The 1,123,750-nt window shown below is 46.0% G+C and overlaps 2 protein-coding genes across 5 annotated transcripts; one reads left to right on the forward strand and one right to left on the reverse strand.

Annotated features, from left to right (window-relative positions):
- The first annotated feature begins 450,198 nt into the window (after positions 1-450,198).
- LOC115089198 (LARGE xylosyl- and glucuronyltransferase 1) lies at positions 450,199-969,294 on the forward strand. Its single transcript, XM_029597248.1, has 15 exons — positions 450,199-451,107; positions 607,296-607,484; positions 707,800-708,101; positions 719,100-719,182; positions 738,853-738,976; positions 755,299-755,470; positions 842,772-842,876; positions 897,373-897,485; positions 899,297-899,422; positions 917,726-917,881; positions 931,608-931,771; positions 949,651-949,929; positions 963,123-963,269; positions 965,967-966,162; positions 967,965-969,294. Exons 2-15 carry the CDS (start codon positions 607,379-607,381, stop codon positions 968,160-968,162), a joined length of 2,271 nt encoding a protein of 756 aa, XP_029453108.1. The 5' UTR covers positions 450,199-451,107; positions 607,296-607,378; the 3' UTR covers positions 968,163-969,294.
- A 26,032-nt stretch (positions 969,295-995,326) lies between these two features.
- On the reverse strand, positions 995,327-1,059,569 carry LOC115089199 (non-muscle caldesmon-like). Of its 4 annotated transcripts, none has more exons than XM_029597249.1 (14): positions 1,059,398-1,059,569; positions 1,044,574-1,044,720; positions 1,035,916-1,037,083; positions 1,034,822-1,034,905; positions 1,028,388-1,028,545; positions 1,023,084-1,023,327; positions 1,020,667-1,020,807; positions 1,015,239-1,015,282; positions 1,015,067-1,015,145; positions 1,014,570-1,014,707; positions 1,012,586-1,012,684; positions 1,004,294-1,004,374; positions 1,000,609-1,000,645; positions 995,327-996,313 (listed from the first exon to the last, which is right to left on the reverse strand). In XM_029597249.1, the coding sequence occupies exons 1-14, from the start codon at positions 1,059,442-1,059,444 to the stop codon at positions 996,285-996,287; spliced, it is 2,496 nt and encodes an 831-aa protein (XP_029453109.1). In that variant the 5' UTR covers positions 1,059,445-1,059,569; the 3' UTR covers positions 995,327-996,284. The 4 variants fall into 4 exon arrangements, 2 of the variants coding, with proteins under 2 accessions (XP_029453109.1, XP_029453110.1); XR_003856026.1 differs by lacking the exon at positions 995,327-996,313 and adding an exon at positions 1,005,857-1,005,971; XR_003856025.1 differs by lacking the exon at positions 995,327-996,313 and adding an exon at positions 1,005,857-1,005,974.
- Between the last annotated feature and the right edge of the window lie 64,181 nt (positions 1,059,570-1,123,750).

Below are 1,123,750 nucleotides of genomic sequence, written 5' to 3' on the forward strand. Positions count from 1 at the left end.
TGTATGTGTGTGGTGTATATGTGAGTCAGGAAGGGTGCTTCTGTGCGTCAATGTGTATGTGCGAGAGAGATGGAGCATGTTTTTGGCTGGCTTGTGGCTGTGAGAGAGGCCATGTGTGTGATTGAGCCTGTTTGTAAGTAAGATACACACAAGCTCTCAATCACACACATATTCTAAGTGAAATAGAGCATGTGTGTGATTGAAAGCCTGTGTGTAAGTAAGAGAGAGCGAGAGCATGTGTGATTGAGAGAGACTGACCAGAGAGGTGACGTGTGTATGTGTGAGAAAGGCTGATCAGGGAGATGACTGGTGTATGTGTGTGTGTGAGAGAGACTGGTTGGGGAGATGATTGGTGTGTGAGAGATAGAAACTGGTCCTGAGGGTGGGACTGGTGTGTGTGTGTGAGAGAGAGAAGAGACTGGTTGTGGTCCCTAAGGAAGAGGTCTGTGAGGACAGCTTCAGCAGCTACTGCTGCTTCTAGTATGTCCGCAAGGGAAAGGAGTAGGAGAACTGCTATAGAGGGTAAGTAAAGGTGGCTTTTTAAGTTCATTTTTCTTGATTGACTATCATTTTAATTATTGGGTAGTATGTGATGTGTCTGCTGTTTGAAATATTTTATTAGTGTTGGTAAATCTTTCAAAATTTGCATGACTCTTTAATTATTGGATATTCTATTCATCAGCTGTTTTGAAATTATTTTATTTGTATGATTTTATAATTATGATTAATGATTTATATATCTTTATTTTATTGATTTGTTTCACGAGGAATGGTGAAATTTTTGTTTTTCCATTGTTACACTGTATAGAGTCTGGCGTGATGCGTTTTACAGTTTAGATTTTGTCTGCACATTTCTATTTACACTTTATGTGGCTTTATTCTGTATTTGGTGAGGGTTTGTGTTCTGCATGCAAAGACTGAGATGAAGCATTCTTTTAGCATGTGGTTTCTCTGTAGGGATCTGTAGTAGCTTGGCCTGTTCTGTTTTCCTGATAGGAGGTGTATTGATATTTTAGATTCGGGTGTAATATTTGTGGTATTCTTTTTCATAGGTAGGGTTGAACTGTGTTGATACGGGAGGACTATGCCAAAATATATCATAATAGGTATGATGCCATATGAATTCCAAGATGCAAAGTTTTCATGTTGGCATCACAACAGGGCATGAAATTATCACAACAACTTGTATATTAATTTTACCCCAGAATGTCATTTTTCATGTAAAATATGTTATAAATGCATAATTTTAAATTGTGTATGGGGAGGGGGGCGCCAGACTGTAAGGTTTGCCTAGGGCGCCAAATACCCTTGCACCGGCCCTGGAAGGGGGAGAGAGAGAGAGCGCAGAAGCAGGAAAGATAAAGGAAGGAGGACACCAGAGACACAGAAAACAAAGAAAGGATCAGAGATAAGGACAGAGAGCAAGCAAAAGGGAGGCTGAGCCAGAAAGTCAACCCAGGGCCGCCAAATCCCCACCATCGAGGAACTGCGTACCACAGAACAGGAGGAACTGCGCTGCAGCGCGGCTGAGCTTATATACCCAGTCGCGCGACGTCGTCAGTGAGCGCCAGCTGCAAGGCTTCCCGCCGTGGGGCCTTCGTGGTCTGGTGCACGCTGTGCCCGCGTGCCAAGGAGGAGGGCGTGGCGGGTGATGGCGGCATCCCGGGAGAGGCAACAACTGAAATCCGATCACTAAAGCCAGAGCGGTTTCTTCATTCCTTGTATCTCGCATTTCGTTGCTCGCCTCCCTTACATGCTTTCCCCTTGCGAGCGCCTGCCCTCAGCAACAAACTTCCCTCCTGTCCAAGACGCCATTGTCACCTCTCTCTCTCTCTCTCTCTCTTTAGACTTGCTTTTCCTCTTACTTAATTGTATTCTTGTTTACTGGCGCGCTTCCAGGCTATTATGTCCTGATGCTTTTATTGTGAGATGCGGTGGTCATGGTGCCCAAATAAGAATCATAAATCAAGAAATAAACCAGCCAGGGGACAATGGGCTGAGAAACATCCAAAACTGCTCTCACCTTTTTAATATTTTCTCCAAAAGCCGCCCTGAGGGTGGGTAGAATTAAGGGTGAACAGACAGGTTGCAGGCGAGACCTTTTTATTGGACTAACTTAATACCTCTTTGACGAGCTTTGGAGAGTTATCCTCCCTTCATCAGGGCAGAGTATAAAGCAGAGCCGTTACGCTGGGCTTAAATAATAGCACGGGGTCATCTGGGTCTTAGGGAAGGTGGAGGGGGCAGGGCCAGAGGCGGTGAGACAGTAAAACTTTGCACTGCAAGAGTCCTGTATAGCTAATTATGGCTGAGACAGCAGAGGTCCTCATTAAGTCCTTTTGTGTTTAATCATTTTAATTTCAGATGTTTCCAGTTCTTCTGCACGCCTAAAGTCCCCTTTTAAGTACTCTGATTGTAAGGTTGTTAAAGGAACGCTCTTCCTTTGAGAAGTGTTCACCTACTGAGCTGTCAAGTCTGTTTTTCTCTCTAATTATGTTCTGTCTACAAAGATTGATTCTTGCCTTTAAATTTTTTGGCTCATTTCACTGATAGAGCAGCATCCTTCTTTACATTTTTGGCATTGGATCACGTACACAACGTTCACAGAGAAGCTTCTGGTGTTCAGAGCAAAAGAGAAATTTGGGAAGGACCGGGATAACTATACAATTACCTGGATAAACCTCTGCCCTCTCCATGGCAGCTCAAAGTGTCCATGTGCTTTCACAGGAGCAAGGGAAAGCATGGATAGAGATTTTGTTTACAAATCCCACGGTGAAGCAGGCGTAAGGTCCACGGCAGTGATAGCTGCCTGTCCGCCATCGTTGCTAAACCACTGGGAATTTCTCTTTGAAAATTACTTCGTAGCTGCATTACCTGCAAGCTGCCTGGGCAATTTCAGAATTCTACCCCTCACCTCTAAAACCCCTTTGAATGAGGTTTGATCTTCTGAACTTTGTGATCAGAAAGTGTCAAGTGTTTCTGCCTGTTCTGTAATTGTAGTGAGATCGATCTTCCCTTGGCTGGAAGGAGCATCTCGTAGGCATGCCGTTCATTGGAAAGGTAATTATACTGGTCCTGCCTCTCAGGAAGACATATAAACAGGGCTGCTGGCTGCCATGTGGGAGACCTAACACCTTGATTCGTGTTCCTTGGTCTGGATGGCAGCAGATTCAGGGTGCTCATGTGACCTTAGACAAAGGGAGCCAGGCTCTGCATGCACAGCAACTGAAACGAATGGGCTGGATTGGGGGGGGGGGGGGGTAGGAAAGGGTTAAAAATGAGGATTCACGCCCTATTCCCCCTGACCGTTGCGTTTGAAGGCTTGTGCTGGCTCTTTGTTGCCACAGTCCAACAGAGGCAGGGTCTGAGTGAACAGGAAGCCCAGAAAGCAGGAGGAAGCTGTCAGGCCAAGGAAGCTGGTTTTGTCGCTAGGACTTTCTTCAGCTGCTGATTCCAACGTGGCAGCTTTTGCTACTTTTCTAGCCAGGGTTATTTAAATCCAGTCATATGTAGGTTCCCTTTTTATAAAGCCCCCGCTCCACAAATTTATTTTCACATGACTTTACATTTTGGATTTGTAAGCCACTCCCCTTTGCAAAGGACCCAGTGCGGCTTACAACACAGCAGTGCCAGGCAATCGAGCAATACATCAAAAATACAACAACGTCTTCAGATAACATCAAAATACAAAAGGCAATAAGTATCCTTCACAGCATTTTGTGCTGTTTACTTCTCCATGTTCAGCAAGAACATACGGGCCGATGCAGTAAAGTGCGCGGGAGAGCTGGTGCTCCGAGGCGAGCGCCCGCTCTCCCGATGCGCGATTCACTATGCAAATGAGGGCCCGCGCTAATAAGGAGGCGCCAGGGACCCTAGCGCATCCCTAGCGCCTCCTTATTGGCAGAAGCAGTGGCTGTCAGCGGGTTTGACACCTGACGCTTAATTTTACCGGCGTCGGTTGTCGAACCCGCTGACAGCCACGGGTTCGGAAAATGGACGCCGGCAAAATTGAGCGTCCGTTTTCCAACCCGCGGGCCACGGTCAGATTTTTTAAAAGATTTTTAATTTTTTTTTTTAATTTTTGGGGCCTCCGACTTAATATCGCTATGAAATTAAGTCGGAGGTTGTACAGAAAAGCAGTTTTTTCTGCTTTTCTGTACACTTTCCCGGTACCGGCCAAAATTAACTCCTGCCTTTGGGCAGGCGTTAATTTCAGAGAGTAAATTGTGCCGCTTGGCTGCACATTTTACTTTCTGTATCGCGCGGGAATAACTAATAGGCTTATCAACGTGCATTTGCATGTTGCGGGCGCTATTAGTTTCGGGGGGTTGGCCGCGCGTTTTCCACGCGCTATTACCCCTTACTCTATAAGGGGTAAAAATAGCGCGTGGAAAACACGCGGCCAAACGGGGGCTAATGGTGCGTTTGGGCGAGCGCACCATACTGTGTTGACCTGACAGGGAGGTTTCTTAACTTGGCAGTTTGACTTCTAGTTGCACCTGCTGATTACACAAAGCAAAGGGGGTTAATGAAGGGGGCTGCTTCTTTCAGCATGCTGTCCTAATACTTAACAAGAACGAGAGAGGATTTCTTAATTTATCTTCTGCAGAAAAAGGGTAGTGCTGTGCAGAGGTTCAGAGGAGTTTGGTTTTGGGCCTTTGTCCCTTGTCTTTGTTTTTGTAGAGGCCTGTGATTATTTTACTCCACAGACTTATGTAGTGACTTCAAGGCACGATTGGTTTTATGCAGGTGTTGTGTTTCGGGATGGGGGGGGGGAGGTGCCCTTACCTTATGCTCTTTTCCACTACCTTTCTGCTAGAATGAGGCCTATATACTGTTGGCCTATTTTCTAGCAGACACTGCTCCTTGTGGTTTTGCAATCTGACTGCACAGCCTGCTTGTCAGTTCCCTTTTTATGCAGCTGCCTAAGGTCAGAACCGTAAAATGATTTCTAAAAGCAAAGTTTAATTTCTCCCTCAGATTCTTGAGAGAGTAACACTTTAAAACAATTCTTTAATTCTTTCTACCTGCACTTAGCAAACAAGGGTGGTTTTCAGCTGTCAGTATTTCCTACTCTATTTTAGCAGCCTTTTTATTTAACAGTTAGCAGCATAAAGTAGTCTAAATATTAAACATGTAAAGCAGCTTATATTTCTTTATAGACATGTAATAGCAACATTTAAGCTTCATTTCTCACAGCGTTAATCTTCTTTCTTTTGTAAATGCACTCTACGGGTCTTACACCTCATATCTGAAAGAGCCATCAATCAGCCGCATCACATGTTGTTGATAGATGGTGGTAATACTTGTTTAACACTTTCTGCTCTGTTTCCTCTTCACCAAGCAGCACGGCCTTGCCTTCATTTCTGGGATTAGACTCCACCCCCATGGGCAAACTGACAGTGCACTAAGGGTCATTGGCCCCTACCACCCATCCGAGGCTAGGTAAAAGTGCTGTGGTCCCTTGGGCACTGCTGTATTGCACGAATGGTCAATTCGCCATCGTTTAAGCTATTTCATGCTCTTTTTCAATTTGCCCTTTTTCCATTTTTCTTTTAGTGAAAAAAAGTGTTTCATATTCATCAGTCAATCAGGAGGCTGATATTCAGAAGCCATTTAGATGAATAACTGAAAAGTTATCTGTCTAAATGGCAAAGCAGCGATATTTGAAGCCTTATGTGGCTAAATTCTAACCACATAACCAGTTATTCTTTTTCACTCCACACACAGTTAAGCTCTGGAATTCGTTGCTGGAGGATGTAGTTAGGGCAGTTAGTTTAGCTAGGTTTGCATGATTCAGGGGCAATCTAGGAATGGGTGGGAGATGTTTCGGAGTGGGCCAGAGTTAGCTGCATAGGTTATGCAGCTAACTCTCATTGGGCTGTAGGTATAACTGGCTAACTTAGGCCAGGATTCATCAAACTATTGCATGCGATAGGAAGAGGGGTGTCTTTTATGGTAATAGCCTAAACTGAGAGAGAGAGAGAGAACCTAGCTATAAGGCCCTTATAGTAGTTATGTATACTATTTATACCTCTATATGAGGCCCACCTAGTTACTCGAGGTGAGGTTTAGGTAGTAATGTAGTGGTTAGGGGCTATTTTGACATTCAGAGTGAGACATATGAACAGAACAGTGCTGTCTTGTGAAGAGTTGATGTCCTTCAGACAAAGATGAGATTTATACAATGTTCTCTCAATCTAGCTTGATGTTACCCAGGTAGAGAGTCCATCAAGCTAGGTTGAGAGAACATTGTACAGCTCTCCGAAGGACATTTTTATTTTATTTTATTTATTTAGAGTTTTTATATACCGGCAATCATGAAAACATATCTTGCTGGTTTACATCGAACAGGAGTGCATTATAAACAAAAAACTAGAACTGTGGTGTCCGAAAGTACAGTTACATTTAACAAGGGTAGCCGAACTTGGAGAAGGAAGAAGAGAGGAGAGAAAAGAGATGGTTAAACAATATACAATTTAAATATAGTATACAGAATAAATGTTATATACAAGAGGAGTGGAGTTTTAGGAGTCATTGTAATGTGTCATTGGGTTGTGTCCGGAAATGCTTGTTTGAATAACCAAGTCTTAAGTTTTTTCCTAAAAGTTGGGAGGCAGGGCTCCTGTCTGAGGTCTGTAGGAATGGAATTCCACAAAAGAGGGCCAACTGTGGAGGTGGCGCGATCTCTTATGGTGATGTGTCTGGTCGTTTTCGCTGGGGGAACTTGGAGTGAGCCTCTATAAGCATCTCTAGTAGGTCTGGTAGAATTATGTGTTTGGAGAGGGAATTGAAGATCGAGAGTGGTAAGTTGATGTATAGTTTTGTAGGTGATGGTTATGGCTTTGTACATGATGCGGAAGTAGACTGGTAACCAGTGAAGCTCTTTCAGGACGGGGGATATGTGGTCTCTTTTCCTTGCGCCTGTCAAGATTCGGGCTGCTGAATTTTGAACCATCTGTAGGGGTTTGGAGTATGATGATGGTAGACCTAGCAATAGGGAATTGCAATAGTCTAGTTTCGAAAAAATGACTGCTTGGATGATCGTTCTGAAGTCTTGAGCGTGGAAAAGGGGTCTTATCCTTTTCAGGACCTGAAGTTTATAGAAGCAGTCTTTGGTTGTTTTGTTGATGTGTGCCTTGAAGTTTAGCCGGTTGTCTATTATTACTCCTAGGTCTCTAGCTTGTGTGGTAGGCAGATTGGTAGGAAGAGAACTGTTGGAGGTGTTGTTCTCAGGAGAGATGAGTAGGATTTCAGTCTTAGAGGAATTTAAGATGAGGTGTAGGCTGTTGAGTAGTTGTTTGATTTTTTTGTGGCATGATTCCCAGTAGTCAAGAGTATTAGAGTATGTGTCTTTGATAGGGATGATGATTTGAATATCATCTGCGTATAGGAAAAACTTTAGATTGAGGTCGGTGAGAAGTTGGCAGAGAGGAAGAAGGTAAATATTGAATAGAGTCGGAGATAAAGACGAACCTTGTGGGACTCCTATGGCAGAGTTGAATCTTGAGGATTCCTTGTTTTGGAGTTTAACTTTGTAACCTCTATTGTTGAGAAAGGTTTTAAACCAGGAAAGGACGGTGCCGCTGATTCCTATGAATGACAACTGGTTAAGGAGGACAGCATGGTTGACCGTGTCGAACGCTGCGGACAGGTCCAGCAAGATCAATAGGTATGAATTTCCTTTGTCAAGGCCCAGTAGGATATGGTCTGTCAAAGAGATAAGGAGGGATTCTGTGCCTCGATTTTTTCGGAATCCGTGTTGTGGGGCGAAGAGAAGATTGTTGTCTTCGATGTAGTTTGAAAGTTGAGAGTTGACTAGTCTTTCCATGATCTTGGCGATGAATGGAAGGTTAGCTATGGGGCGGAAGTTGTTAGGGTCCTTCGGATCAAGGTTGGGTTTCTTTAGGAGTGGTGAGATTGAAGCCATTTTGAGATCATCTGGGAAGGATCCTTGGGCTAGAGAGCAGTTAATGATGTTTGTCAATGATGTGGCTATTGTGTCTGGAATAGATAGAAGTAGTTTGGTAGGGATGTGGTCTGCGGGGTGAGACGAAGGTTTCATTCTTCTCAAGATGGCATGTATCTCAGTGGAAGAGACGGGCTCAAAAGTGTTTAGGCTGGAGTTTTTGAAGGTTGGGTGTTGATATAATGGAAAGGCGTCAGCGGTATTGGAAGGCAGTTGAGTTAAAAGATTGTTGATTTTATTTTGGAAAAACTGAGCGAGTTCATCAGCTTTAGACTGTGCCATGTCGCAGGGGATTTCTCGCGGTATGGTTTGAGTGAGGCTGGAGACATAAGCGAAGAGAGCTTTAGCATCAAAGACCAGGTTGTGAATCTTAGATGCAAAATAATCTTTTTTAGATTTTGAGGTGAGGGCTTTGTACTGATATAGTGAGGATTTGTATGAAGAAATGGTGCTGTCACAAGGGGTTTTACGCCAAGTCGCTTCTTTCTTTCTTAAGCTTTGTTTTAGTTTTCTAAGTTCATTGGTGAACCAAGGCTGTCTGTTGGAGGCGTTGGTATGGGATTTTTTTATAGTTGAAGGGCAGAGCTTGTTAGCTATGTTTTCTGTTATGTTGTATGACATCAACTCTTCACAAGAGTGCACTTATTTCTAGCGTTAAAACTGTGCGATATGGCTTCGCAATCTGCGAAGCCAACCCACTTGGACAGAAATCCCACCCCAAACTCCTCCTCCTTTTCCAAATTAGCATCGCACTATGCGTTATGGTGCTTTTCGCATGCATTAAGGTGTTTTTCGCATGCGAAAATGCCTTAAGGCATGCAAAAAGCCCATAACGTGGCTTGGAAAATAACCCCCTTAATTAGCCATTCTGGCTGAATAAGGACCCCCATATATTTAAGTTTCAGATCTCACGACACAAACAGAGGATTAGCCTGCAAGCTAGATTTATGCTGTATCGGTGATTAGGATCATCAGTTTCAGGGAAGAGTTCTTTAACACTGCACATCTTCCTGCTCCTTCCTATGCATAACTTCAATCTATTCAATCTCTAAACCCTCGGGATGCTTTTAGCCGGGTGGTAGCAGCGTGTGGAATAGTACAAACCAATCTTGTAGCACTGCTTCATTCATTATTAGAAATCATGCGCCCAACATGAGAAAACAAAAGATTAATTCGCTAGCAAGTTATCAATATATTCATTAGAAAAACTAATCAATTTGTCCCACTTTATAATTCAAACTCCTGGTGCCCAGTTTGAAAAAGCAACATCCTTCCTGAAACCAGACTGGTAAAAAAAAGTCCAAAACAAAACCAGAAGGATTGGATCGGGAGCGCAGGGGAACGATCTATTAAGAAAAAACACCCGAGGGCAGAGAGATTGACAAAGAAAGCACAATCTGGGGGAAAATAATTAATTCATACACAACTTTAGACAGCTTTTCTCGTTCTTAATTCAATCCACTGCAGAAAAGCTGGAGAATTCAAACCTGAAACATTTTTTTCAATACAGTCTCAATATTAGTAAAAACCCAGTGTAATGATGTTTAAAAGCTGCGGTGGCTGCAAGAAGGAATTACGCCAACATTAAAGACATTAATGCACCATGACAGGCTCTAACACACCTGGGCTGGGCCATAAGAGTCAGGAAACAACCCAAATCATGCCTTTAAGACTTGCCTTTGCTATGGGCTGTCGGTGTGACTCTGGTCATGTCACTTGTACCTCCAGGATCTACCTAGAAACCAGACAGTTGTCTTAATCTGGCTTCTTGGTTAACAAGTTAAATTTATTTCTACACATGCCCAGGTCCTAATAGCAATAAAGAAGACTCCATCTCTAATACCCCAAATCCTGCCAATGGCAGATGGAATAAAATTGCTACTCACAGCCTCTAATGCACACAAGAACTTGTCAATCTATTTACCGGTAAATGGTCTTTGAATTTTGAGAAATGGCTTAATCTGTGCAAAAATCCAGGAATTAATGGATTTCAGTGGGTTCAGGGAGAATAAGGACTGTGACGAAGGACACCCACTCTCCCCAATGATACCCCATATTGCCTTTTCTACACTGGAAAATGTTGCTGCTTCTGCAACAAAATGTGAAGTGGTGTCTGAAAAAGAAAAAGACACCTCTTGCATGCTCAAACCTTTTAACATAATCAAATCTCATAAAAGAAAGCTCCTTCTGCTGGGAGATTCAGTCATTTGAGAAACGTACCTGGGATCTCACTTTGAAGGAGACACACAAGTTTAAAGCCTTCCTGGAGCTTCAGCTGGTAGAAACACAAACCAGGTAGTCAAAGCCATTATAGAAGAAAGTAAGGACTCTAATATCCGTTATCATCCATCTAGGGACCAACGACCTTGCTAGAAACAGTATCCAAGCAGTACAGAATGATTTCCGGAACCTGGGGGAAGGAGATTAGACATATGGCAAAGAATATTGCCTTTTCTGAAATATCATCTGTTCATGGAAAGGAAAGGCTAAGCCAGATAGTAAATTCCAATACATGACTCAAAACATGGTGTAAAGAAGTGGATTTGGATACAGTGGTGGCTGGGACCATATATATGGAATAAATAGTGTAATATTATACTGTAAGGATGGCAGGAAAGATCCTAAATGAGAAATTCAGGTCATACAGCTCCAGACATTTAAACTAGAGGATGGGGATGGCAGAAGGTGGCCAGTGAAATTGGAATACAAGAGGAGGAAATAAGAGAATCAATCAACTCAATGTTAAATGCTTAAGCAAAGGAGCAGAAAAGGTGACCAGGAAGAGCAGCAAACTAGAGGAGAAAAATTGGAAAGCTCTGACCACAAATGCTCGTAATCTAAACAATAAATTTCCAGATCTGCAGGTCCTAATGGTGGAGGCGGACTTGCACATCCTTGCTGTTACAGAGACCTGGTTCACTGAGTCTCATGACTGGGATACAGCCATCCCTTGCTATAACTTGTTAAGAAAGGACAGAAAAGGGGGAGGAGTAGCTTTTTATGTCAACAACAACATTCAAGCAACTGAACTGCAAAAGACATGGGTAGGAAAGAAGCTTTATGGGTCATCTTAAATAAAGAAGATGGTGCTTCCATTTACCCTGGTATGGTCTACAGGCCTCTGAGAATTGGACAGAGACATCCAAAAGATGGGAATGAAAGGAAAGTTGTTGCTCGTTGGAGATTTTAATCTGCTGGATGTAGATTGGAGTATCCTACTGCAGAATATGCAAGAAGTAGAGAGATAGTGGATGCCCTTCAAGGTGCTCTACTCAAACAAATGGTAATGGAATGCCAGAGGGGGTTAGAGACACACGACTTAGTGTTCACAAATGGAGATAATGTCATTAATGACTGAGTAGGGGCTCACCTGAGCACCAGTGATCATCTGACAGCATGGTTCGATATTACAACCAGGCTAGAGAGAAGTCACCAGAAGCTACAAGTTTTGAATTTTAAAAATACAGACTTTGTCAAAATAGGGTTGTTCCTGAAGGAAGAACTAGAAGACTGGGAAAAAATGGGTGAGGTGGAACAACAGTGGGCCAAATTAAAAGGAGCGATTACCAAGACAACAAAGCTATATGTTAGAAAAGTAAACAAATGTAAGGGAAAAAATAAACTGATCTGGATCTCTAAAGAAGTGGCTGAAAAAAATAAAGGCAAAGAGAACAGATTACAAGAAGTATAAAGGATCCCAAACAGAATATCTGGTGAAGCTGAGAGAGACAAAGAGAGAAATCAGGAAAGCAAAAGGTAAAGTGGAGGAAAGGGTATCCAAAGAGATAAAACAAGGTGACAAAATATTTTTCAGATTTATCAGAGAAAGGAGGAAGGCCTGAAGTGGCATAGTATTTCCCCGTCCCTGTTTTATGTATTTTGTAACTTAGTTTGGTGTAAACCGATATGATGTAACCACTAATATTGGTATAAAAAAGCCTGCAAAATAAATAAATAAATAGTATAATTGAAAGTTGACATGAAGCAGTGTGTAGAAAAAGATGAAGAAATAGCAGAAATATTAAACAAATATTTCATTTCGGTGTTCACTAAAGAAGACCCTGAAGAAGGACTGTCACTGGTTGAAAAGACCGTAGATGGGGATGGGGTAGACGAAACCCTGTTTACAGAAGAAAATGTATGGGAAGCACTAGGAAAACTGAAAGTGGATAAGACAATGGGACTGGATGAGGTTCATCCCAGGATACTGAGGGAGCTCAGAGATGTGCTGGTGGGTCTGCTGAAAGACCTGTTCAATAGATCCCTGGAAACGGGTATAGTGCCGCACAACTGGAGAAGAGTGGTTGTGGGCCTGCTTCACAAGAGTGGTAGCAAAGAGGAGGCTGGAAACCACCGAGGTGAGGTTAGCCTCACCTCGGTGGTGGGAAAATTAATGGAGACTCTGCTGAAAGAAAGGATTGAGAACTCTGTACAATCCAGTAGGTTGCTGAATTGGATCCAGCATGGATTCACCAGGGGAAGTTCCTGCCAGACAAATCAGATTGATTTTTTTGATTGGGTGACTAGATAACTGGATCACGCAGAGCACTCTATGTGATCTACTTGGATTTCGGCAAAGCTTTTGATACGGTCCTGCATAGGAGGCTTGTAAATAAAACGAGAAGCTTGGAAGTTGGCGCCAAGGTGATGGAGTGTATTAAAAACTGGTTGCCAGACAGGAGAAAGTGTATAATGGTAAATAGAATCTACTCTGAAGAGAGAATAGTGTTAAGTAGAGTGCCTCAAGGATCAGTTTGGGGATCAGTCAATATCTTCATGAGCAATATTGCAGAGGGTATAGAAGGTAAAGTTTATCTATTTGCAGATGATACTAAGATCTGCAACAGAGTGGACACGCCTGAAGGAGTAGAGAGAATGAAAACTGATTTAAGAGAGCTTGAAGAATGGTCAAAGGTTTGGCAACTGGGATTCAGTGCTAAGAAGTGCAGAGTCATGCATATAGGGTGCAATAATCCAAAAAAGCTGAATGCAATGGAGGGTGAAAGACAATGTGCACCAATCAGCAGAGGCGTCTTGGGGTGATAGTTTCTGATGATCTGAAGACAACGGAATGTGACAAGCGATAGCTATAACCAGAAGGATGTTGGGCTGCATTGAGAGAGGGATAACCAGTAAGAAAAAGAGGTGATAATGCCCTTCTACAGATCCTTGGTGAGGCCTCACCTGGAGTACTGTGTTCAGTTTTGGAGCCCATATCTCAAAAAGTATAGAGACAGAATGGAGGCCTCCAGATAAGTGTGACCAAAATGGCGTGAGGTCTATATTGGAAGACTTATGAGGAGAGGTTGAAGGATCACATAACCCCTCCCCCCTTCTCTATCCTCCCTTTTCCCTGTCCCCCACCCTTCTCGTAACCTCCCTTTTCCCTGTCCCCCACCCTACTCATAACCAAGTCATATTGTACATATTGTATATAGGCTATATGCCATTTCTATATACCCACATCTAATATTTAATTTTAATTTTATTCATATGTTACAATGTTCCTTATATTTATTGTTTAATCAACTGTTCTCTTGTTACAATGTAAAATAGGGCAGTTCCGGCTCTATTCAACCTGTTTTCTGGAAACCGATGTGATATCTCGATCGAATGTCGGTATACAAAAGAAATAAATAAAATAAATAATAAATATATACCCTGGAAGAGAGGAGGGACAGGGGAGATATGATACAGATCTTCAGATATCTGAAACGTATTAATGTTGCATGAACTTGAAAGCTTTTCTTTTGGAAAGGAAACTGTAGGCTTAGGGGTCATGAAATGAAACTCCAGGGGGGAAAACTCAGAACCATCATCAGGAAATATTTCTTCACAGAGAGGGCGATGGTTGCCTGGAATGTCCTCCCGGAAGAGAAAGTGAGGACGAAAACAGTAAAAGAATGGGATAAACGCTGCAGACCCCTAGAAGCTAGATGATAGAAATGAAGGAAGGGGTGCATGGGGATATAACCTGCACAGAGTGGCAGTGACTACCCTTAACAGAAGGAATGGGGGTATCCTGCACAGACCAGCGGTGACTACTGTCGGGGAAATTCACATAGGCCCCTGAAACTCAGCTCTGTCAGATAATAATAAAAGCTTCAGAAATAAAATAGAGACAGGTTGCAAACTAGCTTCCCTTTTAATATTAGACAGCATGCATATCTGAGAGGCCAGACTACTGACCAGAATAAAGAGAGGAACCAGTCAGCCTGCCTCGCAGCACAAATTACATTTTATAAGTATAAGAATACATTATGTATGTAATTTGCTTGCCCAATTGAAAATGATAGAAAGCATCTTTAACAAATCATCTTGTCTCTATGCTTAAGAAAACTGATTATACATACGTCCAACATTTACATATAAGGCACACTGTGCACACGTGACATACCACACAGTACTAAGTCAATCTAAAAGCAGTAAACAACTTGTCCTATTCATTTTTAGACTATCTTGCTTTTACATAGCATCTGTTCTCGGCTTTAGCGTGTTGCAGCAATCTAGGTAAAGCTGTTCTGTGCAGTCTTCATTCTGTATCTGCTGTTAACCTCACTAATAAAATAATTTGACTAGAAACTCTTAAAAATTTCCACCATATGCTTAACGGAAGGAATGGCAGTATCCTGCACAGAGTGGCAGTGACTACAATGGGCTACGAGCTGGGCAGACTGGACAGAGCATTTGATCTTTATCTACCATCATTACTATGTTACAGTGCAATGCACAGAAATGTATTGCAAACATATGAATCCACTCTGAATAAATGTCGATATAGGAGTGTTAGACGTATGCTTATGTAATAAATATTTATGAAAAGGTGCATCCTATCATAATGCACATTGCATGAACCAATCAGACCTCATTCCACGCAGGGCCACACCTGATTTGATTCCAAACATGGCTGCTTCTAGGGGCTCATGGGAATTGCAGAGCAACTGCATAAGGAATTTAAAAAATAATTGACACTGACACAGACTGTGTATAGTTATATAATATTGTTCCTTATGCAGTGAATGGGTTTTTCAACTATGACAGATTTGTTGAGCAGATTCTCTATGTGCATATAACCAGATCAGGAGCACTTGTACAGATGTTGAATGTGTGCACGCGTTGCTTCCACGCGCTTTCAATCTCTCAGTTCTTTCCTACATCACCCAATGCATTTTTGCCCTGCTGAGACTGTATGGTCAGATGTTTTGAATGCATCAAGCTACCACCATTTCATTTACTGTGGGAAAGCTGTTTGCTATTATCCAGTGCCAAGAGGAATTAACCTTCAATCTCACCTCCAGCTCTGCTCTTTTTCATAGACGGCAAGCTAATATCAAAATAAATGATTATGAAGCTCTAAATTTTATCCCTTAATTACTAGAAACATGTTAACAAAGCACTCTTTCTGCATGCAGCTTCAGGAAGCAAAGATTCTCACCCAAGATCTGTGCACTTAAAATGAATCCGGAGTAGCACCAGGCCTTCATGTCTCTCTGCAGCCACAGGTAACATAGGGACTTGATACTAGCTGTTCGTGCATACATACACATACTTGCCCCTCTCTCCCTGAACAAAATGCGCATAACAACAATGTGGCATTAAATAATGGCCGCAGTTTATTAAAACATAACCCGAGCCAGCAAATTATACAAAATTCCAAAGTTAATTCCCCCAAACCTCCACCGCCCCCATGCCCCTCTTTCGCTTACCACCGCATCTCAATGGTAAGCCGACTTTAGGTACCCCCCCCCCATCACTCACCCCGCCATGGCACCAGCGAGGGTAAGCCTGCGGCCTGAGCATCGGCCCCCTCTTGCTCTTTAGGCCTTCCCGTGTAGCAGCCCCAAACTACACGAGCATTTCCCCCCCCGCCGACTTTAGGCACCCCCCCATCACTCACCCCGCCATGGCACCAGCGAGGGTAAGCATGCGGCCTGAGCATCGGCCCCCTCTTGCTCTTTAGGCCTTCCCGTGTAGCAGCCCCAAACTACACGAGCATTTCCCCCCCCCCTCCAATGTCCTTTACAATTCCAAATAATACATTAAACATATGGCTCGGGTTTTTCCGCCACAAACAAAGGCAAAATATTTGCCTTTGTTCCCCCACTGCGGCCACTTAACCTAAAAGCTGCTGCTTGAAAACTTTCTCCAAAGCATTATTAAATAAATCAATGCCCACGTCAGAAAGATGCACCCCATCTCCGAAGAAAAAAACCACCTAAGGTTACCCATGACCCTGTGTGGCGAACCCAAAAAACCACCGTGTTGAACTACCCATTTACCAACTTGCCTATTCAATTCATTTTCAAAAACCCTTTCGCCATAAAGGCTCCGTGTAGTGTGTGATACGAACTATAATATTAGACCCGCCAATTTTAGTATTATGCAGGTAATTCAGTATGGTAGCCAAATCTTTGCGTATGATCGCTGCTAATTCGCGACGTGTGAAGTTACCAAAATCATTACCCCCCAGATAATCGATAACAATCTCCGGGATTCCCCATCTTAGCATTCTATTCTGGAGAAAGATAAGCAGATTCCCCCGACGCATTCCCCCATTGCCAAACCAGCGAACAATCCATTCTGTATGATTCAGATCCGGGTGTTCACCATAAGGCCTCTCCTCGGCTCTTCGCAGAGCCCGATGCAAAAGAATGGCCCACGACCAAGCTCATTCACGGATCCACTCCCCCTTTTTATGTCTGCAAAACAAATTTTTTCAATTATTTTCATGCAGAACATCGTCTTCTCATCTTCCCAGAAAAGCTATTTTCTTACATAACTACGATAAACCTCCGACTTCCATTGTCCCAGCGCTTGAATTCTCCGGGCCGACCACCCCAATTCCGCGGCTGTAGTTGCTGTGCCCCTCCTAAATGAAGGTGCCGAATAGTGCCCCACTTCCAACCCCAAACCAATAACTGGTAGAGGCAAGATTTGCTTCCCTTTTACCCCCCCCCTCCCCAAACACATTCCCCTTTTTCCTTGCTTCACTGAAAAACGACAAACACCTTTATTTGGTCAAATAAAGGCCACAGTTTATTTACACCAGACCCGAGCCCCACAACTTTATAACAGGCTAAAACATGACCCCCCCCCCCCTTGTAACATCCTTCTTAACCGGCCCCCCACCGCATCCCAGTGGTAGAGCTCCACCTGTATCCTCTAGACCTATAACCCCACCTCGTCCGAGCGTGGGTCAGGGATATCGCCTCTGAGCATCGGCCCCCTTTTTGCTCATTGGCCATCCCGTGCAGCAGCCCCCCCGCACTGCGCAAGACTCACCCCCCCCTCCTTTTGCATACCTTTTAACAATACAATAAATCAACAATATTTGGGCTCGGGCTTACCGCCACCAATGCAACAAATACATATAACCATACGCTTTAACAACACCACCGCTCTTTCATCTTCTCCCCCATTGCTAAGTATGAGCTCCATATAGCAGGAGCCAGGGATTGTCTGATCAAATTCCGCGTTACTACGTGCAAAGATGCCAAAGGTGTTCCGGCATGCTCTCTCCCAACCCACTGGCGTGAGGAGCTTCGGCCCAAAGACATCCCATTTAAAACGCGAAAGAGCATCAGCAATCATATTCAAATTCCCCGGGACATGTCCTGCCTTAAGTTACATGCAATTTTAAACATAATATAATCATTACTCTCAACAAAGCAAAACTCTCAGACACTTTGCTGCTTGCTTATGAACCACTTGGACCACGCACATATTGTCACACCACCAAACTACTTTCTTGTTAGACCACTCCTCGCCCCATATAGTTAAGGCAACGATGATAGGAAAAAGCTCCAAGAAAGTTATATTCAATACTAAAACATCTGAAACCCATGGCCCTGGCCACTGCGCTGCACACCGCTTGCCCCTAAAATACACACCAATTAATAATAACCGAAAAGCTGATTCAATATCAGCTTTGGCTAACCAAGACCCCCAGGACCCGCCTTACGGACCAAGTCTATGGCTTAATCGAATGATGCATACTTGACTGCGACTCACTTGTTTAGGGATGAAATCATTAACTGAAGATCTCTCAGGGTGTGACAAATTAAAAATTAACTTAAATTTTCCCGGCGTTTTTTTTTTTTTTTAATCACTGCTAATGGTGATAAGTGCATACGCTGAAAATGTTTACAAGGAAATGGCCCGGCTACTCTTCCACACTGAAGTTCCACCTGTATTTTATCTCGTGCGCCCTCAACCATCCGATAAACAGATTTAGAATTCTCAGCCCTCCCCCTACCCCGGGACCTTCTTAACGGATTATGGAAGTCGCATCTAAATCCCCAGACAACATAGCAACAGCATCTCTGTTGGGATACGATTTCGAACCTTCCACTAAAGCTGCAATAAACTATGGGAGAGTCAGCCTTGCTCTACCATGGAGATTCACTTAGCGCTTTTGATAACATTAGCACCTTGACCTTGCTAACCTTTGACAGCCGAATGCGCCCCACCCCCCCGCAAGTGGCACATGCGTACCTGGAGTTACCTTCGGGGAACAGGCAAGTGCGCTTATTAAACCTCCAACAGATGTCAGATTCGCGTCCCTTACTGTTCGTACCAGACTCGATTTTGCGAACAGTTCCAGGACCACAAAAGGAAGTATTCTTACCAATACTGGAGGATAAAATACCGGAACTAGCACTAAAGCCAGCACTCCCTGTCCCACTTTACTAAATTGGTTCCATTGTTGGTCATCTGAGTTAACCATAAATGAATGTCCTGAGAACCCCATGACATAAATTTGTTCCCAGCCATTTTATCCCAGAACTTTTCAGCATAATTGGGCCATGCCCAACCCTCATAATCCTTAAAGGCTCCTAGAATACTATCAGCGGAGGACAGACGTGCTCCGTACTGAGTAGGATCAAAATGACTACCAACACTTACTAAACGCAAAAAACCCCTTTACCCAATTGACTATATTCTTAGACATTTTTGGGCCCGCGCTACCTTTCTTATTCTGCCTGTTAGACTTCTAGATGTTTTCCTCCCCCTTTTCTTCCCTCTACAATCAAAATATTAACAGAATATTTTTTTTTAAGCCTTGTAACTAACCGGATAGGACCTCCTCCCAAAGCTCCATTAAAGAAGCTAAAGCCGGAGGACCCATATCATACTATGGCCCTACAGATAAAGCCGTATGCTGACCTGGCCCCGTGTCGCTAGTACTCGAGGAAAACGAAGAAGAGCTGAAACTACTACTAGAATGAGCCCTCCTTCTCCTCTTATTATCTTTCTTACTCTCCCGAGCACTATCTTTGGAAGTCTTACCTTGCTCAGCTCCCAAACACTGCTGCCTTGTATTCCCGATGCCAAACCACTCCTGTCGTCCGCAACGTTCCTCTTCATTCCTTCCTGATCGCCCTGAGCAGTAAAGGCTTGCGCTCCCATATCCAACTCCCTCCAGGCCTCACGACTGGAAGGTCCAGGCACCTCATCATCGGCTTCATCTGCAAAACCACCGGTATCCGCAACAATCCTCCCCCTCCCCCGCCACCAAATCCCCCTTTAGCTCCCCTGAATGTAAAGGGATCTTTTGCAAAGGGGCCCCGTTTTGCTTGCCCACAAGGGGCCGCCCTTTTATTCCAACATCCTGAGGATAAATCTGATTGCCTAAAGATGCTCCTAAATCTGAGGGCCAACCTCCTATACCTTCCGCACCTTTCCCCTCACCCACCTCACCTGCAGAAAATTAACAAATCCTGCTTTAGCCATGAGACCTAAAGTATTGACAATAAATGCAGCTGTAGCCTTGGCCTAGCACCGACGGGCACCGAAGGGGCAACTGGCCGACTGGGAAGTCTGCCACCACGTTCACCCTCCCCTGCTGGGAACTTGCTCTGGGAAGAATCCACTAACTCGCCCCTTACTCCACTGCTTGCCCGTTCCAGCAGCTCCCGTAAAACACTGCCCTTAAAAGAATATCCCATCATAACAGGAGACATAGCAGGCAGGCGCCGGCTAGAGAAAGGGGGCTCCACTGCCACTGGAGCAGGCACGCTCCTTCTGTTTCTTAGCCTTTATCGGATTCACATTTAAATGTAAATCACTCTGGAACCCGAAACCAATAATTCTTTCCCAGTGACCTCGGCGCTGACTGCCTCCCTCACAAAATGCTGCACGAGCCTGGCTGAGGAGAAAAAAACAAGTACAAGGTTGTGGAAACCGTAAGCAGCAGGAGCTCTGACACGAGGCTGTCCCCTAAGGGCTGGGCTTCGCCGGGGGGGGGGACAGCAGGTTCTGGGCCGCTTACACCTGAATCAGTGGGGGAGGCGGGGCAGCAGGGCAAGGGGAATTGGGGGGGAACGTCAGTTAGTGAAGACGAAGCCACTCATCAAATGAGGCCTGCAGATCTGTAGAGACCGTCACCTGCCAACCCCTGACGACCTCGCTGAGGAACGGGATGAAATTCCACCCGCTGCAGCCACCTCCGGTTTGTTTTTGGCTCCCTTCAGTTTGCTAAATAACTAACTAAAAGGCCGTGAAACCGCGCAAATGACAGTTGGAAATGACAGTTGGAAAATCCCCAGCGCAGCAAAGCAAAAACCTGCCCTCTGCTTGCTGTGGGATCCCCAACTGCCGTTCTGAGCTCTGCTCCAGCCCATTGTTTAACTGCTGACCAATAGCAGAACAGCATTCAAATTGCTGATGCTGCTATTGGTTACCGAACTCCCCTTTTTCCCCCACCCCCACCTGCCTTTGCTAATCCTATCCCTTACTCACAGCTGCTCAAGCCCATGTTATCTGCGTCGGGCCGGGACAAGCCCGGACCGCCTTCCTTTAGCTGACCAGTCTTCAGCCTGGCGGAAGCGTGTACAACTAGACGCTATTTACTCTTAGTAGATGCAATGTAAAAGCAATAGAAATAAAAATCTAACCACCAAGGTTAGTAGTACAGCGACCATGCTTTTATAGCTGGAAGATGAGATGACCTGTCCAAGGCCGCTACACAAGTCAGTTGCAGAGCTGTGAGCTGAATGGAAGTTCAGAGAGATACAAGGGGCGATGTTGATACAAATCGTGTGCACATTTTGCCCTTGGGGTCTACATCAGCTCTCAAGGTCAAGGTACATGTGCACTTTCACACTCAAACTTGCAATGGGCACTGAATATGTGGGGGGTCCCTTGCTACCTTCTCTCTCTGGGGGTAGAATTTTGCTGGCAAAGTACAAACGAAAATGTCCCTCTATGAGCATAGCCTTCCTCCCCCAATCTAAACGCTCTCCTGGGGGACACCTCCTCAGGTTGTAAAACACACCTGCGGACTTTTAGCCACACAGAGGGAGGGTGATTTCCAGATGGACAAGTAACAGGAGTAAAGCACTTTATACCTACAGAAATTACTTTGTAAATGGTCAGTGGAGGTCACACAGTCTGGGATTAGGACTCAGGCACAGCTGGCGGAAGCAGCATTCACAGCCCCGGAGGAGAAGGAGTTATAGTCGTTGTGCAATGGCAACACCTAGTGGTGGGATTTAGGGCCCATGGTTTTAGGGTTTTGGGAGGAGCCCTGAGATATGCTTTCCAGCCAGGAGTGTCACCAGGCCCGGTATGACCAGGTGTGCAAACCGTGCATTTGCACAGAGCAGCACACCCGGGGAGGTGACAGGTCGATGGCAGCAGGAGAGGCTGTGGGCCGCTGGTGGAGCCTAACCAGCTGGCGGCCAAAAAAAGAAAGAGTGCCGGTGCGTGCTCATACCCTCTTCCGGTGGCTGTACAGAAGAGAAATATAGCCTTATCAGGTATAAAAAAGTAAATAGATAAAACCCCCATGAAGCCATTCTCGCAAGGTCTTTGTGTTTGATGTTGAGCTTGAGATTTTGGTGAGATTTATAGTTTTGATAGTATGGTTGATAATAACAGTATGGCCTTTTATAGTAATAACCCTCTTTGTACTGGCTGTAATATCATTTGGACGTGCTTTGAGGGTCCAAAGGAGATGTTAAAGATTGGACTGCTAAATTTTGTTCTTTTATTTAGGATACTGTCTCTCTGAGCTTTTCACCAAAAGGATTTCTGCTCTACATGGTAAATTAGTTAGTTTGTCTTGGACATCTTCTCTTATGCTGCTTGCCTGTAGCCATGCTAGCATTTTAGCTGATATGGAGATTGCTGATGAATCGAAAGCTTCATACGCCGTTCTTAAAAGATGCTGTAAACCTTCTTGTAAGTCTGAAAGGGTTGTGGGAAAGGTGCATCTCCCTGTGATGTTGCGAAGATTGATTTCAGTTGTTGTGCACATTCCTACAAATATTGGGCTATATATTTTTATTTTATTTATTTAACATTTTTCTATACCGACATTCGCACGAGACATCACATCGGTTTCCAGACAACAGCAAATTCAGCCAACAGGGCTTTACATTGTAACTGATATTATAACTAGAGGGGAGGGAAGGGGCAGGGTAGTGACTTGGAACTATTTGAGTATGCTGGGAGCAGAGGGGGGAATAAGGGGTTTATTTACAAAAAGCAGGGGTTAAATACATTCTATAAACATTCTATTGAGTACATTAGATATACAAGGTGTGGGAGTGGAGGGGAGGCTAGGTTAGGGGGGATGGGATGAGAGGTTGGGGGGGGTGGTGGAGGGGGGAGGAAGGCTATGCTCATAGAGGGACATTTTCGTTTGTACTTTGCCAGCAACTGATGTTGATGGATACGGGAACTGAGCATGGAATTTTAGTAGATTTTGCGTCCAAATTTATCCAAGAGTTTATTATCTTTACCTGGTGGAGTGTTTGAATATAATCTGGTCTTTTTTGCTTTTTTCAATCACCAACTCCATGACTATCGAGTTATGCAGAATCTGAACATTGGCATAGTATGCTGCTTTTTGCATTTTGTATTTTAAATCTAACTTCCTGGAAGCTGGAGTTACTAGATATGGGGCATCCCAGGCTTTATCCAGAATAGCTTCCAATATTTGGAGAGAAAGAAGAGCAGTTGGCTTAGCCGGAACATCTAATATCTTTATGATTCCCCAAATCTCAGTTCTGGGATCAGAGAGTTTCCGGGTTTCTATTTTTAAGGCAGAACCTAACTTTTCCAAGAATTTTGAATAAGTAAGATCCTCTGGTGGTGAGGATGGTTGTGGTTGATCTTCTGGTGGGTCAGACGGGATTCCCATAGAACTGCCTGGAGATGATATCGAGGAATTCACTGGTGGACATTCATGCTGGAGGTGAAACAGGCTGGAGGTGAAACAGAGACATTCGGAGTTGGGTGCCTCACTGGTGATGAAGGGGAACTGTGTATTGGTGGTATATTGTGCTTCCCAGAAGGTGATGGGGAAGAATGTGTGGAATGCTGTGATGGTAAATTGTTGAAAAAATGTTTTAAGAATAGATGTAATCTGAGACATCGTTTCCTGGGCCGATATTTTTGAGATGGAACTTGCGCGGTTTCTTCTTTCGAGTGTTAATTATGTTCTGCTCCATGTCCTACTGGGAAGTTGGTCTTTTTCTAGAATGGATAGGGAGATTGTTGGAAGGGCATGTAATGTCTGGTAATGAATCCCAGCTCCCTGGAACGTCTTCTAGATCTATATCAGAGAACTGAAGTATGGATATCGGAGACTGAAAACATTTTTGGGGGGAGGCAGAATGTGATTCCTTTAAATCTATCAATGAGACTTCCTGAGAAGATGGTAATAGGTGCTTGATTTTCCTAGATGACTTCTGAGGTGTCATTAGTTGTTTATGCATCAATTTTTGTGATGTTGCGTCGTGATCTGAAGACTTTTGTTTTCTGTGCTTCGAGTGCGTCGAGCGGTGCGTTGAATCCTTAGATACGTCGGAGTGCACTGTAGCCTTCGAGGCTTTTATCGATGCCAACGCCTGCATCGGTTGCGTACTGAGTAGGCTTTCCGGCTCTGGTGCCGGCATGCTTTTGAATGACACAGAGGCCGTTTTGGACTGTGTCGTTGATCGTGACACAGAGTCGAGATTCGAAGCACAAATCATGCCCGTTACTGACGTTGCCAATGGTTTATTTGAATGACCATCCGTATCACCGAATGGGCCCTTTGTATAGACTCAGACCGGGGTATTTTTATGACCTGGAGAAGACTGTGTCGATCTTTTGTCACTAAGAGAGGGAGCATAAGAAGATGTGGAATGTCTCAACCTCTCCATTTTTCAACCTTGTGGTGTCTAGCCCGAGGGGACATCTTATCTCAGTCTTTGCTGGCAGCTTGGTTGTAGTCAGTATCGAGACATAAATAACAGTAATTATGTCCATCAGTCACCGACATTATTTTGCCGCACTGGCAATATTTGAAACCGGGACTCTTCAGCATGTTGATGTATTCATCTCTGTATTTTTTCTTGCTTTTTTTGTTTTTAAGGAGACTGAAGAGAGTGCTTTTACGCATCTTTGATGAATCATGGAAAAAATGGAACTGGGGAGACGGCTCGAGGAGCGCGGGAACACCAGCGCAGTTGCAGTGCAAAAGCTCTTCGAGCTATGGAGTAAAGCTCAGCCTCGTGATGAAACGGATGATGTCACCCACGTTACATGGCTAAATGAACCTGCTTATCGACGGAAAAAGTTTGTGTGGCCACAACAATCTCAAGGTGACTGGAAATCAAAAGATCCTAGATAAGGAGATCAGGAGATTTTTTAAATCCTTATTAGCTTTAATTATTGGGTGCAATTTGATGTTTCTACTGTTTCAACATATTTAGTTTTGTTGGGAAAAATTTTAATTATTGAATTTTGTATTCATCAGATGTTTTGAAATATTTTTTTGGTGTTTGGGAAATTTTGGGTATTCTATTTGTTAACTGGTTTGAAATATTTATTCTTTTTATGACTATAATTTTACCATTATGATTGATGTTTTTTATTTCTTGATTTTATTGTTTAATATTTTGTGAAGAATGGTAATGTTTCTGTTTTTCCATTGTTGCTTTGCTTATAGAGGCTGGCTTGTTGTGGGTTCCAGTTCATCTCTTCTCAGCACGTTTCTGTTTATACTTTCTGATCTCTTTATTCTGTGTTTAGTAAGGGTCTATCTGGGTTCTCCATTAGTGACCGAGGTGAGGTATTCTGCTACCATATAAATTATCTGTAATGATCTATAGCAGTCTGCTTTTCCTAATAGGAAGTGTATTGGTGTTCTAGGGCCTGATGTAATATGTGCAATGTTAACTTTTCATAGTTAAGGTTGTTACTGTTTGAGTGCTGGCAGTTAGGGTTGTTTTGGTATGGGTAGTTACCATTACTATATTGTAATGGTAATTCCGTTTATTCATGGCTTTCTGAGGGCCAAGCCCACACCCAGCACACATTACAAAAAAATGTAATTCCATAGGAGCTCCAAGTGTCTTTTTTGCAGGATTTTCTGGTTGGCACCACAGCAGTGCATGTAAATATAATACGCATGTTGCAAGTTATATATTGACTCAGAAAACTTTACTTTTGAATGTTCTTTTTTCATGTAAAATACTTTATAAATGCGTAATTGAACTGTGTGTGTATGTGCAAGGCTGTAAGGTTGCTTAGGGTACATAATACCCTTCCCAAAACCATGTGACATGCTCCAGACACAGGAACCAACTTTTCAAAACGGGTGCTAAACTCAACACAAATTAGCCCCCCCTCGACACAGTGAAGGAGTTTGCCAATACTGCGGGTGCTCAAGCACCTAGTGCACCCAGACATTGCTGTCACCCATGGGCTTCGTATGTAATGGTAAGCCACACAGCAAAAGGGAGACAAGCTCCGCCAGCCACCCAGAAAAGCCTAACACTGACATTCAAGCTTATTTTTCTTTCTTAAGTGCCCGACTTCATTTGTATTTATTTTAAAAGAGCTGGGATATTACTCAAAGAGACAGATTTCATTTCCAGGATGGTCCTGGGGCCAGATATGGCAAAGTTTCAATAAACAAAAGCTGTAAAGGCTTCTCTGCAATAAGGAGGACCTTCCTACACTCCAGCACTGATCCCGGTGCACGGCCATTCATCACAATTCATGCAGATAGGAACCCCGGGCTGAGGAGCTAAACGACACCTATTATCTCCAGTTAGACAGTCTGAGGCTTGTAATTGGTCCAATAAAAGCAGCACCAGCATCTCAAATCCCCTGAGGGGAAGTGGAAATGCTGCAAAACATGCTGGGTTGGTTTATTGCTCTTGAATGGTTTCTGGCTCTCTGGGTCCTAAATATTTTCAAACCTCCCAATCCAGGATGCGCCCCCTTTCTCTATATGACCATATACTGTTTCGGTAAGCCAGCACTGAATTATATCTGCCCTTCTCTTCTGAGCATGTGGGTCATAAGTATGGGCATAGCGTCCATAGTGCACAGACCCCACCAGCTTTGAAACGGAGTCTGCCTTGCATCACCAACTGCATGCACACCCAGGAGAGCGGCGGCTGTGAAGAAGAAGAGGCCCAGGAGGCCACTGGCGGACCCCATTTCACCAGCGTCTGACGAAAGAAGAAGCCCATGAGGCCTCTGGCAGCCGAGAAGATTAGCAGGTTTGGGAAGCCGCCAGCGGCTGAGAAGAGGAAGAAGCCCGTTTTTCCGCTTCTCTGTGTGCCGGCCTTCAAACCACGTTTGCCCAGTGTGTACTCCAGGCTGATCTCGTACATAGAGAAAGTGCTGGTCCCACGGGTTTTGAATAGTGCGGGGGCAGGGCATGTGAGGAGCAGTGGGAGGTCAGGTTTCTTCCACTTCTTGGCCGCCAGCAGCCTCCCAGGCCTGCTCTTCTTCTTGGCTGCTGGCGGCCTTCTGGACCCAATGGGGAGCCTGCCTGTGTTTGAGTGTGTGTGTATGAGAGAGAGAGAATGGCAACCTGCCTGGGTGTAATGGGTGTGTATGTGATTGGGAGCCTGCCTAGGAGTGACTATTTGTGAATGGGAGCCTGCTTGGGGGGGGGGGGGGGGGATATGAATGGGAATCTGCCTGAGCATGTGTGTGTGTGTGTATGAGAGAGAGAGAGCATGTGGGTTTGTATGTGTATGTGGGAGTGAGCGCCTATGTGTGAGTGTGAGAAGTATATGGGTGTGTGGGAGTTTGCATATGAGAATGAGCGTCTGTGTGTGTGTACGTATGTGTGGGAGTGGGAGCCAGTTGTGTGTGTATGTGGCAGTATGAAGCTGTGGAGAGAGAATGTGTGTGTATATAGGGGGGAATGGGAGCCTGCATGTGATAGCATGTGAGAGTGAGAGCCTGTGTCTGTGTGAGAAAGTAGCAGCCTGCATGTGAAAGTGAGAGCCTGTGTGTTATATATGAATGGGAGTGGGAACCTGCATATGACAGCCTCTGTGTCTGTGTGAGAGAGCATGTAAGATTGAGTCTGTGTGTGTTTGAGGGAGAATGGGAGCCTGTGTGTGAGGTAGTATGTGAAAGTGAGAGCCTGTGTTTTTGTGAGAATGGGAACATGCATGTAAAAGCCTGTGAATGTGAGAGCCTGTGTGTCGTCTCAGAGTTTCCAAGTGGTTTTGTTCCTACAGAGGGACAACCTTTCAGAGAACTTGGCCTTTTGGAAGGTCTCAGTCCTTTTGTTTCAGACAACTCAAGTGAGGCACGGGCTTGGGTAGTGGAACCTCATGAGCCTTCCAATGAAGGTTTGCCAACCCACCCCTGGGAATAGGAGATGGGGGGGGGGGGGGGCACCTCTCTCTCTCTTTTATCAGAGATGGGTAGAAATCACATCGGATCAGTGGGTCCTGGAGGTGATACTAGAGGGATAAGTGTTCCTCGGGGCCTGTTTATGGTGTCTCCCTGCCACTCCCTGCAGAAGCAGGTAGTGGAGTGTACAGTGTCAAGGCTCCTCAGTCTGAGGGCTGTGGTTCCAGTGCCCACGTCTCAAGAAAATATGGGTTGTTATTCCATTTATTTTGTTGATCCCAAGAAGGAGGGCTCCTTTTGACCCATCCTGGATCTCAAAGGGGTCAACCATCATTTGCAGGTGACTCATTTTCACATGAAAACATTGCGCTCAGTGATAATGGCCATGCAGTGATTGAAATTTCTGACCTCCTTGGATCTGTCTGAGGCATACCTCCATATTTCCATCCGATTGGAGCACCAACTTTTTCTGCGTTTCACTGTGTTGGGGTGCCATTATCAGTTTCGGGCACTGTCTTTTGATCTGGCCACTGCACCCAGAACTTTTTCCAAGATTATGGTGGTGATGGTGGCAGAGTTGAGAAAGGATGGGATTCTTGTGCACCTATGTTTGGACGACTAGTTGATTCGGGCCAAGACTCTGGAAGAGAGCCGATTGGTGACCTGCAAGGTGATCTCCCTGTTGCAGGAGCTCTGTTGGGTGGTGAACCTAGCCAAGAGCAGTCTTCAGCCATCTCGGTTGATGGAGTATCTGGGAGTGCGGTTTGACATGAAGCAGAGCAAAGTTTTTCTGCCAGAAGCTCGTATTCAGAAGTTGATGTCACAGGTACGTCTATTGGTGAACACTACACGCCTGACAGTGTGGTCCTATCTACAGGTACTCTGTTTGATGGCAGCAACCTGGACATGGTGCTGTGGGCATCTTCTTCAGCGCTCCCTGCTGTCTCGTTGGAACCTACAGTCTCAGGACTATTCGATTCGACTCCACCTACTAAAGGTTGCAAGCAGAGCATCTGAGAAAGGGAGTTTCCTTGACAATGTCAGACTGGTTTGTCTTCACAACAGATGTGAGCCTCCAGTGTTGGGGAGCTCACTACATTCCAGTGCAAGGACACTGAAATACAGAGGAGTCTCTCTGGAACATCAATTGTCTGGAAGTCTGGGTGGTCCAGTTGACATGTTTGCAGTTCAGCGACAGGCTGCAGAGTCGAGCAGTCCAAGTAATGTCAGACAATGCAACAACGGAGGCTTACATCAATAGGCAGGGAGGAACAAAGAGCCAACAAGTGTCGCAGGAGATAGACCAACTTATGGAATGGGCGAAAATACATCTTCAGGAGATTTCGGCCTCACACATAGCAGGGAAAGACAATGTAAGAGCAGATTTTCGCAGCAGAGAGAGTCTGCACCAAGGAGAATGGGTATTGTCAGACAAAGCGTTTCAGCTGATACTGGATTGCTGCTGCCTTCTGTTTCCGGACTTGATGGTGACTTCTCATAATGCAAAAATTCCTCAGTTCTTCAGTCGCAGGAGAGATCCAAAGTCCTTGGGTTTCTATGCTCTCGTGCAGGTCTGGCCGGAGGACAAGCTGCTGTATTCCTTTCCCCTGTGGCCCATGTTGGGAAGAATAGCTCAGAGGGTCGAAAGCCACAGGGGCATGGTACTCTTGGTAGCACCGGATTGGCCCAGGAGAACATGGTATGCAGATCTGGAAAGACTTCTGGTAGATTCCCCTCCTCCATCTTCCTGTGCACAGGAATCTGTTGCAGCAGGAATATGTTCTTCACAAAAATTAGACTTGGTTTTGTCTTATGGAATGGCCCTTGAAAGGGTTCGCTTGTTGAAGCGTGGATATTCTGCTGCGGTGATTGCACCTTGCTACAAGCACGAAAGTCCTCCACTTCCTTAGCCTATGTGTGGGTTTGGCAAGTGTTTGAGGCTTGGTGTGAAGATCGAGGAGTGCTTTCTTGTTCAGTTAGGATCCTGCTCATTTTGGAATTTTTGCAGGATGGGTTGAATAAAGGGTTGGTCCTTAATTCTTTGAAGGTACAGGTAGCGGATCTTGCCTTTTTCAGGGGCTAGGAGAATGGTGAATCTTTATCGTCTCATCTTGATGTAGTCTGTTTCTTGAGGGGAGTGAACCATCTTCGTCCTCCCCTGTGATATGGAGTCTTAATCTGATGTTGGATTGCCTATGTTTCAACTGATTCATAGCCTTTCATTGTGGTTACTGACCTTGAAAATGGTGTTTCTGGTGGCGATATGTTCTGTGCGTCAAATTTCCGAGCTGCAGGCCTTGTCTTGCTGGTAGCCGTTCCTTCGGGTGACTCCAGGAGCGATACAGCTGCAAACTGTTCCTTCATTCTTGCCTAAAGTGGTCTAGGGTTTTCACTTGAATCAGTCCATTTCCTTGCCATCTCTGGATAAGGAAAGAGATGCGGAGGAATATCTCCTGTTTCATCCCTTGGATGTCAAGAGACATGTCATGAGATATCTGGAGGCTTTGAAACCTTTCCGAAAGATGGATCGCCTGTTTGTCCTGCATAGTGGAGGCAAACAGGGCGAGCCGCCTTCGCAGGCTACGATATCTCGCTGGATTAAGGAGATAGTCATGACCGCGTATATGGATGCTGAAAAGCCATTACCTAGTCAGGTTAGGGCTCATTCCACTAAGGCTGAGGCAGTGTCATAGGTGTAAGTTATATTGTTGTCTCCTGTTGAGATTTGCTGAGCTGCGATGTGGTCCTCATTACACACTTTTTCCAGGTATTATTGTCTGGATGTGCAGGCCAGGAGGAGGCAGTTTTTGCATGCAAGGTTTTGACTAGGCCAAGGACAGCCTCCCACCCTATTCAGGAGTAGCTTGGGTACATCCCACTGGTCCTGAATCCATCTATCCACATGCTAGGAAATGAGAAATTACTACTTACCTGATAATTTCCTTTTCCTTAGGGTGGATAGATTCAGCTTCCCGCCCTTGGCTGCCAAACGATTGTGTTATGGTCCTCCTGGGTGGTTACGTTTTCCAAGGGATAACTGGTAAGTGTTCATCCAGTCCCTACATTAGTATTCATACATTCTTGCCTGAGTTCAGTGTTTCTTGTTGGTTGAGTACAGAAATGGTTATCTGTTATTAATCACGTTTTTGCTGGTCTATCCACAGTTGCTTTTGAAGAGAATACTGGCAGGCTGGGGTCACTGCAGGGGTATATATACTGTGACATCAGTTTGCTTCGTCTCCATCTGCTGGTAGAGGTGCATAATCCACTGGTCCTGAATACATCTATCCACCTTAAGGAGAAGGAAATTATCAGGTAAGTAGTAATTTCTCAATAAAAGAGACCCTGATAAAGCAATAAGAAAAACACAGACATGGGGAAAAAAGAGATGGGGACCAACTGTTTAGAAAAATAAGATTAGACAACAAAGGTAAAATAAAACTTATTTTGCCTTTCAGCAATTGAAATATGCCAGCTTTGGGAATGTGCAATTCTTATATTTGTATTTTGCTTTTTCTTCAGTATTTCAGAGTTCAAAGAGTTTGATTTTGCCTGCAAATTTCTGTTTCTAATTTGTAGTTCCTTGTTCTGTATTAGGTAAGGGTCTGTCTGTGATGTGCAAGTCTGACAGAGGAGAAGTATTTTGACTAGTATGTAGTTTCTCTATAGAGCTAAGAACAAAAGAAATTGCTATGCTGGGTCAGACCAAGGGTCCATCAAGCCCAGCATCTTGTTTCCAACAGAGGCCAAACCAGGCCACAAGAACCTGGCAATTACCCAAACACTAAGAAGATCCCATGCTACTGATGCAATTAATAGCAGTGGCTATTCCCTAAGTAAACTTGATTAATAGCAGTTAATGGACTTCTCCTCCAACAACTTATCCAAATCTTTTTTAAACCCAGCTACACTAACTGCACTACCCATATCCTCTGGCAACAAATTCCAGAGCTTAATTGTGCATTGAGTGAAAAAGAATTTTCTCCGATTAGTCTTAAATGTGCTACTTGCTAACTTCATGGAATGCCCCCTTCTGTTATCCGAACGTGTAAATAACCGATTCACAACCTCTCGTTCAAGACCCCTCATGATCTTAAAGACCTCTATCATATTCCCCCTCAGCCATCTCTTCTCCAAGCTGAACAGCCCTAACCTTTTCAACCTTTCCTCAAAGGGGAGCTGTTCCAACCCCTTTATCATTTTGGTTGCCCTTCTCTGTATCTTCTCCATCGCAACTATATCTTTTTTGAGATGCAGTGACCAGAATTGTACACAGAATTCAAGGTGCGGTCTCACCTTGGAGCGATATAGAGGCATTATGACATTTTCCGTTCTATTAACCATTCCCTTTCTAATAATTCCTAACATTCTGTTTGCTTTTTTGACTGCCGCAGCACACTGAGCCGACGATTTTAAAGTATTATCCACTATGATGCCTAGATCTTTTTCCAGGGTGGTAGCTCTAATATGGAACCCAACATCGTGTAAATACAGCAATGGTTATTTTTCCCTATATGCAACACCTTGCACTTGTCCACATTAAATTTCATCTGCCATTTGGATGCCCAATCTTCCAGTCTTGCAAAGTCTTCCTGCAATTTATCACAATCCACTTGTGATTTAACTAGTCTGAATAATTTTGTATCATCCGCAAATTTGATAACCTCACTCGTCGTATTCCTTTCCAGATCATTTATATATATATTGAAAAGCACCAGTCCAAGTACAGATCCCTGAGGCACTCCACTGTTTACCCTTTTCCACTGAGAAAATTGACCATTTAATCCTACTCTCTGTTTTCTGTCTTTTAACCAATTTGTAATCTACAAAAGGACATCTCCTCCTATCCCATGACTTTTTAGTTTCTTAGAAACCTCTCCTGAGGGACTTTGTGAAATGCCTTCTGAAAATCCAAGTACACTACATCTACCGGTTCACGTTTATCCACATGTTTATTAACCCCTTCCAAAAATGAAGCAGATTTGTTAGGCAAGATTTCCCTTGGGTAAATCCATGTTGACTGTGAAACCATTAAACCTTGTCTTTCTATATGCTCTACGATTTTGATCTTGAGAATAGTTTCCACTATTTTTCCCAGCACTGAAGTCAGGCTAACCAGTCTATAGTTACCCAGATCGCCCCTGGAGCCCTTTTTAAATATTGGGGTTACATTGGCCACCCTCCAGTCTTCAGGTACAATGGATGATTTTAATGATAGGTTACAAGCAGTCTGGCTTGTTCTATTTGCCTAGTAGGTGGTATATTAGTATTCTAGGGCTTGGTGTGTCACACACAGTCTCTCACAGGCAGGCACTTGTGAGAGAGAACCTGTGTGTGTTAGAGGGAGTGTGTGTGAGCATTGGCATGTATATGAAAGAGGGAATGTGTGAAAGAATGAATGTATTAGTATGTGTGTGTGAATGAGAGAGAGAATAGATTGTTTGTGTGACCCTACCTCCCTAATCTGTGATAATCTCAGGGTGAGTGGAAATCAAAAGTTCCCAGGTAAGGAGAGCAGGACATTTTTTAATCCTTATTATTTTTAATTATTGTGTGTAATTTGAAGTTTGTATTGTTTTAAATATTTTATTGTTTTTTTAAGAAATATTAAAACCTTTTAAAATTATTGGATGTTTTATTCATCAGATGTTTTGAAATATTTCATTGATGTTTTGGAAATATTAGGACAAATTTATGCAAGTTTTTAAAAATGATGGGATGTTCGTCAGCTGTGTTGACATTTATTCTTTTTATTATCATGGTTTTAATATTATGAATGATGTTTTATATCTCTTGATTTTAGTGCTTGATGTTTTGCGAGGAATAATAATACTGTCGGGCTTCTGCTTTCCAGTACAGGTTTTGGTGACACATTTCTATTTTGTATTTGGTGAGGGTTTGTCTATATTTTAAAGGTTCATGTGTAACTTGAATTTTTGTTATGAAAATTATGGTATTTATCATCACTGGCTTTTATGGCATTATGGTCCTCTCTTACTCATTTCTATTTTAAACAGAGGTTTGCTCTTTATTAATTTCATTTGCATGCAGAAAAACGGTTTTGAATGTTGTTGCAGAAAATATTTTTTTCATTCACATATTTTATTGTAACTGATGTTACCGGTAGTAGATTAGGCGATTATTTTAAGGGATGGATTTAGCTAATTTTCCCTCTAAGGACTGGGTTTCTGTGAGCATACAATTGATAGGCTTTTTGCCTCAAAGAAAGTAGTGCTCACAGGGTAATGTAGAAGGGTGAACTGGGTTCTAGGGCACATGGCAGCAGCAAATTTTCTGGTGCGCCACCAACTTCAGCAGTTCCCCTACGCCCTTGGGCATAAGTGACTTTCAAATCGGAAAACAAGCTCAGCCCTGGCCCTAGAACCAAGACGCATTCTAGTGTTTCAAATACAGTAAGGTATTGAACAGGGAAATGTTTCTCCTTGATTTGCATCTGAAATATTGGAAGAATATAATCCATGCATATGGCATAAAATGAAGAGCACTCCCAGGTGTTTCTATCCTTTCTGGCTCACTGTGAAGGGAATAAAGACCATCCCCGAGTGTTTTTGACCTTTCCATATCACTGTGTAATACACTGGAAGGAACAAAGACCATTCCCAGGTGCTTCTAGGTCTGTCTTTTCTAGCACACAGTATCATACGGTATAAGGGGAATCTATCCTAACTCATTCTGTAACTCTTGTCACTGTGCATGGATTAGGGGTTGTACCGTGATAGTTCTATTTTTATCTCATTGAATACATAGACATTTACAATATCTTTCTATCAATTTATAATGCCATTGTACATTCTGTTCACTTTGAATTTTTAATTCTGGAGAACAGATGGTGAAGGTTGCAGACATACTTATTGTTGGCCATTTGCATTCAAAGAGATTTTTTTGTGTGTGTGTGTGTGCGTCGTGAAGCATTTCATGTTCTCAAAAGATATCTCAATTTTATTTTCTATGGATTTGTGATATTTGTTTTCCAGCTCGTTAGAAGTTGGACGCTTGGATAATTACAACAATATAATACATCTTTTTGATTGTAATTATGACCAATTAAATTTATGAATGAGTAGAAGGCACAGCGACTTGAATAATAGTCCTCTGCATGAGCTAATGGATTGGTGAAATTCACGGTGACATTATTGGCTTCTAATTTATATCTCTGTACTTCAGCATTTACAAGCTCTTCGTGCTTTTGGAGGAATTTTCTGACAGGTGAAATATAAATTAGCAGTCATTGTTTTCTTCTAGGAACTAGACATTTTCATCAAACACCTTTTGATTAATCATGAAGTCATATCATTAAATATAAGAACAGACCAATGGGAACAAAGTTAGTGTTAGATTTAGCTGCTAGATATTCGCACCTTGTAGTTTTGGAAGACTTTAATTTACATAAAGATCTCTCTTCTGGTTTTAAGATCACAGACTTTCTAGATGTTTTGATTGCAGGGCGTTGGCATCAGATTGTTACGGGAGTTCCTCATGTTAAGGGATATTTATTAGATTTGATTTTTGGTTCTTCTGATGTTTTGTCTAACGGTGATTTGAGATTTAACAGTAATAGAGAATTGCTGAGGACAGCTCGTTTTTTGGTTAAATTTTAGCTTTACAGTTTTATGGAATTCAGAAAAAACAAGACAGGAAAAGACCCAAGTTCTTTGCAAATGGGGAAAAATTGATTCTACTAAATTTCATGCTTCAGTGGATGAACATGCGGCAGCTGCTTGGGGAAAAGATGGCAAGGAGGATGTTGATATTTTATAGTAGGGATGGGTTGAGTTGTTATAACAGGCAATGGCAAAGGAAGGAGTTAAAATTAAGATGGGAAAAATTTGGCAGAGTGCAAATTCTGTGTATTTTAAGAAGATTGTTTTAGCGGAAAAAAGCTATTTTGGGCCGGATTTTAAAACCCCTACGCGCACCGGAGCAATTTTCAAAGGCTCGGCCACATACGTAAACCCCCAGGATGCGTGCAAGTCCCGGGGTTGCTGAAAGGGGCGGTCTGGGGGGTGGGGCAGGGAGGTCCGGGGGATCGCGTGCCGGCAGGGTGCCGGTGCATGCAACCTGGGCCTGCTCAAAGCAGGCGCAAAAGGTAGGTTAAGGATTTTGGGGGGGGGGGTTAGGATAGGGATAGGGGGAGGGGGAGGGCAGGCTAGGGGGTTGGGAAGTTGTTTATTTATTTCGAGTTTTTCTAGACCGACATTCATTGGGAACATCACATTGTTTTACATAAGAACTTGCCATGCTGGGTCAGACCAAGGGTCCATCAAGCCCAGCATCCTCTTTCCAACAGAGGCCAAACCAGGCCACAAGAACCTGGCAATTACCCAAACACTAAGAAGATCCCATGCTACTGATGCAATTAATAGCAGTGGCTATTCCCTAAGTAAACTTGATTAATAGCAGTTAATGGACTTCTCCTCCAAGAACTTATCCAAACCTTTTTTGAACCCAGCTACACTAACTGCACTAACCACATCCTCTGGCAACAAATTTCAGAGCTTTATTGTGCGTTGAGTGAAAAAGAATTTTCTCCGATTAGTCTTAAATGTGCTACTTGCTAACTTCATGGAGTGCCCCCCTAGTCCTTCTATTATTAGAAAGTGAAAATAACCGATTCACATCTACATGGAACAGGAAAAGCAGCGTATATGCTTTACAATGAACTGTTAACATCAATACATAAAATAGGGCAGGTTGCTTACATAGGGCTGGATTTACTAATACCGCCGGGCTCTTTGAATCCCGCGGTAACGGGGGACGGTCCTGCGATAGCCGGCAGCGATTGCTGAGTCCTAAGAAAACAGAAATTTTGTTTTTGGGAAAAAACAAATTAGATACCCTTTTGAAGTGGATGGGGAAGGAGATTATTTCTAAGGAGGAGGTTAGATCTCTTGGGGTTCAATTGTATTCAGTTTTATGTCTAGAAAAAGATCTCTCTCTTTTGGTGAGAAATTGTTAGCTGAGAATCAAGTTGCTTAAACAAATTAGACCATTTTTGGATGTTATAGTTTTGAGATCTGTAGTTTTTGCTTTAGTATTGTCTTACATTGATTATTGTAATCCTTTACTTTTTGGATTACTTGTGAAAACTACTCAAAAACTGCAAATTATTCAGAATACAGTGATTCATATTGTGACCGGAAGCTCTAGAAGAACTCCATCTGAGCCATTACTATTGGATCTGCATTGGCTTCCGGTGAGTTCTAGATTCAAGTTTAAGAATTTGGTTTTTAAAACATTGAAAGGAGCTGGTTCATAGCAACTAAAGGACTGCCTTAAACAGTGCAGACCTAGTAGAAGTTTGAGGTCCTCAAGAGAATATTTTTTGAAAGACCTAGGAGGTTAAAATGTTTCGACATTCTCGTCTGAAGGTTAGATCATTCTCTGGAATGATTCCTCAACTTTGGAATAATTTGCCTCCTGGCTTGAGAGAAGAGGTAGCTTTGTTAAAATTTGGGAAAGCTTTAAAAACTTGCTTGATGACAGAACTTGCCAGGTTCTTGTGGCCTGGTTCGGCCTCTGTTGGAAACAGGATGCTAGGCTTGATGGACCCTTGGTCTGACCCAGCATGGCAATTTCTTATGTTCTTACGTTCTTGTGAAGGAAATTATTTATAGGTCTGACTGTGTTTTTATGTATCTTAATTTTATTTTTGTATTTTATTGTTACTCATGCCTTGAATTTATGTTGTAAATTGCTTAGGAAGATATATTCTGTTAGGTGATAAACAAATGCTTTTAAAATAAATAAATATGACAAATTTCTCATTAGCCAATTGGAATGAGCTTTCTGTTTTACAAAAGCAAATGAGTGAAACATTTGTGAACAGAGTGGTGCCGTTTTGACACGCCCATCTGAAGATTTTCCGTGTTCCTTCTCTGTTTGCATTTGGAGGAGTCTGTAGCCTCCGTGAGATTGGCTAGTCCAAATGTTTTGTTATTTAAAAGTCCACTTTTCACAGATCTATAAGTTAAGAGAATGAGATTCGCCCTGGGGGGGGTGGGGGTATGTGTTTCTATTTCATTCATTTATTTATTGTATTTGTATTCAGCCTTTCTGCACTTCAAAGCGGATTGCATTCAGGAACTGTGGTTATCTCTCTGTCCCCAGAGGGTCACAATCTTAAGTTTGTACCTGAGGCAACGGAGGGAGAAGTGACCTGCCCACAGAGCTGGTGCCCGTGGTTCCATGAGGCAGCAAATACACCAGATTTCAAAGCGGACTTAACCCACATAAATCCACTTTGAAAATTGTCCTTTAATAATCTATCCCATCGAATCTACCCGCACACAAGCGCTCCTGCTGTTATGCGTGCGGAAGGTTTTCTAGAATATTTCTGTGCATGCTTTTGCTATAGCAGACACGGAAGTCCCCTGCCCCAGTCTCTGCCACCAGGAGCGTGCGTGCGTACAGACCATGCGTGCGTGTGCCTACCTGCGTATCAGGCCTGCATTTTATACCAGGCCACGTCTGTGGGTAGGGCACCGTTTCACCCAGGGGAATGCATCTCCCCCTGCTTCGAAGGCGCTCGCCTATGTTTGAATGAATTTCTCGATAACACGTATGGACAGGTGAAGCATAATTTAATGAACCGTGAAGCATCCTGCTGGCCTCGACATGTCTTTGATTGGATCCGTGTGAACGATTAAGGTAGGATCTTCACAGACTGCTAAGCATTTCTGAATTTTTACACAATTTGTATGGATTAGTTAAACTACGCACCACCTGGAATATGAGTTTCGGCACAGTCTGGATGAGCTGCTGAGGTGCACTCTCTACGGATCACTTAGCACGCTGCTGGACCTGCTGCCGTGGCTATGGTCTGAGGAACATCGTTTGCGGTTTTGCATGAATCTGGTCACGTGTATGGGCTGTTTGTGTCTTGTTCAGGTCAGGCCTGGTTCGTACAAAACTTTTAGGATTTTTTTCATTTGGGGTTTTTTTTTTTGGGGGGGGGGGGGGGTTGCAGCAGCTAATTCAACTCTGCCACATCCCGAAAAAAACAAACCCCCCCCCCCCCTGTTTGTGAAACGGAGACATGTTTAGAGAATAAGAGGTTTCTCTCCTTCTTCAGGAGCCGCATCACTCTTACTCAGCACAAACAGAGTTTTCATCACGGATTAAATGAACAAAAGGGGTAACGGGGAGCTGCAGGGTTTTGTTTTTGATTTTTTATATCATTTTCTTTACTGTCCTGCCTGCCGTGCTGTGTCCTTATCTTTCGTAGACAGCCTCAGTCTTTTGCTAGACCAGAGCTAATCAATGCAAGATCCCCTCTCAACCCCTTTGCTTTTCATCTCCTTTTCGGCCCTCTACCCCCATCCCCAACATTACATCATGTATCAAAGGAACTGGTTAACGATCCCCTTTATTTGCCTGCCTGTAGGGCCAAATAAAACCAGGACAATGCATTATTATAACACATTCAGTTCCGTTATTGAAGAAAGTCATGTTATTACACTGAGAAACATAGGTAATCCCTGGGCTGATAGTTCCAGATAAAGGCCCCAGGAACCACACCTCAAAACACCGTCTCTTGAAAGATTTTCTTCCTAAGCTGTTCATTTGTCAGGGCATCCAAGACCCCCTGAGGTGGGGGAAGACTAATCTCCTAGGCCCCCGTGCATTGCTTTTAGTAAATTCAAATTTAAAGTTCATTGTGAACAGCACTGTTGATCACTAACGTGCATATGGCTGAAATAATCACACTGGAAGCAGTTGATGGTTTCCAGTATAACTCTTACTGATAGCCTTGATAATCAATGAGAAAATGTTCTTTACGGCTTTTGTGTTTCAATAATTGATGTTATAAATTTAATATCTGGAATAAATTTATGACCTTGTCTCTTCCAATAAATTCAATAGTGATAGATTGCTTCAATTGCCAATTAACAAGTTCAAGGTCTCTTCCTTTCCAATAAATCTGGACAGTTGTTCATCTCCTTTAATAAGGGACAGTCCTTTAGTCCAATTGATGCTTTCATAGACAAAGTCCTAAGAACTCCTACCTCTCCTGAAGTCTCTCCCTCTGCTGTTGATAACTGACAGGGTAGCGAATTCACTCCTCTTCTCCTGTAATCCCCATGATCCTAGGGATAGGTCCAATAGTCTCCTCTCTCACTTCTACTCCTTCTTCCTAGAATGGATGAAGACCCATTCCTCCACCAGAATTCCCATCAGTCCACTCATGTTCTCCGGCTGAGAAACACTGCTCGTTTAGAGGACATACAATACTCTGAGCCCCTGCTTGAGTACTCAGGTATGAAAAAAACCCAAAGACTTAGTCAAACATGAAAGAAGGAGGGTGGAAAAATACTCCCCTCTTATGCCTTACATTCATCAAAAGGGAGAGAGAGAGAGAGAGACCCTTTATAAGACATTCATAGTAGTCAACTATTTATAGTTTTCGGGCCAGTTTGACATGCAGAGTGAGACGTACGAACAGCACAGTACAACTTGGTGAAGATTTGTACAATGTTCTCTCATCCTAGCTTGATTGACTCTACCATCAAGGTATACTGTGCTATTCGTACATCTCACTCTGCATGTCAATCTGGCCCGTACACCCTAAACCACCACCCAAAACTCACCTCGAGTTATTAGCTGGCCCTCCTATAGTGATATAAATAGTTGAATATTGTGAAGGCTTCCCCAGAGGCTCGCTCTCTCTCCCTCCCTCCCTTTTCCCTCTCTCATTCTCCCTCCCCAATCCCCAGAGGCTCTCTCTCCCTCCCTCCCTCCCTTTTCCCTCTCTCCACTCTCATTCTCCCTCCCCAATCCCCAGAGGCTCTCTCTCTCTCCCTCCCTTTTCCCTCTCTCCACACTCATTCTCCCTCCCCAATTCCCATATCGCATAGCTCAACGCCAGGAAAAAAGGTGTAGTTATTTCCGGCATTAAAAACGTATGATAGTCTATCGCATGTTATTGCACAGTGCGATAATGCTCCTCACTTTCATTAATCCCGCCCAAACCCCTCCCTGATCCCACCCCTTTCAAAAGTTTGCATTTGCGCCATGCAGTACTGTGATTATTGTGTGCAATATGGCATTAACGCTTGCATTATGATGTTATCGCGGGCATTAACGCCATAATGCATTTTGATGAATGACCTTGTTAATGATTAGAAAAACGGTTTCTAAAAAAGCATGGTCTTTAACTTGAGCAAAGGCTCTCTGTCTCCTCTCTGAACCCAGGTCTCACTTCTAGAAACCCTGGAGACCTTTCTCCTTAAACTTAACAAAAACCCAGAGACAGCATTGTCTATGGGAACAGTCACAGACAATGCTGTCTGGAAGAATCAACTTAAGATTCCACACCCTAAGATGGTTGCAAGGGTTTATGTACTCTGAGAGCTTACCATCTCAGGCTCTCACAAGGAGCCACCAACCCACCAAGACTATTTTTCTATTCACTGGTAAAGACCCTTGTCACATGGAACGGGCAATGGATGGTCCGCGCCATTTTCTAAGATGGCACCGGCCGTCCATTGCTCCTTCCATGTCACAGGGGCCGACCAATGGCACTGGTAGCCCCTGTCACATGGTAAGGGCAAAGGGTCACTGGCACCATTTTGTTTACTGGCAACTGACGGCCCGAGAGCGGGAGATCGCTCCCGAGACCCCCGCTGGACCCCCAGGGACTTTAGGCAAGTTTTGGGGGGTTGGGGGGGAGGTTGTAATTAACTAAATTTGAAGGGTTGGAGTGGGTTTGGTTTTTGTTTTTTAAATAAATGTGCCCCTCCCCCCCATGCTAACCCGAACAACGAATTTTCCCTGAAGTTCGGGGAAAATCTGTCTCGGGATTCGGGTCCTCCTACCCATGCCGAATTGGACTATTTCTTTGAAATTTTCCAATCTGGCAAAAACAATTGCACATCCCTATCTGATGAACTTAAAGTGGCCATCAGGTGGATAAAGTGATAGTAAAAGCCAGAAAGCTGCTTGGCTACATAGGGAGAAGAATTGCCAGCAGAAAAAGAGAGGTGATCTTGCTCCTGTATAAGTCCTTGGAGAGACCTCACTTGGAATACTGGGGTATATTTTAAAAGGATGCCCGCGCTACCTGGCGTGCACATGTACGTCTGATTTTATAACTTTCGTGCGCAGGCGTGTGCAAGTTATAAAATTGGGGGTTGGCGTGCACAAGGGGGTGTACAATTGTGCACCTTGCGTGCACCCAGCCGCGCTGCCTTCTCCCCTTCCCTTCCCCCTACCTGACCTTCCCACCCCTTCCCCTAACCTTCCCCCCACCAGCCCTACTCTAATCCCCCCGACTTTTGTCTTACCTTTTGCGAAGTTGCGCGCGCCGGCAGCCTGCCGGCACGCGATCCTCCGACACAGTGGCAATGGCCGCTATGTTGGAGGCCTCTGGCCCCACCCCAGGACCGGCCCCTTTAGTAAAGCCCCGGGGCTTACGCGCGTCACCGGGCCGTTTTAAAATAGGCCCGGCGCGCTTAACCCGATTTACGCTCGTAGAGCTTTGAAAATCCGCCCCACTGTGTACGATTCTGGGGACTGCGCCTTCAAAAGGATATAAACAGGATGGAGTCGCCCCAGAGGGGGCTACTAAAATGGGCAGTGGTCTTTGTTCTAAAGCATATGAGGATAGTCTTAAAGATCTAAACCTGTATTCCTTAGAGGAAAGGCGAGATAGGGGAGATGTGATAGAGACATTCAAATATCTCCAAGGTTTCCATGCACAGGAGCTGAGCCTTTTTCAATGGAGAGAAGGCTCTAGAATGAGGAGTCATGAGATGAGGTTGAAAGGGGGTAGATTCTAGAGAAATCTTAGGAAATATTTCTTTATGTAACACCCCCTTGACCCTGGGCAGGAGCCCCCGCTAAGGCAGACTCCGTCGGTCCTTGCGTTCTTGGTGCCTCCACCTGGAGAAGAAGGTGTTAATGGTTGGATTTCTCTTCCTTCACCCCAGGAAAACAAATGGGACTTTGAAGAAGGCTGGCAGTAGGTACAAATATATACAGGTTTATTAGCTTATACGCACTTCTACAAGGCTAGGTAAATCTCTAATAGGATATCAAACAGCACACTTATCTACTCGTGCTTAGCAGTCTCAGGCCATGCAACTATATATATTTGTACAAGAGAGCAAGGACATTTAATATTTGGCTATGTGGGGTTGTTGGTCCCCACAGTTTACCACCATATAGAACAGGAAGGACCTCTTGCGCTCCCGCTTAATCAAGTATTATTATTTTCCTCCTCCTTTTATCCCAAATCTCACCCATGTGTTGAGATGCAACAGGGCCGGTGGGCAGTGCTGGTTGGAGGATAGGTCTGTTGTGTCTAAACCGCTGCCACCCCCAATGTGCCACTTCCACTCTGCTGATAGGTCCGTGCCCTCTTTAGTGGACTTGACTCCACCTCCTGGTTCACTGCTGGGATCTCCGCCCTCCTGGGGGGGGGACCCAACTCCTACTCCTGGTCCACACTCTCCTGGGGGACATGACTCCACCTCCCAGCCCAGCACTGGGGGTCTATACTTTCCTGGGGAACTTGAGGTCAGCTCCTGATCCATCACTGGGGGGGCCCCTTGCTTCTGGGGCAATTCCTCTTGCGGATCCACCAGTGTCCTTAGTTTCTTCCTTGGTAGAAGGAATTTCCCTTGCATGAGTTTACAGCTCCACCAGACTCATGGCTTGCTTATCCCTTACTGATTCAGGTTCTCAGCGTTCAGTGATGCCATTTCAACTAAGTTTATGGCCAGTCATTTCCTGTTCCATAGCCTGGAGAAATCATCTCCTCTCAACTAAAAGGCCAAGACCTAGGCAGGACTATGGAAAGAGCCCAATGTACAAGTCCTTCCATCCTGCCTCTCCATGTTTTCCTGTTGTCTAAGAATTAAGTACGCAAGGCTTCTGACTCCCCTTGTTAGTCAGGATGAGAATCTGTTTGCTACCTAGGACTGTTTTCCTCTCACAAATTCGTCTGTCAGAATTCTGCAATGTTGGACTTTTTCAGTCAAAGTTCTGTATCTTAGGATTTTGCCATCCTTTGCTTTAAAGTGATGCTTCACTGTAAGTTATCAGCGGTAGTCAAAGGAGCTGTGACATGCAAATCCCTACTTGAGTCTCTGACATCTGTTCAATGGTCATTTACGCACCTTCACAGTAAGGGGTCTGGCAAACTTTTCAATCTCAGTCGGGTTCTCCGGGGGCTGGCGGCTCACGTTACAGAGCTGCATTGCCCTCTTTTGTTCTGCGGCCCTTCACTTAAATGGTAGCTTGCTCTTTAGCCCCCACTCCCTTTGAGGGGGGAGGGGGGGTCATTTACTGAGAGGGTGGTGAATGTGTGGCCACAGCCTCCCAATGGAGGTGGTGGAGACAAAACCAGTATCTGAAATCAAGAAAGCACGGGATAAACACAGGGGATCTCTGAGGGACTGATGGGGATTATAAAGCTAAATTAATTGGATGGATGGGCCACCCGGTCTTTTTCTGCCATCCTGTTTCTATGTTTCTAGGACTTTGCCTTAATGTTTCTGGGTTATGCAGTGGAAAAGACAGAGAAAGGGACAGGAGAGCAAGCGAGCTGGCTCTTTCTCTCGGGGACCTCAGCGCATCCCCTACTGGACAAGAAAGACTACTAATCCTTCCAGCATAGGGATGGCAGGATCATACTATTCCCCTGAACTCGGGGGAGGCCTGACAGCACTGGCACGCACTTGTCCTTCTCGTTTGTCTCCTCTCAGTCTCTCCTCCCACTGTTCCTCCCTTCCCACAGGCTTTCGTTTAAGCCCTCTGCTTGCTGATTGATGAAACTTTCTTTCTGCTGCCTCTTAACAGAAGCTTTTAGCTGCAAGGCAAAAGGAAAGGCCATATTTCTTCTTTTAAAGACATTTAAGGCAAGGTTGAAGCAGAGCACAGAAAATGAGGGGAGAGAGAGGGCATGAAAGGCCTCCAGGCCTCACACCTTCTCAGCGGGGGGGGGGGGGGGGGGGCTTGGTCTGGGGCCTGAGACGCAGGAGCAGCCCTGGAAAGGTGCAAGACAAATTAGGTCTCCTCTTCCCGTCTTTTATTGTTTTCAGACTCCACTCCCCTTAGCTCCTTATTACCTGAGCTGAGGTGGGGAGGCCTCTAATTGCAGGAGGCTCAGAGGGCAGGAGGAAAGGGAATCAGTTGGTTTTCCCCATTAGCTGGGAGGGTTTTGTGTTCTCGATTTGTTTCTAGCAGAATGACAGAGGATTTTGAAGGCCCTGCCTTTCCCCTTATGTTTGTTTTGTGACCGAGTTTCCCTTCTGGTTCTACCCTCTGTGAAAGTGCCCTCCTTCTCCTGCCTAATCCTCCGAGATCTCCCTGCGCCTCAGAGAGCCCGAGAGCGCTTCCCTTTTTTTTTGGGGGGGGGGGGGGGGGCGGGCTGTGAAAGCCGCCGACCCCGGTACAACGTCTTGGCCGGAAACTGCCCTCCTCTGCCTTGCTGAAAGCGGAGTCAATGCCTGCGCGTGCGCGATTTCCAAGCGCACGTGCCCCATTCTGGCCCCGCCCCCTCGGGGCTGCCAGCACGACCCGAGCTGCCATGTTCAGGGGCCCTTTCATCTTGCAGACACGGGAAACATCACATCGGGTTCTACAGGGAAGGAAGTTAAAAGTGATAGGGAGATGGATGTCCGCGGAAGCTCCCAATCACTGCTGCGAAGAGCGGAGCCTCCTTGCTGTGCTCCCGGATATTCCCAGTACAGATTCCAGCCTTGCTCTGATTGCTTGTGCAACGAGCTCTCTGCAGTCGGGGAAGGCTGGTGGTCACTTCCTGCCAGAACAGATGTTTGTTACACACACACACACACACACACATTGGTGAAAAGGGACTCCCACTGGGCGCTCACCATTTTCCCAATCAGCCCTGGTGGACCCCCGCTGACCACCGTATGGAGGCCGTTCCAAGTTTTTTAAGCTCTCCTCCTGATATCTTTTGTTACCTGCCACCTCCATTTTCAAAAGACAGCTGTTTCGGGGGAGTTAGCCGGATATAGCTGGGATATTCCGTGGCGCGGCCGCGGTTTAAGTGGTGGCCACTGAACGTGGTCAGATACTCAGACACTGCCCCCTTAGCTGGAAACGTTGGAACTTACCTGGCTAAGTGGCGCTCAATATCGGGCCTTGTAAATACTAATTTCAAATGGAAGAAGCGGAGACTTAACATAGTGTAACCCCCGGGTGCAGGTGGCTACCCGCTGAGGCCATGAAAGTATCCGTTGTACTCGTGGGGACAGGAACCTTCTTCCTTGCAGGCCTGGGTCCTTGATTGCGTGGAGGGGGTGGAGAGGACTCCCATGGGCCTGAGTGCTAAGGTGGCTCCTTGTGTCTGTCCTGCTGTCCTTGGGGGTACCGAGGGTATTTCTGTCCCAACGTGTGCTGGCTGCGCCAAAGAAACAACTGGAGACACCGCGCTAGAGGCCAAGTAAATCTTTACTGATGGAAAGGAGGCGAATGGCACAATTGTCCATCCACAGCACCACAAGGCCTGTTTGCTGGTCACTGTTTCCTCCTCAATCTGTGAGGGAAGGTCAAATGCCAGCCAGGGGCATTCCTACCCTCGGGGGCTTGGAAAAACAAAATAGAGGCCCCCAGGGGGGCAGGGTGTCCTTCGGATGGGCAGAACCGGCCCTTCCCGCTGGCAAGGCTACAATGCAGCAGTCGCTGCCCAGAGAGAGAGAAACCCTGGCTCTCCCCAGGAATTTGGAAGCACTGGATGGGTTCTCACAGAGTTTTGTTGATTCAGTCCTTGTTCTTTCCTTCAGATCCCTAGTGTGGGGGGATCCCTTTGAGCAGGGGTCGAGATGCTCCCCACAGGAAGGAAGGGCAGCCAGAACTTACTCCTGGATCTTGAGCTTAGGCTTACAAAACTCAGAACAACACCGGGGAGGCTCACAGCAGGTCACTGACACCCCCTTCCTCACTGAGGCTCACAGAAGGCAGGTCTACCCTAACCAGGAGCTGAACAAGCTTCAGCAAGGCCCCTAGACTTAAAGGGTAAAAGTTCTAAAACTCCATCCTACACTGAGCAGCTCACACCGTCACTTACTGGTAACCCGAGAAGTGCCCAGCTTACAGCAGTAACAGAGTCATGATGGCAGATAAAGACCAAATGGTCCATCCGCTCTGCCCAGCAATTTGCTTATGGTAGTAACTGCCACTCCTTGCAGGTTACCCCCATGTTTGAGTTATGGGCAGTAACTGCCACTCCTTGCAGGTTACCCCCATGTTTCTGTTAAGGGTAGTAACTGCCGCTCCTTGCAGGTTACCCCCATGTTTCTGTTAAGGGCAGTAACTGCCACTCCTTGCAGGTTACCCCCATGTTTCTGTTAAGGGCAGTAACTGCCACTCCTTGCAGGTTACCCCCATGTTTCTGTTAAGGGTAGTAACTGCCACTCCTTGCAGGTTACCCCCATGTTTCTGTTAAGGGTAGTAACTGCCACTCCTTGCAGGTTACCCCCATGTTTCTGTTAAGGGTAGTAACTGCCACTCTGTGCAGGTTACCCCCATGTTTCTGTTATGGGCAGTAACTGCCACTCCGTGCAGGTTACCCCATGTTTCTGTTATGGGCAGTAACTGCCACTCCATGCAGGTTACCCCATGTTTCTGTTATGGGCAGTAACTGCCACTCCATGCAGGTTACCCCCATGTTCCTGTTAAGGGTAGTAACTGCCACTCCATGCAGGTTACCCCCATGTTTCTGTTATGGGCAGTAACTGCCACTCCATGCAGGTTACCCCCATGTTTCTGTTATGGGCAGTAACTGCCACTCCATGCAGGTTACCCCCATGTTCCTGTTAAGGGTAGTAACTGCCACTCCATGCAGGTTACCCCCATGTTTCTGTTATGGGCAGTAACTGCCACTCCATGCAGGTTACCCCCATGTTTCTGTTAAGGGTAGTAACTGCCACTCCATGCAGGTTACCCCCATGTTTCTGTTAAGGGTAGTAACTGCCACTCCATGCAGGTTACCCCCATGTTTCTGTTAAAGGTAGTAACTGCCGCTCCGTGCAGGTTACCCCCATGTTTCTGTTAAAGGTAGTAACTGCCACTCCATGCAGGTTACCCCCATGTTTCTGTTAAGGGTAGTAACTGCCGCTCTGTGCAGGTTACCTCCATGTTTCTGTTAAGGGTAGTAACTGCCGCTCCGTGCAGGTTACCCCCATGTTTCTGTTAAAGGTAGTAACTGCCACTCCATGCAGGTTACCCCATGTTTCTGTTAAGGGTAGTAACTGCCGCTCTGTGCAGGTTACCCCCATGTTTCTGTTAAGGGTAGTAACTGCCGCTCTGTGCAGGTTACCTCCATGTTTCTGTTAAGGGTAGTAACTGCCGCTCCGTGCAGGTTACCCCCATGTTTCTGTTAAAGGTAGTAACTGCCACTCCATGCAGGTTACCCCCATGTTTCTGTTAAGGGTAGTAACTGCCGCTCTGTGCAGGTTACCCCCATGTTTCTGTTAAGGGTAGTAACTGCCGCTCCGTGCAGGTTACCCCCATGTTTCTGTTAAAGGTAGTAACTGCCACTCCATGCAGGTTATCCCCATGTTTCTGTTAAGGGTAGTAATTGCCGCTCCATGCAGATTATTCCCATGCAGAAATGTTACACCATCCCTTTCTTCAAGCCTTTAGGGATCCACAGTGTTTGTCCCATACCCTTTTCAATTCATTAACTCTTCTCGTCTTCACCAGTACTTCTGGGAGGGCATTCCTGGCATCCACCACACTCTCCTTGAAGAAGTATTTCCTGATATTGGTTCTGAGTTGACCCCCTGGAGTTTCATTTCGTGACCTCTAGTTCTACTATTTCCTTTCCAAAGGAAAAGGTTTGAAGTTTGTGCATCATTAATACCTTTCAGGTATCTGAAGGTCTGTATCATATCTCCCCTGCACCTCCTCTCCTCCAAGATACATTTTTTATAGATCCTTCAGCCTCTCCTCGTAGATCTTCTGAAACAGACCTTCTTCTGGACCGTTTCCATCCTGTCTCCATCCTTTTTGAGATACGGTCTCCAGAACTGAACACACTACTCCAGGTGAGGCCTCACCAAGGACTTCTAGAAGGGCATCACCACCTCTATTTTCTTTCTTTGCAGCCCAGTATTCTTCTGGCTTTAGCCTTTGTCTTGTCACATTGCTTCACTGTCTTCAGATTGCTAGACACTATCACCCCAAAGTCCCTCTTCTGGTCCGTGCATGATAGTCTTTTGCTGCCCCCCCCCCCCCCATCACATCCAGCTCTTTTGGATTACTGCACCCCAGATGCAGGACTCTGCAGTTCTTGGCATTGAATCCCAGCTGCCAAATCTTCAACCACTCTTCAAGTTTTCTTAAATCACTTTTCATTCTCTCTGCTCCTTCAAGCATTTCCACTGAGTTGCAGATCTTAGTATCATCTGCAAAAAGGTAATTTTTTTCCTTCTACCCCTCTGCAATGTTGCTTACAAAGATATTGAACAGAACTGGTTCCAATACTGATCCCTGTGGCACTTCAATTAACATAGTTCTCTCATCAGAGTAAGTTTCATTTACCATTACACACTGTCTCCTATCAGTTAACCACTTTGTAATCCAGGCCACTACCTTGGCACCCACTCCCAAGCTTCTCATTTTATTCACAAGCCTCCTATGCGGGACCGGATCAAAAGCTTTCCTGAAATCCAAATAGATCACATCAAGCTCTCTTCCTCGATCCAGTTCTCTAGTCACCCAATCAAAAAAGTCAATCAGATTTGTCTGACAGGACCTTTCCCTGGTGAATCCGTGCTGCCTCGGATCTAGTAATCCTCCTGACTGTAGATAGTTCACTATCCTTTCCTTCCGCAGTCTCCATTAATTTTCCCTGTAGTTTCCAGCCTCCTCTCTGCTCCCACTCTTGTGAAGCGGGACCACCACCACTATTCTCCAGTCACTCGGCACTAATCCCGTTTCCAGGGATCTATTGCACAGGTCACGCAGTGGACCCGCCAGCACATCTGAGCTCCCTCAGTATCCGGGGATGGACCTCATCTGGCCTCATGGCTTTGTCCACTTATAGGATTCCTGGCTCTTCCCATACAATTTCAGTAAACGGGGTTGCATCTATGTCACTCCCATCCATGGTCCTTCTCCAGGGTCTTCTTTAATGAACACTGAGCTGAAGCATTTGTTTAATATTTCTGCCATTTCTCAGACTTTCTCCACACATTTCTCCTTCTCACCTTTCAGTGTCACTATACCACTTCTGGCCTCCCTTCTTTCTCTGATATATCTGGAAAATGTTTTGTCTCCTCGCTTTACCTCTTTGGCAATCCTTTCTTCCGTTTGACCTTTTGCTTTCCTGACTTCTTTCTTAGTCTCCCTCACTTTCACCAGGTATTCTTCTGATACTTTGTCTTCTTGATTGTTGGGGTTTTTTTGCAGCCACCTCCTTTGAGAACAGATCAGTTTCTTTTTCTTCTCACTTTTGTTTACTTTTCAAACATCTAGATTTGTTGCCTTTGTAATAGTTTCTTTCAGTTTGGCCCACTGTTGTTCCACCTCATCCATTATCTCTCAGTCTTCTATTTCTTCCTCCAGGTACTTCCCCATTTTGATAAAGTCCATATTTTTTAAATTCAACACTTGGATCCTCATGTGACCTCTCTGTATCCTATTCACGTCTAATGATCACTGGTGCTCAGGGGAGCCCCTACCCGGTCATTAGAGATATTATCACCATTAGTGAGCAGTAGATCGAGTATCACACCTTCCCTTTGGGTTCCATTACCATTTGTTTGAGCAGAGCCCCTTGTGGGCATCCACTATCTCTCTACTTCTTGCAGATTCAGAAGTAGGAATTCTCCAATCCACTTCCGGCAGATTAAAATCTCCAATGAGCGGCATGTCTCCCTTCTTTCCCTCATTACAGATGTCTTCGACCAGATCTCTGTTCATACTATGAGCACTGTAATGCATGGGTGCTAGTAAAAAAAGTCAGCATTAAAGTCTCCATTCAGAAACTGGGTCACCTTGTTGCTCAGAAAAGGGCAATTTCACAGGCTAGTGCAGAACTATCAAAGAGAGAGCACAAAGTCCACCATTTCTCCCATGAGAAATTATTAAAGGAAGTTATAGGGTGCTCTTTTGATTTTAGGTATTAATAAATTATAAAATTAGGAGTTTATTTTCCAGCAAATTAGGGGTTCTTTGAGAGTGCAAAACGTTGGTGCTTATTGGGGTTTTTGTGATGTTTATCGGTGTTGAGAGATTCTTCCAGTTGAATTCAATACATTTGTGCCATTGACGAGTCAGTGCGGAAAAGTCACAAAAGCAGAGTGGAGGATTCAGAGACAGTAAGAGGAAGGGTGAGGGAGTACCAAGGAAAGGTGGTTTTCTGGTGTTTATCCAATAAAACCCTATTTTATTTTATTTATTTTTTTGCATTGGAATATTATCAGAAACCCTAGTTATAACAAACACCAGTAAGAGGGTAAAGAGCCGTGAGTGATAGATTCTCTAGAATTATATAGTTGTCGATCAGTGTACAATTGCTGTAGAGGGAGAAACATAAGGAGAAAAAGAGACCAAAAATAGAGAAATATTTAATGTAGTAAATATGATTTCCTACAGCAGAGCTGCCGACTTGAGGGATACTCTGTAATCTCACATGGAAATGTACGTTGGAGGGAAGGAAAAAGGGAGGTGGCCAGCTCTGATAATAGAAACTTTGGCCATTCATGTGCACACTTTATGCTAGAAACTGTTCTGAATTTACTTGACTTGTGGGTGAGAGAGAGAATATGGCAGTGAAAGGATGGAAGAATAGAGATGCGGAAACACTTTTAGTGTGAAATTCCAGACGTGAGTCAGGTTTACCAAGGGTTGTCCTGATGTTGACACAAACTGAGAGAATCCCTTAATGAATGTCCCCCCTGTGTATTTATACATTTCAGAAGAAAAATGATGGTGCCCAAATCCATGCTTAGGTCATAAAACCTGCCTGGAGTCCAGGGGCTACTCCTAAAGTTGGCAAGATCCAGCCAAGTAAGACCACAGAGGTTCACAGACGTCAGGCACAGCAGAACTCATAAGAAAATGTACTTATTAAAATAACTGTGGCTTCAAACAAGACCCTCATTAAGAATATAAGTGTGATTAAATGTTTTTAGCCACTCATAATAGGCGCTACCAGCATTCCAAATGCCTTCCTTGCCTTCTCATTAATCATAGGCTATCACATAAGGTATTTTTTGTCTTTTTCTTATTGCAAATAAAATTTCAACATCTTGAGATGATTAGTAAGAGTCCATCCAGTTAATGAAGAGTGCCCGACACTGGTCATGTTTCGTGATCTGCGTCAGGGGGCTGAAAATGGAACAAGATAAATATCAACTGATTAATTCTTCAAGCCCTCAACCATTTATTGCGCAACATTGAATCTGCAAGACAAATGTTCAGTAAGCCTACATCAGAAAATATTGTTAGGTGGTGCAGAGAGAAAATAATATAATGCTGTGTTACTCACACCGGATCGGCGTCTCGAAACTCTTTGGTGCCAGAGAGGAAAACCGGAAGTAAAAGGATTAGTATGATACATATTGCTTCCAGAATAACGAAGCCTTGTGCATGATATTTCAAATAATCAAATACAACTCTAAGTCCAAGTTTAATCTTGATAGTGAAACTGTATTAAGAGTAAAAATCCAAAATTGTTCGTGAATGTGTAAATAAGAACTCCAAATCACCTCCACATGGATGAGGGGACAGGTGTTCAATGATCCCCCATCTGAGTACTGCAAACGCATGTTTAAACTGCAAACAATGGGACACAATCATTCCCTGGATCCTTTTATTTTTTTGTTTGTAATTATTTTTTATTGAGTTTTAGTTGCATACGGTACAACTTATTTTTAATACAACTTTTGTACTCAAGATGTGTCTTGATTTTTCTGTGCCTGGAGGAAGCCAACCATAGGACTATGATCTGGGCACAAAAACTGCAATGTCCACAAGAGAAGTGTCCTACTTCTGATAAATTGTCCCAGAAGTGGGACACTAGTTGGCTTCCTCTGGGCACAGAGAAGCTAATAACATTTTTTGACAGAACGGACTGCTTATCTACATTTGTTGTATATTTTTTGTTGTGGCCTTGCAGGAAGCTTTACATTGGTAAAACAAAAACAAAAATCAAGGCTTGACATGGATGGATGAAGACAGCAGGAGGCCTGATCCTAGGCCTTTGGGCCAGGCTCTAGAGTAAGGCCTAAGCCTCAGCAATGGGATCAAGCCTCCAGGCTGGGTTCTGGTCTGGGCCTAGGTCCTGGCATTGAGACCAGGCCTCTGGGCCAGGCCCTGGCATTGGGACTAGACCCTCGATGATAGGACCAGGCTGTGCTGGGCGCCATCACTGTACCTAGGCCTTGGCGATGGGACCGGGCAGAGCCCCAGCATCAGGCCTAGGCCTTGGCAACAGGATCCGGCCTCAGAGCTGGGCCCTGGCACCAAGACTTGGTCCCACGGGTGACCCCTTTTTTTTTTTTAATGTGGTGAATACAAAGTACCCCAATATTTTCAGGTATTTTTGGAGGATCAGAAAATGGCCTCATTCATTGCATTTTACACATTTAATATAAACAAATGCACATCCCTACAGAAAAGGAAGGAGGCAGTTACCTTCTTAGTCCACACCCTGGCGGGTTGGGTTCCCTCAGGCCTGTTGTAGTTTGTTGAGAACTTTTGGATTTTACTTTTTGGTATTTTTCCCTGGCTCTCCTCATCTTTTCTCATGCAGGAGGAGTGAAGCTTTTTGTGGTTCCGTTTCACGCCGGGTGACTCTATTCTGAGTGACTACGTGTGTGCAGAATTTGCCTTTTGCTAGCTGCCCCCCTCGCTGCCCAAGCAAGGGGAAAGGAGAAAACCGGGGTTTTTTCCCTGCTGCCCTGGACCTTTCACCCAAAAGATCCCAGATAACCGTCTGGAGAGGAGAAGCGAAAATGAGAAGTTTTATTCATCTGGAGACTCCTGATTGGAGAGAGAAGAGATTTGGAAGAACCAGAAATAGCTTGGGACCTCAGGTATTGTCTGGGATGCCTGTCACTCCATGCATTGAGCCCAAATTCAGGGGTCCAATACTGAGAAGACAGCGTTACAGCCAGAAAGGGATTTGAGGAACACGTTTGGGACCTGGATGGAACCAGAAATAAACTGCTGTGGTGCCGAATGATTCCCTCGGAAGAGCTGCAGTAATGTTTGAGCGGGAACATCCGTCCCGCCTGTCCTGTCTCTTTATTTGGTTACCTGCACCCAGAAGAGAATTTCCCTCCCCCTACACCTTGGCCTCCGGAGGTCCATCCTGTTCCCCACCCGAGAACCCACGCCCCAGGCTGCTAGGACTGTGCGTGGATTGTGACCCCTCTGCCTTCCTGCATCATCCCAGAAGAGGGGGCTACGCCAAAGCGCATTTAATGAGGAAAATAACGGAAAATTATATATACACCATACGAAAAGGACAGAGAAAGGCTTTCGGCTGCAGAATCGGCTTATCCTCCTGTACCTCCAAAGAATAGGCGGTGGGACAGTTTCCTGCCCAGGGGCTCACCTGCTGTTTGAAGGAGATGTCAGCACACGACTTGGTTTCTGTTGTTAAACTGACTACGAAAGCCCTCGTTCGGCATCGCTCCTACTCAACGACCATTAATCTCACAGGAAAAAAAAAACAGGCAGGCAACTTGCTCCCAGTGCTCTGCCAGGTCTGCGGCAGCACTCATAAAAGTCAAGTGCTAATTTCTAAAACTAATGAACTACCAAGCAAAAAAAAGAAAAATGAAAAGTTGCATCCTTTGGTTTTGAATGGAGCCTGGACAGGGCTGGTTCTTCCATTAAGTGATCTAGGTGCCAAATTTTAGGAGGCGGCAAACCTCCCAGAAACCCTTAGGTGCCACCTATCCAAGGCACCATAAGAGAGAAGTGAATGGATGCTGGGTAGAAGTGGAGGGGGAGGAGGGGAGGGGTAATTACAGAGAGCTGGTGCTGGGAAGGTGAGGGAGGAGTGGAGGAAGAGAGAGGATTCTGGGCAGTCAGTGGATGGAGAGAGAGAGGATGCTGGACAAGAGAAGGAATACTGGGCACTGTGGACAGGGGGGAAAGGGACTTGGCAGAGGGTGAGAGGTGTCACCCTTCTCTGTACCTTCTCCATTGCAAAGGACAGATAAGCCTTCTGGACCCTCAGCATCTTACAGGTCGATACAGTACAGTGCGCTCCGGTGGAGCGCACTGTACTGTATCGAGGTATCAGTGCGCTCCGGTGGAGTGCACTGTTACCCCGCGATTGGACGCGCGTTTTGGACGCACTAGCTTTACCCCTTATTCAGTAAGGGGTAATAGCTCGTCCAAAACGCGCTAAGGGGCCATCAGAACCCAATCTTCTAGATGGCGAGTAGGAGTTGAAGATACTTGGTCCCATGTTATTCATGTGTAGTGGGACCCCTGGTTGGGTTGGGCTGCACTCAGTGCGCTATGTTGCCAGGGTTCATCCAGCCCGGTGGGGGGTGGTATTTAAGCTTGACTTCCTGGGCCCTTGGTGTAATCATGGTCTGTGGTCACTAACGGTCCTCCTGGTCTCACCGCTCTTCTGAATCGGTGCCAAGGGTGACACAGAATAACAAAGACGCACTTTATTCCAGAAGAGAAAAATGAAATCCAGTAAAGCAGTGTGGGTTTTTTTTTTCCTCTTGGCTACCAGAATATTTTTTTTCCCCCAGCTTTGAGACTTTCGCTAATAATAAGGAACGTCTGCTCTCTCAGTATATCCCATGCCTTTAGCTGTCTGACACTTGGACAGCCTCAGCCACTGTGCTGGAGCGAACCGCTCTGAAACCTGGTTATATGAAAGCTAAACTTAAAAAAAAAAATCTATGTATTTATATATACATATATCTACAAGCTTGCTGTGCCCCAGAATACAAGGATCCTATCAGTTTGGTAAGCAATAAATCAAACTGGAAATCATCTGAGACACTGTAATGCTGGCTCCGAGGAGAGGGTCGCTGCAGAACAAATCTCATTTTGGGGAATGAAGGGGAAAGCATGCGGAAGCTTTCTGGAGACCTTATTAATACTGAAGGATATTTTGAAGCAGTCCCTTGATACAACTCCTTGGCCCGGGGCATACGTGTGCTAATTAAGTTCATCTCTTGCCCTTAGGAGAACGAGCCTGCTGCGAGGAAGCTGCTCCTCCATGAGCAGGACGTAGCAGGAACTGTTGTGTGCTGCACCTGGGGGTCTCTCACCTGCTACGCTGCTCCTCGCAGTGGAGTTCAAACTGCTTCTTGGGCCTCAGCAAGTCACCCCTGGAAGGGTTACCCTCTCCCTGCTGGAAAGGACCCCGGCACCCAGGTGACCTGTGCAGAGAAGCAGAGGTCCGGGGAGAGAAGTGCCCCGGGGGACCAGTGTGTGTCCTTGCTCTCCACAGAAACAGAGAACATAAAAGCTCCTTTCCACCCCTGACCTTTCATACAGACCTTTCATTCATGCCGGTGACATTCAAATCTTTTCCCCCTTAAAATCCTCACTGCTCAGGCCATTATCCTCTGTTTTTCCTACATCAAAAGCTGGCTTTTTCATAACAACCTATCACTGAATATGAAAACTGACATTATCATTCCCATTAGTTCTTCTCCCCCCCCCCCCCCCCCCTCCTGGACTCCATCCCTACAGAGATAACTGTTGAAAATAATGTCCTCCATATTTCCATGAAGGAGGACATTTTACCCTTCCCTATCCATGCACCCCCCATGCTCGGTGCTCAAGGCTTCATTTGCAGAACTCGGGGGTGCGAGGTCACCTGAAGCCCGTCTTACATCCCTCAGACTTCAGGAGCTGTACCGCACTGGATTACACGGGCTCGCCTCGTTACATATAGCAAGAGCACTGCAGCTAAAACAGGATGCAGCTGCCCGGACCCTCCCCGGGCCCAAGTACCCTGAGCGCACCTCTTCCCTCCTTAAACAACTCCACTGGTGGTTCCCTGTCCATCGACGAATTCAATGTAAGTTGGCCATGATCATACATAGCCTCATCGATAATCTCAACGCCCCGTGGATGGCCTCGACCCCCACCAGGACTCTACAGGCCTCGTCCCGGTCCCTGCTGGACATTCCTTCCGGACGGCCGGTCAGCACGACCAGCTATTGCGCACGAAAGGTCCTCTTCCATCGCTGGCCCAATTCCCTCTCTCTCTCTCTCCATGCCATCTGAAAGATGATAAAGGATTTCAAAAGGCACTGAAAACCCCAGCTCTTTGGAACAGCTTTTCCTCCAGACGGCCAAATTCTGCCTCTCTCCTGCCTCAGCACCCCCCTCCCCCTCCCCCCCGACGCTCTGCGCTTCAAGTTCCCCGCCCCACACTGAAGCTCTGACGTACCTGATTCTGTTTCATTTCCGTGAGTTATGTTAACGTCTTTTATTAATTGTCTGCGTACTACTGGAACCCACCCCAAACTGTGGAGGATGAGGGGTATAAATATTTTACAATAAATAAAGGCCCCACTGGTCTGCCTGATTTACTTCCTGCTACAGCGTCCTACTCCTGTCTTCGTCTCTCGCTTTCCCTTCTTCACAATTAATGATCCCCTGTCCTTCTCCCCTTTCTTGAACTGTTCTTGTTTTTGCTTCTCTCACCCCCATTGAGAGGTTGTTCCTTGTATCCATCGCCCTTTCTGTGAAGAAATATTTTCTGATGTTACTCCTTTCTGCATCGGAACCTCGTAAGAACATAGCATATGCCCTACTGGGTCAGACCAAGGGGCCATCAAGCCCAGCATCCTGGTTCCAACAGCGACCAAGCCAGGTCACAAGTACCTGGCAGGAGCCCACGGGGTAGAGAGATCCCTTCCTGCTTATCCCAGGGATAAGCACTGGATTTCTGCAACTGCACCTTCATAATGGTTTATGGACTTTTCCTGCAGGAACTTGTCCAAACCTTTTTTAAATGCAGCTATACAAATAGCTTTCTCCACATCCTCTGCAATGAATTCCAGAGCTTAATTATGCATTGAGTAAAAAAAATATATTCTCTTATTAGTTTTAAATCTATTACCCAGTAACTTCATTGTGGGTCCCCATCTCTTTGTACTTTTTGAAAGAGTAAACAACTGATTACTCATTCCACCCCACTCATTTTATGGACCTCTAAGATATTCCCTCTCAGTCATCTCTTCTCCAAGCTGAAGAGTCCTAACCTCTTTAGCTTTTCCTCTTAGGAGAATTGTTCCATCCTCTTTATCATTTTATCATCCTTCTCTGTACCTTTTCTAATTCTGCTATATCTTTTTTGAGATGTGGTGACCAGAACTGCACACAGTACTCAAGATGAGGTCGCACCTTGGAGTGATACAGAGGCAGTGTGATATTCTCTGTTTTATTCTCCATTCCCTTCCTAATAATCCCCAGCATCCTATTTGCTTTCTTGGCTGCTGCTCCACACTGAGCAGAAAATTTAAAGTATTTGCAACGATGACTCCTAGATCCTTTTCCTGAGTGGTGTCTCCTATTGTAGAACCTTGCATTGTGTGGCTATAATTTGGGTTACTCTTCCCTAACGGCCTGATTTTAATCCCCCACGTAAGTAAAAAACGGGGTTTACGCACGTGGCCGGGCCTTGCACGCGCATCTTCAAAGGGGCCCGGCCATGCGCGTAACCCCTGTTACGTGCCAAAGTGCCAGGCCCAGATAAAGCGGTGATGCGGGGGCAGGGAGGTGCAGGGCTGGAGGCAGCCGGTACAGCAGTCATTTGCCGTCGTCCCGGGGAAAGGACCACCGGCGCACGCAACGAAATAAAATAAATAAAAGGTAGCGGTAAAGGGTTTAAGGGATGGGAAGGACAGGGGAAGAGGGAGGGAGTATGGGCAAGGGGGTAGGGAACTGGGAGTGACCCGTTCTTGTCGGCGTGCAAAATTTGTTAAAATCTACCCCCCCTTGCATGTGCTGCCCGCACATACGTGCGTGGATTACAAAATCTGGCACGCATGTGTGTGTGGCCCGCCGATTTTATAACATGCGCGCCCTGGCACACTTATTTTGTTAAATCGGCGTGTCCATGAAAATCTACCCCTAAGTGTTTCACTTTGCATTTGTCCATATTAAATTTCATTTGCATGCCAAGTCTCCCAATTTTGCAAGATCATCTTGCAATTTCTCAAAAACCTCTTGTAATTTAACAACTTTGAATAATTTTGTGTCATTGGCAAATTTGATGTCCTTACTACTTGTTCCCATTTCCAGGTCATTTGTAAATATATTGAAAAGCAGTGGTTGCAGAACAGATCCCTGGGGCACTCCATTGGGAAAATTTACCATTTAGCCCTACTCTCTGTTTTCTGTCTTTTAACCATCTCCCAATCTACAATAAGACACTGCCCGCCCCCTAGTCCATGACATTTTAATTTCTTAAGAAGTCTCTCATGAGGGACTTTGTCAAATGCTTTCTGGAAATCCAGATCCACTGTATCACCTGGCTCACCTTTATCCACATGTTTATCTATGCCCTCAAAAAAATGTAGCAATTGGTGAGTAAAGACTTCCTTTGGCTAAGTGCCATTAAACTATGTCTGTCTATATGTCCAGCAATTTTGTTCTTTATGATAGTTTCTACCATTTTGTCTCGCATGGACATCAGACTCACTGGTCTGTAGGTTTCCTGGATCACCCTTGATTCTTTTATAAAAATTGGTGTTACATTATGAATCCTCCAGTCTTCAGGTACCGTAGATGATGTTATTGATAGTTTACACATCTCTAATAGCAGGACTGCAATTTCATTTCTCAGTTCTTTCAGCCCTCTGGCCCAGGTGATTTGCTACTCTTTAGTTTGTCAATTTGCCCTATTAATTTTCCAAGTTCACTGAGATTTGTTTCATTTCCTCTAAATCATCACCTTTGAATATTATTTTTGGCATGGGTATCTTTCTTACATCTTCCCTGGTGAATACTGAAGCAATCATTTATTTCTCTGATATGGCTTTGTCATCCCCAAATGCCCCTTTTACCCCTTGATTATCTAACGGTCCAACTGATTTTCTTGCAAGCTTTTTACCTTGAGTGTACCTGAAAATGTTTTTATTATAAGTTTTTGCTTCCACGGCAAGGTTCTTTTCAAATTCTCTCTTTGCTTTCCTTATTAATGTTTTGAATTTAACTTGCCAGTGCTTATGCTGTTCTTTTCTTCATTCAGATCCATTTTCCATTTCTTGAAAGATGTTCTTTTAGCTATTATAGCCTCTCTCACCTCACCATTTAACCATGCCTGTAGTCGTTTAGCCTTCCACCTTTTCTATAGCGTGGAATACATCCTGTCTGGGCTTCCAAGATGGCATTTTTAAACCATGTCAACAATAGAAAAGGAAATATCAATCTACATGCCGTTTCCCAGTTAAGCTGGTTGTCAATTCTTGATTTTCAATTTTTCTGTTTTTTATTTTTTATTTTTTATCTTTTATCTTTAGCCGCATCAGCAAGCCTGTCGGCGTGCTTTCTTATGGTATTTCAAACGAAAGCCGCCCGGACTTCTAATCATTTGCGGCAGTCTTTGATAGTCTTGTTGTAGTATTCTTATATTGTTATAACTGTTCATTAAATCTTCACTAGTTTTACAAGAGTAAAATGTGCTAATGCAGCAGAGCTCGATCCTCGTCGGGCGTATTTTGACAAAGTCAGATGTTACTTCAATGTTAGCTCAACAACCGGCCGAAGTTTCGCAGCTTATGCTGCTTCATCAGGAGCTTGGAATATAACGTGCTTTGTCAAAAGGCAAATGTCTCTATTGAAAAATGATACATACATAGTGATTTGAATGTTTAAAAATAAGATAAATCAACCACTTATCTGGTATCGGCAACAGCTCAGACCTTCAAACAGGACGACTTCGTCTCATGACATCTTTGAATGAACAGAGACCATTTTGGCCTCAGACGCAGATATTTAAGTCAACACTAACCAATCAGGACTACATACGTCAGCACCATGAGTGACATCACTATCAAGTTTGTTCTAAACGAGAACTGAGGTAATGTGACGTCAGTATCAAGGTAGCGTTCACAAAAAAACATTGAGTTCTGTTTCAGAATTCAGACCATTCGGATGTAGGGTGTCCAAATAATGGATCCATCGTTGTTCGGCTCGCAAAAGCTGTTTGTTGAGATCACCGCCGCGCCAGTGAGGGAATATCTGCTCTAAGACACAGACCTGTAAATCTTCAAAGCTATGTTTTTTGTTAAGACAATGTGATACAATTGGTGCCGTTTCACGTTGTGTAACCAAACTTGAGCGATGCTCAATAATGCGGGTCCGGAGTTGTCTAATCGTTTTGCCAATGTATGTCATCTTGCAGGGGCATTGTATTGTATAAATAACACCTGCAGATCTACATGTGGTATTGTATTTTAATGGAACTGACAATGGTGGATTCTGAAATTCAATGGCAGTAGTCACCAGCATGTTTACACAGACAGAGCAAGTTCCACAAGTGGTATGTGAACCAGTAGTAAATCGTTGTAAAGGGATAGTCGAATCTGAGTGTACAAGTTGATCCTTAAGATTGGAACCACGTGTGTATGTAAATCTTGGTCGAGACTGGAGTTCACCATGATGTTGCAAAATTTGCCAGTTTTGATGAATCAGGTTCTTGAAAATCGGTGCCATTGGTGAAAAAGGTACCACACATGTGAGTACATCATCTTCAATTTGTCTGTCTTTGGGAAGAAACAACCAGTCTCTGTTGGTATATTTAGCTCTGAGAAAGGCCCGCCGCACACACCTCTTAGGGTAACCCCTCTGTATAAACCGATCACTCAAGATTTTGGCTTGTTTAATAAAATCTTCTTGAGAAGAGCATAGACGACGAATTCTGAAAAATTGTCCAACTGGTAAATTTTCTTTAAGCCGTCTCGGATGGGCACTACTAAAGTGTAGGAACGTGTTGCTACTAACTGGTTTCCTATATACTGAAGTGTTAAAACCACTCGATGTCTTCACAATAGTGATATCCAAAAATGTAATGCTCTCTTCTTGAAAACAAGCTGTAAAATGTAAACAGTGATTACATGAATTTAACCAAATCAAAAAATCTGCAAATAATTCTCTTGTCCCCCGCCATAGAATAAAGATGTCGTCTATATATCGACGCCATGTGAAAATATTTTGAAAGAATGGTTGATTTTCAGAGATCCATTTATGTTCAAAGGCACCCATGTATAGGTTAGCTAAATCCGGGGCCATAGTGGCACCCATCGCGGTTCCACACACCTGATGAAAAAAATTTTTTTCATAGGCAAAGTAGTTTTTAGTTAAAGCAATTGTTAGCAGAGATTTCAAAAAATGAGACGGTATACGCTGAGGGCGACTTCTAGATTCAAAATGCAACATTGCAATCTCAATCATCTCATCCTGTGGTATAGATGTGTAAAGGGACTCGACGTCTAAAGTGACCAAATAAAGGTCACTAGTGTCACACTGAAGATTTTCCAAGAAAGTAATCATATGTTGGGAGTCTCGAACGAAGGAAGGTAGATTTGGTACATGGGGGGCTAGAAATGCATCTATAAACTGGGATAGAGGTTCCAGGAGCGAATTCCTACTGGACACAATTGGTCTCCCTGGAGGGTTGTCCACATTTTTGTGGATCTTGGGTAAAAGATAGAACAATGGAACCATCGAGTGTTTTTTTATCAGAAAGTTTTTTTCTTTCGCAGTAAGGAAACCAGCATTTTCACCTTCTAATACTAGCTCCTCAATTTCTTGTAAAAGAGCCTGAGTCGGATCCTCTTGCAAGGGATGATAAAATGTTCTGTTAGAAAGCTGGCGACTCACTTCTGATGAGTATTGTGTCCTGTCCATCACAACGATCTTTCCACCTTTGTCCGCTGGTTTGATGATTAATTCTGAATTGTCCTTCAGTTCTCGTATTGCCCTGAATTCTTCTGTTGTTAAATTACAAAAGTGATTCTTCCGAGTAAATTGATGACGTAATTGTCTCAATACCAACTGGTGGAACGAGTAAATGATAGGGTCCGGTGGACCTGGTGGAATCCATACAGAGGGATTTTTCTTAACAGCTGATGAAGCAGCTTAACAGATTTTTCTTAACAGCTGATGAAGCAGCATAAGCTGCGAAACTTCGGCCGGTTGTTGAGCTAACATTGAAGTAACATCTGACTTTGTCAAAATACGCCCGACGAGGATCGAGCTCTGCTGCATTAGCACATTTTACTCTTGTAAAACTAGTGAAGATTTAATGAACAGTTATAACAATATAAGAATACTACAACAAGACTATCAAAGACTGCCGCAAATGATTAGAAGTCCGGGCGGCTTTCGTTTGAAATACCATAAGAAAGCACGCCGACAGGCTTGCTGATGCGGCTAAAGATAAAAGATAAAAAATAAAAAATAAAAAACAGAAAAATTGAAAATCAAGAATTGACAACCAGCTTAACTGGGAAACGGCATGTAGATTGATATTTCCTTTTCTATTGTTGATTTGGTTGTGGTGGAAATTATTTTTGTTCTTTTTTTGAGTCATTTTTAAACCATGTCCATGCATGATCTAAACTCTTAACCTTTGTAGTTGCCCCTTATGTTTTCTTTCCAACCATTTCCCTCATTTTATCATAGTCACCTTTTTGAAAGTTAAATGCTTTCACAGTAGATTTCTTTAGTGCCCTTCCTCCAGTTATTAAGTCAGATCTGAACTTGTGATCACTGTTGCCAAGTGTCTTCAACACTGTTACCTCTCACACCAAATCCTGTTTTCCTCTAAGGACTAGGTCTAAAATAGTTTAGGGTCTGGTACCAGCTGCTCCATGAAGCAGTCATTTATTTCATCTAGGAACTTTACCTCTCTAGAATGTCCTGATGTGAGATTCACCAAGTCCAATACTGAGGTAACTGAAATCTCCCATTATTACAATGCTTCTGATTTTGTTAACTTCCTTAATTTCTTTTAGCATTTCATTGTCTGTTAGTTCATTCTGGCCAGGTGGACGGTAATACATCCCCACTGCTATATTCCCCTTTTCAGCTGGAATTTCTATCCATAAAGATTCAACATTGTATTTTCTTTCCTGCAGAATTTGTATGCTATTTGACTCAATGCCCTATTTAACATACAGTGTCACTCTTCCACCAATTTGATCCATCCTATCATTTTGATATAATTTGTAGCCTGTATCACAGTGTCCCATTGGTTATCCTACTTCCACCAAGTCTCTGAGACGCCAGTTATATTTACCTCATCATCCAGTGCCATACACTCTAACTCTCCCATCTTACCTTTTAGACTTCTAGCATTTGTATACAGACATGTATACATGTCCACTTTGAAATTTATTGCAACCTCTCTACTGAGATGCCCTAATTTCCTTGTTCTCTTATAATCCTTCAAAGATACATCATTCAAAACCAAGTAACTGTCGGCTTTCCCCCATCATCTAGTTTAAAAGTTGAGCTTTCTCCTTTTTAAAGATTAGTGCCAGCAGCCTGCTTCCACTCTGGTTAAGGCAGAGCCCATCCTTTCAGAAAGGGTCTCCCCTTCTCCAAAATGATTCCCATTTCCTAACAAACCTAAAATCCCCATCCCTGCACCATCATCTCACCCATGCATTGAGGCTCTGGAGCTCTGCCTGCCTCTGGGGTCCTACATGTGGAAAGGGGAGCACATCTGAGAATGCTACCCTGGAGGTTCTGGATTTCAGCTTTCTACCTAAAATCCTAAATTTGGCTTTCAGAACCTCCCTCCTATATTTCCTATGCCATTGGTACCCACATGTACCAAGATAGCTGGCTCCTCCCCAGCACTGTCTAAAATCCTTTCTATGTGATGCATGAGGTCCATCACTTTCATACCAGGCAGTCAAGTTACCAAGCGATCCACCAGCCACCAAGCTATCAACTTTTCTAATAATCAAATCACCAACTATACCAGCCATCCTAACTCTTCCCTCCTGGGCACATGCCCCTGGAGACCTATCCTCAATGCGAGAAGATACTATATCATCTTGAGGGCAGGTCCTAGCTACAGGATTGCTTCCTGCCCTTATCAAGGTGACCTTTCTTCTCCAAGGCAGCACAGGGGCTGCCAGATTGAAGGTGGGTCTTCTCTTTTATGTTCCTGAAGGTCTCCTCTGTATATCTCTGTGTCTTCCTTAGCTCTTCCAGGTCTGCCACTCTAGCCTCCAGAGATCGGGCTCGTGCACACATACAACCTCTCGCCAGCTGGGAGATAATCCTACATGTGGCACTCAGTGCAAAAGACTGGAAAACCTCCTCACTGCTGGTCTACTTTCTGCATCTTAATTTAGTTGATATTTTATCGAGTTAAAATTTCTAAGGGAGTAGGGATGTAAAATTAATCTAAAGTACTTTTAGTCTATTCATTTATTTAATATTTGTCTGACAGTGACACTCAAACACTACAATTAAAATATTAATGGCCCACCTTATTAACTCTCATTTTGAATTCAATTCCTTCTGTACAGAATCTGTTGCAAATTTATAGTAAGGAATCTTAAGATGCACAGGTCATTAGGCATGCACTTCTGGTCCTCTTCTGCTGCAAGGCCTCTGGAAGCTGGGGCTGTGGAGCCTGAAGCCTGCATTCACTCACGGTGACTTTTGGAGTCTTCTCCCAGGGCCTGCTGGGTAGGATATGCAGATGAGCCTTCTGGTCCTCTTCTGCTGCCAGGGGTGCAGGGCCTCTGGAAGCGTGGGCTGTGAAGCCTGAAAGCCTGGATTTGCTCGTGGTGACCTCTGGAATCCTCTCCCGGGGCCTGCTGGGTAGGATATGCAGATGAGCCTTCGGGTCCTCTTCTGCTGCCAGGGGTGCAGGGCCTCTGGAAGCGTGGGCTGTGAAGCCTGAAAGCCTGGATTTGCTCGTGGTGACCGCTGGAGTCCTCTCCCGGGGGCTGCTGGGAAGGATATGCAGATGAGCCTTCCAGTCCTCTTCTGCCTCATACCATGACTGCTAGTTCTAGAACGTATTTACTCCAAAACTTTTAGCAGCTCAGGGGCCAAACTACTGTTTTGTTAAATTTTTTAGGCTTCTTATGTAATTGTGGACTCAAGTCTATGTAAGTGACACAAAATAAATGTATTCAACACGTACCGAAGACAGAGTAGCTACAAATGCGCACACTGTATTGTATTTATTATTTATTTATTTAACACTTTTTTATACCGACCTTCATAGTAATAACCATATCGGATCGGTTTTCATTTAACAAGGGTATAACTGAAAGCGTAACTAGAGTAAATTAAACAATAGAGGTGAATAAGGCAAAAGTTACATTCAACAAGGAGTAAGAACTTGGAAGCTTACGTAGCTGGAAGAAAGTAAAGACAAGTAATAATCAAGAAATACAAAAGAGAATACGGGTTAAAGCTTAAGGTGCTTTAACCTAGAAGTGCCATAGTGGCACTTCTAGGTTAAAGCACCTGATGGCAGGGGAGGACTGGATGCTAAGCTGCAGCTGCAAAGCTAAAATTAGGACATTTCCAAATATTGTAGCCCTCCCTTTTTTTTTCTGCACTGTACAGCCAAAATCTAGAGAGTCCAGAAAAAAATCAGGACAGTTGCCCAGCCTAATTCCCCTGCCACTTAAATCTGACTGATTCCTGGGGTCCGAAAGACATTTTCACCCATGAATCAGAAGCTGAAGACCCATGGATTTTTGCTTTCTTCTGGATCACCAGAAAAATACCTACAGCACCTGAATGTAATCTGAATAAGGTGCCTGAGAAAGCGGAATATAAATCAAATCCACCCTGTGTGTGGGGGGAGACACTCCCTGAGTCTGGCACTTTTACTGGAAGAGACCTAGCCACAGCTCCAGCTCGGCTCAGATTTTGGGCCTGTTGTTGTTGGGTTTGTTTTGTTTTTTCTATCTGTTCATTTTTTTGTTTTGTATTTTTTTCCTACATTTAAGGTTTTATTTTGGTTTGCCAAATGAACCGAACCAAAAGAAAACCTTAAACAAATTTAAAAAATGACACTACCCCCCCCCCCCTCCCTCCCGAAACAGAAAAAAGAAACCAAAATGAAAATGTGGGGGTTGCGCCCCCCTACAACTTTCGAAATCCATCTTGCTGTCTGCAATGTACCCCGCCTGTAGCCAAACAAAAGAGGACAAGAGGATCGACACCATGCCTGGGATCCAAGGAGGCAACAAGGCGCACGTGGTTTTCCGGGGGAAAGGCTCCACGGTGGGTCCTTTACCCCTGGGGCAAGTTTCCCTCTGAGAAGGGCACCCGCAGAGTTTGCTCCTTCTCGCCTGGCTTTGAACGTTGCCCCCCACGATGCCTCTGGTGCAAGGAAGAAATCCGGAAAGCTGCAGTCCGAGGGCAGGCAAGGCCCATGTGAGCCTGCACGCGGGGCTCGTCTCCGGCGCCCCCTCCTCTTCTTCACAACAAGGGCTCCGGTGGGCTTCACCCAGGCCTTTCCCGAATGGGGTGACCGACGCCATCCCCAGTGCCTCGGCCGCTGTAGGCTGCACCTGTGGCGCCCTGTGCTCAATTTACAGAAGCCCGGGCGCTCACCCGGGGCCTGCAGGCGGAAACATGGAAACCCTTAGGGGGTGTGGGGGGAACTCATGTTCAGGTTCAGACTCCATCCCTTTTCTTTACTCTGGATGGGCTCGTGTTTAAATTCCACTTCCAAACCAAATGCACCAACATGGCTTCCTCTTCTAAGAACACTCTTGTTGCAAGCTATGACTTTTCTTTGACTAAGACAACTTTATTGTACTAGAAATACTTCACACTGCAGACATTAGGAAGGAATTCCTAAGGGTGAGCTTCCGGTAAGAGGAATTAATCCTTTTTATTTTCTTTTTTAGAACGTGACATGGCGCTTTGAACAGATCTGGCTTGGCTCTGAAGGACGGCCTGGATGAACAGAGCAGGTGCCCAGCTCACGGAATTAGTTGCTTGATTAATAGGAGCCTCCCGGAGCCAGGGAGGTTAATTATAATCTGCAGTTAGCCAGAGGAGAAGGAGGAGGCGCTGAGGATGTTTCAGCCCTTAGTACATTAGTTCTCCATTCATGGTTAGGGGACTAACTGTGTTGTGATCGTCTGCCTCCCTCTCTCTCTCCTTGCTGAAAGAAATGTGCATAAATCAGTTTGCCGGGTGAATGCCTTAGAACCAGGGCTTTGCCCTCGTGAAGAAGGTGACTTGGGAATTTTGGACAAGCATAGCCAGTATTCTGCCTGACGGAGCATTAGGGGCGTGCTACCAAAACGAGGGAGATTTCAGCTCCCAACCAGTTCCAAGCAGGGACTTCAGTCCTGTTCTCCTGAGATCAGGACAACCAATCCCAAAATGCAAAGGAATGAGACGGATTTTTGAACACAAACTAGCAGGCTGATGCAGAAAGGTTTTGCCTGCAGTTCAAAGCGCATTTTCTGTGCTCAAAACTTACTCCGGATGCAGCAAGGAGTTTTGCATGCAGAAAATGCGTGCTCCTATTGGGGAGTACTACTTAGCACCCTTGCATGGAAATCCCATGCAAATGAGGCCACTAAGCAGTATCCCCCAAAGCAGAGAGATTGCATCGGGCCAGCACACATTGTTCAGTGTTGGAAATTTAACTCCAGGTCAGAGTTGGAAGTTTGCAGAGCACTGGCACTTAAAACCCCTAAAAAAGGAGGGAAAAGTTTTTTAAAAAGTTAAAGCCTGTGGATAAATACAGACTTATTTTGCTAAGTAGCGGCTGCCGCCACTTATCTGGATAAGTACTGACTTATCCTTCTATCTGGCAGAGGGTAACAGCTACCATATAGGCAGATAAGACAGTACTTATCATCTATCTAGTGCAGATCACTGCTACTTAGCCAGACTAAGTAGCGGTGATCTATGCCAGATAGACAGATAAGTACCGAATTATCTGGCAGCTGCTTCCCACTGCCAGATAGACAAATAAATTGATATTTATCCAGCTAAGTGGCAGCTGTGGCTGTCATGGATGGCTCCTCCCCTCTCTTTCTGAGTTAAAATGTGCATTTGGTCTGTGCCGAATTCACATTTTAAAGTTTTTGTGCATTTTTTAACTCCTGATGCATTTGCATAATATTAGCTTACTGCAACAGGACCTTTACAAAAAAATTAACCTGAGTGTTAAAAAGGTTTTTAATGCTCAGCTTATTAAGTCAACCTGTAGGACTGGTTTAAATATACATCTATCTGTTAACCATAAAAGGTGAACATAGGCATCACGGTATCTGCTCTGTCCCCACTCAGTTCAGTGTAGGGATGTGCAGCCAAAAAAATGTTCATTCTAGCCTTTCGTATTCTTTTAAAATTTTTCCTGTTTTTTTTGTTTTTGGTTAATTTTTCATGTGCATTAATTGAAATGAAAAAACAGCTGCACATCCCTAAGTCAGTGTATTTTCAAGACACTAAAAATAAAAAAAAAAAACAAACAAACAGAAATAATGGGATTGGCTAGCAGGGCCTCTGTGAATTCCTTTTAGCTCTGTGTCACTGCTCAAACTAAACCATAAGTTTACTTACCAGGATACAGTGTTCTCTAGATTGGGTCCAGTGGAAATGAGTAAAAAAACTTGAGTGGTCCATCAGGATAGATTAAGAGGGCAAGGCAAATCCATGTCTCCATTTAAAGGCTCCAGGGGATCATCTGCATCACATACAGCCATTGAGGAAGAATCAGCATTTGATCTAGTGCCACCCTCCCAGCCAATGAAAGCGGCAGATCCATCCAGCTTTTTAGCTGATTACTTGTCTTCAAGTAACTCCATAGTTTATCGATTGTATCCTAGCAGGGAGGTGAGGAATCTTCAACTCTCGGGACCGGGAATCAGACACCTATCTTCCGGTTTAGTAAATATAACTTTTAGATTTCCCCAAGTTCAGCTTTCAGCCTGCCACCTTTCCACCTAAGAAATTCCCTCATCAATGCTGCCCAAGATCTCTCCAGGTCACCAATATGAACCAAAATATCATCCTCAAAGGCCACTAATTTAAATGGAGCCAACCTCGCCTGGTCTACGGATATTCCCTTGATATCAATATTGCTTCTGATTCTATTTAATAGGGGCTCTAATCCCCATTTGGTTTCCCAGTGAAGCTCAAAGGTGGCAGAAGGTATCCCATTAATTAACACTGAGGCTAATGGTTGGTGATACAAAGCCCCCAGCACTTGTCGGAAATATCCACTAAGTGCCAGCTTATCTAAAGTGGCATACAAGAAAGATCAACTAACCAGTCCAATGCTTTCTGTGCTCCTGCCAGTGGCAAGATTCCAAGGACGCCAAGATCTTCCCTCCATTCAGTGAGGAGCTCCTGGTCCCACTTGGTCCTCATTTATGAGATGTGGCAAAACAGACGCGACTTAGGAATCTTCTTCATCATACACGTGTGCTTGATAAATATATTGTGAAAATGGAATGGTTCAAGAAAAAGAGGGATTTTGTGAAACGATGAGAGAGGTCTATTTAAACTCCTTGTCTGCCTTTCCATGTGGGTTGCTTCTCAATGATTTGCCCACAGGACGCTCTTCGATGGTTCTCTGTTCTAATGTGAACGAACGTGACATTACCCTTTTAGTAGTTTCTGTGAAAGATCAGGATCTTCTAGGAATTGGGGGGGGGGGGGGGTGGGGTGGAGGGATGAGAGGGTTTGGGGATAACTTGACTGTGTATTTCTTTCTGAAGCCTGATGGTTGGCAGAATGCCCTTCCATCGGGCACTTGCTGTATATTTTATTAATGTTGGATAGGGAATGCACTGGGTTTAATAGTTGAAATAAGATTGTTCAGGTGAACAGAGAAGAAATAAAAAGCGAAATGTTGTTAATTTTCCGTTTTATTGTATATCCACATGTTTTTCTCAGTATATGCAAATTTAGCTCATGCATATTCATTGTGGATTTGCATGAGATATCCTGAAAACCCAACTGGCTGTGGAATCCCCAGGACAGGTTTGGCAATCCCTGGAGTATACCTTGCCTTGTTTATTGAGGATCTTTGCTTAATAATAAGGGCAAGGATTTAAAATAGTAAAAGACCCTGAGGAACAGATTCAAACTATGGAGTGGGGTAAGGGACTGGCTCTGAAGGCTTCTCCTTCACATGTAAATGTCTGTCTTAGGGCCATGACATATCTATATCTATCTGTCTGTATATAGTATGTATATACTATATATACATAAATACACACTAGGTCCCCCATACACATATACACACAGTATCTCTTTCATACACTTGATGTCATTGATCTATAATGTTTATAATGGTATAAAGGATGACATGCATGCATGGCTTGTGATGTCACCATGGCATGTGATGTCATATGTAACAGTGTTCCAAAAATGGCCGTGCCTAGGAGCTCAGGGGGCTGGCTTAAAAAATTTCAAACTTTTTGGTGATACGTGGCGGGAGACAGGGCTTGGTGAGAAGAAAGTTGCCAGCAGTCTCCTATACTCCTTAAAGAGAAAATTAGTATTTGGTTGACATAAGAGAGAGAATGAAAACAAGAATATGCAGGACTGCAGCCAGGTAAGACAAAAACAACCAAAAAACAACTTCCCTTTTCTTCCTGACTCCAAAAAGACGGATGGCGAAAGTGCCTGGATCCGCGCATAGAAACTGACATGCCATGGAATCGCAAATCTCAGTAATACCATTATCTTCTGGGAACTCATCCAACTTAATTTAAAAAATGTTTACTCAAGTGGCTACAGTCTCAATTGGCAACACTTTTTGTAACCTAACCACTCTTGACACTGAATGAGCTCCAGCCTTTCTCCGTGTAATTTTAATGGCTGCCGTCTTGTTCTTGTAAGTCAAAAAAAAGAGGTAGCATTAATATGTTAAACAAATAAATGAAACCATGCAAAATAAAAGCTCAGAGGACCATCACACAAACCAGTGCTAATTTCAACACTTAAAAAAATTTATATATATATATTTGATATTAAAGGGACTTCATGTCATAAGTGAGAAATTAATTCATGTGAGCACAAATTCAAACGGCTCCCACAAGTATAAACATTTGTCCTGATGTTTATAACTTTAACAAAATTGCAAGCATGTGAGTAAACTGTAAAAACAGTACAATAAGCAAAGATAAAGGAAATAAAAAGATACCTCCTTCATTATGTGACACCAGTTTTTCAAAAAGAGCTCCAGGGGTGATCCGGGAAACTATGGACCAGTGAGCCTGACGTCAATGCTGGGCAAAATGGTAGAAGCCATCCAAACAAAATTACTGATCATGAAGCTAGACCGAGTTTAATTGGGGGAGGGGGGAGCCACCTTTGTTTGTGCAGAGGGAAGTCTTGCTTTACCAGTTTACTACATATTTTGATATTTATCAATTTACTAGATATTTGTAAATAAACGTGGGTAAAGGTGAACCGGTTGATTATAGGGGTAGAGTTTCAGATGTACGCCCGATTCTATAACTTGCGCGCAAGTTATAGAATCGGGGGTCGGCGCGTGCAAGGGGGTGCAAACTAGTGCACCTTGTGCGTGCGCCGACGCCCGCGGGTTTTCCACGTTCCCTTCCCCCACCTTCCCCTAAACTTCCCCCCCCAAAAGTCTTAACAAACCTTTTGCGCCCGCCTGGAGGCAGGCGCAGGTTGCGCACACCAGCAGCCTGCTGGCACGCGATCCTCCAACACAGCAGCAATGAATAAGGGGTAAAAATAGTGCGTCGAAAACGCGCAGCCAATCGCAGGCTAACAGTGCGCTTCACCGGAGCACACTGTACTGTATCAGCCTGTGTGTCTGGTGCTGCAGATTAATCACTGATGAACTAGGTGAATGTATGTTACTTGAAACCAATGCTGAGACAGGGAGAACAGGTATTCTATCATAAATTAATTTAGGAACATCACAGTTAAGACAAATCTCTATAGACATAGCTTTCGGAGCTTTGCAGCCCTTGCACTCCCATATGATTGGGTTGGGAGATCCTGGATTCTCTAGCAGCTATAGCTAGAGAACAGTTAAAGGTAGAAACATCTTCATAAGGCTCACCAGGCTAATTAGGGGTCCTGCCCCCACTAGGGTAGGTGATGGTTGGCTTCTGCATCCTGTTGTGGCTCTGGTTCAGGTGAAGCATAGTGAACACCACTTCGGAGTTGCTCAGGATGACATGAAGCATGGCTGGATAGTCTGATAAGGCTGAAGCAAAGCTTGGACAGGCTGTAGCAGGGTGCAGGTAATACAGGAACTAAGGTTTGGACTGGAACTCTGGAACAGTGTGTAGGCGAGACTGGAACCCAGGAACAGCGTGCAGGTAAGACTAGAACTCAGGAACAGAGGGCAGACAAGACTGGAACTCAGGAACAACATGCAGGCAAGACTGGAACTTAGGAACAGCGTGCAGGTAAGACTGGAACTCAAGAACATAGTGCAGGCAAGATTGGAACTCAGGAACAGCATGCAGGCAAAACGAACTCAGGAACAGCGTGCAGGTAAGACTGGAACTCAAGAACATAGTGCAGGTAAGACTAGAACTCAGGAACAGAGGGCAGACAAGACTGGAACTCAGGAACAACATGCAGGCTAGATTGGAACTCAGGAACAGCGTGCAGGTAAGACTGGAACTCAAGAACATAGTGCAGGCAAGATTGGAACTCAGGAACAGCGTGCAGGTAAGACTGGAACTCAAGAACATAGTGCAGGCTAGATTGGAACTCAGGAACAGCATGCAGGTAAGACTGGAACTCAAGAACATAGTGCAGGTAAGACTGGAACTCAAGAACATAGTGCAGGCTAGATTGGAACTCAGGAACAGAGTGCAGGCTAGATTGGAACTCAGGAACAGCGTGCAGGTAAGACTGGAACTCAAGAACATAGTGCAGGTAAGACTGGAACTCAGGAACAGAGTGCAGGCTAGATTGGAACTCAGGAACAGCGTGCAGGTAAGACTGGATCTCAAGAACATAGTGCAGGTAAGACTGGAACTCAAGAACATAGTGCAGGCTAGATTGGAACTCAGGAACAGCGTGCAGGTAAGACTGGAACTCAGGAACAGAGTGCAGGCTAGATTGGAACTCAGGAACAGCGTGCAGGTAAGACTGGAACTCAAGAACATAGTGCAGGTAAGACTAGAACTCAGGAACAGAGGGCAGACAAGACTGGAACTCAGGAACAACATGCAGGCTAGATTGGAACTCAGGAACAGCGTGCAGGTAAGACTGGAACTCAAGAACATAGTGCAGGCAAGATTGGAACTCAGGAACAGCGTGCAGGTAAGACTGGAACTCAAGAACATAGTGCAGGCTAGATTGGAACTCAGGAACAGCATGCAGGTAAGACTGGAACTCAAGAACATAGTGCAGGTAAGACTGGAACTCAAGAACATAGTGCAGGCTAGATTGGAACTCAGGAACAGAGTGCAGGCTAGATTGGAACTCAGGAACAGCGTGCAGGTAAGACTGGAACTCAAGAACATAGTGCAGGTAAGACTGGAACTCAGGAACAGAGTGCAGGCTAGATTGGAACTCAGGAACAGCGTGCAGGTAAGACTGGAACTCAAGAACATAGTGCAGGTAAGACTGGAACTCAAGAACATAGTGCAGGCTAGATTGGAACTCAGGAACAGCGTGCAGGTAAGACTGGAACTCAGGAACAGAGTGCAGGCTAGATTGGAACTCAGGAACAGCGTGCAGGCAAGACGAACTCAGGAACAGCGTGCAGGTAAGACTGGAACTCAAGAACATAGTGCAGGTAAGACTAGAACTCAGGAACAGAGGGCAGACAAGACTGGAACTCAGGAACAACATGCAGGCTAGATTGGAACTCAGGAACAGCGTGCAGGTAAGACTGGAACTCAAGAACATAGTGCAGGCAAGATTGGAACTCAGGAACAGCGTGCAGGTAAGACTGGAACTCAAGAACATAGTGCAGGCTAGATTGGAACTCAGGAACAGCGTGCAGGTAAGACTGGAACTCAAGAACATAGTGCAGGCTAGATTGGAACTCAGGAACAGCGTGCAGGTAAGACTGGAACTCAAGAACATAGTGCAGGCTAGATTTGAACTCAGGAACAGCGTGCAGGTAAGACTGGAACTCAAGAACATAGTGCAGGCTAGATTGGAACTCAGGAACAGCGTGCAGGTAAGACTGGAACTCAAGAACATAGTGCAGGCTAGATTGGAACTCAGGAACAGAGTGAAGGCGAGACTGGAACTGGCTGAGACAGGAGCAGACTAAGACAGGACAAGACAACGATAACACAAAACATGAAATATAAAGGCCCGAAGGCAGCACAGGCAAGGAAGGCCCCAAGGGGCAAGGCAGAAGAAAGCCTAGGTAGGCCACAGAACAAGGCAAAGCAGAGAAAGGCCCTTCGGCCACAAGGCTGAGGTCAGAAGGCCCAGAAACCACAAGACAAGGCAAAGGTGGTTAAGGCAGGGAGCCAAAATTGTCTTGATGCTAAAGCATCAAAGCAAAGGACAGACAAAGTTAAGTAGGGCTGGAGTCTGGTGCAGGCAGGAAGAGGGGTCTGGCCAGCCTGAAGGGTATGCTTGCTGGTGTCCCCTGGTGGAGGGGAGGCTGCACAGCAGCCTGAACTATAACGCCTACATTCTAACATTCTGTTATTTGCAATGCGGCTTCTTCTTTTGAGAAATGTAAAACTAGAAATACCAGAATTGTTAAGCAGAAATTAAGATTTTCTGGGTTGATGGGGGGCCCTTGTTGGTGCGGGTGTTGTACCGGTATAAAACCAGCCGCAATGCGAGCCTTATAGGTTTGTCATCTATCCTCTTGTATACTCATGTTCAAAAACATCTAATAACATCTGGAACTTATTCTCTGGCACATGGCTTTCTGTTGGGAAATAACACCCCCTCAACCAAATAAACGTTTTCAAGAGAAATAAAATGAAAGCCAGTTACTTGCCTGCCGCTTATTTTGTGTAATATCAGATAGGTGATTGAGATTATCTCTCAGAGCTTGGGACATCATCTGTAGTAAGGATGCTCACATTAATAGGACTGGCAGGCCCTGCTTCCTTGCCTCCCAACTCATTCCTTGCTGTGGGACGTAACAGGTAGTTAAAATAAACGCCTACAGTTCTTCAAGGAGAAGAGATGAACGGGGTAACCCACTGCGTTGCTGAACCGCTGCAAGGAACGCTAATGGCATGAGGCTTGGGGCCTGCAGAGCTCTGCCACTCCCTACCCTCTCCCAGAATGGTCTGACAATTATTTCAGTGCTGGGTGATAAAGATAGATAAATAAATAAAAGCAATTTTGTTAGAATGGGTTTTACTGAGGGTAGGCATCTGCCCTAGGATTTGTGTTCCACTGATATCCATTGATTCTGGTGGACGAGAGGGGGAAAGTGGATCGCAGCTGGGGACTGAGCCAGCCCTGCCTCTCTGCACTACGGGACAAAATGAAATTAAAAATTTGTAATTTTCATGTGCCGTTTCTGGTAGCCTTGATCGTTTTCTTTAAATCACTGAGGGTTGAGTGCCATATAAACACCTGCCCTCGGGGAGAAAAGACTGTAACATATAACCCCCCCAGCCCATCAGTTGCACAAAATAAAAAATATTAATCAAACCGGGGACTTTGCTTACAGGGGGGGAATGCGTAAATCTCTTGAAGGGCCCTCCGGTGAACGAGAGCTTTCACAACACTTCCTTTCGCTGCTTTATCGCCGCTTAATAAATAGGCCCATGCGTTCAGTAAGTTCTGCATCCCTCCAGGTCTGATCGAAGGGTTGCGGCCATGCCAAGAAAGTTCTCCTAATTTCTGCTCGCAAGTCATTAGTGTTTCCTGACACCTAGGAACAACTTTATGGCTTTCTAACCCCTCCCCCAAGAGTCTTTTAAAATGGTGGGTTTTACAAAACATTTGGCATTGGGGGAGCTTTGCAGATAAGCACACAGCACTGGAAACCTTAAAGATCCCACAGTGGGAGAGGCCGACGCGATAAAGTGCGCTCAGCTGAGCGCGCAGGTTTACGCACGGTTGGACCCGTGTCTTGGACGCACTGGACTAACACCTGATATGCAAAAAGGAGATCAGTGCGTCCAAACAAACGCGTAGCTAATACCGCTCATCAAATGTAAATGAGGCTATTGGGTATTACCCTCCTCCCGGTGCAGGAAAACGCCCAACGCATCCTTTCTAACCTGGCAAATTTAAAGTCGGCCCCTGAGCTGATGTTGTCATAGCACGAGCCAAGGGTGCATGAAGAAAACAAAAACACTGCTCCCTTTGATTCCTCGTACTTAGTATCATTGCGAGACTAAAGATCTATGGCTTGCAGCGATGAATATTAAAGGGAAATGTAATGGGCTGATAATAATAAAAAAAAAAAAGTTTCTGGGCGCACAGTGTATACGCACAATATATATATACACGCTCCAGGGCGATGCTATTGCACGCGTATATATTGTGCGTGGAAAGCAACTGCGGGGCGAGAAGACGGACGCTCATATCGAGCACCCATTTTCCTGATGCGCACTCACATTCGCAGATGCTGGGCGCTTGATGCTTCTGGGGGGGGGGGGGCTCAGGGACGCACGATTTCTACCTGGCGCGTCCTTTTTAAGGCGGCTGCTCGTTTAAATATAGCGTTGGGCGCCCAGGAGAGGTGGATGGGCGCGTGCTATTGCACCGGCCTGCGAGTGCGAGATCGTGCAATGATTGGAGGACAGGGGAAGAGGATGGGGCTTGGAGACAGGCGGGCAGATGCACAGACGTGGGTAAGCTTTTCTGTTTTGAGGGGGTGGAGGAGACAACAGGGGGCAGCTGGGGGGTCACATTCTCATGCAGTGCAGGTCCCACCCTGACGGACTTCGGTAGCTCCATCTTGGGAACTGGGGCCTCGACTCCCTGAAGATAAGGCTTGTGGACACCTGAACTCTCCTCCCTGTGGGGAAGGAGGCTGGAAGTGCCACACGTTTTCTAACCCAGACTCCCCTTTCTCTTTTGCGTTTCTGTTTCTCGTGTGTCCTGGTGCTGTCCATGTCACATCCATTGTCCTTCAGAGATTACTTCCACGTACTGTCCAACCAAAAGCCAAAGGTTAACTCACACGAAAACTGAAGCTGTAGCCCTAATGTTTTTTTTCCCTAAATATTTTTACATGAAATTTTGAAATTGTCTGCCCTTAGGCTGATGTAGGATTGTATCTAATGCAAAAAAAAAAAAAATGATAGGAATATAAGAAGTGCCAGGCTGGGTCAGATCAGGGTCCATTGAGCCCGGCATCCTGCTTCCGACAGCGGCCACTCTGGGATCACAGGTACCCGGCAGATCCCCCAGTCGTTGATCTATTTCTTCTAACTCACTCCCAGGGATAAGCGCCGGCTTTCCCACGTCTACCCGGCTAATAACTGTTTATGGGTTATTATTTTAGTTATTTATTTTCTTATCCACAACATCCAAAACAATTTTGATCAGTACAGAGAACAAGTAACACAAATATTCAAAGAAACATTTCCTTCAGGAGCTTCTCCAATCCTCTTATGAACCCCCCCACTATGCCAGTGGCCTTGTCCCGTGTCCTCCAGCAGCAGATTCCGTAGCTTGACTGTGCACAGAGTGAAAAAATACTTCCTATGATTTGTTTTAAATCTGCTGGTTTCTAGTTTCATGGAGTGTTGTCTGCTCCTAATGTTCCCTATTCATACATAGAATATAGAAGAGTGGTGCCAGTTTCCTGATGATAAACAGCATAGCGACAGCTCAATTTGGTTTAGATCCATCATCCTGGCAGTGGTCACACAAGAAATGCATAAGAGATTTTTACAAACGTTTTTATTTTGATCTGAGAACGAAGCAGAGGGCAGGCCGATACAGAAAGAGGGTTAGGTTGAGTTTTATTTCACGGTTGACAGAACTGTATTGGGAAAAAAAAGATTCTGAACTCAATCTTTTTTTTTTTTTTTCCATTCGCTGCACTTCCGAGACACTTCTTAAGAGCAGACGTCCGCGCTATTGCTACAGTCTGGTTTTCTCCAGAATGACTTATTTCACCAGACCACCCCTTAATGGACTCACTGCTGTCCCAGTAATAGAGAGGTCCCTTGTAATGGGTTCTGTGATCAGTCGACCATGGGGCAGCTTGATGTCAGAAAAGGCAGACTCCCAGTGCCACAATGATAAGCAACATCTACCAGAGAACTAGAGTTCTGCTCAGACACAGGTTTTCATTTTCTTTTGTTTTTCATTTCAGTTTTCTTTTTTTTTTTGTGTGTGTTTTGTTTATTTATTTTTTTAAACAAACCCCCCCCCCCCACACACACACACACACACGCAAAAAGCAACAGAGAAAAAGAAAAAAAGAAAACAAAATTATTGTTGAACCCTTGCAAAACACCTCTTGGATCCTTCCCAATGCAGCCAGCGTGCCCCAGACCCTCTGTTTGAGTCTTCAGAGGGGCAGAAGAAATCCTGAGCTGCTCCTGCTTCACTGTGGCCGTTATTTCAAATGGTATCGGTATTGCTTTCTTCTCTACAAAAGGGTGTCGGACAGACTGACTGGTACCGTTTTATATGGAGCAAAGTGAAACTGCAAATTGGTCCATCGTTGTTTTGTAGGCGAACACCCGCTCTCCCGGCGTGCGCACAGGCCACTCTCCTGTGCGCGCGATTCACTGTTCAAATTAGGCCCGGCGGTAAAAACAGTTTAAAGGAGGCGCTAGGGACACTAGCGCGTCCCTAGCGCCTCCTTTTGGACTGGAGCGGCGGCTGTCAGCCGGTTTGACAGCCGATGCTCAATTTTTCCGGCATTGGTTCTCGAGCCCGCTGACAGCCACGAGTTCGGAAAACGGACGCCGGCAAAATTGAGTGTCCGGTTTTCAACCCACGAGCCCCCGGCCGACTTCAATTTTTTTTTTTTTTTTTTAGTTTTGGTAACTTTCGGGCACTTTCCCGGTGCTCAAAGAAATTAGCGCCTACCTTTGGGTAGGCGCTAATTTCTGAAAGCAAAATGCGCGGCTTGGCTGTACATTTTGTTTTCTGAATTGCGCAGGAATACCTAATAGGGCCATCAACATGCATTTGCATGTTGCGGGCGCTATTAGGTTCGGGGGGGGGGGGGGGGGGTTGGACTTGGTCGTAGAAGCAGTCCTGTGCTTTTTCCCTAATGTCTGTGTATCAGTACCCCAGACCATAAAAGTCAGGGCCCAGTGTTGGGGTCTCTGAATCTAATTTTCCTTTTTGTTCCCCCTGCCGTCACAGCATGGATAATATGTTGAAATGCTCAGTTCAGAGTGTGATGGTGGCCAAGAAAGCAAATAGAAGACTAGGAAAGAAATGATGAATAAAACAGAATATCCTAATGCCTCTGTATCGCTCCATGGTGCGACCTCATATTGAGTATTGTGTGCAGTTCTGGTTACCACCTGTCAAGAAAGATACAGCAGAATTATAAAAGGTATAGAGAAAGGCGACCAAAATACTAAAGGGGATGGAACAATTCCCCTATAAGGAAAGACTAAAGAGGTTAGGACTCTTCAGCTTGGAGAAGAGATGGCTGAGGGGGGATATGATAGAGGTTGATAAAATAATGAGTGGACTGGAATGGGTAAATATGAATCAGTTGTTTACTCTTTTGAAAAGTACAAAGACCAGGGGACATGCAGTGAAGTTACTAGGTGATTCATTTAAGACAAATAGGAGAAAATATTTTTTTACTCAATGTATAATTAAACTCTGGAATTTGTTGCCGGAGGATGTGGTGAAAGCTGTTAGTGTAACTGAGTTTTAAAAAGTTTTGGACAATATCCTGGAAGAAAAGTCCATAAACCACTATTAAGATGGGAGTTGCAGAAATCCACTTCTGATCCCTGGGATAACCAGCGTGGAATCTATCCACCTTTTTGGTCACCTGAATTGGCCATTGTTGGAACCAGGATATTGGGTTGTTTTGTCCTGTGGTGTTTGGCTGTGAGAGAAAACCGCCATAGAGCCGTGATTTTCGGGTGGAGGGGCCCAACTATTGCGGTGGGACCCTTCCCACGAAAAAACATTGTGGCTTAGTGGCTCTAGGTGTTAAGTTGGATAGCACAGCTGGCTAGAAATGAAAATTCAGTACCAGGTAACTACGTTGTTCCCTCGACCAAACTTCCCTCCCCCGTAACATCCATTTCTTGAGTGCCTAGAATTAAATTTAGATGCTCTGCAAGGGGACAAATTGTCAAGCTAGGATATCTAGCCAGCCAACTCCTTAATTAGCTGGCTAAGTGCTTGGAAAAATGTCCCCAGAGCCACTAACTACAACAACTCCAAGCCATCAGAGAACATGCACATGAGTTCTTTTGGTCTGCTCTGCATTAATTTTTCTGACGTTAAGATGCTGTTGCCTTTCTTTCCGCGCTAGTCCTTGCCCACCTGGAGAGAGGTGACGGTGCTGGGTACAGCAAACGGTTTCATGGTAGCTGGAGCAGTCCTCAGATTGTAGCATCACATGACAGGGGGGTGGGGGCGCTTTTGTTGGCAATGCCTCTCTGATCACTGGACCTTCAGCTTGGAACTAATTATCTGCTTTTCAGAGAAGGAAATGTGGGGCTTCCATTTTGAGAACATTTCTGTTTTTAGGTGTCTTCTGACATGCAGGCCACCTCAGCATGCGAGGCGGTTTCTGGAAGAGTAATCTCTCATTTTCTGGAGGCTCAGGTGTAACGTCTCTTAGATTTACCCTGTTAAATGAAACGGTCCCCAGTCACCTTCGTTTAAACTCCACTACCTTACAGACATGAAAGCTTATCCCTACATCTCCCCAAGCCCTTCATTGTCTGCTCTGTTTGTCCTCACTAGCTCGGTGTTTCCATCCCCTCTCCTGGAGACACATCTGCCCATCTGAGTTTTCAGGCTATCTCTAATGAATACACATGAGATGGATTTGCATACCTATTGCATGCAGATCTCTCTCATGCATATTCATTGTGGCAATCCTAAAATCCTGACTGGTTAGCTGTGCCTCCAGGAGAGGAACCACAGCACTAGATTGCACATTGGAGCAGGGACTATCTCATATGAATCTCCTCAGTGCTGCCTACGTCTTATTGCACTACATAAATGTTTAGTAGTAGTAGTAGTAGTAGTAGATTTTTAAATCTCCCATCTCATACCTTTCTGGCATTTCTCCCAGATTTGTTAAAGTAACTCTCCCTTTAATATGGCCAAAAATATTCACATGTTCTACTCTCTCCCATGTAGTAAACTAGATGGGTGCTTTATCATTTCCCTTTGAAAACCAGCAGTCACTATTTAAGCATGCTAAGAAGAAGGACCATCAATTTGCCCCTGCTGTTTGGCCAGCAAAATTGTCAGCATGCATTTGAAAATGCCATGTGTGCGTGCTATTTCCTGCCCCAAACACATTCACAGGAACGCCTCCTGCCGCATGCGCACTTTTATCCACGCTGGGCCTCAGTCGGGCCATTCTGCCCGTTTCAGAAATTGCCCCCTTTAACCTCTTGCCCCAGCTCTTCGGCTGGCGAGCTTTTGCCTGATTCGTTGAAGAACGGCCGGTCCAGCTTTGGCGATTCCTGGTAACGTGCCAGGGATTTCGCAGCGAACGGGAAAACCACTCTCAGACGCTTGCGCATATTTTCACTTTTCGAGTTCCCTCCGCCCTTCCCTTGCCTCTTACTTTTCGCCGAGACTGGGAAGTCATTGCCTGTACTTTGTGTCTGAGACACCTGACGGTGGCAAGTTGAATGATTGCCCCCCCAAACACAATGGAGGCGGTTCATTAAGAGTCGGCTCCTATTCTCCGCCTTTGGAAAGCGAATCTTAATAAATTGTTCCCCGCGCAGAGGAACCCAGGCCATTGTTTCTGGTGGTTCAATAAGTCAGGTGGAAGGTGATCATTTTTTTTAATTTCCAGGGGATTCCCACCACTCTTTACAGAGTTTATAGATCAGCTTGAACTAATGAAAGTTTCTAATATCGGTTCAGTGAAGCCAAGATGAGTGCGCCTTGCCGGTGACTAATAATAAATAATAACCTTCTGCACATGGAGGGAATGGAGGGAGCACAGCTGTGGTACTGATGGATTGTGCTGAAAGAATTTATACAATGGGACACTGTCGCTTTAAATCCTCAGGGGCTGCCCCGCAGTTTGCCACCGTGGCTTCTCATTGGCTTTCTCACAAGTCTCTGCCTGTTGCTAAGCACCCCAGTAACCCCTGGTGGCCAAGCCAGCAGGTTGCAGCTCCCTTCCGAGCTTACCCCGTGCCTGTTCTGGCTCGGTCGCTAGGTGTCAGCGGTAGGACTGCAGCAGGGTCCGTACAAGAAATCTGCAGGGTAAAAAATGTTGTATCAGTTCTGTTTTTTTATTTTATTGTTTTAGGGGGGAGGGTAAGAGGAGTTCCAAGTTTTGGTTCGTTTAATGTTTATTATGATTTGGTTCTTTTGCTGAAGCAATATAAACATTCGATTTAAAAACAAAACAGAAAAGAAACAAGCCCCTCCTCGCTTCAGTGCAAACCCTTCCCCGGGGTGTTGGATGAGGAAAGGGGCAGGCGTGAGCCTTGCCGCTTCGGATTGAAAAATGGTGCCCGCTGGCTCTGAAACCCAAGTTGTTTTACAGCCACAGAGCAATAGGACAAGAAAGACCATTGAGGGGGGAAGAGTTTAAAAAAAATGTATATGAAAGAAGTGTTCATTATTTGCTAAAATGAAAAGTGATGTTTCGATTCGCTTACAACAAATTGAACCAAAAATCAACGTATTCGTTATATTTTATGCAGCTGGCGCTGCCACCTGTTACAACTCTGCGGTGCCCCCAGCGCTGGGTCCATCCCAGGAAAGGAGACCAGCGTTAGGAACGGACCCGTGGTGCCTAGGGGCGTGCATTGCAAGAAAATTACATTTTTATTTAGCTGTCCTTTTACATTTGTTTTGTTTCATTTTTATTTCATTTTTTTTGTTTTCGGTGCGCACTATTTGCAAACAGTGTGTGTGCTACAAGGACAACAACATTTCATTTCCGGTGCCATTTCAAATGACTGCACAGCCCTAATGTTGCTCACTCGGTAGTGCAAAATTGCCAGAAGTACCCCCTCCCCCTATACTACATTTGTTCTTTGAAAAAATGAAAGTAAATGTTTCACAAGTGCAGTTAGAGCCATTGGTGGTTTGCGATGCTATGAACATGCGGAGATTACAGCTGCAGGGCCCATCCTCAGGGAAAAGGAGGAGGCAGCGCACTTCATGCCTGCAGCTCGCACTCCCCCAGGCGTGGGCAGTTTCACGACAACGCGGACTTCCGTCGGGTCGGTGCGAGGCGACAGCGGAAACGTGGCAGGCCGTGCCGTGAATCCTCTCGAGACATGAGCTGGCTGGCGGGGCCACCTGCCCCCGGCGACCGAGGAACAGTGAGGAATATTCCCAAGGAAGCGGTCGGTCAAACCCGGGTCATCACTTCCATGAGCCCCATTTACTGCTCCCTGGAAATGCGAAGGCTTTTCCTGCAGGAGGCTGTTTCGTAGGCCCCGCTATTTCCATGAGCCCTGCTACCCCCGTGCCCTTCAGGGGGGGGGGGGGGGGGCACCTGGGAGGTGCTGCTTTGTAGGAAGAGGGGATTCGGTCAGGGAGTCAGCAGCTTTTGTACCAGGCTTCGGTCCCCCCTTTCTTTCTGCCTAACTGGGGGGGGGGGGGGGGGGGGGGGTCATCGGGGACCCCGTCCTACATTGCCTCTTTCCAGATGTCTTCCGGTTTTAACCTTTTTCTGGTCAGCTCTTCCCAGGGCCTCTCTTTCTAGTCCGGTCATTCTGGGATTGTTCTCCTTCCTTCTCCCTCGCCTCACTTGTGTCCAGCAGTCGCGGCTTCAGGAAACCATCTCTCCTTACAGCTTTCATTTACCGCAAGCGTCTTGGCTTTACCTGGCTACCCCTTAGGCTTTCACGGGCGGTCATCATGATCGGGCGTCCTCAGGCTTCCCCCCCCCCCCCTCTCTCGCCAGGGCCGATCCAGAGCGGGTGCAGAGCCAAGATCAGTTCTGCCGGAGCCATCCATCTGCCCCGAAACTGAAGAGCGGGGCAGGGGAGGGGGAAGGGGGCTAGGAGAGTACTGTAACTCCTGGCCCAGGAGGCGCTGAGGTCTCTGCTGCACCTCCTGGCCCAGGAGGCGCTGAGGTCTCTGCTGTAACTCTTGGCCCAGGAGGCGCTGAGGTCTCTGCTGCACCTCCTGGCCCGCTGGCGCTCCCAGAGGCGCACTGGGGCCCAGGGGCAGCCTCTCCAATCTGCCGTCTCGCCCGCCGCAAAGCCCAGCCCCTGCCTCCTGTAATGGAAGAAGCAACACAAAACAGCGCCTTAAAGAACCTCCTAGCCCTGCTCCCCGGCCGACGGGATGGGCACTGTCTGGAGCGAGGCCCAGGTCAGCAGCAGGTCCAGCTGGGTATGACCTAAGCCGGGAACCGTAGCTCGGGCCGCCACTTAGCTGCTCGGCATCGCTAACTGTGCTGGGGGCAGTACTCAAAGCCACTCTCCATGAGTAAATGGGTCTTTGCCTCTCCCCCGGTGCAGGGATCAGTGGGTGGCACTGGGGCCATCCCGGCAGCGTACGCGCGGAGAGTTTATTATTTCCCGGCAGGGAGTTTGCACCCGGTATCTGTGCACCCGGGCTCCCTACTGGTCAAGAACATTTCAGAGGGGAAACTCAGCAGGAGTTAGGAAGGGCCCTGCGGTTTGCGGTCTCCGTGGGCGGGGCTGAAAGTTGCCTTCTGCGTGGCCGTCGGGTGGCCGCTAGCCCCCCCCCCCCCCCACGCCACTGGATGAGAAATTCCCAGGCCCCTGTTTCCTCCTCAGGTGCACGAGAGCCACTGAACGGGTGCCTAGTCAGGCCCACTTCACTTCCACGAGGGCCACCAGACTCCACAGCTGAACCTCTGGCGTCTGTGGACTGAATGTCTCAGGATGCAACGTGGAGGATGGACGGGGCAGGGGGCCGTCTGAGGGAGCTAAGCCTGGCTCGGGTCAGTCACAGACCGAGAGCTAACGTGTGCCCAGAGCTCGCAGCCGAAAAGATTTTCCTAACTATTCTTGCAGCAGAAGGTTTAATGAGCCGCGAATGGCACTTTTAGAGAGACGCAGAAGAGTCTCGGGTGGAAAAGCAGTTTTCGCCTTTCTGGTTTCCATTCTTTTATCTTCTGCAAGTCCCCAACATGACCCCTCAAGCTTTTAATGAACTCAGACTGTACCGCGCTGGGCAGCTGCACACGGCTTGGCGGCGCTGCATATTTAATCCGCATTATTATAGGGAGGCAGCTGGGTACGGGGCACAGAAGTAGCACTTGTACTGAATACAACTTTAGCATGTGACTTGAAGTTGCTAGGCTGTTTTTAATTCTTACAGAGGATCCAGGGTCATAGCTAGGGGAGGACCGCAGGAGCACAAGGCACATCTTTTGGATAAGGCATAGACTGTGGGGGCAGAGGAGCTGTTATTTGCCATCTACTTGGCGCTTCCTGTTTCAGTGCAGAGCGCAAGCTGCTGGTGACTAACACAGACCACCTCTCACCCTTACTTTACCCACAAGCTGTGTTTACATCAGCCACATATACTGCATAGGCTAAATGCACCCGCAATGCCAGTTCAACAGCGGTAGTTTTAACAGAGCTGGAGAGTGCAAGACCGGGATTAAGCGATGCGACCTCGTGCCACCGTAATGATAAAGAATCCGAGCGTCTTCACGTTCTGCTTTAGAGAACAAGATGAGAATCTGCGGCATTCCTGAGATCCACATGTGCAAAAGAGCGACAGTCAGAGGGAGGACCCAAACTCACCAGGACCTTCCTGCTCTTTGACGTGAACTTCAGGGAGATTTCTTTTCCAGGGATTCTGGGAATATTGCATGCACACTGGCGAAGGTAACACTAACCTACACCTGAACGCTCACCCTGGCTACTGAAATGAGAGAAACTTGTGGCAGTGACAGAACAAGGGCTGATTTAAGGATTTTATTTTGTGATGCATAGTAGTAGGGAAGGAAAACACAGCTCAGTTCTACAAGCAAGAAGTTATCACTGCAGTGGACAGGGACAGCGCCTTAGGCGTCCCTTCAGCCATGCACCTCACCCGTAACGTACCTAGTGAGGGCAGCTCCAGCCCAGGCCTCCCTCCCTCCCAGCAGCAGCAGCAGTGGCTCCAGCCCAGGCCTCCCTCCCTCCCAGCAGCAGCAGTGGCTCCAGCACAGGCCTCCCTTCTTGGGCAGTATTAGATCTGGCACAGCGCCCCTCTATGCCTCACACGAGCAGGATTTTGCTGCCCCCAAAATGCTGGCACTCTAGGCAACCGCCTACTTTGCCTAATGGAAGCACCGGCCCTGGGGGTAGAGAACTAGTTCCTGTTACACATCTTTTCAAAAAAGGCATCAGAGACGGCAACTGTGGGCCCAGTAACAGTAAACGGGGAAAAAGCCAATTGTTGTGCTACTTCTACAATAAAGCGGACTAGGTCACTGTAAGTGGGACTGGGGGAGGGGGGGTGTTTGGGGGGAGGAAGGATTTATAAAGAGCACAGCAAACGGACGTTCTCATCTCTATTGAGGAAAGGGCAAGAAGTCATGAGCAACACTGGCGGGAGGAGGTGGATTCTGCCTTTACTGACAGTCGCTAAGAGCAGATTCGTTAAACATTCATCTGAGGTAATGTGGGGAGAGCAGATCTTGTCTTGAAACAGGGATCAGACAAAATGATTTCTCAAAGTCCCTCTCAACCTAATCTTTCTATGACTGTATGAAGCAACAAGTCGCTATAATATTGGAGTAAATTCAGTGCAAATGCCACATTCTTACAGAAAACTATGCATGCAAGATCAGAAAAAGTACAGTTCAAAGAGTAAGCTAGGCAGGAAGCAAATAAGGTAGAAAAAACCCTCTGTCAACAAATTCCAGAGTTTAAATGTGCGTTGAGTGAAAAAGAACTTTCTCCGATTAGTTTTAAATGTGCCCCATGCTAATTTCATGGAGTGCCCCCCTAGTCTTTCTATTATCCGAAAGAGTAAATAACCGATTCACATCTACCCATTCTAGACCTCTCATGATTTTAAACACCTCTATCATATCCCCCCTCAGTCGTCTCTTCTCCAAGCTGAAAAGTCCTAACCTCTTTAGTCTTTCCTCATAGGGGAGTTGTTCCATTCCCCTTATCATTTTGGTTGCCCTTCTCTGTACCTTCTCCATCACAACTATATCTTTTTTGAGATGCGGCGACCAGAATTGTACATAGTATTCAAGGTGTGGTCTCACCAAGGAGCGATACAGAGGCATTATGACATTTTCCGTTTTATTCACCATTCCCTTCCTAATAATTCCTAACATTCTGTTTGCTTTTTTGACTGCCGCAGTACACTGAGCCGATGATTTCAATGTGTTATCCACTATGACACCTAGATCTCTTTCTTGGGTGGTAGCACCTAACATGGAAACTAACTTTGTGTAACTATAGCATGGGTTATTTTTCCCTATATGCATCACCTTGCACTTATCCACATTAAATTTCATCTGCCATTTGGATGCCCAATCATTCAGTCTCACAAGGTCCTCCTGTAATGTATCACAATCCCCTTGTGATTTAACTACTCTGAATAATTTTGTATCATCTGCAAATTTGATAACCTCACTCGTCGATGTTGGTGGCTGTTTGAATTATGCTGGGTTTGAACCAGAAAGGGCATTTTGCATGCTCAGCTATCCAGGAGGGTGGAGTACAAAGGAGGAAGTTGACCAACATTGATTTAGATAAGGAGTGATATCTATAGGCGGTGACATTCTGTGGCTGGCAGCTGGGATATATCCAAGGCAGTGTGGTCAGGAATAATTTAATCAGGCTGGATGGAGCATTTGGTATTTCTCTGCCATCATCAGCTTTGCTACTATGTTAACATTAATTGGTGCTACATAGCCTAAGTTTTTGTAAATTACTGAGAAATGAATTATTGAGAAAATAAAATTGTTGAGCAATAAAAGAGTAGGATACATATATCTAAAGCGGCAATAGAAAACACCAAGACATCAAAAAAAGTTCACTAATACTTTAGGAACTCAACAAGAAATAAAAGGGAGGCGGCGTACTATCTGAACTGGAAAAGGGATAGCAGAAGCCCAAAGGCCTCAACTCTGCAGGATTAGTTTTGCTTCTGCCAATACTGACAGCTTTGGTAAGACAGAATTTCTATTAGCCCTGGAAGTCGAATCCCTGTGATCGATGGAAACCTCTTATCTCTGCTTTTTCGCACACAGCCTGTGCTATCTGTGCTATCGCTCCAAAGCTCAGCCAGGTTTCTCGCGCTCTCGCCACTTCCCCAGTGCGACTGAGATTAAAAAAAAAAGAGAGAAATTTAGAAGCTTTCAGATCAACGTGCTCCTGGTTTTATTCCTCTGTAGATTGCTGCCTCATTGGATTCTACTTATTAAAAAAAATAAAATAAACCCGGTAGCGTGTTGCTGGCCCAGCACATACAGAACATTGCTCCTCAGTGTGGGGGGCCTTGCTGAAGCTGGCAGACAGTGTTTTAGCACAGAAGAGACATTGGTTGCATCTTCAAGGTGGCTGCTTGCATGTTTTACTGATCATTGTCAGATTCCCATGCATTTGTCACTTTGCTACAGCCAAAGCAGGAAGCAGCATGGATGGGAAGCGTGACTTTAGTGGGTGAGATTTTTTGTGCCTCTCTGGGGGGGGGGGGGGGGGGAAGGGGAGGGTGATGATGATCAGCTAGCCAAAGAGGAAGTGGTAGGGCAAGACAGACCCTGGCTAAGATGGTCAGCTGGTGAATATGATTTGGGGTCAGGTAACATGGCAAACCCTCCCAGGTAGGTCAGGACCAAGAAGTGAAGCTGCTGTGCATTTTTGCGACCCTCAAAAAGGTTAACTATTGTTTCCTTGCACCATGTGGCAGCTGTGAGGGAAACCTGGTAACATATAACCCACAAAATAAGTCCAATCATTGTAAAGCAAATTCCAGCAATAGAATTTCAAACTGCATTTTTTACGAATGAATTAACTTTCTATCTGAGGATTCTCATGTTGTACCTAGTCACAGTATTATAATCACAGGACCCTGTGAAGGAGGGCCCCTGAAAACCCTCTTTAACCAGTGCTGGGCTGCTCATCTAGCCTGGGTCACCTTAAAAGCTGGAGACTCAGGTAGCTTGGTGGGCGGATCCCGGAGAGCAGGAATAAGAGTCTAGGCCCAGATGGGAACAGACAGCCCCCAGGTCTCCAGGCAGTGCCTGTAAGAAGGTGAACACTGAAGGTAAAGAATGAATGTGAATACCGAAAGTAAGTGTTGAGAGGAGAATAGTGAAAACTGAAGGCACCTGCTGAGGTGTAAATACTAAAGATAAATGTGGAGATGTTAATACTAAAGTGCTGAGTGTGAATATGGCTGCAGGTAAGTCACTTTTGTAAATAAAGTTTTGTAAATAAGAAAAGTCAGAGTCCAGCATGTGTCTGTCCTCTTAGGGAGTTATAGACCCCTCGTGCCAGCTTACATGTGGTATCACTTCAGGGATTTCTGCACTAAGCAAGGCACAGCCAGAGATCCATGCCTCAGAACAGAGAGAGAAGTATTATTGAAAGTTGTTTGCAAAAGTAGAAACTCATGTTGGAAGAAAAAAGAGAGAGAATTTTTTTTTTTTTCAGCAGTGCTGCTTGGGCACAGAAAAGTGGCTCAGAGAGAGCCCAGGGAGAACAAGAAGAAAGTAAACGTCTTATTGAGTGATTCCTGCAGGGAGGAGCAGCCTGGTGCAGAGCCACTGCTGGAACGAATAAAAGAGTGGCTTAGAGAAAAGAAAAAGGAAAGAATTTCCCCAGGGCCTGGGCACAGTAGAAAGTTGAAGGGGTTACATTTATATTTGGGTTAAAGGGGCTCGCTCTACCCAAGGCAGTCAAACAGGCAGGATTTTATTTTGCTTTGTGGAGAAGAAGAGGGTATTTTTCCTTGACCAACTGAACAAGCAGGGGCGTCTTCCCCTGGTTTAAAAGGCAGGGAAGGCTGAGCAGGGCGAGGCCCTCTAGAAACAATGGAGTAAATATTCAGCCGCTAAGCCACTAGTTAAGTTAGCCAGACACCCATATTCGGCTAACTTAACTGGGATATTCAGCAGTTCAGAGTTAGCCAGTCAACTTAATATCGGAGATAGATGGTTATCTTAACCAGCTAACTCAGCTCCTCCCCGAAACACCTGCCTCCCATCCCGAATTATCCGGCTAGAATTTAGCCGGGTAAGCATTTAAAAAATGCGGCTAGGACATTTAGAAGGATAACTTTCCTTAATTGCTTACCTCGTGGGGCACTGCTGGGTCCAGGACTGACTTGGCAGGAGCCCTCCCCCACCCCCCCCCCCCCCCCCCCAGGGTAGACACCATCGGTCCTCACATTCTTGGCACCTGGTGCCTCCACCTGGGGAAGAAGGAGTTGGTGGGTGGGATTTCCCTCCCTTTTCCCCAGGAAAGCAAATGGCACTGTGTACAAATATATACAGGTTTATTAGACCATATAAGTATATACATTTCTACATCACTAATAGTATGTCTAACAGCACACTTATCTACTCATGGTTAATAGTCTCAGGTCACGCAACTATACATATTTCTACAGGGTAGCAAGCACATTTAATATTTGGCAATTCAGGGTTGTTGGCCCCCACAATGTACCACCATAGAGAATAGAAGGGACCTCTTGAGTTCCAGCTTAATCAAGTATTATTATTATCCTCCCCCTTTTTTCACAAGTCTCACCCATGTGAAAAGATGTAACTGGGCTGGTGGGCAGTACTGGCCTGGGGGGTCCATTGTATCTAAACTGCTGCCATCTGTTCCACTTAAAGGTTTGTGCCAATGCTGGGGTCCACCCCCTCCTGGGGACCTGACTCCGCCAACCAGTCTGTTGCTGGGAGGGTCACACCTTCCTGGGGAATGCAACTGTACCTCTGGACCTGCTGCTGGGGTTCCCTTCATCCTGGGGGATCGCTCAATCTGCTGCTGGGGTTCAAACCCTCCTGAGACACTGCTCAATCTGCAGCTGGGGTCCTCTTGCTCAAGGGGAACCAAGGATCATCTCCTGATCTGCCACTGGGGTCCTTTCCCTCCTGGGGGACCGCTCGATTTGCTGCTGGCGGATGGATCTGCTGCTGGATCTTTTTCCATGGTAGGAGGGTCTTTCCTGGCTTCCACTGGGCTCATGGCTAGATTAGCATTCAGTGATTCAGGCCCTCTGCAGCCTCAGCTTTCCGTGATTTTAGCTCTGCTAAGCTCATGGCCAGTCAGTCACTTTTGCCCAGCCTGGATGGGTCATCTTCTCTCAGCCAAGAGGCCAAGACCCAGGCAAGACTATGGAAAGAGAATGTGTGCCCACCCTTGCACCCCTCCTGGCTTTTTCTTCTGTCGTCTGAGAATGGGGTTACCACGGGTCTGATTCCCCTTGTTAGTTAGGACTGTTTTTTAGTACATTTTTCTCACAAATTCTTTTCTCATTCAGAATTCTCCAATGTAAGACTTTTCCAGTCCTAGTTATGTTTTGCATTATGTTCTATATAAACCAATATGATGTATCTACGAATACCGGTATATAAAAGCTGTTAAATAAATAAAAAAATAAAATAAATTAATTTAGGACTTTACTATCCTTTGATTTAAAGTGATATTTCACTGCATGTTACCAATAGTAGTCCAGGGGGCTGTGACATGCAAATCCCCTAACTGAGTTTCTGACTCATCTATTCAATGGTCATTTAACCACCTTCACAGTAAGGAGCCTGACAATCTTGTTCTGGGTTTCCTGTGCTGGCAGCTCATGTTACATAGCTGCATTGTCCTCTTTTTTTTTTTCTCTGCTGCAGTTCACTTAAATGGTAGCATGCTCTTTAACCTACATCTCCCTTGGGAGGTGGGTTTCAAATATATACCCCAATGAGTCTAGTGAGCACTTTTATAATGTTTGTTGACAAAGTAGTTTTGCTGGTGCGTCAATGCATGTTGTGTCCGAACAGCTTCCATGACATTTGCTTGCTGTTTCTGGAGTAGCATATCAGGACTTATTCCAAGGGGATTTTTTCCCCTATTCTGTGCCTATGTAAAAACCATCATTGAATGAGACCTGCAGAATCTTAAGAGGTGGATTCCATTTTGGGTGTTGGAAGTAACCCACGGCTGTAAAAATGTGGAACGATGCAAGGCAGCTGGTTTGCCACATTTAAACCCAGAGTCTTTTGGATATGTCTTTTGTGATTGCAAATATTTCTGCTATTTCCTAGGTCTGTGATTCATGCAGTGAACAGGAAGCTTTCTGCAGCTGCTTTGACATAGGATGAAGGCAAATTGATATTGCGCTGCTATCAGTGGTAGGATGAAAGCACCCAAGGTGATATGGACCTCATGAGAGCGTGCAGGAGATGTGCAAACAAAATTGATGGAAAGCAACAAATTGAGAGCTTTCAGTTTTTCTTTACAGGAAGAGAGCACTAAAATGTAGCACTGTGGTTACCATTTGTGACCAACGGGAAGAGAGATTTACAGTGTCAAAAAACAAACAAACCAAAAAAACACCCACACTGCAAAATGGGAACTGTGAGGAGTGACTGGGGTCCTGCCAGTCTTAAATCTAGCCTGGGGCAAAAGCAAATAGATTTGTATCCCAGGAGCCCTGCGGCTGAATAAAAAGCACATCTGTACTTGAGGCAGTCAGTGCTCCTCCTGCATACTAGGAAAAATACTTTTTTTGTCAAATATCTCCCATGTATCTGATTTTACAACCACTGTAACTTAGGACATTTGTTTCCCCCTGAGAGGTCCAGAAGTGAGGGTGGGTTGAGCCGTTAACTGGCATGAGTTGCGTACAATATTATAAAAATAACTTTCTTTTTTTCTTATTTCATCATCATTTAGTTTTCTCCCTCTGCCTTTTCTTCTCTCTCTCTCCAAAATTAGATGAACTGAAACCCTAAGGAAGAACTTCAAGTACCAGAATTCATTGTGGGGTAGGAATTCAAATAAACAGGGCTCTCGTCTGACCTTATGTCCGGCTGAGGATATTAGAAAATCCATTAGTGGATGCAAACAGTGAAAGGAGGGACAGATCTGGGCAATAAACCTTCTCTACTGAAAGATATTATCCAGAGCTGCTTCATATGTTTACAAACGGATCAACAGGCCCAAATCCCAGATTACATATTTCATCTTTCCTTTTTCCCTTTTGCAGAATTTTAATATACCTAAATGCTATGAGACGGCAGACCATGTGTTTAGCATTTTCACATAACTCCTGGCACCAGTGTTTAAGGGGGAAAAGTGAGAGGGGTTCAAAGGAACTTGGGTTCCAATCCCACCTCCCTTAATTACTGTGTCACTTAAACCTCCAGTGCTCAGCCTTCTCACACAGATTACAAATTCTTAACAGCAGGTGTCTTGTAAACCATGCGATGATAAATATTATTATGGTTTTGGATTTAAAAAAACTGATGGGACATTGTTAATAAGGTGAGAGAAGTCCAGAATAAAACTATTATTCACCTTCCACCATATACAATTTCAAAAGGATGTGTCATAAAATTACAGCTGGGTAGAGGGTGACTCAGGCCTGGGTTTCCTATCAGGCAGCTGCCTAGGGGTGCCATGGTGAAAGGGGCCCTTCCCCCTCCCGGGTCACGCCTGACCCCCCCCCCCCCCCTTTTAAGGGCCCAAGGGAGGGCCAGTGTCATTAGGACTGTCCAACAGAACTGCAATGGGCCCACTCCTGAGCCTTTAAGGGGGGGGGGGGGGTACAGCAGGACACAGATGTTCATGTAAGTGCTGCTGGGATGCAGGAGGAGGTGTCCTTATCATCACAGAGCATCTTCAGAAAGGGACCCCCCCCCCCCCGCATCTCCCTACTCCCATAACCTCAGAGTGGTTCCCTCACCTGCTCTGGCACCTAGGGGTACCTAACAAGTAAATCTGTCCCTGGCTGGGCTAGATAATTATTGGTGTCTGTGGATTTGGGGGGGGGGCTTTGATTTATCTGACACCCCCCTGAGCCAAACCACCCGGGTTTGAGGCTGACACTTTCAGGAGCTGACTCTAATGTAGATGTCCAGTGCGAACGTCCTCCACAATCTCTGCCAGAATCGTCACTCTCACTGCACTGCTGCCCCCGGCCAGTGAAAGGAAGAGGTGAAAGGAGGAGATTACTGCGAGGGCGGCAAAAGAGGAAGTTAAACGGTTTTCAGTGGAACCAACATTTGCAAGGCTACCTGCTTCTTACAGACACATCTTATTGTAAGCCAGAAGCTTAAGATATTGTTCTTCCTCTGACGAGCAAAGGTGAATTAAATTGCAAAGGGGAGAGCCCCTATTCACTCTCTGTTAGAAGTAAAAGAAAATGCCAGGAAGAACAGTAAAGTCTAATGGTGACCAGTGAATTACTTGGCAGTTACCTTTGTTGGTCAAGACAGAGAGGGGCTAATGCAAATTCTTTTTTTTTGAAGCCTACAGAAGTCCTTCTCACCTATACAAATGTTAAATTATCCTCTGGCTCCACTACAAATGGGGGAGGGGGGTGCCATGGCTAGAATCCAGTGATATTATCCTTCTGAACTGCAGTGACACCAAGTGGACCTGGCTACAGTTGCTAGGATTAAATGGATATTTCCGCAGAAGGAAAATTTGGAGTTGAATGGATCTGTGGCAGTTCTTAGAATCAGAACTTGGGGTATAATCCTGGACCAGTGCCAATAAGGAGCAGGGCATCAAATGCTAATGAACTTTTTAAATTAGGTATAAAGGAAAGGTTGTCTTTTGTATAACAGAGCGAGGAAAAGACAGACGGACATAGCAATGAGGTGAGGTTTCTACTCCAGCCACAGGTAAAGAGCAGTTGCAGATATATGGGAGCGTTCCTCAAAGCCATAGTCTGTAGAATAGTAATTATATACCAGTGCTGAGAAAGCAGTGGTTTATTATTTTGGAGGGAAAGAGAGTGAGTTTCAAGTATTTCCTGACCTTTTCTTTCATTTATAGCTAGAAGGACAGTATTTAGAATAGTATCTGCATGCATTCAGTATCAGGCTGACTTAGTTGCAGGGAAATTTGGAAGATTTGTCACAATTTTATATAAAGAGGGAATTTTTGTGAGAACTGGGACCTCCAATCTCCTGAAGCAAATGGACCTTGCAGCCACAGGATCTCAAGCATCTTCATCGGCTTCATCAAGCACACAGTGGAGCAGCTTGTCTGAAAAAAAAAAAAAGGAAAACAGAACTCATGTGAGACTTAAATGAGAGCTTATGTTATGATTCTGGCCAGAATTTAAGTGGGAGTTTGAAGCATTTTGCAAGTGAACTGAACTGAGATATAAAGTGATTTTTCTTTTATATCTTGCAACTTGATTTTCCTCACTTTTCTCTGTTAATAAAATCCTCTTTCTTTTGTTGCTATAATGCCATTTGTCTGTGTATAAGAATCCTAATGTGCTGTGTAACCGTGCATGCACTGATTTTATATGCAATACTTGCTGTAGCTACATAAAGTGGGTTTTATGTCATCACTTATTGTGCTATTCTCTGCTCCAGCCTCTCCTCCCTATCCCTCGGAGATCCTTTAGTTGTGTGGGTGCATTGCATGTCTCTGTCCCTAAACTCACAGCTGAGAGGTGGAGTTATTTTTGTGGCCCCTCCCACAATAGGGAGAGGTTTACAACTGGCATCACAAGAACAGGATCAATCCTTATCCACCCAGATCCATTCCTGTACTCAAAACCTGTCACAGAGTAGTCCGTGAGAATTTCTGACCCTGCTGCAAAATATTTTTTTAGTGTGCAATTTTACTTTGCGGGGTGTCGTCTGAGAGTTCAGTCTTACCTCCCAGTGCCAGGCATGGAAGAATTGAAGGCTCAACTTGAATCGCTGAAAAAGAAATTGGATGACCAGGAGACCAGGTTCGGGGAACAAGCTGAAGATCTACGACTGGCAAGGGAGTAGCAGAAAGCACTGTCCTTAGCCAAGAATGTGATGGAAAAACTGACAAGAGTCTCCCGAGACAAGAAGTGTTATGTTTTGGTATGAATGTGAACCCTGGGTCGAGGTGAGAGATGTCTCCGCCCACAGGGAGGAGCCCTGTGGGCCTCACCGTTGGTAGGCGCGGGCTCAGTAGTTAGGACCCAGCTGTAAGATAGACTTTATTAGGAAGGAGAGAGAGAGCATATAATAACCCGTGGAGCAGGAAATGCAGTAAAAGTACAGTTTTTGAGCTGAGGGTATTCCCAGGGTGATACCTCAGATATGATGATCCGGTAGTGGCCCGCAGCGCAGGGTACGCTGAAGATGACTGTACAGTGATGATGGTGTTGAGGTAGTCTGAGGTCCTGGAGCTCAGAAGGTGCTTGAGGCTGAAGAAACAATATCCTGCAGCGCAGGGTAAGGTGTAGCGAATCCTGCTGGTGAGGACGCGGTAGTGGCCCGAGGCACGGGGTATTCCAGCAAGGCTTGGCAGAGATGAAGCGAAGTGGTACTCACGAAGAATGGTTCCCAGAGGTCAAGGCAGGAAGGCCCTCCGAGGAGCGGATAGCCTAGGAATGCGGAAGAGCCCCCGAGGAGCGGGTACTCAGAGCGTTCACACACCAAGGCAGGAACAGGAACCGGAAGTCCAAGGAGAAGCGGATTCAGCAACGAGAAGAACTCCTTGTTAACTCGTAGGAGCCTTGGGCCAGTCTGTTTAAGTACAGGTAGCGATATGATGTCATGCGAAGGGGACACCCCCAAGGTTCCCGCCATGACGTGTACATAGATGGTCCATGAGCGCGTGCCTAAGTGACTCCAGAAGCAAGATGGTGGTCGGCAGCGCACACGCCGTCCCGGGAACGCCAGGGAGGTCGGCGGTGACTGGCGGAGGCCGCCATTCTTCTGAGAATTGATGGTGCAGCAAAAAAAGAGGTGAGCATGAGAGGTCGCAGCCGTCTGCGACCGGGCACAATAAGAAGATACCAGGTGTCAGTGGAACACCTGTGGGGCCTGAGGACCTGACTGTAGAAGAATGGATCACTCAGACCAGAGTCCCTGAAGATTCTGTGCATTCCAGAAGGAGATAAATTGGTGATGGTCAAGGACCATTTGAAGGGCCAAACTAAGAACACTGAAGTATACACCTGCCTCAGAAGAGAAATCTGTAGAAGATATTTTCTCACTATTGCTTCAAGTATATGGAGACAAGCACCAATTAGTGAGAGGCTGAAGGATTTCTATGCCCAGAAACAATTGCCTGGGGAAAGTATCAGAGGTTATGCCTACAGCCTACAGGAAAAGGCTACAAAGGTGATCACCAGAGTTGCTACCTGTATAGGAGACCATGAGGCCATAGACTCCAGGTTAAGGGAAGATAACCTGTGAAGAGGGATGAAACAGAGGTGCCTAGAGAATCCTAATATGACATTCCCTAAGCTATTACAGAGCCCATCCACCGTGGGATGGGCTGAAGAGGATGAAGTGATCCAGCAGTTTGAAAACAGAAGCACTACTCAGATCCTGACAAGGCCCAGAACTGAAGTAGCAGTGAGGGCAACTTCAGTGGCAACTGATCCCACAGCAATTGCTAATTTTGCTATAGCTTCCTTGCACCAGAAAACCCAAAAAGAAGACAGTGCTTCTGGTTGCTCTGAGCCAATTTCAGAGTCAAACGTCAGAAAGTCAGAGAGGTCCAACAAAGGGAAAATGTCCAATTATCTGAAGGAACACTATTGGGTTTATCAGTGATGCTCTCTAAAGGTGAATATTATATGTTGATGAGCGATATAAAGCTGCTTTTCTGTGAAGTTATTCTGATGAAAGTACAATCAGAGTGACTATGTGTTATGTTTATGTGAGAATGTGAAGCCTGGACTGAGATGAGAGGTGTCTCCGCCCACAGGGAGGAGCCCTGTGAGCCTCACCGTCAGCAGGCGCAGTCTCAGTGGCATGGGACACAGCTAGAAGTAGAGACTTTATTATGAAGGAAGGAAAAAGTAATGTCCACAGAATTGGAGATGTAATAGTACAGTCCTGAGCAATGGGAATTACCCAGATAGAGACCACAGCTGAGAAGATCCGGTAGTGACCTGCAGAGTGGGGTAGGCCGGGGATCCCCTCTGACGAGTGTAGGCAACTCAGGAATTCAGATCTGGTAGTGGCCCGCGGAGCGGGGTATGTCGAGGATGTCTGTACAGTAGATGTTGAAGAACTGGTAGAGATGCCGGAATCTGGAAGTGGCACCTGTAGCTGCACTGTAGGAAAGCTAAATGGCTTCTACTGAAAAAAGGCAGCAGTGGCCCGAGGGTCGGGGTACACTGCGTGGAATCCGCAGTACAGTTCGTATAGTAGAAGTCAGTATAGGTACTCACAGTAGATGGTTCTGGAGAGAGAGAGAGACCTGAGAAGCAGGTCTAGTAGCAGTCAGGCAGGTAGGTCCTCCGAGGAGCCGATAGCCAGGAACACAGGAGAGCCCCCGAGGAGCGGGTACTCAGAGCGTCCAGATGCCAAGACCAAGTCAGGAACAGGAAGTCCTTGAATGTGGAGGATTCAGCAAGACGGAACTCCATGCTAATCAAAGAAAGCAAGGGCTGGTTGGATTAAATACACTTAGCGTGTTGACATCATCGGGAGGGGACGCCCCCAAGGTTCCCACCATGACATGTTCAAAGGAGGCCCTTGTGCGCGCCTAGGTAATTCCGGGTCCAAGATGGTGGTCAGCAGCACCCACACATGTCCTGGGAATGCTGGAGAGGTCAGTGGGGATTGGCAGAGACCGCCATTCTTCCCAGACTTGATGGAGCGGGGAAAAAATGAGGTGAGCATGAGAGGTCGCAGCCGTCTGCGACCGACAGGCATAACATTATGTTTGTTCTTTGTATACCAAAGAGTTGTGAATTTGTTTAGGTTGTTATCATGTTGAGTTTTGGATTAATGTTGAGGGCAACATTAATTCTTAGTGGGGAGGAATTTAAGCCAGAAGCTTAAGATATTGTTCTTGCTCTGACTAGCAAAGGTGAATTAAATTGCAAAGGGGGGGACCCCTGTTCACTCTCTGTTTGAAGTAAAGGCAAATAGTGACATGTGAATTACTTGGCAGCTACCTTTTGGAAATGCTTTCCTTTAAAGCTGTTGCGTTCGCCCTCGCTCCACCCTCTCTACCTTTGTGCCGACTCCCTTGGGTTCTGACGGACAGTTGCTGCCGCGGCTTCTCCCTGCCTCTAAGTCCCAGAGTCCCCAGGCTGGCTTGACGCTACGGATCCGCCATGTTCCTGATGACATAAGGGCGCGTGCGCAAGCTCCAGACATGTACCGGCAAGGGCGCGAACCTCGGGGGTGTCCCCCCGTAGTTACGTCATCTGCTTTCAACATAAAAGGTCTTTCCTTACAACTACGAATCGAGTTAGCAAGGAGGAATCTTTCTCCGCTGCTCTGCCTCTACAAACTTACTTAGGGGTACCCGCTCCTTAGGGGCCCCGCTCTCTCTCTTCTTGATTTCAGATACAGGACGGGATCCGGTACTCGCTCCACGAGGGCCTATGTTCCTGAAAACTCAGAAGACTCCTATTGCCTGGAAGCGATCGCAGATGTGAACATTGTGAGTTCTATTCAGATAGGAACCGGTACTCACTCCACGAGGGCCTACGCTCCTAATCCCAAAGACTCCTTTCTGTCTAAGACGTTATCGCAGGTACGTAGATCGTGAGTTATTGCAGATAGGCCCTCGTGGACCGAGTACCGGCTCCTATGTTCCTAAAACCCTTCACAAACTCTCTTCTTTCTCAGAAGATATCGCATACCTATATCTTATGGATTGCTATTACAGATTGCAGATAGGAACCGGTAGAGATGTGAATCGGAACCGGAATTGGTTCGGATTCCGGTTCCGATTCACATGTGGGTTTTTTTCAATCGGGCCCGATCGCGGTTTTGTTTATCGGCTGCGCCCCAGCCGATAAACAAAAAACCCACCCTGACCCTTTAAAAGTAACCCCTTAGCTTCCCCCACCCTCCCGACCCCCCCCAAAAACTTTTTACAGGTACCCGGTGGTCCAGTGGGAGTCCCGGGAGCGATCTCCTGCGATCTCCCGCTCCGGGCCGTCCTCCCGCTCCCGGGCCATCGGCTGCCACTAATCAAAATGGCGCCGATGGCCCTTTGCCCTTATCATGTGACAGGCATCCATGCCATTGGCCGGCGCCATCTTGTGCTCCTACCATGTGACAGGGGCTGACCAATGGCACCGATAGCCCCTGTGACATAGTAAGGGCAAAGGCTATTGGCGCCATTTTGAATACTGACAGATGACGGTCCTAGTGCAGGAGGTCGCTCCCGGACCCCTGCTGGACTTTTGGCAAGTCTTGTGGGGGTCAGGAGGGTCCCCCAAGACTTGCCAAAAGCCCTGGTGGTCCAGCAGGGGTCCGGGAGCGATCTCCTGCACTAGGACCCGTTGGAATAATGATGGGGATTTTACTGTTACACGCTATATTTTACGGGTGGGTTTTCGGCGCATAGCCAGGATCTCTACCAACATGTATTACCGGGAGCTGCAATTTAAATTTTTATGCCGGGCATATGTGTCGCCTCTAGTGGCACGACAGTTGACTATAGCGTCTTCGGCAACTTGCATGCGTTGTAATAATGCAGTGGGTACCCTCTCTCATGTTTTTTGGTCCTGCCCTTTTGTGAGCCGCTTTTGGTGCAAAGTAGCGGACTATCTGGAAGACGTACTGGATGTGACTCTTCCATTTTCCCCCATGTGGTTCCTATTTGTGTGTGTTTCCCCTATTCGATTTAGGGATCCTGGCTCACGCCTACTTTTGCAAAAAGCATGCCTCGTGGGGGAAAAAGTAATTTTGTTAGTATGGCGCTCCTCTGACTCACCGTCCTTCTGGGTCTGGAGGAACCACCTTCATGCCATGATGACCATGGAAAGTTTGGTGTCCTAAGAATCACCACGTCGCCGATGAATATTTCTTACAACTTGAGACCCATATCTGCAACGCCTACCTCATCGCACACGCAGTTTAGTAATGAATGACTAGTTCTTCGCTGCACTGGATAATGAAAGACACTCCTACTTGTCTACTCACCATCTTCAAACCATCTCACCTGCATAGCTCTAATGGGGGTGGGGAGGACAGGGGTAGGGGGGGAAGCAGTTGGGGAAGGGATTGGGGAGCATAAGATTGTAATTCACAGTTGTAGGACTTAAGAATCTGAGGTTGGTTCAGGAACACACCTTCCTCAATGTTGTACCTGTTTTATTGTGTAAAATTCAATAAAAATTGTTTGAACGTAAAATCTAAATGTATGCGTCTAAGCCTCAGCCCCGCCCAAACTCCACCCCTCTGGAACGCCTCTCCCCAGGGGCGCACAATGAGGTGCCTACAGCGTGCATGAACCTAATTTGGCACATGTATCAGTCTTGCGGTTTTCCAAAATAATTTCTATTTCCAGGAGGACGATATACTCACCTGGGAGCCAGGTTAACAGTACAAACAGTAAACAGTGTACAATACAAACTTGAACAAGAATTAACAATACAGCAAGTGGTCCCTCTGTATTCGTGCTCCCTTGTTTTGCTTTTATTCCCTACGCTCACCCCTGTACCCCAGAACCAGCTCATAAGTGACTCCAGTCACACCACAGGCACACCACATGCACACCACACACCTCCTCACCTGGCATACCCCCACCTCTGAACATCAGTTAAGGCCAATTTGGCGTATAGCCGTTATTGCTGAGCTCGGTCTGAATAACAGCGGGAAACAGCGCATAGCACGCATTCCAACAAGCACAGTATATCCTGTCTGGTTTCCTCTTGCCAATGCAAAAGTCCATGTATTCCATCTGTAATAAAGACGCCATCCTGCCTATCCAGGCATCAACTGAGGGCCGCGCCAGCGGGTCGGTCCAGACAGCCAATATGGTACGGCACGCCCCCAGAACAGCTAGGCGCTCACATTTTGCTCTGGAGTGTGTGACCCAGGAACCTGGCCTCCTTGCTGGTGGGCCATTAAAAGACGTCCCACGTCAGTGATAGCGTGGCCAGCGCTTTTATTAATCACATCTTGCAGTTTTCTAAAGGGACCATTTCTGCAGGTAAAGCAGTCCAGCAAGCCTGGGAGTCTTTCCAGGCAATCGCTGGAAAGACTCCCATCATGGAGAGGCAAGCCAGGCTGAGTGTGGGCAAATCCGCATGCTCTCCTCTCATGGAACATTGCCTACATCAGGTACCACCTGAAGAAGCAACTTCAGTTGGTCTCAAGAGCTCAAGCACCTGGGCTTTGAATGATTCTTACGCTGGTCCAATGAAAGCTACCAGATCTCTGATTAGGAAGATGTCCCCACACCCCTGGAAGGATACCAAAGCTCCTCTATTTAGGATCTCATGGGTATGCCCCTAACTTTGCATGCAACAGGCTCGGATAAAGGTCCTTTGCATCTCCTTATTCAGTAGGTTGCCAAGAAGATTTTTCATTCCCTGCAAGATCTGTCCCACTCTGGCTCTCTCTCCTGCCAGACTTTTTCGATATGCTCTTGCCTTCTGCTTAGAGTGTAATTTAGACACTAATTTATCAAATGCACAGAATGGAAACAACCTTTTATAAATCAGGCTGCTAGTTGTGTCCTGAGTATTATTGTTGGCAAAAAAAATCTAATTTGTATTTTCCCTATATCACTCTGTCTTTAATGATTCATACAAGAGTTGTTTGTTTCCATTTCATCCAAAACAAAATGTCTATCCCGCAGCAATTTAACACAGAATTGCTAATAAAAGCTGAGCTAGGGAAGTTGGAGGAGGGGGAGAGGAAACGTCAGTGGAGATGCAATAGTGGTCACAAGAATTGCTTTTAATAATTCCTCAGATGCGAAAGCGAAGCAGTCTCGTCCTTGCAAGCTGGCAGTGGGATAAGGAAGGGACTCTACTTACATTCACCAAATTAACAGCATTTGAGGAGATTAGGGCACTGTCGGGTTTATAACTGGGGTAAAGCCTGAGCAAAGGGTAAACATGTTTGCCTTCTAAATTAGGGGCGGAGTTCGTGCAATTGCATTGGTCCAGGAGAAAACTGGAACCCTTGTCGATTGCTGAAGCAGCCCCCCCCCCCCCAAAAATAAAGATGTTGGAGTGCATGAGCTTTTGGGACTGCCTGGGTCCACTTCTTTCGATTTCACATCTGTACAAGGGACTTGTGTGACCCCTGGCTTGCAGGCTCATGTTTAGCCTCAGGGGTTTTTTGAAAGCTGACCCTGAATTTAAATCCCACCCACGCTCAATCTTAGCGGATAAACCAGGGAATCTCCGTACAGGCACCGGCATCGGGGCTTTGAAACACTTCCAGCTTTTCGGCGTGATTTTCTATATCTTCATGCGTCTCCTGCAACCCTCTTGTGTTTAGATATTCAGGCACCTGTGTCTGTTTATTACTATCAGAGCCGCCTAATGTAAAGCAGCCATGAGGGCACAAATTGAAACCGACGACAACAGGAACGATGCTGTTTTAAAAAAATGACATTCATAATTTATTGATATTTAACTCTCTTCTAATTGCTTTCTGACCTTGCCGACACGTTTCCTTAAATGACCATGCTCCCAAACTCCTCGAGGGATGAATTCTCCCTAATAAAATGAATCAAACCTAGAAACCCTTTTACGTCCTGATAGCAAGCCTCAACACTCTTTCTTTCTTTCGGCGAGGATTATTAGAGGACTCCAGGTCATTAGGAACAAGTTGAGCCAGTCCTGGCGTCCTTCCCAGTGCACGCAGGGACTTTTAGATCCAGGTGGCTGCAAGTGCACAGGTGCAATGGAGCAAAGCCAGAAGGGGTTAAGCTTGTCTCATGACTTGGAGCCATTTGTTCACCGTAGAGAAAACCCCAGTCTGTAAATGTTGGCATGCATGCCCGCTTTCCCTTTTCCTCCACCCCATCGAGCTGGAGCAGCAGATGGGACATCAGACACTTGAGGTATCGGAAAGTTCCTATCCGTTTTTTGTCTCGGGCATTTCAGATTTATTTTCTGCATCAGTTTGACCGCAAGGAGATGGAAGAGTGCTGTGCTGAGGCAGGGCTGACCCCAGGCCCCTGCCGGACTGCAGCCTATTGACCTCTTGGGGAAGGGGGAGCGGATCAGGAATGAAACATTCCACAAAGAGTTTCAATTGCGTTACAATTTTTCAGCAGTTGGCCAAAGTGGAGAGTTCAGCTGACCGGCCAGACCAAAAGTAGGCCTTTAAATTGAGCTGGGAGGAGCTAGCTTGGCTACCAGCCAGCTTGCCTTGCGATTGCAGGTAAATGCTTCTGGAATAATCCTGAGCTATGCTGCCTCCCTCCAGATTCACTCCTCCCCTGAAACATGAACTGGCTCATCTAAACCTTGGGTGGAGCCCAACCCAATTCCAGAAGCTGTCCGGCGGAACAATCCAGGCTCCCCCAGCTGGACTCGGCAGAACTTAGCGCTCAAGAAGGGCAAAGTGCACCGAGAAAACAAGAGGGAACCGAAAACTGCCTTCCATCAGCTTGGTAGAAACAGTTAAATTGGATCTCAGTAAGAAAAACAAAGCTTGCAAATATCTCATTTACACATGAACTGACAAAGAAATGTTTCAGATCTTTTCAGGGCCCGCGTCCACAGCCTTAAGAAGATGCCTTGGAGATAGCGTGCTGGGTAGGTAAGGAACATGGACTCATGCACAGCAGGGGGAGTCTAGATGTAATGTTTCTCTATTAAGATTTATTATTATTCAGCTGCTAGATTGCACTTGGCATCCTTCCACAGGAAATAACAGAAAATGCTTTTCAGATGATAACTTCATAATTCTCTAGCTGCAAAGTACAGAATTTCTGCAAAAATGGAGATCATTAAAATGTTAGTCTTTTCACCATCAATGGGCCATAAAAATGCAATTTTTCCCCCCGAATGCTGGTTTTCTGTGGGTAAGGAGTGCTTCCCTGCCTTACTACAGCTTTTCCCAAGGTCAACACTAAACGGACCTCCTGAGCTTTTGGGATCTTCTCCTGCCTTGGGTGTGGATATTGGTCAAGCTCCCTCCATGTAGCTGAGGATGAGCGTCAGCAATTTATGGCGGTGGTTTTAGTTCTTGAAGAGGTGGGAGGGGAGTTTTTTCAAAAGAGGCCCTACAGCCTGCACAAAGGGGTTTAGGGTTTTGCGTTCTTCTTTTGAGCCCTCACGGACCAGGAGGGAATATTCCCTGTGGGGAGAAAGAAGAAAAGAGCGAGTTGGGTTTTTTTTTAAGATCTTCATGTTCTTTTGGGATCTGCTCCAGCTCTAGGAGGGAGTTCACCCTGCTTTGGCTTCTGTTTGGCCTGTAACCCAGTCTAAGTCCGCAGTTGCCCTGAACAAAGAAGCTGAAGAGAATATTTTGGAGGGAATTGTTATAACCACCATTCCTACCGACTGGGAGAGATGATAGGAGGTCTTTTGTTTCCTTCCCTCTTCCTGTTACCGGGAAAGGACACATTCTCAGAGGGAGCGATTCTGAGAAGGGACTAAGGCACTCGGAGCTAGTTAAATTCACCATTTTATATTTTTTCATTTTGAAGTTTTATGGTTTGGACTTTGAGGTTTTTGAGCTACAGTAAATATCCAGATATTCGGAGGGATAGCCATGTTGGTCTGGTGCAGCAAAAATGACACAAGGGCACCTTTTATAGATTCACCGATTTATTGAGGCAGGAGCTTTCAAGGACAGAGTCCACTTCATCAGAAGAAAGAGGCAAAAACTATCCAGGCTCCTACGTACCACACCAGGTCAAACAACGGATACCCCAAACTGCTCCAACATTACCAATCTGTCCAACTATATGCTAAGTCAGGCAGAGGAAGCTGTCCTTACTCGAGGATTCTCCTTATACTCCACCAAATCTAAAAGGATAATATAATTCTGCGGTGACCTGGAATCCTACTTCTGCCATCTCCGCCTCAAGGGATACCTCTGTACCAATCAGCAGCACACCGACACACAGCCATACACGGAAGAAGATGCTGACACACCATCTCCACCCACTCAGAACCACAAAAACAGAAACTCCCAATAAACACCCCCAGATGGGCATAACGCTGAACCAGAGTTTTACATAGAATGCTTTCAACGATGTGCCCAGTCTCAGATAATTAATAAACGGCATTGCTTGCCCCACAACCTCAGCTGCATAGAACGGGAAACCATCCATAACCTCTGAAATAACCCAGACCTCATTATCAAGGAAGCTGACAAAGGAGGAGCCGTAGTTGTTATGGATAGATTGGACTGTGCATGAGAAACAAGGAGACAATTCTCCAACACAACATTTTACAAGCCCCTGTCCTCAGACCCCACTGGAGAATAGGAGAAGGGACTACATAAACTCCTGAAGGAATTCCGCTCTGGAATACGCCGACAGATTTACATGGACACACCCCAGGAGCCCCAACCAGGTACTTTCTACCTATTTCCCAAAATACACAAACCAGGGAACCCTGGATGCCCCATTGTTTCCAACATAAACACCATCCATCTGACGAAGTATACTCTAGCCTCGGAAACTCATGAATTGGTAAATATTTATTATTTGAACACCATACCAAGTGTCCAGCCTCGGTTTTTTCCAAACCTATTGAAGAGACCAGTCAAGACCACAAGGAATGAGAATGTTGAGTGATTCCAAAAGTTTTGAGAAACTGTGTAAGGATCCCTAGATTCCCAATGGCTTGGTCTTCACCCTGCCGGTGGGACCCTGACACTTAGTAATAAAACAGTCTGATAACTGAAAAGTAAGATAAGAGGTCCATGAAGATAGTTTGGCCCTGGGACTTGTATAGCCCCTATATTTCAATTCACTGAAGAAGAGGGGGTTACCTGTATTACAAGGGTCACCTGATTACTCCTCAGCCAGTTATTTGCCTAATATAGTGGCCAATTGACTAAGTGATAACTTGCACTTTTTTTGCCCTACTTATATTTATAACGGAATAAAAAATCTAGGCCTAAATGATGAAGTTTGCTGTGCATATCCCTACTAATAATAGATCTGCAATTTCATTTTTTAGTTCCTTCAAAACTCTGGGGTGTAACCCATCCGATCCAGATGTTTTGCTATTCTTTATATGTATTTATTTTTGTATTTATTAATCACCAAATGCATATGCCTTTGGCAACATACAAAGTAAAAGTAAAACAATAATAAAATTATCATAAAATAACAAGTCAAAAACATAAAATAACAATGCCAAAACATAAATAAAAGAACAATTAAATTAAGGCTAAGCTGCTGCCATTATAAAATCAAGAGTAAAACACAATCCGCAATCAAAACAGCTTAGTAAAAGGCTTGCTGGAATAAAAATGTCTTTAATAGTGATTTGAAACAATCCAGAAAGCAAAACAGGAGCGTTCTGCACGTATTAAATCACAGTAAACCACAGGAAAATGTGCAGAAAAATTTGAATGTCCACACTTCTTAATGCAAAAATGAATTTTTAAGGTTTATTTCGGCAACTCCACAGTGTAATGCAAAGGTTTGTATAACAGGTCCCTGTTATACAGGGACCTGTTATACAAGGGACCTGTTATACAAACCTTTGCATTACACTGTGGAGTTGCCGAAATAAACCTTAAAAATTCATTTTTGCATTAAGAAGTGTGGACATTCAAATTTTTCTGCACATTTTCCTGTGGTTTACTGTGATTTAATAGTGATTTAACATCTTAGGTCAAGTAGTAAGATGCAATTTTTTCTGGTAAAGCATTCCAAATCTTTGGTTCACTCACTGAAAAAGTTGCCTCTCTTGTCTCTGTGAAACATGCCACTCGCACAGAGGAGACATCCAACAAACCCCGCTGCGATGAGCAAAGAGCATATGTAGGATTGTACAGGTGCAGCATTGCATTTGACCAAGGTAATGAAGTTAAGCTTAGAAGTTTATGAACTAAAAGAGCAATTTTATAAGTGATGCAATATTGGACAGGTCAGCAGTGAAGTGCAAACAAAATAGGTGAAATACGATCTCGCATACATTTTTCCTGAAATAAGCCAAGCAGCCAAAGTGCCTTCCGGTCAAAAATAGGTAATCCCAGATAAACAATTTGTGGATGGAAGCACAAACTGTTGTCAATTATACGTCTAAACTTCTGACTCTAGACGCTATGAGGCTGATATTCAAAGCACATTTAGTGCTACTGAGCCAGATAAGTATAACTTATCCGGCTAATTTAATAGCTGGATAGTCAGTGGGCGGATTGGGGTGTTAATGTTGTAACCAGATAAGTAGCGATATTATCTCTTATCCAGTTAAGTTAATTGATAAGTTAGGCCTCCAAAGAGCTGGACTAATTTAGCCAGATATAACTTATCTGTCTAAGTAGCAACTTTTACATAGATATTTAGCAGCATAGCCATGCCACTGAATTTCCCATGTAACTTAACTACATTACATACCCAGGATATCTTTCAGTATTGGGCAGTAATAGACTTTGTCAGAAGTGGATGCAGTTCATTTTGGAAAGCTTTAAAGAAAGCTTATTGTAGTTAAGCCGCTGATGAACTGCAGATAAACAAATAGAAACTATTTCATTAGTTTTGCTCCAAGATGGATAAACTGTAATAAAGAACTGGATATCTTCTATGTATAAATGATATCCCTCAGAGAAACCTATCAGCAGTCTGTCAGTCTGACCTATTACATCATACAGGTTCACTGTGATTTGTTTCAGTTCTTCTGAATCATCACCCATAAATACTGTTGGCTGCACAGATATCACTCCAACATCCTCTTCAGTAAACACCAAAGCAAAAAATTAATTTAGTCCTACGGCTATGACCTTATTTTCCCCGAGTATCCCTTTAACCCCTTGATCATCCAATGGTCCAACCGACTCCCTCACAGGTTTCTTGCTTTGGATATATTTTAAAAAGTTTTTATTATGAGTTTTTGCCTCTATGGTCAAATTCTTTTCAAATTCTCTTAGCCTTTCGTATCGATATTTTACATATTAACTTGCCAATGCTTATGCTTTTTCCTGTTTTCTTCCGTTGGATCTTTTTCCGATTTTTGAAAGAAGTTCTTTTGGCTAAAATAGCCTCTTTCACTTTACCTTTTAATCACGCTGGCAGTTGTTTGGCCTTCCTTCCGCCTTTTCTAATGAATGGAATAAATCAGTCTGGGCTTCCAAGACGGTACTTGTAAATAATGTCCACGCCTGATATAAACTCTTTACCTTTGTAACTACAACCTTTAATTATTTTTTTCTATTTTCCTCATTTGATCAAAATCTCTCTTTTGAAAGATAAATGCCAGAGCAGTAGATTTACTTAATGTCCTCCCTCCAGTCATTAACTCAAATTTGATCACAATTTGATCACTGTTGCAGAGTGGTTCCACTACCATTTACTTCTCACACCAAATCCTGCATTCCATTAAGAATTAAGTCTAAAATGCTCCCCCTCTTTTTGATTCTGGGACCAGTTGCTCCATGAAGCAATCATTTACTGTATTTCAGCTAAATATTTTACCTCCTTAGCATGTCCTGATGTGACATTTCATGGTCAATATTGGGGTAACTTCCTTCGAGATGCCGAGTCCTGTGCAAAACGGCAACAGTCTTTTTATAATAAGAAGTTTAATGTGCCCCTGAAGAAGCAAAGTGATTGTGAGGGCTGGTTTTTCATGTTTCACTACGGGCTGTTGTTACAATACATATTTTTTTGGACTGTGGAATTATAAAATTAAAATAAGGGCATTATGAAAAAAGGAAAGATTTTTGGACATTAGAAAATAATAAAAGGTTTTGGTTTCTTAAAAAAATTAGATCAATGAAGGTGAATGATAGAAAAGACTGGTTAGTTTCTTTGAAGACACAACGTCTGGCTTGCTGACACCTTCAGTTAGGCTTTACCACTTTTGAATGTAGTGAATCTTTGGTTTCCCCCTTTGTTTGGGATTATTACTCTTTTGGGAAACCTTCTTGGGTCTATTTAGATTAGGTTGTTGTAACTAAATCTCCCATTATTACTGTGTTGCCAAATTTGCATTAACATTTTATCATCTGTTCATTTTTTCCAGGTGGATGGTAGTTTACCCCCACCACTATACTCTTCCATATCCTGCATGGAATTTCCACCCTTAAAGATTCTACTGTGAATTTAGTCTCCTGCAGGAATTTTATCCTGTTGGACTCTATGTCATCCCTATTATTTATTTATTTATTTATTGTATTTACTTGAATTTATTTAGCACCCAACTGCCAATGCTCTAAGCAATTTACAATTTCAACATACATAATCAATTCAAACAAGAACAATACATTAAAACTGAATTAAAAGAATCCTGATAAAAAAGAACAATAAATTACAACAAAAGAAACAATAATATTAAAACTAGTCATAAAGGTTCTTTAAAACATTTTAAAAATACTAAATCAGAAAGGCATTTTAAAACATTTAAAATACTTAGTCACAAAATGTCCTAACAATTCCTTGTTATTTTAGTATCTTTTGAAGATGCCGCCTTCTGAATCATATGCTACTCAGTGACTGATACTCCCCCATGTTCTAATTTAAAAGCTGCTCTATCTCCTTTTAAAAAGTTAGTGCCAGCATTCTTTTGGAATAGGCTCATCACTGGTTAGTTTGAACATTCACTTGATAATCCTCGATTTTTAGGGATATGACAAATTAGTAGCAGTCAGGGTGGTGATATTAATAGAGTTTTAGTGCAGACTGAGCAATGGTGAACTTTTAGGGCTTCATTTTTCTAAAGTATCGCAGGCCTGCGATACTTTAGGGAATGAGGGGCGGGGGGGCCGAAACGGGGGCGGGCCTGTGCTAGCCGGCAGCGATCGCACCGTCGCAGTGCGATCGCTGCCGGTTTCGCACCCAATAGCGCCACCATAGAAGGTGTAGCTATTGGGCGTGAACTCGGATGCGAAAAAGGCCATACCTTTTCGTCGTCCGCGGCATCTTCGCGGAGTCGGCCCCGGTGACGCCCCGACTCCTCCTCTTCCGGGGCTGACTCCGCCCCCATTTTGGTATCGCACGCAATAAGGGACTTTTCACGTGCGAAACGTCCCTTATCGCATGCGATCCCTATGGAAAATGAGGCCCTAGGTTTGAAAACGATAGTTCCCAGGGGATTAAATGTTGATTGGGTGCATTGTCTTTAAATTTTTGGGGTAGGATTTCCTCTTTGTTGGATGGTTTCTGATTGGTGGTTCTTTGGGTTAGTGGATATAATTACCCCTTCTCTAGTTCAATTTTCAGGCTCCCCCTAGAGCTTCCTGCCTTCGAGTTTCTACTGTTGTCCCTCTCCCACCCCTGTTCATTGTATTTTCCACCTACTGTTGAGTTGTAAACCGATATGATGTGCATTCTAATGTCAGTATAGAAAAGTTATTAAATAAATAAATAAATAAATTCTTGCATATGGGATAGACGTGACTATTTTTTTGAAAAATGATGGTGTTTTAGAATATAGAGTGTGCGTGTGGTTTGAACTTACATCGTCATTTGATTAATTTTTTTCTCTCTATTTTTGTTTGGGGGGCAGGTTTGTGTTAAAATATATTTAGATTTTTGTTATATTTATATTTTGCATTTTGTAGAATATAGTAAGGTGATTTTAACCATCCATTTTGAGTATATTCTTTATGATGAGCAATGAGATGAGGAGACATATTCATTCTGTGAGAGAGCGATCTTGGGTCTGGAATTAAATTAACATCATATCATTGTGGTATAGTGGAATTTTGGATCCTCGCTGTATGTTTCTGGGGACGGTCCTATAATACTGATATTTCTTGAATCAACCAATGGAATTTGAGAAAAATGTGGAACATCTAATATATGGATTGTGATACCAGTTTCGGACCCTCCATCTTGTTTTGCATAATTCTGGGTGTGACTCTGTGGGACAAAACATATGATTAAATTTTATGGGTGGGTATTTGTACATTGAGGGGTAGATTTTAAAAGAAGCACGTGCGGCCTACATGTGTGCGTGCTACCCGGCGCGCGCACATGTACGCCCGATTTGATAACATGCGCGCACAGGCGCGCGCATGTTATAAAATTCGGGGTCAGCGCGTGCAAGGGGTTGCACAATTGTGCACCTTGCATGCGCTGAGTTGCGCTTCCTTCCCCCATTCCCTTCCTCCTAGCCTGACCTCCCCACCCCCGTTCTTTGTCTTACCTTTGCGCCTGCCGGCACATGATCCTCTGACACAGCAGCAATGGCCGCTCTGTTGGAGGCCTCTGGCCCTGCCCCCAGACCAACCCTTTTGTAAAGCCCCGGGACTTACACACATCCTGGGGCTTTATGCGCGCCGCTGGGCCTTTTTAAAATAGGCCCTGTGAGTGTAACCCTTTTAAAATCCGGACCTTAATGTGGACAAGTGCAAAGTGTTGCATGTAGGGAACAATAACCCAAATTATAGCTGCACAATTCAAGGTTCCATATTGGGAGTCACCATTCAGGAAAAGGATCTAGGGGTCATCATTGATAATACATTGAAATCTTCTGCTTATTGTGCAGCAGCAGCCAAGAATGCTAGGGATTATTAGGAAGGAATGGAAAATAAAACAGAGAATATCATAATGCCTCTGTATCACTCCATGGTGCAACCTCATCTTGAGTATTATCTGCTGTTCTAGTCACCACATCTCAAGAAAGATATAGCAGAATTAGAAAAGGTACAGAGAAGGGCGACCAAAATGATAAAGGGGATGGAACAATTCCCCTGTAAGGAAAGGCTAAAGAGGTTAGGACTCTTCAGCTTAGAGAAGAGATGGTTGATGGGAGATATGATGGAGGTCTATAAAATAGAGTAGAATAGTTAAATGCAAATCAGTTGTTTACTTTTTCAAAAAGTACAAAGACCAGAGTATATGCAATGAAATTACTAGGTGATACAAATTTAAGACAAATAAGAGTAAATATTTTTTTACTCCATGCATAATTAAACTCTGGAATTCGTTTACTGAGGATGTGGTCGAAGCTGTTAGTGTAGCTGGGTTTCAAAAAGGTTTAAGCAGTTTGAAATCTGTTTATCTCTTGAGATCTTGCCAGGTACTTGTGACCTGGAATGGCCACTATTGGAAACAGGGAACTGGGCTTGATGGACATTTGGTCTGACACAATATGGCAAGTCTTATGTTCTTTTGTGGTGTGTAGTGGTTGGGGGCCAGGTTTTTTTTGTTTGTTTTTTAATTTTGCCCAAATCTACCATTTTTTAAATAAAGTGAAACCGAACAAAATTGTTACATTTGGCTGAGTGCGGCAGGCCCACTTCGGCCAGCTTCTCTCACCAGTATGCCGCTGATGCTGTGACTTCCTGCCAGCATAGATTCTATAGGTGCACACGGCGGGAACCTATTCAGCAGGGTCAGGTTATGATGTCACCTGCTGTGAGGTTTAAACACCGGCCTCGCAGGAAGTCTTCGCCTTCGCGACAGGTCTCCTGCTCCTCTGCGTGTTCCTCTTCCTTCCTGTTCCTGTTCGTCTCTGGTTCTGTTCCTCTGTGTCTTCCTGTGTCCTGGTTGGTTCCCGTCTGCGCTTCCTGGCTCCTGGTCTTGTTCCGTGTCTCTTGCTCTGCTTTGCTCCAAGTCCCCCTTGCCCTTGCCTGTTTCATTGGGTTCCTCCTGTATTTCTGCTCTCAGCCTGCCTCTACCTCATAGTGGACCTCGACTCAGTAGTGGCAGGCAAAGTCAATGGCCAGTCTGAGGTCAAGATATGTGAAGCGGAGGACAAAGTCAAAATCCAAATCGAGATCAAGGAGGCTGAGAGCAAGGTGTAGTCAAGGTCCAATCTGAGGTCAAGGCAGAAGACCCAGTTCTGTGGCAAGTCAGCTGCCGCCTGTTAAGGCCTATCATGTGCGCAAACTTAACAGTGCTCTAAGGGATCCCTACCCCATGAGGTGCCAAAAATTTTGTTTGTTTTTCTTTTGTTTCATTTTTAAAAACAAGTTGAAACAAATTGGTGAAATTTTGTTAAAGTGTTCTTTTTCTTTTCAAACAAATGCACGTCCTTAATGTAGTTTTAGGCAGCTGAAAAGCTGACTTGTGCGAGCTGACTCTGTTTATGGCTATGTATCACGTGACCAAGTTTTTGAAAATGTATTGCCTGCCAGTGGACCAATCAGGATGAAATTTGAAGGGAGCTGGGATAAAGGTCTTCCATGGGCCTGGCCTTGATCCTATTGAAAATGACCTGGTCCAGACGGTAAGACGATTTGTAATAGTGCAGATGCTGAAAAGCTCTCTAGATTCTGGCAAAGGAATGGTTTGTTTTTCCTTATTTTTTTTCTTTCAGAACTGGCAGGAAAAATGAATGCCATGGCCGAAATATTTGCTAATACAGTCCTGTTAGAGAAAACTGACTTTAAAGCTTTTTGCTTTGTTCTTGTCCAAACCAGAGATCTCTAGAAGCATTCTGGGGTGGGGCTAAGAGGAACACGCATAACTCGCTATTTACACAAATGCATTAGGCAACGTTTTAAAACTATTTATATTTTCAAAACAGATATGTACAGCAACACCTTGCATTAGAAAGGCAATCAAAATAGGAATATATGAAAAAGAAAAGAGAATCAACACAGTACAGTCATCGCCATACGTAGTCCACAATAAGGGGAGACCCAAGAAAGAAATAAGGGAAAACTACGTAGGCAATGAAGAACCAACTCAGAGAAGCATACACTCAGTATTTAAACATATCGGGACAAGACCCCACCTAATGCCCTCCTATACATTACAAAATTAAGCAGTAGAAGAATGAGCTCCTGGACTTCTGGAATCAATGAGCTCCTGGACTTCTGGAATCAATAAGGCTAGGAAGCTGAGAGTGCTTTAAAAAAACCCAAAAAACAAAACTTCTCAGTAGAAAAAAAAATTATTAAACATTTGCAAGGAAATTGGAGTAAAATTCTAGCCCCCCCCCCCGCCTCCGCCCCCAATAAAATAACTTCCTGCTTCATGGCCAAAACTTTCTTTGTACGTTCTGGCGTAGCTCTGCAATGAGCTGGAAATATTCAAACTTTACAACCCTCAAAGAAAACATTAACAGAACGAAAGAAAAGATGAAACGCCAGATCCTGGTCCTGTGAAGATAAAAACGCCACTAACAAGGTGATCCAATGAGCTTTATCTACAATAGTGAATTCCAACAGGGCCGAAACATCCAGATCTTCTACAAAATGTTGAGATAAACCGTGAACTACATCACTTTCTACAGTATTTATCTTTGCAGGAAGATAATGAGCCTTACAGATGTTAGGCATGGCTCCTTGTGAGATTCTAAGCACATCCTGCATATATGAGTTAAGTAATTCAGCAAGGGAAATCATGGCCACCACAGGAAAATTCAAAACACAAAGATTCAAGCTTTTAGCAGAATCTTCCAAATTCTCTAATCTGCGATGTATCAGTCTTATCCTGAATCAAGGAAGATTGAGCTGAAGGTATCTTGTTTCTGTTTATCTATTCGATCGGTATGAGCCACCAACAATTTTTGTCGAGATTGGGTCTGGCCAAAAATAATATTAATGGTTCCAGTTAAAGAAATAAGAGTAGACTCGGAGGTGGAGGAGAGAGGAGAGAAACGCCAATTACACCCGCAGCTGTTTCCGGGGGAAAGGAGTGACTTTCTGGCCCCGACGGGGTTCTGCCGCGCCTCCTGTGATGTCATCAATCAGGGCCTGGTAAGGGCTTTAAAACCGGCCTGCCTGCTCACCTGTTTGAGGTGGAGGAGAGAGGAGAGAAACGCCAATTACACCCGCAGCTGTTTCCGGGGGAAAGGAGTGACTTTCTGGCCCCGACGGGGTTCTGCCGCGCCTCCTGTGATGTCATCAATCAGGGCCTGGTAAGGGCTTTAAAACCGGCCTGCCTGCTCACCTGTTTGAGGTGGAGGAGAGAGGAGAGAAACGCCAATTACACCCGCAGCTGTTTCCGGGGGAAAGGAGTGACTTTCTGGCCCCGACGGGGTTCTGCCGCGCCTCCTGTGATGTCATCAATCAGGGCCTGGTAAGGGCTTTAAAACCGGCCTGCCTGCTCACCTGTTTGAGGTGGAGGAGAGAGGAGAGAAACGCCAATTACACCCGCAGCTGTTTCCGGGGGAAAGGAGTGACTTTCTGGCCCCGACGGGGTTCTGCCGCGCCTCCTGTGATGTCATCAATCAGGGCCTGGTAAGGGCTTTAAAACCAGGCCCTTCTGTGGCGCGAAGCAGACGCCGGCGCGACGCCCCAAGCCGCGCGCGCCCTAAGGGGCGCGCGGCTTTGTTGGACTTTTTGCATTTCTTCTTTACAAAGTTTAATCTTCCCCTCTGCCTCCACGAAAAGATCCAGGAATTAAGTATAAGGAGAGACCGACGAAGGGTAAGCCTTTCTGACTTTAAGTTCCTTCTAAGTAATGCCGCATACGAAGAGGAAGGGTAGAGTACGGGTAGATTCCTCTGCATCCTCTACTCCTATACCCTCCCAACCTTTGATAGAAGGGTTCTTTTCGCCGGTGACAGCATCATCCCCGGGAATAAGGTCCGCTGAGGGAATAGGACGGGAACATAGCCTACCCCTCATGGACGAATTGACATCTCTGAGCCCGGGTGGCCCAGAAACACCCTCCCCTCCATCCCAAAGTAATCCCCAGGACCATGCTAGAGATCTAAGGCAAATTGCTGGTGAATCGACGGCAGCAGAGGTGGGAAAGGAGACTACTATGGAGGATTCGGTAACATCATCTACTCGAGTAATGGAGAGTAAAAGGGGAGAAGTGAATGTAACGCTTAGAGAACTTATTGTACCAGTTCCAAATTTGAAATCCACTACTCAGGAGAGGGGAGTGGACTTGGCAGGTGGAACAAATTTGGTTTCGGAAGCCTGTCAAGAACATAGGGAAATTACTGGTATCACAATGCAGAAAATATCCAAGCCTAATGAAATTACGTTAGAATCAATCTGGAGTGCCCTGGTTACAATAGAAAATTCTATTTCCTCTTTAACTCTAGCAATAAATGCTTCTCAAAAAACAATCCACATAATGGAACCAATGGTAAAATTACATGAAGTACAAATTAAAGAAATGAATACACAAATTACAAAGATACAGGAAACACAAGTAAAATTGATTCAATCAGATGTTATTACCACTAGGAAAATTGAAAATGTTGAGAATAGTATGAGATATGTAAATCTCAGAATATTAAATTTTCCATCTATTAAATTAATTTCGCCGATAGAGCAATTTAAAAAATATGCAAGGGATATACTTATGTTGCCATCTGAAGCTATTCCCCCAATAGCCAGGATTTATTTTTCCCCTATATCAAGAAATCCAATGAATATAGCATCATCATCATCAGGGCAGGCTCAGAATATTGGTCTTGATTTAACCACTTTTTTAGAAACCTCAGTAGAGGAACAGGTGGACCAACGGGGAACATTATTAGTTTCCTTCGTTTTCTCTTCTGATAGAGATTTGATTCTAAGATCCTTTTTTCGTAACAGAAATAAGATATATTATGGTCAAAAAGTGTGGGTATACCCTGACATAACGAAGGCTACTCAATCCCGACGGAAATTGTTTCTCGGGATGTGTGAGGAGGCAAGATCTTTAGGAGCTCAGATAAAGATAAGGTATCCCTGTAAGTGTATGTTGAAAATTAAAGACAATAGTTACATTTTCTTTGAACCTACGCAATTAAGAAGCTTTTTGGATAACTGTAAAGTTGAAACCAGTATAACCCAAGTTGTTCAGAGCCAATAGGAAAAAGGTGCTGATATTCTCTCGTTAATTCTTATTCCTTTTCCACTTTTTGTATTGTATGTTCCAGAGTTTTACTGGATCTTTTCTTTACTTTATGAAGTTAAAAACAGAAAAGATGTACTTGTTTATTGGTATTAGGAAGTTAATTTCTTGTCTGTTGTTAATACTTATTGTAATTAATTTTCTGTATGTGAAAAATAATGAAAATTGAGAAATAAAAAATTAAAAAAAAAAAAAAAAAAAAAGAGTAGACTCAACGGAGGACAACACTGTCCAGATGCTATCAAGTGTAGTGGGAAAGAGCTTTGGAGTTCAGTCTTCTGATTCCAAATTGAGGATTGCGAAGTCCCACACAAGGCATTTACCACAGGGGAGACCAAACCATCATCTCAGTTTCCTCTCCCAAATGCTGTCCACTCCAGCTCCAGCAAGGCCGCCCGCTGTTCTCTTCGGCATCATCCAACCCTCTGTCCCTCCATGCTGGCCACATCCAAAGCGCCCAAAGATGATGTCATGGCAAGAACCGCTGGAGACTGAGGCATCCTGAAGTTGGGGGCTCAACGAAACTTCCACGTTGGTCTCAGGCCACTGGTCTGCTCCCTCAGAACCAACGGCAGCAAGGGCAGCCCCCAGCAACAACTGAGAGGCCTGGAAGAACGCAGACTGTCGTGCCAGAGTTTACTGCAAGTGTGTAGAGGGATACACCCGCAGCTTTCCCTACTGCTTCACCATGGCAAAGAAAAGGTAAAAGGAAACCTAAGCACCCAAGATGAAGGAGCTCTTCACAGCACATCTTCTCTTGAGCGCCATCTTGGGTCTCCCCCATTAGGCAACTTATTTGTGCAATTTTACTCCTGCTAATTATCCAGCGCAGTTGATACCAGACTCATCTGTTGTCTGCTGTTGTTGGGTGGGAGGTCTGGGTGAACTGAGGAGAGTTCAGGGTGAAGAGCTAGGAGGGTCTTGATGACCAGGAGGTTGGGGTGAACTGGTGAAGGTAGCAGCAAACTGGTATTTTCAATTTAGTGCACAGGTTTTAAAATAAATACCTACTTCTGCTTATAAAACAGGGTTTTATGCCAGCAAGTTATATTTTTTTCACACGTAAAATATATGCAGATTTGTTTATATAATAAATGGGGAAAAATGTGCTTTCAATGCACTACTAATATTCGTATATAAGGAAATGTACACATGTATGTTGGGGCGGTAGGCTAGGCATATGCATATTTTATAATCTGCATGGATCAGATGCACGCCGGTTATAAAATACTGTCGTAGATCTCCGCATGGCCGTAGATGCGCATATATGGGGCCGTACGGAGTTGTTTGTGTAAGATATCCTCAGAATGCCAAAATATTGGATGTTAGCATGAATTAATTAGAGGAACTTTGGAGCCTAAAACTTGCAGTGGTAAAATTATTTCCATTCTCTGCACACACTTCAGGAAGGATGCCATGGACTTGAAAAGGTCTGATAAATGTTTAATTTTGTTTATTCTGCTTGGCTGGAGATGTGCATGGCAATTTTCATAAGGCTGCTATTATGCAGAATGTAGAGTCCGTGACAGCGCTGCGTACGTCTATAGCACTGTAGCATGATAAGCGGGAATAGGACCAGGAGGCTGGTACGGTTTCAGCATTGGCTTGTGCTTCACGGTTAGAAAATAAACTTCCTTTACAACAGAGCCAGCTTACAGGCTCCGGCTACCATAACATAACAGAGTAACAAACACTTAAAAAAAAAAAATGTGTTAGGAGCAAAATTAAATTACAGCTGAAAAATATTAGATCACAGCTTATCACAGATCACCAACTTTACCCTCATTTGTCACTGCTAAGGACTTTCTTGGATTCCTTTCCAAAACCTTCGCTGAGAGGCTGTTGTCCATCCAGCATGAAGGAAGATATCTTTCTGTTGTTATTTCTCGTGCTCACAACCTCTGGGCTGGAGTTTCGTTTGCAATGAATGATGCTTGCATGGAGGATTTATGAATGCATTTTCAGATGGGCTAATTATGTGAAGCAGGTGTCACCTTGACAAGGTCACGTAGCAGATGTCTTAAGTTTGGAGTCAACACACTAAGGGCCGGATTTTAAAAGCCCCACGCGCATAAATCGGATTACACGCACCGGGCCTATTTTAAAAAGGCCCGGCAATGCGCGTAAAGCCCCGGGACGCGTGTAAGTCCCGGGGCTTGCAAAAAGGGGAAGGACCAGAGGCCTCCGACACAGCGGCCATTACTGCTGTGTCGGATGATCGCGTGCCGGCAAGCTGCCGGTGCGCGCAACTTGCGCCTGCCCAGAGGTAGGCGCAAAAGGTAAGATAAAAGTCAGGAGGGGTTAGAGTAGGGCTAGAGGGGGGAGGAAAGGTTAGGGGAAGTGTGGGAAGGTCAGGCTAGGGGGAAGGGAATGGGGGAAGGCTGCGTGGCTCGGCGCGCGCAAGGTGCCCAATTGCGCACCCCCTTGTGCGCGCCGACCCCCGATTTTATAACACGTGTGCACCTGCGCGTACATGTTATTAAATCGCGTGTCCATTTGCATGTGCCAGGTAGTGCACACATGGACGCGCTCACGCAGCTTTTAAAATCTACCCCTAAACTGACAGGGGTAAATAACTGGATAAGTAAGTAGCAGCGACCTGCCCAGAGGGACCATTAATTTAAGGACTGGGCTGAGTTGCCAGCTTGTTCCATTCACTGGACTTTTATTTTATTTATTTTTTGTCCAGTCGTGTCTCAGCTCTCATCCCAGTGCAAGCCGGAGTTTGTCCGGGAATGGTGAGACTACGCCGGCAGTGCTGTGTGATGCCCTGCGTAGGGACCATTCCTGGCTCAGTCTCCCACTCCCTGGGTCAGCTGGAACTGGGGATGCTGCAGAACCGGAGTTGTAGTGCAATGACGATACCTAGTGGCTGGCTTTAGGACCTGGAATTGCAGGGTTCTGGCGGGACCTCCTGGTCCTAGGAATATTTGCATGGTTTTCAGATGCAAAACATTTCTAGATGAACTGAATCCTTGACTAACTCTATTTTTCTCTAGAACTTTTCCTTTAGTCATAAAATAATGCTTCCTAAAAGCTTCGATCAGCTCTTCCCTAGTCCCTGCCCCTGAGCAGACTGTTCAGCTGAGACTGGAGGTCCTCCTGGCACATCTCAAGCTGCCAAGCATTCAACTCTGGGAGGAATTTCATGGTCAAAGATGGCAGAGAGGTTTAGACTTCTTGTACATTTCTCTCGTAGCCGGGGAGAAGAAGGGTAGATCCTCCCCCCTTTCAGCGTCTGCAACATCTGGTGCAGCTTGCAGAACCCAAAGTGACTCTGAGAGTTAGGGTCTTCAATACCAAGCATCGGGCGCACCCACCCATTTACCGTGGCGCTGATTCGCTTCTCTCTCACCTAAGTCTGAATTCACAGTTCCTGAAAAAGAAATGGTCTGCTACCTTTTACATGCTAAAGGGGAGGGAGGAGTTTTACATATTGGATGTTGGATCCCTGTTCTTCTAGAGTTTGCCTCATTTTGCCGCTCTGCTTTAATGCATTTTGTTTCTCTTCTAAATAGCAATGGGCTTGACTTCTCATCCACATATGTATTGATTCTCTTGGCATTCTTGGTAACCGAGATACTCTGGAGTCACTGTGGTCAAAGACTTTGCAGTGATGCCAAACTGCACTTCATGCCATTGTGAGAGAGCAATCTTTATTTATTTACTCCGGTACTTAATCCATCTCCCCAAGAAGCTCAAGACAGATTGCACTCTCAGTTCATCAAGACCAACATAAAATACCCAATGCAATAGAATGAAAATTCAATATAAAAGCTAGTAGTAAGATAAAAGATTGGCAACACAGTCCTCTATGACTAATCTGAACCATCTACTTAGCTATATCCTGAAGATGGTGAAACAACAGCATTCCTTACTCCTTTAAATGATCTTGGCTTTAAGTGGTGTCTAAGAGGGGAATTTTATAGCTAGGGCTACACTCTGCATGTGACTTGTTCATGCACAGGTCAGCCAACATTTTTCAAAGCAAATGTAGGCGCATCCCTTGGCTTAGAAAAGGCTCGCACTAATTGACCTGATACGTGCACAGATGAGCTTGCCGGAAGTTACGCAGCTCCTCTTGAGGGCGTAGCTTGTGAGCATGCATTTTAAAATAAAAAAGTGTGAATTTACGTTCCAATTCCACCCCAACTCCAGCCCTAGAATGCCCCTCTGCAGTTTGCTTAAAAGTACATATACGCCTAGGTTACACATTTACTTGTATGGGCACTGAGGCCCGGCCGATTTTAGAAAAGTTTTACGTGTGTAAATGCCTTTGAAAAGTCAGCCCTAAATGTCATACGTTTCAGCCTAGTGAATCTCTTTAGGAAGTTTGAGCCATAGCACAGCAGAAGGATTGGAGAGAAAACCATGTTAAGCGGAGTGCCACAGTGTTTGGTTTTGGGACCAGTTCTCTTCAATATCTTTGTGAGCGGCATTGCAGAATGGATAGAAGGTAACATTTGTCTAAGTTCTGCTACAGGGTGGACATGCCTGAAGAAGCAGAGAGAATGAGATGTGATTTAAGAAAGCTTGAAGAGTGGTTGAAGATTTGGCAGCTGGGATTCAATGCCAAGAAGTGCAGAGTCCTGCATCTGAGGTGATGAGGGGTGGGGGTGAAAAATTATGTGCAGGGACCAAAAGAGGGATCTTGGGGTAATAGTGCCTGGAGATCTGAATATGGTAAAGCAATGTGACAAGGTGATAACTACATCCAGAAGAATGCTGGGCTGCATAGGGAGAGGAATAACCAGAGAGAAAAAGGGAGGTGATAATCCCCTTGTACAGGTCCTTGATGAGGCCTCAGCTGGAGTATTGTGTTCAGTTCTGGAGCCCGTATCTCAAAAGGGACAGAGACAGGATGGAGGCGGTCCAGAGAAGGGTGACAAAAATGGTGTGGGGTCGGTATCGGAAGACCTATGAGGAGAGGCTGAAGGATCAGAATATGTACACCCTGGAGGAGAGGAGGTGGAGGGGAGATAGGATACAGACCTTCAGATACCTGAAAGGTTTCCATAATGCATGGACTTTGAACCTTTTCTGTTGGAAAGAAATCAGTAGAACTAGGGGTCATGAAATGAAAATCCAGGGAGGACGACTCAGAACCAACGTCGGGAAATATTTCTTCACGGAGAGGTTAATGGATGCTGGAATGCCCTTCCAGAGGAGGTGGTGAAGAGAAAACAGTGAAAGATTTCAAAGGGGCATGGGATAAACACTGTGGATCCCTAAAGGCCAGAAGATGGAAATGAAGAAAAGAGTGCATGGGGGTAACTTGCTGGTGTGGTGGATATTACCCTTATCCAATAAGCCTTCATACTGTTGATGCAACTCCATCATTGCTCTCTGCTTCAATGGCAGGGGAAAAGGGGAATTGGATTCAAACAGCAACCAACAAGGGCCCCAGGTTTTATGGTCTGGGAAACTGATAAGCATTGGGAGGTAACCTGCATGATGCAGCAGATACTGCCATAAGCTTGCTGGGCAGACCGGATGGACCATTTGGTCCTTTTCTTTCATCATTCTATGTTTCTATGTTTATGATGACAAATCTTATCTCTTTTTGAGATGGAATACAGAGAGAAAACATTAATTAGCAGAGTAGAGAGTATGCCCTGGAGTATATTTGGTCAACTTGATATTCAAATAGTCTTAGGCTAAGCCATGCAAATGTTTAGAAATCATAGTTAAGGCTTTCAATTGAGCTCTGGATTACACTGGCAGCCAAAGAGGAGAGATTAGGGATGTGCAGACCAAAAGTTTATGTTCATAAGTCCATAAGTCGAAAGGGGGGGTCATTTGCGGTCAATATGGACATATGGAGAATTCCATAAGTTGAGTCTATGTCCATATGTGCAAATAAAAATTTAAACCCCTCACCCTCCTTAATCCCTCCCCCCCCCCAAGACTTACCAAAACTCCCTGGTGGTCCAGCGGGGTCAGGACGCCATTTCTGAACTCCTTTGCGAGGAGCACGTGATGTCAGCGTCACGTTGGAGTGACGCGGCGTCACGTGATTCCCCGCGGGTTCGCTCCGGGACCCTCGTTCGACCCAAAAGGAACTTTTGGCCAGCTTGGGGGGGCCTCCTGACACCCCCAAGCTGGCCAAAAGTTCCTTTTGGGTCGAACGAGGGTCCCGGAGCGAACCCGCGGGGAATCACGCGACGCCGCGTCACTCCGACGTGGCGCCGACGTCACGTGCTCCTCGCAAAGGAGTTCAGAAATGGCGTCCTGACTCCTCGCTGGACCACCAGGGAGTTGTGGTAAGTCTTTGGGGGGGATTAAGGAAGGTGAGGGGTTTAAATTTTTATTTTGGATCAACAATCGCGATTTCCAACGTATTCAACATAGCTATGTTGAATAAGTTGGAAATCCGATCGTTTTCGCCTCATCACTTTTTTAAGTTAAAAAAAAAAAAAGTAGCGTTTTACATTTAAGTTCAAAACGAATGCACACCCCTAGGAGAGATGTTGTCTCACTCTAAGACTGGACAACAGCTGAGCAGTCAAGTTCTGCATCAGCAGGATCTTTCCCATCCTATTAGCTGTCAAATATAAATAAAGTGCATGACAATAATACAAATGTGACATCAACATGACATGAACAACGATTTAAACATTTCCTTGATAAATAAAAGAGCCTACCAGTAACCTAATAAATGACGGCAGATTAAAACCCAAAATGGTCCATCCAGTCTTCCCAGCAAGGAGTTTAGGGTTGTAGCTGCTGCTCCGTGCAGGTTACCCCCTGCCTTCTGATAAGAGCAGTAACTGCCACTCCGTGTAGGTTACCCCCAAGTCTTCTGCTTAGGGTAGTAACTGCCACTTCGTGTAGGTTACCCCCATGTCTTCTTCTTAGGGTAGTAACTGCCACTCCATGTAGGTTACCCCCAAGTCTTCTGCTTAGGATAGTAACTGCCACTCCGTGTAGGTTACCCCCATGTCTTCTTCTTAGGGTAGTAACTGCCACTCCTTGTAGGTTACCGCCATGTCTTCTGCTTAGGGTAGTAACTGCCGCTCCATGCAGATTACCCCCATGTCTTCTGCTTAGGGTAGTAACTGCCGCTCCATGCAGATTACCCCCATGTCTTCTGCTTAGGGTAGTAACTGCCACTCCATGTATGTTACCCCCATGTCTTCTGCTTAGGGTAGTAACTGCCGCTCCATGCAGATTACCCCCATGTCTTCTGCTTAGGGTAGTAACTGCCGCTCCATGCAGATTACCCCCATGTCTTCTGCTTAGAGCAGTAACTGCCACTCCATGTATGTTACCCCCATGTCTTCTGTTTAGGTTAGTAACTGTCGCTCTGTGCAAGTTACCCCGATGTTTTCTGTTTAAGGTAATAGCTGTTACTCCATGCAGATTACCCCCATGTCTTCTGCTTAGGGTAGTAACTGCCACTCCATGCAGGTTACCCCCATGTCTTCTGATAAGAGCAGTAACTGCCACTCCATGCAGCTTACCCCCATGTCTTCTGCTTAGAGCAGTAACTGCCACTCCGTGTAGGTTACCCCCATGTCTTCTGCTTAGAGCAGTAACTGCCACTCCGTGTAGGTTACCCCCATGTCTTCTGCTTAGAGCAGTAACTGCCACTCCGTGTAGGTTACCCCCATGTCTTCTGATAAGAGCAGTAACTGCCACTCTGTGCAGGCTACCCCCATGTCTTCTGCTTAGAGCAGTAACTGCCACTCCATGCAGCTTACCCCCATGTCTTCTGCTTAGAGCATTAACTGCCACTCTGTGCAGGTTACCCCCATGTCTTCTGTTAAGAGCAGTAACTGCCACTCCATGCAGCTTACCCCCATGTCTTCTGCTTAGGGCAGTAACTGCCACTCCATGCAGGTTACCCCCATGTCTTCTGCTTAGAGCAGTAACTGCCACTCCATGCAGCTTACCCCCATGTCTTCTGCTTAGGGCAGTAACTGCCACTCCATGCAGCTTACCCCCATGTCTTCTGCTTAGAGCAGTAACTGCCACTCTGTGCAGGTTACCCCCATGTCTTCTGATAAGAGCAGTAACTGCCACTCCATGCAGCTTACCCCCATGTCTTCTGCTTAGAGCAGTAACTGCCACTCTGTGCAGGTTACCCCCATGTCTTCTGATAAGAGCAGTAACTGCCTCTTGTGTAGGTTACCCCCATGTCTTCTGTTTAGTGTAGTAACTGCCTCTCCGTGCAGGTTACCCCCATGTCTTATGTTTAGGGTAGTAATTGCCTCTCCGTGCAGCTTACGCTATGCAGTTGTCAAAAAAAAAAAAATAAATAAAGGAACAGTTCCTTGTTAGCAATGACAGATAAGATTGTAAAGTCAGGTCAGAATCGATGGTCACTCTCGAACCTATAACCTGATCCATCACCAGAAGGACAGAATCCTTGTTAGAAACGTTTGGGGTAAGGTTTCTCATGGGCGAATTTCAAACCCAAAGTACCTCACTTTGTTGTAGATTTAGTCTGCCTTACATGTTGGGATTTCTATTCCATTTGCAGATAAGCATATATTTAAATGTAATGCTGCTTCTTCACATCTAGAATCCACGGTGAAATACAACTGAATAATATCATCAGCAAAAATATGTTAATAAACCCCGATCATGTTTAAGGGCTGAAGGATGAACATTAAATAACTGCCCACCCCTGGGGAACCCCTCCCTAGCCTTGCCCGTGGCCGATAGAGGCCGCCTCTCGCAGTGGCACTTTGAGTCGTCCCCCCCGTCGGAAATGGATGCAGCCACTGCCAGGCTGCATCCCTGAATCCCCAGGTTTTGCAGGATGGTAACGCTGCACTGAGACTCAGCAGTCATGGCCTCTATCCAGGCACGCCTGCAAATAATAATAAAAAAAAACCCTGCTGCCGGCACATTCTCGGTACCGTAGGACTTCCTAAACCCCCCAAGGGCTGACCATTTAATGCACCCACCTCCTGAACGAAATCCTTCAGCTGAGTAATAACTACCTCTTCGAAGAGTGTGAAATTGGGGTACTCTAGTTACCTCGGATAGCGTCATCCAAGATGGATTGGTTTGTAATAGAGGTTTAACAAGTGCTCCTATCAGACACTGAGGCGGATGAGCCTCCCTCAGGGAGGAATTAATGATTTGTTGTACGGGCCTGCACATCCTTCCTTAACCATCTTGAGAATATAAGGAAGGGCGAGGATCAAAATATGTAGAGGAATAAAGAGATCTCGTTTTCCGCCTCCTCTAAGGTAATCTCCCTAACAGATTCTAAACGCTGCAATTATGAAGAAGCTGGAACTGAAAGCTCGGTGGCGCTGCCTAATTCCTTTAAGGCCTGCCTAAGCTCCTTGATTCCGTTCAGAAAATAATCAGCAAACGGTTTCGCCGCCTAACCTCTCCTCGCTCGCCGGAGTAAGAATCTGCTGGACTAATTGGGATGATCCTTAGATAAAACGGCGTGGATGCTCTTCTCGTGATGATGCGGCCCTTTGATTGCCAGCAGCAATGGAGGCAGCTTGAAAAATACGGCAGTGCGGTTCAACTCCACCAAAGGCATTCGTCTCTCTACTATCTTGCCCTGTGATTCCAGGCGTGTAGGTATGATTTATGCGTAATGAACCCTACTCTCGAGCAAGGAAGTGTCATCCCCTGACCCACTGCTCCGCTTCTCTGCGTCTGCCTCAGCCCAGTTAGGAGCATTATGGCTGATAACGTGCCAATCCAATATTTCTCTCTTTTGTACACTTCTTGGTCTGTGACCGTGATTGCAAACTCCGACAAGCGGCTGTACTGTAAATTATAATTAGACAGCGTGTGCTGGCCTGGCCATGCAAGTGGGAGTAGATTGGGCAAGGGCAGATAATTCCTTGACTGCATTCTCTTGCTCCGTACCCCGGCTGCCACATCTTCCGCTTATCGCTTTCCTTTGATAGAACGAGATTTATTAGCTGGCTTTTTTTTGTGTGTGCAGGCAGAGCTGAAGAAACTCTGCAGTTCGGGGCAGTGATCAGGCTGCAGCTACTAAGCAAGGCATATTATCACGCAATAAACATTTTATAGTCCTTGTGTCACTGGCTAGCTTATTGCCTGCTGCTCAGTTGCCTTTTATGAAGACAATCTCTTGCTTAGCTATTAAACTTTGCTTTTCTAGGTAGCTTATGCATCAGTATGACATAGACTTTACTTCGGCACCATACAGGCTGGTTAAATTGTAGTATTAGTTTTTCCTGTTGGAGAAATATAAGAACCTTATAGACACTGAGTTATAAATCCCATCGGCAGTGCCAACTATTCATTCAACAGCTGCAATTTTGTCAAGGCTCTGAGTTTCAGACCTAGAATATAGAGGCAGATAAGGACCACAAGGCCTAAGTAGCCTTTCAAATTTCATTCCTGGTGTAATGGCATAGACCCCAGCTGATCTCTGGCTTCCCCTCCACTGCTCTGTAGCTGGGCATCCTTTGGGCTTATTCAGGCTCTCTCAAGACCCTTTCACCACCTCCACCGCGTGACCATTTCGTGCATCTGCCTCCTTTCCAGGAAGAAATGGTTTCTGCTGTTACTCCTGAGTATTCCTCCTTGGAGCCTAATACCACGACCTCTTATTCCAGAGCAAGTTGTCTTTTTCAACATAAGGTTTGCTTCTTGTGCCTTATTTCTACTTTTGAGGTGTTTGATTGCTTCCGTCATGTCCCCCTCTCTCCTCGCTCAGGTCTTGTACGAGACCCATACCGGGTTTGGCCACCAGATGTCACTCTCCCTGTGGCAAACCCTCTATTAAGGAGCCATCCATACCCCTCAGCCCCTCCCACCTGGAGGGTCTGCGTTGGATGCCTCGGTACTACTTAGCCCGGCCATTTTATTACACTGCGGGGATTCAGTTAGAGAGAAGTAAGAGAGCAAGATGTATTTTTTCCACATTCTGGTGGGGCCTCCCAGTCTCACCCAAAGGAGGTTCTTTTAGACGTGACATTTCCCAGTGCCTTCACTGCCTGAGGGTCCTTCTCCTGTTTTACAGAGAGAGAGATTTTTGAGCCTGATACCCTTTTGGGGGTAAAAGGGGCTCTCTACAGGGGATCAAAGATCTGTGAGCCTGCTCCAAAACCAGCGAGCACCAGTGATGGATCCTGCTGCAAGAGACAGTGAGGGCAGAGGGAAATATCCAGTTTTGAACCTACACAGTGGGGCCGATGCAACATAGCGTGCTCAGTGTAGCGCACAGCTTGCCGTGCGGTTGGATGTGCATTTTGGATGCGCCACAATAAATCCTGATGCAATAATGGGATTAGCGCGCCCAAAGTGTCCAACCCAGTGTGTGGCTAATAGTGCTCATCAAATGCAAATGCCATGTAGATGAGGCTATTAACTATTACCCCCCCCCCCCCCCCCCATGCAAAAAATGACTGTGCGCCCAACGCGCACGTTTCAACTCGCAAAAACGAGCGCCAACCCCGGAGCTAGCGATAAGTCTTGATGCACCCCAAGCCGCCACAAAAAAAAAGCAGAAAATAATACTGCTTTTCTGTGGTTCCTCCAACTTAATGTCATCGCGGTGGTAAGCAGGAGGAACCATGGAAAGCAGCATCAGGGAAAAAAAATGTCTTGACGGTGGTCAGGTTAGGTAAACGGGGATTTCAGTGCAGGGGTAATAGCTTGATCCTACTGATGTTTCCTTCAGTGAAGTCCCGCACGACAGAACAACTAAACTAAAGGAAGTAAGAACAAGACCAGGAGATCCCATTCGGATTTCCAGCCAAAGGACCAGGACGGGCTGAGTGTCCGAGAAGAAGACGTCCAACGGTAGGGTTTTTGCCGTAAAGCTCGGGGCACCTCCAATAGGATCCCCGCACAGGCCCTGGGAGAGCTATGCGCATTTAAAATCACCGTGGGCTCTACCCAGAGATCTGGATTAAGGACAGCCACCTACAGAGGAGAAACAGTAGTGGACCATCAGTCAGATGTAAGCTAACCCTTCTGGACAGTGGACTTCATTTAACACCCAGACCTGGTGCTGTCCGAGTTCTTACACCAAATGACCACACGCATGCTGGCGACCTTTTCTCGGCGTCTGGGCCACGAGCGAGAGCCCCAGGGACTGAGAGCCAGCGGGGGGGATGTAACACGCTTGCCTGGAGGAGGAACAAGCCTCCAGAAAGGGGTTACACTCGCACGGCAGTGACTGCGCTGATGAATAAAGGCCGCAGGGTTTCACATCGTTACGCAGCGTCCAATCTGTAGTGGCCAAATGAAAAAAACCGCTCCGCTATCGCAAAAAAAACCCCAAATGTTTTCATGCTTGGCAACTGTAGCATCCTCAGTTTGATTTTCTGAATGTTTTCTCTCTGTGAGATGCCTGGAGCAGTGGATTAAGACGGCATGGACATTTTGTAAATAAAACACTGGTACGGCGCATCCTACGATACATTATTGATTTCGTGGTCAATATTTAATAAGTTACTGAGCGGCAAAGAGAGTTGAGGATTTTTACCTCTTATCTTTAGCCAAACGTTCAGCCCCCACCTGACTGGGCAAGGTTTACAGCTGAAAAAAAATCTCCTCAATCTAGTCAGAGCGAGTTTGTGCGTTAGGCCGACTGTTTGTGCAAGCAGTTAAATTAGCACTGAAAATCCACGCTGGGTGGCCACATCCGAGCCTGCCCGGGGATTGTGCGCCTTGCGAATATGGAGAGACAAATAGATCTGGTCAGTGGGGAGGAGGTATTGAAAGTGAGGGGGTTTAGCCAGCCAAACGTCCAAGCCCAGAAGAGTAAGTCTTCGGCCTATTGATCCATCAGTGCCTTCCACGTTCAGAAACGGTTGCAATGCTCTTATGCACAGTTACCAGCTCCGGGCAAATCTCGGAAATCAAATTACTGATTTCCTGTTTCCTTAGCACACGTCCTCGCGGCCTCTGTAACTGAGCTGTATTCAAGAGGTTGCGCTCTTTCCTCCTGGCTCACGCTGGGAGCACTGTGGACTTTTCTCCAGTCCTTAAAGGCATCCACCCAGGGCAGAGGCCTGACAGTGGGGCCCATGCAATATTATTCGCGGAAAGCGGGCGCTGACTTTTCAGCGCCCGCTTTCGTAACGCACGCATGGCGCCCGCAAGGGGGGGGCACCATGCAATACGCAAATTAGGGGGTCGCGCTAGCAAGGAGACGCTAGGTTACCGGCGGTCTGCCGGTTATGAACACCGATGCCGAGCACATCGGCGTCGTTCTTCAAAGCGGCCGGCAGAGATTTTTTTAATTCATTTTTTTTTTAACTTTTAAAAAAGTACAGAAAGCAGCTTTTTCTGCTTTTCTGTGCTTTTTTCCAGTGCGCTCAGCTATTAACGCCTGCTCCAGGCTGAGCGATAAATGTGCGTCTGAGACGCACATTTATTTGTTTGCATATTTGCAAATGCATGTGAATGAGGCTATTACTCATTCACTCCACGTCGGACGTGCGTTAAATAGGCGCTGATCCCCCTAGTCTAGTGCATTAGGGGGTGGATTAGCGCCCTTTTAACCCGCGTCCGAAGGCGGGTTAAACAGTGCGCTTGGCTGAGCGCACTGCATTGCTTCGGCCCCAGTGCTTGTAGAATGAGCCTTTGCTTAATCAGGATTGTGGAATATTTTTCCCCTGCATACCTTGAGAAAATTAAAACCGTGTCAAAAAGCTGCACCATTTGCAAATGGTGCAGGCAAAGCATTTTGTAGGCTATTTGCACTTATTATTTTGTTCTCATCGTACCCGATCTTTCATTCTGCCCCTATAGCCTGCATGCATTTTCACCAAGAGCAGTGCAGTATGCATGAATACCCTGGCCCCTGTGAGATCAACTGAGGTTTCAGCAGCCTCACTGGCATGGCAAGTCTTTTATTTGACTCGGGGAAGGGCAAAATTAGTTTAATCAGAACTGGAAATGTCTGCATTAAGGTTCAGTGTTCTGTTTTATTTGACATTTATATAGTGCCCTGCTTCAAAGTGATGTACACCCGGCAAATCGAGTTACAGGCCACTTCTGAGTGTAACACCAGCTGCTCAGTGGATGCAGGATCGTCCTGAAAATGCAACGATCTGGGATTTGTAGGTGTCCAGAGGAGTGGACAGGGAGAGAGAAGCAGCAGGACTGGGAGTGAGCACAGGGAGGAAATGGAAAGATGAGAGAGAGAGAACATCGAAGCAAGCAGGACCATGGAGAAGCAGAAAGAGTAAGGAAAAGATGTTTTTTTTAAATTTTTGTAATAAAAATGTAGTGAAGAGAGGTGGGTAAAGTCTGAAGCCGGCCAAGATCCTAGCCCAGAGCTCCACAAGAGAATGAAAGTGTTCACACCCCAGAGCGAAGGCAAAACCCGGCGCCGAGCTGTTAGATCCGGCAATGGGGCCAGCTAGACTCTTGCACTAGCTAAGCTCCCTGGGCATCCTAGGTCTTTCAGTGGATTTCGGTAAAGAGTTGAGCGTAATCCGCCACGTAACAGATTAGAATTGCGGAATGTGACTCGTTTAAATCAATCAATCAATCCGAACCAAACTTCGAGGTCCGGTAAGGCACACGCTGGCTAAATCTCACTAGGAAATTCAGGGTCACCTGTAGTCACTTGTCCAGGGTAGTCCTAGTGCCGTAGCCTGGAAGACCCAAAGGGAAAATAAATTTAGTGGAAAGACTCAACCCTTATATACAGGAAGCCCTGCTAATATAGGGGCAAACTTTGGAATATAAATCCTCACCAATACTGTGCATCTTATTTGGAAATGCCTGAAGAATAAAAGGGAATAAGATGAATCAGGGGATATAGGGAAGGGAGATATTGCAATTTGAAGGTTTGGGAAACGCGAAGGGAAAATGCGTGAGGAGCAGCGTGTGGGTCACTTTTCTCAGAGGCGAAGTGATAGCCTGTGAAGGAAAGCAGCGTTACCATTAATGTTGATAACGAGTGAATGGAGAAACCGGAAGGGATACAAATCTCATCGGCTGGTTGGGATTTCTTCATTTTCTGTCTGCTTTAATCTGCAGACAAGACGAAGTCAAATTCCGTTCCGCCTGTCGTAGATTTAAAAAAGCTGCGTGCGCAATAAAAAGCCCACGCGCGCGGGTAAAAGAGCGAACGGGCACGTAAGTCGTGTTTTAAAACCCTAACACAGGCGCCGCGCGTAGAAAAAAAAGGGACGGGGCACGGGCATCGCAGGGAGGGACCAACCTGTCCGTGCGCGAGTTCCGCTGTAAAACCTGTTCAAGTGACGGGCGTCAGTGTTTCACCCGCGTGTGTTTGCTTCTGCTCAGTGTCAGGTGCAAATGGGTCAGAAGCACAGGAAAAGTGCAGGCTGAGGAAGCAGAGGGGACTGGGTGACCGCGAGACGGACTGGGCAAACTGGTGGACGCATTGCTTAAAAGGGTAATGTCCTTCACGCACCAGTGTTTGAGAATTGGGCTCACTTGCATTTGTTAAGGAAAATCCGTGAATCACGTTTCCTCGGGTAACTGCTTAAAATTAGGAGCAGACGTGCTCGCTCGCGCGCGCGCACCTGCGCAGACGACAGAAAATGCAGGTGTACATGTGCTCGCACCCATATACATGCATCTAACTTGTAAAGTAACCGTCCCTGCGCCTGGCTCCTATGAGAGGTAACTCTCCCCTCCCCCCTTACATTCTGTCTTACCTAAATTAATATTTCCCTTCCTGACAGGATCTGCTGCACAAAGCGCTTCCCACACTCACACCCTGAGTCAGCACACTTGCAGGTTCCAGGATAAGCAACGGTTTATTACCCATGCCGGGTCAGGTTCCAGAAAGCACTGCAACACAGCTAATACACAGACATAGCAAAGACAATCCTTGCAATAATGTAGAACAAATACTTTTCTTACAATTATTGGGTTTGAGATTCTCTCTCTTTCTCTGCCTGTCCCTCTCCCCTTCCCCTTCTCTGCCTGCACATCAGAAAGCATGTTTTGAGAAGACTGCATGTGATTTCCCAAAAAATGGTCCAGGGAGAGAAAACAATTGGCTTTCTCGTGTCGCTCCGATTCCCTCGTCACAGAGCCCGTGCATATACCTTGTTGTGGCAGCCATGTGATGCAGGGGCCAGGGCTGGGAGCACTGAGGCCTACCATTTGAACACATCCTCAGTCAAGCTTGCCAGACTTAGCCTAAGCAATCCCATTACAGGGAGCCCCCATTCGTTTAAGTAACACCGAAGAGAGGGTGGGATTGCGAGAAAAAGAGTTAGAGCTTTCCCCTTTTAAATTGTTTAATCTCTCTGCTTCCTGGGGGACAACGAGCCACACCTAACCGGCAGCCCACTCACAGCAGGGGAGTATCCTGTGAGCTTTGCCCTGGCTCAGAATCTGCATTAAAAGCCAGGAGCCGGGGTCTCTGAGGAGCAAACGGAATACTTGGCACGGAGCGGCTCACCTGCATGGATCAGGAGTAGACGGTCGGGAGCCAGTCAGGTTACCAAGTCAGGTGCCAGTGCTTTACTGCCCTCAGCCAGGCATATTATGCTACTCAGTGGGAGGTGGTAGAGGCGAGGACAGGCGGTGGCCAGAAGAAGAGTAAGGTGCAGGCCTCAGCGCTTCCTTGGGGAAGACTTAGGTGATGCCTAGAGCCCAGCAATTTTGGGTGCAACGGCACCGCGCATGATCACGCATGGCTCTGCCCTAATGGCTCTATTGGACTGACAAAACAGGAGGGTAGGCTGTCTAAGAAAGCCTTTAGGGTACATACAAAGATCACGTCTCCATTCCAATAAAGCTCAGAGATTGGACTATTTCGTGGCGTCTAATCTATTTTGTTACCCTAATGGACAGCGTCCTGAATGTCAGGCAGCAGAGCAAGGCCTCTTCCCTCCCAGGCAGTGGGCAGGGAACAGGAGGGGAGGGTGGAGCCCGAAGCAGACAGATTCTGATTATTTTATTGGCATAATTTGCCAAAGAAAAATTTAAGGTGATTAATATAGAAAGGGGATAAAATTATGAAATAGTAATAACAATAAAATAAAAGTAAAGGGTACAGAAAGCAGACAAACAAGGACAATTCCTGGGTTTTGGTGCTGCTCCGTATTCTCCCTGCTCAGGTTTCATTTCTGGCCTGGCATATTTTGCTGCTATTTCTCCTGTTTCCCCCAGGATCATGCAATGTTTTGTTTTTTTTTTTGCTCATTCCTTTGTGGAAAGTCTTGGATTTCTGTCTGTCAGCTCTGGGAAATGTGCGTCTTTGATCTCTTTGTATTTTGTATGGTGCAGGAGGAAATGCATTTCTCTTTTCTTGTTGTCCAGAGTTGCACTGCATACAGAGTCTGGAATATTGGTGCTTCCAGTTCAGGTTTTCACTGCATCTTTCTGTTTCTAGTTTGTGATCCCTTATTCTGTAATTAGCTGGGGCCTGTCTACATTTTGCATGTGTGACCGAGGTGACGTATTCTGCTAGCTAGGAGCAGTTGAATGATTTTTTTGGTTGGGGAGCAATACAAATCAGCCAACTCTGCCCCCAGCCTCAATTCCCCCACTCCACAGCCAGCCTTGACACCCCCTCCCACACACCATCCCAGCCAGCATCAACGCCCCCTGATCTCTCCCCCAGCCAGTCTCCAGCCTCAGACCGTCCAGCCTCGGAGGGTGCAGGATATAAGTAAATGTAAATAAAGAAATAAACCTCCAGCCTCAGTCAATCAGCCTGTCTGCTTTCCTCCCTCCTTCCTGTACCCCAGCAAGCCACTCACTGTGCTCCTCCAGGCACTGCATGGCTCATTGCGAATCTGAGCTGTGCAGATGCTATATTATTATTGCACTGTTCTCGTGGGAACTCAGCACAAGAATACTGGCACCAGCGGAGCTCAAACCTACAGAGAGCCACGCGGTGCCTGCGGGAGAACTTCTGGGAGAGCGCGGTTTGAAGGCCCAGCCCATTTTGCCACCTATGCTGCTAGCCTGTACTTTCTGTGTAGGGGTTGGTAGCTTTCCAGCCTGTTCTGTTTTCCTAGCTGCATCTTGTAATGGGAGGTGTATTGGTCTTCAAGGGCACATTGCAATAGCTGGCTTGAAGCTCTTTGAGCTCTGGGTGTTACAGCTGGTTTGCTACCTATGTCTTGAGTGTGTTTTCCTCAAGGATTCAGAGTTACTTCACAGAGTGCGTGGTGTGGAGGACGTCCTATCGCTGTTCATCTTTTTTTTTTTACAGTGAGTGGTCTGAGGAAGCCTCCTAATTCTGCTCTGCACCTGTTACTAGGGGTGTTTCTGTGAACACAGAGGGTCTGTTTGCAGGATTGAAGGTGTAAGATTTTTGTTAAGGTTCTGTCCCAAGCTGTGTAAATTATTTTGGTTTCTGTGTTGGTCTACTTGAATACACGAAAATAAAGATTAACAAATAAAAACATCAAAAATGTATAAGGTGATACCATTTTAAATTTTATTTTTAAGCTTGGTTTTTGTCCATTCTGTGTAGTCTGGGGTTAATGATAGACCCCCAGATCTCATTCCTATGGAAGAGGATTGCTTGAATGATGCTATCAAATAATTTTGATGAGTAGTTTTACTGGAGACTAGAATTTATTTAGAGGTGTTTTCCTTGCATATAGGGCTCTTAGTTTTTGCTTGTAGTGTCTTTTATAACTAATTTAAAACTCCCAGATGCACTTAATCTCAAACCAAGGTATGAATTTTTATTAATTTAAAAAAGTTTAGATTCTGCATAATCTATGGAATGTTCAAACTGCATCACGAATGATACACACATAATTATAAAATAAATAATAACATAAAACAAACCTGTGGAAAAAAATTCCCATACAAAAATAACCCAGGCCTCTCAAGATGAGAAGATCATCCATTATCAGCTAGAACCATGCTCTTGGGAAAACAAGCTCTTCACCTGTTTCCTAAGTTAGCTTCCTCCTGGAGTTCACCTGTTTCCTAAGTTAGCTTCCTTCTGGAGTTTACATGAGAGGGGGTTACACAACACTCAATCAGCGACTGAGAAAGCCCTATTGTGGGTTTCTCGTATTGTCGCTTTCCATTGGTAGGGTTGTTGCTGTTTGAGTTCTGGGTATTGGTGCTGTTTTGGTATGGCAGGTTCTGGGTACTTCTTTTGCAGGGTTTTCTGTTACTTCATGATGTTCCTGGTAATGGAAGAAGCTTTATCACTGTTACTGAGGTGTCAAACAAATTTGTATGAAGAGCAGTAAGCATCCTCGTTCTGACCAGCCAGTCATTTCAGAGATTACCTTAGACCAATGTGGAATGTCATTATTTTAATTTATAAATGTAATTTATTTAATTGTTTGCTGTCTACCCCGAAAATCACAGACAATATTTATTTATTTATTTAACTCTTTTATATACCGACATTCATGAAAATATCATATCGGTTTACAAGGAACCGGGGTAATTATAACATTAACGGTAGCGAGAAGAAAAAATGACAAAAAACAAGCTGTTATGGTAACTTGGGAAACTGAGAGAGAAGACAGCAGATGTTAAAACAATTATAAGCTTAACAAGTAAAGTACTGCATGTGCCAAGGATCACATATAGCGCTCTCTATAAAATAATACAAAAATAAACACATAAATAAATAAAATAGTCCTTCTATACAAGAAGGTAAGGGTGACCACGGAGTAGTGCCGAGGCAGTACTGGAGGAGGATTAACAAAATGGATGGGGCTGTGACTTTCCAGTCCCAGGGGTTTAGGAGGGGAGGAAGGGTGGGGAATATGAGAGAGCGTTTCAGGCTTGATGGAACCAATGCATTCATTAGACACTGTGACATGATTTCTGAAACATATTTGTATAATGAGTATATATTCAGTATACAAGCAAAGTTTAATATTTAAGTATATGGGGGTTGGAATTTTCAAATCTGTACATTTTGGTGCTGAGTCTGTGGGGACTTTCACCCGCAGGCTTTGCACCAAGTCACAGAGAGAAAAGCTGAGCAGACTTTCCCTAGGAACTGTGCATAGTTTTAGGGGCTTTTAGCGTGGGCATTTTTAAAAAGTCTTTTTAACCCAATAAATTGGTATTCACCCACATAAATAGCTTTTAGAAAATGGTCCTCCTTAAATCCAGATATGTGTTTTTTACAGGATTATTCTGGGAGGGGTGATGATGGGGGTCGTCATGATTGAGGATTATGGCAAGAACCCGTTTTTGCATTACGTACAGAGTCTACATCCCCTGAGGAAGGACGGTCGGTTGAAACGTGTACGTGTTGGGATTTGTTACAGCTATCCAGATTTAATAGCAGGGTTTATACTGCTTATACTCGATAGACCTTAATAAAAGTTAGAAGGTTGATTAAGAAGTTCACTTAGAGTGATTTATTTGAAAACCGATGACATTTAAAACATTTTTTGGGACTTTAATATACATAATACTAAGAAAATTTCTAAAAAAATCACGGTGGTGTTTGAAAGTTAATGATTATATCTACAGTATGGTGCAGGGCCACCACTTTAACACATGAAACTTTCAACTCACCTCCAAAAAAATGTATTTCTTGGAGATTGGTTAAAAAATGTTTTAAATTTAAAGATATATAATATGTTAAAACACAGTAGGTGTTGTTTAAATAAAGATCAAAAGAAGAAGTTTCTATGAAACAGCGAGCAGTATTTGACATAACATTACAGTGACAGGACAGACATTGCCCCCTTTTTTTTGATGTATTATAACTTCTGAGGTAGCCAGCTCAAGGCTTTTGAATATGGATCTTGTGGTATATTAATGTTAAACCTTTGCATTGTCCCACAATAAACTGACGATATAAGAAAAGAAAAGTAACAAGGCACAGAATAAACCTAGGATGTGGTTCCCAGAGAGTCCGAGTCTAAGCCTTATCCTGAATTGGAGAAGCATGCGATCGCTGGTCTGGCGTGCTGAGCCAGCATAGGCAGCCTCTCTCCCTTTTAATAACTTTTTTTTCTCGCCCCATTTTGTGCTGCTTTGAATGAGGGCTGCGATTTATTTCCAAGCGGCAGCCAGCCCCTCAGACTCCGTATATCACTGAGCCGCCGCCATTCTCGTGTTTTTGAAAGCTGTTTGCCCTGGATGTACGGCTGAGTATTTCGTCTCCAGAGCACTTCAGCTCCTTTGTGAGGATTTATTTGGGCTCTGTACATCTTGCATCTTTTTCTTAACACCATTCTTTTCTTCCTCTTGCTTCTGTTTGTACGTGAGGTGGAGACAGTGCGTGAGCTGGCAGGCCGCAGCCCCACAGACTAGTTAGTGCGAAATATTACTCCCCTTAGGTACGTTTTCATGGCTGCATGTCCAGTAGATAACGAAGTGCCTAATTCAGCACTAAATCTCTTGAATCTTGCATGAAGAGAAAGTGATCAGGCAGCTGCACGTGGTAAGGGCCAGGTCGAGTCAGTCCTGGTTGCTCGCCACTGCATGCATACAGATGTTTAAGGTCTGAAGGGTTCACCTATGGGGTTACCAACTGACTGCATGTCTAAGCCAGTCCTCCTGGCTTTACCCCGTGGCATGCACTCATCTGTAGCGTTAGTTTTAAAGTTTCACACGCGATGCATAGTGGCTGTTGCAAAGTACTTAGAAGCCATATACTGCACCCTTCAGTGGCTATTATTTATCAATCAGAATACAACTTGCAGGTCTCAGACCTGCATCCTTACAGCCCACCAAAAAAAATCAGTTCTGGTTAGGCCACAGGTGAGCACTGGTCTGTCTTGTGCTAAATTAACTGTTTTTCCCTGTTACTGTGTCCAGTATACCTGTGTATGCTTTTCTTGTTTTTTTCAAGCTTTCTTCAGCAGTTTTTTCGCCCAGTAAACGTATTTATTTAATTGGGTCCCAGTTGAAGATAGCTTGACCACTGAGGAGTCTTGGGCAGGGCAGACCGGGAGGCATCAGGTGTATGACAGAGGAAGAATTTGGCAGCAGTGAGACAGGACCCGAGACCCCGTGCCCTCCCTCTGCAGTGGCAGGGACCGTAATATGCAATTTCTATGGCACTGATGGTGCATGCGGCATCGTACAACGCCATTCAGTCTAATTTCCTGCTAAGCCTTATGGCTGAGTGCAAACATGGCTGCGTCCCCTCCCCCCACCCGAACCTCGAAGAGTTTCTTGTGGGGAGGGCAAACTGTCCATGTGCAGCCGAGGAGATGGACGGTGCTGACGGGAGGAGGAGAGGGCAGGCAGCAAAAGGGGCATGCATGCAGCGAAAACCCCCCCCCCCCCCCCCCCCCCAAAAAAAAAGTCCTGGAGCGTGAAAGAGACGCAATGTGGAAAGCAAGCAGAATGACGAATGGGTTAATGGTGGGCATTAAGCAGCTGGGGAAGAAGAGAAGACTGCAATGTGCTCGCTTCGCTCTGTACCCGTGCCCACGATGCCAAACGCATTAACAGCAAATGAATCTGCAGCGAGCAGCTGCGATGCCAGGCAGCATCCCAAATGCATTCCTAATGGAAGGCACTTAAAGTGGTAGTCCCCAGCCTCCCAGCTCTGTCTGTCTGTCTGTCAGTGAAAGCGTTTGGAGCCGGCAGGGAGGGGCTCCGGTTCCCCCCCACCCCCCGGCCGTAGTGGCAGCACAGATCCGCCACACTGTCCAAGCGCTCCCACGAAGGAGGCAAGAAAACCCCTCCGCCCCCCGCCCCTTTTGAGGCCGCCATGCACACATCACAGTCCCTGCCTGGGCCGTGACGTCACACTCCGTCGTCTTCTCCCCCCACCCGCGTCGCTAGAGCACCCTCACCTCTGCGACCGACGCATCCCAAGGCGCGTGTCCTGCCACCCAACTCCTCCGCGTGAAAAAGAATCCCGCCTCACGTCCAGTGATGGTGCCCTGACCCCTTCCGCCTAATGCCTCGCGCCGGCCCTAGGCGCTCTGACCTCGGCGATTCCCAACAACCACGGTCAGGAGGTGCTACGCACAAAATTGTGATGCGGTTGTAGTGCTGCACCCAGCACCCCTGGAGTACACTCATTAGAATTACTAAAACTAAGATGCACTATTTACTGAGCCTGATTTGCGCTAACGTCAGTAATGTACGGTGCCACATGGCGCTGGATGAAGTGATTCCATTGTGTCTACCTTTAGCTAACGTGGAGAACGCTTAAGCCCTCTTATGGTGCGCATTGCTGCCATCATGGAGTTTCTGATCATTATGTCATGGATGATCGCACCACGAAACCATGCTACGGTGTACGGCACTGATAAGTCATAGCGAGAGGAGGAGGTTAAGCAACGGCCTGAGAACTGAGAAGGCAGCCTTCAAATCCCACGGCTTCTGTGGCCACTTCTTGTGATCTTGGGCAAGTCGCTTTATCTCCCACTGTCTCAGGAACTCCAAGGGATTGTAAGCTCTCCGGAGCAGGGACTCGTTGTACCTGAATACTTATCACTGTTGTACATGCTGCCTACGTCCAGTAGCGCTATGAAAATGCAAAGTGTCTTCGATAGCTAGGGCTCTGAGTACTAAGTACTGTTCCCATAGATGCACAGGGGGCGAGGTGGAATTGCCTCTGATAGGTAGAAGCTTTAGCCCAGGTAGGTTCCCTTTGGGTGTTGTCTATAAGGTGCGCGTGTACAAAGGATGATCTAAATTTGCTATTGCTGCAGGAGGCCGATTCCATGATAAAACAGCATGCATGCATTAAAAAAAAATAAATCAAATGTATGTTTGTTGTTACCTCCCCTGACCTACCCCCCTCCCCCCAGAATCTGCCCTTGTGAATCGCTTTGAAACTTATCTTCGGAATGAGGGAAAACCTTTCCTGCCGCGAGGCCGGATACCGGAGCACATGCAGTGGAGAATGGGGGAGCAGCCTTCTTGTGTAAAACCCATGCTCCAGGCTCTCAGGGAGACCCAATCTAACGTTTGTGACTCCTGATTTGGGGTTCTGTTTTCAGTTTGCTGCTTTGGTCATGATTTATGTGGAAAATGACAGACAGGGATTCATTGTAGGGGTGTGCATGAACTTTTTCTTTTTTTAATTTGTTTCATTCGATGTTTATTAGAATAGCGCCAGCCGGCGCCGAGGCAATAACATTTTATTTCACAACCGTAGAACCCCATGGATGGGAGAAGCAGCTTCTCGGAAGCGAGGGGGCGTCTCCCTTTCTGAATGTTGACGGGACGGAGGTTTTTCTCATTTCCAAAATAAAAAAGGAATTAAATCCTCTGAATTTGACAGGAATTTTTTTTATTTTTTTTTTGTTGCACTTTTTAAAATAATTGTTAGAAAATGAGTGCACATCCATAATTCATTGAGGGAAACCTATTTTTATCACATAATATTACAAAATTTGTTGACCCATGCGGCGCCCCCTTGCTCTGGACTATGAATTACCCCTCTGCTTGGGGAGAGGAGTACCACATGAGAAATTATACTTACTAATATGATTTATCTTTGGGTTCGTAGCCTGAGTGAGGAATGAGACTGGTCCCAGTCACCCTGATTCCACAATGCTGTGCCCTTCTCAAGCAGCCTCTCACTTGTGGCACCACAGACCAGATAAAATCATCACACCAGAATAAAACAGTAATTAACCCTTTTACTAGTAATGTGTAAGTAGACAGTAAATCCAACCAGAACATTAAATGGGAAAAGTACAGTAGTGAAGTATAATATAAACATGCAGTTTTCTTATTTTAAATCAAGCAATGCACAAATAACACTGGGTATGGCCTGTAAGCCAGGGCAACCAACAGACTCATATGGAGAGTAAAAAAATAAGGAACACTAAAAGAGACAGGGTGGGGGGAAGCAGTGAAGTACACAACTTTCAAAACTTGTCTTTACCCCTGAGCACTCGAAAAAGGGAGAGGGGGGAACAGATCCACCCCAGTGTCTTCAATTTGTAAAGGGTACACCCTGTCCCAAACACAAACTGGTGTGAAAAAAAACCAATCAAGAAAATGAAGAAGTCCCTCTTGATGGTGGAGCTGGCTGGATGACAAACCAAATAGATGAGCACTTTAGTGTGTGGAAGATCTCTCTCTCCTGGGGAGTGTCCCCAAAATGGTTTACTTGGTACTAAACAGAAAGTTGGCCTGGTTTCAGTCTCTTACAGAAAGCCCAAGGTCCACCAGTTTCTCTTTCCCTGCTCTATCTTGTGTGGCTGTGGCCAGGGTTTATGCTTGACTTCAGCTGAAAGGCTGAAGCAGTTAAGATGAGATATTGAATTTGTGACAAAAGGCAAAAGAAATAAACCTCTCTCTTCTGCTAAGATGCTGTCTGTGCAAAGTTTAGATTACTTAACTCAGTCTCTTAAGAGAGTGATCCAGCCTTGTGTTCCTGGGCCTGGATATCTCTGGAAAGGAAGTCTTTCAGTCTCTCAGCTCCAGACTCCTCTGGTCCTTGTTGGGATTGTACATGTAGCTTGGCTATGAAGCAGGAACAGCTATTTGTTTCTCTATTTTCACAGAGTGTAGGCTTCTGTCTCTCCTTCTTGATAATTAGTTCTTCAGGAGAAGAACTGATTGCAGAGCTGCCAGATATACTCCTCTCTTCCTGGCTCCAACTCCTGGCAGTCCCAACCATCACACACAGACGGAGCCAGCCAAATTGTACCTTTTCTTCCTTAAATGGTCATAAGAACATAAGAGTCTCCTTGCGAATTAAATGTACGCACAGAGTCGAAAAGTTGATGAACTCCGTATCAAATTGCCTGTCCCTCCCGACGCAGCCGGGTTTGGCGCAACACGGGTCCGTGTCAGAGGACCCTGTTTAAAATCTGTGCCTTTCCAAGCAAAGGAGTTGCAGATAAAAAAAATAAAAAGAAAATTCTTCACGAAATATTTTTGAAGTTGTGGGGACTTATTGAACTATCTGCATCTCCTTTGATGTTGGTATCGAATATTTGGAGTGCAGGTCTTTGCTCCTGCATTGTGTTTTGCATAAGAACATAAGAAATTGCCATGCTGGGTCAGACCATGGGTCCATCAAGCCCAGCATCCTGTTTCCAACAGAGGCCAAACCAGGCCACAAGAACCTGGCAATTACCCAAACACCAAGAAGATCCCATGCTACTGATGCAATTAATAGCAGTGGCTATTCCCTAACTAAACTTGATTAATAGCAGTTAATGGACTTCTCCTCCAAGAACTTATCCAAACCTTTTTTGAACCCAGCTACACTAACTGCACTACACCTTCCTCTCCCCGTCTTTTGGAGAATCCCTGCCAGGGCTTGGTGGGCCCGTGCATGGACCAAGCCCTGATGCTGAGAGTGCCCCGGGCCTGCCTGCATAACCACCACGCCGCATCAACTTACCCTGAAGTGGGAGCCCATCTTTTATTTGTCCAGCACAAAGTGGCTTCCATTTATCCAGTGTTCCGTTTTGGCCAGAGCTTTGAGAAATGAGGCCCCAATGGACGGGCGGAAAAGCACAAGTTTGCAGCTGAAAGCATTGTGCAGAGTTAGACAGAAGTGGATGAGGTGTGGGGGTCACTAAACTGACTCCTAAACTCTGCTCTCCTGTAACTGCAGTGCGTATCCCTCTCCTTTCCTTCCACTGTTCTCCGAGCTGGCACAGGGCTCTTTCAGCCCTGTGGGATCCAAAATTACAGCAAACCGGGAAAACTCCCTCGTCTTCCCCATTCCTCTCACTTGGGGGCAGGAAACTTCCTCCCAACAAAAATCCCACTGAGGCTGAAGGCACACAAAAGTCACAGAGACCGCCAGCAGCACAGACCCCCTCCGATTTCTCTGCACGGATATAGTGCTACACTATAGTGCACAGAAGCTAAACCCGCTGTACTCCCAGCAATGGTAACAAAAAAACCCAACCAAACAAAAAACTGCTGCAGTAGAAAATTTAGCAGCCTGGGATAAGGACATTTTTCAAGCATTTCTCTAATCAATGCATAATATGTTTTGTAAGCAACAAGAGATTATGTATTTACTGCCAGGGGGGTGAGATGAAAAAGCCTTTTAGGGCTGCTAATCCTGTACTGGCTGTGGGGAATCTATTAGTGGAATTATAGCAGGTTGAATGCCAGAAGGTCGTTGTGCACAGTGCAATGTCTTACTCTGAATGTGTTAATCCCTAATCAAGTGACGGCATTGTGTATTTATTATTGCTTTTTATTTTAACAGTAGATTTCACCTGGAAAGACTTTTCATCTCTGTGACAATGTCTTTGTAAATCCCACGGCAGTCACTGACTTGCCCGGTGCTTAAAAGCAGTCACTGCTAATACTCCAGCCTGGGTCAGATTTTCTTTAAGCTGCCTGGATGTTGATGTAACCCCTAGGTGGGAGAACCTGGAAAACAGACCCAAAGGCACACAGTAAGAGCTCAGACCCTGTTTGTCAACTCCATATGTGAGTGGCCAGGGCTCCCTATTGGGGGGAAGCTTAGTTTCAGGGCACATTTGCTTTCTGAATGCCCAAGTGCCCTTGAAGTCCCTTTGTAAACAGCACTGATAATCTTCCAAGCCCCAACGCCTTAAAGACGAGTGGGTCCCAACTTAAATTTACTGAAAGCCGATAAGATGGACGAAAAGCTCTTTGCAGCTCTTTGATGTTAAATCCACTCGATATACGATGAAAATAAAATGAATACATTTGTGACTTTACTCTTCCAGTAAAGACCTTCAGATTTTGTACTCCTTTCCTAATTAATCAGATCTGAGAAAGTGAGACCCTTCTCCCACAGGTCCCCAAGTTTTGAATAGCTTCTTCCCATTTGAAAATGCTTGGAAATAGTCCCCAGTACTTGGATGAATGAACAGTCCCGGTTGTCTCCTGCCTCTCCAGTAGTCTTCGGTGTTCTCCTCCCTTCCAGTCAGTGCCTTCTTTGCAGCTCTGCGTCTCCTGGGACCAGATTGAAAAGCCCCAGAGAAGTTGGTCTTCACGCCTTCTCGCTGGCAGAGGATGGGAACCCAGCCCTCCTGGCTGACGCAGCTACCTCTCGGGTTCTTTCCAGGCGAAATGAGCACAAAGAAATATACAAAGGGGGCCGAGTCCCCGGACCCGAGGGTTCTCGGCTGCCAGAGACACAGACAAATTCTCAGCCAGCGGGGGAAAACCAAATGAGAAAGGAACCTTCGCCGACAACCCTGGATCAGAACGTCTGGTCAAGGCGCGCAGAGGCCAGCCTGTAGTAGGGCCGTTTGGCGGACAAGCCATCTCATGGCTTACCTAGCAGCACGGAGGCAGAAGCGCTGGGCCCCGATCGCAGAGGGATGCTGCTGTGATACGAGTTTAAGGTGCTGGGAGGAATAGGGTTGGGGGCCCTGGAGAGAAACGTATTTAAAAAAACAAAAACAAAACGGGAACTGGGGAGTGGGGGAGGGGATGAGGCACCAAGCTCTGGGTCCCTATTATTATTTTTTAATGGAGATGCATTGGAAGGCTCGATCCGGCTGAGCCTTTGGAGTTCACATGGAAGGGAGGAGGGGGTCTGGTTAAGGCCTGTAGGCCCTTGATCTGATTTTATTTTATTTTTTTTTAATTTTGGATCGCTATTTAACTGGTTGTGTGTAAGGTTATCTGGCCACACATTTATTTATTTGATTCTTTTTTTATACCCACATTCATGACAGGTCATATCACATCGATTTACATCGAACATTAGAAGAAAAGAAAATTACATTTAACAGGGAGTAATAACTTGGCTGGAGTACGGGAGAACGCCTATTTGAGAGCAGCCTAGAGCTGAACTACACATGGCCAGAGAATAAAGTTATCCAGCTAACCTAGCTGGATATATACCCGCTATTCGGCAAAGTTAGCCGGATATCTCAGCCCCTCTTCAGAATGCCCCTTTTTTATCCTGCTAAATTATAGGCGGATAACTAGTTATCCAGCTATAAATGTGTAGGATAAGTGGCTGAATCTGCCATGTTTGCCATTAAGACAGATAAGATTTTAGTTTCTATGGGGGTAATTTTCAAAAGGATTTACATGCGTAAATGTAGCTACTATTGTAGCAATTTTCAAAAGCCATTTACTCAAGTAAAGTGCACTTATGTGAGTAAATCCTATAGACAAGTCAATGGCATATATTGTAGCAATTTTCAAAAACCCACTTACTCAAGTAAAGTGAATTTACTCCAGTAAACCTGGTTTTTACTCGAGTAAATGCTTTTTAAAATCAGGCCCTTAGTGTCCAGACAGATGAATCCAGAACCAGTGGGTTATGCACCTCTACCAGCAGATGGAGTCGGAGCAAACTGGCAACACTGTATATATACCCCCTGCAGTGACCCAGCCTGCCAGTATTCTCCGTCTCCAGCAGATGGTTATTTACTCTCTCAGATAATAGAAGGTCCAGGGGCACTCCATGAAGTTAGCAAGTAGCTCATTTAAAACAAATTGAAGAAAATTCTTTTTCACTCAGCGCATAGTTAAGTACTGGAATTCATTCCAGAGGATGTGGTTACAGCAGTTAGCATTACTGGGTTTAAAAAAGGTTTGGATAAGTTCCTAGAGGAAAAATCCATAAACTGCTATTACAGTAATTAATAAGCAATAGTTGCTTGTGATTTGTCTAATGTTTGGGTGCTTGTGACTTGGATTGGCCACTGTTGGAAACAGGATGCTGGGCTTGATGGACCCTTGGTCTGACCCAGTATGGCAATTTCTTATGTTCTTATTTCAAAACAGCCAATGAAAAGAACATCCAGTGATTAAAAACATATAACATTGTTTTTTAAATTTCTCAAACATCAATAAAATATTTCAAAATAGCAGACACAGTAAACATCCCCCAATTAAGATTAAAGCTAAAATAAATCCCCTGCTCTCCGTACCTGGGAATTTAGCTTCCAGTCACCCTAAGATTGTCATGGATTAGTAAGGGGTGGGAGATTTCTTTTCTCTCTAACACACACGTTCATTCGCACACAAACTCCCTTATATTCTCTCACACACACATGCTCACTAGATCACACGCTGTCTCTCGTACATGCTCACTGGCTCACATGCTCTCTCTCACAGACATGCTCACTGTGTCACACACTCATGCTCACTGGCTCAGTCGCTCTCTTTTATACTCACACACACATGCTCACTAGATCACACGCTGTCTCTCGTACATGCTCACTGGCTCACATGCTCTCTCTCACAGACATGCTCACTGTGTCACACACTCATGCTCACTGGCTCAGTCGCTCTCTTTTATACTCACACACACATGCTCACTAGATCACACGCTGTCTCTCGTACATGCTCACTGGCTCACATGCTCTCTCTCACAGACATGCTCACTGTGTCACACACTCATGCTCACTGGCTCAGTCGCTCTCTTTTATACTCACACACAGGCCCACTGGCTTAAATAGTCCTCTTGCTCAAACATATGGGGCAGATTTTAAAAGCCCTATGTGCGCGGAGCCTATTTTGCATAGGCCCGGCGATGCGCGCAAGCCCTGGGACGTGCATATGTCCCGGGGCTTGAAATAAGGGGTGGGGCAGGGGTGGTCCGGGGCAGGGGCGTGACCAGAGGCCTCCGTAGGGCATCTAGGCCGGGGGATCATGCGCCGGCACTTGGCTGGTGTGCGCAATCTACGCCTGCCTAGAGGCAGGCGCAATTTGCAAAACAAAGGTATGGGGGGAGTTTAGGTAGGGCTGGGGGGCGGGTTAGGTAGGGGGAGGGAGGGGGAGGTGGGGGGCCTCGGAGGGAACAGGGAAAGCCATCAAGGCTGCCTTAGGGCTCTGCGCGCGCACATGCAGGCTCACTCTCATGCACATATTCAGGTTCTCTCTCTTTTAAACATACATGCAGGCTCACTCTCATGCACATATACAGGTTCTCTCTCTTTTAAACATACATGCAGGCTCACTCTCATGCACATATACAGGTTCTCTCTCTTTTAAACATACATGCAGGATCACTCTCATGCACATATTCAGGCTCTCTCTCTTTTAAACATACATGCAGGCTCACTCTCATGCACATATTCAGGTTCTCTCTCTTTTATACATACATGCAGGCTCACTCTCATGCACATATTCAGGTTCTCTCTCTTTTATACATACATGCAGGATCACTCTCATGCACATATTCAGGCTCTCTCTCTTTTAAACATACATGCAGGCTCACTCTCATGCACATATTCAGGTTCTCTCTCTTTTAAACATACATGCAGGCTCACTCTCATGCACATATTCAGGCTCTCTCTCTTTTAAACATACATGCAGTCTCACTCTCATGCACATATTCAGGTTCTCTCTCTTTTAAACATACATGCAGGCTCACTCTCATGCACATATTCAGGCTCTCTCTCTTTTATACATACATGCAGGCTCACTCTCATGCACATATTCAGGTTCTCTCTTTTAAACATACATGCAGGCTCACTCTCATGCACATATTCAGGTTCTCTCTCTTTTATACATACATGCAGACGCTCTCTCTCATGCACATATTCAGGTTCTCTCTCTTTTAAACATACATGCAGGCTCACTCTCATGCACATATTCAGGTTCTCTCTCTTTTATACATACATGCAGGATCACTCTCATGCACATATTCAGGCTCTCTCTCTTTTAAACATACATGCAGGCTCACTCTCATGCACATATTCAGGCTCTCTCTCTTTTAAACATACATGCAGTCTCACTCTCAAGCACATATTCAGGTTCTCTCTCTTTTAAACATACATGCAGGCTCACTCATGCACATATTCAGGCTCTCTCTCTTTTATACATACATGCAGGCTCACTCTCATGCACATATTCAGGCTCTCTCTCTTTTATACATACATGCAGGCTCACTCTCATGCACATATTCAGGCTCTCTCTCTTTTATACATACATGCAGGCTCACTCTCATGCACATATTCAGGTTCTCTCTCTTTTATACACACATGCAGGCTCACTCTCATGCACATATTCAGGCTCTCTCTCATGCACATATTCAGGCTCTCTCTCTTTCATACACACATGCAGGCTCACTCTCATGCACATATTCAGGCTCTCTCTCTTTCATACACACATGCAGGCTCACTCTCATGCATATATTCAGGCTCTCTCTCTTTCATACACACATGCAGACGCTCTCTCTCATGCACATATTCAGGTTCTCTCTCTTTTAAACATACATGCAGGCTCACTCATGCACATATTCAGGTTCTCTCTCTTTTAAACATACATGCAGGCTCACTCATGCACATATTCAGGTTCTCTCTCTTTTATACATACATGCAGGCTCACTCTCATGCACATATTCAGGCTCTCTCTCTTTTAAACATACATGCAGGCTCACTCTCATGCACATATTCAGGTTCTCTCTCTTTTATACATACATGCAGGCTCACTCTCATGCAGATATTCAGGCTCTCTCTCTTTTAAACATACATGCAGGCTCACTCTCATGCACATATTCAGGCTCTCTCTCTTTTATACATACATGCAGGCTCACTCTCATGCACATATTCAGGCTCTCTCTCTTTTAAACATAGATGCAGGCTCACTCATGCACATATTCAGGTTCTCTCTCTTTCATACACACATGCAGGCTCACTCTCATGCACATATTCAGGTTCTCTCTCTTTTAAACATACATGCAGGCTCACTCTCATGCACATATTCAGGCTCTCTCTCTTTTATACATACATGCAGGCTCACTCATGCACATATTCAGGTTCTCTCTCTTTTAAACATAGATGCAGGCTCACTCATGCACATATTCAGGTTCTCTCTCTTTCATACACACATGCAGGCTCACTCTCATGCACATATTCAGGTTCTCTCTCTTTCATACACACATGCAGGCTCACTCTCATGCACATATTCAGGCTCTCTCTCTTTCATACACACATGCAGGCTCACTCTCATGCACATATTCAGGCTCTCTCTCTTTCATACACACATGCAGGCTCACTCATGCACATATTCAGGCTCTCTCTCTTTCATACACACATGCAGGCTCACTCTCATGCACATATTCAGGCTCTCTCTCTTTCATACACACATGCAGGCTCACTCTCATGCACATATTCAGGTTCTCTCTCTTTCATACACACATGCAGGCTCACTCTCATGCACATATTCAGGCTCTCTCTCTTTCATACACACATGCAGGCTCACTCTCATGCACATATTCAGGCTCTCTCTCTTTTAAACATACATGCAGGCTCACTCTCATGCACATATTCAGGTTCTCTCTCTTTTATACATACATGCAGGCTCACTCTCATGCACATATTCAGGCTCTCTCTCTTTCATACACACATGCAGACGCTCTCTCTCATGCACATATTCAGGTTCTCTCTCTTTCATACACACATGCAGGCTCACTCTCATGCACATATTCAGGCTCTCTCTCTTTCATACACACATGCAGGCTCACTCTCATGCACATATTCAGGCTCTCTCTCTTTCATACACACATGCAGACGCTCTCTCTCATGCACATATTCAGGTTCTCTCTCTTTTAAACATAGATGCAGGCTCACTCATGCACATATTCAGGTTCTCTCTCTTTCATACACACATGCAGGCTCACTCTCATGCACATATTCAGGCTCTCTCTCTTTCATACACACATGCAGGCTCACTCTCATGCACATATTCAGGCTCTCTCTCTTTCATACACACATGCAGGCTCACTCTCATGCACATATTCAGGTTCTCTCTCTTTCACACACACACATGCAGGCTCACTCTCATGCACATATTCAGGCTCTCTCTCTTTCATACACACATGCAGACGCTCACTCTCATGCACATATTCAGGTTCTCTCTCTTTCATACACACATGCAGGCTCACTCTCATGCACATATTCAGGTTCTCTCTCTTTCATACACACATGCAGGCTCACTCTCATGCACATATTCAGGCTCTCTCTCATGCACATATTCAGGTTCTCTCTCTTTTATACACACATGCAGGCTCACTCTCATGCACATATTCAGGTTCTCTCTCTTTCATACACACATGCAGGCTCACTCTCATGCACATATTCAGGCTCTCTCTCTTTCATACACACATGCAGGCTCACTCTCATGCACATATTCAGGCTCTCTCTCTCTTTCATACACACATGCAGGCTCACTCTCATGCACATATTCAGGTTCTCTCTCTTTCATACACACATGCAGGCTCACTCTCATGCACATATTCAGGCTCTCTCTCTTTCATACACACATGCAGACGCTCACTCTCATGCACATATTCAGGTTCTCTCTCTTTCATACACACATGCAGGCTCACTCTCATGCACATATTCAGGTTCTCTCTCTTTCATACACACATGCAGGCTCACTCTCATGCACATATTCAGGCTCTCTCTCATGCACATATTCAGGTTCTCTCTCTTTTATACATACATGCAGGCTCACTCTCATGCACATATTCAGGCTCTCTCTCTTTTATACATACATGCAGGCTCACTCTCATGCACATATTCAGGTTCTCTCTCTTTCATACACACATGCAGGCTCACTCTCATGCACATATTCAGGTTCTCTCTCTTTCATACACACATGCAGGCTCACTCTCATGCACATATTCAGGCTCTCTCTCTTTTAAACATACATGCAGGCTCACTCATGCACATATTCAGGTTCTCTCTCTTTCATACACACATGCAGGCTCACTCTCATGCACATATTCAGGCTCTCTCTCTTTCATACACACATGCAGGCTCACTCTCATGCACATATTCAGGCTCTCTCTCTTTCATACACACATGCAGGCTCACTCTCATGCACATATTCAGGTTCTCTCTCTTTCATACACACATGCAGGCTCACTCTCATGCACATATTCAGGCTCTCTCTCATGCACATATTCAGGTTCTCTCTCTTTTATACACACATGCAGGCTCACTCTCATGCACATATTCAGGTTCTCTCTCTTTCATACACACATGCAGGCTCACTCTCATGCACATATTCAGGCTCTCTCTCTTTCATACACACATGCAGGCTCACTCTCATGCACATATTCAGGCTCTCTCTCTTTCATACACACATGCAGGCTCACTCTCATGCACATATTCAGGTTCTCTCTCTTTCATACACACATGCAGGCTCACTCTCATGCACATATTCAGGCTCTCTCTCTTTCATACACACATGCAGACGCTCACTCTCATGCACATATTCAGGTTCTCTCTCTTTCATACACACATGCAGGCTCACTCTCATGCACATATTCAGGTTCTCTCTCTTTCATACACACATGCAGGCTCACTCTCATGCACATATTCAGGCTCTCTCTCATGCACATATTCAGGTTCTCTCTCTTTTATACATACATGCAGGCTCACTCTCATGCACATATTCAGGCTCTCTCTCTTTTATACATACATGCAGGCTCACTCTCATGCACATATTCAGGTTCTCTCTCTTTCATACACACATGCAGGCTCACTCTCATGCACATATTCAGGTTCTCTCTCTTTCATACACACATGCAGGCTCACTCTCATGCACATATTCAGGCTCTCTCTCTTTTAAACATACATGCAGGCTCACTCATGCACATATTCAGGTTCTCTCTCTTTCATACACACATGCAGGCTCACTCTCATGCACATATTCAGGCTCTCTCTCTTTCATACACACATGCAGGCTCACTCTCATGCACATATTCAGGCTCTCTCTCTTTCATACACACATGCAGGCTCACTCTCATGCACATATTCAGGTTCTCTCTCTTTCATACACACATGCAGGCTCACTCTCATGCACATATTCAGGCTCTCTCTCTTTCATACACACATGCAGACGCTCACTCTCATGCACATATTCAGGTTCTCTCTCTTTCATACACACATGCAGGCTCACTCTCATGCACATATTCAGGTTCTCTCTCTTTCATACACACATGCAGGCTCACTCTCATGCACATATTCAGGCTCTCTCTCATGCACATATTCAGGTTCTCTCTCTTTTATACATACATGCAGGCTCACTCTCATGCACATATTCAGGCTCTCTCTCTTTTATACATACATGCAGGCTCACTCTCATGCACATATTCAGGTTCTCTCTCTTTCATACACACATGCAGGCTCACTCTCATGCACATATTCAGGTTCTCTCTCTTTCATACACACATGCAGGCTCACTCTCATGCACATATTCAGGCTCTCTCTCTTTTAAACATACATGCAGGCTCACTCATGCACATATTCAGGTTCTCTCTCTTTCATACACACATGCAGGCTCACTCTCATGCACATATTCAGGCTCTCTCTCTTTCATACACACATGCAGGCTCACTCTCATGCACATATTCAGGCTCTCTCTCTTTCATACACACATGCAGGCTCTCTCTCTCTTTCATACACCCCCCCCCCCCCCCCCCCCAGTCGTCCTCCTTTCTTCTAGACCTTGGCCGCGCCTGCACCTCTCATTTACTGTCAGATGGGGGAAGTGGGAAGAAGTGGCCCTGCAACCACCAGATGAGTCCTTCTGCCGAACCTGTAGGCCTTTTTTCTAGAAGCGTCAGGTTGTGCTCCGTTGTGGCCCCGCCGAGATTTCCCTCGGGCAAGACCTCCCTTGGGCTGTGCGGCCCCACTGTCACTTCCCTTGGACCTCAACTGGTCGGGCTCCATCACGGCCCTGCTGACACCTCCCTTGGGCCACGTCGGGTGTTGCAACCCCGCAAAATACCTTGTTCTGCTGCAGTCCCTCAGCAGAAGCTGAGATAACCACATGACCAGTGCGACCGTCCCACCAGGGGATGCCCGATCCCCCAATAGGCCAATCTGCCCCTGCTGCAGACCCAGAGAAGGACGTTGTGATTAAATGGTGCAGGAAATAGGACTGAGGGAGTAAGGTCAGGGTGCAGGGCCGATGCAAACTTTGGTCATGCATCCCCTTCCCCCAGTTTGCCTATTGTTGGCAGCTCCCTTTTTGTGTCGTATTGGCTCTGGCACAGCACCCTTCTGGACCTTGCGCTGGCAGCATTTTGCTGCCCCAAAAATTGTTGTGCTCTAGGCAACCGCCTACTTTGCCTGGTGGGAGCACCGGCCCCATTAGGGTGCGATCATTCCTCAGTCAAAGTCACTAAAACATATTCAGAGCTCTCTACTGCATTTTCATTCTGCAGAAAGTGTGAAAGAAAAAAAAAAAGGCGGAAGATTTTAATAAGGGACTGCCCGGCAGGATAGAGCCACCTCGCATCGATGACCCACAGATTAGGTTTTCGTAGTGTGCCGGGATCCCTTTCAGGTGTCGTCAGGGCAGGTGCTCACTAGCACTGCGACGAATCCATTAGAGGAAGAATTAGACAGTGAATAATGGCTGGGTCGGGCGCCACTGCTCACAGTTTTAAGATGCATGTCCCCTATTTTTCTTTGCATTGCGGCATCAGCATGCAAGTCAGAATCAAATTAAGATTATACTGATTCTCGGCCACTCTGCAATTTATCTCCCCCGGCCTGCCTGGGAGTCTGATCAAAGCAACCATCTAGCTCCACGCCTCCATGTGCTGTTCTAAGATCTCAGCGGATCGGCTGCCCCGCCGGCTCGGTGCCAAGTGCTGGGCGCGACCCTGCGAAAGGACCCGGCCTCAGCTCCCAGGTCACATCTTCCGTTTGCCCCATAGCGGCTGGATTTGGAGTGCACAGCCCCCCGGCCGAGGGCCACGAGAGGTGGAACAGGGACTTAGAATAGGAGAGATTAAGAGAGCGCGCGAGCCGGGTGGCCGCGCACGAGGCCTCGTGCTGCCGACGTCACGGTCCCCAGGAAGCCGGAAGCCCCATGGGTCGCTGGAGGAAACTCCTGGGCCCGAAGGACCGATTGGAGTGGACCCCGGAAGAGCTCTCTGCAGTGATTCTGATCTTACAGAGACGCCGGTTTTGCAGCTAAGGGTCCTTGCTGCTGTCACATTGCACAGCACCCGAAGAGCTTCTTCTCCGTGCAAGATTGGGGGGGACCCTCGTCTCCACGTGGCCCCATTCTCGCAGGTTTTAGGGGTTTCTCATCCTCCTTTTCTCCTTCCTTCCTCTCACTTTTTCCTTCTCTTTCTCCCTTTGTCAGTGGTTTGTAACCCAGTCTGCTTTTCAGGATCTCCCTAATGAATAAGGGCTGCCTCCGCTGCGTGCACATCCGGGGGGGGGGGGGGTGTTGTTATAATCCATTGCCCTGCGATGTCTTTCTCCCTGCCCCCTTCTTTACCATCTTCCCAAAGTGAAAACACCCCAATAATGTTCTTAGTGGTCTTACAAGCACGAAACAAGACGAGTGAACCGAAAATGTTTCATAGAACATCTGGAACTTTTCTGAAAGTTCGGGGGGGGGGGGGGGGGTTCACTAAAGTCTGAAAACATTGCAGTTCTCAAACACCCCCCCCCCCTCACGTGCTCTCTGACATGAGCCCAAGGAGCAGCAAGTCATGAATTCTGCATCGCACTCTCAGTTAGGGAGACCTCTCTCCCTCTTTTTACCCTTCTGCCTTCCCTCCAGTGTTCACTCTGCAGTTTCTGTGTCATTTCTCGCACCTTCTTCCTAAGAACATAAGAAATTGCCATGCTGGGTCAGACCAAGGGTCCATCAAGCCCAGCATCCTGTTTCCAACAGAGGCCAAACCAGGCCACAAGTACCTGGCAGGACCCCAAACATTAAGCAAATCTCAAGCTACTGTTGGTTATTGATTAATAGCAGTTTGTGGACTTCTCTTCTAGGAACTTCTCCAAACCTTTTTTAAACGCAGCTACACTAATAGCTTTCACCACATCCTCCAGCAATGAAGTCCAGAGCTTAATTATGCGTTGAGTAAAAAAAGGTTTCTCTTATTAGTTTTAAATATATCAGCTAGTAACTTCATTGTGTGTCCCCTGGTCTATGCACTTTTCAAAAGAGTAAACAACCGGTTAAAGTTTACTCATTCCACCCGACTCATTATTTTATAGACCTCTATTGTATCTCTTCTCCAAACTGAAGAGTCCTAACCTCTTTAGCCTTTCTTCGTAGGGTAATTGTTCCATCCCCTTTATCATTTTTGTCACCCTTCTCTGTACCTTTTCTAATTCTGCTATATCTTTCGTGAAATGTGGTGACCAGAACTGCACACAGTACTCAAGACAAGGTCACACCATAGAGTGACTTCCTCTCATCTCTTATCTCTCTCTCTCTCTGCTCTGTTCCTCCTATTCTCTCTGGCCTCTCTGCTCTCAGATTCACCTCCTTATTAAATATAATCTTTATATTAATTAAATGTTCCTGCTATAGGACTTGCTGGTAATAGTTTGTAGCCCACAAAAGGTGCAACTCATGTTTCATGCACTTGGGCCCTGCATGGGGATAACAGAGGATGATGCTCAGGATGCGTTCTTCCTGTGATAAAAGTTTCCTTGTACAAGTCTTCCACTGCTTTCTAACTGTTATTTGATTTCCACCTGGTGTACTGGTGGAAAGCACATGAACACCTTCATGGTTTCTGTGGGATCAGTTGACATCACTTGATGGAATGATGACAGCTTGGTAAAAAAAAAACCAGCCTGGGCTTCTGAGTGCATTTCCTCTCAGCAGTAACTTGGATGGGCAAGAGAGAGAGTGCAACCAGCAGGACTCATTTCTACCAACATTAAATAAGCTTGAAAACCTGATCCCAAATAGAAATGACTGGAAATAGCTCTGCACAGCAGTAATAAGAAACTTTGAAGCATCCCATCTGCTGTCTTATTTTTTAATTAAGTGGACACTCTTCATTACGCCTCGTGCCACTTCAGCGTCTTTGCATGCGTTGCCACAAGCCGTTTGATGGGGGTTTTTTTTTCTTTCTGAGAAGACAATGGCCTGCTGCTTGCAGCCCGGAGAAGTCAGGGTGACAGGCCAGGACAGATGTGCTGCTTTGTGCCTCTCATAATTGTTCCCTAAGTGTTTGCCCAGTGCATCCATCATCTACAAAGGATTACTGCTTTTTATTGCTCTGTTTGCTCCTGGCCCTGGACCCTGCTACTGCAGTATAATAATAACCACTTTAATTCTTGATCTAATGTGCTGTCTCTAATGGGAAACGCTTCTGAGCTGTATAACTGGAGGGTTGCCCTTTTATTTCCTCCGTAGATGGGCATGGCTGTTTTGGCTGCTTCTGCTTTCTGGAAGGAGATAGTATTCTCTCTTCTCTTTATCTCTCTCTCTCGCTGTTTCTCTCTCAGATTTGGATTCAGGAAACCTTCTTGGCCTGACAATTTGTGGATATGTTGTTCGTTTAAAAAAATGAGAAAAAAATATAACAACAGTAAAAAAATAAAAATAAAAAATTGCAAAGTGCAGAAAACCCAATTCGCTGGTGCTGGTCCATATTGTTCCTGGTCAGATTACGTTTCTAGCCTGATGGCAGGAGACAACACATTTTGATGTTCTTATCTTCTGTTCCCTCCAGGATTGTACAGATGTTCCTGCTCATTCTTTAGTGGAAAGTCTTTGATTTTTCTCTGTTGGCTTTGGGAAATGTGAATTTTTGGGGTTTTTTTTTTTCATGGTGCAGGAGGAATGCAATTTTTTTCAACTGTTTAATTTGCGAGGGTGAGCCCAGTGACATTGCGCGAATACATTTAGCACACGTATGGACAACCAGCGCAGGCCTTAGCAGAATGAAAAAGAATGGAGAGAGACTCAGGGACAGAAGCAGAAGAAATAATAAGGGGCCTTCGTTTTCAGTTTTTATGTTACTTTGCCTGGGAATTTCAATGCTATAGCAAACAAAATCAGTGGGAAAAATGACAATTCCCAGGGAAATAAAAACGGAAAAGAAAGGGCCCTAGAAATAAGAAAACATATATAAAATAAGTATTACATATTATTATAAAAAGTCAGAAACAGAGCCCATGTATGATCAAGCTTTGAACCCTCCTCTTTTCAGGTAAAAAGATAGCTTTTTAAAGAGGGCTACCTCCCTACTGTGCTTCCCCTAGTGTATAATACTGGGGGTACACTTCCAATGTAAAGCAGTAGCAAAAGCTGGCAAACTAAAACTTTCAGGCCGATGCAATATATGTGCGGGAAAACCGGGCGCTCAGTCATGAGCCCACGCCCATCCACCTCTCCCGGGCACGCGTTGGGAAAGTGGCTGCTCAAACATGAATGCCTGTTTTTCCCATGCGGAAAATTGGGCGACTTAATATCACCATGACATTAAGTCGAAGGAACCACAGAAAAGCAGTATTGCATAAGGGGCTATGGACGCACATCCAAAACGCGCATCCAGCCGCTGGTTAACCTGTGCGCTAGCCTGAGTGCACGGCATTGCATCGGCCTGTTTGTGTTTATCTGAAATAGCTATCATCCCATTTTACTATCTATGTTATTTCCTTTTCAACCTCTCCCCCCCCCCCCAAAAAAAAACCCCAGAACCAAATCTTTATGACCACCACCTAGGAAACCATGATATAGTCCTTCCACAACTTCGCCAACATAAACAGGAAGAACCAGTATCATACTTCGCTATAATGTCAGGGTTTTATTCGTCTCATGCAAAAGCCTAACTAAGGCTCATTCCAGCCTCTGAGAACCAGGACATTTTTATGAGCAGATTTGCAAGAAATGCACTGCATGTAGACTCGGGTTTCTTGAGGCTTCCATCTCAATTCTGTTTTTAATTTGCGGTCTCTTCATGCTGTATTTGGTGAGGGTCTGTCTGCCTGTGTTCTGCATGTGTGACTAAGCTGAGGTGTTCTGCTAGCGTGCAATTTCTGGGTAGGGATCGATATGAATCCAGCTTATTCTGCTTTCCAATCTGCACCTCAGTAGGAGGTGCACTGGTGGGCTAGTGCCTGCTGAAATATTTGCAGTGCTGCTGGGTGTGTGTGTGTCCTGGGAGCTGGTGCAGTTTGGCTTGCTACAAAGGTCCTGAATGAGATTTTTTTTTATGTCACAGTGTACCTGCTAGTGGAGAGAGCTTGCATTGCTGTCACAGAATTTGAATTTATTTTTTGAAATGGTGAATAATAATTTCTGCCTGGCGCAGTTTTTGCGGAGGCAGAGTGTGTATTACAGAACCGGCGGTACAGGCTTTCTACTTGCGTTCTGTCCCATTCTGCATAGTTTTAGGTTAATGATAGACTCTCTAGTTGTGACCTGGAAAAGGTTTTCTGTTTTAATTTTTTAAATTTTATTTATTGTTTTGTCTTTATTCTAAAGAAAAGAATCTGTGGATCCTACTCCCCCCACCCCCCAAGTTTAAAAATAAAAGCCCCCCCCCTGCTCTGGATTTGGTGCTCGCCTCCCGAACCCCCTCCCAGACCTGCCTCGCTTTTTCTAACTCCATCTGGGTGTCTTCAGTGGGCACTCGCTCCTGCCCTGCCACCGCTGCTTTTCAAAATGGCTGCCGGTTGACTGAGGCTGTCACCGTTGTGTTGTGGGACGAGTGGCTGTGGGTGGCCGTCGCTGGTAGCAATTCCCTTCAGGGATGATAGCAGCTCTCTCTCTCTCTTTTGTTTCCTGTGCACAAGTTTTCTGCTTCACGGCTGTGTCTCTATAATCAGCTGATTTTAGGCTACAGTTATCATTCCCAACAATCGTTTCCTTATGAATTATTTTCATTTCACTCCAGGCCACTCTCCTTTGAAGTTCTGCATTCATATTTTAGTTTAGCTCCGTTTTCATCAGTTTGTATTTAGAAAATGTACAGAAATTCATGTATCTGTCTCCACCTGCTTCTCTGCTGGCCTTCAGCTCTGGTCCATCATCTCTCAGGGGATGCAAATCCTCAACTGATTTTCTATCTTGACAATCACATTCCAAAAAAATCTGCTCCTCAGCGTTGCGTTTCCCTGCTTTTTGCTGATTTCTATTCCCTTTCTGTTTCTCCAGCCTCTCCCCTCTCTCTCCCTTCCGTTATCTTAATGCCCCCTTGCTATATTTCCTCTGCTGTCTCTGGCCCATTCCCTCTCCCACATTTTGTTCCTCTCCTCTCACCTGAGTAACATTCTCTCTCTCTCTCTCTCTCTCATTTGATGAAAGTGAAGGACCTGATCCTTATCTTCCTCTGAGCTATCTTCCTTTGCAGAATCACTGTTGGCAGGCGGCCCAGGTCAAAGGCACTGAAATAATCCAATCAAGGGAAGAAAGGCAGGAGAGTGAAGAAATGCAAAATGATAAAAGAGAGGGAAGGGGAGAATGCAGGGAGGAAGAGGAGCAGCTGCAGGCGGGTGCAGGCCGGGAAGCTCAGGGTGACATCAGCAAGCAAACCCAAATTCCTAACGGTCCCCAAAGTCTCAGCTTGCCTGGTTCATGTGTAACCCTCCCCGGAAGGACACCTGTGCCAGCTGAGGTCCAGTCTCTCTGTAAGGGTTCCAGAAAATTAGGATCAATCAGATGGCCCCGTGCAGCGTTTCCCAACCTTCTTAAGGCCAAGGCCCCACTTACATTATCAGAACGACAGTTGTGGTGCAACGCCAGCCCGCACAGCACAGGCACAGGCCGTGCAGACACAGAGGAGATCCATGTGGCCAAACGCAGGGCTCGGGAAGCACTCAAAGCCCCGCCACGAAGGGAGAGAAGGAGCAGAGGTGCACGTGAACTCTTCATAATGGGCCAGCTCTGTATACAAAACGCCAGGGAAGGGAGAGATCTGCGCGACGCGGGCTGCTGGATCAGTTAAGTTACCGTGGCTGCCAGAGCTCCTCCGCTGCTGCTCCTGTTCTCACTCAGCCTGGGGACAAGACAGAGGCTGGAAGGACCTGAAGGAGGGAGCAGAGGAAGGGAAAAACGAGATGGCTGTCGTGTACGGCGTGCATGCAGAACAAAGAGGCGCCCGGTTATCAATTCCCTGCATGCTGTCCGTTGATGGCCACACTCCAGGGCTCCTGCATGCATGATTGCACCTTCTCAGACAGGAGCTGTTATAGGTTTGAAAGCCACCGCTGGTGACTCTGGTTGTGAGATGCTGAGCGCAGAGCCCACAGGTGCTGGTCTGGCCTGAAGCATCAGGCAGTGGTGATTTTACCCAGGCTCACCTGATCAGATCTGAAGGCATAACCAGTATATGCCATGGCACCCTGGCTGGGAAACACTGGTGTGGCAGACCCAGGCCCAGAGGCAAGGATGAGTTTTTTTCCTCCTGAGATGGACCGGCAAACCATTCATTTGGTTCTCCCCTCTACGAACTGCTTTGACTGCTGCTTGACGTGGGCTGCGGAAACTAACCCCACCAGCAGATAAAATACTCAGGCTGAAGTACGGTATATCCAAGCACCTTCATTTTCCAGGGTTACCAGCAGTCAAATTTACAAACATTTTACAACACACTGATAAAATCAGGAGTTCATAGACTTCTACGCTCAGGCTAAAGCAGCAGCCACCTTAATAACAACTTAGGGGTTCGTATTCAAAGGCATTTAGCTGGATAATTCACCAGTTATCCACTAAATGCCAACTTTTCAATATTTTGGGCATTTATCTGGCTAAACTTTAGTTGGATATCTCATTATCTGGCTAAAATTTAGCAGGATAACCTAAGAGAGGTTTGGGGACATTTCTGGAAGGAGTTAGGTTAGCCAGGCTAACTCTGATATTCAGAGATATTCGGATAACATAGCCAACTAACTCTTTTCATTCCATAGAGCTGTCCTAAAGTTATCTGGATACTTATCCCATCTGTATTCAGTAGTGGAGCTGCACCATTGAATATCCCTCCAAAGTTAGCCAGATAAGTTTATCTGGCTCACTTTGTAATCCAGCCAGTACCTGAACCTGGACCTCTTGGTATCAGACATTATTATATCTATTTTGTCCCCTGTTTACCCATCCTCTTTCTCCATCATTTCTTCATGGTCTAGCCCCACAAAGTATCTCTCTCAGTGGCTTCACACATTACTCAAAATACCATTCTGAGATGGCATCTACATTTGAGTCATCACCTTGTCTTCTCAGACCAGCACTAGGACATGCCTTTAGACCTGGGCAGGGGTTCCCCAACTCAAGCTTCTCACTTCTTCTTCACCTCCAAGTCTTCCATGAATAGTGAGACCCAGTATCACTCGTCCTACCTTCAAGGCTCAGAACGAGCCCCTTGGTTATTCTTCCATTGGGAGAAACGCATCTCCAGCCTTGGGCCTTTCCCCTTGAGGGAAGAAAGCGGCTGTAGAGTCCCCTCCTTAGGGAAAGGTGCTCCGGGCCGCCTACCTGCAGGTGGGTCCCTGATGACCTTCTCAACTCCTCCTTTTCCGCTCCTCCTGCCAAACTCTGCCACTACCCCCTAAAGGGTTCCCTTCCCCAGCATCTTAAAGAAGCCTCGTCACCTAGATTCAGTCTTCACCCCTCATAAGCCTTCAGTCACATGCATCATGCAATTTTATCAGATACAATGCCATCTGGCTCAATGAAATCACCCCCTTTTTAAGATTTGTTACAAAGCCCTGAAACATTATAAAACCATGACTGAACGCCCCTACCCGAACTCTCTACTGAACAAGATTCCAGTGCCACAGGCCAAAATCAGGGGGCTCGTCACCCAGGACTGCATTCTAATTTCTGCAGCTCCTATGTATGTATCTCTTTCTTTTGTTATTATTCTGGCAAGAGGATTTATTTCTCATCATTTTATAAGATGCATGTGGTGTGGTCAGAGCAAAATTAAGGACCAGTAATATGGCACTTCTTTTTTTGATTTTGGCTTTTCAGTCTCACTCCTTTCCCTTTATTTATCCCGCCCCGGTCGCTGCCACTTCTTCTCTGGGTGGCACAGCCCCCACGGCAGAAGGAGCCACCTCTTTCAAGGTGCACCCTCGGCACCAGGGTCGCTCACAATAGCAGCAGCCCTTCTTCACTCTCTCTCTCTCCCCTGGGGCCCCTCCATCGCCTGCCCGGTGCCAGCTGGTCCCCGATGGACGGGAGAGTGGAAGCCGCGGTTCTCCAGCCCAGGTCAGGGGGGCAGGTCTGATGGATGCTTAAAGCTCCAAGCCTTCCTGGCTACGAATGGTCCGGAGGGTGCGTCCTGCAGTGCCGCACCGTTAGCTTTCCAGAGGTTGCAGCATACCCGGCTGTTTTGCTAGTTTTCTTTTTACTCAGCTAATCTACCGTCTTCTTTGGAGGGTCCTCTGTTGCCCAATAAAATATAAAAATACGGATAAGCACAGCAGGAAAATATTGATTTGGCGTGTGCTCGTTTTGAAGAAGGCCGGCTGTCTATTCAGACGGTAATCACATGGATCAGGGAAATCGGGAGCGGTTTAACTGCAATTAAGCTGGAAATATTTTCTATTCTCAAGATTTTAACCTGCCATGCAGCTCAGAGGGAGAAAGCCACTTTTCTCTGCAAATGAGGCCGCTGGTTACGTAAATTCAGTCTTGATTTTTTTTTTTCATTTTATTTAAAACCCTCCCCAGGCAAAGAAGTCCAGGGAGGATTACAATTTAAAAAAACACAAAAATCAAAATTTCTGGCATGGATAACAAGCAAGAGCATAAGTCTTAACACAGCAGCAGTTTGCTGGGTAACTGGACAGCTGAATGGCTGATGAAATTTAATGTGGATAAATGCTGCACAGAGAGGGAAAAAAAATTCCCAACTATAAGTGCACAACGCTGAGCTCTATATTAGGAGTCGCCGCCCAGGAAGAGGACCCAGGCGTCACCGCGGACAAGACGCTGAAATTCTCAGCTCGGTGCGCAGCAACGAACAAAAGAGCACGTAGAATGCTAGGAATTATTAGGAAAGGAACGCAGAACAGGCCAGAGGATATTACCATGCCTCAGTATAAATCCATGCTGGGACAGCACCTAGACTGCCAACCCAACTCCAAAAAAAAAACCATAGAAAAGGTACGGAGAAGGACAAGAAAATGATAAAAGGGGATGGAACGGACGAAGTCTGTTCAGCCTGGAGAAAAGATGGCGGACGGGCGATATGACAGAGCTTGATAAAATCATGAATGGGTTGGATCATCAGGTAAATAAAAGGAATGGCTGTTTACCCTTTCAAATAGCACTAGGTCCAGGGGATACTCCACTAAACTAGCAGCAATCGGATTTAAAGCACATCGGAGAAAGTGGTTTGTTTGTTTTTTTGTACAACAAACAATTAATCAAGGACATGGGTTTCAAAGGTGTTCCTGGAGGTGGACTTGAGGGAACGCCCCACTTATTCCTGGGGGGTGAGCAGTAATGAATTGGATCTATAGTACTCTTGGGGAGCTGCTGGGTGTTTTCTAACTACATAGGTGGGCCACTGACGGAGGCAGGATGCTGGGCCTTTGGTCTGAGGGAGCATGGCACTTTCTATGTTCCTGCTAAAAAGTCCAGTTCTGTAGTTTGAATGGGTGTATATGGAAGTAAGACTGACGGTGTCAGGGATGAGATCCCTGAAAAACAAAATAGCTTACAAAAGAACATAAGAAATTGCCATACTGGGTCAGACCAAGGGTCCATCAAGCCCAGTATCCTGTTTCCAACAGTGGCCAATCCAGGCCATAAGAACCTGGCAAGTACCCAAAAACTAAGTCTATTGCATGTTACTGTTGCTAGTAATAGCAGTGGCTATTTTCTAAGTCAACTTAATTAATAGCAGGCAATGGACTTCTCCTCCAAGAACTTATCCAATCTTTTTTTAAACCCAGCTACATTAACTGCACTAACCACATCCTCTGGCAACAAATTCCAGAGTTTAATTGTGCGTTGAGTGAAAAAGAACTTTCTCCAATTAATTTAAAATGTGCCACATGCTACCTTCATGGTGTGCACCCTAGTCCTTCTATTATCCTAAAGAGTAAATATCTGATTCACATTTACCCATTCTAGACCTCTCATGATTTTAAACACCTCTATCATGTCCCCCCTCAGCCGTCTCTTCTCCAAACTGAAAAGTCCTAACCTCTTTAGTCATTCCTCATAGGGGAGCTCTTCCATTCCCCTTATCATTTTGGTTGCCCTTCTCTTTATCTTCTCCATCGCAACTATATCTTTTTTGAGATGCGGTGACCAGAATTGTATACAGTATTCTCACCATGGAGCGATACAGAGGCATTATGACATTTTCCGTTTTATTCATCAGTCCTTTCCTAATAATTCCCAACATTCTGTTTGCTTTTTTGACTGCCGCAGCACACTGAACCGATGATTTCAATGTGTTATCCACTATGACGCCTAGATCTCTTTCTTGGGTGGTAGCACCTAACATGGAAACTAACATTGTGTAACTATAGCATGAGTTATTTTTCCCTATATGCATCACCTTGCACTTATCCACATTAAATTTCATCTGCCATTTGGATGCCCAATCTTCCAGTCTTGCAAGGTCCTCCTGTGATGTATCACAATCCGCTTGTGATTTAACTACTCTGAATAATTTTGTGTCCGCTGCAAATTTGATTACCTCACTCATCATATTCCTTTCCAGATCATTTATAAATATATTGAAAAGCACGGGTTCGAGTACAGATCCCTGAGGCACTCCACTGCCCACTCCCCTCCACTGAAAAAATTGTCCATTTAATCCTACTCTCTCTTTCCTGTCTTTAGTCAATTTGTAATCCATGAAAGGACATTGCCACTTATCCCATGACTTTTTACTTTTCCTAGAAGCCTGTTATGAGGAACTTTGTCAAATACCTTCTGAAAATCCAAATACACTACATCTACCAGTTCACCTTTATCTACATGTTTATTAACTCCTTCAAAAAACACTCTAATTTCTGTTTATTCGCTGCCTGACTATTAAAAGCACAAACAAACTAAATAATATACCCCAATAGTTTACTTCTCCCCAATACTTTAAAAAAAAAAATAAAATTCCCAAGCAAAACTTACTGATTCCTTTCAGCCACCAGCAAAGTGATCCTCTCCTCTCAGTGCTCCCACTGGATTGTGGGTTACTGAGCACTTCCCTTGCAATATATATTGTGCTTCCTCCATGTCAGCTTGTTCATATATTAAAGTCTAGAATAAAATGTGTAGCACAAGATTGTTCATTTGATTGCATACATATGTTGCTGGAGCTTGCAGTTATACCTATGCAGTTCTCCTTAGCAGCAGAAAAATACAAGCTTCCGCCTGCAATCGACTATTTGCTAGCATCCTAAGTCAAAGCCATTGAGTGTCACCTTCTACCTGTCTGTTCTTCAGCTTCTAACCCTGATGCAGTCCTTCTTGAGTGGGTGACCAGCTTTCCATCCTCTGGCCCTTCTCTGAGTGATTCGGCCATGAGGCAGAGAGAGGCTTTTCTGCTTGAATTCTCAAGGACATTTTTCAGAGCAATGCCAGATGGAAAAACAGTAAAGAGAGTGGGGGATATGGGGAAGGAGATGGGGTTTTTATAACGCAATAAGCCGAACTTCAGATTAAGATCCCCTGGACAGATACAGCAGCACGGCCCGACCATTGCACAGGTTCTAGAGTGTCACAGCCAGGGAGAGGGGGAGCTGCCTGAGGTGACCTTGGCAGGCGTAGCTGGGAAATGAGAGTGGGAGGGAGACAGGAAAGGGGCGAGAACGATCTGAAGATGTACTCCTTGGCACTTTCTACCTTTCAGCTTTCTATTAATATTCATTGCTCTCACTGTGTGGGAAAATGACAATTTAAATGTTTTGTCACTTCATTCAATCCTGTGTAGCATTTTTTTTTTCAGCTCCATTTCCAAACTCAGGCAGAAGTAGGAAGGGAGAAAACAATTTAATCCCCACAGTGTTTTTATGAGAGGAGAAGGTTGGGAAAAAAAAAAAAAAGCTTTCTCTGCCACCTGGAGAAAACCTGATTCTTTTTATAGCTTGCGCGCGTTCATTAATTCGACGAAATGAAGAGGAATGGATGAGTGCTTTCTGATCTTGGTTAAATTCTGTTTGCAGCGTCGTCAAGCGCACAAGCAGGGGGTATGAAGGGGCAAGGGGGCCGATCAGTGTTGTGGGACCCACAGCTGCGGGTCACCACCTGAGCCAGGTCAACCTTCCCAGGCCAAGTTTTATTCCACTGCATGATGGGACTTGTAGTTTTGTTCTAATAGAGAAGAAATACCAGAATCTGGAGGGATGGAGTTGTTTTTTTTTTTTAAGGAAATCGGTACAGGACCAGCCTAGGCGGGCTGACTTGGGCAGTGGGTACACAACCTCAAGCTCAGGCACGGAGGTACCAAAGCTCATCGAGATTCTGGCCACTCCTGGCATGGAAGAGCTGCAAGGAACGCCGTATGCAACAAGAAGTGATGCAGGGGTTTAGCACAGGGAAATATAATGCCTGCATCTTCAGCATAGTATCAGAGCAGATTCTTACACCTGTGTACAATTCTGGTCGCCGCAGCTCAAAAATGATATAATTGCGATGGCGAAGGTACAGAGAAGGGCGACCAAAATGCTATTCATTGCATCAGTAGCATGGGATCTTCTTATTGTTTGGGTAGTTGCCAGGTTCTTGTGGCCTGGTTTGGCCTCTGTTGGAAACAGGATGCTGGGCTTTGTGGACCCTTGGTCTGACCCAGCATGGCAATTTCTTATGTTCTTATGATAAAGGGGATGGAACAGCTCCCCTATAAGGAAAGACTAAAGAGGTTAGGACTTTTCAGCTTGGAGAAGAGACTGCTGAGGGGCGATATGATAGAGGTGTTTAAAATTATGAGAGGTCTAGAACGGGTAGATGTGAATCGGTTATTTACTCTTTCGGATAATAGAAAGACTAAGGGGCACTCCATAAAGTTAGCATGGGGCACATTTAAAACTAATCTGAGAAAATTCTTTTTCACTCAACGCACAATTAAACTCTGGAATTTGTTGCCAGAAGTGTGGTTAGTGTGCATAAGTTGTTGGAGGAGAAGTCCATTACCTGCTATTAATTAAGTTGACTTAGATAATAACCACCGCTATTACTAGCAACGGTAACATGGAATAGACTTAGTTTTTGGGTACTTGCCAGGTTCTTATGACCTGGTTTGGCCACTGTTGGAAACAGGATGCTGGGCTTGATGGACCCTTGCTCTGACCCAGTATGGCATGTTCTTATGTTGTTATACAAGTGTGATGGCCTGGTGTGGTGTGGGCAGGCAGACAAGACAGGCCACATGGTATTTCTTTCTGCCGTTGCGTTTCTCTGGTTCTGGTTTTCACTTTGAAACTTGCCATGAGTAAAAACGGCCTTGGATATCTGTGCCTGCGTTTTGTGCATTCTTTCATGAAAAAAAACAACGCGTGTAGGGGCCGAGGCAATAAAGTGCACTCAACCTAGCGCACAGGTTTACGTGCGGTTAGACATTTGTTTTGGATGTGCCAACGTAACTCTCGATGCAGTAAGGGGATTAGTGCATCCAACATGCGCGCCCAAACAGACGTGTAGCTGATAGCGCCCATCACATGTAAATTCCATGTAGATGAGCCTATTAGCCATTACACCCCGAATCAGGAAAGCGCTGGGCACCCAACGCACACTTTTTAGAGCGGAAAATTTAACGACAGCCCCAGAGGTAGCATAAAGTCAATCTGCAAGTCAAGGGCACATGAGAAATTAAAAGCACCATCCCCTGAGGTTCCTCCTACTTACTATCATTGTGACACTTAACATTTACTGTTTGCAGTGTTGAAAAATAAATGTACAGTGGCTTCATTTAAAAAAATTTCTTCTGGACTCACAATTTAGCATCCACAGCAAGGGGCGCTTAACTATGGGCACATTCAACATTCTCTGCAAAAACGCCTCGAAGAGGCGGGATAAAGATGGACGCTCGTATTGAGCGCCCATTGCAATGGTGGGTGCTCGATGCATTTTAGCACTAGGGTCGCACAATTCTCCCCTAGCGCATCCTTTTTTTTATGCAGCCCCTCATTTAAACACTGCATCGGGCGGGATGCGGCCGCGTGCGCGTTAGGAAAACGCGGTCCCCAAAACGAGCGCCCGTTTTGATCACACGTCTTATTGCATCGGCCCCCAGCGTGGAAATGCGATTTTTACTTGCGTTATTTTCCTCCTCCGACCCAACACCCCCCCCTTCCCAGAATGCTTCCTTTAAGTGCGGGTGAATGCACCGCGCAGCCAGCAAATGATCTACCTGGGTACGTGGTTTCGGGAATTGCCCTGCAGAGGTCCCTCTGGGCGAAAGGCTTCAGCTATTCCCGCTCTTAAAATAACAAGCAGATGCTTCCAGCCCTCTTCCTGCCCTGGCTTACTTGAAAGGCCCCCCCGACTCTTCCTCCCTCCACCCCTCGAGAAAAAAAAACGAAGAAAGATAAACCGGAGCCTTCGTTCCTCCTCGCTTCCCTCCGCCCCCCCCCCCCCCCCCCCCCCCAGCATTTCTGCAGTGCCCCCGGGCCATTCGGGGGGGGATGGGACCCTAATGGGAGGCGATGGCTGGAAGAGACGGGAGCCGACTGCTGCCTCCCGGTCGCAGGAGCCCCTTCCACTCGCTCCTGAGGGTAGGGAAAGAGATTATTATTGTGTTTATTTTCTGTATCGAGGGGATCAGAATCCCCTCTGGCTATCAATAACAAAAAGAGAAATATGAGCTGAATTCTCAGCAAAAGGTTTTCTCCAAGAAGGAAAAAGCATTTGTGCTGATTTTGCTTACAAGCCGGGCTGCGGTGTTCGGTTTGGTTTATTTAGGGCAAAATATGAGCCATGTCAAAGTTTTGTGGGTTTTCCCTACTTCTCTGCAGCTTAAAAATCTGGGCCCAAGACTCTGTTGGAAAGCACAAAAGGCGCCTTGCGCTGCATCAGGAAAGCCGCTCTTAGCTGGGCCCTTCTCCTCCACGGCTGATGCCCAGCTCCGCACTGTCTGCCTTGCTGTAACAACTCCCAAGTGGTCAGCGCCACTGGCACTCACCCAGAGTGCCTAAGTCATGGGCAGTCCAAGGCCAGGAGACTCATCCGGCTAACTCTGACATTAGGTCAGAAGGTCAGAGACGAGAAACTCCAATCCACACCTGGCAGGGCTAAAATCTGCCACCGTTAATTCCAGCTCTGTCTGAGTTAGAAGTCTCCTGTCCGAGAAGGTCCACGCCATTTGCTCGTGGCCCCCCCTATCTGCTGCTTCATTTTTTTCTATGGCCTGTAAGGTCCCGTTACCTAAGCCAGGTCCTCCCTCCACAGTGCACGACGCCACATCTTTCACCACCGCTGCAGCCTCTTTCTCTGGTCCCACACATAGCCCAGAATCGCTCCTAGGCTCTGCCCAGGCTCACTCCGAGCCCCCCTGCAGTCAGAGTCTCTCCAATTGGCCTGCCTGCTGCTACTCTTCCACGCCCATGGCCCCTCCCAAAACCGGGCCGGCTCCTAAAGGGAACCACCCTTCCACCACAAAGAAAGGGGGTCAGTTATCAAAGTGCTATATGGCGTTTTCGCATGCAAAAAACGCCTTTAACGCATGCAAAAGCACCATAACGCATGGTGCAATGCAAATGAGAAAAAGGGGAGGATGTTGGGGTGGGATTTTTGGCCACATGGGCTGGGCTCACAGTTTTTGGTGAGCAGGAAGGGGGGGGGGGGGGGGGAGGAAGGGAGAAAGAGAGAGAGCGCCTAGCTGTAATGCTTTCACATTAGATAGTTATTTATATCTCTATGGTAGGCCCACCTAGTAACTCGAGCTGAGGTTTAGGTATTAGTGTAGGGGTTAGGGGCCACTTTGACATTCAAAGTGAGACGTACGAACAGAACAGTGCTCTCTTGTGAAGATTTGATGACCTTCGGAGTGAGGAAACTCACCCAGAGATGAGATTTGTGCAATGTTCTCTCAACCTAGCTTGATGTAATCCATCACTCCGAAGGTCATCAAATCTTCACAAGAGACCACTGTTCTGTTCGTACGTCTCACTTTGAATGTCAAAGTGGCCCCTAATCCCTACACCAATACCTAAACCTCACCTCGAGTTACTAAGTGGGCCTCCCATCTACTAGATAAATGAGGCTTGACCGACGTGCTGCAAATGCGCAGTAGAGAGCAGCTCTACTGCGCATGTGCGGGCGAGTACATCAGTCAGAGCAGAGTGTCAACTCTTTGAAAACATGGCGGCGGCGGCGACGAGGAGCAGTAGTGGCGGCAGCATCGGCGAGGAGCAGTAGTGGCGGCGGCGGTGGCGAGCAGTAGCGGCGTCGACGAGGAGCAGTGAACCCGGTGGTGAGGGAGGGGGGAGAGGGGGGGAGAATGAGAGGCAGAGAGATGTGAGTGAGTAAGTGGGAAGGGTAAGAAGTTGTGGAGCAGAGAAAAAGAGGGAGTGGGGGAGGGCTGAGGGAGAGGGAAGGGGTTGTGGATGAGCTTGGAGGGGATGAGAGTGAGGGATGGGATTGAGAGAGGGTGGGGAGTGAGTGAGGGGAGGGAGGTGAGAGTAAGGGGAGGGAGGCAGTCGGAGACAGAGGGTGAGTAAGAATGAGGGGAGGGAAGGGGGAGTGAGGGAGAAAAAATGTAGAAGGGTGCTGTGTTCGAAAATGGACTGAAAAAAAAAATTAATGCAGCCCGTTGTTACGGGCTTAACGGCTTGTAGAGATATAAATAACTGTCTAGTGTGAACACATTATGGCTAGGCACTAAGATAGGTATTAGCAATAAACTTCACATAGGTATTAGCAATAAACATGTGATATTTAGTGAATTTTGATAAATCCAGGCCTAAGTAAGAAGAAAAAACGTAACTAAAGCTAGTCACCTGGCTATAGTGCCCACCAAAAACTGATTGGAAGGTCAAAATCATTGCTCATGACCTGTCAACCTAAGAAAGACATTGCAGAACTGCTTTGGCAGTTCAGGGAGCTGGATTTATTGATTTATTTAAAACTTCCTAGCCCACTCCTGGGGTAATATTTACCCAGTAAAATGTGTGTAGTGGGGATTAGAACCCGCACCAATATTTTTCCCAGTGGTCATCTAGGAATTTTTGTAGGTGGCCTTTCCGCGTATCCTGCTTCTCCCCAGCTTTTGGGTCATCCTCTTTTCGGGATGGGTCTCAGGGGTATAAATTGCCACTGAGCACGTGCAGGAGTCAGAGGGGAGGCGAGGCTCAGATTGCAGAGAGCGGAGGGCTGGAGACCGAGGAGGATCATCCCGGGATCTCACAGTGCGCAGGAGTTTATCGAGGAGGAGAACTATTCGAGTCGGTCCTCATGGCCTAGTCGTCTGGTGAAGAGATTTTGGGATTCAGAGTTTTCAGGACTTTGAAGTGATTTTCCTTTCTGTTTTGGATCAGCACCTGGCTGACAGGTAGGAAGGCCTGGATCCCTGTTTTTGCATCTTGCGACCAGTTAAGCGGAAGACAGACTGAGGTTTTTCAGGGTTTTGAGAGGTACTTCGGAGATTCCATCTATTCTGAACCTAGAGGAAAGTTTTTCTCTCACCCCTGGTGAATATTGGAACCGGAGGGGGTAACTTTAATACCAGCGCGCTGGTTTCATTCCTAAATCCAGGAACGCCCAGACCACGCCCCTTCCCTGTGCGTGTACCGGGAGATACACGCGTGCTCGGGCAGCTCGGCGCGCTGGCGCATCTCCCGGTTTTGGCCTTGCGTCGGGCTTTTAAAATTCACCTATTAATGGGGGAAGCAGGCACCACGGACAGGGAAACCCTACCTCTTTTTTAATTTTGTTTTTGTTTTTTTTGGGGGGGGGGGGGCTCATTGGCTGGATGCTATTTTTCAAGCTTAAGAAACCCTTTTTCTTATTTGGATTGGGAGCCTTTCGGATTAGCAGAGCCCCTTCAGTGTGAACACTGAGCAGGGAGCGAGAGTGGCTGTGCAGCCCCCCGGGGCTGCTGTTTGAGAGTGGTAGAGGGGCGGCAGAATAAAGGAAGCCCTGGGCCTTTGCTGTAGCCCCTACCTCAGGGACCCTGTGTTTGAGACCTGAGGAAAGCTCCTGCCGTTTGCACCAGCAGCCAAGCCTTTCCACCATTTGCATAAAGACGTAGAAGTGCAGCAGTCCCTCTGTGTAACACGCAGGCTGGGAGCCGGTGCAGGAGACGTTTTGCAGGCAGGGTATTGTCGTGGCACACGGTGCACTGGCTGGGAAGGCTTGACACTGGTTGCAGCACTCTGCATCCGGGCGTGGGAGCCGGCATCCTCCCACTCCCGCAGCAGGGGCCCTAGCAGCCAGCTAAAGGACCCTATCTGCGCTGCCGGGCGGCTCCTACCCCTGTCTGGATGTCTGGGGCACAGCTACACCGTTTGTCTTTAAAACTGGGCTCTTGTGCTGCCATCGCATTGGGGAAGGTTGCAAAATGCCAGCTGAGATTGCGAGCCCTCCAGGGACAGGGAAATACCTACAGTACTTGAACGTAATCCACTCTGAAGTGCCTGAAAGGTGGAATATAAATCGAATGAATGAATAAAAGAATCCATCCTCGGTGAGTGAGAAGGAAACATACACAGAGCGTCCCTGCCTAATCACCTCCCAGTGTCCCGGGAGCTGCCAACCCTGCACGGTTCAAGCAGCGCATGTCTGGCAGTTACACAAGTGTTGGTGGATACACATACGGATACACACTCACACACATACACGCACGCACTCACACACACACATACTCACACGCACACACACTCACACACACACACATACATGCACACACTCACACACATACACGCACGCACTCACACACGCACACTCACACATACACACACACACATACTCACACACACTCACACACATACTCACACGCACTCACACACACACTCACACGTATTCACACACACATACTCACACACACTCACACACGCACACTCACACATACACACACACACATACTCACACACACTCACACACGCACACTCACACGTATTCACACACACATACTCACACACACTCACACACACACACTCACACATACACACACATACTCACACGCACTCACACACACACTCACACGTATTCACACATACTCACACACACTCACACATACACAGACACACACATACTCACACATACACAGACACACACGCACACACACACATACTCACACATATACTCACACACACTCACACATACACACACACATACACACACACACACACATACTCACACATATACTCACACATACACACACACACACACACATATACTCACACATATACTCACACACACTCACACACACTCTCTCTGCAAAGTTTTGTTTGCATGGCTACTTTTCCCCCTTCTTGAAGTTGAAAGGAAATTAAATCCTTGTGCATAAAAGACGCTCTATTTCAAAACTGTGCGAGAAGCAGTGCGTTCGCCGTGTCCTCCGGCCTACTTGCTTGCTTGTGCGCTCGGACATCCGTCCTGCGCGCTCATTCTGCGCTGACCTGATGAAGGGCGCTGAGCTCCGGTGAAGTAACCCCAGTGAAAAGGGGGGGGGGGGGTGCCCGTTGCCTGCTTCTTGACCTTTTCACAATGTTTCAGAAATCTTAGCAAGGCCACGGACCAGCAGGCGCTGTGCAGCGGTTTGGCCTGCGAACGCCTCCTCTCTAGCTGCTGCTTCTGCGTCGCCTCATTGCTCTCCTTTAGCTTCTCAGGGAGCCTTCTTGCCTTGAGAGGTTCAACGGAACCAGACTGCCCTCTTTCCTAGCGAGAGCCCAATTAGTGGCCTGTTTCCTTGCTCGGCGCCCTTCTTCACTGCAGCGCACAGTACTTCAGGTACAGCACTAATGGCAAACTCAGTTCCATAATTACGTGCTAGATTTTTCTTTTTCCCCTAATTATCTCAAGCGGCATCTGCATGAAGTGACAGAAAAAAACAATATTTCAAGGTCTTGTGCAAGAGCTAGAGAGAGAGAGGAGCCGGGCTGCCGCCCATGTGCGAGTGGCATCCTCCTGCGAGATGAGCTCTCCTCCTCACTCTCTGAGCCTGTGCCTGTTTCATGCCTCTTCGATAATTAATCAGTTTTACTGAGCTACGTTCCTAATCTATCCACTGCCTCGTAAATGTCCGATGTTTATGGGTCTGCTCACGCAGCGTTTACCGAGGCACGCTGGGCCTGACTTGCCAAGATGTTTTCCCCATTTTTAGCTTTAGGGAACAGGCTAAGGAATTCCAATTCTCCGAAGTACATGCAACAATGTCCAGTGAGCACAGGCCCACAGGCCGCCACCTGAATGCTCTTGAAAGGGAGAGGATCAAGGAGACCTCCCTGTTGGAGGAAGGGAACTCGTAGGGTGGAGGCAGCGAGAAATGGCATTCGTTCTTTCGTGGTCGGTCAAGAGGCAGGTGTGTGGCCGCCGGAGGCAGATCTGAAGAGAGGGAAGAGAAGGAGGCTGTGAGGCAGGCTCTCAGCGTATCCATGGGTACAATAAACTCCACAATGCTCCCAGGACATGCACTGCAGGTTGGCGCAAACTCATATCTGCCAGTGCTCCCAGCGCTTGCTCGTTCTTCAGAAAATTCCCTGATGAATTGGGCCACGGTTTGCCAATAATTAAAGCTTATCTGGAGCCAGCTCCTTTACCGAGTGTCCAGGAAGACAACTCGGGGGACAGGTTTTATTTGTTTATTTGTTTTTCTATACCGACATTCGATGTGGAATATCACATGGGTTTACAGGGTAACTCATTGGATAATATGACAAAGGTGTCTTATTATTTTTACATCGAAACATGATAAATTATTTAACAATTTGGAACTTTCGTATGATAAATCAGAGAAGCAAAGTAACTTAATTAAACCATTTGGAACTTTAGTTTCAGGCCTACAGAAAGCATGAAAAGGTGAAATAGCGGTGCCGTTTTCTTCTTGATAATATGTAATTGGCAGTTTAGACACTTGAGTAAGGACTCGGTGGTTGTGGTAGAAAAGGGGAACGGGGAGAGGGGTGGGGGAGGGGGTGGTAACTGTGTGGGGGTTTAGCGAGGGGGTGCTATGGGGGGGGTGATGAAAGGAGTGTGTTTGTTTTATTTATCGCATGTTCAAATAACGAGGTGCATTCCCACCCCCCCCAGAATGCCTGAGATCAGGGGCTAAACCTGAGCTGCTCATCTTAGGCTCATTTTTAGCTGCACTAAGTTGTGGTTGAGAATTATCTAATTCTAAACAGCCAAAATTAGGCTGCACGGATCTAAGCCTGCCATAGGGCCGCCAGAGATCAATGGCCAAGTGCCCCTCCAGGAACCCAGGGAACACATCCAGCATTCCTCAGTGTGGGGAGATATTCAAATGTCAGGGCTGGCTAACTTTGGGAGTTAGCATTTCATTTCGTTTATTAAAAATTTATAGACCGCCAATGCCGTAGCCCTAAGCGGTGAACAAGAATTAAACACACATAATAAAATAAATTATTCAACATGCAAATCAAAGACATTTCTACAAACAATATATTGCTGCCATATAAAAATAGATCTTCAAATAATCACTTTGCTGTGAGATTTTGTCTTACAAAGAGTAAGCCAACCCAGCTTCCACAGGGGAGGACCAGAAAGCTCCCAGAAGCCCCGGCAGAGGACCCCAGAAGACACTGCAAGCAGTCCAGGCTTCAGCTTCCACAGGCCCTGCACACTTCCAGTACAAGAGGTCTGGAAAGTGTGCACCAATCACCCATTACTGTAAATTTACAACAACTGGGCTGATGTACTCACATAATTATTTCAAAAAACGTTAAGAAGTGTATAACGAGGTCTTTCTCATTTCTTTCAACAGGTACCAGAAGCTAAAAACAACTGAAGAATGATTGGGAAACTTTGTGCCACCAAAGCTGTCATCGCTTTTAGCACTTCTACTGCTCTCCAGACAGATGTCGTGATCCACAATGAGGATCTGGCTTAGTGTCAAAGGTGTTTGGAAATCAACTCCCTTAGGTAACAGGTGGAAACACTGAGAAGCATCCAGGAGAATGAGCACTACTTAAAAAAAAATGCTTAACGAAACACCAAAGATGGAGAACTCAAGCATAGGGGAATATGTAACTGGACCAAGAGATGACAGGTGGACCAAGATTACTAAGCTTCTAGATCCTACACCCCAATTAAGATTTCCTTTGAGCTGAAAACCCAGTATGCAGCCCTGAATGTGAAGGAGGAGAGAGAAGGAACCAAAACATACAGACCCCAAAGCTGCAGGCTCAACAACCACTGCACCTAGGAGGTAAAGGGTAGCGGTGGTTGGTGACTTGCTTCTGAGGGACACGGAGGCAGCCATCTGCTGACCAGACATGTTGTCCTGGGTGCCAAAATCCAAGACATTACAGAGAGCTTGTGGAACATCCTCAAGTCTATTGACTACTATTCAATGCTGCTTATCCATGTTGGCATGAATGATACCCACCAGGTACCACACAGATCATATCAAAAGTGACTTCATGGTTCTGGGAGAGGGTAAAGTAGATAGGAGAATACCACCTGTGCACCTCAGTCCTACCCATCAAGGATGAAGGCCCAGGGAGAGAAGCTTGCATTCTGGAGATAAACGAATGGCTGCATAGATGGTGTTGACGAGCATTTTGCCTTCCTGGACTATAGAATGATGTTTCAAGGACTGCTGAGTACAGAAGGTGTCCATCTGTTGAAGAAGGAGCACAGCATCTTTCAACACAGACTGGCAAACCTGTCAAGGAGGGCTTTAAACTAGAACCATTGGGAATGGGTGAACAAAGCCCTAAGGTATGTAAAAGATGGAATACTTGTATAGAAATGGGGAAAAAGGGCAATATCTGGAAAGCTATGTATACTAATGCACATAGTATGGGAAATAAAGTCTCGGATCTAGAGGCAGTCGTTGAAGAAGCTAATTTAAATGTAGTGGTTGTCACGGAGACCTGGTACATGGAAAATCATGACTGGGATATAGTTATACCTGGCTACAATCTATTTAGGATGGACAGGGTAGGAAAGAAGGGAAGAGGCATGGCATTATCTATAACAAATATTAAAGCAGCAGCACTACTGGGCAATAGAGGTAAGGAGGAAACACTATGGGTTACTCTGGAAATGGAGCATCTACTTATACTGGTGTAATATACAGACCTCCATCACAGACAGAGGAGATGGATAGAGATTTAATGGAGGATATTCACATAGTGGCTATGGAAGGGGAGGTACTATTGTTAAGGGATATCATTCTGCCAGATATTGCTTGGGACATCCCAGCTGCAGTGTCTTCTAGAAGCAGGGAGATCCTGGATTATCTGCAAGGAGAACTGTTCTGTCTGCTGGTAACAGAACCCACGTGGGAGGGGGTGATACTGGACCTGGTGCTTACCAATGGGGACAATATCTCTGATGTTGTAGTGGATGAACAGCTGGCATCCAGTGATCACAGAATGGTGTGGTTCAGTATTCGTGCACAAGGGATGAAGATTCATTCATAGGCGAAGGTCCTAAACTTTTGTTAAAAAGCGGAGTTGTTATTGTTATCTGGTTGGGACAATCTAGGGGAACTAGAACAGTGTTGCAGTGCACTTTGTATGTGTGTGTGTGTGTCACTAGTGTAGTGAGTTACTTCTGTTATCTTGTGAAACTAGCTCTGTACCAGGGACAATCTAGGTGTGTGTTCAGCAGAACTCAGCTTGTGATGCATAAAAGATAGAAAGATAGGAGAATAGATGAATAAGAAATGTAAATGTTCACATTGGCTAAGTGAGGGTTTCTTTGATCCTGCTGAAAATATGCTATTATGATGAGTGTATTATGATGTGTATTATGAGTGTATTATGATGAGTGTATTACAACTTTTCCCAGATCATACTGATTGATATCAATATGGCATGCAAAACAGTTTAAGCAGGAGAATTTTAAGTTTGCTCTCTCTGACATTTTACCTCTCTCTCTTATTTCCTTCTGCACAGGAAGTTTCCGTTCCTTCTTTATATTTAGAACCACCAAGATCCCCAGCTCACAGATTTGTAGATCACACTTTTACTGCACTGCACAAGGAAAAGGTGACATCACCAAGGCTGGATGTTCAGGAGAGAGCGTCACGATCTGTAAAACACTGCCAAGATTAACTGATCAAGGGGGTAAGGCCTTAGCGGATTCACTTCGTGAACAGTTACAGATGGAGAACTACACATTTACATATGTTGTGCAGATTTTAAGTTCACGCTAAACTGTTGAACAGTTTAATTCCTGGGCCATTGAAACCTGCCTTAAAAGAAAATTGAGGCAGGGGCACAAATTATACACGAATAGCTCACATGTTAACCTACCAGAAGTTGAAAAGGCTTTTGTCTCACAAGCCTCAGATGATTTAGTAATTACTTTTCCAAGCAGGCCCAACCGGCACACAGTCAGGTTCAGCACACAGCATAAAGGTGAAGCAGCCGGTGCATTTTGTATATGTTTCTTAAAAATGTGGAAAACTAATGCTGAGCCAAATGTAGTCCTAATGGTTCCTGCTGTTTTACAGCGCATGCAAGGCTGTAACCAAGCAGGTACGAATAAACCTCTAAGTACAGAAAGCATCATGTGGGTCAGGTTTGTAAAGAATGCTATTAGAGCTGAAAAAAACAGTCTATAAACTTTCATCTCAATCCTTAAATTGTAACAGAAAAGAACAAAAAAAAAAAAAAATCAAAGTATAAATAAGAAATTTCCTCATCGAATTGGGCCTTGCTTTTATTGCAATAGAGACGGACATTTTAAGATTGATTGCAGAAGACGGGGCTGTTGACAAAAGTGTGAGATGTAACTGATTAAGAAATGAAGCCTTTACTAATAGAACAGAGTAATTAACATCCTTACCCTGCCATTATAAGGGCAACCATCCTTTTTGTTAGGAAAGTAAATAAAGGGCAGAGGAAAAAGAGGCCATGGTGGTTCTCTAAAGAAATAGCTGCAAAGATAAGGGAGAAAAGGTGAGCATTCATCAACTAAAAGAGAAGAAGACCTGTTTTATAGATCTGTCAGTGATAGAAGGAAGTTCAAAAGTGTTATTGTGAGACTCAGAGCTGAAGGGGAGGAATATGGAGAGGATGATTTATTTATTTATTTATTTAAATGATTTATATACCGGAGGTTCCTGTATAATATACATATCACCCCGGTTCACAAGGAACAGTAACTGTCACTACATTTAGCGGTTTACATAGAACAGAATAAGAATAAAACAGGAGTTTTTACATTGAACAAATTAAGTAAACAAGTTTTAACATTGCAAAAATTAATCTAAGTAGGTTACTTTTCTTCGTGTTCTTGGCTCTAGGGGAAAGCTTGTTTGAACAGCCAAGTCTTAAGGTTCTTTTTAAATGTAGAGTGGCATGGTTCCAGACGAAGGTCTGGAGGGAGCGAGTTCCAAAGTGAAGGGCCCGCTGTGGATAATGCACGTTTCCTCAGAACGGATTTCGCCGGTTGTGTGATTAGTCTGTTCTGATAGGCGCTTCTGGTTGGTTTCACGGATGTGTGTAGTTGAATTGGAAATGTTAGGTTGAGAGGTGCGATGTTGTGTAAGGCCTTATGTATCATCATTAAAGACTTAAACTGGATCCTGAATTTAATCGGAAGCCAGTGGAGATGGTGGAGGATTGGGGTGATATGATCTCTTTTTTTGGCATTTGATAGAATTCTTGCAGAGGCGTTCAGGACCATCTGGAGTGGTTTGATGGTGCATGCTGGTAGGCCTAGGAGGAGAGAGTTACAGTAATCCAGCTTAGTGAGAATGATGGCTTGTAGAACCATGCGGAAGTCTCTGTAAAGGAGGAGTGGTTTGAGTTTCTTTAAAGTTTGAAGTTTAAAGAAACATTCTTTTGTTGTGTTGTTGACGAATTTGTTGAGATTGAGTCTGCTGATGATGATGAGGAGAAAGCAAAATTGCTTAACAAATATTTCTGTGGAAGATCCTGGAGCAGGACCACATAAAGCAAACACATAAGATAGGAAGTGAGGTGAACGTCAATCGATTTTCAGAACAGTGTGTTCATGAGGAGCTAACAAAACTTAAAGTAGATAAGGTTATGGATCAGGATGAGATACATCCGAGGATACTAAGATATGTCCTGGCAGGTCCGCTGGTGACCTTTCCAATGCTTCTTTAGAGTCTGGAGTAGTCCTGGAGGACTGGAAAAGAGCGGATGTGGTTCCTATTCATAAAAGTGGAAGTAAGGAGGAGGCTGGGAACCACACGTCAGTTAGCCTGACCTCTGTGGTGAGCAAACTAATGGAATCGCTGCTAAAACAGAGGAGAGAGCAATGTTTGGAAGCCAATGGATTGCAAGATCCGAGGCAGCAGGGTTTCACCAGAGGTAAATCTTGTCAGACGAATCTTTGATTGGGTGACCAGGGAGTTGGATCAAGGGAAAGCACTAGGTGTTTTGTGTACTTGGATTTCAGTAAGTCCTTTGACACATAGGAGACTTATAAATAAATTGTGCATGGATCCTGGAGTGACAGACTGGGTTAGAAACTAATTGAGTGGGAGGCGATAAAGGGTGGTGGTAAATGGAGTTTTCTCTGAGAAGGGGGACGTTACTAGTGATATGCTTCAGGGATTAGTCTTGGGACCAGTTCTAGTCAACATTTTCGTGAGTGACATAACGGAAGGATTATCAGAAAACGTTTGTCTTTTTGCCTGATACCAGAATCTGCATCACAACATGAGCAAAAACATGCCAAACTTTATAAAGTGTGCACATGGCATTTAAATTACTGCTGCTGCACGTACGTCTACAGTCTTTACAGGGAGGGAGGGACTCTGTATAGAGTCAGTCTGACGTGCTATATAGAGGCACCACTCTCCAGGAGCACTTTGAATCAGGGCGGGTTTTCAGGAGGTGGGTTGGGGTTAGGGGAGGGGGTGTTCAGACACACTCAGAGGTATTCATAGTAAAATTGACATCAGTAAAGAATTATAAGTGATAAAATGGAGTAGATTTGTACAATGCCGCTAGCACTGTACTGTACAAATCAACTCCTGTTGTTAGAATTTTCATTGCTTGTAAGGACTATAATTCTTTACTGATGTCAGTTTTACTATGAATACCTCTGAATGTGTCTGTAACAACACGCCCCACCTAACCCCTAATCAAGTTGACTTTGAAAATAGCCACTGCTATTACTAGCAACAGCAGCATGGGATAGACTTAGTTTTTGAGTACTTGCCAGGTTCTTGTGGCCTGGATTGGCCACTGTTGGAAACAGGATGCTGGGCTTGATGGACAGTATAGCAATTTCTTATGTTCTTAACCCCAACCCACCTCCCGAAAACCCACCCTAATTCAAAGTGCCCCTCTAGAATGGTACCTATATAGAGAATATCAGATTAACCCTATACAGAGTCTCTCTCTCTCTCTCTCTCTCTCTCTCTCTCTCTCTCTCTCTCTCTCTCTCTCTCTCTCTCTCTCTCTCTCTCTCTCTCTCTCACCAGCAGCAAGGTATGCATATGACATATGTGTGTTAACTATGGTAGAGACATTCAAATATCTCAAAGCAGGGGATCTCTGAGGGAGTTAGTGATGGATAGGCCACATGGTCATGTTTGTATGAAAAAGATAAGATTTTTAGCATGACTTTGTGCAGTTTGATGATTGTAAGGGAGCGAGTTCCAAACAACTGGAAAGCCGTGCTCTTTCATCTCGGCCAGCCGAGCCTGTTGCACAGCCGGAATTTCTAGGAGCCTTCGCTGAAGAGCGCGGTGCTCTTGCAGGATCATAGATGCTCAGCAAATGATTTTGCCATGGACATGAGTCTAATGCTAACAGGCAGTGTTGTCTCGTGCAGTATCCTTGACTAAACTGGAAGACATTGTAACTGGCAAAGCATTGGAGAGCTATGTTCCCTCATAGACTGCCCAGAAATCAGTTGCATCGCTGAATTCATCAGCGACTGCAATGCTCACAGCATATTAGCAAGAAGGCCAATGTATAGAGCGTTGTGGACAAAATCAGAGGCTGCATAGAAATGGCTACATCACCTTTTGTGGGAATATTATTAAAGAAAACCTACTGTCCTGTTTCACAAGAGTTTAACTTTCAGCAGACCCAAAGTTTATTTATTAAAAAAAATGATCTCCCGCTGTTTCCCCTGTACTAGATGGGCTACATGAATAATATATGCAATCACAGAAATATTAGATAAAATCTGAGGGAAACGCTGATAAACACAGGTCTGCTAGAGGAAAAGTTAGAAGGGAGCAATTGTATATACTCATTCCTCTCCTACCATAATTAGCGTCCCTCCCCTCCCCCCACCCTTGGTCATGTGGGCTGCACCCTAACGAACCTGAAACGCAAAGACTGTAAATGACAGCACCAGGCCTTCCACCTCAAATTACTCCTGGGGGAATTCTGCACTACTGTGGAGCGCAGAGTTTGCGCAGAATTCCCCTCCTGCGCAGAATTTTCATTTTCTGCAAAGAATTTGGAGCAGGCCTAGCATGCCACGAGTGGAGGCCATCCCACTCACGGTGAAGAAGGAAGCAGCAGGCCCCCGGCATGCCACGTCGCGGCGAAGAAGGAAGCAACAGGCCCCCTGCATGCCACGTAGCGGTGAAGAGTATGCAGGTCCCGGTGGCCGTGAGTGTAACCCGTCACACTCGAGGTGAAGAAGGAAGCCGCAAGCCCCGGCGTGCCGCGTCGCGGCGAAGAAGGAAGAAACAGGCCTCCGGCATGCCACGTCGCGGCGAAGAAGGAAGCAGCAGGCCCACGGCTTGCTGCGTCACCACAAAGAAGGAAGTAGCAGGCTCCTGACATGCCGTGTCATGGCAAAGAATGTGCAGGTCCCAGCGACCGTAAGCAGAGCCCATCCGGCTAATGGTGAGGATGGAGCTAGCCCCAGTGAGAGTGAGTCTATGTGTAGAAGTTGTTTGTGTGAAGGACTGAGAGGCTGTGTAGGTGTGTGTGTGTGTGTGTGTATACATGACTGCATGCCTGTCTGTACGTGGGGTGTGTGTGTGCACCAGAGAGATGGAGTCTGTGTGAGGAGATTTTGAAGGAGTCTGTATATGTGTGAGAGATTGGGAGCTGGTGTGCATGAAAATGTGTATGAGTATGTATGTGAGGAAGTGAAGGTGCTTGTTTGTGAGAGAGGGAGCTGTACAAAGGGATGTGTTATGTGTGTGAGAGAGAGCCTGTGTGAAGGGATGTGTGTGTGTGTGAGGGAGCCAATGTGCAGAGATGTGTGAGAGAGAGAGAGATAGGCAGCCTTTGTGAGGGTGTATGCATGAGACCGAAAGGAAACCTCTATGAGTATGTGTGCAAGAGAAAAAGGGAGCCTGAGTGAGTGAAAGAGAGGGAGCCTGTGTGAAGGGATGGGTGTGAGTGTGTGTGAGGAAGCCAATGTGCAGAGATGTGTGTGAGAGAGAGATAGGTAGCCTGTGTGAGGGTGTATGCATGAGAGAGAAAGGGAGCCTCTATGGGTGTGTGTGCAAGAGAGAGAGAGGGGGGGAACCTGTGGTAGTGAGAGAGAGAGGGAGCCTGAATGGGGGATGTGTGTGTGTGTGTGTGTGTGTGTGTGAGAAAGAGGGAGGAAGCCGTATTTGGGGGGGGGGGGTGTATGTGCATGAGAGAGAAGAAGCCTGTCTGTGTGAGAGACAGCAGAAGCCTCTGTGAGGGGCAGTACTGAGAGAGTGATCAACCTCTGGGAGTGGAGATAAAGTGAAAGGGGTTGAGCCTAGCGGGGAAGGGGAGAGATACTGGCAGGTGGAGGAGTTGGGGCCTGAGAGGGCAAAGTGAAAGGAGAATGGCCAGGGGAGTAGGGAGAGAGGGTGGAAGGGACTCTTACAGTGAACTTCTAGGGAAATTCTGCTCAAAATATTGAAAACTCTGCATCTTTAAGTGATATCTTTTTTTCTGCATTACATTTTAAATGAATTACTTAAAGACTGTCGTGTATACTGTGTTATTTTGACCAATATAAAGAATGCGGAATTTTGCAGAATTTTCAATTTTTTTTGCACAGAATTCCCCCAGGAGTATCAAATGCTTTTAATGCATTGCTGAACACAAACTTTACAGCTACACTCGTTATTTTCCAGTAAATTATCTGCTGCAGTTTAAATTAGAGTTTCCTAGATTAAACGTAGTCCTAAGGTGCACTTCTAACTGGATTGCCGCTATTTAAACTGATTCACACGGTGTTTGTTCCAGTGCTGCTGTTCTAACATACTGGAAACCGCTTTGGGTGAATCGTGCATTCAGAAAGCAAGCAACAAATCCAAATCAATAAAAATAAAAACAACAGCTCTGGTTTTCAGGATAAGCCACAATGAATATTCGTGAGGCATATTTGCCAGCACGGGGTAAGAGAACCGGCCCACTTTCCACAGTTTGCTTACTGTGAAACTGAACTAAAGGCATTTGTTTAGAGCAGAAGAAAGTATATTTTTGCCCTCGGTATTCCTGTTGATTGTTGGGGGTTGGTTTATCATTGTTGGGGTGTTTGGTGTATGTCGTTTGTTGTTTTATTAATGATTTTTTCTGTGTTGTGAGCTGCCCTGGGACAGATGATAAAATCATCTGTCCCAGGGCAAAATCATCAGGACAGATGATAAAATGAATGAATGAATGACTGAAATAAATGTGCTTAAGAGCTGTTTTCTTGTCTCAAGACCTCTTGCTTTGGTAAGTGCAGGGTCCTGGAGAGAAATGACTTCTTTGTAGATTCTGAGACCTTTTAAAGGACCGATGGGGTTTACAATTGCCAACAAGACTGGAGGTCACTGTTTCCTGTGCACACATAGACTTCTGATCACCCATGAATCCCCAAGATGTGCCGTCGAATGCTCTGCGGTGCACCCTGGTCATCTGAAAGTTGGCTTTCTTCTCTGGATGTGTCTTTTGCAGCACTTTTGTTTGGATTGCAAAGCCTGTCCAGCTTCCTGGTTTACCTCTTTTGCTTTGTTTTCAAGGATCACATTTGTGTGCCTGAAATGCTATAATTTTGGAGGCTATCCTGCAGACTTGACAGGTAAAGATAGCCTTGACATCAGCTTCCAGCCCCGAAAACAAGTCAAAAGCCAACCAAAGACTGGGATTCCTGCTGCTGATGGATTCAAAGAACATCCCAGGGAGGGGCCGGCCTGCCAAAGTCTAATACAGTCACGCCATTGCACAAAATCTTTAAGTATAGGATTCACTGTGCTAATTTGGGAAATGTAAACTTGTTCCGCAGATTTGATCATTACCTTTTACTACCAGATAGCTTCTTATTGTGTTATTACCATACTACTAATTAAAGGTTTCATTAAAACCTAATTTCTCTCTGCCTTTCTCCTTCACTCTCTCTTTCTTCCCTTGTAAATTATTTTCACGGTTATATTTAATGACCTTTTAATTTCCATTGGGAGTTCAAGGCTTTATTTGGTCTGCTTTTGATTATTTTCCTTGCAATGGGTTTCTGCTTCCATTACTGGAGGCCATGGGCATGGTAGAGAGATCTCGCAGCGAAATTCAATTTGACAGAGAAAAGCAATGCATTACAGCCTTGGTTTGCAAAATCTGGTCCGTCAGAGGCCCCACCAGCAGCTCAGGATAGCCACGATGAATATTCATGAGGTGCCTTTGCAGGCATATCGTAAGAGAACCAACCTTTGGCTACCCCAAAAACCAGAGTGGTTGGGGGCCTTCGAGGGCCGAATTTGGAAAACCCTATGCTGTGGCATGTATTAAGAGTAACAATGCGTCAATTCTGAAAATTTTGACCTTACTGGGCAATAAGATTCCTTGAATTTTCAAAGTGCTCTCTAATGTGGTTCCCTACAGACTTGAACATGGAATGGTTTAGTTGGCTATTCTAATTGCATTGGTATTTTCTACCATGTACGTAACTGTAATTTGTGTTAAAAATGTAGTTCTCACACCCTTTAAGATACCTTCAATGAGCAATAAAATAAAAGACTTGGTGTCTTGGGGAGAAATGCTAACTACAGTATATTTCATCCTCCAACTTATTTATTGAGTAGAAAGCACTCGTTAGATAGATGCATTTTGTTGTTTCTTCCCTGAGGTTGAATAGAACTCAGCTTATTAAGAGCTTTTTTTTTCAGCTTAAGAGAGAATAAACAACACTTACTTTAATTTGATTAGAGAATCCTGGCAAGGAAGCAAATCACTCTGTGCCTTTCAGACCCGTGTATTATGGAAATCTGTTTGGCACCACTATTTCCCTCCAGAAAGCCCCATGCACCAAGCTCTGCATTTCTCTCCGGCTGCATATTTCCCACCACTGAGATGTATCAAGTATCCAAAGGGCTTTCACAGGTAGCTCCATTGCTTATTGCTGGATCAGTGGGAGGCTGAGTCTAAATGTGATATGCCTGCATGTACCAGCCATGTTTTGATGGATGGCACTGTCTGCCCACGTGCGGTGCTGGTAGATGCTGCCAACGGCGAGATTCCTTTCATTGGCGTACCATTTATACGACAGCACGAAGCATCCCTGATATTCATGTCTGTTGCAAGGCTTCTCTCTTCCTCCTTCTGTCTCACATTATAGGGGAACACTGAAAGCGCAGAACATTGATATTCCTAATTCTTTCTACAATAGTTTCTCCCCTTCTTCCAAGTTATATAGAAGTACTGAGCGGCACACGCATTCAAGGAGCCTCGTCCTTTGCATGGTGATTCCTTCGCTTTTACGTTATACGAAGCCCTGATGGTTTCCCACTCAGTCATCCCTCCTTCCTCTCTCTGACATTTTGCAGCAGCACTGGTGATAAATGTGCAACGTAGAGAGTAACGGGCACCATTTGAGCAGTCAGACTTTCTCATTCTATTTTTAGCCTCGTCGACATGAATCTGGTGTGCAAATATCACCAGCTTTTGCCCACAATATGTGAGACTCAAATTATGTCCTGTTTCTGAGTGAGTGCCAAGGTTTCACTTAACCTGAATTTAGAAGATTCTATTTTTCTGAACTCTCTAAAAAACAAGAGGTGGAATTTGTGATGATTCTTTTAAAAAAGATTTGTTTTCTAAAAACATAAGGGAGGGTATATCCAACATAAGGGAGGGTATATCCAACTCCCAACACAAATAAACTGTTGACTTGGAAAAATGAATATTTAACAGCACTCCTGGTGTCAGCAGAATCATCCAGGATTTAACAGAAAGTACTTTTTTTCTGCTCATCTAGACATCAATGGGAACAGCTTGTAGCATTTTCAAGGGCCTGTAACTATTTTCCTAACACGGAGGTGTAATGGAGCCTCCATCAACCCACAAGAAGTATCACAAGCTCAGGAGATTCCCATGAAAACACCGGGCTTCCACTTCTCTAATGTCATCCTTCCTTTAATTAGGATACGATGTGATGGCAGCTTTGCTCTGTACCTTGGTAAATGGGATTAATTATCATCTCTGATTCCTTAATAACCCCAAATAACTAGTTAATTATTGCCCAAGGATAAACCACTTGAAACTGAAGCATCTCACTTTAGTGTGGCTTTGATCTGGGTATACATCTAAATATCAAGGAAGAAAGATTATAAATGAATGTCAATACATAGGGGCTGACCTGATGACTCAATAGCATGAGAGACCTGGCTTTGATTTCTGGACTTACTTTCTGCTTCTGCTCAGAAGGGTGTGATGGTGGGATTCACAGCCCCCAGGTGAGAAAATTGTAGCCATTACACAACAGCGACACCAATGGGTGGAACTTGGTACACACGTATCAGGTTCTGAACCAATATGCGGTTTCTTGCCCCTGCCAAAGATCTCTGCTGCAGTGCTTGGTTTAAAGAGGAAGGGTGGTGCCTGTTCAAACAAAAATCAAACATCCTTGGTGGCTACAGTAAAAGGCTCCTGATGCCTCAGCTTCGGGCACCAGTCATGGATGGCAGGGCCAGGGGGTTAGGGCAGCTTCCAACTAGACTTGGAATTGTGAGCTAGGTCAAGAACCAAAAATACCTAAATAGCATAAACCAGAATGTAGTAAATTGATTTATTCATACACTGCTTTTAGATGTGGTAGACCTGATTGACAAACTGAAGAGTAGTAAATCACCTGGACCGGATGGTATACACCCCAGAGTTTTGAAGGAACTAAAAAATGAAATTTCAGACCTATTAGTAAAAATTTGTAACCTATCATTAAAATCATCCATTGTACCTGAAGACTGGAGGATAGCAAATGTAACCCCAATATTTAAAAAGGGCTCCAGGGGCGATCCGGGAAACTACAGACCAGTTAGCCTGACTTCAGTGCCAGGAAAAATAGTGGAAAGTGTTCTAAGCATCTAAATCACAGAACATATAGAAAGACATGGTTTAATGGAACAAAGTCAGCATGGCTTTACCCAGGACAAGTCTTGCCTCACAAATCTGCTTCACTTTTTTGAAGGATTTAATAAACATGTGGATAAAGGTGAACCGGTAGATGTAGTATACTTGGATTTTCAGAAGGCGTTTGACAAAGTTCCTCATGAGAGGCTTCTAGAAAAAGTAAAAAGTCATGGGATAGTTGGCGATGTCCTTTCGTGGATTGCAAACTGGCTAAAAGACAGGAAACAGAGAGTAGGATTGAATGGACAGTTTTCTCAGTGGAAGGGAGTGGACAGTGGAGTGCCTCAGGGATCTGTATTGGGACCCTTACTTTTCAATATATTTATAAATGATCTGGAAAGAAATACGACGAGTGAGATAATCAAATTTGCAGATGACACAAAATTGTTCAGAGTAGTTAAATCACAAGCAGATTGTGATAAATTGCAGGAAGACCTTGTGAGACTGGAAAATTTGGCATCAAAATGGCAGATGAAATTTAATGTGGATAAGTGCAAGGTGATGCATATAGGGAAAAATAACCCATGCTATAGTTACACAATGTTAGGTTCCATATTAGGTGCTACAACCCAAGAAAGAGATCTAGGCGTCATAGTGGATAACACATTGAAATCGTCGGTTCAGTGTGCTGCGGCAGTCAAAAAAGCAAACAGAATGTTGGGAATTATTAGAAAGGGAATGGTGAGTAAAATGGAAAATGTCATAATGCCTCTGTATCGCTCCTTGGTGAGACCGCACCTTGAATACTGTGTACAATTCTGGTCGCCACATCTCAAAAAAGATATAGTTGCAATGGAGAAGGTACAGAGAAGGGCTACCAAAATGATAAGGGGAATGGAACAGCTCCCCTATGAGGAAAGACTAAAGAGGTTAGGACTTTTCAGCTTGGAGAAGAGACGGCTGAGGGGGGATATGATAGAGGTGTTTAAAATCATGAGAGGTCTAGAATGGGTAGATGTGAATCGGTTATTTACTCTTTCGGATAGTAGAAAGACTAGGGGGCACTCCATGAAGTTAGCATGGGGCACATTTAAAACTAATTGGAGAAAGTTCTTTTTTACTCAACGCACAATTAAACTCTGGAATTTGTTGCCAGAGGATGTGGTTAGTGCAGTTAGTATAGCTGTGTTTAAGAAAGGATTGGATAAGTTCTTGGAGGAGAAGTCCATTACCTGCTATTAATTAAGTTGACTTAGAAAATAGCCACTGCTATTACTAGCATCGGTAACATGGAATAGACTTAGTTTTTGGGTACTTGCCAGGTTCTTATGGCCTGGATTGGCCACTGTTGGAAACAGGATGCTTGGTTTGATGGACCCTTGGTCTGACCCAGTATGGCATGTTCTTATGTTCTTATTAAAAAAAAAAAAACAAAAACAGAAGTAGAGTCTTGAACATAAGAATATGCCACACTGGGTCAGACCAAGGGTCCATCAAGCCCAGCATCCTGTTTCCAACCTGCTTATTTCCTGGTTCCAAATCCCAGAACAGTTACGCCATGAGACTTAGGAAGGTCTTATTTTTCCATAACTTGCCACACAAGAACCACAGTATGGAAAACGTGAGAAATGGGTTTGGATCTTAGAGGGAGGGAGCAGGATCTGAATTCCATTCCATCCCTGAATGCTCTCCAAGTAAGTGATCTCCTCTGGCCATTGGCTGGAGTTTTTGTAGATGCCAATTTCTTATGTGGTGCCCAAAGAGGCCAAGCCGCGTGCTGGATGGTCTTGAGGAGTTTCAGAGAGTTGGAACCTTGGCGGTTTAGCAATACAACAAGCAAGAAAGCTGCGTGCCAGGCATAGCAGGGCAGGTCCTGCAGTCCCAGCAGAAGTCATGGCTCCGGGCAAAGAAAGGAGGCATTCGCAGGACGATGTTCACTGTGAAACTCCCTTCCAAAAAGTAATTAGTGACAGTCGCTAGTTCTTGGCATTTGGGTTTGGTTCTCCTCGGAAACATCTGTAGCATTGATATTTCCTGACTTTGCTCATCATGCTGCCTTCTCTCTGAAGTCTGGTTCTGCTTCCAGGGCCCTGCAATACATTTCTGCTTCTTTGCTGTAGGGCCCAAGATAGGAGCTGAGCCCATGGCATGCAGAGCCTTCACCCTTTGGGTAATCGCATTGTAATTTGTCCGCTGACAACCCCATAACTTGTTCTGTATTTCCTCACTATATTTCAGTAAATGCACTTTCATTTGTGCTGCAACTTAGACTGTGAGGTTAGCTAAAGCTAATAAAAATAACATTTGTGCATTTCAAAGATTTACGAGCCCAGATTGATAAATGTTTAACTGCAAAATATCTCAAAAGAGTGTGAAATATTTAGAGGCAGATTAAAAAAACCCCCAGTGGTTTCTAGTTACAAAGGGAAATAATTGCAGAGATAATTAATTTTTATTATTTGGTTATTATGGTACTATTGGGGTGTGAGTGGTTTATTCATTGTCTAGAGTTGTGATCATGACTATGTCTCAGCCAGTGGTTGGTATAAAAAAAAAACCAGCCCAGGACATAGTTTCAGGACAAAATACTTTAGTAAAAGATTGTTTACTCCTATAGTGACCTCAGGGAGAGCTCTCTGAGTGATTGAAGTCTCTCTATTGGCCACCTTTGAGTTGGCTACAAAACTCAACAGTATTCCTGAGGAAAAAGGTCTGATGACATATTCGACCCTCCCAGATATATCAGTTTCTCATCCCACCACAGGACTTACTATGCCAAAATAATAAGCAGCAGCTATTTCTGGATCTTGCTGTGTAATTTAATTTCTGGAAATAGGTCGATCCAACCCTTGGTATTAGAGCTGTGGGATCTATGCACCTGGCGTCTAGGGATTTGGCATTTGCTTTTAATTTTCTCGACCTAGAGCTACCACTGTGATACAGACTGAGGATGGCAGATAATAATCCACATTGGAAGATTACAAAATGATATCTAGTTTGAAGAGATTGATCGTGGTATTTTTCTAGTTCTGGGCTCCCACCTCTACCACTGAATGTACTTCTCTCACATAGACGGTAACTTTAAAACTAGCACGCGGCGCGCAAGCACAAATGCACTGGAATTTTAAATTGTGTGTGCAGTTGCCCGTGTATGATTTAATATCCTCCTACTGCGTGTAAGTGCGGTTGCTTGAGCAAACATATTTCACATGTGTAGCTTAAGGCACTGTCGGCTTTAACGCACACAGGTGAGCACATTTTAAAGCAGGCTCACGTGAAGGCCATTCCCAGTTTTACCAATTAACCCACCAGTTTGCCCAGTCCGTCTCGAGGTCATCGACAACCTGCTGGGTCTTCAGCCTGCACTCTCCCCAACCCCTCATCCTGTCATCTTAGGCCTATACAGAGACTTATGCGGACTTACAGCTCATCGGGAGCAGAAGTAAATATGCGCGGCTAACAGCCCGCTGTGCAGTGCAGCCACCAAATTTAGAATATAGATTTATATTCCTAACTTTTGGCCGTACCCTGGAAGCCCCAACTCTGTCCCCCTTAATTTTACTCGCGCATGCACGTATATGCACGAAATTAGCAGCTTGTTCATGCACGAGCCATATTCTCGTGTATATGGTCCTCCTAATGCAAGCAATGCTTTTACAATTCACTCCATAACGAGTTCAGTAAATGGAGGGGTTTCTTCCATTTTGTATCCATGGTAAAAAAAACAAACCCCAAAACTTGATAGCTTGATAAATCCGGTTGTGCCATAACAGTAGTCATGAGAAAATATCTAGTTCACAATGTAGCTGACAATGGTTAGTGCCAACGGGTGAGAATATTTAATCATAGCTTGGCTTATCACTGGTTCTGGGTCTACTGGGACAGTCCTGGTTTAGACTTGTATAGTTGCATCCCTGCCAGAAATGATGGATGGAACAGCAAGCTGATTTTTGGCCTGCCGACCGATGTGCAGTGAGTTAATAACTTACTAAGACAAGATGGATTCTCGCTATAAAGAGTCTTGGGAATAATCTTGGGAGCCACTTTAACCCCTGAAGCGTAGGAGTATTACTGTATGTGGCGCTACAAATAGTCGGCATGGTGCATCGAGCTGGCTAATGCAGCGTTAGCGTATGACAATAGCATTTTGTCTTATTGGATCTCCCTACGGTCCTGAGGACCAGTTGTGCCCTGGCTCTGTGCTGTATGATAGACAAGATGAAAGTTAAAAATCTTTGTTTGGATGCCTGTTGAAAATGTGTGGTGCACAAGTGCGAGGCGTAACAGAATGAATGTGAGCCAGAGAAGGCTAAAGTGAATAAATAAAGGTAAAAGAGATTGGGATGAGAGAGATGGTATAAGTATCGTACACGAGCACTGGGCCCTTAAAAGCAGCTTTTACATGCAAATATGTAAGCACCCTTAAACAGAGGGATACGTTGCTAAAATTGTGTGTGCGTGTTTGTGTTGGGTAACAGAGTAAAGCAAAAGGCTTGGTAAACCTGTTTTTTTCTAAACATTTTTCGAAAGTGTCACCATTGCCCCCATAGGCATTAGTGGCACCCACGGAACGAGGAGATATACTTGGGTCTGAGGACTTCTGGAGCTGAATAAAAGAAGATGCCAGAGTTTGGTAGGCGTTTCGGAGCGAGGTGCGTGCTAGGCAACTGCTCCCGCACACTCAGAATGGCTTTTTTTGCTTTTTAGAGCTGTAATAAATACTTTCTCTTGTTTTTCATAACTAACTGTTTTTACAACAACTGCTATCCTCCCTCCAGGGGTCAAAATGGATGAGAGTGACTTGATTCCCTGTAAATGCTGGCCCAGGTCTGATGCTCATCTGCTGCACCCCTTGCTCTGCACAGACCTCACTGTTCATGTCTCCTGTGAGCGGGACGAGTCTTGCAAGGAGGGAAGGCCCGCTGCACGCTGCAGAGGACGGGATGTCACAGTGCGGATTTATAAATAGAAAAGCAGGAGAAGAGGGAAAACAGCCAGTCTATTGTTACCATGTCTTGTCGTCCTTCCCTCTCCCACTTTCTGCACAGAGCACAAAGGGCCCTGTCCTTTTCTGCCTGCACTAGAACCAGTAATTTTCGTTTTTGTTTTGTTGTTCCTGAGGTTAATTCATTTGCAAGGCTAACTGCTGACTATACCCCCTGCGGTTAGTGCCAGGGGATTAGCTGGAATGTTCTAAGCAGAGCAGAGGTGGTCAGGCCATAAAAACGTAAGAACATAAAATGTTGCCATGCTGGGTCAGACCGAGGGTCCATCAAGCCCAGCGTCCTGTTTCCAACAGTGGCCAATCCAGGACTTGATTAATAGCAGTTTATGGACTTCTCCTCCAGGACCTTGTCCAAACCTTTTTAAAACCCCGATAAGCTAACTGCTTTAACCGCATCTTCTAGCAACAAATTCCAGAGCTTAATTATGCGTTCAGGATCATTTAATAGCTAAAGGACTATAAGCTTAGGAGTAAGTACTGAAGTGGTGGCCTGGATTGCAGATTGGTTGACGGACAGAAGACAATGTGTGATGGTAAATGGAACTCTCTCTGAAGAGAGAGCGGTTTTAAGTGGTGTACCGCAAGGATCCGTGTTGGGACCGGTCCTGTTCAATATCTTTGTGAGCGACATTGCGGACGGGATAGAAGGTAAGATTTGTCTTTTTGCGGACGACACTAAGATCTGCAACAGAGTGGACATGCCGGAAGGAGTGGAGAGAATGAGACAGGATTTAAGGAAGCTGGAAGAGTGGTCGAAGATATGGCAGCTGAGATTCAATGCCAAGAAGTGCAGAGTCATGCATATGGGGAGTCGAAATCCGAATGAACTGTATTCGATTGGGGGGGGGGGGGGGGGAAGGCTGATGTACACGGAGCAGGAGAGAGACCTTGGGGTGATAGTGTCTAATGATCTGAAGTCGGCGAAACAATGTGACAAGGCGATAGCAAAAGCCAGAAGAATGCTAGGCTGCATAGAGAGAGGAATATCGAGTAAGAAAAGGGAAGTGATTATCCCCTTGTACAGGTCCTTGGTGAGGCTTCACCTGGAGTACTGTGTTCAGTTCTGGAGACCGTATCTCCGAAGAGACAGAGACAAGATGGAGGCGGTACAGAGAAGGGCGACCAAAAAGGTGGAGGGTCTTCATCGAATGACTTATGAGAAGAGATTGAAGAATCAAAATATGTACACCCTGGAGGAAAGGAGGAGCAGGGGTGATATGATTCAGACTTTCAGATACTTGAAAGGTTTTAACGATCCAAACACAATGACAAACCTTTTCCATCAGAAAAATATCAGCAGAACCAGGGGTCACGATTTGAAGCTCCAGGGAGGAAGATTCAGAACCAATGTCAGGAAGTATTTCTTCACGGAGAGGGTGGTGGATGCCTGGAATGCCCTTCCGGAGGAAGTGGTGAAGACCAGAACTGTGAAGGACTTCAAAGGGGCGTGGGATAAACCCTGTGGATCCATCAAGTCTAGAGGACGTGAATGAAGAGGGGGTGGCTCGCATACACTATGCCGAACAAGCAGCAGCCCCCAAGATAGAAGGGCTCAGAATAGAAGAACAACAGGAAGCCGCTGCTGCCACAGCCGCCGCCGAAGTGCGCAGAAAGGCTGAGCTAGAGATCGCCTTAGACCTGTTGCAGCAAAAGGGAGAAGCAGCAGCCCTTGAAGCCCAAATTATAGGACTTGTGTGTGTGTGTGTGGGGGGGGGGGGGGGGGAGTTGTCACAGCCATGAAAAGTAGCGGACGCAGGGTCCTCACCGGTGCATAAGGAGATTTGTCGCTGCATAGGAGGGAAGTTTTGGTGTCGGGGGAAGGGGAGGAGCAGAGCACCAAGGACTTTGCATGGGGGGAAAGTGTGGGGATGGATATACGCTAAGCATGGGGGGGTGGCCCAATGAAGGCCTGGCATAAGCAATAACCTGGCCCGCAAGGCCAGGGATGGGAGGAGGCGGCAGAACACTGCACGGAGCGGCAGTAGCCACAGAGGCATTCACGGAGCGGGATGCCAGTGGTTGGTGTTCCACCTTCACGGAGCGGAAGGCTGGAGTGGCATTCACGGAGCGGGATGCTAATGGTATACCACCTTCACGGAGCGGAAGGATGGAGGGCTGCCGTCTCCAAAAAAAAACAGAGGGGTGGGTAAGAGTATGTAAAATTACCAGTGAGGACATAGGCTATAGGTATTGCCAATTATTAGGCTTGTTCATTATTTGTTGATTGTTAATGTGGCTTGCGAGAATGAGGGCTACTACCTGGAGATAATGCCCTTGTTCGATGTACATGCACACGGTTGGTGAGACTCCGGCGTTGCTCTGGGCTTCAACAGCAAGAGGAAATGTGGAAGAAAAAAAAAGAAAAAAAGGTTTTGCATTTTCAAAAAAGCGAGATGTAGCTTGCTTGTTACGGCGGTTACTTCCCCAAAACCAAATAAGCCGATACTTGGATTTCAATACATATCCAGCATAGCACTCTGCTTCAACAGCAGGGGGGAAAGTCTAACACTTCTCTTTCAACGCATAGCTCTCTGATACAACGGCAGGGGGAATGTAGAAAAGAGGATCTGTATATGGACAACAACCAATAAGGTCCGAATTGTATAGTCTGGGTGGACAGAGGCATGGGTGTAGCTTGCTTATTGCGGCGGTTACTACCCCTAATTAAGCTAGATATTCACTTGGATGCAGTTCCAGCAATGCTCTCTGCATTAATGGTGGGGTGGAAGGGAAATAGAACTAAATGGTACTAAAAGCCAAGAGTAACAAGTATGTGAAAAAAAAAAGTACGTAGCTTGCTGGGCAGACTGGATGGGCCGTTTGGTCTTCTTCTGCCGTCATTTCTATGTTTCTATGAATTTTCTTTTATTTCTTTCAAATGTGCTACTTGCTAACTTCATAGAGTGCCTCCTAGTTCTTGTATTATCTGAAAGAGTAAATAACCGATTCACATTGACCTGTTCAGGTCCTTTCATGAATTGTACACAGTATTCAAAGTGCGGTCTCACCATGGAGCGATACAGAGGCATTTTTCCCTGTATGGATCACCTTGCACTTACCCACATTAAATTTCATCTGCCATTTGGATGCCCAGTCTTCCAGTCCCCTGCATTTTATCACAATCCCCATGTGTTTTAACTATTCTAAATAATTTGCTGTCATTTGTAAATTTGATTACCTCACTTGTCGTATTCCTTTCGCCCGTATGACATAGTGAGGGCAAAGGTAGCACCGGCGCCATTTTGAAGATTGGCAATATGGCCCGTGTGCAGGAAGAGGCCCCCCCAAGCTGGCCAAAAGTCCCTGGGGGTCCAGCGGGGGTCCGGGGGCGATCTCCTGTACGCGTGACGTCGGGAGCCAGGAACCAAAATGGCGCCGGCACTACCTTTGCCCTGTCACATGATAAGGGCAAAGGGCCACCGGCGCCATTTCTCAACGCAGCAGTGGCCAGAGAGCTGGAGATCGCGTCGGGACCCCCCAACTGGACCCCAGGTAATTTAAAACATTTTGGGGGGGTTCGGGAGGATGAGGGATTTGTTTTAAAGGTTCGGGGTGGGTTTTAGGGTTTTTTTGGTGTGCCGGTTTTCCCGCGCCCTATTTAACGATACAATACAAATGCCCCTGACGATAAATCGGGGGCATTTGTATTGTATCGTGCACTCTAACGATTTTGGACGATTTTAAAATTATCTGACGATAATTTTAATCATTCAAAAACGATTCACAACCCTATAATATAATACAGATGATTCAGTACTCATAGTGAGAACATAATAGTAATTTAACCCTGCAAGTAATATATAGAGTATTTACAATCAATCTACAAAGGAAATTCCAGGACATGACAATTTATATTACTGAGCGAAATATCAAGAAATATTTATACATATTCAAGAGGATACCATGGTATCATATATATATATATATTGCCCCTAACCTAGTCCTGTACTGGGGGGATGTGAATCTTAAAAAAAACCTGTAATTCAGAAGTTTCAAAGAAGACATATTTATGCTCCAAGTAATTAACTTCGCACCGACAAGAAAAGTCTAGAATAAATCCAGCTCTAAGAAGTACCTCTGATTTTCATTTAAGAAATTCTTTTCGTCTGATCTGCGTAGATCTAGATAGGTCTGGGTACACCCAGACTTGATACCCATGAAATTTCTCTAATCTATTTCTCAGAAACAGACGCAACACGGTATCTCTTTCTTTGGGAAAAAACAAATGATACCACTAGTGTAGCTCTAGTTATTATGTCTGTATCTATTGATGATTCAATTATTTCTGATAAATTTAAAATACCTGGCTGCATTTTATCTGACTGTATTCCTCTGTCTGATTTCAAGGAAATATAATAAATTTATTCTAAAGCAGGTAATGCTTGGTCGGGTATTTTTAATACATTTACCATATCCCCCTTAAACATCTCAGCAGCGGGTATCAAATCTTGTTTTGGAAAATTCAAAACTCTTAAGTTAGTCTATTTAAGTTGATTTTCTATGTATTCCAATGTCTTTTGATTGGCTAATTCAGATTTAATAAGATTTTGCTGAACATTTTCCACTTTTTCTAGTCTTCCTTCATATTGAACCAAATTATTTTGAGATGTTAGAGCCATACTTTCCACATTCATTATATTTTGTTGAGAGCTAACTGTAATCTGAGATCATTTATTTATAGCCAATTCTAATGATTTAATAGCTGTCCATAGTGTCCATAGTTATTTCCAAAGGTTTCTGTGGTAGAAGTATATTCAGAACAGGTTGTGATTCAACATCTCCCCCTCCAGCTAGGTCTCCATTCTTTTCTCCAATCCTAGATAACATAAGAATTTCATCCAAGGATGCATCCTCTATAGGCTGACCAGATATTTTCTCTTTTACTAATGGTGGGGAGGGAGTTTTAGGGGCTCTGGGGGTCAAAGAGATGTCACTGACCAGTACAGGAGCTTCTCGCTCCAAAGCTTCATGTACAGCGGTCTGCCCTCCCAGCATTTTACCATTTGCAGCATTAAAAAAGGAGGCGATTTGAGGCTGCGTTGATGTTAATAAGGGAGACGAAGTCTGTGTCTCCCTTAAACGAGCCTTTCTCTTAGTGTGAGGCATGAGAGTAGGAAAACATTTACTGGTATTATTCAATCCACTCTTCTTTTATGCTCCTCTAATAATAATTCTATTGTCGCCCTGGGTTGGGGTAGGGACCGAGGAGAGAGAGGAGCAAGAAATTGAAAAGGTCTCACAGTTGACGAAGAAAAAAAACGTCTTATTCTTCTTATTGTGAGTTTACCAAGATGAAAAAGTTCAGGCAAAGCCACGCGCCCGAGGCGTGCGCCTGCGCCACTTGCGCGCCGCAGGAGTGGCCGGTTTTTGAAAAGCTTCCGGTGCCTCCCTGATGACGTCGGCGGAGGCTCCTCCCCTCTCAAAGTCCGTTCAGGTTCGGGGCTTGGCGGCTGGATACCTCATTTGGGGCCCACAGCATCAGTCCCAGGAAGCAAACGGTAAAGAAACCTCCTCAGGCTCCTCTTTTCTCCTCTCCTCCCCCGACATTAGCTGTCTCATACATCTTTGGGTATTTCCCTACAGCTCAGGTTTTTTTTAAGCAGGATTTTAACCTTACTAGTACTAAGAGCATTGTTCCTCCTTGCTCTGACAGCTGCTCCATACTGTATATGACTCATAGGACTGTACAATGTGTGACTTTAATCCAGTTCTAGGTCCTGAGGGTCAGCCTTACACAATCTGCAGTTCTGCCTGTTATAGTTAGTGAGGTTTGGGTGGACCCTTGGACACTGTGGCAGGTGACCACGCCCATGGGGGGTAGTCCCGTGAGGGGCCACAGGTCAGGCTGAGCTCTGGACACACAAACACAGATAGTTCTTTATTTAGACAGTTTGAGAAACCACCAGAGGTGGCAGTAGTGAGTAGAAGATGTAGCCCGGCTGGACTAGTATTCCCCAGGGCGCTGGAACAGCGGTTTCTTCGGTAGCAGTGCTGTAGTGGAGAGAACTGAGAAAGTGAGCACAATAGAACATTCAGAGTCCCCAGATATGGAGAAGCCCCGAGATAGGGAGAGCTGGCCCTCGAGGAGCGAGTACCAGATCCCTGGAGGTAGAGAGACTTGTTGGCAAAGTACTCACACAGCAGTTCCACGTAGGAGATGGCACTGGAACGGGGGCAGGCCCTCGAGGAGCGAGTACCTGGTTCCAGGGAAACAGCTCTGAGGAGTAGATGGTAATAGTACTCACTGATGGTGTCTGTAGCGAAGGAGATAGATGCAGGCAGCGAGTCAGGGAACATGGGCCCTCGAGGAGCGAGTACCGGTTACCTGATAGCGACCTGAAAGAAACAATGAGGCCCCTGAGGAGCGGGTACCCCATTAGCAGAAAGAGTCCAAAGGGAGTTGGAAGGCAGAGTAGCTGAGTACGGAGAGCGAATCCCATCCGTAAGGTCACCCTTGCTAACTCAACGGCTAGCAATAAACAGTAGGCTTAAATATCCGGGCAGCGTGACGTCATCACAGGGGGACGGCCCTGAGGAACACGCCAATGAAGAAATAAGAATGAGGGTCGCACGGCGCGTGTGCCCTAAGGTACCTGAAGAGCATGGCGGGAGTCAACACCCAAGCCGGTCCGGGGATGCCGGAGAGGACGGCAGGCAGATGCCGCGGCAGCCAGGCGTCCGTCAACAGCAGGAGGAGCCGCAAGAAAGGAAAGGTAGGTGGAGTGAAGCCGTCGGGAAGCGACGGTGGCAACACTGCCTTCTTAACATGGAAAGCAGAGGCAGAGGTTTGTAAACCCCTTGATATGGATGTGAAAAAGTCAGGAGTGGCCTAGATTCACGCGCATGGCCTAGGTTCAGTGCCGTAGGGTGTCAGCGTGCTGCCACTCTCAGATGCTCCTTATGTCATGATAGCATTTAGTGCCAGAGTCAGAGAGAAGGGCCATTGCTTCGTCAGAGGTGATTATAGCTTCAGTGTTACAGGCCAATGGTTTGTAATAGGTGCACTATGACCTTCACCTAGCTAGACAACTGATTGGTCCCCAACAGAATGAAGACATAGCTACTGCACCACTAGCCAAACATTTCTACACCTATTCCACCAGACTGCTTAGGGAGGTAAACACTAGCTAGCTAGTGGCCATCTCAAATACATGCCCATGTACCCAAATGTTAGCTAAGAGTATGCTCTCTAGAGAAGGCAAATAGAGCCAATACTGTTTAGCTCTTACTGTCTTCCTTGGGAGCATACAATCAGCTTTTGGTTGTATGCCGTAGGCCATATGGTCTTGCCTGCCAAAAAATGTGCCTACTTGGAATGGCCAGTGGCACTCTAGCATGCAAGGTCACCTAGTGAACTCTTAAGAGAAAAAGCACACAATAAAAACAGACAAGCAGAAAGTGTTCTTTCAAACCTGTGATCACTTTATTTCACAACAAATGTCAACAGATTGAAAGTCAACTTCTTTGGAAATCACATTCTGCAAGTACAAGATATGTAATTGCATATGACATTGTAACAGAAATGAATAGCACATTTTATTTATTTATTTTATTTATACATTTTATATACCGCCGTTCCATGTATAGATCACAATGGTTTACAAAATGACATTCATTGTTATAAATTCAACAGACAAACATAAGCAAAAACAAAGTGAATGGTTATGATGTTGAGTATAGACCTACATTGTTCCAAATAGCAACTCTACATATACAGTATTAATATCCTTAGCCTTTTTCACAATCATGATTACAGCAAAGAACATTGAAAGTGGAAGTGGCACCCCAATAACTACAGTACGGCTCTAATTTTAGAGCTGATAGCAGCACAACTATGTGATGTTAACCAAAAGGCCCCAGTCCATGTTGAAAGAGCGCTTTCAAAGGGGGGACAGCCTAAGGGTCAAGGCAGCAAAGGTTAATTAGTAGGCAGCAGGACCAGGACTGGAGAGCACATCATGGAGGCCAAGGACCAGGCAAAGACACTGCAGCATGGAGGCAGGAGCACCAGGAGAAGACAGAACAGCCTGAAGGTAGCAGCCACAGGAGAAGACACAGCAGCATGGAGGTGGCAGAATGAGATGAGATGAGAAACCAGCATGGAGGCAGCAGCAGGAGGAGATGAGATGAGACAGACACTAGCATCAGGAGCAGGATGTGAGACATGATGAGAAGAGGCAGCAGCTGGACCATGTCTGGAGACCACATTAAGGAGGCTGGAGATTGGGCAGAGTATCGAGGAGGGCTTTAGAACTTGGCAGCAGGACAACAGTGGCAGACAGTAGACTATCCCCTTCAGCAAGCTGGCACAGGAAGTCTGTAGTGAGCACTGGCTCAGCAGTCTTCTTCCATCTAGCCGGCACAGGAATTCTCTCCAGAGGCCTGGCCATGCTTTCAACAAGTCTTGTTTGTAGGCATTACAGGGCATCAGTTGTGAACGTTCATGGCTCTTTGCCATGCCATGGCTTGCCACTTGGGGGGTGGCATGTCTTTGGGGGGCCTAACCCTGGGTCATCTGTTGGGCCAAGGACAGCTACATGTGTAGAGTCTTGGGATACTGGGGAAGGCACTAGTGGAGGGTCTGGCGTACTTTGGAGAATCTGGGTGAGGATGCTGGTGAGGATATTTATAGACATTGCACTGAGGTGAGCACTTGTGTATGGGCTGCTGTCTGGTCACGCAGGGCCTGGGTATTCCCGTTGACAGCCCACCTGAGGTGCATTAGCTCTGCCCATATGTGGTGAAGGTGGACACCATGGCTCCTTTTCAACCAGTACATCTGCTTGTGCACTGAGGCCTTGCTCAGTGCCAGAGCTGGTGCCGATGCTATGCTGGTCGTGGGTGGAGTGGAGGTTTGAGCCTCCAGAAGTGAAATGAGGGGGCTGGTGGACTGCTCCATCTCCGTGTGTGCTGGAGACATGTTGCATTGGCTCTATTGTGTGCCACTGCAGGCTGGGTTCCTCCATGAAGCTGGAAAGATTTAGGCTCACATTCAGTGGGCTTGCTGAGTCAAGGGCTTACAGGATCTGGCTGTGCTCAGGAGGCTGCTGCTGCTGCTGCTCCTCCTCCTCCTCGCTGAACTGTGTCTGAACATCCATCAGCAAGGAGGCACGGAAAAGTGCTACTGCTCGGCTGGTCCCTAACTCATCACTGCTGGTCCCTGGGGCTACATGGCTGGGATCGGCAGAGTCCTGGGCGAGAGCTGTGGAAACAAAGAAGACCTAAGTACCAAAGACAAGAGGTGGACACACATGGGCCATTTGGCATGAGATGCGCCCTTTTCATGTCACTCAATGCGAGTATCTTACTCCAAATGATGTGCACAACTGCAGCAGCCTTGCCATTTACAGGTGAGGTGAAGTTACCAGCTCCGGCTCACGTGGTGTCCAGCTGCTCAGCCATGCCCTCCAACACATCCAGTCCCAGCTGTTGGACGAGATGCTCCTCCCTGTGCTTCAGCACAATCGGACACGGGGCTTCTCTGCCCGTCTGCCACATGTACCTTTTGTAGTTCCCCAGCTTGGTCTTTAGCTGGGCCTTTATGTCCCAGTACCTGTGGGTCACCTGCTCCCCACTGCGTCTCACGCCGCTGCGCCTTGAGATTGCCTGGGCGATGGGGCACCAGATCTGGCCCTTGGCTGCCCTCAAGGTCTCGGCCGCATGGTTGCTGAACAGCATGGCATAGTTTTCCAGGACGCCTGCAATGATCACTCGTTGTCCTCCGGGCTGAACTTCAATGCCCTGAGACGAACGTGCCCTGCTGCCTGACTGACGGGGGTGCCACCTCCACTTCCGGAGAGGTGACCTCCTTTTCCTCACTCTCGCTCCCACTCCTCTCTCCCCTCCTGCACCTGTCCTACCGGCTCCCTTCCCCTCTGCCCTCTGTCTATCCCTAGCCTGTCCTCTTCCTCCCACCAGAATCTCCTGCCTATCCCTTTCCCCCTCCTGCCTCCTCCGATCCTTGCCTCCTCCCTATCTGTACTCTTATTCCTACTCCTCCTTCCTCTAGCACTCCTGCCCTCATCCTCCCTCCTCCTCTCCTTCTTCTTCACCCTCATGCCCCTCCTCTCTCCCCCATCTCTCATGCTCCATTCTCCACTCTTCAACACCACTCCTCCTCTGCCTCACCACCATGCCTCACCACTCCTCCTCTGCCTCACCACCATGCCTCGCCCAAACACAAAGACAGACAGACAAACAGGACAAACTAACACAAATTTTCAACCACACAGATCAAGACAATAGACAAAGGGAAAGGGAAACAGATGAGAAAGAAGCCATAAGGACACCTCACTCAGAACTCGCTAAATACCTCCAACCAGCTACCAACTACCACCAACTCACCTCCTCTCCTCTCCTCTCTCCAAATGCCTAACACACCCTCAAAGAGGCAGCTGCAGGAAGCCGGTATATAAAAACTAGAAAAACAACGCGCCACGCACAAATGAATGCGCACCGTGTAAAATGATGCGTGTCACGCTTATGCAACGCGCCACGCACAAATGAATGCGCACCGTGTAAAATGATGCGTGTCACGCTTATGCAACGCGCCACGCACAAATGAATGCGCACCGTGTAAAATGATGCGTGTCACGCTTATGCAACGTGCCACGGGTAAATTGTCTATGCTATGTGGTAGATAGGAAATTAGCCTAACCACGCCCCTTTTATTTTTTTTATTGTGGGCGCTTTTTCTGCTGTATTTATAGCAATTTTATGTATCTAGACCTAAGTTTGTACCTGGGGCAACAGAGGGTGAGGTGACTTGCCCAAGGTGACAAGGAACAGCACTGGGATTTGAACCCTGGCTTCCCTGGTTCAACCACCAGGGCTACACCTCCACTTCCAGTTAGCTGGGGCGGCAGTGGGATGAGAGTGGGCGAGGACCCACAGATGGGGTAAGAGAGGAGGGCGTGGGGCCCAGAGGGCAGAGGACAGAGAGGAGCTGGGGGAGACCCCGGGGCTGGCCGCATCTACATATGACTCTTTTTTTTTTTTGTAAATGAAACAGGAACAAAATTGCATTCTTGTTTTTTGTTGTTTCATTTGCATAATAAAATGAAACTGCAAATTTTGTTGAAATTTCCTGTTTTGTTTCAAAGAAAAACATTTCCCTGCTCAAAATTGTCCCCTGCGTGTTTACTAGTGATACTGTTTTCATTTTCTTCCTTATCTCTGTTTGTCATATTTATTGATATTTGATTTATTGTGTTATTAGGTAGAAGATTCATAGACGCATAATTTATATCTACAATATTTCATAACGATTTCAAATTAGGTTCCTTTTTACATCCTAATAATTCATTTTAATTTCTGTTTGAGTTTCAAGGTAGCTTTATATTTTGCATGACATTTCTGCTCCCTTCCTTTGAAATTAAGACACGAGCAGATGATGCAGGAGAGCTAATGTAAGTAAGGGGAAATGCACAACAAGATCCTACTGTTTAGGAATGGCAAACTTGCTACACAGCTTTTGTGAGTTCATCCTGGCTCAGATTCTGGTCCCATGCAATCTGCCTCGTTCGCCAGGCTCGCTTTAAAACCCGTTTCTGAAGTCGGCTTATGTCTGCACAGCTGGCCAGGTAAGGGTTGGGCAGAAATCTTCCTTATTCCCCAAATGACTCTCCTACGTAGTCCTGCAATTTGTGTAAGCAGCATTCAGCAGCACGAAGTCATCTCCACCTCACACGCGCGCCCTAATGTTGACTCAGTCAGGGGCCAGGTCTAAACCTCCGAGACACACTAGGTCAGTTTTCAGAGATCTGCCGACTGGATAAGAGACCCGGTTAATTTTAATTGTATTATCTTTGTGAAAATCTTTAGCCAAATCTACCTGGCTAGATTTTTGGCTAAAAATTCTCATAAATCTAGTTGGTCAAACCTAGTTGATCAGCCTGATTTAGGACAGCTATTTGTGTGGCTGGTGTTGGATGCATAAACTTAGCCCCTCCACTGACTTGCTATATTTAACTCCCCAAAATCAATAGATGGGAAAATCTAGCCAGGCAACAGAAAGAGCTGGCTGCCAGAGTCTTCCTGGAGCAGTTGGCACTCAAATTTAGCTGATTAGCAAGCCTGCCTAGGAAGACTCATCTTATGATTTTAGGGACTTAAATGTAATTTGTCAGCCAGGTGGTTATTTTTTAAAAGCTATCTCCTGAAGTTAACCAATTAAATCACTTGAAAATAGAATCCCAGTTAAGATCATCTCTACTCCTGACAGATTGTGTTACGTGGCTGCAGATTCAGTGCAAGCTGCACTGCACTGAATTCAAGACGCGGTTGAACAATTCAAGCTAAATTAAAACCACCTCCCTCAGCTTGGGCGTCAGATCCCAATGGAAACAAGCTCATTCATGCTCAGGTTCCCCCGGGCTTTCCACAAGCTTTCCTCTATAATTCAACATTTCAAACTGGATTTTAATTGTAGGATTTGGGATTAACTTTTTACTTTTCAGGCACTGGTTGGTGGTGCTCCATTTAGGGTTACACACTTTGTATTTCTAATAACATACTTTCAAGGTCACAAATCTGAATTCACTATCTCTGCCCCCTTCCTCCCCATCATGGTAGAAATGAAGGGAAGGATTTCATATGAGAGAGAGAAGCTGAGCTGCATTAGCTGTAACACAAATCTTTCATATATTTTAATTAATTGCTTGCTGACCTGTAGAGCCTTCTTAGAAAGGAAAAGAGCCCTTGGACAGGAAAGGAAAGTAAACAAGCAATTGAGCTGAGCAGCACTTGCGTTCACTGCTTCTGTGCATGGAAAAGGAACGATTTGGAGCCAGACTGCAGAGAGACTTGGAGAGGACCAGAAGCCTGCCTGGTAAGAGAACACAAGATAATGTTTGGCAAAGGAAAGTCCTTTACCCTGGCAGATTTTATCCCAATGGTACAGCTCTCTAGAAAATGAGAACCTTTGAAGAGAGGGTAAGGAAAAGGAGAAATTTGTGTGAAAGGAAATTTAGTTTAAAGTTAAAGATTATTAGAAGAGAGGCGCAGAAATACTAATCTGCTGTAGTTAAATGTTTGACTGAAAAAAAAAGCTCAAATGGAACTTGTTTATTTGTGAATCTGGATATTAAATACAAGGACTTGTTCAGTCAGAGGTTGTTATTATACCCAGAAGTGGTAACCACTGACTGAAGCACAAGTTCTCTGTCAGAGGGATCTGATGTTGTAAAAGGGCAGTTTCTCTTTGATTCCTGCACAGTGTTTGATTCAAACTAAATCTCCTAGTTAATAACTGGGAAGAAAATCTAAAGACATTTTTTCTGCTGGAGTGGAGTAGTCTAGAGGTTAGAGCAGTGAGCAAAAATCCAGGGAACCCAGGGTTCAAATCCCACTACTGCTCCTTGTAACCTTGAGCAATTCATTTCACCCCCCACTGCCTCAGGTAGAAATCTAGATTGTGAGTTCTCTGGAGATAGGAAAGTACCTGAATGTAATCCACTTTGAAATGTCTGAAGAAGAAGAAATAAAATCCTTCTCTAGTAGAGCTGTATCATAGTAAGATTTCAGACACTTAGGGGGTCATTTTCCTACCGTATCGCACGCGAAAAGGGGCGGCATCGGGGCGGACGCTGCGAAGGCTTTGCTGGCTGCAATAAGGTAAGCCACGTTATTGCCGCCAGTAGCGCGCCCAATAGCACCACCTTTCACAGAGGCGCTATTGGGTGCGAAAGACGGCAGCGATAACACGGCGGTGGTGCGATCGCTGCCGGCTTCCACAGGCCCGTTCCCCATTTCGCTCCCCGTTACCGCCAAATACAGGGAGCTCCGCGAAGTTAGAAAATCCAGCCCTTAATTAGAGAAAGAAAAATGTTTTAAAGTGCCTTTGTGACTGTTTGACTATTACTGTTCCTTTTACTATAATCTATTTTTATTTTACTTTCATCAGGATTTTTTTAAATGTAATTTTAATTTAGTGAAATTTTAGTCATTGTATTATTCTTGTTTTACTTGATTATGTATGTTGGAATTGTAAATAGCTTAGAGCTTTGGCAGTTAAGCGATAAATAAATTCAAATAAATAAATTGGAGTAACAGACAGAAATTAGATAAGGGCACACAAGGTTTATTTTATTTTTATTAGCTAGCTCATAACCCAGTGGTTCCAGTGAAGGAGGCATAAGCTTACCGAGATTCTGCCAGAAGATAAGGTGCATAAAGAGTTCTCCCTTTTTTATTTGATAAAGCTCAGGATGGTAGGTGATGTGGCCAGATGTGGACAAGAGGAACAAATGATCAAATATTTCAAGAAAAAGAACGCGCACCTACGCACTCCAGCAGCAGCAAGGCCTGCAGAACTGTGCGCTATTTCTTACAAAGACGGCGCATTGCTACCCGGAAACACAGAGAGAACCAGTTAACACTGCTGTTCCCAAGGAGATCTGGAAGTAGAAGGCGAGGGAAAAAAAAGAAGTTTGTTTCCAGATCCCAGAGTGACTCCTATGCCCTGTAAGGCAAAGACAAAAGGGAGAGGGTAGGTAATGGTAATAAAGCTGAACAGGAACATGGTGGAATAGAACCTGTATTAGGTCATTTCTAGGGATGTGAACCGTTTTTTGACGATTTAAAAAAAATCATCAGATATTTTTTAAATCGTCAAAAATCGTTAGAGTCGCGATACAATAGAAATTCCCCCGATTTATCGTGAAAAATCGGGGGAGGGGGAGGAGGGAGGGAGGAGGGCGGGAAAACCAGCACACCAAAACAACCCCTAAACCCACCCCGACCCTTTAAAACAAATCCCCCACCCTCCCGAACCCCCCAAAATGTTTTAAATTACCTGGTGGTCCAGTGGGGGGGTCCTGGCGCGATCTCCCGCTCTCTGCGCCATTTTGAATACTGGCAATACGGCCCGAGTGCAGGAGGTTGCTCCCGGACCCCCGCTGGACTTTTGGCAAGTCTTGAGGGGGTCAGGAGGCCCCCCAAGCTGGCCAAAAGTCCCTGGGGGTCCAGCGGGGGTCCGGGAGCGATCTCCTGCACTCAGGCCGTATTGCCAATATTCAAAATGTCGCCGGCGCTACCTTTGCCCTGTCACATGGTAAGGGCAAAGGGCCACCGGTGCCATTTTTATTAACGCAGCCGATGGCCTGAGAGCGGGAGATCGCTCCCCGCGCTCCCGCTGGACCACCAGGTAATTTTAAAACCTTTTTTGGGGGTTCGGGAGGGTGGGGGAGAGGTTTTTTTATTATCGGATCGGGCGCAGCCGATAATCAGAACTCAAATCGGGCTGGGCGATAAAAACTTTAAGATTTGGATCGGAACCGGAACCGATCAGATTCTGGTTCCGATTCACATCTCTAGTCATTTCCCCCTGCTTCAGTGGCAGGGGGGAATGAAGATAAGAGGATTTACATTCAGAAAACTACCAACTAGGATTGAATTGCATAGTCTGGGAAAACAAATAAGCATGGGAATAGCTTGCTTGTTGCGGCGGTTACTTCCCCGAGCCAATACTTCACTTTGAATACATATAGGGGCGGATTTTCAGACTCCGCGAATAGGCCTACTTTTGTTTGCGCTCCAGGCGCAAACAAAAGTACGCTGGATTTTAGTAGATACGCGCGGAGCCGCGCGTATCTGCTAAAAACCTGGATCGGCGCGCGCAAGGCTATCGATTTTGTATAGCCGGCGCGCGCCGAGCCGCACAGCCTACCCCCGTTCCCTCCAAGGCCGCTCCGAAATCGGAGCGGCCTTGGAGGGAATCCTCTAACGCCCTCCCCTCACCTTCCCCTCCCTTCCTCTACCTAACCCACCCGCCCGGCCCTGTCTACACCCCCCCCCCCTTACCTTTCTCCGGGGATTTACGCCTCCTGGAGGGAGGCGTAAATCCCCGTGCGTCAGCGGGCCTCCTGCGCGCCGGGACGCGACCTGGGGGCGGGTATGGAGGGCGCGGCCACGCCCCCGGACCACCCCGGGCTGTAGCCACGCCCCCGTACCCGCCCCCACAACGCTGCTGACACGCCCCGAAAATGCCGCGACGACCGGGACCGCCCCCGACACGCCCCCGACACGCCCCCCTCGGAGAACCCCGGGACTTACGCGAGTCCCGGGGCTCTGCGCGCGCCGGTAGGCCTATGTAAAATAGGCGCACCGGCTCGCAGGGCCCTGCTCGCGTAAATCCGGGTGGATTTACGTGAGCAGGGCTCTTAAAATCCGCCCCATACAGCATAGCTCACTGCTTCAACGGCGGGGGGGGGTTGAAGAAAAATGATTTATATTAAGACAACCAACAAGGACTAAATTGCACAGGCTGGGAAACAAATAAGCATGGGAGTAGCTTGCTTATTGTGGCGGTTACTACCCCTAACCAATTAGGCTTGATAGTTCACTTTGATGCAGCTCCAGCACTGCTCTCTACATCAATGGCAGGGGTGGAAGGAAAATAGAACCAAAAAGTTACCAATAAGAGCCCTGACCTCAGCAGTCAGAATAACAGATAAGTATGAGAAAAATAACTTTGAAAGCTTGCTGGGCAGACTGGATGGGCCGTATGGTCTTCTTCTGCCGTCACTTCTATGTTTCTATGTTTATGTTTAGAGGGGAGTATGAAGATGTAAGAATTGAGAAAGTGAATGATGTTCTCCTGAAATTAAAGGCAGGGAATTTTTTTTTTATTATTATCAATTGTTTTCCATAGCTAGATTTACCCAGTTCCACCAAACTGCCGGACACCCGCACCTGAAAGATCTTAGGTTGGCGGAAGATATTCAGTACCAGGGAGGCAATCTTTATGATTGATTCCTTATAGGTAGGTAGTAGGTACCCACGCTGGAGGCAGACACCAACAGAGGAAGGCCCGATGGCCTTCCTCTGTTGGTGTCTGCCTCCAGGGTGGGTAACATGCACAAGCTGCCACGCGCATGTTATAATATCCGGGGTCGGCGCGTGCAAGGGTGTGCACAATTGTGCAACTTGCGCGCGCCGAGCCGCGCAGCCTGCCTCCGTTCCCTCCGCGGCCGCTCCGAAATCGGAGAGGCCGCGGAGGGAAATTTCCTACAGCCTCCCCCCACCTTCCCCTCCCTTCCCCTATCTAACCCACCCCCCAGCCCTACCTAAATCCCCCACCACCTTTATTTGAGAATTTACGCCTGCCTTTGGCCAGCCGTAACTTGTGCGCGCCGGCCGGCTGCCGGTGCGCAGTCCCTCGGTACAGCGGCTGTTCCGGAAGCCTCGGCCCCGCCCCGGAACGCCCCTGGGCTGGCGCCCCACCCCCGGCACCGCCCCGGAACACCCCTTTTTCGAAGTCCTGGGACATAAGCGCGTCCCAGGGCTTGTGCGCGCCGCCGAGCTTATGCAAGATAGGCTCGGCGCGCGCAGGGGCAGCTTTTCAGGGGTTACGCGCGTAGCCCGTTGAAAGTCTGCCCCAATATACGTGCATATTATAAAATAGTCTGACCGTGTGCACATGTGCGCCCCATTTTAAGTGGTAAATGCTGCTCTTACTGCATAAATCATGGCATTTTAAAAGGGGGGGGGTGCACCAACGCTATTCCCAGTTTTATCAATTTGTTCCCAGTTCACTCAGTTAAGAGAGAGGTGCTCCAAACCTTCCTACGGGCTGATACAGTACAGTGCGCTCCGGCGGAGCGCACTGTTACCCCGCGATTGGATGCTCGTTTTGGACGCACTATTACCCCTAAACGCGCGTCCAATCGCGGGGTAACACGGCGGAGCGCACTGTACTGTATCGGCCCGTAGTAGGGTTTGGAGCACCTCTCTCTTAACTGAGTGAACTGTTGATGTTGATGGCCCCATTAGTTATTCCCGCGCGATTCAGTAAGTAAAATGTGCAGCCAAGCCGCACATTTTACTTTCAGAAATTAGCGCCTACCCAAAGGTAGGCGCTAATTTCTCCGGGCACCGGCGATATTAAGTCAGAGGTCCCGAAAGTTAAAAAAAGTAAAAAAAAAATAGAAAAAAAAAATTTGAAATAGGCCCACGGCTCGAAAACCGGACTCTCAATTTTGCCGGCATCCGGTTTCCGAACCCGTGGCTGTCAGCGTACTCGAGAACCGACGCTGGCAAAATTGAGCATCAGCTGTCAAACCCGCTGACAGCCGCCGCTCCTGTCAAAAAGAGGCGCTAGGGACGCGCTAGTGTCCCTAGCGCCTCTTTTTACCGCCGGCCCTAATTAAAATAAAATACTGAATCCCGTGCACAGGAGAGTGGCCTGTGCGCGTGCTGGGAGAGCAGGCGTTCGCCCGCTCTCCCGCGTTTTTACTGTATTGGCCCGCTAGTCTGATAGCCTTCACTTCCTCCAGTTATCCCTGAGCCTGAAAAACCCTTATCTGCCTATTTTTCTTTACTTTTTAACGTACACGTCATCCATAGCAGAAGTAGAGTTACGTGGCAGGCAGCCTCGGCGCACGCCGGATCGCGGAATTATTTACACACACGTCTGCCGTTCACGCCCCGAAATGCCCACACCCCCTGCCCTGACACCCCCCCACGCCTCTAAGATGTGCGCACCCCGGTAGATACGCGCGTTATCTCGGCAGCTTTTAAAATCCACTCGGCGCGCGCGCGAGCGCGCCTGAGATATTCGCACATCCAATCAATCGCGTGTCGGGCTTTTAAAATTCACCTTTTATTGTGCTGCAGGATTTCATTATTGTTTTTTGTTTCTTTTTCCTACAAGTAAATCTTACGGCGCTCCCTTCTCTCCCTTACCTCCGGGGAAGCCATTTGTACCGTGTAGCGTCACGACGCAGCAATGGAAAGTGGGTCTTTTCAGTATGTGACTGCTGCTGGAGGAAAAGTGAGGGAGAGAAGTTATTCCCCCTGGCCCCCGTGACAGTTCTGAAGCTCTCATGGGGGGGGGGGGGGGTTACAGGATAAAAGCGCTGTATCATTGATCCAGGATACTGCTTTCCATGGCTAACAGCCGGACACTGACCCATATGAAGAGGCATGACCTCAGCTTTCAGGAAGCTCAGGCCGGGTCCAGAGAAGTCGGTTTTCTGTTAGGTTCCCGTTTACACGGCGTGGCACATCTTACTCCATGCAGGCCGCGGCTCCGGCATCCTTTGTCAGACGCGTTTAATCCATTCCCCGTCTTGAGAAAACAAACAGCTCATTTCACTCATTTAATGGAAGGCCAGTGGGAAGTGAAGAAAAGCGCGCGAGAACCCAGGACGGCAGGGGAAAATTGCTGGTGTGACACTTAAATGAGTTTTCCTTCTCTCCCGCACCCCAACCAATTTCAATCTTTTGCAAGATCTCTTTTATTTTTTTTTTAAGTGCCACCATCAGACATTTCAGAAAATAAATCAGCCCCGATGACCCTTTGACCTGGAGGCGAATCGTTGTGCATTAATAGCCGCAGTCCTCCAAGCACGATCCCGTGATGAAGCATTGCCCCGCTTTCTCTCTCCCTAAATCAGTGACAAAGATCAAGAACATTCTCTCAAGAAGATGGACCCCCTTTGATATCGTCATCAATAACTGTAGGCCCAGTTACCAGAAAGAGACAGTGGAGGGAGAGCGAGGCGATGTGTTCTGATTTTTTGTTTCTGGTCCTCACTGCAAATTGCAAAAATGCTGAGCACTGTTTGAAGGTTCTCGTGCTGAGAGCCAGCTCTGTGTCCCCACCCAGGCTAAATGAACTGAGGATAGGATAGCAAAGTAGTCCCGGTGCTATTATCGGTGCAGCCTGCTCACCTTTACTGCGGTTTGATGCGGGTGTTTCAGTGCGCATCAAGGGGCAGATTTTAAGAGCCCCCACGCGTGTAAATCCAGGAGGATTTACGCGCGTAGCGGGGGTTACGCGCGCCGCCGGGCCTATTTTCAAAAGGCCGGCGGCGCGCGTAAAGCCCTGGGACGCGTTTTAAGTCCCGGGGCTTGAAAAAATGGGCAGTCTGGGGGGGGCGGGGTGGGGGCATGGCCAGAGGCCTCCGTACGGCCGCTGGGCTGGGGGATCGCGCGCTGGCCAAGAGCTCTGCCTCTGGCAGGCATAACTTCCACATCAAAGGTAAGGGGGAGTTTCGGACTGGGGGGCGGGACAGGTAGGGGAAGGTTGGGGGGGGGGGGACGGGGAAAGCCAGCTGGTCTCCCCGAGGGCTCGGCGCACGCAGGTTGCACTAGTGTGCACCCCCTGCGCACACGTGTTATAAAATCGGGCCTACATTTGTGGTCACCGGGTAGCGCGCGCGTAACTTTTAAAATCTGTCCCCAAGCGTGTTAGCTGGGAGTGGCAAAGTTATTCGCCCTGCCTAAACACTTCCACCGTACCGCACATGGCCAACTCTATCCCTGGAAAGCCACAAACAGGTTTTCAAGGTAACCAAAATAAGAAGATCCATCTGGTTCTTAGACCAAACTTATGCAGATATATATTATGAATGCTCCTTCTGCAGAACCCGATAATTAGACCCGCCTATGGCATAGGGGACTTCAGTTCCTAGAGCAGGCGTAGCCAACTCCGCTCCTCAAGAGCCACAAACAGCTCTGGATTTTAGGATCTCCACAATGTACATGCATGAAATGCATTTGGATGCCCTGCCTCCATCATATGCAAATCTCTCTCGTGTATATGCATTGTGGATATCCTGAAAATCAGACCTGGCTGTGGCTCTTGAGGACCGGAGTTGGCCATCCCTTGTCTAGAGTAACCTCTGATTGATTTCTTTGTATTTTGCTAACATGTGTAACAAGTTATATTATGTCCTAAAATCCTGTGCTTTGCTCCTTTTAGTCAGGTGAATTGAAGACACCAGGTTGTTAGGGTGTCTTTCATTTCTTTTTCACTGCATTTTCAGATTTGTGCTCTTATAATTCCCCTTGTACAAATGCACATTGCTCAATGCAAGGGGGGTAAATGTAATAAATCACTTATCCCAGTGACGGCAAACTCCAGTCCTCGAGTGCCATAAACAGGTCAGGTTGTCAGGATATCCCTAATGAATATGCACGAGAGAGATTTGTATACAGTGGAGGTGGGCGCATGCAAATTTCTCTCATGCATATTCATTAGGGACATCCTGACAGCCTGACCTGTTGGCAGTCCTGGAGGGCTGGGAGTGAATGCCACTGGCTGGCACTTACCATAAATACACACATGAACAGGTGGTGCATGAAACTAGCGCAAAGCTTCCATAAGAAGCAGAGCAGATAGACAGGCCGATTCAGTAAAAATGCGGGAGAGCGGACAAACGCCCACTTTCCCGGCGCGCGATGCAGTATGCAAATGAGGTGGTGCGGTAGAAACAGGCAAAAGGAGGCGCTAGGGACACTAGCGCGTCCCTAGCGCCTCCTTTTGACCCGGAGCGGCGGCTGTCAGCGGGTTTGACAGCCGACGCTCAATTTTGCCGGCATCGGTTCTTGAGCCCACTGACAGCCACGGGCTCGGAAACCGGACGCCGGCAAAATTGAGCGTCTGGTTTTCGGCCCAACAGCTGCCGGCCCAATTAAAAATTGTTTTTCTTTTTACTTTTTACACCCTTCGGGACCCCCGACTTAGTATCGCCATGATATTAAGTCGGAGGGTGCACAGAAAACCAGTAATAACTGCTTTTCTGTGCACTTTCCTGGCGCCGGCAGAAACTAGCGCCTACCTTTGGGTTGGTGCTAATTTCTTAGAGTAAAATGTGCGGCTTGGCTGCACATTTTACTTTCTGTATCCCGCGCAGGTTGGACGCGCGTTTTCCTCCCCTTACTGAATAAGGGGTAAGGGAAAACACGCGTCCCAGAGCAGGCACGGAGCGCACTGTACTGTATCGGCCTGATAGAGAGGTCTATGCCATCGTCCCCTCCTACAGCTGGCAAACTTTTTGATTACCTCCCTCTGTGGAAAGGCTCAAATAGCATCTGAGGCTTTCTACAGAGCCACAAGTTCAGAGATGGGCTCTCCTTTTGGTTTGTTAGAAAGTTGAATTTTAAAGGAAGTGCCATTTTAATTTCACCACAGAGTCTGCTAAGGAAAGATCTCACTAGCTTTCCCCAAGCATTTTAACCCAGACCACCTTAAAAAAAATTAACCAGGCTAAACGGCTTCCCATAGGTGCGTAGGGGGCAATTTGTAAAAGCATTTTTCAAAATTACCCGGGGAGGGCTTGCGTGCGTAAAAGTCCAAAGGAAAGGGATTTTCCGTGCACTCGAAGGACACACGTTGGGCGGGGCACGATTTGCACGCATAAGTGTAAGTTCTTGAACGCGTGTGCGTAGATCCACGTGCAGGAACGTGCGCCTGCTCCTGGGCTTGCCGAGCGTCCAAGCAGATTCCTGCGCAGAAATCCCCTTCTTAAAAACTTGGCCTACGTTTTGCAGGCAAATGAGTGTCCAGAGACGTTTACCTATGCAGGCTGTTTGACAATAAGCACTCAAAAGGGACTAAGTAGTCTGAAAAGGCGAAACTAAGTTTGTTCGGAATGATTTTTCTGCAGTGAGTGCAGAGCGGCAAGCTGGCGGGAAGCCTGCAGCTGGCGGACTGGCACCCCGGGGGACTGGAGCTCCTTCCACCAGGGGAGAGGATTCGTTTGGCTTGCGCCCAGCTCTGAATCGCAGAGAGAGAGAGAGAGAGAGAGCTTGCAGTTTAAAGGAGCCTTTCTCTTTTGCAGAATATTTAGCAGCATATTTTAGTGCTATGTATCTCCAGGGAGCATTATAACCTACCCTCAATTTTTTGATAATTCTGCTGCAACTGTCAGAGGAACAACAACAACCACCAGCACCGATAAAAGGAGACCATAAACACGCACGATGAATAAGCGCCAGGAAGAAAAGGAGCTGGTGGAGGCTATTTGACAAAATGTGAAGAGCGAACCTGCTGGAAAAGCAGGGATTCTGTAAAGCTGGCAGAGGAAAGCTTGGGCTGACTTGGAAAGGAGGACTCTGTGGCCGGGCCCGCAAGATTACTGCAAAGCCTACAATGCCCTCTCTTTAAGGCCCTGGGGTTAGAAACGGAGAAGAATATTTTGGTGTTTCAGAGCAAGCCTAGCTGAGGAAATAGGGAACTGAAAACGGGAGGGGGCACGGAGTCTGGCGTTCAGTTTGACCCGAAGAGCTCTCCCAGGCCCCGATACATCCCCCATCGTCTCCGGTCACGGAGAGCGCTCTTTACTTAGGGTGACCAGACGCCTGCAGGGCCAGTGGATAAGCCGAGCCCATTGCATGCAGGGAGACGTAGTTCAGCTGTTCTCGGAGAACGCCCTGCGCCACCGGCTCAGCTCGTTTCCTTGCGCACGGAGCCGCTTGGCCATTCAGTTTATATTGGGCACAAAGCACCTCTACGGAGTTACCTACACCCTCTCTGATATTCTTTTTTTATTTAAATAGCAAAAGGATTCTCTACCAGGAAGACTTGACCAGTGTTTTAGAGGGGAGCAGAGTGTGGGGTTTGGGCTCCCCACATGTGGTGGATTTAGGATTTCGCCACCCCTGGGCAGTGTTTGTACTGTCAACCCCCCCACCCACCCCCCACCCCTGTCCGCCCCCTCAGGTCGGAAAGCAGGGAGCAGGAGGTCTAAGACGCAGCAGCTCGGGGCAGGTCCCGTCTATTGGAAAAATGCCAGAACTCTGAAGGACGCTGACAGAACACTTTCATCTTTCATATTTTGTTACTTAACTTTCTTATTATGAAATGAAGACGATGCCCAACAGTAGAATCACAGATAAAATAGTGCAAAACTGCAGATTAAAAGATAATTAATTCCATAATAGCAAAAGAAATATAACCTTGCTTGGGCCTGTATAATTTATTTTTCTTTTATTGGGTGAGAAAAAGGATCTCAAGGTATCAGGTACAGGGAGGAGGATGTGAGGACCAGGAATGGGATGAGGAGAAGGGGAGAGGACTAGGGATGAGGAGAGAAGAGAAGAGAGAGGAGCACAGAAAGGGAAGAAGGGGGGATGGGAGAAATAGAGGGAGAGAGGGGGAATTCTGAGACTGACGGAGGAGAGGAGGGAGGAGAAGAGGTTGGGAGTGGGTTCCTGGATCTGGGGAGAAGGCAGAGGGAGGAAGGATGGGATGTGCCTGGATCGGAGGGATCGAGTCCAAGATCAAAGGAGAGAAGTTGTGAATTGCAGTGGCCGATGCCCCCTCTCTAATCTCTCTTACCACATCTGCATAGACACAAACACACACGCACACAAAACCCTAGTGCCAATCCTCTCTCTCACAGACAAAAACACTGCCTCCCTTCTCCATTCCCCTCTCTGATCTACAGATACTGGCCCCCAACAACCGAACCCCTCTCACCCCCCTCCCCCCCATGATCCCCACACAGCCCCTCCTAACCTCTCCAAAATGGACCCCTAACAACTGATCCCCTCTCATCCCCCCTCCCCCCATGATCCCCACACAGCCCCTCCTAACCTCTCCAAAATGGACCCCTTTGCTCTTTCTGGCCCAGGCTCGTCCCCTCCTCTCCTGAGAGGGAGGGGCTGGGTAGGAAGCAGGGAGCCCTTCTCTGCTGAGGGAGATTCAGCACAGTGGGGAGGCAGTAAATCTTCAGCCCAGGCCTAGTGCGCCCACTGACAATCCAGGCCTGCGCTCTAACCGTTTTTAAACCCCTGCCACCAGCTCAGGGCATGGTTTCTTATTTATTTATGACTTTTTATATACCGTCTTTAGCAAATTAGATTTGAACAAAAACGATTTACAATAATGAGCAAAATAATAAATACTATTCTTTCATAAAGTGAAAGTAAAAATAAAATAAAAATAATAAAAAGTATGAATTTCTTGGCTGACCATTTTAGGGATCGCGTGTCTCTTGTCCCCATTTTTTATTATTTTTTTCTGGGAAAAGGACTCTGGGGGACTCGGACTGAGATCCAGGTAAAGAGAGGGAGACAGAGTGCCTTGTCTAGGGTTTTGGAAATCTTTCTGTTAAGTGAGAGGGACGTTTTCTCCACTCTCTTCCTCCATCGTGCTTGGTGGTTTCCCCTGTTGAGTAAGATTTTCCCTTTTTGTTTTATGTCACTGACCCAGTGCCCTAGGGGCCAGGGACTCAGATTCTGTAACATCTGGAGGAAGCAGCACCTTTCACCTAGAAAGAGCCGGGAGAGTGTTTCCGTCATCAGGGAGCAATGGCTTCAGATCCAGTACCGGGCAGAAGGAGTTTGTGGCAATCATGCAAGAGCTTATCCACTACTGAGGCAGGTGAGAGACACTGGGGAGGAGAGGAGTAACCGTGCCCACCCGCTACTGCCGGGAGAAGAAGGGAAGACTACAGGAGAGGCGGGAGAGCTGGGACTTGAGATTCATTTAAGTATCTGGGGTTAACTTTCTACTCACTTCACAACGAGAAGAACTGCGCAATTAACTTTACAGATCGGCAAGCAGAAGGAGCTAAATTATTAAAAGGATTGGCTTTCACATCTGAAGGCATTTGCTGGAAGTTTAAGGTCACGGATTACATTGGTTGCTTATTTTGTACTGAATACAATTAAAAATTGGTTATTTGACATTCAAGGGCCATGGAGGACGGAATTCCCCCATATCTAGCAAATTCATGAATTCCATACTAACCCCGCCAGGCATTAAGGTGAATTATTGAGAGTCCCTTCCAACACGGACAGCAGATTGGAGGGTACTTGAGAGTTAGGCTTCTCCGACCTAGCTCCGAATTCATCAAACTCCTTTCCTTAAGTTCAAGAAGAAGCTGAAATCACGGTTGATTTCACTTGCCTTTCATCTTTAAGAGCCTTTGATTGACTATCTTTTTTTTTTTTTTTTATCTGTACTGCTTTCTCTGTGATTTTACTGCTTTTCATCACCTTGATTTCATAATAAGAAAAGCAATCCATCAAATAAAGTTAGCAAACAAATTAATTTAGAACTCAGATTGTAAATCAATGGGACGGCAACACCAAGAGCTGTAATTCAAATCTAGCAAGTTATCAGTAAAATTAAGTTGCAAGCCAGACCAGCTTCCAGTGTGATTGTTGCAGCTGTTTACCGCCTTGAGATCGTCACTGCTGTTTACAGTGGGATTCACAAGGAGATTTGGTGGATAACAACACATTAGGGCCTAGAAGTTAAATCTTCCCCTCTGCAGGGAATTCTGGACACTTGAGTGAATTGACACCTTTCTGAGAATTGCAACCTGCAGTATCTTTTACAAACAATGAGCTCCATTTTCAAATGGTTCGTCCAGCTAAGGGCAGGATTCGTCATTCCTCGCAGAATGATGAATCCCGCGAAAAAGGGGGCGGGCCTGCGAAAGGCCGCAGCCGTTTGCACTGCAGCGATGCAGTTTTGCCGGCCGCAGCCTTTCGCAGTGAATAGTGACACCGGAAAAAGTGTAGCTATCCGCCGCGCTACTGCCGGTGATGATGTTCCTCACATTATCACAGGCAGTGGTGCCGCGGCCGACTCCTCCCCTCCCCCTAATTTGCATTATATTGCTTGCGAAAAGGCCTTATCGTGTGCTTTGAAAAATAACCCCCTAAGTCTGGGACTTTTCCAGACAAATTGCAGTCCCTTTTTTGTTCATATTTATTTATTAAATTACAGCATAGAACAACAACAGAAGATAAACAACAGAGCTGTCATACAATGCCACATAAAATTATAAGGAAAAAAAAAAAAGAGTACAAGGATACATGTGGGAATGAGATCAAGGACAAGTGACTCAGTGGACTCCAAACCTTCTGGGATTCAAACAAGCATCCATATTGTTCAGTTCATATTTGGAGAAAACACAAACGGTATTCCACCACATATTCCTTTCCAACACCAAATTATTCTTCCAATGATTGAGTGAAATTTCAAAGCCCCAGCCAGTAGAAAATCCAGGAGCTTAGGCTTGTGATGGGATAATACTGCCTCAACTAATAAGGATTGGAAAATGACTATAGTCAAGGAGAGCTCTCCCCGAATTGGCAGAATAGTACAGATCCTGTTCCACTCCTGGGACCAACCGGAAATTATATAGCTATAATTATAGCGGAATGATGAATCTCGGGGTTATACAGCTATAATTATAGCGGAATGATGAATCTCGGGGTTATACAGCTATAATTATAGGGGAATGATGAATCCCAGGGTTCTACAGCTATATTTATAGGGGAATGATGAATCTTGGGGTTATACAGCTATAATTATAGGGGAATGATGAATCTCGGGGTTATATTTATTTATATATTAGCTTTTATATATTGACATTCGTAACTATAATTATAGCAGAATGATGAATCCTGGGGATATACAGCTATAATTATAGGGGAATGATGAATCCCGGGGTTCTACAGCTATATTTATAGGGGAATGATGAATCTCGGGGTTATATTTATTTATATATTAGCTTTTATATATTGACATTCGTAACTATAATTATAGCAGAATGATGAATCCTGGGGATATACAGCTATAATTATAGGGGAATGATGAATCCCGGGGTTCTACAGCTATATTTATAGGGGAATGATGAATATATATTAGCTTTTATATATTGACATTCGTAACTATAATTATAGCAGAATGATGAATCCTGGGGATATACAGCTATAATTATAAGGGATGTTAGAAACACCGGCCGCGGTACCCCACGGCCGGGTGTCATGGCTGCGGTACCCCGCGGCCGGGTGTCATGGCCGCCAGTTGTGACGGGTCGCAACTCGGGTCGGGCCGACGGCCGCGGCAGTAACTGCTCACCTGAAGCATCGGGCTTATAGAAGGCTCCTGCGGTGGCAGGCAGCCTTCTTTCTGCTTCCTTGGGGCTGCGGCCGCTGCCAAGCCCGACTGCAATTAGACCTTGCCTTGGTATTGAGGGTCTGAGCTTGGTTCCTGTGGCTGTGTTCCGGATTCGCTCTCCGTCCCGCTTCTGCTCTTCTCCTCGTTGGACTGACTCTTTGGCTCCTGACCCTCGGACCGGTGGTGGTGTTCTTCTGGTTGCTGACTTGGACTGGCTCTGGACCCTTCTCCTTCTTTGCTCCTGGATTGGCTTCGGACCATTCTCGACCTCTCGCTGGACTTCAACCCTTGCACTGGATTGGGACTATCCTTCAACGTAGACTCCCGGACTAACTCAACCTGCTGGAGGCGCCAGCCGTCTGGAATCCACGACCTGCAGGAGGCACCTGCATCCAGACCATCGTCACCCTTCAGGGAGTCTCCTAAGTCCCAGCGGCCGTGTCCCTACGGGCTCCTCCTGGGGGGGATCACGCACTTCCAGGGTGAAGCCTTCATCAGTACATCTTCAACAGGCCTTGCCATCCGACGGTAGAGACCAAAGAGGGTTGACTTTCTTTTTGGTAGCACTGACTCTACCTCGGAACAGGGGTCCACGTTCAGATTCATAACAGTGGAATGATGAATCCTAGGGTTATACAGCTATAATTATAGGGGAATGATGAATCCCGGGGTTATATAACTATAATTAAAGGGGAATGATGAATCCTGGGGTTATACAGCTATAATTATAGGGGAATGATGAATCCCGGGGTTATATAACTATCAAAATCAGCTCCCAAAACGAAATCTTTTTCCCAGGTTTTTTCAATGCCAACACAGCAAGGTCTGGGATGTGATTTCAGTGGCTGATACAGTTATCATCTGATAGGCAGTCAGTAAGAGACTCTCAAGCGGAAGATCTGCAGAGAGCTCGTTAATACGGTGCCTGAGCTGAAACCAAGAAAAGAGCTGAGACAGGGGTAGGCCAAGCTCGCCATGGTAGGTCAAGGAAAGATTTTAAACTACCCGCCTTCAAAAGGAAGACCCAAGGACCATATTCCCACTCCATACCATAACCGCCAATTAGCAATGTCATTATTATTATTATAGATCTAATGTTCCTGATTGTGGAACGGACCAAAGAATCTATTCAAGAAACCACGGAACAAATCACGGCACTTCAGAATCAAGTGACAAGAGAAACCTCGCCAGACCATCTGCAGGAAATCATTGATAAGCACAAGAATAAACTAGAGGAATTTAAACAATCTATTAAACAGTCTAAGATTAAAAAGCTAAACAGAGATGAAGGTGATTACACCACGAATAACGTCTATCGATGGTTGAATCCTGATACTAAAAAAACTGGCCGTCACGTTACATTTGATGACTCAAAAGGTAGTGGCTCGAGCGGCTCTGATGATGGTGAATCTAATAGGAATACTAAACGAGGAGGATACAATCAGCCTTTTTTAGGCAGAGGACGCCGCAGCAGATGGCAATCTCGCAGATCCAACCGCAACGATTCAGTGACACAGGCATTTACACAGGGGGAAGGACCACAAATGAGGTCCAGAGCACGACACAATCAGCAGTTGTAAATATTTCTCAATATTCAATAACTCAAGCAGCAGAAGAAGTTTTGAATTTGGGACTTTCATATGTTCCATTTAAACAACATGATCCTTTTCAAAGTAGAATATCAATTACCAAATTTATACGAAAATTACAGATTAAATTATATTGCGAGTCTAATCAAATACCGTCTGACAATATATCTGTAGTTAGAGCTAAATCCAAGTGGATCCCACCAGGACCTTTAGATGCTATGATCAGCACATTTTGAGCTCTAGTTCTTCAAGATATTGAAAACTTTGAAAAGATCCCAGTCAATCCTTATGTGAATGTACCTTCGAGATTAAAAGACACTTTAAGTTCATTGGCATCTAATGAAGACATAATCATTAAACCGGCTGATAAGGGGGGAAGTGTGGTCATATTGGATCGTATCCAATATATACAGTCACTTACTAAACAAGTTTCAGACGAAAAATATTATCGAGAATTACCTTCTGACCCTACATCCTCATTGCAGCATACTATAAAAGACCTTCTGGAAGATAAAATAACTCCTTTCCCGACACCAAAAGAGAGATCCTTTTTGAGAGTTGAGCACCCGCGGATCCCTTTATTATACGGGGTACCAAAGGTGCATAAAACATTAGTGGATCCTCCTCTACGTCCTTGGCGATCTTTTTAGATAAATTTTTACAACCTTTTGTGAAGGAAACTTGTTCTTATGTCAAGGATACCACTGAAGTGTTAACTAAATTGGAGCATCTAAATCTGCCATCATCATCGACTCTTCTTGTGACCTTTGATGTCAATTCCCTTTATACGAACGTATCTCAAGAAGTTGCATTATCTACAATACAAGATTGCTTACAATCCAGTCAAGATGGACAAAGGATCCCATATAGTTTTTTAATAAAAATAGCCCAATTGGTCCTTCAACAAAATTATTTTCAATTCAACAATAAATTTTACTTGCAAATTTTTGGGATAGCGATGGGGTCCTCTGCTGCCCCATCCGTGGCAAATCTAGTCATGGACTGTTTTGAAAGACAATTTATTTATACATCTCCAAGATTTTCACAAATTTTTCTTTGGGTACGTTATATTGACGACCTATTGTGCCTATGGAATTCTGATCAACCATCCTTAATGGAGTTCTTTCGATGGATGAACACATTGATACCAATTTACAATTCAATACAGTGATGCACAAGTTGCATTTCTGGATATTCAGATTCATAAACAGGCGACCAAGTTGTATACAACGGTTCATCGTAAACCCATTGAAATGAACAATTTATTGAGATACAATAGTTTCCACCCTTGAGCCTTTAAAAATGGCCTCCCTGTTAGCCAATTCTTTAGGATCCGCAGACTCTGTTCCACAACTTCTGAATTTAAATTACAAGCTTTTATATTAGCTAAACGCTTTAAGGAGCGAGGATACCCTTATTCAGCCGTTTCTAAAGCATACAGACGGGCTTTATCACTCACCACGTGAGTCCCTTTTACAGTATCAATCAAAAACTCCTGTAACAGCTAATATTTGTGTGCTTCAACACACTGACAAATCGTACCTGATAGCACAAAGCATTAAAAGACACTAGCACGTACTGCAACTGCATTCAACATTTTCAGAAATGCCTATGATAGCATACCAAAGGAGTAAAAATATTTGAGATCACGTAGTGAGGGCTTCCCTCACCCCTAATGAATCAGCAAGATCAATTGGCATACACAGCAAATGCGGCAAATGTGATATGTGTGCGACCACTCTGGAGGGTAACGAGTGGCGCCATCCGACATCTGGCCGGACATATAGAAAGAATACCAACACTACGTGTGAATCATCACAGGTTGTATATTTAATAATTTGTCCGTGTCCTCTCTTATATGTGGGACGCACCAGTAGAGCTATTAGGATTCACCTCCGTGAACATAGAAGTAGAATTCATACTGGCAATATTGAAGCTCCTATAGTAAGTCATTGTCAACAACTTCATCATGACTTCAGCGATCTCCAATGGACAGTGTTGGAGCAGGTACTTAGCTCTGATCGCGGTGGCGATCAGCCCTATCGGTTGAACTATCGAGAACAATGGTGGATATATACTCTTGCCACAGAAGTACCAACTGGATTAAATGACAATGTTGAATGGACATCCTTATTATAATATCCATTTTTTTCACCCAGTCACTGATTGACAGTTCAAAGCCACACCCCTTAAATTCCTTTCAAAAAAAATTTCAACTTCCTGTTTCCCGCTTTAAAAGCTCCGTTTGAACTAATAGCGGGTTGCTGTCAGAATTCGAGCTGAAGCCATTACCAGCATTTTTCAAGCAGAAAGACAGTGATCTAAAGTAACTTGATAGATGAACCATGTGAGACGGTTGATGTCATTCTTTAAAAGATAAGTTTAACTAAATTAAACTATTTGTTTATAATTTCAGACACCGCATTGCCTTCCCACCCCTTAAGAAGCCATCGAAACATGTACTGTGTCGGGTTGGGCTGGTGTTCTTTCAAACTGTCAAGATAAGTTTAAATTACTTCTGCTTTCTGCATAACTATGATTGCTTTAAAATAAGTGGTTACCAATGATTATAAAAGATGGTGTAGCATAGTCGTAAAAAGTTTTCCAATGATATGCAAAGCAGTATATAAATAAACTGCACACCTTTACCTCGAGGCATTTTAAGTAAAGCCCGAGTGAAATATATGAGGTATCCACAACTAAGCAATAATTATAGCTCTTTTTATGTGGGTGTTTCTTTCATTGCAATTATCAATTTTAAAACAAACATTATACCACAAGGGCAGTTTTTGGGAAGATGACCAAGAAGAGTTAATAGCCCCTTCCAATTTGCGATAACTCCATAAAGTAGCCTTGAGCACCAAACTGCTTACTTCCTCACCAATAAGTTACTCAATTGTTCATTGTACACCCCTTGTTTTATGTAAACCGGCATGATGTGATTGTATCACAAATGCTGGTATATAAAAATCTTAAATAAATTAAAAAAAAAAAAAATGTTTCTCCAAAACTGGAGGTGAGCACGTTCCTGAAAAATAGGTTAAGGGGAAAAGATCCATCAACGCTTCCTCAAACAACAGCCAAACAGGTATAGTGTCAGAAAGCCCAGGAGCAGCCCTAAGCTACCTCTTTGACATAAATGCAAGGTGACATAATGCAAAATCTGGGGAGCTACCCCCACCAACATGTTTTTAGGCAACTTCAGCTTCCTCAAAGCAGTCCTAGGGGGTCTTAGGGTTCCTAGGAGCTTAACAAGCAGCTTTTCAAATTGTTTGTACGCCCCATCCTTAAACCTGCAGGCTTTTATAATTCCTGCACTCTGACTGCCTCCGGGTTATCCAGCTCAGAGACGTTCCCGGTGTGCTCCAGGGCGGAGTTAAGTTATCTGGCTAACCCCCCGGCACAGACTTTGATTCTCCGCTCCTCTCTCCAGACTTTATTTCTCGTCTTCCCGCCTACCTCCCCAGCACAGCACGGGTCAGATAGCGGGTCAGCGACTGACAGGATGGGCTCCTCCAGCTGCCAAGGGTCAGTGGTCAGCAGCCTCAGTTCCTCAGTGACCGGAGGGATGGGCTCCTCCAGCTGCCACAGGTCGGGTCAGGTTCATAGGTCAGTGGGCAGCAGCCTCAGTTCCTCAGTGGCCGGAGGGATGGGCTCCTCCAGCTGCCACAGGTCGTGTCAGGTTCGGTAGGTCACAGCAGCCTCAGTTCCTCAGTGGCCGGAGGGATGGGCTCCTCCAGCTGCCACAGGTCGGGTCAGGTTCATAGGTCAGTGGGCAGCAGCCTCAGTTCCTCAGTGGCCGGAGGGATGGGCTCCTCCAGCTGCCACAGGTCGGGTCAGGTTCGTAGGTCAGTGGGCAGCAGCCTCAGTTCCTCAGTGGCCGGAGGGATGGGCTCCTCCAGCTGCCACAGGTCGTGTCAGGTTCGGTAGGTCACAGCAGCCTCAGTTCCTCAGTGGCCGGAGGGATGGGCTCCTCCAGCTGCCACAGGTCGGGTCAGGTTCATAGGTCAGTGGGCAGCAGCCTCAGTTCCTCAGTGGCCGGAGGGATGGGCTCCTCCAGCTGCCACAGGTCGGGTCAGGTTCATAGGTCAGTGGGCAGCAGCCTCAGTTCCTCAGTGGCCGGAGGGATGGGCTCCTCCAGCTGCCACAGGTCGGGTCAGGTTCATAGGTCAGTGGGCAGCAGCCTCAGTTCCTCAGTGGCCGGAGGGATGGGCTCCTCCAGCTGCCACAGGTCGGGTCAGGTTCATAGGTCAGTGGGCAGCAGCCTCAGTTCCTCAGTGGCCGGAGGGATGGGCTCCTCCAGCTGCCACAGGTTGGGTCAGGTTTGGTAGGTCAGTGGGCAGCAGCCTCAGTTCCTCAGTGGCCGGAGGGATGGGCTCCTCCAGCTGCCACAGGTCGGGTCAGGTTCGTAGGTCAGTGGGCAGCAGCCTTAGTTCCTCAGTGGCTGGAGGGATGGGCTCCTCCAGCTGCCACAGGTCGGGTCAGGTTCATAGGTCAGTGGGCAGCAGCCTTAGTTCCTCAGTGGCCAGAGGGATGGGCTCCTCCAGCTGCCACAGGTCGGGTCAGGTTCGTAGGTCAGTGGGCAGCAGCCTTAGTTCCTCAGTGGCCAGAGGGATGGGCTCCTCCAGCTGCCACAGGTCGGGTCAGGTTCATAGGTCAGTGGGCAGCAGCCTCAGTTCCTCAGTGGCCGGAGGGATGGGCTCCTCCAGCTGCCATAGGTCGGGTCAGGTTCGTAGGTCAGTAGGCAGCATCTTCAGTGCCTCAGTGGCCGGAGGGATGGGCTCCTCCAGCTGCCACAGGTCGGATCAGGTTCAGTAGGTCACAGCAGCCTCAGTTCCTCAGTGGCCGGAGGGATGGGCTCCTCCAGCTGCCCCACCCCTGCACTGAAAGCAATTTTTTAATTTGTGGCCGTGAGCTGGCTCTTCCTGGCTCCCGAGCTCGTGAGATCAGCAGCCAGGAAGTGCTGGCCCGCGAGCTTGCAAGCTCTCACGGCGCCTTGCGTGTGGCTCTGGAACCTCGAACCGCGGCAAATTCACGGATAATGGATCCTGCTGCAGCTCAAAACCAGCCCTGCAGAAACGTTTGGGGGTTTTTTCAGTTCCCTACTGCTCATGCTGACTTTATGTCCCTCTGACTGATCTATTCTCATTTACTAGACGCGGTCAGGTTTCCCGCGCCGTGGATAAATGGAGAATTTCAGTTTTGCTTTCCGATAGGTTTTCTTTTCCTGGGCCTTTTACGCGCTGCCGAGTGCCAGCGCATTCGGTGCAGCAGGAAATCCTCTCTGCCGGGGAGCCTTAGCACCCCCATTTCTGACTGAAACATTTGGAAAACATGACAGAGGCAAGCTGCATCTAACAAAGCCGACAGATAGGCAATTAAAGCGCAAATCTGTTACTGGGATGATAAAAAGCAGGATTGTGCTGTTTTGGAATTTTTAATTAGACTGCAGAGCAGATGGTGAAAGGCTAACTTACTTTAAAGTGATGCTTCTTGCTGGAAATCACTTTCCATGCTCTTCCCAGTCAGGGCAGTGCCCGCCTCTGGGGTGCGGAAAAGCAGGGAAACGGCTCCCACGGCACGAGGCCTCCTATAGACGCACTAACTTTCTCGCAGCGCAATCTCAACCACTAATGAATCCCATGCGCGCTAAGAACCACGAGGAAGCCACAGGTAAGAAAGTTCCCTGAAAACTCCTCTGGAACGCTGAGCTGTTTGCCTGACACAGAAGTGTAAACTCTGGGATCAGAACGGGTCGCACTATAATTGTCACCAATCTGCCAATCACCCGCCAAAGCAGCAGCAGGACACGACACGGCCCCTCTCCCCTCCTCCACCTCTCTCCCTCCCAGTTCATCCGATCTCCCTGCAGCCTCATGGGACAGAGAGACAGGGCCGGTGCAAGGCTGTCAGGCACCCTGGGCGAACCTTCAGCCTGGTGCCCCCCCCCCCCCCCCTTCCATTCATTTTCAGGTCGTAGGCTACCTCCCCCTCCCCCCCCCCCCAACCAAGATTTTCTTAATGAAACTCAAGAATCAGGAAGATTCCCCACCACCCCAGAACAATCCTGCAAAAACACATACCTGGCGAGGACCATTTTCAAAAATCTTTACCTGGGCTTTCCAAAAATTGCCCATCCTAAAACTACACAGGGTTAAGAGGAAGTATTCCTCACTTTCCCGCAGGTAGAAGCAGGCACGGACTTTGCACCAAAACATACAGATTTGAAAATGCCCCCATACCTTTAAAATGTTAAACTTTCTTTCATGTAGATATTTATAATAGAAATACTTTCACGGTGCCTAATGAATGTGGCATCTATGATTTTTAGTGTAGGCAGCAAAAAGAAAAAACAGAAAAAAAGAAAAAAAAATCACAAAATACATAAAATGTGTAAATTATAAAAGTGTTAAATAAATAAATAAATTACATGGCATTACCCTGACTGCAGGCACTCTCTGAAAAGACCGACTGTCCCTTGTAACTGGGAAGAATTGGGAGAGGTCCTCTTATTGCTCACCATACAAAAAAAAAAATGTAAAAATGAATGTGTCACCTCAGTAACAGTGCCAGAAACGTGGAGAGCCTAAAGGCTCCCTGCTGTGGAAGATGGTTGCGCTGTTCACAGGGGAAGAGGAGCAGTGATATTCTGGGGTTTAGCCTGATTTGGTGAGCTCTCATATGCAGCCCTGCCACCATCTTAGAGTGCGGACTTTTAGTTATCCCTAGGGACAGCGCATCTCCTGTTTAGTTCTGCCAGGAAAGGATCCTCGGGCCTCCAGGGAGGAGGTCTGCATACGGAGAAGAGGGAAAGGTTGCTTTTGCCTAACCTTTCTAGGTTCCAGCCTTCCTTTCTCTATTTTTTTATTTTCCCTTTCTTAAGACTTTTTGTTTTGTCCAACATGCCCGAGTACCCTAGGGCCCAGGGGCTCAGGGTGAGCCATCTAAAAGGAGCGAGGTCTCTCAACCAGAGAGCACGGGTGCACGGTCATGAATTCTGGTGTAGGAACGGATCTGGTTTCATTTCAGGGGAGAAGAAGATCCGTGGCACCCATCCGGCGTAAACCACAACTACGTCAAGATGTAGAAGAGAGGAGCATGGAGGTAGCCTCCAGGTACCAACAGGGCAGTAAGGAGAATAACCAAACAACTGGACTAAGGTATGAAAAATAGGACTTTAGTACTGTTGCGACTAGGGATGGGAATCGTTTTTTGATGATTTAAAAAATCGTCCGATATTTTTTAAATCGTCAAAATCGTTAGAGTGCGCGATACAATACAAATTCCCCCGATTTATCGTGAAAAATTGTTAATCAGGTACGGGAGTTATTTGGGGGGAGAGCGAGAAAACCGGCACACCAAAACAACCCCTAAACCCACCCCGACCCTTTAAAATTAATCCCTTACCCTCCTGAACCCCCCCAAAATGTTTTAAATTACCTGGTGGTCCAGCGGGGGGGGTCCCGGCACGATCTCCTGCTCTCGGGCCATCGGCGCCATTTTGGCTGTCACTAATAAAAATGGCGCCGATGGCCCGATAAAAAAAAAAAAACCCACCCGACCCTTTAAAACTTACCTCTTAGCCTCCCCCACCCTCCCAACCCCCCAAGAACCTTTTAAAATTACCTGGTGGTCCAGTGGGGGCGTGGGGAGCGATCTCCCGCTCTCGGGCCATCGGCTGCCACTAATAAAAATGGCGCCGATGGCCCTTTGCCCTTACCATGTGACAGGGTATCCGTGCCATTGGCCGGCTCCTGTCACATGATAGGAGCACATGGTAGGAGCACTGGATGGCCGGCGCCGGCCATCCAGTGCTCCTACCATGTGACAAGGGCCAGCCAATGGCACGGATTCCCTGTCACATGGTAAGGGCAAAGGGCCATCTGTGCCATTTTTATTAACGCAGCTGATGGCCCGAGAGCGGGAGATCGCTCCCTGTGCCCCCACTGGACCACCAGGTAATTTAAAAATGTTTTTTGGGGGTTCGGGAGGGTGGGGGAGGGTTTTTTTGTTATCGGATCGGACGCAGCCGTTAACAAAAAAAAAATCAAGCCGGATGATAACAATTTTAAGATTTGAATCGGAACCGGAACCGACCCGATTCCGGTTCTGATTCACATCTCTAGTTGCGACCATCGCTGCCCGTCTTCACTCCGCCCTCTTTACCTCTGTGGTGACTCCCTCCAGGTCTGAAGGATGACTGGCTGCCAAGGCGTCTCTCTCCGGCGTCACCAGGCCGGCTTGACGCTGCAAATCCGCCATGTTGCCTAAAGCCTAGGGCACGCGTGTGCTCCGAGTGAAGAACAAGCAAGGGCGCGAACCTCAGGGGCGTCCCCCTGAGATGACGTCACCCGCTTCCGATATTTAAAGGTCTCTGATATCGCTACTAGTTGAGTTAGCAAGGGCTAAGGTTCAGATTGGGTTCCCTGCCTAAACTACTCTGCCTCCTCGGACTTACCAGAGGTACCCGCTCCTCGGGGGCCTCGCTCTCTTTCTTTGCCTTTCAGGTTACAGAGAGGAACCGGTACTCGCTCCTCAAGGGCCCTCTTTCCTGACTATCTGGGGATTCTCTTCCGCCTGGAAGTCATCATTATCTACTTTATTGTGAGTTACCATCGCTCTCTCAGAGCTTTCCCTGGAACCAGGTATTCGCTCCTCGAGGGCTTATTCTTTCCAGCTCCTGAGTTCCCTGAGACCAATTTGTGAGTGTTGTCATCTAGTTCTGTTCCTGAACTCTGCATACCCTGCCTACTCACTATATTTCAGTTTCTCAACAGCTCAGCCATCCAGGGATCGCTGTTACAGTATCTGAGGGACTTCAGCCCTACCGGGCACTTCAGCTCACTACTGCCACCTCCGGTGGTTTCAAGACCTGTTTAATAAAAGAATTAGTGTGTGTCTGTCTCCATACTCTAAGTCTAGCCGGTGGCCCCTCTTGGGATCTTCCCCCGGGGGCGTGGTCATCTGCCACCGGCCCAAGGATCCACTTAATACTATCTCCGGCAGTCTATAACAACAAGTCCGCCTACGGACAGCAAGGGTACTAGACCTCTTTTCAACATAGGAAACCAAGATGGTAGCCACAAAAGTGCCTTGCCTTGCTGTCCCAGGAAGCTCAGCCCCTTTCCTCTGAGATTACCAAGACCAACATAAGACGAAGATTGTCACTCCTATCTGATTGCTCCTCCCATCAGCATAGCGGATCATGACAAGTACACAGTGAAACAGGGAAAAGATGGAGGACCTCCAAAACTACCCCTTTAATTGGACTGGATCAAGAATAAGATAAAATGATAACTGGAAGCTGAAAGTCACTAATTAAAAGACCTGATGCTATAAAATGGATGGTAAATGGGCTGTAAATAACAAGAACTTGTAACTGAACCTTTTTATCCATTTTCCATCTTTTATCCATTTTCCATCTTTAATCAGTAAAAGTTAAGATGGACACCATCTACTGCTTCCAGAGTGATTATTAGTGCTGTATACAAGAGACTTTGATGTTAAGTTGACTATTGAATAAAACTCAGGGCCCAGGAAGTAATCTTTCTCTCCCCTCTCCCAACAATGAATCTTGGACATCAGATTGGATTAATATTAGAAGAGGACTTTAACAGCTTAAACCCTTTCCTTGAGGTGTTGTCTTTGGGGTCCTGTGAGGGCATTACGCAAGCTTCTTCCATTACCAGGCACATTGCAAATTAACACAAAACCCTGCAAAACGTCACTCGGAAGCTGTATAATGCAAACTTGTCATAGCAAAATAGCACTGACTCCCAGAACTTAAACAGCAACAACCCGACCCATAAAAAGGCAACCATACAAATACTATACCGGGCTCTAGAACAACATTACTATTCTTCCCAGCATGGAAAAGGAATGGCCTTTAGAGCACAGTCCTAGGGAATCACTGTTTTTTTTACCTGTTCAAGGTAACTGATTTTACTCCACCCACTCAGTATAGAACTTATCATCAATGAGTTTCCAAGGGGGATACAGTATACTGCACAGGTGACTGCTGTTCCCTCTAAGCTGCGTGCACGTGCATGCCCGAGCACAAGTCGTGAGCCCCACGCACAGAGCTAAACACAGCGCGCCCAAGGAATCCCAATATTATTTGCCTTGTACTGGCCTGTGGCACCCAAATTTGACCTCAGCTTTTAAAAAACTGCACAAAAGAAAAAACGTTTGCACACCTACGCCTTTCAGAAATTAGAGGCAAATTGCAGGTGACTAATGAGATAAGAGAGGCAATAGAGATCTTTACCTAGGTGCAAATGAGACATTATGTTGTATCGCTTTCTAAAGGAAATTTGGCAGATGGCTTCAGACTAAAACTTGAGGAACAGGAAAGGATAGGGAAGTCTGGGCTCTATAAATCTCTACTAAACTCAAGTGCACCAAATGATCCTTGAGATTTTATAAGGCAGGAAAAGTGAATTTCCACTTAATCTGATTCTCCCTTGTCCAAATATTCCAGATCTGGTGAGCGACGTCACTTTGAGAGAAATTTAATAGAAGGTTCTCGGAGCCTCCCTGGCATCTAAAGCAGGTATGACAGCATCTGACGCCCGCCACATCGGGACACTTCTCTGGGGCTTGTCCCAAGCTGCAGGAGTTTGGGGATAAGGTAAGAAAATATGTGGAGCACTAAGTGGGACACAGGAGAACATTATTTTCTGGAAGGGATTCGGTTTGATGGTTCTGTCTCCCTGGGGGGTTAGGGATAAAAGCCTTTCTCTCCTTTTTAGAAAAACCTGTTTGCTGAGCCAAAAAAGGTGTGCAGAAAGCATGTTTTGTGCTGACATGCTCTGTGCACATAAAACGAGTAGTTAAAATATAAAAAGAGTTCCCCCGGGTCAAAAGAGGAAACGAGCTGCCCTGCAGAAGCAGTGAGACTTTTGTGGGGGTGGTAATTTGACGGCTGTCCCCCCCCCCCCCCCCCCCCGGATCATCTAGAGCAGAGCAGGCGGGACCAGCTGCAGTCCGGAGGGGCAAGGAGTGCTGTGGGGTGAGCAGGAGGGAATCCACATTCCCCAAATAAGCTAAAACATGCACTCATCCGATGCAGAAGGCTGAGCGCGCACTGTAACACGGGTTCGTGCATGACAGTAACTTACAGAAGCGCTATACAAATTGTTTAGACTGCCTGTGTTAAACTGTGGGCTGAATTTCAGCACAGTTTGACCGCTCGGCTTACTAAATCAGGCCCTTAGATTGTCAGTGCTCTGGGGCAAGTATTTTTCGTATCAGAATTTAAAAAAAAAATGCAGGAAGCCACTCTGAGCATTATTTGGAAAGTTAGCAATGCCCCTCATATTGGAAAAACAGAACAAGCTGGAGTACAAAGCAGCTGCAGGTTAGCAGAATATATCAGGTCGGTCACACATACCCCAAATCTCTCACCAAATACAAAACAGAAACATACAGACAAAATCTGAACTCTTGTCCACTCCATCTTCACCTCTCCGCTCCCCTCCTGTTTCTTGCAGGAGAAAAGGGGGAAGGGAAAATCATCCTGGGGGTGAGTTGCTGAATGAGGGAGCAGTGCGGCACTTGCTTGCTGTTCTGTGCGCTCACCCCTCACCTTCTGCTCCCTGGCCTGGGGTCTGGAGATGAGGGACACTGTCCATTGTCCAATACATCAGGCAGAGTCCCGTGTGCTGCCTCCAAAACTGCTGTGCTCCAGGAGATTGCCTAAGCGGCTCTGGGGTGCGATGGTCCCAGGCCTGGACGCCGCTGTAGTCCGTCAGCGAGTGGGGAGACTGTGAGCCAGCGTGCGCTCACAGGTCCCCCTCCCCCCCCGATGATTACTCCTATCTCGAGTGGGGAGACTGTGAGCCAGCGTGTGCTCACAGGCCCCCCTCCCCCCCGATGATTACTCCTATCTCGAGTGGGGAGACTGTGAGCCAGCGTGTGCTCACAGGTCCCCCTCCCCCCCGATGATTACTCCTATCTCGAGTGGGGAGACTGTGAGCCAGCGTGTGCTCACAGGTCCCCCTCCCCCCCGATGATTACTCCTATCTCGAGTGGGGAGACTGTGAGCCAGCGTGTGCTCACAGGTCCCCCTCCCCCCCGATGATTACTCCTATCTCGAGTGGGGAGACTGTGAGCCAGCGTGTGCTCACAGGCCCCCCTCCCCCCCGATGATTACTCCTATCTCGAGTGGGGAGACTGTGAGCCAGCGTGTGCTCACAGGCCCCCCTCCCCCCCGATGATTACTCCTATCTCGAGTGGGGAGACTGTGAGCCAGCGTGTGCTCACAGGTCCCCCTCCCCCCCGATGATTACTCCTATCTCGAGTGGGGAGACTGTGAGCCAGCGTGTGCTCACAGGTCCCCCTCCCCCCCGATGATTACTCCTATCTCGAGTGGGGAGACTGTGAGCCAGCGTGTGCTCACAGGTCCCCCTCCCCCCCGATGATTACTCCTATCTCGAGTGGGGAGACTGTGAGCCAGCGTGTGCTGACAGGCCCCCCTCCCCCCCGATGATTACTCCTATCTCGAGTGGGGAGACTGTGAGCCAGCGTGTGCTCACAGGCCCCCCTCCCCGATGATTACTCCTATCTCGAGTGGGGAGACTGTGAGCCAGCGTGTGCTGACAGGTCCCCCTCCCCCCGATGATTACTCCTATCTCGAGTGGGGAGACTGTGAGCCAGCGTGTGCTCACAGGTCCCCCTCCCCCCCGATGATTACTCCTATCTCGAGTGGGGAGACTGTGAGCCAGCGTGTGCTCACAGGTCCCCCTCCCCCCCCGATGATTACTCCTATCTCGAGTGGGGAGACTGTGAGCCAGCGTGTGCTCACAGGCCCCCCTCCCCGATGATTACTCCTATCTCGAGTAGGGAGACTGTGAGCCAGCGTGTGCTCACAGGTCCCCCTCCCCCCCCGATGATTACTCCTATCTCGAGTGGGGAGACTGTGAGCCAGCGTGTGCTCACAGGCCCCCCTCCCCGATGATTACTCCTATCTCGAGTGGGGAGACTGTGAGCCAGCGTGCGCTCACAGGTCCCCCCCTCCCCCGATGATTACTCCTATCTTGAGTGGGGAGACTGTGAGCCAGCGTGTGCTCACAGGCCCCCCTCCCCGATGATTACTCCTATCTCGAGTAGGGAGACTGTGAGCCAGCGTGTGCTCACAGGTCCCCCTCCCCCCCCGATGATTACTCCTGATCTCCAGGCTCACAGTTTAGAAAGGAAAACCCCACCAGAGAAGAGGGGGCTTCTCCAGTAACTGGGAGCACCACGTGGTGCTTTATAAGCCCCTATGCCTCGGGATAGGGCTGCAGTTGCTGCCTTTTCACTATGGCAAGTGGGCCCGGGACCACCAGCCTGGACAAGAGAAAAAAAATGACTACTAATAAAAAAGCTTTTTACCTGTAACTGGTGAGGCGCCCGTGCCTGCTGGCAAGGGCGCAGATTAGTTGCTGGCCATGGTGGTTTAAGGCTGGCTGGAGGAGGAGGGGGCTGTCCACGTCCCAGGGCAGCTCAGTCAGGAGCAGGGTGGAGAGATCCACGCACCCTATCCTACAGCCCACCCACCCGCCCGCCGGAGCACTCTCCTACCAATCGCAGTAGCCCGATGGGCTTATGGGAGTGAAATGTCCAGCACAGGAGTCCCGGGAGAGTAAAGTGACCAGACCCTGGACATTTTAGAGGCACCACAGCTACCTTGAAAAAAATGTTAGAAATTAAATAGAAGTGGTTGGCGCCTGTGCCAAGGAATGGGGAGGGCTGATGAGCGCAGGAATAAAGTTTGTGACGAGTTGTTTTTCTTTAAAAGGGCCGTACTTTTGTGATGTCATCAGAGCAGGGAACAGCTCTTTGGGGACAAACCTTTGGGAAAAAAAAAGGGCTAGAGAGAGAAGACAGGTGAGGCTGGACTAAGGCAAAAGTACAGTTACAGACCCTGCTGTGCTCCAGAAGAAAAAAAAAAAGAACTTGGAATATTCAGTCACCAATTTAAAGGGGAACGGCCAAGGAGATTAATGCAAAAGCAGTGCTAGTGTGAGCCTTAGGACAGGAGTGGCAAACTCTGGCTTTCAGGATATCCTCAATGAATATGCATGAGAGAGATTTGCATGCAGTGGAGGCAGTGCATGCATATCCATTGTGGATATCCTGAGAACCTCTGGAGGGCTGGAGCTGGTCACCCCAGCCTTAGGGAATTGAGAGAGGCATACAAGGTTTTTCTTTGACTGTACCAAGGCAAGGGGACAGCATAGCTAATGGTAAAGTTTTGGGCAGGACTGCAGTGATAAGTGTCTTTATTATAGGGAAGGGTGGACATCTGTGAAAGTGGATGTGCGTTGTACGCCTTTAAATATTCAAGACAAGGGATTTGTGCTCATTCTTTTATTTTGCTTAGCTAGCAAATAAGCTTAATTAGCTTGCAGAAGATTTTCAGAGCCAGGGAGCCAGCCTCTCAGGGAGTAGGAGATCCTGAAGGAGAGGCTGACACCTGCCCAGAGTCTCTACCTGACCTGAATAAAAGAACAGGAATATGTTTGCATACCCCCAGGACACACACGTTAGCAGGCTGGTGAAGAAAGGTGCATTAAGCCGAGTGCACCTTTCTGTGTGCTGAAGTGCATGCATTTTCTGCAGGCACAAATGGGAATACTACCAGTCGTGAAAGCCGGTATAGAAAATAATAAATAAATAAAAAAAATACTGCTTAGTGCCCTCGCATGGAAATCCCATGCAAATGAGGGCATGAAGCATTACCCGATGCAGAGAGACTGCTCTGGCCAGCACACCTTCTTTAGCGCTGGACACTTAACCCCCGGTTAGAGTTGGAGTTAAGTGTCCAGCGCTCTAAAAAAATATTTTAAAACTGTGTAAATGCTGACAGCTGCTGCCACTTCTCCAGATAATAACCGACTTACCCGCATAAGTACTAATTTATCTGGGTAAGTGGCTGCAGCTGCTGATGCCACTTACCCGGATACATACCCTTCTGGCAGCGAGAAGCAGCCACCACATAGCCACCTAAGTCAGTACTTATATGGCTATCTGGCATGGTTCGCTGCTACTTAGCTGGATAAAGAACTTATCTGGCTAGGTAGTGGCGACCCGCTGCAGATAGCTGATGACAGCAAATTATTCAAACTTGATAAATCAGAAGAGGATTGTGAGAAATTGCAAGAGGACTTTGCAAAACTGAGAGACTAAACATGCAAATGGAAAATTTAATTTAATGTGGAGAAGTGCAAGGTAATGCATTTAGGGAAGAGTAAACCAAATTATAGCTACACAATGCAAGGTTCCACATTAGAAGTCACCACTCAGGAAGAGGATCTAGGTGTCATCATTGATAATACTTTGAAATCTTCTGCTCAGTGTACAGCAGCAGCCAAGAAGCAAATAGAATACTAGGAATTATTAGGAAGGGAATGGAGAATAAAAGAGAGAAAATAGAAACATAGAAATGACTGCAGAAGAAGACCAAACGGTCCATCCAGTCTGCCCAGCAAGTTTCGCACTTTTTTTTTTCTTCTCATACTTATGTTACTCTTGGCTCTTAGTAACCTTTTGGTTCTACTTCCCTTCCACCCCCACCATTAATGAGAGAGCAGTGTTGGAACTGCATCTAAGTGAAATATCTAGCCCAATTAGTTAGGGGTAGCAACCGCTGCAATAAGCAAGCCACACCCACGCCCACTGCCCACCCAGACTAAATAATTCAGTCCTTATTGGTTGTTGTGTATATGGATCCACCTTTCTTCATTCCCCCTGCTGTTGAAGCAGAGAGCTATGCTGGATATCATAATGCCTCTGTATCGCTCCATGGTGCAACCTTATCTTGAGTATTGTGCAGTTCTGGTCACCACATCTCAAAAAAGATACAGCAGAATTAGAAAAGGTACAGAGAAGGGCAACCAAAATGATAAAGGGGATGGAACAATTCTCCTAAGAGGAAAGGCTAAAGAGGTTAGGACTCTTCAGTTTGGAGAAGAGATGACTGAGGGGAGATATCATAGAGGTCTATAAAATTAAGAGTGGAATGGAACAATTAAACATTAATCAGTTGTTTATTCTTTCAAAGAGTACAAAGACCAGGGGGACACAATGAAATTACTAGATAAAAATTTAAAACTAATAAGAGAAAATTGTTTTTTATTCAATGCATAATTAAGTTCTGGAATTCGTTACCAGAGGATGTGGTGAAAGTTATAGTGTAGCTACGTTTAAAAAAGGTTTGGATAAGTTTCTGGAGGAAAAGTCCATTAACAATTATTAAGGTGGAGTTGCAAAAATCCAGTGCTTATCCCTGGAATAAGCAGCTTGGAAACTAACTACCCCTTGGGATCCTGCCAGGTACCTGTGACTTGGATTGGCCATTGTTGTAAATAGGATACTGAGCTTGATGGACCTTTGGTCTGACCCAGTATGCAAGTCTTATGCTCTTATGCTTGTTTCTGGTGGCTGCTTCCTGCTGCCAGTTAGATGGATAAATCAGAATTTATCTGGGTAAGAGGTGGAAGCTGCCTGTCAGGGATGCCTCCACTCCTTCCCTAGTTAAAAAGTGCATTTGACTTGTGCCAAATTCACATTTTACAGTTTTTATGCATTTTTAAATGCCCAATGCATTAGCATTTAGAGGTGTGCAGCTGTTTTTAACGAACTGAAAATCAACAAAATTCTCTATTTCATCCTGTTTCCACAAGCCTGGAAAACCAAAAATTGACGAAATTTCGTGAAAATTGGTATTTCGCATTACTGCGCACTAACGGGATGTACTGCGCAGTAATTGGTTGTGTTAGTGCATAGTAACTGAAAATGTTACAAAATTGATACTTTTTGCCAATTAGGGGAGCAGTTTGTTGGCTAGAGGTATGTTTCTGTATTCCCATTGGCTGTCTCCTTCTTAGTTACTTGTTTGTGCTAAGGTTGTTGAATTGTCCAATTATGAGTTTATTTCCCCTCCTAATTTTACTCAGTAGCTATATAATAAGGGTTTCCCTGCTTGTGTGCTGCTTTGTGTTGTGAGGTTTGAGGAGACAACAACTCTTCATTCATTAGATTTTCTAGAGCAGACAATCATCAGTCAGTGTTAGCTGCAGCTGGTGATTGATTTAATAGCAGTCTTGGGGGGGTAGCTAGCTACTAGGCTAGCTAGTGCTACTAGTACTACTAGCAGGCCACTAAGAAGCAATAGCCTAACCACACCAGTGCTTGTAAGGTGGGCGTTTCTGTGCAGTGCAGTGGCATACTGATCTCTGAGAGGGAGTGCTGCAGAGTTAATATCTCAGGCAGTAGTGCGCTGGACTGGAGGTGGTTTTCCAGTGCTAGTAGTAGCCTAGTAGCCGCTAGTCACACACTAGAACCTTAGTTCTGTAAATTCAAGTGATAAGCAGAACTCCCTCTGCATTTTGTCTGCATAACTGTGGGGCACATTTGTGGCATGCTAGCAGCAGCAGCCACTTATGATCTGTGTGTGTGTGTGTGTGAGCTGCCTGTATTGCCCAAGTGTTTCTCTATGTCCATTGTGCTCACAGCCACACTGCCCAGTTCACACAGTGCAAGTAAATTAATTCTGACTTGCTTGCTATCATTTCTTGATCAGCTGGTGGGAGTATCACACACACAAACCTTTTTTGGTAGCTAACTAAGGAGGTAATTTATCAAATTGCATTAGGGCATTATCGCAGGCGTTAGAGCCCTAACACCTGCGATAACGCTGTAATGCATGCAGTAAATACTGCATTGCGACAGGAAAATGCAAATTTGAAAATTTTATTCAAGTGGGAGAAGTAAATGGAAATGAGGGCTGGCTAACATAATGCAAATCCTGTTTCAGGAGGGGAGGGGAGGGAGTGAGTGAGAGAGAGAGAGCGCGCCTGTGGAGGCTCACTTATATCTGAACTTTGTATACCACTATAAGAGAGGGCATTCTGAACATGGGGTGAGGTTAGAGGGGTGAGTTGGTTTTTGGGGGGCAGTTTTACATGCACAGTCATACGTACGAACAGCACAGTTACCATCAGTGAAGATTTAATGTGATTTGGAGGGATGAAATGTGAAAGAAGAGTAGATTTGTACCATGTTCTCTCTACCTAGCTTGAGGCACTCTTTACCTAACTGCAATCAAGCTAGGTAGAGAGAACTTGTAAAATGGTAGCAGCAGGAGTACTGGCGCTGGTAAAGACCAGGAGTAAACAATCAGCAACTACTAGCACTTTATTCTTAGATGAAGGATCAGTACTAGATAAGGTCTTGCATGATGATTATTCAGATATTGAATATGGTGATGAATCTGATGTGGATTTCCTAATGTCAGATGAATTTTCTGCTAGCAAGGTGAATGAAAAAACTGGAGAAGGATGAGAGGGTTTCTTGGCTAGTCAGATATATGAGGAGGAGAACACCACCCATGGCAATGTAGTTACAGATGGTAGTCAGAGTGCAAAAACCAAGTGCATCACCCCTATACCATTTAAACGTCAGCAAATGATGTCACCGACCACTCCTATTACTTCTAGTGTGACATTGACAACAAGTGCCCCCACAATAAGGAATACTAGAAAAGAATCTAAGGCTTGGAATCATTTTCATGCTCTGGCTGATTAGAGATTTGTTGAATGTATCCATTGTGAACCGGGGAAGGATTATTGGACATCTTTCTAATAGCAACATGAAATATCACCTGGAAAAACAACATAGAGCACTGTTGCTTGCAGAAGAAGCTGTTCCCACCATTCCGGTTGCCCAGGCTTCAACTAAAGCAATAGGGAAGCCACAAGAGGAAAGTAGAGATTGTTGTCATTCTTCTAGTGTTACCTTACAGGCCCTCTGCCTCAGGTACTAGTGTGCAGCAGTCTCTACCCCGGCAGGAGCAGCAAGCTACCACCTAGCAGATGGGGTGGTGTCCTACCACACTGTCCCAGTGCAGGAAACAGGCAATATCCAAAGTGGCTACATAACATATTTGTGAAATGATTGCTCTGGATGATTAGCCACTGCAGATCATACAGAATGTTGGGTTTAAGCAGCTGATCCATTTTTTGACCCTTATTGCAAAGTTCCTTCAAGAACTATATTTAGCCATTGTGTGATTCCTTCCCTGTACACACAGTGCTGGGCTCAAATGCAGATTGTACTGGCAAAGGGGAGGAGCATCCATCTCATCACTGACAGACTAGTATGAATGCAATGCATGCATATTTGTCCCTAACAGTACATTGGTGGCAGCTGGATGAAGCATTAGCTGTAAGCACTGACAGCAGTAGCACTAGCAGCAGCTCAAAAAAGGGTTCACCAGCATCAGGATACTGGTGGGCTTTACTGCACACTCAAGTGCTAGACAAGAGCCACACTTCAGAAAATACCTTACAGGTAATCCAGGGGATAATGGAAGGATGGCATGGGCTACTTAGAAGCAGTGAACTGGAATATTTAAATGGATATTTTATTACTGATAATGGTGCCACTATTATTAAGGGTCTGATTGATGGTGGATTCAAGGGCATCCGATGCTTTGCCCATATGCTGCACCTGGTTGTGAAGGATGCTTTGGGGCTTAGTGGCGCGGAAGGTGGTAGCCAAGTGCTGAAGCGGTTGGTTGATAAGCAAGCGTTGCAAAATAGCTGGACATTTCAATCGCAGTGTGAAAACTGGGAAGCTATTAAGACAGAGGCAAGTAGCAGTTGGGGCACCTTTGAACAATCTTGTCCAGGATGTGCCTACGAGATGGAATTCTACTTATTTTATGTTGGAGAGGTTCTTTGAACAGCAGACACCTCTTCATGATTTAGCAATGGCATCTGAAACTGGATTGCATTGTCCTCTTGGATGTCAGGGCTGGACAAACATTGCATATATGGTGCATGTCCTCAAAGCCTTTCAAAGAATAAGGTGATATACTGAGTTAGTTATGGATATGGTGGGTGGTGTCATCCCTGTAATAAACTATCTGGAACCAGTATTAGAGGAATTTCTGCATCAGCAAGATTTCTCGAAGGAAGTGTTGCTGCTTGTTAAATGCTTAAAAGAGCAAGTACAGAAAAGGTTGAAACCTCTCATGCCATGGGATTTCTATGTGTTAACCACTATGTGAGACCCACGTGGGAAAGGCAGTATTGCTATCAAGTGCAATGCTCTTACACACTGGAAAAATAAGTTGATTACAATGGTTGAAAAGATAATGTCAAAGAGGGTCAGTGGTAATGATGATGAAGAATTAGGATCATCTTCTCAATCTCCATCCAGCTCAACTAGTATCAGATGCTCCCCATTACTTGCATTCTCATCCCCTCTGCTGAGACACCATTCTTTTCCTGTTTTTGATGAACTGGCTCCCTGTCAAAGGCAATAGCATCAGCCATTGGCAGAAGTATGAGTGAGCACTACCAGCAAGGGAAACTTTCAGAAATTCATGTTAAGAGTTTTCTGTCTGAGCCAGTTCAGAGCATGGTCACAGAGCCCTTGATATATTGGGCACAGAAAGCTTCAGTGTGGCCTGATCATGCCATAGTAGCACAGCACTTTCTTTCCTGCCCACCAACCAGTGTGCAACGTGAAAGGGTATTTTCTATAAGATTAAACGATTTCTTTGCTTCAGTGTTTACTGAAGAGGATGTTGGGGATATACCCGTTCTGGAGAAGGTTTTCATGGGTAATGATTCAGATGGACTGAACCAAATCACGGAAAACCTAGAAGATGTGGTAGGCCTGATTGACAAACTGAAGAATAGTAAATTACCTGACCCAGATGGTATACACCCCAGGGTTCTGAAGGAACTCAAAAATGAAATTTCAGACCTATTAGTAAAAATTTATAACCTATCATTAAAATCAATCATTGTACCTGAAGACTGGAGGGTGGCTAATGTAATCAAAATATTTAGAAAGGGCTCCAGGGGCAATCCAGGAAACTACAAACCAGGTAGCCTGACTTCAGTTCCAGGAAAAATAGTGGAAAGTGTTCTAAAGATCAAAATTACAGAACATATAGAAAGACATGGTTTAATGGAACAAAGTCAGCATGGCTTTACCCAAGGCAAGTCTTGCCTCACAAATCTGCTTCACTTTTTTGAAGGAGTTAATAAACATGTGGATAAAGGTGAACTGGTAGATGTAGTGTATTTGGATTTTCAGAAGGCGTTTGACAAAGTCCCACAAGAGAGGCTTCTAGGAAAAGTAAAAAGTAATGGGATAGGAGGCGATGTCCTTCCGTGGATTACAAACTGGCTAAAAGACAGGAAACAGAGAGTAGGATTAAATGGTCAATTTTCTCAGTGGAGAAGAGTGGGCAGTGAAGTGCCTCAGGGATCTGTACTGGTTCCCCTGCTTTTCAATATATTTATAAATGATCTGAAAAGGAATACGAAGAGTGAGGTAATCAAATTTGCAGATGATACAAAATTATTCAAAATAATTAAATCACAAGTGGATTGTGATAAATTGCAGGAGGACCTTGTGAGACTGGAAAATTGGGCATCAAAATGGCAGATGAAATTTAATGTGGACAAGTGCAAGTTGTTGCATATAGGGAAAAATAATATATGCTATAGCTACATGATGTTGGGTTCCATATTAGGAGTTACCACCCAGGAAAGAGATCTAAGCATCATAGTGGATAACACATTAAATTGTCAGCTCAGTGTGCTGTGGCAGTCCAAAAAGGAAACAGAATGTTAGGAATTATTAGGAAGGGAATGGTGAATAAAACGGAAAATGTCATAATGCCTCTGTATCGCTCCATGGTGAGACCGCACCTTGAATACTGTGTACAATTCTGGTCACCGCATCTCAAAAAAGATATAGTTGCGATGGAGAAGGTACAGAGAAGGGCGACCAAAATGATAAAGGGGATGGAACTGCTCCCCTATGAGGAAAGGCTGAAGAGGTTAGGGCTGTTCAGCTCAGAGAAGATACGGCTGAGGGGGGATATGATAGAGGTGTTTAAAATCATGAGAGGCCTCTTTCAGATAATAGAACTAGTGGGGACTCCTTGAAGTTAGCATGTGGCACATTTAAAACTAATCGGAGAAAGTTCTTTTTCCTCAATGCACAATTAAACTCTGGAATTTGTTGCCAGAGGATGTGGTTAGTGCAGTTAGTGTAGCTGGGTTTAAAAAAGGATTGGATAAGTTCTTGGAGGAGAAGTCCATTACCTGCTATTAAGTTCACTTAGAGAATAGCCACTGCCATTAGCAATGGTTACATGGAATAGACTTAGTTTTTGGGTACTTGCCAGGTTCTTATGGCCTGGTTTGGCCACTGTTGGAGGCAGGATGCTGGGCTTGATGGACCCTTGGTCTGACCCAGTATGTTCTTATGGGAATGTCGTGAGTTCACCCCGCGCACATTTGTCTCTAGAGTTAGTAGATCAATTGGTTTCATCAAAATCAAACTTCCTCTGCTTGGTTTCCCAGGCATTCGCTGTGATTGGCAGGAGGATTGAGAATGGGAGTAAGTTTACCAATAGGGCCTCTAAGTATTCCTGGTGTTGAAAGCCAGGCCTCAGTCGGTCACTAGCACCAGTCCAGTAGTCTCTCACTCTCTCCATCCTAACTTGCTTCCTTTCCTTTCATTCTTCTTTAACTCCACATTTCAGCTGTAGTCAGGCAGTCAGTACTAGCCTAGGCTAGAAAATAAAAATAAACCCCCGCCATGGGTTGAAGTCAGACTCAGACTCGGTTCCAAAGCAAACAATGATTGTGTGAATGAAGGCGGAATGAGTTTGAAAGATGCGTGAAGGGACAGGAGCCACGGTGGAAGCCTCGACATTGATGCTACTGCTGACAAGAATGCAACTTGTGCTAATTCAGCCTCACTGACAGAATCTTTTTTCAGTGTTGTGAAAGTGCACGAGTGCCATGGTGCGAAAGCACTCAAATAATATGAGAACATAAGAACATGCCATACTGGGTCAGACCAAGGGTCCATCAAGCCCAGCATCCTGTTTCCAACAGTGGCCAATCCAGGCCATAAGAACCTGGCAAGTACCCAAACACTAAGTCTATTCCATGTAACCATTGCTAATGGCAGTGGCTATTCTCTAAGTGAACTAATAGCAGGTAATGGACTTCTCCTCCAATAACTTATCCAATCCTTTTTTAAACCCAGCTACACTAACTGCACTAACCACATCCTCTGGCAACAAATTCCAGAGTTTAATTGTGCGTTGAGTGAAAAAGAACTTTCTCTGATATCATTTTAAATGTGCCCCATGCTAACTTCATGGAGTGTCCCCTAGTCCTTCTATTATCCGAAAGAGTAAATAACCGATTCACATCTACCCGTTCTAGACCTCTCATGATTTTAAACACCTCTATCATATCCCCCCTCAGCCGTCTCTTCTCCAAGCTGAACACGATATCCATGCAAGTGTATAATTAAGAATAGAGAAAATAATATATTCTTTAGTCCAGAACAATTGAGGGATTTCTTGAATGCCAGTGTGATAATTCCTCCTAACAATTAGTATTATACTTGGGTCATTGTAACTATTTCGGAGTATCTCATGTGTAATAATTTCCACATTTAAGCATTTCCAATTTCTCTCCTCAGTTTATCCGCCCCCTTTATATGTTTCTTTATGATGGATGAGAGTTTTGTTTATCCTGAGGGTGATTTTCACTGATTGTAAAAATCTTTTTCTTTATGTTCTCTCAATTACCATTACAAAGTTTATATTTTGTTATATTCTGAAAAAGTTAATAAAGATAAAATTATTTTTAAAAAAACCCCAAATATCAGTCATATCCTAAAAAACATTAAGAACAACAATTTACATCCTACCCGGTAAGGAACGATGTAGGATTCTGCTGACCCCCTCGTGACACTTACCCTCATGAAGTCTCAAATACGACCTCAGAATTAAAATAAAAGAATAAAAAAAATATAAAACCAGCCAAGAATATAAGATTAGAATTGGGATTGGGGGTCAAAGCAAAGGCCCATTAAGCCTAGCCCAGTTTTCCCATTCAAATGCCACAAATAAAAATAAATCAATAACATAAATAAAATAACAAATGATACCACAAGACAAACTAGCCATTTCTTTTTTAGGTATTTAAATAAAGTTTCCTTTTAAAGAAATAGCTTTCTTTAAAATTTTGATGAGCATGAGCGCAATACATCATCAAAGCAAGTAATAATAATTTAATATAATAAATTAATAATACATTTTAAAACTATCAGCTAGCTAATCCTTCATCCTCATTCCTATTTATTTTTTAATGTTACTTTATGCAAAGTTACATTTCCACATCCAAAATATGAATGCACATACAATAATACATAAATTAAATATACATTCCCCAAATATTCTTCTCACCTTTTTTTGAGATCTCTTTTGGGGGATTGGGTCTGCAGCTTGGAGGGACGTACAAATTCTGCTCCTCTAGGAGGATGAGCCTTGCGAGGAGGTCCACATCTGTTTCAGTGAAGTGAGGCTTCTTGGACTGGGAGGGTCTCCTCAGAATCCTTCATCTGATCCTCACTCTGAGAAGATTCCATTTCTTATCTAAAAATTAATTTATTTAAAAAGGATGGTGAGCGGGAGTCTGGGTCAGATGGAGACTGGAGTGTAGTGGGGGGGGGGGGAGGTGATTGGTGAAAGGGGAGAGCATCTGGGGTGACTCCTTCGAGTGTCAGATGGAAGACTGGTTTGGGTGCTGACTGACCGGTGAGGAAGAGATAGCCTGGTGTGTAGAGGGGTGAATGGTGAGAGGGAGAGTGTCCAGCGTCCTGCATCGAGTGTCCGATGGAAGAGAGACTGGTTTGGGTGGTGATTGACCGGTGAGGGACAGACAGCCTGGTGTGTAGAGGGCTGAATGGTGAGAGGGAGAGTGTCCGGGGTGACTCCATCAAGTGTCCAATGGAAGAGAGACTGTTTTGGGGGTGACTGACCTGTGAGAGAGAGACAGTCTGGTGTGTTGGGGGTGACTGACCTGTTGAGAGGGTGAATGAATGACTGGGGGTAATATAACACTCAAAACACTGTATTACTCTGTGACTGGGGGGGGGGGGGGAGGGCTGGTGAGGCATGATATACATTTTTAATATCACCACAACATAACATTCATTTAATAATCTGGGAGTTATGTGTGTATTTGTAATATGCCAGCCCCCTGTGTGGGGAACTGAATTGACTAGAGACACAGGGAGCTGGCATGTAAGTACACACATACACACAGAATACCACACATATACATACGCCCCACACAGTCACAGTGTCACCCCCCCTCCCCCCATACCTCCACACACACACACACACCAGGCAGTTAGCCACTGCCAGTCAGGCCCCCACACACCAAGGCGGTCACTGACTGGTGGGTGACTGGTGAGAGGGGAATAACACTGCACTACTGGCACTTACTTATTTAAAGGTATTTATATATCGTTGTTCAGATAAAAATCACAGCGGTTTACAATAATTTAATAAAACATAACCAAAAAGTATGAAATGATAAAAAAACATTAGCATAATAAATATAAGATAGTACATCAAAACACACAAATGAAATAAAGTTACAGATTTAAAAATAAATCTTACACTTCACTAGTACTTACTAAGCTTCAACAGAGACGAGATGCAGTCACTGTCGGTCAGTGCATGTGCTTCTGCTTTTGCTAGCTGCGGCTGCTCTCCTGCGCTCAGCCCTGAGATGTTAAACATCGTTAAAATGGCATTTAGAGCGTTTCTGCGTATGGTCAGAGTTAGTGTGCACTAATGGGATTTACCACGCAGGAACCTCCCTTTACTGCGCATTAACGTCCGACAGTGCGTACTAACTCCAAAATTCAAAAAACGCCCCCCCCCCCGACCCATATTTTATCCAAAATCAGCCTGCAAATGAAACGACACGAAAACAAACGAACAAAAAAAAAAGCTTGCATATCCCTATTAGCATTAGCATTACTGCATCAGGAGTTGAAACACGAATAATGTTCTTGGCGTTAAAAACGCGCGCTGAATACCAGCGCACATTTAATCGGCACCAAGATTTTTTGCACGGGCCTGTAGATCTGGCCAGTCTAGCGAGATAGCAGCAAAAGCTAACGCAGATACTTACCTGCGGAGACGATGTCTGAGGAGAGCCTGTACAAAGAATCATAGCAGCCTGAGAGTGTACACACGCCTAGAGTAAAGGAAGAAAGATACAAAGACCACTCGTACCTGAATCTGTCGACAAGCTATAAGGTTCTATAACAGAAAGAACGGAATAGCTGTTCAAGGTATTTTGCATTGAAGAAAAAAGGTTGCAATTGCTTGAAATTCCTCATGCTTGTTTAAGAAGATGTAGGCCTGCATAAAAGGCTTTTCTTTTTCTGGAAGCACAGTTTAAAGGGATCATATTTGTTGAGATGTATTGTTTGTTTGCAAAAAATATGTTTTTGTTTTCCTTACATAATAAACTGCTGAGATTTTTACCCCCAGGTTCATTTGTTGCAAATGTTTCTTTTTGGACCCCTCACAGGATATTTTCCTAATATTTTATCCCTGCTTCCCCTCCCTTCCCCCAGGAGAATGAGTGGGAGGGGAGGGTCACATTGGGCCACACAGAGCCCGCCTTCCACCCATCATCCAGACGTTAGTGATGTCCCTGGCCGACAACCTGCAAGATTTCCTCCGACATTTCCTCCACCTGCTCATTCCCAAGTTCTGAAACAAATTCATTTCTCATTCCAGGAATAAATATGAGAGAATTTGGTTTCAGGTGCACCAGATGGCTCCAGGGTCAGCAGGGCCAGACTGATCCAGTCCTGGGTTTTTCTTTTCCCCACAGTGCATGCAGGGATATGCAGTTCAGATTTTCCTAGGAAAGAAATGAGGGCATGAGATCTGCAGGTGCCTGCATGCCATGGGACAAAACCAGGACTGGCTTAGCCTGCAGTCGTCTCGTAACCCTGCATTAAATTCCATGGTGAGACATTTCTCCAAAATAGATATTTTTGGGGAGAAATTTTTTTTTGTTTTTGTTTTGAGAGACGGTGTAAGCCGGGGTGGCGAGGTGGAGGGGGCAGAGGAGAGTGGGGGGATCTCTACAGTTCAGGAAGTTGTCGTCTCGGGGATCCGACAGACACTGCTTCCGGAGCAGCGAGGTGCCCACCCCGTGTTACTTCCTCATTCCTCGTCTTTCCTCAGTCCAGATGTTCATCTTTGGGCAAAGAGAACCTTTCCTGCCCACAGAGATTCTGGAGCCTTCAAAGGGTTTGTTGTGGCTTTGTGTGCTTTTTTAGTTAAGTGTATTTTCCCACACTAAGTCCTACTGTGGGAAGCCGGAAGGGGATGATTAATACTTTGGGCCTTGTGAGCTGCCTCCTTGTTTAAATCTCTCTCTCTCTCTCTGATCTAATCTTCTATCGACCCAATAGCTGCATGCTGTACTGTAACAAATCCACTGAAAACTCTCCGTGCCTTCTCTATACCGTTCTCCCCTGACACTCTAGAAAAGCTACAGAGAAGGGGAGGATCATGAGTGCATCGATTACTGGATGCAAACTGTATGTATTTATTTACTTATTGACCTAGCATCTTCCTCTTGCTCCCTTTCGGGTTTCCGGGCTCTGGTGCCTTTATTCTCCCCTCTCCAGAGACTCCCCCCCCCCCCCCACCGTTCTTTAGTGCCATCATTTCTGTATGTTGGATGCCTGAAACGCTGTCCTGTGGCTGAGGGGCACAGACGATTCTTCTCTTTGGAAACGGGTGCAAATGACAGTCCGTATAGGTTTACGGCCTTTTCTTAGGGAAATCCTAACCCGCAGATCCACACATGGATAATACCAGGACTTGCTCCACCTGTCCTGAAACAATGGAGCCAGCTAATCCCCTAGTTAACGTCAGCCAGCCAGGGCCATATTTAGCAGGCATGGACAGAAAAGGCCACTGAATCTTGACAGGAATGCAGTAATTAAACAAGTTCTCCCCAGAATTAATCCAGCATACTTTCTGAGATGCATGTTCGCAGTCTGTGCATAGGCATGGATCCGAAACACGCCTCATGACTGCTCCTGACTTATTCTCAAAATTTCATGTCAATAGGACACCAAGCATAAAAGTTATCGGGGGAAAGCTCTATGCAGCTCAGCCAACAGTACTTTTCTCATACAAACAAACACCAGGCCCGTCAGCAGGGTTTTTATTAGCTGGTCACCTGGTCAGAAGCCAGAAGGAACTTAATATTTAACTTCAACATTATTTTACAGGAAAATACAGCAAGTAATTGAACACTGGATTTTTCTAAACATATAAGAAAGCACACAGAAAGGAAACAAGCTGTGATACCTTTCCTCTACTAATCTAAGCCACGCAGCCTGTTCAAATACTGCAGCATCCTGAGCTCCCCGAGTTACTGCCCGATCCAGCCAGAACTAAATGTGAGCCAGACGCTGGAAGATTGGAGAATAAACAAATTCTGGTATTCTTTATGCTCACGAAAACACATCTTACCTGCTCAAAAAGTTAAAGGAAACTTAATGAGCTCTGACTCAGGCGTCTTGAGGAGGGAGGGAGAGAAAAAGAGGAAGGAAGTATGTGGAGGAGGGGGAGGGATGGGGGAAGAAAGAGGAAATTCCCCCAACCTGTTCCTACTTCCACCTCCGAGCCTACCCTCAGTCCATGATACCTGCTCTATTCAAACTGAGCTTGGCTCACTAGGATCTTGATCAATGGCAACCTTGTTATTAAAGCTCACCGACATGAACGTTAAGATCTCCAAGTATGGCTGCAATTTCGAGTAAGTGACTGTTACTATACTTTGCTGCCACAATTCTTACCTGGATTGCTCTAATATGAACGCAGTATTTAAATCGCAATCTCATTCTTTCCTTTCAGTCACACACACTCTACTTTGAGTATATTAGCGATTCCCTCTGGATTCCAACCTTTCAGACAAATAAAGGGGCCCTGTGAAAGGAGCCAGAAACAATTTGCCCTTTTTTCTCTCTCTCGTCTCTCCACGTGCAAAACCTCTCCTGTTCTTGGGGACTAATCATTAGCACATCTCTCAGCATGGAGTTCCCATAAGCCTTAGCTTTGGCAGGACTGACCTACGGGCCGATTCAGTAAAATGCGCGGGAGAGAATTTCCTCTTTCTTCCCCCATCCCTCCCCCTCCTCCACATACTTCCTTCCTCTTTTTCTCTCCCTCCCTCCTCAAGACGCCTGAGTCAGAGCTCATTAAGTTTCCTTTAACTTTTGAGCAGGTAAGATGTGTTTCGTGAGCATAAAGAATACCAGAATTTGTTTATTCTCCAATCTTCCAGCGTCTGGCTCACATTTAGTTCTGGCTGGATCGGGCAGTAACTCGGGGAGCTCAGGATGCTGCAGTATTTGAACAGGCTGCGTGGCTTAGATTAGTAGAGGAAAGGTATCACAGCTTGTTTCCTTTCTGTGTGCTTTCTTATATGTTTAGAAAAATCCAGTGTTCAATTACTTGCTGTATTTTCCTGTAAAATAATGTTGAAGTTAAATATTAAGTTCCTTCTGGCTTCTGACCAGGTGACCAGCTAATAAAAACCCTGCTGACGGGCCTGGTGTTTGTTTGTATGAGAAAAGTACTGTTGGCTGAGCTGCATAGAGCTTTCCCCCGATAACTTTTATGCTTGGTGTCCTATTGACATGAAATTTTGAGAATAAGTCAGGAGCAGTCATGAGGCGTGTTTCGGATCCATGCCTATGCACAGACTGCGAACATGCATCTCAGAAAGTATGCTGGATTAATTCTGGGGAGAACTTGTTTAATTACTGCATTCCTGTCAAGATTCAGTGGCCTTTTCTGTCCATGCCTGCTAAATATGGCCCTGGCTGGCTGACGTTAACTAGGGGATTAGCTGGCTCCATTGTTTCAGGACAGGTGGAGCAAGTCCTGGTATTATCCATGTGTGGATCTGCGGTTAGGATTTCCCTAAGAAAAGGCCGTAAAACCTATACGGACTGTCATTTGCACCCGTTTCCAAAGAGTAGCAGTCCTCTATTGACCCAATCAGCAGAGCACTGATCTCTTACTGGTGCACAATAACCCACGTCCTCTCTACTCTGTAGCCTTACCAATAATTAGCCTGAGCCTGGGTTATGCTCCATTTCCTCCAATACCAATCCAACTGATTCACGGCAAAGCCCTGTCACCATTCCCTTGATTTCTGATAGAACCCATGTTTTGGTGGAGGTAATTTGATAGGCTAATTAAACCTCCCTCACCTGTCCACATTTCCATAATATACAATATTTGAAATTGGTAATGTAACCAGGGGTTAAAAAAATACCAAAAGAGGGTAAATATATTTGGGGGTTTTTTTCCTGACCTGAGTTCTGAGGCTGTAGAAAGCATTGCTGGGACGAGACTCGCTTTCTTTCCCTTCTGGGTTTTTGTCTGCCTGGGGGGAGGAGATGTTGTGACTCGAAGTAAAGAACCTGAAGTTGTGTGACAAGAGTCTTACGTGACAGGCTTCAAGGAATAAAAAACCCAAATAAACAGTATTTATCAGTGCTGGCAGGAAGATAACACCTCCGGTGGACTTAGGAGTTTGGCGGGAGGAATCAGTTGTGAAGTTTTTTTCCTGTCTTCACATCCAGTTACAAGAGGTGGGTGGGACTGGAGTAGAATGAATTCGGCAGGAAGAGGAGGACTGAAGACTCTGATTGTCAGCTTGCTATCAGGCCGATTCAGTACGGTGCTCTCAGGCCGAGCGCACCGTTAGCCCCCGTTTGGACGCATGTTTTCGATGTGCTATTATTACCCCTTATACAGGGGTAATAATAGCGCATCCAACCCCCCCCCAAGCCACACATTTTACTCTCAGAAATTAATGCCTGCCCAAAGGCAGGAGTTAATTTCGGCCGGTATCGGCCGACTTAATATCGGAGGCCCCAAAAATTAAAAAAAAAATAAAAAATCTGCCCGCGGGTTGGAAAACGGACACTCAGTTTTGCCGGCGTCCGTTTTCCGAACCCGTGCCTGTCAGCGGGTTCGACAATTGACGCCGGTAAAATTAAGCATCAGCTGTCAAACCCGCTGACAGCCACCGCTTCTGCCAATAAGGAGGCGCTACGGACGCGCTAGTGTCCCTAGCGCCTCCTTATTAGCGCAGGCCCTCATTTGCATACTGAATCGCGCGCCCAGGAGAGTGGCCTGGGCGCGCGTTGGGAGAGCGGGCGCTCGCCTCGGAGCTCCAGCTCTCCCGCGCATTTTACTGAATCGGCCCGTAGGTCAATCCTGCCAAAGCTAAGGCTTATGGGAACTCCATGCTGAGAGATGTGCTAATGATTAGTCCCCAAGAACAGGAGAGGTTTTGCACGTGGAGAGACGAGAGAGAGAAAAAAGGGCAAATTGTTTCTGGCTCCTTTCACAGGGCCCCTTTATTTGTCTGAAAGGTTGGAATCCAGAGGGAATCGCTAATATACTCAAAGTAGAGTGTGTGTGACTGAAAGGAAAGAATGAGATTGCGATTTAAATACTGCGTTCATATTAGAGCAATCCAGGTAAGAATTGTGGCAGCAAAGTATAGTAACAGTCACTTACTCGAAATTGCAGCCAAGACGTGGAGATTTTCATTGACTTGGTTCAGTTGGATTCTTGCAGTGAGAAAATTTACTGTGAGAAATTGAAGGGGTATAAAAACGCCGTGTTAATATTCTTTTTACTTGTTAACTGAAACGTGTAAATAAACTTTTCAGAATGACCACACTGTGAACGTTTGCGGCATAAATTGATAGAACCAGAGCGTTAATGGGCTGTTGAACTTCTACAGCTCAAGTACTTAACTCAGATTCTGGTCTGAGAGTGACTGTGCAATTTAAGTGATTATTCAGTGTTTCGTATGAAACAGAACTAGATATTTCTGGGTCAGCTTTAAATTCAAAGCCTCTGAGAACAGCAATATATCAGAAGAAAGGAAGTGTAATTAAGTTTAAGCTGTTTTTCATTTAAGAGCTCTGGGTGTGACAGCGTGTGTGTGTGAAAAGACTTTTGAACCAACCTGAACCGAATCATTTTCTCTCTTTTTAGTGAGTTTAGGGTGAAACTGATTATCCTTTTTTTTTTTTTTATTTATTGTTTATTAATTTTTCAATAATTAACACAGGAGTTTCAAAAACTTTACAACATATATGTTATCGCAGCATTACTTTCATATATAATAGTTTAAGACAAATATCATATTAAAGATCATAGCCAATAGAAAACTCCAATGATTATATAGGTTACATATTCCAGGAAAATGGGAAGATCCAAGATGAAATATAGGAGCAATTTGAAAACAGAAATAGAAATATCATATCAGGAAAAATTAAAGGAGAAGTTTCACATCATAACACCCATGACTTGCTAAGGTACAGCTCCCACAGATCCATCATTATCCAAAAAATAACGTAATTGTGATGGCTCATAATAAACATATCGATTATTGTTAATATACATCATGCATTTACAGGGATATCTTATTGTTATCTTAGCTCCCAATTGCCTTGCTTCTTGGCACATCTCCAACATCTTTTTTCTGCAAATTTGTGTAATTTTGAAACGTCAGGGTATATTCTAATTTTTTCACCAAAGAAAAGTTTTTCCCTACTACGGAGAAAAAATTTTAAGACAGAACCTCTGTCTGCAGGAAAAACAAAGGTGCACAATACTGTTCCCCGATATTCTACTTGCTCTTCTGTTGAGGCTTCAAGAAATCCAGTAAGATCCGTAGCCATATTCATAGGCACATTAGGTTCCCCGGACACCATATCACTTGTTTTAGACACAAAGTAAATATTAGAAATAGGAGGCATAGTTTCAGTTGAAAATTGAAGAATGTCCATCATATATTTTTTAAACTGGTCTCGCAGGGAAACAAGTTTTGTAGAGGGAAAATGTAAGATCCTGAGATTTAAATATCTCTGGGAGTTTTCCAAACTTTCAATCTTTTTAGATATAATCGACTCACTTTGTACCAGTTTCTTGTATTTTAGTAATCTTTACCTCCATTTCTTTAATTTTGTTATCATGTGTATCCAAAACAGGTTTTATTTCTTGATCTTTTTGCTGTAGATTGATTACTACTGAAGTCAGTGCTGTAATTGCCTTCTCCAAAGTAATTAAGGCTTTCCACACTGGCTCTAATGTTATTTCTTGTGGTCTTATTAATTTAGGACTGAGGTTTTAAGCTTACCTCACTGCTCCGGCAAACCTCTGAAATTCTTTGAATTTCATTTACCGGTTCCTCTCCCTTAGCAGGTTCTCATGCTTGTTTTCAGTTTTCAGTTTCAATGTAAACCGAGACGATATGCAATATCTTGTATGAATCCCAGTATATAAAAATGTTAAATAAATAACTGCAGCAGCGTTTTTACTCGTTGGGCTCTGCCTCTCCATGGCGTTCTTCTCCTCCTCACACTGCTCCTCCCGAGTTCCAACGCCCGCAGCCAAACGAACGGCCTTTGACCCGGAAGCAGCCACCGCTGCCTGTTCCCCCACCGGCCCCCATCTGCCGCGGGATCCAAGCCTGCTCCGCGCTCGAGCTGTAGTTAGGGGGAGAGGGAGTCTCGGGCGCCCCAGGACTTAATGATGTTAGTATGTCCGAGGGCGGCGTGGTGTGCTCCCCACCCGTCGCCTCCGCGGACCTCCTCTCTGGGGTTGATGCTGTTGCCGCAGCAAAGAAGCCCCTCTATCGTTGGTTGGGAAGGGGTCGGTAAGGCTGTCACAGCAGTCTTTTTCCCTTCCTCTTAGTATGAGGCATACTAGTATCGAAGAAGAGGAAAAAAAATGATGATCACGAGGAGCTACTCCTGCTGCGTCCTCTCCTTAAGACGCCATCTTGGATCTGTGTGACCCATTATTTTTTTCGATTATCCTTTGTTTTATACACCAAGTTAGACCAGTTCAATAAGACGAAGATACCACATTTAGAAACATTTAAACACATCTTCAGAAGAGGGGGTCGCGGATAGCGTATTCAGGGAACACATGCTTTGATTTATTTAAAGATAGGTAGGACTTCAAACACCTGCACCAGGAGACGGAGAGAAGAGGAGAAGAGACAGACTGCCTTCCGCCATCTGCATCCAGCACCTGCAAAAGACAAAGGGAGAGATGTAGCGAGGAAAATAGGAACTGGACTGGAAGGATTACAGGACAGCTAAGTGAAAGCATCATGCACCACAAAATTGTTGGCCAGCACAATATAGTAATAATTTGAGAAAGCTACATACATATACACTGCATAGGAGTGAAAAGTTGGTTTTTCATTTTTCTCTTTAATTTCTGTTTTCTTCACCAAGAAAAAAAAATACCAGTGGTAGCACAGTTTCCTTATTTTCACTCCTATGCAGTGTATAGATGTAGCTTTCTCAAATTATTACTGTATTACAGAGAGTAGGATTAAATGGTCAATTTTCTCAGTGGAAAAGGGTAAACAGTGGAGTGCCTCAGGGATCTGTACTTGGACCGGTGCTTTTCAATATATATATAAATGATCTGGAAAGGAATACGACGAGTGAGGTTATCAAATTTGCGGACGATACAAAATTATGAGTAGTTAAATCACAAGCGGATTGTGATACATTACAGGAGGACCTTGCAAGACTGGAAGATTGGGCATCCAAATGGCAGATGAAATTTAATGTGGATAAGTGCAAGGTGTTGCATATAGGGAAAAATAACCCTTTCTGTAGTTACACGATGTTAGGTTCCATATTAGGAACTACCACCCAGGAAAAAGATCTAGGCATCATAGTGGATAATACTTTAAAATCGTCAGCTCACTGTGCTGCGGTAGTCAAAAAAGCAAACAGAATGTTAGGAATTATTAGGAAGGGAATGGTTAATAGAACGGAAAATGTCATAATGCCTCTATATCGCTCCATGGTGAGACCGCACCTTGAATACTGTGTGCAATTCTGGTCACCGCATCTCAAAAAAGATATAGTTGTGATGGAGAAGGTACAGAGAAGGGCAACCAAAATGAAAAAGGGGATGGAACAGCTCCCCTATGAAGAAAGGCTGAAGAGGTTAGGGCTATTCAGCTTGGAGAAGAGACGGCTGAGGGGGGATATGATAGAGATCTTTAAGATCATGAGAGGTCTTCAACGAGTAGATGTGAAACAATTATTTACACGTTCGGATAATAGAAGGACTAGGGGGCATTCCATGAAGTTAGCAAGTAGCACATTTAAGACTAATCGGAGAAAATTCTTTTTCACTCAACGCACAATTAAGCTCTGGAATTTGTTGCCAGAGGATGTGGTTAGTGCAGTTAGTGTAGCTGGGTTCAAAAAAGGTTTGGATAAGTTCTTGGAGGAGAAGTCCATTAACTGCCATTAATTAAGTTTACTTAGGGAATAGCCACTGCTATTAATTGCATCAGTAGCATGGGATCTTCTTGGTGTTTGGGTAATTGCCAGGTTCTTGTGGCCTGGTTTGGCCTCTGTTGGAAACAGGATGCTGGCTTGATGGACCCTTGGTCTGACCCAGCATGGCAATTTCTTATGTTCTTATCTTCTTGTGTTGGCCAACAATTTTGTGGTGCACGATGCTTTCACTTAGCTGTCTTGTAATATGATACAGAATAAGGTATTGAGTTTTTATTATTGAGATATTATGAGTTATCTGATAAGAGTTCCCTGTTAGTAGGTCCTGGTACCAGACAGGGAATAAGAAATCCTATTGTTAAATAGTACTTTCTGCCTTAAATGTTTCTTTATTAAACTCACAAGAATTGGAACTACTAACTTACATTATTTTCTTGGTAAACAAACTGTTAAATAAACTGTTTTCTTAAAGTTTACCTTTAATTTTTCTAGAAATTATACCTTCCTCTCTACCCCGGGAGACTGGTTGGGTGGGTTTCAGATTTTCCTCTCGTAGCCCCTCTTTTGTGGACTTAGTGCCTCCTGGAGTAACACCCGAAACCCCCATATCCTAACAGGGGCACCCCTTCAGCTACGCACCGCTTCCAGCATGGGGCATAGCCAACGACAATCTCATCAACCTTCTTCCCCATCGGAAGTTGAACATTTAATTCATTCTTGAATCTAGCCATAGACCAGTCTTAATGGCTCATTGACCCTTCCATGCCATTGTGCAATGGCAGCTCCCAGTGACTGGGTGTAGGGCCCAGGATAGTGGGATTCTGGAAAGGGATCCTGGTGATGGCCCCTAACCCGGGTCGGTCGCTGCGATGAAGAAACTAAAGTAGAGCTGGGAGGAGGTTCAAAATAGGAAGAACCCCCCCCCCCCCCCCCCCCAGCTCGTTGCCAATGAAGGCTCATGGCTCCAGGACCCAGTCCTGGTTCTGAACGAGCTGAAAGCCAAAAGAAGTGAAAGGTAACTGTTGAGTCAAACCAAAAAAAAAGCTCAAACTGGTTTTCTTGTGTTTATTCGTTCATTCTATTTGCTAATAACGAAAATGTCCATGTACTCCCTCAGTTCAGCACAGGATATTGCCGGTCAGTTATCTCAGGATGGCCAGGTCACTCACCTGCCTTCAGGGGACGCTTTCCTCTGCTTGACAGAGTGCACGTACGTTCAGATATATTTCAAGTTTTGGATGCCACAAAATTCCACATTTCTAGATTTTGAAAGCATTTATCTTTTTCTTACTTGTCATAAAATCCAAGTCCAATTTTATTGAAAAAAAAGAAAAGAATTTATCTTTAAAGTTGATGCTTTATGTCAGGAAATGGCCACATATTACAGGTAAAATATTTCCAAAGGTATCTTGCCTTGGTATGAAAGCTCAGGAAGGTCAGAAGATGTGACCTCCACGGGATTTATGGTTTTATAACACTGAGTGTCCTGTGCCAAAGGGCCTTAATTATTGTGGGGTTTTTTTTTTTACTTGCAGTTCTGTTGGTTTTCAGTTTTATTCCAAAAAAAAAAAAAAGGGGAAAGCATCTGCTGTAGTCGATTTTTCTTTTCTGTCCGCATTGCTTGTCTTCATAAAAGCAGCCCGTGACAGCGGCCCTTCTGCTGAGGAGAGGCAGCGATGGCAGGGCCGTTGGCGGCGTTGTGACTAGTATTTTTTCTGGAACTTAACTGGATGTGTACAGCTAGGTCCTTGGGGTTTTGTTGTTGCTGTGTGTGGCAGCCTGGAGCGGCAGAGAGAGACGGGAGATCACTGGATTCCGTCGCGCCCCATCTGCTCCTGCATTTAGAAATGCTCAAGCAGCTTCTTTAGCAGACAAAGAGAGAGGGCCTGGGTTTAACGCAAACCCGGCGGCCATGACTAGGCCAAGAAGCCATGTCGCGGGTCTGTAACGTCCGATTTCTCGGTCAGCTCTGCGATGCCGCCGTGCCGGGCTGGGAAGTCAGCTGTTTCTGGACAGGGCCTCTGGATTGATGGCTCCGCGCCCCTCTACGTCCGGCACCGCTGCTCCCAGAACACCAGGTGCTACTACAAGAGCCAAAGTGAACCCGGATCCCTCCGCACGGCGGCGCACAGGACCGCCACCGGGGTGCCAAGCTGGCTGTGTTTAAGATTTACGTTTCCCAGGGCTGGTTGCTGGCAGAAAGCTGGAAGGGCCAGCTAATGCCGTTGACTTCGTGCCCACATTCTGTTCAGGAGTCTGTTCTCTGTGCACATGCTCCAGTTTCCTTCTATCCCTCTTTTATAATGCAAGTGTTATTATCAGGGGCGATAGGGGAGATAAGATAAAAACGTCTAGCAGGCTTCAATAAACTAAAGGCAGGTAGCAGGTTACTCACAAGGAGTCATGGCATTTATTTATTTTAAAGGACTTATATTCCACTACCTTAAAAAAAAAAGTGTTTGCAGCAGATTACATATTAATACGTACATAATCGTCATTAAAACTATAACGTAAAAAATCAATAAGGCAAGGCAGGATGGCACACAAACCACAAAGGATACAGGCTGCAGTGATGGCGTTCAAGAATCAAGAGACCGTAGTCTCAAAGGCTTCACCGAAAATAAAAAAGAAAAAAGGTCTTAAATGAGCAGATGATCGTATGAAGGGCTTCTGCCTGCAAGCTGAAAGGAGGAAGACTGAGGAACTGTCAGGAAATAATACTTTACCAAGAGGATTAACTTACTAGCAGGGGCAGTAGCAGCGGAAAGAGCGACAGACGTCAATCATAAGGGCGAGGGAATGAGAAGACCAGGGATGGAGTAGGGCACGAGGTAGTAAGGCAGGAGCACACTGGACAGGCTGGACAGGTCAAGAGGTCCTTATCTGCCCATGGCGCTGTTACTCTGACTAAGGATTGTAATGGCTTTATAGATGCGACCCCTGGGCAGGACGGATCCCTTTTCTGGCACCCAGGGGCACGTAGAAAGAAAATGGTGATGCACGCCCTCCTTTTAACTCTCTCTGTCTCTCCCTCACTCCGCAAATCGCATCACAATACAGGAGAGAACCCCAGCAGCCCTGTCTGCATCCTCTGTACACAGCACTGATAATTATCACTGTCCCTGCATCCAATAAACAGAAGCAGGGTGGCTTCCAGTTCCTTTACTGATAATTGATCAGATGACTGAAGGTTATTTACAGCTTCAATCTGCTTCCTCCAGCAAAGCCCATAAATAGTAAGACAGCAGAAAGATTAATAAACTTGGGACTCCACGTCTCCAGCAAAAGTCTCTCAATTACTTTGGAAGCATTTTATTTACACTGAATTCCTTCTTCTTATCAATTACTCCAAATTCTCAGGTTTTATCAGATTGCAGTTAGTTCAATCCGCCTTCGAGCCCTGATTGCATTTTCAGCTCTTCCCACTGAAGGCGGTTAGGATACTACAGTCCCAATGTTCTGTCAGAACTTAATCCCAGGTTTAATACATTCCTTAAATCCTCCTGAATCCTTTAACTCCTTAGGCAGCACCTGCTGGGCACTTTACTCTCACTTCTGGTTTACTTCTAACAGCAGCAAAAAGTTCTTGTTACCGTAACTTTGTATCCTCTAATTCCCTTGCCTTTGGATGACTCACCTCTGATCTGAAGTGACCCGGACATAGCCTCCAGCCGCATACTGTTCCAGGGACTCTGGACTGCCTTTACAGGTCCCCTAGCCAGGACTTCCTGTGGCGCTGGTTGGAGATGTCACGTCATCCAGACGTCTATAAGGAGGTCTCTTGCAACCAGCCACTGCCTCAGCAACAGTTCCTCTGGTGCCCTTGTGGTCAAGCGTGTGGTGCTAGCCTTGGTATGTTCCCGCCTTGTACTTTGTCCTTGCTCCTCTGTGCTGTTTTCAGTCCAGCTCCCTGCCTATCTGCTCTTGTTCCAGTTCCTTGCTTTCTCTGTTGGTCCTGTCTGTTTGTCTTGGACTGACTTCCTGATCCTGACCCTGGCCTGGCCTCTGTCCTTCTGCTGCCTGCTCCAACCTCTGGCTTGTTACCTGTTCTGCAGTCTTCTGCCTGCCTTGACCCATGCTTGCCTGGACTCTTCTCCTGGATTGCCCCGGGGACGCACCTAAGTCCCGCTGGCCCGGCTGAAACTGTGGGGAATGGGGCCAATATAGGTGAAGCTCCAGTTGGTCCTGCCCAGGGGCGGATTGGCCTATTGGGGGATCGGGCATCCCCCGGTGGGCCGGTCGCTCCAGTCACATGGTCTGCCGTGCACAGCCGTGACAGAGCCACACACGGCAGTCCACGTGATGCGTCCTGGGCGGCGAATCCCCGGGTCGGTCTTCCTCCGCTGGTCCTGCCACAGGATTTCTCTGCCAGCTGATGGGGTGGGCCTAGTGGGCTTTCTCACTAGGCTGTGTCAACCACCCCTTGGCACTTGGGGTCCACTTCTCCAACAGGTATTACAATGATTTATCCATACTTTTTTTTTTCTTTGAGATTGAAAGACATCACTCTCTTGGGTACCGTCCGTTCCCAATGGAACAAAAATAGTCTCTGAACCCAAACAGGATAAAAATCAAGCAAGAGATAGGAAGCATGGAAAAAACTTCCTTCACTCAAAACAGAGAAGGTAGTGCAAAAACAGTTAATTCAACGTTGAGACTCCTCTGCATAAGGCTACTGTAGGCCTGACCTCTGAAGGAGAGGTAGCACACAAGTCCCAATCCACGGCAACAGGAGGGATGGCTCTCACAGGGACTTCTACAAACGTTGGCTTAAAAGAGTAAAAGCAAGCAGAATCTGGTCAACGGGAGGCTGACCACCAAAAGGGAAAATAGGAACACAGGAGGCAGAGAGCTCCTGCTCCAACCAAACCCAAACTTAAATCCGTGAGGGTAGATGGGACTTTGCGATGATAAATAGCTAGGACACACCATCTGCCATTCCCAAATGGGGGAGCAAAACCTGGTCCTTCCTTTACAAACATCTAACATTTAATTGGTGCACTCCTTTAAGTGAGGGGAAACCAAAGGTTCCCTGCATCTATGAGAGCCATGGGGATAGGAATGCAAATCACACACTCTCCTGCTATACAAAAATGGCCACAAACTTTCACCAAACCTGCTTTTTTAACCTCAGAATATTATTTATCTGCATCCACTGCAGCCACTGTCTTTATTTTTAACTTGTAATTGTTTTATAAGATAATACTCAACAAATCATCAAGTGCGTGTTGAATACAGAGTATGGACCAGCTCTCTCTTCTTCCAAAGGCTGCCTTCCTGTATTTATTTATTTATTTATTTATTTAAATTAATTTATATACCGGAGGTTCCTGTATAATATACATATCACCCCGGTTCACAAAGAACAGTAACTATCGCTACAAATAGCGGTTTACATAGAACAGAATAAAAGAAGTTTTACATTGAACAAAAACAAAGTAATAAGTTTTACATTGAAGTCAGCATGTGTAAATTTCTGATTAACAAAGGAAGAAAAAAATAGATCTGAATAACTCGTTGTGGGCTTGAAAAGACTTTTCTTCGTGTTCTTGGCTCTAGGGGAAAGCTTGTTTGAAAAGCCAAGTCTTAAGTTTCCCTTTAAATGTAGAGTGGCATGGTTCTAAACGAAGGTCTGGAGGGAGCGAGTTCCAAAGTGAAGGGCCTGCTGTGGATAATGCACGTTTCCTCAGAACGGATTTCATAGGTTGTGTGATTAGTCTGTTCTGATAGGCGCTTCTGGTTGGTTTCACAGATGTGTGTAATTGAATTTGGAATGTTAGGTTGAGAGGTGCGATGTTGTGTAAGGCCTTATGTATCATCATTAAAGACTTGAACTGGATCCTGTATTTAATTGGAAGCCAGTGGAGATGGTGGAGAATTGGGGTGATATGATCTCTCTTTTTGGCATTTGATAGAATTCTTGCAGAGGCGTTCAGGACCATCTGAAGTGGTTTGATGGTACATGCTGGAAGGCCTAGGAGGAGAGAGTTACAATAATCCAGCTTTGGGAGTATGATGGCTTGTAAAACCATGCGGAAGTCTCTGTATAGGAGGAGAGGTTTGAGTTTCTTTAATGTTTGAAGTTTAAAGAAACATTCTTTTGTTGTGTTGTTGACGAATTTGTTGAGACTGAGTCTGTTGTCTATGATGACTCCCAGATCTCTAACTTGTTGTGTGGTGGAGAGCCCTGTGGTGACCGGATGTTGATTAGTGTTAGAATGTGAGGAAGGGGTATAGTTTTCCGGAGTTATAATGAGGATTTCAGTTTTGTTTTTATTTAGAACCAAGTTGAGGCTGGTGAGTAGATTGTTGATAGCTGACAGACATTTATTCCAGAATGATATGGCTTTGTATATGGAATCTTCTATAGGGATGAGGATTTGAATATCATCCGCGTATAGGTAATGTCTTAGCTTAAGGTTAGTGAGAAGTTGACAAAGTGGGAGTAGATAAATATTGAAAAGAGTCGGGGAGAGGGATGATCCTTGTGGTACCCCCCTTTTGGATTCGATGGTGTGGGACTCTTTGTTATTTATCTTGACCTTGTATGTTCTGTTTTCCAAAAATGATTTGAACCAGTTAAAAACTAATCCTGTAATGCCAATGTCTATTAGGCGTTGCAGGAGGCATGAGTGGTTAACGGTATCAAACGCTGATGAAAGATCAAGGAGAGCGAGGAGGCAAGGTTGGCCCTTTTCTAGGTTGAAAATGATAGTGTCTGATAATGATGTTAATAATGATTCGGTATTCATAGACTTGCGAAAGCCAAATTGGTTTGAGGTGAGGATGTTGTTTTCGTCAAGATATTCTGTAAGTTGTTTGTTTACAACTTTCTCCATAACTCTGGCAATCAACGGGAGGTTTGCTATGGGTCTAAAGTTTGCTGGGTCTGAGGTGGGTAAGTTAGGTTTTTTGAGGAGCGGCTTGAGCATGGCTAACTTGAGTTGGTTCGGGACATGTCCTTGAGAGAAGGAGCAGTTAATAATGTCTGCTAAAGGTTTGGCTATGGTGTTGGAGATCAGACACAGTTTGTTGTATGGAATGTGGTCTGATGGATGAGAGGATGGTTTTATCTTCTTGAGAATATTCTCTATTTCTAGAGTGGATGTGAGCTCAAAAGTGTTGAGTAGTGTTAGTGAAGTGTTAGGTTGTTTAACATTTGGGTGCGATGGTTGTTGATCTGTTGGGAGTGGTGGTTGAGCGGTTGAATGAGGTGTTTGTTGAGCGGGTGATTGCGAAGATTGGGGGGTGAGGTTGATTACGTGTTTTGGATGTGTAGATGGTCCCTTGAGGGGAGCTAGAAGTGAAGTGATTTTGTTGTCGAAAAAGTCTGCTAGTTCGTTCACTTTAGTGAGTGCTTGATCATCTGGAATGGTCGGTGCCGGGGGTTTTGTGAGGGTTGATACATAGGAGAAAAGAGCTCTTGAATCAAAGATGAGGTGGTGGATTTTTTTGGAGAAGAATATTCTTTTTGTTGTGTTGATGTTGTTTCTGTATGAGTTAAGGCATGATTTGTAGATGAGGAGGGTGGTTGTAGATGGGTTTTTTCGCCAATTTTGTTCCTTGCATCTCAACTCGTGTTTATGATTTTTTAGCTCTGGTGTGAACCAGGGTCTCCTGTTGTCTTTGTTTGGAATGATAGATTTAGTTGTCATGGGGCAAATTTGATCTGCAACCTTTTTAGTGATGTTGGTCCATGATGAAGTTGCTGAGTTTACGTCGGATAGGTCTAGGTGCTCAAGTTCCTTGGCTAGGTGTTCACCGAGTTGGTCTCCTGAGCACTGTTTCCTAAGCGATATAGTTATAGGTTGTGTGGATTGTGGTGGAAGTTCTTTTATTTTTAAAACCGATGATATAATTCGATGGTCTGACCAAGGTATTGGAGTGCAAGTTGGAGTGGTGTGGGTTGTGATACCTTCATTTATAAAGATAAGGTCCAGCGTATGTCCTGCTTTGTGGGTTGGTTCAGTCACTATTTGTCTGAAACCCATATTGTTGAGAGAGGAGAGAAAAGTTTTACAGTTGGTAGAATGAGGTTGGATATCTACATGTAGATTAAAATCTCCCATGAGGATGGTAGGTTTCGTGGAATTTAGGTGTTTTGCTGTAAGTTCTATGATGGAAGATGGGTCAGCTTCCAGTATTCCGGGGGGAGCATAGATTAGGCCGATAGTCAGATGTTTTGAGTTGAATAGGGCAAATTCAATCTTTGATATGTTATTGGAAGTCTGCAAAGTCAGACCCAGCGTTTTTTTGGCTGCGAGGAGAAGTCCACCTCCTCTTTTTTTAGGTCTGGGAATAGAGAGAACATCATAATCCTGTATGGGTAACTGATTTATTAGTGCAGTGTCGGTGGGTTTTAGCCAGGTTTCTGTGATAGCACAGATGTCAGGTTTTGTATCGGATAGGTAGTCGTTGAATATATGACTTTTCTTAGCGATCGATTGCGCATTAATCAATGTGAGTGAGAAGAGAGTTAGTCCAAGGAATTGAGTGAGTGGTGTCAGTAAGATGGGCCTGAGCCTCTGTTGACGATTGTGATGGGGGAGGGAAGGGGGCTTTGGTGTTCTCCATTTGGGATTGTGGATGATGGGAATTGTGAGGGGGTGCATGTTGGGATGTAAGTGGCTGAAGTGGAAGACTGTGGGAATTGTTACGGTTAACAGGAGTGCTAGGCGAATGCTGTCTGAAGAGAGCTGGACGAATGTGGTTTGAAGAGTGCTGGGTGGATAATGTTAGAAGAGTGCTGTATGTATGATGGGGTATGTTGGGTGAGTGCAGTCCGGAGAAAGATGGGTGAATGTTAGGTGGAAGCTTAAGGAAGACCTGGTGGTATTGGGTGGTCGTATAATGAGATATTACAAATCTTCTGAGGGGTCTGCTGGTAGATCTGGAAGTTCTGCGATCTTTCTTTGTGAAGTTTGTTTGGGTTATGTAGATCGGTGGCTTGGAGTCTCTGGTGCCACTATCTACCTGTATTCTCTTGTATAGTGTCTGTGCTATACCTACCAAGCTCTGCCCAAAGTTATTTTATCTGCCATAAACCTTTCTGAAGGTTCTAATCATCCGGGACCCCATATATATCAAGAATCAAATGGCATTCAAGGAGGACCATGAAGGTAGAAGCAAAAAATATATATATATGGATGTTGCGGTCCCGGTTGCTAGGCTAGCGACCGGGTCCTTACCTTTCTGCTGCTTCTCCCGGTCTCGCCGCGATCCGTTGCTCCTAGGGCCTGCAGGGCCACATGGCAGCGTCTCTCTCCATGTGGAGACGCTGCCGAGGGACGACTCTGACTCCTCCCACTGCCAGGCAACGCGCGCGCGCGAGCAGGGGGCTCTTAAAGGTCCAGCACCCGGAAGTGCTGAACCGCCACGTTCCTGACGTCAGACGCTGGCCGGCTATTTAAACCAGCGTCTGACTTCCTTGCTTTGCCTTTGCAACGAGGTCGCTCTTATGTGTGCTTAGTTGCTTCCCAGCGTTGTTTCCAGCTTGTTCCAGCCGTGCCTTGCTTCCAGCTCTGGTTCCTGCTTGTTCCAGCCGTGCCTTGCTTCTAGCCCTGGTTCCTGCTCGTTCCAGCCGTGCCTTGCTTCCAGCTCCGGTTCCAGCTCGTTCCAGCCGTGCCTTGCTTCCAGCTCCGGTTCCAGCTTGTTCCAGCCGTGCCTTGCTTCCTGCTCCGGTTCCAGCTTGTTCCAGCCGTGCCTTGCTTTCAGCTCCGGTTCCAGCTCGTTCCAGCCGTGCCTTGCTTCCAGCTCCGGTTCCAGCTTGTTCCAGCCGTGCCTTGCTTCCTGCTCCGGTTCCAGCTCGTTCCAGCCGTGCCTTGCTTCCAGGTCAGGTTCTGCTTGGTCCTGCTGTGCCTTGGTTCCAGCTCTGAGCCCTACTTGCTCTCTACGCATCCTGACTCCAGCTCCGGTTCCTGATTCTCCTTGACTTCAGCCAGCCACGACCCTTGGTCTTCTTCACGATTCTCCTTTGTCTTCAGCCTGCCACGATCCTCGGACTTCCTCACGATTCTCCTTGTCTTCAGCCTGCCACGATCCTCGGACTTCCTCACGATTCTCCTTGTCTTCAGCCAGCCACGACCCTCGGACTTCCACACGTTTCTCCTCGTCTTCAGCCAGCCACAGACCTCGGACTCATTCACGATTCTCCTAAGTCCCAGCGACTCGGACCCCTACGGGCTCCTCCTGGGGGGGTCTCGGGTTTCCAGGGTGAAGACGTCATCAGTCCGCTCCAGCTGAGTGCCGCCTCCCGGCTTATTAACACCTGTGGACGTTGTCCACCTCAGCCGGCCCAAGGGTCCACTATTGACTTTCGCCATAACATAACAGTTTGCAAAGGCCATGGACTCGGCGGACTCCTCTCCTATGCAGGCCATCCCTGGCATGGCCCAAAGAATCCAGCAGCAACAGCAATGTCTGGAGGTCTTGGCTGCTACGGTGGATCGCCTAGCCAGTCGCTTGGACGCCAATCCTCCACCGGTGGCACAACCCCCGCCTCCACCAGCGGTTCAAGCTCCCGCGCAGACTCAGCTTCCAGCGCCTACTCGATATTCCGGGGATGCCAGATCGTGCAGGGCGTTTTTGAATCAGTGCTTCATCCGCTTCACCTTGCTACCAGGGCAGTTCCCGTCGGATGCCGTCAAGGTAGCATATATTTTGTCTCTGCTTGATGGGAGAGCTATGCTATGGGCCTCTCCCATGTGGGAGAAACAGGACGCCATGCTGCACAATTTGCAGGATTTCGTGACTCACTTCAAACAGACCTTTGATGAGCTAGCTCGTGTTACCACCGCTACCACTGAAATTCTACAGCTACGACAAGGTTCTCGCTCTCTGGCGGAGTACGCTATTGAATTTCGTACTCTGGCGATGGAACTCGGCTGGCAGGATGACTGTTTGCGGGGTATTTTCCTGGAAGGCCTTGCAGGTCGTATCAAGGACGAGCTGATGGCTCGCGACCTGCCCCTCACTCTGAACGGGGTGATAGACTTGGCCGGAAGGATTGACCGGCGATTGCAGCAACGAGCCAAGGAGGGTCGAGTTTCTCGTCGGCCTGTCTCATTGGCACCCTCCTTCTCCAGGTCTCTGACTGTACCTCACAAGACACCATCAGCCTCCCACAGCTCCTCTGAGGAACCTATGCAACTTGGTCGGGCGCCTCTAACCGAGGAGGAGAAGACACGTCGCCGCACTCAAGGCCTGTGCTTATACTGCGGCACTAAGGGTCATTTCCTGGGTCAATGTCCTGTGAGGCCGGGAAATGCTCAAGTCTAGGGAGAGATGAGGAGGTTCCCCTAGGCTATGTTAATGCTACTCCTCAATGTACAGTTCCTATAACGTTGGAGTATCCAGGTGGCTCCTTTCAGACTCTAGCTTTCATTGATTCCGGAGCCGGAGGGAACTTTATCTGGAGAGAACTGGTACGCCAATTAGGACTACCTACTAAGCGCCGGATACCTCCGTTACGGGTTACCTCTATCCAGGGAACCCCTCTACCTGGATCTATTTCTGAAACTACGATGCCTCTTACTTTACGGACGGGACTGCTTCACACGGAGACAATCTCCTTTTTGCTACTTGATAAATCGGTGCACCCTGTGGTCCTGGGACTCCCTTGGTTGCAACAACATGCTCCAGTGATCCATTGGGACTCTCTTCAAATTGCGCAATGGAGTCCTTCCTGTTTCCAGAATTGCCTGGATCCCGTTCCTAGACCGGAGATATTACTCTCTCACTCTGCCCTGGACATTCCTTTGCCGTACCAGGAATACGCTGACGTGTTCTCCAAACAAAAGGCTGAACTGCTTCCATGCCATCGGCCCTTCGATTGTGCCATTGATTTGCTACCTGGTTCCACTCCCCCGCGGGGTAGGGTATACCCTCTTTCTCTGCCAGAAACCCATGCAATGTCAGACTACATTACGGAAAATCTTGCCAAAGGGTTCATTCGTCCTTCGCACTCCCCTGCAGGAGCAGGGTTCTTTTTTGTGTCCAAAAAAGATGGCTCCCTCCGGCCGTGCATAGACTATCGAGGTCTGAACTCCATCACTAAGAAAGATCGCTATCCCTTGCCTCTGATCCCAGAACTGCTCGATAGACTTCAGGGGGCCAAGATCTTTACAAAATTGGATTTACGTGGGGCGTACAATCTGGTTCGTATTCGTCCCGGTGACGAGTGGAAGACAGCGTTCAACACGCGAGATGGACATTACGAATACTTGGTAATGCCTTTCGGCTTATGTAATGCCCCTGCTGTCTTCCAGAATCTGATGAATGAGGTACTCCGGGAGATGCTTCATTCTTTCGTCATAGTGTACCTTGATGACGTCCTGATCTATTCCCAAGATCTCTCTTCCCATCGCCAACATGTCAAACAGGTCTTACAAGCTCTAAGAGACAATCATCTATACGCTAAATTTGAAAAATGTCAGTTTGAGCGCGAGTCGCTTCCGTTCTTGGGATATATTGTTTCCTCGTCCGGTTTCCAGATGGACCCAGAGAAGGTGGCGGCCATTGTCAACTGGCCTCGCCCGGTTGGCCTGAAGGCGCTACAGCAATTCCTTGGATTCGCCAATTTTTACAGGCATTTTATACCACATTACTCCCAGAAGGTGGCTCCTCTCACGGCGCTTACTCGCAAAGGGGTTAACGCTCACGATTGGTCCTCTACCGCCTCGGCTGCCTTTGAAGACTTAAAACAAGCATTCCTAGCCACTTCCTGCCTACGACACCCAGATCCACAACGACCCTTCATCTTGGAGGTCGATGCCTCGAATCTGGCCGTTGGAGCGGTGCTCAGTCAACACGATACTTCGGGCAAATTGATGCCATGTTCTTACTTCTCTAAGAAGTTTTCACCTGCTGAATGTAACTATGGCATCGGAGACAAAGAACTCCTAGCCATTAAGTTGGCCTTCGAGGAGTGGAGGCAATGGCTGGAGGGGGCTAATCATCCGGTGACAGTGTACACTGACCACAAAAATTTATTGTACTTGGCCCAAGCTCAACGACTAAACTCGCGGCAAGCAAGATGGTCGCTCTTCTTCAATCGTTTCAATTTCCTCCTCAAGTTTCGACCAGCAGAGAAGAACTTTCGAGCCGATGCTCTATCGCGTACCTTTCAGCCGGAAGAAGAGGACGACTCTCCACGAACCATCCTGGATCCTGCCTGTGTTCAACTAACTACCACTTCCATTAGTTCCTCAAGTAAGACTACGGTTCCTAAAAGGCTTCGGAGGAGAGTCTTGTCTTGGGGCCACGACTCCTTGACCGGGGGGCACGCTGGTAGACAAAGAACTTTGGATCTTATAAATCGTTTCTATTGGTGGCCTGGTCTTCGACGTGATGTTTCCCTTTATGTGAATTCTTGCCCCACTTGCGCCCTGCAGAAACCGCTTAATGGCCCTCCGAGAGGCTTACTACAACCGTTACCTATACCCACGGAACCCTGGACACATATTGCCACTGACTTTATGGTGGAACTCCCGCCTTCGCAAGGCAAGACTGTAGTATGGGTCACGGTGGACCGCTTCTCTAAAATGGCTCATTTTGTGCCTCTACCCAAATTACCTTCCGCCACTGAACTGGCTTCTCTGTTTACACACCATGTATTCCGTATTCATGGTCTGCCTCAGGACATTGTATCAGACAGAGGTCCTCAATTCACAGCCAGGTATTGGAAAGCCTTATGCAAAAAATTTAAGATCCAGCTGAGTTTTTCCTCCGCTTTCCACCCGCAAAGTAATGGGCAAACCGAACGCATGAATCGTTCTTTAAAGTTGTTCCTACGAGCGTTCATTAACCACAAACAAGATAATTGGGTGGAGCTTTTGCCTTGGGCAGAATTCGCCTATAATAATCAAATACATACGGCGACAGGGAAATCCCCTTTTCAAATTGTGTACGGTAAACAGCTCAAACCACCGTTACCTCTACCAGTACCAACCTCCTCACCCGCTGCTCAATTGTCCGCGGATCAATTGAGTAAACTTTGGTCCTCAACTCAACACCGACTTCAGAAAGTCGCACGCACTGCTAAACGCTACTATGATCGACACCGAAAACCTGCATTCGCCTTCCTCCCAGGCGATCAAGTGTGGCTTAGTACAAAGAACATTCATTTGAGGCAACCTTCCAAAAAACTCTCTCCCAAGTTCTGTGGTCCCTTCCGCGTAGCAGAGAGAGTAGGGCTGGTCTCTTACCGTCTACGACTCCCAACCACGTTACGCATTCATGATGTCTTTCACGTCTCTCTCTTAAAACCAGTAATTCTTTCCAGATTCCACCCCAGGCTTCTTGAGGACGCTTCCACCACCACAGATGAGGATCCTACGTTTCAGGTACGAGAGGTCCTGGATGCTCGTTTCGCCAACAGACGTTGGGAGTATTTGCTGGCCTGGGAAGGTTGTGGAGACGAAGACAATACGTGGGAGCCTGCCCGCAACATCTTGGACAAGACTCTTCTGCAGCAATATCATCTGGACCATCCTGACAGGCCAAGTCCTCTGAAGAGAGGGCGTAAAGGGGGGGGTACTGTTGCGGTCCCGGTCGCTAGGCTAGCGACCGGGTCCTTACCTTTCTGCTGCTTCTCCCGGTCTCGCCGCGATCCGTTGCTCCTAGGGCCTGCAGGGCCGCATGGCAGCGTCTCTCTCCACGTGGAGATGCTGCCGAGGGACGACTCTGACTCCTCCCACTGCCAGGCAACGCGCGCGCGCGAGCAGGGGGCTCTTAAAGGTCCAGCACCCGGAAGTGCTGAACCGCCCCGTTCCTGACGTCAGACGCTGGCCGGCTATTTAAACCAGCGTCTGACTTCCTTGCTTTGCCTTTGCAACGAGGTCGCTCTTATGTGTGCTTAGTTGCTTCCCAGCGTTGTTTCCAGCTTGTTCCAGCCGTGCCTTGCTTCCAGCTCTGGTTCCTGCTTGTTCCAGCCGTGCCTTGCTTCTAGCCCTGGTTCCTGCTCGTTCCAGCCGTGCCTTGCTTCCAGCTCCGGTTCCAGCTCGTTCCAGCCGTGCCTTGCTTCCAGCTCCGGTTCCAGCTTGTTCCAGCCGTGCCTTGCTTCCTGCTCCGGTTCCAGCTTGTTCCAGCCGTGCCTTGCTTTCAGCTCCGGTTCCAGCTCGTTCCAGCCGTGCCTTGCTTCCAGCTCCGGTTCCAGCTTGTTCCAGCCGTGCCTTGCTTCCTGCTCCGGTTCCAGCTTGTTCCAGCCGTGCCTTGCTTCCAGGTCAGGTTCTGCTTGGTCCTGCTGTGCCTTGGTTCCAGCTCTGGGCCCTACTTGCTCTCTACGCATCCTGACTCCAGCTCCGGTTCCTGATTCTCCTTGACTTCAGCCAGCCACGACCCTTGGTCTTCTTCACGATTCTCCTTTGTCTTCAGCCTGCCACGATCCTCGGACTTCCTCACGATTCTCCTTGTCTTCAGCCTGCCACGATCCTCGGACTTCCTCACGATTCTCCTTGTCTTCAGCCAGCCACGACCCTCGGACTTCCACACGTTTCTCCTCGTCTTCAGCCAGCCACAGACCTCGGACTCATTCACGATTCTCCTAAGTCCCAGCGACTCGGACCCCTACGGGCTCCTCCTGGGGGGGTCTCGGGTTTCCAGGGTGAAGACGTCATCAGTCCGCTCCAGCTGAGTGCCGCCTCCCGGCTTATTAACACCTGTGGACGTTGTCCACCTCAGCCGGCCCAAGGGTCCACTATTGACTTTCGCCATAACATAACAATGGATATACAGTATTCAAAATGAGGAGGGGTTTCATGAGTCCTCCTGTGTATACAACTGGTTAAGTGCTGACCAGTGAAGAATCTGACCTTGCATCCACCTGGTTGAGTGTTTGGTGACAGAACTCTTCCTCCTACCACTTCTCTAACTTTGGACAACTGGATGCTGGCAGTGATTCACGCATTCTTATTTCCGCGCCTCCTATGAGCCTGGCCCTGCTGCATACACATAAAATACTGAATAATTTTCCTAGCGCATTTAATAAATTCTGTATTACAGTAATCCGAGGCCTTCAGGGGATCGTGGACGGCGTAGAGCCTGTCTTTCCCTGTTTGTACAAATTGCTAGAGTACTCGCTCTTTTCCCAGTGCGGCAGGGGATGTTTTTAACGTATTGATGCATTTCCTGGAGCTTTGTGTCAGGAGTCTGCTATTGCATAGGATGCCCTTCTCCACCCCTGGGCTCCTCTCCCTTCTGGTCCGGCATGTGAAAAAGGCAGACTATCGGAGCAGGAACTAATGGCCATCATTTTAAATCAAATCAATGCAGAGTGCCAGATAAAAAGCATCTACTCTGCTTTTTCTGAGTGATCTTTATTTAACAACTTTGCTGAAATAGGCTGCTGGAAACAATATAAAATCATAGCCGGTGCCTTCTGCTGCAGTGCTGCTGTAAAGTGGACGTCCAGTGATGAAAATTACTTTATAAAAGAAGGAGACCTTGAAATTGCCTTTTAGTGCTCTGCTTACACTTTAGGGAGTAAAATCACCGTATTACACATTCAGTTGCTGCAGAGAAGAATTGGATTCCTGCGTACAAGGACGCGTTGCTTTCCTGAAATGGCATAATGACACAATGACCAGCGTACGGTCTCCAGTGTCAGACTCTGAAGACATCGCTTTATTGTCCTGTATCCCATTGCTGTGATTATTATCTGAATTTCTAGTCTTGGGTATGGAATAAACCCCAAATTAAACCTTAGTCACGGAAGCATGCCTCCAGCAGAGGAGGGAGTCATGTGCCGGGAAAAGACTGAGCCATCAGTTCAGCTTGGAGACGAGACGGCTGAGGGGGGGATATGATAGAGGTCTACAAAATCATGAAAGGACTTGAACAGGTAAATGTGAACCATTTACTTTTACAGTAATAGAAGTCTAAGGGCACTCCATGAAGTTAGCAAGTAGCAAATTAAAAAAAAAAATTGGAGAAAATTAGTTTTCACTCAAAGCACAATTAAGCTCTGGAATTCATTGCCAGAGGATGTGATTAAGGCAGTTAGTGTAACTGGGTTTAAAAAAGGTTTGGATAAGTTCCTGGAGGAGAAGTCCATAAGCTGCTAATAATCAATAGGGAATAGCCACATTAGTAGCATGGGATCTATTTTATGTTTGGGATCCTGCCAGGTACTTGTGGCCTGGTTTGGCCTCTGTTGGAAACAGGATGCTGGGCTTGATGGACCCTTGGTCTGACCCAGTATGGCAAGTTCTTATGTTCTTATATGTTGATCTGTCTGTTTAGCCAGCTCAGTCCTTCCTGGTGCTAATTCTATCTAGATCAGGGCCATATCTTTCAGTTATCCCTTCTTTGTGGATTTCCCAGAATGCAGGGGGTGCTCTGAGTCTTGGGGCCACACTTCACTCGCCCAGGTCATAGTGATCAGTTTCTTCCGGCGTGCAGAAGGACTCAGTCTTTGTGGCCCAAAGTGCCAGAGGTTGGGTCAGGCTCTCTCTCTCTGTCTTTCCAACAGTCTCCCGGTTGTACTCACAATTAGTTGTCTTGCTAGGAAATGCCTCGCCAGTACCCAAAGGCACACACAGGACTCACTGTTGGGCTGTTCCAAAACCAAACTTTACTGTAACCAAGTCTCAAAAATAGAAAACAATCACGAATCACCGTCCAATTGATCTTCCATAGCAAATGCAACAGTGTCTCTCTCGCAGGTCTGCTCGCAGCACTGGCGTCCTTTTACACGGCAGACACCTGGGTGACCCCCTCCTCCCAAGAGTGGAAGATGGGCCCCGAGCTGGGCCCCTGGGTTCTCCTTACTCCTCTCTGACGGTTCTGGGTCTCTCTGGGAGAGAGTCCCGAACACACACACACACACAATCCTTTCCCATTTCCTCCGGGCAGGGACTGCGACACAAGACAAAATCCCTTCCAACCTAAATCAGGAACAAAACTTCTTCAAAAGCCACAAACTTCTGAGATCCAAGGCTCTGTTTTCCCCCTTTATAGGGTCAGCAGGGACAGGCAATTCTTTCGTCCGTGCACCTCAAGGCAGGGAAGTCCTGCTGGAAGCTTAAGCACAGAATCTCTTAAAAAAAAACCCAAACTCCACTCAGAAACATCTTACTCTCCTTACTCCCGAGACAATCCCTTCCAGACAGGGAAAATGCCTCTTCCCACCTCTCAAACGGTGAGGCCCAAAATTGTGAGACTGGGAACTCAAAATTCCTCCCTCTCCATCCAAAAATCAACCCAAAATGACCGCACCTACTCACTTCTCTCTGCCTGCGTGTATGCAGCCTGGGTAGCCACTTCCAGCAGTCTAGAAGAGGTGCCGGGAAAAACTCATCCTCTAGACTGACTCTAGGGGACAATAAGGTACAGGGACCTATATTTTAAAATTGTAAGGGCTCTGGGTGAGCACCTCATACATACCGATGCCTCCCGGAGGCAAGGGTCAGGCCGGCACACCACTGAAGCCGAGGCAGAAAGCCTCGGGCAAGGGAGGGCCAAGACCGGCACAATCGGCGCGGCGGCGAGCCAGCAGCGGAAAGGCTGGTGGGGCTTCTCAGGGCCCCAGCAGTGGCAGGAAGAGAAGGCTCCAGGTGGAAGGGGAGTGAATGGGGTGTGATAGGAGAGGAGGGGTGACTGGGTCCCTGCAATGGGGTAAAACAAGGACTGAATCCACCGAAAACTGGAGTCAGTCGGCAACATTCGCTGCAGACTGGAGCTTGTAGAGCACAGATCTGGACACCTAGAGCTCTTAATTCTCTTCTCTGTCCCAGCTCGCCACGTGCCCTTAATCAGATCACTTAGACCTCTCTTCTTAAGCGTCACTTTGTAAGCTCCATGGCGGTGTTTGCCAGCCGTGGGTACATGGAGGTTTGCTAAGAGTGCACGGGCAGTTCACCACTGTGGCACGAAAGAGAGGAGCCCAAACTGCAAGAGACAGCCGCCTGCCACTGCGCAGGTGACTCACGACTCTCAATGATCCCCACTCCACGCCTACTAGGAATGCACCCTAAACTATTGCTGGTATATTTTCCACGTGGGGCGAGGTAAGGTAGCCAGAGAAGCGTCCACTTGCAATATTCGTTCCCCCTTCTCCCTAACAAAAGCCGAATGCAAATCTGGGTTGACCCGCAGTCCCTCCCCCCTGCTGCAGCTTCCTCCATTTCTCCCACAAACTGAAACGTGGCACCAGTTTGTCAGGAAGACCCAAATAAAGCACCGTGAGAAATGTGCCCCCCTTGCCACCTCAGCGCCACCGGCTTCCTTGCACCAGCACCACTGCTTGCTAGTCTTGGTTTGAATTCGGCAGAGTCATCACTTGAGACGTAGGCTTGAAAAACAGGACCAAATATCAAACTGAAATGGAAATGGAGCATTTTTTTTTGCAAATTGTGAATTTTTGCAACCCTGGGAGAGCACAACACATCTCGAACTTTTGAAAAGGGTACACAAGTCATGGAAGGTTGAGAACCACAGCTGTATGGGATCAGGGCTTTGCATCCATCTTTGGCAGGACTGTGAATTCTGATGTTTAAATCAGTACAGTTAGGATCATTATTGGCACCAACTCGAATACTCCTTCCGGTGCCTATGCTGTAAAGTAGAATAGTGGTATATTTGCTCCTTCATGTAGGTCTCGGTACTCTAGTATTCTACAGTGCTATACTGTTTCATACTCATTTTTTTTCTCTACTATTTACAAAAGTTACGGTATACATTACAGATGAGTTGGTCTTTTTTTTTTTTTACTGCCTTTAAAATGAACACTTGCCTACAATTATTCCATACATTGGAAAGTGACTCAACTTGTCACGCCGAATGGCTGCCATCCTTACGTGTTCTACAGCAGGTGTGTCCAGCTCCGGTCCTCGAGAGGCACAGCCAGGCCAGGTTTTCAGGGTATCCACAATGAATATGCAAGAGAGAGATCTGCATGCGCTGCCTGCTTGTGGCTCTCGAGGACCGGCATTGGCCATCCCTGTTCTACCCCGCCGAAACGGGCAAAGATAAGAACTTGGAAGGGATGTCACAGACAGGGAAGAAGAGCAGCTCATCACTCAGTGTTGATTATCATGGGCTAGTGAGTGGTGTACACTGATTAACTACTTAAAAACTAATATTGGTTTTGCAAAAACGGCTTTTTAACGATCTTTAACAGCCCTCTAAGAAAATCTCATTAGCAGCTGAATTACTTCAGACCCAGCAGAACAAGGCCCTTCCTGGAAAGAGGTCATTATCCGCTGCTTGTACGGCAGATTAAAGAGCCGCACAGATCACATGGCAGCAATCGATGGTGGAGGGGCGCTGGAAGCTGCCCCAGCCCTACAGCTGATAGAAATCACAGGGCAACCTAAAACATTCAGCCGGTGCTTGGGGCCTGATTTTCTCCCATTCTGTGTCTCTGGGGGAAATGCTTAGGCAATGAGGCTCCCCTAAATCTTGCATTTCCATCTTTTCGCTCATGAATCAGGTTGGGGATTTTTTTCCCTGTGGCTTCGACCTGGCGTCATTAAGAGCTCCTGCTGGCCCAGTCTCTTTGCTGGTGAGTGCAGCTACAAATTTGGATCCCGTGCAATGTTAGTCCAGAATGAACAGGGGTGCAAGTTAGCACGCTACCATCCCATGATAACACATAACGAAGTCTACAAGACAAGGCATAGCTGCAGGGCCGGTGCAAGGATGATAGGCAGCACCCTAGGCGAACCTTACCGCCTGGCGCCCACTCTCCCACAAGACCTCCCACACACAATTAAAAATCATGCATGTTCAATAGGATTTTAATGAAAAAGGAGATTCTGAGATAAAAATAATACTTACCTCATGTATGTTATATTTACATGCACTACTGCAATGCAAAAAAGGACTCTTGGAACCAATGTGGTATTAGGCCTATTTCAACACATATTGGGCAGGGCTGGTCCTCAGGAAGCCATGAGTAAATTAGATTACAATTGCAATATAGTAAACCTCCCATACCAAAATAATACTAGCTGCCATTATTCAAACAGTAATAGCTCCATGAAAAGGCAATATTGCAATGCAGGCCCTAAAACACCAGCACACCTCCTATCAGGAAAACAGAAAAAGCCAGGCTGCTATAGTTTCCAACACAGAAAATATGCCAGCTAATGAGACAAGCACATTGCCAACCAGTGTCAGACACACACATATACCTACACAAACACAGTCTCTCAGACAAAACCCCCACTTTGTATCTGAGAGTGTATGTATCTCTCTCTCTCTCTCTGACGCAAAGACACACCTACAAACACACACACTCTTGCTGTCAGTGAGTAGGTGTGTCTTTGTGTCACAGAGAGAGAGTGTGTGTGTGTGTGTATGTATATTTTTGTATCAGAAAGACACCCACACAAACATTTTGTCTGTGTCAAACAGAAAGACCCCCTCCCACACACACACACACACTCTCGCAGACATAAAGGGGGTAGTTTTCAAAAGGAGTTATGTGCCTAAAACTGGATTTTACACTTGTAAATCCACTTTAGATGGGTAAATGTGCATTTGACAATTGCTACAGTATATGCCACTGAATTGTCAATAGGTTTTACGTGCATAAGTGCACTTTAAGTACATAAAAGGGCTTCTGAAAATTGCAATGATAGTATGTTACATTTACATGTGAAACTCCTTTGCAGGGCAGTGCTAGGTTTTTCTTTCTGCCCTGGGCGAACAAGTACTGTGCTTTCCCCCCCTCCATAATTCATTCAGACACAAATAAAGCCCAGATCCCTCCTGCACTCTGTATTTTTAAAAATTGACACGCCCCCACCCCTCACCTTCGACACATATGCAGAACACAGAGAGACCCTGACCAAATACAGAATAAAGAGATGAGAAAGTATAAACAGAAACGTGCTGAGAAGAGCTGAACTGGAGCCCACAACAAGCCAGAATCTACATGCAGAGCAACAATGGAAAAACAGAGACAGTACCATTCTTCATTAAATATTAAATAATAAAATCAAGAAATATAAACCATCATAATAGTAAAGTCATATTCATAAAAAGAATATTTCAAACCAGTTAATGAATAGAATATTGAAAATTTCCCAAACACCCAAAAAAATTTAAAAAATCTGATGAATTAAAAAACCTAAAAAATGTTCTATTCCTCCTCCCCAAAATAAAATTTCAAAAGAACAGAATCAAATTACACCCAATAATTAAAACTAATGAGGCTTTAAAAATCTCCTGCTCTCCATACCTGGGATCTTTTGATTTCTAGTCACCCTGAGATCATTGTGGATTGGGGGAGGTAGGGCCATACAAATTTTATCTTCTCACTCACACACACACGCACAATAAAACATTAATTCTCTCATATATTGTCTCACATACACAAGCTCCTTCTCCCTCACAGATACATTATGTATGTATGTGTGTGTGTCTGTGAAAGCCTATATGTGACACATAGGATCTCATAGGCACACAAACATTCACACAAGCACACAGACTCTCAGAGACACATTCACAGGCACATAGGCTCTCATACAGACACACACACACACATTTACTCTCATACAGACACACACACACCTAGGCTCTCACACATATGTGGTCACACAGACACAGACACACACACACACATAGGCTCTCACACAGATACACATAAACACACACATAGGTTCTCACACACACACACACACACACATAGGCTCTCACACAGACAGAAACACCTAGGCTCTTATACAGAGACAGAACACACACATAGGCTCTCTCACACACACACATATGTGCTCATACAGACACAGGCTATCACACAGACACACACCCACACCCACATAGGCTCTCACACAGACACAAACACATAGGGTCTCATACAGATACACATAAATACACACATAGGTTCTCACACACACACACACACATAGGCTCTCACATAGACAGAAACACCTAGGCTCTTATACGGAGACACAGAACACACACATAGGCTCTCTCACACACACACATATGTGCTCATACAGACACAGGCTATCACACAGACACACACACACACATAGGCTCTTACACAGACACAAACACATAGGGTCTCATACAGATACACATAAATACACACATAGGTTCTCACACACACACACACACACACACACACACACACATAGGCTCTCCCATAGACAGAAACACCTAGGCTCTTATATGGAGACACAGAACACACACATAGGCTCTCTCACACACACACATATGTGCTCATACAGACACATATAGAAGCTCACACATATACATACAGGGCCTCCTCTTGTCATCAGGCCGTGGTGGGATGTGCTCCACCGTGGCCCAATGGCCTTCCTGCTTGGGGGAAGGAGCAGAAATTGTGAGCGGGCATGCGCGCTGCTGCAAGTGTTTTAGGTGCTCCTGGCAAACCTTACAGCCTTGAACCCCCCTGGCCCTATTAAATTATGGATTCATAACGAAAGATTGTATATGGAAAAGGAGAAAGTACAGTCTTCTGAGGAAAATTACATTTACATGCACTGCTGTGGTGCCGACCTGAAAACCCTGCAAAAAAAATACATTTGGATCCCATATGGCATTAGGTGTACTATGTGTGCTGGATGTGGACTTGACTCTCAGAAAGCCATAATTACATTGAATTACAATTACAATACAGTAAACCTCCTATACCACAACAGCACTAACTGCCAGCACTTAAACAGTAACAATCCTACCTATAAAAAGGCAACATCACAAACATCACACCAGGCTCTAAAACACCAATACACCTCCTATCAGGAAAACAAAACAGGGCAGGCTGTTATAGATCCCTGTACAGAAACTCTAAGCTAGCAGAATACCTCACCTCGGACACATGCAGAACGCTGAAAGACCCTCACCAAATACAGAATAGAGAGAGACTATAAAATATAAATAGAAACGTGCAGACAAAAACCTGAATCACAACAAGCCAGATACCATGTATAATGCACCAATGGAAAAACAGAAACTTCACCATTCCCCATGAAATATCAAACAACAAAATCAAGAAATATAAATCATCAATAATAATAGTAAACCCATACTAATAAAGAATACATATTCCCAAATAGCTGATGAATAGACCAGCCATTAATTAAAAACAAGTATATACATTTTTAAACATTTCCCAAACACCAATAAAATATTTTAAAACAGCAGACACATCAAATAACACCAAATGATTAAAACTAATAGGGATAAAAATAATCCCCGGCTCTCTTTACCTGGGATCTTTTGATTCCAATCATCCTGAGATTATTCTGGATTAGTCGGGGAAGAGGGGAGACGCGCATATTCTTTCATATACACACTCATATACACACTCATATACACACTCATATGCTCACTCACAAATGCTCGCTGACACACTCACACACACACACACACACACACGCACGCACCCTCTCACTCATACACATGCAAGCAGCCTTTCATGCTCACACATATGCTCACACGTTTTTATGCCAGTGGTGTAGACAGAACTGAATTTTTTGGGGGAGAGAGGTGGGGCAAGGTTAACATATGTGTGCAGTAGACATGTGTTATGACTGTCGCTGCCCAATGTCTCCACTCCGCCCACCTTACCTTTTTTGCGACTCCTCCCGCAGGTGATGGACGTCTGGCTGCCGTGGCGTCTGCCTGCCGCCCCCCCCGGCGTGACAGGTGGTGTAGCTCATAGTCAAAGTCCAGGCAAGGGTCTTGGCAGGTGGTGTAGCTTGTGGTCAAGGTCCAGGCAAGGGTTATGGCAGGTGGTGTAGCTCATAGTCAAAGTCCAGGCAAGTGTCGTGGCAGGCGCTGTAGCTCGTAGTCACAGTCCAGTCCAAAATCAAAGCCAAGTCAAACCAAGGAACGAGGAAGAAGGCTGGAGACATGGAAGGGCTCAGGAACTCATGGAGCATGGAGACCTATTGCCAACCAAGGCGTGTAGGCAGGGAATTGCCTTAAATAGTCCCGGGGCAGTGAGTCATCATAAGGGACCACCAGCACTTTCCAGTCATGGGCCCTTTAAATGTAGAATAGTGGCATGCGTGCGCCTAGGGAGCTCTGAAGGAGGAAGCAGCGTCAGGACGGCAGCAGTAGGGTCACAGGTAATTGGCGGCAGGGGTGGCAGCTCTGGAGAGGAAGCAGCATCAGGACAGCAGCAGCAGGGCCGCGGGTTATTGATAGCAGTAGCATTGGCGCCTTGCTACAACTAAGAGGCCCAGAGCTGACCCGAAGCCACATCGGGTTATCAATAAATAATGCCTTAGCATGCATCCGACAATGAATTTCAAAGTAGTCTGCAACCGCTGTCCTGCATCATGAGTATCACATTTAAATATTTTAATTCATTTATTTCAAGCACTTACCAACATTAAAAATGCCTTATTAATCTGTATTAATTTTTTATATTTATTACAGTTTATAAGTACACAAGAAAAATATAATTAAAAAAGCAAAGGACACATAATAGAAACATCAAATCCAATCAATCATATAATAAAATAAATATCAATATATTATTTTATAAATCCTCTTTCCAGAAAGGCAGAGAACATCATAAGTACAATAAAATAGAATAATTAAAAAAGCAAAGGACACGTAATAGAAATATCAATTCCAATCAATCATATAATAAAATAAATATCAATGTTCTTTTATAAATTCTCTTTCCAAAAAGGCAGAGAACATCATGACCACAATAAAAAAGCAGTAATCATAATAATAAGATTTGCAACAGGTGCAGAGCAGAACTAGAACAGTCCACATTACAACCAACATGCAAAAAATATATTCAAATTCTGATGCCAACTCAGTATAGCAAAACAAACACTCTCCAAGTAACACAAACCCCTGCAAAAAATAAAACACCTAGATCCTTGCCATTGCACACAATAATGGCACTAACTCTCAGGACTCAAATAGCAGCAGCCTTATCAATGAAAAGGCAGCAATGCAAATATTACACCAGGCCCGGTGCCACTAATACACCTCCTATTGGGCAAACAGAACAAGCCGGACTGCTATAAATCTCTACAGAGAAACTACACACTAGCAGAAATACTGCACCTCAGCCACATACACAGAACACAGATCAACCGTTACCTAATATTTATTTATTTATTTTATTTATTTAAACATTTTTATATACCGGCATTAGTTTTGAACATCATGTTGGTTTACAGTAAACAGGTTAAGTTTGGAAAATTACATTTTAACAGGGAAGTCAAAACTGGGAGAGGGGTTAACGAAAGGCAGCTGAGAAAAGACAGGATAACAAAAAGAGGTTAATACAGAATAAGGTACCACAAATTAGAAACAGAAACATGCAAACAAAAATAAAATGAAAAGACCGAGAAACCAGACGCTGAACAGTGGAACTCTGAAGAAAAAGCAAAATACAAACGTATAAGAAATGCACATTCCCAAAAATGGCATTTTCCAATTGCTAAAAATTCAAAATATTTATTTATTTTTACCTTTCTGTCTGATCTTTTTATTTTTCTAATCAGTTGGTTGCAATCTTTTTTTTCCACATTCCTCTTGTCAGTCTTTTCCTAATTCATTTTTCAGGGTCTCTTCTCTTTCTGTGTCTTCTCTCTCCCTTCCTCCGGTACACACAAAATCTCACACTCACATGCTTTCCCTCATAGGCTCCCTCATACACATACACAGGCTCTCACTCTCACATGTTTTCTTACTCAGGCTCCCAAACACACACACAGATACACACACAGGCTTTCGCTCTCACAGTCTGCAAACACACATGCATATAAAGGTTCTCGCTCTCACAGGCTCTCACACACACACATACACACACACATAGAGGCATCTGCTCTCACAGGGTCCCAAACACACAGGCTTTCACTCTCACAAACTCTTTCATACACACATATACAGGCTCTCACTCCCACTCACCCCCCCCCCCCCCCCCCCCACACACACACACAAAGACTCGCTCTCACCCACACAGGCTTCTGCACACATTCGGGGTTCCACTTTCACTTCCACCCAAACACACATACATACAGAAGCTCTCACTTTTATCCAGACACATACACACTCTCCCTCCCGTATACATACTCCTTCTCTCAGGGCCATGGGATTGGGTCTGTGGTGACCCAGGCCTCCTCTTTGTTTGCAGTAGGATAGGGTTTGTGACAGCCCAGACTTTTCTTGCCGGTGTGGGATGGTGTTTGTGGCGGCCATGCTGCAGATGTCCTGATTGGGTGGGCTTGAGCTCAAAATGGGTGGGCCATGTTCCTTCCAAAGCAGCCCATTGGGGAATGCGTGAAGCCCCGAAAAGTCATTCTGCGCCTGACCAGGGTATGCATACTTAGGGGTCATCTTATAAATCTTTTGGTGCTGCAGACCCCATACCATTTTGGTTGCCTTTCTCTAGACCACTTCCGTCCTGTCTCGTGTGAGCATTTAGACTCTGCAAAGGAAAGGTGGCAAAGGGACTGCACATGAGGTCCAGAAGGGTCACCTGATGTTATTTATTTATTTATTTAGCTGTCAAGCCTGAGTTAAATTCAGTTTTAGATGCCTAACATTCCTCACATGCAAGCCTAGATGCATTCTTACATCAGCCCAAATACACTTTTAATCAAATGCATGCATGAATTATACCAGTTTTCAAAGGACAAGTACACACACGTACACTTTGCCTTTGAAGATTATCCCACCAGCAGCTCCTGCACAGAGCTACACCGGCTACTGTGCGTGCAGGTGATTTTCAGGAAAATTGACGCATGGTACTACTGACAATGCAAAAGTGCAATCCCTTCCCCCACTCCACCCCTCCTCTGCTCGCCGAGAGTAAGGTTGCACATCTACAGGAGAGCAATTTCATACCAGGCCATGTCCGCAGGAGTGACTGTGAAAATCACCCTCCCTTTGTTCACCTTAATATTACTCTAGGTGTCATAGTGGATAACACATTGAAATCGTCGGCTCAGTGTGCTGCGGCAGTCAAAAAAGCAAACAGAATGTTGGGAATTATTAGGAATGGAATGGTGAATAAAACGGAAAATGTCATAATGCCTCTGTATCGCTCCATGGTGAGACCGCACCTTGAGTACTGTGTACAATTCTGGTCACCACATCTCAAAAAAGATATAATAGCGATGGAGAAGGTACAGAGAAGGGCAACCAAAATGATAAAGGGAATGGAACAACTCCCCTATGAGGAAAGACTAAAGAGGTTAGGACTTTTCAGCTTGGAGAAGAGACGGCTGAGGGGGGATATGATAGAGGTGTTTAAAATCATGAGAGGTCTAGAACGGGTAAATGTGAATCAGTTATTTAGTCTTTCAGATAATAGAAGGACTAGGGGGCACTCCATGAAGTTAGCATGGGGCACATTTAAGACTAATCGGAGAAAGTTCTTTTTCATTCAATGCACAATTAAGCTCTGGAATTCATTGCCAGAGGATGTGGTTAGTGCAGTTAGTGTAGCTGGGTTTAAAAAAGGTTTGGATAAGTTTCTGGAGAAGTCCATAAACTGCTATTTATCAATAGACTAGTCACTGCTTGTTACAGGCACTCATAGCTTGGGATCTGTTTAATGTTTGGGTACTTGCCAGATTCTTATGGCCTGGATTGGCCACTGTTGGAAACAGGATGCTGGGCTTGATGGACTCTTTGTCTGACTCAGTATGGCAATTTCTTATGTCATTGTTCTTAAGGACAGGGGGAGTGGGGGGTTGAGGGAAGGAGAGGGGATGAAAGTGTATATCCCCTCCAGGACACCTCCACTGTCCCCATGCACACACCTCTACTCTCCCACCACCCAACCCCCATTCCCAGCTCCCAAATACACCTACACAGGCACCCCCCCATATATGCGCACACCCTACAAACCTACCCCATGCCACCCACCCACACCCACATATGCACCCCACCCCACACACAGGCATATGAACTACCCTATGCAAAAGCACCCTACATACACACACACACACACACACACAATCCTCCACCCATAACATACATTTATCCTCTATTTCCCTCACCACTAAACTCCCCCACATACAGATCTCCACTCCCACCCCGAAACTCCCCAACTCCTCTACCCACACACTCCCCGACACACACACACACACACACACACATATACCTTCTTTTATTCCCCGACACACACTAGTCACTCACACTAACCCCATAACACATACACACCACCTCCTACATACTTAGGGGGAGGAGAGAGATGGAGGGCAAAGTTGTGAGGGGAAAAGTGTGCATATTCTCTCCCATTTCACTCTCCCCCCAAGACACACACCTACACCCACCAAATTCATCCCTAATTCCACTCACACCAGCCCCATAACAAGCACTCACACATCCTGTCACCACCTACACAGGGGGGGAGGGGAGTCTGAGGAGACTGAAAGAGGGAATGGGTCCATCCACCAGCACACAGCCCCTCACTCTCACCTTCCCCCAACAAACACACGTGGGGGAGGAGAGGGGAAATGGGGAGTGCAGTGGGGGAGAGGCAGAAAGTGCACATTTACCCACAGATTATTTTTGAATATCCTGAGCTTTAATGGAAGAATCCATACAGGTAAAATTTAAAAGGAGTGCGCGTGAGCCCATAAACGTGTGTATTGGGGCACGCGAGCGAAATAACGCTTGATTTTATATTGTGCATGCGTGTACACGCGTATCATTTAAAATATCCCTACCGTGCATATGTGTAGAGCCTTCATGCACCTGCTCACAAGTGACCATGGGGAAGAGAGAGAATCTGACAATCTACAGACCCTTGCGCCCTAAGCAGACCAATGTAATCCCCACCCCCCAAAAAAACCCCCACCCTGAGTTGAAAGTGCCCCTCTTACAGTATCAGATTCTCTCTCTCTTTCTCCCAATGCTTTTAAAATCCACCTGATAGGGTGCAGTGAATCAAAGCTGTCTGAACATCCTTAGTACTAGTTAACGTGCTCTGATGCATTCTCTGTTCTGTAAATATTTCTAGAAATTGTCTTGTTACATAATTTGTAAGCTACACATTATTCATTCCATTTCTTTTTCATATCATTACTTAACTTTATCTAACCTGTACTGTGTGTCGTCAGTTAGGAAATATGCAGGTTTGTTCTGGAGATCATACAACTTCTGCAGAGGTTTCCTTGAATCCAGCCTCCGACGTTGTTCTTCCAAGTTATCAATTTGCATTGTCAGGTTTTTAATTATATCTGAATGTTTCTTTTTCCTTCTAATGGATCTCTCTCTCTATATATATTTACACCCCTGAAGACTGCTTTAAATCCATTGCACAGTGCTCTTTGAGTTACCTCGCCGGTTGGATTTTAACATGGATAGGGGCCTGGGTGTTAGCTTAAGTTACTGATCTTGTAAGAAGCAAAGCTGAAGGTGGCAAGGCCTCCATTAAACGTGTGCCCTAGTGGGAAGGCAGAATGGGCAAACTTTTAAATATTTCCCGGGTATCAATGCACAGGCGGCAAGCTGCTTTCAATGGAAAGGAGGCTCTGGAATGAGGGTGAAATGGGGGAGACTCAGGAGTCATCTAAGGAAATATTTCTTTACAGAATGCATGGGGTAGCCTCCTAGTGCAGGTGGTGGAGACCAGGGCTGCAGCTGAATTCTGGAAAGCATAAGAGATCTCTGAGGGTGTGCTAGGGATTGTAGAGCTGAGGACTGGCAGACTCTGTACACCATATGGTCTTTTTCTGCTGTTAGTAGAGGTGGTAGAAGCTGATTTGGGGCATGCGGGGAACACATATAGAGGGCAGTGGTAGGAAAAGGGTTGAGAGGTCAGGTAAAAGATGCGAGGAGAGGAATTTGGTGTTGGGGGGTGCATGTGGGAACTCAAATGCACATCTAATCAAAGGGCATGAATCTTAACTTGGCAGACTAGATGGACCATTTTGGTCTTTATCTGTCTTCATTTGCTATTTGTATTCCTCTTCAAGTGTTAGCTTTGAAGGTCACACTCAGTACCGGGGCTTAGTCTAGGCAAAGTCTCTCCAACCATGGCATGGATTCTCTGAATGGGGGGGGGGGGGGGCAGAAATATACCTCCAGGACCCAAGGCATTGTGCAAAAAGGGCAAATCTTAGTCTCTACGATTACATGTGCCAAATAAACAAACTGGGCACCCAAGTAGGTTGTTATGAAATAAATAATGTACTGCTCGTCTTGGTCGGTGGTGATCAGATGACACTGTACACTTTTTCATCTGGTTGCATCGTTTATCAATGCAATAATTTAACTCCAAAACTGGACCTGTTTCTGTGGACCCCAGATAGTTCCCCAGAGGAGCCTTTCTTCCTGTGAGTGGATCTGGATGGAATTGATCTCCTGACCCTGGTGGGTCTCCCTTTCCAAATACCTATGGTCCACAGTTTAACTCCCCAATCTCCTTTCCAGAACACAGACTTGGTGTTGATGTGGTGCGAACCTTGACAGGAATGAACGCCACTTGGAAGCCAGGGTATGCTGAGTATGATCTCCGTCTCTCAAATTCTCTGCGAATGCCTTTCTCAATACTTGCATGTGCCAAGGAAAGCCTCCTTCTGGAGTCCATAAAGTGTTACGTGATATTTCTTGGTAGACAGGGACCCCTGTGTGTGGCCTCAGGTCTGTCGTCCCTCCTCCCGATGGTACACCTTCCCACATCTCTTCTCAGATGTTTACTGGGATCATTCAGGCTGATTCGAAATCCCTACAAGAGGGAGAAATCCTTCTTCCTTCCTCACTCCTCTCTCAGGCAGGAGGGGTAGACAACAAAACTTCCTCCCAAACATTAAAAACACAACATCTACAAAATACTCAGAAATCAATAAGAGAACATTCATCAACTACTAGATGAGGGCCAGCAAATTGATCCAATTGCTTCCTGCACTTCTCAGCAGAGGTTTGTTTTTTTTGTTTTGTTTTTTTTACCAATACTTAAAAGAAGAAGGAAACTACAAAACCAGATCCTTCTCCTCCATAATCCAATGGAAAAGGCCACATCCAACCCAGTGGTCACCCGCTCAAACAGGCAGGAACCAACTAGTGCTGCAGCCTCCAGTGGGGATGCTCTGGCACACTGAATAGTCCTCAGACCCGGCCACCTACAAGTGGAGATCCTGAAGGGCTCCTGAAACATGCTATTATGCTTCAAAGTATCTCCGTATTTGGGGGTCCTCTTCTTCCTTGATTGTTTCGTCTTTCAGAAGACCATCACCCATACTTCTTCCTTCTTATCCAGAACGACCCCCTTTCGTTCCACCCAAACTGGAGCAGGATCTGCCCATGCAATATTTTCTGTAAATGTATTCACCGTTGAGGTTTTCAGTCTACTGTCTATGCATGCATATGAAGTCTATTCTAGAGGAAGATGATAAAGGTGGGGCGAACAAAGAAAGACAAATCTCTCTTACTTGGTTGCAGTTCCCTCCACGCTTCAAATAAAGATCGCCTTTGTAGAAATGGTTTCATCTTCTTCCTTTAGTTAGCTTGGTTCACTGTTCTGTCCAAAGAAGCGTCCAGACCTGATCTAATGGTGAAGTTAAAATCGCCCCCAAGATACTGGCACTTTTCATGAATGCAGCAAAACTGATCAAGACTTATTAAAAAATAAAGATCCTGTTGTATGTTTGGGGCAAAATAAAACACAAAGAACCGAAGCACTTGTTTTGTATGACAAACTCTTAAGCAACCAAAAAAACAAAGTATAGAACACTTTTTTGTGAGGTGCTAATATGCACACCAATTTTACAACTGATTCTAATAGAATTATATTTATCAGGAATGTTGTATCTTTTTTATCTTTTTTTATCTTTGTATATAAAATAATATAATTTAATTTAATTTGAACCGCATCAGCAAGCCTGACAACGGCAGTGAACCCACTTGCCGTCCGGACTTCTCGTCATGTGCGGCAGATGTTATTTGAAACTTATTAAAGTGTTTCTGATAAGAGGCAACTCATTAGATATCCTCTAGATCCCGTTTTAAATGAAAAAAAGCATCAAGAAAGACCGCACTGTCCAGGCACCTGGACAGTGCGGTCTTTCTTGATGCTTTTTTTCATTTAAAACGGGATCTAGAGGATATCTAATGAGTTGCCTCTTATCAGAAACACTTTAATAAGTTTCAAATAACATCTGCCGCACATGACGAGAAGTCCGGACGGCAAGTGGGTTCACTGCCGTTGTCAGGCTTGCTGATGCGGTTCAAATTAAATTAAATTATATTATTTTATATACAAAGATAAAAAAAGATAAAAAAGATACAACATTCCTGATAAATATAATTCTATTAGAATCAGTTGTAAAATTGGTGTGCATATTAGCACCTCACAAAAAAGTGTTCTATACTTTGTTTTTTTGTATGTTTGGGGCAACCATTTTTGCAAGCGTTAATGGATCTCACACGAGGTTACTATTCATTACTGTGAGAGCTTTCAACTGTTAAACCAAACTAATTAAAATCCCTACCCCTCTACTGCGCCTGATTATTAAAACCCAGATGTATTTTCTGGAGGTTTGTTTTTTTTTTATAATTTCTTAAAGGCCTTTCATCTTTTTACTTAAAATACATTTCCTGAGTAAAGCATTTTTAGTAGGTAAAGAGAGCAGGAGCAGCTCTCTCTTCTGTGATGAATGCAATCCCTTAAGATTTGGAGTTGCTGTACGCTCCATCTCTTATCATTTCCTTCCAGTTAAGCATCCCATGACTCGAGGAGGTTACTTCACCATCAAAATGCACCGGAGTAAACCACCCTTGGATCCCAGAGGGAGCAGAAAAAAACAAAGCAATCTCTTAAAGAAGACAGGCTGACTGAGAGGCAGTAAAATCACTTAAAGATGTTATAACCAATTATACTGGCCCAGGAAACCTCAGCGGACCGATGTGAGTACAGGGGCGCCCAGTGCAAATCCCTCCTGGGCTGACTCGCATCTCCTCCCGGAACCCTTTACCCAATCCAATCCTGGCTCGAGTGTCTGTCGGGGGCAAAGGGAAACGGGGGAAATAAAGGAGGAAGCAATGTTACCCTTGGTGAAAGGTAGATTCAATCCCCTTTATGTTGTGGATCCCCACAAAGCCCATAAAATCAATGAATAGCACGCACTGCTGAAAGCCCAAAATTCAGCAGCAATGCCCACGTGAGGGGGTGAAAGAATCATTAAAAAAAATAAATAAAGTTACCGAGTAAAGTGGGTGGCCCCTGTTGAATCCCTCTCTGGCCTGGGTAAGAAGGTGTCCTCAGCTTACTGCACCCTTTTACTCTGATGTCTGCGCACCTTTCTTTCATTGGGGTGATTTTTAAAAACTTCCAGTGCATGTGCATATCATTTGCATACTGCATCAGGAGTTAACGTTTTTTGAGTAAAGAAAATATGCAGAAATAGTAACACATTTTTTGCTCATGTTTTAAATTTCCTCAGGCTCATTCACCCACTCCTCATCAACTGAAAGTCCTTTGAGTGTCATCCATTCTAGCAGAACGCTTGAAGCCTTTTACTGAAAGAAACCAAAGCAAAAGTTAACTTAAGTAAGCATCCAAAAGCTGTTACGATCTTACATGAGAACTTTTAACTTTATAATTGGATGTCACAGGAACTCAGCATCCCAGAGCTATGAACAGCAGACTAAAGAAACCTGTGCAATTTTTAAATGCCTAAGCAAACAGCTTGGTTGAGAACATAAGAACAAGAACATAAGGAACATAAGACTTTCCATACTGGGTCAGACCAAAGGTCCATCAAGCCCAGCATCCTGTTTCCAACAGTGGCCAATCCAGGTCACAAGAACCTAGCAGGATCCCAAGGGGTAGAGAGAGATCGCAGGCTGCTTATCCCAAAGATAAGCAGTGGATTTCTGCAATTCTCCCTTAATAATGGTTTATGGACTTTTCCTCCGGGAACTTGTCCAAACCTTTTTTAAATGCAGCCATAAAGAGGGGTAGATTTTCTAAAAGTGCGCCTGCACGTACTTTTGTTCGCGCACCAGGCGCAAACAAAAGTACACCAGATTTATAAGATACGTGCGTAGCCGCGCGTATCTTATAAAATCTGGGGTCGGCACACGCAAGGGGGTGCACATTTGTGCAACTTGCGCACGCCGAGCCCTGTGCACGCTGCCCGTTCCCTCCCCCCCCCCCCCCTTCCCCTCCCTAACCCCCCCCCCCCCCCCCCCCGGTGCTATCTAAACCCCCCCTACCTGTGTTTTAAAAGTTACGCCTGCCAGAAGCAGGCGTAACTCGCGTGCGCCAGCGGGCTGCTGGCGCGCGATTCCCCAAGCCGGGACCCATTTTGGAGGCCTCGGCCATGCCCCTGAAATGCCCCCAGGCCAGCACTACGCCCCCTGACACGCCCCCCCAGAACACCCCGAATGTCGCGTTGGCCCCAACACGCCCCCCCCCCCCCCCCCCCCCCCCCCCCCCCCCGGAAAGCCCCAGGACTTACGCGTGTCCTGGGGCTTGCACGTGCCGCTGAGCCTATGCAAAATAGGCTCGGCGCGCAGGTTTTTTTAAAAAGAGTTACACGCGTAACCCTTTTAAAATCTACCCCATAGCTTTCACCACATCCTCTGGCAACGAATTCCAGAGCTTAATTGTGCATTGAGTAAAAAAATATTTTCTCATTACTTTTAAATGCATTACCCAGTAACTTCATTGTGTGTCCCCTGGTCTCTGTATTTTTCAAAAGAGTAAACTGATTAACGTTTACTCGTTCTATTCCACTCATTATTTTAGAGTCCTCTGTAATGTCTCCCCTCAGCTGTCTCTTCTCCAAGCTGAAGAGTCCTAACCTCTTTAGCCTTTCTTCATAGGTGAATTGTTCCATCCCCTTTATTATCTTGGTCACCCTTATCTGTACCTCTTCTAATTCTGCTATTTCTTTTTTGAGATGTGGTGACCAGAACTGCACACAATACTTAAGATGAGGTCGCACCATGGAGTGATACAGATGCATTATGAAATTCTCTGTTTTATTCTCCATTCCTTCCTAATAATTCTTTGCATCCTATTTGCTTTCTTGGCTGCTGCTGCACACTGAGCAGAAGATTTCAGCGTATTATCAATGTTGACACCTAGATCCTTTTTCTGAATGGTGACTCCTAATGTAGAACCTTGTATTGTGTATCTATAATTTGGGTTACTCTTCCCTAAGTGCATCACTTTGCACTTGTCCATATTAAATTTCATTTGCCATTTACATGCTGTATCTTCCAGTTTAAAGCAAACCTCTTACTGTGTGAAAAATAACACTACAATAGTATGAATGGATTTCTCATTTATTCTATTGGACTATGGAAACTTTAAAGATTATTTTCCAGCGACCATCATATAGCATAGGGTCCAAGGTATGTACCAGGTAACCCTTTATTTTTATTATTATTTTATATACCGACATTCGATCGAGATATCACACCGGTTTACATTCAGGTACTGGAGGTATTTCTCTATCCCCAGAGGGCTTACAATCTAAGGTTTTTGTACCTGAGGCAATGGAAGGTAAAGTGACCTGCCCAAGGTCACAAGGAGCGACAGCGGGACTCGAACCCTGGTCTCCTGGTCATAGTCCAGTGCTCTAAAAGAGCAAAAGCTTCTTTGTGCTGTAAGTATAATCACTGGTCGCTTAGAAATATATGAGCATGAAGTCTCATATGGACAGATGAAGTACTAGCTTTATTTATGTTGACAGAGGTGGATGCCGCTTGTTGTTGAAATAAAAAGGCCGTTATGTCTAAGTCAAATTTAAATGTCCCTTTCAGGGACCCCTGTGCTAAGATGGTCGCTGGAGAATAATCTTTAAAGTTTTCATAGCCCAGTAGAATAAGTGAGAAATCTGTATCTTCCAGTTTGCAAGGTCCTCGTCAATTTTTCACAATCCTCATGTGATTTGATAATTTTGACAATTTTGTGTCATTGGAAAATTTGATCACCTCACTTGTTGTTCCCATTTCCAGGTCAGTTATAAACATATTAAACAGCATCATCCCAAAACAGATGCCTGGGGCACTCCATTATCACCTTTTTCCATTGGGAAAATTTACCATTTAGTCCTACTCTCTGTTTTTTTGTCTTTTACCCAGATGGCAATCCACAATCGGACACTTCCACCTATCCCATGACGTTCTAATTCCTAAGAAGTCTCTCATGAGGAACTTTGTCCAATGCTTTCTGGAAATCCCGATACACTATATCTACTGGCTCACCTTTATCCACATATTTGTTTATGCCCTCAAAAAATGTAGCAAATTTGTGAAGTAAAAACTTCCCTTGGCTATATCCATGTTGGCTTTGTCCCATTAAACTATACCTATCTATATGTTCAGCAATTTTATTCTTTATGATAGTTTCTACCATTTTTGACTGGCACAGACATCAGACTCACTCGTCTGCAATTTCCTGGATCACCCCTTGTCTTCAGGTACCACAGATGATGTTATTGATAGTTTACAGATTTCCAATAGCAGGTCCACAATCTCATTTCTCAGTTCTTTCAGTACTCTAGTATGTATACCCATCTGGACCAGGTGATTTTGCTACTCTTTAGTTTGTCAATTTGCCCTCATACATCTTCCAGGTTCACTGAGATTTATTTCAATTCCTCTGAATCATCACCTTTGAATATCATTTCTGGCATGGATATCTCTCTTACATCTTCCTCAGTGAAAACCGAAGCAAATAATTCATTTAGTCTCTCTGCTATAGCTTTGTCATCCCTAAGTACCCCTTTTACCCATTGATCATCTAATGGTCCAACTGACTCCTTTACAGGCTTTTTACCTTTAATGTACCTGAAAAAGGTTTTATTATGAGTTTTTACTTCCATGGCAAGTCTTTTTTCAAATTCTTTCTTTGCCTTCCTTATCAATGCTTTGCTTCTGACTTGCCAGTGCTTATGCCGTTTCCTGTTTCCTTCATTCGGATCCCTTTTCCATTTCTTGATAGATGTTCTTTTAGATATTTTAGCTCTCTCTCGCCTCACCTTTCAGCCGTTGTCGGTGGTCATTTAGCCTTCCTTACCCCTTTTTCTAATGCAAGCTGCTGCAAAAGTATACACAAAAGTTCTTCCTTGGCGAATCTCAGTGCCAGAGACTATTGGCAGAGGACAGTGCGTGCCAGTGCTGCCAAACTTTCATCTTATGCAAGCAGCGCGGTCTCTGAGCAGCTGGTGAAGATTGTGACGAGCGGATTATCACTGCCCGTCTGTCCCGGCTCCGGTTCTCTTCCTCTACCCGGGCACTGACGCCGCACTCCTGGCTTCCCTGATGCACGTGCTCTTGTAGGCCCCTAATATATGCCCATTTGGCTTTGGCACAGCTGCTTGCCTCTCTCTCTCTGCATTCAATCCTTTGACTCTTTTTTTTTCCTCATACGCACAGAGAATGTTGGAATTAAATTCCTGTCGCTAAGGTAAAGCAGAAGGAGGAGGAGGAGGAGAAACCAGGGTTCAAAGTCCATTCCCCCTGCCCCATTAGACTCTCCTTGGGCAAGTCACCTTCCCTCCTGTGGCTCCAAGTAGAGACCTGCAGGGACTTATTGTACCTGAATTAATAAAATTCAGCTGATTAATAATCCTGGATTTTCTCAGAGCTTTTTTTTTTTTATCATGTAATTAAGATTTGGCTGGAAATATATGATATCTATGCGTACCATATAAATACTTTTCCTGAATACCTTTAAAAAGAGCTCTTCAAAACGCCGCCTCAATAATAAAACTTGTAAACAGAGGAAGGACCCATCAGAGACGTGAATCGTGCACTGTTTGTGGAGGTTCAAGGTATCTAATCGTAGTTCAGTCTTATTATGAAACCATATTCATTGAGTCAAAAGCATGTTTCATAATAAGATTGAACTATGATATGAACTATAATAATACAGCAACACAAAAGAAGCGCATGCAGGGAAAAGGCCTAGACGCACACACACTACAAATACTTTTCCTGCAGACCAAAGAACGTTTCTCAAACTTTGGTCAAAGCATCACCTCAGTAATAATATTTGTAAGCAGCGGAAGGACCATCAGACATGTGAACCAGGCACTGCTTGTGGAGCTTCAAGGATCTAATCATAGTTCAGTCTTACTATGAAACCTATTTATTGAGTCAAAAACATGTTTCATAATAAGACTGAACTATGATTAAAGCCTTGAAGCTCCACAAACGGTGCCTGATTCACGTCTCTGGCGGTCCTTCCTCTGTTTACAAGAATTATTGTTGAGGCGGCGATGGGTACATTTTGGGAAGAGCTCTTTTATAAAGGTATTCGGGAAAAGTAGTTTTAGTATATTTTTGACTCAATAAATATGTTTCATAATAAGACTGAACTATGATTATATCCTTGAACCTCCTTTCCCCCGCACCTTCCCCTACCTATCCCGCTCCCCAGCCCGAAAAAAAAACCACCCCCAAACCCCGTACCTTTATTTCACAAGTTACGCCTGCCAGAGGGTGGGGTGTGGGTGGGGCGCAGGTCCGAGGGTGGGGACCCAGACCTCCAGCACAGCAGCCGTGCTGGGGAATCGCGCGCCCGGCGCACAAAGGTTACTTCTGCCAGAGGCAGGCATAAAAAATAACATAAAGGTGGGAGGGGGATTTAGGTAGGGCTGGGGGGTGGGTTAGATAGGAGAAGGGAGGGGAAGGGGTGGGGAGGAGCGGAAGGAAAGCTCCCCCGAGGCCGCTCCGATTTCAGAGCGGCCTCGGAGGGAATGGGGAAAGCCATTGGGGCTCCCCTAGGGCTCGGCGCGCACAAGTGCCCCCCCTTGTGCGCGCTGACTCCGGATTTTATAACATGCGGGCGGCTGGGCGCACATTTATAAAATCGGGTGTAGCTTTTAATATCTGCCCCTATCATTTTTGTTTGCTAAGATATGGTTTGATTGTCAAGAAGTGAGAAGAAGAAAAGAAAGAAATGCCCATACTGGGTCAGACCAAGGGTCCATCAAGCCCAGCATCTGTTTCCAACAGTGGCCAATCCAGGCCATAAGAACCTGGCAATTACCCAAAAACTAAGTCTATTCCATGTTACCATTGCTAATGGCAGTGGCTATTCTCTAAGTGAACTTAATAGCAGGTAATGGACTTCTCCTCCAAGAACTTATCCAATCCTTTTTTAAACCCAGCTACACTAACTGCACTAACCACATCCTCTGGCAACAAATTCCAGAGTTTAATTGTGCGTTGAGTAAAAAAGAACTTTCTCCGATTAGTTTTAAATGTGCCCCATGCTAACTTCATGGAGTGCCCCTAGTCTTTCTACTATCCGAAAGAGTAAATAACCGATTCACATCTGTTGTTCTGTTGCAATGGATTAAGTCTGATCCTGCCACTAAAAACATGTTGGCGTTCTCTTATGATTGAGCTATTTCAAATGCAATATGGGTCACAATTTCGATGCTTCATCCAGAAGAAGAAAATGTTCTTTAAAGAGACCTGGTATTTGTTTTTTCAATCCCTACCTGACTCTTTAGGAATATAATTGTTTTTCAAAGCAGCCAGCATCCGTTATTTACTGGTGCCCTGGACTGTGCTCTTTCCTGAACGTGGAAACACCAATCCCCTATTCTGTGACCCTTGTGGATATTGCTCCTGTTGTTAAGGTTGTTGTTTACATGATGGATGGAGAGGAATGTACTTGAAAATATTGTAGGTCTACAACGTCGTGGTTGATTTTCATGTTTGGCTTGTATGTTTTTGTTGTATTCCTGAATAATATTATAATGAAAAAAAAATAGACTGAGTTCCTGCTTCTTTTCTGTGCTATCTTTAGGAAACAACGGCCATCCTGTTGATGTATTAATGATTTTAAGCCCTAAATGGGTCATCTTGAGCTATGCACCCTACTGGAGTCCACTTTGTTGTTCGTGCCTCTGGCGCTAGAAGTGAAGATGTGGACAGGGGCTCGATGTGTGCAGTTGCTCTACAGATCTGCTCAATTTGTTTCTCGCTCAGTGAAAGCCCAGAGAAAGCAGAAGCTGAAGATGCAGCCATTCTGTAGCTGCAGTTATCAGACAACAGGAGGGTCACTGTTAAGGTGAAATTCTGGGAAATGTTGTAGATGTAGAAAGCAGAGAAGAGAAGCTAAAAAGTCATGGATACATTTTTCAATCACAAAACAGCCCTTGCTTTATCAGATTTGTATTCAGAGCATCTCTGAATAACATTTGAGAGCTGAGGCATCAGAAAAGACCAGAATCTTTAAAATTATTGGATTTTTTTTTTTACTATAAAGGAAAATGACCTTAAAACAGTGATTTTAATGCCATTCTGCAGCCGCTTCCAACCATCTCTGGCATCCACCTGGGCAGGCCGAGCCAGTCCTGGGTTTACATCAGACCTGCTTTTGTCAGAAAGACAGCGAGCGTGGTAAGAAGAAACACCAGGACCGGCTCAGCCCGTGCAAAGGAAAGGAGACAGCTGCTAATGCCAGGTCGTGGTCTCCCGCTGGGGCTACGCCATGGCAGCTCTCTGGGAAACCAGTGGTGGGGGGGCTCCACTACTTTCAGCGGAGTCCGTGGCAGAGGTGCCGCCAGCTGCAGGAAACCGCCTCATTTCAGTGGTCAGCCCTTGCATGTTTTCTGAAGCTCAGGAGGCCTAAATCCCAGACAAAAATACCTAAAAGTTACAGGTTACAGGAGAAATCCTGCAGAGTCCAAAGCTGATGGTACCGTACACTTCCAATTTATTTCCCTTGCCTAATGAGTTGAGTTTGGAAACGGATTAGCACCTAACTTAAAGCAGGAAATAAATCATTTTCATCCAGCGTGGAGTGCAGTTAAAATAAGAGTGAAACTGGTTTCAAATGCACTGCCAGCCTGGGAAATGAGAAGTGCATACCTGGAGACTTTTCAATTCTGTTCACCCTGAAATTAGTGCGAACTGGGGTGAGGAGATGGCTGCATAAAACTTTCTCTCTTCCCGCTTCCTGCCCTGCCTTCCCCTCTCACCCCCCCCCCCCCCCCCCCATCATCATCATCATCACGGCTAGGTTATCCCATGCTCAGTAGTTACCTCGTTTTCTCCATCCCTTTTACAATATTTTTCTTTTACATTTTTGTACTGCTAAGGGATTACTTTATCATTGAATATCAACGTGTGATTAATACCCTAATATTTCCCATCAAGTGAAACTTCAATATTGTTGTCACAACTTCTCAATTTCTTCACACTTGACTGCTTAGTTTCACTGTCGCCCTCTGCCTTGCTCATTTTATGCGCAGGTTTGTGCTTATCACGCGGCGCCTTACTGCAGTGCACGTCTGGACGCGCATTTCTTCACGAGCGCACGGATTTGTGTGCCAGCTTCAGTCGTGCGCGGCGATCGAACCCCGCGCTCGCATCTGGCGCCCGTTTCGCCTTGGCTCTTTTTTTTTTTTTTTATATTGGCCCCATAATGATTGAAGCAATGTCCCTGGAGTCCCGAGTAACTTAAGTACACTGTCTTAGAGCTGCCTGGTGACATCCACAGAGTCCCCAGCTTTGAGATATGAACTGCGGCTCCGGACCAAGAATTAAAAGCCTGTCCTGGGCAGGTGCCGCATTTGTGCGAAATAAGAACAAAAGCAATGTTTCCGGCCGACTTTGTTAAGAGTTTATCCCCTGTGTGCGGTGCTGTGGTGCTGAATCCCGCAGTCCTTCTCGGCAGCAGCATTCGCAAGACCCTGCTGGAGAATTTCCCAGTCTTCCTCCCGCCGACCTTCAGTCGCCGCACAGGGCCCGCCGGTGCTGCCGTGGCCCAGAGGTCAGGCGCTCCTCGAGAGAATTAAAAATACGCGCACGGGGCACGAGGAGTTAGCACCAGCCCCCGGCGCCACGGCTTCAGCGCTGGCCACTCTCCTTCCACGCGGGTTTCGCTGCACGTGCAAAGCTGCGCAATGCTGTGTTCCTTTCGCTTCATTGTTATGGTAAGACAAGTGGTACGCAGCATTTTAATACTACTGCATGTCTTACGCGTTTTAGGTACCGCTGGCTTACTCAATAAAATTTAAATTACGGAAAAAAAAAGAACATGAGGCCCCCGCCATCTTGGCAGTGCCGTGCAGTTATACTGACAGCATGAGAAAACCAACTTTTTGCAGCCTCTTAGCCAGCGCCGTCCAGGTGTCACCATTGCCCCTGAGCAGGCCTCCATCTGCAGAAGGAGCAGACGCCCGCCCCCTCCCCTCCTGACACTGATTGCTTTCCCCTGCTCTCTTTCTAGCCGAGTGTAAATAATGGTGTCTGAGACTTAAAAGCCTGGGCTGCTTGCTTCCGTCCATCTCAGGGCCTCTTTAGGCTTTGATGCAATTTCCAAATGTCTGTTCGTACCTTCAGCTCGCAGGTGGCTCTGAGGCAACAGATGGGGCTGCCAGAGAAATGGCTCTGTATCTTCCCTAACACTCAGAGGGACTGTGCAGGAATGTTGTTTCTTTAGTTTTGAAAAGGGAGAGTTTGGCTTCTATACTCCGTTTTTGTTTTTTTTATTATTGACATGGTTTAACGTGGGACAGGAGACCCAGATGTGACACAGTCTTGTCACACTCACCACACCCTGAGACTGGTGTATATGGGTGGGGGGGTGTCTAAGGCAGTGTCTCTTTTGTTTATCTCTGACTCCCCTTCCATGTCCTCAGTGTGAAGACGGCACTGGGTGGGACTGGATACTGAGCTCCTCGGAGTGCACTCACACGGACACAGAGGGAGCACTCTCTGCACTTACAGGGACCTTCCAACAAATCTTTGCCATAGCAGAACCTCTCCAGTTGTCGGTCATACGGGACATTTACTGGGTATCCCTGGGGGGGAGGGGGATCTGCATGATCCTTTTAAACATTCAAGCTTCACAAGCAGCCAGGATCTCCCTCTCTGGAAGGTTCTCCTACTGAATGCTGTCAGGGAACCCCCATACTCTTGTACCCGAAAAAGCCATCGAACCTGCACTGCCTCTGGGCAGGACACTCTCCTCTCCACTTTCTCTCCTTCCATGTCCCTGGTTGGCTCAGACTCCTCTTTTCCTCGGTTGTGCAGGACCTTGTTGGCCCCTGGCTACACCAGTCTGTATAAATCTCCTTCTCCCTTGGGCGCCCCAGATCCCGTCCGGACAGCCCACAGCTGGAATGCTCCCGACAGGATTCCCTCCGTTCCTGAGAATGTCTACGAGTAAGAGATGTCCTCTGCTGCCTGGGAAACTCCTGCTTCATCTAGTCTTCTGCCTTAAGATCTCTCAACTACTTTGGAAACTGAAAGTTTTAGACTTGCATCCCCTTTCCTAACTCCTTGAAAAAGGGAGAAGGTTCACAGTCCCCTTCCTGTGGACCTGCAGCCACCCCTTGCTCACAACAGCTCCCATGCTGTGTTTGTGACTAAAGAAGAACTCCGAACTCTCTCACACCAGTGGTCTCTACATAGCCTTACAGACACATTCACTGTGGTCAGCCTTTGCAAGGGGGCACATTGAAAAATAGACCATACCACCTACTCCTTGCTACCAACAATATGCCCTTCATAAACAACATCCATTTATTTAGTGGGGTATCTAACGGTTCCCTACCATAAGTTAAAATGGTGTACTATGTCACACAGGGAACTTTCCAGAAGATGGGAGGTTCTGCTATGTGTATCCAGATGGTGAGTGAAAAGGAGATAGGGAAGGAATTGACTGAGGGAGCTGGTTGAGATAGAGCACAATGGAGTTATGACTTGAATTAAGATACCAGTTGTTCTGAGGCTGAGACTTGCAGCTGTGGTATTTGGAAGACATATTTTTGGATTGACAAGATCTGAGAATGGAAGAAACCTAAGAAGGTTTTCAAGGGGAAAGAATATCCCTCTGTAGTTGGGGAGCCCACAGCTTGGGACAGATATGTGTTAGGAAAGAAGTATCCAGTGACTTTATCTTTATTTGCCACTTTAACATACACACATTAGTAGACTGCCTTTACCTTCAGAACAGTATTCTCCAATTACTCACCGTTAGTACCACTTCCCTCATTACTCATGCAGCTTCATTACAACTCAGTGTTTGGATAGCAATATTCTACAGGAGCTGCCTTCCTCCTGTGGACCTGGGTCTGGTCTAACTAACCCAACTGGGTACCTGCTCTTATTTCTCCCTGTTGGGCCCCACCCACAGAGCTCTCTCTCACAAGGTGAATTAAAGGGGACCAGGCACCTAGCCTGGACCTGCACCAGTTTAAGAGGGAAAATAGAGGCACTGTCACACATACACACCCCCCCCGCCCCCACCTTGGACCTATTGGTTCAAGCATTTTCACTCCTCCTGGATCCGGAATCCCGGTAGTGTTTGGGCACCCTTACAGGATCTTCATTAGGACCTCCTGTAGCACCACCTTCTGACCGATCGGTGCTGTAGCCTGGTGGCCACTCAATACCACCTCCTCCTGGGCAGTCTGTGTCACCCTCCCTAGGGCTCCTGTGATCCCTCTCTCAGGGTTCTTCACTGCCCCTTTCTCTGGGCTTCTCACAGGAGCTGTTTCTAGACTTCTGATAGTATTTGGGCACTCTACAGGTTCTTCCTCAGGACCTCCTGTAGCACCAATCTCAAACTGTTGCCATGACTCAGTTACCCCACAGGACATCTCTGCCAGCAACTTGTCCAATTCCTCCATGAATTGGTGGCACTCCTTGTCCAGCCAGTCTAGGTATTCACTCTCTTGCCTGGCCTGGACTCTTGGGGGTGGGTTCTCTTGCTCCATTACCTGGCTGGCCTTTCTTGCTGCCAAACCTCAAGCCTCAGGTCCTCCCTCTGACCTGGCTCTTGGGACTGGGGAACTCCCACTGTATGGAAATACATGGCTGTTCTTTCCTTCCAGCCCTCTGGCTGCTTTTGCTTAACCTGTTGCTGCAGTACCCTGACTGCTCCACTGTGCTTGCGCTCCTTGAAGTACATATTAGCTTGCTTTCCCCACCCACCCTGCATTTACCTTCAGAAAAGTGTACTCCAGTTACTCACCGTTAGTACCGCTTCCCTCAGTACTCATACAGCTTCGTTACAGCTCAGTGTTTGAACAGCAATTTTCTACAGGAGCTGTCTTCCTCCTGGAGACCTGGGTCCCAGCTCTTATTTCTTCCCTGCTGGGCCCTGCCCACAGAGCTCTCTCTCACAAGGGGAATTAAAGGGGACCGGGCACCTAGCCTGGTCCTGCACTGGTTTAAGGGGGAATATAGGGGCACTGCCTCTCAGTCCTGAGACGTGAAGGATTCTGGCGGGGTCTGGACTGGGAAAGCCCCCTGATAATTATAAGGGAAACTGTGAGTTACGTCTGTGTGGTTGTTGAAGTTTTAGAATTGAAAAGCTGTCTGCCTTTCTGTTTTGGAACTAGTGCTACTGAAGTTGTTTTCCTACTGTTGTTCTGCTCCACCTGCACTTTTATTTTTGGACTGTTTAAATAAATTGTGTCTTCTTTCTGGAACAACACTTGGAGGGTAGACTGCGTTGTTTTTTCTGGATGCGGGACTCATTTGGGCCTCATAACTTTTTTGTGTTATTCCCCATGTGGAAGAATCCTAGTGCCAAGGCTGCAGGCAGGCTTTTACCACCCCTGCAGCTGTCAAGGTTGACTCCTGATGAAGGGGGGGGGGGGTGGTTACATATATAGAGAAGCTGTGTCTATGTGTGTGTTGTCTTTGTCTCTCTATGCTGGGTCTGTGCATGTCGCTTTGTGCCTTTCTGTGTTCTCTCCACCCCTGTGTGTGTTTTTGCACCTCTGAGTGTTGTGCCTGCTTCTTGGTCCTAGTGCGTGTCAGTCTTTTTCTCTGTCTTTGCCTTCAAGGCTCCGTTTTTATGTCCTCAGACACCGAGTGTGGGAGCACAGATGCAGTCTCCTAGACATTCTTCATTCATTCTTGTCATAGTGTTTCTTTCAGCCTGAGAGAAGACATCAAAGCAGCCGTCTCACGCTCCTGTGTTCTCTCATGACCTTTGTCTGGGAAAGTATTGCCGTATTCCTTTCTCGTTCAGAGACAGAGTGGGGGGTGGGGGCAGTTTATTTTCTGTTCTCCTTGATTTGGTCTGATGGTAGCTGAAGGGTGAAGGACAGAAAGCTGCAGGTAGCCTGTGTTTCGATGTCACTCTCAGACTGAGATGCAAGGCTCAAACTGAACACAACTGGAAAAACAACAGGAGGCTAAGAATTTAAAGTAGAAATGAATTCATATTTGAAGAAAAAAAATACATTTCTCTTGATACTTTGGTTTTCAAATTCTGTCACAGTACGTTTTGGTCCTTGCAGTGTCTCCAGCCTCAGCGTATCATCATGGGATGCTTGTCCTGACTTTGTTTGTTTTCCCATACCGGGAAGGCCTGGTGCCTGTTGTCGAGCACGAAGTTTTAGGAGGGGAGTATAAAGACCGGAACTGGATGAACATTTCAGTAGGACCCGGGGTGAGGTTGTTAGCACTCTCCATGCCATCCTGCTTCAGAGGCGTTGTGAACCTAACAGAAAACCATTGGGCCTCCTCCTGGTTTTCTAACATCCCCTCCCAAAGCATTCCGGTCCTTTGCTGACTGCATTGGCTGTAGGGTTGCCAACTGGCTCCAGATTTTCAGGGCATGTTAATCCAGTCCTGCTTTTACTGCACTGCTTGCAAGGACTTGCAGCTGTGATTTTCCCCAAGGGTAACAGTGGGTAACTGGCTCCACCAGTACTGAAAATCTGAAGTCTAGGTGGCTGTACATGAGGTGTTACCGATTTAATCCCCTGTCATCACAAGACTTAACTCTGCTCCAGCCTACCGGAGGTTCTCGAATTTCATTTGGCAGCGCCGATGCGCCGGACCAGAAAGTGTTGCAGTTAGAAAACAAGGTGACATGCAGCTCGCATGTTAAAGCAGTGAACACTGCTATCCAGGGATGCCAGGCAGCTGCAGTGCAGCTAATGCCGCTCTTTCCATCTTGTGCTGTTTGTTTGTTCATGCTGGCTTTTCTCCGAAGCAGCATTCCCCAAATTACAATGAATGGTACAAGGAAACGATGATGCATTACACTTCCAAATTATAATAAACATTTGCATAAATTCCAAATAAGCTGTTAAGGCACACAAATAAAAATCATTGCCATTTACTTTGTTTGGTGCTTTGAGCACCACGGGATTATTTTTACCCACAAATAAAGGCCAGAGGGAGGTATCCTCGGTTTAAGACCCCATCCCCTTTACTGTGTCAGCTGCTGTTGTAAGGTTTGATGCTATCGCCATTAACTGACACCAGCACTAAAGCGTTGTTCACCCTGGGAGATCTTAGCTCTGGTTCTGGGAAATCACAGCACCTTTCCTCACTTGGCAGAGCAGGAAAATGTGGCAGAAGGATGCAAAAAAAAATAATCCCATTTGTATCAGGCGCCACTAGACTGATTTAAAAAAAACCCAAACAAACCAAAACTCCAAGCGAACCTGGACACGCTGCCTGTATCCCAGAGGGAGCTGTTTGGCACAAGGCAAGTCTTCAGCAGAGCAGTGGTGGAGCTGGGTCTGGTGGCTCAGCAGGACCTGGGTTTGATTCACAGGCCAGGCTGGGGGTGCCGCGGAGAGAAGAAGTACCAGCCCTCGTGCAGTGGCGACACCTGCTGGCGAGAATTGGAGGTCCATATTCAGAAACATTTAGCCGATAACTCGGAAGTATTGGGCACTTAAGGATAAATTTTAGCCAGATAATATGTCTTTTATTTATTTAAAAACTTGTATACCACAAACCTCCAACCAAATATGAGCTCAGCATGGTTTACAAAATGTGTCCACAAATCATGCAAATAACAACATAACAAAACATGTAAAATAGCAAAAATCAACCAAAACATGTTTACAATGTTTCATCCAAAGGCCTCCCTAAAAAGCAGTGCCTTTCCAGCTTTCTTAAAACGTTTAATATCTGACTTTGTATGCAGCTGTAATGGGAACGTGTTCCAACAAATAGGAGCTACATACATATGTTTACCATACTGTTACCATTCGCTGTCAATCCTTTTGTTTATATAAATTCATTGTAAAGCTTGTTGCTGCATTATGTTTCACTGTAAACCGAGGTGATGTTACCAGTGTGCCGCGGTATAAGAACATAAGAACATAAGAAATTGCCATGCTGGGTCAGACCAAGGGTCCATCAAGCCCAGCATCCTGTTTCCAACAGAGGCCAAACCAGGCCACAAGAACCTGGCAATTACCCAAACACCTAGAAGATCCCATGCTACTGATGCAATTAATAGCAGTGACTATTCCCTAAGTAAACTTGATTAATAGCAGTTAATGGACTTCTCTTCCAAGAACTTATCCAAACCTTTTTTGAACCCAGCTACACTAACTGCACTAACCACATCCTCTGGCAACAAATTCCAGAGATTTATTGTGCGTTGAGTGAAAAAGAATTTTCTCCGATTAGTCTTAAATGTGCTACTTGCTAACTTCATGGAATGCCCCCTAGTCCTTCTATTATTCGAAAGTGTAAATAACCGAGTCACATCTACTCGTTCAAGACCTCTCATGATCTTAAAGACCTCTATGATATCCCCCCTCAGCCGTCTCTTCTCCAAGCTGAACAGCCCTAACCTCTTCAGCCTTTCCTCATAGGGGAGCTGTTCCATCCCCTTTATCATTTTGGTTGCCCTTCTCTGTACCTTCTCCATTGCAACTATATCTTTTTTGAGATACGGCGACCAGAATTGTACACAGTATTCAAGGTGTGGTCTCACCATGGAGCGATATAGAGGCATTATGACATTTTCCGTTTTATTAACCATTCCCTTCCTAATAATTCCTAACATTTTATTTGCTTTTTTGACTGCTGCAGCACACTGAGCTGACGATTTCAATGTATTATCTACTATGACGCCTAGATCTCTTTCTTGGGTGGTAGCTCCTAATATGGAACCTAACATCGTGTAACTACAGCTAGGGTTATTTTTCCCTATATGCAACACCTTGCACTTGTCCACATTAAATTTCATCTGCCATTTGGATGCCCAATCTTCCAGTCTTGCAAGGTCCTCCTGTAATGTATCACAGTCTGCTTGTGATTTAACTACTCTGAATAATTTTGTATCATCTGCAAATTTGATAACGTCACTCATCGTATTCCTTTCCAGATCATTTATATATATATTGAAAAGCACCGGTCCAAGTACAGATCCCTGAGGCACTCCACTGTTTACCCTTTTCCACTGAGAAAATTGACCATTTAGTCCTACTCTCTGTTTCCTGTCTTTTAACCAGTTTGTAATCCACGAAAGGACATCACCTCCTATCCCATGACTTTTTAGTTTTCGTAGAAGCCTCTCATGAGGGACTTTGTCAAACGCCTTCTGAAAATCCAAATACACTACATCTACCGGTTCACCTTTATCCACATGTTTATTAACCCCTTCAAAAAAATGAAGCAGGTTTGTTAGGCAAAACTTCCCTTGGGTAAATCCATGTTGACTGTGTCCCATTAAATCATGTCTTTCTATATGCTCTACAATTTTGATCTTGAGGATAGTTTCCACTATTTTTCCCGGCACTGAAGTTAGGCTCACTGGTCTATAGTTACCCGGATCACCCCTGGAGCCTTTTTTAAATATTGGGGTTACATTGGCCACCCTCCAGTCTTCAGGTACAATGGATGATTTTAATGATAGGTTACAAAAAACTCCTCAAATAAATACATAAATAATATGTTGGAGTCTATACAATCTATGTGAGGGAACACATAATAAATGTCCCTAATTTAGCTTGCTAAATTAGGGACATTCCAGGGGTGCTGGGAGGAGCTGAGTTAGCCGGCTAAGTTATCCAGCTATCTCCGATATTCAGAGTTAGTTGGATAACTTAGTTGACTAACTCTGGTCAGGCCGTAGGGCTGTCCTAAAGTTAATCGGATAAACTCATCGGGCTAACTTTAATATAACTGGATATATTCGGCGGCATGAATATATGGGTTAAGTTAGCCCGATAAGTTTATCCGGCTTAACTAGCAGAGCTGAATATGGACCTCTTCGTGCACATAATTGCCGGATCCCAGAAGGACAAGGACTCTGAGAGGCCATATAAATTGAGGGAGATCCCTGCTGGTTCTGACTGATCTGCAAACCCAGTGGAGCGGGAGGGAAAAGTGCCAAACCAGGAGCAGAAAGGGCCCTGGCAGTAAATCTGAGGGGTTGAGATTGCACCCAATGTACCCTGGCTAAAGAGAGCAGTTCATTTCTGCCGCCGTTTGCCCAGAACAAACCTCACACAAAGCAGTGCAATGGAACTTTAGCTAATGAAACAGCAATTCAAAGGGAAAAAAGTCTGAAAATGTGGGGGCCAAGAGTTGAAGGGGGATCTCAGCCTGATATTGGTTATTTCATCAGGTCTACTTACAAATCTTCGGAAATGTACTGAAGGAGCACGTTGTAAGTTAACATTCAGCAAAATCCTTCATTCCAAGTGGGCAATTCTCTGGCACCATGAAACTAAGACTTACATCATTTGTACAGTATCTACTGATTGCGAGAAAAATTATCCAAGCGAGACCTGCTGGGTGTAAGTTAGGGCATTTTACAAAATCAAATAACTCCCACACACAGTCAGTCAACCACCTCCCTGCAAACCCAGAGAGTCCTTTGCTAGGGATCTGTCAGTGTCAGAATGCTGTCTGCAAGGGAAAAGAGAGGGATTAGAGCAAGCCACAAAGCCAAGACGTCAGGCTGTCCCCCAGTGCTAGGGACTGGAGCAAAGATCCCTGTGTGTGGCACATAAGCCTCGTTACAAGCAGAGAAAAGAAGAGACCTGAAGGCCTATGTGCAGTGCTCTTAAGGCTTGACAAGTGGCCAGTCCTTAATAAGGATATGCATTTGTTTGAAACAAATAGTAAAATGCAACAAATGAGATCATTTTTGTCTTATTTACGGACCCTCGAAATGAATTGAGGGTGCCCACGAATTGAACACAAATGTTCATTTCATGTGTTTATGTTTCCCATTAAAGTATATGGCCCATTGCAAACTGCTGCAGTGAGACTGAGTGAGGCTAGAGAAGAGGGCAAGTACACAGGATGGAGGACCAAGCAAGTTGAAGTATCCTGCTCCTGACAATACACCTTGCTGTCACTCTGCCTTGCTATTAGACTCCTTACACTACCTTGGGGGGGGGGGGGGGGGAGGAGGGTATTGTTACCATTCAGCCTTGTTGCCATCATAATCAATGCCTTAGGAGTTGTGTTGCTGCTCTGCCTTGGGCTATTCCCTTTATTCTACACTTGAGAGCCTTGTTGTCACCCTGCCTACTTGTCATGCCCCTGATGCTACATTTAGGGGTCTTACTGCCACACACTTTATGCTGCTCCTGGAGGTCTTGCAACAACTCAACCTTGCTGCCATACCCCAACCCTCTGCCTTGCTGCCATCCATGCCCCTAATGCTGTACCATAGGAGACTTGCTGCAGTTTTCCTTCCTCCTATACCTCTTATGCTACTTTAAATAGCCCCTTCCTGTGGCAAGCGTTATAGGTCCCTGCCATGGATGGCTTCGGATAGTTCACCACTGAAAGGACTCTAGAGGAAGCTCTCACAGGCTGGAATATCAAAAGCCCTTTTTCCTACAGATTTTATTGCACAGAAAGGGGTCCAGAAGCCACCAGCACAGTCTCCCAGGGATAGAAAGGGCAAGTAGGGCTACATTTAGATGAAATAAATTTTATAGGATTTCTTGATTAAAAATGTATTGAGATTTAGCAATTAGATAGCAGCAAGCTACTTTTTAAGAAAAACAAATATAAAATGAAACAATTGTATTAAAAATTCAAACAAATTATTCGCTGTATTTTTCTAGAACTGTTTCTCTTAAAAGTATTACCAAAGTCTTATCAGATAAGTACTTTTATCTCCTTTTTCTATATTTATTTCTATTTTTATAAGTTGATCGAATTGTATTCTTATAGAATGATTCTTTGTGTTCTTTCTTATAGATGTTTCAAGCTTCTAGATGGTTTGGAGGTAAGTATTGGATCTTTTAGTTGTAATAGTGTTGTATCTATTTGTTTCTGTGCGTTTCTTCTCTTTTATTTATTTGTGTGTTTTATCCTTTCCTCAATTCTTTTTATTTATTTATTTATTTAATTAGTCTAGCCTTTTGTAGGTTAAGATGCACACTTAGCTTTATTCTTAAGTTTATGTTGCTTGAATGCATTGTCTCGGATACCTAAGTGCATTCTTCCTTTGTTCCTGGGGACCTACTACTCTATATCTTTAAAAAAAAATAAAGGAAGAAATGCTGTCTATTTTGACCCTGCAAATCTTCTGATCTTCTAATATGTTCCCTAGTTGAAGTCTGGTTGGCTTATTGTATTTGTCACTAGCTATTATTTTAAACATTATGCTAAATTGACCATTGAGGGAGCAATCATGTATGTGTGGTGATTTATACATACACTTGCATCAGTAAGTGATATCTACCAATAGTTCACTTTCTTTCCTCCTTTATGTTGATAAGCTTCTGCACTCTGTAGCTTATTTTTAATATACACTTAGAGTGCAATTATTCTACTCTATCAGACCACTTCAAAGAAAGTCTGTTGCCTTTATGTATGTGGTGGCCATAGGGGGGTATATTTTTATATTATATCATAGAACACCACACAATCTGGTAAAGCAAAACTTAGTTTACTAAATATATGGATAATAAATCAGCAAAGATAAATAATATAAAAAACCAATACAGATTCACAGTAAACCATGCATAAATCAATACAGGTAAATAGGAAATGGACAGAAATATTATGCAAGAACCCTTCCCTTATACTACTTCCCTCTACAAAACAGTGTCCTTGAAAAACCTGGAAGACTGCAAGCTCAGAGATCCCAAAACGAACTAGCCATTTCACTCTTTCTCCTTTCAGATCATCCAACAGAAATGGGCAAATGCAATTCCTTATATATCCCTCTGCAAGTTAGATGTTTCAATTTGCACTTTACCAAAAGATTTACAATCAGGAATGCATTTCAGTACTGGTTTTTGATCTTCACAGGTGTTAAGACACCCCAGATGTCTTTTGGAGTTAACTCTTTATCAGCTCATTGTTGCCATGAAGTCTCAGGAATGAAGGGAATAAAGACTATGATAGAATCATGCATTTATACAATCCCTGAACTCAACTTATATGCAATATATTGATCCACAATCATCAATCATTAGAGCCTGTTCTGATCCATCACAAAGTCTTCCAGGGATCTAACAAAGCTGCCTAAAATTATCTTCTTACACTATACTGCCCCATTTTACACTATTTATCACAGAAAACCCAGTGATGCTAACGGTGCAATTTCCAGGCTATTCCCTGGGTTTAATCATGTGACGGGGGCTTACTTGTGGACATCAACCACTTTACATGTACCCCCTCACTTTAATTTTATTTATATCTATTTATTTAATATATTTTGGTCTGCTGTGATGGCACTGCCTCCCGGAAGTGACATCATCACCAGACCCAGCCTGTGTCTTATTTCTGTGCAGGGGGCTTTTCCAAGGCCCCCAGGCACTTTCTTCCATCTCCCCAAGCCAATCCACAGCAGGCAAGACCTCTCTGTGCCAGTGCCATGAGTATAAGGAGTGGCAGTGGCAGAGATACTTCCAGCTCGCTCTGCCTCCTTCCTTGCTGAGAGAGAGAGCCATGGGAGACACACCCCAGTCCCTATGGCTGCTGACTCCCCTCGGCACAATGCCAGCCTCTCTGCCTCCAGTGCTGCAGGAGGGAGTGAAGAACATTCTCACGCCTTCTGGCCCCCCCACACAGCATGTCACTGGCCCCTTCATGACTTCATCCAGACCCTGGCTCCTCCACCATTAGGCCACCTCCACCACTTAAAAAAACATCAACTCCAAGCTCTTCTAGCCTACTCATCAGACCACAACAGCCACTAATTCTACAAGCTGTGCCAGCTCTACACCCTGCCAATCCCAGTCATGCCAAGAGGCATCTTTTGAGCCAGCAGAAAGGTAAAGAATTTAAGGACATCTTTATTTTATCCCTTATTGCAGTACACCTTGGGAGGATCTTCCTGCCACTCTGCCTTGCTGCTCTACCCCCTTATGCTACTCTTTGGGTATCTTGCTTTTACTCTTCCTTGCTGCTATACACCAGACCCTACACCTTGGTGTATTCTTGCTACTGTGGGTGGCTGCTTTGCATCTCTTATGGTGCTTTGGGGTCCTCATGCCACTTTTTGTGGTGCTTTGTCCCTCTTTCAATGCCTAGGGTTTTTTTTCTGCCACCTTTGCTGCTTTGTTTCACTTTCATGGTACATGAAAGTGAAACAAAGGATGTCCATCCAGCTCTTAAGATGTCCATCCAGCTCTTGTTGTCTCTTTGCCTCTCTCATGCTACCTTTGGGGTTCATGCCACTGTTATTGGTTCTCTCTTTTGGATCTTTGGGGCGTTCCTGCCAATCTTGCTACTGCTTTGCTCCTCCCATGGTGCCTTGAAGAACTCCTGCCACTGCTGGTACCTTTTTTCCCCTTTATGGTGCCTCAGGCTATTCATATTGGGCCAGATTTTCTAACTTACGCATGGGCATAGATTTGTGCGCACAACCCTGTGTGCACAATTCTACGCCCGATTTTATAACATGCGTGTGCCTCGGAGGGAACTTTCCTTTCACCCCCTCCTGCACCTTCCCCTCCCTTCCCCTATCTATCCTACCCCCCAGCCCTACCTAAATCCCCCCACCTTTATTATTTAAGTTGCACCTGCCTCTGGGCAGGCGTAGGTTGCGCACGCCGGCCGAGTGCCAGCGCGCGATTCCCCGGCCTAGCAGGCCTTCAAAGGCCTCTGGCCACACCAAGCCCCGCCCTTTTTTCAAGCCCCAGGACATACGCGCGTCCCGGGGCTTGCGTGCGTTGCCGAGCCTATGCAAAATAGGCTCGTTGCGCGCAGGAGCGGGTTTTCAGGGTTACGCACGTAATATACGCGCGTAACCCTTTGAAAATCCGCCCCATTATTTTTGGTGTCACTTTGCCATGTCTTGTTGGCTTGGTGTTCTGCTACCCCTTCGGATGATGTCTTCTTACCAGTTTCATTAGAACTGATTAGAAAACCCCAATTTTAAGGGTCAAAATAGGTTGCATTACTTCCCCCATTGACTTTAATGGAAAACAAAAAAACAAATGGAACAAATACATTTTTTTCATTTGAAATGAATCAAACAATGGAGGTGACCTACAAAGCAAACAACCAAACCGAAACAGAAATATTGTTGCTACATATCCCCAGTCCTTAACAACTTTCCAGCAAGCAGAGGAAAACTGAAGGGCACAATTTTGAGATTCATTTTTTTTACCGAATAAATTGGAAGAGGAATAATTCAATAAGCCAGGGAGTGGACAAGCTACCCGGTTAAAGTTTGCTGGATAACTTAACAAAAAAAATTTCATACTGGGTCAGACCAAAGGTCCATCAAGCCCAGTGTCCTTTCTCTGTCGGTGGACAATCCAGGTTACAAGTATCTGACAGGATCCCAAAGGATAGATCCAATCCTTCTTGCGCATAAGCAGGGATAAGCAGTGGCTTTTCCAAGTCTTCATGGCTAATAATCATTTATGGACTTTTCCTTCAAGAGCCTGTCTAAACCCTTTGTAAGTCCAGCTACACCCACTGGCAACAAATTACACAGTTTAATTGTGCGCTGAATGAAAAAATACTTTCTCCGATTTAAATGTGCTACTTATTAGCTTCATGGAGTGTCCCCTAGTCCCAGTACTATTGGAGAGAGTAAATAAGCATTCCCTGTTTACTAATTCCACCCCACTCAAGATTTTATAAACCTCTATAGCTCCTCTCAGTTGTCTCTTCACCTGGCTGAAGAGCCTTAACCTATTTAGCCTTTCCTCATAGGGGAACTGTTCCATCTCTTTTATCATTTGGGTCTCTTCTCAATATTTTTGTCCGCTATATCGTTTTTGAGACCTGACCAGACCTGCGCACATTACTCAAGCTGCAGTCAGCCGCACCATGCACCGATGCAGAGGCGCTACCATACCCTCGGCTTTATTTTCCATTCCTGCCCTAATAATTCCAAACATTATATTTGCTTTTGGAATCGATGCCACACACCGAGCTGGGGATGTCAAAGCATTGTCCACAGTGACTCCAAGATCCTTTTCCCAGCATCGATTGGTTGACGGACAGGTGTAGTTTGTTTTGTCCGACACTTGTTAAGCCGCAGAAAATGCAGTTGTAAAAGGGAGCTAGCCTGACACAAGTCTCTTTTTTTTTTCCACGCCGGATTCTTGTGTGCTAGCTTACCCTATCTCTGCCACTCAGACGTCCCCTAAGTCCCCGTCTCCTCATGTGAGGGAAGGCAGAGTGAGGCTTCATGGATCAAGGGAAAGGCAATGGCTATTGTGCCTTTTTATCTTTCCCCGCACAGGCTCTCTCCACATGCTTTCCCGGCTGGCTGTCCTCATGAATCCATCATGCATGGCCTCCTGCATTTATTTTCTGTTTTATTTTTCTTCAGCTTCTGCGACAATTTCCTGTCTCTGTCAAAGTGAGAAGGTGGATGCGTTGAGGAAGGCTCTCCATGCTGCCTTATAGCTGACCTGTATGTGTGTGGCGCGATAATAGCAGAACGTCCCTCGCCTTCTCCCACGTCCAGCCCAAGCCAGGGGGGGGGGGGGGGGGGACAGAAATCGAGCTCCTGAGCTCTGGCGCCTTAGAACAGCAGAGATGAATTGCATGGACTGTGCTTGAATAAAGTTGTGTGGTGGCCGCCTTAGTCTACTTGGATGCACAGAAATAAAGGTCAGATGATAAGCTGTAGATGAGACCTTTTTATTGAACTAACTTAATACATTTGAGACTGCCTTTTCCGAGCTCTGCTTCCTTGGGCATTATCGGAGAAAGAGCAATATGAATTATTATTGTTATTTAAAAAAAATATATAACAGTTTTCATTTTGGCACATGGGCAAATAATGTGAGATAGGAAAGCAGTAAATTCTGTGCACTAGCAGTAGGCATCTGAAGGTCGGGACAACATGAACTTTGTGTCTGAGCATCATTGGCTGTGCTTAATGGCATGAAAGCTAATAAGGGTGGCATTTAAGCATGAAGGATTCAAAAGATCCCCTCTGGCAATAAGTCGCTTGGTAAAAATGAAATCTTTGGGCTGCCCATGTGTGTAGCTGCTCTGAAAGCGAATCCAATCCAGAGAAACCCACTTAACCCTGATGCTTTATCTAGTAACGCTCAAGGAAGCAGATCACCCTGGGGCAATCGATGGCTGTCGCCAACAACCGGTGATGCTTGTGAATATTTAAAAAGTAATAATAAATGAAAATGGTTTTCCCAAAGACCTGATTCTGTGTCATTGACAGTTTGAGCATGGCTGAACCTACCAACAAGACTGCAAGAATTAGAGTGACGCGTTGAGTTACTGACTTCAGAGATGGGAGAGCCTCTATTTACAGCCTTTAGCTGGGTTATCATCATCACTTGGGCTATGTTATCAAATGTATGCAAAAGATATTCAGATCAGCTGTTTATACCAAGCGGTTTGAATAAGGCGTCATCCCCAGCATTACTTTCTGCATGTATTGTGTGATGAGATGAGCCCCATGCCCCAAGATTAGGGTGACTCCAGGGCTGAAAGAGTGAGGGTGATGGGCCTCACACAAAGGGTGATAGGCTTACCGAAATCAAAGCCCCCAAGGCAAGCAAGTCCCATCCAGGAGAGTGACTGGAATACCCAATGGGGCTATAGGAGTGGGGTCTGAGTACAGGCAGGGTGGGTGGAAACTTGTATCTTAAAGATGAGACCTGTGAGGAATATGGAGAGGAAGAGAGCCAGGAGGGAGAGGGGTGGCATTCCTGCCATCCGAGCCAACAGCACACAGTTCCAGGGACCCGAAGCTGGAAATCAGAGGTGGGTGAGCAGCCGATGGAAAAGGTCTGAGGGCTACAGTGAAAGGAACGTAAAAGTGGATTAGGTAAACTGAGTATTTTGGGAGTTGGTTTTCTACTCATTGAGCAGCAGGCGAGAAAACCACCTTTCTAAACTGTGTGGGGGAACATTGTGAAGGTTTTTTGAACCTCTTGAACTGTTTGTTTGGAATTGTTAATGGTTTGCTGTGTTGAACTCCATCAAGGAGGCTATCAGAGCCTGGCAGGGAAGAGCCAGGGGCCAGGCCCAGCAAACTGAGTTTGAGGAAGACATTGGTATTTGTTTCCTGGAACTATCTGCTTCTAAATTTATTATAACTGTGAGTGAACCAGAAGTCACAGAAGAGAAGCTCCAAACCAGTCTCAGCTTTCAAACTGTGACTGTGCATATTTGGTGGAGGGAAAAATTCGGAGCTTAGTCCAGCTGTTAAACCCTGACTGTGACCTGCTTACCTGTCACTGCATTGGGGCTCTAGACCAATCAGAATAAAGCTATTGCATTCCTACAGATGTCCCAGGCTTTCGAGGAACCTTCACCTGTCAAATAAGGAGCTATTACGCTGGAAGAAGGTAGGCTGAGGACCCTTACCTGCACACACATGACAGGCCGGTTGCTCCATATTGGCCTTGCACTGCCTTGATGACCTTGAGCCATCCGGTATTTCAGGATTTTCTTCCTGTGCCACTGCAGAAATAGCTACAGATTCAGACTCCAGAGACTTTACTGGGGTGACAATTCTTATGTGTCCGATTCATGAAGCCATTCCGTCTATGGGAAAAGACCTTGATGAATCAGGCCCCAAGAGGAATAGGGAAGCACGTGCAAAGTGCAGAGGACATCTAACAAGGACAATTGGTTGGTCCTGTTGAGGTTCACTATTGTCCCTCGTCACACTGGGGGCGATATTTCACTAATCCACCCAGACCGGTTTATTTATTCATACATTTATATTATGAAGTATCCATAGTTTTATGCAGAGATATGTGAGAACTTTTTATTTATTATTTTTGAAAATTGCATTTAAAATACTTGTCCCTTGTTGGAGCACAGTTTGAAAGACAAGCTATGTGCACTCGGTTTCTCTGAAGGTTAACGACGAGGTATGCGGGTAGTAAAGTGCCCAGGTCCTTTGCGGTGCCCGTTTCTGTGGGTCACCTGCATGCTGGCACATACACATGGAGATTCAAAAATTCAACGTATAAGAAATGCAGAAACACGACAGCAGAAGAAGACCCTATGGTCCATCTAGTCTCCCATCCAGACCAACTACTCAGCTCTGCAATCCCTACCACACAGGGGCGGATTCCCGATGACGACCAGCCCCGAGGATTCGCCGCCCAGGCCGGCCCAGGAGACACCACGTGGTCTGCCGAGCGCGGCTCTGTCACAGCCTCGCTCGGCAGACCACGTGACTAGAGCGACCCGCCCACCGGGGGATGCCCAATCCCCCGATAGGGCAATCCGCCTCTGCTACTACACCTGTCCCAGGTACTGTCCCCATCTCCAGCACCTGCACCAGGAGGCTGCCTGTGCATTTTCTGGCCCCCTGCCTAAGCCCATCACCCGGCAGGTCCATTTTCTCTGTAGGTAAATGGAGTTTTCAGCCTCGCAGTTGGGGAATTCTTGAGTTACCCAGTTAGATCCCTCTGACATTGTTTTCATTATGTTTCTGTCCCGGTGGCAGGATTCTTACAAGACATTTTGCCACTCTAGTGATTGCTTCTTCCGGTTCCCTGAGGATTAGATAGCGCTCTGTCTTTTCATTCTTTGCTGTGGGACATGTTTTGGGGGTCCCTCTCCCCTTGTTAGACAAATAGAAGACTGGACTCAGTGGATAACTCTGGAGCGGCAGCTCAGGCTTGCCCCGGGCTGCAATGATAACGTGGACCCCTGGCCAGCCGTGAGATCTGATTTCATCTCTCATTCCCTCTAGCGAGGAGCCAGGTGTGGCTAAATCTGAAATGTTGCCCTCCTTCCTTTTTGGATCCTCTTGGGTTGCCAGGACAGCGAGCCATAGTAGGCTCCCATTGGTTGAGCAGCACGGGGCTCTCTTTTGAAGGAAGCTCCTTCCCCGCCCACCCTCCCGACATCACTTGGCTGGGAACTCACTCCCCTTCATAATTTTTTCCCTGATTTTTCCCTGCCTGCTCCTCCCCTTCCTTGCTCCTGTTTTCTTTACGATGCTGTTCTGCTGTTTGCTTGAGGTGATTGCTTTTCCAGTCTGTGGGGTTTTGGTTCTTGTCGCAGCTGGCGGAGTACCCGAGCAATAAGGATAATTAGTAGTATTTGGGGTCTCTGGTGGATGCGATGCGTTCTGGGCTTGGGTTCACCCCTGAGGTTATTTGGCTCCTCGCTGGCTGTGGCGGGCGCCAGAGGTTGAACAGGCCTGCAGGTGGTGCGACCTGGGGTAGTCTTAGCTTGCTGGCAGGGCAGGTTTAGGGATGGCTTACATAAATACAGTTATATTACGTTATTTGGCTCGGGTACTGAATGTGAATAAAAACTGCAGCCTTTTGACCTTTCAAACTGTTGTGTTATGTAATTATTTTTGTCTGCTTGAGCGAGAATGAGAGTGAATTGGAGCCTGTTCCAGGGTATCTTCATATTACGGTTTATTTTCACCCTAACGAACTGTTTATCCAAGAATCTATGTCAGGTAGAGCCGTGAAGTCTGTAGATCAGGTTTCTAATCCCAGACCTTCTGTGACCTATGTAACTGGCCCGTGCTCATTCAGGCTGAAAGGGTAAGGTGTCTTATGACCATGGGGTTTATTGATCTTTACATAGCACGTTCCATGTGCACAGCCCTGGCCTTGCACTGAGGTCACAGACTTTGGTATGACATTTGTCATTGACGACCCTGATAACGTGGTGATGATGTCACATAGACACCCGCCCCCAAAAAAAAACCCCAAACAAAAACCCAGTAGCTTCCAAACTGGAAGAAGGATTGTAAGCAGAAATAATTAGACTTCATGGGGGTAATTGTACTTGTTCATTGCATGAAGCACAATGGAAGTAAATGAATTGCGAGAGAATGTTGTAGAAAATGATGTGGTAAGGCTTCTTCCCCCAGTTATTGTGTTCTTTGACATTTCCTTCTGGTAGGAATTCCCATTTAGCCTAATTAAGCTCTCACGTCTTTATCCAGGCTCTGTCATTCATTAGGTTCCAGCTGGGTGATGCATTAGCAGAAGAATCGGGTAGTAATTACAGGAGGAGGGGGGGTGGATGCTGCCTGACTCTGAATGGACGTTCTCTGATGCTAGCAAGCTCTTTGCACAGTCAGAAGTTACCATTTTCCCGGATAGACGGAGGCAGCGCTGGCTTCGTTCTCACGTATGGGTGGATTCTCTTTGGCTGAGATGAAATGTGAGCTCTGAGTTTTGAGCTGAGGGCCATCCCTTGTTGATCTCTTGGCTGAGACTGAGAACTTTGTACGTTGTGGTGGATTAAGGTCAAAGGGGCATGGGATAAACACTGTGGATCTGTAAAGGCCGGAGGATGGGAATGAAGAAAGCGTGCAGGGGTTAACCTGTTGGTGCAGCGGTTACCACCCTTAGCAGAAGGCAAGGAGATTACTACCCTTAACCAATAATAAGCCTCGATATTTTTGATTCATCTCCAACATTGCTCTCTGCTTTACTGGCAGGGGAAAAGGGGAATTGGATTTAGACAGCAACCAACAAGGGTCCCGACTTTTACAGTCTGGGGAACTGATAAGCATGGGGGTAACCTGCACAGAGCAGCAGTTACCACCCTTATCAGAAGGCATGGGATCACTACCCTTAACCAATAAGCCTTGATGCTTTTGATGCATCTGCAGCATTGCTCTCTTATTCGACAGAGGGGGGGTGAGGGGGAAGAGATACTTGGATTCAGAGACAACCAACACGAGCCCTGACTTTTCATAGTCTGGACTAATGCTGCTCAGACATTAAGGAAAAAAACACAGGACTGCTTCTACGGCCAAGTCCATAAGCAAAGCCCGTCAAGCAGCACTGACTGATGCATGGGGTAACCTGCACGGCGCGGCAGATACTGCCATGGGAAGCTTGCTGGGCAGACTGGATGGACCTCTGGTCCTTTGCTGCCGTCATTTCTATGTTTCTATATTTCTAAGGTCCCTGCCACACAACCTCCATTGGGGTCATGATTACCTTACGGCAATGGTGAAAGTAAGGACGCTTAAGCCTGTTGTCATTGCAGACCTGCAAAGTCTTCCGCATTGTGTAGGAGACTCCTGCTTCAATGGGGGCTCATCTCCCGATCTCCCGCGCAGGAGCGGGAAACCTCCTGCCCAACGCAAGAGGACTTGGGAGGCAGATGGCAGCAGCACCGTTGTCTTTTCTGCCTCTTCACCAGAGCCGCTGGGAACAGCCTCTCACAGGGGCGCGGTGGCACATTGCTCAGGCCGCTGGAGGAGGCGCTCCGCATCTCAGACCTCGAAGGAGGAGCAGCGGGAGCCTGCAGGGGCGGCAGCAGCCACCCACGGTTCGGTTCCCCGCCGTGCTGACCCCACCGCCTCATGAGCGCCGGCCCGCAGCCCTGGGCATCGCCAGCGCAGAAGAAAGCGAGCAGAGGCCTGCTCAGGTAGTCGCCGCAGGGAAGCAGGCGAGCCATGGGTGGGAGGAGAGGCTGGGGAAGGCGAGAGCAAGCAACATGGAGAGCAAACACTTGGGGGGGGGGGGCAATTGAGAGAGAGAGGGGAGACGAGAGACTGGAGAAGGTGGAGCGAGCAGTGATGGAGGGGAAGGAGTCAGATGGTGCGCCCTGCTCCCTCTCCTCTCATATTCAAATCCAGTCTAAAATCTCAGGTTTTTGAAACTGCTTTTAAAGTGTAAGCGCGTCTTTACAATAAACGCGCTTCCCTCAGACCCTTGCTTGTCGTGTACCTTTGCCTTGACCGGACTGCGTGGACCTTGATGTCTCTTTATGTGCGTCTGGGCAGTGCTGCCTGGGTCTAGTACTAGCGCTTTACAATGGCTGAGCAGTAGTAAGACAGCGGCAGAAAGAGCAGGTTACTCCAAATTCATGATGCTTTCATGAAATGTTTGTAATACGTTTAGATGCCCTGAACTGAATATCTGCTCCCCTCCCCTCCCCAGTCTCCCCCCTGGGGACTGCAAATGTTACTTACCCTGTAATAAAGTGGCACTTACCTATCAGCTGCGACGAGGAACAGCTGAGCAGCTGGCACTCGGCAAATTGACTTGCTCTTCACACTCAGCTTTGCTTGCCAGTCCTGCGCTCAGCTCTCTCCCCGGGGTCTCCGCCTGCTGCTCACTGCTGGCACTCAGCGGGCCCCGAGGGAGAGGCTGAGCCGAGTGCGGAGCAGCAGCCGCCGAGACGGCGGGCTCCCCCTTTCCCCCACCCTGCTGCACTGCACGGCCCGGGCCATGCTCTGCCCGTCACAGACAGGATTTCGGTGGGGTCCTGAAAAAGAAGCGGAGGAGCAGTCAGGGTTCAAATCCCACCGCTGCTCCCTCTGACCAAATCACTTCACCCTCCGTTGCCTCAGGTACAAACCTTAGGGGGGTGGATCGTAAAAGTCCGGCGCGCGACAAAGCCGGGAGACGTGAGCAGACGTCGGGCCGATGCGCGCCGTGCGGATTTTGAAAGGCCCCAGCCTGCGCGCATGCCTCCCAGGCCGCGCGCCGAAACGTTTCCCTGGAAAAGGGGGCGGGGCATGGACGTTTCAGGATTTATTAAGGAGACTGCATAAATACTTACGTACACAAGTGTGCGCCGGCGTCCCCTACCACGTACCTTTACTTCTGCTGTGGATGGCCTGTAAGCCCTAAAACAAACAAACAAAAAAAAAAAACGAAGCTAGATAGCGGGATTTTAAGGGTTGGGGCTAACAGGGTAAAAGGTAGGCTAATTAACTAGGGGGGGGGTTAGGAAATCCTATCCTTTACCTGGGTGAACTGGGAATGAAACGGCGTCGGTTTGCGTGACTATTAAAATCCCCCCCCCCACTCACGTGGTAGAGGCGGCATTTGCGCGCACTTGCACGCGTCCACATAAAATTGAGCGCACGTGTACGCGCGCTGTATGCGCGCTCGGCCTATTTTATACCGTGCACGCATACGCGCTCGCGTGTTATAATATGGCCTCCTACTTCGGCGTGAGCCGGCACTCGCGCGTACACGCGCGCCCGAGCAGCTGCTTCAAACTTAACCGTCCCTGGTTGTGAGCCCCCTGGGAACAAGGAAACGCCTACAGTTCCTGCATGTAATCTGTGCTGAAAGGCAGAAAAGATAGAAAAGGAAATCTCGGAAGAGAGTTATCACCAGATCGGGAGAAAGGCGATGCCCAGGGATTTTGGTTTTCTAGATCTCATCGCGAGGCCCGGAAGGACGGCGTCCCACAGGGTCACCAGTTCAGGGAAGCAGGAGTCGTGGGCCTGTGAGGTTACTGCTCTGCAGTGCACACATCTTGGCTGCCTGTAAATACCATCTCCAGGAGGTACAATAGAAAAGACTGCACACCGTCTCCCCTGTAACATCGCCATCACAGAATTTAGGGTGCAATAAACTGGGAAGAGCTCGTTTTCAAGCCTCTCTGCACTATATCCTTTAGGGATGTGAATCGGGTGCCCGATCGTTCCCGCTTTCGGGATCGTCTGGCCACGGAAAAAATCGTTTTCCCGCGTTTCCCCGTTTTTTTTTTTTTAGTGAAAAATTGTTTTTCGGGTTAGTGCGCACTATCGGGAGTTAGCGCGCACTAACAAAAATAGCAAAAAAATAACAAAAAGTAACAAAAGTAAACGGTTTTTTGTTAGTGCGCCCTAACATGAGTTAGCTGGCACTAACCCGAAAAACGATTTTTACGAAAAATCGGGGGTAAAGTTGATCATTTCTTTCCTTTAACCGATTTCTAACGAATTTAGAAATATCGTACGATATTTCAATTCGTTAGAAAAACTATTCACATCCCTGATATCCTTCTCCCACACAGGGGAAGGATATAGCAACCGTATAAGCCTCTGGAATTAAATGTGTTCTGCCTACAGCGGGTGAGGAGAGACTGAACGCAGTTACTATGAATATATGACAGAAAGGAAAAAAGAAAAATTCATAGTGGCTGCATGTTGCCGAGGCTGAAAAGGTGCGCACCCTTAGCTTCAGCACTAAGGGTAGTGATGGTGGTGGCAGTGTTAGGGTTTGCATAGTGCATTAGCTTAGCATCAGTTAGTGAGCCCTAGTCTGTCAGGTTAAGGATGCTCAGCCTATTTCCACCTTAGTGCCAGTGCGCAGAAGAAGGAAAAAAGCCCTACCTCTAGATGACATTGTTGCGTGTGCCGGCCACAGCAGGCCAGCGGCCAGGCCCACTTACCCCCGTTTTCCTGCTCCAGCACCTGGTTCTGCCTCTCTTGCGGCCGTGGGCAGCCGCCTCTATGTCCAGGCCACTCCCTATGCTTCCAGCTCCTCCGCGGATGTCCCAGCTCCGAGGTGGGCCTCCCCGCGTGGTCTGCGGGGAGCCGCGCATCGGCTCTGATTTTAAAGGGGCCGCGGCGGGAAACCACCCTGCGGCCCCAGATGATGACCTCACTGGGTCCCGGTACTTAAGGCCGGGCCCAGCCAGTGCTTCCTTGCCTTGGCAACAGGTCTCCATGCTTGTCGTGCGCTTAGTTGTTTGTTCTTGCGTTTCCTCCGTGTTCCTGGTTCGTCTGTGTTCCTGTTCCTGATCCTGGTATCCGCTCCTGCTCCTGTGTTCTGTGTCTACCCTGCTTGCCTACCTCTGACTGATACCTGGCTTGACCTCTGCTTCGTCTGACCACACTACGGACTGATACCTGGCTTGACCTCTGCTTCGTCTGACCACACTACGGACTGATACCTGGCTTGACCTCTGCTTCGTCTGACCACACTACAGACTGATACCTGGCTTGACCTCTGCTTCGTCTGACCACACTACTGACTGATACCTGGCTTGACCTCTGCTTCGTCTGACCACACTACTGACTGATACCTGGCTTGACCTCTGCTTCGTCTGACCACGTTACTGATTGATTCCTGGCTTGATCTCCACTACCTCTGACTACGCTCCTGCCCGTCTCCTGGTTTGACCTTTGCCTTGCCTGACCATTCTCCATCTGACTCCTGGTTTGATCCGTGCTTGTCTTGCCACTCTTCCTTGCCTGCCGCCTGCCCTGACTTCAGCCTGCTCTACGACGCTCCCATTGAACCTACTCTGGACTTGGCCTCTCAGGCTTCGGCCTGTTCTTACTCGGGCGCTGTCTGTCTCCTGTTCTCATTGGCGCCCAGGTCGCCGGGATTCTGCCTCGACCGGACCGGATCACCTACTTCTACCACCGCTGCTGGCACCTGGCTGACTCTCTCGTCATCCCTAAGAAGACCTCGGACCTTGGCGAAGCTCCAGCCGGCCTCCGTCGATCAGCCAGCTCCGCCTGCCGACAGTGGGGACCCGTAGGGCTTGCCCTGTGAGTAGCGTCAACTCCACCTCGGCCCAAGGGTCCACCTGCTGCGCAACAGACATCATGAACAGCGCTGCTTTCCCAAAAAATCAGAAAAAGAAATGACGCCCAGCAGTTTCATGGACATTTGGCATCTAACAACCACCTGCTTGTGGCGTAGCCAAGGGTGGATCTAGGAGGCGCCATGGCTCGCCCAAGTGTCTGGGGCTGGCAGAAGATAAAAGCAGAACAGTCACAGCTGGGCATCCGCGGAGATCCTTAGCGAAGCCCATCCCCAGAGAAAACAAATCCAGCAGCCCTGTTCCCATGCACGAGTTTCCCTGCCTGCCTGGGATGCCTTCGGGACGGCACCGGAGCAAACGAAGGAAGGAAAACAGCAGGGGAGGGATCAGCTGGCCGGCAGCGATCGCTGCTGACGGCCTTCCCCGTCCATGTAAAGGGCATCGGAGCTGACAGGAACTGGAGCAGCTGGGTGAGTGCTGAATGAGGAGAACTGTGGCCAGCGTCGGTGGACTGGGGTCCAGGTGCAGGCCTAGGTTGTGGCAGTTTAGATGACATCAACAGTGATGTCAGCAGGAGCCCAATTTTAAGTTGGGGGGGCCTATCAATTTTTAATAAAATAAAGAAAATTACATACTTTTTGAATGAACTGGTAGTGGTGGCCAGATAAAGAGACTCAGACCACCTGACTGAGGCTAGCTCCACGGTCCCAGGAGTGCTTTAAAATATGTAAATTGCCCCAATGGACACCCTAAGCTTGAGGAAATAAAAATAACACATAAAACATGAGGGAAAATTTGGTAAGGTATAAGAAAAGTTTATGTAAACGTTAGGGACTCTATTTAATTATTAGGAATGGTTTGGAGTTGCGGTGTGACTGAGAGACATATTTATGGTAATTGTGCGGATGTTAAAAGTGTTTGAAAGAAGAAAAATACTATAAAAGTTTTTAAAAAATACGAATATTTTTATTGCGTTTAGGGAAAATGTAAAAATCTGAGAAAGTTAAGAAAATGAAATAATAAGACAGTTAGTTTGATCCGAACACCCCTATTTGAGGTAGTACAAGCCACAACACCTTTGAAAAATAAGGTGGTAACCATGGAACATAAGAACATAAGAACTTGCTATGCTGGGTCAGACCAAGGCTCCATCAAGCCCAGCATCCTGTTTCCAACAGAGGCCAATCCAGGCCACAAGAACCTGGCAAGTACCCAAACACTAAGAAGATCCCATGCTACTGATACAATTAATAGCAGTGGCTATTCCCTAAGTAAACTTGATTAATAGCCGTTAATGGACTTCTCCTCCAAGAACTTATTCAAACCTTTTTGAACTTAGGGAATAGCCACTGCTATTACTAGCAACAGTGGCATGGGATCTTCTTGGTGTTTGGGTAATTGCCAGGTTCTTATGGCCTGGATTGGCCACTGTTGGAAACAGGATGCTGGGCTTGATGGACCCTTGGTCTGACCCAGTATCTCATGTTCTTATGATATATGTATATATATATATATATATATATATATATATAAGCCAAAGTCCATATCTGATATGAGGAATATTTAAATGTAAATTGGCAGGAAAAGAAGAATGTATGACTGAATGACAAAAGTTATTTATTATTTTGTGAACTGTTCTTTCATATAAAAAGAGAAATAGGGTCATTTCAATTTTTTTTTCTTAGTTAGAAATTCAGTATCAATAAGCTGTGAAAGACACTTACACTGAGGGCAGACACTGACCAGCTTAAGGAAGATCTGGAGCGGTTTTTGAAAGGAAATTTCTTTTGTTGATTTTGTTAAAGGATAAGTTGGTAGGAAAAAGAAGAAATAAAAGGAGGAGAAGAAGAAAAGAAAACTGGCCAGCACAGACAGATGAAGAAACCGATACATTTTCATACCTAAAGAACTTGAGCCAGGCCTGAGCACATACGAACATCAATCGTGAGTTACTAAAGATAAAACACAAGAAAATACAGCAAAAGAATAGAAAATGAGAGAAAGAGAGAAAAGAAAAGACTTTATTGAAAGAATAACACCTGAATACCAAGGAAGAAAGTAGGAAAACTGGACCTAAAAAAAAAAAGGAAACACAAAGAATCAATTCTTTTTTAGTTAAAAGAAACAAAGCTAAAAGAAACAATATGTGGAACATTAATTTTAATATGGAGATAAAAGGGGAAGTTAAACTGAATCACTTATCTGAGAAGTAGATGAGGTAGAAGCAACTCCAGCATAGTCTTTGTAATTTCTTGCTTAGTTATAGTTTATAATTTTTGTAGGAAAAAGAAGAGAAATATGTGTTAAGGTTTATTGAGAAAATTGTTGTTTAAATGTTCACAACGTTATTAAGAAACAGTATGTTTTCTTTAAAGAAGTGTTTTTAAATAAAAATTTAAAAAAAATACAGGGGCAGAGTTAAAAAAACTACGCCTGCGCGTACTTTTGTTCGCGCGACCGGCGCAAACAGAAGTACGCCGGATTTTAATAGATAACGCGCATAGCCGCACGTAATTTTTAAAATCCAGAGTCGGCCCGCGCAAGGCTGCGCAAAATCGGCAGCCTGCGCGCGCCGAGCCACGCAGCCTGCCTCCGTTCCCTCCCAGGCCGCTCCGAAATCGGAGCGGCCTGGGAGGGAACTTTCCTTCCACCCCCCCGCACCTTCCCCTCCCTTCCCCTCCCCACCCCCCCAGCCCTATCTAAAACCCCCCCTACCTTTGTTCGAAAAGTTACGCCTGCCCGAGGCAGGCGTAACTTGCATGCGCCGGGCCAGCTGCCGGCGCGCCATGTTCCGGTCCGGGGGCTGGTCCGGAGGCCACGGCCACGCTCCTGGGCCAGAACCACGCCTGCGGCCCCACCCCCCCGCATGCCCCCGATGACGCGTCACTGAGACACGCCCCCGACACACCCCACCCCCAGGAAAGCCCTAGGATTTACGCATGTCCCGGGGCTTTGCGCGTGCTGGCAGCCTATGCAACATAGGCTTGGCGCGAGCAGGGGGAGCTTGGGGCAGGTTTTCGGGGGGTACACGCTTATCTTACACACGTACCCCTTTTAAAATCTGCCCCACAGTATTGTTCTATTTATCCTTGCCTCCCCTCTTTACCGGCAAGAGACTTCACGGGGTGGGTGGTAGCTTCCCGGATCCCTACGCTCCCCAATCCTAAGCGAGACCCAGAAGGGAGGAAGGCATTGAACTGCACTCTCTTGTGGGCGACATCTGAGAACTTCCTGCCTGTTCTGAAGGCCACATTTTTACCACCAGTCACACCAGTCCCGGTCACGACAGCGTTCCCATCCCACAAGAGTGGCGCTTTACACATGCAAATCTATCTCGTGCATATTCGTTGCGGATATCCTGAAAACCAAGCCTGTTTGTGGCACTCGAGGACCGGAGCTGGCCAGCCCTGTCGCAGGGAAAAGGGGAGAGGGAGGGTGGAGACTTGAGAGAGATGAGCGGGAATTGGGAGAGAGACTGCTGAGGACAAGGTGAGGGATGGGGGGGTCATCTCATTGCTCCAGCCTGTCCCAGCAGTCTCTCTTTCAATTCCTCATCCCCCAGCGGCCTCTCCCTTTCTTAACGGGGGAGGAGGGGGCATGGCGACAGAGACGGCTGTGGGGGGAGAGGGATTTGTTGATAACGGCATGACTAGCATGCTCGCAGCCCTCTGCCCAGTGCCCACCCAGGTTAACCCTGGGCCCTGCCAGTTCTGGCTGCCGCCTGCACAAAAAATGCTTCCTCCGGCAAGGTAACGAGCCGCAGGAATAACTCAAAGACAGCGAGTTTTCAAGCAAGAGAGATGGTCTCCCACACATATGCCTGCCTCCTGAAGGAGGTAACCGGCCACTGGAAGAGCTCTGCCAAGGGACTGGTCAAAGAATCTCCACTGCTAATTGGAGAGATTAGAAGGACTCTTGCCTGATCGTGTGTGTGTGTGTGTGTGTGTGTGTGTGTGGAAAGAAAAGCAGCACACGGTACAGCAGCATCAGCACCGGACTACTGACCGGACCTGACAGCAGCATACTCTTTCCTTTACTTCTGGCCAAAATGGGGAACAGGCTGGCTCTTCCTCTGGGAGCTGGGCAGTAAAAGACATTTCTGCATGGAGCTGGCTTACCGTGCGCTTTGCTTATGTACCAGGGTTATAATAAATATTACAGCACCGCTGGTTGGCCTCTCCCGGGCCTATATTCCCACATGGGCGTTCTTTCAGTCGTGTTGGTGGCTGTAACAGCGACAGTGCAGCCCCTTCAGGTAAGATAACACCCATGGTACAATTATAGGCCCTGGTGACCTGTTCATGGACCCACTGGAACAGGAGACAGACCACAGAATTTAATGGAAAAAAACTAAGAGAAAGAGATATAGTCAGGGCCTCTGAAACCAAAATGGAGGTAATGTACTGCTGTTTTTTTTTATGTCACAAAACTTATATTTAAATGAAGAGGATTTACAAAGAGACCATATCAAAAACTGGAAGGAAGAGGAGTAATATTTTAGGTAAGGGTGTAGTGCATATACCCCCCTTTGGAATTAGATGTGTTTCCTTTGAGAGAAGTGTGTATGTGTGCATGGGGAAGCAGCTATGCAGATCTGGCTGCATCTGTTACCCGGGGAATCTCCTACCTGAGAGAGAGAGAGAGAGATAGGATGAAAAGAGTTGCCTGCTGCTCCTGTCTGAAGAATCAGGAGGCTCTGTGAGTATTTATTATAGCTTTTTTGGACAAGGCCATTCACTGCTATAATATGGGATCTCTAGTTACAGAAGCTTTAAGCACGCTGGTAGCCCTCAGATTCTAGGATGGTGGCCAGGCAGCGACAGCTCCCAGGCTGAGCTAATTGGACTGGGCATCACTGAAGCATTTTGGTTAGCTTGGAGTCAAATATACAAGCCTGGAACTGAGATGGGTACAGATTCATTACTAAACTGCTTGAAGTAAATTATACTTCGGAGAAGTTATATTACTGAGTTATAAAAGTCCTTACTTTACGTTACCTTATTTTTTGAATTTATTATGTATGTTATATTGTAAACTGTTTTGATTATATTTTAATATAAAAAATGGTATATAAAAGATTTTAAATAAATAAATTATTGTCTTGTTCTTAGAAAAATAAACTTATTTATTTAGGCATTTTATATACCGTCATTCCAAAAGAAGATCACAATGGTTTACAAAAAACAATATTCATATTCTAGGTCAAAATTCATAATCTAGGTCTCTACAACAACAAATAAATGCTCTAACTTCAGATACAAGTTAATTAGAGGTCAAGACAGTAGTTTGTTATATGTAAGTTCCACTTCAGTGATCTTTGCGGATTAGTCTGTAATTTGTCATAATATACTTTACATCGCTCGTTACTGTTGCTCATTCTACTGATAATGTCTGTGATTTGTGATGGTGAAGCTGAATCATATGATTTTTGAAGAGCCAGGTCTTTAGTTCACGTTTGAAACTCTTTCTTTCTGTTTATCAGGCGTAACGTCTCTGGTAGAGAATTCCACAACGTGAGGCCCGCAATGGAAAACATTCAGTCTTTTATTTGTGTTAGGTGTGTACTCCACGTTGTAGGCACAGTTAATAGTCCTTTGTTTTGCAATCTTAATGTCCGCTGTGGTGTGTTTGTGTCATTGATGATAGTAAACATTATTGTTAGTATTTATAATGAATTCTTGATTGTACTGGAAGCCAATGCAATGCAATCAGCGAGGGGGTGATGTGTTCAGATTTCCTTAACCCTAATAGAAGCCTTGCTGAGGAATTTTGTAATAACTGTAGAGGTTTTATTAGTCGTGAAGGTAGGCCTAGTGGAAGGGAGTTACAGTAATCTATGTTTGAAAATATTAGTGTTTATAAAACAGTGCAGAAGTCTTGTAAGGTTAGTAAAGGTTTCAACCGATGCAATATTCTAAGTTTGGAGTATCCTGATTTAGATAATTTGCTTATGTGCTCTTTCATTGTCAAATTCTCATTGATCTGTATTCCCAGGTCCCGTACTTAATCTGAGGGTGTAAGGTTAAAAGTACCCAAGTCTAGAGATGTCAGTTTGACTATGGAGGAGTTTCTCCTTAACCACACAATTTCAGGGGTTTTTTGTGTTTAGAGTTAGTTTCAGTTGAGAAAGTTCTTGTATGTTGACAGTGTCGAAGTAGTTTCTTCAAATGAATTGGTAAATGGAATGTAGAACTGTATATTGTCCGAATATAAGAAGATGTTGATTCCTAGTTCTGTTAGTAATCTACACAGGGGCAGCATGTAGATGTTGAATAGTGTTGCCGAAAGTGCTGAACCTTGGGGGGACACCAGCATCGATTGGGAAGGTGTTAGATGTGTCATTGTCTAGCTTGACTTGGAATGTCCTTTCTGCTAGAAGGAAGAGAACCAATTGAGAACTTTTCCATCTATTCCAATTTTTCTCAGTTGATTACCTAGCAGTATATGGTCCACAGTGTCAAAGGCTGCTGTTAAATCAATTAGTACCAGTATATAAGATTCGTCGTTGTCAAACCCTTGTAGTACTAGGTCCATTATAGAAATGAGTAAGGTTTCTGTAGATCCATTTTTTCTGAACCCGAGATGGTTTGGATATAGAATATTATTGTCTTCGAGATGGTTTTCTAGTTGAGATAACACTGCTTTTTCTAGGTCCTTTGGGGTAAACAGCAGGTTGGATATGGGTCGATAGTTGTCCCAATCGTCAATTCTGCCAGTTTTATTTTTTAGGATTGGTTTAATCACAGCTTGTTTGCCTTTGCAGGGACCGATCCTTCTGATAGCGAGTGGTTGATTATGGTAGTGATTATTGGGGTAATTACGTTGTGTACCATTTTCAGGGAACTTGCAGGGATTGGGTCCAGTGGGTGTATAGCAAGCTTAATTCTTGTAATGGTTTGGTTAATTTCGAGTTTAGTTACTTTAGTTAATCATCCTTGACAAAAAATCAATTACTCACCCACACAACCACTCAAATAGAAAACCCAGAAACAATAATCTCTCCTGTTGAACATGTTAGAAACCTTGGAATTACAATTGACAAAGAATAATCCTTCAAAACACACATAAATAAAATCAAAGAAGGTTATCACAAACTACTGACACTTAGACGTCTCAAACCTTTCCTCACACAAAATGATTTTAGAACAGTCCTGCAACTTCTATTATTTGCAAACCTAGACTACTGCAATGCTCTACTCCTTGGCCTCCCTTTTACTACCATCCGTCCACTCCAAATACTGCAGAATGCAGCCGCCAGAATTCTTACAGGAACTAAGAAACAAGAACATATTACACCAACTCTCATCTCCTTACACTGGCTCCCAATAAAATACAGAATAGACTACAAAGTTTTATCAATCCTCCACAAAATAATCGCAGGACAACAAAACTACTGGCTAACCAAACACATTGAATTACATGATCCAAAAAGGAACCTTCGATCAATGAATAAAGGCCTCCTCAAAATTCCTCATGCAAAATCCACACTTCTGTCATCAACCCGAGAGAGAGCTAAATCCATCGCCAGCTCATCTCTATGGAACTCTTTATCCTACAATCTAAGAATTCAATGAGACACCAAAACTTTCAAAAAAGAGTTAAAAACCTGGCTGTTTACCAGAGCCTTTTCAGACGCATTTAATCATCAACACCAACAGACTCCCAACCAGACAACACCAAGAAAACAGTGATACCACCTGGTCCACCCATGAAATCACAACACAACCACGAAACCTTCAATAACCTTTCAAGAACTTTTTACCTATATATATTAACTAACCCTAATATTATTTCCACCAATGTTTCCTAACTTTTTCAACTTTGATATTCTCTGTTAAAACCCTAATTTTACTTTGTCCCATATATTTCTTTCCTGTAAACCGTTGTGATGGCAATTCCAAATGACGATATACAAAACATGTTAAATAAATAAATAAAATACTATGTCAAATGTGTCCCATTTTGCTTGCTCTTGTTTTTCTTCAGTTTCTTTTGTTGGTGAGCAAGCGAGGAATTGAGTTTTTAATCTATTGATTTTATCTAACAAAGAAGTGGCATATTCATTGCAGGAATTCTTTGAAACGTAATAGTTTTTCATGATTGAGGAAGATGGGTCTTTAATTAGATTTTTAACTCTTTTGAAGAGTAATTTGGAATTAAATATCACACAGTGGATCTGTTTAGCATAGTCTTCCTTTTTAGCTGTATTGATTCGTGCACGGTATTTTGTAAGGAACGATCTACATTTTCCTAGAGATTTCCGCCATTGTTTCTGTTTTTCTCAGTGTCTGTTTAGTGCATCTAAGCTCTTCACTGTACCATGGATTTTTATCCTTTGAGTTATTCCGTTCATTTTGGAATGTTTTTATCTGGACTGGGCTTAGGATATCTGCTATTTCACTGACGATTTTATCCCAAGAGTCAAAGGCTGAGGAGGCATTGGCTTGATTAAAGTCAGTTATCTTATTTTTGATTGACTTTTCAAGTATTTCAGGTTCAATCTTTTTTCTGAAGGTGAAAGTTTGATTATTCCTTGAATTTGTTTTTTATGTGTTGAGGAGGGTTATTTTTGCATTAATTAGTTGGTGGTCAGTCCAGGGCAAAATTGTTTGAGATGGGTTTATTTTACAATTCATGTAGATGGCAAATATTAGGTCAATTATATGTCTGGCTTTAAGAGTGGGGTTGGTTACAAATTGTGACCATTCCATTGCTTCCATTGTATCTAAGAAGATTTCACATGCTGTCGTTTTTGGTGTTCTGTCTACGTAAATGTCAAAGTCACCTGCAATTAGAGTATTGTCAGGAGAGGGAAATGCATTCGTGAATAGTTCAATTAGTGGTGAGCAGTCTTTTTGAAGTGTTCCAGGATGGCAGTATACCATTCCTATATTTAGTTGTGGTGATTTAAGTATTTCCACTTCATAGGGAAGGGTAATCTCTACTTTATAAGGTTTAAGTTTCCTCACTGGAGGTTTATTCTCTATAGTCTCGATTTACCATGTAGATGTGTGTCTGTAGGGAGAGACTGAGCAGTTCCTTGTTTCACTGTAATTACATTTAGGTGCTTACTAATTCCAACTTCTTAAAAAACAGGAAATGCAGGGTCATGCATGTAGTGAGCAGGAAATCCAGCACTGGCTCAGCCTCTCCTTACAGACATGGCACTACATGGCTAACCCTACCTGTGCACCACAGAAAATCAGGCATGCACTAAGAATCATTATCTGCTTCTTGGATTTCTTTACCCAGCATGCTACCTCTGAAACCTACAGTGTCCACAAGATCCTAAAATTGAAACACATGTCGGCCCTATGGTTCACTTCTGATTCCCTACACATCCACCACCAAGCAATGTTCCTTGATCCCATGTAAACACTGGACAAGCCTGACCCTGTTTTGCTTCTGAGATTTGATAGGCCCAGAGCTCCAGCCTCAAACGTACAACTTCCGGTTTAGGAGGTTACTACCTCCTCTACTAGTCTACTGAGCCATCTACACCCTGTTGTCTACAAGGGATATTTCTGTAGCCTCCAGGATTTGGTACGGTTATGGTGTCCCATTAATGAGTGACTACAGCTCTTTCTCTGATGGGCATGAAGAGCCCGAGGCAGAGCAGAGGAAGAACGGCAGTTTGCAGTACCAGAGCAAATGGCTTTCAGATTTTATTATGAAATGTGCTCACATTTTTTGTTGCTGCTTAGAGTCTCAGCTGTGCACAATTTAATGCTGTCTATGGTGTGGCCACACATGGCTACAAAATCAGCTATTCTTGGCGTGTTTCAACAGGCTTATTGCTTGCCTGCTACTCAAGCACACAGCAGCAACTGAGAACATTAAAGATCCTGCAGACCTTCTGTGTTAGAGCCTGTGCTAGAAGCCACCCAGGCAGAAATCCTACCTCAGCCCACAGTTTTTTGTCTTTCTTTTATTTTGGATAATTTTTGGGTGCGCCCAACAGCTTCTTCTTACTTCTCCTTTGGACTTTCAGCTCAGCCAGAACCTGGGCTTGGGTCTTGGCCCTGTGGGCCTTCATTTTCCCTAAATTATATCCCCTTCCAACTCACTTAGCCCAATTATTGCAGTGACAGTCCTCGTCCAGGACCTTACCCCGGCGCTCCTTCTGCAGCCCTGCAATAATTGACCCTAAATCAGGAAACCAGGAGTTGCCATAGTGCAATGACTGGGACTCCCTCCCACCGGGGACCATGAATGCCACAGCACTTGTAACTGGGCCCAGGAATCAAGCCTAAATCCCTCCGCATGCCACCGAGCCATGGAGTGGCCCCGCCTACTCCAATCCCTAGCTCACAGTTTCAATCCCACACCTACTTAGTCCAGTCTGCAAACACAGGAGCATTGGAAAATTGCCTCAGATTGGAAGGTCACTGAGTTTAAAAACTAAATCACCTTTGGGTTAAGCTACCCTGGCTTAACTACCCAAAGAGCTTAGGATTCTGCCTAAGCCTATATGTCCATTGTGCTTTGAATAGTTAATTTTTAGTTTGTGATACATTTTTCTCAAATCACCTTTTCTGTCTGTGATTTATAGACGATTTTACAACATGCCTGAAGGCTCAAGAACAAGTTCTCTATTTTCGTACCACGTAACGATGTTACAAGCCTCATCAGGGCAAGGTGCCAGGAAGGCTCCCTTCCTGGCATAGCAATGCTGAAACTGAAGGCCAACGATTCCCTGCAGTGGTCAGACCCAGACAGAAAGCTGCTGACTGCAGCAGCAGAAAACATTTACAGGTTTGAACAGCACAGTACTCACTAACTATCTCCATGACAGACTGAAGCGAGGTGCAATTAAAACATTCATAAAATCATAGTACAGTTACATGAACAAACAAATAAATTACTTGAGCTCTCTGATCCCGATGGAAATCTAGTAAGTGTCAACAGCATGAGGGAATTGCACTATGATACATCACGGCTTGATTAGGAACTGCTCCCTGCATACTTATAGATTATAAAATAAGGAAATCCTTAGGAGCAAAAGCTTCCAGAATGCCTTTAACATTTTTTGAACTGGGCTGTGTCTGCCAGCCACCATAAAGGTTCTGGAAGACTGCTCCATGCTCTGGGGCCTACTACTGAGAAGTCGCGATCACGCACCTCCACTATACGAGCGAGCTTGGGAGAGGAAACCTCCAATAAGCCAGTAGACAGAACACCACCAAGACCATGAGATACCCTGGAGATTCCCATCTGATCACAGAGCTCGACACCTCCTTAGGTCTTTACTGTCTGCTACAGTAGCCAATCAGGAAGCCTCATGAAGGTGGAATCAGGTTTACAATTTGATATTAATAAAATCCTAGAAGACAGAATAAGCAGCCTGACAAAATCAAATGCAGCCAAAACTTTATGGTCTTTAGTGCACAGTCCTAGTTGCCAAATTGATGCTGGTGAAAAGTTCTGAAGAAGAGGCTTGTATGATCTCATCATCTCATGTGCAGCAAAATCGTTGCATTAACCTTCTGTTGGTATAATAAAAGTCTCATAGCCTGCAGAGCATCCTGTGTGGTCTTTAGAGTCGTAGAGAAGTTATATTCTCCATCTCGTTATGTCTGGGGCCATGCTTTAGTAGCTGAAGATACAGAAGGAACTGAGGTGCTCCAGCAGAGCTATGCCATGGAAGAACAGACACATTAGGCTTTAAGGAAGGTTAGGAATATTCATTTACAGTTGGTATTTCTAAATGATTCATTGAATAGCCACCAAAATAGTTTCACTCCTCTATTTACGCAGAGAATTTTTGCCCCGACGTGACACAGATTTAGAAAATGATAAGAATATCTTGAGAAGCTGAAAGAGACAAGAAAAGAAAACAGGATGGCAAGATCACCAAAGAAGTAAAGTGAGTCAACAAAACGTTTCTCAGATAATACCAGAGAAAAGAGGGATACCAGAGCTGATATTATAAGACTGAAAGAAGACAAGGGTCATTGTGTGGCGAAAGATAAGGAAAAAACCAGAAACTTTAAACAATTGATTTTGGTGTTCACTAAAGAAGGGCCATTCCTGGTTGGTAAGAGCATGGGAGTGGGGTAGAGACCACTCCATTTAGGGAAGAGAATGTTTGGGTGGATCTAACAAAACTGGAAGTGGACAACAAGACCATGGGGCCAGATAAGATACCTCCCAGGGTATTGAAGGAGCTCAGAGAGGTGCTGGTGGTTCCACTGAAAGACCTGTTCAATAGATCACTGGCAACAAGAGCGGTGCTGCATGATTGGAGAAGGGCAATTGTGGTCCCACTTCACAAAAATAGTTACAGGGAGCAACCTGGAAACTACAGGCCGGTTAGCCTTACCTTGGCGGAGGGAAAGCTAATGGAGATGCTTCTGAAGGAAAGGATAGTGAACTATTTGAAATGCAGATGACTGAAGAATCCAAGACAACATTGTTTTACCAGAGGAAGATCATGTCAGGCAAATCTGATTGACTTTTTAATTGGGTGACTAAAGAATTGGATGAAGGAAGAGCATTTGATATGGTTTATTTGGATTTCAGCCAAGCTTTTGATATGGTCCTGCATAAGAGGTTCAAGAACAAATTGTAAAGCCTGGGAATGGGTCCCAAGGTAGTGGGAAATGGATTAAAAGACAGACGACAGCAATCAACTGTAAATGGAATCTACTCGGAGGGGGAAGAGTGATAAGTGGAGTGCCTCGGGAATCGATTCTGGGATCAGTGCGGTCCAATATGTTTGTGAGTAATATTGCGGAAGGATTAGAAGTAAAAGCTCGTCTTTTTGTGGATGCAACAAAGATCTACAACAGAGTGGACACACGTAGAGCAGTAGAGAGAATGAAAAGCAATCAAAGAAAGCTTGAGAAGTGGTCAAAGATTTGGCAGTTAGGATTCAGTGCCAAGAAGTGCAGAGTTGTGCATTTGGGGTGCAGGAATGCAAGGGAGGGATAAAGTTTGATGTGCATGGACTGGGAGAGACCTCGGGATGATGGTGCCTGATGGTCTGACGGCAGTGAAGCAATGTGACAAAGTGGTGGCTAAAGCCAGAGGGATGTTGGGCTGCATGGAGAGAGGCATAACCAGCAGGAAAAAGGAGGGGATAATGCCCCTGTACAGATTGTTGGTGAGGCCTCGTCTGGAGTACCATGTTCAGTTCTGGAGATCGTATCTCAAAAAGGAGAGATACAAGATCGAAGTGGTCCAGAGAAAGATGACCAAAATGGTGTGGGCACCAAAAGACTTATGAAATGAGATTGAAGAACCTAAATATGTATACACTGGAGGATATGATACAGACCTTTAAATATCTGAAAGTATTACTAATGCAAAGGAATAAAACCATTTTCAACGGAAAGCAAACTGAGGAACAAAGGCTCATAATATGAAGCTCCAAGGGGGTTGAGTCAGGACCAACATCAGGAAGTATTTCTTCATGAAAAGGGTGGTGGGTGCAGGGAATGCCCTCCCAGAGGAGGTAGTGAGGTCAAGGACTCAAGGGGGGACAAGCATAGAGAATTCCTAGTGGCTAAATGATGGCGACGAAGAAAAGGGTGACCCTTGCTGACTGGGGTAACCTGCACAGAGCAAAGATTGCTGGGCAGGCCGGCTGGAGCCCTCGGGTCTTTTTCTGCCGACACTGACTTATGTTGCTGTGTTACCATAAATGAAGCCCAGGGATTCCCAATTAATTCCTGAACAATCTTAATTTAATTTGCCTCATGGAGCGATCCCAGTTTCCTTTTGTGGAGCTGTGTGATACGGGTGATTAGACGCCAGGGAGCCGGACGCAGCCAGGCTCGGAGAAGAAAGGAAGAAAGCATCCTCCGCGTCCTGTGATAACAGATTAAGCCCAGGCGACATCATTTTTTATTTATTAGCAACTCATTGAGGCTTCCAATTTACATTAGAACTCGTTCACGGGAGAATTAATTAGCTTGGTTTAAGAAGGGGGCCAAGCTCCTGCCCCGTTCCGCCTTGCCATGGTCTCTCGGCCTGCGGTGTGTGTGTGTGTGCACGAGGGCCAAATCAGGCTATCCTTTCTCTCGTTCTTTTTCAAAACTTGGAATTGTATTGAGTTGTAAAGAACGAGCAAAAAAATTGAGCTATGCAGGGATATACAAGAGCCTACATTTATCACACCATGTAGAACAAATAGCAGCCACGGTTCCTGTAGTCAGTTACAAATTTATACCAAATCTAGCAGAGATGGCTTTATTTGGCCGTGTATGTGTAATAGACTTACAAAGCAGAGAAATGTTTATTCATAGACAAGAAAAATTCCCAGCTACCCCTTGAAAACTACCAGGAAGAGAGAGGTAAAAATAGATCAAATGGTATTTTGTTACTAGAGTGCACTAAAAAAAAAAAAAAGATACTGCGGGTCTCTTCTCTAGGATGGCTTTCCTTGGTTGGTGCTTTCTAGTGCACTACAGGGAGGTGTTAGTGTGATTTGAGAGAAGGTAGAAAGAAGGGTAACAGAAATGCCCAAGGGGATGGATCAGCTCCCTTTATGAAGAAGGGTGAAACAGGTTAGGGCTCTTCAGCTTCGAGAAGATATGAAAGAGGTCTATAAAATTAGAACATAAGAACATAAGAAATTACCATGCTGGATCAGACCAAGGGTCCATCAAGCCCAGCATCCTGTTTCCAACAGAGGCCAAACCAGGCCACAAGAACCTGGCAAGTACCCAAACACTAAGAAGATCCCATGCTACTGATGCAATTAATAGCAGTGGCTATTCCCTAAGTAAACTTGATTAATAGCAGTTAATGGACTTCTTCTCCAAGAACTTATCCAAACCTTTTTTGACCCCAGCTACACTAACTGCCCTAACCACATCTTCTGGCAACAAATTCCAGAGCTTTATTGTACATTGAGTGAAAAAGAATTATGACTGGTATAGTACAAGTTAATGGTTGTTTACCAGTCAGGGACACTGCATAATATAATACTAACCGATAGCAGATTTATGACAAATTTAAAGAAAATATTTTTTCACTCGATGCACAGCTAATTAGTTAACTGAATGCATGATTAATTAGTTAATTCTATAGCTGAAACAATTGAGCAGGGTGCAATAAGTGGCACTTAAAATGCAAAACATAAAAACATCAAGCACAATCATAAAACATAACATGTCCAAATATAACCCCTGGTTATGAGATTGGTATATTCTCTCAGTTTTATTCCATAGATCGGAAGGTGCCTTGAGCTGAGGTACAAGGGGAGTGTGTGTGTGTGAGCTGCTGGAGAGGGGGATAGTTAGAGCAGAGCAGATGTGCCCGGAGAGAGAGACACCGATCCGTATGGCGTTTGGAAGGTTTGTGAAGCCGTTTTAGAAAGTTTTCACTGTACTGAATACGTGAGCTATATTAGCTCCTTAGTCAAGCATTGCTAGTTCTGAAGGAGGTCGATGTCTTCAGCTAATGGATTCCCTGCTCCATTTGGGAAATCAGCAGAATAGACTGCATACTCTGGACTTTGTTATGAGCATGAAGCATGAGACAGAATATTCAGAGTTACTGCAATCGGAGGAAGAGGTATCATAGCTATGCAGACCTTTTATAGAATTAGTTCAAAATAACTTAAATATGATTTAACACAGGGGTGGGCAATTCCGGTCCTTGAGGGCTACAAACCAGTCAGGTTTTCAGGATATCCCTAATGAATATGCATGAAATAGATTTGAAATAGATTTGCATGCACACTTGCATGCAAATCTATTTCATGCATATTCATGAGGGATGTTCTGTAAACCCGACTGGTTTGCGGCCCTGGAGGACTGGAATTGCCCATCCCTGATTTAACATCAATCCATTTCCTCTCTCCTAGCTGTGAGTTTGCTGAGTGTTGTGTTACAATAAAAGGGGCTTTTGGACCTCATACTGGAGCATGACGTCTTTAGTTGGACTATTTGACACCCACTGAAGCACAATGAGATGGGAAAACAGCATAGAGATAATACTCAAGGTTTCAATAAACAAATATCTTTGCAAGCAGAGCGCTAGAGCACACAGGGCATGACAAAACTTGCAGGTCATATGCAAATAAGCTAACAAACCATGACATGCATTGAGCTGTGCAATTTACTAGCAGAGGATGCACTCAAGTGTAGCTGCGGCTACAAGAAGTTTGACCCGGTTGCCGGAGAACAGGTCCGTTAACAGTCATTATCTAGCTAAATTTGGGGTTCTCCATTTCTTACTTCTGGGAGGGAGCAACATGAATCTTTCCATTCGAATTCTGATCCGGTCCAGCCACTGCCAGAGATGAGGTGCTGGGCTCAATGGACCCCCTGGTCTGACCCAGCATGATGCTTCCTATGTGAACACTTTATCCCTAGCCATTCATCCTATGCAAAAGCCTGCACTGGAGGTAATTCCTCCTTGAATGCACAGAAACTTCGGCTGCCTCTTTCCTCTTGCACACATCCTCTTGAGAGCCTCTCCTTCACAGAGAGACAGCCTCATTTAGATTAAGTGACGAAGACCTTTGGCTGTTTGTAAAGATCAAAAGCTGGAATTGCTCTTGTTTTCTTTACCATTCATTCAGTCCCTCCCTATGGCTCTTTAGAAGCACAGGCATCAATCCCTGAATCTCACCATCCATTTTCCCCATCGATAAGGTGTTCAAAGTTTCTAAAAGTGCCATTTATCTTATTGATCTAATATTGTTTTCATCCCTCTGCCATATCTGGGATTGATTTTATGAAGAGTAAAAACAGCTTTACCCAGCTTTTGATGTAGACAACAGAGGAGGTTGAAAGACCTTGTGCATTTTCTTCAAGGTTATCCGGTGCTGTTAAGACTTAAAAACTTAAAAGAGATTTTTTTAGCACTCTTTTTGTCTCTTTCTCTCCATTTAATCTCACCTTTATCTTTTTCCCAGTTTACATTAACTCTTTCCTTGTATCTTCCTGCATCAGTCTCTAACCTCTCACTCAGGCCCTCTCACTATGTGACTGGAGCATAACCCTTTTCTAAACCTGAATGATGGAAAAGGTTACCCAGCAGTGGGCACAGTAAACACAATGACTGCACCACAGAGTGGCCCATCATGGCCAACCCAAGCCATTAAACAAGGTATCACCCAATCACCCACTGTAAGCCATTACATCAGCTTATCCTAAGTCCTACATTACTGACTGTGGTATAGAGCAACAGATCAACCTTCTGGCATTTGGGCAGCAGTAACAGTTAAAAGAAGATATAGAGAAGGGCGACCAAAATGATAAAGGGGCATGGAACAGCTCCCCTATAAGGAAAGACTAAAGAGGTTAGGGCTGTTCAGCTTGGAGAAGAGACGGCTGAGGGGGGATATGTAGAGGTCTTTAAAATCATGAGATGTCTAGAACAGGTAGACATAAATCTGTTATTGACTCTTTCAGATAATAGAAAGCCTAGGGGGCACTCCATGAAGTTAGCAAGTAGCACATTTAAAACTAATCAGAGAAAATTCTTTTTCACTCAACGCACAATTAAACTCTGGAATTTGTTGCCAGAGGATGTGGTTAGTGCAATTAGTGTAGCTGGCTTTAAAAAAGGTTTGGATAAGTTCTTGGAGGAGAAGTCCATTAACTGCTATTAATCAAGGTGATTTAGGGAATGGCCTCTGCTATTACTGGCATCAGTAGCATGGGATCTACTTAGTGTTTGGGTACTTACCAGGTACTGGGCTTGATGGACCCTTGGTCTGACCCAGTATGGCAATTTCGTATGTTCATAAAGGATGCGGTAGGCATCCGGTGCGCCTCCTCTCCTCTGATTGCAAGGTTAACAGTTTTCACTGGCATTAAATGTCCCTACTGAAGGATATCTAGGACTCCTCCACTGGGGACTGTAAATGCTGCCTTCCTAACACTCACAGGCCTTCTGTATGATAATATAGGGCACCTTAGGTCCTACTATAGGTTAATTGTGTGCAATGTGTATCAGCGGGAATCTTCCAGCAATGGGAAGTCCGAGAGGAGTGGATTTGGGAAGTGAGTGATAGAAGGGTCCTTCCCCCTAAGTGGATAGGGTTTCAGGGAGAGTATGGACCAGATTTTATAATATCTGCATGGGCGTAGATTTGTGCGCGTAACCCGGCGTGAACAAATCTACGCCCGATTTTGAAGCAGAGGTTTTTCTTCTAGTGGGTTAACTTCCTCTCTATGGCCTTGCAGGAGTGTCCTGCCCCCATTCCACAGAACTCTAGGCCTCTCCCCCACCTTGGTTGAATTGTTCGGAGGGAAGGGGGCTCCCAGCGAAGGAGAGGGTTACAAGAACAAAACACTGATATCATGTATGATGACAGAAAAGAATGGCGCTGGGCAGTCTGACTGGATGTAGACTTTATTTGATCCGACTGGGTATAAACTTGTCTGCCTCAGTGCAGTCTCAATAGTAATTATAATAATCTAAAACAAAGAATAGATAGTGAGACAGGCAGATAAAAAAACAAACTGGCCTATCTGGTCTGCCCAGTTGAGATTCATCCAGTTTGGCTAGAAGCACATACAACCTATCACCAACTCCCTCCTCCCAACCGTGTTTCCATTCCTCTCCTCCACATCAGTGGCTCCCAACCAGTGTGCCATGACGCACCGGCGTGCCTTCACACCTGATCAGGTGCGCCACGGAAAAGTCTCCACTGCCTGATGCTCAACTCCTGGCCAGCGCCTGGACTCTGCTCTCGGCAACAAGACACACACCAGCGGTGGCTCTCAAATAGGTAGAAGCTGCTTTCTCAGAACCTGTGTAATCACGAGTCCCAAAGTGGTAATGAATGGGCAGCTTATAAGGAAAGATAGCTGGACCCTGCTTCCTGCAGCACATACATTGCACACAACGGCTCCTCATCTCCCCCACCCCGAGCCGCCTCCTTTTCAGTCCTTCCAGCCTTTGTCTTACCCCCAAGCTGAGTGAGACAGGGCGAGTGTGCACTGAGGACTGAATGTGACTCATTCTGAGTGTTGGGGGAGCTCTAGCTGTTGCAGTTGAACACTGCTGGCGAGATAGTGGACCCTTGGGCCGGCCTACCTAGGGTGACAGGGCAGGCCGGGGGGCGGAGCCACAAGCTGAAGGTGTTCAACCAGGAACCCCCCGGGAGGAGCCCGTAGGGCACCGGGTCCGCGGGACTTGGTATTGAGGCAGAAAGTCCAGGAACTCAGATAGGCTTAGACCGGGACCAGAGCAAGCAGAAAGGATAGGAAGTCCAAGGTACCCGGGAGACAGGGACCGGCTGTACAGGGCCGAGGGCCGGCTGAAGGCAGGGCAGCGGGCAGCAGCGGAGTCTGTAGCAAACCGGAGGCTGAACCAGGCTGTAGGCTGAAGCGGACGCAGGCCGAGGTCAGAGGCTGGCTGCAGACTGAAGCGGAGTCGGAGGCAAACCGGAGTCGGAGGCAGGCAGCAGGCAGAAGCGGAGTCAGAGGCAAACCGGAGTCGGAGGCAGGCAGCAGGCTGAAGCGGAGTCAGAGGCAGACCGGAGTCGGAGGCAGGCAGCAGGCTGAAGCGGAGTCAGAGGCAGACCGGAGTCGGAAGCAGGCAGCAGGCTGAAGCGGAGTCAGAGGCAGACCGGAGTCGGAGGCAGGCAGCAGGCTGAAGCGGAAGTCAGAAGCAAACCGGAGTCAGAGGCAGGCAGCAGGCTGAAGCGAAGTCAAAAGCAAACCGGAGTCAGAGGCAGGCTGAAGCGAAGTCAAAAGCAAACCGGAGTCAGAAGCAGGCAACGTGGAGATCACCAGGAACGCAACTAAAAACAACTATGGAGTTGTGAACCTCGTTGCAAGGTGATGAGAGAGAGTTTGAGCGCCGGTTATATCGGGACTTGGGCGTGACGTCACCCGCACGGGCGGGGCCAGGCTTCCGGGGGTTGAGCGCTCAAGACGGGCGTCCTCGCACGCGCGCGAGAGACAGGAGAGAAGCAGGCACGTAATGGCGGCCGCCACATGGAGTGAGAGAAGCCCCCGGGGTCCGGAGCGGACGGAGCGCGGTGATTCCTGAAGCGGAGGTAGGCAGGTTTGGGCCTCAGGCAGAGGGAAGCGGTAGAGACCGCAACACTAGCAGCTGTACGCAGCAGCTGGTCTCTCTTCTCCTGAACTTATATGTGGAGACAGCTGGTCCGTTGTGATGAGTTCTTGTGGGTCTCTGCACCCTCTCTCCCTTCATTTAAAAATTTGGAAGAGAGACCGGTAGGGCTTTGAGTGCTTCCCAAGCTCTTCTTTTGGCCTAAATGAATCTTCTCCATTTCGGCACCATCTATTCTGTGGGGGCTATTGTAATAATCCCTACAGCCACCAAGGTTAGTGAGGCTGCAGTAAAAAGAAGATATGACAGGAAACACCTTCCTGACTACTGCACAGCACAAGACTAGAGGCTGCAAAGAAACATAGGACATGACGGAAGATAAGGACCACAGGGCCCATCCACATCTCCTGTTCGGCTTTATTGACTGTTCCTATCCCTCACAAATCCTCTGTATTTATCCCATGTTTTCTTGAATTCTGATACAGACCTCATTTCCACTATCTCTACTTGGAGGCTGGTCCATGTCTCTACCATCCTTTTGGTAAAGAAATACTTATTTAGATTTCCGTTGAAAGAAGCCCACCTGTACCTTGATAGCTTGGAGCTAATGCCGCTATCATATCTCCCCTATACCGCCTTTCCTTCAAGGTATACATACTCAGATCTGCTGCATGGTGAAGACTGTTGACCATATTAGCAACTGCGCTGTGGACCCAATTTATCTGATTTATAGCCTTCTGAAAATGTGGTAATAAATAAATAAACAAAGCTAAGTCTAATTTGTATTGACTTTATTATTAACTTGATTAGATTTTAAAGAGGTGCGATGTCATCATGGCATTTTTACTTGGTAATTAAAACATGGATATTATACAATGAAGTAGTTTAAGCGGCCAGACATTGCACAGCTTCCATCTGTCAGCATCCAAGCCCATATTATGACAGAGCGCGCTTTCACTGTGTAAGTTATTGGATTTTAATATCTCTTCCTGAAAGGCTTACTGTGAGAGATAGACCTTGATGATTTTCTTAGTGAAAGAAGGATGTGAGACTGCTACTTGCGTCTTTGCAGACAGTACTCCAGGTCCACAAACTGGCTGTCTCTGATGGAGCTAAAAGTCCTTCATTCATTCTCAAGCTGGCTATGGATTATGTTACTTTCTCTAACTAATGGGATGGATGTTTCCCTCCAGTGCACCATGGAACTCTCTGTAGAGCAAGGCTGGGCTGTGATTCCAGAAGCTCCAGGCGTTTTGCCTGTGGCCTAGTCTTTCCAGCTCTGGGAAGTTTCTCCGACGCGGCTTTCCTCGGTCTGCGGATACAGTATAGCTGTTTCCTCTTTAACCACCAGGTCACACTTCAAGCTCAAAGAAAGAATAACGCTTGTTGCCTCCACCAGCCAATCTGTGAGCAGCTTTAAGACATAACCATGTAAATCGATTTCCCATCATAAGTGGGCACCTGTAAGAAAGTTGAGATGTAGTGCTGAGAGGGTGATACGGAGAAGTGAAGCAGCAAGGTGGCCGATCCGGAAGCAGCCAGGTGGTCAATCTGGAACATGATCCTTGCAGCAAAGTTCTTGTTTTCCCTTATATCCCTCCAAACAGAAATGTTAAAATGTTAATTGCTAAGATGTTTATTGCTTGCAGTCTGCTTTGAGTGAGAATTTATTTCTTGGAAAAGTGGGCTATAAGGAAAAAATGAATATAGTAAATAAATACCATCACCCAGTCTATCACTGAAATTTGCAGCCATCTTGAAAAATTAACTACCCAAGGAGAGACTAAAATCAAAACTTTTTTTTTTGTTTTTTTTACAGTTTATTGAATTATTTTCATCCTGCCACCATCTTTTGGGGAATTTAAGAAGATATTACAAAGTACTCTATGCCCTCTATTTTAAGCTGTTGTTTTCAGGCGTTTATCTACAGCATTAAACCATCTCCTAATGTTCTGCATCTTGGAAACTCTTTATAAATTACTGTTAGAGCCACCTGGTGGTCAGTTTATGAGTTGCGTGGAGAAATCTGGAATTCAGGATATGGTTAGAACCTACAGTGCCCATTAATTGTAGCTGTAAATGGTATAATACTGGGAGTTAAGGGATGGTACAGTCATAGCAACCCTGAGACCCACATCTTCGGCTCAACTTCCTGAACTCCCAAGGGGTCTGTGTTATACTCAGCAGGGACACAAGTGGATCTTGAAACTATTCACAAATAGGTTTTCCCATGCTGGATCTCAATGCTACATTAAATGCAAACTCTAATTCGATTGTAAGCTGTTCTGATTTCTCTGTTCATTTAAATTTATTGTAGTCTGCCTTGAGACCAACTTTAGGAAAAAGGAGAATTAGCAAATGTTGATAAATAAACAAGAATATTATATTTGCAATTCAGGAACTAGGGAAATCCTTAGCTAATGCTATTGTGGAGTTCCTTATATAAACCAACACTTGGTGCGTCTGGAGAAATTGCAATGGACACTGTAGGTCCTAGGGTCATTTTATCTCATGGGCAATAGGGGCTGTTCCCCAGATCCCACTACCATAAGGGGCCCATGGCTGCATCTCCCTTGCCAGATGCTGGATTCATGCATCACAGTATCTCGCAGAAAGAAAATGGTGATAAACACCAACCAAATATGAAGGACTATTTACAAAGATACCGTACAGAAGGTCACATTTATACCAAGTTGGAAAAAGAGCTCCTAAGAGGGGAAATGAAGAAGTGAGGAAGTGTTGAATCATGTCATGCTGTAGTTGACCATAGTACTGAATGTGGTGTGGCACTTCATGGACCTTAGAGAGGTTTGCTTTCCCAGCCAATGGAAACTACTTTGGTTTGCTTATGCTTATAGCTCAGATTGACTCATTCTTAGCTTCCCATGCTGAAAAGCATAGTAACAAAGAGAAAGGCAACCTGATTTTTTATGGAAAGTTTATTAATTTGATGGCCATCAAGGTACTGAACGTAGTTCTGGAGAATATTAAATCAAAGCACAGTCTTTTTTGATGTTTGTGGATTCTGTCATTTTCACCAGTTGACTATCACAGTTCATTTTGGAGTTGACGGTCAAATCTCTTTAGGCACATAAAAACCTCGATTCCACACACACACTTTTACCCCAGAGTAGGTAGAGGTGCTCTGGGGAGATCGAGTAGGGAAAGGATTTACAGGCATTCTTTTGACTTTCAAAAGTATGTGCGTCAATCTCTACGCACAAAGGTACTTCTGCTCGGGAGCAGGTGTAACTTTGTATGCACACATTTTCTGAGCAGGTTTATGTGTACAAGTCATTTTAGAACATTTGTACTAAAGTCCGAGGGTAGAAAGTTCCCACAGACTTTAGCCCAATGCAGACTGTATCCCTGTTGATAAAACTAGTGGTGGACCGTTGGAGACGTTTTCTAAATCTTTGCCTGGAGTTTCACACCCAAGTAAATCATTGGCTGATAGGATTATTAGGCCCTGGAGGATCACAAGATGCCCATTCCTATGGCATGGTATTGGAGATAGTAAGGGGGAGCCATGACGCAGCCTTGATAGGGCCATCATGGTACCGGATGAGCTAGTGTCTCGTACACTTCCGCAGCTTTGGCATCTATTCTTGAAAATATCACAGCCCCCCTTATCAGTTCCACATTCTTCTGGAGAGGATGTGCTGCTCTTCTACAAACCTCTGGAATTCTTTAGCCTTATAAATGGCTGATGTGATATGTAACTTCTTAATCTGTTTAACATTTGAGAGTGGTAGATTTTTTTAAATCTTAAATATTGAACTAAAGCTACTGGTGAAGCAAGAAGGTTTTTTTCATGGAGAGGAATGTAGTACATGAGCGTACATGAATTATGCATGCAGATAAGCATCAGCCACATCTACTGAGCTATTTGCCTGCTGCTTTATTGACGTTCCTTACCGCTGGACCTTAAGTTTTCCTGTTTTGAACCATAGAGAGCCCTAGGAATAGAACATATTACAGCTTCTGTCTCTGGGTCATCTTTGAGCTTGGTGCACAGCAGTGGAAATTGGGGAGAAAAATCTAAAGCATGTTTGAGAAAGCCAGAAATGCCTAATCTCTATTACCATCTGGCAAAATTGACTAAGAACAGACCCAGAGATCCAGGTCTACACATTTCACCACACCAAATAAGCTGCGTTATTTGCAAAACTGAGATGGCTATTAATATAGGAAGGCATGCGATCCATCATTGTGCAAATGACGAGGAGAGGTTCGGAGAGCCTAGCTACTGACAGCTGTGTGGCTTGGGCTGCCAGCATCATTTTTCCCACGGAGCTGCCTGGGTGCCAAGGGAAGACCCTTGTAAGTCCCACCTTTTTCCCATTATAAAGACTGCATTGCAACCTGAATGCCGTCTTTTAAATCTACGCATGCCTCATCTTTTAGAAATCTCATCGGTTGAGTCCCGAATAAGATCTTCTTGCACTGTCTTCCTTGCTGGAAGAATAGCGAAGTTCATGTTTAATCTTAAAATAGGCTTTGCAGTCTTTTCTTGTTTTTGTCATTGATTGCGAATAATTTCTAAATACAATGACTCAGACTCTCCTGGGAGTGCAGAAAAGTTACACTTGACTTTGCCTTGTGTTTCATATCCCTTGGGTGGGCAGTAATGTCGCCCTTTTCTTAGACTTTGCTAACAGCTGGTGCGGTGGGACAGAGGAATATTGTCCTTACAGGATGAAATTGTCGGCCCATTTTGTGACTTGGGTTTCCACTGATCTCCGGCTTTCTCCAAGATCCTTCATGCTATTTTACAAAGGTTTTTGTTTGTGAATAAATGCATATTGCATTTGGAGAACAGTGTTCCTATGGCAACTGAAATGTACAGTCCACAGCAGAGAAAGTGTGGAGAAACTATTTATATTTAGCAAGTGTAAGAATCACAGATAGGAGGGAGAGCGGGGAGGGCAGACCACACCTGAAGGTCTTCTTAAGGGACTTATTCTGTATTTTTCCTCTGATGACACATAAAAAAAAACCCATGAAGAGTCAATGACAAAGGATCTCTGTTAGAATAAGTTAATTTGTAGAAACACAAAGAGGATCATACGAACATGAATGTAGCATACAGTGACTGCATGTTATATGATTCCCCAGCTCTTCACCCTAAGCTTCTTTCCAGCTTATTGCAGCCTCCTCTCTGGTTTTCCCATCACCCACATTGCCCCTGTAAGAACCACACCCAGCATTCAAGATGTCACCTATCTATGGCTATTGTGACACATGCCCTTTCAAGGACATGCCAAAATGGACAATCAAGTATAATGCAAACAACATAAGCTAGTGCAGGGCATGCTGGCTTCATTAAAACCCTGCCTAGTATCAGGGGGCATGTAGCAGACCACTGCAAAATTCACAATAAACCACGGCTACCTGCAACCTATAATGCCAAGTGTTAGAAAGGGCTGGGTGATGAAGAGCTTTGCAAAACTCTTCCTAGAGGAACAGGGGAAGATTTTGATGCTACAAAAGGTCCTATTCCATGGATCAGATAGACAGTGCTGGCTATCAAAAGTGCTGGTAATCTGTAGCATTCTGCAGTTTCCTGGGAGTTATCATGGCAAACCCTATCTCAAGCCTACAGCAGTCAATGGTGTCTCAGCAGGTTGCATGTCAGTCCCTAGAAATGCCATGAGGTAACCCTGCACACTCACAGCTGGAGGATGAACACAGCACACCAAAGGCATTTTAGGATGGCAAAAATCTTAAAGGTATCCTGAGTGGTAAGTCCTTAGCACACTAGTCAGTATTTTAGCAAGAATGAAAGCTAGCTCCTAGAAATTTATTGATATTGTGGAGTAAGTGCCATTGATTTGTTCTCATGGACAGGAAAATGTGTTAGTTATGCAATACTGTTCTATGTGCAGAAATATCATTGCTACAAAAGCCCAACAGCAAACACATCGTAGTGCAGATCAATACCCACCAGGTACAGTAATCCCGCCATTCTGATGCCTGACTCGCAAGTTCTGAGTTTCAGACTTTTGCAGCTCGGTACGGGTTTCCTTCCTGTCCTGTGACTGCCTGGCCCTCCCTCTTGTCTGGACCGTTGGGACTGTGGAAAGCGCAGGGACTCTGCTGCAGGCCCTCACTGTCTTGCAACACCCCCCACCCTCCCAAACTTCAAGAAAGCCCTGGTCCAGAAGAAAGACTACAAAAATGAGTCTTTGAGATTGGGTGACTCAGAGAAGAAAAGAGTGCTCTGCTAGTTCTGAGGAGGAATAAGTGGGGCTGACTTATTCCTTCTCCTCATCTCCCCCCTTCACGTCATAATTTTCTCCCAACTTGTACCCTCTTTACTTCACAGTGAAAATACCATGAAGTTACTGCGGTAGAAACCAGTGCCCCCTGCTGACCTCAGATATAGAAATGTAATTACCAAGCTGGATTAATGGATTCATCAAAAATTCTAATTGCTATCCAATTATGTTTGATGGCTCTCAGCTGAGGTCCTGGTGGACTTGAGGCTCACAGAAACCCTTCCTGATTCCAGAATATGATGTACAGCTGAAGGGGATGTTCATTTTAGAATAAAAAAAAAATACAGGACTAATTTACAGATTCCTGAAGGGAAGAGCTGGGTTCACCATGGCCCGTAGCAAGAACACAGTTTGCTTTGAAGAAAATACCATGCCATGGGTATCTTGTGACAGCTCCATTTAAAGGGATGGAGCCACAGGAGTTGTTTGCAGCCAGCCACAATCTGTCCAGGCATTACCTGCAGAAATCTGCTTTATTTAAGCAGTTAGGACTGTAGCTTTCTCAGTTATAAATGCATTACTTGTTTCTATTGCCCTTATGGTCACTACAAGGAGCAACAAGTCCATTTATTATTAACAGAAGAACAGAAGAAGTGCCATGCTGGGTCAGACCAAGGGCCAGTGGTCAGTCCAGGTCACAAGTACCCGTCAGACCCCCAATAGCTGATCTGTTCCTTGTATCCCACTCCCAGGGATCAGCGCCGGCTTTCCCACATCTACCTGGCTAATAAGTGCTCAGGGACTTTTCCTTCAGGGACTTGTCCAATCCTCTTTTGAACCTCACTCTGTTACTTGCCTTGACCTCGTCCTCCTTAGCTTGATTGTGCACTGAGTGAAAAAAATACTTCCTACAATTTGTTTTAAATCTGCCGCTTGTTAGTTTCATGGCGTTTCTCCTGGTCCTAGTATTGTTTGATAGGATAAATAACCGTTCCCTATTTACCCGTTCCACCCCACTCCTGATTTTATGCATCTCGATCATGTCCCCTCCCACTCGTCTCAATTCCAAGCTAAGGAGCCCTAATCTGTTCAGCCTTTCTCCATAAGGGAGCTCTTCCATCCCCTTTATCATGTATGTTTCCCTTCTCTGTACCTCTTCCATGTCTGCTCTATCATTTTTTTGAGATGAGGCGATCAGAACTGCATCTTACAATTCTCAAGGTGCGGTCATACCACGGATGTGGACAAGGGCATTGCGATATTCTCAAGTGGTCCAATGCACGGTGGGTCTCCGTGCTCAGTGGGTGGTGCCTCTGGTCATGATATGGGTCGCTCCCACTCTGAACACCAGTCCTCAAGTACCAGAAACAAGCTTTCACCGAAACGCCACAGAATATGCCAGAGGCTTAAAGCAACCAATGCCTTACGTCAACAGTGGGCTGAATGCCAGTGTGTGAATGGATCATGCCTCTTAGTCATTTCATTGTGGATATTGGTTCATTTGGAAGCAATCCTCAGTTATCATCAAAGAATCAGTTGTAGTAGATACTGGCTTGGAAGGTCATATTTTGAATTTTTTTTTTCCTTCCAGAAACTTCAGCAAAATTTCCAAAAACCCTTCCTGAGATATTTGCTAACATTTTTTTTACCTGGCAGTTTCCTTCTGCTCCTCCTACCGGGCTGTCGGCTCAGTCAGAACCAGGCTTGGTAACTGGCGCCATGAGCCTTCATTCGCAAACCCCCCCAGGGATTTCTTTTTCCCCACCTTCCAGCTTCCTTCTGCTTAGTACGATGGAGTCACTAAAGGTGGAACAGAAATATTCTGAAGTCACTGCAGCAGTGGGTCCTCGGTCAGGGGGCCTTCTGGAAGCCAGGCCTGCTTTCTTGGGCCCTCGATCAGAGCAGTAGGGGTCACTGCTGAGCCCTGACCATGACCTCCGCCCCCCCCCCCCGGGGGCCGGTAAACGCTGCTCTTGCACAGCATCCCCAGCTGGTCTGACCTGAGCCAGGAATGAAACTCGCACCCCTGCCAGGGCGCTGCCGCCCGAACCAGTCATGTGCAGGGCCTTGATGGCGTCCCAGGCCGGCGCTGCTACGCGGGGACAGTGTCTCCTGCAGGGCTGCAGCCTCCTCGTTGCAGGTCCTTCCTTGCAGAACGTTGCAGCAGTTTCCGAGCCTCTAACCTTCCTGCCCTGCTCCTGCGACTCCTCGCCGGCTCCCCAGCTGCTCCCGCAATAGCTTCAGGCTTCTCCCCTTTCTTTTGCGGATCTTTGCACCCCCTCTGCCACAGCTCAGTGTGCGTTTCCGGTGACACCGCTCCCCGAACCTTCCTTCGGGTTTGTTTGGGTTTTTTATTTAATCTTCTAAGCCGACCCTTGACCTGTAGGAAGTGCGCCCGGTGTCCCCCTGCCCGAGGAGCTGCGGGGGGGGGATGCACTCCAGGACGCACTTTGCTCTCTTCCACAACCTCCATTGCTGCAACGCCCCCCCCCCCCCCCCCCCCCTAATCTGCCATTTCTCGAATGCCATCCCTGTCTTCCTGACTGGCACGCGCAGCACTGGGCAGGCGAGGAACGGGCCACGCTGGGGGGGGGGGCACCAGGTAAGGGGACCCCTGCCCCGGCCAGCACCCGGGTTGCCATCAGTGCCGCGCATGACAGCTGGGCTCCCTCATCCCCGCTGGCAGCACAGGCGCCGACCTCAGAAGGTGAGGATTACACAGGCCTCCCCTGCCCAGCGGCCCTCCCTCCCCTCCACCAGACAAATGGCGGAGCCGAGAGCTGGATTCGTTACTGCAGAGATTCGCCGCTGCCGCACTCCAGGGGACGCGGCTGCCCTCGGGGATGGTTCCTGAGGATCTTCTTTCCGAGGAGGGCTCACTCCGCATGACAGGAAACACCACTCGGGTGTCGTGCACAGAGCCTGGCAGGCCGCCTGGGCCACGACCTCTTGTGCTGTGGTGTCAGCCCTTATTACGGACAGCTCTGGGCACGGCAGTCCTGCTGGACACCACCCACATGTCAGCTGCCGTTTTACGCTCAGAGCTCCCCCGACAAGTAAGCGCAGGTTATAGCACCGGCCGTCCAAAGCAGATGGCGCCGCCGGAAAGACGCATGCACACTCCCCACGGGCTAAACTCGTCCTCCTTTGCGAAATATCTCTCGTCGTTCCTTCCCTTTCAGCTCTCGTCAGGGACCCATCACGTAAGGTCTCTCTCATTGTTTGCAGCGAGGAGCCCTCGCGCCCGGACCCTCTCCTTGCTTCTGTCCCCTCTCCACCCCCCACAGTCACCATGGTGCGCATCTTTAATTCTCCAGGCTGGATCCCCTTCATCGATTCCTGAGCGCCAGGCATGGTAACAGCCGGGCTATTCAGGAGCATCGCTAGCCCAAGGAGGGGGGAGAACTGCATGGCCTTCCTTTTCACGCACTTTGATGGGGTGGCGGAGGGGGGGGTTGCTTTCTAAACTGTTCCATAGGTTAAGTGAAGCCTGATCCAGTTCTGGTTTCCCACCCTGCGTGTGCGGTCCCAGGCCTTGTAGTCACGACAAAACCAAACCGCAACTCCACGCATGCCACAGAGTGCAAGCAGGCTTTGTCCCGTCCGCCCTGAGTTACAGGGAAGCCGTCTGGTACCTCTCGGCGCGCACGGCGGGGATGACGCGTGTGTGCGCGTGGCGTAGTCATCCTGCGCGCGCCTTGCACGTGGGCGCGGCAAGGGCCACCCCTCCGAGGGCATGGGCGGCATTCGTGGAACTCATTACGGAAAGGGGTAACCCGGCCAATGGACTCTGGGAGCCTTCCTGGCCCTTAAGCATGAACCGGGGCCTCGGTCCGAGCAGGCTCACGGTGCCTCCTCCACCCATCCGCAGAGGCCGGTGGCAGCGTGCGGAAAGCATTGACGAGGGCCTCGCACATTGCAAGGAAGCTGATAATAATGTATTACACACACACACACACACACAGTCACTGTAAGAACACCTCTGGAGGCTGCAGGATCCCGAGCTAGCCCAGGCCTTCCTAACAGTGGCTGCCACCGTCTCTATCTGTCAGAGTCGTCCCCAGTAACTTCCTGCTGCAATTCGTTGTTATCTAAATTACGAGCTTCAGCGCTAGCAAATGTCTTCATGCTGGTCTCGGTTTTGTAAATTTCATCTCCAGCCATGAATGCCTTTTCATGTGCATGCAGATTTAGTGTACGCGTAGGATCCAGGAGGTGATAACTCACTTAGCAGGAAATAAATCAGTGTAAAACAAATCTTCCTCCGGCTGCCAAGAAGGTGCTGCTTCGCTAGGAATGCCGAGGGTAGAATTCTTATTGCATGGCAGGTGCTCACTCCCTTTATCTATAAGCCGCTAATCTCAGGGACGACGTCCCCATTTCCAGCTCTGTATTCGGCAGCAGAATTTACCAAACCTCTGACGGAGGCTTCCCGGACCTGGGAAAACGCTGTTAAGTGAAAAGGTGAGGAAGGGCCATCAGGAGGCAGGACCAGAAGCAGGTTAAATGGACTCTGACGTCTCCGGGGGAATCAGACACTGAAGTCGGGACTTGCAGGATTCGCCTCCTGCTTTGGCCCAAAGGTTCTGGCTTCCCATCCCAAAGCCTGGACTTGCTCAGCTGCTGTTATAGGGATTTTATCACTTTTCCGCACAGGCAGACGTGTCGCCTCTGCTCTCGGGATACGTGGAGACGAGCGGTCGCACGCCACTCATTCATGACACGATGGATGCCAGTGCTGGCTGTAAATAGTCTTTCTTTTCTTGGTAACACTGGGAATGTCGCAACCGTTTCCGGTGAGAACTGATCTGTGTCCTGTGATGAGACCCTGAGAGCTGCCTCAGCCGACTGTCACCCACCTTCCAGTGACTTTATTCTAGCGGACAGGGCCAGCTCGTAGTCCTATTGACATTCTAGCCAGATCTCACCTCTGTACGTGGCTCAACAATTTCCTGCTCTTTTGGGCTTCTGGCACTGTGGGAGCGGGGGTGACCTTGCCATGAGCCTTCATTCACATCGACTCTGGGGTTTTCCCCCCTTTTATTAAGGTCACTCCTCTCCCCCATCTTCCATCCAGCCCGGCCATCAGAAGGGTCACAGGCCACGGCTCCTTCCATGACCTGGTCTAGCCACTCGTTCTGTGATCATCTGCTCCCACCCCCCTTTCACCTCCCCATCCACTGGTCGTGAACACGGCAGCTCCAGGATTATCCCTGTCCTTAAAACATTTTTTTTACAGGGTGGGTCAGAGCTGGAAGGAGGATCTGAGAAGCTGTAGAAGAAAGGCTTGGAGGGAGAGAAATATATTTCTTTTTCAAGAAGAGTTTTTCCAAGAGTGCAGGATGAACTAATTTCTGGAGAGGTAGGATACAAGCAAAGCATCTGCTTTTTTGATGAAAGCAATGTTTCGGTGTCCTTTTTAATTTCCGTCAGGGCATGCTTGTAAAAGAACAACATCTCATCACCGTGACAGGTCCCTCTGGCTGAAAATTCTGTCAGGAGTTATCTACTTTGCCCTTCAGTATTAGCTTCCTCACCTTGGATTCAGGGCAAAAATGTTAGTGGTGCTTTCTGTATCACAGCCAGTCTATATCACAGCTGACCCATATCATATCCAGCCCATATCAAAAGAGGCCAGCATCTCATCTGGTCCATATCATATGTGGTCTGTATCATATCCCCTCCAAATAATTTGCTGTCTGTATCACAGTCTACATCATATCTAATCTCCCTTACATTCAGTGCATGTCACAGCTAGTCCATTTCACATGTGGTCCATATCCATGTCTGAATCGCTTCTGGTCCATATCATATGTGGTCTGTATCATATCCCCTCCAAATAATTTGCTGTCTGTATCACAGTCTACATCATATCTAATCTCCCTTACATTCAGTGCATGTCACAGCTAGTCCATTTCACATGTGGTCCATATCATATGTGGTCTGTATCATATCCCCTCCATATAATTTGCTGTCTGTATCACAGTCTACATCATATCTAATCTCCCTTACATTCAGTGCATGTCACAGCTAGTCCATTTCACATGTGGTCCATATCATATGTGGTCTGTATCATATCCCCTCCATATAATTTGCTGTCTGTATCAAGTCCACATCATATCCAATCTCCCTCACATTCAGTGCATGTCACAGCTAGTCCATTTCACATGTGATCCATATCCATGTCTGAATCGCTTCTGGTCCATATCATATGTGGTCTGTATCATATCCCCTCCATATAATTTGCTGTCTGTATCAAGTCCACATCATATCTAATCTCCCTTACATTCAGTGCATGTCACAGCTAGTCCATTTCACATGTGGTCCATATCATATGTGGTCTGTATCATATCCCCTCCATATAATTTGCTGTCTGTATCACAGTCTACATCATATCCAATCTCCCTCACATTCAGTGCATGTCACAGCTAGTCCATTTCACATGTGGTCCATATCCATGTCTGAATCGCTTCTGGTCCATATCATAGGTGGTCTGTATCATATCCCCTCCATATAATTTGCTGTCTGTATCACAGTCCACGTCATATCTAATCTCCCTCACATTCAGTGCATGTCACAGCTAGTCCATTTCACATGTGGTCCATATCTGAATTGCTTCTGGTCCATATCACTGTCTCGCCCTGGTTTGGGCCCTCCTTTTCCTGTCAGGGGAAACGGACCCAAGCATTCTTGGAAACCTACCTTTTCATTGTCTTCCTCCTTCTTTTTCTGGCTGCTGTCAGCTCAGCGCCCGCTGCTGGAACTGCTTACAATCTGCTGGCAGCAGCATGGCATGGCAGGGGAGGCAACTCCTGCCCCGGAGCGCTACAAACAGGTCACCCACGGTGAAAATGCACGAGAGAGATTTCCATGCACTGCCAAGATCGTATGCAAATGTATCTCATGCATATGCACGGTGGATGTCCTGACACCAGACTTATTTGTGGCACTCTGGTCCTGGAGTACAGGCTGCTCCTCCCTAGCTGGTTACGCCTAAATGTCATTCATACTAACTACCAAAATGGGACTTAACTGCTTAATTATCCTCCTCTATCTCTTTTATTTCTTATAATCCCAGTTCATGAACCCTTGTTAATTGTAACTGCTTCTCTTCTCCACGTTTATTTATGTTTTTGGTTATATTTTTGCACCTCTGTTTTCTGTAAACCGACATGATGAGAACGAGTTCTTGAATGCCGGTATAAAAAAACCTTAAATAAAAAAATAAAAAAAAAATAATTGATTTGCTTTTGAGTCACCAGACACTGAAGCAAGAGATTTACCTGCTAAGAGATTAAATAGAGGAAGGGTAGGCAACTCCGGTCCCTGAGTGCTGCAAACAGCTCTGGTTTTCAGGATATCCACAATGAATATGCATGAGATGTATTTACATACAATGGAGGCAGTGCATGCAAACATACCTCATGCATATTCATAGAAACATAGAAATGATGGCAGAAAAGAACCAAACGGTCCATCCAGTCTGCCCAGCAAGCTTGTGGTAGCACCAGCCGCGCCGTACAGGTCTCCCCTATAATGGGGGAGGCATCTGCCGTGCCATACAAGTTACCCCCATACTGAGTTTCCCAAACCGTCAATGTCAGGGCTCTTGTTGGTTGCTGTCTGAGTCCAATTCCCCGTCACCCCTTGCCATTGAAGCAGAGAGCAATGTTGGTTTTGCATCAAGAGTTTCAGGCTTATTGGTTTAGGGTAGTAACAGCCACACCAGCAAGTTACCCCAGGCTTATTTATTTTCCCAGATTGTAAAATCCAACGTCCTTGTTGGTTGCTGTCTGAATCTAATTCCCCTTTCCTCTTTTTCCCCTGCCGTTAAAGCAGAGAGCAATGATGGAGTTGCATCAACAGTATGAAGACTTATTGGTTAAGGGTAGTAACCGCCACACCAGCAAGTCACCCCCATGCACTCTTTTCCTCATTCCCCTCCCCCTTGCCTTTATGGATCCACAGTGTTTATCCCACGCCCCTTTGAAATATTTCACTGATTTTGTCTTCTTCACCTCCTCCGGAAGGGCATTCCAGGCACCCACCACCGTTCTCCGTGAAGAAATATTTCCTGACGTTGGTTCTGAGTCGTCCTCCCTGGAGTTTCATTTCATGACCTCTAGTTGTACTGATTTTTTTTCCAACAGAGAAGGTTGCGGATTTCCCGAAAATCTGTCCTGTTTGTGGCTCTAGAGGACCAGAGCTGCCTCCCCCAGAAATAGAGCTACCAGGAGCAGGTCAGGACAGAGAAAGACAGGGTCCATGACAGGCAGGGGAAAAGCACCAGTTAAAGGCAGGTCTGTGGGGAAGGGATGAGGGGGGTTATGATGGCTACAGTTCCAGCATCCCTTTCTGCACTGCCAAATCCAGTCCAGGGGCCGTCTGCGCCTCCTGGAGTTACCCTGCATGCATTTCCTTCCCACACTAAAGCAGCAGCCCCGATATACTGAAGGAATATCCTGTTACACTGTAGGGGCTCTTGTTACCGTGAACAATCGCCAGGTGGAACAGTTATTTTAATGGGGCCCATTGCTTAAAACCAAAAGCTCCCATCTGCTCTACCCTCAATTTCCAATTCCCAGGTCCCACAGAAGACATTCGACGAGGAATGCAGTAAACGATTGGGCCTGTTCTTTATTCATTCCAGCTTTCCGGCACAAGTCAGATGAGCATTATTATATTGCCTGTACGTAGTGCATTCTATGAACCCCAGAACTAAGTTCTCTTTGCCACAATGCAAGTATTAAGAAAGGCATTAGCCATGAATTTGAGAGCCCGAGATCGTACCCAGCATACCTTGGATTATGAGTGAGGTTTACTCCTGTCATGATGGTTTGCACAAAAGAAACCCATCTGGAGACACTGACCTGGGAGAGAAGTTGCAAAGGCAGTTGTCATATAAAGGGCATTAGCAGATGGCTAAACAGGCAGACAAAACATCTTTTATGGCGCACATTAATAGACGATGCAGATAACATGGAGGAAGCCATTGTAAAAGTGTCGTCGTCACATGATGCCATTGTCTAAGCTGCCTTTAATAGTCATTCCTGCCCCAAACAGAAAACCGCTCCTGGCTCACCTGCTAAAATCATACGTAAAATCTTAAGAAGAGACTTTCTTTTGATTGCACGGTTTTGGATTCTATTGCTCCTCACATCGACTGAGGTCCCTACGAAAGTGAGGTGACCGGGCAGTCATCCTAGTGCAGCAAACCAAGGGAGAACGGGAAATCCTGTGGAAGGCCACCCTGTGACTGCACACATCCACGGGCTGCTGGAGGAACCTGGCTCTACCCTGGGACTTTTAGACCCGATGTTTCCTGCCCTGCAGAGGGAGATGCAAAAGGTAAGGGCAGAAAGCACACACTGCCTCGGTGCCTCATACACACCTAACACATTCAGCGCACCCTTCCCACTGGGCTGCACATTCAGAAGGCCCTGTCCCTTGTGTCCAGCCCTCCTCAAAATAAAGACGGCAGAACGTTTCCTGCAGCTGTATCCTTCCTTCTGTTCTACCACTGAAACTGGCAATAATGCAAAACACCAACAACTGGAAACAAATCAATGGACAGATCAGAACTCATGTCACCAAAAATGAACCTGTGTGTCGACTTCGGTCTGTGATGATGGCCCCTATATCTCTGTGTGGGGCAACTATTAAAACAAGTGAAATGATATGTGCATAAATCTCCCAAAATTCAAACAATTTGATGTTGTTGGGAGTCTGAGGGATTAATCATCACATACAAAAAACACTTGTAAGAGTTTCTATAAAGTGGTACCTCTCAGTCCTTATGCTCTCCTATGGCAATTAAATTAGCTGTCATGGAATGCAATCTCCAACAAAAGTAACTCAGATGTCACTTATATATTTCAAATATAAATAAGATTTCAACTTATCTTAAGGAACGTATTTAGAGCCAACTCTCCAGCTTGTCTGTGAATGACCAGGAAGCCAGCCCTGATGCCTTCTCAGCTCACTCCTGCAGAGACTCATGTTAACACATCTCTGCAATCGATTCTCCAGCATCCCAACATGGTTCTTGTGTCACCGTACGGGCTGTTTCCAGGAGGCTCAATACAACCATCGTCGCTTAAACGACTTGCATCCTTCCATAGGAGCATTCTTCATTTTTTAAAAAAGCCGGAATAAACCACACCCAAGAAATTAATAACCAGTGTGTGTGAAAAGTAAATGAAACTGTCAATTTTTTACCTCATTTATCTGGCAGCAAAAAAAAGCAGGTGGTCGCATAGGATTCATATCACAGCCAGAAGGGATACGCAAACGTTTCTAAAGTGGCAAAATTCCAGTATTTAACCGAAGCGGAAGCAAGCCTTCAACCAATCCAATGGCTCGATACATGCATGTGACCTCTAAGCTGCTTTTTTCCCCAAATGAACTATTCAATAGATATGACAATTTTTAAAAAACCTCAGATTCCCAGCAACTTCAGATTCAGCGTTGGACTTTTTGGGTGACATGGATCATTGTAGTTGACAGCAGGTAGGGACCTCTAGGCTCACCCAATCTGCTCAGTTGCCTCATTGCCTACTGTGTCACCACTCAATATCCCCTCCCATTCCATCGTCCTCTGTAATCTATTTAATGTTTTATTGTGTTTTATTGCTTGATTTATTTGATTTATTATGTGCTGCTGGTTTTTATATGATATCATTATGCAATTAACTGTACTGTTTGTTGATGGTATCTACTTGGTATTTTGTTATGTCTAACATGTTTTGTTATCTACAGTTGCTGAATTAAATATTTTGTTATATTTTATGTATCTGCCCTGCGGCCCTGCTATAGGTGGTTTTGTACGTCTAAGAATACTGTAAAGGAAGACTAGCCAGACAGAAGCGAGCACCCTACAGTTTACCAAACTCGGGCCTTCCAAGTCATGCCCAATGCCTGCCTGAAGGATCTGTGCTTGTTTCTAACTTCACGTCGGGCACTGTCTCAGATAGGAGCAGCCCTTGTGTTTCTTGTTGTGCTTCCTGCTGGTATAACAGGCCTGTTAGATAAAAATATAATAACATTGAAAAGTTCAGTTTACTCATACTTGATATCAGGCCTAACAACTGAGGCGAGAAACTATAGTTACAAGCAAATTTCATACCCTCAAGCACAATACAATAGAAAACAATAACAACACATGTAAAAAATACCAAAAATTCTTCTAATTAAAAACAATGGAATAGAAAGTCATATCTCCAGTGAACGTAACTTAACCCCTGGGTGCTCCAGTTCCTTTACTTCTCTCGCTCCCTGTCTTGATCCCTTTGGGTGGAAGGTCTCTGGCTTTGACCTCAATCTACTTTTCCACCCAGAGTTGGTGCACTCAGGGGTGGCTCAAGGCAATCTGCTGCCTGAGGTGAGGGATGAAATGGTGCCCGCCCTCCCCCATGGTGGGATGAAGGTGAAATCACCAAGAGGGTCTGGAGGGTCCCCCCTTGGAGTCTGACCCTATTGGTAATTTTTAATGCTGGGGAAGGGAGGCAGGGGTCCCAAAGGAGTGGCAGATATCACAGACACTCTTTCCAAGAAGCTGGAGACCCTACCACACTCTTGGGAGCCCTATTTTATTTATATTACATTCAGGTGCTGTAGATATATCCCTTTCCCCAGGAGGTTCACAATCTGTTCCTGAGGCAATGGAGGGAGAAGTGACTTGCCCAAGTTCAGATGGAGCAGCGGTGGGATTTGAATCTTGGCTTCCCTGGTTTGCAGCCCGCTGTGCTAACTACTAGGTTACTCCTCTATTCCCTATTGCCTGCCTCCCACACTTCCCTAGCATTCCCCCCTGGGGATAAGAGAGGTCAGTGGGAGTCTGTGTGTGTGTGAGTGAGTGTGTGTGTGTGTGTGTGGATGGGTGTGAGTGTGAGTGTGTGTGTGAGTCTGTGTGTGTGTGTGGGGATGGGTGTGTGTGTGTGTGTGGGGATGTGGTGTGTGTGTGTGAGTGTGTGTGATGGGAGGGTGTGTGTGTGTGAGACAGACTCTCTCTTAGGGCTGATGCAAGGGTATTATATGCCCTGGATGAACCTTACAGCCTTTCATTCCCCCTTCCCTCCCCTTACAATTAAAAATTATGCATTTTTTTTCTATTTTAAAATGTATTAACCACGTCCCCAACTTATAAAAGGGAGATTGTTTATGGAAAAAGGAGATTCAAACTACAATCTTCTGAAGTAAAAAAAAAATCACTTACAACAATATGTATATTATATTTACATGCAAAAAAGACTCTTTCAATAAAAGTAGTTTAATAGACTTAATAAACTACCTTTCTGATAGTGATCAAGGCAGCTTACTGGATCCCATATGGTATTAGACCTATGGTAAAGGACACTGGGTGTGGACTTGGCCCTCAGAAAGCCAGGAATAAACTGAACTACAATTCCAATATAGGAAGCCTTCCATCTCATAACTGTCGGCACTCAACCTATGAAAAAGCCGTACTGCAAATATTACATCAGGCCCGAAACACCAGTACACCTCCTAGTAGGAAAACAGATTAAAGCCAGGTTGTAAATCCCTACACAGAAACTACATGCTGGCAGAATACCTAACGCCTCAGTCACACAAGCAGAACACAGATAGACTCTCACCAAATACTGAATAAAGAGATCTTAAAATATAAACTGAAACGTGCAGACAAAAACTGAACTGGAAATCACAAGAAGCCAAACTCCATATGCACCGCAAACACAATCAAGAAATATAAACCATTAAACATACAAATAAAAAGAATGTCATCAACATCCAATAATTAAAAGCAGGTTTAAAAATGTTTAAAATATTACCAAACACTAATAAAATATTTCAAAACAGCAGACACATCACATCCAATAATTAAAAGTAACTGTTAATGTTTTGCCGCTCGCAGGATAGCCACACGAGCGGCTGCACTTACCTTCAGGCCGGCAGGCAATGCCATAGCGGGACGCCGCCGCACTGCAGACGTGGCAGGACACAGCCAGGATGGCCGCCCTCGGACCTTCCTCTAGGCATGCGCGCGCCCACCTCTGTGGCAGGAAAAGCCTGCAACGCCCTTGGGTGACGTCATGACCCTTTAAAATGGCTCTTCCGACGTTCCTTCGTTGCCTCTGCAAAGGTCACCTGACTTGTCCTCAGAAAAGCTTCCTCCAAGCCTGCCTTATTCTTCAGTCTCAGCCACAGCCTTCAGTCTGTCTTCATCACCTTCTGCCTCAGTCCTCAGCCTAGCCTGCTCCTCAGCCCGGTCCGTAGTCTGTCCCGGGCAAAGACTCATTCGCCCGCTGTCAGCGCAGACGTTGGGGCTCTGCCCCTGAGATTGCGTCAATTGCACCATCGCAAGAGGGGCTCATGCTTACATCGCTCACAACACTAACCAAGATAACGAAAAATCTCCCACTCTCCATACCTGGAACTTTAGATTTCCAGTCCTCCTGAGATTGTCATAGATTGGAGGTGGGCGCACAAACTTTAACCTCTCTCACATATCCATCTCTCACAGAAACCCACACAGGCACTCACAGACACACACACACACTCTCTCATACACATACAGGCACACACACACTCATTCTTATACACACTCACCCTCTCATACCTACTGACATAGACACTCTCTCATACACATACACCCTCTCATGCATACACACACAGAGGCCCACACACAGGAACCATCTCATACACACACAGACACCCAAACACTCTCTCATACACAGTCTCTCTCACACACACAGGCACTCACTCACAGGGCGAGTCTCTCACTCTCTCATACATACTGACATAGACAACCTCTCATACACACACTCATGCACATACAGAGGCCCACTTATATACACACACAGACACCCTCTCATGCATACACACACACAGGCCCATACACAGGAACCATCTCAAACACACACACCCAGACACACTCTCATACACAGTCTCTCTCACACACACAGGCACTCACTCACAGGGCGAGTCTCTCACTCTCTCATACATACTGACATAGACAACCTCTCAAACACACACTCATGCACATACAGAGGCCCACTTATATACACACACAGACACCCTCTCATGCATACATACACACACACACACTCGCACACAGAGGCACACACACAGGAACCATCTCATACACACACACACACCCAGACACTCTCTCATACACAGTCTCTCTCACACAGGCACTCACAGAGCGAGTCTCTCACTCTCTCATACATACTGACATAGACAACCTCTCATACACACACTCATGCACATACAGAGGCCCACTTATATACACACACAGACACCCTCTCATGCATACACACACACACACAGAGGCCCTCACACAGGAACCATCTCAAACACACACACCCCCAGACACTCTCTCATACACAGTCTCTCTCACACACACAGGCACTCACTCACAGGGCGAGTCTCTTACTCTCTCATACATGCTGACATAGACACCCTCTCATACAAACACTCATGCACATACAGAGGCCCACTTATATACACACACAGACACTCTCTCAAGCATACACACACACAGGCCCACACACAGGAACCATCTCATACACACACACCCAGACACTCTCTCACACAGTCTCTCTCACACAAACAGGCACTCACTCACAGGGCGAGTCTCTCACTCTCTCATACATACTGACATAGACAACCTCTCATACACACACTCTTGCATATAAGGAAGCCCACTTATATACACACAGACACCCTCTCATGCGTACACACACACACACACACATACACAGAGGCCCACACACAGGAATCATCTCATACACACACCCAGACACTCTTTCATACATAGTCTCTCTCACACACACAGGCACTCACTCATAGGGTGAGCCTCTCACTCTCACACGCACATTTTGGACCTCTGATGCCAGTGGCACCACAGGGTCTCTTGATCTGCCGCAGGACCTTCCTTTTCCTAGCAGAGAGTGGGAACCCCACCAACACAACACCTCTCCGCGCTGCCATGGGACCTTCGTACATGCTGGCGTGGAGTGGGAACTGCGTCAGCATGTTACTTCTCTGTGCCGCCGCAGGACCTTCCGATATGCTGGCATGGAGTGGGAACTGTGCCAGCACATCAAAGAATGATGTGATGTGTACCACTAGGAGAATTAGAATTTGTAGCTGATCTTGTTGTGCTGACCTAGAAATACATGAATATGAACTATTTGCTATTGCATTGACCCAGAATATGAATGCTGTCCCAGTATGCGAATGTTGACCGTGAACATGAATGCAGATTTTGTAAACCGCTGTGATCTTCTTTTGGAACGACGGTATATAAAACGTCTAAATAAACAAACCTCTCCACGCTGCCAGCACTTGGGTTTTCCTGCTGGGGCTGGTGTGTTGGCCTGAATGCAGGGTGAGGTTTTGGGTCCCTCTTGCCGCCGCAGGTTGCCGCCTCACCCTGCCTCATTATAGAAGCGCCCTGCGCTGTCTCGTGTCACTGGTTTTCCCGGCCTGTTTGCAGCTCAGCTGCTGCTAATTGTGCATGGTTCTCTGCTAATTGTGCATGGTGCTCATAATCCGCTGTGGCCTCAGCTGGAATGTAATCCTGCCACTGTTTTGCCTACTGCTGCCCTTTTGGTAAGTTATTCCAGGAATCCACTACCCTCTCAACAGAGAAGAATTTGCTCTGATCCTCCCTCCTTCCAGCTTTCCATCATGACCCTTTGTCTTCGAGTTTTGTTTTTTCTTGGTTGCTTTCTGTAGGAGACCTTGAGAGCTCAACCGGGAGTACGGATACAGTTCTCTCTACTTCCCTGAATTGAGAGTGCGACCTGAACATCACTAACCTGTTCCCTGCGGCAGCGTCATAGGCTGGGTAGAGCCGTGCAGATTCTTTCTGCCGGGGAAAGGCTCTGCCTATTGTCCTGTGCTCCATGGGAAGCTCGCCCTGGTCACCAGCAGACAGCAGCACGAGGACAATGGCCTCTCCTCTTTCAAAGGAAAATGTTTCCCTGCCAGGCCTGAGATCCTAATCACTCATCCCTTTATCCTGAAGAGAATCAGCCACAGAGATCACTGGAGCTGGGAAACAGAACCAGCGGAAAACCATAAACCTAAAATTAAGTAAAACAGAATCATTAAGATTCTCTTTTTCTTTCTGATTCCTGTTTCATTCTGTAGTAAATCACAGATGTGAACAGACAGGGAGCCTGTGCCCCCACACACCCCTCCCTTCTTCCGATCGCCCCTGCCTGCACTGCTGTAGCTTTGGTCATCTCCATTCCTTGCCCTTATCACCAGGGCTGTCGCAAAGGGCAGACAAGATGAATGCCAGGTTGAGGGGAGTGGGGAGGGGAGGATGGTACCACCACCACCACTGCCACTAGAGCTGTGGTAGAATTAGGCTCCTGCCAGGCCATTCATGAGCCGCTCAGTGTATGGAGACTGACTGGGGGCATCAGAGACGGCCGGCTGAATTATTGGAAAACACTCTGCCTGGGGAATCATTTAGCCCAGGGATGGTCCTGCTTACCACCTGCCTCTGCGCTAAGAACACTCTCCCATCTTATCCCTTGAGGGAGGTAACATGCTGCATCAGAGCAAGGACCATTGAGCCCAGCATCCTGTTTCTGACAGTGGCCAGTCAGCATGTGAAGAGACAAAAAAAATGTTTTTTGGTTTGTTTATTTGTTTTGGAGGTCACAGTCATTCGTCTGGCTAATTTCAAATGAAAAAAATACTTTTGTTTATTTGTTTTATTTGTTAATTTATTTCCAATTATAGTCTATGGGGGGAGCAATGCAGTTTATTTTTGGCTTCCACACTGGGGTTTTCTAATAATTTCTAATGAAATAGCCAGCACGCCAACCCTTCAATACTATGTCAACGTGACACCAAAAGTCAGATGAGCAGTAAGAGTAACCAGAACACCTCAAGGCTCCAAAACTGGGAACAACCAACAAGAGTGGCATGAAAACCCACTTCCCCAAGGCTGCACAAAAGGTACCTAGCTTTGCAAGACGAGCTCAAGGCATTATAAAGCAGAAACAAAACACCAAAAGAGGCAGAACCCCCCCCCCCCCAAAGCAATGCTATTTATTTAATTTATATTCTGCTTTTCAGGCAGATTACATTTGGGCACTGCAGGTATTTCCCTGTCCCCAGAGATCCTCTTAATCTAAGTTTGTACCTGAGGCAATGTAAGGCACACCCACACCCACAGGCTGTCTCTCACTCATGCACTCAGTCTCACACAGGCACACACACCCACAGGCGGTCTCTCACTCTCACACGCTCAGTCTCACAGAGGCACACACATGCTATTTCTGTCCTCCCAGAACCACAAGTGACAGCAAAGGCTTCAGCCTGTCCTCCGTTAGCCCCTATGGCCAACAGGACTCATTCTCTTTCTTGAGACCATGGGGCTGATGCCATGCTTCTTCAAATTTGGCTTGCAGTGCTCCATCTCCTCAATCAATCCTTGTGCCTTTGCCTACTTATGACTGTAGCATGGTCTCTTGTTCCCATGTGGATCTAACTCTTTTCTTCTTCTGAGCTGTGCTGATAAGGAGATGCCATACCGTGTGCATGGGCCCCCATCCCATCCCCCTGGTGTACTTTCTGGGTGGCTACTTAATGCTGCGATTGGCTCTGATGCTAGTGTTCCGCCCTGGCTTGAAACTGCTGACTGCCTGGGCAAAGGAAGAAATCTCTGCATTCCACTGGAGCAGAGGAGGGAGAGGAAAGAGTAGCCAAAACAGCAGGAGACCGGGATGCATGGTTTCCTGGCCATGGAGGTGGAAACACACCAGCTTGTGCTTTGCAACACAGTGGTGTGTCACTACACACTGGTTGAGAATCGCTGAACTAGAGGTACCAAATGTTCTTCAGCCACTTTCTGTTTAGTATCCTGTGATTCAGGAAATCTAGGACATGATTCTTCTTCTGAATCAGTGTTTGTAAATACTGTCTCTATTACCTAAGAAGTAAACAATAATGGAGAAGCACAGTCCTGGTTTTGGGTACTGCACTTCTGCTGCCTCTACCTTTTGCTGTGATATAATCCATTATAGTCTAAATACCAGATTAAACCAATAGCCATAAGAACCATAAAGGAATGGAGTTTGAAGACAAAGGGCATGAAACCATTAAAGATAACTGGGTAAAGCCTGTGTAAAGTATTGTATTGCCAGGGTAAAACCAAGAATCAGCAAGTACAATAAGGAAAGGTGACTTGGAAAGAACTTTGAAGACAGCAGAGCAGAGGAGGAAATACCCTAAGATACCAAGAGTTGATTGGATTAGCAGCAGCAGCAGTGGTACTGGTGATTAAAATCAGAAATGGTAAGAGATGAGCAATGCAGAAAGAAGCATGGCTGCAAGGCTCCAAGATGTACCATGAGGGTTGAGGCAGGAGGAAGAATGGCATCAAAAGCCCAAGGCATGTAGAGGGGCAAAGCAGTATGTCAAGAGGGCTGGGGTTTGGAAACATGCTTTCAGGAGCAGGGCAGGACTGCAGGGAAGAAGCTGGGTTTAACTTCTGCCTAAACAGCCCCCTCCCCTGCAGGTTGAGTCATTGGGTTCTTGGGGTCAGTAGGGCTTAACTGGACAAGCTGGATACGGCTGGACAAGAGGGATAAGGCAAGACAGGCTGGACAAGCTGGGCAAGGCAGGGCAGACACAGGCTGGGCGATGTAGGCAGAGAGACTGGAAGCAGAGGCTTGTGTATTGGTAAAGGGAAGAAGCTAAGGACTGGATACTGGAACAAGTTGAGGACTAGGGATGTGCAGGGAAAACCATTTATTTTTGGTTTTTAGTTCATTTTCAGGAGGTTTTTCTCCTCATTGAAAATGAGACCTCCCACCCACCCGTAAAAATGCCTGGGCTAGGATCTCCCTGGGCCCCCCACTTACCTGGCCTAGCCTGGAGCCTGAATCCAGGCCCAATATCACAGCCTAGGCCAGAGGCTGGGTCCAGATGCCTGGGCATCAGCGGTGTCCTGCCATGTGGAAGAAGGAGCAGGCAGCAGCGTCAGCAGTGGCCTTCAGGCCGCAGAAGAAGACATCCCGGCGGCAGCACTATGCCACGAAGATTCAAGAGCGGCGATGGGCTGTGAAGCCATGGCAGCAGCACAGTCCGGATGCGGCAAGGCCTCAAGGGAAGACTCTGCAGCATCGGGCCGGTGAGCAGGACTTCAGGCATCGGAGTGGCGGTAGGTGGAGAGCCTGTCCGTGGGATGGGGTCCACGGGCAGGGGCGTAACATTTTTTAACTCTTTACTTTTGAACAAGACATACAGATGTTACATATCATCTGGTATCAAACAAACAATATATATTCCTCAAGAGTACGCTACATTTACACTGGCTCCCAAGAGAACAAAGAGTCCAATTCAAAACACTATGCACAGTTCATAAACTAATAAACAACAAAAATGCCGACTGGCTAAACACTGCACTACGATTGCATGTCCCTCAAAGAAATCTCAGATCAGCCAATAAAGCACTGCTAACCATACCATCAGTCAAAACAGCAAAATTGACCCAAGTTAGAGAAAGAGCACTATCTTTGGCAGGACCATTATTGTGGAACACATTACCGCTTGAGCTTAGACTAATGAAAGAACTAAAACTCTTCAAAAAAAGCCTAAAACTTGGCTCTTCAAAAAGGCATTTCACAGTGAGGGCGCTGAATAACGACAAATACATACAGCTGAAAGTCACCTATAAAAAGCAGAATTTTATTTTATTTTATTATTTTAATCATAATTAAATATTAGATTAAAACAGTCTTCACATATATGATTACCCCAGCAATCATATAAACAGTAAATCCAACACACCTCTCATTTAGAGTATATTTTTGAACTATGTAACCGTAAAATATTGGCACCCTATGGATAACTTAGAAACCAAACCAAACCTATTTCGTGCCTAAATGTAAACCGTTGTGATGGTGCATAACTAAACGACGGCATAGAAAAGTTTTTAAATAAATAAATACATACAGTATTGTTAAATACTATTACAGATGTCTCACGCAGAAATGAGAAAGTATAATACAGAAAAGTCTACACACCCTGCTAAGAAACCCTATAGTGAGACCAGGATTTACCCCAAATGGCATTATAAGAGTAAGTGAATTTCTATACTCCAGCTATTTCATAAAGTTGTGTACACCAGGTTCCGAAACCATGCCGCATTAAATCTAGCTGCTAACAACATCTTTTAGCTGGGATGTGAAGTGTTTTATTTAAACACTTCTAGCCCGCACTATCATCACTTCTAGGCTGAGATCAAGCAACATCGAAGGCCACCACCTCGGGCATTTCAGTGAAGACCATTGCTGAAAGGTTTAGCCAACTTATATTTGAAATCAGAATGACTGTCAAGCATGAAAGAAAGCCCAAACATTCTCAGCCAGCCTTCTCCTCCCCACCTCCCCACCCCAGGCAGCCAGCAGCAGATGGGGCAGGTCATGGTGCTGCACTGCTCACTCTCCGCAGTGTTTCACTGCTGAGTCCCTACAGCCCCTCCCTCCCCGAGAACCGTCACCAATCAAAGCTGCAGCCCAAGGCCAGCAGTGCCTAACTGGCAGGGAGGCCAATGACCAGGGGTCAGCATGCTAACAGGGGGATTATCACTATGAGGGAGCAAGTCCTCGGCCTTCTCTTTGGAAGCTACTTAGAGACAAACACAGCAGGGAATATAAAGAGAAGTTAAGCAAAGCAGAGAAGAGACAGTGAAAAAAACCATCTCTAAAGATTTCAGAATCTCAGGGCTCTGCTCCCCTCTCATCCCTGTACTGAGACGCTAGAGGAGTCCTCCCCCATCCCACCACCGTGTCCCTGTAACATCCTGGGATCTGATCCCGCTCTCGCCCCTATAGTGTGACACTGGAGAAGTCCCCCGATGTCTCTGCAGCTCCTGTGCTCTGCTTCTCTCTCTCTCTCTCTGCGGCCTTGCGGGTACTGCTCCTGATCAGGTAGGTGTGTACACCCCAGGACTGAGGCGATCTGAGGTAGCGTTTTATGCGCGTTAGGTCGCCAGCGTGCAACATTTCTCTTTGTAAAAAAATAGCATCTGCTTCAAAAGCAGGGATTATAGATTTAACTAAGTGGAATATTTAAGAAGCTGTCTGAAATTACAAAGAGTGCTGATGGAATAGACTTATTAGCTTATGTGTGCCCCATTCATTCAGAGTGTCTGAGTGAATTAACTGGATAACTAGGGAACTCTACGTATTATAATAGCCCAAATCAATCAATCAGATTCTGGCTCTGTCGTACACAGCGCCTAATGAAAATGTTGAATCCAGCATTCTCGATATCTGTGATCTTCTTTCTCAGTCTCCCCCCTGCACATCCTCTCTCCCCACTCCTCCTCTCCTTCTCTGAAGCAGCGCAGTGATTCTCAACAACCCAGGCCTTGGGGAACTTTGGACAAGCATTGGGAGGTTGTGACACCCTCCCTGCCACGCTGGCCTGTGGATGTGGGGCATTTCTCTCTCTCTGATCCTCTGTTAAGAACTATCTCCCCCGTTTATCCAAGGTGATTTTTAGTTCTACAGATCGATTTCTGCCCATTAAAGGCCTGTGCACATGATGATGATGTAGACCGTTGTTTCTTTGTTTGTTTGTTTTTTACCTCTTTGTGATTTTTTTTTAATTCTGCGTACGAGAATCCAAAATTGAACAAGAAAAACTGAGATTTGGGACTTATGATTGCAGCTCTGTGGGTCCATGAGTATGACGAGAGTGAACTTCACAGGGTGTAGCGGCCTGACCACGGAGATGGAGGCTACAACCCCTTTGGCCAAGAATTGTCCCCCCCACACACAGCTGCTTTCACCGGATGACTCCGTTTAGCCACTGTTAAATTAGTTATTCTGGGAGGAAAGAAAAGGATCTGTACATACTGGACCATTTCATTATATGCATGCGGCTTCTCCCACACAGATGCGGACAGGTTCTCCTAAAATTTCCTAGAGGTGTGCAAATAGAAAAATACAAATCTATTTTGCCATTGTGTGCGTTAGAGAAATTTGCCCACCACATGATTGTCCCTTTGCATGGTCCGACCTAAGGGATCTCCTTCATGACTTTTTTCCCTTTTTTTCAAATTCCTCTCTTGTGATTCTTTCTCCCAGAAGAAATTACCTAACTAGTCTGCAGGACAGGATTACAAGCGATATAAATCAGAACTGAGTCTCTAATGTATGCAAATGGAGCTCATGCATATTCATTGTGGATATCTTGAAAATCAGTCTGGTTAGGTGTTCTGCTAGGGCAGGGTTCAGAACCACAGATTGCGATAGCATCAGAAGACCCTCTGGGGGAGCTTGGGAAGGTTGCTTAATGTTATCTCCTCTGAGGTGGCTGCATGTTTTTCTGAAGTATTTAATTTAGGGAGTAGTTTTATAAATCGGGTCACACAAATTTGTTGGCTGCTATCTGTCCAACTTACACCAGTTTCAAAAATGAACTTACACGTGTAAGTTTCCTTTGAAAATTATTCCAGCAAAAGCACACGCTCACAATTATGCCTGCTACTTGGTGTACATAGTTTTGCCAAAAGAATTTATGTGCATTTAAAAAAAAAAAAAAAACAAATATGCAAGAAAGTCCCAATCTGACCCAAACTCCACCCCCTGGAATGCCTCTCCCCTATGTGTGTAAAAGTATGGGTATACAGTGTCCATGCATGCAACTTTATCCATGCATTGGCCACACAATTTTCTAGAGGGCTATATCTGTGGGCAAAGCACTACTTTACCTGCTGAAGCCCCTTTGAAAATTACCCTGGATAAAAAGTACTAAGCAAATCTATATTATGATTATAGTTAATAATAATTCTCACTTCTAGTTAATATCTAAATAAGTCGCTTCATTAAAAACTGCAATTATTGTGGTGCGGTTGTTAGCTCTTGCTGGTTATACATTTGCTTCCATTTAAAGGGTAGGATCAGAGCTTTTGCAGGCTGGTGTTAGGGCGTGGGAAGTGCTGCCTGCAGCACTTCCCAGTCTCGGGCTCCACCCCCACCCCGGTGACGTCACCCCTAGCGGCGAGCAAGGCCCCCGTGCAAGTCTGCAGCTGTCCCTGGCCGTGGTGCTGATGAAGGCCTCCTGCCTGTCGATGTGCCCTGAGAAGCAGCAGCAGGAACACATTTATGTTTGCTCATGGGTAGTTTTTTTAAAGTGTCCACCTTTTTTTTGTTGTTCTGAATTGAATTTTGCTTCTGAGAGAAATTAGGTTCAGATAACCCTTATCGGCATGAAAATTTCACATGGGTTGCCAAAGTGGTGTACAACACAGGCCAATGCTATATGGGCGCGCATTAAAGGGGCGCTCATGATTAACACGCACCGATCCACCTCTCTGGGGCACCCAATACAAGATACAAATGGGCTGCCGCGGTAAAAAGGAGGCGCTAGGGGAACCTGCGCATCCCTGGAGGCTCCTCGACAGCAGGCGCCCGGGAGAGGTGGCTGCCAGCAACTTAGCGAAACACACTCTCAATTTTAGAGCATCCATTTTCCTAATCTGTGCACAGCCAGCACTCTTTTTTTACATTTTATTTTCAGGACATTATAATTTTGTTGTTCCTCTGACTTAATATCATCATGATAGTAAGGTGGAGGAAGTACAGAAAAGCTGTATTTTCTGCTTTTCTGTACACTTTTTGGGCTCCTCCAAAATTAACACCTGCCCGGAGCAGTAAAAATGTGACTAAAAATGTGTGCCTCGGGCACATATATTTTTTTCCGCATGGGGGAATAGATAATAGCCTCATCAACATGGATTTGTATGCGCTATTACCTATGCGTGTGATTGGACGCATCCATAACCCCCCGATGCAAAACGGGGATTAGAACATCCAAAAGGCGCGTCCAGTCCTGGGTTGAGCCATGCGCTGCAGCCAGCCCATGGTACAGCATCGGCCCGATAATGATTAAAATACAAGTGAAAGAAAGGGAAAAAAATTACAGAACAGTAACAATAGTAAAGTACAGAAAAGACAACAACAGGGACAAAACTCAGGTTTTGGTGCTGGTCCACACTGTGCCTGGTCAGGTTTCCTTTCTTGACCGGTGACAGGATACCACATAGGCCTAGATTCATCATTCTGCTATATTTATATATACATATATATTATTTATAGCAGAATGATGAGTTGCGGAAAAAAAAGAGGGCAGGGAGAGATAGTGGGCAGCCAGCCACGTCGCAGTGGTGCATTTTCGCCCGCCACGGCTGCAGCCGTGCTGCCCACCATCGCCCCCATAGCACCACACGAAACGTGGTGTTATTTCCAGTGCTAATGCCGGTGATGATGTGCAAAACATTATTGCCCACAGCGGTGGTTTTTGCCGGCCCAAAGTCTGCCCTAACCACTCCCCTTTTACGGATTTAAATATTACCGATGCGATGCATTAGTTATCGTGTGCATTAGGGACCTAACACACGTGATAACGACCTATTGCAATTTAAAGAATGATCCCCCCCCCCCCCCATAGTTTGCTGCTGCTAAAGTTCTTGAATGCTTCCCCTCACCCCCACCCCTTTCACTGTGTATTTCAGTAAGTTAGGACGCTGCTGTGCTGCTTGTCATCAGAATTCCCTGCAGGCATCGCACTGATACATTTGAAGCATAAATGGGGAAGGCAATATCCAGAGCCCCTGCAGGTCTTCCCTATGAAAGTGCAGCTGCTGTGCCCACCACATGTGTGTGACAATGAGATCTCCCTGCCTACATCCATGCCCCTGATCTGTCCACTCTCTTTTCATGCTGGTGAAAGTCCGTATGCTGTGAACAGAGGATGCACTTTTACCTGCACTGGGAGGTGGGGGCAAGATTCAAAATGCATTCCATGCAGGTAAACCATGTGTTTACCTATGTAAAAGCCTCTGATTCTCGCCCCCATACTGTACAGTCTTCATGTAACTTTCCCACAAAAGAGCTTGAACTGCATTCCATGAGAACTGCGAACATTTATTGAAATTAATTTGAAGTCCATATTCATTGCCAGAGAAGTTACATGAAGACTGTGCTGAAGAGTGGATTCATGGAAAGTGCTTTTTAGATGTGTGTTTTGTTTTGTTTTGTTTTTAAATCAGAGGAAACTTGACCAGACACAGTGGATCAGTTGCAGCTCTATGCCCTGTGGGACTTAATTCCCATGCCTAGACTCTGTTCCTCAGCCTGAGAGGAGCTGGGGATGGCACTCTGCGACACCTACTGGTCAGAGTAAGGATGCATGCATTCTGTGGTCTATGGACCCTACCTGAATATTGTCACGGTCATGGCCATACAAGATGGAAAGAGGGGAAATAATGGAGGGGAAATCCTGGGTAGTCAGTGAAGATTCATGGCAGAGATGAGGATGAACTAGTATAGGAATGGCCAACTCCAGTCCACAAGAGCCACAAACTGGCCTGATTTTCAGGATATACATAGGGGTAGATTTTAAAAAAGAGCGCGATCACGTACTTTTGTTCGTGCAGCAGACGCAAACAAAAGTACGCAGGATTTTATAAGATATGTGCTCGCGTAAATCCAGGCGGATTTACGCGAGCAGGGCTTTTAAAATCCGCCCGATAGTGAATAAGCATGAGAAACATTTCCAATGTATGCCAATTGGTCTCATGCATAATCATTGAGGATATCCTGATAACCAGACCTTTTTGTGGTTCTTGAGGACCAGAGTTGGCCACCTCTGGGCTAGTGAATAGCCTAATGGGCTAGGGGGGCTGATCCAGTGGCTCAGTGGTAGTGTTGTGCACTGCCATGCAGAAGGTCCCTGGTATGATCTCTTTGCTGGATCCTCCACTCCTTGGATCAGTTAGGGCCTGTGAGTGCTGCAGAGGCAGCACTCACAGGCCCTAGGGGGAGAGGGAGCTATAGTCATTTCTCAGGGGTGACACCTAGTGGCCAGATTCAGGCTCCCTTGATTGCAGGGCTCTGAAGCGAGCCCTGATGCATCATGACCCTCTGCTGGTGCATTGTCACTGCAAGGACCAGGCTTGGTACATCGGGGAGGGAGAGGTGTTATAAAATAGTGGAGAAATCCCTGGCGAATTGTGAACGAAGACTCACGGCTGCAGGACCCCAGCCCTGGTTTGGATTGATCTAGAGGAAGCTGCCAGGTGAAAAATAAAAAAACCAAGACTGCAGAGGCCAGAATTCATGCTTCTCTTCTTGCACTGACCTTCGTGGTGACCTTGGATAATTTGCTATTGCCTCCCATTGTTTGTAAGCTGTTTCATTTCCTTTTCAGCCCTGCCAGGGCATTGCCCTTCAGAGTTATTATAAGCAAGGGGCTCTGAAACTGATTATCAGTTCTCTTCCTATACCCTGCTCCCTCCCACACTTCCAATTAACACCTTTGGACTTTCTGTACAGTTTGCCTACAGATTAAAGCCTCATTACCTCTACCTTATAAGAGCAGCTTTTCTGAATAGAGAGAGAGATGAGAAATTAAGGTAGGAAAGAAAGCAATCTCCCATTCCTCTTCTCTGCAAAGGTCTACAAAGCACCCGATAGTTATCGTCCTCTGTAAAGAGGTTTTAGAATTTACAAATCTGCTTGCATGGGTTTAAAGTCTGACTTTTCTGGGACTATAGGGTCATGTATTTAAGTGCTTCCTCTGTTAATGACATCAATACTTTACTAACCCAGAGGAACTCGGCTCAATTTAAAGCCAAAATGTATTATATAAATATTTTATTTCAACATGTTATCAGAAATACATTTTAACCACAAGTGCTACGTGCAATACATAATATCCACTTTAAAAATATACACTTCATACTACCATCCATACCACACATACCATCACACCATACATTGTAAAAAAAACATATGCATCTACAATATGAATACCCAGTGCAGTACATTAAACATTCAAATATCATCAGTTATTATAGCGCGATACTAAGTATCTGCACATGTTTTTACCCATGTTCTATTACAAAACATAATATTGTATTGTTCAAGACTCTCAAGCATCAAACCTGATACATAGTATCTTCCATTATTCAAAATATACTACTCAGTCTACTAATGTTATATAATGTACCCTGTGTTCTAATACCCTACGGGATACCCGTTTCGCCCCTTCCTGGGGGCTTCTTCAGGAGTATACTGCTGAGTTGTTCACATCAATATTGTGTCTGCATATTCATGGGATCTATAGTTCGACTTCCATGCGATGAAATTGCTTTCGTAAATTCCATGAAGATCATTAAGTGGATATCACGTTGCACGGAGCAGTCATTCCTCCCACTAACCGTAAAAACATATTGCATACAATTAGAACAAATACTTGTTTTATCTCGGGGACTATGGCAGAGGTATCTAAAAAATCCGGCCGTTAATGCATAAAATCTGGTGGTTCAATATCCGATTCTCCAAAGCACACTTTAGAAGGAAACCAGCCGTACAAATTAATTCCAGTAACCTTTAATTCTGTGCATGCTGTCATTCCATGGACATATTCCACCTATGGATTTCCCGTCCCAACATAAATATTTCATTTGCACTCCTCCTTCACCCACACATGCACTGTCTCCACTTTTTTTTTGGGGGGGGGGGGGCGGAGGTTTCTCCTCCTACATTCTCATTTCCACTGGAGGCTCCAGGATTTCCACCCCTTGAATGGTGCCTCTTGCTGATATTTTGGATTCTTGACCCCAGTGGTCCGTATTTGGTTTCTGTGATCTTCCTTCTGTTTGCCTGGAGCCTCTGGTTTTGCATTTTTCTCTTTACTTTCATGGCCCTCACGTTCTGCATTTTGCTAGAGTTTTTCACATTTCCTTGCACTGCACCCTGCCTGCTTATCACTGGAGAATCCATAGTATAACTGCTCACGTGGCTTGTGCTACACGTTATGAGTCATCTTTGCTGGCAGAGGAGCTGATCCTTGGTCAGCACCAGTCAGCAGTAAGTCGTTGCTTTCTCTTCACCTCATATGGGGGCAATTTTAAAATCTCTGGGGTAGATATTTAAAAGCCATTTAGACGGAAAACTCACAATCCATCTAAATGGCATATTGAGCCTCTTTTCTGGCTAAATCATAGCCGGATATGTTGCTTTTCGGCCATAATTTAGCCAGATTTTAAAAGGGGTGTTTTGGAGGCATTCTGGGAGGAGTCCCATTATTCAGCTAACATAGCCAAATATCAGGTATATCCAGCTAAGATAGCCACATAACTTTAGACTTGGCCAGAAGGTCATGCAACTAGCCCACAGCCACCTTCTAGGGGGGACCTTGGGGAGGAAAAGACCCAGAAGATAATATTGGCACAGTTCTATTGGCTGGGCCTACATAAGCAGGTCCTGCCCTACCTGTCAACTCACAAAGCATGCCGGTGAGTGGGCCACACCTCTCATCCCCATGCCCATAATCGAGACCCCTTTTGAAAGGGTGGGTATGGACCTTGTGGGACCACTAGAGAAAGCTACTCAAGAGAGTAAGTGCATCCTCATCATTCTGGACTAGGCCACAAGATATCCAGAAGTAGTGCCGTTATGCAGTATGAAGACCCTGATGGTGGCGGCTGTCCTAATGGAGGTTTCTTCATAACTTGGGCTAACCAAGGAGATGCTGATGGTTCAGGGAACCCCATCCATGTGCAAGGCAATAAAACAACTCTGCGCCTCGTTTAAGGTAAAAGCTGTGTACCTTGGTGTATCACCCACAGACTGATGGCCTGGTTGAGTGCTTCAGACACTGAAACAAGTGTTGAGGAAGTTTGTGGATGACGATGGCAAGAACTGAGACACACTGCTACCCTACGTGCTGTTGGCAATCTGCAAAGTGCCACAGAGCCCGATAGGGTTTTTCCCTTTTGAGTTACTGTATGGAAGGAGGCTGAGAGGCATCTTGGGCACAGCTTGTGAGACTTGGGAAGTCAAAAGGAACCCTAGGCAGAACCTCGTTGACTACGTTCTCCAAGTGCAGGATTGCCTAAAAAAAAGCTGAGGAGGCAGCCCGCCTATGCCTAGAGAAGGCTCAGACTACCCAAGCCAGAGGTTACAATCACGCAACGGTTCAAAGAGTATTCCAGCCGGGGGACCGCATTCTTTTCCTCCTCCCATCTTTAGAAAGCAAGTTGTTAGCCCATTTACGAAGTTTTGGAGAAAACAGGGCCCAGGGATTATAAAATAGACCAGCCATATAAATGAAAGAAAACTCAAATCTACCACATAAACCTTCTGAAGTGGGTGGCACAGGTGTGCAGAGTTGTGCAAGAAGGAGAGTTTGTCCAGAGGTCGGACCTGAAATGGACCAAGCCCAGGTTCCTTTCACAGAGCAGCTGTCCACTGCACAAACAGCAGACTTAAAGCAGCTGGTAAAGAGAAATAAGCAAATCTTCTCGAACCTCCCAGGTTGTAACCACCTGACGCAGCATGATATCATTATGTCTCCTGGAGTCAATGTGTAGCAATGACGCTATTGGATTACCAAGGCCAGGTGCCGTGTCATTGAGATCAAAGTGAAGGAGATGCTCCAGCTTGGGGTCATAGAGGAGTCTAACAGTGATTGGTCCTCACCCATAGTGTTGGTACTGAAGCCAGATGGGAACATAAGGTTCTGCATTGACTTTAAAAAGGTCAATGAGGTCTCAAAACTTGATGCATATGTGATGCTATGAGTGGATGAACTGATTGAGTGTCTGGGATCAGCCCAGTTCATCTCTGTCCTGGATCTTACAAAAGGCTATTGGCAAGTACCTCTCATACCAGCAGCAAAGGAGAAGACTGTGTTCTCAACAGAGTTTGCTGTTCTCCTGTTTGGACTCCATGGAACCCCTGAAACATTTCATAAGAACATAAGAACATGCCATACTGGGTCAGACCAAGGGTCCATCAAGCCCAGCATCCTGTTTTCGAATAGTGGCCAATCCAGGCTATAAATACCTGGCAAGTACCCAAAAACTAAGTCTATCCCATGCTACTGTTGCTAGTAATAGCAGTGGCTATTTTCTAAGTCAACTTAATTAATAGCAGGTAATGGACTTCTCCTCCAAGAACTTATCCAATCCTTTTTTAAACACAGCTACACTAACTGCACTAACCACATCCTCTGGCAACAAATTCCAGAGCTTAATTGTGCGTTGAGTGAAAAAGAACTTTCTCCGATTAGTTTTAAATGTGCCACTTGCTAACTTCATGAAGTGCCCCCTAGTCCTTGGTTGACCACCTGCCCCACCCACATCAAGGCTACACAGCCGCTTACTTGGAGGACATTGTGATGTACAACCCAGATTGGAAGACACATCTAAGCCAATCCAGGTGATGCTAACCAGTCTGAGGAAAGCAGGACTAACAGCTAAATCTAAAAAGGGGTTGTTGGGAGGGCAAGAAGTCCAATATCTCCGCTACACACTGGGAAAGGCAAGGTCGATCTGCAGATCCAGATTGAGGTGATCACCCAGGTGCCAGATCCAGAAACAAAGGTAAAAGTGAGAGCATTTCTAGGCCTTATAGGGTACTACAGAAGGTTTAACCCCAATTACTCAGAGAAAGCAGAGCCTCTCCCAAGGGCTGATGTTGAAGAAAGCACTAAAGAAGGCCCAGTGGTCAGCTGAAGCAGAGAAGGCCTTCCGGGATCTGAAAGAGGTGATCTGCTCTGAACCAGAGAAGGATTTATTTATTTTATTTATTTAAGTTTTTTTATATACCAACATTCAAGACGGTAGTCCCATCATGCTGGTTCACAAGAAACAGGGGTGCAATTAAAATAAACTTTACAATTTGAACAATAGTGCAGAAAAGCAGTTACATGTAACAGGGAAACAATAACTTGGAGTAAGAAGGAAAATGAAGATCAGATAATTATATATATATATAATAACATTATAAGGGGTGGCTATTAATGCTATTACTAGCGAAGTATGTTGATTGAAGGGAGTTAAGTAATGTTGGAGTTAGGAAAGGCCTGCGTGAACAGGATGACCCAGAGCACCCTATGGCTTACATTAGCCAGAAGCTGATGCCATGGGAGAAGCATTACACAACGGTTGAGAAGGAGGCCTTGGCAGCACTCATAATGGACCGCCAGCCGCTCCTATGGATAAATAGAAATAAGGAGTCCAATGCGAGGGTGGTGAGATGGTTCCTGGCCCTACAGACCTTCAACTATAAAATACAACATAGAGCAGGAAGGGAAAACACCAATGCAGATCTCCTGACTAGAGAGGTGTCCCTGGTACTGGCAGAGGCACTCGTCCCAACAGGGCTGAGCTGAGGGGGAGGGTATGTGAGGCACAAACTCCTTCAGATTACCTTTAGGGACTGGGCACAGCTGTCTTGCCCAGTCCTCCTTAAGATTTATTTACTTAGATTTTTATATTCCGCTTTTCACACTTTTTTTCAGCACTTCAAAGATGATTACATTCAGGTACTGCAGGTATTTCCCTATCCCCAGAGGGCTTACAATCTAATTCTGTACCTGAGGCAACAAAGGGTAAAGTGACTTGCCCAAGATCACAAGGAGTGACAGTGGGACTCGAACCCTGGTTTCCATGCTCTAACCACTAGGCTGCTCCTCCACTCCATCCAGACCCACAGGGAGGAACCGCTCACCAGAATATAAGAACTCAGGACCTAGAAGGGTTAAGCAGGAAGAGACTCACTGTATGGCAAGTTTAGGGACTGTGCGTTACCTGAAGTTAAGGACAGCTGCACTGATTGCTTTGATTTCGTTTTTTTCACTGTAAATAGACTGCACCTAAGGAACAGCCAGAATCTACCTCCTTATTTCTCTGGCTGTTTCCAAGCTGCTATTGCCCAAGTTACTGCACTCTGATTTCCATTTGTGTTTTCATTTCCAGCAGTGTGGGATTTTTCTTTTTTTTTAAACTCAGGAAGTGACTACTGTATTTCTCAAACTAGGCTGTAAATTTTTTCTGCGTCCTAAATTTGGGCGAAATCAAACCCTGCGTGCTTATGCCTTCAATTCCCAGGCAGGCTCTAACTCCTAAAGCTTTATTACATTAAAGCAAGACTGATCCCGCTCACAACCCTGTGAGCATTAAGCTGTGAAAAGGTTTTGACAGCATCTAAGTTAATAAAAAAAAAAAAGCAGCATTTAAAGCACTTCATCTTGGCCGGAGAAAAACCTGCCTTGGAGATCCCTCAGAGTCTGTGTTTACTGCATGCCTGAGCAGGGCCAAGGAAACATTCTGCGTGGTTGTTGTTCCAGAGCTTCTCCCTTTTCCTGCCGTTAATGCTACACGGAAAATGACTTCCATAGAGGCTGGGTCACATGGGGGACACCTATGGATGTAGGGTTGAATTAGCCCAGGCTTGAAACTTGAGAGCAGTGGCACCAATTGTCAAGGTATCAATACCAGCTACTGAGCATTGGTGCAGATTTCATAAATATCTGGCATTTAATCACCACACCTATAAGATCTATGGAAAATGAACCACAGTGCTGGTTCCTCTACAGCCAGCTGCATCGGCTTCCTGGCAACTGGTAAGTCTGATGTAGAGCCCCTCCTTCGTTCCTCTGTATCCCCAGTTGCTGGAGTCTCCACAGCGCCATCCTCTGGGCTCTCCGTGGGCTCTTCCTCCAGGTTCTCCACAGCGCCTCCACTCGGCTCTCAGCAGTGGAGCCACTCGCCCATGCCGGTCGCTGGCTCCTCCACAGCCTCACTCGCTAGGATTGCCACAACAACACACTCTGGGCTCTTCATGGCATCTTTTACTTGCCTTTCCATGACCTCTCTGTCTGGGCTTCCCACAAGAGTTGGCTCTCGGCTTCCGCAAGTGTTTGGACACCCTACAGGGTCTTCCTCCAGACTTCCTGTAGGAAGTCTGGAGGAAGACCCTGTAGGGTCTTCCTCCAGACTTCCAGAGGTGCTGCAGCCCAGACTTCCAGGGGTGCTGCAGCCCACTGGCCTACAGCACCCCTGTAGGGTGCTGTAGGCCAGTGGGCTGCAGCACCGATTGGCCTCCTTTAGGCCAATCGGTGCTGCAGCCCACTGGCCACTCAATACTGCCTCCTTCTGGTCACTCTGTGTCAACTTCTCTAAGCCTCTCTGTGACCCCTCTCTCAGGGTTCTTCACCGCCCCCTTCTCTGGGCTTCTCACAAGAGGTGTTTTGGGACTCCTGGTACTGTTTGGGCATTTTACAGGGTCTTCATCCAGACCACCTGTAGCGCCAACCTCTGACTTCTGAATGCTGCATCCTTCTGGGCTCACCACAGCCTTTCCTCCTAGGGCACATTGCCAGAGCTTACTGAGAAACTGGTCAATCTCTGCTGCAGTCTTCTTTATCTCTGCCACCGTCTACACCCATCCATTTCTCTGCTCGGCCAGGGGACCTGGAAGTGGGCTTTTTCGCTTCCCAGCCTTAGCTTGCCTCTCAAGCTCCCATATCTCTACAGCCTCAGGTTCTCTCTTCCCTCTAGCTCTGGAGAGCTGTGAACGCCTACCTGCCAGATGTACATGACTGCACTCCTTCCCTGCAGAGTGAGGGCCCGACCCCATTTCCATTCACCACACTCAGCCCACTCTGGCAGCTTTTCCAGGGCCACACCCTGCTCAGCACAGCCCTGCTGCACCAGTGTTCCTTCATTTTTTTCTTTTTCAAGGCAAAAGAAAAAGGGTTTAAAAAAAAAGCCTGCATAACCAGCATTAACTAAATCACTTGTAATTCCCTATCTACCTCTAGCCTCAGCTTCTCCCGTTAGCCGGTACAAACCTACCACTTCTTGGCTATCCCTGCAACCAGGAGCACTCACAGTTTCCTCTCTACCTGAAACCTTTAAACTTTGGGAGGTTTTTTTTCTTCAGTGCAGCTTCTAAGCCACACCCTTTCACACAAGCTACCATGCTCTGTACTTTAGTTTAGAGCCACAGGCCCCCTGTGTTCTGTACTATGTTTAGAACTACAGGTCATCGTCACAACTCTTTCTTTACTCCAAACAGCCACTTTCTTAGAAGCTAGATTTTTTTTTTCTGTGTAAAGCTTTAGAAAACTCCCATGCATGATACCATATGTGGGAATGAACGGTGATTCCCACAGACCTAGAGACAAAACTAGTCTGACTCCAGCCTTTCTTAAAACATAGTCTTTATTCACAGCTTCAATTATATACACCTCAGTGACTGCCTTATCTTCAGAGAGTGTAATCTCTCTGCTCACAGTTTGTGCTGCTTCATCTCAGCTCAGTGTTTAGACAACGTTGCATTACAGGAGCTGCCTTCCTCCTGGAGATCTGGGCCTGGTCTGGTTATCCCCATCTGGATCCCACCTCTTATTCCTCAGTCTCTGGTTATGTCCTCTGAGCCCCACCTGTCCTGCAGGATCCTGTCCATAGAGCATACTCTTCTTAAGGAATTTAAGGTGGGCCAGGCGTCTAGCCTGGACCAGAACAGGTAAATAGGGGAACACTAGGAGCCCTGCCTCACACCGACAAAAGTGTGATACTCAGATGCTTTTTCACAACAGTGATGACTCTTTCTTGAATTTTAAAATGTTTTTATATTTTGGCATGTGTTTATCAAGTGATCAGTAAAACTTGTTGTCTGAGGCAATGCATATCATAATAAAACATCATATACACAACATGAAAACCCTTTACTGATAAACAAAATACATGCATTCTATAACAAGAGAACACCCTATTTAACCATTTTAAAAGCTCACTTAAAAAAACAGGGGTATTAAAAGCCATTTATTTATTTAAAAACATTTCTATACCGTCTTTCACAGCAGGAGTTGACCAAAATGGTTTACAATTTACAAAATAAAAAATAGGAGATAACAACTACAAATTAAGATTAAAAACTTAAAATAAAATATAGAAAAATCATACAAGATAAACAGACGAATAGAAAGTTGAGAAAAAAAATACAATTTATAATTTAAGCCCTAATTCTAACTGTATCTCCTCAAATTATTTAAATTAACTATGCTAAAACTGGTAAACAAACAAGGGTACAGTCAGAAAATAACTTAAAATTAGATTAAGAACAGAGGTTCCCAGAATTTTTCATTGATTTTTACAATAGTATAATTGGCAGAGAATCAATAGATATGTGAAGTTTTTGATTGTTATATGTTCATTCCTTCTTGTCCTGCAAATGCTTCTTTAAATAAATATGTTTTTACTGATTTTTTTGAATTCTTTGTGGTTGGTGATCTGTCTCAGAGCATTTGGAAGCGAATTCCAGAGTAAGGGACCAGCTATGGAAAAGCTCTTTCTCTGGTTATGTTTAATCTTGCAGCCTGATTGTGGGAACATCAAGTAAATTCTTACTGGCAGATCTGAGGCTTCTGGTTGGTTTAGAAAGCCGCAATCCGGTGCATAACCAGGTAGAGTCACAATTATCCATCTAAATGGCTTAAATGGTATATTGAGCCTCTTATCCGGCTAGATTACAGCTGGATATGTTGCTATCTGGCTATAATTTAGCCGGAAATAACAGGGGCGTTTTGAGGGCATTTCGGGGAGGGGGTCCCATTATCCAGTTCAGTTAGCTGCATAAGTTTAGACTTAACTTTATACTTAATACTATGATAAAAGCGTATACCTCCATCGTAGTTGGCAAGCAACGGCAGAGGCATCACTTGAAGCGTCGGGCCCGGCGATCCTGGACAGCAACTTTAAATAAAGGTAGGGAGCTGAAGGGGGGGGGGGGGCAGGCAGAGAAGGGAAAGGTTTAGGGTGGACATTGGGGACGGGAATCGTACCCAAGATACGGCAATTTTTATTTCTAAGGGGAAATTGGAGCGAGGGGAGGGGGAGGGGCTTCTCCTGGCACACAAACATTTTTTTTTTTTAAACAATAAACGGCCTATTTTGGGTGAGGCACGTTTGGACCTGAGGGCCTTTGCCACTCAGGTGAGAGGGGAGTGGTGGATAGGCTGCAATACTGCTTATGTTTAAAGCTTTCCGGCTATGGTTGGTCGGATAACTTTAGTCAGGGAGACCTTTATCTCACGGAATATCTGGGACAATGTTTGGCTGCATAACTTGTCCACTAAACGTCCTACTGAATATGAACCCCCGTGTTGTTAGATCCCTTTTGAAGCACATAAAATATGCAAGCTGCTCAGGGGCCCCATAAAACATTTCTTGCCTTATGTCAGGGGATTCTCCCTTTGGGTGCAGGATTTGCTGTGAAAGTCTCCTGCAAGTGTCAAGTTAAGTCCCTAGGGACTCAATCAGGGTTATGGGACCCAGAGCAGGCAGTGATCTTCCTGATGCAGGGATCTTTCTTGGGGGTGTAATTTGTGGGGCACCATTTTCATTTTGATATTCTTAGTTTAGGTTGGGACACTAGGTTTTCCTCTCTGTATTTCTCATCCCTCCTCCACATACACTCACACATTCTCTCTCTCTCTCTCTCTCTTTCTTTCCCTAAGTTCACTATTTTCAATGTGGGTAGAGTTTGGCTTTTTTTACGTCTGGTGGTCCGCAGGCTGCCCCCCGTGAACCGCCGCACTCACCTCCTCAGCTGGGCCATCCTAACTGGCTCCTGACGTGGCCCGACGCCGCCGGCTCTCCATGTGACGGGACTCCTATGCGGCACGACCCCACCAGCTCTACACGTGGCAAGACACCGCCGGCCCCTTCCAGCCGCACGCCCGACCTCATTCTTTTAAAGGGCCTGCAGCGGGGAAAAGCTCTGTGGCGCCTGCTAATGACATCACATGCCAAGCCCTATAAAGGGCTCTCTCTCTCTCTCTCCTTCCCTCGCTGCCTCAACAACAGGTCCAGCTACTGTTTAGTAGTGTGCGTGTGTTGCGTTGTGTTCCAGTCGTTGTCCAGCCTGTCTTCGTTCTTCATCAAGATTGTCTTCAGTCTTTGCTCAGCTTGTCTTCGGCCTTCGTCTCGCTCGTTCTAGCCCTTGCCTGCCTGCCTCGTCTCTCCGTCCCGCTTCTCCTCCTTTGGACAGATACCTGGTTTTCACCTCAGCCTGGAATCCGGAATCGCCTGACCGATGCCTGGGACACGGATATGCCTGACCGCTGCCTAAGGACATAAGAAATTGCCCAGCATCCTGTCTGCAACAGAGGCCAAACCAGGCCACAAGAACCTGACCACTACTCGCCTCCGACCAATGCCCGATACCTGGATATGCCTGACCGCTGCCTGCCCATGACACTAACTATGGACCTTCTCTCCTAGCATCAGCAGAGACCCCCACCTAGGTCCTGATGGCCCTGGCACCCAAAGGCTCAACTCGAGGGGGACATGGGCTGGTATAGGTGAAGGTCCAGACCAGTCTTGGCTTCACCTGGGTCTCTCTGCTGCTGGTGAGAATCTGCAGTGCTTCTCCCTGCAGGTTGCGTCAATCTTGCCTTAGCCCAAGGGTCCACAGACACAAAACAGGTTTTTTTTCAAACTCTTCTATCTTGCTGCTTATTTGTTTGTTATTTTGGCGTAATATACATAAGAACATAAGAATTGCCATACTGGATCAGGCCGAGGGTCCATAAAGCCCAATATCCTGTTTCCAACGCTGGCCAGTCAAGGTCACAAGTTCCTGGCAAGATCCCAAAGACTAGACAGATCCCAGGCTGCTAACGTCCAGGAATGAGCAGTGGGTTTCCCCAAGTCTATCTGGATAATAAGAATTTTTGGACTTCTCCTCCAGAACTTGTCTAATCTTTTTTAAACCCAGCTTTGCTAATTGCCTTTACCACATCCTTCAGCAATGAATTCCAGAGCTTATTTGTACATTGAGGGGCAGATTTTTAAAAACTGCGCGATCGCGTACTTTTGTTTGCGCAGCAGGCGCTAACAAAAGTACGCTGGATTTTATAAGATACGCGCATAGCCGCGCGTATCCTGTAAAATCCTGGATCAGCGCACGCAAGGCTGCCGATTTTGGGCAGCCGGCGCGCGCCGAGCCGCGCAGCCTGCCTCCGTTCCTTCCGAGGCCGCTCCGAAATCGGAGCAGCCTCGGAGGGAACTCTCTTTCGCCCTCCCCTCACCTTCCCCTCCTCTACCTAACCCACCCCCCCCCGGCCCTATCTAAAACCCCCCCCCTACCTTTATCCATGGATTTACGCCTCCCGGAGGGAGATGTAAATCCACGCGCGCCAGCGGGCTGCTGGCGCGCCGAGACCCGACCCGGGGGCGGTTCCGGAGGGCGCGGCCATGCCCCTGGAAAGCCCCCGGGCCGGCGCCACGCCCCAGGCCCGCCCCCCAAATGCGGCGTCACTCGGCAACGCCCCCGACACGCCCCTTTTCAGAAACCCCGGGACTTACGCGGGTCCCGGGGTTCTGCGCGCGCCGGCAGCCTATGGAAAATAGGCTGCCGGCGCGCAAGGCCCTGCTCGCATAAATCCGGGTGGATTTACGCGAGCAGGGCTTTGAAAATCCGCCCGTGAGTGAAGAAATGTTCTCCCCAAATGTGTTTAGAATGTGCCATTACTCACTTCACAGAGTGTCCCCTAGTCTTAGTACTATCTGAAAGTGTAAATAACCGATTCACATTTACGCATTCAAGTCTCTCAGGATTTTGTAGACCTCTATCATATCCCCCCTCAGCTGTCTCTTTTCCAAGTTGAATAGTGCTAACCTCTTTAGCTTTTCCTCACAGGGAAGCCGTTCCATCCCCTTTATCATTTCGGTCGCCCTTTTTTAGTGAAAAATCCCTTAAGGGAAAACCTCGTGGGATTTCCCCCGGAAGGCACCTAGTCTGGCTTTGTATACTTCTGTCTTATTCAGCTTTAAAAGCTCAAAGAAAAATTTGTAATTAACTCTTAAGACAGAATGCGATTAGCCATGCCCTCGATTTTTCTATCAGATTCTAGGGATGTGCTATCGTTTAGGACGAATTTCAATGAAATTGCCTAATTCGTCCCGGTTCGGGGACTCCAAAACCTGAACGAATTTTTCCTGAAATTTCGGGAAAAATTTGTTTTCGGGTTAGTGTGCGCTAACTCCCGAATTTCAAAGACCCGAACTGCAGGAAATACGATATTTCCTGCGGCGGGCCGAAAATGAAGCCCGAACACATCCCTAATGCAAACTGGTGAAATATTGCACTGGCAGCCACCCAAATCCTGAGAGCTCTGAGTGGCGCAGTAAAAATTCACACGCTGTAAACGATCTTCAGATATTGATAATAAGCCATAAATAAATCGGCAGTCGGCATTCCATACTCTATTTCAATTAATTTATACTTAATTTATGCAACTAATACCTATGCATAAGCTTATGTGTTGCCTTCATAAACTAACGGTTAACTTTAAGAAGCAAAAACTTTAAGTATTGCTTTATATGGTAATACTTAACTTCTAATGATTATACTTAATAGGGGTGTGCATTCGGATTGACCGCATTAGTAAAACGCAACTCATATTTTTTTTTACTTAAAAAATTGATTCGACATAAACGATCGGATTTCCCACATATCGAACATAGATATGTTCGATATGTGGGAAATCGCGATTGTTGAGCCAAAATAAAAATATAAACCCCCTCACCCTCCTTAATCCCCCCCCCCGACTTACCACAACTCCCTGGTGATGGAGCGAGGAGTGAGGACGCCATTTCTGCAATCCTTGGCGAGAAGCATGTGACATCGGCGGCACGTCGAGTGACGCCGGCGTCACGTCATTCCCGGCTCGTTCGCGCCGGACGGCTCGTTCGGCCCAAAAAGAACTTTTGGCCAGCTTGGGGGGGCCTCCTGACCCCCCCAAGCTGGCCAAAAGTTCTTTTTGGGCCGAACGAGCCGTCCGGCGCGAACGAGCCGGGAATCACGTGGCGCCGCGTCACTCAGACGCGACGTCACGTGATTCCCGGCAAGTTCGCGCCGGACGGCTCGTTCGGCCCAAAAAGAACTTTTGGCCAGCTTGAGGGGGTCAGGAGGCCCCCCCAAGCTGGCCAAAAGTTCTTTTTGGGCCGAACGAGCCGTCCGGCGCGAACTTGCCGGGAATCACGTGACGTCGGCGTCACGTGATTCCCGGCTCGTTCGCGCCGGACGGCTCGTTCGGCCCAAAAAGAACTTTTGGCCAGCTTGGGGGGGTCAGGAGGCCCCCCCAAGCTGGCCAAAAGTTCTTTTTGGGCCGAACGAGCCGTCCGGCGCGAACGAGCCGGGAATCACGTGACGCCGCGTCACTCGACGTGCCACCGACGTCACATGCTTCTCGCCAAGGATTGCAGAAATGACGTCCTCACTCCTCGCTCGATCACCAGGGAGTTGTGGTAAGTCTGGGGGGGGATTAAGGAGGGTGAGGGGGTTTAAATTTTTTTTTTGCACATATGTACATATACCCAACTCATTGGATTTTTTTTATGTCCATATTGGCCGCAAGTGGGACCCCCTTTCGGACATAAAAAATATGAACATAAAATTTTGCTCTGCACATCCCTAATACTTAATGCCTAATGATTACTTATTAATCCTCTTATGCTGTAGCTATGTCATTTTCATTTCTCTTGCCTTTAGCTGTTTCTGTCATCTTGCATGGGCCTCAAGCACGCTCTCATGTCGGCTGTTAGCATAGCCTAGCAAAGGAATTCAGGCTGGAATTCCTGAAATTTACGGCAACGATATCTTTTCCGAGATGCGGTGATCAGAAATGCACACGGCACTTTTCTTTATTTTTGGTAATTTATTCCTGAAATTAATTCATAAAATGAACACTCAGTCGAGGAGAGGAAACATGATTTCTGGCCGAGCAAAAGCTTTCATAGTAAACAGGAAGCGTGCTGCAGGAAATTGGGATGAGCGGCACAGATGAAGAATTCAGAGAAGAGAGGCTCCCGTGCACCCTGCACACTCCGAGGCTGATTTTCAAACTGCCCAGAGAAGTGCACTGTCCACGGGGGCTTTTCACACTTTCCCTTTGAAAATTGCCTGAAAAAATTGGAACCTACACCTCCCTGCACAATTTTGCAGGTCCTTTTTGGGGTGAGAAAAGGCACATACTTTAAAATTCTGGGAGCGCGCAGCATTGTCCCAGCCCTGCCACCCCAAACGCAGGTACAATTTCACACACAGTGGCACTATGAGCCCACCTTTTCCCACATACAGGGTGGGGAGTTTTCAAAAAAAGCCCATTTTTGTGAGTAAAGCACCGTCTTGCCCACAAAAAAAAAAAACCAAAAAAGAAAGGCTAAAAATGGCCCTCTAAATCTTGCCTCTAATGCCTTATTCCCTGGCTTCAGAAAACAACTCAGCTCTGCTTCCTTACCCAGTCCAGGCCTCTGATCTGTGTCACTGCGCGGGATGGACAAGGGCCCTGCAGTGGCGTAGCGAGGGGTGGGCGGGGTGGTCTAAGGGGGCGCCAAAACGCCTGATAAAATAAAATGTGTATGCTAATTTGCCCTCCCTGCTGAGGAACGTGCCCGATCCGCCATGCCTTCCTTTCCCCCCCCCCCCCCGGTACCGCAGAACCACTCACACCCCTACCCTCTGCTGCGCCACGGGAAGGAACCGGGCTCGGGGGCGGGGCCGAGGTGTGAGAGGGGGGGGGGCCTGTGCCGAGAGGCCGGAGAGAACGAGCGGCAGGGGCGGGGCCTGTGTGGAGAGGCCGGAGCGAGGCGGCGAGGGGCGGGGCTGCTCAGAGTAGGCGGGAGGCGGCGGTTGCGGTGGTGGCCGCGTTACTCGTTTCCTTTCTCTCAGGACTTTCCCTATTCTTCCCAGTCTTATCCCAGGCGTGAGCGCGGGCAGAAGTGAGGGAGCGGCGCCCTCCCGCCGGGAGAGGAGAAGAGGCGAGAGCCCGAGGAAAGCTGGACGAGGTAGGTGAGACTCCAGCTGCGTCTTTCTCCACACAAAGCCCGTGCGCGGCCCCCGACGGCGAGGTGCGCCCCCGGAAACAGCGCCGAAAGCGAAGCCCGGGTGAGATGTCCAGTACCGGCTCAGACCTGGCAGGCTCCGGAGGGGTGATAAGTAGCTCCCTGCCCCTTCTCCTCCCCCTGCACCCCCCTTGACTTGCAATGTTACCGTCAATTTTTACGCAAGATGCAAATCATTGATGGAGGGAGGGGGCGCCGAAGACGTCTCTTGCCCCGGGCGCCAAATTGTCTAGCTACGCCACTGGGGCCCTGTACATTTCTCTGCAGCACTGCCCTTGGGGGTCATATCAAGGGCAGACAAGTCATAGCCTTTGCTTACCTGACTCGTCACCGATATGGGTCCTACAAGAGGAAATGAAGGCTAATGCTTCAGGAAAAGTACACTACAGGGTCCCCTAGCTCAGCCCAAAACTGCTTTCTTCTCTATATTAGTCTTAAATCTTTGATCATACCAAATGTTGGGGGCAAATGTTTAGCCGATGTGTTCTCATTTCTCACAGTCCATGCTTAGTGCCTGACATGTTGTATGATTTCGTTTCCCTGTGTTTCTGTTGGCTGCTCCAACCGAATTACTTTCTTGCATTTATTTTTCAGGCTAATACTGGAGATGCTTGGATCTTCTTCGAGGTCTAGAAAAGTGTCCTTGGCTACAGAGCCGTAGTCTATTAGGACGGCCGCCGGCTGCTCCAGGGGGTCGTAGAAGGTCCGAGAAGGGGGCAGCTTTGGCGACTGCTTTTCCGGCCAGCCGATGCGTGCAAGTGTGCAGCCTTCCACGGCAGCCTGTGTGTGCGCGTGGGACGTATCTGTGTGGGGCAGCGTGGCAGCGGCAGCTCTGCCAGCAGTTTTGTGCCCGCGAGTCTAGCATCTATTACCTGGCATTCTTCTGGCCTCTGCCGCACGGAGCCGTACAGTGGATCACGGGTGTTCATTGATTAAATTACTGATACACGGTCAAGCGTTTTGTGTTCTGAAATCCTCTTGTTGTTCTTTTTTTTCCCTCTCTTACTGTTTTCTGCCTGCGCAGCTCCCTTCTTATGTTTGCTTTCCAGCCTTCTCAGCAGGTCTGGTATTGTCTGAAGTGACCATTGTACTTCCTTAGGTAGGGTTTAAATCCTTGTGATGTCAGACTGTTTTTTTTCTTTGTGTTTTTTGTTGTTTTTTTTTAAATCATGCAATAACATGCAATTTCCTCAATGACACTGTGGCAATTTACTCTCCACTGGTCGAGAAGGGCATCTCATGTGAGCAAGCATTCACGTGTAACGGGAAAGGCCAGCGCTAGCGAGGATCGCAGATAACTAAATGAAAGACCGGTTCCTTGAGTGCAGAACGACGCAACCTCAGGAAGGGCTCTTTCAGCTGTAACACTGGGGCCCATGCAATACCCTGCGCAGCGGCTAGCGCACGGCTAAACACGCGATTGGACGCGCGTCCGTAACTCCCGCTGCAGTGCGGGGATTAGCGCGTCCAAACCCTCCGCCTAGCTAATCACATGTAAATTCCATGCAGATGAGGCTATGAGCTAATCCCCGCGATGCAAAAAGTTTCCCGCGCGGCCAACGCCCCCATTGCAACTCGGCAAACGTTATGCCAGCCCAGGGCTAGCGTAAAGGTGCGCCTCGCTCTACGGCTCATTGAAAAAAAAAAGAAGAAAATCCCTGCTTTCTGGGATTCCCCCTAATAGTAAGGATAAGTAGGAGGAACCAAATAAGTACCAAATAAAGCAGATTCAGTTAAAAAAAAATTTTTTTTTGGAAAAAATAATTCTGGACACCCAATATACACACACAAGAAACACGGTCCAGGCCGTGTATCATGTGCATGTATACTGTGCCGAGGCGGGAGAAAACAGAGGCTCGTATTCAGCATCCGTTTCCCAGCCCGCACCGACCGCCACCTCTCCCGTGTGCCCCATGCCGAGGACGAGCTACGGACACACAAATTTCCCTGGCGCCTCCTCATTTAAATATTGCATCGCGCGCCCGTTTTCTACGCACAAATATTGCATCAGCCCCATAATGTTTGCAGTGATCACCAAACAATCCCTGCTTAGCTTCTGGCTTTGTTTTTATCTGAGTGAGAGGGTTTTGAGATGGTGAAGTCTCACTCTCAAGTTAAAAAAAAACAACTGAAATCTATGCTTATTATTTTTTTCCTCCAGTGTCAATGAGTGTTTGAGGGCGCGGCCCAGGATACAGGAAGAGTAACAGGATCCCGCAAGTTTCTGAGCCGTACCTGAGGCAGTCCCAGGCAGGGTGCAGTCACTCCCAGAGAGAGCTGTGAGCACGGGAGGAAGGACCCTGGCGGAGGGCACGGCCATGGCCGGCCTCCAGCCTAACCTCCTCACCTTTCTGGCAGAAAGGAAAAAAGCCTCGTCATGAGCCCCACTGCCGCCATTATTAACGGGATTTGGGAATCTAGGAAATGCTAGGAACCTCCCTCCCAGTAAATTACCACAAAGCTCGGGTGCCTGGGGGGAAATCGTAGGCAGAATCCTAAATAGGAATAGGATGGCGATAAGAAAAGGAGGCCCAAACAACCAGTCCCATCCAAGAGAGGGAACCAAAACCCCAAGATTCAAAGAGCGGAGCGGCCTACGAGGCGTCCAAATGCAACAAAAGGGGAGCGCCGAAGGATTTCTAGAATTGTCTTTCGTTTATTTAAAAATCACTTGTGCAGTGACCGTGTCTGCGTGCACAACATCTCCCTGCACTGGGGCAGCACTAAGGAGTGAGGAGTAGGGATGTGAATCGTTTTTGTACGATTAAAATTATCGTCAGATAATTTTTAAATCGTCCAAAATCGTTAGAGTGCACGATACGATACAAATGCCCCTGATTTATCGTCAGGGGCATTTGTATTGTATCGTTAAATAGGGCGCGGGAAAACCAGCACACCAAAAATCCCTAAAACCCACCCCGAACCTTTAAAACAAATCCCCCACCCTCCCGAACCCCCCCAAAATGTTTTAAATTACCTGGGGTCCAGTGTGGGGGGGGGGGGGGGTCCCGGCGCGATCTCCCGCTCTCTGGCCACGGCTGCGTTAAGAGAAATGGCGCCGGTGGCCCTTTGCCCTTATCATGTGACAGGGCAAAGGTAGCGCCGGCGCCATTTTGGTTCCTGGCTCCCGACGTCACGGGTGCAGGAGATTGCCCCCGGACCCCCGCTGGACTTTTGGCAAGTCTTGTGGGGGTCAGGAGGCCCCCCCAAGCTGGCCAAAAGTCCCTGGGGGTCCAGCGGGGGTCCGGGAGCGACCTCCTGCACGCGTGACTTCGGGAGCCAGGAACCAAAATGGCGCCGGCGCTACCTTTGCCCTGTCACATGATTTCGGGTAATAGAAGGACAAGGGGGCACTCCATGAAGTTAGCAAGTAGCACATTTAAGACTAATCGGAGAAAATTCTTTTTCACTCAACGCACAATAAAGCTCTGGAATTTGTTGCCAAAGGATGTGGTTAGTGCAGTTAGTGTAGCTGGGTTTTAAAAAGGTTTGGATAAGTTCTTACCTGCTATTAGTCAAGTTGACTTGGAAAATAGCCACTGCTGTTACTAGCAACAATAGCATGGGATATACTTAGTTTTTGGGTACTTGGCCAGGTACTTATAGCCTGGATTGGCCACTGTTAGAAACAGGATGCTGGTCTTAATGGACCCTTGATCTGACCCAGTATAGCATGTCTTATGTTCTTATGGGGGCAACCAGCATGGAGTGGCAGTTACTACCCTTAACGGAAACATGGGGGCAACCTGCACGGAGCGGCAGTTACTACCCTTAACAGAAACATGGGGGCAACCTGCCCGGAGTGGCAGTTACTATCCTTAACGGACACATGGGGGCAACCTGCACGGAGCGGCAGTTACTACCCTTAACGGAAACATGGGGGTAACCTGCACGGAGCGGCAGTTACTACTCTTAACGGAAACATGGGGGTAACCTGCATGGAGCGGCAGTTACTATCCTTAACGGAAACATGGGGGTAACTTGCACGGAGTGGTAGTTACTACCCTTAACAGAAACATGGGGGTAACCTGCACGGAGCGGCAGTTACTACTCTTAACGGAAACATGGGGGTAACCTGCATGGAGCGGCAGTTACTATCCTTAACGGAAACATGGGGGTAACCTGCACGGAGCGGCAGTTACTACTCTTAACGGAAACATGGGGGTAACCTGCATGGAGCGGCAGTTACTACCCTTAACGGAAACATGGGGGTAACCTGCACGGAGCGGCAGTTACTACTCTTAACGGAAACATGGGGGTAACCTGCATGGAGCGGCAGTTACTATCCTTAACGGAAACATGGGGGTAACTTGCACGGAGTGGTAGTTACTACCCTTAACAGAAACATGGGGGTAAATCTGCACGGAGTGGCAGTTACTTCTGTTAAGATAAATCTTGGGGGTAACCTGCATGGAGTGGCAATTACTATCCTCAGCAACTTACTGGGCAGATTGGATGAACCATTTTGCCTTTTTCTGCCGTCATTACTATGTTACTCCGTTACTATGTTTAGGATGCAGAAGTATAAAAGGGGTGAGAAAGGGGGTGAGAGAGGGAAAATATAATAGAAGGTTGGAAAGATGAAAATAAAACGCGTGCAAGAGGGAAAAACAGGGAACTTTTTTTTATTTGCTTTTTGACTAAAGCTCCCGCACTTCTGACGGTCCTTTCAGCTTCATCCTATTTATAAATCAAAATATTTACAGCCTGGTGTGTGAAAAACTGCCTGTGAGATGGCTCAGGCATGTGATCTGTCTTCTCCCGCGCCCAGCGCGGCCGTCGGTGCGACCCGCACGCCCCCCCCCCCCCCTCCCTCCTCCGCCTCCCGCTGCCTGCAGATTCATCATAGGGGCTTATTATAGGGGAGCCGGGCTGTTTTACAAAGCAGGAATCTAATTTACTGTGACCGAGTTGTCCGCTCGGCACTCAGACAGATCTATAACTGCGATCTAACAAATGATTTCCTCCTCCGCCTCTGACATCTCGGCACCCCTTGCACTCCGGATGGCAGGGAAGAACATTTTGCCGGTAGGATGCAAGATGGCTGTGCGAGTCCCTGCCCTCTCACCAGGAACAAAAAACAAAACAAACACAAAAAAAAAAAAGGTCTTGAATGAAGTCCGCAGCCAGTCAGAGTTAGGAGGAGCTTGGAGGACGTCCTGCTCGAAAGCGACTGAAGCAGCAGGACCATGAAGGGGATAGGCAAAGCCCGGGCTTTTCTCCCCACCCTCCATCCCAGAACCAGAACTCTGCCCCCTGCCGGGCCGGGCCAGGGATGGCAGCGTTCAAACAGTCACCTCAACGCCCCCCCCCCCCCCCCACCGCAAGGGGACGAGCCACCTCAGCCTCTGCACAACAGCTGAACCCCGGCGGCAGGGGGAGCCCTGCTCTAGGGCCCCTCCTGTTGCACCAACCACTGGGATAGAGGGGAGGTGACTGGAATGTAACACAGGGCACTTGCAAACACCGCTGCCGCTCCTTACCGCTGCTACAGCACTACTCGATGTACCCCCCGGCGCCGCCGCCCAAAAACACGTGCCAGGCGGCCCCCTGCTCCGTAGAGCTTACAGCCTTAATCAAGACAAACAGACAGGGCAAAAAGAGACTTTGGAGACTTCATTTCATAAGACGGTGATTAAAAACGAGGGAGGCTGGGGAGAGAACCATCCTGTGCCGTCGGAGGTCGCCCTGCCCCCCATTCCTTGCAAGCGACTCGGCGCGTAAAGGGCGGTGCACAGCGGTGTCCCCGAGCCGCGCGCCCCTTTGCACCGTTGTGTCCCCCTCCCCTTGAGTTTCGTTGGTATCCTGATGGGGGAAACGTGTGACCCATCCTGTCGGCCTCGTCCTCTCGGACGTGAATCCCTAACTTTTTTTTTCCAGTCACAGGCCATGCCGGGGATAAGGTGAACTTGAGGCGCTCAGCCCCGTTCAAGCCACCTGTCTGAGCCTGCAGGGGCCTCTTCCTCCAAGTGCAGTGTTTGGGGTGCCTAGAGCAGAGCTTTCCAAAGTGTGTGTCGGGACACATTAGTGTGTCGCATGTAGTGTGGAGGTGTGTCACCCGGTCCACAGGGCCGGCGGAAGCAGGGAACTATAGCAGGAAGATCGGCGGGCAGTGGTGGAGCTTACATCACCACGGCCCGAAGAAAAGGGTCACGTTCACTTCTCCTCCTTCCTGCCTGTGCAGCCCTGGAAGAAAAACGTTGCCGGAGCCGCGTGGGCAGGAAGGAGGAGGAGCATCTGCTGCGTACAGAAGAAGAGCAGCATTAAAGGGCCGTTGCGGATCCCACGTCGCGACGGCCCGAGAAGAGGAGGAAACCCGATAGCAGGGCCGCTGCGGATCCCACGTCGCGGCAGCCCGAGAAGAGGAGGAAACCCGATAGCAGGGCCGCTGCAGATCCCATGTCACGGCCAGGGAAGATCAGGGCCTCTGAAGAGCCAATCCTTCGGCAACCCGTGCAGAGGGACAGCATGTGCCAGTGAGAGCCTGTGCTTGAGCAAGAGAGCATGTAGGAGTGAGAGAGCCTGTGTGTGTGAGAGTGAGACAGCATGTGCACGAGAGAGACAGTATGTATGTATGTATGAGAGAGAGGCATGTGAGAGTGAGAGCTGTGGATGTTCCCACCTGTGGGAACTCAGGTGGGAACTCAGGTGGGAACATCCAGCTGTGGATGTTCCCACCTGAGTTCATTGTAAACCGGCATGATGTGCTTCACGAATGTCGGTAGATAAAAGTTAATAAATAAATAAATAAAATAAATGTGTGAGATTGCATGTGAGTGAGAGCCTGTGTGTGTGAGAATGTGTGAGATAGCGTGTGAGAATGAGAACCTGATTGTGTGTTTGAGGGAAGACAGATGGAGAGAAAAGAAATAGAAAAAAAGACCCTGTAAAAGGAATTGGCAAAAAAACAAGAAAGGGAAGGTGGAAAAAAAAAGCCTGTGACCAACCGATTAGAAAACTAAGATCAGACAGCAAAGGTAAAAAAAAAAAATTACTTTTTAGTGATTGGCACATGTAATCTTTGGGAATGTGCAAGAGTAGCACTTTCTCTATGCGGATCTCACAATGTACGAGATCAGCATGGAGGAAGTGGAAGCCTGCAAATATTTATTATGAGATAGGTTGTGTTGTGAAACATTTTATTTATGTATATATTTAAGGAAACATACATAAATTGTTGAAATACATTTCGTTCGTTTAACCTTTAACCTCTGGTTTGCTAGTAGACTGAATTACTGTGTCACGAAATTATGTTTGTCTAAAAAGTGTGTCACCAACATGAAAAGTTTGGAAAGCTCTGGCCTAGAGGGTCTCCCAGTGGTCTGGAATTGAAAGGAATGCCTCCTGTTAACATAGGGGGGGGGGGGGGATGGGAAGACCCCCTAGGACCATAAGAGGGGGGTTCACCCTTGACATCTCCTGGTGTCGGTGACCAAACCTGTGGCGAGGTTTGATCTAGAAACTACCTGGGCAGCTGTTTACCAAACTGGATCAATCGACTACCACTAGATCTGACTCTCTTTTTGGACTGGTTGGAAATCTTTCTGTGTCTGCGAGTGCTCGTTCTCAGTCTTCATCTGATCAATCCGAGAAGATAAATGTCTTGGAAAACAGTGTTCGTAATTTCAGGAATGTGATATCTCTCTAATTGATTTGGAGAATGTAGGAAGCCATCTTAGCTGCCTCAATTTGAGGTTTCTTAATTTTCCTGTCCACTAATTTCTCCAAAGGAAATATTGAAAATATTTTCCCTTGAGTTTTTTAAAAGTTTCAGAAGAAATGATCGCGGAATTTGCAACAGTTTACTATTTCTTTCCTAAAATGTCTGTTTCTGTGGGAAATCAGGTTTTTTCTCTTCTGACTAAACTGCTTTCTTAGAGCAGATTTCTTCTGAGAATGCAGAAAGATCGGCCGGGCTGGTAACTTCCGCCAATGAGGAAGATAAACGGTGGATATAACGTTTGTTTTTTCCTTAAAAAAATGTTTCTTTTATGGGATGCGGTGAAGGAGCCTCAATCTAGGAGGAGAGTTCTGGCTCTTGCTGCCGCCTTTGTATTAAGGTTCCCCTATAAGCGTACTATCCACCATTTAGGGGTCAGATGGATGTTCATTTACAGATCCAGTGCTACTTGAGGCCTTTTTACAAAATAAATCTGTCTGCCAGTTTGCGGAACATTCAGCCTGCTGCTTAGGAGGACTCTAATCATGTAATTTTGGGAATTGCTTATTTCTTTTTTTCTTGTATCTCTCCCCATGATGTGCCCTGACAATAATGGATTTTTTATTTTTTCTTTGTTAGTTTTTTGCCTATTTCTGTATGCTTTCGTAATACATCATGTTTTCTTAAAAGCAAATATAATCTTGGGATGAAAAATTGCATTTGAAAAATTTAAAATAAAGTGAAAAAAATAATAATGAGGCTGCAAGTGGGACAATCAAAGGTTAAGATAAGAACATAAGGACATGCCATACTGGGTCAGACCAAGGGTCCATCAAGCCCAGCATCCTGTCTCCAACAGTAGCCAATCCAGGCCATAAGAACCTGGCAAGTAACCAAAAACTAAGGGGTTATTTTCTAAGCCTATCACATGTGAAAAGTCCCTTTTTGCGTGCGATAGGTTGCTGGGGGCGGAGTTGGGGAGGAGTCAGGACAGTGAGGAGGTGGACGTGGCACTATCTTCGCTGGCGGCGAGAAGGTAAGACACGTTATCGCCACAGGTAGCACACCCAATAGCGCCACCTTTCACGGTGGCGCTATTGGGTGCGAAAGCCGGCAGTGATAACACTGCGGTGGTGCGATCGCTGCTGGCTTTCGCAGGCCCGCCCCCTCATTATACCAGGATTCACCATTCTCTGCGAGAATGGAAAATCCCGGCCTAAGTCTATTCCATGCTACTGTTGCTGGTATTAGCAGCAGTGGAGTAGCCACGGGTGGGCCTGGGTGGGCAGGTGCCCACCCAACTTAGACCCAGGCCCACCCAACTGGCACCGGAACTGCAAGGCTGTCGCGGGATCCCATCCCCGCGACAGCGAACAAGAGAACCCACGCCTCGCGCGCCATCACCGCACACATGGGGAAGCGCTGCTGCGGCCGTATGGCCAACCGGTCTTCCTGTTGAGGGGGGGGGGGAGTGGAATCGCCGCGCGCAGCTTCCGCTTCCTCCCCCCAACGCAGGAAGATCAGCTGCCTCTCCTGCTGCCACTGGCCTCCTGCTATCTTCGGGCCGTATGGCCCGCCGATCTTCCTGCTTGGGGGGGGGAGGGAGGAAGCGGACGTTGTGCGCTGCGCTTCCGCTCCCCCCCCCCCCCCCGACAGGAAGTTCGGCGGGCAGTACGGCCCGACGCCCGAAGATAGCAGGAGGCCGGTGGCAGCAGGAGGGGCAGCTGATCTTCCTGCTCTGGGGGAGAAAGCGGAAGCTGTGCACGTGCTTGAATGTGTATGTGTGGATGAGAATGGGAGTGTGTGTGGGTGAAAACTGGAGCCTGGGTGTGTATGTGGGTGAGAATGGAAGCTTGAATATGTGGGTGAATGGGAGCTCGAATGTGTGTATCTGTGGTTGAGAATGGGAGCCTGGGTTTGTGTGTGGGTGAGCATGGGAGCTTGAATGTGTGTATATATGGGTGAGAATGAGAGCCTGGGTTTGTGTGGGTGGGTGAGAATGGAAGCTTGAATATGTGGATAAGAATGGGTGCTTGAATGTGTGTGTATGTGTGGGTGAGACTAGGACCTTAAATGTGTATATGTATGGATGAGAATGGGAGCTTGAATATGTGTGGGTGAGACTGGGAGCATGGGTTTGTGGGTGAGAATGGGAGTCTGGGTTTATGTGTGTGGGTGAGAATGGGTGCCTGGATGTGCGTCTGTGTGTGCATAAGAATATAAGCCTGGGGAGGGGTGAGAAAGTGAGAACTTGTATGTGTGTCTGCAGAGAATGTGAGCTTGGGGGGGGGGGGGGAGAGCATATGAGAGTGAGAGCTTGAGTGTGTGAGAGAAAGCGTGTATGTGTGTGTGGAAGGGAAGAAGACAGTAATAGAAGAAAGACACTGAAAAGGAATTAGGAAATGAGCTATAAGGGAAAAAATGGGAAAAAGAGACCAGGACCAACTGATTAGAAAAATACAAAGATCAGACAACAAAGGTAAAAATATATATCTATATTTTGAGATGTTAGCAATTTAAATATAAGCAACACAACCGCTCTCTCAAAATTTATGGACAGGTAGGAGCCGTGTATAAAATCGTAATAATAAGAAGGCTAAAGTACCACAAATCACCGTGAATTATGTTTGTATCATTAAGTAAACCTCATACTTAGGCGTAGATGTGAATGCTATGCTGCATAATTTGGCATTATTTATCAGTAAAAAAACAACTAGTAGACCTGCATGCCTACAGCCCACCCATGTTAACCTTGTGCCCACCCAAAAAATCAATTCTGGCTACGCCACTGATTAGCAGTGGCTATTTTCTAAGTCAACTTAATTAGCCATTTGGTCGTCTTCTGCCGTCATTTCATTTCTATATGCTTCAACGGCAGGGGAGGAAGTCTGACACTTCAAGCATTTCCAGCATAGCTCTCTGCTTCAACGGCAGGGGAGAAAGACTGACGCTTCGAGCATTTGCAACATAGCTCTCTGCTTCAACGGCAGGGGAGAAAGACTGACACTTCAATCATTTCCAGCATGGCTCTCTGCTTCAACGGCAGGGGAGAAAGTCTTCAAGCATTTCCAGCATGGCTCTCTGCTTCAACGGCAGGGGAGAAGGACTGACACTTCACTTTCAATGCATATCCAGCGTGACTTTCTGCTTCAACGGCAGGGGGAATGAAGAAAAGTGGATCTATATACAGACAACCAACAAAGATTGAATTGCATAGTCGGGGTAAACAGGCATGGGTGTAGCTTGCTTATTGCGGCGGTTGCTGCCCCTAACTAGCTAAGCTGGATATTTCATTTGGATGCAGCTCCAACACTGCTCTCTGCATTGATGGTGGGGGTGGAAGGGTAATGGAGCCATAAGGTTGCTGGGAGCCAAGAGAAACAGATAAGTATGAAAAGAGAGTGTGGGGCTTGCTGGGCAGACTGGATGGGCCGTTTGGTCTTCTTCTGCCGTCATTTCTATGTTTCTATGTAATAGCAGGTAATGGACTTATCCAATCCTTTTTTAAACACAGCTATACTAACTGCACTAACCACATCCTCTGGCAACAAATTCCAGAGTTTAATTGTAAGTTGAGTAAAAAAGAACTTTCTCCGATTAGTTTTACTACATGCTAACTTCACGGAGTACCTGCTAGTCTTTCTATTATCCGAAAGAGTAAATAACTGATTCACATTAACCCGTTCTAGACCTCATGATTTTAAACATCTCTATCATATCCCCCCTCAGTCGTCTCTTCTCCAAGCTGAAAAGTCCTAACCTCTTTAGTCTTTCCTCATAGAGGAGCTGTTCCATTCCCTTTATCATTTTGGTAGCCCTTCTCTGTACCTTCTCCATCGCAACTATATCTCTTTTGAGATGCAGTGACAAGAATTGTACACAGTATTCAAGGTGCGGTCTCACCATGGAGCGATATAGAGGCATTATGACATTTTCCGTTTTATTCACCATTCCCTTTCTAATAATTCCCAACATTCTGTTTGCTTCTTTGACTGCTGCAGCACACTGAACCGATGATTTCAATGTGTTATCCACTATGACGCCTAGATCTCTTTCTTGGGTTGTAGCACCTAATATGGAACCCAACATTGTGTAATTATAGCATGGGTTATTTTTCCCTATATGCATCACTTTGCACTTATCCACATTAAATTTCATCTGCCATTTGGATGCCCAATTTTCCAGTCTCAGAAGGTCTTCCTGCTATTTATCATAATCTGCTTGTGATTTAACTACTCTGAACAATTTTGTATCATCTGCAAATTTGATTACCTCACTTGCCATATTTCTTTCCAAATCATTTATAAATGTATTGAAAAGTATAGGTCCCAATACAGATCCCTGAGGCACTCCACTGCCCACTCCCTTCCACTGAGAAAATTGTCCATTTAATCCTACTCTCTGTTTCCTGTCTTTTAGCCAGTTTGTAATCCACGAAAGGACATCACCACCTATTCCATGACTTTTTACTTTTCCTGGAAGCCTCTCATGAGGAACTTTGACAAGCACCTTCTGAAAATCCAAGTATACTACATCTACCGGTTCACCTTTATCCACATGTTTATTAACTCCTTCAAAAAAGTGAAGCAGATTTGTGAGGCAAGACTTGCCTTGGGAAAAGCCATGCTGACTTTGTTCCATTAAAACATGACTTTAAGTTTCTATATGTTCTGTGATTTAGATGCTTAGAACACTTTCCACTATTTTTCCTGGCACTGAAGTCAGGCTAACTGGTCTGTAGTTTCCCAGATCGCCCCTGGAGCCCTTTTTAAATATTGGGGTTATATTAGCTATCTTCCAGTCTTCAGGTACAATGGATGATTTTAATGATAGGTTACACATTTTTACTAATAGGTCTGAAATTTCATTTTTTAGTTCCTTCAGAACTCTGGGGTGTATACCATCTGGTCCAGGTGATTTACTACTCTTCAGTTTGTCAATCAGGCCTACCACATCTTCTAGGTTCACCGTCATTTGGTTCAGTCCATCTGAATCATTACCCATGAAAACCTTCTCCGATATAGGTATCTCCCCAACATCCTCTGAAGCAAAAAAATAATTTAATCTTTCCGCGATGGCTTTATCTTCTCTAAGTGCCCCTTTAACCTCTCGATCATCTAACGGTTCAAATGACTCCCTCACAGGCTTTCTGCTTCGGATATATTTTAAAAAGTTTTTACTGTGAGTTTTGCCTCTACAGCCAATTTCTTTTCAAATTCTCTCTTAGCCTGCCTTATCAATGTCTTATATTTAACTTGCCAACTCTTATGCATTATCCTATTTTCTTCTGTTGGACCCTTCTTCCAATTTTTGAATGAAGATCTTCTGGCTAAAATAGCTTATTTCACCTCCTCTTTTAACCATGCTGGTAATCATTTTGCCTTCTTTCCAACTTTTTTAATGTGTGGAATACATCTGGACTGTGCTTTTAGGATGGTATTTTTTAACAATGTCCATGCCTCTTAGACACATTTTACCTTTGTAGCTGCTCCTTTCAGGTTTTTTTTTCTAACTATTTTTCTCATTTTATCAAAGTTTCCCTTTTGAAAGTTTAGAACGAGAGCTGTGGATTTACTTACTGTCCCCCTTCTAGTCATTAATTCAAATTTGATCATATTATGATCACTATTGCCAAGCGGTCCCACCACCGTTACCTCTCTCACCAAATCCTGTGCTCCACTGAGAATTAGATCTAAAATTGCTACCTCTCTTGTCGGTTCCTGAACCAATTGCTCCATAAAGCTATCATTTATTCCATCCAGGAACGTTATCTCTCTAGCATGTCCCGATAATACATTTACCCAGTCAATATTGGGGTAATTGAAGTCTCCCATTATTACCTGTTGCGGTCTCCACCGCTTCCCCTCTTTTTGCTGAACTCAGGGCTCACCTCCGATGCCGGGAACGTCGCTCCCGCGGCTCTGCTGGGCCTTTGGGGCGTCCGCCATTACTGGGTCATCTCGCTGCTGCCACGCGCATTATGGACGTACGGCCACCGGAGGTCTGGCCCCGCTTGGGTTAACGACGCCATGCCCCAAGCCTGATTTAACCGGCGTTCATCTGCCTTCTCATTGCCTTGCAACGAGGGTCGCTACTGTTAGTAGTTCTTGGTTGTGCTTCTGCTGTTCTGCTTCCCGGTTGACCTCAGCTTGTTCCTGACTCCGCTTCTGCCTGCCGCCTGCCATTGACCTCAGCTTGTTCCTGACTCCGCTTCTGCCTGCCGCCTGCCACTGACCCCCACGTGTTCCCGACTCCGCCTCTGCCTGCAGCCCGCCATTGACTTCAGCTTGTGCCCAACTCCGCTCCTGCTTGCCGCCAGCCTCCGATCTTTGCCTGCACCTGAGACTGCATCGACTGGCTGTCAGCCTGACTCAGGTTTGTCTCCCTTTACTCTCTGCCCGGTCTGGCTCTTTGCACGCTACAGACCCCGGTCCTGCCTTCAGCAGGTCACAGCCTACGTTACGCTACAGACTCTGTTCCTGTTACCTGTCTGCTCCGCTCCGCGGCATACTACAGATCCCGGGCCTGCTCTCTACTGCTTGTTCAGCAGGCTACAGACTCTATCTACTGCCCCGCTCACGCCGGGCCTTCCAGCTCACTGTTTACTGGACTCTGTGGTTTACTCCTTGCCCAGGCCTTCTCTATAGAGACTGTTACTGTGCTCCTAAGTCCCAAGGTTCTAGGACCCTACGGGCTCCTCCTGGGGGGTTCCTGGTTCCCGGGTGAAGACCTCTGCCTGTGGCTCCGCCTCCCGAGCTACTCTACACCAGGGTAGTTCGGTTCAAGGGTTCACACCTGGACTGCAGCTTCCCAGACTGCAACAATTACCGCACTACCAATTTGGTTAGCTTCCCTAATTTCTCTTAGCATTTCACTGTCCGTCTCACCATCTTGACCAGGTGGACGGTAGGGATTTCTACCCATCAAGATTCTGTTTATCCTGTTGGACTCTATGCCATCCAGGACATAAAGCTCCACACCTCCTCCCGACTGCTCCTCTCTGTCATTGCGATATAATTTGTACCCCGGTACAGCACTGTCCCATTGGTTATCCTCTTTCCACCATGTCTCTGAGATGCCAATTAAGTCTATGTCATCATTCACTGCTATACATTCTAATTCTCCCATCTTACTTCTTAGACTTCTGGCATTAGCATACAAACATTTCAAAGTTTGTTTTTTGTTTGTATTTTCATTCTGCTTGTATACAAACAACCAACAATCTAGCAGATGAGATAAACCCCATAAACGTTATATGCATCAAAGAGCCAAAACAAATGAACCCCTGACATAATGAAAAGATAAAAAGTCAAAAGAAATCTTAGGAAAAAAAGATTGGAGAAAAGATAAAACAACCGAAAACCTAACTAAATTTAGAAAACACCTAATACATTACAATCGAGTAATTCTTGATGCGAAGAAACGTTACTTCAGCTCTAAAATAGAAAAATTTGCAAATAACCCAAGAACCTTATTTATTTATTTATTTATTATTTTTATTATACCGAGTTTCATGATATGAATCACATCAACCCGGTTTACAATTAACAATGTGAATAACTGCAGAGAGTAACATGGTTGAAACATTTCCCAATTCGACATCAAATATAATAAGAAACTTAACAAATAAAAACATTGTAACAATATTTAGGATGTGAGGAAGTTACAAAAAACAAGGAAAAATAACTAGGATCTGAAAGGGGAGGAAATTAAAGAAAGAATATTAACATTTTAGCCAACTGTATCAATTAATAAATATGTATAAAATTATAAAATATAGATGGGTAGGAAAGATTGACCAAATATGAATTGTAGTGAAGTATAATAATATGTTGTTGTCACTGCGTGTGAAGTTAGTGGGTTTTTGTTACAGTTCACTAACTTTTGTGTTTATGCTGATGGGTGGAGAATTTAATCCAGATCTGGGAATGCTTTTTTAAAAAGCCAAGTTTTTAGTCTTTTCCTAAAAGTTAGAGCGCATGGTTCTTGTCTTAAGTCCGGGGGGATGGAGTTCCAAAGGATTGGACCTGCAGATGAGAGAGCTCTTGAACTGTAGGATTTGTGGTGGTAGGTTTTGGCATGTGGAACCTGTAGTGATTCTTTGTAGTGTTCCCTGATGGGTCTGGCAGATGTGTGTTTTTTAAAAGGGATTTGTAGGTCGAGTTGAGTGTGTTGATGGATGTTTTTGTAGATAATCATGATGGTTTTGTACATAATTCTGAAGTGGATCGGTAACCAATTTTTAACATAGTTAAAAATCTCACCAATGACAAATCAGAATCTCCCCAAAACCTACCAGAAAATAGGTGTAACAAAATAGCAAAGTTTTTTTCAGTGACAAAACTGCAAACTTAAAAATCACAAGCACAACTAAGCAAGAAATTAAAATGCAAAAAAGAGATGCTACACATTGGTCTTCATTTAATGAGATATCGGACCTGGAAGTTGAATCCATGCTAAAAAAAAAAAAAAGTTAAATCCAGCCCCACATATAATTGACATACTACCAGCTATGAACATAAAAAGTGTAGCCAACACAGTATCTCCAATATTAGCAAAAATCATAAAACTATCCCTAGAGGAGGGAACAATGCCAGATATACTGAAAGGGGCAATCATCAAACCAATTATAAAGAAAAAAAAACAATGACCCATGTATACTAAGCAACTACAGACCAGTGTCAAATCTACCATTAATCGCAAAATTAATAGAAAAAACGGTACAAAAACAACTGGCTGAACACTTAAATAACAATAATATACTGTATCCATTGCAGCATGGCTTCCATAAACATTACAGCACAGAGATACTGCTGCTTTCACTAACAGACAATATTATGAGAGGATTTGATAGTGGAAAACATTACATTCTAGTGATGCTAGACCTGTCATCAGCCTTTGATACAGTAAACAGGCACTAATTTTCTCCAGCACGGATTACTGTAATGCACTGCTCATAGGACTACCAAATACAACATTAAGACCACTTCAAATACTTCAGAACACAGCAGCTAGAATACTAACCGGAAAAAGGAGGAGGGACCATATAACCAAAACCCTAGCAGAACTACATTGGTTACCGATTGAACACAGAATTAAATACAAAACCCTATGTACCATCCATAAACTAATTCATGATGAGAAATCAGACTGGCTAAACACAGCATTACGGGTACACGTCCCACACAGAAATCTTCGATCTGCAAATAAAGCACTCCTAACCATCCCGTCAGTTAAAACAGCAAGACTAACCCAAGTGAGAGAAAGGGCCTTATCATTAGCAGGACCCACAATTTGGAACACAATGCCTCCAGAGATCAGATTACAAAGTGATCTCAAGGCATTTAAGAAAAGTTTAAAAACATGGCTTTTTAAACAAGTATTTCACAAGGAGACAGGAGAATAGAAATTATTCAGGAATAAGCAGATAAGCACCGACACACAGTACTTATGACAATACAGTAGAGTAGTCTATGAACCCCACATCACAACTAGTATATTGATAACACTATGTATGATAAATTTACCCGTGAAAGTACCTTCAGTACACTTGGTCATGACCCACTTCTCTAAAATTATTTTGTGTAATGATATATTGTAACCGAACCTTTGACGGCACCTGTTAGAATGTACTATAAGTACACTTTTACCTACATTAAATATGTGCCTACATGTAAACCGTTGCGATGGTATATAACTTAGCAATGGTATAGAAAAGATTTTAAATAAAATAAAATAAAAAGACTATTAAAAAGACTAGAAGAAATAGGACTACACAGCAAAACAATCAACTGGTTCAAATCATATCTAAATAACAGATTTTTTTCAAGTACAGATCAAAGATGTAATATCAGAAAAAATAAACCTTCAAACAGGAGTACCACAGGGATCAGCCTTGTCTGCAACACTCTTTAACATAGACCTACTGCCATTATGCCACCTACTGGCAGGCCTGGGTAGCATACATTACATATATGCAGATGACATTCAACTAATCCTACCCATCAATGACACAATTGAAAAAACACTAAACCTAGCTAACATGTACCTAGATATTATCAAACAGCTACTAAACCAAATGGAGCTAGTTATTAACATTGAAAAAAATCAAATTTTACACTTAGAACGAAAGAATATTGAGGTCATTCAAAACACAATTATGCTTAAAAATAACTAGAAAATAGAATTATCAGAGAAAGTACGGAACCTCGGAGTGATAATAGACACAGAACTCCGCATGAAACAACACATATCTTTAAAAGTAAAGGAAGGCTATGCAAAGCTCATGATCCTCAGGAGATTAAAACCACTACTAACACCTACAAACTTCCGAACAGTGCTACAAGCTTTAATATTTGCAAGCACTGATTACTGCAACGCATTACTATTAGGATTACCATAAACGCTAAGACCACTCCAAATACTACAAAACTCTGCAGCAATAATTCTGACAGGTAAAAGAAAAAGAGACCACATTACCAAAACTCTAGCAGAATTACACTGGTTACCCATCGAGCAAAGAATTCAGTACAAAACACTATGCACCATACACAAATTAATACATAATGAAAAAGCAGAATGGCTGAACACAGCACTACGTGTACATGTCCCACATAGAAACCTGAGATCAGCCAACAAAGCACTCCTAACCGTCCCTTCTATCAGAACAGCAAGACTAACCCAAGTGGGAGAACGGGCTTTAACATTAGCAGGACCTATTCTATGGAACACCATGCCACTAAAGATCAGATTACAAAGAGACATCAAATCTTTTTTTAAAAAGTTTAAAAAATTGGCTTTTTAAACAAGCTTATCACAAAGAGAATGGGGACAGGCAGTAGAACATCTGCACACAGCACCTAATTTGTGCGCATTTTATTATTTTACCTTACTGCTAACATATAATATACAGCTTATAAAATTATACTTGTAAATAAAATGATACCTGTATAAAATACATTCACCAAATAGTATTGATCATAAAACTATGTAACCGAATCTTAATGGCCCCTGTCTAGAATGTATGTTCCTATACATTTATCATCATTATTTTATGTGCCTTCCTGGAAACCGTTGTGATGCTATTTAACTTAACGATGGTATAGGAAAGATTTTAAATAAATTAATAGGGATAAGTTAGAATTTTTTAGCTCAGGTGAGTTTTTAATTACAGGCACTTGGACTACTTTTCTTATTATTGGAACCTCACTGTCGGGATGCCCTAATTTTAATGCATCAGTAGTATCCTTTGAAGATACCTCCCTCCGAACCATGTGCTGCTGAGCGACTGTCAGCTTTCCTCTTTGTTCTAGTTTAAAAACTGCTCTATCTCCTTTTTAAAGGTTAGTGCCAGCAGTCTGGTTCCACCCTGGTTAAGGTGGAGCCCATCCCTTTGGAAAAGATTCCCCATTCCCCAAAAGGTTCCCCAGTTCCTTACAAAACTGAATCCCTCTTCCTTGCACCATCGCATCATCCACGCATTGAGACTCCGGAGCTCTACCTGCCTCTGGTGACCTGTGCGTGGAACAGGGAGCATTTCAGAGAATGCTACCCTGGAGGTTCTGGATTTAATCTTTCTACCTAAGAGCCTAAATTTGGCTTCTAGAACCTCCCTCCCACATTTTCCTATGTCATTGGTGCCCACATGTACCACAACAGCCGGCTCCTCCCCAGCACTGTTTAAAATCCTATCTAGGTGACGCGTGAGGTCCGCCACCTTCGCACCAGGTAGGCATGTTACCAGGCAATCCTCACGCCCACCAGCCACACGGCTGTCTACATTCCTAATATTTGAATCACCAACTATGACGGCCGACCTAACCCTTCCCTCCTGGGCAGTAGGCCTTGGAGACACATCCTTGGTGTGAAAAGACAATGCACCACCTGAAGAGCAGGTCCTTGCTACAGGATAATTTCCTGCTTCACCAGGTTGATGGGCGAGGGGTGGGAGGGTTGGGAAATACAAACAGTCTAACTTCAGTTAGTCAGCCAGAGTGACTCACTGCTCTCTTCATTAACAAATGTTGGTACCTAATCAAACCAAATCACACTACCTTAACATCTTTCCAAGGTGAGTAACTGAACTGAACTTTTCAACCTTTTTACTTAGGTATACACTGCTCCTAGCTTATTTCTATCTTCTGGCAGCTACTTTTTTGTTGTTTTTAATATACAAACACTCTAACTTCTACTTACTAGCTGCCTTACAGACTATTAAAAATAAGCACTAACTACTACTTATTAGGTGCCTTACTGACTATTTAAAAATATAAACAGTCTAACTTCAGTTTATTCCCTGCTTTACTATTAAAAGCACAAACACACTAAATAATATTCCCAAATAGTTAACTTCATCCCAATACTTTTAAAAAAGAAAATTTCCCAAGCAAAAACTTACTGATTCCTTTCAGCCACCAGCAAGGTGATCCTCTCCTCTCAGTGCTCCCACTGAGATGTAAAAGCAGCCTCAGAAAGGTGGGTTTTTAGATGGGATTTAAACCCGGCGAGAGAGGGAGCGTGACGCACCAGCTCAGGAAGCCTGTTCCAAGCCCACGGTGCTGCCAGGTGGAAAGCAAAGAGTCGGGAATTGATGGTGGAGCAGAAGGGCATAGGGAGGCATGACTTGTACGATGAGCGGAGTGCACGAGGAGGATGTAGAGAGAGATAAGAGAGGAGAGGTAGTGAGGGGCTGGAGAGTGAAGGTATTTGTAGGTGAGTAAGAGGAGCTTGAACCGTATGAGGGAACAGATAGTGACTTGAGGAGGGGGTTATATGGGTGTAGCGACTTTGGCGAAAGGTAAGTCGCGCAGCTGAATTTTAGAAGGATTGTAGTGGAGCGAGATGACTCACGAGGAGACCTGTCAGGTGCAGGTGGGATGAGAGAGTGGATAAGGGTTCTGGTAGTATGTTCAGAAAGGAAGATATGGATTATGGTGACGTTATAGAGGAATGGCACATTTTAGCAGAGGTTTGAATATGAGTAGAGAGAAGGTTCCTCACAGACCGCCTTGCCTTCGGTCATTTTGATTCTTTTGTAGCCTCTCTCTTTTCTTCCTGCGTTTCACTACTGTGGTACCTCTTAAAAATGGTCCCAATGAGTGCATCTGGACTCTGGGGGCGTGCAGATGATGGGATCTTTCTCTCTGTGAGACAGCCGTGTGTTTTGCAAGAGGACCGGAGGAATCATCCCATATGAATGAACCTGGGGATGTTGAATATTTCCTTCCTTCCTGTCTCAGTTAAAGGGCACCATTAGTAGCAGTTTCGTGATGTTAACAGTCAATTAGGTAACTGCTGTGCAGTCATTGGCCACGGCTGAATGGGCTATGTAAATACCATTCTGATACGGCAGGGGTCCTTAGTTATACGGAGCAGTATCTCAGGAACAGCCCCGCTGTGCAAGGCTGGGAGAAAGACGGCCCTGATAAATTGGCAGGGGAGTGAGGCGGATTGCAAGCCCTTTCTCCAAGGAAGCCGCCCAGGAGGATGGAAACATTTTCTGACTCCCAGATAACCCGAAGCCTGGGTTCTCCAAACATTAACGCAAATCGGTCCCGTTTTCCAGCTTCTACCCGGACGCGTGCGCCAGGCGCCGCTGATTCCGTGGGTGAAGGCTTCGGCAGGAAGGTGGGATTGTTAGAGGCAGACAAGTGCTCAGTGCCTCAGCGTAAGGTGAGGGAACCACGGACAGGGCCGACATTGCTGCTCTCAGGCACATTTACGCACTGACATCGGAAGAAGCATCTTGGCGCTGTCGTCTCATCCACCTCCTAACTGAAGTGGATGAGAACATTTTGGCTTTCTCATTCAGTGACGCCATTATGTGGAACTGTAAAGAGAGGGAATGGGATGTGAACTACTTATGATTAAATTCTGCGGCACGGAGAATGGATTAACAGCGCTGGTGTCGGGGGGGGGGTGGGGGTGGGTGGAGGGGCTGCACTTCAGCAAACACAGGATCTGCGCACAAGCAACTCCTCCCCCCATCCCCCAGAAGAGGCAGTGGTGGGCAGGTGCGGAGGACACGAAATCTCACGGAAACACCCGGCACACACCCTGTCCCTCTTCCCTACCTCTTCCCCCCTGCCCTATTCATCACAAGTCAAGAAATCGATGCAGGACAATTGTTCTGTTGTCAGTGCTGGAAGATTAAAAGTACAATATGAGCTGATGATATTATAAAAGGGGCCTGCGGGTAGGACATGAAACATCTGCACGGAGCTGGCAGACGTGTACGTGTCACCTAAGGCCACCGTCGCAAAGCACTGGAGAAGTGGCCCTCTGCCGTCGGGTTTCTTAGAGACAAATTGCCAGGAAATGAGAAATATTTTGACTATAACTTGCTTGTTGGTAACTGAAGAGTAAAATCTCTATTGTCGATTTTTAATAGTTTTCCCTGCAGACTTTATTAATTTATTTGACTGTTTATTTTAAACATTTTGTAGGCCTCTGTTCTAGGCAGAATCCCGAAAAAAACGTTCACAAATACGTTAAAAACAAAACAGAAAAACGTCGCAAATGTTTATACAACAGCAGAAAATTCTAAGAAAGCGTAAAAAAGGAAGAAGCAGGCTTCCTGCACTCAAACTTAGGCTGCGCTCCTTCCCCCCTTCTCCTCATCCTTTTCCTTCTCTCTGTTGCTCTCCCCTTGACTTCCCCACCTTCCTTGTCTTTGCTGCTCCCCCATCCTCCTCTGGGTGCCAGCAGTAATGATTTGGGCACAGGGGTGCTACCTCCCATCAGTGCCGGTGTTAGGGGCCTGCAGCCACCCTAGGCGGCGACGGCGACGACGACGTGCCAGCATCACGTGATCTCTCTCTCCTCCCGCACCACCCCCACACTCCACGGATCGCACAGCACGAACCTCCCCGGCTCCATTCGCTCACCGCCACCATGGCGCCACCGCCTAATGCTCCCGCTGGGCCCCGTCTCCCCCCATCTCTCCTGCCTGATTGGTTCTCTTGCACAAAGTTGCAGCTGCTGATCCCTCCCCCCCTCCTCCCGTCGCTGAGAGACAGAAAGGATTCTTGCTGACCTCATGCCAACCCTCAGATGTGGCTTGCCCTGTGCAAATGCACGGTGGCAGCAGCAGCTCGGCATGCAGCGCTCAGACGGCTCTATTTCTATATCGGACTGAAGAAGCTGATTAGGAGGAAGTGTAGACGCGTTTTTGTGTGGGAGGAAATAATAATTCCAGCAGGTTGTTAGGTGCCGTGAGAAAGCAGGCCAGGACTCTAGCAGGGAGAGCCACTGGAGTGATGGAAGTAAGAAGAACCAGAGTTATCGCCCAGAAGAACATAAGAACATAAGAAATTGCCATGCTGGGTCAGACCAAGGGTCCATCAAGCCCTGCATCCTGTTTCCAACAGAGGCAAAACCAGGCCACAAGAACCTGGCAATTACTCAAACACTAAGAAGATCCCATGCTACTGATGCAATTAATAGCAGTGGCTATTCCCTAAGTAAACTTGATTAATAGCCGTTAATGGACTTCTCCTCCAAGAACTTATCCAAACCTTTTTTGAACCCAGCTATATTAACTGCACCAACCACATCCTCTGGCAACAAATTCCAGAGCTTTATTGTGCGTTGAGTGAAAAAGAATTTTCTCCATTTAGTCTTAAATGTGCTACTTGCTAACTTCATGGAATGCCCCCTAGTCCTTCTATTATTCAAAAGTGTAAATAACCGATTCACATCTACCCGTTCTAGACCTCTAATGATTTTAAACACCTCTATCATATCCCCCCTCAGCCGTCTCTTCTCCAAGCTGAACAGCCCTAACCTCTTCAGCCTTTCCTCATAGGGGAGCTGTTCCATCCCCTTTATCATTTTGGTTGCCCTTCTCTGTACCTTCTCCATCGCAATTATATCTTTTTTGAGATGCGGCGACCAGAACTGAACACAGTACTCAAGGTGCGGTCTCACCATGGAGCGATACAGAGGCATTATGACATTTTCCGTTTTATTCACCATTCCCTTCCTAATAATTCCCAACATTCTGTTTGCTTTTTTGACTGCCGCAGCACACTGAGCCGACGATTTTAAAGTATTATCCACCATGATGCCTAGATCTTTTTCCTGGGTGGTAGGGATTAGGACCAGCAGTGAGCATTCGTTGCCTCTGAAAAGGGCCTCCGTATTTAAACCTAGAGCTAGCAGGGATACAAAAGGATTAGTTTAGTTGAATGTATTTGTTATACCAGCTTTCAGAAAAATAATCAAAGTTGCTGACAATGAAAATTTATACATAACAGAGCGGGCATTTCCTATCATAACTCAGCATGAATGACAATAAAAGAAACCAGCGTCCTCTCAGAACTCCTAATTAAAAACAGTAAGATCAGGGATCCTGGGACTTGTTGCCTGAACCCTGTTTGGCATGTGCTTTGCTGTGACCTCATGCCTGGCTTTTCACCTGCACCTTCCTCCCACACCGTGCTTGGACTATTGCCTGGGCCTCTGAGGGCCGGCACCTCCTTCACCCGAACTCGGCTCAAATTGACTGGGCATTCCCAGAAGCTCTGCTGGCAGCCTGAAGGAACTTCCCTGTTGCTCCTAAGCTCAGAGCAGGTATCTAGACATTCCCAACCGTTCTCCCATAGCGACATGGCAAATGATAGATTAAAATGGCCCCTTTAGTCTGCCCAGTTGAGAGTCCTCCACTTTGGACAGATATGTGTACAAACCTCCATATGCTACACTGGCTGCCCTTCCCCCACGTCTTCTGCCTGACCTCTTAAACCCCCAACACCACCACCACCACCACCATTGCCCTCCAGATCCATCCCAAGCATGCCCAACATTTGCCACAGTGATGGCCTCCTCCACCCCTATTAGCAGGCAACCCCAGATCCCGCCATCCCCAAACCTGTCTCCTACAGCCAGGCCCCATTCTATGTTCCATCAAAGTTTGTAATTATCTCCCCAAGCCACCAAGGTCAGTGAGGATTCTGTAAAAGAAACACAAACATATCCCTGTCTCCCCATGCTAACAGAAATCCTGATCTTAACCGTGATCATCTCAGCCCTCGTGAAAGCCATGGCCATTAAACTGCTGCTGTTTAGGGTTGTAACTGCAGGTTACTCCGGGCCTTTCCTGGAGGCCTCTGGCAATCCTACCATTCATTGCATTTCGGGGCTGTAACTGCTGATCTGTGCAGGTCACCCCCAATGCCTTCTTCTTAGCACAAGTCATATCCTTGTTGTTCTGGGCTTGGATTACCCACACTCTTGACCAAATCCTGACACACATGAATGGAGTTCTTTGATGCAAATGGGGAATGTCCAGAGTAATAATGCTCTACGTTGCTGACTGGGATAAGTAGATGAAGGCTCGCTGTCAGCTGGGCCTCTAAAGGCACGCAGAGATGAAGTGATTTGCTGAAGATGACAGAGGGTCATCTTAGACTGGCACTCAAAGTCTTCTCTGAATGCCATCCTCGCGCTCTAATCTCTCAACCAGTCCTCCTCCCTTAGGGTCCCTTAATATGCACCAAAAATGTAGTGGGGTTTGGTTAGCTTTTTCAGGCTTTTTGCCTTTCACGCAACAAAGGGCAATGTCCAGACACAAAAAAAATGCATCTTCTCTGTTTAACGAATATTAATGTCACAAAAAGTGCCATTTACCAATCCATTCCCAGAGCCATATCGTCTTCTCTGTCCCTTCGATAACCTCCAGCTCCGTGGTCCCTGAGGGCAGGACCGCTGCACTAGCTGAATGGAGCCCAAAGCTAGGAGGAGAAGCCTGGGCAATTGGTTGTGTGCGCTCGCCCGCAGGACGGCCCTGAAGAATCAGTCGGCATGATGGGAAACATATTTATTTATTTATTTAAAGTACTCGTACCCCACATTATCAAAAAAAATATATAAGTGGATCACGTCATAAAACACTCACGCGAAATCACAGCGCGCACCAGTTACTCATTAATAATGCCCAAAACATGATGTAAAATGCCACTCACTAGCTGCTAACAACAGAGGTAATCCTCTAACCTGCAGATATTATTAAAAGCCCATCATCCAGTCTGCCCCCAAATGCTTTAGAATGAAGGCCACCGGCCATTATAGTAGCCCCCTTCTCTGGACCAGTTTATGCCCTTTTGAAGGTGTGGTCTCCAGAACCGCGCACACTATTCCGAGTCACGGTTACTGTTACTCATGGCCCAGTTATTAGAGACCCTTCATCTTCAGCCCTCTTGCCCTCACAAAGCACCACGGGCATACATGAAATCTTTTGCAACATGCATCGAAATCCATAAATGCAACGTCAGTGAGCCATGAGAAACTAAGCACTGCACCTCAGCGCCAACAAGAATTTAAGTCAGCTAGCCGCCACTTCCTAACGGAGTGCAGTAATAATTAAACTAAAAGTAAAAGTAAAAATTAAATCCACCGGAGCGCACTGTACTGTATCGGCCTGTGTGTTTGTGCGTCTCGAGTATAAGCTTAGTACTGTGGCTCTTCCCCATCGGCGTGGTCATCCCCACAGTACCCATAACACTCTTCACCTGCCAAATACCCTGCCATGCGGTACAGTTTGTACCTACTGCAGCTCTGCCTCTATATCTGCCATAATCTGACTGTGCCCTCACCGGCCACTGTTCACTCAGGAGTTGTGACTCCTATTCCTCACCTCTCGAATCGACCGCAGCAAACACACGGAAGATTGGCACTAGAAAAAAGCCGGCGTTTTATTACTGCCTACAAATCCTCATTCTTCTCCCATCCCATCTGCAGTGTTATTTAGAACCTGTGCTGGTGGAGGTGCAGAGCAAAGTTGCATGATGTGATCCTAATAGCCTGGGGTGCCGAATGATGCATAGCTATTGTTAAGTTTAGCAACAGGAATTTGGGTGTATGTTTCATCTTTCATTCAAGCAGGGTCCCAAATTCTTTTGAAGATTAATTGTTTCAGAAACCTACATGCAGCCACCACTGAGGCAGAGAAGCTGGCAGCAGTTTGCTAGCATTTGACCACCTGTTATTTGACAGCTCCTAAAGAGGAAAAGACTAACAACGAGAATATCAATAACAACTAATTTCAGAATTTCCATCTGGGTACATCGCACTACCAACACTCACATGGACATGTGTGCACAAATACGTGACTAATTGCTATTAATTTATGTGGGTGTATGAGACTTTTACATGTCAGACTATAATATATTTTGGGCTGTTGTGTTCAGGGTGACTGATTTATGACTGACATCTGGCACAGAGTTAAAGATCCACACATCTATATCCTAGAGAAAAGATGGGATGGGGAGATATGATAGAGACACCTCCAAGGTTTCCATGCACAGGAGGTTGAACCTCTTTCAGTGGAAAGGAGGTTCTAGAATGAGGGGTCATGGGATGAGGTGAAAGGGAACAGACTCAGGCGTAATCTAAGGAAATATTTCTGTACAGAGAGGGTGCTGGATGCATGGAGCGGCCTCCCAGTGGAGGTGGTGTAGACAAGGACAGTACCTGAATTCAAGAAAGCATGGGATAAACACAGGGGATCTCCAAGAGAGTGGTAGGGATTGTAAAGCTGAATAGTTGGTATGGAAGGACAGGCTGGATGGGCCATATAATCTTTATCTGCCATCAAGTTTATGTGTTTCTATTTGCAAATGTTACAATTAGAAATGGGCCATATGATTGTGATCCTAAAACGACAGCTCTGATCTGGATATTTGCCTGCAGGAAGGACTGCAAAACACACCTCCACCAGACCCACGAGGGGGTGTTATAAAGAATCACTCCATGTTCCACATGCAAAAGCCTTTCAACATAAATCCCTCAAGGAAAGAGCGCTCTCAACAGCAGGACCTCCTCTATGGAACTCCATCCCAGCCAACCTGCGACAGGAACCGTGCCTACCGACTTTCAGGAAAAGGCTGAAAACTTGGCTTTTTAAAAAAGCCAATCCAGACTTCGACTGATCCCTGCTACCGACATCACAAACACTTTGTTAACAATGGGTTCAAATAGAAGCCATTCACCAACACCAACACTATGTCATCAGTCTCATTCACGATATCAATTCTTCTACATTGGAATTAATTTTGCATCTCTGTAAATAATTTGCTGTCAGTTAATCTTTCTTTTCTTCTTCCTCCTCCGCTCCCAGTTGTGTACTTCCCCTGTTTTATTGTAACTGCATTTCCGTTAACCATGCACTTGTTATAGTTGCTCGAGTTCTCTGTATATTGCACACCCTGTTAAATGTAAACCGGTTTGATGTGATACCTGTCATGAAAGCCGGTGTAGAAAAATAGTAAATAAATAAAATAAATAAATTATTATAAGAGAAAACCAGAAAATTAAGAAAAAATGACGGTCTGTTTAGTTCAGTCACTGGGGTTAAATAAACCCTGCCCTGGAGCAAAGTACTTGCGTTAAGCTGCTGTAGGTTTGCAATTGCTGATCATGACTCTATGGCGAAACCCCAACTATCATGGAATATCACTACCATGCAACACAATTTTACATCTTTCTTGCAGATTAATCCTAAATTGATTTACAATTGAGAAAGAAACACAGTAAAGTAATGCAATTAGTGTCAAAGAGAGTGTAGAGGGAACAAGAGGAAAGGCAGTGGAGCTGACTGACAAGTTGAATACCAGATTCTGCAAAGGTTCCAATCAGAGTCAGGCAGGATTGTTAGAGGAAAGACAATGGAATCAAAGGCAAAAGTGAAACAAGTATTCAGCTGGGAAATGAAAATAAAGAATCATTAACCATGTAATATGTCCTACTGAAGGCATATTGTGGGAGGAGAATGGTGTAGATGTACAGACCTCTTTGGGATCTCCACTGGAACTTGGAGCTAGCCTCGTACCTGCATGGAAGTAGGAGTGGACATTAGAACGTAAAACTTGCCATACTGGGTCAGACTGAGGGTCCATCAATCCCAGCATCCTGTTTCCAACAATGGCCAATCCAAGTCACAAGTGCCCGACAGGATCCCAAGGGGTAGATAGATCCCTTCCTGCTTATCCCAGGGATAAGCAGTGGATTTCTGCAACTCCACCTTAATAATGGTTTATGGGCTTGTTCTTCCAGGAACTTGCCCAAACCTTTTTTTAAATGCAGCTACACTAACAACTTTTATCACATCTTCCGACAATGAATTCCACAGCTTAATTATGCATTGAGTAAAAAAAAAATATTTTCTCCTATTTGTCTTAAATATATCATCTAGTAACTTCATTGTGTGTCCCCTGGTCTTTGTACTTTTCAAAAGAGTAAACAACTCATTATTTTATATACCCCTATCATGTCCCCCCTCAGCCATCTCTTCTCAAGCTAAAAAGCCCTAACCTCTTTAGCCTTTGTTCATAGGAGAATTGTTCCATCCCCTTTATCATTTTGGTCGCCCTTCTCTGGACGTTTTCTAATTCTATCTCCAGAACTGCACACAATACTCAAGATGAGGTCTCACCATGGAGTAATACAGAGGTATTATGTTATTCTCTTGTTGCATTCTGCAGTCCAAGGGGTAGGCCTGCGGATCGCTGCTCTTACCTCCCACTCCAGCCCCAACAGGACTCTTTTCCCCACCAGGGAAGACCCTTGGGCAAGCCGCCGTATTTCATTGCCTTCTTTGGCCACTCCCGCTGACACTGACCAGAACGCATGGCAGGCCTCCATGCTTGGCCTGCCTCTGATGACACTATCTCCCCAAAGCCACGCGTGCGCCTGACTGGACTCCTCTTAAAGGGCCTGCGGTGGGAAAACCTTGTCGGCATCACTGGTATGGGCCTATAAAAGGCCATCTCAGCCTCCTCTCCTTGCTTGGGCAACATTTATTTATTTATTTATTTATTTAAAAACTTTTCTATACCGTCGCTAGGTTATGTACCATCGCAACGGTTCACAAATAGGCACAAATAATGTATATATAGTTGGGTATCGTACATTCTAACAAGTGCCAGCTACAAACGGTAACAATATCATTAATAAATATACATTTTTGGGTAGTGATGAAATAGTTGTGGGAAGGTTTATTGTGGTACTTTCCTTTGGTCTGTTTCTCTACTGTACTGTGTATTTATAATATTGTGGTGCCATTTATTTTGGCTTGCGATTTCCTGTATTTTTCGTTCTCTCTCTCCCTCTCTACCCCACTGTCTCTTTTGGAAAGGCTTGATTAAAGAGCCATGTCTTTAAGGTTTTCTTAAAGGATTTGATGTTGCTCTGTAATCTTAGTCCAGTGGGCATTGAGTTCCATAGAAAGGGCCCTGCCAGTGATAAAGCCCTTTCTCTTACTTGGGTTAGTTTTGCTGATTTTACTGAGGGAACTGTTAGTACTGCCTTGTTAGCCGAACGAAGGTCCCTTTGCGGTACATGGACTCTTAGAGCTGTATTTAGCCAGTCTGCTTCTTTATCATATATTAGTTTGTGTATTGTGCATAAGGCTTTGTACTTGATCCTGTATTCAATTGGTAGCCAATGTAGTTCTGCTAAAGTTTCAGTTATATGGTCCCTTCCTTTTTTTTCCTGTTAAAATTCTGGCTGCAGTGTTCTGGAGTATTTGCAGTGGTCTGATTGATGAGCTGGGGAGTCCCAGTAAGAGTGCATTGCAGTAATCAGTACTGGCGAAAACAAGTGTCTGTAGGATTGTTCTGAAGTGGTCAGGTGTGAGTAATGGTTTCAATCTTTTCAGGATCATGAGTTTTGCGTAGCCTTCCCTTACTTTTAAGGATATGTGCTGTTTTAAATTGATTTCTGGATCCATTATTACTCCCAGGTTTCTTACTTTTTCGGCCAGTTCTATTTTCTGGTTATTTCCTAGCATTATTGGTGTATTGATGAATTCAGATTGTTTTCGTTCAAGGTGTAGGAATTCTGTTTTATCAATGTTAATAACCAGCTCCATTTGGGTTAGAAGTTGTTTTATTATGTCAAGGTACCTGTTTGCTAGTCCTAGTGTTTTATCAATAGGTCGATTGTGTACTGGATTCAGGCAGCAACCAACAAGAGCCTACGGTTTCGAGAAACAAATAAGCATGAGGGTAACTTACAGGTGCAGTGGTTACTACCCTTAACCAATAAGCCTGAAGAAATATTTTTGTGACGTTGGTTCTCGGTCATCTTCCCTGGAGTTTCATTTCATGACCCCCTAATTCTATTGCTTTCTTTCCAATGGAAAGGTTTTAATGCTTGTGCAACTCAACATTGCTCTTTGCTTCAACAGCAAAGAGTTACGGGGAATTGGATTCAAACAGCAACCAATGAGGGTCCAACTTTTACGCTCTGGGAATCTGATAAGGGGGGTATCCTGCACGGCACAGCAGATACTCCCGTAAGCTTGTGGGCAGAATGGATGGACCATTTAGTCCTTTTCTGCCATCATTTCTATGTTTCTATGTTTATGTGTTCCTGGTTTTTGTCTTGGCAGGTCCCTGGGTCTTCCTTCCTGAGTTCTTCATCTTCCTCCCAGCCATCGGTCTTCAGTGTCTCACCTGTGCTGTTACTCGCCTCCCTACCTGCCTGTCCATCCCATCTTCCCTCGGACGGATCTCTGGCTTTGTCACTCAATTCTGATTGAACCCCGCCTGCCACTGATCACTGCCTGACTCGGACAGCTCAGAACATCGCCTGCCCTGACCGCTTCCCCCGGCTCTGACTCTGTCTGCATTCAGCCTGCCCCGGACCCTGGCCTATGACTCAGTTACCTTCACGGATCTTCAACTCCTCAACAGAGGCCCCCCTGACTAAGTCCTGCTGGCCCGGGCAGCCGAGGGCTCAACCTAAAGGGAGCGAGGGCTGGGGTAGGTGAAGCTCCAGTTGGGAGTTGCCGCAGCCCATGATGGGGGACCTGCAGGGGCTCCTCCTCGCAGGTTGTGTCAACTCCACCTCGCTGCAAGGGTCCGCGCCCGCAATATCTCTGTGTTTTCTCCATTCCTTTCCTAACGGTTCCTAGCGTTCTAGTTGCTTGCATCCTGTGCGAGATTGGCTGCAGGGGCTGCTCCTGGCCCACTCCACAGCAGGCGCTGCTCGGGATCACTGTTGGATTTTTTGTTTGGCAGTTCAAGCAGAAGGACGCGCATTCTTTGTTCCCCTATTTTTGTTAGGCTGGAAAGGGGAGAGAAGGCCTTTATGGGCCACATCCTGGTTAGTAAGTGGCTCTCGGCATTTTGGCTTGCTTTAAGGAGTTTGGGGCTTGTGTTCCTGTGATTTCTGCCTGGTTCATCTGGTCCTAGGAAGAGAGAAGCTCCGTGTTTTCCGGTTCACATCCAGTGGCTGCAATCTGGAAACTCTGTCTTTAAGTGATGGTTCTGGAGACTTCTGAGGGATCTGTCTTTTGGTTTCTGAAGAAATTTTCCCACCTAGCTACCCAGGAGTGGTGAAAGAAGAGAAGAGTTTTGCCCTGCTGTGCTGTTGGGACTTTCAGCCCAAAAGATCCAGGTAACATCAGAGAAGAGAATCGGAAAAGTGAAAAGGATTTCATCTGGAGACCCACAGAGGAGAAAGGACTTTGGGGAACCATCTGTGACCTCAGATATTTTGCCTTTTGGAAAAGGGAGAAGCATTTTCAGCTTGTGGACTCCATCCTGTCCTGGGAGCTCTCACACACACACACACCCACACTCTCACACACAAACACACACACACACACTCTCTCACATGCAAACACACACACACACACACACACTCTCTCTCACACACACACACACACTCTCACACACACACACACACACACTCTCGCACACACACACACTCTCACACACACACATACACACACACTCTCACACACAAACACACACACACTCTCACACACAGACACACACACACACACTCTCACACACACACATACGCACACACACACACATATACACACACTCTCTCACACACACACACACTCTCTCACACACTCACACACACACATACACACACACACTCTCACACACACACAGACACACACCCACACACACACCCACACACACTCTCACACACAATCTCACACACAAACACACACACAAACACACACACACCATACTCCCCCTTACCCGGACAGCAGGCTAACCTCACAGACTGCAGCAAGGAGGGACACGGACACAGATTAAATGAACTTTGGATTTTGTGCTGGGACATGGATGTAACAGCGAGGAAATGTGTCTGGTGCCAACTTATAACCATTGAAGAAGGTGCACAGTAAACTCTTTTATTTAGAATCCCCGTCCAAGGGTGTTCAGCCTGAATTATTGGCAGCTACATCTATAAGACATATTGCACCTACTGAGGTAACACCCACAGTAAAGATTTTCACCTGTGCCTTGGGCTCTGCAGGTCTGCCCCCTCCCCCCATCAGAGAATCCACATTAGGGATGTTCAGGACTTTGTTTGGACTTAAGCCCGGGTCTTAGTATGACCCCCAATACTTAGTACAGCCTAAAACAGGGGCTACATAGAGACGCCATCTCCTGCTTTCTGAAGAGGACATTAGGCTGGCCTGACAGGAATGCCACTGGGGTCTCTGGAAAAATCAGACTTCTCTCAGGCCACCCAATGCAGCTGCAACTTCAGCAGCGCTCCTTACTCCAGTGACCGGGAGCAGAAGGATCCCAGTTCAAGAATGAAACCTCGGTTTCCTGTACAGCAACACTGGGGATAGGTGTGCGCATCACTGTAACTACTTAGAAATGTAGCAGCTTCAGGAGAGAAGGTGCAGATTTCTCAGCTCCTAATCTACATCACCATCCCAGCCCTCCAGAGACACACACGCACAAATACACACACACACACCATGCTCTTACACACACCTACACCTGCACTGCACACATTCACACACCTACACAATCACACACATACCATGCTCTCACACACAGGTACACCTGCACTGCACACATTCACACACCTACACAATCACACACACACCATGCTCTCACACACACCTACACCTGCACTGCACACATTCACACACCTACACAATCACACACACACACACCATGCTCTCACACACAGGTACACCTGCACTGCACACATTCACACACCTACACAATCACACACACACCATGCTCTTACACACACCTACACCTGCACTGCACACATTCACACACCTACACAATCACACACATACCATGCTCTCACACACAGGTACACAAACACATGCACAAATACACACACACCATGTTCTTACACACACCTATACCTGCACTGCACACATTCACACATCTACACAATCACACACATACCGTGCTCTCACACACACAGGTGTACACACACACATACATAAATACCATGCTCTCACACACACAGGTACACACATACATAAATACTATGCTCTTACTCACACACAACTATACCTGCACTGCACACATTCACACCTACACAATCACACACATACCATGCTCTCATTCATAGATGGACACACACACATAACTTACACATACATAAATACTATGCTCTTACTCACACGCACCTATACCTGCACTGCACATATTCACACACCTACACAATCTGACACATACCATGCTCTCACACAGACAGGTGTGTACACACACACATACATAAATACCATGCTCTCACACACACAGGTACACACATAAATACTATGCTCTTACTCACACACAACTATACCTGCACTGCACACATTCATACACCTACACAATCACACACATACCATGCTCTCACACACACAGGTACACAGACACACACACACACACACACACATAAATACTATGCTCTTACTCAAACACACCTGTACCTGCACTGCACACATTCACACACCTACACAATCACACACACACCATGCTCTTACACACACACACACACACACATACATACAAATACTATGCTCTTACTCACACACAACTATACCTGCACTGCACACATTCACCCACCTGCACAATCACACACACACCATGCTCTTACACACGCATACACACACACACACACACACACACATACATACATACAAATACTATGCTCTTACTCACACACAACTATACCTGCACTACACACATTCACCCACCTGCACAATCACACACACACCATGCTCTCATTCACAGAGGGACACACACACACACTGTAGGACAGGGAAGTGTTTCCAAATCTGAAAACCAGAAGTGCTGTTGTAACTAGGGGTGTGCAGATTTTTTTTCCATTTTGTTTTTTTTTTCTTTTTTTTTTTCATTTCATTTGCTGTTTTGTTTCTTTTCATTTAATTTATTTAAAATGAAAAAAAAAGAAACAAATGACAAACAAAATTAAGAAAAAAATAAAACAAAAACAAATGTTGGATCCTAGCAAAGAAAAAAAATCCATGTGAGTTCTCCCGTCTGACTCCCCCTGAACCCTCTTAGTAAGTTTTAGTTTACTTAAGCTGCAGGAGCAATCCCCACCCACTCCTGCCCTGCCAATAATTAATATCTTTGGAAAGGGCAGCAGCAGCATTGTCAGCCTGGTGCCAACTTGTGTCTGGGTCTGGGCAGTGCCGTTTTGTAGGGAAGGCACTACCCATGGCGCTGCTGTCGCCTGTATTTGTAAATGCACCACCACCGGGGCAGGAATGAGCAGGGATCGGGCCCGCCTCATTAATAAACTAAAATACGGCTAAGAGGGTTTGCGGTGGGGGATGGACCTGTGAGGGGACCTTTTTTTTTTTATAGCAGAGGTGGTTTGTAACCTCCACAGGCCTAGCTGTGCACGCCTACGCCCCTCGATCTCACCGCTGTTTTCTCTCGCTCTGCTGTTACACGCTCAGGCTGCTGGCAACAGCAGAAAATAAAAGGTTTGCAGAGGGAGCCCCGCATTTTCAGCCGGGGAGATGGCAGTCAGAAGACTTCAGATCTCAAGCGAGCTCGGCCCTTCCACACTGTCCGCCTGCCCCCCCGCGTTCCTTTCTGAAGCCTCGCGAGAGACCAGGGCAGGGCTCGCTCCAGCGCCGGACCCTCTCATATTTTATATGCCCTGTGCGGGAGGGGGTTACAAATGAATTGAAACTAAACAGAAAATTCCCAGGACAGGTGCAAGGCTATTAGATGTCTTGGGTAAACCTTTGGTTCCCCCCCCCCCCCTTGAGAATTATCTACTGATGGCAGCTCATGCACAGCGCCTGCTTCTTTAACAGACCTCCCTCTCCTCTTTGATAACTGGTAGCCCTGATTCCCCCCACCCCACCCCCCCATCTCTCTCTCCCGGCCACCAGTGGTCCCAGTCCTGGCCACCAACAGGATGGGCTCCGCTGGTTGCCTGGTGCCTGGCCTCTCATTTCTCCTTGCTCTCTGCTGGTATGGGTTCTAGAGATGTGCATTCGTTTTTGCCGAATTGGAAAATTGCAACGAAATTGTCCAATTCGGCATGTTTCAGGGAGCCCGAAAAAAATCAGGATTTTCCCATTTTTTCGCAAAAATTCATTTTTCCGATTAGTGCGCACTAACGGGAGTCAGTGCGCGCTATCTCCCCATTAGTGCGCGCACTAACTAAAAATCGATTTTTCGCGAAAAAAAAGACCCGAACCGAAAAAAAACGACATTTTCCATGGCGGCCGAAAAACGAAAAACGACACGAACACAAAAAACAATGCACATCTCTAATGGGTTCTGCTAGCAGCCTGAGGCCTCTCACCACCCCGCCAGGTCTGGCACTCTAGTCAACTGCCCAGTTCACCTAGTGGAAGTGCTGGCCCTGAGAAATCCCCTCCTAACACTGCATTATTTAGCTAATTACAAATTAACTATCAGTCTCTGAAGAATAAATAATATTTGGCATGGCCATAGTGAATCCATACTGTGCCTTTAATGCAGGCGCACACAGTTCTTGTATGCTCTGGTGACAGTCTGGTGACAAAGGACTATCTCCAAGAGCACCAGGGAAAAGAAGCAAACGCAAGACAGAGGCTGGTGGCACCTCACAGGCGATATTTATTGAGGCCTGAGCTCTCGGTGATTTTTGCTATACTGAGTAGACTAAACATGACTAAACCCCAGCAAAAGGAGGCACATCTCAAAGAATGCCCTGTGATGCCAAAATAATAAGGGTCACGGACGGCTCCATTATGATGAAAGGCTAAGGAGAAGAGACAGCTGAGGGGGGATATGATAGAAGTCTACAAAATCATGAAAAGACTTGAATGGGTAAATGAATCAGTCAGTTACTCTCTCAGATAGTAGAAGTACTAGAGGGCACTCCATGAAGTTAGCAAGTAGCTCATTTAAAACAAATCAGAGAAAATTCTTTTTCACTCAGTGCATAGTTAAGCTCTGGAATTCATTGCCAGAGGATGTGGTTACAGCAGTTAGTGCAACTGGGTTTAAAAACTGTTTGGATAAATTCCTAGAGGAAAAATCCATAAATTGCTATTAATTAATAAGCAATAGTAGCTTGAGATCTATTTAATGTTTCTGTACTTGCCAGGTACTTGTGACTTGGATTGGCCACTGTTGGAAACAGGATGTTGGGCTTGATAGACCCTCGGTCTGATCCAGTATGACATATCTTATGTTCTTATAGGTATGCGTCTACCAGATATGAAGGAGAAAAGATCTACAGAAATGTCATCTGAATATAACAAAATGTTCGTCTGGAATCTCAGCATCAGATGTCATCCAGTGACATCATGAATTCACTCCACTGACCAGTCAATCAAATGTTTGCATTTCCTCCATCCTTATCTTAACGTTCAACGGTTTTTATTGAGTAAATCAGAAACAAATGAACAGTGGTAACACCGAGATAACATATGAACAGGTCCAGATACTGCAGCTGAGAATCATTGTTCCACTAACACGAGTACCAGCATGAACCACCAAAACCTCTGAATTTCAACAGCCAACTCATTTTATCTCTCCCATCCCCCCCCTTTCCCCCCCCCCTTTCTTCTGTTTCCCCCCGTCCCCCCGTCCCCCCCCCCACTCCCTGGTTGTATGTCTCTCCATTGGCATAAATTACTGCAAGGTTCCCAGCCGTGTCGCAGCCACGTCATTCAGTATCCGGCTGCGAATCATGGGTGAGAGAGATTGTAAGTACGAGTCCCACACACTGAGGAAGCAGCGCTCCCGTTGGAATGAAGTGATCGCCCACTGCTTGTCCATCAAGAGGAGTCTATGAAGATGATTCCTCCATTGCCAATACGCTGGTGACTCCGAAGATTGCCAGTTCAGTAAAATGATTTTTTTCCCCACAGCGAACGCCTTCCAAAGGAATAAACGCGGTCCCCTTCCTCTGATTGTGCTTTGCGGAATCAGTCCAAACAGTATCAGAGTAATCTTAAAAGGTATCACAGCAGCCAACAACCCCTCCAAATACTGCACCAACCGACCCCAAAATTTGCGCACTCGAATACAATCCCAAAACATATGCTGTAGAGAGCCCTCAACCGCACCACATTTCCCACAGTGCCCAGTGGGCACCAATTTATAGTGTACAGCCCTGATAGGCGGGATGAAGGCCCTCCACAAAAACTTGAACTGCATCTCACGGTAATAGGAATTTGAGGAGATACAAGATACGCGACTAAAGCATCGCTGTAGGTCCAATGCTGTTACCACTGGGGTCCCAGTCCCATTCCATCGCTCGGCCAAAGCCGCAGTAACTCCCGCCACCTGAGTACCCATAAGCTTTTTATAATATTTAGCTAGTGTGGGAGCCTTCTGAGTAGATAGGGAAAGAAATGCATCTAACTTGTGAAAAGCTTGGACCTGCCTGATGGCTAAAGGTAGCGAATTGAAATAGTGTTGCACTTGCATATAAGGGAAAACATGTTGAAACAACAATCCATATTGCGCTATTACCTCTTTATGGGACAAGAGACGGCCTTCTTCATCTAGAACATGGCCCAAATACTCTATACCTTTCGCTGCCCAATCTTGAAAACCCCGTGTTTGGGAGCCAGGTGAGAAGTCTGGGTTACCTCTTAAAGGCAAAAGATAAGCATTCTTCCTAGGGATTCCCAATTTGTGAGTCAGCACCCGCCAGGCCCGTTTCAATGGCGACAGTAAGGCCTCCACCAGCGGCGGATAGGACACTGTTGAGGCATCCGCCTGTAACACATAGCCCAATCCAATGGGAGCCACCAAAGCCCTTTCCACTGAAAGATTAGTGTACGTCGGGACGCCCCTAAGCCAGTCACGAACTAGTCAGAGATTGCCTGCCACATTATACATGTGGAAGTCGGGTACTCCAATCCCCCCCTGCCCCCAACGATTCTGCAAATACTGAAGAGGTATTCGTGCCCTCCTACCCCGCCACAAAAATTGGCGCAGGGCCTTCTCCAAACGCTTCCTATCTAGAGCCTTAAGAAAAATGGGTAGATTTTGAAAAAGAAAAAGCCATTTAGGCAAAATTATCATCTTAAACAAGTTTAGACGACCCAGCAACGAAATAGGGAGCGAGCGCCAGGCCGCTAATTTTTCCATGGTCTGCTGCAAAAGAGGGGCGACATTACTCGCATACAACAATGCCAATTGTGCCGGGAATATGATTCCCAAGTAGCGTATGCGAGAATCAGCCCATGATAAGGGAAAAGCCTGTCCCCACCTATCCTTTAAGGACAAAGGGAAGGGCAGCGCTTCAGACTTGCCTAGATTCAATTTAAGCCCCGCAAAAGAGCCAAATTCCCGAATCAATGCCAACAAGGAGGTCAGGGAGTTTACTGGATCCGTCAAAAAAACCAGAACATCATCAGCAAACGCTGCATATTTAAAAGTTTCCGACTGAAACCGGATTCCCTTAATCGTACGAGTCTGCTGGATAGCGATCAGTAAGGGCTCAATTTGTAACACAAAAAGCAAGGGTGACAAGGGGCACCCCTGCCTGGTGCCTCTGCAAATGAGAAAAGCGTCTGAGCAAACATTGTTGACCACTATAGTGGCTAGCGGGTCATGATATAACAACTGGATTGCCTGATAGAAAAACCCCTTAATTCCCACCAATTGAAGCACATGAAATAAATAAGGCCATTCAACCCTATCAAACGCTTTTTCAGCATCTAGACTGACTACCAAGTAGGGGAAGCCGTCATTCTGACCAAGGGTCATAGCAGCGATAACCTTCCTAATATTTGTTATGGCGTACCGACGTCTAACAAATCCCACTTGACCCAGCCCCAGCAAATTGGGCAACACAAGTGCCAACCTGTCAGCCATAATTTTTGCTAAAAGCTTTTGGTCAACATTGAGAAGGGAGATTGGTCTGTAAGATTCCGCTTGCAAGGGGTCCTTCCCAGGCTTAGGCAACAAAGTAATAGTGGCACTATTCGTATGCGGCGGATAAGAACCCCGTTGTATCAGAGCATTAAAAGCTTGAGTAAGGGGACCTTGTATAGAGTCTCGGAGAGTTTTATAAAATTCAACCGCATAGCCATCGGGACCCGGGGCCTTATTTCGCTTTGCCTTGGCAATGACTAAACGAACCTCCTCCTCAGAGATGGGCTTATTCAAATCGTCTTGTTGAGTGGATGTTAACTGGGGAATGTGTGTGCGGCTGCAAAATTGTTCCTGATTGACCCCATTCACATGCCCCTGTGAGTATAGATTCGAATAAAATTCCCTAAAAGATTGCAGGATGGATGAGGTATCCCATACCAGTTGCCCGAGGAGGTGTAAAGAGCAGGGATGTGCCGGGATGCCCTCTGTGATTTAGCAAGATTGGCCAACATCCGTCCCGGTTTATTCCCAAATTGAAACAATCGGTATTGATAGTATGCCCACCCCTTTTTTGCCCTAAGGTGCAATAAAGTGTTAAGTTCGGCCTGAAGAGCCAGGTAGGTGGCCCGCGCCTCAGGGCCCGGGGCACCTTGCAGCCTCTGTCTTGCTCGCCGAAGCTGAGCCGACAATAGCACCAATTTCTGGTCCCCCAATTTCCGGCGACGGGCCATGAACGCTATCACATCGCCCCGCAACACTGCTTTAGCAGCATACCAGAGTAACACAGGGTCCGATGCATGTTCACTATTGAAGCGTAAATACTCATCCCATTTAGTATGAAGATAATCCTGAAACCCTCGGTCTTCCACCAAATAAAGTGGATAACACCACCACCGCCTTCCCGGCTCCGTCACTGATCTATTGAGCTCTAATGAGATTGGAGCATGGTCAGACACTATTATATCATCTATATCAGCCTGAGGGACATGACTTAGCAAGTTGGAACTAATAAAAAAGTAGTCCAATCGAGCCTGTGACTGATGTGCCCTAGAAATATGTGTAAACGTTTTCTCACCTGGGTGGAATATTCTCCAGGGATCTAATAAATGCAGCGATCTTTCCAAAAATTGAATACCCTTACTAGGAGGCAATGCTTGGGCCCGAGCACTAATCTTGTCCACAAGGGTATCTCTAACGGAGTTAAAATCTCCCCCAATAATGAGTTTCTGCTCAATGTATGGCAATAACGCTCCATATAACCCATGAAAAAAGGCTAAAGGGGGACTATTAGGAGCGTACACAGTACACAATACTAACGGTTTGTGATTTAGTTCCGCCTCTAGGATCAAGTACCTTCCCTGAGGGTCTTTAATCTCCCTATGGACAAGCAAAGGCACGTGCTTTCTGACTAGGATTGCCACCCCGGCCGACCGAGTCGTACCTGATGCATAGTAAGCATTGGCCACCCACTGCCTCCGCAGCTTTTGATGCTCAATGTCATTAAGGTGGGTCTCCTGGAGCAGGACCACATCGGCCGACCTCTTATTGAGAACCGATAGGATTTTTGAGCGTTTCAAAGGTGAGTTAACCCCACAAACATTCCAAGAATAGAGCTTAAGAGTAGGATGTGTCATAGTTTAAGTAACCCCCGAGACCCAACCGGATATGTTACAAAACATGTCACTGAAGTGACAGCCCGGGGACCCTCCCAGCTGGAGCCCCCGCGCCGATGTTCCCGCTAACCGGGACAACAGAGGAACCTGTAACAAGAAGTCATTAAATACAGCCCACAACAGCAAACCAAGGAGTGGAACCCACGCACAACCCACCCTCTCCCCCCCCACCCCGCCCTCTCTCCCCCCTTCCCTCCATACACAGTTATCACTGCTTTCCCCCTCAAAATCTCCTTCTGGAGATGAAGATCACTAGTTTGCTGATCGGCACCCCCCACCCCCCACCCAGCCCCATCCCCAGAGCAATGCAATAGCAAAAATTCAAGTAAACAGTACCCCAAGCATAAATTCAATGTACAAACATTTTAAACCAGAACCTCTGTAAAACGTGCAGAGAAGGACATATGAAAAGAACCAAAGTCTGACAGACAGGCTAACCACAACGAGAACAAGGCTGATATGTCCCATAGGCAAATGCGTACTCTGTAGCCCACCGGCTGGAACTGTCCTGGAATAACAGGCAAGCGCTGTGTGCCGATCAGTCAGCTCAAGTGCCACCATTTATCGTTGTGCAGATATGCGATGCCCACCGCTATTCAGGTGGAAGCTGAAATCATGGCCTGGAGCAAAGGCTGCCATTGCTAGCAAATGGTCACGATGCCGCTAATGCTGGCGTAGCTGCCTTCCCACGCTCCTCGACAAATTTGGCGGCCACAGCCGGATCCGTGAACCAACGTGTACCCTCACTGGTATGAACGCGCAATCGAGCCGGGTATACCATGATCGCTTTCTCTCCCATCGCGTGCAGCTTTGAACAAATTGGCGCCATTGCTCGGCGCTGCTGCGACACCGCCGCGGAAAAGTCCTGAAACACCAAAATACGCTGGTTTTCATATTGCAGGGTTTTACCTCGCCGTACCGCCATCAATATTTCATTTTTGTGCACAAAATTCAGCACCTTCGCGATAACAACCCTCGGGCGGGTATCCTCCGACCTCCTCTGGCCCAGTCGGTGCGCGCGCTCGATAACCAATGGGCCATGCGTGACCGCCAAGTCCAACACGGTGGGCAGCCATGTTTCTAAAAATTTTGGTAGCTCCCGATCGGCAAGAGACTCCAGCAGCCCAACAAACCTGAGATTCGACCGCCGCGAGCGGTTTTCCAGATCTTCCATGCGCTCGGTTTGTTTAAGCACCGTTTGTTTAAGCGCGGTTAACTCCTGCTGCATCGCCTGGTGCCCGTCCTGCAGGTCAGAAATTCTTTGTTCCGCCTCGTCAAACCGAGTCTCAAAGGTTTGAATGGAGTTATTCAGTTCCGTTAATTTAGATGATATGGTTAACAATTCCGGTTTTATTGTTTCTTGGATTGCAGCCTTCAGATCTGCCATATTCGCCTGCAGTAATACTTCCGAGGGCTGCTCCTCCCCCTCAAGCATGGCCTCCGAGGGCCGCACCCGTTCTTTTTCTTTTTCTCTGTCCTTCTTTGCCTGTCTCGAAAGCATGGAGCCAAAGCAGTCCGCACGATATTAGCACTACAGAAAAGTTTGGTTAGCGAAGTATGGGGCTTCTTTCGACGCCGGATGGAGCCAGATGGCGGGCTAAGGGCACCGACAAGAGAGAATGTGCGACTTCTCCCTTCACAGCATCACGTGATCTCGTCTCCTCCATCCTTATCTTAATTGGTGCAAACACCGTGCTCTTGGCTTCTGTCCAATGTGTGTTGCGCGCAGAGTAGTGCGCGCCTGAGCTATAGTTAGACATCATTGCTCTCAGCAGTGCGCATTTGTCAGAGGTTCATCCTACCTGACATGGTCTTGGCCTGTGATGGAAGCTCAAAGCTAAATGCCTTGCCAAATTAGGGGAACAAGATGAAGATTAACAGATGTCTTCCAGGCTCTTAGCTTCTGTTACTTATGTGACGGCTGAGAAATCTCACAGTGCAATTTGTCTGCACAGGCTTTTAATCTGTTTATTAGGTGCTGACATTTAAGAGCTACGTCGTGCATAAGACAGAGGGAGGCCTGACACATTAAAAATCAAACAGGATGCGGTGGCCTTCTGTGAATATCACTGTGATTTCTGTAGCACGTTAAACTTTCAAAAGAAAAGCTGAACACAAGAACATAAGAAATTGCCATACTGGGTCAGACCAAGGGTCCATCAAGCCCAGTATCCTGTTTCCAACAGTGGCCAATCCAGGCTACAAGTACCTGGCAACTACCCAAACACTAAGAAGATCCCATGCTTCTGATGCAATTAATAGCAGTGGCTATTCCCCAAATCAATTTATTTTATTTTATTTAGAATTTTTATATACCGGCAATCATGAAAACATATCTTGCTGGTTTACATAAAACAGGAGTGCATTATATACATAAAAACTAGAACTGTGGTGACCGAAAGGTACAGTTACATTTAACAAGGGTAGCCGAACTTGGAGAAGGATGAAGATAGGAGAGAATAGAAATAGTTAAACAATATACAATTTAAGTATAGTATACAAAATAAATGTTATATACAAGAGGCATGGTGTTTTAGTCAACTTGATTTAATCAAGTTGTTTTAATCAACTTGATTAATAGCAGGTAATGGACTTCTCCTCCATGAAATTATCCAAACCTTTTTTAAACCCAGCTACACTAACTGCACTAACCACATCCTCTGGCAACAAATTCCTAAGCTTAATTGTGCATTGAGTGAAAAAGAATTTTCTCCGATTCCTTTTAAATGAGCTTCCCCACTTGATGTGGCACTGTTTTACATTTTATAAAACTGTAGGAAGCCACCACTCCATGATCTAGCACCTATTTAGTTGGGGCATGGCAGGTTCCTCCTGCTGCTTGGGCCTCCTATTTGCATGCAGTTGGAGATTTTTCACCTCTTCCATATGCTCTCTCCCACCTCAGCCCTGCCCATCCCAGCATCGCTGCTCAGCCAGCAGCCCCCAAACCACGGCTTCCCTTCAGAACTCCAGGTAACGTGGACCCTAAATCCAAATCGCTACGTGCGGCTGAGATGGCCTTCCCTCCCACTGCCCCTGCAAGATACCCCGGGGACAGCGCCGGGGGGGGGGGGGGGCAGAAGTATCCGGGTCTTCCACAGAGCAGCGCACAGCCCTTGCCGCTCCGTCACCCGCCTGTCCGCATCAGCCACTCTTACAAGTATAATACTACCTCCCAAGCACCCAAGGGCTTCAAGGTCAGAGGCGAGCATGTTTGCATCGAGCCACCAGAAAATCAGATATTGTTCCAGTGACTGGGAAACCTGAGGGCCGGGAAGCTTCTTTACCAAGTCGATTTCCAACTGCAGGCCGAGCAGTCTCTCTCTCTTGTCTCCTTCCCCCTCGACGCTGCTCTTATTTTCATGGCAGCGCCAAGAGAATATCTGGGGAAGGAGGATTGTAATGCGTCAGTGGAAACAGCTTTCCCCACTGAAATTAAAACCAAAGCAGACCGGAATGGGATACAAATAGGCTGGGGGTACAGACCACAAAAAACAAAAAAAAAGAAATGAGGAGAGTGGGACAAATATGTAAGAGAAATCAGGGAAGGACTGGCGAGACAAGAAGGAGGGGTAGGAAAGGCCACCGGGAACGGTGTGGACAAAGCGATGTGGACGATAAGACTGGTGGATTTATCAACGCTCTTCTCTCCTTCTGAGGCTATGGGAAAAGCTTTGGATAAAGCTGGTCCTGTGATGTCTAACGGGGCACAGTCAGGCAGACGTGCGAGCGGGAGGAATGAAAGATGTTAGGGCGCAGGGGCTCGCAGAGGGAGCGACGGGCACGGCAAGGGATGGAGGACAGAAGGGAGATGCCCAGGAAAGGGGAAAAAGGAGCTGGGGAATGAAATCACAGAGCAGAGGGAGCAAAGCTTGGTGAGATCCGCCGTGCAGAATTAAGACAAGTTTAAGTCAGAAAGAAAATGCTTCCCTTTTTTTTTTTTTTAACAATATGGGGTCAACCAGGTGCCCTAGATTTCTAACTCGCCGTCGCCGAAACCATTCCTTTTCCTTCTCATTCAGTGACTTGAAAGCTCGGAGGCAAAAAACTCTGCCCTTACGTCTTCATAGTAAACACATTGTAAAACAGTAAAGTTATTTTTCTCTGGAAGAGAATCCTTTTCGGCATTTATCCGACAGGCTGCATAAGTTGGCATAGGGAGGATGAACAGGCAAGGGTGGCAAATGGCAACTAGTGCTGACTTTTCACACTGACCGGGCCACTCGTCCAGGATGGATTTAGGGGTCTGCCACCTCTGGGCAGTGTTATTGCAGTGACCCCCACCCCCCAATAAGGTAAGACAACAGGGAGCAGGCACAACCCTACAGTTTCCTGCGGCAGCTCAGGGGTGCATCCTGAGCAAATATAAGAAAACCTTCAAGCAAACAGTTCCATCTTTTACATTTTATTCTAGAAAAGAAGTGAGGAAAGGAGACCTGAAGGGAGAGTAGGGAAAGGGATCACTGGCAGAGGGAGAGGAGACGGAAAAGGAAAGGGAGAGAGGACCAGGGATGGGGAGAGAAGGTGCTGGGAGGAGTGGGGATGGGGGGGGGGGGGTGGAGAAGTGTGAGAAAGAAAGAACAGCAGGGATGGAGGAAGGGAGGGGGAGGATCGTGTTTCTGGTATGGGGAAAGAGGAGGCAGGGAGGTTCTGGGATTGGGGAAGGGGGGAGCAGGGAGTAGGAGGGGTGGGGGGGGATCTAGGGAAAAGCAAGAGGAAGGGAGGGAGATTCCAGGACCTGGGGGAAAGGATACAAGGGCAAGGGCGAGACGATTTCAATTCCAATGGTGGTGGTGGGGGGGGGGGGGGATAGGGCGTGTCCCTGCTGTGCTTTGTCGTCCTGCTCCTGCTCCACCATTGTTCCCCCCTCTAACCTCCCCGCCCCATTCACACTGCCCCCTTCCCTCTCACACCCAGGGCTGGTGCAAGAATATTAGGCAGCTTAGGCGAAAACTTACAGCCTTGCGCCCCCCCCCCCCCCCCCCCCCATGCACAATAAACAAAAAACCATGTATCTATAAAACTGATTTTACGTATATGTAGTTAAAGCACTGTCATCTGAAGTAAAAATAGCACTTTTAGCACGTCTGTTATATTTACATGCACTGCTGTGGTGCCACCCAGAAAGCCCTGCAAAAAACAGCCCACGTGGCATTAAGCCTTATAACACATGCTGGGTGTGGGCTTGGCCCTCAGAAAATGAGTAAATTGAATTTCAATTACAATACAATAAACCTTCCCTACCAAACAGCACCAGTTCCTAGCACTCGACCAGTAGCAACCCTACCTATGAAAGACAGCACTACAAATATTACCCCAGGCCCTAAAACACCACTACACCCCCTATTAGGAAAACAGAACAAACCAGGCTACTATAGATCCCTGCATTCATCTGGCAGGATAGCTCACCTCGGTCACACACACAGACCACAGATAGATTCTCACCAAATGCAGACTAAAGAGACCATAACGTATAAATGCACACATACAACCCCTCACTGATTCACAAATACACAGGCTCAATTACATATCGAGAGACACACAGACTCAATCCCACACACATACATAGCCTTTCTCATACACACACTCAATCACACACACAGCATCTCTCTCAATACCAGACTCACAGCCTTTCTCTCACAAATACATGCTGAGTCACACACAGTCATATACAGCCTCTCTCTCTCTCTCACACATACACACTCAATCACACACGGCTTCTCTCTCACACATACACACACTCAATCATACACACAGCATCTCTCTATATAAACAGACTCACAGCCTTTCTCTCACAAATACATGCTCAGTCACACACAGACATACACAGCCTCTCTCTCTCTCTCACACATACACACTCAATCACACACGGCTTCTCTCTCACACATACACACACTCAATCATACACACAGCATCTCTCTCAATACACAGACTCACAGCCTTTCTCTCACAAATACACGCTCAATCACACACAGACATACACAGCCTCTCTCTCTCTCTCTCACACATACACACTCAATCACACACGGCTTCTCCCTCACACATACACACACTCAAATACACAAGAAACACGCACATAGCCTCTCTTACACACATACTCACTCAATCATACACACACAGCCTCTCTCTCTCTCACACACACACACACACACACACACACTCAATTGTGGCGTCCGTCGGTCTCAGACGGCTTCACCCCATATGCCTCACCTTGTTCTCGGCTCCTCCCGCTTACCTTGGGAAAATGGCTACCGCCACATCTGCTAGCCGCCCTCTCCGGCGTCCCCGGAACGGCTATGGCGTTGCCTCCCGCCATGCTCATCCCAAGGGTCTACTAGGGTGCGCGCACGTGTGCTACCCACGTCTTTATTCCAGCTATGGTGCGAACCTCGGGAGCGTCCCCCTCAAGTGATGTCACGCCTTCTGGGTATATAGCCTGTACTTGTTTGCTAGCTCATTGAGTTAGCAAGGATTGGATTTATCCGGTCTAAGTTACTCTGCCGCTTCCGTGCTGCCGCTGGAAGCTCTCTTTTCTGCCCTTCGGGGTATTGACTAACATGGGTACCCGCTCCTCGGGGGCCCTCTGCTTTATTTCAGGTGCCTTACTAGGATCAGGCACTCGCTCCTCGAGGGCCTGCTCTCCCAGCCTCGGTGCCAGTACCACCTACGCCAACCTACAGCTACCATCTAGTGAGTAATCTTTCAGTCTCATCTACAGCATTGCCTTGCCTGGGAAATCTACACCGGAATCCTCTATGCCAACGCGGTGAGATGGGTTCCCTCTGCCAAGGGTCCCGGGACTGCTACCTCTGGATCACCTCACTATTGCCACCTCTGGTGGTACACATCAAGCTGTATAATAAAAGAGCTAATTCTGTGTTTGTGCATCCTGAGTCTAGCCCAGTACTGTGGCTCCTCTCGGGGCTCCTCCCCGTGGGCGTGGTCATCTGCCACAGTACCCAAGAATCCACCCAAACACCGCTAAACCATAACATCAATCACACAAGACACTCACACATATAGCTTCTTTCACCCACATACAGACTCAATCATATGCACACAGCTCCTCTCTCACACACACATTCAGTCACGAGTCACACACACACAGCCTCTCTCATACACATACAGACTCAAACATATTCACACAGTTTCTCACACACAGCCTGTATCACACAAACACACATGTCCAATCAGACACAGAGATACAGTCTCTCACATACACACACAACCTCTCTCACACATACGCAGCCTCTCTCTTGCATAGACACAGACTTAGTCTGTTGCGTCCGGTCTTCGACGGCTTTGCCGCGCCTACTTCTCTCTACTCTCGGCTCCTCCCGCTCACCTTGGACTGATTGCCGCCACGGCGTCTGCTTGCCGTTCTCTCCGGCATCCCTGGACCGGCTTTGGGCTGCCTCCTGCCATTCTCCTTCAAGGTACCTCTAGGGTGCGCGTGCACGCCGCCCTCATCTTTAACTTCACGTTGGCACGAACCTCAGGGGCGTCCCCCTGTTCTGACATCACGTCTTCCGGGTATATCTGCCTCCAGTCAGGCCACGTTTTCGATGCGCTATTACCCCTTACTGAATAAGGGGTAACGCTAGCGCATCGAAAACGTGTGTCCAACCCCCCCCCGAAACTAATAGCGCCCGCAACATGCAAATGCATGTTGATGGCCCTATTAGTTATTCCCGGGCGATTCAGTAAGTAAAATGTGCAGCCAAGCCACACATTTTACTTTCAGAAATTAGCGCCTACCCAAAGGTAGGCGCTAATTTCTCTCGGCACCGGGAAAGTGTACAGAAAAGCAGTAAAAACTGCTTTTCTGTACACCCTCCAACTTAATATCATGGCGATATTAAGTCGGAGGTCCCAAAAGTTAAAAATAATCAAAAATAATTAAAAAAAAAAAAAATTAAATCGACCCGCGGCTCGCAGGTTGAAAACTGGACGCTCATTTTGCCGGCGGTCCAGTTTCCGAACTCGTGGCTGTCAGCGGGTTTGAGAACCGACGCCAGCAAAATTGAGCGTCGGCTGTCAAACTCGCTGACAGCAACTGCTCCTGTCCAATCGCGTGCACAGGAGAGTGGCCTGTGCGCGCGATTTTTACTGTATCGGCCTGAGTATCTGCTAGCTCGTTGAGTTAGCAACAGGATTTGTACGGATGGGATTCGCTCTCCGTTCCTAAGCTACTCTGCCACTCCAGAGCTATCTGGAACTCTTACTACCCTTCGGGGTCTCTAACGGGGTACTTCTTTCAGGTGCTATCAGGAAACCGGTACTCGCTCCTCGAGGGCCCGTGTTCCCTGAGTCGCTGCCTGCAACCTCTAACCTTCTACTTGGAAGAACTGACTTACAGTCACTATCAGTGAGTACAGATACCATCTCTCTCCACAGTACTGCTTCGCTGGAATCAGGTACTCGCTCCTCGAGGGCCCATGTTCCCTGTGTCACTGCCTGCTACCTCTACCCTTCTACTTGGAAGTACTAACTTACACTCACCATCAGTGAGTACAGAAAACATCTCTCTCTACACTACTGCCTCACTGGAATCAGGTACTCGCTCCTCGGGGGCCTGCTCTCTGCTCTTGTGCCAGACCTCTCATCTAGTGGAATCTCTGCTACTGCTACGTAAGTACAACACCACTGAGTCTCTCTGCTCTAAGGGACCAGGTACTCGCTCCTTGAGGGCCTGCTCTCCCTGTCTCGGAGCTTCTCCTATTCCTCCATTGGGACTCTGAATGCTAATCTTATTGTGTGCTCATAACTCTCAGTCTCTTTCCACTACAGCACTGCCTCGCAGAGGATCCGCTGTTCCAGCGTCCTGTGTGAGACGCGCCCATCCGGGCTCTACAACCACTACTCACTACTGCCACCTCTGGTGGTCACCTAAACTGTCTAATAAAAGATTCAAATCTGTGTTTGTCTGTCCGGAGTTTAGCCTGACACCGTGGTCCCTCACGGGACTGCCCCCCCCCCCCCCGTGGGCGTGGTCAGCTGCCACAGGGTCCAAGGATCCACCCAAACACCAGTAACCATAACATAGTCATACTCACAGACACACACACACAGTCAATCACACTCACAGACACACAGCCTCTCTCACTCACTATTATCTTCCTCCTCCCCCCACCCCCCAGCACAAATAGTAGTAGAAGCAGCTTCCTTCTTCAGTTCTGAACACCAACAGGACTCTTCCTTCTTCTCTCAGCTGCCTGGGCAACAGTGCTGCTCTTCCTGTCAGGCTGCTCCAGCTCCTGACAGCTGCGGGGGGTCCTGCAGCTTGCAGCCTGCTCCTGCTCGAGCCATGCAGCCTGCTGCTTCAGCTTGCCATGGCTGCATGGTTCTGCTCTGCTCTAGCTGACCACTGCAACCTTGCTCCAGCTGCAGTTCACAACCTCCATAATCCCACGTCTCACACTGGTTGTATAGCAATCTTCCCAGATCCGCGGGCCCAAGGGACAACACTTCCTCTTCCAGGCCACAGGGGCGGGAAAGAAGAGATGCCATCGCGGCAGATTCCCCAGCACTTTGCCGCTCCAGGTAGCCAGCCACCTAGTTTGCCTGGTGCTTCTGCTGGCCCTCTTCACCTGTAGACATGTTCCTCAGCTGGTCCTCTCTCCTCACCTCCCGATGCCCCCCCCCCCGCTCAGTCCCTCCTAAGCTCTTCAGAATGATTCCCCCCTTTGCTCTGCCTACTCCAGGCTCACTTCACCCACCTCCCGTTCCCCGCAGGCTGCCTAGGAGGGGAGGGCAGGATCAGGCTGCTCTCTGCTGAGTGAGATTCAGCAGAGCTGGAAAGCAGCAGATCTACGGCCAGGCCTGCTGCCCTAGACACGGGCCTAGTGTTGCCTATCGACAAACCCAGGCCTGCACTTGCCTCCTGGCACTCAGACTGGCACAACAGCAATCTCCTTTCACATGGGCTACCACAACGCCTCTCAGAAAGTATTGACCTTTGGTTACCAGTGATCTCGGCCAGAGACCAAGACGTGAAAGGCTAAATATGGCTGTGTCGATTCACTGAGCCGCTTCTGAGAAAGTCCAGCCCATATAACTCTTTAACTGAACCTTGAATTAACCGGAGAAAGCATGATTTAAACTCCAAGTGCCTGAATTATCAAGTTTTCCCCTCCTATAGAAAAACCAAATTTGTTGGGTCAGGTTTTGACTGTGGCAGAAGTAAAGCAGGCACCCCCGCCAGGGGGTAGAAAATCAACCCAGGAGCTCAGAGAAGCAATAGATCAGGTTACCAGGCAACCAGCAAGCCGGCGGCGGCGGCAGCAGCAGCAGGAGCAAAGGTGATCTCAACCAGAGAGAAGAGAGGCAGAACCAGAACTTCTGTGGCCCAGAGGCACTCAGTATCCTTCCCAATAGACACCCAAAATGGGGGAGCCCGCTAGTGCACTGCCTCTGGCCAGGCCTTGGTTACAGGCCACAGGGAATTTAAAGGGGACAGGAGGAAGTAGAGGGGGCCGCAGCCTTCATCCGCCTTGCTGAATCCCGTAGAAGCAGAAGCTATGTGGCAAACTTTCCTGAGCTGCAAACCCTCTCCCCCTACTCCATTTCTAGTACTAAACCTCAGCGCGGAGGTAGATGTAAGGAAACCAGGAAGATGTCGCCGATATCGAAACTAGGGCAGGCACTTTCCAGCTCTGACCTCTGTATCATCTGCCGCACGCTCTCTAATGAAGACATCCGTTATTGGAAGGATACCCAATGCTGGCTCATTTGCTTTATCCTGAATCCATCCACTTTATAAGTTGTCTTCAGTGCTGCGAAGAAGAGTAGCGACTCGTGGATTTAAAAAAAAAAAAACAACTTATTAAAATGTTCTGCCTTTTGGGACAGAAAGTGGCAGAGGCGGGTAAGCAGCCAGTTAAAGAAATACCAGGATAATTCTCGGATGGCTCTGTTGACGTAACAGTGGATGTTCTTCTTCTTTTTTTTTTTTCTTCTTTTTTTAGAAATACGTGACCTGGCATATTTCCGTCCCAGCAGAGCTTCACTCGTTTCCCAGGGGTCAATAAATATTTCTGTACCTGTGTGTGTGTGTGTGTGAGATCCTTAACTGATTTGCTGGGCATGAGATGCGGGACGATTCAGAACAACGCGTGCGTGCCTTGCCCTTCTGTGAATCTGTTTCAGCATCCTAACCCAGAGTTTTTTTTTTATTCTCCCCGTCAGTGAATTCAGCCTTTTCCCCAGCAATAAAGTCCAGTATTCTGTGCAGACTAAACGTGGGAGATGGATGGAGAAGCCGTTAAGTGCATCATTTCAGAAAGCTATCCTACAACACCTGGCCTTTTTTCAAACACACACTAGAAGTCATTAAGTCTTGAATGGCACTGCACAGGAACCAGTGCCAGTCCTTGAGCTACGATGGCAAGAATCCAGCTGGTGATGTCACTGTGCAGAATTAGCTGGGAGGATGAGTGGCCTAGGGGTTAAAAGCAATGGGCTGGGAACTGGGGAAGCCTGCATTCAGCTCCTGCTTCTCCTTGCAATCTTGGGCAAGTCACTTTGAGGTCCAGCTAGCAAAGTTATCTGGCTAACTTTGGAGGTATATTTAATAGTGAAACTGCACTGTTGAACATAACAGGCTATCTTCAAGTTAGATGGCTAGCTGTAGCTACCTAACTCTAGGGCAGCTCTTTCACCCAACCAGACTTAGCTGGCTAAGTCGTCTGGCTAACTTTGAATATTGGAGTTAGCCGGTTAATATAGCCGGCTAACTCAACTTCTCCCAGTTATGCCTTCGGAAAGCCCCTAACTTACGGGCCGATGCAGTAACCCACGCGGGAGAGCGGGCGAGCTCCTGCTCTCCTGTGCGAGCGATTCACTAAATTAATTTATTTAAATTAGGGCCCGCTGTAAAAAGAGGGGCTAGGGACACTAGCGCGTCCCTAGCCCCTCTTTTTTTGACGGAAGCGGCGGCTGTCAGTGAGTTTGACAGCCGATGCTCATTTTTGCCAGCGTCGGTTCTCAAACCCGCTGACAGCCACGGGTTCGGAAACCGGACGCCGGCAAAATTGAGAGTCCGGTTTTCAACCCGCGAGCCGCGGGCCATTTAAAAATTTTTTTTTTAAACTTTTGGGGCCTCCGACTTCATATCGCCATGATATTAAGTCGGAGGGTGCACAGAAAAGCAGTTTTTACTGCTTTTCTGTGCACTTTCCTGGTGCCAGCAGAAATTAACGCCTACCTTTGGGTAGGCGTTAATTTCTGTATCGCACGGGAATAACTAATAGGGCCATCACCATGCATTTACATGTTGCGGGTGCTATTAGTCTCGGGGGGGGTTGGACGTGCGTTTTTGACGCGCTATTACCCCTTACTGAATAAGGGGTAAAACTAGCGCATCGAAAACGTGCGTCCAAATGCCAGTACTGTATCGGCCTGTTAGCTGGCTAAATTCTAGCCTCCTAACTTAATAGGAGGCTAGTATTTATCCTGATATGTACCCAAATATCCATTTAACTAACTAACTTCTGAGTTAGCCGGCTAAATGCTTTTGTAGATGGACCTCAGTGTCTCCCAGTGCCTCGGATACCCACTTAGATCGTAAGCTCTTTGAGGCAGGAATTTGCTGTCCCTGAATACTTACCATCATTGTACAGTGCTGAATATAAAAATTAGTATTATTACTTCTGGTTCATACATATTTGTTTGTACTCCTAAAAATAATTTTATTCTCTCAGTTGGTACAGAATGAGAACCTGAAAACTGAAGCTCAGGATATGTTCATTTTGGAGCTGACACCAATGAAATGTCTTGAAGCACCTGATGTGAAGATATGGGCACAAAGGCCAGCAAAATGAGCACCGATTGAAATTAAGGAGTAATTACACATTCTGTCTGCAGAGCACGGTTGGAAAATGCCCAAAATACTCCTTCAACAAATTAAAGTTATAGCAAAATTGTTAACCCGCCAAGCTGATTGATAAACCTGAGCTTCCCTTTAAGCTAAAATGCTGACTTTTGGTGCTATCTTGCTGCTTTGATGGGACTTGTGACTTCACGTGGTGGGATTACAGCACTGCCGGTCCTCAGCAAGCCCAGACAGATCGCTTAGCAGAGGTGGTTCTTCTATCACATTTGCTTCCTGGCAGGGAAAGGATCGGGCACCGTTCTTTTGGGGAATCAGTTTTTATACCATTGCACAGAAATGTGTGTGCTCTTTTTGTTGGCATTAGGGTGGAGCAAAAAGAAATAGAAACGTAGAAGCTGGTATGTGTTCATTATTTTAAATGAACCAGCTGCCGGATCTCTCTTCAGACGTACAATGTCAATGGAATAACAAATTGGTTGCTTTTTTTTTTCCCCCTTTACCGTTGGCACGAGTAGATGCAGGGGGGCTGGGATGCAGATTCACAGCAGGTTCAATGTTTGTTTTTGCCATAGACTCTCAGGGCGACCTGACACACATCCCCCCCATCTCTTCCCTTCCTTCTCCAGTCTACAAATGAAGCCATTCTTACTTGGGATGATTACTCTCTTGTTTTTAGGGGTGACGGGCTGTGTTTTTGGAGAGTTATTTTCACGTTTGGAGATCTGCACTTTCCCGGCTGCTGTTTGAAAGTCACAGTGCAACGGTGGGGCTTTCGTAAATGATGAGATGAGGTTATATTATCATCACCCGTAACAGGAAGGTGACATCTGCTACAGTATTGTGGAAATGTAATTTTTTTTTTCAATATCTGTGCTCCTGTACTGTTTTGCATATTCAGGTAACAGATTACTGTGAAGCAAATATTTTTGGTGCGGCTGTGGGAAGTTTAGAAGAAAAGCAGCCATGGAAAACTGCGACAGTGCAATATTTTTGAATCTTAAATTATTTTGTTGGAAAAGTAGACAGGGGGTGGGGGGTGTAGTGTGGTCCTCAGAGGCTTTCGTGCTGAGCCGATGCGCGCGTCGAGGAATGGAAGGATGTGGCCGCCCCCCCCCCCGCCCGCCTGCTCCGGATCCCACGCTGCCCGCTCCAGGTCTTAGCTTCCTTTCGGTGATCAGGAGGGGGAGGGAGCAAGCAGCGCCTTCGGCTGAGCCCCTGATTGGACGCTCCCTGCCCGTCGCTAGATAAGCTTTGCGTGCAGCGGCAGCCCTGCCAGTGCCAGATCCAGCACGGGCGCTTTGTGCGCAACCGCCCCCCCAGTCAGTGCAGCTGTCCAGCAAAGCGCGAGGGCACGCGGCACGCGCGGGGTGCGGGGCTCGCGCCACGCAACTGCCATCCCAGGGGGGAGGGGCGCCGCTCGCGGACACATTGTATCCCGTGGGAGCGGCTCGCGGACGCATTGTATCCCCCCGAAGGAGCGGCTCGCGGCCGCACTGTAGCCGGCGGGGGCGAGCTCGCGCCACCCTGTGTCCGCGTCTCCCTCCGTCCCGGGCCTCCGGCGGGGAGCCGGGCCCTGTTTTTTTGTTTTGGTTTTTTTTGGACAGCAGGTTCACCGGCGCCGGGAGAAGGGGGGAGCGCGCCGGCCCCTGCCGACACCAGCACAGGCGACAAGGAAGCTTGCCAGGTGAAGAGGAGGAGGAGGAGAGAGAGCGGGCGGAGGCCTCGAGGAGCACCCGAGCCGGCTGCAAGAAAGAGACGGAAGGTGGGAGCGGGCCAGGAGCGCTGCCGGTCCCAGCCCCTGAGCGCCTCTCGCTTATTGCTGCTGGGGAGAGGGGGGGTGCTGCAGGTTCCCTCCCGCCCTCGCACCCTCCTCCTGCAATGGAAAGTGCCCCGGAGGCCCCCCCACGCGCCGGGCTCCTCCAAGCAGCGCAGCCAGAAATGCTTCAATGTATTCATTGTGGTGGCAGCAGCAGCGCAGACGTCCGTCTGTCCTTGTAACCCCCCCTCTGACCGACCGACCGACTCGAAGGAACAGGATTCGTTTGTTGGGCTTTGCCTGCCGCCCCGAAACTCCTGCCGGGGTCGCCCTTGCTGGGCAGGGCCGAGGTGCGACCTGGGGCCACAGCATCCACTGGGCTGCTCCTTGTTTTGGGACCTCTGCTCCAGGTAGGGGGGGCCATAATTGGGCCCTTGCTCTTACTCTCGGCTGAGTGTGCGGGTATTGATTTGGTAGGAATTGAACTGTAAGAGCTGAAAGCCCCGTGTTCTTGCATTGCTTCTTAAATCAAACATTAGCTTCGGCACTCGTTTTCCACCTTGCGGGCGCAGATCTGAAGTGGATCTATTTTTAACGTGAAATGTCCAACCTTTCAGGTTGTAACTGTATTGCTATGCAAGAGACAGGAATCCTGGATTGCTAAGGGTATGGCTGCTCCCTGACTTCTACTTCCTGCTGTGTTTGCACACTTTTTATTTTAAATTCGTTTTTTTTTTTTTAATTAGTGTTTTATTTACTTGCCATAGTGAGCAAATACAATAAGGGTTTTCAGAAATATTCACTCGAGATAACAGCCGGTTTGCTGACATTGGGCAAAAAAAAAAAGATAATTTTTACCTGATGCCAGTGTCGGACAGCTTCTGCTTCAGTGACACCCCCTTAGAGTTAGGGAGGAAAAAAAGTAATTTTTAACTGGTAAACTAGGCATTTGGCATTTGTGACTTAAATTCCTAGCACAGTTACTCGCACTGTAGAAAACCTAACGTCCTATCAATAGGGGGTGGCACCAGAAGCAAGGCAAGGGAGCAGCTAATCCCCTGGTGCCCATCCCAGAGACAGAGATTGTAATGTAGCTCTTACAATTGATACTCTGGCACGCTGTCAGAGCTATATATAAAATATATAGCCTGCCACTAGACTCACTGTCGTGGTTCCCAAGCCCTGCACTTCTTAGATAAAAGCAGTGTGGCTGCCATTAGTCCACTTGACAGCAGAGAAAAATAAAAGTTAAAAAAAAAATAAAAATAAGGCGATAGCGTTTTATTGCACTAACTTAATATCTGTAATGGAGGCACATGCTTGGAGCTTCCAGCAGTATTTACTTCAGCCTGGGATTGCATCTCATTCAGCACCATGCAGCCGTCCAGGCCAGTACCCTCTGCTGTAAGGGTTGTGTTTTTTTCAAAGAAAAACAAATTAAAAAAAAACTATAAAGGGGATCTTTTTTTTTTTAGTTGGTCTAAGGTCAAAAGTTAGTCAAAAACATTAAGTTAGTCCAATAAAGGAATCCCCTTATATATTTATTTGTATTAACTTTCCAATTCCTTGTATTCAGATGGAGTTACATGACAACTCCACTACTTCATAGTGTAAGGAAATGTAAAGCAGGTTTTTTTTTTCACCTTTGCAGGGTTTGAAGTTAACCTAGTGCTGTTTTTCTAATTGGGACACTGTGTAATTAAAGGAAGCTGTTTTATGAGGGTCAGGACGGGCCAGACCCAGCGAGGACGTTGCCTCCCATTGCCGCCTCCTTGTCTTACAGTGCACACTGGTCTCGCTACACTCTTTTTGTTTTGTGCGTTAGGCTTGAAGCCTGGACACACACTGAAACATACTGGAGACTGTTGCCAAATGCAGGAGACCTGCAGGGGATGTGCACTTCCCCTGCCCAGACTTCGGAGAAACAGGTTGAATATAGCTCCACAAAGCCAATTAACTGGTCTCCTTCCTATGGCCTTGGCTTTATGCATCTAGAATCATTTACAAGTAAATGTGTTTCTGCAGCATACTGTAATACTTAGTTTTGCCATTTCAGATGAATTAGCATTTCTTCAACAGTGGCAGAAATTCTTTGTAATGTTCCAATATATTTTGAGTTGAAATTAACTGTGATAAAATTGTCCCTTTTGAAAAATGGAGTTGAAATTGCTTTGATAATTAAGGTAAATGGAAACTGGCTTTTGAGTCAGCTGTCTTCTGCTGCTGCTCTTTATCACATGTAAAAAAGCTTCATACCTACCTTATGCTGAGAAATAGTTAAAACTAAAAAAAAAATGTTAACTGCAATATTTCTTGCTTAACTATCTGCAGCATTGTAATGTCTAATATCCAGGCTCTCTGTTGCTTTTTTGCATTGAGGTGTGTCTGAAGGAAAAAAAACAAACCTAAATAGTCTCCCAGTTTTTTTGCATTAAATTCTAGAAAAAAAAATAGAAGCTCAATTTTGGTTGCATTTCTCCATGCTTTTTAAGAATACAATATGCAAGGCATATCTGGTTCAATATATTCTAGCATCCTCCATGCTTCTTAAGAATACAATATGCAAGGCATATCTGGTTCAATATATTCTAGCATCCTTGCAATATGCTCTTTGCTATAACAAGTCTCCCTCACTGGTATGGTTGAGAGCAACATTGTTGCTTTTCTCTATGGGGCATCAAACTTTCTTCGAGGATGACCACCTCGGACCTTGAGTGTTGCATCCAGGACCGGTGATTTTGAAGGAACAACCGCAACTGGACTATAAAATAACTTTTCACGTTAAGGCTAACCTGAAAAATGGCGCCGCTTTACGGCCCTCTGGAGTCGGCCATCCCAGGACTGCGAGAACTGAGGCACAGTTAGGATCCTAATTCTACCTCTGTTGATGGGCTTGGGGGTGCAGAGCTACACAGCCCCAGGATGTGTGGAAAATTTTTTATTTTCTTCTTATTCAGCATCTTTGAAGAGTAACTTGAGCAAAATGAAATACTGCAGAGCGTAAGGGAGGAAACCTGAAACCGCTCTGGGACCGGTGCTTGTTTGAGGGCTGTGTAAATGCATGCATCCATGCTGAGCTTTGTGAGATTGTTGGGACTTTGGAAAGGACCCGGAATTTTTTTATACCGAGAGACCCCCAGGTTTCTCAGGAGGTTGGAGGAATGCAAGACTTTTAGACATTTTCATTAAGAAGAGCTCTAATGTTGCTTGTTTTCATTATAATTTGGCATTAAGAGATGAAATCTGTCCAGGATGGTAGAGCAAGTGCTTTCTCTAACCACTTAAGGTATGGTTTAAGCTCTGCTTTGCCAACATGAGATTTTAATATTTGATGATAATTGTTATACTTTGTAGGGCCTGGTGTATTAAGATCTCAAACTATACAGAGATTACATGTTGTTGCAGATTGCAGTCGGGTGCCATTCGGTTCTCGTTCTGTCAGCCACGCATGGGGAACAAATACTGAGGTGAAAATGAAGGGGTTTGGAGCATTTTATTATTTTTTTAACTCTCAAAACATTTCCCTGATGGTGAACAAGACTTTGCACCCCGGAAAGGAGAAGATAACTTGTAATTTAAATAGTATTTCTTTTGTGATTGCAGGCTTGGTATGCTTCAGTGGAATTTAGTCTTTCTATGGTTGCCCACTGGGAGCTGTGTTCTTCTCTTCTGGTTTTCTCATAAGTTCCGTGGAGGGCTTTAGATGGAAGCTAAGTACATATTGCTCAGAAGCAGGTTACAGATTGGCAAGGAAAATTAATATTTAGACTAAAAGCGATTATTCCCTTTTATAATGAACATATTTGCTGGTTTTGCTTTTTGAGTCTGAGGTTGAAATTGCTCGTTTTTTGGCTGGATTTGTGAGGCCCAGCCACGCGCGTAAACCCTGGGACACGAGTAAGTGCCGGGGGGGGGGGGGGCGGTCCGGGACCGTGCTGTTCCTTGCTGTCCCAGAGCTTCACACGCCGGTTGGCTGCTTGCACGTGCGAGTTACTTCGGGTCAGGCCCTGAAGTAACTTGCAAAATAAAAGGTAAAAAAAAAGGGGTTTGAGGGTGGGGAGGAGAGGGGTAGGGGGTGGGAAGGTTCCCTCACTTGGAATACTTTCAACAATTCTGGAGATCGCACCTCTTTTTTTTTTTTTTTAATTTATTTGTTTTTTATATACCGCGAATTGGGCAGGTAACTGACCGCTAGGCAGTGTACAATAATACAAAATTAAAATAACAATAGAAGCAAAATCTCAATATACATTGGTTTTACATTTACTGAATACAATATCTATCTGTATTATAACCGTAGAGGGTGAAAAACTTAAATATTGTTCTTGCAATCATAAGGATAAGTAACTGATTTTATAAGCAACGGAAAATAGGTACTTTTTTTTTTTTTTAAAGGATTTTTAAAATTCTTTTGTGTTTTGCTGTTAGACGTATTTCTTCCGGGATTGAGTTCCAAAGGACTGGTCCGGCGATAGAAAAAGGATATAAACAGGATGGAGTCAATTTGGGGGCAGGGGGATATTAAAATGGTCAGTGGTCTTCATCATGAAACACATGGAGACAAACTTAGATATTTGTGATAGAGACATCTTAAATACATCCAAGAGGCAGAAAGGAGGCTCTGGATTTAAGGGATAAAAGGAGGTAGACTCAAGGCGTATTCTAAGGAAACTTATTACAGGAAGTGTGGTGGATGCATGGAACAGCCTCCCTGTGGCCACATGGACAGTCTCTGAATGCAAAGTCTGAGACAAGCACAGGGGGTCTCTCAGGGACTTGTAGGGGTTGTAGAGCTGAGCAATTGGTGTAACTGGGCAGACTAGGTCACAGTCTTTCTCCCATTATGTTTCTAACTAATGGGTAAAAGCTTGATTAGAAAGCATTTCTCTTAAATGCTTTCTTTAAAAAGAACTATTTTCTCTTCAAGGTAATATAAACTGCAAAGTCTGAAGAAATGCCTTTGAAGAAACATCTCTGGGTATACTCTACTCTCTGCAAAGACATGATCAGTCACAAAGTGCTGATTGAACTCCAGGCTTTGTGCTTATAAATATGTTAAAAAAAAAAATGTGGCCATCTCTCCTGCTTCATGCACCCCAAGTTTGCTTGCGGCTGACTTTCAATTCATTGACCCAGATTTGAAGTGCAAAAAAAAAAAAAAAAGCAAACCAGAATTGGATGGCATTTGCTTAAGTAACTTGAGACATCGTTACCCAGAGATCAGCTGCAGATAACATAGAAATAAACTGGATGCGAAATAACTGTGAAAGATGGGGGCAATCAGATAGGCCATGTTTTCTAAATAAAACCAGTAATTCATGTCAAACAGCAAGGAAGCGTCTCCAGTAGTTTCAAGAAGGTTAAACATAGATTAAAGAGGGCAAACCTCAGTCGTGTGCTCTTTCCTTGTTCTACACCTCACCTCATGTAGGTCTCCTTCTCCCTGCCCTCCCACCTTCACACCTTTTAGGTGACCCACAGTCTCTCCCTGCCTCCACCACCCCTAAATGTCAAAATGCAGGTCTCCTACCCTTCCTGCCAATTCCTGGTATTGTCCTTCTTCTCCTTTCGTGGTGCCTTTGTGCCCTACTCTTCTTTCAGCTGATCAGCAATTAATGAATCAGATTCTTCTGTGCAGGGGTCAATCTCGTGGCTCATAGTACAAGACTGGCCCCATGCAGCGGAGCAAGCTGATGCACTGCTACTCCTGCCAGTGGGGGGTGTGTGTGGCTGGAGGTGGGCTAGAGGTGATGCCAGTGACACCGGGATGCCTCTTGTCTCTGGTATCCTGGGTGATTGCCCAGCTTGCCCTACCCTTGGAGAACAGACTTCTGAGAGGGGGTATATGGTTAGAGGTCTATAAAATCATGAGTGGAATAGAATGGGCAAATATAAATTAGTCGTTTACTCTTTCAAAAGATATATAAAGACTAGGGGACACTCCATGAAGTTAATAAGTAGCACATTCAAAATCGGAGAAAATTCTTTTTAATGTAATGCACAATTAAGTTCTGGAATTCGTTACTGGAAAGATGTGGTTAAGGCAGTTGGCATGACTGGGTTTAATAAAGGTTTGGACAAATTCCTGGAGGAGAAGTCAAACTGTTATTAACCAAGTAGACTTAAGAAATAGCCACTACTTATCACTGGTGTGATAGGAGTATGGGATCTATTTTTATTATTTGTCATCTCTGGATTGGGCACTGTTGGAAACAAGATACTGGGCTTGATGAACCCTCAATCTGACCCAGTAGGGCAAGTTCTTAGTCTTACCCTAAAGCCGGTCCTGGCTGAGGGAGTAAAATGGAATACGTACGTGGGATTTAAAAAATAAATGTGCATGGTTGTTCCCTGCTCTCCACACTAATTGCTGATGTTTTTAATGCACATGCTTTATGCTGCTTCTCACACTATCCAGGCAGTGTTCCTTTTGAAAATTAGCTACAAGTTATGTGCAGTAAAAAGTACCCGTGTACTGCGGGCTCTTCAGAATTGCTCCCAAAGTGGAACATATTGATTAACATGTCTTTTGTTGTAATATTTATGACTTAAATACTGCTGTGCAAGTTAATTTACATAGTTGCAATATTCTTGGCCTGAAAAGCTTGCAGTCAGTTTTTTGTGTTTTTTTTTTTTAAGGTGACACAGTAAGTAGTGGGTATGCAAATCAAACCAGGTTCTTTTAGATTCTTAGCTCTGTGTTCCTACTGCTAATTCTTGTATCTAATTACTGTTTTATCATATTGCCACAATCTTTCTTGCTAAGGATAGAAAAAGAAACTGGAGGGCAGATTTATCTTGCTACTGTTTTGCAGGGGCAATCTCTGTATAACTGCCTCTTTATATTTATGGAAATAAGTTACAGTAAGTAAGGTGCACTTAATTTGTTTATACTTAGCTGGCACACAGATTAGTGCTCCTTCAAGTAAATCCCAGGTTAATCAAGCATTAGATGTTTAATATCCAGAGGTGTTGCTATATATGTAATATACATACATGAATGCAATACAATAAAAGCTCTCTAAGTTGAAACTAACACTAAATCCAAAAAAACCTAAAATTATGTGGTTATGGAGAAATGCCTCTAAACCACCAATACTAGACCTAGGAACTTTTAACATTACTCAATCTGATCAAGTATGAGACCTTGGAATACAGATTAATGAGAACTTCACAATAAAAAAAACATATTTTAAAAAAACATATAAAGAACATATAAACTAAAACAGGATACTCAAAGCTTATATTACATTGGCTGAAACTACTAACAATACAAGGCTTCTTTTTTGCATTGCTTACAAAAATTAATATTTTCAAACTTAGACTACTGCAACTCTTACTTGGCCTACCATCAGGTCTACTAAAACCACTATAGTTCAAAATGCCTCTGCGAGACTCTTACTAGGGACAAGGAAATTTGACCATAACACCCCTTCTCTGATAGCACTGCACCGGCTTCCTGTAAAATACAGAATTCACCATAAACTAACTCTAATGTTCATATCAACAATATTAACCCATGCTTAAGAGGAGTGACACTTCAACCATACACTCCACAGAGAGCCCCAAGATCACAAAACAAAGGACTTCTAAAAGTGCATTCAACACAGAAGATACACCTAACATACAGGTCGATACAGTAACGTTGAGTTAAAGATTCCCGGTCTGTAACGTGCTGGGAGCGCACAATACAGACGAGTAAGGCCATCCAGCGATACAGTCTCCAGTTTCACGCGTCCTTAGCGCTTCCTAAACCCTTTCCGCACCCAGCATGTAAATGAACGAAAAAGCTGTATAATGAAGGAATTAGCTATTCCCCTGCGATACTGTAACGGGCGCTGATATCTCCTCCGTAACCCGCTGTTCTGCCGCGGCCTTAACCTGCTAGTTTACCGCCTCCCCCTAGTAGGAGTTAGTGTAGTGTAAAAACATTGCTTACCCGCCCTGGTCCCGTCCGGTCTCCTGCAGCCCCGTCTGGTCCCCTCCTCCCGAAGCAAAAAAAAAAAAACGAAAAAGTAGCAAGGCTCGGGCCTGCTACGGTAAGTGTAAAAAGTGTAAAAAAACAAAAAACTTGTGTGTGATATAAAAAAATAAAACAATTTTAAATACCTGTCGGAGGGCCGTGGGTCCAGGCGGGGCAGCCATCAGCGGCATCCGGTAGTCCCTTCCTCCCTCCCTCCCCTGCCTGGATGAGCGCCAAAATCGCACGGGCGGGTCGGCAGCGGGGCGGCAGCAGGATCCGGGAGCGGCGGGTAGGCAGCAGCGGGGTCCGGGGGGGCAGCGGCAGCAGGATCCAGGGGTGGCAGCGAGATCCGGGGGGCGAGTAGCGGCAGCGTGTTCGATCAGGCAGGTAGGTAGCAAAATAAAGATGGCCGCCTGCACGGGAAAAATCGTGCAATTGGCCGCTGAAGACGTGACGTCACGACGTTTGGCGTCACGGGGTGTGACGTCACGTCTTCAGCGGCCAATTGCAGCTTTCCCCCGTGCAGGCGGCCATCTTTTTTTCCCACCTACCTGCCCGATCGAACACGCTGCCGCTACTCGCCCCCCGGATCTCGTTGCCACTGCCGCCCCTGGATCCTGCTGCCGCTGCCCCCCCGCTGCCGACCCGCCCGTGCGATTTTGGCGCTCATCCAGGCAGGGGAGGGAGGGAGGAAGGGAGAAGGGACTACCGGATGCCGCTGATGGCTGCCCACCGGCCACCTGGACCCACGGCCCTCCGACAGGTATTTAAAATTGTTTTATTTTTTTATATAATAACACAGGTTTTTTGTTTTTTACACTTACACTTTTTTGCACTTCCTGGTGCCTGTCATTTCAAATGTCATTTGAAATGACAGGTACCAGCGCACCCAGGTTACTGTATAGGCGCTGTTACAGCGCCTATACAGTAAAATGGGTTGCGCCCATTTTACTGTATAGGCATGCATTTGCATGCGATTAGAGGAGAGTATCGGGGAGTTAGTGAAGAGAACTGTGCGTGCGGGGAGGAAGGGTGCGCCTGACACTGCCGCACTGTTTTTACCGCGGCCTTACTGTATCGAGCCGATACTAACAAGAGACCAAATGTTTTCCATAGCAGGCCCCAAGTTGTGGAACTCCCTCCCTGAGTCAATACATCAAACAGAAAACAAGAGCTTCAGGGGTGAACTAAAAAAAATGGCTCTTTATAAATGCATGTGACTTACCGTAATATACCTTATACGATGGTAACTCCACTGTCAATACCAGAGATATTGTCAGTGAAACAAGAAATACAAACTGAATGATGTGATATGTACCACTAGGAGAACTAGAATTTGTAGCTAATCTTGTTGTGCTGACCTAGAAATACATGAATATGAACTAGGATATATATTTGCTATTGTATTGACCCAGAATATGAATGCTGTCCCAGTATGCGAATGTTGACCGTGAACATGAATGCAGATTTTGTAAACCGTTGTGATCTTCTTTTGGAACGATGGTATATAAAACGTCTAAACGTACATCATCCACAGCATGGGTCCATAAGTCCATCCTCCTCCCTGCCTGAAAGATTTTGTTTAAATTTAAAAATAAACTGCCTCTCCTCAGTCTACAAGATGGTGTACATAAGAACATTTAATAGACAAGACAGCCAACACAAATTCCATACAGAGCAAAATTATTCAAAGGCCTTAGCAAACAGTCAAGACTTGTACACTTCCTGGAAGGTATAATCTGCAATTGACCTAAAAGCCTGCAGTAATAAGTTCCAGAGAGAATTGGGTCATACAAGATAAAGCTCTTTGCTTGGTTATGACCAATCTGATGCCATCAGCGATCTTAAGGATAAACTGCTGCAAGCATTGCAAAGTCCATGCTGATTGATATTAACTGACTGTGTTGGACAAATAACTTCTTCACAGCTGTTCTCATTGAGTTGAGCACAGTAATTTAAACTCAATATTTTTAGTACCGGCTGCAAAAGTGCATAGTAATCAAATGAGCTGCTAAATTCTGGACAAGATGTAATCTATACAGCTGATATTTAGGAAGGTCTATCAAAAGGGAATTAAAATAGTCAATATGCATATATATTTATGCTTTAACTAGTAAGCGTAAATCAGGCTTCTCACAGGACAAGCAGGATGGTAGTCCTCGTATATGGGTGACGACATAGAATGGAGCCCAATCACGAACACTTGTCAGTTTCTAGAACTATGGCACTAAACCTGCAGCCAGCAGGGGTCCCCCTTCAGTCTTTTTTTTCCGCACAGCAGTAGCCCCGTGGGATAAGGAGCTCCATATAGATTCCTGACAGGAATTTTCCTCATGGAATTACTAAAAACTTTCATACTCCATAGGGGTCCCTCCTTCGAATTTTTGACTCTGCGGTACTCTGGTAAGTTTTTACCCCTTTTGGTCGATTCCCATCGAGTTTGGCCCTCGTGGCCTACTGGCCATCGACCGTACCATGGCTCAATTTTTTCAGATAGCCATTGCGTTGGGTTCCGTCGGTGCCCAGACTGTACTCGCACCATGTCCATAACAGACCCTCAAAGTCTATGTAATGTGTCTTGGGTGCGAACATGTCTTGACCTGCACCAAATATGCCTTAATGCGACCTAAAGGTCACAAAGCTAGAATGGAGAAGATGGAACTTCTCTTCTGTTCTCAGACCCTGATGCTGTCATTGCATAGACATCGTCTGCACCAGTATCGGCCACTGGCTGGAGACCGCCTGGCATCAACTTCTTGGCCTTTGACTATCTCTACCCCCCCTCAGTACCAAGGGGGATTGTAGAGAGAAACATCGGCATCAACACCAGAAGTCTCGGATCATCGATGAAGGAAAGTCATCGACCTCACCATCGTCCGAGCCACCATCTAAGAAACCCCATCCAGAAAAGGCACTGACCCTTTCTGCGACCAGGTCACCGAGGTAACCCTCACCCGGACGGGTATCAGGAGCCGCGACTCCGCCTTTAACGGTGGTCCCTCCAGCTATGCCTCCTTCCCTTCCGGAGCCGGGGCTGCTTGCTCCAGGTCTCTGAAGAACTGGACTGGATGGTTCAGGAGACCATCGATAAGGTGATGCACAGACTCCAAGGTCCCCCAGCGCCAAAATCGGTGCCGGTCACGGAACCGACCATCAATCCCATTCCGGCAGCATTGGCACTGCTGCTCTCAAAGATGGAAGCACTTATAGCCGCTTTTCCACCAGTGGATCCTGGGTCATCGGGAGGAGAAACACCGTTCCGCATTCTGCCATCGGGTGTCCTGCCGATGCCTCAACCATCGATGCCAATGTGCCCATCAGTGCCACGGATCCATCCTCGATGCCTTCATCTGTGCCTCCAGTACTTCCCTCAATGCCTTTAGAGCCTAGACCGGGACCTTCAGGAATATCATCATCCTGTCCTTCTCAGGTTCCTAGAGGGGCAGATACTGATCTCTATGACAGCCGGACAGATGACTTGCCATCGCCGCATTCTCCTCCAGAGGACCTATCCTTCATAAATTTTATGAAGGAAATGTGAATTGGTTCCTTTCCAATTGCAGACTGAACAAGATGACAGACATCAAATGATGGCGTTGTTACAATTCCTGGATGCTCCCAAGGAAATAACCTCCATCTCTATTCACCAGGTTCTTTTGGATCTCCTCAAAGAATTGAACACCCTGGTTCTGTTGCTCCAGTCAACAGAAAAGCTGATACCACTTATTTGGTCCAGTCAGCCCCAGGATTCCAGAAACCTCAGCTGGATCACCAATCTGTGGTGGTAGAATCTGCCCAAAAGATCAAAACCCCACTCTTCCTTTCCCCTAGGTAAGGAACAGAAATTCCTGGATGCCATTGGCCGGTGTGTCTTCCAGGGATCGATGCTTATCTCTCTGATCGCCTCCTCCCAGCTGTATATGACCCTGTACAACAGGGTCTTATTCAAGCAGATACAGGACTTTACAGAGTCCCTGCCTCAGCAATTCCAGGAACAGCTTCTAACCCTGGTACACAAGGGATTTGAGGCAGGGAAGCATGAAATAAGTTCCTCTTATATCTTTGACACCGCTTCCCAGGGTATCTGCAACTGCTATTTCGGCAAGAAGATGGGCCTGGCTTAAATCTTCAGATTTGTGCCCTGAAGTACAAGACAAATTATCTGATCTGCCCTGCATAGGAGACAATCTGTTTGGCGAACAGATTCAGCAGACGGTGGTGGAACTCGAGGACCATCATGAGACCCTTCGCCAGCTCTTTCTGATGCCCTCTGAGTATTCCTCCAAACAGCCATTCAGGAAGGATACTAAAGTCATTCTTCCGTCCAAAGAAATCCTATCCACCACAGTCTAGAACTCGTTCCACAAGATCTTTCCAAAAGGCCCAGTCACGTCAACCTCGTAAACAAAAGCCACAAGCAGCTCCTCAGCCTGGCCCTGCTTCCGGTTTTTGACTCCTGCACAGAGAGCAGCAGCCAGTTTCCACTGCCTCAGATACCAGTGGGAGGTAGATGTGTGCCACCTGTTGAAATGGCACAATCACCTCAGACCAGTGCGTCCTTGCCATAATCTCTCAAGGTTATCACCTGAACCTTCTCTCCATTCCACCAGACTCCCCACCTCTACCGACGTGGAGAACATCTGACCACTCACTACTCCTGGAGCAGGAGGTCTCCCTCCTCCTCCAGTCCAGAGCAATAGAACCAGTGCCATACTCACAACAAGGCCTAGGATTCTATTCCTTGTACTTTCTAATCCCCAAAAAATCAGGCGGCGTTTGTCCAATTCTGGACCTACGTTCCCTCAAGTACCTCCACCGAGAAAAGTTCGAGATGGTAACCTTGGGTTCCCTCCTTCCTCTTCTGCAAAGAGGAGACTGGCTCTGCTCTCTCGATCTCAAAGATGCGTACACACACATTGCGATAAATCAATCTCATCGCAGGTTCCTGAGATTTCTAGTAGGCCTCAAGCACTATCAATACAGAGTGCTCCCATTCGGGCTGGCATCTGCACCACGAGTCTTCACCAAGTGCTTCGTAGTAGTAACAGCATTCCTCAGGACTCAAGGTGTTCACGTCTACCCCTATCTAGATTGGTTGATCAGGGCTCCCACTCAGCAAGCTGCTCTGTGGTCCCTACGTCTTACTTTACACACTCTGATTTCGCTAGGATTTTTCGTCAACTATGCAAAATCCTGCTTATTCCCATCTCAAACTTTATCATTCATAGGGGCAGACTTGGACACCTTGCAGGCAAAGGCATTTCTGACTTAACAGTGAGCTTGCACACCAGCTACAGTCTCAGCACCGCACAACTGCACGCCACTTCCTCATCCTACTGGGACACATAGCGCCCTCAGTACAGGTTACCCCAATGGCCCGCTTGGCCGTGAGAGTCATGCAGTGGAGTGTAAGGTCACAATGGACTCAGTCTGTCAACATCTATCGACCACTGTCCACATCAGACTCACTCTGTCAGTCTCTAGCATGGTGGAAAAATCAGATCAATCTCCTCCAAGGCCTGCCCTTCCAGGCTCCAGACCCGCAAATAAATAATTCTCACCACCAATGCATCCAACCTTGGCTGGGGAGTCCATGTGGCCGATTTGCAAACACAAGGAACTTGGTCTCCAGAGGAAGCCTAACACCAAATCAACTTCCTGGAGCTACAAGCAATCAGATATGCTCTCGGCAGGGCCGGCGGAAGCAGTAGGCAAACTAGGCGATCGCCTAGGGCGCTGAGCATTAGGGGGCGCCGAGCCGCTGATGGCCAATGGCCGCCGGTGGACGTCATCCCAATAGCGGCTGAGCGGTGAACTACTGCTATGCTGTGTGCCGAATACACACAGCAAGAAGATCGGCGGGGCCGTGGTGGAGCTCAAGTCACCACGGCCGGAAGAAAACAATCACGTCTAAACATGCTGGTGCTCCAGCTCCTTCCTGCCCGCGCGGCCCCGGAAGAAAAATGTTGCCGGAGCCGCGCGGGCAGGAAGGAGGAGGTGCATCAGCCAATGCAGGAGCTTCTCCTCCTTCCTGCCCGCGCGGCCCCGGAAGAAAAATGTTGCCGGAGCCGCGCGGGCAGGAAGGAGGAGGATCATCAGCCAATGCAGGAGCTTCTCCTCCTTCCTGCCCGCGCGGCCCCGGAAGAAAAATGTTGCCGGAGCCGCGCGGGCAGGAAAGAGGAGGAGCATCAGCCGCGTACAGAAGAGGAGCAGCGCGGCTCGAGAAGTCCGGGGCCGCTGCAGAGCCCATCCTGCAGCGGCCATGAAGAGGAGGCCCAGAGGTGAGAGAGAGACTGAGGGTTTGTACAGTGTGTATGTGTGCGTGTATGAGATGAGTTGAGAGACTGTGTGTGGGAGTGAGGACCTGAATGTTTGCAGAGACAGCATGTGAGAGCCTCTGTGTGTGTGTGAGAGAGACAGCATGTGACAGTGAGAGCCTGTGCTTGAGCAAGACAGCATGTGGGAGTGAGAGAGAGCCTGTGTGCCAGTCAGACAGCATGTGCCAGTGAGAGATTGTGTGTATGAATGATTGTATGAGAGAGAGCATGTGACAATGAGAGCCTGTGCTTGAGCAAGACAGCATGTGGGAGTGAGAGAGCCTGTGTGCCAGAGTCAGCATGTGCAAGAGAGAGACGGTGTATACATGATTGTATGAGAGAGAGCATGTGAGAGTGAGTGCCTGTGTATGTGTGTGTGAGAGAGAGAGAAAGCATGTGAGAATGAGAACCTGACTGTGTGTTTGAGGGAAGAAGACAGATGGAGAGAAAAGAAATATGTTATAAAAGGAATTGGCAAAAAAATAAGAAAGGGAAGGTGGAAAAAAAAAAGCCTGTGACCAACTGATTAGAAAACTAAGATCAGACAGCAAATGTAAAAAAAAATAAAATATTTTTTACTGATTGGAACATGTAATCTTTGGGAATGTGCAAGAGTAGCACTTTCTCTATGCGGATCTCACAATGTACCATGAGGCCTGCACAGAGGAGGCAGCAGAATGGGCTTCAGTGCCAATAGTAGCAATCAGCACCTCCGCAATAGCCATACAGTGACAGTGGCAGCAGAGGAATGAGAGAGGCTCTGAGGTTGCTGGCAAAAGAAAGAGAGGGGGGTCTCTGCCTTTAGTGTGTGCATGTGTATGAATGGGAGTTTGCCTGGCGGTGTATGTGTGTGAATGCATGGGTGCCTGCCTGAGGGTGTGTCTGTGTATGAGAATGAATGGGTGTCTTCCTGGGGTTTGTATGTGTGAGAATAGATGCCTGCCTGTTTGTGCTGTATGTGTGTGTGTGTGTGAGAATAAATTGGTGCCTGCCTGGGGGTCTGGGTGTGAGAATGAATGTGTGCATGCCTGGGGGATGGGGAGGGAGTGGTGTGAAAATGAATGGGAGCCCACCTGGGGGTCAGTGTGAGAATGACTGGGAGCTTGCCTGTGTGTGTTTGTGTGAGAACGATTGGAAGCTTGCCTGGGAGTGTGTGTTTGTGTGTATGTGAGGGAGCCAGTGAGAGCATGAGTGTGTATGAGAAAATCCAGGGGAGTAAGAGTTTGTTGGGGGGGGGGTGTGGAGGGGGAGAGAGTGCCTTAGAGCCTGAGTGTGTCAGTGTCTGTGAGAGCGAGAGGTTATGGTTGGGTATAAGAGCATGAATGTGTATGTATGTGACAGTGTATGTGTGAGAGAGAATGGACATGTGAGTATGTGTGAGAGAGAGAGGATAACCTCAATCAAGAGCTCCCATGTATGGACAGCAGGGGCTTTTTAAAATCCTTATTACTTTTAATTATTGTGTGTTATTTGATATATGTGCTGTTTTGAAATATTTTATTGGTTTTAGGAAATTGTAAAAAATGTATATGATTTTAATTAATAGAAATTCTATTTATCAGTAGTTTTAAAATATTATTTTATTAGTATGGTTTTACTATTATAACTGATGCTTTATGTTTCTTGATTTTATTTGTTTTATGAAGAATGGTGGTTCTGTTTTTCCATTGTTAATACACAGAGTCTGGCTTCTTGGGGTTTCCATTTCAGTTTTTGTCTAATTTGTGCTCCTTTATTTTGTATTCTGTATTTGGTGAGGGTCTGTCTCTGCTCTGTGTGTGACCATGATGAGAGATTCTGCTAGCATAGGGATCTATAGCAATCGGGTTTGTTTTGTTTCCTCAGTAGGTGGAGTATTGGTATTCTAGGACCCAGTGTAATATTTACCCTTGCTTATTCACAGGTAGGGTTATTGTTGTTTGAGTCCTTGGTGTTATTACTGTTATGTTATGATGGGATTGCAGTATAGATTTTGAGTGTCTTTTTTTGTGGTGTTTTGTGTTAGTTCACAATGTGCCTGGCAGTGGAAGCTGTTTGTGCTGCTGTTACTGTGAAGTGACACCAGAATTTGAAAATATCTTTCAGTATGATGAGCTGTAAGGGAAACATCCAAGCTCCATTGTTTGGGGGAATTTCAGTGGATGCACAGAGTTACAGAACTGGAGGTACAGGATTTATATTGACCTTCTGTTCCTTCCTATATATTCCTGACTTCACTCTCATAGCCACATAGAATCAGTTGACTGAGGCTATCAACATAATTTTATAGTGTGAAACTGGCCAGCTTTTTAAAATAACGCAGAGGACCCTTTGGACTTTTTTATTAACACTTTTTTTTAATAACCAATTTTAAAGCAGGATCCATGCTATAGAGGTGGGTGAGATGAAGAAATGTCATTTTGGCGCCCCCCCCCCCCCCCAATTCTTCTGTCTGGAGACACCACTGATTTTCTGTGACCTTAAGCATTAGTACAAGAAGGATTAAGGGGGGATGCTGGAGAGGCACACAAATGCATTGGCCCCCGGGCACCGGAGACCCTTGGTACGCCACTGGGTGCGAGCCATATGGAGCCGCAAGTGGTGGCAAAGAGGAGTGGAGTTTGGCAGGCCGCAAGCAGTGCCCAACCTGCTTGCGACCCAGAAAACCCCAGTCAGCGGGCGTGATCGAGAATGAGGTAAGGGTCGGGGCCGAGACCGGGGGGGGGGGGGGCGCAAGGGAGAAGGTTCGCCTAGGGCGCCAAATCCCCTTGCACCGGCCCTGGCTCTCGGGGTCTTTCACGATTGCCTTTCCAATCAGGTCATCCTGATTCAGACGGACAATCAGGGAGAGATGGGCTCCTACCTACTGTGTCAAGAAGCTGCGCAGATATGGGTGGAAGCCCTCTCCCACTCGATGTACCTCAGGGCCACCTATTTGCCGGGAGTGGACAACCTGTTGGCGGACAACCTAAGTTGCGCTTTCCATCCGCACAAGTGGTCCCTCAACCCCCACAGTAGCAGACTCAATATTCCAACATTGGGGTCATCCTCGCATAGACCTCTTTGTGTCGCCTCAAAACCAAGTGTGGTATCCAATACTTCAGGATCTCTCCATTCACAGGCACATTCCCTTGGGAAAGGACCCGCTTCTCATCACTCAGAACGACGGGTGTCTACGCCACCCCAATCTTCAAGCTTTGTCCCTGATGGCCTGGATGTTGAAAGGTTAATTCTTCAGCTACTTAACCTTTCGGAGCCAGTTTCCTGTGTCCTGATTGCTTCACAGAAGCCTTCCACGAGAAAGTCTTACCTATACAAATGGAACAGGTTTAAGTTATGGTGTTCATCTCAATCCCTTGATCCCTTTACCTGTTCCACCACGAAGTTTCTAGACTATCTCTGGCACTTGTCAGAATCGGGTCTAAAAACTTTCTCCATCAGAATGCATGTCAGTGCCGCCTTCCATAAAGGTGTCGGATGTTCCTATTTCGGTACAACCCCTCGTGACACGTTTTCTGAAAGGCTTGCTTCACCTCAAGCCTCCACTGCATCCTTGGTCCCCTTCTTGGGACCTCAACCTGGTTTTAGGTCGGCTCATGAAACCACCATTCAAGCCTCTCCAATCCTGTGATCTTTGCTTTCTCACATGGAAAGTGATTTTTCTTTTGGCAATAACATCTCGCAGAGTTAATGAGTTACAGGCCCTAGTTACCTATCCGCCTTACACTAAACTTCTGCATGACTGAGCAGTACTCCTCACTCACCTTAAGGTAGTATCGGAGTTTCACATTAATCAATCCATTATACTACCTACCTTCTTTCCCAGGCCAGACTCCGATCCAGGAGAACAGGCTCTGCATACCCTTGACTACAAACGAGCTCTAGCCTTCTATCTAGACCGTACAGCTGCCCACAGGAAAGGCACTCAATTGTTTGTCTCTTTCCATTCCACCAAATTGGGGCAGCCTGTGGGTAAGCAGACCCTCTCCTCCTGGTTAGCGGTCTGCATATCCTTTTGCTATCAGCAAGCAGGCATTCCACTTCAAGATCATGGCCCTCACAAGAGTGTGCTTTAACACGGCGACTTCAGTAGCACACCTACGCTCTGTGCCGCGTCCTGTCATTTGCAGGGCTGCCACCTGGAGATCTCTCCAAACTTTTACAGCCCATTATTGCTTAGACAAGATTCCATCTTCGGCCAGTCTGTCTTGCACAACCTTTTTACAACTTGACGTACCAACACCCTTCCGCCTGCCTGTTAGGGTTCAGGATGCCCTCTACCAAATGCCTCCCCAATCCTTGTGCCTATTGCACATCTTGGGTACATTTAGTGCATTTCTCTGACATCCTCTGCTCGGTACTCACCCATATGTGAGAGCTACCATCCTGCTTGTCCTGTGAGAAAGCAAATGTTGCTTACCTGTAACAGGTGTGTGTTCTCACAAGACAGCAGGATGTTAGTCCTCACGAAATCCACTCGCAACCCTGCAGTGTTGGGTTCGATTTCTTTTCTTTTTTGGCACTTCCTATAGCTTTAAACAAGACTGAAGGGGGACCCCTGCTGGCTGCAGGTTTAGTACCATGCTGTGCATGCTCCGTAGGTACCAGTCAAAGTTCTAGAAACTTTGATAAAAGTGTTCCGTGATTGGGCTCCATCCTGTGATGTCACCCATATGTGAGGACTAACATCCTGCTGTCCTGTGAGAACACCACCTGTTACAGGTAAGCAACATTTGCTTAATCTTGATTATGGACACAGATACCTAATTCCATAGATGGGAAAAGGAAGCCTTAATGACCTCATCAGTATGTTTCTGCGTTGTAAGGTTAGTGTTAAACAGACTCCTGGGATTTGGGTTTCTAGGCTTGGCCATACAACAAGTCCCAATTGAAATTTGGCAATTACAGACGAGGGTCACTTGACTTTTAGGACCTCAATCTTATTATGATTCAACTTTAATCTGCTATGGGTTAGCCAGTTGTCTCGCAGACAACTGTTCATATTGTATTAACGACTTACACCAAGTGAACAATAGATCTGAATGTCATCAGCGTACATTGTATAACAGACTCCTCCTACTAATCAACCGGGCGAGACGCAGCGCATAAATATTGAAGAGTGCAGTCATAAGAGGGAATCTACGGCACTCCATAGTCTGTGCTACAAGGTTGTGGCAGCTTAGATTCCCAGCAGACATGCTGGTTTCTTTCTAAAAGGAAAAAAGCTAACCATGCAAGGAGTGAGCTCTTGATGCCAATGGACAGGTTAATAGTGACGCTGGGTCTTGTTTTTTAATCCTGGCCTGTATCTAGGGGCCATATGGAGATCATTTTGTCAAACTAATAAAGCAGACTCTGGTTTGCAGCCAGCTCTGAGTCTGGATTGCCCTGGTGCGAGAACATTAGCATCCTCCAAGTTCTCAGCTAATTGATGCTCCACTGCGCTTTCGATTTTGTTTTGACCAGAAAGCATACGTGAGAGATGGGGAGTGGCCCCCTTTTTTCTAAAAATGGGGTAGATAGCAGCTTCCTTCAGCTGAGAAGGAAAACGCTCTCCCCTTTATAAGGAGCTGCTGACAACTTGCTAATATTTGAGGGATAAAGGTTTCTCTGGAGACACTGATTTATAGTGGGTAGGCTTGGCTTTCAACATCAAGTTGCTGCAGTGCTTTCCAAGTTAATAAATGGAAAGATGATAGACATTGGGGTTATAAATAGAGAATTAATGGCTATCCCTTCAGCAGGATCTACCTTGATTTCTCATTTGCGGACTAGTTATCAAAGGCAAGGAAGCCCTAATGTTTTGTATCTTTAATATTGTCATGGAATTTGCCACAGCTTCAATCACCCAATTGTCTTACTGACTGGCTGGGCAGGGTCTCTGGAAGTGATAAGAATATGGGGGGAAAAAATGCTGTCACCTATTTAAAGGAAGTAGAAAGTATAGTTGACGTAACATTTATTTTTTAAGGCCGACTTTATTATTGTAACTAAATACAATCATAATCAGCAGCTCCCTACCCCCACCTTGGAACAATCCTATAAAAAAAATCTCACTTTTAAATGTTAAACTTTTTAAATCTGTCTTCCATTCCTTTGTAGCTGTGACTGGGAAGTCATCCTACATGATCTATGGGGGAACTACTCCGCTAGTTTGGTCCCAGCAGGGATCCCGTGGCTCCCCCTGTACCCCTCCTTTTACCAAACTCCACCCATGCAGAGAGAGAACACCCCTGCTCCTAAAGCAGGTGGCACGGATGCAAACCTTTCCCCTTCACTACTTACCGTACAGAAACATTCTGGATCATCTTCCTAACCACAGCACAAAATCTGTATTTCCTTCAGTACAGGAAAAAAAAATGCATTTCTATTTCTCCGGTGTGTCGCTGCATGCGGTCTCTGGCTTCTTGGGGTTTCCATTTCAACTTTTTGTCTGTACATTTCTAATGTCTGTTTTGTGGTCGTGTATTCTGTATTTGAGGGTCTGTCTGTGTAACAGTCCAGCTATTTTTGTTTTTCCAGAATGAGATGTATTGCTGTTCAAGGGCCTGTTGTAATATTTGCAGAGCTACCTTTTCATGGGGAGGATGTTGCTGTTTGAGTCTGACGGGCTCGTTGCTGTTTTCAGTCTGGTAGTTAATGTTCTATGGGAGGACAGGTTGGCTCTATAGGTTGTGTGCATTCTTTGCAAGGCTTTGGGTGTCCGGAATTTGCACTCCTCACCATCCCCCATTCTGCCAAGTCCCTTGCTACTTTCTTTTTAAAAGCGGCTGCCCCATCCTTATCCCCCTCTTTGCCCCTCTCAGAAGCTTGTAAGCAGCTAGTCCTCCCTTCCACAGTGCGGGCGCCTTGCTCCGGCCTTCGCCGGTGTGATTCGGCGATGACGTGTTTGAACAGCATGGAATTGTGTTCGTTTCAAATATCTCGTCATTGAACCATGCCTGCAAGAAAGAGAGTCCAGAAAGGAATGGTAACATTCACTTCTCCAGCAAAAAAGAAGTATCTGCCTCTCGTTTCCTTTCTGACTAAATACCATGGCCATGCACCCTGCGGCCACTGCTGAGCTTCTGCTTATTATTCCCTAGCACTTTCAGCTTTCACTCGCCCCCTCCTCGGGTAAATCCTTCAGACTGCCGTTAAGCCCCTGACTGGAATGTTCTGCGGAGGGCGGTGGTCTCTTGTTATCTGTTGCCCTTGCATGTTTCTGTACGTGGGCAAAACCTCTATCAGAACTTGGATGCGTGAACATCACTCCTGCTTAGAAGGTGAGAAGGCCCCCCCCCTTGGCTTGAGCACCGGCACGAGGCACGTCCCACCTTGTCCAATCTCCATTATTTTTATTTTTTTTTAAAGTGATGTCTGTGGCCGTATTGGCTTGCGGTGGCGATTGTCGCATGCTTTCTCTCACCATGAGAACAGAAGCAGATACGTATTTTGAACACGGTCTACCCCAATGGTTTGAACCTTAGCATTGAGTGGTCAGTTTTTTCTGTTTCTTTGACTGATGCTACCCCTTTCACTATGCATCTGTTTTTATTCTAAGCTGTATCAGTTTCAATGACAGTTTTGTAATATCTTGCTCTGTGAAACGTTTTACCCATCTCTCTTGCCACTGTTTCTGCATCTGTCTGTGGGCATGATGTGTCACCTGATATTATTATTGTCCCCTAAGACTGCCATCAGTATAACTATTATTTTTAATAAAACCTATTATTTTTAGATGCACTTACCTCTCTTACTTGTCTCACTCCTCTTCCTTTCCTCTGTTTTGATTCATCACTACAATTTGAGATTTGTTGCTGTGACACGTTTTGCAGATTTTTGACACATTGTCTGATATGGCCCAGTCATGCCACAGTTTCTCTGTCATTGGATATGCTTTAATCCCCATGCTACTGTATCTCAGATTGCTATTTTAAATATATATTGCCCTTTTGACACAACTTGATCTCTTCAGATGCATTCTAATTTTTGTAAGTCAGTGTTTATGCTTTTCTTAAGGTTTTTTTCTATTTTTACACTTACCGACATCTAGTCATGTGATATCAGCTTTGGTGGTTTTTTCAACCTTTTTTTTTAATTAGGCTCACCGGAGGTCATTTCTGACATGCAGTAAATCCTCGCTAAGCTCTGGAAGCATGCGGTTATGTGGTGGCTATTATAGTCATTAACTTATGTTATCTGGGATGTCTTATATCCTTTTCCTATATAAATGTATTCCTTTCTTTTGTCGTGTAGACTCAGGCCTCTCCTGATGCACTTCACTCAAAACATGGTGTGTTGGGGGGGCCATCAACCTGGAATACAATTTATGCATCTGACACGCTATCTGTTTGGTTTTTTTTTTTTGTTGGTCGGATGAATTTAAGACAATCTTTTTTATTAAAAATGATCATTCCTTTTCAGACTTTCTTGCTTTTCAGATGGTTTGGTTATCCACTGTTCTTCTCTTGGCCTGAATGAAGAAGCAAGATGCCCGGAGGAGCAGCTGGTAACAAGCTTCTGAAAGGAGCAATGAGGAGGGGGGATAAAGAGTCAGGGGTGGCATAGGTTCCATGTGCCTGTTACCTAGTGAGGCCCCTGATGCTACCCATCAGAGAGGTGGGCAGGCTTCATTCGTTTTCTTAATACTGAACATTTTAACTCTTTTGGTCAGAAGTGGAGTAACATTTCTGGGACTGAATCTTGAGTTGTGGTGTGGAGGTCTTGGATTCAGGTGCATAAAGCATGATTTCTGCAATACAACAATGCCCATAAAACATGTTTTGTGCATGCTAAGCATATTTGTGTGTAGATGCTTTTGGGTTAGCACACTTTTTTTTAATTTTTTTTTTTAAACTCCCAATGTATTGGCATATCATTAGCTTTGTAGGGGTGGCACACATGGAATCCGTGTGGTGGGCAGCCTTTACCCAAATGACTGCCCATAAAGATTTAGTAGGTGTGCTTTGCTCCTTGTACAGTAGTAATTCTGATTTTTCTCTTGCCACATTGAGTATCACATTGGTTAGACTTTGTTCCACTTCAGGATCTAGGTTTTGTCATCTTTTGAGAAACTCTTGCTGCTTTTATCGTTTTATCACAAATTGAATTCATTGTGTAATACTAAGAAGAATTGAACTACCGGTAATTTAACCCAAAAAGTGGCGCATCCTAGTTACATAGAAGTCAGACCAACTATTCCATCCAGTCTGTCCAAGTTATTCCTGTTTGACACTGCCAAGGATACATCCCAGCTGCCAGTATGATCACCTGTAAGAAATTGCTCTTTATCCAAGACTGTTTTTGTGGTCTACCTCCATTATATTCCATTCTCCTGGGTAGATGAGCATACAAGCAAACCTACCCTCCCATTTTCAAACCACAAGGTCCCACAATCTAAACTGCCATCAGTACAGCTGTTACCTGAACATCTGGCTACCTAGGCTCAGTCACAACACTTGATTACAGTAAGTGCTGTCCTTCTTCTAGGACTCTGGTAGAATAAGACCTGTGATGAAGACACCCAATTTCCCCAACTGTGCAGTATCCTATATATCTGCCCCTGCTCCCACAGAGGAGTCAGACATCTAGGATACAGGAACCCAGGAATGGATGGATTACAGTGGTCACTGGCAGAATAAGGCTTGTGATTAAGACACCTACTCTCCCCACTCTTACCCTTACAATAACTCCTTTTCTGCATTGGAAAACACAGAAGCTCCAGCAATAGAATATGAAGTGATGTCTGAGAAGGAAGTAGTCACCCAATGCACCCAGAAACCTTTAAACAGTATCAAATGTCATAGGAGAAAGCTGCTTCTTCTGGGAGACTTGGTCATCGGAGGAACCAATTTGGGAACTCAGTTTGAGGAGACGAGTTAAATGCCTTCCAAGATCCTTAGCTAGTTGAAATGCAAATCAGGTAGTGAAAGTAGTAATAGACGAAAGTAGAGACTCTATCAGGGTTATCATCCATCTGGGGGCCAATGACCTCATTAGAAATGGTATCCATACACAACAGAGAAATTTTCCAAAATTCTAGTTAAGACTAGACACATGGCAAAGACTATTGTCTTGTCAGAAGTATTAGCTGCTCATAGGAAAGGAAAGGCTATGCCATATAGACAAACTTCAATTCCTGGCTCAAAGCCTGGTGTAAGGAAAGTAGTTTAGTTTTTACACTGGATGCTGGGGCCTTGTATGGAGCAGTAAAAGGTTATATGGTAAGGATGGCCTAACTTTGACTGTCATAAATCTACGTACGTACACCTCTGTTTCTACTAATGGGTAAACTATATGAACAGAGAACTCGGCAAAATTATAATGCCAATAAGTAAATGTATATGTTTTTTTTATTAAAAAATAAATTTTAACATGTTATATTAGAACCGCTATGTGCTAAGAACATCACAAATTAAAAACCATCAACGACGCATCACTGCTGTATATCACTCATACCATTCCATTCATACTATGTGTCCCTAATTACCCCTAAAAATCAATACATACAACATTTGTATGCACCATCACCAACCAATGTTGACATGCCCAACATATAGCATACAATACATTTATATGACAAATTCTATGTGGTAAATACCTATAATTTAGCATAAATAATACAGCAATAGCATATGATTATAATATCGGTTTTGGTTAAATTATTATAGGTATTTACCACATAGAATTTGTCATATAAATGTATTGTATGCTATATGTTGGGCATGTCAACATTGGTTGGTGATGGTGCATACAAATGTTGTATGTATTGATTTTTAGGGGTAATTAGGGACACATAGTATGAATGGAATGGTATGAGTGATATACAGCAGTGATGCGTCGATGGTTTTTAATTTGTGATGTTCTTAGCACATAGCGGTTCTAATATAACATGTTAAAATTTATTTTTGAATAAAAAACGTATATACATTTACTTATTGGCATTATAATTTTGCCGAGTCCTCTGTTCATATAGTTTACCCCCTAACTTTGACTGTGGCAGGAAAGAGGATGCTGAGTGAGAAATTCAAATTGTACATTATTGGGCATATCAGCTCGAGAATAGGGGTGGCAGAAGGTGACCAATGAAAGTGGCATGTCACCTCCAAGCGTTACAAGAAGTGGGAGGTGAAAATAACAAAAGAAAAAGAGGTGAGGGAGAGCCACAAACTGAGAAGTTGAAAAGCTATGACCATAAATGCTCATAGTCTGGGTAATAAAATCTCAGAGTTGGAGGGGGACTTGGACATCGTTGCTATTATGGAGAAATGGTTCGCTGAGTCTCATGATTGAGATACAACTGTTCTGGGCTATAACTTGTTAAGGACAGAAGTCAGAAAAGAGGGAGGAGTAGCTCTGTCAAAAACAATATCCAAGCAACTGAAATGCAAGAGACGTAGACGTGGGGATAGGGAAGAAGCATTATGGGCTGTTCTTTAAAAAAAAAAAAACAAAACCCCAACTTTCCATTTACACATGTGTGGTCTCCAGGTATTTGAGTCAAACAGAAGAACTGGACAGAGATCTGATCGAAGACATTCAAAAGGTGAGAAAGAAGGGAGAAGTGTTGCTGGTTGGAGACTGCGCGTTGGAACCTCCCTCCTGCAGAGAATCTGAGAAGTAGACAGAGTGGATGCTCCTCAGGGGCTCTGCTCAAACAAATGGTAATGGAGCCCATGAGAGAGGGTGCAATACTAGACTCGGTGCTCACTAATGGGGATAATGGCTCTAATGTCCAAGTAGGGCCTCACCTGAGCACCAGTGATCAAGACAGTTTGGTTGGATAGAGCAAATAGGATACAGAGAAGTCACACAAAGACCAGAGTTTTTTGAATTTCAAAAATACGGACTTTGTCAAAATGGGGACGTACATGGAGGAAGAAATGGAAGACTTAGAGAAGATGGGTGAGGCGGAACAGTGGGCCAAATTAAAAGGAGCTATTGCAAAGGCAACAAATCCTTTGTCAGAAAAGAAACTGATCAGGTTCTCAAAGGACATGGCTGAAATAATAAAGGCAAAAAACAGCATTCATGAAGTACAAAGGATCCCAAAAAGAGGAAAACAGAAGAATATCTGGTGAAAGTGAGGGAGACAAAGATGTCAGGATAGCAAAAGATCAAGCAGAAGAAAGGCTTGCCAAAGAGGAAAAACGAGGTTACAAAACGTTTTTCTGATTATATCAGAGACAGAAGGGAGGACTGAAGTAATTATATATAATAAAATTGAAAGGTGAGAAATATGAAGTAATAAACACATACTTCGGTCTTCACTAAAGAAGACCCTGGAGATGGACCATTGCTAGTTGTGAAGACCATGAATGGAAGTGGGTAAATGCAACCCCATTTACAGAAGAGAATGTATGGGAAGAGCTAGGAAAACAATGTGGACAAGGTGATGGGCCAGATGAGGTCCATCCCAGGATACTGAGCATAAACAGATCCCTGGAAATGGGAGTGGTGCCACGGGATTGGAGAAGGGCAATGGTGGTCCCGCTTCACAAGAGTGGCAGCAGAGAGGAGGCTGGAAAGTACAGGCCAGTTAGCCTCACCTCGGTGGTGGGAAAATTTAATGGAGACTCTGCTGAAGGAAAGGATAGCGAACTATCTACAGTTAGGATTGCTGGACCCGAGGCAGCATGGATTCACCAGGGGAAGGTCCTGACAGACAAATCCTGACTAGAGCGTTTGGATCAAGGAAGAGCACACAATGTGATTTACTTATATTTCGGCAAAGCTTTGAATACGATCCTGAGTAGGAGGCTCATGAATAAAATGAGAAGCTTGAGCCTAGGTGCCAAGGTGGTGGAGTAGATTACAAACTGGTTGACTGACAGGAGACCAGTGTTCTTCTGCTTCAGCACCAATTCCCCCCCCCCCCCCCCCCCCCCCATGGCCTGAAGAAGAGGCCATGTATGTGTCTTGAGTTTGTGGATGTCTGTGCAAGCCTGGCTGTCTCTGTGAAAACTTGGGTGTGTATGTAGCTGAGTGATTGCCTGTATGTTTGTGGATGTGACAGCTTGCATGCATGTTTGTGTGTGCACCTCACACATGCGCACACATGTCTGAGGGAGTATGTGAGAGCTTAGGCATGTATAGCAGACAGTGTGTGAGAGAGAAGATAGAGCTGCACAAACTTTATCTCCCCTAATCCACAAATCTCAAGGTGACTGGAAATCAAAAGATCCCACGTATGGAGCAGGAGATTTTTTTTTTTAATCCTTATTAGTTTTTATTATTGGGTGTAATTGTTTGCTGTTGAAATTTTATTTTTTTTAGGGAGGGAATATTAGAACTTTTTTTTTAATTATTGGATTTTTTTTTTTTAAATATTGTTTTGGTATTTTGGATATTCATTAACCAGTTTGAAATTCTTTTTAGGAATATCTTTTTACTATGTTTTATATTTCTCAATTTTATTTAATGTTTTATGCTGCTCTGCATATAGGGACTGGCTTGTTGTGGGCTCCAGTTCAGTTCTTCTCAGCTTGTATCTATTTATACTTTCTGGACTCTTTATTCTGTATTTGGTCAGGGTCTGTTTGTATCCTGCATATGTGACTAAGGTGAGCTATTTTGCTGGCATGTTTCTGTATAGGGATCTATAGCAGCCTGGCTTGTTCTATTTTCCCAATAGGAGGTGTATTGGTGTTCTAAGACCTGGTGTAATATTTGCATTGTTGCCTTTTCATAGGTAAGGTTGCTACTGTTTGAGTGCTTGAAGTTATGATTGTTTTGTTATGGGAGATTTACTATATTGTAATGGAAATTATATTTATTCATGGCTTTGAGGTGCCATTATTCCATAGGAGTTCCAAGTGTGGTGTTTGCTGAATTTTCTGGTTGGCACCACAGCAGTGCATGTAAATATAATATGTATGTTGTGATATTTTGCCTCAGACTGCACTTATGAATTTTCTTTCATGTAAAATTTGTTACATATGCATAATTACATCTTGTGTGGCTATAGAGGGTGTGGAAGATGGTGTGTGCAAGGCTGTAAGGTTTCCCTAGGGTATGTAATACCCTTCCCTTGCAAAATACAAAAAACAAAGAGCCTCTATACGATCCTATATGCAAATTGTTAAGGATATATACAAAAGGTATCATGCCAACTAAACCAATGCTCTTCACCAACTCAACAGATGAATATAATACTGTATATATCAGAACCGCATCAGCAAGGCTGACGACGTGCTTAGAAAAGACCAGACGGCTTAATTTACATCATTTGTAAATTCAGTAGATGTTACAGAATCACCAACTGGTGCTTAAGATTTATTTGTCTGTGCCCATCAGGTGAAATTCTACAGTCTCTTTATAATTGACTCTACAGCGGCCATGTTTCGCAACTACAGCATTGCTTCCTCTGGAGTCTATGTCAAATCAAAAATATATGATCTTGTATGATAGCCTTTTCCTTGCTTACAGATTATCAGACTCTATAATATTTGTACATGTAGATAATACTTAGCTTTGGTGTAGCAACCTTTTCTTCAAGGATGCCAGGTCTCAAATTATTCTCCAAAGTGCCGAGACAGAGACCACCTTAGACCAGTTTCTTGAGTTAAATAACATGCTCTTTTAGCGACGTAATGACGTCATAGAACATCAGAAGCATCAGATCACCAAGGCTACCAGAAGCCGGAAACGTCAGATATGTGTTAGGGGAACTTCATAGAAAGACATTAAGTTCCAATGCGGTATTAAGGCCAGCTGGATGAACTGTCTAAAAAATGAATCCATCGTTGCTCAGCTTTTAATAACTTACCGTTGAAGTCACCTCCATGCCAGGAAGGATGAAACTGTTCCAGAACACAGGCTTTGAGATCATCAAATACATGGGAGTTTTGTAAGCAATGAGTGACCAAAGGTGCCATAACACGTCCTGTACTGATGTAAGATCGATGTTCTATCAGGCACGTTTTAAAAGATTGTTTTGTCTTCCCAATGTACCATAAATTACAGGGACATTGGATGATGTAGATCACTCCAATCGACTGACAATCTATGCTGCTCCTCAAAACGGCCTTGTTTAGTCTAGAAAAATGTAAAGCCGAGGAGGATAGCATAATTTGACATATTGTACAAGAGCCACAGGCAGTGTGGGAACCAATGCCTCGTGGTTGTAAATGAATCGATGAATCTGTACCAATTGGTCTTTAAGATTAGATCCTCGGGTAAAAGTGAACCTAGGAATATTCTGAAATTCATCAAAGTTGGAGAATGTGCCAATTATCAAAAATGGCTTGTTTGTTTTCTGCACCATAGAGGAAAATAGTAACATGTTAAAAAAAAATAAAATAAAAATCTGCATGGTAAAAATAGCCAATCAAGTTGTGTATATTTGGCTCTGGTAAACGCTCTCTTAATACAGCGTTGAGGGTATCCTCTTGCCTGAAACCTTTCACTTAGCTACTTAGCCTGATCTTGAAATTCTGGTAATATGGTACATAAGTCGTATTCGAAAGAACTGACTTGACGCCAAATTTTAATTAAGTGACTGAGGATGTGCACTCGTAAAATGAAGAGAGGTATTACTGGCTACTGGTTTACGAAAAAGTGTAGTGACAAAGCCCTCTGGCGTTTTGGTAATATCCAAAAAATTAATCTGAACTTCTTGAATGTTGGCTGTAAAATGAAGGTGAGTATTGCAATTATTAAGCCACTCAAACAAATTAAATGCTTCTCTAGTACCAGTCCAGAACATGAGGATGTCAATATAGCGTTTCCACACTGGGATAAATTGCAGAAAAAGATTATTGGTGTATATCCATTGTTCTTCGAACCAGCCCATAAATAAATTGGCTATATCAGGGGCCATTGTTGCCCCCATTGCCATCCTGCAGATTTGTTGAAAGAATTGGTCCTCCCACACAAATTTTGTCAGAGCAAACTATATCAAGGAAAGTAAGAAAGATGATGGAATCCTATGAGGTCTAGGTCACTTCTCAAAAAACTCATAGGCGATATTTATAGCTTCATCTTGAGGGATGTTAGTGTACAACGCTTCAACATCGAGGGTCACCAGAAACATAGAAGTGAGATCCAACTGATAATTTTCTAAAAACTGTATCATGTGCTGGGAATCTCTAATATATGATTCAACAATTTGACATGGGGTGCAAGAAAAAAATGTACAAATTGTGTTCCAGATGGCAGGGCTGGCTAGGTGTGTAAGTTTGGGTGAGGTTATTGGTAATGTACCATTTATTGGTGGATCTGGTGGTTCTTCGGGGGGGTTAAACCAGTGAATATTTTGATTATATAGGGTCTTGTGAATTATAGTAAGACTCTTGAAGCATATTCTTAGATGTATGGGAAGCCAGTGAAGGTTTTTTAGTATTGGGGTAATGTGTTCGTTTCTTCTAAAGTTAGTAAGGATTCTAGCAGTGGTGTGTTAAACATTTGAAGAGGTTTTAGTGGAAGTGCAGTAGTCTATTTTGGATAGGCTCAGCGCTTGGAGGATTGTTCTGAAGTTGTTATGGAGGGGGCCTTAGTTTGTGGTTTTGTTTTTTTTAGGACGTGAAGTTTATAATAGCAGTCCTTCATTGTTGTGTTTGAGGCTTATTTATTTTGGTTTTTTAGGCTCAATTCATTGTCTAGTGTGACGCCTAGGTTTCTTACCTCAGTTGCAATTGGGGGTTTTGTTTGGTTGGGGGAGAGGCCAGAGATGATTTTATCATTTGGTTTGTGGCTTATTAGGAGTTCAGTTTTGGTGGTATTTAGCGCTAGGTTCATTTGGGTGAGTAGTTGGTTAATGGAGGTAAGATAGTCTGCCCGGATTTGGAAATGGAATCGGAGATGGGAATGAAGATTTGGACGTCTGCGTATATGAAGAATGTGAGTCCTAGGTCAGTTAGTAGTTTGCATAAGAGGAGCATATATATGTTGAACGTGGATGATAGTGAGGAGCCTTGTGGGACTCCTTGAGTTTGACGGACTCAGATTCACTATTGCCAATTTTGACTCTGTAACATCTCTTTTCCAGATTGTAGTGTGATGCTAGATAGTCTAATTTCAATTAGCCTGTCAATGAGGATTTTGTGGCTTAAGGTGTCGAAGGCTGCCGAGATATCTAGCATTGCTAGAATTTAAGACTGTCCTTTGGCAAGTCCTCTGAAGACAGTATCTGTGAGGGAGATTAGTGTTTCCGTGTTGAAGAACTTGCGGAAGCCGAATTGGGAAGGATGTAGAACATTGTGTTTCTTACGGTGTTCGGTTAGTTGCTTGTTTACTACTTTTCAAGAAGCTTGGCAAGGAAAGGGAGGATTGATATGGGTCTGAAGTTTAGTTCCACGGGATTCAGTTGGGGTTTTTTAAAAATGGGTTTGACTAAGGCTCCTTTTGTCAGTTGGTACGTGTTCCTGGGTTATGGATGTGTTTGTCTGCGACGGATTTGGCTATAATGTTTGGGATGGACTTCAGTGATTTTTACTGGGATTGTCTGCTGGGTGTGATGCGGGGTTAATTTTACTTATGATTGACTCTCAGAGGAGGAGATAGTCTCGAATTCTTCTAAGATGGCATCTGGGATTTTGGGGAGGGCAATTTGATATGGCGGGGGGGGGGGGGGGGGAACTTGGCCATTATGTTAATGATTTTCTCTTTGAAGAAGAGGGCAATTTCGTTGCATTTTGTTTTGGACTCTTTATTGGATATTGATGGAGATATTTTAGTGAGGTTGCTAACATAGAAGAGGGCTTTTGGGTTGAGTTAGAAATCGTGTATTTTCTTCGAGTAATAGTCACTAACAGGTCGATATAGTACAGTGTGCTCAGTCGGAGCGCACTGTCAGCCTGCTCTGGACGCGTGTTTTCCCTTACCCCTTATTCAGTAAGGGGAGGAAAACACGCGGCCCACCCGCGGCACCTAATAGCGCCCTCAACATGCAAATGCATGTTGATGGCCCTATTAGGTATGCGCGCGGGATACAGTAAGTAAAATGTGCAGCCAAGCCGCACATTTTACTTTCAGAAATTAGCGCCGACCCAAAGGTCGGCGCTAATTTCTTCCGGCGCCAGGAAAGTGCACAGAAAAGCAGTAAAAACTGCTTTTCTGTGCACCCTCCGACTTAATATCATAGCGATATTAAGTCGGAGGTCCCGAAAAGTAAAAAAAATAAAAATAAAAATTTGAATTCGGCCCGCGGCTGTCGGGCCGAAAACCGGACGCTCAATTTTGCCGGCGTCCGGTTTCCGAGCCTGTGGCTGTCAGCGGGCTCGAGAACAGACGCCGGCAAAATTGAGCGTCGGCTGTCAAACCCGCTGACAGCCGCCGTTCCAGGCCAAAAGGAGGCGCTAGGGACGCGCTAGTGTCCCTAGCGCCTCCTTTTCCTCGTTTGCACCGCGTCGCCTAATTTGCATACTGGATCGCTCGCACCGGCCAAGGGCCGGTGCGTGCGCCGGGACAGCGGGCATTCGTCCGCTCTCCCGCGGTTTTACAGTATCGGGCCGTTTGTTTGTTTTGAGGACTGCTGTTCTATATGTGGTCAGAAGGTTGGGAGTGTGAGAGTTCTGCCATTTCTTTTCGATTTTTCTGAGGGTGTGTTTGTGTGGTGTTTGTGGGTTTTTTTTAATTTATTTATTTTTTTTTAGTTCTGGTGAGTACAAAGTGTGTTTTGTTATGGAGGGCGGGGTTTATATCCTTGGTGATTAGAGGGCAGAATTGGTCAGCTATGTTATTTGTGATGGAGTTTCATGTTGTAAGGGTGGATTCAGTGTCTCTTAAATCTAAGTTGCTCAGTGCAGGTGGGAGCGCTTCAATCAGATAATCTGTTTTACATGGTTTTCTGAATTGGATTGTGGCAGTATGGTTAGGAATAGTGTTGGCTGTTGCATTTATGGAGAAATTTTCATGAATTAGTGTGTGATCGGACCAAGGGACAGGAGTACAAGAGATTCAGATGTTTGTATGTGTGAGTTTATGAAGATTAGGTCTAGGGAGTGACCTGCTTTGAGTAGGGGAGTCTATAATTTCTTTGAAGCCTATGGCTGTGAGAGTTAAGGATCGCTTCGCAAGTAGGCGTTAAGGGGAGGGTGTCGACGTGTAGATTGACATCGCCTAGGATGATGGCAGGGATGTCTGTCTAAATTTCAGTAATAAATTTGATGAGGGGGGGAGGCATTGTGCTCCAGAAGTCCTGGGGGGGCTGTATACCAGGCAGATTTGGAGTTGATTGGATTTAAAGTAGGTAATTTCGTAGTTTGGGGCTGTGTATAGTCTGGAGCTTGAAGCCGTGTTCCTTCTTTGCGGCTAAGAGAAGGCCACCTCCTCTTTTTTTGATCCTAGGGACAGAGATGATGTCATATAGGTGAGTCAGAAGTTGGTTGGTTAGGACTGTCTGTTTGGGGTTTGTGTTTTATTTTTTGTAACTGAACATGTTACAATAAATAAAAGTGGAAAAATAGTGATTAAATACATTTAGTTAAAAACAGGATAAAATCACATCAGTTAGAGCAGCAGAGTTCGAGGGGAGAAGTAGGTAATTAAGAGTAGGCTTGTCTAAACAGGGAAGTTTTAAGGTTCTGCTTGAATTTTTTTGGGCAGGGTTCTTGACGCAGGAAGGGCTGGGAGCTTGTTCCATAGGACAGGTCCCGCCAATGTGAATGCCCGAGTTCTGGTGGAACAGAGTTTAAACTGCTTAGGGGAAGGGGTGAGCAGTGTTACTCTTATGTTCCTGCCTTATAGGTCTGTTTGAGGTGTGAAAAATAAGGTGCTCAGTGAGCCATTGCATGTTTTGGTTATGGGTGAGGGTTTTGTATGTTATCCTTTCAGCGACAGGTAACCAACGAAGGTGTGTTAGGACCGGGGTGATGTGATCATTTTTTATGCGTGTTGGTAAGGATCCGTGCTGCAGCATTTTGGAAGTGGACTTTAAAGCTCTATTAAAGCTGTGCAGCCCCTGAAATTTTGTGTTTTTGCGACTTTTTTTTTTTTTTTTTTTTGCAGGGGGGAGGTGTTCTCGGAGTACCATTGCATTTAATGTTTTTGTTTTGGTTCCTTTTTTTTCTAAAATGTAATGGGAGGGAGCCTCTGAGAGCACTCTTGAGCCAAAAATTGGTGCTTATCCCATCTGTTGAAGGGTCCTGGGCAATTAAAGGGGCAGGAGGGGTCTCTGATCATGAATGGAGTTCTTGGTAATTCATGCCAGACATTTGAATCTTCAATTTCTGAATTTTCCTAAAGTGATGGGGGAGATCCCACTTATTACCCTCAAAATACTTTTTGGAAATTCATCAGTTTGATCTTGAAGATATTCTTAGTTAAACTTTTTTTTTTCTTCCTGCAAATCATGGCTTTAATTCTCAGCATTCTCGCCTAGTTTCTTTCAGTATTGCTGATAATTTATCCGATTTCTTAGGAAATTCAGGAGTTGAGATAATAGAGCGGTCAGTGCTGTTAGTCTCCTTTATTTCTGAGTTGGGTGTCGGTGAAGTAATGAGAGAGAGATTTTTAGGAATATTTCTTCACTATTTTTGGGACAGGTGATTTGTATTTTTCCAGACTTTGCTCGTACCACGCAGGGAGGGAGGAAAGATTTTTATTGCTTTTAAGATCAAAAGCTGTTTCTGTGGGTGGTTCATTTTGTCCTCAGATTTCCTTGTAAATGTATCGTTGGATATCATAATTTGTTTTCTTTCTGCTTGAATACCTTAAGTCCTCTCCAGATTCCAGAAGTGTCCTCAGTAGGATTATTGTAAATATCCATTTATAGATGGTGCTGCTTGCTCACGTGAAACTAGCTTTTTCTTTTTTTGTTATTTCCTAAATACTCCTATTTGTTTCCTGCCTCCCCCTTTCAAGTGTTTGTTGTTTTTTTTTTTTTTTGGACTTATGAAAAAGCAAAATATAAACACATTTACTAAAATGTTTTCCTTATTTTATGATACATAATCTGTTCTTTTCTGTATGCAAGCGTTATTGTGTTGAGTATATAATTATAAACTGAATAAATATAAAGTTAAAAAAATGGTTCTGATAGAGCATGAGACTGGCACCATAGTGACATCAAAATGATACTCCGGGCTGGCCGGTGCCAAAGTCAAGTGTGAACATACAAACACAATGGTCATACGAGAAAATGGTGCCGGCTGACCTGAAACCGGGGCTATTTTAAAGTCTCACTATGGTGCCAGTCTCGGGGCTGACTGCCATTTTAGAGAGACAACTGGGGGGGTGCAGGAGGCAAGTGGGCACCCCTCCTGCCCACTACGGTTCTGCCTTGCTAAGCAGCCTCCCCTCCTACCAGAGCTCCTAAGCGAGCAGCATTCACAGCTGCACAAGTTACCTCCTTGCTGGTCACACGACGCCTTAGGCCTGCTTTTACCCAGCCTGTCCAGTCCCTCTGTGCTTCTTCATTGAGTCACCTCTGCTCTCTGACCTGGCCTGCCTTGCCTTGCGGCCTACCTTAGCTTCCTTGCCTTGCTCAGTGGCCTACTGGGCCTACCTATCCTGCCTTTGGCCTTCAAGCCAACCAGGGTTCCTAGCCCTGTCTCGTGCCCTGTTGGGCTTGTGTACTTGTCTTGCTCAGTCTTTCTGTCCTACCCAGTGTCTAGTCTATTTCCCAGGTCTTGCCCTTGGTTTCGTCCCTGCCTTACTGCCAGTGCCAGACTCCAGCTCCCAGTCCATGCCTGCTCCAGCCATGATGATCTGCAGGAGACCTAGAACCCAGGGACTCAACCTCCAGTCCTGCCCTGTGGTGGTGGTGGTGATCTGCTCCCGCAGTGTGCTGACTAAGCTCCAGCCTGCCGGACCATGATACTGCCACTTTTACTGCCAGGAGTGGACCAGCATGGGAAAGATAAGCAGGGATTGGAGTGGTTCCCAGCCCAAGTAGCTTTCTGGGGGGGAGGGGGCAGACTCAGGGGCAGAGGCCCATGGAGAATTTGTTTTCCCTCCCAAAACAAGAAAACCAATGAAATTTCATTGGGTTTTTCTTTCATTCTGTTTTAGAAAACTTAATGAAATGAAATAAAACGTTGACACTTTTTTGTTTCAAATGAAAGCTCATCCCTGTCCTCCTGCATGGCACTGTCACTGATCCACAGAGCTGAATCTCTACATGGGGGTGGGGGTTGTCTGTGTTTTGTTTTTTTTTTTGTTTTTTTTAATATTTCAGTGAATTGGAACGTAAGGCTGAAAAATGATTCATCCTAGGTAGACGTAAATATGACCTGAGAGAAGTACTGGCAGGAACGAAGGGTTGGGTTTTATTGCCTGCTGTCTTCTAGAGTTCATGTTTTCACTTCTCAAGGGGAATAGGTTTTCTTCAGCTTAAAGTTTAGTCTGTATTAAAAAAAAAAACCAAAAAACTTGATATGCCAAGCAAAACCTTGTTATAGAAAGTAACCCAGAGCTTCCCAAACTTGTCCTATTAACCTCTCAGCCAGTCAGGTTTTCAGGATATTCATAGAAGCATAAAGGAGCGACCGTCCATCCAGTCTGCCCAGCAAGCTTCCCACGGTAGTATCTGCCGTGCCGTGCAGGTTACCCCCATTGTATCAATCAGCTTTGCTTAATGTGGTTTGCATATCTCTTTTTATAGGGAAGCCTGTTCTATTTTATTTATATTCTGCCTTTCAGCACTTCAAAGCAGATTATATTCAAGTACTGTGTAGGTATTTCACTGTCCCCAGTGGGCTCACGGTCTGTCCATACCTGAGGCAATGCAGGGTGAAGTGACTTTCTCAAGGTCACAAGGAGCAGCGGTGGGATTTGAACCCTGGTTTGTAGCCTGCTGCTCTGACCACTAGGCTGCTACTCTACTCCCAAAGGGTAAGGGCTCGTCTGGGAGCTGAACCCAGGACCTCTCACCCTAAGCGAGAACCAATGAGCCGCATGAGATACATTACTTCTTGGGACAGATATGGAGGATAAAGAGTTGAGTTCAGGTAAGACAAAATGTGGTGGAGGATGGAGGAGGTGGTAGTGAAAGATGGTGTTGGGTTCACACATGGGAATTTTGTTTATAGAACCAAAGTGAGAATCTCGGCTTGTTAAACTATTGCTTGTTGAGGGAGGTTTGATTGTGCTTTGAAGTAGTTTTCTTTGTGAGTGTGATAGAGCTGTTTCCTTGTGTTTGGGTTTTTTTTTTTTCTCTCCCACCTCTGTCTAAAATCTGCTTTTATAGACTCTTTTCCAATTAGAGAGCAGGAAGTAAATTTACATACTAGGAATCAAGTAATGCTTTGGATAAAATACTCAAACTTGGTCTATAGACTATTGCCATTTAGGGGGCTGAAGAAAGTAATTGTGCATAATAGGAGTCAATTAATGGTATCTCACAAATAACTGCAAAATTAACCTTGACTAAAGGACATACCAAGTCCCATTATAGATTATTGTAAAACAAATTAGGTCCTTGGTTGTAAAAATACAGCTTTGTACTAGAAAGGGGAGAGTAAGTGATTTAGGACAAATTTTGGTCATCTGTAAAAACAAAAATTAAGTCTATTCAGAGAGTGTGATTGATAGCATCTTATTAGATCTTTGTGGTAATTATTTCTAGTTGGTCTGTATTACCTTTTTACCCTAAGCTGTATGTATTAGGGACAGATAATTTGAAGAACTGGAAAACTTAACTACTAAATTTTGTGTACTAGTGATGGTTTTGATTTATTTATACTGTGCATATACTTTCTTGTATATCATCTAATGCATTTGTGTATTTCCCATGTTTACATAATACCTCATTCTTATATGCATCACAATTTTTATTAGCCCTAGATTATTATATATTTAATTTACTGGGATAATGTGAAAACTAGTTAAGTTCAAGGTGAATATATTTTCTGTTTGTCTGTGGAAATTAAGAAAGAGCCACCTAGTGACCTTTAACCACTCCCCGGCCATTACATCATTCTAAAACTACACACTCCATAGATACATAAATATATATTGTAGTCTGAAAAGATATATTAAATCACTTCATACTACTTCAGGGAAGCAAACAGGACTACAAAAAGGGATTCTGAGTGTGAAGGTGAAAGATTGCACAAGAAAGAGGTTACCTGATTTTACTTGCAAGTCAGCTGAGGAAAAGTTAGGGATTTGGTAGGTAAGTCTGTCTTATTTCCTTAAGCAAGGACCAAAAGCTCCTAGTAAGGTTCCCTCTTATCAAGGTAGGTACATAATTCATCCATTTGGAGATAGTATTGCAGAAGCATGGCCTGGAAACATTGCATCACTAAATCTGTCACCACTATTACCTTTACTACTACTGTCCAGGTGACTATGCTGATCCACAGTGGAAAACCAGTTTAGTATGAGATGTCCATAGGTGGTGGAACTAAGAGAGGAGGTGGCAAGGCTGAGAAACATAACACACCTGTGGTGAGTCTCCCAAGGAGGAGCCCTTTTTGTTACTAAGAGGATTCTAGATGGGGAGACTACTTAAACTCCACTTGAGAGCTAATCTAAACTTGTGGAATGAAGCGGAGTTCTAGTTGATAGATTGTAAAATAGCAGAAGCTCGCAGTTGCTATCACTGTGTGGAAGATGTGGTAATCTGAATAGCCACTAGATGGCCTTGAGTATGGTAAAGTTGCATGATCTATTTGTATGGAGGAAAATGTAGGAAGAGAAGTTAATGAATCCTACTGTGATATGTTCTTCTTTAAGAAAAATGGGGAAGAGTCTTGTAGAGAGAGTGTTCCTCCTGTATAAAATACTGGGTTTAGGGTTTGGCAAGAGGAGTTGGAAAGAACCCATTTGGGGAGTGGATTTGCACAGAGTGGCCTCTTCTGAGACAGCCCTGTAAGGACTTTACCCCTAAGGAGAAAGGCCTGATGTGAGAGAGGTTTCCCAAGGTAATCCAACATGAGTCCTAGAGGTGGAGGAGAGTCCAGAGATCCCACAGGTGGTAGGGAGATGGTATAAAGAAGCCTTAGGTCAGAGCTAGGGATGCCAGGGAAATCCCTTGGCATCGTTTGGATGGGAGTTGGGAAGATACTGTTGCATGGTTACAGAGTTTCCTATTGGTACTGAAGAGTATTGCTAGATGACCAGTAAATACTGATGCATCTTAAGTGGTATATTTTTATGCTAATACTGAGAACCATGCTTTACTAAGAGAAGGGAGGAAGTGTTTGAAGTGCAGGGCATTGTGTTTACTGTGACTTAATTTTTGTTTTTACAGATGACCAAAATTTGTCCTAAATCACTTACTCTCCCCTTTCTAGTACAAAGCTGTATTTTTACAACCAAGGACCTAATTTGTTTTAAAATAATCTATAATAGGACTTGGTATTTCCTTTAGTCAAGGTTAATTTTGCAGTTATTTGCGAGATACCATTAATTGACTCCTATTATGCACAATTACTTTCTTCAGCCCCCTAAATGGCAATAGTCTATAGACCAAGTTTGAGTATTTTGTCCAAAGCATTACTTGATTCCTATTATGTAAACTTACTTCCTGCACTCTAATTGGAAAAGAGTCTATAAAAGCAGATTTTAGACAGGGGTGGGAGAGAAAAAAAAAACCAAACACACAATACTGGAGTGGAGAGTGTGAAAATTAATTGCAAGTAGTTCTCCTAACCAAGGGGAAGGTGTATATAATTAAGGAGCTATTACATTAACTTTGTATTCTTGAAACTGCTGCAGTCTACCTGTGGGATGTTGTGTACCTTGATTAAAATCAGTATCTTTCAGTTCTATATTATATACTCTGACTGCTAGTGGTAACACCAGAAAATGTTATAGATGGGTCCCTATTTCATTGTTGTGGTTGGTGAAGACAAGGAGATAGAGGGGTCCATCAACGGGGATGCCCATTAGGCGAGATTCCTATCCTGCCTCAGGATGTTACATCCCTTTGCCTCTAGGCCAAGATCCATTACACTATCGGCTTGATCAAATTCTTCTTGAACCCTACAAGAAAGTGGGTCTTGGCTCACTTGGGTGCTCTTCTGGGGAGGGTTACACATAAGAAATGCCATAGTAGGTTAAGACCAAAGAAGCATCTAGGACAATGACTACATCAATGAAATGCATTTTGATGCATGAAAGATGCATAAAACATCTGCCATAAGAAGGGAAGATGAAACTGGGTCTACAAGATGACAGTTGAGCCCAGATTACTACAGCCACTAAATCTTACATGGACTCTTCATGTCTCTTGAGCTGAAGAACTGGCATGAAGCACTTTGTGTGCATGAATCGTATCTGTGTTGGAAAACATGCCTTTTATGCACAAAGTATGTTTTCTGCTCATAAAATATTGACTCTAGGTCCTGGCATGGGAGCTAACATTAACACAGGAAACATTACTTCACCCCAGACTAGGAGTTAAGTTTCCAGTGCTAAGAGAACATGAGGTAAGTCAGAGCACCTCGCTGCATTGGGGAGTAATAGCTAATGCCATCATTAGCATGGAATTTCCATGTGAGGGAGCTAACTTCAAATGCACAATTATATGCAAAACTCCTTGCTGCAGTGAGAGGTGTCGAGACTTGCCCAAGGCATTGGCAGGATTTGAACCCTGGATTCCCTGCTTCCTAGCCCACTGCTCCTCCACTCCTGCTGAATATATTGAGCTGAAGTTACCCCCTCTAACTTTAGGAGTGCTATTTTTCCATCAAGCACTGGCTATCCACGTGTCTCATCTAAAGTTTAGATCTGCCCCCAGCACTCTCTCTTTCTCTTTCTCTTTCTCTCTTCATCTGGCTAAATTTTGTCAAGGAGTGAATTCCAGGCAGAATTTTGCCAGGGTGTGCGAGGACATATGTAAATCTCAAATTTTTGTCTTCTGGAAGATCAACTTCTCTTACTGTATTTTTAATGCAGATTTACTTTGTGCATATTCATTGTAGAGATCCTGAAAACCCAACTCACTGGGACTAGAGGGTAGAACTGAGGCTGGGTATCCTAACAGGGCTGTAAAAGTACAGTAGCTAGTAACAGTACTTTACCTCTTCTGTGGATAAATGGAGAAATTTAGTTTCCAGGGCTACCAATCAGGCACCTTGTCACAGGAGCTTAAATAAAATACAACTTCTCCTGTTTCTTAAAATATTTTAAACTGTCTAATGCAGCTATTAAAAGAGCTTATTTGTGACCAAGCTGCCTTATTGTGGCACTCAAAACCTGTATGTGAGCCTCCTGTTTGAAGTCACTGGGAACCTCTGGGGATAATACAGTAGAGATGGTGAGAGCTTGCTACTGCTACAGTGTTGCACCCTAGTGGTGCATTGGAAATCTTTAATCTCGCCTGGCAAGATGTGCTCTTCATCTTCAGCCACGCTCTTGTACGTAATAACTGTGTGTGGAAAAGGATGGAAAAACTCTGGGGGCCTGGAATAACAATTTGCATAAGGTTGGTGGGATAGAGTTGGGAAAAAGCTTTTGCAGAGGAACAAAGTTTTCTCACAGGACAAGCAGGGATGGTAGTCCTCACATATGGGTGACATCATCAGGATGGAGCCCAATCATGATGGAACACTTTTTTGTCAAAGTTTCTAGAATTTTGACTGACACCTACTGAGCATGCCCAGCAATGCGCACTGACCCTGCATCCAGCAGGGGTCCCCCTTCAGTCTTTTTTTTTTTTTCTGCGCAGCAGTAGCCACGCGGGTTAAGGAGCTCTCAGATTCCTGACAGGAATTTTCCTCACGGAACATCATTCAAAATTTTTCAAACAATTCTACCCCATAGGCATCCCCCTATCGATATCCATACTCCACAGTCGAAAGGTAAGGTTTTATCCTTGTTGCGGTCTATTCCAGTCGAGTTATCCCTTCGGGGCCTACCGGCCATCGATCGCACCGTGGCTAAATTTTTTGTCTTGAGTCATGGCGTCTGGTTTTCGTCAGTGCCCAGACTGTACTTGAACAATGTCCATCACTGACCCACATGGGGTCTGTTATGTGTTTGGGGTCCGGCCACGATGTCCTTACTTGCAGCAAATGTGCCCAAATGACACCTAAGGGCTTAAGGCTCATTTAGAGAAGATGGACTTTCTCTTTTAGTTAAAAACCCCGACTCCTTCAACTTCGAGTTCGTCTGAGCCGGTGCCTTAGACTTCTTGCCAGCACCGGGACACCGCTGCTGTTCGACCGGTGAAGACTATTCCAAAGGTGTCGATTGCCTCCTCAAGAAAAGGACAGAGGAGAACATCATAAAAAGCATTGACACCGGCATCAGAAGGCTCAGTCCAATCCAAGCACTTCCTCTATGTCTACAGAGCCACCAACAAAGAAGCCCTGTCCAGAAAAGGCCCCATCTTCTGTGTCCGGGTCACTGAGGCTTCCCCCCCCCCCCCCCACACACACACACACTCAGTGGTGCTGGGATCCATGATTCCACCTTCACCATTGGACCTTCAGACTACGCCAGTGCTGCCTCCTACTCCGGTGGCAGGGTTCCATGCCCCAGGCTTCTGCGAGGAATTGGATCGGTAAAGCACTTCAGGGCTTCCAACTTCCATCGATACCGGTTCCCGTAGCGCACCACTACTGGATAGATTGGATGCGTTGATCGGTGCCCTGCCTCCAATGGAATCAAGAGCACCGGTGGATCCAGTACCTTCCACACTGATTCCATTATCAGATGAGGAAACAGTTACCATTCCACAGTCTGGAATTTTACCACTGACACATCCATCAATGTCACCGATGCTGTCGGTGCCTCGGCCTGGTCCATCAGTATTAGCACCATTTCTCACAGGACAAGCAGGATGGTTGTCCTCACAAATGGGTGACATCGAGGATGGAGCCCACCACGGAAAACTTCTGTCAAAGTTTAAACAGAACTTTGACTGGCCCCTACTGGGCATGCCCAGCAAGGCACTGACCCTGCAGCCAGCAGGGGTCTCCCTTCAGTCTTCTTTTTTCCGCGCAGCAGTTGCCACGCGGTGAAAGGAGCTCTCTAACCACGTTCCTGACAGGAATTTGGAAATTTATTTCCTAAGAAAATTTGCCCCTCAGGGGTCTCCCTTCGACAAATTTTTAGTCATCTTACGGAACCCGGTAAGTTTTTTGCCTTTTTCCATCGACTACCGTCGAATTTGGCCCTTGAGGCCTGTTGGCACTTACTGATCCCCAGCCTAAATTTTGGCTTCAGGCCATGGCAACGGGGTTCCGCCGTTGTCCGGATTGTACCCGGACTATGTCCATCACAGACCCCCACAGGGTTTGTGTGATGTGTTTGGGTAGTGAGCATGATGTCCTGACTTGCACCAAATGTGCCTTAATGACACCCAAGGGTCGCAAAGCCAGGATGGAGAAGATGGGGCTCCTCTTCCATGCACCCACCCCAACGCCATCGATAGCATCGACGTCATCGGAACCGGCACCGTCGAAGTTGTACCATCATCGTCAACCCTCCGGTGACCGTCCGCCATCGATCGCTTCTCGGCCGTCGACTCCCGTCCCTTCCCCGGATGGGCGAGGGGATCGGAAGGAAAAGCACCGCTATCGACGGCACAAATCTCGGCCTGTCGAGGATCCACAGCCATCGACCTCTGCTCAAGCCGAGCCACCGACAAAGAAGCCGCGAACAGACCGGACACCCTCCACGTCTCGTTCGCAGGCATCGAGGAAACCCTCACCCTCCCGGGGTGCGGGGGCCGTGATCCCACCGGTTACGGTGGTCCCTCCGGCCCTGCCTCAGCCTCCCTCTCCCGTCGAGCCGGGTATGGTTACCCCTGGTCTCCAGGCAGAACTGGACCGGCTGGTCCAGGAGGCCATCGAGAAAGCGATGAAGAAATTGCAACCTCCATCGGCACCGTCTCCGGCACCGGTTCCAGTGCCGCCCCCGGCACAGACACCGGCACCGGCTTCGCCACCGAGGAGGGAACCGACCACCGAGCCGTTGATACAAGCGCTAGCACCGCTACTGAGCCGCATGGAGGCGCTAATGACGGCCCTTCCATTGGTGATTCCAGTGCCATCGACAACACCACCGTCTCCGACTGGATTTTCATCGGCAGGAGAAACACCGTTCCGGATTCCCCCTTCTGGGGTGGTTCCATCGGTGCCTTCTGGTATATCTCCACCGATATATCCTTCGGTTCCATCCATTCCACGCCAGGCACCGATTCCATCGACAGCACCGAAGCCATCGATGCCATTTCTGGTTCCACCTACGGCACCGATTCCACCTCGGTTTCCATCGATGCCTTTAGAGCCTCAGCCAGGTCCATCAGGGCTACAAACCCCACTTGATCCCTACGATACCTGGGGTGATGATGATGATACATCTTCTGACACGGATTTGCCTTCGCCTCCATCTCCTACAGAGAGTAGAAAAAGATCTCCTCCTGAGGATCTATCTTTCATTAATTTTGTGAAAGAGATGTCAGAAGTTGTACCTTTTCAACTACAATCTGAAGCTGATGACAGACACCAGATGATGGAACTCCTTCAGTTTCTGGATGCTCCAAAAATCATCGCTTCCATCCCTATACACCAGGTGTTTTTGGATCTGCTCAAGAAAAACTGGGAATCTCCATCAGTGTCCCCAGTTAACAAAAAAGCTGACTCCACCTACCTTGTCCAGTCAGCACCAGGTTTCCAAAAACCTCAACTGGATCATCGCTCTGTTGTGGTTGAGTCCGCGCAGAAGAAGGCCAAGCGTCTTAAGCCACACTCTTCTACCCCACCTACCAGGGACAACAAGTTCCTAGATAGTGTTGGACGGAAAGTCTATCATGGAGCTATGTTGATTTCACGCATAGCTTCATATCAACTTTATATGACTCAGTACAACAGAGCCATCCTTAAGCAGATGCAAGACTATGCTGACACGTTACCAGACCAATACCAACCGCAGCTTCAACCCCTTCTTCACAAGGGATTTGAGGCAGGGAAGCACGAGATTAGGACTGCCTACGACATATTCGATGCTTCCACAAAAGTTTCAGCCACAGCCATCTCAGCCAGACGTTGGGCTTGGTTAAAATCATCCAACCTTCGCCCAGAGGTTCAGGATCGTCTTGCTGATTTACCCTGCTTAGGCGATAATTTGTTTGGAGAGCAAATTCAGCAGATTGTGGCGGAGTTGAAAGACCACCATGAGACGTTGAAACAACTCTCATCTGTCCCACCTGAGCTGACCTCCAAGCAACCGCAAAAGAAAGACTCTAAGAAGTCATTCTTTCGACCACGCCGTTATTACCCTCCATCGGCCAGGCCTCGTCCAGCTCGATCTTCTACTAGGCCTCAGCCGCGTCAGCCTAGGAAACAAAGGCCTACTGTAGCCCCTCCTCCTGGGCCTGCGGCTGGCCTTTGACTCCCCTGTAGGGAACACATGCCAAACCCCTCTTCCGGACATCCCTGTAGGAGGTCGACTGTATCATTTTCTACAACCTTGGTTGCAGATCACCTCAGATCAGTGGGTGCTAACAATTATCGCACAGGGTTACCACCTCAACTTCATAACTCTTCCGGCAGACTCCCCGCCTCTTCAAGCGTGGAGTCTATCCACCCATTTGGCTCAATTACAACAGGAAGTATCCCTTCTTCTGCAATCAAATGCTATAGAACCTGTTCCTCCCTCTCAACGAGGCAAGGGATTCTATTCCAGATACTTCCTAATACCAAAGAAATCGGGGGGACTACGTCCCATTTTGGACCTTTGAGCCCTCAACAAATACCTTCAAAAAGAGAAGTTCAAAATGGTAACCCTAGGCGCGCTGCTCCCTCTGCTACAAAGAGGGGATTGGCTGTGCTCTCTCGACCTCAAGGACGCTTATACCCACATTGCGATCACACAATCCCATCGCAAATATCTGCGGTTTCTAGTTGGCCACGACCATTATCAATACCGTGTCCTCCCTTTCGGTCTAGCTTCTGCCCCACGAGTCTTTACCAAATGTCTCGTAGTGGTAGCAGCATTCCTCAGGAAGGAAGGTGTCCACGTCTACCCATACCTGGACGATTGGCTAATCAGGGCCTCCACCCAACAGATAGCTCAATCCTCCCTAAAATTGACAATTCAAACACTCCTTTCCTTAGGGTTTCTCGTCAATTACGAGAAATCTTGCTTAGTCCCGTCTCAAACCTTATCCTTCATTGGGGCAGACTTGGACACCTTACAGGCAAAGGCTTACCTTCCTCTTCAGAGGGTCCACACCCTAATGTCCCTGGCTCGCCAGCTCCAGTCTCAGAACACTGCCACGGCTCGCCAGTTCCTCATTCTCCTAGGGCACATGGCATCCTCGGTTCAAGTCACTCCCATGACCCGACTAGCCATGAGAGTAACACAATGGACTCTACGACACCAATGGATTCAAGCTTTTCAGCCTCTGTCCTCCATAGTCACAGTCACACAAGCGCTGCGCCTATCCTTAACCTGGTGGACGACTCAGGTCAACCTCCTTCAGGGCTTACCCTTTCTTCCACCGGATCCGCAAGTAATCCTAACCACCGACGCTTCTCACATCGGTTGGGGAGCCCATGTGGACGACTTTCAAACCCAAGGGTTATGGTCCAAAGAGGAAGCCGAACACCAGATCAATTTCCTGGAACTTCGGGCAATCCGCTATGCGCTCCGCACTTTCAAAGATCATCTCTTTCATCAGATAATCTTAATCCAGACGGACAACCAAGTGGCCATGTGGTACATAAACAAGCAGGGAGGCACTGGCTCCTTCCTTCTGTGTCAGGAAGCTGCGCAGATCTGGGCGGAAGCCCTCTCCCACTCCATGTACCTCAGGGCCACTTACCTGCCGGGAGTAGACAATGTATTGGCAGACCAGCTGAGCCGTGTCTTCCAACCGCACGAGTGGTCACTCGATCCTCTGGTAGCGACCTCTCTGTTTCACAAGTGGGGTTCTCCCCGCATAGACCTCTTTGCGTCCCCTCAGAACCACAAAGTGGACGATTACTGCTCTCTCATTCGGAGCCAGCACTCTCGGCCGAGGGATGCATTCTCCCTCAAGTGGACAACCGGTCTGCTCTATGCATTCCCTCCACTTCCTCTTGTGTCAAAGACTCTCGTGAAGCTACGCCAGGACGGGGGAACCATGATCCTGATAGCACCTTACTGGCCACGCCAAGTATGGTTTCCAATATTCCAGGATCTCTCCATCCGCAGGCACATTCCTCTGGGAAAGGACCCGCATCTGCTCACTCAAAACGACGGATGCCTCCTCCATCCCAACCTCCAAGCCTTGTCCCTGACGGCATGGATGTTGAAAGGTTAGTCCTTCAGCCTTTCAACCTTTCAGATTCCGTTTCTCGGGTCCTGATAGCTTCACGAAAGCCTTCCACAAGAAAGTCTTACTCATACAAATGGAAAAGGTACACATCATGGTGCACTTCTCAGTCCCTTGATCCCCTTTCCTGTCCAATCTCCAAATTCTTGGACTATTTATGGCATCTCTCTGAATCAGGTCTTAAAACCTCTTCTATCAGAATGCATGTCAGTGCGGTAGCCGCCTTCCATAAAGGTGTACAGGGTGTCCCTATTTCAGTACAACCCCTAGTAACACGTTTTCTTAAAGGCTTGCTCCATCTGAAGCCACCCTTACGTCCTCCGGCCCCATCTTGGGACCTTAACCTGGTTCTTGGTCGTCTAATGAAACCTCCTTTCGAACCTCTGCACTCCTGTGAGTTAAAGTATCTCACATGGAAAGTGTTATTCCTTTTGGCTATCACTTCAGCTCGCAGGGTTAGTGAATTGCAGGCCCTAGTTACCTATCCGCCTTACACTAAGCTCCTGCAGGACCGGGCGGTGCTCCGCACTCACCCTAAATTTTTACCTAAGGTAGTTTCTGAGTTTCATATTAATCAATCCATCATACTACCTATCTTTTTTCCCAGGCCCCACTCCAACTCCGGGGAACAGACTCTGCATACCCTAGACTGCAAACGAGCTCTAGCATTTTATCTAGACCGTACAGTTGCTCACAGGAAGAGCACTCAATTATTTGTCTCTTTTCATCCTAACAAGTTAGGACATCCTGTGGGTAAGCAGGCTCTTTCCTCCTGGTTGGCGGACTGCATTTCTTTTTGCTATCAACAAGCTGGCATTCCCTTTCAAGACCGTGTGAAAGCACACTCTGTGAGGGCCATGGCGACGTCAGTGGCACACCTTCGATCAGTGCCGCTTCCTGACATCTGCAGGGCTGCAACCTGGAGTTCTCTCCATACCTTTGCAGCCCACTATTGTTTGGACAAAGCTGGAAGACAGGACTCCATCTTCGGCCAATCTGTCTTGCGTAACCTTTTTCCAACGTGATGTACCAACACCCTTCCACCTTCCCGGTAGGGTGCGGATGCCCTTTACCAAATTCCACCCCAGTTGTAGTGCCTGTTGCACGTCATTGGGTGCATTTGGTGCAAGTCAGGACATCCTCAGCTCGGTACTCACCCATTTGTGAGGACAACCATCCTGCTTGTCCTGTGAGAAAGCAAATGTTGCTTACCTGATGTAACAGGTGTTCTCACAGGACAGCAGGATGTTAGTCCTCACGAAACCCGCCCGCCACCCCGCGGTGTTGGGTTTGTTTTATTTTTACTTTCTAGGCACTGCCTGTAGCTTTGAAAATCAGACTGAAGGGAGACCCCTGCTGGCTGCAGGGTCAGTGCCTTGCTGGGCATGCCCAGTAGGGGCCAGTCAAAGTTCTGTTTAAACTTTGACAGAAGTTTTCCGTGGTGGGCTCCATCCTCGATGTCACCCATTTGTGAGGACTAACATCCTGCTGTCCTGTGAGAACACCTGTTACATCAGGTAAGCAACATTTGCTTTCTCCCTGCTGGAGACCCACTAGGTGCTGGAGATCAGCCCTACAATCCTTGGACTGATTCGGATGATCTACCATCAGAGTCTTCTCCCCAGATGAAAGACTTCGCTCTCCACCAGAAGATCTTTTATTCATTTCATCAAGGAAATGTCTGAAACCATTCCTCTTCAGCTTCAGAAGGAAGAGGACTCTAGGCTTAACATGCTGGAAGTTCTCCAATTTCTAGATGCCCTAAGGAAATCATGTCCATACCCATTCATGAAATCCTGCTTGATCTCCTGAAGAGAAACTGAGAACACCCATGTTCGGTCCCACCAGTCAATTGCAAGACAGATGCCACCTATCTGGTGCAGTCAGCTCCGGGGTTCCAAAAATCACAGTTGGATCATCACTCTGTGGTGCGACCACCAATCAGGCACTTGGTGAATACTCATGAAGCGGATGCCAGGCCGAATGGTAATACATGGTACTGGAAATGATGGGGGCCGACCAGGAATTGCAAGTATTTGCGATGAGATTGAGTAATTGAGATATTTTGGAGATCTAGAGAGCATAGCCAATCTCCTCTTTGTAGAAGAGGAAGTAGAAAGCCCAAGGTTACCATTTTGAAGTGGCAGAGCTGACCGCTATGGATGGAAGAGGAGGTTGGCTTACACTCTCTAGAAAGGAGTCAAAACCCTGATGCTGGGCCAGGCTGAGAAGCTGGCTGAGACTTTTGAGGCAGTCTGCCTGGATGGACCTTTTTGGTAAGGTCTAGAAGGGCGTCCTCTAGAAGCCGGAGGATAACTTCCTTGGCTTGTAGGCCAGCTGCCTAGAGTCTCATCTGAAAGTTCTCTTAGGGGCAGACTAACTCAGACGGAACAGAAGAAAGCTGGCAGAGTTTCATGGTGATCCTTCAACTGCACCACAGTCTCTCAGATCTTTTCCCCGAAGAGATTATTGTCCATACAGGGTGGTATTGCCCACACAGATCTGCAAACCTGTCTTGGATGTCTGGTCTTAAGTCCAATGATTTGAGCCAGGCCCATCTTCTGGCACTAATTCCCGCTGCAGACACTCTAGATGCCGTGTCAAAGATATCATATGCAGCACAGACCTCGTGCTTTCCCGCATCTAGACCTTTCTGAGCGAGAGCATGAAGTTGAGTCTGGAGTTGCTCTGGTAAAGAATCAGAGAAGTCCTGGATCCTTTTAAAAAGGTCTGTTGTACTGTGTCATGTATACTGGTATGCAATGCGAGATATGAGCATGGAGCCATGGAAGACATGCCTGCCAAAAGCATCCAGGGATTTTTGTTCCTTCCCTGGAGGTATGGAGGAATGAGGTTTTAAACATTGTGCCGCCTTCTGGGCTGATTCAACCTTAAAGTGCCAGTGGATTCAAGCTTTGTCAGCCAATGTCCAGCATTGTCCAAGTTACCAAACAGCTCTGTCTGTCACTAGCCTGGTGGATGCCTTCCTAACCAAATTTCCACCCCTGTTCTTGTGCCTGTTGCACGTCTTTGGGTGCATTTGGTGCTTTGCTCGGTCATCCTCAGCTCTGTACTCACCCATATGTGAGGACTACCATCCTGCTTGTCCTGTGAGAAAGCAGAGTTGCTTACCTGTAACAGGTGTTCTCACAGGACAGCAGGATGTTAATCCTCACGAAACCCACCTGCCACACCACGGAGTTGGGTTCGTTTATGTTTTATTTTATATTTTGAACGTACTCTTACTATAAGACTAGACTGAAGGGGGACCCCTGCTGGATGCAGGATCATTGCAGTGCTGGGCATGCCCAGTAGGTGCCAGTCCAAGTTCTAGAAACTTTGACAAGTGTTCCGTGATTGGGCTCCATCCTGATGATGTCACCTATATGTGAGGACTACCATCCTGCTGTCCTGTGAACACCTGTTACAGGTAAGCAACTATGCTTTTTTGCTTGTCAATTTAAAATATTCTTTATACAAGTTATTCATCAGTAATGCTTCATTTTTGAGAAATGATCAAATCTGAAGACATCTTTAAAATTAGCTTCTGTTTCTCTTTGGTGCTTTTTCCCTCCTGAAATAAAGTTGAAAAAAAGTTGCTTGTAACAGTTGTAATTTTTTTTTCTCTTTCAAAATGTAGCCTTCACTATCTCAGATTTCCAAAAAATTTTGGAATATTGCAAATCTAGAAAGAAGGCATTTATTTCCATTTAAAAATATAAATGCAAGTTAATTCCTGTTCTGCTTGCCCCCTCTAGTTTTGCAGGTGAAGGAGTGGCCCTGATGGAGGTCAAGCACTGAGGTAGCCCACATCAGAGGGTCTTGTTTATAAGATGGAGCCAAGTCCATTGGCACTAATTCATTGATTTGATTCTGATGCTAATCTAACATGGCAGGGAGTGACTCATGCATTGCAGACAGTGAAGGATCTGGGCTCCTCTGGGTTTCCTGCTTCCTTGTTTTCTTCCCCTTTCTAAGCATGTCTGAATAGGTCATGTACCTCTTGCCATTCTAAGGCATAGACTCCCATGGTGCCAAAAACCTCCAGTCACAGATGTGACCTTTCTGCCTGAAAGCTTTTTACAACTTTATTACCTGAATTTTCTGGTTTATGGGGTTGAGTATTCCTGTTGCTAGATATTTTCTTATTTATGTAACATTTTTAACCCAAAGTACAGTTATCAACTCACAGTATAAATAGTGGAAAATGTGGAAGAGTGGTCGTAGATAATGGCAGCTGAGATTCAATGCCAAGAAGTGCAGTGTCATGCATATGGGGTGTAGAAATCTGAAAACTGTATTTGATGGGGGGTGAAGGGCTGATGTGCACGGAGCAGGAGAGACCTTGGGGTGATAGTGTCTAACGATCTGAAGTTGGAGAAACAGTGACAAGGCAATAGCTAAAGCCAGAAGAATGCTGGGCTGCATAGAGAGAGGAATATCTAGTAAGAGAAAGGAAGTGATGATCCCCTTGTATAGGGCCTTGGTGAGGCCTCACCTGGAGTACTGTGTTCAGTTCTGGAGACCGTATCTCCAAAGGGACAGAGACAGGATGGAGGCGGTCCAGAGAAGAGTGATCAAAAAGGTGGAGGGTCTACATAAAATGACTTATGAGGAGAGATTGAAGAACCTAAATATGTATACCCTGGAGGAGAGGAGGAGCAGGGATGATATGATACAGACTTTCAGATACATGACATGTTTTAATGAACCATGGTCAACAAACCTTTTCCGTTTGGGGGGGAAAAAAATCAGTAGAACTAGGGGTCACGATTTGAAACTCCAGGGAGTCTAACTGCAATGGTTTATACCCTGGGGCTACATGTTTTGGATCAACAGGTCCTAATTCCTTTGGCATAGTATATAATGGAAAATACCCTAAATTAACCTCTGGCAGTGCTGGGTATACTCCTGAATAACTAGAGGCAGGGAGCATGGAATTCTCCGGTGCATACGGTGGCGGCCTCTTATCCCCCTCAGTATCTTTACTAACAGAATCTCTCTGCCTATACCATAAATCAAATACTTGCAAATGCTTATCTAAAGATTTCCCTTTCTTTGAATCTCTAATATATTTAAGCAAATTTAACAGCATAGAAGATTGTAATGAGCCATTTTGTGGCCACACAAAATCCGAATATGCTTTAGACGGCTTCATCCATCCAAGATCAGAAGGAACAAAGTGCATCAAAGCCATGTTGATAAAGGAACTTTTATGGTGGGAGGAGATTGTTTTCAGGATAGACAAGTTTAGTTTATGACTCTCAAATGGGTGAATGATCCTCTTACAAGCATTTTCTATGTATAGTTGAAAGTATAAAATAACAGCGTGTACCAGAGATTACAAGACACATTGATGCTCTACCTGTCTTGCAAGGTAAGCACATGCTTACCTTGCACATGTGCTTACCTTGCAAGACAGGTAGAGCATCAATGTGTCTTGTAATCTCTGGTACACGCTGTTATTTTATACTTTCAACTATACATAGAAAATGCTTGTAAGAGGATCATTCACCCATTTGAGAGTCATAAACTAAACTTGAGGAAGACTCAGAACCAGTGTCGGGAACTATTTCTTCACAGAGGGTGGTGGATGTCTGGAATGCCCTTCCAGAGGAAGTGGTGAAGACTAAAACTGTAAAGAATTTCAAAGGGGCATGGGATAAACACTATGAAATCCATAAAGGCTAGAGGATGGGAATGAAGAGAAGAGCCATGGGGGGTGGCTTGCTGGAATGGTGGCTACTACTACCCTTACTCAATAAGCCTTCACATGGTTAATGCAACTCCAACATTGCTCTCTGCTTCAATGGCAAGGGGAAATGTGGAAAACAGGATTTGCATTCAGACAACAACCAACAAGGACTGAACTACAGTCTGGGTAAACAAAGCATGGGGGTAGCTTGCTTACTGCAGCTGTTACTACCCTGAACCAATTAAGCCTGAAACTTCACTTTGAATGCTTATACAGCATTGGTCTCTGCTTCAATGGCAGGAGGAAATGTGGAAGAGAGGATTTACATTCAGACAACATCCAACAAGGCATTGATCTGTGCAATCGGGGTAACTTGCTTGATGCGGCGGTTACTACCCTTAACCATTAAGCCTTATGCTTCACCTTTTGATGCAACTCCTACATTACTCTCTGCATCAATGGCAGGGGATGGCAGGAAATTTGAATCAAACAGTTACCAACAAGGGCCCTGAACTTGGTGGTCAGTGAAACAGAAGTATGAGAAAACAAGTGAGAGCTTGCTGGGCAGACTGGATGGGCCGTTTGGTCTTTTTCTTCTGTCATTTCTATGTTTCTATGAGCAAGGTGAGGGAAGGAAAAAGAAGGTGAAAATCTGTAAGGTGAGCCTGTAGAGGAAGGAGTGGAACTGAAGCAAGAAAGATGTATGGAAAAGAATGAAAAACAAAATAAAACCCCTTCACTTTAATTTTTGATTGAAATGTTCATTGTTCTGAGCATAGAGTGGAAGAATGATCTATAAACTGAAATAAATGAAATGTGGGTGGGCATGAGAAGAGAAAACCAGTGCAAGAAGCCAGGAGGGCAGGTAAAAATTTGAGGGCAGCAGAGTAGCTTGACAGGGGACCCTCTAGCCATGACTTAATGTGTTAAAGAAGTTGTAGCATTAGGAAGAAACTTCCTGACATCTTGAATGTGCAGATGGCATGAAAGATTAACTTACAATATTGCAACTAGATTGTATGCTGATACAGAGAGAGAGAGAGAAACACACTTGTGATTGATTGTAAGCTACTCAAATGCCTCTGTTCACTTTAAATTTTATTGTAATCCGGCATAGACCAGCATTGGTGGAAAGGCAGAATAGCAAATGTCCATAAATAAAAATCTGATGTTCCTCTATTGCCTTTTGTGACTCTTAGCTGGAACAGAAAGCCATTCCTTAAATGCTCCTGTCCAGCAGGTTGGACAGATCCCCCTGCGCCCTGATTTATGACCCCCGGTTTCCCTCACTGTCCTATGTCTGTGCTTCAGCTGCCTCTGGGACTCTAAGCTTTCCCACAGGGGTTAAGTGTTTTCCTGCTCTGGGTTTGGCTCTTTACCTCCTTACACTGTCCTTCTTTCTTTGCTTTCTTCTTGACAGTGTGATTTTTTGGGGGGGAGAGGTGGTTGATTTTTAAGTGTGGTGGCTGGCTGAGCCTTTCTGTAGCAGCCTGTCTCCCAGACTGAGTCCCATTAAGCCATTATTACACAATCTGCCCTCCACAATTTGTGGTTTGTTTTTTTTAATTGCTTCATCAGGATCTTAAAGTCTGACATTGTGCTTGTTTTTATTTTCAATCAGGAAGAGGGGGAGCGAGTATTACCAGTAACCCTGGCACTATTACCAGTACTTGCCATAAAGAGTATGAGAGTTGGTAGGAGAGAGAAATGATCCGAATGGGCAAGACAGGTCTGTCTCTGGTCCCCGTGTTTATGCCTGTGGGAAGCCCAGTTCTATGATGTACGGTGCTGCATATGGAATTTTTTTTTTGGTCCCAGTCAGCAGTGAGGCTTTGACTCCGGTGATTCTGGATAACGTGCCGGCTTATTGGCCAGCAGTAAGATAAGAATGTTTAGCCATTTTATATATATTCCCTGTGGTTCGTTGTCATTCTTGCTCACTGTGTTTAACCTTCAGTTTCACCTTGAAGAGGTGGGGGCTGGACTGAGATAAAGGATTTTTCTGCCTGTCTGGTTCTCTTCATGGAGCTGGCAAGCATATCTTAAGCATGATAGGAATATGCCCCACTTCTCTCTCTTACTGTCTTCTTTTTTTTTTTACCTTCTCCTTTTTTTCTTTTGTTTGCCTGCTCACCTGCTTTCCCATTCCTAGCCCTTGCTTTCTTATCTGTGTTCCCATTCAATAATATCCGTTCCTCCTGGGTACCATTCTAAAAGTCGTCATGCAGATTGTGCAAGATAAGGTGCATGGCTGTCCTCTGCTGCAGTAGCTGCATGTGCTGAAAATGCCAGTGTGCCCTGGGATGTGCGTGGAGGAAGAGTGCAATACGCAAGCAAATTATCAGTGACAGCAGAAGAAGGAAAAAAAAAAAACTTGGTGCTGAACATTCTGCTAAGGAGCCTAATGCAATCCCCAGTGAAGTAATTATCTCCTGCTGTTTGGAAAGAGGGTAGCATGAGCTTCGCCCAGTGCTACTTTATCACTTACTTCATCATCTTCTTGCTCTATATAATGATGCTTTTGAACTTTCTGCTCGATGTTTATTTAGAATCAGTTAACTTTCAGGACTGTGCAATGCTTAGCTCTACCAGCTAGTTCAAGGGTATCTGGGTAAGATAGGCAGGTGTAATAGTTTTCCTCAATATCGCAGGTAAAGAAAGGAGTAGAACAAGCATACATGAAGTCCTGGGTCCCCATCCCTTAACCACTTATTCCTTATTGATGCAGCATCAATACCTGGTTAGATGGTTTTGCTCCTGAGAGCTGGTTACACCCTGGCTTCCATTGCAACTCTCCTTTGGGGGCTGGAAGGGGAAGAGGACAGCAGTCCATACCTGGAGGGTGGTCTGGAATGGAGGACCCTGCCCTCTTGTCCTGCAGTACTGCACAGCACTGATTAGTCTTTGCTTTGTTCAGGGCCACGTGCAAAGACCCACTTTCCAGGATATCTTCTGATTCTGCAGTTTGGTAACTCGCATCCAATGTTTGCGGCATTGGAACAGAGAGAGTTCCAGATCCCAGCCCCACTTCTGACCGAGCTGGAAGCACAAAGGAGCAGAAGGAAATTTTGGGGTGATAGAGCGCTGAATTCAACCTTCAATGAAAATGCATAGCTTAGCTGGCTCTTTCTGGGTTGGTTTTTGTGTTTTTTGGTACTGCATTCTCATACCAGATGTGTGTTTTTTTTTTTTTTCATTATAACATAGCATTGCAAAAATGCATTTAGTCCATTGTTAGCTTAGTTCCCACTAAAACCCCTGCTGGGCTCTAGATAATACCTTAACTTGTAAGTGCAGGTTGGCATAATACTTACTTTTATACATAAAAACAATTATGCTGTGATTGAGTGTGTGTAATGCTCTATGCCCCGCCCCCCCCCTCTCTCTGCCCCTACAAAAGTAGTTCCTCTTCTTCCTGCTGGACCACTCTGAACTAGAGACATTTCCTGTTCTACAGCTGCCGGAGATAGAGAATTCCTTTTCTTTCCCTTGTAATGTTTGTCATAGGCAGTTGCCAGTAGTCTCTGCCTCCATCAGTTGTGGACACCAGAGGTCTTACTAAAAAAAACCAAACACCTCTGAAAACTTTGGTCTGGTTCAGCAACTTGCACTCCTGGATCAACAGGCCTGAGGGGCTGAGCTTTCCTGTCAGGTCAACTCTTGGGCAGGTGCCCTCAGTTGGATCCCGGTGACTGTGGGGGCCTTGCTATCACTCTTGGAGAGGTGGGTTCTCAGGTGTTTGCACCTAAGGAGCCTTTCAGGCTTTGGGGATGCTAAGAGTCCTTCCCCTTGCCTTCTGCTCTTTATCTCTCTCTCTCCAGCTGGTTTGTTTTTTTTTTTTTTTTACTTTAAAAAAAACAAAACAAAAACCAGAGGATTTTGGCTCACAGTGAAGTTGTAACATAGGGCAAAATGCCGAGTAAAGCAGGCCTCCCTGATGACCCCTGTGGTGGTTTAGTTAACTGTAGGTGCGAGGTAGAAGGAAAAAAAAATACAGCAGGACCACTGGTAAAGCAAATCCTTGATGCGGGGGTGGGAGTATACATTGCATTAGTGAAAAATAAACCAGCACACCTGTGGCGCTGCAATACCTATGGCACCAAATGGCTCCTCGGCAACAGCATCTCCTCTTGTGCCTGAGATGCAAGTGGAATGAGGAGTCTCTCTCCCACCTCTCAGAAGATGTGGTGCAGGCCCTGGCTAGGGCTGGAGCAGAGCAGCACCTGGAATGTGTGAGCCCTGCACCCCCCCACCCTGGGCAGTGGCACAAGAGCAATGCATAGAAGCCCTCCCGAGCCAGTGTGGATTTTCTCCAGGTTTCATGTTAATGCATCAAGCTTCTTGTGCTATAAAGGACCAAGGTATAGAGGGTCCTCCCTTGCCAGGAATCTGGCAGTTAGGTGACTGTGGACCAACCCAAAGGCATCTGATACCCTGGTGCTCTGTGAGTCCATAGGAGACCCTGTTGCAGGGGGCACCCTGGCCATGTGTCACCTATGGATTCTGAAGAGGAGGGTGAATGCACTTTTTTCTGAGGCGGAAGAATCTAGTCATAAGACTGTTCTGGAAGGAAGAGCTGTCAGCCCTCATCACCGATGCCTTAACTGCCTTCAGGATGACAAATCTGTATAAAGATGACCCATTAGAGGGAGACCTTATCCTGCTGGACATTCAGGCAGCTTTCCCTCTGCATGCAGCCCTTAAGAGCATGACATTGACTAAGTAAGTGGGGTTAAGGGCAGCTGAGTCCTTAACGGATGATGATCCCTACTGCTAGACAATGAGAATTTCCAGAGTGGATGGCTCTCAAGGGCCACAGGATAGGAAGATTGAAGCAGTGACTACAAATGTTTTATGGAAATATAGACCTCTATATATGGTGGGGTTTGTGGCATGAACGCTTGTATGCTGAATTCAGCAACTCCCAGGAAACACAGAAACAGCACTTTGGGAATCGGGGACAGCATTTTTGGCGGACATTCTGTTTTGTTTGATTTGGTCAGGATGTCCTTCCTGAGTGTTAACCTCAGTAGTAGCAGCTAGGAGGTTTCTCTGGCTGTGTAACTGGGTGGCAAACTCTCTCTCTGCATCTAAGGCTCAACTTTGTAAACTCCCCTATAGGGGAGGTCTGCTTTTTGGGGAGGATCTGGAGTAACTAGTTAAAGGATTTAAGGGAGTCTGAACCCCAGAAGCTTCTAGAAGACAAAACCAGGCTGGAGGTGGCAGCAAGCCCAGAACTTTTCTAGATTCAAACCAAATAAAAGTACCTCCACCTCGGCCAGCTTGGTCCAAAGCTCACCCCTTCCAAGGGGCTAGAAAAGCTAAAGGGGAGACTCCTTCACGGCAGCAGCCAGTGGACTCCAATCTCAGTGATGCTCCTCCGGCTATTAACGCCTGCCTTTTTACAATCTCACCAGGAGCAGACCCATCACCACAGATTAGTGGGTGCTAGATATTGCCTAGAACTGGCTATACTAGTCCTGGGTGCCTTCCTGATTTCACTCTATCTCCCTGCCCAACAGGCAGATTACAAACGCCACTCTAACAAGACTACAGAATCTACAGTCCGTAATTCCAGTGCCGCCTCTCAAACAAGGCCAAGGGACGTACTTTCAATATATTTTGTGGTACCAAAGAGAGAGTTCCTTTTGGCTCATCCTGGACCTGAAAGGGTCAACGAATGCCTTATCATACCTAATTTCTGAATGGAAACTCTCATCTGTCATGATGGCGGAAAGAAAGGGGAATCTCTTACTTTTCTATATCTAACAGAGTCTTGCGTGCGCATTCCTATCTGCAAGGCCCATAAGAACTTTCTCCAATTCTGAATTCCAGGCTGGCCCTTTCAGTTCCAGACTACATCCTTTGGGCTTGTGACCACACAAAGAACATTCAGCGAGGTCACAGCAGCAGCAGTTCTCTGTATGCAGGGGATAAAGTTACACCCTTATCTGGATGATTGGCTCAGCAGGCCTGAGCCCATTCAGGAAAGCCAGCGAGCGACCATCGCAGTTGTCCAGCTCTTGAAATATTTAGGGTGAGCAGTGGATTATGTGAAGAACAGTCTAACACCCTCTCAGTCCCTTGAGTTTGTAGGGGCTCTCTTTGATACCAGGGATAGACGAGTGTGCTTGACTTGTCAAGAGGACTATAACATTGAATACCTGTGTGGTTTGGTTTTTTTTGTGTGTTTTTTTTTTTTTTTACCTTTCCGGCATAAGTGCATAGTGTGTAGTCTTTTCAACTTATGACATCCACTCAGGACTTACTCCCTTGGGCTGGGGCAGACTTGCACCCATTACATCACACTTTCCTCTCTTTCTGGACCCATGTCTCTCAGAACTGAGTCCCACCTTCTGCTATATTGCCGAGTGAAGAAAAGCCTGGACTGATTGTTGAATCCCTTGAACCTGCAAAAGGGAGTAGAGCTAGAGCCACCCAAATCTTAGATGCCAATGCACTGGAATGGGGAACCCACTGTCGGGGTCAGACAATAGAAGCAGTCTACTCAATAGAGACAGGAAGTAAGGGGTATTAAACTGGTCATAAAGCACTTCCAACCTATGATAAAAGGAAAGGCAGTCTGGGTTCTGTTGGGCGATGTCGCAGTAGTGGGATATGTGAACTGGCAGGGAGGCACCCACAGCACATTGCTGGTGGAAGAGACAGGTCTGCATTTCACTTGGACCGAACAAAGTTTACTGCACCTCTCAACAACCCACATTGCAGGAAATAACATCCAGGCAGACTTCCTCACAGGAACAGGCTGCACACATCAAGGCAATGGGTGCTAAGCAAGGAAGCCTTCCTGCACATAATGGACTGGTGGGGGTTCCCCCTTTAATGGATCTGATGGCAACCAGAGCAAATGCCAAAGCCCAACGGGCTCTCTTCAGCAGAAGGAGAGAATGGTGATCCAGCAGAATAGATGTGCTGATCACTCCCTGGTCAAGGGACACCTTACTCTAGTCTTCCTTCCCTGACCACTCAGACAGGGTAACATTAGGATGATCTTCTTATCCTCTCCTTTAACAGTAATTGTGGTAACCCCTGATTGAACAAGGCAACCATGGTAATAGGACCTAATAAGGATCCTGGATGGCCCTCCCCTAGGTCTTTCTAGGGGGTACAGACTACTACAGCAGGGCTGAATAATGGAGGATCCTGCTCAGATATCACTTATGGCTTGGCCCTTGAAAGGGCCAAGCCATATCTGAGCCTTTTCGATACATCACCTTGGAAGGCGGACCTTGCAGATATTCTATTATAGGGGTACAGTAAATGACTTCAGATAACTGTGCATCCGGAAATAGTTCATTATCTACAAGGGGTAAAATGCATGTGTCCTCCATTCAGACCAGTGGGATCTTAACCTGGTGCTGGAAACCCTGAAAGACCACCGTTTTCATCACTGTCTGTCTGTTCTGCTAGGTATATCTCAGAACTACAGGCCCTTTCTTGCAGGGTCTCGTGTTTAGTGTTTCAGTAGATGCAGTCACCTTCCATCCAGTCCCTTTTCTTTTTGGCAGGGTGACTATGTACTTTCACTTAAATCAATCTTTCTCCTGGCCTTCAGAGATGGCAAGGATCAGAAGGGTGACGGGGAAACGCCGACTCTTGGATGTAAGGCACTTCCTATGAAGATACTTAGGACACTAAACATTTCTCAAACTGATAGGTTGGTCATTCTTTTTGGAGGCCCCCAGAAAGGGGAAGCAGCCTCCAAAGCTATGCTAGCCAGATGGATCAAAAAAGCAATCTCTTCTGCTTATTACCTGCTCTAAAGGTTATAAGTGCCCTCAACCCTTGAGGCACGTTCCACGAGGGCTCAGGCATCATGGTCAGCATCTCTAATCCCCAGATGAAGTCTTTCAGGGCAGCTGCTTGGTCATCCTTGCATTCATTTATGAAACTTTACAGACTTCAGAGCCAAGGTAGACTTTACTTTTGGGGCAGGGGTCTTTAAGGCAGCATGTTTTCTTCTTGCCTGACCTAGGTACAGCTTAGGTGCCACTCTCTAAAGTTCAGACTGGTCTAACAGGATGAGAGAGTGTGTAAAACTTAACCTTATCTGTTAATTTCCTTTGAGTCCTGCTAGACCAGTCCAGTTCCCACCCGGAACACAGGGACTTCAAAGGTAGGCCCCATTATTTTCTTTTTCCTTTCCCTATGTCTGACTAGGGATTGGTGTTTTACACTCCCACTGTGGCTTCTAAAACTTTCAGACATAGTCATGGAATTGGGGGAAGATCACCCCCTCTTTTTTTTTTTTTTTTTTTTACCAGTTTCCTGGTCATTTTCTGTGAAATTGGGTTTGATAGTTGTTTCATTTCTCGGACTAGACTACTGGCAACTGCCTAAGACCACACTTCCCTTACAGCCAGCTATGATGGCACAAGAGAAGAAAGGATGTGTCCTCTGTCTCCTGGCAGCTGTGGAACAGGAGATACCTCTTGTTCAGACTGGTCTAGCAAGGACTCAAGGAAAGGAAATTAACAGGCAAAGTTAAATTTTACATTGTGCTCTATGCACTTTTCAGAAATGAAGTGGATGAAAACTAGTGAGAATTGCTACAGGTAAGCATTTGAAAGCGATGGGTCTTTAGCTGACATAGTGGGGTGCCTCAATAAATGGAGCTGTTTAAATTGTATCTTCCTGCTGCTTTCCTTCATCCAGTGAATACACGGAGGTCTCTGTTCAGACCTGAACTTTAAAGTGAGGTTATACTCTTTAAGTAGATGCTATTTCATGCATTGTTCTCGACAAAGGTTTCTTCACAAGAGCTCTGCTGTTTGAACCTCAAATGAATTATTGGCAGTGCAGGGCTCAAGGCAGTGAATCAACCTTTATCAGGTAGTAATATGCATGTATGGAAAGATTTTAATGCTTATTCTTGAAACCGGAATGTGTTATATAAAATACTAATAAAAAAATAAATAAATAGATACAAACAAAAAGTAACAAATTCAGAACCTGAAACAAGATGGCAACCTCTGAAGAACTTAGAACCAAAATAACATTTCTCCTCCACGAGCCCAGCAGTTCTGACTTGGCAAATTCTGGACTCCTCTGTTCTTGGTAGAAAATTGTTGGGGAATGGATTGAATTGATGAGGTTAGGTGAAGAATACATTCGTTGCTCTGGCAAGGCCATAAGGCCATTGGTTCTACAGATTTAGTTTTAAGCCAAGCAGTCAAAATATTATTATCAATACAAATCTTATAGAATTTTGGTCAGAGTAAGATCTCTGCTCCTAAACTTGCATCGCTGGATGCATTTTTCAGTTGCATCCAGTAAAGTATTTTCATGAATATTCTATCTGTAAAAAAAAAAAAAAAAAGGAAGTTTTGGTGAGGGAATCTCCCACGCTGCAGTTGGGTTCAGACTTCACAACAATAGCTCTAGATAGCTGTGACGCTAGCACTTACGTTTTGACTTTATTAGCATAGTGCTTTGGAGTACAAATCCATCTCTCATTCTTTTATGGTCTGCTCTTGACCCAGAATTTTTCCAACATAAGTTTTTAAATGGGTTCTAGTATGGTTTTTTTTTTTTTCTTCTTAGAGGCAATGGCGAGAAGGACTTTTGCCAAGAAATCACCAGCTATTGGGCTTGTAAAGAAATAATTGCATCTTTCCAGTGAATATGGGCCTAATGATGCAGCTTGGTGCCAGCTCCAGAAGAGTCGCTAATAGACTGCTGAATTATTTTGTTTAGCTGGCAAGCGTTCCCTGCCAAGTGCATCTTTATTTTAACTATAAATTGGAGCTGTCGTCGTGAACTGTAAAGTAATAACATTGTTTTGCATGCAGAAACTGCATATAAATTGGGAATTTATCCTTCAGTTCAAAAGTCTCTACCCCCTGGAGTGCTGCAGCAGGGCTTGTAAAGCACTGGTTTTAGCTTTTGGATTGGACTTCTATGTGAAGAATTTCAAAGCCTTGTGGAACCTGTTTTTGGATTTAAAGTTCTGACTTTAAGACATTGCAGGACACACAATTCACTGCAACTTGTTCCATTGTTTGGATCTTGGATATGTATCTCAGGTGTGTGTGTATATGCACCAGTCAGAGGATGTATTTTGTACCTGCAGTTATGGATTTTAGTGGAAAATTATGTATTTGCCTATTATCTATGTACAGCTGTACACTGCTCGGAATGCTAAGGAGTAACATAATTATTCTTTTTAATAAAATATTTCAGAAATAATAATGCTGAGCAATTACCAGCCTCTGTAATTGCTGAGAGGGTTTTTGAAGCCCTTAATACAGTAAAGTCTTCCAGACCAGATGGGCTGGCAGGGGAAGTTTTAAATTTGAATCCTTGATTTGAGTTTATATATCATGATTTACAGGACAAGGGAGTATTAGTGACTCAGCTACACTTGCAAAAATCTTTTCATGCTAAGGACCAGATTCACCAAGGCATTTTCTCCCACTCTGTCTATGGGAAAAGAGCTTGAATCAGGCTGTTAGATCAGTCCCCTGATAACTTATTCTGCTTGCTGGACCAAGTCTTTATCTAGTACATGTTATAAATTTCTAGCACATCTATGACTGACTGACTATAGAAAATAGCAACCAGGCAGGCTTCAGTAAAGAGCAACAGACAGTAAAAAAATAAACTTGTATGCATGTTGGAATTGTTGATGGGCCAAAGAATAATGCTCTTAATCTTGCATCTCCTGGCATGGCTTTTAAGGGGACAGTATTCCCAGAAGCATATAAATGGCAGATGAAATTTAATGGGACAAGTGCAAAGTGATGCAGGTGGGGAAAAGCAACCCAGGTTAGGTTCCATCTTAGGAATTGCCAGCCAGAAAAAGGATCTGGGTGTCTGAGGACAATACTTGGAAATCCTTGACTCGGTGTGTGGTGGTGGTGGTGGTAGAGAAGAAATCAAACTGAATCTTAGGAATTATTAGGAAAGGAATGCCGAATAAAACAGTTATTAGAAAATTCTCTCTATAACACTCCATGGTGAGACTGCACCTTGAGTACTGAGTGCAATTCTGGTCACCACATCTCAGAAAAGATATAGTTGCACCTGAAAAGGAACAGAGAAGGGCAACCAAAATGTTAGAGAATGGAATGGCTCCACTGTGAGGAAAGGCTAAAGAGTTTAGGGATGTTCAGTTTGCAGAAGAGATGGCTGAGAGGAATATGACAGAATAGAATGGGTAAATGTGATTGTATTAATACTTTCAAAAAATTAAAAACTAGGGGACACTCCATGAAGTTAGTAAGTAGCACATTTTAAAACTAGAAAATTTTATTTTTTTTCTCAGTGCACATTTAAGCTTTGGAATTTATTGCCAGAGGATGTGGTAAAGGCAGTTAGCATAGCTGTATTTAGAAAAGGTTTGGACAAATATCTGAAGAAGGCCATAAACTTTTATTAATCAGACTTGGGAAAAACCACTGCTTATCCCTGGGCATTAGCAGCACGAGATCTGTTTACTCTTTGGCACCCTGCCAGGTACGTGTGACCTGGATTGGCCACTGTTGGAAACAGGATGCTGGGCTTGATGGACCCTCGGTCTGACCCAGTATGGCATGTTCTTATGTTATTGGGAGGAATGTGCTCTATTGGATGTCACTGTGTGCTTTTTAACCTAGTTATGCTTTCCCTGTTTGCATGAACGGGGACAAAATTTCCATTGGTAAAACCTGTAGAGCTGGATTAATCTACTTCTTACTGCCAAGTGGAGAAGTCTTAGAGCTCATGAACTGGATGGTCTGTCCTCTCCTGCTCCTGTTCTCCTTCCTGCCCTGCATGCCTCCACGTTCTGTCTTTGCTGTTGGCACAGCTAGAGCTAAATGGGGGAAGGCGTTATTCTGACCTGTGCTAATGGTTCTAGCAGTAGCTGGAGTTCAGTGGGGGTGGGACTGTGAGCCTGTACATGCTCACAGTACCCCATCTTCTCCCCCTGTGAGTCTCCTGTTTTTTGGGGGGGGCGAGCCTTCAGGGGAGAAGGTAGAGGTGGAACCGTCGCTGGCACTGCGAGTGCGTGCTGACTCAGTCCCTGCATTTCTGGTATTGGCAGCTGCTCCCATGCAGCTCCTGCTTTGGGGTGGAGGCATGTGTGTGAGAGAGTGAGGGAGGAGAGGTGCTGTTAAACCTCCAGTTTTGACTCTTGGCCAGGATAGAGACTGCCATGGCATCTTTCACTGGAAGAGAGAATACAAAATAGCATTTTATGTGTATGGCAGTGTGCTATAATAAAGTGACCCGAGACTTCTATTCCTAGTGTAATGGATAGTGTGACGTTTGCCTCTTATTTTGGGATCGGAGATAAATCATGTATTCCAATTACAAGGTATTGCCGTTCCATGTTGGGATGACCTTCGGCAAGTTAAATATTTGGATTTATGGAATGGCTGCTGTTGCTCTTTCCTACAGGGATGTTGTCACATGACAGACCAATGTATGCGATCTGAGCAACTAGATAGCACCTGCATTATCAGAGGTCACCAGATTAACATGCAGTGTTCCCTGATTATAATCCCCCTTCTGTATGGTAATAGCTTTGATGTGGGGAAGGTATATGATTATAATACTCTTGAATAAATACATTTCCCATAGATGTTTGTCTTGACCAGACTGTAAGCTCTAAGGAGCAGGGACAGTCTCCTCCTGTGTATATGTACAATGCTGTGTATATCTAGTAATGCTGTAAAAATAGGCGAGTGATTGGTTGTGGTAGTAAAAAGCATTTCCATTCACTTTTTTTTTTTTTTCTGGCACCTGATACTCAATGGCAGAAATAGTTTTAATTTCTCTGATATCTCAAGAAAATAGAGGGCCAGTTTGTTCATATTCCCCAATGATCATGCAGGATGAAGCTATTCTGTACATTAGAGATTACTTTGTTGCTGTTTTTTTGTTTGTAACAAATTGCTTTGGGTATCCTTTTGGGAAGTAAGGAGGTATAAAAATGTAAAATGGTTTATCTATATACTTATATATATAGGCATGTGCTGTCAGTCAGCCTGTCACACTGTCATATCTTTTTGTCCAGCAGGTGGTGCCTGGATTAGTGAAAGATGCACGGTGCAAAGCCAGTATGCTTTGTCTTGAAAACTCTGTCAGGCGCACACACAGGCTCCCCTAATAGCCTGCATCCAGACACAGGCCAGGTGTAACATTTTGCTTTGCTGCGGGATGTCCTGCAACCGGCTGCACTTGCCCTGAACATAAGCACCACTATATGCTGCCAGGACCTTGGGCCTGCCTAGGTGCATGCATCTGCAGTGCGTGTTTTAAAGGCCCCGTGGCAGGAAGCCTTTCTAGTGGTGCTTCCTGATGACGTCAGCGAACATGCTGCTTCAGCTGCGCTCCACAACTTTGCCTTAGCAACAGGTCCTCCTGCCTTGTAGAATGTATTGCTCTCCATGTTACCTTGCTTTGTCTTGCCTTGTAAGACAGAGAATTGCCTTGCCTGTCCGCCTGTGGTCCTGGTCGTCTGTATGCTGTGTCTTTTCTTGTTTAGTCTGTCCGTCCTAGCTGGACTTTTTCTATCGACCACTGCTTAGGACACTGCCTTTTGCCTGCATCTGACCCTAGCCTGACCCAGATCTCACCTGCTTGCCATCTTCCTCTGGTCTTGGCCTAGACCCTGGACTCTGCTTCTTTGCTACCAGTCCTGACCTTTGCCAGTCACCTGACTCTTCCTGACCCGCTCCATGCAGGACTCTTGCCTAAATCCTGCCGGCTCCTGGAAGCTGCAGGGAATGGAGCTGGTATAGGTGAAATCCCAGCATAAGCCCTAATAAGAGCGAGTCCACCCACTGTTTGTTTGTGTGGGCCTAATAAGTTCGCCTACTAGTCTGTGCCAATCACACCACAGCTTAACAGCTATAGGGCTCTCGTCTGACACACCAGGTACTGTTTTGCTAATATGCTCTGCCTAAGAAACCCCATCTCTCATGCTCCCATACACAGAGAGGCAGGCATAGGCATGCACTAACTTGCACATGCCTACTACCTATGTGTGCACACACGCAGGCTGTTATAGATCAGACTACCTGAGCAAAGCTGGGCACCTTTTTCTACTGTGTGTGTACAATATAAATATACAGAGTGCGTGAGAGCAATATCAGTAAGTGGGCATATTGACTTTGCATTGTGGTTATTTCTGGAAGAAAACAAGGGAGGGGATATGTTCCTGGTCTGAATTAAAGATAATAGCTTCGCTAGTGTTAGAAACAATGTTCCAGAGAATACGCTAATTTTACAGCATGTGTTAGGGGGAAGGGGAGCACACAGTTTGCAAACATGCGCCGTAAGAATCGAGAAACATGTAGAGGGGGGATAAAGAGCATCTCCTGTATGGAGGAAACTCAAACTTACTACAGGTTTTGAAGGTGGGGGTATTTAAAATGTGAATATAAATATATGAATTTTATTTTAAAACTGCTAACTGTTAGGGATCTTAACTGAATTTGTTCTTCTCGAGAACCATTTTAGTCTTACTTCTAAGTTAGGAACTTACTGGGTCAGACCAAGGGTCCATCAAGTCCAGTATCCTCTCTCCAATAGTGGCAAGTCCAAGTCAGAAGTACTTAGCAGGATCCCAAACAGACGGATCCATGCTACTAATGCCCAGGGGTAAATAGTGGCTTTCCTCAAGTCTGTCTGGTTAATAACAGTTTATGGACTTCTCCTCCAAGAACTTGTTCAAACCTTTTTTTTTTTTTTTTTTTTTAAACCCAGCTCCACTAACTGTCTTTACTAGATCCTCTTGCAATGAATTCCAGAGCTTAATTATGCATGGCATGTGAGAATATTCTCAAATTTGTTTTAAATGTGCTACTTACAAACTTTATGGAGTATCTCCTATTCTTTGTATTTTTTTTTGAAAGAGTAAATAACAGATTCACATTTAAATAGAAAGTATGTACCTATACTATACTAGTGATGGGTTTCCCTTGCCAAATAACCAGTGTAATTTGCCCCCTTCTGGGGTGATTACTGCATTAAGCTGGGAACGAACAATTTGAACCATAGGGGAGTTTTGCAAAACTCCTCTTGTCATTTTGATCCTTGCCCCTTTTCTATTTTTACATATTTAAAAAGATATTCTAAATATTTTAACCAAGATTAATCAATCTTAATTGAGCGGGAGGTTCCTCTAGTTCATCCTGTTTATATAAAAAAAAAACAAAACTGTTTTGTTTTTTTGGGGGTTTTTTCCCATTGGAGACCCTTGTAGCTATAAAACCCATCTCTGACCTTTCAACATTAGGCAAGAAAGTGTTCTACAACAGATTTAATGATCATTTGGTATCAAACAATTGCGTTCATAATTACCAATGCATTTTTCGGAAAACCCATAGGGCCGGATTTTAAATGCCCTGCGCGCGTAAATCCGGCCGGCTTTACGCGCACAGGGTCCTCGCGCGCCTATTTTGCATAGGCCGCCGGCGCGCGCACAGCCCCGGGACGCAGATAAGTCCCGGAGCTTTGTAAAAGGAGCGGGGAGGGGCGGGACTGGGGGGCGTGGTGCCAGCCCAGGGGCGTGGTCGAGGCCTCCGGACCAGCCCCCGGGTCGGGTGATGGCGCGCCAGCAGCCTGCTGGTGCGCGCAGATTTACGCCTGCTGAAAGCAGGCGTAAATCTGAAAGCAGCCGTAAATCTGGCAACAAAGGTGGGGGGTTGGGTGGGGGGAGGGTGAAGGAAAGTTCCCTCCGAGGCTGCTCCGATTTCGGAGCGGCCTCAGAGGGAACAGGCAACGCGCGCTGGGCTTGGCACGCGCTGGATGCACAAATGTGCACCCCCTTGCGCGTGCGCCGACCCCGGATTTTATAAGATACGCGCATATCTTTTAAAATCCAGCATACTTTTGTTCGCGCCTGGTGCGTGAACAAAAGTACGCCCTTGTGCAAATTTATAAAATCTACCCCATAGTGCGGAAACCTTACTTGTATCTGTGGATGACTTTCTTTTTTTATGAATTAGACAATGGTTTAGTCTTGGCTGTTTTTCTTAAATATTTCTGCAGCATGCGACATTGTTGATCATGGATCCCTGTACAGTGGTTGCATGTCTCAGGGATAAATGGTACTGTTTTTATCAATGGTTTTCCTCTTATTTAAATGGGAGGGAGCAACACGGTTGTCTGACTCACTCAATGATTTGGTCTACATACTGGTGTTCCACAAGGGTCCATGTTGTCTGGGGTCCTCTTTAAGATTTATTTATATCCTTTATGTGCTCTGCTTGATCATCTTAGAACTGAGTTTAGGGTATATGTGGACAATAGCTTTTTTTGTTTTTCTTCTAGGAAAGATTTCATTGTCTGCAGAACAGTTTCATATTTCTGAATGTCTCATCTCTATCAGTGCATGGATGGAAGAAAATTAATTTATTAAACCTATCCAAAACTTGAGTTTTTATATATTTACTGTAAGACTGTCTAAATATTAGACTTTAAGAAGGCGCTTGTCAGCACTTTTTCAAACAAAGATATGAATCAGAATTTCAGTTAGAACAAGTATAAATTTAATATTCCATATCTTTGGAAGCACATATGCCAACCTTACAAGACAGGTACAGCATCGATGTGTCTTGTAATATCTAGTACACGCTGTTATTTTATACCTTCAACTATACAAAGAAAATGCTTGTAAAAGGATCATTCACCCATTTGAGAGTTTCACCAACTAAACCTGTCTATCCTGAAAACAACCTCCTCCCACCATAAAAGTTCCTTTATCAACATGGCTTTGATGCACTTTGTTTCTTCTGATCTCCTTTTGATCTTCTGTGTTGTGTATACAGATAGTAGGTCTGTGTTCTGAAGAGATAGTAGGCCTGAATTCTGTTGCTGGTGTCAGAACTTTAATTAAAGCTGTAACCTCAGGGAATCTTCAGTTCACCTGGCTCCTGTCAGTTGAGATAGGAATCTGTGAGAGACAAGCTTGTATTTTGGTTTCTGTGAGAACCAAGCTTCCTTGTATTATGATTTAAATATTGCCATTGATGCCCACCTGGCCTTTAATTATAGGCTTTGCAGAGCCTACAAGTTTCCCAGATCTTCCACATTCTTGAGTCTGAGGTGGTCAGAAGTTCACTAATCTCAGCAGTGTCAGTGTGAATCAGCCAGCTGAGGATTCTGGGAATGGCTAAATGAGCCAAAGTTCTGAATCATATCATTTCCCTCTTGTGGCACCTTCAATGGTAAAAGTGGCACATCAACCAGTCTTCGATGATGAGCCATAACTAAATGCCCTCCTGATTTTGACAATTGTTCTTTATCAGTGAGTGGAAGCTTAGCACAAGTTAAGCCAGTGGTTAGAAACTTGGGACTGCACTTTGACCCTCATTTGAATTTTAAGCCACAAATTTGGTCTGTTTTAAGAACAGGGTATTTTAAGCTGCGGACCTTATGTCATTTTAGATCAAAATGATCTTTTCACCCTTGTTAAGACTTACTGTCTACAGTGGCTTATGTTGGTCTTCCATCTTCTCAGCTGTGGGTGTAACAGGTTTTGTAGAACTCCACAGCTCGGTTAGTCCTAAGAGGGTTGCCCTGGGAACATGTGAAACCCCCCCCCCCCTTCTGCAAAAACTGCATTTGCCAACACATTCAATTCAAAGTTCTTGTTTTGAAAGTATTAAAAATGGATGGACCATATCTGTCCAGGTTACTAACTTTGTACCGCCTCTCTCGGACTCTGCATTCTCAGGACAAAGACTTTCTGTCTCTTCCTACGATTAAATATGCTCATTTTAAATGAAACTAGGAATCGGGCAGTCTCAATTATTGGGCCTAGGCTTTGGCATTCTTTCCCCGACTCTGTGATCTATAGGTGACCTATGTCTACTTCACAGACAGCTTAAAGCTATTTAGTTCCAGGAAGCATTAGCTAGGAATTCCTTAGTTCAGCAGACTGTGTGTTTTGTGTTTGAGAATACTCAGTTCTAAAAAAACACAGGACAAGCAGGATGTTAGTCCTCACATGTGGGTGACATCATCAGGATGCAGCCCAATCACGGAACACTTTTGTCAAAGTTTCTAGAACTTGGGCATGCTCAGTGATGCCAGTCAAACATGCCACCAACCCTGCATCCAGCAGGGGTCCCCCTTCAGTCTTCCCCCCATGCAGCAGTAGCCTCGCGGATTCTGGAGCTCTTGAGTTTACCTCACAAACCTTTTCCTCACAGAATTCAAACTTTAAATTTAAACAAATTCTCCCTATCCCGGGGTCCCCCATCGACCACTGACCTTCGTCATGGCAGGCCTGTTTATAATTGGAATATAAATGTTTTTAAATACCCGTTCTATTCCACTCATTTTATAGATCTCTCTCATATATATTCCTCCTCGTCTCTTCTCTTCTCCAAACTGAACAGCCCTAACCTCTTCAGCCTTTCCTCATAGGGGAGCTGTTCCATCCCCTTTATCATTTTGGTCACCCTTCTCTATACCTTCTCCAGTGCAACTGTATCTTTATTTTTGAGATGTTGCAACCAGAACTGCACACAATATTCAAGGTGCGGTCTTACCATTCCCTTCCTAATAATTCCTAACATTTTGCTTTTTCTTGACCACTGAAGTACACTGAGCTGACATTTCAAAAGTATCCTCCCCTGTGATACCCAGGTATGGAAGCTAGCTTTGTGAAACTACAGTGTGGGTTACTTTTCCCTACATGCATCACTTTGTGCACATAGGTTGCTGTACAGTAATTTTGATCTTTAGGGATAAAGGTGACTAGGAATTTGGTACATAAGAGGGTTGGGAAGTGATCAATGTAATGACATTACTAGATGGCTTAGTTACAGTATCTAGCTATGATAGTCTTTCTGTGCTCTTCTTTGAGAGGCATGCAATGATTAAATCTCGCTTAGGCTCCCTACATCCCTGAGAAGGTTTATGAAATGGAAAGCAGAAATGTATCCTGAATGTTCCAGTTTATTAGAATCTGCTCAAGTAGGCCACACTTCTCCCTTTATAAATGACTATCAAGTGGAGGTCTAGGCCAGTAGTTGGAATGAACCGTAACCCCCTAGGACTCATGAACTAGAAACATTGAGAAGCGACTCGTAGACCCCTGCAGTTAATGTTTGACATTACCAATGGTTCTAGTAGGATGCATGTTTCATACAAGTATGATGTAAGGTTATTTTTAGATCTGGATTCAATCTTTTGTGCCTTAACGCCGTTCACAGCTACCTGGCGTTGACTGCTTCATTTATTCATGGAATAATAAGGATTTACGTTGTCTTGCTTGCTGTAACCAAATTAGCATTGGATACTGCTGCGAGACCTTTTTTATTTGTATTGCAAATATCTGTATGATGTACGAGTATTTGGCTTTCCTCTCCTACTTAGTAGACCATGTTTTGTGATACTAAGAGTGATTGATTCTGTTGTGTAAAAGCTCTTGTTTGACTGGTGCGTGATAATGATTTAAGCCTCGATATTCAGTTATTCTATAGCACTTTATGGGACTATTTGAAAATTCTAGTAAATACAAAATTAAGCGAGATACTGGTTGTGATGTTTAATGCATTGGGTTTGATTTATCAAAGGTTTTCCCCCATCCTGTGCCTATGGAAGGAATCCTTGATAAATCAGACCCATTGCTTTCTAATGCACTTGAAGCCATTAAGGCATAATATAATAATGTTTTGTCCTCACTTAAAAGCCTTTGCTAAAGGCTGCTGACACTTATCTTGCACATTTCCAAATAATAGAAGCCTGTTTTCTTTTTTCATTGTTAGTTTAATGAGAGGACTGAGCTTTGATTGGTCTAAAGCAATCTGAGATGCTTCTCACCTGCCACTGTGTAGCCAGGGCGAGCTGAAATAGACAAGCCTGCATCACAAGGCCAGTAAGAGCTGGTAGTGAATGATGTGCCATCTGATCCCATGCTTTATTTTATGTGTTTGCTATAGCTCAACCTAGGTTTAGACATAAGCAACATAGGCACTCACGTAGGGCACCAAACTATGAAGGCAACCACAAACAGAGGACCCCCTCCACCCTGTTGCTTGTTGATTTCTGGGTGCAAAATCTCAAACTTCAGTCCTCTGCCTATGGGCACCACACTCTTAAATCCAGCCCTGGGTTCATTGTTGAGCTGCTTGGGATCTGAGGTTAGGCTCCCTTGATTCACAAGAATGCTATATACGCTAGGTTTTCTAGTGGGATCTGCATGGTCTGTACCATCTCAGAATAGCATACTTACATAGCTGCTCAAACGTCCAGAGAAAATACAGGCCACAGAATCGGGAGCTTGAGAAGTAGTACGGCAGAAGCAGAGACAGTAAAGGCGCTCTGTGGAAGAAAACTCCCCAAATAAGAGCTGAGCTAATGGCGTTTTATTCGTGGCTGCATAAGCCCGGCCCATGTTTACAGATGTTGCTGTACCACCTGAAAATGGCATAGATGCAAAATGGATGCTGGGTGGCAGGACAGCAACAATTCTGATGAGCCTGACTTAAGGACCTGCATAGCTGTGAATAAAGCAGTTTTTTTTTTTTTCCTTTGCCTATGCTATTTCCATGTGACGAGTTTTCTTGCAGGGGGTGTGCTGGCCTGTGATGGTTTTGCTGCGCTATTTGGGGGATCAGTCCAAACGTGCTGGAGACGCCAGCTTACTCCAGGGTAGTGATGAGTATTGCAATTGGTAATGTGCAAGTATTCTGTGAATTTGTGTGTTTGTAAAAGCTAAGTGCTCTGGAGCTGCAGCTACTCCTCGAGCGTAGTGCGCTGTCTGACGCTAGCTGAGGTTGGTCTTGGGAGTCCAGGTTTTTGGGTAAGAGGGGAGTTTGTTACAGAGGTCGTGAAACGCTTAAATGGTGGGAGGTCATTCTGCTTCACTGAGGGAGCCCTTGTTCATCCCCCTGCGTCTTATAACCTCCTCTCAGTTTAGCCCATTTGTTCCTAGCCCTGGGGTCCATGAGACCATCACAGGGGGTCTCCCAGAGTGGAGGCAACTGACGTGCAACTGCTGAGAAGAGCAGGCTGACTTCACTTCAGAGGAGTTGTGAGGTGGCTGCTGCTGCTTAATCCCATTGCCTCATCCCACGCTAAGGAGAGGAAGATTGCAGCTTCGAGAGAGCCCAAACTGGCATGAAGGCAGATAAGAGTGGGGCCGATTTTTTTGCCATCATAAGGAGCCCCGAAACTGTGCCGAGGGGGGGTGGGGTGCTGCCACCAGCACGTTAAACAGCCGCTCCTGCGTGTTACCAGAGGTGGCGGGGAAGCAGGGCGATGGCGCGGAGGAGATGTTTCTGGTCACTGCCGCCTGCGCTCCTGCTGACATCATGGGGAGGGAATAGTAATACCATGATAGGGAGGGGGTGGGGGGGGTGGGAAGGGGGTGCAAGGGGAAGAGGACCGGGGAGGAGGCATTCAGAGAAGCAGAAAAGGAAGAAACTTAGGGGAGGGTGCAATAATCAGGGGCCTTGGAAGAAGGAGCACAGGAGCGAAAGCACTCAAACGGGCAAAGGGAAGGGGGGGGGGGCCATGGGTGGGAGCAAGCAGGGCAGGAGGAAAGGCTCTTGGGAAGGGGAGAGTGCAGGGAAGGCACAGTTTGCATGTAGGAAACCATTCTTTAATATTACAGATTTATTCTGCAATGCATACTTGTTCTTATACTTATAACTAGCTCTCTGTGTGGCATTTAACTGCATGCAAAAATTATAATGAAGCATATGGGGCTCTGCAAGATTTTGGGGAGTTTGAAAAGGAGTCCCTGCTCTCTAAAAGGTTGGGAACCCTCAGACTAGCTTCCTGTAGAAAGTCTTCTGCATCTTGCAGTAAAAGAAACGCAGTACGGTGGCAAGTCAGCTCTTCAGAAACACTTCCTTTTACCAAATGCCGCTAACAAAGGGTAAGGGTTTGGATAGTGCACTTCATACAGAAATGAAAGTTGCAGGAGAGAGATTGTAAACTTACTCGCGTGTTTCGTAGCATGACGGCAATGTTGTGTGTGGGGTTGGTTTTTTTGGGGGAGGTTTTCTTTTTGTTTTTTTACTGTAGCCTAGACCCAAACTTTAAACTTTTCTCTAACTGATAAATGCCTCCCCCCAGTACCTAGCTGACTGCTGGAAGGGATCTACGCCTGCGAGTTAGGATTGTGGCAGCAGAGGCTTTTAGCAATTCCCTCTTTTTAAAGCGGACGCGTGTAAGCTCGACAAGAAAGCAAGCTTTCAGCTGCGCAGGTCCTGTTTGGAGCTCTTGCCCGGTTGAACTGCATCAAGGCGGCCAGTACTTAATTTAGAAAACCGGAAGACTGTTCTTTGAGAATGCTTCAGGCAATGGTCAGCTGTGTAGCGATACGACGGTTTGGTCTGGTGTGTCATGAATTCATTGAAATGATAGGTTGGGAACTGGGAGGTGAGGTTGGGGTGAGTGTGATCTGATATTTAGTTTATTGTGCTGTGCTTCAATGTCTGCATGGGGTGAATAGCAGATTATCAAATTTTAATAAATAAAATGTTACTTGATGATAAATTACTGTACATTACATTGGTAAAACAAAGCGATGTACAAATTAAATTAGAACAAAGCTAACAGGATAAAAATTAGCAAACTGTAGCATAAAACTAGCAAAATGTGACAAATCATAATACAACAAACAGTTTTTAAATGAATAAATAAAAGCACAGACAAATCCATACAAGATAAGTAAAATGCAGTCCAATAAAATACAGCAAAATCTCACTTCCTAAAAATAAAATAAAAATCTACCTACTGCCAAGGGGGGATGGGTATATCTCAGATATAATTGCAATGGAGGTTAGGACTTTTCAGCTTGGAGAAGAGACGACTGAGGGGGATATGATAGAGGTGTTTAAAATCATGAGAGGTCTAGAACGGGTAGATGTGAATCGGTTATTTCCTCTTTCGGATAGTAGAAAGACTAGGGGGCACTCCATGAAGTTAGCATGGGGCACATTTAAAACTAATCGGAGAAAGTTCTTTTTCACTCAACGCACAATTAAACTCTGGAATTTGTTGCCAGAAGATGTGGTTAATGCAGTTAGTATAGCTGTGTTTAAAAAAGGATTGGATAAGTTCTTGGAGGAGAAGTCCATTACGTGCTATTAATTAAGTTGACTTAGAAAATAGCCACTGCTATTACTAGCAACGGTAACATGGAATAGACTTAGTTTTTGGGTGCTTGCCAGGTTCTTATGGCCTGGACTGGCCACTGTTGGAGACAGGATGCTGGGCTTGATTGACCCTTGCTCTGACCCAGTATGGCATGTTCTTATGAGTTTGCTTAGGCTTTTCCCCCAATGGTACCTGCAAACTGGATGCAGATTCCTTCCCAGGAGGAAACTAGAGGCTTTTTCTGAGACTGCTCAGAATATCCTAGCTCAGTGGTTTCTCAGCATTTCAGTTATTACCAGGTAGACTTTGAAAAGACATCACTTATCCCTGGACGTGAGATTCAGGAAACAGATAAAACTACACTGGTCTGCAGCCAAAATGCTTCTGACATGAATGTGACCAAACCTTACTAATTCTGGGTCACTGAGAAAGAAAGATGCTTACAATTGTTGATTGGCTTTAGTTTTCAAGAGATGCTACTGAGAATTGCAGAGGACAGGGGAGTTAAAAGATAGGATCTCAAATCAGCATCCAGCATTTGAATCAAGGAGGATTTTACCACCCCTACTCAGCAAGATGGGTCTAATGAACTGCGTCAAGGCCATGGAAAGCAGCTTTCAGGTACCTCTGGTGAAATTTCCAAGCTTAAGTGAAGCTAAGGTAAAGGAATGTGTCTTTACTAGCCCTCAGATTTGTGAACTTTAATCGTGCATTGCATGGTAAGGAAAAGACAGCATTGAAACCCTTCCAGTTAGTGGTGGTAAATTTTCTCAGAAACCAAGACAGACAACTACAAGGAGTTGGTGGGGAAAACCTCAAGGCATACAAAAGCCTTAGCTGCATTGTCTCACTAAAGAGACATTTTTTTTTGTGCACTCATCTAGATCTTTTTCCACAAAAAAATTTGCTCGGTGAGCAATTTTCACCAGGACATTGCAGAATTGGAAAAATGGTATCAGGACTAACAGAGCCCACCACTGCTGGACAATAAGATGTTCCATTCAATGAATACAAGAGCCTAGCTAAGAAGAGCAGAGTAGCCACTGAATAATGGTTTTTGGCCTTTTGTTTCATAGTAAACTATTTCTATAATCCTTTTGCTGATTTAATTTTTAAATTGTTACATAAACAGGACAGGTGAAACATTATGCAACCATAAATATACAAAGACTTGTTTACAATTTATGATAAAAACTCTACACAGACAGACAGGAGTGGCTCGAGGCAATCTGGTGCCTGAAGGTGAGATTGTGCCCCCTTTCTCTCAAAGCATAGTACAAGTCAAATCATTAAAAAGTGCAGGGGGGGGGGGGCCTTTGTAGTCTGGCCCTTTCAGTGCTGCAGAAGGGGGCAAGCAGGGGTCAGAGTTCCCAGAGGAGTGGCAGTGACATTTCTAGGAAGCTCGTACCCCTGCCACACTCCCAGGAACCCTACCACCTGCTTCTCACATTCACCCATCTCCCACTTCTCCAGGGTATAAATGCTGGGGGAAAACAGAATACATTTCCTTTTTCCTCAGCGCATGTTTAAGCTCTGGAATTCATTGCCAGAGGATGTGGTTACAGCATTTAGTGTCTGGGTTTAAAAAAATGTTTGAATAAGTTCCTAGAGGATAAATCCATAAACTGCTATGATGGTAACTAATAAGCAATAGTAGCTCGTGATCTATCTAATGTTTGGGTTCTTGCCCCAGGTACTTGTGGATTGGCCACTGTTGGAGACAGGATGCTGGGCTTAATGGACCCTTGGTCTGACCTAGTATGGCAAGTTCTTATGTTCTAATGGTGGGGGTCTTTCTGCAGCACAGTCTCTGGGCCGGTGCAAGGGCATTAGGTAGCCAAGGTGAACTTTACAGCCCTGTGGCTGTGCCCCCCTGCCCTTATCACACACAATTAAAAATTCTTCATTTAGAATGTTTTACATGAAAAAGGTACATTGAGAGTAGCATCAAGAAACCCATAGAAAAGGAAGAGAAGAGGAGGTGGAGGAGACAGCTGAGTGGACAGGAAGCGCAGCACTTCCACTGTCCCCTGTACCCTCAGCTGTTGAGAGTGGGAGGTGCAGCAGAAGATCTGAGAGGAAGGAGGACGTATTCATATATCAGTGCTGGCAATAGCTCACCATAAGCAACAAGGTTGCCTCTTCTGTAGCAGTGGCAGGCATGGTAACATAGTAATGCCAGCAGAAAAAGACAAAATGCTTTGTCCATTCTGCCCAGCAAGCTTCTTATGGCAGTAACCGCCGCTCCGTGCAGGTTTCCCCCAAGCCTTATGTTAAGGGTTGTAATATTTACAATCAAAACCAATCACTGTCAAACCCATAACAGAACTACTGCTGGCAACATTTTTACAGGGTGAGCAGCCTTCCTAATGATTTATACATTGCTGCTGCTGTTGCTTGATTGTGCTTTTGCTTTTGGGCTCGGCTGTAGAAGCAATGATGCACTTTTTCCCCCATGCCTGCCGCAATTTCCAGCCCCAGTCTTCCACAGTGTCTCTCCCATGCCTTTTTGCATTCATTTACTGTTTTCGTCTTCAGCACTCATCCGGAAGGCATTCCAGGCATCCGCCACCCTCTCTCCGTGAAGAAACTTCCTGACCTTTTGTTCTGAGTTTTTTGTGTGTTTTTTTTCTCTTCTGACATTTGGGCGCTCTCCTCTCATGTGGCAGCAGTGTTCTGGGGATGAACCACTGTCCATAGGCTGACTTCCTTTTAAGCAGCAGCTCTGGGGCACCTTCTCTCTGATTTCCCACAAAGAGAATCCTTTTTTTTTTTTGGTCCAAAATGCTGAATTAAACCTCTGTGACAGATGAGTATGAGACTAATTTCCCTCTTTTTCTCGGAGACCTCTTTTTCTGATTCCTTGGAATATCTCAGAAATCCTCTCCCTGTTCCTAAGGGCTCAGGAACCCCAAGGCCCCCCCCCCCCCCCAATCTTTGGGGTCACCAGCCACACGCTCGGGACAGGAAGGAAGGAGCTGAGCTTAGAAGAACCCCAACCCCCAAGCCAAGTGGGCTCGTGAGGCTTATAAAATCACTCGGAAGAAGACACCTACCACGTCACGCGTAATCTCTGTGACCTCCTCTGCCAATGGCTAGGAGCAGACTTCAGTGACCCTCTCACGAATCTCCTGAAGCCTTCTGCTGCTGTGAAAGAAAGCAGTAGTAGCAATCCTGACTACATTGTGTAGGAAAAAAATGTGTGTGCCAGCCTCTTGAACAGCAATGAGGGCAATCAACTATTTCTTAAAGGGAAAAAAAACAAACCCAAAAAACTTTACTTTTTTTTTTTTTTTAATATAGTTCCTCTGCTTTGGCAGGGGGAAAGGTGGCAAGATGTCCCCTGGTCCCACCTACCGGTATATTGTACAGATTCTCATTGCAGACCAAAAGAAGCCACCCTCGGCTCACAGGTCTGACATTACCTGTGCTCTGAGCCAGAAGTCCATTTCTCCAGTGCTGCAGACTGGGCAGCTTTTATAGGATGATTGCCTTTATTAATCTTGCATGAGACTGGCACTCTGTGCAGGTTAGCTCAAGGACCACATGACTTGGAAGAGCGTTCTTATCTGTTCTGCAGTTATCTAATCTAAAAGAAGTATAATCTGTGCAGAAAGAGAGAGAGAGAGCATCTACAACTGGATCATAAACTTGTATGCTGTGTAAGCAATACCTAAGTGCGGTGCTGGGTCACACCAGTGGGGTCCTTTCAGCCCAGCATACTCTCCCCCATCGGTGGCCAGTCCAGGAAGTAGGTTGCTCTCATTTAATTTCCTTTGCACCAATATTCGTCCCTTTGGATTAATTCCTTTCCCCCCCCCCCCCCCCAGGGGAGGTGATTTTGTCTGTGAATGTTTGCAGATGTTGGCCTGCAAAGAATGCAGTCTTTCCTACAGCCTAATGCACGACTCTTTGGAATGTATTTTAAAACATTTCTGATAGTGGCTGTATAATGGATTCAGAATTTTTAAAAATTCCTCCCAAAACGAAGTTCCCAGCTTTGTATGCATCTGGTTAATGTATCTTTTCCTGAATTTTTATTTTTCTCAGTTCATTTACATCTCTTTCAGCTTCCTTTCTCTCTCTTGCATATTATTCAAGTCTCTTGCATTTTACAGAAGTTGCATTTTCTAGCATCGCTGCTCCTGATTTATTTTACACGCCTCTGCTGTCCTCCTGCATTTCTTATGCCCTTTGGGGTAGATTTTCAGACGAGCGCGAATAGCCTACTTTTGTTTGCGCTCCAGGCGCAAACAAAAGTACGCTGGATTTTAGTAGATACGCGCGTAGTCGCGCGTATCGGCTAAAATCCTGGATCGGCGCGCGCAAGGCTATCGATTTCGTATAGCCTGCGCGCGCCGAGCCGCGCTGCCTCCCCCCGTTCCCTCCAAGGCCGCTCCGAAATCGGAGCGGCCTTGGAGGGAACTTTCCTTTGCCCTCCCCTCACCTTCCCCTCCCTTCCCCTACCTAACCCACCCGCCCGGCCCTGTCTACACCCCCCCCTTACCTTTGTCGGGGGATTTACGCCTCCCGGAGGGAGACGTAAATCCCCGCGCGCCAGCGGGCCTGCTGCGCGCCGGGCCGCGACCTGGGGGCGGGTACGAAGGGCGCGGCCACGCCCCCGGGCCGTAGCCACGCCCCGTGCCCGCCCCCAAAACGCTGCCGACACGCCCCCGGAACGCCGCGACGACCGGGCCCGCCCCCGACACGCCCCCGACACGCCCCCCTCCGAGAACCCCGGGACTTACGCGAGTCCCGGGGCTCTGCGCGCGCCGGGAGGCCTATGTAAAATAGGCTTCCCGGCGCGCAGGGCCCTGCTCGCCTACATCCGCCCGGTTTTGGGCGGATTTAGGCGAGCAGGGCTCTGAAAATCTACCCCTTTTTTTCTTTCTCTTATAAATATGACCGTCTCTCTCCCCCTCTTCACAAAATTCTTTCTGTCTTCTCTTTTCTCAGTTTGTCTCTCTGTATCTCACTCTCCTGCCTTCCCTGCCCTGGGTGGCAGGATAGATGACGAGGATGGAAGGGATAGTGAGAGCTCAACCTTTGCTGTCCCCTGGGTTGTTGCCTATCCTGCGTTCCTGCCATAAATGCCCTGTTTAAGCATAGAAGTGCAGGAGAACAGGAGTAGCATGAGGACTGTAAAGGTAATACTTACACAAAGCTGCCCTCTGATCCTCCTCCCTGGGCCAGGAGATTCATCATTTAAGTCAGAGCTGTGTGAAGGAGACGGTGCTGTGCGCCATTGTGGTTTTACTGCATGACTGCACACCTTACAGGGTTACTGAGGTCCTTTTCAAGAGAAGTAACGCACTCTCACCCCATGGATCCACGGATAAGTGTTCCTGAAGGTGCAGTGTCCAGTATAATACTGTGCTACATGTACTTACTACGCAGAAAGCATGCAAGAAGTATTTATTTATTTATTTATTATTTTTGTTATACCGAGTTTCATGATAGGGATCACATCAACCCGGTTTACAAATAACAATGTGTGCAAAATATAGCGTAACGTAATACAAATTTCCAATAAAAATTTGAACTTTAAATACAGAGAATCAATTGAAAGGTGTGAGAAAGTTACAATGAAACAGGGAAAATAAACTTGGAACTGGAAGAGGGGAGAGAGGTTAAACAATGCAATATTTACATTTAATACAATTCAAGTGATAGTGTATCAGAGTAGGTAAATAAGCCTATTTGAGAGAATGTGACGGTACATAAATATGAGCGATAATATAAATAAGAGAATAAATATGACATTGTAGTGAATGGTGACGATATGATAAAACTCAAAAGGTAATAGTGAGAAGTTTGTGATGGGAGGATTCTTATTTAAGCTGCCAATCAAATTTCAAAGCGTTGTACTGGTAATGCATCTTTTATGAAGTTGAGCCACTTTTCTTAGTGTACAGACAGGTGAATCCAAAACCAGTGAGTTATGCACCTCTACCGGCAGATGGAGAGGGAGCAAAGCTGACATCACAGTATAATATACCCCTGCAGTGGCAGCCTGCTAGTAATCTGTCTCCAGCAGATGGTAAACGCGCATCTCCCTACTGGGGATTGCTTTGTTTTAGGAGAAATAAAGGAAATTTTAACTCTTCCTGCTCTACTCTGGTTGATACAATAAGGTCCCTCCTTCAGCTGAGAATTCCTGAGGTGATTTCCTTGGTGCAGCACCTGGCTTTTTCAAACTGGTGTGAACTTTGGCTGTATATAAAAAAACAAACAAAAAAAAAAAAAACTGAAAGGCAAGTGGGTGCAGGAAGCCAGGTGCAGCTGTGAAGGTTTTATGCCCTCTCCCTCCACAGTTGGAGATGGACCTTCTACTGAGCAAGGACAGGCTGAGTGCAGGTAAAGTCGAGTAGGGATTCCTTCCCTGCTGCCCTGCGTGTGATCCGATGGTCGTTCCCCGTCTACAGTGGAGTTCAGGGGATGGGGCAGTCCTTGCATCTAGGCCCTGCTCCAAGGCTTATCTGGTAGGCCGTGGCAGTGTTTTTTTCCCACACTTTTTGTGTGCTGCAAGCTGCCCTCTTCAGTTCTGTCAGATCGTCCTTGTGTGCTTGACTGTGTGGTCCGTTGTAAGTTTGGTTGTGTGCCTAGATAGGGGCGTAGAAGCGCCTACCAGAGCACCTGTTTGTGCATGCACGCACCTTTTTCATGCCTATGCACATGCATGCGCCTTTCTGCGCACATTATCTGAGCGTGGGGAGCTCAGTCTGGGCACTTCTATGTTTTAAGACACCTGTTAGGTTTATTTGCTATGGGCGCCCTAATCGCCTTGCCCTACGTATTGCTTGTCATATTTGGGCATCTCAAGCTGGCATTCCCTTGAATTTGGGTCGGCACTGTTTGGGGAAGGCTCAGGGAGAACTACATCCTGATTTTACTAAGCCTGGTTCTTCCTAGCCTGGTGCAGGAATGGAAAAACTACCAGAAGGGTTGCCTGATTTTGGAGCTCCCCTAACTGGTTCGTCAGCGGGGGAAGATAGTTCTGTGGGCACAGGACAGTTGCCCCCTGATTTTGGCATGAATCCTTCGGACTTTTCTTGGGCAGAAGTTTTTCAAGGACTGCACATCCTTTAGGTGCAGTCCCCGGCCCCAGCCAATCTTAAGTCAGGATTGCAAGAGGTGAAATCCCACATGCCTGGTGCTGTGGGTAAGCATTGGGGTATGTCTGGAGCTGGCCTTCCTGATGGAAACCCAGATAGCATGGATGACTAGACCAATCCTTACTCCCTAGCTAATTTTTAAGGCGGTCAAGTCTTGGAAGGACTGTACCCCTGGATCCAGTTGCGAGAGCAATTACGTTCTCCAAAGGTGGATGCACTTGTCTGTGCTGTTACCAAGCGGATGATGATTCCCATAGAAGGGGAGTGCCTTGAAGGATGCGCAGGATAGGAGAATTGAGGCTATCCTTAAGCAGGCCTTTGAAGCAATGGTAGTGAATTTTGTAGATGGCTTCCTGTTCCCTGGTGGCTCATTCTTGTTTATTGCTCTCTCAAGAGATTGAATCTGTAAATTCCAGAGCAGAGATGGAACCAGCAGCTGCCTTTTTGGAAGATACAGGCTGTGATTTGGTCTGCACTTCGGCCAGGGGGTGGCTGTGGTAATAGCGGCTAGGCGTCGGCTATGGCCGAGAAATCTGTTGGCTGATACAGCCTTAAAGTCTTATGAAGCTGCCCTTTAAAGGCTTGCTCTTATTTGGGAGTGAGCTGGAGAAAATGGCCAATAAGAGGGGTGAATTCCCCCCCCCCCCCCTGGTTCCTCGATTACCAGAGGATAAGAAATAGGTACTGCGATCCTTCAGCATGAGAAGTCATACTAGGGGGTTCAGACATTTTCAGCCCTACAGAGGAGTGGCTTTTCAGAGGACGCAACCTTTGGGTAGATTTTTGTCCTTTTGTCCCAGGCAGCTCAGAAGGGTCGCAGGCTCAGGTAGTTGAAGCACCCCGAGCCTCCCACTGAAGGTGTGCTGACCCACTTCTGGGATCAGGAGATAGGTCACCCCTCTCTTTTTTTTTTTTTTTTTTTAATCAGATTTGAGATCACAACAGACCAGTGGGTGCTGGATGTGATAAAGGATGGTTATGTGCTGGAGGTTTTCATTCTGCCTCAGGACATGTTCATGGTGTCTCCCTTCAACTCTCCACAGAAGAGACAGGTAGTGGAGGTTACATTGGTCAAGACTCCTCAGCCTCGGGGCTGTGATTCCTGTGCCATCATATCAAGAAAATATGGGCTGATGTTCCACTTATTTTGTGGTGCCCAAGAAGTAGGGCTTTTTTCATACCATCCTGGATCTCAAAGGAGTCAACCATCATTTGCATGTGACTTCTTTTCACATGGAAATCTTGCACTCAGTGATAATGGGAGTTCAGCTGGGGAAGTTCCTGATATCTCTGGATCTGTCCAAGGAGTACCTGCATATTCTCACCCAGCTAGAGCATAGATTTTTCTGCATTTTGCAATTTTGGGATATTAGTTTTGAGGTCTACTTTTTTGGAAGCTTTTCCAAGATTATATTGTGGCAGTGGAATTGAGAAAAGATGGGATCCTATTCCACCCATACTTGGACAACTGTCTGATTCGGGCCAAGAGTCTAGAAGAGAATCTCTGGATCTTGTGCAAGGTGATCTCCTTGTTGCAGGAGCTATGTTGGGTTGTGAACTTGGCCAAGAGCAATATTCAGCCATCAGTCACTGGAGTGTTCAGTTCAACATGAAACAGGGCAGGGTGTTCTGCCAGAGGGGCTGTATTCAGAAGCTGATGGTGCAGGTGCATCTATTGACTAACATAATATGCCCAACAGCATGGTCTTACCGTCAGGTATTTGGATGATTGGTGACTCTGGAGGTGAGGCTCTAGGCAAAGGCACATATGCATCCTTTTCAGTACATTCTTCTGTCTTGTTGGAGCCCACAGACTCAAGATTATTCAGTTTGGCTCCACCTGCTGATGGAGGCCTGCTCTCAACTACAGTGGTGGTTACAAGCAGATCTAAGAGAGGGGGTTTCCCTAAGATCACCAGACTGGGTGGTACTCATGACAGATACGAGCATCAAGGGTTGGGGAACTCAATGTCAGGACCTGACAGCACAAGGGTGCTGGAGTGCAGAAGAGTCTCTCTGGAACATCAATCGCCTGGAAGCCCGAGCAGTCCAGTTGGCATGCTTGTGGTTCAGCGACAGATTGCAGGGTCGAGTGGTCTAGATAATCTTAGACAATGCAATGACAGGCTTACATTAATCAGCAGGGAGGAACCAAGAGCCAGCAAGTGTTGCAGGAAATAGCCCAAATTATGGAATGGGCAAAAGTGCATCTTCAGGAGATCTCAGCCTCACTCACTGCAGGAAAAGGCAATGTAAGAGCAGACTTTCTCAGCAGACAGTCTGAATCCAAGAGAATGGGAATTGTCAAACAAGGTGGATCACTTGGACCTTCAGTTTCTGGATCTGCTGGTGATTTCTTGCAGTGTGCAGGAGAGATACAAAGTCTTTGGGCATTGATGCTCTTGTGTAGGAGTGGCTGGAGGGCAAGCTGCTGTATACTTCCCCCCCCCCCCCCCCCCCCCCCCGTGGCCCATATTGGGCAGAATGATTCAGAGGGTTGAGTGTCGCAGAGGGAGAAGGATGATTCTGGTGGCACCAGATTGGCCAAGGAGACCGTGGTATGCAGATCTGCAAAGGCTTCTGCTGGACTCTCCCTTTTGCCTTCTGGCATACAGGAATCTGCTACAGCAGGAGCCTGTTCTTCTTGAAGATGCAAATCGATTTTGTCTTATGGTATGGCCCTTGAAAGGGCTTGGTTGCTGAAGTGTGGATATTCTGCTGTAGTGATTCTCTCATAGTAAGGTGGCAAAGTTCTCCACTTCCTTAGCCTATGTGCTAGTATTTGAGGCTTGGTCTGAAGATCGAGGGGTTTTAACTCTCTGTTAAGATCCTACTCATTTTAGAATACTTGCAGGATGGATTGAGTAAAGGATTGGCCCTTAATTTCTTAAAGGTACAGTGGTGGCTCCTGCTGTTTTGAGGTCAGGTGAATGGTGGGCCTTTGTCGACTCATCCAAATGTGGTCCGTTTCATGAAAGAAAGCATCTTCGTCCTTTGTGGTTGCCAATGCCCTTGAGGAGTCTTAATCTAGTTTTGGAGTTTTTAGCAGGCCCTACTCTTCAACCTATGCGTAACCTTTCCTTTAGGTTACTGACCCCAAAAACGGTTTCTTGTGGCAATTCCTTTTCTGCGGGTCGTGCCCGAACTACAGGCCTGGTCTTGCTGGGAGCCATTTCTACAAGTGACTCTAGGGGCGATACAGCTGCGTGTACTGTTCCTTCCTTTTATGCTAAAAATGGTCTCCCTTTTCACTCGAGTCAGTCTATTTCCTGCCATCTCGGGACAGGGCAATGGATACGGAGGAATATCTGCTGTTATGGCCCTTGGATGTCAAAAAGCATTTTGAGGTATGTAGAGGTTTTCTGAATCTCTCAGAAAGATGGACCAGCTGTTTGTTCTCCGTGAGGTTAAATGGGATGAATCGACGTCACGGGCTACAATAGCCCACTGGATTAATGAGGTAGTCACGACCACGATTCTGGAAGCTAAACAGCCATTACCTAGTCAGGTTAGGGCTTATTCCACTAGAGCTCAATCAGTGTCATAGGTAAAAGTTAGATTTGTTGTCTCCTGTCGAATTTTGCTGAGCTTGTGACATGGTCGTCTTTACACAGCTTTTCCAGGCCATTACCACCTGCACGTGCAAGCCTAGGAGGACGCAGCCTTCATGTATGCTGCTTTGACTGGACCTCAGGCAGCCTCCCACCCTGTTTGGATGTAGCTCTGTTATATACCACTGGTTTTGGATTCACCTGTCTGTATGCTAAAAAAGGAGAAATTACTACATACCTGATAGATTCACCTGTCTGTACTAAGGAAATGAACAGCTAAGTGGTAATTTCTCCTTACTGTTTGTACATTCATCTTGATTCCCTGGAAGGTCATTTTTGGCTAAAGCAGTCTTTGCCCCAATTCTCACATGCACCCTTTTGTATCTAAGACTCCTTTAACCCTACCAAACCAACAGACTGTACAGTGTTAAACAATCTTCAGTAGTTCCTGCCTCCAGAGCCAGTGAACCTTTCCTTGAATTATTCCTTCCATGCTATGCTCCTCAGCCTGCTACACCTGAGAAACCTCTTCCTCGCTCTCCTAGGAATCTCTCTTCTCCATATGCATTCTTTTGAGTCACTGGGGCCAGAGGTAGGATCCTGGTCTATTCAGTCTAGAATTCTTACTACTGATCTCCTGAGTCATCAGGTTAATATGAAATAGTAATGTTGTAATCCGCTCCAAACAAGCTGTGTTGGAGGTTCTGAAACACGTTTTTAAAAAAATTCTACTTTTTATCTCATATTTCTAATCTGTGCATAACAGGATCACTGAGTGGATTCCAAATTAAACAGTCTCAAAATTAAAAAACAAAAGGCACTTAATATAACAATTTAACAGTACATAAAACCTCAAATCATTAACTATAATGTATGATGCATTTTATCACAGTATTTAAATTTAAAATTTGAGTACTGGGGAGGGGAACCTTTAAATCCATTGATTATAATTTATTTTCCTGGGCAGTCTTGTTTGAGCCTCTGTCTCCTAGCAGCCGATGAGGTACACAAGCTATTTCAGCCACTAAACTTACAGGTCACCTGTCTGTGGCAGCTTTAACTCTAACTTATTCTTAGTATATGAGTAAAAAATATATTTTAATCCATGCCCTGTGACAATGGAATACAAAATTAGCATAGTGGTTAGAGCGCAGCACTCTCTCTGAAATGTGGTGACCTATGGTCCAGCCCCATCATCCCTGCTTATTCGTTGTTGCCTTATGCAAGCCCCTTAACTTCACTTTGCTGAAATATGGTTTAGATACTTTTAGGGAGGGGTAAGAACAGGATAATAAATACTGGGTAACAGCATTTTAGATATGGTGGCTAGCATGGACCGTAACTGGACATCCCTCCAAACTAGAGGACTGAGGGTTGTTGGTGTGGGGGGAGGGGTGGTGGTGAAGGATTTACCTTATGGATCTGAAAACTGGGGTAGGGGTTGTCTATCCACAGTCCTCATCACTTGGGCTCCAAACACACTTCTCCATACAATTTCAGGTGAATTTTCAAAGGAGTTACGCATATAAATGTATCATACTATCTTAGCAATTTTCAAAAGACATTTACCTGCATTAAGTGCACTTAACGCAGGTAAAAACTATGAATAATTCAATGGTATATATTGTAGAAATTTTCAAAAGCCCACTTCCATGGGTAAAGCACATTTACACATGGAAATCCCAGTTTTAAGCTTATAAATGCTTTGAAAATCAGGCCCTTTGTTTTATAAAATGTTAATTTCAACTGTCCTCATAAAGCCACAGCCTCTCTCATGCACAGTTTTGCTGTCTATCATGACTAAAGTGTCTAATACGTATTCACGCCCACCAACAGACAGTCACCGCCTCACGCACCTATTCACATTCCCACACCACCACATCTCACACTTCCACCTATCCAGCCTTCTGTCTCTCTCTCTCTCTCTCACACACACACACACGTATTCTCTCTCTCCTGTCTCTCCCCCTTTGCCTGTGACTGTCCTCTCCACTCCCCCCCACCCTCTGTCACTCCCTCCTCCACTCCTCTGTGCTTGCATGGGTCTCCCTGGCTCATTGCAACCCAGTACACCGTGAGTCAGGGGACAGCACCCAGAGGGCTAGTGCTGTGGAGCTCTGCAGAGCCACAGCGACCTGAGGGCTGTGCCGCCGCCTCTTCCCATGACATCCAATCACAGCACAGGAAAAGGGGTGAGGGACACAGTGCAGCACTCTCCTGAGAGGTGCAGGCCCTCCCTTTCTCCCTGTAACCAGGAGCTGCTGTTTGCAAAACCTAGATTTTCAGCATCTGCTCAGTACATCTGACTGCTGCCCAGCATATTTAAAAAAAACAAAAACAAAAAAAACCACCTGCTCTGTCCGGTCCAAAACCAGGCAGTCTGTAACCTTTGAGAGCTAGGCCTCCATCAGGTCAGTGCAGAATGAACTACAGATTGTTGTCTGAAGACACAAGGACATTGTAATTTGGATTACATAATCACTGTATGTCCTTAGAGCTGTACAGGGAGAGGATGGGTAGAAGGTGGACATGTTTGGCGAGGGGTGAAAGTTGAGATAAACGGCTGCACTTACAGCTGTAGGAAGACTGTTTCTGGTCACACGCGAGGGACAGGTGCACTCTTCTAGCGAGTTCCATTCAGGTGTTAAAGTCTGGCTTGCATTTCCCTCCAAAAGGTCCCTCCATTGGGCTTTTCACAACTTGGCAACTTTCTGTTGGGGCTTGCTGGAAAACTCTCTTACCTTTTTATTCCCTCCGTGGGTACGAAACATTCTCTGCTGCTGACGACTTAATGACACATTGAGGCTGATATTTAACAGCCTTTATCCAGATAATTTTGAGCTACACACATAAATGCCAAATTTTGAATCTTTACCATTTATCCAGATAACTTGGAGGTGTGTCTGGTGTTCTAGGGGCAGTGTGTGAATTAACTGGATAACACTGATATTCCACGTTATCTGGCTAACTTCATAGTATCTCGTGGCGCAGGTGTACCACAGAATATCCAGTATAAGTTTATGCGGCAAAGAACTCAAACACCACAAAAAGAGCATTAAGATAATGATAAGCAACTTGTGTGTAGGAACCAAGGGATTGGACTTTGGCTTAATATACAAATGTGTTATGGAAAGGAATGTGTGGCAACAAAACTTTTTTTTTTTTTGTCTTGGGGTAAGCTATTCTGTCCTTATCTACTGATACTGAAAGACACTTTGAGAGTCTTAATGAATCAGGCTCAGATGCTTAGTGAACTGGATCCTTGGTTAACGAGTGATGTCATCCATTCTCTCTCTTAAATATAGACATGCGGCAATAGAAGATCTTATTTGCTTTTCACTAGGCTGTAAATAGGAATTGGACAGGTGTATGCATGCTAAAGTCTCTTTACCCTCCGTTGCCTCAGGTACAAAATTAGATTGTAAGCCCTGTGGGCCTAGGGAAATACCTGCAGTGCCTAAAGTGCTGGAAAAAGTTCTAAAAGGGGGATATAAAAATACATTTCTCACTTTTCTTGTTTTTAGGGCTTTTGTGCATTCAAATATTTTAGAAGATGCTGTTTACAAATAGTATGCAAATTTGTTTTTGTGGTGGTAAAAAAAAAAAAAAGAAAAACGCACAAAATCACACATTTAATCATCCCTAGTATTGCGTCACTTACCCTCTCAGCTCATGAAATAGTGGGGCCAGTATAGAGCGGAAGCTGCAGCACTGTTCTCAGTGCTCCTTGACTAAAATTATGTAATTCACTTAGATATGATTTTATATGCTTTACTCTTCATCTATACTCCTCTTGTCTTAAATACCAGGGATGCATTACTTATTAAGTGTGCAGTTTAAACATTTGTTGATGAGGAAAGCTAAGCTCAGCCACATTTTCATTTTCTCACAGCTCCATCGAACACTTTTTTTTTTTAAATAATGCAATCATACCAATTACACACAAAGTTAACAGAAATAATTGCCAGTAATATCAAGTTAGTAGAGATTTTCTGAGTAGATCTGAAGCTATTAACCTGTGGAACTGTTGTACTTTTTAAGTGGATGCTGGGGGAAAAAAATGGAAAATAATTCTCTCCCCACATTTTATTTCCTCTGGGCCAAGTTAGTTTTCTTGTCACCTGTCCTGAGCCACACAATGCTGTTTGGGAAGAAAGAAGACTTGGAAGATGGAAACAGCAAGTCCAGAGTAACTTCTGTATGGCTGCTTTCCCTCTTCCTTGTATTGGAAGCCATCCATTTAGGATACAGAAACAGCAGCAAGTAGAGGTTGGAGCAATAAGTAGTAACATAAGGCTTGCTATACTGGGTCAGACTAAAGGTTCATTGAACCCAGCATCCCTCTATCCAACAGTGGCAAATCCAGGTCAAAAATACCTGCAGGGTCCCAGATCAAGGCCAACAAAAAAGCTGTAGGCAATAACCCTTTTTGAGCCATACAATGGTTCTACATACTGCCTAAGCTACATACATACATACACTATGGGGCGGATTTTCAGAGCCCTGCTCGCCGGTAGGCCTATGTTCAATAGGCCTACCAGCGCGCGCAGACCCCGGGACTAGCGTAAGTCCCGGGGTTTGGCGAGGGGGCGTGTTGGGGGCGGGGTTATGGCCTGGGGCAGTCTGGGGGCGTGGCCGCGCCCTCCATACCCGCCCCCAGGTCGCGTCCCGGCACGCGGGGATTTACGTCTCCCTCCGGGAGGCGTAAATCCCCCGACAAAGGTAAGGGGGGGGGGGGTTTAGACGGGGCCGGGCGGGTGGGTTAGGTAGGGGAGGGAACGGGGGTAGGCTGCACGGCTCGGTGCGCGCCGGCTATACAGAATCGATAGCCTTGCGCGCGCCGATCCAGGATTTTAGCGGATACGCGCGGCTACGCACGTATCTACTAAAATCCCGCGTACTTTTGCTTGCACCTGATGCGCCAGCAAAAGTATGCCACTTCGTGCGGTTTGAAAATCTACCCCTATGATTCTACATACTGCCTAAGCTACATACTTATAGCATATATATATAATTATTACTGGTGTGATATATATATTTTTTTTTATTATATTTATTTATTTATTTATTTATTTAAGGTTTTTATATACCGGCAATCATGAAAACATATCTTGCTGGTTTACATGGAACGGGAGTGCATTAAATATATCAATTCGAACTGTGGTGACCGAAGGAGCAGTTACAAATAACAAGGGTAGCAGAACTTGGAGAAGAAGGAAGAGATAGGAAAGAATAAACGGTTAAACGGTATACAAATAAATTAAATGCTATGTACAAAAGGCATGATTAGTGGTTGAGAGTTTTGTGGAGTCCTTGGAATGTGTCCTTGAATTGTGTTATTAGATATATAATTAAGTATGTAGCTTAGATAGTAACAGTATAACTGTGCTATTTCACTGGTGTACGCTAATGTTAGTAATATTGGATAAAGCAAGCTGGTTGCCATTTTGGGCCACTGGAATGCATAGAAATAAAGGTTGATAAATACATTTCTTGACTTAAAAAAATGTTAGCCCACTAAAATGGTATTACTAATATATTATTTTTTTTGTTTTTATTTGTAAGAAGTATTGTCAGTTGTGGATTTACTATTAATAAACTGCTGTTCTCCGTGCCAGGGGGTTTGGGTGATAAAATCTAATAGAAAATAACCATAACGTGATTACACTGTGATGCTGTTACTGCCTAAGCTCCATACTTAATTACATTCGGAGTGTGGAAAGGCAACTCTCCTTTAATTCTGCTCATAAATTATATTGGATAATGGGAGTGATTCCCTACCCGCTAAAACCATCCCAGATAATAGACATCTATTGTACACAGAGCACTGATGCTGATTGTACCTGATGGCTGTGTGTACTAGTGGCTTGCGTGTAGCAGGCGCTTCCTGGTGCGCGGATACCTTGCACGGGGTGAGCGTGCGATGCAAGGGGCCTGCTGACCCCCCCACAGTGGCATGCTGACCCCCACAGTGGCCTGCTGACCCTTCCTCTACCCCACAGTGGCATGCAATCAAAATCCTCATTAGCATCACTACCTCCCTCTTCAATGGGATCCCAGAAACATGAATCGTTTTCCCTCTTGGGGGTTTTTTTTTTCCTGCGTGATCTGCTGCCGTTATCCTTAGCCCCTCTTAACAGTGGGTTGGGAATGCCTTGGAAAAAAAAGGAACAACCCCCGTGTGGTCCGTGGCGGTGGATACAGCTTGCCATTTTACCTCCTACATCAATGCACACTCCTTTCCTCTTTCTCATCCAGAAGGAAAAGTCTGAACGTTTCGTTTGCACACATTGCAGAAAGAGGGGGAATAAGTAGGTCAGAGAGAGGGGAAAAAAAAAGATAGGCAGGGGCAGCTAAGAGATGGGGGATTTAAAAGGACAGGGAGAGCAATGGGAGGGCGAGGAATCAGTTTTTCTGGGCCTACTGATGGCCATCGGATTCCTGGCTCTGGCTTCAGCTCCTCAGACTGGGTATGGGATAGGGGGTAGCCAAAAGGCATCTTTCTGTCTGGGGGAGAGTGGAGAGCCAAATCTGTTATCTTCATTACAAATATCTAGCGCCGTGAAGTGGCTCTGAATTAAAAAAAAAAAAAAGATAGGGCGCCAAAGAAGGCGAGTAAAGCCCGTTTAATCTTTGCTCGATTTATAGCCGGGGCTTTTGTGCGAAACCCGCAGTTGATCTCCGGGATCTCCCTTCGCTTCTTCCCAAGCAAAGAGCCTCCGTGCTGCACACCCCAAGCCTCCTTTGAGCTGTGACGGGTTTAGTCTGCAGCACATCCCATGCATGCACCACCCTTCCTCTCACTAAAAGAATCTGCTCTTCTGCATTATTTATACCCTTGTGCAACTTGGGTGCTTCTCTCATACCCTCTCCCCTCCCCCTTCTTCTGCCTATCACATTAGTATATGGATTAAATGCAACAAAAAAGCACAATATTAAAAAATGCTTCTGGCTATTTAGAAAAACTCCCTGCTGAGATCCTGGCCAGGGAAGAAGCAAAGAGCAATCTTACAGTGAAGGATCAAAACAAACTCTAAAACGAGTTTATGATCCTCTGACCAATAAAGGCAGTGGTAGCGAAACAACCGCGCCCTGTCCGCCTGGAAAGCAGGGGCTGAGGCTGAGCGGAGGAGCTGCGCTATCCCGAGAGTCTCCCGGCGGATTTCTACCGTGAATTCACCGTCTCTGCTGTCGCCCTGCCCAGCCCGTGTTAGGGGGCGACTCTGCAATCATCATCACCCGTCTTGGTTCAGTAGTTTAAGAACATTAAAAAAAACCAACAACTCAGTTTTTCACCAAAGTGTACCCCAAACCCAAAGATAGGCAGGGATCGCTCGCCTCTCTCATGAAGTGGTGAATTGTCATGGTCCTGGGTGCTAATGTGGGGCTGGATACAGAAATCTTAACCCAGTAAGTGACAGCACAAGACCCCTGTGGTCCCCGTTCACTCTGCACTGCAAGTTGCCTAGGGCAGTAACTGGCACTCCGTGCAGTTAACACAAGCTTAATCCCACCCCCCCCCTAATTATTTCCATTTTAATAGACCTGGAGCAGAGAGGCAGAGAGGGGGCATGAGAGGGGGAATCGGGAACGTGCTCCTCACTACTCCAGCACCTGCTGCTTCTTGCACGGCACTGAGGGGGCCAGCACGCCCGGTCTTTCTGGTTTTGCTTCCTGATGCCCTAAGAAACGAAAATCCCTGCCAGTGTTTAAAACCAAGTGCAAGAAGAAGTCCGCTTAAAGTGAAGAGCGGTGCGCTTAGTATTATTGAGTGCACGTGTGTGGGAGGATGCGTGTGCAGGCGGTACTGGGTAATGGCAGGCATGAATGAATGAATGAATGAATGAATGAATGAATGAGGGGCAGAGCTGGCCATGGATCTGTGCATCCATGCAGTGCTGGTCCCCTTGCGAGCCTCATGGTGCCGGATGAACTTCATAGCACAAGTGCATGCCAGGTACTAAGGCCGGGGGTAGGCAACTCCAGTTCTCGAGTGCCTCAAGCCGCTTGGATTTTGGGGGTGACTTACAACTATATCTGGTGAATATTCAGTGTGGAAATCTTGAAAACCCATATCTGGCTTGCGGCATTCAAAAGACCGGCGTTGCCTGCTCCCTGCCCCATAAGGATTTCGTTGTGCAAGCTACAGTAAATGGCAGCAAAATGTTTTCTATTTAAGTTCTGACTCTCCCTGGACTAGTGCAGAGGAGCTGCTGAACTTTTATTTTTTTTAAGCTGGTCCCTTTCGGCGCTGTGCACCGGGGTCACTGAAGGTCGCGGAGGGTTGCAAGCTCTTGTGTTCCGAGCCTCAGCAGGGCTGGTGAGCAGATCCTCTTCATTCTCCTTTTGTGAATCGCGGAGAGCTGCTTCTCAGTCAGTCAGCCCGCCCCGAGGCACTGCCGCCGCCATCCCTCGGCCTGGCTGGACTGCACAGCTTGGCCTGGTGACCTGACCCCCCAACCCCCCCACGGTCAGTCGGGTTTTCAGGACATACACGGTGCACGTGCATGAGGCGAGTCTCTGCACATCCTATTCCTTGTGGGTTAGTAAAGGGAAAACAAAACTCAGCCCTCTGTGGGGTGGGGGGGGGGTCAGAGCACAGGTTCTGCAAGAAGCCCTGTAAAAACCAGGACCAAAACTACAAGGGAAGCTTGCTCCTAATTGATCTGTTACAGCCCAAATCTCCTCAGACGGCACAGGTTTTGTGCCTCTCCAGGAACAAAGTAATAACAATAATAAAAGCAACTTGCCCAAACCCCTACCCTGAGAGCGTCAGCGCTGCTGGAGCTTTTTCATTTCTTGGGAGATCGGTTCAGGTGCAGGATCCGGGGGTCACTTCCATGAGAGAGGTGAGAGCGACCCCTGCCGATCATCAGCAGTGCAGCGGCTGCGCGATCTGCTTGTGGCCCCTCTGCACACATGCAAAACATTTATTTACCCTCCACTTTTCTGTCTCGGTAGATCTCTTCTACACAAATTATATATATTTTTTAAAAAGAAAAATAAATGAAAAGCTACGGTGCCGTCGCCTGCTGGATATCTAGTGACAAAGTGTCATAAGCGCGCTCTGCCCGCCTGTAACCTTAGCGCTGAGCCGCTGCTGCCCCTGACAAATTGGAAGCGTCAGGCCCTGGGGGCAGCCTCCACTTACTTTGCATAAACTACCACCATACGTATAGATCGATTTTATTTTTATTTTTATCTCTTAAGAGGGGGAGGGGAGGGAATAATTATAAACTGCTGTCGTGCACTGTTTGGTCTCCGGTCCTCTCATGCAGGAAGTGTGCAGCTCAGATTGAAAAGCTTAGCACTTTTTTTTTTTTTTTTTGCAGACTGCTGGTGCGCATTATTAGATTTAGCAGATTGAGTGCTCTTGCTTATTATGAGATTGGCTCCAGGTTCTGTTACCAACGTTTTTGTACATTTTTTTGGGGGGGGGGGGCGATTGTCGATGCTATTTTACCCTGATAAAAGAGCTTGGCTGAAAGTTTGCCGCCCTCTGCCTGGCTAAACGTGAATGTGGGCTAATGCAGCCTGCACGTTCCTAGCCGAGCCTAGCGGAGGTGCCCCGGGGGGGGGGGGGGGGCACCTTCTTAGCACAGGGAATGAAAACGCCATTCCGTTTTCAAATGTGCATGTGGTCTTGTGCTCCTCCTACTCCCCCCCACCAGCTGCCTTTGCCTTCCCCACAACAAAGAACACAGCATGCCATCTTTCTCTTTGCAAATTGGTTGCAATGCACATGGGCCGATAGTCCTCCTGTATATTGCAAACGATGCCGTCTGCTGAGAATTGGCCATTAATGCGTATGGACATATGGAAAATGTTTTTAATAAATAATTCATTGTACCCCTGGTGCTTGTTATCCTGCAAAGATAACTTGTAATGTGGCATGCTTAGGAAACCCAATTGTCTTTGCGCGTTTTCGATTTCCCGGCATGCGCTCAGTGGCAGCGCTGGGATGGCAGGAGCCAAAGAGCAGCAGGGGACACCCCCCCCCCCCCCCCGCATACCTCCCATGGATATATTTTTATTTTAATCTTCAGTGTTTTACAACATCACTGGGGTCTGAATCCGGGAGGGGGGGGGGGGGGTCCACGCCTACCCAGATGGGGACCAGTTTCTCATGCTAGAGGCGGCAATGCAGGCCTAAGGGGGTTTGGAGGGGATAAATATTTAGTGACGTTCCCAGTGCTGTCAGCATGGAGAGCCACCTGCCTTTTCACCTTACTCATTATAGGGCACAAACTGAAAGATGGCCGTCTGGCTTAAGGATATTTTAAAGCCAATTTTGGAGAGTTGCATTTGGTTGGCATGGGAAATATTAAATGTCTTTCTAATGTTCCTAGGTGGATCTGTGCCTCCCTATAGCAAGGGTTGAAGCCTTGATGATTGCTGCTGACAAATTTCCAACTTCTGCTATTTCAACTTCATTCTTTCTCTGTTACGTGTCATATATATGTGCACATATGTTCCCTTTACCCGCAAACTGATGCCGTAGAACATAAGTGCCAGGCTGGGTCAGACCAAGGTCCATCGAGCCAGCATCTCGTCTCTGACAGCGGCCACTCTGGGATCACAAGTACCCATCAGATCCCCAATAGCTGATCTATTTCTTCTAACTCACTCCCAGGGATAAGCGCCGGCTTTTCCACATCTACCTGGCTAATAACTGCTCAGGGACTTTTCCTTCAGGAACTTGTGCAATTCTCTTTTGAACCTGTGTTACTTGCCTTCACCCATGTCCTCCATAGCTTGATTGTGCGCTGAGTGAAAAAAATACTTCCTATAATTTGTTTTAAATCTGCTGGTTGCTAGTTTCGTGGAGAGACCCTTAAGCCTGGTGTTTGATAGGATAAATAACCGTTTCCAATTTACCCATTCCACCTCACTCCTGATTTTATAAATCTCAATCATATCCCCTTTTTCATCTCTTTTCCAAGCTAAAGAGCCCTAATCTGTTTTGTCTTTCTCCATAAGGAAGCGTTTCCATCCCCTTTTATCATTTTTGTCTCCCTTCTCTGTACCTTTTCTATGTCCACTGTCTTTTTTTCGAGTTGGGGGTGACCAGGACTGCACACAATTCTCAAGGTGCGGTTGCATCATGGAGGTATACAAGGGCATTATGACATTCCCACTTTTGTTCTCTCTTCCTTTCCAAATAACCCCTAACATTCTAGTTGCCTTTTTGATTGTTGGCGCACACTGAGCTGAAGATTTCAAGGAATTTGCCCACAAGGACTCGGAGATGCTTTTCCTGGGTGGTGACTCCTAACACAAGAACCTGCTTCGTGTACCTGTAGTTGGGACTTTATCCCTATGTGCGTTACTTTTGCACTTGTCCATATTCAATTGCATCTGCCACTTAGAAACCCAGTCTCCTAGTCTCACAAGGACCTGGTGCAGTTCTTCACCATCCACTGCTATTTTAATGACTGAAAACAAAACAATTATGTGATCTGCAAATGTGGTCATCGCACTCATCATTCCTTTCTCCAGATCATTTATAAATATGCTAAATAGCACATATCCCAATGCAGACTCCTGAGGTACTCCGATTAGTGACCTTTCTCCATTTGGAAGACTGACCACTTAGTCCTACCCTCTGATCTCATGACCTTCCAATTTACTGAGGAGTCCTTCATGAGGGACTTTGTCAAATGCCTTCTTAAAATCCAAATACATTATATCAACTGACTCACTTTTGTCAGCATATTTGTTTACTTACACACACCCCGTAAACTGGTAAGGCAAGACTTCCTTTGCAAAAATCATTTTGACTCTTCCCCCAAATCATGTCTCTTTATGTGGTCAGTAATTCTGTTTTTAAGAATAGCTTTGATTGGGGGGGGGGAATCCAAGATGGCGGAAGGCAGCATGCTATGGACGTCCTGCTCCTAAGTGTTTACCTTGTTTAAGTTGGGGGGGGGGGGTGGATTATCTGCAGCTTCCCCTGCACCACCTGTGTTGGGGGGCCTATGGATGCCCATGTTTTCCACAGCCCTTTATTGCTTGAGCATAGGTTGCTGAGAAGAGCGGTTGGGAAAGGTTTTGCCACCCATCCACCCTCTTGACTCAGTTTTACTCGACCCGGCAATGAGAACGCTGCCCTGGGATCCAGCAGCCTCTCGTGATTCTGTGCTGCAAGGAGTTGAATTGCTGAGCGAACCCGCTCTGTCTGTGCCTCTGGCCGCAGGTTCCGCCCAGGAAAGAGCGACCTTGGCTGCCGACGGCTATGGGAACGCAGCTTTTGCAGGGGCCTCCGCGGCCGAGAAGGGAAGATGGACAGAGCTTCTCTGTTGTGTTCACTAGGGGCATCTAGTGACCCCCACCCCGTCACCATTTTAGCCTGGTAAGGCCATCTGAATTTACATTGGAAACAATTTGGCTGGTGATTCAAGGCCTGGGGGATTTTTATTACGTTGCAAATTTCTGTCCTGGCTGGAAAGCATTTAATGGTTGAAAATGTGGTTCAGACTCTAGAGAATCAGTTACAAAACAAGCTCCAGGACATTTCTAATCCTCAGGGGTCTTTCCATTTTTCTTTCAAATAAACTGGAATATATTGACAGTTTGGTCAGGAGGAGAAACTACTAACTGTAACCCCTAGAGATATGTTTAGGGGTTATTTGACAGAAACTCTTAACATATCAAAACAGCCAATCCATCCTGTAGCAGAGAAGAGGATAATACTGTACAGTTGTCATCAAGTTTCTGTGAATATGGATCAACTCCTTGATGTTTCGGAATTATTAGAGACAGCCGATACTGCTATCGCCACATTTGCTACCTTGCAGTTTCTGTGGCACTGGAACTGGACAGAGATTGACTATTAAAGATATAGGCAGCATGGAGTCTTGGTATTTTCTGATGTCTCTAGGCAAACTCAGAAGAAATGTAATTTTCTTTTGATGCGCGCTCCGGTTTTACAGCTTGGTACTTTTGTTTTTCCTTAAATTTCCAAGTAAATGCTGCATTAAGTATCTTTGCTTTCCTTTTTCTTGAGTGAGAAAATTGTTCAGGCTCCCTCATGTTTATCTGCCCTCCTTAGGAGGATGTTCTCATTTATACACTTTTGGCTCTGGATACATACTGCTTCCTTTATTTTCTTTAATGACATGCGTTTCCTGATGGGTTGTGAAGGTGAAGCCCCTTAATTTTTGCACTTGAAACCGAGCTGTAATGCGGGGGTTTTTTTCTTTTTCTGATATTCTGTACATCTTTAATTTTTTCTGTCTCGTTTTTCTTACTTGTAATTTTGATATATAAATAAAGAATAGCCTTGATAATTTTGCCTGTCACAGACTTCAGATTCACCGGTCTAAGGTTGCCTGGATCACCCCTAGAGCCCTTGTTAAAGATTGGTATTGCAGTGGCCACCCTGCAGTCTTCTGTTACCTTGGCTGTTTTAAGTGATAGCTTGCAAATCACAGTTACTGCACCCTCCTCCAGTTTCACAAAGATTCCCTCTAGTGGTCAGTCATCATCAGAAAATGTTTCTGGTGTGGGTATAATCCCCAACATTCTCCCAGTAAAGACTGAAGCAAAGAATTCATTTAGTTTTTCTGCTATTTCCTCAATCTCTCTGACCACTCCTTTTACCGCTCTGTCTAGTGGCCCAACTGACTTCCTCTCAGGCAGGCCAATACAGTAAGGACGCGTTAGAGTGCGGCAGTGCCGCACGCACAGTTCGGATCACATACCGCTCAATACAGTATTTCAATTAGATGCAAATGCAAGGCGCGTCCATGAAGCGGTAGGCCTGAGCAATCCATTTTACTGTATAGAGTGCTGTACAGCGCCTATACAGTATCCTGGGTGTGCTGGTACCTGTCATTTCAAATGAAGTGGATGGTTCTCCTACGCTCGGGCATCGGGGATTGCCAGTCCTCTCTCCCCCCCTCCCGAAGCAAGGCGCACGGCGAAAATCGACTCGACATGTTATTAAAGCAGATGTGAATAAAGTGCAACAAAAGTAAACTTACTGCATGTGAATGACAAACAGTCCTCTCTTCCCTCCTCCCGAGGCGCGCACTGCGGCTCCCCTGCCTCCCGGGGGCAGCCAGCGGCGAAAGCCACTTCCAGCAGACCCCGCCGGCGAAGGTGGATGAACGCACGCTATTTTATAACATGTACATGCCAATGCACACAATTCCTAGGCACTGGAGTGGACTGGGAGGGAACTGGGGAAGGCCCTATTGCGTCACCACGTATTTCTTTCTAATATTCCCCCCCATTGAGTGCGTTAGAGGAAACCCGCCTGCACGTGCGCGCACAAATTTTAAAATCCGGAGCACATGTGTGCCCGGGAATTGTGTGCATTGGCGTGTGCATGTTATAAAATAGATTCGTCCATGTGCACGTGCACATTTTAAAATATCCCATTGCGTCCGTTTTAATTACGTTTTTACATCTAACTTGCCAGTGATTATGCTCTTCCCTATCTTCCTCATTTGGGTTTGCTTTCCAGTTTCTGAATGATGCCTTTTTGGCTTTAATTGCCTTTCTAACATTACTATTAAATCATGTCAGCAGTCGTTTGGATTTTTCTTCAACCTGTTTTACTGCACAGAATACATTTTGTCTGGGCCTCAAGGATGGTAACTTTAAACAGTGCTCATGCCTCCTGCAAGTATTTAACCTTTTGAATTTCTCCTTTCAGTTTTTTTTTAAACGTTTCCTCATTTTATCAATATCCCTTTTGTAGTTAAATGCTACTGTAGTAGGTTTTTCTTATTATTCATCCTCCAGTGATTTGTCAGATTTTATTACATTATGATCACTGATGCAAAGCAAATCCACTACCTTTATCTCTTGCACCAGGTCCTGTGTTCCACTAAGAACTAAATCTAATATATTTCACCTTCTCGTTGGTTCCATGATTGACTGCTGCATGAAGCAGTCATTAATGTCATCTAGGAACTTTTCTTCCCCTGCATGTCCTGATGTGACTTACCCAATCTATATTCAGATAATTTGTTTCCCATTATTATTGTTTTGCTCATTTTACTGGCCAGTCTAATCTCTGTTAGCATTTTGCAGTCTGTTTCCTCAGCCCAGCCAGATAGGCAGTATTATATCCCCACTACTATACTCTTCCCTATTACCCTTGGAATTTCTATCCATGAGGATTCCACTGTGCAGCTTATTTCCTGCAAAACTTTTATCCTGCCTGACTCTATGATGAAATGTTCCCTGCCTTGAACCTTGGGGAGGATGCAACTAAAAAATCTTTTAAAATAGATTAATACCACCACCCCTCTGCCAATTTTATATGCCCTATTAAGTTGATATAATTTGTACCCTGGTATCACAGTGTCCCATTGGTTATCCTCCTTCCACCAGGTCTCCATGATGCCTATTATGTCTATACCTTCCTTTAGCACCGTGCATGTTATCTTCCAGACTTTCAGTATTTGCATACAGACATTTTGAAATAGGTTTGGGGTTTTTTTTTTGTATTTCTATTTTTATATGTACTCTCAACCTGCTTATTATCAGATGATACAGGCAGTTTGGAGTTATTTTTGTCTAAGTGCTCTGTATTTAAAATACTTCTGGGTTTTTTTCAGCTTTTACAATCGCCTCTCTATCAGGACATTCTTACTTGGTTTGCCAATATCTTTTGAAGATATCTTCCTCTGAACGATGCACTGCTGATCGACTGGTTTTCCGTTATGCTCTAATTTAAAAGCTGCTCTATCTCCTTTTTAAAGGTTAGCGCCAGCTGCAAGCCCGCTCAGCTGTTTGTCAGCATTTTTTTTTTCCCTCTGTGACAAGGGGACAAACCACACAATGGTCATTCTTCTAGAGTCCGAGAAAAGGTGCTCCCAAAGCATTTTGATTACGTATTGGTCCTTTTCAAGAACCTGACACAAAGAGATTGCTCAGGTTTTTAGTACAAGTGCTGTAAATGCTGTCTGCTTTATATTCTGAAATGCATGGCATGATTGTAAAATGGATCGCTTTATCCTGTTGGATAAAGGTAAAACGCATGCTAAGTGAGAATCCTGTACCTTTGACTGTTCTTTCAATGGCAATTCCCTACTGAAGAACAGAGCTCTGGCAATGGCTTTTTAAGATAGAAATATAGATAACAAATGTTTCAATAAAAAAAAAAATTCAAATGAAATCCTTAGACTTTTGTCTCAAAATCATTAACAGATGTGCATAATCTCAGCAAACAAAAAAACAAAACTGTCCCCTGGGGATGTTGATGTTTAGATGAACACCATCACATTTTAAATTTATTTTTCTCAGTAGGTTTTCAAGATAGTGTCGTTGTAAAATTAAAATTATTCAAAAATCTAAGGATTTGAGAAGATATTGAGGTGGCCCTAGCCTAGTAAGTTTTGAGAAGTGCTAATGGGACAGAGTAGAGGAGAAGCTTGCTTTTTATCGGCCTGTGCTGTGCATTCAGTCCACTTTCTAAGGGAATCATCAGAAAACAAGTTATTTACCAGTGTATTTACCCAATCAGTTTTGTGGAGTGAAGGACACAACTGTGAACTTCATGGAGGTGACCCGTTGGATACAGCCCTACCTGGGCCCATTTCTTTGGATCTGACCTGAAGCCTCAGGATTTCATGAATTGCTCTGGAGGCACCAAGGAAATCTGTGGGTTCTGGCCTCTCTCTTCTGTTCTCTGCAGGCTGCTTGGGAGGGGTGGGGTCACATAACAGTATGAATGGGGCTGGATTAGGGAGCAGAGTAGCTCTTGTTTGCTCTGCTCAGCCTGCCTAAGCGTTCTCTGCATGCTGCCAGGGGAGGGGCTGGAGCAGGAAGCAGAGGGTCGATCTCTGCTGAGTACAATTTTGTTTCAGGGGCCCTGTGTGTCCACGCCTAGAGGGGGGAGAGCACTGGGCTCAGAGGGGGGGGGGGATGCATGGGTCTGTCTTGGGGCTGGGGGGGGGGGGTAGTGCTGGGGTTAACTCAACAGTTCCTATGTTTGCAAATGGTTCCATTCTACAAAGTGAGGGTGGCAGGACTACAGGGGCGGGCAGTTTGTAAATATAATTAAAATATTTTAGAATACTGTACCTTCCTGGGTACTATGAGGAATTCCTCTTGTCAGAGTTTCATTTGTAATTCAGGTTACCACATTAGTCTTCTGTGCTTTCAGTCTTGTTCTTCACTGTCAAAATGACATTGGTGTTTGATAAGAGGCGCCTCACTGTCCATTTCAGCATCTTCCTATTAGCTTCCGGGTGCCTTCACGAGCGTGAGAGCACAATGCCCCTGCTGCTGGCACGGTGCTGGATAAAAACATTTGTTAAGCCGACGAACCCTGCCTGCGGAGGGAGTTTCGGCCCCAACATTGATGGGGGGGGAATCGCTGCAGGCTGCCAGATAAGAGACAAAATTTGTTCCTTGCTCCTGACAGAAAACTAATTTACCAGGGCCGCCTTTCAAAAGATAAAAGGGAAGTGAAGTGTGTAAGGAAATGACTGGAACACATCAGCAAACCAGACAGATGGATAGAGATAGTCTGGGGCCTGTGACAGAGAGAGAGACGCGGTGCGTGTGACAGCAAGGGGAGGCCTGGGTGCGAAGGGGGTCAGTCCAGGGCCAGCCAGGGCAGAAGGGGGGAGTTCTGGGGGGGGTCAGGCTGGGGAGCCCGTGGCCCTGTAAACCCCGACGCCAAGGTCTGCCCGGCAAACAACTGCACGCTCAATGTGCCCCTGCTGCTGCTGCTGCTGCTTCCACCTTCTCTTTGCAAAGCCGTAAGGCTCCGTACCCCGGCGGTGGCTGCACACGTTTTTCTGAACTGTCCCGAGATCCTTCTTAAATAAAGGTATTTATAAACCGTGCAGTGTGCAATACGTTAATCAATGTGTATAAATTCAACAAAATTAATAATAATAATAAAACACTCCTGGGTCCTCATAAGTTATTTTGCCACCGAAGGCCTATTTAACAGAAAATGGAGTAGTTTTTTTACATACCCGGGGAGCATTTTAATGTCTCCCAGCAAAATAGGTGCGTAAGCCCTCAGGTGGAGAGTAAGAAATGCAGGTGTGAGGCCGAGCATGACTGAAGCTTCCCAAGAGCAGCAGACAGGAAACACAAAGGAGAGAGACGCTAGATATGGTAAGGAATACAAAATAACAGAGAAACCTGCAGTGGGAATAGACTGGGAGGCAGATTTTATTTTACTTCTCCAGGGAGAGCCTGGGATCATTTTCCATTAACGGGCAAACTGCGTGGTCTGAGCTGGTTTCAAGGCTAAGGCACCGAATGGCCTTAAATCAGCGAATTGCTTCCCTGCTCCCTAAGCCCCGATAGCCTCTGTGCAAGCTGCATGGTCTGGCCCTGCTAAGCTTTAATAATGTAATGTAAAGCGAGCAACCCAGGGGCAGGTAAAACCCCCCTCCCCCCATGGAGAGAAGCTCCCCCCCCATTGGTAATGGCAAAGGCTGGAGGCTGCCTTACGGGGTCCCTCATGCTGAGGAGTTCGCCCCGAGAGTAGCTGGGGTGTCACTGGGCGGACTTTCTCTTCCTCCCCACCCTCGGGGACGTAATTAATTTCTGTCCTCAGTTGGATAGTAAGATGGTTTGGGCTTTATTTTCTAGCTTGGCGACCCTTCTCTCTCTCTCACTCCCGTTTTTTTGCTTTCTGTCTCTGGGGTCCTTCATTTCGATTCTGTTCCAGTTCCGATTCTTCCTCCTTTCCCTCTTCCTCAGCAGCAGATAATTGTTATTCTTTCTCTCTTCCGGGTGCTTGCTTTTTTTTTCTGCTTTCTCCTCTTCCTATTCAACCTACCTGCTATTCTCTCACCGTTCTTCCTCCTCTTTCTCCTGTGCTATCCCCTCCCTCCCATATTATCACCCTGGATTCTCCCCCAGTCCAGGATCCTGTCCTCTCCATTTCCTGCCGTCCTTTGTCCTCTCTCGCCCTCCTGCCCAGCCCCATCTCTGTATTCTCCCCTTTCTCCTTCCCCTTGCTCTCCCATCTCTTCTTTGTGCAGTCTCCCCGCTAGTACTATTACTACTAAACATTTCTATAGTGCTGCAGGACATACGCAGCGCTGTACAAGCGCACACAAAACACAGTCCCTGCTCAGTACAGCTTACAGTCTAATAAGACAAGCATACAGGACGAGAGTCTCGGGCCATTGCATAAAGCAAGACGATGGTTAAAAAAGAAAGAAAGGAAAAGCTAATGAGGTTAAAAGGAGACATTCATGCTTACGGTTTAAATGCAGCCTCTCAGAAAGGTGGGTCTTTGGTTGGGATTTAATGATGGGCGAGAGAGGGAGCGTGGCGCACCAGCCCGAGAAGTCTATTCCAAACACAGGGTGCTGCCAGGTGGAAAGCACGGAGTAGGGAGCTGGCCGGAGGCAGCTCTATAATGAGGCGGGGTGAGGCGGTCGCCTCAGGTGGCAAAAAAATTATGGAGCCGCAAAATGTCACCGAAAAGGATCCTCCGGCGGACGCCTCAACTTGTCACCGGACTCATCTAACATGGTAAAGCAAGAACCCTAAGGCACAAATAGATGACGTGCCCATGGGCTGGAAGAGGAGCTGAAGAACCGAAGAGGCCCTGTGGACTTCTGGCGATGAACATGAGAGTGAGACCGCACGGGTCGCCAGTGGAACCCATCCTGCCGACCGCAAAGATGAGGGAGGCCAATCGGGCCGCCAGTGACAAAGAAGACAGGCGTAGCAGGAGAAAACAAGAGACTTCCGCTCTGCTGCCTGCTGAGCTTATGTGCCCACAGGGGAAAAAATAAAAGGAGTAGAGAGCATATGTTGTGTGTGTAAACGTATCTGTATATGAAAGAGAATGTGAGAGAGCGTGTTTGTGTGTGAAAGCTCATGTATGAGAGAGAGTGTGTGTGTGAGAGGAGAAAGTTCCCCCTCCATACCTCACGCACTAATCCACGGCAATCTCGGGGTGACTGGAAATCAAATGTTCCCAGATAAGAAAAGTAGGGATTTTTTTTATCCTTATTAGTTGTAATTAATGGGTGGTGTTTGATGTGTCTGCGATTTTGAAATATTTTATTGATATTTAGGAAAATTAATATAATTTTACATGAATTTTTAATTGGCAGCTGTTCTGTTCATCAACTGTTCTGAAATATTTATTCATTTTATTAGGAAGTTATTACTATTATGATTGATTTTTGCTTTATAGCCCTTGATTTTGCTGTTTTGAGGAATGGTAATGTTTCTATTTTTCCATTGTAGCACTGCATACAGTCTGCTTATGGATTCCAGTTCGGTTTTTGTCTGCATGTTTCTAATTACACTTTATACTTCTTTATTCTGTATTTGGTAAGGGTCTGCATGTGTTACTGAGGTGAGGGATTCTGCTAGTGTGTAGTTTCTAGACAGGGATCTACAGCAGGCTGCCTTGTTCTGTCTTCCTAATAGGAGGTGGATTGGTGCAATATTTGCAGCATTGCCTTTTCATAGTTAGGGCTTTTACTGTTTGAGAGCTGGCAGTTGGTGCGCTTTTAGCATCATAGCTTTACAATATTGTAATTCAGTTTATTTTGGACCTTTTAAGGGTAAAGCCCTCACACCCAACATGCATTACAGTAAGCTTAATACCATTTGCATTCTAAATGAGATTTTTGCTTTTTTGCAGGGCTGTGATAGTTTTACTTCAGAAGATTATACTTTCAATGTCCTTTTTAATGTAAAATTTATTGTAAATGCAGAATCTTTAATTATGTGTGTGGTGAGGGCAGAGTGGTGCGGTCACAAGCCTGGAAAATTTGCCAGGAGTGCTTATTGCCCTTGTACTGGCTCAGAGAGTGTGTGACACAAAGACCCCCCCACCCTCCCAGTACCACCATTCATCCTTCTCACACTTCTCCAGGGAAAAAGTGGAAGGCAGGTCTTGCCTGGCAGGGTTGCCAACTTCCCAGAAACATCACCGACATTCTGCCACTCTTCTGAAAACTCTGATCCCTGCTTTCTCCCTTCCACTGCATTTAAAAATCGTCAGAATGGCCAGACTACAAAGAGAGAGTCCCTCTTGATGATGTGACCTGTGCTATACCATGCTGGGGGGGTGGGCTGCCCCTGGAATTGGCGGTAGAAGGGACAGGCACAAAGTGCATGAGGAGAGGATGTAGAGAGAGGAAAGGTAGTGAGGTGCTGCAGAGAGAAGGCATTTGAGGGTGAGAAAGAGGAGCTTGAACTGTATGTGGGAACCAATGCAGTGACTTCAGAAGAGGGATTATGTGAGCACAGTGACTTTGCCGAAAGATAAGCCGCACAGCTGAATTTAGGACAGATCGCAATGAAGAGAAATGGCTCACTGGGAGACCTGTGAGGGGCAGGTTGCAATAGTCTAAGCGGGAGGAGATGAGAGAGTGGATAAGGGCTCTGGTAATGTGTTCAGAAAGGAAGGGATGGATGTTGGCGATGTTATAGAGAGAAATGACATGTCTTATCAGAGTACTGGATATGCAGAGAGAAGGAGAGAGAGGAGTTGACGTTGACTCCTAGGTTATGGGTTGATGAGACCAGGAGATGACTGTGTTATCCACAGAAACAGAGGAAGAGGGGAGATGGGCTTGGGGGGAAAATAAGGAGCCTCTGGCCTTGGTCATTTTGAATTTAAGGTGGCGACAGGACATCCAGGCAGCAATGTCAGTCAAGTAGGCTGAGATCCAGGACTGGATTTCTCTGTGAGAGAGAAATCAGAGTACCAAGGGAATTATATAGTGAAAGAGAAGAGGGCTGAGGACAGAATCCTGATGCATCAATTGATAATGGAATGGCAGTAGAGAAGGAAACTTTTAAAAGTGCGATGGGAGAGGTAAGAAGAAAACCAAGTCCAGGATAAAGTTCCAAAACCCAAGTGAGGACAGAGTATAAGGAGCAGGTGGTGATCAACAGTGTCAAAAGCAGCAGACAGATCAAGGAGGATAAGGAGTGATTTAAAGACCTTTGGCTTTAGCCATAAACAGGTCATTGGAAACTTTGGGTAAGGGCTGTTACAAGTGAATGTAGAGGGTGAAAACCAGACTGGAATGGATCAAGAAAGGCTTGAGATATAAGGAAGTTAAGAGTGGTTGAGAACTCAAGACTAATTTTATGAATCTTGTCAGGAAAGTAGTTAGTCATAGTTGAGGGAGGAGGGAGGTGAGGGAATTGAGTGTGGCAAAGAGATGGTAAGGGATGGATCAGATGGACATAAGTCTTGTTTGGCAAGTGGTCAGCATGAATTTGAAGTGTATGAAGTCTGTAAGGCTTGGGACTTTAGCCAGAATGCTCTGCAGAGTGGGCGTAGGAATAGATGTAAATAATTCTAGGCTTAAGTGTGCCTTGGAGCAGTGGTTCTCAACCTTTTTTTGGCCGGGACACACCTGACCGATGGTTCTCACATGCATGACACACTGAATATGTGACCATCACGGGGCTAAATGTAAACATGCACTCTCCATCCACAGGAATCCCCTCAACCCCAGCAATGAGTGCAGAGCAGATCTAGGGCATTACCCTGTACAACTCGCCATACAAAAAAGATATTCTGGTTCTGATGACATCCCAGTAAAAGCAAAACAAACTCCTTTTACTACCAGGCACAATAACCTTCCTTATGAAAAGACAGTAATTTACCACTAATGCATATCCTATTGAGAAAACACAACAAATAAGATTGATACAAATGCCTACATGCTAGTTAAATACCTCACCTCGGTCACACACCCTTCAAGTACAGAAAAACCTCAAATTATAAATATGGAGACAGAAACTGGAATGGAAAACAAAAAAAGCCACTCTGCATGCAGTGAAATGGAAAGAGAAATATAGCACCTAACAGACTCTCAGGATTTGCAATAATGCACACAAACTAATTTGCACTAAGTTACATCTGTATTATAGAACACATTCAAAAAGTAACAACCCTATCTAAGAAATACAACTATTAAACCAGGCCCTAAACACTAATACATTTCCTATTGGGAAAACAGAATAAACCAAGCTGCTATAGAGCCCCACACAGAAATAATTGTAAAGCTATACTAAAAATGTTACAAAACAGCTGCTGAACAGAATAATATCCAACAATTAAAATCTCATAAAAATTATTAAAACATGTCCAAATATCAATAAAATATTTCAAAACAGCAGACATCACATAATACCCAATAATTAAAATGGCAGTCAATCAAGAAAAATAAATTTAAAAAGCCACCTTTACTTACCCTCTCCAGCAACTCTCCTACTCCTTTCCCTTCCCTTCCAGGCCAATAGCACTCACCAGAAGCAGCAAGGGCTGCTGAAGCTCTGTCCTCACAGTCCTTTTCATTAGCGCCCACAACCAGACACACACACCACACACACCCCCCAAGACCATTCTCTGTTTCTCTCACACCAGTCAAATTCCTGACCAGTCTCTCTCTCACATATGCACACTAGTCAAATTCCTGACCAGTCTTTCTCTCAATCACACTCATGGTCTCTTTTATGTACAAGCTCTCCATCACACACAAATGCTCTCGCACCCACACACACAAGCTCTCACCCAAGCACCCATTCACACCCACACAAGCTCGCACCCATTCACACCCACAGACACAAGCTCTTATTTATTTATTAGATTTTATATACCGCGGATCCTGTATGAGATACAGATCGCCTCTGTTGACAGTAAACTTAGGCACCCATTCACACCCTCAGACACAAGCTCTCACCCAGGCTTCCATTCACACCCAAACACACAAGCTCTCTCCCAAGCACCCATTCACACCAGTTCTCATCCAGTCTTCCATTCACACCCACACACACACAAGCTCTCACCCAAGCACCCATTCACACCAGCTCTCACCCAGGCTTCCATTCACACCCTCACACACACAAGCTCTCACCCAAGCACCCATTCACACCAGCTCTCACCCAGGCTTCCATTCACACCCTCACACACACAAGCTCTCACCCAAGCACCCATTCACACCAGCTCTCACTCTGGCAGCCATTCACACACACACCAGCTCTCACCCAGGCACTCCTTCACACACACACACACACACACACACATACACCAGCTCTCACCCAGGCACTCCTTCACTCACACACACACACACACACACACACACACCAGCTCTCACCCAGGCACTCCTTCATACACACAGATACACCAGCTCTCACCCAGGCACTCCTTCACACACACACAGACACACCAACTGTCACCAAAAACGTCGTCTTCCTTCACTGCAGGGATGGGCTCCAGTTCCGCCACTGCTTTACTCCAGCAGGCCTGCTTTTTTTGCCACCATGGGAATGGGCTCCCGTGATGGCCTCGGTTGGGTCGGGTTTCCTCTTCACCGCCATGTGGATGGGCTCCCGTGGTGGCCTTGGTCGGGTTTGGGTTTCCTCTTCTCCACCACGGTCCCGTGGCGACCTTGCTTGGTCAGGTTTCCTCTTCACCGCCCTGGGAATAGGCTCCCGTGGCGGCCTTGCTTCGTTGGGGTTGGGTTTTCCTCTTCGCCACCACAGGAATGGACTCTCGTGGCAGCCTTGCTTCGTCGGAGTTGACACCGCTATTCCTCCCACCCCTGGGCTAGGTGATGCCTGCCTCACCGGCCAATTAAAGGCTTCCTCCCTTCTTCCTACTCCCACTGGCAGGTAGAAGGGAGGAGGCTTCCAATTGGCCTGCGCAGGGGCAGGCAGAATGAAGGAGGCTTCCCATTGAGCAGTGGATGTAGGAAGAAAGGAGGCATCCAATTGGCCCGCAGGGGCTGGAAAAGGGAGAAGGAATGTATAACGGGGCAGTGGGACACTGGGAGATGCGACACACCTCCGGCGTTTGGCGACACACTGGTGTGTCGTGACACACTGGTTGAGAAGCGCTGCCTTAGAGGATGGGTAAGAGGAGGAGCAAGAGAGTCTAAGGTTGAAGAGTCTATAGTATTGTAAGAAGAAACTGCTTCATCAACAGATTCAGACAATGTTGTGAAGGAAAGGAGAGATGAAACAGCAGTGGAAAGATGCAAGAGTCAACAGCTTGGAGATTCCTGAAGGTGTAGGTGGTGACTGGATGAGCCTATGGGAGAGGGTGGCTTAGTGTGAAAGTTATCAGGTGATGATTTTGAGATCCTAAGAACTCTGAAAATCAGCAGTTGGAAGCAAAGACTCGGTCAAGACAGTGGCCATGCTGGTGAGTAGGAGTGGTAGAGCATAGCTGGAGATCAAATGAGGTTAAAGAGAGACGTTTTGAGGTGTTAGTCACCAAGAATAAGGGAAGGGGAAAATGGGTCAATGAAGAAGGAAATCCAGGAATCAGTCAGTGAGAGGAGGAGGGAGACTTATTAGGGGGTCGATTAAATGACAGCAACCCGGAGAGGTAGTAGAGGAATAGGCAGATGGAATGGGCTTTGAAGGAAGAAAGAGGGAGATTGAGGTAGAAGAAGGGGTTGAAATCTACAGGAGGGGGAGAGCAGCAGTCCACCACCACCATGGCCTCCTGTGCATGGTGTATGGGAGAGAAGAGATAACCTCCATGACAGAGAGCAGCAATTGAAGCAGTGTCCTCAGGGGAAAGCCAGGTCTCCAATAAAGCAAGGCGATGAAGTAAAAGGTCATGAATAAAGGCAAGCTTCTTAGAGATGGAATTTGCATTCCACAGGGAGCCCGAGAAAGGAAGAGAAGAGGGAGGGAGAAGGGGAATAGTGGTAGGATTGGAGGGGTTATGGCCTGATATGGCGCGCTGGACTGAAAATTGCTTTAAAGGGCTAGGATTGGGATTGATATCCCCAGCTGAAAGTAAAAGGAGGAGCAGGAGAACACAGAGTCGATAGGTGGAGGAGTGCAGATAGCGACCGTGATGATATGGTGTCAGGGAGAGTGGAAATGGCAGGATGAAGTTAACGAGCAGGGGAAGGTGCAGATGACAGAATGGCAGGTGAGATAGTGAATGTAGGGTTAGGGGAGGGTGAACTGGAAAGCAGTTGTGGTTTGCAGCGGGGAATAAGATTAGGGAGGATTAGCATCAGGAAGAGAAAATGTATTGGAGCCATGGGGAATAAGAGGAGAGGCCTGCAGTCACTTCAGAACCTGAGGGTGGTATTCTAAATGGAAAATTCCAATTATACTTGGTGAATTTAATTTAGTTTAATTGTAGGATTATATGCGTTGGCTATTAAAAAAAGGTAGTTGAGAGGAGGGTGGGAGCAGGAGTAAAAGATAAAACAAGGGCTGGATTACATTTTTTTTCTTTGCTCACTCCTGTTAAAGGACAGAATACACAGCTGCTCTCCCACTCCCGCAGTTCAGCTTCCTTTCATCCCTTCTCCATCTACTCTTGCACACTCCCTTCACTTTTTCCCATCCTTATTGTTGCCCCACTTCCCAATTCTTGATCCTCCCCTTTCACACTCTCACATTCTCTCTTACTCTCACTCTCTGACACTTTCATGTTCTCTCTCACACTCTTCTCCCCTCTCCTTTACCTCTTGCTCAGCACTGTAATAACAGAAAGGGTCCCTGGGAGAGTATGGCTGCTTCACTTCCTCTCACTGCTGATTGGCTCTTTCTGATCAGAACTAGTCTGAGAGGAGAGGCGGGAATCAGCTGTAGGCTGAGAGGCTCTTCTTCCCTGGCTCCTGCCTGCCTTGGTTGCGGTCCTAGTGCTCGCCAGTTCTGTACGCCACGCTGAGAAGTGAAGGCTGATTTTTAACGCCCAGGGTTCTCTCCTAGAGACCTGGATTCCAGGTCAAATCCAGAGCGTTACCAGGTGGTGCATCCATGCTGTATCTGTTCTATGGATTAGTGAAAGACTTCAGTTTCCAGTACTGTCAGACTGACACTAAATTCACTAGAAAAAAAAAACCCATTCAATAAACATTGGATATGTTAATATGGTGGGGTGTAATTTTGTAACAGCTTACATACATTTTAAATCAAATGTGTGCAAGTTATTCCACTTCTCAAAAGGAAAGGATTTCCTTTTGAAAATACACCCTACCAAAAGTACCCGCAAACATTTACCTCCCTGCTAACCTGTGCACAGAACCTTTTAAGAGAATGCACCTGCATACTTCTGAAAACCCAAAAGTGTGGTGGTGGTGAGTGTAAACCCCACCGCAGCTCCATCCACTGGGAACGTCTCTGCTTGCCATGTGGAAAACCTATGCAGAAACATGCTCTCCCGATGCACTGTTTTACTCATGGCAGTGCCTTTGAAAATTACCTCCTATTTGTAAGGTTACCTGCCATGACAGATTTTCTGGGGCTGCTGTGCACTTGCTTATAAAAATGTGCAGAATGAGGCAGGTTAATAAGTCTTAATGGGCTGCTGACTTACCCTACAGCATAGTATAGCAGAGTTCCCTCTCCCCCTCTCTCTCTCTCTCTCTCTCTCTCTCTCTCTCTCTCTCAAGGTCTCTGATCATGTTATGCGCAAGGAAGCATGTCATTATTAGACAACCAAACCTACAGCGAAGAGCTGCAAAGCTAATTATTGGAGCGGAGAGAAACTTGGGAAGCCAGTGGTGTTTGCTTTGGAGAGGTGGAGGACGTTAAGTGGTGATATGATTACTGTTTAAATAATTGAAAGGTCAATATATCCATCAGGTGGAAAATGTTTACATGTGCTTTTATTAGACCTCAAGGCAGAACTGTGTTGTCAACATGATGGGGATATGAAGTCCTTGCACTGTCTGCATATTTGCAAGAGAATATTGTTGACTTTCACAAGAACACTGAATGTCTGCAGATATGGTTTCCATAGGAAGCTCTGCCTGAAGGATCCAGGTTTATTCTTCAATCTAAGCAATGTGACGGCGTAACTATTAATCTAAGAAAAGTGAAATTTTCAAGTGTCTTAACGTAGAGATTAAAAAAAAAAAAATAAAATCCCCAGTTCACTTCACAGATTAGTGAAAAAGTCAAACCAAGCAAAGGATAGCACAGGTAAAGCTGCCACCAGAAAAATAAAGCGAAAAGAACCAAAACGAAACACAATTTGGGGCACAAATTAAAACACACAAGACACTGCTACGTGCCGCTGACATTAGCCTCTCCCCTCCTATGACTAATTAACCCAAACGCAAACACGGGTTTAAAGGCCGGCCGTCACCTTCTCTCTGCATCCGCTGCATGGAGCGGAGATGGTTGTTTTACAGGCTGAGCTGTGCTCTGTATTTTTAAGTGTTTTATCTTAATTGAAGACTGAATGAAAGAACACATTTGGTGATAATTTGAATGTGGTGATTTTCTTTAGAGCGAGCGATAGTCGTAGAATTTCAGAGAGGTGACTTGGCTTGCTTTTGGATTTCTAAAAGTTGTGTGTGGTGCTGGGGTTTTGCTGTCCTGGCACCAGGTCTGTGGGTTCACAAAAATGGTCAGGTAAGATGGTGAATTAGCAATGGGTCAGAGACGTAATGGAATTAACCATCTCTTGCTGTATAGAGAAACTTAATTTTAACTATTCGCCCTCTGGGCAACCATCAGACTGTACCACCACCACACAAAAATCTTCTGTCTTCTTTTTTTGGCCAACCCATTTTAGTCTCACATAGAGGCCTGTAGTTGAAACTGATCACAACTTTGATTCTTCTGCGGTATCAGCAATAAAGGATGAGTTGCCGGATTCTCCATATTTCCACCCTGCTGCACCCTATGTACGGAATATGCTTCTTAAGAACATAGGAACTTAAGAAATTGCCATGCTGGGTCAGACCAAGGGTCCATCAAGCCCAGCATCCTGTTTCCAACAGAGGCCAAACCAGGCCACAAGAACCTGGCAATTACCGAAACACCAAATTCCAGAGCTTTATTGTGCATTGAGTGAAAAAGAATTTCCTCTGATAAATCTTAAATGAGCTACTTGCTAACTTCATGGAATGCTCCCTAGTCCTTCTTGAGTTGATGCGTCCATGCTCCCTCTCTGGCCTAATTCAAATCCAGTCTTAAAAACTCACTTTTCTTTTTGTTTATGAATCATTAATACCTTTCAGGTATGTAAATGTCTCTATCCCCCCTCCCAGTCTTTCCTCTTCTCTAGGATATACAAATTTAGGTCTTTCAATCTTATCCCATAGGTCTTTTGGAGCAGACCCTTGCTCACTATTTTTGGTAGCCATTTTTTTCTGGATCGCCTACTTATCATTTCCAAGGTTATGGCCTACTGAACACAATATTCTAGGTGAGGTCTCGCCGATGACCTGGGCGGAGACATTATCACCACTGTTTTCCCTGCTAGTTGTGCCTCTCCCTGTGCCCACAGGCATTTCATTGGTTCTGGCTCCTCACCCTATCTCACTTTCCCCGCTTTGAGTCACTCTGTTTTGAGCCAGGGAGAACATCTGATGAGGGACTGGCTCGTAATACAGCTGTTTTTCAGATATTCGGGCTCTGTTGTTTTTTTTGTCTTGTAGGATGCTCAAAGGATTTGCAAGCATGAGGTTATGTAACAAGCGAAGAGGCTGATTTGTAATAAGGAGCACTTGTTCTTTGGGCGCAAAGTTCACCCCCAGGTACATTGAGGAATTTCGCATGCAGAAAATGTATGCGTAAAACTCAGCACGTTAGATCTCGCCCCCTCCAGCCCCCATGCAGAGAGGTGTGTGTAGGCTGAGCACCTATTTTCTTAGCAGCTAGGATCTTGACTCCTAGTCCGAGGTGAAGTGCAGTTTTCAAGGCTAGCGTTGTGAGCAAAAACTGGAGTTCTGCTGCTAGCACCTGTAGTTGGGATTTCTGTGCAGGAAACATGCTTTGTGCATACAAGCATGGCTTCTGGGCATTAAATATGATTTGTGCACACAAATGTTTTCTGCACTGAAAACTTTTTTTTCTGTGCATAAAACAGGAAGGGGAAGGTGCACAAAATGGTAGGAACATTAGATTTCAGTTTTTTATTTTACTTTTCCTGGGAATTGAGTAGTTTTTATTACAACCTCACCTAGAATATTGTAGTTTTTATTACAAGAAAAATCAGTGGGGATAATTTTGTTTTCACTGATTTTTCTCCTGTTTTTATTTGTTGTAATAAACACTGATAAATTCCTGGAGAAAACCAAAATAAAATCTGAACCTGAAGGCCCCTAAGTATTTTGCAGTTATTGTCCAAGCACAGGGTGCCCATCTCCTGCACTTGGGTTGCAGTGCATGAGGGTTGTCTTGCCACTTCTGGCCCTCTGCAGTGCAGCAACTCCACCCAGGCCTTTTCTTCACCAGCGGCTAGAGCTGCAGCAGGGAGGCCTTCAGTCTTGATATGACCACTTGTGCCCATCCAGACCAGATCCTTCAAGGCAGGAAGATGCTGAGGAGCTTCAGGAAGGACAGGACCACCAGGCCAGACTGACAGAGGGGCTCCGGGAGGTCGCGCATAACCAGCAGCACCACAGTGGGCCTTGGAGGGGAGAGAAGGGTAGCTTGACTCCTTCCCCCATTACCCTTCCCAGAGTTACATTAAGAACATAAGAACATGCCATACTGGGTTAGACTAAGGGTCCATCAAGCCCAGCATCCTGTTTCCAACAGTGGCCAATCCAAGTCACAAGTACCTGGCAAGTACTCAAACATTAAATAGATCCCAAGATATTATTCCTTATTAATTAATAGCAGTTTATGGATTTTTTTCTCTAGGAACTTATCCAAAGCTTTTTTAAACCCAGTTACACTAACTGCTGTAACCACATCCTCTGGCAATGAATTTCAGAATTAATTATGCATTGAGTGAAAAATAATTTTCTCCAATTTGTTTTAAATGAGCTGCTTGCTAACTTCATAGAGTGCCCCCTACTCCTTTTATTGTCTAAGAGAGTAAATAACAAATTTACATTTACCTGCTCAAGTCCTTTCATGATTTTGTAGACCTCTATCATATCCCCCCTCAGCTGTCTCTTCTCCAATCTGAACAGCCCTAACCTCTTTAGCCTTTCCTCTTAAGGAAGCCATTCCATCCCCTTTATCATTCTAGTCACCCTTCTTTGTACTTTCTATAGTGCAGCTATATCTTTGAGATGTGGCGACCAGAATTGCACACAGTATTCAAGGTGTGGTCTCACCATGGAGCGATACAGAGGCATTATGACATCCACCATTTTATTCTCCTTTCTTTTCCTAATAATGCCTAACATTCGGGCCAATTCAGTAAAAAACGCGGGAGAGCGGGCAAGTGCCCGCTCTCCCAGCTCGCGCACAGGCCACTCTTCTGTGCGCGCGATACAGTAAAAAAATGTATTTAAATTAGGCCCGGCGGTAAAAAGAGGCACTAGGGACACTAGCGAGTCCCTAGCGCCTCTTTTCGGACAGGAGTGGCGGCTGTCAGCGGGTTTGGCAGCCGACGCTCAATTTTGCCGGCGTCGGTTCTCAAGCCCGCTGACAGCCATGGGTTCGGAAACGGGACGCTGGCAAAATTGAGCGTCCGGTTTTCAAGCCGCGGGCCTATTTCAAACTTTTTTTTTAACTTTTTTAAACTTTCGGGACCTCCGACTTAATATCGCTATGATATTAAGTCGGAGGGTGCACAGAAAAGCAGTTTCTACTGCTTTTCTGTGCACTTTCCCGGTGCCCGGAGAAATTAACGCCTACCTTTGGGTAGGGGCTAATTTCTGAAAGTAAAATGTGCGGCTTGGCTGAACATTTTACTTACTGAATCACATGGGAATACCTAATAGGGCCATCAACATGCATTTGCATGTTGCGGGCGCTATTAGGTTCGGGGTGGGGGGTGGAGGAGTTGGATGCGCGTTTTTGATGCGCTATTACCCCTTACTGAATAAGGGGTAAAGCTAGCGAGTCGAAAACGCTCGTCCAAATGCCGGCTAACAGTGCACTCCGTCAGAGCACACTGTACTGTATCGGCCCAATTGTTTGCTTTTTTGACTGCCACAGCACACTGAGACAATCATGTCAATATATTATGTGCTATGATGCCTAGATCTCTTTCCTGATTGGTAATTCCTAATATGGAGCTTAACATCTGTGTAACTACAGCAAGGGTTATTTTTCCCTATATGCATCAGCTTGCACTTGTCCACATTAAATTTCATCTGCCATTTGGATGCCCAATCTTCCAGTCTTGCAAGGTCCTCCTGTAATGTATCACAGTCCGCTTCTGATTTAACTACTCTGAATAATTTTGTATCATCTGCAAATTTGATAACCTCACTCATCGTATTCCTTTCCAGATCATTTATAAATATTTTAAAAAGCACCGGTCCACAGATCCCCGAGGCTTTCCACTGAAAAAATTGACCATTTAATCCTATTCTCTGTTTCCTGTCTTTTAACTAGTTTGTAATCCACAAAAGGACATCGCCTCCTATCCCATGACTTTTTTTAAATTTTCTTAGAAGCCTTTCATGAGGGACTTTGTTAAATGCTTCTGAAAATCCAAATACACTACATCTACCGGTTCACCTTTGTCCACATATTTACCCCTTCAAAAAAATGAAGCAGATTTGTGAGGCAAGACTTCCCTTGGGTAAATCTATGCTGACTCTGTTTATTTATTTATTTATTTATTGACTTTTATATACAGTCGTTCGGTTTCGCCATCACAATGGTTATAAAGTTTCGATGTTTAACAGAGTTTCCAAAAGAATCCTGTGATTGTTAACATAGATATAGTAGGCTTTATAAACATGGTTCGGCTGTCAAACTATATAGTTTCAGTTATGTGTTGTATTACGTGCTTGCATTGGTTCCGTATGTTTGCATAGGGATAGTAGGGGGAAGTAATATCTAAGAGTCATTGGGGGTTTTGGTAGGCTTTGGTAAACATCCAGGTTTTTAGTTCTTTTTTGAAGGTTTTTAAATTTTGCTGTGTTCTAAGTTAGATTAGGAGGGAGTTCCAGAGTTTGGGGCGTCGTAATCCATTAAATCATGTCTTTCTATTTGCTCTGTGATTTTGATCTTTAGAATAGTTTCCATGATTTTTCCCGGGCCTGAAGTCAGGCTAACCGGTCTATAGTTTCCCAGATCACCCCTGGAGCTCTTTTTAAATATTGGGGTTACATTGGTCATCTTCCAGGCTCCAGGTACAATGGATGATTTTAATGATAGGTTACAAATTAATTGTAATAGGTCTGAAATCTCATTTTTTAGTTCTTTCAGAATCCTGGGGTGTATACTGTTCAGTTTGTCAATCTGGCCTACTACATCTTCCAGGTTCACAGTGATTTGGTTCAGTTCATCTGACTCCTCACCCTTGAAAAACATCTCCGGAACCGGTATCTCCCTAACATCCTCATTAGTAAACACAGAAGCAAAGAATTAGTTTAGTCTTTCTGCTATGGCCTTAACTTCCTTAAGTACCCTTTAACCCCTCTATCATCTAATGGTCCAACCGACTCTCTCACAGGCTTTCTGCTTTGGATATATTTTTAAAATTTTTATTAAGAGTTTTTGCCTCTATGGCCAACTTCTTTTCAAATTCTCTCTTAGCCTATCTTATCAATGTCTTACATTTAACTTGCCAATGCTTATGCTTTTATCTTATTTTCTGATGAATCCTTCTTCCAGTTTTTGAATGAAGATCTTTTGGCTAAAATAGCCTCTTTCATCTCACTTTTTAATCATACTGGTAATTGTTTGGCCTTCCCTCTACCTTTCTTAATGCATGGAACACATCTAGACTGCATTTCTAAGATGGTATTTTTTAAATAATGTCCACACCTATTGCACATTCTGAACATTTTTAGCTGCACCTTTTCAGTTTTTATTAACTATTTTTCTCATTTTATTAAAGCTTCCCTTTTGAAAATTTAGTGCTAGAGCCATGGATTTACTTACTGTCCCCCCTGCCAGCCATTAATTCAAATTTGATCATATTATGATCACTATTGCCAAGTGATCCCACCACCATTACTTCTCTCACCAAATCCTGCGCTCCACTGAGAATTAGATTTAAAATTGCTTCCTGAACCAATTGCTCCATAAAAGTGTCATTTATTTCATCCAGGAACTTTATCTTTCTAGCATGTACCGATGTTACATTTACCCAGTCAAACTGAATTGCATAGTCTGGGTAAACAAATAAGCGTGGGGGTAGCTTGCTTGTTACGGTGGTTACTACCCCGAATCAATTAAGCCTGATACTATACTTGGAATACATATCCAGAGCAACTTACTGCTTCAGCGGCAGGGGGAATGAAGAAAAGAGGATTTATATTCAGACAACCAACAAGGACTGAATTGCACAGGCTGGGTAAACAAACAAGCGTGGGAGTAGCTTGCTTATTGTGGTGGTTACTACCCCTAACCAATTAAGCTTGATACTTCACTTAGTTGCAGCTCCAGCACTGCTCTCTACATCAATGGTGGGGTGGAAGGTAACTAGAACCAAAAAATTACTAAAAGGGCTAAAAGTAACAGGTAAGTATAAGAAAAAAATAAGGGCCAGATTTTAGTACCTACGCGCGGGCATATTTGTGCGCATGCAGCCATGCGCATGTTATAAAATCCGGGGTCGGTGCCTAACTGACCCCCCCCCCCCCCCCCCCGCCATTTATTTTTCAAGTTGCGCCTGCCTCCAGGCAGGCGTAGGTTGCGCGCACCGGCCGAGTGATCCCCGGGCCTAGAGGCCCTTCGGAGGCCTCTGGCCAAACCCCCGCCCCGGACTGCCCACACCCCGCCACTTTTTTCAAGCCCCGGGAGATCAGCACGTCCCGGGGCTTGCGTGCGTCGCCGGGCCTATGCAAAATAGTCTCGGCGCACGTAGGGCTTTTAAAATCTGCCCCTAAGAGTGGAAGCTTGCTGGGCAGACTGGATGGGTCGTTTGGTCTTCTTCTGCTGACATTTCTATTTTTCTATGCAACATTTCTAAATTTGGGGTAATTGAAATCTCCCATTATTACTGCACTACCAACTTGAATAGCTTCCCTAATTTCTCTTAGCATTTCACTGTCCATCTTGTCATTTTGGCCAATCCTATCACTATGCTCTTCCCCAGAACACATGGGATTTCTACCCATAAAGATTCAATTTTGCATTTAGTCTCATGCAGGATGTCTATCCTGTTGAACTCTATGCCATCCCGGACATAAAGCACAACCCTGCCACCAAGTTGCACCTCTTTTAAAAATTGCAATATAATTTGTACCCTGTTATAGCACTGTCCCATTGGTTATTCTCTTTCCACCATGTCTCTGAGATGCCAATTAAATCTGTGATCATTCACTGCTATACATTCTAATTCTCCCATCTTACTTAGATTTCTGGCATTAGCATACAAACATTTCAAAGTGTGTTTTTTTGTTTGTATTTTCATTCTGCTTTTTAATTGATAGGGATAAATTGGAATTTTTTTTAGCTCAGGTGAGTTTTTAGTTACCTAATTTAAATATTGCATGGCATCCCCAGGAGGGATGCCTGGGGTGCATTTGGAAAGAGGGCACTGAGGGTTCTGCGCCCGCTTTCGGTGCACATTTATTGCATTGGCCCCCAATGCATTAAAATAACATTTGCTTACTGCATCAATCATTAAAATTATTATTTTTTTTTTTTTTTTTGCATGTGTGTTAAACTGTGTACTGAATTTCAGCTTACAGTCTTGATGCATGGCTCATTACGTCAACCAGATTAAGTAAATAGAGGGAATGTGGCTTGCAGTCATCAGAATATTGAACATTTTTGACAGGAAAAGGCTCTGGAGTGTGGGTTCAAATCCCTAGAATGCTACTGACATTTTGTGTATTTGTTTTTTGTTTTAGCAAGTCACTTTGGGTTTCATTTATAAAATGATTTCTTCCTGACACAAATGGTAGAATTCACATTTTATAAATCAGACCCTTTATCTTCCTGTTTCTCTGATACTTCATAATCATCAAGTGCGGTCTTTGATACAAAAGTTGGCAATTCTGATGAGAAATAGTAATAGAAATAATAATTGCTTTGCTCCCTTCTATCCTCTGGAAACTGTCATGCAGTCCTGGGTCCCCACTAAACATGCATATTTGTTCCTTTCTTATGTCGCTGTCTTTTTCCTGTACTGCGTTAACTCCTTGAAGGTTATATCTGTAGCACTTAAGGTCTGACAGTGGAAAGGACCTTTCTTGCTGTGTTTTTGTAAGCAGGCGTCACTCCTTCCGGATACATCAGCTTCATCCTTTTACTTCTTCCTCTGCCTCCACCCCACAACCTCTCGAGCTCATCAACTCCAGGATACTCTTAAGAAAACCCCTGCTGGCGATGGCAGGCAAACCATACTTCACCCTCCTGCCTGGCAGCGCACAGCACTCCACTGGGACCATCCTCCTGGCCAAAATGAGCAGGCGAACCGTGAAACTCTAATGGAAATCAGGGAAGCTAACAAATGTGGCAGCGCAGTAATAATGGGAGATTTCAATTACCCCAGTACCGACTGGGTGAATGTCACATCTGGACATGCTAAGGAGGTAAAGTTTCTAGACGAAATAAATGACTCCTTCATGGACCAGACGAGGGAGAGTCATTGTAGACCTAATTCTTAGTGGAACGTGGGATTTTGGGGTAAGACACAATGGCAATGGGGGCCGCTCTGGCAACCATGATCATAATACGATCACATTTGATGTAATGACTGGAGGGAGGGCATTAAGTAAATCTGCTGCTCTAGCACTTAAACTTTCAGAATGGAGACTTTGATAAAATGAGGGACATGGGTAGATAAAACCTAAAAGGTGCAGCTACAAAGGTAAAGAGTGTTTTACATCAGACATGAATATTGTTTAAAAATACCGTCTTGGAAGCCCAGACCAGATGTATTCCTTGCATTGGAAAAGGTGGGAGGAAGACCAAATGACTGCCACAGGGGCGGATTGGCCTATCGGGGGATCGGGCATCCCCCGGTGGGTGGGTTGCTCTGGTCACGTGGTCTGCCAAGCGTGGCCGCGACAGAGCCATGCTCGGCAGACCACGGGGTATGTTCTGGGCCGGCCTAGGCGGAAAATGCCCGGAATCCACCCCTGGACTGCCAGCATGGTTATAAAGTGAGGTGAGAGAGGCTATATTACCCAAAACGTCTTTTCAATAATTGGGAAATAGGATCCAACTGAAGAAAGTAAGAAAAAGCATAAGCATTAGCAAGTTAGATGTAACTGACAAAAAAGAGAATTAGTAAAGAAGCTGCCTGCAGAATCAGTCTCATAATGAAACCACTTTTTAAAATATATCTGCAGCATGAAGTCTGTTAGGGAGTTGGTTGGATCATTGAGAGAATAAAAGGTCACTTAGTGAACACAAGGCCATAGTGGAAAGTGAATTAATTATTTGCTTCAGTATTTACTGAAGGAGGATGTTGGGAAGTAATGGTGTATAATGGTGATGATTTGTAAGAACTGAAAGAAATCATGGTCAACCTAGATGATGTATTGGGGCAACTTGACAAACATAAGAACATACCATACTGGGTCATACCAAGGGTCCATCAAGCCCAGCATCCTGTTTCCAACAGTGACCAATCCAGGCCATAAAAACCTGGCAAGTACCCAAAAACTAAGTCTATTCCATGTTACCGTTGCTAGTAATAGCGGTGGTTATTATCTCTATCAATTTAATTAATAGCAGGTAATGGACTTCTCCTCTAAGAACTTATCCAATCCTTTTTTTAAACACAGCTATACTAACTGCACTAACCACATCCTCTGGCAACAAATTCCACAGTTTAATTGTGCGTTGAGTAAAAAAGAACTTTCTCCGATTAGTTTTAAATGTGCCACATGCAAACTTCATGGAGTGCCCCCTAGTCTTTCTACTATCCGAAAGAGTAAATAACCAATTCACATCTACCCGTTCTAGACCTCTCATGATTTTAAACACCTCTATCATATTCCCCCCTCAGCCGTCTCGTCTCCAAGCTGAAATGTCCTAACCTCTTTAGTCTTTCCTCATAGGGGAGCTGTTCCATCCCCTTTATCATTTTGGTTGCCCTTCTCTGTACCTTCTCCATCGCAATTATATCTTTTTTGAGATGCGGCGACCAGAACTGTACACAGTATTCAAGGTGCGGTCTCACCATGGAGCGATACAGAGGCATTATGACATTTTCCGTTTTATTCACCATTCCCTTTCTAATAATTCCCAACATTCTGTTTGCTTTTTTGACTGCCGCAGCACACTGAACCAACGATTTCAATGTGTTATCCACTATGATGCCTGGACCAGAATTTTTACACCCTGGAGTTCTGAAACAACTAAAAATGAAATTGCAGATCTAGTAGTAATAATTTGTAATCTATTATTAAAATTGTCTATTATATCTGAAGATTGCAGGATGATCAGTCTGATATTAATCTTTAAAAAGGGCTCTGGGATGATCCAAGAAATTATAGACTGGTGAGCCTGACTTTAGTGTTGGGGAAAAATTGTTGAACTATTGTAAAGAATTGTTTAGATTCATGTCGCTGCACTTACCCTGATGCTGCTGGAGGGCCCTGAACTCAGCATGGTGGGAATGCAGCATGCATGGCCCCACACGCCACCATGCCGTGGCTAACCCTGCTGCTCCTAAGGTGCATGTGCGCAGCGCCTTCCCTTAAAGCGTCCATGGTGGGAAAATCCCATGGTGCCCTTTGATGTCAGCCAGCCCTCACTACTTAAGGGCTCCTCAGACGGCTTACCATTGCCTCAGCTATGGGTCTCCTGCTTTACAGTGCATGTTGCTCTTGTTCCTGGTTCTTGCTCATCCTCTGTGTTCTTGTGTTCCTGGTTCCTGTGTCTCATCCAGCCTTCATGCCCAGCCTTGCCATGTTCTGTTATCCTTGTCCAGCAGTGTCTTTTTTTTTTTTTTTTGTGTAAATCATTTTTATTAAGATTTTAGAGAAGGGTCTTACACAGTTCAGCACACTACATTGTACAAAACCAGTGAAGAAACACCAGAACAAGGTATAACTGCTAACAAGCATTAAGCAACAGTAACCAGGGGCCTAAAGCAAGCTATGCAGTAAACAAATAAAGCACAATATATGACATACAGCTTCACACAATGGAGCTAGAGCTCCTACGTGCTGGAAATCAAGGGAACACCATTTTGTAAAACTGCGATAACCCGTCTCTTAATTTCTTCCATCCCCAGGTATCTCGAGGAACCTCCCACCCCCTCCCTCCCCCACCCCTCCCCCACTGGTACTGAATTAACTGAGTTGACATGATTGACATGATATAGGGTATGATATAGGGTAAGCCACAACTTCTGAATGAACAAGGTATAACCATGAGCAGCACACAGGTGCCAAACCATACGTGCCAAAACATACACTGAGCCACGATATATAGATTGTAGGCAATTGCAGTCTGCTTCAGACCACCCGAGGCCTCTACTCCCCCACTTCATATGTCAGGTCTATAAGGCTACCACCATTTCCGCAAGGCAAAAAGTTCTTCTCGTCCTCTGGAAGCCAAGAAATGTAGTCAGCCCACAGTTGCCGCGTAGCTGTAAACTTTGAAAGAGAAACTTGTTTTGCAGACAGCAATTCCATATGCATAAGCCATGACACCTTCTTCTTCCACACTGGTACATACTGAGGTCTGGGTTCAGTCCATTGTGCCAGAATCGCAGTTTTTGCAATAAGAATAAATTTTCCTAATAACTTCGCTTGACAGTTTGGTAGCTCGCCTCCAGGGCACTCAGGCAGTCCAAGAAGCCACCATCCTGGATCCATGGGTGGCGTCCAGCCCCACAACTGGACGATAAGACGACGGAGAAAATTCCAGAACGTCGTTACAACCGAGCATGTCCAAAAACTGTGATAGAAATGAGGGGAAGGGTCGCCACATCGTATACACCGACTACCTGAGACGATCCCCATACGAAATGCTTGGGTTTGAGAATAATAGGCTTGATGCAGAAATCTGTACAGTTTCTCCCTCAAAGGCACATTTTCCACCGTAGTCGGGATGCGGAGAAAGCAGGTTCTCAGGTCTGCCACTGAAATGGTGTTCGGAAGTATTGAGTTCCATTTTGTGGCTACAGACTCCAAGCCTTGATGTTTAATGAGATCTTGCCGGGCGGCATAATATTGGGAACAGGTGTTTCGTTTGCCATCGTCTCCCGCCAGCAGCTTGCCCAGGCTCGCAGACTGAGAAAAGTTGGTATGAAGCTGGCTTTCAGTTAGCAAAAAATGTCTCAATTGCAGGTAGCCATAAAAACCCTCCTGGGGCAGCTGATAGCGATCTCGCAGCTCCTGAAAGCTAAAAAGTTGAAACGAGTCAGAGTCCTCTTTGATGACTTGCCGCATACAACATAGGCCCAAAGTTGCCCAGGTTTTAAAGAGATGTTGAGTCATGCCCGGCACAAAACGTGGGTAGCCGCGGATGGGTAGGTATGTCGTGGAATGGACATTTAGCTTAAACTGGTGACATAGCCAACGCCACTGTAGCCGTAAAGGTTTGATAACCACACTCTGCGCAATATACACCGGCAGATCGCGGCTGTCCAAGTGTAAAACGGCCCCTGGAGCATAGGGGGCCAACCAGTCTTTGTATAAGTCTATTGGAGAGTGAAAGTCCGTCCCAAGTATCCAATCCCGAACATGTTGAAGTAAACTCGCCTGGTTGTATCCTTCCAGATCCGGGCAATGTAGACCCCCTTCCTGCCGGGACATCATGAGGGTGTTGAGGGAGATACGCGCTCGCTTACCATTCCACAGGTATCTTCTGATGCTCTTGCGTATTGCCAGGGCATCTTTCTTTTTAAGCCACACAGGGAGCATGCGGAAGAGATATAACCATTTGGAAATTTCCATCATTTTCAAAAGCAGTATTTTCCCCGATAGCGAAAGAGGTAGTCCACGCCAACCGTCCAAGCGGCTGAGCAATTTCTGTTTTAGAGGACCAATGTTTAAATCATACAGGAGCTGTGGTTTAGCTGGAATATAGACCCCCAAGTACTTAAGAGCAGTTTGGACCCACCTCAGAGGGAAACAGCCTGGCCAAGAAGCATGTAATGTCCCCAACACATCCAACGCCTCAGATTTTTCAATGTTGACTTTTAGCCCAGCAAACTGCCCAAAAGTGGCTTGAATCTGCAGTACTTTTGGAAGCGCTGCCACTGGGTTAGTTAAAAAAACCAGCATGTCGTCTGCAAAGGCAGCGACTTTAAATTGGCTCTGCTTATAGATGAGCCCTCTGATATCTGAAGTTTCAGCTAATTTTCTTAATAAGGGGTCCAAAATCAATATGTACAAAATAGGGGACAAGGGACAGCCCTGGCGTACTCCCCTCTGAAGTGGAATCGCTTGAGAGGTTACATCATTAGCTCTAATATACGATACAGGAGACTTATATAGAATAGAGATGGCATCAATAAAAGGGGTGGGGAACCCAAACCGGTGCAATAGCGAGAACATATAGTCCCATGAAACGCGATCAAAGGCTTTTTCGGAATCGAATCCTATGGCTAGGGCTTCAATGTGAGAGGCATGAGCCATTTCTATCGCGGAAATTAGCCCTAGGACATGAGCTCCCGCATTCCTGCCATTCACGAACCCTGCTTGATAAGGGGAAATAATTGTCTGCAATATGGAAGTCATGCGGCCCGCTAGGATCCTGGCATAAAGCTTAAGATCGCAATTTAAAAGGGAACTTGGGCGGTATGAGGCCGCCTGACATGGGTCTTTCCCCGGTTTAGGTAGCACTACAATATGAGCATCCGTGAAATGCGCAGGGAAACTCCATTGCTCTCGCGCACTATTAAAGAAGGCCGTCATAGGGCCTAGTAAACAAGAATTTAAAATCTTATAGTATTCGGCCGAAAGGCCATCGGGCCCTGGGGATTTATGCGGCTTACTAGTGTGAATGACTCCCCTGAGTTCCCCCTCCGTGATGGGCCTACTAAGGAGAATCTGCTGCTCCGAGGACACCTGAGGTAAAATCAATCCCCGGAAGAACTCATCCTCTTCCAGCCTCCCCCCAGGCCGGTCCTCTGTATAGAGGCCCTCATAAAACTGGCGGAGGATTTCACAAATCTCAGGACTAGTTGTGACCAGGGAGCCCTTCGAAGACTTCAGTCCACCTATGAACGCCTTTTTCCGCTTAATGGCCACCAATCGCGCCAGTAACTTCCCTGATTTATCCCCATGTCTGAAAAAATTATGTTCCACCGTTTTAAGGGACCTTTGGGCTCGCAAATGTAAGTGCGCATTCAACGCCGTCAGGCATGCTCTATAAGCCTCTCTACGCGAAGACGTGGGGGACTCAGCCAAATCTCTTTTAGCTTTTGACAGCCGCGCCTCCAAATCCAGTATATCAGCATTAAGCTTTTTCCTTTTGGCAATGGAATAAGCAATAATGTCCCCTCTTAGGACCACTTTACTAGTTTCCCAAAACAAAATAGGGTCTCCCAAGTGCTGGCTATTATTGACAGTAAAGGCCTCCCATTTTTGCCTCAGAAACTGATGAAAAGTCTTATCTGTATTTAAATGTCCCGGGAACCTCCATACTCTCTGACTCTGCCGAGGCCCCGAGAGCCAAAAATCCACCCAAATGGGTGCGTGGTCCGCCACCACTATGTCCCCTATCTCTGCCCCCTCAACCCGGGCAAAGAGTGTGTCAGGGATAAGAATATAATCAATCCTTGAGAGGGTGCTATGAGCCTTTGACACATGGGTATACTCTCGTATTTCAGGGTGCAGCACCCGCCAGACATCTAACAACCCCAAAGACTTACAATAAGTGGATACCCCAGTTTCAGACGCCAACCGGTGGCGAAGCGGCAGCTGTGATTTATCCAGACTTGGGTCTAATACACTATTAAAATCACCTGCGAGGAAAAGCTCCCCCTGCATGTTAGTCAAAAGGACCGTGATGAGCTGATTGACAAAAGCAGAATCAGGTTTATTAGGGGCATATAAATTGCATATAGTAATAGGTTGCCCTGCCAACGTGCCTATAATGATAATGTATCTACCTGCGTCGTCCTTAATTTCCCGTAGAATAGAAAAGGGAGTGTTTTTGTGGATTAAGATTGCTACACCTCCCTTCTTCCCCTGAGCTGCCGAATAATAAGCTGCAGCCCACTCCCGACAAAGCTTCGCACTTTCCATTGGGCTTTGATGCGTTTCTTGGATGCAGGCAATATTTACATGTAATCGCTGTAAGTGTTGGAATACTTTTTTCCTCTTTATTGGGGAGCCTAGCCCGTTGACATTCCAAGAAATTAAGCGGTACTTATTGCCCATCTAACCAGGATCCCAAAGCCATCGAAATAGACAAGTATAAAGAACAGGAAACATAGGAAGGGCAGGCCCCCAGCCTAACCCGCCCTCCCGCCAAATTCGTGACTGTATCTCCAGATGGCCCCCGAGTTCACCCAGAAGTCCCAAGGAGCAGTGCAGCCTAGCCAGACAACCCCGTTCAAAAAACACTATCAGTACCAGTAGTTTCCCCCTCCCCTCCCTTCCCCTTATACCCCATATGAAACCCAACAATATATGAGGACTCATAGGTCCCACCAGGAGGTCAAAATTGTGTGTGTGATCAGGAAGCACAGCGCTCCCACCCGCCACCCTAATGGAGCATGTAGCCTGCTAGACACAGGAAACAGAAAAACATAGCAACTCAGCAAGAAGTGTTACTTATTGAGGGAGTCCAAGAACCGCTTTGCCTCCTCAGCCGTCTCATAGGCAGTCCACGTGCCGCCATAATTAATCCGCAGCCTCGCAGGAAACTGTACAGAGAAACGCATGTTCTGTTCTATGAGCTTGCTACAAATCGGCCCATAAGCACGCCGCATGGCCGCCACTTTAACTGAATAGTCCGGCGCCAACCGAATCTCAGTCCCCTGAAAGCTTAGCATGGTTTGCTTCCTGGCCGCCTGTAAGATCAAATGCTTATGATGGAAATTTAAGATTTTTGCGATCACCGTGCGCGGGCGATTCATCCCCTCTCTCCGGGCCCCTATACGGTGAATCCGTTCTATCTCCAGGTTGTCCTGCAGTTCGGGGAGCCCCAGTGCATCCGGCAGCCATTTTAAAATAGCGGGCCTAAGGAGATTATCCTCAAGAGACTCAGGGAGGCCAATGAATCTGATGTTTGACCGCCTAGCCCTATTTTCTAGGTCCTCTAATTTGTCATCTTGAGCCTTTACTGTATTTTCCAAAGTTTGCACCTTGCCTTGTAAGACGGTTACGCTGTCCTCTAAGGTAGACGTTCTCTCTTCGACGAGGGCGATACGCGGGGCATAATCCCGCAGGGCTTCTTGCAAGGAGGATAGTTGTGCCGATATCCCTTCCAATTTAGTATCTAGCACTGCACTCATCGCCTCTTTAATCTCCGCCGTCATCGGGTGCACAGAAAGCCCCGGCTGGTCTTTTCCGCCTTGCCCCGCTGCAGGAGATGCGGCCGCCATTTTAGGTTCCAGGCCACGAGATTGCTCCTTGTCCTTCTTTGCTATTTTCGGAGGCATCACCGAAGGCGATTTGGACATAAACGAGGTTATCGACATAAGCGGTTCAAGAGCTGTAAGATTTAAGTGTCGTAGCAGGGCGCTAGCTAGCGGATGGTGGCGGGTAGGAGATGTGCCGCCCGGAGCGAGAGCTGGTGCGTCCGGCCTCGCTCACCACATCACGTGACCTCGTCCAGCAGTGTCTTATCCTGTTCGTCTTGTCCAGTGTTCTCGGTGTTTCTCCAACTATTCTTGACCTTATTCTCCAGGTCTTGCCCTCCTTGCTTGGAACTAACCTTGATTGCCTGTTGTCTAGATAGGACCTGACCACATTTATCTGCAGCCTGTCTCAGACTCCTTCAGTCTGCTGTCTATCCTGATCCCAGTGTGCCCTCAGACTCATGCTTATGAAACCACCCTAGAGACCCACCTAAGTCATGCCAGCCACCAGAACCCAAGGGCTCAACCTGCGGGTGAGGCAGCTGGTATAGATGAATCTCCAGCCTGTCCTGCTCTTGGACGTGATCGCCAGCTGTGGGCATAGGTCTCATAGGTTTGCCAACAACTACATCACAGCAACAAGAGCTCACACCTACACCACCCATCACAAGAATAAAATCACAGGACATATAGAAAGGCATGGTTCATGGGACACAACCAGCATAGATTTACACAAGGGAAGCCTTGCCTCAGCAGTCTGCTACATTTTTTTGAAGGGATTAATAAACATGTGGATAATGATGAGCCAGTGGATAATAGTGTATTTGGATTTTCAGAAGGCATTTGACAAAGCACCCCATGAGAGACTCCTGAGAAAATAGTGTCATGGAATAGGAGGCAATGTTCTATTGTGGACTTCAACCTGGTTAAAAGATAGGAAACAGAGAGTAGGACTAAATGGTCAAATTTCTCAGTGGAGAAAGGTAAACAGTGGAGCGCCTCAGGGATCTGTACTTGGACCGGTGCTTTTTAATATATTTATAATTGATCTGGAAAGGGGTAGAACAAATGAGGTGATCAAATTTGCAGATGACATAACATTATTCTTAGTGAAATCACAAGCAGATTTTGAGAAGTGAAAGGAAGACTTTATGAGACTGGACATCCAGGGGCAGATGAAATTTAATATGGATAAGTGCAAACTCTATGTACAAATAAGCTCTGAAATAAATTGCCAGAGGATGCGGTAAAGGCAGTTAGTGTGGTCAGGTTTAAAAAAGATTTAGACAAGTTCTTGGAGAAGTTCATAAACAATTGTTAACCAGATACTTGGGATAAGCAGCTTGGAATCTCTCTATCCCTTGGGGTCCTGCCAGGTACTTGTGACCTGGATTGCCCACTGTTGGAAACAGGATGCTGGGCTTGTTGGACCCTTGGTCTGACCCAGTATGGCAATTCTTATGTACGTCTTAGAAATACATGTTTCAGACATGCTAATATTGTAAAAGATCCTAAAGTGAACACATGCATTGGAAACATGTTATAGAGGAATTCTGAAGATTAGCTGGAAGGATATGATCCCAAATGAAAGGGTGCATGAGATTGATGGAAGGTGGAAGAACCCTGGTAGAAGACCTGGGCTAAAGGAAAAAGCTAATTTTCCACAAGAGTCTGATTACATAACCAACAAATATCAAATTTTAGCTCTGGAAGGCACTGAGAGGAGGACAAAGAGCAGCCTTGGACAATGACATCAAAAGATGATCAAAATCTGAAGCCATGAACGAAATGTAGAGGAAAACTGAGCCCAGAGGGAACTGGCACCTCAGAGTTACCAACTTTCATAATGAAGATGGCACTTGATGGTAATGGATGGGGCTAGGTGAGGTGGGCATCGCTTACTGCCACTCATAAGTATGGAATCTCCTGGGTGGCGCAGGTCTAGAGATGGCGCTCTGTAAGCATAAGCAAGATATGAAGATCCCCCAGTCACTAGCAATGAAGAAGAAACAGTGTCCTGAAAAATTTGTTGTTTTTTTATTTTTATTTTTGAGCACATATTGCCCTACCCGCAGTTCTGATTCTAGGTTGTGTGCTTACTCCTGTCTTGTTTTTTTGCTTGTAAATTTAATTTCTTATTAAATAATACAGCTGGGATAATGGGCGGAGTTTTATAGTTTTCCTACCACCTTGTGCGAGCTAGCATGAGCTACTTATCTGAGTTATCTCTCCTTATTAGCACCTAGCTGCCTTCTGCATTGGAGGATCATTTCTATTCTGATTACTGATTTGAAATACTATTAAGAATAAAGGAATGCCTCCCCTCCCGTCCCATGAGGATAAATAGCATTGCTTTCCCTTTTAGGGCTCCAGCTAATGTTAGCTACATCCTCCTTTCTGGACCCAGCCTCGCGCTGCTGGAGTGGTGGCCTGCCAGGAGACACTAAGAATAACATTCTTCTGACATTTAAAGCCATCAAGCACAGCCTGAAACCAGCTCGCAACTATCTGCATAAAAATAGCTGGAATATATTGATGCCACTTGGCATTTATTCATTTATTTGGGGGAGAGGGAAAATGTTACGCAGATGTAACTCCCGAGCAGAAAAGGTGCCCTGTAGGATGGCACACAGTCGGTCCCTTTGTATCGGTGCCGGCGTGACGGCACCCGAGTGCCCTGGGAGTGCCCTGGGAGTAACCGCACAGAGCGGCTGTTGGATGCTCACGGTAATGGTATGGCTGCATCTTCCCTTTAGGAAGACTGTGATGGAAATCCCTACTTCAGCGAGCAGGATATTTTGGACACTAAAAGGTGAATTTTAGAAGCCTGGCACGCGCATCGATTAGGTGACGCGCGAAGAAGTTGGTGCTTGCCCACGCCGGCCGTATTTTAGGAAGCTCTCAGATGCACGCATAAAACCCGCTGCATGAACATCTGAAAAGTTTTTCTTAAAAAAAAAGGGGGGCGGGGCCTGGGTGTTTCAGGACCTGGCCAAGAGCCGTGCGTATAAATACTTACGCACCCCGGCACGCGCCGATGCCCCCCTGCCATATAACTTTACTTCTGCTATGGATGGCGTGCGAGTTATAAAAGAAGAGGATCAGGGCATCTCTGAGGGGGTTTAAGGGGGTCTGGGGTAACTGGGGGGGGGGGGGGGGGGAGGGCAGGCTATCATGCCAGGATCATTTGCAGGACTTAAGCTGTTAACTGGGCGAACTGATGGATGAAGTGGTAAACTGGCAGTGGCGTGAGTTCGCGCCCTTTTTAAAATCCCCTGACTTACGCGGTAGAAGCGGGATTTGCGCGCGCCCACTTAAAACATTTAGTGCGCATGTGCACGCAGCCAGGCTGTTTTGTAACGTGCGCGCATGTACGTGCTCAAGTTATAAAATGCCTGCGTCCCCGGGCGTGGGCCGAGGCACGTGTGCCAGTGTGCGCCTGCGCGCCGGTTGGAAAGTTACCGTCTTAAGAGCCTTGCTGGTTGTGGTGGTGGCGTGGCTTGGGTTTCTTTATTCAGCTCATTCCTCTTCAGTGTATTTGAAGATTTAATGATGCACAGGCTTCTCCTGCCTTGACCTAAACTCCGTGCCGGGGGACCCCCTGCTTTCAATGCAGCTAAAAACCCAAGTGTGGCAGAGCACTGAGGGAGGGAGTTTCCTGACGGCCGGTGAAGGCAGGTAAAATGCCTTTTATTGCCATAAACCTCATGGGCATTTGCCCTTGGAAATGTTCATCCACATTTTTCAAGTGTCCTGCAGAGCGATTCCATCGCAGTCCCAATTATAAGAGGGTCACGTTTTCTCACAATGCCTCTTGCCTTGTATTAGGTAATAAAAGGGCATCCAGAGACTGCATCGCTTGATGATTTATCAGTTTTGCCACTGCACTTCTACATTATGGACTTTTGTGCAGAGTTTAACTGTGAGAAAACTGAGATTTCAGACTAGCATTTCTATTGCAAGGGTGACCTGTGCATTAGATGGGCTAAAATCTATTTGCAGCGATGGGAGATGGTAAATATCTGCTATCTGAATGTATTGTCACTAGTTTTTCCCTTTATTTACTCTGGGGTAACATTTTTTTTCTGCGGCTCCAAGGTATCCTAAGGGTCCATAAAAGCAGAGGCGTACCTAGGGTATTTGGCACCTGGGGTGGATACTTCAGTGGTCACACCCCCTTCCCCCAATATATAATTTTAAAATTTCCTAGACACACACACTCTCTCTCTCTCTCTTCACCTCTCTCTCACACACACACTTCCTCTGTCTCTCTCTCACATATAGACATGCTTCCTCCATCTTTCTCGCACGCACACACACACACACTTCCTCTGTCTCTCTCTCTCACACACACACATGCAGACAAAAACTAAACTGGAAATCACAAGCCAGATTCTGTATGCAGTACAACAATGGAGAAGCAGAAAATCACTATTCCTAAAAATAGTACAATCAAGAAATATAAATCAATCAGAATAATAAAACCATACTAAAAAATATACATTTCAAAACAGCTGACGAATAGACTAATATTCAATAATTAGAACCTCCTGAACAAATTGTTAAAAATTTCCTAAACATCAATAAAATATTTAAAAACAGCAGACATCAAATAACAAATAGTAATTAAAATTAAGGATTTTAAAAATTCCCCACTCTCCATACCTGTCACCCTGAGATTGTTGTGAACTGGGGGTACACAGAAACACAAACAAAATATGCTCCCTCTGTCTCTCTCTCACACACATACACGTTTCCTCCATCTCTCTCACACATACACGCTTCCTCTGTATCTCACACACGATTCCTGTCTCACCCAGGCACACACATATGCTTCCTCTCTTATGTCTGCCCCCGCATACAGACACCCTCTCATATATATACACAGGCACACATGCACTCACTCTTCTATACACTCACCATTTCATGCACACCCTCTCACACATGCACAGACAAACAGGCTCTCACTTATTCACACAAGCTCACACATATCATGGTCTCTTGTTGTCTTCAGGCTGTGGCAGGATGAGCTCCACTATGATCTGAGGGCCTCCAGCTATCTTCAGGCTGTATGGCAGCAGGAGAGGCCATCGGCCGCTGGTAGAGCCTAACCAGCCGGCGGCCTCTCCTGCTGCCGCTTGCCTCCTGTTATCTTTGAGCCCTGTGGCTCCCCCCCCAGGCAGGAAGATCGGTGAGCTGTACGGCAGCAGGAGAGGCCACGGGTTAGGCTGGTTAGGCTCCGCTGGTAGCCCGCGGCCTCTGCTGCTGCCGCTTGCCCGCCACCTCCTCGGGTGTGCTACTCCAGGCCTCTTCTCTTCGGCTGGCAGGGCTTGGGCTCCCTGCTGGCCCACTGCTCCTGGCTGAAACGTTTCTTCTTCCTGGGTGACGACAGGAGGTTGATTGGTTGCACAGTCGCTGGCACAACCCTCTTTGTCACCCAGGGCAGACCGCCCTACTCGCCCTCCCCACCCCCCCCCTTAGCTTGCCTCTGCATAAAATAATTTATTAAACAGGGGGTATCTTCTCCGCCCTTTCCCCAACTCTCCAAGGGGTGGATTCTACTCTGCGGGGGGAAGGCTGACTTTCTGGGCCCAGGCACTGAAAACATTTTCTGTATGTGAGTGTTACCATAGCTCTTTGTGACAGGTACCTTGACAAAACAGGCCGGACTCACTGGATGGGTGTTCAAAATAAAGTTTACTGTGATTGATGGTAGAATATAATCAATAGGAGCAAATCATAACGTGTCCACCACATCCAGATCCTTTAACCATATGGGAGTGCAGGTTTAATATGTGTCTCCCTCTGTGGAGGTGTCCCTTGGTACTGGAGCTTGAGACCCGTATCCGCTTTGTGGGGTGGAGTAACTGTGTCTGAAGGTGCCTGGGGTGTCCTAACCAGGGCGGATGTCCCCTTCTCCACAGTACCTCATATCTAGGGGGCACTCCTGAACTCCACTTTCCTGCGTCCTGGGGTGGAAACTGCGTTGGAGGTCTCTAGAGGTTGCTGATCCTTCTGAAGGAAAGAGCTTTACTGGAACAGTTCTTTATTTATGACTCTGGGCAAGGAAGACGCCGCAAAATACTTCCTTCCCCATAAGATGGAAAAAATGCAATACTAAAAAAAAAAAAATATTACTGGATCTTCCCTGTCTGATCTCCGCAGCTTCCTCTGGGTAGGACGAACAGGTGTACACATTCCTCATGCACTCCTGGAAAGTGGATCTCTGCCTTCCAGAAGGCACAGGTTTATAATGGCAAAAACAACTCTCTCTTCCTCTCGTCCCTCCAGTCTATCATCAAGACCTGGCACAGCGGTGTCTCCCCCTTACTTATCTAGGTGGGGGGGGGGGTGCCCTAAAGTTGAAGAGCACACTGTACACACTTCCTTCTCTGTCAAAAGCAACCCTACACTGCCTCACATTCCTTACTCCTACCCCGCCCCCCTCCCAACCTGTGGACTAAGGGCTATCCATTCTAGCAAGCCTGTGGGGGAGGGTCTATTTGGAATGCCCTCTGGGGGAGGTGCTATTTGGAATGCCCTCTGGGGGAGGTGCTATTTGGAATGCCCTCTGGGGGAAGTGCTATTTGGAATGCCCTCTGGGGGAGGTGCTATTTGGAATGTCCTCTGGGGGAGGTGCTATTTGGAATGCCCTCTGGGGGAGGTGCTATTTGGAATGCCCTCTGGGGGAGGTGCTATTTGGCATGTCCCTCCACATGGGCTGGGAAATAGGGCCATCTAGTGGAGGCACAGAGCTGCCTGCTAAGAATGATCTGGCATTAAGATGGAGATGTCCTGTTGCTGACGCAAGAAGTGAGCGCTCTGTAATGAGGCCGCCTGCAAGTCTGCGTCCTGCTCGAAGGAGATCACATTTGTGCCCTGTTGGAACGTGCGTCTGCTGGGGTTTGGCAGTGGGTTGGGGAGGACTGGTAAGCAGGATGACCCTGCCTCTTCATGGATGAATCAGGAACCCTGCATTGTGTAAACGTCTTCAGGATAAGCTAAAGGATGTGAACGAAACCTCCGCCTCCCAGTCCCCACAATTGGGATGCACAGCTGTGAAGCCTAGCAAAATCCTGAAACTGGGGCAGTTTTTGCAAAACTTGTACAATCTGAATTTCTAAACAAACCCATTAATGTGTTCCATTTCTGCCACTACTTAGGCATGCAGGGGACTTAAAAGAGAGGGTTCTTTTTTTTTTTTTTTTTTAAATGGTGACACCTTTAGTCAACAGCTGGAGATGTGCATGTCAAAACAGGCATCTACCATATTTCAGCACTTCCTATCCAATCTATTGGGCACCTAATGCAAGACAGACTATCCATTTTAATCAAGCCAGAGTTCTGAGCCCTTTCCTGCAATGCTGGATGTAGAACAAATATACAATTTATTATTTTGGCACAGTACAATCTGAAGTTAATTTGTTGCAAAAAAAAACAAACATATTTTTCCAGAAAAGCAGAAAATAAGCATGGGTTTAAAAATGGTTTAGATAGTCCATTAACTGCTATTAATCAAGTTTACTTAGGGAATAGCCTCTGCTATTAATTGCATCAGTAGCATGGGAATAGACTTAGTTTTTGGGTTCTTGCCAGGTTCTTATGGCCTGGATTGGCCACTGTTGGAAACAGGATGCTGGGCTTGATGGACCCTTGGTCTGACCCAGCATGGCAATTTCCTATGGGTGGGATGATTATTATTACTTGATATGCCTGATTTTGGGAGAAGGCTGCTCAGTCTCTTGGAATGCACAGGAGTGTGGCATGTACCTTTCTGTACCCCACAATCAGTGTTGTGCACCTTTTAAGGGCCAAATGTACTAAAGTTCTCCCCCCCCCCCCCCCCCCCCGTTTGTTGGCTAGAACATGGGAGTGGAGGAGTAACCTAGTGGTTAGAGCAGCAGGCTATGACCCATGGAAACCAGAGTTCAAATCCCACTGTCACTCCTTGTAACCTCGGGTAAGTTACTGTTGCCTCCGGTACAGAATTAGATTGTAAGCCCTGTGGGGATAGGCACTATTACATTCAGGTACTATTATTTATTTATTTATTTATTTATTTATTTATTTATTTAAAGACTTTTTTAATACCAGTATTAGTGGGGACATCATACCGGTTCACATTTGAACAACAGGTTTGAAAGTACATATTTAACAGGGAGTAAAAAAAACCATGGGGGGGGGGGGGGTGGGGGTGGGGGAATAACGCAAGCAAAGGGTAGAAGTATAGTGCAACAACAAGATAATAAAACTCCTTAAAACTTTAAATGAATGTCCAAAATTGTAATACAGGTGGCAAGGTAGCACTGAAGTAGTATATGCATGGGAAAACATTGAGGTAACCTTAAGGTGAGATATGCATGGCAAAACAATACAGGGTAGAGTCAAAAATACATGGGACCTAGAGATAGGCTTGATGGCTAAGGAGGGTTAGGGGGAGAGGAAGATTAGTCAGGATAAACTTGTATTAGCAATTTCCTTATCCCCACTTTGAAGTGCCAAAAAGCAGAATATAAAAATCTAAATAAATAAACCTGGCCCTGAGTGACCTTTGATAAAATTAGAAAACTTTACACATCTGCTAACAGTTTGTGCCTCTAATCACTTGGCTGATTGATATGAAAAGAGGACCCAAAATGTGTCTGACGTTTGTACCTCCCTTCATCATTTTGGAATCTCCACCATTTTCAGTCCCTGCATAAATTCTTTATGCAGCGTTTAGGAGAGCCAAGCTGAAATATTGTCATCTTTGTGAGCTTGTAAATTTAAGTATTGGTCCATTTTAATTATGTAATATTTCATAATTTTGTGCTTTTAAAGGCATATACTGGGGCTTCAAAGTGAAATAAGGCAAAATTATTAAGCTGCTACTTTATTTCGCAAAAGGAAACTGTGTGTGAAAAAACCCCATGTAAAATGGCTTGAAACGTGCAAAAAACCTGACATTTTGGTGTTTTATGTAGTTTTAACATATTAGCCTCTTTTTATTGCAAAATTGCCCCTTTACGAGTAGTAAATTTTCACGTGTAATCCACTACACACACACGTATACTAAAATTCTGAATTAATGAGCTGCTGTGATATAGTATGTAGAACAGCCCACTAATTCAGAATTTAGCAAAAACCGGTGTGCAAAGGTATCTTGGTGAAATGCAGTTATCTTTTTCAGACTTCTCCTCACATGAAAAATTTCCAAGTTTGCTACTATCATGGGTAGCAAACTTGTGTGTGAATAAGTTCTGGAGAGAGAATTCATCAAAATCATTCAAAAGGTGGGAAAGTAGGGTGAAGTTTTGCATGTTGGAGATCTTAATCTGCCAGATATGGACTGGAGAATCCCTTCTGCAGAATCTACGAGAAGTAGAAAGACAGTGGATGTCTTCCAAGGGGCTCTGCTCAAACAAATGGTAATGGAACCCACGAGGGAGGGTGTGATCCTTGGTCTAGTGCTCATTAATGATGATAATGACTTTAATGTTTGGGTAGGGGCTCACCTGAGCATCAGTGATCATCAGACGGTATGGCTTGATTTTGCAAGTAGGATAAGAAGTCACACGAAGACCTGGATTTTTGAATTTCAAAAATACGGACTTTGTCAAAATGCGAATGTTCCTAGAGGAAGAACTGGAAGACTGAGATAAAATGGGTGAGGTGGAACAATTTAAAAGGAGTTATTACAAAGATAACACATATATTAGAAAAGTAAAATAAGAGTGAGAGGAAAAAGAAACCGATCTGGTTCTCTAAGGAGGTGGCTGAAAAAATAAAGGCAAAAAGAACAGCGTTCAAGAAGTATAAAGGATCCCCCCCAAAAAAAGGAACACAGGGAAGAATATCTGTTTAAAACTGAGGGAGACCAAGAAAGAAATAAGGAAAGCAAAAGGTCAAACTGAAGAAAGGATTGCCAAAAGCGAGGAGACAAAACATTTTTCAAATATCAGAGAAAAAAGGGAAGCTAAAAGTGGTATAGTGAAACTGAATGGAGATGAGGAGCAATGTATGGAGAGTAAGAAGAAAAAGCAGAAATATTAAACAAATACTTCAGTTTGGCATTCATTAAAGAAGACTCTGGAGAAGGACGATTGCTGGTTAACAAGACCATAGATGGGGATGGAGTAGACAAAACGCCATTTACAAAAGAAGAATGTATGGGAGGAGCGAGGGAAAACTGAAAGTGGACAAGACCATAGAGCTGGATGAGTTATACCCCAGGATACTGACAGAGCTCAGAGATGTGCTGATGGGTCCAGTTCAATAGATCCCTGGAAACGGGAGTGGTGCCACAAGATTGGAGAAGAGTGGTAGTAGTCCTGCTTCACAAGAGTGGTAGCAAAGAGGAGGCTGGAAACTACAGGCTGGTTAGCCTCACCTCAGTGGTGGGAAAATTAATGGAGACCTCGAAAGGAAAGGATAGTGAACTATCTACAATCCAGTGGGTTGCTGGATGCAAGGCACCATGGCTTCACCAAGGGAAGGTCCTGTCAGACAAATCTTATTTTTTTGATCGGGTGATTAGAGAATTGGATCGAGGAAGAGCACTCGATGTGATCTACTTGGATTTTGGTAACGCTTTTGATACATTCCTGCATAGGAGGCTTGTGAATAAAATGAGAAGCTTGGGAGTGAGTGCCAAGGTGGTGGCGTGGATGCTTGTAATCGTAAATGGAATCTACTCTGAAGAGAGATCAGTGTTGTGGAGTGCCACAGGGATATGTGTTGGGACTGGTTCTGTTCAATATCTTTGTGAGTGACATTGTAGAAGGGATAGAAGATAAAGTTTGTCTGTTTGTGGATGATACTAAGATCTACAACAGAGACATACCTGAAGAAGCAGAGAATGCAAAGTAATTTAAGAAAGTTTGAAGAGTGGTCGAGGATTTGGCAGCTGGGATTCAGTGCCAAGAAGTGCAGAGTCTTTCACTGATGTGCAGTAATCCAAAAGAACTGTATGTGATTGGGGTGGTGAAAGACTGATGTGCATGGACCAAGACAGGGATCTTGGAGTGATTGTTTCATCATCTTCAGATCACCAGAAACTATGTGACACAGCAATAGCTAAAGCTAGAAGAATGCTGGGCTGCATAGAAAGAGGATTAACCAGTAAGAAAAAGGAGGTGGTGATGCCCTTGTACAGGTTCTTGGTGAGGCCTCACCTGGAGTACGGTGTTCAGTACTGGAGTCCATATCTCAAGAAGGATGGAGGCAGTCCAGAGAAGTTGACCAAAATGGTGTGGGGTCTTTTTGAGAAGACCTATGAGGATAGGCTGAAGGATCTGAATAAGTATAGCCTGGAAGAAAGGAGGTGCAGAGGAGATATGATACAGACCTTCAGATACCTGAAAGGTTTTAATGATACACAAACGACTAACCTGGTCTGTTGGAAAGAACACAATAGAACTAGGGGTCACAAAATGAAACTCTAGGGGGGGACGATTCAGAACCAACGTCAGAAAATATTTCTTCACAGAAAGGATAGAGGATGCCTGGAATGTCCTTCCAGAGGATGTGGTGAAGACGAAAACAGTCAAAGAATTCAAAGGGGCATGGGATAAACACTGGGGATCTCTAAAGGCTAGGGGTCAGAAATGAAAAAAGCTTGCTGGTGTAAATTGCTGGTGCGGCGGTTACTACCCTTAGCAGAAGGCATGGAGATTACTATAACCAATAAGCCTTGATGCTTTTAATGTAACTGTAACATTGCTCCCCATTTTTAAACAGCTAGAGGATGGAAATGAAGAAAATCATGCCGGGGGTTACTTGCTGGTGCAGCAGTTACTACCCTTATCAGATGCTCCCTGCTTAGATGGCAGAAGGGAAAAGAGGAATTGGATTCAGTCTCCAATTTCTGGGATACTGATACACCAACCTAAGGGAAAAAGCACAGTCCATAAGCAAAGCACGTCAAGCAACACTGTCTGAATTTCCAAGAAAGCTCATCACCCATTAAAATGTTACTAACTGAGCATTTTATGGGCATCATAATGTTTGCTGATGACTGTACTGAGTGATAGTTACTACCTTAAGCTTGCTGGGCAGACTCACTGCATGGACCATTTGGTTCTATTCTGCCGTCATTTCTATGTTTCTAACCCGTGGGTTAGTACATCAGCTTTATTGAGTTAAACTGCAGAAGAGGGGACCCTTCATGGAAACTGTAATAAAATATTGCAAGTGTTTTTTTTTTTTTGTAACGCCCCCTTGACCACTTACCTTGTGGGGCGTTCCTGGGTCCAGGACCAACCTGGCAAGAACCCCCCCGGGCAGACTTCATCGGTCCTCATGTTCTTGGTGCCTGGTGCCTCCACCTGGGGAAGAAGGTGTTAGTGGGTGGGTGGGATTTCCCTCCCTTTACCCCAGGAAACAAATGGGACTGAGAACAAGGCTGGCAGTATGTACAAATATGTACAGGTTTATTAGACCAGTGGTTCTCAACCTTTTTTTGGCCGGGACACACCTGACAGATGGTTCTCACATGCGTGACACACTGAACATGTGTCCGTCACGGGGCTAAATGTAAACATGCACTCTGCATCCACAGGGACCCCCTCAACCCCCAGCAATGAGTGCAGAGCAGATCTAGCGCATTAGCCTGTACAACTGGCCATACAAAAAAAGATATTCTGGTTCTGATGACATCTCAGTAAAAGCAAAACAAACTCCCTTTACTACCAGGCACAATAGCCTTCCTTATGAAAAGACAGTAATTTACCACTAATGCATATCCTATTGAGAAAACACAACAAATAAGATTGATACAAATGCCTACATGCTAGTTAAATACCTCACCTCGGTCACACACCCTTCACCAAGTAAAGAAAAACCACAAATTATAAATATGGAGACAGAAACTGGAATAGAAAACCAAAAAAGCCATTCTGCATGCAGTGCGAACCTGGAGAAATGGAAAGAGAAATATAGCACCTAACAGACTCAGGATTTGCAATAATGCACACAAACTAACCCGCACAAAGTTACACCTGTATTATGGAACACACTCAAACAGTAACAAACCTATCTAAGAAATACAACTATTAAACCAGGTCCTAAACACTAATACATTTCCTATTGGGAAAACAGAATAAGCCAAGCTGCTACAGAGCCCCACACAGAAATAATTGTAAAGCTATACTAAAAATGTTACAAAACAGCTGCGGAACAGAATAATATCCAACAATTAAAATCTAATAAAAATTATTAAAACATGTCCAAATATCAATAAAATATTTCAAAACAGCAGACCGCATAATACCCAATAATTAAAATGGCAATCAAGAAAAATAAATTTAAAAAGCCACCTTTACTTACCCTCTCCAGCAACTCTCCTACTCCTTTCCCTTCCAGACCAATAGCACTCACCAGAAGCAGCAAGGGCGGCTGAAGCTCTGTCCTCACAGTCCTCTTCCTTAGCGCCCACAACCAGACACAGACAGACACATATACACATACACATATATACACATACACACATATATACACACATACCTATCGGTCTCTTTCACATCACCTCCCTGACCAGTCTCTCTCTCACACTCATGCTCTTATATACAAGCTCTCAATCACACACAAATACTCTCGCACCTATTCACACCAGCTCTCGCCCAAGCCCCTATTCACACCCACAAGCTCTCACCCAGGCTTCCATTCACACCCACACATACAAGCTTTTACTCATTCACACCCACAGACACACAGGCTCACCAAAAACATCTTCCTTCACTGCAGGGATGGGCTCCAGTTCTGCCGTGGCATTACTGTGGTGGGCTTTCTTTTTTCGCCGCCATGGGGATGGGCTCCCATGGTGGCCTCAGTCGGGGTCGGGTTTCCTCTTCGCCGCCACGGGGATGGGCTCCTGTGGCGGCCTTGCTTCGTTGGGGTTCGACACTGCCATTCCTCCCACCCCACCCCCAAGCTAGGCGATGCCTGCCTCACCAGCCAGTCAAAGGCTTCATCCCTTCCTCCAACTCTCACTGGCAGGTAGGGAGGGGGCTTCCGATTGGCCTGTGCAGGGGCAGGCAGAATGAAGGAGGCTTCCCATTGGGCAGTGGGGGTAGGAAGAAAGGGGACTTCCAAATGCCCTGTGGGGGCTGGAAAAAGGGAGAAGGAAAGAACAAGGGAGCAGTGGGACACCGGGAGACGCGACACACCGGTTGAGAAGCGCTGTATTAGACTATATAAGTATATACATTTCTATATGACTATGTACATCACTAATAGGATGACCAACAGCACACTTATCTACTTGTAGTTAATAGTCTCAGGCCACACAACTAAATACATTTCTATAAGATTGCAAGAACATTTAATATTTGGTAATTTGGGGTTGTTGGCATTCACAGTATACCACCATATAGAAGGGACCTCTTGTGTTCCCACTTAATCAAGTTTTATTATTAACCTCCCACTTTTATCCCAAGTCTTACCAATGTGAAAAGATGCAACTGGGCTGGTGGGCAGTGTTGGCCCTCGATGCTGCTTCCACTCTGCTGAAAGGTCTGTGACAACGCTGGGGTCTATGCCCTCCTGGGGACCCAACTCCACCTCCTGGAATGCTGCCGGGGCCCACGCATTCCTGAGGAACCCAACTGCACTTCTGGACCTGCTGCTGTGGTCCCCTTATTCCTGGTGAATCACTAGATCTGCCGCTGGGGTCCCCCTCCTGAGGGACTGCTTGATCTGCTGATGGGGTCCACACCCTCATTGGGGAATGCTCTGTCTGCTGCTTGGGTCCCCTTGCTCAAGGAGGACACAGGGTCAACTCCAGATTTGCCATTGCCCTTCAGTTCTTCTCCCTTGGTAGAAGAGTTTTCCCTGGCTTGGGTTTACAGCTCCATTAGGCTCATGGCTTGTTTAGCATTCAGTGATTCAGGCCCTCCACAGCCTCAGCTTTCAGTGATTTTAGCTCTGCTAAGCTCATGGCCAGTCATTTGCTGTTACCCAGCCTGGATGAGTCACCTTCTCTCAGCCAAAAAAGTCAAGACCCAGACAGGACCATGGAAAGAGAATGTGTGTACATCCTTCCATCCTCCCTGGCCTTTTCTTCTGTTGTCTAGAATTGGGTACCCAGTACCCTTGTCAGTCAGGGTGAGAATCTGTTTGCTTCCTAGGACTGTTTTTCAGTACATTTTTTCTCACAAATCCCTCTCTTTTTCAGAATTATTGAATGTAGGACTTTTTTAGTCATAGTTCTGGATTTTAGGATTTTGCTATCCTTTGATTTAAAGTGATATTTCACTGCAAGTTGCCAACAGTAGTCCAGGGGGCTGGGATATGCAAATCTCCTACCTGAGTCATCTATTCAATGGTCATTAAAGCACCTTCACAGTAAGAGGTCTGGCAACCTTTTCAATCTCATTCTGGGTTTCCTGGACTGGGGGCTCATGTTACATAGCTGCATTGTCCTCCTTTTTTTTTTCTCTCTGCTGCAGTTCACTTAAATGGTAGCATGCGCTTTAACCTCTTCTCCCTTGGGAGGTGGGTTTCATTTTTTTTCAAGTTTGTTTTTTTTTTTTTTGCAAACTTTATTTACAGATTCAGTAAACAAAACTGTGAAGAGCTGGAACTAGCCAATCGGAGAACTGCTCCTTGCTGTCATTTGTTTTTCTTATGCAAGAAGCATGTTAATGGTAACTTAAGTGTATTTTAGACTACAGACCTGTAAACGTCTAGTCATATGACCTCAGAAGAATGGGTGTGTACATCCTTAAAAGCTTATGTACTACATGGTAGTTGGAATTCTTTTTTTGTCACTCCTAAAATTGTGCCACAGCCTGCAAAGAATCCAGTTTTCTGCATGACTGCCATGTCTGTTCAGATCCTCTGCATGCTTGAATCTGTAGAGGCAAATGAGAAGCAGGGATGGAAATAATGTGATTATAAGTGTCAGATTTCCAACTCTGAGCTCCAGTCGTGCTCCCTTTCCTGTCCAAGTCTAGAAAATGTACCAAAATGAGTTGATTGTGTGATGCTGTCTTTTTTTTTTTTTTTGGAAAAGAAAGCAACCATAAACATGCTAACAGTGCTGGAGCTCACAGCTGGTAATTTCACACTCATGCTTATCTTGTACTCTTATTTTTTTTTTTTTGTTTATATAAATATATTTTAGCTGGGGGCTCAGAAGCAGTAAATGCAGGGTAGACAGCTTGGGAAAGCCGTTTTGGGTCAACACGGGTGAGAAACCTCTTAAAGTGTCATTGCAATCAATGATTTAAGGGTAAGACCTGGGATTGGGGGGGGGGGGGGGTGGGAGGGCAGGGTTTTTTGGGTTTTTTTAATTGGTGGGACCTCTTTCTCTGCTGCCTGACCATTTGACTTTGATTTTGCTTGCAGCGCTTGTGGCTGAGGTGAAGCTCACAGCACTGGTGTTCAAAAAATCCCTGTGACTAACGTCCAGAACCGGACCTAACCACTGGGAGAAATGCGTTTTGTTCCCTCGATCACTGCTCTGCAGTCCCTTTTCTACAGGCCTAGGAATTCTGTAAAACTAGTGGAAAGCCACGTACGATGGCTCCCTGATAGGGACGAGATGGAAAGTATATGAGAGGTGCCTTGCAGCGGAGAATATAGAAAAATGAATGCAAAACCTAGCAGTGTGACAAGGGTGCAGGTGAAATAGATTCTTTGGGTGGTAGGGGTGGACAGGTTACGCAGCTAAAGCTAGCTGGATAATTTTGTCCCAGATTTTCAGTGGGATAAATATCCTGCAGGATATGTTCTCCTAAAGTTACATGTAACCAGATAACTGAAAAAACAAAAACATAACTGGCTGTTTGACTATAACAGATTTAGTTGTTTTTGTTTGGTTTTTTTTAAGTTATTCAGCCTTGGGTGGCCAGAGAACTAACTATTTAACCGGATATTTTCAAAGATATCTGCTTAAGAAGCACTGTGTGGGGGAAAAAAAAAAAAGTAGAGGGGCCAGCATCTGATTCTCTCCTTCCCCTTCCCCCTTCAAATTTAATGTGGGGGAGTGCGGAGCAGGCACGGACACTTGTGTGGGGGAGGGGGGCAGCAGGTTCTTAAATATATTAAGAGAACTGGTGAAAGTGTAGGGAGGCCTGATCAGACTCCACATCATGTACATTTGATTTTGGAGGGATTTGGGTGGTGGGGGATGCACGGTCTGATGGGGGGGAGGGTGAGGGTGCTGGCCCCTTTACTTCTGTCATCGTTATGTTTTTTCAGCGCTACTTAACCGGGTGTCTTTGAAGATATGTAGATAAGTGGCAGGTTATCCTGCTCTGAATCAGGTCTAAGGATACTTGTCTAGCTTAGCTTGAGTTATCCAGATAGATTAGCTGGGCAACTAAACCCCTCCCAGAAACACCTCTGCAGCGCGCCTCATTTCTCATCCGGCTAGATGATGACATAATCTGGCTAAAATCTAGCAGGACAACTGCCTCAACATTCAGAAATTTGGGAGTTACCCATCTAAATGGCTTAGAATATTGACCTCTTGCATTTTTTCTGTCGTATGGGTGAAAATATTTTTGGTCCCCCCCCCCCCCCCCTCCAGCTTAGCTCCAGCATCTTGGAATGCCATGTTGAGAAGGTTTCCCTCTCCCCGTCCCCATTCCCCTCAAAGCATGCCATGTCCTATGAAGGACGTGCACCAAACTTCCATCCGGGGTGGTGTATATCAGCCTAACTGGTGGATGGGACATGGGATCCCCTTGTTTGTTTCCTGGTATAGCCTGTCGGGTGTACTCGTGACCACACTTAATCCCGTGCTGCCTACTTTGTGACTTTTCTTGTAAGTGTGCCTTGAGGTCGGTATTCAAAGTAACTTTTGAAGTTACCCAAACAAAACCTGAAATTTTACTTTCCTCTCTCCCCTATCCACTTCTTGGCTAAATTTTGTCTGGGCAACTCGTTACCTGCGCAAAAGTTGCCAGGCTATAAAAAGAGTGGCGCTGAAGGGCAGTCCAGGGCTTGCTTTCCCTTTGTCCAGGCGGTGCTGATATTCAGTGCTGCCTGGATTTAAAAAAATAAAATAAAAACAAAGTACATATAATAGCTGCTTGTGGGCTCTAAATAAACGCTTAACACTGGCAGCTAAAAGAGAGAAATCTGGACTGAGATGTTTCAGGAGAGTGCAATTACAGCAAAGGGAATTCACCTTTCAATCTGCCTTACATTTATTCAGATAACTTTATCCATGTATATTCGGTGGAACATACATCTGCATTCTTTCTGAATATCAGGCCGATTCAGTAAAGTCCGCGGGAGAGAGACGAACGCCCGCTTTCCCAGCGCGCACACCGGCCACTCGCCGGTGCGCGCGATTCAGTATTCAAATGAGGTGGTGCGGTAGAAACAGGGAAAAGGAAGCGCTAGGGACACTAGCGCATCCCTAGCGCCTCCTTTTAGCCCGAAGCGACGGCTGTCAGTGGGTTTGACAGCCGACGCGCAATTTTGCCGGCGTCAGTTCTCGAGCCCGCTGACAGCCACGGGCTCGGAAACCGGACGCTGGCAAAATTGAGCATCCGGTTTTCAGCCCGACAGCCGCCGGCCCATTTTTAATTTTTTTTTCTTTTTACATTTTTTTAGCCTTCGGGACCTCCGACTTAATATCACTATGATATTAACTTTCCCGGTTCCGGTTTCTTAGAGTAAAATGTGCGGCTTGCCTGCACATTTTACTTACTGTATCCCGTGCGCATACCTAATAGGGCCATCAATATGCATTTGTGTGTATGCATTTGCATGTTGAGGGCGCTATTAGGTGCCGCGAGTTGGACGCGCGTTTTCCTCCCCTTACTGAATAAGGGGTAAGGGAAAACGCGCGTCCAAGAGCAGGCAGCCTGTATGTGATTAAAGGTCTCTGGATAATATTTCTTCACCCCGGCTTGCTCAGTACGCACCTCCATGTTTTTACTGTATTCACAAATTCCACTGGCATTTAGCATCTGCTTAGTACCTGTGTGTTAAATGGGTCATCTCCTCACATATAGGGCAACAAATGTACCATTCAAGCATTTACAGGTCTGCTGTATTAGGATGAATGGCTGGTTGCTTGTTCCAAAAAAGAAGATAAATAAACATAAATGCAAATATACTAATTACTGAATATTTATTTACAACTGAGGATGCACAGAATGCATTTGTGTTTTGACACGGCTAGGGCTGCATGCATCTTTCCTTTTAGTTTATGTTCAGAATTCATTATGTACCTTCCTGCATTGTGTCAGAGACCTTTATAGTGAGGCTTCCCGTTCTTATCTAATAAGGTTGTGAGGTGATAGTCTTAAGTGGGGCTATTTAACTTCTGGGTAGGAGGAAAGTGTGCAATCACCTTGTAGAAATGCATTAAAAAGTTTGAATTCAATCTTTTATACTGATGACTCCCGGATCTATCTTTGTACACTAGAAACTTCACTGGGAATCTGGTTCCAAATCTGAGCCAGTTTACCTGACAATTGACCCCTGGATTTGTCAATGAGCACCCATTATGTTTGTGCCTGGGGTAGCAAACATTTAGGAGCAGCAGGTTGGCTAGGATTTCCCACCTTCCAGCTCTGCAGAATTTCATTCATTCATCAAAGAACAGCCCCTTACAGGAGGTGGGGAAGTGAAAACACCAAAAGTGCCTACGGGTGGCAAAATTCCTAAATCCACCCCTGCCTGGATGTCCCTCCGCTACCTTAAATGGAACATGGCCAAGACAGAACATCTTCTCTATTCTCCCAAACCCATATCCCTCTTCCTTCTTGCGCTGTTTCTGTGGATAGCACTATTATCCTCCTGGTTCCCTCAGTCTTGGTTGTCATCTTCCATCTTTCTAACTAAAATTCTGCTAAAATGTGTCGTTTCTTTATAGCATCATCAAAAACAGTTCCTTCCTTTGTGAATGCACAACCACCAAAACCCTTATGCACTCTCTCATAATCTCCCTCTTACACTACTACATCCTGCTCCTCGTAGCTCTCCCAGTGAACCATCCCTCTACTATATTCTATTCAACATTCGGTTGTATGACTTATCTTCTGCCAGTATAACTCCATATAATGTGTCTTCTCAAGTCACTCATTGGCTCCCTAAGCATTCCCACATATAGTTCAAGCTTCTCTTACTCATTTTCAGAAAACTTTATTGACGTGACAATTTTGCATGTGCTGCTAAAGTCGTACGCATGGTGAATGATGGCAGGCAAAGACCAGATTGGCCCGTCTAGTTTGTCCAGTTGCAATTCCTCCATTCATCCCAACACCAGTATTCTGTCACCATGTCTTTTACCTGAAATTTCAGCTCTCTTTCTACCACTGTCCTCACCAGTCCCAAACATGTCCAGATTGTGGTAAAGTAACAGGCCTTTATCACCATTTCAGGCCTTTTCATCTTCAGCCTTGATTCTTACAAGGGCGACATTTAAATCCAATACCCGGAACCTTTTTCATATCATATTACCAGATTTTTCTAATAAGTCGCACAGCTACTAAACGTGATGAGGGCATTGTCCAAAACATCTGGCTTCTCCACATTCACTGAAGACTGGGTTATAAACTTTGTCACGCCATGCAGGAAATCCCAGTGCCTCTGTGGACGTTTGATGCAGCTGCTGTTAGCGTTTGTACAGCATAAGCCCAGTGTGTCCTTGGAAGCCTTATAGTCTTGCCACTGCTGTTTTGGGTTGTAACCGCCACGCCACATGCTACCATTCAAGACTCCAGAAATTAAATGTATTTATTGCTTAGCTGACAGTGGCTAAAAGCTGCCACACGGACGTAAAACTAGGAGGGATTCAGATCAGTAGTTACAATTGCAGTAGAATCCCTGGGAAGTGCCAGGTGTCCTGTGAGTGACCTTTGAATGTCTGGGTCTTGAAGGCATAGACCTCATTAACTATTATAAGGTATCAGAAGAAAGCTCTGGGGCTTCGGGAGGTCCCAGAACACTCAGTGCCACCTTTGAAGCCTGTGGCAGTTATATCACTGACCTTGGTCTTAATCGTCACTCCATTCAGATTACCCATCGGCCACCCTCATAGTCTGTCTTGTGTTGCCACTAGTCAGGCCACTATCCTTTCACTTTCAACAAGTAAGGATCCTCTATGCTTCTCATAACACTTTGAAGTCTTACTGTTTTAGCATCCAGCACCCTTTCCATGAAGAAACATTTCCTGACTGTCCCATTAGACCTTGATATCATGAGCACTAATTCTACAGCTTCCTTTCCAATGTTTAAGGCTTACTTCTTATGAATTAATATCATCTTTCTGGTATTTAAATGTCCCTCCTTTCTCCTCTCTTCTAGAGTACGCATGTTTAGACCCTTAAGTCGCATTTCATACGGCTTTTGGTGCAGACCTCACACTATTTCTAGTTGACCACTTTTATCCTATCTGTATCCTTTTTGGAGGTAAAGGATCCAGAACTATACTCAATATTCCAACAATCAAAGTATATGGCGGCAGATAAAGACTCTGTTCAGGGTACTAAATATCTTTCAGGTTATCTCCTGTGCCTTCTGTTAAGGATAACCTGCACAGAACAGCAGTTATTATCCCTGTGCAGAAAAGTCACGCCTAAAGTTAACCCCTTCTTTTCACCCTCTAGCCATTAGGGATCCTCTGCATGTATCCCATGCCTCTGCATGTATCCCATGTTCTTGTCTTCATTATCTCTTTTGGGAGGGCGTTCCAAACATCCACCACCCTTTCTGTGAAGAACTATTTCCTGCATTGTTCCTGAGGGTGTCCCCTGGGAGTTTCAGATCATAACCCTGGTTCTGCAGCTTTCTTTCCAACAGAAAAGGTTTGATGCTTGTGCACCATGTAAGGTATTTAAAAGTCTGTGTTATAACTGCCCTCTCTTGCCTCTCCTTCAGGGTATACATATTTATGTCCCTCAATCTAAGCTTATAAGTCTTTCGGTACAGACCCCATATCATTCAGATTCCATTTCTCTGGACCACTTCCATCCTTTTTTTTTTTTTACTATTAGTTATGGCTTCCATTATGTACCCCAGTTTCTCGCCTTCTGTCACATAATACTCCCTCAATCTTCTGCATCCTAGGTGCATGGATGCACCTTTTTTTTTTTTTTTTTTTTTTTTTTTTACACATGAAATCTTAAGCTGCCAAACATTTGCCCATTCCTTAACCTTCCTTAGATCACTTCTCATTCTCTATGCTCCATCAGGAGCATCCAATCTGTGGCATATTTTTGTCATCTGCAAAAAAAAAAAAAAAAAAAGCAGGCTTTTCCTTCTAACCTCTTTGCAGTATCACTCACAGAGGTATTGAGCAGAGCTGGCTCCAGGACCCATTCCCGAGGCACTCCACTAATCACATTTCTTGCTTCAGAGTGAATTCTATTTACTGCTACCCTCTGATCACTCAGTCAGTTTGAAATCCAGTCCACCACCTTGGGACTCACCCCCCAGGGTGCTCAGTTTATTGCTGAGCCACTTATGTAGGACAGTTTCAAAAGCTTTGTGGAAATCCAAATAAACCACATCCAACTCATGCGCTTGATCTAATTGATTTGTTGGACACATTCTGCCTCTGGTAATGCCATGCTGCCTTGGATTCTGCAAGTTGCTTCATTATAGTTCACTAACCTTTCCTTCAATTATCTTTCATTAACTTTATCACAGAGGTAAGACTAAACAGCTTGTAGTGTGAAACATCCATTACTTCTTTTTGAGAAAAGGAACCACTCCCTTCTCTAAAGATCTACTGAAGAGGTCCTACAGTGGACCTGTTACGACCTCTCTGAGCTCCCTAACTGTCCTAGGATGCATCCTATCTGGCTTGTGGCTTTGTCCACTTTCATCTTTGCCAGTTCCACACACACTTTCTTTTCTGTAAATGATAGATCTACTCTATTCCCGTGGGTATCCTTTTCAGTAATCAGTGCGCCTTCAAACCCTTCTTCAGAAGCCACAACCTCCTCCTCTCCCGCCTCTCTGACATTGGCATTTCCGGCACAGCCCTCCTTTGGTTTAAATCCTACCTGGCTAACAGACAATTCTCTGTCAAAATAGGCAACTCCGAATCTAAACATTTCTGCCTCACACAAGGAGTTTCCCAAGGCTCCTCACTCTCCTCCACCCTATTTAATATTTACCTCTTGCGCCTCTGCCAGCTCCTATCCGATCTCAGCCTTAAATTTTACATCTACGCCGATGATGTACAAATCATCATACCGATACAAGAACCTATCTCCCTCCTCACAAATCTCCACCTCGCCCTCAATTCCACCAAGACTGAACTGTTCTTCATATCCAACCACCAAAGTCCCAAGCCCTCCCTTTCAAGTGACCCAGCATTCAGCTCTATTTCCTCCCAGCCCTTTGTACGAAACCTTGGAGTCCTGATTGACCAGCAATTAAACTTAAAAAAACACATCAATAATGTCCTAAAGGAAGGCTTCTATAAGCTCAATGTTATGAAAAAACTCAAACCCTTACTCCACACCTATGATCTCCGCACCGTCATACATGCAACCCTCTCATCCAAGTTGGACTACTGAGGCTCCCTCTTTCTAGGCCTCCCCTACGCCACTATAAAACAGCTCCAAATGCTGCAAAATGCTGTTGCTAGAACCATCATAAATACCCGCAAATTCGACCACATAACCCCCATCCTTAAAGACCTCCATTGGCTCCCGATCCCTTCAAGCATCCTCTACAAAACCCTCACCATTATACACAAATCCATCTACACACACAACTCTAGCTGGCTCGACGATCCCCTCCATTTCACACACTCTATCCGCCCCACCAGAGCAACCCGTAAAGGCCCCCTCCACATCCCATCCCTCAAGTATACACACCTCTCCTCCATAAGGGATCGAGCTCTATCCATTGCAGGCCCCACCCGCTGGAACCTACTACCCACAAATCTCCACATCGAACCTTGCACCATCAAATTCAAGAAAAAGTTAAAGACCTGGCTCTTCAAACAGGCATACCCAGATTAGGACCCTTGCACCATAATCCCCTTGCCACAGAATTATACCTCTAAGTTACTAATTTTATTTCGCTATTATGTTAACATGTTGTTTCTCTTCAGTGTTATTTTTACTTATATAGTTATACTTCTCGTTTCCTTCTCTCTTCTCTAGTTCTAATTTTCTTTCACTGTAGCCCTATTCCCCTTCCCTGTTCCTTGTATTTTCCACCTTCAGTTTGATGTAAACCGATATGATGTTCCCACTAATGTCGATATAAAAAAAACCCTATAAATAAATAAATAAATATTTGTTTCTGCCATTTTTAATGTGTACTCAATCCTACAATTTCAGCTCTGGCCTTCTTCTGTTCTCTGACATTACCTGAAAGCTCCTGTTACTTTTCCTTACCTCTTTAGCTGTCTTTTCTTCCACCTGGGCTTTTTCCCTTCTGATCAATTTCCTTGATTTTCAGCTTTGCTAGATATTCCTCTGGGTTTTCACCCTTAAACTGCCTCTTTGGGAAGCCATGCTGTCTTCTTTTTCCTCTTGCTTTCATCGACTTCCTGACTTAAGATTTGTTCCTTTTTGCTATACCTCCTTTTAGTTTTGTCCACTCTTCTTCCTCCTCGTTACCTGCTTCCTTGCATCTTGTCTACACCTCCTTGAGATACGTCTCCATTTTACCAAACCTTGGTATTTTTGAAATGCAGGACTCTGAGCTTTGTGTGGTTCCTCTCCATCTTGGTCTTTTCATCGGAGCACACTATTTTGATCACTGGTTCTCAGATGGGCATTTTACCTGGTCATTAGAGACTCCATCTGTAAGTACCAGATCCATCACCATTTGTCTAAGCAGAGCCTCTTGAAGGGCATTCAGAAGAATCTCCCTTTCTAAGTTCACAGCCGGGATACCGCAGTCCACATCCAAAAGGCTAAAATCCCTCCCTTTATTCCCACCTTCTGGATGTCTCTTCATCCACATTTCTGTCCAGTTCTGTCACTTGAGTCAGAAGTCTGAGGATCACCCCAGTGTAAATAGAAGTGCCATTTCCCCCTTCAAAGGCTCCCCTTCCTTTCCTCATTACCCCCCCTGCCTTTCAGTTGCTGCTATTTTTTGCTTTTATCCTTCCTAAACAGATTGTGGTTACTCTTATGGCTGTAAACCTTTCATGGGACGCATTGAACTATGTTTCCATGATGGCAGCAATATGTAGGCCTTCCTCTATTATTAGGGCTTGAAGATCTGGAGTGTTTTGTGCTCATAACCTTCCAGCTTTTTACTCATCCTCCTTGCCTACAATTTGCATAGACTCATACCTGCTCTCCTCATCCAACCTTTTGCTCAACTGTAAACTAATAAGCTCTCGCCACTTTGAAGAAGGAACCAAAGTGGTCTTGAAAGTTGATGTGCTACAACATAGTTTTGTTGGTCCAATAAAGCCCAAAATCCTAGAAAGAATCCAGTTTGCTCCAGAGAAAACATGGCTTCTAGAATTGTGTACTAGATAAAGATACACAGAACTTTTGCCTTCCTCTAGAATACCCCAAACTATTTCCTAAATGTAGAGCTTAAAGAAGATTGAACTTGATGGACTGAAACTTTTCTTTGCCCTGGTGCGCGGCCATTCCTGCTAACGTCATCTCCTGTTCTGTGTTTTACCAGGAAATAACATGTGGCTGGCTGCAGATCCAATGCTCCCAACATAGGAAAGGCACTGGGTTTGGAAAAAAGCCATCTTCGAGAGAATGCTGGGAATGTGCAGGGGGAGAAAGAAATTCCTGGCAGCCTCTCTCACGCTTCTCTTCGTTCCAGCACTCACCTGGATTTACCTCTTCACTGGCACCTTTGAAGGTAAGAGAACATGAAGAGAATATTATAAAATTATTATGTGGAAGGTAATGTAATCCATGCATGACTTATAAGTGAATGTAAAGAGGAAGGAGTTTCAATATTTGTCCCTTCCCCAGAGTTTAGTATAACCATGTGTATAGCATTTATATGTAACATAGGGATGTTGGTCATTGCCCATTATGATGACCATTCCTGCCCTAGGCATCCACTGTGGTGGTGCTACATTACCGTTTTCACTATTGTCAGTCACTGGAGTTAGACCATCATGGTGCATCATTTTACTTTAATTATTTATTTTAAAACATTTGTATCTTACCTCTTCCACTGTTCAAGGTGGGTAACAATTAAAAACTTGCATAAAATTAAAATATATAACAAAGACTAACATGATGCCAGATGGAAAAATCAGATGGTTATTGAACAAAATCCCATCATATAGTTATGGATATTCAGTGAGTAAGAAATGCTCTAAGATCGTTACATACCTAGTTACTTCTAGCGGTTTCTTCAAAATCTCATGAATACAGAGAAGGACGATCCTAAATTACATTAGGGGTGTGCATTTGTTTTAAACAAATGAGTAAAATGTGACATATTAGGCCATTTTTGGTTCATTATGAATATAACAAAGTGAAAATAGCCTAAGATGAAAATACCCAAATGTTTTTGGGTATTTTCATATGTGTCATTAAAAAAAAAAATTATAATAAGCCTCTGGTGGGGACCAGACCTGATGCGACTAAAAATGACGCTGACCACCTTAAGGGCATGCCGCAGCAGTGCCACAATGCTGCCTTCCACGTGGATGGCACCATTTCGATGTATGCCATCCGTTTGGGAGGAAGGCACCATGGTGGTATCACTGTGCTGCAACCTTAGGCCGGATGGTGTCATTTTTATTTGATAGGTAAAGAAAGAGCACTGTAGAAGGCCTGGCCTTGGGCCTCGGTGACAGGACCCAGCGATGAGCCTACATCTGGGCCCAGGCCTGGGCTTCCCCCCACTGACTTCATCGTAAAATAAAAAAATGAAAGAAACGAACAAACAATTTTTTTTTTTCCATTTGAGTCGAACCTGATGAATGACACTGACCTGCAAAATGAATAAATGAACCAAAACAATTTTTTTTGACTCGCCACACTCCTGAATTATATTTTTAAATGGGACCCAAAATATCAATGACTCATCTGTAGAAGTAATCTGTGTTTCGAATGAATGATTAAAAAGAAGTTTTTAAAAGACTTTCGAAATTTGTGGGTGCAAGTAGTGATATGCAGTGCCTCAGGTAGGGAGTTCCAGAAAAATGGACCCATCACCTAGAGAGCTGTATTATGGGTCTCAGTCAAGTGAGCCTACTTGTGGTGATGGAACTTCAAATTAATCCAAGCAACAGAAGTGTTATTTAAGTGATTTTAGGGATCAGTCTAGCTAGTTTGAATTTTGCCTTCCATTGGACCGGAAGCCAATGTAGGGAACAAAGAGCCTAATGTAATATGGCCATGATTACTGGTTTCAGTCAGAACAATCTGTGGTTGTGTTGCAGGTCAGCAAAGAGAACTTTTACAGCAGACCATTCCTGTTAGCATGTGAGCTTGGCGTACTGTGTGAAAATTGGTGGAAAATGTCAGAAGTTTTAACCTTCGAAGCAATCAGAATTTAAAGAATGCAGTCTTGGTTACTGTTCTGATATGTGCCTTCATAGATCAGATTCTCATAAAAATACCCATGTTCTGTACTTGTCTGACAGATATATTACAACCCTCAAAGGTTAAATTAGTTGGAAAATCTGCAGCGGGAAACTTGCTCAAAATAATAAGCTCTGTTTTATTACCATTGAGCTATTGTGGGTCAGCCAGGACTTAATGGCAGATAAGCAGATGGATACCAGATCTAATGTCGTGGATCGGGTTTATGATTTGCGTACAAAAACAGAATGTTGTCTGCATATAATTTACAATTCACCCCTAGGCCCATAAAGAACCGCTATAATGGATCCATGATAATCATTGTGGCTGATGAAGCCAAACCCTGGGGGACAGCAGTTGTAACTGATGCCAGGAAGATAGTGTTGCGATGGAGGTGGACCCTTGGGCCGAGGTGGGGATTGACGCAACCCGTAGGTGAGGACCTACGGTTCCCCACCGTCTGCAGGCAGAGTGGGCTGATAGACCGAGGCCGCTGGAGCTTCACCTATTCCAGCCCTCGTTCTCCACGGGTTGAGCCTTTGGGTGCCGGGACTGGCAGGACTTAGCTGGGCTTCTGTATGTAGTCAAGGTATGAGCTGGTTCAGCCCAGAGACAGCAGGTGAGAGATAGTACAGTCTTACTCTGGACAAAGTAGTGTCCTGGAAACTCAGGCGCCAAATGGAACAGAGACAGACAGGGGGCGCTCGAGCAAGAGCAGGCCAAAGCCTGAGTAAACTACATCCAGGGAGTAAGCCGGAGAGGCATCGAAGAACAGACTTGAGTCAGAGCTGGCGGCAATCCGAAGGCAGTGGCAAGCAAGGCTGAGGGCTGATCACAGAGATAGTCAAGCGTAATCAAGTGAAGCAAAGGTCTGAGTCTGGAGATAGGTAATAGCGTAGTCAGGCGAAGCAGAGATCTGGGCTTGGAGAGAGTCAGCAGCGTGGTCAGGCGAAGCAGAGTCAAGTCTCTGTAATCAATCCAAGGAATGAAGCAAGATAGGAACAAGGAGACAGGAACCAGAAACAACGAGGAACAGGAACGTAGAGAAGAGACAAATCTCTAGGAGGCAACGAATACTCGACCAGCGAGGAGACCTGTTGCAAAGGCAACGCTAGGGAGTGGAGCCTGCACTTAAATACTGTAGCTGAGTTGACATCATCATCCAGGGCCGCAGCTAGGTTCCCGCCACTGTCCCTAGTTAAACATCAATGGTGCGCGCGCCTAGGAGGGGCACAGTGCGAGTAGCAGCGTCTTTCTCCAGGTCTCGCAGACAGGCCCGACGAGAAGTGGTGGCTGGGTCAGGAATGCCAGGAGCTGCGGCAGGGCCAGAGGCACCGGGGGAGGCCCGAGGACGGAGCTGACGGCCCACCACCGCCAACGAGGAGGAACCAGGAGCTGGAGTCAACTTAGAAAGGTGAGGGGGCCATGCCATGGGCCTGCTGCGGACGGCACGTGTAACAGATAGGAATTCACCAGTTCTGACTGCTGAGCCCTTCCTGATAGATGCAATGAAAACCAGTTCAACACCGCTGCCATTGCAATCTCACTCAGGTGGGATAGTAAGATCTGATTTAACATGTCAAATGCAGCGGATATGTCTAAAAGAGCCGTGACGCAACATGTTCTGCTGTCAGATCAACACCGGATAACATCCAGGCTGGACAGAAGCAAGGTTTCTGTGCTGTGCAATTTATGGGGTCCAAAACATGCTCTTTAATAAAAATTATTTAATTTTGTCCAAGACAAAAATTTATAAGATAGGAAGGGTAAAAAGGAGATAGAGCAATAATTAGCCAGAATAGAGGGATCAGACGATTCTTGCTTTAGAATGGTGGCTTGCTTTAAAGTAGTGAGCAGATTGCCTTGAGATAATTAGAGTTCTTTCTTTAGTAATAGTCACTTAAATCTGTTCAATGAACTTTCAACAGTACAAATGGGCAAGATGAGGAATTCATTTATTTTTTATATAATTTGCATAACCTTATCCTTTGTAACCAATTGAAATGAATTCCATTTCTCCGAAGCTGCTCCAGAAATATCTGGAGCAGGAATAGACGGTTGGGAACCTAATTATTTATATTGTTTACCGTATCGGTATAAAATTTAGCAAAGTCCTCACAGCACAGTATCAAAAGGCAGACACTCTGCACTAAGCAATTCCCTTTTACTATTGGTGAGTTGTTTCACAGTATGAAACAATTCACGCGCACTGATTTTCACAGTCCGAATCCTTGCAGAATAGCATGCTTTCTTGGCGCCACCAACCAAGATTCTCCTCAAGAAGAATCGGAGTGTGTTAAGGCTTCAGCCATGAGCGCTCCAAGTGTCACAAAGAGTGTTTTGTCTCACTTAAGGTAGAAGTATACCTAGGCTGTAGTCTTGTGGCGACAGGGCTAAGTTCTCCTGAAAGGGGCTTGTGTGTTCACAGATGCTGAAGCTGCAATTCCAAGCATCAGTAGCCAAAGAGACGTCTGGTTCATAACGCTCATGTTAAAAGAAGGGGAGTGGAGGGCTGAGCATTCAAGTCCAGTCTAACATCCTTAGAAACGGAGAAAGAAATAGAAAGTAAAAAATGAGACATGGAAACTCAAATCAATTAAAAAAAAACAACTAATGGAGGTCTAGGGGCTGGATAGGCTGGGCTGAAGAAAAAAGGGTGTAGGGTATATGCCCATGTTTGTGTGTGTGTGTGAGGTCACAAAACCAGTTGCTCATATCCTAGAGCTGTCATGGCATCCAAAAAAGGACAAGGGTCACTGGTCCACCTGTAAATTAAAATCGCCAAGCACAATGGTAGTACTAAGGTCAACATTGGCATTAATCAATAAATCAACAACTGGAGCTGAATTATAAGAGAGAAGGCCAGGAAGAGACTACACAAAACAAATACTAAAAGTCAGTAAAGAGTACTAATAGCTCATATGGGGATGGCACATCAAGATTCATTGAAACAAACTGGAGGCAATATCACTTTTCATCTTAGGAAGAAAGAGCGGCTGAGGCAGAAAGCCACTGACATGGTGCTTGGAAGTAACATCCTCCATGGTCTCCTCGCTGCCAGACTAGAGGGTGAAACGCCAATCTGGAGTTCTGCCACCTGGCATTCTGCCACCTGGCAGGGGCCAATTACCTGTACAGAGGTTTTAAACCACCGATTGCTTGCTATACAACAAGTTTCATACAAGTCCCTGCATCGAAGAGCTTACAATCCAAATGGGCATCTGAGGCAAGAGGAGACAGTAACTCGCCCAATGTCACAGCGAGGAGCAGGATTTGAACGCCGGTCTCCTGGTTTCCAGCCCGTTATTCTAAACCTTAAGGTTTCTCTGTCTGCTGTAGCTGTTGTATCTGAACTTGCCTGAGCCTTTGGTGGGTGCACTCTCTGTGCACCTTAGCTGCAAGGGCCTGACTGGTAGTGCAGTATTCTGCTACTGAACCTGTCATCCTCGTCTTTTTTTTTTTTTTTCTCCTCTCGTCCGCTCTCCCCTCCCCCCACTCCTTTTTTGATGGGTGAATTCAATTGCCTATCTGTCGTAGTATCAGAGAGAATTAATTTTCTATTGTGTGACACGCCAAGGTCTTTTCTTCCACAGCCTGTTGGCAGATCACAGACTCTGATACGGGAAATATTAATGTCTTTCGTGTGCTGTGGCAGTGGGGGAGAGCGAGAGGTGTGCAGAGGAGGAGGCAAAGCTGCTGACTTTTAATGTATGTGCTGACATGAAATGAAATTTCTTTGAGAAATGAGCAGCCTGTTAGGATGGAAGTTTTTGGAAGGCAGCATGAAAGCGGCTGTTCACAAATTGTCTTACTTGTCACCATTTTAGACCTCGCAGAAGGTGCCGTTTAGGTAGGTGGTGCAAGCAACATTTTGGGCAAAGAGCGAGCAGGGTCCAGGTGTACTGTGCTATAGAAAAAACAATTATATGCATATTTATATATCGTTTTTGACCCAGCCGTGTCTTCTCAATTGGAGCCAGTGAATTGGATCCTGGGTCATGAGTCTTCATTCATAACTACCTCTCTCTGGTTTTATATCCTCTCTCAACTCGCCCAGCCAAACCATTGCTAGGGATGTGCTGTTTTATTTAGTTACTACTGCGCACTAAAACAAGATGAAATGGGGGAAAAAAAAATCTTTTAGTGGCACCACCCCCTAAGTCATTGCAGAGAGAGTTCTTGGCCGGGAACCATGCGCCAGGCTCCACCAGGAACTCTTCTATAATAATCATGGGCCCTAAACCCAGCCACTAATTGTCGCCATTATGCAAAGCACAACTTCTTCCCTCCCCTCAACACAGGGGCTGCGGGCGCCCAAGAAGGGGAAGTTGGGGGCTGGGCGTGGCCTTGTGCAGCGGCAGCCGGGAGTCAGCGGGCTGGCTCCAGAAATACATATTTAATGAGCGAGGGCGCAGAGAACCGGTTCCTCTGGGGAGGGACTAAGCTAATTCCGACACTGGCTGTCTGACAGCGCTTCCCGAGGGTGCTCAGCTGGTTTAGTAATCACAATGAGTTACAGCGCTCAGGAAAACAGGCACGGTAGCTGTGAGGGTATGGATCCTAAATCATTCTCCAGTGAGGTGCTCTGTATTTTTTTTTTTTCTGGTTTACGAGCATCGTATACCTAGAAATGTATCCTCCTATTATATCTTTTCGGAGAGACGCTGAAGAAGCAAAACCCGGGGCTATGTAGTCAGCACATTTAAGTGCTCGGCTTCCAAAACAGCAATTCCATGTGGCACCAAGGGGGACTGGCAGTCGTGCCCAGTCTCGCCCACCCCACACCCCCTCCCAATTCTCTCAGCAATCAACATCCCCAAGGAATAAAAGCTTAGGCGTTCTTGCGCCACCCACCCCCAGGAAGAGAGTGCATGACAGGCTGCCTGCCAGCTGTGTGTCTGTGTCCCACAGCAGCCCAGCGGTGGCAAACACACTCCTCTGCTGTGTTAATGGCATCATCCTAGTAAGTAGTAAACAAAGGTGGCAGGGGATACTGCAGTCCTGCTCCTTCTGATTTTAAAACTGGGGCTCTGGATTCACAGGGTTTATTTTTAAGTGCTTCTATTTTTGTGTTGGCTCTCCTATCATTGCTTTTGAAAAATACATCTCCTCCGGCACACTGAACGACCGGTGCGGTAACATTTACCGGCCCTATGAACACTGGCCATAATGTGGGTTGTTTTTTTTTTCCCCCCAAAAATATAAGTTGCCCTTTTTCATGGTTTTCAATTTTTTTTTACGCGTCACTGACATTTTCCCCCAAACCCTTGCCAGGCTAAAACTTAATCCTGTGCTGGCTGTTCTGTGATCTGGTGTGAACATCTGTTTCTTCAACCCATTCTCTCACTGATCCCCCAACCTTGCCTGCTGTTCCTTCACTTGCACCTCACTGGTTTAATATTAATAATGGAGATTAAGTGGTCCCTGCTGATCAGAGAAAAGAGATTAATCTTCATCAGCGTGGATGGGGAGTTGATTGCCCTGCATCTGTCTTGGTTAGGCTGCAATGGATGGCCGTTTCACTGGGTGGCGGTGGGATGCTGCATAGTAACTTTCCTCCATCCTCATCCTAGCACTGGGCATGTTCAGTGCTTCCTCGTCCTAGAGCCCAGCTTGGGGACTTGTGTGGTGTTTGTATGCTAACTGGGTAACCAGTATGGGAGCGGCAGTTACAGCCCTTAACAGAAGGCCTGGGGGTAATCTGCACGGAGCGGCAGTTACTACCCTTAACAGAAGGCATGGGGGTAACCTGCACGGAGAGGCAGTTACCACCCTTAACAGAAACATGGGGGTAACCTACACGGAGCGGCAGTTACTACCTTTAACAGAAGGCATGGGGTAACCCGCATGGAGCAACAGTTACTATTCTTATCAGAAAGCATGGGAGGTAACCTGTACGTGCTAGCAGTTACAGCCCTTAACAGAAGGCCTGGGGGTAACCTGCACGGAGTAGCAGTTACTGCACTTAACAGAAGGCATGGGGGTAACCTGCACAGAGTGGCAGTTACTGCCCTTAACAGAAGCATGGGGGTAACCTGCACGGAGCGGCAGTTGCTAGCCTTAACAGAAACATGGGGTAACCTGCACGAAGCGGCAGTTGCTAGCCTTAACAGAAACATGGGGTAACCTGCACGGAGCAGCAGTTACTACCCTTAACAGAAACATGGGGGTAACCTGCACGGAGCAGCAGTTACTACCCTTAACAGAAACATCGGGGTAACCTGCACGGAGCGGTAGTTACTGCCCTTAACAGAAACATGGGGGTAACCTGCATGGAGCGGCAGTTACTGCCCTTAACAGGAACATGGGGGTAACCTGCACGGAGCGGCAGTTACTACCCTTAACAGAAACATCGGGGTAACCTACACGGAGCGGCAGTTACTACCCTTAACAGGAACATGGGGGTAACCTGCATGGAGCGGCAGTTACTACCCTTAACAGAAAGCATGGGGGGGGGGGGACCTGCATGGAGTGGCAGTTACTACTCTTAATAGAAAGCCTGCAATTACAAATGTCATCACCTTTTCCCCCGTCACTTCCCACAAGCTTACACAAGAGAAGTATTCCAGACACTCCTCAGCCAGCCCTATTCAAATTCCCCTAGACTGCATCCCACTGTCTGAGTTCAGGGTGATCTCCCCAAAAGAGGTGGTGAAGATCCTTCAGAGGATCAATCCATTCCCTTGCCCTTTTGATCCCAAATTCATCTGTGACCTGAGACAAAACCTAGTCCCCTGACTAACCATTATAATCAACTTAAAAAGGCTGTGATCAAACCCATTTTGAAGAAATTGTGCACCAATCCCAGGATAGTTGATCACTATCTAGCCTTTCCTTCCTATCCAAGCTAGTGGAAAAAATATAGTCTACTTTCAACTCCTTTCTAGAGGATGCTAGCATCCTGCTCCCTTACCAATCCAGCTTCAGGAAAGGTCATGGAATGGAACCTGTCCTGTTAACCTTAATCACTAGAATCCATTAACATGCTGACCCAAGGTGGTGACTTCTTCCTGGTCCTACTAGACCTTTCCACTGCATTTGACACTGTCGACCACCTGCTTTTCTGACTATAGTTCAAACTGGTTTACACGCCGACACAAAAAGACCATGCTTGAGAGACATCCATATTGAGGGCAATGCTTTTAAATGGTTCAAATTATTCCTGACCAACCAATCACAAACAGTCTTGTGGGCCAACAAAACATCCACACCTAACAGATGTCACTTGTAGAGTGTCCTAGGATTCTACGCTTTCCCCAGTCCCCTTCTGCCCAATCTTTCAACCTCATCAGATTTGAGCTACATGACGATGACTTCTAGCTTTACATCACAACAGAGAATAACAGACTGTAGCCATTGCTAATCTCCATGACTGTCTCTCAGCAGTGGCCCTGTGGCTTAACAGTCTCAAGTTAAACCCCCTCCAAGTCTGAATGCCTCTGGTTAAGCCAACAAAGTCATTGTCTATTAATTTCACCCTCCTTGCCAGGACCTCCCTTACAATCTAAAGACTCTACATATCACAGTGGAAATCCACATCTCGGCAGTGGTAAAGACCCCCTTTATGTACCTGTGCCAGATTGATCAACTGCATAACTACTTTGAGAAACAAACCTAGCTACTGTCAAACCCTTGCTGATCACCAACTGCATCTACTGCTGTAACTGTCTGTTCCATGCCATTGCACAGTACAATTTCAAATGCCTCCAGCTTTTACAGAACATGGCAGCTTGACTTTTGGTAGGGGCCAAATCCACAGTCCATGCTACCCCAATTTTGCATTGGCTACACTGGCTTCGGTTGAGAGCAGGATAAAAATTAAAATGCTATGCTTTGTCTTCAAATGCATGAATCAACAAGCCTCTGTATATCTGTACTATCGACTGCTCTCCTACAATCCCACACTTCTCAACAGGCCGTTTTATGCGCCCCCTCACACAGATAGACTTAACATGCACGAGATTCCACACATTCATCTGCTCTTCCTGGAAATATGGAGCAAGGGACCTCTAACACTGTGCATGGAAGCTTGTTACCTCACCTTTCAGATAAGTCAAAGCTTTTCCTAGGTTCCACAGCAGAGACCCGTCCTCTGGTACCAGACGTACAAGCCTCCTTAGTGCTTTTCATCTGCTCATGTGAATGGACACATTTTTGCTCTCTCCTTAAACTGCTCATTGATTTTACTATTTTCACTTTCGCAAATCTTAAAAAACCCCCCCAAAAAAACATATTTTATAACTTTTTTTCATGATTTTTTTTTCATTGAAAACTTGAGTTCAGGTTAGCCTTTTAGCATTGCACATGCTGGGTTTCAGGAAATGTCCTTTTATTTTGTTTGGTAATTAATTCCTTTCCACGATAAACGAAACGAAGCTGCTTGAGCTTGTCCCTGAGGCCAGAAGATACGGAAGTCTCATCCTGAAGGATTTTACAGAATCACCTCCATTGGCCTCAAAAAATAAGAGGAAAGTTTGGAAAGCTGAGGGAACTTTTCCTAAATGGGAAAAGGGAGGTCCCTCTTATACTCTCATCCCTCTCATATTTTATTGTAAATTTTTGCCTCTTCTTCTATGTTAAGGTTATTGTTACTACCCCCGGTACCTTGTAAACCGATATGATATGATCTGTATCATGAATGTCGGTATAAAAAAAGTACTAAATAAATAAATAAATACTCTCTGCCTTGAGCTGCCGCACACTTGGACGCGGGCATCAATCCCTTTGGTGCAGAAGAATACTGGCAACCCTGTACTATCACAAGGTCTCTGCATCGGCACAGAAAAATGCAAAATGCCATTCGATAAAGGAAACTGGGTCTGTGCGGGTAACAATGTTGATCGCATACCTGTGGCACAGACAATATCTTGGCACGGTTCACTAGCAAGATGGTGGAAGAGATGTCGATGAGTCCATCGGTGCAGAGAAGCAGAATATTTCACCTTTGATTATAAAAGATTCATTGGCCTTGCTAGTCCTAGTTCCAGAATCTGATGGGTATTCTGCAGCTGTTCCAAAAAAAAAAAAATCATTATTGATTTGTGGGAAAATATAGTTTTAATTTGTCAAAATAATTTTGTCAAAATTACCACCACCACCACCTTCACTGGAAAGAGGTGTGTCTCCTACTTTAAACATGATGGCCTTCAGGCTGATTTCTCAATCCACTATCTCTCCCTATCAGGCTAGGGAAGAAAAAAGTCCAAACACACATCCATTCTCAGATTCATGCATCGCCCTGTTCCAGGTCAATGTCAGAAAATCCTCCCATAATATTGTCTGATATATCTCAGGAGGGATTAGAGTCGGTTCTATGATTCTCTCTCACATCATTAGTATGAGGGTTAATACAGGTCTTCCATCATACTTCAACATCTTAGGAGCACATTGCTTCTTAAAGATATGTCATATTCTGCTTTTGTTCAGAAAATGGCAAGAAAAATACCTTAAATCTTCAGCAAGAAATGGACCCTAGAGAAAGATGCTTGGTCTCCTTTAAATATATTCAGACACCCAAGCAAGTAGTTCCAGTTCCAGTTCATAGACTTTTGCAAGAGCTTCAAGCAAGGTGGCAAATGTCATCCATTATCTACCCTTCTGGTCATAAGACACTTTGGACATCAAGCGTAGGATGCAGCCAGCTCCAGGTCATCTTAAGTTTCTGCAACCACACCAATCAGTAGTAGTGGAGGCATCATTAAGAAGAAGAAAACAATCAAAAACACATTCCAGTTATCCTCCTAAAAATACCAGGATGCTGGATATCATGACCAAGAAAATTTTCCAGTTGGCAATGCTCAATTCAAGGATAACCACTCAATGATTGCATATATTACAATATATTTATTTATGACATTTCTAGCCTGCTGATCCACAAATCTCAGTGGGTAACAGAAAATACACACATGACATGCAATCAAATAACAGTTCAACATACCACACAATACAGTAAAATATAGCATAAAGTGGCTGCGTAACCAAGGTTAGAGGGCAGTCAATGTTGTCGTTCGGCGAAAGCCATGGCAAACGGATGAGTTCTAAGTTGTTTCCTATATGCACTCTTTTTCTACAGAAGTTACAAATTTTAGCAGAAGCCCTTCCAATAGACAAGATGGAACATTTTCCACCAGCAATTCAAGAAGCCAAGGGATGTGAGAAGCACATTATCAAGTCAGAACGTCAGCAGGAGCTTTTGGCGCTGGAAGACTTAGCTTCGGGACTGAGAGGGTGTGCGTGATAGACTGGCAGATGCTGACTGTATCCTGCTTGTCCATGGGGGTGTTCTATACAGACAGCAGGCTAGATCGGCTCTACGCTCCCTACTGCCACCCCCCCTAGACTTGAAGAATAATATGCTGTTCTGGAGAGGCTTGTGCGACGGCGGCAGCAGCTGTGCAGGAAGGCCTTTCCCTTGCAAAGTTTGTGGACCCTCCCCTCCGCTCTACTGGCTGAATGGGGAGGTCCCCTTCTTTCGTCAGCAGTGGGGATCAAACCCCAAACTCATAGGTCCGTTCTAGCTGTGCTTTGTCGGAAAGTTCTTGCTGGCCGTATAAAAGTCAAACCCCATTGAAAGTTGCAGCCCAGTCTAGGAAAGCAGTCTGCAATATGCCAAGCGGAGAATCAGCCCCTAATGAAATTAGCTTTCAAAAGGAAGCAGGCTTACACCTGCCAGCTCCTGTTAGGAGAGAGCACCTATTAACAGTTCTTTCCTTTTTTTTAATTGGCAACAGTGTTTATTTTGTAGGTTGTTGGCCCAGGGGAGCCGCGTGTGTAATAACACAGAGAAGCAGCCTGGGGCAGAATATAATGGGGTCTTGCAGGAAGAACATTCTGAGCGTTATTTGACTGCAAACACAAACAGGGCAAGTAACGCACACAGGGAGGGAGAGGATGGCTCACCAAGCAGTTTTTTGTTTTTTTTTGTTTTTCCGCAGAGCAGGGTAATGCTCCTGTAAATGGCTTGTCTAGCAAGGCATTTGCATATCTAATCAAGTTTAGCATTATAGTTTTAATAATTGAAGAGGCACTATAGTGCATCTGATTGTTGGTGGAGTGGTGGGGGGGGGGGGGGGGGTCGGGGGGGAGGGTTGTCGCGCTCTCTCAAGATTGTGGCCGAAATGCACCGAAAAGGTCTGCGGTGAGGGAAAGGGTGGGAGAGCTGCCAATGCGACACCCCCCCCCCCCCCTGAACCCAACCTGATCTGAGAGCACCTTGACGTCCCTCCCCCCAGCAAATACATTGTGTAGCCCCCGTTCCATTCTGGCCTTGGGCATGGGGGGGGGCACATGTGCCAATCAAGACCCCCAGGACTATCCTGGGGTTCCGCCCCGGGGGGGGACACGGGACGGGACACTGTTTTGCTCAGGGGGGGCTCTTCTGCACACCAGTCTGTCACAACCAAACAGCTCGCTCTTCACGCTCCAAGCTGTTGAAAATAAAATCCTTACTCCACACAAGTGGTGGCAAAGGATGGGCCTCCATAAGAGACAAAATGCCACAAAAATACAAAGGAATCAGTCCCTCACGCAGGTCAGCGCTTCCACCTGGCTTTCCCAATACCTGTTTGCTAGCTGTAATCCTCCCCCCCCCCCCCCCCCCGAGTCTCCTTTCCTCTTTCTGTCTCAGCTTGGGAGTCTCAGACTGGTGATGGTGACCTCCCCAGGCAGGAGGCTCTTTGCCTTGGCACCTCCCTGTACACCGGTCCACCTTCCCTCTCTCTCTCCAGGAGCTCCCTTCCTCCAATTCTCCTCCTCCTCCTCTTAAACCGAGCACCCATCGGTCTATCTTTCCCTGCATCGAGAATTGAGCTCCCACCATGCCCCCCCCCCCCCTTCTTGTGTGGGGCAGCAGTCACGATCCCGGTCTCCCACCTCGAGATCAGGTATGGGGATGGGGTAACTTTGGGGGGTGGGGGAAGGGTTATGTCACTGCAACTTCTCACATTGCTCTGCTGCTCAGGCCTCTGTGGACGGTGCCGTGAAGTTGGTAAGCTAGAAGAGGTTAATAACCGGCAGCATTAATTTATTACTGTAAATATTGTACACAGCTGTGTAACTTACAAGGTTACGGATAATGAAGGAAGGGTCATTAGTTCTGTAGATTGCAACAACAGTTTAACCAACAGGAAAATGCCCGCAGTAACCACTTGTCTGCCTCAGCATGTTTACACTGTTTTAAGCCGGCTGTGCCTGCCTCCCGGGTAAAAACGGGGAAAACGTGAGCAGGCACCTGGACCCCGAGCTTCTCCTCGGCCGCAGCAGAACGCCTGGCTCGTCCCCCTCGCCTGAACTCCGGGCCCCCCCCCGTGGCTTCTGCTGGAGCTCCGCTGCTCCCCGGCAGTCCACTCTCTCCCTCTCCAGCCATCCATGCCCCTCTCATCCCAGCCTAGCTCCTTGTGCTTGCTGGAGCTCTGCCGGCTGCTGGGAAGCTTTTATCATTAAGTCTCCTCTTCATTCTTCCCCGCAGGCCGAGTTCCAGTCCCCCCTCTGCCTTCACCGGAACGGACTCCATTGGACGCCTCTTGAGTTCCTGCCCGCTTAACCAGCTTCTCGCCAAGCCCATAGCTTCCTGTCCTCCTCTCAGGCTGGCTGGTTTGAGTCTTATGTGTGCGACGGTGACGAAGGCCTCATTGAAGCCCGGGCCAGACCCCCCCCCCCCCCCGAATGCATTCCCCCAGCCCTTCCCTGCACACTTAACTCACCCACTTTTCATTCACAGTCCCTGCTCCCTTAACCCTCCACATCTCTTCTCGTATATTTTCCTGATCCCTTCCCTTACACTCACCCCATTCTTTTTCGGGAATTCCCCTGGATCCCCCTTCCCAGAATAATTAATTTAATCTAACGAAATTGGCAGTGGGTGGCTGCTGCACAGACGTGATGATAGTTTAATGTAGTTTAAGGCAGCGTGGGCCTTAGTTGGATGGTTGAAGCCTCTGCCGTGTTTAACACTGAGACTTTTCCAGGGGTGGGATGCTCAGAGATGTATCAGTAGGGTATCGAGTGATGGGCGAAGTCTTTGCCAGTTCAGCCTGCAGTGTTTTGAAGGGAGTTGCAGCAATCTTATCATAATTGTTTGTACTTGACCTGCTTGACAGCTCTGGATTGAGAACAATCTGTGTGATGAGTCAGAATTTTCCTGTTGCCCACCATCTTACAGTATTGTATTGCATTTTGGCAGTATCCTTTTAATAAAGTAGAATTGTGCAAACAATGGGAAACTAATTAGGATAAGTATGATGAACTTATCACACGATGATGACTAGACAAAGGTGCCAGCGTAAACCAGAGACTGGTAGTTTTATATCATGAACTATTTTTCTAAATAAAGAACATTTGATTGGTGCTTGTCTGATAATATCAGATTTTTCACTAGCTCTTTTAACTTGTGACGTGTATTAAGTCAAAGGAGATGTATTGAATTATGGCAGAGATTGGGGTGCTCTATTTTGCCTCCTTCCTATAAGCAAACCTCTGGCGAAAAGAGCCAAGAAGCAACCTGCTCTTCCAACAGAGCTTGAACTCTGTGCATGCACTGTGGATGTTTTCCATGCGTTCTTTGGTGCATTTACATGTGCACAGTCGAGTATCCATACGTGTACATGTTTGTCGAGCCTGAACTCTCTGCATGCACTGTGGATGTTTTCCATGCGTTCTTTGGTGCATTTACATGTACACAGTCGAGTATCCATATGTGCGCATGTTTGTCGAGCCTGAACTCTCTGCATGCACTGTGGATGGTTTCCATGCGTTTTGGTGCGCTTAAGTGTGCACAGTCGTGTATCCATACGCGCTCATGTTTGTCGAGCCTGAACTCTGTGCATGCACTGTGGATGTTGCCGTGTGTTCTTTGATGCGCTTAAGTGTGCACAGTCGTGTATCCATACGTGCGCATGTTTGTCGAGCCTGAACTCTGTGCATGCACTGTGGATGTTGCCGTGTGTTCTTTGATGAGCTTAAGTGTGCACAGTCGTGTATCCATACGTGCGCATGTTTGTCGAGGCTGCTAAATGCAATAGATTTAATCAGATGGATGACTAGCAGTGTCTTTCTCTTCATCTCCAACCATAAATATTTTATGCAGATTCAAGTCCTTTCTTCATATTAACACTGCTGTCTGCAGTTTATGTGGGGGTAATGGATCTGTTACTGTTTAAGGAGGATAAGATAGGAATGGAATAGGGCGAGTGTGTGTGTGTGTGTGTGTAATAAGGATAGCTATGGAGGGACAGGTGGCAGGAGCACATTTTATGGAAAGAGATGGGTTTATCCAGTGATGCAAGTATCTGTAGAGTTAACAGTGCTTCAGGAAGAGTAATGAGCTATGTGCCACTTGTTTGTGGAACAATTATTTTATTTGTGATTTTATAAAATTAACAGATGAAAAATACAGCAGTATTTCTGCCAAGGGGATCTGCCGACGGCTCGGCTGGGGAGAGTGAAAGGCAAGTTATCTGTACTCTGAGACTGCAGAGAGTTCCATTACATAGCTGTTTTGGGAAGGCTTCAAGAGAGATTCCACATCCAAATTTGTACATGCTCTGAAGCTTCTGAAAATCATAATAATAGAACTTCTGCATTTTTCATTAAAAGGAAATGTTTGAAAGTGAGGCAAAATTTACTTTCCCTGTACGTACCAGGATCAGTCCAGACACCTGGGTTGTGACTCCGCACCAGCAGATGGAGACAGAGCAAAACTTGTCGGGCACCCCTACATATAGTAAGGCGCCACCCACAGCTCGTCAGTCTTACTCTGTCTCCAGCAGATGGGGCAGGTCCACCCACAGTCTCTGGTGATCCTGGTTAGTGGTTAGCTAGTCAGGGGAGTTTAAAAAAAAAAAAAATAAAAATAAAAATCACTCCTTTAGGAGAGAGGTGTTTATTTTAGGTGAGAGTGGTTTATTTTAGTGTTCAGCTAGGGGTCCTGGAAGCCTCCCAGGGGGGTCGCGAGGTTCTGAGGGGACCACCCCCCCCCTGGTTGAGGCCGCTGCTGGGGTTGAGGACCCGGCCTATCTGGCAGCAGCGTCGGGGGTGACACCGGGGAGCCCGGTTCACTCACCCCCGCTGGAGAAGTGGGATCAGGACCAGGGCCAGCGGCAGGTTGTAAAAAAAAAAAAAAAACAAACAAAAAAACTGTGTTAGTTTTATTTTCTTGTGCGGCGGCCCGTCCTCACTCGGAGTTCGTCGGGGGGGAGGGCGCCGTGGTTCTTGTGTGTTCGCCGCTTATTTTCGCCGTTTTTTGTTTAAAATTTTCACTTGTTTTTCTCCCGGCCGCGGGCGATAGCAGGCAGGAGCATGCCGCGAGGCGCCTCTTGCCGCGCGTGCGGCTCGGCACGCTCGCGAGTCTCGCGATCGGGCATCTGTTTTCATTGTGTTTCGGGCGGTGAGGGACCGTCCGAGGGCGGTCGGGGGGCCCGACCCCGGCTGCCGCGATCGCCGCCGCGCGATTCAGCGGCCGCAGGTGACAGTGCTGATCCGTTCCCGCTGAGCGCGGGAACGGCGGCCATCTTGGCATCGGTCCGCGATGCTGCGAGGAAAGCTGCGGGAGAGGCCATTTGGCCTCCCGCGCTTTCTCCACAGCAGCGAGCCCCCGGGGGGGGCCAGATTCGCCGGACTGTCAGAGCCAGGAGGAGGCTCCACGGATTCCGAGGCCTCCTTTTCTTCACGTTTTGCAGGCTTGCTGCATTAAATCTTAATGTATAGGAAGTCTAGGGTGAAGAGGAGAAGACATGGGAGCTCTGACAGACCGTTGGAGCCACGGAAGAAGTGGGCGGGGGAGGGCCCTCGGAGGCCCGCGGACCCACCCAGAGAGCACCGGCCGCTGCGGGGGGTCCCTCAGGACACCGATTCTGATTCGACCTCAGCAGCGGAGCAGGAACCGGACGGGGAGGCCCCGGAGCTCCCGTCGGTGAAGAGGTGGCGCATCCGGGGAACGCCTAAGGAGCGCCAACTGTGGAAGGGGTCGATCCGAAAGTGGTTCGCTTGTTTAGGAAAGAGGAGCTGGCGCCACTGATCCCGGCTATCCCGCAGGAAGTAGGAGTGGATGCCCCGCCGGTGGGCTCTAAACCAGATGCCAAAATGGATCCGGTGCTGCTGGACCTCACTGGACTGGCGGTGGTTTTTCCATTCCACTTCTCGGCGACCGACATCCTGTTCCGGGAATGGGATACCCCGGACTTGAGCCTGAAGGTGAGTAAAGCTATGGACAAGCTCTACCCGTTGCCAGAGGACGCGCTGGAACTCCTTCGATTTCCCAGGGTGGATGCAGCGGTATCTGCTGTGACAAAACGATCCACAATTCCGGTCACGGGGGCCACGGCCCTTCGAGACATACAGGATAGGAAGCTGGAGGTACGGCTTACGAAGGTGTTTGAGGCGTCGGCCCTGGGAGTCCACGCGGCTATTTGCAGTAACTTTGCGTTGAGAGCGGTTTTGCGCGGGGCTCAGGTGCTTCAGGCCAAGGCTGGCCTATCGGGAGAAGAGTCAGTGCAGGCGGATCACCTAGAGGCGGTGATCGCGTATAGTGCAGATGCAATGCATGACCTTCTGCGGACGTCGGCCAGGGCCATGGTCTCGGCGGTGTCAGCGCGCCGTCTTCGCGGGCTCAGAAATTGGGCAGCGGATGGGTCCTCGAAGGCACCTGGACTCCCTTCCATTCAAAGGGAAGTTGCTGTTTGGTAAGGAATTGGACGACTTGATGCAGTCGCTCGGTGACAACGGGGTTTTCAAGCTGCCTGGGGACAGGCGCCGAAATCGGGCCAAGAAAGTCACGACCGCAGAGATCGTCGGGGCCCTCGTACCGGGCCGGCTCGAGATCCTCGAGGCCTCCGACATGGTCTCAGTCCTTTCGTAGGAGAAAGTTTGGGAGGCGAGACGGTCCCTCGGCGGGGTCGGGTCCAAAGCCTCCCAAATGAGATACGGACGGTCCATTCCCTACAGCCGGCGCCATTAGCCTTGGCAGTTTCAAACGTAGGGACCAGGCCGGAGCGTTTTTACGGGGAATGGACCAGAATAATTACGGACCAATGGTCCTCAACGTGATAAGACGCGGCTACGCTTTAGATTGGCACGTATCCCTGTGGACAAGTTTTTTGATCTCGCCTTGCAAGGGGCGCAGCAAACAGGCGGCAGTCCAGGATACCCTGTATCTGCTAGGAGGCCTAGGCGCGATAGTGCCCGTAACACAGGGGCAACACCGTCGAGGACGGTACTCCATCTACTTCATCGTGCCAAAGAAGGTGGGTACTTTTAGACCCATACTCGACCTGAAAGGGGTCAACAAGTGTCTTCGCGTTCCACGCTTCAAAATGGAGACGATTCGGTCGGTGGTCGCAGCGGTGCGCCCGGGCGAATTCCTGGCGACATTAGGTCTCACGGAGGCTTACCTTCATATCGGCATTCAGCCGGCTCATCAGCGGTTTCTGCGCTTCTGTATCCTGAGCAAGCACTATCAGTTCACGGCGCTCCCCTTCGGTCTCGCCACCGCTCCGCGGACGCTTACAAAGGTCATGGTGGTGGTCGCTGCCGCGCTCCGAAGGGAAGGCTTACTGGTACATCTCTACCTAGACAATTAGCTCATCCGAGAAGTCCAATGCCGCCAGACGGTCTACAGGGTCCTGCAACTCTTGCGCTCACTCGGATGGGTGATCGTTCTTGCCAAGAGCCGCCTGGTTCCCACCCAGACGCTGCATTACCTAGGAGCACTGTTCGACACGAAGCAGGGCAGGGTATGTCTGTCCCAGGAGCGGGTGTACATGCTTCAGGGTCAGGTGCGCCGGTTATTGGCCCTGCGGTGTCCTCAGGTCTGCGATTATCTGATGGTGTTGGGGTCCATGGCGTCCACGCTGGCGATAGTGCCCTGGGCCATCGGCGGTTTTTGCAGTCAGCATTGCTCTCCCAGTGGCGTCCGGTGTCGGAAGACTTTCACCGGCCACTCCCACTCATGGAATAGGTGAGATCCAGTCTACCATGGTGGCTCAACTCCGACAATCTGACGCGTGGGGTATCCCTGCTCACGCCGGCCTGGACGGTAGTCACAACAGATGCCAGCTTATCCGGCGGGGGGGGGGCTGTTTGCCTGGACCGCTCGGTGCAAGGACAGTGGTCCAAAGCTCAATCGCAGTGGTCCATCCGTTGCTTGGAGACCAGAGCGGTTTGATTGGCCCTGCAGGCCTTCCTCCCATTGGTTCGAGGGACGGCAGTCAGAGTGTTGTCGGACAACGCAACCACGGTGGCATATATCAATCGCCAGGGAGGAACACGGAGCCGGGCGGTCGCGGAACAGGCGAGTCATCTGATGGTCTGGGCGGAAAGACATCTCATCGAGATTGCGGCATCCCATATCGCCGGAGTCGACAATGTCCAAGCGGATTACCTCAGCCGCCATCGCTTGGACACGGGGGAATGGGAGCTGCCGGAGATGGCTTACAACTTGATCTGCAAGAGGTGGGGAACACCACACATAGATCTGATGGCCACCGCTCAGAACGCCAGGGCCCCGAGATTCTTCAGTCGAAGAAGAGTAAGGGGAGCCGAGGGGGTGGATGCCCTGGTGCTCCCTTGGCCCACAGACGTGCTGCTGTACGTGTTTCCTCCTTGGCCACTGATCGGCAAGGTCCTCAGTAGAATAGAGATGCATCCCGCGGAGGTGATCATGGTGGCACCCGAGTGGCCGCGGCGCCCTTGGTTCGCGGATCTCCTGCAGTTGGCGAGAGGGCCTCCCCTCAGACTGCGAGGGGCGGCGGCCCTTCTGCGGCAACGGCCCGTTTGTTTGGAGGACGCGGATCAATTCTGTCTCGCGGCCTGGTTTTTGAGAGGAAACGCTTAGGTGTGGGCGATCTTTGAGGATTGGTGTAAACCCAGGAAGGTAGATCCCATACTGCCAGCGGGGCCGGATGTCCTCGCTTTCCTCCAGACGGGTCTTACAAAAGGTCTGTCTAGCAGTACTCTCAAGGTCAAGGTGGCGGCGCTTGGTTGTCTCAGGGGTAAGGTACACGGCGTATCCTTGGCACATCATCCGGATGTGGCACTTTTCCTTCGGGGGGCTAAGCTTTGCGGCCTCCTCTACGTCATCTTGTCCGTCCTGGAATCTCAATTGGGTTCCTTCGGCGCTGTGTACATCACCTTTTTTTGAGCCCATCAAGCGTTCGACGCTAAAGGATCTCACTTTTAAGGCGGTATTTCTCGTGGCTATTGCATCGGCGAGACGAGTTTCAGCATTGCAGGCGTTATCCTGTCGGGAGCCATTCCTCCGCTTTTCTGATTCGGGGGGTCTCCTTAAGGACGGTTCCCTCCTTCCTCCCAAAGGTGGTGTCAGCTTTCTTTTGAACCAGTCGGTTGAGCTGCCCGCTTTTCCGGAGGGGGAGCGTTCTGATCCTAACGCCAAATGGTTGAAGAAGCTAGATGTTCGCAGACTTCTGTTCCGTTATCTGGAAGTGACGAATCCTTTTCGAGTTTCGGACCATCTTTTGTTCTATGGTCAGGTCCACAGCGCGGAGGGGCAGCTTCGCGGGCCACGATTGTTCATTGGCTGAAGGAAGCCATCGCTTCAGTGTACATACTGAAAGGGAAGGCTGTTCCGGTGGGTCTTCGGGCTCATTCCATACACGCTCAGGCCGCTTCCGGGGCGGAATCTTCACATGTGTCGCTGCAAGAATTTTGCAGAGCGGCGACCTGGAGGTCTTGGCATACTTTTGCTAGACACTACCGGTTGGATGTCCGGGGCATGGATTCTGGGGGTTTCGGAGAGAGAGAGTGCTGCGAGCGGGACTCTCTGGTTCCCACCCTCAGTAAACGTCAGCTCTGGTACATCCCAGGTGTCTGGACTGATCCTGGTACGTACAGGGAAAGGAAAATTAGTTTCTTACCTGATAATTTTCGTTCCTGTAGTACCAAGGATCAGTCCAGGCTCCCGCCCTCGTAATCTGTAAGTGTATTGTTTGTTGCCGAGAGTCCGCTCGGTTGGGCTGGTTTTTGTTATTATCTGTTGGTTGGACCTCTGGTTTGGGGAGTTCTGATCCAGCTGGGGGTTCTTTGAGTCGGCCCGGGAGTTTTTGGGCGGTATAGTTAGTTAGTGGAGTTTTTCCATTTTTGCTTTGACATTACGTAAGACTGACGAGCTGTGGGTGGCGCCTTACTATATGTAGGGGTGCCCGACAAGTTTTGCTCTGTCTCCATCTGCTGGTGCGGAGTCACAACCCAGGTGTCTGGACTGATCCTTGGTACTACAGGAACGAAAATTATCAGGTAAGAAACTAATTTTCCTTTAAAATCCAATGAATTATTTTTTTTTTCTTTACAGTCTAGGGCAGTGAGTCATTGGCACAGTCTTATCTGTAAGCTGAGTCACTCGCCGTGGTGGTATTTACCAATAAAACGTCTATAACTTTATAAGAGTGGGTGCTGTGGCACTTGAGCTACCTGTAGTTTGATGTCGTGGCAGAGTGATAGACTAGTTGAATGCTATTTATTTATTTATTTTTGACTTTTATATACCGATATTCTTGTACAAAACTACAAATCACACCGGTTTACAGAGAACAAAAACAATGTTGAAGTCCTAATCTGAGTTCACCGCCATTCCTTTTTTTTTTTTTTAATCCATTGCTTGAAGGTGGAAGCTTGGTACCTCCTGGGTGTTTTTTTTGTACCTTTATATGTTGTGCTAATAAATGTATCCTGATCTACCCAGCTATTTTGTTCCCCCCACCCCCGCCCCAATTCCAGGGCACTAGAAAGAGTGCCCCCCTTACTGCCATGCTGGGATATAATGGTGAGAGCCTCGTCCCTGACATCTGTGCCAAGGCATTGGTTGAAAAACTCTTATAAAGGGAGACAGAATTGCCCCTCCACCTATCATACTCTCTCTCTCTCTAATTTTTGCACGTCTCTCTCTCTCTCTCACTCTACGCCTCGTCTTGCTCCTCCGCTGCACTTTTCTTCGCGCTTCAGGCTGCTAATAGAAAGGTGGGAAGTTCTAGGTGTGAATGCACTCGGACTTTTCTAGCATCTTCTAAAAATTGCCTCGTTTTATCCCGTTTGCTGTATTCGACACGACGGGGAGAATGAGCAGCGATGAGTTGGGCTAGGCTGAATTGAACGTGAGAAATAAAAAGCCTGAAAGAGGGATTTCCGGTGCGGTTTTGGGGGGGGGGGGGTTGAGAGAAAAAAAAACCGCATGCAGTGAACGAGAGCAGCTGCAAGAACAGCTGTCTGCAGAGAACAACCCAGCGGCAAGCGGGCTGGAAGCCTGCATAGCTGCATACTTTCCCTTCCGTCTTCTTCACTTCTGTCCTCTTATGAAAGAAAACGAGATTTTCCTATTTATCCGTGTGTTTGATTCGCTCTCCCTGTCAGCGCGAGGCCCAGGCTCCTTCGTGCACGAGGAACGAATAAAAGAAACACGAGACGCGCCGGGTCAGATGAAGCGTCCCGTCCCCCATGTGCACGGCGCTCTCTGGATCTCCCTCCAGAGGGATCCGTTCCTCGCCGCTCAGCTCGCTCCCAGGGAGAAGCACTGGCTTTTCCCCAAGTCACCCTGGCTGCTAACTATTCATGGACTCTTCTTCCAGGAGCTTCGCTAAACCCCTTTTGAAACTCAGCTATGCGAAATGCCTTCACCACATCCTCCGGCAACAAACTCCACAGCTTTAAGTGCACGTTCAGTAAAAATAATAAATAAATAAAAGCACTTTCTCTAAGTTTTAGATCTGCTACCTGTTAGTTTCAGGGCATGAGATAACGAGAGTAAATGGGGATTCCCTTACAAACCTCTATCATTTACCTCTGTCATCTCTTCTCCAACCTAAAGAGCCTCTTCCATTGCCTTTAACATTTTATTTGTTTATATTCCACGTTTTGGCATTTCAAAGCGGATTACAGGCAGGTACTGTAGGTATTTCTTGCCTTTCTTTGTACCCTTTTTTTTTCGTTCCATGTAGTAACACCATGAATGACAGCAGATAAAGACCAAAATGAACCACCTGGTCTATCCACTATCTACTTATTTATTTAGGGTAGCAACAACTGCTGCTCCATGCAGGCTACCCCCGCCAAGCCTAAATGTAAAATATAGATGTAATAGAAAAGTTACAGCATGTCTTCATTTCCCTTCTCTAGCAGCACGGATCCTCTGTGTTTGCCCCACACCCTTTTGACCTCAATTACCAATTCTTCTCTTCACCACCTCTTCCGCGAGGGCATTCCATGCATCCACCACCCTCTCCGTGAAGAAATATTTCCTGACATTGTTCCTGAGTCTTCCCCCTTGATGTTTCATAGCGTGACCCCCCCCTAATCTTACAGCTTCCTTTCCATCAGATTTGATTTTGTGCATTATTAATTCCTGTCAGGTATTTGAAGGCTTGTATCATATCTCCTCTGTCTGCTCTCTCTTCCAGGGTGTACATATCTTCATTCTCCTCTCGTACGGCTTTCCCTACGTATCACAAACCATTCCGGTTGCCTTTCTCTGGTCTGCTTGCATCCTGTTCTAATCCTTTTTGAGAGGAGGTCTCCAGAACTGAACACGGTGCCCCAGGTGAGACCTCACCCGGGGATCTGTACGGTGGCATCGTTACCTCCCTTTTCCTGCTAGTTACGCCTCCTTTCGCAGCCCAGCAATCTCTGGCCTCAAGCCACCACCTTCAGGTCATCGGACACCACCGTCACCCCACACAGTCTGTACACATCAGTACCCCCCCCCCCCCCCCCAGTAAATGTTGCTCCTTTGGGTTGCCCTGCCCCAAATGTATGACTCCATGTTTCTTGGCATTGAATCCCAACTGCCAAGCGTGTTTTGACCACTTCTCCAGCTTTCCTAGGTCACGACTCATTCTCTCCACTCCTTCAGGCGTGTCCAGCCTCTGGCAGATCTTATAGGGTCATTTTCCAAGGTGCGCTAGCCTATTAGTGCGTGTGATAATGGGCTTATTTATTTAACTCTTTTCTATACCGACATTCATGATACAAATCATATCATATATCGGTTCACATGGAACAGGGGTTTTGTAACATTGATATTGAGGAAGAAGACAAAGTTACAATAAAACAAGGATATGTAAACTTGGAACTGAAAGTGCGGGAGACAGAGGTATAATGTTATAAACTTAACAAGGATGTACTGGTCGTGCCTTTATTGTGGTGATAAAATTAGGGGAATGGGTGGAGTTAGGGAGGAGTTTGGGAGGGGGTTTACGGAAATGGGATGGCGGCACTGCTGCCGGCGATAATGTTTCTGGACATTATTGCCGGCAGTGGCGCGGGAAATAGCACCGCCTTTTAGCGTGGCGCTATGTGGGCTATAGTGTGCGGCATGGCCGCACCGCGGCAGGCGAAACCGCACCACCGTCATGCAGCCCCTCCGCCCCTTTTTCCGCAGCAGCTCATCATTCTGCAGGGGACGATGAATCTAGCCCTTAGTGTCATCTGTAAAAGACAAATTTTAACTTCTAGTCTCTCCACAATGTCACTCGCAAAGATATTAAATGGAACCGGTCCCAGAACAGATCCTTGAAGATCTTTTTCTGAGATGGGGTGAGACCAGAACTGAACACAATGTTCAAGGTATGGTTGCGCCACAGATCTAAGCAGAAGCATTATAATATTCACTTTTGTTCCCCGTTCCTTTCAGAATAAGTCGTAACATTCTATTTACTTCTTTTGACCAGCACCACATTTCAATGTATGGTCCACATACAGCATTCTGTTACCTATAGCTAGGAATTTTTTTGGCCCATGTCCATCACTTTGCACTTGTCCGCATTAAATTTAATCTGTGGTTTAGATGCCCATTTCTCGGGTCTGACAAGGTCCTTCTGCAGTTCCTCACAGGTGTGTTAAGTGCTTTGAATATTCGTGTGTCATCTGCAAATTTGATCACCTTTTCCAGATCATTTAAGTTAAACAGCACCGAACCCAGTGCAGATCCCAGAGGCATTCCACTATTTACCTCTTTATTAGGAAAACTGGCCATGTAGTCCTACTCTGTTTCCTTTCTACAGCATTTTCATGCATTTTATAGTGTGTGTGGTTATAAAGGCTTGAACTCTCAGTTCTTGTGTTCTTCTTGTTTCAATGACCTGTATTTGTGCATTTTTGTGGAATAAAAATTATTTAAAAACAAACATAAAAGCAGAAGTTTTGCCATACTGGATCAGACTAAAGGTCCATCAAGCCCAGATTCCTATTTCCAACAGTGGTCAAGCCAGGTCACAGGGATAAGAAGTGGATTTCTGTAACTCCACCTTAATAATGCTTTATGGACTCTTCCTCCATGAACTTGTCCAAACCTTTTTTAAACAGAGCTACACTAACAGCTTTCACCACATCCTCTGACAATGAATTCCAGTGCTTAATTATGCATTGAGTAAAAATATATTTTCTCTTATTAGTTTTAAATGTACAACTTTGCAACTTCATTGTGTGCCCCCCTCCCCTGAGTATTTGTACTTTTAGGAAGAGTAATTAACCAATTAACATTCACTCGTTCCATTCCACTCATTATTTTACAGACCTCTATCATATCTCCCCTCAGCCATCTCTTCTCCAAGCTGAAGAGTCCTAATCTATTTAGTCTTTCCTCTTAGGGGAATTGTTCCATCCCTCTTATAATTTTGGTTGCCCTTCTTTGTACCTTTTCTAATCCTATTTCTTTTTTGAGATGTGGTGACCAGAACTGCACACAATACTCAAGATGAGGTCGCACCATGGAGCAATACAGAGACATTATGATATTCTCTGTTTTATTCTCCATTCCTTTCCTAATAATCCCTAGCATTCTATTTGGTCTCCTGGATGCTGCTGGCTGCTTCTTAATAAAGCCCGGTAGGGTTAAAGTTATCCCAGTATATGTACCTGGATAACTCTAGGACTGCGTTCTGCCATGACCCGATATATCCAGATAACTTTGCCCCATTCTAAAATGCCCCCAGAACACCCTCGATATTATCCAGTTAAATTTTATCCACTTGCCCACTTAAAATTTAAATAATAATAATGTGGTACTTAACACAAACTCTCACTACTAAATAATTATATATAATGAGAGAGTTCTTATTGTAATAAAAAAATGTTTGTAGTATTTTTGCTTTGTTTATATATTGTTTAGTTCTTAGTTGTAAGAACTCTCTCATTATATATCATAACCACATAAAATTTAGTCAGTTATAGGCTGATTGAAAAGTTGCCTGGATATAACCCTTTTGAATATGGATCTCATATTTAAATCTGCTAGGTAAGTAAAAACAAGGAAAAAGAAGAAAAAATATATATATAAATTAAATCTCCTAAGCAACACCAGCAAGAGGAATTCAAATTATTTAAGTGGAGTACTTAGACTGCAGCTTCTACAGTCCTCTCCTCTCCAAGAAGTGGACCTGAGAAAATTGCAAAAGAGAAATCTCCAAAGGAATTATTTCTCATGGGTTCCCTCTTATTGGTCCTGAGCTGCTATGTGCCTTGAAGTCTTAAAATTTTGAATTCTGATTTGCCAAGCAGCAATTTTCACTTGACCTGTTGATTTCTTCTTCTGCCGAAACATTTATTTATTTTTATTTATTTAAAGGCTTTTATATACCGGAGTTCATGTACTAGTACATACCACTTCGGTTTACACAGAACCAATATTGGAAAATTACATCAAACAAGTGGGTATAAAATAACAAGGCTAACTTTGTAGGAACTTAGAACTTGAGGTAAAGGAGAGAACAGGACCAAGTGGTAACAGATCAAAGTAAATAGCTAAATAATAAATACAAATGCTTACAGATTACAGTCTTCAAAGTCTAAGTTTACATCTTCAGAATAAGGTTTAAATCTACAAGAACTAATGGTTACATTTGTAGCCTTCAAAGCTGAGGTTACATCTGACTTAAAAGGTATTGGTGTTGCATGCTGTAAATTTAACGATTGGGAATATGAGACCAAGAAATACAATTAAGAGTTGCGGCATCAGACATCTGGTTAATGTGATTATGAAATGCATGAATGAGTGAGTCTAGTTCTGGGACGTGGCTCTGAGCGAAAACTTTAAGTGTAGGCTTTTGTAAAGAGCCAGGTTTTGAGTTTCTTTTTGAATGTTCGAGTACAGGTTTCAAGACGTGAAGCAGAGAGAGAACTAAGTGCACACCTAAAGATAAGGTGGATGGGTTGTGAGAATCCCGGAAAAAGGCTTATCGTTGGGGAACAGAAAGAGAGCTGCTGCTCTTTCTCCAAAAAGTAAACGATGTGTAGGGGTTCGTGCTTATGGATATTAGCAGACGAGCGCATCGGGCCCACAGGTATCCAAGGTTAAAAGAGGGACCAGGAGGGAAAGGATTTGTGCTGTTGGTGAAGGTAGAACAGGAGATGCTGGAGATGTAACCCAATGTAAATTTGAATTGTGCTGAGTTTGCGTTGGACCCAGCAGGACCACATTTGGATATTGAGAATTGTAATTTGTGAATCACATGGGTATTGAGGCAAGCATTGTGGTGGGTCCTTGAAACATTGAGCTGAACATTTCATGCACTTCACATGGTTATGGAATATTGAGACTTATTTTATATCATCCATGCAAATAAGCACCTTATGGATTATACGGGATGATGAAATGCTGAAGAAAACAGTTTACAAGGTGGAAACGAAAGGATTTATTCCATGGGATATGAGAAGATCTTCACAAGATTCATAGCCTATGAATACTGGGTTTCTGTAAATTTAAACTTTACAAAAAGAAAAAGGGAAAAAAAGATTGCATCTGAACTAGTTCTGATTATGACTAGCTCATCACAGTATGATGAATTGTGATTGGAGCAAGGCTCATCACAGAATGATGAATTGTGATTGGAGCAAGGCTCATCACAGAATGATGAATTGTGATTGGAGCAAGGCTCATCACAGTATGATGAATTGTGATTGGAGCAATATGTATGAGTACTCTTAAAGTGAAAGGTGATCCTGTTAGTTATCCATACTTTGTTTTGATTATTCATTACCTGTGGATTCATTTGTGTTTATTGTTTTGGAGTTTAACTTGACTTCATCTAGGATGAGGTTCAGGAATCTCCCTGAGCATATTAATCAACAAACCCAAGAGGTCAACTCTGTATGTCGCAGAAAACCCAACAAAACAGTTGAGGGGAAACATATTAAGGCCCAGAGCATGAGAAAACGTGCTATGTTTTATGAAGATATGTGTAGAAGGATATAAAGAAGGATATAAAGATCTCTGAAATAGCACAGACACAAAATACTGAATTGCATTAACACCAGTATCCCTGAAAACAGTAAGGATTGAGAAGACAAAAGTCATAAGCAGCCATCCTGAATGAGCAATACAGAAACTGTTTCTGAAACAACAGCCAAATTTAAAAAATTTATTGAGAGAAACCGCTAAGGTTTAATAATCATAACCTTGTCCCAGAAGAATCCTGGCATGGTAAATGAAGCAATGACTGGTTTAGCTCAGCTGTTAAGCGAATTCCTGCGTAGAAGAACAGCTGCCAGCCCCAGTAGCCTGACAAGACAGCATAGGTAAGGTATGAGTCAGGATTAAAATGCCCGTCCCGACACCACTGTAGCAGACAGCTAGGAACCTTAGGCAAAATAACATTCAAAACATCTCCAGCGCAGCTCACTGCTTCAACGGCAGGGGGAATGAAGAAAAAAGGATTTGTATTCAGACAACAACCAACAAGGACTGAATTGCACAGGCTGGGTAAACAAATAAGCGTGGGAGTAGCTTGCTTATTGCGGCGGTTACTACCCCTAACCAATTAAGCTTGATTCTTCACTTAAATGCAGCTCCAACACTGCTTTCTACATCAATGGCGGGAGTGGAAGGTAACTAGAACCAAAAAGTTACTAATAAGGGCCAAGAGTAACAGATAAGTATGAGAAAAAATAAGTGTGAAAGCTTGCTGGGCAGACTGGATGGGCCGCTTGGTTGTCTTCTGCTGTCATTTCTATGTTTCTATGTTTCTATCTTTGAGGCTGTTGAATTAAGAGAGAATCTCCACAAGATAGATTTTTAAAAAGGTCTCTGAACATAAAGGTGCCGAATCAATAGAATCTTGTATTACTGAGGCACAGATGAGTGTAAGTAATGACAGACCAGAAATAGGAATATGCATAAAGAAACTGAACTGGAAGCTCCAAGAAACCAGATTCTGTAGGCAGATCAACACCGCAGAAATAGAAACAGAAGTGCATTTCCTCTTTTGCTCTTGGACGCGCGTTTTCCCTTACCCCTTATTCAGTAAGAGGAGGAAAACGCGCGTCCAACCCGCGGCACCTAATAGCGCCCTCAACATGCAAATGCATGTTGAGAGCGCTATTAGGTGTACAGTACTGCACTGTACAGTACTGTACTGCAGTACAGTACTGTACTGCAGTACAGTACTGCAGTACAGAAAAGCAGTACAGAAAAGCAGGCTGTACAGAAAAGCAGTAAAAACTGCTTTTTCTGTACAGCCTCCGACTTAATATCATGGCGATATTAAGTCGGAGGTCCCGAAGAGTAAAAAAAAGTTAAAAAATTTGAATTCGGCCTGCGGCTGTCGGGCCGAAAACCGGACGCTCAATTTTGCCGGCGTCCGGTTTCTGAGCCCGTGGCTGTCAGCGGGCTTGAGAACCGAAGCCAGCAAAATTGAGCGTCGGCTGTCAAACCTGCTGACAGCCGCAGGCTTTACTATATCGGCTTGATAGTGTGGACTTTACTATATCGGCTTGATAGTGTGGAGAATACATTTCCCAAAGCTTGACAGAGAAAAGCATACATTAGGAAAGTACACGCTCAAAAAAATTTTTATTTTTTTTTGAGGAGAGTATTTGTTTCATTCATTCATTCAATTGGTTGGGGGTCCCCATTTGTTTTGTTCATTTAGTACACCCTGTTAGCAAATTGGCATGCTGTTTACTCATGTTTTAAAGGAGATACACAGCCCAAGCAAAGTGAACCCTTCAACCTGCATTCCCAGGCATAAAATCTTCCTGGGGTCTAGTGCCCCCCCCCCTTACCTCCCACCAACTCGAGAAAAAAATCCATAGGATCTTGTGCCCCCTCCCTCAAACCTCCCTTGAGGCTTAGTGTAGTATCTCTGGGGTCTTCAAAATGGCATGGCAGGAGCATGTAGGAATCACGATTGCGCTCTGATAGACCCCCCCCAGAGATACTATAAGTAAGTCTGGGATGGGGGGGGGGGAGATTTGGGAGTGGGGGCAAACTTGCCTCACCAATTTGCTACATTGTTTAAAGGGGTTAATAAACATGGATAATGGCGAGCCAATGGATGTAGTGTATTTGGATTTTCAGAAAGCATTTGACAAAATGACTCCCAAAAAAATTAAAAAGTCACGGACTAGGAGGTAATGTCCTATTGCAAGCTTGTTAAAAGACAGGAAACAGAGAGTAGGATTAAATGGTCTGCTTTCACAGTGGAAAAAGGTAAACAGTGGAGTGCCTCGGGGGTCTATATTGGAATTGGTGCTTTTTAATATATTTATTAATGAACCTGAAAGGGAAACAAAAAGTGAGGTAATCGAATTTGCAAACAATACAAAATTATTCCAAGTTGTTAAATCACAAGCGGATTGTGATACATTGCAGGAGGACCTTGTGATACTGGAAGATTGGGCATCCAAATGGCAGATGAAATTTAATGTACACAAGGGCAAGGTGATGCATGTAGGGAAAAGTAACACACACTGTAGTTACATGATATTAGGTTACGTATTAGGAGTTACCACCCAGGAAAAGGATCTGGGTGTCATACTGGACAATATTTTGAAATTCTTGGATCAGTGTGTGGCAGCAGTCAAAAAAAGCAAACAATGTTAAGCAATAGGAGAGGAATGGATAATAAAACAATGTTATAGTTCCTCTGTATCACTGCATGGTGAGATTGCACTTGGAGCACTGTGTGCCGTTCTGGTTGCCGCATCTCAGAAAAGATATAGTTACACTGGAAAAAGTACAGAGAAGGGCAACCAAAATGATAAAGGGGATGGAATGGCTTCCCTACGAAGAAAGGCTAAAGAGGGTAAGTCTGCTCAGCTTGGAGAAAAGATGGCTGGGGAGGAGGAGGGAATATGATAGAGGTCTGTGATAGAGATTTATAAAATTATGAATGGAATAGAAGAGGTAAATGTAAATCAGTTATTTACTCATTCAAAAAATACAAAGACTAGGGGCACTCCATGAAGTTAGCAAGTAGCACATTTAAAACAAATCAAAGACAATTCTTTTTCACTCAGTGAACAATTAAGCTTTGGAATTCATTGCCAGAGGATGCAGTAAAGGCAGCTAGTGTTATAAATCAATTAGACTTAGGGAACTGAGAAATGAGATAGTTTACAAATTTCTAATAGCAGGTCCACAATCATTAACGTCGTCTGTGTTACCTGAAGACTGGAGGGTTGCCAATGTAATGCCAAGTTTTTAAAAAGGGATCTAGGGGTGATCCAAGAAAAAACAGATCAGTGAGTCTCATGTCTGTGCCAGTCAAAATGGTAGAAACTATCATAAAAAAACAAAATTGCTCAATATATAGATAGGTATAGTTTAATGGGATAAAGCCAACATGAATTTAGCCAAGGGATGTCTTTCCTCACAAATCTGCTACATTTGTTTGAGAGCATAAATAAATGTGGATAAAGGTGAGCCAAGTGATATGATGTATCTGAATTTCCAGAAAGCATTGGACATGAGATAGGATGTAGTGTCCTATTGTGTGTTGTAGGGCTAAATGGTAAAATTTCCCAGTGGGGAAAGGTGAATAGTGGAGTACCCCAGGGATCTGTTCTGAGATCCCTTTTTTAATATATTTATAAATGACCTGGAAATAGTTATAACAAATGAGATGATCAAATTTGCCGATGATAGAAAACTTTTCAAAATTGTTAAATCAAGAGGATTGCGAGAAATTGAATAGGATCTTGTAAAACTGGGAGGCTGGGTATGCAAATAGCAAATTAAATTTAATGTGGTCAAATGCAAAGTGATGCACTTAGGGAAGAGTAACCCAAATTATAGCTCCATAATGCAAGGTTCTACATTAGGAGTCACCACTCAGGAAAAGGATCTAGGTGTCATCATTGAAAATACATTGAAATTTTCTGCTCAGTGCAGCAGCAGCCAAGAAAGCAAATAGAATGCTAAGAATTATTAGGAAAGGAATGGAGAATAAAACAGAGAATATCATAAGACCAGAGGACTCAATGAAGTTACTAGGTAAATCCATTTAAAACTAATAAAAACATATATATTTTTGTACTTAATGCATAATTAAGATCTGGAATTCATTGCCGGAGGATGCGGTGAAATCTGTTAGTGTAGCTTCATTTAAGAAAGATTTGGACAAGTTCCTGGAGGAAAAGTCCATTAACTATTATTAAAGTGGAGTTACATAAAACCTTTGCTTATTCCTGGGCAAAGCAGCATGGATTCTATCTACTCCTTGGAATCTTGCCAGGTACTTGTGACCTGGATTGGCCACCGTTGGAAACAGCATACTGGTTTTGATGGGACAGTCAATCTGACCTAGTATGGCAATTCTAATGTTTCTTATGTTGTAACAGGCTGTTGGGGGGCCAAGGGATGTGTTTTGTTTTGTGTTTTACCCAGGTTTGCATGGTGGGTTAAGGGCTTACTTTTGCTATGTGGACTTCTTTCAAAATGGCTGCCCACAAAAGTAACATTTAAACATTTTCAAACAAGTCTATGTTTGGTTTACTTCATTTGTGATGAAGCAAATATTTACTTGTTTGTTTCATTATACTCGTTTGAGTAAAAAGAATGAGCATGAAAAAAAAACCTCCATATAATCCAGGGGGAAATGGGAGAAGCAGCAGCTAGAGCAGAATAATATGTGGTATTCTGCCACCAGTAATCTGACCAGGGACAATTTGGACCAGCACTAAAACATGGGAATTATCTTTTTGCTGTTTCTGTTAGGGATGTGCAGCAGAGACGGATTTGTCCCATTCGGTATTCGTATTCGTCGGGACCCAAATCCATTGCATCCGTTCTCGGTGGACCCCGATCCGTTCATTAGTTACATATGTATTCGTTTCCCAAAAAAAACCCCATCCCAACGCTTTAAATTTAATTAACTACAACCCCCCATCCTCCTAACACCCCCCCCCCCCACAAGACTTGCCAGAAGTCTCTGGTGGTCCAGTGGGGGTCCTGGAGCGATCTCTACTTGCCAGGTTCTTATGGCCTGGATTGGCCACTGTTGGAAACAGGATGCTGGGCTTGATGGACCCTTGGTCTGACTCAGTATGGCATGTTCTTATGTTCTTACTCAGGCTGTTGGCTGCCGGTATTCAAAATGGCGCCGATAGCCTTTGCCCTTACTATGTCACAGGGGCTACCGGTGCCATTGGTCGGCCCCTGTCACATGGTAGGAGCAATGGACGGCCGGCGCTATCTTGTGCTCCTACCATGTGACAGGGGCTGACCAATGGCACTGATAGCCCCTGTGACATAGTAAGGGCAAAGGCTATCTGCGCCATTTTGAATACCGGCAGCTGACAGCCCGAGTGCAGGAGATCGCTGGAGGACCCCGCTGGACCACCAGGGACTTTTGGCAAGTCTTGGGGGGTCAGGAGGGTGGGGGTTTATTCGTTAATGATACATTGTATTCATGGGGGTTCGCCATATGTTTCGTGACCCCCACGAATACAACGAATATGGCATATACGTTGCAGATTGCCAATACGTTGTAAACGAATGCACACCCCTAAAACTTACTTTCACTGCTCATTCTCTCACATTCTCACATATCCATTTACACTTTTACTTTTGCCATTCTCCCACGAACACACACACACTCACTCATGTCTCTCCCTCTTCCATACACACATGCTCACTCACTTTCACACCCATGCTCACTTGCACTCAGCTCTCTCCTACTCACCTACATACACTCTCAGATCTCTTCTTCCTACACAAATACACTCACTCACTCTCACAGACATGCTCATTCATTCTCTCTCCCCCCCCTTTCAAAACACACTAACAGCAGCCTCTAACTTGGGCTCCTGGAGCAGCAGCAGCCTCTTCCTTCTCCTCCTGTGCTGTGGAAGTGGACGCTGCCTGTTTCTTACTCCTCGTTTGATGCACAGGCAGGAAATCGCAATGTCGATTGGCCAAGGCAACACAGGATGGGGTGGGCAAGTGGCTGGATACAGGAAATAGGCTGTGCAGGAGCAGATGGTGTCATGAGGAAGCAAAGTTAAGAGTTAAAAAGGTGCAGAGATGGTAGAAATCACTGTCGAGTTCCTCCTTTTTCAGCCGCGCAAGACTAATGATGTTCCTTTCTTCTTTCCGGGTCCAAGCAGATTGGTTTTGCGCAGCACCCGGAGATTTCCGGTATTGGCCCAGAGATCCGGTAATTCTTTAGAATTCCGGAGTCTCTGGGCCAAATCCGGAGAGTTCCCAGGTATGTTGACGCCCCTGTGGAGAGGTTTTATAGCAGCGCTCTGGGGGCTGTCTAAGTTGAGTGAGAGGTTGTATTTTCCTAAGTTGGATTTTGGGCCTACCTGGAGCTTCAGAAATCCTCCAACCTTTGACCTCCAGGTTAGGTCAAAGGGGCTCCACTGCTGTATTCTCTTCATGAGGTGCAGAGTGGCAGCTCTGGGACTAATTTGGGGATTTTGAACGTTCATTTAGAGGAGCCCTGCTGGAGTCCTGGGCCTTTTCGAAGCCCAGGGAATGGGGAACCTTGAGCCGAAGGCGCCCAGTGTTTAGGGAAGATCTGCCATACAAAGGTGCTGACCCGTTGCAGCGGATTCCTGCAGTTATTTAAGTCAGGGAAGAAGATTTCTTTTCCAACATCTGGAAGGAAATGTTTTCTGTCCCTCTTCCTGCCCATCAAGGGGACTGGCAAGAACTGCAGCCGGCTTCCTACCACCAGGGATCCCAGCAGAAGATAAGAACATAAGAAAATGCCATACTGGGTCAGACCAAGGGTCCATCAAGCCCAGCATCCTGTTTCCAACAGTGGCCAATCCAGGCCATAAGAACCTGGCAAGTACCCAAAAACTAAGTCTATTCCATGTAACCATTGCTAATGGCAGTGGCTATTCTCTAAGTGAACTTAATAGCAGGTAATGGACTTCTCCTCCAAGAACTTATCCAATCCTTTTTTAAACACAGCTATACTAACTGCACTAACCACATCCTCTGGCAACAAATTCCAGAGTTTAATTGTGCGTTGAGTGAAAAAGAACTTTCTCCGATTAGTTTTTAAATGTGCCCCCATGCTAACTTCATGGAGTGCCCCCTAGTCTTTCTGTTATCCGAAAGAGTTAATAAACCGATTCACATCTACCCGTTCTAGACCTACTCATGATTTTAAACACCTCTATCATATCCCCCCTCAGCCATCTCTTCTCCAAGCTGAAAAGTCCTAACCTCTTTAGTCTTTCCTCATAGGGGAGCTGTTCCATTCACCTTATCATTTTGGTTGACCTTATCTGTACCTTCTCCATCGCTATTATATCTTTTTTGAGATGTGGCGACCAGAATTGTACACAGTATTCAAGGTGCGGTCTCACCATGGAGCGATACAGAGGCATTATGACATTTTCCGTTTTATTCACCATTCCCTTTCTAATAATTCCCAACATTCTGTTTGCTTTTTTGACTGCCGCAGCACACTGAACCGATGATTTCAATGTGTTATCCACTATGACGCCTAGATCTCTTTCTTGGGTTGTAGCACCTAATTCGGAACCCAACATTGTGTAACTATAGCATGGGTTATTTTACCCTATATGCATCACCTTGCACTTATCCACATTAAATTTCATCTGCCATTTGGATGCCCAATTTTCCAGTCTCACAAGGTCTTCCTGCAATTTATCACAATCTGCTTGTGATTTAACTACTCTGAACAATTTTGTGTCATCTGCAAATTTGATTATCTCACTCGTAGTATTTCTTTCCAGATCATTTATAAATATATTGAAAAGTAAGGGTCCCAGTACAGATCCTTGAGGCACTCCACTGTCCACTCCCTTCCACTGAGAAAATTGTCCATTTAATCCCAGTCTCTCTTTCCTGTCTTTTAGCCAGTTTGCAATCCACGAAAGGACATCGCCACCTATCCCATGACTTTTTACTTTTCCTAGAAGCCTCTCATGAGGAACTTTGTCTAATGCCTTCTGAAAATCCAAGTATACTACATCTACCGGTTCACCTTTATCCACATGTTTATTAACCCCTTCAAAAAAGTGAAGCAGGTTTGTGAGGCCCCTAGATCAATCTGCTGCCCGTAAGTAAGAGATCCACGTTCCAGGGAGGACGCCCAACAGGCACCTACCAAAGCCCTGAGGGATAGGGACACTGAATTCTCTGACAGGATAGGATTTTGTGCCATGGGGAGGGGTTTCCCGTCCAGCCAAGGGGGGGGGGGCCTGGCCCAGAGGGAGCACTGCACAATCTAATCCAGAAGTGTGGATGGGTTCCTGGCCTGATAAAGACTTAGACTGATGCACAGGTAGAGGAGAAAGGGGCTGAACTTAAGAGAGAACTGTGGTGTGGGATTTACCATATTTAACTGTGCCATTCAATGAAAGTGTATCAGTAAAGATGTATTTTGGACGCTGCCTAGGTGGTCTGAGTGCAGCTTGTTTGGCACACAGTACAACGAGGGGAAATCAGCTAAACACTCCAGCCACCTCGTACCGGGAAGAGGACTCCTTTCCACTCCTAGTCCAAAGGACCTACACCTTGGGATGGGAAGAGAAGTAAAAGCTAGCCAGGGTCCCTGCCCCAAAGAACTTATAACTTTGTTCCCCTCTGTGCACGACTCATATTTCAAGCAGCGTTACATATGGTTACTGGTGGGGGGGGTTGTATATTTTATTTTTTATGTTTTGTAAACTATTTTGGGTGTTCCTTTTTAGCAAAGACTGGGAAGCAGTTAATAGAGGTCTGTCTTCTGTGTGGGTGGCATGACGCGAAGTAGACACTAGGATGCAGAACCTGCTTTGTCATTGAGGGGGGTCATAAACGGAAGCCGCCTAAGACAACCCACAGGCTGGTCATTAAGATCTGAGGCCTTCGGGGATGTGGGCAGTGGCAGATCCCAAGGGGTAGGATAGTGATCTGCAGCTACCGTTTTTATTTTGTAATAAAGCAGCACTAGCCTGAGATGAATCTTCATCTCCCAGTGTATTATGCATCCTGTCTCAGATGTGTTTGTGGGTTGTTTTTTTTTTTTTTGTGATCTCTAGACTCCACATGCATGCATGACTGAACAGAATAATGAACGCTGGAAAGGGCTAGCTCTGGAGCATCTAGGTAGACATGGTTCACAGTTTAAATACCATCATCGGAACCTTTGATACTTCTGCTGTTCACAGGAGGAGTGCCAGATCTAACTGGACAACAGTAATTATTTTATATTTGAGCAATTTATTTACATTATTTAGATTTTTGACTTGGAAAAGCAGAGCAAGACGACGACGCTGGACAAAAGTCCTATCTATGTAATTATTCATGCTGTTTGTAATAGTTGGTGGACCTGATTTGCTGATTGCATGCCACTAAGGCAAACAGAGGTGAAACATGTTTAACTGTTAAGGCTTTATAACTTTCCTATCCATTAAGATGAGTGAGAACATTTGCAGCTGGCCCCATCGATCAAGGGAACGAGTTCTCTCTTCTTTATAAGATCATAGTACAACTGAGGGAAGGTGCCGTTTGTTTGCTGCCAAATGCAATAGAAAAATGCAGTTTCCTGGATGCATTTTTTCCAGTAGGGTGTGTATGGCGCTTACTGTAATACACATGAAGCACGAGACATGGCCACAGGCCTAGAGCAAATGGGCTTCCAACCAGGGAAATGGGCTTCCCCTGCTGACGCCACTTGGACAGGACGCGTTTATCTCCCGTGGTCTCAAGCGCCCAATTGGATTGCAGGTTCCTTGCGGGTGGGGAATTATCATACCTGTACCTGAGGGGGGGGGGGGGGGGGGAATGCCATGAAGCTAAGATGGGAAAGTCGAGGTAGAAATGCGACTCGTGAGCATCGGAGCTCTTCAGAGTCGGTCGTGCAGCAGTCTGTGGGGTGAAAACTCCCAGCCGTACCTTCCCATTTCACATCCCCCTAACCCCCCCTCATCCAGGCTCACCGTGTAGAGAACACCGCGTGGCAGTTTCTGAAAGGGAAGAGACGGGGATGAATGATGTCTTGTGTGGAAATCGGGACTCGTTGACTGCAGCTATAATAAATGTCATCTTCTGTCAGGCCGGCAGAAGACTGCATGAATGATTTTCTTCTTCTTCTTTTTTTTTTTTGTATTACGCTGCCGGGCTTTGCCTTTTAGTCACCTTCACTCTGGAAGTTTGAGTCCGGCCTTCAATGCTCTCTCTCTCTCTGGGCCAGCTCCTGGGAAGGCTGCCCTGAGTGACGCACGGTTGCAGTCCCGACTGGGCTGGGAGGTAGATCTGTAATGCCCGAACGTCCCTGGCCAGCTGCTTTTTTATTCTTGGCTCACAGAGCTAGGCCAGAAGCTTTCAGCTCGGCTCTGGCTCCGTCCTCAACTGTAAATTGTAGGAATTTTTCACATCTGTAATCACTGCAGCTAATGGTATTCTGTCACCGGAGCACAATAAATTTAATCTGTGTGGGTTTTTTTTTTTCTTGCTAAACACTGGTGTTTCTTCTTACAAATTTCTTACATCATTTCCATTTGGAAAAAAAAAATGCATCTCAGCCTTTTAAGTGCAAAATATCTTCTTTTGCTCTTGAGACAATCATCCTTCAGCATAGATATTGTCAATGTCAATCCCGGAGGCCTGGTTTTACAGGATATATATATATATATATATATATATATATAACCAAAACGTGCAAGTGTAATTTCATTATCTAGAAAACCAGACCTGTTCTGAGGGTCTCCGGGGCCTGAGTGGAGTAGCACAGTTTTAAACTCACCAGCTCTTCCATCAGCCTTTCTCACTCAGTGGGATGGGGGTGTAGATAAAGGGATATGTTGAGGGGGGTGGCGAGCTTCCGTGGCCATCTTGGAACTGGAAGGGGGGGCGTGCTTGTGCATATGCACCCTGAGGATGCAGGGGAGGGGAGAAGCCAATGCACGACCACATTGAAATTGGAGGGAAGCTTGTAGGGGGGGGGGGGGGGGGTAGGCAACCACGTGCTCTGGAGACTGAAGTAGAGTGCCCATAGCTGGGAGCCCATTCGGTGCACACGGGGAATCTTTAGCGTAGCATGTGATTGGTGTTTGGAGACTACTGCACGTGGCGCCCTTTTATTGTCAGATATTAATTATTTATTCCAGATTGGATGGCGAGGAATCACTTTGAGGTGATGATTACCCCTCTAATTATGATGGTTCCAGTGCGACTTGCGTAACCCCCTTTTGGGGCACCTAAAATGAGGCCGCGTCTGACGCCTGTCCGAGAGCTAAGTGCAGCCTTTCTGTGGGTTTACCAAAAATAAAATGGTGGTCAAGCAGATAGGTGTAGTGGAGCTGGCACAGAGGAAAGGGCAGTGTTTATCAGGCTGGATAGGGAAAACTCTACGAAACGCGTCTTTCACCTCTGTGACCCCTTTCACTGCATCGAAAATCTGTCACCGAAAGATACCTTCTTGTTTGTGACCCTCCTTTATTCCAAGGTGTGGGTTTGAGAGACTCATCAGCAGTCGGGGATGTGTAATATTAAAATTCACTGAATAAATCAGGGTTCGCAGGCTCTTTCGGCTTTGATTAGCAGCTACATTAACATCCATAGCAAAATATTCTTCTCCCAAAAATTGTTGAGGTCTCCGTATCCACATTTCCACACAGAGTTCTCGGTCATAGTCCCATCCTTTGCAAAAAAAAAAGAAAAACGTCTACAAGGCTGTCCACCATATTCCTCCTAGGTTGTCACTGAACACCACCCAGCAGCCTAAAATTGGTTCCCTAGTTCCACGGCTTGGCCTTGCTGGACTACGTACGCCAGTGGCCCTCCTAGATGCTGGGCAGCTCCCTCTTCCCTTTACTTCTCGGATACCAAACAGAAAGAAGAATTCCCCCTCCGACCACCACCCTATATTGACCCTAAGGAAAGCCCCTTAAAGGAATACACCAAATCTCTTTCATAAAACGCTGCCACAATGACTCCTCATAGCCCACAAGTAGAGGTTAAGTGACGCCCCTGAACCTCTTCCAAGGACAACGTTTAGCAACCAGGTCTTCATTGAGGGCCCCCTCACACTTAGCAGAGCTGATGTGTGGGAGCTTATCCAGACCAGACTGGTCCCTTCTTAACACAGAAGGGGGACCTATGAGGTCCTCAAAGCCCATGCGTAGTAACATTTCTGGATAATTTTTTTTTTTTTTTAATTTTATTTCAATGAAAGGAATGTGCAACCTGGAAAGATCCTGGTTTTCTCCAGGACCCTGTGCTATAAATGTGACAAACAACATTTCTACAGGAGGATGTTATTTATTTATTTTTTTAAAGGGGGGGGGGGGGGGGGCGGGCAGAGAGTGGAGGATGCTCATGTGGATGAATGGCTGGAGTTTTTCATCCTTCAGGCTGCCCTCCTGATTTTTACAGCGTTCGGACAGTTCCCCCCCCCCCCCCCCCCCCCCTGTGCAGAATAAGTCAGAACATCATCAAAATACAGCAAAGCCAGGCAGTGCATCAAGGAACAGTAAAAGGTCATTTATTTCACATATCGACAAATCAACATTTTATTTCTCAATTGATTCATCAATATGCAAAATAAATGTTCTTTTCTGTTATTTGTTGGCATGCTTGGAGCAAGTGGAGACCAATTGTTATATGAGTAATCAATAAGGATTCAAGAAGTAATCTATTTCTATCGATCAACACCTGCAGAGATGGATATTTGCATCTTTATGTGCATCAGACCCCCACTGCAGAGCAAACTCCAACATCGTGATGCCTGCCTCCGTCTTGTCACGCTGGGTGTCCTATCTTCTTGTTCCCTCAGGATCCAACGTAAAAAGGCGGTTGTGCACACAGCTTTACTCCCAGCTTAACAAGGAGTAGTGTAGTGCACTAAAAATGTGTTCACAAACACGAGTGGTCGGGTCTGCGCAGATTTAGCACTCCTCCATGCAAATCTCATGTTAGTCAGGGCACGAGCGAGCTTTGAGCGCCCGATGCAGAGAGATGCATGAGCTTAACTCGTATTTAACTTCTGGTCCGAGGTGGGATAGAATCTGAGGCTTTACCTGCTGTCTGTGGTGCCTGGGTCCTGTGCACTGCATCTGTACAATGAGAACATGCACCGTGCATGAATTGTGCTTTCAGCACTTTTTCGGGTTAGCGCACTTTAACTCCTGATGCATTTGCATAGCATTAGCTTTCTGCATCGGGAGTTAACTTTTTTTTTTTAAGTGCATCTATAGATCGTGTGTGCTGAAGTTTGGCACACATTTTATACTCACGTCTTGTTACATTAGGCTCTTAGATTGTAAGCTCTTTGGTGAAGGGACTTATTTTACCTGAATACTATTGCCACAAACTGCCTTCAGCATTATTTGCAAAGGCAGGCTAAAAGTCCCCAAATCTTTTCAAAATTCTGAGCAAAAGAATGGTTATAGATGAAGTGGCCAACTTCTGTCTTTAAAAGCCACATAGAGGTCAGGTTTTCAGGATATCCACAATGAATATGCATGAGATAAGACTTGCATGCACTGCCTCCAATCTATTTTATGCAAATTCATTGTGGATATCCTGAAAACCCGATCTGAGGGACCAGAGTTGGCCACCCCTGGTTTATAAGCTTGTAAACATAATGGAGTCTGTCCAGAGGGTGGCTACTAAAATGGCCAGTGGTTTTCCATATAAATAATATGGGGACAGATACCCTAAAGCAATGGTTCTCAACCCAGTCCTTGGGACACACCTAGCCAGTCGGGTTTTCAGGGTATCCAAAATGAATATGCATGAGGTAGATGTACATGTGCTTACCTCATGCATATTCATTGTGGATATCCTGAAAACCCGACTGGCTGGGTAAGTGCAGACTGGGTTGAGAATCGCTACTCGAGAGGAAAGGTGGGATACGGGAGATCTGAGGGAGATATTTAGATACCTTGGAGGTATCATTGCAGAGGGGAGGTATCATTGCAGAAAAGAGACTCTGGAACGAGGGGTCACGGGATGGAGGTGAAAGGGGGTAGAGTGAGGAGTAATCTAAGGAAGCATTTCTTTACAGAGAGGGTGGCGAAAGCGTGGAGCAGCCTCCCTGTACACGGGCAGGGTCTGAATTCAGCAAAGTATGGGAACAGCTCAGGGGGTGTCTGAAGGAGTGGTTGGGATTGAAGAGCTGAGTAGTTGGTGTGGATGGGGGCCATATATAGTCTCTTTCTGCCATCAGGTTTCTGTGTTGTCACGATTTGGAAAGATGAACGTTACAACTTCCCAAATCCTTTGGCCTGGAAGTTTTGAAAACCAGTGTCCAGAGAAAAATGAGTTCTGAGTGTGATTCATTTTATTTATTTTAAGAAAAGTATTCTTTTTACCCCGTGCGGCTGAGCACATAATCTGGCTGGCTAAATCAACTGAATTTTAGCTGCAGGCTAGCTGGCTCGATTTAGGGGAGCCTCATCCACACATAGGGAGGCCAATGTACAGAGTGCACGGAAAATGTGTGTTTACACGTATAGCACTGATTTATTATTTTTTACTTCTGCACTACAATTTAACTTCTGATGTAATAAGTGAATTATATGCCTAGTGCTCTGCAGTAAAAAAAAATAAATAAATAAAAATCTGAGCCAGTTGTGAAAAGTGCAGTAAAACCGAAGTAAACTTTATTTCCAAATCAAAATAGAAGTCAAGTGAAATGAACTGCAGTGGTAAAGAGAGGAGAAAAGCTGAACAGGTTTCCGTGAATTTTATTGGCTGTAAAAAGTCAGGAAAAGGCTGAAAGTGTTAGGATTGCATCCTTTTCCCCTTCACTCCTCTTTCTTGGACATTCCCGCTCAGAATAAATGCCAGCCTTTTCCAGGAAGTGCTTTCAGCGCTGGATGCCGCAGCTGGAGGCCTTCCAGGTTCAGGTTTATGTGAGAGAGGAGGCTTTGAATTTGCCAAAAAATGTATTTTATTTTATTTTTTTTTAGTTCTGGTGCTGAGTATTAGTTATGCAGCCCGATGCCTCTTGTTTGTGTTTTGGACCGGACCTGCGGTTTGCCCGTTTGTTTTGGTCCGTGCTTTGTCTCTCTATTTTCCATTTCTGATTCTAGGACGGTCAATCCCGCGTTTGCAGTTTTCAGGGCTTTCAGGCAGAGAAACAAGGGGTGCTGCTGTTGGCTGAACCCCTTGTCCAGGGCTGCTCGGTTCATGGAGGCGGTGACCAAAATGTTTTACAGTCAGCAAGGCCTCCTGGCGCGGCTTGTCACACTGCAAAGGGTTCCCGAAAGACGTTACCAGCTGTAAAACTGCCGTACTTAACCCAGCAGCCAGGCTTCGCGACCTTCTTGCCCTTGCCAAAAATTGCTACCAGTTGCCATGACAGCACCCGGGGAATTTAGTGACCACATTGGGATCACAGGCTACTTCAGTCTTCATGGAGTGGAAATGCCTTTCCTGTTCTGCTCTGCCGTCTCCCACTCGGCAGGAGGCAAAAAAAAAAAAAGGGCCCACCTGAGTGCAATCTTTCTCTCCCTTCACGCATACCAGCGGTGCCACAGGAAGCCTCTTCCTACTCTGTCCCTGCTCTTCGTTCACTGTAACGTTCTTTCTAAAGCGACAGGAGGAAGCAGCCCGGCCCTTCCCGCCACAGCGTTGTACAAGAAGAGAGTGTGGCGGGCCGAGTGGCTTGATAAGACCTGGTGTACGGTATTGCCCACCATGATCTGCGCTGGCCTTGAGCACCCCGCAGAAGTCCAAGATAGGCACGCGCGCGCCATGTTACACAGTCGTAAATGATCCGGAAAAGGGAGGGGGACGAGTGAGGCGATCCGATCCGCAGACGGCACAAAAATTATTCAAACGGCAGCGGATCGCGAGAAACTGCAGAAGGGCCTTGTGAGACCGGAAGACCGGGCATCGAAAGGGCAAACGAAATTTTAATGCAGAAAAGTGCAAAGTTGGGAACGTAGGGAAAAATAATTTCAACTACAGGTAGGCGATGCTGAGTTCTATACCGGGAGTCGCCGCCTTAGGAGAAGGGCCATGGAGTCATCGTGGACGTTGGATTGGAATGCTCGACTCTTGTGAGCAGCGGCCGTCAAACAAGCAACCTGAAAGTCAGGAATAACCTGAAAAGAAATGGAGAATAAAGCAGAAAATATGACACCATCCTGCGACAGCTCCTTGAGTACTGGGTGCAGTTCTGGTCGCCCCCATCTCAGAGACATAGCAGAACTAGAAAAGGTGCTGGGGAGGGCGACAAACATGATAAAGGGGATGGAGCATCTCTCCCGTGACGAGAGGCAGCGCAGGCCAGGGCTCTTCAGCTTGGAAAAGAGACGGCCGAGAGGGGGCATGAGAGAAGTTTATAAAACCATGGGTGGAAGGGGTTAATAAAGGACGGTTATTTACCCTCTTAAATAATACTAAAACAGGAGGGACGCTCCATGAAACTAAGACCTGGCAGATGTAAAACAGATTGCTAAGGTACTTAGTCACTCAGCGCACTATCAAGCTGTGGAGGACGTGGTCAAGGTGACGAGCACAGCGGGGTTTAAAAGAGGCTTGGACAAGTTCCTGGAGGAAAGCTACCTCCTATCCCTGGGAGTGACAGGAATTTGATCTGCTTTATGGGATCTGCCGGGCACTTGCGACCTGGTCAGGCCACTGTCGGAGCCAGGATGCTGGGCTCGGTGGACTTTGCTCTGACCCAGCTTGGCATGTCTTACATTCTTACAGCCCTTGAGCTAAGCCGGCACTGACGCACCACATCTGCCTCTGGGGAACGCGAGAGGTTGTGGTGCAAGGATGAAAGAAGCCTTGAAGCCTGAGCAGATGCCCGAGCCACCTGCTCCACCTCAGCTCTCTGGGCTCTTTCTTTACGCCCTTGCCCATATTTGATGGAGTGGAATTAGAAAAAGGAACTCCATTTCTCAAGAGAGGACAGCAGTGTGTTTCCCAGAGCAGCCGTGTAGTGTCCGTGGTTTTCCTGTCATGCTTCACCTCTCACCTGAAGTAAGAAAAAAAAAAAAAAGTCATCCGTCATTAGCTTACTCCCTCCTCTGAATCTTTATTTCACCCCTGGAGTTGGGGTAAAGCAGGCTAAATTTTCGCAGAATGTTCTGCTCATTAACATGCATTGTGTGCTAAAATTAGCTCCCTATTTAGCTTCCTGTTTAGCACACATTTTTGTGCGCTAAAACGCTTCCTGCATCAGAAGTAATTTAGCATGCAAAACTATGCTCTAAACTGGAAGTAAATCCAGTGTGCTAAGCCTAGTGTACTTAATTATATCAGAGTTAGACACCTAAACTTAGGAGGCTAGTGCTGCAAATCTGCGCTAAATGACTAAATTCTTGCCTCTCCCCAACTCCAGTTCTAGTGTGGCTAAATTCAGCCGCTTAGCCAAGTGGAAATGTTCATTCCATAGCTGGGTAGCTAGGATCTTTGGAATATCTGTCCCCATGTGAATATCCTTCTTAGATGCCCAGTACCAGTGTTGCAATAATGCACGTGCATCATAGATATATTTAATCCGTTTAAGATTAGCTGAGTATGTGCAGTCACAAGGCCTCGCCTCACCCTAACTCGCCCAGTTTTTTTGGTTCTTTACACTGGACTGCCTGTGTCTGATTTGGATGCTGAACTTGTGTCTTTTGGAAATGGATTAGCCGCCTAAATGTGAAGGTTTGACATGGCCGGTGGACGGCAAACCGCGGGTTTCTTCCCTGTCTCTGTGTAGGAGAGCAGATGCTGGAGGGGCTACCTCGCAGGTGCTGGAGTGCCGTTTAGGTGAGGCAGCTTAGCTACTTCGTGTTTAATGGCGCGGCTTAAGAGCCAGAAGCAGGTGGAGTGTGACAGGCAGCTACTAACAGCCCCGGTGCCCTGTCTGCTGCTGCCACAGGCTGCCGGAGATGCTGTCTCGCCTTTCCAGCTCGGCGGCCTGCAGGACAGGACCGTTCTCATCTTCTGTTAGGGGAAATCTCTGATACTCCTGAGCCGTTTTCAAACGAAGCGCCGCTGTCGCTTATGTTACTCTACTGAGAAGCTGCATAAAAATAAGGCTCAGGAAACCAGATGTGGATAGCTTTTTATTACATGTCACCTGCAAACCAGTTTGCCTGGCTTGGAGTGAGACAGATGTGGGCGTTCAGCACTGCTTGGAAAATACAGCAAGAGCATGATTTGATGGGAAAGGTCCTGAAAGTTCGATCCTTGTGCACTGGATATGACAAAGGAAACACTTTGTTTTTTTTAATTTGCTGAATTCTCAGGGAATTTGTCAACATTTATTTTCATTGTTAAGAATGGAAGAAAAGGAAAATTAGTGGGGAAATACAAACATGGCTAGAAACTTATCCCACCACATCTACCCGCACACAATTGCACCTCCTAAAATGTATGCAGAAGTTTATCGGCAAAATTTACACATATGCTTTTTGAATTTTAAAAGGTCTAAACATTAATTTTCCCCCAACATGTCTGTGTGCATTTTAGCAGGTGTAATTGTGTGTGGGTAGATTTGGTGGGATAATGTCTTTGCTTTGCAAATCCAGTGTAATCTATGCATGTACTTACCGGATAACTTAGGCGTGATGTTATAAAGTCGCAGCATACAGCTCCTGAGTTACATGCAGTATTTTGGGTTTTTTTGGAGAAAATTCACCCCCTCATGCCTTTGAAAATGCAAAAGTTATACGTGTAAGTGCAAGCCCCTCCCCAGCTCCTCCCTCTGGAATGCCTTCGCTCAGTCCAGGTAAATTTACACTCAAACATACGTGTGTAAGTTTCAGACCTATTACAAGTAGTTTGTAACCTATCATTAAAATCAACTGATGTATCTGAAGACTGGAGAGTGGCCAATGTAACCCCAATATTTAAAAAGGGATCCAGGGGTGATCTGGGAAACTACAGACCAGTGAGCCTGACTTCAGTGCTGGGAAAAATCGTGGAAACTGTTATAAAGAATAAAATCACAGAACATTTAGATAGACCTGGTTTAATGAGACACAGCCAGCATGGATTTACCCAAGGGAAGTCTTGCCTAACAAATCTGCTTCATTTTTTTTGAAGGGGTTAATAAACATGTGGACAAAGGTGAACCGGTAGATGTAGTGTATTTGTATTTTCAGAAAGCATTCAACAAAGTCCCTCATGAGAGACTTCTAAGAAAACTAAAAAGTCATGGGATAGGAGGCGATGTCCTTTCGTGGATTACAAACTGGTTAAAAGACAGGAAACAGAGAGTAGGATTAAATGGTCAATTTTCTCAGTGGAAAAGGGTAAACAGTGGAGTGCCTCAGGGATCTGTACTTGGATCGGTGCTTTTTAATATATTTATAAATGATCTGGAAAGGGTACGACAAGTGAGACACAAAAAATTATTCAAAGTACTTAAATCACAAGTGTATTTTTTTGATAAAATACAGGAGGACCTTGTGATACTGGAAGATTGGGTGTCCATATGGCAGCTGAAATTTAATGTGGACAAGTGCAAGGTGTTGCATATAGTGAAAAATAACCCATGCTGTAGTTATACATGTTAGGATCCATATTAGGTGCTACCACCCAGGAAAGAGATCTAGGTATCATAGTGGATAACACATTGAAATCGTCGGTTCAGTGTGCTGCGGCAGTCAAAAAAGCAAACAGAATGTTAGGAATTATTAGAAAGGGGATGGTGAATAAAACAGAAAATGTCATAATGCCTCTGTATCGCTCCATGGTGAGACCGCACCTTGAATACTGTGTACAATTCTGGTCGCCGCATCTCAAAAAAGATATAGTTGCAATGGAGAAGGTACAGAGAAGGGCGACCAAAATGACAAAGGAGATGGAACAGATCCCCAATGAGGAAAGACTAAAGAGGTTAGGGCTGTTCAGCTTGGAGAAGAGATGGCTGAGGGGGGATATGTAGAGGTCTTTAAGATCATGAGAGGTCTAGAACGGGTAAATGTGAATCGGTTATTAACTCTTTCAGATAATACAAGGACTAGGGGGCACTGCAAGATGTTAGCAAGTAGCACATTTAAAACATCAGAGAAAATTATTTTTCACTCGCGCATAGTTAAGTTCTGGAATTCATTGCCAGAGTATGTGGAGGTCAGTGTAACTGGGTTTAAAAAGGTTTGGGTAAGTTCCTGGAGGAGAAGTCCATAAATTGCTATTAATCCATAGGGAATAGCCACTGCTTGTTGCCTGCTTTAGTAGCTTAAGATCTGTTTAATGTTTGGGGTCCTGCCAGGTACTTGTGACTTTGGTTGGCCACTGTTGGATACAGGATACTGGACTTGATGGACCCTTGGTCTGACTCAGTATGGCACATCTTATGTTCTTATTATGTTCTTATGTTTACCTGCATATTGGGTCAGCAATTTTGAACGAGGCCATTTCTGCAAGTAAAGCACTATTTTATCCACAGAAATCACTTTCAGAATTACCCTCCCTATATGGTTTATTCATACTCACATAGTTTGGGCAAATAGCAGTAATATCAATTCAGTGAGCTTAACTGAGAATATAAATCCTATATTTTACCTCTCCAGACCTCATCTTACCTACCGTTGTTGCAATTAGGTGATAATTTCTTGTCTCCTCTTTGCAAGTAATTGCACAGGTCAAACAGCCAGAGTTATCATTTTTAGTGGCCCTGGCTTACGGGATCCTTTTTGCATGAAAGTTACTATATTATAATATATTCATAATATTACCCTGATAAATTGCAAGGCTAGCACGAGCAGAGGTTGTGTAAGAGTGTGCAGGTTGTGTGGCCACAGAAAGTGGCAAATCATGGAGGGTGTCCCACAGCATTTAACTGTGAGATACAAATGCAGGGGCAGTGAGAGTAAAGCAGAGGCCAGAAGCTATCGGGAAAGTTTTGGGTTTTTTGTTTTTTTTTTGTGTCTTTTTGCAGATCATATCAAAATCTGCAAGAGGGTAGTCAACCAGGAAGGCATGGTAAACATGAGGAGTGATCTAGCGAAGCTTGTACAGTACATGAGGTGATAGAGTCTTTAAAATCATGAGAGGTCTTGAACAAGTAGATATGAATTGGTTATTTACTCTTTTGGATAATAGGAGGACTAGGGGGCATTCTATGAAGTTAGCAAGTAGCACATTTAAGACTAATTGGAGAAAATTCTTTTTCACTCAACGCACAATCAAGCTCTGGAATTTGTTGCAAGAGGATGTGGTTAGTGCAGTTAGTGTAGCTGGGTTCAAAAAAGGTTTGGATAAGTTCTTGGAGGAGAAGTCCATTAACTGCTATTAATCAAGTTGACTTAGAGAATAGCCACTGCTATTAATTGCATCAGTAGCATGGGATCTTCTTAGTGTTAGGGTAATTGCCAGGTTATTGTGGCCTGGTTTGGCCTCTGTTGGAAACAGGATGCTGGGCTTGATGGACCCTTGGTCTGACCCAGCACGGCAATTTCTTATGTTCTTATCTTCTATGCATGAAACCAGAGAGGATGTGGAAGTGATTTGAATCCGATGATCTTGAGGTGGCTAAACAGGTTGGCAAAAGCCAGAAAAATAGTGTGCAATTAATTGCCCAATTAATAAACAGATTTTCAAAGGACTTTCGGCTACTCCTTGTTTTTGATTCTTCACGGCTTTTCTAGACCGTCTTCCTCTTTGTTTTATAGGGAGAGGAATGGACAGCAGAGAAAGGGAGGCGATATTGCTCCTGTATAGTTCTCTGATGAGATCTCACTTAGAATACTGTGTATAGCTCCAAACGCCTCCTGCTAAACGTTGAACATGACGACATACAGTACCAATAATGCTCACCCCCTCACAGGGCCTGCCTTACCCAACCGTCTTAAATGGCACACATGGTAGAACCCAATAAACCTTCCCTCTGAGCCATCTCTTCTCTGACATACAGGCCGATGCAATAAAGTACGTCCAGCCTAGCACATGGGTTTACGCGCGGTTGGATGCGCTAGACTAGCACCCAATGCAATAAGGAGATTAGTGTATCCAAAATACGCCCTCAAATGCATGGCCAATAGCGCTCATCACATGTAAATTACATGTAAATGAGGCTATTAGGTTTTAAACCCAACCCCCCCCGCAACACAGAAAATCACCGGGCGCACCAACGCACACTTTTTAACGCGGCAAATTAAACTCCATCCCCGGAGCTGGCGTTAAGTCAATACGCGAGTCACGGGCTCAGGAGAAATTTTTTAAAAATACTGTCCTCTGTGTTTCCTCCTACTTAGTGTCATCGTGATACTTAAATCTACTGCTTTCAGTGTTTAAGAATAATGTAATGGCTTGATGTAAAAAAAACAAAATTCTGGACGCACAATAGACGCGCTCCAGGCCGATTTCACCCCTTGCTGTTGTGCGTGTATATTGTGCGTGTATATTGGACAAAATCGACCTGAAGCGGGATAAAAAAACGCACACTCTTCAAGAGTCTCAGTTCACGCAGTCCACTATGCAAGTGAAACGAGACTTCTTTCTTATTAATGCTGGATCCGTCCCCTCTCCGGTCATTGTATGGGACTCCTTTAAATCATATATTAGGGGGCATTTTATTTCCCGCTCCTCCTATGTTAAAAAGAAGAAGGAGGAGGTTTGCTCACATTTAAGGGCCAAAATTGCGGATTTAACTGCTCAACACAGTAAATCTGGCTCTCCGCGCCTGCGGTCGCAGCTTACTCAGACCAGGGAGGAACTACATAGACTCGAGCTTGATCATATCACACACGCACTTAACCTTACCAGGCAACTCCACTTTGAGGGAGGCAACAAAGCAGGCAAGATTTTGGCTCACCAGCTGAAAAAACAATCATTTCAAAATCACATCCTTAAAATCAAGAATGATCAGGGGCAGATTGAAACGTCTGCCTCGGCTATCACCCGACAATTTTTACACTTCTATCAGAAGTTGTACTCGGCGGAACCCCAAATCCAGACAGCTGATATTTGTCAATATCTCCGAGAAATTTCCCTCCCCCGACTCCATAAGGACATGCACGACAGGTTGAACGCGGAAATTACGACCCCTGAGATCCTTGAGGTAATCAAAACTCTCAAGGTGGGCAGGGCCCCGGGTCCCGATGGCCTTACAGCCACCTTTTATAAATCCTTTAGGCATGTTCTGGCCCCACATTTACAAGGTCACTTCAACTACCTACGCAGTGGGGGAATCCTACATTCAAACTCCAACACTGCGGGCATCACTATTATAGCTAAGCCAGGTAGGGATCCCGCCTTGTGCGCATCCTATCACCCGATTTCTTTAATCAATTTGGATCTAAAAATCTTGGCAAAGATTTTGGCTGATAGGATTAATACCTTCATCACACATTATTCATCCAGACCAGGCTGGCTTTATCCCAGGCCGCATGGCTAGTGACAATGTTCGCAAAATTATCAATATTATCTGGGGGGCCACGCAGAGACGGGATATCCACCATCTTCTCCTGGCCATAGATGCGGAAAAGGCCTTTGACATGGTCCACTGGCCTTTCCTGTTTCAAACTCTACAGGAGATGGGGTTTGGGTCTTCTTTTCACAATTGGATCCAAGCCCTTTATCACAATCCTCTAGCATGCATAAAAATTAACGGTAGTGTTACAGTTTTGGCTGCAGTGCAACCGCCTCACCACCAGGGGTCCCTCTAGTGCTGGCTTTCCGGACAGGCCCAGTCCATCTTATCTGTCCACTCTGTGCTCTGGGTGTGTCCTTATAACCCTGCCTGCCAGTTGCCTCGGTGCTTCGGCATCGAGCTCACCTGGGCTCCCTGCTCTAGCCTTGCGCGGCCTTCGGGCCTTTCCTTGCCTTGCCCTGCGCGGCCTTCGGGCCTTTCCTTGCCTTGCGCGGCCTTCGGGCCTCCTTCCTCGTTGTTCTCACCCTGGCCTACGGGCCTTCTGACCTGCTTGCTCTGCTTACGGTGTGTGGCCTACGGGCCTTCTGTGTGTGTGTGGCCTACGGGCCTTCTGACCTGCCCTGCTCTGCTTATGGTGTGTGGCCTACGGGCCTTCTGTCTGTGTGTGTGTGGCCTACGGGCCTTCTGACCTGCCCTGCTTATGGTGTGTGGCCTACGGGCCTTCTGTCTGTGTGTGTGTGGCCTACGGGCCTTCTGACCTGCCTTGCCCCGCTTATGTTGTGTGGCCTACGGGCCTTCTGTGTGTGTGTGGCCTACGGGCCTTCTGACCTGCCTTGCCCTGCTTACTGTGCCCTGACCCAGCCTGAATTTAGACTCTGCTCATTGCCGCCTGCCCTGACCCAGCCTGAACTTAGACTCTGCTCATTGCCGCCTGCCCTGACCCAGCCTGAACTTAGACTCTGCTCATTGCCGCCTGCCCTGACCCAGCCTGAACTTAGACTCTGCTCATTGCCGCCTGCCCTGACCCAGCCTGAACTTAGACTCTGCTCATTGCCGCCTGCCCTGACCCAGCCTGAACTTAGACTCTGCTCCTTGCCGCCTGCTCTGACCCAGCCTGAACTAGACACTGCTTATTGCTGCCTGCCTTGACCCAGCCTGGAACCAGACACTGTTTCTAGCTTCCTGTCTCTCTCCACCTGGAGCCACCCTGCTGGGTGGTGTTCACGCCTCCTGACCGGAGCCCAAGCGTAACAGTATGCCGAAGCCATCAAATTTCCAGGGGAAGAGATGGTCTATGTCCTGCCGGTGAGTCAACTTTTTCACTAATTCAAGATGCCTCCTTCTTTAAAGTTTTATACCTGCAATTCCTGTCAGACTTTGAATTATCCAAGCTATCAGAACTGTCTAGCCTGTGAACTTGTTGGTCAGGAACACTGGTCATGCAATAATTGCAACAAGAAAAATGTCTCTGTCTATCAGGAATGTTTGAACTGTCTGGCTCCTAAACCAGGGTGGTGGAAATGCTCCTGTCTTCCGTGTTTACCACCAGGTAAACCCTGCCCCCGGTGTTCTGCTCTAGGACCAGCTGTGCCATTAAAAAAAAGCTATCAGCTCTCCTAACCAGTATTCTGTTTCTGGCTCAACTAAAACAGACATTTTTGCTGGCAGTTTGTGGATAGAAAAACCCAGGACTTACCTGGCCAAGAAGGCTTCTGTGACACCAGTTCTAGAGCCTCAGGAACAGGTTTCTCTCAAACAGAAAGAGTTGATTAACTCTAGCAGGGCTCTGCTGCCCACAGCTGCTGTTGAGACACTAACGAGCACATTCCCTAGACGTCCTAGAACTGCCTGTGCCTTCTCTAAACTGCTCCTCCAGAAACAAAATAAGGAGCCTCAGAGTGTGGCTCGAGGTATCAAGCCCACAGCAGTGCTACTTGAGTCTTCTATGTGCACTGCTTCAAACCTTGCTGCTCTGCCATCTGAGCCTGTTTCATCACCCCAGGGGGGGGCCAAGCCTGCTGCATCGCCCCAGGAGGGGACCAAGCCTGCTGCCTCGCCCCAGGAGGGGACCAAGCCTGCTGCCTCGCCCCAGGAGGGGGCCAAGCCTGCTGCCTCACCCCAGGAGGGGGCCAAGCCTGCTGCCTCACCCCAGGAGGGGGCCAAGCCTGCTGCCTCGCCCCAGGAGGGGGCCAAGCCTGCTGCCTCGCCCCAGGAGGGGGCCAAGCCTGCTGCATCGCCCCGAGAGGGGTCCGATCCTGCTACAACGCCCGGAGAGGTGTTCCAGCCTGCTGTTTCATCCCGAGAGGGGCCCGAACCTGCTGCACTACCCCGAGAAGAGCCTGCTAAACCGGTCCTGCTGCCACCCCCGGAGGGGCTCAAACCGGTACCACTAACAGACTTTCTAACTCAGCCATCTGAGCCTGTTGAATGGCTCCAGCTGTTGTTGCCCTCGGAGGGGCCAGATCTCATCTTTGAGTACCCCCTGCTAAGATGGGACCCAGGAGGAGGGGGAGGCCTTGAGGAGGGGGTACTGTTACAGTTTTGGCTGCAGTGCAACCGCCTCACCACCAGGGGTCCCTCTAGTGCTGGCTTTCCGGACAGGCCCAGTCCATCTTATCTGTCCACTCTGTGCTCTGGGTGTGTCCTTATAACCCTGCCTGCCAGTTGCCTCGGTGCTTCGGCATCGAGCTCACCTGGGCTCCCTGCTCTAGCCTTGCGCGGCATCGGGCCTTTCCTTGCCTTGCCCTGCGCAGCCTTCGGGCCTTTCCTTGCCTTGCGCGGCCTTCGGGCCTCCTTCCTCGTTGTTCTCACCTGGCCTACGGGCCTTCTGACCTGCTTGCTCTGCTTACGGTGTGTGGCCTACGGGCCTTCTGTGTGTGTGTGGCCTACGGGCCTTCTGACCTGCCCTGCTCTGCTTATGGTGTGTGGCCTACGGGCCTTCTGTCTGTGTGTGTGTGGCCTACGGGCCTTCTGACCTGCCCTGCTCTGCTTATGGTGTGTGGCCTACGGGCCTTCTGTCTGTGTGTGTGTGGCCTAAGGGCCTTCTGACCTGCCTTGCCCCGCTTATGGTGTGTGGCCTACGGGCCTTCTGTCTGTGTGTGTGTGGCCTACGGGCCTTCTGACCTGCCTTGCCCCGCGTATGGTGTGTGGCCTACGGGCCTTCTGTGTGTGTGTGGCCTACGGGCCTTCTGACCTGCCTTGCCCTGCTTACTGTGCCCTGACCCAGCCTGAACTTAGACTCTGCTCATTGCCGCCTGCCCTGACCCAGCCTGAATTTAGACTCTGCTCATTGCCGCCTGCCCTGACCCAGCCTGAACTTAGACTCTGCTCATTGCCGCCTGCCCTGACCCAGCCTGAACTTAGACTCTGCTCATTGCCGCCTGCCCTGACCCAGCCTGAACTTAGACTCTGCTCCTTGCCGCCTGCTCTGACCCAGCCTGAACTAGACACTGCTTATTGCTGGCTGCCTTGACCCAGCCTGGAACCAGACACTGTTTCTAGCTTCCTGTCTCTCTCCATCTGGAGCCACCCTGCTGGGTGGTGTTCACGCCTCCTGACCGGAGCCCAAGCGTAACAGGTAGATACACTAATCCCTTCCCGGTTCAGAGGGGGACCAGACAAGGTTGTCCCTTGTCACCCGTGCTTTTTGCCATTTTTCTCGAACCCTTAGCCATCTCTATCCGTCACAATGCAAAAGTGCAGGGATTTTCCATAGGTGCCTGTTAGCCTAAGCTGTCGCTTTTTGCCAACGACATTATCTTTACCATTAGCAATCCTGTGGGTTCCCTCCCAGAGCTTGAGTTGGAGCTGGCCCGCTTTAGTGCCCTTTCGGGATTTAAGATAAACTGGGATAAGTCCGAGATTTTGAATCTTACCTGCCCCCCAGCTATAGTATGTCAACTGCAAAATGCTCACGCTTTCCGATGGGCGTCCACCAAACTTAAGTATTTAGGGGTGTATTTGAGTAACAACGTATGTGATTTGTATCAGCTTAATTATGCTCCTCTTCTCAAGAAAATGGACGTTGACTTGGAGAAATGGGGCTCCCTACCGCTCATGTGGCTCGGACGACTTGCTACCATCAAGATGAACCTACTGCCCCGGTTCCTTTACCTCTTTCAGACACTACCAATTCCACTTAGTCGAGTCACGCTACTTCAATGGCAACGGAAGCTGCTCCGCTTCTTGTGGCGTCATCGGCCTCCCCGTGTGGCTCAGTCTATTCTTTATCAGCCCAAAGTGGCGGGCGGATTGGGCCTTCCTCATTTGACATGGTATTATGTAGCTGCTCAGCTCCGGCCCATCATTGACTGGCACTGTACTACTGGCGTGAAGCCGTGGGTTGCTTTGGAGCAGGCCTGGATTGCACCGGTACCCTTGGCCTCACTCCTTTGGCAACCTACCTCTACGTGGCAACCTACGCTCCAGCTTACACCCTACACCAGACACACGTACAACATATGGAAGCAATGGGGATCCCGCCTGGTGGGACGCTATGACTATTTTCCCCTTACCTACTTATTCCATAATACTCAGTTCCCGGCTGGCCTTCCTACAAAGGCCTACGAACTTTGGAAAGCTGGAGGTATCTCTTGCCTGTATCATGTAATGCAGCAGGGTGGACTGGTGCCCTTCGACACCCTTCGAGAGCAGTTTCACCTACCTGTCACGGAATTTCTTCCCTACATGCAACTCTGCCATTTCTTTTTATCTGTTCAAGCTAAGGGGCTGTTGGCTCCCTCACGCTCGCTATTTGAGGGAAACTGTGCTTCGTCCAAAACCGTTGGCGGTCTTATATCCAAAATCTACCAGCAACTACTACTACGTCCATTTACCAAACATACCCATATGAAGGCCTGGGAAGCTGATTTACGGCGGCCTCTCTCTGAGGAGGACTGGACTTCTTTATTCTCCAAGTTATCTCGCGGAAATGTGTCCACTCGAATTGTAGAAGCCAATTACAAGATTCTCTACCGCTGGCATTTATCGCCGTCTAGACTACATCACTGCTATCCGCAGGTCGACCGACACTGTTGGCGGAACTGCCACCAAGATGGGACATTTCTTCATATGTGGTGGACCTGTGTTTTTATTAGCCCTCTTTGGTCCTACGTCTCCAGGCTATTGTCGGACCTGCTCCGGACTCCTTGTTTACTCACAATGGAGCAGGCGTTGTTATTCGCCTCCTGCGATTCCCTGCCTCTGCATGCTCAAATCCTTGTGCAACAAGTATGTACAGCTACTAAAATGGAGATCGCCTACCGTTGGAAGAGACCTCAACCGCCCACGTCAGACGAGCTGCTCAAACGTTTAGATGCTGTATGCCTCCTCTATCGACTCACGGCGCTGAAACATCACCGCCTTTCGAAATTCAACCAAATCTGGGAACCCTACATCTCATGGAGATCCTTAACCTTTACGACTGTTTAATGCGCTATACTGCAAAGTTTTTTATTTATCCTCTACATACTTACCATCTCACAAACCTACGTACAGCTCTTGAGTTGTTATCGGCTGGAGTGATGCATTCTTGTTCACGACTGTTTACGACCACTTGGACTTTAAATGGCATGATGGGGGGTGGGGGGAAGGGGATATTTACACAACGGTTGCTGTTGTTACTTCATTATGTTGTTCTCTTTTTTGCTTTTGCATTTAGTTATTGCTGAATGTTCTGATGTACTAGAGGATGTACATGTTTATTCTGTGTATCACGGCAATAAAAATTTCAAATTAAAAAAAAAAAAAAAACAACAAAAAAAACGCACACTCGTATTGAGCGCCCGGTGCATTTGAGTGCTTAGGGATGCACAATTGTTCCCTGGCGCGTCCTTTTTTTTTTTTTTGAAATTTTTTATTTAAGCTCTGACAGAACAATAAATACAGCATATCGTCAAGAGAAGAATATGCAACTGCACAGACAAGAGAACTACAGATCGTCAGAAAGAGAGCATTCAACGGCACCAACAATATAACACAGCCTGTGGTACACGTGTACTGATATGATGCTCATTACAAGTGCAATTGTTACATATTTGTGCACCCACAAAAATAAAATCAACTAAACCAATTCTGAATAGTAACATGTGTGTCATGTGTCATCGAGCTTCCCCCCTGTTTTTATCCCTCCCTAGGTTCCCCCCCCTACCCCCCCACCCCACCCACCCCGTTGTCCATATTGCGCTACTCCAAGCAGACCCGCAGTCAGAAAATTAGCTCTGCTGGTTACGATTGGTTGTGTTTCCAAACTCGGTACGGCTCCCAGGTAGCATGGAATGTACGGACCCGGTCATGGGTTACTGCTGTCAGATATTCCAGCTGATATACTCTGTCCAATCTGGATAAGACCTGAGTCAAGCTAGGCACGGTATCCCCTTTCCATTTAAAGGCAATTTCACACCTGGCGGTTACAAAGATATGTAAAGCAAGTCTCCTCTGAGTGTCACCTCCAAATCCTCCCGTCAGGCCTAGCAGGCATCCCTTAGGGTCGAGCGGCACTTCTACCCCTAGTAAGTCGGATATGAACCGGGTCACTTCGGTCCACAACCCCTGTATTTTATTGCATAGCCACCACATATGATAAAAGGTTCCCTTCTCGCCACACTGTCGCCAGCACCGGTCACTAACCTGGGATAATATACATGGCGCGTCCTTTTTAACGCAGTGACTCATTTAAATATTCCCTTGCGTGCCCAGGAGACGCGAATGCTCGCAGGTTAGGGAAACAGGCGCGCAGTACGAGTTACCCGTTTTAACGAGCGCCTTATTGCATTGACCCCCTAGAGTCCTTTGACCATTCACTATGCCATTTAATGGCTGTTCACAGTAATCGTCTTATCAATATTATCAAACCGTTTATTACCAACACCCCAGGTACACGTGAAGGGCCTCTAGCACCCAGACTCTCTCTCTCAGCCCATGCTCCCAGGGAAAGGGCCCGTCGCCCATGAATACCTCCAAGTATTAATGCACAGGAGGTGGGTGTCTGTCAGTGGAAAGGAGGCTCTGGCATGAAGGGTAATGGAATGGGAGGGGTAAATGTGGCATGAAGGGTAATGGAATGGGAGGGGGTATAAACGTGAGAGTATTCTAAAGAAATATTTCTCTCTAGAAATGGGGCGGTGGTTATGCATGGAATGGCCTCTGCCAGAGGAGGTGCTGGAGACCAGGGCCAGGTCTGAATTAAAGAAAGCATGAGGCAAGCACAGGGCATGTGTGAGGGTGGGGGGGAAGGGATATTAAAGCTGAGGAGGAGGTGTGGATGCCTAGACCAGAGAGGCTTGTACAGGAGAAGGAGGACTGTATCTGTGCTGGCAGAGCAGCAGCTGCTGCCCTGGTGACCCCCAGCAGCACAGCACCTCCCCTGACACCGCCCTACTGATATCACCACCAGGATGAGAGCATCCCTGGCACTCCCCTGAAGGTTAATCTGTTAATCTGAGTTCATGTGCCAATTTCTGGGCTCTCACTACCATGGGTGATAGGTGACAGCTGCTCACAGCTGCATGAGAGCATCGCCAAGATGTTTGGCAGCATGCACCGCGACTTGCGTGTGCTTTTTCATCTCTTCAGATTTTATTTACTGCCGCGCGGTGTGACTGTGGGAACTGCATCTCTGTGTGCTATGTGCAGGAGGTTTGCGGCCCAGCATACAGCTGCTTCTGGGTCGCTGAGCACTCATGGCTATTGTTTGACTGCTTTTCTCCTTCCCCTGCAAGATGAGGCCATTCCCGTCCCCGTTCCCCCCCCCCCCCCCCCCGCACTCACCTCTGCCTCTCATCAGGGTGCTGTCATGCACAGCCTCCAGTGCTTTTGCTGGTTTTCCTCCCGTGTCTTCTCCCCTGCATACATCAAGTATTGCGGAGAGCTTGTGTGACTGAGGGATAATTACAAGCTGCCCGCTAGATGGATGTTCTGACGTGACTTTTTCCTTTCCCTGAGGGGCTGAGAATACTCTCCTGACCTCTGCACCTGGAAGTTTACATCTTTACTCTGTGTAACACGACATCGCATTTAAATGCTGATTGTGTTCTCACTGCCACGCTTCTTTCATTTGTAGAGAGTTATACCTTGACTGCTCTTTCTCTCTCTACAGCTTAAGTGACTAAACAAAACATTACCTGCTGAGTTTTTGTATTGTTTTTGGGAGGTTTCTGTTTTCCTTTTTGAGGTGTGGGTGATTTTTAACAGCACAACTCTTTCACTGAATTAGTTCATCCATTATCTTTTGTCAGGCAGAAAAGTGCAGTGTAGTAACCGTTACACTACCTTTCACCTGGTAAAGGTAATATAACAGTGCCTGACCATGCAACAGCAGGTGATGCAATCAGTCATAGGTGTTTGGGTTCTTGCCAGGTTCTTGTGGCCTGGTTTGTCCTCTGTTGGAAACAGGATGCTGGGCTTGATGGACCCTTGGTCTGACCCAGTATGGCATGTTCTTATGTTCTCATATAGAGGTATAGCTGAAAGGGATGTATTTAGGTCAAGGAAGGGAAAACTGCGGGGGTAAGATTGCATTTGCAAATCTACCATCTTCTTTTCTGCAGCACAAACATTGCTGGGGGGGGAAAGCTGGTGCAGACTCTGGAGATGCTTTGTCCCTAGGATGTGGGGGGACAGGGTGCAGAAAGGCAATATTCAAGCTGAAAATATGTGTGTGCAAAGTCCCCGGGTAAAACTTAAGCGCAGATTCTGCGGCAGTGGGGAGAGGGAAAGAATTCCTCCAAGCCACCTGCTCCACCTACAGGAAGGTGCCATGGTACTTCTTTCATACATGGTGCACTCCTGTAGCTGGGGGTATCCTGCATGGAGCTGCAGTTACTGCCCTTAACACAAACATGGGGGTATCCTGCACAGAGCAGCAGTTACTATCCTTAACAGAAAGCATGGGGATAACCTGCACGGAGCAGCAGTTACTACCCTTAACAGAAACATGGGGGTATCCTGCACAGAGCGGCAGTTACTGCCCTTAACAGAAACATGGGGATAACCTGCACGGAGCGGCAGTTACTGCCCTTAACAGAAACATGGGGATAACCTGCACGGAGCAGCAGTTACTACCCTTAACAGAAACATGGGGGTAACCTGCACAGAGCGGCAGTTACTACCCTTAACAGAAACATGGGGGTAACCTGCACGGAGCAGCAGTTACTACCCTTAACAGAAACATGGGGGTAAGCTGCACGGAGCGGCAGTTACTACCCTTAACAGAAACATTGGGGTAACCTGCATGGAGCGGCAGTTATTATCCTTAACAGAAACATTGGGGTAACCTGCATGGAGCGGCAGTTACTACCCTTAACAGAAACATGGGGGTAACCTGCATGGAGTGGCAGTTACTGCCCTTAACAGAAACATGGGGGTAACCTGCATGGAGTGGCAGTTACTGCCCTTAACAGAAACATGGGGGTAACCTGCATGGAGTGGCAGTTACTGCCCTTAACAGAAACATGGGGGTAACCTGCATGGAGCAGCAGTTATTACCCTTAACAGAAACATTGGGGTAACCTGCATGGAGCGGCAGTTACTACCCTTAACAGAAACATGGGGGTAACTTGCATGGAGCAGCAGTTACTACCCTTAACAGAAACATGGGGGTAAGCTGCATGGAGCAGCAGTTACTACCCTTAACAGAAACATGGGGGTAAGCTGCACGGAGCGGCAGTTACTACCCTTAACAGAAACATGGGGGTAACCTGCACGGAGTGGCAGTTACTGCCCTTAACAGAAACATGGGGTAACCTGCACGGAGCGGCAGTTACTACCCTTAACAGAAACATGGGGATAACCTGCATGGAACGGCAGTTACTACCATAAGCAAATTGTTGGGCAGACTGGATGGATCATTTGGTCTTTATCTGTCGTGATTACTATCAGGCCGATTCAGTAATGTCCGCCTGTGCGCGCGATGCAGTATTTAAATGAGGCTCGGCGGTAGAAACGGGCAAAAGGAGACGCTAGAGACACTAGTGCGTCCCTAGCGCCTCCTTTTGGCCTGGAGCGGTGGCTGTCAGTGGGTTTGACAGCCGACGCTCAATTTTGCCGGCGTTGGTTCTCAAGCCCGCTGACAGCCACGGGCTCGGAAACCGGATGCCAGCAAAATTGAGCGTCCGGTTTTTGACCTGACAGCTGCCGGCCGACTTCAATTTTTTTTTTCTTTTTTTACTTTTTTTTACCCTTCGGGACCTCCGACTTAATATCGCCATGATATTAAGTCGGAGGGTGCACAGAAAAGCAGTTTTTAGTTTACTGCTTTTCTGTGCACTTTCCCGGTGCCAGAAGAAATTAGCGCCTACCTTTGGGTAGGCGCTAATTTCTGAAAGTGAAATGTGCGGCTTGGCTGCACATTTTTCTTTCTGAATCGTGTGCGCATACCTAATAGCGCCTTTAACATGCATTTGCATGTTGAAGGCGCTATTAGGTTCGGCGGGTTGGATGTGCGTTTTCCGCCCCTTACTGAATTAAGGGGTAAGGGAAAATGCGCGTCCAATTGTCCTGTATCGGCCTGTATGTTACTGTGATGCGATTTCTTATCTGATTGCCTGCACTATGGCAGGGAGAGAGAGAGAGAGATCTCAAGCTCACTGACCATCCCTGGTGGATAGAAGGATGAGGGAGGAAAAGCATGGTCTGGGGACTGTGTCCGGGTCCCTGTTTCCAATGATCCCTCTTTAGAACAAATAACTTTAAGGCAGCAAATCGTGGTCAGGAAAAATAATTATGCATATCTTGTCCTCAGAAGTAATTCTTCTGTATCATTTATTATGCTGTTAATACAGGAATCCTTTTTATGTTATCAGTTGTCTTTGTTCATGGTTTTTCAAAAATCAGTCATCTATTAAAAAAAAAAAATACTGTGCAGAAAACGTTTCACACAGAGCTAAGAATTGAGACCCTATTAGTGACTCTGGAAAGGATGATGTCATGAAAGAAAAGTCAACAGGCGTTAGACCCTTTCCCCCAATTGTCTTGCTGTTTTCTAAGTCTTCAGACGACCCCTAAACTCGGTCTTTCAGAGAGGATGCGTTCAGGAGCTCCCATGCACAGCTGGCGCCTCTGGGGATTTCCATTGCTGCAGGATTGTAACAAAGCAAACGGCAAACTGTGGAGAACAATCTCCTACCTTTTTTTTTTCTCTCTCTTATTAGCCTTTTGCTTGTTTGGTCCTCCAGCTCTCTCGGAACCAGGACTGGGATCTGGTGCCATGAGCCTTCATTGGTAACTGCCTGGGGATTTTTTTAATTTTTTTTTTTCCAGTCTATTTTACAGCTCCCACCCAGGTGCCTGGTCCAGTAAATGCACAGACAGTCCTGGGCCTGCAAATCCCGAATCCCTCCCGCTAGGCGGCTTCCTCTAGGCATGAGCAGAGCTCCTCCCTCCCCTGTGCACGCTGTCTCCCCCCCAGCATCTTCTGCCACCCTGGGAAGCCAAGAACCGAACCGGGGAAACCTCCCTCCCAACCAGCCATTGGGCCACTAGGCTAAGCTTCTCTGCAGAGAAGAAGAATTTTCTTCCCTTTCTTGGTGGAAAGATTGTGCGTGTTGTCCCCAAACAGACATAACGTGAGCCCCCGGCCCGTCCTCCCCCGCCCCCCCCAAAGCAAATCTTCTCTGTAGCAAACATATCTCCCAGCTTTCAATCCACCTTTTGTAAAGGAGAGCCGCGTTCCCCTGACTATAGCCTTTGCTTTTCTTCTTAGACTGCCAGGTAGAGCTAACCTTGCAGGTGAAGCAGCGTCATTGCCAGCTTGCAGTACTGGGATGCTTGAAGCATCTCCTTCCCTGCTCCACATGGGCCTGTCCCCGCTCCTGCAGCTGCGAGCTCCAGTCACGTTTGACAAATGTTCTAATTTGGGCTTCCTCTTAGTGGTTTGATGCCTGCGGGCCTCATGCTGTTCCTCTCAGCCGTGGCGCATAGCTTTTGAAGTGCTCTAGCATTAGATGCCATGTTTGCGTTATATCTCCAAGGGAATGTGACTGTTCCCAGAGAAATGCATTAAAATAAGCCCAGAAGTGACTGATGGGGGCATTCTAAAGCAGCACTTCAGTATAACACTAAGCCCTTCTTTGGAGCAGAAAGTGACATTTTTTTTTGCATAAAACTTATTTTTTCTCTATTATGGGCACCGCACTCCTGACTATTCGCTGATCCCTGCAGAGTCAGCTTTTGTTCTGTGCACAATATCAACTACCCAATGGGAGGGAGGAGCGCATATCATTAGCATTTTCCTTACCTTTGCAGGGAGGGTGAAGATCCGTCTTTGGAGGAGCGAGCCGCTTTAAGAAGTCTGTAGCATAATGTCATGCCCAGCAGTTCAGCATGGTGTTTCGGCTGTGAGTGCTGAGTTCTGGTTTTAATGCATTTTAGAAATCATGAGGTTAAATGAAGGTCGTTGTTAAACTAGAAGTGGCACAGAATGAATAAGTCAATGGGACCAGATTTTGTTTTCAAGAGGGTAGCAGGACACCTGACTTCTGAGATCCAGCGTGCATCATAAAGCTAGCCTCTTCAGAAGGCTTGTGCTGGGTAATTGGCTCGATAGATATGCAAAGCAGGTCCCCCTCTTGCTCCTGATCAGAGCATGCACAATCAGGAAAATATCTTGCTAGCGTTCCTGCTTCCAGGGCTTAGTTTAACTTTAATTGTCAACTGAATCTCCATTGATGAGAAGGGTAAGGCAAGGACTGGCTAGAAGGGAAGGAGATGCACGTACTTATGTTTAGTGCAATAAACTATTGTGGTACAAGACCCATGAGTGAGATTACAGGAAGTCTTTTTTGTGCAGTTATGGATTACCAAAATTCAGCAGACATGCTAGCATCAGTTTTACCAAGGATGAATTTAACACATAATGGATCATGATGGTGCATTGTGCCCTGTGATCTGCCTCGGGAGTTCTCCACCCAAGCTTCCTGGCATAGGTAGCCAGTCAGCAGGAGAGAGAGACAGATACAATGGAGCCAGTCTCATGCATATTCATGGTGGATATCCTGAAAGGCTGACTGGCTTTGTGTGCCTCGAGGCCTGGGTTGAGAACTCCTGATCTACATGATACACTGTGCCCTCTGGTCTGGATCATAGTGCACTGTCATTAACATTATTATTATTATTATTATTATTATTATACTTTTGTATTTCTAGACTATTTTAGCTCCAGGCGGGTTATAACATTTTTTTTTTTCACTTACTGATACTTTGCTGCTACAGTGCCAGGAGCAAAGTGCTATAACAGAAATATAATGAAATCAAAGTCTACAGTCACTCAAGAGTGGAACTGGGACATTTTCTGAATGCAGGCAGCCATACAATGTAATTCTATATGTCCCACAATCCCAATATCGTTACCCCCTCAATATCTGCTTGTTTTTCCTTGAGTTTATTTAACTCTCTACTGCCTTCTCTCACTAGTCCAGAGAATTGAAGAAAAAGTAACAAAGGAATGCATTTGAGCACACTACTCATTACCAAAATGAAACGCAGCTATAACACACCCTTCTTGAAGGAATTCTGACACATATGCACATACCCTACAAATGTCCTGTCAGATCAAACACTTACGCAGCACAGAGAGTGTTCAGAATGTGCAAGGCATGGTATGGAAACCGGAAGGATTCTCAGAATCATTGTGCTCATTGCTGTGAACAGTTTGGCCACTGGGGCGCCGCAGGTCTAATCAGAGGTTTCATCCTTTATTTTATTTATTTAGCATCTCTTACTCATACCAAGTTTTATGTATATGTATATCCAGGCCCTTCACATTTATACCCCCAACATCCCCTACAGTTACCAAGTATGTATATAATCATCAAGTATGTATATAATCTATTCTAATCAAGTTCTGTTTCTCAAACCCCTCCAAGTTACCTTGCACCCTGTTCCATGTACTACGTTTAAGTTCCATGTAAACCGATATGATGTTCCCATGAATACCGGTCTATACAAACCTTTAAATAAATAAATAAACAACCCTCTCATATTCTGCTACCTCTTATGTTTGGCGCAGAGTAGAAAGTAACATGCCGAGACGAACAATAATCAAACAATCAATACAGGCAAAGCGCCTGATTTTCAAAACCATTTACACTCTTAAAGCCTCACTTTACCCCTGTAAGTGAGCTTTTGAAAATTGCTCCAGTAGTTTGTAACATTTACATTGTGTAACTCTTTTTTGAAAATTCACCCGAAAGATTATAAAACAAATTACATAAAATTATCAGCATTAATAATACATTTCAAATAAATCTTTATAAATCCTTAATAGCAATGTTTGGGGGGGGGGGGGGGGGGAGACTGAGCTCAAACTTAGACCTTCACCCTGGCTAGTTACAAAAACAGGGGGCCTCCCATGTTGGGTGCTCCCCATGGGGCAAGCGTCTAGCCAGCGGGTCCCTCACCGTGAAGAATTTTCACAGGGTGCAAGCACGACTGGAGAGGCACGAAGGAGAGGGAGGCAGTGACATTCAGGCCGATGCAGTATCTGTGCGCGTTCCAACGGGCACGCGTGATTGAGCGCCCGCTCCCTTAATGCGCACCGACCCACCTCCCCCAGGCACCCGATTTTAATATTTAAATCGGGTGCCCCGGTAAAAGGAGGCATCCCCCTTCCTAACGTGACCGCCAGCACACTTTATTTTTTTTTTTAGTTCTCCAATTTCACTTCCTCCAATTTAATATCACAACGATATTAAGTCGGAGGCTCCACAAGAGTTACTGCCTGCTCCGGGCAGGCATTACTTTTCGCAGGTTAAAATGTGTGCGTCAGGTATACAATTTTTTTTAATTGGGTGGGTGGGGTAGGGAAATAGGTAATAGTCTCATGGACGTGAATTTACATGTGATTTATTTTATTTTCTATTTTAATATTTGCTTATTTTGTAAACCGTTTTGGTGAGCGTTTTCGCTTTTGGTGAGCGTTTTGGTGAGCGTTTTCACTTTTGAAAGACGGTATATAAATGTTTTTAAATAAAATAAATAAATAAATGTGATGAGCGCTGTTACCCATGTGCTGGACTGGACGCGCTAATCCCCGCGTCCAGTCGTGAGTTGAGCCCCATGCACTGTGGCTAGCGCACAGTATTGCATCAGCTTGAAGGAGAAGGGAGGTAACATGGGAGATGCAAATGAACACTTCAAAAATAAATCTGCCTTTCTTTACGGAGGGTAAATATATTTCTAAGTAATAGGTTACCGGAGGACAAAGTCTTTACTATCAGTGACGTTAGAAGGGATGTGCATTTAGTTTTAATGAATAAAATATATGCAATGCTTGAGGCCATTTTATAATCTCTGACCAAAATACCAGAAAATTTTGGGGCATTTTCATATGTTTTTGGTTTTTGTTGTTGGGTTTTTTATTTTTTCTTAACACAAGAAACACCCTTTGGGTTGGGCCCGGCACAGAGGCCAGGACCCTCACAAGTGCAGGGGGCTGGGGAGCTCTCTTACCTCCTTCCCGGCAGCAGCGGTGCACTTTTTTTTTTTCCTGCCCACTTCCCAGCATTTTAAAAACGGCACTGCCTTCCTGGGGATGGCGCTGAAATGACGTCCCTTCAGCACTGACCTCAGGTGGACTGCACCGTTTTTCAAGTGCCTGGTTGCGGGTGGGAGTGACTGGGGCTTCACTCCTGCCCCCAACATGGGGGGGGGGGGGGCCTCAGCCCACTCCGGGCAGGCTGAAGAGCTAGGCCTTAGTGCCGGGGCAGACCAAGGGGCTAACCGTGGTGCTGGGGTGGGCTATGGGGGTTAGGCCTTATGACAATTTTTTGGTGCACAAAGACCAGCCAGGGGCACTGGAGACCCTCTTTTTTTTGTATGGGTGGGTTTGTTTAATGAACTGAATAAAAACAAGCCCTACCTCCCTCAAAACGAACCGAGCTGAAAACTTTGTAGCTGCACATTCCTCCTTGTTAGTGTAGCTTTGCTGTCTTTTCTGCTGACCGGTTATTTTGGTTTTCTCTCATTTCTGTGAACTTTGAGGCAGTGGCAGACTGTGCAGTGCAGCTACGGTGCAGCCTACACTACAGGGTGACCGTAAAGGAGGGAATGGGTTGGATGTCGGCACCCTTCTGAGTCAGGGTGGCCAGATCCCTCCTTGGGTCTCCCCCTTGCATGTTCCATTTTGTCTTCAAACATGTCCCCTCTCGCTTCTCCTTGAAGGTCCTTCCTGATATGTAAGACAGAGGGTTATTTGCACATAGCTGTATCAGTTTTCTGCTCTATGGAACTCTCCACTCTGTTTTGTCCTGCTCACTTGGAGCACACCAGCTCTTCCCTCTGCAGTGACAAGTGACCCCCCCATATACCAGGCTTGGTTCTATGGCCCCTTTAAAAGCCAGCAGGAAGAGAATTCGGCATGCTCGGTTTAGCGTGCTCACACTAGTCAGTGTGCACTCAATTAATAACATGCTTGCGCTATTTAGTCGATGTATTTTTGGGTTTCTCTGAGTGAGAATAGTGTGAACATGCTATTTCTGATATCTTTTACTGTGAGCGCACTAATGTTAAAAAGCCACATAACAAATGATGCAAATTTACATTTTCTTTTTTTTTTTTTTTTGCAATCGCACACTAGAATTGGTTTTCCACAAGTTTTATTGGCTGGGCCCTTTAATATCCACTGTTCTGCCCCATTCAGATGGTTTTTGGATCCCAAAGTTCCAAATGGTTTTCAGATTAAAAAAAAAAAAAAATTGCCCTTTTTCTACTTTATTCCTGGATTATAGGAGCTTGAGAGATTCAGAGGAAAGAGTTGGGTCGTTTTCAGGACTTGGAGTTATGCCTTGCTCCATCACAGATTTGATTTGATTTATTGATTTCTTACTCACCTCTACAAAATATGATCAAAGCGAGTTATAGTTAAAAACAATAAAACATAGAAATTAAATAAAAATAACAAACTAAATCTATTTTGGTTACAGAATGAAATAAATCAATTAACAGAAAATATAAGATTACCATTGCAAACATGACCAATGACATAAACAGAATTATCTGTCAGAAAAAGTGGAATTGCATCTATTATCTCATATAATCTCTGCATATCCAAGAATGCTATAAGTAATATAGACAGGAAGCAAATACAATTTTATTTCCCTCTAAAAGCTTTCGGCTGAATGTTAAATCGGCCAGGCACGCAAATATTGTCACGTGCGTGACTGGGCCCTAGTGCATGCAGTGCGCATCTTCTAAAGGGCGTGGCCACGTGCGTGACAATATGCGCATAACTGTTGGGCCCTGAAAAGGGGGCGGGCCAGGGGGGTGTGTTCTGGGTGGGGCAGGATGGAGGCCGGCCGGGACAGCGCGCACCGGCATCCGGCCAACGCGCGTAAATTCTGTTCCCGAGGATCAGCAAGTAACAAAATAAAAAAAATAAAAAAAGGTAAGGTAGGATGGGTTTAGGGGGTTGGGAGGAGAGGGGGAAGGGAGGTTAGGCAGGGGGGTTAATTGGAGCGGAATGGGAGGGAACTGGGGAAGGCCCGATTGCAAAGTCTGCGCAGCAATGCAAAGGTACACCCTCCCTTGCGTGCACCGCAGGCACATGTGCGCATGGATTATAAAATCCAGCTCGCATGTGCCTGCGGCCACTCGGTTTTATGCGCACGCATGTAATAAAATCGGTGCGTCCATGTGTGCACGCTGGGAAATGCGCGCACCTTTTAGAATCTACCACTTAAAAAAAAAAAATTACACTCATTCATTTCACAAATGTTACATCAGTTTGCAGCTGAAGGGATTCGGGAAGCGCGTTCCAAGCCACAGATCCCGCTATTGAGAAAGCACAATCAGGCACCTCAATAAAGTGCACGAGTTTGGGTAAAGGAACCTCTAACAAATCCTTATTGGATGACCTTAGAGCTCTGGAAGGCTTGTAAATTTAACCAGATGGCTGCTATATCACAGAGTAAGTTCGGAATTAATACTGCGCTTTATATCTAACTTGCCAATAAATAGGGAGCCAATGAAGGGTAACCAGTACCGGGGAGATGTGTTCATGTAGAGGAGGACTGTTCTGAACTCTTTGTAATGGTCTCAGTAGATTAGCTGGAATCTCATGCAATAAGGAATTTTAGTAAACTATAGAGTCGTATGGAAATCAGAAGGGTCAAGGACAGGCTTTAATCTTTGTAAAAAAGCGTAACTTCCAGAAGGATGACCCAACTTCTGATTTATCATATGGACACATTGAAAACTTGCTATCAATGATTCCCCCCAGATTACAAATCTTGGTTTTAATTGTGGGTTGACAGCCCTCATACTCAAACAGTGGGGGATAAACTTTAGACAGACCCAAAATGAGAATTTCCATTTTCTTTGTTTTAAATTACCCGATTGTGAAATAAGCGTTGTTTGATGGCAGATAAACAAATGGTCAAGCATTTAAAGGTAGATGGCCATGATGCCATGCCCACTTTGACTTTCCTCTAGACATCCTCTGGCTGTACCCACACACAAGCAAGTCCGGTTAAGTGATTCTCGTGAAAGAATGTTTCAAGTAGTGGGTGCAAATTTATGGAATGAACATTCCGAATCCCTGAAGTTAGAAAACAACTACCTGCGTTTCAGGAAATTATTAAATGCCTTTCTTTTTTCCTCTGCATTTGAACTGCCTTCGGGTAGTCAAAGCTAAGTTCCTTTGCCCCTCAGGTTGGTGACAAGCATAGACCAGTATGCAGGTGTTCTGGGTAGACTGATTGTGACTTGTTTGATTGTTTGTTCAGGTTATGTTATGTTACTACTTCTATGCATTTTGTATTGTTACTCACTGAAAATTGTGGATTAGCAGGTTACAAATTTTTTAAATAAATACAGTTTGTATGTTAAACCTAGACCTTCTAGAAGTCTACCCAGGAACACCAACTAGATGTTAAGAGAGCAGCCGAAAGGACTGACCCCTGTGGAACTCTTATGCGAGGTGGAGCAATTAGATGAAATTCTTACTTTATGTTGTCTGTCTGATAAGAATGGAACAACCCAGGACTGAATAGTACCTCCAATATCAATATCATTCAATCGTGAAATCATGATAGGATTTACAGTATCTTAAGCAGCACTGAGGCTTGCGAGTACCAAAATGTATTCAGTGCTGCGGTCAAAACTGTGCACAATGGTATCAGTACTGGATGGGTAACAAAGATTTGGTGTTGTAGAAACCAATGCAGATCGAAAATAAAAAAAATGTATGTAATCTGATAATTGTTGTAACACTATACATTCTACAACCTTTAAAAGAAAAGGTGCAAAGATCAACGTGCAACTTGGATACAGCACACACTTCCCTATCAATTGGCTGTGCCACCTAAAACATTTTAAAATATCATTATAAACTGGACTTGACAATCGTTGATACCCATGTTTATTTCTGATCTAATTTGTGTGTGTGTGTGTGGGGGGGGGGTTCCAAGTGAATGTAGGTGACGCTGTGGCTAATGTTGCCAAAACTGTGATGCATCTAAAGTCTGCATACTGCAAGGGGAGCCACAACACGACCTTGGGTGAAGAGATTTATAAAAGCGAGTGCTGTACCTTTGCTAAAAATAGTGCTTCTGTACTTTTGCTGCCAAAAAATGTCAGAATATAAAATCTTACAAGGATCACAGGAGAAAAGGAGACCTAAAAAAAAAAAATAAATCAATCACAGAGGTACTGATAAAGTCAAGAAATAGAAAGGTGAATAAGGTGGATCACATGTGATACTGCAGTTTTACATTGGCCATCTGGTTCTCTTACTGATAACATTATACAGACTTCCCTTTGGGAAAAAAAAAAACGTTTTTGCACTTTGCAGCCTTCACAATTTTTATTTATGTGCAGGGGTCATGGAAAAGTGGTTTGGCTGGGGGAAAAAAATGAAACTAGTGTGCTCCAGAGACTGGTGAGTTCTAGTCTTCCCTGCCAATAGCCCAACAGCCTGATTTAGAATTATCATGCCTCCCTCCCATTCTCCATTGTAAATAGTACTTTATTTATTGTATATAGTAATCTTTCTCACAGGACAAGCAGGATGGTAGTCCTCACAAATGGGTGACATCGAGGATGGAGCCCACCACGGAAAACTTCTGTCAAAGTTTAAACAGAACTTTGACTGGCCCCTACTGGGCATGCCCAGCAAGGCACTGACCCTGCAGCCAGCAGGGGTCTCCCTTCAGTCTTCTTTTTTCCGCGCAGCAGTTGCCACGCGGTGAAAGGAGCTCTCTAACCACGTTCCTGACAGGAATTTGGAAATTAGTTTCCTAAGAAAATTTGCCCCTCAGGGGTCTCCCTTCGACAAATTTTTAGACATCTTACGGAACCCGGTAAGTTTTTTGCCTTTTTTCCATCGACTACCGTCGATTTTGGCCCTTGAGGCCTGTTGGCACTTACCGATCCCCAGCCTAAATTTTGGCTTCAAGCCATGGCAACGGGGTTCCGCCGTTGTCCGGATTGTACTCGGACTATGTCTATCACAGACCCCCACAGGGTTTGTGTAATGTGTTTGGGTAGTGAGCATGATGTCCTGACTTGCACCAAATGTGCCCTAATGACACCCAAGGGTCGCAAAGCCAGGATGGAGAAGATGGGGCTCCTCTTCCATGCACCCACCCCAACGCCATCGATAGCATCGACGTCATCGGAACCGGCACCGTCGAAGTTGTACCATCATCGTCAACCCTCCGGTGACCGTCCGCCATCGATCGCTTCTCGGCCGTCGACTCCCGTTCCTTCCCCGGATGGGCGAGGGGACCGGACAGAAAAGCATCGCCATCGACGGCACAAGTCTCGGCCTGTCGAGGATCCACAGCCATCGACCTCTGTTCAAGCCGAGCCACCGACAAAGAAGCCGCGAACAGACCGGACATCCTCCACGTCTCGTTCGCTGGCATCGAGGAAACCCTCACCCTCCCGGGGTGAGGGGGCCGTGATCCCACCGGTTACGGTGGTCCCTCCGGCCCTGCCTCAGCCTCCCTCTCCCGTCGAGCCGGGTATGATTACCCCTGGTCTCCGGGCAGAACTGGACCGCCTGGTCCAGGAGGCCATCGAGAAAGCGATGAAGAAACTGCAACCTCCATCGGCACCGTCTCCGGCACCGGTTCCAATGCCGCCCCCGGCACCGACACCGGCACCAGCTTCGCCACAGAGGAGAGAACCGGCCACCGAGCCGTTGATACAAGCGCTAGCACCGATACTGAGCCGCATGGAGGCGCTCATGACGGCCCTTCCATCGGTGATTCCAGTGCCATCGACAACACCACCGTCTCCGACTGGATTCTCATCGGCAGGAGAAACACCGTTCCGGATTCCCCCTTCCGGGGTGGTTCCATCGGTGCCTTCTGGTATATCTCCACCGATATATCCTTCGATTCCATCCATTCCACGCCAGGCACCGATTCCATCGGCAGCACCGAAGCCATCGATGCCATTTCTGGTTCCACCTACGGCACCGATTCCACCTCGGTTTCCATCGATGCCTTCAGAGCCTCAGCCAGGTCCATCAGGGCTACAAGCCCCACTTGATCCCTACGATACCTGGGGTGATGATGATGATACATCTTCTGACACAGATTTGCCTTCGCCACCATCTCCTACAGAGAGTAGAAAGAGATCTCCTCCAGAGGATTTATCTTTCATTAATTTTGTGAAAGAGATGTCAGAAGTTGTACCTTTTCAACTACAATCTGAAGCTGATGACAGACACCAGATGATGGAACTCCTTCAATTTCTGGATGCTCCAAAGATCATCGCTTCCATCCCTATACACCAGGTGTTTGTGGATCTGCTCAAGAAAAACTGGGAATCTCCTTCATCAGTTTCACCAGTTAACAAAAAAGCTGACTCCACCTACCTTGTCCAGTCAGCGCCAGGTTTCCAAAAACCTCAACTGGATCATCGCTCTGTTGTGGTTGAGTCCGCGCAGAAGAAGGCCAAGCGTCTTAAGCCACACTCTTCTACCCCACCTACCAGGGACAACAAGTTCCTAGATAGTGTTGGACGGAAAGTCTATCATGGAGCTATGTTGATTTCACGCATAGCTTCATATCAACTTTACATGACTCAGTACAACAGAGCCATCCTTAAGCAGATGCAAGACTATGCTGACACGTTGCCGGACCAATACCAACCGCAGCTTCAAGCCCTTCTTCACAAGGGATTTGAGGCAGGGAAGCACGAGATCAGGACTGCCTACGACATATTCGATGCTTCCACAAAAGTTTCAGCCACAGCCATTTCAGCCAGACGTTGGGCTTGGTTAAAGTCATCCAACCTTCGCCCAGAGGTCCAAGATCGTCTTGCTGATTTACCCTGCTTAGGCGACAATTTGTTTGGAGAGCAAATTCAGCAGATCGTGGCAGAGTTAAAAGACCACCATGAGACGTTGAAACAACTCTCGTCTGTCCCACCTGAGCTGACTTCCAAGCAACCGCAAAAGAAGGACTCTAAGAAGTCATTCTTTCGACCGCGCCGTTACTACCCTCCATCGGCCAGGCCTCGTCCAGCTCGATCCTCTACTAGGCCTCAGCCGCGTCAGCCTAGGAAACAAAGGCCTACTGTAGCCCCTCCTCCTGGGCCTGCGGCGGGCCTTTGACTCCCCTGTAGGGAACACATGCCAAACCCCTCTTCCGGACATCCCTGTAGGAGGTCGACTGTACCATTTTCTACAACCTTGGTTGCAGATCACCTCAGATCAGTGGGTGCTAACAATTATCGCACAGGGTTACCACCTCAACTTCATAACTCTTCCGGCAGACTCCCCGCCTCTTCAAGCGTGGAGTCTATCCACCCATTTGGCTCAATTACAACAGGAAGTATCTCTTCTTCTGCAATCAAATGCTATAGAACCCGTTCCTCCCTCTCAACGAGGCAAGGGATTCTATTCCAGATACTTCCTCATACCAAAGAAATCAGGGGGACTATGTCCCATTTTGGACCTTCGAGCCCTCAACAAATACCTTCAAAAAGAGAAGTTCAAAATGGTAACCCTAGGCGCGCTGCTCCCTCTGTTACAAAGAGGGGATTGGCTGTGCTCTCTCGACCTCAAGGACGCTTATACCCACATTGCGATCACACAATCCCATCGCAAATATCTGCGGTTTCTAGTAGGCCACGACCATTATCAATACCGTGTCCTACCTTTCGGTCTAGCTTCTGCCCCACGAGTCTTTACCAAATGTCTCGTAGTGGTAGCAGCATTCCTAAGGAAGGAAGGTGTCCACGTCTACCCCTACCTGGACGATTGGCTAATCAGGGCCTCCACCCATCAAATAGCTCAATCCTCCCTAAAATTGACTATTCAAACACTCCTTTCCTTAGGGTTTCTTGTCAATTACGAGAAATCTTGCTTGGTCCCGTCTCAGACCTTATCCTTCATTGGGGCAGACTTGGACACCTTACAGGCAAAGGCTTACCTTCCTTTTCCGAGGGTCCACACCCTAATGTCCCTGGCTCACCAGCTCCAGTCTCAAAACACTGCCACGGCTCGCCAGTTCCTCATTCTCCTAGGACACATGGCATCCTCGGTTCAAGTCACTCCCATGACCCGACTAGCCATGAGAGTAACACAATGGACTCTACGACACCAATGGATTCAAGCTTTTCAGCCTCTGTCCTCCATAGTCACAGTCACACAAGCGCTGCGCCTATCCTTAACCTGGTGGACGACTCAGGTCAACCTCCTTCAGGGCTTACCTTTTCTTCCACCGGATCCACAAATAATCCTAACCACCGACGCTTCTCACATCGGTTGGGGAGCCCATGTGGACGACTTTCAAACCCAAGGGTTATGGTCCAAAGAGGAAGCCGAACACCAGATCAATTTCCTGGAACTTCGAGCAATCCGCTATGCGCTCCGAACTTTCAAAAATCATCTCTCTCATCAGATAATCTTAATCCAGACGGACAACCAAGTGGCCATGTGGTACATAAACAAGCAGGGAGGCACAGGCTCCTTCCTTCTGTGTCAGGAAGCTGCGCAGATCTGGACGGAAGCCCTCTCCCACTCCATGTACCTCAGGGCCACTTACCTGCCGGGAGTAGACAATGTATTGGCAGACCGGCTGAGCCGTGTCTTCCGACCGCACGAGTGGTCACTCGATCCTCTGATAGCGGCCTCTCTGTTTCACAAGTGGGGTTCTCCCCGCATAGACCTCTTTGCGTCCCCTCAGAACCACAAAGTGGACGATTACTGCTCTCTCATTCGGAGCCAGCACTCTCGGCCGAGGGATGCATTCTCCCTCAAGTGGACAACCGGTCTGCTCTATGCATTCCCTCCACTCCCTCTTGTGTCAAAGACTCTCGTGAAGCTACGCCAGGACGGAGGAACCATGATCCTGATAGCACCTTACTGGCCACGCCAGGTATGGTTTCCAATACTCCAGGATCTCTCCATCCGCAGGCACATTCCTCTGGGAAAGGACCCGCAACTGCTCACTCAAAACGACGGATGCCTCCTCCATCCCAACCTCCAAGCCTTGTCCCTGACGGCATGGATGTTGAAAGGTTAGTCCTTCAACCATTTAACCTTTCAGATTCCGTTTCTCGGGTCCTGATAGCTTCACGAAAGCCTTCCACAAGAAAGTCTTACTCATACAAATGGAAAAGGTACACATCATGGTGCACTTCTCAGTCCCTTGATCCCCTTTCCTGTCCAATCTCCAAATTCTTGGACTATTTATGGCATCTCTCTGAATCAGGTCTTAAAACCTCTTCTATCAGAATGCATGTCAGTGCGGTAGCCGCCTTCCATAAGGGTATTGGGGGTACTCCTATTTCAGTACAACCCCTAGTAACACGCTTCCTTAAGGGCTTGCTCCATCTAAAGCCGCCCTTGCGTCCTCCGGCCCCATCCTGGGACCTTAACCTGGTTCTTGGTCGTCTTATGAAACCTCCTTTCGAACCTCTGCACTCCTGTGACTTAAGGTATCTCACATGGAAAGTGTTATTCCTTTTGGCTATCACTTCAGCTCGCAGGGTTAGTGAATTGCAGGCCCTAGTTACCTATCCGCCTTACACTAAGCTCCTGCAGGACCGGGCGGTACTCCGCACTCACCCTAAATTTTTGCCTAAGGTAGTTTCTGAGTTTCATATCAATCAATCCATCATACTACCTATCTTTTTTCCCAGGCCCCACTCCAACCCTGGAGAGCAGACCCTGCATACCCTAGACTGTAAACGGGCTCTAGCTTTTTACCTAGACCGTACAGTTTCCCACAGGAGGAGCACTCAATTATTCGTCTCTTTCCATCCTAATAAGTTGGGACAACCTGTGGGTAAGCAGGCTCTTTCTTCCTGGTTGGCGGACTGCATTTCTTTTTGCTATGAGCAAGCTGGCATTCCTTTTCAAGACCGTGTTAAAGCACACTCTGTGAGGGCCATGGCGACGTCAGTGGCACACCTTCGATCGGTGCCGCTTCCTGACATCTGCAAAGCTGCAACCTGGAGTTCTCTCCATACCTTTGCAGCCCATTATTGTTTGGACAAGGCTGGAAGACAGGACTCCATCTTCGGCCAGTCTGTCTTGCGTAACCTTTTTTCAACCTGATGTACCAACACCCTTCCACCTACCCGGTACGGTGCGGATGCCCTTTCCCAAATTTCTCCTCACTTGTTGTGCCTCCTGCACACCGTTGGGTACATTTGGTGCAAGTCGGGACATCCTCAGCTCGGTACTCACCCATTTGTGAGGACTACCATCCTGCTTGTCCTGTGAGAAAGCAAATGTTGCTTACCTGATGTAACAGGTGTTCTCACAGGACAGCAGGATGTTAGTCCTCACGAAACCCGCCCGCCTCCCCGCGGTGTTGGGTTCGTTTTATTTCTACTTTCTAGGCACTGCCTGTAGCTTTGAAAATCAGACTGAAGGGAGACCCCTGCTGGCTGCAGGGTCAGTGCCTTGCTGGGCATGCCCAGTAGGGGCCAGTCAAAGTTCTGTTTAAACTTTGACAGAAGTTTTCCGTGGTGGGCTCCATCCTCGATGTCACCCATTTGTGAGGACTAACATCCTGCTGTCCTGTGAGAACACCTGTTACATCAGGTAAGCAACATTTGCTATCTTCGTTCTCCCCCTCTTTTTTTCCTTCTCCCAGTTAAGGCAACCTTGTTAGAATGTAACTTTCATGCTCCTTCAAATTGTCACTTGTTATATGGTTGGTTATAGTTCTGCTTTGTTCGATGTAAACCGAGTTGATTTGATCTGTATCAAGAAAGTCGGTATATAAAAGCCTTAAATAAATAAATACATAAATAAATAGTCCCAGCTCTGTCATTGTTACTCAGTGATACTTCCAAAAAGTGACTTTGTCACCCGCATGTCTGTTTATGGAGCGCTAATAATAACATAAGAAACTGCCATACTGGATCAGACCGAGGGGTTCATCAAGCCCAGCATCCTGTTTCAATAGTGGCCAATCCAGGTTACAAGTCCCTGGCAAGTACCCAAACAGTAAACAAATCCCATGCTGCTAATTCCGGTAATAAGTAATGGCTATTCACGAAGTCTCCTTGGTTAATAGCAATTTATGGACTTCTCCAGGAACTTGTCCAAACCTTTTTTAAACCCAGCTACCCTAACTGCCTTAAGCACATTCTCCAGCAATGAATTCCAGAGCCTAACTGTGCGTTGAGTAAAAAAGAATTTTCTATGATTTATTTTAAATGTGCTACTTGCTAACTTCACTGAGTACCCCTAGTCCTCGTATTATCTGAAAGAGTAAATAAGTGATTCACATCTACCCATTCTGGTCCTTTCATGATTTTATAGACCTCTATCAGATCCCCCCCTCAGCCGTCTCTTCTCCAAGCAGAACAGCCCTTACCTCTTCAGCCTTTCCTCATAGGGGAGCTGTTCCATCCCCTTTATCATTTTGGTTGCCCTTCTCTGTACCTTTTCATCTGTACATAGTAATGACAACACAAAAAGACCAAATGGTCCATCTAGTCTGCCCAATAAGTTTTTTATGGTAGTAACCACCGCTCCATGCAGGTAACTCCTAAGCCTTATGTTAAGTGTAATAATATTAACATTCAAAACCAAGCAATTGTCAAACCCATAACAAAATTACTACCAGCAGCATTTTTACAATGTGAGCTGCCTTCCTGATAATTCAGACAATGCTGCTTTACGTGCTTTGCTTTTGGACTTGGCTGTAGCAGCAGTCCTGTGCTTTATCCCTTATGTCTGCATATCAGTACCCCAAACTATAAAAGTCAGGGCTCAGCATTGGCTGTCTCTGAATCCAATTCCCCTTTTTTGTCCCCTGAGTTGAAGCGGAGAGCGATGTTACAATTGCATCATGAAAACTAATTGGTTAAGGGTGGTAATCCCCATGCTTTCTGCTGCTGTTCCATGGAGGTTACACTTGTACACCATTGCTTCATTTCCACCTCGAACCTTTAGGGATCCAGAGGGTTTACCTCATGCCTTTTTAAATTCATTTATGGTTTTCATCCTCACCACCTTTTCCGGTAGGGCATTCCAGGCATCTACCACTCTCTCCATGAAGAAATATTTCCCGATGTTGGTTCTGAGTCATTTCCCCTGGAGTTTTATTTCATGACCCCTAGTTCTACTGTTTGCTTTGCTTTCCAAGGAAAAGGTTATCAAAAATTGTGCATCATTAAAACCTTTCAGGTACATGAAGGTCTGTATCATATTTCCTCTAAACCTTCTGTCTTTTAGGGTATACATATTTAGATTCTTTACCCTCTCCTCATAAGTCTTCTGATACAGACCTCACATCATTTTGGTCACCCTTCTCTGGACCACCTCTGTCCTGTCTGTATCCTTTTTGAGATGCAGTCTTCACAACTGAACCCAGTACTCCAGGTGAGGCCTCACCAGGGACCTGTGTAAGGGCATTATCACCTCCTTTATTCCTCTCTATGGAGCCTAGCATTCTTCTGGCTTTAGCTATTGTCTTGTCACATTGTTTTGCCGCCTTCAGATCACCAGACACATTTACTTCAAGGTCCCTCTTCCAGTCCATGAACATTAGTCTTTCACCTCCCATCAAATATAGGTCTTTTGGATTATCACACCCCAGATGCATGACTCTGCCCTTCTTGGCATTGAATCCCAGCTGCCAAAATTTCAACCACTCTTCAAGCTTTCTTAAATAACTTTCTTCGGGTGTGTCTACTCTTTTGCAGATCTTATCTGCAAATAAACAAACTTTATCTTCTATCCCTTCTGCAATGTTGCTCACTAAGATATTGAACAGGATCGATCCCAATACTAAACTCTGTGGCACTATATTTAACACCATTCTCTCTTCAGATTAGGTTCCATTTACCAATACATGCTGTCTCCTATCAGTCAACCAGTTTGTAATTCACTCTATCACCTTGGAACTGACTCTCGAGCTTCTCATTTTATTCACGAGCCTCCTATTCTGCACCATATCAAAAGCTTTGCTGAAATTCAAGTAAATCAAATTGAATGTTCTTCCTTGATCCAATTCTAGTCACCCAATGAAAAAATTAAATCAGATTTTTCTGAATGACATTCCTATGGTGAATCCGTGCTGTATTGGGTCCAGCAACCCATCAGTTTGTAGATAGTTCACTATCTTTTCCTTCAGTATCATCTCCATTAATTTTCCCATCACTGAGGTGAGTCTAACCAGTGTGTAGTTTCCAGCCTCCTCTCTGCTACCACTCTTGTGAAATGGGACCACCACCATACTTCTCCAATCACACAGCATCATTCCCGTTTTCAGGGATATATTGAACAGTTCTTTAAACAGATCCATCAGCACATCTCTGAGCTCCCTTAGTATCCTGGGATGAACCTCATTCAGCCCCATGATTTTGTACACTTTCAGTTCTCCTAGCTCTTCCCATACATTCCCTTCTATAAATGGAGTTTTGTCTACCTCATCCCCATCTACGTTCTTGTCAACCAGCAACAGTCCTTCTCCAAGGTCATCTTTAGTGAACACCAAACTGAAGTATTTGTTTAATATTTCTACCCTTTCTTTGTTTCTCTCCACACTTTGCTCCTTGCTACATTCAATTTCACTATAACACTTCGGGCCTCCCTTCTTTCTCTGATATATATAAAAAATGTTTTGTCTCCTCGCTTTACTTCTTTGGCAATCCTTTCTCCTGCATGACCTTTTGCTTTTCTGATTTCTTATTTCTGTTTCACCAGGTATTCTTCTCTGTGTTCCTCATTTTGGGATCCTTTATACTTCTTGAATGCTGTTTTTTTGCCTTTATTTTTTCAGCCATCTCCTGTGAGAACCAAATCAGTTTCTTTTTCCTCTTATTTTTGTTTTCTTTTCTAAAATATAGATTTGTTGCCTTTGTAATAGCTCCATTAATTTGGCCCACTGTTGTTCCACCTCATTCATTTTCTCCCAGTCTTCCAGTTTTTCCTCCAGGAACATCCCCGTTTTAGTCTGTATTTTTGAAATTCAAAGCTTGGGTCTTTGTGTGACTTCTCTGTATCTTATTTTCAATATCAAACCATATCGTCTGATGACCACGGGTGCTCAGGTGGGCACCTACGTATACATAAGAGACATTATCCCCATTAGTGAGCGCTAGGTTGAGTGTCACACCCTCCCTCATGGGTTCCATTACCATTTGTTTGAACAAAGACCTTTGAAGGACATCCACTATCTCTCTACTTGTATATTCCGCAGAAGGGATGCTCCAATCCACCTCTGGCAGATTAAAATCTCCAATGAGTAACACTTCTCCCTTCTTTCCCACCTTTTGAATGTCTTTGACCAGATCTTTATCCAGCTCTTCTGTCTGAATTAGAGGCTTGTAGATTACACCAATGTGAATGGAAGCACCATCTTCTTTTTTTAGGACAGCCTACAATGCTTCTTCCTACCCCATGTCCCTTGCATTTCAGTTGCTTGGATATTGTTTTTGAGATGGAGCTACTCCTCCCCTTTTCCTGTCCTCTCTGTCCTTAAGTTATAGCCCAGAGTAGTTATATCTCAATCATGAGACTCTGTGAAGCATGTATTTGTAACAGCAATGGTGTCTAAATCCACTTTCACCTTTAGTGTCTGCAGGTCTGGGATTTTATTGCCCAGACTACAAACATTTGTGGTCATAATTTTCCAAATTTTCTCTCTTGGTTTGTTGCTCGTCCTAGTCACTTTTACTGCTTTTTTGAGGTACCTTTATTCCAATTCTTTACCTTTTCTTTTCGCTTGTTAACAATTTTAATTAGAAATGTTCATTGTATTAGACTATGGAAATTTATTTCCTGCTATTCTGTTTAATGTAAACCGGTATGATTTACATCGGATGTAAGAATGTCGGTATATAAAAATTAAAAATAAATAAATAAATATAGCAAGTAGCAAATAGGGAGTTAATTTATTTTCCCCGAAGAATTTGTGATGCAAAGGTGGTGTTAATAATGGAACAAAGCAATCACCAATAAACTAATCAATGTTGATCAATATATATTTATATAGGTATTATATTGCACATAGCTTAAGCATAAGGATTGTTAAGACATGAAAATGTAGCATACTGTCTGTTTTCCTTTCTTCCTTGCTCTGCTTAGTAGGAATAAATTGAGATAACATCTGTTTGATGTCAGTGAAGGCCAGAGCTTAGGCAGTACCAGGATCTCTAACGAGCTAAAGCTGGGGCATAAATCTTGTTGAAGCTGTGAGTTCTAATTAGACCAACTGGCTTTGCATACCCTGAATTGGAGCCAGAAAATGAGAATATAAGAAAACAGCAATTACAGTGTCCTTTAGAATTATCAGTGGGAGAGCGCCTGTGGCCATCCCATGGTCTTTTCTCTAGCCTGCATCTCTTGTTTCACCAGATACGTTAACTCACAAAGAAGGCTTGTGAGGGAGGTATCTTTGTACAAAATCTTTCTTTAATCCTATCTTTGTTAGTGCAATGCTATTTACTTTTATTGATATAAAAGTATAATGGTATAATGTTTGCCGTGATGCTGGTTATCTCTGCTGATTTATTTTTCATATTTTTTACAATATTTAGTAAACTGAGTTTTTGCTTTTACAAATCTGTGTTGTGTGTTCTATGATGTAATTACCACCATTCAAGCCACCGCTTACAAGGGGTGATATGCCAATTTCATTAGCCACCTCCTACCAAGCCTGTCTTCTAGTTTAAATGCCTGATAATGTATGATCTGAATTTCTCGGATAGAATTTTCTTTTCTGCCAAGACAAATGTGTACCATCCTTACCATTTAACATTTTACTGCTCCATGCATGGCTCCAGCCTCCAATGAATCCAGTTCAGCTAATACAGCTAGATCTTTTTTGAGATGCAGCGGCCAAATTTGCACACGGTACTGAAGATGCAGTCTCTCTATGGAGTAATACAGAGGCATTATGACAATCTCTGTTTTTTATTCTCCATGCCCTTCCTAATAATTCCTAACATTGTGTTTTCTTTTTTGACTGCCGCTGCAATCTGAGCCGATGATTTCAATGTATTATCCACTATGATATCTATATCTTTTTCCTGTGTGGTAGCTCTTAATACGAAACCTAACATCTTGTAGCTATAGTGTGGGTTGATTTTCCCTATGTGCATCACTTTGCACTTGTCCACATTAAATTTCATCTGCCATTTGGATGCCCAGTCTCACATTACTGATTATTTTGCCTTCTCTCCCTTGGAAGCGGTCATTGAGATTGGGCTTTGGAGTTATAGGAATATGTCTGAAAATTTATAATGAAAAATACACAGGGGGTCTGTGTTCAGGTGAAAGGCGCTTCATAAATGTCTGATTCAGTAGTGTTATGCTTTTCTAACACATTCAAGTCTTGCTCTTGCTAAAATGTTATTTATTAAGAGTCTTCACCCAATGACTTGTTAGATGCACTTAGCATCTCTAGTGCCTGATAAAAACTTTTATTACTCACAGTTTCTATTTATAGAAGAAGTATTTTTCCTCCCTTTCATCCAAATACCACTGCTAAGAACTTGGGAGAAAAGTAGGAAATCTTTTCAATAAGGTTCATGGCTAAGGCAACATTTTGTTTGCCGAGCTTTGCTGGAAGGGGAGAGGAATTTAGAACCAGTAATGTTATATCCTCTCCTGGGGCAAGTGTAAGACAGGCTTGGTCCTTCATCCATTCTCTTGGAGCAATTGCTGCTCATCACGTCTTTTTCAGCTCTCAGTTCTGTCGAGAGACGTTTGCTGTTACCACAACTTGGGGACCTGAAGAGAGGACCGAAGGAAGGGTGGTGTTTTGTCCTTGTGTTATCACTGCAGTAAGCCAGATATTTGGGAGTAGGGGGTCAAATGAGGGACAAGGGTGGGTGTTTGTGGGCTTTAGTGTATGAGTATGATGGGAGGGAAAGGCCAAACCATCCTACTGTTGATTCACTAATGATGGGCATAGAGTTCAAAAAACAGGGAATTCATAATCGCATGACCCCAGTGCAGATGGTAAAGCTACATTTCATTTCAGCAGCTCAAGCCCCCATCCTCAAAGACCTTCATTGGTTACCGATCCACTTCAGAATTATGTACAAAACCATCATGATTATCTACAAGAACATCCATCAACACACTCAACTTGACTTACAAATCCCTTTTAAAAAATACACATCCGCCAGACCCATCAGGGAACATTACAAAGAATCACTTCAGGTACCTCATGCCAAAACTTACCAACATAAATCCTACAGTTCAAGAGCTCTTTCAGCAGCAGGTCCAATCCTTTGGAACTCCATCCCACCGGACTTAAGACAAGAACCATGCGCCCCAACTTTTAGGAAGAGACTAAAAACGTGGCTTTTTAAAAAAGCGTTCCCAGAACTGGATTAAATTCCCCACCCATCAGCACAAACACAAAGTTAGTGAACTGTAATAAACCCACTAACTTCACACGCAGTCACAGCATCTTATTATTATACTTCACAACAGCATCATATTTGATCATTTTTGCTACTCATCTATATTTTTATAATACTATACATATTTATTAATTGATACAGTTGGCTAAAATGTTAATATTCTTCCTTCAATTTCCTCCCCCTTTCAGATCCTAGTTATTTTTCCTTGTTTTTTGTAACTTTCTCACATCCTAAATATTGTTATTATATCTGTTAAGTTTCATTCTATATGTGACGTTGAATTGGGAAATGTTTTACTATGTTACTCTCTGCCTTTACTCACATTGTTAATTGTAAACCGGGTTGATGTGATTCCTATCATGAAACTCGGTATAATAAAAATAATAAATAATAATAATAATAAGATGTCAGCTAGGGTGAAATGCTAGCGGAGCACATGCATACTGTATATATCACTAAAATATACTGCTATGTATACCATTAAAAAGAGGATAAAAGAAGTTATATATTTTGAAAGGTGTTTTTCTACGATCTAGAAAAATAACTTGATGTGGGCCAGGTAAATGTTTGTTTCATCTCTAGTGATTTTCCAAAGCCTGGGGATTTGGTAGAGCATCCACTCCCTGCTGCAGTGGCTTTCATCAAATCCGCATGGGACATTACAGAGCAGCCAGCTGCATGGCACCTGCCAGGAAGCACCAGATCCTTACAGACGGTCTTGGATTTTAGAGTAATGTTCTCCTTTTCAAGGGTGACCCTTTTTTTTTTTTGGTGCTGGTTAGGTTGAGGCACTTGTTGAGCGAGGGCGATGCCACTGATATGATCGGTTTAAGCAGATGTGTGGGAAAGAAGCTTACCAAAGCTAACACGAGGGCGTTATAATCTGGAGACAGAGGTGGGGGATCTGAGATGGATTTGAGGGGGAGAGGGTGTTGGAAGGGGTAGGAAGAGGGCCGACAACAAAGACTTGAAGCCAAGTAAGAATGGAGATTTGGAGATTTTCTTCATACATGCTCTAACTTCCCCGATCTCCCTCCAGCTCCTGGAACCCGTAGTAAAGCTGGGCATTTTCCAGAGACCTGTTTTACACAGGTAAACACATACTTACCCTTTCTAAAATTGATCTTCCCATCTATGAAGTGGAAAATCAAATAAATGATGATGATAGATTTTCTTGCACCATTCTATCTAACAGTAGGACATGTACTAAGCTGTGGCTACTGCTTGTTGCTTGCTAGCTATTGTGCTCGTATGATGATTGTTATAGAAGTCCATTTATAAAATTAATGTGAATTATATCAGCGCCGGCAGGCAGTTTAAAGACTGTAGGTACCAATTATTAATGAAAAGCACTTGCATGGGTAAAACGTATTACCTGTGGAAATGTGCTGTTTGATTATTGCCCACCCTCTATGAGTGTAAAATGTAAATGTGTGTGTCAGTAACTGGCATTCCCAGGGGGAGGTTAAGTCTGGGGAATCAACTACACATGTAACTTCAGACATTCAAATTTACACACACACACTTGTTTTCCCCGAAACATAAAAAGTGGCTATACATTCGTACAGGTACTTTTCAGGTGGGCAGTAATCAACGCAAAGCTACCCATGGACTTTTTGTTACAGCAAACCCGTGGTGGGCAGTCTGGCTTAACTCTTTTGGGGCAGGTGATCATGTTGCTGTGTTTCTGAGAGCTGCATTAATGTGCAGTTGCACAAGAGCGTCTGTAGCAGGTTGTGTGGCTTTCCTTTGGCTCTTCTGTCTGGGAAGAAAATCTCCTCATTCCTCACTCCAGGGATTGAATTTCTGAAACACTCTGTGAGCAGGAAAGATAACCAGCTAATTTCACCAAGTTATCCTGAGCCAAGGTTTCAGCCACACCTAAGTGACTGACTAGGTTTTGGCTGAAAATTCTCCTGCATCTAGCCAGAAGGTAAATTATTCACCGATTTGCATGCTTTAATTCTGCCACTCTGTTGCAGAATTCTTACCACTTTAGCCAGATAAACCTTTTTTGAAACATCACCTTTTTGCTATTTAATGAAACTGTCTCAATGATAGCAATTGTGCAAAAGCTGATGCCAGGACCACGAAGCCACGCCCTTAAAGAATTACCTCCTTACTCAGGCTTATATTCATCAGTGTAGGTGGTCTGAGAGGCCACGGGAGCAAAACCTTACCGTCAAATTACAATTATTATCCGCTCTCAGAGCTTTATGCTAGATTCTTGTATCAGCTGCTGCAATTGCTGCAGAAAGGGTTGCATTGTTAATGGTGATATCCTTGTCGGCTTGCTATGCAGAGCACTGCGGCTTCTCTCCAGAATAAATTCTCTGGAAGGTGGCCCTGAACCTGTGAGATCGCTCTCTCTTACTTGTCTTGTGGATGACGGCGAAGCAGGTTCCTCATGTGCAGCGCTACCTCACACAATTAAACCAACCAGAGATTGCACATGACCAAGCTCAATCGAAAGCGGAAGAATTAGCTCTATTCTTCAGCAACAAAATCAACACTCTTCTATCTCAGCTCCCCACTAACCCCACTGTTCCACTAACCACTCCTCAACCCTCACTCAACTACACTCAGTTAGAAGAACTTGACACAACTTCATCCATGGAGATCCAAGGAATTCTAAGGAAAATGAAACCTTCCTCCCACCCTTCAGATCACATCCCAGCTAAACTACTACTATCAATTCCAGATTCAATCTCCAAAACCCTGGCAGATATCATAAATTGCTCCCTCACACAAGGACTCTACCCTGACAACCTCAAACTAGCCTCACTCAAACCCCTTCTCAAAAAACCAAATCTTGACCCAAACGATCCTAACAACTTTAGACCGATAGCCAACCTCCCCTTCATAGCCAAGATAATGGAAAAATTGGTAAACTCACGACTCTCAAACTACCTTGAAGACAATAACCTACTACTCCCATCACAATACGGATTCCGTAAAACCTTAAGCACGGAAGCCCTCCTCATCTCTATGACCGACCACATCATCCTAGGCTTAGACAAAGGACAATCCTTTCTTCTGATCCTACTCGACCTTTCGTCTGCATTTGACACGGTCAATCACTCTCTTCTCATCAACCAACTAACAGCCATAGGTATCTCTGGCACTGCCCTATCTTGGTTTAGAACCTTCCTCAGCAACAGAGGATATAAGGTTAAGATTCATAATAAAGAATCCTCTCTTCACCCCGCATCAGTAGGAGTCCCTCAGGGCTCATCCCTGTCTCCTACCTTGTTTAACATTTATCTGTTACCCTTATGTGAACTTCTCACTGACCTCAATCTCAAACACTTCCTCTACGCTGACGATATTCAGGTCCTGATCCCCATCAAGGAGTCACTCGCAAAAACACTGTCCAACTGGGAAACCTGCCTCAAATATCAAACAGCTTCTCACAAGTCTCAACCTGATACTAAATTCATCAAAAACGGAACTTCTTATCATCACACCAGAAAACAGCCCCCTCACACACACTCATCCAACCTTACCAAACACTACACAAGTGAGAGACCTAGGAGTTCTAATTGACAATCACCTAAACCTGAAAGCGAACATCAACAAAACCACCAGAGACTGCTTTTATAAGCTCCAAGTGCTGAAAAGAATACGACCTCTCTTCCACACACATGACTTTAGAACGATTCTACAATCAATCATTTTCGCAAAGCTGGACTATTGTAACACCATCATGCTTGGTCTCCCTTTATCACACACCAAACCATTGCAAATGGTCCAAAATGCCTCAGCCCGTATACTCACTAACACCAGGAGAAGAGAACACATAACCCCTATCCTGATGGGCCTCCACTGGCTGCCTATCCACTTCAGAATAATCTACAAGGCCATTCTCACCATTTTCAAAAACATCCATCAATTAGCCCCAATCGATCTCCATATCCCCCTCCGATTACACTACTCAACAAGACCGACAAGAGATGCTTACAAAGGATCACTTCAAGTACCTCCAGCCAAATCTACCAGACACAACACGCTTAGGGATCGGGCCTTCTCCACAGCTGGTCCAACTTTATGGAACTCCATTCCCCCGGATCTTAGAATGGAACCCAGCATCTCAACATTCAAGAAAAGACTCAAGACGTGGCTGTTCACGCAGGCCTTTCCTAACTCCAACATTACTTAACTCCCTTCAATCAACATACTTCGCTAGTAATAGCATTAATAGCCACCTCTTATAATGTTTTTGTATATATATATATATATATCTGATCTTCATTTTCCTTCTTACCCCAAGTTATTGATTCCCTGTTACATGTAACTGCTTTTCTGCACTATTGTTCAAATTGTAAAGTTTATTTAATTGCACCCCTGTTTGTTGTGAACCAGCATGATGGGACTACCGTCTTGAATGTTGGTATATAAAAAAAACTTAAATAAAATAAAAATAAATATTTACTTTAGGGTTGGTTTTAAAAGGGGTGCTCGGTTCCCAGCACGTGCACATGGATGTGCCGATTTTTATAACACGCGCGCACGCTATAAAATCCCATGCACGCACGCACATGCACTCCCGATTTTATATCTGTGCATGCATGCGTGCACGGGTGCCGACTCGCGCGCGCAGGGGGGGGATTTTATTTAGAAGCGCGCGGCGAAGCAATCAGGCCTTCCCCAGCTCCCTCCCAGCCTGCTCCAATAAAGGAGCGGACTGGGAGAGAACTTCCTAAACCCCCCCCTAGCTAACCTGCCTCCCTTTTCCCTTATCTGCCCCCACCCCTAAAACCCCGCTAACTAACTTCTTTTTGTTTTAATACTTACCTGCTCTCCAGAGCAATAGCAGGTCGCGTGGGTCAGTGCCTAATGGTACTGTCCCGGCTCACCCATGCCCCACCCATTTTTTTCTAACTGGGTCTTCGGCGTGTACCAAGAGAAAAAACATGCATGGCCATGGGCCTTTGAAAATCCCTGTGGGGTGCGCGGCCCGGCCACGCGCGTATCTCCAGTTTTAATATGCGCGGTGTTTTTAAAATCGGGCCGTAAGTGTTTTGATGTAAATTATACCATTGTTGTGTAATAAGATGTTGCCAGTATTGACCTGTGGATACATACTGCACTGTCCACATAGTTGATGTCCTAAGTGTCTGATGTTATCCTGGTCAATAATAGGGTCACCCAATCTTTAATATTTTTACCTTGAGTGTATGCAAGACATAGCTGTTGTTCAAAAGTCTGATATAATGCTAAAACATGCCAATGTCTTTTATTACTTGCAATATCTTGGCCTTTATTCATAAATCATAATACACAAGTTTGACGTTGAGCCCTGGGTGCATTTAACTCGGCAATAATTCCCTGTTGGCATATAAGGCATTCTTACACACAAATGTTACCATGTGTATGCTTTTTAACTTCATTGGACAATAGTTATTGACTTTAAATTGACATGATTCAATAAAGCTAAGAAGGAAATTAGTCACTATTGCTCACTTCGTGAAGACGCTAGATTCATGGCAATTCTAATTATAAATTGGAACAATAAGGTAAAAAAATACACAATTTGTAAGAGGACAATTGATGGTCTTAATCAGAACTATGCTTTTTATAGTTTAGAGCAACGATATATATAAAAGTTCTTCTTTCTATTACACTGATTTCCATTGATATCTTGTCTATTCTTTGATTTTAGTTCAAGTTCATGAACAATGATAATTCCCCTGATGGAGATATTCGAAACACTGTCCCATGTCAGGGAAGTGTTGCAAATTAAGATTCATAAGGATAAGTTAAAAGCTTTGAACACATTAAAAATATAGAAAAACTGGATAGAAAACAGTTGTTTACTAGGACCTATGATTATACTATTGACTGGAGTTACATCACAAGTTTAAGGCTTATTGGTTAAGGGCAGTAAGTCACATCAGCAAGTTACCCCCAAGCTTATTTGTTTTCCCAGACAGTAAAATTCAGTTTCCTTGTTGGTTGCTGTCAAAACTAATTCCCCTTTTAATCTTTTCCCCCTGCAATTATAAAGCAGAGAGCAATAATGAGTTGCATCAAGAGTATGAAGGCTTATTGGTTAAGGATAGTAACCGCCACACCAGCAAGTTACCCCATGCACTCTTTTCCTCATTTCCATCCTCTAGTCTTTAGGGATCCACAGTGTTTATCCCGTGCCCCTTTGAAATCTTTCACCATTGTTGTTTTCACCACCTCCACCAGGAAGTGCATTCCAGGCATCCACCATCCTCTTTGTGAAGAAATATTTTCTGACGTTGGTTCTGAGTCGTCCTCCCTGGAGTTTTGTTTAATGACCCCTAGTTCTACTGATTTCTTTTCAACGGAGAAGGTTTGTCGAATGTACATCATTAAAACCTTTCAGGTATCTGAAAGTCTGTATCATATCTCCCCTGCTCCTCTTGTCCTCTAGGGCAGTGGTTCTCAACTGGTGTGTCGTAACTCTTCCCGTTCCCCGCTGTCCCAGTTGCTTCCCCTACCCGAGCAAAATAGGTCCTCTACCTGAGCTTAAAACGCTGATAGCCCGGGCAGAACGCGGCAGGAAAGCTGGAGTGAGCAGCACCAATATGCTCTCTTCTTCCCGCCCCCCCCCCCCCCCCCCCCGTGGCCCGGAAGAGGAAGTGGTGAGTGGCGGGTGCGCGTGTGGGAAGAAGAGACCATGCTAGTGTGGGCAGTGTTGGCCCGAAGAAGAGCAGAGAGGCGCAGCCTGAGGAATGAGCCGCGCAGCTCGGAGAAAAATGAAGAACAATATCAACCCCCGCGGTTGATGGGATTCCTTTCTCTGCGAGGGCTGAAAGTGAAGGAGGTTGCTGCTGCCTTTAGGGTTGGAAGTGGAGGAGGTTGCTGCTGTTGCTAGTTGGGGGGGGGGGAGTGAGTGAATGAGCAAGCTCATGTGTTTGAGGTGCTGTGTGTGTGTATAAGTGAGACAGCATGTATGTGAATGATTGAGAGCCTGTACACGTGAAAGAGAATATGTGTGTGATTGAGAGCCTGTGTGAGAGAGAGCATGAATGTAAGTTTACGACTGGGAACCTGTATGTGTAAGTTTGTGATTGAAAACCTGTTTGTGTAAAAGAGTATGCGTGTGTGATTGAGATCCTTTGTGTGTGAGAGAGATCATGTGTATGTATGATTAAGAGCCTGTGTGTATAAGTAAGAGAGAGAGAGCATGTGTGTCTGTGTGTGATTGAGAGCTGGTTTAGGTGAGAGAGTATGTGATTGAGAGCCTGTGTGTAAATGAGAGACAGAGAGAGAGCATGTGTGTATGCATCTGATTGAAAGCTGGTTTAGGTGAGAGAGCATGTGAGTATGTGATTGAGAGCCTGTGTAAATGAGAGAGAGCATGTGTGTCTGTGTGTGATTGAAAGCTGGTTTAGTTGAGGGAGCATGCGATTGACAGCCTGTGTGCAAATGAGAGAAAGAGAGAGAGCATGTTTGTAAGCATGTGAATGAAAGTCTGTGTGTGAGAGAAAAAGACAGCATGTATGTGTGTGTGAGTAAGCGTGAAAAGATAGACAGCATGTGTGTAAATGTATAATTAAGAGCCTATATAAGTGAGAGAGAAAAAGCATGTGTATATGTGAGCGATTGTGAGCCAGTGTGAGAGAGAGGAGAAAGTTGCAAGCAAACCACCCCTCCTCCTGCTAATTCAAAACAATTTCAGGACACCTGGATATCAAATGTTCCCAGGAATGCAGAGCAAAATATTTTTGTATCCTTATTATTTTTCATTATTGGGCCTTTGTGTCTGCTATTTTGAAATATTTTATTGGTATCTAGAAATTTTTGATTATAAGTTTTTAATTATTGGATATTCCACTCATCAGCTGTTTTGAAATAATCTGTTCTTTTTGTTAGTATGGTTTTACTGCTACTGATTTTATATTTCTTGATTTGTTTTATAATGATGGGTGATGTTTCTTTTTTTCCTTTGTTACACTGCATACAGAAACTCTGGCTTGTTGCAGTTTCCAATCCAGTTTTTGTCTGCATGCTTCTAGTTATGTGTTTTGGTCTCTTTATTCTTTGTTAGGTGAGGGTCAGCACATGTGATTCAGATGAGGTTTTCTGCTGGCGTGTAGTTTGTGTAGGGCTCTATAGCAGCCTGACTTGATCCGTTTTCCTAATAGGAGGTGTATTGGTGTCTTAAGGCCTGGTGTAATATTTTCACTGTTGCCTTTTCTTAAGTAAGGTGGTTACTGTTTGAGTACTGGAAATTGGTGCTGTTTTGGTGTGGAATGTTTACTATTTATGCAATTCAGACAGAATACGTATCTTTCCCTTGTGTCATTCTTAACAACAAAAATAATACTGGGCCTTTATTTTTTATTTCCGCCATGAATTGTAATGAGCAGTGTGTCACACATGTGAGTGTGGACTGTCAGATATGTCAAGATGGGAAAAAGGTTGAGAACCGCTGCTCAAGGGTATACATATTTAGTTCCTTCAACCTCTCCTCATAAGCCATTTGACGGAGACCTCCCACCATTTTTGTCACCCTTTTCTGGACCGCCTCCATCCTGTCTCTGTCCCTTTTGAGATACGGTCTCCAGAATTGAGCACAATACTCCAGGTGAGGCCTCACCAAGGACCTGTACAAGAGGACTATCACCTCCTTTTTCTTACTGGTTATTCCTCTCTCTATGCAGCCCAGCATTCTTCTGGCTTTAGCTATCGCCTTGTCCTATTGCTTCTCTGTCTTCAGATCGTTATACACTATCACCCCAAAGTTCCTCTCTTGCTTTGTGCACAGCAGCCCTTCACCCCACTATCACATCCAGCTCTTTTGGATTACCACTCCCCAGATGCATGACTCTGCACTTCTTAGCATTGAATCCCAGCTGTCATATTTTCGACCTCCGTTCAAGATTCCTTAAATCACTTTTCATTCTCTATTCCTTCAGGCATGTCCACTCTGTTGCAGATCTTAGCATCATCCACAAATAGACAAAATTTACCTTCTAACCCTTCCGCAATGTCTCTCTCACAAAGATGTTGAACAGACGTGGTCCCAACACTGATGCATGTCGCACTCCACTTAACACTGTTTTCTCTTCAGAGTAGGTTCCATTTCCCATCACACGCTGTCTTCTATCTGTCAACCAGTTTGTAATCCACACCAACACTTTGGCGCTCTCTCCCAAACTTCTCATTTTATTCACAAGTCTCCTATGTGGGACCGTATCAAAACCTTTGCTGAAATCCAAGTGGATGACTGAGTGCTCTTCCTTGATCCAATTCTTTAGTCACCCAATCAAAAAAGTCAATCAGATTTGTCTGACAGGTTAATCCATGCTGCTTTGGGTCCAGTAATCCTCCTGACTGTAGATAGTTCACTATCCTTTACTTCAGCAGAGTCTCCATTACTTTTTCCACCACAGAGGTGAGGCTAACCGGCCTGTAATTTCCAGCCTCCTCTCTGCTCCCACTCTTGTGAAGCGGGACCACCACTGCTCCAATCCCACAGCACCACTCCCTTTTCCAGGGATCTATTGAACAGGTCATGCAGCGGACCTGCCAGCACATCTCTGAGCTCCCTCAGTATCCTGGGATGAACCTCATCTGGCCCCGTGGCCTTGTCTGCTTTCAGTTTTCCTAGTTCTTCTCATATATTCTCTTCTGTAAACAGAGTTTCGCCTACCCCATCCTCCCTCCAATGTCTTGTTAACTAGTGTCAGACCTTCTCCAGGGTCTTCTTTAGTGAACACCAAACTGAAGTATTTAATATTTCTGCCATTTCTTCATCTCTCTCCATACAGTGCTCCTCATTACCTTTCAATTTCACTATAACACTTCAGATCTTTCTCTGATATGTATGAAAAATGTTTTGTCACCTCACTTTACCTCCTTTCTTCTGCCTGACTTTTTGCTTTCTTGATTGCTTTCTTTGTCTCCCTCGGTTTCACCAGATATTCTTCCTTGTGTTCCTTTTTGGTATCCTTTATTTCTTGAACGATGTTCTTTTAGCTTTTATTTTATCAGCCACTTCCTTTGAGAACCAGATCGGTTTCTTATTTCTCTTGCTTTTGTTTACTTTTTCTAACATATAGATTAGTTGTCTTTGTAATTGCTGTTTTTAGTTTGGCCCACTGTTGTTCCACCTCTCTCATTTTGTCCCAGTCTTCTAGTTCTCCTTCCAGGTAACAAAAAAAGTGGTTTGCTATGATTAATCTTCCCTATTTGTGGATTTTGTGAGGCAATAAGTTAGATGTAAAGCATTATTAGGGCAGGCCAAAGAGAATTTGCAAAATGTTTGCCAGTGAAGCAAAAATTCAAAATGCAAGCTTTAAAGGATATGCAAAGTAAGAAACCCATGAGCTAGTTGGTTGGACCACTCAGTGACTGAAGAGAAAAAGAAGTGCTTGGGGAAGACAAATTCATAGAAGAAAAAAGGGATTTCTTTACTCAGGAAAGTGTTGGGGAGATACCTACACTGGAAACATTCTTAGAGGGTGATGATTTAGAGGGACCTAAAGCAAATCACTATGAACTGGGAAGATGTAATAGAGCAAATTGACAAACCAACGAGTAACAAACACTGGGACTGAATGATATACCCCGAGAATTCTGAAAGAGCTCCAAACTGAAATTGCAGACTTAGTAGTAATGTTGAATTTCCTGAGTTCTCATTCAAATCAGCTATGGCACCTGAGGATTGGAGGGTGGCCAAATTAATGTGCATTTTAAAAAGGCTTACAGGTGTGATTCAGGAAACTACAGACCTGTGGCCTTGATGTTGATCCCAGGCAAAATGGTAGAAGCTATTCTGAAGAACAAAATTACTTGCCATCTGGATAGACAAGCTAATGGGGCAGAGGCAACATGGATTTAGTAAAGGGAAATTTTGCCTTACAAATGTTAGATTTGTTTTGAAGAGGTTAATAAACTTGTGGACAGAGGGGTGAGTTGGTATAGTGTATCTGGATTTTCAAAAGGCATTTGACAAAGTCCCTCATGAGAGACTAGTCAGGAAATAAGTCATTGGATAGGAGGCAATGTTCTATTGTGGATTAACTGGCTAAAAGATAAGAAACCAAGAGTAAGATTAAATAATCATTTGGTGAAAAAAGGTAAATAATACAGTACCCCAGAGATCTGTACTGGGACCAGTGCTTTGCAATATGTTTATAAATGATCTGGAAAAGGATGTGATGAGTCAGGTGATCAAGTTTATTCAAATTAAATTACAAGCCAGTTGTGAGGCATTGCAAGACAATCTTACAACGCTGGGGGATTGGCTGTCTAAATAGCAGATGAAATGTAATATGGACAAGTACAAAGTGATGCATAGAGGGAAAAATAATCCAAACTGTAAGTACATGATGCCATATTAGGCATATTAGTCCATATTAGGCATCGCCACCTTGGAGTGATTGGGGACAATACTTTGAAATCCTCAACAGGGGTCATAAAAGCAAATAGAATGTTAGATGGTATTAGGAGAGGAATGATACTAAAACAGGTTATCATAATGCCTCTGTATTGCTTTATTATGTGCCGTTCTGGTCGCCTCATCTTGAAAAGATAGAGAACTGCAACCAAAATGATTTATTTATTTATTTAAAGCTTTTTTTTATACTGAGGTTCAGGTAACAGGGTTACTAATCACTTCGGTTTACATTTCAAATATCAAACAGTTGACATGAGCTATGTCTTACAGAGAACAAGGTAAATAACAACTTGGAAAAACAGTATAACAGGGTAGCAACATAAGATGTACATACCAAAGGTATCTTAACTTAAAGTACATAACTAGGTAGGGGTTGGTCTAGTGTGGAGTTGGTCTAGTGTGGCCTAAAGCCAGCTGGAGTGGGGGCGAAGGCTGAGAGGATGAGATTATAGCTTTATTATTAAAATGATGAAGGGTATTTGGGGGATGCAGTCCATAGGAGCTGAGGAAGCTGAGTAATGTTAAGAGAAGGCCTGACAAAGGATATAAATGATAAAGGAGATAGAATAGCACCCCTATGAGGTGAAGCTAAACAGGTTAGGGCTCTTCAGCCTGGAGAAGAGATGACTGAGAGGAGATGTGAGAGAGGTCTATAAAATCAAGAGTGGGGTGGATTCAGGTAAACAGGGAATGGTTATTTACTCTCTTCAGTGGTGCTAGGGTTTAAAAAGGGTTTAGTCAAGATCCTGAAGGAAAAGTCCTTAAACCACTATTAGCCATGTAGACATGGGAAAGCCACTTGTTATCAGCAGGAAGGATTGGACTATTCTTTGGGATCCTGCCAGGTAGTTGTGACTTGAATTGGCCACTGTTGGAGATGGACCTTTTGGTCTGACCCAGTATGTCATTTCTTATATTCATGTGTAGTATCCTCTTCCTTTCATACCCTAGAATTCCCTCGTGCGCTCTACACGTCAAAATCCCAAGCTGGAGAGGGGCTGGGAGAGTGATCTTTCATGCTGTGGTTCAGTCTACGAAGGTGGGGGGGCCACAAATGCTGCAGAGCTGTCAGCAGGGCCTCCTCCTCCCCCCCCCCCCCCACGAACCATGCCCTTCGCTCGTATCTCACATCGAGAGCGCGCCAGCTCCCACCGCGAGAATGAATGTTGGTGTTGGGTGTTTCCCTTCTTACAAGCCTTTTGCTGTGTAGCCATGCTCGGTCATACTTCACGTTATCTATCTGTGCATCATAAAACATTATTATTCTGCATGACTGTCACTGCCTCTGGGAGAATTAATCCCCATGATGCAGTGCGGAGAGATGAGCGCTGCAAAATTAAGAGTGATTATCTTGAGGAAAAATGCTCCTTGCGACGCAGCACTGCAGTAACTGGCTATGGGGTGATTATTCCATACGGTACAGCTGTAGGAAACACGATAGCCTTCATGCAGCCAGCGTGGCAGTGCCTGGATAAGGGGGCGGAGGGGAAATGATCCCACTCCCACCCCCCAAGATGCTGCATTCTTGTGACTGAGCAATGTGCTGCACAGATGCATTCTTCTCAAATGCATCTGTGCAGCGCATTGATGACTTGCATCAAACTCGCCTTCAGCACTTGTTACGCTAGGAACGTATCTGTCTTGCCTGTGCCTAAATCCAGCCCTGGGAAGAGAGATCGGCACCTCCTAGTGGGCCAAAGTCTGAATGTGATATGAACAGCAGAGGAGAAACTGAGTACAGCATGAAGCGTGACCAGGGCTGGATTTACCTGGTTGGGTGCCCCTGGATTGCTGGGGGTAGGGACACAGGGTATGTGGTGGTAAAGCAGGGTGGGGGGTCTCTCCCTAGGATGCAGCTGTAGTGAAAGGGGCGCTCCCTCCTCCGTGCACAATCCTCTCTTGAGCGCCGCTCGGCCTCAGCCTCTGACGTAGCCACCCTTGGAAAGGAGGAAGGGAGGCTGGAGATGCCTAGGGCCCCATTAGGATCCCTTCTAAGCTGTGGCCTTGTGGGAAGGCGATTCATTTAGAGCAGGAGAGAGGAACATGCGATCCGTGCCTCAGCACCCCCTGTGAGGCTGCTACAATGCTGGCTTCCTTTCTCTGTAGCAGACAGACACTTGGAGTTGTAGATTTTTGAGTTTAAAGTCTAAAGGAGAGGAGTGGTTTTTGAGTTTTTGTTTTTCTCTTTTGCCTGGAGAAATCTTAGACCCAGCTCAGCGGGGCATGGATTTCTGGACATTTAAGAGACTTTTTCTAATTGATTTTACAAGTTTGTTTATTTTGGATCTTCAGTTGAAAGGAGACTGTTCTACCCTTCCTTTCATTTTTTTTTTTTTTTTTGTGTGTGTGTGTTTGAGAATTTGACTATTTCCCATCCGTTTCACTCATCCTGAGAGAGTCCGTGCGCACGTGGAGAAGGTAAGGATACTCATCCAGTATCCAGAGGAGGCGGAAGGGTGGATAAATGGCATCCACAAGCTGCTTGTTCACAGCATATACCCATCCGGCATTCACCAGAGTCAGGGAGGCACCTGACCAGTGCAAGTAAAGACAAGAAGCCAAGCATGGCTGCAGCATCACTTGGGTACCATTCACTAGGAGCTGTAACTTGGGAGCGTCTGTTTGTACAGACTTGTTGCTCCCTAAATTTCAGTTGCAATAGCTGTTGGAGGCCTTACATCTCAGTAAGTAGTAAGGGGGACCCCAGTAACAGAAACAGGGGACCACACACTTGCTGATTCAATTATTTATTTCTGGACTGTGGCTTTATCAAAGTGAAAGCGTATTTTATGTCGGATGCCTCTTATTGCACAAGTGCTTCATGTTGGAACAGCAGTCAAGTGTCCCTCTGGCTCTTTAAGGTGCACTTGGTGAGTGATGCACCAAATCTCTTGATATTCCAACCCTGACGACAGATCCACTAAACGAGGTTGGAAGAGAGTGGACTCTTGACTGCATATGTTGACTTAGCCTCAATGTCTCCTGTGACTGGCCCTCTGGATTTTTAGGGTGTTGCCCGAGTTCAGGATTACAGGTGATTCTGCAGTACTCCGGTGCTACCAGTCTGCTCCTGTGCCTTTAAGGGGGCGGGTCTGGGGGAGGGGGCGGAGCTCCTACGGTTGAGTGGCACTTGAGAGAGAGGAGGCTGGCCTGTAGAGGAGCAGGAGGTGTCTTTAGGCGTGGGAAACCCGGGCCTGAGCGTGACCTCGGGGGGGGGGGGGGGGGGGGGGGCCAGGAGCTGACGGTAGTACTCTTGAAATATGAAAATAATTTAAAATTGGGCCTAATAGATGGAAAAGTAGATGTAAGAAGTGGGCAAACTAATTCTGTAGCACTGCTTGATACGGTCGTCGGTGCCGCTGCGGGCCATGAACACAGACAGTTGCTCTCTCTTATTTCTGTATTGTCATAATTCTCCAAGAAAACAAACCGGTAGCCGATCCAAGATGGCTGTCAGCAATGAAACACGTGGATGGATCGGTGTAAACAAAATATTTATTGAAGCTTGCCCGACTCTGTTGTGCGCTGATTTTGCGAGCTCTGTTTGCCTTCAACAATTGGTATGTAATACTGATATTTTTAAAGCTCTGCTTTGAAATCTAAGGAACCTCCTCTTGATTGCACCTTGCATTATTTTAAGCCAATTGATGTGGCTTGTAAGCCCCTGAGGTAGCTCTTTGAGTGCAACTCGGCCAGAGTCTGGCAAGCTTCAATAAATATTTTGTTTACACAGATCCATCCACTTGTCATAATTCTCCTCAGGCTGTGATACCTTTTTATTGGACCAATTTGAGAATTGTGTAATGATCTGCCTGAGCTTTGCAGCCCTCACAAGTCGTCCCGTTCCCCCCCCCCCCCCCCCCACTCCCTTCAGCTGTATGAAGTCATGCGATGTCTGGCTTTCCACGCATTTAGGGGCAGAGCTGTTTCCACTAGCAGTAATAGATGGTAGATATAACTATATATATATATATATTTATTTATTTTTTTTTGTTCCCCCTCAGATGGGAAGCCAATATCATTGTCGCCAATTGAATCACAGCCCCATAGCCCTCATTACACCGCCTCGAGCCGGCGGGAGCGGGAGAGCCTGGAGGTGCACGTGCGAGAGGTGGAGGAGGAGAATCGGGCGCTCCGTAGGCAGCTCGGCCTGGCCCAGGGCCGGGGACCCCTGCGGCGTCATGGCAACCACTCCAAAACCTACTCCATGGAAGAAGGGACAGGGGACAGCGAGAGCCTGCGGGCCGGCATCGTGGCCGGCAATAGCTCCGAGTGCGGGCAGCAGCCAGTGGTGGAGAAGTGTGAGGTAAGAGCTCGGTTGGTTTTTTTCCCTCGTTTTTAATAGCGCGGGTTTTAGATTATGTTGGATCCAGGTCTGACGACTGCCTGCATATATAGCGCCCCCTCCCCTGCCTAAACTTTACGCAGGAGCAAGACTAAAACACGTTGCCCTCTATCAGCGCAATTTTCAAAGCCTTTCCTGTGGTTGTTTGAAGATTGCTCCCTCCCTAAACCCTCACTGTAGGCAGAAGTGCACTCAATGTTCACTAGAAACAGAGAAACAGGACGGCAGAAAAAGACCATATGACCCATCCAGTCTGACCATCCGTCCAATTAATTTAGCTTTATAATCCTCATCACTTCCTTAGAGATCCCCCCCTGTATTTTATCCCACGCTTTCTTGAATTCAGATACTGGTTTTGTCTCCACCACCTCCATGCATCCACCACCCTCTCTGTAAAGAAATATTTCCTAAGATTACTCCTGAGTCTGCCCCCTGTCACCCTCATCTCATGAGCACTCGTTCTACAGCCTCCTTTCTGCTGAGAAGCTCACCTCCTGTGCATGGAAATCTTTGAGATATTTGCATGTCTCTGTCATATTTCCCTTGTCTTGCCTTTCCTCTAGGGTGTACATGTTTAGATCTTTAACCTATTATGGAACTCATTGCCTATAGAATTACATAGCATTACTGATATAAAAATGTTTTCTAAACAGTTAAAAACGTATTCGTTCTTAGAAGCCTTTGGGGTATAGTGACGCTCTAATACTTGTGAATAGTGCTTCCTCTATTTTTGTTTTTTATGGTTTTTATGAAATACATTATTTTAAATGTGTGTATTCTTGATCTATAATGATTTGTGTATTGTAAGCCCCTTAGGACAACTGGTTTGATATAAGCAGGAAATAAATGTTTTTAAATAAATAAATATCCCCAAATGCTTTAGAACGAAGACCACTGACAATTTTAGCATCCACTCTCTGGAACGACTCCATCCTGTTTATATCTTTTTGACTTAAAGGATGTAAATGTCTTCATTTAAAATACGTTGAAATCCTCTGCTCAGTGTGCAGCGGCGGCCAAGAAAGCAAATAGGATGCTCGGGATTATTAGGAAGGGAATGGAGAATAAAACAGAGAATATCACACTGCCTCTGTATCACTCCATGGTGAGACCTCATCTTGAGTACTGTGTGCAGTTCTGGTCACCACATCTCAAGAAAGAAATAGCAAAATTAGAAAAGGTACAGAGAAGGGCAACCAACATGATAAAGGGGATGGAACAATTCCCCTATGAGGAAAGACTAAAGACGTTAGGACGCTTCAGTTTTGAGAAGAGATAGCTGAGGGGAGATATGACAGAGGTCTATATAATAATGAGTGGAGTGGAACAAGTAAACATTAATCAATTTTCTCTTTCAAAAAGGACCAGGGGGGACACAATGAAGTTACTGGATGATACATTTAAGACAAATATGAGAAATCTTTTTTTACTCAAAGCATAATTGAATTCTGGAATTCGTTGGCAGATGATGTGATGAAAGTTGTTAGTGCAGCTGTATTTAAAATGTTTTGGGCAAGCTTCCAGAGGAAAGGTCCATTAGCCATTATTAAGGTGGAGTTGCAGAGATTCACTACTTATCCCTGGGATAAGCAGGAAGGAATGTATCTACCCCTTGGGATCCTGTCTGGTACCTGTGACCTGGATTGGCCACTGTTGGAAACAGGATACTGGGCTTTATGGACCTTTGGTCTGACCCAGTACAAATACTATGTACTTAAGGTGCAGACTCTTGAATTGCTCACAGTATTCTAAATGAGGACTCATCGGGGCAATTTCACTTCCCTTTTTTTGCTGGCCATTCCTATGCAGCCAAGCATGTTTCTGATTTTTGTCATTGCTTTATCCACCTGTTTGGTCACTTTAAGAGAGAGTCACCCACAGATCCCGCTGTTTGTGCGTAGAATTTCATGCCCAGTATTGTACCTCTGCTTTGGGTTTTTTGCATCTTAAATGTATTATTCTGTATTTTTTAGTATTAAATTTTAGCTGCACTCCCTAGACCATTCCTCAAGCTTCGCTAGATTCCTCCCCACTGTGTACAGTCTTTTAACCACAGGGAAAAAAAAAAACAGCTGAGGCTAGGTGCAAAAGTGCATGGCTACCAAATCCCCTGGCTGCCTGAATTCAAAGGGGAAACTCTGCGGGCTGTTTCGTTATTCTCCCCATAGGTAGGACTTCAGTATAGGACAGGCCAGAACCTCAGGGGTGCGCTTTAAGGGAGTAACTTTCAAAGCTGCATAAAACTCAGCTGCACTGAAATAGCCCGGTGCAGATTGCACGTAAAAATCTGTGCGTGCTTTTATGCACGCAGAGCTCAGGCATTCCAGTGGGAAGAGCTGGAGGGCGGAGCTGGCACTTCTGCTTGTATTTTCTGGTATTTAAAAAGCATGCATGTGAGGGTGCAGGTGTTAAGTTAGGCTCTCTGAAGAGGATGTGTCACTTTACGAGACTGAACGCATGTGCGCTTGGGCCACTTGCAGTTGTGCGTGTTAAGTTTGCTTTGAAGGTACTCGGTAAAGTGCAACGTACAAGTTATGCACACACGCAGACTTTACTGCTATGCGCGAGCTGTTGGGGAAAATTACCCTGTAGATAGAAGTTGGTTGTGTCATGCTGCGACCATCCGTCTCTAAAATAAAATTCTCAGTTTCCATCTTTCTAAAGCTCCATGCACAGCCTACAAGTACGGGAAAGTACTTGAGGGGTGCACGTTTCAGTTCATGACTAATAATGACCTAAAATCTCCAGAGTCCCAGCATGCCCTTGCACGACTCCTTTGATGTGAATGACTAGAGCAGGCCCCTTCCTGGCACAGTTGCACTTCCCTTTGGCCTGGATATTTGGTGCCTTCACAATCTGGTGCCCTAGGTCTGTCTCCTCACGTCCTTTCTGCCTATGCTTTTGCCTGCCAGTCAAGTAACCGTTCCATCCTTCATGGTCTCTCCTGCTGTCAGAAGATGTAGCGTGATTGCCCGCTGAGTTATTTTCCTCTGCCCGTTCCCTCGGGACCTGGAAGAGTTCTGGCAGAGCCAACTAAAGTCCTGCTCGGGGGGGGGGGGGGGGGGTGGAGAGTGCGCTTGCCTCTGTTAGCATAGACAGCCCTGGAGATTGAATTGTGTCTGGGTGCTGCTCTGCTCGGTGAAACCACAATCAAGCGAGAAGTGCTCCCCACCAGAGGAGCTCCCGTCATGGTGCATCTCACTCAGCCGTGGCCTTAACGCCTGTGCACTATATTGAGTGTGCAACGCGGAGTACAGCAGTGTGCATTGTAACAGGTCTGCATGGCGGGAGTTCACATCTTTATTCCTTGCAGCGCCTTCAGGGCCCTGGAGGATGTGTGGAACTGTTCCCCTGGGTGGGGGAGGTTTATGAGAGGGACCTATTACTCGGCACGGTGTGATGACATTTTGTGCCCATGGATGCACTGCCCCTTAGTTGCTGTACAGTAATGCTATAGTGAGACTGTGTTTTTCAGGTCAGATGGGGGAGGGCTTTTAATTTAGTAGTCCTGGTGTTCAAATTGTGCTTCTTTTTTTTATAAATACAGTGCTGGGAGGGATAGTTGTGAAGTTTGGCTTTTAACCCATTGATGTAACTGGTGCAGATTTCCCTCTGAGCACAGAATTCCTATATGCAGGGGCCGGATTTGGGGGTGTCCTAGCCCCACATGCACACCCCCCCCCACACACACACACCTTGGCCAACTCGAGTGATTTGAGGCAGAGCGTCAGGGTGCCTGGCACTTACTGGGCTCAGTCCTTTTAGTTTCTGCCCTGGTCCCCGGTGTCTCTAACATCAGACCTGCCTGTGCGAGAAACTGCTGGGCACCAGCCTGAATTGTTGCTGAGGACCTGGCACATTCCTGAACCCCATCTCATGGGTCAGCTGGAATTGCCAGTCCAGCCCTGCTGCTTGTGAAGGGGAGAGCAGGGCATAAATGTCTGCTGAAATATTTGCTACAGGAACCGGATGCAACAGTAAATAAGGCCAAGGGATTCACAGGCGCCGTGCGGGCAGCGTGCAAGCAAGTAAGGTCCTTCTGTCTGAGGTGTGGAGTTTGGAGCGGAAAGCAATAATAACCTTGCCGGAGATATTTTATGAAAACAGCAGAAGAGAGAAATCCTTAGGACAGCAGAGTTCTGAACTTTAGTGATGAATAAAGAGAAGCAGTGCTACAGAGTACGAGGAGGAGCACTGATGATCAGATAGGCAGAAGGGAAGCTTTGCTCTTAAATGCTGCGATGTAAAAGAATGCTCTCACTATGAAAGAGTTTAATAAAACAATAGTAAAAATGGGGGCGTAAGCAGCGCCGTAACCAGGAATTATCAGTGGCTCTCTCATATAATTAAACCCTTTAAATAATTCATTTGTTCAGTAGCAGGATTAATCATCCCCCGTGCAAGTAACATGACCTGCCTCTCCTTCCTGCCCTCCCCCCCCCTCACCCTGCGCTATGGATCTGTGAGCTTCATGCCTTCCATCATTAAGGAATAAGCCACTCGATCAATAAAGCAGTAAAGCTATTAATAATAAGCTGGGTCTGCCGGGCGAGAAGCGCAGGAAGCCTTGCCAGATGGCGGTGCACTGTGTGGGCCCCCAGGAGAGCTGGGAGAGATAAGAAGAGGGAACAGAGGCTTTGCAGACTTAGGATAAAAAAAAAATTCAGAAGTAAGAGTGTGCGTGAAACGGGGAAAGAGATGAAAATAACTCTGGAAAAATCGCACCCTGCCACCGCACGAGTCTTATTCCTCCGTGACTTCTGTGCCAGGAAAAGCTTCCCCCACCCCTCCACCCCCCCCCCTCCCCTCAGTCTCAGATGCTGCACAGGAAAATCAGACCGATGACAAACCAGAGACAACTTTCCCATTGACAAACAGGCCACCGCAGCGCACTGTTAGCCCGCGTTTGGTTGCGCGTTTTTGACGCACTACCATTACCCCTTATTCAGTAAGGGGTAATAGCGCGTCAAAAACGCGCAGCCAAGCCCCCCCAATACTAATAGCGCTCGCAAAATGCAAATGCATGTTGATGACCCTATTAGGTATTCCCGCGCGATACAGTAAGTAAAATGTGCAGCCAAGCCGCACATTTTATTTTCAGAAACTAGCGCCTACCCAAAGGTAGGCGCTAATTTCTGCCGGCACTGGGAAAGTAAAAACTGCTTTTCTGTGCACCCTCCGACTTAATATCATGGCGATATTAAGTCGGAGGTCCCAAAAGTTAAAAATAATTAAAAATTTAAAAAAAAATTTTTTTATTGGCCCACATCTCGCAGGTTGAAAACCGGGCGCTCAATTTTGCCGGCATCCGGTTTCCGAACCCGTGGCTGTCAGCGGGTTTGAGAACAGACGCCAGCAAAATTGAGCGTCAGCTGTCAAACTCGCTGACAGCCGCCGCTCCTGTCCAAAAAAAAAAAGAGGCGCTGGGGACACGCTAGTGTCCCCAGCGCCTCTTTTTACCGCGGGCCCTCATTTGCATGCGGGCCGATACTAAATCACGCGCAGAGGAGAATGGACGCTCTCCCGCTCTCCCGCGACTTTTACTGTATCGGCTCGATACTGAGCTGAAGGCCGGGAGCTTTATCGGTTACGGCGGCGCGTAGAAAGACTCTGCCTCCTGGTGTGAGCTGAAGGAGCTCTCTCTCTTTCTTGGCAGTCTGGCTTCCAAGCTGTTGAAAACACAGTAAAACGTTTTTTCTTTAATTTCCTCCTACAGGCTGCTTTGCGTTTGCAGTGTCTTCCGTAGCAGACATGGCTGAGACGTTGTCCTGTTGTGAAGGAACTGACCTTCCATCTGCTCCTGATGCTGCGCGCCGTGTAGGACTCTGCAGAAATCCATGCATGGGATCTCCACGGGTGGATAATACTCCTTAGTCTGCTCCTTAATTCTCACGTCTACAATATGATATGCCTCACAGTGGTTTTAAATTATCAGGTTTACTTCTGTCTGCTGATCCACTCTTCCCAAATTGCACTGTTCCATAGCGCTCTGATGCATAAATACAGCGAAGTTTGCACTGAATTTGTCTTAATTTTCCCCCCAAAGATTGATTCTCTGGGATCAGAGATAAAGGAAACGACCACACAGTCCTTTGCTGGCGCTTACTCACGTGCATCAGTCTGACCCTTTCCAAAGTGTAGGACATTAAAAATTGGCCCAATCTTGTACTGCACATGCAGACTTTTGGCAAGCCTCAGCTGTACATGTTGGGCAGGTGGTCTCCCAGGAAAGCAAAGAGATTTTTCGCAGTGGAGTTAGGGAAAGCTGGTATTTGAAAAGGCTCCCGCAGCCCAGTATACAACCTGGGTGTTCCTTGGTTAGAAAATATTTAAACACTTTAGTGTCTCTCTGGCCTCCTTTTACCAGTGGCGTGCCACAGGGATCAGTCTTCAGTCTGATTCTCTTCAGCGTTTTCCTCAGGTTTGTCTTTTCGCGGATGATACCAAAATCTGCAACAGAGTGCAAAGGAGGGAAGGTGCAGAAAACAAGAGGAGGTATCTATGAAGCTTGAGGAAAGGTCAGAGTTTGGCAACTAAAATTTGCTGCTAAATAATGCAGGGTTTATTTCGGTTGCAAAATCCCAAGGGAGCAGTACAATATAGGGTGTGAAGGTCCTCTGTGCACAAAACAAGAGCAGAGGCTGGGGAGTGATCATATGTGATGATCTCAATGTGGCCAAACAGGTAGACACGGCTACGGCAAAAGCCAGAAAGCTGCTTGGCTGCATAGGGAGAGGAATGGTCAACAGAAAAAGGGAGGTGATAGTGCCCTGTATAGGTCCCTGGTGAGACCTCACTGGGAATACTGAGCATAGTTCTGGAGACCCCCACCTTCCAAAGGATATAAACAGGGTGGAGTCGCTCCAGGACCAGTGCAAGGGTATTTGGTGCCGAAGACGAACCTTCAGTCATGCACCCTCCTGCCCCCTCCTTAACTTGCCTGTTGACGACAGCTCTAGGACAGTGGCCCCTTCTTTGGCAGTATTAGATCCGGCACAGCGCTGGCATAGGACTTTTACCACCCCCAACATTTTTGTGCTCTGGGTGACCGCCGAGTTTGCCTAATGGGAGCCCGGGCCCTGTGTCTGTCCAGAGCACGGCTACTTAAACGGTCAGTGGTCTTCTTCATAATGCATCTGAGGACAGGCTTAGGAAGCTAAACGTGAATACCCTGGGGGGGAAAAGGGGCGATGTGACAGACACATTTATAGAACTGCAAGGGATAAACGCACCGGAGGCTCTGCGATGAGGCGGCAGTGGAGACGAGGACTGTATCAGAATTCGAGAAAACATGGGACAAGCGCGGAGGATTTCTGAGGGAGCTATAAACATGGGCTGCCTGCTGTTTATTTGCTGTCTTGTTCTACGCTTCTATGTTAATTCTTTGCCAGCAGGTTTGGCAATGTGGTAGTCTTTTATCTTTAAAAAAAACCAAACAAAAACCCTTTACCTTTTCATCTTGAGGCTATCTAGTGCCTGTTGTGCCTTTTTGACCCATGTATGAAAATGATCAGCTTTTAAGGGCTATGGAGTCTCAGCTCCTCCCCCAGAAAGAAATGTGTGTTTTATTAGGGGGAGCTCATTGTCAAGATGTCCCAAAGAGTGGGACCGGATGCACACCCCAAAGTGTGTGTGTCTACTTGATGTGACACAGGGCCCTGTAATTGACTAAAACTGTAGCCCGTCATGGCTTGAAACCACCCTAAAAGTCCCGGAGGGAGCCGGCGTCTGCTCTAGCAGGACTAGCTGATGCTTGCAGAGTGACTGATGTGATGGGATGGGATGCTTTAGTGCTCACCGTAACTATTACCGCACAGTAAATAGCAGCTGTCAATTCACACTGCCATTGTAATATCCCACTTGAAAAAAAAAATCAAATCGAAATAAATGACAGTACAGGCCCGGGCTTACTGCGAGAAGGAATTTTAAATCTCTTTAGAGGAGATGTGTTAACATCTCTTTGAAGTGAATTGGAGTCTGAGGGCTTAGGAAGAAGGTTGATTATTTGGCCAAATAAAAGGAAATGTGCCACTTAGGGAAGAGTTGTCATCTCTGTATCTTTTTTTTTTTTTTGCAAATAAAGATCCTTCTCGCTTATGGATGATGGTGACAATCGCTGAAACTTGCAAGACCTTTACTCCAGAAAAAATCAATAATAATGACAGGACACATGAGAATAACGTTGCAAAGGTCTTGAAGGTTCCTTCGATCACAGTTCATTACCATAAAATTGTCATGAACCAGTGAAGGATTCTGAGGAATTTTTTGCCAAGAGATGAAAATATGATACATGAATTTCAATATCTGGGTCAATGTGCAGTGCACATTGTGCACGAGTCCCGGTAACGTGGACCGGTGGAACACGCACCTCAGTCCTGCACTCAGCACCCCTCTGCTATCCCAGTATTGAGACCCCTCCCCATACACGGCTCTGCCAGTTCACCGCGTTCCTGCCTCTACAGCAACCCCTCACCCTAAAGCGATTTGAATCATTCCTTGCCTAAACAGAATGTAGTCAGTAACACGGGCCAGAAAACTGTTTGCCCTAGAGAATTCATCTGTAGAGCGCCTCAGGGTCCAGTTTTCTGCCTGATACTGTTCAACATTTATTGCATCCTGCCTGCAACCTCATCCAGTCCTTCAGTATTGAGTGCCACCTACTTCTGGGTGACATCTAACTTCTCATCAAAATGGGATCTGACCAAACTTCACCCATTACCATTCTCAATAACTGTCTTACAGTAGTAGCCCAGTGGCTTAGAAACACAAACTCAGACTAAATCCATAGCAATTGGAGCTCATCTAGTTCAGCCACCAAGGTCACCTCCTACAATCACTTTCCTCACTAGCAGGGACCACCTTATATCCTAAGGAGTCAGTACGAAGCCTAGAGGTTCGACTCGACCAAAACCTCACAGTGGGAACCCTACATCTCGAAACTGGCAAGGTCTTCCTCCACGTATCTGAGTCAGATCCACCCACTACGCAATTTCCTGATGAGCAGAATCTTGCTACTGTAATCCATGCGTTAATCACCAGTCCAATCGATTACTGCACTTCCCTGGACAATGGCAGCTCACAATACAGTGCAAAGTGCCCCCACTTCCTACAGTCATATCAAGTCTCTTCTACATCAGCTTCACTGGCTCCCAATAGAAAGCAGGGTGCAATTTAAAACTCTCTGCTTTCTCTATAAATGCTTAAATAAACAGGCCCCCCGAATACTTCTTTCCCCTTCCACGCCCTCAAGGGAACTGCCTTTCACCAAAACGGATCTTCCTTCCTCTCCTCCACTGACCAACATGAGACTCTACTTTCAGCTGTTCTGCACCGAAAATCTGGAACAAAGAGCCACCGACCCTGTGCCTGGAGATCAGGAAACACGCCAAGACACGGCTTTCCAGCCAGGCCTTCCCCTAAGATCCACATCTCCCGCCCAACTTCCCGGATCCCCGGCGAGGGACACAACTGGGTCTTCAAACTACTCACAAATGGGTTTTCCTTTGCTGGATCCCAGTGCTACGTTAACTGCAAATTCTGATTCGACTGTAAGATGTTCGAATGCTTCCGTTCATTTAAATTTATTGTAAAACGCCTGGAGACCAACTTTGGGAGAAGGCGGACTATCCAATGCTCATAAATAAATATAATAGAAAAATTATATTAATGAGACCTGCACACAAACTCTGGCCTCCAGCAGCTCTCTCCCCCCCCCCCAGCTCCTGCTATTCCAGCACTGAGACCCCAACACACAGCTCTGCCACTGCACCACAGTCCTGCCTTCCAGCACTGCATGCTCGTCCATTGAGACTCCACGCACTTCTACCAATGCGCCACAGTCCTGCCCTGCAGCTCTCCCGGTTATTCTAGTACTGAGACCCTCCCCACCCCAATCCTCTGCTATCACACCTTAGTTTATCTCTGCCATGTGGCACCTCCGTGCTGTTCCGGTATCCAGCACTGAAGCCCGCACACAGCTGTGCCAGTGTACCGCGTTCCCGGCTGTTCCTGTACTGGGACCCTTGCCAGCACACCTCAGTCCTATCGGATAACCTTTTCTGAGCCCTACATTAACTAACATCGGAGTAACAGAGCCCTGGCACTGCCTCCTCACTTAAGCAGAGCTAGGCTGCTTCTTGAATCAGGGAAAAGAAAACTCTTGCAGTAATGTGGTTATGCCACTCTGATGTGATTCACATCTGAAAGTCCTGGTTGAGCAGTGTTTCATTGTTCCATCTAGCTCTTTTCTGCAGTGTGTGTGTGTGTATACATCCACACATTGCAGAAATATATATATATAATGTATAACGTGTGTGTATATATATGTGTGTACACACCTACACATTGCACAATATATATATGTATAGCGCGCGCGCGCGTGTATGTACACCCACACATTGCAGAATATATATGTATAACGTGCGCGTGTGTGTATGTACACCCACACACTGCAGAATATATATATATGTATAACGCACATTGCAGAATATATATGTATAACGCGTGTGTGTGGTGTACACCCACACACTGCAGAATATATATATATATGTATAACGTGTGTGTGTGTATGTGTGTGCACACCCACACATTGCAGAATATATATATATATGTATAATGCGTGTGTGTGTATATAAGTAAATGCACTAGGACTCTGCTTGCTCTGCATTGCTAGTCTACCACACATAAAACAGTTTAAAGGCGGTAACGGCTTTCAAGCCATTACTGTGTTATAGCCCAATTAAAATGTTTTTAACATTAAGTGTCTCATGTGGGCTGCAACAACTGTGATCTGCCCACATCCCAGCCACAATTACTCAGATAAAAAATGACTTTTTGTTGCATGTTTTCTGCATGGTTATGAAGTGAGGGGGTGGGTGGAATGAAGTGCCTTTATCCCTCCTTGTATTTGCCAGCCCTGCAAACATCTCTCACTTTTATTTCTCTTAATTTCCTCCTCAGACAATCCACGTTGCCATCGTCTGTGCCGGGTACAATGCCAGTCGGGACGTGGTCACGCTTGTTAAATCAGTCTTGTTCCACAGGTACAGTAAAACCTATTCCCCCCCTCCCCCCTTATCTTTTGGGTCCTGGAGTGAAGGGGAAGGGGGCGGCATGCAAATGTGCCTTGTTAGGTATTCTTTAAGGAAGCAGTGCAAAGCTTTTCTGACTGCATAAAACCCTTCATTCATTGATCAGGCATTGCGCCGGTGCAGTGTGGAGCCTCAGCTGGCCTCCCTTCCAGAAATGGCATCATCTGGTTTCTTAGAGGGGTAACCGACATGGCCTCCTCAGCCGAAAGCTACGCCTTCCATAAGGGAAATGTGTTCATTGTCCTGAGGCCCGAGGTCGCTTCCTTTGGCAGCGTCAACGGGGCCTGCCGCAGGTGTTTGAGAAATTGGCTTGGAGTGATAAAAGGAACTGAGGTGCTTCTTACCGGTGAAGTCCAGACTGGATGTGGACATTGGCAGAATGTATGGGGGTAATCTTCATAGTGGTTTATGCGTGGTGGAGGCGGGTTCATGCATATAAATGGCTTGTTATAAAACTGTGCGGGGTCTGTGCACATGAAAGTGTGTGCGTAACCTGATTTCGCACTTTTACATCCTCTGTTGGAAACAGGATGCTGGGCTTCATGGACCCTTGGTCTGACCCAGCATGGCAATTTCTTATGTTCTTATGTTTTTACAAAAGAGGCATTCTGTGGGGGAGGGAGGCATAGGTGGGATTTACGTGCGTGCTTTGATTTTTAAAAGTGCATGCATAAATTGAGATGCACGGGCTACACCCTGCAAAGAGACAGATGTAACTCTGTGCGCGGTTATTTTGGATAATTTTCAAAGTGCACGTAAGCCTGCTTTGAAAATTGACATAAGGTTTGTTTTTTTTTTTAATCTCTTTATTTAAAGACACAGAAAATGTATAAAAAAACAGTATGAAAAGGATAAGAACAAAACATATGGCTTGTGAGTAGAAATGGTACAAAATCATGAACAAAGAACAAAAGGAAAAGAAACCAGGTGTCCCCATAGCACAAATATTCAACTCCTCCTCCGCACAAGAAGCATTTCTCCAATTCCAGTGCACCCCCCAAATGGACTCTTACTGTCATAGTGTATCACAAAGTGTGTGAGGCAAGCATCCCATGATTGCAGTGTGCAAACTGTGGCTTCTGTTTCCAGAAATAGGCGATTGCAGGCCTATGACCCTCCTTGTGCAGGCTGATTTGAAGATCGCGCTCCCTAGGTACAAGTGAGCCTCCTGGGAAAGAGAAGTCCTTTACTGTTGAACTTGTCACATCTCAAGGGGGTCAGCTTATGTGGCCCTTTTTATGGCGGCCGTTAGGGAACCTACAAGGCCCTTTGTGAAGATGTGGCAAAAGTGTGCACCTGGCCACGGCAGTCCCCGGGTAACCCTGTGGCAATCGGTGGAGCCACAACAGATCCCTGGGTTTGCCGTGGGCTTCTTGCGCCGTGAAGTTACAGGCCAGAGAGAGTTTAAGATTTTCTCTAAAATAAGGGGGGCAGTTTTGAAAATCCAGCACAGTGTGGGTTCAAACTGCCCCCCAGACCTTGCACTTCTTTTGCAAGCGGGTTGGAAATGCGTGCTGGCGTGGGAGCACGGCGATTTCAAAATGTGATTGCCAGGCGTGCTTTCTCCCTCGATTTAACCCTGCTTCCTCTTCCGAAGCGATCTTCCCTTAACCTTTGCGGGGGGGACTCCTGAATCTCTTCTGCCTGCCTGCTGCCGCTCCAGCCAATTCTCAGTTTATTCCTAATATAAATATTTAAAACGAGTCTTCGACATCTCCTTGGACCCAGCTTGCTAAGGATTATTTTTTTGCCCCCATCAGTGCAGAATGCTAGCAAGCTCTAGTGTAGTGTGACCCCCTCAGATTTGGGTTTCAGAGAAATTTAATCAAGTATGGTATGCTACTAACTGAACAGAGCCTCCTCTATCCCATCTCTTCCCTCCCACCACTTCTCTGTGAGGCCACCAAAATGCATGCAACCGGCAAGGCAGAAAGAGCCTCGGAGCGAAGCTGCCAGAGAGAGATTAACAATATTCTGTAAGAAACGGGAACCTGCGCTGCCGAAGCCTCCATGTTTTATTTCTGGAATCTGCAAGCGTTAATTGGTTTGCAGGCTCCAGGCATCCCAGGACCTAGAGAGAAACACACCTGCCCTCTTCATTGTTTGTTTATCTCTCTCTCCTCCGCCCGCCTCCATCCCACATGTCTCTAACTCACGTGGTGGGGGTTGAGTGGGTGATGGAATGAAATCACTAAATGAAGAATTTGCACTTGTGAAAGAGAGAGCGAGAGAGAGAGACATTTATTCTCTGGTAATTTTAGATTTCTATCGCATGTAATCTTTTTGTACTCTCTTAGCCTTCGTTCCAGCTTGCCCACAGTGTGGAAAGTCAGTTTGTGGAACTGTAAGGCTTTGCTTATGGCTGCCGTGAGCGCTTAGCCACGGTTCCAGCCACCGATATCTCCCTGGGGGGGCAGAGAAGGAGAGAGCGGGGTCTGGATGCTTTCAGGGCACAGGAATGGATCAGTGGCTTGGAGGGTCCTGCCTCGCACGTGGAGGAACCATTTGAACAGAAAAATGAAGATGAAACACTGGGTAGCTAGTAAGGAAGACTTTAGGTCTCCGCGTCGGAAAAGATCATCAGCCTATCCAGTCTGTCAACAGAGCAAAGGACAGGACTGCTGATGTTCCCATAGAGGTAGGAAGGTGTTCTGTTCCCAGGAAAAGAGTAAAATAGGTTGCACTGCATGTATATCCGTCTTAAAGTAATGGAGGCAAATATATATAATTGAGGGTTTTTTTTCTAATATGTCAATATTCAAAGGGATCTAGCCAGCTAAGTAAAGATTTAACTAACTAGATCAAAACTGGCTGGGCTAACCAACTAAATTTAGCTCACTTAACTTCACAAGGTGGATACATTTACCTGGCCAAATTCTGGGCAGGCCTGGGGGATCAGACTATGGTTTTGGGGGAGGGGGAGGCAGTTAGGTGGCCAAAGGCGTTGCAAGAGCAGACGTAAATCTGGCAGATCCTTCCCCCTGACCTGAATCCAAAGCCAACCCCCTGGCCCAATCAGCCTGCCCTGCTAAGACAAAAAAAAATAACAGGGCTGAAAACTACCCTAGTTCCTACCCCTCCCGCCAAGCCAAAAAAGTAGAGGGGCCAAGAGGTACCCTGATCCCCCCCCCCCCCCTTCCTGCAATGCTCCATCTCTCCCATCTGAAATAGATTAAAACCCCACAGGCCCCCCACCAGCACCCCTTTCTCCCAAACTTACCCTGTCAGCTCCCAGACAAGACAGCAATAGGACACGCGCTCTTCCTTTTGACAGCTGGCATCCTGATGTTGCTCTGATAACATTGCTATTCATGGTCATGCCCCACCTTATCAGAGCAATGCTGGGATGCACATAGCCAATAGGAGGGAAGAACACGGGGGGGGGGAGGGGGAGAAGGAGGGGCTGCAGGGAAGGGGCTTGGCACCCCCTAACAGATATGTACTCTGGGAGGGAGGGAGGGGTTCAAGGCATCTCTCTGCCCGCTACTTTTAGGCCGGTTAGATTTAGTCGAATACTTAGCCAACAACCTAACCAGTTAGATTGAGCTGAATATTAACTAAAGTATAATTGGCTAAAATTTGCTGGTTGTCATGCGCGTTCAGCAGGTCTTGTACAGCAGCATGGATGCTTATTTTGTCTAACTCTGGATGGTGGGAAGCAGAAGCGAATCCACAATGCAAGCATAGGAAATCCAGTCCTAAACAGGTTTGGTGGGTGAACACCATAAACAATAGGGTCGTTCCTTCTGGGGAACGCTCATGCTCGCTTGGTTAGAAAGAACAGCTCCAGCAGGGAGCACAGCCTCATTTTGTGGGTGCCTCAGCACTCGACCCCCAAGTGGGATTTCAGAACATTGCACCTCTTCTACAATTTCTGGCTCAAAAGCTATTCGGAGCAGAACGGGCTCTGCTGAGTGCAGCTCCATGGCCCGCTGGTTTGGCCAAGCAGGAGACCTGGGCTTCATTTCTGGTTTGGCTTTCCGGTACTAACAACCCTTTCAGATTCCTGGAGGTAGGGAGAGAACTTGGCCAAATCCTACTCTGGATCCAGGTAGCATGGGAAAGGCAAGTCAGTCCTGATTTGTGGGGGAATTTTTCCCTCCCCCCCCCCCCCCCCCTTTTTGGTCCTGGCTCGTTGTCCTTTACACCTGAGCTTCCAGTCCAGATTGAACCCATCCCAGCCTTGCTCACTGTGCCCTTTATCTATCATCAGCAAGTAGTTTTGCTGATTAAATTATACCAATGGTCCTCAGTTCGGTCTTTGAGGAATCTGTAACCACTTTGGTTTTCAGGATATCCACAATGAATGTGTGAAAGAGATTTCAATGCATTGCCTCCATTGTGTGCAGATATATATCACAGATATTCATTAAGGATATCCTGAAAATTAAACTGACCTGGAGCTCCTCTGGGACCACTGGATTGGATTTCCCTCTTCCCTCTATAACCCAGCTATCGAGAACCGACCTCTGTAGTAGTCCACGGACCATGGGTCCTTTTGGAATCTTGTACAGTAGCATGGATGCTTATTTTGGAATTTAAAACTAGTCTGAAAACCTGGCTTTTTAAACAAGCTTTTTATAAAGAGAAGGAGAAAACAGTTGAAAGATAATGACGCACCAAGTAATCAGTTTTTTCCTCTAATATCTCCAGTTGCATATTAACTTTAGATTTGAACCGCTTGACAGTTTTCCAACCGACATATAAGCCTTAATTAACACATAGTCTTTTCTTATTAAAATATGTTACTGTACTATGTTGGCACATGAATAATTTGTAATCTATACCAATTATAGTTTTTGTCTTATTGTGCCTTTCTGTAAACCGTTGTGATGGTGAATTAACTTAATGACGGTATAGAAGAGTTTTAAAAATAAATAAATAAATCTGATATTCATGAATTTCAACTGTAGAAGGCCCCCCATTGAGCAATGTCTGGGACTCCATCCCCTGACAAGCAGCATTGCCACTGGGCCATTGGACTGTAATTCTAATTTCAAAGCACCAAACTTTGGGGTTTGAAAACAAGAGCCTGGATACTAATACTAACTTACCTGTTCCTTTAGAGGTGGAGCCAAGTGATCACCTTGTAAATTAGTAAGAACAATTACCTATGGGATTCACCCAAGATGGCCGAACTGGCAGGACTTGAGTTCATCCATATTGTTGCTCTAAAATTACTTGAGATATACCTCATTCAGGTCACAAATGAAGGGCTAGAGAGTGGGGAGATCTCAGCTGCTCTCCTAGCTAAACCTATGGCCGGCCCAATGGACGCTCATGTAAGTCGCGAATAAGTTCATTGGAGGGATGCCGAGAGGAAGCTGAACTCTTCTCCCTCCCAGAAGTGTCAATATCTCTATCCCCAGAGGAGTGGATGGCCCCAGTAAATCCTGCAGAGGCAAGATCACTGGAGCAGCTTCAAAATTGTGGCACTGCGCTTTGTTCTGAGACCGCAGAACCAGCTGGAGGCGTCCCTGAGCCACTGGAACATCTCGGCGATTTCGGGGAGAGTGCTGGTGTCGCTGCTCCGAGGCAATCAAGAGAGAATTTGCTTGGTTTGCTTCAGATTTATTCATATGAATTGGTAAGATCTACTACAATTTCAATATAAACCATTTGGGAAGTGATTCAGACTCTAAATAACAATATTACAGCCCAATTAAAACTGTTGGTGAATTCTATAAATGTTTTGGAAGCCTGCTTGAAAAAATCTAGTGAGTGTCTTAAAGCTGCAGTAGGAAAAATTTCAGCTCTTCCACATGCAGTGATTACAGAGAATCGACTGGTATCTAATTGTTTGGAGTCATGAGAAAATCAAGCTAGGGGGAGATGCCTCCGTTTCATTAACTTTCCTAAAGATCCATCTATAGCTCCAAAAGAGATGTGGGAATAATATTTAATGGACATTCTTAGAATATCGGAGCAAGCTTTACTGATTGCTTCAAGGGTGTATTGTATACCATCTTTTAAGAAGGGGCTGCTTGACCAGAAGGGAATGCAGGCTGTCTCGCCTATTGAACTCGGCTGAATTTAACTGCGATTTTGGAAACCTCTGAGAAGGAGTTGGTTACTCCGGTGACTCTTATTCTCTTCCTTTCTCATAGAATCTGATAGAGACTGGATCCATAAAATGTTTTTTCCATCATCGTTTGGATGCTTTTTTAAATGTAAAAGTTTGAGTATATCCAGATCTTGACAAGCAAACGCAAAAGAAGAGGAAGCAATTTCTATTAATGAGGCCTATGGTTTTGGAAATGGGTGCCTTTTTTGTCAAGAAGAGGGAGAATAAAGTAATTCATTAAAGTATAAGAGAATTTATGAACTTCCTGAATCTGTGTTATTAGCATGAGTTATTGCATTATGGGGCCTGTGTACTAAAGGGTATGAACGCAATTTTCAAAGGGTTTAGAGGCTAAATTTCTTAATTTAGGTTCCTATAAAAAGTGGGTGGCTGTGGCGGTGGATTTACAGTGTGGGAGGGGAGAGTTAGGGATTTAACACTTATTTTCAGCACTCGGCCCCTAACATATGTGTCTAAATCTAGGCAAATGAATAGCAGCCCTAAATTTAGGTAAATTTTCAGTTGAAAACCTAGGATCCTATGATGGGCTGAAAATAGGAGCTTGGCATTTTTGAATATTGGTCTCATCGTTAGCAAGTATCAGTGCTGCTTTAGCCTATCGCAGTGTTTCCATAATGTTAATGATCTGCATCTTCTGCAAATACATGCAAAGCAATTCATTAATATTCAGATAGAATTAATGCAAATTGGAAGTAACTGCCGAAAGCATTTACACGCTTAGATGAGCTTTATGAAAATTACCCTGGGGGTTGAGCATGTAAAAGTCCGGGTGGAAGTGATTTTGCTCATAATTCAGGGAGGCATTCTCTGGGGGCAAAGATGTGGTGGGGAAATCGTTTTTGCATGGACTTTGAACGTGTGCAGGTAAATGTTTGCACACCGTGCCCTGCTCTCTAGCAGGTGTAAATGTGCCATAGTGAGGCGTGCACGGCCATGCTGGTTTTCAAAGTTGACTTAAGCACATGTCCACCCTGAAAATTAGGGCTGAAGTCTGCCTGTACAAGGGGTGTCCTAAGAGGCGGATCTCTGTAAATGCAGTCGGTAGGAGAATCTCTGAGTGCTGGATGAGTGAATGGAGGCTTCAGTTTCTTCACCCAGTAAACGCTATGTTTGTCAAATCCTTCTGTGGAAAAAGTTCTGTTCTAGTAAAGATCTTTGTTGAAACAACACTTGAGTGAGGAGAAATTATTTTTTTTTTCTGCGTCCAAGTCATTGCAAAATAAAGGCTGTGAAGTGAAGCTTCCCCCCTGCTCAGGAACAAACCACACTCAGTAGTCCTCTTCAGAGAGGACGTGTGAGGGAGTCTACATACTGTGATGGTGATTAAATCCCCCTGCTCAATAAAAGAAGGCAGGCTGTAAAGAAAAACCAAAGGAAGGAGATGCAGTAAGTAAAAGAAGCCGGAATAGCAGTCGGGGTTTCTGGAGAAGGAGGAACCACTCAGGCTTTAACCTCATTGAGAGGAGCCCAGGTGTGGTGGGAGAAGGTTGAGAGCTTGTCAGAAGGAAGGGTGGGGCAGGAACAGGAAGGGGTTCTATTAGAAGCAGGAGATGAGGTGGAGGTATTTAGCTGCCCTGAGGACGAGCCTGAGGCGAATGGAGGAGACCCCATCCAGAAGAGGATACCCTCAGGGAGTCTGCAGGTCAGGAGATTTAAGTAAACATTGCCATGGGTGGAGGCAGTTGCAGCCATAGTGAGAGGGGAAGTACAAACCCCAGCTGCAGACTATGGTGGGAGGTGGCAGTAGGGCCTGGTTCCCCTAGAACCAAGGCCATAGAGCACAAGCCAGTCCTAGACAATGGAGGAAGCAACTGCAAGCATCTGATGTGAGGATTAAGGAAAGAATTGCTTTATTAGTGTTGTCTGATAAAGTACGGTAATGGAGACTTTAAACTACCGAGACAGCCTGGGACTATGTTTGCTTAAGCCCAGCTTACCCACTGGGGTGAGAGAAGGAATGAGCTTAAAGTAGGCAATGGCGACTAGCCTGGGGAGCCACTGTGGGAGGAGCCGAGGGAAGCTGCAAGGAGAAGTCAGGCAGTGGGACCATGGAGAAACACTCCAGAGACTTAACCAGCATTTCAGCTGGATTGTGACTGGGAGAATGGTCGGTGGCAAAGACCCACAACAATATACAAAAATATTTTTAAGACCCGTTCAGAAGAGATCTATGAGGAGGATGGGGTAAAATATTAAGCGTGCTAAATGTTTGATATGAGCTGTTGTGTAACAGAGTTAATTACACATACAACTGTATTTCTAATGGATGTCGATTAAAAAGATTCACCATAAATATCTGTGGGAAGAAATAACTCTTTCCCAAAAAAAAAAAAGTGACACTATAATCATGCTGTATACCTATGAGTCAGCATTTCAACACAGAACAGCTAATGTTTTGATTGAATGTACTGAAACCTTTCTTTGAATCACACGTTATTGTGTGAGCTGGATTTTTATTTCCATGTGAACCTTTGATTTTCTTGAATAGTACTGCCTGCTGAAATGGTTTAGATGTGTGTGGGAATCCTTGGGTCTGCCATGGCCGACCACCTCCACTGAGATCAGTGGAGTTGCTGTGAGATTCCTGTGCTTAGGTGTAGCAGACATGGAGATTGCCCGGGGATGTCTGAGGAGTAACTGCAGATAGCACTGTGTATCTTCAGCCAGTTTTGACTGTTACTTAAGAGATATCTCTGCATCGTTGACTGAGTGAAGCCCATTCTGACACCCCTATAGCATTTCTTGTCATAGGGTGTGCTAGCTCTGTAGGTGCTTGGGCACCTAATGATGGAGACGGACTTGAACATTGTTGCTGTTATGGAGACATGGTTCACTGATTCTCATGACTGGTATATGGGCATCCCGAGCTATAACTTGTTTAGGAAAGACACACAGGACAGAAAGAGTAGAAGAGTAGCTTTTTATGTCAAAAACAATAGCCAAGCATGGAATTGCAAGGGACACACGGTAGAGAGGAAGCATTATGGACCATCCTAAAAAAAAAAAAATGGCGCTTCCATTTTTTACTCTTGTGATCTATAGGACTTCTGTAAATCTCTGGACAGAGATCCGATCAAAGAAATCCAAAAGGTGGTAAAGAAGGGAGAAGTGTTATTTGCTGGAGATTTTAATCTGCTGGATGTGGATTGGAGCTTCCCTTCTGCGGAATCTACAAAAAGTAGAGAGAATGTGGATGCTCTTCAAAGGGCTCTGCTCAACCAAATGGTAATGGAACCTCCGAGGCAGGTTGTTTATACTTGACCCAGTGCTCACTAATGGGGATAATGTCTAGGTAGGTTCCCCACCTGAGCACCAGCGATTATAAGATGGTATAGTTTGATATTGTGAACAGGATTCAGAGAAGTCACATGAAGACCTGAATTTTGAACTTCAAAAATAGACTTTCAAAATGGGGATGTTCCTGGAGGAAGAACTGGAAGACTGGGAGAAAATGAGTGAGGTAGAACAACAGTGGGCAAATTAATGGAAGCTATTACCAAGGCAAAAATCTATATGTTAAGAAAAGCAAACAAAAGTAAGAGGAAAAATAAACTGATCTGGTTCTCAAATGAGGCAAAAAGAACAGTATTCAAGAAGCCTAAGGATCTCCAAAAAGAGGAACACGGGGAAGAATACCTGGTGAAACTGAGGGAGGTGAAGAAAGAAATCAGGAAAGTGAAAGGTCAAGAGGAAGGAAGAAGAAGAAGAAAGGATTGCCAAAGAGGTAAAGCAAGGTGACAAAACATTTTTCAGATAGAGAAAAAAGAAAGGCCCAAAGTAGTAGAGTGAAACTGAAAGGTGATAAGGAGAAATGTGTGGAGAGAGATGAAGAAATGGCAGAAATGTTAAACAAATACTTCAATTCTGTGTTCACTATAGAAGACCCTGGAGAAAGGACCATTGCTGGTTGACAAGTCCGTAGATGGGGATGGGGTAGATGAAACTCTGTTTACAGAAGAGAATGTATGGGAAGAGGTAGGAAAACTGAAAGTGGACAAGGCCATGGGACCAGATGAGGTTCATCCCAGGATACTGAGGGAGCTCAGAGATGTACTGGCAGGTCCGCTCAAAGACCTGGAAATGGGAGTGATGCTGTGAGAGTGGAGAAGTATGATTGTGGTCCTGCTTCACAAGGGAGGTAGCAGAGAGGAGGCTGGAAACTACAGGCCGGTTAGCCTCACCTCAGTGCTGGCAAAATGGATGGAGACTCTGCTGAAGGAAAGGAACTTTCCAAAATCAGCTGGCTTGCTGGATCCCAAGGCAGCATGGATTCACCGGGGGAAGTCCTGTCAGAACAATCCATATTAATTTCTTTGATTGGATGACTAGAGAATTGGATCAAGGAAGAGCATTTGATGTGATGTACTTGGAGTTCACCAAAACTTTTTATACAGTCCAGCTTAGGAGACTTGTGAATAAATGAGAAACTTGGGAGTAAGCGCCAAAGTGACAGACGGCAAGGATTACAAAACTAATTGATTGATAGGAGACAGCAGGTACTGGTAAATGGAAGCTACTCTGAAGACAGAACACTGTTAAGTGGAGCTCCAGAGGGATCAGTTTTGTGACTGGTTCGTTCAATATCTTTGTTAGTGACATTGCGGAAGGGATAGAAGGTAAAGTTTGTCTATTTTGCAGATAATAGCAAGATCTGCATCAGAGTGGGCATGCCTAAAGGAGTGGAGAGAATAAAAAGCAATTTCAGAAAGCTTGAAGAGTAGTTGAAGAGGATTCCATGCAAAGCAAAACAGAGCATTCAAAAAACACATTTCAGCTGATTTTGCTATGGGCGACAAAGTTTAGGGCCGGATTTTATGATGGTCCTTACCAGCAAACATTAAGGGGCAGATTTTCAAAGCCTACGCACGGAGCGGCCTCAAAGGGAACTTTCCTTCACCCCCCCACCTTCCCCTCCCTTCCCCATCTAATCCACCCTCCAGCCCTACCTAAATCCCCCTCCCCTACCTTTATTTTATAAGTTGCGCCTGCCTCTGGGCAGGCGTAGGTTTGCGTGCGCTGGCTGACGGCCGACCGCTATGCCTGGCAGACTCAAGGCCCCCACCCCGCCCATTTTTTCGAAGCCCCGGGGACTTATGCGCGTCCCGGGGTTTTACGCGCGCCGCTGGGCCTTTTGAAAATAGGCCCGGCGCGCATAACCCCCCTACGTGCGTAGGCTTTGAAAATCTGCCCCTTAATGTTTGCTGGTAAGGAGCATCATAACACCCGTCTGCACTAACTGATTGTTTGTACGCATCTTTATCGGGTCATGTTTAATCACTGGTCCAAATAAGTGTCCCTTTTTTTTTTTAAACTTTCTTTTTGTAAATAAAACAGTTACTTCCCTTTTTGGTGAAGGAAATTGTCCATCCAAAGGCAGCAGTGATATTTCTCATACATCACATGACGCTGCATTATATTTCGAGTAGAGCTCTGCGTCAGAGGTAAGTATTTCAGTAATGCTGGTTTCTTTCTAAGCAAAGAGATTTTAAAAAATTAAGTTAAAATAAAATGGCAACACACAGGGTTCAGGTTACCAATATTTGATTGATTCTCATGCGCTGAGTTATTACATGGAGAGTGATGCGCTATGTCACCATGATCTCATCCTTCCAATGCCGCACCATGCTGCGACGTTCTAATGTCTTAAATACAAGGCTGCATGGTTTCATCAATTAGCCTGACATGCTTGACACCTGTCAGACAAAATGTCACAGATTAAAAGAACTGACTCCACTCTATCTGCATTCATTCCATGAGGAAACAATTTCATGTTAAAAATCTACTGTTCATGTCTGATTAGAATGGTTCGTTATTTTGAATAAATGCTCAATGAACTTGATGCTATTAATAGTGGAATAGGCAGGCAAGCTGATTAGTGAATTACGTGAACATTTTGCAGCTCTTCTTGATAAGCATTAAAAATGATTCAGTGGGGGGTGGAGTCAAGATGGCGGCATAGCGAGAAGGTGCTGCTCTGATTTTTGCTTGCTGGAAATCCGAGTTTTTTTAGCTCGTAATGCCTCCTAAATGTAAGGGGAAGATCCAGGTTTATCTCTCAGAGCCCTTCCCCTCTCCTACTCAGCAATTGGAAATCACTCGATTCATGTCCTTACCAGCATTTAACCCAGGAGCTGAGGAGCCTGATGTGTGGGGCGGCTTGGGAGAGCCGCGAACACCGGCAGAGGAGGCGTCCCTGAGTCCAGATCTTCGACAGCCACCCGCGCAGAGACTGAGCATTGAGAACCCCTCTGGGGCTCTGGGGGATGATATAATTTCCGGGTGCCTCACCGCTGGAGTCGGGTCCTCTTTCGGCGTTTCCCCTTGCTGGGGAGACCGGTGTGGGTCTCTCTGGTCCTGTTTTGGATATCGGGGAGACTAACTTGGACCTTGCTGTGGGTATATCATTGACCAGATCTGGAAACATAGACAGCGGTGAGTCTTTTAAGATCCCTTCTCGCCCAGCGGTGGTGACATTGGATGCCCTGTGGGATCTTGTGGCTGGCTTCAGGACTACATTAAAAACTCTGAATGCAAAGATGGATCATTTTGTTTCCAAATCTCAACAGAACGTTTGGATATACAAACTCAGATTAATTCTGAGTGTCTACTAGAGTATCTACTAGAGTATCTGCTATTGAAGAAAACACAAAGAAAGTTCAATAATTTAATGTAGCCACAGTGAAAGATCAAGAGGCCCTTGCTAGACGAATAGAACATTTGGAGAATAATTCCAGACACCTTAATCTGCAGTTCCTTAATTTTCCAAGGGTGGCTGGGGAAATTCCCTTTATAACATTGAAGAAATTTCTGCAAGAGGCTTTGGGATTTGCAAGTGAAAATTTACCATCAATAAATACTTGTTTTTTTTCTTCCTAAACCTAAAGTTTCCAGATCAGTAGTCAATACTTCATTTCAAAATGATCTGTCTAATTTTCTTAAATTCTTCTATGGAGGTTATTGATAGAGGAACACTGTTAGTCTCCTTTATTTCCTCATTAGATTTAAATATAGTAATGAAAAATTACTTTAAGAAATAACCCATTACTTTTTTTGCCTCATCAGAAAAATGTTTCCTGATTTAGCCTCCATTACTCAAATTCAGCGAAAAGGATTCTTAACTATTCGCCAAGATGTTTGTTTCTTTAGGTTTCTCTATTTTTTCTTAGTTTTCCTTGTAAATGTATAATTAGAAAAGGAGATGAGTGCTTCATCTTTTCTTCTCCAGAACAGTTAAAACTATTTGTTGAGTCACGGAAAACCATTCACTTTTTTTCCCCCCGTGCCTCCATGAAGATAAAATTAGTAGCGCTGGATGTCCTATGTTAAGCCTTTACATTCAGTATTCTTTTTGCTTTCCTTTTTTGGATCTTCCTTTAAATTTCTTTTTCTCCTCCCTTATTTTTCTTATTGTATTTCTGCTTGGTAGTGGAATTGTTATTGTACCTTGAAAATTTTCTTGATATGTTTGTTGTAAATTGTGATTTTCCACATATTTCTACTACAAACTGTTGTCATGTTTGTAAAGTAAAAAATTCTATAAATAAAAGTTAAAAAAAATGATTCAGTGCTTCTATGTTTGACACTGCACTCAGTGACTTCCAGCCCATCCATAGAAAAAGGTTGGTGCTGATCTAAAAGCCTTCAGATTAAGAAGTTTCAACGAGATGAGGTAGATTATAAACATGGCCCCCCTGGTTGATGGACCCGAAGCCTCCAAATAGTCTTTTTCAACTTCCCATCTGTCAGGTCATCTGGCAGTGATGAGGATTCTTCATGTGAAGCCCCTTCACCACCACCTTTTTTAGGCCGTCCACCGCGAGGTCATGGCGTTACAACCAAACGTAAGAATCTGAATAGAGCTGCCCTGTGGATGCGATCTCAAATGCTGACAATATAACACCTAAGAGTTTGGACACAGATTCATGTAAGTCATTCTATCATTGTCATCCTTTTAAAATTTCTCTTACAAGACATCAGGAGAAGATCCTATGTTGGGTGTTATCATTTGTTCCTACACAGACTCATCATCCATTTATATTCAGATGTAATTTTTTCAAATTCATTCATCAGCTTCAAAGGAAACTGTATTTTGAAAAAATCCATCATTTTCATTTTACTTATACATTGTTAAGAATCCATCCAGTTGGGTTCTGCCTGGACCTATGAACCTGATTTTGTACACCTTTCAGCAAAACGTGTTGTGTTCCGCAGCCGTGGACGGCCACGGCCATGGTCCCCTACCTCACCCACGGTGGCGACCCGCCATGGCAGCTTCAAATGAAGCTGCTGAGTCCATGCCCGTCGCTCCGGCGCAGGCCCTCGGGATGGCCGCTGGGTGGGGAGCCGTCTCTGCTCCTCCCTTGTGCGGTCAGGCAGCCTTTCCTCCGTGGAGGGAAATCCAAGATGGCCGCCGCCATCTTAGGCGCAAGACCAACTACCTACCTAACTACCTACAGCTGTTTCCAGTGAGCCAGAGCAGAGGAAGTATTTAAGGAGGCTTCCTCTGCTCATTCCTTGACTTGGCAACATCCTTCCAGCGTTGTTTGAGTCTGCTTGCTTCGGTGAGTCTTCTTGTGTCTCTGTCCCTTGCTTCTTGGTTCCTGTCTCGTCTTAGTGATTCCTGGTTCCTGACTTCAGATTGGCAAGTGGCGATCCCTTGGTGTGTGACCTTGGACTGGTAAGCAACGACCCTCTGGCACGCGACCTTGGACTTCTTCTGGACCATCGTCTTCAAGGGCCCACCTAAGTCCCAGCGGCCTGAGTCCCTATGGGCTCCTCCCGGGGGGCCGCGGGCTTCCAGGGGTGAACCTCCAGTTAGCCCTTGCACCGATCTCTCGACTTCTTGACCTCTCCAAGGTTCACCTAAGTCCCAGCGGTCCGGGTCCCTATGGGCTCCTCCTGGGGGGACCGCAGGCTTCCAGTGGCGAAGACACAGTTCCTCTCCTTGACGTCACAACTCTTCGTCTGCCTCCACAGTTGCCTCAGTCTCCAGTGCCGAGGGTCAGCTGGTCTCATCTTCTGCTCTGCCTTGCCATCCGATGGGAGAACGTACGGATCCACCTCCTCAGGTATAGCATCCTCCCATCGGTCCAAGGGTTCACAAGCCTGAGCATTTCAAAACGTTTTAAATGATACTGAGAAGATTGAGAAACAAAAATCAAAGAATTTTCAACATCTCGAAGAATGAAAAACAGGCTCTGGTTTAACTTCAGCAGCAAAGGGATATTGTGAGAAAACTGGCAGACAAAGGTGAGGCTATTGTAATGGACTGTCTTAATTATGAAGCTGAAATAAAACATCCAGTTTTATCAACTCCTGTGGGATGATATTCAAGCCTTAATATGCAGCATTGTTACCCATGGTTTTGAAGTGGGTTTCCTCACTGAAGAACATTCTAGGGTACTCCTTATCTGTTTTACCCAAAATACACAAAGGGTAACAGAGACCTATTGTCTCTGCCCGGGATTCTTTGCTGGAACCCATTTGTATTTTTCTTGATTGCCTGTTGAAGCCTGCGAGATTGCAGGTAAAAGATAGTGCACACATGCTTAATTTCCTAGATAGATCATAACATTCTGCTGTGCATGGTAATCCCTCAGGATGAGGTATTACTTGAGATTGAGAATGTTCTGAGTCAGTGTCTGATGCCTCAAAGGATTCCAACTGAGTTTCTCATGGAATTTGCTCAAGTGGCTTTCAACAAGAATTTTTTTGCATTTAAGTGCCAATTTTTTCTACAAATATGGGGAATGGCCATGGGAGCCACAATGACACCTGATATTGCCAATATCTATGTGTCAGCATTCAAAACCCGTTATATCTATGGTAGTGAATGGGCTGCATATCTCATGATTTGGAAAAGATACCTCGATGATGATTTCATCCTTTGGAAAGGTACCATAGATTCCCTCATTCAGTTTCATCAATGGTTGAATGCCTGCAGTACGCATCTGAATTTTACTTTGAACTATTTAGCTGACCGGATTGTTGTTCTTGATATTTTATTTCTAAGGGCTGGTTCTTTTTTTAAAACTACCATATACAAGAAACCAAATGAGAGAAATAACCTGCTTTCCTGTGAGAGCTTTCACCCCACTGGTTTTAAGCAGAATTTGCCGTGGGACAGCTATTGAGGATATGCGGATATGCTCAGGTATGAATATAAGCGACAAGCCAGAGCTATGGGCACAACATTTCTTGATAGAGGATATCCCCTTTGTACAGTGAAGAGAGTTTATGGCAGGACCTTGTTCAAGCATAGTGAATTTCTGTTATCTTCTGCGAACAAGGAAGACAGCGATAGACAAACATGTGTGCTAAGGCATTCATCTTGGACATCTAAAATTTGCAATGATATTCGCCACCATTGGGCCATTCTCGACACTTCCTGCACAGATTCTCCCATGCATTTCACCTTTTCCAGAGGACGTACCATTAGAGACCGGCTTGTACACTCGAGTTCTTCACCGGAAACTTCAAGCTCTATGGAAGAAGAGCTGGTAAATTGTAATCAATGTTGCAATTTGTGGTATGCAAAATGACAACAAGTACATCACCCCAGTGAGTGGGGAAAAATGATTAAGGCTTCCCGTGTCTCTCCCTGCAAATTGTGATATGTGGTGTACCTTTTACAATGCCCCCTGTGGTCTACAATATGTGGGGCAAACTACAAGACCATTTCACACGCGCCTTCTTGAGCATAAAAGCTGTCTTAAAACTAGGAAATTACAGGTGCCCATAGCTTCTCGTGTCATTGAAAAAGAACATACTTTCAATGATGTTATATGGTCCATTTTAGAAAAAGGTCAAAGGTGATTGGAGGCCTGAGAATCGGACATGAACAATGGATTTTTAACAAACTCGATGTTTCCTCATGGAATGAACACTGACATTGAGTGACTCAGTTCTTTTATCTGACATTTGTCTGACAGCTGTCAAGCACATCAAGCTGACTGACATAACCATGCTCATATCTTGTTTTTGAAGATGTTAGAATGCCTCATCATGGCGCGGCACTGGAATGATGAGATCACGGTGACAGGCACGTCACTCTCGATGTAATAACTCATTGTTGCATGTGAGTCAATCAAACATTGGCAATTTGAACTCTGTGTGTTGCCATTTTATTTTAACTTAATATTTTGAAATCTTCTTTGCTTAGAGAGAAGCTGACATTGCTGAAATACTGCTGATGCAAAAGTGCATCCAACACGCACATTTTAACCCTCAAAAGTTAATGCCAGCCAGAGCTGGTGTTAAGTTTTGAGGCACCCCCAAGCCATTCTCAGAAAAGAAAAAAAATACAGCTTTTTTGAGGTTCCTCCTACTTAATAGTGTTGTGATATTAAGCAGGAGGAACCACAGAAAAATGCAACATGAAAAAAAATCTTGTCAGTGGTCAGTTTTGGAAAAGGGAAGCTCAATTTACAGGTGTACGGGTTAGGAAAACAGACACTCAGAAAACTGAGTGTCCGTTTTCCTCACCTGCGCACTGTCACTTCTCCTGGGTGCTCGATGCCATGGGCACGCTAGAGACGTGCAGTTTAGCACGCCAGTTCATTTGAGCATTACATTGAGTGCCCAAGAGAGGGATTGTGTGCACGTTCAAAAAAAAAAAAAAAAGTGTGTTCAGGTGGGTTTAGCAAGGCTCCAGCATGCCTGACGGTTTGGGAAAATCCTAGACAATATTTCACCCACTGCTGTGGTCCATTGAGGCAGCCACCCTCTCCAGCCTTCAGAACCATGGAGCGACTCTAGAATGTTATTTAAGAAGGAGCACGGTATGTGGCATTCATTCAAAGATTTACACATAGCTCCAGGTATGCCCTGAGGTACCAGCCCACAGCTGAATGCGTAAGCATCTTAAGAAAGGCAGAGAAACCCTTTCATGGACACTGTGCTATTTAGCGCCTAAAATGCCCCACATTTTTTAAAGCGTTCGTATATTGCCGTTACTTAATGTAACTTGAAGGTTTTTATTCTTACTTTTCTTGCTCTCTCGGGTGAGCTTTGAGGCTTGGACTGCTGAAATCACTTTAACAGCCTGTGTTTCCGAGAAGGCATTGGGGTAGCCTGCACAGAGCAGCAGTTATGCCGCAAGCAGCAGTGCCAAGACTGCATCGAGCTTCCAAGAAGGCACTTGGGGGTAACCTGTGTGGACTGACCATAGTTAAAGCACACAGTTCACTGAGCATGGGGAGGTCAGATGTTTCGGACTGTGGCTTCACAATATTAGGAGCTGTGTGGATTATTGGAACCCTTGGGACCTGGATATTGGATTTTCTGTTGGTGTTGTAGGAATCGAGGCATGAAATGGCCTACCAGTAGAGGCACTGGAGGTCAGCGGTGCAAAGGATCTTTAGGTATGCCTGGGACTGATTATGGAGGGCAGTAGTAGGAGAGAGTTGAAAGTTCAGCTAAAGACATCAATTGATGGGGAACTGGTGTTGCTCAACTGAGACGCAACACCAGGAACTGAGACTCTTATCTACCCTAAATAGAAGAATTGTAATAGGGCAGATTGAATAGGCCAGGTTTTTTTTCTGCTGTCATTTACAATGTTATTATGAAGGCACCTTACATTTGCTGAATGCCTCATGAAGGTTGGTGGGGTCCATGATCCTGGCTCACAAATCACTATCAGGTTGATATTTAAAAAATGTGTCCGGCTACCTTTGGGTGTTAGCTGGACAAACCTTCAGGGTTTAAATGACTTCCCTTCCCTCTCCCCTGAGTGGATGCATTTCTGTCTGGGTAAGTGGTTGTCATTCAGAATGTACCAGTGTAAAAAAAAAATAATGGGAATGGGAGATGGTGAAACTTTCGTCACCAAAGTTACCCGGAGAAAAGCTGTCCAGAAGTTTACTTTTCTTCACCAGTTTGAGGAGATTTCCCCAGGTAAAAAGTGTTTTACCCAGGTGATCACCCGTCTAAGAATTGTCCATCCTGTACGTGTGTGTGAAACTAGGTGCGCTGTTCCACAGCTCGTGGGCTTCTGCCCGCTTTTGTAGTGCAGGGGTTAGGTCGGTGGAGACAACCACAGGTGCAGTTCTGGATTTTCAAAGCTGCGTTTCTTTCCGGTCAGGTGCAGATCTCCATGGGTGCTTTTCCCCTGAGGCATTTTTTTCAAAGTCAATATATGCATGCGTAGTTTTGCTTTGAAAACTGGTGCGGAGACAGTGGATAAAAAGGTACCTTCAGACTGTGCAGCAGTGGGGGCAGTTTGAGGCTCTCTTTTGCCTCATCTAAAACGTTTGCCATCGATCCAGATGTGCCTATCTTAGTTGCAGAGATGTGGCTCCACCTCTTTTCCTCAGTCTAGCTCTCTATAAGCTGAAGTCTGTGCTGCAGGTTTTGTACTAAGTAACTGGCCAGTGAAAGTGGTTACTTTTTCTCTCCAGGCGACTGAAAGTGCAACAGATTGCATTCTGCAGAGAGACACTGTTTCCATCCAGCGACCTGGTGTCGCCTTCTCTGCTTTCCTCCCTCCAGCGCTGGATTCTCACGGCTTTGGTTTTTGTTCTTTCCCCTTTGCCAGGCGGAACCCTCTTCACTTTCATCTCATTGCGGACGCTATCGCCAAGCAGATCCTAGCCACCCTCTTCCAGACCTGGATGGTTCCCGCTGTGCGGCTGGACTTCTACGATGCTGACGAGCTGAAGGTAAGCAGAATCTGTGTGCGGGCAAGAGCCCGATAGGTAGAGTGGGATGGGGTGGGGAGAGGGTTAACGCAGAATTCAGCCGGAGGAAAGGACCTTGATAACTGGAGGATGAGCTTAGCTTCAGGGGAAGAGAGCTCCCTGCTTTATTAGGCTGCAGCAGCCAAGCAGTCAGGGATGTTGGAGGGAACAAACGGAAGCTGTCAGCAGACGTATAAAGCTTACCCTCAGTGTACCAGTACAGAACAGTGTACCAGTACAGAACGATGATTGTTTTCTTGGCCAGTAAGTCACCACAAATTCCAAGGACAGGAATGCCCTTTCCAAGGGTTTTGATGCACATCCTTTAATGCACTTACAAACTGTGTCATAGGAACAAAATCATCACTATTTTTTATTTAAACTACAAAACATCAATTTTTAATTTTATTATTTATTTATTTATTTTTTTTTTTTTTTTGCTGCCTTCTCGCCTCTCTTATTTGAATTATCAGTGGTAGGGGTGCACGGGTCATGCATCAGTTGTGCGTCAGCAGTGCTGCCTCAGAGCTGTCTGTGCATGCAGGGACTTCAGCACAAGGTCACCTGGTGCTCTCTAAAGGAAAACTATGCTTGGGTTTTATTTATCAGCCACTTTATACTTAAATAACTCATTGCCACAAAGCACTGTGGGGCTGAATATTATAAATCAGTTCATATGGGAGCAGACAATTTTATGGAAGATAGTTAAATTGTAGAGCCTATTTAATATTACAGTCAGCTGTCGTCCCTAGGTTCAGTGCATCCCTAAATATTAAGTGACGGGACAGGCCATCCTACGCACACACACCGTGTAAGCCCTTGCTGCTTCCTCCTGTTTGCAATAGGTCGGTGAAGGGACTTCTTGGTTTGACTAAATCTGGCAGTTCTTATAAACATATCACTAATGTGTTCACCATTCCATATTTAATTATGGATTGTGAATAGTTCATCAGATGCCTTCCATGCTTATCGTCTGAAATGCTCTTATTTTTCTAAGAGGGTCTCTCAAACAAGCAAGGACTTCCGGTCTTTTGAGGCTTTTTAAAATTAAGAACTAGTTCTGGTGGTGGGGGAGGGTTGAATTAGCAGAACTTGAAAAATGAGAAAAAAAAATCCCCTTTCTAGATCGCTGCAGGGCGTTAAGTAAGCGTAGCGTGGACCTCCAGGGAGCCAATCAGTAAAGAACCTCAGTGCCTGCGATATTCAGAGTGTGTGAGATGTCAATATAGAAATCGACAAACCAAAGCATCAGTCAGGACACGGTTAGAAGCAGAAGGGAGTATTTACATGATAAATAGGACTTTTAGCCGGCCAATTTATAGGCAGACAGTGGGTGGATTTGGGCAGTGCTGCTTACCCAGTTAAACTAACCAGATAAGTAGAGAGATTGGTCCTTTCTGGTTAAGTTAATCAGATAAGTTAGAGCAGCCATAGAGCTGATCTGAGTTAGCCGGATTTAACTTATCCGGCTATGTAACACCTTGACTGCGGATATTCAGCGGCACAGCCATGCTGCAGAACATCTCTTGTAACTTAGCCGGATAAGTCATAGCTGGCTAACTTACTATGGTTTGGGTTTTTTTTTTTTTTTGTTTTTTTTTACCTGCATTTAGAAAATAGTTTCTTCCTGTGCAAAGTTTCCATGGCAGCTTGTGGTGAATATTTTAAAAAAATAATCATACCTGATGTTTGCCAAAGGTAAATGTTCTCACATGACAAGCAGGATGGTAGTCCTCACATATGGGTGATATCACAGGATGGAGCCCAATCACGGAACACTTTTGTCAAAGTTTCTAGAACTTTGACTGGCACCTACTGGGCATGCCCAGCATGGCACTGAACCTGCAGCCAGCAGGGGTCCCTCTTCAGTCTTCTTTTTCCGTGCAGCAGTAGCCACGTGGGTTAAGGAGCTCCACAGAGATTCCTGACAGGAATTTTCCTCACAGAATTACTTAAAACTTTATACCCCACAAGGGTCCTCCTTTTGAATTTTGCTTCCGCGGTACTCCAGTAAGTCCCTTAACTGTTTTCGGTCGATTCCCAACGAGTTTGGACCTTGTGGCCTACTGGCCATGGACCGCACCGCAGCTCAATTTTTCAAAGGCCATGGTGTCGGGGTTCTGTCGGTGCCCTGATTGTACTCACACATCTGTGTAATGTGTCTCGGGTGCGAGCATGATGTCCTGACTTGCACCAAATATGCCTTAATGACACCAAAAGGTCGCAAAGCTAGAATGGAGAAAATGGAACTTCTCTTCCATTCTCAAACTCCGACGCCGTCTATTGCTTTGATGTCATCCGAACTGGCGTCGTCCACTTTGCGCCATCATCAGGCTCCGGCCAGTGACCGTCTGGCGTCGACGACTTCCCAGCCATCGACTACCTCTACTCCCCCTCAGGATTGAGGGGATCGTAGAGAGAAGCATCAGCATCGGACCATTGATGAAGGAAAATCATCGACTTCGCCATCGTCCAAGCCGCCATCGAAGAAACCCTGTCCAGAAAAGGCATCGACCCTTTCTGGGACTGGGTCACCGAGTCAACCCTCACGCGGACGGGTATCGGGAGTCGCGACTCTGCCTTACCAGTGGTCCCTCCGGCTATGCCTCTGCCTCCTTCTCCCCTTCCGGGTTCAGGCCATCGATAAGGCGATGCACAGGTTCCAAGTTCCTCCGACCACCGATCCTATTCCAGCAGCATTGGCACCGCTGCTCTCGAAGATGGAAGCACTTATAGCCGCTTTTCCACCAATGGATCCTGGGTCACCGGTGGCTCCGGTGCACTCTCCACTTACTCTATCATCGGGAGGAGAAACACAGTTCCGTCTTCCTCCATCGGGGATCCTGCCGATGCCTCAGCCATCGATGCTGATGCGACCATTGGCATCACCGATCCATCCATCGATGCCTGCACCTGTGCCCTCGATGCCTTCATCGGTGCCTCCAATACTTCCCTCGATGCCTTCAGAGCCTAGACCAGGACCTTCATAAATACCTTCCTCCTGTCCTTCTCAGGTTCCTAGAGGAACAGGTGCTGATCCCTATGACACTTGGACTGACGATTCGTCTCCAGACACCGATGATTTACCATCATCACCTTTTCCTGCTGAGAGCAGGAAACGTTCTCCTCCAGAGGACTTGTCCTTCATAAATTTTGTGAAGGAAATGTCTGAGTTGGTTCCCTTCCAATTACAGACTGAGCAAGATGATAGGCACCAAATGATGGAGCTGTTACAATTCCTGGATGCTCCCAAGGAAATAACCTCCATCCCTATCCATCAGGTTCTTTTGGATCTTCTCAAAAAGAATTGGGAACACCCTGGTTCGGTAGCTCCAGTCAACCGAAAGGCAGATACCACTTACTTGGTCCAGTCAGCCCCAGGGTTCCAAAAACCTCAGCTGGATCACCAATCTGTGGTGGTAGAATCTGCCCAAAAGAGGGCACGATGCTCAAAACCCCACTCTTCCTTCCCCCCAGGTAAGGAGCAGAAATTCCTGGATGCCATTGGCCGGCGTGTCTTCCAGGGATCAATGCTCATGTCTCGGATCGCCACTTACCAGCTCTATATGACCCAATATAATAGGGTCTTATTCAAGCAGATACAGGACTTTGCAGAGTCCCTGCCTCAGCAATTCCAGGAACAGCTACAAACCCTGGTTCACAAAGGTTTTGAAACGGGGAAACATGAAATAAGGTCCTCTTATGATATCTTCAACACCGCTTCCAGGGTATCTGCAGCTGCTATCTCTGCAAGAAGATGGGCCTGGCTAAAGTCTTTGGACTTGCGCCCTGAAGTACAAGACAGATTGCCCGATCTGCCTTGCATAGGAGACAGTCTGTTTGGTGAACAGATCCAGCGGACAGTGGCAGAACTCAAAGAGCATCATGAGACCCTTCACCAACTCTCTCTGATGCCTCCTGAGTATTCCTCTAAACAAACATTCAGGAAGGACACTAAAAAGTCATTCTTCTGTCCAAAGAAGTCTTATCCACCACCGTCTAGAAGTCGTTCTATGAGACCTTTCCAGAAGGCCCAGTCTAGTCAACCTCGTAAGCAAAAGCCACAAGCAGCTCCTCAGCCAGGCCCTGCTTCCACTGCCACAGATACCAGTGGGAGGTCGATTGTGCCATTTCCTCAACATCTGGCACACAATCACTTCAGACCAGTGGGTCCTTGCAATAATCTCTCAGGGTTAATTTTCTCTCTCTCCCACCGGATAGAGAATTTTCTCTCTATCCCACAGGATTTCCAACCTCAGCAGATGAGGGGAACATCCGACCACTCACTACTCCTGGAACAGGAGGTCTCCCTCCTCCTCCAGTCCAAAGCAATCGAACCAGTGCCCTACTCCCAACAGGGCCCTGGATTCTATTCCTGGTACTTTCTAATCCCCAAAAAATCAGGCGGCGTTCATCCAATTCTGGACCTGCGTGCCCTCAACAAGTACCCTCCAACGAGAAAAATTCAAGATGGTGACCCTGGGCAACCTCCTTCCTCTTCTGCAAAGAGGAGATTGGCTCTGCTCTCTAGATATCCAGGACGCGTATCCACACATTGCAATAACTCCATCTCATCGCAGATTTCTGAGATTTCTGGTAGGCCCCAGGCACTATCAGTACCGAGTGCTACCATTCGGCCCTGGCAAACTTGCACCTCGAGTCTTCACCAAGTGCCTCGTAGAAGTAGCAGCAGCCTTCCTCAGGACCCAAGGTGTTCTCGTCTACCCCTATCTAGACGATTGGTTGATCAAGGCTCCCACTCAGCAAGCTGCTCTGTCGTCCCTACAACTTACCTTACACACTCTGATTTCGCTAGGATTTCTTGTCAATTACGTGAAATCCTGCTTTGTCCCATCTCAAACTTTGTCCTTCATAGGGGCAGATTTGGACACCTTTCAAGCAAAGGCTTTTCTGCCTCGACAGCGAGCTCTCACTCTCATTTCTCTCGCACACCAGCTGCAGTCTCAACACAGCTCGACTGCTCGTCACTTCCTCATCCTGCTGGGACACATGGCATCCTCGGTACAGGTTACCCCGATGGCCCGCTTGGCCATGAGAGTCATGCAGTGGACCCTAGGTCACAATGGACTCAATCCGTCCAACCACTATCGACCATTGTCCACATCACCGACCCACTCTGCCAGTCTCTGGCTTGGTGGAAAAATCAGATCAATCTCCTACAAGGCCTGCCCTTCCAGGCTCCAAATACTCAAATAACTCTCATCATCGATGCTTCCAACCTCTGTTGGGGAGCACATGTTGCCAATTGGCAAACCCAAGGAGTTTGGTCTCCAGAGGAAGCCAAACACCAAATCAATTTCCTGGAGCTACAAGCAATCAGGTATGCTCTCAGGGTGTTTCAAGATTGCCTGTCCAACCAAGTCGTCCTAATACAGATGGACAAACCCGGTGGCGATGTGGTACATCAACAAACAGGGAGAAACGGGCTCCTACCTACTGTTTGTTTGTTTATTTATTTATTTAGCAGTTTTTATATACCGACATTCAATGGGATATCACATCGGTCTACAATAAACAGAGAACTACGCTAAATTAGCGCTTGACAGGGAACGTGAAAAGAACAATAACTAACTGTGCCAAGAAGCGGCACAGATAAGGGCGGAGGCCTTCTCCCACTTGATGTACCTCAAGGCCACCTACTTGCCGGGAGTGGACAATGTGTTGGCGGACAAGCTGAGTCGCGCCTTTCAACCGCACGAGTGGTCCCTCGATCCCACAGTGGCAGACTCAATATTCCAATGCTGGGGTTATCCTCGCATAGACCTCTTTGCGTCACCTCAAAACCGCAAAGTAGAGAACTTTTGCTCTCTCGCTCGCAGCCAACACGCGCAACAAAGAGATACGTTCTCCCTCTCATGGGCGACCGGTCTCCTATGTGCATTCCCTCCACTTCCACTTCTCTCGAAGACTCTCGTGAAGCTACGTCAGGACAAGGGAAGCATGACCCTGATAGCACCTCACTGGCCGCGCCAAGTGTGGTTTCCGATCCTTCGGGACTTCTCCATTTGCAGGCACATTCCCTTGGGAAAGAACCCGCTTCTGATCATGCAGAGTGACGGGTGCCTACGCACCCCAATCTTCAGGCTTTGTCCCTGACTGTCTGGATGTTGAAAGGTTAATCCTTCTGCCACTTAAACTTTCGGAGCCAGTTTCCTGTGTCCTGATTGCTTCACGGAAGCCTTCCACGAGAAAATCTTATCTTTACACATGGAACAGGTTTATATCATGGTGTTCCTCTCAGTCCCTTGATCTCTTTACCTGTTCCACCATGAAGTTTCTAGACTATCTCTGGCACTTGTCAGAATCAGGTCTAAAAACGTCCTCCATCAGAATGCATGTCAGTGCGGTAGCCGCCTTCCATAAAGGTGTCGGGGATGTTCCTATTTCCATACAACCCCTTGTAACACGATTTTTGAAGGGCTTGCTCCACCTCGAGCCTCCACTGCACCCTCCGGCCCCTTCTTGGGACCTCAATCTAGTTTTGGGACGGCTGCCCATTAGAGTTCAGGAAGCCCTCTACCAAATTCTACCCCAGTCCTTGTGCCTATTGCACATCTTAGATACATTTGGTGCATTTCTCGGACATTCTCAGCTCGGTACTCACCCATATGTGAGGACTACCATCCTGCTTGTCCTGTGAGAAAGCAAATGTTGCTTACCTGTAACAGGTGTTCTCACAGGACAGCAGGATGTTAGTCCTCACGAAACCCGCCCGCCACCCCGCGGTGTTGGGTTTGTTACATTTTCTTATTTTATTTTTTGGCACTTCCTATAGCTTTAAACAAGACTGAAGGGGGACTCCTACTGGCTGCAGGATTAGTACCATGCTGGGCATGCCCAGTAGGTGCCAGTCAAAGTTCTAGAAACTTTGACAAAAGTGTTCCATGATTGGGCTCCATCCTGTGATGTCACCCATATGTGAGGACTAACATCCTGCTGTCCTATGAGAACACCTGTTACAGGTAAGCAACATTTGCTATCCTTTGCACATGTAAGCAAGGCATACAAAGTGTAAATACAGCATGCAGAAGTGCCAGATGAACCCGGGGAAGGAGAGCTTCAAAATGTAGGGCTTCAGTGCAGCCAGAATAAAAGTATGCAGCTTTTATTAAAAAAAAAAAAATGAATAAAACCTATTAAGACAAAAATGAAAGGAAACCTATGAATAAGACAACACAGTGGAAGAACTGGAGCTTAAAGCAGGCAAGGAAGTACTGAGGACTGTACCTGGCACACTGCTTTTAAAGGAAGAAACATTTTTAATGTCCTTTGCGAGAATGAGGAGGAGAAGATGAACTCAGCACAGCAGGGCAAGCAGAGAAGAAAGGCTATTGATTTTATTTTACAGATTTCCTTCTCTTGGCAGTCCCCTGAGCCCAGCTACATCTCTGCATTGTGAGCAAAGTGCACTTAAGACAGGCAGTCAGTCCTCTGGTTTTATGATGGGGCTGTAGTATAGTGTATGTTTCATAACCTTTCCACATCTGGCACTGGGAGTGGTAAGAGAATGGGGAGTCTGGGGGGGGGGGGGGGCGGGGGGGAGCGCAGAACAGTTTTGCAGTTCTCCTGTGTGACTTAGAGTATGATGTGGCCTTAGTTTTGACAGGATAGATTAACTTTTCTCCTATTTCTATCAGCAGGGGAAAAACACCAAGTCTAGAATTTGTTCATGAAGGAGACAGATTGGAGAAAGAGCAAACTTCACAATCCATGGCAGGGTCATTGCCCCCTTTGCTTCAAGTGAATGCAAGACTTAACAGTCTAACTTTGGAAGATTAACACTGGTGCAAGGAGCTTCCTGTCTGCCTGAGGCTGGCACCCCCTTGCCTAATGCTGACACTGGCGCAGGGAGTCCTCCCTTTCTGCTGGACACTGGCACAGGGAGCCTATTCCCCCTTCCCTTTTCAGCCAGACTCCACTTTTTGTGAGATAGGAAACTGCATATCCTAAAACCAGAACACTCAAAGAAATAATAGTTTAAAAAATTCAGATTGCAGCAGATTTGGTAGATGTTCCGTGCACCAGGTTTCCTTGGTAACAAGTATTTTTTTTTATACATTTTAAATAAAGCAGTCCTGATCTGGTCTAGAAGATTTCAGTCATTCTTGAAGAGTCATTATGAAAAACTGCAGTGAGAAGCAGGCTCCAGATTAACTTGATAGCACCACAAACGAAGCAGAGAGCTTGTTAATGAGTGTGGACATACCACACAAGGGAAGATATTTCCAGTGGCTTGCAGGAATGGAAGGCCGAAGGGAATAATCCTCTTTAAATAGTTGTTTCCAGCACTCAGGAGCCCATTCGTACTCTTCTTGGTTTTCATGTTACGATGGTATTTATTAATAACATATTTCCTTTTGCTTATGTCTGCGTGTTGGTCCTTAGTTAATTTTAGTCTTGAATGTTTTTCCAAGGCTTTCTTCCACATCATCCCTCACATGCAGCAGCCCTCTACGGCGATAACAGCAAGATACAGTTTTCTCCACAGCTGCTTCCACTGCTGCCCTCAGAGGGAATGGGGGCAAGTGATAGACCCCCTCAAATGTTTACCAAGCTTCCACATGAACCAAAAAATGTTTTCCGTAGGGGAAAAAAAATGCTGAAGGATATGATTTGAAGTTGGACGGAGGTGGGGTGAAAGGAAATGTGAGGTGCTACTTTACTGGTGGTGAGATGGATGCCTGGAGTGAGAGAAGCGCGCTTGTGACAAATACAGAGGGAGCTGGTAAAGCCAAGGGAGGGAGATGGCCAGAGATCAGAGGGTTGGTTGGGTTATGGGATCATTTTTCTTCCTAGCAGTAAGAGCACAAAGTGTTGTCACCAGTCTCCCTCCAGGCTTTCTAAGACCCGCATCAAAAGCTCTGCCAATCTAGAACATCCTCTTAACTCTCATAGGGGACCAATTGAAAAAACACTCTTTAGCATTTTTAGGGATACAAATCAATGCAACAACATTAAGGAACAAGTCCAGCAATAGAGAGAAATATAACATAAGAACATAACCTATGCCACAATGGGTCAGACCAAGGGTCCATCAAGCCCAGCATCCTGTTTCCAACAGTGGCCAATCCAAGTCACAAGTACCTGGCAAGTACCCAAACATTAGATAGATCCCATGCTGCTGTTCCTTATTGATTAATAACAGTTTATGGACTTCTCTAGGAACTTATCCAAGATGTATAAGGAAGGAGTAAAATACATTAGACCAGGGGAGGGCAAACTATGACCCATGGGCCAAATCTGGCCCATCAAAACCTTTCCTCTAGCCAGCCTTTCTCTTGCAAAAGCTACATTATGTGTGTCCCACTGATGCTCTGAGCTGTCTACCTGAGTGTCTAACGTCACGAAAGGGCCAAAAATGTCGCCCTTGTTGATGCGCAGAAACACACGACATCTGGCCTTGAGTGATGTCAGGCACAGCATCAGCACCTCAGCCTAGGGCATGATTTCCACCACACCACGGTGCCATTTAATGGTGTACTGACAGGGTGCCCATCCCCTGCCAGCGAGGAGAGGCGCTGCATGACAGTAACATGTGGTAGTGTGCTGGTGGGGTTACCACCCCCTGCCAGTGAGCCTGATGCTGACCTTGCTGGTAGTCTTCTGGTACCCAGCAGGCAGGAAAATAACAGCCTGGGGAGGAGGGGTGAGTCATATGGTGTGGTGTAACTGAAAGGGAAGGGTGGCGAGTGACTGAAAGGGCGAGTGAATAGGAGAGAGAGAGGATGAGTGACAGGTCAAGGGAAGGCAGTGAGTGGGGGAAGGAAAGGGTGAGTGACTGAGAGGGAAGGTAAGAGAGTGAGTAGGGGTAAGAATGAGGGAAGGGGACTGAGTGGGAGGGTGAGTAATGAGGGAGGGAGTGGCAGAGGGGAGGAAAGGGAATGAGTGAATTGCAGGGAGGGTTGAGTATTTCAGAGAATAAGAAAGGGGTGAATGGGAGTGAGAGGGTGGGAGAGAGGGAGTGATTAACTGGGAGGGAAGGACGAGGTGAGTGACTGAGGGGAGAAAGGGAAGAAGTTTAATTGCAGGGGGGGTGAATGTCACTGAGGGAAGGAAAAGGGAAGAGATCTGAGTGGGAGGGTAAGTGTCTAAGAGGGAGAGGGAAGGGTGTATGTGACAGAGCGGGGAGTGACTGATCTGGCTAACTTGAAGATGGCTGGGTATATTCACTGGCAATGCTGTGTTGCTGAATATTTCAGCAAAGCTAGCTGGATAAATGTATTTGGCTAACTTACGGGCCGATTCAGTAAAGTCCGCAGGAGAGTGGGCGAACGCTTGCTCTCCTGTGCGTGCGATTCAGTATTTAAATGAGGCCCGGCAGTAGAAACAGGCAAAAGGGAGGCGGCTGTCAGCGGGTTTGACAGCCGACGCTCAATTTTGCCGCGTCTGTTTCTCGAGCCCGCTGACAGCCATGGACTTGGAAACCGGACGCCGGCAAAATTGAGCATCCGGTTTTCGACCCGACAGCCGCGGGCCGACTTCAAAATTAAAAAAAAAATTTTTTTTGTACTTTTTTCCCCTTGGGACCTCCGACTTAATATCGCCATGATATTAAGTCGGAGGGTGCACAGAAAAGCAGTTTTTACTGCTTTTCTGTGCACTTTCCCGGTGCCCGAAGAAATTAGCTCCTACCTTTGGGTAGGCGCTACTTTCTAAAAGCAAAATGTGCGGCTTGGCTTCACATTTTGTTTTCTGAATCGCGCGGTAATAACTAATAGGGCCATCAACATGCATTTGCATGTTGCAGGCGCTATTAGGTTCAGCGGGTTGGACGCACGTTTTGGGCTTCTTACTGAATAAGAGGTAAGGGAAAACGCGCATCCAATGGCGCTGTACTGTATCGGCCCGTTACTGAGCTGCATGGCAGCTGAATATGGACCTCTCTAAGTCCCTCAATAAGCACGGATGCTCAGGTAGCCGGGTCGATCTGACAGACTATGCAGTGGACCTGGGAGACTGGATGCTCGGGCACCAGCTGCACTAGTATCGATAGCTATTGAGGTTATTGCAAAGTTTTGTTCTTAAACAAGGAAGGGGAGGAGCTGGGTGTGAACTAGGTGCAGTGTCGTATGACGTAATGTTCAAACAACCCACATAAGAAGTCAGTAGGGTTATGTACGTAAGTCCACTCTGAAAATGATCCCACCAAATCTACCTGCACAGGTTACACCAACTAAAGTATCCTCATGCACTGTGAAAATGTACACTCATGCTTTGAATAATCCCTAAGTATGTACATACATGCAACCCCCCTCCCCTCCCTCCTCATCTCTGCCCCCAGGAACGCTTCAGCTCAGTTTGGGTAATCTTACACGTGAACATCACGCATGCACCTGAGTTTTCCCCACGTATCAGGCTGACAGTTTTGTCTACCCCCTTCCAAAATGACTCTTACTGTGTTCACATGCCACAGATGGTAGAGTACCAAGGGGAAAAGTGGTGAAATTGTCCTGGATGAAGATGAGGAGTGATACCGCAGCTAGAACGTGTCCTTGCAGCCTGCACAGGTCCTCTGCTGTTTTCCTCTTGCTATACTTCAGGAGATAGGATTCTGTGGAGATGCCTAGAAGCTGAAAATAGTCCCATATTTGAGAGAATATAGTTTTTCCTTCATATGTATGTGTGAACCTATATGAAGGTGGAGTTTGTCGCTGTACTTCATCCATCTCAGCCCAGCTTATGCGTTCCTCATTGAGTTCCTGTCTTGCAAACTGAGGTTCTCACGCTCCCTCCAGCTGAGTAAATGAATAGGTTTGGGAATGGAGTAATAATTTCATGCCGATTAATAGCTCTGGCATATCTTCTGACTGCTCTGATTCTGCTGTTAAACACAGGGTGGATGTCAGATCCTCAGAAGAGCTTGTAGTCACACCATTATTTTGGAGCCATGTGTGTGTGTGGCATTCACCACATGCGGCCATAACGAGATACTTCAGCATGTAACTGGACTTCGGTCTGTACGGTACTAATTTTATTCTGACAGGAAGAAAGCAGATCTCCTTCGCCCTGCAAAGTGCACGGCATGCATAGGGTGCCAGACATCCTCTTAAATCACAGAACCAAGGGAAAGATTCTGCTGCCCAGGCTAAGGAGTGCTGGGTGTAATCTGATGTAATGTTTCATCATCCTCTGACTGTCGGACATCCATAGGCCGAATTGTGCGGCATTATTGCATTAAAAAGTGTAAGAAGGGCCCTGTATATTCTAACAGATTCTTGTCTGTGTTTCCTTGTTACGCCTTGCTATGCGTTTTTTTTTATGGTACTATATTGCTTTATACACGAGCATATTTTGGCACCTGCTAACGTGGAAGTGGACAGCTCTGGTCCTGGAGAGGTACCCGGAGGCCTAGCTCTTATGATATTCACAATGAATATTCATGGATATATATTTGCATATAATTGGTTAGTGTGCACATGTTGATTATCTCAATAATCCAGACCATTTGCAGCTTAAGTACCGCTATGTCCTTCCACTCCGTCTAACTCCTGGTAGGTAGCAGGGATGAAATATTTTTATCTCAGTAAATCATGGTAAATAGGAGCCGCTCTCTGTATAGTAGGTTGCACTGGCGACCAGAATGACATCACCATAGCCAGAATTAAGCGCAAATATGACAGTGAGAATATTCATGTCTAACAATGCACATCTCTGCTTTAATAGTCACAATAATAATAATAATGATAATAGTAGTAATAACATGCACTTCTTTAATTTTTAAAGCAGAACCTGGAAGCACTGCATTAGCTTAGTGGTAAGAATAATGCTATGATTAGTCTACTGCTGGGTGAAGTCAGACGCATTTAAAGAGTCATTTTGAAGGAGCCCACACAGGGCTAAAACCTGTGGGTGCTGTTTATCCTCAAACTTTATCTCAATTTTTCAAAGCGGATTTATACTCATAAATCTGCTTTGAAAATGTGCATGTTTGTCAGGTACACTCGGAGACATAAACGTTTCTGTGTAGAATATGCTTTTTGAAAATTAAGAATATATATACGGTATGTGCTTTCCCTGCCCTCTACTCCCCCACCCCCTTCTACCCAGAGCACAGGTAAAAAGGACCTGTGAATTCATGTTTCACTTGCACTTTTGTATGCACACTTTTCCTACATAAATCTTTTTTTTTTTTTATGAGGTCCATATTCAAAACCTTTTAGCCAGCTAACTCAGAATGTAGCCAGCTGAATGAATATTTGGGCACTTATGCAACTAAATTCTAGCTGGCTAATAAGGAGGCTAGAATTTATTCTGGGGGTGTAACTGAGAGGAGTTGAGTTGGGCCGACTAAATTATCTGGCTAGCTCTGATATTCAGAGTTAACGGGCTTAAACACCTGTCCTAAAGTTAGGAGGCTGCACTATTGAATAATCTCCAAAGTTAGCCGGATAATTTTACCCGGCTATATCTTTGCTGTCTGAACGGGGTCCTCTTCACAAACCAGCTGGTGAAAGTGAATTTAGCCAGTTACGCACGGGAGTCTGTGAAAGCAGCAGCACGAGACGTTCTCAGCCCCAAGCCCTAAATGTGTCCACTAAACTGCATTGTGTGACTCAAAAAAAAAAAAAAAAAAAAAAAAAAACACATCTGGATCTCCTGTGGTGACTGATGTGCTGATCACTGCTGCCTGCTGCAGCTGTGAACAGTGCTGTCGGGTTCAGGGGCACCCAGGCAGTGCATTTGTGCATGCAGCTCTGCTTCCTGAATTGCTTTATCTGCTTTGAGCCATGTTTTGTTTTTTTTTTTCAAATTTAAGCGGGCCATAAATAGAAATAAAGTAAAACGAGACAGTCCGAGGTCGATATTCAGCAGGACAGTGAGTGATAAAGTCCCCTGGGTAACTTTACTGATATATTCAGCAGAACATAACCAGGCAAGTGCTTCTTAGAATAAACCAGCTGAAAGTTACCCGCATAAAATTGTCTGCATAACTTTTAAGATAGCTGGGTGTTGACATCCCTGGGGTAGCCTCTATCATCGCTTCTTTTTATCCAGCTAAGTTTTATGCAGTAATGAGTTACCCAGCCCGGGAGCAGGGGTGGGGGGTGGATATTGAAATCTTGGGGTTTGTCATGTGCTTGGCTGCTAGGACTTTTGCAGGTCGCTGTGGGCTAGATGGGTAAGCGCGTGTAATTAAATAAATTGAACCGTTGACCTCTCGGGGAAAGCGGAGAGCTGGTGTGATAGGATGGCTTCTTGAAGGTGACCTTTATACCTGCGCTCTTGCTTGGCTGGTATGAGTTCTGCTTGGATGTATGGAACGCACACGCTTAAATCTTCTCAGCACCCCTGGCCAATTAAATACATTTGCATAAACAAATTAGATTGTATTGTTATAGCGCAGCATTGCATTTTTCCTAATTAGGCTGGGGACAACCTGCCCAAAATTAATAAAAGTAGGATGGATGGTGTGCCGGTTGTCAAGGAGGTCTGTCCTGATTAATTTAATTTAATTTTTTTGAATACATTAACCCCTTCTTCGTGGTAGGGCTGAGATTCCAGAGAAGCAGAATGGGGCCCGTGTATTTATGGAGAAGCTTTGCTTAGTGCTTTGGCCCTGCTGGAACTTGAACTGAATGCCTTTGGTGCCTAAACAGTAGCTATGCCCAAATGATCTGAAGGAAGACCCTCTAGTAGTTTACAGCGGGAGTCTTATGCAACCGCAGCCCTGTCGGCTTTCTGTATTTACAGCTGCTCTCAACCACAGCTTGCTTACAGATGCCGCCATGCCTCTACTCTTAAGGAAGACGTAGTTTATTAAATACAGCCGGGTCTTGATTTTTGGGGGAACGGCCTGGAACGCACTTCCACCACTCCTGTTTCAGACCTGAGAGGACGGGGCAGCAGGGGGTGCTCCGCTCCATCCCTTCCCCCCTAGGCAGCCTGCAGAGAGTGGCCACTCTGCCCCTGTTGTCCTGCGCCCTCCCCTCCTGTTCCTCAGGATCCATGGGGGGAGAGTGCCACCCTGAAGCATCCACTGCAGCAGCGTAGAACAGACACAGTAATGCTGATGGTCAGTGCTTCAGCCCTGGCTGTTCTGCTACTGCTCACAAGTTTCAGACTTGCGCCAATTCATCTCCATTTTGCCTCCGTTACCTGGGACTTTTATTTTATGGTGGAACGGCCTAGAACGGTGTTCTTCCATCCTTTTTTCTGGGGCCCGAGGGAGTGGAGCAGAGCCAGTGGTGTAGATCGGTTCTGATGGGCGAAGGATTGCTGGAGGTGGAGCTCTGGTGGGGGAGGAAGTGTTTGGGAGGGAGAGGTCCTGGCTCCACCCCTCCGTGGCTCTGCTCCGTCCCATGTCCCCCTGCTCCACACCTCCACTTCCATTTTTTTGTCTACAAATTAAGCCCTGCGTATAGCCCTTCACTGAGGGCATGGCTGCCAGTCCCAGAAACGCCCTTTCAGGGGTACTATGCCTTGTTTTGAAAGCATGTTGAATCTCGTCGCTGTGTTTAATACAGAAGCTACCCTTCATTTTCTTTATTAACTTCTTAAAATGGCATTCCAGCTGTCTTTTTATCAAGTGGCTGAAGCACACGACTACTGTACACAGCATTGTACAGGGACGGGGAGATGAGGTGTGTCACATGTAGGGTACACAGGAAGATAAATCCAACACACACCGAAGTAGACCTTGCACTCTCAATTATAACCAACAATACAAGTGCAAGGATGAAGTAAGTTCCTGGGAAGCTTTTCAAATTGATTATTTATTTAATGTTTCATTGCGGCGACTCCTTGCTTAAGATACAGTCCTCAAATAGAATCCCCCAACACGGTCCCGTGTTTCGCCACCCGGCTGCCTCGGGGGGGGGGGGGGGGGATACATTCAACAATTATCTGAAAGCGCAAACATGTAAAAAACCAGTTTCTGGTTGAATGTATCCCCCCCGAGGCAGCTGGGTGGCGAAACACGGGACCGTGTTGGGGGATTCTATTTGAGGACTGTATCTTAAGCAAGGAGTCGCCGCAATGAAACATTAAATAAATAATCAATTTGAAAACCTTCCCAGGAACTTACTTCATCCTTGCACTTGTATTGTTGGGTACACAGGAAGCCCATAGGGGGTCTTCCCTTAGCAGGCTTGCAGTGCAGGTGACGCCAGGTAGATGATATTTTGCAAGGCACATGCAGCATGAATTCAGAAATTCCGCAGGGTGATTAATTAGCATGCATCGCCTTAAGATGGAAATAATGCTGCCCCTATTAAAACCACCTTCTTTTGTTTCTCCCATTTGCATCCTCCCGCTGGGCCTGCCAACCTGTTTCCTCCTGCCAGTCAGAAGTATCTTGGATCCCTAACAAGCACTACTCCGGCATATACGGGCTGATGAAACTGGTGCTCACCAAGACCCTGCCCTCCAGCCTGGAGCGAGTCATTGTCCTGGACACGGATATCACCTTTGCTACCGACATCGCTGAACTCTGGGCCGTCTTTCACAAGTTCAAAGGTACCCTGCACGCCATTTGCCTTGCTCAATTCAGAGTCTTGTTGCTGCTGACAGCAAGCAGAAAGCTGCTCTTTTTAAGAAGGATTTTGCTAGTGACAATGAGAACCACAGAAATAAGGTGCAGGAATATAAGACAAAAAGTTACAGCTTAGAATTATTAAAAGAATGATAGAGACTAGAGAAGGAGTGGTAAATGTTGATTTTCTGGATTTTCCTTGCTGTTTTTGCTTTGCTTTCAGGGACTATCAGATGTGGGTGGTGAATTATTGATGCCCACCCAGTGATTTCAAAGTAGCTAAACAATGTGATAGGGCAATGACCAGAATTGGAAGGAATGCTAAGATGCATAAGAAGAGGGATAACTAATGGGGGAAAAAAAGGAAGTGATTATGCTGTCATTGCCTGGAGACCTCAGCTGGAATATTGTCCTATTCTGGAGATCATACCTCGGGAAGGACATAGATAGAGTGGAGATGGTGCAGAGCAGGGCTACCAAAATGGTGTTGGGTCTGCACCAAAAACCCTACTAGAGAAAAGGATCTAAATATTTTTATCCTAGAGGAGGGATGAGATGGGGAGACATGGTAAAGAAATTCAGATACCTGAGAGATATGAATAGTGCACAAGAAGCAGAAAGGACGTTCTAAAGCAAGGGGTCATGCTAGTTCTCCTGTGGGGATACCTTCAGTTAGCAGCTGGGCCTCCCTGCCAGGCCTCAGGTAAGATAACTAGACGTCCTAATGGACATGCGGGTGCACGCACAGCTGAGTTTGGCAGGATAGCACTCCGAAGTGTTCAGGTTGGTAGTGATGGGGCGCTGTCCAGAAGGACAATGGGAACCTTCAAGGGCGGATGTTCAAGTAACTGTTTCACTGGTGTTGGAGGCTATTTGGCGTATTGTGGGACCTTATAGTTGGACATGGGAGGGGAGCAGTGCTCTATGTGAACTGAAAAGGTCTTGCATGGTCAATTGCCCAGGAGGGCAGTTGACCATGAAATGGAAGAGGATAACAAAAACAGTGTTGGATAAGGAATATCATCCTACAGGCAATCACGCTCTATGGCGGGTAGCTGAGATGTATTCTTGGCAGTGCAGACTGAATGGGCCAGCTGGTCTTGTTCTGATGCCGTCTTCTATGTTGTTGTGTCGTCAGGTTGTCATGGAGAGTCCTGGTTTTAGATGTCCAGCTCACCGTGCATAAACTGACTCTTGGATTTGTGTTTCTTAAGAAAACTGGATCTGGTATAGGTACAATGAGACCAAACCAGGATGAGTCTGTCCCTGATGATCTGGGTAACCTCCATATCTCTTCACTGTAACATGAATTCTTCGCTGCTCTCTGGCCATGAGCTGTGGTTTCTTCATGTTTTCATTCACACTGAGTCTCAGGGCTGAGACGTCAAAGTACTTACACAAGATTTAGCAATTGGAATAGGAAGATGAAATAAGCTGTGAACCAGTGTTAAAGGATGTTTGCTTCAGTTAAATACGTTTTGCTGTTTATGAAACAGTGATGTGTTAGATACATCTTTCTATGTACCTGCCATGGATTTTCTTCTTTTTTTTTTTTTTCATTGAGCGCAGTGCAGGCAGCAGCTGGATCAGCTTGCTGAGGAGTTTCACTAATGACATGCAAATGAGCTGCTAAAGTAAGAGCAACATTTCTGACAAACCCACCATTTAAAATAATTGAATTGCCAGCGCCTTGAAGACTGGTTTTCCCCTTACCCCCGATTACCAGGACAGTGGCGATGTCTTCATTGGCAGCAGTATGGCAGTGATCTGCAGACAGACTTTTGCGGTACTTGTTTGTAAAGCTGAGAGACACTCTGATATTAATTGGTGACTGGATGCTGCAGTATGAGACTGGCAGGTGGGAGGCGACTGCGGTGCGATAAGTCTTCTATCATGATCGTGTAAAAACGTTACAGCAATCCAGGCCCAGTGCCACGGGTGCGCAAACCATGCAATTGCACAGGGAAGCACAACCAGTGAGGGTGGCTTTGTGAGCAGGGAGAGGCCCGTGATGCCGGTGAACCCGATCCCACCAATGGTGGAAGAAGTGGAGACCCATGGTGCCGCCGGTGGAGCCAATCTCACCGATGGTGGAAGAAGGAGACCACAGCAGAGGAAGCCTGTCCTTCAGCTCCTCCTCCGGTACTGGCCCTGTTGTAATGAAGACTGACAGTGCTAGAATTTCCTATATTCTTGTGAGATGAGAATACAGGAAGTGCTAGCACCGCGAGTGTTGAATTACTGCAGTGCTAGCACAGGAAGAGGAGCTACAGAATGGACCCTGACTGCTTGGTCTATGTGAGTGTGCGTGTGGGAAACTGTCTAGAATTTGTGGGTATGTGAATGGGGGTGAGGCTGCCTGGAAATGGTGTGTGTGAGAGGAGGCTTCTTGGGAATGGTGTATGTGTGTTGGAGGTTGCCTGGGAAATGGTTTGTGTGTGTGTGTTGGAGGCTGCCTGGGAACAGGATGTATGTGTGTGGAGGGAGGCTGTCTGGGAACAGGATGTGTGTGTGGGGGGGGATGCTGCTTGGGAATGGTGCATGAGAGGCTGCCTGGCAATGGGATGTTTGTGGGGAGGATGCTGCCTAGGAATGGGGTGTATGTATGTTTGAATGGGAGGCTGCCTGGGATGGGTGGATGTGTGAGTGAATGGGAGGCTGCCTGAGATAGGGGTGTGTGTGAGTGAATGGGAGGCTGCCTGGGATGGGTGGATGGGTGTGAATGGGAGGCTGCCTGGGATGGGTGGGTGTGTGAGTGAATGGGAGGCTGCCTGGGATGGGTGGGGGTGTGAGTGAATGGGAGGCTGCCTGGGATGGGTGGGGGTGTGAGTGAATGGGAGCCTGCCTGGGATGAGTGTGTGAATGGGAGCTTGCATGGGTTGCATATATATATATGTGTGTGTGTGTGTGAATGGGAGCCTGCCTGGGGTGTGTGGGTGTGTGCGCTCACATGCATGCATGGGAGACTTCCTGGGATGAGCAATGGGAGCCTGCCTGGGATTTGGGTGATGTGAATGGGAGCCTGCCTGTGGGGGTGTGCATGTAAATGGGAGCTTGTCGGGGGGAGGGGGGCGGGATATGAGAGAGTGAGAGAAAATGGGGGGTGCAGGTGGATTCCAACTTGCCAGGAAAAGAAGATGAGGGCCTGGGGCTGCTGGTAGATCCCAACCAAAGAAGAGCTGGAGATGCCTGTGGGATTGTGTGAGATGGAGCATACGTATATGTGTATGAGTTTGTGTGTGTGTGTATAAGAAAGAGAGGAGAAAGTTTGTGCATCCCACTCCCACTACTCCACGACAATCCCAGAGTGACTGGAAATCAAAAGTTCCCAGGTATGGAAAGTGTAAATTTTTTAAATCCTTTTTAGTTTTATTGTTCAGGTGATATTTGCTGTTTCTGCTGTTTTGAAATATTTTATTGGTGTTTGGGACATTTAAAACACTTGTATATGAGTTTTTAATTATTTGATCTTTTATTCATCAGCTTTTTATAAAATAATATTATTAGTATGTTTTTAGTATTAGGATTATGTATTTATTTTATTTCTTGATTTTATTGTTTGATGTTTGAGGAATGGTGATGGTTCTGTTTTTTCATTGTTGCACTGCATAATGTGTCTGGCTTCTTGCGGTTTCCAGTTCAGTTTTTGTCTGTGCGTTTGTATTTCTGCTTATGGTTGCTCTATTCTGTATCTGGTGAGGGTCTGTTTATGTTCTGCATGTGAGAGATTCACCTAATAGGAAGTGTATTAGTGTTTTAAGGCTTTCGGAGGGTCCAGCCCACACCACAATAGGAATAATACCACATGGGGTCCAAGTGTGTTTTTTGCAGGGATTTCTGGTTGGATCACAGCAGTGCCTGTAAATATAATGTAAGGGACAGTTTTATCTCAGAATACTGTATTATATAAATGCATAACTTACTTGTGTGTGTGGAATGGGGCGGAGGGCGTGCGTTATGCAAGGATATAAGGTTCACCAGGGGCACCTAATATGCTTGCACCAGCCATTGGTACGGGGGGGGGAGGGTGTCAGTTTTTAAAGTTTTTATCACTGAAGGGAGCTGGGCATTTTTTGGGTGGGCCCAGGACAGAGAATGAATGAATGAATGTGGGGGAGCACTTGCAACAATCTTTACAGATCTTTAAAAAAAAAAAATCATATAAAATCAATTTGAAAAATGATGCCTGCTCTGAAAGCAGCAAGACACTTTGGGTCCTGATTCCCTATCACTCTGTGTGTATGGGGAAAACGAAGTCCATGAATCTGGCCATTAAAATACTTCCCCGACTTCTTATCCTAACAAAAAAAATACAATTAGTTAAGACATCCAGTAAAGTACCTTGGTAGAGATTTTCCTTTTGCAAGGCCGATCAATGTTCACGGATGAGAACTTTCAAAACTACTACAGGTGAGGAAGTTTCTTAGTATCCCCCAAACTTGTATCTTTAAATACTTGTTATCTATATAAAGATGTCATGCCTACCCAAGGATTTTGTTCAGTTAACACTTCCACATATGCCTGAGTCCAAGACATGCAGCAGTGTTTCTGTTTTTATGTTTTCATGGTTTAGTGAATGCTTTCATTAAAAGACGGAAAAAAAAAAAATCCAGAGAATATTGTAAACCAATCAGCAAGCTGACCTGGCTTGATTTGCCGGTGCCTATGACCACACGCATACTATGCTTTTGCTATCCATTGGAGTGATCTCTGTACAAGTGGAGGTGGGCGGGGATATGCGTAGAACACAAGAGCATATTTCTTGGTCAGCGTCGGAAGCTAAGCAGAAGGACCTTTCAGGCCGATGCAATATCGGTGCGGGGAAAATAGGCGCTCGTTCTCCTAATGCATGCCCATCCACCTCGCCAGGGCGCCCTATTTAATATTTAAAACGGCTCTCATGGTAAAAAGGGGGTGCATGGGAAACCTTTGCATCCCTAGCGCCTCCTTGGCAGTAATGTTAGGAAAACGGACGCTCAGCCTTGTACATAACTAACCTAAACCTGAATATATTGTAAAAAGTCAAGTTAACAAGCATGTTATTTTATTATACTGTCAGTTAACCTGCTGTATATAGTTAGCTAGGTTCTCAATTTAATATGTTATACTGTATCTTGTCATTAAGGCCAACCTTAGACATTCTGTTATATGTAAACCGATGTGATATACCATATTGAATGTCGGCATAGAAAAATAAATAAATTAATTAATTAATGAGCATCCATTTTCCTAATCTGACTGCCTGCAGTCTTTAAAAACATTTTTTTTAAATTTTTTTCTAAACGTTCTCCTTTTTGTTCCTCTGACTTAATATTGCCACTTTTTTTTGGGCTGCTCAGAAATTAACGCTTGCTCCGGACAAGTGTTAATTTCTGAAGGTAAAAATGTGTGCATCGGGGGGGGGGGGGTTGGAGAATAGCTAATAGCCTCATCACTTATGCATTTGCATGTGATGAGCGCTATTAGCTTCGCAGGGGGTTGGACGCGTGTTTTGGACGCGCTAATCCCCTTGTATCATAAGGGGTTGTGGATGCGCGTCCAAAACGCACATCCACCCACGGGTTAGCCGGTGCGCTTGGTTGAGAGCACTGTATTGCCTCGGCCTGTCTGTGACGTATGTTACGTGGCCCTTGTGATCCCCTGAGAATATCAGAAGACTTTGGGTAGCAGCAGTGAGTGGTGCTTTTGTTGTTGTTTACGAGCGATGAATACTTTGCTTGATTACCCACCAAACGTGCACAGCATTATGCTCACGTGTTTTCCCTGCGCAGCGGTGTTAAATGATTTCCTGACTGCTTAAGTGATGTCCTGAGGGAGAGAGGAGTGTCTGTTTGCTTTTCCAGCAGCAGACTCAAATCTGATTTCCGGATCAATCACCTTTGATTATTGAAACTGCTCTCCTGCAACGTAAGGGCTTCACATTGTGCCAAAATAGTTTGGTTGAAGAAAGCAACAGTCGATCAAGTTTAACCTTTCCAGTTGCTCTTTTATTTAAGCAATTATTTGCTCTTTCTCCTCCAATGCAAGGCAACAATAGAAAATGTGTTTGAAAACCTGAGTTAATTATGCAGAAGTGTGTTTTAATTTATATGCACTGTCAAGAACCTGAGCTAGTGCTTTTTCAGCAGTATTAGAAATCCTGCTGTCCTTCAGTCAGAGAGGCTTCCTCTCTGTTGTGATGGGTGCGTTATCCTTCTGCAGGTGCAATCCCTCTTTTCTGTGCATTATGTCATGTGTACCCTGGGACAGCTTCCTCTGTTGCAGCCGTTTTTATATGCATCCACAATTTTTCTATCTCATCCTGCTCAGTGTTGAGTAAGGCAGCAGTCCTACAGCATTTGCTGTAGTTTTATTTATTTATTTATTTTTAAACTAGACCATAATAAACATTCTTGGATGATTTGGATAAAACAATGCTACATCACTCAGAGCTTTCCTAGGAGTTGAACCAGAGAGAACATAGTGCACGTGATTACACTCCTTTTCAAAGGCAACAGACTAATGTTGCTGCGCTCTTTGTAGCTTGCCCAGGAACTGGGCCAGAGCCTCCTGAGATTACAGCAGATTAGAGTCCTGCAGCTTTCCAGTAACCAGAGAACATTCCAGAAGTTGTCCAGCAAGGTTTGCTTCAGCCTGTGGACCTGGCTGTGGTTTTTTCAGGGACTACAGTGGGCGTTGTGCGTAAGAACATAAATTGCCATACTCTATCCATCAAGCCCAGCATCTTGTTTCCAACAGTGGCCAATCCAAGTTACAAGTTACTGACAAATATAGAAACATAGAAATGACGGCAGAAGAAGACCAAACGGCCCATCCAGTCTGCCCAGCAAGCCACGCAGTTCATCCATTTATTTATTTATTTATTTTTCCCACCCTTTTTCTCCCTCCACCCTTTTCTCCCTCCCTCCACCCCTTTTTCTCCCTCCCACCCATCACCTTCCAGCATCCTCCGGCCCCAACTCCCTTCCACCCCTCCACCATGCCGAGAGCAGCGCTGTATCCGCATCCTAGTGAACATCCAGCTCTAACAGGGGTAGCAACCCAAAACATTAAGTAGATCCCATGCTACTAATGCCAGCAATAGCAGTGGCTATTCCCTAAGTCAACTTGATTAATAGCAGTTTATGAATTTCTCCTCCATGAACTTATCCAACCCTTTTTTAAACCCAACTACACTAACTGCACTAACAACATCCTCTGGAAATGAATTCTAGAGCTTAGTTGTGTGTTGAGTGAAAGAATTTTCTCTGATTTGTTTTAAATGTGCTACTTCCTATCTTCATGGAGCACCCCCTAGTCCTTGATTTGTCCGAAAGAGTAAATAACCATTTCATATTTGCCTGTTCAAGTCCACTCATTTTATAGACTTCCATCATATATCACCTCAGACGTCTCCTCTCCAAGTTGAACAGCCCTAACTTCTTTAGCCTTTCCTCAAAGGGCAGCCGTTTCATGCCCCTTATCATTGTGGTCACCCTTCTCTGAACTTTCTCCAGTGCAATTTTATCATTTTTGAGATGTGGCAACCAGAATTGCACCATTGAGCAATACAGAGGTTATTATGACAATCTCTTAGCCCTCTCCAGTGGAAGATGCCGCATTCCTGTTTATAGGAAGTGGAGCACTGGATTTAACATATCTCTTGAGTCCTGTACCTCCCACCTTAGCTTCCCCAAAGCAGAGAGAACATTCAGTGATCACTCGCCCATCCAATGGAGACTGTGGCCTGAAGTCAGGATGACATTTGTCATCTGAACTTTACACTGTGTGCCATAAGATAACAGTTTATGCCAGTGGCTAGCTCTGTTAGGATTGAATCATTTCCATAACAATGTTTTCCCTGCTGTCTTCCATTCATGCATAAAAAAAAAAAAATCAAGACAGAGCCTTGGTTTGATCAACTGGATTTGGAACTTTTTGCAATTCAGCTGAGGCTGAAAATATACAACTGAGTATTAGAAATTCCATTCTACAATTGATGTATGGTACGAGGTGCCATTGTTGGCTGCTGTGGTAAATGAGTCACTGCAAATGCTTGACATAGAACCAAGATGTATAATGCTTGTTTCTTCAGAGAATAGGAGAGAGTGAGTTTGCGTGTGTGTGTGTGTGATGGCCGATGGAGAGATTGGGAGAGCAAAGAGAAATAAGATTAAAGTTAAGCAACAAGGGTCTGCAGGAGGACAGAGTGGAAAAATAGAAGACCTAAGGAGAAGTAAAATGATACCGAATGCAACTGCAAAGATTACAAAGCACAAGATGAAATGGGAAACAGTAGTTTGAAAGAAGAGATTCTGCAAGAGCACAGAGAGAGCGAGGGAGGAACATGTTAGGAGAGAGGAGGACAGAAGTACAGAAAGAGAATGGCATGGAAGCAGTAAGTTGGAGGGAGAAACAGTGGGAAGGGTAAAATGGTTCCAAAATAAGGTGAAAGAGGTCAACAGAGGGAAGAGTAGAAGGGGCAGAAGCTATTTCAGTGCACAGAGGCAAGAGAGAAACGGAATGAAAGAGAAAGATTGGGTGAGAATGTAGAGGTAAATGGAGCATTCATGGTGGGAGAGGTAGGAGGACATAGCTGTGGACAGGGTGAAGTGGTCAGAGCTGTGTAGGGAGAGGTGGAAGAAGGAAAGAAAGCATTTTGCTGTAACAGATCTAAATCCTAACAGTTTGTTCCTAGCATGAATAAACATAAGCTAAACCTTTTTGCATTGTGTTGGGGATCAAAGCATTTTAAAAATGTGTACTGAAATCAGATATCATAAAAGGTCAGTTGTGGTTTGGGTGCAAGATTGTTTCCTGGAGCAAAACAGTGGCTGGCATGGTGCCAGTGCAGAGCTGTAAATGTACTCCTGGGGGAATTCTGAGCTAATGCAGAGCACAGAATTTGCACAGAATTCCCCTCCTGTGCAGAATTTGGAGAAAAGGCGCGGCAGGCCATGAGCAGAGCCCATCCTGCTCACGGCCAAGATGTGACAGGTCAGGTAGCAGTGAGCAGAGTCCATCCCACTCGCAGCGAAGCTCTGACAGAGACCTGGTGTACCATGAGTGGAGCCCATCCCGCTTGCAGTGAAGCTCTGACAGGCACAGCATGCCATGAATGGAGCCCATCCCCCTCGTGTGCCCAAATTGCCAGGCCCAGCATGCCACAAAAAAAAGCCCATTGTGCTCATTTAAGAAGATGACAGGCCTGGGGAAAGACAGCCTGTGTGCAGAGGTATATATGAGTGAGAAAGAGCCAGTATGTAGGTGTATATGTGTGTGTGTGAGTGAGAGAGAGGGAGCCTGTGTGAGGGTGCATGGGTGTGTGTGAATGTGAGGAGAGATTGTGCAGGAGTGTGTATATGAGAGAGATTGCAAGCTGGTGTGTGTGCATGTTTGTGAGAGAGAGAGGCTGTGTGTAGGGGTGTGTGCGTGAGAGAGAGGGAGCCTGTGTGCAGTGGTGTGTGAGAAATGGAACCTATGTGGGGGGGTGCAAGAAAGAGAGGGAGCCTGTGTGGTTGTGTGCAAGAGAGAGCAGCCTGTGTGAGCAAGAGAGAGGGAGCCTATGTGTAGGTATGTGTGCGAGAAAGGGAGGGAGCCTGTGTGAAAGGGTATGTGTGCAAGAGAGAGACCCTGTGTGAAGATGAGTGTGTGTATGAGAGAGGGAACGTGTGAGGGACAGTATGAGAGAGGGGTCAAACTGGGAGTGGAGGGCTGGGGAGTGAAAATAGTGGAAGGGAGTTGAGACTAGAGGGAGAGAGGAGAGATAATGGAGGGTGAAGGAGTTGGGGCCTGAAAGGGCAAAGTGAAAGGGGACTCGCCAGGGTAGTAGGGAGAGAGGGTAGAAGGGACACTAACACTGAACTTCGAGGGAAATTCTGCTCAAAATATTTAAAACTGCATCTTTGAGTAATCACTTTTCTGTATTACATTTTAAATTAATTACTCAAAGACTGTGATATATATTATTTTGACCAATACAAATTATGCAGGATTTTAAATTTTTGTGAGCAGAATTCCCCCAGGGGTAACGTTGGAGCACTGTCAGCGTGTGCACGTGACCTTGCTTTTCTGCAGGTCACGAGGTGTGTGCTCTTGGCATTATAAGCCGTCTTGGGGAAGTCTCTCCACCTCAGCACAATAAGAACTCTGTCCTGTGCACGACTGATCTCGTAATTCCTGGCAGTGATGTCAATGGAGATAAATTATTCCTGGATGTCACATTCCTTTGAATAACAGCAAGAGTGAAGTAATTTTTCCATTTTACGGTAGACATAGTACAAGCGATAAGGCTCAGACCATTTATGATGGCTTCAGTCAGAGGGATGCTTTCCCTGTTCTCTGGCTTGCAAACCATTTCTCCTTTCTTTTGGTTGTGTCCAGTGTGCACAAATCATGTGCTTGGGATCAGGTCTGAATGGGCATAGACCACCGTTGTTTGTAATGTGATCCATTATCTGAGTTGGGTGCTCACAATCTCTCTTTGGATTGTCTTTACATTTCCAACTTGTAGAGGAGATGAGTACAACGTACAGCTGAGTTTTAAAATAATTTATGAAGCACCAAATCCTTTTTGGGATTTGGATATCAGAAAATAGACGTAATTCCATGAAATCTGAAATTCTTTGGGTTCATCCCATTGATTTAAATACCAGAAATGTTCATTTCTTTGGCTTATCAGTTGACATCCTCAGGGTTAGTTCAGGCATTCACAGCTTTCCTCCACGGATATTGATGATCCTGGTGGTGAAGCAACATAAGAACATAAGAAAATGCCATACTGGGTCAGACCAAGGGTCCATCAAGCCCAGCATCCTGTTTCCAACAGTGGCCAATCCAGGCCATAAGAACCTGGCAAGTACCCAAAAACTAAGTCTATTCCATGTAACCATTGCTAATGGCAGTGGCTATTCTCTAAGTGAACTTAATAGCAGGTAATGGACTTCTCCTCCAAGAACTTATCCAATCCTTTTTTAAACACAGCTATACTAACTGCAAAACTAACATCTTAAACTGAACACGGTACCACACTGGAAGCCGATGCAACTCCCAGAGTTTTGAAAACACTTGGTCATAAGTTATAAGACTCCCAACTGGGCAACAATGAAAGTGTTACTGACCTAAAAAGGTCCTGCTCTGCAGTATCTTGATGTGCTGAACACGAATATGACCATGAAAAGTTTTTATTGGCTCTCGTTTTGAAAATATTTAATATAGTTCACTTTCTATGTTTAGTCATGTAAATTTTATCCAGTAGGACTGTAAATAAGCCTACAACGATGTAATATTGCATCATATTGCATAATACCATCATGCGCACATCATCCAGAGTTTATTACATCATTTTCTGATGCAAAGCAGTTCTACTGCCATGCTGCTGCCGAGTAAGCTGACGTCAGCAGTGTACTATATGAGCATTTGAAATATTCATGCTGGCTGACTACTGCTGGACACTCCGCAGATATGCTCCTGAACAGGTGTACAAGAGACAAGCAAAGAAATCTAAGACGTAGTCTATGACTTCATTTTTCAAACGATATTAACCGTAGGTCTCCTACTATTGGCATACAGTTCAAGATGTAATTATATTATTGCATATTACAAAAAAACTAGAGCCAGTTTTGCATTTTCACCGTCACATTCGTGTTTAGCACATGGAAATGTGTAAGAATTGACTAATTTCATTTCCGTAACATGACTTTTGTGAAAATTTGTTGCCCAGTGTTACCCTGGCAGCCGCGTTCTGGAAAAACTGAAGCCGAGCTAACAGCTTCTTTGAGATCCCAAGGAAGATCATATTGCAATAGCCTAACCATTAGATCACCAAAGCCCTGGACAATCAATTTTAGGTGTTGAGGAAGGAGATAAGATCAGGTCTGTCAAATGGCCTGCAGAAAGAGATAAACGGTAACAAATGAAACATGATCTGAAGTTGACAAATCTTGTTAGAGGCGTGATTAGAGCTGTTAATGTGGCTTCCAGCACACTTCTTGCTGGAGCTGGTTCCTGCTCATTGTCAAGGGGCACAGGCTGCTTCGTGGTCAGAGCAGCGATTCGTCTCTGGAGACCTGCAAAGCGGCGACTTGGTTATCATTGCATACCTTTTCCAAGCATTGCCGGCTCCCTGCTAGGGAGTAGCTTGGGTACATCCAGATTGTCTGGACTGGTCTGACTGGATGAAGAGGAAGGTGAAATTACTTTTTAACCTGATAATTTCTTTTCCTTGGATACACTACCTTCTGTATGCTGCTGGTACCTTTAAGTGAATTTATACATTTTATTATGCCCTGGCAGAGGATTATTTTTGCAGGCAGGTAAGCAGAATTAGGAGAAATAATGGCTGTCTTTACTTCACTGCTGGTGAGTTATTTCTTATTTCCCTGTTTGGAAACTCTTCCTTTGTATCTGTGGAGGATAATTGTGAAATATGTTCCAAGTCAGTCACCATGTTCTTCACAGTTGGCGTTATCGGTGGCTTCATCAGCTAAAGATGTTCTTGATTATTGCTCCAAAAATTGTGAATTCTTTGCTCCCGGAATTGAGAGAACTTGAGGATCTTTTTAGGTTTTTGAAAATCATTGAAGATCTGGTTGTTTTCCCAGACCTTTGTGGGTTAGACTGAAGAAACGTTTTATTTACTGCGAGAGATTTCACTACCTCTCCTCTCCTCGCTTATCTCTCTCTACATCCCCTCCTCCTGCACTCTGCTCATCAGGCAAGTCACTCCTATCAATTCCCTTCTCCTCTACTGCCAGTTCTTGACTCTGTGCTTTCCACCTGGCTGCACTGTGTGCTCGGAAAAGACTTCCTGAGCTGGTGCGTCATGCCTCATCTAAATCCCATCCATCTACAAGCCCACCTTTTTGAGGCTGCTTTTCAATCTTAACCCCTGATTATCCCACTTATAGTCTTATTAATTTTAAACTATTTTCTTAATAAATGAAATTCCCAAAGTTTCTTATGTCTGTCTTGTATGTTTGTGTTGACTGTAAGCTCTGCTAAGCAGCTGTCTCTTATATGTATGCTTTTTGTACAGTGCTGCGATCATCAAGCAGCACTATAGAAGCATTAAGTAATAATATTGTTGGGTGTATATTATTTTTCTTTTCTGTTTGATTATATGTTTTGTTGTAAATTGCATTGAGAATTATTGTAAGGCAATTAATAAATGTAATGATAAAACCATGCAGAACTTTTGTAGGATCCTCAGTGAGGTCCTCCTTATTAGGAAAATCGGCAGAGTTTGTCGAAAGTGCTTTTTCACTCAGCGCTCTGTCAAGCTGTGGAATCTGTTGCCAAAGGACGGGGTCAAGGTGACGAGCATAGCAGGGGTTTAAAAGAGGTTTGGATAAATTCCTGGAGGAAAAGTCCATAAAACACTATGAGCCAGGTAAAACAGAAAAAGTTACCACTTGACTCTGGGTGTGAAGTAGCAAGAAATAAATCTACTCTTTGGGATCTGCCTGGTGCTTGCAAGCTGGACTGGCCACAGTCAGAGACAAGATGCTGGACTCGATGGACCTTGTGCTGGCCCAGTGCGGCATTTCTTATGTTCTCAGAGTTCCACAGTACATGCCAGTATTAAACAATGCGACCCCCTTATGTTTTGATTTGATCACTTCCAAGTTAGTCTATGGGACCTGAGAAGGTGTGGACAAGGATTGACCAGCTCTTGATACAGTGGAAGCTCTGGTTGATTTTAGATTACCTGAAATGTTTTAATGTTGCGTTACTTTGTTGGAGATGGTCAAGCATGATGTTACCCAACAGAGTGCACTGAAATGCACTCTGTTGGGGTGCATTTCAGTGTGCCTGTTATCTGATGAATACAATCTGGATATGTAATTGTAAAGTAATTTTTTATTTAATACACCACTAACTGAAACATAAGACATCAAAGTAAATTCAAGATTAAAAAATGTATCCAAGTACAATCAGACAATAAAATAGTCATGAAAAACAATTTAAAAAACAATTAAGACAAGATTTTAGTAAATGAAATGAATGTAAAAATAACAGATGACAAGTAATTTCACGGTGATCATCCTAAGTTAGGTTAAAACTTGTTTAGGGGAGCAAGATGGTGGTGTGAGCTAGACATGCTCAACTGCTCTGTGTTTCCTCAGTTGAATTACCTCAAAGATGCCTTCTAAATGTAAGGGAAAGGTCTGAGTCTTCCCTATGGATAGCAATTGATCACTGCCTTCGGATCGGCTACGCTCGAAGGGGTGCCTGACCCCACTGTGAAATCCAGTGAGGGAGCACCGGTTTCGCCAGGGGAAGTTTCCCTGAGCCCCCCCGGATCTGTGGATCCTGCTGGCGCCTGGGTTCGTTCCTGCTCCAACTCTGACCATGGCGCGGAGCAGTGACGCGTCCTGTGCGAATGCGAGGGGGGGTGGAGAGAGAGTGGAGTTCATCTGCCGGCAGCTCTGCAGTCCCCGTCAACGCTGGTAATGCAGGAGGTGATGTTTTCTGCCACCTCCTCTCCGGCTGAGACTGAAGGAGAGCCCAAAGGGGCTTATGCAGTGCCAGTAAGAAGCGACCCAGAGATGGCTTTCCCTGGAACTTTGGATGAGACTTTTTTTTCTTCCACCTAAGCCAGCAGTAGTCACACTAGAAGCCCTTTGGGACCTTGTAGCTGGGTTTGGCTCTACAAGACTGCCAGCTGAAGATTAAGAACCTTACTATGAAGATGGGCACCTCCGAGGTGAAGTGGGAGGAGAAATTTAGGGAATCAGAGTCACAGATGAAAGTTTTGGAGGCTGTGACCACTGAGACGCAATCTTGTAATGTTAAAGTGATTAAAGATTTCGGTAATTGCTCTAGAAGTTTGGAATATTTAGAAAATTATTCTCAGCATTTAAATCTCCTAATACTGAATTTTCCAAAGGTTATAGGTGAAGATTCCTATCAAACCCTTAAGAAATATTTTCTGGAAATTTTGCAATTTGAGGAGGGGAAATGCCTTCTATAAATAAGTCTTATTTCCTACCAGCTATGGATAAAGGGAGAACTTCTCAAGATCGACCTCCTGATGCCATTGTTGATTTAACTCAATTTCTGGAGGATTCCACCACAGATGTTTATGAACGTTTACCTCCTTTATTTCTGAATATGATGAGAGTGAAGTAATGAAGAGATAATTAAGAACATCTCAGTATCTTTTTATGGACAGATAACTCGTATCTTTCCGGACTTTGCTTGTGTTACCCAAGAACGTAGACGTAATTTCCTTACTCTTCGCCCTCAGGTTAACTCATTGGGATTTTCCTTTATCTTAATGTATCTCTGTAAATGCATTATTTGCTCTTCGAACAAATGTTTTGTATTTTGTTTTCCAGAACAACTTAAATCCTTTATTAATTCCAGGAGAATTTTAACATCTTCTCCTGGGGAATTGGTCAACCTGATCGCAAGTTAAGTCATTTCCTTTGAATGTTAGATGCTTATCATTCTCCCAATATTGCGCTCCCCCACATATAGAGTTTCCTATTGGATAAATGACTTATTGTATATAAGATTTAATTCTTGTGAAATTATTTTCTTTTTTTCTATTTCTGGATAATGTCATTTTGTTTTTTTTTTCAAAGTAAGGTATTGTCCTGCTTGTAATGATGAAATTAATAAGTATAAAATTAAAAAAAAAAAAAAGCAGCTTGTTTAAACAGCCAAGTCTTCATACCATTTTCAAAACTTGCAAAAATTAGGTCCAGAAAAATTAAAAGCAGATTTGCCATTGTATCCGCCAGTCTAATTTGAAAAGCTGAAGGAAGAGCCAAAAGGTTCTTGCTGAGAGGATCTTAAAACCTGGTACTAAGAAATCTAAGTATTGCAACGTGCCCCTGTGGAAACATTCTAGAAACTATTGAGAAATCTTAAACTTGATTCTAAAGGCTTAGGGGCGGATTTTAATACCCCGGCGTGCGTAAATCCTGGGGTTTACGCACGTGGCCGGGCCTTATGCACGCCGGGCCTATTTTCAAATTGGCTTGGTCACGCGCGAAAACCCCAAGACGCATGTAAGTGCCGTGGCCTTAAAAGGGGGTAAGCCCGGGGTGGAGCAGGGTGGGCCGGGAAGGCGCCATTCCTTGCTGTCCTGGAGCCTCGTGCGCCGGTCAGCTGCCGGCGCGTGCAAGTTACTTCAGTTCGGGTCCTGGAGTACTTGCAAAATAAAATGTAATACATTTTTTGAGGATGGGGAGAAGAGGGGAAGAGAAAGGGAAAGGGAGGTTAGGGTAGGGGGTAGGAAAGTTCCCTTCCAGTCCGCTCTTAAATTGGAGCAGACGGGGAGGGAACTAGGGAAGGTCCCGACGTGTCGCTGCACAAATGTAGACAAAATTGACACACACACACCCCCTTGTGTGCGCGCCAGGTAGCACGCATGCATCTTTTTAAAATCTACCCCTTGATTTCACCAGTGAAGGGAGCCTTATGATCTCTTAACATGCACAGGGCGCAGCGCTAGAGTACGTAGCACGAGCACCTGTGACTGTTTGATGGTTTTGTTTCTGTGCAACAAGAACTACCACAAATGTTAGAGGGTAGTGCTTGATAGAAGAAAAAGATTGTATAGAAAATGTGTTTCAAGCAGAAAGAGCAGGGCTCTGGTTAGTGTAACTTGGGGATCTGACCTAGAGTTGGCTTCCTGTGAAGCTAATGGAAGAAACGCCCTATGTAGGTGCTAACTGCTGTCACAGAATCGTGTTGGCCTGTTGCATTGCTGGACGTCTAGTTATTTTGATTGTTGTTATCTTTAATTATAAACCACAGAGGAGGGGTTCAGAATGTGTGGATGAGTGTCCTGGGTTATTCGTATTGAGACCAAGTTTCAGCCTTCCTGCAAAGCATGCGGCCCTGCAAGTTGATATTTTTTTTTTTCATTTTTTGAGAATTGGTGGACTAGCCTGAGCTTGCGGGTACATATGTGCCAGAATTAATAACCTACTCCATTTAGAAGATATCTAAATGCAGCCAACAAAAGATTTACAAAATTAAAATCTAATTGTAATTGATAATTTGCATTATACAATAATCTCTGAAGCATAATAATCCTTTTAAAAACATTTTAAAATAAAGAGATGCAAACTCTTATTGCAGCGAAAAAAAGATATCAAAATGTTTTAGAATGTTCTACAAGAACAGTAAATGTTTATATTAACTTTTGGGAATCTCAGAATTCAATTAAATGATGCCTTTAAAAAAAACACTCGCTCTTCATTAATTTACAGTGAATGCAGAAATATTGCAATTAGCATTACTAAAAAGACATCTTATACTAATTGATATACAGTCTTTCATGCCCTGTCCTTAGATGTACTTTTCAATAAACACTATCCCAAAATATGCTCTTCAATTTAAAATCCAACGTTGACCTTTTGCCATCAAACGGCTGCATCAGGGATTTATTTATAAGGCTTCAAAAAAAAATGTTACTGCTGATATCTACAAAGCCCATAATATGAACTTGTTTCAGCAAATTAGCTATCACAGTATAAAAGGCTTGAAATTCTTAAAATGCTCGCATGAAATTTTGTGTGTGTGTGTATATATATATATATATATATATATATATATATATATATATATAGACATGATTATCTTTCATAATGGCTTATTGCCTACTTTCCTGAAAATCCAAAAACTAGCAACCATATTCAGAGCCTATATAGCAACCGTATAAGTTTAAATGCGACTTCAGTTCATGTTCTCTAAGGTTCAGAGCTGCAACATCATAATGTAAATTTATTTTTAAAAAAAACCTAACAAAAACTTAAAACTCAGAATCCTAAAATACCCATGAAAGCTGCTTATGCTTCATCTCCGTTATCTGTCGTAGTGGTGTCCTGCTTACATCCCTCTCTCCCGGAGATTTCAAAAACAGTGGCCACATCTAAAGCTTACAATGCTACCCCTTATGAGCTTTCCACCAATACAGTGTATAAGGAATAACGTGAAAAATGTAAACCTATCGAAACATTTAAGCAGAATTCAAAATCATCAACATGTTAAATAGAGTGTATGGCATAGTTGGCTACCTCAGTAAAAATAAAAACCAATCAATAATATTATCCACCAGTCCATCAGGTTCTAAAGTATTCAACCAAAATATCCATTTTTTGCTCTCTACCTCCAAATTTCTGATCACAATCTCCTCCCTAAGTATGTGGCACTACTTGATCAATCACAAAGAATCTAGGAGAATCGAAAGTATGATTAAGTTCTATACAGTGCTTGGTGTAGGGAGCTTCAAGCCAGTTTTTTTTAATTAAAGCAACCACAATGTTCTGAAATTCAAACTCTGTGTTCTTTTAATGTTACCCACGTAGAGTTTCTTGCAGGGACAGAACATACTACATACAACAAATGTGAAAGCACAAGTTGTCAGATATTTTAAAGAATATTTATTCTTTGAAACCGGGTAAGTGAATTGTTTTAGCTGTTGCGTGACTTCTCATGATTTACAGGGCCCGCATTTATAACTACCTCTCGCTATATCTTGCTTGAACAAATCAACCTTCGATCTAAATTTTAAATATCAAGGACTTAGCCATTCTTTTAAATTCTTTCCCTGACTGTAGACTTTTCTTAAACAGAAGAAAAACGTGAATGCAATTGCAAAATGCTTCAGTGTCTTTTTTTTTTTTGCTTTTTTGCTTTTTTGTAGTGATTTTAGCCAACAAATGTATATTCTGAAAAACACCTGTGATAACATAGAAACATAGAAATGACGGCAGAAGAAGACCAAATGGCCCATCTAGTCTGCCCAGCAAGCTTCACATATTTTCTCTCATACTTATCTGTTTCTCTTAGCTCTTGGTTCTATTTCCCTTCCACCCCCACCTTTAATGTAGAGAGCAGTGATGGAGCTGCATCCAAGTGAAATATCTAGCTTGATTCGTTAGGGGTAGTAGCCGCCGCAATAAGCAAGCTGCACCCATGCTTATTTGTTTTACCCAGACTATGTTATTAGCCCTTATTGGTTGTTTTTCTTCTCCCCTGCCGTTGAAGCAGGGAGCTATGCTGGATATGCGTGACGTATAAGTCTTCTCCCATGCCGTTGAAGCAGAGAGCCATGCTGGATGTGCATTGAAAGTGAAGTATCAGGCACATTTGGTTTGGGGTAGTAACCGCCGTAACAAGCCAGCTACTCCCCGCTTTGTGAGTGCGAACCCTCTTTTCTTCTCCCCTGCCGTTGAAGCAGAGAGCTCTGCTGGATGTGTGAAGTATCAGTTTTTCTTCTCCCCTGCCGTTGAATCAGAGAACTTTGCTGTATATGCATTGAAAGTGAAGTATCAGGCTTATTTGATTTGGGGTAGTAACCGCCGTAACAAGCCAGCTACTCCCCTCTTTGTGAGTGTGAATCCTTTTTTCCACGTTTCCTCTTGCTGTTGAAGCTTAGAGCGATGTTGGAGTCACCGTAAGCCTGTGTATGTTTATTTAATAAGGGTATTGACTCCAGGCAGTAGCCATCATTCTGGCGAGTCACCCACTCTTCATTGGCAGCCTCTTGACTTTATGGATCCACTTTATGGATCCACAGTGTTTATCCCACGCCCCTTTGAAGTCCTTCACAATTCTGGTCTTCACCACATCCTCCGGAACATTTTTTATTGAATTAGATCTCTCCATATTAAGTAAGAGAGGGCTTTGTGCATAAAAAGCTCTCTTATAAGCATTACAAATATAGTGATAAGGATATCCACGTTTATTAAGATTTAAAAGTAAAGACTTTAATTACTGTAATTTTTGTCTTCAATATCTGAGAGACAAAATTTGTGAATCCCCTAGGATGGATCTGTGTTTTAGCACAATTTATACTTAAAACAGTAAGATCCTGATCTAAACCCTGATGAGAGAGAAACATAACCCTACTGAAAAAATAACTGACAAAAAGAATAAATAACATATATCCAACAAAAAGATGAATCCAGATTCCTTGTGTGAAGGTATGGGAACCCTTCATTCAGTAAGTGGTGGCATCTCCTTGAGCAGTCAGAACTTCAGTTGCCTGATCCCATCCCCAGGTGCAGACCGCACGTCGATGGTGCCATAAAAGATTTTTTTTGTTACTGTCTCTTTGGGGCTGGAACCTCAGGCCAGCTCGAACGCGGTCTCTCACTTCCAATACTATCAATGCCTGGAGTGCTAGGGGTGACTCTTTGTAGATTTCGTTCCCTGGGAGAGGAGCGTTGGCTCCCTGGCTGCTGTTAGTGCCAGTAACCACGCCGGAGCCACTGGCTTAGTGTCCAAATTAAAGTCTTCACTGTTGCAGGCATCAGATGAAATATGGCACAAAACGTAGCCCTCAACCCCACAGAATTTCTCTTTTGTGCCAGCTATCTGCGCCAGGATCCCTGTTACCAAGGCAAGGGAAACATCTGCCCTCCAGGGTTTGGGTCAGTGGAGTTCCCAGGTAGGGAGGGTGTCCTTCGTTCGGGCAGGAAAAACCCCTTCCAGAACTGGTGAAAAGGTAAAATTACTGTCTCTGCACAGAGAATCCAAAACCTCCGTCTCCCCCCCCCCCCCAGGATGGAGACTCCTGATGGTCTCAGTTGTTCTTTTCTCACAGTTAGTAGATCTTTATCTCGGACGAATCCTGATGGGAGGGATCAACTCTGGAACAAGCAACTCTAGTCCTTCCTTCTACGGGGCAGGAAGAGGGGCAGCCTGAGAGGAAGATTTTAAAAGCCTTACGCGTGTAAAAATGGCCCGGGGGAGCCACGTGAGTCTTAAATAGCCAGGACATCGATGTATGCGTGCCCAGGAAAGGGGCGGGGCATGGGCGTTTCAGAGGCGGGGACAGCACTGCCACGCGTAACCCTTAATTTTCCTCAGCCAGTTTGCTACAGCTCCTGGGGGGAGGGGGGGTTGGAGAGAGGGGATTATAAGGCTCAGTCTGATACTCAATTATATGGACCATTGTAAGGGGGCTCTTTGATTCAGAGTCACTTTGTGGGAGGTAGGTTAGGATTAGTTAGGGGGGGGGGGTGTTACAGCCACATTCAGAGGAATTTCTTGTAAAACTGACATCAGTAAAGAATTATAGCCCTTATAAGTGATGAAAAGGAGTTAATTTGTACAAGGCAGCCAGCAGACAACGCAATGTACAAATCAATTCCTCTTGTTAGAATTTTCATCACTTATAAGGTCAAAAATTCTTTGACAATGTCAGGGATCTCACCAGGCTTCTTAGAAATAAAAAGTCTCTTAAACCCCAAAAATAACCCGGGATGCTGATCCTACCCTCCAGGGAGTGGAGAAGCAAGGCAGATTCTGCCCCCCCAACCGTACAAACTCCCAGCAGGGCTTGCTGGAGTTTTCCTGAGCAGGACCAAAATACCAACTCGGGCAAAGGCTCCTAGCACCTCCAGTAACTTGAAAAGTAACTCACCCTGCCCCCCAGAGCTCTGAGGGGGACGCTGCACTGCATTAGATAAACCATGAATTACCCAGGGTTTACTGGTAATGAGACCGGAGGGTCCACTACACTTAAGTATTTTCTGTAACTGCTGATCAGTCTCTCACATCGCCCTTGAGGAATTTTGGCCCATTCTGCCATCTAGAACTGTTTCAGCTCGGACTTTCGAGGACTTCCTTCCAAGGACAGCTCACGTCTGCTATTGCCATTTACTTTTCAGTCAGGTTTAGGATGGAACTTTGACTTGGCTGATTCAAAGCACAAAATATCTACCAGCCATTTTATGCTAGATTTGCATGAATGTTTAGGGTCGTTATCTTGCTTGACTCCCCTTTTGGCTCGGATTCAGATGGATGATCTGGCATTCTTATCTAGAATTTTCTGATGTGAAGTAGAATTCATGGCTCCATTAATAAGCCAAGTCATGATGAAGTAAAGCAATTCCATACAAAGATACCTCCACCACCATGTTTGACATAAGTTGCCATACTGGGTCAGACCGAGGGTCCATTAAGCTCAGTATCCTGTTTCCAACAGTGGCCAATCCACTCCAGTTTGCACGTACCCAAACATTAAATAGATCCTATACTACTAATGCTGGCAATAAGCAGTGGCTATTCCCTAAGTCAACTTGATTAATAGCAGTAGATGGACTTTTTCTCCAGGAACTTGCTAAAACCTTTTTTAACCCAACTATACTAACATCCCTAACCACATCCTCGGGCAATAAATTCCAGAGTTTAATTGTTCATTGAGTGAAAAATAATTTTCTCCAATTTACTTTTAAATATGCTACTTGCTAACGTCATGGAGTGCTTCCCACTCCTTTATTATCTGAAAGAGTAAATAACCAATTCACATCTACCCGTTCAAGTCTTTTATTTTTTTTATTTTATAGACCTCTTATCATATCCCCCTCAGCCATCTCTTCTCCAATCTGAACAGCCCTAACCTCTTTACCCTTTCTTCATAGGAGAGCTGTTCCATCCCCTTTATCATTTTGGTTGCCCTTCTCTGTACCTTCTCCATCGCAATTATATCTTTTTTGAGATGCGGCGACCAGAATTGTACACAGTACTCAAGGTGCGGTCTCACCATGGAGCGATACAGAGGCATTATCAGTATCATATTTTGTGTTTATTTTCCATTCCCTTCCTAATAATTCCTGTTTGGTTTTTTGACCACTACAGCACACTTAACTGACAATTTCAATGTATTATCCACTATGATGCCTAGATCTTTTTCCTGGGTGGGAACTCCTAATATGGAACCTAATATTGTGTAATTACAGCATGGGTTATTTTTCCCTAAATGCATCACCTTGCACTTGCCCACATTAAATTTCATCTGTCATTTGGATGCCCAATCTTCCAGTCTCGCAAGGTCCTCCTGCAATTTATCACAATCTGCTTGTGATTTAACTACTCTGAATAATTACTAGGGATGTGAATCGTTTTTTGACGATTTAAAAAAACCGGCCGATATTTTTTAAATCGTCAAAAATCGTTAGAGTGCGCGATACAATAGAAATTCCCCCGATTTATCGTGAAAAATCGTTAATGGGTTAGTGTCCACTAACGGGAGTTATTTGAGGGGAGGGCGGGAAAACCGGCACACCAAAACAACCCCTAAACCCACCCTCCTGAACCCCCCCAAAACGTTTTACGAGTACCTGGTGGTCCAGTGGAAGCCCCAGGACCGATCTCCTGCTCTCGGGCCATCGGCGCCATTTTGGCTGCTACTAATAACAATGGCGCCGATGGCCCGATTAAAAAAAAAAACAACCCACCAACCCTTTAAAATGACCCCTTTGCTTCCCCCACCCTCCCGAACCCCCCAAAACTGTTTTAAAATTACCTGGTGGTCCAGTGGGGGCACGGGAGCAATCTCCCACTCATGGGCCATCGGCTGCCACTAATAAAAATGGCGCCGATGGCCCTTAGCCCTTACCATGTGACAAGGTATCCGTGCCATTGGCCGGCCCCTGTCACATGGTAGGAGCACTGGATGGCATCTTTAAAGATGGTGCTGGTCATCCAGTGCTCCTACCATGTGACAGGGGCCGGCCAATGGCACGGATACCCTGTCACATGGTAAGAGCAAAGGGCCAACGGCGCCATTTTTATTAGCGCAGCCGATGGCCTGAGAGCGGGAGATCGCTCCCCGCGCCCCCACTGGACCACCAGGTAATTTTAAAATGGTTTTGGGGAGGGGGTTCGGGAAGCAAAGGGGTCATTTTTAAAGGGCCGAGGTGGGTTTTTTGTTTATCGGCTCAGGCGCAGCCGATAAACAAAAAACCAATCGTGCTGGACTATAAAAATTGTAAGATTTGAATCGGAACCGAACAGATTCTGGTTCTGATTCACATCTCTAATAATTACATAAGAACCTAACATAAGATATGCCATACTGGGTCAGACCAAGGGTCCATCAAGCTCAGTATCCTGTTTCCAACAGTGGCCAATACAAGTCACAAGTACCCGGCAAGTAACCAAATATTAGATAGATCACAAGCTACTATTGCTTATGAATTACTGTCATAGCAGTTTATGGATTTATCCTCTAGGAAATTATCCAAACCTTTTTTTAAACCCAGTTACACTAACTGTTGTAACCACATCCTCTGACAATGAATTCCAGAGCTTAACTATGCACTGAGTGAAAAATAATTTTCTTTGATTTGTTTTAAATGAGCTACTTGCTAACTTCATGGAGTGCCCTATCTGAGAGAGTAAATAACTGATTTACATTAACTTGTTCAAGTCCTTTCATGAGTTTGTAGACTTCTATCATATCCACCCTCAGCCGCCTCTTTTCCAAGCTGAAAAAGCCCTAACCTCTTTAGCCTTTCCTCTTAGGGGAGCAGTTCCATGTCCCATATCATTTTGGTTGCCCTTCTCTGCACTTTCTCCATTGCAGTTATATCCTTTTTGAGACATGGTGACCAGAACCTCACACAGTATTCAAGGTGCTGCTTCACCATAGAATGTGTTGTGTTTGTGGCATTGTGTGGACCCTTAGTCGCAGTGGAGATGACTCCTCCCATGGGGAGGGGCCCCGTGGGGAACCATAGCGATAGGCTAAACTCAGAGAGCAGACACTTGTAGGTGGAAAGCTTTATTGTACTGCTGTAGATAGATGGTATGAGACAGGGAGGAAAGGCACTGAAGTCCGGCAAGGTGCCAATACGTTCAAACGGTCTCAGATGTAGAAGTCTCACCGAGATGTTCAAGGTAGATAGGAACCCCTGGTGCAGGATAAGCCGGGTGGAGTTGGAGAACTGGATCATAGAGGTACTCACTGGAGGGTAGTGCAAGCGTCTTCCTGGCAATGGAGATGGTGGGACCAAAGGTCTGTGGTGCAGGATACACTGGACTGGTAGGCCTCGAGGAGCGAGTACCTGATAGTACAGAAGATCCTGAAATAAAGAGAGAGGGACCCCGAGGAGCGGTTGTCAAGTTAGTAGAAACCCCGAAGGGTTGTTGGAAGCGAGAGGCCCCTGAGGAGCGAGTGCCTAGAGCTTCGTCAGGGACGAGATTCCTCGGAGGGTAGCGAGGCGTCTAAGCGAGCAGCTTAGAGCGGTCAGAGTAGCTAAACCGAAGTCCCTGCTAACTCAAAGTAGGTAGCGTAGCGGAGGCTTAAATACCTGGAGGTATTGACGTCATGTGGTGGGGACGCCCCCGAGGTTCCCGCCATGATGTGTATATAAGCATAGGCAATGTGTGTGCGCGCCCTAGGAGGCCACGGGAAGGAGCATGGCGGACTGGGAAGCCCATGCTGAGTTGGAGACACCAAGGGTTTCGGCACTCGGCACTGGAGGCAGCCATCTTGTCCATGGAGGAGGAAAAGGGTAGAAAAGAGGTAAGGCAGAGCGGTCGCAGCCATCTACGACCGACAGACGCAACAGAGTGACACAGAAGCATTATGACATCCTCCATTTTATTTTCCATTCCCTTCTTAATAATTCTTAACATTCTGTTTGCTTTTTTGACTGCCACAGCACACTGAGCTGATGATTTCAATGTATTATCCACTATGATGCCTAGATCTCTTTCCTGGGTGGTAACTCCTAAGATAGAACCTAACATTGTGTCATCTGCAAATTTGATTACCTCACTCGTCGTATCCCTTTCCAGATCATTTATAAATATATTAAAAAGCACGGGTCTCAATACAGATCCCTGAGGCACTCCACTGTTTTCCCTTTTCCACTGAGAAAATTGACCATTTAATCCTACTCTTTCCTGTCTTTTAACCAGCTTGTAATCCACGAAAGGACATCGCCTTCTATCCCATGACTTTTTAGTTTCTTAGAAACCTCTCATGAGGGACATTGTCACACACCTTCTGAAAATCCAAGTATACTACATCTACCGGTTCACCTTTATCCACATGTTTATTAACCCCTTCAAAAAATCGTAGCAGAAGATGACAGTCAGGATGAGGTTCTTACTTTGGAAAGCAGTGTTTAGGCATGTAAAATGTTTATTGTGATCTGAAATCTTGTGCATCATCCAGCAGCTTTTGGAAGAAGCTGAGTTGTGCAGCAATGTCCATTTTAGAGAACAGTGGTATCTTCCCATGAATACCATTCCCATTCATGTATTTTCTTCCTGATGTGAGGGTTCATGACCTGCACATCTTTAGATGTAAGTCTGGAATTCTTTGTGACTTTGTGGATGTTTTTCCAGTTTGCTCTGGGGTGATCTTTGCAGGACGATCACTGCTAAGTAACATCACTGTAATCTTCAACTTTATCGATTTGTAGACTATTTGCCTGATAGTGGATGGACTGAGCTGGAGCCTCAAATGTTTAGAAATGATCTTGTAACCATGACCAGACAAATGACCATCAACTACTCTTATTTATTTATTGTTGGTCATTTGACATTTCTTTTGAGTTCCCACTAACTTTTATGGTGAAGACCAAACTCAAAGCCTTTTGGACCTTTATATAGGATTCAGCATTCAGATTACACTTACAGGGAGGTTTACTTGTTAACCAATTATTTAAGCACCTGATTGTAATTAGTCAATGGTGCTAAGGAAACTAGAGGTTCACTTACTATTTCACACACACTAATTCTGAATGAGTCTTATTGTTCCTATTTTGTACATTTTTGTGTCTCAAGCTGAATGAATTCTGATGAATCCTATCTTGTTTTAATCGACTTAACAGCTGCCTTTGACACTGTGGACAATACCCTCTCGTGCCAGCAATTGAACAGTGTTGGAATTGAAGGCACTGTACTCAAATGATTCTCTTCCTCTTTATTTAATAGAACATTCCTCGTGAAATTAGGAAATAACATATCTGATACAATTCCAGGTGTCCCTCAAGGCTCCGCACTCTGCAACATTATTCAATATTTATATGATCCCACTGTGCAAGCTACTGGCGGATCTAGGAATTACATCCTTCCTGTATGCTGACAACATACAGTTTTACATTCCTTTCTCCTCATCAGTAGAAAATAGTGTCAACGCTTTCAACCTTTATGAAAGCAATACAGAAGAAACTAATGCAACTTAATCTAAGATTAAACCCTAAAAAGACTGAAATCATCTGGTTAAGTAGAAACTCTTCGATAGCAAAGCCACTGGCTCTAGACCTGGGTAACTTCAAAATGACTCCCTCAAAACAAGTACGGAATTTAGCCATCCAGCTAGATGAGAACATTTCTATGAAAAAGCACATCAACAAATTAATACAGATAACGTCAAGTTACGAATATTACATCGGCCAAAACCTCTATTAACCTTTGAAGACATATATATATATATAACCCAGATTGTGACTATTGATGTGTAAACCATTGTGATCTTGTTTTGGAACGACGGTATATAAAACACCTGAATAAATAAATAACTGTATTGCAAACTTTAATTTTCTCAAAACCTAGACTACTGTAACTCCTCGTGGCTCGGTCTTCCCAAATGCCTCTTAAAACCATTACAAATACTACAAAATGCATCCTCAAGGCTCTTGCTAAGATCCAGGAAATTCGATCACATTACACCTTCGCTAATTTAAAATATTAATGCTAATATTCAAAATCATTCACACTAGTAACATCAGTATGATAGGTGTGACATTACAACCATACACACTGCAGAGAGCACTAACATCCCAAAATAAAGGGCTGTTGACTGTCGCCGCAATATGGAGCACACACCTGATGCATGTAAGAGATTTTGTGTGTTCTCCACAGCAGCTCCAAAACTTTGGAATTCCCTACCTGAGACGCTACGATTGGTACCAGACAGAAAGAGATTTAAAAGTGAACTAAAGACATGGTTATTTAAAAATGCATACAACCTAACTTAAAAACATCATAATGCAGAGATCTACAATAACAAGAAGGACAAGAGATACTAATTGATACACGATAAATCAATTGAGAGATTGTGCTACGTACAGAATGGTATGTGAAATATACTTTATTTTTGTACTTCACGCTCTCATGCCTTGATCTTTAATTAACATGTATTTGAGAATTCAATTGATGGATGTTAAGGTCTGTTTATGAATGCTTCCTGTGTAATCCATCATTCTCTGCCAATTTATACCTATGAATGTCATTATCGCAAACTGTTGTGCTCTTTCCCAGAGTGTTTCAAATAACCAAGCAAAATATAATTTCATTAGGGATTTCTACTTTGCTCCTGCCCCCAAGTGGTGTTGCTTCCTCACCTCATGCACAAGAGGACCTATAGCATCTCATCATTTTACAAAGCGACAGCAGAATGCAGATAAGGTCCATCCAGTCTGCCCAGTCTCCTTCTGGTTGCAATGCCATTGGGCCCATCCCTGACTCCTCCCCTTCCTCCTCCCCCAGGTTGATCTCTGGCTTCCCCCATCACTGCTTCACAGCTAAGATTCCACCTTCTCCAGGCTTTCTGGAGTTACATATAGTGATTTGCTTAGATTCACTACAGGTTGCTTTTGCTGTGCTTAAGTGTACATTTTTGCACTGATAATTTTGATGTCAGATTGCTGTCTTGCACTCTTATGCTTTCTATTGCTTCCTTTCTCTCTCTCTCTCGCTCATTTGAAAGGCTTTCTTTTTCGGTTAACGTTTATGCTTCACGACAGCTCTTGTGACAGCTAATGGGCATTGTTGCAATCACTTTAAAAAAAAAAAAATGCTGATGCCAGCTTTTAAGTAGAGAGATTTCCATTCAGTACTTAGCAGCAGGCAGGAGGATCAGGGTCTGAGCTCCGGAGCTGAGAATAAAACGAGCACCTGGTTGGAGGGAGGTCTCCTACAGCTTGCAGGATTAGCAATGTTTTCAGCAGACACCAATCATTTTTATTTGATCCTGTGATTAGTCCTTTTCTGTGCACGGCATGGTGCTTTCGGCACTGAGCTTGTAGTGCCCTTTGCAGGGTACGTTTTATCAGGGGTTGGGGTCGCACAAGCAGACTTCTTTCTTGGAAATGAGCATGGTGTGTGCGGGGGGGACGGGACCATGAGTGAGGTAGCACATTTTCACTTGCTTATCTAGGAGTAATTTGGGATGTGCTGATGGCATGAAGAATGTATCCTGCTGAAATGCATTGGACTGGACTTTTTTTTTTGGAAAAGGGAATAAAAATGGATTTTTTTTTTTAAACCAGAAATTGAGGGACTGTCCTTTCATATGTGTGTATTTAAACTTCCATGTCACCTGATTCGCAACTGTGATTTGAGTAGCATACAACCATCAGCTCAACACATAAAATTCGTAATGCATTCGATAACCATAAAATACATAAACTTGGTTGGTTAGGAGAGTTGGTTCAAATTAGAATTCAATCTGATCCAGATCAATCCCGACAGACCAAGCCAGTCCTGGTTTTACCCTATTGGACTGTTAGAGAAATTGGCACTTCCAGCTGGGCAAAGCTTTGATTGTACCAGTCTGGTAAGATTGACTTAGATAAGATGCTAACCCTAGTTCATACTGAATCCAAACAAATCCACCTCCCAACAGGAAGAGGTGAATCTGAATCCATGTGGCCCAGCTCTCCAAATCAGGATAAACCTTAGTATTGTCAGATGCCTTCATTTGGTCCTGGTGGTTCTATATAACATTTGTAGGCCTGTGGTTGTGATTTTCCTAAGAAAAGCAAGGCTAGAATACCATGCATGACCGCTTGCTGGGGAGAAGCAGGAGGCAGACGGAAAACCCTCACTACTTCTTGCTTTGCTCTATTTTCTGTTGGCCAGTCCCTGCTCGTTGAGGGGTAGATTGTCAAAGGCCCGCACATGCGTCCATGTGTATGTGCAGCTCCTGGCGCATGCACACGGATACGGAGATTTTCTAACATGCGCGCATGGCCGCACGCATGTTCTAAAATGCAATTCCTGTGCGCACCCGATTTGTAGGCGATTGGGTCTACACCAGTTCCCTCCCAGTCTGCTCCAGTTAAGGAGCGGACTGGGAAGGAATTTTCCTATCCCCTACCTAGCTTGCTCCCTTTTACCTTCTCCTCCTCCCTGAACCCTAAACTTACCCTATCGTAATTTCTTTTTTTTGTTTTAGAACTTGCCCGTTCCTCCGAAGTGCGCTCCTCTGCCGGCCCGCACTTCCCCAGGACAGGGCCTAATGACTGCTGTCCTGATCGGACCTCCATCCCCCGGCCCACCCCTTTCAAGGAGCCCGGCACCGGCGTGTATCAGGAGATATGCACGAGGCCGGGCCTTTGTTAAAATATGTTCGGTGCATGCACAGCCCGACCACGCGCGTATCCCCCGGGTCTTGCACGCACCGTGCTTTGAAAATTTGGGCTAGAGTCTCTGGATGGCTCTGATTTGGGTATCTACCAAACGCAAGATTGATGCCAACCGCTGTGGGTTTGGGTTAGGTGGGAGAGTTACTTTGCATCATGAGAATTGTTCATGCCTGTGAAGTTTTCCATGCTTGCTGTGCGCGCTGTGACTTGCCTCATGCCATCTGGAGATTTCAGGACTTGAACTTTTGCACCCTTCTGGCTTTCAACCAGGGACATGACTGCTGACCTCAGGGAGCAACTGCCCTAGCCGAGCGAGTAGGAGACTCCTCTCTACTTTAACCAAGTTGCTCATGAGAAGTGTGCAGCCAAATTTTTTTTTGTTTCGCTTGTGGGGTTTTTTTTTATTTGTGGTGTTGGTTTTGTTTTTCATTTCAGTTGTTTTAGGGGTCATTTTCAGAGTTGCGCCTGTAAAATTGGCAGTTCACTTGAGAGAATGTTCGTACTTGCAGTGTTCTGGGGTTTAGGTGCGTTCTGGATCAGAAGCACTTGCACAAGCTGCTATTTTGCAAGCAGCATACACGCGTGCATTACTGAACCCATCCGTGCACTTTTGCACCTGCCAATTCATACTTGGTCTTTCGTCTGCGGTTTTTGGGGTGGGACGTCTGGGTGAACAGGTGTTGGTTCAGGGTGAAGTGCTGGAGGGTCTAAGTGAATTAGTGATTCCAAGTACATGCAACAGAAAAGTATTTTTCAAAAGCAGGGTTTAACCGCTAAACCCTGATAAAACAGCCTCAATACAAAAAATAAACAGATATATAACAGTTGTTTTAGATAAACAGCACTTCCTCTAGTACTCTGTCACCCCCCTTACCTACCCATGAGCCTCTGCATTGCCTCTTCCATGTTAACGACTCCTCAGCTGCACAAATATATTTGATTCAACCGGAAAAGGTACCCAGTAATAGTACATGCACCGCGAAAACACAGATTTTTGCTACCCCTAAAGAACCCTAATTAGCTGAAAAATAGATACCTAAATTTGCAATATATTAACACCTAAAATCAGAAGCACTGTTCATACAGTACTTGCCTATGTGTTTGCATGCATAATCACCCAGAATTAAATTGTTTGCACTTAATTTTATGGAATGGGTAGAAAAGGTTTGCGTGTTCCTGCATTACACATACACGCATGTACTGAAGCATACGTGTGTACTTCTGGGTCAGAAATAAATGGTATTCTATAAACAGTGTGGCTGCCGCCACATATTTTCTAAAATATTAGCATAAATCTATGTAGGCCCACTTACATATGCAAATGTACCATGGACAGTTTTCAAAGCTGGACGTTAACTTTCAAAGTGGCGTACAGGCAACATTGGCACGCGCCCAGGGACGCGGCGACTTTATAACTTGCACCCATATAAGTGCAAGTGTTACAAAATAGACGGAACGTGCGTGCATGTGCGCCTAGGTGCTTAAATCCCATTTCTGCCTCGTAAGTCAGGGTATTTTAAAACCAGTTTGCCCGGTGTTGAGCTAGTTCCTCCAAACACTGCCCCTCCCCTGGTTTTAATGGCCTGCACATCCCTCATTAAACCCCTCCAAAACGGCTGGGGAGATGTTGTTTTACAACTTACATCTCCTGCACAGCAGAAGTAAACTTACGCGGCAGTGGACCCAGGCACGAGTATTTACGCACACATCTCTTGGCCACGCCCTGAAATGCCCACGCTCCGCCCAGGCCCCGCCTCTCGCTGAAATAGAGCGAGACGTGCGTGCGGCGGGAGATACACGCGTATCTGTGTGGCTTTTAAGATTCGGTGGGTGCACGTGAACCACACCTGTGCGCAACATCTCCCAATTTTGGCGCACCCTGGGGTCTTAAATTCTACCTTATAGCGCACAAGTAACCGAAACGAAAAAAAAAAAAATGACAGCACATCCCTGATATCCAGCCCTTTATTACTGCACCCTGTCACAGTGCCCAGCCGGTATGTTGTGGAACGCTCACATCTGAGGTGGCTTATATTAAAGAGGAACGTTGGGTTAAAAAAAAATAAATTATGATTTAAATCAAGCGAGTTAAGTTGCTTGGAGCTAGTTGCCAAAATCAGGATTCTAATCTCATCAGGTTTAGTCTGCTTGAAATCCGGAGAGAAAACTCAGTAAAGATGGTTGGATGAATACATTTATTCATACTCTTACGCATTCATACGTACTAACGGCCAGCTTGCCTATGCTTTGATTCTAGCAAATGTCATGCAGAGGGGAGAGTCTGGGAGGGAGAAGTAACCCGAGGACAGAAGCAGGGCATGATTCAGTCACCCAAAGACATAATTTTACAGCGCTGATCACTGCTGTTGAAATGGAGTATGATCTTGCAGTTAGACGACAAACTTTACCTGACCAGGAGAGCTCCTGGGACTTACAAGTCCTTGCACCATTGCTAATTAATGTGACACTTTGCTTTCTAGAGTGCATTTTTTTTTTACGTGATGGCTTGGATACAACATGCAGACTTTCAACTGCAAAAACAAACGGGACAGCAATTCTCATGCTGCAGTTGTATAGGGATCAAAGCGACATCTGTTGCTAAGATAAATAAAAGAAAAGTACTAACAATTGCGGAGTTTTGGGGTTTTTTTTTAGGGATACAGCAGAAGGGATTAATTGAGGGTAACTAATGGCGAGCAATAGAATAATGGTTTCGAGAGAAGAGAGTGGGATAGACAGGGGGAAAGTGCTGGTAGTCTTGTAAGACAGGATGGGGCTGGGGGTGAGTTATGGTAGATGGGAGGAAGAGAAGGGAATGAGCGCAGGCAGAAATGAGTGATAAAACAGAAAAGACCTCTGAGGGAGATGCACTGCAGGGGAGTCACAGGGCTTGCACTCAGTACCAAGGCAAAGTCTTTCACTTCATGTTCACTCTTTCTAGGTCCAACAGGTGGGCTCCCCATGATGTGGGGATAAACCTCCAAGAACCTGGGTGTTCTGTTCTCCTCTTCCTTTAAGTGTAAATAAACCAGCATAGACACCGTGCTGATGTTCCGACCTAAACTTTACTGAGGTAGTTATTGCACCTGATACAACTATCGGGGGACCTGCCGGGTACTTGTAACGCAGACTGGCCACTGCCGCAGACAGATGTTGGACATGATGAACCTTGGCACTTCCTATGTTCTTGCAAGACACTCTGGTAAAATCCTAATGGCATCTCCAAAGTAGTGAATCTGTGATGCCTCGATCTGTCCCTCGGGGGCCTCTTGTTTATCGGTGGATGGGAGGTAAAGCCATGCTGGGTAATTGGGATGGGTACTCCTGCCCTTAAGTACTTCCCTTGAAATACCTGGTATCCTGTGCTTGCACTTTTACTCTCCAGTTTCCTCCTCTCCTCCTTTTGTGTACTTTTTAGGCACCTCGTTTGCTGTTTGTGAGCATCAGAATGGTAACCCAGTTCCTCTTCTCTCCTCTCGGGTTCTGGAACTACTTGGGTATTCATTCATCCTCCAACCATTTTGCCAGATTGGCAACAGAATCCGTTGGATTGAAGGATGACAAAAGAAAAGACTTCTTCTCTTCACTCCTCAATCTAGTAGGGAAGATGGATAAAAACTTCCTCCCAACAAAAATCATTTTGTTCGGGACATGGACCCCTGTGTGGTGAGATATTTTGACCACAGCATGGGCAATCCCGTGTGGCCCACACCGACCATGGGTGGAAGTGCCTGGATGGGGCCAGCTGGACCTTCACCTATACCAACCATCGTTCCCACAGGTTGAGCCCTTGGTGCAAACAACGGGCAGGTCCCAGGGGCAAGGCAGAAGAGAATGCCCAGAGCCAGGCAGATGTCAGGGCAGGCGGCAACCAAGAGAATCCGGGAGATGAACTGGGGTCAGGGCAGGTGGCGATCCAGCAGAAGTCAGGTCTAGAGCCGTGTTCAAGTCCAGGAAGCGATCAGAGGAGTCCGTAAGCAAGCTGAGGTCAACCAGGATGACAATCTGAAGGAGCAAGGAGGACCGACAGAAGGCAGGAGGAAGACATGCCAGAAGATGAGAGACTGGGGAAGGAGAAAGGCACAAGACAGCTACGGAGCTGGAACACAGAGAATAGAGCAGGGGAACACTGGAACAGGTAGAGGAACACGAACTGAAAATACTTACTAAAAGGCTACGCAGGAGACATGTTGCTGAAGCATAGGAACCTCAGTTCAAACTGGTCATCTATAGTCATAGGTGTGTGACGTCATCAGGGGTGTCCCACCAATGCATGCATAAGTTGTGTGCCCAAGCGCACGCCTCGGCATCTGTCTGCTGGCTCCTTGTTGAGGGTTCATGAGGGCATCCAATGGCGGCTTCCTGCCGAGCGGATGGCATCCAGTGCCAGTAAGTCAGGGAAGGCAGCTGGGGTCTAATACATTTAAATAATAAACTACTCGAAAAATCACCCAATTTATCAACCACTGGATACATGTCTTGTTTCAGGAATGTAAGCCCTTAGGACCGCTGTCAGATTGATGCAGCCTAGTTTGTGCGGACACAGACTAGGCCCCAACAAGTGTCCGATGATGGGTCGCAGGCTACGGTCAGGATGGCCAGAGTCCAGGCAGAGATGTAAGTCAGACTAAAGGTCAGGGCTGGCAACATTCAGGCAGAGACGAGACGGCAGACCAAGATCACGGTGGGCAGCAAGCAAAGCAACATCAAAGGGCAGGTGGGTCAGCAAGACAAAGTCAGTCCAAAGGCAAAGGGAAAAGCAGGGCAGTCAGGAACCAGGACAGGCAAGGAGTGTGGAGCGGAGCAGGGTGGGCAAACAGTGAGGACTGGCGTGGGGGCAGACAAGCAGGCAGGTAGAGACAGGCACGGGCGGAGGACCTTCCGCTGAGGCAGTGGTCTGTTGCACTGAGCTTCCTTATATGCCTGGGAGGTGCTGATGTCGTCGGCGGGTGCCACAGGAGGTCCTATAAGGCTCAGGAGCTGCTGGCTTGCCTTTAGTCAGGTCCACAGAATGGAGCATAATACCGGGGGCCATGCTGGGATGAAGAGAGAAGGTAAGGAACATCGCCACCAGGGTACGCAGTGTGATAGCGTGAGTTTAAAAATTATTCTTTTCACTTTCAAAGACACTTTAGCCAGGGCTTTGGGCCTTTATCTTACAAGCTTAAGAGAATTGGAAGTAAAAGTTTTCTCTAAATTATCCAAACAAAAACTCCACACAGATGCTAGCAGTCGCTTATTTATATGCACAGAGGAATAAAACATTGCAGCAGCTTCTGGTGGGTTTCTGTGATGTAGGTGGTACATTTCTCTACTCTGCATTGCCCTGACCTAACTACTAGGCCATATTCATTAGGGATTCAAGTGGGGCCCTACACACACAAAAGTTTAGAGAGACTAATACCAAGATGTGAAGAGAGAAATGTTGAGGAGAGATGGAGAAAATAAACATGCAAGGTTGGGGGGAGGGAGTAAAGTATGCTGGAGCAGAGGTATAGGGATGGCATCTTGATATTGACACAAAAGAGCCAGAGATCAAGGAGTATGAGAGGCAAAATGAAAAATGTCTTGGAAAACAAAATTAAGGAAGGGACACAGTATGATGGATGAAAGAGGTACTCGAGCAATAGGAGGAGAACGACAACGGTGGGAATCTGAGATGGAGAATCAAATAACAAAAGAGTAAGAACAAAGCTTAGGCAATGTACTTTAGGATCTGCAATACAGTATTAAAGCAATGGTGAGTTATCCTCATGTGGACTGGCCATTCTCAATGCATGTTCCACTATTAACTAGTGAAGTACACACTTTAAAACCTGCTTCTTAAAGTGATTTGGCTGCTAAAAGGAAAATTAATGGCAGTTTGGTACAGTGCTCCAAGCTAAAAATGGAAATGTTTCCCTTGAGAGTCGTCACTCCTTCCAGAATCATCCCCATTGATGATCACTATTTGGGTCATGAATAGTGTACTGAATTAATTGAGTGAAATCATGTTTAAATTTAGTCATTTACGTTCTGCATAATGTGCGTAAAGGTTGGCGTGAGCCCTTGGTGCTGTGGCGTAGTTGCCACAGCCATATAGGCAAACCTACAAGGCCTACACTGGCAACTGACAAGCATACCCTGTAGCGGGACAGGCTGGAGTTTCACATACACCAGCCGCCTCCCCCGCAGGTTGAGCCCTTGAGTTCTGGTGGTTGGCAGGTCTTAGGTGGGTCCCTAGGGAAGAGGCAAGAGCAAACGTCCAACAGCACACAGAGGTCTGGACAGGCAGTGGACAGATGGGGGTCAAAGGTCAAAGCTGGAGCAGACTGTGAACAGACATGGTCAGATTCAGGCAGCAGGCAAAAACATGGTCACGTCCAAGCAGAAAGTCAAGATCCAGAGGGTCAGGCCAAGGGAGGATGAAGACACACTGGATGAGACCAATAAGACAAAGTTGGACAAGGTGGGCTGGATGAAGGAAGTTGGAGAAGAAAAGGAAAGCAGGACAAGGCAAGGACAAGGCTGGCCGAGGCAAGGCAAGACTGAACACCACAAGGCAAGGCAGGAGAAGACAAACTGAAGATGCAGGAACTCGGGAATGCTGGCAACACGCACTGCAAAGCAGGAGACCCATTGTGGAGACTAGGGTGAGCTGTCCATGGAGCCCTTATATAGGAAGAGTTGTCTGTCATGAGAGAGCGCTGTGGGGATTTTCCCACCGTGGGCCCTTTAAGGCTGAGAACTGCATGTGTGTGCCTAAGGGGAAGCCAGGTGGTGGTGAGGGATGCTGGGTCTAGCAGTTTCTCTGCCACACTGATGCCGGGCCGTGTCGGGATAGACAGGCAGCGTGGGAGGCTGACTCTGGAGGCTTCCAGTCGCACTGGGACTGACTGGCATTGGGGGTAAGTGCTATGGCTCACAAATCATAATAATTTGACTCTGGAAAAAAGTATGGCCCACTGGTGATCAGCCTCTCGAGCTTGGAATCAGGAGGATTTCTGTGGTGCATGGATGGACATTTTCATGTTCTCTCTGTTGCTGTCATGGCACATGACTTTGAGCAAATTATTGTACCTCTTTGAGCTTTAATTAAATCCCACAATATTTGGGCAAAAATGGTAATGAGAATGACTCCTCATTATGGGAGAAACTGACATTGTGGAGTGAATTCCAGGCCAGCTCCCCAAGAGATGGCTACACGAATGTTTGAAATGGTCTTGTTGTGTGGTTCTGTGTTTTGCTATGCAGACAGAACTTAAAATCTTTGTTTAGATTTGGTGGCTTCAACTAGAATGAATTTAAGATAACCAACCTAGGAGAAGGTAGAATTATGATTGCATATCTTCCCCCTTCCTTCAAACATCACCCCTCCCCATTACACTTCCTTAGAAGTGGGCCAGAATATTATGGGATGGGAGCAGGTTTCTTCCATTTTGTGTGGTCCTCAAGGAGTAAAATAGGTTTTATGAGCTCCATTCATCTTTATATCCACCTTCATTACTGTCACTTTCCTCATGCAACCTGCTAGTAGTAAGGGATCATGGTAAATATTCTGGAACCGCTAGGTATATAGCAAAGAAGGTACAAAAAACTTCCCTGACAAAGTACAATAATGAAAAAATAGCAAAAGGGAAAAGAAAAAAATTCTATATTTATAACAACTTTATTGTTGTTTTTCAAATCAATTTTTGTGAGCTGTGAGAAATTGGTTCTTTCAAGAGTGTCTTTAGACACTCCCACAATATCATAAATCTTAGACATGCATCTTAAAACACAAATAAGAATACCATTAAGAGTCCCGTAAAATCATAACACATCGCACTCACCACATACATACACACCTCACACTCCACCCACATTCATCTATAATCAAACCATTGCATAAACCCCCATAGATACAGAAATGAAATATTTGTATACAGGCGTTCTCATACAGTGACAAAATATCCTTAACTCATTATGTCCCAGTGTCCTGTTTAGAGGATAGCTTCTTAAAAAATGTGGAACATAATAGGTTAATTCCAGATAGATAGATATGCTTAGTATATCGCAATCGATAACAGGTGTCAAACTCCAAATCAAAGATTTGTATAAAAGTTCTCACAAATTAACAGATTGCCCTTAGATCACGAATAAATGTGATACTTTATGAATTGATGACAGGTATTCAAACCCAACAAGGGCCCCTGTTTCGCTGGTATCCAGCTTCCTCCGGGAGTATTTCTATTATGAAGACAATGTACCTTCTCAAAACACCTTCTAAACATTCTGTGATAGAGTTTCGGAGGCACAAATGGTATCCCAAAGGAGATGCCCAGTGTTTTATGAGGTCAAATTTTACAACATTTGCATTCCACCAGTCTTGCGTGAAAAGCTTCTTATGGGCTCAAACCTCAGTTTTCATGGCCATCACGCTTGTAGATAAATTTAAACCAACTTAGTTCGAATGAATTATATAGTATCATATATATATATATATATATATATATATATTGTAACCAAAAGTTAATGGAAGAGCAGTTTGCTTATTTCATGAGCCATCAAAGTGGCAAGTTCAGTGACATCTCGCACTAGATTTATTACGCAGTCGTCTGCATATTAAAAAATAAATAATCTGAGTATGATTACCATACTTAAATGATTTATAATGGTAAAATACCTCAAAGATGTGCAAAATGTTTCAATCCTTATAATCCTTTTAAAATGCAGGCTTACCTCTAAATCTGTTGGTTAACTCTCTCCCACCGATCGGCAATTCCAACTGGGAACTTGATTACAAAGCAGTAGACGCCATTCATGTGCGCTCATGAATCTATCTATCTGTCTATCTATCTATCTACCTATCTATATCAAAACCATGAGAAACTCAAAATGCCATAGAAAACTGTTCTACCGCGCATGCGTTTTCCAAGATACCTAACCAAATGCAGAATGTACTTTAAACAAGGAATCGAACCCAATCCTGAAGAGGCCCCGATAGCGAAACAAATGTTTGCATTTATTTAAAGAAGCAGCACACGATGGAGAAGGGCATGAGCTGATAGCTGCACGTCTGAAATTTAAAACTAACCCTGTAAAAACTACAAATTCCAGAATAAATAGCTCTCATATGACTAATACAGAAAGCTTATATTTGTATTTTTTCAAGCTGAAAAACAATCTACATTAACAGCAAAGTGTGCCCAGCTTATAATAATGATGCCCATTCCAAGTCCTAATTGAAGCCTCCAGGATTTTGGGTTTTGCACTGATGAATAAAGCGTTGGTCTTTTACGTATGAGGGCTCGAGAAATGTCATAATCCCCCCCCAGCTTAGTATTACTCTGAAAATTACAAAAAACTTTAAATCATCGAGACTGTAATCTAAGGAGCCACTGTTCGAATAATGGGGCTTGCATATTAGATATAGAAATGCAAATCGTATGCTCGATAATGTGTGATCTGACTTGCCTTCTCGTTTGCCCAATGTAAATTAGGTGGCACCACTTGAGACCTCTGACAATTAAACGCTCCAGGAATGCTTAAAAACTGAAAGATCCAATGCCAGGGGAAAGATTGTACATTCACCAGAAGGAAAGTGGTTACTTACCACCACTAAAAATTGTATGATCATCAGGAAGCATTGCTGAGACCCAACCGGTCAGGAAGGTTTCTGTTACACTTAAGAGCAAACATGTTCCAGCTAAAATATGCCAGTGATTCCATAGGATAGATTTAAGGGCACAGACTAAGCATTCTAGCAGGGCATGGTCAGTGCCCTGCAACAAATTCACAATCTGCATGAAGGGCCTGACGAATACAACCATATGAGGATCCCCTATCAATACACTGGGCAGATAATGCTTGGGCTTGGAATTTGTACTCTTGTATAGAAGGGGACAAAGTCTCCGAAAATGAAGAAATCGGAATATTCTGGAACCCCTATCCCCTCTTCTTCCTCCCTCGCCCCCCATGGACAGGGTAACTTTTAAATAGCCGCACGGGCACTCGTGTATGTGCGTGTGCCGGCTCACGCCAAACAATGTGGCCATTTTATAACATACACATGTATATGGGAGCGTGGTATAACTTAGGCTGTACATGTATACATGTAAATAGTTACCGTATGTTACATTATGTTATATTCTCTGTTTTAATTTTATAACTTCTTATTTATGCCTCTTTGCTTTGCTTTTACGCGTATTACTTCCTCATCTCCCAGTTTTTCTGCTCCTTGTTTATTGTAACTGCTTTCACCACTTAGTCTCTCCCTTGTTTGATGTCCCTGACGAATGTCGGTAAAGAAAAGCCTTAAATAAATAAATGTGCGCACAATTTTATATAGGCGTGCACAAAAGCTGCCTTTACCGTGTAAGTGGGGGGATTTTAGTAGATTCGCGTGCTGACGCAATTACCAGTTTCTCCAGTTCGTTCCCAGTTTGTCCAGGGAAAGGATAGGACTTTATAACCCCCCTAGTTACCCCAACCCTTAAATCCCCTCTGACTAGCCCAGTTTTTATTGTTTCATGACTTGCGCGCCATCCACAGCAGAAGTAAAGTTATACGGTAGGGGACCCCCGGCGCGCGCTGGTTTCATTCCAGAATCCAGGAACGCCCATGCCCTGCCCCTTTATTAAAAAAAAAGTTTTGTACGCATACCGGGAGATACGCGCGTACTCACGCGCCTTTTAAAATCCGCGCGGCGTGCGCCGGTGTCCCGACTTCTGCGCGTACCTCCCGGCTTTAATTCGCCCCTGCGCCTTGATATTTTCTTCTTCTCCCCTTTCAGTGCTTATCTCAGTTGTAGGGTGGGATTCTCTTGGCCTCTTTTTTTTTTTTTTTTTACTGCTGTCGGTAGGATGCTAGTGCTGGAGGGAGGTTCCATTAAGAATTCGGAATTTGAATTGAGAACAGGTTTCCTGCTTCCCAGCATTGCACTGACAAGATTCTTAGTCCTAGGGTGATCTGAATATCCAACCTCTGCCGTTAGTGTATGCGCAGGTTTCAGTACTTTCTAGCCGACTGTGAGCCTCTGATTCTGAACCGGCTCTACATTTTGCTTTCCAGACTGCAAAGCATTCTGGGACCTGTGGTCCTGCCATATTTCTAGGAAAACCAAGGACTTTGTGTTGGCAGAACACTAAGCCAGCCCGTGTACTCGCTAACCGCCTCGGGGGGGGGGGGGGGGGGGGGAGTGGCATTAGAGATGGGAAATGTTGCTTGGAAGAGAGAGAGAGAGAGAGAGAGCCACGCGTTTAGAGTCTGTGGTTTTAATTCTGCTCAGTTCCCGGTGTTACTGCTGTGCAACAGCGACTCCGTCGATCGCTGGCGAAAATGCCCCCCGAGGGTGGGGAGAGCGGCCTGGATAATTCGTGCGACAAATGAAGATCAGTCAGTGATTTGAGGCTGTCATACAAGGACCAAAAGAAAGCTGATTCCTAATAGGTAGATTTCCATATCTCCGGCTCCTTTCCAATTCAAACAGAATGCATTATCTTCTCTGTGACTTCCATTGTAATTCCTCCATATTTTTGTTCTCTCGGCTTACAGGCTTCCTCTCAAGCTGTCTCTGTTTTCCTATTCTTGTCTTCTGCCTTTTTGTTCCTCTTTTCCTTTCTTGTCTGGCTCCCCCCCCCCCCCCCCCACCACCTTTTCCTGCCAAGCCAGGCCGATAAAATGTTTCCAGATGTGAAGCTTTGCAATGCTGCACAGAAGGGTATTTGTGTCTGGTGGGAGAGGCCTCCTCCTCCCCTGCAGCTTCATGGCCCTCTTTCCTCGTTGCCTTAGATTACACTTCTGTAGGTTTGAAGTCCCTCGCCATCTTCGAGTCCGCCTGCGTCGGTCGGATTCTTCATCGGCGACGTCGGCCTGCCACCTGCCCGAGCACCATTTTATTTTCATCCCTTACACTACGCATGCAGCCTTGTCTGTCTTCAAAGGGACAGGACCGCCCTCCCTCTGCTCAGACGTTTCCTCTCCGCTCCCCCCATAACCCCCACCCTGAACAATTCCCCCCACGTAACGGTAAGAGTTGCTCGAAGGCTTCCCTACCACTTAAAGCAGTGTTTCCCCCAAGCAGTGGGCCGTGACTGACCTGCAGGTGCGCCACCGGAAGAGCCGGGCAGGAAAAGACCCAGGCGCCGGCAGTCTTTGAGTTTTTCTCACTTCCTGGCCTGCAGGATGTCCTCTTGCCAGCAGAGGGCGTCGGAGAACAGTGCAAGCTCTCGTGCAGGAAGCAGCGGTTTCACGTCACTGCGCCTGACTTGTGTGCTGGCTCGGCGGGGGGAAACCGCTGAATGTGCCAAGGGGTGTGGGAGGAGGTGAAGATGAATGTGCCATGGGTGTGAGGGAGTGGGAAGGTGATGACGCCAGGGGTGGGGGAAGAGGAAGGGAGAGGGTGATGGTAGCAAGGGGGTAGAGGGCTAAGGAAAGGTGATGAGGGCAGGGTGAGAAGGAGTGATGATGATTGTGAAGGTGTGGCGGTATGCCACGATAAAACAAACCCTGAGGTTGGGACTCACTGACTTAAAGCCATAAAGATCATCTGAAAAAGATACTCCGGCTTTAGCATGGGTCACGGCTTCTTAGCGAGCTGTCTGTCACTGCTGCTCGGCGCCTCTGGCCTTTCGCAGCTCTGACTGACCAGTGAAAGGGAGCAGAGTGTGCGCACGTTAATAACGGTGACAGAAATATTATTAAATAGAGGAGGAGTGGGTGCTTTTCTGTCCAGGGTTTCTTCCCATGCCACAGCATCATCACATGGAAGCATAAGATGTGCCATGCTGAGTCCATAGGCTCCAGCCTCCTGTCTCTAAGGGTAGCCAGCCGGGCTCACACGTTACATGGCAGATCCCGGAGAGTAGCACTCTCAGGATTACAAGATGGCTTTCCCAAACCTTACCTGGCTAAGATGGGTTTATAGACTTTACCTCCAGGAACTTAGCCAAAACCCTTTAAATGCAGCCGTGCTGGACGCCTTGACCACATAAGAACATAAGAAAATGCCATACTGGGTCAGACCAAGGGTCCATCAAGCCCAGCATCCTGTTTCCAACAGTGGCCAATCCAGGCCATAAGAACCTGGCAAGTACCCACATTGCAGAGCTTGATTGTGTGCTGAGCGGAAAAGAAAGCACTTGCACTGATTTGCTTTAAATCTGCTGGCGGTTACTTCCATGGCGTGTCCCCTGGTGTTCGTGCTGTATAAAAGGGTAAATATCCATCTCTATTTCCACTCATTTTATAAACTTATGTCCCCTCTGTTGCCTCTTCTCCAGGCTGAAGCGTCCTGACCCGTTTGACCTTTTTTATTGTTGCTTTATCTTTTTTTAACTGGGAGATCCAGAACTGTACTCAGTACTCAAGGTATGGTTGCACCATGGATCTCCACAGAGGCATTTATATGATATGATATTCTGTTTTATTTTCCATTCCTTTTTAAATCATTCTCTCTTTTTTTGCCCACCACCGTTCACCGAGCTGAGGACTTCAATGTATTCTCCACAATGACACCAAGATTATTTTTCCTGGGTGGGGACTCCCAATATGAAACTCAGATTTGTGTACCTATAGTTAGGATTTTTTTTCCCTGTTGCATTTCTCCACATGAAATCTCTTCTGCCATTTAGATGCCCAGTACCCAGGGCGGGGCACGGACATCTTGACGCCCAGGGCAGGCTGATAAAACACTCCAAACATGCGTACAGAAATTGAACTGGAAATCGCAACAAGCCTGTATTATGCAGTGCAACAGTGGACAAACAGAAATATCATTCCTCACAAAAATCAAAGAGAGATAAAACATTCATAATATTAAAACCATACTAATAAAAGAATGTCAAAACAGCTGCTGAGTAGAATATCCAATAATTAAAAAGTCACACAAATTTGTTCTAATATTTCCCAAAAGGAAAATATTGCAAAATAGCATCCAAAAATGAAAATAAGGATTAAAAAATTGCCTGCTCTCCTAGGATCTTTTAATGTACAATCACCCTGAGATTCTTGTGGATTGAGGGAGAGGGAGGCCACACAAATTTTATTCTTTCTCACATGCACAAACTTACACATGTTCATTCTTTCATACATTCTTTCACATACTCTCACACGCACACTCCCTCTTTCTCTCATACACATGCAGGCTTTCACACACACACACATGCAGTCTTGCTCTCTTATACAGGCTTTTTCATGCTCTCTCATACAAAAGTAAGCTTTCACACACCCATACAGGTTTGTGCTGTCTCTCATACACACAGGCTCGATCTATATATGCGCACAGGCTCACTCTTTCATACAAATTCAGGCTTTCAAATACACATGTAGGCTTGCTCTCTCTCTCTCTCTCTCTCTCATACCAGTGGCAAAACCAAAACTGATTTTTTGGGTCGGCCCAAGGTTAACATAGGTGGGCAGAAGGCATACACATCTAATTGTACTCTTGTCGATAAATAATGCTGTAGAGTGCATTTTTAAATAGTTAGCAACAGCTGTTATGCACCATGAGTGAAACTTTAAAATATTTTAACTCACTTATTTAAAGCACTTACCAACACATAAAAATCTTTATTAACATATTTATTTATTTTATATTTATTGCAGTTTATAAATACAGAAGAATATCAAGTAAAAAGCAAAGAACACAAACATCAGATCCAATCAATCATGTAGTAAAACAAATATCCATGTATTCTTTCATTAATCTTTTGTCCATTAAGGGAGAGATCATAACTTCAATAAAATAGCAATAATCATAATAATCATAAGAACAAGTACAGAGCAGGATTAGGACAGTTCACATTGCAACCCAACATGCCAAAAAAAAAAAAATAGATATGCATATATATATTTAAATTCTGGTGTCACCTCAGCAAAACAAACTCCCTCCACTGCCAAACACTTTGTGAAGTAACACAAACCCCTGCAAAAAAAGACATCTAGAACCTTCCTATACCAAACAATCACTGTAATAACTCTCAGGACTCAAAGGAAAGCAGCTTTAGCTATAAAAAGGCAGCAATACACATATTACACCGTAACACTAATACAAAACCTATTGGCCAAACAGAACAACCCAGACTGCTATAAATCTCTACAGAGAAACTACACCTCAGCCACATACAGGCAAAACAGACCGACCCTTACCTAACACACAAATAAAGGACTACAAATTAGAAACATGCAGATAAAGCCAAAATAGAAAACCCAAGAAACCAGACTCAGAACAGTGGAACTCTACAAGAGAGAGCAAAATACAAAAAACTATAGCCACCTAACTTCAGGGCAGCTCTTTGGTTCTGAATATTGGAGCTAGATGGCTAACTTAACTACTCCCAGTTATGCCTCAGAATGCCCCTAATTTATCCGGCTACATTCTAGATCCCTAACTTTATTAGCCAGCTATAATTTAGACAGATATGTGCCCAAATATTCATTTAGCCGGCTAACTTCTGAGTTAGATGACAGGGACGGTAACTTTCAGACTGGTGGACATTTGCCTGCATTTGTTGGCCTGCACCCAGGGACACTGCTGCTTTATAACTTGCATGCATATATGCACATGTGTTATAAAATAGCCGGCCGTGTGCACCAAATTTTAAGTGTGCATGTGCCTGGGCATGCAAATTCCGCTTCTACCATGTAAGTCAGGATTATAACAGGGGTGTGTGCTGACGCCATTCCCAGTTTTACCAGTTCGTCCCCAGTTGAGAGAAGTTCTCCAAATCCCCCTAGTTTAATAGCCTTTACTCCTCCTTGTTAGCCACATCCCTTAAAACCCTGCAGATCTGCCTAGTTTTCTTTATTTTATAACTTACACCGCCTCCGTAGCAGAAGTAAACTTACGCAGCAGGGGTTCTGGGCGCGTAGCCAGGTGTATAAGTATTTATCTGTACATCTTTGATTCATGCCCCGCCCCTTTTTTGAAACTTTTGAGATGTGCGTGCTGCGGGAGATATGCACCTGTCTGGGCATCTTTTAAAATCCGCTCGGCACGTGCAAGCCCGACTTGTGTGAGCATCCCCTAATTGATGCATGCACTGGGCTTTCAGAATTCACCTTTTCAATGCTTTTCAATATGGACCTCATAAGAAATTCACATTCTCAAAGGTGGCATCATATAATTGCTAAAAATTCAAAATATATATGTTTATATATATATTTATATATTTTACCTTTGCTTTATCTTATTTTTCTAATCTGTTGGTCCTGGTCTCTCTCTCTCCACTTTCCCCTTCTCATTCTTTTCCTATTTCCTTTTTCAGGTTCTCTCTTCTGTTTCTTCTCTCTCCTCCCATCTTCTTCCCTTCCTCCCTCCCACACACACACTCTAGCTCTCGCTCATATACTGTCCCATACAAAAGCTCTCACATGATCTCCTCCTGACACAAACTTTCACATGCTCTCTCACACACACACACACACACACAAGCTTTCACATGCTGTCCCCCCCACACACACTCAAGCTTTCACATGCTCTCACACATACACACACACACTCTCTCTCTCATACACGCAAACTTTCACATGCTATCCCCCCCCCCACACACTGTCTCTCATATGATCTCCCATACACCCTCAATCTCTGACACACACCTCCTGGCCTCTTCACTTTGGCCAGTAGTGGGTTGGGTTCCACCAGGCGGTCCTGTAGCCTCCTCCCATCTTCAGCTGCCGGCAAGTTGAGCTGCTCCGGCAACCTCATAAACTCCTCTGATCTTCCCCCGCTGGTTCTTCCACAATGGAAGAGCAGGAATATAAGAACATAAGAAAGACCAAGGGTCCATCAAGTCCAGCATCCTGTTTCCAACAGAGGCCAAACCAGGCCACAAGAATCTGGCAATTACCCAAACACTAAGAAGATCCCATGCTACTGATGCAATTAATAGCAGTGGCTATCCCCTAAGTAAACTTGATTAATAGCTGTTAATGGACTTCTCCTCCAAGAACTTATCCAAACCTTATTTGAACCCAGCTACACTAACTGCACTAACCACATCCTCTGGCAACAAATTCCAGAGCTTTATTGTGTGTTGAGTGAAAAAGAATTTTCTCCGATTAGTCTTAAATGTGCTATTTGCTAACTTCATGGAGTGCCCCCTAGTCCTTCTATTATTAGAAAGTGTAAATAACCGAGTCACATCTACTCGTTCAAGACCTCTCATGATCTTAAAGACCTCTATCATATCCCCCCTCAGCCGTCTCTTCTCCAAGCTGAACAGCCCTAACCTCTTCAGCTTTTCCTCATAGGGGAGCTGTTCCATCCCCTTTATCATTTTTTTTCCCACTGATAAGGCCAAAATCACATTTAACCTATCTTTATTTGGAGGTTCTGCCTTGGCATGGGCCTCTCCCCTTTGGGAATGGGAGGATGCAATCCTGGAAGGTCTGGACTAATTCTTACAGGACTTCCATCTTATTTTTTTATGAGCTTTGGAGGACCTCGTTGGCAACCTCCAAACTCTTACAGATCTGACAGGGATCTCGGACCATCGGATAATATGCCATCCACTTCAGGGCTTTGTCCTCAGAGCTTCAGTGACGGAATGACAGTCTAACCTCTATCTTTTGCAAGGACTGTCAGAGACCATCAAAGTTGAACTAGCCGGGCAAGACCCATCGGATACTCTAGAGGATCTCATTAGATTGGCTATCCGCTTGGATATCAGAATCCGGGAGTGTGCAAAGGAGCGAGGTCAAGCCCGACATCCCATATGGCTGGCACCCCCAATTCCAGTGTCCAGTAACTCCAGTTAGGGTGGCGGAGTCCCAGGACCCACATGAAGAATCCATGCAAGTGGATCAGTTGTGACTCATGCCCGAGGAGTGCCAGCAATGCAGGCATTTCAACCTGTGTTTGTACTGCGCGGGCCCCTTCATCTGGTCCTGCCAATACCTTAGTTATGTAAGGTCCTTCTGCAGTTCTTCGCAATCTGCTCATGTATTAAGAGCTTTGAATAATTTTGTTGTTTTGCAATTTTGATCATCTCATTCATTTGTCCCTTTTCCAGATTTTTTTAAATATGTTAAATAGCACAAGTCCCGGTACAGATCCCAGTGGTACTCCATTGTTTAGCTTTCTCCAATGGGAAAACTGACCATTTAGTCCTACTTTCTATTTCCTGACTTTTAATCAGTTACCAATTCACAGGAGGACATCACCTTTTATCCCATTACTTTTTCATTTCCTGAAGAATCTCATATGAAGTACCTTGTCAAATGCCTTCTGAAAAACCAGATATACTTAACTGACCGGCTTACTCTTATCTACAGGTTTAACACCTTAAAAAAAAATGTAGTAGATTGCTAAGGCAAGACTTCCCTTTGCTAAACCCATGCTGGCTCTTCCCCTATTGGGTGATGTCTATCCAAATGGCCAATAATTTTAAGTATAGCTTCTACCATTTTTGCCTGGCACAAACGTCAGACTCGCCAGTCTATAGTTTCCCGGATCCCCCCTGGAGCCCTTTTTAAAAATTGATGTTACATTGGCCACCCTCCAGTCTTCAGGTTTCGTCTGTTTGTAATAATGGGTTACTGGTACCAGCTCTGCAGTTTCATATTAGACTTCATTTCTTTCAGAACTCTGGGGTGAATATCATCCGGTCCTGTGATCTGTTACTTTTTAACTTTTCAGTTTGCTTTAGTATATCTTCTGTTTTCACAGTGATTTGCTTCAGTTTCTCCGAATCATCACCATCCAAGAATGCTTCCAGTGTGGGTATCTCCCCCAGTAACCTCCCCGAAGACCAAAGCAAAGAATTAATTTAGTTTTTCTGCTATGATCTTGTCATCCCTAAATTCCCTTTTTACCCCCTTGGTCATTTAGCAGTCCAGCTGACTCCTTCACAGGCTTCTGGCTTCAAATGCACTTTGAAAAAGATTTTATTATTAGCTTTTGCCTTTATGGCAAAATTATTTTCAACATCTCTCTAGGCTTGCCTTATTAATGCTATAATGTATACATCTGACTTGCCAGTTCATGTGTTTTTTTCCTTTTTTGGATCTGCTTTCCATTTTCTGAAAGAAGTCCTTTTGGCTTTAACTGACTCTTGCATCATCATTTAACAATTCTGGCAGTCATTTGATCTTCCTTTGACATTTTATAATGTATGGAATACATTTTGTCTGGGTTTCCAAGATGGTATTTTTAACTGTCCATGCCTCAGGCAAATTTTTATTCCTTGTAATAATTCCTTTTAGGGTTTTTTTTTTCTATCTATTTTCCTCATTTTATCATAGTCTCCCTTTTTAAAGATACATGCTTCTGCACTAGTTTTACTTAATGTCCCCCTCCCTCATTGTCAGGTTTGATTGCATTACTATCACTATTGCTAAGCGGCCCCACCACCGTAACCCCTTGCTCCAAATCGTGTGATCCACTGAGAACGAAGCCTGAGTGGATCTCCATCTCGTCAGTTCTAGGATCAGCTGTTCCATGCAACAGTCGATTCTGGCATCTAGAAACTTAACCTCTCTAGGATGTCCCGATGAGTTATTGGCCCAATCCATACAGGGGTAAATGAAATCTCCCATTTTTATACTGTGTTTGCCACTTTTATTTGCCTTTCTAATTTCTGCTAATATTTCATTCTCTGATTTTTTTTCATCCCGGCCAGGCAAACAGTAGTATTCACCCACTGTTAAAACTCTCTCCCTTTCACTCGGGGAATTTCTATCCATAAAGATCGGGCAGTGCACTTTGCTTACTATAGGACTTTATCCTGCTTGACTCTGCCATCCTTAATATATTATATAGTGCCACCTCTCAGCCAACCCAGCCTTTCCTGTCATGCCAGTATCATTTGCACCCTGGTATCAGTGTCCCATTGGTTTTCCTTCCTCCGCCATGTCTCTGAGATTCCTATTATGCCTATAACTTCATTAAGTGCCATACATTCTAACTGTACAATCCTATTTTGTAGACTTCTGGCATTTACATTCAGCCAATTTAGAGTGGGTTTTTTGTTTTTAAATTTGTATTCACAACTTGCTTATTAACAGTCAGTAGTGGAACGCTTCATATTTTATTGGCTCTCTATTTAATTCCACCTGGGCCGCTTCAGCCTTTATCATACCCTCTCTATCAGAATATTCAAACTTCTTGGTTATGCCACTATCCTTACGTACCTATAAGCAACTGTTGGCTCCCCCGCTATAATCTAGTTTAAAAACTGCTCTATCTCCTTTTAAATGTTAGTACTACATAAACTTTCTCCTCCCTCTCTCTCTCTGTCGCATGCATATGTACTCTCACATGCTCACTCACCCATGCATGCGCACTACATAAACTTTCTCCTCCCTCTCTCTCTCTATCGCATGCATACGTACTCTCACATGCTCACTCACACATGCATGCGCACTACATAAACTTTCTCCTCCCTCTCTCTCTCTCTCGCATGCATACGTACTCTCACATGCTCACTCACACATGCATGCGCACTACATAAACTTTCTCCTCCCTCTCTCTCTATCGCATGCATACGTACTCTCACATGCTCACTCACCCATGCATGCGCACTACATAAACTTTCTCCTCCCTCTCTCTCTCTCTCTATCGCATGCATACGTACTCTCACATGCTCACTCACACATGCATGCGCACTACATAAACTCTCCTCCCTCTCTCTCTCTCTCTATCGCATGCATACGTACTCTCACATGCTCACTCACACATGCATGCGCACTACATAAACTTTCTCCTCCCTCTCTCTCTCTCTATCGCATGCATACGTATTCTCACATGCTCACTCACACATGCATGCGCACTACATAAACTTTCTCCTCCCTCTCTCTCTCTCTATCGCATGCATACGTACTCTCACATGCTCACTCACACATGCATGCACTTAACTCACTTTTACTGACGTACACACTTCCTTTCTCACGCATGCTTGCTCACTACTTCCCCCCCCTCTGGGCAGGCAAAAGGAAGCAGCCTCCTCCTTAGGCCCTGGAGCCATCAGGGACACCACCTCTCTCTCTCTCTCTCTCTCTCCTGCCTGTGGGTCTGACGCTGCTTCTGCTCATCTTTTCTGGCCGCGTGGGCCTGACCCAATGCCGCTTTGCCTCCCCGAGTCTTGCTCCTTTATCCTGCACCGATGCTGATGTTGCCGCTGCTCCTTCCGGGTGTGGGAGTTGTGCCTACCTCCTCACACACACACACACATGGGGCCCATGTGACCCGGCTTGCATGTGCAGGAAGAGGAGGTGCAGTCACTGTGGTCCTGCCACTGGGTCCGCAGCGTGTCGATCTGCTGACCAAGAATACATCTGAGCGGTGCTGATGGAAGAACTAGGAGGCTACACCCAAACCTGCAGCACACTGGGCAACCACTTAATGTTGCCACAGGCCCTGTAGGTATTTAAAGTTGTATAAGGTGCGGGGATGCTTAATACAATTTTATTATACTCTAATAAATTTAAGGAACTTTATTTTAGTCTGTTTGTCAATGGCCTGCAACAGGACTATATTTAATCAGTTTGTTAAGGTCAGGATTACTTGATGTAATCCCTAATTGACTTTTATTGGGAAAAAAATTCCTTCCTAGCTTCCTCATTTGGGCAACAATTCATATATGAAACTGTGATGGGGGTGAATGACAAAATCAGTCACCTAATTATTTCTCCAGGAAACCACTCTCACACCTTCCCACAGAAAATTGACATTTGCAAACATTTATTTTTTTATTTATTTAAATTCTTTTACTATACCGATACTCAAGACCAGGTCTTATCGTACCGTTTTACAATGGAACTGGGGGAAACCAATTAACAACTATATAGAAGGTAAAGTTACATTAAACAGGGAGCAAAAACATGGGAGATGGAAGACAGGAAAGATTTTAAACGATTACAACTGGAGAGTGATGAATTAGTCAACAAAAAACAATAGAGTAGCGAGACATAAACAGATTGTTGAGTTCGGCTGGAGATTTATCTTAGGCAATTATTAACATAATATATCCTGTGGAAGGAGGAAACATGGGGAGGTAAGCAGGGGGGGGGGGTGGTGGCAGGGCAGGGACTGGAGCGAGGAGGAGGGGGGGAGGAGTTAGGGAAGTGGTCGGAGGGTGAGAGTCAATGTTGGTTGATAGAGGTTCCTTCAACGATAAGCTTGTGTGAACAGCCAGGTTTTCAGTTTCTTTCTGAAGGAGAGATGGCATTGTTCCTGGCGTATGTCTGGGGGAAGCGAGTTCCAATGGAGCGGACCCGCTGTCGAAAGTGCTCGCTTATGAATGGAGTTGTGGACCGAGGATTTGTTAGGGGCGGCCTTGAGAGAACCTTTGTAGGCGGATCTGATCGGCCTTGCGGAAGTATGTAGTTCGAGAGAACTATTATCAGTAGTTCTTAACATACTGATAATAATTTTAACCCTTTAACTCATTTCCTTTGCACACTTTATAGACACACAGAATAAACTCTAATCCTGTATTTCATTTGCAAGATTTAAACACATACTTTCCCTAGCAAATCAATACTCACAAGTTCTGCTCACCCACCAGCAAATGCCATTCCTGTTGTCAGAACTGCCTCAAATCTGCCGTGCTTTCTTTCTCAGAAGCTGCCAGTGAGAGCAGAACTGTTCACACAGTGCTAAGCACAGAATGTTTAAAAGGAGAAAAGAAACTCTCGCCAGATTCTGTGTTTTGTAAAGCAAGGAGATACTATTTAGATGTGCAAGACTGTGAAGTAGAGGCAAACTACAATGTTATCTATCAACCAATTTTGTGCTCCTCCCACATCTATCTTTATCTACCTATGCTCTTCATGAATCTATTTGACTAGTGACAAAGCATTACATCATCTTTCCTTACCTCTTTCCCTCTGTCATTCTCCCTTCCCCTTTCATAATAAATTAAGAAATTGCTGAACTGGGTCAGACCAAAGGTCCATCAAGCCCAGCATCCTGTTTCCAACAGTGGCCAATCTTAGTCACAAGTACCTGGCAAGTACCCAAACATTAGACAGATCACAAGCTACTATTGCTTATTAATTACCCTCATAGCAGTTTATGGATTTCTCCTCTAGGAACTTATCAAAACCTTTTTTAAACCCAGTTATACTAAATGCTGTAACCACATCCTCTGGCAATGAATTCCAGAGCTTAACAAAGCGCTGAGCAACTTCCTCTTCCTTTCTTCTCACTCTTTCATTCTTCCTCCCCTTTCTCCAATTTTTTCTCCCATCCTTTCCCCTCTTACTCATGTTCCCTCTTCCCTCCAGCTTCTTGCCTTCCCTCCCTCTATTCCTTCCCCTCCCTCCATCCTTTTCTCTTGTTGAGGTTCTGATTTATAACCCACACGGTCTGATTTTTGATTGAGAAAAATGATCCACGTCTGCCAAAAGCCACTAATTATTGTTTCTATCTGGGAAGTGACCTTGTAAATGAGTGACGGGGCTCGGATGCTGAGCTGGCGCTCTTTGGATGCCTTCGCTCACCAATTATAACAAGAGTGAGGAAACAATTAAAGGATATTCAGCATCTTCCAGCGAGGTGACTCACAGCTGATACTGTCACTGGTCTCGCATTGTCTGACGGCGACGGCAGCAGCCACCTCCAGCTCCCCTTCACTCCCTTGCTTTTGTTTTATGCCATTTAAAAAAAAAAAAGGATTTCGTTGCCATAACAACATAATGCAGCTCTTTATTACTATGGAAACCTGCTGCAGTCATTGCTTTAAACTTTAATTTCCAAGTTGTCCCTCAGATTCTTCCTCTTCTGTCTTTCCATGCAGGGAGTCTGCAGGAACCAGCAGGGACAGTGAGATCTGAAAGCTTGAAATACAAACCGTGCATCGTATCTTCTCGTAAACACGTTTTAGTGAAAATGTTTTCACTGCAAGGGCTCAGGGAAGAAAATTGGATAAAGCTGGAAAGGAGTTTTTCTGTTAAGAGAAAATCTTACTCTCCATCTGTTGCATGAGAAGGGCGAGAGGCACTGACGCTAGCCTTAGCAAAAAAAAAAAAAAAAAGTCTACAGTCGGGCAAACCCTGAACTTCTTCCCCTTCTCCCAAACACAATACTTTCCTCATCCCAAATGCGCAAACCCTGATACCCTTTCTTAATCGGGACACACACACACCCCTTAACCTCTTCCCACCTCAGGCAATGCCCTTCCTCACCCTAGACACACACATTCTCATCCTCATCACTATTCCTTGGCTTTCCACACACACAAACCCTAAAACCCTGAAAGATCTAGGCGTCATAGTGGATAATACGTTGGAATCGTCGGCTCACTGTGCTGCGGCAGTCAAAAAAACAAACAGAATGTTAGGAATTATTAGGAAGGGAATGGTTAATAGAACGGAAAATGTCATAATGCCTCTGTATCTCTCCATGGTGAGACCGCACCTTGAATACTGTGTACAGTTCTGGTCGCCGCATCTCAAAAAAGATATAATTGCGATAGAGAAGGTACAGAGAAGGGCAACCAAAATGATAAAGGGGAATGGAACAGCTCCCCTATGAGGAAAGGCTGAAGAGGTTAGGGTTGTTCAGGTTGGAGAAGAAGCTGAGAGGAGATACGATAGAGATCTATGAAATCATGAAAGGACTAGAGGACACTCCATGAAGTTAGCAAATAGCACGGAGAAAATTATTTCACTCGGCGCTCAATTAAGCTCTGGAATTCATTTCCAGAGGATGTGGCAGTCAGTGGAGCTGGGTTTAAAAAAAGATTTGGATCAGTTGCTGGGGGAGAAGTCCATAAACTGCTATTAACCATGTTGACTTGGGGAATAGCCACTGCTTATTACGGCATCAGTAGCTTGGGATCTATTTAATGTTTGGGTACTTGCCAGGTTCTTATGGCCTCGATTGGTCACTGTTGGAAACAGGATGCTGGGCTTGATGGACCCTCAGTCTGACCCAGTAAGGCAGCTTCTTATGTTCTTATGTTCTTTCCTGCCCCAACACTGATACCTCTTCTCATCCCACACACATGAGCTGGAGGAGTAGTCTAGTAGTTAGGTCAGAGGGAATCCAGGTAAATCAAAGCCCACTTCTCCTGTTGACACTCCTTATGAGTTTGAGCAAGTCACTTTACCCTCCGTTGCCTCAGGTACAAATGAAGTAGGTAATTTTCAAAGGAAAATGCAAATGTAGCATATGATCATAGCAATTTTCAAAAGCCCATGTAACTGCATTAAGGGCACGTAACATGGGTAAAATTGTAGCAATTTTCAAAAGCCTTTGATCTGAAGAATGCACAATCCCAGCACCCCTTCCCATCCAAAAGACACGAGTGGTAGCAGAGATGAGGCTGGAAACTACAGAGCTGGTTAGCCTCACCTTGGTGGTGGGAAAATTATTGGCATCTCTGCTTAAGGAAAGGATAGTGAAATATCTATAATCCAGACGGTTGCTGCACCTGGGCAGCATGGATTCACCAGAGGAAGTTCCTTTCAGACAACTCTGATTTTTTTTGATTGGGTGACTAGAGAATTGGATCGAGGAAGAGCGTTTGATGTGATGTGCTTGGATTTCAGGAAAGCTTTTGATACGGTCCCGCATAGGAGGCTTGTGCATAAAATGAGAAGCTTGGGAATGAAGGTAGTGGCATGGATTACAAATTGGCTGGCTGATAGGAGACCGTGTGTAATGGTAAATTGAACCCCACACTGAAGAGGGAACAGTGTTATATGGAGTTCGGTTCAGTATCTTTGTGAACGACATTGGGGAAGGGATAGAAGTAAAATTTGTCTATTTGTGGATGATACTAAGATCTGCAACAGAGTGGACACGCCTGAAGGAGCAGAGAGAATGAAAAGTGATTTAAGAAAGCTTGAAGAGTGGCTGAAGATTTGGCAGCTGGGATTCAGTGCTGAGGTGCAGAGTCGTGCAACTGGGGTGCGGTAATCCAAAAGAGTTTTATGTGATGGTGGGGTTGAAAGACTGATGTGAACGAACCAAGAGAGGAATCTTGGGATAATAGTGACTAGTGATAGGAAGATGGCAAAGCAATGTGACAAGGCGATAGCTAAAGCCAGAAGAATGCTGGGCTGCATATAGAGAGAGGAATAACCAGTAAGAAAAAGGAGGTGATAATCCCCTTGTACAGGTCCTTGGTGAGGCCTCACCTGGAGTACTGTGTTCAGTTCTGGAGCCCGTATCTCAGAAAGGATAGAGAGAGGATGGACGTGGTCCTGAGAAAGGCGACCAATATAGTGTGGGGTCTGTATCGGAAGACTTATGAGGAGAGGCTGAAGGACCTGAAATGTACACACTGGAGGAGAGGAGGTGCAGGGGAGATACCTGAAACTTATGATGGAAGAACTTCAAACATTTTCCATTGGAAAGGAAACAGTAAAACTAGGGGTCACAAAATGAAACTACAGGGAGAATAACTCAGAACCCACGTCAGGAAATATTTCTTCATGGAAAGGATGGGTGGGTGCCTGGAATCAAGGGCGGATTGGCCTATTGGGGGATCGGGCATCCCCCGGTGGGCCGATCGCTCCAGTCACAGGGTCTGCCGTGTGCGACCATGACAGAGCCGCACTCGGCAGACCACGTGATGTCGTGGGCCGGCCTGTGCGGCGAATACCTGGGCCGGTCCGACATCGTGAATCCGCCGCTGCCTGGAATGCCCTTCCGGAGGAGGTGGTGAAGACGAAAACAGTCAAAGAATTCAAAGGGGCGTGGGATTAACACTGTGGATCCCTAAAGGCCAGAGGATGGGAATGAAGAAAGCGTGTAGGGGGGTAACTTGCTGGTGTGGCAGTTACCACCCTTAGCAGAAGGCATGGAGATTACCACCCTTAACCAATAAGCCTTGATGCTTTTAATGCACCTGCAACACTGCTCCTCATTTTGACAGCAGAGGGGGAAAAGGGGAATTGGATTCAGACAACAAAGATGACCCCCCCCCCCCCCCCAGTCTCTACGGTCTGTGGTACTGATACGCAGACATAAGGGGAAAAAAGCACAGGCCTGCTTCTATGGAAAAGTCCATAGGCAAAGCGCTGTCTGAATTTTCAAGGAAGCTCATCACCCAGTAAAAATGTTGCTAGCTGAAACTTTCATGGGTTATCATAAAGCCTGGGATAACTGCACCAAACTGTAGTTACTACCCTTAAGAGAAACATGGGGGGTAGCTTGCACGGAGCGGCAGCTGCTACCTAGGGAAGCTTGCCCGGGGCAGACTGGATGCACCGTTTGCTCCTTTCTGGCATCATTACTATGTTACTGTTACTGAGCACCCTTTTTGTAGTGATTTATTATATACAGTATCTGCTTGTTATTACTTTTTTTAAATAAATGTTTAGAAACTATTAATAAATCTGTCTCGCAAGAAATACAGCAGTGTGACATCCTGATTTTAATTTCCACCTGCCTCTCCGCATCCTCAGTGACATCGCCCCCGTTAATTACCAAAATTGGTCCAAAACCGCGATGAAACGACCTCTTTTTACAGGAAAATGTCACAGCCGATGCCATAACAGCACTATCTGCGCTGGTCCCCAGGCTTTACAGGGATTCCCCAGCAGCGCTGCATAAAAAGCAGTGGAGCAGCCACTGCAATCGCAATTTATTTATGGGATGAACGTGCTGTGCTAGGAGTTGTGCCCCTCTTTTTCCCTTTGTGTGTAAAAAATCATTAAAGACCGTGAAATCAGTATCAAGCATTAAAAAAAAATCACTTAAATCGTGACCATTGTGCAAGCTTGTACAGTGGTAAAGATGTAAGTGATTTGTGATTTATTTCACTTATTTGCTGGTATTTAGCAGTATCTGGTGAAATCGGTGTGCCAGACCCACCTCCTTTTATTCTTTTAATTTTGTGATTATTTTTAACACCTCAGTTTTTCTGGGCTGTCAAACTTGGCAATTAAAATTCCTTTACTGGCTGAGAGCTGGGAGAAAATCTTGACACAGATTGTCTTTTACCCCTTTGGAAGGTTTGCTGCCTCCCTTCCTGCTGTCTGGCCTTTCACTGTGAATCTGTAGGGCAGGGCTGCGTCGCTGTAGGCCATGCCTGTAGAGGAGGTGGGGATTGGTACCCCGGATGAGGTCTGGCAGTCTGACTCTGCAATGTGAGTTTGTACAGGAGGAGATATTTCTGTAACCCACTGACTATTCTCTGAGTGAGGTTTTGTGTCTGCAGTTTTGTAGGAGCCGGCACGCAGTGGGCAGGTGCTTCCATCAGGATAACCAGGTGGTTGCCTAAAGTGTCAATATTTGGGGGGTGGAGGAGTGGCAGATTCCCTCCAACACAAGGCGCAGAGGGGGAAAGCCAGTACTGCCAAAGGATGGGGCGCTGTGTTGGAGTTGCTGCCAATAGAGAAGTTAGGGCAGGGGGTGCATAGATGAAGGTTTGCCTAGGGAGAAGGAGGGGGCAGGGGGGTATCTGTGACTCCTCAGTGACTGCCATGCTGGGTCTCAGCCTGAGTGTACTAGAGGGGAGGGATCTCTGCAGAGTCTGCTCCGGAAACTCCTGGAAGGGAGCTGAGGATCAATACACAGAGCTAGGCTGGCGCTGGCAAAGAAAAAAGAAATCTCAGCACTGCTGATTCTGGCTGCCTGTAGTGAAACAGTTTCAGCTGACCTTGGTTTTAGGGAATGGACTGCTTGAAAATTCCTGCCTCAAGTACCTTTAAATTATTGAAGACTGACCAGTATGCACATGGATTGCTGCCTCATCAATCTCTCTGCCTGACTGCTTTAAGGACAGCAACCGGTATCTTTCTTTTTTCTGTCTCTATAAACAGGGGAGGACATTTAAGACCTCGTTCTTCGATTTTCCCTCCGCATTAGACTGGAATCTCAGGTCGGCCTTAAAACTCCCCCCAGCGTTTTGTGGGGAGCCCAGCGCCTTCCCCTTGCCAGGATGGACGTGGTCTTCATTCCTGCGCGATTAATTATTTTGCTACTACGACACAGGCCCCTGTATCTTCCCTTTGACACCATAAGGGAAGTGATTATCCCCTTGTACAGGTCCTTGGTGAGGCCTCACCTGGAGTACTGTGTTCAGTTCTGGAGACCGTATCTACAAAGAGACAAGGACAAGTTGGAAGCGGTACAGAGAAGGGCGACCAGGAAGGTGGAGGGTCTTCATAGGATGACGTACGAGGAGAGAATGAAGAATCTAAATATGTACTCCCTGGAGGAAAGGAGGAGCAGAGGTGATATGATACAGACTTTCAGATACTTGAAAAACTTTAATGATCCAAAGACAACGACAAACCTTTTCCGTCGGAAAAAAATCAGCAGAACCAGAGGTTCTGCTGATTTTCCTCCCTGGAGCCTCAGCTCCAGGGAGGAAGACTAAGAACCAATGTCAGGAAGTATTTCTTCACGGAAAGGGTGGTGGATGCCTGGAATGCCCTTCCGGAGGAAGTGGTGAAGTCTAAAACTGTGAACGACTTCAAAGGGGTGTGGGATAAACACTGTGGATCCATCAAGTCTAGAGGGCGTGAATAAAGTGGAGGCAGCAAAACACTGCACGGAGCGGCAGTAGCCACAGCAGCATTCAAACACTGCACGCAGCGGCAGTAGCCACAGTGGCATTCAAACACTGCACGGAGCGGCAGTAGCCACAGAGGCATTCATGGAGTGGGATGCCAGTGGCCAGTAGTTGGTGTTCCACCTTCACGGAGCGGAAGGATGGAGGGCTGCTATTTCCAAAAAAAAAATAAAACAAAACAAACAAATAAAAACAGGGGTGGGTAAGAGTATGGGGCAAGGGGGTGGCCTGCTTGTTACAGCGGTTGCTACCCCTAATTGAGCTGGATGTCACTTGGATGCAGATACAGAGCTGCTCTCTAAATTGGGTGGAGGGGAATTAGGGCTGGAGGGTACTGGAAGCCAATAGTAACAGGTGGGAGAGAAAAAGGGAAAAAAAATGGATAAAGTGCGTAGCTTGCTGGGCAGACTTGATGGGCCGTTTGGTCTTCTTCTGCCGTCATTTCTATGTTTCTATGTTTCTATAAGAATTCCTTGCATCGCAGTATGAGACTATCAGACAACGCGCACCTTATCTTGGTTTGGTTTGGTTTTTTTTTAAGAAGTTGCCACGCTGCGTCTGACCGATATCCAGTGAAGCCCAGCATCCTGTCTCAGGCAGTGGTCAGCCCCATCAATTTCTTTTCCCTTTAAAGTAATTCAGTGTAAGGTTTTAAGACAAACTGTCCACACATTTTCCCCTCTCTCTCTCCCATCTCCTCTTCTGGAATTACATCTGTTTGGAGGAAAAGGGGGATATGATAGAGATATCCCAGTACACCCAGGAGATAATTTGTAACTGCCTGCATAAAGTACATCTGATAAAATTAGATGTATAAAAAATAACATGCATAAGTTATACTAATTTTCGCAGATAGGTTCACTTTGAAAGTTCCCCACCAGAACTACCTGGCAGAAATTTTTCTTGAAATTTTATGTAAACTCCTGGGCAGGAAAACCCTGATTTTGGACCCAAAGGTTCACATCTTAAAAGTATGGATCCCAATTGCACAATTCTCACAGTCCAAAGCACTCGATACCCTAAGGGGCAAAGCTCAGTTTCAAGGCTTTTTCGCATTGGTTACTTCCAAACCCCTCTTTCAGGGTCTTGTAAACAGCACTGATGATCTCCTAATATAGGCAACAGCAAGAATCATGCTGGAGACCGATAGATGGTAAAAGAAAATTAATGGTTCTTTACAGCTCAAATAGAAATAATACTCCCAATTGATTATCACAAGATGAAATGTAATAAATTTGTGACCATACATTTCCCAGCAACAGTTCTCAAATTAATTCAGCCAATTCCTTGAATAATTTAGCTCCTCACCTCTCTTCACTTTGCAAGTTACTCTCTAGAAAAAGTTCACCCCAATTTACTTCCAGCACTAAAAGAGTCCCAGTTCTCACACCTTTCCCTTTGTCTTCACTCTGCACTTTGTGGGACCTGATGGGCCCCTTATCGCACCTCCCTTCTCTGATGGTTCTCCCCGATGTCCATAAGAAACTCTTACACCGTATCTCACGCATCTTCTCATGGACATGCATAGGAGGAGACCATCCCTCACTGCTGACACCACTTATTCTTCAGTTCTTTCTAGGGGAAAGGCACCGTGTCCTCAAAACAGCAGCAGCTGAGCCCTTGGGCCCCAGGGGGCTCATTAACACAAAAGGAAAAACATCTTCCTCAAAAGATCAACCCAATAAGAGGCAGGAAGGGGGTGGAAAGAAGAACGTCCTCCTCTGGCAACCAAAACACTTACCGAAACAGGGACAAAAACTACAGGGATAGGACAATCTGCCTCCTTACGTGTCCCCCGTCTCTGTTTAGAGGGCCCCCAGAGTCCTACCCCAAGAAGATAATGAATTAGGAACTGCATAGGACATGAAGATTAACTCGGGAAATCCAACTCAAAAATCCACGCTCTGAGATGGTGGCAGGTGCACAATCTGCTTCTCCCACAAGGGGGAGCCAACCTCAAACCTGTAACCTCTGTGCACCACCCCAGGAAACTGGTTCACTCTTGGTTTAAGGAATCCTTGTGATTGGTTCCTCATATTTACAAGCTTACTTTTGAAAATCACTGATGTGTGCACAGTCTAAACCCCTTCCCAACCTTGCCCCTGGGAATGCCTGTGCACCGTTTGGCTAAACTTACATATGTACGTGACACATGGGCATCAGGCAGGCGGTTTTTTTAATGGAACATTTCTGTGGATAATGGTGTTTTGCCTGAGGAAATGCCTTCGAAAATTACTGATCTTAGGTATAAATAATGCAGAAGAAGCAAACCTGTTACAGTGGAAACTCTAGAATAAGAGAAGATGATATGGAGCTTAGAGTGCAAACTCAGGAGTAACATTAGGAAATGTTTCTTAATGGAAAAGGGATGTGAATATATGGAAAAGCCTGCCAGGAGAAATAGTAAAAACGAAACGTGATAGAATTCAAGAAAGCCTGGGATAAGCACAGAGGATCCTTAGCTGTGGGGGAGTGAGGGGTAAAGCCTGGGATAAGCCCAGAGGATCCTTAGCTGTGGGGGAATGAGAGATAAAGCCTGAGATAAGCACAGAGGATCCTTAGCTGTGGGGGAGTGAGGGGTAAAGCCTGGGATAAGCACAGAGGATCCTTAGCTGTGGGGGAGTGAGGGGTAAAGCCTGGGATTAGCACAGAGGATCCTTAGCTGTGGGGGAGTGAGGGGTAAAGCCTGGGATAAGCACAGAGGATCCTCAGCTGTGGGGGAGTGAGAGTAAAGCCTGGGATAAGCACAGAGGATCCTTAGCTATGGGGGAGTGAGGGGTAAAGCCTGTGATAAGCACAGAGGATCCTTAGCTGTGGGGGAGTGAGGGGTAAAGCCTGGGATAAGCACAGAGGATCCTTAGCTGTGGGGGAGTGAGGGGTAAAGCCCGGGATAAGCACAGAGGATCCTTAGCTGTGGGGGAGTGAGGGGTAAAGCCCGGGATAAGCACAGAGGATCCTTAGCTGTGGGGGAGTGAGAGGTAAAGCCCGGGATAAGCACAGAGGATCCTTAGCTGTGGGGGAGTGAGGGGTAAAGCCTGGGATAAGCACAGAGGATCCTTAGCTGTGGGGGAGTGAGAGGTAAAGCCCGGGATAAGCACAGAGGATCCTTAGCTGTGGGGGAGTGAGAGGTAAAGCCCCGGATAAGCACAGAGGATCCTTAGCTGTGGGGGAGTGAGAGGTAAAGCCCGGGATAAGCACAGAGGATCATTAGCTGTGGGGAGTGAGAGGTAAAGCCCGGGATAAGCACAGAGGATCCTTAGCTGTGGGGAAGTGAGGGGTAAAGCCTGGGATAAGCACAGATGATCCTTAGCTGTGGGGAAGTGAGGGGTAAAGCCTGGGATAAGCACAGATGATCCTTAGCTGTGGGGAGTGAGGGGTAAAGCCTGGGATAAGCACAGATGATCCTTAGCTGTGGGGAGTGAGGGGTAAAGCCTGGGATAAGCACAGATGATCCTTAGCTGTGGGGAGTGAGGGGTAAAGCCTGGGATAAGCACAGAGGATCCTTAGCTGTGGGGAGTGAGGGGTAAAGCCTGGGATAAGCACAGATGATCCTTAGCTGTGGGGGGAGTGAGGGGTAAAGCCTGGGATAAGCACAGAGGATCCTTAGCTGTGGGGGAGTGAGGGGTAAAGCCTGGGATTAGCACAGAGGATCCTTAGCTGTGGGGGAGTGAGGGGTAAAGCCTGGGATAAGCACAGAGGATCCTTAGCTGTGGGGGAGTGAGGGGTAAAGCCTGGGATAAGCACAGAGGATCCTCAGCTGTGGGGGAGTGAGAGGTAAAGCCTGGGATAAGCACAGAGGATCCTTAGCTGTGGGGGAGTGAGGGGTAAAGCCTGGGATTAGCACAGAGGATCCTTGGCTATGGGGGGGGGGGGGGGGGAGTGAGGGGTTTTAAGACCAGGATAAGTACAGAGGATGCTTAATTACGAGGAAATGGAGGAAAATATGGAGTAGACATTTTTGGCATGGGGGGGGAGGAGTCTATAGGATTGCAGCAGGAATTAACTGGGAAGTCAGCCTGGGCTGGTGCTCATCTCCCATCTTTTTCTGATGTCTGTCTTTAAAATGATTTAAATGGGTATAAAGCATTTCTCCGTCGTCAATTGGCCATCTGAAAATGTCCTCCTCTTCCCATGGCTGAAAGTTTGCGCACATGTTTTTTACCGTATTGAGAGGGAAGGTCCCCAGGAATGCGTCTCGCTGAGGGGAGGGTAAAGTGCACGGGCAGGTCACCTTTTCAAATCTTGATGCAGACATTCCCAGAAAGCACTGTACCCATGGAGAAGGCAGCTGCAAGTGATGGCGGGAAGGTGCGTGCGCGCTTTCGCTCTGAGACTGAATGCAGAGCCGGGGCGGGGGAGGAGGTGACAGCAGCGCGCACGGTCCCCGTCCCCCCCACCCGCAGCTCCGCTGCGCGTGCCCCGGGCCAGTAACCTTCCCAGGCTCTCCAGCTCAGTGATAGTGAGAAACCCTCCTCTGCTCATCTGACGCCTTCTCTCCGGTCTCTGTCTCCGGATGGTGCAAACGATGAACACAGATTCTCTGCTCTTCCTCTTCTCTCATAATTCTCTTTTGCACTTTTTCCCTCTCTCTTTCTTTCATTCGTTCTTCATTTTCTTGTGGGTCCCTTGCTTTTCCTTCCCGCCCCACTCCCCTTCCTGTTTACCTCTGCTTACTAATTCCACGTCCTTCTCTTTCTCGCCCTGTACTCTGCTCTTTTTTTCCCGTTCCCAGCAGGAGGAGGGCGGATATGGACGCAGCCCTTTCCGGCAGTCTGGCTTGCCTTGGCTCTCTCTCTGGAGACGGTGCAGCTAGGCCTGTGAAACAGCGGCATTTGCACGGATGCACTGAAGGGTGAACGCCTGTGCCAGAAAGTTGACTGGCCGGGGTTAAGTGTCAGCTCAGGCTGACTGGGGAGTAATCGATAATAATTTTTTGAGACGTGCGTGCAGCATAAACTTCCTTAAGAGCAATCAAGGCAGCTTTCCTCACGTAGGAACCGATCCATAAATGCTGTAGAGTGGCACCGGGTTTAATTTAATATCCATCCATTTATCGCTTGCTCTGCTAGCCAGGGTGAGAAGTCTTAAGGGAATATGTTAACCTGCCACAGACAGGGCAGGGGGAAATGTATTTCATGTTACCAAGCCAGAGTTTGGATACTTTGGAATAGTTTGTTCTCAATTAAAGGCAGATGTTCACTGGGACACACTTGCCCCAGTCCCTCTGCTAGAGTCATATAACACTAGTGTTGTAAATCACTGGAGACCCAGTCCGTTTGTCCCTTGTGAGAGCCGGTGTAGGTAGGAATGATTATCTGGGGGGAGGATGTCACTAATGACAGATCAAGCTGTTTGTTTATTCTCGTGTGTCACTGGGCTGTAAGTCTGCCAGATGGGTCTCCTTGTCACAGGCTGAACGAGTCCTGGCACACATGGGGAGACTCGGTTCTGGTGTGTCTAGGAAAAGCACGGGATCGTGCCTTTACGCGTGCACCATGGTAAAAAAAAAAAACCGGGGCTGTCTCAGCCTGACCTAGGTTCCACGGAGCCACCTGATAACTCCAGCAAGTTAAATTTAGAAGGCTGGGTTCAGGGGGCACCTTAATCACCATGCACATCTGGGGGTTGGATGAGCGATGTTGACATCCCCCGCAGGCTGGGCAGCAGTTCTGAAGGGTTCAGTCTTACAGGAGGGCTCCTTTCCAGCCTTCGGCTACCTGTCCTGTGTGAGCCATGATTAGGGAGAGGTTGTAAAGAGAACAAGGTAAATGCAAAGTGATGCAACAAGAAATGCTGTTAGTTACAAGGCGTCAGCTCTTGTTTCCTGGGACAAGAAGGTGCCTTTGTCAGGTCTCTACCATTCTCTCTCTGCAACCCAACTCTATTGAATTATTAATTTTTTGACATCGTAACTCCATATTCTTGCCCAGGGCTGGTGTGACCCTCAGTGCCCTTGCAGAGGGCAGCAGCTCCGGGGAGGGGAGGGGGGAGTGACACCAGCCAGCTGAGCCTGCCCATGGTGTGTAAGCAGTGCAGAGCTGAGTGTCTCCTCTCCACTCTCCACTGCACCCCTCCTAATGCAGCGTGCACTGCCTGTGCTGTGAGGGGGCCACTTTCATGGTATGAAGCAGAAGGTTTGTAGGATTCATGAGAGTGGACCCACACCGTACAGGAAATTAAACTTTCAGGGGAGGAGGAGAATGTAGGAAGAGCCTTCCGGGGGTAGGAGAGCCTTTCAGGGCTGGGAGAGGCAATGTGGGGAGAGCATGCTAGGAACTGAGGAGCGGGAAGATCGAACTCGGGGTGGATGGCACAGAACGAGAGAGAGGACATGTGGATTAAGGAGTGGGGCTGGGGGAGTGAGGATGAGGGCAGGGGCCTAGGAGAACTGGGGACTGAGGAGGAGGGGGGAGGAGGGGATGGGGCTGATGGAGGGAGGGACTCTGGATTTGATGGGTGATGGGGGAAAGGAATGGAGGCGAGAGCATATGAATAAAACAAGAGAGAGAAGGAATGGGGAAAGGTAAGCGGGCAGGAAGAATCTGAAGAGGAGACCAGGAGGAAGAGAAGAAAGGCGAGAAGAAGGAAGAGAAAGTACTAAAATATCCACTTTGAAGGAAAAAGGCAGAGAAGGCACCAGAGAGAGAGCGAGAGAGAAGGGAAAAGCCTTCTGAGCAGAGAATGGAAGCCAGAGCCAGCAAAGGTTGGAAGGATAGAGATTAGATTAAGAAGAACCCTGAGTTCGTAATATCCTGGGACCCAGTTTAAAGTCTCTGACCTGGACCCCTCGCTCACCCAGAAGTTAAATTGTTGGTAACGGCTGCATTTTGTTGCCCGATCTGATTTTTTTTGTTTTGTTCCTGGTGCATAATTAATTCTCTCGTATACAGGACTCAACCCACCAGCCCTGAGGCTTTTGCATTTGGTATGAAATCTTTTTGGGCGACAAAATTTAAAGTGCGTGCTTTTGGGTGTATTTTGAGAGCAGATTGCTACAATTTTCCATAGGGACAGGTCCCGGACAGGCACCTCCAGCTAAACTGCTTGATCACTACTGGCACTGTCGTGAACCAGAAATCTGGCAACGTTACTCTAACCCCAGCGCAGCTCTAAACGGTGTTCAGACACCCATCGGGGTCTTGCTGGGGAAAAAGGGAAGCTCATGAAAGGCTCCATTAGAAGCTGGGGGTGGGAGGTGGGGGTAACATGATAATTTGCACAAGGCAGCAAAAAAGGTAGCATCAGGCCTCGATCATGCATCATGGCTAAGGGCAGTCCTGCATCGTATTCTCCTCCTCCACCTTCTGTTCAGAAATGAATTTCCTCGGAGCACGTACATTTTGTAAATACATTTATTTTTTTTCCTCTTCTCGGACAAGTTGTTTAACAGCATGCAGCAGGCTTTGGAGCTGCACGATAGGAAATGGTTCGGCCGTCAGGCTACTTTCAGATCGCCTTCACTTGGAAGCATTTTATTTCCAGATAGCATGCAAAAGCCCTCAAAAAATCAAAGAGCGGAAATACTTCCAAAAAGTAAATTCTTTTAGGTCATCTTCTTGTTTTAACTTTTGAAAACGTGAGAAATTTCCATACGTGGGGTGCAGAATATTTTTTAAAGATGCATAACCATAATGTCCCTGAATGCCATTGCTTGATCCTCGTGTGGTACAGGGCAGATCCCAATGTGTTTTTGCTTGGGCTTGCTTGGGTCTGGCGGGCTCGCAGGCGCTGAGAGAGGAGGGAAGCAGTAACGAAATGTGGCACCCGTGGGAGAAAAAAAAAGGATCCAGGAAAACAGTGCATTTACCTTTCGTGTCAGGGCAGACCTGAAGCATCAGGACATGAACGGTCCTCACGCGCCGCTCCAGTGCAGATGTCTGGTGCGGGGAATTCCGTGGCTACCGGAACTGTGGGACATGGTCCACGTGTCCCATAGACAGTGACATCCCTTTTGACATTTTCCATGCCCGTGTCCATGGCTCAGTATTGATTTTACTTTGCAGCTCTTGATATAATCCAATCATCAGTCAGCTCCTGAGAAAATAAATTATCTCCCGTCAGCACAAATGATAATATCTTTTCTGTAATTTATATCATTGCATGCTCTCGCTTCTGGTGTTTCCTCCTGTTTTAATGTGCAGTAGCATGAGTCTTTGTGTGAGGCATATACTAAGGGAGTAGATGACCGCTGGTGAGGTCCGGTCGGCCCATCCATTCTGTCCAGTCTCCTCTCTCTCTGCAACATTGCACACATCACTGCATAAATTCCTACACTTTACTCAACCCCAGCTCTCCCCACCCCCTATCTCTTTTACCCAACCGTGGTCCTACCATTGCCCTCCTGTATCTGTCCCAAGCATGTGTACGTTCTGTTACAGTTCTGGCCCGCCCCTTCACCAGGGGACTTGCCCAAGTTCAGAAGGAGGGGCGGTGGGATTTGAACTCCGGCTACCCTGGGTTCACAGCCCCACTGTTTTAACCACTTGCCCACTCCTGCACTGGCCCACCCTTGTCTGCCTGGCTACTTTGCATGCATTCGGTGCACACCTTTTTCTGTAAAGGGGCAGCGCATGCACCGCGTAGTCCAGGAACTCGACTGGTGGGCCGCTGAAGATAATTGGATTTCATTTGGCAATTATGAAGCGCCCAAGATTTAATTGTTAAATGGTGGGAGACGGAGCAGAATCATCCCGGGCATTGCTGAGAATTTGCTGCGGAAACAGATTTCCATATTGTGGGGCTGAGAAGGTTATAGACAGCTGCATGCCCCTTCCCACTCTTTTCTCAGGCACTGCTTTTCTTCTGGCGTGACCTACTTGCTGATGTAGAGACGTTTTTTTTATTTTTATTTTTTGAAGGGTATAAGGGATTAATCCTCCCATGAAGAACTGTGGTCTGTTTTACTTAATTCACCCCACAGCCTGTGGATCTCGAGAGCTCCTAGGGGTTCCTAGGAGAGCCAGCCCACAGTTGGAAGAGTTTGACTTTGCCTTGTAGATGAGCTCCAGCTGGACCAGTTTTGAGTATCCCGGAAGGGGAGTTGCCATGGTGGGGGAAGCAGTAATAATGGTGATTATAATGTAAACGCAGGTATTGCAGCCTGGGCGTAACGGTGCTGCTCTAAAGCCATGGGCTTCCCAGACTGTGGGTCACTGAATCTTTAGCTGGGGGGGGGGGGGGGGGGGGAGTCACAGGTGCCTCAGAGGGCAGCACTTCAGCCGGCGCCATCAGTAGTGGAAGTCAGGGTGGGGCCCCCTGACCCAGCAGGGCCCTTGCGTGAGCTGCTGTGGTAACAGGAAGCCCAGAACCAGGGGGGAATCAAGGCCACTGCATGGCTGGTGAGCTTGCACTAGCCCACAGGCCCCCCCGCGTTGGCTTTCGTTAGTAATGCTGCCGCTGCCGCTTGCAGGTCACCGTGGTGCTTGGGACCTGCCGTGAGGGGATGGGAGGAGTGAATGTCCCTAGGCTGCTGGAGATTACTACTGCTGCTTCTCTCGCCTCACCAGCCACTGAACCTAACCAAGAGAAACGGGTTTGCCCTATCATCAGCCTGCCTTCTCTTCCCAGCAGTTGCCATCCGCCTTTGGACCCAGGGCCCAAAAGAAAATGATGCTGCTGACCCTGGCTAGTGGGGATGTTTGAGGAGGGGCTGTTTGAAGGGAGGGATTGGAGGGTTGTGTTAGGTGGTGAGGGATTGGCTGTTGCGAATGAGAGAGAGGAGCGAATAACAGAAGATCAACTGGGGAATATAAGATGAGCTGGGGGAGATGAGAGGGAATCAGCTGAGGGCATGTGAGAAGGGTTGGCGGGAAGGCTGGGAGGGGATGAGATATATATAAGATGAGAGGGTGACTGAAGATCAGTTGGGGGTTGTTAGAAGGGCTTGAGGTAAGAGAGGATCAGCAGGGGAGGTGAGAGGAGGAGCAGAGTTTGAGTGAAGGGCTCCTCTAGAGAGGGCGGTGGATCAGCTGGAATGCGGAGAAGGCTCAGAGGAGTAATTGTTGGACGGGAGACTGCACCTCTGCTGATTGTTTTGGTCAACCTCTGGGGGTCATGCACATTTTCGGCTGCTAAAATGGGGTCTCGTTGGCTAAAGGTTTGGGAAGCCCTTCTATAAAGGATGAGAGGGTTTTTATCCCCTTCCACCTGGCCTTGCACATGTCACTTGGGGAACACAAGGCATTTTGATGGTATTCTGCCCGTACAGCGACTACTATTACTGGTAGTGCAGCGGCTGTAAAGTTCAATGAATCCTATACTACAGCAACCCTCTGAGACTCCCAGATTATGAAGACAGCACTAACAGCTGTAGAAAATGACCTTGGGAAAGGACATTGTCATAATAAAAGGTGCACCAATCCCAGCAAATGTCAACCAGGGGGCTGAACAATGCAGGAGCTGTGGCAATAGAGGAAACTGAGAGCCAAGGAACAGGCAAATTCGTCTTGTTCTCTGGCCTCAAATGCATCCTTAATTGTCCATTAGCTTTATAAAGTGATTCTTGATACAGTGACCTTGCTGCTAATTATTGTTCAAAAACAGTAACTTATTGTCTAAACGTCTTCTGAAAATCTCCTTTCATGTAAACCTTCTAAATTATGACCCATTCATTAATACTTCAAAGAAACCCAGAGTGTAGAGCTGCCTATGGACCCTTTTAGTCATTTATTTAACACATCTGTGCTAATCCACCTCTATCCAGTTACGTCTTGTCCTCGGCACATTGTTCATGCTGTGAAATTCATTGCTCTTAGTATGACGTTGGGATAAAGGCAGACTCCCCTGTTCTTTGGGTGTCCCTCAGCATAACATGAATGTTGGGTGGGAATTCCTTGTTCTGCGGTACCTGTGAGGTTTTGCAGGAAATGCCACATGCCTTCGTTACAGACGCTGGAACCCTTTGAGCCATGCGTCTCCTGAGTCGTGTTTCTTGGAGGTGCCTCGTTTCCGCCAACTGAAATTGTTTAATAATTGTAGCACTGTAATGGCTAAGAATGTAGACCACTCATGGGGGTCTTGCTTGGAAATACTGCAGGTTGCTATGTAAAGTCAAAAATATGCTTCTTTGTTTTGCTAGGGCTACGTATTGAGGGGAGAGAGAGTGTGTACCTGTGTGGTCAGCCATAGATTCAGATGTGTTCCAGATACAGATAACTGTACACATTCATATACACATACACTGTATTGTTGAGCCACAAGCAGACAAAAACCTACAACTCTTAATAAACCCATGTACAATGAAAGGTGTGTACACATGTAGACAAATGATTGCTGTGGGGCAGGAGTTACCATCAATACTGCAAAGACAGGTGCTCACCTGATACAGGCAGGACCTGTAAAACAATGGTCATAGACATGCAGACACAAGTACATATGTACAGCTGTCTAGTGAAACAATCAGACATGTATGGACACATACACACACATGTCACAGTTACAGTACATCATCCACCCACTCAAATGTCACAGACGCACCATTCACCCACACACAACTCCAGCAACAGAGGGACAGAGGCAAATGGAAGCGGGCAGTCTGTTTAATCTGCTGCAGACACCATGCATCTCCAGAGAAACATCTGCACAGTCCTGTGCAAATAAGCCCCCAGGGATGCAGACGTGCTTGCCAGTCCACGTGCACATGCACAAGCACGTGGACTGGCAAGCATTTATTTTGCTTTGATTCCATTTTTTTGAATTCAGGCCGTGGTAAGGAGCTGTCGTTGCAGTGCCTGGTTTTGTGTAATTATTTCTCAGTGGCGATCCAGGAAAAGGTAAAATATAATACAGAGATTTTATGAGAAGCTAGGGTCAGATTGTTCCCCCCTGTTTGATCCTGCCCCCAATGCTGCATCTGGTATCATGATGAGGGGGCACACTCTGCCTTCCACACAGAGCTTTATAAAATTATTTTCTTTGGTGTTTGGGTAATTGGCAGGTTCTTGTGGCCTGGTTTGGCCTCTGGTGGACCCTTGGTCTGACCCAGCATGGCAATTTCTTATGTTCTCATGTTGTTTGGTGAAAGATGAGAGGAAGGCAGCAGTTTCTCACTCCTCTTTGTCACCGAGCTTCCTCACACCATGCAGAACTGCCCGTCTGGCAATACCAGCAGGGGGCTGCGGCCCCCACTACTCACACCAGGAAGACGTATCTCGGGCTGCTAAGCATCTTTATGACACACACACACGCAGACTAAGTCCGTGACCTGTCAACTGGGAGTGGGATGAAGAGTTTCAGGAGATGCAGTGACTGACTTAGGTGCAGCGGCGCTCAGACAGTTGTGACTGCTCTGACCCTAGGGTCATGGCGTGCAGGACATGAAGCCTGAAGGAGCATAGGGTCAGGACCAGGAGTGGATTACCCTATTAGTGATGGAGCAGTCCCTCTCCCCACAGCCCTCCAAGAGCCTCCGTGCTGGCCTCCAAATCTGCAGGCTGCCTGGGATGGGCAGAAACAGGAGGAGAGGGCCTGGATTAGAAAGCAAAGTTTCTCTTTTCTTCTTTGCCTGCCTGCTCGGGCCTCTGTCTCACCCCCTCCTCTCCTGTTCTTAGCAGGCTGCCTGGGAAGGGATGGGTTAGAGCGGTCAGTAGAGGGCTGCTCTCTGCTTTGTGAGATTCCTTGCACAATCTGGGGTGTGCCTATGTATAGGGAGGGGGGAAAGCCCTTGTAACTATACACAAGCACTGTTTACTAGAAATATACCTGGGATTGGTGCGGATTTAGTTCATTAAAAAAACAAAAAGAGAGAGAGACTGGGTTAGAAAACTAATCAGCTATCAGGAGACACCTACAGCTGACGAGCAATTGGACTTAGAGAAATATAATGAGGCCAGCCAGGTGTGTGAGGAGAGGGACCCGGCTGTGCAAAGGGCCTTAGCTAATAGGAGCCATCTGTCCAGCAGTAAAATGAGCAGGAGGTAGGGAGGGAGAGAGGGACTCCTCCTCCTGCATCCTCCTTCCCCCCGGGCTGTTTTCTGCCACAATCCACCCCTGGGTGCAGGCAGCACTGCAAACATCTAGATGTGCTATACTTTGCAATATGATATGTGACCCACAAGTGGCTGGGAGCGACCTGCTGGAGACCAAGAGCCAATGTAGGAAGGGCAACAGGAAAACGGGAGAGCAGAAGCTGCTGGAGCAGACCCCAGACACACTCTGCTGGTTATTGGGCCGCTGGTGCTGAATGCATTACCTTTCTTCCCCCTTCCTCGCTGTCTCCTGGGGAGGAACAAAGGCATTTTCCAAGGTCGTGTGGAGCACATTAATGAGCGTCGGTGGTGAAGTTCCCCTCTGTTGCCTGCTTGCAAGAACTCGCAGTTCAGCACAGCCCGCTGCTGAGGAAGTTGTTTCTGCTCTCCTGGGAAAGCAAATGTGCAGAGGCTCCCCCTTCTCTGCCAATAAAAAAAAAAAAATCTGAAAAATTAATTTTAAGTTGGAATCCAGGTTTTGCATTAGTGACAGTGAGATTTTTTTTTTCCCATGGCTGTGTTTGCTGCAACCTACAGGTACTTCATGGAAAGGTGCAAATGCAGGTGAGATCAGGCACCAGACAAACTCAGAAGTGCAGCTTTTCGGATTTATTTTTTTTATTATTAAAACAGGCCCAAAATACAGTAATAAAGAGAAAGTGAAAATGACAAAGGTGCAAAGGACAGATTTGTTTACAGTGAGTGCAATAATAAACAAGTGAATACAAAATTGCTCGCAGGTAATAAAAAAAGGTCCATCCAGTTAACTAGAACATCATGTGATGATATGGACCTATCAGTCCAGTAATCACATTTATAGGTATATGGACAGGTAACCCAAACAGTAGGTCCCAATATAGTGTTTAACATGCGAAAACCTAGCAAGCAGGTTTGATGTTGGAAGTCTTTCCTGCAAAACTTAGAAAAGGACCCCAAATTTGTGGTACATTGTGATATTTAACCTGGAGATAAAAAGTGCGAATCTCCATTGAAAAAACCTTCCAAACGGTTTGTATCCAGAGTGAGTAAGTTGGAATATCTGCAGACTTCCATTTTTGAGCAACGTTTTGTCTTGCAGCCACCAGCAGATGAATCACTTGTGGAGTACCCCCAAGGCGGGAAGAGGTGATGTCGGGAACAGGAAACTCTAGTAAAATGATGGCTGGGTCAAATGGAAGGGGAGACTTTAGTGATGTCATATATCCATGATGTTTTCACCTGAAGGAGGGAAGGTTTGTGGTGTTGGTGGTGGGAATATAACTGTAGATTCCAGTGATATACTCCAAATTTCTAGCAATAATCTTGTTACATCAATTCAAGGTTACTTTTGTTGAAAATTATGAACCAAACTTATCTGGATAATACGATGTTATTACTTCTTCTTAACCACCATCGACTTTGAGCTTGATGCCACGCCAAGATACGCCATGCTGTGGAATATATTACGCCCTTGAAGAAGGACTCGATGCTAGTCCGAAACATTGTGCAATGTCGGGCATAGAACAGCAATATAGTGAATTCTCATATTGCTGACAGTTTGAGGGCATCAAGCTCAAAGTCGATGGTGGTTAAGAAGAAGTAATAACATTGTATTATCCAGATAAGTTTGGTTCATAATTTTCAACAAAAGTAACCTTGAATTGATGTAACACAAGATTATTGCTAGAAATTTGGAGTATATCACTGGGGTGAATTAAGCAACAAAAACACTTAAAAATATGGACTGACCTATGATTAAGCATAAGGCAGAGTGACAAAGGTATACTTTACCACACAATGATGCCTATTATGATGGTCATGAATTACTGCGTTTGATAAGTTTAAGAAAATAGGAAAGAGGGTTCCTTCATCATTGAATTTGTACCAAAATATTTACCATAATTGAGCAAATGCCTTATTAATCTGTTTCAATAAAACAGATAAATATCTTTGAAGATTTCTTTTCCTTTCCTATGACTCAACTATTTAGTTTTAGTCTTCCTCTGATGCTGACATTTGCTGAATCGAGTCCAGGGGCTCCTGACATTCATCCCCATTTCTTTACAAAGGAAGAACAGAAAAAAAAGACTGTTCTGGATAAAGAGATGTCTTGAAGGTGGTCACACCCTTTGGCTGACAGCTGGGATGTATCCTTAGCAGTGTGGAGAGGATAACTGGGTAGACAGGAGAAAAAGGCTATCCAGCCCTGTCATTTACTAAGCTATCATCATGTAAACATACACTCTGCATCCACAAATAAGATTGATACAATTGCCTACATGCTAGTAAAATACCTCACCTCAGGCACACACACAGAACCGACCTTCACCAAGTACAGAAAGACCACACATTATAAATATGGAGATAGAAACTGGAATGGAAATCCAAAAAAAGCCACTCTGCATGCAGTGCAAACCTGGAGAAATGGAAAGAGAAATATAGCACCTAACAGTCCCAGGATCTGCAATAATGCACACAAACTAAGCCGCACAAAGTTACACCTGCATTATGGAACATATAACAACCCTATCTATGAAAAGGCAACACTACAAATATTAAATCAGGTCCTAAACACTAATACACCTCCTATTAGGAAAACAGAACAAGCCAAGCTGCTATAGAGCCCCACACAGAAATAACTGTAAAACTATATTAATAAATGTTTCAAAACAGCTGATGAACAGAATAACATCCAACAAAACTCATAAAAATTATTAAACATTGTCCAAATATCAATAAAATATTTCAAAACAGCAGACACATCACATAATACTCAATAATTAAAATGGCAGTCAACCAAGAAAAATAAACTTAAAATGCCACTTTTACTTACCATCTCCAGCAACTCTCCTACTCCTTTCCCTTGAAAGCACATACCAGGAGCAGCAGCTCTGTCTCTCACACACACACCCCCAGTCACCTCCCTGCCCAGTCTCTGTCTCACACACACCCCAGTCACCTCCCTGCCCAGTCTCTGTCTCACACACACCCCAGTCACCTCCCTGCCCAGTCTCTGTCTCACACACACCCCAGTCACACCCCACACACCCCAGTCACCCTCCCTGCCCAGTCTCTGTCTCACACACACCCCAGTCACCTCCCTGCCCAGGCTCTGTCTCTCACACACACCCCAGTCACCCTCCCTGCCCAGTCTCTGTCTCACACACACCCCAGTCACCCTCCCTGCCCAGTCTCTGTCTCACACACACCCCAGTCACCCTCCCTGCCCAGGCTCTGTCTCTCACACACACCCCAGTCACCCTCCCTGCCCAGGCTCTGTCTCTCACACACACCCCAGTCACCCTCCCTGCCCAGACTCTGTCTCTCACACACACCCCAGTCACCCTCCCTGCCCAGACTCTGTCTCTCACACACACCCCAGTCACCCTCCCTGCCCAGGCTCTGTCTCTCACACACACCCCAGTCACCCTCCCTGCCCAGGCTCTGTCTCTCACACACACCCCAGTCACCCTCCCTGCCCAGGCTCTGTCTCTCACACACACCCCAGTCACCCTCCCTGCCCAGTCTCTGTCTCACACACACCCCAGTCACCCTCCCTGCCCAGTCTCTGTCTCTCACACACACCCCAGTCACCCTCCCTGCCCAGACTCTGTCTCACACACACCCCAGTCACACCCCACACACACCACAGTCACCCTCCCTGCCCAGTCTCTGTCTCACACACACCCCAGTCACCCTCCCTGCCCAGTCTCTGTCTCACACACACCCCAGTCACCCTCCCTGCCCAGTCTCTGTCTCACACACACCCCAGTCACCTCCCTGCCCAGTCTCTGTCTCACACACACCCCAGTCACCTCCCTGCCCTGCATTTCCAGCCCTTGGCTTGAACACTGCCACTCCTCCCACCCTGATGACCCCCTTCTTCCTGCCCCACCAGCCAATCAGAGGCTTCCTCCTTCCACTGGCAGGAAGAAGGCTTCCGATTGGCCCGCGGGGGCAGGTCGAAGGGAGGAGGTTTCCCATTGGCCCACGGGGGCAGGAAGAAGGGAGGAGGTTTCCCATTGGCCCACGGGGGCAGGAAGAAGATAGGAGGTTTCCCATTGGCCCACGGGGGCAGGAAGAAGATAGGAGGTTTCCCATTGGCCCGCGGGGGCAGGAAGAAGGTAAAGGGAAGTATTACTGGGGCTGTGGGACACCGGGAGCCGCAACACACCAGCTGATTTTATTTTTTTTTCTCCCTTGGGTGCCTGCTGATGCTGCCTGCTTTTATTGGCTGCAGTGTCTTGCAAAGAAATTTGGGTGGGCCTGAATGGAAAGTGGGTGGGCCACTGCCCACCCAGGCCCACCCGTAGCTACGCCACTGCTTCATAGGTGTATCATGTGACTTGGAACCCAACAGAAATGAGCAAAAAAATCTCCAACGTTAAATGTCACATTTTTCCTAAATAACTTAGTAGTAGAACACACACTAGATCCGAGGTGAGCAAATGCAGCTGCGTGCCCTCTTCCATCCATGCAATCGGTTGCCATCTGCCCGTAAGTCTGGTCTTTTAATTTTATCTTGGATTCCTGGTCTGGTATTAAAGTCTCTTGCCAACCAATCGGCTCTTGAACCAGTTGCCAAGTAATGTGACAACCACACTGCCAGCCAGTGTCAGACACACACATAGTTTCTCAGACACAAACATGCTCACACACACACACACACACATTCTTGCTCATAGTGTATGGGTACGTCATAGAGAAAGTGTGTACCTTTCTGTGTCAGGGAGAAAGACACCCATACACACAATCTCTCTCTGAAACACACATTCTGTCATTGTTTTGCTGCTGCTCATATGCTCACACAGTGACTACCCCTGCTCCAGTACTGCCACATGATTACCTAAAACGTTTTTGCTTGCTGCCAGCCCTTCCCCAGCCTGCAGGTGCACTCACCCTGTCTCCCTTTCCCATTCTCACTCCAGGAGACTCACTGTTTCCACAGCCAGTTGACCCTTTCAGGAAGAAAGTCCAGCCTACAGAAGCTTTCCCAACACTGCATCGGCACTTCCTCTTGGCTCACTCCATCCCTTTTTGTAACTGTAGCCTGCCTCCACTTTTCCATACCCTCCACCACCATTCCAGTGCATTCCCATTGACTGAGAGCCCCAGAGTCTGCTGCTTTTATAGTTCCCCAGGCTCTGCACTGCCTGCCTACTCTATTACAGCAGGCCCTAAAATACCAATACACCTGATATTAGGATAACAGAACAAGCCAAGCTGTTATAGATCCCTACAAAGAAACTACACTCTAGCAAAATATCTCACCTCAATCACACATGCAGAACACACAGACCCTCACCAAATACAGAATAAAGAGACAATAAAGTTTAACTAGAAACATGCAAACAAAAATTGAATTGGAAACCATAACAAGCCTGACTCCATATGTAGTGCAATGATGGAAAAACAGAAACATCACCATTCCTCATTAAACATCAAACAAAATCAAGATATATAAACCATCAACTATACTCATAAAAAGAATAAATAAAAGCAGCTGATGAATAGAACATCGAATGATTAAAAATATATAACTTTATATTTTTGTTTTAATTTTCCAATTAATAAAATATTTCAAAACAGCATATGCATCAAATAACACCCAGTAATTAAAACTAAGGATAAAAAAAATCCCTCACTCTCCATACCTGGGAACTTTAAATTCCAGTCACCCTCAGATTGTCATGGATTAGTCAGGGATAGGAGGTATGCACAAACTTTCTCCTCTCTCTTATATATTAGGGATGTGCAATCGTTTTTCCCGAATTAGGCAATGTCAGCGAAATTGCCTAATTCGGAATGGTTCGGAAGAACCGAAAAAAGCTTGAATTTTTTCCGAAATTTCGGGAAAATTTCATTTTTCAGTTAGTGCGCGCTAACTCCCGATAGTGCGCACTAACCCAAAAATCGGGGCCCCCGAAAAAAAAAAAAACCCGAACCGCGGGAAAAACAAAATTCCCATGGTGGAGCTACGAAACGAAGACCAACATGAAATTTTTACCCGAAGCAGATCTCTATTATATATACATACTTTCTAACATATATGCTCATTCTCATACAAATTCCCTTATATTTTCGCTCACACACATGCTGACGTCTCACAAACTCTGGCTCACACACATGATCACTGGTTTAAATAGTCCTCGTGCTCACACAAGTGCTCATTGGCGTGCTCGTTCTCACTCACTCACTTTCATTCTTGCTCATTCACACTTGCTCACACACATGATCTGGAAAACACAGTAAGCCTGACTTACGCATTGCAACAATGGAAAAACAGAAACATCATTCCTCATTAAAAATTAAGCAATAAAGTCAAGAGGTATAAAACAAGATGGGCTCTGCCATGGTCGTGCAGGCCTCTCATCGGGCCGCGGCAGGATGAGCTCCGCGTGGCCATGCAGGCCTTTTGTTGGGCTGTGGCAGGATGGGCTTTGCTGCAGGAGGCTGGAAAAACCATGTGTTTGGAGCAACCGGCCCACTGGGGGATGCCCGATCCCAGGATAGGCCAATCCGCCCCTGAGGATGTTCAATCAATTTCCATGTTCTTGAAGAACTAAATTGTGTCTTGAAACTAAAGGTTCTAATCTGGCTGGCAGAGAATCCATCTTGGTAGCAGAAACAATCAAAGCAATTCCCACGTGGCATCTAAGGTTATCTCTGCAGGTTTCTTAAGCCGAGTAAGTGACTCACCCAAGCCCACGCCATCGGAAAATCGAACCCTCACAGACCAAGAGTGCTCACAATCTAACCGGGTCATTCATCAAAATGCGTTAACGCCTGTGATAATAATGCTAGCATGCGGCGTGAATGGAAATTTTTGGAAGGGGTAGGATCAGGGAGGATTGGGCGGGATTTAGGAAAATGAGGGGCAATATTGCACCGTGTGATAGCATAATGCATGCTATTGCATGGTTTTAATGCCAGAAATAACTACACGTTTTTTCCTGGCGTTAGGCTATGCGATATGCCCGAAATGGCCATTATGCAATTCGCAATACATTTTTGGAATTGCATTTTGGCTATTTCTGGGCTTGGGAAGGGAGAGGGGAGTGGAGAGAGAGTGAGAGTGAGAGTCTCTGGGGAGGCCCTCACAGAGTGCAACTATTTATATCTTTATAGGAGGGCCATCTAATAGCTAGAGGTGAGGTGTTGGTGGTGGTTTAGGGACCAGTTTCTCATGTTATAGAGTCCATCAAGCAAGGGTGAGAGAACATAGTAGAAATGGCATCTTTGTGAGACTTTTCTCACTCCAAATGATGTCAAATCTTCACCAAGGTGTACTGTGCTGTTCATACGTTGCACTCTACAAACAAAACTGGCCCCTAAACCACCACCAACACCTCACCTCCAGCTATTAGATGGCCCTCCTATAGAGATATAAATACTTCACTACTATGAGGGTAATCTAGATAGGCTCTCTTTCTCTCTCAGCGCAAGATGCAAAAATTGTTATCCATTCATTAATAATGCATGTTGATGAGTCTAGGGATAAGTTTGTACCTGAGGGTTACGTGACTTCCCAATGTCACAAGGAGCAGCAGTGGGATTTGAACCCTGGTCTCTAGTCTGCTCCTCTAATCACTAGGCTACTCCTCCCCATGATCTCAAGAGAAGGATGAAGGAAGATGATTCTTAAATAGAAGATAGCCATAACTAAAAATGCATATTTGTTTTATTCTGAAGCTTAATAATTGGAAGACAAAAAATATATTAGAACAGGAAAGAAAGGAGATCTAGAAGTAGGACAAAAAATGGCTATAATTAAAGATGCATCTTTTTGGATATACATTTTTATTGAATTTTCTTTGTTAGATGGTTTTTAAATAGGAGGGTATGGCCATAATTAAAATGTATATCTTAAATTCTAAATGTGTAAAAATATTTTTAAAAAATGAAATATATACTAGGAAAAAAGAGAGAAGACCAAAACAAAAATCAGTATAGTCAAGAAAACAGGTTGTTGAATATTTTGAATGTGCTAGAGTGGCTTCTTCAAATTTCTGTGCAGAAATTGTATTGCAGGGTGTGTAATGCAAGGAATTGAAACCATGGGAATTGTCTTGTGCGGGGCTAAGTACATTGATGGCACTGTATGAATAACATGCCTTAGCATGGAATGCAGAATCCTGCAGCACTGGGCTGGGAATGCAGATACGGACTACGTCATGCCTTGGTGCTGTCGCCTGTCAGCAAGACCCACCCACTAGGAGAACAAACTCCAAGTAATGGAGTCTTGGTTACTTCCCATCTGTCTCACTAAATGCCACTTGGAACACGCACCTTTTTTATTTGACAGTAAAATCAATGCGTGAAATATTGCAGGGCTGAGAAAAGATGGTTGTGTAGAATTCATTATTGGAGCAGAGGACAGCAGTCTTCACCCACCAACCTCTTTCCTTTCCCTGCCCCTGCATCGCTCTAGTAGCAAACGAGATGTAGGTAACTTCTAAACAGCTTTCCTCCATCTGTTGTCCTGCTGTGGGGCTACTGGACAGCTCCCGGAGTTGCCGTAGGCAAGGAATTAGATCACCGCCCACTGGGAGTGAGATTCCAGAAACAGGAGGGAGATGGTATTCGCTGTCTAAACTTTTTTTTCTTCTTTTAAGATTGGGGTCTCCGTCATTTCAGAAATATTTACTTTTGACTAACAGGAACAAAAATAAAATACAACTCTTGCTTCTAAGCGCTTTGCAATAGCATCACGGTTGAGTATTATTTCATAAACCGAGTGGGTTGGGTACTGCCAGCATCGCCCATCCTGCAGTGGTCTGGCTGCAGCGGGTCCCATCTCACTGCGGCCCAAAAGGAGCCCAGCACTTGTGGCAGATCCCATCCTGCTCTGGCCAAAGAGAGGCGCCGGGTGGGGGGGTGCCATCAGGTGGTGGGGGCGCTTTTCTCCCAGGGTGCCATTTGCCCTGCCCACAAGCTCTCTTCTCCCCCCAAACTTTAAGTCACAAAATGTCCCTGAAATCCTCTTCCTTTACCAGGAAAATCAGCTTCTGCTCTCAGAGCTCCCTCAGGACTTAGGGGTGAAGATTGGGGGGGGGGGGGGGGGAGCTTACCACTGATTTTCAGCATTTGGCACTTGATTTAGGATCCTAAATTTAGGGGCTCAGCTTTTTTTTTTTTTTACTGTCTGCCTCTCTGTTCCTCAGCATGGAGATTAAGCAGATTTTCCCCTTCTCCTAAGGTCCTTGCAGTTTATATGAGCAGGATGTTTGTCCCATTTCCTTGCACTTCCTCACCTTCGGCTTAATGTGTTTTTTTTGCCCTGCTAAAGTTTTGAAATCAGTTTCCCTCTGTGGAATAAATCCAGTGTCTGCCCGCATCCACACTTCCCGAAAACGCTGGCAAATTCACAGGCTGGTATTTTTATATAAAAATGTTTAGTGGTTTGTTTTTTTTTCCAACTTAATGATGGCTTTCAAATTAAAACCAGACATCCTATAAATGAACTCATTTCACTGTTATCCGCTTATTTCTCCTGTGGGTGTTATGCTCAGGCTTTTTTTTTTTTTAATGTTTTTTATTTTCAGATTTGTTAGCAGGCAAAAACCTTTTTTGGGTACCTTCCACATGCATCCAAAGCAGCTAGAAAGTAGTGCGGTGAGAAAAGGTATAGCCTCCATCTTCTGTGTCCAGCTTTTATTTCCACAGTATAAGCATGCAAAGTAAAGTAACTTGAAAGATAAGTGAAACTTGCCAGGAGGGCATCCCGTTTCTTTCGGTAGCGAGCTGCTGTAACTAGTCAGACCCGGACCAGCTTTGTCTGCAAGCCAGAGACTTCAGACTTGCACAAGCTTAAGCATCTCTCCCCCCCCCCCCCCCCCCCCAACTCCCACATCTCTCTGCTCTGCTGATGCTCCTAATCAAGTTAGAGCCACTGAGAGAAAAGCAAATAAACAACAGAATTAAGCAGGTGGGAGGGGGGAGAGAAATGTCACAGGGAAGAAGGTGGTGGAATGGAGAGAGAGAGAGATGCTCTGACATTTCCCAAGTCATCTGCAGGAAGTGAGGTGAGGACTGCCCCCACCCCCGGGGATAAAAACACATCTCTCTCTCTGGAGAACAGATATAACTTAGCCGAGAGCCAGGCAGGGTGCCTCTGATGTGATTAAATTCATAGCCGATGCTCTGTTCAGTCCTTCCTCTCTCCTTCCTCAGGTTGACGACCAGGCTAAATCTGGAGTCTGTATTTTTTTGGGGGGGAGGGGTTAATGTAGGACACGTTTTCTGGGAAACGGGCTGAGGTCAACAAGCCGCTTCACACGACCCCCACCACCAGACTGTTAAATCATTTTGTCACCTCTGACTTGGATCCCTCAAAGTAGGCAGCTACCTCTGTTTCTATAGCGCCACTCAACGTACGCAACGCTGTACAAACAGCGCATAAAAGACAGTCCCTGCTTAATAGAGCTTACAGTCTGACCAAGGCAAACATACAGGGCTACCAAGCAATGGAAGACTCCGTATTCCTACCTCCAGCGTCCAAGTCATGTTTCCCTAAACTTATCTTGGAATGATTTTAGGGAGCTGGTGCAAGCAGTCATGGAATAGAGACCATGTGTATTTTCTTGTCTTTGACCGACAGACGTGAACAAGCTGAGCAGGGAGAATGAGCAGATTTTCAGTATGCGTTCTCCAAACTTCCTGCACCACCAGGCTGTCAGCTCTATTATCTATTCATCTTTACAACATCTGCTTTATCTTCCCCATGTACCTTAGCCACTATACTTGTCTGCAGTAATTCAATAACTTATATACACACACACACACACACAATATTGCAATCTATTTATTTATTAAAAGAATTTATATTCCAGCCACACAACCAGTGTTATTCTAGATGGATCACAGTTAGGACATCAATCATAAAATTATAGGACAATTTTAGATATGACAAAACCATAAGACAATAAGAAGTAATAACACAGCTAACATTTTCTGCCTGGGAATACTGCCTCGGACAGTTTAGAGCAGCTAGGGAGTTGTACCTTTCTGTAGAAAACTGTGTGCGACTCCATGCAAAGCAGGGAACGCACCTGCAGAAATCAGGACTTTCTCCTCAGTATCTTTCTCTATACGGTGTATATCTCGCCAGTCTTCAGCATTTGTTTTATCTGAATCGTTTGCATATTTAGTGCCGATCTACAATAGGACGGTAACTTTGAGACCGGTGCGCGAGCGCACACGTACGCGCCGGCTCGTGCCAAAGGCTGCGGCCATTTTATAACATACACATGTAAATGCGTGCATGGTATAGAGCTGGCTGTACGCTGCGCTCAGTACAATATGGGTGCATGCATGTGAGCCAAATGCCGCCTCTACTGCCTAAGTAGGGGGATTTTAGTAGACGTGTGGCCAACGCGATTTCCAGCTTCCCCATTTTTCCCAGGCAAAGGACAGGACTTCTTAACCCCCCCCCTAGTTAATTAGCCTCCATGTTAGCCCCCACCCTTATAAACCCCGCTGACCAGCCTAGTTTTTTTTTTTTTTGGTGTAGGAGTTACACGCCACCCGTAGCAGAGGTAAAGGTAAGCAGTAGGGGGGGGGACCCTGGTGCGTGCTTGTGCTGGTTTCATTCATAAATCCTGGAACGGCCATGCCCCGCCCCTTTTTTGGGGGGGGAAACATTTTACATGCGTGCCAGGAGATTTGCGCGGCCACCTTTTAAAATCCACGCGGTGCACGCCGGCCTGACGTCTGCAGGTATCCCTGAGCTTTGGTGCGTGCCGGGCTTTTAAAATTCACCCCTATGTGTATCGCTGGCATGTCTTCTACCTACAATGTCTTTGCCTTTCTGTCCCCACTCTTTTTCCTGTCTCGTTTTTTTCCCTGTGGACTTTTCTCTGTAGCTCTCCCACTTACAAGTGTGAGAGAGAGAGAGAGAGAGGAGAGAAAGTCTCTTGTCTTCCTCGGGTATATTCTTACCAGTGTTTTTCGAGCTTTGCTAGACTAAAGCCCTGTGACCTGTTTCTGAAGGAAGCTGTGGGGGATGGACAGCGTTAGATGCTCCATTGGAGAAGTGTGGGTTGGTGGGGAAATCCTGTGCCCCTAGCTCCCCATGCCACCAGCTGGAAGACCCCCCCTCTTTCCTGCTAGCAGAAAGGGCTCTGTGAATTGGAGAGCAGGATGAGGCCTGCTGAGTTACCAGCCCTGGAGAAGCACGTGCCTTCCGTTCCCTCGACGTCCAGCATTAAATGACTGCAGTACGCCTACTCGTTAACAAGAAGCTACATTTCCTTAACCAAAACCAACGTGGACTCAAGGTTATTTGTTGGTTTATTTGCTAGGTTTTGGTTTGTTTGTTTTTTTAATGCCTGCCTTCCAAAAATAGAACAGAACGGTGAACGATTCCCTCTCCACATTCTATGTTTTTATTGTGTGGTAGCAGGAAACCTTGAGGATGGACTGATTGATTATAAGTTTTGGGATTGAGCGCTTCGCTTTTGAAGTAGGTGTTGTAACATTAAAATAAAGGCAAGAGGAGATGCAGGCACCCACCAGCCCTTTTGGGCGTGTATGCAATATAGGAGGGGTGTGGGCTGTCTTGGATGGCTAGGAATGGGGAGGGGAGATGAGGACTGGCTCAGGATAAAGCTGTGGCCCTGACCACCAGTCAAGCCCAGTATATTATGGGGGGGGGGGGAATACAGCTACCTGAGTTATAACCCCCCATGAATGAGGCAGACAAGGCCTGTCCTAGCCTGTGATAGCTCACCTGTGGATTGTAGCATCAAATTCCCCGTGGAAACAGACTTCTGGGGTAAGTGGGCTTTAAGAGCGGGGGGGGGGGGGGTAACCTTGCTGTGGGGGCTTTTTTTAGGTGAATATTTGCGGAAGGAGTTTGCAGTTAGAACTCTAACACCATCTCAGCACAGTTTGGCTGCTCTTGTTGTAATGGGATCTAGGGAAAGCAGAAGCCACTGCAGGCAGAAGTGTCCTTTTCAGCTTCACGTGGACGTCGGCCCGGCCGGCTTCAGAAGCCGTGGCTGGGCATTTGTGGGCGCCCTGCCGGCTGCAGCAACTTTTTGTTTCTTGGTGTGGGCCTGGACGAATGGAAACACAGAGGATGTTTATCATTTTCATAAGTGATTCACGTTACCCCCGTCTATTTAAATTTGTAAAGGTCTGTGTCAGAAAATCATACGAAGCAACCAAAAATGCCAAAAGTGCCTGTCGAACACCTTAGTTACAGACGCTTATTTAAAGGCCGTCATAATAGGCTTCATCGAACAGTGATAACTTTATATCTCTGCCTTATTTTTAATCATAGGTCTGGTAATTATCTGTTTTTCAATGTTCGATGAAGCCTGTTATGATGGTCTTTAAATAAGCGTCATTTCCTTTTCATAAGCCAGCCCTGGCTTAGAGTAACCGAGCGAGAGAAGGCCCATGGGCCAGAGCAAGCCGAGGAGGGCAAAGCTGCCCCCCTGGGGGGTGCCCTGGCTCCTTCCTGGCCCCCGCCTGCCCTCTGGCAGTTCTGGGACCCCTGAAGCGGGTCGCCGCCGGGATGGGTTCTTAATATTTCTCGAGAGAGGGAGGGATTGCTGCTGGGGATGTCTCATTAATGGAGAGAAAGCCCAGAATTGCACAGGCCTAGCTCCCAGAGTACTCATTAGCAGTAGGAAATGCCTTTAACTACAAAACTAAACAAATTAGCATGTTTCCTTTCTCTTCAGTTATATCTTCCATTTCCAAGGCCTTCTCCTTCGGTATTAATGAGGATGTTGGGGAAGAGCTCTTTCTATGTTTGTTTTATTTATGATTTTCGTGTTTAATATCCTCTCACAGATGGCCCACGGTTATAAGTAGTTTGTACAAAATAAACTTGTTTACCAGAGGAAGCTGACAGAAAGGCCCATCAGGGGAGTTTTGCAAGCGCACCCAGGTCTCATCCTTCTGCAGAGTTCCCTTCGCACCTGAAGGTATCACCAAGGTCCAGACAGATGAGCGTACAGCGCTTGCTTGCATGAAGCAGAAATGTGTGCATGAGCGGAGAGAGAGTGCTCCTGTACGACTTCGGCTAATTAATCAGATCAGCGGGAAGCGGAGCAGGCTGGGCAATCTCTATTTTTAGTTGGGGGTGATTGCCCACGACAGCCGCAGATCAGCAAAGCCGGCAAACATTTCAGATGCTGCATGTTAAACTCTGCCTTTGGGGCCGGCCTGCTGGCCGCCTGCATATCTATCGCAGGTTCTCATTCTTTGCCTGCGAGTCATCCCCTAGCAATGAACAGTCCCGCTGGTGCTTATCACGTCCTCCCCTCACCCTTACTGGGAATCCTGATTGATGGCTTCACCAGAAGACCACTTGCCCCTATTGTGCGACAAAGCCCGGGTTTATTTATTTATTTTATTTAAATTCTTTTACTATACCGATACTCAAGACGAGGTCTTATCGTACCGGTTTACAATATAACATTGGATCTTTTTCCTTCCTTGTGTGTTTTTGCTGTAACTCCATTCCTACCCTGGCAATCGAATGTGCTTGTGTGTTTGTGAGGAGGGAATTTGTTCTCAGGACCAAGCTTTGGAGCCATCCTGACTGAGACCTGCTACTTAAGGCCGTCAGAGCAGGAGGGTGGTCCCATAGCTGATGCTTTATAACCAGCAAAACCTCGAATAAACAACCAGGGCAAACACTTAAGGTTGTGATTGATGAATTTCTGATGAGAAGGCGAAGGGGATGGAAGCTATAAATGACTTCCTGGTTAGGAAGTATGAGCTTTGGTGGATACGTGGCCCCATCATCTCTTGTTAACGTCCTCCCTTTGTTTACAGGCCAGCAGGTTTTGGGCTTGGTGGAAAACCAGAGTGACTGGTACCTGGGCAACTTGTGGAAGAATCACCGACCCTGGCCAGCGCTCGGGAGAGGATACAACACAGGTGAGACACTGGAAAACAAAAGCTTTAAGTAAGGGGTGATGTCTCCATTCCCCCCTGTCCCTGATCTGATGGAACCTCAGTGTTTCTTAGGGCCACATGTGCTCAGCTTCTGATCTGGACACTGGCTCGATGACCCTGTCTGCCACCTACAGATTGTCCCTTGTCCATCCTGTTCTCACACTGAAAATGTAAGCTCCCTGAATTGTGTGGATATGTGCGTGCTGCTGAAGAAGGGATCTGGACGGTCTCCAGGGTTCACGTACAACAGTATTTTTTATATAATTCTCATGATCGTCTGGTATCCCAGCCTGCAAAGGATATAAACACAGGTGCATCCACACACACACACACACACACACACACACACAGCATTCAGAGACATTCTCGGGTGCATACGCACAGACATTTTATGTTAATCTATAATAAGTGTTAATAAAATATTCCCATTTCCCTGTAGAGCATACAATGGTGCTAGGTACTAGGTTTCACATTTTGGTACTCCATTGGGGTTATCTCTGTTTCTCTCTGATTTATACTGAGCTGGCCGATTAAAGCGACAAGCACCCTATGGCTCTACCATTCAGGACTCAGTGCTGGTCACTGCTTGCCACGATACACAGTTATAATTCTAGCTGACATCTTTGGATTTGCTGGCATGCTACATGTTCAAGGAAAGGTTAGCAGTAGTGCAGGTCATGGTGAAGAGGCTGACAATTGCAGAAGATGTAACCATTTTGATTCTGTCAGTAACATCCAACAAACGGGCACTAAGAACTATCTCATAAAGACAAATGGTGGGCTTTATTAAGTCGTAACAAGAGGATTAGCAGTGGGCACTGCAGGACAGGAATAAATTGCGTTGTCAGTCAGAGTTGTGTGTGTTGGTCTTGGTACTCGAACAACCAGGGTTGTTGCCAGTCAGAATTGAGGTGCATTGGCAGAATTGCCTTGGTAGTGGAATAACGGGGGATGCTGCGGTACACGACTGAGGTGCACTCGCACATTTGTCTGTAGGGACCTCCGCACTGGAACAGCAGGAGGTGCTGCAGAGCAGGAGTGGGGTGCACTGGGTATCGTATGAGGTGCGGTCAGGACTAAAGCTCCAGGATTTTGTAAAGGAGTGGTAAGATTGAGGATAGAGGGGCCATGCAGAGGTCCAGGTCTCTGGTTGCCACCTAGGGTGCCAGGAGTAGGGTAGAAAGGGATGCTCTTGCATGCAATCTGCATTATCTTGGAACGTTGCTTTATACGTTCAGGATTGGGCATCACACTGATGTACTATCACAGTGGAGCATATGTAAGAGCAGCTAAATCACTTTGGAGCAGGCACAGCGTTAGACTGTGCGTGACAGCAAAAAAGTTAATGTAAGTAGAAATAAAGAACATGTCATGTGCCACCTGCATTTTCATTTGAAGGACCACAGAGAGGTTTCTGCAGATGTTTTGGACATTGTAACACAGAAAAATGGTTCAGTTAGCACCGGTTTGAAACCTGTGACCAGTGGGTGCCGATTACCAACTTTGAAAGGACCAAAAGATGGACATTTTATAGTAAAATGTTCTTTAGCTTAACGTTTACTGCTTCTGGAAAAGTTACTTAAGATAAGGGCCACGCCTGGCTAACAGCACCTGGAAGAGAAATGATATGGATGGCACTGACGGTAGCACTGCTGCTTTCTTTTTTTTTTTTCTGTTCCATTCTTCATGGCCTTCAAACTTTCATTTCCCCAAACCAACCAGGCTTCGCTTCCCAACACCGGCTCTCCAGTCAAGTGCTGGCCTGCACCAGGTCCAGACTCCACCCCTTCCACTTGTAAGCAAGCATGCACTTTGTGAATTTAGCTCCCTCCTTGCATTCATTCGTAGCACCCATCTTCCTCTTTAAAAATCCTCCCTTAACCAACTGTCTTCTCTTTTGCTTCTCTCTTCCTTCCCTGAGTTACCAGCGCACGCATTTTTCTAAAGGGGCATTGGTTTGTACACATCCTGCTGTGTAATAGCCAGGAGGTTTGCTAAATCATCCAAGGCCAGCCGAACAAGCTGGCCCAGTCCTAGTTTTCCTGCATTCAGTTCCCTACGCATATAGCAGAAGAAAACCAGGACTGGCTGGGTTGACCTGACATGACCCGGTGACCCCTAAATGGCAGGGATCAGGTAGGAGGGCTGTCTGTTCTTGCAGGGTATATTCCATGAAATAGAGCACAGTCTTGAGGGGTGGGTATTTCTGTAGTGTATCTGCCAGGCGAGACAGGCAGCTTGTTTGTGAAAAGCATAAGATATGCATAAACTAGTAGGGACCTAGGAGGTGATGTAGCACTTTTTCTCAACATACCACATAGCATATCTCATTTATTTGGATTTCTGTCTCACTTCAGTCCCAACAAAGTGCTTGAAATGAGTTGCAGAGTTAAGAATAATACATAAATAAACCCACAAGACTTGAATAAAAAAAGAGACATAAACAATGACAAAAGGCCACAAAATAGCACATAACACTTTATAACTTCATCATTAAAGAGATTAATTATGTAACCACCCACATTAGTGTAAAGCTTACAGGCAATTTTTACACGCAGACTTTGCACCAGTTTTCAAAGGGAAAGTGCTTGTTTAGGGAGTAAAAAAACCCCATATCCCAGCCTAACCAGAGAATCGGAATGCAGATCCGTGTGCCAAGTGATGCTCTGCGCCCAGAGAAAGCACTGGGAACTGGTACTGTAAAAGCTCTGAAGATTGAGGGGGAAGGCAGGAATATGACAAAGCTTGAAAATGCGAAAGTATGCATTTTAATTCCAACCCCCCCACCACCAGAACGTATCATCAAACTGTTGTACCCCATTGACTGGGAGCAGATTAGTTGTTTGTTGTGTATATATAAACAGGCCGATGCAATATCGGCACGCATTAAACAGGCGCTCGTGACTGAGCACCCGCTCTCTTAGGGCATGCCGGTATTGTGCGTGCCTAGCGCCTCCTCGGCCACGGGTGCCCAGGAGAGATGGCGGTCGGGGAAGGGAAATGGACGCTCATCAGTTCAGCTTCCCTTTTCCTAACCTGACCGCTAGCACACTTTTTTTTTTTAAATTCTCTTATTTCGCTTCCTCCGATTTAATATTTGCAATTATATTAAGTCAGAGGAACCGAGAAAAGGAACAGAAAAGCACTATTTTCTGCTTTTTTGTAATTTTTTCAGGCTCCTCAAGAATTAACGCCTGCTCCAGGCAGGCATTAATTGTTGCGGGTTAAAATGTGCACTTCAGACGCACATTGTTTTTGTTTTTTTAATTGGGGGGGAAATAGGTAATAGCCTAATCAACATGAATTTACATGTGATGAGCGCTATTATCTACGATCTCGATTGGATGCGTGTTTTGGACTCGCTAACTACCATTTTGCATCAGGGGTTATGGAAGCGCATCCAAAACGCGCGTTGAGCCAGAAAGTTGTTCTCTTCCTGCTTGTAGGCTAGTGTGATGTCACCGAAGGACTACAAGCCCCTATAATCCTGTAGTCTTGTGGCTGTTGGCCCTTTATGGTCACATGTTTCCAGCTCCCACTGATTCCTATTGGCTCGGATACTGGTTCTTGCCTGCTCGGAGTTTTTCAGTTTGCACGTGTGCTTCTGAGAGAGAGAAGAAAGCAGCAAGTAGTCTCTCATCTCTCCTACGCCTTAGGAGCGCATTTCCTTTTTACTAGACAGACATATATAATAAGTGTGCTTAAATCTCCAGTACAATCCCTTCAACAGCTATTCCAACTCAGAACCTGAGATCAACCTCTCCTCTTCCTTCCCCCTCAAGTCTGCAACCAGTAAGTTATATGTCTTGATTACCCGTTGTAATAAACACTGTTAGAATTTAGACAAGGTTTCTTCATTGGAGATTCAGTATCTGATTTAGCTGAATGATTAGCAGTGCACAGGTGCTGTGAGATCAGAACAGTAAAAAAGAAAGCAAAGGAAGAAATCCTAGAGTCGAAGAAGATTCAGGAGGGATACAGCACCAAAGAAATAATTCAGCGAAAGATTGCAGTTGCTTAAATATTGCATTTGTGAACATAACTGAGAACTAAGAGGGCTCATTAAAAACAGACTGTAAGAATCAGACAGAGTGCATAGCTATTGAATCAATGGCCTACAGCAGAAGTTATTACAAAAGTTCAAGTGACTAGCTCAGAGACAAATTAAAGTAAAATCCTGTGCATAGTGCGTCCTCAACTACAGGGGTGAAAGCATAATTAGCTCTTAAGCAGCTCCCAGTTGCAAATAGATTATCTGAGATGTGCATCTTGTTTGTAAAAGAGCTTCTAGCTGACAGTAGCCAACAGCCCCCACCTCTCACAGGTTGGACACATGATGAGGGTGGACATAGGACCAGGAGAGGCCTGGGAAATAAAGTAATGCAGACAGGAAGGAGTGTCTATCTGAATTAAGTGAGAGATGGCACAAAGTTGAGCAGCTTATAAGCAAGGTCTCTGAAAACCCTGCCCACCTTGAGCATCACACAGAGCTATTGCAATCCAGTTTTTAAAGCCTATGAACTTATCGCAGAAAGGTATCTTTCTTTCTTAACAAAGACTAACACAGAAGAAAGTCTAGCTCAGAGAGGTATGCAACAGGCCACAGATGTGGCTCACCAGAGAATGGGAGCAGAAACCATTAAGAGGGCAGAAATGAAGAAGGAGCCTTTAAAAGACAAATATGGCATAACACTTTAGTGCTCCTAGGCATACATCAAGGTCAGACAAGATAGGCCATTCAGGCTGGTCCATGACAAGTTCGGTTGATCTTAAGAGTACAAATGGAGGTCCAGGCTGCTAAAATGCACTAAAACTAGGAAAGATTAAAATAGAAGGGGAGAAGGTGGCAGTAGCTAAGGTTGCTGCTGCGGAGGCTGCTGCACCGTAAGAAAAAGCTGAGCTGGAGGTTACTATAGAAATGTTGCAGAAAGAAAACGAAGCAAAGCCCCTGAGGCCCAGGTCAAAGCTCTTGAAGCATCTACAAGGCAAGACAGCGGGGAGAGGCCACTTAGCCTCTGAAGACCCTGCTCAGCGTACTAAAGATTATGTGATGGCTCATGCCACAGTGCAGTCCCAGAAGTGTCCTCAGAAGCTGGAAAAGCACGTTCTTCTTTACCAAAGTCTGTTCCATCTGATCGAAACAAGTCCAAGGTGCAGCACTCCGTAAATGCCAGTCGCCATCCACATGCTCACCCGCATACAGATGCCCCAGTACCTGCTCAGGTACCAGGTACACTCACCAAGACAGATGCTTCATTTCAGCCACAGACTTCAGTGCTTGGCAAATATTGGGCACAAGGAAGGGCTGGGCAGCTGCTGTCGGGGAGAGGATCAATTAAACCTCCAGTGATGAAACAAGAGGTGTCTGAGCAGTTACACCTCACACCACTGTGCAAAGGAATTAAAGCAAGCTGTCAACCACAAATGTCCTTTGCTACCCAGCCCGGGATTTCAGACAGGGCAGATCTAGCAAGTTACATGACTCACCGAGACCTCATAACTGTTGGTCTTACAAAGTACAATGACCATCCTGAAAGCTACAAGATATGGGAAGCGGACTTCAAGGACACCATATCAGATATGAACGTCACCCCAAAGGAAGAGATGAATCTGATGTTGAAACGGCTGGGAAATGAATCAGCGGAATGTGTGAAGGGATTGAAAAATTCACATCTGTATGATCCCTTTAAAGGTTTGAGTGAGATATGGGAAAGACTCGGTCACTATTGAGAATTCAATGCTCAAAAGATCGAACAGTTTCCCGACAATATTCAGAAAAGACGACCATAAGTTACAAGAACTAAGAGACTTCCTCCAAGAGCTGGAGGCAGCCAAAAGTGAACAGAATATTACAGCCCGCCTCCTTTTGGACACACCAGAAGGCACAAGGTCCATTATAGGAAAACTTCCATACGATATGGAACAAAATATAAAGAAAACAATCAAGGAAAATATCCCTCTATTGAAGGCTTCACCATGTTCATTCAAGACCTGGCAAAAAGGAGAAATGATCCTAGCTTCTGTTTCAATATTCCTGAAGCCAACAAGGCAAGTTATTTTTTGAATGAGAGGCCAGCCAGGAAGTATGGCAATAACAGGAAACCTATATCTATGCATAAGACAGAGGTGTCACCCACAGCATCCACACCCTCTGATCTTCTTCCTGCTACAGATAAAACAGAGGATCCAAATCGACAATGCTCAATGCTTAAGAAACCTCATCCTCTCCAAAAATGTCGAGGTTTCAGGGAGAAATCTTTGAAAGAGCATAAAGAACTACTGGAAAAGTACAGAATTTTCTATAGGGGTTGCTCTTCATCTAATCACATGGCAAGGGACTGTAAAGCAACCATCAAGTGCACCGAGGGTGACAGTGACCAATCTATCAGTGCTCTACACCTTGACAAGATAAAATCCAGGTCTCTGGAAACCCCAGCCTCCGAGTCAAGTCATTTACATTTACATTTATTAAGATTTATAAACCGCCTAACACTTAAATAGGCCTAGGCGGTGAACAATATGACATACACAAGTTAAATCAAAAAGAAGCACAAAACAACATACAGTTAGAATCAAGAAAATTAAAATATGTTGCAGAAGTAAAAGGAATAAAAAATGTTAAAACAGTTAAACACAGAAGTAAAAAAACAGACTTAACCATAGGCTAAGTGTGTGGAGAAGGTCGCAGCAGAAGGATCCTGCACCAAAATATGCTTAGCCAAAGTATATCCTAGACAGCAACCCGAGAAAGTCACCAAGATGTATATTATCATAGATGAACAAAGCAATACATTTTGATCAGAACGCTTTGACTTTTTTAACATCCATGATAATTACTCTCCCTACAGTCTCAAAACCTGTGCAGTGGTTGTAGGAGTGTCGGTAAGAAGAGCAAGTGGATATGTCATAGAAGTAATAGATGGCAGCAACAAGTCAGATTTACCTACGCTCATAGTCTGTCATCAGATACCTGATAACAAGGATGAAATTCCCAAACCAGAAGTTGCTCAACATTATACTCATGTAAAGCCTATAGTCAGTTAACTTCAACCTTTTGGATCTAGATGGCAAATCCTGCTGCTACTGTGTAGAGATGTGCCAGCAATGAGTGGAGTTCAGGAGTTATATGCTGATTCATGCTTCTTATGCTTATTGACTTGCCTTAGGATGGGTGATAGTAGGCGGCATTTGTCTCAACAGAACAAAGAGATCAAGCGTTATTGTGAACACCACAAGTGTCTTGGAGAATGGACACACTTCCTTAATTGAGCCAAGTGCTAACCACCTAGGCACTAAGAAGGCTCCTGGTTATGAGGAACTTAGCCCTGACTTAACCACCTGCTGGATTATCTCCCCAGCAGACTTGGGAGAATACTTAGGCAATTCAGTGTTCTAGGTTACAAAGGATAAGGACAAACCTTAGAAGATAAAGAGTAAGAATCATGAACAAAGAATTATTTAAAGATGAGTCAAACAGCTGGGTGGCTCCTCTACCATTTTGGATGCCCAAACCTTGGCTCCATAACAATAGAGATCAAGCTCTTGCTTCATTACAGAAGACTCCAAAGAGAAACTAGAGACAAAACAACCCTTTGTAACCTTCATGCAAGACATGTTGACCAATGGTTATGCAGAGCCAGCTGCAGCTTTGAAAAAGGATGAAGAGTGTTGGCACCTACCTACTTTTGGGGTGTATCACCCTCAGAAACCAGGTAAGATTCAAATCGTATTCGACTCCAGTGCTCAATTCCAAGGAGTCTTTCTGGGCCTAATATATATATATTTATTTATTTAAGTGTTTTTATAAACCGGGATACTTTGGGAACATCATCTCGGTTCACAGATAACTAAATACAGCAACGAGCTTCACAGAGAAAAAGTAACAATGTGTAACGATCTACAGCCTATTGGGGGTCTTGTTTCGCTTCAGAAAAGTACCCATTGCCATAACAACTGACAACCAACAGATGTTCTATAGTTTTGTTATACAGCCAGAGTACAGAAACTGTCTAATATTCCTGTTGTTTCACAACGACGACATTAACAATGAGTTTACAGAGTATAGAATGCAAGTCCACATCTTTGGTAATAGTCCATCTCTTGCAGTGGCCACCTATGGGCTCAGAGGGACAACCCAAGAAGAAGGAAAGGAGTATGGCATAGATGCTAGATGTTTTGTAGAAAGAGACTTTTATGTGGAGAATGGATTGAAGTCCTTATTCACCGAGAAGGAAGCCATTGTCTTGTTAAGAAGAACACAAGCAATGCTAGCAGAGGTCAACTTGAAACTCCACAAAATAGCCTCCAGCAGTGCTAAAGTGATGAAAGCATTTCTTTCAGAGGACCATGCAAAAGATCTAAAGAATTTAGACTTGAGAGTAGACACACCTCCAGTTCAGCATAGTCTCGGCTTAAGTTGGGATCTAAAAAGAGATGTCTTTACTTTCTAAGTCTCAACCCAGGAGAAGCCATACACTCTTTAAGGTATCTTGCCCACATCAACAGTCTCTGATCCATTGGGGTTTGTGACTCCAGTCACTATTCAAGGCATATCTCTGCTAAGAGAACTTTCATTAGGTACAAATGAGTGGGTTGCTCCATTGCCTACAGCACTGAGACAAGAGTGGGAACATTGGAAGGAGTCCCTAAAAACTCTTGAGCAGTTCCACATTCCACTTACTCAGTGCTGCCTGCTGCAAAGAGTTTTGCATCTTCTCAGATGCATCGGTAAAAGCAATAGCCACAGTGGTCTATTCGAAAGTAACAGAAGCAGAAGGAACACCTTACGGGAGATTCATCTTCAGCAAGGCCAAGTTGGCACCACAGCCAAATCACGTCACTCCATGCCTAGAGTTGTGTGGAGCAGTATTAGCGGCAGAGGTGCTTCTCATGCCTCATGAGAAGACATGAAGAGCATGTACCACTGTCTACGTCAAAGGACTCAGATACTCTTTCTTTCTCTTTCATGTTGTCCAGTTCTATGTTGTCTGTCTCTCGTTCAGCTCCTTTGAGGCAGCAGTGAGGAAATTGTTTGAATGTTAACAAGCCCAAGTTGATCAAGAAATCCTTTGGACAGCAAAATTTCAGCTTTACAAATGGACATACACATGCGTATTGTGTAATTATGCATGAAGTTAAATAGTGGTATCTACCAATACCGGAAGGGAGTATTCTGCCCCCATTCACTGTGAGCAGATTTGTTTGTTATATATATAAAGTTGTTCAGCTCCTGCTTGTAAGCTAGTGTGATGTCACAGAAGGACTACAAGCCCTTATTTATAATCCTTAGCCTTGTAGATGTTGCACCTTTATGGTTATGTTTCCAGCTCCCACTGATTCTGGGCACTTCCCTATTGGCTCAAATATTGGTTCTTGCCTGCTGGGAGTTTTTTTTTTCAGTTTGCACGTGTGCTTCTGAAAGAAAAACAAAAGTAAGAGGTCTTTCATCTCTCCTATTCCTTAGGAACACATTTCCTTTTTACCAGACAGACACAGACAGACATATATAATAGGTGTACTTGAATTCCTACAACAGCTATTCCAACTCTATAGTCAGTGCTCTGAACCTAAGATCAACCTCTCCTCTTCCCTCCCCCTCAAGTCTGAAACCAGTAAGTTATATGTCTTGATTACCTGTTGTAATAAACACTCATAGAATTTAGACAAGGTGTCTTCATTGGAGATTGGGTATCTGATTTAGCTAAATGATTAGCAGTGCATGGGTGCTATGAGATCAGAACACAAACAACAGGTGAAAGTAGTATGTGTATACAGGTCCTATGCATGTTCTTGTTACCTGCCTAGCAAGCAGACAATTTTAATAAAAGCCCATTTCTATGACCTTCTTTATGTACAAAAACAGTATTTAATGACTAATGCAAGACAGTATCAAACAGACAATCATGGAAACCAGCCTAAACTCAGTGCAACCCAAGACATCTGCAAATTACCTAACACCTGCAGGGATAAAGAAACAAAACTTCCAGATAAAAAGAAGATAAGACAGAAAAAGATTGACCACCCTTAATTACGGATGTGCAGCCAGAAAATATTCAATTTTTTTATCGGTTTATTTCATTATTCGGTTCATTATTTTTTTCTTTTTTTTTTTTAGTGTGCGCTAAATCAAATTAATGCGCATTAAAATGAAAGCGAACTGAAACAAATAAAATGAATAATAAAAATGAAAGCGCACTAAAGACGAAAACAAAAAAGAAACGAATGCACATTTTTTACCCTTAATCAAAGGCCAACTGGAAGAAAATAGTTTTCATTGCTTTCCTGAAATTTAAAAAATAAGCTAGCATCCCAGTTTCCTTGGGGAGATCATTCCAGGATTTAGGACCTGAATAATCTTATTTCTCGAGCTCTGCAGCCTGCATGCTCTCACAGAGGGCAACTTCAAAAGTGCACTTCTGCGAGGATCCTATTCTTTATCGGATTGAATAGGGACAGTTTTTCCTTTAGCTAGACAAAATTTAGAATGCATAGAGTTTGGAAAACTAATATCTACCATAAAATAGTTATGAGCCTGTACAAAGGGCCAGACATTTTTTCTGTGACTTGTCTGCCGTAGAGTAGAGCAGGGTCATGGCAGAAGAGTTAAGTGTTCCTTTCAAGGTTGGAAAAGTGCTGTGAGGACAATGGGGCTTTTTTTTCTCCATTGCTTTGCATGGTGAGCAATTTAATTTCCCTTTTCCATGGCTGTTAGAACTGGAGCTAGACTCGGGTAATGCCTCCACGCTGTAATTTTCCCTCACTTAACACTGAATGGAATCTGCTCACACCATTGGTGCTTTATATGCTGTAGTATTATTACTCTTATTAGTTTTTTTAATGGGTCATTACTTGCAGTAGGCTATGCATCGCCAGCTGATTTTTTTTTCCAAGCCTTGTGATATTCCTGCCTTCCGCTTCCCCTCAATCTTCAGAGCAACAAAGCTTTTACAGTAGTACCAGTTCTGAGTGCTTTCTCTGGGAGTAGAGCATCGCTTGACACCCAGATCTGCATTCCAGTTCTGTGGTTTGGTCGGAATATGTTTTTTTGTTTGTTTGTTTTACTCCCTAAATACTAGTGGCAAATGCTGCCTCACAAATGATCCTAGGATGGTGAAAGGTATTGTACATTTACTCAACTGGGACGTTGTGAACCTCACCAGGGTAGCTAAGCCTTGTGTGCCTGTTTAGGGTTTCCATATCACCAGAAGTGAAAACCAGGACAGTGTGGTGATTGGTACAAAGGCCCATGGGGAATCTTCGTTTGTGGAAATGCTTCAGTCATGGCTCTGAGAGGAAGCACAAACCAGTGATTGCAATTGATCTTAATGTAGCTGTGACATGGTGCAGCGCTTTTTAGCTATTTGGAGCTACTGGTTTGGAATGCTACCTTTCAGGCCGATAAAGTAAAGTGCGCTCTGCGTTTGGCCGCGCGTTTTCGACGCGCTATTTTTACCACTTATATACAGTAAAGGGTAATAGCGCGTCGAAAACGTGCGGCCAACCCCCCCTGAAACTAATAGCACCCGCAACATGCAAATGCATGTTGATGGCCCTATTAGTTATTCCCGCGCGATTCACTAAGTAAAATGTGCAGCCAAGCCGCACATTTTACTTTCAGAAATTAGCGCCTACCCATAGACTGGTGTTAATTTCGGCCAGCACCGGGAAAGTGGACAGAAAAGCAGTAAAAACTGATTTTCTGTCCACCCTCCGACTTAATATCATGGCGATATTCAGTCAGAGGCCCCAAAAGTTAAAAAAAAACTAAAAATTAAAAATCTGCCCGCGGCCCGTGGGTTGGAAGACAGATGCTCAATTTTGCCGTTTTCCGAACCCATAGCTGTTAGTGGGTTCGAGAACCGAGGCCGGTAAAATTGAGCGTCAGCTGTCAAACCCGCTGACAGCCGCCGCTTCTGTCAAAAAGGAGGCGCTAGGGACGCGCTAGTGTCCCTAGCGCCTCCTTTTACCGCGGGCCCTCGTTTGCATGTTGCTCCCTCCTAAATCGCGCGCACAGGAGAGCGGGCGCTCGCCGGCTCTCCTGCGACTTTTAGTGAATCGGCCTGTTTGGAATTAGCGGAAATTCTTGAGATTTAAAAAGCGGAATAAAGCCTAGCCGTTTGGCTGGGGTTTTTTGGTTTTGGTTTGTTTTTTTTTAGTTAGGATTAGGCCTCCTAGAGAAGAGTTTTTTTTTCCAAGGGCTGCGATAGATCTGGTTCTGTTGCTGCTATAGGATCCATGGGGAGAGTTTGCTGCTGGTGTTGCATCAGTCTCCTGTATTTGTTTTGAGCTGTTTTAATTACTGTAATTTTACAGTAATTGCTACGTAAATTATTTCTTTTCTGTTTGAGTATGTCTTTCCTAGATTTCATTGCTGTTAGTCAAGTAATCAAGTTTTAATAAATAAAATAAAATCTAAAATAGCATAGTCAGGGACCAGGGAATACTTTCTTTGGCTATTAAGTGCACATTTGCTGCACAGCCAGTAGCAGGCTCATGTGGTATACTTTAACTTTCCAGCAGGGTCAATAGGTATAAGGGTGTAGAAGATTCTTCTCGCCCAGAGGTGCACAGCTGTGCACCCTGAAGGTTTCCCAGATAAGGAAACTGTACAAACATATCTGGTTCTCGGACGAAATATATGCGTGCAAGCACGGTGAATATTCACCGTGGATCTCCCAAAAGGCCACCCGGCAGGTGCAGCTCAGCTCTAGCCTAAAATGACCTCGGATGTGGCAGCGGTGATGGTGGTAACTTAAGTGTCCTGTGTGGTATTCTGAGTTGTCTGGGGGGGGGGGGGGAACTCAGCCCGTGTGGCTTGTTCTGGGAGAAGGACCCTCGGCCCCCGCAGTCCCTGTTCCTTTGCCTTCCTCTGCTATGGGGGCTTCCGGGCCTGGGTTGTTCTCGCAAGCATCTCCTGCCCTTTCTGTGAGGGGACATTTGCGCGAGGTCCTAAAGCGTTTCCTCCTTTTCGGTCGACTTCACGTTCTCAGCTGGCCTATTGATCACGTAATGCGTCTGCCAGATGGGCCGCAGTAATTTTATCTATAAACTCTGAAGCCAGAATGGATGCTCTCTGCTATCATATTTTAGTCCAAAGTAATGTAAAGCACTTACTGTTCTATAATTTAACAAAAGACTTTTTGAAAGCCTCAGGAGATAGCAATAGAAACTGAAGAGAGAGAGGAACATGATATTTATTGGAAGCTATTTCCACAGGATCGATGCTTTTGGATTTAGTGTTTCATTTGCCAGGATGTCTTACCAATGTGAGGAAGTGAAGCTTTTTCCTGTACAGCGCAGTAATTAGACTGTTTACAGCGAGACTGTACAACCTGCGCTGAAAGGGCATTTACATTACACGAAAAACAGATAATTAGGGAGAGAAGTGATCCACGGGGCCACGTGTGACCTCGAATCTTGTCACTTTATCACCTCCTATCTCAGCTCACACGGCCGGAGAATTCAGGGGCTGCGGTACCTCTAAGCCACGGACCGACCAAGAGGGAGAAGGATGCGATGCAGCGCGTGAGCCACCGAGGCTGCGCAGATCCGGTCTCTGTCTGAAGACCTGGGCAGGTCTCAAAGGCTTTTGCACTGCAACGTTTGGTTTGTTGAACCTTTAAAAGCTATCACAACCTGCAGAAGACCCAGTTTTTCTCTGACTAGCGCAGTTACTCAAAACAGCTCCATGCAGCTATAACAATAATTATAATAGCATTGTTTCTTTACAGTTTGGATTAAAATATTATTATATGAATCCATATAATTAGCATTACTGCATAGCTACAATGCCATTGTCCTTCACGACTCATCTGTGTGCAATATGCATAAGGCAATGCTGTCTTTTTAAATGCACATAAAACCAAAAATAAAAATAGTGCTATGCCATGAAATTGTACACTTTGAGCCCATCTGTAACCAGCTGCAGCACAAAACAGTAGCAGCATGTGTTCATAGAAAATGTATGAGAATATTTCACCACATAGTAGCATAGTAATGAAGGCAGAAAAAGACCAAATAGTCCATCCAGTCTAACCAGCAAACTTTTTATGGTAGTAACTGCCGCTCTGTGCAGGTTACCCCCATGTTTCTGTTAAGGGTAGTAACTGCCGCTCCGTGCAGGTTACCCCCATGTTTCTGTTAAGGGTAGTAACTGCCGCTCCATGCAGGTTACCCCCATGTTTCTGTTAAGGGCAGTAACTGCCGCTCCATGCAGGTTACCCCCATGTTTCTGTTGAGGGTAGTAACTGCCGCTCCATGCAGGTTATCCCCATGTTACTGTTAAGGGTAGTAACTGCCGCTCCATGCAGGTTACCCCCATGCCTTCTGTTAAGGACAGTAACTGCTGCTCTGTGCAGGTTACCCCCATGTTTCTGTTAAGGACAGTAACTGCCACTCCGTGCAGGTTACCCCCATGTTTCTGTTAAGGACAGTAACTGCCGCTCCGTGCAGGTTACCCCCATGTTTCTGTTAAGGGTAGTAACTGCCGCTCCGTGCAGGTTACCCCCATGTTTCTGTTAAGGGTAGTAACTGCCGCTCCGTGCAGGTTACCCCCATGTTTCTGTTAAGGGTAGTAACTGCCGCTCCGTGCAGGTTACCCCCATGTTTCTGTTAAGGGTAGTAACTGCCGCTCCATGCAGGTTACCCCCCATGTTTCTGTTAAGGGTAATAACTGCTGCTCCGTGCAGGTTATCCTCAAGCTTTATGTTAAGCGTAGTAATATTAAAATCAAACCAAACCAACTGTAAAATCCATAATAAAATTAGTGCTAGCAATATTTTTACAGGGTGAGCAGCCTTCCTGATAATTCAGACAATGCTGCTGCTTGAATGTGCTTTGCTTTTGGATTTGGCCATAGAAGCAGTCCTGTGCTTTTTCCCTAATGTCTGCGTATCCGTACCCCAGACGTTAAAAGTCAGGGCCCGGCGTTGGCTGTCGTAATCCCCAGGCCTTCTGTTAGAAGTATTAGCTGCTGCTCCATGCTGGTTAGTGGTTACCTCCCAAGCAACCTTCTCTTCATTTCCACCTCTAACCTTCAGGGATCCACAGGGTTTATCCCATGCCTTTTTTTAATTCGTTTACTGTTTTCATCTTCACCTCTTCCAGAAGGACATTCCTGGCATCCACCACCTTCTCCGTGAAGAAATATTTCCTGACCTTGATTCTAAGTCATCCCCTCTGAAGTTTCGTATTGTGACTGCCTAGTTCTGCTGTTTGCTTTCCTCTGGAAAATGTTTGAGGAACCTGGCATCATTAAAACCATTCAGGTATCTGAAGGTCTGCGTCTCCTCTCTCCCAGGGTGTACGTATTCAGATCCTTCAGCCTCTCCTCATAAGTCTTCTGATACAGACACACCACTATTCCCTAGATTCATCGTTCTGCTATATTTATATTTATAGCAGAATGATGTCTCGCAAAAAAAAAAAAAGAAGGGGAGGGCGATAGTAGGCAGCCAGCTGCATTGTGGCAGTGCGACCACACCACACGCTATCGCCCCCATAGCGCCACGGGACGGGGACAGGTGTAATTATTTCCCACGGTGCTGCTGGTGATAATGTGGAAAACAGTTATCGTCCACAGCGCTGCCGGGAGATAATGCCGCTCAAACCCTGCCCACACTCCTCTGCTTCCCCTAATTTTAATAATACTGCCGCGATGCGACTGGTATTGTGTGAGGTAGGGGCTTATCGCGTGCGATACCAGCACATCGCACTATAAAGAATGACCCTGTCTTTTGGTCGCCCTTCTCTGGATTGGCTCCTTCCTGTCTCTGTCTTTTTTGAGATACGGTCTCCAGACCTGAACACAATACTCCAGGTGAGGCCTCACTGAGGACCCGTACAAGGGCATCACCACCTCCTTTTTCTTACTGGTTATTCCTCTCTCTCTCATTCTGCTGGTTTTAGCTATTGCCTTGTCACATTGCATCGCTGCCTTCAAATCGGCAGACATTATCACACCAAGGTCCCTCTCCCAGTCCATGCATAACAGTCTTTCACCACCCATCACATACAGCTCTTTTAGATTACCGCACCCAAGATGCATGACTCTGCACTTCTTGGCATTGAATCCCAGATCAACAGACAAATAAGTGAAAGCCCAACTCACAAAACTATCAAAAATAAACTGGAAGGGCAACATATCTTTATCTTATCTTGCCCTTCCAGTTTATTTTTTATTGAATCCCAGATGCCAAGTCTCCGACCCCCCTTCAAACTTTCTTAAATCACTGTTCATTCTCTCTACTCCTTCCGGCATGTCCACTCTGTTGCAGATCTTAGTATCATCCACAAATAGACAAACTTTACCTTCTGTCCCTTCTGCAATGTTGCTCAAAACGTTATTGAATAGATCCGGTCCCAACACCAATCCTTGCGGCACTTCACTTAACACCGCTCTCTCTTCAGAGAAGGCTCCATTTACCATTACAAACAGTCTTCTATCTGTCAGTCAGTTTGTAATCCACACCACTACCTTGGCACTCACTCCCAAGCTTCTCATTTTATTCACGAGCCTCTTATGCGGGACCGGATCAAAAGCTTTGCTGAAATCCAAGTAGATGACATCGTGCACTCTTCCTCGATCCAGTTCCTTAGATACCCAATCAAAAAAGTCAATCAGATTTGTCTGACAGGACCTTTCCCTGGTGAATCCATGCTGCCTCGGATCTAGTAATCCTCCTGACTGTAGATAGTTCACTATCCTTTCCTTCAGCAGAGTCTCCATTACTTTTCCCACCACCGAGGTGAGGCTAACCAGCCTGAAGTTTCCAGCCTCCTCTCTGCTCCCAGTCTTGTGAAGCGGGACCACCACCGCTCTTCTCCAGTCACTCGGCACCACTCCTGTTCCAGGGATCTATTGAACAGGTCATTCAGTGGACCTGTCAGCACATCTCTGAGCTCCCTCAGTATCCTGGGATGTTCCTCATCCGGCCCCATGGCCTTGTCCACTTTCAGTTTTCCTAGCTCTTCCCAAACATTCTCTTCTGTAAATGGGGTTTTGTCTACCCCATCCCCATCTACGGTCTTGTCAACCAGCGACGGTCCTTCTCCAAGGTCTTCTTTAGTAAACACCGAACTGACGTATTTGTTTAATATTTCTGCCATTTCTCAGACTTTCTCCACACATTTCTCCTTCTCACCTTTCAGTGTCACTATACCACTTCTGGCCTCCTTTCTTTCTCTGATGTATCTGAAAAATGTTTTGTCACCTCGCTTTACCTCTTTGGCAATCCTTTCTTCCGCTTGATCTTTTGCTTTCCTGATTTCTTTCTTTGTCTCCCTCAGTTTCACCAGGTATTCTTCTCTGTGTTCCTCTTTTTGGGATCCTTTATACTTCCTGAATGCTGTTATTTTTGCCTTTATTATTTCAGCTATGTCCTTTGTTGTTGCCATATTTCTTGGACACAGCCATGTAAGGGCTCCCAGGAGAAGCATGGTCTTTGGTTTAGGCCAGCAGTAGCACATGACGTGCCTCACAGACCGAAAAAGGTATTTCAAGAATAGTCTGTGGGTGGATTTTTTTGGGAGGGAGAGAGTATTTACAGAGATGGATGTGATAAAGAGATTCAAATATCTGAAAAATATACGTTTATGAAAAAAAAAAAAGAGCAAACATCTTCCTGAAAAAGAGATGACATGAGGCTGAACGAGGGTGCACTCAAGAGTAAAATCAGGAGATATTTCTTCACAGCAGTGTTATGCCGTATCTTCACAATTGTGCTGGGCAAATGGAGGGCTAGACAGGTCACCATGGCGCCTAGAAATTACGTTATGGCATCTGGGATTTACCGCCGAAGGAGATGGTATTAGAAGCTCCGTTTATTGGAGCTTTTCAAGACCTTGTTTGCACAAATTATTTTTGGGATGGTTTCTGTAAGGTCCCCTGTTTGCAGCTGCTGACATACCCCTGGCCTCTCCTGCTTCTGGCAGGTAAGATCCTGTTTTTTTACCACAGTTTTCCAGTAAAGTGTTGCTTGCTTCCATGGAAATGAAATATTATTCTGCAGTGAAAATTTTGTTGTTGTTGTCAGATTGGTTGTGTTTGGAAGGGTTTGATAGAATTAGATAATGAGATGATTTATCGGTTGTGGTTCACCTGGCCCTGTGCTGTCACTGACTTTCCTACACAGGGGTCGATATTAAGCTTACCTTTGGCATGAGATAAAACCATTATAACATGTTCAGCTATGCGTAGAGAGAATGTTTTACTTGGTGAAACTATGAAATCAATATTTAAAAAAAAACCCTCTCGTGCTTCGCTTAGGACCCTAAATTTTCAGCTGAAAACTTCCCTAAATTTAGGGAGCTTAAGGGGCTTGTTACTGAAGAATTCCTCCCATTTTGTGCCTATGGGAAACCTGCTTCGCAAATAGGGCCCTGAGTTAAGTGCCTGACCGTTTTATCTCTGCCCCAGTGGCTGACCACTGTTTAGTTAAACACTGCACCTGTTTTAGCGACGAACCCATAGGTTAGGTACTATATCTGGGAACCCTCTGTATTTGACCATGAGATTCCGGGTCTTAGAGCACATTCTCCAGGGGCAGCACCCAGGATGTCCCCCCCGCTTAGTGTCGCTCTCTCTTTCCTCCACCTCTCGTCTCTGATTGGTTCTGGCTATCAGAATGACTCAATCAACAGCGAGAGTCGGGGTAGCACATGCTTCCTCTTCAGTCCTGTATGGATCCCAGTACAGGAGAAGGGGGCAGGAGAAAGTGTGCATATGTGCATCAGTGAGACATCAAAGGGGAGAAAGAAAAACTGTGTGCGTGTTTTGGGGGTGGGGGGTCATTGAAAGAAGAGAGCAAGCATGAGTGTAAGGAGAGAGAGAGAGAGTGCATAGTGAGTGCTGGGAAGGTCGGTGAGAGGAGACAGAGTGTGTATGTAAGTGACTGGGGAAAGAGAGAGGGGCGAGCAAGGCGTGGGTCAGGAATATGGAGGGGGTGAGAGGGAACAGCCAGAGGAGAGAGCAAGAGCATGGGGGAAAGAGAGCGGGGAGAGCAAGATAGAGGAAGGAGGATGCAATAACGAAGAGGAGGGAAAGAGAGAGAGTTGAAAAGGGGGAAGGTGTGAGAGCAAGGCGGAGGGGGTGAGAAAAGGTGGGGAATGGGATGGCAGAAGAGAAGTGAGAGTGTGAGGAGCAGGGATGGCAGGAGAATGGAGAAGGGGAGGAAGTCAGGGTGATGATGTAGCAGGAAGGGGATGAGGAGTGGAGGAGAGAGTGCAGGAGAAAGAATGGTGAAAGCAGAGCAGGTAGGATGAATGGGAAGAGGAGAAAAGCAAGAGACAGGGAGAGAAAGAAGGAAGAGAAGAAAAAGTATTAAGGTTTCTCACAGGACAAGCAGGATGGTTGTCCTCACAAATGGGTGACATCGAGGATGGAGCCCACCACGGAAAACTTCTGTCAAAGTTTAAACAGAACTTTGACTGGCCCCTACTGGGCATGCCCAGCAAGGCACTGACCCTGCAGCCAGCAGGGGTCTCCCTTCAGTCTTCTTTTTTCCGCGCAGCAGTTGCCACGCGGTGAAAGGAGCTCTCTTACCACGTTCCTGACAGGAATTCGGTATTTTTCTTTCCGAAGAAAATTTGCCCCTCAGGGGTCTCCCTTCGACAAATTTTTGTCACCTCCGCGGAAACCGGTAAGTTTTTTGCCTTTTTTCTTCGACTACCGTCGAATTTGGCCCTCGAGGCCTGTTGGCAATTACCGAGCCCGCGACTAAATTTGGCCTTAAGCCATGGCGACGGGGTTCCGTCGATGCCCGGATTGTACCCGGACTATGTCAATCACAGACCCCCATAGGGTTTGTGTTTTGTGTTTGGGTAGTGAGCATGATGTCCTGACTTGCACCAAATGTGCCCTAATGACACCTAAGGGTCGCAAAGCCAGGATGGAGAAGATGGGGCTCCTCTTCCATGCACCCACCCCAACGCCATCGATAGCATCGACGTCATCGGAACCGGCACCGTCGAAGTTGCACCACCATCGTCAACCCTCCGGTGACCGTCCACCATCGATGACTTCTCGGCCGTCGACTCCTGTCCCCTCCCCGGATGGGCGAGGAGACCGGAAGGACAAGCATCGCCGTCGACGGCACAAGTCTCGGCCTGTCGAGGATCCACAGTCATCGACCTCTGAACAAGCCGAGCCACCGACTAAGAGGCCTCGTTCAGACTTGGCACCGTCCACGTCTCGTTCGCAGGCATCGAGGAAACCCTCACCCTCTCGGGGTGTGGGAGCCGTGATCCCACCGGTTACGGTGGTCCCTCCGGCTCTGCCTCAGCCTCCCTCTCCCGTCGAGCCGGGTATTGTTACCCCTGGTCTCCGGGCAGAACTGGACCGGCTGGTCCAGGAGGCCATCGAGAAAGCGATGCAAAGATTCCAACCTCCATTGGCACCGTCTCCGGCACCGATTCCGGCACCGCCACCGGCATCGACCCCGGCACCGACTCCGCCACCGAGGAAGGAACCGACCACCGAACCTTTGGTGGAAGCGCTGGCACCGCTACTACAACGTATGGAGGCACTTGTACATGCCCTCCCATCGATAATTCCAGTAGCACCGACAGCGCCATCGTCTCCGACTGGATTTTCATCGGCGGGAGAAACACCGTTCTTGATTCCCCCTTCCGGGGTGGTCCCATCGGTGCCTTCTCGTATATCTCCACCGATTTATCCTTTGGCTCCATCGGTTCCAAGACCGGCACCGACTCCATCGGCAGCACCGAAACCCTCGATGCCGTTCCCAGTACCGATTGTACCATCGGTTCCTCCAAGGTTTCCTTCGATGCCTTCGGATCCTCAACCAGGTCCATCGGGGCTTCAACCCCCAAGTGATCCCTATGATACCTGGGGTGATGATACATCTTCTGACACAGATTTACCATCACCGCCTTCTCCTACAGAGAGTAGAAAAAGATCTCCTCCAGAGGATCTCTCCTTTATTAATTTTGTAAAGGAGATGTCTGAAATTGTACCTTTTCAGCTGCAATCTGAGACCGATGACAGACACCAGATGATGGAACTGCTTCAATTTTTGGACGCTCCAAAAATCATCGCTTCCATCCCCATTCACCAGGTGTTTCTCGATCTCTTAAAGAAAAACTGGGAATCTCCTTCATCTGTATCACCAGTTAACAAGAAGGCTGACTCCACATACCTCGTCCAGTCAGCACCAGGCTTTCAAAAGCCTCAACTGGATCATCGCTCTGTTGTGGTGGAGTCCGCACAAAGAAAAGCCAAGCGTCTCAAGCCACACTCCTCCACTCCGCCGGTCAAGGACAATAAATTCCTAGACAGTGTGGGACGGAAAGTGTACCATGGAGCTATGCTGATTTCTCGCATAGCCTCATATCAACTCTACATGACGCAATATAACAGAGCCATCCTTAAACAGATGCAAGATTTTGCTGACACATTACCTGACCAATACCAGCCACAGCTTCAGGCCCTTCTTAACAAAGGGTTTGAAGCGGGGAAGCACGAGATCAGAACGGCTTATGACATCTTCGATGCCTCCACAAAGGTTTCAGCTACTGCCATCTCGGCCAGACGTTGGGCTTGGTTAAAGTCATCCAACCTTCGCCCAGAGGTCCAGGATCGTTTAGCGGATTTACCCTGCTTAGGGGACAATTTGTTTGGAGAACAAATTCAGCAAATAGTAGCTGAATTGAAAGATCACCACGAGACGTTGAAACAACTTTCTTCTGTTCCGTCTGAGGTTTCCTCCAAACAACCACTTAAGAAGGACTCTAAGAAGTCGTTCTTTCGGCCACGCCGTTACTACCCTCCATCGGCCAGGCCTCGTCCAGCTCGATCCTCTACTAGGCCTCAGCCGCGTCAGCCTAGGAAACAAAGGCCTACTGTAGCCCCTCCTCCTGGGCCTGCGGTTGGCCTTTGACTCCCCTGTAGGGAACACATGCCAAACCCCTCTTCCAGACATTCCTGTAGGAGGTCGACTGTACCATTTTCTACAACCTTGGTTGCAGATCACCTCAGATCAGTGGGTGCTAACAATTATCGCACAGGGTTACCACCTCAACTTCATAACTCTTCCGGCAGACTCCCCGCCTCTTCAAGCGTGGAGTCTATCCACCCATTTGGCTCAATTACAACAGGAAGTGTCTCTTCTTCTGCAATCAAATGCTATAGAACCCGTTCCTCCCTCTCAACGAGGCAAGGGATTCTATTCCAGATACTTCCTAATACCAAAGAAATCAGGGGGACTACGTCCCATTTTGGACCTTCGAGCCCTCAACAAATACCTTCAAAAAGAGAAGTTCAAAATGGTAACCCTAGGCGCGCTGCTCCCTCTGCTACAAAGAGGGGATTGGCTGTGCTCTCTCGACCTCAAGGACGCTTATACCCACATTGCGATCACACAATCCCATCGCAAATATCTGCGGTTTCTCGTAGGCCACGACCATTATCAATACCGTGTCCTACCTTTCGGTCTGGCTTCTGCCCCACGAGTCTTTACCAAATGTCTCGTAGTGGTAGCAGCATTCTTAAGGAAGGAAGGTGTCCACGTCTACCCCTACCTGGACGATTGGCTAATCAGGGCCTCCACCCAACAGATAGCTCAATCCTCCCTAAAATTGACAATTCAAACACTCCTTTCCTTAGGGTTTCTTGTCAATTACGAGAAATCTTGCTTAGTCCCGTCTCAAACCTTATTCTTCATTGGAGCAGACTTGGACACCTTACAGGCAAAGGCTTACCTTCCTCTTCAGAGGGTCCACACCCTAATGTCCCTGGCTCGCCAGCTCCAGTCTCAGAACACTGCCACGGCTCGCCAGTTCCTCATTCTCCTAGGACACATGGCATCCTCGGTTCAAGTCACTCCCATGACCAGACTAGCCATGAGAGTAACACAATGGACTCTACGACACCAATGGATTCAAGCTTTTCAGCCTCTGTCCTCCATAGTCACAGTCACACAAGCGCTGCGCCTATCCTTAACCTGGTGGACGACTCAGGTCAACCTCCTTCAGGGCTTACCTTTTCTTCCACCGGATCCGCAAGTAATCCTAACCACCGACGCTTCTCACATCGGTTGGGGAGCCCATGTGGACGACTTTCAAACCCAAGGGTTATGGTCCAAAGAGGAAGCCGAACACCAGATCAATTTCCTGGAACTTCGAGCAATCCGCTATGCGCTCCGCACTTTCAAAGATCATCTCTTTCATCAGATAATCTTAATCCAGACGGACAACCAAGTGGCCATGTGGTACATAAACAAGCAGGGAGGCACAGGCTCCTTCCTTCTGTGTCAGGAAGCTGCGCAGATCTGGGCGGAAGCCCTCTCCCACTCTATGTACCTCAGGGCCACTTACCTGCCGGGAGTAGACAATGTATTGGCAGACCAGCTGAGCCGTGTCTTCCACCCACACGAGTGGTCACTCGATCCTCTGGTAGCGACCTCTCTGTTTCACAAGTGGGGTTCTCCCCGCATAGACCTCTTTGCGTCCCCTCAGAACCACAAAGTGGACGATTACTGCTCTCTCATTCGGAGCCAGCACTCTCGGCCGAGGGATGCATTCTCCCTCAAGTGGACAACCGGTCTGCTCTATGCATTCCCTCCACTTCCTCTTGTGTCAAAGACTCTCGTGAAGCTACGCCAGGACGGAGGAACCATGATCCTGATAGCACCTTACTGGCCACGCCAAGTATGGTTTCCAATACTCCAGGATCTCTCCATCCGCAGGCACATTCCTCTGGGAAAGGACCCGCATCTGCTCACTCAAAACGACGGATGCCTCCTCCATCCCAACCTCCAAGCCTTGTCCCTGACGGCATGGATGTTGAAAGGTTAGTCCTTCAACCATTTAACCTTTCAGATTCCGTTTCTCGGGTCCTGATAGCTTCACGAAAGCCTTCCACAAGAAAGTCTTACTCATACAAATGGAAAAGGTACACATCATGGTGCACTTCTCAGTCCCTTGATCCCCTTTCCTGTCCAATCTCCAAATTCTTGGACTATTTATGGCATCTCTCTGAATCAGGTCTTAAAACCTCTTCTATCAGAATGCATGTCAGTGCGGTAGCCGCCTTCCATAAGGGTATTGGGGGTAATCCTATTTCAGTGCAACCCCTAGTAACACGCTTTCTTAAGGGCTTACTCCATCTAAAGCCACCCTTGCGTCCTCCGGCCCCATCCTGGGACCTTAACCTGGTTCTTGGTCGTCTAATGAAACCTCCTTTCGAACCTCTGCACTCCTGTGACTTGAAATATCTCACTTGGAAAGTGTTATTCCTTTTGGCTGTTACTTCAGCTCGCAGGGTTAGTGAATTACAGGCCCTAGTTACCTATCCGCCTTACACTAAGCTCCTGCAGGACCGGGCGGTACTCCGCACTCACCCTAAATTTTTACCTAAGGTAGTTTCGGAGTTTCATATCAATCAATCTATCGTATTACCTATCTTTTTTCCCAGGCCCCACTCAAACTCTGGAGAGCAGACCCTGCATACCCTAGACTGTAAACGGGCTCTAGCTTTTTACCTAGACCGTACAGTTTCCCACAGGAAGAGCACTCAATTATTCGTCTCTTTCCATCCTAATAAGTTGGGACAACCTGTGGGTAAGCAGGCTCTTTCTTCCTGGTTGGCGGACTGCATTTCTTTTTGCTATGAGCAAGCTGGCATTCCTTTTCAAGACCGTGTTAAAGCACACTCTGTGAGGGCCATGGCGACATCAGTGGCACACCTTCGATCGGTGCCGCTTCCTGACATCTGCAAAGCTGCAACCTGGAGTTCTCTCCATACTTTTGCAGCCCATTATTGTTTGGACAAGGCTGGAAGACAGGACTCCATCTTCGGCCAATCTGTCTTGCGTAACCTTTTTCCAACCTGATGTACCAACACCCTTCCACCTACCCGGTAGGGTGCGGATGCCCTTTCCCAAATTTCTCCTCAGTTGTTGTGCCTGCTGCACACCGTTGGGTACATTTGGTGCAGGTCGGGACATCCTCAGCTCGGTACTCACCCATTTGTGAGGACAACCATCCTGCTTGTCCTGTGAGAAAGCAAATGTTGCTTACCTGATGTAACAGGTGTTCTCACAGGACAGCAGGATGTTAGTCCTCACGAAACCCGCCCGCCTCCCCGCGGTGTTGGGTTCGTTTTATTTCTACTTTCTAGGCACTGCCTGTAGCTTTGAAAATCAGACTGAAGGGAGACCCCTGCTGGCTACAGGGTCAGTGCCTTGCTGGGCATGCCCAGTAGGGGCCAGTCAAAGTTCTGTTTAAACTTTGACAGAAGTTTTCCGTGGTGGGCTCCATCCTCGATGTCACCCATTTGTGAGGACTAACATCCTGCTGTCCTGTGAGAACACCTGTTACATCAGGTAAGCAACATTTGCTATCTGCTGCTGAAGGAAAGAGAACTAAAACAGAAGAAACAGGAATGAGAGAGAATGAGAGACAGTCCAGAGACAGCAAAGGCTGGAAATGGTTTTATTATCTGATAGAGAATATTACTTAAGAAGTTAGTGCTGCATGAGAAGGGCAGGCATTTACTAAATATACTATGGCAAGGTTATCAATTTAAAGGAACAGCCTTGTTTCATTTTATAATCAGTACTTTATTTATATTCATAAATTGCCTGCTCCATTAGCTATTTGTTGACAGATAAATGACAATTTTCTATATTACAATTTTTGGATTACTTAACATCCCTGAAATACCTGCAATTTCTCATTTGGAACCTTTTGAGTGATAGTATGCGAATATGAGAGAGCACGTGTAAGTCTTGACTTACTGAAAGCAGAAATGCATTTGTGCTTCCTCTTCTGTTTTCTTACTTTGTCTTCTCTTTGCTTCTTCACCTCTTGGTGTGCTGGTTGCTCTGTGTCCTCTGTGCAGGATTACAGCTCACGTGTTCTGCAATGAATTCCATGAGATGATTGAATCAGTCCCCAGATGTATATTCAGTTCAGTCAACCTTTAGACGTGTATTCGAGGTGATCATTGTTCAGCTTTTGAGTATTCAATTGTACTAGTCCTGTCTGGCCTTAGAGGCAATCATTATTCAGATCTTTTTGTGTATCCCATTCAATCAGCCTTTAGATATATATTCCATTGAATGGTTAATCTTGAACCTTGTCTTCAGCCAACATCCCGGGCAGGCTAGATGGGCTAGGCTACTACACGTCTTCACATTCAGAGTATGAAATATTCCTCCATAGGTTTCATTAATACAAAATTTCACCCATCCCACAATAGTAGTTCCCTGGGGAGAGAAGTGAGAGAGGAGGGAGGGGGGTAAAGGGCGAGAGAGAGTCTGCACAGTACCCCCCCCCCCTTCCCCACTAATGTGAGAGTGAGCAGATCTCAGAAGTTCCCACCTACCCTGACATCGCTGGAACAACAGCTGTCCATACGTCTCTGCTATTCTGAGAGTGAGCAAATCTCAGAAGTTCACACCCAAGCTGACATCGCTGGAACAACTGCTGTCCATACGTCTCTGCTAATCTGAGGATGAGCAGATCTCAGAAGTTCCCGTGTACACTGACAGTGCTGGAAGAACGGCTGTCTGTATATCTCTGCTAATCTGAGGGTGAGCAGTTCTCAGAAATTCCCATGTACGCTGACAGTGCTGGAAGAACGGCTGTCTGTACATCTCTGCTAATCTGAGGGTGAGCAGATCTCAGAAATTCCCGTGTACACTGACGATGCTGGAAGAACGGCTGTCTGTATGTCTCTGCTAATCTGAGGGTGAGCAGATCTCAGAAATTCCCGTGTACGCTGACGATGCTGGAAGAACTGCTGTCTGTACGTCTCTGCTAATCTGAGGGTGAGCAGATCTCAGAAGTTCCCGTGTACGCTGACAATGCTGGAACAACAGCTGTCCATACGTCTCTGCTATTCTGAGAGTGAGCAGATCTCAGACGTTCCCGTGTATGCTGACGATGCTGGAAGAATGGCTGTCTGTACGTCTCTGCTAATCTGAGGGTGAGCAGATCTCAGAAGTTCCCGTGTACGCTGACAATGCTGGAACAACAGCTGTCCATACGTCTCTGCTATTCTGAGAGTGAGCAGATCTCAGACGTTCCCGTGTACGCTGACGATGCTGGAAGAACGGCTGTCTAAACGTCTCTGCTAATCTGAGGGTGAGCAGATCTCAGAAGTTCCCGTGTACGCTGACGATGCTGGAAGAACGGCTGTCTGTACGTCTCTGCTAATCTGAGGGTGAGCAGATCTCAGAAGTTCCCGTGTACGCTGACGATGCTGGAAGAACGGCTGTCTGTACGTCTCTGCTAATCTGAGGGTGAGCAGATCTCAGAAGTTCCCGTGTACGCTGACGATGCTGGAAGAACGGCTGTCTGTACGTCTCTGCTAATCTGAGGGTGAGCAGATCTCAGAAGTTCCCGTGTACGCTGACGATGCTGGAAGAACGGCTGTCTGTACGTCTCTGCTAATCTGAGGGTGAGCAGATCTCAGAAGTTCCCGTGTACGCTGACGATGCTGGAAGAATGGCTGTCTGTATGTCTCTGCTAATCTGAGGGTGAGCAGATCTCAGAAGTTCCCGTGTACGCTGACGATGCTGGAACAACAGCTGTCCATACGTCTCTGCTATTCTGAGAGTGAGCAGATCTCAGAAGTTCCCATCCTCGCTGACATCGCTGGAACAACAGCTGTCCATACGTCTCTGCTAATCTGAGGGTGAGCAGATCTCAGAAGTTCCCGTGTACGCTGACGATGCTGGAAGAACGGCTGTCTGTACGTCTCTGCTATTCTGAGAGTGAGCAGATCTCAGAAGTTCCCATCCTCGCTGACATCGCTGGAACAACAGCTGTCCATACGTCTCTGCTATTCTGAGAGTGAGCAGATCTCAGAAGTTCCCATCCTCGCTGACATCGCTGGAACAACAGCTGTCCATACGTCTCTGCTATTCTGAGAGTGAGCAGATCTCAGAAGTTCCCGTGTACACTGTCGATGCTGGAAGAACGGCTGTCTGTACATCTCTGCTAATCTGAGGGTGAGCAGATCTCAGAAGTTCCCGTGTACGCTGACGATGCTGGAAGAACGGCTGTCTGTACGTCTCTGCTATTCTGAGAGTGAGCAGATCTCAGAAGTTCCCGTGTACGCTGACGATGCTGGAAGAACGGCTGTCTGTACATCTCTGCTAATCTGAGGGTGAGCAGATCTCAGAAGTTCCCGTGTACGCTGACGATGCTGGAAGAACGGCTGTCTGTACGTCTCTGTTCATGCGAGTACGGGCAACCACAGGATGTTCTCCGTTTGAATGCATTTACTATACATGAAACCATTCTGAGGCCTGTTTGCAGTCGCCCTGGTGGTCCCATGTGCTGCTTGTCCTGTGTGGGCTCACTTATTGCTTCCCTAGTAGGAAATAAACTTTAATGTTTTTGAAAGCTTGCTCTGGAGTCCAGAGTGGCAATAGTTTGTGTACAATAAATCTCCGCAGTCTCTTCCAGCCCGAGACTCAGTCAGATGGACACAGTCTGCAGCTGTTGTGCACCCTTGCCTTTTACATTTTAAGTAGGGTATCTGTCATGGCTTTTCTGTCTTGTGTGTGGGCCTCTCTGAAAAAGAAGCAGCTCTGTAAGTTGTGTCAGAGAGATATCTTTATTACAATCGATAATCCTGCATTGAAGGCAGGATCATCTAACAGGGATGGAGGCAAATTGTCGGAGAGAGAGCCCATGCTTAGGGGAAGTAATTGCTTGTGGAAAATAAAATTCTAAAAAGTAATGCTGAGCGCTTACACTTTCATAATTCAACTGACTGCGGTGTACCTGGTAACACTGCATTTTGTTTAACTGGTTTTCTGTACGCTCAGACGCCTGTGGCATGGGCGGTTTTCCCACTTTTCAATGCCTTTTTTATTTTATTTTTTTTTTAACTATTTTTGAAACCTTTTTTTTTGGAATTAAATAGCCAGAAATGTATCTGGAGAAAGAAGCCGCTCACTGCTTTCACGGAGAGCTCTGTCTGGCTTTTCTGCTCGGATGGTATATCCCCCATGGAAGCTCCGGCGGGAGCGGCAGCCATGAACATTCCACTCTCTGATCCCCCCCGCTCTTTGAGCACTGAGGAGCAGGGCTTTGTTACAGCAATAAGGCAAGGTCGGGACTGAGAGAGCCTCCTCTGGGTCGCATTGTAAGCCGTGAAGCTGAAGGCTGGGGGATTTGAATAACAACCTGTGATGGGTAAATGTAAGAGAACAGATTCCTTGGAGGGCCGCGCTGCTATTGTGAAATGGATCTATGGTAATAAAACTTCTTTTTTTTTTTTTTTAATTACTGTTTCCTCTCAATGTTGATACCACCTTCAGGGTTTGTTCGTCAATCGGTAGTCACGTTGATAAACCCTGTGCAGCCTTCCCTATCCTCATCGTGATCACTTTTTCTTACCTAGTCTACGCCTGCTGTACATTTACATTCACAGGGTTCAATATGAATAAACCTGAGAGGCGAAACCTTTTTAAATGCAGTGAGCGTTTACTGAAATAGATGGTGTGTCACCGACTCCCTCACTCGTGGTGAAAATGGCTTTCTCCGTGTCAGGTGGATTGGATAATGTGTGCTTGATTTCTGCTGTAACCTGAAACTATCTGTGGAAGAGATTCATCCTTTCAAAGAGGTTATGACACTTGTTTGCATTAGTGCGGCGACATCACTTGGGCTCAGCATGGGCTGTTTAAGCGTAACGAGGTGGTCAGGACAGGCCACGCGGCCCGGAGTCACCGCCTTCTTCCACACCCCACCACTCTTTGCCATTCAGCCAGACATTTAAACCACCCTGTGCTCAAGTTTTAACAATCCAGGCTGTTTATTTGGCTGGGGTTGTGCGAGCGTGGCAGCAAGCGTCAGACCTGGGATGATGTATAAGCTGGATATCGAGAGCGCTTCCAGGTACCTGGCAAGTGCAAAGATTTATAACAGAGAACCACGGCGCAGCGCTTCGGATGACTTCTGACTCTAAAACCTTCAGGGGTAAAAGAGTCGAACTAAAACCTATTCTCCTTTTCTTGCCAACAAGAGTGGAGGGGTGAAGGCTCCCTCCGCCCTTCCCCACTAAAGACAATGAGCTTGCCCCCTAAGCTTCCTGCCCCCTTAGTCTGGCTGGACCACTGAGACTGGTAGGAGGGAAAGGCACTCACCCCCCCCTCCCCCACACATAAAACTTTCTGGAGCCACCGCTATATGCCCAAAATCTGAACTTTTACTGTTTTGATTTTTAAATATATGATGAATTAAGGGTCGACAGATTCCACATATCCAAGTGGACTAACATGGCAACCACAATTCTTTGCTCAAAAAATGAGAATACTTCCCCCTCCAGACCTTAGTCAGGCTGGTGATCCCTCCACTTACTGTTGAGAGAGGGAACAAGAGGCAAATTCTTCTCTTCATTAAATCTTTAAAGTTTTCCCTCCTGTGAGCAGAACAATAACTGTCTCTTCCCAATTCATGATTCTCAATAGTTACTTTGTGCTCCATAACCTCTCTAGGCTGAGATGCCTCGGCTGAGCGGATTATGCATTTTCCACCACTCAGTATGTTGTTTAATGGTGCGTTTCTGGTGGCTTCAAAGCTGGGGATCATTCTTGCATGAAGGGATGGTCATTTTCCAATCCCTCTGGTCCAGTACCCTCCGATCATCCAGGGCTTTATGATCCCTTCTTTGTAATGGAACATGTGAGAAAAGTGATTTCATCAGCCAAAGTTAGCAGGAGGCAGCAACAAGTCGGGATGTGCATTCGTTAAAAACGAATCCTAAAAATGCAACGAATGAGGACCTTATGAAAATACATGAAGATTTTTGGGCCTCTCCAAGGCCCTCCAATCCACCTTCTGCCCTGTAAAATCCAACCTGTGACCTGGATCTGCCTGGGGCCTTCCTGTGCCTGTCTGATCCTCATTCACATCCCTAAGATTGAGCTTGAGAGCCGAGCCCAACCAGCTGGGCCTTCCAAAACCCCCTCCTGTCTCCCATTAACATGTGCAGGGGACAGGGACCACCCTCCCTGGCCCCCCACTTGTCCCCTTATAGCTGGGCCTGATTAGAGATGATAAGAGCAGGAGCGAAGTCCATTTACTCCTGCCCTGGTGCTTGGATCTTTAAAAATGGCACTGCCTGTCTGGAGGATGATGGCAAAGTGACAGTTCAGAGCCTGTCTCCAGCGTGGCCTGGGCCATTATGTTGTACAGCTGTACGTATGTACGTATGCTTCCATTAAACAGTGTGCTTCCAGCGTTATTACTTACGTAGGTCATAGCCTAAGTTACTCTGCTAGCGGCCGGGATTACAGAGAACAGCCACCCCGGCATCGAGAAAACAGGAACCACTTTTGGAGGTAACAGGTGGATGGGAGGGTGTCAGCTAAGGGTGGGGGAGGAGGGTGACCGTGGGGGGGGGAAGCAGTAAATTAAAATTTTTTTTTAGCAGGGAGGGTGGGGGAAGCCCAGGCCTGTGGCAATCATACTATGGTGCTTGAAAAGCTTTTTCTTAGCTTCTGCCCACCTTTTTTGGGAAACGGGGGAGGGAGGGAGGTAGCGATATGTGGAGGTGGGGGTGCGCATCATGCTAGGAGGTCTGTGACTTTTTTTTTTTTAATTTGCGCTACTTAGCCGAATATCTCTGAAGATATCCGGGTAAGTAGTGAGTTATCCAGCCACGTGAGGCCTGCTAAAGTTATCCGGCTAGCCTAACTGGATATACTCAATATTCAGCTAGGATAACTCAATCCCTCCCTGGAACGACCCCAAAATGCCCCTTTTTTATCTATCTAAATAATAGCCGGATAGCTACTTTTCTAGCTATTATTTAGATGAATAAGTAGCTGAATATGTCACATTTGCCATTTAGATGGATAACTTTTGAGTTATTCATCTAAATGGCTTTTGAATATGGACCTCATAATTTCTTAGCGATTACAAGGGACAATTAGAACAGGAAAGTTATTTGAAAATCGTTAGGTATTTTTATTGAAACAGAAATATAAGGAGTAGAATGATGAAGTAATGCAGTGTAATAACTGTGAGGCAGCATTCTTTTAATGAGACCTTCTGGAGGTTTCAAAGTTGTCTTCTTTCTTTCCAGCTCTCTAGACTAAGGAGGAGGATGGCCTAATATCCAGAGTTTGCTAAATCTGTCTCCACTCCCACACAGGATCCAAAAAATGACTAGATGAATTAGAGTGGGTTCAGCTAGGGTGAGAGCTATGAGTCAGAGACATGTCCCCCCCTCCCCACAGTGCTTTAATAAATGCAAGGACAGATTTGAAGGTTGGGTCCCACGATTGAGATATGATCATGCTAGGCTTTAATCTATGCAGGATGGACAAGTAGGATGAAAAAATGTGTATGGGTGAAATAGCATGTTATGTTTAAAAAAAAAAAAAAAAAAAGACATCAAAGCACCTGAAATACAAGGCAATGGGGAAGGAAGGAGACAGTGTGGGTTATCTTGGAAAGGGAAGATGGACACTTCCGTTTGCACTGGTGTAAACTACGTACCTCCGGCACTGGATAGAGATTTAGTCCAATATACATAAGACTGTACTAAAGGAGATTTGCCGGTGGAAGATTTTAGTCTGCCCAATGTCTGCATCTTATCTGCAGAAATGAAAGTTGAGAGATTCTGGCCACCCTTCAAGGTATTCTCCTCAGCCCACAAGGAAGGGGACGGTACTGGTCCTGGTACTCTTCAGTATTGAAATATGGGGTGGTGGCGATAGTTACCTGAGCTCCTGTGGTCATCAGACAGTTAGGGTTTAATATAAGAGCAAAGGCCAAGATGGATCACACAAACATAAGAATGATCTAAGAAAGCCTGGCAGCTAAAATTCGGGGCAAAGAAGTGTAGATGCAAGTATTTAAGGGAGCAGTACACAATGGGGGGTGGTGGGATTGGAACTATAGTGATGTGCACCAAACAGAAGATGGGACTGTAAAATAGTCAAGAGGCAGTGACCAGTGCCAGAGGAATGCCTCAGTGCATAGGGAGAGCTGTAACCAGTAGAAACAATTAGATAATAATGCCTATGTACAAGTCATTGTGTATTTGCCAGGATTGGCCATTGTTGGAAACAGGATGCTGGGCTCGATGAGCCCTCGGTCTGACCCAATATGGCAACTTCTTAAGTAGACCTCATCTGGAGTATTGTACCCAATTCTGGAGACACTATCTGCAAAAAGATATGGAGGCTACAGAGAGTCCAGTGAAGGGCTACCAAGATGTACAGAGTCTCTACCTAAGGCACTATAAATGAGATTTAAGGACCTAAACATGTATACCCCAGAGGTGCAGAGAAAGATATATGATAGAAGCATTTGGATACCTTGAAGGTATAGGCAATGTGCGAGAAGTAAACATGTTTCAGGGGAAAGGAAGTTTTAGAGCAAGAGTTCATGGCACAAGGCTCATAGGAGGCAGACCCAGGTGTAACGTTGTGAAATATTTCACAGAAAGTGTGGTGGATGCATAGAACGGCCTCTCAGCGAGGAGGTGGAGGAGCAGCACAATTCAGGAAAACCTTGAACAAGCACAGAATATCCTTACCTGTGAAGAAAGGAAGAGAAAGTCGGAGCTCATCTTATAGAACAGAATCTGCTCGGTTGATCTCCAACTTTCGCTTCACTTCTTCATAACTGGGATCCGTGACATTGTAACAAGAAGAAAATTGAGTAGACTAGATGGGCCTTAAGGTCCTTGTTATTCATTCTATTCTTTGTTTCAGTGTAACCGTGAAGGCTTTCATTTTGTAGTTACTTTCAGGTCCGTAGCAAGTATAGATCTGTTTCTTGTCCGTTGGGGCCAGCAGGGTCTGCGGGGGTCTTTCAGAGGATGATTAATGCTGCAGGTGGCACTGGAGAGTTTAGCCCTTTATTGACTGGGGAGCTGAGAGGAATAAGCCTTCTTGCAGCTGGTTTCAATAGCTGAAATTAATTCTTGTTTATATGTGCTGTTTCTTTTCTGCCTGCTTCACTTTTCAGCTCAGTTTTTGCCTCCCAGCTGCTGCCAGCACAGTCACTTTTGTGTGTGACAGCAGAATCCCATGTGTGACATTATGAGAAGTTGGGAGAGGCTGCAGGGTTGAGGAGCACTGGCAGAGTTGGATCCCAGTACTGGAGTAGTTGGGGATCTTTGTGTGGTTGCTTGGCTGGGTCATCCCTGTGCTAACATTTCTATTCTTGTTATTATATCAGGCTTCTTTTATATTATAAAACTGAGATTTTCATATACGTTTGGATTTTGTCATTTGCGATGTTAGATTCCCCTAAATTGAGATTTTACGTACATTTAACTTGTTTTAATTATCTGAAATATTGGATGGTATTGTATCAACATTTAGAAGGTAATTTTTCAGTGGTCTCCAGACGGCAAAAGTCTGTGTGTATGAAGTGCGTTTCAAATTTTAGCCTGAATTTTCAAAGTGGACGTATATGCATAAATCAGCAGGTATGTGTGGAATGCAGCATGACATCCATGCAAGAGTGCACACATGCTGTCATTAGCATGTGTATAAATCTGCTTGTTAGCAGATTTAAATATGAATGAGCAGATTTACATACATACTTCTGAAAATTGAAAGTATGTGTAAATGCTGTCTCCCCAAGGCAATTTTCAAAAGGCAATCTACATGCATTTCTATGCATGTGAATGTTTTTGAAAATTCATCCCGTGTTGCATGGTGATGGTTTTGACTATTGCATATTATGTTATTTCTGTGTTTTGATACTGTATATTGATTCAAGCCCATGGAATTGATGATAAATCAAACTGAAGTAAATAAAATCCTGAATACTGCAACAGCAAGAGGTACTGCAGCATAGATATAAGGTGCACTGGAGAAGTTATGTTGTGTCTGGGGGTGGAGGAGAGGGATACTACTTAAAACAGGTGAGAATGTATTAGGTGAGTAATATGATGCAGTTTGTAAAACTCTATGTGTAGGTCTCCATACGAGAATAGCAGAGCATGCAGCAGGTCAGGATTCAGGTGCATCAGCAGAGCTGTGTGTGTGTTTCTCAGGGGTGCAGCAGGTCAGAAGTGAGGTGCATTGGCAAAGCTGTGTATGTTGTTTTTCACTAGAGATGTAACAGGTCAGGAATGAGGTGCATTGGTAGAGCTGTGTGTGTTTTTCATTAGGGATGTAACAGGTCAGGAGTGAGGTGCATTGGCAGAGCTCTGTGCTTCAGTAGGCGTGCGGCAGGTCAGGAGCGAGGTGCATTAAACATAGAAATGATGGCAGAAGAAGACCAAACGGCCCATCTAGTCTGCCCAGCAAGTTTTTGCACTTTTTTTTCTCTCACATACTTATGTTTCTCTTGGCTCTTACTAACCTTTTTATTCTATTTCCCTTCCACCCCCGCCATTAATGTAGAGAGCAGTGTTGGAACTGCATCTAAGTGAAATAGCTTAATTAGTTAGGGGTATTAACCACCGCAATAAGCAAGCTACACCCATGCTTATCTGTTTATCCAGACTATGTAATTCAGTCCTTGTTGATTGTTGCCTGAATATAGATCCACCTTTCTTCATTCCCCCCCTGCCGTTGAAGCAGAGAGCCCAGCTGGCTATGCATCGAAAGTGAAGTATCAGTCTTGCTCCCCTGCCGTTGAGGCATTGAGAGCTGTGTGTGTGTGTTTCTCATGAGGGATGTAACAGGTCAGGAGTGAGGTGCATTAGCAGAGCTGTGTATATGCTTCTCAATAGGGGTGCAGCAGGTCAGGAGTGAGGTGCATTAGCAGAGCTGTGTGTATGCTTCTCAATAGGGGTGCAGCAGGTCAGGAGTGAGGTGCATCGGCAGAGCTGTGTGAGTGTGTTTCTCAATAGGGGTGCAGCAGGTCAGGAGTGAGGTGCATTGGTAGAGCTGTGTGTGTTTCTCAATAGGGGTGCAGCAGGTCAGGAGTGAGGTGCATCGGCAGAGCTGTGTGTGTGTTTCTCAATAGGGATGCAGCAGGTCAGGAGTGAGGTGCATTGGCAGAGCTGTGTGTCTATTTCTCGGTAGAGGTGCAGCAGGTAAGGAGTGAGCTGTGTGTGTGTGTGTGTTTCTCAATAGGGGTGCAGCAGGTCAGGAGTGAGGTGCATCGGCAGAGCTATGTGTGTGTTTCTCGGTAGAGGTGCAGCAGGTCAGGTGTGAAGTGCATCGGCAGAGCTGTGTGTGTGTGTGTGTGTTTCTCAGTAGGGTGCAGCAGGTCAAGAGTGAGGTGCATCGGCAGAGCTGTGTGTGCGTGTTTCTCAGTAGGGATGCAGCAGGTCAGGAGTGAGGTGAATCGGCAGAGCTGTGTGTGTGTGTGTTTCTCAGTAGGGATGCAGCAGGTCAGGAGTGAGGTGCATTGGCAGAGCTGTGTGTGTGTGTGTGTTTCTCAGTAGGGGTGCAGCAGGTCAGGAGTGAGGTGCATCGGCAGAGCTGTGTGTGTATCTGTTCCTCACTAGGGGTGCAGCAGGTCAGGAGTGAGGTGCATCGGCAGAGCTGTGTGTATCTGTTTCTCAGTAGGGGTGCAGCAGGTCAGGAGTGAGGTGCATCGGCAGAGCTGTGTGTGTGTGTTTCTCAGTAGGGATGCAGCAGGTCAGGAGTGAGGTGCATTGGCAGAGCTGTGTGTATATCTGTTTCTCAGTAGGGATGCAGCAGGTCAGGAGTGAGGTGCATTGGCAGAGCTGTGTGTGTGTGTGTGTGTTTCTCAGTAGGGGTGCAGCAGGTCAGGAGTGAGGTGCATCGGCAGAGCTGTGTGTGTATCTGTTCCTCACTAGGGGTGCAGCAGGTCAGGAGTGAGGTGCATCGGCAGAGCTGTGTGTATCTGTTTCTCAGTAGGGGTGCAGCAGGTCAGGAGTGAGGTGCATCGGCAGAGCTGTGTGCGTGTGTGTGTTTCTCAGTATGGATGCAGCAGGTCAGGAGTGAGGTGCATTGGCAGAGCTGTGTGTGTATCTGTTTCTCAGTAGGGATGCAGCAGGTCAGGAGTGGGGTGCATTGGCAGAACTGTGTGTGTGTGTGTTCCTCAGTAGAGGTGCAGCAGTTCAGGAGTGAGGTGCATCGGCAGAACTGTGTGTGTGTGTGTGTGTGTTTCTCAGTAGGGATGCAGCAGGTCAGGAGTGAGGTGCATTGGCAGAGCTGTGTGTGTGTGTGTGTGTTTCTCAGTAGGGGGCAGCAGGTCAGGAGTGAGGTGCATTGGCAGAGCTGTGTGTGTGTGTTTCTCAGTAGGGATGCAGCAGGTCAGGAGTGACGTGCATCGGCAGAGCTGTGTGTGTGTGTGTGTTTCTCAGTAGGGTGCAGCAGGTCAGGAGTGAGGTGCATTGGCAGAGCTGTGTGTGTGTGTGTTTCTCAGTAGAGGTGCAGCAGGTCAGGAGTGAGGTGCATTGGCAGAGCTGTGTGTGTATCTGTTTCTCAGTAGGGTGCAGCAGGTCAGGAGTGAAGTGCATTGGCAGAGCTGTGTGTGTGTGTGTTTCTCAGTAGGGTGCAGCAGGTCAGGAGTGAGGTGCATCGGCAGAGCTGTGTGTGTGTTTCTCAGTAGGGATGCAGCAGGTCAGGAGTGAGGTGCATTGGCAGAGCTGTGTGTGTATCTGTTTCTCAGTAGGGATGTAGCAGGTCAGGAGTGAGGTGCATCGGCAGAGCTGTGTGTATCTGTTTCTCAGTAGGGTGCAGCAGGTCAAGAGTGAGGTGCATTGGCAGAGCTGTGTGTGTGTGTTTCTCAGTAGGGTGCAGCAGGTCAGGAGTGAAGTGCATTGGCAGAGCTGTGTGTGTGTGTGTGTGTATCTGTTTCTCAGTAGGGGTGCAGCAGGTCAGGAGTGAGGTGCATCGGCAGAGCTGTGTGTATCTGTTTCTCAGTAGGGGTGCAGCAGGTCAGGATTGAGGTGCATCGGCAGAGCTGTATGTATCTGTTTCTCAGTAGGGATGCAGCAGGTCAGGAGTGAGGTGCATCAGCAGAGCTGTGTGTGTGTGTTTCTCAGTAGGGATGCAGCAGGTCAGGAGTGAGGTGCATTGGCAGAGCTGTGTGTGTTTCTCAGTAGAGGTGCAGCAGGTCACGAGTGAGGTGCATCGGCAGAGCTGTGTGTGTTTCTCAGTAGAGGTGCAGCAGGTCAGGAGTGAGGTGCATTGGCAGAGCTGTGTGTGTTTCTCAGTAGGGATGCAGCAGGTCAGGAGTGAGGTGCATCGGCAAAGCTGTGTGTGTGTTTCTCAGTAGAGGTGCAGCAGGTCACGAGTGAGGTGCATCGGCAGAGCTGTGTGTGTGTGTGTGTTTCTCAGGGGTGCTGCAGGTCAGGAGTGAAGTGCATTGGCAGAGCTGTGTGTGTGTTTCTCAGTAGGGGTGCAGCAGGTCAGGAGTGAGGTGCACCGGCAGAGCTGTGTGTGTGTTTCTCAGTAGGGTGCAGCAGGTCAGGAGTGAGGAGCATCGGCAGAGCTGTGTGTATCTGTTTCTCAGTAGGGGTGCAGCAGGTCAGGAGTGATGTGCATTGGCAGAGCTGTGTGTGTGTGTGTTTCTCAGTAGGGATGCAGCAGGTCAGGAGTGAGGTGCATTGGCAGAGCTGTGTGTATCTGTTTCTCAGTAGGGGTGCAGCAGGTCAGGAGTGAGGTGCATCAGCAGAGCTGTGTGTGTCTATTTCTCGGTAGAGGTGCAGCAGGTCTGTATTCAGGTGTATCACCAGAGCTGTGTATAGTTCTCAGTAGGGGTGCAGCAGCTCCGGAGTGGAGTACATTGACAGCATGTTATGAAGAAAACCTGCATGTACTTGACTCTACCAGATGGACTTTCTCTTGTATTCATTAACTCTGAAAGTCTCTAAATGTTTAATTAGGAAATAAAAGTAGATTGAAGTTCTTTTAGAACATCAGTGCAGAGGCCTTTGCTTTTGATCTTACTCTGTTAAAAATTCCTGCCATCTGTTCAGAATCCGCATTTGGGGCCTATTATGTGTACAAATCAGCTGGAACAGGATTCCATGGCTTAATGTGTGTGCATAGCACATACTGTACCAGTGACCACTGTAATTGGTTAATGCCTACAGGAGTTATAGAGGTCAATTTAAAAAAAACAAACATAAAATGGATAACTTATCCAGCTAAGTCGTCAGGGATATTTAGTGCAATAAGCAATCCACTGAATATCCTTGAATAAAGTTTTCGGGATAATTTTGAATCCTAAACAGCTATGTTTGAAAATTGCTAGTTAGGTTTCAAAGTTATCCAGGAACTTTGAACTTTATCTTTAACCAGTATATTGAAAGAATATAACTGGTTAAGAAGCAATTCCCAGTTAAAAAAAAAAAAAGAGTAGCCCTGCCGGCCAAGTCCCCCAAAATAATTAGAAATTGTTACAGGCCTATAGATCCAAAAAGCTTTCATCGTCCCTTCCTCTCAACTAGGCCATATGAATTCATTAGGTCATTTCTGGAAGGCCACACCCAGTTCATGAACCCAGCTCTATTCCTTCCTCCTCACCCAGACTCCCCACATCCCCTTACATGCAGGAGCTTGGCATTGTCGTCCATCTCCCAGCGTAGCCTGCTATCTGAGCAAAACTGGATTGAGAGTTCTCAGCTCCTGGTTACAATAAGGGCTACTGAGTGGGGCAGGAGGGCTAGCATTGGGTTCAGTTAAAAGGCTGGGAAGGGGTGAATGGCCTTCTGGAGGGAGCCTTCCTAATTATTTTATTTGGCCAATTCAGGGAAAGGGGAGGAGGGAGAGAGGCATTTTGGGCCTGCAAAGATTTCTATCTATTTTGGAGGCCTTGGCTGACATTTGTTTCATTGGGGTGAGGGATGAGGGATTGGTCTGGCCGGCCGACTTAGTTTTTTTGTTTAATTTTTTTGGGGAGTACTGGGAATCGCTGCTTAAGTGGATATATTTGAATAATGTAGCCAGTTAAGATTAAAGTGATCTGGAATACATTCCTGGATCACCGTTATTCCGCTATATCAACTCCATCTCAGAATGCCCCTTAAAGGCCTCACTTATCTTGATAAATTTTATCCAGATAATGACTTATCCAGGTAAGTGTAACATAAAAAAATAGAAGTGAGGGGAACAAGATAAAGTGTCAGTTGCAGCACCCACAACTTTGAAAATGCTCAATGTTCATCCAAAGAAAAGCGTGGTATCATAAAATATGCCGCCTTATTAAGCCTTTGAAATGAACCCAAGTATAATAATTTACCGTGCTTGAATACAGTCTGTTTTTTATTACTTTTTAAAATTCTTGCATATAAAAATATTTTCAAGCCCCATCCATTCATTGCTTCCTATTTCTGATAAATCATAACTCATAAGGGTCACCTATCTCAAAATAGATCCTGCAGTGTTTGTAGATTCTACAAAATTTCATCACTGATAAAGCTTCATCGGTAGGTGGAGGAGATCCAAGTCAACACCTCAGTGGGAAGAGGTTTGAATAAACACACCAGCACCGCCAGTGCTAATTCATACCAACAGTACCTTCTTCAGGGGGACATTTCTAGACATGAAAACAAAAGTTTGTAATAATCGCACGCGATACTTGTAAACTTGTGAAAACTTGCACACTGAGCATCGGACCGCCATCTCAACAATGTGCGTAAAAATGGAGATAGAGCAGTCTGTCACCTGTACAGAAAGTATCTTGGCCAAGAAGGCATCTTCTTTGTTCATCTGCTGCCTCTGGAGTTGGGAGCTGCAACTGTCCTGGCTCCACCCCCAAACATTTTTACATTGCTCCTGTGCCCGTAAGGGGCTTCACCCAAGGGGTGCACAGCAAAAGAGGGGTCCCCCTTGGGAACTCCTCTGGGTGTATGTGAGCTATTTGTAGCTTGGGAATCGCCTTAATTTTGGAGCTGCTTTTTGATTGGGCGTGAGTAGTTGCCCTCTCACTACTCCTTAGTAAGAGAGGGGAAGGGGATAGGAAATGCTGTTGTGTTTGTATTTAATGCTTATTGTGTTAATGTTAAACTGCATTTTTTAGGAATGTTTATTGGAGGAGCGTGACATGTAAATGTGAAAATGAAATGAAATCAGGATCTGAGGGAGAGGGGTCCACAGTGTTAAACTGCAGTCATTGGGAGGCCATCTTGCTGCCTCTCGGGCATCTAATATGGCCGCCATTAAGGACAATTTGATCTTTTATATGAAGAGAACTGCATAAAGAACTGAAATTTCCAATATTTCGCCTTTTTTCTTCTCAAGGTTTTAAGAAATATGAAGACAATTTTAAAAGCATTTTATCTGCATTAATCAGCCGTCTGAGCATTGCCCTCCCTCAGGGTGGCCAATGTGTTGTTCCATGACACGTGGACTTTTAGCGCATCAAGAGGCAATGTTCCCAGTTGGGTTTTAGGTCAAGGGAGGAAACGTAAGAACATAAGAACATAAGAAATTGCCATGCTGGGTCAGACCAAGGGTCCATCAAGCCCAGCATCCTGTTTCCAACAGAGGCCAAAAACCAGGCCACAAGAACCTGGCAATTACCCAAACACTAAGAAGAACCCATGCTACTGATGCAATTAATAGCAGTGGCTATTCCCTAAGTAAACTTGATTAATAGCCATTAATGGACTTCTCCTCCAAGAACTTATCCAAACCTTTTTTGAACCCAGCTACACTAACTGCACTAACTACCTTCTCTGGCAACAAATTCCAGAGCTTTATTGTGCGTTGAGTGAAAAAGAATTTTCTCCGATTAGTCTTAAATGTGTTACTTGCTAACTTCATGGAATGCCCCCTAGTCCTTCTATTATTCGAAAGTGTAAATAACCGAGTCACATCTACTCGTTCAAGACCTCTCATGATCTTAAAGACCTCTATCATATCCCCCCTCGGCCGTCTCTTCTCCAAGCTGAACAGCCCTAACGTGCATAATTTGTATTTCCAAATTTCTGCGTGCACTTTTCCAGCAAAACAATCTTCCGCACATACCCCTGTACCCATGGCAAGCGTCAAAGCAAAAATATGTGCATGCTTTCACTGTGAAATTTGGTCAAAAGCCCAAAAGCGAAAAGTACACATGGTCTTTGCCCCAATGCGGAGAGTTTGAAAATCCACTCCCTCTCCAGTCGAGATATTGAAGATTCCGGTAGACTCTGCCCTACCTATGTGAAAGATTTAATCTCTCCCTCCATCTAGTCAGTTTGAGAGTTCAAAAAAAGGGAATATTGATGCTGTCGCCTCTACCAAGAGCCCCAGCATTTCGGCTGTGCCGAAAAACATTGCAGGAAGTAATATCTAAATGCGCAATTTTCTTAGTCACTTTTACCTTAAACCCAGATAAGGAAGGGGTGCTTAGTAAAATTATTTCTTTAAATTTTTTTGGAAACTTTATATTTATTAATTTATAACAAAATCTCAAGGAAAAAACCTTGTACAGATGTATTAGGCGCTACCCAGGAAAAGATGCAAATATTGAGAGAGAAACAATAGCTATAACATGTAGCTCCACACTGAAGCCCACAAAAAGGATAGCTTCCAATACCACAATCCCAAGAAATTATTTAAGAAGTCAGTGGTGGTCAAACATATATTAAAAGAAAGATAATGAAACTAAGAAGAAGCTGAATTGCATATCAGTAATACTTTGCACCCTAGATACAATTGTATTATTCAAGAAAAGCATCAATTGACTTGGCTCAAAATTAATGTTAATTAAACGTTTACAAGGAACTTTCAAGAAAATTTTGGCCCCTAACTGAAGAACTCTAGGCCTCATTAATAAAAACTGTTTCTTCTTCCTTTGACATCAGGAAATATCCTAATTCAGTATTGAAGAAAAAGTTCATCACCATGTTTGAAAAACAATTTCAAGAGCCAGCCTTTATCAGATGCCTCAAGCAAAAATTTTAAAGTCAAGCTACCATCAGAGATATAGGTGGCTAAATCATTTTGATAATCCATTCTCTCAGCCTTTTTAAATGGTGGGAAATAAAAAAAAAAAACATCCTTGCTACTGGAGGAAATGATTCTTCCTAGAACCCGCAAACTTTCTTTTAGGTACCTTATCCTGTCTGTATCATGTAACATATCATGTATAATATATCATGTGTGATATATCATGTATCTCTTCCAGCCTTTCTCTACCAATCACAAACAACTCATTCTCATCTGACGTCAGAGACCTTGGAGCATGGCTTGATAATCATCTAAACCTAAAAAAGTTTGTAAACAATACCACAAAGGACTGCTTTTACAAACTGCAAGTCCTCAAAAAACTTAAACCCCTCCTTCACTTCTCCGACTTCAGGCTAGTACTACAATCCATCATTCTTTCTAAGCTCGACTATTGCAACTCCCTGCTACTAGGTATACCCGCCAACACTATCAAACCATTACAGATGGTTCAGAATTCAGCGGCTAGAATTCTAACTAGCACTAACAAAAAAGATCATATCACCCCAATCCTTCGGAACTTACATTGGCTCCCCATTAAACAAAGGATACTCTATAAGGTACTCACTATCATCCACAAAGCGACAAACAAACTAGCTCCCATCACATTAAGCTCTCAACTACAACCACACACTTCCTCCAGACCAATCAGAAGCGCATACAGAGGAACACTGCATGCTCCACAAATAAAATCATCATTGAGCAAACGAGCGCTATCTTCAGCAGGCCCACATCAGTGGAACACGCTTCTCCCAGATCTTAGACTAGAACCCAGTCACCAAGAATTCAAAAAAAGACTGAAGACATTTCTCTTCCAACAAGCTTTCCCAGACACTTAATCTTACTGTGACGGACAGACTTCCTAATTAATAAGTATCCCCCAATTATGGACACTGTATCAAGTACTACTTTTAAGAATCTGCAACTGGACAATTATCTTTGAGCTCAAAAATTTACTTTATTTCATATATATATTTGGCATTGCTTATATTTATATTTATTGCTACGTTAAATAGTTAAACTTCTTATATAAAATATTATATTTCTTTATTTATTACCAGTTAAACTATTATTACTTTATTTAGCACTATGTTAAATTGTCAACCAGTTATACTGTTCCATTTGTTCTACGGTTCCATGTAAAGCTCCACTCTCTGTTGAGCAGTTCTTCGTTTTATGTAAACTGGAGTGATTTGTAGTCCCTACAAGAACTTCGGTATATAAAAATTAAAAATAAATAAATAAAATAAATGTAACATACCAAGTGGCGTGACTAAAGGAAGTCGAGGGAAATTGAGATGTAATTTCCTATGAGCATTTTCCTATGAACGTTTTCCAAGTTGTCAATCGTCTCAGCTAAATTAAAATTATCTTTAACTACTGCTTCTTGAATCCCTGCAATCTGTTTAAAGTGGTTATCAATGTTAGTCACATGCTCCACAATATCTGCTTAAAACATGAATCCTACTTTTTCCATTGATGAAGACGTCTGAGCTGTTAAGACTTTACCAAGGCCCAGTATGGCATTCCATATCTCTTCTAGACTGAATATAGCCGGTCTTTCAAGAGTAAACTCAATTCCCTCTCTCGGGGTGAGACAACAGATGTACCAAGTACCTGGGCACCACTTTGAGAAGCAAATCCTTCAACTTCATGGATCTCCCCATCTGCCTGGTCAGGCCTCCTGGTTCCATTGTAGGAGAATCGCTTCCCCTACACTTGTAGCAACTCAGCCAGTGTCGAGCCTTGAACATCGCGGACAGTGGCTAGGTCCTACGGAGGACTCCCTTCCACTGGGGCTAAGGCCTGGAAGGGTTGAGGTACCTCTCCCCTCTACCTCCCAAACCTCTTAATGGCCCACCTCCCGATTATACTCCCAACTGCAGCACAAATTAATCTATAGGTCTAGAAGTCGGAAAGTCTGGTGGCACAGCAGGGTAAAATTAAGCCCTTCCTTTCCTCTTCCAAACCACTGCAAACAGGTAACAAGAAACAAATAATTCTAACTAGACTCGAGAGCGTGGGGAGTGCCGCCACCCAATAGAGAAGCCATCTTGGATACCCCCTCTCCAATTATTTCATTTTTGCCTTGTTTCTTGCAAGGAGAATTGGAGTCTTCCGCCGCGTTATCCCCGAGTAGCTCAGAATGAGAAGAGAGTTTTCCTTCAGCTGTGGCCATGAGCCCTGAAGTACCAGTGCGACTGTAATACTAAGCATAAGAGAAATTGCTTTATGTTCCCTGACCTTGCTCATTTAGAAGATTTCTCAAGGGGCAGACTTGTAGACGAGCCTGACTTTGCTACCTAGGATATTCGCTCTAATTATGGGTAGTGGTAGTTTGCTTAAACGATCTATATTATGTATTTTGGTCTGCAAGACTATATCTAATTTTTACTTTGGTTTTGTTTATTTATTTATTTTTTTTAATAATTTCCTTTTTTTCTTCTTTTGTCCTCTCCCCAAAGCAAAGTATGAATTAGATGACATGAATGGGTGTAGTTTTTCCTTTGTATGATGATTTTACTTATTTGTTTTGTTATGGTTGGGACCTGTCATGTTATTTCCTGTTTCAAGCCAACCCAGTGGACTAATTTGAAAGTATAGCAAAATATAAAGTAAGGAAAAAAACAAAGCAAGCAGACATGACCCCCTGTAATGCCCGCAGTAAACTAATAACTGTACTAATTAAGTCCATCGTTGGTGCATCTGGTCTGTGTAGATAAATGTCTTAATGCATGTGTGTCGCACGCACTCTCTCGTATGCAGATAAATAACTGTTACACTAAGCAGCTAGCTGCAATTTCTTGATTAGCTGGATACCTCCCACGGTTCACAGATGTTTAAAGAGCAGCGTGCCGTGCCAGGGATCAGTGGCAACATTTTTGTGTGTGTTCGGGCGAAGGCAAAAGTGAGATCAGGATCCGGGTGAATATGAAGTTTGTTTAGGTGTCCAGAAAAGTTGTTGACTTGACTTCTGTTCACACCCCCCCCCCACGTATCTCGTCGTCAATGAAATATAATCTCTTCTGAAGTCACTGCGATGATGCCTCGTCTGCTTCTGCCTACAATTCCATTTTCTCCTGCGTAACTAAAGTGTAGTTCCTCATTGCCTCTTACCCCATTCCGGCATTTGGACCAGAGTTTTTGTGTGACACCATTTTAGATTGGCGCTGTGGCTGGCATGAGGGAAACCGGCTCCCTCTTGCTGGTGAAGGTTCAGAAGGATAAGTAAGTGGGGGAAGCTTCCTGAATCCAGCAGGCCTGATAGGATTGGTGAGTGAGTATATGGTTGGGGCGATGAGCTGAGGCCCAAGTATTTTATGGCAGGGGAGGGTGGGAGTGGAGGTAGTGGATCCCAGAAGACCTCATCGTGTTCTCACATAGATGAGGGGATGCAGCTGGTCTGATCATGTTCCAGCGGCTTAACTAGACTGTCATGAGGTGCACTTAACGTTCCCACATTAACGGAAGGCTTGGGGGTAGCCTGCACAAAAAAACAAAACAAAAAATTGCTGGGCTGACTAGATGGACCGTATTTGTCTTTATCTGCCATCATTCACTATGTTACTTTATATATCTTAGATTTTAACATTGAATATATTATCTCTATACTGAATATATTCATTACTGCCTAACAGGTCATTTTCATAAGTGTTAATTTTATTAGTATTTGCATGCCACTTGTTATTGCACAGTAATGCTGACATGCATGCAAATTCTTATTGTACATGATGATTAAGTAATGCCCACGGCGTTAAATGTAGTCATTAACACCAACTCCCTTTAATACATAGACTCCTAAGTAAAATGCCCATTCTTTTTATGAAACTGTGCACTACATGCTTTCCAGTTTCCTCTGGATAAAGAAGCCTCCAGATATAGCTCTATAGAAACTTAAAATGCTAAAAAGAAACATGGATCAGCTTCCCAAACTTTCTTGTGTATCACGGTTCATCTCCCTGGCCTGTGAGATGTTAGGTTCTGAGAGGGGGAACTTCTCTCTTCAGGACTCCGGTTCCAATGGTCCTGTCCATTTTTGCAGAATGGATACTGTTTTACATGCGTCACCTAGCTTCTCTGCCAGCTTTCAAGAAGGCAGAGCAATAAGTAGATTGTAGCTTCTGGCCATGGAAGAGAAGGAAAGGCTTGGGGTCAGTGGTCACATGTAAGCCCACCAGTGGAGAACAGAACAGCACTGAAGAACTCGCAACACAGGAGGGTCAAGGCTCTGCTCAGTCCTTCGGGGTTTCCATCCTAATGCTGTGTTGCATTCATGCCTGCTTTCGCCCTCGCTCCACCCTCTCTACCTGTGTGGCGACTCCCTCCGTGCCTGATGGACAGCTTGATGCCGCGGTGTCTCCATGCCGCTTCTCCCCCGGTGTCCCCGGGCCGGCTTGACGCTGCAGATCCACCATGTTCCTGATGATGTAGGCGCGCGAGCGCTCCGAAGTATGTACCATCAAGAGAGCGAACCTCAGGGGCGTCCCCCTGTATTGACGTTCTCCACTTCCAACATAAAAGGTCTTTACGTTTGCTAACAGATTGAGTTAGCAAGGACTATGATTGGACTAGCTTCGGCTGTCCAAGACTACTTGTACCCAAAGGATTGCTTGCGGGATTTCCTTTGGACCTGCTTCACTCTTGCAACATTGCCTCTCTGGACCTACCAGGGGTACCCGCTCCTCGGGGGCCTCATTCTCTTTCTCTATTTCAGATTACAGAAAGGAACCGGTATTCACTCCACGAGGGCCCATATTCCTAAACTCTCTGAAGACTCGCCATTGCCTGGAAACGATCGCAAGAGACGGACATTGTGAGTTATTATTTCACACTACAGATAGGAACTGGTACTTGCTCCTTGAGGGCCTATGTTCCTAAAACCCTCTGAAGACTCTCTATTGCCTGGAAGCGATCGCAAGAGACGGACATATTGTGAGTTATTATTTCACACTACAGATAGGAACTGGTACTTGCTCCTCGAGGGCATATATTCCTGAACACTCTGAAGATTCTCCTTGCCCAGAAGCTATCGCAGGTACAGACCTTTGTGAGTTATTATTTCAGACTACAGATAGGAACCAGTACTCGCTCCTTGAGGGCCTATGTTCCTGAACACTCTGAAGATTCTCTATTGACTAGAAGCTATTCCAGATACAGATTATTGTGAGTTACCACCGCTCTCTGAGCTTTCCCTGGAACCAGGTACTTGCTCCTTGAGGGCCTAACCCTTTCCAGCTACTGAGCCTTCTCAAGACCTTATGTGAGTTATCATCTAGTACTGGCTATGTATATCTGCATACCCTCTCTATTCACTATCTACAATCTCTTTGCAGCTCAGCAATCTTGGAATCGCAGTTCCAGTATTTATTTATTTATTTGAAGAGTTTTATATACCGTCATTCGGAAACGTTAAAATAACGCCATCATAACGGTTTACAAAATAGGTTATAGGGAAATGGGGGGGGTTAACAATGGTTGTAAACCTTGGAATCGCAGTTCCAGTATCTGAGGGACTTCAGCCCTGCCGGGCTTACCAGCTCACTACTGCCACCTCTGGTGGTTATACTACCTATCTAATAAAAAGAACTATCTGTGTCTGTCTCCATTCTCCAGCCTAGCCAGTGGTTCCTCTCGGGAATCTCTCCTGGGGGCGCTGTCATCTGCCATTGGCCCAAGGATTCACCTATCTACTTTCTGTCCAGCTGAGCACCATCTCTAGTGCTCCGCTGGTTCAGATTGCCAACTCTGCAGTCTACATCATAACATATTGCCATTCCTTAGTAGACCCATAGGAGGCACGAACACCCCCCTCTCCTTGCTGCAGTCTCGGTCACTGGCCTAAACCCTCCCTCGGCCTGCCCAAGATCATTAACAAACTCAGCGGGGCCATGGGTGTCTACTCTCCCGCCCACTGAGCAACAATAAAACGCCCCATGGAGCTTCTGGCATTGTTCCCTCCTGCCCACGATGCAACAAAGAGGATCAGCATGGCGGCCAACACCTCTCCTCCTGCTTGCACTAAACAAGAAAAGGCCCCGCAGAACTGCCAACGTCTCACCTCCTGCCAACTGTACAAAGAACAGGGCATCAGGACTTCTCCCTCGCCACCACCACCTCCCCTCCCACTGTGTAGCACAACAAGAGGCCCAGGGGGGGCCATAGGTGTGCTGAAGTAGAGCCTGTGAGTGTGAGAGTGCTTGGGGGGAGAGCCTGTGAGTGTGAGAGTGCTCTTAGTCTCTAAATGTTCCCCTAGTTTACTACCTATACGTATGTCTTTCTCTGTTCTCATTATTTATTTATGAATGTCAAACCTGTACACCATTATGAACTAGTGATTTTCACATGGAATGACGGTATATAAAACCCACAAATAAATGAGTCTGAGAAAGCTGAGGAGGGGGAGGGAAGAGCCCTTGAGTGTGAGAGAGCTGGGGGGGAAAGAGACTGTGAATGTAAGAGAGCTTGGGAAACAGGGGGACACCCAGTGCGTGTGTGAGGGGGAGAGAGAGCCAGTGAGTGTGAGAGAGAGCCTGGGGGGCAGGGGAACTAGTGAATTTTTGAGGGAAAGAGAGCCGGGTGAAGGGGAAGAGCCAGTGAGTGTGAAAGCCAGTGTGTAAGGGAAAGAGAGCCTGTATGTGTGAGGAAGAGAGCTTGTGTGTGAGGGAACTTGTGTGTAAGGGCCAGAGTTTGTTTGCATGTGTGAGTGAAAGAGAGTGAGCATGTAAGAGAGGATTTTTGTGTGTTTGTGTTAGAGAGGGAGTGTGTTTGTGAATGAGAGAACAAACATGTTAGGGAGTGAGTGTGTGTGTGTATGAGAGAGAGACCAAAATGTACACTCTCCCTCTACCTGATTAATCCTTCATGACAAGGGTTACGAAATCAAAAGTTCCCAGGTATAGAGAACAGGGAGGGTTTTACTTGTATTTGTTTGAATTATGGACTTTGATATATTTGCCTTTTTTGAAATATTGGTGTTTGGTAATTTTTAAAATTTTGAATGAGTTATTAATTATTGTTTGTTACTCCATTCAGCTCTTTTGAAATATTTATGAACCATATTGAAATATGGTTTTATTATTAAGATGTTTTATATTTCTTGGTTTTATTGTTTGTTTTATGAAGAATGGTGATGCTTTTGTTTTCCCATTCTTACACTATATACAGAGTCTGGCTTGTTGCAGTTTTTAGCTGCACGTTTCTATTTAGGCTTGATTAGGGTTTGTCTGTGCTCTCTACATGTGTGGCTAAGGTGAGATATTCTGCTAGTGTGTAGTTTCTGTGTAGGAATCTATAGCAGCCTGGCTTATTCTGTTTTCCTAATAGGTGTATTGGTGTTTTGGGGCCTGGGGTAATATTTGCAGCGTTGTCTTAGGGTTTTTACCGTTTTGAGTGCCGGCAGTTAGTGCTGTTTTGTTTCGGGAGGTTTGCTATTTTGTAATTGTAATTTAAGTTTGCTCATGGCTTTCTGATGGCCAAGCCCAGACCCAACATGTGTTACTATAGGCCTCATATCGTATGGGTTCCAAGTGTCTGTTTTGCAGGGTTTTCTGGGTGGCAGCACAGCAGTGCATGTAAATATAATAGACATGTTGTTGGAAGTCATATTTTTACCTCAGAAGATTGTGCTTTGAATGTCCTTTTCCATTTAAATCTGAGTGGGGTCGCACAAGGCTGCAAGCCTTGCCTGGGGCAGTGGTTCTCAGCAGGTGTGTGGGGACACACTGGTGCGCTGCTGGGAGCTCCTGGGAGGTGCGTGGGGACACACTGGTGTGCTGCTGTGAGCTCCTGGGAGGTGTGTGGGGACGCACTGGTGCGCTGCTGGGAGCTCCTGGGAGGTGCGTGGGGACGCACTGGTGCGCTGCTGGGAGCTCCTGGGAGGTGGGTGGGGACGCACTGGTGCGCTGCTGGGAGCTCCTGGGAGGTGTGTCGGGACGCACTGGTGCGCTGCTGGGAGCTCCTGGGAGGTGCGTGGGGACGCACTGGTGCGCTGCTGGGAGCTCCTGGGAGGTGCGTGGGGACGCACTGGTGCGCTGCTGGGAGCTCCTGGGAGGTGGGTGGGGACGCACTGGTGCGCTGCTGGGAGCTCCTGGGAGGTGCGTGGGGACGCACTGGTGCGCTGCTGTGAGCTCCTGGGAGGTGCGTGGGGGACGCACTGGTGCGCTGCTGGGAGCTCCTGGGAGGTGCGTGGGGACGCACTGGTGCGCTGCTGGGAGCTCCTGGGAGGTGGGTGGGGACGCACTGGTGCGCTGCTGGGAGCTCCTGGGAGGTGCGTGGGGACGCACTGGTGCGCTGCTGGGAGCTCCTGGGAGGTGCGTGGGGACGCACTGGTGCGCTGCTGGGAGCTCCTGGGAGGTGGGTGGGGACGCACTGGTGCGCTGCTGGGAGCTCCTGGGAGGTGCGTCGGGACGCACTGGTGCGCTGCTGGGAGCTCCTGGGAGGTGCGTGGGGACGCACTGGTGCGCTGCTGGGAGCTCCTGGGAGGTGCGTGGGGACGCACTGGTGCGCTGCTGGGAGCTCCTGGGAGGTGCGTGGGGACGCACTGGTGCGCTGCTGGGAGCTCCTGGGAGGTGGGTGGGGACGCACTGGTGCGCTGCTGGGAGCTCCTGGGAGGTGTGTCGGGACGCACTGGTGCGCTGCTGGGAGCTCCTGGGAGGTGCGTGGGGACGCACTGGTGCGCTGCTGGGAGCTCCTGGGAGGTGCGTGGGGACGCACTGGTGCGCTGCTGGGAGCTCCTGGGAGGTGCGTGGGGACGCACTGGTGCGCTGCTGGGAGCTCCTGGGAGGTGCGTGGGGACGCACTGGTGCGCTGCTGGGAGCTCCTGGGAGGTGTGTGGCAGGAGGCTGCGGCCTTCTCATCAGCCCGGGTGGGAGTCAGCTGACTTCTCCTTTACTCTCGCTTCCTTCTCCTCTTCCTGGCCCAGTGGGAAGGCTGTTACCTCCTTCAGCCGGGTCACTGCTAGACATCACCAACTCCCGCTCTTCTGAGCCCGAGAGGACACCAACTTTATCTTCCCCCGCTGGGCCTGGAAGTGATGCTGCCCATGCTCTCTTTACCCCATATTGGGGGGGGGGGGGGGGGAGGAGATAGGGATGCTGGGAAGGGAGAGGTGGATGAGAGAGGGAGTGTGGTGCCTGCTGAGCAGGAAGGGGTCAGAAAGAAGGGGTCGAGGTATCTGGGCAGGCAGGGGGGAAAAAGGGAGCACAGGGAAGAGGATGTGAGGGGGGATTAGAAATGCTGAACAAGGATGCGAGTGCGAGGGGATGACTGGCAGGGAGTAATTGGGACTGAAAGTGAGGGATGATGGGAGCATGGAGAGAGAGTGACGGGGTGAAAGAGCCATCATATGTCCGTATGGGGAATGTGCATTTCTTCTATCTTTGTAATGTGCTTAGTGCAGGAGGAGATGTATTTCTGTTTCTAGTTCTCCAGTTTTGCATGCAGTGGCTTTTTGGGATTTCCATTCCAGTTTTTGTCTCCACGTTTGTATTTTGAGGTCTTTTATTCTGTGTTTGGTGAAGGTCGGTCAGTCTGTGGTCTGTGTTTGTGACCGAGGTGAGGTATTTCACTAGCTCGCAGGTTTTTCTCTCAGTCTTTGCTGTTGATGCTGCACTGCTGCCTTTTCATAAGTAGGGCTATTGCTGTGGGTATGGCAGGTTTGCCCGTGTGCTGAGAGGGGTTATTTTTCAGGCGCATTGTATCTTACAATGCGCCTGGTTGTAGAGGGAGTTTGTCTTGCTGTTAGTGAGAATCAGATTATCTTTCTCCCGTGGCGAGTTGTATGGGTAATGTCCCAGCTCTGCTCTGTACCCATTGCTGGGGGTCGGGCGTTCCTGTGCATGCAGAGTATATGTCTACATTTAGCCCTGTGGCGGTCATGTGTTGAGCGTGTCATGCATGCATGCACGTGAGCACTGTCGGGTGTGTCCTGACACACAAAAAGGTTGAGAACCACTGTCCTAGAGCACCTAATGCAAAGGGGGTGTGATATCAGGTGAAAAAGTCAAGAGAGTGGGAGGGAAGCTGGTGTGGGAATATGTGCGCTCATCCACCCAAAACAGAGGAATATTAACTGGGCGGACCAGTTTGGGCTTTATCTGCCACCATCTGTACCTCCCTATGAGGCCAATGTCTGGCTTGAGGGATAAGCAACAGTAATGGGGCAAAGTAGATGTAATGAGTTATTGGAAAGTTTGTGGGACCTGATCAATTACATTTTTTTTTTTAAATAGTCGTGCAGAAGGAGAAAGGTTGAAAGTTTGACTCCGTGCGCTCAAGCGTTCGGAATTTTCGCAGTTGGAAGTTGGCAGCACGGCCTCCGTTTATGCAAAACGTCTGCCCGTCAGTTTGTTGGTACATTTTTTGACCAGTATAAATTTTTTTTTTCCTCCTTGCAGACAGGCACTGGGCAACAATGAAAGTGTTACTGACCTAAAAAGGTCCTGCTCTGCAGTATCTTGATGTGCTGAACACGAATATGACCATGAAAAGTTTTTATTGGCTCTCGTTTTGAAGATATTTAATATAGTTCACTTTCTATAGTCGTGTAAATTTATCCAGTAGGACTGTAAATAAGCCCAGAATGATGTAATATTGCATCATATGGCATAATACCATCATGCACACATCATCCAGAGTTTATTACATCATTTTCTGATGCAATGCAGTTCTACTGCCATGCTGCTGCTGAGTAAGCTGACGTCAGCCCAGTCAGAAAGGGTGAGCATTTGAAATATTCATGCTGGCTGACTACTGCTGGACACTCTGCAGAGATGCTCCCGAACAGGTGTACAAGAGACAAGCAAAGAAATCTAAGACGTAGTCTATGACTTCATTTTTCAAAGGGTATTAACCGTAGGTCTCCTACTGTTGGCATACAGTTCAAGATGTAATTATATTATTGCATATTACAAAAAAACTAGAGCCAATTTTGCATTTTCACAGTCACGTGAAAATTTGTTGCCCAGTGAAATCAAATCCTTGGCTAAAAGATCTGCCACTTCAAAACTGTGCAAAGCCAACCTGACTTTTACTACATTTTATTTTTTCCCCTGCTTTTGCTCGAAACAAAAATCTGACCCATTGACTTCAAACCCTGTCCTAACCCAGCAATGCACCTGCGTCATTTGGCTAGCAAATGACCTAACAGTGGGGCTCTACCCCCGCACTCATCCCAGGTTGTAGCCATGGCTGAGAATCGCTGCTGGTCAGTCAGGCAGGGCATCCTCACCGATTTCACAGGTAGCATGGATCTCTCCAGGCTGGCGATACAAGATGAGTGCTGCCGTATGCTTGCACAAGGCACCTCAAATGTTAGGTCTATGTTGTGCAGTCTGCCACGTTCTCGTGCCACACGATTATTCAAATATATCAGGACTGCACAAGTGTATCAAAGCATTCTACAAATGTCTGTTGCGGTGCATCCTATTGGGGTCTCTGGAGACTATTTTTTTTTTGATCCCATGAACAGGAAACATATCAAGAGGGCATGCTCTGACGGGCTTTTAACCTTTCCTGAACAATAAGGGGGTGGCATTCTGAAATATTTCACCACGACATTTCCCCCTGGAAGACACCACCCCTTCAGCATCTGTTTAGGTTTCTACGTTTCCTGTGACCAGAGCAGCAGGTATCTTAACGGCGTGTCCTCTCCTTTTTGCACCCAATACCAGGTGTCATCTTGCTCCTGTTGGATAAGCTCCGAAAGATGAAGTGGGAGCAGATGTGGAGGCTGACGGCGGAGCGAGAGCTAATGAGCATGCTCTCCACCTCGTTAGCAGATCAGGTGCGTGCCCACGTCTGCCTCGACAGTGTAACGCAGGGGCAGTGCCATAGCTTTTATGGGGGGGGAGCCCTCTGCTGTTTCATTGCTACCAGGCTAAGTCTGTTTTACTCATTTATACACTGCTCCTCTCCTGGTCCAAAATCTGTTCAAAGCGGGGACCAGGACGTGCAGAACAATTCTGCGCCAAGACTGAGCTCAGAAGTAATTCATGAGGAGCACATAGGTAATAAATAGCATTATAGAAATCTGATTTTTCCATATGAGGGGAAGGGAGGGAGTTCTGGTCACTTGCACAACGGTGATATCCAGCGGCCAGGGTTTCAGGAGCCCTGGTGCATGGCCCCCAGGCTGAATACCGTCACTGCAATAACTGGGCTAAGCGAGTTGGGCAGAGGGAGATGGAGGGAGTTAAAATAGCGGGAATATCTCCGGATAGTTGGTTCCAATTGAGCTGGAATCCCAAAGGAGCAGGAGGAAACTGCTGTGCCAGAAAAAAACTAAATCATATTTTCTAGCACATCTTGAGTTACTTCAAGGAAGATGACTTAAAAAGTTCAGAGCGCTTCCTTCCTGAGCAGACCTTACTTTACATTGATCATCTCTCCGTTGTTGGATGTCAGCTCCTGGAAGCGGCGTGCTGAGATCTGCATTCCATCCCAGTGCCTTTTATCGCTGGAGGGCCGCTATTAAGAGCTTCCAGATGTTGACATGTATGCACCACTGAGCCATCAATCTCTGCTTTTGCTAGGCAGGTGGTCATGGGGAATTTCTTGGATGAGTTTCAGAATATTTATAGACTAGTAAGACTATCAGAATTTTTTTGCATCACTTTTCATGTCAGTCATAAAGGTACAGGGAGATGTTGGTGGTGCAGACGGTGGCATTTATAATGGGCCCACTGTAGTATATTATTCACTGCTACGCCTATACCAACATTAACGTATTCAGACTGTTTTGGAAAGTCTTAATTTTGAAAAAACTGTTATTCAACGATATTTGAAAAAATAATTTAAAATATAAGACCTTCAAAGAACGGCACAGTGTTATAACACTTGTTTTATACCACTTGTTATGACTTATCGTGTTGCTGCTAGACAGCTCTGATCATAGGTCCAATGTCCATTTTGTAAAAATTATTTTTATGCATTTGAAATCACTGCTCAATAAGTCACTTATCTTGTGAATCTTTTCTTGTAGTCCCAGACAGCTTTTCATAAATCCCCTCTCTCGAAGTCCCGAACAGCACAGGCCGTGTTTCGGAGAAAGTCTTTTGCTGCATTTCGGAGAATTTTGTAAACTCAAGTTCAAAACATTCATGGTGTCTGCGAGTCACGATATCTTCCTCTCTTGAATAGCTGTTTGGGGCTTCGAGAGAAGGGATTTATGAAAAGCTGTCTGGGATTGCAAGAAAAGATTCACAAGATAAGTGACGTATGGAGCAGTGATTTCAAATGCATAAAAATAATTTTTAAAAAATGGGCATTGGACCGATGATGAGAGTTGTCTAGCGGTAATACGATAAGTCATATAAGTGGTGAAAAGCAAGTGTTATGCTTATAACCCTGTGCCGCTCGTTTAAGGTCCTATATCTCATTTTAAATTATTTTTTGAAATATCGTGGAATAACGGTGTTTTTCAAAACTGTCTTTCCCAGACCCAGTACATTAATGTTGGTGTAGGTGTAGCAGTGAAAGATATACTACGTTAGAGCAGTGGGTGTGTTCTGATGATATTATTTTTACCTCTGCCTAGGACCGTGTTGTTATATATTCATGTTTATAATGGGCCTCCATCCGTCTGACTTTCTGCAGGACATCTTCAATGCAGTCATCAAGCAGAACCCGTTTCTGGTGTACCAGCTTCCCTGCTTCTGGAACGTGCAGCTGTCTGATCACACCCGCTCTGAGCAGTGCTACAGGGATGTCTCGGACCTGAAGGTAAAGTCGGGAGCAATGCGGCAACATGACGCTTGTGTTTCCCATCCCGCACAGCTTCCAGGGAAGTGATACCCAGCTCTAAGTGTTGACATCCCATACTGGATGGTCTTCAGATGGACGCAAAAATTGTTTTCTGATACTGTCCCAAAGGATTAACTCAACTCACAGTACACTCAAATTTTAGCTCAGCTGACAAAATTATAGGTTCAGCCCTGACACCAACTGGAATGCGTCTCAGGGCTCGTATTTTGTCACAAGTCCCCAGTACCTTCTGTTTTCTCTTACCAAAGTGCATTATTTTGTTTCTCACTGCTTGCAGTGTGTGCAGTCTATTTCCAGGTCATGGTGAGATACGGGTGCACTCCAAGTTTTTGGGCTGTCATCTCACTACACCGCAGTGCTTGTGCACCCAGAGGACATTGAAATTGACCTCAGGGATGGAGTAAAATTTTAAGATGACATGGAAGGCTTTATTCAGTATAGATTTTTTTTTTTTTTTCTGTAGGCAGGGAATGCTAAAATTTCTTTTTTAGAAGATGCCGATATTGCTCTCCCGTCCATTCCAAGTCACGGAAAGTGTGAATTTACCTGCATGCAGTTCCTTTTAAACCTGCTCTTAGCAGGATCATTTGGAAGCCCAAAATAGGGGTCTGTACAACAGTATTGCCACCTGATGTAAGTCGACCTGGTCAGGTTGGTCCAGTCCTGGTTTTCTTCAAAGAAAATTGTATCGTCCGAGGGTCCATATTCAAAAGATTTACACGGCTAAAATCGGCTTTCACTTGCACAAATCTGGCCCTTTGAAAATATCCTGTGCTTGTCTGGATAACTTTGCACAAAATGTTGCCAGGAAAGGTATCTGGACGAAAAGGCTGGAGGTGTGGCGAGGGCAGGCTAACATATTTAGCCAGATAGCACCATATTGAGTGCTTTCCAGATGAATGTGTGCAGACCGAGAGCCCTAAAGTTGTCCAGATATTCAGCAGAACACTTACCTGGATAGATTGTGTTGAATATGTGGATAAAATAACCTTATAATATTATCCTGTTGTCTTACTCACTCGGCGGGTTCTTTAATATGGGGCTCTCCGTGCACCGTGCTCGTCATGCAACGCACATGCTGCCAAATAGTTTAGAGACCTGACCAGCAGAAATGGTTTTAAGTAGCTGTGATCCAGCTTTACTGTAGTTTTGGGACAGTCGCAAGTCTCAGCTGCATGGGGTCCATTTCCTAGGCCTGGCAGGGATGAGATGCACAGGATCCCGGGTTCTCTCTGCCTATTGACCGGCCGGAAAGGCTTGTTAAACGGGAAAGCAGGGCAGCGTGACTGGTTATTGATGGGCGGGGTTTGCCACATACAGAAATCGCCTGGCGTTATTACAAAAAAGAAAAGAAAATTCCCCTGCCAGCAAGCAAGTTACATTCAGAGCAGGAGCCTCCTATTTGTGGCTTATTTTATGTCCTCTTGGGGGGGGGGGGGGGGTGGTGGTGATAGTGGAGGGGGGGGAGGAATTGGCAATTTATAGCCGTGTTCAGCCGCATTGGGCAGATCACAGAGCGGAGGTGTCAGCAGGAACAGATGTGACGGGAACTTCATTAAGTCCGCCGGATGACACAGAACATTTTTCTCCAGTCTGCTCTCCTTCCTTCTTGTCCTAAAGCATTAGGGTGCTTGCTGTCTGCGGGAAATGGGCTGTGCGCTGGGATTGCAATAAAAGAACAAAAGATTGAAAGTGACTGAAGGGTGTTTTTCGTGTTTCCCAGAGCATGACTTCCACGCCGAGGAAACCGTGTCAGGGCTCATGCAGCCTAACCATTATAATTTGCTGTGCCCGTGACCTGCGCACGTCAAACCTTCCAGCCCTCCCCAATTCAGGTCACGTGCCAGGCCCGGGCTGCCTCAGGTACGCTGAGGATTCGGAGGCGCCCAAGCCGTGGCGCGAGGCGTGCTGGAGAGAGGGGGGAAAAGGCGTATTTCACGGAGAGACCGGGGGGGGGGGGGGGGGGGAGTTACAGTATTACAGCTTCCTAAACTGCCTTCCCCCATCCAAAAAAAATAAAACATGGAGAATGTGCGCGCAAAAAAAAAAAAATGTCCAAGCTGACGCCTCTTGAATGGCTCCAGGGATTTAGTGGAACTGCCCCGCCCGGCCCAGGCTGTCGCTGTGGTTCTTACACTAACATCTGTTCACCGAGACGTTCCGCGCCGCGTTCAGATGCATCGGCTGGCGTTTTCCGAATGCGCGGTCCTTTCAGGCTGGGAGGTAAGACGGCGTCAATAATGCCAGCCGCGAAGCTGCCCGCAGTTACAGCTAACACGCTCCCCCTCCCCGGCTAGCAGGGACAGTTTTAATGAAAACATAACTTTCAACAGTCGTTTCATCTTTTTCATCATTTAATTATAATTGCAGAATAAAAAAGAGAGAGAGAGAGAGAGAGGGGGAAAACCATTATTCGCAGCTGAAACCTGACTGAGGTAGGCGCGATAGGAAAGCGTCCGCGTGTCGTTTCCCCCACACCGTGCACATCTGTTGGAGGTTTTTGTATCTTTCTGGCAGATCCTGGTGGAGAGGCCGCTCTCCTGATATAATTAATTTTCTGAAACACTGTAATGCATTTCTTTCATAGGAATTAGGTGTAAAAAGGTCTCTTCTCCACTTGTCCAGCAGGGTTGTGAAGATGAGTCTGGAAAAGCGATTATTTTACCCAGAAATCTGCTCGGCGTGACTGCAGATTATTTTCAGATGGCTTCAACACTAAGAAGGGTTAAACCGCCTCTCCCCTAAGTTTTATTTTTTCCTAAGCAAGGAAAACACTCAATGGATCTTTATTTATTTATTTTTTACATGGGAAGGGGGAAGACTTTTTATTTTATTTGGGGGGGGGGAGAAATTTTCCAACAGCCTGTTTGGTTGCAAACTGCATGGATGGTTTTAGCTTGTGCACTTTACACCAGGTATCAAGGAGAAAGTATTCAGGAAGGGGGAAAATACCTGTGCTAAAATATTTATCTTCCCCCAAAGCCCAACTTGTTCTAGGTGGATTACAATACAACAGAAAAATCATTTAAAAAAACACTGTTAACATAAAAAAAATTATTAAGCATAATCAATTAATCTAAAAACAACAAAGTGCAATAATAAAACCACATTCTATTTGCGCATCTGTGCTGTTTTCCTACACCAACCTAATCGCACCTGTGGGAATGCCTTTTTTTTTTTTCTCCCAACCCGCAGCTAAAAGGATCCACACAGTTTTCAGGAAGGCCATTTTACCTGGGTCAATCTGTTTTTAAATATTACCCTGCCCAATTAAAAAAAAAAAAATCCCTGCTCTAGCTTCCTGTTCCTGAGGATGAGCAAAAGTGTTAATTTCGTCCCTAGCTCTATGAATGTTCTGCAGCACTTGAGATGGACTCTAATGAGAGACTTTCTGCATGGAGGTCAGAAAATGGCAGCGTGCCGCACCTGCCCAGCCTTTCGCTGTCCTGTAAAAATGCATCACCTGGGACAGCGGTGAGATCAGTGTTAAGAGCTCTTAACCCTGTCAGGCCTGCGTTTCGTCTTGCAGGGCCTGGCTGAGTCTTGGGGGTGGTATTTAGCACAGGCTTTCAGGCGGGAACTGTTACCAGGATGTTGGAGCTCCTAAAACTTTCTAGGATTTTCATTTTTATCAGCATGAAAGCTTTTTTTTTTTTTTTTTTGCACACGAAAGAAACGCAGACAATAATTGTTAATGATTTTTTTTTTTTTTTTTTTTTTTTACAAGCATTATATTTATTCTGAACCCAACGTAAGGTCTTAGCCTCGCATAAGACTGCATTCCTCATTAACCAATAAGGAGTAGAATTTAATTATTAAGCAATCTCATGAAAGCCTTTTATGAAGTAGAAACGCTCAGAATGAATTAACGAGGAATATAATGAAATGCAATTGAGTTACTTCAGGCTTAATAAATATAAATGGCTGCTGAGAATTTTGATGCGCTGCTGTTTGTTCCTGCCGAGGCGGGGAACGTGGATTAACCTTGCTCCCGTCCCGTCCCCCCCCCAGCCGCCACGAGCGGGAAGCGCAGCTCCCTGTCTACAGCTGCCTTGCGCTGCTGACCAGAGCATCTTTTCAGGATGGGGGACGCACGCGAAACCGGTGGCTTCACGAGCTGCCTGTCGAGGAATTCTGCAGCGCGTGGCTTCGGATCGCGTCGATTGGATGGCTTTTCATGCCCACGGCTCTGGTTACGGGCAATTTTTCGTAGCACGCAGTGGTTAGCAGTGCAGCCCTGCGAGTAAGGAAAGCGCAGTTTTGTTTTTTTTGTTTTGTTTTTTTTTACTATGGAATCTGGAGGCGCAGAAGGGAATTCCACCTCTGCCACGCACCTGCTGTGTGACCTTTAAAAAAAAAATTAAAAAGTCATGTGACCTTGCTGCGCTTGACTCCTCTTCTGTGCTTTCCGTGTGCTTCGTTCCCTTGCCACCTCCTTCCCTAGGGGCGTAAAGTTTCGTCGCATTAAATTACTGCACCTTCATTTTAATCTCAGAGGCTCTGTCATATTTCTGTGTATCTTCCTCCCTCATCGCCCCCCTTCTGCACCTCTCTCTTGCTGGCCTGCTCACGCTCACTATTCCTCGTCTCTCTTTCTTTCTTCATCTCTCTCTCCATTCCTGTCTATCCCTTTCACCAACGTTGCCCTCCGTGCTTGTGAGCCAATGGGGTACAGTTCAAATATCCCAGTGCCATCACTAGACACTTTTTTTTATTCTTCTGTAATTACTTTGCATGTCAAAAAAAATAATGATGCAGAGAAGGCATCCGAAAAATTGTTTATGTAACTTTCAACAATCACAGAATCTATAAAAAAAAAATAAATAAATCTGTGAAAACAGGAAGTGAAACGGCACATTCATGCACTGAAAGCGAGAAGCACACCTCCAGTCAGGACTTACCGTACTAATCATGATGAACCTAAACAAAACCCTCTCTTAAAATACAGCACTTAATCGCGACTTGTGAACAAACAGCAACCAAATTGCATCAAAAGGACTTAACTTGTAGATGATCAAAAAAAAAAAGGGGCTCCTCAGACCGTGAATTAACCACGGTGTCCTGACGTGACATGCGGCTGATCTCGCCATCGTAAGGCAGCCTTAAAGTGGTGGTGATCCCAGCAAAATTTCTACAAAGCAGCTCATAAACAGATCCTCATCTAAAAGAGATTTTTATAAAAAAAATGAATACAAAACTTCAAGAAAATACTTTTATCAGATATATGTATGATGCTAAAGATATGTATGTAGGCTACACGAAATCCTTACAGGCAGGAGATGTTTATACAGACTTTAAATGACAGCTTCTGAAGACGGCGTGCTATCATTTTCAGTCCCGAGTGAGGAACAAAAAAGCAGAGGATTTAGAAAGACTGCCAGAAAGGTCACATGTTTGTAATTGGTCCACCTGAAAATGTGACCATTTTGGTTGTCTTTTTAAATTATGACGCACACTGGGGCAGATTTTTAATCCTGTGCGCGCTACCCAGCACGCACAATCGTACACCCAATTTTATAACATGCGCGCTCTGCCACGCGCATGTTATAAAATCCGGGATTGGCACGCACAAGGGGGTGCACACTTATGCACCTTGCGTGCGCCGAGCCCTAGGGGAGCCCCGATGGCTTTCCCCATTCCCCGAAATCGGAGCGGCCTTGGAGGGAACTTTTCTTTCGCTCACCCCCACCTTCCCCTCCCTTCCCCTATCTAACCCACCCCCCAGCCCTACCTAAATCCCCCTTCCTACCTTATTTTATTTTTTACGCCTGCCTCTTGCAGGCGTATCTTGCGCGCGCCGGCCAGCTGCCGGCACGCCAACCTCTGGCACAGCTGCTGTGCCGGAGGCCTCGGTCCCGCCCCCGGACTGCCCCCGGATCGGCGCCACGCCCACGCCAGGTCTGTGGGTGTTGGGGTGCTTTGCAGCAACGTGGGCTATGGAAGACTATCCCATAATATTCCTTCTCAGCCTTAGCTTCACCTTCAACTCGAGGAAGACCTCTCTTTATAGCCTCCATCCACTTTTCATTCCCGCCACTCTAAATTTAATCACGCCTTTCTCTCTCATTCTTTTGCTATTGCACCTTGCAATTCTCATTTTAAGAAATACTCTACAAAGAATAAACACTTTTTCTGGAGATAAAATCACAGCAGGCACGTGTTAACCAGAATTAAAAAATATAAAACTGATATAAGTGCAGAAATATGGTGCACCTCACTGTTGTTAGTGAGGATGATGCCTCGTTTGGATTGCTTGCATAATGGGACTGCAGAACAGATGTTGCACAGCTGCCTGAGGCTGGCAGTACAAAAGAGGTGAGAACATGGAAGTAAAGATTATAAAACCAGGCACCGTTCTCTCCTTCCATCGCTCACCATGTGATCTTAAACAAGTCACTGGACCTCTGGTGCTCACAGTCAGGCCGACACAGTAAAGCGCACTCAGCCGAATGCACTGTTTAACCCGCGGTTGGACACGCGTTTTGGACGCACATCCACAACCCCTTATACCATAAGGGGTTTAGTGCGTCCAAAACACGCATCCAATGCCTGCCCCCCCCCCCCCCCGAAATTAATAGCACTCATCAAATGCAAATGCATGTTGATGAGGCTGTTAGCTATTTGCCCCAGATACAAAAAAAAATGTGTGCCCGATCTGCACATTTTAGTGCTCAGAAATTTTCAGTCCAGAGCAGGCATTAATTTCTGAGCAGCCCAAAACAGTGTACAGAAAAGCAGAAAATACTGCTAGTTCTATTGATTTATGTCCAACGAAAAAGGCATATCTTCCCTGCACCTCCTCTCACCCAGGGTATACATAGTCAGATCCTTCAGCCTCTCTTCATAAGTCTTCTGATGCTGACCCCACACCATTTGGTCACTCTTCTTTGGACCGCCTCCATCCTGTCTTTATCCTTTTTGAGATAAGAGCTCCAGAACTGAACACAGTACTCAAGGTGAGGCCTCACCGAGGACCTGTACAAGGGGATTATCACCTCCTTTTTCTTACTGGTTATTCCTCTTCTCTATACGTCCCAGCATTTTTCTAGCTTTAGCTATTGCCTTGTTACATTGCTTCGCCATCTTCAGATCATCAGACACTTATCACACCAAGGTCCCTCTCCAAGTCCGTGCACATTAGTCTTTCATTGAATCCCAGCTGCCAAATCCTTGACCACTCTTAAAGCTTTCTTAAATCTTTTCATTTTCTCTACTTCTTCAGGCATTTCCATCTGTTGCAGGTCATAGTATCATCTGCAAATAGACAAACTTTACCTTTTATCCCTTCCGCAATGTCACTCACAAAGATATTGAACAGAACCCGTCCCAAAACTGATCCCTGTGGCACTCCACTTAACACCGTTCTTTCTTCAGAGTAGGTTCCATTTACCATTTCACTCCGTATCCTGTCAGTCGACCAGTTTGCAATCCGTGCTACTACCTTGGCACCCACTCCCAAGCTTCTTATTTCATTCACAAGCCTCCTACATGTGACCTTATCAAAAGCTTTACTAAAATCTAAGTAAATCAAATCACGCGCTCTTCCCTGATCCAATTCCCTAGTCACCCAATCAAAAATAATCAATCAGATTTGTCTGACAGGACCTTCCCCCTGGTGAATCCATGCTGCCTTAGGGAAGCAACCCACCGGATTGTACAGGGTGCTGCATGGAAAAGTAGCCTGTCTCCATTACCAGTGCATGGGCGACAGGCTACTTTTCAATGGGCCACCCTGTAGATAGTTCACTATTCTTTCCTTCAGCAGTGTCTCCATTTTCCCACCAGTAAGTTCAGGCTAACTGGCCTGTAGTTTCCAGCCTCCTCTCTGCTCCCACTCTTGTGAAGCGGGACCACCACTGCTCTCCTCCAATCTCACGGCACCACTCCCATTTCCAGGGATCTGTTGAACAGGTCTTTCAACGGACCTGCCAGCCCATCTCTGAGCTCCCTCAGTATCCTGGGATGTACCTCATCCGCCCCATGGCCTTGTCCACTTTCAGTTTTCCTAGCCCTTCCCATACATTCTCATCTGTAAACAGAGTTTCATCTACTCCGCCTGCATCCACAGACTTGTTAACTAGTGACGGTCCTTCTCCAGGTTCTTCTTTTAGTGAACACCGAACTGAAGTATTTGTTTAATATTTCTGCCATTTCTTTGTCTCTTTCCACACATTGATCTTTGTCACCTTTCAATTTCACTATACCACTTTGGACCTTTCTCTGATATATCTGAAAAATGTTTTTTCACCTCACTTTACCTCTTTGGCAATCCTTTCTTCCGCCTGACTTTTTGCTTTTTTGATTTCTTTCTTCACCTCCCTCAGTTTCACCAGATATTCTTCCCTGAGTTCCTTTTTTTGGGATCCTTTATATTTTTTGAACACTGTTCTTTTTGCCTTTATTTTTTCAGCCGCCTCCTTTGAGAACCAGATCATTTTCTTATTTCTTTTACTTTTGTTTACTTTCCTAACATATAGATTTGTTGCTTTTGTAATTGCTCCTTTTAGTTTGGCCCACTGTTCTACCTCTCTTATTTTCTCCCAGAAGTTATATTTAAAGGTAATGATTCAGTGGAAATAAAACAAATCTCAGTGAACCTGGAAGATGTACTAGGGTAAATTGACAAACTAAAGAACAGTAAATCACCTGGACCAGATGGTATACATCCCAAAGTGCTTATAGAACTGAAAAATGAATTTGCAGACTTACTGTTGGTAATCTGTAAACAATCATTAAAGTCAGCTAAGGTACCTGAAGATTGGAAGGTACCAATATAATGCCAGTTTTTAAAAAGGGATCAAGGGATGATCCAGAAAACTGCAGACCAGTAAGTCTGATGTCTGTGCCAGGTAAAATGGTAAAAAATATCATAAAGAACAAAATTAATGAACATATGCAGAGTGGAGTATCCCTTCGGCTGAATCTCCGAGAAGTAGAGAGATAGTGGATGCCCTCCTAGGGGCTATGCTCAAACAAATGGTAATGGATCCCACGAGGGATGGTGAGATACTTGACCTAGTGCTCACAAATGGGGCTAATGTCCGGACATCTGAGTACAAGTGATCATCATACAATATGTTTTGATATTGAAAATAAGATGCAAAGAAGTCACACAAAGACCCGAATTTTGAATTTCAAATATATGGACTTTGACAAAATGGGGATGTACTTGGAGGAAGAACTAGAAGACCAGGAGAAAATGGGTGAGGTGGAACCACAGTGAGCTAAATGAAAAGGAGCTGTTACAAAGGAACAAATCGCAAACATGCCGATACAGTAAGGACGCGGTAGAAAGAGTTCGGCAGTGCCGGGCGCACCCGCGTTTGCTGCGCGCACAGTTCGGATCACATACCGCTCGATACAGTATTTAAATAGCATGCAAATGCAAGCCGCGTCCAAGAAGCGTCCATGAAGCGCAATCCGTTTTACTGTATAGAGCGCTATAGAGCGCCTATACAGTATCCTGGGTGCGGTGGTACCTGTCATTTGAAATGTCATTTCAAATGACAGGTACCAGGAAGTGGATCCCAACTTAAAGCAAAAGAAAAAGGATCAAAGAAGTATCAGCCGGCCTAAACTCTTGCCTGCCCAACCTAAAATCCAACGCACCGGGAAAGCCACGCTTCAGGATCGGGCAAACTTTCCCCCAGCCCCCGCTCACCTGCCCTTGCCGCGTCCATGGGTGCCGGACTCCGGAGCAGCCCCAGTCCTCTCTCTCCTCCTCCCGGGAGCAGCCGGCGGCGAGAGCAAGAGCGGCTTCAGCAGCCCGGGGCGGATCGGGCGCTCCCCATGCGAGGTGCGGCTTCCAGCAGCCCTCGCCGGCGATGGTGAATGAGCGCATGGAGGTTTAGAGGTTATGCTTGGAAACAACAGGTCCTTCCTTCCTGCTCCGGAGCTGCCAGCGCGCCCGCGCGGGAGATCGGCACCCATGGACGCGACCGGGGAAGGTGAGTGGGGGCTGGGGGGAATGTTTGCCTGATCCTGGCTCCTCTAAAGGTCTTGTCCCGGGGGGGGGGGGGGTGAGGGGGTTGTTTGCCCGTGAAATTTTGTCTCTCTGACCTGATGCTCCACACTAACGCAGGGGTCAGGGTAGGTGGTAAATTAGCAGGTTAAACATGCAACAAGGAGCAATGTGCCAAGACAGACAAGGATATGGCGGAAATATTAATCAAATACTTCAGTTTGGTGTTCGCTAAAGAAGACCCTGGAGAAGGACCATTGCTGGTTGACAAGACCATAGAAGGAAATGGACTAGACACAACTCCTTTTACAGAAGAGTCTGTATCTCTTCTGGGGACAAAACAAATTGGTGAGGCAAGACTTCCCTTAGCTAAATCCATGGGACAAAGGCAACATGGATTTAGCTAAGGGAAGACATGCCTCACCAATTTGCTAAATTTTTGTGAAGGTGTGATTTGGCACTTAACAGCGTAAACGTGGATAAAGGTGAGCCAGTTGATATAGTGTATCTGGATTTTCAGAAAACATTTGATAAATTATCTCATGAGAGACTCTTGAGGAAATAAAAAAGTAGTGAGATAGAAGGCAATGTTCTGTTGTGAATTGAAAACTGGTTAAAAGATAGAAAACAGAGTTGAGCTAAATGGTCAGATTTCTCATTGAAGAAAGGTAAATAGTAGAGTGCCCCAGAGATCTGTACTAGGGTCACTGCTTTTTAATATATTCATAAGTGACCTAGATATGGAAACGAGTGAGGAGATCAAATTTGCCAATGACACAAAATTATTCAAAGTTGTTAAATCACAAGAGGATCGTGAGAAATTACAAGAGGACCTTGCAAGACTGGGCATGCAAATGAAACTTAATGTGGATAAGTGCAAAGTGATGCATGTAGGGAAGAGCAATCCAAATTATAGCTACACAATACAAGGTTCCACTTTAGGAGTTACCATCCAGGAAAAGGATCCTAGGCGTCGTCATGGATAATATGTTGACATCTTTGCTTAGTGTGCAGCAGTGACCAAGAAAGCAAATAGAATGCTAGGAATTATTATGAAAGGAATGGAGAATATCCTAATGCCTCTGTATCACTCCATAGTGCAACCTCATCTTGAGTATTGTGTGCAGTTTTGGTCACCGCATTTCAAAAAAGAAATATCAGAATTAGAAAAGGAACAGAGAAGGGCAACCAAAATGATAAAGGGATGGAACGATTCCCCTATGAGGAAAAGCTAAAGAGGTTAGGACTCTTCAGCTTGGAGAAGAGACGGCTGAGGGGGGATATGATAGAGGTCTATATAATAATATGTGGAGTGGAATTGTAAACATGAATCAGTTATTTACTCTTTAAGTACAAAGACTAGGGGGCATTCAATGAAGTTACTAGGTGGCACATTTAAAGACAAATAGGAGAAAATATCTTTTTTTACTCAACCCATAATTAAACTATGGAATTCATTGCAGGAGCATGTGGTGAAAGGTATTAGTGTTGCTGGTTTTAAAAACGGTTTGGACAAGTTCCTAGAAGAAAAGTCCATAAACTATTAAGATAGACTTGGAGAAATCTGCTGCTTATCATGGAATCTCTCTACCCCTTGGGATCCTGCCAGGTCCTTGTAACCTGGATTGAGCACTGTTGGAAACAGGATATTGGGCTTGATGGACCTTGAGTCTGATCCAGTATGGCAAATCTTATGTTCTTATGCCTATCTCTTTGTGCCCCTTGATAGTGACCAGCAGTTATTTAAAATACAAAAATAAGGTATGCAAGCAATTTTCCAACTCAGAGCCTGGGAAGCTGTAAAATCCCGACTTTCCATTCTAGTGCAGAATAAATGCATTAGTGCTGCCAGGGCTGTAGTCTGTCAGTTTGACACGTGTTTTTGAACTGGCAGCAGCCACCATCATGTGCAGCTTCAGCTGTTGCCGAAAAACAGCAATTTCCATGGGAGCACCAGAAGCTCCCTGAAGAGTGCCAAAAGTCATAAGTTTAAAATGCAGTGGTTTTTCATTTGTACAGATGATTACAGAAGGGCTGCCCAGTGACTGGTGGCATTATCCCCTAGGGCATCAAAGATGCCTTGGCATTGGGCCATGGAGAGCGCACCCAACTTGTTTGCCTAATTCTCTTTCCATTTGTTTCTTAGCCTAGGGTATAGGGTGGCTCTCCGTTTCTCCTCGAGAGCTGTGTTGAGTCAAGAGGTGCACTGCCCCAAACTTGCCAATTTGCCCGGTGTAGAGGGGGCCTGTGCAGGGAGGAAGGACTCCAGACTGCTGGGAAGTCATGGAGGATGGTTGGAAAGCAGTCTGGAGCCAGCTTCCCTTTACAGGTCCCCTCTAAAGGGCCCTAGGTGTCCTTCAAAACGTGTCACCCAGTAATACATACGGTGAACGTTTGGATTTGTAAAGCAAATCCTTATTAATGATTTCTTCCCTACTTATGCATTTTGCAAGCAGAGTGCCACACTCTGTGACTTCTTCCATTGTGTAATTACACACTCCATGGTGACAGCGGACCTGCAGTCCTGTGTGTAACAACCCAAGTGCTTATAATTACAATACAACACACTGCCTGCCATGCCTTATTACTTAATTACAGTCATTTTCTAAAAGCTGCCGTCTAGAAAATCTCTTACTGGTCTTTCAGCAAACCCATTCCTGCTCCTTCAGGCAGCAAAGCTCCCAGAAACTTTTTAGATAACTGAGTTGCACGTTAAAAGAGAGAAAATCAGTCTGAGCCTTTTCGGATTCCCTTTTTTTTTTCTCCTTGCATTTCTAGAGGGATGTCGGTGGTATTTAGAGTTTCTGAAAGCTCTTCGGTGTTACCCGCGCCCGACATAATGACTCTAAACAACGCGGGGGTGGTCTTGCGCTGATCCTGATCACACAGGTGTTGCCCTTGCACTCTGAGACAAGCTTATGACACTAAACTTATTTCCTAATGGAAAAACAAAGTCGCTGGTTGCAGGCTTCCTCCAAAGAAAATGCAGGCAGGCAGCAAACTCCCCCCCTCCCTCCCCCTTACTCATGTCCCATGCTAGTGGTAAAAGTCACTCTGCAGGGCAGCTGGGCATCAAGCAGAAACGCAACACAAGCTGGTAAACCTAAGGAAAGAGATTGGGTATAACCATGCCAAAGCATGTCTGGCTCTATTACAAAATGTAAGGAATAAAAATATATTGTTTAGAGATAAAGTAGGGAACCGCTAGCTAGGAATAAGGCCCCCAGGACAGCAAATAGAATGCTGAGGATTATTAGGAAAGGAATGGAGAATAAAACAGAGAATATCATAATGCCTCTGTATCACTCCATGGTGCGACCTCATCTTGAGTATTCTGGTCATTGTATCTCAAAAAAGATATAGCAGAATTAGAAAAGGTACAGAGAAGGATTCCCAGAATGATGAAATGGAACGATTGCCCTATGAGGAAAGGTTAAAGAGGTTAGGACTTGGAGAAGAGAGGGCTGAGGGGGGGATATGATAGAGGTCTATAAAATAATGAGCAGTAATGGAACAGGTGAACGCAGATCGCTTTCGAAAAGTACAAAGGTTAGGGGGCATGCAATGAAGTTACCAACTATTGCATTTAAAACAAATAGGAGAAAATCAACGCATAATTAAGCTCTGGAATTTGTTGTCAGAGTACATGGTAAAAGCTGTTACTTAGATGAGTTTAAAAAAGGTTTGGACAAGTTCCTGGAGAAAAAAAATCCATAAACCATTCTTAAGGTGGATTTGGAGAAATCCACTGTGTACCCATGGGATAAGCAGCTTGAAATCTGTCAACCTTTTGGGATCCTGCCAAGTACTTGTGACCTGGATTGGCCACTGTTGGAAACAGGATCCTGGACTTGATAGACCTTTAGTCTGATCCAATATGGCAAATCATATAATCAGCAGAGCCAAGAAACAGATAATTAATTTGAAGAATCTAGTTATTACCACCTCATATGTCTTCCTGTTGCTCTAAATATATTGCATATTATTCCCAAGAAGGGGAACACTAAAGGTAACATTAAGCAGGGGTGGTGAGCGACCCTTCTGCTGCCCTGAAATAGATAAAAACCAAAGTTCAACCAAATTTGGGACCAGCAAAAGCTGGGAAGCCTAAGGGGAGACTTGCACTTAGGGAAAAATTATAGGTCCACACCAGAAGTTTTCTTTCAAAAACAGAGAAAATGTACTGTTAAGTCCAGATAGGGCAGAATAACTGGAAAAAACCCTACACTTCCGGTGCACAAGTCAAAAAAAATTACAAGCACCTTCTCTCTCTTCCAAATCTCCAACTCCATCACAGAGGTCAGTCACAGTTTCTCTTATCCCAAGCCTAGAGTTTCCCAAGGCCAGACAGAGAAAATCCCCCACACCTCAGAGGAATGCTTTCCTTCCCAGGAACCCTTCCTTGGCTTCCTCAACACACGCAGGCTTCAGATCCTCCAAAAACCTTAAAACCACTCTAATTACGTCACATGGCTGTAAACCTCGGCCTGCTTCTCTTTCCACTCCAGGCCCCTGACTTGTGGGAGTCTCATCCCTCAGTAAATGCACGTGGAAGCACCTTTTATAACTTCCTCTCAAGCCCATCCCCTTACAAATAATTGTACCACAGTACTCCTGTTGGGTGAAGGGGAAGGGGTGGATTGTTTTCATTCTGCCACACAACGTCTGTCATCTACTCATGGCTTCCAAGAGCTTTGGGGATAGGGATCCTTCTTATGCATAGTATGAGAAAGATTTCTTGCATCCCTGTATTTGTTTTGGTATGTTTGCCTTGCAGAGTGCGGCATCCACTCTTGGTGCTATTTAAAATCTAATAAATAATACCCCTCCTGGGGTAGGTAAAAGTAAAATATGCTGTTCACGGTGCACATACTTCTGCATAAGAAGTTGCCATAATGGTTCAGACTGGGGGGGAAGGGTCCATCAAGTCCAGTATCCTGTTTCCAACTGTTACACGTAACTGTACAGGTTACACGTGCCTGGCAGGTTTCCAAAAGGTAAATATATTCCTTGTGCTTATCCCAGGGATACGCAGTGGATATCTCCAAGTCCACCTTAATAATGGCTTATGGACTTTTCTTCCAGGAACTTCTCCAAACCTTTTTAAAATCCATCTATACTAATAGCTTTCACCACATCCTCCAGTAATGAATTCCAGAGCTTTATTGTGCATTGAGTGAAAGATCATTTTCTCTGATTTCTTTTAAATGAGTTACTAACTAACTTTATGGAGTGTCCCCTAGTTTTTGTAATTTTGAAAGAGTAAATAACCAATTCACATTTACCTGTTCTGTTCCACTCATAATTTTATAGACTTCTATCATACCCCCCTCAGCCATCTCTTCTTCACGATGAACAGCCCTAACAACTTTAGCTTTTCCTCATACAGGAGCCTTTCCATCCCCTTTATCATTTTGGTCGCCCTTCTCTTTACTTTTCTCAGTGCTACTGTATATCTATTGAAATGCAGCGACCAGAATTGCACACAATACTCAAGGTGCAGTCTCACCATGGAGCGATACAGAGGAATTATGATATTCTCTGTTTTAGTCTCCATTCCTTTCCTAATATTCTGTTTGCTTTTTTCACCGCCGCCATACACTGAGCCGAGGATGTCAAAGTATTGTCTAAGATGATGCCCAGATCTTTTCCTGGATGATAACTCCTAATATGAAATCTAACATTGTGTAACCACAGTGTGGGTTGCTTTTCCCTATGCACATCACTTTCCACTATCCACATTAAATTTCATCTGTCATTTGGAAGCCCAATTTTCCAGTCTTGTGAGGTCTTCCTGCAATTTCTCACAAAGCGCATGTGATTTGTGTCATCTGCAAACCTGATTACCTCACTCGTCATTCCCCTTTCCAGATCATTTATAAATGTATTAAAAGCACCGGTCCAAGTACAGATCCCTGAGGCACTCCACTGTTTACCTTTCTCCATTGAGAAAACTGATCGTTTAGTCGTACTCTGTTTTAACCAGTTTGCAATCCACATTAGGACATTGCCCCCTCTCCCATGACTTTATATTTTTCACAGAAGTCTTTCATGGGGGACTTTGTTAAACTCCTCCTGAAAATCCAAATACATTTTAGCCACCAGATCACCATTATCCCCAGTTTATTAAGCCCTTCAAAAAAAATGTAGCAGATTGGTGAAGCAAGACTTCCCTTATGTAAATCCACGTTGGCTGTGTCCCTTTAAACCATGCCTTTCTATATGTTCTATGATTTTATTCTTTAGAATAGTTTCTACAATTTTTTCTGGTACTGAAGTCAGGTTCACCAGTCTATAGTTTTCCGGATCACCTCTGGAGCCATTTTTAAAGATCTGTGTCACAATGGCCACCCTCCAATCTTCAGGTTCAATATACGGTTTTAATGATATGTTACAAATTACTAATAATAGATCTGCAATTTTATGTTTTAATTCTTTCAGAACTCTCGAGTGTAAACCATCTGGTCCAGGCAATTTGCTATTTTTTTAGTTTGTCAGTCTGCCTACATCATCCAGGTTCAAACATGATTTGTTTCAATTCTTCTGAATCATCATTACATATTGTTTCCAGTACAGATTTCTCCCCAACATCGTCTTAAGTAAGCAATGATGCAAAGAATTCATTTACTATTTCCACTATGGCCTTGTCTTCTTTAAGTGCTGCTGTAACCCCTCTTTCATTAATGGTCCAACTGACTCCCTTTGGATATATTTTAAAAATATATATATATGAGATTTTGCCTCTGTGGCTAGCTTCTTTTCATGATCTCTTTTTTTGCCTGCCTTATCAGTGTTTTACATCTAACTTGTCAATGCTTATGCTTTTTCCAATTGTTGAAAGAAGTTCTTTTGGCTAAAGTAGCCTTTCACCTCATCTTTTAACCATGCTGGCAGTCATTTGGCTTTCCTTCTGCCTTTTCTAATGCATGGAATACATTTGGTCTGGGCTTCCTAGATGGTTTTTAAATAATGTCCACTCCTAATGTAAACTCTCTACCTTTGTATCTACACTTTTTAGGTTGTTGTTTATTTAAATCTATTTTCCTCATTTTATCAAAGTCTCCCTCTTGAAAGTTAAATGCTAGAGCAGTAGATTTACTTAATGTCCTCTCTCCAGTCACTAAGTCAAATTTGATTGCATTATGATCACTGTTGCCGAGTGGCCCACTACTGTTACCTCTCGTACTAAATCTTGCATTTCATCATCTGTTTGTTCATTTCATTGTCTATCTGTGCATTTTGGCCAGTCAGATGATAGTATACCCCCACCACTACACTCTTCCCTATCACTCATGGATTTCCACAAATACAGATTCTGCTGTGTATTTAGTGTTCTGCAGGATCTTTATCCTGTGGAGTCTGTCATCCCTAACATAAAGCACCACACCCCCATCAAATTTTCCCACCCTATCATTGCAATATAATTTGTACCATGGTATAGCACTGTTCCATTGGTTATCCTCCTTCCACCAGTCTCTGAGATGCCAATTACATCTACCCATGGGGATAAAATGGGTGTGGTCAGGTTTGAGGAGGTAAAGTACATGCGGTGTACTTTCACACACATGCTTCAAAGCCGGTGTGTAGTGCATGGGATACCAAGTAGCCGCTTTCCTCTGCCCATCTGAATTTTCAAAGGGAAAGTCTGTTGGGATTTTCCCTTTCAGCATTAGGTTGCAGACCCCGTGGGCACAATGTACCCCAATAGGTAAACGTTAGTCCTGCAGTTCCCAATCGTGGCTCTGTATGGCTCAGCCCTCTGCTGTGCTGTAATCCCCCTTCCCAGTGAAGAGAACAGAAAGGATCTTGCAGCCCAGTCCCGTGCTAAATTATTTTAACCCTCTTTCCTGTATTAAGTGCTCGCAGAGCTGAAGCCGGAATTAAATTTATGATGCTTTAGCTTCCCTTCAGGAGGAAGAGAGCCGTGAAAATCTCTAGCCTACAGTTAAGAATGGCTAGGGAGAGCAACAAGATGTGTAAGGGCGTTTGCGCGAGATGGAGATTTCCCAGGATTTTTGTTTTGCTTCTGCAGGCAGTTGTGGCCTGGTTTTACGGAGCTTGTGCGGCAGGATTAGAACTTTTTATTTATTTATTTATTTTTGAAGGTAGGCCACAAGGACTGGAAATTATAGAGCCAGAAATGTTGTTTAAATTCTGCTGCGCGTCGTGGTATTCTTAAGAAAACATGCCTCTGAATTAGATCACGAGGGCGAGTACCAGCGAGAAGGGCTGAGACTGGCCCAAGTCCTGCTTTTCAGCGCCTCCCTTCACGTTCTTTGCCTTTTTTTTTCCCCCGACAGGTCATCCACTGGAACTCGCCCAAGAAGCTTCGCGTGAAGAACAAGCACGTCGAGTTCTTCCGTAACCTCTACCTGACGTTCCTGGAGTACGACGGCAACCTCCTCCGGCGAGAGCTCTTCGGCTGCCCCAGCGAGGCGGACGTCAACAGTGAAAACGTGAGTGCGTGCGGCCCGGATTCCTTCATTTCCACGATGGGTTCTCAGGGAAAGAAAAATAACAAAACAAAAAAACAAAAAAAAACCAACCGGTACTGTGCTTTGGGGGGGGGGGGGATTGGCAAAATCGTTTCTCAGGGAGAAGCGAACACAGGCCGTTAATCCTGATCCCAGAGAACAGCTCTTACTGAAAACAGCCTTCGTCATGCTGGCTATTTATTTTCCCTTCTCAGGACAGAAAAAACTCCCAAGAAGCAGTCAGTGCAACCTGTTAAAGACGTCCTCCGTGCTAGCAGGTAGCGGCGCTGCTGCCGAGGGCCTGATTCATCAAGGTCTCTTATCCCCTGTAGACGCAGAATGGGAGGAAAGCCGTCATGAGTCAGGCCCTAAGTGGCTAACGTCTTACATCTTTTACTTCAATTGCCCAAATGAGATCAATTTAGAAAACAGAGTGCGACCAAACAGTGTGCAGTCTGGCCAGAGCTCCACACAAAAAAATAGCCACCGAAGAAATGAAATGAATTTCTCCTGCAATGTTTCAACAGTTTATCTTTACACATTTCCCTTGGCATCATGACATTTGCTGTGCTCTGGTTGTGCATTGCCGGGTGCTCTTTGGATGCCCTGGTAACTGTGACCCCCCCCCCCCCCCAATCCGTCAGCCAAGATTGTTTCAGTCACAGTTTCCTCCCCCCCCCCCCCCCCCCCCCCACATCTGCTGGTTTGCGATTAATTTTATCTGCCGAAGCTGCCAGGGAGCCCAAGCTTTCTGTTCCTCTTGTTTTATTAAATTCTTCGAAGGGAGAATGGCAGAGCCGTATCACCTTTAATTACAAGTTAAAAAGGAGATGAATCCAAGTGTATTCTAAAAAAAAACCCCTTTTCCTTGTGCAGGGAAGCAGATGGTGCAATTTGGGGGCAGGGAGTAAATATGCAGCTGCAGAATTTATTCCAGGCTATGTACCTGCTGGGCTGGAGCTTGATTCCTGTGCGACCCGTGAGCTCGGAGGACTAAACGTCTGAGCTGAGGGGCGCAGCTATCGACGATGGGCAATACCGCAGAAGAGCCAGGCATCCCGACAAGCGCCGGATGGACCGCGCTGCTGTGAGCGTGCAGTGATTACCGCACTATCCAAAGGCCCAATGCTGCAGTCCTGCTGCACTCACTCCAGTTTACCCAGGAACTGGGCCTCGCTGGAACTGAGGGATCAGATGGCCCCTCTCCTTTATTATTTTCACCAGAGCTAATCACCCAGACTTCAAAGTTTGGGGAAGAATCAACATAGCTTTAGCAAAGGGAACTCTTGCCTTACCAATCTTTACATTTTTTTAAAGATGTAAATAAACGTTCAGGTAGAGGTGAGCAGCTAGATTTAGGGGTAGATTTTAAAACATGCGGGCGCGTCCATGTGCGCGCGGTTCCCGGCACATGGACACGCCGATTTTATAACGTGCACGCGCATGTTATAAAATCCGTTGGCTGCATGCATTTTATAATCCGCATGTGCGGGTGGCGAGCGCAAGGGGGAGGGAATTTTTGCAAAGTCCGCGTGGCGACGCAATCGGGCTTTCCCCAGTTCCCTAACCCCCCTGCCTAACCTTCCTTCCCCTTCCCCTCTCCTCCCCATTCCCTAATCCTAACCTACCTTGCCTGAATTTTTTTATTTTATTACTTGCTGCTCCTTGGGAGCAGCAAGTAATTTATGCACGCCGGCCGGCTGCCGGCACGCGCTCCTCCAGGACAGCAGCTAATGGCCATTGTCCCACCTCGCCCTACTCCTCCCCCTCAGCCCACCCCTTTCTCAGGGCCCGGCACTTGTTCGCGTATCACCACTTACGCATGTGGCTGGGCCTTTTTGAAAATGCGCGCAGCACGTGCAGGTCCCACCTACATGCGTAAGTGGCGATTTTTACGCACGTGGCCGATTTAAAATTCGGCCATTAGTGTATTAGGTTTTCCAGAAGGCATTTGACAGAGTCCCCCATGAAAGACGCCTCAGCAAATTCGCCCTCGTTCCTCATGCAACCTTATCAAGTCTTTACCTGAAACCACCTAACATACCCCGAGCTCCTTCCCAGACCCATTTCATACATTATCCCTCCCCTGCTCAGATTGCTATTTGTTCCACATAATAGCTAATGAATATCATATATTATATCTTCGTATAGATTATCTCCTGTAATTTTCCCATTTAATATGTTAAATAAGGTTCTACTCTTTGAATGTTAAAGATAGTTATAAGATATTTGTATGTATTACGTTGTTATCCTGTAAACCGGAGTGAAGGCAAAACGCTATACTTCGGTATATAAAAAACCCCAAATAAATAAAAAATAAAAAGTCATGGGATAGGAAGCAGGAGCCTACTGTGAATTGGTAAAAGACAGAAGACAGAGGGTCAGTTTTCCAAAGGGAGAAGGGTCATTAGTGGAGTGCCATAGGGGTTGGTACTGGGACCTGCCTGGTTTAACATGACTGGGTATTTAAAGGGGAGATTAAATTTAACGTGGAAAAGTGCAAAGTTATGCACATAGGAAAAAATAATCCCAACTACAGATACGCAATCCTGGGTTCTGTATTGGGACTCACCACCTAGGAAAAGGTGTAAACAATATATTTCCTAGCATGCAGCTAGATGGATTCAGAACCAGTGGGTTATGCACCTCTACCAGCAGATGGAGACGGAACAAACTGACATTACAGTATATATAAGAACATAAGATAAGAACATAAGACTTGCCATACTGTGTCAGACCAAGGGTCCATCAAGCCCAGTATCCTGTTTCCAACAGTGGCCAATCCAAGTCACAAGTACCTGGCAAGTACCCAAACATTAGATAGATCACAAGCTACTATTGCTTATTAATTACTGTAATAGCAGTTTATGGATTTTTCCTCTAGGAACATATCCAAACCTTTTTTTAAACCCAGTTACACTAACTGCTGTAACCACATCCTCTGCAATGAATTCCAGAGCTTAGCTATGTGCTGACTGAAAGAATTTTCTTCGATTTGTTTTAAATGAACTACTTGCTAACTTCATGGAGTGCCCCCTGGTCCTTCTATTATCTGTGAGAGTAAATAACCGATTTACATTAACTTGTTCAAGTGCTTTCACTATTTTGTAGACTTCTATCATATCCCCCTCAGTTGTCTCTTCTCCAGACTCGAACAGCCCTAACTTCTTTAGCCTTATCTCATAGGGCAGCTGTTCCATGCTCCTTATTTTGGTCACCTTTCTCTGCACTTTCTCCAGTGCTGCTATATCCTTTTTGAGATGCAGTGATCAGAATTGCACACAGTATTCAAGGTGCGGTCTAACCTGCAGTGATATCAGCCTGCCAGTATTCTCCGTCTCCAGCAAATGGTGGACATGTATTTCCCTACTGGGGATTGCTTCAAATTTAGAGGAGAAATAATTGGAGATTTGAGTTGCCCCGCTCTCCTGAGGGTGATACCTAATGGTCCCTCCACCAGCTGACAATTCCTATGGTGATTTCCGTGGTCCCTCAGATGAGTGCCTTGGTCCGGTAGCTGGTTATTTGGCCAGCATGGACTTAGCTGAATTAAGCAGCTGAAAGGCAGCGGGTGCAGGAAGCTGAGCACGCGGGCGATGGTATATGCCTTCTGCCCCCGCAGCTGGAAACCATCTCTGTATTCAGCCGGGAAGGCGCTCAGGTAAGTTTAAAAAAAAAAAAGAGAGAGAAAGGCAGAGTGGAGAGGTTGTTGTAGGACTTCCTCCGGTCTCCGTGCTCGGTGCACCATTCTGACGTTTGTTCACGCTCCCTTGGGGGGGGGTTAGGGGAACTGGGTGGCCTGGTGGGTTGAGCAGCCCGGGTGAGCTATGCCCCGCTGTTAGGCTTCTTTCTGAGCTCCACGTGGTAGGCCATGGTGGTGTTTTTCACGTGCTTTTTTTCTGCATATCCGGCTGTGCGTCCGAATTGTGCGCCCAGATTCTTTTGGGCACGCCGCCTGTGCGCACATTCTGGTACAACCTGTTGCGTGCCCAGGTTCAGTGTGGTGACAGTGCACTTAGTTTAGTGGCACGGACTTGGGACGCTTACATTGTCTGCGCATAAATTTTGTGTCCCTAAATTTTTTCAGTGGGAACTCGGCAGGACTCGCATCTTCAGTCACCTGTTAAGCGTACTGATGGATTAATGGCGCCGGTGGCGAAGAAACCTAAGCACTATTCCCTCTGTGGTGCCTGACATATTATTCGTGCATCTCAGCCTGGCGCGCCCTCTAACTTGTGCCAGCGCTGCTTACAGGCTCAGGGAGAATTACCTTCCTCTGATTTTACTAAGCCCGGCTCTTCCCAGCCTGATGGCGGCCTGGTTAAGGACATGTCTGGGGGGACGCCCGACCTAGGGACTCCCTTGTCTGGTTCCTCAGCGGGGGAACGGCGGCTCAGCAGGCGCCGCACAAGAGCCTCCTGGCTTTGGCGTGGATCCTTCTGCCTTTTCCTTGGGTAAAATCTTTTCAGGGATTGCAATCCTGTCTTCAGGCGTAGCCCTCTGCCCCGCACAATCCTGCCAGGTCAGGTCCTCAGGCGGTGGCCTCGCCCTCTCCCGGGTTCTACGTTTAAGCGCTGAAGTGCACCTGGAACCGCAGGTGTTCCCGGCAGGAATCCAGAGGGCACTGATGACGATGAGGCAGATCTTGACTCTCCGCAGGATGGGGAAACTCCTCCCGGACTGGAACCGTATAGGGACTATATGTTGCGGTTCTTTCATAGAGATGAGCTGCCGGCTCTGATTTCACTGACATTAAAGATGCTGGGATTTCCTGGGGCAGATTCCGTGGCTGAGCCCAAAAAAAAAAATCCCATTTTGGTTTCTTTGCGTAAAGCCGCTTGTGTTTTTTTTCCCTGTTATGGAAGTCATTCAAGAACTGACTGATCCTGAGTGAGACGCCCTGGAGGCAAATTTTAAAGGGGATAGGACCTTGGAAGGCCTGTACCCCCTGGATCCAGTGGTGCGAGAGCGTCTGCATTTCCCGAAAGTGGATGCGCTTGTCTGTGCTGTTTCTAAACGGGATATCCCTGTGAAGGGAGGAGCGGCCTTGAAGGATGTGCATGATAGGAGGAGCAGCAGCAGTCCTGGACCGAATTTCTCGGAGCTGAGGAGGCCAGTTGGGGCGTGAGTACCCGTTTTGGGGGATCTTTCAGGTCCGGGAGCATTTGGAGGAGGAGTAATGGTGTAGGGGGAGCGGGGAGAAAAGCCTGCACTCTGCTCAGCAAATAGTACCTTCGAAGTGGGAAATTCAAAGCGTTGCCAGTACTATTCCAAAGCTTGAGGAAGCCTTCATGGGAGTGAGTTTGTGTCAGCAGGAGGGTCCGTGACCGGCGCTGCTGAAATGGAAACCCTTTCCACAGGTCTCTGATTTTAGAGGGGATGCCAGCAGCCTTTTAAAGCCACACGACACAGCAGAGCTGTTCTGGCCTCCTTCCCCGACCCTCCCACGGTCAGCATGTGGACACAGTGTCACCTTATAAAAACGCTGTGGGGCAGTGAAGTTGGCTGTGGGTCCTCACCCCTTAGCTTGGGCAAGGTGAGCGTGAATGCAGCAGTGATGCTGCGATCCTGACCTGCTGTGTGGGCCCCCACCTCTCAACTCAGAAAGAGTAGGGATGGAACTAGAGCGCCATGTCCCTTCCCTGTCCTCACACTAGCTGGGTTATCTTCCACCGTGGTGGCAGTCCCTTTCCTGCCCTGGGCTATTTCCCATTGGGGCTTGTTACTATGCAGGGGTCTATCTCAGCCTCCCCCACCCCCACCCCAAATTGCCGTCTGTCTTTTTTTTTTTTGGTAGATCTCTGGATCGAAAGAAAATCAAGGCAGGAGAAGAAAGTGGCTTTCCAGAGGATTTATTTGAGGATTCTCTCGTCGGGTTTGTTTTTCCTCAGGAAGTTGGCAGGGGGTGTGGAAGAAGGAAAGGGGGTGCCTCTTTGTAGAAGGGGCATTGGCCCTGATTGCACAGTCTCTGCGTACAAGGTGTATTGCAGAGGATAAGAAATGGTAGACTTTTTCTTCCAAAGGAACCCGGTCATGGTGCTATACAGAAGGACTTTAGGTTTCTTCCTCTTCTCCAGGCGAGCAGATGACCATGGCTTCTGTGGCTGTCCTTAAAAGTGTTTCACTCCCTCTCTCTGGACTATATCTGTTGGCCTCTCAGGAGGTGGACGAGTTCTTCCCAGATGGAAATCTCGGTAGACTCTATGGCTGCAAGTACTACCATCCCAGTGGCAGAAGGATGGCTCTTAATAATGCTCAGAACAAAATATAAAGTCGGTGCTTAAGTAGATCATGGAGACTGTGGGCAAAGCTCTTTAGTCTCCCGCAAGGGCCAGATTTTTTCCACCATTAGAGCTGGGAGCTGCATGCTGGGCAGAGGCTGACTACAATTTGGTATGCTACTCGGACAGAAAGGTGGTGACCATGATAGCCACTTGGAAATTCCTCTGGATATGCACCTGGTCAACAGACTCTACTTCTATTCTATTTGACTATACGGCCGCTTAAGGGTCGACTCTTGTTGGTAGAGTAGCATGGAAATGATGGCAAAGATACTGGGTGACTTGAAGCAATGATCCTAGTGATAGAACTAAGGGTCACTGTTGGTGCTATTCATTTTGCAGTTAGTATTGAGACTTAAGAGTCAGGCTGGGCCACAATGCTTCGGGAAGACTGTCTAAGCTCTCTTCCAGATTCCAGTCTCTTTGATCTATGAAAAGAGGCAAAGATGGAGCCACAGACTTCAGGTCTTCTAGTAGCTCAATATGTGCTTAGGGAATCCTATTTCCAGTACCACTTATAGGCGGCCATCTGCCTCAGTTTTTGCAGTCATGGACCCCAGGTTACATTGGCTCGTTGGAGCCTGGAAGTATTAAAATGGTAGCACTCTAGAATTCACTCATGCTGTTTTCGTCACTGTTATGGTTGTGCTTTATTGCTTGGTCGACAACAGAGAAGCTGACAGAGGACTGCCCTGCAGAGAATTCTCAACTTGATGGCTGTAATTCCAGTGCTGAAGGACCAGGAAGAGCTAGGACACTGCTCCATTTATTTTATATTCCCAGAGAAGAAGAGGCTCTTCATCTATCCTGAACTGGCAGCGAGTCACTGTCTTCTGGATGGTAGCGTACTTCAGGGTGGAAACCTGCAGATCAGTAATTCTGGCAGTTCAGAAATTAGCATTTCTGACCTCTTTGGACCTAACATACTAATCCTGAAAGAGCTTCTTCACTTCCCAACCTTGGCACTACTAGGGCAGACTATCCCTTTGGATTAGCAATGGCCCGAGATCCTTGTCGAAGGTGATGCTGGTGGTGGCAGCAATGCAGTACAAGGTGCACCGTTATTTGATCAATTGGGCTGATAGACACAAAGCCCTTTCAAGAGAATATTGTGGTTTCTCATGAGTGGTTCAGATATTACAGGTCTTGGGACTGATTGTCAATCTTCAGCCGTCTCAGACACTGGTTTTCTGGGAGCTCGGTTTGATATTAGGTCATATGTTCTAAACATCAAAATCACAGAACATATAGAAAGACATGGTTTAATGGAACAAAGTCAGCATGGCTTTACCCAGGGCAAGTCTTGCCTCACAAATCTGCTTCACTTTTTTGAAGGAGTTAATAAACATGTGGATAAAGGTGAACCGGTAGATGTAGTATACTTGGATTTTCAGAAGGCGTTTGACAAAGTTCCTCAGGAGAGGCTTCTAGGAAAAGTAAAAAGTCATGGGATAGGTGGTGATGTCCTTTCGTGGATTGCAAACTGGCTAAAAGACAGGAAACAGAGAGTAGGATTAAATGGGCAATTTTCTCAGTGGAAGGGAGTGGACAGTGGAGTGCCTCAGGGATCTGTATTGGGACCCTTACTGTTCAATATATTTATAAATGATCTGGAAAGAAATACGACGAGTGAGATAATCAAATTTGCAGATGACACAAAATTGTTCAGAGTAGTTAAATCACAAGCAGATTGTGATAAATTGCAGGAAGACCTTGTGAGACTGGAAAATTGGGCATCTAAATGGCAGATGAAATTTAATGTGGATAAGTGCAAGGTGATGCATATAGGGAAAAATAACCCATGCTATAATTACACAATGTTGGGTTCCATATTAGGTGCTACAACCCAAGAAAGAGATCTAGGCGTCATAGTGGATAACACATTGAAATCGTCGGTTCAGTGTGCTGCGGCAGTCAAAAATGCAAACAGAATGTTGGGAATTATTAGAAAAGGAATGATGAATAAAACGGAAAATGTCATAATGCCTCTGTATCGCTCCATGGTGAGACCGCACCTTGAATACTGTGTACAATTCTGGTCGCCGCATCTCAAAAAAGATATAATTGTGATGGAGAAGGGCAACCAAAATGATAAAGGGGATGGAACAGCTCCCCTATGAGGAAAGACTAAAGAGGTTAGGACTTTTCAGCTTGAAGAAGAGACGACTGAGGGGGGATATGATAGAGGTGTTTAAAATCATGAGAGATGATTTTAGATGTGAATCGGTTATTTACTCTTTCGGATAGTAGAAAGACTAGGGGGCACTCCATGAAGTTAGCATGGGGCACATTTAAAACTAATCGGAGAAAGTTCTTTTTTACTCAACGCACAATTAAACTCTGGAATTTGTTGCCAGAGAATGTGGTTCGTGCAGTTAGTATAGCTGTGTTTAAAAAAGGATTGGATAAGTTCTTGGAGGAGAAGTCCATTACCTGCTATTAAGTTCACTTAGAGAATAGCCAGTGCCATTAGCAATGGTTACATGGAATAGACTTAGTTTTTGGGTACTTGCCAGGTTCTTATGGCCTGGATTGGCCACTGTTGGAAACAGGATGCTGGGCTTGATGGACCCTTGGTCTGGCCCAGTATGGCATTTTCTTATATATCTTCTTATATATCTTATATATAAATCTAACAAATTGAAGAGTTCAGATCTGAGTTTTGTTGGCAGCCAGGATTCCCTCCAGACTCTCGGATCCATGGAGGCAGCCTGAGATTTAGTACCTGGGCGAGGGTGCATGTGTGTCCTTTTCAATGGGCCTGCGTTCCAGGTGGAATACCCAGTCCCTGAGACTATCCCGTGAGACTGCTGCTGCCAGAGTCAACAAGCTAGAGCTTGTGAAGATGACTGTACAGCAAGCACTTGCCTGGATCCATAGTAACAACGGACTGGAGGAGCGCATGCTAAGGAATGGGTTGCTCAAAGACAATGGCCCCCCCTAAAAGAGCAAGCTGTTCCATCAACCACTTGGAAGCCAAGGCAACTTGGCTAGCTTCCTCAAATTAGCTCCTTGGTCAGTGGGGCAGGCGGGTCAGCATGATATCAAATGCAGTGTGTATAAACCATCAGAAAGCAACCAGGACTCCTCAAGTGTGGTCAGAGATAATGCTGCAACTTTTTTGGGCAGAGATTAATTTATAGGCCTAGTTCAGAGTCTCACATTGTGGATACGGAGAATGTCCAGGCGGATTGCCTCATTTGCCATAATGTGGTCACAGGGGAATGGTCTCTTTCTCAAAGGGCCTTCTATCAGATTGTCGCCAAGTTCCTGGAAGAAAAGTCCATGGTACATTCTTAGCCAAGTAGACTAAAGAAAGCTATTGCTATCCCTGACAATGAGTGACAGAAATTAGATCTACTTTAGGGGATCTGCCAGGTACCTGCAGCCTGGATTGGCCACTGTTGGAGACAGGTTGCTGAACCTCGGTCTGGCCCAGCTTGGCATTTCTTATGTTCTTGTGTAAGTCAGTGGATTAGTATAAGGATACAGAATCCATCCCCGGGGCGCTGAAATGGGCTGACTGTGGATCGGCACAGGGACACAGAGGGTTCTGGTTTAGATGATTGTGCTAAGGATGAATGCAGAACTGCACGCTTCTAGGTCGCTGGCCACCTGTCATTAAAACTGCCTTCTGAATTGGCACAGTAGTTAGCATTTGGTACACAGAGAGCAGGGGTAGACCATGCCTGGGCAGCGAATGCCACTTTTTCCCCATTAGAGATGCTTCCTAGGGGCAGAGCATGATGCACCTTAGCAGTGCAGAGTTTCCTGGGCAGCCTGCACGCTGCCTCTCTCATGAATGAATGGAGGACACTCTTTCCATGTATTTATTTATTTGTTGCATTTGATTTATATTCTGCCTTTCAGGTACTGCCTCCAGGTACTCCAGGTATTTCCCTGTCCCCAGAGGGGCTCACAGTCTTAAGGGCCGGATTTACTAAGGCTTTTCTCCCATTCTGTGTCTATGGGGGAAAAAAAGGCTTAATAAAGGGGGCCCTAAGTTTGAACCCGAGGCAATAGAGGGTGAGGTGACTTGCCCAAGGCCACAAGGAGCAGCAGAGGGATTTGAACCCCGAGCTTCTGAGTATCCCTGATTTGCAGCCCGCTGCACTAGCCTGAAGGCTACTCCTCCAGGTGCATGACCTTGATCTTGAAGAGCTGCAAGGAAGCCCGGAGTTTGGGATCTAGAGAATGGATATTCCTCAGGCATATTTGTGTACTCTTGCTATTGTAACCTGCATAATCTGCATAGCTCGATTACTCAGGAAACCAGGCCCGCTTGCAGTCCTGGAGGACCCCAGGGTCTTGCGCTTCTGATCTAGGTTTATGCACGGTTTTAATATTTTGTCCCCTGTTACCCGCATTGAAGGCAGATTTTTGAAACTTCAAGTCTAGTCCTGGACTTTCGCCTCCCCACCCAGCTCTTTCTGTGCAATGCACTGAATGATTCTGCATGGAAAAGGTGGACGGCTTTACCTGTAGGTTATAGGAATGGTAGGCAGAAGACTAGGGCCGAGCCACAGTCTCATGAAAGCAGGGAGCTGTGGACTGGTGTAGCCCTGTTTTCAAATCTCTCTCTTCCTTTATGAAAATAAAGACAAGAGAGAGACTTCAGACAGCTATGCCTGGAGCAGGTTCTGCTGTGCTGGTGTGGGCGAGCACACCGCAGCTGCCTGTGCAAAGAGCTAATTTAGCAAATCCAATTCATCCTGCCCCGTCTGTTACTTTGCATCTCGCAGTTCTGGCTTCCTCCACACTCTGGCATTTAATTTCTGGAAATGCACAAGAGCCAGACGCAACCAGTGACAGCATCTGCCACAAACCATCGGTTTTGTTTTATTTTCTGGGTGTTTTTTTTTTTAACCTTGTGGATCTCTTCCACCTCTTTCTTACTGTCCTCCATGCCCAGATCAACTCAACTAACATTTCCAGTTGACCTGCAGTTTGCAGTCCATTTGCCATACCCTTAGGTGGTTGCAACTCCGTGGTGAGCGCTGAGGGGACTCCAAGCTTGTTACTACTGTGAATCTTCTGGTGATGCAGTTGGTTGCATGTTCTGTTGTGTTTTATGAATTCTGTATGGAGGGGAGGTGTTTGTACGCGTTGCATGTGTTTGTTTAATGATTGTTCAAACAGAGGATTCTATATTTTATTGCAAACTTACTCATATGCGGATTTATAGATGTGAAGCCAAATGCACGTATTAAAGGCTTTCTGGGAGTTTACTGCTTGCCCAGATAAAAGATTGGGCTAAAATCTGTTTCCTTAAAAATATTTTATACCATATGTAAAAAGGGATTGCTACGGTCCCTGGAAATGAATTCTGCACAGCTTTTCCCCATATCGCTAAAATGAAGTCTTATCACAGTGGCTCTCGCTCGCTGGGAGCGGGACAGCAGGCGTAAGAATGGATGGAGCTGACCACTGAAGCAGAGTTGTATCTGAGGGGGGGGGGTCCAGCCAGGTAACTGCTGAGTTAGCCGGCTACATCCCGCGAGTGGAAACTTGCACCCCCGCACAGCAGCTGAACGTCCATGCACGCCTTTGGCTGCATCGTAAAGAGGATTTCCTGGGAGTGCATAAAATTTGCATTGTCGAGCGGATGTGCGTTCCTGGGCCTGCGCAAGGCAGGGGGCAAAGTACACAGGTGCTTTTTTCCCCCCAGCACCAGAATTTGAAGCTTCACATGCCGGCTTTTACCATCGCAGGCTCGGCTGGTGTTCTGCAGCGAGAGCACGCTCGCGCACATATGCCGAAGCGCGTAAGCGCGGCCCAGCTCACGCCACCCCCGACGGCCGAGCCTGCGAGGCTGAAAGCCGGTGTGAAACGTCAAAAGTCCGTAATTTCGGAGGCATGAAATAGATTGGCTCGCTTAAATATGTTTTTCCAGCCCCTCAATCCGTTTGTGAAATATTTATTGTAATTAAACTGGTATTGAGCTATTGAGAGAGAATAGCTTAATAAGCAGGAACTAAATCAACACTGCGGCTGTACTGACTACAGGAAGGCCGCGGCAGATATACTTTGCAAGTGTTTTTCCTGAACACACCAACAAATCTCCCGATGCTCGTCCCGGCGCTTCTCCTCTAATAAATATTCCATCTTGGGAGCCACTGATACATTTTATGCAATCTAACTAAATTCCCTCTCTCTAAATGGCATGTGACCTTGTCAGAGTTCAAGTTCTGTATAATGATTCATTGGCTCAGGGGAATATTTTACTCCCAGTATAATTAAATGAGCCAGTAAAAGAAATCTTGGCACCGTGCCCTTCATTACCAGCTCCCCGGAGCAATTTTTCCCCTCCCCCTAGTTCAGCAAACTCATGGGATCGCCGTCCTGCAGTGCCACGGACTTTTAAAGGAGCCACGTGCCCTGATGCTGAGACTCGTGTGGGGAGGGTATTGAAGGACAGATATTGGGTAGCAGCCCCCACAGGAAGGCGAGGCCAGCAGCAAAACGAAGGGTGTATTATTCAGTTTTCATTTATATCCGCCTGCGCAGAGCGAGTATCCCCTGTCCTTATTCACGCCTATAGAAGAACGCCGCCATCTCCAAAATGCGTTGGGGGTTTAGTAACTTCCAGGATGCATTGCATGGGCACTTGTTTCACTCTGGAGGAAGTGTGAAGGGGGGGGGGGTGATGTAGCTATGCGCTATTGCTGGCCACACGTGAGGGATAACAGAAAAGCGGCCTCGATCACAGAGGTGAAAGGGCCCTCATAGATTATTTGAAGGGAAGCACAGTTTTCAGCTGAGTCTGGCACGGCTCTGTGGTGGACCTGCTGTTCCCCTGGCACAGCCTGCTCCACTGTATGGGGAGGGAGCAGCGTTTGATCATCAGCTCCCTCTGGCATGCTCTGGGGGGGGGGAGGGGGGTGTCACACCTTCCTTTTTATGAAATACGTCTTCGGGATGATAAAAGCCACTTTAATCCAGGACATTCCAGATCTGGTTCAGCGAGCCATGCAGCCAGTCTGCAATGAATATGCATGAGATAAATCTGCATTTACCATGTTTCCACTACATGCAAATGTCTTATGCATATGCCTTGTGGTGTCCTGAAAGCCCACACATCTTTGGGAAGTCCTTCTCTGAGCCGCTGTAGCGCTTTTTTTGGTTTGTGTTGGTTAGGGTTCTTGTCTGCACCTTTGCACTTCTCTTCCTTGACTCTACTGTATTCTGTTTCACTGTAACAGGTTTGTGCTGGGAAGTAGGTAAAAATGCTTAAAAAAAAAAAAATAATAATGAGTTATGTCGTTTGATTAATTTACTTTTATTTCCCTTCCTGACAGAAACAAGAATAACTGCCATTGTATTGGCAAAATTAAAAATACTGAGAACGGTAAAAGAAAAATACAAAACTAAAACGTACCAGCGCCCCCTCACTCCCTTCGTGGTGTCTGTTTTTTTGCGATTCACAGCTTCAGAATCAGCTGGCGGAGCTGGACGAGGACGACCTCTGCTACGAGTTCCGGAGGGAGCGCTTCACCGTCCATCGCACGCACCTGTATTTCCTGCACTACGAGTACGAGCCGGCGGCTGACCGTACAGACGTCACCTTGGTGGCGCAGCTCTCCATGGACAGGTAGGGGCTCTTGTTTCAGGGCAGGCCCCGGAAACCCATCACAAAAAAAACCATCGGCTTGGGATCGTGTCTCGTCGAGGCCCCGCACTTGCCCGAACGCTCACCAGACGTCCATGCCCGCAGGCCGCGCCCCCCCCCCGTGTCTTGGCGGCGGTGCACGTGGAAGGTCTCCGGTTCGATCTGCGGAGGGAGCATGCAATGACCACACTAGGCACATGGGAGGGGGGATGATGTGTGTGCAAAAAAATAGGGTAAAACATCCCCTGGAAATTGCAAATGATGGCTGATGGCATTGGATCCCTGCCCTGAGCATGAGGACTACTGCTGGATAAAAGGCCACCAGAAATATTCCATGCCTGTTTCCTTATTGTTTACATGTGTATACCCTTCATCCCCTTCCCCCCTGCACCCTTGGACGTGCTTAGTGTTTGATGCAAAGGGACACTGGGAACAGACGTCAGGAAAGCTGTCAGAGATAACCTAAGCTCAGAATTGTGCCCTTTGCTCTGCTTGTGACACAGGCACTGGCAGTACAGCCCGGTGGCACTCAACATGTCGGGTAGTTAATTGTGGAGTAAGCCGCGTTACGAAAAACTGCTTTCAGGTGTTATCATACGAACTTTTAAAAGTGCGCGGTGATTTTTGAAGCTGCTGGTGTAAAAGAGCCAGATGGAGCCCCCTTCCCATGGCGATGTGCATGTAACTCCCAGTCCTCAGGCTGAATGTCACTGCTGTAACCAGGCAAAACTGCGATTACTTTGTCTTGAACACAAAACTGTAGAAAACAGAAAACGAGATCCCCAGTGGGACGTTATGGCGAGATGTCACTGTTTGCTTCTTATAAATTATGTACAGGTTTGTGCATGAGTCCGAGAGACAACGTCTTGGCTGTGTAAACACTCTGGACATATGGTTGCTTTTCAGTGCTAATGGCTCTTGCACCTGCTGATCCCGTGGAAGGCCGTGCATTCTTCGGAGCAGATTTTCTGTGCCTTTGCACTGGGACTGCACTACGAATAATTAAAGGTGCCTTCCATATTTTGCAAGATAGGAGAGAAGGATAAAGGCTTTCTTCTCTGGGCTGGCTTCATTTATTTCCCGCCTCGTTTACTTTTGCTTTGATTTTAAAATCGTCGCGCTCCCCCCTCCCCCCCACGTGGGGCCTCCCCCCTCCACCCACAGATTTACCCTTTGTGTTCCTTAAACGGAAAAATCCCCCCGGAGCAGGAGCGATTTTTTTCCCCCCAGTCTCTCCTGCCTCAGAGGAGCACAGCAGCAGGCATACATTCAGTATTTCATGCGATATTTTATTTATTTAACCGTCCGTCCCAGAGGCTCGAGGCACCCGCACACAAAGCCAGAGCAAAGCACGTGGATTCCTTTAGCGTGCGGAGCTCTGCCACTGTTGATTTTTCCCTTCCCCGGGCTTATACGAGCTCATAGCGCCCGTGCCTGGCGCAAGCAGCGCCGGCGACGGACAATCACACACCCAGCCCCCCCCCCCGAAGTAACTACCAGGGGGTTCTTCTGCAAAGGCTGCCTGGATCCCTCTCCACTATCCCGTGACTCGCTGTGTAGCCATTTGCCCCGTCAGCAGCCAGGGCTGCTCCCCCGAGGAGTGTGAACCGAGAGGTAGGAGGAAGATGATGAGATGGCGAGGCAGAGGAAGGAGGGGAGAGGCCAGCAGGGCATGCAGCAAAATATTTTCTGCCTCATTCTTATTCCTGGTCGTCGTCTTAAGATGCACATTATACTGCATCGTGTGCCGAGTGCTGATAATCGTGTTAACTTGAATTGCGGGGTCACCCTAAGCATTTCTTAATCATTGTCAAATATGAAGCTGGTAATTATAAACAGTTGGAAACCTGTGGTGCCCTGCACTTTTTGGCGCAGATTGCCACGGCGAGCAGTGATCATTTTCACTGGAGGTAGCAGAGCTTCCACCGGGTTGCCACAGCAACCCCAGCAAAATCTTCAGGGTAATTGCATTTCAGGACTCTGTCCTGTCTTGCGTCTCTTCTTACCTCTGCCGTTGCACTTTTAGTATTTCCTCTGGCAAATTCTCCCAGGGCCGGTGCAAGGATAATAGGTGCCCTAGATAAAACTTTTACAGCCTGACTCTCCCCCCCACCCCCACCCCCTCCCACACACACACATATACATACACATATTACACGCTCCCCACACACAATTAAAAATTATACATTTATGATAGGGTTTACGTGAACAAGAATATTTAAAGTGCAGTCTTCTGAAGTAAAAATATCACAACATGTATATTATATTTACATGCAGTGCTATAAAATCCTGCAAAAAGGTCCCTTGGAATTGGTATTAGATCTGTTGTAATGTGATTTGGAAATGGTCTTGATCCTCAGAAAGCCACAAGTAAACCGAATTCTCCAATGACAGCAGGATGTCAGTCCTCATAAATGGATGATATCATCAGATGGACCCTCTATGTGGAAAACTTAAGACAAAGTTTCTAGAACTTTGACTTGGCACACTGAGCATGCCCAGCTTGCCCTATACCAAATGTCCACGTGGGGTCCCTCTCCAGTCTCTCTTTTACCGCAGAGATGTAAGCCTCATGGTGTCAGTGAGTTCACTTTTGGCTGTTTTTGGCCTTGTGGAAAACTTCCTATTTCTCACAGTTTTTTCTCTCATGGCGATTCTGGTAAGTTTTCTTTCACAGTCGATTCCCCGTGGCAGTAGTGCCTTGGTGCTCAACAGCCATTGAAGCCCACATCCATCATTTTGGTTTGCGTCCCTTTTGTTTCGTCTTGACATGGCCACATCTAGTTTTAACGATGCTCCCGGTGCCCAAGGACCATGTCCATCACTGATCTGCATGAGATAATGTGTCCTCTGCCTGGGGTCATCGCATGACGTCTGGGGTTGCCACTTGTGTGCCCATTACACTGAAAGGACATCTGCTTTGACTCAAGAAGATGGAGCAGCTCTTTGGGTTGAAGACGTCCGAGCCATCAACATCAAAGGACCTGGGAGCCACCCCAATGGACACTGTGCCATCGACATCATTAGCGCCATCGGCAGATAGGAGAGCCAGAGACTGACCACCGTCCATCTCCTCCAGGCTGAGGACATCGGGTTCCTCGTTATCAGCCTCAGCATCAGGGAGGGACCAGGCCGAACATTGAGGGAAGCCAAGAAACATCGGCACTGGTCCCCGTCGATGCATGGTGCCAGGCACGGGGATCCACCCACTCATGCCACGATGCCTCTGAAGCGACCCTATGGCGAGGAGAGCCAGTCCCCCATCGGTGCTGGGGCCCACTATGGTCTCCACCAGTCCTGATGCCAGTCACCAATTTGCCTTATGGGTTCAAAGGCGATCTGGCCACCCCTCCTTCCTCCAGTCAGTGTTGGCATCGGCAATGTTTGAGAAGATACTGGACTGGCAAGTCCAACTGGTGGTGGAGTGGGCGCTGCAGGGCTTCAGTCCTGTGGCACCAATGGCACCGGACCTATGCCACTTGTCCTCATACTGCTGCTGGTGAAGCTCAACATGCTGATCCAGTGCATTGCTTCCCAGGACAGCATTGGTGCCTGGGAGGGCACCAAAGCCTCCCCTACCGATATGGTGGTCATTGGTGTGCCTCAGGCTCTTTCTGGGCCCTCTTCTCTTCTCTCTGTATACTAATTCCGCTGGTGCTCTGGTTCCCTCTGATGGCTTTCAGCACCATCTTTATGCTGATGATTCCCAGATTTACCTCTCGACAGCAGGAATCTCATCAGACATCCAGTCCCAGATCTCTGCCTCCATGTCTGACATTGCAGCCTGGATGTCCCACCACCACCTTAAACTCAACATGGCCAAGACAGAGCTCCTTATCTTCCTCCCAAGCCCACCTCCCCTATTCCTCCCTTCTCTTATTTCTGTGGATAACAAGGTCATGCTCCCATTCCCCTCAGCCCGAAATCTTCTCTACACAAAACCAAAACCATGTGATATTTCTTTATCTATATCGGGCGGCCAACTCCAGTCTTGAAGAGCCTCAAACAGGTCTGGTTTTAAGGATATCTACAATGAGTGTGCATGGCAATGATTTATATGCATTACCTCCTTTGTGTACAAATCTCTCATATGCATATTCATTATGAATACCAGATCTGTTTGTGGCTCTTGAGAACTGGAGTTGGCCACCCCTGCTGTCTATAACATCGCTTAAATCCATCCCTTTCTTTCCAAACACACTTCCAGAACTCTTATTTAGTCTCTCATCACCCCCCACTTAGACTATTGCAATCTGTTTCTCATTTCTCTCCACTACAATCCTTCCAAAATTCAGCGGTGTGACTTCTTTCACCAGTCGCTACACCCATATAACCCCCTCCTCAAGTCACTGCATTGGCTCCCTACGGTTCCCTAATACGGTTCAAGCTCCTCTTACTCACCTACAAATACCTTCACTCTCCAGCCCCTCACTACCTCTCCTCTCTTATCTCTCTCTACATCCTCCTCGTGCACTCCGCTCATCGGACAAGTCAATCCTCCCTATGCCCTTCTCCTCCACTATCAATTTCCGACTGTGCTTTCCACCTGGCAGCACCACGGGCTTGGAACAGACTTCCTGAACTGGTGCGTCACGCTCCCTCTCTCATCTTGTTTAAATCCCATCTAAAAACCCACCTTTCTGAGGCTGCTTTCACATCTTAACCCTTGCATGTCCCATGTACAGTCTCATTCATTTTTTAACCAGTGTGTTAATAAATGAAATTCCCCAAGTCTCTTTTTCCCTTCCTTTGTCTTGATTAGACTGTAAGCTCTATTGAGCAGGGGCGGTGTCTCATGTGATTTTGTACAGCGCTGCATAGAAGTGTTCAGCATTAGTAGTAATAATAGTACACACTGATGCGGTTTGTAGCGGCTGGCACGGTATTTCCGAAGCTAAGTAACTTCCGCTATAAAGGGGGCGTTTTGGCTGCACAATCCTGAAACACAGAAAACGTCGGCAGAGCAAGAAAATCTGGGGGACCCGTCTGCCCGTTGTTGCCTGCACACTGTGGTCTTCCTCCCTCCCTTCTTCCGCCACTAAGGTCTCTTTGGGTCTAATCCCATTCGTGCTTGAATTCTGCCACGGTTTTGGTTCCTGTAATCTCCGCTTGGATTTATAATGGAAGAAAGAGAAGAAACCAAAATCTGTTTCAGGCCCGTCACGCTCTCAGTGATGAAGAAAAAAAAAAAGTATTTTCTCACATTTCCCTTTTGCTTCATAAAATGCGCCCTTGTCCTTCAGCTATGGAAAATACTCCTTTTTGGTTCCTTATTGCATGAAAGCAAACCCATAAATTGATCTAGTTTTAATGGGGCTAATGTAGGCTAATGTTAGGATTCCCTTCCTCCGGTCCAAGAAGAAGGCTCAGGGTCAGAGCAAGAGATGACAGCATCGCCGGGGAATATGGGTGAGAAGGGGGAAGAGGGAGGGTTTGAGGTGTGACAGTGATAAGAAGGAGACGGAGAGGGGGTAGAATTATTTCTGTCTCCGTGAAGTCCTTCTGTGTCCGTTCAGAGGTGTTTGATTCTGTTTTAAGTAGAAATGTCTTGGATTCTTCTCAGTTTCCATTTCACTTGGTGCACAGTCTGCATCTGAGCAAGTTCCCCTACGGAGGGAGGAGCAATCTAAGACAGAAGACATTTGTGGTTAAAATGATCAAAAAACAGAACAGGTAAAAAAGAAAAGGACTTCGCAGAGACTTTGGTTTTGTTTTTTTTAACTTGGTGGCAGAAATAATTCTTCTGTCTCTCTGTCACCTTCTTATCGCTCCAGCACATCCTCCCCATTCCCCTTGGCACTGCCGTGGAGGAGTATCTTAGAACTCGCTTCTATTTTCTGGCCATGCTGTCTGTTGTTTTGAGCTGCTTATTCCATTTAAACCTGAGGAGGGGGATGATAAATGCCTCTAGCTAGCCCTGTCTCCTTAAGTTGTTCTTTTCCCTGTAACCTTCATTTCTTTGCATTCGCTCTGCTGGCACCTTCTTGTACCCTGCTGCTGGACGTTTGAATGGCTGTGTCCTGTCTCCCCTTTCCCGACTTCCTTCCGGAGCTCTTTCAGGTTCGCACGGCGGCCGGCGTCAGTCTTAAACCCGGGCCCTGTATGGAAAAGCTCACCCTTAGGTAGCAGAGTCTGCGGGTTTCCACGTTACGGGCACAGGCTTACCCTGCATCCTGCCCTCTGGCTCCCCGGTGCAGCCACCTCTCAGAAGTTAGTTGGAGTGCAGGGTGCCTATGACGGGGGCGCCCTATGATTTTTTTTTGTTTGTATTTGTGATTTGATTTAGCCGTTTTATGCCCCCTCCCAACATACCTGCCCCCTCCACACACACTGCTGTCTGCAGTATAGTGACCTTCACCTGCAGGAAGGAGACAAAATTTCTACAAAAAAAGCATCGATTTCCTCACAGAAAGCTGAAAAAGAGAATTTTTTTGCAGAGACTTTAACGTGCGCATCAGCTAGCACAGCTGCCTCTGTGCATCGTGATCCCAGCCCGCTCTATTGATTTCCAGCTCTAGAAAGCATTTCTTATACGCCTTGTAAACCTTTGATGCCAAAAAAAGCCAACCTGAAGCAAATGCCATGAGGAAGTGGAGAGGCTGCTTGTTTGCCCCAGCTCAGTTTAGTTCAGACAGTGAGGCTGCACTCTGTTCTGGCTTCCACTATATCTGCTGTAGCTGCTATTGCATTTCACTCCATTCTGATGTGCATTTTTTTTTCTATCATCCCTCCGTACCCTTTTCCTTATAGTCCTGCTTTGAATTCAGCGATAGTAGTATAAAATAAATGAATAAATAAAACTTCACTGTGGAAATCGGGAATAAGCGACATTGTGAGATGGGGACATAACATTCCCTCTGATAAAATATGATTGCTTCTGGCTTTACATGATAACTTTGTTTTGGGGCTAATGTGACAAGAGTCTTCCTAAGTGCTGGAATCAAAATAATGCGCATAAGTTCCTCCATTTTCAAAGCAAACTTGCATGCTTATGTATAATTTGAAAATTATCCCACCAAATCTACTCACATACAAGTACAGCCGATCCTTTGTGCACATAAATACAAACCTCCCCCTCCCTGTGAATGATTCTGCTGAGTCTGTGTAACTTACATGTATACACGACATGTGACCATACATCTGCCTGTGTATCGTTCTTTGGACTGGATGCTCTCTCTCTCTGTCAAACCCATATCATAGGCAGGAAAAGTTTCACAGAGATTTACATAAGTAAAAAAAAAAAAACATTTTCTTTATTATTTATTTATTTATTTATTAAAGGCTTTTATATACCGACTTTCTTGATACAAATCAAATCAACTCGGTTTACATCGAACAAAGCAGTAATTATAACCAACCAATAACAAGAGACAATTTGAAAGAGTATAAAGTTACATTATAACAAGGTCCCCCCAGACCAATCCAGGACAGGACCTGCCTTTAACATTCCTGCCAGCAGATGGAGACAGAGGAATCTGATTTGCTAACGTCAGCCCTTACAAGGCACTGTGAAGCTTGCAGCACTACGGTATTTCTCGGTCTCCGGCAGATGGCAGAGGCGCTGAATCCAGCAGCACTGGTAACTTGAGGAAAATTGCTTCCGGTGCATTTCTTCCTTTGGGGCGTGCATACTGGTGGCGTTAGGGACGAGCCGGGCAGGGTGGGAGCTATGGTTCGCTCCTTTCTGTCTTGGTCCATGTTAGTAGGGGGGGATTTGATTGCCAGTAGTGCTGGCTCCCTCTTTCCCTGCCTTTCTGGCAGACTTTATGGCTTCTTCCTCCTCCATTATCCTGAGGTGGTTAACCTGGTCCCAAGAGTGGGGGGGGGGTAAAGGTGTCTTCTTTGAGAGCCCTGCTGTGCACACGTTTTCTCTTCAGGGAAGTATTCATTTCTGCATCTTTTTGACAACGTTACTTTCTTTAAAAAAAGAAAAGAAAGAAGAAGCACAGAGAGTTCTGCCCTCTCATATGTTTTTAAAAACTCCTTGCGTTTCAGGAGGAGAGAGGTAAGCTGTGGCTCTTTGCTTTTTCAGGCTTCAGCGTTGTTCTCTGTGTGAAGGCCACTGCCAGGATCGGTTCATAGCTGTTTCCAGAGACATTGCCTACGCTGACTTCCATAAGAGACTTAGTTAAGGCTGGGAACTTTCTGAAAGGGGAGGCCTGTGGAGCTGAAACTGCCTCTAAGCTGCATCTCTTGGGGCTGGCGGCAGACATTTTGCCTGTTTCCCGGTGCAGTGCCTCTGGCAATAATTCCTTTGGGGAACCTCCTTCCAGAGGAGGGGACTGTGATTAGGGCTTAAGGTGGAAAGAGCCCAGTGAAAAAGGATGTGGGTTGGTTGCCTTTTGCCTCCCCCCATTCCCTTTTCACCTGAATTTATATTTTTGATGTATGAGGCTTTTGTTGCATTTGGCCGACTACGGGCTTATCCGGTAGCCAGCCGCACTCACCCAAAACCTAGGGCAGTGGCTGGAACGTCAACGCTGCTGCGATTCCCCCAACTTGGACGCAGCAGGCCTCCGGGCTCAAGAGACCACGCCGCGCCGGGGTCGCCGCTTTTCTGAGTGAGCGTCCCTGTGCGCGCGTGTCTCTTCAATTTAAGGGGCCCGCGGCGGGAAACATCCTGCGGTGCCCAGCAATGATGTCACTGCAGCCTTTCTATTTAAAGCCCGACCTGCCCTGCAGTAGATGCCTTAGCAACAGGTCGAGCTCCTAGCACTAGCTGGTTGCATCTCTCCGTGTTCCTGACTCTGTGTTCCTGTCTCCTGCTCTTCATCCTGCGTTCATCCTGGATTGCTTCTCTGGCTTTGACCTCAGTACGTCTTTTGGACTTGGCCTTGATTGCCACTTGCCTTGACCACTTGCTTGCTTCCTGGATTTTGCCTTGATTGCTGCCTGTCTTGACCACTTGCTCACTTCTTGGACTTCGCTTGATCACCGCCTGCCCTCATCTTTGGTACGTCTTGACTCTATTATCGTCTGCTGCCATCGTGGGATTCTTCATCATTGGAGACCTTGCACCTAAGTCCAGCCGGCCCCAGCACCCAAGGGCTCAACCTATGGGGAGCAATGGGCTGGTATTGGTGAAGGTCCTGTTGGGTCTTTGCACCAGTCAGTTCCGCCAGCCGATGGCGAGGACCTGCAGGTGGCGTCAACCTACCCCCCACAAAAGCCTTCAGTTTAAGGAAGGGTTCCCCCCTCCCCCAAAGGGGAAGCTATTTTATAATTTAAACTCTGGCAGAAGAGATGTCTTAGGTCTCAATTTGTTACAGACCCAGGTTAGATATGGGTGAGGATCTAGAAAGAATTTCTATATTTTCAGGGACTGATTCTGGAGAAGAGCTTCTTGGTAAGGACAGTGATCCAGAAGGAGAACCTCTTGAGGAAGTTGAAATTCCCCCAGCTGAAGGGGACGATCTCAATAATCCACCGGGCTTGTTGCTGGCCCGCCCGATGCTTGGATACTGCCGCCGCTGCTCCATGGGAGATCTCCGGGGGTCTCTCTCTCACGCGTGCCTCACCACCGGGCTTGTTGCTGGCCTGCCCGATGCTTGAATACCGCCACCGCTGCTCCATGGGGGATCTCCGGGGGTCTCTCCCTTACGCGTGCCTCACCACCGGGCACGTTGCTGGCCTGCCCGATGCTTGAATACCGCCGCCACTGCTCCTCCCCATCGCTTCCAAGGCAGCCCTCACACGGCTCCATTTCCTCCCAGCGCCATGTTGCTCCGCTCTGACCGACGTGCTTTCTCACCCGCGCATGCGTGGTAGAGCTGCTCTCTACTGCAAATTTGCGGGCCGTCGGTCAGAGCCCATTTATATTGTAGATTAAAAAGCAGTGGTTCCAGAACAGATCCTTGGGGCACTCCACTATTCACCTTTCTCCATTGGGAAAATTTACCATTTAGCCCTACTCTTTCTATCTTCTAGCCAGTTGGCAGTCCACAATAGGACACTGCCCCCTATCCCATGACTTTTTGATTTCCTAAGTCCCTCATGAGGGACTTTTTCAAATGCTTTCTGGAAATCCAGTGAATCTTCTGAGGTTAGAGCACTTTTGGGATTTGTTACATCAGGGGCCAGTGGTCATGCAGGATCCGGCTCCATTTTGACTTGCAACCTGGCTATTGAAAGGAGAAAATTGAAGTATAAAGTTTATTCAGAGGAGGTTGTGGCCACTCTTTTACAGGCAAGGAAGTAGTCCACTTCATTAGCTTATATTTGAGTCTGAAAGATTTTTGATATTTTGTACAGGGAGTCTGGCTTTTCTCTCTTTAAAGCTGCAGTGCCTATAGTTCTGTCTTTTTTACAGAATGGCATATAAAAAGGTTTAGCTTTAAATTCTTTGAAGGCGCATGTTGCCGCAGTTACTTGTTTTAGAGGGGAAGTCCAAGAAATCTCTCTAGAAACTCCACCAGATGTTTCCTGTTTTCTTAGAGGTATAAATCATCTTCAGCCACTATGTCATAAAAACATTCTTCTGTGAATTTAGTTCTGCGTACCTTGTCTACAGTTCCCTTTGAGCCCTTTAAAAGGGCATCTGTTAAATATTTAATGCTTAAGATGCTTTTTCTGGTGGCTATTCAGTGAGATATATTTCTGAGTTGCAAACTCTATCTTGTAAAGATCCATTTCTTCCGTTTTTGGATACAGGGTTATCCATTCATACAGTCCCTTCCTTTTTGCCAAAGGTTGTGTTTTCATTCAACCTTAAATCAGTCAGTGGATCTCCTGGTGCTCAAGAAGAGGGACTTGTCAGGAAAGTTTAAAGACTTGCATTTTTTGGATGTTAATAGACCTTTAATCAGATATTTGAAGGTGGCCAACTCTTTTAGTAGATTGGATCATTTGTTTGTTCTCTTTGGTGGTCAAGGGAAAGGGGACGCAGCTGCTAAGCCCACGATTGTTAGATGGATTAAAGAAGCTATTACTTCAGTGTATGTTTCTGTTTCCAAAGGACCTGTGAACTCACTCCATGAGAATTCAAGCAACTTCGTGGATGGACAGACAGGCAGTGTCACCTGAGAATAGCAAAGCAGCCATGTGGTGGTGGTCTTTGCATACCTTCTCAAAGCACTACAGATTGGATCTGCATGCTAGGGAGTTTGCCTCCCTTGGGACTGGGGTCATGAGGGAAGGATTGTCTGGTTCCCTCCGGCTTTAGATGGGCTTAGGTACTTCCCATTTGAACTGGATTTGTCTGGTGGGAGGACAATAAGGAAGGGAAAATTAGGTCCAGACTCCCATCTTTGTTAGCTAGCAACCTGATGTGTATGTATATATATACTGTATCGGTTCGGTTGTTAAGTAGGTCCTTTTATGATCAAGTGTTAAGGAACTTCATTGATTCTCCCATGCTCTTAAGGGGAAGTTGAATATGCTTGCTTTGTTATAGATACACTGAAATGCTGCAGGCTTCACAGTGCCTTTTAAGGAGTGACATTGGTGAATCAGATTCTTCTCTGTCTCCATCTGCTGGCAGGGGTGTTAAACTCTTATGTCCTGTCTGGTCTGGTTGGACTCGAAGAAAAAAAATTGTCAGGTAAGAAACCTAATTATCCTTTCCCCATCTTAATCAGCTCTCCAAAAATTGCCCATGAGTGATTATTTTGTATTGGTTGTATTTTAATTTGTGATGTGAACTGCTTTGGGTTCATATTTGTGAAGTAAGATGGTATAATTGCCTCTAACAGATTTGTTAGAGCTGAAGGTAGCTAAACGAGCATTATCATCTTTTCATAAACATGTACAGAAGCTGTCATTCCAAATCAGGAGAGGCAGTCAATCAACAGCATACATAAAGAAACCAGGAGGGAGAAAAGTGATGTCCCTCTACAAAGAAATCTTGAAGATATGTACAACAGGGCAGAGAAAATAAGCAACATTTCAGACATACATGCTCCAGGAATAGCCAGAAGAATGATATGTGATTAGACCTGCATTAGAAGTTGGGAATTAAGCTCGACCATTCAGAGCATTGTGGACCCAGGCTATCAAAATCTGTCCTGGGGACCCACACAGCCAGTTGGATTTTCAGGATATTCACAAATGAATATGTAGGAGACAATTCTGCAAAAATGAGTCTCCAGTGTATGCAAATTGACTTCATGCATATTCATTGTGTGCATGCTGAAAACTCGACTGGCCGTGGGGAGGTCACCAGGACGGGTTTGGGAAGCCCTTTCACAGAGAGACGAAGACGCCAGCCAGAGATCTCTTGCACTGCTGCACAAAGTGCCCTGAGTCTATTTATGTGGCTGCTCTTGTCAAGCTCAGAAAAGGAGTGCTGAGTGAATACCCTGGGAAATGTTGTCTCTTACGCGTTTGCACCTTGCAGAAGAATCGCCCTAGAAGGACATGCAGTGACATTTATACAACCAATCTGGTCAAGGAGAAAAGCGAGCTCTCGAATGTAAATGCCTGCAGGACTAAGAATAGATCCGCTGCATTGAAAGGAGTTCCTGTACGCAAGGACACAGTCTCCCTGCCTAGAAACCAGGAATTTGACATGCAAGTGTTTTCTAAGATAGGATTTTCCAAGCAGAAAAGATATCCAGTCTTTGAGGAAAAGGCAGTCATCAACAGCATCTGACAGGCAGTGGTCACTGTTTCACATGGTGTAAATACTCTCTGCAGGCTGTGACACCTATTATTAACCCATCATAAGAATAATCCAGATATGCTACAGTCGGTGAGCATTCAAGAGCACAGAAGGTCCTGTCCTCGGCTACCAGGTATCAAAACCTAGTAAGATTGCAGTTTTCTTCAGAAACAAATACTGCTGCTAAACCTCTGACCTGGAACTGACCTAAGAACAGGAAGTGGCCATCTATACAGCACTCCATCCCCAAAACTGTGGAATATCTTCTTGAAGGTTTTTAGGAAAAGTCGCCCATACTTGTGCTGATAGAGCAGATACCTGCCATGGGAGGGACTGCATCTTTCAACTAGTATATTTTAAGCCTATCTTTCAACTAGTATATTTTAAGCCTATCCAGTCAGTTCTTCCTTAGAAGACCATCGAAGAAGATGATAATCATCTAGTGAGGCCTGAGACAGTGTGCATATGTGTGTGTGTGTGTGTGCAAATGAGATGGCTCTGTGTGAAAGGCGGGCAGTGTGGGGTATTGCCCATGGAGGTATTCTGTGAAACAAGAGTAAAGAGAAGCAGGATGGATGGGGGAATATGAGTTGAAAATTGGCAGCATGAGAGGTTTCTTTGAATGTATCTGTGTGTGTGTGTGTGACATTGTAGGGACTATTTTGAACAGCCCACATTATTTACAGTATACCTGGCCGCTGTTAGGCCCCGTGATAGAAAGTCGTGTTTAGGCCCCGTGTTAGCAAGCTGCTTTCAGCCCTCGGATACTGCAATCAGTTTTCAAAGGGAATAAAATGTGTATTGTTCCCCTTTGAGAACTGTTGGTCAGAAAGGAAGTGTGTGCTAAAAGCACCTAAATACATTGCATCTGCTATTTTTGCAAACAGCTGAGGGGTGTACTTGTGAAAATGATAAAATTTCATGCGTTTTTAGCCCCTCCCCCTGCCCCCAAATTATCCCAAACCTAAACGTGTCACCAGGAACGGTATTGCAACTGGCTAAATAGCTTTCAAAATTGTCCTGCCCCAAGGCAAAACTGTGAGTACCAGAGATGATGATAGCTGGTATGCGGGGGTTTGTGTGTGTCAGAGGTGATGGTAGCTGGTATATGGGTGTGTGTGTGTGTGAGAGGTGATGGGAGCTGGTGTGTGTGTGTGTGTCAAAGGTGATGGTAGCTGGTATGTGAGTGTGCGTGTGTGTCAGAGGTGATGGTAGCTGGTATATGGGTGTGTGTGTGTCAGAGATGATGGTAACTGGTATGGGTGTGTGTGAGAGGTGATGGGAGCTGATGTGTGTTGTATGTCAGAGGTGATGGTAGCTGATGTGTGTGTGTGAGAGAGGTTATGGAAGCTGGTATGTGTGTGTGTCAGAGGTGATGGTAGCTGGTATGTGGGTCAGAGGTGATGAAGCTGGTATGTGGTTGGGTGTATGTGTAGGTGCCAAAGGTAATGGGAGCTGGTAAGTGGCTGTATCTGTGCGCCAGAGGTGATAGAAGCTGGTATGCGGGTGTGTTTATACCAGAGATGATGGGAGCTGGTATGTAGGGGTGTGTGTATGTACAAGCGTCAGAGATGATGGGAGCTAGTATGCGGGTGTGTTTATACCAGAGATGATGGGAGCTGGTATGTAGGGGTGTGCATATGTACATGCGTCAGAGGTGATGGGAGTTGGTATTGGGTGTGTGTATGTATCAGAGAAGATGGAAACTGGCATGTGAGTGGGTATTTGTGTCAGAGAAGATGGGAGCTGGTATGTGGGTGTGTGTGTCAGAGAAGATGGAGCTGGTATGTGAGTGGGTATGTGTGTCAGAGAAGATGGAAGCTGGTATGTGGGTGTGGGTGTCAGAGAAGATGGAAGCTGGTATGTGAGTGGGTATTTGTGTCAGAGAAGATGGGAGCTGGTATGTGGGTGTGTGTGTCAGAGAAGATGGAGCTGGTATGTGAGTGGGTATGTGTGTCAGAGAAGATGGAAGCTGGTATGTGGGTGTGGGTGTCAGAGAAGATGGAAACTGGCATGTGAGTGGGTATTTGTGTCAGAGAAGATGGGAGCTGGTATGTGGGTGTGTGTGTCAGAGAAGATGGGAGCTGGTATGTGGGTGTGGGTGTCAGAGAAGATGGAAGCTGGTATGTCGGTGAGTGTCTGAGAGTTGAGTAGATAGAAGAACTGGGGTTGTGATATTTAAGAGTCAGAGCCCTCTGCACTAGGGATGTGAATCGGGTGCCCCATCGTTTCTGCTATCGGGTTCGTGTGGCCGCGGGAAAATCTCGGTTTCCTGCGGATCGGCATTTTTTTTTTTTAGTGAAAAATCGTTTTTTCGGGTTAGTGCGCACTAACAAAAATAGCAATAAATAACAAAATGTAACACAAATTAATGGTTTTTGTTAGTGCGCGCTAACTCCCGTTAGCGCGCACTAACGAAAACCGTTAATTTTTGTTACTTTTTGTTATTTAGTGCGCACTAATCAGAAAAACGATTTTTGACGAAAATTCGGGGGAAATGCGATCGTTTCTCATCATTCACGAATTTTTGACGAGTTAAGAAATATCATACAATATTTTAATTCGTCAGAAAAATGATTCACATCCCTACTCTGCACCTAAAATATTTTTAGGATCCTTCGTTATCAGTTTAAACAGATTTTTCATCCCATAAATTCCCAGATTTTCCCAAATTTTAGGCTGCTGTTAAAGAGCGGCTCCAGAGCTGTGGATGTGGCTGTTCAAGGACTCCCACCAATGCTCAAAGCCAGTGCGGGCCAAAGATTGTGCCTCGTTTCCAGCCTTCCCCATCCCCCACCTGCCGCTGCAATCAGCAAATGCGGTCACCCTCCAGTACCATCCATGCAGAGTTTCACGTCCTCCCCGCTACCCTCAAGCAGCAAACAGGGGGAGTGAAGGAGCCTGGAGCCACCACTGGTAAAGGGAGGGGGGGAGAGGGAGACTCTGGGGGGGGATAGAGAGGGACGTGCTAGGTAGGGGATGGGAGTAGGGACGGGGATGCTACTGAGTGAGGGCGAGAATTTGCTTAAATACTGTCTTACTGTCTTGGCTTCTGTCCACCAAAATAAACTCTATTTACCTGGAAAAACGAGTCATTTTCTTCCATTGATTTTCTTCCTGTTTTGTTTTGGGTTTTTTTTTGTCATAATAAATATTAATAAATTCCTGGGAAAAATAAAATAAAATTTAAAAAAACACCAAAAATAAAGGTCCCAAAATATTTTTAGCTTTCCCCACTATGAGTGCTGGATCTTTGTTCACCAAGGGAAGGGAAACCTAAGAACGCTTTTTCATTTCCATAAATTTGCGCTTTTATTTTTGGTTTGGGTTGAGACTTTGCCAGAGCTGGGACGCTCTAGTCGCAGTGGGCGAGCCGCGCGCGTATCTTGACAGGTTCTGCTGCATTCAGTAATATTTCAGGACTTGCAAAATGAGGTCCAGTTCGGAGACTCGGGAGGGGGGGAGGTTAGTGCTGTGCTCCGCCATGCGGAGAGGCCTGGGGAGGAGGAGGAGGAGGAGGAGGAGGGAGAGAAGTCAAAGCTGGGTTTAGGGCCAGCGATGCAGGGTCCCAGATAGAGCCCTGACGCATGCCGCTCACGCCCCTGCTCCGGCTGAGGACCGTTGCTGCAGCGACTGGAGAGGACGTAATGGGCTCAGGATGGGGGGGAAACTTGGCAGAACGGCCGTGTACCGTAAAAGCTAGACTGAGAAAAATCACTCTGATGAGGCAGAGCGAACAGAGGCTAAGCTTTAACCTGCTGCTAGGCAAAAAAAAACCAAACAAACCCTTCTCTCTTTAAATACAGATACAACAATTAGCTACCCTTACATATTTTAATAGTTTATTATTGTTGACCTTATGCACCAGTGTAAAATGTGCTGTTATTGCCTATCATGATTAACAAAGCGGTATCAGATGAGCACGGCGGTGTTTAGACGTTTGACGGCACAGTCTTGTCACGTGGCAGAACACCAGGGTTGTAAATGAGGTGTCATTAGGCGGCATAAGGGATGCCACAGCCACACATTCTGGTTTTGTGGATCCTGGTGTGAGGCTCGGATAGTCGGTGGGGGGGGGTTACAGGCAGGAGCCGGGATACCGAGATCATCCCCAGGTGTTAATTCTTTTGCCCGTGGCTTGGAACGGACGGCCTGGCGTGAATTGGATCGCGGAGTGGGAGGGATCACGCCGACAACGCCCAGGATGCAATGCATATAGAAGTGAATCTGCCAGCGTGCGACCCGCCTTATCCCTCATTCAAGTCAGTGGCAGTTCAGTCGGATGACCTTAGGGCAAGGGACGATCGCTGGGAAAACTGAGCAGAGAAAAGGTGGGGATTGAGCGAGTCACCATGGTGTTGTCTGCTGTTTGCCCGACTGCATCCCCCTTCTAAGACCCTCTCAGAGGTCCAGAATGGCCCAGGCCATGTTCAGGTTTTGAGGCCCCCCCCCCCTTGTCATAATAAAAATGACACGGATGAGCGCCAGTGTCTAAATCTGAGGCCCAGGTGAAACGAACCTCCTGGCCCCTCCTTTGATTGGCTCTGTTCCTTCCCTCTGGAATTTTGGGCAAGTTTGAGAGGAAACATGGACTGTAAGAGGCGCACAGAGGGGACAGGGTGGCTCCAGGGGAATGGCCGAGGCATTACAGCCAGCGGTTCAAACCCTAGCTCAGGTGACTTCTGTGAAATGAGAGGATGTTCTCGGGGGCCGTTCCAGAGGCCACAGCAGAACCGTTCACGCTGTGCCTCCTGTCTGATTCCTATAAATCTGGGAATTGGGTTACACACCTCCTCACTGACTTCTGACAAGGAAAAGAAGGGGAGAGTGGCGAGAGTTAAAATCTAATAACATTGAGCAGAGGTGTTTGAGAAGTCCCAGTCCTGAAACAGCGGGGTCTGCTGTAGGCGAGGACAGAGGTGCATTTACAGACGCGAGGTGGGAGGGTGGCAATGCCGAAATATCAGAGGCGCCTACAAGTTACAATTAAAAAAAAAACATTGTAAGAGCTGCGTGAAGGTTATAGTACTGTAACATATCATGATAGATAGATAGATATAAGTATTTGCCGAAATGTTTCCCCACAGATTTCTTGCATGTTTGTTAAAACGAATCGCACAGACGATTTGCAGTTTCTTCCACAGGTTCACGTTCTGCACGTTCGTCAATGTTTAGTGCCGCTGCATGTACGTTACAGGGGTGCCGTTACTGTGCAGCTCATCTCCAGCGGCGGTCCCTTCTCATTTCTCTCTCTCTCTTCCAGGCTTCAAATGTTGGAGGCCATCTGCAAACACTGGGAGGGCCCGATCAGTCTGGCGCTCTACCTCTCCGACGCCGAGGCCCAGCAGTTCCTGCGCTACGCCCAGGGCTCGGAGGTTCTCATGGCGCGCCACAACGTGGGCTACCATGTTGTTTACAAGGAAGGCCAGTTCTACCCTGTGAACCTGCTGCGCAACGTGGCCATGAAGCACGTGAGCACGCCGTACATGTTCCTGTCCGACATCGATTTCCTGCCCATGTATGGACTCTACGAGTACCTCAGGTAAACCGGGCCTAGCCTTGTTGACCGCGCGCCCGCAGATGTGGGTGGGGGATGCACGCACGGGCAAGGTCGCTTTGGATTATATTTGAAACGTTTTATCGGTCCCCCTACTGCGCCATATAAAACACAAGGACTGCCAATCAGTTTTGTGAAATAGAGCAAGCCGTGAAAACTGAGCCCAGGCTGGGGAAGTATAAAATATCGTTAAGTTGTGGGGAATTCTCTGAAGGCAGGGGATGTAAAACAGATTCAGTCCGCGGCTTGGTGCACAAAATGCAAAAGAACAAAACTCACCCTCAAGAGTTTCAGATGCTCTTTGATTCTGTTCTTAAATGCTAGTTTTTACTATAACTTAGGAGAGTGTGGGGTAATTGTTGAGCAGTTTCATTATCCTGCGTGGTAACATCCAGAGGCTCTCAGGATGGAGACAGATTTTGAGATATAGGCAGTATAGCCCCCTGAAATGCAGTGGAGTAAGGGTGTTTTTTTTAAAAAAAAGAAATCTAGTAAAATGATGATATTTTTGGTCAAAAAACACTGGGCCCGATATTCAAAGGGTGTTCAGCGCTATTTAGTCGGATAAGTGGGACTTATGCGGCTTAAGTAATGGCTGCTGAATAAGCACTCACATTCAGCGGCCGTCACTTAGACGGCTAAAGGTTACACACACAAACAGGAGGCATATACTGGGCGGACTGAGGGCCGAGCGAGTTGGCCGTATAACTTATACTGATATTCGCATTTAACCGCATAAGTTTACGTCTAAGTTTAGACGCCCCATAGAGCAGCTCTAAACGTAGTTGGGTTGACTTATCCGGCGAAGTGCGCACATACGTATACGTGTATATTCAGCAGCTTTGCCGTGCCGCTGGATATACATCATAACTTGCACAGCCGGCCGACCAGGACGATGAAACAGACTATGAAATGCTAACAGAGAATTAAGTAGGCTAATAAAATGAGGAACACAATAATAATGGGAGATTTTAATTACTCTAATATTGATTAGCTGAATATCTGGAACCGATGAGAGGGCAAGCTGCTTTAGATCCTGCTCCTCGGTGAAACGCAGGACTTGGTGCAAAGGGTAATGGTAGAGCCGCTTAACAATAGTGGTCCTGTGCAATTGAATTTGACATAATCACTGGAGGGATAATAAAACTACTGCAGTAGCATTTAACTTTAAAAAGGGAGACTGGTAAAATGAGAACATTTAATTAGAAAGAAGCTTAAATGAGCAGATGCAAGAGATAAAAGTCTGCCTGAAGCAAGGAAATGGATAAAAAAAAAACCAACCCACACCTTCTTGGAAGCCCAGATAAATTGTATTTCTCACACTGAAAAAAAGGTGGAAAGAGGAGCAAATGTTGATCAGCTAGGGATGTGTGTGGCCCAAGGATGTTCCTTTTGTTTTTCGGGGAGTTTTTTTTATTTGTTTTTCATTTAATGTTTTTTTTTTCCAGTTCATTTATCAAACCAAAAAAAAAACAAACCCATAAACATCCCACCCCCTGGGAAAAAAAACCCAAAACAAAGCAAAAAACTGGAACGCGCTTCCTGCCTGCCTCCCAGCCCAAAAGAAGTCGTCCCCCCCCCCCCCCCCCCCCCCCGGGCCGTTCTGAGCTTCTTCCCACTGCAAAACTGAGCAGACTGGGACTGAGCTTAACCAGGCCCAGTCTGGCCCCTCCAATTCCCCCCCATCCCCTTCAAACATCTCCAGGGACAGGGCCCTCCCCGGCCCCCACATACCCATTTCTAGCTGTGCTGGAACGGGCAGGAGGAACGCCCCTCTCGCTCCTGCTCTCTCTTCTCCCTTTATAAATGGTGGCACCGGCCCTCCTGAGTGGCAGGCAGGACACGAGTAAATACGAGGGAGCAACTTTCCACTGCAGCAAAAAAATAACAACAAAACCTTTCTCTAGTCCATCAGCAGCAAGGAGATTGATGTTCAAAGGCACTTATCCTGATAACTTCTGAGTTACCTTAATAAATGCCGAGTTTTGAAGATCTTCGCCACATATCCGGATAAGTTTTTATCCAGACAGATTTTATCCGGATAACCTGGAGATTGTTCCGGAAGTGGAGTTGTTATCGAAGGGGGAGATTTATGAAGCCATGATAGGGCTATGCCGTACTTTTCCACAGCATATATCGCGTGACATAGCCCTATTGCAGCAATACCGCATGATAGTCAGGCCAGAAACCTGCCCCCATTCCAGTGAGCTGCTTTGCATGCCATTTGCATGCATGGATTTTGCAAATCCATGCAAAGCAGCTCATGAATACGTAATCCTATGTAAATAAAATACCATGGCCGACTTAGAAATTCCTCAGCCACATTGCTTTAACTACACCTTTTTGTAAAACAATCTGCCGCGGGAACACTGAAACCCTAACACAGGTCCCAGTGACCCTGCGGTAGATTTAAAGGGCCCTGCAGCCCAACACGGCACCCCCTAGAATTAAACAAAAATTCACTGGTTGTCTTATTAGAAACCCCCCACCCCTCGCTGCCAACTGAGGTGACCCCACCCCAAAAAAAAAAAACAAAACCAAGCAAGATAAATGGTAAAGCTACCGCGCAATGACACACACAGACACACACACACACAGACACACACACACAGAGACAGGCACACACACACACACACACACACAGAGACAGGCACACACACACACACACACACACACACACCCCCCGTCAGCCACCCAGCTCCTTAGTTATTGAAACACCCCTCCAAAATAGTAACTGCCCCTTCCATCAGAAAATTAGGCTGGTAGGACCCCCCTTCCGTTTTCCAAAACAGCACCAACTAGACCTTGCCCTGCCATGTGACAGGCCCTCTACCTTTCCAGATAAACTGATTTTTAGGGATCGAGTGTAGGGAGTGTCTTGGAGGGGCCTCTAGGCCACCACTGGTGTTTTTGATCTGTTGGAGGGGAAGGCCCTACCAGCCTAATTTTCTGATGTAAAAAGGGGGCAGAGGGTGGTGGGGGGATGTCACATGGCAACTCTACAGTTTTTTGTTTTTGTTTTGTTTTGTTTTTTACGGGGCCGCCTCTATTGGCATGATTTAACTACTCTGAATAATTTTGTCATCTGCAAATTTGATAACCTCACTCATCGTATATTTATAAATATATTAAAAAGCACCGGTCCAAGTACAGATTCCTGAGATACTCCACTGTTTACCTGTGAAAACAGACCATTTAATCCCACTCTCTGTTTCCTGTCTTTTAATCAGCTTGCAATCCACAAAAGGACATCGCCTCCTACCCCATGACTCTTTAGTTTTCTTAGAAGCCTCTCATGTGGGATTTTGTCAAACGCCTTCTGAAAATCCAAGTATACTACATCTACCGGTTCACCTTTGTCCACATGTTTGTTCACTCCTTCAAAAAAATGTAGGAGATTTGTGAGGCAAGACTTGCCTTGGGTAAAGCCATGCTGACTGTGTCCCATCAAATCAAGATTAAAGCACCGTTCTTAAGTTTGTAACTTGTACTCTACGGTAAAATTACTTTACTGGCCTTTTCTTCTTTCCAGCTTGTTGCAAGCTTCCAAGTTCCCGCCCCCTGTTGATTGTAACTTTGACTTATTCCTGCTTTGGTTATCTTTCGTTTACGTGAATTTGTTACTCTAGTTTTTTCCCTCTGTTAAACTGTAAACCGATCCGATATGGTAATCTACTATGAAGGTCGGTATATAAAATTGTTAAATAAATAAATAAATAAATAAATGTTTTGTATTTTCATTCGTTATAACTGTTTTCACGATTTTTCCCGGCACTGAAGTCAATACAAAACAGCAGCATCAAAACCGCAAATAGAATGTTGGGAATTATCCAAAAGGGAATGAAGATCAAAACTGGTAATATAGTGATTCCTCTCTCACGGCCGCCGGCAGCGCCAGCGTTTCAGGGGTGGCGCCGTGATGGTACCTCCTCCTTTGTGGTCCTGGACGAGGAGCTGGTGTCACGTGGGTCCGCACAAACAAGAAAGAGGAGATACCAGTATGGTGCTGGAAGGAGCAGGCTGCAGGATCCCACCGCATAGCCGAAAAGAGGAGGAGGCAGAGCAGCACTGGCCCGCGTCGCCAGAAGAAGGCGGAGCAGTGTCGTGTCGGCCAATGAAGCAGCAGGCAGAGCAGTGTCGTCCTTCATAGCCCAAGAAAAGACGTCTCATCGGCCGTGCGGGGGGGCTGAAGGTGGAGGCTGCTGCTTGTGCTTCCAGAGGGGGAGAATAGAGAGGGAGGGAGTGGGAGAAGTTCATGTGTGAGAAAGGGGGGGGGTGGGGGGAAGTATGTGTGTGAGACTGAGAATGTGTGTTGGGAACATTTTATATGAGTTCTTATTTCTCAGCGGTTTTGAAATATTTTTTCTTTTTATTAGTATTTTTTTTCTATTTTTGATGTTTTCTATTCTTGATTTTATTGTTTAATGAGGCACGTGATATTTCTGTTTTTCCATTGTTGCACTACATGTAGAGTCTGGTTTGTTGTTGTTTCAAGTTCAGTTTTTGACTGCACAATTCTATTTATACTTTATGGTCTCTTTATTCTGTATTTGGTGAGAGTCTGTCCATGTTCTGCATTTGTGACTGAGGTGGCTATTCTGCTAGTGGGTCCTAACAGGAGGTTGGTGTTTTAGGGTCTGGTGTAATGTTTACATTGTTGCCTTTTCGTAGGTTGCATTGTTACTGTTTGAGTGCCAGCGGTTAGTGCTATTTTAGTATGGGAGGTTTACTATATAGTAATCATAATTCAGTTTACTCATGGCTTTCTGAGGGCCAAGCCCACACCCAGTCAAGGTCATTTTCAAGGAAAATGTAAGTGTAACATAAAACTGTAGCAATATTCAAAAGCCCATTTACCTGCGTTAAGTGCAATTAACATGGGTAAAACCTATTGACAATTCAATAGCATATATTGCAATATATGCTATTTTTGAATATTGCTACAATAGTATGTTACATTTTACATTTTCCTTTGAAAATTACCCTGAATAAGCATTAGAATAGGCCTAGTAACAATGCATCTTTTTTGCAGGGTTTTCTGGTTGCAGCACAGTAGTGCATGTAAATATAATAAAGATGCTGCAAGTGATTTTACCTCAGAAGACTGTACCTTGTCCATTTTCATGTAAAATCTGTTATAAATGCATCATTTTTAATTGTGTGTGTGGAGAGGGATGGGCGGCACGCAAGGTTGTAAAGGTTCATCTAAGGCACCAGATATCCTTGTTCCGGCCCTGGCCTCTGTACTGACCCATGTACGACCTCATCTTGTGGGCAGTTTTTGTCCACACATACCTCAAAGATATAGGAGAACTAGCAAAGCCATGGAGAAGAGCAACAAACATGACAAAGGGGACGGAACGGCTCCCATATGAAGAAAGATTAAACGGGTTACAGATCTTCAGCCTGGAAAGGGGACAACTGGAGGGGATGTGATAGAGGCTTTTAAATCATGAGTGGGGTAGAATGGATAAATAGGGGATGGTTATTTGCCCTTTCAAATAGTACTAGGGCTAGTGGGAACTCCCTGAAACCAGCAGGTAGCACATTTAAAACAAATGTGAGAGGGTTTTGTTTGTTTTTTTTAAAGTCAAGGCACAATTAATGTATGGAATGTGTTGCCAGAGAATGTGCTCAACTCTGCTAAAATAACTGAGCTTAAAAAGATGTGGACAGGTTTCTGGAGGAGAGGTCCATCAACGATTGTTATCCAGATAGACTTGGGGATCGCAACAGGAAATGGATCTTCCCAATTTGGATCTGCTGGGTGCTTCCAAAAGGTGCAGCTCGATCACTGTCAGAGGCAGGATGCCGGTACTGATGGACCATTGGACTGGCCCAACATGGCACTTCTTATCTGGTAGCTCAATGTAAAATAAGGAACTTGTTTCCCCGTCACTTTAACCCAGGCTGCATGCTATATCCATGAACTAAGCCAACAGCTCTTATTTATTTATTTAGTTATTTAGTGATTTTTATATACCGCGGCACGTAAAGATATACATCACCTCGGTTTACAGTAAACAATAAATTAGCAACAGGCTTTACATACAACAGGCTTTACAGGAAGTAAACAATTGACAGCAACAGGCTTTACATAAATAACGGAATTCAGGAGTGCCTAATATAACTACTTTAACTATTAAGAACAAATGCATATTCTAATTCAATAACGAAGCAGAAGAGCAATATATGCGATTAACCTGCTACAGGCCTATTCCAATAGTTAATGTCAAGTCACAAATATTGCAAATAGGGATAGCAGGCGTAAAGCAGTCATTTCTGGTACACAAAGAGCTTGCCCCAAGAGTAAGCAGTCACTCTTGGGGCAAGCCCTTACTTTTAAGAGCATAAATAAAACGTTTTAAAATCTACTTCTCCAAAGACTTCTGCAGCGTCTTTTAACAGGTGGTGAAGGCACGTGTCTCAAAGCTCTCAGATGGGTTATTTATTGTATGGAAGGCCAGGCTAGTTAGAGTCAAGGCTGATTTGAGACACACTGGGGCCCAGTCCCCTAAAACTCTGTCTCGGTGGCATCACTCAGTCCTGCCAGGGCATCTTGTGGTGCTGGAGTCCTGGGCTATTGCCCTGCTTCCTTCCTGCTTCCTTCCTGCCTCCATCCCCAAAATCGACTCTTCCCTGAGGTGCTTGCTATAGGCAATTTTTAGTGCCTGCCATTGTGTAACAAATCATGCACAGTATAGGTACCGGGATGTCATGTAAGCTCTGCTTCGTGGTCAGTGCCCAGGCTGAGCCCCGTCACTTCAGAGAGAAGGTTTACTCGGGCTAAGAGAAAGCTTTATGAAATGACTGAGTGAGCAGCACCATCTAGTGCTCCCAATATCAGCTGCAAACCTTGCGCTGAGCTCGCTTTCATGTGAATCTCGGCTTAAGCCAGCTGTGTTTGTCGTATGCTCCACCTGCACCTCCCACCCTCATCCAACACCTACAGCCTTACAACTCTTAAAAAAGAGAAAAGCAGGATGCATATGTGGAAAGAAAACCAGTCTCTCTCTCTCTCTCTTGTGCATTGTGTAATCTTTGAAAACTCTTCCAGTCCCCGGCGAGCAGGCCTGCCTTAGAAGCCTGATACAGGTAACCTCGCACATTCCTGTAGGTGACCAGGTCCTGCTGCTTCTCAGTATTGGAAACATGCAAAGCCCTTACTTAAAAACTGCTGAACCCCCAGGAAGATCCAGCACCACTACTTTTTCCTTCGTTTAATTAACAAAAATGTATTTTGGACTTCTGATTAGCTGCTGCTGCTGTTGGCTGGCTCATGCTTTGCATGGACCTCAGGCCCTTTCACGTCTCGTTGCAGCTGTTGACGTTGAGAGAGCATAAAGAGCCACAGGTAGCCGCTTGCCGAGGGCTTAGGGTCCTCTTCACTGCGCCCGCCTCAGCCCTGCAGCAAGTCTTTGTGCCGCGGCATTGTGGCTCTCCTTTCAAAGATATGACCACGTTTTTGGCAAAATGGGACTCTGAGGATCTCTGCGACATTGTTCATCCTATCCCAGGCTGTTCCTGGCATCATCTCTTTTCTTGTGCTTTGTCTCTTTAGCCTTCTTAATGAGAAAACCGAGGGGTAATGGAGCCACGGTCTGCCACGTTTCAGTGACAGACATTTGTTACAGCCGTGACAGCAAACATGCAAATTAAAGTGAAAGACTGGCCGGCAGTTTAGGAGAAGCTGATTGCTAATCCCATTGCTCTGAGGTGCTCTTAGACTTGTCTTTGGCTTAACTGCACTGCAGCTGTAAATAAAGAGAAGCGGTTCTGAGATTCCCTTTAAAGCCGGGCACACGCACGCTGCCCCGGGGTGCTCGGCCGCTGTCACGGTAACCTGGCATCTGGTGCTCTGTCCACCGCAGCAGCATTTAGGCGTCTGGTCACAACTAGCGCTGACGTGGAAAGATGAATTGGCACACGCACGAGATTTGTAAATCTTTCTTTCTATTTCAGGGAAATGAAATCTTTCTTGTTTCTCTAGTACTTTGATTTCACACTTCTGGGCCTTTCTTCTTGACTTCCCCTCTTTCTTGTGGTCCATTACAAGGTAGAGTTGCGCAGGGGGCTCCCTCCTATTTGTAAATTTCTCATGCTCTGTTTTTCCTGGATGCACTGCAAATAATTCTTGGTTTTTGTTTTTGTGATCCCCATTCTGGTCTATGAACTCAGATGGCAGGGGCACGTGAGGGGTGCCAGGGCCATCTCTCTCCCACTTCAATGCACTTCGGACAGAGCTCTTTTCCAGTGGGAGGGGAGGAGTGAAATCCTCCGAGGCCCAAGGCGGCTGGGATGACTTAGTTTCACTGTCCTAGGGAGGTATCAGTTCAATCTCACCATCAAAGAATGCGAGTGCCAACAAAATACTCTGCAGGCATGGATTTACCCAAGGAAGTCTTGCCTAACAAATCTGCTCCATTTTTTTTGAAGGGGTTAATAAACATGTGGATAAACGTGAACAGGTAGATGTAGTGTATTTGGATTTTCAGAAGGCGTTTGACAAAGTCCCTCTTGAGAGGCTTCTACGAAAACTAAAAAAGTCATGGGATAGGAGGCAATGTCCTTTCGTGGATTACAAACTGGTTAAAAGACAGGAAACAGAGAGTAGGATTAAATGGTCAATTTTCTCAGTGGAAAAGGGTAAACAGTGGAGTGCCTCAGGGATTTGTACTTGCACCGGTGCTTTTCAATATATATATAAATGATCTGGAAAGGAATACGACGAGTGAGGTTATCAAATTTGCGGATGATACAAAATTATTCAGAGTAGTTAAATCACAAGCAGACTGTGATACATTACAGGAGGACCTTGCAAGACTGGAAGATTGGGCATCCAAATGGCAGATGAAATTTAATGTGGACAAGGGCAAGGTGTTGCATATAGGGAAAAATAACCCTTGCTGTAGTTACACGATGTTAGGTTCCATATTAGCAGCTACCACCCAGGAAAAAGATCTAGGCATCATAGTGGATAATACTTTAAAATCGTCAGCTCAGTGTGCTGCAGCAGTCAAAAAAGCAAATAGAATGTTAGGAATTATTAGGAAGGAAATGGTTAATAACATGGAAAATGTCATAATGCCTCTGTATCGCTCCATGGTGAGACCGCACCTTGAATACTGTGTACAATTCTGGTCGCCGCATCTCAAAAAAGATATAGTTGTGATGGAGAAGGTACAGAGAAGGGCAACCAAAATGATAAAGGGGATGGAACAGCTCCCCTATGAGGAAAGGCTGAAGAGATTAGGGCTGTTCAGCTTGGAGAAGAGACGGCTGAGGGGGGATATGATAGAGGTCTTTAAGATCATGAGAGGTCTTGAACGAGTAGATGTGACTCGGTTATTTACACTTTCGAATAATAGAAGGACTAGGGGGCATTCCATGAAGTTAGCAAGTAGCACATTTAAGACTAATCGGAGAAAATTCTTTTTCACTCAACGCACAATAAAGCTCTGGAATTTGTTGCCAGAGGATGTGGTTAGTGCAGTTAGTGTAGCTGGGTTCAAAAAAGGTTTGGATAAGTTCTTGGAGGAGAAATCCATTAACAGCTATTAATCAAGTTTAGTTAGGGAACAGCCACTATTATTACTGGCATTAGTAGCATGGGATCTTCTTAGTGTTTGGGTAATTGCCAGGTTCTTGTGGCCTGGTTTGGCCTCTGTTGGAAACAGGATGCTGCTGCTCCCTGCAGGTTACCCCCATGTTTCTGTTAAGGGTAGTAACTGCCGCTCCGTGCAGGTTACCCCCATGTTCCTGTTAAGGGTAGTAACTGCCGCTCCATGCAGGTTACCCCCATTTTTCTGTTAAGGGTAGTAACTGCCGCTCCGTGCAGGTTACCCCCATGTTTCTGTTAAGGGTAGTAACTGCCACTCCGTGCAGGTTACCCCCATGTTTCTGTTAAGAGTAGTAGTTTTAAGGCTTCTCTCGATGCTGTTTGGCGTATTGTAAACGCGCTGTCTTGTAGCATTGGTGCAGCAATGGCATTTTTCCTGGCAACTCTACCATGCATCTCATTTTTGTTCAAGTATTTCTTTAGTGCAGTGGTTCTCAACCGGTGTGTTGCCATACTTCCTGGTCCCCTGCTGACCCAGCTGCTCCCCCTACCCGAGCAAGGCAGGTCCTACACCCGGGCTTAAAACGCTGAAAGCCCAATCGGAACGTGGCAGGACAGCTGGATTCAGCAGCACCAGCATGCTCTCTTCTTCCCGCCCCCCCCCCCACAGCCCGGAAGAGGAAGTGGTGAGTAGCAGGTGCGTGCACGGGAAGAAGAGACCTTGCTAGTCCAGGCAGCGTCGGCCCGAAGAATAGAGAGGCGCAGCCTGAGGAATGAGGAGCACGGCTCAGAGAAAAACGAAAATGTCGTCAACCCCCACGGCCGATGGGACTCCTTGCTCCGCGAGGGCTGAAACTGAAGTAGGTTGTTGCTGCCTTTAGGGTTAGAAGGCTGCTGCTGCTGCTGCTAGTTTGGGAGAGGGGGGATAGTGAGTGAATGAGAAAGCATGTGTGTTTGAGATTGTGTGTGTGTGTGTGTGTGTGTGTGTGTGTGTGTGTGTGTGAGATAGCATGTATGTGAATGATTGAGAGCTTGTACATGTGAAAGAGAATATGTGTGTGATTGAGAGCTGATTTAGGTGAGGGAGCACGTGAATATGTGATTGAGAGCCTGTGTGTAAATGAGAGAAAGAGAGAGCATGTGTGTCTGTGTCTGATTGAAAGCTGGTTTAGGTGAGGGAACATGTGAGTATGTAAATGAGAAACTGTGTGTAAATGAGAGAGAGAGAGCATGTGTGTCTGTGTCTGATTGAAAGCTGGTTTAGGTGTGGGAGCATGTGAGTATGTGATTGAGAGCCTGTACATGTGAAAGAGAGTATGTGTGTGACTGAGAGCTGGTTTAGGTGAGGGAGCATGTGAGTATGTAAATGAGAAACTGTGTGTAAATGAGAGAGAGAGAGCATGTGTGTCTGTGTCTGATTGAAAGCTGGTTTAGGTGTGGGAGCATGTGAGTATGTGATTGAGAGCCTGTACATGTGAAAGAGAGTATGTATGTGATTGAGAGCTGGTTTAGATGAGGGAGCATGTGAGTATGTAAATGAGAAACTGTGTGTAAATGAGAGAGAGAGAGCATGTGTGTCTGTGTGTGATTGAGAACTGGTTTAGGTGAGGGAGCACGTGAGTATGTGATTGAGAGCCTGTACATGTGAAAGAACGTATGTGTGTGATTGAGAGCTGGTTTAGGTGAGGGAGCATGTGAGTATATGATTGAGAGCCTATGTGTAAATGAGAGAGAGAGAGCATGTGTGTCTGTGTGTGATTGAGAGCTGGTTTAGGTGAGAGAGCACGTGAGTATGTGATTGAGAGCCTGTATATAAATGAGAGAAAGAGAGAGGGCATGTTTGTAAGCATGCGGAGTCTGTGTGTGAGAGAAAAAGGCAGCATGTATGTGTGTGTGATTGAAAGCCTGTGTGTGTAAGCCTGAAAAGATAGACAGCATGTGTGTAAATGTGTAATTAAGAGCATATATAAGTGAGAGAGAAAAAGCATGTGTATATGTGAGCGATTGTGAGACAGTGTGAGAGAGAGGAGAAAGTTCCAAGCAAACCACCCCTCCTCCTGCTAATTCAAAACAATCTCAGGGCACCTGGATATCAAACGTTCCCAGGTATGCAGAGCAAAAAATTTTTTGTATCCTTATTATTTTTCATTATTGGGTCTTTTTTGTCTGCTATTTTGAAATCTTTTATTGGTATCTAGAATTTTTTATATGAGTTTTTAATTATTGGATATTTTGTTAGTATGGTTTTACTGCTACTGATTTTATATTTCTTGATTTGTTTTATAAGGATGGGTGATGTTTCTTTTTTTCCTTTGTTGCACTGCATACAGAGACTCTGGCTTGTTGCAGTTTCCAATTCAGTTTTTTCTGCATGCTTCTAGTTATGCGTTTTGGTCTCTTTATTCTTTGTTAGGTGAGGGTCAGCACGTGATTCAGGTGAGGTTTTCTGCTGGCATGTAGTTTCTGTGTAGGGCTCTATAGCAGCCTGACTTGGTCCGTTTTCCTAATAGATGTATTGGTGTCTTAAGGCCTGGTGTAATATTTTCAGTGTTGCCTTTTCTTAGGTAAGGTGGTTACTGTTTAGGTGCTGGAAATTGGTGCTGTTTTGGTGTGGGATGTTTACTATTTATGCAATTTCTGTTCAGACAGAATACGTATCTTTTCCTTGTGTCATTCTTAACAATAAAAATAATTACTGGACCTTTACTTTTTATTTCCGCCATGAATTGTAATGAGCAATGTGTCACACATGTGAGCGTGGCCTGTCAGGTGTGTCACGATGGGAAAGGTTGAGAACTACTGCCTTAGTGTGCACGCTGAAGCACCCACACCACTTAGTTTCAGTAGAAGTTGCTTCTGGGTTTCTCTTTGCATCCCTACAAATTTTCCTGGCAGTTGTTTCTGAAATCTTTCTTGGTCTACCAGTACCTGACTGTGGCTTGGTATTAACTGAACCCATAATTTTCCATTTCTTGATCAGAGTTTGAACAGTACTGATTGGCATTTTCAAATCTTTGGATATCCTTTTATATCGTTTTCCTGCTTTATTAAGTTGAACTACTTTTGCTCGCTGATCCTTTGACAGTTTTTTGGGGTTTTTTTTTTTTACTTTCTCCATGCTTCACTAACCACCAGAGTCAGTGCAGCCCTGGATGAAATGCACATGGGTTTGTCAAGAGCTAAGAAACTCACTATTTATACACAGACACTAATTACAATCAAACAAGGCACAATTGTGGATACCTGCCTTCACTGCCATCTCGAACTGTGTGTGTGTCAACTTGAGTGTATATTATCAGCCTAAACTGAAGTGTCTGCAAACTTTTGAACAGGGCCATTATATTATTTCTTTTCTTGCAATGGTTTGTTTAGAGATTGCGCTATGATGTAATGCATTATAGCTTAATTTGAAATCATTAAAAATAACACATGTTTTGTCTGATCACTCATGTTTTCTTAAAATGCCACCACACATCTTACAAACTCTGTCAGGGGTATAGAAACGTATGAGGCAAACAGTTTACATTGTCCCTGCCCATTCTCGTTCTTCTATTCTGTATTTCCGAGTTTAAAAAGAACTCTTGCTAGTGATGTGTCTCTCTCTCTCTTGCTCCTCCAGGAAGTCTGTTGCCCAGCTGGATCTGGCCAATATGAAGAAAGCACTGATCATACCCGCCTTTGAGACGCTGCGGTACCGTTTGTCCTTCCCCAAGTCCAAGGCAGAGCTGCTGTCCATGTTGGACATGGGGACCCTCTTCACATTCAGGTGAGGCTCCCTTCTTTACCGTAGTTATTTCGTCCCCTGCCGGGCCAGAAGGCATCCACTTTCCAAGTGCGTTCAGCTCCTCTCCTCTCTCCTCCCCCTGGCTTGCCATTTCTTGTCCTTTTACTTTCACATAAAGAGGCTGTGCATTCAGAGCAGACATTAAAAGGAGCCCAGTGCTACCACTGCTTAACATTTTTATAGCGCTACGCACCGACTCCAGCCTTCAAATGCCAGCTTCAGGATTAGCAGCACTGAAATATCAAGGTGTCAGCTCATCTCCTGGCTCTCTCGCTTCACGTTTTGTCTCCTTTCTTTTTTGTTCTAATATATTTTATTTCTTATATTTTCACAGTGCAGAGTTCTAGTGGTTGTATTCTTTTTTGGGCTGCAATGCCTTCCATTGGCCTAACGTACGATTGTCATAGTAGATTGGCTTTTGAGACTACATCTGACCCCCTTCTTCAAGTAGTCGTGGCTTGCAGAGAATATTTTTATAAAATGTCCTTGCAGGGAAAGCGTGGTCCATCTTTTATCCTGGCCGCATGCCTGTGGGGTTTTGTTTTTTTAAAATCTCTTTCCCGAATCCACTCTTCAGCTGTTCCTTCACATCGGTCATTGTGACGGCTGCTGGTTCTGATGAGGACCGGGTCTCTGATTTACTGAGATTCCTAATAATGCAGCAGCTGATTAGGTGCAGCTTTCAGAAACTCCAAGCACAAACGTCTCCTCACGAATGAAACTAAAATCAGAATGAAAAAAAAAACAATTCCATGTTTTGTTTTTAATGCTGAATTATCTAGAACATGTTGCTAGGTCTGGATTATGGAGGATGGACTTCTGTGACGCATAATCTTGTGCCAGGATGATGTTCCGGATACGCCCTACTCTTAGCCGATCAGGACGTGGAGTTTTCCCTGCGGCACATATAAGGCCCTTACACAGCTGCCAAACAGCTGGTTATGAGAGGGTTTTAAGCAGCCGGGCTAATTCGGCTCACCTGCAAAGAGATGTTAAGTCCCTTCTGGTTTTAAGTGGAAGCACATTGCATAGTGATACAGTTATACCCCCACAGAGAAAGAAAGCCACAGCTGTGTAGCGAGCATCTTCATCTGCTATCACGTGCAGCGGCAGCTCCTCGCCGTGAGGAAGGCCTGCGGGCCAGAGTTTCCACCAGCTTTCTTCTAATCTGTGACCTGGAACAGTCGCCGCCGAGCGCTTTTGTCGAGCTGACGGTCCTCGCGCTAGATTAGAATCTTTCCCTGAATGAAATTGCTTTTGTCACCTTTCCTCTAAATGCTCACCTTCCCTTTTCCCACAGTTCCAGAAATAGAAAACACACCTCCTCTGGCAGGAAAGACAAGAAAAGCGAGCAAGTGATTCTGGCACATTGTGCACTACAGATATGCGAGCCGCAGCAGGAGCTTCCTCTTACAGCGCTCGCTCCTGGCGTACTTGCAGCTGGAGACGTAATCCCTGTGACGCGCTGCGTTTCATGCACACACACCCGCCCAACCCTCTACCTGTAACCGTGTTGTCCCCCTTCTCCCATGTTGCGCCTTGATGCGCATCCCAAATCCCGCTCTTTCTGTGGTTGCAGCTGTCTATGGCACCCCCCTCCTCCATATTTACAGGGGGTGGGGGCCAGGAAACCCCACGGTGCTTTTGGAATTTCCTCTCACTGCATCTGCACCGGCTCCCTCCCTGCAATCCCAGGGTATCCGCTTCGTGTATGTTTCTCCTGGCTTTTTTGACTGCTCCTGTTTGCCTGCCCTGAGCCTGAACCTGCTCGTGCACTTCCATGGCCTGGCTAGCAAGGGGGGGGAGCTTCATCCTTGCACAGTTGGGTGATCGTGCCTAACCTCCTGTCTTCAGAGATGTGGCTGTCTCACAAACGGTTTGATCTGTGACGACAGAGCGCGCTCATGCCACAGCGTGCACATCCTACTCAGAGCCAGAGATTCAGTAATTAATCAGGACTCCTGATGTTCCCTAACCTAACTCCAGTCCTTGGGTTCCCCCCCCCCCCCATCAAAAAAAAAAGATTTGGGCTTCAAATTGTCAAAAAATGAATATTCGTGAGATACATTTTGCCTGAGAACCAGAGAAATTTGCATATATTTGTTACCCTGAAAACCCAGGTATGTTTGAGAGATTGAAACCAATGGCCTAATCCAGAGAATATTTTTAGATAATTGTCTAGAAATGTGCAAACAATTCAAAATCGAAACACCCCCGCCCAAAAAATAATCCGAAGGATTTGAGCCTGGTTCAAGTTCAGCATAACTTTCAGATTTCCCCCAGATCTGCTGACTTCTACTGTGGAATCTGGAGAAATCTAAAAAGAATTTTAAAAAAAATCAAAAGCTGATTCAAAAAAAATGTGCTTTGCATTAAAATAAATCAGAAGTGGATCCACCCGCCAATGAAATCTGCTTTCAGTTTTTCAAAGATAAAATGCGAAGGTTCAAAATTTTTCCAGGTTCACCGAACTGTTTGACAAACCACAATGGAGGAAGTTTTACGCTTCTCTAGTTGATGACCCATGTCCCATTCTTGGTGTCCTATAACGAGTAGATGTCATTGCCCTGATAACAGTGTTCTGCTTTTTACTTGCATTTTATTGCAATATGCCAGCATGCATCAGTCCACCTTAGACTGCCAGCTCACTTGCACTTCTTGGATTTGCATTTGATGAAGGTATCACGTTTGGACGAAAGGACACGCACCTACGAACTTTGCCAAGTGGCGAACTGCAACCACACCCTACCGCGTAGAATGGGAAGCGGACTTCGAGCCGTATGTCGTGGTGAGACGGGACTGCCCCGAGTACGACCGACGGTTCGTTGGGTTTGGCTGGAACAAAGTTGCACACATTATGGAGCTTGACGCACAGGTAAACCCCATCTACTGTTACGGGAAGCCTCAACACCTTGCATACGGAGGGAAGGGGGAGGGTGACAGTTGAAGTCCATGGCCTGTCTCATTGTAGGAAAAATTGGAGTACCCCAATGGATATGGATATGATCTCTGTATACACATGGCAAATCCTTTCAAATCCTTGTTTTCATTTTTTTTTAATGTATATCAATCATATCGATCCAGGAGAAAACTGGATTCTTTGTACACTGTATCTGGTATAGACTAAGACGTTATAGTATAACACGACTAAGAAGTTCAGGATGATTATTTTTTTCAGAAGTTGACATCCTGCCACAATATTTTCCTGCGGTATACTACACAAAGTGTCAATAATTCACTACCTCTTCTATCGAAATACTTTACTATACACAAGAAGAAGACACTTATTCAATTTGTAATATTTATTTGCAATACATACATATACCTATCTAACATAAAAATTCTCTCTAGCTCATACATCCATCACATACACACCCATATAAAATCACATATCTTAACAGATTCAAATTATTATCACTTAATAGTAATTCAGAAAAGTTTTTTAACTTACATTAATTTAAAAATATTAACATGGGGTAGATTTTCAAAGGGGTACGCGCGTACCCCCCTGAAAACCTACCCCAAACCCCCCCTGCGCGCGCCGAGCCTATTTTGCATAGGCTCGGCGGCGTGCGCAAGCCCCGGGACGCGTGCAAGTCCCGGGGCTTGCATGGAGAGGCGTGCTGGGGGGCGTGTCAGGGGGCGAGGCGGTCATGACGCGGCGTTTTGGGGACGTGACGCGACGTTTCGGGGGCGGCGCCGCGGGCATGGTTTCAGCCCGGGGGCGTAAATCCAGCGATAAAGGTAGGGGGGGTTTAGATAGGGCTGGGGGGGTGGGTTAGGTAGGAGAAGGGAGGGGAAGGTGAGGGGAGGGCGAGAAAAAGTTCCCTCCGAGGCCGCTCCGTTTTCGGAGCGGCCTCGGCGGGAACGGAGACAGGCTGCGCAGCTTGGCGCGCGCAGGCTGCCCAAAATCGGCAGCCTTGAGCGCGCCGATCCCGGATTTTAATGGATACACGCCGCTACGCGCGTATCTATTGAAATCCCGCATACTCTTGTTTGCGCCTGGTGCGCGAACAAAAGTACGCGCTCGCACAAATTTATAAAATCTACCCCACTGGGTTTCTCTGGTAATTATACTTCAGGGCAGGATAGACCATTACCCAAGAAATTCTTTGTAGCCAGGATATGAAATTTTCCAATTCTGTATCCCGTCCTGAAAGTTTGTTAAAATAGTGATTTCATAGAATATTTTAATGAAAATTGAAAGGTGGTGATTAGGTCAGGCCAGTCTTTCACGTTTCAGTGAGCATTGTGGTATCAGATTTTCTCTGATCCTTGTACCTGAAGCAAGTTCATTTTTCAGGATATCGGAAAAGAAAATACATACGAGTGAAGTTAGCAAACAACATATTTGAATTCCTTGTGCTTTGCTTGACCTGGGATAACCTGGTCAGTGTCTGGTAGCAGAAGACTGGAAGTAACCTATTGCTCCTCTGATTCAGAGGGTCAGCACAAACTCCCATTCCACTTTCCTTTCCAGCAGCTCACGTTTTCACGCGTCATGTTGCATTTTAGTGCACTCTGGATTCCTCCCCATGACTTTTTCCTCTCTCCCTTTCTGAAGTAGAATGGTTTGGTGGACATTTTGTCCCATGTTTTTATGGATAACGTGTTTATTTTAATGCTTCTTATGCCACAGTAGCTATGTACCAATAACATGATATCCTCTCCCCACAGGAGTATGAACTGACTGTGCTCCCCAACGCCTACATGATCCACATGCCACATGCACCCAGCTTCGACATCACCAAGTTCCGCTCCAACAAGCAATACCGCATCTGTCTGAAGACCTTGAAGGAGGAATTCCAGCAGGACATGTCCCGTCGCTATGGCTTCACGGCCCTGAAATATCTCACAGCAGAGAACAACAGCTAGCACCACGGAGCCCTGATCGCAGCATGCTCCAATAGAAGAGAAAGGGCAGGAGAAAGATTCTGGGGGATTTACCAGCCCTCCATCACTCAACTAGGACCACGGGATGGCCTCTCTTGTGTGACCTAGGCTTAGTGATGTAGGAGGGCCTATGCGTTGCTGGACAGGACATAAAGCTTGCCCCCCTTGCCTTTGACATTAGTGTGACGGGATAAGAGAGAGGTAGACACCCCACTGGAATGTCTGGGTGCAGGACACTTGGTAGTCTCAAAACGGAACAAACTGATACCTTCAACATGAAGGATCCCCCCCATCCCCTTATTTAATTTGCCTTTCTTCTCTAATGCCAGATGTGGTGGTTAGCATCTTCAACCTTAAAATTAAACTGACCCGTCTCCTTGGCTGCTCTTCAGTCCAGGGCAGACCACACTGGCTGGCAGATAAATAGCTGCAGTACTGACCCAGGGCTTTGGCTGATGCATGTTGACCATGTGTCTTCCAGTTAAGGACATTGTATTTAATCCAAGGAAAACTCCTTGCCCCACACGTATAGCTATTAAATGTAATGTCTTGAGGCACAGTCCAATGAGGAAGACATGTTGGGGGCGGAAGGCTCCTCATCCTTGGAGATGTTTGTAGAAATGGGCCATTAGTGAATAACTGAATAGCAACCTTGATAGCTATCGTGAAGGCCCATGAATTGGAGTTTTGCACATTAACTTTATTTTTTATTTGGTACTGCAGAGGGGAATGAACTGTCAAGGGCGTAACAAAGGCATTAGGGCAAGGGGGGGTCTTTCGGCTTCTGGTGGCAAGTGACTCTGTGAACTTCAGGGGCCTGGAATCCAGCAGACTGCAAAACTGTCAGAATGACTTCTTTAAAGGAGGAGATCCAAAATAAACTCCCCACGGGAAACAAACAAACACCTGAGAGTTCATTTGAATATGTGTGGATGTCTGCTCGTCAGGACCAACAGCAGCGAAAGAGGAAGGACAAACAGCTAACTACATGGACACTGAACTTTCTGCCATTTCCTGTATTGTTCGGTATTAATGTTGTGTTTACAAAAAGAAAAAGAAGACAAAAAAAAAAAAACCCCAACCCAACAGAAGCCGTTTTAATGCACTACCCGTAGCTGGACTGCTTGTTAACCAGAGAAAGCTAAGGTGAATAAAGCAGAGGTGTCCGTTCTCCCTTCCTGCACAGCTGCTATTCTTAAGGCCACTGCCGCCTTGCATGTTTTTCACATCAAACACATTTTATTTGCAGATTTCCTGTTGCAGTCCTCTTCCCCACAGCTCATGTTAACCACGGCCGTCTCCGTAGCTTCCAGTGTATTTATGTGCTGGGGGGATATTGCAGAAGGTTTCTCCTGTCTGCCTGGTGGGCTTCCGGCTCAGTCGCAACCATCCTCTGTTGGGCTACCTTGCCCTGGCTTGTATCGTTCTCTCCCCACCTGTCTCCCAGCCATTGCCGTGAGGGTCCTCGGGCAGGGACCACAAACTTACGAGGACCCGAAGGCTGGCCACTAGCTGTCACAATTGCATGATGGCTGAGATTCACACCCTGGCGCCTCCAGAGCTGGGACCTGAATTTGGCTCATCCACAGGGCGACATGCAGTACAAGCTCCGAGCCACCAGACCCGTTGGTCACTGACGTTTTATAGCAGCAAGGAGTGCGTCTAGGTTAGGAAAACCCGCAGCCCTCTTCTTGGAGCTTCCATTATTAATCAAAGAAACCAGATGTCCCTGCCCATTTCTCGAACGTCCTCATGCAATTTAAAGCAACGGGTGTAACTGCATAATGGCAGAAAAATCGCAATCTGCAGCTCACGTTAACCTTGTATTAGGATTCTCGTGTAGCGTAGGCCGGTTAGAGTTAAATTTATCCAGCTAACTGTAGCCAGATAACTTCTCCTCTAACCGGCCTCCAGGTCCCCGTGTTAGCATACCAAGCAGGCCAATTCAGTATAGCTTAGCCGAGCACACCTTTAGCTCCGGTTTGGCCGCGCATTTGACGCACTATTTTTACCCCTTATACAGTAAGGGGTAAATAGCGCCTCAAAAACGCGCAAATGCATGTTGAAGGGCCTATTAGTTATTCCCGTGCGATACAGAAAGTAACGCCTACCCAAAGGCAGAGGTTTAATTCGACCGGCACAGGGAAAGTGTACAGTAAAGCAGAAAAAAAACTGCTTTTCTCTACACCCTCCGACTTAATATCATAGCTATATTAAGTCGGAGGCCCCAAAAATAAAAATAAATTAAAAATCTGCCCGCAGTCCGCAGGTTGGAAGACGGATGCTCAATTTTGCCGGCATCCATTTTCCCGAACCAGTGGCTGTCAGCGGGTTTGAGCACCGACGCCGGTAAAATTGAGCGTCAGCTGTCAAACCCGCTGACAGCCGCCGCTTCTGTCAAAAAGGAGGTGCTAGGGACGCGCTAGTGTCCCTAGCACCTCCTTTTACCGCGGGCCCTAATTTGCATGTCTTTCTTTACTGAATCGCGCGCCCAGGAGAGTGGCCTGGGCGCGCGTCAAGAGAGCGGGCGCTCGCCGGCTCTCCCGCGCATCTTACTGTTATCGGCCCGGAAAGGAAGGAATCTTAGCCCTTATATCCTTAGCCGTGTCTTAGTCTTATAAAGTCATCAAATTCACTCAGATACTTCTAGTTTTCCTTTACTAAATTCCTCTGCACAGTTCCTGTATTGCACTGACCCTCACTCTCTGAAACAGACAACAGAGATAATTTCACACAGATCCCAGCAATAGGCGGGGGTTTGCAAGTGGCAGTAATGCTAAGTCAATGGCACCGCTCCGGCTTTGATAACCTGGGCCCCGAGGTTTGAGCTGTAGACCTGTATTTTGAAGAAGATCACCTTCCACTGTGGCTACCAGGAATAGAAATGGCTGCATGAAAGAAATCAGACGTAACTGCTTTCTACCTGATTTGTCCTAGAAAGAGATTTTGCTCACTGTTTCAATGCCAACATATCCAGTGCTTTGAAAGAAATCAGCTTATTCCCCTCGCCAGAAATGTCAAAGTGTTTGCACTTAAAGCAAAAAAAAAAAAAAGGTTCTGAAGATTACAAAGTTTGCCCTGGTGCCAGTTATTAGTGAAAAATAGACTCGTTCCCCTTAACATCGTGTCCCAAACATATTATACATGACCCAATTCATTTTGCGTCATTCTTTTCAGGCATTCCCCATCATTCTCACGTTTCCCCCTTTTCTGTTAGGTATTAACGAGTCTTAGCCTTTTTGTAATAACTTTCCCAGGACTTTGACTGTAAGGAAGATTGTGCGTCATGAGCATGGTTGGTTACGCACTTAAGGGTAAATTTTCAAAAGTGTAGGTATGGGAAAAATTAGCGTGTGTGTGTGTGTGTGCGTGTGTGTGTAAATAGTGTGCACGCAAGCTGTTCTACAAACATCAAACATTCATACCTAGATAAGGGTTCTTGCACAAATACACCTGTATGAAAAAGGGCGTGCTCAGGGGCGGGATCGATGCACATGTGCGTAAGTTGCTATTTTCAGAGGCTTGCGTGTAATTTTACGCCTGCTACTTGTCTTGCGTCAGTGATATCAAACATGCTTGTACTATGTCATTGGTTGGGTGGGAGGTCCGGGTGAACTGGTGGGGGGAGTTCAGGTTGAAGAACCAGGAAGGTCTCTATGACCTGGAGATGGACTGGGTGAACTGGTAGAAGAACTGGGAAAAAAAAAAGGTTAATTTCCTTTACGCGTTCGTGTTGGAAAATTTGGTGATTTACACGAGTAAATAGGGAGTCATGCAGGTGAGTCCTACTTAATTTTCACACACAAATTATCCACACATAGACTTTTAAAAGAGATTGTAAAAATCCATGCATTTTTTTTTTTTGCATCAAATATTCTCAGCGGTTCAGCGTCACTTCGCCGGATAAGTAGCGCTTATTTTCCGAGACTTATCTGGCTAACTTAGTTAAATATTGGCACGTATCTGTACATTTGCGCGGATGTTGCAGGGTGGATCTATATGTATTTTATAGCCCACGCCTATAAAACTCCAGGGTATATTTGCATATAGCCACATATGCACGCATAAGGGACCATGCCCAATTCTTTAAAAGCTATCCTCGCTAGCTGCTCGCCGTACGGGGCAATCCAGGGGAAGGTGGAGTTTAACAAAATGTCAGGCGCCTATCACCAGTTTTATAGCGGTGAAAAGTAATCGCACCCAACCCCAAAGTGAGTACCTTCAGCTTCTGGGTGATTGTGTCCCCTAGAGCAGTGGTCCCCAACCCTGTCCTGCGGGCCCACCAGCCAGCCGGGTTTTCAGGATATCCACAATGAATGTGCATGTTATGGAGGCAGTGCATGCAAATTTTCTCTCATGCATATTCATTGTGGATATCCTGAAAACCCGACTGGCTGGTGGGCCCCCAGGACAGGGTTGGGGACCACTGCTCTCGAGCCTTTCTATCTAGACTGTCATTGCTCACCAACATCTTTCTCTTTCCTTTGAAAACTCCTCTAATTTGCCTTTGAAGTTATTTTAGTGCTGTGTACCCGCTCTCGTTCTCCGAAGATGTCACAGTTTGGTTTTCTGCCACCTGTGCAGGCTGTTGCCTTGATTTTGCTTCTTACTGTATCCCACTTCCAGTTTGTGATTTAAACCCAAGTCTTTTTTTCCTTAATGACTATAGCCCGGTCTTTTTTTTTTACTACTGTTAGCAGGTAATATCTCCTTCAAAATATATTGTGCCTGCCGCTCCCTTCCCCCTGACTACATTCTCCTACACTTAAAGTCATTAAGATATAATATTCCTTTCCCCAAAGTGCTTATGCTTGAGCCATTCGGGTTTTCAGGATATCCGCACTTGTAATGAGAGAGTGACCTAACAGGGCTGATCATTTAATGTCATCATTTCTTAAACTCGCCAGATTTTATTTGTTTTGTGCACACAAAACTGAGTCCGTACATCCAGTTCCAGCTAACAAAAATTGTTTTCACTGTGTGCTGTGCAAGTAGTATTGCATATTCAAATGGTATCTCATAAATGAGGGGAAAACTGTGTGAATGGAGAGTCTAATGACAGAATTAAGAACATGAGAAATTGCCATACTGGGTCAGACCAAGGGTCCATCAAGCCCAGCATCCTGTTTCCACTCAGAAACATTGGGGAATATTCATCCAGCCCATAGGTATTTATTTATTTATTTTATTTAGGGGTTTTTATATACCGATTTTCTTGATACAGATCAAATCAACTCGGTTTACATAACCTCAAAAGAGGAGACAGATTGGGAGCAGAAGGTAAAAAAGTTATATTATAACAAGGGTGAATAACTTGGAATTGGAAATGATGAGAAGGATATAAACAGAGAGAAGGGGCTTGGAGCCAACCTCAGGAGAATAACTCTAGCATTATAACATGATTATATGACACTCTGCTAGTTTATGAAGTAATATGAGATGATTGAAGCACAGCTGATTGGATAATATCTTAGGAGAATATAGTCTAGGAGACCGGAAAGGTAGTCTCCCGGCTTCAGCCAGCTCAGTCCCATCTAACACCTTCCTTGAGCTCCAGCAGGGAGCAGTTTTGCCATGATTGTAGGTCTCTCCACGAGCTCTGACACCGGCTGCAGCAGGAAGCTTTGCTCACATCGGCAGGACTTCAGGCACCTGCTGGCTCAACGAGTGGAGAAACCGTAAACCAGAAGCAGGATGGGGCTGATCCAGTTCTGGGTTTTAACCCCACCGCCCAGGTAGGACGTGAGAAACCAGAACCAGGCGTCCCCGCATGCCACCAGGCAAAACCACCGGCAACCCTACTCCCAGCCAAGGTGGCAAAGAAGCGAGGGGGGAAGCCAGAGATCAGCAGCTGTGCTCCTGGGACTAAAGTTGGGGCAGGCTCCGAGGCTCTGTTTCTAGTTTCACCCTTATTCCCCCCAGGTCAGGGTCCTCTGTGCTGTGTTCAGTTTCCTCTCGGATTTTGCTATCATTTTTCCCCCACTGCCATCACGGGAGCATTTCGTGTTATATAAAATGGTTATTAGCCCTCCTAGAATTAGGTGCACAACCATCTGCATTTTCAAAGCAACAGCATGAGCTTTACCTTGAAAAGAAAGATCCTTTGAAGACTTGCAGATCTATGAAATCCCCTGTTTTGCCCTTACACCGTGGTCCCCTGTGACAGAGGCCTGGGCAGTTTACTACTTCTGGGTGATACCTGCTGAAAAGCGTGAAACCCGTTCTGATGTTATTACCTCCCCTTGTGCACCCTTCCTGAGAGGGAACGGTGAGAGAGTGGGAGAAGAAGTAATTCCTGACTAACTACAGCCTGATGCACTCAAGCCAAGGAGGGAGGGTTGCAGGAATGCCCCGAAAAGGTCAAGAATTTTCACACTCCCTGATCACATTCTTCTCCCCCCCGGATTCAATAAAACAAAATGAAAGAAAGGGCACAGGACTGAGCAAACACAGCCCAAAGATGGTGCAACGATGACTCCATCCTGACCTGCGTATCTCATTTACCGCATGCGGCGTACCCTGGGCATCTTCACCTGAACAAAGAAGCATGGATTATGGGTAAGGAAGCCTGTGAACTATAGGGGTGGTTTGCAAACCAACCACAATAGGACTTTTATCCTGTGCACTTTGCACCAAGTCCCGAAACTTGTGCGTACAAAGTACACATGGCTACTTGCTCCTGCTTTTTTTTTTTTTTTTTGTGCAGGTATAGTTTTGTGTGTAGAGCTGAAAAGGCCATTTGCACGTGCATTTTTCCTCACGGTCTAAACACCCTTGGAAATGCTTCCTCTTAATGTGGCTTAGAAGTATGTGTATTGCACAATAGTGCACATGCTCCAAGCTGCGTTGAAGGAAAACAGCTTTTGGACAGACTGCCTATTTGTTTGTATCTGGCCCCAGACCTTAACAGAATGACTGAGGTGGTTTATAAGGTGCAGCTATATGCCACAAAAAATTGATCCACATACTGGATCAATCACATCAAGGTCCATCGAGCTCAGCATGTGGTTGCTGACAATGGCCAGTCCAAATTACAAGTGCCTGGTAAATCCCAAAAAGTAGATTTATATCTTGTTCTTCATCAACAAGCAGGGCTGAATTAGCTATGACATGTGGGTGAGGTCATCCAACGACACTGAATGGATCCTTCTCTCTAAGCTCATGGTTTTTGATGTATTGAGCATGTGCGGGAATTCCTGCGTAGCATCACATCATGAGTTCATTTTTTTGTCTGAGCCTCAGCATGGCCGTGTACCCTTTCTCTTCAGGTAATTTTTCCTACCAATGTTATTGTCATACCGTTTGTTTAATTATTCTGTTGCTTTGCTGCCTCAGCAGCCTCCCAAATGGTACTTTTCAGTGCTACAAAAAAAGTAAATAAATTAAAAGAAAATATTTTTTCACAGGATGCCTGGTTCCACAACACCCACAGCCAGTGATGTCAAAGACTGTATATATGGTAGGAAGATGTCAATTATTGATGAACATGATATCTGCTGCCACTACCTGGGATCAGACCATGACCAGGCAAACTGCTATCATTGTGGCCACATGTTGATGTGGACACAAAAATCAGGGACCTGGAAAATGGATAAACTGTTAAAGATTCTGGGGAGCTTCAGTCTACCCTCCTCCTGGAAAGGAACCTCCTCATGTTCCCCAGGTGTAGAGTTGATCAGGAACTCCTCTAAGAGGTCTCCCTCATTGGCAGAACAGGCCGGGTTCTTGGGGGTGAGCAAACCGAAATCTATGGAAATAAAAAAATGTTCTAGGGTGCCAGCAAAAAACCTAGTGCTGAAAAAAGCATCAATTGGCTCCAAGGTTGCAACCAATGCACCATCCTCCAGCACTGTCAACAGCTCAGCCTTCGGTGCCATTGATGCATAGGACTCTAGCATTGTTGATGCATTGATCACCATTAATGCATAGGGCTTTGTCAAAGCTGTTAGGAGCTGCTATCTGTTGGGAGTAGCAATCAGATAGGAGTTAGCAATCTGTTGTTATTTAGGAGAGTTGTGGGTGGATCCTTGGACCAGTGGCAGATGACCACACCCCCGGGGGAAGATCTTGAGAGGCAGCACCTGTCAGGCTCAGAGTTGGGAGACAGACACACACTAGTTCTTTTATTAGACAGTATACTGAACCACCAGAGTTGGCAGTAGTGAGCTGGAATGCTCGGCTGGGCTGTAGTCCCTCAGATACTGGAACAGCGATCCCTGGAGGCTGAGCTGTAGAGAAACTGAAATATAGTAAGTAGGCAGGGTATGCAGAGTTCATGTACTGAACCAGATGGTAACACTCACACAATGTCTCATAGAAGCCCAGGAGCTGGAATTTATAGGCCCTCGAGGAGCGAGTACCTGGTTCCAGGGAAAGCTCTGAGAGAGCGATGGTAACTCACCGATGTAGTTGGCAGTGATGACTTCCAGGCAGAAGAGAATACGGAACAAGTCTGGGAACGAGGGCCCTTGAGGAGCGAGTACCACTTCCAGACTGTCACCTGAAAAACAAAGGAGAGAGCAAGGCCCCCCGAGGAGTGGGTACCCCTGGTAAGTCCGAGGAGGCAGAGTAGCTTAGGTAGAGAAACCCCGTAGCGAATCCGTTCCTTGCTAATTCAATCTGTTAGCAAATTCTAAAACCTTATATATCCGTCACGGGTGACGTCATCTCAGGGGGGACGCCCCTGAGGTTCACGCCATTGCCGGTACTTCAATCGGGGCCACACCGCATGCGCGCCCCTAGGCCTCCAGGAAACATGGCAGGTTTGCAGCGTCTAGCTGGTCCGGGGTGCCGGAGGACTTCGGCAGAAGGACGCCGCGGCAGCCCATCTTCCCGCGGTCGAAGAGGGAGACGCCAAAGAGGTAAGGAGGGCGGAGAGAGGGCGTCGGGAACTGACGGACACAACAAAAGCATAAAGCATTGGCATTGTTGACGAATAAAGCCCCACCACAGTCTTAGATGCACTAAGCGCCGGAGCATGCATTCTCCAAGGACAAGCAGGATGGTAGTACTCTCACATGAGTGACATCATCAGATGGAGCCTGGGATGGAAAACTTTGAGTCTCATTGGGTCCCTCTGCGTTTTTTCCTCTCAGTATCGGTAAGATTCCTGGTAGTATGCGGTCAATTACCAATAGTGTCGCCTCCCAATGGCAACTGGGCATCAACTGCATGCCATGGTCTTTTTCCCATGGCGTCATCCGGCTTCCATCATTGCCCCCACTGCCCCCGGACCATGTCCGTCACACACCCCCATGATGTCTGTGGTTGTGACATTTGTGCCCAAATGACCCCCAAGGGGCATTGGGCATGCCTGGATAAAATGGAGAAACTATTCGGCACCAAGAATTCGGAGCCATCTACATTGACATCTACAACACCTCAGGATAAAGAGATATCCATCAACAACCCCCTCGGTGTCCCCTCTGCTACCGGGCCAAGGTCCAGAAATAGGAGCAGGGGTACTGGCCGAGATAGATATCCAGCATTCCAGATCAGGTTCCTTTCCATCTCCTTCGGTTCCAGGGAAGACCCGGGGTGCGTACAGGAAAAGCCTAGGAAGCACCGTCACCGGTCTTCATTGTTGAAGACGTCAAACCATGGGAACGCACCGACCAGAGGAACCTCGACAATCCCACCAATACCAGTGAAGGGTTTAGTCCCCCCCCCCCCCCCCCCCCCCCCCCCCCCCCCCACACACACACACACACACGGTTCTGGGGGTGATCCGATTCTGCTGCCTCCTCCTCCTCCTCAAGTAGTCCTGTGCTCAGCAGCCTTTGAGGAGGAGTTGGAGAGACATGTGCGGCTGGCAGTTCACCGGGCCCTGCATGGCATCGAGCCTCCGGTTCCACTGGGACTGCCACCACCGCAGGAGCAGACTCCATTGGTTCTTGCACCTCTGGAGCAGCTGGACCTGCTGCTTGTTGTCTTACAGACGCAGCCAGCTCCGATGCCCTGAGTTTCTTCACTACCAAAGGGTGCATCACCACTACCTCTACCAGTGCCAATCCCAGTGAGTGATTCCTTGGATAAGGAAGGTCTATCAGGGTCGATAGTGCCTAGACCATGCACAACACCCCAGCTGGCGCTAGCTCTCCCAGAGCCTTCGGGTCCAATGACGTCAGAGCTACTGATTCCCCTGGTGCTCCCGAGGCCTTCAGGTTCTTGGATTAAGACCCCGGTGGGGGCTCCACCGCAGGTGTTTCTGGGCATTCTGAATGAGGAGGATGCCCCCCCCTATGATCCTTGGGAGGGAGAGGCATCAGTTTCCTCACAGAAGAGTCTGAGGATTTGCCCTCCGAACCCTCTTTGCCAGAGGAGAGGTATAAGCACCTCTGGCAGGTGCTTATGCCTCTGCCCCCCTGGACGAATACGAATCCCTGTCACATGGTAGGAGCACAAGATAGCACCGGCCATCCATTACTCCTACCATGTGACAGGGGCTGACCAATGGCACCGGTAGCCCCTGTGACATAGTAGGTCAAAGACTATCAGCGCCATTTTGAATACCAGCAGCCGAGCGTGTGAGTGCAGGAGATGGCTCCCGGACCCTCCACTGGACCACCAGGGAGCTTTGTTAAGTCTTGGGGGGGGGGTCAGGAGGGTGGGGGGGGGGGGTTGTAGTTAATTTAATTTTAGCCAGGAAATGAATAAGAATCAACATATAAACGTATCGGGGGCCCCCTTGCCGAATGCAACGTATCTGCCCCCCCCCCCCCCCCCCCCCCCCCCCCCGGACGAATACGAATCCCGAATGCAACATATGGCATCCCTCTGCACATCCCTAATGTTCAGAGAACCAGCAAATAGTTCGATTATAGCTCTCCGCCCTCTTAATTGCTCAAGCAATTGAACCAGTACAGCCAGGCCAGTAGGGCAAATGGTTCCTTATTCCCAAGAAACTGGTGGCCTTCATCCCATACTGGATCTGAGGACATTAAACCATTTTCTTGTCAGAGAAAAATTCAAGATGGTTTTGTTGGGAACCCTGATCCCTCTCCTCTGAGATCGAGAGAGCAGAGCCAGTCCCCAGCTCTAAGATGCATATTCCCATATTCCCTTTTCTCCCGAACATTGGAAGTATCTTCACTTCATGGTAGAAAGGGAACACTATCGATATCAGGTGCTGCCTTTTGGCCTGGCATCGGCACCCTGTGTCTTTGCAAAATGCCTGGCGGTGGTGGGGACTTATCTCAGGAGGCAAAGCGTACATGTCTTCCTTTACCTCGACAATTGGCTCTTCAAGAGCGACTCCAGTCAGGGGGCATTGCATTCAATACATTCCACTATACATGTTCTGGAGGGCCTGGGATTTCTAATCAACTACCTGAAATCCCACCTTCAGCCGTCGCTACAGTTGGACTTCATCGGAGCTAGGTTCGATACTGTCTAGAGGAAGACCTTCTTGCCCCGGGACCGGGCGATAACCCTCACTTCTATAGCAAGGGTATTCTCATGCTGCCCACATGTCTCAGCACACCAGTTTCTTCTGCGCCTTTTGGGGCGTATGCAAGTGACAATTCATGTCACACTGTTTGTTTATTTTTTTATTATTTTTTTATATACCAACATTCGATCTGAGATATCACATCGGTTTACATTCAGGTACTGTAGGTACTTGCCTGCACATGCGCAGGGTGCAGTGGACGATGCACTCACAGTGGCGCCAAGCCACCCAGGATCTTCAAACTCGCATCTTAGTCACCACTCCACTTCAGCAATCCCTCGTGTGGTGGGAAACCCTGTCCAATCTAGAGAAAGGGATGCCTTTCAGGGTCCTTCAGCCCCAGATCATCTTCACCACGATGCGTCTCACACGGGTTGGAGAGCCCACGTTGCAGGCCTCAGTGTACCCAAGGGCCAGTGGTTCATGCAGGAGCAGCATTGCCAGATAAACTTTCTGGAGTTACGGGCAATCCGTTACACCCTACGGGCATTCCGGGATCACTTGACCAACCCGGTAGTCCTGGTTCAAACAGACAATCAAGTGGCAATGTGGTATTTGAACAAACAAGGGGGTTGGGATTGTTCCTCCTCTGCCAAGAAGCAGTGCAGATCTGGTCCTGGGCTCTCGCAAGAGGCATCTTTCTCTGAGCCGTGTACCTACCAGGGACAGACAACATCCTGGCATATTCGTCGAGTCGGACATTCCAACCCCACGAATGGTCCCTAAAGCAGGAAGTCGCAAACCGCATCTTCTGCCTCTGGAGGACCCCGGACGTAGATCTGTTTCATTCCCCAGAGAACAGGAAAGTGGATTGGTTCTGCTCCCTGGTCCAAGCAGGCAAGGGATTGGTGTCGGACACCTTCTCGCGTCACTGAGGCACCAGCCTCCTGTACGCTTATCCTCCCCTGCCACTGGTCTCAAGAACACTTTGAAAACTCCAACAGGATCAAGGCACCATTATCCTGATTGAGCCTTTCTTGGCTACACCAGATTTGGTTCCTGCTTCTGCATGACCTGGCCTCACATCGTCCGATCTAGCTGGGGACTGCTCCAGACCTGATCACACAGGATCAGGGCAGGCAGCGCCACCCCAACTTCCGAGCCTTGTCCCTCACGGTAGGGATGTTGACTGGGTGACCATGCAAACCCTGGGCCTTTTGGATGGCGTGTCTCGAGTTCTGTTGGAATCCAGGAAGCCTTCTACAAGGAGATCTTGCAATCTCAAATAGAAGAGGTTCTCTGTTTAGTGTGAGGGGCACGGTTTGGACCCATTCTCATGTTCTACACCAAGGCTTTTGGACTACCTGTGCATGCAGCACCATTACACAATATCTGCAGGGCGGCAACTTGAGTTCACTCCACACATTGCCCTCTCATTATTGTCTGGACAAAGATGGATGACATGAAAGTCATTTCGTTCAGTTTGTCCTCCATAATCTATTTCAGCCATGAAAACCCAACTCTTCCTACCTCAGGCCCTTTCTTTGATTGCTGGCTTGCTCCACATGTTCTAGCAGCTCTAGTTATTGTGCACATTTGCACCTGTTAAATGCTGCATATGTTGGGAGCAGCCTGTAGCTACATATTCATCCATGTGTGAGGACTACCATCCTGCTTGTGTTGGAGAAATAATGCTTCTATATCACTCCATGGTGAGGCTGCACCTTGAATACTGTGTGCAATTCGGGTCACCACATCTCAAGAAAAATATAGTTGAATTGGAGAAGGTAGAGAGAAGAATGACCAAAATGATAAAGGGGATGGAACGGTTCCCTTATTAGAAAAGGCTAAAGAGGTTAGGGCTGTTCAGCCTGGACAAGAGCCAGCTGAGGGGGGATATGATAGAGGTCTATAAAAACATGAGAGGACTAGAACGGGTAAAAGTGAATCAGTTATTTACTCTCTCAGATAATATAAGATTACCAGAGACCACCGGGTACTCAAAATTGTGGAGTCTGGATACTGCTTATGCTTCTCATTGCTCAACCTTCAATCTGGATCTGTCTCATTCAGCACAGCTCCAACCTGGAAGTGGTCACTTCTCAGTCAATGAGCAATAGAATCTGTTCCACTCTAGCAGTATGGCCATGGGTTCTATTACTGCTACTTCCTTATTCTCAAGAAAACCACGGGATTGAGACCCATCCTAGATTTAAGAAGCCTGAACAAGAATCTGCTCCGGGAAAATTTCAAAATGAACTCTCTTCACACAGTTCTCCCCTTCATCCAGAATGGAGAGTGGATGTGTGCCCTAGATTTGAAGGACACTTATGCTCATAACCCCATCCATCCCTCCTACTGGCTTTATCTACACTTTGTGGGGCGGATTTTCAGAGCCCTGCTCGCGTAAATCCGCCCAAAACCGGCGGATTTACGCGAGCAGGGCCCTGCGCGCCGGGAAGCCTATTTTACATAGCCTCCCGGCGCACGCAGAGCCCGGGACTCGCGTACGTCCCGGGGTTCTCGCGGGGGGCGTGTCGGGGGGCGGGGCCGGAGCGCGCGGCGTTGCGGGGGCGTGTCGGCAGCGTTTTGGGGGGCGGGTACGGGCGTTGGCTACGGCCCGGGGGGCGTGGCCGCGTCCTCCGTACCCGCCCCCAGGTCGCGGCCCGGCGCGGCAGCAGCGCCGCTGGCGCGCGGGGATTTACGTCTCCCTCTGGGAGGCGTAAATCCCCCGACAAAGGTAAGGGGGGGGTGTAGACAGGGCCGGGTGGGTGGGTTAGGTAGGGGAAGGGAGGGGTAAGGTGAGGGAGGGCAAAGGAAAGTTCCCTCCGAGGCCGCTCCGATTTCGGAGCGGCCTTGAGGGAACGGGGGGAGGCAGCGCGGCTCGGCGCGCGCAGCTATACAAAATCGATAGCCTTGCGCGCGCCGATCCAGGATTTTAGTGGATACGCGCGGCTCCGCGCGTATCTACTAAAATCCAGCGTACTTTTGCTTGAGTCTGATGCGCAAGCAAAAGTAGGCTGATCGCGCTTCTTTTAAAATCTACCCCTGTGGTTTTATCTACTGTCTTTCAGATTATCAGCAGCACCGAGGATCTTCACAAATGCCTAGCTGTTGTAGCAGCACACCTTCATCATCAGGGCATCCAGGTCTTTCTGTACTAAGACTGGCTAGTGTCAGTGACTTTTTGAAAAGTGGATATATCACCTCCCTGCAGACATTGGTTCAACTCCAACAGTCAGGTATTAGGTTTCCTGGTGAACTTTGAAAAATCACTTCTAGTTATCCAGCTGTCCAGCACCTCTATGATCTATCTTTACTAACTCAAGAGGAAGAAGTGTCTATATCATTCAACTTTCCCTTCTTTAACCTGACAACATGGATGTCAAACGCTTGCTGATTGCACAATTTTCCTTGTCCAAAGAGGTTGAGGATATAGTAGTATCTATGCAGAAGCTGTCTACTAGAAGAGCTTACACATTGAAATGGAAAAGGTTCTCTTCTTGATGGCTACAGCCTTCCTTGGCCCTATTCACATGCAGTCCAAAAACCCTACTTAAATGCTTACTTTCTCTGTAATATTTGGGTCTCAGTACTTCATCAGTAAGAGTTCATCTCAATGCTTATAGCAGCTTACCACTTCCAAATTGAGGGGTAGACCACTCTCGACTCATCCATTGTATCCAAGTTCCATGCAAGGCTTATGGCATACTAAGCCTCCAGTTGTTCAACCTCCTGTCCTATGGTTATGCAAGTGGTTCTGAGCATAGCTATTGAAGCATTTATTTGAGCCTGTGGACTCATCTCCAAGTTTCTCATGTGGAAGGTATTCCATTTCCTAGTCACAATCACATCAAACAGAAGAGCATGTAATACTCTGCATGCACCCCAAGCTTTTATCAAAAATGGTATCAGCTTTTCATGTTAAGCCATCTTCTTACCTACTTGTTTTTCCTGAGACCATATGCACATGAAGGTGAAAAGCTCTTCATTCCTAGAGTGCAAAAGAGCCTTAGCTTACTACAGTAAAAAAAAAACCCAAAAATTCAGGCCATATCGACGGCCTTGCAGCTATTTGTCTCTTACAATCCTATTGCACATTATTATGCCCTAGCAGGCATTCAGAACATGGACTCTATCAAGCTCATCAAGTGAGAGCCATGGCTGCATCAGTGGCTATGTGAGAGCAGTACCTATTGACAAAATCTGCAAAGCTTCAACATGGTCGTCTGTGCCTACCTTCACGTCACTTCTTATTACTGTCTGGACAATTTATCAAAAAGTGATAGTAAATTGGGAAAAGCAGTTTTGTGTGACCTATTTACCCAAATAGTCCACTCTGCACAGTGGTGTCCAGGCTGCTTATTCAGTAAATAGTCTGCTGCAACACTCAGCTTGGGACTCCCCAGGTATCATGGCTAATTCAGCCCTGCTTGTTGACAGAGAAAGTAAGTTTGCATACTGTACATGATGTTCTGTGTAGACATCAGGATGAATTAGCCATGCTAAATATTCTCCTGTCTCCCTGGAAAGTTGACTACTTACCTAGATTTAGCTCTACTATCAACAGATATCTCACGAGGCAACGCCTGCATGGGAATTCCCACACATGCTGCTCAGTAGAGCAAAAGTTGTATGAAGCTATATGAGCTTAGAGAGAATGTCAGTGCAGCGCCGGCATCCTGTCTGTGGAGAACAATGTTTACGGAAAGCAAACTTGCTTTATTCAATCTCAGAGATAGCAATGACTTCCTGGGCCAGCTGGCTAATAATGTTTTATAGACTTTTTCTTCAGGAGCTTGTCCAAAGCTCTTTTAAACCCAGCTGTGCTAGGCACCTTGACCACATTCTTTAGCAACAGATTCCAGTGCTGCATTAAAAAAGTACTTTCTAATACTATTTGTTTTAAATCTGCTGAGTGTTAGTTTCTTGGAGTGTCTCCTTGTTTTAGTATTATTTCAAAAGGTAAATAATCACTGTCCTGTATTTACCCGTTCCACCTCACTCATGATTTTATAAACTTCTATTGTCTTAAATGCAGTATACAATTGTTACATATAGAATACAATATAAAACAAAATTCAAACAATAAACATCTATCTTACTTAACTCCTTGTAGACATTAGATATGGTGGGCAATAACCCAAGACCTGACACCTAGATTCTGCTAATAAAATCCCAGCTACTAAATAAGGAAACCTTATCCAAGGCTCTTACACCACAGGCGCCAATACCGCTCGGCAAACTGCTACCATTATTCCCCCATGATCCAGATCAGAGACGGCCCCCACCCCATGCTATATCCACAGATCTAAGCAAACACAACTGCCTCCCACTCCCCCCCCCCTACCCCCACTGTTCTCTCATGACAGAGCCAAACCTTCAGTCTCATTCTGGAAATGGGAACATCCTAGCCCTCAGTTCCTGCTGTATTTCCAGTGGCTCTAGAACTGCCATCAAAAAAAACCTCTTGCACCAAGACAAACCAACTTCATCGCCCACGCTGTGGGAACTTGTAGAGGCTGCCCTTAGCTAGCTCGCGGCTCTCTGCCAGGAGATTCAGGGTCTGCACTTACATTATTTTTCATTTAATTTCTGGTTTATTTCATTAATGAATCCCCCTCCCCGAAAAAAAAGAAATGGAATTCCTCTCTCCCTGTTGAAAAAAAAAAAAAAAAAGCCAGTGCTTAAAAATGTAAAAGATTTGAGGTCCTCCAGGCTATCCCCCCCAATATCATCCCCTTTCCTCCTTGGCTGAAATGCCTCTTACTCCAGCATTGGTCTTTGAAGCCTCAATGGGAAAAGGTTGGGGATTGCAAATAATGTCATCTTCGGGACTGGCCGGTGCCATTTTGAAATACTGATCGGGTGGGGCAAGAAGAGCAACGGATTGCTACTGTCCTGTTTGGGTTTTAAAAACCAATGATGGGGTCATAGGCCTATGGTTCCAGTCGTTTGTGGTGAGGGCAAGGAGCGGCACTCAACGTTCCCTCAAATTTTTGAAAGGCTGCACATGTAAAAAATGTTCTTTGTGCAACATTTTATAAGCCCCAAGTTCAAAATTGTGCATCACGAGCCAGTAAATTCAAATAATATCAGATTTCTTGTGAGCACTATGGGGTAGATTTTGTAAGCTGCGCGCACACATGGATGCACCGATTTTATAACATGCGGGCGCAGGCACGCCCATGTTATAAAATCGGAGGGCCGCATGCACGAGCGCGCCGGATTTTATATTCCACTCAAGGGGGGGGGGGGGGGGGTAAAATTGTGCAAATTTGCAGAGGCAACGCATCACGGGCTTCCCCATTTCTCTACCCCCCTACCCTAACCTCCCCTCCCCACCCTCTAAACCCTTTCTCCTACCTGTGGATGTTTTTCTTTTGTTGCTTACAACGGAGCAGTAGCAAATTGCGCGCACCTGGGTTAAACTCAGGCCTTAAGGTTTGCTCTATGTGCAGGGTTCATGACCTCTGTGCATATGCACAGCTTAGACTAAGGGAAGAGTGTGGCAGGGCTCCTGGGCCAGGATCGGTATCTGCTTAGTGAGGAAATTGAAATGAAATTTAAAAAAAATAAAAAAATGAACAAAGTTTGTTTTCCAAAAGAAATGAAACTAACAAGAAATTTCATTAAAATTTCCTTTTTTTTTTGCTTCAACCAAAAGCACATTTGTACAGGAGTTAAGTAGGCCTCTTTCCTCATAAACTCACAACAGTTAGTGCTCGAAGTTTAATTTCCGCACTTTTCTCGTATTGCCAACCAATGCCGTTATCTTTCAAAATTGCTCCCCATCTTCACTCCTGCCGAACCTGGCTCAGCTCAGCCCCCACAGCCGTGGAGCTCCATTCATTCTAGTGGGGACTCTTTATAATCCGTTCATCCTTTCTGCTCCCTTCCCCTCCCCCTCCCTTCCCCTCCCCTCTCCTCCTTCCCCATCATCTTAGGTTGTTGAATGGGTTCCCCCAGCTTTTCAGCAGCCCGGGAGAGCAAAAAACATTTTATAGAACTTGGATATGTGATGCTGTTAAATAATCATTACACCAAAGTCCAAGGCCTAAGAAAAGAACAGTCTGCAAAATGTCCATTAAAAAAAAGTGAAACATCTCTACAATTTTAAGGAAAATTAATCTGGTTCCAGCTTTCCTGCTGACAGAATTCTCTGAACTTGCTTCTTGCAATTTACGTACAAAAATTCCTTTATTTTTAGCAAACTACACTTGTCAATTATAGCAGGTAAAATATAAGTGTTTGAAAGATACAAAAATGTAAGAATTTGATGACGGGGAAATCCAAGGTGAGTGAAATGGCTGCCTTGTGGTTAGCTGTGTCCTAGAAGCATAAGGAGACTTTTCCAAGGCCACCCAAAGGATCTGCAGCAAGGCAGGAGCTCATGTCACCCACGGGACTTCTCCAGAATCAGAGCCTGGGGCTCTCCCCTAGCTTCATCATTTACATGCATTTATAGTAAATACGTGCAGCCTGCAGAAGTACCAAAGCACTTAAGAAAACTTTAAAACAGCAAATGCTCACGTTCATACTAAAGTTGTTTTTTTTTTTTCTCACAGTTCTAACCAGGATCTAAGGCGACAAGCATTTGATTTTAATTCAGCTGCTCGTGCTTCCAGGAAAAGGAAAGCCGACGGCCCAAAGCTTCAGCGTAGCTAGTGGGTTGTGTCAAGATGCTGAACTGCCTCCATCCTGTATCATGCTGACCTAGTGCAGTGGTTCATATCTTGGATAAGAACATGAGCAGTGCCAGGCTAAGGTCCATCGGACCCGCATCCAGTCTGACAGTGGTCAGTCTGGGTCACATCCCCCAATAGTCGATCTATTTCTTATTTCTCACTGCTGGGGATAAGCGCCGGCTTTCCCACGTGTGCCTGGCTCATAACTGTTTATGGACTTTTCAAGAACTTGTCCAGTCCTCTTTTGAACCTCACTGTGTTAATTACCTTGACCACAAGATTTTATAGCTTGATTGTATTCTGCAGTAAGCAAATCTCTCCATCCACCACCTGGTTCACATCCAGACTCTGAGCTGTGAAAAGGAGGACTTGAATTTGATTGATAATCGGAGCGAGTTTGGGTCATTGTTCTGATCCAGCTCTCCTGCCACTGGTTCAGATTTATGGCAATACTTGCAGATTTGAACCATTCCCACTGGAGTGAATTTTCAAAGGGGTTTCACGTGCAAAAATAGCATAATTTGCACACAGGTAGCATGCACACGTGGCTATGCTATTTTATAACTATTTCAGTTTCATGTGTACATTTTACTGGGGGGGGCATTCCAGGCTGGGAGCTCAGAAGTATGTGCAGTGGTTATTAAATGATATAAGTGAATTCATTATCAAACTTATCCATAGGCTTTTACAGCTGCTAATTGACCTGTACAAGTGAAGCAGAGTTGTCTGCTGGCTGCAGTATTTGGTGGAAGTGGGGGTGTATTTGGGTGGAAGTGGGGGTTTGGGGTAAAGTGCTGCAGGCTTTAAGGGCACCAGAGCAGGAAAGGGTGAATGGATGATTTCAAGGTACGTGCACAAGGAAGTGCATACTTTATAAATCAGGGTTATTACATGGATATGTTATATTTTTTATGTGCCTAAAATATATTGTCTAAATTTTCAAGTGCGGGTGCACGTAAAAAAAACGGAAATAGGCAGGTGGTCAGGCTGCGCGCTCGCTGCGGGGATTTTTAAAGGGCCCCGTGCATGCACAGAAAACCAGTGAAGTGCGCACCAGCAGCCTGCTGGTGCGCAGAACTCACTTCTGCTCCATCAAGCAGGTAAGATCTATAACAGAAAATTGGATAATTAGGGTAGGTTTAGGGGTCAGGGAGGAGAGGGCAAAAGGGAGGTGGGATAGGGAACTGGGGATGACCCGATCACGTGGGGGTAATTTTTAAAATAAAATCCCTCACCTGTTACATGTGCACTCAGATACAAAATCGGCACGCATGTGTGTATGGGTATCGGCTTTTATAACATGCGCGGCAACATGCACGTTATAAAATTGGCGCGTCCATGTGCGCGCGCCGGGAACTGCATGCACGTGGATGCCTGCGCGTTTATTTTTAGCTCCACCTTTATGTGCAAGTGTTTATAGAATAGGTAGAGAAAGCATGCGATTTCTTGCATTGGAAATATTTGCACACTGAAGCATATGGTGCACTTCTGGAGCAGAACTAAGCTGTATTTTATAAATTGTGCAGCTCCTGCCTCCCCATTTAAAAATGCTAGCATTGATCTCTCTGCAACTACTTCCACATGCAAATGCACTGCAGACAGGTTTGAAAGTTAAGTTCATTATATTCAAAGTACAGATCTTCAGCTACCTGCCATGGAAATGCGACCCGGATCAATTTTCAAAAAATGCGCTGTGGATTTACAGCCAAATTTAGGGACCTCTGTTTTCAGCTGTAAATTTTTCTAAATTTAGGGACCTAAATGTAGGCCCTTGAATTTATTTGCCTAGAAACTAAACTAGGAAAATACTTAACATTTTCCCTCTTCCTAACACCAGTCCAATAGCTTACCTTGTTTTCATGCTGCTAAATTTATGCCCTCAACCCTCAGCATCAGGGAGCCAAATCTTCTGTGTGAACAGTCCCATCTGAAGCTGAAGTTGGGGGATCTGGTCCGAGTGACGCTGGGCTGCATTTGAAGTGCCCGCATTTAAGGTTTCCCTCGTGCAACTTGACAAGATAGCCCAACCAAAATGATGTCCTTGATCCCCATCCCTAAATATCACCTTGCTGTGTAGTACAACTAACCACAACTGACAGCAGCCGTCGGCTTGTGGGCACGGCCGCAGATTAAAGGTTTAGAAACTCGTACATCAGGATTCTGAGTTTGTAATGGTCCCTGGCAGAGAGAAAATGTTTGGGGGGGCAGCGTGTTTCTCATCTCTTCCGGTCTCCTCTGAGGAGGCACTCGTATAAGTCGTAAGCGTTTTCCAGGCCCCGTCCAGCAGGAGGCAGAGGAGGGGGCCCAGCTGCCTCAGGGGGCCGCTCTGTTCCTCCTGCCTACCAGAGCGGCAGGGGCACATGATTTTACAGAGGGCACTTCTTCAGCACAATCTTGGCAGATATCGAAAAGAGCGAGCAGGCAAGCAAAAGAAGCACTGGATGCGCATCTGTCAACAATCCCATCATATCAAAAGCTGCATCAGTCTTATTTCAGTTGGATCAAGTTTTATAGCCCTAGGGCCACCGGCTAGCCTATCATTGCTAATCCCACTCTCCCAACAGATATTGAATGGCATTTAGCCAGATAACCTACGAATTATCTAGCTATAGACTTTTTAATATTTTGGGCCCTTAGCCGGATCAGGAGATATCTAGCTACAATGTGAGCAGATAACGTAGGGGGCATTCTGGAAGCATTTTTGGCAGAGTTAATGCAGCTGGATAACTTACCCGCCTAACTCTGGTCATGCCGTAGAGGGGCTCTAATGTTATCCAGGTAGATTAATCCTGCTCGCTTTAAGACAGTCTGATACATTCAACGGAGCGGCTGAACCACTGAATAATATCCCTCCAAGGTTTATCCAGGCAACTTTGCAAGCTGGCCAGAGCCCGAAAATGGGCCCCCTAGTTTTGTCTCCATTTGGTATGTGCAGTGCTATTTGACCTGGTTGAGGCTAAATCAATCCCCACCCATTGTCTCTTCTCTTTAAAGTTGTATTCCACACGCACCCCACTCCTGGTCACCATACAGTGCAGTGGAACAGCAGCTGGGAACTCTCCTCTCCATCATCGAGGGGACACCTTTCCCTGAGGCATTTTTTTTTAACAGCTGAAAAATAAATCCCGACTCTTAGGGTTAACACTCGTAAAATCCCCAGGCGCTCTAGGGAGCAGATTCAATATCACGTGTGCAAAAAACGTGCATCCACCCTGGCGCGCACACGTCCTCTCTCTTGGGCGCTCGCTCTAATATTCTAATTAGCTGGCGTGCGCAAAGGGATGCGCAATGGATAATTTGCATGTCCCTAGCACATCCATGCCATCAAGCTCCCAGGAGAAGTGGTTGTGCGCAGGTTAAGGAAAACAGATGCTCAATTTTCTGAGCGTCCGTTTTCCCTAACCCATGTACAACCACGAGTTAGGAAAATGGACGCTCATAAATTGAGATTCCTTTTTCCTAACCTGACGGCTGTCAAGGGTTTTGTTTTGTTTTTTTTTGCTGTTAAAGCTTTCTGTGGTTCCTCCTTAGTATTGCAAAATATAAGTAGGAAGAGCCACACAAAAAAATGTATTTTTGTTCTTCTGAGCATGGCTTGGGGAGCCTCAAAACTAACACCCAGCTCTGGGTTGGGCATTAATTTTTCAGCATTAAAATGTGCAATATTGGCTTTGCACTTTTTTTTTTTTTTTAGATCGGGGGTACTAGCTAATACCTCATCAATATGGCATTTGCATGTGATGAGCGCTTATTAGCTACAACGCCAGTATGGACGTGCTAATCCTGAGATTGCATTGGTTGTATGTCTAGCACGTCCCAACACACGTTCAGCAGCGCGACTGAGGGTAGATTTTCAAAAGGGGTACGCGCGTACCCCCCGAAAACCTACCCCAAACCCCCCTGTGCGTGCCGAGCCTATTTTGCATAGGCTCGGCGGCGCGCGCAAGCCCCGGAATGCGCATAAGTCCCGGGGCTTGCATGGAGGGGCATTTCGGGGGCATGCCGCAAGTGACGCGGCGTTTCGGGGGCTGGCGCTGGCCCGGGGTCGAGGCCTCCAGACCAGTCCCCGGGTCGGGTGATGGCGCGCCAGCAGCCCGCTGGCGCGCGATTTACGCCCGTAAATCTGCCAACAACGGTAGGGGGGGGTTTAGATAGGGGCCGGGGGGTGGGTTAGGGAGGGGAAGGTGAGGGGAGGTGGAAGGAAAGTTCCCTCCGAGAGGCCGCTCCGATTTCAGGGCGGCCTCGGAGGGAACAGGCAGCGCGCGCTGGGCTTGGGCGCGCGCAGGTTGCACAAATGGTCACCCCCTTGCGCGTGCTGACCCCCGGATTTTATAAGATACGCGCAGCTACGCGCGTATCTTAATAAATCCAAGCGTACTTTTGTTCGCAGCCCCTGGTGCACGAACAAAAGTACGCCCGCACGTACATTTATAAAATCTACCCCTGAGCTTAGCATCTGATATTGCATCAGCCCCTAGGTTAGAATAAGTCAAGACATGCTGGAGGCAATTTGCCTGACTCTATAATAGCATTCCCTGCTCCCCGTGTGGTCCCGTCAGTAAAGGTACAGGTGGTGACCACCTAATTCAGTATAGCCCCACCTCTGCATCTTCTAATGCGCAGCTGCATGTGATTATACTGCATTAGAGGCAGAGTTGCATGGCCAGCAAAGGTGCCGACACGTTTAAGTCATCAGGACACTGGGGCCTGATTTGGAAAGTCCTGAACATTTGGTGCGGACTGGATGCTAAAGCCCAAAGTCATTGGAGAAACACACAGGCGTGAACTGAGCAATCCCATAAATCTTTTCCTTTGGAAAGCAGACTAAAACGCAGCTATTTCACTGGGCGAGTTCTCTGCCTCTCTGCAGCGGTGGCACGAGGCAGCAGAAGCCGCTGAAAAAAGTCCCAATTATAGAAGACAAATTTTATTCTTTCATGTCTGCCTTGAAGCCCCTGCAGCGTTGGAGAATGGACCCCTAAGGGCAGATTCTCCAGTACTTAATGCAGGCACTTTTAAGGCTGACACTCAAAAACACGAATCTTCCCATACTGTGTGTCTGAATATCTGGCTCTGCAGATGAAAGGTTCGCATGCACCTTGAAGTGGATTAAGTGAAGGGTGAAGTTCTGCTGGTTACAGGGGCACTTTGCTGAAACCTAAATGTACCCGAGTAGTCTACAAACCCACTTCTAAAACACGTCTCTCTCTCTCTCCCCATGCATAATCTCAGCAGCCGAGAATCCTCTTTTATGCATTTAGGGAAAGGACTAAGCCTTTGAAAATTTACACCAGGGTCAGCTTTGGGGGTGTTTTATTTTCAGGGTGTTTACGTTTGTTTTATTTTGCTTTGTTTTGAACCCAAGTCCTCAGCAACATGGGAAGGAAAAAATGTCAAAAATAAAAGGAAGGGAATGACTCCCCCCACCATAACCCCCATCCAGTACTCCCCAAACACTGCTTAACCCCATCCTTGGGCTTCCAACGATGCAGGACTGGGCAGAAGCAACCTCCAGTCACTGCTGCCGCCCTGGATGCAGATTCGTTGTACAGCACCAGCCTGGGGATCCAGCGGGGCCCACTCCTGCCCTGTTTGAACTCCTGGACCCTACGGATGGGATCAGCTAGACTGGGGGGCTAGTGGAAGGCCTGGCGGTGCCGATTGTTTTATTGTGGTAGGGATGGGGTTTGGGGGCAGGAGACCACGCTGGGAGCCTGGCGCTGCACCCGGTGAATTTCAGTGGCTATTACTTATTGTTTTCAAATGACAGAACAAAACGGTGTTTTGCAATGGATGCCTGGAGGCAGGTCTCAACCCATTGCTTCCAGCAGCGGCCCCCACCCAAGTGTACAGGACTCTAAAATAAGCAGCTTATTAAAGGGGTGTTTTAAAGCCGTCTTCAGGGGCCCCTTTCCCCTCTCCCTATTAAACCTTTCTTCTGAGCCAAGTCTAGTTGAGTTTAGCGCAGGAAGACCCTCACCTGCTCCAAGCAAGGAATGGATTTTCCTAACCTTAATACTCCGTGCCAGAGGTCAGCTGTACACCTCGGTGCTATGTGCCAGAAATAACCAGCAAGAACCACTAAAATGTGCGCTGCTATGAGTACGTCAACAAATAGTGCAAAAAGTACATTGGCAAGAACACAAAAAAAACCCAGTGAGGGTCTCCAGTGAGACCATTCCTCTCAGATCCCAGGGCAGGTGCCCTCGGATGTATTGGACTCTTGCTATGCCATTTCCTACCATGCATATGCCTCTGCCTTCGACGATTTGGATCTTCCATCGCTGCAGCCATGCCCAGGATGCCCGAACTGAACATTATGGTCAACTCTTCATCTGCAGTGCAAGATCAAGTAACTACTATCCGTCAGCGCTTAATGATGGACATGCATGAGCTTCCCCATGAATCAGATGGGCAGGGAAAACAGTGGGGTTTAGCCAAAGACGGGTAAGATTCCTTCACCTAAGGCTACCTTAGGATGTAAGGGACAACCTAAGACAGGCACTCACAGCCCAGCCAATATATGTGAAGGGTTCCTAGGTGTAACCCTTCAAGAGGGGGATGTAGGTATGCACTGTCTTTCTGACATCCATTTGTGCTGTAAGAATGCAGAAGACTTTGACTACGTGCTGGAATGCAGCCATCCAACACCCCAGACCCATTAGCTGATTGGTCTAATACATTCCCAAATCAGATGCCCTGCTTATCTAGAAACAACACTCTGAATATGTTCTGATTGGTCAGTATGAAGGATATATAAGGTTATGCATATTACTGGAACATCGCGTGACTGGATGATTATACAGTTGTATAGACCTGTTTCTCCCTGGAACAAACTATCTTCCTTTGCTTTGTCCGGTCCCTGTCTCCATCCTCTTTGTCTCGGTCTTTCTGTAATTAAAGCTTCATATTACACATTGCTGCAGTGGTTTGTTTAAAATTAACAGAACCTTTGGTCATGCACCCCCACTCCCAACTTACCTACTGATGGCAGCTCCAGCACCGCTCTCCCTTTGGCAGTACAGGCTCTCTCTCCCTCTGGGCCTCTTGCTGGTGGGATTTTGCCGCCCCACAAAAGTTTGGCAGTCTAGGCAACTGCCTAGCTGGCCAAACGGAAGCAGCGGCCCTGCCCTTCCTGCAGCAATACTCAGCGAAGTCCTGGCAGCAGCACTGTTAGCCAGCCTAGCAGGTGGTGGCTAGGACCCCTCCTCCCTATCCCCAGCCTGCAACAAATGTTGGCCAAGCTTGCTTCAGAACGGACTCCAGTCTGAACAAAACCGAGCAAAACGTGTGGATGGAAATATTCCATTTATTGTGGTTGCACTTCCAGAATACACCGTTTTAAACAATTCAGGTTTGTTTTTTTTTAATGCAGCTATGGACTGTAATTGAACTATTCAAAGTGTTTATAAAAATGGCAGCTTTCCACCAACACAGAGAATGCATTTGCATGATAAGATGTAAACCATGTTACTTACTGCTGAAGCTGTGCAGCTAATCTTTGGAATGAAATGCATTGGTTCAGGACGGGGGGAGGGGGGGGGCGGATTCCATTCTTTTATATTGGTTTTCTTTTCAAATCAGGCAAGCTATAAGGTATCCCCCCCCCCCCCCCCCCCCCCCCCACCAACTCCATTAAAAAAATAATACCCACAGGAAGAAACTCTCTCCAGCTACCAGGATACTTCTGGTGAGATTGCATTTCGGGGATTTTGCTTGCTTGGTCCCCCCATCCCTCCACACACCCCCCCCCCCCCCCCAAGGAAGAAAACTGCTCGAGTAGCAAGACCAGTTCCTTGAAAGCTTTCCACGACGCTGTCAGAATGCGCAGTGCGAACCCACGACTCCCGGCTCGTTCAGCTCTCCGTGATGTGGCACCAGCGAATTCTTAAAAATGCCGCCTCTCCTTTGCGATTAAAGTCAAGCGCAGGCGATGAGTTTGCTTTATTTACAAGGAAGCCTGCCGGTAACCTCAAACTTCCATTCCCAGTCCTTTCCTGACAGGATTCAGCAGAACCGGAAAGACGCTACAACACTATCTCGGTCTCGTTTTGGGTTATTTGTCTATATAAATTAACTACAGTGTTTTATACAAAGGCTGAACTACTAGGACTTTCGTATCTGTTTTTTTTAAAACAATTTTTGTTTATACACATGATCCTCTTATTTGAATTTTGTTTTTATGTGCCATGTTACTAGCCGTTTCTCGGCACAGAAGCTGGGGGAGAACTTGAATACTGATCTTGCCACAATTCTGAGTCCTTGATAGAGAGAGAAGGGTGATGTGTGTCATCAACAGCAGCAGAAAAAAAAAAAAAAGCTGTGATACTGGCGAATATGTATGTTTATTATTACTAAGTATAATATCCCTTGAACATCGTAAAGCGTGCCATAAAAGCTAAGCTTCATAAAGCTATGTGTGTATGCGCTGTATTCTAAGTGACAGGAAACAATGATAAGGAAATCAGTACCACGGTCAGCAAACTTAATCCTACGCAGGCCGTCTTTCTTCAGCGGAATGACCCGACTGGTATTTGGGGCCCCACCACAGAAGATGGTGCCAGCAGTGGCATCCTCTCTCACGTGCGTCAAATCGACTTGGCCCGTTCTTCCATGCCTATCCTAAAGTGCAGAAAGATCACGGGTTTGTGTTCTCAAGCCCAAAAACCTTGGCTTTCTAGTGAATAGTGCACACTTCCCTGGGCCATCCGGCGCCCGGAGACGCTGTCCTAACCCGATTTGTTATGACTTTTTATCAGTAGGATGGATTTTCTTTCACAGCATGGGGTTTCTCTGGAGATATGGGGCTTGTGCAAAGGCAGTACTTCTCTCATGAACGTCTAAGACTTGTGAATATTAAATACAGTGCTAATATACATGGGTTTTTTAAAAAATGGGATAATGCAAAAAAAAAAAAAAAAAATTAAAATAAAAATGAACAAACAGCACATTTTGGTAATGAAACATAAATATAAAAGGACACTTTAGCACTTGAAGACGGGTTTGGTCCAACGTCATAGTCGCATCTTAGGGTTCTTTCTCATATTGTCTCAAACCTGCCGGGAAAAAATGGAAACGATTTAGGCCTTAGGAACCAGGTGAGATTCTATCCTGACCATTTGCAGTGCCACAGACGAGACAGTCAAAGCCGACCCAATTGCCTGCAGCTCTGGTTTCCAGCTGACCCGGGGTCCACACATCCCAGTTTTGCCCTAGGGCGTCTCAGGACTCGTCTCTCCTTTCCTAGAGAAATTGCAAGAACAAAGTCCAGAGATGCCGAGTGTGGGAGGGGAAAATAATCAAGACTGGATCAGCTTGCTGGGAGGGAACCCTGGGTCAGGCGAGCACCCTCCTGAATAGTCAAACCTTAAGCATCCTGTGCAGATAAAGTTCAGTCACGTATGTTCCCCCTCCCTCTATTACATTTTCCTTGCAAACAGACAGCATGGCCTGGCCTATCCTGAGAACCTAACACGGCGCAATGTTAATGCAGAGCATGCAAGCAGCAGCAAATCCTCACGAGTATGGCCCTGTATGCAAAGCGTTCTCCTGCAACGCTCTGCCACCCACGTTAATTTGCTACGTAAGATTTAGAGGCCCCCAGCAGTAATGACTTCAGCATTAACATTGTGACATGGTTATTTCTAGCCAATAGCGTGCACTGCCAGAGGCCCTCCCCTGCCTGTGCTTTGCGCGAGACGAGAGAGGCTGGGATGCGTTAGCTGACCTGGTGCTGGGTACTCCCCTGCTAGAACTCAAAAGCATGGATGGGCAAAGCCTTGGGGACAGGTGCAGATGGAAGGGGAAGGAGTGGCTTTCAGAGAGCGGAGGGTTTCAGATGGAAGGAGCCTTATTATATATGCTCCATCACTTCCGTATTGCTATCTCGTGGGAATTGGTCAATCCCACACATTAAAACGTGGCTGAGTGACCCTGCGGTGCTGTTTGAAAGTGGCTGTGCTACCTCTCACCCCTCTTGCTTTCTGCGTTGGGAACACAGGCCTGGCTGCCAGGAAGCAGCAATCGGTGGGCAGGGAAGTTGTAGAGAAGTTGTTTGAATGCATTTCGTTACGTGATACTAAAGTCTTACTAAAAAAAAAAAAGTGACTCTTTTAGGCAGGAATGGGGAACCGGGCACCTGCAGGCTAAGCTGGCTTTTACTGTTAATAATAATCTGGATTTATGCCGTCTTTCATCTAAATGGGATGTTAGTTAAGCTGCTGTGGGGTGGGGAAGGCTGCCCTAATGCCACATTTCTTATCAAAATAACTTTTATTGCAAGTGGCATTCCAAACTCATGAAACGTGTTACAAGGTGTTACAGGTAAACCGTTTCTTAATTTCTATAAACCCTGCAAAATCTCTTCCTCCCCCTCCCCCCCAATCTATTCCTTCAGATTCATAACTCATCCAGCCCCCCTCAAGGCGAGCTCCATCCACCGCCTGGCCCGGCACATTCACACCTTCCCTTCCATACATCTCACACACCAAAGCACACCTGTGGGGCCACGAGCGGAGCCCATCCCGCTATCGGCCAAGAGGAGAACAGACTCAGTGGGCTGCAAATGGAGCCCATCCTGCTCGAAGATTTGTACCAGCAGGGACGCGGGTGAAGCCCATCTAGTGCACAGCAGAAGAGAGAGGCCAGGGAGAGCTGGGAGTGGAGCCCATATGCCCGCAGAAGGAAGAAGGAGAGGCCCAGACCAAGAAAGCCTGCAAGTCAGAGAGACTGGAAGAGTGCATGTGTGAGTGTGTATATGTGTGTGGTGGGTGTATGCGAGGGAGTGTGTGTGAGAGGGAGTGTGTGTGGGGGGTGTATGAAAGGGAGTGTGTGAGTGTGTGTGTGTGTGTATGAGAGGGAGTGTGTGTGTGTATAAGAACATAAGAAATTGCCATGCTGGGTCAGACCAAGGGTCCATCAAGCCCAGCATCCTGTTTCCAACAGAGGCCAAACCAGGCCACAAGAACCTGACAATTACCCAAACACCAAGAAGATCTCATGCTACTGATGCAATTAATAGCAGTAGTAGGAGTGTGTGAGTATGAGAGGGAGTGTGTGAGTGTTTGTGTGTGGGGTGTATGAGAGTGTGTGTGTGTGAATGAGAGGGAGTGTGTGAGTGTTTGTGTGTGTGTATGAGAGGGAATGTGTGAGTGTTTGTGTGTAGGGTGTATGAGAGGGAGTCTGTGTGGTGTATGCAAGGGAGTGTGTGTGTATGGGGGGGGGGTTGTATGAGAGGGACTGTGTGTGTGAGGGGGTATATGAGAGAAAGGAGAAAGTTTGTGCACAACAGCCTCTGCTCCCCACTCCATCAGCTAATCCACGTCAATCTCAGGGCATCTGGAAATCAAGGGTTCTCACTGGCCGTTAATATTTGATAGAACATTTTTATGAATTTAATTACTGGATGTCATTCTATTTGTCTGCTTGTATGGTTCTACTGTTATTGATGTTTTATATTTCTTCATTTTGTTGTTATTTGTTGAAGAATGGCAGCGTTTTTGTTTGCACATTTTTAATTTTTACTTTAGGGTCTCTATTTGCTGAGGTTTTGTCTGTGTTCTGCTAGCGGGGAGTTTCTGGGTCGGGTTCTGTAGCAGCTGGGCTTGTTCTGTTTTCTAACGGGAGCTGTATTGATGTCTTAGGGCCTGGTGTAATATTTACAGCCTTTTCATAGGTAGGGTTGTTACTATTTGAGGGCTGGCAGTTAGTGCTGTTTTGGTATGGGAGGTTTACTATATTGTAATTCTCGGCTTTGAGTGCAAAACCTTCTCCCAGCATGCATTACAATAGCTCTCATACCATATGGATTCCAAGTGGGGGTTTTTTTTCACCTTTTAGCAGGGTTTCCTGGTTGACATACAGAGGGGCGGATATTAAAGGGGTTACACGCGTAACCCTTTAAATCCCCTCCTGCTCACGCCGAGCCTATTTTGCATAGGGCCCGGCGACGCACGCAAGCCCCGGGACTTGAAAAAGGGGGTGGGGAATGGGCGGGGCCGGAGCCTCCAGCACAGCGGCCATTTGCTGCTGACCCGGGATCGCTGGCCGGACGTTGGTCGGCACGTGCAACCTACGCCTGCCCAGAAGCAGGCGCAACTTCTAAGTTAAAGGTAAGGGGGGGGTTTTAGGTAGGGCTGGGGGGTGGGTTAGGGAAGGGAAGGAAGGGGAAGGTGGGGGCCGAAGGAAAGTTCCCTCTGAGGCCGCTCCGAACGGAGGAAGGCTGCGCGTCTCGGCACGCGCAAGGTGACCCCGGATTTTATAACATGTGCGCGCAGCTGCGCGCACATGTTATAAAATTGGGCGTAGATTTGTGCGCGCCGGGTTGCGTGCACAAATCTACGCCTGCGCCTAAATCTTAAAATCCGGCCCAGTATGTATATTATATTTACATGCACCACTGTGATACATTTATCTTATAAAACTATACTCTGAATGTCCTTTTTCATGTAAAATAGTATTATTATTATAAATGCATCATTTTTATTTGTGTGTTTGGGCTGGGGGGGGGAGGAGAGGGTGCAAAGCAGGTGGTTCGTGCCAAATCCCCCCTTGCACTGTCACAGTCACGACTACACTAAACGGAGTAAGAGGTAGTTTTGGATGAAAGCTCAGGGCCTTGCACCCCAGTCCTGCCGCACCAATAACCACAAAAATCAAACCGCTGCCCAAGAAGAGAGCTTAGTAATGGCGAGGACAGCGAAGCGAGCAGGGCACTTCCACAACTGCTCTGGGGATTGGTTTTCTCATCTTGATTTTACCAGCCAGCAACGGGCGTTAACGTTGATGAATAGGGGAGACTCTTCCTGGCAATTAATGCCCTGGGGTGGAGGGGGCGGTAGGAATTTAGGGCTCCAGTCAATGCCGCAGGAATAATGCCCCAAAGCATGAATGGCAGCCGACGCCCTAAGATGTTCTTCTGAGTGTCTCAGAATAAAGCCAAAACTGTAAATGACTGTGGTCGCTGAAACAGGTTTTACTGGCGGGAAATGAACCTTTGTAGAGCAGGGCATTAACACAGACACCAAGCAGACGCCAATGCTTTACATACCAAGCGGCCAATGCTCGCTGCTACTCGTCCGGCTAAGTCGGGCAGCGGCAGGATTTCAAAATCCCCCCCATGAGATATCCGGCTGGATAAAACTTAAGACGGATAACTTGGAGGCATTCCAGGCTGGAATTAAGTGAATCCAGCTAGCTCCGATATTTCCGGCTAACACTGCCGTGCCGCAGAGCAATCCTAAAAGTTATGCAGATATCTTTAAGACAGCTGCAGTGCCTCCCCACTCCCATTAAAGACGGCCGGGTAAGGGCCCATGCATACTGCAGGGGAACTGACCAGTGAGTTGCTTACCATTGGTAGCCGCCTTGTTTTTCCCCACAGCTGCCACCTGAATTAAGAAATACACATAGAAAAGTCATCAGTACCAAAGGCAGGAACATCCATTACAATAAACACAGCTGTAAAGGATCCACAGAGTTCACACAAATCAAGAGAAAAACTGTTGTTTTGTTTTTTTTAAATTAATAACCGAGAAATAATTGCTTGATCCAAACACGATAGACGCCCAGAAGGGACAAGCAGAAGTTAACAGGCAACCGGAGGGTGAGCTGTTCCACCTGCTGGAGACAGACAAATACTGAAGGACTGCAGGGTAGGCTCTGTCCTCATAGAGGATACCCTTTCAGTTTCTCTCTGTCTCCCTCTGCTGGAAAGGAGGCTCAACCCACAGTCTGGACTGATCCGGGTACGTACAGGGAATGAAGGGACGCATTCAAAAGTCGCTCTTTGTTCATCCATGGGGACCATCTCCAACATTTCCTGGATTAAAGGCAGAGGACCAGCATTCGCTGCTCTTGCCCAGGGCCACATCTGGCACAACTGGAAACACTTCTGCTCCTCCTTCCACCAGGGAAGCGACATTGCCAAGATTACGTTTCTTAGTGTGGGGGCCGTGGAGCAGCACGAGGGCTTAACCTCAAGGAAAAAACGGGGGAGGAGGCAAGCAGCCTGTCGTATCGTACCTCGTGTTTGTGGCAAAACCTGGCAACCCCTGCCATGGGTTATCCACGTCCGGGCAGATGCTATTGTACTTAGATTACCTATATGTTCCGGGTAATAACGGGTTATTTACTGCTGACCGTGAAGAATCTCTCAGCCTGGCTCATTCAAACATTGTTTGGATAAAATGTTCCCCCTGATGATGCACCGTACACGCTGAGACGAGAGCTTTCTAACGAAGGGTTGCTTTGTCCGGGGATCTTGGGGCGTTCTTTGGGAGAGTAGACGTGAGCTCTGCTGGGCCTGCCGGGAAGCTGTTAGTTATATAAATCCATGGCAAAAGGCAAAGGATGCCATTACAGGACATGACAAAGCGTTCATTGATCAGAGAGGGTCCTTATTTCTGACAGTCGCGCGTCCTGTGTGAATACAGCATTGTGTTTCAAAGGGGGCTGTGAAAGGACGGGGGGATTTGTGAGTGGCTGGTTTTGGGAAACCGTTTGCATCACCTGGAACTCCGAGCACTGCGATACTGCAAGAGCCAGCAGTGGTTAAGCACTGGCAGTGCACCGAGTGGTCAGGCAGCGTCATCTGCTGAGGGGCTGCACCGAGACCAGCCGAGTGGCCTCCACCCCAGGCTTCTCCTGTGGGCACGGCGAAACCCCCTGGGGCCTTCCAAGCTTTTCAGGTCAGCCCTGCACCTCAAGCTGGGCGGATACTCCCCCCTCCAAACACCCCCCCCCCCCCCCCAGAAAGCCATAACGCTGAAAAAAAAAAAGATTAAAATCCACTTTTCTCATCTCGGATAACTCAATTTTTAAAAGATAGCCCTGAAGATGGAAGAAAGTTAAGAGCTAGTAGGGTCATTCATCAAAATGCATTGTGGCGTTAACGCCCGCGATAATGTGTTATCGCGGGCGATAGTTATGTTACCGCATGGCGCGAACGCAAACTGTTTCAAGGGGGCGGGATTGGGGAGGAGTTTGGGTGGGATTAATGAAGGACAATCTCTCTCAGAAAATTCCGGTCTGGGCACTATCCCAGGTCTGGGCACTATCGCAGGTCTGGGCCCTGTCCCAGGTCTGGGCACTATCCCAGGTCTGGGCACTATCCCAGGTCTGGGCACTGTCCCAGGTCTGGGCACTATCCCAGGTCTGGGCACTATCCCAGGTCTGGGCACTATCCCAGGTCTGAGCACTATCCCAGGTCTGGGCACTGTCCCAGGTCTGGGCCCTGTCCCAGGTCTGGGCACTATCCCAGGTCTGGGCACTATCCCAGGTCTGGGCACTATCCCAGGTCTGGGCACTATCGCAGGTCTGGGCACTATCCCAGGTCTGAGCACTATCGCAGGTCTGGGCACTATCCCAGGTCTGGGCACTATCCCAGGTCTGGGCACTATCGCAGGTCTGGGCACTATCCCAGGTCTGAGCACTATCGCAGGTCTGGGCACTATCCCAGGTCTGGGCACTATCCCAGGTCTGGGCACTATCCCAGGTCTGAGCACTGTCCCAGGTCTGGGCACTGTCCCAGGTCTGAGCACTATCGCAGGTCTGGGCACTATCCCAGGTCTGGGCACTATCCCAGGTCTGGGCACTATCGCAGGTCTGGGCACTATCCCAGGTCTGGGCACTATCCCAGGTCTGGGCACTATCCCAGGTCTGGGCACTATCCCAGGTCTGGGCACTATCCCAGGTCTGAGCACTATCGCAGGTCTGGGCACTATCCCAGGTCTGGGCACTATCCCAGGTCTGGGCACTGTCCCAGGTCTGAGCACTGTCCCAGGTCTGAGCACTATCCCAGGTCTGGGCACTATCCCAGGTCTGGGCCCTGTCCCAGGTCTGGGCACTATCGCAGGTCTGGGCACTGTCCCAGGTCTGGGCCCTGTCCCAGGTCTGGGCACTATCGCAGGTCTGGGCACTATCGCAGGTCTGAGCACTATCGCAGGTCTGGGCACTATCCCAGGTCTGGGCACTATCCCAGGTCTGAGCACTATCGCAGGTCTGGGCAGTATCCCAGGTCTGGGCACTATCGCAGGTCTGGGCACTATCGCAGGTCTGGGCACTATCCCAGGTCTGGGCACTATCCCAGGTCTGGGCACTGTCCCAGGTCTGGGCACTGTCCCAGGTCTGAGCACTATCGCAGGTCTGGGCACTATCCCAGGTCTGGGCACTATCGCAGGTCTGGGCACTATCGCAGGTCTGGGCACTATCCCAGGTCTGGGCACTATCCCAGGTCTGGGCACTATCCCAGGTCTGGGCACTGTCCCAGGTCTGAGCACTATCGCAGGTCTGGGCACTATCCCAGGTCTGGGCACTATCGCAGGTCTGGGCACTATCCCAGGTCTGGGCACTATCGCAGGTCTGGGCACTATCGCAGGTCTGGGCACTATCGCAGGTCTGAGCACTGTCCCAGGTCTGAGCACTATCCCAGGTCTGGGCACTATCCCAGGTCTGGGCACTATCCCAGGTCTGGGCACTATCCCAGGTCTGAGCACTATCCCAGGTCTGGGCACTATCCCAGGTCTGGGCACTATCCCAGGTCTGGGCACTATCCCAGGTCTGGGCACTATCCCAGGTCTGGGCACTATCCCAGGTCTGAGCACTATCCCAGGTCTGGGCACTATCCCAGGTCTGGGCACTATCCCAGGTCTGGGCACTATCCCAGGTCTGGGCACTATCCCAGGTCTGGGCACTATCCCAGGTCTGGGCACTATCCCAGGTCTGGGCACTATCCCAGGTCTGGGCACTATCCCAGGTCTGGGCACTATCCCAGGTCTGAGCACTATCCCAGGTCTGGGCACTATCCCAGGGCGCAAAAACCTTTAACGCAGTCCGCGATACGCTACCTATGCAAAGGGCTAGGTTAGAGCCCGGCGCGGTAAGTGTAAAATTATCATAAACACGCCCCTTTTTCTTACCGCGGGCATTATCCATGCAAAATTAGTGCATTTTGATGAATCTAGGGGTCAATTTGGGGAGTTGGGGGGGACGTCTCAGGCAGCGTTCGGCCCGTCGGGGTGATTTCGGTGTTGTTTTACCTTAGAAGGGGAGGCCGGCTTTTCACTCGACTGCTTTTCCCAGAGATTGCGCTTGCCGGACACATCCCCAGGCTTTAGATCCTGTGAAAAGAAAAGGTCGCGACATTTAAGAAAAAGCCGCTTGGTAATTATACTTTTATGCAGAAGGTAAAATTACTTACGGAAACCTTCCAGTTAAGGCTGAAGGCAGCGCGGCGTCCTGCTTTATGGTCTGGGCGAAAGGCCCCGGGCTAGGGAGGGGGCAGCTCAATTTCCTTTCGGCTCGCGATCGTAAATCTTGATCATTATCAGGCAGCGTTTTCGCGATCGCCATCTCAAATCCCCAAAATGCTATCCCGGGAGAACCGCGAGGAACGTTATTATCCGTGTCCAGGACCCCGACCCCCCCCCCCCCCCTCTCTTCCCGTCCCCTGCAGCTCCACGGCAAGTGACACGAAATATCCATCCCCCTGCCGAGGAGCTGGCGAGTGCCCGTGGAACCGAGGGAGCCCAGTGTGCGTGTGGAGGTCAGAGGACGCTACCCAGGCCCGTATCACACGAACGCGCGTTGCCCCCTCCCCACAATGAGCTCATCCGGACAGAGGTAGAAGAAAGAGAGCAGCAGTGCCTCAGGCTGCCTCCTCCTCCTCTGCTGCCTGGGACCAGACTCGAAATTAGGGGTGTTGGGGGGGGGGGGGGTAGGGGATTTAACCTGACACCCGCCGGTCCGTAGTGACCCCAGGATCCATACGCACTGCGCCACGCAGAGCGAATCAATCGGACTCCATGCCGTCTCAGGCCGTCCACGCTCCGGCGATTTACAACGAGCAAACGAGCTTTCTAATTCAGTTCTGCTATAACAAACCCCCCCTCTGTAACAACAGAAGGCATCGTCTTACAGAGAGGGACCCGGCTCTCTCTCCTCCTGGAATTCTCCCATTTTATGTCAAGGCACAAAGTCTCGAGCACGGCTAAACCCACCGGGCAGGTGAAGGAAACCCGGGCTCGTCCAGGACATGCGGCCGTGCTGGCTCCGGGTCATCCCCGCCCCATCCACAACTCCGTGAAAACCAAGCATCGGTGGCAGGGCTGCCAACTGGCTCCATTTCCTCACCACAGCTGCATCCAGTCCTGGCTTTCCCCCCACTGCATGCAGGGACTTGTAGTCCTGACTTTCCCCCCTCCCTCATTAATCCTGCAGTCCCCTCCATCTCGCAGGCTGGCACTAACGCACCTTCTAACTGTGGTCACGGTTCTCACTGGGGGTCTTGCAGCTCTGCCTCCTCAAGGCGGGACAGACAGGGAAAGGGAGACTGCGTGCGGCTGCCTGAGCAGTTAAATCGATGGGGGAAGGGTAAGCGATCCAATAACATAAAAAGGAGGGGGAGGGGGGGTGAGGACTCGCTATCTCAGGGTCAGGAAGTTTTCCCCGTTTAGATTTGACCAAGAAATTCGGACGTGCAGGTCCCTGCATGCAATGGCAGAAAACCAGGACTGGATTGACCCTGCCCTGAAAAAAAAAAACCAAACCAAAACATGGAGCCGGCTGGCAATCCTGGGATGAAAACCAAAAGAAGCATTTACCTGTGCAGCTAAGAACAGACCAAGCCCAACAGGAAGGAGAGGGCAGAGGCAGGGAGGGTCATCTAGAGGAGCTTTCCAGTCAAGCAGAGACGACAGAGAAGAAAAGGAGAGAGGCCTGCTAGAAGAGGTGGGAGATTCAGAAAGGAAAAGGCGTTAGACTTGACTTGCGCGCTGAGACGCCAAGGAAGAAAGCGAAAGACAGCACTGCAAGGCGGCTTCGAAAGTGAATAAGCAATAGTGATCAGGCTGAGGTACGCCGAGCGCGTGATGTGCAAGCTGCACGTCTGTAACTCTGCACAGCCACAGCGACTGCTGCAATGGGTCATTTTACTGCTCACGATAGAGTTGGGAACCACAAGAAGAAACAAACGGTCTCTGAAGCACCAGAGGACAAGTGAACTCCACTTCTTTCCAAAACCCAAAAGGAGTATATAAGTTAACGGATGCAGCAGAGTTTGCTTACCTGTAACAGGTGTTCTCTGAGGGCAGCAGGATGTTCAGTCCTCACAGGTGGGTGACATCATCAGATGGAGCCCCGACACGGAAAACTTACGTCAAGGTTTCTAGAAGTTTGACTTGCCACACTGAGCTCGCGTTCAGGCGGGTCCCCTCTGCAGTCTTATACCATAAAAATTAGACATAAAGCAAAAAAACAGAAGAAATCCAACTCCGCAGGGTGGTGGGCAGGTTTCATGAGGATTAAGATTCTGCTGTCCTCGGAGAACACCTGTTACAGGTAAGCAAGTCTGCTTTCTCCAAGGACAAGCAGGATGGTAGTCCTCACACATGGGTGAATCTCTAGCTACAGGCTGCTCCCCAAGACAAAAAAGGGGACCAACAGACACCCAACCAGGTACCGAAAGGCACAACCCTGGTGCTGTTGGTAACAGACAGGGAGACGTCCTAGGCAGGAGGGAGTTGGGTTCTACACCTCAAACATATTCCGAAATGCAGATTGGCCATTTCTCTCCGGACAGTAGTGAGATGTGAACGTGCGGCGAGAACTCCACAACGCAGCCTTGCAGATCTCCCTCCATGGGAACTACTTTGCAAGAGGGGTCATGTAGTGGCTCTCACAGAATGAGCCACGACATGACCCCCAAGATACAGTCCCGCCTGGGCATAACAGAAGGAGATGCAATCTGCTAGCCAATTGGATCAAAAGAAACAAAAAGTTGGATGGACTGTCTATGGGCTTCTGTTCGCTTGCAGTCCAAACTGTGCAGGGCTCATTCTCCTTGGTGCGAATGGGGCCTGGGAAAGAATATTGGCAGGGCCATGGACTGGTTAAGATGGAAATCCGTCACCACTTTAGGCAGGATCTTAGGTTGCATACGCAAGACCATCCTGTCATGATAAAATTTAGTGTAAGGTGGATAAGTCACTAAGGCCTGGAGCTCGCTGACACTGCGCACTGAAGTGACCGCCACCAAAAATATGACCTTCCAGGTCAGGTACTTCAGGTCACAGCTGCGCAGCAGCTCAAAAGGAGCTTTCATCAGCTGAACTAACATCACGTTGAGATCCCAAGACACAGCGGGAGGCCTTAGAGGAGGCTTCAATTGAAGCAGGCCCTGCATGAAATGTACAACTATAGGCTGTACAGAGATGGGTATCTACAAGCCTTCCACTAGAAGAGACATCTGAGGGAGATATGATAGAGGTCAATAAAATAACGAGTTGAATGGAACAATTAAACATTAATCAGTTGTTTACTCTTTCGAAAAATACAAAGATCAGGGGACACGCAATAAAGTTACTGGCTAATACATTTAAAACTAATAAGAGAACACATTTTTTTAATCTACACATAATTAAGCTCCGGATTTCATTGTCCACAGGATGTAGTGAATGCTATTAATATAGCTGTCTTTAAAAAAGGTTTGGACAAGTTCCTGAAGGAAAGGTCCATTAGCCATTATTAAAGAAGAGGTGCAGAAATCCACTGCTTATTCTTGGGATAAGCAGCTTAAAATCTGTCTAGCTCATGGGAACATGCCAGGTACCTATGACCTGGATTGGTCACTGATGGAAACAGGATACTGGGCTTGATGGACCTTTGGTCTGACCCAGTATGGCAAGTCTTATATAAGCCACCAGGACCCTAGACACATCTTCTGAAAGATCAACTGGTTGCAAAACTAACCTCTCAACATCCAGGCTGTGAGCGACAGGGCCTGGAAGTTGGGATGTCTCAACCTGCCTCAGGTCTTGGGTGACGAGATCTGAGGAAGTCCCAAGACTGATCGGCCTCCAAATTTCAAGAGAGCTTCGCTACTAAGGAAATCGGAGAATACGCATACAGAAAACCTTTGCCCCGATGCTGGGCAAGGGTGTCTGAGGCTGGTTAGCCATTTGAACTGTACAGGGAGCAGAACTGAGGCACCTTCCTGTTGCAATAGGACGTGAAGAGATCCATGTCCAGGCTCCCCCAGAGCAGAAGATCCGATCTGCAACCCCTTGGTCCAGAGACCACTCGTGGGGTCTGCAGGCATGACTCAGTCTGTCCGCTAACACATTCTCCGCTCCAGCCAGGTACATGGCCCTGAACACCATCCCATGGGACAAGGCCCATGACCAGATCTGGACCGCTTCCTGACACAGCACATATGACACTGTACCTCTCTCTGCTTGTGGACATACCACATCGCCACTTGGTATTGGTTTGAATCAGGACAACTTTGTTGGACAGCCAATCTCTGAAAGCCCAAGTATGTACTTGATCACCCAGAGCTCCAGGAAATTGATTTGGCAACAGCATTCCTGGGCAGACCGGAGACCCTGGGTACTCAACCCATCTACATGAGCTCCCCAGCCCAGGGTGGATGCATCCGTGGTTAGGACAATTTGGGTAGAAGGAGTTTGTAAAGAGATCTCCTGATCCAGATTTGAAAGTTCCAGCCACCAAGATAAGGAGTCCAGGAGGGGTGAGGTGACTTGCATGTGATCCTGGACCTTCTGCGTGGCCTGGAGCCACTGCAACCTCAGGGTCCAATGAGCTCTAGGCATGTAGAATCGTGTCAAGGGAGTGACGTGAATGGTTATGGCCATATGGCCTAACAACCTCAACATGTGCCAGACTGACACTTACTGGCTCTGCTGACTCTCTGCTGCGACAATCATCAAGATGATGGCCCTTTGACTAGGCAAGAAGTCCTTGGCCTGAGCTGTGTCTAGCAGGGCTCCTATGAAGTCCAATGGAAGTGACGGGCTGAAACGGACTTCGGGTAGTTGATGACGAACCCTAGTGACTCCAACACCCAGATGTTCAAACACATGGACTTGATGGCCCCTGCCTGAGAAGTGCTTTTGACCAACCAATCATCCAGATAAGGGAAAACATGTACCCCCAGCCTGCGGAAGTGCGCCGCCACCATGACCAAGTATTTTGTAAAGACATGTGGGGCTGACGCGAGCCCCGATATTGGAAGTGCTGTTTTCCCACCACAAATCTGATACTTCCAGTGACTTGAAAAGATCTCAATGTGGGTGTACACATCCTTCAGATCGAGGGAGCATAGCCAATCCCCTTTCTGAAAAAGGGAGATCAAGGTGTCCAGGGAAACCCTTGAACTTTTCCTTTTTGATAAATCTGTTCAAGGCCCTTAGGTCTAGGATGGGACAGAGTCTTCCTGTTTTCTTTGGAATCAGGAAGTACCTGGACTATAATCCCCGCCCTCTTTGCCCTGGTGGAACAGACTTGACTGCTCTAGCCGTTAAGAAGGAGAGCTCCATTAGTAGAACCTCCTGATGTGCTACCGGCCCCCAAAACGGGCTCAGAGGGCAATTTGGGGCGGCACCCAATAGGTTCAATTGGTACCCTTGACTGACGATGGAAAGAACCCACTGATCTGAAGTTATACTGGGCCACTGGTTCATGAAGAACTGCAGACTACCCCCGACTGGCAGATCCATCGCCCCAGGCACAGGTAACTGGACTACGCTCCCCATGACCCAATCAAAACCCCATCCCTGGAGTTGACAGGTGCTGGCTGGGCCTTGGCAGCTCTCTGCTGCCTGGGAAGGCCACGAGAGCTCTGATGCTGCTGATGGAAGCATGGGGGGCAGAGGACAGTACTCCCTCTGGCGGAAGAAAGACTTCCTCTGCCCTGATCTCGTTGACCTCATTAGCAGAGGACGGGTCTGGAGTGCTAGCGGAGAGATGTTGGACGGTTTCATGGTGGTCCCGGAGCTGGGCCACCGCATCCTTCACCCTCTCTCTGAAAAGATTATCCCTAGTACACGGCATATCAGCAAGTCTTTCCTGTACCTCTGGTCGGAGATCCAAGGCCTGCAGCCAGGTTATTCTGCGGATGCCGATTCCCGCTGCAGAGACCCTCGATGCCGCTTTGAAAACATCATAGGTTGCTTGATCCTCATGTTTTCCATACTCCATGCTCTTATGCACCAGTGACATGAGGGTGTCACTGAGGCAACTGCTCTGCCACTTCCTGCCCTGCTTACAGATATCCCGTGAGTACTGACTCATGTAGAGCTGGTAGGAAGCTATGCAGGCAATGATCATAGCTCCCTGAAAAACCTCTCTCCCAGGAGCATCCATTGCTCTGTGATCCTTCCCTGGGGGCACCAGGAATGGATATGAGAATGCTTGGCTCTACTGAGGGCAGATGTGACTACAGATTGGTGAAAAAGCTGGCCTTATGGAGGAAGTAAACTCAGTCAGCCTTCTTGTTCTTGGGAGGCACCATGAGGGGGTGTTCCCACATCCTCAGCAGTATCTCCTTCAGGAGGTCGTGCACTGGGACCACCACAATCTCCTTAGGAGGCTCCATGAACTTGAGGATTTCAAGCATTTTGTGCCTGGCATCTTCCTCTGTTAGCAACTGAAAAGGGATGGCCTCCGCCATCACCCGAACAAAACCTGCGAAGAGGACTTCAGGCAGAGACCTTCTTCACTCCTCTGGAGGAGATGGGTCTGAAGGGAGGCCATCAAAGCCATCAGTGAGGTCTCTGTTGTGTCATCCCCCCAGAAGTCATAGGGGTCCTCATCCTCACTTACATAGACAGGGAATGGGGTCCTGGGCACTCAGCTTTCATCCAGCAGTGCAGGCACCAACAGGGTTGCAGGCCTCGGCATCTCGGAACCGGCCATGACCACCGTATTGGTGGGGGAGGCTGCGGGGCCCCAATGGGCATCGCTGCCAGCTGGGTTGGTCATGCACTGATGAACACATGGAGAAACTCCAACAGTGGCTCCAAGATGGATGGTACTGGCTCCTGTGCCATGGGACCAATATCCCGCATCACCCAGTCGACTGCCAGCTGTACCTGCCTCTCAGGCTCCTCCTCAAACATTGTAAATGCAAACAGCAACTGGGAAGAGGGAGGGATAACCAGATACTCTTCGAAACAGAGAGAAGGATCAGTGGCTGGCATCTAGATCAATGGAGACCGTTACGGATCCCAAACTCCCGATGGAGGACTGGCACTCTTTGCTGAGAGGTTGCCTTGGGGGCATCACAGCATGAACTGGCTCATCCCTATGCCCAGCAGTGTGCATCAACAGAGACTGATGCCGATGCTTCTTCGGCTTCCCTTGGTGTTCAATATGGTCTTTACCCAGAGCCGAGGCTGATGACGAGGAACCTGACATCCTTGGCCAGGAGGAGCCCGACAATTGTCGGTCTCTGGCGCCCCTATCAGCTGACGGCACCAATGGAACCAACAGTCCCATCGATGTCGATGGCTCGGTGTCCATCAGTACGACTTTGTGGTCCTTCGATGCCAATGGTTCAGACTTCTTCGACCCAAAGAGGCTCTCCATCTTGTCGAGTCAAACACAACATCCTTTCGAGTTTATCTGGGCGCATTTGCAGCAACCTTGGATGTCATGCAATGCCTCCAGGTAGAGGACACATTCATCATGAGGATTAGTGATGGATATGATCCTCGGGCACCAAGGGCATTGCTTAAACTTGGATGAAGCCCTGACAGGATGAAATAAATGGAAGGTAAGATCAAAATCGATGGCAATGGGCATCAATGGCCAATCGGCACCAAAGCACCGCTGCCACAGGGAATCTACCACGAAATGAAACTTACCAAGACACGTCGAATACCCTTAACTAGGAATGCTATGAGGAAGACCAAGAGGAACCCGGCGTCGAACCCAGGCAGCTACCATAGAGAAAAATCACGTTACAGTGGAAAGGGAAAAGTTTTCCAGAAAAGGCCAAAAAGGCGTGAGGCTCACAAACTGCGATGCTGCAGTTCAGCTGAAAAAGAGACTGAAGAGGGACCCCACGTGGACGCGTGGCATAGAGCTTGCTGAGCATGCTCAGTGTGTCTAGTCAAAGTTCTAGAAACTTTGACATAAGTTTTCTGAGTCGGGGCTCCATCTGTTGATGTCACCCATGTGTGAGGACTAACTTCCTGCTTGTCCTCGGAGAATGAATGCTACAATAGACTTTTCTTTAATTGGGAAAGAAGAGAACATTCAAAACCGTTCCTACAACACTTAACATTCTGGACTTAAATATAGCGCTTCTCCACCAATGGGCTTCCAGCGTGTCTTACAGGGACAATACTGCCACTTACACACAGTCACCTCTGGAGTGAAGTGCCTGATCTACATAACCTCCGCTCTTTGCATAGCCATGGTGCTGATTACACTTGCCTTCTATTAGCCACTGGCACTGCTGCATCCCAGCGCTGCCTTGACGCGATGCTGGGGGATCCCAGTTGTGCCTGGAACTGGGCTGTACTTACCGAGGGCTTAGGAGGAGGGGACTTGTTGTTGCCTTCTGGGGTTTTCGTTAGCCATTCGTTAATACGACTGGAGACACCGACTTTCAAGCCAGCTGCTTCCTGCAAGCACAAGAAGGGTAGCCTTTTAAATAACAATAAGCACCAGCCTTTGATGGGCTTTGATAGAGTGGGGGGTTTTCCCTTGCATCCTGCAGGCTCACGCGGTAATTCTCGGCATTCACTAGGAAAACAATGTAAAAAGAAACTTAATTTTGGGAGGAAAGACATCAGCGGCTGTGCTCATGGTGAGCGTACTTCTCTTTCTGAGCGCAAACAGAACTAATACAGTGCACAGCCTACCTGAGGAACCTCTTAGGTTCTGATGAAATCTTTTTTTTTTTTTTTTTAAATAAAAACTTTAGCCAACCTCAGCAGGACTAGAGGAAACCGGGAACAGCCTCGGAGGCAGAGGGAACCAGAAGCCTCTGGTTATCAGGCCCTCCGGCAGGGTGCGGGCAAAACACAGTCAGGGGTATCTATCCCCCCGCACGCCCGGCTCCACTGGAGGGATGGCCGGCAACGGTGCCTCACACCTCAGGGAGCAAAATCTCAGCTCAGCTCATCTAAACTACAATTTATTTATTTATTTTAAACTAAACCCTAGACTGCAGGTTTGCATCTCTACCACCTGCTGGAGTCAGATACTGAGGGACTGCAGGCGGCACTCTCGGTTATGTAGCAATGCCCAAAGGTTTAGTTCTCTGTCTCCATCTGCTGGTAGGGATGCATAAGCCACTGGTCTGGACTGATCCGAGTATGAACAGGAATGACTACTTCCAATGCCCTAGACCTTCTCATAAAACAGAAAAAGGGTTCTGGATCAGCCTGGACATCGCAAGATGTCATCTGGGGCCCCGGGTTCAGAAGCAGAGGCCCCAGCGGTGACCGAGTGCACTGAGAGACCCCTGCAGGCGCCAGGCGTCCTCTGCCATAAAAACCACCCCCGCACTGGCACCCACCATCTTCCAGGACAGAGGCGTTGCCACAGAACAGCAAGGACACAAACCACAGGAAGAGAGCCCTTCAGATCCACCCGGCCTGCCCATTTTCATGCCCACTGCAGTGCCGCAGACCACGGCTGATTTTCTGACCTTCCCCTCGCCTCTCAGAAACCAGCGCTAACAGTACGGTCATAACTGCACTTCATGAAAATGACCTACAGCCAAGGCAGTGATGGGGGAGGGAAGGGGTTCCTGGGACTCCCGGGAGAAATCGTTGTGGAACAAAACCGGTGCAAGCGCCTTGAGAAGAAACCGGCAGGCACATCCCTGAGGCAGGCAAGACATGCGTGCAGGACCCCCCTAGCCTTCAGGACACCTCGCTTCCCACGTGCATTAAGTGCATTATTTCTTCTACCTCCCGCCAATTCCAGCGCGAGGGGGGGAGAGACAGACCTGGCATCCAAATTCTACAAAAGGGCTTTGCATCAGGCGTGGCCGAGTTTAAAAGGGGGTTTGGACAAGTTCCCGGGGGAAGAGAGAGCATAAATCGTTCTTAGCCAGGTGGACTCGGAAGCCCGCGGCCTATCCCTGGGAGCGAGCACCAAGGACCCAGGCTGGCCGCCCTTGGAGAGAGGATGCTGGGCTCGACGGAGATTTGGTGCGGCTCGGCGCCGGCACATCCTATGTTCTAGATCAGTGGTACCCGCTCCCGGCCCTCAGCACCTGCCTAGTGAATATCCAGGAGAGAGATCTGCATGCACACACCGCCTCCTACATATTCATTAGGGATATCCTGAAAACCCAGGAGCGTTCCAGGTGATAGCTGCCCCTGGGGAAACGGTGCCTGTATCTTTGGGTTTTTTTTTTTTTTTTAATAGGCAGCAGTTAATTGTTAACAAAAACCGTTTGGGTGACGCTGCTGCGAAGTACCTTAACCTGGTAAACCCGTCGCCTCTCCCCGCCATCGCAGACAGGAAGCAAACGCTGCAGCGTGCGGCGGTTACCTTGTTGGGTGTTCCCGCGGCGCCCGGAGAGGAAAACACCTTGCCCTTCTCCCACATGTTCTTGATGTTCCGGACGCCTTCGGCCGGGAGAGGAAGGTCGGACGCCCCGGCTCTGGCAGGCCTGGAGGACTTCGTGCCCTGCGGAAGGAAGGAAGGAAGCAGCTTTCACATCCTGGAACAGAACCGGACTCTATCCCCGCTGCCCGGTTGGTTTCGTTTCAGATTTTTAAATTTTTTTTTTTTAAGAATAAGCTAAAAAACTTGTGCTTATCTGCGGGACTGCCACCGGCCAGCAGAACAGTCCTGGGATGCTCGGGCAACTCGGTCCCTGCTCTGCCAGCCCCAGCTTAAAGCAGCAAGGCACTTTTTTTTTGTTAAAAGATTCATCACCTGAAGTCTGCGCCTTTTGCATGAAGCAATGTTTTAATGCTGGCACTCAAGTACCCGGACAGCATCCCCGAGTACCAGGACAGGCAACAGGGAGACGGAAAGGTTACCTCTATGGCGCTGGTGTACTGCTCCAGTCTGCTGTCGATCTTGGAGACGGCCGTGGCGGGGTGGCTGGCTTTAGCACCGCTACGGATAGGACAGGATTACCCGGTTAAGGCAGGTTTTATTACCAGAGGAATGACTCAAATCACGCACGCGCCAGCAGCTTAAATCATTTACCTCTTCTGAGCTGATCTGTTCAGGAACTCTGCCCGCTCCTCTATCTGCAAGGCAAAATGTCACAAGCATGAGCAACGTCTAAATGAATGCAAAACCCCGTGCTTCGTGGAAGCGTCTTCAAAGCCAAAACAGAATCACAGCAGGCTGCAATCACACACACACACACACGCTCGTGAAATCACCGATAGCTTTGAACTCGCATGCCAGCACCTCGGGTGCGCTCCCGTGCCGGTGGCGACAGCACGAGGCCAGGCCAGGGCAATGCTGTTAACACAGGAGATGACGGCAGGGCAAGTCCACGCGGCCCGGCCAGCCTGCCCAGTTATTCCTGTCCACACTGCCATGCATATGACTCAGGCACCTTTGTTTTCAGTTTCCCCCTGTAATTATTCAGGGTTTTATTACAACAAGAAAAACCAAGAGAAATCAGCGGAAAGAAATGACTCATTTTACGAGGTAAATATCGTTTTTGTTTTTGTAATAAACTGCTAAACTCCTGGGAAAAAAAATAAACTAAGGTCCCTAGATATATCCCCGCTGCCAGCCATCTGGCGTGACTGCCTGTAAGATATCGCTCCCTATCCGGGGCATCATTTTACCACCTTCCGCATTTGCAGTCTCTCATCTTGGGCAGACGAGCATACAAAATCCCGCTGTCACGTCACAGCCAGCGTCCCCTCCCATCCCATGCCCAGCCAGATAGTTCTGTAATAATCCAGCAACCAGCACTACCAGTGCGGCCTCTGCCCTAACATCCAGCCTCCTGCATAAGCCTACTCAACGCATAATTACGTTCCGGAATTTGTCGCCGGAGGATGTGGTAGGAGCTGCTACTGTAGCTGGTTTAAAAAAAAAAAGGTTTGGACAAGTTCCCGGAGGAAAAGTCCATAAACTGTTAGATGGGCTTGAGGAAAATCACTGCTCATCCCTGGGAGTGAGCAAGGAAGAACTGAATCTGCTCCTTGGGATCTGCTGAGTACTTCCCATTGACCCAGACACAGGATACTGGGTTTAATGGATCTTTAATCTGAGCCAGTAGGGCAAATCTTACATTCTTGCAGGAACAAACCCAGCAACATTGGAGCTGGCGTTCCCGCCAGCCTCACACCCTTCAGCCCACGCTCAGAATAAGCGGAGACACACCATTTTACCTTTGTACGTTTATTTCTAGCCAATCCCGCCACGGGAGGGTTACAATGGATAAACGTGTACCATGACAACAGCATGCAGACAAGAGTTACTGCCCAGAACCTCACTAGCGACAGTGAAGCACTGAAAGCAGAGAGGATGTCGTCCCCCAGACCCTCCCATCCTGGACAGCGAGCGAGCACGCACCCGGAGGTGGGGTCTGCGGCATCGCAATACCAAGCCAACAGGGCAGACGAGGTAACCTCACAGTCCTCACCGGCTGTCACTGCTCTCTGTGTTATGACGTGAATTTAAATAACGGGCAAGCTGCCTCGCCACCTTCAGAAATCTGATGCGCTGTGCGGAGCTCGGGCTTCTAACTGCGCACGCCAGCCAGCCCTGCCCGTGCTCGCCTCTCCCCGGGCTGCAATTCTGCACGGTGACAGTGGCAGTCGTGCACCGGCACTGAAGCCACAGGGTGGGACCTGCTACCTGCACGCTACACTGGGCTATTGCACAGGCTTTGCTTTCAGAATAACAAAGGTTTCCCAGCTACGAAGTATTGTGTTTCTGGTGGTAGCACGTCGGCCCGTGACTTGTTAATTTTAAGGCAGAATGGAGAGCGGATACAACTGCAAAATGCTGTACACAGGAGTTTTAACGAGCCGCGCGGCAGGCAGGCTGCAGTATAACAGCAGCAGCAGGAAAGCTCCTGCTGTAAAATTCAGTTCCTTCAACACTGCAGGTGGTCCCAGACTGGAAATGACAGTGCAGTCGCTAAGGGGAGTGTGTATGTGTCTGTCTGTCTGTCTGTGTGTGTGTGTGAGAGAGAGTGAGTGTGTGTGTGTGTGTGTGTGAGAGTGTGAGTGTGTGTGTGGAGGGAGAGTAGAAAGTCGAGATCCTGCCACATCTCCCCACCTCTCAATGCTCCCTCCACACGGATACACACAGCGCTGACGTCCATCTCTTCACTGCTGCCCGCAGTCGCATGGCATGAAAAATGCACTCCTGCTTCTTTAAAAGGACACAAGGTGGCAGTGAAATGCATCGGAGCTGGGGAGCGTGGTGGCCTGGCAGAGATTTCAGGGCCAGAAGAAAGGCTGCTGAAATCACTATATGGGAGGGATCTGCTCAGAAAAGGCCTCTGCCGTCTTAATTTGGTTCAAGCCATCGGCTCGTTCCAGCTGCACCACAATTGCCAAAATTGTCCAAGGCTGCTTCTTACGGCGAGTTCTGGCTGCAGGGGTGACTTCCAGCACCGCGCTGGCTGCCTGCTTATGGGAAACAGCTGAGATTGTTTGTGATAACTGAAGACCAAATGTTTTCTGGTTCCCTCCCAGGCAAACAGACATTTCAAAAAAACAATTCATGTGGCCCCTTCGTAAGCCGACAGAAAAGCAGCACAAGCCCCATGTACGCTGTCCAGTTTTCCGGCTGCTCTTAGTTGAATTACGGCTCTCCTTTCCCGTTTCTTGTTACACGAGTAGGTTCAGCTCAGCCATCCTGCCCCGGATTTGCAAGCCTGCCACCCAGGCACTATTTTGCTCATTTTCCGTCTGGCTTGCATTGTTTTCAGAGCTGCGTGCCGTACGGACCTCGGGTAAGACCTTTGCCTCCATTCAGTAGAAGAGTTAAATTTGCAGAGTGGAAATCTTCCTCGCGTCAACAAAAAAACAACAAAAAAGCCGTCACTATGCACGGGCCTGGATTTACACACGCAGGCGCACTAGACCTGTGCTTAGGGGGGGCAAAATTCCCCGCCCGTCGCCCGCTGCTGTCCAACCTGATTGAAATCCTACCCCTTCCCCCCCCCCCCCCCCCCAGATGCTGCTCTTCTGACCCCGCTGGGTGCGTCGGGCCGGGAGACCGAGTAAGCCCGCAGCCGGGCACGCGAGGGCTCTGCTAGTCATATGGAAGCCTGAAGGGGGCAGCAAAGTTCCTGTGGGCTCTCTTACTGCGCCCCTACCAGAGCTGCAGTCATGAGGCTGCCGGGGTGGTCTGGCAGTCAGAGAGAGAGAGAGAAAAAAAGCACAGCTAGAAGAGGGCGGGAACCGAACCAACTGGGGGGGGAAAACGTCAGGCCTGCCGGGGCTGAGGATAAAATCGGTCTCTGACCGTGCACAAAATGACCGTGAGCCATACAAAGTCTGCATTAGTTTGAACACCGCCAGGGAAAATAGTAAGTCTGAGCACATTTACTTACAAAGCAGAAAAAAAAATAACAGAACTGGAGTGGTCAGAGCAGCGGGCTACGAAGCAGGGAGACCAGGGTTAATAATCCCACTGCCGCTGCCTGTGCCACTCTCTTCACCCGCTGATGCCTGGGGTACAAACCTAGGGCTTGATTTACCAACGCATCTTCCCCACAGGACACAGAATCCAGGCCCTGCGGGAGGACCTGAATGCAATCTGCTTTGCAGGGCCCGAAAGGCAGAATATAAAGTTAGGTAGGTGCTTGTTTATAACAAGTTGTTACATTAGGCACTGGCACTGCGGCTCCGACGGACAAGATGCCAACTTGCCCTTAAGATGGGTCTTCTAGAAAGATCTTGCGAGACTGCTGACGTTTTGGGGAGCTACGGGCAAGCACTGAGGTGGTGTTTGCAGAAGCCGACGGAAGGCCCTGAGTGAGATTCCTTGGTGCCAGATCTCCCTGCAGAAAATGCTACCTGAATTGCTAAAAATGAGCTTGTTAACCCTTCTGCTGTTTGCAGAACCCAAGAGTCTACCTCTCACTTCCTCCTCCGCTGCAGCTTCCCCACACCCGATATCAGCAGAGCATCCCTGGTCAGTGCCACCAACACCTTACACTAAGGGGCTCGCTCCCACCACGTGTGGTTATAGAACATGCATGCGCCATTGCACTGGCACGCACACAGGCGTGACCAGAAAATAATTTAACAAGCGGCTTCTCAGAGCCCCCCTGCGGCACATCGAAAAGGAGGGTCACACTGCTCATGTGATTATCTCCTCTCCCCAGCGCGCATCACGCCCATGCCACGCCCGAATCTCGACCACTCATGGGAATGTCCAGGATTTCAGGGGTTTTTTTTTAATAATAATAATATTTATGTACAGCACCGCCCCATTAGTGTGCATGGACACTGCAGAAGGCGGCCGACAGGTCTGTGTGTTCCAGTCCCAAAAAGCTTTCCTTCTAAGTACGAGCACAGGCAGTGCTGGAAAGTGAAATCAGAGAAACGGAGCCACAGCCTGTGGATTTGCAGCCCCTGTCCTGTAACCGCTACGTTATTCTGCCAGGCATGTGTCTCCGCTGTAATTCTGACATCAGAAATACCTTCATGGTGCGGTCATAACCGAACAAAGGCCGTAGCAGTTCAAAACGCAGGAAGAAAGTTCAGTTCGGGTTAAAGGCGGGCTTAATGCAATCATGTTTACAGGCTCTCGGATAAAAAAAACTTAGGTTCTTTTGCCTGTACATAAGTTTCCAGCAATTAAGCCGAGAGCACTTCCACATGTGCCCGGTCCTCTACGTGCAGGACCTGCAAACACACAGCAGAGACAAAGTGGACCACAGCACACAACGGGCCCGATTCAAAAAGGACTCCTCTCCCCATTCACCGAGGACCAGAACCAGGGATCAGGCTCATCATATTCACGGATGGCTTAGGCCAGCAAGGATTTTCATCCTGAGCTGAGAATGGGAGAGAGTCCTTACTGAATGGGAAAGGACTAGAAAGGTGAAATACGTACACTGAACAATATGATAAAGTAGACCTGCAAAACAGATGCAAACAGCGGGATTATTAGCATGAACTGCATTGCGCCTGGGTTTCCGTCACCAGGCAGCGTGGCAGATATTTCATGAAGGTTTGCAGTGGTTTTATATTAGAAGGAAGGTCTGAAGTTCCGAATGAATCTGAAATATCCTCACCCCCCCGACGTCGTCTAGGCTGGAAAGACTCTGTCTCTTCCAGATTTTGGATTAAAGCGCAAATCAGAAACCCAAACGGCCGTGCCCCCCCCAAGCATTCACGGAGTCTGAGGTCGCTTCCCGTGCAGTGGGTGGCGTTTTGACCTTTGGGCCCCGCAGGAAGCCTGGGAGCAGGATCCCACGGCCGAAACTCAGCAGCCCGGGCAGCGAGGGGAGCAGGAGGGATGAAGGTGCCGGAGAGCGAGAGGGCGTCGGGGCTGCGGGATGGACGAGACGTTTAGCAGGCTGGGGATGGACGAGAAGTTTAGCAGCTGGGTACCCGGTTTTAAGGGGCTTTTCTGAGAGCGAGACGCAGGAGGGGGATCAGCAGATTTAAACATCCCCTTTAGCTTGCCAGAAACTTACCTTGAGAGATGAACCTTTGGGGGTGAAACACTTAAACGGCTTCTTCTCATCCACTAAGCCATCCTCTGGCACCTTCTGGCGTTTCTCAGCCGCCTCGGCTCTTCTCTTCTCAATCTCTTCCTTCAGCCTCCTCTTTTCCTCCTGCGAGATGGAGTCAAACAGTCACTGGTGGCCTGCGCTTTGCCTCCAGTCTAGAGGTCCATGCGATACTGGGGCGGCAGTCCCGGACCCCCGGGAGGAATCTCTCGCCGCTATTCAGCTGCGCGACTTACCTTACCGCCAAAGCGAGCTCTAACCCTCCCCCCCTGCTCCGCCCTCTTTCCCCGCCAGGGGTCGGGGGCGAGGGGGACAATTCTCAAAGAGCCTTCTCTCCCCCTCCCGCACGCGTCCCCTTCAAAACTGACCCCCGTGGAAGTTAATCCTATGTAGTTCAGTTCAGGGTTTCTCACTTTTCCGATAACTGGATGCAGCTCCAACAAATTAACTGCGCATAAAACAATTAAACACGCGCTACACTTTAAATAAAGTCAAATGCAGAACTGTTTTAAAACATCTTTCCGGTCTGAGAACGCAGAATCTGAAAACAAATTTTAATTAAAATAAAAAAGGCCGTTGTGACAGAGGCGCTGGGCGAGGATTGTGAGTTCGTTAAAGGTCGGTTCTGACTGAGCCGGACGTCCTCCCCTCTTGCTCCGGGACCTCTCTCCTCCCCCCCCCAGCGCATCCACTTCTGCTGTACGTGTTTGACGTGAGCGCGGGCAGTGCGTCAGCCCCGCCGGCCCCTCCTGCAGGGAAGCCCCGCTCCGGTGCTGCCTCGCAAAGGCCACAGGAAGGGAGAGCTCTGCTTCTAAAGCCCCGCGCCAAGCCCGCCCTCAGCTGTGCTGCCCCCGTCACTGCGTCGCCTAACACCCCCGGGCCTCCCCCGGCCTCCGCTTGCTCTCCCCGCTCACGTACAGCGTCACCATACGAGTTACCCCCACCCCACCCCCCAGGGTATGTTTAATGCCTCAGAGTATAACTTGACAGAAAGCAGCCCCCATTCCAGCAGAATTATCCACACAGTGAGGCCAGGAGAGGCTCAGGAGACAGAGACGACTCGCAGGCACAGAAAAGTATAACACAGGAGAAGTCTGGGCAGCCCCAGCAAGGCATTTCTAGCTGAAAGTGCTCCCCCGTTACTCCTAACTGAATCTGCTGGTTGAGGCACCAGCACAGTCCTACACTGCTTTCAGCAGCTTCCATGCCACAATCTCTCGCTGCCATTTTCACCTGGGTCCCATAAATGGTATTTAACTTTCTCCAGACCCACTAAGCTGACTTGAACTCTGCCCTAGACGATGACTTTGAGGTTGCTGCTTTTGGACTTGGCAGGACGACAACGTGCAGGTTGCCTTCTCACATCACTGCATTGCTTAGGATCCCCGGCCTTCCTCCGCGCTCCCCTCAGGAACCCCCGGCCTTCCTCCGCGCTCCCCTCAGGACCCCCCGGCCTTCCTCCGCGCTCCCCTCAGGAACCCCCGGCCTTCCTCCGCGCTCCCCTCAGGAACCCCCGGCCTTCCTCCGCGCTCCCCTCAGGACCCCCCGGCCTTCCTCCGCGCTCCCCCTCAGGACCCCCCCCGGCCTTCCTCCGCGCTCCCCCTCAGGAACCCCCCCCCCCCTTCCTCCGTGCTCCCCTCAGGACCCCCCCGGCCTTCCTCCGCGCTCCCCTCAGGACCCCCCCCGGCCTTCCTCCGCGCTCCCCTCAGGACCCCCCCCGGCCTTCCTCCGCGCTCCCCTCAGGACCTCCCTGTCCTTCCTCCACGCTCCCCCTCAGGAACCCCCCCCCTTCCTCCATTCTCCCCTCAGGAACCCCCCCCGGCCTTCCTCCGCGCTCCCCTCAGGACCTCCCTGTCCTTCCTCCACGCTCCCCCTCAGGATCCCCCCGGCCTTCCTCCGCGCTCCCCTCAGGACCTCCCTGTCCTTCCTCCGCGCTCCCCTCAGGACCCTCCCTGTCCTTCCTCCGCGCTCCCCTCAGGAACCCCCCCCCCTTCCTCCATGCTCCCCTCAGGACCCCCCCCCCGGCCTTCCTCCTCGCTCCCCTCAGGACCCTCCCTGTCCTTCCTCCGCGCTCCCCCTCAGGACCCCCCCCTGGCCTTCCTCCGCGCTCCCCCTCAGGAACCCCCCCCCCTTCCTCCGCGCTCCCCTCAGGACCCCCCGGCCTTCCTCCGCGCTCCCCCTCAGGATCCCCCCCGGCCTTCCTCCGCGCTCCCCCTCAGGACCCCCCGGCCTTCCTCCGCGCTCCCCCTCAGGACCCCCCGGCCTTCCTCCACGCTCCCTCAGAAACCCCCGGCCTTCCTCCACGCTCCCCTCAGGACCCCCCGGCCTTCCTCCGCGCTCCCCTCAGGACCCCCCCGGCCTTCCTCCGTGCTCTCTTTTACCTCCTCCTTGGCTCTCTGCTGGGCCTGCTCCTGCTTCCTCCTCTGCTCCTCCTCCTCCAGGATCTTCCTGCGCTCTTCCCGCTTCTTCTTCAGCTCCTCCAGCTCCACCGCCGCTTGCTGCTGCTTCTGTTTCATCTTCTCAAACTCCTCGCTCTCCGTTTCGCCCCGTCGCCGGCGCAGATCTTCCAGTCGCTTCCCCGCCTCCACCTCCTCGCCATCGGGCTGCGCTTTTACACTGGAAGTGCTGAGGAGGAAAAAGAAACAACCTTACAGGTCTTCCATCCATCCGGCCGCCGGTTAGAATGACTCATTACGCATTAAGCATCATTAATTAGCAATGCGGGAACCGGATACCCAGGTGGCAGCTCCTTCAGAGGCTTCTCGGTTTCTCTTTTTTCATTGTAATGGGACAAAAAAAAAAAAAAAAAAAAGCTGTCGATTCTTCAAAACCCCTATTGGAAATAATAATTGCAAGCCAATTGCTTTCCTGTGCATCTGTGCAAATGTAAAATCGTTCTGCACACCTACAACACAAGCATTAAACTACAGAAGCCCCAAACTTTGCAATGTTCAAGGCTAAAATAAAAGCAGTCAAGAAACGAGCTCCATTTTTTTCAGTTCAGACTGCTCCGGTCCAGGTTTTACTCCATGGCATGCAGGGACTTGTAGTTCCTGCTTTTCTTAGGAAAACCAAATGCCAATCCGAACGACAGGTCCCTGCCTGCCATGGACTGCATCAGTCTTTCCTGAAATAATGGGGCTCGCTGGTATCGCCTCGGCTTTGACCCACCTTATTCTGATGGTTTCTCTCCTCTCCAGCAGTGCTGGTAATTAGTTAAATTACCGCATTCCCTAAAATGTGCTAATGCATGGCGCCCAACACTGGCCCGCAACCATCCCGAAAAGCTGAGACTGAAAGGGGCCACCTGCAGTGCTGCTCCTGCTCTCAGGCTTGAACTGGTTCGGTCCTCTGAACTGGCCCCCGTCAGCCCCCTGGAAAGTCAGATCATCTGCATTTTTTTTTTAAAGTACTGGCCTGGATTCAGTAAGCTGCGATTTATTTGCAGGGGTGAGGCCCCACTCTCGTGGCAGGGGGTTTCCAGCAATCGTGGTCCCCCCTCTCCTGAAAAAAAAATACTGCAGCTCTATTGCCGCATGGTCTGCGAGGCAAAACAGAGTGGCCTGGCCCTTTTAACGTGTGAGGGCCAACAAACGGGGCCACCACTGCCTTAAGGGGCCCGGCTAGCTAAAAAAAAAAACCAAAAGTGGCAAAAAGTGTATGAAAGTGTCCAGGGGTCAAACACGAGTCCCCGCTCCTCGTTCTGGGGCCACCACTCAAGGTATAAAAACAGATGGTCGTATTCGCGTGACAACGGCGCCCCTCCCCAACCCAGTCGACAGCGATAAAATAAAGACCGTAGATGGTGCTATACAAGTAATTAAGATATCATTTTTGCAGTGCTGGATTGCATCTGTGTTCATAGGTTAAATGTGATCTGTCCCAGTAAGAACATCAGGACCTGTTAATATCTCATAGGCACATGCAGCTTCCAGATTTTCAATTCGGTTCTTTTTTTTGTGTGTGTGTCAGGGGTTTTTTTTGTTGCTAGATTTGGTTCATTTAATATTTTTTTTTTGTTTGGTTTGTTTGCCAAAACAAAAAAAAAAACAAAACAAAACAAAAAAAAAGCTAAGAAAAATCCCCCAAAACCAAAAAACCCGAACCACTTAAAAAAAATGTAAAATAAACAGGCCTCAGGCAGCCATGGCTGGGTTGTCCCAGGTCAAAATATGGCCTGGGCCCGATGCTGAAGCCTAGGCCCAGCTTTGAGGCCCAGAATAGACAGTTAGTCCCAGTTTTGATGCCTGACCCTGAGACCCAGCCATGAGGCCTGGGTCCTGCTGCTGAGGTCTGGTCTCGTTGCCGAAGCCTAGGCCTGGTGCCGGGATACAGACTTAAATCTGGTCTTGGCACCGAGGTCAGGCTCTGGGTGCCAATGCCTAGCATGGAGGTCTGGTCCCAGTGCTGAGGCCTAGGCTGGCACAGAGGCCTAGGCACAAGCCTTCCAGTGTCTTTTTTTTTGTTCAGTTGCTTCAAAAATGGGATATGTTCACTTGGAAGAGGTGGCCAAAGTGACATCCGTGCGGCTCTTTCCTCCAGAGTGGATGCTGCCGTTCTGATGTACAGCCTCGGCATCGGGCACTGGTGCCGGGCCTAGGTCTTAGCGACAGGACCAGGCCTCAGGGCTGGGCCCCAGAACTGGGCCTAAGGCCTTGACCATTAAAAATAAATGCACATCTCTAATATGTTGCATTAGGCATGATCTGAGCTGATGAGCAATGATTTGGACTAATACCGAGCCTGGTAGATATTATTTGGAACAGTTTTGGTGTTAGGTTTATGCATTGAAGCCAGCTTATCCAGGACAAGCTGATTCAGTTTTTCCCCACTGCAGGCATCATAATATAGTCTTAGCTTTTATGCTGGGGGTCATAACCAGAACTCGATCAGCCTGTTCAGGTTGACCTGGGTGAGGCAGCAATCATATTTAAACATAAGGAGGTCAATATTAAGCGGTGTGGAGAGCGGAGAAGTTTTCCAGCTAAAGAGACTTGTGCAGGACATTCAGCGGAGCGCTGCTGATTACATTCGCTACCAAATATACATGGTCATTTATGAAATAGCGTTAGGGCCTTATCACGGGTGTTAGAGCCCTAACACCCGTGATAAATAACGCATCGCGAGATACGTACGCAAAGTTTAAAATTTTTCCCAAATGGGAGGGCGTTAGGGCATAGTAAATTAAAGTGAGGGGTGCTTAGCACTGTGTGCAATACCGTAGCGCACGTTATCGTGGGTTTTAGCGCCAGAAATAGCTACACCTTTTTTCCTGGGATAATTAATCTGTGCGATGTGCCTGAAATGGAAGGCGAAGGGGAGACAGAGAGAGACTCAGGGGAGGCACGCACACTCTCAACCTAGTTTGATGCACTCTCTGCCTAGCTGCTATCAAGCTAGGTCGAGAGTTCATTGCACAAATCTCTCCACCTTGTGCACCTTTCCTCCCTCCAAATCACATCAAATCTTCACTGAAGGGCACTGTGCTGCTCATACCTGATTGTGCATGTAAAACTGCCCCCCCCAAAAAAAAAAACTAGGCCACCACCAAAACCTCAACTCCTATAGTGGTATAAATAGTTAACATATGACAGCGTTATAGTCTCTCTCTCGGAGCAGCCCAAAATGTGGACAAGCCTGTCTGGGCACTTCTCAGCACTTGTGGCGTTGTAGTATCTCAAAAATGTTATGGTATCTCAAAAATTACCATGTCCCTCTTTTTTTTTTTTTTTTATAAATCACGGGTGCTATTCTTGCGAAATGTATAGCTAAATGATAAATCTAGATCCTAGTCGGATACAAGTTCTAATGAGCTGGATAAACTTATCTGGCTAACTTTAGAACTGTTCTGCAGCAGGACTAGACAGCTAGATAACTTATCTGACTAACTCAAATATCAGCTTCCCGGCTAGGCGAACTCCTGCTCAGAACACCCCTGCAATGCTTCTGTCTTACCCGGTTAACTTTTATCTGGCTAAACTCTTAAGCGGGGTAGGGACATTTAAAATCTGCCGTCGCCCGGCTAAGTATCAAACTTACAGGCTCATTTTCCAAGGTGCCACAGCCCATTATCGCGGCGGTCAAATTAAAATTAGGGTAAGGGGTGTGGCTAGGGAGGAGTTTGGGAGGGGGTTTAGGGAAATAGGGTGGTGGCACTGCTGCCAGCGATAATGTTTTGGACGTTATTGCCGGAAATAGCGCCACCTTTTAGCGTGGCTGCACCACGGCAGACGAAACCGCAGCACCGTGATGCAGCCGGCTGCACACTAGCGCCCCTCCTCCCTTTACCGCGGCAGCTCATCATTCCGCAGGGGACGATGAATCTAGCCCTTAGCTGGACAAACTGTCTGAATATTGACCTGAAGGCTTATTACTGTATTTATATAGCGCTCTGTTCCAAAAACAAAACCCCTTGTGCACGATGAGCGCTACTGACAACCGCTCTGATGTCATGACACAACGGTACAGCATTTCTGCTCACTGCAACACCCTTGGAATTGGACAGCGATGGTGTCTGCATGAGTCTTTTCCACAATAAAGATGGGTAATAAAACTAACGAAAAACTAGGAAGGGTAACTTTTAGACCAGCGCGTGGCGGCACGCTGACGCTCAACCAGGGACGCACGCAAGTTATAAACTGGCCTGGAAGGGCATCCATCTACACCTCATTTTAAACAGGTGCACAAAACCCGCCTCTACCACCGAAGTCAGGGGAGTTTAAAAGGGGTGCGCACCCAAGCCATTACCAGTTTGCTCAGTTAACTAGGCCTCCAAACCCCCTTGGCTGAATAACTTACACTCCCCCCCCCCCCCCAGTTACCCCAGACTTTAAAAAACTAGCCACACCTGAAGGGTTTTAATTGTTTTAAACTTACACCTTGTCCAAGCAGAAGCAAACTTACGCGGCTCTGGACCTGGGAGCGTCCCCGGGCGCTTAAATATAAACACGCACATTCCCCGCACCGAACCACCCACACCCCGCCCAAACCATGCTCCTTTTGAATGTAAGTGAGACGCGTGCGCACGGAAGATAAGCGCTTATCTGGGCGGTTTTTAAAATACGGTGGGTATGCGCCAGCCTGACTGGCTTTTGGGCACGTGCTGGGCTTTTAGAATTCTCCTTTAAGCCTGAACCAGATTAGCTCTGTACGGTTCACCCACCGCAAGAGGAAAGCTCCATGTAACCCAAATCTTTGCACGCAGCTCATCATAATGCTGACACAATAAAATCCTTGCACAGGATTAATCCAGCTAGAGAGAGCATCAGCAGGACAAGCGGAGTATATAATTAGTCACTGTGTGCAAACCTGCTTCATGTGCATCCTGAAAGAGAGACGTGTCCCGCCAAGCAGCCTTGTGCTAGAACTGAGCTTCCCAATCCCGTCCTGGTGACCCCCAATCCTGTCGGCTTTCATGGAATATGCATGAGATACATTTGCAGGCGCCAGGTCTCCGACGTGTGAGCGCTCATCTCATGAGAATTCTTGCTGCATCTCCCAAGAAGCTGGCAGGATCTGGGAGGTCACCAGGAGAGGTTGGGGTAGCACCCCCCCGTGCTAGAACGAACCTCTTTCACCAGTTCCCCAGGTGAAACACCTTGACTGATCCCACTGTGGGATGTCCGTTCACTTGCATTTTACAAGAACACATTTCAGGTTAAGCTACAATTGGTTTTAAAATTTACCTCCAAGACTTTTCTTGATGTTTAAGCTTGTGAGCAGCAAATCCATGAACGCTCTCCCCATTTTGGGCTTTCGTCTCTGGAAATCCCTTCTTGCGATCCCAGCTAGGCTTAACATCATCTTTGGGTGCCTTCTCTTTACCACCCTTCTCATCTCTTATCTGCACAGCGCAAAAGATGAAGCACAAGACAAGACAAAATGAATGCACTATCCCAGGAATAGGACCAGGGCACTGGAAGGTTTCCTTTCAAAGAAAAAAAACAAATTCAGGGGGACCTGGTTTAAAAAACAAACCCAAAGCTGCTGATGAATATGCATGAGATACCTGTGCATGCACTACCTGCCACGCATGCAGATTCATTTCATGCATATTCCAAGTCCCTTGGACTCTCCGTCCACCTCCACTCTCTAGGCAGGATTCCAAGCTGGCTCCACTCCTGGTTTTACCTCACTACGTCCGTGGAGCCGCAGAAAGGCAGGATTACAAGTCCACAGAGGAGACGGGTGCTACTGCTAGGAGGTAAAACCAGGATGGACTCATGTTGTGTGGATGACATGGAGCCAACTGGCACCTCTAGTTCTGGAGGAGAAGTTAGAGCAGCTTGCAGACAGCCCAAGGTTTCAATGCTGACAGTGGGTTGACAGAGGTTTTACAGTCCCTTCTCTCACGGTTGGGAGTGAGCCACAAAGGCCTGTACGATGCATATCCCAAGTGCAGAAGCCAGAGAGCGGCACTGCTTCTCACTTATTACCTGATGTTAAATTCAAAAGGAACTGCTCAAATACATAACAACTGAATACCGCAGGCTGAAATAATTATACTGAAAATAAATATGAAAAGTTTTGAGTATCTTTTTCTTATCACACTGCTCTCCAGGTTTCAGTCCCTGCTTCCTTTTTTTTTCTGGTAATCCTCTCTCTCGTCACTTTACTTTCTTCTTCCTAACCACTTCCTCTAGGCTGGTCTCCTCCCTCCCTCCCAGCTCAGACAGGAAGGCGGCACTGGTGGAGAGGAGAGCCGGAGGAAGGGGCCGCATGCACTGCTAGTGGCCCCGCGACCGCCTGCCAGCGCACTGGCTCCTCTAAGCCTGGCAGGAGGACGGAGGAAAGGCTGGCAGCCCAGGAGTCTCCTGCAAGATCTGGGAAACACTGAAACCTAAATCCAGGCTGTTACTCTCCTGGAAGAGAAAGCCAGTGCATAAAAGGTGCACCTTTCGGTTCCTAGCTGCATCCACTCTTCCACGTCCCTCCGCACTGCACAAAGAAAATCACACGGATTGGTCAGGATGTGTTTTGATGCTGTCCAAATAATATCAGCTACTTATAAGATGAAAGCTGAACAAAAATCACAGCCTCACATTTCTATTCCATTTTTTTTTTTCTGTGCAGGAACTGAATTACATATTTTATTTAAGCGATTCTATCAGCAAAATGAGGAGATCTGAGACTGAAGAAGCAGAGCAGCTCTCTTCCACAGTAGCTTATCTCTACAGGGATGCACTCGGCCACCAATGTTGTGTGCCAACAGTTCAGCTGCCAGAAATGCCTTCCTGTAAACTGGACAGCCAGCCTGCAAAGACACAGGCTGGGATCTCTGTTCTGCAGAGCAAGTGGAATATCAGCGGGGATTTCGCCATTTCCGTGGCTCAGGAACTCTGCAGAACTGCCTAAGAGCAGAGTGAATTCCTCTGAAGGCCGCCCATCACAGAGCGCACCGTGGGATGTCCGTTCACTTGCACTCATTGAGCGTCTTCCCCAACCCACATCGGTGGCTCAGGAACTCTGCAGAACTGCCTAAGAGCAGAGTGAATTCCTCTGAAGGCTGCCCATCACAGAGCGCACTGTGGGATGTCCGTTCACTTGCATTCATTCAGCGCCTTCCCCAACCCACATCGGTGGCTCAGGAACTCTGCAGAACTGCCTAAGAGCAGAGTGAATTCCTCTGAAGGCCGCCCATCACAGAGCGCACCGTGGGATGTCCGTTCACTTGCACTCATGGAGCGTCTTCCCCAAACCACATCAGATGCCCAAAGCAGCGCACAAAGTTGTAGAATTGCAATACGTAAATCAAATGAAGTTTAGCAGCAACTCCCAAATGCAGGCTGACAGGCCGTGCTGGAAATCGAGGGACCCTGGTTTTCAGTTTTTATTGTATTTTTGCCAGGAATGTATCCCTGTTGATTATAACAAGAACAAAAATGATTTTTAGCTGGAAAAATGATGAGTTGTCTTTATTTATTTATACTGTATTCCGCCTTTAAGACACTTCGAAGCGGATTAAATTTCTCTTGTCATAAACACTGATATATTCTCAAGAAAAATAAAATAAAAACTGAAAAGGAAGGTCTAGGCTCCAATGAAAGATCTGGAGGAGATTTGAGGGGTGGAGTGGGGCTCATGGGGAGAGCGGAGTTTGACTCGGGTATCGGGAAGCTTTGTCCTCATTTACCCACAGCAGTAGAAAACAAGCGAGGAAGACGACGGGACAGGCTCGTGGGCCATTCTGCCGTTATCTGCTGTCATTTCACCAGCAGTTAAGCGCATCTATACTCTCCCTCCAAAAATGATCCCCTCCTAAACCCTCTGTAACATCTGGCCGGCTGCGGGTCAGTGCCATGACCGGCTGCACTCACCCAGGACACTGACACACTTCTTCACAACTCCCTGGCTGCCATCTGCTGCCGTCCTCCTTAGGCACGCACACGCGTAACCCCAGCTCATGAATCCTCATTCATCACCTCTTGATGATGTCAGGCCCCACAAGGCCCTTTAAACACCATCTGGATCCCTGGATCTTTGCCTCAGCCGCAGGTCCCCCTGCCTATCCCGCAGTGCGCGATGCTCCGTGTGCTCTGCCTCATCCCCGTGTCTCCTGTCTTCTTCCAGCCCTGCTCTTTTGTCCACCTTACCCTACTCCTGCCAGCCTAGTCTGCACCTTGTCTGTCCTGGTCCTTGTCTGCACGCGCAGTTCTCTGACCGAGTTCCAGTTCTGACCTCTGCTTTGGATTCGGACCTTGCTACTGGATCGCCTCCTGCCCTGAACCCCGAACACTGCTTGATCTCCGCCTGCCCTCACCACTACTGGATCTTGACACTGCTTATCATCTGCCTGCCCCAACCTCGGCCGGAACTCAACCTCCGCCCGTTCACGGCCTGCTACCAGATCCTGCCTGACCGCTCTCTACCTGACCCTTGCCTAAGCCCTGCCGGCCCCTAGGACTCAAGGGCTCAACCTGCAGGGAGAAAGAGGTGGTATAGATGAAGGCAGACCTCGACCCGGTTGGAGTGCATTCACATGCTGTCAGCGTGGGCCTGGTGGCTTCATCTGCCAGGCTGCGTCAACCATGCCACAGCCAAGGGATCACACTCCGTTATACTCCTCCGTGTTGTTCTTGTGAAAAAAAAGAAACTCAGCTCCCTAGGACAACCCGCACAGGCTCCTTCTCGTCAGGTCTGTGCCCACTCACAAATCCTTTAGCAGAATTCAGGCTGTTCGCTCCGAAGGAAATCCCATGGCAGTGACAAGGCCGCGTCCTAACGTTTTACACACTTTTTCACAGAGAAATAAACTAGATCAAGCACATCCCTGCTGGAGACCCCCTGAGCTGAGCGGGCAGCTCCCTCCACCGAGCAAGGAGGGAAGTCCTTCCTCTGTATTGTCCTGGTGCTGGTTTCGCTTGGTTTCGGAGTACTTTGCATGGTCTTGGTCAGGTTTCCGAGCTATAGGCGAGACAGTCTGCCTTGGTGCCTCCCGTATTGAATTCAGAGATGAGAAGCATAATCTCTCAAACCGTGAATCCTCACTGTACCGATCACTGTGGGGCACTGGAATAACTGCACCCTAACGAATAACTGTAGTGCGGCACTGTGCGGATCATTTTTTGTGCAGCCAATTCTCCGTAATCCTGCGTCACAGCTCAGCAGGAAGATGCGACGCAAAGATTAATGGTCTCCATCGCAGAGAACCCATTTACAAAGTTCTCCGCGTTGGACACGTCTTCAGGCAGTTCACTCCTCTGACAGTCTTCTGTATCGCTGAAATCTCACATGGAGTTGATTTATTGCCCTCCACAGACCATGCCTGGTTCACAGCTTACGGCCTCCTTTGAACCAACTAGATTTCATCTCTGGAGCACCGTGCAGATGGAGCTCGGATTTCTCATCGCCCACAAACAGCGGTACAGACTCGGTGACATAGCGGATGATGGCTGATAAGCAACAACCGGCCCGTCCACTCTGCCCGGTTGTTCCCATCTCCGCTGCTCTAGCTAAGGAGATCTCCTAGCTGTCAACTGCACCATGCCTGACCGCCTGCAGGATAGCGCTCCTTACCCAAGTCACTTTTTGTTGACCTGGTACATGAGCATACAGACTCCCATGCTTACACTAACAGCCAGGTCCCCCGCTGAATATCCCCATCAAAATCGACTCTTAGCTGGATAAGCTATACCGGGCTAAGTTAGACCTGCTCTAGAGCAGGATCAGTATAAACAGTGCTACTTATCTGGATGTCAACTGATAATTAGCACCGCTCTGATCCGCCCACTGCCCACCCACTAGATATCTGGCAAACTATTTAGCAGGATAAGTGATTTATCCGGCTAAGTGGCGGCCACTGAACATAGTCTGATATTCAGTGGCCACCACTTAGCCAGATAAGTCGCTTCTTACGTGCCTAGCGATGAAAGTCAGGATGCATGACCTTTACCCAACCTCTCAGCCTTGTTCTTACCACTGCTCTCTACATCCGTGACAGTACAACCCACAACTGCATTACTTACCTTATAGGGAAACCCTGCCATCAGCGTCTGTTTTTACCATTAGAAATGCAATGCAGAAAATTTTGTAGAATTTCACAAGAAGGCTTTTCAGTCTGAAGGTTGGACGGTTAGATTGGCATTTTGATTGAGTCAAATGATTAGTGAAATCAGATACTGTAAGTGGCAAGATGAACTTTAGAGGGAGGGGCCCATTTTCCAAGGTCTGGGCATCTTTTATGCAAGTAAAAGTGGGGAGTTAACCCGCCTCAGTCAGCCAGACCTGGGTAAGTGGATTTTTGGCAGCCAGAAAAAAAAATGCATGTAATTTTGGTCACATTAAAAAAAAAGAAGCATTCGGGGTCCTTTCGGAGGTGTGTTTTTAATCTACTCGCATATTTCGTGTGATCAAGAATCAGGGATCCAAAGAATCCAAAAAATATCTAAGGAAATTTATGCATGTAACTTTTCCTGGATATGCAGTGCCACGTATGCGCACAAGTCTCCCGCTGAGTATACTCGGATAAAGTTACTCGCGTACATACTCTCCCACTGATTATACTCTGATAAAGTTACACGTGTACACACTCCCCGCTGAGCATACTCGGATAAAGTTACTCGCGTACATACTCCCCGCTGAGTATACTCGGATAAAGTTACTCGCGTACATACTCTCCCACTGATTATACTCGGATAAAGTTACACGCGTACACACTCCCGCTGAGCATACTCTGATAAAGTTACAAGCATACACACTCCCCGCTGAGTATACTCGGATAAAGTTACACGCATACACACTCCCGCTGAGTATACTCGGATAAAGTTACACGCGTACATACTCCCCGCTGAGTATACTCGAATAAAGTTACTCGCGTACACTCTCCCGCCGAGTATACTCGGGATAAAGTTACACACGTACATACTCCCGCTGAGTATACTCGGATAAAGTTACTCGCGTACACACTCCCCGCTGAGTATACTCGGATAAAGTTACACGCGTACACACTCCCGCTGAGTATACTCGGATAAAGTTACACGCGTACATACTCCCCGCTGAGTATACTCGAATAAAGTTACTCGCGTACATACTCCCGCTGAGTATACTCGAATAAAGTTACTCGCGTACATACTCCCGCTGAGTATACTCTGGATAAAGTTACTCGTGTACATACTCCCATTGAGTATATTCTGGATAAAGTTACATGCATACATACTCCCACTGAATATACCCAAATAAAGTTACTCACGTATATACACCTGCCAAATATACTCGGATAAAATTACACACTGAACTTTATCTGGGCAAAAATCAGGAATATGACTTTTTCTAAGCAGACGTGCACATAACCTTTCAACTGGAGAGCGCTCGCCCCCTGAACACCTCCACTCATGCCCCTTTATGTCTGAATAAAAGTTGAGCATTTGGCAGGAGGAAATACTGAAAGCTCATTTTTTGTGTGTGTAACTTCAAAATTTATATCTGGACAGTTAGGAGCCCCTATTGAAAGTTTACCCCAAAGAACCTTCATACGTCCTTATTAATAAGGTAGTAACAGGAGAGCTCAAAGCACCTTGAAAAAAATCAAGAAAGGCTTATTAGTTGTTACACGCAGGAGAAAATGAATGCCTTGCCCCTTGTGCCACTGCTACGTGTCCTTCCCTGGCTGAGAGATAATTACCTCCTCTCTCTTGAGGGCTAGATGGGTTTTCTCCTCTTGCACCTTTTCCTTTTTGGAACCCGCTTTGGCATCCTTGTCTTCTCCCTTTCCGTTTTTAAAAGGACAACGTCAATCTAAGGCGCTGGCCCCGGGCGCGCGCCATGCAGGCTGCGAGGAAGACGCGGGCCGGCCATGCTGGCAGCCTGCATGGCCGGCCCAAGTGATAGGGCTGTATCTTTTGTTTCTAGTGTGCCGTGGGCACTTTTCATAGCTTCTGCCAAATTTGCGTGTCTTTTCTGTGTCTGCGTTTTATCCTCCGTTTGCTGTAACTTTTCTGCTGCTGAACTGCTAACCCTCTGTGGTACAGAAGATTAACTTTTTGTTCCGGACAGCTTTGCATGGAATTCCATTCCTTTATTATTATTTTAAAGATATGTGCTCCTTTTTCAATTAGGCCTTCTAGATTTTGACCTGGAGGGTTTATTCCTAACAAATCGGCCATAACAAAATTACAGCCCTACTCATATCTATCAGTGCTGCTAGTTTTGGTTTTTTTTTGTGTGTTTACTTGCTATTAAGTGCTGCTGTGCTGTTCGGTTAATCACCCAGGTGCAGCTGTGCTGTTCACCGACACACAATCGCTACTGTGCTGTTTGCAATCAGTCATCCAGGTGCTGCTGTGCTGTTCACCAAACTCCAGGATGCTGCAGTGCTCACTACGCATCTCACTGAGCATTCATGCTCTGCCACAAGGCTAATTCTTTGTGAGCTACACACTTTAACTCCTTGTATGCCGTGGAGCAGAAGACCCAATCCCTTGTGCCCGTTTCTAAATAACTTTGCGATATAAAAACCAAGGCAGTTACCTATGCAGGGCTCTAAACGTGCAAAGATGTTGACCTAGAAGGATGCGGGACGTAAGAGCGGCTCTTTTGCAATGCCATGCCAATAGAATTTAGCAAGCAGAAGCCAGCCCTTCAGCAAAAAGAAATAAACGTTTAGCAGAACAACATGCAAGAAGAGAGAGTGAGTGAATTGCAGTCCAAAATTTGAATGCATTACATTTCCAGCAAAACCCAGGTGCCTGTGACTCGGTGCGGGAGGCTTTACTGTACCTGCTTCCTTAAGAAGGTTGGCTGGCCTCTATCCTCTTGGGCTTTCTTCTCTTTTACCTGTTTGTCTTCTACCTTCTTTTCTTTTTTTTCTTCTGTCTTTATTTTTTCCTCTTTCTTTTTCGCTTCTAACTTAGCCTTTTCTTCAGCTGCTCTTTTCTCTTCTGCTTTTCTCCTTTCCCTCTCTTCTGCCGCTTTTTTCTCTTCTGCTTTTTTCCTTTCCCTCTCTTCTGCCGCTTTTTTCTCTTCTGCTTTTTTCCTTTCCTTTTCTTCTGCTGCTCTTTTCTCTTCTGCTTTTTTTCTTTCCTTCTCTTCTGCTGCTTTTTTCTCCTCTGCCTTAATCTTTTCCCGTTCCCTCTCTTCTGCTGCTCTTCTCTCTGCCTCAATCCTTTCCTTTTCTCTCTGTTCTGCTGCTCTCTTCTCCTCTGCCTCAATCCTCTCCCGTTCCCTCTGCTCTGCTGCTCTTTTCTCTTCTGCCTCAATCCTTTCCCGTTCCCTCTCTTCTGCCGCTCTCTTCTCTTCTGCCTCGATCCTTTCCCGTTCCCTCTCTTCTGCCACTCTCTTCTCCTCTGCCTCGATCTTTTCCCGTTCCCTCTCTTCTGCTGCTCTCCTCTCTTCAGCCTCAATCCTTTCCCGTTCCCTCTCTTCTGCCGCTATCCTTTCCCGTTCCTTCTCTCCTTCCTTCTCCTCTGCCTCATCGTTCTTCTCTTTATTTACTTCGATCATCACCTCTTGCTGTAAGTTGAGACTTTTTATTTCCAGTGTCATTTCTACCTGATTTTCCTCGCCGATTGTTGGTTCTGCCTTTTCCTCTTCCTTGGCATCATAAATGTCTTCCTTCTTCTCCTCTTCTTGCCTCCAATCATTTTTCTGGGATGACTTGGTCACAGTTTCAGTCTCCTCAAATTCATATTGGCTTCGGCGGGTAACTGCCTTCTCATCTTTCACTGCAGTCTCGTTTTCTTCTATCTCGTTATTCTGGCTTCTCTTGGGTAATGATAAAGTCTCATCTGTTATTGTCGGGTCTAATTCTCTTTGGCGTTCTAAGGCTTCCTGTAGACGTCTTTGGCGTCTTTCCTCCCTTTTTGCCAGTCTATCCAACAAAGCAGCTTCCTCATCTGCTGAGCCTTCAATAGTTTTGCTTGTAGTTTGGGTAACCTCTTCTGTCACACTATATAAACATGAAAAAAAAAAAGACAGCAGAGTTGCTTACCTGTATCAGGTGTTCTCATAGAAGAGCAGGAAGTCAGTCCTCACACATGGGTGTCATCATCAGATAGAGCCCAGCACGGAAAACTTATTTCAAAGTTTCTAGAAACTCTGACTAGCACACTGAGCATGCCCAGCATGCCACTATCCATGCATCCACGCGGGGTCCCCCTTCAGTCTCGTAACAGAGAATTACAAAAAAATAAAACAATAAAAGGAGAAGAAACCCATCTCTGTGAGGTGGCGGGTGGGTTTCCTGAAGACTAACCTCCTGCTGGCCTCTGAGAACACCAGTTACAGGTAAGCAACTCTGCTTTCTCCTAGGACAAATAGGATGGTAGTCCTCACAATGGGTGAATCCCTAGCTGTAGGCTGTTCCCAAATACAAACCAGATCAACATGCACCCAACCAGGTGCCAATGGGCACAACAGAGGGCATCATCCTGAACCTGAAAAAAGGGCCCTAGGCAGGAAGAGTTGGGTTCTACAGCTGAAAGAGATTCTGGAGGACAGACTGGCTGAAGCTGCTATTGTGTCGGCCATCCCTGTCCAAACAGTAGAGAGCAGTTAAAGTGTGGAGGGAACTCCACGTCACCGCCTTGCAGGTCTCAGACACGGGGACCATCCCAGGTGGGCCACCGAAGCCACCATGAGCCTTAACATGGCCCCCAAGCTCCAGTCCCGCTTGCACATAGCAGAAGGAAATGCAATCCGCCAGCCAGTTAGTCAAGGTTTGCTTGGCAACCGCAACTCCCAGGTAGAAGGCCACGGCTCTCTTGCAATCCAAGCTGTGCAGTGCCCATCCGCCCTAGTGCAAATTAGGCCTGGGGGAAAAAGGTGGGCAGGACGATTGACTGGTTCAGATGGAACTCCGTCACCAACTTAGGCAGGAACTTAGGTTGTATACGGAGAACCATCCTATCACGAAAGAACTTCGTGTATGGTGGGTACGTCACCAATGCCTGAAGCTCATTGACCCTGTGTACCGAAGTGACTGCGACCAAAAACATGACCTTCAGATCACAGGTGCGCAGTGGCTCGAAAGGATCCTTCATGAGTTGAGCCAACACCACATTAAGGTCTCAGGATACAGCAGGAGGACGCAGAGGAGGCTTTAAATGAAGCAGAGCTCACATAAAGTGCCCCACTATGGATTGCACAGAGATGGGCAAACCATCAACTTCCTGATGGTAGGTACCGATGGCACTCGGGTATACCTTGATGGTTTTTAAGCTAGCAGCCGACAGGTGCAGCAAATAGTCAAGCAGTTTCTGTGTATAGCAGGAGAACGGATCCAACCCGTGACTCTCACACCACAACGCAAACCTCCTCCACTTCAGGCCATAAGATTTCCTGGTGGAAGGCTTCCTGGAGGCTATCAGGACCCAAGACATCATATGACAGGGCAAGGGGCCGCAAGATTAGCCTCTCAACATCCAGGCCATTAGGGACAATGGCCTGAGGTTGGGATGGCACAGCCTGCCCTGATCTTGAGTGACAAGGTTGGGGGAAGTCCCCAGACTGATCGGGTCCCTGATAGAAAGATCCTGCAGGAGCGGGAACCAAATCTGCCTCGGCCAATGAGGGGCTATGAGGATCATGGTCCCCACTGTCTTGCTGGAGCTTCAGGAGAGTCTTCATCACCAGAGGAAGCGGAGGATATGCGTACAGGAGGCCTCTGACCCAATGGCTAGTTTCCTGTCCCCCCTGTACAGGGAGCAGAACTGTTTCACCTTGCTTTTGCAGGGGGAGGCGAAGAGATCCATGTCTGGGGTTCCACAGAGGCAGAAGATCTGGTCCGACGTCACCAGATTCAGGGACCACTCGTGGGGTTCGTAAGGCCCACTGAGGTGGTCCGCCAGCACATTCTCCATCCCCGCAAGGTACATGCCTTGGAGCAGCAAGCCCTGAGACCAAGTCCATGACCAAATCTGAACTGCTTCCTGACACAGGAGGAACAATCCTGTACCTCCTTGTTTGTTGATGTACCACATTGCCACCTGGTTGTCGGTCTGGATCAAGACCGCCTTGTTGGACAAGTGATCCTAGTATGCCCAAAGTGAAAATGAATCGCTCAAAGCTCCAAGAATTTGATTTGGCACTGAACTTCCTGAGCAGACCACAGGACCTGCGAGGCCCTCCACATGGGCACCCCACCCCAGGATCGACGCATCCATGGTGAGTACAATCTGGGAAGGGGGAGACTAGAAAGAAACCCCCTGTTCCAAATTGGGCAGGCTCTCCCACCGAGACAAGGAGGTCTGGAGAGGCGGAGTAACACGGATGCGCATGTGAAGGTTCTGGGTAGCTTCCTGCCACTGGGACCACAGATTCCACTGAGCCCTGTGCATACGCAAGCAAGCAGCAAGCCAAAGGTATAACATGGACAATGGCCACCATGTGACCCAGAAGGCAAAGCATGATGCGGGCGGAAACCAGCCAGCTCCGGCAAACCAGATTCGCAAGGGATGCCAATGCAAGCACCTGATCGCAGGGGAGATAGTCTCTGGCCTGAGCCATGTCCAGCCAGGTGCCGATGAAGCTCAACTGCAGCGAAGGGGTCAGATGGGACTTCGGGTAGTTGATGACAAACCAAAGGGCTCCTGACCAGCCAGTTGTCCAAGTAGGGGAACATCTGCACCCCTAGATGGCGGAGGTGCGCTCCCACCACTGCCAGGTACTTGGTGAAGATACGGGGGGGCCGAGGCTAGGCCGAACGGCAACACCCTGTATTGAAAATGCCTCTTGCGCATGACAAACTGAAGGTACTTCTTGTGGCTGGGGAAGATTTTGATGTGGGTGTCCTTGGGAACAAGGGAGCAAAGCCATTCCCCTCCTTGCAGGAGGGGAATCAGGGTGCCCAGAGAGACCATTCAGAATAGGGCGGAGTCCCCTTGTTCATTTTGGAATCAGGAAATAGCAAGAATAGAACCCCCTCCCCTGCTGCCCCAATGGGACAGGTTTGACTGCTCCAGCTGTTATGAGGGCGGAAAGCTCTGTCAAGAGGATTTCCTGATGTGAGGATTGACCCCAAGAGGGGCATGAGGGAGTGTCCATGGGAACACCTAGAAAGTTGAGTCAATACCCTCTACGAACGATGGAAAGGACCCACTAGTCTGAGGTGACACAGGGCAAGTGGTCCACAAAGAACCGCAGCCAGCCTCTGACCAGAGGGTCTGGCTTCGAGGGTATGGCCGATTGGCTTATGCCCTCTTGCAGCCAGTCAAAACCCTGTAGCGGGGCTCAGCAGGGGTGAGCCCAGTTGCGAGGATTTCCTGGCAGAGGACGGTGGGTCCAATGTACTGGCCGACAGTTGCTGGAGGGGCTCATGGTGATCCTTCAATTGACTTCTGACACCACGGGAATGACGAGATACTGAGCAGATCGATGTTGGAAAGCGGCGGTGAACAAGTTTGTTGATTAGTGAAAAAGCTAGCATTTGTTGATGCAGATTTGGAGTTTCTGTCCAGAAAAGTTTAAGACTTTTGTCGGTGGTTCGGTTGACTATTGGAACACACAGTGAACGGCCACATTTATTTATTTATTTATTTATTTTTAATTTTTATATACCGGAATTCCTGTATGCAATACAAATCATTCCGGTTTACAAGTAACGAAAAGGTTGCCCTGGTCTGGGAGGTTAGACCGGGGTTTTGTACATAGAACATTGAACAATAACAATAACAATCAACACACCTCAACACACATCAACACACATCAACACACCGGAAATGTTTGGATGTATCAGCATGTAGTTTGGTCCGGACGAGGGGTGCCCAACATTAGAAAAAGGTGGATATGATATCTACTTCATTAAGAACGATGTACGAGTGAAATTGTGAAATACAGCAAGAATCCCCTGAGGAAGCCCAAATAGGGGTGAAACGAGGTGCCTTGTTGGGGTGACTGGCGCTAAAATAATTATTGAAAAGAACTTAAGGTGGAGGTGTTTCATGTTAAAATAATGATTGAAAAGAACCAGGGTGACTGATATATCTCAGCAGGAGAATGACTAACAATGTTCAATTGTAACTTTGAAGTATTACAGTATATCATTGGATGTAGATATTAAGGGCATTAGGATATTTTTATGGGGTATATGGTTTTAAGATGAATGAATGGTGTATGCATGTGAATGTGTGATATTAGGGGGTTAGGGTTGGAGTTGCATTATTGGATCTGGTCCGGACCGGGCATATTTAAAATTGTGTATGTGTGGTGAGGAATATAGTGGTTGATATATATGCACTGTTGAATATGGTGTTATCATCAGAAATATGTGTGTATCACAATGTAAAACATGTATTTAATTGTTATAAAATGTAATTTAATAACATGTTCATGTGAGATGTATAATAAAGGATATAAAGATTCTTGAATTGAGACAGATACTGAAAATTCATGGTTATATTTCTTGGGATTCCCTAAATGTGTTGGATTGTATATTATTGAGGGGATCTAGCAAGTGCCCCATAGTGATTGTGCCAGATCCTTCAATTGAGCCATAGCACCTTTGACTATCACCGAAAAGGTTCTCGCCAGCGCACGGGAGGTCCATGAGCTTCTCCTTGACCTCCAGCCAGAGATCCAAAGCTTGGAGCCAGGTCATCCTGCGGGCACAATGCCAGCCGCTGCCATCCTAACAGATGTGTCGAAGACGTTGTAGATGGAGCACACCTTGGGCTTGCCACATTCCAAGCCTTGCTGGACAAGAGCCATAAACGCGTCCTATTGCTGCTGAGGCAGACGCTCGTTCAACTCCTGGACTTATTTCCAGAGGTTCCCAGAATACTACGTTACATATAACTGGTAGGAAGCAATATGGGCAATCAGCATGGAGCCCTGGAATACTGTCCTGCCCAGGGCATCTAGCGCTCTATGCTCTCGGGCCGGAGGAGCGGAGGCATAGGTACGGAAACACTTGGTCTTCTTGAACGTAGACTTATGTGGGAGTTGGTACCTCTCAAACCCCTAGGCCTGCTGCATCAGATAGACCTCGTCCGCCTTCCTGTTTATCGGAGAAACAGAGATGGGGTGTTCCCAAATTCTAAGGAGTAGTGTTTTGAAGATGTCATGAATGGGAACAGCTACCACTTCCTTAGGGGTATCAATGAACTGGGAAACTGGAACGGAATAGTTTCTGCCATGGCCCAGACAAATCCTGCAAAGGTTAAGAGTCTTCAGGCTGGGACCGGCACCGCTCCCCTGGAGGAGGCGGGTCTGAGGGAAAATATCCCTGGAATCATCAGATGAGGGCTCTGAGGTATCTTCTTCACTGAGATCACCCAGAGAAACCAGTGGACGACCCCTGCCCTGGCCCTTCAGTTTGGGCACAGAGGGCACCGTAGATACTGAGGCCCCTGGAACTGGATTAGGGAATGCCAGTCGTGGAACCAAGGGCCTCGGTGGTGCTGCGGGCTGCACCAGGCCCTCCATCTCGGAGGAACCCCCAATGGGACGGAGGAGGCAATGGTAGCTGCGGGGGCATCGATGGACCTCTGGGTACCGGCAGCGGCTGCATAGGGAGGATTCCAAGAAGGACATCGAGGCACTCCAGCAGCAGTGCCAGTAGAAGTACTGATGAGGCCAGCAGCTCGATGCCCTGAAGAGCTCAGATCACCGCCAATTACACCCTACTATCCAACTCATCTTGGACAGAATGGACAGAGGAGGGAGGAGGCATCACCAGATCTCCCTCCGAGCCCCGAGGGAGATCAGAGCCTGGCACCGGCATTGATGGGGAAAGCCTGGGACTCCCAGGTTCGATGGAGGTCAATGCCCTCCTCTCCATGGGGGTCGCTTCAGGGTCATTACAGCTGGTGCCAGTGCCGACCTGAGCCCTGTGCCATGCAAAGATGGTGACCAGTGACGATGCTTTTGTGACTTCCCCTGGTGCCGAGGAGGATGGAGACGATTCCAACGTCCCGGAGCTTGAAGTCACCGATGACAGCTGATCTTCCGCCCCTGTCTCCAGAGGGGGCGTCAACAGCAAGGGCTCGGTGTCCATCAGTTCCCCGCGGCCTCTTGGAGTCGACGCTCCTGATGCTGAGTTGAAGGCTCAGATTTTTTGCAACCGAAGCGGTTTTCCATCTTGTCTGACCGGGTGCTTCAGCCTTTGCGGGTCATCTGGTCGCAAAAACAACACCCCCCCCCCCCCCCCCCGGACATCATGCGATGCCCCCAGGCAGAGGGTACAAACATCATGCAGGTCCGTGATGGAGGCACCGGTGAAAACCCATAGCAAAAAGTACCAGTCGAGCGGTCGCTGCCCAGCAGACACCGAAAGCAAGACACAGCGGGAATCGACCGCAAAGAAGGGAAATAAAGCTTACTGCGCCTACCAGGCAGGGAGAAAGGGGACCCCAGCGCAGACAAGAGATTTTGAAAAAGAAAACACTGCGAAGAAGCAGAGCCTCACAACCGTGAGACGATGCTCCGTGGAAAAGAAGAGGCTGAAGGGGGACCGTTGCGTAAAGTTTTCCGTGCCGGGCTGCATCTGATGTCGTCACTTGTGGGGACTAACATCCTGCTGTCATAGGAGAATGCAAGTTAATCAAAGACCAGGCACACAGAGGAGCTCCAGTACAACATTCTGATGAAATAATATTCCATGGAGCGTTTAGCACACGGGATTGGGAAACTGACAAATCTGTAAGTGTCACAGGCTCTAAACAGTTCAAATACCAGTCCTCCAGGTGCATGCAAACCTCATTTGAAGGACAGTTAGTTGAGGCATACCCCATATCTGAGTTGATCACATCTCACTTACAGGCCGATACAGTACAGCACTGTTAGCCCGCGTTTGGATGCGCATTTTCAACGTGCTAGCTTTACCCCTTATTCAGTAAGGGGTCAAAAACGCGCATCCAACCCCCCCCCGAAACTAATAGCGCTCGCAACATGCAAATACATGTTGATGGCCCTATTAGTTATTCCTGCGCGATTCAGTAAGTAAAATGTGCAGCCAAGCCGCACATTTTACTTTCAGAAATTAGCGCCTACCCAAAGGTAGGCGCTAATTTCTTCAGGCACCGGGAAAGTGCACAGAAAAGCAATAAAAACTGCTTTTCTGTGCACCCTCCGACTTAATATCATGGCGATATTAAGTCGGAAGTCCCAAAAGTAAAAAATAATTGAAAAAATTAAAAATTTAAAAATCAGCCCACGGCTTGAAAACCGGACGCTCAATTTTGCTGGCGTCCGATTTCCAAACCTGTGGCTGTCAGCGGGCTCGAGGACCGACGCCAGCAAAATTTAGTGTCCGCTGTCAAACTCTCTGACAGCCGGTGCTCCTGTCAAAAAAGAGGTGCTAGGGACGCGCTAGAGAACCTAGCGCCTTTTTTTTTTACCGCGGGCCCTCATTTAAATATTGAATCGCACGCACAGGAGAGTGGCCTGTGCGCGTGCCGGGAGAGCGGGCGCTTGCCATTTTATGAGGGCTGAGAGATTTACCTGTTTTGGGCATTAACTTCTGCTTTCTCCGTGACGGGGCCTTCCCCGTCTTCCTCCCTCTGTAAGCGCAGCCTCTCCTGCCGAGCCCGGCGACGGCGCTCTCTGGCGGCTTCTTCCTCATCATCATCATTTCTCTCGCAGGATATTCTGCAACACAGACGTTTAAGACAAAAAAAAAACCATCAACCCTAGAGCTGCTAGACAGACCCTGGAGAAGCAGGTCTTGCTTCTCAGTACCTAGGTTTTAGGGGAGTTCCTGCCCCAAGAGCTGACCTGCTTGGGAGGGCACTTGTTACTGCTGCTGAAAGTGACTGAGATTTATTTCTCTGCGATTCTTGGGCTTCGTGCTGCTGTTGATGCCCTCACCTTTGGTGGAGTGTATCATTGTTTGGGACTTTGTTCCTGCCATCGGTGCCAATAAAGAACTTTTATTTTGAACAATGAGCTGATGAGCAGAAGAGGCCCCTCTTCTCCACCCCTGAGGGAACCCTGGGAGGTCATGGGGCCTGCCCTTGGCCATGAGCCTCTCTGTGAGCCTGTGGCCAGGACCCGGGTGGGGGCAGAGGCTACCATCTAATTTGAATGTAAGCGTGCTTTTCTTCCCTACCCCAGCGTTCACAGGATATGGGGCCCAGGTTTCCTGCTGCCTTCACGCTGTTGAATTTGTCACAGAGGCCACCCTCTCATCCCACTGTCTGAGTAAACTAATCATCTCCCTTTTTTTCCAAGAAATCAAACTCTACGATCATAACAGGCACAAAGAAAGCCGGCTTGTCTGACATTGCTGCCTGAATGTTCCACCACTACCTTAAACTCAACATGGCCAAGACCGAGCTCCATGTCCTTCTCCCCAAGCCCACCTTTCTCATGCTGATGGTCCCCTCAGCCCGTAACCTTGGGAGTCATCTTCCACTTCTGTTTAAAACCTATCTAAACCCCATCTTTTTGAGGCTGCTTTTAAATCTTAAGCCTGATTGTCTGCCTTCTAGTTTTAACCACTGTCTGTTGACCTGTATGTTTGTGTTAGACTGTGTTTGAACAACACTAGATACCTCAAGTAGCGCTATAGAAATGTTAATTAGCGAGGCAGACTAGTTCAGGCTCTCCCCGATGATTCAGAGCCCAGGGCTACCCCTTGTATGAACTTCAGTTCTCTTCTTACTTTATCTTTACAATTTGAAGCAGGGATTATGAGAGAGAACGGCGCCAGCAAACTCATCTTATCACACAGGAGAACGCCTAATGAAAGGCGCAGAAAGGCCAAAATATTTCCAAGTACATTAAAGTTACTACTTTACAAATGATCAGCACAGAGTGCCCGAGCCGTAAGCTCCAAGCAAGGAATGAAAGCAGCATGAACCAGGAAAGCATGGTCTTAAAGACAGATCTGATGGACGGCAATGGGACCGATCGGAAAACCCCCGAACGCGAGGCCTCGTTGTTGCCACAGACACAGAATGGGAGAGAACCCTTCGTAAATCAGGACCTGGGCTTGTGCAAGTTGCCAAATCGGTAATGGCTTACAGTTTTATTTAGATAAATTTACTTACTGAACAGTACTTTTTTTTTTTTACGTTAATTGCTACCGGAGCAAACTACTTGGCATTAGACAATCAGGAGGAGGTTCTGCTCGTCTTTCCTATAAGCATGCAAGTATTATTTGGAGAACAAAAAGAACTCAGTGGGAAATGCAGCAGTCAGAAGAGTATTCACAGTCACACTCGTAGCTATCTGTAGGCAGCATTATGTTCTGATTTACCGCAGGGTTACACCAAAAGCTTTCTGCATTTGCCACTGAAGGAGTGAGAGTGAAAGGTCTCCATTTTTCCCCACGTGATCAACATGTGGTATTGGGGTGGATTCCGAGGTAGGCACCTACTGTACTACAAGGGAGCATATTTTATCCCACTCTGCAGCCAATGACTCTGGTCACAACGTACAGTGGTGCCCCCTGGATCAGCCACTAGATGGCCCTAGCTCCCTGCTTAGAACCCTTACAGCCCCCTCCAACCTGCAGGGCTGGGATCGGTTGCCCGATCCTACGCAGTGAAGCCATTTTAACATCCCGTGTAGTCATTCTGCTTTAACAACGAGCAGAGAGGATACAGGGAGAGATTTTTGCCGGATCCCCGTTTGGGACTCCTGTGGAGGTGCTGAAGACCTGGGAGCCTCGCTCTGCTCCCTAGGTGAGCCGAGCACCACTGGCAGGACCACAGCGTGAGATTTCTGATGGCCAGGATGTATCCTGATTTTTTTCCAGAAGGGATGACTACCAAAACCTGGCACCCTTTCGAGAAGGCTCCCTTCGTCCACAAAGGACAAGAGCTGTGATCCCTAATCTATTCCATAGACGGGGCAAGCACCAGCGACCGTTTTGTGGGGAGGTTTTTGACCCACCCCTCCCCCCACAAGGGCCCCTGAGCTGGCCTAGCCTGGTTCCCACGTTATACAGACCTTTCCTGCAAGAAGCCGCCAGTGCCAACATAGGGAAAGGAGGATCCAATCGAATCTCCACCTTACGGGACCAGGACAGGCTGGGTGACCGTGAATAAACTGTCGAGAGGGGGCCCCTCCAACAGGATTCCCATTCTGCCTGCTGTGAAAGTTTTGCGAGCTTTACCCCAGTTACCTGAGATACAGGACACTGCCCCAGCAGAGAAAAAAGCACCTTTCTCCTCCAGCAGTCAGCCTTACATTCATCTTTATGAAAAAATGGGCTTTTCTTTAAATGCTAAAGAGTCAGTAAACATTTAATCGAACACCCAGAGCCTTGTTCTTCCTGCTTTGCCCCCAAAATCTCACCCCTTGGGGTACGGCAGCTAACGGCACATGCAGAAAGGAACGGACCACAGGCGAGAGCTTCCCCCACCAAAAGGGAATGGGAGGGGTGCTGGCTGGATACCAGCCCCCAAAGCTCTAACTCCAGGCAAGTTTTGAAAAGAATTTAGAAAATGTGTTTAAATTTTGATTTACCTGAAAAAAGTCAGGCTGGCCAAGAGTGAGTGGCCGAGACCCCTGGCATCACCCTGAGCCACGGCAGATGTAGGGTCCCCAACCCTCTGCTCTGCAGCCTCGATTACCAGGGGGGATGGTCCCACCAGGACCTGACAACCCCCCCTGGGAGGCGAGACGCTGTGCACTACTTGCCTTCTGATGCAGAAATCTTCTTTTTCTTTTTTTTTTTAAATTTAAAGGAACCCTGACCAAGATCCCCTAACAAACCAAAAAGCAGTACTAAGCTATGGAGACCAAACTACCCCTAAAACTTAGCAGCACCGAGAGACACTAGGCTTTGCACCTCCACCATCTGCTGGAGACAGAAGAATACTGGCAGACACTAGGTGGCACCTCAGGGGTATAGGACAGAGTCCGCGAAGTCTTCTTCTGTCTCCATCTGCTGGTGGGGAGGCAAAACCCAGCTGTCCTGGACTGATCCGGGTACGTACAGGGAAAAGGAGTTACATTCAAGTTCTGTTGTCCCTTTCCCCTTCAGAACCACTGCTGGGTGACACAGAGATATCTCTGAAAGTAATCTTGTACAGTCTATTGCAAACAAAGGTGTCTGCCGCCAGGACATCGGTAACGAGAGGATCACTATGTGTCTCCTGTGGAGGTGGCAGTATTTCTTCATATTTTAATCAGAAATCTTCAAACAGCAAATTAAATCATTCGTCTAGTGCATGTGACAACTGGTAAATGATTTAACAATATTTTCTCACATTCTGTTAACACCACCAAGGGATATTTTGAGTCTGGTGGCAGGTGGTGGGCGACCTCTTGGGGTATCTCTCCAGCCCTGATTCTCTGTATAAATTTCTATGCGTGTGCACAGCATTGGCCATCAGCATTTACCAAAGGCAAAAGCAGACACACAACACGAACAGGGTCCAAGAAGCCAACGTCAAGCGGCACAGTAGTCAGAACAGGAAGCATGGGGGTGAGGGGCGGGCACAGAACTCTCAGGCTTTGATGTCATTGATTAAAGGCGTAACGTGAAGAATAAATAAATGCCCTGAAGTCGCCAAAGATACTTTCTCTGCCAGTACCTCTTTATCAAGGACACCTTGGGTTCTTGCAAAGAAGCTCTCTCATGCTGATGGCGATAACGTACAGATTTGTCCTGGACGAGCTTGCTGCATCCCATGTCTAGAAGGCAGGTCCGTATTTACCAGTCAGAAGCCCCGAAGAACAGGGGTGAGGTGGGGGATACACCTCCAAGGATGTGGGGAGCCATCGCAGGCTTCCTGGCTCCATGTCGTAAGAAACAAGCCAACCCAGTCCTATGGTATGCATGGGCTCAGCCATGAGCCTTCACCTACAGCTCCCCGGAGTCCCAAATGTGTCTACCTCCTGCTCATGCAGCCTCATTATCACAGTGAGAGAGTCAGCCAGGCGTGAGCGTGCCCTAGATCCTCCGCAGAATCCCCAGCCAGCCCCAGGAGAAATTAACGTAGTCACAGAGTGATGAGGGCAGATGAAACCCAGCCTGCCAAGGAAGATGCTCACGGAGGTGCCTGCTGCTGCGTGCCGGCGTCAGGAAGCACGCAGAGGCTAGTCCTCAGCCCCCTCAGAAGTATGCGTTATAAATCCTCGTTATCAGCAGGCACCGAAAACTGCAGCCCCGCTGGTCCATCCTGGGGGTGCATTCTTTACAACGCTTGCATCTGCTGCGGGATTCCTGCTTCCAGGAATTGCTTACCATGCTAGCAGGGGACTGAAACGTTTGCCCAACGCACTTGTAGGGGGTCGAGATTTTTCTTTGTTTTGTTTTCTTAATGATGCGAATAGCTTTTCTACGACATTAACCATCAGCATCCTTAAAGCTTCTCTAATTCGAATGCATTTCAAAGGAAGACAGCACTGAAGACGTCCGTTTCAGAGGGGCCCAGCTCCACCTCCCCAGGCATCTGGCAACGCTTCCCAGTGCAAATTCCAGCCCAGTTACAGTCACATCTGGACAAAGAGCTAAGGCTCTTAAACACAGCCCGAGTGCTGTATCAGGCTCCCAGGTAATTGGGAGCCTGATACAGCACTGATAATTAGAACCCTGCCTACCAACTTTCCGCAAAAGACCGAAGACCTGGCTTTTCCAACAAGCCTTCCCGGATAACTCATAACAACCTCCAACTCCTGTAAGAATGTGACTGTAAATATTCATTAAGTTATTTATTATCCCCATACAATTCTTTTACTCCCCACTGTTCCTCTTCTTTCTCTATCCCAGTTATTCCACCCCTGGTTTTTTGTAACTGCTTCCCCTTTGCACCAGTTTAGTTCTACTGTTCTTTGCACCCCTCATTTGTATGTAAACCAGCATGATGTGACCTGTTCATGAATGCCGGTATATAAAAAAACCTAACTAACTAAATAAATAAATAAATAATTGGGGTTTTATGCCTCTAAGAATATTACATATTCTCTCTGCCTGATCCCAAGCTAAATAGTAAGAGGTCCATATTCAACAGATCGTTTGGTGGACAAGTCAGCCAGATAACTTACTCCAAATATTCAGCAGCAGACACTTCTCTCTGATTACACTTGGCCAAAGTTACCCGGCTACATACATGTAAGTGGCTAGGTTAGGTTTTTAAGTTCTACGACAGCTCTCTACTTATCTGGGTATCTTCACATGATGTCCTGGTAAGCAGCACAGTAAACATTTAGAGAAAACGTCATTCCTGTAACCCCCCCGCCGTGCAGGGAGCGAGGCAGCCTCTTCCCTGCTCTCCCAGCCCCCTTCTGCTCCGACCTCTCTCCTGGCAGGGTTTCTGGTGAGCAGCTAAGGGAAACCTGCATTACAAAAACGGGGCCGCAGGAGGTAGGGGGCAATCTGCGTACAGGGGGGAGGAGTCGGGGGCCAATCTGAACACAATAGGATGGTGGGGTGGGCGTCAGGCCGCTGGCCCGCAAATGACTTATTTTTACAGAATTACTTACCCGCCTATCTTTTGAAGATATCCGGATACGTGAAGAGCTACCTGGCCAAACAAGGTCGAATAACTTTAGATCTGCTCTGAAGTAGCTCTAAAGTTATCCAAGTTGCTTAACCAGATAGAGCCAGCCAGATAACTAAAAGCCTCTCAGAAATCCCCTCAGAAAGCCTCTTTCTGTCCGGCTAAATTGCAGCCATACGACGAGTTACCGATAAGTGGCTGAACATGGCAAAACGTGCCCTTTAGACGGGTAACTTGTGAGTTAGCCATCTAAATGACCTCTGAATGACCGTCACTCAGCGCCATCTGCCTCAGCCAGCCAGAGAGCGGGATACATTCAGCGGCGCCACCAAGTCAGCAGCAGAGGCTCAGCGGCCTAGAAAACGGACTCCTAAGAGTGCAGCCCCTGCAGACGCAACGCCCTCCGCCGGCTCTACCTCGGGTGAAACACAGCGGTAAGCATTATGTGGCAGAAAACACCTGGAGCCGGCGCGCTCTCCGGTCCTGCGAAACACAGCAACAAGGTAAGGAGAGCGGCCCCGCGCATAATTACCATTATTGCACGACTTCCCAACCAATGTTAAGAGAAAACTGCTCGCGAGGCAGTCTCCTCCTACCTGAGGTGAAGGCAAAGGGTCTTTGGGTGGGAGGATGGGTACAGCGGGAGCGACGCACGCGGGGAAACCCCACACTACCCGCCAGACATTCCCCGTCATGGGTTCTGCGGCCTTCGGTGGACTTTTCATGTGCGCGCACGTGTGGCTGAGAATAACCGCTGCGCATGGACGTAAGTTTGAAGGCTCTTTGCGGGGTGTTCTTCCTGCTGGGCTAAGAGATTACGTCGTCGCCATTTTCTCTTCCTTTCTAAAAGCTTTGCTGGCCAGGCTCGCTTTCCGCTTGACGTGGCGAGCGTCACCTTTATTGATCGTACGTCAGGGGATTCCTCCTTCCTTTACTGAGCTTTAAATCTCGCCTCCCGTTAATTCCCGCGCCCCCTTTTCCTTCATCGCCGAGGCTCCGCCATTTTGAAGCTGACGCTGCTGCGGCTGGCGGGAGAGAAACCCCCCCAAGCCTCCTGGCAGGCGGGGCGTGGACCCAAATATGAGGGAGTTAGAACGGATCGGGGGAGGTTTACGGGAAAATCTATGAGGGGTAAGGGGCACGCAACGGGATGGAGGCGCTGAGTAGGGGCACAGGAGGTTTTCACGCCGGTTTGCCCAAGGAAAAACGTGAAATTACAGATTTGCAGACTGCGCCCGTGCTTTAGGGATCAGGCAAATTAGCCATGGTAACGTCGCAAAAATAGCACCCTAAGTCAGCGAACCTGCCCCTTTAATGACATTTTGTATTTGAAAGCCTCCTGGTCTGTTTGCAGAGAGGAAAATGAAAACCGAGGCTGTGACCCAGACCAGTGAATCACCTGCCGTGCCCCGTCTGGTGCTCCTCAATCACCAAAACAAGAGTCACCTTATAATCTTATCAGCAAAACCCCGGGGGCAGGTAAGCAGCTGAAAGGAAAAAGCACAAGGGATGATTCAGAGCAGCATTAACCCTGCGACGGGAGGCCAAGCCGCGGCATACCTGTCCCCTGCCCACGCCGACGTCCTTCCCATCCTGGGCTGCTTTCGCTCTGTTCTGTGAAAGCTCGGCGAGAAGCAAGCGTCCGCAGCTAGCGCCTGGTTCTGCACCGTGGAGGCCTGCGTGAGCGCGCTGAATTATTTATCGCATGGAAACGGCAAGAAGCCGGGCTTCATCCAACCGCTATCCAATTGCATTAACAACTGTGACGATATCCGGACCATGCGAGTCCAGTCAGGAATCGCTGCCTAGCACTATTAAGTGTTAGTAATTAGTCTCTTATTGCAGGGAGGCAGCAGGGGTGCCAGCTGGCTGCAGGTCAGCAGGGACAGGTCGAGCCAGTCCCGGGCCATTCCCTCCTGTATGCATTGATTGGGAGCTTCCCCATTTTTCTTCAGGAATTCAGATCTACGACTGTGAGAAATCACCGAAGCCATCTGGAGACCCCAATGGAGGCGCCAAATCTCCCTTTCCAAGAACTGAGAGAAAAAAAAAAACCAAAAACAAAACTAAACCGATATGGGCAATTCAGAGCAGCTGAAAGGCAGACTGGGGAGCCCAGCAGAGTCGATCTTTGGAGCTCGTCTCTCCCTGCCAGCAAGGCCGCAGGAGGCGCGAGTTTGGCTGCTGAGCACAAGTTAGCCGGTCGCCTCCGGCCAACCGCGGGGCGGCGGTGAGAGGCCTGCGTTTCCTCAGCCACGGCTGGCTCTCCTTCATCACCAAGGCAGTGCCAGCGGAAGGTCTGCTGCCGAAATCTGCAGCCGCCTCTCTCTCTCTCTTTTGGTTAATCCAGACCAGGTTATAATCTATGGCACGTGTGGCCCTCTTAGGAAAATAAGAATGTCTGTTGTGTAAAACCAGGACTGGAGTTATCTGGGAACCCTGTACCCATTCCCGTTTTTTTGACGCCGCTCGACAGACCAGGGGCAGTGGAGGGTTCAGGATGGGAGGAGGTCTTATTTAGGCCACAGCAGGTCACCCTGGCACAACAGATGTAGCACCTGAAGCATCCGACATAAAGGGGGTAATTTTCAGAAGCATCTACACGTTTAAAACTGGGTTTTACATGCTTAAATGCACTTTACCCATGGAAGTGGGCTTTTGAAAGTTGCTATTGAATTGTCGATGGGTTTTATGTGCATAAGTGCACTTTAATGGGCTTTTGAAAATTTGTGTGCTAATGTTTCATTTACTACACTGTGTAGCTCCTTTAAAAATTACCTGCAAAATGCCAGAATGATTCACTTGGGAAGAGCAGACTCTTTCTTTCAATCAAGTCCGGACTGCGGGATCTGGAAGACGTTTCGTCTTTGATATGTCTTATGATTACTGGAACATACATTTTCCCATGGTTTTTATGTTGCACACCGCCCTGAGCTTACTAGGCGGGCAGTATGAAGCGTGAGAGTAAATAAGCAAGCGCGCCAGGATGAAGCCGTTCCAGCTGGGTCATTCCTGACAAACTAGCTTTGGCATTTATAGGTTTGAGGGGTTTTCGTTTCATTGGCTGGTTTTGTTCCATCCGGTACTTTCGTTTCTCAAGTCAGACGTCAGGGTTGGGACGACGCATCGTAACTAACGAGAGCGAGCGATTCTAGCTCTGCTTGCGTCTAGGTGGCTCAGCTGCTGACAGATTTAAGGATACAGAAAACCAAAATTTGTGAATCCTAGAAATTCCCCGGAGATGCGTTCATTAAAGATGAGACAAGGCCGGCTCAGTGGCAGTGCTGGGCACCTCCATGCAGAAGGCTCCCGCTTTCATTCCCGGGTAGGGTCTTCTGAACCCTGGGTTGGCCAGGACTGGGGATGAACATAAGAAATTGCCATGCTGGGTCAGACCAAGGGTCCATCAAGCCCAGCATCCTGTTTCCAACAGAGGCCAAAACCAGGCCACAAGAACCTGGCAATTACCCAAACACTAAGAAGACCCCATGCTACTGATGCAATTAATAGCAGGGGCTATTCCCCAAGTAAACTTGATTAATAGCCATTAATGGACTTCTCCTCCAACGTTCACTGGCCTGGGATTGTCACGGGCATCAACAACAGTGACAGCTGGTGGCCAGAGTTAGAGCCCCCATGCCACAAGGTTCAGGAAGAAGGCTCCGATGCACGGCTCCCAGCCCCAGGAACTTTGCTGCAGTGACCGGACAAGGAAGTGTGGGAGAAGAAGGGGATTTATTACAACAGAGGGGGATCGTGTCTTCAGGAAGCCCAGCGCCGGCTTCAATTCCCTGGAGAAAGGAGGAGGAGCTATGAGACAAAAAAAAAAAGAACCAATGTTCTCTTGCTTACGAACCTTTCAACACGGTGGTGCTCGTTTTCTGCCGGTTCCCTCTGGACTGACCAGGCCACAGCTCTCACTATTTACCCAAGGGACGAGGCAAGGACGTCTGCCCTGCTTATCAGCTAAACCTTGTGACCAAATTCCGATCGATGCGGTCGCAGGGGATGTCAGAAAGCTGCAGCTTCGCAGTTGGGGGCCTTAGAGGGACTGCTCCACAAGCAGCTCTTCATTCTAGGCTGGCGGCAACAAATATCTGTGTGTGGGGGAGGATTTTCACGTTGTCCGCATGGAGCCAGATTGTGTGCATACCTTTTACTGGGGGACTCTGCATCAGTTTTCAAAGAGAAAGTTTAATTTTGAAGCTTTCTTCAAATACCAGCGGACATTGGCAAACACTTTTTCTACGGTAAACTTTGCATGTAAGCAGGGTGCTGGGTCCGACCATCAAGCCCAGCACCCTGCTTCCAATCCGGCAGATCTCGTTCCTCTTACTCACTTCCCAGGGATAAGCGGTGGTTTTCCTCAAGTCCACCTGGCAAATGATTGTTTATGGACTTTTCTTCCAGGGACCTGGCCAAGCCCCTTTTTAAAGCCACCTTGACCAGATCCAGAGTTAACAATTTCCGCAGCTTGCATGAGTGCTGAGTGACAAACTACCTCCGAGCCGTGGCCAGCGTCCCCCCATGGATACAGCCTTTGGAGACGCAGTGCACAGAAATCCTCATTATTACAACCCAGATGCCAAGCCCAAGAGTGCCTTCCCTGGATTAGAGGAACTAACCTGTTGGTCTGCGCACGCCTCACATCCGGCGTGCTGCAAGAGAGGGGGAGCGAGAGGTGGGGAGTGCACAGGCGGGCGCGAGGGACAAACCTCCATCCAGCCACCCTCCCTGCTCGCTGCTTCCCTAGATGGGCAGATGTTGGGGGAAGAGCTGGGGGCCGGGGACAAGGTTGCTAGGGTGCAGCAGGGCTGCCAGCTTTGGAGAAATCTAGACCTAGCATGACTGACCCCCATCCGCCCTACACCTCTGCACACTCACTTATTGTTCACCCCAGGTTACAAAGTGAAAGAAATACGTAATACATAGACCCAGGTCCATAAAACTGAAGTCGGAAGTCAGGCTCACAGTAAAGTCCAAGACGTGCCAAAATCAGACTCCGCAAACGCCCGCCGAAAGAAAAACCTCTAACATTTCCCTAACGCACGCGACAAGATGCAGGGCCTCAGGTAGCAACGTCCAAAGAAGAGGTCCCAACCCCCAGCCTCAGCCAGCCGAGCGTGACAAACTGACGGCACGACCAACGGGCCCTTCTGTGACGACCTTAACCTCCCTGCAGGATTCCAAATGCATGAGGTCACCCAGGACAGGGAATTCTTACGGAGCGGCTCATGAACCACAGCACCAACCTTATATTTACCCCTCCCCATTCAACAGGAGAGCCAACGCAAACCCGTCAATGCGGGAGCAACTTCATCGTACATCGGAAGCCAAAATCGAACGTGCAGAATCTGGACAGCCCGCCGGGTGGGCACTGGGCAAGCAATAGGAACAGAATTACAGGACTATTATGACTGGACCACTGCTTGAAATGCCAAGCGACCCAATAAAGACTTTAAAAGTCGGCCCAGGCACAATTTAAAGAAGCCAGCTCCGGCGGTCACTTTAATATGATCATGCGTTATGTAGGCTCTTAAGGAGAATCACCCCTACTTTCTACTTGTGCAATCACAGGTTCTAATAATGCAAAAAAAGGAAGAAATAGCAACAGTATTTAATCTCTGCAAAATGGCCACTTGGTTTCTGTAAATTTAACACCATCGTTTTACTGCCGAGAGATAAATGGAAGCTTCAGCAAAGGTCTCTGCCCGTGCGGGTGAGACCGAGACAAAGAACCGCATAGCGTCCACATAGATTCTGTAACCACCAGTACAAACCCCAGCCAATAACAACATGTAGACGTCAAACAGAGATGCAGACAGGGCTGAGCCTTGCAGAACAGCTGGAACCACTGCACCCTGCTGCCTCCCTTCCCCAGCATTTGACATCACTGGAAGGTTCAGACATGGTCCCTACCACCCATTCTCAGCAAACAACGGAGGGGATCCTCTCTCTCTTTCCCACCCCACCCCAGTTCAACAAACTCTGAGGAACAAGTCCCCCCCCCCTGTCCCGCTCAGTGATTCCATAAGTCCTATGTGGCCCTTCGCTTGAAAGGTCTGGGGACCCTTGCTTAAGAAGATGATGCTACTGAAGTTAATGGAGGAGAAGGACAGGCGAGGAGGGTGGCCAGATGGGCCTCCACGGAGGATCATCGAGGATCTACCATACCAGTCCTGCTTTCTCCCCATTGTACTTACAGACTCGCCCTTACACTTCCTTTACGAGAAAAGTTAGAACACAAATTCACAGTTACACTGGGGCAACTTCAGGACTGGACCAGCCTAACACTGAAGATTTGGAGCCAAATAGATCTGGTTTCCAGGGTAACCAAAATACACAAATTAACCCAACTCTCGGACCAAAAGTATACAAATCTCTCTCTTAAATATTAATTGCGGGGCTCCTATAAGGCGGCAGATCTGTCTGTGGGCCTGAAGACCCAGACCTGAAAACCAGAGGTGAGAGCTGAAGGTCATACCTGTACCAAGAAGCTTGTGTTCTAGAACTGATTTTAAAAAGGCGTTTCTGGAGCATAGGCTGAGCTCAGCGGGCCAAGAATGGGCTTTGTTCATTTCACAGTCAGACAGCCAAAAGCAAAATGGGATGCTGCTGTGCTGTTCATCATGAAAAACCTTAGCAAGAAACTTGTCATGGCTGCACAGGCCGATTTTAGGTAGCCCCAGAGCAGGGGTAGGACAGGACACAGGAACAGCGATGGTCATAGGTAAGTAACGCCCAGGGCAGGAGCAGCACAGGACTCCTGAACAGGGCAATGCAAGGTCTTCCGCCTGACCAGCTACCGCCCCCTTGGGTTGGATCCTTAAGTTCTGGTGGCTGGCTGGACGTAGCTGGAGGTGCACTGGAACACAGGGATTCAGGGCACGGAAGGACACTGCCAATGAAGCAGAGCAGCCTACGGGATACTAGAAAGTGTCCACAGGAATCAAGAAACAGGGCATGCACCAAAGGAGACAGACAGACAGACGGAACAAAGCTGAAACAGAGTACAAGGCAAGGCAGGGGCCAGACTAACAAGACTAAGGCCAAACAAGCAGCACACAACATGCAAACAAGGACCAAGAAGGCCACTAGATAGACCATACAAAGAACAATAGCAAACTAGAAACCTGGACAAGGGCTAAGAAAAACAGAAACAAGTGAAGCAGGAATTAGAAACAGGAATGCACAAAGCAAGAAGGCCCCCCTAAGAGAGAGGGCCAAATCCAAGGCAGGAAACCAGAGGGCCAGCCCAAGGAGCAAGGCGACTCCAAGATGAGGTGAGGAGCCGCGAGAGAGGGCCGCTTTGCTGATTCGTGTGCCTTTGTATCAAGCCAGCGCAGCTCATGCGGCGCACAGAGGGACACGCAGCAGTCAGGATCGCTACAGAATTAATACAGCAGAACCATCTGGACAGTACCATCAGAGGACGGGCTATTGTGTATCAAAACACGGGCACTAATAAACCAGCCCGCTTAAGAATAAAAAGGCACCACTAGATAGAGCTTCCGAATATTCGCTTGCCTGTTTCCTGGTATTAGTGATTTCTTATTGGCTCTTATCCCTAGGACTCCTTTAATGTAATTTATTTCTTATATTTTTGCATAACATTTCACCTAAATTAAAGGCGTTGCACTGGCTAACCTCTACGGGTCTGAGTCCAGTTTAAAATTTCGGCCTTAGTTCCTAAGCAGGGTCATGGATGTGCCAGGAGGGTGCTGTGCTCTTGCTGTGTCAATGTTAGAGAGTTACAGGCTTCCCGTGACGAGAGCAAGCTCTTTGTCATGTGCTGGCCCCATATTATGCAACGCTCTTCCCAGGCAGTAGAGAGTGGAAGTCGATTAGTGTAAGTTTAGGAAACGTTTGAAAGCTTGGACAATCCTTCTTTCAACTGCTACGGCGTGAGCTGCATATGTAAAAGTGGCATATATACCATGGCAATTTCCAAAAGTCCATTTACACACGTAAAACCTTCTGAAAATTACCCCCAACCGTTTTATGGGGATGCTGTCCTTTTAGGGTTTTTATTTTTAGCCTTTTGTGTTTTAGTTAAATTTAAAACAAAAAACAAACAAACAAAAAAAAACCAACCCAAGAAAGCGAGGGCAGGTTAGAAACCGAGCTGCTGTTTATTTATTGTACTTATCCAAACACTTATATACACCTCCCCGTCCTTTGTAAGGACGCTGAAAGCAGTGTCCAAACATAAAGCCATGGTCCGAGCCTTACAGAGAGGCTGCATTAGAAGAGGTGCTCACATCTTATTATGTAAGGAGAGTCAATTAGTCCTCCTTAGGGCTGCCAAAGCAGTCATGGCTGGGGGGGGGGGGTCTCCTCCGCGTCGTTCTTCCTCAGGGACCCCTCCCGTTGGGAATCAGGAAGGTGACCGCGGTGCGCGGCGTGTACCGCGCCGGCGTGAAACTCTGACCCCACCCTCACGACCAGGTTCCAAGCGGACGGCCTAGGTAACACCAGCACAGATCCAAGCACCGCAGATCATTCCGGAGGGACAGCAGCTAAACAAGGACGGGTTTTTCAGTTTATAATCAATGGTTTGTTTGTTTTTTTAATCAACCTCTTTCCCTGCCTTACAGACCGTAAAATCTCTCTCCAATTCTCTTCCTTTACAGATCCTCCCTCACGTTGTCCATAAAAAACGGACTATTTGTGCACCTTTTCCCTTTCCATAAACGCCCTCGCACGCATGTTTTTCTGAGGGCGACTTCACTCTCCTGCATGCAAGCTTTCAAATCAACAGAGCACGAGACAATTTCAAAGTTTACGCTCAGCTCTAGGACCCGGAATGGCCTTCCCATCACCCCTCACCCAGCTCAGAGCCTTTCTGAACCCAGGACACGGGGACTCACCTGGAAAGAGCCAACAGGTTCTGCCTGCGGTGGGACCCTCCGATCATGGCTGAATGGGGCCCCTGCGACCCTGGGAGCCGCTGCCCAGCTCAGCGCGCAGCCGAGCAGACGACCGAGGTGGGATAAGCCAGCGCAGGGGTCATTCTTCGCCGCCTCTTCCCGGGCGTGCTTGATCTGCTCAGACCTCCTCTCCAATGCTGGCTGCCTGAACGTGCCCTCTGCCAAGTCAAACGCTTTTACTCCACAACCCTATGGTATGAGCTCAGATTTTCTGTTACTGTATTCTCTATAATAGAGGCCCTTCCTCGCCTGCCCCGGTACCTGAAAAGCTGAAATTCCCACAAGCTCAGGGGCTTTCTATTCCAGGATGACTGGCGGGGATGCCAGCAGTGCCCTGTGGTTTGGGTTTTTTTTTTTTGTTTTAAATAAAGAGCTCTTTTGTTTTAGCCTGTTTACCTGTTCTTTGAAAGGTCCAAACGTTAGGTTGCCTGCCAAGCTACCTGGCTGCAGTCAGGTCTGCCTCATGGGCAACCAAGTGTCAGTGCAATTTCTAACGCACCGACACTGCCTGGTCAATCTCCACCTTAAATCCCAGCAAGGTGGTGCGCCTCTTCCTTCTGCCTGGATCACGGCCCCGTAAAGGTCAACGGGACAGAGGTTCCGCACAGCTAATCTAATCTCTGGAGACGCAGAAAGATTTCCCGGCTTCCTTTAACTTTCCTTCGTAGCTGCCCTCTAAAATGTATACGCAAGAAATCTGCAGGCTTATTCTTCACCAAGGCAAGACTTCCTGTGCTGCAGGAGAAAAATGCCCGCCACCGATTGGCACCCTTATAAACCAAGTCATGCGTCAAGGCAGCCAAGAGCGCGGAATCTCCAACTTGCCGTGGAAAACGTAGACCAACGTGGCCTGCCAGATCGATGGTGACGCTGCTGCTCTGAGGTGTGATCCAAGCCCTGGGACAAATTATTTTACCTTTATAAGCTGATGATGTCTTGTTCACTTTAACTAGGCCTGAACTCTCTCTGCCTGTAGTGGTCGATGAAACAGAGATTTGGATATAGATAAATCTGAGATCGTAAATATTTCCCTGGCATGCTCTCAAGACGACCATTTCAAAATTCAATTCCCATTCAAATGGGCTAAAAACAGGGTGAAGTATTCAGGGGGTTTTATTGGGACAGACCAGTTCCCTCCTCTGCTTGAGGCTACTTCTCAAGGGATAGGAAGATGGTTGAGCAGAATTGCTTCAGTAAAAAGGAACATTTTATCCCGTTTTTGTTACCTTTTTAAAACTCTTCCCATACTTACTCTCTGAAACTATGCTGAAAGTGTGGAAACAATTGATTTTAGACTATATATGGTGATGCAGACCGCCTCGAGTCTTGCAGATTGTCTGGTTTCAGCCTCTACAGCCAACTTCATTTCAAATTCTCTCTTTGCCTGTCTTATCAGTGTTTTACACTTAACTTGACAATGCTTATGCTTTTTCCTATTTTCTTTAGATGGATCCTTCTTCGATTTTTTGAAGGATTTTTTTTTTTGCTAAAATAGCTTCTTTCACCTCACCTGTTAACCATGCCGGTAATCGTTTTGCCTTCCTTCCACCTTTCTTAGGGGTAGATTTTCAAATAGCGCGATTTGGCGTACTTTTGTTGGCGCATCAGGCGCCAACAAAAGTACGCTGGATTTTAGTAGATACGCACGTAGCCGCGCGTATCCGCTAAAATCCGGGATCGGCGCGCGCGCAAGGCTATCAATTCCGTATAGCCGGCGCGCGCCAAGCCGCGCGCGCCGAGCCGCACAGCCTACCTCCGTTCCCTCCGAGGCCGCTCCGAAATCGGAGCGGCCTCGGAGGAAACTTTCTTTTGCCCTCCCCTCACCTTCTCCTCCCTTCCCCTACCTAACCCACCCGCCCGGCCCTGTCTAAACCCCCCCCTTACCTTTGTCAGGGGATTTACGCCTCCCAGAGGGAGGCGTAAATCCCCGCGCGCCGGGAAGCAACCTGGGGGCGGGTCCGGAGGGCGCGGCCACGCCCCCGGACCGCCCCAGGCCGTAACCACACCCCCGGGCCCACCCCCGAAACGCTACGGCCCGCCCCGAAAATGCCGCGCGGATCGGGCCCGCCCCCTCGACACGCCCCCCTCGGAAAACCCCGGGACTTACGGTAGGCCTATTGAACATAGGCGCACCGGCGCGCAGGGCCCTGCTCGCCTAAATCCAGGCGGATTTAGGAGAGCAGGGCTCTGAAAATCTGCCCCTTAATGCGTGGAATACATCTGGACTGCGTTTCTAAGATTTTATTTATAAACAATGTCTATGCTTGTTGTACACTTTTAACCTTTGCAGCTGTACCTTTCAGTTTTTTTCTATTTTCCTCATTTTATCAAAGTTTCCCTTTTGAAAATTTAGTGTTAGAGCTGTAGATTTACTTATTGCCCCCCTTCCAGTTATTAGTTTAAATTTGATCATGTTATGATCACTATTGCCAAGTGGCCCCATCACTGTTGCCTCTCTCACCAAATCCTGCGTTCCACTAAGAATTAAATCTAAAATAGCTCCCTCTCTCATTGGTTCCTCAACCAATTGCTCCATAAAGCAGTAATTTCTTACATCCAGGAACGTTATGTCTCTAGCATGTCCTGATGATACATTTACCCAGTCAATATTGGGGTAATTGAAATCTCTCATTATTACTGCACTGCCAAAAATGGTTAGCTTCTCTGATTTCTCTTAGCATTTCATCATTTGTCTGACCATTTTGGCCAGGTGGATGGTAGTATACTCCTATCACTATACTCTTACCCAACACAGATGGAATTTCTACCCATATAGATTCTACTGAGCATTTATAGTCTCTTGATGATTGTTATCCTGTTGGACTCTATACCCTCCCGGACATAAAGTGCCACACCCCAACCAAGTTGATCCTCCCTATCATTGCGGTATAATTTGTACTCTGATATAGCACTGTCCCATTGGTTATCCTCCTTCCACCAGGTCTGCCATCCTGACTGCAGCCTGCGGCACATCAGCGGCCGCCTGTTAGGGCTTAGTCTGTGTCCGTATGAACTGGGCTGCACCAATCTGATAGCGGGTCTTGTGCTTACCTTCCTGAAACGTGACACCTAGCCACATTAGGGCATGGGAAAGAGACTTTGGGGAACCTCTGGGTCAAAGCAGGATCTCTGTTTTATGACAGTAGGTAAATGCTCTGGTTCTTCTTTGCTAGAGTAAAATGGTTATAAAGTGCTTTTTCATTTGTACTTCCCACCTGATCGACTTTGCAAATTATATCCACATATGGATGATAAGTGCTGGGGGGGGGGAGAAAGCCTGATTATATTCCATTTTTGGCCCATGATTACTATTTTGATTGGTGGAATAACTGGTGCTGCATGTGCTCGTTACCCGTAAACGAGCCTGGAGTTTTTCCTACAAGGCAGCTTCCCATGCAACAGATTTTCCTGGCAGCACTCAGGGAGTTGGCATATTGCTGGAAAAGGTGTGTTCCCTATCTCTTGAGGCTGTGCGGTGGCGACCGGAGAGTGCGTATCGCTTACTGCGGTTAAACGTAACACTTTAGACAGATTTGGTCTCCATTCGTTTCGTGGCCAGACAATCAAGGCAACGTGGGACTCTGCGTAGGATCCCCTATCCCACGCCTGGGAACGGACTTGAAGGGTTTTGTGCGGGGGTGGGGAGGCTTTTCCTGTTAAAAGAAATTCTCATTGTGGTTTATCTAGTTACGTCAGTATCTATTTATGTTACGATGTGGCTTCTCTGCAGCTATACTGTGTAACTGGTACACTTTTCTTTTCTCAATAAAGTTTGAATGGGGAAAAAAAATTATTTTACCTGACTGGGCCAGTTCTGGTTCTGTCTCGCCCTGTCTTTGGCCTACAGATCCACAGATACAAAGGGGGGTTAAATTCAGGACTTAATCCACTTGTTAGGGTTTAGCTGGGTGCAGCCCTAAAACAAAGACAAAGAGGAGCTCTCCTGGTGATCTTTTGAGAATAATTGCTGGTTTTGGCACTTCCTGCATCGTCCTGTCTTGTTTTGATCATCTCTTAAAATGTGCCTGCTCTTTACTTCAGGTCCATCTCTTGCAGAGTAACATCGCCAGTCGCCAGGCTATAGCTGCCTACCCCACCTCTGGGCACTGAGTGACCCTGAGTATCTGAGAGAGAAAAGGTCATTCTCTGATGGAGCCGAGAAAACTCAGCCTGCCTCTGAAGCACAAAAGCATCCACGCCAGAAAAGGTTTTCTGAAGCTCATGAAACCGGCTCAGGGGTTCCACGGACCTGCCGGGGATTTTGCCACGAATCTGGCTCTTCTCCTGAAAGACATTCTCTGGAGTGACCTGAGGAACCTACAGATCTTTTATCGCTTACAACTCTACTTGTAACTAAGGCTCTTAACCAGGGCTTAATTTGTAGACAAAAACAGATGTGGAAAGTGTGGAGTGGGGCAAGGGGGAGGGGACAAAGAGCAGAGCCGCGCCTAAGTGTGACCTCTCACGGGGGAGGGGGGGGGGGGGAGCCAGGACCTCTCTCCCAAACACTTCCTCCTCCAAAGGGCCCTGTGCCACTTTTAAAAGATCCTACATTAAAGCCATGAAGAAATCATGGGAGTAGACATCAGGGGCGTAAACGTGCAAATGGTGGTGATCTGGCCACTGATTTTCCCCACCACTATAAGGTACCGGCCCTGGCTGTCCTCAACCGTGGAAAGGCACTCCCAGGCAACCCGTTTGCCAATCAGGATCGCCACGCCTTCTTTCCTACGGAGTGAGTGCTGCCACCAAGTAGACCTCCCCCACCCAATCTTTTTTTTTAACTTCCTATGCTCCAAAGAGGTTAAATGCGTCTCCTGTACGCACGCGACCTGCGCTTTATGCCTGCGGAGAGATGCTAACAGTTTAGTGCGTGTTACCGGTGACCCTATACCTGCAACATTCCAGGAGAGAAATCGAAGACGTTCGCCCATATTTAATCCAGCAAAGCGCGCTCTGTCCAGTAATAGGGTCCAATATGGAGTTAGTTAGGGTCAGCTCCCCCCAGCCTGGAAGCCGAACCTCTGGTGATTGCAAGACTCAGTGTTAAGGGTGCTAGATCATTTCAATGGGTGGGTTCCTAGGTTCCCTCCGTGGGCCTGTATGAATCCAGTCTCTGACGCTCCCTACTGCTGCCACCAGGAGCAAATGGCTTTCCTTGCAGATCATTACCTTTCCTGTCGTCAGCACCTTCCACAATTTTCTATTCCTTGGATTGTAAGTTGTTTTGTGCTGTAGCTGACCCTTCCACCACCTCCGTCTATGGGTCCTGAAAAGATGGCCAATGAAAGCGTTGCCGACCGCTACTGTGTAAAGCACCGTCCTAGCACTATCTTGTCAGGACCCACAGACGGAGGTGGTGGAAGGGTCAGCTACAGCACAAAACAACTTGCAATCCAAGGAATAGAAAATTGTGGAAGGTGCTGACGACAGGCAAGGTAATGATCTGCAAGGAAAGCCATTTGCTCCTGGCGGCAGCAGTAGGGAGCGTCAGAGACTGGATTCATACAGGCCCACGGAGGGAACCTAGGAACCCACCCATTGAAATGATCTAGCACCCTTAACAAGGAGGCTTGCAATCACTGGCTGAATTTCTCAAAGTCTGAAATCAGTTTCTGGAGATACGCAAGTGACGTTCCTTGCAATTATTTCACTACTTGTTTATCCTGTGAGGTTTGCTAAACCTAATCTTGTAATTCTGGTGCCTTCTCATCAGGCCTGGATTCGGAACGAGGAACCTGAGCGGACTCTGCAGCTCCATTGCTTGGGTCCCACACCACCGGATCAAACAAATGGCCCTTTGTCAAAACGCCATTCTCCGGGAATGCCAGGAGGTAGCGTTCATCGTGAAAAGCGGTTAAACAGGCCTGGGAAGAGATAACCAGCAATAAAAACAAACTTACGGCCCAGTGTCATGGTGCAATGCCAAAGAAAATGAGAGTTAATTGTAAAGCACATGGCATTAGCTCCTAAGGAACACGGGATTGGATGCGGGCCATCCGACCTACACAGCACAGAAGCAAGCTTCACGGGCGACTTCAAATAACCTCCTGATCTCACGGGCTGCATGATTCACGGTTTCTTCTTGTATTTAGTAATTTAGGGCCAAACCAATACCTTCTTCCATCAGGTACATGCGTGCTGTTTGTAACTGCTTAATAAGAGATCCCAATTGTCAAAGTATTTTTGCACATAAAAGAAATCCTGAAGTCTAGTTACACAATGTTAAGTTCCATTTTAGGAGTTACCATCCAGAAAAAAAAGACCTGGGCATCATACTTGATACATGGAAATCGTCGGCTCAGTGTGCTGCGGCAGTCAAAAAAGCAAACAGAATGTTAGGAATTAGTAGGAAGGGAATGGTGAATAAAACGGAAAATGTCATAATGCCTCTGTATCGCTCCATGGTGAGACCGCACCTTGAATACTGTGTACAATTCTGGTCGCCGCATCTCAAAAAAGATATAGTTGCGATGGAGAAGGTACAGAGAAGGGCGACCAAAATGATAAAGGGGATGGAACAGCTCCCCTATGAGGAAAGACTAAAGAGGTTAGGACTTTTCAGCTTGGAGAAGAGACGGCTGAGGGGGGATATGATAAAGGTGTTTAAAATCATGAGAGGTCTAGAAAGGTTTAATGCGAATCAGTTATTTACTTTTTATGGATAATAGAAGGACTAGGGGGCACCCCATGAAGTTAGCAAGTAGCACATTTAAAACAAATTGGAGCAAATTCTTTTTTACTCAACACATAATTGAGTAAAAACACCTCCCCAGCCCCTCCTCCTCCCCCTCCCCCCCACGCCTCACCTTCCACCCCCCGCCCCCCGCCCCCCCTCCCCCTGTAATTAATTAATTTTGTCTAACTTTGTATAATATTATCTAATTCTTCTCTAATATGGTTTATCATATATAATCGCGTTTTAACTGTGATGCATGTTGGCACCACAGTAAAGTTAACCTACCTTTTAACTATTTATCTTTCTTCCACCTATCATTGTAATTTCCTTTCTCAGTTACATGTAAACCGACATGATGTTTTTTACGAATGCCGGTATATAAAAGTTATAAAATAAATAAAATAAATAATTAAGCTCTGGAATTCATTGCTGGAGGATGTGGTTAGGGCAGCTAGTGTGGTTGGGTTTAAAAAAAGTTTGGATAAGTTCTGGAGGAGACATCCATAAACTGCTACTAATCAATAGGCAATAGCCCGTGCTTGTTGCTGGCATCAGTAGCATGGGATCTACTTAGTGTTTGGGTACTTGCCAGGTACCCGTGACTTGGATTGGCCACTGTTGGAGACAGGATGCTGGGCTTTAAGGACCCTTGGTGTGATCCAGTATGGCATGTTGTATGTTCTTATGTAGCACTGGAAGAATGTCTTCCAGTCTGGCACATCAGGAGTCAGCAGCAGAATGTCTCTTATTTCAGTATTACTGGTAAAACGGATGAAATTTGCCCTCTCTCTGACTACAGCAGCTTCCAAAGTATCGAAGAATCAAACCCAGTGTCCCAGCTACAAAACTATCATTGCCCCATGTCTGGCAGATCAAGTGAGATCACCAATGATCATTTGCCCTTGCACGGTCGGTAACGAGCTGTTTAAAAAAAAAAATCACAAATTTCTAGGTAAAATTGACGACTTTCCATCAAGGGAGGAGCTGGGAATTAGGGGAAATGCATCAGAAGGTCAGAATCTGCTGAAAATAAAAGCGAGCTGGCCAGGTGGAGCCATCTATTAAATCCAGGAACTTGGCTCAGGGTGAGGAGATTTTGCGCTCCCTACCCTCCCGCCATGGTTGACTGAACGAGGTAGCCTAGGAGAGAAGCACACATGTGACGGTGAAGGTGTGGGAGGATGCTGCCCAGACGTCCCCTGGTCATGCTACAGCCGGGCCCCTTCCAGGTTCTTCAGGTGCCCAGGACACGCCGAGGGCTTCAGCTCAGCCACACAAAGCCCTGCAGGTTTCCTTGACGGAGCAGGATGGGAAATACCAGATTGAAAAGTGGTTCAAGCTGAGACATCAAAGGTGGCCCTTAGCGTCCCTGACATGTGGCGTGAGTTAGCCGGGGGGGCGATCACATCTCAGGTAAACCACCTGGGGGGGCTTTTCAGACTGGATGTTCAGACATCGTCACCCAGAACTCAGAGGCCGCCTCCACACGTCCCTTGCGATCCACTCCATGTGAAGTTATTTCCAGTTTCCGCTGAACGACTTCCGGCTCCATCCTCGTTTTTTCTGCTGATTTGGCAAACATTAAGTAACTCGGGTGGGTGAACATGCTTGGCTGAATCCTGCACGCTGGGCTCTAACTGGCAGCTTCCGTCCCCATCACACGCTGCATCCCCCCCTGGGTATCTCCGAACGGCAGCTCCGCCACTGTCTGCAGGGCCTTAATCACAGCCCACCCTAGCAGGGTCCCCCCCCTGGTAAAAGAGCAGCGGCCAGCGAGTCACTTTCAGAACCAACTGCAAAGTCTGGCCAAGGCTCGCTTTGTCCTCCCTAATTAAAAATCCACCAGGGGGCAGGTGCACGGCGCACCTGGAAACAGGTTCCCGCGTGACATCAAGGACAGTTACACAGCAGGACAATAACCCGGCATCTCTGTCCGGCAGACAGGAAAGTAGCGCACCGGTCAGCTCCATATGAACTGTACAGCCAAACCCCCAAAAGTATTTTCCATCTTTCAGAACTTTTAAGAAAACCTTGACGCGCCACCCAGCTCACACAGAAAGCGAGAGACTTTATTTCAGGAGGCCACGTCCTAAAGCCATTGGCGTGCGTAAGTAGCAATTCATGCGCGTGAAATGGCCTTCTGCCACCAGTCCTCCCTCAGAGCCGCCGAAATTATGGACGTTTATCCACGGTTGGGGGGGGGGGGGGGGGGGGAGACGTTCCTGGGCGGAGGAAGATAATCCGCATCTGTTGCGTTTTTCACCTCTGCCCGCGTTATCTTCCAAGAAAAAAGCAGGAACAAGAGCCCAGTTGGTACCGGCGGCAAGTTTCCACGCGAGAGGATGCGGGCACATTCGCTTTTAGAATTGGCGCAAAGCTGGTGGGTTAAAGGTACCCGGGGACTTTGCCTTACAGTACTGGCACGTAAATCGCCCCTTAAGAGATGTCCCGGATGCGCTGCAGGGAGCAGTGGTTGAAAAGCGTGCGGCAAATACAAAGTGACAGAAGACGGGGAAATCTTGCTTAACCTTTGGCTCACATACCGGTGTGGGGGGGGGGGGGGGTTCATTTGTTCTCCTTTCTCTTTCAAGTTTTGTTTTATTTTTGTTTCCTGAGTTGTGTGTGTGTGTGTGTGTGTGTGTGGGGGGGGTGTTCCCAATCCTCTCCCCCACCTTCTCCATCCTTTCCTTACTATTCCGTTGCTTGCTCTGTTTTCTCCCTCTTCTCTCTGCCCCACCCCGCCTCGCCTTCCTCTCTCTTCACTGCTTTTCTGTGCCTGGGGTTGCTGCTAAATGCTGAAGGAGTGGATGCAGTGTTCCTCTTCTCCCACGGCGCCCACTGCTGGTAGGAAAGCAGCACGCCCCCCCCGAACGCTGCAGCATCTGCCAGCAGATGGCGCCATGGAAGGAAAAAAAAATCCAGAAGTGAGGCAACCGGTGTCAAGAAAACCAGATTGGTTTTATCTTTTGTGAGGCCTGTGACAAATCTGCATTGGTAGGCAGACAGGGGGGGGTTTACTGTTAATAACAGCAGAATCACCACCCGTGCGCGTATGGACTGAACTACTAAGTGCACAGGTTAAGATAAAAAAAAAGAAAATCCTTAGCCACGTTGGGATAACAGAGCAGGAAAGCGCTCGCTGCTCGTTTGCGTCCCATCGAGGGTGTTTCAGAAGCAGGAGCGCTCCCCCAGGACAGGATCGCTTTCAAGAATCCTGGCACTTACCTGCTTTAGAAAATCGCATTGCACAGACCTCCGCAGGCCTTTGACTTTTTCTCTCTCTTAGGCCCCATGCAATACGAGCCTAGCGCGCACAGGTTAACGAGAAACGGGACGTGCAACGAGGGAGGATCAGCGCGTCCAAAACGAGCATCCAAACTCGCGCGTGGCTGGGGGCGCTCGTCACGTGTAAATGCCGTGCAAGACGTCCCCGCGCTCCCGAGGTGCGCTTTTTAACCCCTCAAATTTTACGCCCGTCCGGAGCAGGAGTAAAGTCTTCCCGCGCGTCAACGGCTCAACTTAAAAACAAAAAAAAAAAAACGCTTTTCTGCGATTCCTCCTACTTCGTGTTATTGTGATACTAAGCAGGAAGAACCATAGAAAGCAGCAGAAAGCATAAAAAACCGTTTTCGGTGTGCACAATATACACCCACAGCATGCAAGCTCAGGGCTGTGTACACTGTGCGGGCGTATCGTGCCAGCAAATTAGCTGCTGCGGGATAAAACGGACGCTCATAAATTGAGCATCCATTTTGATAACCTGCACACACACAGGGCACTCGATATTAATTTATTCACTGCCGATTGGTCCATTCACCGTCACATGTCGCTGAAAGGACCAATCCCCTTTCAGAAGGCTGTCCTGGGAGCTCTGGCCAGGCGTCAACGTGCGGTAAACAGTGCCCCGTGCGTTAAAATCCTTGGTGCAGAATAATGGAAGTAACTTGTGGGACTTGTACATTTCGTGTGCTATTTCCGGCCCTAAAATTCAGGTCCAAGCAGGATACAGAAAGCAGCACATTTCCCCGCAAATAAACAGCGCGGGGCGTGAAAGATTTTCTCTCCTGGGAAGAGGGGAGGGTAATTCACCTCGCCCCGCGTCAGCTCCAGAACACCTCTCCAAGCCCCAGTTACAAATCCATGGGGGACTAGTGGGACGCACCTCCAGCACTGTAAAAATAAAAAAGTAAAACTAAGTGACCCTTAGGCTCCCCCCAGAATAAAACCCTACTCCCTTCCAAAAATACCCTTAATTTAACTTTTAATTTGTATTCTGCCCGAGGTACAGGAGGAAGGTCCCTCTAGACCTCCCGGGATTTGTTTAGTCAGAAGTTGGGGGGGGGAGTCTGCGGTTGGGTCGGCCCGTTAAAACATAGGGGGCCCCAGGTTATGGGTCTGCCGTAGAGCATTGCCGTGGCCGCCAGCACGCAAAAGTCCCAGCCACGGCAACGCAGGGAAAACTATTGTGGGATTTCTGAACTGCAGTACATCCTGCGGAAGTTTTCCATCCAGTAAAGATATCGTACATTAGTATCTCGGCCCCAAATTCTAGACCAGAGGTCCCTAAAGCCAGTCCTCGAGGGGCGAAGGCAAGCCTGCTTTTCAAAATGTACACAAGGAACAGGCATGAGGCAAATCCGCATCCGACGGAAATTGTGAATGCAAATGTATTTTGTGGGTATTCACTGCGATCCTGAAAATCTGACTGGTTTGCAGCCCTGACGGTTTGCATTTGGAGACCCCCTAGTCTCGAGTATTACCGCTCCAACAGTGCTCGGGAGGTTTAGAAATGAGAAGGCTCAATACCGAACAAATCTAGACAAAGCTGACACTAGAACTAGGATGCTGGGATAGCCCTGAAACATGCTTTACCCATCAGAAACGAAGGGCTGCATTCGTTACGTTACCCAGAACCCCGCTCTGCCCCTGAGAGAGAGGCTCCCTTAGGAGGCAACTCTCAGCCTTGAAGACTGGGCGCTTGTCATCAGAGAAGGCACATGTGGAACAGCTGTACAGCCAGGACGGCACTGAATGTAAGATACATTAAGCAGACTCCCATCGGTTTTAAGGCTGGGTCATGGTGCATCCGTCATGCTTTACGGGGCCATAAAAGCAGTCCCTGTGTCATGGGACGGCTTTCATCTTTTCCAGCACTGTTCAGAGGAGGTGGGGAGAGGCTCCGAAACGAAATGAAGGCAGTTCTGACTGTACAGTGAGCCTCCTATCTCATCTCATGCAGAAGGAGCTGCAGTTACCAAATACAAATGGACCGAAGCTTCATTAACGCTTCATTCCCTTCTGCACACCGATAACGCGGTTCAGCGCGAAGCATCGTTCGAACTCAGAATAAATATATAGCTCGGGGTGCACTTGATTTATGAGGTAATAACTGCGACCTAGGTTAAAGCAGCTTTCAAAATAAAGGGCTTGCTTAGGGCTGAGGGAATATTCTTGTGTAAAATTCAGATGTTCTGTAGAAATGCCTGGGCAGCTCCATGTAATATTGCCCTTAGAAATCTGCAAGCCTAGAGCAAGCTGCCCTGCATCTCAAAAGCCGCACGCATGCTGCAGCGTTCTCATTCCGTGTTAAGCCCTTGGAATACCGCAGGCGTTTAAATAATGATAATAATGCCTCTCCGAGAGCTACAGCTGGCAACGGACAGCTGATCAGAAATCAGCAGCGGCCATCTTTGCGAGGAAAAGGCGAAAGGCGAGTCCTGCGCACCGCGCCATGTGGCTCTCCCAAGCAGTTTATCATTCAGGAGACCTGCGCCATCGCGGGGCGATTTTCAAAAACATTTCCATGGGTACGAGATTGCTTTTCCCCAAAACTGCCACCTAATGTGCAGGTAAGTGCACGGTGCGTCCTGCTCGCGGGTGCGTTCGCTCCGACTCAGGGGGAGCATTCCGGGTGGGGTTACGCACATACTTTTGGATTTTGGAAAGTCTGAGCACAAACATTTTCGCAAAACATTTCTGCGTACATTTCGTGTCTGTAATTGTGTGTGGGCAGCACACGGCGAGATCATTTTCTAAGCAGACTTGCACGCATAGGGGTAGATTTTCAAAGAAGGTGGCCGCCTGATTTTATAACATGCGTTATAAAAATCGGAGGTCGGCGCAAGCAAGAGGGTGCACATTAGTACAACTTGCGCACGCAGACGCCCGCGGCCTTCCCCCGTTCCCAACCCCCCTTTCTCTAACCTCCCCGCCCCCTAGCCCTAACCTAGACCCCCCCCCCCCCCCCGACCTTTGTCTTACCTTTTGCGCCTGCCTCAGGGCAGGTACTGGTTACGCGCGTCTGCAGCCTGCCGGCACGCAATCCCCCAGTACAGCTGCGAATGGCCGCTGTGCCGGGAGCCTCTAACCCTGACCCGCCCCTTTTCTGAAGCCCCCGGGGACTTACTTGCGACCCGGGGCTTTACGCGCGTGGCAGGGCCTTTTTAAAATAGGCCCAGCACACGTAGGCTTTTGAAACTCCGGGCCATAGGATCTGCTATGAAAACTGATGTAACTTAGAACATAAGAACATGCCATACTGGGTCAGACCAAGGGTCCATCAAGCCCAGCATCCTGTTTCCAACAGTGGCCAATCCAGGCCACAAGAACCTGGCAAGTACCCAAACACTAAGAAGATCCCATGCTACTGATGCAATTAATAGCAGAGGCCATTTCCTAAGTAACCTTGATTAATAGCCGTTAATGGACTTCTCCTCCAAGAACTTATCCAAACCTTTTTTAAACCCAGCTACACTAACTGCACTAACCACATCCTCTGGTAACAAATTCCAGAGCTTTATTTTGCGTTGAGTGAAAAAGAATTTTCTCTTATTGCACAAGGTCACACAATTAGCCCCTTAATTTGATGAATGACAGAGTGGACAGCTGAACAAGAGGACATGACCCCGGGCCCAAACAGGAGCAACACTGGGAAATGTTTCTTCGCTGAAAGGGTGGTGGACGCATGGAACGGCTGCAAGTAAGAAAGCCTGGGGTAAGACCAGAAGATCTCCAGTTGTGAAAAGGTGAGGGAGAAGCCAGAGATCACCTGGGGTCTGTGGCACTAAAAAGGGAAGCAGGCTGCTCAGGCCGTTTGGTTCGTTTTGGCTTGGCACTTTGTTCCTGCTCTGTGGGGCTTCCAGCTCAGTCCGAACTGCCTGCCACAGGGTTATGATACAAGAACCTTAACTGACCCCTTGACTTTTCTTCCTTGGCCGGCTGGAGGAGATCCATCCATCCATCCCAGTCCTCAGCAGGAAGTCAGACTGGACTCGATACATCACATCATCTTACTGGCCAGCTCAGGGTTTTCCCTGATTATCACGAGCCATGAAGAGCTAATGCGACATAAGCTGCACTCATCGGCACCCGTCAGTAATCCTAGGTCATGGAAAGCATAAGATAGAGGACAAGTGGGTGTATGGGGGGGCGACATGCAATAGGTCACCGGTGTACAACCTGCAGTCCAGTGTTGCTGCAAGCAGGCCGCCCCATCACTGAGACATTTCTCAGTGCACAGAAACGTCCGGTATGCAAAGAGATGAACTGGGAGCTTGTTGGATCTCATCTACTCAAGAATGGCTCTGGATCGGCTGAAACTGCACATACTTCCTATTTCTACAAGAACCTACTGTAATACCACATGTAAAACCTAGGGTTTGTGCCGCTCTGGATGCTCTCTTACTGCCCCTGGGATGATGTGGAAGAGGAGCAGAGCTCGTGCACTTTCAGGGAGGTGAGGAGTTGGGTTCCTTCTGACTGTTAGAATTCGAGCTAAGGGGTCCCCCCCAAGGAAGGAACAGGCTGTGAAGGTGGCTTGGGGATTGTGGAAGGGTGGTTGTTGGGAATAAGATATGCCTTGTTCTATGGATTGAATTTCTGTGTTCTTCCATTCTATTTCATTTTCTTGTATACTTTGCAAAAAAAGACGAGCCAAAAACCTAATTAAATGAATAATCTTTGTCTTCATGTGACCAAAGCTATGAAAGCCTTTGGTACTCGCAAGTTAATTTAACCTATGGATGTGAAATCCTACAGGTCTGGGTTTTTTTTTTATTTTCAGTTTTCTCCACTTCATTCCTCCTAGGAACGGGCATATTTACTCGCTGGCTGAGGGGCGAGCAAACTCATAAATATACTTCAGGAATAAGTTCTCAGGCCTGAAGCCAGACTGCAGCTTGCAGAGAGAAACAGAGACCCTAGAGCTGGCACTGCAGCTTTGCAGGGGATTGTTAAACGCTGACATTTCTAAAATGCAAAACAGCTGTCTGCCGGCCACAAAGAATGCCCAGACACTGAAATACTTTGATTTATAGGTCACAGAAAGAGAGATGGCGTTACTTGAAGGAGAAACACCGTGGAAAGTTTGCATAGGACCTTTATTTTCTAAAGAGCTGCCTTTAACCCTACGAATCTCCTGTCCAGTGGGAACCAGTGGCACTGGAAAACATGTTTTCCGTAGGGGGAGCAGAACCGGGGAACTCGGCACCCATGGAGGTGAGGGGTGAAACGAATGGTCTCAGCTTCAGGGAAAAGGTGAAGGCGTGGCTTTCCCCATCGTAATAGGCGTCTCGTCTTTTCTATTTCTGGGGTGGATTAAGTCCGGGATGTGGGTACACGATGGTCTTGTGGTTGAATAAGTTATGAGGGGTAATTTCTCTGGTTGGGAATGATTGTTACATTGGTTGAGAACCGCTCTGGCCAGATCTGGTATCCGTTGTGCAGTGTATAAGAAATCAGAAATGTGGAACTTGGAAATAAAGGCGTCTTCTCATAAAAAGGGATTTAGTCCGTGCCGGAGAAGAGAGCGCCTGCCATCTTTACCCAGTGCACGATGGTGGTCTTGGTGCAATGGACGAGGCTTCCTCTGCTGTGAGTTAAGGGCATGCAGGGAAAAATAACTCATCTTCTATCGCTTCTCACGTCACTTCCCATTCATTTCAGATTTTCATTTGGTTTCCCCTTTTCTCTCTTTCTCATTGTTTTAGCACGTGCTAAATAAAATCATTTTGTGCATGCTACAATGACAACATTGGTTTTTTGGGTCATTTCAGAGAAGAAGCAACACAAAATGAAATAAGAAAACGACATTGCTGTCTTCCTCTTGTTGTACAATGAACGCGCATTCCTACTATGGATAGGACCCTCCACATTTTTAGGCGTTATTAGAAAATTAAGCAGAAGGCTCCTCTACCCAGACTCATAGATGACGGTTTCCAGACTCCTACAGGAGTGGCTTTGTGGTTTTTTCCTTTTTTTTTTTTTTTTTTTTTTTTTTTAATATAACAAAAAACTAAAACGGTCAACAAATAAGTTGTTGAACTAATTTAAGACAGAAAGAGAACCTATAAGGCCCAATTCATCAAAATCTTTTCCCAAAGACCCAATTAAGGGGGTCCTATAGTATCCCTGCCCCTTACTGTTGATGCAGATGTGGTCAGATAGGAGGGGGGTGGAACCTGGAAGCGTCACTGCTCTCTCTCACAGGCAGTCCGGACTCAAGTCGGAGTCCCTGGAGCAACAGAAGAAAGAGACGGGCACTTGGAACAGCTGCAAGGGGCTCTGAGCAAGGATCTGTTGGCCAGTTCTGGTGGAAAGGAGCAGTTTTTCCTACTCTTTTACTGAAGCAACTGTTCCAGATATATTGGAAGCAGCGATAGTTAAACCAATCATGAAAAAACCACAATCCAATTCCCATGATTTGTCAAATTTAAGACCCATTTCTAATTTACCAAGTATTGCTAAGATTTTGGAGAAGGTATTTAACAAGCAACTATCAGAATACCTTGAACCGCATAGTACCCTACTCCCAACACAACATGGATTCAGAATACCTTGAACCACAGAATACCCTACTCCCAGCACAACATGGATTCAGAATACCTTGACCCGCATAGTACCCTACTCCCAGCACAACATGGATTCAGAATACCTTGAACCACAGAATACCCTACTCCCAGCACAACATGGATTCAGAATACCTTGACCCGCATAGTACCCTACTCCCAGCACAACATGGATTCAGAATACCTTGAACCACAGAATACCCTACTCCCAACACAACATGGATTCAGAATACCTTGAACCGCATAGAACCCTACTCCCAGCACAACATGGATTCAGAATACCTTGACCCGCACAGTACCCTACTCCCAGCACAACATGGATTCAGAATACCTTGAACCACATAGTACCCTACTCCCAGTACAACATGGATTCAGAATACCTTGAACCGCAGAGTACCCTACTTCCAGCACAACATGATTCAGAATACCTTGAACCGCAGAGTACCCTACTCCCAGCACAACTGAGACTCTGTTAGCATCTTTACAAGATATTATGCTTCGAGGAGCCGATAACAGCCAAACTTACTTTCTGATTATGCTGGATATATCATCGGCGTTTGATACAGTTAATCATAAAATTCTCTTGGATAGATTAAATGAAATAGGTATAAAGGACTATGCTTTGAAATGGTTTGAATTTTACCTAAAGAATAGATCTTTTAAAGTGAAAATTCAGGATAAAGAATCTCTATCAATTGATCTTAAACATGGTGTACCACAAGGATCGTCTCTGTCTGCGACCCTTTTTAATATTTATATGCTTCCTCTATGTAGAATGTTATCTGGTCTGAACCTCACGCATTTTATTTACGCAGATGGTGTTCAGATTTTAATTCCAATCGAAAATTCAATTGAGCTAACACTTAAGCTTTGGGACATATATCAATCAGCCATTGAGAAAGTATTAACCCAAATGAATCTTTCTCTGAATACAAAAAAAAGACTGAAATTTTATATATCTGTCCTAAATTGACCAAAGCAAAGGAATTTGAAATTCAGGAAGCTGCTAAAAATTATCCCATTTCCCTGGAGGTCCGAGATCTAGGGATTTTTCTAGATTGTGAATTCACACTGAAAGCGAGTGTGAACAAAATCATTAATGAATGGTATTTTAAATCAAATGTTCTAAAAAGATTAAAGCCACTTTTATTTCCAAAAGATTTCAGGACAGTTTTGCAAGCTATTGTCTTGTCAAAACTGGATTACTGTAACTCGCTGTTTTGGGGCCTACCAGCGAATGTTACTAGCCCATTACCAATTGTTGCAGAACTCAGCGGCCAGACTTTTGACAGGAGCTAGAAGATCTGATCATATTACACCAATATTAAAAGACCTTCACTGGTTGCCTGTTAAATAGAGAGAGAACTTTATGCTGAGCTCTGTAATTCACAAAACTCTCTACAACGAAAAGACTGAATGGTTAACCTCAGCATTATATTTTCATATCCCATCAAGAATTACAAGATCAGCAGGTACAGGGATGTTACCCATACCATCCCCTAAAATTGTGCATTTAAATAATGTAAGAAAAAGGGCTATTTCCATTGCTGGGCCCCAACTGTGGAACTCTCCACCACAGGAATTAAGGATGGAATCCGACATTAAAATATTTAAAAAGGGTATTAGAACATGGCTATTCGAACTAGCTTACCCCCTCTATGACACACATAGTTATGTATATTATCTCTGCTCTTTCTGTTCTGCATCTTTACTATTGCTTTTATTAGTTTATTGTGAAACTCTGTATTTACTTCTTTTCATTTTAATTTTGGAAATGCAAATATTTTTTTAATGAATATTTGTTAACCTATGTAAACCGGTGTGATGTGTTCTCATGAAACATCGGTATATAAAAAGCAACAAATAAATAAAAGGCGAATTGAACCTCTTATCTGAAAGAAGTGAATCCTGAATTCAGGAGCGACGCAGCTTCCCCAGAGCGTGGATCTGCGCACCCGGAGGAGCGGCCGCAGGAGCCTTGCCAGTTTGAATAAATCAGAGAGTTATCAGTGGAGAGCCCCAGGATTAAGAAGGATCTCACTCTTGTGCAAGTGATCCAACCTGTGATTTCAGAGGAGGAGGAGGAGGAAAAGAACTGTAGGCTTGATTCAGATATTAAACAGGGGGTGCCCGAGCCTGGGGATTGTGTGGAAAAGGATTTGGGAAGTTCTAGGAAACCCCTGCTTGTACGTACTCGGATTTTGGATAGAATGTGGACTGGGAGGGTGGACCCTTAGTGTTGTGGTGCGACTGACGCTGGTGGAGAAGCCCCGTGGCGGGACCGGATGGAGCTTTGCCTATGGCCAGCCGTCTCCCCCCACAGGTTTAGCCTTTAGGTTCTGGCGGCCGGCAGGACTCTGGTGGATCCCTAGGGCTGTCCAGAAGAATGAGAGTGCAAGTCCAGGCCAGTGGTGGGGGCAGGCAGCAGACGCTACGAGACTGGAATCCAAGCCGGGGCCAGAACCAGGAAGTCAAGCTAAGGGGAAAAGCAAACAATACAGACAAGACATAAACAAGGCAAGACAGGGGCAAGGCACAGACAAGGCGAGAATAAGAACTAGCAACCCGCACTGGGACACAAGGCAACACCAGGGGACCTGCTGCTGAGGCACCCGTGGCTCCTCGGAAGGAGCCCTATGTATGGATATAACCTAAGGGCGCCACAGGGACTTCCTCATCGTGGGCCCTTTAAGAGGACAGGCGTCAGGCACGCAAGCGTCTCGGGGAGACCGGCCGGAGCAAGGGGCTAATGGCATCCATGTCCTGCTGAATGGCAGCCAGTGAGGGAGGCAGCGTCCGTGCCACTCTGGCTTCACAATAGCGTGGAGAGTGAGTGAATCTGTGGATATCACCAGGAGATGATGCACTTTTTTATCAAGTCACACTCATTACACAAGTATCGCAATAAATTTTCAATTTTTGGGGAAAACCCCCCCCCCAAACTGTGTGGCTGTCTGGTTTATTGCTAAAAATAAAGGAGACATCCAAAGCCTTAAGGGCCTTGAAGCAATCAGAAGAACCCTGGGGTATAGGCCGGCTCTGCTATGCCCTCAGAGATGGCAGAGCAAGGGGTCCCCAGAGAATGGAAGACTCCGTCCAGTCGTAGGCCTTCTTCCCATCTAGGCAACTGACCCGTGCTGTAAACTACTGCCAACAAATTGCCAATTATTCCCATTTCCGAAGGGGGCTGGCCTGGGTTTTGTCCTTTATTTTGTGCGCGCGAAAAATGCAAGCAGCAGGCACAGAGGTCATTCTGTATGCGGCACTTGTGCACATAAAATGGAAAACGAAATTAAAATAAAAACGAATGTCACTGCTCCTTTTTCATTTCATTTTCAAATAACACATAAATGCAACAGCCCGTTTTGTTGATTTTCATATTATTTGAAAATCAATGCACATCCCTCTTGCCAAGTCCCTGTTAAGCACGCAATCCATAAGCAATTTTATGGACGTCCGCCGACACTAGAGATGTGTATTTATTTGAAACGAATCTATACGATTTCATGTCGTTTTCAAAATGAAACGACAGAAGAAAATTACGAAATTCCGTTGTTTTCCTTCTTTTGCTTTTAGTGTGCACTATTTCTGAAACGTAAAAAAAAAACAAAAAGGGGGAAAGCCTACATGACACGGAAATTTGCCCCCACACGACACCTCTGAAAATATTTTGGCCTGCACAGTCCTAGATGACAGCTGGTCACCTCACCTCACCCCCCCCCCCCCCTTCTGCTGGTTACAATTCATCTCCCAGCGCATTGCGCAGCTCAATGAAGTTTGTACCGCAGAGAAGAAAGCAGAAGGTCCAAAAAACGAAGGGAAGTTTCACACAGACCCTGAAAAAGATGCAAAGATTTACTTCAATGCAACGGACCTAGAACCTCGCTTCTTGGGTCCAGAACTGGAATCTGGATCTGCGCAGCAGCAGAAGTCCCTGCAATCGGGCTCTGGAGTGCTGTCCAGCAGGGAATAAACGCAGGTTCCTGCTGGGGTTCGGGGCTTCCTTCAGAGGAAGGCAGATCAGAATTTCGGTCCTGACCTCACTAGGAGTTCAGAAGAGCAATGTGCTCTTTTCTTCATTTTATTTATAGATTTTCAAAACATACAACAAAGAATTAACTTTGCAGAGAAATATATGGATTTCAGTATCAGGAAAAAAACAATCACAGGAACCCCGTTTTTTGTTTTTTTTACACTGGGAAGAGAATGTTGCAAGTCTTCGGAGTCCAAAAACACCAACTCTCAGTCGTTCAGGTGAGAAAAAAAACGAAGCACTCATTATGTTTGATTACAGATTTACAAGAATAAGGAAGCGTAAAAAGAAAAACCTATGGCAAAGGTTTCTTGTCAAAGGGCAAGAAAACCCTTCCTTCTCAACTGAGTAACTTGGGCAAAGTCAGGGAAAATCCTTCCCAATCCCCCATAAACGGAATGGAAAAGTTCCTGTAATAATTACGCACAACACTGCTCAGATCTTGAGTAGAAATAAATGACACCAGCAATCTACAGCGCTCAAAAAACTTTCAACAGAAGAATTTTCAAGAATCTGAGTTCATTTAAAGGAGATTGAGCATTAGTGGGATGTTGGGATACAGCAGAAGTCGTCTTAGGAAGAGAAATGTTAGAAAATCGGACAGATTCACAGAAAGCAACTGATCAGGCGAACCTGCTGAAAATACTTCTTCACAGTGACGTTTTATGAAGTCTCATATCAAATGTCTCACATTATTTACCAGATATTCAATGCTTCTAGACAGTGCATTACTATCTTTCACAGTTACTGAGCTGAAAACTTGTAGATCTGGAACAGTATTCTCCATAGCAGAGACCTTAGATTTGACGGTAGTAATTAGATCTTTAAAATTAATAGTCATTTGCTGAAATTTTGAGGAAAGATTATCATCTTGGCATTACATGAGTTTAAGGATTTCCAGAATCCAGCTATTAAGTCCCAGATAAAATCTAATGTCACTACCTCTGGACATGATGGTATCAAGCAAGCGCCACTGGAGGGAGCAAGCAGAGGTATATCAAGCAAGCGCCACTGGAGGGAGCGAGCAGAGGTATATCAAGCAAGCGCCACTGGAGGGAGCGAGCAGAGGTATATCAAGCAAGCGCCACTGGAGGGAGCGAGCAGAGGTATATCAAGCAAACACCACTGGAGGGAGCGAGCAGAGGTATATCAAGCAAACACCACTGGAGGGAGCGAGCAGAGGTATCAAGCAAGCGCCACTGGAGGGAGCGAGCAGAGGTATATCAAGCAAACACCACTGGAGGGAGCGAGCAGAGGTATATCAAGCAAACACCACTGGAGGGAGCGAGCAGAGGTATCAAGCAAGTCCCACTGGAGGGAGCGAGCAGAGGTATCAAGCAAGTCCCACTGGAGGGAGCGAGCAGATCTTCCCAGTACAGGCCCGACAGAGATGCTCCCTCAATTGCTTCCAATCTTCCTAGACCCACAGAGGCCTAGAGAGGTGAAGAGAAAATCCCCTTCGCCAAGACCTTCTGGGAGCAAAGGTGAAGTCTGCAATTCAGATGTGAACCTCACCGCAGTCCCCTTCACCCGGGTCACACCAGCTGCATCATTGCTATGTGCCGCCAGGCCGATGGAAGGCGCACCTGAAGTCACTGGTCGAGGCTCAGGGACGCCTGTCTCCACAGCTCTCCCTCGCCTCGAAGCACACCAGGCTCCTTGATTCCCTGCAAATTTGTTGGCGGAGTCACACAGGAGGTCATCAACTGGTGGCCCGAAGGAAGGGGAGGCTCTGAAGGTAAGACCATCACATTCCCCTTCCGATCATAGAGAAAAAAAAATAGAGGAAAGTACGCAGACCTGGGACGGCAGGTAAAGACGGCCACGACTATGCCCCCCATCTTGCTCCCTCCCAAGATTAGTAAGTTCTTCTAAGTTCTCTAAGAACAGAACTCAACACAACAGAAGTATTAGGGACTAATAATGACATTGGTTAAGCACAGATGAATTGATGTCATTTAAGAGGCAAAAGGATGCCTGCTGAAGAAGAGAAGATAGGTAAAGTTATGTGGATGATAAATGGCAAACTGTCAGATACTTTGGAGCGTAGACATAAAGATGGTTTTGGGTGAACGAGGACGTGAAAGCTGTGATCACAGCAGAGGCGCGCAGGGATCAGAGCCGAAAAGGAAGACGGGTCTTAGGGATCTGCAGAGTGGCAGAGGTGTCTTAACCAGAAGAATGATTTTAATCGCAGAGAAACTGAAAGGCTTGTCACACGTGTCCCTGTCTGAGGCACAGAGTCAGAATTTCAGGGCCGAGGATCCAAGATGAAAGAATTGTCACTGCTGAAGGAACGAGGGGCGAGTTTTGCCTTCACATTGTAATCTCTCAAACCTGGCGCTCAGGCCAGCAGAAAACTGGAGATGATGGATGCGGAGGGGAACGTGACAGCCAGACACAAGTTCTTATTACCTGGCAGGATGAGCACGGAGGCATCCGAAGGAACTGCTAATACAGAGCAAACCCACGAGCTCCCCCGGTCAGGCCCCGATGCTGACGCAACGGAGAGTCAATGCGTCCATACTGTCATCCGACACTCCACTTTACCCAGAACATCTTCACACAGCTGAGGAATCCCCACTGCTTTTTCATCGGGTGAGAGCTGGTTTGCCTTTCCTCTAGACAACAGAAGATCACCTTGCAGACAGAAAATGCGTGCATATTTCCAGGAGCCAGGGTTGAAGACTGGATGATTGGTGCTACGGCTCACACGTTTCAGACTTGTTCTTTTACAAACCGAAGCATTTTTGCTTTTTTTAAATTTTTTCCTCAGTCTTGCTGCCTACAGGGTTCCTTTATCTCATGAGCCGAAAAAGGCAGCAAAACTCAAGATTACAATTGAAAAAAAAGAGCAAAACCGTTTGTACCCTGGTGGCTTCTGAAAGACTTTGCCCATGAAGAGAAAGCTAGGCGTTTGGTTTGAGTAGAACTGGATTCCCCCTCTGCAAACACACTGCTGAGGGGAACTGTCCCTGTAAGCCAGCAAACACACACTGAAATAAAACAGTTTTAATTATTACAAGTAGCAGGGCTACATCAGACCATGCATGAAAATAAAATCTAACATTCATAAATGCTATCATCAGAAAGCAGTATGCCTTTTCCTTAGAATATGCATCCATACATTATCAGTGAGCTCATTCTGTCACTATCGTTTACTGGGCCCTGTATTAATCACCCATAAGCAAATCCACTTCTCCTTCTTTCCCTCCCCAGAGCTGTACTACGGTGAGCAATGTTCCTTAACCCACAGGAGCTGCAGCCACGGGAGAGATCTCTGATTTTCTGAGGCACAGATACAAATGAAGCACAGGACCAATGCAACTGGGTTGAACAAACGGAGGTTTTGGTGGGGGTCTAGGGTTTGGGGGGCAGTTTTACATGCACAGTCAGAGGTACGAACAGCACAGTACCCTTCAGTGAAGATTTGATGTGATTTGGAGGGAGGAAAGGTGCACAGAGATGAGATTTGTACAGTGTACCTTCGACCTAGCTTGATAGCAGCTAGGCAGAGAGTGCATCAAACTAGGTAGAGAGTGCATCAAACTAGGTAGAGACTGCATCAAACTAGATCGAGCGTACAATGTACAAATCTCATCTCTGTGCATCTTTCCTCACTCCAGATCACACTGAATCTTCACTCAAGTGTACTGTGCTGCTCGTTCCTCTGACTGTGCTTGTAAAACTGCCCCCCAGACCACCACCAAAACCTCACCTTGAGTTACTAGCTGGCCCTCCTACAGTGGTATAAAATGTTGACTACTAGGTGTGCTACCCTAGAGGCGCTCTCTCTCTCTCTACCTCCCCTCTCCTGCCTGAAATGGGCATTGCAAATTTGGGCATATCAAACTCCCCTGATTTTCATAAACTCTATCCAAACTCCTCCCCTTTGACTACATTTTCAAAATTTGCATACGCATCTTGTGATGCATTTTTTATTGCATGTATTATGGCGTTATCGCAGGTGTTAGGGCCCTAACATTTTGATGAATGACCCTGTTGGTCTGTAATGCACAGTGGTTTGTGGGCGATGCAGATACTGTATATAACAATCTTATAAGCAATGAGAGATGTCCCAGTAAAATAAATAGCAGGTAGGATATTCACACAGAGCCTCGATCCACTTTCTATTCCTTATTAATACTCACAAGGCTGCTGAAGGATTCTCTGGTCTCCGCCAGGCAAGAAGTGCACAAAACAAACAACAAAACAAAAAGCCTCCAGCCAGCTCCTCAGTGATTTCTTTCCTGGGCTCAGCTACACTGTCTGTTCTCTTATTTACGGACCGATTCAGTAAAAACGCGGGAGAGAGGGCGCACCGGCCACTCACCGGTGCGCCCGATACAGTATGTAAATTAGGCGGCGCGGTAGAATCGGGCAAAAGGAGGCGCTAGGGACACTAGCGCGTCCCTAGCGCCTCCTTTTGCCCTGGAGCGGCGGCTGTCAGCGGGTTTGACAGCCGATGCTCAATTTTGCCGGCGTCTGTTCTTGAGCCCGCTGACAGCCATGGGCTCGGAAACCGGACGCCGGCAAAATTGAGCGTCCAGTTTTTGGCCCGACAGCCGCCGGCCCAATTTAAATGTTTTTTCTTTTTTTTTTTTACACCCTTCGGGACCTCCGACTTAATATCGCCATGATATTAAGTCAGAGGATGCACAGAAAAGCAGATTTTACTGCTTTTCTGTGCACTTTCCCAGTGCTGGCAGAAACTAGCGCCTACCTTTGGGTAGGCGCTAATTTCTTAGAGTAAAATGTGTGGCTTGGCTGCACATTTTACTTTCTGTATCACGCGGGCATAACCAATAGGGCCATCAACATGCATTTGTGTGTATGTGTGTATGCATTTGCATATTGAGGGCGCTATTAGGTTCGGCGGGTTGGACGCGCATTTTCCGCCCCTTACTGAATAAGGGGTAAGGGAAAACGCGCGTCCAAGGGCAGGCTAGCAGTGCGCTCCGTCAGAGCACACTGTACCGTATCGGCCTGTTAGATTGTCCAAACCCAGCAGGAAATCTCACTGTTCAAATAGCTGCAGTGACCAGTGAATTTCTCCTGCACAGAGACAGCCTGTGGTAAATTTTCTCTTATTCTTTAGCTACTTCACCAAGCAAGAAATTCTCAGAGACAAATCTTCTGCAGAAAGACCCAAACGAGATTCTCCAGTTTCTCTCTCTATCTGCAACTAATTTTCTCTTGAAAAAAAAAAATAACCCCCAACAGGACATTTTCAAAAGACGCTCCCTTTTCTTATTGGTTCATAAAATCAGGTCTCCTGAAGCACGGTGCAGCCTTATGATGCAATGACAGGTAAGAGCTGCCATGTTGAGTGGGTCAGCAGCACTCAAGCTCTTTGACCTTCCTTCTGTGTCAGAACCTAGAGAGCACTGTAGGAGGGAGCTACAGGTGGATCGACGAAAAGCGGGTGATCCAGCCGCAAGGCTCCCAATTAATGATCCCCATTCCTTAATTTCAACTTGGTGAGGGCAGATCAGGAAATGAAATGGATTGGCTTATTACGATGGGATAATTCCCATCTCCAAGGACCGTAAGAACTCCTCCTCAGACTCTGCTGAAGAAAAGGGATAGTAAACTATTAAAATCTGGCAGGCTGATGGACCCGAGGCAGCATGGATTCACCAGGGTCCTGCCAGATAAATCTTGTCGTCTTTTTTGATTGGGTGACGAGAGAACTGGATCAAGGAAGAGAGCGCAATGTGAGTTACTTTGATTTCAGCAAAGGTTTCGATAAGGTCCCACATAGGAGGCTCGTGAATAAAATGAGAAGCTTGGGGGTGGGCGCCAAGGTAGTGGAGTTGGTTACTAACTGGTTGATGTGACAGGAAACAATGTGTAAATGGCATACGGAGCCCGCTCTGAAGAGAGAGCCTTGAGTGACTCAAGGATCGGTTTTGGGACCGGTTCTGTTCAATATCTTCGTGAGCAACATTGCAGAGGGGTTAGAAGGAAAAGTTTGCCTTTTTGCAGATATATTACTAAGATCTGCAGCAGAGTGGAGATGCCTGAAGAAGTAGAGAGAATGAAAAGTGATTTAAGAAAACTTGAAGAGTGGTCGAAGATTTGGCAGCTGGGATTCAGTGCCAAGAAGTGCAGAGTCATTCACTGTGGCGTGGAAATCCAAAAGAGCTGTGTGTGATGGGTGGTGAAAGACTATCGTACATGGACCAGGAAAGGGACCTTGAGGTGATTGTGTCTGGTGATCTGAAGACCGCAAAGCAATGGGACAAGTCAGTAGCTAAAGCCAGAAAGATGCTGGGCTGCCTTGAGGGAGATATAACCGGCAGAAAAAGGGAGGTGATAATGCCCTTGTACAGGTCCTTGGTGAGGCATCTCCCGGAGTACTGCGTTTAGCTCTGGAGCCCGTATCTCAGAAAGGGACAAAGACAGGATTGTGGGGGGGTCTGTTTCAGAAAACCTATGAGGAGAGGCTAAAGGATATGGATATGTACACCCTGGAGGAGTGGAGGTGGAGGGGAGATCTGGTACAGACCTTCAGATACCTGACAGGTATCAAATGACGCACAAACTTCAAACCTTTTCCGCTGGAAAGGAAAGAGTAGAACTAGGGGTCGTGATATGAAACTCCAGGGAGGAATGACTAAGAATCAGTATCAGAAAATATTTCTTCAAGGAGCATGTGGTGCATGTTAGGAATGCCCTCCCACAAGAGGTGGTGAAGACGAGAACAGTTAATGAATTCAAAAGAGCATGGGACAAACACTGCAGATCCCTAAAGACTTAAAGAAAGGGACAGTGTAACATTTCTGCATGGAGGTAACTTACCCGGAACAGCAGTTACCACCCAAAACAGAAAGCATGGGGGTAACCTGCACGGAGCGGCAGTCACTGCCCTTAACAGAAAGCATGGGGGGAACCTGCACGGAACGGCAGTCACTGCCTTTAACAGAAAGCATGGGGGGAACCCGCACGGAGCGGCAGTCACTGCCCGTAACAGAAAGCATGGGAAAACCCGCACGGAGCGGCAATCACTGTCTTTAACAGAAGGCATGGGGGTAACCCGCACAGAGCGGCAGTCACTGCCTTTAACAGAAAAGCATGGGGAAACCCGCACGGAGCAGCAGTCACTGCCTTTAACAGAAAGCATGGGAGGGGGGATAACTGCATGGAGCAGCAGTCACTGCCTTTAACAGAAAGCATGGGGGTAACTGCACGGAGCGGCAGTCGCTGCCCTTAACAGAAGGTTTGGGGGTAACCTACACGGCGCAGCAGTTACTATCATATGAAGCTTGCTGGGCAGACTGGATGGACCATTTGGTCTTTTTCTGCCCTCATTACTCTGTTACTATACGTTACGAGAAGCTCAGCAGAGGCTCTTTCTATGGAAGTATCAATAGATCAGCGGCCACGGCTCCACCTTCTGCGTGGATTAGGGAAATTGAAATGGGGGGAGAAACGAGGAAGACGAGGCCATGACGTTTGCAGAATTCGCGCACAACTGGCAAAGCCCATAGGCTTCCTCCTTTTTTATTTCCTGTTTATAAAGAAACCGAAGTTTGCAGTGGAGCAGCTCTGAGCCTATCCAGGGCCTTAAATCTGAGAGAAAGAAAAGGCACCAAGAATGGAGAAAGGGGACCCTAGAAGAATTTCCTATTCTAAACAAGGCGCAGAGTTAAAAATACCTTCCCCTGCCACCTACCCCTGCAGAAACGCAGGCCTCTGCTATTCACAGCAGCTTCACCTTTGACCACAAACATTTTATTTCCAACAAAGGAGCTTAACGGAGGCTGTGAAGTCTTAAAATGGAAAAAAAATCAAACATTATAAAGCAGTCATTTTGTTTTAGCGCTACACTGCTAAAACTGGAATTAACAACAATTATATTCATCTCTAAGGAAACCAATACGACAGATGCAAAAGAATTGCTCAAGAGCAGTTGTGTGAAGTGCCGGTATCTGAATTTATTGTAGATATTTCTAGTCGTAGTGCAATGTGGTGTGAAGGAGCAGCAAAAGCCACTGTTCAGATCCCGCTGCCTCTCCTTGTGACCTTGGGAAAATCACTGCACCCTCCATTGCCTGAGCTACAAACTTAGGGGGTCGTTTACAATGCCACGGGATTTGACCATGGGAATGGAAAATTTCACGGGGGGTAGAAAAAAACCCTCAGTAGTCGTTCCTATGGTGCTAATTTTCCCCTTGGCCCAGGGCCGGTGCAAGGGTCTGTAGTGCCCTAGGCAGAACAGTGTAGCACTGCCTCTGTCCCCCAACCCCACCCTGAATTGCCCCTCTGACAGTGGTAGATATCTAGAGTTATGGTCTCCCTCCTACAGTTTTCTCTCTCTCCGCTGTCATCCTTCACATTTTCAAACTGGCACCGACGCCACCTGAGATGTAGCTACCTCAGAAAATGCGGCTTACGATATTTCAGGCAAGCTGCTTTATTTCATTTGCATGAAATTAGGTATGCATGAGCTGCTTTGCATGTGTTTGCAAAATGCATGCATGCAAAGCAGCTCATTTAAATACACACTTTTTTTTAGGGGAAAATATCACGTGTATATCAAACAACAAACAGCATTTCTCATGCATTAAACTCCTATGGTGACTTAGTAGCCCTACCCCTTAGATTGTTAACCCTCTGGGATAGGGAAGTACCTACAGTATCTGACAGCAGTGTGCTTTGAAGTGCCTGGAAAAGCAGAATATACATTTTTTAAAAATTCACCACGGGAAGTATGGCTATGCTAGAGTAAGCTACTGCACTGTAAACAACGTAGTGCTCCACATGTAGATAGTACTAGTGTTATTAGGAACAGATTATAGGCTTTTAAGGCTGGCCAGGCAAATAAAATTGTTTCTGACTCCTGCACCAATAAAATCAGTGGTGTGTGCTCTGGTAATTGCAGTACTAGATTACTGCAATGCCATATACTGGGGGGTCTTCCTGGCGTTTTGATAAGAAAGCTCCAGGCAGTCTAGAATATGGCAGCGAGAATCGTCACGGGTCGGTCCAGACGGAAATCAGCTGCTCCCCTTTCAGCAAAACTGCACTGGTTCCCCGTTAGGCTACGATGTACGTTCAAATGATTGGTTCTCGCATTTTAAGATCTTACGTGGCACCTGCCCTCCACGTATGTTTCAAAGGCTGCACTGGACATCATCCATCAGAGATGTACAATCTCAATACCATCACCAGCTTCATCTCCCACCAATAAAAAGTATTTGGCATGTTAAGCTGCAAACTAGATCCTTCTCTACGACTCTGACCAAACCATGGAATGATCTTCCTCTGTCCGGCAGAGAGGAGAAAAATCGAACGCGCTTTTGCCGTAAATTGAAGACCTGGCTGATGATTTCCAAGATGTAAGGTGTGGTTGTTCAAAACTGGTGCTGTCCTTTCTCTGCTGTGTTTTTCACAATGATACTTTATTTACTGCTATTCTTATTGTTGTGTTCATTTTGTATTTTGTTTTAAATTTACAGTTGTACACCGCTTTGGAAGATTTTCTTGTAAAACCTGGGAAGCGATCCATACATTTTATAAATACTGTAATTAAATCATTATTAGAGCAATGCCTGGAAAAATAGTACAATATTAAAGCATGTACAGCAAACACTAGCATTTCCTCTCAAGAGGATGCATGTTAGAGACAAGGAGAAAATGGGTAGATTGGAAGGTACCTTGTTTACGGAGATGAGCATTGGGCATGGACATAGGCTGCAATGATGGAATTCAGTTTGCAGTCGAGTCTGTCTGGCAGGCTGCAGGTTCTGTAATAACTAGAGGTCCTAGCAGAAACGCAGGCGTTCACATAGCCGGGTCTGTCTGGCAGGCTGCGAGCACAGTAATAACTAGAAGTCCTGGTGGAAACGCAGGCGCTCACGTAGCCGGGTCTGTCTGGCAGGCTGCGAGCACAGTAATAACTAGAAGTCCTGGTGGAAACGCAGGCGCTCACATAGCCGGGTCTGTCTGGCAGGCTGCAGGCTCTGTAATAACTAGAAGTCCTAGCAGAAACGCAGGCGCTCACATAGCCGGGTCTGTCTGGCAGGCTGCAGGATCTGTAATAACTAGAAGTCCTAGAGGAAACTGAGACGCTCACATAGCCGGGTCTGTCTGGCAGGCTGCAGGTATAGTAATAACTAGAAGTCCTAGCGGAAACGGAGACACTCACGTAGCCGAGTCTGTCTGGCAGGCTGCGAGCACAGTAATAACTAGAAGTCATAAGAACATAAGAATATGCCATACTGGGTCAGACCAAGGGTCCATCAAGCCCAGCATCCTGTTTCCAACAGTGGCCAATCCAGGCCACAAGAACCTGGCAAGTACCCAAAAACTAAGTCTATTCCATGTTACTATTGCTAATGGCAGTGGCTATTCTCTAGGTGAACTTAATAGCAGGTAATGGACTTCTCCTCCAAGAACTTATCCAATCCTTTTTTTAAACACAGCTATACTAACTGCACTAACCACATCCTCTGGCAACAAATTCCAGAGTTTAATTGTGCGTTGAGTAAAAAAGAACTTTCTCCGATTCGTTTTAAATGTGCCCCATGCTAACTTCATGGAGTGCCCCCTAGTCTTTCTATTATCCGAAAGAGTAAATAACCTATTCACATCTACCCGTTCTAGACCTCTCATGATTTTAAACATCTCTATCATATCCCCCCTCAGCCGTCTCTTCTCCAAGCTGAAAAGTCCTAACCTCTTTAGTCTTTCCTCATAGGGGAGCTGTTCCATTCCCCTTATCATTTTGGTAGCCCTTCTCTATCGCAACTATATCTTTTTTGAGATGCGGTGACCAGAATTGTACACAGTATTCAAGGTGCGGTCTCACCATGGAGCGATACAGAGGCATTATGACATTTTCCGTTTTATTCACCATTCCCTTTCTAATAATTCCCAACATTCTGTTTGCTTTTCTGACTGCCGCAGCACACTGAACCGACGATTTTAATGTGTTATCCACTATGATGCCTAGATCTCTTTCTTGGGTTGTAGCACCTAATATGGAACCCAACATTGTGTAATTATAGCGTGGGTTATTTTTCCCTATATGCATCACCTTGCACTTATCCACATTAAATTTCATCTGCCATTTGGATGCACAATTTTCCAGTCTCACAAGGTCTTCCTGCAATTTATCACAATCTGCTTGTGATTTAACTACTCTGATCAATTTTGTGTCATCTGCAGATTTGATTATCTCACTCGTCGTATTTCTTTCCAGATCATTTATAAATATATTAAAAAGTAAGGGTCCCAATACAGATCCCTGAGGCACTCCACTGCCCACTCCCTTCCACTGAGAAAATTGTCCATTTAATCCTACTCTCTGTTTCCTGTCTTTTAACCAGTTTGCAATCCACGAAAGGACATCGCCACCTATCCCATGACTTTTTACTTTTCCTAGAAGCCTCTCATGAGGAACTTTGTCAAACGCCTTCTGAAAATCCAAGTATACTATATCTACCGGTTCACCTTTATCCACATGTTTATTAACTCCTTCAAAAAAGTGAAGCAGATTTGTGAGGCAAGACTTGCCCTGGGTAAAGCCATGCTGACTTTGTTCCATTAAACCATGTCTTTCTATATGTTCTATGATTTTGATGTTTAGAACACTTTCCACTATTTTTCCTGGCACTGAAGTCAGGCTAACCGGTCTGTACTTTCCCGGATCGCCCCTGGAGCCCTTTTTAAATATTGGGGTTACATTTGCTATCCTCCAGTCTTCAGGTACAATGGATGATTTTAATGATAGGTTACAAATTTTTACTAATAGGTCTGAAATTTCATTTTTTAGTTCCTTCAGAACTCTGGGGTGTATACCATCCGGTCCAGGTGATTTACTACTCTTCAGTTTGCCAATCAGGTCTACCACATCTTCTAGGTTCACCGTGATTTGATTCAGTCCATCTGAATCATTACCCATGAAAACCTTCTCCATCATGGGTAACTCCCCAACATCCTCTTCAGTAAACACCGAAGCAAAGAAATCATTTAATCTTTCCGCGATGGCCTTATCTTCTCTAAGTGCCCCTTTAACCCCTCGATCATCTAACGGTCCAACTGACTCCCTCACAGGCTTTCTGCTTCGGATATATTTAAAAAAGGTTTTACTGCGAGTTTTTGCCTCTACAGCCAACTTCTTTTCAAATTATCTTAGCTTGTCTTATCTGTGTTTTACATTTAACTTGCCAATGCTTATGCTTTATCATATTTTCTTCTGATGGATCCTTCTTCCAATTTTTGAATGAATATCTTTTGGCTAAAATAGCTTCTTTCACCTCCACGTTTAACCATGCCGGTAATCATTTTGCCTTCTTTCCACCTTTCTTAATGTGTGGAATATATCTGGACTGTGCTTCTAGGATGGTATTTTTTTTAACAATGACCATGCCTCTTGCACATTTTTACTTTTGTAGCTGCTCCTTTCATTTTTTTTCTAACAATTTTTCTCATTTTATCAATGTTTCCCTTTTGAAAGTTTAGTGCTAGAGCCATGGATTTACTTACTGTCACCCTTCCAGTCATTAATTCAAATTTGATCATATTATGATCACTATTGCCAAGTGGCCCCACCACTGTTACCTCTCACCAAATCCTGTGCTCTACTGAGAATTAGATCTAAAATTGCTCCCTCTCTCGTCTGTTCCTGAACCAATTGCTCCATAAAGCTATCATTTATTCCATCCAGGAACGTTATCTCTCTAGCGTGTCCCGATGATACATTTACCCAGTCAATATTGGGGTAATTGAAGTCTCCCATTATTACTGCACTACTAATTTGGTTAGCTTCCCTAATTTCCCTTAGGTGTCCTTCTCACCATCTTGACCAGGTGGACGGTAGTATACTCCTATCACTATAGTCTTCCCTGACACACAAGGGATTTCTACCCATAAAGATTCAATTTTGTATTTAGTCTCATGCAGGATGTTTATCCTGTTGGACTCTATGCCATCCCGGACATAAAGTGCCACACCTCCTCCCGGGTGCTCCTCTCTGTCATTGCGATATAATTTGTACCCCGGTATAGCACTGTCCCATTGGTTATCCTCTTTCCACCATGTCTCTGAGATGCCAATTATCTATGTCATCATTTACTGCTATACATTTTAATTCTCCCATCTTATTTCTTAGACTTCTGGCATTAGCATACAAACATTTCAAAGTTTGTTTTTTGTTTGTATTTTCATTCTGCTTTTTAATTGATAGGGATAAGTTAGAATTTTTTAGCTCAGGTGAGTTTTTAGTTACAGGCACTTGGACTGCTTTTCTAATTATTGAAACCTCACTGTCGGGATGCCCTAATTCTAATGCATCATTAGTATCCTTTGAAGATACCTCTCTCCGAACCATGTGCTGCTGAGCGACTGTCGGCTTTCCCCTTTGTTCTAGTTTAAAAGCTGCTCTATCTCCTTTTTAAAGGTTAGTACCAGCAGTCTGGTCCCACCCTGATTAAGGTGGAGCCCATCCCTTCGGAAGAGACTCCCCCTTCCCCAAAAGGTTCCCCAGTTCCTAACAAAACTGAATCCCTCTTCCTTGCACCATCGTCTCATCCACACATTGAGACTCCGGAGCTCTGCCTGCCTCTGGTGACCTCCACGTGGAACAGGGAGCATTTCAGAGAATGCTACCCTGGAGGTTCTGGATTTAAGCTTTCTACCTAAGAGCCTAAATTTGGCTTCCAGAACCTCCCTCCCACATTTTCCTATGTCGTTGGTGCCCACATGTACCATGACAGCCGGCTCCTCCCCAGCACTGTCTGAAATCCTATCTAAGTGACGCGTGAGGTCCTAGCAGAAACACAGGCGTTCACGTAGCCAGGTCTGTCTGGCAGGCTGCGAGCACAGGAATAGTCCTATCGGAAATGGAGACGCTCACGTAGCCGGGTCTGTCTGGCAGGCTGCAGGTATAGTAATAACTAGAAGTCCTGGTGGAAACACAGGCGCTCACGTAGTCGGGTCTGTCTGGCAGGCTGCGAGCACTGTAATAACTAGAAGTCCTAGTGGAAACGCAGGCGTTCACGTAGCCGGGTCTGTCTGGCAGGCTGCAGGCTCTGTAATAACTAGAAGTCCTAGCAGAAACGCAGGCGTTCACGAAGTCGGGTCTGTCTGGCAGGCTGCAGGTACAGTAATAACTAGAAGTCCTAGCAGAAACGCAGGCGCTCACGTAGCCGGGTCTATCTGGCAGGCTGCAGGCTCTGTAATAACTAGAAGTCCTAGCAGAAACGCAGGCGCTCACGTAGCCGGGTCTGTCTGGCAGGCTGCAGGTACAGTAATAACTAGAAGTCCTGGTGGAAACGCAGGCGCTCACTAGCCGGGTCTGTCTGGCAGGCTGCAGGTACAGTAATAACTAGAAGTCCTAGCAGAAACGCAGGTGCTCACGTAGCCGGGTCTGTCTGGCAGGCTGCAGGTACAGTAATAACTAGAAGTCCTGGTGGAAACGCAGGCGCTCACTAGCCGGGTCTGTCTGGCAGGCTGCAGGTACAGTAATAACTAGAAGTCCTAGCAGAAACGCAGGTGCTCACGTAGCCGGGTCTGTCTGGCAGGCTGCAGGGTCTGTAATGACTAGAAGTCCTATCGGAAATGGAGATGCTCCCGTAGCCGGGTCTGTCTGCGTTTCACTATGACCTAAGTTCAAAATTAAAATAATCGCTGTCCCTCTGGAGCCGGGATACTCTGTCCCTGCGGGCGGGCAGGGAATACTAGGGGTACGCTGCCAATCAGCACGCTGCATAAAATTAGTAGATCTCTTATATAATAAATGCTAGCAGCAAACTCTCTGTTGGTATCAAATCTAAATCATTCCTAACCAAAAAAAAACAAAACAATTCCAAGTCGGCGTAACTGCGCTTTCTTCACCAACCTGATGAAGAGAGAATAACTCTCGAAAGCTCAGCACAGATGTCTTAACTTAGTCCAATAAAAAGGTCTCGCCTACAACCGGTTTGTTGGCCCTTAATTCCACGTAACCGAAAACAGAAACAGCTCTTGAAAGCTAGCTGCAAACGTATTAAAGTTAGTCCAATAAAAAGGTAGGACCTACAGCCTTGTTTGTTGACCTTTCTTTCAATGGATCTAAGTGGACTAACACAGCAACCCCACACTGCCAACAGAAAATAAACGGAGACGCCAAAGTCAGCAGCCTGGAGGAGGGCGAACTGCAGCCACTGCCAGGAGAGCAAAGGGAAGGATCACAGGACGAACAAGGAGACTGCTGAGAGCAATAGCGCTAAACCTGCGCCACTTTAAAGCATAAATCCTTCTGAGTCACCGTCTCCTGGCAGACAAGCTCGGGCCGCCTGCCTCACCGCAAACGGGGGCCACTGACTTAACTGCTATCCCTTCCCCCAAAGTCTGCTTGCAGCACCGCCTGGAATTAATTTTGTGTAGGTGAATCACTCTGGACTAGCCGTCTCCGCAGAGGAGAAGAGACCCCAGTTTTGGAAGGGAGATTTTCGGTTCATCTTGGTTTTGAATTTGTATCCTGCTACTCTGGTATTTGTAACTCCCTGCCTCTCCCACATGAAATCGACACTACAGGTGCCAAAAACGCACCACCGACTGACCAAAAGTCTCCCGAAATGTGCTCTTGTTACCCTTCTGAGTGCAGTTAATGATGGCATGAAGTGAGATGCGGAGCGGGATGATGTCTGGCTGTAGGGTTCAGGCAGGCACATTCTATGCAGAGGCTGTCGGGTGCCATCAATCCCCTCCCCCTTTCCTTCCTCATTCAGACGGTCTTTGACAATACTTCTGCTCTCTTCTTGACTGTCTTTTCTCGCGATTCCTTTCTGCCCTTCCCTTGGTATAGTAATCCCTATGTGCCGCATGCTTATAAGCAGAGTGGCGCAGGTGGCAGGCCGGAGTTTTGTTGCGGGCTCACAAATGCGAAGCAGTATTCATTTCTCCTTCCTTTCAGAATCCTACTTGCCCAGGACTATTCTGAGATGAGCAACCTCTCTCCTGTGCGTGATGTGCTGCAGAGCCTGTCCAAAAATAATAACCTAGACGTGAAATTGCAGCATTTGGTTATCTCTGCTGCTGACCTTCAATGGAATAGCAACCATATAAGGAGCCCTCTGCACCGAATGTTTAGCCGGCGGCCCGGCTGCTGTTCAAGGCTAGCAGACCTTATTAAGACATTAAAGCAACAGTATACAAGAGCATCTGGGACGTGTTCTCAGTCACAGGCCCAGAAGAAGCTGTCACTTGGATTAGGCCGCGGACGAACTTCAATAGCTGCTGTGGCACGGCAGCCACTATCTTGCTTGGTTTAGCAGCGATTCAATAGTCCGAAATCTTTATTGCACAATTTGATAATACTTCTGTTCACGAGACTGGCGGATTTAGTGACGTCTCAGCTTCCCAGGTAGAGCGCCTTCCCACTTCCCCCGCTGATGGCCACTTCTGCAGTGCAAGGAAAGTGCTTAGCTTGCCAGTCCCTGGCCTTGAGGCTCGGCGTCACCTTAAGTAGGAGGCAGACAATAACAGCTTCCACCACTGAACGCAGTCTTGTAGGGCACCGCCAGTTCTCTGTTCCTCGACTCTCACCTGGAGAGTCCTAGTCAGTCCTCACTCTCCTGCCCCTTCCCAGGTGGAGCACAGGCAGCTTTCTCTGGGACGAGCCGAGTCCTGGAATAGGGCAATGCAACCCTTGCTGTGCAAGCATTCTGTCAAAATATCCACCTTACCATCTATGGTCTAAAAACCTCCACGTTTTACCTCATAGGTTATCTGGCTAAATGGTAATTTTTTGGATATCGAGTCACTTATTTAGCTAAATTTTAGGAAGATAAAAAAAGCCATTCCAGGGCTGGATAAAGTTATCCCTTTAAATGTGCCCGCTTTCATCTATAACCAGGTAAGTTGGCCGGAGAGCTTGCCACTTATAAGAACTTGCCATGCTGGGTCAGACCAAGCGTCCATCAAGCCCAGCATCCTGTTTCCAACAGTGGCCAATCCAGGCCACAAGAACCTGGCAATTACCCAAACACTAAGAAGATCCCATGCTACTGATGTAATTAATAGCAGTGGCTATTCCCTAAGTAAACTTGATTAATAGCAGTTAACCAGATATCTTTGAAAGACATTCAATTAAGTGTCACTCTTATGCACAAAAATAATCCTTGACTGAGGGCCTCCCGGCCCGATTCCCCGCCCCCCAATTAAATTTTAAAGGCCCCTGCTGGCTGAGCCCATCCCCCAATCCCTCCAATGAAAAAAGGAAAAATTAAAGAGAGACTCTCAGCACCAGCCCTCCGCCCCCCCCCCCCCACAACCTTCCCATGATCCCCACCCCAAACGTAACCCCTTCCACCCATGCAGCACCTGCCAGAACCTCAGGCCCATTCCTAGCAGCAGTGTCATGTCCAGCATCTGGAAGCGCCTGGAAGCACAGCGCCGGAAATGGACCCCAGGTTCTGGCTGGTACTTGATGGGTGGGAGGGAGGGTGGAGTCATGGAGAGAGGAGGCAACAGAGGTTGGAGGATACCAGCACTGAGAGTCCATCCCTAGCCCACCCTTCCGACCCCCTCCCCTTTGGACTCAACAAATAGTGTTTGGGTGGTTTCTTATGGGGGCTGGGAGTGACCCCACCACTCATGGATCCTGCGGCCATCATTTTGAAAAATGGCACCAGCCTCCCTTTTCCCCATATCATATGACAAGGGCTACCCAATGGCACAGGTAGTCCTTGTCACATGACAGGAGCAAAGGGAGGTTGGCGCCATTTTGAAAAATGGTGGCCATCAGGTTTGGAAGTGGAAGGGTCTCCTGGGTCCCCACTAGACCACCAGTCATGATTTAGTGAGTTGGGAGAATGGGCTAGGACGGACTGTGGGGAGGTGGCTGGATCCTAAGGGGGGTATTTTTTAACAAATGGGAGGTGCTGGAGATTCAGGGCAGGGTCTGACTGGGCTTTTATTTTTTAAAATATTACTTTTACTTGGCTGATTCCAGGGGGCATGGGACAGGGTCTCCGGAGACCCTTGGGGTCTGACACTTGAGTTTGTTTTCTTGAATTTGGTTTCAGAATTAGTGCATGCCATTTGGAAATAGCGCACACTATTTTTTGAAACAAAAGAAAAATACACAAAAGTAAAAGAAAACGAAAAAGCATTCTCATGAAATGATAATTTTGCTGTGCACTCCCTTATTGAATACTCTCCTCCAGAAGCCCAGAACAAATTCCATATCAGGGGTGGAGGGATTTTAAGACCCACTGCCACTTGGCACCTAAAGTGTTAAGGTTTCTTTTCCTATTTCATGTTTGGTTGCTCGGGTCAAGCTGAGTGTTAGGTCCCCACAGGAGGGCACAAGAAACTCTGCAACAGCTCTGAAGATTAAGCTGCTAAGAGACAATGCACTCTCTGAAGTCGGAGTCTGTACAGACCGGATTTTTGTGAATTAAGTTCCAAAAGAGCATTCAGCGTGATTAGTCAATCATTTCTGCCCTGGGTAGAGAAAGCACAGAAGCTGCACGCTGGAATTAGCTGTGCTTTGATTAGTAAGAACAGAAAACGTGCTGCACATCCCAAGGGACAAAGCTGAAGAGAAAGCAAGAACTACAGCTTAGTTTGATGATGCCGATTCCTGATGTTGCTGACTAACATTATGGCCATTAACTCAAGAACCATAGCTTAGTATGATGATGCCGTATCCTGATGATGCTGACTAACATTATGGCCATTAACTCAAGAACCATAGCTTAGTATGATGATGCCGTATCCTGATGGTGCTGACTAACATTATAGCCATTGACTGAAGAACCATAGCTTAGTATGATGATGCCATATCCTGATGGTGCTGACTAACATTATGGCCATTGACTCAAGAACCATAGCTTAGTATGATGATGCCGTATCCTGATGTTATTAACTCCCATTACTGGCTATTGACTCAAGAACCATAGCTTAGTTTGATGATGCCTTATCCTGATGTTATTAACTCCCATTACTGGCTATTGACTCAAGAACCATAGCTTAGTTTGATGATGCCTTATCCTGAGGGTGCTGACTAACATTATAGCCATTGACTGAAGAACCATAGCTTAGTATGATGATGCCGTATCCTGATGGTGCTGACTAACATTATGGCCATTAACTCAAGAACCATAGCTTAGTATGATGATGCCGTATCCTGATGGTGCTGACTAACATTATGGCCATTAACTCAAGAACCATAGCTTAGTTTGATGATGCCTTATCCTGATGGTGCTGACTAACATTATGGCCATTAACTCAAGAACCATAGCTTAGTATGATGATGCCGTATCCTGATGGTGCTGACTAACATTATGGCCATTAACTCAAGAACCATAGCTTAGTTTGATGATGCCGTATCCTGATGGTGCTGACTCCCATTACTGACCACTGTCTCAATCTCTTGCATGCTTAGGAGAACTAAAGGTGTGGATAGTAACAAGAGCTGAAACCTTGATGCAACCTTATATCACATAAGATTCACAACTGTGCTTTTTCTCCTCTCGCCTGTCCACTACTGTGCGTCTGACAGGTGCTGCTCCTCATCCTCATAAGTTTATTGGTTTGAAGAGCTTGTTTGTAAAGGCCTCCTCGTGCCCTTTAGCCAAGTACTCTGGCAGGATGACCCTTTTGTGTTCCAGCTAGTTGTTTATCTCTCACTAATTTGCATGGAATTTTAAGGGACTTTCAAAAAGGCTTAGGTTCTAAGGCAAAAGTTTTCAACCTAAGTCTGCGGAAACATACCTCGTACCTAATGTTTCAAAGGAAAGGCACACATGTATCATCCCCTCAGAAACCGCTCACAGGTACAAAGGACTCACAGGCTTTGCACAGCCTTTTATGAGGAGAAGATTTTTGCTGAAAAACAGAATGCATAGATTTGAAAATCCAATTTTCAAATTGTTCTTCACCCGTCATTCTCCACACATCCTAAACATCCGTCTCCCCTGAAGCCTGTTAAAAGTGCACGGGTTATGGGAAGAGGCCCCTCCCTCCACACAGATTACGGGAGGACAATGTTCCGAGAATCGCAAGGAATGGCTTCTACCATTCTCCAGCAACTAGAGCAAATCAAATCTTACGCTGAGAAAGACAACAAGGCCAGTCTGATCTACGCATTTATCCTATCCCAGCTAGACCACAGCAATGCATAGGTCTCCCTCGAAAGCTGCTAAAACATCTACAGTTAGCACAAGAAGCTGCAGCCCTGCTGCCACAGGTGCCACATTAGCCCAATCCTCCAGAACCCATACTGGCTGCCAATCCCCTACTGGGGTCAACCCAAAGCCCACTGCATTGCCTTCAAGTCTCTAAACGACCAGAGACCAACCTATCCGAAGGATCACTTGTCCTCCCAAGAAACCCTCCTGCAGGCTAAAACCCAAAGAAGATACACTCCTACAACGCCCTGCCCCAACCCGAAAGGCGAGAAGGCACGCTTACGTCTCCAGACTGAAGAATTCTCTCCCTTCAGGGGTCAGGCTGGCCCCCCTCACGCTGACTCTCCATCCTACATTAAAGATCTGGCTCTTCCACCTTAGCTGCCATGCGAAAAACACAACCTCATACCTCTGGCCCCCTACTCCCATCTCAGCATGCTGGTCCCCCGACTCCACCCTTTTCCTCCGTCTATCCTTTTAACGTGTTCTACATCCATGCCATGTTTATCTATCATCATCATCATGCATTTAACATATTCTGCGTTTGTTATGCATTGATGCTAGGTCCATGTGTTATGTATCACTCTGTACATAACCGTATCCTGAACTGCGATAGGAGATAAAGTAATAAATCCTTGTAATAATCATAAAAATAAAGCTCTGAAAAATTGTTCTCTAAAGGGTAAAATTTCATCGGGCAAATGCGGCAATCAACACAACTGGGGAACAAACGAGTCCATTTATAGAATCTAATGGCGAAAAGGTAACTGCATTCTGACATTATTTCTTGTGTGTGGAAAGCAGAGATTTTAACAGCCTGACATTTACGAAAGATTCTGCTGTCAGTCCAGAGCAGGAAGAGACCTTTTGGGACCAGCAGGGCATAGAAAGGGCAGCTCTCCCCACCCCAGCCATCCTCTTGTACACAGTGCTCATAGCAGGGTATTTATTACCATCTTATCAGGGAGACCATGAGAATGCCAGAGAAGGTCAGGAGCTTGACTGAGGAGCCCCCAAGCAAGCTCTCTAGTGCCCCCCAATGGTTATTCCTGAAAATGTTTTCATTCAGCCCAACATTTCCTTCATAAAACAAGAAGAGATGACAAGGAAACTACTTCACAGTACAAGATTTGGCCAAAGCTCATTACCATCGGAAAGCAGTTCGATGGCCTTTTTAAAAATAAATATGTAGTCTCGGCCCAGTTCCCAGCAGACATCTCTGAAAACCACTCCCTCATCGTAGCTAGCACTGACCTAGCAGACTTTGCAGCTCTGCTTCTCCTCTTCAGGAGAGAGATGAGCGTGCGGGGCCCTGGCACCGGGGAGAGAGCAGGAGGTGGTCTCGGCTACCTTTGGCATCAGGAGACCTGCTAACTTCTCTAGGTTCACTCTTTGCTGTCTTGGAGTCCTCCAAAGAATGGTCCTATGAGGGCATGAGAGACTTGGGTGGGAAAAAAATGGTTCCACGTACAGACATTGCCAGGAAAAACCTTTTCTGCTTGCCATTTCATAACTGGAGACTGCAGTGACTTGGGGGACGGGCTTCTTAGAACAAAAGGTAGGGCCTTTAAAACAGAAAGTTACCAGCATAACTGTGAGTCAGTAAATAAAGATAATGATAACGAGATAAAAGAGAGAATTTGGAAAAAAATAAATAAACTTCAAAGCACGGAAACTATTAATAGGGGCAACTAGTTTAGATGATCACTTCAAGCTGGAAATCCTGAAAAGGTCTGCAAAGGTCTATTATATTCTGCAATGAAGCACACGACTGTGGCCTGTTCGGGGCACCTGCTGAATGAATCACCTGTAGATACCAATAGGAAATGATCTGACCACGAGTTTTAATTCAGCCTTCCCACATCCAGCCTGTTGGTGGAGTTTGCTTTCCAGTCCAAAGAGGACTGGATTTTGATAAACCTTTGTTCAACAAAAATAAACATTTTTTAATATTCCCAACTTATTCCCACCCATGCCTGCAGAAAAGAAATCTCGTGTTTTGCACCAGCAGATTATAGATATCGGCACAAACGTTTTGCTAGGGTGGCCTGTCAAATGAAGGATAACTTACCAAAGCACAAATGATGAATTGCAGTGTCTTCCTTGTGTACCCAAAGTGCAGCTTTGCACCACTGATGATGTGCTGTCAGCTGCTTTTTTTGTTAGTAAGCATTAAAGTCTTCAGAACATGACGTTTTTCAAACCTGATGATTAAATGCCTTCTCTTATTCTGTAACGCTGAGGGAATGACGACTCAAATCCTGCCGCTCTCACTGATACTCCTTGTGACCTGGGGCAAATCAGCATTTCCCACTGCCTCCGATACCCACTTACACTATAGCCTCTTTGGGTGTCAGGCTGCTAGCAAGAGCTTAACACCGAGCCAGTCACGTTCGGCACTTCAGTGATACTGTAGGGCCTGGGGATTGGCTTAAGCATTGTCCTTGTAAGAAGGCAGGTTGAAGATAGCAAGGCTGAAACTGGCCTAGCAACGGTGGCAGTAACAGATATTGGGCATGCTTGGGACGGATGGAGGATGGCGCTAAGAAAAGGGATGAGAGCTCATGGAGGACGGCAGAACTGGTATTGGGTTGCAATATGGGAATGTACCTGTGTGCCAGATCTCAATGGGGCAGACTGGATGAGCTGTTAAGGTTTTTAATCTGCCATCAATTACTATTAAAATAACTCCTTTTTGGATCATTTTAGATATAATGCAGACTTTCTGCAGAATGAAGACTGATTTCTTATCATTAATCATTTTTCCTTCGTTTTCTCTTCTTAAGTCCCTGCTGTTCTTTAAGACATGTTTTCAGCCCTACGTATAACTGTGAAATGAATACACAGAAATTTTTAGAAAGAAAAAGAAGGGACTTTAAGGGACTGAGTGTCCCCTTAGTAAGGCAAATGCACCACCCGACAGTGCAGAAAGACAATGCAGTGTTCTTTTAGTACATGGATGAAGTAGAAACGACCCTTTTTGGTGATAGCTACCTCGTAAGTCAATGGTGATAGCTACCTCGTAAGTCAATGGTGAAATCATCAATGCGGAAATGGAAATGGAAAGCAGTTAGTTACCTGTAACATGTTCTCAGAGGATAGCAGGATGTCAGTCCTCACACATGGGTGACATCATCAGATGGAGCCCCGATTCAGAAAACTTGTGTCAAAGTTTCTAGAACTTTGCCTTGCCACATTAAGCATGCCCAACAAGCCATCTACCACGCATCCACACGAGGTCCCTCTCTAGTCTCATAATATAGAATTAGAATAAATCAAAAACAGGAGAAACCCAACTTCATGACAGTGGTGGGCAGGTTTCGTGAGGATGAACATCCTGCTGTCCTTGGAGAACACCTGTTACAGGTAAGCAACTCTGCTTTCTCTGAGGACAAGCAGAATGGTAGTCCTCACACATGGATGAATCCCTAGCTACAGGCTGCCCCCCCAACATAAAAGGAGGACCAACAAACACCCAAAAAACCTGCCAACGAGCACACCACCACAGTGCTGTTGGTAACAGAGGGGGAGTTAGCCTGAACCCAAACAACAGACCCTGGGCAGGAGATAGTTAAGTTTTATCCCTCAGATTCCGAAGGACAAATTGGCCAAAACTACTATAACTACTACTATAACGTCAACTTGACATGGCCCCCAAGATGCACTCCTGCCTGGGCATAACAGAAGGAGATGTAATCTGTTAGCCATTTCGATAGTGTATGTTTGGCAAAGGCAATGCCCACCCTATTTCTATCAAAAGAAAAAAAAAGTTGGGTGGACTAAGGGCTTCTGTGCGCTCCAGATAGAAGGCTAAGGCTCGCTTGCAGTCCAAACTGTGCAGAGCTCATTTGTCTTGGTGCAAATGGGGCCTGGGAAAGAATACCGGCAAGACGATTGACTGGTTAAGATGGAAATCTGTCATAGGCAGGAACTTAGGGTGCATATGCAAAACCACCCTGTCATGATAAAACTTAGTGTAAGATGGATAGGTCACTAAAGCCTGCAGCTCACTGACCGCCACCAAAAATATGACCTTCCACAGCACAGCAGCTCAAAAGGGGCTTTCATCAGCTGAGCTAACACCATATTGAGATCCCAGCAGGAGGCCTTAGGGGAGGCTTCAAATAAAGCAGGCCCCACATGAAACGTACAACTATAGGCTGTACAGAGATGGACGTACCATATACACCACAGTGATATGCGCCAATTGCACTTTAATGAACTCTAACGGAGTTGGTTTTCAAGCCAGCTTCAGATAGGTGTAGAAGGTAATCAAGCAGTTTTTGCGTGGGGCAGGAAAACTAATCTAGGGCTTTCTGCTCACACCACACAGAAAACCTCTTCCACTTCAGTCCAAAGGATTTTCTAGTGAAGGCTTTCTAGAAGCCACCAGGACTAGAGACATTGTCTGAAAGATCGAGTGATAGTAGACCTAACCTTTCAAAATCCAGTTTGTAAGCGACAAGACCTGGAGGTTGGGATGTCTAAACCTGGCTTGTTCTTGCATGAGGTGGTCTCGAGAAGCCCCCAGACCGATCAGTCTCCTGATGGACAACTCCTGCAGGAAAGGAAACCAGACTTGTCTCGGCCAATAAGGGGCTATGAGAATCATAGACCCTTTGTCCTCGCGAAGATTCAGGAGTGTCTTCGCTAGTAAGGATATACAGAAGACCCTTGCCCCAGAGCCGGGCGAGGGTGTCTGAGGCTGGTTTGCCATCTGTCCTGTACAGGGAGCAGAACTGAGGTATCTTCCTGTTGCAAGGGGACTCAAAGAGATCCACATCCAGGCTCCCCCAGAGGCAGAAGTTCTGATCCACAGACCACTCTTGGGGTTTGAAGGTACAACTCAGTTTGTCCACTAACACATTCTCTGCTCTGGCCAGGTACATAGCCCTGAGCACCATGATGTGCGACAGGACTCATGACTAGATCTGGACTGCTTCCTGACACAGGAGGTACAACCTTGTACCTCCCTGCTTGACGACATACTGCATGGCCCCTTGGTTGTCGGTTTAAATCAGGACAACTTAGTTGGGCAGCCGATCTCTAAAAGCCCATAGCGTGTACCTGATTGACTGGAGCTCCAGGAAGTTCATTTGGCAACACTGTTCCTGGGCAGAACTTGGATGCTGAGCCCATCTACATGAGCTCCCCAGCCCATGCTGCATGCATCTGTGGTTAGGACAATTTGGGTAGGGGGACTCTGGAAGGAGATCCCCCATTCCAGATTTGAAAAATACCCACCACCAGGACAATGAGTCCCAGAGGGGCGAGGTGACTCAGATGCAATCCTGGAGGTTTTGTGTGGCTTGGCACCACTGCGACCTCAGTGTTCACTGGGCTTTGCACATGTACAAATGTGCCAAGGGAGTGACATACTAGGCCTCACCACATTTACCATACTCCTAATCAATGCCCAATCCATCATCAAAAAAACCCCCCTCATCAATGACATTCTACTAGACGATAACCCCGACATCCTAGCCATCACAGAAACTTGGCTAAAGGACACAGACACAACACTACTCAACCAACTCCCACTCGAAAAATATGACATTTTCTCCATACCACGACTTAAGAAACGAGGAGGAGGCCTCCTCCTCGCATCCAAAAAGAGTTTTAAACTCACCAGAAAACCCATCCCCACACCCCCCAGACTCGAAATCAGCACCTTTCTCTCGCACAACCTACAAATCTGCCTAGTGTATGCCCCACCAGGCCTCCTCGAGGCTAACCCCTCCCCCCTAATTGAATACATTTCCAAAAACATAAACATACAAATGCCAGCAATCATCCTTGGAGACTTCAATCTCCATGTAGATAATGTCCCCACATCTCCTGCCTGCGACTCCCTACTAACAGCATTAGACGCCCTCGGTTTCTCACAAACTATCACCCAACCTACTCACAAAGCAGGCCACACCCTCGATCTCTTATTCACCAACTCACAGATCCAAACCAACACCCCCTCTTGTACACCCATCCCCTGGTCCGACCACTATCGCATCGATGTGACATGCTCTGTTATTAAAACCCATCAGCCCACTCAAGGTAAAAAAAGTCATACAGTTCAGACGTAACTGTAAACAAGAAGAATTAATATCAGCCATGTCCACTGATATCAACTCACTTGATTTGACAGACGTCGATACTGCTCTCACATCCTGGAACCATATCACCAACACGATTGCCAACAAGATCTGCCCCATACAAGAACACACAATTGACATGTCTCAAAAACACAAACAACCCTGGTATACACCAGAACTAAAAAGCATGAAATCCAATTTAAAAAAGCTCGAAAGAGCGTGGCTCAAAGACCCTACCGCCACCCAACTAAATAAATTTAAATCCTACATGCACTCCTACCGAATTAACATCGACAAAACCAAAAGAGACTTCCACTCACAGCGCATACACCACCTGCAATTCAATCCTAGAGCCCTATTCCAACTAGTAAACAATTTAACTAAACCTTGCACTCCATCCATACCAGACATAGACAACCAGACAAAATGTGAAGAACTAGCCCTATTCTTCCACAATAAAATCAGCAATATCATGTCACACTTCCCCCCCAAGCAAACATCCATAGATACTACACAACACCAATCTAATACTAATCTTTCATCATTTGACACCACCTCATCCCTAGAAATAGAATCTATCCTTAAAAAAATCAGACCCTCTACACACCCTACAGATACCATTCCCACAAAACACCTCCTCACCATCCCCGGCATCATCGCCAAACCTATCTCAAACATTATAAACAAGTCTATTGAACTTGGCAGTATCCCTAAAAACCTCAAGCATGCTATTGTGAAACCTATACTGAAGAAGCCATCCCTTGACCCCTCTGATCTCACCAATTTCCGTCCTATTTCCAACCTCCCACTTATCACAAAAGTTCTTGAGAAAGCTATAAACAAACAGCTATCAGACTACTTGGATGAAAACAATATTCTCGCCCCCTCACAGTTTGGCTTTCGCAAACATCATAGCACAGAGACCTTACTCATTTCACTCTCCGACCAAATATTGAAAGGTCTTGACAAAGGTCATTCACACATACTCATTCTCCTAGACATATCCGCTGCATTTGACACCATAAAGCAGGGGTCAGGAACCTTTTTGGCTGAGAGAGCCATAAACGCCACATATTTTAAAATGTAATTCCATGAGAGCCATACAATATGTTTAAAACTAAATACAAGTAAATGTGTGCATTTTATGTAAGATCACACTTTTAAAGTACAATAAGTCTCTGAAAATATTACACCAGGCCTTAAGACACCAATACATCTCCTATTAGGAAAACGGACCAAGTCAGGCTGCTATAGAGTCCTACACAGAAACTACACGCCAGCAGAAAACCTCACCTGAATCACGTGCTGTCCCTCACCTAACATAGAATAAAGAGACCAAAACGCATAACAAGAAGCATGCAGAAAAAACTGAATTGGAAACTGCAACAAGCCAGAGTCTCTGTATGCAGTGTAACAAAGGAAAAAAGAAACATCACACATCCTTATAAAACAAATCAAGAAATATAAAATCATCAGCAGTAAAACTGTACTAACAAAAAGAACATATTTCGAAACAGCTGATAAGTGGAATATCCAATAATTAAAAACTCATATAAAACATCTCCAGATACCAACAAAATATTTCAAAATAGCAGACACAAAGATCCAGTAATGAAAATAATAAGGATACAAAAATTCTTTTGCTCTGCATACCTGGGAACGTTTGATATCCAGGTGTCCTGAGATTGTTCTGAATTAGCAGGAGGTGGGGTGGTTTGCTCGGAAATTTCTCCTCTCTCAGTCACATACCAGCGCTCTCTCTCACACTGGCTCTCAATGACACACCTATACACACATGCTCTCAGTCACTCACATATACAAATGTTTTTTCTCTCTCACTTATATAGGCTCTTAATTACACATTTACACACATGCTGTCTATCTTTTCACGCTTACACACACACAGGCTTTCAATCACATAAATACATGCTGTCTTTTTCTCTCACACACAGACTCATTCACATGCTTACAAACATGTCCTCTCTTTCTCTCATTTACACACAGGCTCTCAATCACATACTCACATGCTCCCTCACCTAAATCAGCTCTCAATCACACAGACACACTGGTCTCTCTCTCTCATTTAAACACAGGCTCTCAATCACATACTCACATGCTCCATCACCTAAACCAGCTGTCAATCAGACACAGACACACATGATCTCTCTTACTTATACACACGGCTCTTAATCATACATACACATGATCTCTCTCACACACAAAGGATCTCAATCATACACACATACTCTTTCAAACAAACAGGTTTTCAATTACAAACTTACACATACAGGGTCCCAATGGTAAACTTACATTCATGCTCTCTCTCTCACAGGCAGGATCTCAATCACAGACATACTCTCTTTCACATATACAGGCTCTCAATCATTCACATACATGCAATCTCTCACTCACACACACAGGATCTCAAACACACATGCTTGCTCGCTCATTCACTCTCTCTCTCCCCCTTCCCCCCCCCGGGAACTCGCGGCAGCAGCAGCCACCTCCCAACGCTAACCTCCTTCATTTCAGCCCTCGCGGAGGCGAAGGCGGAGTCCCATCGGCCGCGGTTGAAGATTTTCATTTTCCCGAGCCGCGCTGCAGTCTTCTTCCCGTCGGACACTAGCGTGCCTGCGCGGGTCTTCCCGCGCAGGCACCCGATGCTCTCCACTTCCTCTTCCGGGCCGCGGGAAGAAGAGCACCGGCGTGCTCTCTTCTTCCCGCGGCCCGGAAGAGGAAGTGGAGCATCGGGTGCCTGCGCGGGAAGACCCGCGCAGGCACCCGATGACTCCAGCGCTGGCACCCCTGACACCCGATGACTCCCGCGCAGGCACCCGGATGACTCCAGTCGGCGTGCTCTCTTCTCCTCCCCCCCGCGGCCGGAAGAGGAAGTGGTGAGCATCGGGTGCCTGCGCGGAAGAAGAGACCACGCTAGTGTGGTCTCTTCTTCCCGCGCAGGCACCCGATGCTCTCCACTTCCTCTTCCGGGCCGCGGGGGGGGGGAGGAGAAGAGAGCACGCAGGTGCCGCTGACTCCAGCTGTCCTGCCGCGTTCCACCCCCGGGCTGACAGCATTTTAAGCCCGGGCGGCGGAGGACCGGGGAGCAGCTGGGTCAGCGGGGAACCGCGAAGTATGCGACACGTGTCTGCGAGCCAGATACAGCCCTCAAAAGAGCCATATCTGGCTCGCGAGCCATGGGTTCCCGACCCCTGCCATAAAGCATCAAATCCTATTAGAATGTCTCAGCAGCATTGGTATCTCAGGCCTGGCTCTACAATGGTTCCACTCATATCTAGCTGAAAGACAATTTAGCGTACAAATGGGAAACTCCACCTCCAAGCCCCACAACCTCTCTCAAGGAGTACCACAAGGTTCATCGCTATCGTCCACACTTTTCAATATATATCTCCTCCCCCTCTGCCATCTCCTTGCTAAACTTGACCTTCCGCACTTCATATATGCCGATGACGTGCAGATACTTATTCCGATTAAAGACTCAATACACAAAGTCATTGAAACCTGGAAATCCGCCCTCTCTGATATAGCAGCCTCTTATCTAACAACTTTCTCGCCCTCAACACTACTAAAACAGAACTTATCCTAATATCACCCCCCAACATATCCCCCACCTCCTTATGACCCCCACACAAACACACAACAATGGCCCTGCCACTGACCACACCTTCCCCACCCATGTACGAAGCCTCGGCGTACTCATTGACTGTCATCTTAACTACAAGAAATTCATTAATAACACCCTTAAAGACTGCTTCTACAAACTGCACACCCTAAAAAGACTCAAACCTCTCTTACATCTCAGCGACTTCCGCACCTATTACAAGCCCTCATATTATCGAAAATAGATTACTGCAACTCCTTGCTACTAGGTTTGCCTAAAAACACATCCAACCTTTACAACTACTCCAAAATGCAGCTGCCAGGATTCTCACCAACACTCACAAATATGATCACATAACCCCTGTACTCAAACATCTACATTGGTTACCCGTCGCATCTCACCCTAATACACAAATCCCTTCATAACAACAACATGCACTGGTTCAAAGAACACTTCTCCTTTCACAACAGTAGTAGACCCACCAGAAAACAATATCTAGCCACACTACACACCCCCTCACCTAAGCTTACTAAACTCCGCACCACTAACGAAAGAGCCCTCTCCCTAGCAGGACCGATAATTTGGAATAAACTACCCACTTCCCTCCGCCAAGAAACCTGCCCAAAAATATTCAGGCAAAACCTGAAGACTTGGTTCTTTAGACACTCATACACCTAACATTCACACATTCACTAGCCCCCCCCCCCCCTCCCTAACTCCTAACCTCCCTCCTCCCCCCACCCCTTTTTCCTTCCCACCCCCTAACCTACCACCCCTTTCCATCTTGCCTAACAATTAGCTTTCTACTATGCTTCCCGGGAAAGCAAATTTATCAAGTCAGCTTACTGTAAATAAGAACATTTTTACTCACAAACGTGTATATATTCCTCGACAACCATTGTATATACAAATTTATTCCTCCTACAAATGTTGATATCAATCATATCTAGCAGAATCTCCCTGCCCCTCTTCTGACTAACCACTATCATGTATCCCACTTAGTTAATTATTACTTGTATAACTTCCATATTATTCGTATGTTATTGTTTTTGTTATTTCTACTATTCCTATTATATCATGTGACAAATGTAAAGCCTGTTGCTAAGTTCTGTTCTCTGTAAACCGATGAGATGTTCCCCACATTCACTAGCCCCCCCCCCCCCCTCCCTAACTCCTAACCTCCCTCCTCCCTTCTCCCCCCCCCCCACCCTTTTTCCTTCCCACCCCCTAACCACCCCTTTCCATCTTGCCTAACAATTAGCTTTCTACTATGCTTCCCGGAAAGCAAATTTATCAAGTCAGCTTACTGTAAATAAGAACATTTTTACTCACAAACGTGTATATATTCCTCGACAACCATGTATATACAAATTTATTCCTCCTACAAATGTTATCAATCATATCTAGCAGAATCTCCCTGCCCCTCTTCTGACTAACCACTATCATGTATCCCACTTAGTTAATTATTACTTGTATAACTTCCATATTATTCGTATGTTATTGTTTTTGTTATTATTGTTATTTCTACTATTCCTATTATAATCATGTGACAAATGTAAAGCCTGTTGCTAAGTTCTGTTCTCTGTAAACCGATGAGATGTTCCCAACGTTCGTCGGTATATAAAAGATATTAAATAAATAAAATAAATAAATATCTATATATATATATATATATATATATATTATATATATCTGCAGCAAAATTGCATTTATCACCAATAGTTTATTATTTATTTATTTTATTTCCGATTTTTATATACCGGCATTCGAGACAGCAGTCACATCATGCTGGTTCACATAGAACATGGGTGCATAGTAAACATAGTGAGCATAGTAAACATAACTATAACGATGGTGCTGAAAAGGCAGTTACATATAACAGGGTGATAAGAACTTGGCTGAGAAGGAAGAGAAAGGACAGGTTATTAATTCACAACATTTACCCTGAGGCTGGCTTCACCCCAATCCTGGACACATCAATATCTGAACTTTTTGTCAACTCATTCTGCAATAAATGGCTTGCTTTTGAGTAGGTATTGGAAGTGCACTCTTTCTTGTCAGTTCTTACTTCACGGTGAAGAGTTGAGATGTCAAAGCTTGCCCTTTTACACTGTCTGGCAAAGCTTGACTGCCATGCATGCTTGGTTCTTTGTGTTGGCTCTGAGTCTGTAGAAGATCCAGGGTCACCCCAAGCCATGTTTCTTAGATCGTGCATAACATGGGCCTGTCCTGGACATCAAAGCCCACCCATGGCCCTAGCAATTCATAACTACTACTCAATACAAAAGTGCAACTAACAAATGCAGCTCAACACAATCCTAGTTTGTGTATATCAGGCTCAGCCATCCCCCCCCCCCCCTCCTCTCTGCTGCAACTATCGTCAGCGTTCCATCGCCCACTATCTCCTAGTGCTCTAATTTGATGGAGCAAATGGGATTGTTGGGAAAACCAATCAAAGGGAAATAGGCTAGAGATAGGCTTGTAGCCACTTAAAGGGTAGTTTTATGGGCTCCACCTGTCTCCTCCCATTGTTCCCTGCATACTTAAATCGTACCTCCTATGATTTCTCTCTTTCCTCTCTACTCCTGCCCTGCCTTAAACCTCTCCCCATCCTCTTTCTTTCTTGGACCAAGACATGGGGTGGGGTCACAACACTGTTCATGTTGTGGCCTCCCCCTCCCCAAGCATGGGGTATCTAGTCTCCTTTTATTTTTCTCTAGAAAAGGAAATCCCTATCCTACAGGGATCTGCACTTAAAGTTTAGTGTTCCTTCCAAACCAAAACTGTCAAACTGAAAATTCCCTTCTATAAGAGCTCAAAATATCTACTTTTCCTCTGTATGAGCTCTGTATCTGTGTGGCTTCTCAAAGAAACACAGGACCCAGCCCTCCTGTCCTAGAACAGAATCTTGATTCATTTCACTCCTTCCTCTCATCTGTGGAGAGCTCCAAAACGGCTTCCTTCCCCTAACAGAAGTAGTTGTCAGCGAAACCCCTTCTACTACAGACATGCTTTTGTGCACTAAAATGTTTAGTGTGTGCCAAATGGGGCAGATTTTAAAAGCCCTGCACGTGTAAATCCAGCCGGATTTACGTGCGCAAGAGACTTGCGTGCTGGCGCGCTATGTTGTATAGGCCGCCGGCGTGTGCAAAGCCCCGGGACACGCGTAAGTCCCGGGCATTGCTTGGGGGGGGGGGCGGGGGGCTTGTTGGGGGTGGCGTGGCATTCAGGGGCATTCCGGGGCAGGGCCGTGGGCGTGGTGCTGGCCTGGGGGCATTCCAGGAGCATGGCTGAGGCCTCTGAACCAGCCCCCGGGCCGGGGAATGATGCACCGGCAGCCAGCCGGCGCGCACAAGTTATGCCTGCCTCGGGCAGGCATAACTTTCTGAACAAAGGTAGGGGGGATTTAGTTAGGGCTGGGGGGTGGGTTAAGTAGGGGAAGGGAGGGGAAGTGGGGGGAAGGTGGGGGAAGGTGGGGGGGGCAGAAATAAAGTTCCCTCCGAGGCCGCTCTGATCTCGGAGCGGCCTCAGAGGGAACGGAGGCAGGCTGCTCGGCTCGGCGCACACAGGTTGCACAATTGTGCACCCCCCTGCGCGTGCCGACCCTGGATTTTATAACATGCGTGCAGCAGCGCGCATGTTATAAAATCGGTCGTAGATTTGTTCGTGCCGGGTGGCGCGAACAAATCTACGCCCGCACATAACTTTAAAAATCTACCCCAATGGTATTAATGCAGACTACAACTTTACTGGCTAATTTTAAAAGGACGCACACACGCACACATACGCATGATTCGGAGCACGAGAGGAGATATGCTGCAATTTTATATCATGCGCAAGTACATGCATACTAAAATACCCCTCCCACACATATGTGTATGCGTAATCTTAAGTGGCAGCTCAAGTAAATCATCAGCACGTATTTCCGCTAGGGCTGTAGCGGGTTTTGCTCACGTATGCAGGCAGATCTTAAAACATGTTCACGCAAGGGAAAAACAGTTTTCCCAATTAATCCATCAGTTTGTCCAGTTGATATTGAGGTCTTTAAGACCCCCTCTGATTCTTCATCCCTCAAGCCCCCTACTTGACCCCAAACCCTCACGCTGTGCTGAAAGCCGTATAACTCGAGCTCTCCAGACTTGCTCCTCATCAGAACCAGCAGTAACCAGCAACGAACACCATGGCCAGCTTTTTTAAAATTTGGAATACTCGCTTAAGTCTTGGCCACATCCTGGAACGTCCATGCATCACCCTTTTTCCTCCCCTTATTCTGTACGTGCGCATGGATAGGTACGCATGTACTTTGCCGCTTCTTACAATTCATGTTGCTTGCGTGCAGCTAACCTACACTCATACGTGGCCGTTTTGGGCACGCAACACTTTTAAAATCTACTTCTTATAGTTGCATAAAATGAAACAATATGAAGGAAAAAAAACAACAGAAAACAAAATGAAATAAATAGTTTTAGGCTATGTTTTAAATCTGAGTTCTCTAGAATGAGATCCTGTCTGTCTGAAAGCCCCAAGAAATTGTTGCAAACTGATAACGTCACCTTGTTTCATAGTCTGAGAACCCCAGCAGAAAATAAAACAGAGATCAGCTATGCAACAATTTTCAATTATTCATTATTATAATTACTACAATGGATCAGATTTAATAAGTTTGACTGATTCCTTAGGCAGCTCTTCATTGGATACCTCTTTTGTTTGTGTTAAAAAATAAAATGACTGCAAATGTCAGGTTAATAAGTGAGAGGACATATCAATGAGAACATCCCTGGGTTAAGTAGAGGATGCCTACAAAGTTGATAATAATTGCTCTGATCAGCCATTTAAAAAAAAAATACTGCTTTTGATCATAGAGAGTACCATTTGTTGATTGTTAATAGTCTTAACAATAGCCAATCATGAAGCCTTGCTGCATTTAAAATGTTCCAGCTGCTAAATTGTGCAGTATTCCCCTGTCACCTGAATGCTTCTCTGTATGGGTGAACGAAATGACTTTCCACCACTAGTGGACATTCCTAAGAGATGTGACTTTCTAATCACATTAACACTCAACACCATTTTGGTTAATACATCTATTGGTTTTCTCATTAAGAAACAGGTTGTATCTGACAAGACAGAAGATTTCAGCATGCCCTCAGTCAAAATGATTGACTGATGTGCCTTTTTGGCTTCTCTCCTTTTTTTTTTTTCTGATGAATAGTTGTGCCAGGGCACAGGAGTGCAGTATGAGCTCCATCACATATTCCTAGTCTCTGAACCCTTTTTTTTTTTTTTTTCTGAATATAGCGTTTATACTACAATGTGAAGTCACTTTGAGTTAACTCCATGGCAACTAGATTTATCGCCTGCATATTTATTAAACCCTCAGTAAGCGAATTCTGCTTACAATCACTCGATAATTAACATGTAACTCTCATTAAATCTAAATTACATGCTTATTTGAGACAATTAATTTGGAGTGCTGCAGAAGTGTAGGCTGTAATCAAAGATGAAACGCACCAAACCAGGCAGCCAAAACCTTTCCCTCCTCCCCAGCCTCACTTCCTTTCAAAACAAGTAAATGTAAAGAGACTGCAAACAATATTAGAGCACTGGTTGGCATGTTTTAAAGGAGCAATATAATTCAAAGTGGACGGCATTTTGTGTGATGGTGGTGAATGGAGAGCTTTCTGCTCAGGTGGGAATGAACATGCTTGAGTTTGCTATCTTAAAGGGAGAGGGAGGGGGCACCTAGTTCAATAAGAAAGATTGAATCTCTGAATTCTGTGCATGAATTATACTGTCACATATCTGGAAATGAAGTTCAGCTCTTCTTACAGACCCAAATTGTTAGATGCCGTATTAAAGTATCTGGGGGCACTGAGTCAATCAGAATGCTAAATTAATTGATTTGTTTCCCCACCACACCATCATGGTCACCTCATGCTTATACGCAAGTGTGGTAATGGCATGGGAAATAGCAAATGGATGAAGGAGGGACTTTTCTTCCCCCACAGACTTTAACTTAAAAATAAATTGTATGCCTTGTCTAGCTTTTGAAATCCATAGGAGCTTTATAATGAGTTACTAATAAGGGTTTCATCCCAAAACATTAGGTGATCCAGTATTTCCAAGAGTATATAATTCATATTACGAATCCAACAATGGATGTATGTCACACAAACGTGTCTAGTTGCTTTTCGTTAACAAGTGGCGTTCTCAATAAGTGTATTTGGATTGGCAATCAGTTGCAGTGTAGCATCAATCTGATATGCTACTATCCAAGACTGGATGTGTGCAGTTCCCAGTGCGAGCAAATGAGATGCTGTTGCATTGCAGAATTTAGAAACAAAAACTAATTTGGCCATATTTCCTAACTAAGCTTGGCTCTGATCTAGACAATTACTGTAGTTTCCCACTGTCAGTTTGTTTAACTATGGATGTCTTTGCTTATGCTTACTATCTGTTATATTTTTAAGACTGAGGAGAGAGAAAAAAAGGGTTTCTTTTCAGGAACTGATTAAAGAATAACAGAACACATCAGAAAAATACGGCAAGGCTGTTGACGGCCGCTACATGAATAGTAGAAGATGATACTTGGAAGTCATCCAGTGCCATAATGCAGAATGTTGTGATGTGATCGCATTACAATGGAACCTTTGATCTCTGTGATAGCGTCTCTCAGAAAGGGGTTATTTTAAAAACATACGCACAATTTTATAACATGTGCGCACCAGCACACGTATGTTATAAAATCCATGGCGGCGCACACAGGGGGGGGTTGATAAATGCAATTTAAGCGCAGCCACGAGATCGGGCCTCCCCCAGTTCCCTCCTAGTCTGCTCCAATTAAGGAGCGGACTGGGAAAGAACTTTCCCACCCTCCCTACCTACTTTCCCTCTCTTTCCCAACCCCTTAAAAGGCCCTACTTTTTTTTTTCTTTGTTTTGGAACTTATGCCAGCTCTTGAGCTGGTGTAAGTTGTGCGTGCTGGCAGGTTGCTGGCATATGATCCCCTGGCACAGCAGCAAATGGCCGCTGTACCAGCTTCCTCCAGCTTCGCCCCTCCCTGCCCTCCAGACCATCTCTTTTCTTCCGCCCGGCTCTTGTGTGCATAACGAGGGCTACATGCACAACAGGGCCCCTTTTAAAATGCGCGCAGAGCATGCAAGGCCCAGAAGCGCATGCGACCCTCATTTTTTTTTACGCTCGCCGGTCATTTAAAATCGAGCTGAAAGGTTTTAACATTGGGGGATTGTTTTGGTCCCGTAGTTTCCTATAGCCTCTTTGGGCTTCTAGCTCAATCAGAACCAGCCTCTTTGGGCTTCCAGCTCAATCACAACCAGCCTCTTTCTGGGAAATGGTGTTATGAGCCTTAATTTGCATCTACTTGGGAATTTCCTCTTTTTTATAATATTCCCTGGTCCAGCCATTACAGTGACAATCCTTGATTGAAAGCTGTAGACAGTCATTATCTCTGGAACCTGGAAGATGAGCACCCTAGTTCCAGTTATTAGTAGCACGATTGGGCATATGGCTCGGACTCCCTGCTGCTGAAAGAGCTTAAAACCTGCTTCTGCAGCATCCCCAGCCCCACAGAACAAAGGCTGGATCTGGAACGTGAACCCTGCTTTTCCACATAATAGTGCACAGCACTACCAATGAGCCACTGGCCAGCCTTCTCAAAAAGCTTTTTTAAAAAAAAATCCCTTTCAAATATCGACTAACAGACTGCTGGTAACTAAGAAGCCTCTTTAGAAAGCTGTGCTAAAATTGGACACTAATGCCAATGGTTTTAATGAGGGCATTAGCCCTAATTTTAACACTTGATTTATTAAAGGCCATTAAGCCTTTAGCAAATCATGCATTAAGATCAGATGGATTACTGCCTGCAGTAATACAAACCCAGATTGAAGCTCTAGTCACAACCCTTTCCCTCCAGTCAACAGTAAGGCCCATTTGTGCAATAGATGCCCTGCCATGAGTGAGCAAGAAATCCCTCAGGCCTTAACCCCCCATTCAAAACTACCATCTTAATACTTATATAACCAAGATCCCCCCAGGCCTTAACCTCCTATTGAACAATTAAGGACTTTCTTTGCCTCCAATTCCTTAATCCCCACCTGTCACTTTACAATGTACAATCAAGGCTCCTACTGGCTGAATCAAAGTTCCCAGGTCTCTCCCTCAAGCCCTGGGTAAGGACCTTGATCTACACCTTCCAGAACTGTACAAATGTAGAGGTTAGCTGAAGCAAGAACTACTCTTTCCAGCCTCTGCAACTCTGCAATTTGAAATGGCACAGTCTGATGGTGACCTTTATTTATTTATTTATTTAGAATTCTTATATACCGACATTCTTGTACAATTGACAAATCATATCGGTTTACAATCTAACAGAACAATCGCGGATAAGGCGTTACATTAAAACAAAGCTTCTAATAGAGTAAATAGAACAACATAACAGTGGCAGCTAAGGCATTACATTAAAACATAGGGTCTAGTATAAATATGAGAATAAATATGAGAATAAAAATGAGAACAAGTGAACAAGTATAAATATGAGAACAAGTGAACAAATCAAATGGAGCGTAAAGGGGACCCTGAAGGACAATTATATTCTGTTATGTCCTTTGACCTGTGTCAAAATGGTCTTGGGAATCCGGGAAGGCTTGTCTGAAAAGCCATGTTTTGAGGTGTTTCTTAAATGTTTGATGACTAGGTTCTTGATGAAGCTCTGGAGGCAGAGAGTTCCAAAGGGTGGGTCCAGCTGTCGAGATTGTACGCTTTCTTAGTGAGGTTTTGACCGGTGGGGCATATAATGAATCTTTATATGCATTTCTGATTGGTCTGTCTGATGTATGCAGACGGAGTTGAGAGCTTAGATTGAGATGGGCGATGTCGTGAATGTCCTTGTGGATCATCATCAACGCTTTGAAGGTAATCCTAGATTTTATGGGAAGCCAGTGAAGGAAATGAAGGATGGGTGTGATATGGGCTCTTTTATTAGAGTTTGTGAGTAACCTTGCCGCGGCATTCTGGACCATCTGAAGGGGTTTGGTAGTTGTCGCTGGGAGACCTAGCAATAGAGAATTGCAGTAGTCTAGCTTTGTGAGGATAATTGACTGAACTACTAAACGGAAGTCATTGAAATGCAGGAGAGGTTTCAGATTTTTGAGTACTTGTAGTTTAAAGAAACATTCTTTGGTTGTGTTGAGGACGAAAGATTTTAAGTTGAAGTGGTTATCGAACTGAACCCCTAGGTCTCTGACGAAGGGGAGTGGTTGATGAATGCTTTGGCGAATTGGGATGTGCTTTGAGAGTTGAGGAGAATGTGGTTTTCGTCTGGTGAAATGATGAGGATCTCAGTCTTGTTAGAGTTGAGGATAAGGTTAAGGCTGGTAAGCAGACTATTGATGGATTGTAGACAACTGTTCCAGTGTGCCCACGTTTTTTGCAGGGATTCTGTGATTGGTAGGAGGATCTGTACGTCGTCGGCGAATATGTAATGCTTTAGTTTGAGGTTGGAAAGTAATTGGCAAAGTGGCAGCAGATAAATGTTAAAGAGTGTGGGGGAGAGGATGATCCTTGTGGGACTCCCCAGTTCATTTGATTGGGTGTGATTCCTTGTTATTAATCTGACTTTGTAGAATCTGTTCTCAAGGAACGATTTGAACCAACTAAATGCCTCTCCTTGGATGCCGATATCTGATAAGCGCTCCAGTAGGATGGAGTGATTAACCGTATCGAAAGCGGCCGATAAGTCGAGAAGTGCGAGAAGGTAGGGTTGTTTTCTTTCAGATTAAGAAGGATGGTGTCAGATAGTGAGGATAAAAGGGCTTCAGTATTTTGCGATTTTCTGAATCCGAACTGGAATGGAGAGAGAATGTTGTTTTCCTCGAGGTAGTCAGACAGCTGTTTGTTTACAATTCTTTCCATGACTCTGGAGATCAAGGGTAGGTTTGCTATTGGTCGGAAATTAGCAGGGTCAGACGTCGGAAGGTTAGGTTTTTTTAGTAAAGGTTTTAGAATGGCTAGTTTTAGATGGTCTGGAACCTTTCCTTGTGAGAAGGAGCAGTTAATGATGTCTGCTAACGATTTTGAGATGGTGTTTGGGATGGAGAGAAGAAGATTAGAAGGTATTGCGTCCAACGGGTGAGAAGAAGGTTTTAGCTTCTTGAGGATGGTTTCGATTTCCAGTGAGGATGGCGTCTCAAGGATAATAATTTGACGTTCCGAGTAGTTGTTGAAGTGCTGGAGAGGAGGGTGGTCGGTTGGGAGGTGGAGAGAGGCTTGAGGAGGTTGGTTATCTTCGTATCAAAGTAGATAGCTAGTTCTGTGGCTTTCTTAGATGCTTGCTCGTCGGAATGATGGGGGGTGAGGGTTTTGTGAGCGATGCAACGAAAGAGAATAAGGCTTTAGGGTCGAAAGAGAAGTTATGGATTTTTTTGGAAAAGAAGTCTTTTTGGCTTTGAGGATGGCATTCCTGTATGCGTTGAGGTGGGCTTTGTAGTTGGATAGGGTGGAGGTGACTGGGTCTTGCGCCATCTGAGCTCTTTACTACGAAGTTCTTGTTTGAGAGCTTTAAGTTCCGGGGTATACCAAGGATTCCTGTTATCTTGGGGTGAGTGCAGAGATTTAGTGATGGTTGGGCAAGATTGTTCTGCGACCTCATTTGTTATCTTGATCCAAGAGTTAATAGCCAGGAAGTGTCCGTGAGGTTAAGTCGATCTAGCTCTTTTGAGAGCAGTTTGCTAAGTTGGTCTGTGGAGCAAGGTTTCCTGTATTGTATTGTAGTTTTAGGGAAGAGGCCGAGGATGATGTTGGATTTGAAGCTCAGATGAGATAATATGATGGTCTGACCACGGGACTGGGACACAAGTTGGGTGAGTGGCGGATGATAGACCATCATTCAGGAAAATAAGGTCTAAAGTGTGGCCCGCTTGATGCGTGGGGCCTTTAACAATTTGTCTAAAGCCCAGGTGGCTGAGTGCTGTAAGTAGGATTTCACAATTGTGGGATAGCGGGGAAATGTCCACATGGAGATTAAAATCACCCATCAAGATGGCTGGTTTATCTCTCTTGACATGTTTGGCTGTAAATTCGATTAGTGGAGAGGGATCAGAATCTAGGATTCCTGGTGGTGAGTAGACCAGAGCGATTTGGAGATGGTCCGAACTGAAGAGAGCTAATTCAAGGTTGCTTATTTTAGTGGATAATTGCAGGGAGAGTCCAAGCCCCTTTTTTGCAGCTAACAGTAGGCCTCCTCCTTTTTTTTTGAGTCTCGGGATTGAATGGATATCATATAGATGGTTGGGGAGATGGTTTAATAGAACTGTGTCCATTGGTTTCAACCACGTTTCAGTAATGGCGCATAGGTCAGGGTTAGAATCTGTCAGGTGGTCATTAAGAAGGTGAATTTTTTTAGTAATGGACTGAGCATTGAATAAGGTTAGTGTGAATAGGGTAGACCGAGCATTTGGAGATTGGAGAGATTGTGATTGGGATCAGTCTTTGATGTCGAATACCTAGAATCCTCGGTCTGTTGGACATGAGCTTGGGAGAGTAGGGAATGGTGGGTATGGGGAGTGAGGCATCTTGAGTGAATGGATTACTTCTCTGCGCATTTTTGGGAAGTCAAACCGATGGGTCTGTGGCGCCGAACGCGCAGCCCTTCCCACGTGTAGAACAACACGATTTTTTGAGTGTTCCTGTTGAATGTGGGACCAAAGCTGGAGGTTTCTAGATGAGGTCAGGATGAAGAAGATGAGTTCCTGGTGAATGTGGGACCAAAGCTGGAGGTTTCTAGATGAGGTCAGGATGAAGATTCTTGCTAGAAGAGGTCAGGGTGATCTGCGGTGCAGTTGTATTAGAGAGGATGCTGGAGTGGTGGAAGAGAGCTGGAGTGGCTGTATGCACGCTGGAGTGGTTAGTGCCGCTGGAATGGTTGGGTGCACGCTGGAGTGGCTGGAGTGACTGGATGCACGCTGGAGTGGTTGGGTGCACGTTGGAGTGGCTGGGTGCACACTGAGTAGTTGGAGTGACTGGATGCATGCTGGAGTGATTGAGTGCATGCTGGAGTGGTTGAGTGCACGCTGAAGTGGCTGGGTGCACGCTGGAGTGGTTGGAGTGACTGGATGCACGCTGGAGTGGTTGGGTGCACGCTGGAGTGGTTGAGTGCACGCTGGAGTGGTTGGAGTGACTGGATGCACGCTGGAGTGGTTGAGTGCACACTGGAGTGGCTGAGTGCACGCTGAGTGGTTGGAGTGACTGGATGCACGCTGGAGTGGTTGGGTGCACGCTGGAGTGGTTGGGTGCACGCTGGAGTGGTTGAGTGCACGCTGGAGTGGTTGGAGTGACTGGATGCATGCTGGAGTGGTTGAGTGCACACTGGAGTGGCTGAGTGCACGCTGTTGAATGCTGGCGTGGTTGGTCGAATGTTAGATAGGCTGGAAGGATGTTAGAGGTGGGCTGATTTGGAAATGCTTGAGATCAGTGTATAAGATTCCAGCTGGTGTAGAGAGGGTGTTTGCAGCTTCTGTGTTCGGGTACGCACTAAGGGGCGCACAAAGGGGCAGGCCCCTTTGTCGCGCTCCTTCAGCGCCTTTGACTTCATATGGCCCAAATTAAGGTTGGCTGGGGCAATTTTACATGTTAGAATAAGAAGGCTATAGAGTGTAGACTCTCTCTCCAGCCTCCATCTGCATTTGGACAGCACCAGATGAGGTAGACAGAAGAGTCCATATCAGGAGGAAGGACTGAGAAGGTTGTTCAGCCCTGGAGACTTTGGCATCATAGGTTGAAAGGTGGGGAGTGAAGGCCCGGGCTTCTTGCTTAGTCATGAAGGGGGAATCTTCAATCCAGAAATGTCTTATTTTTGACTAAAATGGGGAGAGAGAAGAGATTGGATCCCCCCATCTGGCCACTGGTGAATAACAGAAAAACGTAGGAATATATACCAAATTGTACTTATATTTTGCATTACCAGTCTAGTTAATGGAAATTGCATGATAATACTATTTGTAGTAATCATATTTAATATTAATTAGCTGCTTTGTATAAATTTACATGTGATGCAGATATTAGAGATTTTTGCATATGACTATTTTTGGCATTAACAGTAATGCAACTACATGTATTACTGTTAACACGTTAACCAGCCATTTAACATGCATTAACATAATAAATTGGCCACTAAGAAGCTGATATTCATGCTTTTTGAAAATATTCTTCTTCTGCTGAGTCATCAAACTGGCCATGTCACTGCTTTAAATGTGTGTGTGTGTCTGTGTGTGGTGGGGTTTGTATGATTTAGAATTTGGAATGTATAGTGTATGCTACTTGATAATCTTTCTCAAATTATGAACAGATGATCCTGCAATATGGTGTTCAGATTAGATCAAAGCAAATTGACTCTTGATATTCTGATATCCTATCAGGTCTATAAGACGAGGGCAGAATTATCTATTGTCTTAAGTTCTTCAGGAAGCTCCTGGGTGACTGGAATCCACTGGCATTAAGCAAAAGTTCATCCAAAAAGTTTGAAGATGCTCTAGCCTAGAGTCAGTCATCATGCTGTGCTGGACCTCACAATCATCTAAGAAATGTGAAGGCAAGCTATCAAACCGGAACTGGTATTACTAAGAGATTGCTGTCTGAGATACCAACATTACAATCTCAACTGGGTCGCATCTGGCAGTCTTTCTGACTGTGGTTTGTTCTAGTTCTCAGGACTAATTGGGCAAAAGACCATCCCCCAATCAACTTCTCCAGTAACACATCCAATGATTTTTCTCTCATTAAATCAAGTGCTTAAAAACATCATCTATTGCATGTGTTCCAACCCAAATTGATTGATTTATTTATTTATTTATTTATGTATTTAAGGTTTTTATATACCCATGTGTAAAGCAA

This window comes from Rhinatrema bivittatum, chromosome 4, assembly GCF_901001135.1.
Source record: "Rhinatrema bivittatum chromosome 4, aRhiBiv1.1, whole genome shotgun sequence".
Lineage (NCBI taxonomy): Eukaryota > Metazoa > Chordata > Amphibia > Gymnophiona > Rhinatrematidae > Rhinatrema > Rhinatrema bivittatum.

Bases quoted from the DNA above. Each gene is read 5' to 3' on its own strand.
- LOC115089198 (XM_029597248.1), top strand. From the start codon at position 607,379: ATGCTGGGAATGTGCAGGGGGAGAAAGAAATTCCTGGCAGCCTCTCTC. The intron at 719,183-738,852 runs GTACAGTAAAAC...CCCCTTTGCCAG, and splicing joins AAATCAGTCTTGTTCCACAG to GCGGAACCCTCTTCACTTTC. The intron at 966,163-967,964 runs GTAAACCCCATC...CTCTCCCCACAG, and splicing joins TTATGGAGCTTGACGCACAG to GAGTATGAACTGACTGTGCT.
- LOC115089199 (XM_029597249.1), bottom strand. From the start codon at position 1,059,444: ATGATCGGAGGGTCCCACCGCAGGCAGAACCTGTTGGCTCTTTCCAG. The intron at 1,037,084-1,044,573 runs GTAAATCTCTCA...ATGTTTATATAG, and splicing joins GAAGTTAATGCCCAAAACAG to TGTGACAGAAGAGGTTACCC. The intron at 1,023,328-1,028,387 runs GTAAATTTTAAA...TTTCCTCCTCAG, and splicing joins CATCAAGAAAAGTCTTGGAG to CACTTCCAGTGTAAAAGCGC.